The 1085781-nt window shown below is 36.6% G+C and overlaps 5 protein-coding genes and 2 long non-coding RNA genes across 7 annotated transcripts; 4 read left to right on the forward strand and 3 right to left on the reverse strand.

The window, feature by feature from the left end:
* Positions 1 to 27094: 27094 nt before the first annotated feature.
* LOC123549115 (tyrosinase-like protein 2) lies at positions 27095 to 56465 on the reverse strand. Its single transcript, XM_045336941.2, has 6 exons — positions 56247 to 56465; positions 52595 to 52813; positions 46864 to 46964; positions 46407 to 46668; positions 28905 to 30218; positions 27095 to 27651 (listed from the first exon to the last, which is right to left on the reverse strand). Exons 1-6 carry the CDS (start codon positions 56427 to 56429, stop codon positions 27574 to 27576), a joined length of 2157 nt encoding a protein of 718 aa, XP_045192876.2. The 5' UTR covers positions 56430 to 56465; the 3' UTR covers positions 27095 to 27573.
* A 76641-nt stretch (positions 56466 to 133106) lies between these two features.
* LOC128558023 (uncharacterized) lies at positions 133107 to 133451 on the forward strand. The gene has a single exon (XM_053546771.1). It carries the CDS (start codon positions 133107 to 133109, stop codon positions 133449 to 133451), a length of 345 nt encoding a protein of 114 aa, XP_053402746.1.
* Positions 133452 to 134005: 554 nt separating this feature from the next.
* Positions 134006 to 597594, reverse strand: LOC123549116 (kinesin-like protein KIF28). Its single transcript, XM_053545663.1, is given in 27 exon segments — positions 134006 to 134250; positions 254022 to 254072; positions 270033 to 270068; positions 277146 to 277250; positions 277852 to 277980; positions 286803 to 286970; positions 290913 to 291182; positions 305655 to 305948; positions 328234 to 328321; positions 364446 to 364602; positions 380921 to 381067; positions 383813 to 383958; positions 399073 to 399278; positions 417873 to 417979; positions 427523 to 427601; positions 441240 to 441389; position 442357; positions 443062 to 443159; positions 456792 to 456889; positions 459066 to 459215; positions 466041 to 466294; positions 475830 to 475908; positions 481461 to 481585; positions 524053 to 524092; positions 539442 to 539518; positions 539717 to 539755; positions 597220 to 597594. Coding segments are annotated over 27 exon segments (3231 nt in total). The 5' UTR covers positions 597267 to 597594; the 3' UTR covers positions 134006 to 134160.
* Positions 318194 to 323630, forward strand: LOC123549117 (uncharacterized). Its single transcript, XR_008371323.1, has 5 exons — positions 318194 to 318571; positions 320233 to 320352; positions 320930 to 321098; positions 321441 to 321538; positions 321980 to 323630. It is a non-coding gene; the product is annotated as an uncharacterized LOC123549117 (long non-coding RNA).
* A 40465-nt stretch (positions 597595 to 638059) lies between the features above and the next one.
* Positions 638060 to 759352, reverse strand: LOC123549119 (TBC1 domain family member 20-like). The gene is made up of 8 exons (XM_053545662.1): positions 759229 to 759352; positions 710717 to 710896; positions 700646 to 700726; positions 666084 to 666290; positions 663237 to 663331; positions 655365 to 655456; positions 650587 to 650688; positions 638060 to 638111 (listed from the first exon to the last, which is right to left on the reverse strand). Exons 1-8 carry the CDS (start codon positions 759308 to 759310, stop codon positions 638075 to 638077), a joined length of 876 nt encoding a protein of 291 aa, XP_053401637.1. The 5' UTR covers positions 759311 to 759352; the 3' UTR covers positions 638060 to 638074.
* Positions 695332 to 697610, forward strand: LOC128557693 (uncharacterized). Its single transcript, XR_008371324.1, has 2 exons — positions 695332 to 696593; positions 697036 to 697610. It is a non-coding gene; the product is annotated as an uncharacterized LOC128557693 (long non-coding RNA).
* A 22167-nt stretch (positions 759353 to 781519) lies between the features above and the next one.
* Positions 781520 to 1064421, forward strand: LOC123549120 (diacylglycerol O-acyltransferase 1-like). The gene is made up of 13 exons (XM_053546772.1): positions 781520 to 781675; positions 819061 to 819148; positions 863777 to 863817; positions 872172 to 872257; positions 887619 to 887671; positions 924937 to 925039; positions 948874 to 949039; positions 985266 to 985458; positions 1002827 to 1003065; positions 1005015 to 1005080; positions 1022386 to 1022473; positions 1037997 to 1038059; positions 1050901 to 1064421. Exons 1-13 carry the CDS (start codon positions 781575 to 781577, stop codon positions 1051078 to 1051080), a joined length of 1467 nt encoding a protein of 488 aa, XP_053402747.1. The 5' UTR covers positions 781520 to 781574; the 3' UTR covers positions 1051081 to 1064421.
* The last annotated feature ends 21360 nt before the right edge of the window (positions 1064422 to 1085781 follow it).

The following is a 1085781-nucleotide window of genomic DNA, read 5'->3' on the forward strand; positions in this document are numbered from 1 at the left end:
AGCTCTATTGGTACACTTCTAAACGACAACGATCCGGTGGTTATGGAAAAAGATAAGGCAAATTTTCTGGTGCAACACTATAAGAAAATCAGCAGTAATGACAATTACAGTGCTGAATTTTTGGCAAATAAACAATATAAAGAGCAAGAATACGATCTCTACAATGAAAATAACACAGCCCCACACGACGATATTGAGTATAATAAACCATTCTCCCGTCTTGAATTAAACATGGCCCTTGATCAATGTAATAGTTCTGCCCCAGGCGAAGATGCGATCCATTACGATATGATCAAAAATTTACCAATACATGCCAAAGAAAAACTCTTAAAGCTATACAATCAGTCTTGGAGCGAGGCCATTATAGTACCAATACTTAAGCCCAATAAGAAAAAAACAAACCCTGCTTCATACCGCCCCATCTCCCTAACGTCAACCCTCACCAAAGTCATGCAAAGAATAATAAAACCAAGACTTGAAACTTATATTGAAAATAATAATCTGTTCTCCCCATATCAGTCAGGATGTAGGAAAGCCAATTCGTGCGAAGATCACCTCCTTCGCTTCGAATCAGACTGTAAAGAGGCCCATCGGAAAAGTTATTACCTACTAGGCATATTTTTAGATCTAAGTAATGCATTTGATAGGCATTGGAATAAAGGGTCTCTTTTGAATTTAATATCTCTAGGCATTAAGAGGAGAATGCTTACATGGATCGCAAATTTCCTGGAGGGCAGAAAAATTAAGGTAAAGGTCAATGGCCAATTGTCAGATACAGTGGAACCAGACAATGGCACACCCCAGGGAAGTGTGATTAGCCCACTGATCTTTAATCTCATCATGAACATTCTAAACACGGCTATAGATACACACAGCAAGCAGTCCCCTCCCGGTGACCGGACCGAACTTGCCCAATTTGTAGATGATGGAGCCACATGGGTAACATCACCAAACCCCCATAGCACATTACTAAACGGTCAAAAAGTCCTTGAGGTAATAGAAAAACGGAGTAATGAATGGGGATTCACCATCAACCCTAATAAAACACAAGTGCTAATGGTGTGTCGGCAACCATATCTTAAAGTCCTAGCAAAATCGAATAAAGTAACGCCGGAACTCAAATTATGTGGTAAAACCCTTGAAATAGCACCGACCGCCAAATTCTTAGGAATGTATTTTGATCAATATTTAACGTGGCACCATCATATAAATAATCTAGTTAATAGGTGTGAAAAAGATATTAACCTCTTGAGACTAATATCAGAAACAAACTGGGGAGCTAATAAGAAAACTAAACTCCTGTTATATAACTCCTTAATTATGAGCAAAATTAATCATGGTAGCACAGCATATGCGTCAGCCTGCAAATCACAATTAAAAAGGCTAGATGTAATACAAAGTAAGGACCTAAGAGTAGTCATTGGAGCATATAAAACAACTAATAAAATGGCAGTACTAGTAGAAACGGCCCAGCTACCAGTAGATCTAACAAGAGAGGTCAATATGCTCAAATATTGGGCCAGATCAAGCCGCCTAGGTGAAAATCTGCCCATAAATAATACAATCAAAGCACTGAAAGACTGCCCTAGTACCATCGAAAGGGTTAGAAACGGTCACACTCCTAAGAAAGAGCTTAGAACACAACCGTACACTCGAGAGGTTAATAGGTTACTAGATAAATATCAATTAGATGAAATAAATGTACAAGAGCCGGTGTTTTCATATAATGCTGGGATCAAGGTCACAATCCCCGACTTAAGCCTTAAATGCTTCATTAATAAAACAGAAGATACCACACAAGCCAAAAATATAACAGAAATGCATATAATGAAGCATTATAGGTCACATCACCATATTTATACAGACGGAAGCAAAAATCCCAGCGAAAATAAAGCGGGCGCGGCCTTTGTTGTCTTTGACCCCTATGGCAAAGAAATTTGCTCGTCGGCCCTTAAACTAGACCCTAGGGTCTCCATATTCACGTGTGAGGCAATAGCCATCCAAAATGCACTGAAATGGATACCCGAAAACATGTCCAGTACCATAGCTATATTTACAGATAGTTTGTCTGTGCTATAATCAATAAGTACAGGAAGGTCACAATCAAGATCTGATATAATAGTTGACATTATTCATAAAATCAGCCATCTCAATAAAATAGGTATACATGTTTCCCTAATATGGGTCCCGAGTCATGTAGGCATTATGGGAAACGAAAGGGTCGATCAATTAGCAAAGCAAGGGTCCGAAAATGGAACCCCAAAAGAGGTTAAATTAGCAGTATCTGAGGTTAATAGCATAATAAAGGCCAAATCAAGGGAGTTTTTTAGACAGAGATGGCTACAACAAGACACAATGCGCTGCGCCCTCTCAGAACACATCCCCAGTAAAATGCAAACTTATAGCACAAACACCGGCCATGATAAGATCATTACCAGATTAAGGCTGGGGCGGAACGGTCTGGGCTTGGAGAACTACTCAGATAAACATCTATGCCCACACTGTCCAGAATACGAAACATTCAACCACGTATTCTTTGACATACACAACGAGTGTACACGAAATGCAGAACACAGATTGGAACTTGAATGTGGACTCCTGAAACTCGGGTTGGTCTGTATAGACAGAAAAACACTCCTCTTCCCTCTAAAGGAAGTCGAGCAGCAGGTCAGCCTCCTAATATATTTCATCACCAAAATAGGTTACTTGAACAGAATATAAACAAAACATAAACATTACATAGGAGGGGCCCGACCAGACAACGAATTTTATAACTTTGGCCTTAATTTAATATCACAAAGTACCAGGGGGTTTGAATCTCTATATGCACCCCGTCTGGGGGTACCATGTAAGCCTTAACGGCACTGGTGCGGTCAATAGAGATAATATAATCTCGGGGGAAACGTGTATAAACATGTTAAAATCCTAAACTTCGTTCAAAAGAGATGGCGTCAATAACCAGGGGGCTGAGTTTGTATATGCACCCCGTCTGGGGGTACCATGTAAGGCTTAACGGCACTGGTGCGGTCAATACAAGCGATATATCCTCAGGGTGAAAGGCGCTATCTATTAAAGTTGCTAGGGTCCGGCCACAACTATGAACAGTAAGAAATAAATCTAAAAATAACATAGTAACAGGAGCCGACTGTATATGAAGCATATCAAAAATAAGCCCGAAAGAGGTTTTAACATTATAATTTATATTATAGTACTTTATATTTTAGTTTGTTAAAATGTATATATACATATGTTATTTTTATTGTTCTATATAATAATCAAAAGGCCAAATACTCTCTTAGCAACCAGTATCTTTTAACTGTTCTGATTTTAAACATATACGTAATTTTAAGCCATAACTAGGCTAATTTTAGAGAATGATTTTAAAACTAGGAGACACATCCTTGCAAACACTTTACATTTCGGCAAGGATGGTCACCTGTTTTTACTAAATTAGTTTAAAACATAATTTTATAACTAAATTTTATAGACACTTTAGGCAAAATAAAAATCAGAAATAAGGGTCTTTGTGTTTTCGTTTTTCGGCAAAGGCCGACTCTGATTTTATCAAATTTTATCAAATTTTAACTAGTTTTAACAGTTTTAACCAAATTTTATTCAATTTTAACATGTCTTAAAAAGAATAGAAACAAAGGCAATTAAACTTTAATAAGTAATAACCAGAAGTAATCAAATAATAAACACTGACAACAAAATTATCTAAAAGAAAAGTTAGGCCAGCACTTGTAAATAGATGTTAGGGACCTATGGTGGCAAAACAACATAAAAAAACAGGGTAATAGGTATAAGTAAGAAGCCACCATAGGAAAATCCAGTAGTGAGGGCGTACAGTAAACAAGCAGACGACGACAGGCAACAGGTAAACAGGCAACAGGTAAACAGGTAAATTTTATTTAAGAATTATTCCGCGAAAGTTAGGTCTTCCCATACACAGAAAACGCGTGTAGAGCTTCTAATACCAAGTAGATTTGCTTCAAACTTTCAACATCTATAAAAGATAGATGCAGCTAGAATATCATGGCATTTCCATCAAGATAATAATATTAAACAAAAGAAAATTACATAAAAACAGCCGATTTTCAATAAAATTACCGGTAAAATTTTACACAGCGCGACCGTAAATAACAATTATGTCTTATAAGTAAAGAAATTAAAACCAATGCGCACAATAAATTTGGTCTTTCTGCTAGAAAAGGCAAAAAGCAGAATAGAAAAATCTTTATTAATAAAAAAATGCGATCAATTTAAAAACATACAGTAAATAGAAATTGTTAACCATAAAGCGAACAGTAAAGTACATGGAGTAACATAATTATCGATATGACACATAGGCGTGGCGTGTTATCTAAAAATAAACCTGTGTATGGAAGTGTATCGGACGTAAATAGAATGATTTTATACAGGTGTTTTTAACGTTTTAATATATTTTAAAGGTTTTTAAAGTTAATAAATTACGGTGCCCCTAAAGTGACATGTTACGCACTTTTTTTCCACTTAGATAATGTGAGACTTTTTTTATTTCGTTTAAACGAAATAACTAATTCGTTTAAACGAAATAACTAATTCATTTAAACGAAATCATTTCGTTTAAACGAAATAACATTTCGTTTTAACGAAATAACTTATTCGTTTAAACGAAATCATTTTGTTTAAACGAAATAACATTTCGTAAAAACGAAATCATTTCGTTTAAACGAATTAGTTATTTCGTTTAAACGAATTAGTTATTTCATTTAAACAAATTAGTTATTTCGTTTAAACGAAATCATTTCGTTTAAACAAAATCATTTCGTTTAAACGAAATCATTTCGTTTAAACGAATTATTGATTTCGTTTAAATGAAATTATTTTGTTTAAACGAAATAACTAATTCTTTTAAACGAAATCATTTTGTTTAAACGAAATAACATTTTGTAAAAATGAAATCATTTCGTTTAAACGAATTAGTTATTACTAATTCGTTTAAACGAAATGATTTCATTTAAACGAATTTCGTTTTAAACGAAATGATTTCATTTAAACGAAATGATTTCGTTTAAACGAAATAACTAATTCATTAAAACGAAATGATTTCGTTTAAATGAAATAAAAAAGTCTCACATTACCTAAGTGGAAAAAAGTGCGTAACATGTCACTTTAGGGGCACCGTAATAAATAAAGTAGTAGCGCATAGACTTAGTTCATGGTCAGTGGCAGTTTTTCTCAGCGTTTCAGGAGTGTAAGTAAGGTAATCACGGCTCTTACCCCGGATGACAAAATTTAATAAATTTAAATATATATATCATAATTATTTATTATTTTGGAAATTTAGACACAATTTAAGGGGGTATAACATCTAAAAACATTACAATAACATTAAATACTCCAGCCAAGACCCAGACATGTTCCAAAACTAACATCCGGGCCTTGAATTAAGGCCCCTTTTTAATTATATCATATGAATCTAATTCTTTGGAATCGATCCAGGCCCCGACCTGTATCTGGCAACGGGTCTCAAAATTCTAATATCGCTGGGCCTACGATTGATTAGTTAGACTGAAAACAGTCATAACTACGCAGCGCAGCGTAAACAAATAAAAATGAATAAAACAAAACAAAAACAAAGATAGAATGCTTTATTCTTGAAAAGTTTACCAACCTTATAAGTCTACAAATAATATTACAATGGAATATGCACTATCTGCACTATCCGACACACCACCTCTCAATGTGGCACCAACACTAATGACACCAATAAGAAATCGGGCTGCTTCAGTATCAACGCCCAGGAGACGTCTAGATTCATTCGACTGTACGCCAAAACGAATGAGGGCTTCTTCTATCTCTACTCCTAGGAGACATCTCGATACATCAGAATCAACACCAAAACGAAAATTCACCATCACAATTGCGCATGGCATATTGAATATGTGTTTTCACAAAACCCCCTTCACTAATTTTTGCACAGACGGACAAAAACCCCTTCATCTTTTTCACAAGGAGGACAAAACCCCTTTCGCTGAATTTTACAAGGCGGACAAAACCCCCTTCACGTTTTTTGCAAGGAGGACAAAACCCCCTTCAACTTTTATAAGTCCACCCTGTGAAAAACAGCGAAGGGGGTTTTGTCCTCCTTGTAAATAACATGAAGGGGTTTTTGTCCTCCTTGTAAAATTCAGCGAAGGGTGTTTTGTCCGCCTATGCAAAAATGAGCGAAGGGGGTTTTGTCCGCAGGGGATTTTGTCCTACACTCGAGAACAAGGATCATCTTCCCTCCTAACAACAATATGATCTATAACTTTGTGGGTTTTATAATCAATGCACACAACATCAGTGTATTTTGAATTTCTGCGTGTAGAATGACGAGCATCTGTAATAATATCCGCAAAGAATTGTCTCCTGATATTTCAGCAGAAAGTGCTGTTTCACATGATGACATTCTTTCAGCTTGAACGTACTCACTGTATTCGTTTATTAAATTAGTAATACTCTGTTTTCGTTTGCTCAAATTGTCCAGACCACGTCCGGAACAGAAACGCTCTAGGTGAGAGGGTAACATTCCACTACTGAGAAAAGCATGAGTTATCTTTAAATTTATCAAGTCCTTATTATTAGGCAAGTCGAAAGAAATTTTCCACATATAACAGTATTCACAAGTGTCACATGAAATTTTGTACACCAGACTACAACCGTCTTTCTTGTCTGAGACAAAATTCACAGTTCTGTCACACTTTCTGTTATGTTGAGAAATAATCTCTACCAGGTTTTGAACTGCAGATGGTGACGTAAGAATGAGATTTTCATCACAGCTCGCCATCGAACAGGACTGATTGATATGTATTTCCTTTTTATCTGCACATTTAGAGTTCAAAGATTCCAAGTACAACGACAACGCCGAATCAATAATTTGTAACGCTGTTTTTCGATCATCAACCGCCTTTATGTGTTGGAGAGTTTCCTGTAATTTCTCATAGTCAGATTCCAACCCATACAAGCTGAGTTTGAATTTTCGTTTTGGTGTTGATTCTGATGTATCGAGATGTCTCCTAGGAGTAGAGATAGAAGAAGCCCTCATTCGTTTTGGCGTACAGTCGAATGAATCTAGACGTCTCCTGGGCGTTGATACTGAAGCAGCCCGATTTCCTATTGGTGTCATGAGTGTTGGTGCCACATCGAGAGGTGGTGTGTCGGATAGTGCAGATTCCATTGTAATATTATTTGTAGACTTATAAGGTTGGTAAATTTTTCAAGAATAAAGCATTATATCTCACTTTTACGTATTTTATATACTTTAAATTATTATAACTTGTGTAATGTCAGCACGAAATGGTGTGAAAAAATAGGGGCTAATATCTGCATAAAGATACATGCCAATTTGGCAAAAACAACATGACCCTGTAAAGTGAGATAATTTGTAATGGTGTCAAAAAAAATATAGGGGCCAACATCTGCAAAAAGATAATACCAATTTGGCAAAAACAACATGACCCTGAAAAGTGCGAAAATTTTGTGTAATGTCAATTTTGACAGTAGATTTCTCATTTTGCATTAGCCTATCTCCATTCTGTAGCATTCACTTGAATTAGAAACATTAATTATTATGGCTACTGAAAAGATACCCTTGAGGTAAATGATGAGCAAAATTCAGCAATCATGATATTTCTACAAATGAACAACTGGCAATTAAATATTTCCAGTGGAGATATTTCAATGTCATCAAATGGTAATTATTTTGATTGTAGGACTTTTTTCTGAAGTGATATATACTTATTATTTAATTTATTATTGAGAGAACAAAAACAAGCTAAATGTATTCCTTTTATTTCAGACACTGTGACTGCCACTTTGCCCCGTCATGAAGAAAATGCATTGTTTCGGAGGATAGACGTCAGCTGTGGTGGCCAGGGCACAACGTTGCTCCAGCTTTTCAAAATGCATCAGAAAGAAAACGGCTTTATCAGATGTTTTGGGCTATGATGACTAACGGTGCATGGCTTGACCCACGTTATATTACCAAAAAGACAAAAAGCCAGAAAATCGAACACAACATGGATTGATGCCGGAATGTGTGTTGAAGCAGTGTAGACGATGACTCCCAAACCCTGCAAATATTACTTACATGTGACAAAAATGGAAGTGAAATTGTGTACAGTGTGACTGTGAAAAATTACATTATACAAATAATCATGTCATTGTGATTGACTAGGTTTAAATACCTGTAATGCTGTTTTGATATTTATATTTTCTAAGTTAATAAAGTAAGATTATAGAAATTGGAAGGTAAAATGCACGATAAAATTTGAGTAAGTGTCTAAAAAAAAATTCTTAAATCTTCAGTTATGCATGATTTTTTTTCTTTTTGGTATAAATGTGTCAATTTGACAAAGGTATAAAAAGTGTGTAACATTTGTTAATATATATCTCATATTTATTGATTAAATGTTTGATAATGAAGTACACTTTGATTTTTCTTGTCACTTTTATAACACTTACTGACACAGTTACTTGGTTGAATGACTTTCCAATACATAATGACCCCAGCCTGTATAATGTTTGACCCCTGTTTATTGGTATCATACTGTGAGAGTAATTAGCCTCCCACTGTTTCACTGAAGACAGAAATCCCTTGGCCCACTGCCAAAATCTAGGCCTTTAAGCCGGAGCTAGAGAGCATGAGAGGTGTTGCACATTTCATTACCACTCATGAACAGACTCAACCAAACCGAGTCTGCTATTATTCTTCTTGGTTGCATTCTTTGCTTGCAAAGGATCTTTTTACAGATTTTATACTGTGAACAAATTGCTGATTAGAAACTGTGTGTTAGTTAGAAAACACAAGAATATGTGTAAACACAAAACGTTAATTTGCGGTCATACATTTCTTTAGTTCAGTATAATGTCAGGAAACAGTCAAGCTATTTAACTACCCTTTTCTGGAATAATTATATCAGTTCAAAGTTTTTCCATGAAATTATATACATATAATGTAAATTATAATGTAAATTATACTTCTACGCGATTGGTGTGTGTGTGTGTGTGTGTGTGTGTGTGTGAGTTTGTAAACGCTGCCAACTGGGTAATTTCGTATGAATACACACCAACGTACTGGGGATACGCCTCGAACCGGGGAATTCCCCGGTTCATTTTAACAATACCACGTTATTCCTGACCTTCAAATTAGTCATATCTCGAAATTTGAGCTGATTCTGAGCGATAGAAATTTATTCCCCGGTACGCCGGTTCTGGTCATACACATATCTCACACACAATCAGAATTTTACAACGGTTTGTGTATCTTTCGCCATTTACTGCAGTTCCCCAGTTTACCTGTATACAACTCGTAGTACATACACACAAAGGTTTAAAAAAATTCACTATTTAACATAATGCTTTCGTCATTATAAGCTTATTAGTGATAAGAATTATGTTGACTAATTCATCAATTACCAATTAAATATCTTTTACAAGACAGTATTATAGATTTATGTTACCGCATATCTTTTCCCGGCGCTTTTATTTCTAAGTTAATGACTTGATTTGACAATACTTATGTTAAACCAGAGAATATTATAATATTATATATATATTTGAAAAAAAATAAATGTAGTATTACCTCCAAAGATGTTCATATATTCAGCTCATAATGCAATTACCTATGTAAATTCAACAGTTATTAATACAGCAAAGCAAGAGAATTTTAATACAGTTTCGTTATTTGTAAAAAAAAAAAAAAAAGAACAACATTTGTACATTAACTTATTGATATTATTTACTACACATCAAAGAAATGCATATGAGGATCTGACTCCAGTAACGTTAAAATACTGATTAAGAACACGTGAAAATAATAAAACCTATATCATACAGTAGCTAAACTCTTGCAATTATCTTAACACAGGATTTTCATGCTATTTTCGCGCTGATTTTGTTCAGAAATCGCAATGTGTTGAAACCTATGATGTAAAAAATGTCCCAAAAGTAAAAAAAAAAGATACTAATACCTCTCAAAAACCTGTGTTGCATTTGAACAGCATTTGTTATGTCATTACCTCCTACGATGTTTATACATGTATAAGCAGCTGTCAACTTGTTACGCAATTATCTACGTATGCTGAAGAGTAGTGAATACTAAAAAGCCGAAATAGTTTAATACAGTTTTATTTCATTAAGTATTTGTCAAATTTAGAGACCAACATTAATCACAACATTTGTACATTATCTGATCGATTTTATCTACTACACATCAAAGAAATTGACACAAGGATCTGACTCCAATACATTCGTAAAACTGTTTAAAACACTTGGAAAATTCTAAAGCCTAGATCAAAGCTAACTCGTGCATTTACCTTAACACGGGAATTTCATGCTATTTTTGCGCGATGTTTGTTTAGCGATCGCCAAGTCTAGAAAAATTTATTACAGAAAAATGTTTCAACAAGCATAGGCTATAAAGTGTGTTGTTGTCCAATTTATTTGACCTGTCAAAAAATGGACCGGCTTTCATTATATTCTGTTCGAGCCTATATGAGATTAACGTGAAAGCCGGATACATGTTTTGACAGGTCAATTAAATAGTACAATACATGTCCGAAATAATTGTACGACAGTTCAAATAAAATGATAATGCTGCGGCTGCACGGGTTTAGGATCATTTTGGCAAAAAATATGGAAACCGTGAGACATCAATTAAAACGCATGGGAATCACAGCAAAACAATTCTCATGCAAAAAATAATAAATAAAAAATAAATAAATAAAATAAAAATTTTATGTTCACATAACGAACAGATATATCCTACAGAAAAATTGTCCCAGATTCTGCAACCTGAAGCACACTATTTTAAAACTGATATCATGAGTTTGCTATATTTAATAAGCGTTTTATCTTTATAAACTGTCGCTTTTACCATTATAAAAGTTATTAAATTGTTACACAAAAAAAAAAACATTGACGTGTAAAGTTTGAAAGCTCAAAGTCTCAGTGCGTTACTGACATACCAAGGGTAATTTTACAATGCATATGCTCATTAACCAAAAGGAGTTTTTTTCTGTCACTGACATTCCTATCATTCTACAGTAAGTTTGAGTATGGGCATACAATTATATATGCGCATGATATTTTCTTCAACTTCCTTCGACTTCAGGTCCGTAGAAGTTCAGTTTGATCAAAACAAGTTTTAAGAAATTTTATTTGTTGGACGGGGTGGGAACGACCTCACTCACCTGCTTATCAGTTTTGTTCATTCAGTGATATATCACACCGTGCGTTTATTGCGGTAGCATATTACGTGGTATTTTGTGGAAATAAAGAACGAACATTTTTGATGATTGAACTGACAGTGCTGATGAAATAGAAACAATCACAGTATTCTACAGATGAGTTCCCGAGGTATTAGAAAATACAATATTTAACGCATCGTATAAATTCACAGCTTATTATACATGTACTAATCGTTTGATTGAAACTTGAAAACAGAGAAATTTTATTGCGATTGAAGGATTTTATTGAATATAAAGCTTTTAAATACATAACGATATTATTCGTTGTTACATATATGGTTATTTCATACTTCACTCATGTAACTGACCGACACAAAATAAGACATTTCCCTATTCGGTGACACATTAACGCAGTATTTATTATAAATGCAAGTATATTTATCTTTAGTTTTGACAGTGGCATACGTATGATTTACTGGTATTAATAGCATTGAGGAAAACACAAATATATAATAATCATAAAAATACTTACGATATAAATGTTTTGATTAAAACATTAATATCATGAATTTAAAATAGTGTCCTATTTTATTGAACTGTCAAATGCTTATTGATTAAATGGGCGGTGCATAGAATATTTCAACCTTCGGTTGATTTTCGGTACATTCCATTTTGTATACGGAAAGTAACCAGCAATTAAATAGTTTATTTTAAATAGTGTATACGTAAGCTGAATAGATTGTGGACCGATTTAGATAGACGCGTCGCACGGAACACGGAATCAATAACGTCCATCGAAGAAAGAGTTAGCATTAACGATTTCGATGTTGAAAAGGCCAGAGAGGAGGTGAAGAAACTGCAAGAACAGAACAGTCAACTGAAAGAGTCTTTAGCGGACTTAGAATCAAGATCTATGATACGCAATTTAATCACTGGAGGTATATCTGAAGAAAATGACGAACAACCTGATAAAACGGAAGAATTAGTGCGCAGTTTCATGAAAGACACACTGAATATTTCAGAAACGGATGTGAATGCAATTCAAATGAAGCGTGTCCATAGAATAGGTCGTAAAAAACCCAGAAGCCATAGAAATATTGTGGTTGTATTCAAAGAGTTGAAAGACAAACTATCAGTAAAAGGTAAGCGAGAGAATATTAGTTCAGATTCGGGTTATTATATGCATGACCACTACCCCACAGATGTCGCAGCACAGAGACGAAAGTTAGTACCCATAATGAAAAAAGCAAGGGAAGATAATCAAACTGCTTACATTAAGTACAATAAGTTGATTGTCAACGGCAAGATATACACCGACGGTCCTTACGGAAAGGTCGAATAGGTTTTTCAGGAGGGTGACCTACAAATCTGTGTGTGGAATTGTAATGGTATAACAGAAGACAAACTTCAAGATGAGGATTTCCGTAATTATTTATCTAAGTTTGACATTGTTTTTCTTTTAGAATCATGGACAGGCAAGAATAGCATTATAAATGTAAACGGCTATGTGTCACATAATTTCTATAGGAATGTTCAGAATAAAAAAGCGCGGCGTAATAATGGCGGAATAGTTCTGTTATATAAAGCGTCTTTGAAAAATGGGATATCAATCGTTAGGAACCATTTTGATACTATTGTGTGGATAAAGCTGAATAAGATCTTCTTTTCGTTTAAGGAAGATGTCTTTATATGTGGTGCATACATATGGGGTGAACGTTCACCGGCTTATAATATTGTTAACTGTAATTTATTTGAGATTTTAGAATCTGATATTAATCATTTTCAAGAGTTAGGCACAGTATTCGTCTCTGGAGATTTTAATGGAAGGGTAGGATTGAAACAAGACTTTATCGATAATGATATGTTTATTACGTCCTTGGATGCAGAGGAATATGTTCCAGAAAAGGCCTTACGGCGGGTATCAATGGACCGAGTGCACAATACACAAGGGTTACAACTCATTGACCTTTGTAAATCTACCAGCTTAAGGATTTGTAACGGCCGTCTTGAGAGTAATGGTGCTTATACATTCATAGGTCCCACGGGCAATAGCATAATTGATTATGTTTTATGTAAAGAAAGTGATTTTCAATATATTACCTCGTTCAAAGTGAGCGAGTTCAATACCTTTTCGGATCATGCCCCGTTACACTATACATTTACGTGCGATAGATTAAATGTGCAGACAGATTTGTCGGACGAAAGTGACGATTGCCTATTTATTCGATGGGACCATGAGAAAAAGTTAGACTTTAGACGATCGCTGATTACAAAGCTGCCTGAATTTAACGCAATTCTTGAAGGAGTATCGCCGCTTGATAAACAGTCTATAAATGATGGAGTTAATAAATTTGTGGATGCTATTAACAGATCTGCATTGCCACTTTTTTCTCATTATAAAAGCGTACCAAAAAATAATGTTATGAATGATAGTCAGTTGAATCCGGTACGTAGGTCTGATTGGTTTGATGGGGATTGTTATAATTTGAAAATAGAGTATTTGGACGCTTTGCGTGATTTTAATGCTGCTAAAACGGTCGAAAATAGACAATATCTATTTGAAAAGAAACGCGAGTATAAACGGCTTATCAAAAAGAAAAAACGTTTGTTCAAGCAGCGGAAAATGACTGAGATTACAAATTTGAGAAGTAAACGGCCTAGAGAGTTCTGGAAATATTTTTCAAAGAGAAAGCTCAAACGAGGTCAAAATATAAGCGCACAACAATTTTATGACTATTTTAAATCTTTGTCGGAAGATATTAATATTACGATAAATGAGGAATCTAGTCAGTTCTGCGAGCGACAGTTAGATCCAGATGATCCCATCTTCAGTGAACTGGATTGTAGAGTGAGTGCCGATGAAGTGCGGTCAGCCATTAAAGCACTTAATAGGGGCAAGGCTGGTTCGATTGACAATATCATAAACGAATACTTCCTCGAAGCCGGTGATATTATTATTGGTCATCTGACTGAGTTGTTTAATTTGATATTCGAAAGTGGCCATTTTCCCGATAAATGGATGGAAGGAATAATCATACCGATTTATAAGAAAGGAGATGAAAATGACACAAATAATTACAGGGGCATTACTCTGATAAGCTGCATAGCAAAACTATTCGCATCCGTAATAAATAAAAGGCTTATGGTTTGGAGTGAAAGGCATGGGATAAATTCAGACACTCAATTCGGTTTTCGTGCCGGCTATTCAACTATTGATGCAATATTTTGTTTACATAGCTTAGTCGAACACATGTTAAATAATGGTAAACGCCTCTATGCTGCAATGGTAGACATGAAAAAGATATTTGATTCAATTTCCAGAAACGCTTTATGGTATAAATTGTATAAACTTGGAATATCAGGAAAAATGCTACGGATAGTTAGGGCTATGTACGATAAAGTTAGAAGCAAAATAAAACATTGTGAACAATATTCAGATTTCATAAACATTGCAATAGGCTTGAAACAAGGGGACATAACTTCTCCTCTGTTTTTTGCTCTTTTTATGGACGATTTAGAGTTGTATCTCCAGGCAAATCTTAATTGCATCACCATTTGTGATATATCACTTATACTATTTATGTACGCTGATGACATGGCAATTTTAGCAGAAACACCAGAATGTTTGCAAGAATATTTAGATTTGTTAAAACAATATTGTGATCGGTGGGGTATCGAGGTAAATACCGAAAAGACTAAAATAATTGTCTTTAAGAAAAGAGGTCGTTTAAAACCAAACGAAAAATGGTACTACGACGGTACTCAGTTAGAAACGGTGAATAGTTTCAATTACCTGGGTGTTGTGTTCAGTGCAACAGGCTCTTTTCAGCTAAACCAAAGTACTCTTGCCGGAAAAGGCATTAAAGCAATGAATACATTATTGTACAATCTGAAAAAGTTCGATTTCAGTCCAAAAATTTATTGTCAGCTGTTTGACTCATTTGTTACTTCCGTGCTTAATTATTCCAGTGAAATATGGGGTTTTGTTAAGTCAAAAGAACTAGAACGTATACATCTTAAATTCTGTAAAAGAGTTTTAAATGTTAAATTGAATACTAGCAATGCATGTATATACGGAGAGCTAGGGCGGTATCCTTTGTATGTCAGTAGATTTGTGAGAATAATTAAGTATTGGCTTAAAGTATTAGGAAGTAATAATTGTGTTATAAATGTATTGTATAAATGTTCTCTGGCAGATTGTCAAATAGGTAAAAGAAATTGGGCTAGCTGTGTTAAAACTTTGCTGTATCAGCATGGTTTTGGATACATATGGGAAGCTCAGCAGTGCACATCACCGAAGTTATTCGTCTCAGAATTTAAACAGAGACTGATTGACTCTTTTACACAAGAATGGAACGAAAATAAAAATGCAAATAGGGTACTGACGTTGTATAAACACTTAAAACCAGAGTTTGGATATGAAGAATACCTTGATAAAATGAAATCAAAATCAAATAGATATGCTATAACAAAATTGCGAGTATCGGCGCATTGTCTACATGTTGAAACCGGGAGATATGGACGTAATCGCCTTGAAAGAAGCGATAGACTGTGTCTTGTGTGTGGTGAAAATAGACTGGTAGAGGATGAATATCATTTTACTTTGATTTGTCCTAAATATGCTAATTTAAGAAAAACTCTAATACCGCAATACTACTGGAAGAGACCAAGTATGTGGAAACTAATTGAACTGTTTACTGCCAAAAATAACAAAACTTTAAATAAACTTTCGACTTATATCCAAGAAGCATTAAAAATTAGCGACTCTTTAATAAATGTTCAGCTGGATGCTTGAAAGAAATTTGATCACTCTCCTTTTCATTTATATAATGTATATTGTACTCTTATATGCTTATATGTTTGTATATGTTTGTATGTTATGTAGACCTTGATTTACTCTTTTTCATACATGTGACGGATGAGGAACTTGTATGTTCAAATCCTAGAAATAAAATTCTGTTCTGTTCTGTTCTGTTCGTATATACGCAAGACACGATAGCTCAGTGATCATCGTCAATAGCTTGAAACCTTGAGTTTGTAAGATCATTACGGTTCAGTATCTGTGTTTGTTTTTTGTTTTTCCGCAAATTTCAACAAACAGTCTGTACATGTACATTTTTATCCAGTATTTCCTTCATTTTATTTTCACAAGTATTTTTTTTTTAATTTTTACCTCTTTTATCAATTTCTCATTTATATATATTTTATGTATTTTTTTCACAGCTATACAAATTTCATCAATATGAATTACAACTAGCTTAATTCATCATTCAGTTTCATTCGCGGTGTCGGTACTGCTGTCAGCGAAGTCATATAAATCATATTAATAACTGAAAATGAAAAATAAAAAATGTGCTCGCTAATGGGCACGAACCAGCGATTTCCCGCAATCGAGCCAAATGCTGTAACCACTGAGCCACAGATACGATCGATGAGAATGTGTTTCACTTACAATACTAATAATGATATTTAGACACTTTACCAAAATTTCTTTCCGTAAAACATACGGACAGCACCGAAGTTGGGCCGAATATTAAAATATCGAATGCACAGAGCGTGTAATGTATTCATATTTGACAGGTTAAAACAATAGCACAATGCCTATGACTGATTTCATTTTAATCTTCCTTGATCAGAACGATTTTTACACGAGCATTCCGTTTCTGCATGTACTTAGTTTTGAAAGAGTACTAATAAACTTTGTGGTGAATTCAGCTGTTGGTTCAGTTTTCATTCTCCTACCTTTGTAATGTTTTACTTTTATACATTTTCGTGATAGAAACTCCAGATAGTTTTGTTTGCAATTAAATAAAGAAGGAACTAAAACATACAATATTACTTATTCTTGCAAACCAGACGGGGATTTCCGGTATCTTTACCGGTGTTGGAAAAGTCCATCTTACACCCAGGGGTGGTGTAAGATGACTCTCGTGCTGTAAATGACGTATAAGAACTTCTTATATGTAAAAGATTCTATTTAAACAACGAAATGAAAATTCAATACCTTGACAGTTCCTATTGGTTCCTGATAGTATATTTCTCGATTCAAATCTCTTTATTTTATCAACATTCATAACGTTACGCTGCAACTGGTAAAACAAAACCGGAACTAACATTGTTGTTTGTTTTGAAACGTCATGACGTCAGGACGTTTTTCCTGTTTACATACGTTGGTTTCCCGCGCTTTGTTTAAATACACTGCCATAAGAAATAGATCTAGTTCTAAAAAAGAAAGCTGTTTAATTGATTTTATTTTTATTTTTATTATTATTTCTTGAAACTGGTATGCAAGAAAAAAATTCTACCACTAGTTATAGGTGCAGATGGAAATATCCCGCTCTCGGGTGTCTATTAAGGCGGTAACTCGGCAGAGAGCCTCGTTACCGCCTAATTGAATTCTTCATGTGAGGAAGCCATCCAGCTGGCTTACGGAAGTTCGGTGATTCTACCCAGGTGCCCACTCGTGATGAAATAATGCACGGAGGGGCACCTGGGGTCTTCCTCCACCATTAAAAGCTGGAAAGTCGCCATATGACCTATCATGTGTCGGTGCGACGTTAAATCCAACCAAAAAAAAAGAGTTACCGCCTAAACAGTTACCATCGAGGCCGGATATTCCTATTTGCACCTACAACCAGTGAAAGAATCTTATAATATCGAAGTTCAAAAGTTGCTGTAGGCAATGGAAAGTGATACTGCTTTATTATGTCTCTACATCATGAGTCTGGTTTGTTCTATGTCTTGTCATAAACAGTTATTTTAATGTTAACATTTGACATAGACAATTTTTGATTGAATGTCGAATGATTGCTACATGTATCTACATACAGAATATAGAACTTTCTCTATTGTCTGACCGCCTCTGTTTTCGGGTGGTTAGAGTCGCTGACTTAAAATCACTCGTAAGAACTCATTGATTAAGGGGCATGGGTTCAATCCTTGCTACCGACCAGGTCTCTTTATGTAAGAAAGATGACAGTTTGAGAGTACTAGTACTTGATCTTTCTAGGAACGATTGCTGGGTAAACTGCCCACCTGACATAACTGAAATTGTGTTTAAAATGGCGTAAAACCCATCAAATCAAATTAAGTCCCTCGGTTGTCTTTTCTCATATATATGATATGTAACAGGAGCTTCCGCATTCACCATTTCAATAGCTAGTTCCTCGTTTCAACTTTACACACGTACCCGGTTAGTTATACACTTGTACCTCATTTAGTCTACACACTAACTCCCCGTTTTGTTGAAACACACAATTCCACATTTCGTCTATACACAAACACCCGGTTTGTTACACATTCACCTCAGTTGGTTTAAACACAAAATTCCCCGCTCTGAATGTGGAAAATATCATTGCTGAATTATTGAGGATAGCTTTAATCTAAAGCCTCGGATAATTTTAAGATCATAAGAATAAGAGTTGATAGAAATATGATAACTGTAGCTACAGTAATAAAGAAGTTCCCAGTTGGTAGGTTTATAGCTTACATCCCCGATTGGTTGCGTTTACATGTGTGTGTGTGTGTGTGTGTGTGTGAACGGGCTTTTCAACAACTTTTCAGTCATATAAACGACGGTGTCTACTTGTAGCAGTGAGCACAATGCCCAACTTTATAGTGCTGCCTCACTGGAATATCACGCTGTAGACACGTGGCATGATACCCCACCCAGTCACATTACACTGACACCGGGCTGACCAGTCCTAGCACTATCCCCTTAATGCTGAGCGCTAAGCGAGGAAGCTGCTAGTACCTATTTTTTTACGTCTTTGGTATGACGCGGCCGGGGATCGAACCCACGACCTCCCGCACTCGAAGCGGACGCTCTACCACTAGGCTACCGAGGCGGTTTCTACGCGATTGGTAAAACTGTAACTGGTATCAGAATAAAAGAAAATTAAATACCTTTAGCCTTTCTGCTGTTTCTCACACTAATAATATATTCAACCAGTTACCATTATGAACCCCTTCAATGATGTGTTTGTAATGCACTGAACCTTACCCATTAATTTTGGGTACTGTACCTTACCTTGAAAATTAAAACTGAGTTTTGAGGAAATTCAGAAAATAATTTAGCACCAGACAAATACTTTTGGGCGTATATTTAAAACAGAAACCTTTACTTTATGATAAAAGTGAACACAGTCGTAAATATTGCGAGAAAAATACTATTCGAGCAAAATGCACTGAACCTTACCCTGCGATTTTATTTACATTTTCCCTCGATTCAAATCCGGTGACCAACATTCAGACAAAACTACTAAAGCTTTTGGGCAGCCACAAAGACTGGTGTGTTCCAACAAAAAGTGTGTAGCAGGTTTATAGCTAGATGTTTTCTCCAGCATTTTGTAAAAAAATCACAATATTTAGGAAATAACTCACCTTTTCGTGTAGTGCCCGCAATCTTTTTTAGGTAAGGTTCAGTGCGATCACCCCCTCACTCCCCCACCCCCCCCCCCCCCACCCCCTTTACCCTTGATAATGTCTTTCTGTCAATCGAATCAAAGACTTTTTTTCATATCCACCATAGCTACATATAAACGTTTACAAGAATTAAGCATGATTTGTATTAAGTTATTTAAATAAAAAATTGCATCGCTTGTCGAATATCCTTTCCTGAAGCCGAACTGCGCATCTGATATGATATTGTGTTTATTACACCAGTCACTAAACCTGTTATTGATTACCGATGAAAAAAAATCGCTAAAGAGCTTATCAGTGTTATTCCCCAATAATTATTTTTATTATATACCTATATAAATTTTGTAAAAAAAATCGGCTTGTATTTCATTAAAAAAATTGTATTATACCTTTTAAATTCCGTATTGTATCTTCCGTATTGTATGCTGCCGGACTACTTTCATTAATATGCATGGCCTGACAGAGTTCTATAAATAGCGCACATAAAAACTTCTACTATCGATAAACACTGAAGATTTCGTTAATAACAAAAGAACAAACAAAAAGGTAGAGGTATATAATAAAAGGGTCATTATAACAGTAGCTAGATCTGGGATTTTGTATTCGGCTCTAGAGGATTTTTGCTAACGCGCCTCGTGAGATCCGATCTGACAAAAATCCACTCGAGCCGAAAACAGCATCCCAGAACGTTTGTTTGTTTGTTTGTTTTGGGTTTAACGCCTTTTTTCAACAGTATTTCAGTCATGTAACGGCGGGCAGTTAACCTAACCGGTGTTCCTGGATTCTGTACCAATACAAACCTGTTCTCCGCAAGTAACTGCCAACTTCCCCACATGAATCAGAGGTGGAGGACTAATGATTTCAGACACAATGCCGTTTATCAAATAGTCACGGAAAACATACGCCCCGCCCGAGGATCGAACTCGCGACCCCGCGATCCGTAGACCAACGCTCTTACCATCCCAGAACGAGCTACTGTTATAATAACCCTATTGTATCGTTTCTGTCGCCTTTGTAATACAGGGGTGGGAGGTAATTAAGCCTTCCATCAATTTTTCTTGACAGTAACATCTGTCAAAAAACTAATTAAACAAGTCTGTTAAATGACCCATCAAACTGTCGCTAGTTTCTATGAAAAAAATCATTGATCGCTGCTACTTATCCTACAGTCTAGCTCATCAAAATAGGATCTGTTGGATCTAAATCTGTTTCGCAAAATTTCTCTGCTTCATTGCAAGTTGATACGTTTAGTCCGTCTACTAACGTTTTGAAATATTCATAAAAATTGTTTATGTTTATATTTTGACATTTTTAGCTCGACTTTTCGAAGAATAGTCTAGCTATTCTACTCACCCTGGCGTCGGCGTCGACGTCGGTGTCGGCGTCTGCGTCACACCTTGGTTAAGTTTTTGCATGCAAGTACATACAGCTATCATTTAAAGGCACATAGCTTGGAAACTTATTTTTTCTTTTTCTAGGTCAATTACCAACCTCACTGGGTCAAGTCCCATAACTCTGACATGTATTTTGGGTAAATTATGCCCCCTTTAGGACTAAGAAAATTCTGGTTAAGGTTTTACATGCAAGTTACTATCTCCAAAACTAATGCAGATATTGAATTGAAACTTCACATGTGTCTTTGGGGCTATAAAACTAGTTGATAGCAGCAAGTCCCATAACTCTGACCTTCATTTTGGCCAAATTATGTCCCCTTTTGGACTTATAAAATTCTGGTTAAAGTTTTGCGTGCAAGTACATACAGCTGTTACTTAAAGGCATATAGATTTGAAACTTATTTTTTCTTTTTCTAGGTCAATTACCAACCTTACTGGGTCAAGTCTCATAACTCTGACATGTATTTTGGGTAAATTATGCCCCCTTTTGGACTTAGAAAATTCTGGTTAAGGTTTTACATGCAAGTTACTATCTCCAAAACTAACGCAGATATTGAATTGAAACTTCACATGTGCCTTCGAGGTTATAAAACTACATGATAGCAGCAAGTCCCATAACTCTGATATGCATTTTGGTCAAATTATGTCCCCTTTTGAACTTAAAACTCGTTTGATATTTAACATTTTGGGTAATATTTTCCTGCTTCTGTGGAAATATTTCGAATAGTCGAGCTTGGCTGTCTTACGGGCAGCTCTTGTTTAGCTTTGTCTTCGAGAAATATTTCCAAATTTTTTGGGGGATTTTTTTACATTTTAGATTTTCAATCACGTGTATACACACGTTTCTTACGTTTTGATAACTGTTTGTTCTCCCTTTGTCATTTGTCATGTATAAATCCGAAAAAAAAATATCTTTATATTCTATCCACACTTGTATCATACTAACTTTTTAAAATCCTGTAAGCATTATTTGTATACAACAATGCTTTGCATTTCTATTTTGAAACTTTCTGTACAAATTCTTACAAATTAAGCTGAGCAATGTCTATCTTACTAGCTTTATGTGTCCATGTTTCTAGCAATATAACTATTTTATTTATTTATTTCAGTCTCTTCAATTTACAAAATATATACAAAGTATACATCAAAGCATTAAAAACATATGTAAATGGCCATTCAATTTTAGAATTATAAGAGACATATAGAACGGTAAAAATAACAATACATACAGCAAAAAGCAACCAGATTACTTAAAAAAAGTACAGATGTATGCGTGCGTGCGTGCGTGCGTGCGTGCGTACGTGTCTGTGTGTGTGTGTAACCAGATTACTTAAAAAAATACAGACATGTGTATACGTGTGTGTGTGCGTGTGTGTTGTCTGTGTGTGTGTCTGCATTTGACTACGTGTGTGCGTGTCTGTGTCTGTGTTATTTGAATCTAATGAGGAAAGTTGCCTCAGAGTACACTGATATATTTCAATGAACAAGTCACTAAGGTATATAGTTCAGTAAGTCACATTCCATTAACAATAACAATAATTAAGCATACTAAGTACAATGAAGAATATGTATGCACTTGATGTGCGTGAAAAGTAGAAGTCAGAACTCTAGTTACTCTGGCTAGCCAGAGTTGCCAGAGTTCAGCCAGAGTAGCCAGAACTCTGGATAAGCAGGCTGGCCAGAGTAGCTAGAGTTCAGCCAGAGTAGCCAGAGTTCAACCAGAGTAGGCAGAGTTTCTAGATTTTTAACATGTTCTGGCTACTCTGGTCAGCCAGAGTACCAGAGTAACTAGGTCCCGTGTTCGCAAAACATTTTCAGTCTTAGCTGAGTTTGATTTTGAAACTTGATATGTCATTTCTATCTAAATAGCATGTTAAAACTGAATTTCAAGTTAATTACTATTTTTAAGTGGCTATTTAGAGTAGCCAGAACTCTGGTTACTCTGGCTGGCCAGAGTAGCCAGAGTTCAGCCAGAGTAGCCAGAGGTCAGCCATAGTAGCAAGAGTTTCTACGATTTTAACATGTTCTGGCTACTCTGGTCAGTCAGAGTATCCGGAGTAGCCCGAGTCACCAGGATTTCATTTGTTTTGGTTACTCTGGCTGGCCAGAGTAGTCAGAGTTTCTAGGATTTTAACATGTTTTTGCTACTCTGGTCAGTCAGAGTATCCGGAGTAGCCCGAGTCACCAGGATTTCATTTGTTTTGGTTACTCTGGCTGGCCAGAGTAGTCAGAGTTTCTAGGATTTTAACATGTTTTTGCTACTCTGGTCAGCCAGGGTAGCCAAAGTAACCAGGTCCTGTGTTCATAAAACATATTCCGTCTTAACAGAGTCTGATTATGAAACTTAATATGTCATTTTTATCTAAATAGCATGTTTAAAACTGATTTTCAAGTTAATAACTATTTTCAAGTGGCTATTTAGAGTAGCTCTGGTTACTGTGGCTGGCCAGAGTAGCCAGAGTTTCTATGATTTTAATATGTTCTGGCTACTCCGGTCAGCCAGAGTAGGCAGAGTAACCAAGTCTCATGTTCACAAAAGTTCTTCAGTCTTAGCTGAATTTGATAATGAAATTTAATAATTGAGCCGTGCCATGAGAAAACCAACATAGTGGGTTTGCGACCAGCATGTATCCAGACCAGCCTGCGCATTCGCGCAGTCAGGTCAGGAACCATGTTGTTCGCTTTTAAAGCGTATTGGAACTGGAGAAACTGTTATCGAACAGCATGGATCCTAACCAGCCTGTGCGGATGACCTTCCTTACTCTGTTAAAGGTAGAGAACGCTGATTTGCTGATGACACCATCATATACCTCAACATTGACTCGTTAATAGACTCTAAAGTTCAAGATGATTTGACAAAATTAGAAGAATGAGAACGTAATTGGTCTATGGAATTCAATCCTGATAAATGCGAAGTAATAGGAATCTCAAAATAAAAAAGAAAAAATATCATCTTTCCATATAAATTACTTAATCAAGAACTAAAAACTACAGAAAATGCTAAATATCATGGGATTACTATTAGTGATGACTTAACTTGGAAACATATTGAAATTACATCTTCAAAAGCTAGTAACACTCACAGATTTATAAAAAGTATGTACAATGTAATACAATAATATCAAAGAACATACGTCCGCCCACAATTAGAATACTGTAACACCATATTGCATCCATTGCAGAAAAAAACTTAGCATATGAGATTATTATCATTATTATTATCATCATCATCATTAGTAGTAGTAGTAGTAGTAGTAGTAGTAGTATTAATAATATTATTATTATTATACCAGATTTGTTGAGCGCCCATTTAATATAAAATATACGTTCAAGGGCGCTTAACAAATAAAAATGTGACATATCGCAGATATGTAGGAAAATCACAAAAAAACATGGCATATGCAATATTAAAACTGAAACTGAATTACTTAATTAATGGAAATTTGTATAACATTATTCGGGATGCATGGATTCTTCTATGTTCTAATGTCTGCCATTTAAGTGTTTCAAGCATTGATGTTATGCTGCTTTGATATAAATAGCCAGAACATGTTTAAATTCCTAATAAAGTCTTGCTACTCTGGTTGACCTCTGCCTAACCTGGCCAGACAGAGTAGCCAGAGTTCTGGCTACTCTAGCCAGCCAGAGTAACCAGAGTTCTCTGGCTACTATAAATAGCCAATTGAAAATAGTTATTAACTTGAAATTCAGTTTTAAACATGCTATTTAGAAGGAAATAACAAAAGTTTCAAAATCAAATTCAGCTAAGACTGAAAATGTTTTGCGAACACGGGACCTGGTTACTCTGGCTAACCAGAGTAGCCAGAACATGTTAAAACCCTAGAAACTCTAGCTACTCTGGTCAGCTAGAGTAACAAGAGCTACTAATTAATAAACCACTTGAAAATAGGTATTAATTTGAAATTCAGTTTTAAATATGCTATTTAGATAAAAATGGCACATTACGTTTCATAATCAAACTCAGCTAAGACTGAAAATGTTTTGCGAACACGAGACCTGGTTACTCTGGCTACTCGGGCGTGGAATTCTTCATGTGAGGAAGCCATCCAGCTGGCTTACGGAAGGTCAGTGGTTCTACCCAGGTGCCCGCTCGTGATGAAATAATGCACGGAGGGGCACCTGGGGTCTTCCTCCACCATCAAAGCTGGAAAGTCGCCATATGACCTAAAATGTGTCGGTGCGACGGTTAAACCCAACCAAAAAAAATACTCTGCCTATTCTGGTTAACATGTTAAAACCCAAGAAACTCTGGCTACTCTGGCTGAAATCTGGCTACTCTGTTAGAAACAGCCAGAGTAACCAGAGCAAGTGATATCCTGGTGACTCGGGCTGCTGTGGCTACTTTGGCTGACCAGAGTAGCCAGAACATGTTAAAAATCTAGAAACTCTGCCTACTCTGGTTGAATTCTGGCTACTCTGGCTGAACTCTGACTACTCTGGCCAGCCAGAGTAACCAGAGTTCTGGATACTGGCTGAACTCTGGCTACTCTTGCTGAACTCTGACTACTCTGGTCAGCCAGAGAAACCAGAGTTCTGACTTCTCTAGCTCAACTCTGGCTACTCTGGCTAGCCAGAGTAACCAAAGTTCTGACTTCTCTGGCTACTCTGGCTAAACTCTGGCTACTCTGGCTGCTCTGGCTAATTTCACGCACATAATTATGCACTTGTATGAAGTATTTGTAGACTTATAACTTAAATTTACAATGACTGCAAAATATACCAGTATAATGGTGAATTTAATAAGAATACCAACTTTTGTTATCTTATCAAGTAATAAATCCCCTTGTTATTTTATTCATATTCAAATAAGGCAAACATTCTTATTCTGAAAATGACTCCCTACTTATTAAGTCTATGTTCTAATAATATCACATCATCAGAACACTTTATGTTAATAACAATAATAATAATAATAATAATAATTACTTTCACAGTAATAAACTTTGCATATATCACACTACTATGTACATACCCATGGATGAAATTGAGCAACAACTGCTAATCAGTCTAACCAGATACAACTCTAAAATGTGACTAGAATACTCAGCTTTAAAATGTTGTCGAGGCTGATTCCATTAGCAGTTGTTTCTCAGCAGTAGTAAAAGGAAATCACTTATAAAAGATAGATATTATTTACACAGATAAAACTGTCTTCTTTGTAATATTAAAAAGCAGGTTTTGGCAAATATCCTAGTTAAAACATCAGAAGTAAAAAGAATTTTCATTTTATCAGCATTACTCTTGTCCATAAAATTCGGTGCAGAATCTATGGCCTTACTAAAAAGGGTATCTCTGATATCATTGTACGTACTACAGTCAGTCAAAACATGGCTCTCATTTTCAATTACATTGACGTTATTGAATTACAAAACGGACAGGCTTGGTCGTTTTATCTCCCGCCGGCGTTTTGGATGCGAACATTTTGCATTGAAATTAAACTATTCAGTGCCTATGGAAATATCATTACATAATCTGGTCGCCTGTAATTAAGTAAAATATCCAGCCGATCATGACAGAGGACCATGTTGTTTTTTTTCCATAAGATTCTGGAGTTTTCATTGGTTAAAAGTTGGTCACATAGGACCCCCTATGATTTAGGCTATAAATAAATGACCGATAAAACAAATCGCTAACAGGGTTTGGCATTGACCCTCCACTGAAATGTGTAAATAAGGATACTGAGCTAACGCTTACCCACTACCCTACCAAACTCATTTACCTTACTGACCCCACACGTTTCCGTTGAGGTCAGATACTGGGTCTGCTAGTGACCCTCTACGGAAATACGGGGTCAGTATTATGAACAGCGACGGGGCGTATCATACTGACACCAGATATTTCCGTGGAGGGTAAAAACACCATAATCGACTGAGCACTTATTTATGCCTAGAAAGACATGAACATCTACTGACTCTGCGCAGAAATATAGGGGTTCACCACGTGATCGCCATTTATCCAGTGAAAATTCTAGAATTTTATTGGATGTGAAACAAAATGTCAAATGCGCCATGTCACACACACAAAAACAACAACTCTTCAATATTTACCTTGAAAATTGACATTTTAATGAAATGACTTATCAACAAGAGTTTAACCATAGTTCTTATGTACAGATACAATGTAGTTACCACACTGTTTGTCTTTTAGTTGTTTGGGACCGCTATGTTGGACAGAAACAATGTAGTTACCCGCAGTTCGTCGAGTTGTTATGTAGGCCAGACACAATGTAATTACCACACATTGTTATATCATAGTACATTTTTACATTTGAGATACAAAACAAAGATTCTTTCATGGCAATGGTTCAAGTGTAAGTAAAGCATAGGATAAAATTTCATCATTTTAGCATATTCATATATGTAATCATCCATTCTCTCTAATCTACATGTATCTAGCGATAAGACAACGTGTATGTTACTTGTGAGATCTACAACTATCATATGCTTCTCAGTTCCATAACTGTCATACGCACTTCGAAAGCCATCACGTGACTTCCATACTTTGATTACAGTGGATGGGTTTTACAGTGGAACGTCGAACACTGGACCTCTATTTCTAGGACTAGGCACGGCTACCTTAATAGATCTCATGTCTAATATCTGAAAGCAACACAACTGCTATAAATTTTAAAAGACTAAATATTTCATGTATATTGAACATATTAGATGACTTTGTGTAATATGGGACTATAAAATACCGGTTAGAGATACGTATATGTAATTTTTTACGTTATTATAACCCCAGGTACTAGTATCTGGACGCTAAGTGGATTCCGCACCGCTCCGTCCGTCCGTCTGTAGACGGAATTTGTCCGCGCTATTTCTCAGCAGTTATTTACAAGATTTAAATCAAACCTTGTAATTATTATCAGTGCCTAGTTGTGCATGTGCGAAGCGGGTTCCATTTTGACGATTTTTCACTTAGTCATGGCACTTTGTTATTTCTTTTCTTTATATGTATATGGAAAAAAATTGTCGGCGCTATTTCTCGGTCCATATATGCCAGACTTTTATCAAACCTTGTATTATCATTGGTACCAAGTTAAGTTGTGCATGTGCAAAACACGTTTCATTTTAATGATTTTTCACATAGTTATGGGCCTCTATTGATTTTTTTCTTAATATGTGTATGGAAACAATTTGTCCGCACTATTTCTCAGTCATTGTATGCCAGACTTCTATCAAACCTTGTTATTATTATCATAGGTACCAAGTGTAGTTGTGCATGTGCGAAGCACGTTCCATATGAATGTTTTTTTCCCAAAGTTATGGCCCTTTGTTTGTTTCAAATATGATAGAGTTACATTGGAAAAAACTTCAATAATTTTCTTACATATTTCATATGCTGTTAAGTATAACTACAGTAGTTGATGACCCTTAGTGATTACATGGTCCCTTGACCTTGACCTTGACCTACTGATCTACTTTCTTTTTAAAGATATCGCCATAAAATTTGGACCACTTGTTCAGTTTGAACACACCTTGATTTTGACCTACTGACCTATTTTTTTTTCTTTTTAAGGTACAGTAATAAAATTTAGGGTTCTTATACAGTTTTGCAATATTTTTTGTGTATTTCTGTACATTTTCTCTCCCATGTACAATATACAAATGAATTGCATTATATTTTCAATACCCCTGTTCCTGCGATAATAAGCTGCTGTCTGGTGGTATTCATCACCGTTAGTGATAGGTCTTGTTGAAATTAACAGAAGTCCCTAAAGTCACATAAAGTATTTTCGCTAAAATTTGGTGTTAATAATAAATCGACATTTTTATAAGTTTTACAAATGAATTATATCGTCTTGAACGATTTATTGCACTTTGAACTTCTTAAATGTTTACATATTTACCGGTGTTTGGCCTCCCGTAGAAAATGCTCTCGATTCTGGAGATATCAGATTCACTGGGGGCGAAAGTCTTCGTCCGGTAGGCAATATCCGACTAGCTAATCTCCGAGTTGATGCTTGACTTCTATCGGTGTTCGACGATACACCACTTGATTGTCTCAGATCCCGTGTATCAGCGAAAGAAGCTAACCTTCCTAACATTTGTCCGCGACCGCGTATTAGTGTGTCACTCTCACTGACTCGAGAAATTTGGCTGTCTGGTGATAACCTTCTATCTTGTGAACGTCGCCGTCCACCAGAAAATGTTCTCCTCTGTGTCTGAGACCCTACAGATTCAACAGAAGTCCGTCTAGCTGGTGTTGATCCCCGAGGATCAGGTAAAATTCTTCTATCTGGAGATAGACTGCGACCAGGGGATCCTGTTCTTCTATCTATATGAGAAACTGCGCCATTTGATGTTCCTCGGTCGGATGGAGGAAATCGACTGTTTGAAAATACTCGCCCTTCTTCTAAAGTACTTCGACCGTCAGAAAGAGTTGTCATATCTGCGGTTCTTCTCACAGGCGGAGGGCCCCAACCCTCAGGTATTGTTCTTCTACTTGTACGACCGCTTCTATTACGACGAGATCCACGTCGGTCAGCAATAGCCCGGTCACTTGGCTGACCTGGGGCTTGCTGCGCGGCAATTCTTTCTCTATCGGCCGCCGTGAAAGCATCTGAAATAGCAGTATGAATTGTACGGCCATCATTTGGTGGATGTTGATATGATATACCTCTATTTAGCGGTGGTGATGGTACTGAGAGAGCTTCAATTTCCGCCGGCTCAAGGCTTGCTTGTGCAAATGCCTTTGCTGGACTTATATTCGATGTTCTAGGACCAAAAGCAAATGTGCGACGAGAACGTGCGATACAGATCCGCCTTCGTCTGTGACAGTAGATTGGCGCCGGAAATTGACATCCTCTACAACAATTAGGACAAGCTGGCGTAGATTCGTAATAATACCAGTTATCTAGCCAATAATCTTTCAAACCATCTGCCACTGTCAGCCACTCAAACCCCGTCATTGGCGACTCTGGTGCGTGACTGTTGCCAGCTGGTACATTTGGGTAATCTTGTGTTGGGTCAATACTGCAACGACGGTACTGCCGCCGACGAAAAAGCTCCCAAATATAATCGGCGAAAGCATGATGCATGTAGAAAACCGGATCATACCCTGAAGTTGCCGGGGAAGCCATATCACCACCGACCCAAATATGTGCTCCGTTACTATACAGCTCAAAATCGTAACCTATCTCAGCAGTTGGATGAGAAATTTGCTGTAAAATAAAATGTCTAGAGGATAGCAATACTCTGTTTCAATAGTTGGGTACGAGTTAAGAAGTATACAGATTACTGTCATAGCCAGCAATTAGAAATAGCTAAAACATACATTATACCGCTTGAAATCATAACATAGCCAATGAATTCCATTGTATACAAACAGATTTGAAAATGGAACAGTGAGGTAAGTTTGGTTTTACTAGGAAAACAAAATCATTCATTGTATTTCTAAAGACCATATTAAAAATAAACCTAATGACAAACTATTTAAAGCAGGATGAGTATTGGTAAAGACTTTGCTCAAGAAAATGAAAGTTACACGTTAAAAAAATATTCGATTGATTACATTTCAGACACGTGAAATTAAAGGCATATACTATTACGAGACCCTCGTGTATTTTGGAACTCGTGGTGAATAAACTGCATTTACTTTAAAGTATGGTGTCTCGGCAATATGATTAAAGTACATCTCCAATTAACGCTACGCTTTGGATCTGAAGACGTGTTATTGTTAGACTCGTTCTGACGACCCTTCCGCTAGCCAGTCGGAGTCTTGCTTTCAACATTTTGAAAGTGAAAGTAGAAGTTTTAAAAACATTTATTTAGTCTGGGCTTTTCATATTTATAATAATAATTTGAGAGGTATCATATGTCACGGTACGGACTTGGTCTCTTAAGGAGAGAATATGTGTCAGGCAGCCGGTTAGCTCGGTCGGTAGAGCTCGCCCTGTAAGCGAGGGGTTCCGGGTTCGAGCCCTGGACTGACTGCAAATTTTTCTCACACTGTGACATTCGACGCTATTTTGATGGTTCAGCCAAATTCTTGTTGAAACGAGTCGTGTGATTGATTCAAATAAAAATAGATTTGCGAAAATAAAAATAGCAATATTGGAAATCCAAATGTACAGAAAGATGAATGTAAATAGGTCATCCTCAGATCTTTGTTTAAAAGAGCAAGTACTTTAGTCAGATTGGGTGTCTCGGGCGAGCCAGTTATCTTTGAATTTGAGAGAACACACATTAAAGAAGTGGTTATGAGATTGTGCTTGTGTATAACATTACTGAAATGAATATTTCAAAGTCTTTTTTATATAAATGACGACAGAAAACAAGTGCGGACTAGGAAAATAGCAAGACTATTATTTTCAAATAAATTAGCACAAGAGCCTGAAAGTTTATCCATAAACCAACACGAGTCTAAATAAAAAAAGCCACTCTCTATATAAAAAGACACCAGGGATGCAACGCATTCACACCCCATGCACCACATCATGAAAACAAGAAAATTTCAAAAAGCAGACGCGCGAGTGTGATCGGTTGGTTTCAGGTTATAATGCAGTAATTCGGTCCAAAATATGCGAAAGAAGTCCCTAATAAATAGATCCTAATTTTTCCATTTTTCGCGCATTTGCGCGTAAATCGGGGGCCAAATGGGCATTATTTCACTCGTGGAATGAATTTTACATAAAATAGGACACGTTTCATGCTAATACTCGCATGTTTTCGAGTTGTTTACTTGAAAACGAAAGTAGGGTGTTTATTCTGCGGACCGCTTTCTGAAATGCGGCAATATGAGGGTACCTGACTTCAGTTGACTTGCATTTCACTGCATACTATTCAACACCCCTTTTTCTTTTCGTTTTCTTGAAGCAAATGTATGGATATCTTGTGGAAAATAGGTCTACGGCGTAGTGAAAATCTAGAAATTGTAACAAAATTGGTCTGAAGTAGCTGAATTTTATATGAAACAAAGAACAATTTCTTTTACTGGTATATAACCTTCATTATGTAAAGGCAACAAAAATATACCTGGAACTGTGCTTACGTAATCAACAGTTTTAACAACATTTCGTTTGTCGTCAAAGCCATTGCGTGACGTCACAGGTTAATGTATATTTCGGCCGTGGAGTGAATAAAGTTGTTTAACAAAATCAGTTACTAACTACTTGCATAAATGGTCAAGTTACTTCCCTGCTTTTGAGAATGCTCGAGTTTTTTCCCATTTTTGGGTTTTCACCAACATGACTTGTCTAAATATTTTTTATATAAAATTGGTAAATAAATTTAAAGCTGTGATATTATTTTTTAAAAAAATATATATTAATAATAAAAAATACAGTGATAACGTATACAGATTTTTATCTGACTCTTAAAACTATTTTTATTATCTCCAAAGCAGACAAATGAAATGTTGTTAAAACTGTTGATTTTGTGTTAGTCGATACGTTGACAGCGACAAGTAAGCACAGTTCCGCACGGTGTTCCGTTTGGACAATCGTGACTTTTTTTTAATACTAAACCGCGATGCACGATGGTACAATGACGAAAACGCGATGGCGCGATGGCACGATGATGAAACAACGATGGTACGATGGTGAAAACGCGATGACACGATGATGAAATCGTCATGGTACGATGGTGAAATGTCGATGTGATATCGCGTTTTCATCATCGTAACATCGTGTTTTCACCATCGCACCATCGCGCCATCGCGTTTTCATCATATTACCATCGTGCCATCGCGTTATCATCATCGTACCATCGCGTTTTCACCATCGTACCATCGCGTTTTCATCATCGTACCATCACGTTTTCACCATCGTGCCATCGCGTTATCGTCATCGTACCATCGCGGTTTCACCATCGTACCATCGCGTTTTAACCATCGTACCATCGCCTTCCGGTTAGAAATGCGTAGTCCCGTGCACTTGTATTTTTGTCAACAATATAGATTGATGTATCTCAATATATTTTGTGATAAGAAATTTACCATTTAGTCTCTGCTGTTTTGTACAATGTTTTATAAAATGTTCGGTGCTCAGTTCATTAAAACTATAAAATCTTCAAGGCCACGGCATTTATATTTTATGTATGCAAGAAAGTAAATAGAAAGCTGGGTGTAATAGTCACATGGTATTATTCAAACTCAGCTTATTCTTGTTAGGATGTAGAAGGTAAATAGTGCAATGTGAAAATGAGGTTGTATCAATCCTGTATTTTACTGATACATATACTGTACCACTGCGCATGACCAACGATGGCGAAAACGCGATGGTACGATGGTGATAACGCGATGGTACGATGGTGAAAATGCGATGGTACGATGATGAAAACGCGTTAACACGATGGTGAAAACGCGAGAGTACGATGATACGATGGTGAAAACGCGATGGTACGATGATGAAAATGCGATATTACATCGACATTTCACCATCGTATCATCGCGATTTCATCATCGTGCCATCGCGTTTTCACCATCGTACCATCGTTGTTTCATCATCGTGCCATCGCACTATCGCGTTTTCGTCATCGTACCATCGTGCATCGCGGTTTAGTATGAAATAAAAAGTCACGATTGTCCAAACGGAACACCGTAGTTTCGGGTATATTTTTGTTGCTTTTAGATAATGAAACCACCCGATCACACTCGCACTAGTGTTTTTTTTTTATCACACTCGCACTACTGTTTCTTTTCTTTTTTTTCTTGTTTTCATGTGGTTGGTGTGGTGTGAATGCATATAGAGTGGGGGTGTCGTTTTATATAGACTCGTGTTGGCTTATGGATAGAATTTCAGGCTCCTGTGTAAATTAGCTTAGCATAATCAGATAATGCCATTTACGTAATTATACATGTATATAAATTGTTCACGTTTAGAGTGTCGGAGTGGCTGAAATGTGACATCACATAATGTTTTTGTATTCAGACTTATTCATTTTCATCACCAATATCCTATACAGGCAACTCCTCTAAAAAAAATGTGTTAGTTATTTTAGTGCAACTTGTGCAAGATACAGAAGACTCTCCGATTCTAGAAGCTGTCCTGGTTTTTTAGCGTGCCAGGTGTGAATTGGACTCTTATCCCAATGCTAATAACTTTAAGCTGAAGGAGCGGGGCCTCGAACTCAGGATACTTGTTTTCGTAGTCCGAGACAGTATTAGAATTGTTTGTTTGTTTGTTTGTCTGTTTGTTTTGGGTTTAACGCCGTTTTTCAACAGTATTTCAGTCATGTAACGTCGGGCAGTTAACCTAACCAGTGTTCCTGGATTCTGTACCAGTACAAATCTGTTCTCCGCAAGTAACTGCCAACTTCCCCACATGAATCAGAGGTGGAGGACTATCAAATAGTCACGGAGAACATACGCCCCGCCCAAGGATCGAACTCACGACCCCGGGATCCGTAGACCAACGCTCTTACCTACTGAGCTAAGCGGGCGGGCTTTGTTAGAATTGTACCACTGCGTCCACTGTTGACATCGCAGTAATGTGCAGCTAGTGTATTTATATCCATTTCTTTGCCAGAATTGCAATACATATTTTAAAACTATGAAGTTGTGAAAAAATATCATTCTTCAATGAAATACTAGAGCTCAATACAAAAAAAAAAAGTTACTTTTCAGATATTTCTGATTTTAAACATGATCAATCAACGATCAGGCTTTTCGTGCGAAAGGTTCAACTGATAGCAAATATTTTTCATCAAAAAATGTTTCATAGTTATCAAAGTTTGCTTGCAAACTGTATTTCCTCCAAACACGATTAATTTTGATATTTTTCTGCGAAGTTATCTCACTGTGCATAAACATTTTGCGTGTATAAAACATAAATAAATCAAAATGGGTTACTTTACGATGCCAGGAAATCCTATACCCACCCTGCTTGTTCGTGGGCCAGTAAAAAGATACCAGTTGGAAAGTGTTTTAAATCAAAATAAAAAAAGCAATGGGTATGTCAAGTATGTGTTATATTTAGCTTCACGAGTGCGGATGATGCGGAAATACAGTGGCAGGGTGTTTCACGAGTATAGTTGCATATATCGGGATAAAACAAAGATTTTAAAGACGATTTGAAGTGTGTATAGTTTATAAATATACATTAAAGTTACATTTAGCAATATCGTCAGTTAACGCAGAAAGTACCGAAAATGCCGTTTCCACAATTAACAATAAATTAAACCTTTATTAAACTCGGACAATTATCAAAAGGAATTTTGGATCATTGCTAAATCTTGTGTACTCTGCGTCTCAGATTTGTATAACAACTATAGGCAGTTTGATACACCATTCATAGAAATAATCTTGCCCAAACCTTGCACTAATTTTATGTATGATAAAGATGGCAACATATATTTTCTTTTTGTCAGATTTGAAAACAGATTTTGATATAAGTTTAGTTCTACTCAGTAAGATAATTCACATATTTATTAATTGAAATTTTAAACTTACTTTTGCCATTCATGATTTTTTTAAAGGATCTATAAATGCTACCGAAAATTCGGAAAATTACAGGTAAAATATCTACCTTTTAATTTCTGAATTTCAGTTATACTTCTTTATACAGCTATTTTTGTTGGAATCTTGCAAACAACCAACCAAACAACGCTGTGTTGATGCTTTGAGGCAGCTGCATTTGAAAGTTTTGGTTCACTTCTTTACACCCTAAATGAAGGTCAGTCTAAATTCAAGATGGCGGAAGTACCTTAAGAAGTTATGCAGATTCTGCTTAAGATGCGCAAACAAGGTTACCGAAAAGAACGCATTCCATGCTCAGCGATAAGCAGCACATATAAAATGCCCGACATTGTAGAAATTGATGTTTGAAAATCCATGTATAAAATCAGAATAAACGAAAAATTCAAATTTATTTATAAGGACCCATGAACTTCCTCAAACCTATTTTAAGAATGACGAATAACGTTACTGTCATTAAAAGACGCAGATGCTCACTTTTTTGTTTTTATCGAGTATGCATTGACTATTGCCGGTCAATAGTCAACATTACTGCCTGAGGTCCGGAGGAACAAAGGTAAATAGGTATGATCCTTGACCGGCAAGTTATTCAGTAAGTATTTTGTTGTTTGGCATCAGAAATAATTTTACATATTTTTTTGTGACTTTAGCCCAGCAAAATTTAGTGCTGAACTTTGGACCGGTGCTTTATACCAGGAGTCATGTAACTTTATATAACATATATCAGATGTCTTCAGCCTTCACCTTGTACAAAAGAGACGATTGCAGCTTACCTAGTATTTCCCATCTATATTGAAATGCTTTGTGGGCAAGTTGTCAGTACTATAAGGGAACCGTAAAGGATACACTTTGCACGTTAAGTCCACCTAGTTTGATCAAACTTTGATTAAAGCGAAAACTTCGATCTATCTTACATAAATTAAGATCTATATGGAGACACACTAGTTTCTTTAAAGTATCTTGAAACAGGTACAGCAGTATTTAATCACTTTTTAGCTCACCTGAGCAAATGCTCAGGTGAGTTTTTCTGATCGCTCGATGTCCGGCGTCTGTCGTCTGTCTGTCTGTCTGTCTGTCGTCTGTCGTCTGTCAACATTTGGCTTGTGTATGCGATAGAGGCTGTATTTTTCGACTGATCTTCATGATATTTGGTCAGAATGATTACCTTGATGAAATGTAGGCCGAGTTCGAAAATGGATCATCTGGGGTTAAAAACTAGGTCACTAGGTCAAATCAAAGAAAAACCTTGTGTATGCGATAGAGGCTGTATTTTTCAATTAATCTTCATGAATTTTGGTCAGAATGATAAACTTGATGAAATCTAGGCCGAGTTTGAAAATGGGTCATCTGGGGTCAAAAACTAGGTCAATAGGTCAAATGAAAGAAAAACCTTGTGTATGCGATAGAGGCTGTATTTTTCAATTAATCTTCATGAATTTTTGTCAGAATGATTATCTTGCTAAAATCTAGGTAGAGTTCGAAAATGGGTCATCTGGTTTCAAAAACTAGGTCACTAGGTCAAATCAAAGAAAAAGCTTGTATATGCGATAGAGGCTGTATTTTTCGATTGATCTTCCCGAAATTAAGTCAGAATAATAATCTTAATGAAATCTAGGCTGAAATTGAAAATGGGTCATTTTGGGTCAAAAAGTAGGCCACTAGGTTAAATCAAAGAAAAACCTTGTGTATGCGATAGATGCTGTATTTTTCAATTGATCTTCATGAAATTTGGTCAGAATAATTGCATTGATAAATTATTAGTCAAGTTTGAATATGGGTCATCCGGGCTCAAAAGTTAGGTCACTAGGTTAAATCAAAGAAAAACATTGTGTATGCAATAGAAGCTGTATTTTTCAATAAATCTTCATGAAATTATGTCTGAATAATAGCCTTGATAAAATCTAGGTCAGGTTTGAATATGGGTCATCTTGGATCAAAAAGTAGGTCACTAGGTCAAATCAAAGACAAACCTTGTGTATGCGATAGAGGCTGTATTTTTCAATTAATCTTCATGAATTTTGGTCAGAATGATAAACTTGATGAAATCTAGGTCGAGTTTGAAAATGAGTCATTTGAGGTCAAAAACTAGGTCACTAGGTCAAATGAAAGAAAAACCTTGTGTATGCGATAGAGGCTGTATTTTTCAATTAATCTTCATGAATTTTTGTCAGAATGATTATCTTTCTAAAATCTAGGTAGAGTTCGAAAATGGGTCATCTGGTTTCAAAAACTAGGTCACTAGGTCAAATCAAAGAAAATGCTTGTATATGCGATAGAGGCTGTATTTTTCGATTGATCTTCCCGAAATTAAGTCAGCATAATAATCTTAATGAAATCTAGGACGAAATTGAAAATGGGTCATTTTGGGTCAAAAAGTAGGCCACTAGGTCAAATCAAAGAAAAACCTTGTGTATGCGATAGATGCTGTATTTTTCAATTGATCTTCATGAAATTTGGTCAGAATAATTGCATTGATAAATTATTAGTCAAGTTTGAATATGGGTCATCCGGGGTCAAAAGTTAGGTCACTAGGTTAAATCAAAGAAAAACATTGTGTATGCAATAGAAGCTGTATTTTTCAATAAATCTTCATGAAATTATGTCTGAATAATAGCCTTGATAAAATCTAGGTCAAGTTTGAATATGGGTCATCTTGGATCAAAAAGTAGGTCACTAGGTCAAATCAAAGAAAAAACTTGTGTACGCTATAGAGGCTGTATTTTTCAACTGATCTTCATGAAATTTGGTCAAAATGATTGCCTTGATAAAATCTACGTTGAGTTTGATTATGGGTCATCTAGGATCAGAAAGTAGGTCACTAGGTCAAATCAAAGAAACACCTTGTGTATGTGATACAGGCTGTATTTTTCAACTGATCTTCATGAAATTTTGTCAGAATGATAGCCTTGATGAAATTTGAGTCAAGTTTGAATGTGGATATGCTGGGTTTAAAAACTAGGTCACTAGGTTAAATAATGGAAAAACCTTGTGTATGCAATAGGGGCTGCATTTTATACTGGATTTCATAATATTTGTTCAGAATGGTTGCCTTGATGAAATCTAGGTCAAGTTCGAATATGGGCAGTCTGGGGTCAAAAACTAGGTCACTAGGTCAAAACAAACAAAAACCTTCTGTATGTGATAGAGGCTGTATTTTTCAATTGATCTTCTTGAAATTTGGTCAAAACGATAGCCTTGATGAACTCTAGGTTAAGTTTGAATATGGGTCATCTGGGGTCAAAAACTAGGTCACTAGGTCAGATCAAAGAAAATACTTGTTTATACTCAAGATTTTTTGCTCCAATTTTAATGATAATTGGTCAGAATATTTTTTCCATGAAATCATTAGGTCAAACATGTTTACACTGTGATGGTGTGTTATGGTGTGTTTCTCAGGTGAGCGACCTAGGGCCATCTTGGCCCTCTTGTTTATTAAATGTTGGCAAACAACGCACATTTCTACATGACTAACGAAGTAGAAGTTAAACATTTAAGTAGTATTTCGTTATATATTGGTGAATTTTAGAGCTCATGTTTTCACTGCACAAAAAGGCAAAAAGCTGAATACTTTGATAGTGACCTCTGAAGCTGGTGAAAAAGTCTCCAAAAGCAGCTTGATAACGAGTTGAAATATTGGCTGACTGAAACTCGAGATAGATATACATGAAAAAAAAATAGATAACAGCTTGATAACGAGTTGAAAAATAGGCTGATTGAAACTCGAGATAGATATACATGAAAGAATAGATAATATCTTGATAACGAGTTGAAATATTGGCTGATTGAAACTCGAGATAGATATACATGAAAAAATAGATAATAGCTTGATAACGAGTTGAAAAATTGGCTGTTTGTAACTCGAGTGAGATATACATGAAAGAAATAAAAATAGCTTGATAACGAGTTGAACAATCGGCTGTTTGTAACTCGAGGGAGATATACATGAAAGAAATAAATAATAGCTTGATAACGAGTTGAAATATTGACTGATTGAAACTCGAGATAGATATACATGAAAAAATAGATAATAGCTTGAAAAATTGGCTGTTTGTAACTCCAGAGAGATATACATGAAAGAAATAAAAAATAGCTTGATAACGAGTTGAAATATTGGCTGTTTGAAACTCGAGAGAGATATACATGAAAGAGAAACAATAGCTTGATAACGAGTTGAAATATTGGCTGATTGAAACTCGAGATAGATATACATAAAAAAAATTGATAATAGCTTGATAACGAGTTGAAACATTAGCTGTTTGTAACTCCAGAGAGATATACATGAAAGAAATAAAAAATAGCTTGATAACGAGTTGAAATATTGGCTGTTTGAAACTCGAAAGAGATATACATGAAAGAAATAAAAAATAGCTTGATAACGAGTTGAAATATTGGCTGTTTGTAACTCCAGAGAGATATACATGAAAGAAATAAAAAATAGCTTGATAACGAGTTGAAATATTGGCTGTTTGAAACTCGAGAGAGATATACATGAAAGAAAAACAATAGCTTGATAACGAGTTGAAATATTGGCTGATTGAAACTCGAGATAGATATACATAAAAAAAATTGATAATAGCTTGATAACGAGTTGAAACATAGGCTGTTTGTAACCCGAGAGAGATATACATGAAAGAAAAAAAAATAGCTTGATAACGAGTTGAAATATTGGCTGTTTGTAACTCCAGAGAGATATACATGAAAGAAATAAAGAATAGCTTGATAAAGAGTTGAAATATTGGCTGTTTGTAACTCCAGAAAGATATACATGAAAGAAATAAAAGATGGCTTGATAAAGAGTTGAAATATTGGCTGTTTGTAACTCCAGAAAGATATACATGAAAGAAATAAAAGATAGCTTGATAAAGAGTTGAAATATTGGCTGTTTGTAACTCCAGAGAGATATACATGAAAGAAATAAAAAGTAGCTTGATAAAGAGTTGAAATATTGGCTGTTTGTAACTCCAGAGAGATATACATGAAAGAAATAAATAATAGCTTGATAACGAGTTGAAATATTGGCTGATTGAAACTCGAGATAGATATACATGAAAAAAATAGATAATAGCTTGATAACGAGTTGAAAAATTGGCTGTTTGAAACTCGAGAGAGATATACATGAAAGAAATAAAAAAAATAATTTGATAACGAGTTGAAATATTGACTGTTTGAAACTCGAAAGAGATACACATAAAATTTTCGATTTATTGCATAAAGCATGTAAATACAATGCCTATAGCAAATACAAACATAATATCATCATACATGAAAAAAAAAAAAAAGATAATAGCTTGATAACGAGTTGAAAAATTGGCTGTTTGTAACTCCAGAGAGATATACATGAAAGAAATAAAAGATAGCTTGATGACGAGTTAAAATATTGGCGGTTTGAAACTCGAGAGATATATACATCAAAGAAATAGATAATGGCTTGATAACGAGTTGAAATATTGGCTGTTTGTAACTCCAGAGAGATATACATGAAAGAAATAAATAATAGCTTGATAACGAGTTGAAATATTGGCTGATTGAAACTCGAGATAGATATACATGAAAAAAATAGCTAATAGCTTGATAACGAGTTGAAAAATTGGCTGTTTGTAACTCGAGAGAGATATACATGAAAGAAATAAAAACAAGAAGGCCAAGATGGCCCTAGGTCGCTCACCTGAGAAACACACCATAACACACCATCACAGTGTAAACATGTTTGACCTAATGATTTCATGGAAAAAATATTCTGACCAATTATCAGTAAAATTGGAGCAAAAAATCTTGAGTATAAACAAGTATTTTCTTTGATCTGACATAGTGACCTAGTTTTTGATCCCAGATGACCCATATTCAAACTTAACCTAGAGTTCATCAAGGCTATCATTCTGACCAAATTTCAAGAAGATCAATTGAAAAATACAGCCTCTATCACATACAGAAGGTTTTTCTTTGATTTGACCTAGTGACCTAGCTTTTGATCCCAGATGACCCATATTCGAACTTGACCTAGATTTCATCAAGGCAACCATTCTGAACAAATATTATGAAATCCAGTGTAAAATGCAGCCCCTATTGCATACACAAGGTTTTTCCATTATTAAACCTAGTGACCTAGTTTTTAAACCCAGCTTATCCATATTCAAACTTGACCCAAATTTCATCAAGGCTATCATTCTAACAAAATTTCATGAAGATCAGTTGAAAAATACAGCCTCTATCACATACACAAGGTGTTTCTTTGATTTGACCTAATGACCTACTTTCTGATCCTAGATGACCCATAATCAAACTCAACGTAGGTTTTATCAAGGCAATCATTTTGACCAAATTTCATGAAGATCAGTTGAAAAATACAGCCTCTATAGCGTACACAAGTTTTTTCTTTGATTTGACCTAGTGACCTACTTTTGATCCAAGATGACCCATATTCAAACTTGACCTAGATTTCATCAAGGCTATTATTCAGACATAATTTCATGAAGATTTATTGAAAAATACAGCTTCTATTGCATACACAAAGTTTTTCTTTGATTTGATCTAGTGACCTAATTTTTGACCCCAGATGACCCATATTCAAACTTGAGTAATATTTTATCAATGCAATCATTCTGACCAAATATCATGAAGATCAATTGAAAAATACAGCATCTATCGCATACACAAGGTTTTTCTTTGATTTGACCTAGTGACCTACTTTTTGATCCAAAATGACCCATTTTCAATCTCAACCTAGATTTCATTAAGATTATTATGCTGACTTAATTTCGGGAAGATCAATCGAAAAATACAGCCTCTATCGCATATACAAGCATTTTCTTTGATTTGACCTAGTGACCTAGTTTTTGACCTCAGATGACCCATTTTCGAACTCTACTTAGATTTTATCAAGGTTATCATTCTAATTAAAATTCATGAAGATTAATTGAAAAATACAGCCTCTATCGCATACCCAAGGTTTTTCTTTGATTTGACCTAGTGACCTAGTTTTTGACCCCAGATGACCCATTTTCTAACTCGGCCTAGATTTCATCAAGTTTATCATTCTAACCAAAATTCATGAAGATTAATTGAAAAATACAGCCTCTATCGCATACACAAGGTTTTTCTTTGATTTGACCTAGTGACCTAGATTTTGACCCCAGATGATCCATTTTCGAACTCGACCTAGATTTCATCAAGGTAATCATTCTGACTAAATATCATGAAGATCAGTTGAAAAATACAGCCTCTATCGCATACACAAGCCAAATGTTGACAGACGACAGACAGACAGACAGACGACAGACGCCGGACATCGAGCGATCAGAAAAACTCTCCTGAGCATTGCTCAGGTGAGCTAAAAATAGCTTGATAACGAGTTGAAATATTGGCTGACTGAAACTCGAAAGAGATATGCATGAAAGAAATAAAAAAAATAGCTTTATTAACGAGTTGAAATATTGGCTGATTGAAACTCGAGAGAGATACACATAAAAACGATAATAGCTTGATAACGAGTTGAAATATTGGCTGTTTGTAACTCGAGAGAGATATACATGAAAGAAATAAATAATAGCTTGATAACGAGTTGAAATATTGGCTGATTGAAACTCGAAAAAGATATACATGAAAAAAAAAATAGATAATAGCTTGAAAACGAGTTGAAAAATTGGCTGTTTGTAACTCGAGTAAGATATACATGAAAGAAATAAAAAAAATAGCTTGATAACGAGTTGAAATATTGGCTGATTGAAACTCGAGAGAGATACATATAAAAAAAGATAATAGCTTGATAACGAGTTGAAATATTGGCTGTTTGTAACTCCAGAGAGATATACATGAAAGAAATAAATAATAGCTTGATAACGAGTTGAAATACTGGCTGATTGAAACTCGAGATAGATATACATGAAAAAAAAATAGATAATGGCTTGATAACAGTTGAAAAATTGGCTATTTGTAACTCCAGAGAGATATACATGAAAGAAATAAAAGACAGCTTGATGACGAGTTAAAATATTGGCTGTTTGAAACTCGAGAGATATACATAAAAGAAATAGATAATGGCTTGATAACGAGTTGAAATATTGGCTGTTTGTAACTCGAGGGAGATAAAAGAAAGAGATAACAGCTTGATATCGAGTTGAAATATTGGCTGTTTGAAACTCAAGAGAGATATACATGAAAGAAATAGATAATGGCTTGATAACGAGTTGAAAATGTGGCTGTTTGAAACTCGAGAGAGAGAGATATATATAAAAGAAATACATGTAGAGAAATAGCTTGATAACGAGTTGAAAAATTGGCTATTTGAAACTCGAGATAGATAGACAGATAGATAGATAGATAGATAGATATGACAGAAATAGATAAAAGCTTGATAAGGATTTGAAAAAATAGCATTAGGAAATAAGAAATAAATAATATTACCCAGGAGAGATTTATATGTAAGAAATAAATAAAAACTTCATAAATCATGGAAAAAAAATGGCAACATGAAACCCGATAGAAATGTAACAAATAGATAAAATGGGAAAACGAGTTGAAAAATAAGCCACAGGAAACCCGAAAGATTTGGCCAATTGTAATGATTTTGTTTTCAATACTCCACTTTTTCGCTTTCAAAACCCTAAGTATAGCATTGTCTCACAAAATGTCTACAGAGTACAAAAATGTATTTTTAGAATATAAATGAAAACTTATAATACAATACATATCACCAGTAATTAAACATATGGAATATATTAAAGGAGTTGAATGAAATAATGAAATGCGAGGCTGCGTATTTTTGTGTGGCATGTATACTAAACAGTATGTATATTAATGACTAAATTATTTAAATTACAGCTGTTAGATGTTTTAACCGACGCAATTAAAAAAGTAAGATGGAATGCGAGTCATTCTTTTCATCTCAACCCTAATTTAATTTATTTTACAATGCTACTTTGAAACTATTCACAAATACATCTGCCAACAAAAATATCAACTCTTACTGTATATAATTATCTACTCCATATAACAAAATCTTACAGCCTCCTTCTCATTAGGTATGAATGATAATCACAGACTTATTTCATAGTTTTATTTTCATGTTAACTTGATTAATTGATGAAATAGATTTTAGTTTTGCGTGCTTTGTCGGCAAATAAAGCACGGTTTTGAGTTCAGATGCCTTCGTTATTAGACTAATACGCATCTGAACTCAAAACCGTGTTTTATTTGCCAACAAAGCACGCAAAACTAAAATCTTTTTTCCATTCTAACACGTTCGAATTACACCAGGAAGGGATACTAATCTGGAATCCTTAAACCGGAATAGCCAAAAGTAGGTCATTTTGCGAAACGTGTTTAAATCGACAAAACAACACAATGAAAATCCTTCTTTGTTTATATAAAAGAAAGTCTTAAAAGTGTTAGAAATGATTTCATTTAATCTATGAAATTGCAATGCGAACAAGACTTATTGTCCATGAAAAATATACAAAACAGTGCAATGTAAGTACATGAGCTAGAGCAAATTTTATGTCATTGTAAATAACAAAAATATATAGCAAAGAAAAGAAGGTCATAGTTTAAATTGCCACTTGACAATTATATTGTCCGTACTGGAAAAAAAACCAAGAGGTTCGTGATAACCTCAGTTCTTTCATTTGAGTTTCACATCTCAGACACGTAGAAAACTTTGATAAAAATCACCAAGATATATTTCTGCCAAATAATTTTAAAAGCTGGCACGCAGATTCAGATGATGAGCTTTTCTAAATGTTAATTTAGCCATGTTGAAAACAAACACCAGCCCCACATTTTTATTTAATTATTTATTTATTTTTGACAAATCAAGATGTCGCGAACACTTTAGGTGGAAATGATTTAGAAACTGGGTTAACATTTCCTAACGATACAATTTATTAAATTTTTAATATTTACTTTCAGGGAACCGCGGATAACCATGTGGTAGCTATATGTTTTTAATAGTTGGAATTGTTAGTACACAACTGAAGCAAATAAGCTGTAGAAGATTTTCATCACAAGGTAAAGTGATCACGCCCAAAACAACTACAGGAAAAGTGATCACGCCCAAAACAACTACAGGGAAAAGTCATCACGCCCCAAAACAACGATAGGTAAAGTGATCACGCCCAAAACAACTACAGGAAAAGTGATCACGCCCCAAACAACTACAGAGAAAAGTCATCACGCCCAAAACAACTATAGGAAAATTGATCACGCCCAAAACAACTACAGGAAAAGTGATCACACCCAAAACAACTACAGGGAAAAGTAACCACAGCCCTAAACAGCTACAGGGAAAAGGGATCATGCCCCTAAACATCTACAGGGTAAAGTGACCAAGCCTCCAAAACATCTACATGGAAATTGATCACGCCTCCAGGCTGCTGTGAATCTTGGTAGATGGTCTTCAAAGAATAATCTCTGTAAAGTTATTTTGAAATACGACTAGATACCGACCAAGTAGAATATTTTGCTGATAAAGTTGATATAAGCTTTTGAAATCACACGGAATAGAAACAATTATTTGATCAAAATATTTTTCACTCTTATACAATTTTCACTCGTAGCTACGACACTCGTCGAAAAGGTACAACTAGTATTATTTCGGTAAATATATTCAAACCTTTCACCGAAATTTTTGACAAAAGAATTGTGAAATAAACTTAGTGCTCATAGGTGAATAACTGGGTAACTTTCAGCAATATTGTATTTTTCAAAGTCGAATAAATCTAAATACCTCCGCATAATAATCATTATTATAATGTCTGTCTCCTAATGAGGCATTTTGTACAGTTACGGGAATCCGAAAATATATCATTTTCAGAGCAACATGTGTTTGATATGTTGTAAGAAGTGTTATTGAGTAGATGCAGTTTAACATACCATCGAGCTAACTAACGAATATTAACAAGTTTAACCTGAAAATTCAACTCTGAGTTAAGCTTTACAGTACCTGGAGTTCACATTTTGACAAGATAGAACGAATCTGATCTTTTGAAAACAGTCGACTGGCTTGTCCATAATTCCTTTCCAAATTACCCCGGTCTGTCACCCAACCAGCCGCAGGACCAGATGTGACATCACCAATTCCGTTTCCAAAGTATTCAGGAGTCCAGAGACCAGAGTTGACAGGGTTATCCATGTCATTGTCCATTGTGCTGTCCCAAAAAGGAAGAGCCACTTTGGGGTCTATACGACGGAGAGCTTCTTCAAACCTAAAACATTTAACACAGTTACAAAACTGCTAACAGAAACGTACTTTTAAGACATGGTGCCTTGGCTGCAAAAATGATTTACGCAGTATGTATAAAATTTGTTAAAACTCTGTCTAATCAAAAAAGTTTGTGTGTAATAAAAAGGAGATATACGAAACACGCAGTCGAGCCAAAACATGAGATTTAGCCACTTACATGACTAAAAACACTCTAAGCCAGGGTAAGAAGGAAGCGCCGTTATGGTGTGAACCGAATGCCTGCGCATACAGTCGAGCGAATGCCCTAATTGTTCCATCCTGAAAATAAATACAGAGTTTATATGAAATATTTTCTACTTTAGAGTCTGATAAGACACATAACATGGAACTGGAATTACGTATTGTAAGTCTGATAAGACACATGACATGGAACTGTAATTACGTATTGTAAGTCTGATAAGACACATAACATGGAACTGTAATTATGTATTGTAAGTCTGATAAGACACACAACATGGAACTGGAATTACGTATTGTAAGTCTGATAAGACACATGACATGGAACTGTAATTATGTATTGTAAGTCTGATAAGACACACAACATGGAACTGGAATTACGTATTGTAAGTCTGATAAGACACATAACATGGAACTGTAATTATGTATTGTAAGTCTGATAAGACACACGACATGGAACTGGAATTACGTATTGTAAGTCTGATAAGACACATGACATGGAACTGGAATTACGTATTGTAAGTCTGATAAGACACACAACATGGAACTGGAATTACGTATTGTAAGTCTGATAAGACACACAACATGGAACTGGAATTACGTATTGTAAGTCTGATAATACACATGACATGGAACTGTAATTATGTATTGTAAGTCTGATAAGACACACAACATGGAACTGGAACTGGAATTACGTATTGTAAGTCTGATAAGACACAGAAAACATGGGATTGTAATTTCGTATTGTAAGTCAAATAAGACACACAACATGGAATTGTAATTACGTATTATAAGTCTGATAAGACACTTGACACGGAACTGTATTTACGTATTGTAAGTCTGATAAGACACACACGACACGGAATTGTAATTTCGTATTGTAAGTCTGATAAAACAGACAACATGGGACTGGAATTACGTATTGTAAGTCTGATAAGACACACATGACATGGGCTTTTAATTTCGTATTGTAAGTCTGATAAGACACACAACATGGAACTGGAATTACGTATTGTAAGTCTGATAAGACACATGGCATGGAACTGGAATTACGTATTGTAAGTCTGATAAGACACATGACATGGAACTGGAATTACGTATTGTAAGTCTGATAAGACACACAACATGGAACTGGAATTACGTATTGTAAGTCTGATAAGACACATGGCATGGAACTGCAATTACGTATTGTAAGTCTGATAAGACACACAACATGGACCTTAAATTACGTATTGTAAGTCTGATAAGACACACGACATGAGGTTGTAATTACGTATTGTAAGTCTGATAAGACACACAACATGGAACTGTAATTACATATTGTAAGTCTGATAAGACACATGGCACGGAACTGTAATTACGTATTGTAAGTCTAATAAGACATACACGACATGGGATTGTAATTTCGTATTGTAAGTCTGATAAGACACACGACATTGAATTGTAATTACGTATTGTAAGTCTGATCAGACACATACGACATGGGATTGTAATTTCGTATTGTAAGTCTGATAAGACACACACGACATGAGATTGTAATTACGTATTGTAAGTCTGATAAGACACACACGAAATGGGACTGTATTACTAGTACGTTTTGTAAGACTGATAAGACACACACCATGGAACTGTAATTATGTATTGTAAATAATGACAAAACCTGCAGCATCTAAAAGATCATCAAAATATCGTAAAACAGAGAAATGAGTATAAGACCTTTCTAACTTTAATAACAATTGTGCTGAAAATAGACAGCAACTGCTTTTGAAGAAGAAAGCATATAAATTAACTGTAAAACGCAAAAAGTCTCGATACAAGTTTACGAAACGTAGTGAGATTGAACAGCTGCGTAGAAAACAGCCTCGTGATTTTTGGAACTATTTTTCCAAGAAAAGGCGACGCGTAGGCACAAATTTGTCCGTTACAGATTTCTATGACTATTTTAAGAAACTTTGTGACGAAATTAATATATGCGTTGATGAAGAAAGTGAGAGTTTTTGTAACGGAACTGTGGAAACAAATGACCCCATTTTCGAAGAACTAGACCGTGAAATTACTGCGACAGAGGTTTATGGAGCTTTGAAAAATCTTAAGCGCGGAAAGGCAGGCGGAAGCGATGGCTTACTAAACGAACTTTTGATTGAAACTGGTGATATTCTTATTGGTCACTTAGTAGACTTGTTTAACTTAATTTTTGAAACTGTTTGTTTCCCGGACTCGTGGATGGAAGGTATAATTATTCCTTTGTATAAGAAAGGTACAGAAAATGATGTAAATAACTATCGTGGGATTACTCTTATAAGTGTGTTGGCAAAGTTGTTTACTGCGGTCATTAATAAACGTTTAACAGACTGGTGTGATAACAATGATACTATTTCAGACGCCCAGTTTGGGTTTCGGAAAGGGCTTTCTACTACTGATGCAATTTTTTGTTTAAATGCTGTTGTTCAAAATTTTCTCTGTAATGGTAAACGCCTTTATGCTGCTTTTGTAGACTTTAGTAAGTGCTTTGACAGTGTTTACAGAAATGCACTATGGTACAAGATGAACAAGTTAGGGATTTCTGGAAAAATGTTAAGGATTGTTAGATCTATGTATGAACATGTCAAGAGTCGTGTCAGACATTGCAATACCTACTCAGATTTTATTGAAATATTTCTGGGCTTAAAACAAGGTGAAATATGTTCGCCTTTGTTATGGTCAATTTTTATTGAAGATTTGGAACTCTATCTTAGTTCAAGTTCCGGTAGTGGTCTCGATGTCAACCAGTTAACGATCATTTTGTTGTTATATGCAGACGGCATGGTGATACTTGCTGAAACCGTGAGCGATCTACAGATAAACTTAGATAATCTTAAGACATACTGTGATCGTTGGGGCCTTAAAGTAAATGAAACAAAAACAAAGGTAATGTTTTTTAGACAGAGAGGTCCAGTTCGTAGGAATGAGTCATGGACGTATAATGGCTCCGTGTTGGAAATTGTCGACCAGTTTAATTACCTAGGCGTTGTTTTTGGTAAAAATGGTATTTTCAGCCATAACCAGCAGCTATTGACTGGAAAAGCTCTAAAAGCAATTAATGTTTTATTATTTAATACGAAAGAATTAGATCTGAAGCCTAAACTTATGTGCCAATTGTTTGATTCCTTCGTAACGTCAATATTGAATTATGGTGCTGAAGTATGCGGGTACACGAAATCAAAAGAGCTTGAACGAATACAGTTACAATTTTGCAAAAGACTTTTATGTGTAAAAATGTCTACCAGTAATGTGTCTGTATACGGCGAATTGGGTCGTTACCCGTTATATATTAATCGTTTTACAAATATCATTAAATACTGGTTTAAGGTATTAAACACCAATAATTGTATAATCAAACAGTTGTATTACGTTTTATGTACAGACGTTATTAATGGTAAGAAGAATTGGGCTTATCAAGTTAAAAGTTTACTGTATTCTTTTGGTTTTGGTTACATATGGGAAAATCAGCAGAGCTTTACTGATGATAAGTGGTTTATATTATATTTTAAACAACGACTTATTGATTGTTATATGCAGGATTGGGGTCAAAATGTTAATGACAATGGTGTGTTATTTGTTTATAAACATCTGAAAATGTCTTTTGATTATGAACTTTATCTCGATTTGTTGCCCAAGTATCAAAGAATTCTTTTAACTAGAATGAGAGTGTCTGCTCACAGGCTTAGAATTGAAACAGGTAGACACGGACAAAATAGAATTGAAAGGAATGAAAGACTGTGCCAGGTGTGTTCTAGTGGAGATTTGGAAGATGAATTCCATTTTATTTTGACCAGCTCAAGATATAATTTTATGAGAAAACGATACATAGATACATATTATATATGCCGTCCAAGTATGTTTAAAATGTTACAGTTGTTAAATTCTAAAGATGAAAATGTGTTGTCAAAACTTGCTAGTTATATAAACTGTGCTCAAAAGATTCGGGAAAATTATCTTAGACAGTGATATTACTTCTCAACATTCCATAGTGAACGTATGAAGAAAATAGTATTATGTTAAATACCCTCTGATAGACTATGTTAACCAAATTACATACTCTTTGTATATACAAATGTTATTTACTGTTATATATGATCTTGACATTTTGTGTATATGTTTATATGGATGATAAACTATGTTTAAGTCCAAAATTTAATAAAATATTGTCTATTGTCTATTGTCTTAAACTGAAACAAAAACGTAAACAGAAACTTAATTCGTAATTGCTTTGAAAATCGGGGACTTTCCCAGCTGTAAACAAAGTGACAATTACCACAAGGACTTGCAACTTTTATGCACAGGCTGTTGCATTTTTGGTGTCTCGCCAAACAATACCAATATTTGAGAACCATTCGAATTTAATGCCTAGAATGGCTAGTCGAGTTATATTTCTTAACCTTTCCTAAAGCATTTTCAACAGAGATCCTGTATCATTGAGTTATTATATTTATCTTGCAACATCGACTCTCTCTGAAGTCACGTTTTTCTGACATAAGAAAATTAAAAGGTAAGGGTAGATTTCCCGGAAGCACTGAACACAGCAAACACAGCCACATATCATACATCGCAAAGTAGGCCCGCCGAACAGAAACTGCAGTAGAAAGATACAGCAGAATATGTGTGCATTATTTTGCGCTGGCTGGCAGGGTCATTTCAATTCGATGTGACAAACCAAACGATCTGTCTATTAATTAGAATTTGAAATAAATGATAACTGAAAATTATATGTACTCTTCTATATCATTTATTTTTTAATTTTCTACACTGAATTAATTTTCAAACATAGTAACTGTTATTATTTTATTTTGTTTAAATATGTCAAAGAATATTGCTGAAATCACATTTTTATAGAAAATAGGCTTTTCTGTCATATTCATGAACATGTGAGTCGCGTTCTACTTAAGCAGCTAGCGCAGTCAAGGACCTTTTTTCACAGAACGTATGGTCTTTTTTGGGTAGGGGGTCAGAGATGGGAGTCATTTCAATTTGCATTGTCCGCATTTTAATATGTGCGTCCATTTTTTTTGTTTTAGGGTCTTATGTGAGATTTACCGCAGTTCCTTTTATTTTATCTTGTGTTTCTTGATGATATTTTGTAGTATTCATACCCACTTCCTCCGACTCATACCGCCTCAGTAAGGGGCAAGGTAAATCATGCTGATTTCCCTAATTATAACTCTCAAACATCAAAAACAAACTTTAGTCATGTATTGTCAACAAGTGACTTTGCAATCCATGTCTTACCAGGTTCACTTACCATCACTTCTACAAAAAGTCAAACCCCCAATTATTTCTATAGTATGCATTCCGTTTACGATGTCCGTTTAAACTAGAAAGACGTACATTGTATGTGGGACCTCTTTCAATTCTTGAAATTCCTGTTAGGGTAAACTACTACAATACATGTCTGTACTATTGCTGAGTATCCCTATGTATTTCATCTTTTTCAATAAAAAATATCAAAGTGAAAAATAAGAGGAAATATACTAAACATTTCTCACTGATAAGAAACTATAAAATGGATAAAAGTTTGTTAAACCATGAAACAAAAAGGAACGGTTTACTTTGAATGTAACATCAGCCATGTTTCACAAAGTGTCGGTTGAAGCGGTTTTCACCTGACAGATATTTTGATCTTATTCACGAACAAACAAATATCCATTATATAACTTATATATCTTCTACAATACCTCATAAAGCTTGTTAAGTGCATCGTGAAATCTGATTCTTTCTTCCTGTGTCAGTGTGCGGTACTCTTGTCTAGCCCTCCTCCCGCTCGGGGGTCTCGGAGGTCCGTCCCGCAGTATACTGGAAGCGGTATAAGCACCTATATTGCCGGCTAGACTTCGAAAATAGTCAAGCTCTGCTTGTGTATTGTTCGTGTCTGGTGTGAAATTCCACAATAATTTCTGCGGAGAAGTGTAAAAGTCTATTTTTGTCATGTTTCACTTTTCACCATTACTATACAAAAACGCTTTTATTTCACTAGAAAAAACAATTGTCTCAACATTCTCTTGTACATGAAGTACGTATTAAAAGGTTTCAAAATTGAGGACACATTAAGAAAATGTCGATCATATACATATTACTTGTACATTCCTGAACAGCCAATGCCAGTTAATGATCCACTGATTTATTACTAAATGCCAGTCAATGATCCACTGATTTACTAACCAAATGCCAGTCAATGATACATTGATTTACTAAATAAATGCCAGTCAATGATACATTGATTTACTAAATAAATGCCAGTCAATGATCAAAAATTGAATATAGAATGCGACAGAATGAAACATTTTATTTCGTATTAACAGATATTTCGTTTTGCCGTGTTCGCGTGCGCACCAGTATGAAATAAGATATGTTTGTAATGTCGCATTGGCGTGCGCGCGGCTATGTAGTACATTTCGTTGTGTCGTGTTTGGGCACACGGAAACGCGAGACAATGAATCAGTTTATTTCATTTTGGAACGCGCGCCAACACGACAAAACGAAATCTTTGATAATGGCGCGCACCCTATTTCAAAACAACGGAACATATCATTTTATCTCAGTCGCGTGCGCGCCAAGGTGCCAACAAGAATATTTTATTGTTGGCGCACAAGCCCGCACCGGCACGAACTAAAATGTTTCGTTCTGTTGCGTTCTGCGTTAAGGGATCAATTAAGGCAGCAAAAGAGTAACAAAAATAATGGGCCGTACCGGAAAATAACATATTTAATTATCATTTCAGTCCCTTCTGAACTTAATCATGATGACTGAAAGGCGCTTCAAGACAGAAGAACAGACATGCAGACGAATGGAGTGAGTGCTACTGGGCTTTTTGTCAAAAGCCATTAACAATGTTACATGTGCTGACTTACCTTTAAACAATGTTACATGTGTTGACATACCTGTAAACAATGTTTCATACTTTGACTTACCTGTAAACAATGTAACATGTGCTGCCTTACCTGTAAACAATGTTACATATGTTGGTTTACCTCTAAACAATGCTACATTTGTTGACTTACCTTTAAACAATGTCACACGTGTTGACGTACCTCTAAACAATGTTACATATGTTGACTTACCCGTAAACAATGTTACATGTGTTGGTTTACCTCTAAACAATGCTACAAGTGTGGACTTACCTGTGAACAACGTCACACGTGTTGACGTACCTATAAACAATGTTACATGTGATGACTTACCTGTAAACAATGTTACATGTGTTGACTTACCTGTAAAAATGTTACATGTGATTACTTACTTGTAAACAATGCTACATGTGTTAACTTATCTGTAAACAAAGTAGCATGTGCTGGCTTACCTCTAAACAATATTACATGTGTTGACGTACCTCTAAACAATGTTACATGTTTTGGAAATCTCTGAACAATGTTACATGTGTTGACGTACCTTTAAACAATGTTACATGTGTTGGCATATCTCTGAACAATGTTACATGGTTGACGTACCTCTAAACAATGTTACATGTGTTGGCATACCTCTGAACAATGTTACATGTGTTGACATACCTCTAAACAATGTAACATGTGTTGGCATATCTCTGAACAATGTTACATGTGTTGACCTACCTCTTAACAACGTTACAGGTGTTGGCATATCTCTGAACAATGTTACATGATTTGACCTACCTCTTAACAACGTTACAGGTGTTGGCATATCTCTGAACAATGTTACATGTGTTGACCTACCTCTTAACAACGTTACAGGTGTTGGCATATCTCTGAACAATGTTACATGTGTTGACTTACCTCCTAACAATGTTACATGTGTTGGCATACCTCCTAACAATGTTACATGTGTTGACCTACCTCTTAACAACGTTACAGGTGTTGGCATATCTCTGAACAATGTTACATGTGTTGACCTACCCCCTAACAACGTTACAGATGTTGGCATACCTCTGAACAATGTTACATGTGTTGACCTACCTCCCAACAATGTTACATGTGTTGGCATATCTCTGAACAATGCTACATGTGTTAACTTACCTGAAAACAAAGTCACATGTGCTGGCTTACCTCTGAACAATATTACATGTGTTAACGTACCTCTAAACAATGTTACATGTGTTGACCTACCTCTCAACAATGTTACATGTGTTTACCTACCTCTTAAGGTTTAGCAGTATATCACAAAACAACAGTTTTTTTTTAGTAAATGAACAGCAAACTTATCTGTCCAATACATGTTTTACTGTTCTGTCCCAAGAGCTGGATACTTAAACTATTCTTAATGAGTTGCCCCCCTTTAAATAAGAATGACATTTGTAAAGAAAAAATGTAAACAATTGTCAAAAACCATGTTTTACCTAGTTGTGTAAAGTTTAAACACTCGCACGATGTTGCAAATGCATCAAAACGAAGACCTGTAACAGCTTTTAAGAAATGGTGAGTTTTTAAAGTCGCTGAACTGTCCAGAAGTGTGGCTCCTTCATGCAGTCCCTTTCCGGAATTTAATACATATATCAGCAAATTGACAATGGTTTTGTAGAATAATATAAATGTTTTATACGCTGTTAAATTTTCATGTAAAACAATGCTTTCTTTCTATGATTTGATGATGTTCGAGCTTTTTTCTCCAAAACATGGACCTATACCTTAACAATGTTACATGTGTTGACTTACTTGTAAGACAATGTTATATATGTTGACTTGTCTGTAAATAATGTTTTTTGTGTTGACTGATCTGCCAACAATGTTACCTGCGCTGAATGACCTGTAAACAATGCTTCCTCGTTGTCTGGCCTGAAGGCAATAGTTTCTGTGTTGATGGAAATGTCAACAATGTTTCTCGTGTTGATTTATTTGTAAACAATGTTTCCTGCGTTGAATGACCTGTCAACAATGTTTTACTTTATTTGCTGACCTGTATACAATGTCACCTGTGTTGAATGACCTGTCAACAATGTTTCCCGTTATTGGGTGACCTATATATAATGTCACCTGTGTTGAATGACCTATCAACAATATTTCCCGTGTTGACTGACCTGTCAGCAATGTTACCTGTGTCAACTGACCTGTAAAGAATTTACCTGTAAGCAATGTAAACTATGTTGACTTACCTGTAAACAATTTACTTGTTAGCAATGTAAACTATGTTGACTTACCTGTAAACAATTTACTTGTTAGCAATGTAAACTATGTTGACTTACCTGTAACAATTTACTTGTAAGCAATGTAAACTATGTTGACTTACCTGTAAACAATTTACCTGTAAGCAATGTAAACTATGTTGACTTACCTGTAAACAATTTACTTGTTAGCAATGTAAACTATGTTGACTTACCTGTAAACTATTTACTTGTTAGCAATGTAAACTATGTTGACTTACCTGTAAACAATTTACTTGCGCAGCTTTATCATCTATCGGTTTTCCTTGGAAGTTACGATAACACTGCTCTACGTCTGGAGGGACAATCAAACACACTTGGTTACTAGCCGGAAGTGGTGGCCCTTGGCAGAAAACTAGTGACAGGTACAATATATGCAAGAGAATGGTATCTGGCAGGTTCATTCTAAATGCTTAAGTTCTCCAAAGATAGACTGCATTTATTCTGAAAAGGTTTAAACGTCTTAAAAATAGCATTGCAAATACATAATGTTTTTTGAATCAGTATAAATCAATTTTGATTGAATTAAATTCATGCTAGAGCTTAGAAACTAGGAACATATTCGAATGAAAGGAAAGGTATTCAAATGATATATCTCTAATACATAATGTATGAAAATCACAAATGTATGGTGGCTGATTTCTGCCATTTCGTGTGTTCGTGTCGGCGAGGCGAAATGTCGAAGTAACGAAAACACGAAAGGTCGAAATAATGCTTATTTGTCGTGTGTTCGCCTTTCGACTTTCCAGGCGAATACACGAAGTAACCAAACATTGAAGGCGAAATAACGAAATTTCAGAGGCGAACAAACGAACTTTTGTATTAATCACTTTTTATGTCGGCTTTGTTATTTTGCCTTCAATGTTTCGTAACTTCAACTTCGTGTATTCGCCTCGGAAGGCGGAAGGCGAACACACGAAAATCGAGCTGTTTTCGACCTTTCGTTACTTCGACCAGCCGAAACGAACACACGACAAATGTTACGTGTAGGGTCTGCCTTAATACACTATAATAATGGTGCAAAATGGGGCGTAATGTACATATGAATTTTATACCAGAACTGAAATACTTGAAGAATGACATGTTTAATTGCATATGCGGAAACATTTTCTATCATAAATTTTGAAGAAAAAAAATGTATAAATCATAATGGTAAAACACATTATCTAGATAGCATTCAAGGTTCAGGTCGGCGTAACGATATGCCCCGTAAGACTGACAGAAGCTTAATGTATGCACAAAACACTAGTGATAAAATATCTACACAATGACATCTTCTATGAAATATAAATCATTATCTTTCGTTTTAAGACAACTATTATTTTATAAATGGTAAAACACATTATTTAGATAGCATATTCATTTCAGTAGCATATGTGTAATTGTTATGCGCATGCCTACCCGTAGGCGAATACACAAAAGGACGACATTGCACATTTGTCGTGTGTTCGTGTCGGCGGGTCGAAGTAACGAAATGTCGAAAGGTCAAAAACTGCTTATTTCTCGTGTCTTCGCCTTTCGACTTTCGAGGCGAAGACACGAAGACACGAAGACACGACAAAAGAAGGGCGACAACACGAAGTTTTGATACCCGCCGACACGAAAAGTGATTAAAGGCACTCGCTACAGTTTTTCCGGACGGGTCGATATTTACCCCAACACCGTGCCAGTTTGGTTTCGATGGCCTACCTAAACTAAAGGAACCAGCGTGGGAGCCATCTGGTCTATCGCGTAATGGCTGCCAGGTATTTGAACACTAATTTTTCACTTGGCATGGCAACAGAGGTCTAAATTGAGGCTAGTTTTTGTTTAAATTTCATTGTGGATGTATTTTTGACATTTTGATAGGAAAAATGGGAGAGCAGGTTGTATTTGGCGAAGTCAAGCTCAATTTTAGTATGAGTAGTACTTCCAGGTCAAAGCAGTGTGATTTTGATGTCAGTTTACAGTTAGTAAATGTGACCAGAGAAATCTCTCTTAGAAGATACATGACCCCTACTTTTCTCTTCATTTTATATCAGTTTTATCATAACTCTTTAAAATGAGGTAAGGATTTGTTCTCTGAAATGGGTCTAGCTATGTTTGGTAGCTCTTTGAAAAAGGTTAGTTTTATATAGAATATATAGGGAAAACTATTTGGGCTATTGTGACCTCGATGTAGCTCACTGCAGTGTTGGTGCGGTCTTCTGCGCATGCCCGGAAGTGATTCTCTAATGTCGCGTACGTCAAAAATTCGCAAATTATTGTATGTTCGCATGCATTTAATGTAGAAAATGTATAATATACTGACTAAAGGTTAGGGTAAGTATCACCATGGTTACAAAATATATACATTTAAAGTACTTTTAGTTCAAATTGCTTCAATCCGACATATACTGGAGTCTGTTATTTATACCAACGTTCCAACTCTGCATTGAGTTAAAGCTGTTTCTAATCCCGTACCATACATTCGTAAACTATAGGTTTCGTTAAAAAAAAAGGCGGAAACTTTCATCGTTCTATGCCATTAAATGCTTCAGAAACACATTAAAATCCGATTATTAAGAAATCTGCCGTTTGATAATTTTATATATACATTTCTAAGTCATTTGCTCAAACACTGAAAGGGTATTTCGTGCCAACCTGCGTTGTATAAATGCCCGCCACACCCCACCTCGTTGTAATTATTTTTAGAATAGGTAGACATAACCAAAGGTATGTGCAGAGTTTGATTAAATTCTATTATGTGAAACTAGATAAAATAGCAGAGGTACCAACTTAAAACTGACAAAAACATGCAAAAATAGCCCTTGGGTCTGCTGAACAAGTATTCATTTCTTTACAAAATCATTTTCTTTTGATTTCTCTGAGCATGTTTCAAATAGATATATTGTTTTCCGTTATACAAATGCTTAGATAATCAAATTTATGCTGATTATTGTACTTTACTGAAAGATATTTTAGGATTACAGAAATTTTGAAAAATGTTTAAAATAGCACTATATCTAGGGGTAAATTAAATTGAAACAAAGCTGGTGACCTATTATTTTTATTTCATTTTTCAATACATCATAACATGATCTTTTAATAAACTGTAGCGAGCGTCCTTAATACAAAAGTTCATGTGTTCGCCTCTGAAATTTCGTTATTTCGCCTTCAATGTTTCGTTACTTCGTGTATTCGCCTCGAATGTCGAAAGGCGAACACACGACAAGTAAGCAGTTTATGACCTTTCGTGTTTTCGTGTCTTCGACATTTCGACCCGCCGACATGAACAAACATGCATTATTTCGACTTATGACCTTTCGTGTTTTCGTGTCTTCGACATTTCGACCCGCCGACATGAACAAACATGCATTATTTCGACTTTTCGTCTTTTCGTTACTTCGACATTTCGTTTCGCCGACACGAACACACGAAATGGCAGAAATCAGCCACCATACAAATGGCTGTAATTGTGATCATTAAATCTACACTTCTGCTAACAACAGTCTATCATTATGTAAACTATCTTTTACATATATTCTATTGTTTTAAAATTATTGCAATCGTATCAATACGATAGGCAGCTTTAAATTCAGTTTAATATTTGAAAAGTTTTCATCCGGACATGTAAAAAGTATGTACAAAAGGGAAGATAGTTAAAGGAGAAAGTGAAAAAGATAGCCTCAACAAATCGCAAACCTATTATCCAGACAAACTGAAATAAAATACCATGTACAGAAAGGGAGATAACTAAAACCTATTCATATTTAAGGTCCTTGTACTCTGCACATTCCCTTTATGGCAATCCCTGAAACCATTCTAAAAATATCGTACAGATAAAAATTGCGTGAAAGGCAGACAGTAAATTTCCGATCACAGTTTTGTACGGAATTCCGTTAGGGCCATCGCCTTTGAATGTGTTGATCTGAAACGCTATAGCCGATAGTACGATGATGAAAATAACGAAACTCCGATAATGAAAACGCGATACTACAATGATGATAACGCGATACTACGATAACGAAAACGCGATAATACGATAGTACGAAGATGATAATGCGATATACTATCTTGTTTTCACCATCGTACTGTCGCGTTTTCACCATCGTAATATCGTGATATCACTTTTCGTTAACGTAGTATCGTGATTTCGCAATTTTATTATCGTACTGTCGCGTTATCATCATCGTAATGTCGCGTTATCTTCAGCGTACTGTCGCGTTATCATCATCGTACTGTCTCGTTATCATCATCGTACTGTCGCGTTATCATCAGCGTACTGTTGCGTTATCATCATACTGTCGCGTTATCACCATCGTACTGTCGCGTTATCATTATCGTACTATTTGGTAGCGGATATTGATGAAGATCGATAGATGATTTATTGATAACGCACCGGGTAAAAATACGACTAAATATTCGAACCTGAAAAATGTTTTATAAGTAGATATATCGAAATTGAAATCGGGTCGAGAGGCTTCCTAGCACAGTCCTTGTGGAGAATGTTCAGCGCCTTGGTATCACATGGGGAAGAGGAAGAAGGCCATTGGAAGGCTTAGTCTTGCTGCTGAAAGGGCATCCAGCTGGTTGTGGCTCAAGAGAGAGGAGAAGAGCTGGAAGCCAACCACTGACTCGTAGTGCCTGATCAACACTACTAGAGAGTGTCCTGGGATTAAATGGTCGAAACACTTGACGACGAGCGGTTCCTGGCTGAGGATGTCAGTGGCTAAAGCGGTACAGAACCGTATTAAACACACATACATATAAAATGCACAGATGTGTCCAAAATATTGTACCTTTAAAGGTCCAAACTGGCAGATTGAACCAAAAATAGTGATCTGTTATTTGTAAAAATAATAGGCTGAGATTAAAGCTAGTTAACTTTTGAAGCATAAATACTAACAATATAAAAGTGTTGTGGTGTTTTTAATGTAAAAAATGGTTAAGATTTGATAATTTTGTAGTTATTATTATAGTAACATGGTTAGTAACTGAATAGATTTTGGGATGGAAAAAGTATGAAAGCTGCATACTGTCGTTTTATTGGAAGCATCTAAATTTTACTGGCTCAAGGTCACCAGTCAAGGTCAAAGGTTCGAACCGAACGTGATTGACATGTTCCCCTTCCCAAGACAAAGTGCAGAATTTGTGCGCCGACTACGGGCGCTCAGGGTCAAGGTAGGTCATCAGTGAAGGTCTTTGAATCTTTGAATTTCATGTCTGCTCTATTTCTCATAAACTCTTTGAAGGATTACCATCAAACTTGGGTGATATGCTCCCGTCCTGAAGGCTATATGCAGAACCCACAAGCAAACCATGCTGACTGAAGGTCAAGGTCACTAATGTCAAAGGTGTGAACCTTGTATATGACCCTTTTATGACACAGCTGCTTGAATGCTGGCGACACGAGTGTTCCAAGTGTTCCGAGGAACACATCTATAGTTTCTTTGATGTATGATGTTCAAGTATATAGATAACGGGCATTTATACGGAATTTGAATGTATTGATATGAAACGCGATACACGATAGTACGATGATGATAACGCGACAGTACGAGGGTGATAACGCGACAGTACGATGATGATAACACGACATTACGATGGTGATAACGCGACAGTACGATGATGATAACGCGACAGTACGATAATGAATTTGCGAAATCCCGATACTACGTATTATCGCGTTTTCGTTATCGTAGTTTCGTGGTTGCGCTTTCATAATCATACTATTGAGTAACGCGTTTCAGATCAACACATTCAAATGCGGTGGCCCTAATGGAACTCCGTAGAAAACACGATAGTATATCGCATTATCATCATCGTACTATCGTATTATCGAGTTTCTGTTATCGTAGTATCGCGTTATCATCATCGTAGTATCGCGTTTTCGTTATCGTAGTTTCATGATTTCGCGTTTTCATCATCGTACTATCGAGTATCGCGTTTCAGATCAACACATTCAAAGGCGATGACCCTAACGGAATTCCGTAGTTTTGGGGATCGGATCAGACTGGCATTTTGACGATTCCTTCATCCCTGACATTGTATGGCATATATTTCTTGCATACCAGACGGGGGTTTCCGGTATTTTTACCGGTGCTGGAAAAATCATGACTCTCGTGCTTTAAATGACGTATTACGAACTACATATATGTAGAAGATTTATGTAGTTATTTATATTTTATTTCGAAAAACGGAATAAAAATCCAATACATTGACAGTTCCTCTTTTTTCCTGATAGTATATTTCTCGCTTCAAAACACGTTATTTTATCAAAAATTCATAACGTTACGCTGGAACTGATAAAACAAAACCGGAATTAAACATTGTTATTTGTCTTTGAAACGTCTTGACGTCTTTCCTGTTTACGGACGTTGATTTCCCGCGCTTTGTTTAAATACGCTGCTATAAGAAATAGTCCTAAAAAGAAAGCCGTTCAACTGATTTTATTTTTATTATTATATCTTGATATCGGTATGCAAGAAAAAAAAATCTGTCACTGGTTATATGTGCAGATGGGAATATCCGGCTCTCGGGTAACTGTTTAGGCGGTAACTCGGTAGGAACCTCGTTACCGCCTAAACAGTTACCCTCGAGGCCGGAAATTCCCATCTGCACCTATAACCAGTGAAAGAATCTTATAACATTAATAAAATCTATAAGGAGATCCTTTGGAAGCATAGAACGCAACCAAGCAAAAACAAAGCAGACACACCTCACCCCCAAAGCGGAACTCTGTTAAAACGAATTACGGTCAGGAACTAACAACGATAAAAATCATCAAACAATAACATCTTATCGTGAACTGTTTATGTCATTTTTTCACGCAAATTTGACATTTGACCTTTGATATTAGCTTTACCGTTCACAGATTAAACCTGCATTGCTGACTTTACATGGCATACATATTAAAATGAATCAACATCAGTGACAAATAATGGTAAGATGTTTTTTTAACAAAGTAGAAATTAAAACATGCTATTATTCGAATTTTTGCACGAAAATGAACTTTCACCTTCAATTATCAGGGTTGACCTTACTTTTTGCGATAAGATCTGCATTACTGACTTTGTCTGATATATAAGCATTATATCAATAAATATCAGTGACTTATGATAAAAAAAAACACTATGTACTGTTAGTAAAAACATTTTTCAAATACGTCAATCTTTGGTATTTTTACACAGCTTTGATCTTTGACCTTCACTACTTTTTGATGAACTCCTTATTGCTGACATATATTTACTTGCAATCAGATAGTTACTAATCAATACTTACTGTAATCAAACAGTGAAACAAGAGCACTACCTGCATATGGGAAAATTAGACCCATCGTGAAAGGATACTCCGTATTTTAGGCCGATGTCTAACAAGTAATCCCTTCTTCGCTAATGTACCGTTAAATTAATACTTTTGATCATATGATTTTAAGGAATATTGTCAAGTCTAATTTACAGTGACTGCAAAGATATATTAGAAAATAAATTGAAACTAATCGGAACCTAAATGGTATACAGAGGATTAATCAGAATACCTTTATAACGGTAGTTTCAACAATCACATTATTATAAAACCGAGCAATCACTTTGCAAAAATAGTTTCTATTATCTTACAATCAGATTGAAGCTCGCTTTTATAATACTTTGTTTGATGATAATGATTATGAAATAAAGGTGTTAAATAGTTTTGTTTGTGTAGTCAAATAACTGCACAATTATTATTATGTCGTGAGAAGTGTCCAATAAACTTAGAATTTTATGCCAGCTCGAAGATCGAAATTGAACTTCATAACTTGTCGAATTTTGGTCCCAAGCTACCCATGAAGGTCGAAAATCATCAAATTTCAAAATAGCTTTTAGTCTGGGACCAGCTCAACGATCGATACTCATAGTATTTCAAATGCCAGATTTCGATCTTATATTGAATAAACAGCCTGTTCGAAGATTGATATTGAATTTTTAAAGTCAAATATCGAGCAAGCAATTAGTGTCGAACCAGCTCGAAAATCGTACTTCAAATCTTGAAAAGTTGAATTTCAATATAATACTGAAACTGCGATCTGCTCAAGATCATATTTCAAAGATTAAAAATCGTGCAAGATCGGATATATCGAAATTCAAGTTTTTAAAAATCTAAATGGATTAGTCCCGGTATTATATTTCAAGCCTGCTCGAAATTTCAAAGCAATCGAATTTAAAACCGGGATTGAATGTGAAACTAACTTTTGATACAGCTGAATTTCGTAATTGCATTAATTTTATTTGCGAGCGAGCTCGACGTTTCGAGAATCTAGCGCTGCATGTCGAACAAGTTCGAAAATCAAACTCAAGTTTTCAATCTGAATATCGAGCCGGTATTGAATTAAGAGCCAGTTTAAAGGTCGCAATTTATTTATTTTATTTTTTTTGAAATGCCGATTGACTAGAAGTTCATGCTAGCTCAAAATATTTGAATTTCGATATTCCTGCTGGCTCTAATTTCAATTCTGCCTCGAAATTCGATGATTTCTTTTGATTTTAATTTCGATTTTCAAGTGTGTGCCAAATTCAATATAAAGCGAAATTCAACGATATCCTTTCGAAGATTTGAATTTCGATCTTCTGCTTCTAACTTGCCCAAAATATGCCACCTCAAATTTCAAAGTTTTGAAACTTTAAGTCTTTTTCTTCTTACACGCTCGAAATTTAATTCAAGCTGGAAATCAGTTCCTTAAGATTTCCATTTTCGACAGACTCGATATTCAATGCTGGCTCGAATAAAACATTTCAGTTTCGAGCTTCGAGCAAGATCCATATTCGATGCAAACTCGAAATTCTTTCTTTATTTTTGAAATTTTGGATTTCGATCCTCAAGCTGTTTAAAATTGACTATTAGCTGTAAACAAAATCATATTATGGAGCGTCCCGTAATTTATAAATTCGTACATGTGTGCACTTTAGCGGATGAGAAGAATAGTTAGGAGCTTAAATTCCGTAACAATTGACCGAAATATACGATAATGTTCGAGTCTTTCCGATAACGAATAAAAACCTATACTCATCTTCAAAAAAAAGACCATTTTCTTCTTCACCTAGAAAACTCAAGTTAATATGAAACAATAGCTAAATGAATATAGATTACTAAGTCGTTTGCAATGGCCTTCAAGCACAAATAAGAATCTATTTATTCCTTGTTAAACAGAAGAAATTTCAGCAAATTATCCATATTTTACTATGTATCCAATTGTAGATAGACAGACATAAAGTATACGCAAAAAAAAAACATTTTCTTTTAAATTCAGTTTAAAAATAAAATAATCATAAGAAAGACAATGCATTGAATATTATCGCATCGTTTGCAAAGCTAAAATACCTATAATACTTTTCCCATTAATTTAAATAAAGTAAAGGGCTCCTTCTTTGCGCTATATAAGATATTTTCACTCGTGCGAAAAATCGATGGGTCTAATTTTCCCATATGCGGGTGCCAGTGCTGGACAGTATGTAAGAAAATAGTTATAGTTCAGATTTTCTCAGTACAAAAAGAGCCATAGAGCAAAGTTTAAATCTGTAGCTCTTATAGTTTTTGAGAAATGGAGAACCTAAACAAAGAAAATAATAACCAAGAAACTCAAATTTTCAAAGTATAAAAAGGGCCATAATTCTGAAAAAAATGCATATCAGAGTTATAGTTTTTAGCCTACATAGTCCCCTAATGATGATAAACAGGTGTGCGAAGTTTCAAAGCTGTAGCTCTTATGGTCTTTGAGAAAAAGCGGATATTAACAAAATATTTAACCAACGCCGACACCGACGCCGACGGTCAAGTGACGACAATACGTCGTAGATTTTTTTTAAAAATCAGACGAGATGTAAACTTAACCCTACCACCTTATATTTTTAGAAGCGAGAATATCCACCCTTATGACAAACACCTTAGAAATTTATAAAATAGAAAATGAATAAAGTCAACGTTCTTTGCCGAATCTATAGAGTTGACATCAATCCAGATTAAGTTACATGCACAATTACTGTTTCATTGAAGTATATATATCACGTTTTAAAAGCGAAGCGTCAATACAATTTGTATTCAGATTGTTAGCATCTGTAAATCAGAATTTAATGTTATCTACATTTTTCTATCAACCAGAATTCAATGTTAACATCTATAAATTAGAATTCAATGTTAGTATCTATGAATTAGAATTCAATGTTAGTATCTATGAATTAGAATTCAATGTTCGTATCTATGAATTAGAATTAGTAAATCAAAATCAGAGTGAGCAGTACTTAAAAAGCGCTCCCGTGGTCAATAGATAAATATAAAAATGTTTCTGTACAGAAGAAATTTAGCTGTGATATGTTTTGTATTCATACATATCATATCATATTGATAGGTTTATTCATGCTTGAAACTTCAAAACAGGTACGCTGTTATTAACGTTTAGTACTGAAAACATTTAACACACTATTGATTTTGTAAACGTTTACCATAAAATATGTTTGGCCTTGTATCACTTCGTACTTATATTTTCATATTGCATAGAACAATGTTAAACATGATAGGGTTTAGACTATGAGCCAGAAGGGGTTTTGCTTTCCCCCCACCTCCAGTGTATGGTGAACATTTTGGCATAAAGTTTGCAACTGGCGAGTGGGGCTTTTCTCCGTAACAACACCTTAAAATACGTTACCCTCAAAACCAATAATTTTTTCATCAATTTTTACAGACAAATAGTACCATTATGTTAGTAAATCATTTCAAGTTTGCATATTTTATTACAAGGTGTATACTAGATGCTGCAATTTGATAAAATTTTAATATCTAAAATGTGATGTTAAAGAAGAAAAATATTGGAAAAAGATACGTTACCCTAAAAAAAGCAACATTTTTGGCATGAAGTTTTATTGCAAATTTAGATGACCAGGTAATTAGAAATTGAAGTTACTATTAAAAAGTTCAAAGTTCAGCAAAAACAATGATATATAGATTGCTAGTATAAGTTAAGGGAAAGCATACTTTTAGCGATTCTTAAAATGTAACGTCATTCTTCCAAAATATGCTAAGTTTCAATCATACCTACTTCAAACATGTTTTTCATAAAAATGTTCTATCAATTTCATATTGACATTCTTTAGTTACATGTAATACAACTGTATACTTATTTATCAACAAACCTCTAACTTGTAAGATGTCTTACATTGAATTCTACATTACATTTTACGTTACCAAACATACAAATTATATTGTATGTCTTCATTTTCTTTTAAACACACTTTATCAGTTGAAAAAAAAAACAACACTATAATTATGTTCTCAACAGTATAGTTTTGCATTTCAAACTGAAGGTTTAACTTAAAACACGTATAAATATATCAAATTAAGTTACAATTTACTTTACCGAACAAACTACCTATATCTCTTGTGTTCTGTTACCTTAAATATACTGTAGCACTTAGAAAAAGCATATCTACAATTCAATCAAAATATGTTTTAACATAGCTTTGCATTTAAACTTTAAACCCATGTTTTTAAAAAACAGTCTACGTTACAATTTACGTCGTACGTTACCTAACATATAAGCTATACATTTTCATGTATTCTGTATTGTGAGCATATACTTTATCTTTGAAAAATAGCAAACTTACAATGATTTTTTTTTTTGTTTTAAATATTTTGCTTTCAATACTAAACACATTCTAGAACCTAATTTACATGGTCCGTGATTACACCTTCACGAGAACACTACGCAGCAAAACATTTTTTAAACAATTGATATATATATTCAGCTATTTAAGCACATTGTAGTGACATACTTATAATATATACAGACATTGCCCAACACAGTGCTCTATAAAAATGCTAAATTTGAAACAGGCATATCACGATATTTGGAAATCATGTTCATGTTTATGCACACAAATTTTACATTTTGTTAACTAACTGCTGTATGTTGTAACTGTGATTGTTTTGAATGTACAGTAGATTCATTCATCAACATAGACTTCGTCCAACATGTTGTCAATCTCAACTGTATCCTTAAGTAGATATACCATGTACATGTATCTTCTATGGAGCCGGTATCCAGTAATGGTCATGACTGGAATACTGTGACTTTCTTTAATACGTTATGTATATATTGATGGTAGTTCAATAAGACAATTAAAGGAATTGCCTCAAAATAGGATATTCTGCAAGTGAGATTAATGTAACTCTAGTAGGTAAAGTAAAGTGCATTTGATTGCCCAGTCTGAAGGCAAGTTCTTACAAAACTAACTCTTTTGATGGCAAATATGGGACAAATAACACACTATTGGGGAATATTGTTACTAAAAGTCAAGCCACTTGTGTGAAGTTCGGAGGCCACTTTCTTCCAAAGGTTTGTGGACCTCATACTAGCAACCCTATTCAACATCAGCATCAAAAGCCCGCTTGAGCACTGCCCTTCAATCATACTGGGCAGTTGCCTTTTAATAATGTTGGGTACCATCAGTCAATCTATCATTGTTTTGTCTAGGTCATGAGGGCATTTGTCTAGGTCATGAGGGCATACAGGCCTGATGGTTGCCACCACTAGAAACCTTATTGTATTTGGTACCAGGGTTCCATCCTCCTGCATTTAACCTAAGTGCATGTACATCAAGTCCATCTCCATGACAGCAACTATGGAACAAATATATGTTGAGCAATACTTGTCCTGCGTGTCGTTGTTTGGGGATCAATGTCCTTCATGTCTATTTTACTAATTCCTTCATTCCGAGGTTGGTAGTTTACACTACCCTTACTGTGCACATTTCGGGGGAAAGGGTTGGGTTATGACAACAGTTACAGTATGGACCTTGCTCCTGAAACTATGGCTTTACACAATTATGGAAACATCGACTTAGAGGGGCTGGGTCTATGGGATGTGTTCAGGTCTCCTGTTCTGATAGATAGACCAGTAGGGGCACGTTGTGCCAGCGTCTCACTTATTGGTCTGGTTTTGGCTTGCTTACCCTTACTCAGTAAGTGGACGTGTGGATTTGGTGGCGGCAAGATCAACTTATCTCCAGTGTGAGACTGCAGTCTCTAAAACTGATGGTAGATATGGCTGTGCAGCCTTTATTTAACCACAACATCCTTTGTACTTGGGACCTGTCTGGTTTAAGCAATAGAGATTCTTGGGCTGGAGGCCTAGGAAAGGGACTTCGGGTCTTGGATCATTTACTTGAGACCCTCGTTTAGATATGTGTCAGCAGAGGCAAAGCCCAGTCCAGCAATAGACGCAGACACTGTGTCCATCTGTTTGAAGTCTTCCCAGCTTCCTGGGTATCCCAGGTTTATCCTTGTGAAAGATGCAGAAGCTATGTCCATCCGTCCGCCAAACTTTCAAGAAAACCCAAGTTTCTCAGATGTGTATGTTTTGCTAGGTATCTTGACTGTGTTTTAGAAATATAGGTCAGAATGAGTATCCCATAGTACACATTAGTATGGTATTTTTTTCCAGGCATCCCGGAAGTTTATGAACTTGGGTCAGGGTATCCCATGACCTTAAGTTTTGTTATTATAAGACATGTGTGGAATAACTGCTTCAGTATAGTAATTAACCATCCATTGGGGAATCTCGTCTGTTTTAAGAAGGAAGTACTTGTTGTCTGCTTCGCATTAGATGTATAATTGTTATTGGCAAAACCTCCATGTTAATTATCCTGAAGGGAATCCCTGTTATGTCTGATTCTGCAAGGAATCCATTTGTAGCCTCCAAAGCCCTTATGACCCACTTTATAGAACACGGCTGGGGGAGTGTAGTGAGAATGCTGTTAATGGTAACCAAGGTCACTGTCAGAGGTCACAGGAGAAACAGTAAATCAGCGAGGAGGATCGACATCACATGGCTAGGAGGATCATTCGTTTACGAGGAGTATCTCCTCTCGACCAGACTCTATTGAATGCAGTTGTATTTATCAACAACCGAAATCTAAGGTCATCTGCCTTTTAGCGTTAGAAACCTCTTCCACCCCTAATAAGAGTGTCGACCCTGGTATAGTGAATACCATTTTCATTTCAAGCTCAATGTCACACTTAGTCGTCAGAGGTCATACCTTAGGACTAATATTGCTTCGCATTGCGGAGTCTATGTTATTTAATTATACTAATGATAATTATGATATGCAGTCATACTGGTACATTCAAAGAGCTATATATTCTTAATATACATTTAAATAATATTTCTAATGTATTATAAAATCTATATACATTTATTTGATAATGTTTTTCATGTCTGGTGATGTTTATTTATAGTCCAATGTATAATTTTTTTAAAATCCTAACCATATAGGTAATACCAAAATTTTAAATATTTTTTCTTTAACACATATTTCGGAAAGGTAACGTATCATATGTGACGTATTGAATAAGTTAATTCTAGGGACAGTTTTATTATATATAAATTTAATTACTGAACTGTGTATTGGCCATTATCAGTATTTTACGACTTAAAAAATCATCATTGTTGTTATATTTCTATGTTCTAGTAATTTCAAAAAAAAGTAACGTCAGTTACGGATAATACATAACATCTGTTCACCTAAAATGATATGAACATATGATAATTTCAATTTTAAATACATAAACATATCTAAGCGTCTTGTTTATTACGATTAATTGTACAACAGGCATGTTTATAATATTAAATTAACATAAATGGTGAATTAAATGAAAATTTGCATGGTAACGTATTTTAAATCTCCGTAACTCGTTAAAGCCCCAACGGAAACTTGCAAACTTTTGTCTGTGAATGCCAACTACCATAAGGTTTCAGAAACTGATAGTGTTGAAAATTTCCCCGGGTGGGGGAGCAGGGTCAATTGTCAGCTCAAGGTCTAGTTATTATATCTGGGAAGCTGTATTCGGCTCTCGTGGATTTTGCAAGGGCGCGCAGGCACCGAATGTGATCCAACCTTGCAAATTCCACGAGAACGGAATCTAGCTGCTGTTATCATGACCTTTTTATTATATTCCACCACCTTTGTAATCGAAAGAAATCCTCAATGTTTATGGATGTTAAAAGTTTTGTGTGCGCTATTTATAGAAATGTGTAAGGTACGATGCCTGTTCGTATTTATTTGCGAAATTTAACATATATATGTTATGGCGGCATATTTCTGCCAACCACATATCCACTTATTTATGTAGACAGTTTTCTCTAAAAATGTCTCATATCCAGTTATTATCTGGCAAGTGGCAAAATTGCGTGTTATCCAGATAATTATGTTAACAGGACAAAACTGCCTGTTAGGACGAATTTCAAAATGGTGGGGAAATATATCACGGTATAGGCTTGAATATTAACGGGGAGAAAATGTGTAGGCGGTCGGGTAGCTCAGTCGGTAGATTACCGGAAAGGTATTCCGAGGCCCCGGATTCGAGTCTGGCTTCACATTTTTCTCACCCTGTAACAGAATGAATGAGTGTATATCCACCTCATCCCCTACCACCACCCCTAATGGTTTGTGCCTATAGATAAGATTTGGAATGATAAATTTGCATAATTGCCCCTTTATGTATTTTCATTTATACCGTAATGATAGGGAACGATTACGGTATATTGCCAATCGTAACTGACTGACAAAAATCAAGACACCTAGTTAACGTAAGTGAATATGTGGATGGCAGTAGTGGGCACTAACAAGCAGTTTGGTCCTGTTAAGATACTTAAGTGGATAACAAGCAGTTTTGTCACTTGCCAGATAATAACTGAACAAGTGACATTTTTACGAAAAATTTCAAGATAAATAAATGGATATGTGGTTGGCAGAAATATGCTACCATAATATGTATATAATGAAACCTACTAAAATCCTTTTGGCCCCTCCAGATAACAAAGGAGTTGGTATTATATGACTACGTGAATGCTCAAAAATGATAGAAGTAAGTTATGCTAATTCTGTGCAGCTCCGCTATACTGAACACTGAATGGATGAAAATATCAACACGTAGTAAATAAAATGGTAAAAGGAAGTACATAAAAGTAATTTACGTACATAATAACATGATGGATTAATTTTATGAACTACAAAGGTGTTTTAAATTAGGTGACGAGTTGGTAAGGCCAACAATATTTGTTGTGTATCCCATATTGGCAAATTGTATGATGTCTACACCTAATTCTTTCCTAATTATCATTATTCTTAAACACTTTCTCCAGTACTTCTGCATTGTCTATAACAACAGTTGAAGAACTTCTTAGTAACTTATTTAAGCGGGTTTACAAACACATTTTACTCATCCTTACGTCAAACGTTGCTAAATTATATATGTATGTTATTATTATTGTATGTTTGTTATTGTTATTCAGTGTCTTGTCATTCATATTCTAAAAGTCATTATTGCTATTCTATATTTCGTTATTCTTATTGTATCTTTGATATTGTTATTCAATGTCGTGTCATTCATATTCTAAGTATTACCATTGTTATTCTATATGTCGTTATTCTTATTGTATGTTCGGTATTCTTATGGTAAAAGTCATCATTGTTGTTCAATATCTGACGATTCTATTTATAAAACGTGTCATTCTTATTCTATGTTATGTGACTGTATTTGTATAGCGTCGCTGTGCTATTAATATCGCGGGAAATCGCACATACAATAAGAATATCAAGCTTACAAAAACAATAATGAATATACAACAACAATAACGTCTTTTACAATAAGAATATCGAACATACAATAAGAATAACGACATATAGAATAACAATGGTAACACTTAGAATATGAATGACACGACAATGAATAACAATATCAAAGATACAATAAGAATAACGAAATATAGAATAATAATAATGACTTTTAGCATAAGAATATCGAACATACAATAAGAATAACGACATATACAATAACAAAGATATGAATGACACGACATTGAATAACAATATCAAAGATACAATAACAATAACGAAATATAGAATAACAATAATGACTTTTACCATAAGAATATCGAACATACATAAGAATAACGACATATACAATAACAACAGCAAAATTTAGAACATGAATGACACGACATTGAATAACTATAACAAACATACAATAATAACAACATACATATATAATTTAGCAACGTTTGACATGCCATATACCAGCTATTGTTGGATAAGGGAAAGTTATTTATTAACAGAATATCTAATGTCCCCCTCGAATCTTCCTCTGCATATCATGAGTAATAAACTGCTGTGAATGTTGTCACTGTAACTTATGAAAACATAGAAGGGTTGTAACAGTAGCAAAAATGGAAACATATATATATATATATTGTATTTAGTCTTACTGATATTTTACACCTGTAAACAATAAATAATCTTCCCGAAAATGGATATTGGTATCCATATATTAGTACTTATTTATTAATATATTTGATACGCGACTAAAGTTCTGCTTCAAAGTTGTTCGTTAAAGAAAACAATAAAACCTAAAACCTTTAATGCATAAATATGTATTCATTTTCCTGCGGCCGATTGTATCATATATGTTAAAACATGCTATGGGTTCAATCATGTTTTTAAATGTCATCACGAAATCCGTCAATTTTTCAACCGCGAGAATTTCGAGTTATAAGTTAGGCAGACATAAGTTTCTCAAAGTTTTTTTATGACAAAACAGGCTGACATTTTTCGGCTGTTCCGCATTATTCTATAAAACAATCAATGTGACAGATTTACTGTCGAAATCAGAAATTGGCTTTCATTTTAGTCACGCTGTCTTATACATTTGACGTGTTGTAACCCGCCCAAAGACATGACATATCTAAATAATTAACAATAAAATGTCACTTCAATAATTTTGGAGGAAAAATTCAACAGCCCACAAAAATTCACAAAAAAAAGATTGTATAACTGATTTGTATTTTAGTCATACACACTACATTTATTTCATTTTATCGAAATGTTAATTCGTTTAAACAAATCTTATGATACATTGTATGATATATTGTATTACGAAATATACGGTCTTCTATCATATTAGATATTTTTACTTGGAGTTTGAAATATAGGCATTATCTTGGCTAGTGACATCTCTGATCCCCGAGAATTATAAATGTATCACTATATTGTCATGACTATGAAAATTTTCTTACCTCGATTTCAAAAAATCGTTAGATGCGTGAAGAACAAGATCTTATATCTAAATTTGACACTTTAATGAACAAAATAAGAAAGATAAACGCATTGTTTTAGATAGCACATCTTGTCTGTTATTTTATATATATATGTTGAACTTGTCATTGATGAACTGATAAGGTGAATATTTGACAGAGTAACGTTTGGTCTGAACACCGGTAACCTGTTTGGTTACATATTTTCGCGACCCAGTAAAAAGTACTTATTCTCACTCTTTTTGGTTGGTCACGCTAGTGACTTCAATATACCTAGAAAGATGACAGACGAGGCTGCAAACTATGTAGACTCAGTATTTACTACAAATAGTGCTGAAAAGATTTCAACATCTTCGAGGAAAAGACAGATCTCTAGGCATAATGTATATGTTGAAGATTCATCAAATAAAATGAAGACTGATACTGATAATACCGACAACAAATATCTGTTGTTGAAACTATCAAGTGGTGTGCATGAAATGTCGGGCAAATTAAATTCAAGAATCGATTCTTTGGAGGAACAGTTCTCAGACTCAGAAAAAAAGGATTATTGATAAAATGACTAAAGTCTTTGATAAAAGAATCAGCCCAGAAGTTTCACGTATGAAAAATGACCTTTCAAAGGATATGGAGAATAAAATTTATGAATTACGAAGTGAATTTACAAGTGACATAGAGGAACTGAATCAGAAGATTAAAGAAATCTCAGATTGTCATGAAAGTCATGGTGGTAGGAATAAGTCTGATATTCAACGTAATATTGTAGTGAGAAATTTGCCTTACAACACATCTGAGAACATTGAAAAGAAAATGGAAGACTTAATGCAGAAAGTGTTACAATTGCCGGACATGACAAAAGTAAAATAATACTCAAAAAAGCATACTCAACAAGACATTGTTCTACAAATCAGTTTACATAAACAGTGATCAGACGAAAGAAGAACGTCGGATGGTCTCTAACATGAGAAATATTGTTAACGCTATCAACCGGGGACAGACGAATCTCAAAGTGCGATGTACAAAGATTGTGAACGGATCCATGGGCGATTCCGGCGGTAACCGGTTTTCTCGCGGTGGTCGCGGTGGCAACTCCTCTGAATCGAGGGGGACTCATATGATAATAGAAACAGAAACTTAAATTTAAACAAAAATGATAATAATTCTGCTTGATCAAATCGTAACTCTATGGGTGCCAGTGGTGGTCCTGGTGACTGGCTGAGTGGGTCAAACAACCATGGAAACTACAAAAAGGAATAGTCGTGGGAACAGGAACAACAGAGGACTGAGTCGTGGTAGAAATGGGCGTTACTGAGTGAAATCAGGATTTTGGAGCATTAATGGTTTTAAAAATGATCTTAATTCTTGCAATTTTAAAGTAAGGGAAGCATGTACATGTATTAAATATATGGACTTGGACATTTTGGATTTGGCGGTGACTCATCTGAGGCATGATGAAACTACTGAAATTAATGGTTATAGTTTCTTTAGAAACAACAGGAGGGATGTAAATGTTAATGCATGGACTGGTTCGGGTGGGGTAGGACTTTTAATTTAAGATGAACTTTTGTCAGATTATAATGCTTCAATTGTAGTTTTTTCATTTGAAGGTATACTTTGGATATGTTTGTGTCATAAAGTTACAAACAGTTGTTTATATTTTTGCGTTTGTTATTTACCACCAGTGTCATCAACACGAGTTATTGATGCAATTGCTTTTTTTTTGGATAAATTATTGACTGGTATGTACGAGTTTCAAAACAAAGGTGAAATCTGTATTTTTCGAGATTTTAATAGTCGGTTTGGTGATTTATCAGATTATATTGAAGGTGTAGATGAATTACCAGCTAGAGATATTGTAGATAACACCTGTAATACCTATGGAGAAATGCTTTTGAATTTTATGATCGATGCTAATTTTGTAATTTTAAATGGTAGAAATTTCTTTGAAAATGACTTTACCTGCATTAGGCCTCAGTGGTGTTCAGTAGTAGATTACTGTCTGGTACGCCATGACTCTTTGCACTTTTACAGTAATTTTAAAATTGTAAGGTCTAGAGTACTTGTACAAAAGGCTGGGGTGCATGAATTACTATGCATCCCAGATCATTCTATGCTTTCATGGGATTTTACTTTAGATAAAAGTTTGTATCAAGATACTTTAAATTCAAAAGAAACCTGTGCAAATGGGGTTAAGTTCCAAGTAGGCCATATACCAAATGATATGTTTTCTGGTGATACCTCCAATAGTATTTTTGAAACAGTTTTTACACTTGAACAGAGTGCTAGAACACAGGAAAATATTGATGGTACTTATAAATCTATGTGTTCACTAATTGCTGATGAACTATATCAAAAGTTACCATGTAAAAAACCTGTGTCAGTCAGTTCTTTGTGTAATAAGAAAAGGCGGCTTAACAAACCTTGGTGGAACGAAAATTTGACGGCAATATGGAGTGATGTTTTTTTTTTTTTTTGAAAAGCAATGGCTTAAAATCACTGATAAATAAAAAAAACTGTGTTTAAGTCTGTGTATTGTAATAAGCGCAAATTATTTGACAGACATGTACAAAAATTCAAAAGACAATGCGAGTTACTTAACTCTGTTGAAAAAATGGTGTTGCAAGTAAAAAGATACATAAAATACCCATGCAAATTGTAAACAGTGATGGTTCTGTAGATTGTGATACTGATAAATTTTAAATCACTGGAAAAATACTTTTAGCAATCTTTTTAACAAAGAATTTTATCAAAGTATGATGGAATGTTTGATGAAAATATTTCTATCTTGGAAGTAAAAAATGCTGTTGATAAAGCGAGATTAAACAAAGTGCCTGGTTTTGATAATATACCTTATGAAGTACTAGAGAATGATACGGCAATATCTTTTTTGCAAGTATTTTTCAACGTTTGTTTTCAAACTGGAAAAACATTTCTGATTGGGTCAAAGGCATTTTGAATCCTATTCCAAAGCCTGGCATAACTGACGCTCGTCAACCCTTAACTATCGGGATATAAATTTTGCACCTACTATGTATAAACTTAATTGCTCAGTTCTTAATGAGAGAATGGAAAAGTGGATGGATGTTAATGAAAAACTTGTAGACCGAGCAAAATGGGTTCCGGAAAAAACGGAGTATAATTGACTATATATATTGTCTTTATCTTCTGTAATAGAATTACGTATTAAGAAAAAGCAGGGTACATTTGCCGCCTTTATTGATTTTCGTAAGGCGTATGACTATGTTAATAGAAATATTTTATATAAAAAGTTAAAAAATATTGGGTGAATGGAAAAATGTTTAGTGCTATTCAGTCATTTTTATAGAAATGTTACATGCTGTGTTAAAATAAACGGTTTATTATCAGAGTGCTTTGATGTTAAATTAGGTTTGGGGCAAGGTTGTATCTTGTCAACTTTATTATTTAATTGCTTTATAAACGATTTAGCTGTTAAAGGACTGGCCTTCAGATCGTTCGACAACAACAAAAAAAATTCAGATATCTGGAAATAAATGCTAGATTTCTTAAGAAGGCTTTAAAACTTAATTACTGACAAACTATATATACGGAAACAAACACATGAGAATTTGCTGTTTTTACTACTTTTTACGATGAAAATCGAAAAGCGTTTGTAACGCTTTACTTCAGGTAAACTGTCTCGATTATAAATATCTGTATTTTGAAGTCATAATTCACTACTTTCGCTATAGCGCTATTGGTTACGATGGCGGGAAAATGTCTTTTATTGCCGCGGAAGCCCGTTGTTCGATTTCCGACGCGGTCATCTTGTTTTCTTGATTTGAATTTTTTTAAATATTTTAGAAACAAAAACTTATATTCTAATGTTCATAATATGACCAAAATTCAATCTGAAAGAAAGATTATTTTTAGCCAAATCTGGAGGTCAGTGCCTTTAAAATAAAGGCTCTAGGATTGGGAGTGGATATTGGTGAAGATCACGTGTTATCAATTCTGCTGTATGCTGATGACATTGTACTGATAGCTTCTAATGAGCAAGACCTACAGCAGATGCTAAATTGTTTATCAAATTGGTGTGAAACTGACTGCATGTCTATAAATGACAAGAAAAGTAATATTGTTCATTTTAGAAATGTTTCAACAAATAAAACAAACTTGAAGTTCTCTTGTGGTAATATTACTTTAGATATTGTTGATAGATATGTTTATCTTGGTATGGTGTTAAGTGAACATTTAGATTATAATATTATGGCCAAGTTTGTTTCTCAGGCTGCAAGCAGAACTTTAGGTGGTTTGATTGCTAAGTATAAATTGTTTGGCGGTATGCCTCATCATGTATAAAAGAAATTATATGATTCGATGGTATGGCCGGTTATTGCATATGGAGCTTCCATTTGGAGAACAACAAGATTTACTTGTATTGAAGCCGTGGAAAATCGTGCCATGCGCTTTTTTCTTGGAACAGGAAAATATACCCCTAACTCTGCTAATGTCTGTGTCCGGAGATATAGATTGGGACCAACTATTTGTAAAACAATTGAAATCTATTGCTATTTATTGGTCAAGATTGTCAGTTATGAGTCAGACAAGGCTTAATTTTAAAATCGCAAAATTCTGTTGTAGTACAGCAAATAGAAATTGTAGAAACAGGTATTTTAGAGTTAAAAGTTTATTTCAAAAATTTAATAGTGTTGACAATTGTGACTTTAGCTGTCCAGTTATTAAAAAAAAGACTTATTCAAAATCTTACAACTTCTGCCACGGACTGTTACATAGATGACTGGGTAATGTCTGTACACAGTATTTTAGGGAAAGATGGAAAAAGTTAAAATAAGTTGCGTTTATATCAAAATTTTTAATTTGATTTTGATAGTGAAAGATATGTGAACATGGTTTTACCGTATTGTCAGAGGGCAGCTTTAGCGAAACTTAGAATGGGAGTTGCGCCAATACGCATTGAAACCGGAAGATATGAGAGACTTGATATCAGTGATAGGGTTTGCCCATATATGTAAGATGGAAGTAAAAGATGAGAAACATGTTCTCTTACATTGTTATTTGTATAATGATGTACGCCATGTATTGTTTGACAAAGCTACTAGTATATGTCCAAGTTTCAACAGGTATTCTGATACTGAAAAAATATGCTTCCTTCTGTCAAATGAAAATATTGTTAAATACCGCTTAACATTTTTCTGGCAGACCATGGAGCTATATCCCCTTTTACATATCTTCCCACAAGGACATTCGTCTGGATAAGTCCAGTCGCAAAAATTACTTGCAAAGTGTGCGTCCTTGTACTTAAAACTAAAGCTGGTCTCAAAAAAATGAACTTTTTACCAAACAGTTAACTTTATTGCACTTTACTGAGTTATTGTGTTTTCAATTGCTGAGTTATTGTTTCTGTGCTGTACTGAGTTATTAAAGGTATATAAGATCCAAATTTCTTATTTAAAAACATGAACAATTACTTCATATAGTTTATGTAAACATAAAATTAACAAGTTTATGTGTATTAACAGCACTATGCATTAGGTTTAAATTAGTACACACTGTATACATGTATAACTGAACACAGTATGAATGTGTACTACCACTAAAAACTGGCTGATTTTTAACAATCAGCTGTTACTGCATGACATTTAATTAGGAATGCAGCTCTATATACAAACTTAATTGATATATTTTAGTATACTACTGGTGTTAAATACATTTAATGAGGATTTTATAAATCTGGAGTAAATATCTAAAGGTGATATATTTTAATGAAAGATGGCCATCGGATATCTTTTAAGTATTGTCCTTTTACTGCATTGACTTACTGTACGATGGGCTGAGTTATTGTTTTTATACCGTGTTAAATTGTTAATGTCTCTACAATGCACTGAGTCATTGTCACTGTACTGTACTGAGTTATTATTCTTGTACTCCATTGAGTTAATGTCTCCATAGTGTACTGAATTATTGTCACTTATTCTTGTACTACACTGCGTTAATGTCTCCATAGTGTACTGAACCATTGTCATTTATTCTTGTACTACATTGAGTTAATGTCTCCATAATGTACTGAGTCATTGTCATTGTACTGTACTGAGCTATCATTCTTGTACTAGCGTTAATGTCACTGTACTGTACTGAGTTATCATTCTTGTACTACATTGAGTTAATGTCTCCATAATGTCAAGTCAAGTCAAGTCAAAAGTTTATTAAATGTAACAAAGGCCTCCGGCCCAAAATACACTACATAATATATAGTAAGTGGTTCAATCAGATAGTTGTGATCCCACAAAATGTATACATATACACTGATTAAGTTGAGACACATATTCATAGATTCAGCACACAGTCGACTAGCAAACATATCTTAACATAATAGTTCTCTAGGCTGCTGAATATCATAATTAACAGGTCAAACATTATCTAAAAGCTTCTCAAGATACAATGCTGTTTGATATAACACCTTTTCATTAACAGAGCTAAGTATGTTATAAAAACTTTGTATACTTCTGTCAGATGAATACCAATTAAGAAGATACTGATTACGGATCTCACTAAATTTCCCACATTGAAAAAAAGCTGTACTGAGTCATTATCATTGTACTGTACTGAGTTATCATTCTTGTACTACACTGAGTTAATGTCTCCATAATGTACTGAGTCATTGTCATTGTACTGTACTGAGTTATCATTCTTGTACTACATTGAGTTAATGTCACTGTACTGTACTGAGTTATCATTCTTGTACTACATTGAGTTAATGTCACTGTACTGTACGGAGTTATTATTCTTGTACTACATTGAGTTAATGTCACTGTACTGTACTGAGTTATCATTCTAGTACTACATTGAGTTAATGTCACTGTACTGTACTGAGTTATTATTCTTGTACTACACTGAGTTAATGTCTCCATAATGTACTGAGTCATTGTCATTGTACTGTACTGAGTTATCATTCTTGTACTACATTGAGTTAATGTCACTGTACTGTACTGAGTTATCATTCTTGTACTACATTGAGTTAATGTCACTGTACTGTACTGAGTTGTTATTCTTGTACTACATTGAGTTAATGTCTCCACAATGTACTGAGTCATTGTATCTGTGCTGTATTGAGTTATTATTCTTGTACTACATTGAGTTAATGTCTCCACAATGTACTGAGTCATTGTCACTGTGCTGTATTGAGTTATTATTCTTGTACGACATTAAGTTAATATCTCCATAATGAACTGAGTCATTGTCACTGTACTGTACTGTACTGTGTTATTATCCTTGTACTACAATGAGTTAATATCTCCACAATGAACTGAGTCATTGTGTGTTAAAAATGTATATTATCCTTGTACTGAGTCAATATTCCTCACATTTACATAGTTCTGTTATACAATGTATACCTTTCCCATAAAGTGCACGTTTTGCGTTTCATCCGTTAGATACAAAAAGATTTATCGGGGATTTATTTACACGACTCAAATACAAAACAAGAAAAATGTATTATTTACTTACATATGTACTGTAAGAACTTGCTCTAGGTTGAGTATCAAGTTGGCGATTCGTTAACTGATTAAGTGTTTCGAATATTTTGTACGTCTTCTTGGTTGTTTGCAATATGAGCAGTTGTCGTGTCCTTTACCATATTGCTTTATCATAGACGTTCTCTGAGGTTTATTGTCTACTTTACTATGTACGTTGGTTATGTTTGTCAACCTCTTTACTATGTTCCTTTATTGTGCACAATGGTCTAGAGCCAAAAAAAGACAATGGAAGTTACAAATGATACAAAACACTCGAAATACTTTATTAAGCTTAAAATGACTTCAAGAGATAATACTTCAAACTAGTACTCAAAACCTTCTTTAGGGGCAATACTTCAAACCAGTACTCAAAATCTTCTTTAGGGACAATACTTCAAACCAGTACTCAAAACCTTTTTTAGGGGCAATACTTCAAAACAGGTACTCTAAACCTTCTTTAGGGGCAATACTTCAAACCAGTACTCAATACCTTCTTTAGAGGCAATACTTCAAACTAGTTCTCAAAACCAACTTTAGGGACAATACTTCAAACCAGTACTCAAACCCTACTTTAGAGACAATACTTCAAACCAGTATTCAAACCTACTTTAGGGGCAATACTTCAAACCAGTACTCAAAACCTACTTTAGGGACAATACTTCAAACCAGTATTCAAACCCTACTTTAGAGACAACACTTCAAACCAGTACTCAAACCCTACTTTAGAGACAACACTTCAAACCAGTATTCAAACCTACTTTTAAACCAGTACTCAAACCCTACTTTAGAGACAACACTTCAAACCAGTATTCAAACCTACTTTAGGGGCAATACTTCAAACCCGTACTCAAACCCTACTTTAGGGGCAATACTTCAAACCAGTACTCAAACCCTACTTTAGAGACAACATTTCAAACCAGTATTCAAACATACTTTGGGGGCAATACTTCAAACCAGTACTCAAATCCTACTTATGGGGCAATACTTCAAACCAGTATTCAAACCCTACTTTAGAGACAATACTTCAAACCAGTACTCAAAACCTACTTTAGTGACAACACTTCAAACCAGTATTCAAACCTACTTTAGGGGCAATACTTCAAAGAAGTACTCAAACCCTACTTTAGGGACAATACTTCAAACCAGTACTCAAACCCTACTTTAAAGACAACCCTTCAAACCAGTATTCAAACCTACTTTAGGGGCAATACTTCAAACCAGTACTCAAAACCTACTTTAGGGGCAATACTTCAAAACCAGTACTCAAAACCTTCTTTAGGGGCAATACTTCAAACAAGTACTCAAACCCTACTTTAGGGGCAATACTTCAAACCAGAAATAAAAACCTACTTTAGGGGCAATACTTCAAACCATTACTCAAAACCTACTTTAGGGACAAAACTTCAAACCAGTACTCAAACCCTACTTTAGGGGCAATATTTCAAACCAGTATTCAAAACCTACTTTAGGGGCAATATTTCAAACTAGTACTCAAAACCTACTTTAAGGGCAATACTTCAAACCAGTACTCAAAACCTACTTTAGGGACAATACTTCAAACCAGTACTCAAAACCTACTTTAGGGACAATACTTCAAACCAGTACTCAAAACCTACTTTAGGGACAATACTTCAAACCAGTACTCAAAACCTACTTTAGGGACAATACTTCAAACCAGTACTCAAAACCTACTTAGGGGCAATACTTCAAACAAGTATTCAAACCCTACTTTAAACCAGTACCCTAAACCTACTTTATGGGCGGTACTTCAAACCAGTACCCAAAACCTACTTTAGGGACAATACTTCAAACTAGTACTCAAACCCTACTTTAGGGACAACACTTCAAACCAGTACTCAAACATATTTAAGGAGCAATACTTCAAACCAGCACTCAAAACCTACTTTAGGGGCAGTACTTCAAACCAGTACTCAAAACCTAATTTAGGGGCAATCAAAACCTACTTTAGGGACAATACTTCAAAATAGTACTCAAAGCCTACTTTAGGGGCAATATTTCAAACTAGTACTCAAAGCCTACTTTAGGGACAATACTTCAAACCATTACTCAAACCCTACTTTAGGGACAACACTTCAAACCAGTACTCAAACCTACTTTAGGGGCAATACTTCAAACCAGTACTCAAAACCTACTTTAGGGGCAATACTTCAAACCAATACTAAAAACATACTTCAGGGACAATACTTCAAACCAGTACACAAAACCTACTTTGGGGGCAATACTTCAAACCAATACTAAAATCATACTTCAGGGACAATACTTCAAACCAGTACTCAAAACCTACTTTAGGGGCAATACTTCAAACCAGTACTAAAAACATACTTCAGGGGCAATACTTCAAACCAGTACTCAAAACCTATTTTAGGGGCAATACTTCAAACCAGTACCCAAAACCTACTTTAGGGGCAATACTTCAAACCAGTACTCAAAACCTACTTTAGGGATAATACTTCAAACAATTGCTCAAACCCTACTTTAGGGGCAATACTTCAAACCAGTACTCAAAACACACTTTAGGCGCAATACTTCAAACCAATACTAAAAACATTCTTCAGGGACAATACTTCAAACCAGTACTCAAAACCTACTTTAGGGGCAATACTTCAAACCAATACTAAAAACATACTTCAGGGACAATACTTCAAACCAGTACTCAAAACCTACTTTAGGGGCAATACTTCAAACCAGTACTAAAAACATACTTCAGGGGCAATACTTCAAACCAGTACTCAAACATACTTTAGGGGCAATACTTGAAACCAGTACTCAAACATACTTCAGGGACAATACTTCAAGCCAGTACTCAAAACCTACTTTAGGGGCAATACTTCAAACCAGTACTCAAAACCTACTTTAAGGACAATACTTCAAACCAGTATTCAAACCCTACTTTAGAGACAACACTTCAAACCAGTACTCAAACCCTACTTTAGAGACAACACTTCAAACCAGTATTCAAACCTACTTTTAAACCAGTACTCAAACCCTACTTTAGAGACAACACTTCAAACCAGTATTCAAACCTACTTTAGGGGCAATACTTCAAACCCGTACTCAAACCCTACTTTAGGGGCAATACTTCAAACCAGTACTCAAACCCTACTTTAGAGACAATACTTCAAACCAGTATTCAAACCTACTTTAGGGGCAATACTTCAAACAAGTACTCAAACCCTACTTTAGGGACAATACTTCAAACCAGTACTCAAACCCTACTTTAGAGACAACCCTTCAAACCTGTTTTCAAACCTACTTTAGGGGCAATACTTCAAACCAGTACTCAAAACCTACTTTAGGGGCAATACTTCAAAACCAGTACTCAAAACCTACTTTAGTGACAACACTTCAAACCAGTATTCAAACCTACTTTAGGGGCAATACTTCAAACAAGTACTCAAACCCTACTTTAGGGACAATACTTCAAACCAGTACTCAAACCCTACTTTAGAGACAACCCTTCAAACCTGTATTCAAACCTACTTTAGGGGCAATACTTCAAACCAGTACTCAAAACCTACTTTAGGGGCAATACTTCAAAACCAGTACTCAAAACCTACTTTAGGGGCAATACTTCAAACAAGTACTCAAACCCTACTTTAGGGGCAATACTTCAATCCAGAAATAAAAACCTACTTTAGGGGCAATACTTCAAACCATTACTCAAAACCTACTTTAGGGACAATACTTCAAACCAGTATTCAAAACCTACTTTAGGGGCAATATTTCAAACTAGTACTCAAAACCTACTTTAGGGATAATACTTCAAACCAGTACTCAAAACCTACTTTAGGGACAATACTTCAAACTAGTACTCTAACCTACTTTAGGGGCAATACTTCAAACCCGTACTCAAACCCTACTTTAGGGGCAATACTTCAAACCAGTACTCAAACCCTACTTTAGGGACAACATTTCAAACCATTTTTCAAACCTACTTTAGGGGCAATACTACAAACCAGTACTCAAATCCTACTTTAGGGGCAATACTTCAAACCAGTACTCAAACCCTACTTTAGAGACAATACTTCAAACCAGTACTCAAAACCTATTTTAGTGACAACACTTCAAACCAGTATTCAAACCTACTTTAGGGGCAATACTTCAAAGAAGTACTCAAACCCTACTTTAGGGACAATACTTCAAACCAGTACTCAAACCCTACTTTAGAGACAACCCTTAAACCAGTATTCAAACCTACTTTAGGGGCAATACTTCCAACCAGTACTCAAAACCTACTTTAGGGGCAATGCTTCAAACAAGTACTCAAACCCTACTTTAGGGGCAATACTTCAAACCAGAAATAAAAACCTACTTCAGGGGCAATACTTCAAACCATTACTCAAAACCTACTTTAGGGACAAAACTTCAAACCAGTACTCAAACCCTACTTTAGGGGCAATACTTCAAACCAGTATTCAAATCTATTTTAGGGGCAATATTTCAAACTAGTACTCAAAACCTACTTTAGGGGCAATACTTCAAACCAGTACTCAAAACCTACTTTAGGGACAATACTTCATACCAGTACTAAAAACCTACTTTAGGGACAATACTTCAAACCAGTACTCAAAACCTACTTTAGGGACAATACTTCAAACCAGTACTCAAAACCTACTTAGGGGCAATACTTCAAACAAGTATTCAAACCCTACTTTAAACCAGTACCCTAAACCTACTTTATGGGCGGTACTTCAAACCAGTACCCAAAACCTACTTTAGGGACAATACTTCAAACTAGTACTCAAACCCTACTTTAGGGACAACACTTCAAACCAGTACTCAAACATACTTTAGGAGCAATACTTCAAACCAGCACTCAAAACCTACTTTAGGGGCAGTACTTCAAACCAGTACTCAAAACTTACTTTAGGGGCAATCAAAACCTACTTTAGGGACAATACTTCAAACTAGTACTCAAAGTCTACTTTAGGGGCAATACTTCAAACTAGTACTCAAAGCCTACTTTAGGGACAATACTTCAAACCATTACTCAAACCCTACTTTAGGGACAACACTTCAAACCAGTACTCAAACCTACTTTAGGGGCAATACTTCAAACCAGTACTCAAAACCTACTTTAGGGGCAATACTTCAAACCAATACTAAAAACATACTTCAGGGACAATACTTCAAACCAGTACTCAAAACCTACTTTAGGGGCAATACTTCAAACCAATACTAAAATCATACTTCAGGGACAATACTTCAAACCAGTACTCAAAACCTACTTTAGGGGCAATACTTCAAACCAGTACTAAAAACATACTTCAGGGGCAATACTTCAAACCAGTACTCAAACATACTTTAGGGGCAATGCTTCAAACCAGTACTCAAACCCTATTTTAGGGGCAATACTTCAAACCAGTACCCAAAACCTAAGATTGTTTAAGGCCGATTACACTTTAAGCCAGTACTCACACCTGTTCAACTGATAACACTTCAAAGTAGTACTCACAACTGTACTAGCAATTATACCCTAGTTTTAAACTAGTGTTGCATTTGTGTTAGGGATTAGACTTTAAACTAGTAATTCCACATGTGTAAAATATTAGACTTTAAATCGGTAACTGCGCCCGTGTAATCTACTTCAGACGAGACGCATCTGTGTAAGGGACTATACATCAAACCAGAAATAAGGGTCTAGATCTCAAAAAGGTTATCGCACCTGTGTAAGAGATAAGAATTTGAGTTAATACTCACATCTTGATGAGGAATTAAGCTACAAACAAGTGCTTGTGCCTGTATAAGGAATTAGATTTCAAACAAGAACTCGCACCTTCATCAGGGATTATTCTTTAACCAGACTTGAATCTGTGTAAGGGATAACATATCAAACTAGAATTCGCACACTGTGAGAGATGATGGAGAATAATAGAAAAACTTTTGGTGGATGAAACGATACTTTTGACAGTTAAATAGAAACATTATTGCAATTCTTGACAAGAAGATAAAGAAACTGCATTTGTATACAATCAGATTAGTTTCCAGAAATGTCCAAAAGTCTTATCTTTCCATCATGCGGCATTCAATCTTAGTACCCCTACTAGAACAATCTATGTCTGAATAAAGTTGTAGACAAGTGTTTTTCACTGAAGAAATTTGGCCCTCAGTTATCCAGCAATCACACATTTTTTTATCATTTTCTTGACTTTCAATTCATATTGACACCACTTTTTTATTTCTTAAAACTTATTTATTTCTAGAACACAGTAACTTTGTTTTATCCCGATATAACAGTGATTACAAATTTATACCATTTTTTTTATAAGCATTGCATATAAATATCGAGGTAAGACCGCTTTCTTTATTATTATGTTTGCCGAAATAATTATAAAGTTTTCACTGTGCATGTAACAGCTTTCTTATAAAAATAATTAAAAACTATTTAATTTTGGCTAAAAGCTATGGAAATATATCTAGATCAAATATAAGTACCTTTGGTCATAAATCCCGAGTACAATTTCAAACACTGAATAAAGTAGTTTGTCAATTCAAGCTGAAATATATATATAATATATATGAACATTTATAAATATGATTGATCTGCAGTGTCAGATTTCATTATAGGCCAAAAATGTATTTCGCTTCCTCTAGGCTGTTGAATTGATAGCAAGTGAGAATTAGAGGAGATTCCTTGTTTTAATGACTTAAGTTACTCTATTATCTTCGTCAGCTCAAAGCGTTAACTCGAGCTATCACGTATCAGTAGCGTTATGAAATGATTGAAATATGTATTTACATGCGGCCTGTTGTAGGCCTACATTGCTCATACTTTAAACACTATCCATCATCAACTTTTATACATCACTGGCAGCAATATAGAAACTGTTTTACAATTTTTAACTACTTTATCACTCACTTACTTATGTCAGCAACGTCAGTAATTTATGATTGATACGGAATAATGTAGCTATTGTTTTATTACTTTCGCGGTCGAATTTTTTCGCGAAATTGAAGCAGTTTTTATTATGACGTGGGCTCATTACTAATTCCATATCGATCAGTTAATGGTAATTCAAATTTGTAAAGATTTTCTTACAATTCTGAACTTTGAAGATGTTTTGTATTAAAGGAAAGACATATTCGCCAACATTTTAAATGCAGTTATTCATGAATTATTCGGCACTATCGTACGCGATATTTTGAAGCTTGATTGCCAAAGATTTCGCATTTCCAGACAACATAGAGCGATTGGACTTTGGCGACCGGTCAATTAGACTGATTGTAAATTCACACTGCCACGACCTGAATTATCCCTTTTTGAGCAAGGTGACCTCATTAATATATATAGTTAATAATTGCATGCACCTTACCATGTGGCAGAAATAAATCAGCATGATTATAAAAATCATATGATATTGATATGTAGATTGTTTGTGATAAGACTAACATACCCCTTGCATTTCATTTTGCAGTGCACAATTATTTGTTTTATATAAATAAGTTAAAGCAAAGAGTTTTCTTACTTAAATTTAATTTCGCTTTTTAAAATATGATAATATCATTTAATTACAATGAGTATTAAAACTGAAACGAAGTTCCACTTAAACTTATAGTGTTTTATAAACAAATGTTTTAAATGCATTTGTAAAAATATTGGATACTGGTGTATAGAAAAAGAAGAAAAAAAACTTATCATGAACATAAAATGCATGAACTTTATAAATATTTCACATAGTTTAAAGAAAAAATGATAGATGATATTTCCTTAAAATAGTAAACTTTTCACTAGATATTTCATTGAAAAACAAGACAAACTATTTAAAATACACTGTGTAAATTATGATAATAAAAAGTTATAACACTGAATTCTACAGAAAGTCACACAATATTACAAGAAATTAAAACTAATACATGCTGTATTACACAATCAGGAATGTAAAAGATATGACACTTACATAGCGGTCTTTAACTGTACAGTCGTTTTAGAAAGTTTCATAAATATAAATATATCAAACAAGAAATATCTTTTAAAAAGATGGCCGGCGAATTGTAATAAGACAAGAAGTTTATGAGGTTTTCATATCATTTGTGTTCTTCTATCATCTATCTAACATTTTGCAAATAGTAAAACTAAACACGACACTTTAACAATTTAAATGGTTCTCTTTTAATTTTCCACAAATGTTTCGTAGGGCTGCAATTTTGTTTCGTTTTTTTTTTCTACGACGAATAATTACAGTAGTGGTCTAGAAGACACTTCTCTACCTAGAAGACTTTAATCGATCGGCTTATCACACCCTTATTCATTCAGCTCTCTCTGTAAATTGATATGTGTTGGTATTTGAACAGGTTTTTATAATATTTATTAAACTTACTTATCAGTTTTAGATATATCAATATTCTTGCTAAATATATTGAGCGAAACGTAGCTTTAAAACTGTAAACAGCGTGATTAAGGTAGTTCTGCATGTTTGATAAACCGGAAGTGATGGCGTAACGTCATTTATCCGGAAAACGTAGAATAAAGCCTGGAGTCGGCGTACGGAAATGAAATAATGGCAACCTGTGAGTAAATAAATTACAATGACACTGTTACTATCTAACATCTGACACGTTAAATAATTCAAAATAATGTCTTAAAATTAGCTTTAAGTGTGCGGTTCACTTTAATCATGATCAAATATCTCAAAAATAAGCATACGGACCTGTACATTTTATTTCACCACATTATAGGCCATACGTTTATTTACAACTATGAAAAGTTTCATTAAAATCTACATTGTAGAAAAAATTCTATTCGCGAAAATGTTATGAAAGTTGTGATTTTCCCATAGACTCCCATTATGAAAATTGCATGAGGTCCAAATTTTTCAAATCAGTCTAGCAAAAAAACCAAGCACACGACCCTATCTTTTTTATATGCTGAATTTTCTAAGTATATTATGAAGTTTTGAAAAATCAGGTTTAATCAAATTCTTCATTGTAGAAAAAATTTCGACCCGAACGTGCAAAAACGGCCTAAAGGATAAACGCTTTGTCTGACATTTCACTGAGCGTTGCACAATCAGCAGAGTGAATAAAATAGACACTCTCGTCCAATCAGGCAGAGTGTTGCATAAATCTTTCATTTTGATAAATTATCTATAATGCGTTATCAAGTTATCTGATTTGCAAACTTAAGTCACGTGGCATGGGTTAGTCCAGGTCACGAATTCGTTCTTAGACAGCGTTCGCCGAAAAACCATTAGCCTAACGCCAAACCGTAAGTACATGTGATGTGGAACTATTATAATGCTTCCCGAAGCCGCTTTGTCCGTCCGACTCCCGCAATTCTTGTCTGGAGTTCTCAGCAACCACTGATTGGAATTTAGCAAAACTTCATAAGCAGATTCACTATCAAGAGGAGATCTTATTATCTTCTTGTTCCGGTCGGTTGACTTTTCACAAAGTTATTGCCCTTTGAGTATTCAACAATAGTATACTATAGCACCATTTCTTGTCCGGCGTATTCCTAAGCAACCACTGACTGGAATTCATCGAAACTCCATAAGAAGCTTCACTCGCAAGAGGACTTTATGGTCCGGTCGGATGATTTTCACTGAGTTATTGTCCTTCGATTATTCAACATTAGTAAACTATAGCGCTATCCTTGTCATGAGTATTTCTCAGCAACTAGTTATGAGAATCAGACAGCTGAAGCAGAATCGATTAATCGGTCCGATTCTGATCTCTCTCCGATTCGATTAATTGAAAGAATCGGAACCGAAAGATCAATACAGACTTTTGTAATGTGGCAATATAGTAGTAACAGCAAACTTTTCTCAAGACTTTCAGATTATTATATGACTACTTTTATTACATTTTATGAAGAATTCTATGACACAGCTGCTGTACTGTACAGCCTTTAGCAACTGTTGGGCAATTATGGCCCAGTTGTTCGAATCTTTAACCGGCTGTTAACCTATCTGTTGGTTAGATCTTGATTCAAAATATTTGTCTTGATGGGATTTTTTTTATTTCACTATAAAGGCAGTCCTTAACTCAAAGATTTGTTTTTCAAATTCTTCTAAAATGTCGACATATAGCCTTAAAAGTTAACCAACCAATAGCTTAACCGGCTGTTCAAAGGTTAGAACAAACAAGTCCAAACTGCGATCTGGGAGGAACTTTTGGACCAAATGCAAAAGTAACTAGAATTCATCTTTTCTCTATGAATCAAGGCCTGCGATTCAAGTCATGCTAGATGCACTGCCAAATTTGACATGGAATATATGCTGGGGACATTGCTGGCAGGTCTGGAATTAGTTTATCGTATTTTTTAAAATAAATCCACTATTTTGTATTGAAGGAATAATAATAGCTTGCCAAATAAAATTAGGGTACCTTCGTCAATGTACGCTTTAAAGCATATTTTGCAAACAGCTCTAGTACTAGTAGTAGTATCAAGGATTTCCTTAAAAGGAGCCAACACCCGGCATTCAGGCTTCATGCAGAACCCAAAATATTTCCAGGCGTCTGATTTTTTACTGCCAGAGCAACAAAATTTCATTATTGTTACGATCATGACAGCTGGCCTGACAGCGTTCTTAAAGAGCTGAAATAAGACTTTCTCGAAACACATCGCAATTAGTCTTAATAGTCATAGATCGGTTGTATATGATATAAAAGGGTGTTTCCAATGCAAAATAATAGTGAAATTTGAAAAATTTTGAATTTTGACCATATTTTGAGTAGATGCGCCTACTCAGCAGCGATTTCTGGGATAAAAAGGCAATATTTTGTCTCCAGAATGTCAGAAAATGCACAAAATGCATCCTTCTGGGTCTTATTCATGACGGAATGAATGATATTTCAGAATCCAAGTGAAAAATAATGCAAACGAGTGAAACTTTTACCAAAATATACAATAAAACGACCATAGGGCCAAAATTTAGCCCAGTAAATTGGTAAGGGGTGGCTTCTATTAAATGTCTATATTTCTCTAAAATCTCGAAATTTCACAATGAAACTTGGCAATATGTTTGGTATTACATCTTTCTTGAAAATAGAAATGAAAATTGTGTGATATTTGATAAGAAACATTTCTTATATAAGAGCTGAAATAAGACTTTCTCGAAACACATCGCAATTAGTCTTAATAGTCATAGATCGGTTGTATATGATATAAAAGGGTGTTTCCAATGCAAAGTAATAGTGAAATTTGAAAAATTTTGAATTTTGACCATATTTTGAGTAGATGCGCCTACTCAGCAGCGATTTCTGGGATTAAAAAGCCAATATTTTGTCTCCAGAATGTCAGAAAATGCACAAAATGCATCCTTCTGGGTCTTATTCATGACGGAATGAATGATATTTCAGAATGTGATATTTGATAAGAAACATTTCTTATATAAGAGCTGAAATAAGACTTTCTCGAAACACATCGCAATTAGTCTTAAAATCTATTCCCGGTGGTTAGCACCCGAAAGAAACAAAACTGAAGGCAAATAGCTTAAATGGTAGTATTCACAATAACTGTTTTTATACGCTCGAAAGGACGTATTATGTTATACCCCTGGTGTCCGTCTGTACGTAAGCAATTTCGTGACCGCTCTAAATTTTGGAACCCTTAAAGGATTTTAAAGAAACTTTACACAAATGTTCACCACATGGAGATGACATGCAGAGCGCATGTTTTGGACAGCTAGATTCAAGTTCAAGGTCACATTTAGGGGTCATAAAAGATCATATGACTTTATTTTGTGTTAGCTCTGTTACTTGTGAACTGCTTGAAGGATTTAGAAAAATTTTACACCAATGTTCACCACATCAAGACAACGTTTAGAGCGCATGTTTTGGACGGCTAGCTTAAAGGTCACATTTGGGGGTCAAAGGTCATAATTATGTCTTTATTTCATGTATGCTTATTAACATTTGAACTGCTTGAAGAATTTCAAAGAAAATTGGCATTAGTAATTACCACATTGAGATGACATGCAGAGCACAAGTTTTTGATGGCTCCCTCTATTGTCAAGGTCACACTTAAGAGTCAAAGATCATATGACTTCTTTGAAACTCCTGAACAACCTGAAGGATTTTGAAGAACTTGATCCAAATGCTCACCACGACACGACTTGCAGTGTAATGTTTCGGATGGCTGGCTTTAAGGTCAAGGTCACAAAAGGTCATATACTCCCAAACACTTTGTGCGTATATTGCTCCGCATTGTGATTCTCATGTTGCATTTGCATTTACAAATTGTTGTACACATTATAAAGTTATATGTTCGAAAAATATTATTCCCTTGCCAGGTAAAGATAAAGAATTATAAATTTATTGGGTAGTGATGGGTTCTTTTGAAATTAAAGTGAGTGTGTATCTAAAGCTTTTGTTAATTGCGGATACTACTAAAATTTACAAAGGCCATGAAAAAAAATCCAATCATAAGAAGTCTATGTTGATTATATATAAATGATGCAGTATTAAAAAAGTTTCTAGGCAAGGAAAGTGTTAACTTGTAGTGCTCATTTTAACAGAGGAACTGGCATGTACTATTTCTTTGTTTTAACATGTAAAATTTGCATTAGGTAATATTTATTTTAAGTTCCTTTAAAGAAATCCTGTGCTCCGAACGTAAGGTCTCACTTATAGGTATAAGGTCGACTAGTCCATTTTTAGCTCATCTGATTTTTGAAAAAAAAATGATGAGTTATTGTCATCACTTGATCGGCGTTGGCGTTGCCTGGTTAGGTCAACTTTTCTCCTTAACTATCAAAGCTATTGCTTTAAAACTTGCAACACTTGTTCACCATCAATAGCTGACTCTGTACAGCAAGAAACGTAACTCCATCCTGCTTTTTGCAAGAATTATGGCCCCTTTTGGACTTAGAAAATATCAGATTGGTTAAGTTTTATGTTTAGGTAAACTTTTCTCCTAAAGTATCAAAGCTATTGCTTTGAAACTTGCAACACTGGTTCATCGTCAGAAACTGACTCTGTACAACAAGAAACATAACTCCATCCTGCTTTTTGCAAGAATTATGGCCCCTTTTTGACTTAGAAAATCAGATTTCTTGGTTAAGTTTTGTGTTTAAGTCAGCTTTTTTCCTAAACTATCAAAGCTATTGCTTTAAAACTTGCAACATTCGTTCACCATCAAAAGCTGACTCTGTACAGCATAAAAACGTAACTCCATCCTGCTTTTTGCAAGAATTATGCCCCCTTTTGGACTTAGAAAATATCAGATTTCTTGGTTAAATTTTATGTTTAGGTCAACTTTTCTCAACGGTCAAAGCTATTGCTTTAAAACTTGAGCAGCTATTCACCATCTTGTTTTATACTAAATAGTTTATTAAAGTTCTTTTAACAATACTTTTTTATGTGGAAGCAATAGAAGTAATGGTCAACAGAATTTGTTGGGAATTTATAAGTTCGACCTAATAAATTCACAGACATTGTTGATGTTGGATTTATTAGATACATGTCACAGCATTAATCCTGTTTCAATGTGTTGTAAAGTGCTGTTCAGCCTTCTGTATTTTTATGTTAAGTACTTTTTTATGTACAATTTATGTTTATACTGTTAAAGTAGTCTCATTTTCTAGTCCTTTGTTTTATAATTGTGTATGTGTGCTGAGTTATATAGCTATGGTAGCAGATGCCGGTTTTTTCTAGTACTTCGGACTTCCGAGCGATGTGGCCAAGTCGGACGGCTTCCGATATCTTACGAGATGCAGACCTGAAAATAAAAAGATACCGGTTTACATCTTACTTGAAGAAGAAATAAAATACATAGTAAACTATTCCCTAGGACAATAGTTGAATGGAACTCACTGCCGGTGCACTTAGTCAGTGCTGACTCAAACGCTGTGTTTAAGTCAGGACTGACTGTGCTACCACACATCCCCTAGACAGTACATATATGCTTTTATCTTTTAACAGTACTAACTCTCTTGTTTCTTCACCATGTACATAGAAGATTATGCAATGTATAGGCTTTAAGGGCTTGAGTAGGTTTTTGCACTATTTTTTATCACATTTTCAATGTCCTCCTGGGTGGATTGAGTAGCTTGGGAGGCTTGATAATCTTTCACTTTACTAACCCCCACGCATGGCCATTATAGTCCAACAGGACTGCTTGCCATTATCAAAGATGATGATGATGAAACTTCATACAAAGCATAGATTTTTAAATCCACAAGCCACCTGAAAGATAATTTCAGCCCGCGAAAATACATGACATTTCAGCCCAAATTAGCCATTTTTCCAAGTGGCCTGAAAATGTTAGGGGAAATGATAGAGCCAAATGGCCACATGCATTCAGCACTCAGTTTCAAGTATTACTTGCAGAGCTGGACAAAAATACCTGTCAACCGATTACTTTTTTCACTATTTTCAACTGTGTGAGGCCTATATGTTATTTGACAGTTCACGAGAAGCTGAATGTTGATAGTGGTATATACGTATTTCAAGCAGTTATATGAAAATGATGCCATCAAGCTTACATTCGCATCTGCCAGAATTTCTGCAACATACCATTCTTAAACTTGTTAATCAAAAACTCACATCAACAAATATTTCAAACATCAAAACAGCCTTCACTTCATGGTTTTATCTCTAATGGCAGATTTTGACCCTGGCCAATTCGAATCTGTGGCTGGAAGCTACCAACTGCTACCTTAAGGACCAAGCCATGCATCTCAAATGATCTATGGCAAATAAAATCTTACCAAAATTTAAACAATGCTTTGTTCTCCTTGCAAATTGCACATGTCCAAACAATGTCTATAATATTGTGGATTTGGCCACATTTTACACACATATTTCTTGCTGCATCTATCTTTCTGACATCAAAAAAAAAGACTTACCTACTATTACATGATGGCCATAAATGTACTGTATTAGCATTGTGCACAGCCCTGCATACTTGAGGAACAGAATTAAAAGCTGCACAGCTTACTTACCCAAGACTAACAGTACTTTAAGTCCCCAAAGCTCAGAGAAAGCCGCCCCTGTTTACAAGTACTTTTTCATATTACCTTACATACAGTAAGTATAAAATAGCTTTAAATAAATATCTGACACTGCACTTTTGTTGTTGTTGTTGTTTCTGTTGTTGTTGTTGTTGTTGCCACCACTTACCTATTTTTAAGAATTCGAGCAATCTCCCAGTACATCTCCGAGAAACCGTATCTTCTCTTAATTAAAAACAAATATCTGCAAAAGTTACCTGGACCTTAAATGCACCCAAGATGTATCCACTCTCTACACTTTTCTTCTGCCATCATGTCCTGACACTGATAAAGCCACAATAGAAATTTGTAAGAACTAAAATCATACCTACCACTCAAGAAATATCTTCGAATGAAATTTCACCATAAAATCCACTTCCGAGCCTTGTGAAACAGCCATATATTTACAAAATGCCAAAAAGTTGCATTTATATTCCATTTTAATAGTCCTTCTTCCTTTAAATTTGATATAAACTACAAAAGAAATGTGATTCCCGCTGAAAATTTTAAGAAAACCCTACACTACAAACAAAAATAAGATTTACTTACCCGGTAAAATCAGAGTTACCTCCCCTTAACTTCTACCATATCAAACAACATCTGTCTATGTTAAGAATCCATTCAGCTCGGATTTTTAAATAACACATGCTGGAGAGCTTGAACAACACAAAAGAAAGCATGAAATAGTACTTACAAAAATTGACAAATGTCTTAAGGACCAAGCCATGCATCTCAATGGACAGTCTGGCACCTGATTCTAAGAAAATGATCTATGGCAAATAAAATCTTACCAAAATCTAAACAATGCTTTGTTCTTGCAAATTGCACATGTTCAAACAATGTCTATAATATTGTGGATTTGGCCACATTTTACACACATATTTCTTGCTGCATCTATCTTTCTGACATCAAAAATAAGACTTACCTACTATTACATGATGGCCATAAATGTACTGTATTAGCATTGTGCACAGCCCTGCATACTTGAGGAACAGATTCAAAAGCTGCACAGCTTACTTACCCAAGAGTAACAGTACTTTAAGTCCCCAAAGCTCAGAGAAAGCCGCCCCTGTTTACAAGTACTTTTTCATATTACCTTACATACAGTAAGTATAAAACAGCTTTAAATAAATATCTGACACTGCACTTTTGTTGTTGTTTCTGTTGTTGTTGTTGTTGTTGCCACCACTTACCTATTTTAAAGAATTCGAGCAATCTCCCAGTACATCTCCGAGAAACCGTATCTTCTCTTAATTAAAAACAAATATCTGCAAAAGTTACCTGGACCTTAAATGCACCCTAGATGTATCCACTCTCTACACTTTTATTCTGCCATCATGTCCTGACACTGATAAAGCCACAATAGAAATTTGTAAGAACTAAAATCATACCTGCCACTCAAGAAATATCTTCGAAAGAAATTTCACCATAAAATCCACTTCCGAGCCTTGTGAAACAGCCATATATTTACAAAATGCCAAAACGTTGCATTTATATTCCATTTTAATAGTCCTTCTTCCTTTACATTTGATATAACCTACAAAAGAAATGTGATTTCCGCTGGAAATTTTAAGAAAACCCTACACTACAAACAAAAATAAGATTTACTTACCCGGTAAAATCAGAGTTACCTCCCCTTAACTTCTACCATATCAAACAACATCTGTCTATGTTAAGAATCCATTCAGCTCGGATTTTTAAATAACACATGCTGAAGAGCTTGAACAACACAAAAGAAAGCATGAAATAGTACTTACAAAAATTGACAAATGTCTTAAGGACCAAGCCATGCATCTCAATGGACAGTCTGGCACCTGATTCTAAGAAAATGATCTATGGCAAATAAAATCTTACCAAAATCTAAACAATGCTTTGTTCTCCTTGCAAATTGCACATGTTCAAACAATATCTATAATATTGTGGATTTGGCCACATTTTACACACATATTTCTTGCTACATCTATCTTTCTGACATCAAAAAAAAGACTTACCTACTATTACATGATGGCCATAAATGTACTGTATTAGCATTGTGCACAGCCCTGCATACTTGAGGAACAGAATCAAAAGCTGCACAGCTTACTTACCCAAGACTAACAGTACTTTTAGTCCCCAAAGCTCAGAGAAAGCCGCCCCTGTTTACAAGTACTTTTTCATATTACCTTACATACAGTAAGTATAAAATAGCTTTAAATAAATATCTGACACTGCACTTTTGTTGTTGTTGTTGTTTCTGTTGTTGTTGTTGTTGTTGCCACCACTTACCTATTTTAAAGAATTCGAGCAATCTCCCAGTACATCTCCGAGAAACCGTATCTACAACATCTGTCTATGTTATGAATCCATTCAGCTCGGATTTTTAAATAACACATACTGGAGAGCTTGAACAACACAAAAGAAAGCATGAAATAGTACTTACAAAAATTGACAAATGTCTTAAGGACCAAGCCATGCATCTCAGTGGACAGTCTGGCACCTGATTCTAAGAAAATGATCTATGGCAAATAAAATCTTACCAAAATCTAAACAATGCTTTGTTCTCCTTGCAAATTACACATGTTCAAACAATGTCTATAATATTGTGGATTTGGCCACATTTTACACACATATTTCTTGCTGCATCTATCTTATTGACATCAAAAAAAAGACTTACCTACTATTACATGATGGCCATAAATGTACTGTATTAGCATTGTGCACAGCCCTGCATACTTGATAATTGAGGAACAGAATCAAAAGCTGCACAGCTTACTTACCCAAGACTAACAGTACTTTAAGTCCCCAAAGCTCAGAGAAAGCCGCCCCTGTTTACAGGTACTTTTTCATATTACCTTACATACAGTAAGTATAAAATAGCTTTAAATAAATATCTGACACTGCACTTTTGTTGTTGTTGTTGTTTCTGTTGTTGTTGTTGTTGTTGTTGTTGTTGTTGCCACCACTTACCTATTTTAAAGAATTCGAGCAATCTCCCAGTACATCTCCGAGAAACCGTATCTTCTCTTAATTAAAAACAAATATCTGCAAAAGTTACCTGGACCTTAAATGCACCCAAGATGTATCCACTCTCTACACTTTTCTTCTGCCATCATGTCCTAACACTGATAAAGCCACAATAGAAATTTATAAGAACTAAAATCATACCTGCCACTCAAGAAATATCTTCGAAAGAAATTTCACCATAAAATCCACTTCCGAGCCTTGTGAAACAGCCATATATTTACAAAATGCCAAAAAGTTGCATTTATATTCCCTTTTAATAGTCCTTCTTCCTTTAAATTTGATATAAACTACAAAAGAAATGTGATTCCCACTGGAAATTTTAAGAAAACCCTACACTACAAACAAAAATAAGATTTACTTACCCGGTAAAATCAGAGTTACCTCCCCTTAACTTCTACCATATCAAACAACATCTGTCTATGTTAAGAATCCATTCAGCTCGGATTTTTAAATAACACATGCTGGAGAGCTTGAACAACACAAAAGAAAGCATGAAATAGTAGTTACAAAAATTGACAAATGTCTTAAAGACCAAGCCATGCATCTCAATGGACAGTCTGGCACCTGATTCTAAGAAAATGATCTATGGCAAATAAAATCTTACCAAAATCTAAACAATGCTTTGTTCTCCTTGCAAATTGCACATGTTCAAACAATGTCTATAATATTGTGGATTTGACCACATTTTACACACATATTTCTTGCTGCATCTATCTTTCTGACATCAAAAAAAGACTTACCTACTATTACATGATGGCCATAAATGTACTGTATTAGCATTGTGCACAGCCCTGCATACTTGAGGAACAGAATCAAAAGCTGCACAGCTTACTTACCCAAGACTAACAGTACTTTAAGTCCCCAAAGCTCAGAGAAAGCCGCCCCTGTTTACAAGTACTTTTTCATATTACCTTACATACAGTAAGTATAAAATAGCTTTAAATTAATATCTCACACTGCACTTTTGTTGTTGTTTCTGTTGTTGTTGTTGTTGTTGTTGTTGTTGCCACCACTTACCTATTTTAAAGAATTCGAGCAATCTCCCAGTACATCTCCGAGAAACCGTATCTTCTCTTAATTAAAAACAAATATCTGCAAAAGTTACCTGGACCTTAAATGCACCCAAGATGTATACACTCTCTACACTTTTCTTCTGCCATCATGTCCTGACACTGGTAAAGCCACAATAGAAATTTGTAAGAACTAAAATCATACCTGCCACTCAAGAAATATCTTCGAAAGAAATTTCAGCATAAAATCCACTTCCGAGCCTTGTGAAACAGCCATATATTTACAAAATGCCAAAAAGTTGCATTTATATTCCCTTTTAATAGTCCTTCTTCCTTTAAATTTGATATAAACTACAAAAGAAATGTGATTCCCGCTGAAAATTTTAAGAAAACCCTACACTACAAACAAAAATAAGATTTACTTACCCGGTAAAATCAGAGTTACCTCCCCTTAACTTCTACCATATCAAACAACATCTGTCTATGTTAAGAATCCATTCAGCTCGGATTTTTAAATAACACATGCTGGAGAGCTTGAACAACACAAAAGAAAGCATGAAATAGTACTTACAAAAATTGACAAATGTTTTAAGGACCAAGCCATGCATCTCAATGGACAGTCTGGCACCTGATTCTAAGAAAATGATCTATGGCAAATAAAATCTTACCAAAATCTAAACAATGCTTTGTTCTCCTTGCAAATTGCACATGTTCAAACAATGTCTATAATATTGTGGATTTGGCCACATTTTACACACATATTTCTTGCTGCATCTATCTTTCTGACATCAAAAAAAAAAAGACTTACCTACTATTACATGATGGCCATAAATGTACTGTATTAGCATTGTGCACAGCCCTGCATACTTGAGGAACAGAATCAAAAGCTGCACAGCTTACTTACCCAAGACTAACAGTACTTTAAGTCCCCAAAGCTCAGAGAAAGCAGCCCCTGTTTACAAGTACTTTTCATATTACCTTACATACAGTAAGTATAAAATAGCTTTAAATAAATATCTGACACTGCACTTTTGTTGTTGTTGTTGTTTCTGCTGCTGCTGTTGTTGTTGTTGTTGTTGCCACCACTTACCTATTTTAAAGAATTCGAGCAATCTCCCAGTACATCTCCGAGAAACCGTATCTTCTCTTAATTAAAAACAAATATCTGCAAAAGTTACCTGGACCTTAAATGCACCCAAGATGTATCCACTGTCTACACTTTTATTCTGCCATCATGTCCTGACACTGATAAAGCCACAATAGAAATTTGTAAGAACTAAAATCATACCTGCCACTCAAGAAATATCTTCGAAAGAAAGTTCACCATAAAATCCACGTCCGAGCCTTGTGAAACAGCCATATATTTACAAAATGCCAAAAAGTTGCATTTATATTCCCTTTTAATAGTCCTTTTTCCTTTAGATTTGATATAAACTACAAAAGAAATGTGATTCCCGCTGGAAATTTTAAGAAAACCCTACACTACAAACAAAAATAAGATTTACTTACCCGGTAAAATCAGAGTTACCTCCCCTTAACTTCTACCATATCAAACAACATCTGTCTATGTTATGAATCCATTCAGCTCGGATTTTTAAATAACACATGCTGGAGAGCTTGAACAACACAAAAGAAAGCATGAAATAGTACTTACAAAAATTGACAAATGTCTTAAGGTAGCAGATGCCGGTTTTTTCTAGTACTTCGGACTTCCGAGCGATGTGACCAAGTCGGACGGCTTCCGATATCTTACGAGATGCAGACCTGAAAATAAAAAGATACCGGTTTACATCTTACTTGAAGAAGAAATAAAATACATAGTAAACTTCATACAAAGCATAGATTTTTAAATCCACAAGCCACCTGAAAGATAATTTCAGCCCGCGAAAATACATGACATTTCAGCCCAAATTAGCCATTTTTCCAAGTGGCCTGAAAATGTTAGGGGAAATGATAGAGCCAAATGGCCACATGCATTCAGCACTCAGTTTCAAGTATTACTTGCAAAACTGGACAAAAATACCTGTCAACCGGTTACTTTTTTTCACTATTTTCAACTGTGTGAGGCCTATATGTTATTTGACAGTTCACGAGAAGCTGAATGTTGATAGTGGTATATACGTATTTCAAGCAGTTATATGAAAATGATGCCATCAAGCTTATATTCGCATCTGCCAGAATTTCTGCAACATACCATTCTTAAACTTATTAATCAAAAACTCACATCAACAAATATTTCAAACATCAAAACAGCATTCACTTCATGGTTTTGTCTCTAATGACAGATTTTGACCCTGGCCAATTCGAATCTGTGGCTGGAAACTACCAACTGCTACCTATACGCATGCTATTTAACTCAGCCAGGTTCCAGCTTCTTGTTACGCTCACGTGTTACTATGATGCATGTAACAAAGTATTCACATGGGAAGCATTATGATAGTGTTCAACCAATTTCATTTCAGTTGCTGGAGACTTAAGATTAAAGACTAATTTTGTTTTATACTATAAAGACAAGACGGCTTTCTTTCTTTTGTCTGTAGTATTATATGACTAGGTTTACTTGAGACATTTGCATATTCTCTGACCTTAGGTCACAAATCATTTGAGCATGGACAAGTATTCCATTGAAATACGTTATATCGTTTTTAGGCTGGCGATATTCGCCAGACTATTATAACCATATATCGGGTTTCCACAAAGTTAAACAGGTGCTGAGACTGACAACACAAAATATAATTTCATGCGCAATTCAAATAGTCCGCCACGTTTATCAGTTTTGCCATAGAGTTGTATAAAGATTGTTAAACTTACTTGTTTCAATAGATCTATTTGTTCAAACATGTTATAATAATGTTTTATTTTTCTAACGGTAAATACTTGAAAGATAACATCAGAAAATATTACATAATGATGGCAAATTAATTCGCCTCTATGAAAGAAATGCCCGTATGAATGGAACTTTTTCGTAACTCAACACTACTGACCGCTTCGTTATAGATTATGACCCCGGTCTATAAATGCTAATCAAGCAAACGTTGGTTTCGAGAAACAATTGTCGATGAGTTATACTGCGCATTATTCGACGACCTGACAAGAAATATGAAATATCAATTAAAATGAACTTATAGTGATATGAGTTATGTCAGGTCTTATACTGAGGGCTTTAATAATCTATTCTTCCAGATCATTTGCCACAGGCACTACGGGACGAAATCGCTGCGTGGAATTGCCACAGTAACGTGAGAAGAAAAAAATGACCACATTCTACGTGTTACATACCTTAACAGCGTACATGTTATATTTTGCTACGGAAATAATGTTTACATTTACAATTTAACAGCAGGTTTTTAAGACTATTTTTATACTTAATTCGTTTTAAACAATCTGAAGAATACTGAAAGATATGATGTAAAAAGTACTTTACCACCAATTTGCTTAAAGGGTGGGGGCATAGATGTAAGCGAGTTTTGTTTAAACACACGTTTTCAGCTATTTTCAGATTATATTAAGATAGTGGACCCGTATTGGTAATGTTTAACAATTGCATTAACTTTATACAGTCCTGAAGGTAACATATTTTGCATTGTGATTCATCTTTAAACGACCTTTACCGTTTCGTTGTTGCTTGTTTTTTTTTTTTGTTTTTTGTTTTTTTTTTTGTTTTTTTTATTATTATTATTATTATTATTATTATTATTATTGTTTGTTAATTTTGTATAAATTATGTTTTTTTTTCCTCGAGCTGAAACAGATACAAATTTGATGTAAGCGAGTTTTGTTTAAACACACGTTTTCAGCTGTTTTCAGGTTATATTAAGATAGTGGACTCGTATTGGTAATGTTTAACTATTGCATTAACTTGATACAGTCCTGAAGGTAACATATTTTCGCACTGTGATTCATCTTTGAACGACTTTTACCGTGTCGTTGTTTTTTTTGTTTGTTTTTTTTATTTGTTAATTTTGCATAAATTATGTTGTTGTTTTTTTCCTCCAGCTGAAACAGAGACAAATTTCAAAGTGATAGCCATTGCGCAAAACGATCGCAGAGAATTCATTTTACCAAATATTTTTCTAAATGAAACCTCAAAGTATTGCGTAACAATTATAAGACACAAAATAAAATTGTCGATAACAGTTTTTCTAGGGAGCCTCAAGTAAAAGGATTTAATCGGACAGAAATTAAGCTCCAACTCTTAAAAAATATGGCCTTGCTCTCTGCATTCATAAAGTACCATAGGGCAGAAGTAAAACCTACCTACCTACATTTCTTCCAAACTTTGTAAACTATAATATAAATGTAAAATTAAGAACTGTTACAAATGTAACTAAGTATTTTCAAAGATGTCTAAACATTCATCCTTCAGGTTAAATTCATTTTAAACAGCAAGAAATGGCTAGTTAAATAAAACATTTCCGCTTTCGTACGACAGATCAATGATAATAAGTCTTGAAAAAAAGTTTATCTTACTTGAAAAAAGAAATATAATGAACAAAGTTTGGTCCTAGTGGGGCCTGAACCTACGCCCTCCTGAAAAATTAGTTAAAGTAATCTCATGGTAGGAAATGAATACTCTTTAAAAAAAGGAGTACATTATTACAGGTACGTCAGTTTTCCTAACCATCGTATTAGGGAAGAAACATGACTAGATAATAATCATTAACAGTCCGGTATGTAGCGGTATTCGAGCCCAAAATTTCCCTCATATCGACAAGAAAATCGCCCCATCTGATCAGTGTCCATACATTCATACCTGATGTGTGTCGTGGAGGGGGGGGGGGGGGGGGGGGGGGGGGGGGGGGGGGGGGGAGGGCGGGTGCGGGATTGCATATCCAAATATAGATGTTGTGTTTGATACCTTTATATTTTATCTGATATTATGTCCCTCAGTATTTTAAGTAAATCCATTAATGTCCCTCAATGTTTATTATCGCTTCTTTAGAAACCTATATAAACGGTTATGGCACGCGAATTGTCCAATAATAACGTGAACCCAGGTTCATGGTCGAAAACCTAGGATTAACAATCGATAAAAACTAGGTTTTTCGAACGTAAAACCAGGTTTTTCTAATACTTACCCATATTTTCGAGCGAAAACGCGCCCAGGTTTCAACTAGGTTTTTCAATTGAACTTTGAATTTCGGCCGTTATTCAAAGTTCACGAGTGTGAACCTATGTTTACGGGAGTAAACCAGGGTTCACGAGTGTAAAGCATAGTTTACGAATTTGAACATATGTTAACGATCGAGAACTTAGGTTAACGACCGTCAAACATGGGTTTACGACCGTAAACATAAGTTCACGCTCGTGAACATAGGATAACATAGGGTAATGACCAAAAATCATAGTTTTGTTCGAGAAACCAAGTTTATCAAACGTAAACCTAGGTTCATGTTCGTAAACTATGGTTAACGCTCGTAAACCCAAGTTCATGGTCGTAAAGATAGGCTCACGTCCGTAAACAATGGTTCTCGGCAAAAACTAGGATAATCAAATACTAACATAAATTTTCGAGCGAACACACTATAGTTTACTCTCTTGAACCCATGTTTACGTCCGATAAACTAGGTTTCTCGATTGAACTTTAACTTGGGTGTACAACGTGAACCTACACTTACAAACATGAACTATGGTTTACGAAGTAATCCTATGTTTTTGCTCGAAAGAATAGGTTTACATGCTTTTACGTTCGAAAAACCTAGTTTATCCATCGTTAAACCTAGTTTTTCGACTGTGAAGCTGGGTTCATGTTATTATTGGGCAATTACCATACATGTCACGTCCGTAAACTATGGTTCACGATCATAAACCTAGGTCCACGGTCGTAAACAGGGGTTCATGTTCGTAAACTCGTACATATAGGTTCACGGCCGTAAACCATAGCTGATTTTTTAATTCTAATATATCGACCATACACCATTGTTAACATTTGAAAAACTAGGTTTCTCGAATGAACAATGAATTTCGCTCGTTATCCTATGTGGTTTGATTGGATTACGTTCTCGGAACCTGACTTTTTTGTAAGATTTTAATTTTTGCGGTTTCAGATTCCCAAGTGAGAATTATGTGCCGTTTGTATCACTAATGAAGCAAACACAATGTATTTTTTCACCATCTGTAGTCTGTAATATCCTTACACTACCCTATGCTCGCCTTAGTTTGATATGGAGAACCCATAATATCTAAGATTTTGCAAACATCTTTCCCGCACAGTTTTAATTCAGTGTTTTGTGGTAGCCAGCCTTTCTGTACTTTCAGTACTTTGATTTCTGATGCATGTAATGTGTCAAGTTGACTTGGCCGTATAATACATTTGCCAGACTTGTTTATAAAAATGCTGATATTGGTACATTTATCACTTCAATAATAGCTCTAAGTTATGACTTTAACCATTTTGTTGAAGTTGTATAATGTTCATTTCATATGATTTCAGCTTTTGATAAAAGAAATATTTTGTTAATAAAGTTCTTTTATACTTAATTTGCTAAGAAATGCACAATTTTTATTGCACAGAAAATACAGAATTTGAAGTCTAGAAATCTGTTTGTCTTTAAATTAAAAAAAACTCGCAAAATTAATGAAAATTTTAACAAATTACACAATAATGATTATGTTATAAAGTTTACTATTTGTGTAATAACTTTCTGCATTTCTTTTGCAATTTTGGTATAGTGTTTTGTAAAAAATATAATTGTTTGTTATATATTCTACTTTAGTCTATACAAACCTTAAATTTATCTGTTTGAGCAGATCGACATCAAATAAAAAGCAATAAACAAAAGGAAACAACACAAAGATGGTAACTAACACAAGTATTAACGTCTGCTCTAATTATTAGTGATGACTCTTTCTGCCTTAAAGATCAGAGCAGATCAAAATCAGCTTGCATATCCTTGCAGTCCAATCATGATTTTCTCTGTTCTCTATTCAGTCACAGTGAATACCCAACTAACAAATGAATGGTACTGTCTCAGTTGACATCTTCAGCAGTCCATTTTAGCAGGGTAAAAGATTAACACAGCACATTCTTCTGCTAAGTCCCTCTGTCGCAAAACAGATGACCAATTTCTTTAGCTCTCCTGATCCGAGGGCTCAGGATGAATTATTGTGATCATTTGGTGTCTGCCTTTCTGTCCGACCATGTGTAAAGTCCGAAAGACTACAGTTTTCAACATGATGGGGCATTTGAGTATTGTAAGCTCACCTAAGTCTGCCTGTCTGTACATCAACACCTTATTATAATACGTTAGCCACTGAGTATATGCTTTTGTCTGGAGCCTGTACTGTCACTGTCAACTTCCAAATACAATCGCCACTTCAGTACTTTCAGTGCTTTGATTCAATGAGATATTGCCCTTTGATCATTTAACTAACATTAGTAAACGTTATGTGCCCAGTCAGTGAATTCCACTTTTGTTCTTTTAATATGCAATAATATTATTTTCGGGGAGCATCCATCGGTTTTACCGATATTTTCTTGTTTTATTTTCGTTAGGCTACTTGCAACTAATAATAAAAGTATTTAAACCCTAAGGAAAGCCTATTTATTTACATGAATATCTTAACTTGTTGTATTTTGTTTATATTTTGCAGTTTATGTACACCAACAAACCCTTAAATTATCACATATGAGAAGTAAGGGGCATAAATATATGAAATTTGAATAAACTTAGCAGTTACCTTCTGCGAAACAAAACATATGGTAAGAATGCAGACAACCCGTACACATGCTTTTTTTTTATTTGGTCGATCTGTTTCTAGTGATAGGCAAACACAAGTGGTTGTATTGTTGCTGACTGTACAGTCAAGCTGTTGTTGACTTTACCGTCAAGCTTATGGCTGCACTGTTGCTGACTTTACAGTAACGTCAGTGGTTGCATTGTTGCTGACTTTGCAGTCAAGTTGTTGCTGACTTTACAGTCAAGCTTATGGCTGCACTATTGCTGACTTTGCAGTCAAGTTGTTGCTTACTCTACAGTCAAGCTTATGGCGACACTGTTATTTACTTTACAGTCAAGTTAATTGTTGCACTGTTGCTGACATTGCAGTCAAGCTGTTGCTGACTTTACAGTCAAGCTGTTGTTGACTGTACAGTCCAGCTTGTTTATGGCTGCACAATTGCTGACTTACTTTACAGTCCAATTAATGGTTGCACTGTTGCTGACTTTGCAGTCAAGCTGTTGCTGACTCTACAGTCAAGCTGTTGTTTACTGTACAGTCAAGTTTATGGCTGCACTGTTTCTGACTTACTTTACAGTCTAGTTAATGGTTGCACTCTTGCTGACTTTGTAGTCAAGTATTGCTGACTTTAGAGTCAGGCTTATCGCTGCATTGCTGCACTGTTGCTGACAATACAGTCAGTCTAATAGTTGCTCTGTTGCTGATTTTACAGTCAAGCTGTTGTTGAATGTACAGTCAAGTTAATTGTTGCACTGTTGATGACTTTGCACTCAAGCTGTTGTTGACTTTATATTCCAAGCTTTTGCTGACTTTACAGACAAGATTATGGCTGCACTGTTGCTGACGTTATTGTCAAATCTAATAGTTGCACTGTTGCTGACTTTACAGTCAAGTTAATGGTTGCTGACTTTACAGTCAAGCTGTTGCTGACTTTACAGTCAAGTTGATGGTTGCACTGTTGATGACTTTACAGTCAAGCTGTTGCTGCCTTTACAGTCAAGTTAATGGTTGCACTGTTGCTGACTTTACAGTCAAGTTAATGGTTGCACTATTGCTGACTTTACAGTCAAGTTAATGGTTGCACTGTTGATGACTTTGCACTCAAGCTGTTGTTGACTTTATAGTCAAGCTGTTGCTGACTTTAAAGACAAGATTATGGCTGCACTGTTGCTGAGGTTACTGTCAAATCTAATAGTTGCACTGTTGTTGACTTTACAGTCAAGTCAATGGTTGCACTGTTGCTGACTTTACAGTCAAGCTAATGGTTGCACTGTTGATGTCTTTGCACCAAGCTGTTGTTGACTTTATAGTCAAGCTGTTGCTGACTTTACAGACAAGATTATGGCTGCACTGTTGCTGACGTTACAGTCAAATCTAATAGTTGCACTGTTGCTGACTTTGCAGTCAAGTTAATGGTTGCACTGTTGATGACTTTGCACTCAAGCTGTTGCTGACTTTACAGACAAGATTATGGCTGCACTGTTGCTGACGTTATAGTCAAATCTAAATAGTTGCACTGTTGCTGACTTTACAGTCAAACTGTTGCTGGCTTTACAGTTAAGCTAATGGTTGCACTGTTGCTGACTTTACAGTCAAGCTGTTGCTGACTTACTTTACAGTAAAGCTGTTGCTGACTTTGCAGTGAAGCTAATTGTTGCACTGTTGCTGACTTTACCGTCAATCTAATATATGCACTGTTGCTGACTTTACAGTCAATCTAATGGTTGCACTGTTGCTTACTTTTCGTAGTAGTCAAGCTGTTGCAGACTTTTCTGTTACGCTGTTGCTGATTCTAAAGTCAGTATAATAGTTGCTCTGTTGCTGACTTTACATTCAAGCTTATGGCTGGACTGTTTCTGATTTTACAGTAGATCTAATAGTTGAAACGTTGCTGACTTTTCAGTCAAGCTGTTGATGACTTTACAGTCAAGTTAATTGTTGCACTGCTGCTGACTTTACAGTAACGCTAATGGTTGTACTCTTGCTGACTTTACAGTCAAGCTGTTGCTGACTTTATAGTCAAGATGTTGCTGACTTCACAGTTAAGGTTGCTGACTTTACAGCCAAGCTGTGCAAACTTCATAGTCAAGTTGTTGCTGACTTTACAGTCAAGCTTATGGTTACAGTGTTGCTGATTTACAGTCAAGCTGTTGCTGCTTTAAAGTTGTTGCAGTCAAGTAAATGTTTGCACTGTTGCTGGCTGTACAGTCAATTTAATGGTATCACTGTTGCCGACTTTGCATTTAAGTTGATGCTGACTTTACTGTCAAGCTTAATGGTTGCACTGTTGCTGACTTTACAGACTATCTTTTGCTGACTTTACAGTCAATCTGATGCTGATTTTACAGTCAAGCTAATTATTGCACTGTTGCTGATTTACAGTCAAGTTGTTGCTGACTTTACAGTCAAGTTAATGGTTGCACTGTTGCTGACTTAACATTCAAGTTCATGGTTTCATTGTTACATTCAAGCTGTTGCTGACTTTACAGTCAAGCTAATGGTTGCACTGTTGCTGACTTTACGGTCAAGCTGATGTTTGTACTGTTGCTGACTTTACATTCACGCTACTGTTAACTTAACAGTAAAGCTGTTACTGACGTTACATTAAAGCTGTGGCTGACGTTACAGTGAAGCTGTTGCTGACTTTACAATCGAGCTAATGGTTGCATTGTTGCTGACTGTACACTCAAGCTGTTGCTGACTTTGCAGTCTTATTGTTGCACTGCTGCTGACTTTACAGTAAAGCTAATGGTTGCACTCTTGCTGACTTCACAGTCAATGTTGCTGACTTTACAGTCATGCTAATGGTTGCAGTGTTGCTGACTTTACAGTCATGCTGTTGCTGATTTACTGTCATGCTAATGGTTGCACTGTTGCTGACTTTACGGTCAAGCTGATGCTAACATTACAGTCAAGCTAATGGTTGCACTGTTGCTGACTTCAGTCAATTTGTCGCTGACCTAACAGTCAAGCTGTTACTGACTTTTCATTCAAGCTAATGGTTGCACTGTTGCTGACTTTACAGTCAAGCTGCTGCTGATTTAGTCATGCTAATGGTTGCACTGTTGCTGACTTTACGGTCAAGCTGGTGCTAACTTTACAGTCAAGTTGTTGCTGATTTACAACCATGCTAATGGTTGGACTGTTGCTGACTTTACAGTCAAGCTGCTGCTGATTTAGTCATGCTAATGGTTGCACTGTTGCTGACTTTACGGTCAAGCTGATGCTAACTTTACAGTCAAGCTAATGGTTGCACTGTTGCTGACTTCACAGTCAATTTGTTGCTGACTTTACAGTCAAGCTATGCTGACTTAACAGTCAAGCTGTTACTGACTTTTCATTCAAGCTAATGGTTGCACTGTTGCTGAATTTACATTCAAGCTGTTGCTGACTTTACGGTCAATCTGTTGCTTACTTTACACTCAAGTCAACGGTTGCACTGTTGCTGACTTAACAGTCATGTTATTGCTGACTTTACAGTCAAGTTAATGGTTGCACTGTTGCTGACTTGAGAGTCGAGTTAATTGAGAGAAATCATCTCATGACGACGGACTTGCCTTGTAATAAGTTCACTGTAGAACTTGAACCTATGTTAATGAATGATGATACTGAAGTTAAAGTACCCGTTTCTCAGAAGACCAAGACTTCTTTTGAATACTACAGACTATCAACTTTATCAGTTGTAATATCTTAAAGTCCTTAAGCCGACTCTAGCGGGATGTCAGGTAAACCAGTAGCTAGTCGGACTTCCGTAACGTGCGAATGCGCGAACGAAGTGGCCTTGTTGAAGAACGCTGTCAACCCTTCTGTTGCTGAAGCAGTCACTTTACGTAAGTAACATACTTAGAACGGAGCAGAAGAACTATGTTAACGTAGTGTTAGGAGCAATCAAGGTGGATATCATACTTGAATGCGGCCAACAAACGCCCCGGTGTACGTTAGAATCCGAATTTACACTTTATGACCAGAAGAACGAATCTTAGAGAGTATAAGGACGTGTCGGTGGGCTTGCGACATTTGTTGTTGGCGCTGTCACGCGCTCCATATAACACGAAGTTCCAGGCTCAAAATAATAATAGCAGTCGGCAGAATAAAGACTTGTACAATGAACTTGTTGAATTAGACATATTCGGTAATGTTAACTTATCTAGCATTCGTAATATATACTTATGTGCAAAGATACCTACGCCACAAAGAGAACATTTATATAGAGGATATTACATGGGTGTCTTTTCATACTGAATTTATTAAACTCGTTGAATAAAATGTAAAATTGCGAGGCTCTGCCAAGCCTTTTTCAATTTTATTCAACGAGTTAAATAAATTCAATGTAAAAAGATACAAATGTAATATTCTTTTTAGCAAATGCTAGCTTTTCGTGCTGAAACATCAAAATTCTTCCTTCTTTACCTATTATAGACCAAGCAAACACTAGTGTTCTACCAAATTTATGTAATGGCTTAATTTCACTCCAACGACGTCAAACATGTGATAACACGTTTTATTTATTTTGTAAGTACAGTTTGATTGCACATTTTAAGGGAATAAATATGAACGAATTTGATTATATTGATTAAACCCGCTTGTTATTATTTTGGTCGGTTGCGTGATAGCATTGACGGCGGAGTTACATCTGTTCATTGTTATATCAAGTTAATGATACTGCAAATTTTCTTTCTCGGTACTTTCAAGATTGACTGAGAAAAGGCCAACTAGTTCCCTTTGCTCGTTTTGTCCCGGTGAGTTTTCTATGTCCAAGTGTGTGCGTAGTGCTAATCGTGTCCACGTACTGAGTGTTGTGATTTTGTGAGGCTTCTTTAACTGTTGGATATTCATCTAGCTTGTTGTGTTTTTATTGATAGTTTACGTAAAAATGGTTAGCGAAAATAAAAATGCAAATACAATATATTAAGATGGCGGGATCAGTGCAATGATATGCATCATTCTTAGCTTTTTTGTATGAGGACAGGATGACTTTCTACGAAGAATAAGACTTGGAACGGTATCCATTTGAGTGCGTTGCGTAGCTCATTCAATATGAAGTGTTTCAATAATTACTTAATGCCAGTTAGCGCTGTATCTGGTGCGATATTCTCAAAAGGGGAATACACTAAAACTGAATTCGCCCTCTATCTAGATCTTGACTTCATAGAAACAATTATAAACTTTAAAAAGCTTTCGGAGCAACTTAGTCACTTGCTGTGTAGACACATTGAAAAACGAATGTTTTTTCACAGGTTAACGAGCTTCATGAATTTTGTCAAACAGGTAAAGGGTTTCATACCATATATACACATACTTATTTAAAAATATATTTTAGAAAAGTTTTATTTAAGTTGTAGCATGCGAATATTTGCAATCGAAGAGCTCTTACTGAAGTCAACATCGTCTAAGGAGAGAAAGGACGTGTGTTAAAGGACTGTTCTCTATCAGGTCAGAGTTACACAGTATGACTGAGCTTGAAAACCCGCGCGTGCTGTAGTAGTTGGTATAATATTGTTAGTGGCTCTTGTACAGCGCTTTTAAAATGCAGTCAATTTCGTGATGAGTTAACGACTAAATTGATATCTTTTTGTTAATTCATTGTATTTATCTAAAGGGGTACTCGATACTTTTACATACATTTACAATAAATTAGACAACCGCAATGTTAGGGGTACAAGTATCCGCAATGTTGGGTGTACCTCTTGCGCTGTCTTTGATAATAATTTCTAAATATTGACTAAAAGAATTTCCTAAAAATCTCGTTTAATCCGTTCAATTGATCTGGAATCTTACGTTACCGATCCGATATCTCAAAGTAACGATTGGACACGGTGCTAATGAATTTCACAAGAAAATATACTGTGTATGAACCACATCCCTATATATATTTATACATACGCAAATATTGCGCGGGAGCAACTTATACGCGACATAACAGGCAAAGACTTATTACAATTTTCACTTAGTATGATCATTTTTAGCGAAATTTTAAACTAAAACTAACTCGTAGAATAATCGAATTCATGCGAATGCGACATGTAACTAGTCATTTCATAAATACTAATACAGTATAAAATTAGGTATTGTGCTCACTGCTACAGTACACACCGACTATAATGACTGAAAAATTGTTGAAAAAGACACTAACACGAACACACAATATTACTGGATCAAAATGAGTGGGCCCGAATCAGCTGTAACGGTATCAAGATGTGTGTACCATAAGCAGCCGTTACTGCATCAAAGTGAGATTTCCATAAGCAGCTGTTATGTGATCAACGAGTGTGTATTCTTGTTTGTATCCGCAACAGCTGTTAATGGACTAAGATGAGTTACCCTAAACAGCTGTTACTGGATCAAGATGTGTATATCCTAAGCAGTTGTTATTAGATCAAGATATACGTACCCTAAGCAGCTGTTACTGGACAAAGAAATCTGTACCACAAGCATCACTTAATTAAGATCAAGATGTGTATATCCTAAGCATCTGTTATTAGATCAAGATATATGTACCTTAAGCAGCTGTTTTTGGACACAAATGCCTGTACCACAAGCAGCAGTTGTAAGATCAAGATGTGTATATCCTAAGCAGCTGTTATTAGATCAAGATATATGTACCTTAAGCAGCTGTTTTTGGACACAAATGCCTGTACCACAAGCAGCAGTTGTAAGATCAAGATGTGTATAACCTTAGCAGCAGAATCTAAGTATTTATCAACCTATCGCTTTCCTTAAAATTTTGAAATGAATGAATATCATTATTAAAAGTAATTAAACCATTAAAAATATAGCTTGACAACATCCCAATTTTAATAACAATGAGAAACATTTTTGGAGGTGCAAAATATCATCTACAAGTTTTAGTCCATTTTCGTGTATTTTCGAAAGCTAGTACATGTAAATATATTGTATTTTGAAAATGCAATAAAAGTGCTATACGTGTCAGTTCTATTATGATTTTTTTATGGAAATTATCAAACTTTTGAACCAACATATATCTAATATCATATTTTTTTCCAAACAGTTTAGATGTTCATTATTTTTCGTGGAACATTAAAGCAGATTTCTTATACATGTATATATATTTGTAGATGCCATTTGATTTCCGTTTTGTTTTAATCTTAAAAGAATCAGCCAGACCATAGTTTATATGTCATCGGTCAGATATCAACAATTTTTCAACGTTGAAACAACGTTGAGATTTCGACCGTATACCAACGTTGAAAGGTCAACCTTATTTCAACGTTGAAACAACGTCGATTTTCGACAACATTTCATCGTTGAGTGTCCGACGTTGAATCAACGTTGTTTTATGTCCTGACCATATTTCAAACGTTGAAACGACGTCGTGTGCCCGCTGGGAGCTGTAATTCGACAAAGATGTGTGTACCTAAGCAGCTGTAATTAGATCAAGATGTGTGTATCCAAAGCAGCAGTTATTAGATCAAGACATGTTTAGCCTAAATAGCTGTAATTCGACAAAGATGTGTGTACCTAAGCAGCTGTAATTGGGTAAAGATGTGTTCCTTAAGCAGCTATTACTGGATCAAGATGTGTGTACCTTAAGCAGCTGTTATTGGATCAAGATGTGTGTATCCAAAGCAGCAGTTATTAGATCAAGATGTGTGTATCCTAAGCAGCTGTTATTAGATCAAGATGTGTGTATCCAAAGCAGCTGTTATTAGATCAAGATGTGTGTATCCAAAGCAGCTGTTATTAGATCAAGATGTGTGTATCCAAAGCAGCAGTTATTAGATCAAGATGTGTGTATCCAAAGCAGCAGTTATTAGATCAAGATGTGTGTATCCTAAGCAGCTGTTATTAGATCAAGATGTGTGTATCCAAAGCAGCTGTTATTAGATCAAGATGTGTGTATCCAAAGCAGCAGTTATTAGATCAAGATGTGTGTATCCAAAGCAGCTGTTATTAGATCAAGATGTGTGTATCCAAAGCAGCAGTTATTAGATCAATATGTGTGTATCCAAAGCAGCAGTTATTAGATCAAGATGTGTGTATCCTAAGCAGCTGTTATTAGATCAAGATGTGTGTATCCAAAGCAGCAGTTATCGGATCAAGATGTGTGTATCCAAAGCAGCAGTTATTAGATCAAGATGTGTGTATCCAAAGCAGCAGTTATCGGATCAAGATGTGTGTATCCAAAGCAGCAGTTATTAGATCAAGATGTGTGTATCCTAAGCAGCTGTTATTAGATCAAGATGTTTGTACCCTAAACAGCTGTTCTTGGATTAAGATGCATGTACCTCAAACAGCTCCTACTGTATCAAATTGTGTGTACCCTACACAGCTGTTATTGGATTAAGATGTGTACACTAAGCAGCAGTTACTAGATCAAGACATGTTTAGCCGAAGCAGCTGTATTTGGAACAAGATGTGTTCCTCAATCAGCTGTTACCGGATCAAATTGTGTGTACCAGAAGCGGCTGTTATTGGATCAAGATACAAGTATACTAAACAGCTGTTATTGGATCAAGATGTTGGTATACTAAGCACTTGTTACTGCAACCCTAGAAACATTCATGAATACTATATTTCGCGTTTTCATTACAACAGACCATTTAGTGGCTATAAAGATTCACGGAATACATCAGAAACGAAAAACATGAAAATTTAATAGCTTAGGTACGTAACAAACAAACACAGTTAAAACCGGACATTACTTGCGAAAATAACTGGTCACTTATCTGCACATTTGTCAATCTACCATGCTTTGTGATCTTTGTGAACGAAATTCCCATTCCACAATCCACTGCTGGCATTCACAAATCACTGTATATTTGTACATGAAATCAGTCCAATACATGTATGTCCGCCCGTTTAGCTCAGTAGGTAAGAGCGTTGGTCTACGGATCGCGGGGTCGTGAGTTCAATCCTCGGGCGGGGCGTATGTTCTCCGTGACTATTTGATAAACAACATTGTGTCTGAAATCATTAGTCCTCCACCTCTGATTCATGTGGGGAAGTTGGCAGTTACTTGCGGAGAACAGGTTTGTACTGGTACAGAATCCAGGAACACTGGTTAAGTTAACTGCCCGCCGTTACGTGACTGAAATACTGTTGAAAAACGGCGTTAAACCCAAAACAAACAAACTAAGTCCATAAGGAATTTTGTTATGCCAACAAAAAAGTGTGTAAAAATACAAATAGTGCAAAGGATGATCCTATTGAAAATATATAACCGTTGACGAGTGATGCCCACACTTCAATCCATTCTGCAAAATCAGGTGTAAAATGAAAAGGGAATCAAATGTACATTACCAAGACAAAAACAAAACTTAAAATTGCAAAACCTGACTGACTTTCCGATAGTTACTTTTATGCATGACGTCATTTTTGTTTTCACCTGTCAATCAACAGCTGCTGTAATCTTTATTTATCAAACCCTTTGGATAACAAAATAGTAATAATATCTAAATTAAATTATTATACATAATAAAACCTCTTTGTAATAATTATAAACACGTGTATGTTGTGGAAAAGCTTTGCAGCTGACTTGCAATGAAAACTGCAAATTTTCCATTTGGTAGCTAGATGATTCATGACTACAAAATTTCGCAGAGAAACACTGACCGCGATTATCGCGTGTTTTACAGTATTTGATCAAAATGTGTTTATCCTAAGTAGCTGTTACTAGAACAAGATGCATGTACCTATTTGGATCAAGATGTGTGTAACCTAAGCACTTTTTATTTGATCAAGATTTGTGTACTTTAAGCAACAGCTGTTGGATCAAGATGTGTGTTACCCTAAACAGCTGTTATTGGATCATGTCTATCTTAAGCAGCTTTGTAGGAGCAAGATGTGTGTAACCTGGTGTAGACAGTTCTCTAATCTGATTTTACTTTTTTCCATTATATACATAACATGAAAACAAAAGCACTATTATAATGAAAAAGTAACAGTTTTATTCAGCAGACAAGATTAAAATATCACAATTCAGATGCATTTAACTCTGTAAAATGTACAGTTACCTGCAAAATATGTTAGCAAGACAACATTTTCAATACTTATATATGTATATATGTATCTACTTGTATACTGACAGTATTTCAATGTGAACTCTGGTTATTTTGAAGGTATTAGAATGATGTAATTTTGATAAATATTACAATACTCTGAAAGAACTACTGTTTTATAAATGTTAGAAATGCATGTAAATTTATTGGAAATTGTTTTGTTAACTTTAATTTGGCACATAACTGTACAGAAAATCATAGTATAATGATATAATAAGCAGAAAGGACGGTATTGTCTATCACAGTATAAAACAGCTAACAAGTGATAATAGTACTGTATATGCATTTACATATTTTATAAAGATTACATTCTACGGTTAAATTTGTTTTTTGTTTTAAATCATGATACACTTATAGATCTTTTTTGTTTCACATAAGAGAATTTTTTCCCTCCAGTTAACAAAAGGTCAAAATAAGAGGCCCAGTAACATTCACCAGACTTTATAATATAATTAAAATTGTATGATACATTTGCAATTTGAAAGTTTCAGCCAATCAGCAATGTTTCGCGACAAATTTTTGAGAACCAATCAAAATCGGCCATGATAAGCGTGGCCTTAAAAAATGTCTTTTCCGGTATCAACACTGAATTACAAGAAATATTATTATTTCTCATGGTAAATTTCTAAACATCTGATTAGGGGAATAAATCAAATTTTATTTATCACAGTCCTGCAATATTGTCTTTATTCATGATTAGCAAATACTATAATCCCCAGATGTTCTTTGAAGTTTCAAATTAGGCATGCCATTAATAATGGCAAACATTGATTGGCTGAAACCACACTCTAGGTAGTAAATAGTGAGCAAGTGAGCAAGTGAGCATGCTCACCAAATAAACAAAAGAAAGAAATCTGAGGTTTGTCTCGTGATTTTGACAAACCCCTGATGGATGAGAATAGCTTACAAAAACAAATAGGTGAACAATATAATTTTGATTACAACAAGCCCTAGATTGCTCACCTGAGTTTCACAGCACAAACATATTTCACTTGGGCTATGGTTTTTAACAAAATAACATGATTCAGATGTTCTAGTTGTGTGTTACCCAGTGAGTGATTTTGAGAAATTCAGTTCCAGACAAAATCATTTTCATTTCTATAAGCCAAGTACAGTACGGCCAGTGTTTTTAGTAATCCGGACACCCTTCCTTAACAGAAGTTAACTCGTGGAACATTTCTGCAAACAAGTAAATTCTGACAAAGTCCTGTAAAGATCAATTAGAAAATGTAGCCTTTGGTTATCAAGGTCTTTCTATGGTTTGACCTGGTGACCTAAGTTTTGACCAAGATAATCCAGTTTAAAACTTACTTATAGCATAACCATTCTGACAAAATTTCATAAAGTAGAAAATGTGCCCTGAAGAGAGTCAACAAGGATTTTCTGTGATTTTACATAGTGACTTAGTACTTTGTCTCAGGTATCACACTTTTAAAATTGATCTAGACTACAAGATGCTTTTGTAGAAAAACACATGTCTCCCCCCCAAAGCATAGTAGGAACAGGCAAGAAGTCAATAGGGGACAGAAGCAAAAGTCAAAGAGACAATGATGGTTAGCTTAGTGACTAAAATGCAACAGGGATCATCTACTCAGCATGACAAATCATTCCATGAAGTTTCAACAATTTGGGTCAAGTGGTTCTCATCTAAAGTTATGGATCAGAAATGTTTTTCCATGTTCTGGCCCCTGTGTCCTTGACCTCTGAAATGATGGCTCCAAGATCAATAGGGGTCATCTACTCTGCATGTCCAATCATCCAAAGTAGTTTCAACATTTTGGGTCAAGTGGTTCTCAAGTTATGGTTTTCCATGTTCAGACTCCTGTGACCTTGACATTTAATCAAGTGACCCAAAAATCAATAGGGGTTATCTACTCTGCATGTCCAATTACCCTATTATGTTTCAACATTCTGCATCAAGTGGTTCTCAAGTTATTGATCGGAAACAGTTTTCTATGTTCAGACCCCAGTGACCTTAACCTTTGATGGAGTGACCCCAAAAATAATTGGGGTAGGCCCTATCACCATTATGAAGTTTGCAGGTTCTAGGTCAAATGGTTCTATAGTTACTGATCAGAAGGCTTCCATGTTCTGGCCCCTGTAACCTTGACCTTTGATTAAATGACCCAAGATCAGTAGGGCTCATCTAATCTGCATTAATTTTGCAATCATCAAGTGTCAACATTACAGGTCAAGTGGTTCCAAAGTTAATGATCAGAAACATTTTCCCTGTTCAGGCCCCTATGACGGCCTATGGACGTCATCTACTCACCCTATGATGTTTGAAGGTTCTAGGTCAAATGGTTATCAAGTTATTAATCGGAAATGGTTTTCCATGTTCTGGCCCCTGTTATCTTAACTTTAATCAAGTGAACCCAAAATCAAGAGGGGTCATCTACCCTGCATATCCAATCATCCTATGAAGATTCAACATTCTGGATCAGAAGGTTCTCAAGTTATTATCAGAAATGATTTTCCATGTTCTGGCCCCAGTGACCTTGACCTTTCATCATGTGACCCCAAAATCATTAGGGGTCATCTACTCTGCATGTCCAATCATCCTATGAAGTTTCAACATTCTGGGTCAAGTCAGGTTCTCAAGTAATTGATCGGGAACCGTTTTCCATGTTCAGGCCCTTGTGACCTTGACCTTCGATGGAGTGAACCCCAAAACAATAGAGGTCATCTACTCCATAAGCCCTTAGAATCACCCTATGATGTTTGAAGGTTCTATGTGAAATGGTTCTCCAGTTTTTGATCGGACACTGGGTGTGACGGATGGATGGGGCAAAACAATATGTCTCTCCCTGAGGCCGACAACCATTCTGACAAAGATTTATGACTGTGGCAAACGGAGTGTTAATAGGCTTTTTCTATAATTTGATCTAGTACAAAAGTACAAAACGTGGCATAGAGAGTTAACAATGCTTTTATCAGATTTAACCTAGTGATCTAGTTTTTGACCTCAGATAACCAATTTTGACCTTGACCTAGAGATTGTAAAGGCATGTGCAGACAGAAGTTTATAATGATTATTTACAAAATGTGACCTTTAGGGCGTTAACAAGGGTTTTCTACCTAGTGACTTAACCTAGTGACCTATTTTTTGACCTTTGGAAAAACAGTTTAAATCTTAACCAACATTCTGTAGACAAAAAATTATAAAAATCAAGTAGAAAATAAATTATGGCCTCTACAATGTTGACAATGGTTTTCTGTGATGTGACCAAGTCTTTTATCTCCAATAACCTGACAAACATTCTGAGCAGTTTTATACAGATGAGGTAGAAATTGTGGTCCTTAGAGTATTACCAAAGTTAGTTTTCCCTGTGACCTAGTTTTTGACCCAAGATGACCCAGTAACAATTTCTCTTAAATGGACTTTCCCACACATTTTCAGCAAAAAATAATTTATCTCAAAAATATATAAAAAGTGAGTACTTTTAAAGCGTCTAGTGGTACAAAGTTACTGACACAAGATTTTTGCAAGATATTCTTATAAATAGCCAAAAATATTGTGCAGAAGGTTGTGAACTGTTTCAGCGCTTTTGAAATAATGCAGAAAATTTGCATTCTTCTTGCATTTTAACCAATATCTAACATTTATTTTCACCCACTTTATCATTTCCAGTGTCTTGCATACATTCTATGCCAAACTTGGTGGAAATGAACATGTTCAAAAACTTCACCTGAACTGTGGGCGAGTAGCTTTAAATCTTTAATGAAGGTAATATTCTGACCATGTTTCATTCAGGTTTGGTGAAAATTTTAATACGTAACAGACAAGGACACAGGGCCATCACAATAGCTTACCTTGGGCACTTTGTGCACAGCTAAGCTAAAAATAATATCGGTAATTGCACATTACATATTCAAAATGCAACATCAATATACACTCATAAGACTTTTATAATCGGTCACTGTTGTCATTGGGATAACTTGGATAATATTTAAATTACGCAGCTGAAATTTTCCCGATCACCTTTGTTCCCATATGCTATTTATTCTTGAGTGTAATTTCCCAATAAAATGGCTTAAATCAACCATGCATGGTATACTTTATTGTGTTATTTTCAGCGCAGTCTTAACGAAATATATGACAAGAGGGTCACTGACCCTAAAGCACTCACCTGTGTACATGGCTTCAAGTGTGTTTGTATAAATACAGAGTTAGGTTTCTTCTATGTTAGCCTATATTATTACACGTCACACACATTTTTGAACCAAGGGCAATAATTTGAATAATTACCGTAGAAATTACAAATCTGATATCAGGGCTCTAGATATTATTGATTCAGAGAAGAAGATTTTCAAAGTTTCATATATAAAAGCCTATAGTAAGTACATGTCAGACACAGGGGCGTGGCCATTTTTTTACCTTAGTGTAATAATTTGGACAAGTATTGAAGAGAGTCAAACTCTTATATCACATGCCAAATATCAAAGCTCTACAGAAAAGGATTATTAAAGTCTGATAGCTAAAACCTATTTTTAACCAAAAAGACCTTTATGTTTAATGACCCAGAACCATTTGAACAACTTTGAAGACCCTGAGATCGTTTGTGTAAAGTTTCATCAAAATCCATTCAGTGGTTTTGGAGGAGATATTGTTTATAGAAATTGTTAATGAAAAGTGACCACGCCCTCTGGCGGCTGTGTTTTGTGACGAATCAGAAAAATTTGAACAATATTTGAAGAAGGTCACACATGAACCATTTGTGTGGAATTATTTTAAAATCGGGCTTGCAGTTTTTAAAGTTTCCACTATATACATATAGGGAAAAGTGAAAACGCCCTCTGGCGGCCATGTTTTTTGACAAATTGGTATAATTTGAACAATATTAGTAGAGGGTCACACAAGGACCATTTGTGTAAAATTATTCTAAAATCACGCCAGCAGTTTCACATAAGAAGACTTTTAAAGTTTCCACTTTATACAAATACAGAAAAGTGACCACGCCCTCTGGTGTCCATGTTTTTTGGCGAATTGGTATAATTTGAACAATCTTGCTAGCGGGTCACACAAGGACCATTTTAGTAAAATTACTTTAAAACTGGGTTAGCAGTTTCACACAAGATTTTTAAATTTCCACTAAATACATATAGGGAAAAGTGACAACGCACACTGGCAGCCATGTTTTTTTACGAATCAAAATAATTTAAACAATCTTAATAGAGGGTCACACAAGGACCATTTGTATAAAGTTGTTCTAAAATCAAGGAAGCTATTTCATACAAGAAGATTTTTAAAGTTTCTGCTATATACATATAGGAAAAGTGACCATGCCCCCTGGCGGACATGTTTTGGACAAATCGATATAACTTGAATACTCTTGGTAGAAGTTCACACAAGGACCATTTGTGTAAAATTATTTTAAAATTGGGCCAGTAGTTTCACACAAGAAGATTTTTTAAATTTACACTATATACACATGGGAAAAGTGACCACGCCCCCTAGTTACCATGCTTTTGACGAATCAGTATAATTTGAACAATCTTAGTAGAGGGTGACATAAGGACCTTTTGTGTGAAATTATTTCAAAATCGGACCATCGGTTTAGAAGGAGATGTCGTTTGAAGATTTTTTTTATTTTTAGCTATGGCAGCCCCTGTAAACATTCAAGTGGAACCACTTGAACAACTTTGGTACATCCAAGGAACATCCACACCATGTTTCATCAAAATCCATTCAGTGGTTTCGGAGAAGATGTCTTTTAAACACAATTTTTGACGACGGATGGACGGATGACAGACACAGCGTGATCACAATAGCTCATTATGAGCATTGCTCAGGTGAGCTAAAAATCATAGGTGACTGATTATAAATGTCTTTTATGAGTGTACTTCTAGAAAAACAAAAGCTGCTGGAAGGAAAGTGTGCCTGATTATTTGAAAATGTTTGCCAACAGAAGTGAAAATGATATAATACTAAGAAGCAATAGAAACACAGCGCTGTCATAGGAGACAGCAACCTCAAGTAATTCAAAAGTATAAAAAGGGCCGTAATTCTGACAAAATGCCAGTAAGAGTTATGGTTCTTGACCTACATAGTCACCTAATAATGATAAACAAGTATGCAAAGTTTCAAAGCTGTAGCTCTTATAGTTTTTGAGAAAAGGTATACCTAAATAAAAACTTTAACCAAGAAACTCAAATTTTCTAAGTACAAAAAGGGCTATAATTTTGACAAATTGCAATCGGAGTTATGGTTCTTGGCCTATACAGTCCTCTAATGATGATCGACAAGTGTGCAAAGTTTCAAAACTGTAGCTCTTATAGGTTTTAAGAAAATGTGGACCTAAACAAAAATTTTAACCAAGAAACTCAAATTTTCTAAGTACAAAAAGGACCATAATTCTCACAAAATGCATATCAGAGTAATGGTTCTTGGCCTACAAAGTCCCCTAATGATGATAAGCAAGTGTGCAAAGAGTCAAAGCTGTAGCTCTTACAGTTTTTTAGAAAAAGTGAACCTAAACAAAAAATTTAACCAACGCCGATGATTAAGTGACGACAATACCTCGTAGATTTTTTTCAAAAACCAGACGAACTAAAAATATTAGTGTAAGAGTTATTACCCTTTTGTCATATCATGTTGATAATGATACGGAAAAGTCTGATTCAGTCAACAGAGATATTATGAAAGAGCATCAAAGTTAAAATGAAATTCTAAGACAAAGGGGATTTAATTCATGAAATATCTGTGCCAGAATTATGGACCTTATGTTATTATCATAAGGACGAAAATGTAGACAACCTATTTTAAGTTCGAATCAAATCCATCTAGTAATAACTGAGACAAAATGAAAGTGTATCAAACTAAACAAGAGGGTCATTGACCCTAAAGTGCTCACCTGTGTACAAGGCTTCAGGTGTGTTTGTATAAGTACAGAGTTAGGTTTCTTTTATGTTAGCCTATATTATATACATGTCACACACACTTTTGAATCTAGGGCAATTATGGTAAACATTACAAATCTGATATCAAACGCCAAATATTAAGGCTCTAGCTATTACTGATTCAGAGAAGAAAAGTGACCATGCCCCCTGGCAGCCATGTTTTTTGACAAATTGGAATAATTAGTAGAGGGTCACACAAGAACCATTTTGTAAAATTATTTTAAAATCGGGCTTGCAGTTTCAAACAAGAAGACTTTTAAAGTTCCCACTATATTAATAGGGAAAAGTGACCATGCCCTCTGGTGGCCATGTTTGTTTGATGAATCAAAATAATTTGAACAATCTTGGCAGAGGGCAACACAAGGACCATTTGTGTAAAATTATTCTAACATTGGGCCAGCAGTTTCACACTAGAGATTTTTAAAGTTTCTGCTATATACACAAATTATAGGGAAAAGTGACCATGCCCTCTGGCAGCCATGTTTTTTGACAAATCAAAATAATTTGAACAATCTTTGTAGAGGGTCACACAAGGACCATCTGTAAAATAATTCTAAAATCAGGCAAGCAGTTTCATACAAGAAGATTTTTTAAGTTTCCACTATATACATATAGGGAAGTGACTACACCCTCCAGCAGCCATGTTTTTTGATGAATATGTATAATCTGAACAATCTTGGTAGAGGGTGACATAAGGACCATTTGTGTGAAATTATGTCAAAATCGGACCATCGGTTTAGGAGGAGATGTTGTCTGCAGTTTTTTTCTATTTTAGCTCTAGCAGCCCCTATGTGCAACTAAGTGGAACCATTTGAATATCTTTGGTAGAGAACCACCCAAGGAACATCATGGCCAAGTTTCATCAAAATCCATTTATTGGTTTTGGAGGAGCTGTCGTTTAAACTCAAATGTTGACAACGGATGGACGACTTGACAAATGCACTACGGACACAGCGTGATCACAATCACCAGGAGCACTTTGTGCTTAGGTGGGCTAAAAATGGTGTGACATGCATAGGACAGCTCTCCATATACTTTGTATAGACCAGCTAAAATGTTTAGAGTTGTTTATCTTTGTGTGTGCAATGACTGAAGTTGTCATAGGGGCAATGGAGGTGGTCCAAGAAGCAATGAGATGTCAAAATTTAGAAAGAGGAAGGAGCATATTTCTTTTTGTAAGGGTATTGGGACTTGTAGTAGTGGGGGAGGGGGTATGTAAGAAGCAATGTTAGATAACATGTGTACAAAATGGGCCATAATTCTGATAAATGTATGTTAGAGTTATGGTTCTTGGTCTACTTACTCATCTAATGATGATAAACAAGTATGCAATGCTCTTATAGTGTTTGGTAAAATGTGGACCTAGACCAACATTGCAATCAATAAAATCAAATTTTCTTACTTACTTCACTAACAAAAACTAGGTGAGTAGGTCATGGTAAAGATTATTCAAGATAAGTACTGAAATCTGTTTAGAAATTAACTGGTGGTGCAAAATTCTTTGCTGTAGCTTCAAAAACAAGAAAGTAGGGCAGTAATTCAGGGTTGAGAATATTAAAGATGAGTACTGAAATCTGTATCAAAAGTTATAAGCGCTTTTGAACGTTTATTTTATAGATGAAAAGAGCGCTATAAAAATCTGGTAAATAATAATAAATAATTATAAACGTGGTCCAAATTTCTATGCTGTATCTTCAAAAACAGGAAAGTAGGTCAGTAGGTCATGATTAAGACAATTCAAGATGAATATTGAAATCTGTATCAAACATTATGCTTGTGGTCTAAATTTCTCTGTCACTGCTTCAAAAACAAATATTAGTCTATGTAAAACAAGGGACCACCCGGGCGTGGACTATATTGACCCCAGGGTCATAGTAAATTGAACAATCTTGGTAGAGAACCACTAGAGCATAACACATATTAAATATCTAAGCTCTTAGGCTTTATGGTTTAAGACAAGAATCTTTTTAAAGGTTTTTCCCTGTACAAGTCTATTTAAACCATGCGCTCCCCAAGGGGATCATTTGAATAATCTTGGTAGAGGACTACTAGATGATGCTACAAACCAAATATTAAAGCCCTAGGCCCTGTGGTTTTGGACAAGAAGATTTTCAAAGTGTTTCCTTATATAAGTCTTTATAAACCATGTGAATCCCTGGGCTGAGACATATTTGACCTTAGGGGGATTATTTGAACACTTGGTAGATGAAAACTAGATAATGCTACGTACCAAATATCATGTGGTTTTGGACAAGAAGATTTTTAAAGTTTTTCCCTACATTATCTATATAAACCATGTGAGCCACAGGACAGAGCCATATTCGATCCTAGGGGGATAATTTGAAAAATCTTGGTAGAAGACAACTAGATGATGCTACATACCAAATATCAAAGCCCTAGGACCTGTAGTTTTAGACAAGAAGATTTTCAAAGTTTTCCCTATACAAATCTATGTAAACCATGTGAGCACCCACCTCCCACCCCCCATCCCTGGGCTGGGCCATATTTGACCCTTGGGGGATAATTTGAACAATCTCGGTAGAGGACCACTAGATGATGCTACATACAAAATATAAAAGCCCTATGACCTGTGGTTTTGGACAAGAAGATTTTTAAAGTTTTTCCTTTTGGTTGCCATGGCAACCAGAGTTCTGTATGAAATTCAATTCTTTAAACAATTTTAAAGAAGACCATCCAAGGAACATCCCTGTGAAGTTTCATCAAAATTGACCTTGTGGTTAAGGAGGAGATGTTGTTTAAAGACACTGATTCTGGTATGCCTGGTATGTGGCCTATGGAGATGATAAGGTCTGCGTATTGGCGATAAGGGCCAATACACAAGTCGGGACCATTGGTAGACTTGCTTCTGTTTATCATAATAAGCTACTGTATAGCTACTGTGCAGTAAATAAATTGCAGGTGATATTTCTCACCTTTATAGCAAATCAGTTCTCACCTTTATAACGAGTTTAGAAAGTTTGATTGAATTAGGGCTAAATAAACAAAGTGATAAGATACAACAGTGTTTTTATCATATTTTTAAGTTTTTTAACAATTTCATCTCATTATTGCTGTTTTTTATTATCAAAAATATAAAAAATGCATTCAGGCACATAACTTTTAGAAGTAATAAATTATTCTGTATTTTGAACAGTGATATATCTTTATTGCTGGATTTTATTATATATAAAAGAAAGTTAACATTATTTAGACAACACAAGAAGAATTAAGCAGTTTTAATATGTAACATCCTTCTGTTTATATACCTTCTTATTGTATTAAAAATGCAACTGAACGTTTCTTTAATTTCTAATAAAATCCAGCAATTATCTTTTTTTTTCGTTTTTATTTTGTTACTTTTGATAAAAAGATCATAATCATTGAATAAACAAACTTGTAATTTCTCTTATTAAGTTTTGAATAATTATTTTATAGTGAGAATTGCTTTGCTATAAGAGTTATATTTTAATTGGCCAGGACATTACTCAACATGACTGAGCAATCAAAATTAGTATCTTATCAATTAAAATAATTTTGTGTACATTCTGAAAAAAGACTTAAAAAAAACAACAGCATTTCAATTAATAAAATGCAAAACACAGGAAATAACCAATTTACCTGTAGGCAATAAAATTTATGATTCTCTGACAATAATTAGGCTACATGTCAAGTCTACAGGGGTTTTATGGACCCTTATCAGACTGGACCAGACAGGATCTTGTATATTGGGGATTAAAAAGTCTGGTATTTGAGGGGGGGTCACTTATATAGGAGATTTTCTTTGCCTTTAAAGGCAAGTGTGGCCGGGGGCCGGACTGACACTGCATGGTAAGCAATCACAATAGCTCACCCTGTGCTCAGGTGAGCTAAAAAAGGCCATAATTCTGACAAAATGCTTTTCTTGACCTACATAGTCACCAAATGTGCAAAGTTCCAAAGTTATAGTTGATATTGGTTTTAAGAAAAGGTGGACCTAAACAAAATTTTAATCAACACCTACGCCGAAGATCAAATGACGACAATACCTCATAATTTGTTTTTCAAAAATCAGAGAAGATATAAAGGTTGTGTAGACAGTAGGGAATGAGAGGAGGATGGGGATGTGGGGAGAGGAGACAGGGCATGAGAGGTATGAGTAAACATGGGAATAGGGAAGGGTACAACAAATACTAAGGAACAAAATTTGACATAATTTAATGAGACTTGTAAAAAAGAATTTATGGGTTTAGAGTCAAACTATTATGATTAAAGTCATATGGCAACTTTTCCAGGGGGAGGCTGTGAGGGCAGAGGTGAATGTGAGAGAGACACTGAAAACCAATATGACATGGAAAATACAAGTTAGTGTAATGGTGTGTAACTGGGGGAAGGGTTTAAAATTTGGGGAATACTATTATATGCAGCTGCATGTTGCCAACCTCTCATAACCATATGTGTGCCGGCATGTTGTAAAACTTCCATAACCATATTTTTGTGCCGGCATGTTGTAAAACTCCCATAACCATATTATGTGTGCTGGCATGTTGTAAAACTCCCATAACCATATTTTGTGTGCTGGCATGTTTTCAACCTCCCATAACCATGTTACGTGTGCCGGCATGTTGTAAATCTCCCATAACCATATTTTGTGCCGGCATGTTGTCAACCTCAAATAACCATATTATATGTGCTGGCATGCTGTAAAACTTCTATAACCATATTATGTGTGCTGGCATGGTGTAAAACTCCCATAACCATATTATTTGTGCTGGCATGTTGTCAACCTCCCATAGCCATATTATGTGTGCTGGCATTTGGTAAAACTCCCATAACCATATTACTTGTGCTGGCATGTTTTCAACCTCCCATAACCATATTATGTGTGCCAGCATGTTGTCAACCTTCCATAGCCATAATTTATGTGTGCCGGCATGTTGTAAAACTCCTATAACCGTATTTTGAATGTCGACATGTTGTCAACCTCCCATAACCATAATTTATGTGTGCCGGCATGTTGTAAAACTCCCATAACCATATTTTGAATGTCGACATGTTGTCAACCTCCCACAACCATAATTTATGTGTGCCAACATGTTGTCAACCTCCCACAACCATATTTTGAATGTCGACATGTTGTCAACCTCTCATAACCCACAATTTATGTGTACTGACATGCTGTCAACCTCCTATTTCAATATTACGTGTTCACATATTGTCAACTTCCTATTTCAATATTATCACTGTGCTCATGTTGTCAACATCTTATTACAATATGTTTGTATGTTGTCAACCAATAAAATTCATACATTGAATAGTACACTGTGTCTTATCCCCTATAAAACTTAATTCAAAAGTTTTTCAATGAGCACAACACATAGAAGAGTAACTAAAAGTACAGTTATTGTCTGAGGTATATTACTGACAAGAAGATGACAGTAGTACTGTCGTATTCAAATACAATAACTCAAACACAAAAATAGTTTCAAATAACCTATTAAGTATTAAAAAATCAACTTGTTATTAACCAAGACAACTGAAGCTTTCTTTGAACAGTCTTCAACAAAACCTTACTGAGAAACTCTTCAATATAGTATTGAAGATGTGAACAAAATTTATTTGTTCTGAACTTACTCTAGCAAGTAATTTAGAGTTGAAAAAAAAAGTATCTTTTCATATCGGGAGACGACCAAAATCCCCTTCACTGAAAAATGACAGGGTGTTACAAAATCCCCTTCATACTTTTGCAAGGGGTATCATAATCCCCTCTGTGATTTTTACTTATTTCATCAAGTTCAAATACAACTATACACAATTTAAAAGTCTATTGTATAAAGCACATAAATACAATGCCTTTAGCAAACATAATATAATTTAGAGCACTGATATCTATATATCTATAATGTTAATCACAGAGGGGATTATGATAACTCCTGCAAGTGTTTGAAGGGGATTTTGTAACACGCAGTCATTTTTCAGTGGAGGGGATTTTGATATACACTCTTTAATATCAATGACCTGTTCCACTCCACAATGGAATAATAGTCAGATGACTAGAAAATACTGAACAATCTCAATTCAACAAGAAACACTCAGTAATGTAAAGAAGTAATTTCTATTCTAGATAAAAAATACTATAAAAATATCTGTGTAAACAACATAAATACATGCAATATATGAAATTCTAGTATGGAACTACTTCATGTTTCTTATATAATTACTGTCCATACTTCAATCTTTATATTCATCTAGCAATTATGAGATTTGCACATCAACATTTTATACTGCTTTCTCTCTGATATTAGTGAATCTTGTTACTTCTTATGCATGGAAGTAGAGTTGGGTTAAACAATTAAAACTGCAGTGTGCCAGACAACTCTCCACAGCTGTATTAAAGTATAAAGGGAGATAAATCAGTAATTAATGGTAAACCACTCATTCCCATCTATTATTCAGATGAAAATGTAGAAAATAATTTTACTAAAAGAGACAAAAAAAAATCAGGAAACGTTATCTACTGGTACTGATGATAAACCCGAACAGAAAATAAGGTTTTTTACCTGTAACTTTTTTATTTCTGCAAATTGTAATCAACGGTCGGCATCAAAATAAAGCTTAACCTTTGCTGAAAACTTTATATAATTCAAATTTACATTTAGTAAACAAACTCACACGAAGTGAGGCCCTGAAAGGGGTATGTAAAAGGGGGACTGTATGAGCGTTGACTGATGATAAGTTCAAACACTTTGTCATTTACAAAATTTTCTTGGTATTATTATATTGAAACTTTCCCCAAAAAGCTGCAACAGTCATTCCTGATCAAGTAATGAAGAGTTACCAAATGTCAGGCCTTCATGTTTCGACAGTGAGCATGTGCAAAAAACACCCTCTTCCCCAGTAATTTTGGATAAATATTTTTTATACAAATTTATGTAAGTCATTTATTTATACAGAATATTCACCAATTTTGTTTTTGTTTACACCAGTTGGTGTTATAAGTGGAAACTATTAGATGGTGTGTTCAACTTTATAAATAACCGATTGCAATCGAATATTTCCAAGGGGGTCGACTTTATCATCTGTCCGGGTTTATCATCAGTACCAGTATCTGGCAAATTTTTCAAAAAATGTTTTTTTTTTGTATATCTGGATGAAGCGTGATGAGATATGAGACGGACAAACCAACAACTATATGCTTCCCCTTTGGGGAACATAAAAATTAAATGCAGTTTGTAGAGTAAAAAGACAAAAATGTTAAGTGCAAAACCTGCAGCAGCATGTAAACATTAAAAATGCAAGAAGATAAAAAATAATCCAACTATAGGATGTACAAATCAATCCATATCTCACCCGATTAATAATTTGTTTATTCAAATACCAAAACATTTATATTAATCACAATCAGGTAAATGTTTCATTTCTTTTCACAACCTATCAAAATTAAACATGAGGGTCTAGTTGTTAACTGCTCATCTGTACATAGCTGTGCTTTATCTATACAGCAGGCACAGTAACCTAATTGGGAACAGACAGATTGATGACAGACTGACTAGAATCCAAATTTGGTAAAGACAGTCTGATGACAGACAGTCTACAGAACTACTGGTAACCAAACTGGGTACAGACAGACAGATGATACTGACTTGTAACCAAATGCAGCGCAGACAGATGATACTGACTGGTAACCAAATGCAGCAGTCAGACAGATGATACTGACTGGTAACCAAATGCAGCAGTCAGACAGATGATACTGACTGGTAACCGAATGCAGCACAGACAGATGATACTGACTGGTAACCGAATGCAGCACAGACAGATGATACTGGCTGGTAACCGAATGCAGCACAGACAGATGATACTGGCTGGTAACCGAATGCAGCACAGACAGATGATACTGGCTGGTAACCGAATGCAGCACAGACAGATGATACTGAATGCAGCACAGACAGATGATACTGACTGGTAACCGAATGCAGCACAGACAGATGATACTGACTGGTAACCGTATGCAGCACAGACAGATGATACTGACTGGTAACCGAATGCAGCACAGACAGATGATACTGACTGGTAACCGAATGCAGCACAGACAGATGATACTGGCTGGTAACCGAATGCAGCACAGACAGATGATACTGACTGGTAACCGTATGCAGCACAGACAGATGATACTGGCTGGTAACCGAATGCAGCACAGACAGATGATACTGGCTGGTAACCGAATGCAGCACAGACAGATGATACGGACTGGTAACAAAATGCAGCACAGACAGGTGACTGGTAACCAAATGGGGTTCAGACAGACTGATTGGTAACCAAATGGGGTACATACACTGATGATAGACTGATTGGTAACCAAATGGGGTACATACACTGATGACAGACTGATTGGTAACCAAATGGGGTACATACACTGATGATAGACTGATTGGTAACCAAAATAGGTACAGACAAACTGATTGATAATCAAATTGGGTAGATAGCCTGATGACAGACCAGTAAGTGCAAAACAGTATTACAATGAAACATTCAAAATACAAACATTTGACAAACAAGAGCTGTCTAATGACACCATGCTTGACTATTTGAAGCCTTTCCACCTAATATTTGTTTAGATACAAAAGCTTAAGCATAATTTTCTAGGTTGAAAATGGGTTTTATTTTTGCCAGAATGTAAGCTAAAGTTGTTCTGTGAGGTCATCTTATGATGTGAAAGACATTTGTGAAATTTGAAAGCATCAGAACTAGTAGTTTTAGGGAAACCTGTTTGCATGCAAGTGTTTTGTGATGCAGGTCGACACTCAAAGGATGACAACAAAAGCTCTACTAGCTGAAAAATTTCAAATGGTCAAGCAAAAAACACTTCAAGTTCAGAACAGTCGCAATTAACTGTGTAACTCCTATTTTATTTTTCAAGAGATATAGAATTATAAAGAACAAGTTTTGAACATTTCTTTAGTTTCCTAGGTTCCTTTGTATTCCAGTTTTAGATTAAACTAATTTCTCTGCATGATGTTTAACAATCTACTGAAGGAGACAAGCTGAACTGCCTTCCTTTCGCCCACCTTCTGCAGAACGAACAGCGCGACCATTTTTCCCCTGTGACTTTTCTTGCTGTAATACAAAGACAAGTAAAATTTATAGTGATGATCATGTACAAGAGAAACTATGTTATATCTAAACTGATAAATCACTGCCTTCAATAACTGCCAATAAATGTGGGAATGCTCAAAATACCCCTGGTCATAATTCTGTCGGGTCAAAAATGACATAGTGATCAAAACCCTCTCAGCAGAAATAATAAGGGTTTGGCAAAAAAAATTAACAGGTTTTAATGTTAATGAATGCTACATTTTCTTTGTTTCATATCATCACCAATATAACAAACCAATTCGATGAATTGGTATCCCCCGCCGAAAGGGTTTGTGGTGAGGAATTGCCAAAAAATATATCCGTCAAAAAGTTAAGGATACTGTGAAATCATTATTATTCGTGGGGGATTAATTTTCGTGGATTTCGTGGTTGAGCTCAACCACGAATTTAAGTCCCAACGAACAAATTATGCCCACGATAATTTTTAATTGTACGCAAAGTCGCCAAAATTGACACCATAGCCGTTCGATCTGATCCGTAGTTGTATGCATGCGGCAGTATACTAACCTGCAGCTTTCGTGTAGTTTATGGAATCTCCATCAATGATAAACATAAGTATGCGTGGAAACAAAACCGACTATTTCATTTAGAAATGTACCCGTGGTTTGTTTATGACATGTTTGTCGAAGTGAAAGTAGATACTAAATAAAGAAGTTTGACGTAGCGTCACGTGCTAACTACACTATAATACGGCTGTTATATGATTTTTTACGGCCCCGCTATGCAAATTTTATACACTAACCTTTATTTTAATGACATGTAGTAAAATACTACGACTTTGGAACTATTAAATATTACATATTAATTGTAAGACTTGTATCCGATGCATTTATACCTAATTCAGATTACACATTTCTCGGCAGGAAATAACACATGCACAAGTTCAACAGCTTGTAATTTTAGATGCAGACGCGCATTCCTTTTGCCAAAAAAAAGTCGGACCAGTTTATAATACTTTATGTAAGAATTATTATGGTTATACTAGCACTACATTATTTAAATCTTTAATAGTATGTTTTAATTTGCGGTAAAATATGTAGTTCTTGTTTAAAACATGATCAAATGATCAACTTTATATTTGTTTCGATTATGAATGGTAATTGTGCAAGGTGCTACGGTTTTGACACTTTTTAATTGGCGCCGACTTTTCTCATTGAATATTTCACAGTTCTAAAAAGTTTTACAAATTAGGGTTCGTATAATTATAGATAACGCAGTCGTAAATTGGCACATGATCACTCGCTAATCTCCCGCGGCGTTGATTGCAAATTCGGTAACCATGGTAGCGCTGTTTGACACGTGTAGGTTTCTCATGTAAGGACAGAAGTACTAGTAGATCTATTCCTGTGGAAATTATGATTTCTTTTTGATTTTTTTTTTCAAAAATTGAAAATCCACGAATTTACGTCCCCACGAAACAGCCGTTTTGGTCAAAACCACGAAATTTCGTGCCGACGAAATTAAATGATTTCACAGTAGTACTAAGAAGCAAATAATTTCATTAGTCAAAATCAGTTTAACAGAAAATTAATGTTTTAAGTGTACATAATAAATGTATATTATGTTGATCCTGACTAATGAAATTATTTTGAATGGAATATGTTTACTGTAATAAGCTAAGCTTTTAGAATAAAATGGAGTTACTTGAAATGTGAGCTTGAAGTGTAACTGGAATGAAATATTGTCTTCGTGTAGTTTGGCACCAAGTTCACATGTTTATAATAAATGTTCATGGAAAAGAATGAAAGAAGTTTAATGAAATTCTACCAATATGGCTCCGGACGTAGAATTTTCATTAAATCAAGGGCAATAACTCTAAGGAAAATTGACCAATTAAAACTAGATGCCCATGGGCAACATGTCGGGCCCGCCAGCTGTCAAGAGGACTAGGAGTTGCACATGACACCCTGTCTCATTGAGGCAAACATTTATGCTAAATAAAAAATGACTGCAAAAAGTTACAATATAAGTTATTTATAGTAACAACAAAAGGAAGTAAATCTTTACAAAAAACTAAGTCCACAAAAAAATCCTTACCAGTAGAGATAGGTCAAAATACACCTCAAAATTGGATGTAACATTCATATTGTACTATTCATAGTAACAACAAAGGGAAGTAATTCTAGGTTCTTGCACATGACATTCCGTCTCATGATGGTGAACAACTATGCCAAGCTACATCAAAATCCCTCCATGCATGAAAAAGAAATGCTCCGGACAAAGTCATTCTTGTATCTGACCTTTGACCTCTAAGTGTGACCTTGACCTTACACCTAGGGTCCTGATTCTTACGCAAGATACTCTGTCACATAGTTGTGAACATTTGTGCCAAGTTACATCAAAATCCCTCAATGCATGAAGAAGAAATGCTCCGGACAAAGTCAATATTGAATTTAACCTTTGACCTCCAAGTGTGACCTTGACCTTTGAGATAGGAACCTGTGGTTTGCGCAGGACACTCCGTCTCACTGAGGTTAACATTCATGCTAAATATAAACAAGATTGCTCCATGCAAGTCAAAGTTATGGTCCGGACAAACAAATCCGGACGGACGCACATACACCGAACAGCTATTTGGACAACTATGTCTTTGCTTCCGCAAGTGGACTCGACAAAATTGACGGGCATCATCTTCATATTTATTTCAGGTTTCATGAAATTCTACCAGCCTGTTACTGAGAAATGGCTGCAGACGTGGATTCTTCATTAAATCAAGGGCAATAACTCTAAGGGAAATTGACCAATCCAAAAAAAAACTTAACGGGCATCATCGCAGTATGTTGGTTCATGTTTATTTCAAGTTTTATGAAATTCCACCTGCTAGTTACTGAGAAATGACTGCAGACAGACGGACGCACAATGCCATTTCAATTATTATACCCCACACCCGATTTCATCGGCGGGGAATAATAATTTTGCACATCTGTCATTTTTTTTTTTTTTTACAAAATCTATTAAAGGAATAAAATATAACAAGAGGGCCATGATGGCCCTATATCGCTCACCTGTTATCATTGCACTTGAGGGCAAGAAGGTCCTCAGAAAAAATATCTAAGTCCAAAGGACAGTAACAACAAAGGCAAGAAATTTAACCGAAGAGATAAAAAAAATTCTTACAAGGTACAGACATGTCAAAATACACCTAAATAATTGGAGGTACAATCCATATTGTACCACAGAAAAGTGGTCTCGGTTTTTCCCTACGGCCAATAATAAAAAAGTTACTAAAAATAAGCTATTTATAGTAACGTAAAAGGGAAGTAATTAAAAAAAAAATTATTGTAAGTGAACAAAAGAAGGATCTGCCAAATAAATCTGCTGACATAAATGAAATTTCAGATCAGTTTCTTCATTAATTACGGAGATATACCCATTTTAATTTGAAATAAAGGGAGGTAATTTGACATAAAATCAGTCCATAGTTATCTACCCTGATTGGCTCAGTCCAACTAATGACAATAATGAAATTTCAAATAAGTCCTATAAGTACTAACTGATATAAATCCATTTTGATTACAATCAGGGGAGGTAATCAGATATAAAATAACTCTGGAACCTACGATTGGATCTGATTTGTCATAGAATCCAAGATTTATTGTTGTTGAAGATATTCTGGAAGTTTGTATCAAATAAAACCATAAATGAAGTCTCTATATGGCTGCAAAAACCAAAATAGCCAATTCTGGACCTTTAAGGGGCCATAACTCTGGAACCTATGATGGAATCTGGCCAGTTCAAGAAAGGAACCAAGATCTTGTGGTGATACAAGTTGTGTGCAAGTTTGGTTAAAATCAAATCATAAATGAAGCTGCTATTGTGCAGACAAGGTCAAAATAGCAAATTTTGGCCCTTTCAGGGGCCATAACTCTGGAACCCATAATGAAATCTGGCCGGTTCGATAAAAGAACCAAGATCTTATGGTGACACAAGTTTTGTGCAAGTTTGATTAAAGTCAAATCATAAATGAAGCTGCTATTGTGCAGACAAGGTCAAAACAGCTAATTTTGGCCCTTTCAGGGGCCATCACTCTGGAACCCATAAGGAAATCTGGCCGGTTCAAGAAAGGAACCAAGATCTTATGATGATACAAGTTGTGTGCAAGTTTGGTTAAAATCAAATCATAAATGAAGCTGCTATTGTGCAGACAAGGTCAAAACAGCTAATTTTGGCCCTTTCAGGGGCCATCACTCTGGAACCCATAAGGAATCTGGCCAGTTCAAGAAAGAAACCGAGATCTTATGGTGATACAAGTTGTGTGCCAGTTTGGTAAAAATCAAATCATAAATAAAGCTGCTATTGTGCAGACAAGGTCAAAATAGCTAATTTTGGCCCTTTCAGGGGCCATAACTCTGGAACCCATAATGGGATCTGGCCAGTTCAAGAAAGGAACCGTGATCTTATGGTGATACATGTTGTGTGCAAGTTTGGTTAAAATAAAATCATAAATGAAACCGCTATCGTGCAGACAAGAAATTGTTGATGGACGGACGGACGGACGGACTAATGACGGACGACGGACGAAGGGTGATCACAAAAGCTCACCTTGTCACTATGTGACAGGTGAGCTAATAAAACATACAAGCAATTTTTAGCTAACCAGAATACGTAGTGTGAGCTATTATGATCACTTACCATCCATTGTATTTCATTCATCCCTGATTCCATTCAAATGTAAAAAATTGGAATGATAATTTGAAATTTTGCCTACCGAGGGCATTTTGACTACCCATTGAGGGGATTTTGACTACCCCATCAATTTTGCTAAGGGGATTATGACCACCCTGTTATTTCTTTTGAGAGGATTTTGAATACTGTGCTATTTTTCAGTCAAGGGGGTTTTGACTGATGGGATTTTGATAGACACTCAATAAATGTATGTATAGTTTTCTATTGCTCAGATTGTATTGCACCAATTTACAATTACAAATTTTCTCAGTGAATACAGAGTATAAATAACCTGCCAAAAATTTAACTCTTACATCCAAGTCATTTTACTCTGGTGCAACAATGTTTTTATGAAAAAGCTCATAAATGAAAGTAACTACCATACTTAATCAAACTTATTACCATTCCTTCTATTTAGGTAATATCTTGCATAACAAACAGTATACATTTATGAAATCTCTTACATGTTTAGTCAAATATTTTGATATATTACATTAAAATTTCAACAGAATCCAGTAATGCAACATTTTATTAATTTTACTACACCTACCCATTTTTTGAAAGTCACAAAAATACACAGAAATGTCTAGAATTTACAAACAAGCGAGTTTTGCTATAAGGCCAGAAAATCTTGACAAAAATTACCCTGCCATACCTAAAAAAAAAAATTTGCTTCACAGTTTACCATATATCAGTGAAAATTCAATATCTTCACCTTTCAGTTCTGTTTTTTTCTTGGATTTTGAGCCATAATGAAGAGCCACCAACCTTTCGAAAGCCTCAGATGGAGAATTTTAAATCCTAACTGAGGTTTTGACAGCCCCATTTGCAAACAAGAGCTCTGCCAAACAGAGCAATATACAACTGAAGGTTATATCAGAGCAGGACAGGAATAAAATTTAAAGACCTAGAAGCCCAATGGGCAACAATGTCGAGTCCATTATTTGCTGACACACAAAGTCACAAAAAATACTTATCAGGTACAAATATGTCAAAAAACACCTAAAATTTTGAGGTATCATCAATGTTGTACCACAGTAAAGTGGTTCTGTTTTTTCCTGTGCCAATAATAAAAAAAAACAGCACCATCTTGCGGGTGCTGACACTCATCTGATTTTTTTTTTGTATAACAGAAAAATTGTCCTACCCATGATTTTCTAAGTCCAAAAAGGGCCATAATTCTTGCCTCAGCCTTTGGCACAGATGAGCTAAAAAGAACACCAGGTGCACAGCTTCACATGCTATAAAACAATCCTGTCTTAAGTTTTACGATTTAGATCAAATGTTTTAAGATACATGCGACACAACCTTTTATACCCTTTTAGCACATTTTTTATTAAGTCAAGGGCCATAACTCTGGTCTGCTTGAGTGATATTTCTAACAAAACCCCAGATGCACAACTTCACATGCTGAATAATATTCCTGTAATGTTTCATAATCCTAGGTCAAATACTTTTTGAGATGCATGCGACAGAACTTTCAGCCCTTTTTATGCCTATTTTTTACCAAATCAATGGCTGTAACTGGTTCTGCTGTGTGAGATCCTAATTAAAGAGCAGGTGCTCTTAATAATTCTATGTTCTTCTAGAATGATAAGCACTTTCAAGGAAAACATTTGATCACTTACTGGTTGAAAGACATTAGTCCTTGACAAACAATACAATTTAACCAGTTACAAAAAGCTAAAATATATGTGCCACTAAACAGGATATATTACGCATTTTGTAAAGTCAAGATGTTTTGAATACTAATACTCAGTGCATTTTATGTTTACTTGTTGATTTTATGAATATAATAATGAAAATACATTGTGAAGACATTTTGCAACTTCTTGCTGGCTATGACCGACTTATGCAATAAAATTGTATGAATCAATGAATCATATAGATCTACTTCAATATATATAAATCAATATATCTACAACAAAGAGCAGGATGACTTATAGAGCATGGTAATTAGTATTTGTTAGTAAGAAAGTGCAGGTAATAAACAACAGTGAGTAAAGAAAAAGTGCATGCCTACATAATAACTAATAATTATGATGAGGAAAATTACATTTATTTGCCACGATAAATACATTTGCCTTTATTTTTCAACATTTTATGAGGACTATGAAAAGCCGTAACTTCAGACCCATGGAACAGAAACATTTCACTATTACAATATTTCCCAAGAACTTACCAGTTATATAATCAAGAGGCCACCTTTTTGAAAGCCTTTTATTACCAAGGATCAAAGAAACCAAGGTAAACATGTGTGTCAAGTTCAGCACTAAATGTCAAGAAGGCAGATTATTGATGTCAACAAACAATACAATAAAAGGTGAAATTTAACATTAAATTTAACCATAATTTAGCATATAAGCCATTCTTATATCACTGAGAAAAAGTAGCACTTTACCATTATGATAACATGATGTGAGAAACATATAATTACTACATAACCCATGAAGTTAAATATTTACACAACATACCCAACCTGTGCTGTTATTTCCTAGAGATAACCTGCAGTAACTGCAGTATCGACATACCCAACTGGTGCTGTTATTTCCCAGAGAGAACCTGCATTTACTGCAGTGTCAACATACCCAACTGGTGCTGTTATTTCCTAGAGATAACCTGCAGTTACTGCAGTATCAACATACCCAACTGGTGCTGTTATTTCCCAGAGAGAACCTGCAGTTACTGCAGTGTCAACATACCCAACTGGTGCTGTTATTTCCCAGAGAGAACCTGCATTTACTGCAGTGTCAACATACCCAACTGGTGCTGTTATTTCCCAGAGAGAACCCGCAGTTACTGCAGTATCAACATACCCAACTGGTGCTGTTATTTCCCAGAGAGAACCTGCAGTTACTGCAGTGTCAACATACCCAACTGGTGCTGTTATTTCCCAGAGAGAACCTGCATTTACTGCAGTGTCAACATACCCAACTGGTGCTGTTATTTCCTAGAGATAACCTGCATTAACTGCAGTATCAACATACCCAATTGGTGCTGTTATTTCCCAGAGAGAACCTGCAGTTACTGCAGTATCAACATATACCACAGGTGCAGTATCAGCATACCCAACTGGTGCTGTTATTTCCTAGAGATTACCTGCAGTTACTGCAATATCAGCATACCCAACTGGTGCTGTTATTTCCTAGTGAGAACCTGCAGTTACTGCAGTATCAACATACCCAACTGGTGCTGTTATTTCCTAGAGAGAACCTGCAATTACTGCAGTATCAACATACCCAACTGGTGCTGTTATTTCCCAGAGAGAACCTGCAGTTACTGCAGTATCAACATATACCACTGGTGCAGTATCAGCATACCCAACTGGTGCTGTAATTTCCTAGAGATTACCTGCAGTTACTGCAGTATCAGCATACCCAACTGGTGCTGTTATTTCCCAGAGATAACCTGCAGTTACTGCAGTATCAACATACCCAACTGGTGCTGTTATTTCCTAGAGATAACCTGCAGTTACTGCAGTATCAACATATACCACTGGTGCAGTATCAGCATACCCAACTGGTGCTGTTATTTCCTAGAGATTACCTGCAGTTACTGCAGTATCAGCATACCCAACTGGTGCTGTTATTTCCCAGAGAGAACCTGCAGTTACTGCAGTATCAACATACCCAACTGGTGCTGTTATTTCCTAGAGATAACCTGCAGTTACTGCAGTATCAACATACCCAACTGGTGCTGTTATTTCCCAGAGATAACCTGCAGTTACTGCAGTATCAACATACCCAACTGGTGCTGTTATTTCCTAGAGATAACCTGCAGTTACTGCAGTATCAACATATCCCACTGGTGCAGTATCAGCATACCCAACTGGTGCTGTTATTTCCTAGAGATAACCTGCAGTTACTGCAGTATCAACATATCCAACTGGTGCTGTTATTTCCTAGAAATAACCTGCAGTTACTAGTTACTGCAGTATCAACATACCCAACTGGTGCTGTTATTTCCCAGAGAGAACCTGCAGTTACTGCAGTATCAACATATACCACTGGTGCAGTATCAGCATACCCAACTGGTGCTGTTATTTCCTAGAGATTACCTGCAGTTACTGCAGTATCAGCATACCCAACTGGTGCTGTTATTTCCCAGAGAGAACCTGTAGTTACTGCAGTATCAACATACCCAACTGGTGCTGTTATTTTCTAGAGAGAACCTGCAGTTACTGCAGTATCAACATACCCAACTGGTGCTGTTATTTCCCAGAGAGAACCTACAGTTACTGCAGTATCAACATATACCACTGGTGCAGTATCAGCATACCCAGCTGGTGCTGTTATTTCCTAGAGATAACCTGCAGTTACTGCAGTATCAACATACCCAACTGGTGCTGTTATTTCCTAGAGATAACCTGCAGTTACTGCAGTATCAACATATCCCACTGGTGCAGTATCAGCATACCCAACTGGTGATGTTATTTCCTAGAGATAACCTGCAGTTACTGCAGTATCAACATACCCAATGGGTGCTGTTATTTCCCAGAGATAACCTGCAGTTACTGCAGTATCAGCATACCCAACTGGTGCTATTATTTCCTTGAGATAGCCTGCAGTTACTGCAGTATCAGCATATCCCATTGGTGCAGTATCAGCATACCCATCTGGTGCTGTTATTTCCCAGAGATAACCTGCAGTTACTGCAGTATCAGCATACCCAACTGGTGCTGTTATTTCCCAGAGATGATCTGCAGTTACTGCAGTATCAACATACCCAACTGGTGCTGTTATTTCCCAGAGATCACCTGCATTTACTGCAGTGTCAGCATACCCAACTGGTGCTGTTATTTCCCAGAGATGACCTGCAGTTACTGCAGTATCAACATACCCAACTGGTGCTGTTATTTCCCAGAGATAACCTGCAGTTACTGCAGTGTCAACATACCCAACTGGTGCTGTTATTTCCCAGAGATGATCTGCAGTTACTGCAGTGTCAGCATACCCAACTGGTGCTGTTATTTCCCAGAGATGATCTGCAGTTACTGCAGTATCAGCATACCCAACTGGTGCTGTTATTTCCCAGAGATGACCTGCAGTTACTGCAGTATCAACATACCCAACCGGTGCTGTTATTTCCCAGAGATGACCTGCATTTACTGCAGTGTCAGCATACCCAACTGGTGCTGTTATTTCCCAGAGATAACCTGCAGTTACTGCAGTGTCAACATACCCAACTGGTGCTGTTATTTCCAAGAGAGAACCTGCAGTTACCTGCAGTTACTGCAGTGTCAGCATACCTAACTGGTGCTGTTATTTCCCAGAGATAACCTGCAGTTACTGCAGTATCAACAGTTAACATTGTATCACAATTTATTGTTGAATTGAGTGATAACAAGAGCTGTCGGATGACAGTGCGCTCGACTATTCGAAGAATTGATTGAAGAATGGGGTCAAAATATTTCCATAGATTTTCAGACAAAAAAAAAAATGGATTAAACAAAAAATGTTCCTGTATTTGTGGATTTCGATTAGTCTTGCAGTAAATGGCAATGTGTGACCATGATGGCAAATATGTTAAGTTATACGTTAGGCAAAATATGGACTTGTATAAAAAATTTAACTAATTTCCAAGTCCAAAAAGGGTCATAATTCAGTCAAAATAGTTGACAGAGTTATGTGCACTTGCCTACAGATGTAAATCATGTTGATATACTAGTGTTAAAAGTTTCAAAGCCACATACTTCAAATAGTTTTGACAAAAATTTCAAAGTCCAAAAAGGGCCATAATTCAGCCAAAATAGTCATCAGAGTTATGTACTCTTGCCTACAGATGGAAATCATAATGATAAACAAGTGTTTAAAGTTTAAATGCCATATGTCAAATAGTCTTGACAAAACATGGACATATACGAAAACAGAACAAATTTCCAAGTTCAAAAAGGGCCATAATTCAGCCAAAAAAGATGACAGAGTTATGTACTCTTGCCTATTGATAGAGACTATAATACTGAACAAGATATAAAAGTTTCAAAGCCATATGTCAAACACTTCACACAAAATATAAACTGGTATGAAAAACTTAACCAAGATTTCTATGTCAGAAGGGGCCATAATTCAGCCAAAATGCTTGATGGAGTTATGTACTCTTGCCTACAACTGGACATGATGATGGTAAACAAGTGTTGAAAGTTTCAAAGCTTTATCTCAAAAGACTTTGTCAAAATGCAGACTGGTACGAAAAACTTAACCAAGATTTCTAAGTCAAAAAGGGGCAATAATTCAATCAAAATACTTGATGGAGTTATGTACTCTTGCCTACAACTGGACATGGTGATGGTAAACAAGTGTTGAAAGTTTCAAAGCTTTATCTCAAAAGACTTTGTCAAAATATGAACTGGTACGAAAAACTTAACCAAGATTTCTAAGTCAAAAGGGGCCATAATTCAGTCAAAATGCTTGACAGAGTTATGTACTCTTGCCTATAACTGGATATGGTGATGGTAAACAAGTGTTGAAAGTTTCAAAGCTTTATCTCAAAAGACTTTGTCAAAATGCGGACTGGTACAAAAAACTTAACCAGGGTGTGACGCCGACGCCGTGGTGAGTAGGATAGCTCTACTTATTCTTCGAATAGTCGAGCTAAAAAGTAACAAGTGCCAAAACAGTTACAATATAAGTCAGTCACAGTAATTTAGTTTAAAAATACTCTTCTTACTGTCAGTTTTCACAATTTAGACTGATTCAAAGGTCATAACTGTGAAGATATTTATTCAAACTGGCTGGTTTTCATACTAAAATCAGTTATACAGACATTGCGACACGACATAGTGTCAAGAAGATTAGATATTACTTTTTAAGAAGATACTGTACTACAATTCATATATGTTATCGGCACTAGATTATTGTTGTACTTTGTGGGGGACAGGAAATAAGTGCATTAACTCCATATATAAGCTTCAGACAATGAATAAGACAAACCGAACTCTACATTATTTAATGAACTGAAATGGTTATCATTTAGAAACAGGTGTCATTATCACGCGGCGGTTTTGGTGTCTAAAGCTCAGAAAAACCAAACACCAAATTATATAAAAGATATGCTAAACTTTTCCAGCAACAACGCATATAGCCTTAGATCGATTTCAAATAACAATTTAGTTACACGTAGACAACGAACTAATTACATGATAGCTTCTTTTTTTTATATATCTCTGCACATTATTAGAATAACACACCTACAAATATTCGTTCTCCAACATCTCTAAACTTATTTAAAAGTCACTGAAATCTTATAAATTTGTTACATGAATGTACCAATTAAGGTGTTAGATTAAATGAAGTCTTTGACTGTAAAACTTAACTCTGTTTCCCGTATAAAGTTTAAAGCGACTAACACACACATTGTGATTTGTAATTTTTAAAGTAATTTATCACCGAAAGGCAAAATGCCGCCACTGTTTCATATATTTACATGAAACATAATTGTTGACCAGTTTATAGTTTCCAGAAGTACGGGAACATTCGATTTTTTGCTGTTTTTCTCATGAACTTTTATAAACCATTACAACGCTTTATTTTGTACACATTGATAAATATAGAACGAGACGCTACAGTATTTTTAGACGGCAGCAAACCAAAATTTTAAGTTCGCATGTAGTTTGATGGTTCAATTTATGTACTTGTCTACCGATTAGGGAAGTCAGCATGATTTACTTTGACTTATTTAGGTAGGAACTATTATCGTACTGAATAACACAACCTTAAATAACGGACCATTCAATTATTAAAAGTATACAAACATCGATCACCTCAAAACCGAACTATAGGTAGCGCACAGTATTATGGCGCTTAGAAGTGAAAACAAAACAATAACATTAAATCAAGCCAATACACTATAAGTTTACGATTAAGTCAGTGATTACCCGTTAGCCGAGCTGTTAAGGTATTCGTATTATACCATTTCATCGGGAGTTCGATCCCCATTTTTTTCAGTTTGCATTACATACTTTGTGTATGTTTGTTTTTCTCTGGTTTCTAATTTATTGTTTTATTTCTTATTTTCGTATAAAATTGGTAGTATCTATAAATCAATCAATCCTAAAATTATGACCGGGCAATGCTTTTATTATAAAACTGATAAAACTAACTCGTACAGGTTTAAAAATATCACAGGAAAGCTTAAAAAACATTAGATCATATTAAAGGTCAAGTGTATTTAGATACAATTACGTGTCAATTGTGACATATAATTTTAGTGAACATGTTAGAACTAGATTTACTAACTCGTTTTGTCTTCATTGAATTGTATTGAAGAAAAAAAAAGAAAAAAATTAACGAGAAATTACTGACTGCATCGTAAACGTACTCACAAAATAAACAAACGTGTTTGTAAACATGGACGGTTTCAAACTGAAGGGGATCCATGATAAAAAATAATGACAAAATACAATACATATCGCATATCCGTAGCCCTGACCAACCTATAAAACGGGCCAGTCTATTTTATAAGTACAACAACACTGTTGACCCATTTAAACGAGGAGTACTAATAAACTTTGATAATGTGGCAGTTGAGTCTAATAAGTCCAGGGGTGTTCAAAGATAATCCGTCATAGATCTATTGCAAAGCAATTATTGGATTTACCTGTATTGAACAATAAACAATGTCGATTGTATTCAGGTCAACTGCCACATTATCAAAGTTTATTAGTACTAATAAACTTTGATAATGTGGTAGTTGACCTCAAATACAATCGACACTGTTTATTTTCTAATTCAGGTAAATTAACAGGTAGGTATAGAGTTATTAAACAAACATTTGCTATAATAAAGGAAAAGACTCGATAGCACAGAGTACTAGCACGCTTGCCTTCCAGTATTTTATTCTAGCGTTCGTAGGTTCGAGACACTTTAAAACATTTTTATAAATATTTTTCATGAATACATTTGTATTTGCATCTTTTTTCAGCAATAATGCCGTGCAATTATTTGGCGACCTTGCATTACGTTTTATATGCATTACAGATGATTTTAAAGGTAACGTTTTCTTCATTTGAAATTTTGAAATTATTTATAAACTGCATTTTTGATAAAACATATTTTTAAAAAAAAAAGATACAACATAAACAAAACAAAACTAAAAACAAAGAAAAAATAATATATAATATAAAATAACACATCTTGAAAACGTATAACTAATATATAAAATATCAGTAATGTATAACAATGAAATCTAATCCTAACTTAAAATCAGTCAGAAAAAGGTAAGGTTAATCAAGGTTTCGAACCTATGCCAGTCAGGATGATGAACGATATTTCCATCCATTTAACTCACTAGACTATTTCGCATACACAATTGACTATCCTTAATTATTTTATGAATATTACAAGATTTAATGTTGCATAGTGTCATTAGGCTAAATGTGGATATAATATGTTTCTGTTTGTGCAGATACTTTATCATGATTAAAGATTTGTCATTATGCAAATTCTAATTAAAATCAATCACATAATGTTCTTTTAGTATATTTTATTTATGACATATTTGAATGTCTTTCGTTGCAATTTTATGTGTTATGCCGTTCCTGTTGTATACAGGCAAAGGAAACTAGTAATTGCTTTGCAATACAACCCCAAAGATAATTATATGACGGATTATATTTGAACAACCCCGGACTTATTGGATTCAAATGCCACATTATCAAAGTTTATTAGTACTAAGCGTACTGACTTAATTTTATGTTATTGTTTTGCTTGTTTTTATTTCAAAACGTCACAATATTGCGCGATACCTATACGTCTGCGCTCTATTGATAACCACATGATGTTTGCTGACGGGAATGCCGTTTTTGGGAAGCGTAGCCTTCCCAAAGTCGCCAAACTACGTATACCGACATTGGTGAAAATGTAGTTACAAATGCCTTACTACCTTTCTCCATACATATACTATAAAAGTAGTTCAGTACTTCTATGAAATTCAAGGCTCTGAGAGTAAACAGATCGATACCATTTATTTAGCATATGCAATAAATGTGAATACTTATGATTTGTAAATGAAAAAATATGGCAGGGATTATAAGTTTTTGTAAAGAACTTTGTCTACGCGTTGTACTACTTTACGACGTAAATATTTATCACGTGACCAAGACCAAGAACACATGGTTCCGGTTCAATGCTACTTTACTCCGTGCATTCGCCTTAAAAGTAGTTCAATACTTACAAGGAATTGAAAGATATAAGAGTAAACAGATCGATGCAATTTATTATGGATATGCAATAAATGTGAACAATAATTAATTTTTAAATAAAAAATGTGGTTTTGATCGGATACACTTGTAAATTTTTTAAATGTATTGATTTTTGTCAACGCGTTGAACTAAGATAATTAAATATTTGTCATGTGACCAAGAGGAATGACACACGGAAAACTATATTAATCCGCTAAAAATATAAGTCGTCGGTAGCACCAATCTTTATAACGTGAAAATCACGGATATACATTTGTATATTTTTATGAAGTATTTGCAAAAAATAGTAGTCACTCATAATTAAAATGCCGTTAGGGCCCTTTTCTTATATATTACTGATATGATGCTAGTCATGCCAACACTCTTGTGGTATTTTGTTGATATGCTGCTAGTCTTGCCCAATTATTTTCAAGTGCGCACACAGTACTATTAAGTGAATCAGTTGAATTTCTTGACATGTAGAAATTATTGGGCCTTCAACATACTGTATTTTTTTAATCTCACGTGGTTTTTTATTTGTTTTTTGTTTTTGTTTTTGTTGTTTTTTTTTTTGAAAGATTTTTTAAAATTTGTTACACAGTTTTGTAAGATCTTTAAAAATGTGGTACACAAGTTTGTAACATTTTTAAAAATTTGTTACACAGTTAAGAAAATAAACATTTTAACATTTTCTCTATTTGTTCTCTTGGTTTTATGCATTGACATCTCACTTTGGAAGATCCTGCCATGATTGCCTGTCGAACCTGCTTTCAGTCTAGTTCGTTTCATTTTCTTAGAACCTTGCTAAAGACATAAACAACCCCAACTGATTTTGGTGTCGAGGTCAAAGCGACTTATAAACCCTTCGACTGCTTTTACTGACGATCAGACTTCATACATACAGACATTGGTTCCCTATTAGATCTAGAGTCAAGTCAAAGATTATGATTTAAGTAACCTTTACTGACTTTGGTCTGGATGTGGGTTACTTTTTGGGGTTCAATGAGTTAAAAAAACTGGAAGCATTTAGTGAAATATTGCAAAATGATGGAATCTCTTCTTGTCTGGCTTCTCGATTAAAACGCATACCGGTTCAGCTACGCTTCCCTACAGCCCTCTCAGGGTTTTGATTTTATAAACCGGGAACCCCTTATCAGAAAGTGTAGACGGATGTTTTCATCTTAAATCTATTAGGAAAACAACGATTTTCAACAGAATTTGATGAAAAATACATTGTTAGCATATAGTTGAATATAGAAAAAGTTTGATTTTTTAAAATCTGACACCACGATGTGTGGGTTAGTCATTTAAGTATGATTGTCGTGTAATTCAATGTTTGTACTTGTTTTATTTGCATGTCTGTACATGTTACCTTCTGAAAATAAAGAATTTATTATTATTATTATTATTATTATTATTGTTAATATTATTATTATTATTACTATAAATAACAGTTATTCTTTTGTTAGGTTATAGTTTGCCATTTGTAGTAAACTGAAAACAAAAAAAGATCGAGTTATGTATTAAAAAAGGTTTTTACTCTGACATTTTTTCTCAGTTTTAAAAAAGTCAGTCGTTGTCAGACTTTCACTTTATGCTGCTAGGCTGCTAATACCAAGCTGTTATGCTGCTAGGCTGCTAATATCAAGCTGTTATGCTCCTAGACTGCTAATACCAAGCTGTTATGCTGCTAGGCTGCTTATACCAAGCTGTTATGCTGCAAAGGTCACGGACATCTAAAAGTACCATCTTTCTTAGATTCTGTATATCATATCTTGAGTTGCAAAAGGAAATTAGTCTGCGACTGGAGTGGATGGCAAAATTCAAATGTAAACTTTCAGTATACTTGACATCTGGGCTAATTACTTAAGGTATAACCCACCTAATGGTGAATATTTCAAATGTTCAAAACAATGTTACAGCAATATACTGTATCCAAAGAGAGACTTGTATGCTAAATTGAAACAACTTTTATCGTGCAGTTTTTTATAAATTTTGTATTATTCATGATATTTCCTCAAGCTCAAGTAGAGACAAATTTCAAAATGATGGCCACTGTCCAAAACGTTTGCACGGAATTCATTATACCATTTATTGTGATAAAAGAAACGTCAAGCTATTGTTAAACAATTATAAAACACAAAATAAAACTGTCAATATAATTTTTTCTAGGGTGCCTCAAGTAAAAGGATTTAAAGAGACAGAATTCTAACTCCAACATTAAAACATTAAGGTCGAGTACTGTGGGACTGTTTTAAATTTTGCTCACTTCATTCAAAAATAACCTTGGGCCAGAAGTAAAACCTACCTAATTTCTTCCATAATATGTAATGTAAAGAGTAAAGGCAAAATACAGAACTTTTACCGTATGTAACTCAGTATTTGAAAGATGTCTAACTCTGTCCCCTTCTGTTTCAGTGGTAAATTCACTTTGAACAGCAAGAAATCGCTTATGAAATGAAAATTTATCACTTCTGTACAATAAAATCAATAACAAGTCTTGAAAAAGGAAAATCTTACTAGAAAAAAGGAATATAAGGGAAAAAATTTGGTCCCATAGGGGCTTGAACCTATGCCCTCTGAAAAATTTAAGTCAAAATAGTTTTATTGTAAGGAATTGAATACTCTTCAAAAGGAGGTACACTATTAAATGGGTCATACCTTAAAATAAACGTTAAGGATGTAGGAGCGAATTTTTTCTAACGTTAAGAATTTTTTCATACTCAGGTCATCGAGCTCGTTTTATTTTAATAGGGCATTTTCTTCATCCACTGTTTAAGCATTTCTGAAAATTTGTAAAATTGACAAAATGGTGGTACGTTGTAAAACATATAATATCCCATTTAATGTTATTGGGATTTCATGTCTTACAAGTTTATATGAATGCAAGGTGATGTCAGTTTTATATAGGCATAAATGTCACTAACAAATCTCTTTCATTTTTACATGTTGGCATAATTACCCCACCCACTTTATTTTCAATGGAACAAATGTATTTAGATCTAAAAACAAATGTGACGGTAAGATTTTCAAAATACTTTGCAGCTTTAATGACACACAAAAATGCTTCGAAACGGAAAGAAAAAAGGTTGGGGTCACCGTGCATCTAAGAGATTTATTAAGAAAAAAACTGTTAAAAACTCGTGAATTTTGATATTTTTTGTTCTTTCTGTTTTAATCTATATTTTCTAGATAAAATAAAGTGCTGTCTTAAAATTTTTTATTTCGGTTATAGCTTATCGTTATATATATCAGACAGGAAAATATCAAAACCAAACCTGATCTACTTTCATAGATATTTGAAATTACCTACACCTACCCCATTGTAAATCTTGCGTCAATTTTAGGCAAATGCCAGGCAAAAATAAGGGTGAAATATTTTTTTTTCGCAAAAAGTAAAATCTATTTGGTAAAATGGTACATTATTAGTCATATTTTAATTATTTAGCGCTAATTTTTGGCAAAACTTTTGTTAGAAAGCAATATCGAAGAAAAAATTTTTAAATGGCGGATATCCTGAAAAAAACGCTCGTACATCCTTAAGTTGGACCTTCAGTTCGACTTTGTAGTTCACTTTACAAATTATAAATGTAAAGTGTTAGTATTTTGCAATTCAAAATTGTAAACTGAATTTTTATTATAATTCAAGAAAGGATACATTAAATCACGATTCGGTTTCCATGGAGATGGTATTGTTAATAATGGCATTTCAGTTTCTTTTGCGCTTAGTAATTTGAATTAAAAGCTGCGAAATATTCCGATCTGCAAACATATTTTTCATTTTGCAATTCAAGATTTAAAATTGAACATTTCAGCCCCGTTGTGCTTTGTAATTTAAATAATTTTTGGGTTTAAAGATTCGAATAGCAAACTTATTTTGTATTTTGCGATAGATTTTGAATTTGCAAATCAAGATATGATAAATGTGCTTTGTAATTTGAGCTGTAAACTGCAAAATACTTTGCATTTTGCAATTCAGATTGAAAACTGCATTTTCCTTCTTTTAATTCAAGATATCTATGATGTCTATATTGTACAGCGATTCATTTTCTCTGAAAGATAGTTTTCAGGCTTTAAAATCGCCTTAGGTTTTGTACTTTGAATTGAAAAGAACAAAATAGTTTGCTTTTTGCAATTCGAATTTTGCAAACAGATTTTCCAAAGAACTAATTCATGATATATAAGTTGAGCCGCGAATCATTACGTTTCAATGATGTTATTTTTAGGGCACTTCAGGCTTTAAAAATGAACATTTCCGTCTCGTTTGTGTTTCGTAATTTGAATTGTAATCTGCAAAATAGTTATTGATAGGATGTGGATAAGGAAAAAAGGTAAACAAAAATATTTCTTGCATACCAGACGGGGATTTCCAGTATTTTTACCAGTGCTGGAAAAATCCATCTTACACCCCGGGGTGTAAGATGACTCTCGTGCTGTAAATGACGTATTACGAACTACACGTATGTAGAAGATTTGTAGTAATTTACATTTTATTTTAAAAAAACGGAATAAAAAATCAGTACCTTGACAGTTCCTATTTGTTCCTGATGGTAAATTTCTCGATTCAAAACACGTTATTTTATCATAAATTCATAACGTTACGCTGCAACTGATAAAACAAAACCGGAACTAAACATTGTTATTTGTTTTGAAACGTCATGACGTCTTTCCTGTTTACGGACGTTGGTTTCCCGCGCTTTGTTTAAATACACTGCCATAAGAAATAGTTCTAAAAAGAAAGCCGTCCGATTAATTTTATTTTCATTATTATTTCTTGAAATCGGTATGCAGGAAAAAGATTCTGTCACTGGTTATATGTGCAGATGAAAATATCCGGCTCTCGGATAACTGTTTAGGCGGTAACTCGGTAGGAACCTCGTTACCGCCTAAACAGTTACCCTCGAGGCCGGATATTACCATCTGCACCTACAACTAGTGAAAGAATCTTATATTATTACATACGCATTTATAAACTCCGTTAAATTACAGTGGAACCTGAAACGTCAATATTTTTCCATATTGACGTTCAAATTCAATATCGGGTGCGTGACGTCATTTGTGACGTCAGTTTCATGCATTAAAATTTCTTCGCGTTTAAAAGTTCTTTAACGGCAATATATTCAATTTTCTCAGGCTAAATAACAAATTATATCATTTATATAATAATTATAAGTGTAGTATGTGTATGTAATAAAACGATTATTAGATCTGCATCGAGAAATATGCACTCGTTCTTTTGCGGAATGATATTGTGCTTCTAAAGTCGCGCAATATTTCCGCTGAAAAACTCGTGCATATTTGCACCGGTCACTGTGGCCTAGTGGTTAAGGCGTTCGCCTCGGGATCGGGAGGTCGAAGGTTCGAGCCCCATGGGGAGCGTTCGTCCGGGGGATGTTTGTCATGGAACTCATTCCGAAAAGGCCGGTTCGTGACTAGTTAAATGAATGATTACCGATTTCTATCCGCCTGGCGCCTGGCATAGTGGTAGGAGTTGGGAAGTAATTGGTACGCACAATAAAGGTGTCATAAGCCAAATTGGCTGGCCCTTTCAATAGGGGTGACACTATAATAAACAAGACCTTTACCTTTACCTTTTGTTTCTCTATACAAATGAATTATTATTTTATTCAACACGTTTAATAAATTCAATAGGAAAAGATGAACAGATACTTATGTAATATCCTCTTTGTATTTGAATGAAAGAAATAAATAAAATGTAAACAGTAAAAGCGATGGAAAAAAAGTCTTAAAACATCTTAATGCGACTGATTTTTCATGTAAATGGAGGCGTCGGGAATCACGTTATCGTAAGTATTTATCTTTATCAAAGTGGCGTGTTATGGTTTAGATATTGAGGTTGAAAATCAGTGATATGACCTTCATTGTAACCTAGATAAAACCATTGATTAAAGTTTATAAAATACTGATACATTTATTTTAATATAAAGGTGTATAATTGTAATTTAAATAAGGTAAATATAAAAAAATGGAGCTTGTATTCTTAATTTTAGTATTAACTGCAGTTTTTAGTGTAAATTCAACTGATCCAATTGTACGTACATTATACGGGGATGTTCGAGGCGTACAGACGGACAAAAGCTTGCAGTTTCTTGGCATTCCATATGCATCACCTCCTACAGGAGTTTTAAGGTATATATGTCATGTAATCCATGTAATTTTACCTTCTTGTGATTTACTTTCAGACTGTCTAAGATCGAATTCACATGTACATTTCTATCTTTATGTTTCATTTATAACAAAAGAAGAGATGTGAACTTCCTCTCAAGAAAGTGTCCTTTGCTCGGACATGTTACATGTAATAATCTTGAAAATCTATAAATAGATTTATAGGCTTAAGCATGCTGAAGAACAATCTTAAAATATCCAGCAACACAATAAAGTAAGATCAACGATGTCTGCATTTCACAAATATATGTGTTCTATATTTATTCGTAAAAATAGATGGACAAAACCTGTTGTTCCTTCATCTTGGGGACCAGATGTTTACAATGCTACTTCACACAAACCAGGATGTCCTCAGAAATACTGCACAACGTATTTGCCAAATACAAGCTGTCCTTTGCAGGTAATACGCAGCAAGTAGTATACATACTACGGATAGGTCATTAGCAAGTAGTAAACAGAAAACGGATAGGTCATTAGCAAGTAGAATACATACTACGGATAGGTCATTAGCAAGTAGTATACATACTACGGATAGGTCATTAGCAAGTAGTATACATACTACGGATAGGTCATTAGCAAGTAGTATACATACTACGGATAGGTCATTAGCAGGTAGTATATAGAATACGGATAGGTCATTAGCAGTTAGTATACAGAATACGGATAGGTCATAAGCAAGTAGTATACAGAATACGGATAGGTCATTAGCAGGTAGAACACAGAATACGGATAGGTCATTAGCAGGTAGTATACATACTACGAATAGGTCATTAGCAAGTAGTATACATACTACGGAAAGGTCATTAGCAAGTAGAATAGAGAATACAGATATCTCATATGTAGATAGTACACAGAATAAGGCTAGGTCATTAGCAGGTGGTATACAGAATAAGAATAGATCATTAGCAGGTAGTATACAAAGTGAAAGGTCCTAGCAGATAGTATACAGAATAAGGATAGATCATAAGCAGGTAGATGAGGATAGGTAGTATGCAGAATACGGATAAGTAATTAGCAGGTAGTAAACAGAATAAGGAGAGATCATTAGCAGGCATTATACAGAATACGTATAGGTCATTAGCATGTAATATACAGAATAAGGATAGGTCATTAGCAGGAAGTATACAGAATAAGGATAGGTCATTAGCAGGTAGTATACATAATGAGGATAGGTTATTATCAGGTAGTATCCAGAATAAGGATAGGTCATTAACAGGTAGTATACAGAATACGTATAGGTCATTAGCAGGTAGTATACAGAAGGTCATTAGCAGGTAGTATACAGAATAAGGATAGATCATTAGCAGGTATTATACAGAATACGTATAGGTCATTAGCAGGTAGTATACAGAATACGGATAGGTCATTAGCAGGTAGTATATAGAATAAGGATAGATCATTAGCAGGTAGTATACAGAATACGTATAGGTCATTAGCATGTAGTATACAGAATAAGGATAGGTCATTAGTAGGTTGTATACAGAATAAGGATAGATCATTAGCAGGTAGTATACATAATGAGGATAGGTTATTATCAGTTAGTATCCAGAATAAGGATAGGTCATTAGCAGGTAGTATACAGAATAAGGATAGGTCATTAGCAGGTAGTATACAGAATAAGGATAGGTCATTAGCAGGTAGTATACAGAATAAGGATAGGTCATTAGCAGGTAGTATACAGAATAAGGATAGATCATTAGCAGGTAGTATACATAATGAGGATAGGTCATTATCAGGTAGTATACAGAATAAGGATAGGTCATTAGCAGGTAGTATACATAATGAGGATAGGTTATTATCAGGTAGTATCCAGAATAAGGATAGGTCATTAGCAGGTAGTATACATAATGAGGATAGGTCATTATCAGGTAGTATACAGAATAAGGATAGGTCATTAACAGGTAGTATACAGAATACGGATAGGTCATTAGCAGGTAGTATACATAATGAGGATATGTCATTATCAGGTAGTATCCAGAATAAGGATAGGTCATTAACAGGTAGTATACAGAATACGGATAGGTCATTAGCAGGTAGTATACAGAAGGTCATTAGCAGGTAGTGTACAGAATACGGATAGGTCATTAGCAGATAGTATACAGAATAAGGATAGATCATTAGCAGGTAGTGTACAGAATAAGGATAGGCCATTAGCAGGTGGTATACAGAATAGATACCAGTGGAGACAACGATTGTTATATACAATTGTTGATTTGGATGCGTGAACAAGTAACACAGGTTATGGTACGGGCACGGAAAATCGACCCTTTATTTTTATTTTTTGATCTTGACCTTGGAGCAAGGGACCAGCTGGGGGCAGTCTTATCAAACATCTTATCGTATCGTACGACCAAAATTTTGTCCGAACACTCTTGCTGATACCAGTAACAAAACACGTTTCCACTTTCATGTGTTCAAGATTTTATTTGTAGGCCTACGGGCATGTAGCATGTTTTCTGTATGATGTGTCCATACTGAAAGAAAACAGATATCACCGTTTTGACCTTCGATCAATTTTAATCGTACTATGTTTGGTATGACGGGCACTGTGTCTTTTGCGCGACACATCGTCTCATAATGGTGGACATTTGTGCTAAGTTATTTTAAAATCCCTTAATGCATGAAGAAGTTATTGCCGGGACGCGAAAAATTTAACCTTATTTTAACTTTGACCTTTTAAATGTGACATTAATTGTAAAGAGAAAAGTAAAAGAAGAGGACTTATTGTCTATGTGTGTGAAGTTTGACAGAGGTAGGTGTAATAGTATTCAAGTAATTGCAGGACCAAATTTATGAGGACACCATACAAACAGACGCATGGTGGCTCCTATATACCCCCACCCCCTCCTTTAAAGTTCGTTTGCGGGTTATAATTACGAAGAAATACTTCAGGAGCAAGGGAAAAACCAGTATCTAATAAATAAGTCAGTTGCTAACATACAGTCTTTTTTACGAAAGTCGCAAACATTTGTACAGCACTGCAATCAAACATGCATACAGTCAGGACATCACACCGAGTCCTCTTTCATTGAAGGTTATAACCAAATTGGAGGTTTTAGCAATGATTTTATTTAACTTTACCAAACTAGTATTGTTTCTTTATCCATGAAACAGTGGGATTTATATGTAGATCATTCTTCAAGCAAGAAAATATGTACTTTTGATACCGACAATGTGCAATGTCTGGACAAAATCAGTGATCAATCGAGTTTTTTTGCTATAATGTTTCCTGTAATCAGACTAACACATTATATAAAGAAACAAATCATGTTCAGCTTCCAATAAAATATAAATATACACACCAACAAAGCACATTAATCACTTTAAAATAGTTTTTTTCCAACTTATAGCGGTCAGCTTATTGTTTTGATCGGTCGCAATAGGAAGAGGGGGAGTACAGTCGTTTCTAGGAGGTGGTTATTGCACTTGTTAACTTATATACGATAAGATTGCACAATAATTTCTATATCTGTTCTAATAAAGAATATGTTAAATACATTCGTGCAACACCGAGTATTTGGATCTGTAGTCAATAAGTTCACACCGTTTATTTTCTTTTTACTATATCGCCTCTCATTTATTTGTTAGATTGCATGTTAATGTATTCATGTTTCCTGAACAGAGCGGATAGAATTAAAAGAGCAGCACGGAAAGAATATATGAGCCGTGTCATGGGAAAACCAACATAGTGGGTTTGCGACCAGCATGGATCCAGACCAGCCTGCGCATCCGCGCAGTCTGGTCAGGATCCATGCTGTTCGCTAACAGTTTCTCCAATTCCAGTAGGCTTTAAAAGCAAACAGCATGGATCCATGCTGGTCGCAAATCCACTATGTTGGTTTTCTCATGACACGGCTCATATTTTGAGTACATGTACATCCAGACTGAATCTCCTAATTACTAAAGATTTTAACGAACCATACTGATGAATTACTGCAAAATTTATGATTTCTTTTTAATGGTTTAACGGAAGAACTTGCATAAATGTGATTTTACTCTGATTAATCATCCAAGATCATTTCATTTAGGGTTTCAGTCAGCGTAACTTCAAAATTCATGTTCGGCTTCCTTGATGTACAATTGCTCACTTGAAGCGCTTTGTTAATTTTGTCATAAATTATTGCAGATATATCAAGAAAAGTTGCATTGATCATGTTTGAAACATCAAAACCGTTTTTGGTTTCTAAATACCAGTAAAGCATTGTTACTGTTCAGTGAAAATAAGTCAACATCTGCAATGCTCAATTTTTCTAGGGATTCAAAGCACACTTTGTTTTCATTTGTAACTCGTTTCTTGTTTAAGATGTCAGAGGATTGTCTGTATCTGAATGTGTGGACGCCACTTGATGCTACTAGGACATCCGGGTATCCTGTGATGGTGTTTATTCACGGAGGCTCCTTCAAGTGGGGATCCGGTTCCAATTTTATTTACGATGGCAACAATCTAGCTTCAGGGGGAAGGGTGGTAGTTGTTAACATGGATTATAGACTAGGTAAATTGAGGGGGAGAGGTTGTAGTTAAACATGGATTATAGACTAGATAAATTGAGGGGAAGAGGTGATAGTTGTTAACATGGATTATAGACTAGATAAATTGAGGGGGAGAGGTGGTAGTTAAACATGGATTATAGACTAGGTAAATTTAGGGGGAGAGGTGGTAGTTGTTAACATGGATTATAGACTAGGTAAATTGAGGGGGAGAGGTTGTAGTTAAACATGGATTATAGACTAGATAAATTGAGGGGGAGAGGTGGTAGTTGTTAACATGGATTATAGACTAGGTAAATTGAGGGGGAGAGGTTGTAGTTAAACATGGATTATAGACTAGATAAATTGAGGGGGAGAGGTGGTAGTTGTTAACATGGATTATAGACTAGGTAAATTGAGGGGGAGAGGTTGTAGTTAAACATGGATTATAGACTAGATAAATTGAGGGGGAGAGGTGATAGTTGTTAACATGGATTATAGACTAGGTAAATTGAGGGGGACAGGTTGTAGTTAAACATGGATTATAGACTAGATAAATTGAGGGGGAGAGGTGATAGTTGTTAACATGGATTATAGACTAGATAAATTGAGGGGGAGAGGTGGTAGTTAAACATGGATTATAGACTAGGTAAATTTAGGGGGAGAGGTGGTAGTTGTTAACATGGATTATAGACTAGGTAAATTGAGGGGGAGAGGTTGTAGTTAAACATGGATTATAGACTAGATAAATTGAGGGGGAGAGGTGGTAGTTGTTAACATGGATTATAGACTAGATAAATTGAGGGGGAGAGGTGATAATTGTTAACATGGATTATAGACTAGATAAATTGAGGGGGAGAGGTGGTAGTTGTTAACATGGATTATAGACTAGGTAAATTGAGGGGGAGAGGTTGTAGTTAAACATGGATTATAGACTAGATAAATTGAGGGGGAGAGGTGATAATTGTTAACATGGATTATAGACTAGATAAATTGAGGGGGAGAGGTGGTAGTTAAACATGGATTATAGACTAGATAAATTGAGGGGGAGAGGTTGTAGTTGTTAACATGGATTATAGACTAGATAAATTGAGGGGGAGAGGTGGTAGTTAAACATGGATTATAGACTAGGTAAATTGAGGGGGAGAGGTGGTAGTTGTTAACATGGATTATAGACTAGATAAATTGAGGGGGAGAGGTGGTAGTTAAACATGGATTATAGACTAGATAAATTTAGAATATGATAGATTAATAGATAGGTAAGTAGATAAATAAGATGAAAGAGAGAGAGGGAGGGTGTGAAAAGGGAGATATTTATGTGTTTTCATATCCAAACATACATAATTTCATATTTAGCACTTAAGTATAATAAAAGCATATCCAACTGGAGCAAGAGGTATCTAAGCTTTGTTGATGAAATTGTAATCATTATGTCTATATTACTTCCAATATAGACCATGAAATTGGAAACGCTAAACCCAGATACAAGTCAAATAAACGCTTTATTTTTTAATTCTGAAATTGCAAAACAAAGTCAAAAGGACATTCTAACGCGACCCGATTTATTTTCCTACTGAAATCTGTGTGTTATTATTCAACAATTTATTTTCTGACATCGCAATTATTACGTCATGGCGTTAGACGGCATAGCGGCGCGCTGGAAAAGAAATCATCAGAAATCAGGCAAATATTTTATGGATATCGGTAAGGACGTACACAATAATCCTTGATAGCGTGTTAGAATCGAAATAATATATCTCAAACAGTAATTTGCGCGTGAATAAAATCATTGTTTGTCGCTTAGATGCGTATTTTTATATCATATAATTCCTTCGCATCAAAACTCCAAACAGTGATTTTATTCAACGACAAATCACTGTTTGGGACATATTATTTCTTAAATAACTGAAGGCCAAACATTTGATGGTGGTCTAGATGTGGTATGTGCAGAAATCTAAATTCATATACTGAAAGTAAAATATTATTTCCATCCTGACTTAAAAGAAAGGATAATAATGTTGTCTTATCAATGACTCCGATAAAATAATTTACCCGTTTTATATCATCGTGGTTTGCAGATCGCTTCCATTAATTACAGTTTCGCCTTTTTCGTTTTATAATACTCTGGTAAATTGAATTTCAAAATGACAAATGTATTACCGGCAAATAAGCATCTGTTCGTAAAATAGGAAAGCAAAGACTTTGAATGAAATGTTTTCATAAAAAATAAGGGACATGTTTTATATTTAATGTCTTATAGATTCTGAAATCCTCTTTATTGATGACTTCTTATCTGAATCAGGCGAAATTGTTCGCAATCCAATTTATTGTCATACTTAGATTGCTCAAATTAAAAAAAAAATTAAAAAGTAATTTCCATTGCAAGGACAGCAGGTTCACGCATGATTAATGCAACAGAATTAGGTTTATTCGTTGAATGAAATAAATTAATGAAAGATATTAAAAATAAATATATAAGGAATAACATTTCTGATAATTAAAGTGCCCCCACCCCTAGGAATTTTCGGTCACCATAACTTTTTGATAACCAAATTTAAAGTCGTGACAGCAATAACTTTACGTTACCTAATATGTTCTTTAGAGTCAATATTTTCTCAAGTTCTTGCATTTATATTGGATGATGGCTGTCCATACTGCAGAAATGATAGCAAATGTAAGGGTAGATAGTATTCGATTTGCACAGACCGATATTGTACAAACGCATAACAGAAGAATATATTTACAACATTCAATGTACTTGATTTCAAAAATCTATCTAATGACGTCACCTTGTCAAGAAACACATTGAACCAATGTGATAGGGAAGACATTTTGCAACTGGTTGTTGCTATAAACTAACTTCTTAAACAAGAGTTGTTATTGATGTTTGTTCTTCCTATTTACACCCCGGCAACTCAGTAGGGAGAGCGATGATTTATAGATCGTGGGGTCGTGAGGGTGTGAGTAAAATCATGTGATCTGAAAATGGCGACAAGCTTGGCAACGCCTGGTAAAAGCAAATGCTTGTCGCAATCTTCAGGCAAATTGTCATTTATGCTACAATCTTTAAAGATATAATGGAAGCGATTCGTTTGATTCTTTGACTGTACTCAAAATACTGTCAAGTAATTTTTGCAGGTGCGCGTCACAACACGAGAAAAGGAAGTATTTAGTATTATTTAAGAAATAATATATCCCAAACAGTGATTTGTCATTGAATAAAATCATTTCTTGCATACCAGACGGGGATTTCCAGTATTTTTACCGGTGCTGGAAAAATCCATCTTACACCCCGGGGTGTAAGATGACTCTCGTGCTTTAAATGACGTATTACGAACTACTTATATGTAGAAGAGTTATGTAGTTATTTGTATTTTATTTCGAAAAACGGAATAAAAATCCAGTACCTCGACAGTTCCTCTTTGTTCTTGATAGTATATTTCTCGATTCAAAACACGTTATTTTATCAAAATTCATAACGTTACACTGCAACTGATAAAACAAAACCGGAACTAAACATTGTTATTTGTCTTTGAAACGTCATGACGTCTTTCCTGTTTACGGACGTTGGTTTCCCGCGCTTTGTTTAAATACGCTGCTATAAGAAATAGTTCTAAAACGAAAGCCGTTCGACTGATTTTATTTTTATTATTATATCTTGATACCGGTATGCAAGAAAAAGATTCTGTCACTGGTTATAGGTGCAGATAGGAATATCCGGCTCTCGGGTAACTGTTCAGGCGGTAACTCGGTAGGAACCTCGTTACCGCCTAAACAGTTACCCTCGAGGCCGGAAATTCCCATCTGCACCTATAACCAGTGAAAGAATCTTATATGTTTCGAGTTTAGATGAGAAGGAATTATATCACGAGGGCTCGTGATATAGGCTAATCATACGCATCTAAACGACAAACAATGATTTTATTCACGCACAAATCACTTTTTGAAATATATTATTTTGATTCTAACACGTTATCAAGGATTATTATGTACGTCCTTGACGATATCCATCAAATATTTATCTGTTGATTTCTTTTCCAGCGCGCCGCTATGCCGGGTAACGCCATGATGTAATAATTGTGACGTCAGAAAAATGAATTGTTTAAGGATGTAGGAGCGAATTTTTTCCCACGTTAAGAATTTTTTCGTACTCTGTGAGGTTAAAGAACATTAGTTTCTAAGACAAACAAGAGAAGAAAAAACACAGATCACCGAACTCATTTTATTTTTATAGAGCATTTTCTTCACCCACTGTTTAAGCATTTCTGAAATTTTGTAAAATTGAAAAAAAAAATGGTACTTGATAAAACATACAATATCCCATTTAATGTTATAGGGATTTCATGTCTTACAGGTTAATATGAATACAAGGTGATGTCAGTATTATATAAGCAAAATGTCAAAAACAAATCTCTTTCATTTTTACATGTTGACATAATTACCCACCCACTTTATTTTCAATGGAAAAAATGTATTTAGATCTACAAAAAAATTCTGACGGTAAGATTTTCAAAATATTTTGCAGCTTTAATGACACTCAAAAAGGCTTCAAAATGGAAAGAAAAAATGTTGGGGTCACCGTGCATCTAAGAGATTTATTAAGAAAAAACTGTAAAAAACTGGTGAATTTTGATATTTTTTGTTCTTTTTGTTTTTTAATCTAAATTTTCTAGAGAAAATAAAGTGCTATCTTGAAAACGTTTATTTCAATTATAGCTTATCGTTATATGTTTCAGTCAGGAAAATATCAAAACCAAAACTGATCTACTTTCATAGATATTTGAAATTATCTTCCCCTACCACATTGTAAATCTTACGTCAATTTTAGGCAAATGCCAGCCAAAAATAAGGGTGAAAAAATTTTTTTCGCAAAAGTAAAATCTGTTTGGTTAAATGGTACATTATAAGTCATATTTTGATTATTTAGCGTTAATTGTTGGCAAAACTTTTGTTAGAAAGCAATATTCGAAGAAACATTTTTTTCAAAATGGCGGATATCCTGAAAAAAACGCTCGTACATCCTTAAGAAAAAATATATCCCAAACAGTGACTTGTCGTTGAATAAAATCATTGTTTTTTGTTTAGATGCGACGGAATTATATCACGAGGGTGATATAATAATACGCATCTAAACGAAAAACAATGATTTTATTCACGCGCAAATCACTGATTGAGATACATGTATATTATTTCGCTTCCAACACGTTATCAAGGATTATTATGCACATCCTTGCCGATATCCATCAAATATTTGCCTGATTTATGCTGATTTCTTTTCCAGCGCGCCGCTATGCTGTCTAACGCCATGACATAATAATTGTGACGTCAGAAAAATAAATTGTTGAATAATAACACACAGTTTTCAGCCTTCTTTGTTTAATAGGAGAACAAATCAGATCGTGTTAGAATGAATATTCTAACACGACCCGTTCCATTTTCCTATTAAACAAAGAAGGTTGAAAACTGTGTGTTATTTTACAACAATTCACTGTTCTGACATCACAATTATTACGTTATGGCGTTAGACGGCATAGCGGCGCGCTGGAAAAGAAACCAACAGAAAACAGGCAAATAGATCTATTTAATATATGTAGTCAAGGATGTACTTTAAAATCCTTGGTAGATATAACGTGTTAGAATCGAAATAATAATCCCATTTAGTGATTTGCTCTTGGATAAAAGCGTTGCTTGTCGTTCAGATGCGTATTCCGGCCTCGTGATATAATTCCTTCGCGTCTGAACACCAAACAATGATTTTATTCAGCGACAAATCACTGAAGAGATATAATATTTCTTAAATAACACACAGTTTTCAGCCTTCTTTGTTTAAAATGCCATGCTTTAGTACAGTTATAAAATATTTAGAAAATCTTGATTGTGTAGTTTTAGTTCATACTAATTTACTTTAGCTGGATTGTGATGAAAGCTTCAAGCTTTTTTAAACTACTCTTGAGTCCGCTTCCTGGAAAAACCAGTACTGGTGTAATATGAAAAGGAGTGATCGTGACCCCAGTGGGGCTCGAACCCGCAACCCCCGAGTTGATTGTTTACTCTTTGACCTGCAGTTTTTTTCGGATTATGTACATGCAATAGAGAAAATTTGCAAATAGTTTCATGCACGTATAATAGACGTTTATCATAAATGAAATCATATGTACATAATTAAAACTTACAAAAGCTCTATAACTATGTCTTCTGCTTTGGAAATACAAGAGATCGGTAAACGATATCTATCTATTTTTAGATTCATCAGTAGTACTTTATTTTGCGTATTACAAAAAATATAGTCTTCAGTCATATCATTACCATCGCAATCTTGGATTTGACCAAAATATTTAACATAGTTTTTTTGATTTTTGCGTTCTATATTTTTACAGTCTTGGATACGCTTTAACTTCTTGCTTTGTCCAAATTAATATAATATATTCAGTTTACCAACGTGAAGTCGTAAATTGCTGTAAGCTTATAAATACTAGAAAACATCAAGTGAAAAAAACCTAGTACAGAAACAATAAGCTATGTATGTGCAGAAAATTTTCAGACTGAAACTTTTTTGATGAAAACAAATGTAAAACCTAATGAAAAAGGTGTTGGGGGGAGTTTTGGGTAGAACTTTTTCATTGTTCAAGTCCTTTTCCCTTTTTTAGGTTTGTTGGGTTTTTTAAATTACTGGGGACGCCCCTACTGACCCAAGGGAAATTATGGAATCAGGATCAAAGTTACACTACAAGGGGTACAGCAAAATAGGGGTAATTGGAGGCAACCAAAAAAGTTTGGTTAAATGTTTAAAAAACTGTTAGTTTACAGAAAAGTGAAAAGTCGTATGGGGTTGTATAAATTAAAAAAAACAACAAAGTTTATTTTAAAAATTTCAGATTTTTGCAAATCAAAAAATTAAGTTTAAACATTAAAGATTGCTAAAATAAAATGATTTTAAAAAAAAACTTACAAATCATGCAAATAATCTGAATGTATGACCCAACCCCAAATACCCCGGAGACAAGAGTCGACAACAAATACCAAATATTCCATTAGAAAAACTCAAAACCAAATTGGTAAAGAATCAAAAAAATTTAAAATGGCGATTGCAGAAAACGGTACCCTTTTTTTTCTTGTTTTTTATTTTTAGCTGTTTTTGGGGTGTATATGGGTATGTGTTTTTTTTCCCTTAATCGCAATAATTATGTAATGGTTAAAAAGTTTGGAAAAATTAAAGTTTAACTTTCTCTGAGAATCCCATAAATTTTTTTCTTTAAATGTCACAGCGATTTGGAGACATGATAAAAAGAGACCCGGAGAATGTATGTTCTGTCCGAACCTGTTATAAATTTCGGAGGTAATAAACAGGTTTTTTTTCTAGGACCTCATTTTTAAATGGGAAAAAAAGACAAGTGAATGAGATTACCCTGCAAAACAAGGTCCCTACCGGAAATTACTATAATATCCAACGGCAACACAACCTAATGATTGGTTCTGTCAATGAGTATACTTACAAAACGCGCATATATACACGTAAAAAAACACCGTTTGGATTAAAATTTTTTCATATATAAAAAGACGGTTGTTGACGCTTAGTTTTAAAATCATAAATTTTAAACGTTTTTTTAAAAACATGTCATTTTTAAATTGGTGGGAATTACATGTACCTTGACTGTGACCTTGCCCCTTTAATTGGGGCTGTGTGTTGAGCGCAAAACGTGTCTCTTTATGGAAATATTTGTGCCAAGTAATACGAAACCCCTGATGGTTTAAAATTTTGAACGGGAAAGGAAACGAAATACTGAGCTTTGATCTCAAAGTATAACTTTACCTTTCAGTAGGGTTTTTTTTTGGGATTGCGCATAGCAAGTGCTCATTATTGGATACATTGTGCCCGTAATATTTTAAACCTTTTATGATCGGGTTAAGGGGTCAGGAGGGGAATAGTTGATTTTTGATTTTGAAGAGGCCTTTCCTTTTTAAATAGGGGTCCCGGTGTTGCGAAAGACCGTTGTTGATTTCGGCGAACATTTACGCCAAGTAATTTTTTAAATCCGGTAATGGATGACAACGTTATGGACCGGGACAGAAATAGAAACCTGTTGACTTTGCCCTCCAAGTGTGCCCTTTGACTTAGAGCTAGGGACCTTGGTGTTGCGCATGACACATTGTCTGTTTATAAAGAAAATTGTGCCAAGTAATATTGTAATCCTTTGATGGATGCAGATTTCTAGACCGGACACGAAACAGACCCTGTTAATACCATGCTAACATTTAACCTGCAAGTGTGATCTTGATCTTTAAGCTAGAGATCTGAAAGTTATGCATGACACATCGTCTTATTATTTTAAATATTTGTACCAAGTAATATTAAATCCCGTAATGAATTGCTGAGTTACAGGCCAGACTGTTGACCATTGAGCTAGTGGTCCGGGTTTCACTCATGACACTTTGTCTAATTATGGGGAATATGTGCTCCAAATATGTTAATTAATGACAGACTTATGGAGGGGACACGCAATTACAGAGGGAGGACGGGTGGAATGTGGACGAAAAAAATCATTAGGGGACTAAAACAATCTGCCATCATTCACGGACTATAGGATATTTGATTGCTGAGAAAAAAGACATATGGGACAGACTTGTTGAAATGAGTGTTTTTTTACAGTTACTCCTCATTTCACCAGTAATTAGACTTCAGTGTATCAAAGTAAAAATGCTTTCAGAACCAAGTTTTATGTAACACATAGAAATGTCTTTATCACGATGTGTATCACGATGTGTATGCAATGAATAACTGTTTACCTATGTTGCTTGTTGTAACAGTTTGCTCTTCATAACAATTAAATCCCTGTAACTGTCTGCTCACTGTCCGTGTTTCCTACGATTTGCTTGCTGCACATGTTGGATTGCTGTAACTGTTTTACTTGCTGTAACTGGTAGCTGTTGCTATTGACTTGATCTTATTGTTTGCTTACTGCATCTGTTGATATGTTGGTACTGTTCTCTTGATTTTTTGATTACTGAAAAACTGTAGACTTGCTCTTCCAGTTGACTTGATAAAATTTGCTAATTTTGCCGGTAGATTTGATGTTACAGTTGACTTGTATAAATGGGCTTATTTTCGGTAGATTATGTTTTCTGTTGACTTGATTAAATGCGGTAACTTTGCTGGTAGACTTGAAAAAACAGTTGATTGATTTAAAAAACGGGTAACTTTTGCTGGAGACTTTATGTTTTTAGTTGACTGATAAAGTGGGCAACTTTCCCGGTAGACTTTCTGTTCAGTTGACTTGATATCAACGCTTTGCTATCATTTTATTGTTTACAGCGTCAGCAGATTGCTGTTTAAAGTGAGGTGATGTAAATTTTTGACCCTTTTGTATATGTACACGGTTTATTTTTGAATTTATCAAATTTATTTTTTCTGGGTCGGCAGCCTTGCTGTTAATGTTTACTGAGGGAATTGTGCTGACTTATCTGTAACTTGGGTTTTGTTGACTGTTTCAAATAATTGTTTAGGGCGCAGAATTGCTGTTTGTTTTTGACGGATATACTGTACCTTGGCTTTATTGCTGATTTATCAATGTTTTTTTACGGGTTTCGACTTGCTATTAATGTTGACGTGATGTAATCGTTGCTGATTTTAAATAACACCTGAACATTTGTTTACTTAAATTTTCTGGGTTTCAATTGTATTTGTGTTGACTAAAGTAATGGTTTACCACGAATGTAACTTGGGGGTTATTGTTTCCATCAAATTTATTGTGTACTAGGCTGACACTGCTTCAATTTTCGTGATGGGAATTGTTGCCTACTGTATAAGTACACTTGGCGTAATTGTTTATTTTGTCAATTTATTTTCTAAATGGCTGTAGACTTGTTGGTCAATTTGACGTGAGGTAATTTTTGCTGAATCTATGTGAACTTAATTATTGACTTTATCAATTAATTGGGTTTTCTGGGTCTGCAGATTGCTGTTAGTGTTTGCGTAATTTATTGTTGACATACTGAATATGTACACGGTGGTGAACCACTTGCTTTATAGTTCACTTTATCAATTGATTATTTCCTGGTCTGCAGATTCCTGTTAATGTTGACGTGATGTTTTTGTTGCTGACTCCTATGTACACTTCGCGGTATTGTTGACTTTTTAATTGATTGTTTACTGTGTCCCGCAAACTTGCTTTAATGTTGACGTGATGTAATTTTTTCCTGACTGTATCTTTGGGGTTAAAGTTGACTTGATTAATGTTTGTTTACCAGGTTTGCAGACTTTTCTGTTAATGTTTACGTAATTTATGTTGACTTTCTGAATATGTACACTTGGCGTTATTGTTGGGCTTGATCATGTGAAATTTTGTATGGTCTGCGACCATGATAATGATGACGTGATGTAATTGTTGCGTAATGTATATTACACTTGTCTTATTGTTGACCATCAATTGATTGATTACTGGGTCTGCTGACTTACTGTTAATGTTGACGTGATATAATTGTTGACCTACTGTATATGTACTCATGACCTTATTTTGATTTTATCAATTGATTGTGTACTGGGTCTGCAGACATTCTGGTAATTTTTACGTGATGTTATTGATGCTGACAGAATCTGTAGTCTTGTCGTTTTTGTTGACTTTATCAACTGATTGTTTACACGGTCTGCAGACCTTCTGTTAATGTTGACGTTGCTGACTATATATGTACACTTGGCGTTTTTGGTGATTTTATCAATTGATTGTTTACTGGCTCTGCAGACTTGCTGTTAATGTTCCAGTGATGTAATTGTTACTGACTGTATACTTACGCTTGGCTTTATTGTTGACTTGATTAATTATTTGTTTACTGGGTCTGCAGACTTACTGTTAATGTTGACTTGATGTAATTTTTCTAACTGTATATGTACACTTAGCGTTATTGTTGACTTTATCAATTGATATTGTACTGGGTCTGCAGACTTCCTGTTAATGTTGACGTGATGTAATTGCTGCTGACTGTTTATGTACCCTTGGCGTTATTGCTGACTGGATCAATTGATTGTTTACTAGGTTTGCAGACTGCTGTTAATGTTTACGTAATGTAATTGTTGACATACTGAATATGAACACTTGGCGTTATTGTTGACTTGATCAAATGATTGTGTACTAGATCTGCAGACTTACTGTTAATATTGACGTGTTGTAAATGCTGCTGACAGTATGGCATTATTGTTGATTTCATTAACTGATTGTGTACTGGGTCTGAAGACTTGCTGTTATTGTTGGAGTGATGTAATTGTTGGCCTACTGTAACGGTTCACTTGGCGTTATGGTTGAATTTATCAACTGATTGTTTACTGGGTCTGCAGACTTGCAGTTTATGTTGACAAGATTTAATTGTTGCTGACTGTATCTGTACACTTGGCATTATTGTTGACTTTATCAATTGAATGATTACTGGGTCAGCAGACTTCCTGTTAATGTTGACGTCAGGTAATTGTTGCTTACTGTAAACTGTACATTTGGTGTGTTATTGTTCACTTAATCGTTGATTCTTTACTGGGTTTTGCCCGACTTTCTGTTAATTTGACCCCTGATTAATTTTTGACCTACTTATATGTACATATGACGTTATTGTTGATTTATCAATTTATTGTGTACTGTGTCTGCAGACTTCCTGGTAATTTACGTGTTTTAAATTGTTGCTGATGGAATCTGTAGGCTCGGTGTTTTTGTTGACTTCATCAATTGATTGTTTTTCTGGGTTTTGCGGACCTGCTGTTAATGTTGACGAGATGTAATTGTTGCTGGTTGTATATGTACACTTAGTTTTATTGTTGGCTTTATTAACTGACTGTTTACTGTGTTTGCAGACATGTTGTTAATAATGACGTGATGTAATTCTTGCTGACTGAATCTGTACACTTGCCGTACCTTTTGACTTTATCAATTGATTGTTCGATTGTTCACTGGCTCTGCAGACTTGCTATTAATGTTCTAGTGGTGTAATTGATACTGACTGTATCTGTAGACTTGGTGTTATTGTTGACTTTATCAATTGATAGTTTACTGCGTCTGCAGACTAGCTGTTAATGTTGACGTGATGTAATTGTTGCTGACTGTATATGTACACTTGGCATTATTGTTGACTTGATCAATTGATTATTTAACTGTTCTGAAGGCTTAATGATAATGTTGTCGTGATATAATTGACATATGGTGTCTGTACACTTGGCGTTATTGTTGACTTGATCGCTTTATTGTTAGCTGGGTCTACAGATTTGCTATTAATGTTGACGTAATGTAATAGTTGCTGCCTGTATATGTACACTTGCGTTATTGTTGACTTTATCCCTTCTTGTTTACTGTTTCTTCAGACTTGCTGTTAATGTTGACGTGATGTATTTTTTCCTGACTGTATCTGTACACTTGGCGGTATTATTGACTTGCTCAAATGATTGTTTACTAGGTTTGCAGCCTTGCTGTTAACGTTGGGAAATAATGTAAAATTTTTGACTACTGTATATTTTACACTTGGCGTTATTTTTGACTTGATAAATTGATTGTTTACTGGGTCTGCAGACTTGCTGTTTAAAGTTGACGTGATGTAATTGTGATATTTGTATATGTACACTTGGCGCCATTGTTGACTTTATCAATTGATTCTTTACTGGGTCTGCAGACTTGCTGTTAGTGTTGACCTGATGTTATTTTTCAGCTGTATATGTATACTCGGCCCCTACTATTGACTTAATCAATGGAAATTTTGTATATGTTTGCAGATTTACTTTTAAAGTTGGCGTGATGTTTTTATTTCTGACAGTATCTGTACTCTTGGCGTTATTGTTGAATTTTTCAATTTATTGTGTACTGGGTCTACCAGACTTGCTGTTAATGTTTTATGTGATGTAAATTGAAGCAGACAGTATCTGCACACTTGGCGTTAATTGTTGACTTGATCAATTGATTGTTTACTGGGTCTGCAGTCTTGCTTAAATGTTTTGGGTTGACGAGATATAAGTGTTGCTAACTGTATCTGTACACTAGGCGTTATTGTTGACTTTATCCCTTCATTGTTTTCTGCGATTGCAGACTTGCTTTTAAGTTTAGTGATGTAATTGGTAACTGTAAACAGTACTTGGCTTATGTTGACTTATCAACGATTGTTTTTGGGTCTGCAGATTGTGTTAAGTTGACTTATGATTGGCTGACTGTATCATTACTCATGGTATATTGTTCTATCAATTGATTTTTGGGTCAGCAGACTCCTATTAATGTTGACGTCATTTAATTTTTGCTGGCTGTATCTGTACACTTGGCATAATTGTTGATTTTATCAATTGATTGTGTACTGGTTGTGCAGACTTCCTGTTAATTTTCACGTGACGTAATTGTTGCTGGCTGTATCTGTACACTTGGCGTTATTGTTGACTTTATCAAATGATTGTTTAACGGTTCTTCAGACTTACTTATCATGTTGACTTCATGTAATTGTTGACTTACTGTGTCTGTACACTTGCCGTTATTGTTGACTTTATCAATTGATTGTTTTCTGCGTCGGCAGACTTGCTGTTAATGTTGACGTGATGTAATTGTTGTCCTACTGTATCTGTACACTTGGGGTTATTGTTGACTTTATCAACTGATTATTTACTGCGTCGGCAGACTTGCTGTTAGTGTTGACGTGATGTAATTGTTGTCCTACTGTATCTGTACACTTGGGGTTATTGTTGACTTTATCAAGGGTTATTTACTGCGTCGACAGATTGCTGTTAGTGTTGACGTGATGTAATTGTTGCCTACTGTATTGTACACTTGGGGTTATTGTTGACTTTATCAACTGATTATTAACTGGTCGGCCCGACTTGCTGTCAGTGTTGACGTGATGTAATTGTTGTCCTACTGTATATGTACACTTGGTGTTATTGTTGACTTTATCAATTGATTATTTGCTGCGTCGGCAGACTTGCTGTTAGTGTTGACGTGGTGTAATTGTTATCCTACTGTATCTGTACACTTGGTGTTATTGTTGACTGTATCAATTGATTGTTTACTGCGTCTGCAGAATTGCTGTTAATGTTGACGTGATGTAATTGTTAACATACTGTATCTGTACACTTGGTGTTATTGTTGACTTTATCAATTGATTGTTTACTTGGTCTGCAGATATGATTTTAATATTGAGTAGATGTAATTGTTGACCTACTGTTTATGTACACTTTGCGTTATTAATAATTTGATCAATTGATTTTACTGGGTCTGCAGACTCGTGGTTAATGTTGAACTGATGTACTTGTTGACATACTGTATATGTACACATTGTGTTTTTGACTTTATCAATTGAACGTTTACTGTGTCTGCAGACTTGCTGTTAATATTGACGTGAGGTAATTTTTGCTGACTGTATCTGTACATTGATCGTTTTTGTTGATCCTTTATCAATTGATTGTTTACTGCGTCTGCCCGAAATTGGGGTTATGGTTGACGTGAGGAATTTGCTACTGATCTGTACATTGACGTTTTTGTTGGGCTTATCAATATTGTTACGTGTCTGCAGACTTGCTGTTAAAAGTTGACGGTGAGGTAATTTTTACTGACTGGATTGTACATGGATCGTTTTGTTGACTTATCAATTGATTGTTTACTGCGTCTGCAGACTTGTGTAAATGTTTAAAGTGATGTATTGGCTACCTAAAGTAACAACTTGGCATTTAGTTGACTTTATCAATTGATTTTCACTGCGATGCAACTTGCTGTTAACGTTGACGTATGAAATTGATGCTGACTGTAAATGTAACTTGGCTTATTGTTGACTGGGTCAATGATTTTTTCGGGGCTGCAAACCCGTGTTTTGTTGACGTGATGTAAAAGTTGCTAACGATCATACAAAAGCTTTCAGGTGACGTTGTTTGGGCAAGCGCAGGGGCCCAATCAACATTTTTTCCACTTGAGTCTTCAAAGACAAATGGCCTATTTCGTGCCGTAATTATGGAGAGCCCCCATTTGCCGTGCCTTACAGGGAAAAGGAAGAGGCACTTCTGCTAACGGAAAGAGTCAGAAAAATATTAAAATGTCCGGAGAGAGATATTGCGACATGTATGAGAACAAAAGCAGTAGATGAAATTAACGATGCTCAAGAGGAAATAACATTAAAAGTTACTGCTGGAAAATTCAATGAATACTATGAACCGATTGGACCTATAATTGATGGTGAAGAACTAACCACCCAGCCGATGCTGGCAGCTTCTCAAGGCAAATTCAGAAATATTCCGATTATACTTGGAACAACTACAGAGGAAGCAAGGCTGTTTGTCTACGGGGCTTGGAAGAAAAATTTAACACGTACAGAATATGAAGCTGCCTTAGCTGTCGTTCATCCATCCCATTTCGAAAAAATTGAAGAGTTTTATGCACCTAAACCAGATTTAGACGATTACAGGGACGATCTGTGTACAGTTGGCACCGATTTTTTATTTACCTGTGCTAACAGAAATGCGACTAGAAACGTTTTAAGAAGCAATAACAGCCAGTTATATTTATATGTTTTCGATCACGCAACAGTGGTGCACGGGGGATGGGGTAAGAGTGGTTCTGTGAGGGTCACGTCTGTCATGCTGCTGAACTTGGCTATATTTTTCAAAATCAGCTTGTAGGAAACCAACTTCTGAGGAGAAACAACTTGCAAGCAGTATGCTAATGTACTGGACAAACTTTGCCTATTCTCTTGACCCTAACAAAGGAAGACTCTCACCTGCATTAACGTGCCTAATATGCATGAACGTTACGTCTACTATGCACTTTCTTTACGCCTAAAAAATAACCTTCTTACTAATTACAGAAACGGTTTTTGCAATTTTTGGATTCAGTTGGTTACGAACAAACTTAACGTTTACTACCTTATACGTGTATATTAATAAATCGTGCTGAACTACTTATTTTCTCTTTATTGTCAGTTTATATGCTCGGTAAGGATTGGGCTGATCTTTATGCATTAATACTGTTTTGCTTTCCTTATATCATACCAAGTAACGATTAAAGTCAGAATTTAGCATTAAAATAATAGGGAGTGTCAATATTCTCTTATTTCCTAATTCGCTACGCTCAAACGTAAATAAATCATTTTTCCTATAATCAAAGTAAATCAAGGGAAGAAAGGAAAACAAATACACCAATTCACATTTAGGATTTGTTATCTGCATTGTCATGTTTCTACACTGTTAACACGTTATCTAGCTTAAACACCAACACATCGTGCATATACTTTTAATACATTTCAAAGTAAACGAAAACTGCACATATTTATACTGTTAAGCAAAAAACTGCAAACCATCTTAATAATTATACCCTGTTCAGCTCAACTTCAGTCATATAAACTATCAATTTTCTTTAATTCTAACAAGGAATACATACAGTGTGCTGCGAGGCGGCTACTCAGCCCTAACTCCATCGTGGGAGGGGTTGGGGTGATAGCAGAAAGATACAAAGTCTCAAGACCAGCTACAATCTTCTGGTGGCCCTTACATCCTCTTCCCCCACAATTTATTGCCGAAAAAATATTATCCTCAGTGATGATAATATAATCCATAGATGTTAATTTGCTAGCCAAAAGAGGTACATTCATCAAATATATGTCTTCCAAACATATCATTTTATTAAGCTTACGAATTCATATAAAGTCGTCTCTTTTGAACATATTATCCTTAATACAAGAATTGGCTGCGGCCGTAGCCCCGCCAGATCTCGATGAATGTAAACTATACTTAGCTACATCAACCAAGTGGGATTTCAAATTATCAAATTATTCAAAAACAGTTCACGTAAGTTTGTATAAGAAGTTGGTTTACAGGTATTTCTCACTTTATAACCACTCTTAGTTTTAGATAAGTTACAAAACAAAACATCGTCTTTCTCAAGTATATATATCTTAAATCATTTTCACAAGGGCAAAATACAGTTCATGTCTTGGCAATCATTAACAAGTATCCATTTCTATATTTGTCAGTTTTGCTTTTCTCGATATAAATTGCCATGTAAGACTGCTCGAACACTGTCACATATTTTTTAATTCAATAGCTCCGCACTGCGTAAAAAACCTGTATACGCTAAAATAATGGCATAAATAATCCTCTGACTTTTCATACTTTTCTCTTGATACAAACACTTGTAAATCGACAAAATAATGCCAACAGTAATCGGTTCTTTCTTATTAGTAGGCTTTTCTAAAATTCTTCAAGCAGCTTCTAATATATTGACGATCACTTTCGAATATGTAGGTGAAACTAACTCATTACGTTCGTGAAACCATTTTATGGCATAAAAACTTGCTACAACAGGAGCAGGCGTATTCGCAGACTGAATCAAAGATGACAGGTAAATGTACACCGGTAAAACTTTAGCGGGCAGGATGTCCCCATTCGCTAAAGAATTACGCATACCTTAAATTTCCTAACGTTTGAAAGCTAGTTCGTACTTTTTACAAGTGTTTTTGCCCTGGAGTTCTTCATTAACTGCGGGAGTAGGTCCACCTGGTCCACCAAAACCGAAGGCAGTTCATCAGTCTCTGACGGCCAGGGAACAGGTAAAGGCGTCTACGCCTAAAGACGCGGAATTCAAAACCTTTTATGTTTGACGCAAATCAGTCAATGCTTAATACACCGGAAGAAATGCCCCAGTCATCATAATCTACGATCTTAGAGAGAGATAAACAGCCTTTTCATTTTGCGAACGGGGGATCCATTCTATCTCCAAAGTGATAGCATGCTGATAGCATGCTGCATGCAAAGTTCGAATGTGCTAAACGCTAATTCTTGAAGATCTTCTTTATAGAGCCGTTAGAGACTATAGAAACTACACCCTGGTTGTCAAAAAACAACTTGACGCGTTGATTCATTAGCACGTGCACTAAAGATGTAAGGACAGTAAAAACTGCTGACAGTTCTCTCCAAGTGGAGGATTTAAGACTTTCATCTAAAGACCACATTCTATGTGAAATGCCATTAACTGTACTAACCTCATAGCCAGCAAAACCCGGAGTGCTGGCACCGCTGTACACCACCCAGAGAACACGTGTGTCTGACATATGTCTTTAACATTAATAGTTTCTAAATGCCTTTCCCAAAATCTAATTTGTTCGACACTTTCTACAGACGAGCAGGAGCAAGATAATAAACCTGAGGGAATTTAGTAGTCGCTGTAGCATTCGAAGCAGATTGGTTATTTTTCTTTCTTTTAAGAGCATGATTTTCGGCTTCGATGATTTTCGCCTCATCTTCTTCGTCACTAGCGATCGGATCGCTTTTGTATAATTGTACTGTGTCCCAGCCGGCAGAATTCGATTCCGCTACACGAAGGATTTCAACTTGTTTAATATTTCTGTCAAAACCAGAGGCGTAGTCAGATTTTCCGTGTCCACTACCCCACTGAACACGTATCACTGACACCTCAATTTCGCTGTTAAACAGGTCGGAGACTACCCCTGCATTGAGAGACATTCTCTCGATTTAAACATTGTCTCTCGTTCGAAAGACAAAATGTCTTTCAATCGAAAGACTCAAATTAACTTAAGAAATAAAAATCAACGAAAAAAAGATTAAGATTCTCATTTTACAATGCCCCAAATTTATCTCAAATATAAAACATTATCTTTCTTTTATTAAAATTTCAAAATCTGAATTATTTGGGAATTTTGTTTAAGCATTATAATGCGTAAGCAAACTTCCATGACAATGTGTTTCTTGTAAAGTTTACTTGAAATACTTAAGCTTAATAAAGTCTTCCGATCGAAAGACATTTCCAATAATGTTTTTCTCAGTTTTCAATTTATTCTCTTCACTGACAACAGTTTTAGAATTACCTTGTACTTCCTCTTTGAGATCTAAAAAATCCCGTCTTTGAGTTCTCAGTTCATTTAAAATAAGTTTCATTTGATCACTAACAGAAATTTCTTCGGAATTTAAAGATGGCGACGAACAATTGTCGCGTTGTAAATTTTCTTCCATTTCAATACACACCGGGATAAAATATTAATAAAGTCCCGCCGATCGCCCAAAACTGAATGACAATTAAAAGCCACCACGACCTAGTGACCTACTTTTTCCTCCAACATTAACTTCGTGCAAATCATTCTGATAATACTGGTATAATACAGCTATTCCACAAGATGGCAGGTGGACAATTTAGGCCCTCCCTGAATAAATGTGTTTTCACAACTTCATCTGCAAACTTAGTCATTCTCATTTCAGTATAGTTTCATTAACACAGAATAATAACTATCTTACACTGTAGAAACAAATTGTGGTATAAACTCATGGTCCGAGAGCTCACGTACTTTTATTGCAACAATAGAGGCCAAAAGAAATTTATACATTTTTGGAAACAATATTTCTTATCCTCCATGAAAACCCATTTCTTAAGTGTCAAAGCCGTGCCTATCTATGTTTTGTTCACTTATGTTTGTGATAGGGGAGGTAAAACTCACTTGTTAAAATTTAGGGGGTAGGGTAAAGTTTACGACTACCAGTTTTTTCACTGTTTAATTATAGTAACTATCTTATTGTCAGTAAATGTACATATGTCAACCAATGTCAGCAAAACGAAATTCTTTAAAAAAGGGAAATGAAGGGCAAACTTGATATTTAAGGTCAAAGGTCAAATTTATGTACAAATCACAAAAATTGGTATATTTGAAATTTATTTTTATTCTTAAAAATTAGTTTGTTATCATAAGTCACTCAGTTTTACTTATGTAATGTGTATATATCAGCCAAAGTAAGAAATGCAAATCTTATTGCAAAACGTCAAGGTCAACCCTGATAATTGAAGGTCAAAGTTCATTTTCATGCAGAAATGTGAAAAATGTTACCTTTACGTTTTTAATCTGTTTAATATGTTTTCACATTATTAGCGACTGAAGTTAGTTTGTTCAAATGTCTGTATGCCAGGCAAAGTCAGCAGTGCAGATGTAACCCAAAAATTGCCAAGGGTAAGGCTTATATGAAAGGTCAAAGGTCAAATTTGTGTGAAAAAATGCATGAATAGCTTCCTGTTCGACATATAAATGCTATTTCTAAATATCATTTTAGTAATTGATCGATCCGATTCATTTTCCTATTAAACAAAGAAGACAGAAAACAGTGAATTATTATATAACAAATCACTGTTTTGACGTCACAGTTATTACGTCATGGCGTCAAACGGCATAGCGGCGCACTGGAAAAGAAACCAATTGAAAACTGGCAAATATTTAATGAATGTCGGCAAGAATCCTTGGTAACGTGTTAGAATCGAAATAATACATCTCAATTAGTGATTTGCTCTTGAATAAATCATTGTTTGTCGTTCAGATGCGTATTATTATATCATTCGGGCTGCGCCCTCGTGATATAATTCCTTTGCATCTGAACTCCAAACAATGATTTATTCAACAACAAATCACTGGATGAGATATATTATTTCTTTATTATTTTTTATTATGTTGATTTATTTCAAATTTACAACGTTTCACCGAGCACTGGAATACACCTCGCGGCAAGTGCTGGTTTTACCACTCTTTGTTGAATTAATTTTGTATTTTAAATTTGTTTTTAAAGAAAACTCCTGTTAAAATTTTTTGCTGTTATATTCCTTTTTTAAACAAGAGGACCATAATGGTCCTGAATCGCTCACCTATCCCCACATGACCCAGTGTTGAACTGAGTATGACGTCATTATTTCTATTATTTGACATAGTGACCTAGTTTTTGAGCACATGTGACCTAGATATCATCAAGATAAAAAATTCTGACCAATTTTCATGAAGATCCATTGAAAAATATGGCCTCTAGAGAGGTCACAAGGTTTTTCTATTATTTGACCTAATGGCCTAGTTTTTGAAGGCACGTGACCCACTTTTAAACTTGACCTAGATATCATCAGGGTGAACATTCTCACCAATTTTCATGAAGATCTCGTGAAAAATATGGCCTCTAGAGAGGTCACAAGGTTTTTCTATTTTTCGACCTACTGACCTAGTTTTTGACCGCACATGACCCAGTTACAAACATGACCTAGATATCATCAAGCTGAACATTCTCACCAATTTTCATGAAGATCCATTGAGAAATATGGCCTCTAGAGAGGTCACAAGGTTTTTTCTATTTTTAGATCTACTGACCTAGTTTTTAACCCCACGTGACCCAGTTTCGAACTTGACTTAGATATCATCAAGGTGAACATTCTGACCAGTAATCATGAAGATCTCATGAAAAATATGGCCTCTAGAGAGGTCACAAGGTTTTTCTATTTTTAGATCTACTGACCTAGTTTTTAACCCCACGTGACCCAGTTTCAAAGTTGACCTAGATATCTTCAAGGTAAACACTCTGACCAATTTTCATGAAGATCCATTGAAAAATATCGCCTCTAGAGAGGTCACAAGGTTTTCCTATTTTTAGACCTACTGACCTAGTTTTTGATCGCACGTGACCCAGTTTCGAACTTGACCTAGATATGATCAAGATGAACATTCTCACCAATTTTCATGAAGATCCATTGAGAAATATGGCCTCTAGAGAGGTCACAAGGTTTTTCTATTTTTAGATCTACTGACCTAGTTTTTGACCCCACATGACCCAGTTTCGAACTTGACCTAGATATCATCAAGGTGAACATTCTGACCAATATTCATGAAGACCTCATGAAAAATATGGCCTCTAGAGAGGTCACAAGGTTTTTCTATTTTTAGATCTACTGACCTACTTTTTAACCCCACGTGACCCAGTTTCGAACTTGAACTAGATATCATCAAGGTGAACATTCTGACCAATTTTCATGAAGATCCATTGAGAAATATGGCCTCTAGAGAGGTCACAAGGTTTTTCTATTTTTAGACCTAATGACCTAGTTTTTGACCCTACGTGACCCAGTTTCGAACTTGACCTAGATATCATCAAGGTAAACATTCTGACCAATACTCATGAAGATCTCATGAAAAATATGGCCTCTAGAGAGGTCACAAGGTTTTTCTATTTTTAGACCTACTGACCTAGTTTTTGAACCCACGTGACCCAGTTTCGAACTTGACCTAGATATCATCAAGGTGAACATTCTGACCAATTTTCATGAAGATCTTATGAAATATATGGCCTCTAGAAAGGTCACAAGGTTTTTCTATTTTTAGACCTACTGACCTAGTTTTTGACGGCACGTGACCCAGTTTCGAACTTGACCTAGATATCATCAAGATGAACATTCTGACCAACTTTCATAAAGATCCCATGAAAAATGTGACCTCTAGAGTGGTCACAAGCAAAAGTTTACGGACGCACGGACGCACTGACGCACGGATGGACGACGGACGACGGACACCGCGCGATCACAAAAGCTCACCTTGTCACTTTGTGACAGGTGAGCTAAAAAAAATTGTTGTTGTCGATGTTTTTTAATCCAGTCTTGAAATTTGCTCACTGCAGTAGGCTACTGTATTGTTATTATTAGAAATAAATTTATGAAGTGATACCATTTAGTTATTTGAATTTGTAATGATAGTAAATCATTTTGTTTATTTAATTAGTTTATACAGACTAAGCAGACTTATCTGCAGTGACCTGTCGTTCAGTTCCTGTTGACAGTGTTGTACACAAGATTAAGTGCTTGTTTAAATCAACTGGTGAATATTGCCATTATTGGCAAGAAAAATATGACTCGTACTGCTTTGTCTCCTATGAATAACAACAAAATGACGAGCTTTCCAGAAAATAAACTTTATTAAATGTATAGAATAACTCCATGATTGATATGAAACCATCTCAAAGAAGGGTAATCATTGAATTAATTTTCGAATCGAGAGACGTCCGCCATTTTGTTTCTAATGTAAACTGAAAAATGGCCTTACGCAACGGCCAATCAAAATCGATATTCACTTTCCGTATATACCGTCAGTGTAGAGGGGCCCGCTGAAGGGGAAATTCGCTCACGGGGTATACGGTTTTAAATAACGTGCATGTTAACCAATGAAAATCCGAGAAATTCATTTGCAGTATTATAAGGTAAGTTAAACCTTAACTGCTTACATGGTACTCACCACTGAAGTCTATATGGCTTTATATCCTGTAGTCTGCTTACTCTTATATAAAATTATACTTAATAATGCTGTATTTACTTACATATACCAGAAAGTTATAACTCATGCCTGGGTTTGCATTCTGGAAGTCTACAACTGTTAACAGTTTTTTATATCTTTGTTAACAGCTTTTTATATCTATCAGTACCAATCATCTTACTTTAAAAAAGAAGCTTATTTTTTAAATTAGTTGGAAAACACATGTATTGTACTTTATCATATAAAAGGGAAGTAATTTCATGTAGTACAAACTAGATGTGCCATCCTCTATATAGCAAAAACTATCAACGGTCCAAAACTATGGTAAAAATAGTCACAGAAAAAAACAACCTTCCTTTAAGTTTTTTAAATATACACTCTAGCATGAAAAGTTACATACCAGGCAAAAAACAAGGGCTGACATTTGAGACAGATTGCCCGACTATTTCGACGCTGGATAGTGAAAACTGGCACATCTAAGGAAGCTGGAACTGTCACTGAAGTGTTTACTAACTCCAATGTGGATGAAGATATTGGACAATATTAGGTGATGATGTGGAAAAACCGTTCTAAGTTTGAATCAACTTCATTTAGTAACAACAGAGATATGGTGAAAAAGCATCAAAATTAACATAAAATTCTAAGTAAAAAGGGGGCATGATTCATGAAATATTGGTGCAAGAGTTATGGAACTTGTGTCATATGATGTGCGTTGCAACAACTATTTTAAGTTTAAACCAAAATTATTTGGTAATAAAAGAGATGGTGTGAAAGTGCATCAAAACTTTAACCTGAAATTTTAAGTAACAAGAGGGCCAAGATGGCCCTAGGTCGCTCACCTGAGAAACACACCATAAGAGTGGAAACAAGTTGGACCTAGTGATTTCAAGGAAAAAAATATTCTGACCAATTATCATTAAAATTGGAGCAAAAATCTTGAGTACAAACAAGTATTTTCTTTGATTTGACCTAGTGACCTAGTTTTTGACCCCAAATGACCCATATTCGAACTTGATCTAGATTTCATCCAGGCTATCATTCTGATCAAATTTCATGATGATCAACTGAAAAATAAAACCTCTATCGCATACACATTTTTCTTTGATATAACTTAGTGACCTACTTTCTGACCCTAGATGACCCATATTCAAATTCTACCTAGATTTCATCAAGGTAATCATTCTGACCAAATTTCAGGAAGATCAATTGAAAAATACAGCCTCTATCGCATACGCAAGGTTTTTTTTTTTTTATTTGATCTAGTGACCTAGTTTTTGACCCCAGATGACCCATATTCAAACTTGACCTAGATTTCATCAAGGCAATCATTCTGACCAAATTTCATGAAGATCAATTGAAAAATACAACCTCTATCGCATACGCAAGGTTTTTCTTTGATTTGACCTAGTTACCTACTTTTTGACCCCAAAACTTGATCTAGATTTCATCAAGGCTATCATTCTGACTTAATTTCGGGAAGATCAATTGAAAAATATAGCCTCTAATGCATACACAAAGTTTATCTTTGATTTGACCTAGTGACCAAGTTTTTGATCCCAGATGACCCATATTCAAATTGGCCTAGATTTCATTAACTCAAAGGTTATCATTCTGACTTAATTTCAGGAAGATCAATGGAAAAATACAGCCTCTATCGCATACACAAGGTTTTTCTTAGATTTGACCTAGTGACCTAGTTTTTGATCCCAGATGACCCATTGTCAAATTTTGTTTAGATTTAATCAAGGTTATCACTCTGACCAAATTTCATGAAGATCAATTGAAAAATACAGCCTCTATCCCATACACAAGGTGTTTCTTTGATTTGACCTAGTGACCTAGTTTTTGATCCCAGATGACCCATTTTCGAACTCTGCCTAGATTTCATCGAGGTAATCATTCTGACCAAAATTCATGAAGATAACTGAAAAATACAGTCTCTATCACATACAGAAGGTTTTTCTTTGATTTGACCTAGTGACCTAGTTTTTTAACCCAGATGACCCATTTTTGAACTCAGCCTAGATTTTATCAAAGTAATCATTCTGACTAAATTTCATGAAGATCAGTTGAAAAAAACAGCCTCTATTGCATACACAAGCTAAATGTTGACAGACAGACAGACGCAGGACATCGAGCGATCATGCTAAAAAGACGGATAATTAAAAAAATATTGGCAAGAACTGAGAGAGTGAAAGTGCACCAAAACTTTAACCTGAAACCTAAGCAAACAAGAGGACCAAATAGTCCTAGGTCGCTCATCTGAGAACAGCTTGATCAAATTTAATGAGTATCTTGCTTAAAATCCGACCCCTTTTGCATAGGCAAGGTATTTCTTTGATTTGACCAGATGACCTAGATTTTGACCCAACATGATCCATATCTAAACTAGACCTAGCTTTCATCAGGACAAACATTCTGATCAAATTTCATGAACATCCTGCCTAAAATGTAGCCCCTAATGCATTCACAAATGTTTTCTTTGATTTTACTGGGTGACCTAGTTTTTGACCCCAGATAACCCCTATTTGTATTCAACCTAGATTTCATCAAGACAAACATTCTGATAAAATCTCATGAATATCCAGTGTTGAATGCAGCCACTGTTGCATACAAAAGGTTTTTCTTTGATTTGACCAGGTGACCTAGTTTTTGATCCCAGATGACCCATATTCTAACCTGACCTAGATTTCATCAAGGCAACCATTCAGGCTAAATTGTATGAATATCCAGTGTAAAATGCAGCCCCTAATGCATACACAAGCTTTTTATTTGATTTGACCTAGCGACCTAGTTTTTGATCCCTGATTACCCATATTCAAACTTGACCTAGATTTCACCAAGGCAACCATTCTGACTAAATTTTATGAATATCCAGTGTAAAATGCAGCCCCTATTGCACACACAAGGTTTTTCTTTGATTTGACCGGGTGACCTAATTTTTAACCCTAGATAATAGATATTTAAACTTGACCTAGATTACATCCAGACAAAAATTTTAATCAAATTTCATGAAGATGAAATGCAGTCCCTATTGCATACACAAGGTTTTTCTTTGATTTGACCTAGTGACCTAGTTTTTGATCCAAGATACCCATTTTCAAACTTGACCTAGATTTTATCAACATAATCATTCTGACTAGATTTCATGAAGATCAACTGAAAAAATACAGCCTCTATCGCATACACAAGATAAATGTTGACAGACAGACAGACAGATGACAGACATCAAGCGATCACAATAACTCACCTCAGGTGAGCTAAAAATGGGGATATTTCATGAAATATTGGTGTAAGAGTTATAACTTATGACCCTTGAGCCATATGATGTGGCTGATGATGAAGAGTAACTATTATAAGTCGGGTCATTTATATAGTCAAGCTATATATAACCAAAAATGTTCTATTTCCAAAGGTGACCTTGACCATGAGTTAGAGGTCTGAGTCTTACATGAAACAAATCAGTATTGAGTACAAGTACACAGCAGTACAACTACCCATATTTGGACCAGGCAATTTTACTTGTGTCAACATACAAAATGCATTTTACAAGAGAAGTAATCCTGAATGACTATTTGCATTAAGGAATCGGAAGAGCTGTCTGGTCCAATGTATGAAATAAATTGATTTACCTGTATAAGGTATCGTCTGTTCATGAATTTACCCCGCTCCCATAGCCAGGTATTACCATTGAGCAGATTTTTCATCTTCACCATTACTCTGAAATTTAATGAAATAAATCACGACTCACAAAACAGATTACAATTTACATACACAAATAAATTATAATTACAAGAAATGTGAGATAAGAAACAATGAAGTGGAAGTAATGATTACTGAAGAAACATAATATAACAATTGATCAAAAACTGCAACTTAAACAAGAGGGTCATAATGACCCTGGATCGCTCATCTGAGTAACATGAGCTACATGTTTCAAATGTCAAACTGATTCTAAAATATTAAGAAGTAGGTCAGTAGGTCATATTCATGGTCAATGAAAGTCAGTTTTAAGATCGGTGTGCAAAACTGTACATGTCATCCAAATTTGAAGGCTGCATCTTAAACAAGAGGGCCATGATGGCCCTATTATATAATATCACTCACCAGAGCTGATCTGGCCTACCGACCTAGTTTTTGACCCTACATGACCAAGAGCTGAACTTGACCGTAAGATCATCAAAACAAACATTCTGACTAAATTTCATAAAGATATGGTTACAACTGTGGCCTCTAGAGTGTTCACAAGCTTTTCCTTTGATTTGATCAGTGACCATATTTTTGACCCCACATGACCCAGATTTGAACTTGACCTATAGATTATCAAAACAAACATTCTGACTAATTCTCATGAGTTTCAAACTTAGATTGTGGTCTCTAGAGTGTTAAATAGATTTTCCTTTGATCTGACCTAGTGACCTAATTTTGACCCCACATGACCCAGATTTAAACTTGACCTAGAAATGATTAAGACTAACATTCTGACCAAGTTTCATAAAGATTGGGTCAAAAATGTGGTTCTAGAGTGTTCACAAGCTTTTTCTTTGATCTGACCTACTGACCTAGTTTTTGACCCCACATGACCCAGTTTCAAACTTGACCTAGAGATCATCAAGACTAACATTCTGACCAAGTTTCATAAAGATTGGGTCACAAATGTGGCCTCTAGAGTGTTCACAAGGCAAATGTTGACGGACGACGCACGACTGACACTGCCGGACGCCGGACAATGACCGGTCACAATAGCTCACCTTGAGCACTCGTGCTCTGGTGAGCTAAAAACAAGAAAGTAGGTCAGTTGGTCATGGTCATAGCCAGGTGATCCCTAATCACTTGGGTTCATCAGGTAATTATTCTTAAACAGTCTAGGAAATATGATCTGATCATTTTTAAAGTATTTTTTCCTATATAACTCATATAACAAGTGACCCTCAGGGTGGGGCCTCTTTTCACCCCAGGGGCATAATTGAACAATCTTGTTAGAGATCCACTAGGCAATGCTACAAACCAAATACCAAAGGCCTAGGCCTTGAATTTTCAGACAAGAATTTTTTTTTTCCTTTATAAGTCTTATAAGTCTATGTTAAATTTTGGACCCCTAGGGCAGGGCCCCTTTTCACCCAAGGGGCACAACTTGAACAATTTTGGTAGTGGAACACTAGGCAATGCAACATACCAAATATCAAAAGCCTATGCCTTGCAGTTTCTGGCAAGAAATTTTTGAAGTTTTTTCCTATACAAGTCTTTGTAAAACTTGGGACACCCTGGTGGGGCCTCTTTTCACCCCAGGGGCACAATTTGAACAATCTTCATAGAGGACCATTAGATGATGTCACATGCCAAATATCAAGGCTCTATGCCTTGCGGTTTTGGACAGTGGGCCACCCAAGGATCATTCCTGTGAAGTTTGGTGTAATTCTGCCCAGTGGTTTTCAAGAAGAAGATTTTTTTTAGAAAATGTTGATGAACGCATGACTGGCGACACACGATGGATGACGGACATTGAGCTGTCACAAAAGCTCACCAGAAGCCTTTGGCTCAGGAGAGCTAAACACTGAAGAAAAAAACTTATTTGTACTGAAAAGAATCACTGTTTGAAAAAGTAATATTTTATTAAAATATCTAATAAATAGTTTTTGAACTAAAATTATATCAAAACATTTATCATGTACAGTTCTTCCAATATACTATCAAAATAATAGCAAAATTAGGTAGGACACCTTCACTTATTCCAAAGTCTATGGTGATGGTTAAATTTTCCTTGTGTACGTAGTTTTGTAATCCCACTGAACAAATTAAACTCAGTTTTACTATTATCTTAAAGACCCACCACAACCTAGTGACCTACTTTTCCTTCCACATTTACTTCATGAAAATCGTTGCTCTACTGTGACAGGTGGACTTTTCACAACCTCATATGCAAATTTATTCAATAAATCTTTTTTCAGTACAGTTTTAAAGACAGATAAATAACCATCTTACACTGTAGAAACAAAGTAAGGAATCATCAAGATAAACATTCTGACCAAGTTTCATGAAGACAGGGTCATAAATGTGGCCTGTAGAGTGTTAACAAGCTTTTCCTTTGATTTGACCTGATGACCTAGTTTGTGACCCAGCATGACCCAGTTTCGATCCAGGCCTAGAGATCATCAAGATAATCATTCTGTGCAAGTTTGTATCAAATCAATGAATAAATGAAACCTCTATATGGCTGAAAATGCCAAAATAGAAAATTCTGCCCCTTTCAGGGGCAGCAACTCTAAAACCTATAACGGAATCTAGCTTGTTTTCGAAGGGAACTGAGATCTTTCTGTGACTTAAGTTGTGTGTAAGTGTTGTTAAAATCAAATATAAAATGTCACTTCTATCATGTTTACAAGGTAAAAATTAACAAATTTTGGCTCTTTCAGGGGCCATAACTCTGGAACCTATGATTGGATCTGAATGATTCATCACGGAATCCAAGATTTATTGTTGCTGAAGATATTTTGCAAGTTTGTATCAAATCAAACCATAGATGAAGTCTCTATATGGCTGCAAACACCGAAATAGCAAATTTTGTCCCTTTAAGGAGGGGCCATAACTCTGGAACCCATGATGGGATCTGGCCAGTTTACAAAAGGAACTGAGATATTATGCCAATACAAGTTGTGTGCAAGTCTGATTAAAGCTGATTGCAAAATGTGGTCTGTATTGTGTTCACAAGCCAAAAATTTTTGGTCCTTTAAAGGTCCATAAATCCAGAATGGGACCTGGCCAATTTTCGAAAAGAGATGCCAATACAAGTTGTGTACAAGTTTTATTAAAATTGATAGCAAAATGTGGTCTCTATTATGTTCACAAGAAATTGTGGACTGACGATGGACGAAGAGCAATCACAAAAGCTCACCTTGTCACTATGTGACAGATGAGCTAAAAAGTCATTTAAAAGTATTCTATTTTAAGCTCTAACAGCTGCTAAAAGGGGCTGGGTACCCTTATTTGAACAAATTTAGCAAAGCTTATTATGATGCTACAGACCTAGTTCAATGAAGATCCATTAAGCAGTTCATGACAAGATATTGTTTAAAGGTATTTGTATTTTTACCTTTAATGGCCCCTAAATGGGGTTTGCTGCCCCCATTTGCACAAGTTTGGGAGGGGACCTTACAATAATGCAACAGACCAAGTTTAATGAAGCTCCAGCAGGCATTTCATTAGAAATTGTTTGAAAGGTATTTCTATTTTTAACTCTAGTGGACCATAGAAGGGGCCAAGTGCCTCCACTGGAACAAAACTGGAAGATGATGTTATAATGATGCTTTGGATCAAAGGAGAAGTCATTTAAAGACCTGCTCCAGTCCTACCTTTTAACCTTAAATTGTCACTGAAGAAGCATGAAAATCCTGACTATGAACAGTGAAGCATATCAAAATAGAGTCTATTTTATATAAAATTCTATATAAAATACCTGTGGTTTTGTGTGCTAAAGTGTGGCACATGGCCGTTAACTGTTACCTATTGTAATCATGGGTTGCATACACACAATAGATTTGAATAGCAGCGGAGCAGGGCTTTAAAGGCATCTAAAGGCCTCTTGCGCCAACTTGATCAAAATTAGGATGGGATCTTATAATGATGCTACCAACCAAATTTCATGAAGATCCACCAAGCCGCTCATGAGAAGTCGTCACTTAAATGTTTATCTATTTTTAGCTATAATGGCCCCTGACTGAGGCCAGGTGCCCCAACTTGGACAAACTTTTCAGCACACATTACAATGATGCTAATGCAGATTCATCATTCAGTTCATGAGAAGAAAAGCTATTTAAAGGAATTTTTACTCTTAGCACTTTGGACCCCTTAAAGTGGTAAAGTGTCCATATTTGAATAAATTTGGTAGTGGGCATTCTAATGATGCAAATAGGAATTTTTACTCTTAGCACTTAGGACCCCTTAAAGTGGTAAAGTGCTCATATTTGAATAAATTTGGTAGTGGGCATTCTAATGATGCTACAGATCAAGTTTGATGAAGATCCATCAAGCGGTTCATGAGAAGAAGTTGTTTAAATGTACTTCTTTTTATAGCTTTAGTGGCCATTGAATAACCTTAATAAAGGGCCATGCCTGGTTGCTAATAATGAAGAAGTTTCATGAAATTCTGACCAGTAGTTTCAGAAGATATATCATGTAAAGAAGTGTGGGGGATGGGCGGAAGACAGACAGTGGGTGATCAAAACAGCTCAACCTGAGTACTATGTGCTCAGCTGACCTAAAAACTATTTCACTGTCATGTTAATCTGAGAAAGTAATCCACCAGAATAACTACATAGAATATTATCTAATATGGAACTTATGTAAGTCCTGCTGGTAAGATAATAAGTCTTTCCTCAAATTACAGAGTGAGAGGAGACTGTGAATCAACTTATATGCTTCTTCACCCCTAACTAGAGGGCCATGATAACCAAGTCTCATGAAGATCAGATACAAATTGTGGCCTTTTGAATGAAGGTCATTATACAATTTGATCCAGTGACATAGTTTTGACCTAGGTAATCCAGATTCAAATCGATATAATTCAGTTTCAAACTTGATCTACATTCTAACACAGATTTGTGATGTGGCATCTACAATGTTAACAAAGGTTTTTCTATAATTTGACCTAGTGATGTAGTTTTTAACCTCTAGTAACACAGTTTAACATATCATCATAATATCAGGTTCAAAATGTGTCTTCAAGAGAGTTAACAAGGTTTTCCTACTAGTGACCTAGTTTTTAATCTCAGGTAATCCCGTTTCAATCTTACCCTACATTTTGACACGAGATTGAAAATATGGCCTCTAGAGTGTTAACAACGTTTTCCTATTAACTGACCTAGTGAAATAGCCTTTGAACCCAGATGACCCAGTAAAGAAGTTGTGCCACATTTTATTTAAGGTCATATTCTGACCAAGTTACAGTATGACTGGTCTAAAATTGTGACCTCTTAAGAGTTAACAGTCATACTGTTGACAACAGACGACGCAAGATGACATACAATGGACACAGGGAATCACAATAGTTTGCCTTTGTGCTCAGTGAGCTAAAAATTACCAGAAATTAAGTTAGGTTCCTATGATCTTGGCCAATGACCCACAAATCAAAAGGAATCTACCCATAGAGATACAGGGTTCTACCGAGGCTGCAATATGATGGAGGAATCTCGCATAAAATCATGAATGTCATGTTAAAATGGGTCTAGAAGCGTCAGTTGTAGCGTAATGAAAATGCTAGGGATGAATGTGTGTACAAGATGACCGAAACTGAGTACGTATTGTTCATTTTTCTTCTGCCTCTGATTAGAAAAGTTTCCAGCAAAAACATCTTTTTCGATCCACTTGCGAAGAAATGGTAAACAATTTTAAGTTACATTTCTGCATCCGCAGACAACAAAAATGTTCAAACTAATGATTTAATAACGGCCTATTTCTTCAAGTGGCTTCCTTAGAAGCCCCACAGACCATGCATAAATCCGATGTTGTTAACCACACTCCATCCACTGTCTCCGCAGGGGAAACTGAAAGCGAGTCCTTTTACTGATTACAATCTGTCCACCCTTCCACACTAATCGTCTCCAAAACTGAGAATGCATCACAAAATCGAACCACAGAGGGTGCAGAAACTTTGGATAAATTAAGCAAACAAGAGGGCCCTGTATCGCTCCCCTGAAGAAAGTAGGTCAGTAGGTCATATTCATGGTCAATGAAGTCAGTTTTAAGATCGGTGTACAAAACTGTACATGTCATCCAAATTTCAAGGCTGTATCTTGAAAAACAAACAAAAGGGCCAAGATGGCCGTAGGTCGCTCACCTGACAAACACACCATAACTGTGTAAACATGTTTGACCTAGTGATTTCATGGAAACAAATATTCTGACCAAATTTCATTAAAATTGGAGAAAAAATCTTGAGTGTAAACAAGTATTTTCTTTGATTTGACCTAGTGACCTAGTTTTTGATCCCAGATGCCCAATATTCAAACTTAACTTTGATTTCATCAAGGCTATCATTCTAACCAAATTTCATGAAAATCAATTGAAAAATACAGTCTATCACATACATATGGTTTTTCTTTGATTTGACCTAGTGACCTAGTTTTTAAACCCAAATGACCCATATTCAAACTTGACCTAGATTTTATCAAGGCAACCATTCTGACTAAATTTTATGAAAATCCAGTGTAAAATGCAGCCCCTATTGCATACACAAGATTTTTCCATGATTTCATAGTGACCTAGATTTTGGCCCCAGATGACCCATTTTCAAACATGACCTAGATTTCATCAAGGCTATCAATCTCACAAAATTTCATGAAGATCAGTTGAAAAATACAGCCTCTACCGCAACCAAAATGTTTTTCTTTGATTTCAACTAGTGACCTAGTTTTTGACCCCAGATGAGCCATATTTAAGCTTGACCTAGATTTCATCAAGGCTATCATTCCAGCCAAATTTTATGAATATCCAGTGTAAAATGCAGCCCCTATTGCGTACACAAGGTTTTTCTTTAATTTGACCGTGTGAACTAGTTATTGACACCAGATGACCCACATTCAAACTGACCTAGACTTCATCCAGACAAACAATGTGATCAAATTTTATGAAGATTCAGTGTAAAATGCAGTCCCTATTGCATACACAAGCTTTTTCTTTGATATGACCTAGTGCCCTAGTTTTTGACCCAAGATAACCCATATTCAAACTTGACCTAGATTGCATCAAGGCAATCATTCTGACCAAAATTCGTGAAGATCAATTGAAAAATACAGCTTCTATCGCATATAAAAGGTTTTTCCTTGATTTGACCTAGTTTTTGACCCCAGATGACCCATTTTCAAACTTGGCCTAGATTTCATCACGGTAATCATTCTGACAAAAATTCCTGAAGATCAGCTGAAAAATACAGCCTCTATTGCATACACAAGGTTTTTCTTTGATTTGACCTTGTGACCTAGTTTTTGTGCCCAGATGAACTATTTTCGAACCTGGCCTAGACTTCATCAAGGTTATCATTTTGACTAAATTCATGACACTTAATTGAAAAATACAGTCTCTATCACATACACAAGGATTTTCTTTGACTTGACCTAGTGACCTTGTTTTGATCCCAGATAACCCATTTTCAAACTTGTCCTAGATTTCATCAAGGTAATCATTCTGACAAAATTTCATGAAGATCAGTCGAAAAATACAGTCTCTATTGCATACACAAGCTAAATGTTGACAGGCAGACAGACGACAGATGCCAGACGACAGACTCCCGTCGCTAAAAAGTAGGTCAGTAGGTCACATTCCACATGACCCAGATTCAAACTTGACCTAAAGATCATCAAGGTTAACATTCTGACCAAGTTTCATGAAGATACAGTCATAAATGTGGCCTCCAGAGTGTTAACAAGCTTTTCCTTTAATTTGACCTGGTGACCTAGTTTTTGACTCCACCTGACCCTGATTAAAACTTGACCTACAGATCATCAACCCAGATTTGAACTTGACCTAAAGATTATCAAGGTTAACATTCTGACCAAGTTTCATCAAGATATAGTAATAAATGTGGCCTCTAGAGTATAACAGGCTTTTCCTTTGATTTGACCTGGTGACCTAGTTTCTGACTCCACTAGACCTAGATCTGAATTTGACCTTAAGAACATCAAGAGTTAACATTCTGACCAAGCTTCATAGAGATATTGTCATAAATGTGGCCTCCTGAGTGTTTATAAACTTTACATTTGATTTGACCTGGTTACTTAGTTTTTTTACCCCACTTGACTCAGATTTAAATGTGACCTAGAGATCATCAAGATTAACATTCTGACAAAGTTTCATTAAGATATGGTCATGAATGTGGCCTCTATGAGAGTTAACTAGCTTTTCCTTTGATCTGACCTGGTGACCTAGTTTTTGACCCCAACTGACCCAGATTTGAATTTGACCTGAGATCATCAAGATTAACATTCTGACCAAGTTTCATGAAGATACAGTCATAAATGTAGCCTCTACAGTGTTAATTAGCTTTTCCTTTGATTTGACCTGATGACTTAGTTTTGGATCTAACCAAGATTTAAACTTGACCTAAAGATCATCAAGGTAAACATTCTGACCAAGTTTCATTAAGATATATCATAAATGTGGCCTCTAGAGTGTTAACAAGACTTACCTTGATTTGACCTGGCGACCTAGTTTCAGACTATTACTGACCTAGATTTGAAGATCATCAAGATTAACGTTCTGACCAAGTTTCATAAGATATTATCATAAATTTGGTCTTTAGAGTGTCATAATTTCACTTTGTCTACCTTGCTCCTCACCAAGTTCTAGCCATTCATGTGAAATGAAGTCAGTTGAATAGTACACTTTGGATATTTTTTGATAAATATGGTGATGATCTTTAGTTTGACTTTGCAGAGAAATGGTCACAACTTCCTCTAGTATTTAAAATTGGCAGTTAATATTCTTAGGCTTTATTCCCAGCTCATCCTTCATTAGGACTTGTTTATTACATTTTATGTTGTCATGTTATAAATCTAATGATTTCTTAGTAAAGAAGACTTTTGTAGACTGTTATGAAGAAATAATTACCAGAATACAACACCAATAATCCTTTAGATGGCAACAATGATCAGAATACAACACCAATGATCCTTTAGATGACAACCAGCGTTTTTTTTCACCAAAATATTCGGCGAAATTCGGCCCCATTCCCCCCTCAAAATAGTATATTTTTTTCCCCTTTCCGATGCCTAAAATTCCCCTCCGAAAATAAAAAAAAATTCCAATCAATTAAATCATAATTCACTAGTTTATTTTATTTATTTTCATATAGAAAACAGTTCACCGCGGTATCTCGCGTTTTGTTTACATCGACACCGGTTGGAGTAACTTCCCTTGATAAATCAGAATCATCGAAGCGCTTTATTATTCTGCACAACAACGCTGTTCAATGTTAGTCTGTAAATGATTTGCATTCTATTTGTTTTGCCGGGTAGTGTTGAGTTTTCCATCTTCTAGTCATCAGGATTTGATTTTATGCTTTGGGAAGGGACTAGTCCAACGCATACATTGTTTTTTACAGTTTGTTTTTATTGTGACAGGTCAAATGTAACAGTGACTGCAAATGTCAGACTTTGACAGAAATAAAAAAAAACAGCCACTCACCGATTTGTTTTAGAAGGGACCTAATGTCTGTTGTAAATTTTGGTAGTCTAATGGATGTCTTATCCTCCACATTTGAAAAATTTATTTGGTTATGTGGTATTGATATGCTACATTGTGTTATATGTCATGTCAGATGCTCTTATGGGCCCTGAATTTATCAATAAACTTGAAACTATAGTTTACTTCAACACAAATGAAAATTCCCCTTTTCTTAGTTTTACGTCGAATTTTTCCCCCTCCAAAGGGCACCGACCCCCTTCCCCCAAAACTGAAAAAAATCACTGACAACAATGATTAGAATACAACACCAAAGATCCTTTAGATGACAACAATGATCAGAATACAACACCAATGATCCTTTAGATGACAACAATGATCAGAATACAACACCAAAGATCCTTTAGATGACAACAATGATCAGAATACAACACCAATAATCCTTTAGATGACAACAATGATCAGAATACAACACCAAAGATCCTTTAGATGACAACAATGATCAGAATACAACACCAAAGATCCTTTAGATGACAACAATGATCAGAATACAACACCAAAGATCCTTTAGATGACAACAATGATCAGAATACAACACCAATAATCCTTTAGATGGCAACAATGATCAGAATACAACACCAATGATCCTTTAGATGACAACAATGATCAGAATACAACACCAATGATCCTTTAGCTGACAACTAGAGTTGTCACAGGAGTGATGAATTATACCCCCACAATATGGCCTTGTCACAGACCTAAGCCAATGTCAAAGCTGAACTTGCTTGACCTTTGACATACTGACCTCAAAATCAATACAGGTCATCTGCTGGTCATGATCAACCTTCCTATTAAGTTTCATAATCCTCAGTCCAAGCGTTCTCAAGTTATTGTCCGGAAAAGGTTTAAATGTTCCGGGTCACTCTGACCTTCGGAACTGAAAATATATAGGGGTCATCTGCTGGTCATGACCAACCTCCCTATTAAGTTTCGTGATCCTAGTCCAAAGTGTCCTGAAGTTATTGTCTGAAAACCGTTTAAAGTGTTCCAGGTCACTGTGACCTTGACCTGTGACCCACTGACTTAAAATTATAAGGGGTCATCTGCTGGTCATAATCAACCTCCCTATCGATTTTCATGATCCTAGGCCCAAGCGTTCTCAAGTTATCATCCGGAAACTGTTTAACTATTTCATGTCATTGTGACCTTGACCTTTGACCTACTAACTTCAAAGTCAAAACTGACCTGTATTTTATCATGCACACCTGTGTACAAAAAAATTATGATCCTAGACCCAAGCGTTATCCTGAAACGATTGAACTGTTCAGAGTCACTGTGACCTTGACCTTTGACCTACTGACGTCAAAGTCGAACTTGACCTGTGTTTCATGATGTTACACCTGTTCACCAAAATTTATGATCCTCAGCCCAAGAGTTCTCAAGTTATCATCCGGAAACCGTTTTACTGTTCAGGGTAACTGTGACCTTGACCTTTGACCCCAAAGTCAAACTTGACCTGTATTTTATCATGTTACACCTGTGTACAAAAAATTATGATCTTAGACCCAAGCGTTCTCAAGTTATCATCCAGAAATCATTTAACTGTTTTCGTGTCACTGTGACCTTGACCTTTGACCCCAAAGTCAAACTTGACCTGTATCTTTTGCTGTTACACCTGTGTACCAAAATAACTTAAATTGGTCTAGCCTTTCATGAGTTATAATCCAGAAACCATGAAAACCAACGGACCGACAGGCCGACTGACAAAGTCAATTCCTATATACCCCACAAACCTTCGTTTTGTGGGGGTATAACAATGATCAGAATACAATACCAATTATCCTTTAGATGGCAACAATGATCAGAATACAACACCAATGATCCTTTAGAAGACAACAATGATCAGAATACAACACCAATTATCCTTAGATGGCAACAATGATCAAGAAGAGGAAAATTTAACATAATGTGTTAATTAAAACAATGCCTATAATATTTTGTTACCATTTGTTCAAAAATGTGTTTTAAATAAAATCAAGCATTTTTTGATTCAGACTATGATGCAGTTCATATTTCACTACAAACCAATCAGGCACTTTCAGAAACATACTATGATGCAGTTCATATTTCACTACAAACCAATCAGGCACTTCTAGATACAGACTATGATGTAGTTCATATTTCACTAGCAACCAATCAGGCACTTTCAGATACAGACTATGATGCAGTTCATATTTCACTAGCAACCAATCAGGCACTTTCAGATACAGACTATGATGCAGTTCATATTTCACTAGCAACCAATCAGGCACTCTCAGATACAGACTAAGATGCAGTTCAAATTTCACTATCAACCAATCAGGCACTTTCAGATACAGACTATGATGCAGTTCATATTTCACTATCAACCAATCAGGCACTTTCAGATACAGACTATGATGCAGTTCATATTTCACTAGAAACCAATCAGGCACTTTAGATACAGACTATGATGCAGTTCATATTTCACTATCAACCAATCAGGCACTTTCAGATACAGACTATGATGCAGTTCATAACTTTCACTATCAACCAATCAGGCACTTTCAGATACAGACTATGATGCAGTTCATAACTTTCACTGCAACCAATCAGGCACCTTCAAATACAGACTGCGATACAGTTCATAACTTTCACTGCAACCAATCAGGCACTTTCAGATACAGACTATGATGCAGTTCATAACTTTCACTGCAACCAATCAGGCACTTTCAGATACAGACTACGATGCAGTTCATAACATTCACTGCAACCAATCAGGCACTTTCAGATACAGTCTATGATGCAGTTCATATTTCACTACCAACCAATCAGGCACTTTCAGATACAGACAAATGTAAATTATGTTGTTCATAAGTGTAATATATTTCAATTTTACAGGTAAAAAAAAAAAATTCTTTTTATTTTATGACTTTAATGGGTTTTAACCAAATTGTACCCATTTAACCCACACAACATCACATGTATTGCGTCATGATGACACAATGCCATGACATCAATATATCAATGTTTAAAAAATGTGAAACAGCTCTATGAAATTTCCAGATTTCTTTAATATTTTATTATAATGAAGCATCTTTATGTTTGAATAGGTATTTATATACATCTATATCTTACTGTAGTACATTTTGCAAAGAGTTTCTGATAATTTATAATACATACTCTTTTTGCACTTGAGTGTAGTTCCATACCAGTGAAAAATAAGTGAATGAAGTGTTGCCATGCAATACAAAGTCCCCAACTGGAAAGCAACTGACTTTTTCTGCTGCAGTATAGCATAAGGATCTGATATCTATATAATATTGCACTATATATACAGTACAGTATGTTATAACAAAACATTTGGATTGAAATTTGTATATATAAAATTTCAAGTTGTTGATTGCTTATAACATCTATAAATATAAACAAGAGCTCATAGAACATTAAATGCCCCCCCCCCCACCCACCGATGCATTCAGTAACTGCACAAGAAACAGAAATTATTTGGTCACTGTGCACTGGACATTTGACGTACTGACCTCAAGTCAGTAATTATGGATAATTTTTCAGTCATAAGTGACATCAACTGTGATCTTAAACCAAAGCAGTTTTTAGTTATTTTTTCTGGCAAAAAAGTTCAACTGTTCTGCATCAATGTGACCCTGCCTTTGACCTTTGACCTACTGATCTCAAAATCAATAGGGGTCATCTGCTGGTCACGATCAACCTCTCTATTAAGTTTAATGATCCTAGGCCTAAGCATTCTCAAGTTATCATCCTGAAACAGTTTAACTGTTCTGGATCACTTTGATCTTGACATACTGACCTAAAAATCAGTAGGGGTCATCTGCTGGTCATAATCAACCTCCCTATCAGTTTTCATGACCCTAGGCCCAAGCATTTTCAAGTTATCATCCGGAAATGGTTTAACTGTTCCAGGTCACTGTGACCTTGACCCTTTGACCTACTGACCCTCAAGATCAATCATGGTCAACTGCTGGTCATGATCAACCTCCCTATCAATTTCAATGATCCTAGTCCCAAGCATTCTCGAGTTATCATCCCGAAAGTAGTTGGTCTACATTCCGACATACAGACCGACCGACTGACATCTGCAAAACAATATACCCCTCCTTCTTTGAAGGGGGGCATGAACAGTATTTAATTTCAAATTTGAGAATATTTCATTTTGAAGAAAAAACACCTACAATTTTTTTTAGTTGGGTCCATATTATACATGAGCTTATATTAAAATATTTTAAAGACTGGACAGGAAAAGATCAATATTGACTTTTGACCTTCAAATGTGACCTTGACCTTTAAACTAGTGGTCTGGGTATTGCGCATAACATATTGTCTCATTATGGGAAACTTTTGAGTAAAGCAATATTAGAATCCCTTAATAAAAGACAGAGTTATGGATGAGATGGGAGAAAAAATCCCATTGACCTTCCATCTCCATGTGTGACCTTGAACTTTGAGTTAAGGTCCTGGGTGTTGCACATGAGAAGTTGTCTCATAATGGGAAACATTTTGCATTCCCTTGATGGATATCAGAGTTCTGAATCGGACCCTGTGCATGCCATGTTAACAAGTGACTGCCAAGTGTGACCTTGACCTTTAAGCTGGGAATCTGAGAGTTCATTTGTCTTATTATGGGGTATATTTGCGCCAAGTTATATTAAAAGCCCTTCATGGGTTACTGAGTTACAGACTAGACAGGAAAAAAGCCCTGTTGACCTTTGACCTCTAAGTGTGACCATGACCTTATAGTTAGGGATCTGGGTTTTGTGCAAGACTTGTATACTTATCAAAGGGAACTTTGTGCCAAGTAATATTAAAATCCCATATGAATAACAGAGTTATTGACTGGACATGAAACTGCGGATGGATGGAGAGGAGGAAAAGTGCAATCCTACAGTCCCAGAAACTTGTTTTCAACCAGTAGGGGACTACTAAAATTGATATTTTCACTGATATGAAACAAGTTAAACCAAGCAAATTCGATGAATTGGAATCCCCCGCCGAAAGGGTCAGAGTTGAGGAACGGCAAAAAAATATATCCAGCAAAAAGTTAAGAATGTTACCAAGAAGCAAATAATTTCATTAGTCAAAATCAAATTAAAGAAAAGGAAGGGTTTGTTTGGGTGGGGCTGGGGGGGGGGGGTGAGGACACAACAGTTTACATGTTGATTATAAATATTGATAGAAAATGAAAAATGAAAAAAAAAAAAAAAAAAAAAAAAAAAAAAAGGGGGGGGGGGGGGGGGGGGGGGGACCAAGGTAAGGTGGTGACCAGGTGTAGGTACACAACATCACATGTTTATAATAAATGTTCATGGAAAAGAATGAAAGAAGTTTAATGAAATTCTTCCAATTGGTTGGTTTGTTATGTACAGATCTGTGGATTTTTAAACAATTAAAGGGCAATAACTATATGGAAAATTGACCAATCGAAAAAAACCTTGAAGGGCATCGTCGCAGTATCTTGGTTCATGTCTGTTTCAAGTTTGATGAAATTCTACCAGCTAGTTACTGAGAAATGGCTGCAGACGGACATTTTTCATTAAATCAAGGGCAATAACTCTGACGGAAATTGACCTATCAAAAAAAAAACTTGACGGGCATCAGCACAGTATCTTGGTTCATGTCTACTTCAAATTTGATGAAATTCTACCTGTTAGTTACTGAGAAATAGCTGCAGACGGACATTTTTTATTAAATCAAGGGCAATAACTCTGACGGAAATTGACCAATCAAAAAAAAAACTTGACGGGCATCATCGCAGTATGTTGGTTCATGTTTATTTCAAGTTTCATGAAATTCTACCAAGTAGTTACTGAGAAATGGCTGCGGACGGACGGACGGACGGACTGACGGACGGACAACGCCATTTCAATACCCCCCTCCCGATTTCATCGGCGGGGGATAATAAATGTGTGTCCATAGGACAGAGGTGCCCCCAACTCCTGCCACTGTAACATGGTTTAATGACTCAGGTTAAACAATTCTTAAGATAAACATTCCTGTAAAGTTTTGTGATTCTACGTCAAATACTTTTGGAGCTACGTGCAATAAAACATTAAAATGAACATTTTTTCCTAGGTCAGGGGCCAGAACTACTACAATACTGAACTAGAGCTATCACTAAAGGTGATGAATGTACCCCCTACATGCACTGACACAGTACATGGCAATTTGACGCACACAAGATTGCATAATTATGTGGACTGTATGTATATAGACTGTATGTATACAGTATAGTAACAAAAAACAAAGTCCCATAACTATGCAGAATATTTATCTAAAAGAATGTAACATGCACCATGCACAACTAGGGTTGGTACTGATCACTTGTGTGAAGTTTCATTAAATTGTGTGTAAGGGTTTGGTAGATTAGGCATGCACAAGATTGCATATGCAGACTGTATGTACATAGTATGTTAACAAGAAACAAAGTCCCATTACTCTGCAATTTTTGTCGCTGAAAGAACCTAACATGCCCCATGCACAACTACTGTTGTTACTGATCACTTGTGTGAAGTTTCATTAAATTGTGTCAAGGGGATGAGGAGAGATGGTGTGCACAAGATTGTTGTCTATGTATATAGTATAGTAACAAAAAAACAAAGTCCCATAACTCTGCAAATTTTTTTTCTGAAAGAACCTAACATCCCCATGCACAACTACTGTTGTTACTGATCACTTGTGTGAAGTTTCATTAAATTGTGTCAAGGGGATGAGGAGAGATGGTGCGCACAAGATTGTGTCTATGTATATAGTATAGTAGCAAAAAAACAAAGTCCCGTAACTCTGCAAATTTTTTTCTAAAAGAACCTAACATGCCTCATGCACAACTACTGTTAGTACTGATCACTTGTGTGAAGTTTCATTAAATTCTGTCAAGGGGATAAGGAGAGATGGTGCGCACAAGATTGTGTCTACGGACAGACGGACAGACAGACAACCTGAAACCAGTATACCCCCCCTTACAACTTTGTTGTCGGGGGGTACAATGAATCCGGACACGAAACACCAGGTGCACAACTGCACATGCTGACCAACATTCCTGTAAACTTTGGTGACTCTGGTCAAATACTTTTGGAGCTACGCGTGACACAACATTAACCCTTAGCCTGCTGCAGGCGAATTTAACAGCCTTTGCAAACAGCTTGGAACCAGATCAGACGCCGATTAAATCGGCGTCTGATCAGGTTCCAAGCTGTTTGCTACTCTGACAATATTTCTTCCAATTTTGGAGCAAATTGAATGAACTTTACAATTTTAGCAGACGACATCTCCAGCAGACGACAATTTATCTAGCATGCTAAAGGTTAAAATGACCAAGTTTTAACAAAGTCAGAGGCAATAACTCCTACATGACTGAATGAATCCGGACGCGAAACCCCAGGTGCACAACTTCACATGCTGACCAACATTCCTGTAAAGTTTTGTGACTCTAGGTCAAATACTTTTGGAGCTAGGCATGACACAACACTAAAATGACCAATGTTTACAAAGTCGAGGGCCATAACTCCTTCACAACTGAATGAATCCGGACGCGAAACCCCAGGTGCACAACTTCACATGCCGACCATCATTCCTGTGAAGTTTTGTGACCCTAGGTCAAATACTTTTGGAGCTAGGCGTGACACAACACTAAAATGACCAATTTTTACAAAGTCAGGGGCCATAACTCCTACACAACGCGAAACCCCAGGTGCATAGCTACACATGCTGACCACGTTCCTGTAAAGTTTTGTGAATCTATGTGAAATACTTTTGGAGCTAGGCGCGACACAACATTCTCGGAAGGACGGACGGATAAGAGCAAATCTATATGCCCCCACCACTTGTTGGGTGGGGGGGGGGGGGGGGGGGGGGGCCACAAAAAGATTATTTCTTACTTTGGTGACATGGGTGAGCAATTTCCATCATTTGCTACCCTAACAGATTAGAATAACACATGTAAAATTACAGTAAAATGTCATATTCCACTTGTCTTATTTTATGTTTTTCATTTGTAACTCTGACAAAGTAAGATCATTTGAATTTGATGATAAAATTCTTGGTATGATTTGTCCATGTTTTTTGCGACTTTGCATTTAATTATATAGTGATAGTTGTAGCAAGATAATAACAGTGAGAGTTGTAGCAAGATAATAACAGTGAGAGTTGTAGCATGATAATAACAGTGAGAGTTGTAGCAAGATAATAACAGTGAGAGTTGTAGCAAGATAAAAACAGTGAGAGTTGTAGCATGATAATAACAGTGAGAGTTGTTGCAAGATAATAACAGTGAGAGTTGTAGCATGATAATAACAGTGAGAGTTGTAGCATGATAATAACAGTGAGAGTTGTAGCAAAATAATAACAGTGAGAGTTGTAGCATGATAATAACAGTGAGAGTTGTAGCAAGGCAATAACAGTGAGAGTTGTAGCAAGATAATAACAGTCTCTATCTGTTTCCTTTAATTGTCTCAGTTAATAGATTAAATAAATTAGAGATCTACTTCTTGAAAAAATCCTCAATATCTATTTAATTACATCAACTTTAGATGTCATCTTTGAATGCATATGAGAATTTTTAAAGACAAGCATTACAAATATGTAGCAAAATGTTATACTTCTACCAATAACTTTACACATTCTTGCATGTTAGACAGATTTTCCAGGGAAAAACTTGCAGACTGCAAGATGGCCAACATGCTGTATATGTGATACCATGCATTTATACAAATAATCTCCTAAATACCACTATATCTTGCATGCTAATAACATGTCCATCTAATATATATTCAAAGAAAAAAACAAACCTGGCCCTGAGCAAGTTATTTATGCTGCAGTGTAAAAGTATAAGTGTCAAAATATGCAGTAGAAGAAACTGAAGCACAATTTCTACTGGAATATTGATGTGGCAGATATCTGTACAGAAGTGCCCTTCTAATGGGACCTGCAAGTGGAGAGGTTTGTCTTGGCCTGGGAAATACAGATATTTTTATTAAATCTACACATGTAATTTCAGTTGGTCTGTATGCAGTCGTATGATTAAAGGATAAAATGGGATACTGACTTGCGTGCGGGGCAAAGAACACACACTGACCTTCAGTAGTGACATCATTACGTTGTAGCTTTGTGCAGAATTCAAGACCAAAACCCTGGATAAAATTATAAACCGCTGCCTTTGTTTAGACTTAATAACTCTTTTTGCAAGCAACATTCCAGTTCTTGGATAATGAAATAATTGTTGAGTTTTATGTTCAATTGATATGTTTAACCACTATAAGGCAATACTGTATAAAATTCCAAAACAAAAACTCACTTGAGTAGAGATAAAACTCGGACTTGTTTGATCCTTTAATCAAGACTAAAAACCCCTCCACCCTAATCTGCCACATCGCCTTCCTGAAGTTTGAGATATATAAAGTGACAGTGAAAGAGACTGATAGACTGTGGTCAATACAACAACTGACACTACATTCAGTAATTGCAGATAATACCTCCTGTTTGGGGTCGGACAAAAAGTATTCAATAATGAAGAGTAAATAATTATGAACAATTATACTGTATTATACTGCAATGGCTGGAGTCTATAAAAAGTCCTTATTTCTGTTTTACAGAATTATTCATTAAAATATAAACATAATAATCAGTTTATGTAATATGACACTAAAGAAGACTTATACCCCAAATGCCGCTTTGATATGGATATGAAATATGTAGTGACCTTGACCTTAGACCTAGTAATTTCGCTTGTGCACTCTGTATGTCGTCTTGATGGGGTTAAAATCGGATGCTAGTTTCATGAAAATCCTTTAGTTAGTGTTTATAAAGATATAGATTAGACACAAATTTAAGCTAGCTGGTCTTTAACCTCAAAATGCGACCTTGATCTTTGACCTAGTGACCTGGATTGTGCTACCTGCATTTCAGCCACATGAGTTTAACAATTCCTGATAGATCTAATTTTATGAAAAACATTTAAAATATGATTTAAGCATTAATCTTTGACCTCTAAGTGTAACACTGAACTTGGAATTAGTGGAATGGTTCATGTGCCCTGCACACAGTCCTGATGAAGTAAACAAGGTATTAGTTTTATGAAAATCATAAAAGCAGTTTAAACAATATGAAGTGAAGTTTAGGCTACTTGAACTTTGACCATGATCTTGGACCTAGTGAACTGGGTTGTGTGTTCTGCATCTTGATGTGGCAAACAATTCATGCTAGTTTTAAGAAAATCTTCCAAGCTATTTAGACAATATGGAGCATCACTCATTTAAGGTATACTTGACCTTTGACTTCCAAGTCTGACTTTGATCCTGGACCTAGTTACCTTATTTGAGTACTCTGAGTGTTGTCTTGATGATGTAAATAAATGATGCAAATTTTATGAAAATCTAACTAGTGGTTTAGGAAATATGGAGCAGACATGAAGTTAACCCACTCTACCTATTCAACATTATCTTGTGTATCGATCATATCTGTGAAGGAAACTATCTATGTTGATACACAGTTATAGAAATGATATATCTTATTTTGTGATTTGTCCTCGAACAAAGCCACCACCTAAAAGTGGCTCACCCACAGGAGCTTTGACTCATGGAATTAGTGCAAAATGAGTTTCAAAACCATCTTCCAAAGTTTCAAAGCTATATCTGTAAAAACCATCTTCCAAAGTTTCAAAGCTATATCTGTAACAATTTTCTTGAAAAGTTGTCATCTCTGTGAATGTTCAAAGGTTTATTTTCTTTAAATTAAAGGTCACTTAAGGGGGCGAGGACTCAAAAAGGGGATGTAAAATGATTTTTTTAACTATCCTACAAGGTTTCAAAGCAATATATGTAACGTTATTTGAGAAATTGTCATTTTTGTGAATTTTCAAAGGCATCAAATAAATCTTAATAAATACTATTTTCTTCAAGGTCAAGGTCACTAGGGGAACAGGCCTCACCATAGGGATGTAAAATGATTTTTTAACCATCCTAGGCTTCAAAGCAATATATGTAACACTATTTGAGAAATTATCATTTTTATGAATTTCAAAGGTGCCAAAAAAAATATCAAAATTGAAAATTTCTTCAAGGTCAAGGTCACTAGGGGGCCAGGACGCACCATGGAGGTGTAAAATGATTTTTTAAACCATCCTACAAGGTTTCAAAACAATATATTCAACACTTTTTGAGAAATTGTCATCAAAGGTGTCAAAAAAAAATCTAAACAATACTAATTTGTTCAAGGTCAAGGTCACTAGGGGGCCAGGACTCACCATTTTTTTTTGGGCGGGGGGGGGGGGGGGGTGTAAATGACTATTTTAAACCATTCTACAAGGTTTTAAAGCAATATATGTAATGATTTTTGAGAAATTTTCATTTTTGTGAATTTTCAAAGGTGTAAAAAATATACTAATTTCTTCAAGGTCAAGGTCACAAGGGGGCCAGAACTCACCATGGGGGTGTACAAGAGCTGTCTCAGGAGACAGCGCGCTCGACTATTTCGATGCTGGATAGTGAAACTGGGCACATCTGAGGAAACCAGAGCTGTCACTGGAGTGTTTAATGACACTAATTGTGGATGAAGATATTGCACAATAGCCTGAGTCTATGTCAAAAATATCAACTTAAAGTAATCTTAAAGTAATAAGAGAGGTAAAGATAAAATGTATCAAAACACTATATAAGTATATCCTAAGCAAAAAGGGGCATAATTCATTAAATATTGGTGCCAGAGTTATGCACCTTGTGCCATATGGTGTGGGTGATGATGTTGAACAATTATTTTAAGTTTGAATCAAATCAATTCAGTAATAACAGAGACAGACTGAAAGTGCATCAAAACTTTAACCTAAAATTCTAACTAAAAAGGGGGAATAATTAATGAACAAGAGTGACCATGATGGTCCTGAATCGCTCACCTATCCCCACATGACCCAGTGTTGAACAGAGTATGACGTCGTTATTTCTATTATTTGACAAAGTGACCTAGTTTTTGAGCACAGGTGACCTAGATATCATCAAGATAAAAAATTCTAACCAATTTTCATGAAGATCCATTGAAAATATGACCTCTAGAGAGGTCACAAGGTTTTTCTATTATCTGACCTAATGACCTAGTTTTTGAAGGCACGTGACCCACTTTTAAACTTGACTTAGATATCATCAAGGTGAACATTCTCACCAAATTTCATGAAGATCTCGTGAAAAATATGGCCTCTAGAGAGGTCACAAGGTTTTTCTATTTTTCGACCTACTGACCTAGTTTTTGACCGCACTTGACCCAGTTACGAACTTGACCTAGATATCATCAAGCTGAACATTCTCACCAATTTTCATGAAGATCCATTGAGAAATATGGCCTCTAGAGACATCACAAGGTTTTTCTATTTTTAGACCTACTGACCTAGTTTTTGACCGCACGTGACCCAGTTTTGAACTTGACCTAGACATCATCAAGATGAACATTCCGACCAATTTTCATGAAGATCTCTTGAAAAATATGGCCTCTAGAGAGGTCACAAGCTTTTTCTATTTTTAGATCTACTGACCTAGTTATTGACTGCACGTGACCCAGTTTCGAACTTGACCTAGATATCATCAAGATGAACATTCTGACCAATTTTTATGAAGATCCATTGAGAAATATGGCCTCTAGAGAGGTCACAAAGTTTTTCTATTTTCAGACCTACTGACCTAGTTTTTGGCCGCACGTGACCCAGTTTCAAACTTGACCTAGATATCATCAAGGTGAACATTCTGACCAATTTTCATGAAGATCCATTGAAAAATATGGCCTCTAGAGAGGTCACAAGGTTTTTCTATTTTTAGACCTACTGACCTAGTTTTTGACCCCACGTGACCCAGTTTCGAACTCGACTTAGATATCATCAAGATGAACATTCTGACCAATTTTCATGAAGATCTCATGAAAAATATGGCCTCTAGAGAGGTCACAATGTTTCTCTATTTTTAGATCTACTGACCTAGTTTTTGATCCCACGTGACCCAGTTTCGAACTTGACCTAGATATCATCAGGGTGAACATTCTGACTAATTTTCATGAAGATCTATTGAGAAATATGGCCTCTAGAGAGGTCACAAGGTTTTTCTATTTTTAGATCTACTGACCTACTTTTTGACCAGTTTCGAACTTGACCTAGATATCATCAAGATGAACATTCTGACCAATTTTCATAAAGATCCCATGAAAAATGTGACCTCTAGAGTGGTCACAAGCAAAAGTTTACGCACGCACGGACGACGGAGGCCACGCGATCACAAAAGCTCACCTTGTCACTTTGTGACAGGTGAGCTAAAAATTGGTGCCAGAGTTATGCACCTTTCGTCATATGGTGTGGGTGATGATGTTGAACAACTACTTTAAGTTTGAATCAAAACCATTCAGTAACTAGAGCTATCACTAAAGGTGATGAATGTACCCCCCGCATGCACTGACACAGTACATTGCAATTTAACGCACACAAGATTGCATAATTATGTGGACTGTGTGTATATAGACTGTATGTATACAGTATAGTAACAAAAAACAAAGTCCCATAACTCTGCAGAATATTTATCTAAAAGAATGTAAACATGCACCATGCACAGCTAGGGTTGGTACTGATCACTTGTGTGAAGTTTCATTAAACTGTGTGTAAGGGTTTGGTAGATTAGGCATGCACAAGATTGCATATGCAGACTGTATGTACATAGTATGTTAACAAGAAACAAAGTCCCATAACTCTGCAATTTTTGTCGCTGAAAGAACCTAACATGCCCCATGCACAACTACTGCTGTTACTGATCACTTGTGTGAAGTTTCATTAAATTGTGTCAAGGGGATGAGGAGAGATGGTGCGCACAAGATTGTGTCTATGTATATAGTCTAGTAACAAAAAAACAAAGTCCCATAACTCTGCAATTTGTTTTTCTGAAAGAACCCAACATGCCCCATGCACAACTACTATTGTTACTGATCACTTGTGTGAAGTTTCATTAAATTGTGTCAAGGGGATAAGGAGAGATGGTGCGCACAAGATTGTGTCTATGTATATAGTATAGTAACAAAAAAACAAAGTCCCATAACTCTGCAAATTTTTTTTCTAAAAGAACCTAACATGCCCAATGCACAACTACTGTTGGTGCTGATCACTTGTGTGAAGTTTCATTAAATTGTGTCAAGGGGATGAGGAGAGATGGTGCGCACAAGATTGTGTCTATGTATATAGTATAGTAACAAAAAAACAAAGTCCCATAACTCTGCAAATTTATTTTCTAAAAGAACCTAACATGCCCCATGCACAACTACTGTTGGTACTGATCACTTGTGTGAAGTTTCATTAAATTCTGTCAAGGGGATAAGGAGAGATGGTGCGCACAAGATTGCGTCTACGGACAGACAGACAGACAGACAGACAGACAGGACAGACAGACAGGACAGACAGACAGACAGACAGACAGACAGACAACCTGAAACCAGTATACCCCCCTTACAACTTTGTTGTCGGGGGGTACAATAACAGAGACAGAGTGAAAGTGCATCAAAACTTTAACCTAAAATTCTAAGTAAAAAGGGAAAATAATTCATGAAAAATTGGTCCAAGAGTTATGCATCTTGTGTCATATGATAAGGGTAATGATGTTGAACAATTGTTTAAGTTTGAATCAGATCCATTCAGTAATAACAGAGATAGAGTGAAAGTGCATAAAACTTTAACCTGAAATTCTAAGTAAAAAGGAGAATAATTCATGAAAAATTGCACCAGAGTTATGCATCTTGTTTCATATGATGTGCGTGACGATGCTGAACAACTATTTTATGTTTGAATCAAATCCATTCAGTAATAACAGAGGTAGAGTGAAAGTGCACCAAAACTTTAACCTGAAATTCTAAGTAAAAAGGGGAAATAATTCATGAAAAAATGGTGCCAGAGTTATGCACCTTGTGTCATATGATGTGGGTGATGATGTTGAACAACTATCTTAAGTATGAATCAAATCCATTCAGTAATAACAGAGACAGAGTGAAAGTGCATCAAAACTTTAACCTGGAAATCTAAGTGAAAAGGGGGGATAATTAAAGTGTTAAGTGTTTCTGCTTTAGGTAGAATATTGAAATTTCGCAGTTGTGTGCAGAAAATAGCTAGGATTGTGTTTTTGTGTTTATTTCTTTGATTCATTTTGTGCTTTTTGAGAAATTTAGATTTTAAAAGCAAAAGTTGTATATATTGTGACATTTTATACATGTGCATTTTACCTACAGCAATGATGAGTGAACACGTATTAATGCGGATTAAATATGAAAGATCAACTTTATACAATATTGGAAAATCAATGATTGCCCAGGGTAGTCGACCTAATCCTATTGTCATAGAACAAACAAAGCAATTACGGATTCAGAAATACGAAAGAGGAAAGAGAGGTGGTCAAAATCGTGTGAGAAGGTCATGGGATAATAATCAAGGAGTGAATGAAAATAATTTGCAAACTTTACCACAAGAAATTCCCGCTGTGATTCAAACAAGATGCTTTTCAAATAAGAAATAATAATAAAATTAATATGAATAATATTCCAAAGATAAAATGTGAATCTCTAAACATAACAAAAGGTCAGAAAACACTAAAAGTATGTTCTATAAACCCAAGATCTGTAAAAAAACAGAACAATACCACTTTGTGATTTTATCCTTTCAAACGATTTTGATGTTGTTGCCATCACAGAGACATGGCTTGACAATACCGTGGAAAAAACATGCAGTAGTGAGCTTGTCCCTGACGGGTATCGCATGAAGCAAGTCCCTCGGTCCCGGAAAAATGCGCGGAGACGGAGTCACCATTATCTTAAGTCCAATGTAGAATTTAAAATGCTGCCATCTTCCAGTGACGGACACTTCTCAACATTTGAGCACACTGATTGTAACATTGCTACAAATAAGAACTCCTTACGACTTCCAGTCATATACAGACCACCACCATCACAAAAGAACGGTTTCAGTACTAATGAATTCCTTCAGCACGAATGGCCTCTGTTTCTTTCAAAATACGCTAGAATTGACAAGCCAATAGTTATTGTTGGCGACTTAAACTTTCATCTGGACATACCTACGGATCGTGACGCTTCCAAGTTCAACAGCTGTCTAGAAACATTCGGTATGGAGCAACATGTTCAAGGACCAACATATGTTGCAGGACATACTTTGGATGTTCTTATCACAAGAGACACTGAAAATATTGTATCAAATATAGAAGTTACTGACCCAGGACTCTCTGATTCTGATGGGAAGGTATCACGTGACCATTTCGCTGTGGTATTTCATATTCAAGCAGAAAAACCTGCTCCAATAAAGAAAACTGTGACCTTCCGAAAGTTGAGATCCACTGACATTGGATCATTTAAAAATGAAATAAAATCTTTAGAGATTCTTGACATGAACACATTAATTTCAGATGTTGACAAGCACGTGGAATCATTAAACAACAGTTTGATATCACTCAATGACCAGCACGCCCCTTGGCTTACTAAAACAACAGTTCTTAGACCGACTTGTCCACGGTAAAATGAAGAACTACACGAAGCCAAACATTTGAAACGAAAACTTGAACGCAAATGGAGAAAAACAAATCTAACAGTGGACCATGGGATATACAGAAATCACTGTGCTTCTGTGAATAAACTGCTGAAACAAACACGTGTAAATTTCTATTCTGAAAAGATAGAGTCCTGCGGACGAGATCAGAAAACTTTATTCAAAGTGACAAAGAATCTTCTAGGTAGAGTCGAGGAGGCTGTGCTGCCAACATCTTCCTCTTCCAAAGAATTAGCACAAACTTTCAGCGATTTCTTCATCGATAAAATAGATGGAATAAGAAATAAAATTAGGTCAGAAACAAAATTACAAACCGGTGTTACCACCGAGGAAATTTCCAACACGCAAATAGATAAACTTGTTGAATTCACTCCAGTCTCACAGGATGAAGTGAAAAAGGTTATTTCAAAATCTGCAAGTAAATCGTGTGAGCTAGATCCACTGCTACCATTTCTCACTAAAATAATCAATTATTCTTTGGAGAAAGCATATGTACCGAAATATTTCAAAAGTTCGTAGATCAGACCACTCATCAAAAAGTCAGATCTAGATGCAAATGTTGTGAAGAACTACAGACCTGTATCTAATTTACCGTACGTGTCTAAAATACTTGAAAAGGTAGTCGATGCTCGTTTGGAAAGCCACTTGTCTTTGAACAGTCTCCACGAAGAACACCAGTCTGCAGACAGAAAATTTCACTCCACTGAGACTGCATTACTGAAGGTTCAAAATGACATTCTCAACTCCCATGACCAAAATGATGTAACAATGTTAGTGATGCATGACCTTTCGGCTGCTTTCGATACCATCGACCACAAGACACTATTGCACCGCCTCCACGACCACTTTGGTATCGCAGGGAAACCACTTGAATGGATATCTTCATATCTGAGTGACCAAACCAAACAGTGACCATAGATAGTGAATTGTCAAAACCAGTGCAAATGACATACAGTGTCCCACAGGGGTCCGTTCTCGGACCAAAATTTTTCACAATGTACACTAAACTAGTTGGTACAATATGCAAGAAACATGGACTAAATCATCATTTTTATGCCGACGATGGGCAGCTTTATTTATCTTTCAAACCAACAAATCCGGTCTCTCAAAAGGATGCTTTACGCTGTGTTAAAAACTGTCTCGTAGAAATCGTATCTTGGATCAACAGCAACATGTTGAAAATCAATGCAGATAAAACTGAAGTCATTGTATTTACCTCTCCGAGAAACAAAAAACGTACTGAATCGCATACATGTCAAGTTTCCCGGATCGTCCGGGAGTCTCACGGATTTTTTGTCCATTTCCCGGACATACGGAAATCAATTATTTCTCCCGGAAATCCAAAATTCCAAGATAATGGTTTCCTATATCAAACTTAATCCCTAATTACACACTGTGCCTGACGTAATTTATCACTCTACTGGTATATTGATAAGAGTTTAACAAGGTCACGCACTGATGACATTCTGCAGACAGGTGTGTACTGTGCTATTTTTAGATTGTGTTAATTGGCGAGTGGTGATACTGACATAATATGATGATAAGACAGGAACTTGTTTATTGAAGATTTTAAGTGTGAAAAGATATATTTAAGGATACTTAAAGAGCCGACCTTTATTGGAGTGATGGCAGTCATTACCACTGAGTGATGGAGAAAACAACTAGAGATAGGTTATATCATTCTTTCAACAGCTATTTTCAATTAATTTTCATTTTGATGAGTAAAAAGCATTTTTCAGTAAAGATTCAAAATGGTGAAATAGATTTATTCCAGTCAATGTTAGGTTCTGTTCATTTGCAAAAAATCTAAGACTGTAAAAAAAAAAACCCCTGCAGATTATTCACATTAAAGAAACTCGCCAGTATAAAATTTCATCCAAATTCCAATTCCTCTGCTCAATCCATACTGTAATAACTGAATAAAGTTACTATATATGTATATATTTTTTTTTTGTTTACATTGCAGAATTTCTAAAATAAACTTTTCCAATCTTTCATTTTGGACAGTACCAGTAACTGTTAAAAGCTAAGGGTGCTTACAAAAAGATACTGATATATGGCAAACAGTGCAGATCATGATTAGACTGCATGGACAATTTACACTCGTCGCAAAGGTAGAATCAATCGTATTCAACAGGATTAACTTGTTAACACGTTTTAAAATGCAACTTAAGTACCTAAAAACATTGCCCAAATCAGATTTTATCTGTTACACAGTTTTATATTCGACCAAAATTTCCTAAAAAATGCTCCTCGAAAAGATCTCCTGGATTTTCATCAAATATCCTGGATTTTCAACTGAAATCTCCTGGAAAATTGTCCACGGAACTTGACATGTATGGAATCGGTTACTGTGAAAATTGGAGAAGAGAACATTAAACCATCTAAATGTGTAAGGAATCTTGGTGCTTTTCTAGACTCCAAAATGAGCATGGAAAAACATATTAACTCAGTTTGTAGATCAGGGTACGGACAGCTACGTCAAATAGGCTGCATCAGGAAATATCTAAATACAGATGCTACAAAATCTCTAGTAAATTCACTCGTCACTTCACGCCTTGATTATTGCAATGTGCTCTTGTATGGTGTTCTGAAGGTCTTGCTGAATAGACTTCAAAGTCTTCAGAACACTGCAGCTCGAATTATAACGAGAATATCGTGTTATAACCACATTACGCCGGTATTAAAAGATCTGCATTGGATACCAGTTACTAATAGGGTAGACTTTAAGATTCTAGTTCACACATACAAAGCATTGCATGACCAGTCACCGATCTATGTTAAAGACTTGCTGGAACTCTATCAGCCAGCAAGAAATCTGAGATCCAAGAACAACTCAAAACAACTAGTTGTTCCAAAAAACAAAACTGTGAGGTACGGTGATCGTAGTTTTTCATCAGCTGCACCGAAGTTATGGAATGCTCTTCCGGCTACCATTAGAGACGCTAAAAGCTTAGATGCTTTCAAACGATCATTGAAAACACACTTTTTCTTCAAGGTCTATTGAAACTCACTTTGCACCGGAAAACAAGCTTTGCAATGGAAATTATTTCCTATTGTTAATTGTTCTTTAACCCTTAACCTGCTATATTTCTATAATGGACTGGTCCATCTTTCAATTTTGACAGTACCACTTATTACTCAAAGGGGTTTTCACTGAAAATTTACTGACTGAATAGCGAACAGTGCAGACCATGATCAGACTGCACGGATGTGCAGGCTGATCTTGGTCTGCACTGGTCGCAAAGGCAGAATCATCTGCCGCCAGCAGGCTAAGGGTTAAAATATCTAGTACAATTAAAACCTGATTCAGGCTAAATACCTTTTATTGTTGATATATTTTTTGTGTTGTATTGTATGTCCATATCATTCTGTGATATGTAGTTTGTACAGCGCTTTTGAATGTTTATTTTATAGATGAAACTAGAGCTATCACTAAAGGTGATGAATGTACCCCCTGCATGCACTGACACAGTACAATGCAATCTGACGCACACAAGATTGCATAATTATGTGGACTGTATGTATATAGACTGTATGTATACAGTATAGTAACAAACAACAAAGTCCCATAACTATGCAGAATATTTATCTAAAAGAATGTAACATGCACCATGCACAACTAGGGTTGGTACTGATCACTTGTGTGAAGTTTCATTAAATTGTGTGCAAGGGTTTGGTAGATTAGGCACGCACAAGATTGCATATACAGACTGTATGTACATAGTATGTTAACAAGAAACAAAGTCCCATAACTCTGCAATTTTTGTCGCTGAAAGAACCTAACATGCCCCATGCACAACTACTGTTGGTACTGATCACTTGTGTGAAGTTTCATTAAATTGTGTCAAGGGAATGAGGAGAGATGGTGTGCACAAGATTGTGTCTATGTATATAGTATAGTAACAAAAACTCTGCAAAATTCTTTTCTAAAAGAACCTAACATGCCCCATGCACAACTACTGTTGGTACTGATCACTTGTGTAAAGTTTCATTAAATTGTGTCAAGGGGATGAGAAGAGATGGTGTGCACAAGATTGTGTGTATGTATATAGTATAGTAACAAAAAAACAAAGTCCCATAACTCTGCAAATTTTTTTTCTAAAAGAACCTAACATGCACAACTACTGTTGTTACTGATCACTTGTGTGAAGTTTCATTAAATTGTGTCAAGGGGATAAGGAGAGATGGTGCGCACAAGATTGTGTCTATGTATATTAAGTATAGTAACAAAAAAACAAAGTCCCATAACTCTGCAAATTTTTTTCCTAAAAGAACCTAACATGCCCCATGCACAACTACAGTTGGTACTGATCACTTGTGTGACGTTTCATTAAATTGTGTCAAGGGGATGAGCAGAGATGGTGTGCACAAGATTGTGTCTATGTATATAGTATAGTAACAAAAAACAAAGTCCCATAACTCTGCCAATTTTTTTTCTAAAAGAACCTTACATGCCCCATGCACAACTACTGTTGGTACTGATCACTTGTGTGAAGTTTCATTAAATTGTGTCAAGGGGATGAGAAGAGATGGTGTGCACAAGATTGTGTCTATGTATATAGTATAGTAACAAAAAAACAAAGTCCCATAACTCTGCAAATTTATTTTCTAAAAGAACCTAACATGCCCCATGCACAACTACTGTTGGTACTGATCATTTGTGTGAAGTTTCATTAAATTCTGTCAAGGGGATAAATAAGGAGAGATGGTGCGCACAAGATTGCATCTATGGACAGACGACCAGACGGACAGACAGACAGACAACCTGAAACCAGTATACCCCCCCTTACAACTTTGTTGTCGGGGGGTACAAAGAGCGCTATAAAAATCTGGTAAATAATAATAATAATAATTCATGAAATATTGGTGCCAGAGTTATGGCTCTTATGTCAGATGATGTGGATGATGATGAGGAATAAGTATTTCAAGTTTGAATCAAATCCATCAAGTAATTACAGAGGTAAGGTGAAAAAAGAGAGTGTAAAAAAAACTTTAACCAAGGTGGGGACGCGGAAAGACGCCGACGCCGATGCCGGGTTGAGTAGGATAGCTCTCCTTATACTTCGTATAGTCGAACTAAAAATTAGTTTCTTAATCATCTTACATGGTTTAAAAGAAATATATAGTAAAGCTATTCCCAACTGTTGATGCCGCCATCGCCGCAGCCATGGAATTTGGATTTCTCAGTATTGCTTAAAGTGGATGAGACAATGAAATCATTGTTTGGAGTTCAGATGCGAAGGAATTATATCATGAACGCACATCTGAATGACAAACAATGATTTCATTTAAGAGCAAATCACTAAATTTATAAATAAGCTGATTGCTATCTGTGTGACTGTGAAAGAACGAAAGAAAGAGAAAACTTACGATGTATTGTTCTGAGTACCATAGGTTGTCTCCTGAGCTGCTGCAGATATAAGTACAACTTCAAATGACTTCTGTTTATTCAGTTCTTCAGAAACAGCATTAACTTCAGACACCATTGGTAAAATTTCTAGGACTTGTTCTTGTGCTATCTGCTGGTCTGAACAATAAACAAAAGAAGATTTGAAAACCTGCTTGTAAGACAAGAAACTATATCATTACTGATAGTAAAGTATAACCTCTTAAGTGACACTGACTGGTGTAGGAGAGATCGGTAAGCACGTCATCAATATCAGCTGTGTGTACCACGTGATACACATTTCTAGAAAGGTCGTACAATCACTGATAATACATCTGTACTAATGGCAGCATCAGAAAAAAAATCTCAGTAAAATTTACAGAAAATGATATGTCCCAGTTGCAAAGTTTTATTGCAGTTATATTTCAGAACATTCTGTTTGTGAACTTAAACTTCAAGGCTGGTTAGAGTGTAGAGGTTTAAATATATCGTGGTGGGGGTGGTGGTGGTGGGGTGGGGGGGGGGGGGTGAAGACAGATTTGATTGAAAGGTATACTGGGTATACCAATTACCCTGAGTCTTATATTCAGTGGACTCTATTTATAACAAAATGATTGTATGAAAGGATAGATTTTATTCTGTAGACATTTGGCAAATAATTCGTCAAGTTACACTTTTGTTGTTCAAAGAACAGAGGTGGGAAATTTTAGCATTTTCTGGCATATCCCTATTACCGTGAATTTCAATCTAAAGAAGTTGTTAAACTGATCTTAGACAAAGAACTTAGCATTTCTATTTTACAATGTTTCAAACTAAATATGAAACAGATATGGCAGAAATAAGCAACTTCATTGAAAATTAACAGAGAAAATTTGCAAAGATGAACCATAACGACCAGTCACTAAGCTAAATACTTTAATTTCTGGAATCGGTGTGATTTAATAAAAAGAAAGACACACCAATTTTCAAAAATAGTTTTCTTAAAATCTAAGCACATTGCGCATAATGAAAGAAAAAAATGTATTTAAAGTACTTTTCATGTTACAGTTAAGTGTTAAAACAGGACATTCGCGGTAATAAAGTGCTTTAAATAGGGTATAACAGATTTAAGAGTATAGACGATAGGTTGATAAATTTTGTATTTAGACCTGAATTATTGTATAAACTTTCATATCATACGTTTACTTGCATGCAGACAGACATTCTGACATACATTTTAAATGATGGTGTGTTGTGTTATTTTTCCACTGTCATCAAATGAAATCGAAGCTATCCTTTACTGACTGAATCAGAGAGTATAATGTAAAAACATCAGTGAATGAAAACTGTTTGGAATTTAAAAAGCTGAATGTTTTATGGTAAAAAAATCTTGGGAAGTTTGTTTAGATGTTGATTTTAAACTTGTAATGGAAAAAATGACCAAAGCTATTCTGTACAACCTAAATCAGCGCATATGTAAACCATGGCATGGAGAGAAAAAACACATGAAGTTCTATTAAAAGTTGAACGTTTTGAAAAGGATAGCAGATTTCTGTCTGATCTACAGAAGAACAAGAGCTGTCCGTAAGACAGCCAAGCTCGACTATTCGAAACATTGTCCCAGAAGCAGGAAAATATTACCCAAAAAGGTTAAATATCAAAAGAGTTTTAAGTTCAAAAGGGGGAATAATTTGACCAAAATGCATATCAGTTATGGGACTTGCTGCTATCAACTAGTTTTATAACCCCGAAGGCACATGTGAAGTTTCAATTCAATATCTGCATTAGTTTTGGAGATAGAAACTTGCATGTAAAACTTTAACCAGAATTTTCTAAGTCCAAAAAGGGGCATAATTTGCTCAAAATACATGCCAGAGTTATGGGACTTGATCCAAAGAGTATAGTAATTGATCTAGAAAAAGAAAAAATAAGTTTCAAATCTATATGCCATTTAGTAATAGCTGTATGTACTTGCACGCAAACTTTAACCAGAATCTGCTAAGTTCAAAAGGGGGCATAATTTGGCCAAAATGAAGGTCAGAGTTATGGGACTTGCTGCTATCAACTAGTTTTATAACCCCGAAGACACATGTGAAGTTTCAAATCAATATCTGCATTAGTTTTGGAGATAATAACTTGCATGTAAAACATTAACCAGAATTTTCTAAGTCTAAAAGGGGGCATAATTTGCTCAAAATACATGTCAGAGTTATGGGACTTGACCCAGTGAGGTTGGTAATTGATCTAGAAAAAGAAAAATTAAGTTTCAAATCTGTATGCCTTTTAGAAATAGCTGTATGTACTTGCACGCAAAACTTTAACCAGAATTTTCTAAGTCCAAAAGGGGGCATAATTTGGCCAAAATGAAGGTCAGAGTTATGGGACTTGCTGCTATCAACTAGTTTTATAACCCCGAAGACACATGTGAAGTTTCAAATCAATATCTGCATTAGTTTTGGAGATAGTAACTTGCATGTAACACTTTAACCAAAATTTTCTAAGTCCAAAAGGGGGCATAACTTGCTCAAAATACATGTCAGAGTTATGGGACTTGACCCAGAGAGGTTGGTAATTGACCCAGAAAAAGAAAAAATAAGTTTCAAAGCTATATGCCTTTAATTGATGGCTGTATGTACTTGCATGCAAAAACTTAACCAAGGTGTGACGCCGACGCCGACGCCAGGGTGAGTAGAATAGCTAGACTATTCTTCGAATAGTCGAGCTAAAAACTACCAAATTTCATTTCTTTAAATTTAAATGCAGGAAAAATTAGATAACTATACCCTAAAGCACTGTATGTATATCCCGGTAATTGGTATAAGTCTACCTAAGTAATTTTTTTTGCTGCCTAAAATGTAATTAGTTGCTCAAAAGATTTCCTTTGTTGTTGTTTTTTTGTTTTTTGTTTGTTTTTATTTGTTTTGTTTTGTTTTTTGTTAGTTACAAGTTATTGTTTTAGAAGACACTTTTTAAAGGGTGAAAATGTAATAAAAAATGATATTAAGTTCAATATTAAAAAAATGTTGTGATATACCAGGAAACGAGGTAAAAATCCATTTTAAAGATTATGAATTAAAGCAGATAAATAAATAAATAAATAAATAAATAAATAGAAATAGATAAATATTTGAATTTATAAATAGATAATGGTCATTTTAGGGATATTTCTATGAAATGGTTGAGGGCAGTTGAACAACCAACTGCAGATGTTATCTGTCATATTTACATGCAAACAGATGTTCCTTTTATTTAAAACTAATTTATGTCTTTTTCTGAATACTATTACATTATTATAAATGGCAAAAAGTGTTGTACGTTTTATATTATATAAAGTAGGTTCATAAATGCGTAGAATATGACTAACTTAATATAAATAGAAAAATGACTTAATAATCATATTATAAAATAAACTATATAACCTAACGAAAGACATAATATCTATTATAAATCAATTATAAACTGTAATTTTATAATGCAAACCAAACTGTCATTTATGTTACACTTTTTTTCAGCTGACTGTATATGTTGCAATGTATCTGTTGCAAAGAGATTAATGCATTATGTAACAAGGCCTTCCAGCAGCCAGAGATCAATGCTTATTATTTTTTTGATCAGTAAAGATGTGTGTTTTATGTAATTTCACACATATTTACCAAATATTCATCCAACATATGTATGAATTCATTTACATTTTCTAAGCATGAATGAATTAAGCACACTATTTAGTGTACCTTGATCAATGGAAACATCAGACAAACTGACCCACACTATCAATGTTTGTACGACCTTTCAATACTGACAGGAATGTGGCTTATCAGTGGTTCTATTTTTAGAACATTTATACCTGTTCGATCTCTCCTATAGTCCTGTTCAATAAGGTTGTTACTTCCCTTGCGTGAGTTGTCGTTATTGATAAAAACTACTTCCGGTGAGCAAAAAAAAAATCAGAAAATGGCGACGATCAATGGAATCGATGAACCGTGTGACTTTGACAAACAATCAGTGCGTGAACTCAGGGTTTATTTAAGAGAACGAGGTGCACATGTGTCAGGAAATAGGCTGGAATTAATAAAACGTGCTAAAGGACTTGTTAAATTAGGCTCGAGGCCACTTTGTGAAATGCAAACCGAGGACGATCAGCGCTACAATCAACGGCAATCAAAAACTTTTTGTACTCCTCTTGGTGAGAAAATACCGAAGCCCAAGACTTTAAAAGGTGTGTGTGGCAACAATTTGTCCCGTTTACCATTTTTTCAGAACGCGGGATTTGTATAATTACCTGAAAACATGAATGCTAAAAGGCAGTTGAAAGCGAAAGTATTATACGAAGATGGTCATCTACACACAGTCAGATATCACAAAATCACAGATAATTCTTGCCACTACTATGTGAAAGCAAATGTTATGCCATCGCTGCCAATAATTCAAAGAAGAAAACGTATTTTAGCAGCTTCCTCATCCTAAAATGGAACTTCCCTACATACTGATCAAGAAGAGCTATTCCGCCTCTTAAATAGCTGAAATATTTCGCCGAACAAAATAGGACACATTATTTTCCATATATTTTTTACAACTAGCTGACTTTTTTCGTGAATTTGAGAGAATTCTTGAAATAATGTTTAACTTTTTAAAAACAAAACCCAACAACTCTCAGATGGCAGTAATTTCAATATCATTGAGATGGCATAATGACTGAAGGGAATTAGCTCATGATCAGTATAAGCTTTCCCGCTCCGACTGTCAAATAATGGCCTGAAAAGGAGTATAAATTCAGCGATTTTTTTGTCACTTTGGGAAAAGGTCCGGTACCGACTGAAACTGATCGCGGCATATAAAGAATGAAAAAAAATCGCAGAAATTAACGTTTCACTATGAAATAAAACTGTGCATAAGTAACTTAAGGACAGTACGTCTTTAGGTCAAAGTGATAAATGTGGCTGTTTAAATGAGGTTCAAACTATCATGAAATTGAACACTGGTAAATGACTGCTATAATGAGGTTCACTAATTAATATTAATATTTATATTAATAATTCTTTAATCATTTTCGACAATTTCTTTGCTGAAGGGAGTAAACAGTTGTTATTTAATGCTTTTCAATGAAGTACATCAATGAAATAAAATCAATATTTTCACTGTTACAAAGTACTGAAAATATTTTAATTTTTCAATGGTACACTAAAGAATACCAGGAAGGTCTAATACACATATCAATTGTTCCAGAGAATACGAATTATAAGCGATAGGAAATTCTATGTAAAAATACTTCAATATACAAATACAAACATGAACATAAAGATATATACACTCCCTCATAATCAAATGTAACAGAAACATGGAAACTTCATAACATCGTTTGACAAAGTAATCGTGATGTCACAACATTGTGATGTCGTGACACAATGCACATCGCATTGCACGGGTAAACTGATATATAATTTAATTAAGACCACTGACCTTATATACAATAAAATGAAAACTTGTTTGTTTCAGTATAAGATATGAAAATATTTCACTTGTGGACACCATAATTTACATGCTCTCTTGTGGCTGTCCACTCGTAGAAATATTACATATGGTGTTCCAATCTGTGAAATATATTTCAATCTTAAACTAAAACAATCAAGTATCCTCTCTATAAGTCTGCAATAGTTTTAAAATATTTAAGAGGAATCAACACTCGCTTCACTTTTTAACAATGTTTGGCATTTGTTTCAACTTCTTTAAAAATGGTCTTTCTCAATATTTAATGAAATTTTGTTGTCATTCTGTGATCTGTAACTTTACTATTTGTATTAAATTATTCTTTTAGATCAAGCAACAGTGTCTGTATATTTTTAAAAAAAAAGTTCAAAAAGAATAAGATCAACAAGGATTAGAGTTTCGTTTCAGATCCTGCATAAACTAGGATATCAGGACACTCATGATTTCAATTATTTAATAATGTAATCAAAGTAACAGAATTTCTCACATAATTGATAATGCAAGATCAGATCAGATGTCATGCTGTTTACATTTTTATCAATTATTATATAAACATGATAAATATTCAATTTCTATGAACAGATTGTAATCAGCAATTTGTAACATATGCAAATTCAGTTAATCATGTTTGCTCCCCAATATTTTGGATGTATGCTGATCTTATCTTTTGGCACTGAAGAGTTCACAAGGGGAGTAATAAATCAGGGGAGATAACAACCCTTATTGAACAGGACTATAAACATGTTTGTTAATAGAGGTTGCTGGCTGAGGCGAGCAAGTAATACCTTACTGGTAAATGTTTCATAAAATCAATTTTTATAAGTCTATGATTTATTATATTAAGTAAAACAAAGCAAAAAAATATCAAACAATATTCACTAAATTTAATTGAAAAAAAATATACAAGTCTGAATTCTAAACAAGCAAATTCGATGAATCGCTATCCCCCGCCGAAAGGGCTTGTGGTGAGAAATGGCCAAAAAATATATCCGGCGAGAAGTTAAGGATGTTACTAAGAAGCAAATAATTTCATTAGTCAAAATCATTTTAACAGAATATGAATGTGTTTTTTTGTTTTTTTTTAAGGTGGGGAGGGGGGGTGTGGGGGAGGGCAGTAGGGGTGACCAGGTGAGGGTACAAAATTTCACATGTTGATTATAAATATTGATGGAAAATTAAAATTGATAAAACAAGAGCTGTCTCCATAGGATGACACATGCCCACAATGGCACTTTGAATTAATAGTTATGGCCGATGTTAGAGTTTAGGACCTTTGACCTACGGACCTGGGTCTTGCGCACGACATGTCGTCTTACTGTGCCACACATTCATGCGTAGTTATTTTAAAATCCATGCATGAATGACAAAGATATGGACCGGACATGCCCATCATTGCACTATCATGAAATATGACCTTTAACGTCTAAGTGTGACCTTGACTTTTGAGCTACGACCTGGGTCTTGCGCGCGACACGTCGTCTTACTGTGGTGCACATTCATGCCCAATAATTTTAAAATCCATGCATGAATGACAAAGATATGGACCGGACACGCCCATCAATGCACAATCATGAAATATGACCTTTAACGTCTAAGTGTGACCTTGACCTTTGAGCTACAGACCTGGGTCTTGCGCGTGACACGTCGTCTTACTGTGCCACACATTTATGAGTAGTTACTTGAAAATCCATCCATGGATGACAAAGATATGGACCGGACACGCCCATCAATGCACTATCATGAAAAATGACCTTTAACGTCCAAGTGTGACCTTGACCTTTGAGCTAAGGACCTGGGTCTTGCGCGTAACACGTCGTCTTACTGTGGTACAGATTCATGCCAAGTTATTTGAAAATCCATTCATGGATGACAAAGATATGGACCGGACACGAAAATTGCGGACAGACCGACAGACGGTTCAAAAACTATATGCCTCCCTTCGGGGCATAAAAAAAAAAAATTGGTGGGGGATGGGGATGCATGATCGGGGTGGTGGGCAAGACTGAGTGGAGAGTGAGGTGGGGGAATGGTCCAACTTTGCATGCTGATAAATATTCATGGAAGGTTTGTTGAAAAGAAATAATAATAAAAAAGAATTTTTTTTTTTCTTTTTTTTGGGGGGGTGGGGGGGGGGGTTGGGGGGGATGAGTGTGTGTGACCAAGACAAGATGGCAAGATGGTGACCAGGTGTGGGTACAGAACTTCACATGTTTATAATAAATTTTCATGGAAAAGAATGAAAGAAGTTTAATGAAATTCTACCAATTGGTTGGTTTGTTATGTACAAATCTGTAGATTTTTAAACAATTAAAGGGCAATAACTCTAAGGAAAATTGACCAATTGAAAAAATAAAAGGCAGGCATCATCGAAGTATGTTGGGTTCATATTTATTTCAAGTTTCATGAAAATTCTACCAGCTTATTACTGGATTAGACGTGGATTTTTCATTAAATCAAGGGCAATAACTCTAAGGGAAATTAACCAATCAAAAAAAATCTTAACGGGCATCATTGCAGTATGTTGGTGCATGTTCATCTCAAGTTTCATGAAATTCTACCTGATAGTTACTGAGAAATGGCTGTGGACGGAAGGACGGACAACGCCATTTCAATACCCCCCTCCCAATTTCATCGGCAGGGGAAAAAGTTGTAAAATGGCGCATTAAATACTGTTTGTGAAATGTATAACTAAACCTATAAAATACTGCAAAATAACATCATCATATGATAAACTATAAACTCCTAATATTAAATGCGGCCTCTACTGTGTTAACAAGCTTTTCCTTTGATTTTACCTGGTGACCTAGTTTTTGACCCCAGATGACCCAATATCGAACTCGTCCAGGATTTTATTGAGGGTAACATTCTGACCAAGTTTCATTAAGATTGGGCCAAAATTGTGACTTCTAGAGTGTTAACAGTCAAATTGTTGACGACGCTGAAGCCGCCAACGCCGACAGACGACGGACATAGGGCAATCACGAAAGCTCACCTTGAGCACTTTGTGCTCAGGTGAGCTAAAAACTCATCCTGAGCACTTTGTGCTCAGGTGAGCTAAACTAGAATGTGTCTGTAGGACATAGGGTGTGCCCCCACTTGTACATTTGTCACAAATAAGGGGCATTTAAATGTTTGCAGTCTTTAGGGGGTATAGCCTCAACAAACATTTTATATACAAGAGTCATTATTCTAGATCATATAATTTTTGTGCTATGAGCAAAACAAAAAATCAACTACTTTGGCTATTTCAAGGGCCATAACTCTGTAATTAGTATTAAAATCCCAAGAAGAATTCTAAGTGTGCAAGGTCACATCATGATAAAGACTCATGCAAGGTTTCATGAATTTACATCAAATATTTTTTGAACTAGGCATGTCATTAGGTGAAAGTGTAAATTTTTTACTATTTCAGGAGCCATAACTTTGGGAATAGGTGGTGGTGCCAGTCAAAAAATAGAAGGTGTAAAAGTTTATATCATGATAAAGACTCAGGCAAGTTTTCATCAATTTATATCAAGTGCTTTTTGAGCTAGCATGTCACAAGGTGAAAATGTGCATTTTTGACTATTTCAGGGGCTGTAACTCTGGAAATAGGGGTGGTGCCAGACAGAAAAATAAAAGGTGCGTAAGTTCATATCATGATAAACTCATGCAAGGTTTCATCGATTTATATCGAATACTTTTTTAGCTAGGCATGTCACAGACAAGACTCTATATATATGCCTCCACCACTCACTGGAGGGGGCACAAAAACGCAGACTTTCAAATAATGCTAACATCCTGTTTATCAGCAGTAGTTGTGAAACCTTCTGGAAAACCACAGAATATAAATAACTGGTTATCATACATGATGTCTCGAAACTAGAACAAACTTTACATTAAAGAAAGAACAAGTGAATGAAGTATTGCCATGCAATACAAAGTCCCCTACTGGCAGGCACCTAATTTTCTCTACTGCAGTATAATTTTATGAACTGATATCTGTCAATGATGTATAAACAATATTGTACTATATATACAATAAGTTATAACAACACACTTGGATTAAAATGTGCATATGTAAAAACCCACAGTTGTTTTCATATTAAATTGTTTTGGATGATTATAAAAAAGTTATCATATAAGTTATTTATAGTAACAACAAAGGGAAATTAATCCTAAAAAAGAAAAAAAAAAGAAAAAAAAAATCTATATAAGTCCACAAGAAATTCTTTACTAGGTAGAGATAGGTCAAAATACACATAAAAATTGGATGTAACATGCATTATGTACCACAGAAAAGTGGTCTTGATTTTTCTCTACCACCAGTAATAAAAAAGTTACAATAAAATCTATTTATAGTAAAACAAAGGGACGTAATTCTAAAAACAAGGATGCCTCATGGTGGTGAACATTTGGTCCAAGTTACATCAAAATCCCTCCATGCATGAAGAAGAAATGCTCCGTACAAAGTCATTCTTGAATTTGACCTTTGACCTCTAAATATGACCTTGACCTTAGACCTAGGGACCTGGTTCTTGCGCATGACAATCCGTCTTATGTTGGTGAACATTTGTGCCAAGTTACATCACAATTCCTCCATGCATAAAAAAGAAATACTCCAGACAAAGTCATTCTTGTGTCTGACCTTTGGTCTCTAAGTGTGACCTTGACCTTTAAGCTAGGGTACTGGGTGTTGCACATGACATGTCGTCACATCATGGGGAACATTTATGCCAAGTAATATTGTAATCCCTTGATGGATGATGGAGTTCTGGATCGGACAGGAAAAAAACGTTATTGAGCTTTGACCTCCAATTGTGACCTTGACCTTTGAGCTTAGGGTCTGGGCTTGCACATGACATGTTGTCTTATTATGGGGAACATTTGTGTCAAGTAATATTAAAATCCCTTCATGGATGGCAGAGTTATGGACAGGACAGGAAAAAAACTCTGTTGATTTTGACCTCCAACTGTGACCTTGACCTTTGAGCTAGGGGTCCGGAATTTGTGCATGACACGTCGCCTCATCATGGGGAACACTTGTGCCAAGTGATATTAAAATCCCTTAATGAATGTCAGAGTTATGGACCGGACACGAAACAGACCCTGTTCATGCTATGTTAACATTTGGCTGCTAAGTGTGACCTTGACCTTTGAGTTAGGGGTCTGAAAGTTGTGCACGACACATCGTCTTACTATGAGGTATATTTGTGCCAAGTAATATTAAAATCCCTTCATGGATGGGAGAGTTATGGACCGGACAGGAAAAAAGCCCTGTTGACCTTTGACCTCCAATTGTGACCTTGACCTTTAAGCTAGGGGTCTGGGTTTTGTGCACGACATGTCCTCTCATCATGGGGAACACATGTGCCAAGTAATATTAAAATCCCTTCACAGATGGAAGAGTTATGGACCGGACAGGAAAAAAGCCCTGTTGACCTTTGACCTCCAATTGTGACCTTGACCTTTGAGCTAGGGGTCCAGGATTTGCGCATGACATGTCATCTCATCATGGGAAACATTTGTGCCAAGTAATACTAAAATCCCTTCAAGGATGGGAGAGTTATGGACCGGACAGGAAAAAAGCCCTGTTGACTTTTGACCTCCAATTGTGACCTTGACCTTTGAGCTAGGGGTCCGGGTTTTGCGCATGACACGTCGTCTCATCATTGGGAACATTTGTGCCAAGTAATATTAAAATCCCTTCATGGATGACAGAGTTATGGACCGGACACGAAATTGGGGCCGGACGGACGGACAGACGTACGTTCCTACATATGGATACTTATGTGGCTACTCTTTTGTTCTCTCTATTGTTCTTTTAGCCACGTAAGAGAAAAATAGCCACATAAAAGCCTTACGGAATGAATGACATCAAAGAACAAGAGTGGCAGAATGTCACAATATATGCCCGTCACAGCAAATTTCTTTACTCTAGCTGCTGTATTACAAATGAATTTTAATTTTGTGGTTGTTTAGTAATCATTGTAAGTCTTTTTGTTTTTCTAAGTCCACAAAAAAATTTACAATGTAAGTTATTTATAGTAACAACTAAGGGAAGTTAATCTTTAGAAAAAAAAAAAAGAAAAAAAAAAATTGTAAGTCCACACAAAAATCTTTACCAGGTAGAGACTGGTCAAAATACACCTCAAAATTGGATGTAGCATGCATGTTGTACTACAGAAGAGTGGTCTCGATTTTTCCCTACGACTAGTAATGAAGAAGTTACAATATAAGCTATTTATAGTAACAACAAAGGGAAGTAGTTCTAAAGAAAGGAACTGCGCATGACACTTCCTCTCATGATGGTGTATAATTGTGCCAAGTTACATCAAAATTCCTCCATGCATGAAGAAAAAATGCTTCGGATAAAGTCCTTCTTGTATCTGACTTTTGGCCTCTAAGTGTGACCTTGACCTTTGACTTAGGGACCTGGTTCTTGCGCACGACACTTCGTCTCGTGGTGGTAAACATTTGTGCCAAGTTATAACAAAATCCCTCTATGCATGAAGAAGAAATGCTCCGGACAAGGTTTTCATTCTTGTATCCTTTGACCTCTAAATGTGACCTTGACCTTAGACTTAGGGACCTGGTTCTTGCGCACAACACTCCGCCTCATGGTGGTGAACATTTGTGACAAGTTATATCAAAATCCCTCTATGCAAGAAGAAGAAATGCTCCGGACAGTTTCCATTCTTGTATCCTTTGACCTCTAAGTGTGACCTTGACCTTAGACCTAGGGACCTGGTTCTTGCGCATGACACTCCGCCTCATGGCGGTGAACATTTGTGCCAAGTTATATCAAAATCCCTCTATGCATGAAGAAGAAATACTCCGTACAAAGTTTTCATTCTTGTATCCTTAGACGGAATGACGGAAAAGCCCATTCCTCTAGTCCCCGAAACTGGTTTTCAACCAGTAGGGGCCTAATAATCAATATTCAAAACAAGAGGGCCATGAAGGCCTGTATCGCTCACCTGACCTATTGACCTAAAGATCATCAAGATTAACACTCTGACCAAGTTTCATTAAGATTTTGTTATAAATGTGGCCTCTAAAGCGTTAACTAGCTTTTCCTTTGATTTGACCCCGTGACCTAGTTTTTGACCCAACATGACCCAGATTCAAACTTGACTTAAAGATCATCAAGTTTAACATTCTGACTAAGTTTCATGAAGATACAGTCATAAATGTGGCCTTTAGATTGTTTATAAGTTTTTCCTTTGATTTGACCTAGTGACCTAGTTTTTGACCCCACCTGACCCAGATTCAAATTTGACCTAAAGATCATCAAGATTAACATTCTGACCAAGTTTCATTAAGATATGGTCATAAATGTGGCCTCTACAGTGTTAACTAGCTTTTCCTTTGATTTGACCGGGTGACCTAGTTTTTGATCCTACATGACCAAGATTCAAACTGGACCTTAAGATCATCAATATTAACATTCTGACCAAGTTTCATGAAGATATATCATAAATGGGACCTCTACAGTGTTAACAAGCTTTTCCTTTGATTTGACCTGGTGACCTAGTTTTTGACCCCACTGGACCCAATATCAAATTTGTCCAAGACTTTAATGAGGATAACACTCTGACCAAGTTTCATTAAGATTGGGCCAAAATTGTGACCTCTAGAGTGTTAACAAGTGTTTCCTTTGATTTGACCTGATGACCTAGTTTTTGACCCCAGATGACCCAATATCAAATTAGCCCAAGATTTTATTGAGGTTAACATTCTGACCAAGTTTAATTAAGATTGGGCCAAAATTGTGACCTCTAGAGTGTTAACAAGCTTTTCCTTTGATTTAACCTGGTGACATAGTTTTTGACCCCAGGTAACCCAATATCAAACTCATCCAAGATTTCATCGAGGGTAACATTCTGACCAAGTTTCACTGAGATTGGGCCAAAAATGTGACCTCTAGAGTGTTAACAGTCAAACTGTTGACAACGGCAAAATGAGGTACGGACGCCGCCAGACACAGGGTGATCATAAAAGCTAACCTTTGAGCACTTTGTGCTCAGGTGAGCTAATAAATAAAAGAAACCTAGATGTGTGTCCATTTGTCACAGGTACCCGCTTTCCCTGTCACTTTACATGGCTTCATGACTCTAGGTGAAATATCTTTAAGATACATGCAACACAAACTTTTGAGCACTTTATGTGTAATTTTTCATTAAGTGAAGGACTGTAACTCTTAACTAGCTTTGTGAAAATCACAAAGAGAACACCAGGTGCATAATGACTCTAGGTTGAGTACATTTTGAGATACATGGGACACAAACTTGTATTTTTTGACTAAGTCAAGGGCCATAGCTCTGGATTTGCTAAGTGAATTTAAAAAAAAGCAAACTCACATGCTGGATAATATTTCTACATGGTTTCATGTCTCTATTCTAAGAAGTAAGCAACACAAACTGTTAAGCACTTTAAAGCAGTTAAATCTCAAATAGAACACCAGGTGTGCAACTTCACATGCTATATAACAATTCCCTAATGTTTTATGACTTCAGTTCAAATATTTTTCAACACATTCAACACAAACTTGTATGCCCTTTATGCAAATTTTTGACAATCAAGGGCCAAAACTATGATCTTACCGACAGAAATCTAGAACAAATTCCCAGGTGCACATGCTGAATATTATTCCTAAGATGTTTCATGACCTCGACCCTAGGTCATATACTTTTTGAGATATGTGCAACAATTTTTTTTAACAAGAGCTGTCACTAATGGTGACAAATGCCCCCCCCCCCCCAGCACCTTGACCTTTGACCTGGTGACCTTGAACTATGACCTGGTGACCCCAAAGTCTGTAGGGGTCGTGTACTCAATAAGTACTATCAGCATGTGAAGTTTGAAGGTCCTGGGTGCAGTGGTTCGCGAGTAAAGTGCCTTCATGCAAAAAGTTAATGTTGTGATGAACGAACTAACTAACAAACTAATGAACAAACGGACAGTTGAAAACTAATATGCCTCCCTTCAGTTGCATAAAAAATCAGTTACCTACTTAGAGGATTTTCACAATGTTTCTCACTTCCACCATTTACCTACTTACAGGACTTTCAGTGTTCCTCACTTCCATCAGTTCACATTGTTCCTCACTTCCATCAGTTATCTACCTAGAGGGCTTTCACAGTGTTCCTCACTTCCATCAGTTATCTACCTAGAGGATTTTCACAATGCTCCTCACTTCCATCAGTTATCTACTTAGAGGTCTTTCCCAGTGTTCTTCACTTCCATTAGTTATCTACTTAGAGGATTTTCACAATGCTTCTCACTTCCATCAGTTATCTACTTAGAGGACTTTCACAATGCTCCTCACTTCCATCAGTTATCTACTTAGAGGACTTTCATAATTCTCCTCAATTCCATTATTTATCTACTTAGAGGACTTTCAGTGTTCCTCTCTTCCATCAGTTATCTACTTAGAGGACTTTCACAATGCTCCTCACTTCCATCAGTTATCTACTTAGAGGACTTTCACACTGCTCCTCACCTCCATCAGTTATCTACTTAGAGGTCTTTCCCAGTGTTCTTCACTTCCATCAGTTATCTACTTAGAATGATTTTTACAATGCTTCTCACTTCCATCAGTTATCTACTTAGAGGACTTTCACAATGCTCCTCACTTCCATCAGTTATCTACTAAGAGGACTTTCACAATGCTCCTCACTTCCATCAGTTTTCTACTTAGAGGACTTTCACAATAATCCTCACTTCCATCAGTTATCTACTTAGAGGACTTTCACAATTCCCCTCACTTCCATCAGTTATCTACTTAGGGGATTTTCACAATGCTCCTCACTTCCATTATTTATCTACTTAGAGGACTTTCAGTGTTCCTCTCTTCCATCAGTTATCTACCTAGAGGATTTTCACAATGCTCCTCACTTCCATTATTTATCTACTTAGAGGACTTTCACAATGCTCTTCACTTCCACCAGTTATCTACTTAGAGGATTTTCACAATGCTCCTCACTTCCATCAGTTATCTACTTAGAGGACTTTCACAGTGTTCCTCACTTCCATCAGTATCTACGTAGAGGATTTTCACAGTGCTCCTCACTTACATCAGTTATGTACATAGAGGATTTTCACAATGCTCCTCACTTCCATCAGTTATCTACTTAGAAAATTTTCACAATGCTCCTCACTTCCATTAATTATCTACTTAGTGGATTTTCACAGTGCTCCTCATTTCTATCAGTTATTTACTAAGAGGATTTTCACAATGCTCCCTACTTTGGTCAGTAGCTAGGTTTCCACTGCTGATCTGATGTCCCAATCAGCCAAATTCCATGACCAAGTTTAACCAAGTTCTTAATGCGGCTTGCACACGACTTTTACCCCACCACTACTTGATCGTACATGACCCACTAACGATGATTCGGGACCCTTCCACAACTTCAACCTGACAACCACTCCAATCTCTACTCAATCATCCTGACCCTTTCATGATCCCTACTTGACTAACTCGATCTCTACCTGATCCATACCACATCTTGACCAGACTTGTTGGATTGGGATCAAAGGGGTTCATAAATGGATTGTGTATGGACAATTTCAGTACAAAAACTTTGAACATTTCTGGTCAGCATTCGGTTAATCTCATAAGCTGTAAAAGATAGGTATTAGCATTAGTATTACATATCATAAAGGCAGAGCAGATGCAGTTGTGAGCCAGGTTGTTAGAAGTCCAGAGGGAAAGAGTCAAGGGTGTGATGCAGCTTGAATAGGAAGAAGAGATTGAGGAGAAGACATGATGCACAGTGTAGACAGCAATGGCACAGGCAAACCTGGGTGAGGCAGTTGCTGACACAGCGACCACTGTATGGGCAGTAAGAGTAACTGCTGTAGGAGTTCAACAGAAAGAATTCCAGTAACTACAAAAACTTTCTCCAAGTGGACAATAAAAGATTGGGGAGCTTGCTGAGCACATATTGCCCAGAACTGAGAAGCAGAACACTAACTTTAGGTAATTACATCTTTTGCACAATCCTTTGATTTGAGTTGTGACCTAGTTTTTGACCCCACATGACCCAGTTTCAAACTTGGCATAGGAATCATCAAGATAAACATTCTGACCAAGTTTCATGAAGACAGGGTCATAAATGTGGCCTCCACAGTATTAACTAGCTTTTCCTTTTATTTGAGTGTTGACCTAGTTTTTGACCCGCATGACCCAGTTTCAAACTTGGCCTAGGATCATCGCAGTGAGATTTTTTTTAGATGGTGGCGGGGGGGGGGGGGGGGGGGGGGGGGGGGGGGGTGAGGAAGGGTTAACATCACATCAACACAATTATATGTCATATTGTGTCTTTCTGTCTTTTAATAATGGAAGAAGTCCCCAGGTGCCCTTCCATACATGATTTCATTACAGGCGGGCAGCTGGGTAGAAAAACTGAATTTCCATAAGCCTGAGCCGGATGGCTTCCTAACATTAGAAATTTAATTCCCCAAGTGAGGCTCGACCCCCACATCAGTGAAAGGCAATTGATTGGAAGTCAGTGGCCTTAACCACTCAGCCACAGTGCTCCCCCACCCCCCACATCCCAATCAGCAGTGAGAGAATAATAATAACCTTACATATTTACAGGTCAAAAAGGTTATTTTGAATTTAGACTTACATGTTTGAAAATATAAAATGCATTTGTGCCAAGCAATGGTTCTTATTCGTATTGACAAAACAAACAGATACAAAAGGCAGAGCAAAAACTTTCTACCGATAATTTTACAAACATAAACTCTTTGAACAAGATTTAAAGCAATTCCTACAAAATAAAATTTAGAGCTTACTTTTAATGCTCAATTCAACATAATTTAGAACTAAAATTTAGAGTTTTAGGACCAAATACAGAATAGTAATTACATTTTCAAAGTGGATCAACAGGTCAAAATTGGAATAACTTGCTCACCACAAAATTAATAACGGTATTTATATTGCATAAGACTGTTGTCAGTCAATGTAAGTCCCAGGCTAAGATTTTGTTGCTTTATCACGAAATGATGTTGCAAACATGAAATGCAGAAACCTCACAAAAGCAGCTTCACAAAGGTTTGATCTCTTAACTTTCATATGAATAAAAATGCATATGCACAATTTTAATGTATAATATAATTTCTGAGGATTATCTGAAGTTCACAGCGCTATCCAATCTTTGTCTCAATAAAATCTACACACCAAGATTGGTGATGATAAGTCCACCTAAAAGTAATGTTTAGTTTAAATATTGAGCAGAAACAATTTTCTATTTTTAGTAGCAATGGCATTTATCTTGACCCAAGTTACCCAAAATATAATCCCAACATGTCTCAATAAAAGCTATATATCACCCCATACTGGTTACAACAGGTACATAAAACTAACAAGAGCTCGTTGAACACGAAATGCCCCCCTTGATGCATTCAGTAATTGCACAAGGAACAGAAATTATATGCTCACTGTAAACAAAAGTTCTACCATTCTGGTTTAATCTGACCTTGACCTTTAACCTATTAACCTAACAAGAGATTACAGAGTGATCTTGGCGCCATCCACTGAGCCATTTATGAATGTTCCAAATTTCAAGACTAGCTCGAGGTCAAAATCAAGGTCAAATTTCATTTCGGTACAAAATGATGTGTATGTGGTCCAAATTTGAAAGCTGTGGCTTGAGAAATGTGAAAGCAGGACACTAGATCAATTTCAAGGTCAAAGTTCATTTCGGTAGATAGAACTATGCATGTACTTCAAATTTGGAGGCTGTAGCTTGAGAAAGGTGAAAGTAGGTAACAGGTAAAAATCAATGTCAAATTTTATTTTAGAACAAAAAACTATGCAGGTGGTCCAAATTTGAAGCCTGTACCTTCAAAAATGTGAAAGTAGGTCAATAACAAGGTCAAAGTTTTTTTTTGGTACACAAAAATATGCACGCAGTCCAAATTTGAAGGCTGTAGCTTCAGAAATGTGAAAGTAGGTCACTTGGTCAATCTCAAGATCAAAGTTCAATTCGGTACACATAAGTATGCATGTGGTTCAAATTTGAAGGCTGTAGCTTGAGAAATGTGGAAGTAGGCCACTAGGTCAAAATCAATGTCAAATTTCAATTCAGAACAAAAAACTATGCAAGTGGTCCAAATTTGAAGCCTGTACCTTCAGAAATGTGAAAGTAGGTCACTAGGTCAATCTCAAGATCAAAGTTCATTTCAGTACACAAAACTATGCCTATGCTTCAAATTTGAAGGCTGTAGCTTGGAAATGTGAAAGTAGGTCACTAGGTCAAAATCAAGGTCAAATTTTATTTTAGAACAAAAAACTATGCAGGTGGTCCAAATTTGAAGCCTGTACCTTCAAAAATGTGAAAGTAGGTCAATAACAAGGTCAAAGTTTTTTTTTGGTACACAAACCTATGCATGTGGTCCAAATTTGAAGGCTGTAGCTACAGAAATGTGAAAGAAGGTCACTAGGTCAAGATCAAGGTCAACTCATGTCAAGGTTCATCTTGCCACTCAAAACTATACATGTGGTCCAAATTTGAATGATGTAAGTTATAGACATGAAGATTCTAAGTTTTTCCCTATATAAGTCTATATGAATCATATGACCCCTGGGGCGGGGCCATATTTGACCCTAGATCGATAATTTGAGCAAACTTGGTAGAGAACCACTAGATGATGCTACATTACAAAATATCAAAGCCATAGTCTTTGTAGTTTGGACAAGAAGATTTTCAAAGTTTTTCCCTATATAAGTCTATGTAAACCATGTGACCCCCGGGGTGGGGCCATATTTGACCCCAGGGAAATAATTTGAACAATCTTGGTAGAGGACCACTAGATTTTGCTACATACAAAATATCATAGCCCTAGGCCCTATGGTTTTGGACAAGAAGATCAGAAACCGTTTAACTGTTCCTGCCCAATGTGACCTTGACCTTTGGCCTAATGACCTCAAAATCAATACGGGTCATCTGCTGGTCATGGCCAACCTAACTATCAATTTTCCTGACACTAGGCCCAAGTGTTCTTGAGTTATTGCCCGGAAACCATTTTACTGTTCCTGGTCACTGTAACCTTGACCTTTGACATACTGATGTCAAAATCAATAGGGGTCATCTGCTGGTCATGACCAACCTCCCTATCAACTTTCGTGACCCTAGGCCTAAGCATTCTTGAGTTATCATCCGGAAACCGTTTTACTGTTCAGGGTCACTGTGACCTTGACCTCTAACATACTGACCTCAAAATCAATAGGGGTCATCTGCTGGTCATGACCAACCTCCCTATCAACTTTCATGATCCTAGGCCCAAGTGTTCTTGAGTTATCATCCAGAAACCGTTTTACTATTCAGGGTCACTGTGACCTTGACCTTTGACATACAGACCGCAAAATCAATAGGGGTCATCTGCTGGTGATGATCAACCTCTCTATCAACTTTCATGATCCTAGGCCTAAGCGTTCTTGAGTTATCATCCGGAAACGGATTGGTCTACATTCTGACCGACCTACCGACATCTGCAAAACAATATACCCCTCCTTCTTCGAAGGGGGGCATAAAAATATTGACTGATAACCATTTTTCTATTTTTAGCAACAGCAACCTTGATCCCAGCAGATCAACATGCAATCCCATTCTCTCATCAAAACCTAAGCTACCTATACACCAAGTTACAACATTATATCTCATTCCTAACTGAAGTTAATGTGTTGAAACCATTTTTCTGTTTTTAGTAACACTTCCTTAAACTTTATAAAAGAGCATCCAAATACAAATACAATCATCTGACAATACAATTTATCCACACATCAGCTCAATCTGACCAAAGTATTTGATCTTCTAAACGAAGATCTGAGAATGACCCATTCGCATTAGTCTTCTATATATTTTGGATTTCCAATACTGCTATTTTTATTTTCGCAAATCTATTTTTATATGAACCAATTAGACGACTTGTTTCAACAAGCATTTGGCTGAACCATCAAAATAGCTTAGAATGTCACAGGGTGAGACAGAAGTGCATTTAGTCCGGGGCTCGAACCCGAGACCCCTCGCTTATAGGGTGAGTGCTCTACTGACTGAGTTAACTGGCTGCCTGACACATATTCTCCCCTTACGTGACCAAGTCCGTACCGTGACATATGATGCCTCTCAAAAGTCATGATGTGGCCGTCATAATAAACATGAAAAACCCAGGCTAAATATAGATTTTATAAACTTCTACTTTCACATACAAAATGTTGTAAGTAAGGCTCTGATTGGCTACCTACATGGCATATTTTCAGATGGTCAATAAGGCAGATTTGCCTCAACAGGGCTTTTTTAAGGGAGATTTGGGTGAAAATAAGGGAGACTTTAATTTGCTCATTTTTTATGCACTAAATAGCAGTTTTCATGATAAAATTATTGAGTTTCCAATTGAATTGAGTGGAGCCAACAGTTGTGTACAGAATGCATGATTATTACTTAGCACTTTCCTTAATCCAAGGAAAATCAGAATTCCATGAAAGATTGAATCAGATACTTTGTTTTAGCTTTTTTTGGTGCTGATGCTTAAATGCATTTGGAGAGAGTGGTCTTTTTGACATGTTTTAGCATACAATATTTGAAAGATTCTGGAGAGATTATGTCAAAACAGTGTTTTAAGGGCAGTCATTTCTTTTCAGAAATGAAGTTGTTTAAGCAACAATGAAGGTTGTTCTCTTGCTGGATTGTCAATATTTAGATTAAAACTACATGTATTTAAACTGGGAATTCTTCTCCCGTTAATTATTGCAACATGACAGTATCACAAAAAGAATGTCAATCATTTTTTATAAACTTACAATTTCCTTAGGGCTGTATGAATTGCAATTTATCCCATAACATTCACTTATCTGAATTTATGTTTGTCCAAAATTCTGTATACTTTCTGACATCAACTCGCCAATTTTTGCTAAATCATGGTTGATTTTTGCATCAAGTATTTAAATTGAAAAGCATAAACTCAGTGTAAGCACTAATCTGTCTCATCCTCTGATCGCTCAATAAATATTGAGGTCAGCCAAAACGAAAGTACACTTTGGCAGGTGGCGGTAAAATGACGTAATTTTAAGACTGGTTTGCATATTGTTTTGAACACTACGGATCAGCGACTATGGTGTAATTGGATCATCTAAAATCTCACATGCACATGTTTACAAAATTATTGCCTCTGGGTATGATTAAACCGTTAATTGTTTGCCGATTGTGACAGAAGGTGGTAAGATAATTAATGCCTCGGGCGTGTATCTCTTGATAAACAAGGGGATTATAAAAAACTATCAAAATTTTGATTGATGTATGTCTTTTTATCAAACTTTGTTAATTTAAATATAGTACTCATGTTTGTATATACAATTTGTGGAAATAAATACAGTTTAATCTAACTATCAAAAAAGAGTATTGATTTCCAGGCAACTCCATATGGAGTTTCAATTATTTTATGTATTGTATCCTCCGAAATACGATTTTTCAACAGCTGACTTTTTTCTTAATTTATTTTTTTACCAGACATTTTCATGTCCTGGTGGGAGACTGGGAGATATACTGAAATTACGGGAGAAAAAGCCTCCCGGCGGGAGATATGGCATGTATGTGTCTAGCGGAAGGCTCATCAGAATGAGGCTATCAATAGCACATCTTCAGATCGAATGTGTGTAGTAGCATTAATTGGAGATGTACTTTAGTCAGATTGCACATCAACATTGGTGGCAAAGGGTGAATGCAAACTAAAGAAACTGAGTGGAAACCATTTTTCTACTAATTTAGTAACAGTGCTCTTGACCTTGACCACAGTGGTTCTAAATGCAATCTCTATTTTCATCTCAACTTAAGCTTGGTTTCTCTATTTTAAAAGACAGTGACCTTGGTCTGAGTGACCATGGCCCTAGTGACCCAAAAACAATCCCTACCTTTATCTCAATGAAAAGCTATCCACATACCAAGTCTGTTGACAAAAAGTATATCCAAACTGAAACCATTTTTCTGTTTTAGTAACAGTGACTTTGAAATGCCAACTTAACTGTCATATCCACCTAAGCTACATACAAACCAATTTTAAGTGTCACCACTATATCTCAGTCCTATCTAAAGTTACTGAACATAAACATAAACCATTTTTCTATTTTTAGTGACCTTGACCTGAGTGGCCAAAAATACTATCCAATCTTTGTCTTGACAAAACTTATCTACATACCAAGTTTGTTGACAATACGTGTACCCAAGCTAGATATCGAGTGAAAACTACTTTTATGTTTAAGTATTGTTCGATCTCATGAGTTTTGACGTCCATTTTTATTTTGCTATCAAATAGTTATGTGACCTTTTATGATGCCAAATTACAATAGTTTGTAAAGCAGGCAATATTTTACTTTGCTCAAAATTTAAACAAGAGGGCCATGATGGCCCTGTACCGCTCACCTGAGTACCATTGCTCAAAATGATATGATCAAGTTTTGACATAGAGCACATAGGCATACACATTAAATATCATCAGGATAAACATTTTCTTGTAACAGTCCCTTTTGACCTAGTCAAGGCCAATTTCCATACCAAGTCTCAGGGTCCTAGGCTCAAATGCTGCATTTTTGTACTAACATGACTATTCCTTACCCTGGAAGACCTAAATAACATTTAAAACCAATCTCATTAGATGCTGCTGATATATATTGGTTTACATAAAATAAAGGGAGGTAATTTATCATAAATTCAGTCAAAAGTTATCTACCCTGATTGTCCGAGTCCATCTGATGGCACAAATGACAATTCAAGTCAGTATCTTCATTGATTACTGAGATAAACCCATTTTAATTTGAAACAAAGGGAGGTAATTTAACATAAAATCAGTCCATAGCTATCTACCCTAGATGCCTCAGTCCAACTAAAGACAATAATGAAATTTTAAATGAGTTCTATAAATATTTACCGAGATAAATCCATTTTTATTAAAATCAGGGGAGGTAATCATGCATTGGTATTGCATGTAGAAGATACAGAGTACAAGCCTATACAAAAATATATTAGTAAAGTATTCATATCGATAAATGTTCAATCAAGAGTTATCTCATATGAAAGAAGACATAAATAACGTTTCAAACCAATCTCATTAGAAGCTGCTAAGGTGTATTCATTTAGATAAAAAATAAAGGGAGGCAATTTGTCATAAATCAGTCAATATGTACATACATGTGATCTCCCATGCGGGAGGGTCAAAATCCCGATTTTTGCACCTTGCCTCCAGTCTCCCAACCAAAACCATATTTCTACCGCTTTTCAAAAAAAAAAAAGAAGAAAAAATCTGTATTATGACTGGGTTGATAATTACCAGGAGTACCAAACATGTTTACACAGTAAATCAAAGTGTCACGGACTGTTGTGTATTATACATGTTTGACACACATGTAGCTGGAGGAAAGAGTTGTTTTTCACAGGGGAATTATTGTTTGTTTTGATAAGGGATTAGACAAGCAGGGCCTTTTCCACCTGTCTCACGGGGCCGAATATCTGCCCATTCTCAATGCCAATTATTTATTGAGCTCCATTTTTTACCAGTTTGAAGCAAAAAACTCCCAGTCATAAGAAATAATTCCCAACTGAAATGAATTTTGATTATTCAAAGAAAAATTTTGCTCGGTAATAAAATCACATAAATAATTGTTGGAAAAACCAACCCATTACTATTTTTAGAACAGGAGTGTTATTTCCCCTTATTGAGTTACGCCATTTTCTTCCAATGTTTACCAAATTAATTTGCTACTAAATCGGACATATTTCATTGAAAATTGAATGAAAACACACACTCATTTATTTTGTAACATCAATCTACATTATTTTGGTAAGGGTAAATACATGTTTATGTATTTCTGTTTTCTATTTTTCATGTCAAAATCATCAGTATTTTTATACGAAAGTGGGTGGGGTAAGGAATTTACATAATTTATGAGTTGTGTTCAGACTAATTTAGAACTTCAGTTTTTTTTTGAAGTCCTCGAGTAGAATAATGTTAATGCATGTTCACCTTCATTTCAGACCTAAATCGAGACTTTGTTTCTACAAATTTAATCTGTTAAGAAAGTTTAAAGTTAGAACAAGATGGAGCTTCTGTAAGATAGCATGCTCAACTTTTCTCAGTGCTTGGCTCTGAATTAAAGCTTTGCCAGTAAAAGGGGCAAATAAAGCTTTGCCAGTAAAAGGGGCAAAATTGTCAATAGCTTTGAATGTAACAGAGCTATTAGACATTATATAAAACTTTAACAAAAACAAGAGGACCATGATGGTCCTGAATCGCTCACCTGTCCCCACATGAACTGAGTATGACGTCGTTTATTCTGACCAATTTTCATGAAGATCCGTTGAAAAATATGGCCTCTAGAGAGGTCACAAGGTTTTTCTATTATTTGACATAATGACCTAGTTTTTGAAGGCATGTGACCCAGTTTTGAACTTGACCTAGATATCATCAAGGTGAACATTCTCACCAATTTTCATGAAGATCTCATGAAAAATATGGCCTCCAGAGAGGTCACAAGGTTTTTCTATTTTTAGACCTACTGACTAAGTTTTTGACCGCACGTGACCCAGTTTCGAACATGACCTAGACATCTATAAGGTGAACATTCCCACCAATTTTCATGAAGATCCATTGAAAAATATGGCCTCTAGAGAGGTCACAAGGTTTTTCTATGTTTAGACCTAGTGACCTAGTTTTTGACCGCAGTTGACCCGGTTTCAAACTCGACCTAGATATCATCAAGATGAACATTCAGACCAACTTTCATACAGATCCCGTGAAAAATATGGCCTCTAGAGTGGTCAAAAGGTTTTTCTATTATTTGACCTACTGACCTAGTTTTTGACTGCATGTGATCCAGTGTCAAATTTGACCTAGATATTATCAAGATGAACATTCTGGCCAATTTTCATGCAGATCCCATGAAAAATATGGCCTCTACAGAGGTCACAAGGTTTTTCTATTATTTGACCTACTGACCAAGTTTTTGACCGCATGTGACCCTGTTTTGAACTTGACCTAGATATCATCAAGATGAACATTCTGACCAATTTTCATGCAGATCCCATGAAAAATATGGCCTCTAGAGAGGTCACAAGGTTTTTCTATTATTTGACCTACTGACCTAGTTTTGGACCGGATGTGACCCAGTTTTGAACTTGACCTAGATATCATCAACATGAACATTCTGACCAATTTTCATGCAGATCCCATGAAAAATATTACCTCTAGAGAGGTCACAAGGATTTTCTATTATATGACCTACTGACCTAGTTTTTGACCGCAGTTGACCCAGTTTCAAACTTGACCTAGATATCATCAAGATGAACATTCAGACCAATTTTCATGCAGATCCCATGAAAAATACAGCCTCTACAGAGGTCACAAGGTTTTTCTATCATTTGACCTACTGACCTAGTTTTTGAAGGCATGTGACCCAGTTTCAAACTTGACCTAGATATCATCAAGACGAACATTCAGACCAACTTTCATACAGATCCCATGAAAAATATGGCCTTTAGAGAGGTCACAACGTTTTTCTATTATTTGACCTACTGACCTAGTTTTTGATGGCATGTGACCCAGTTTTGAACTTGACCTAGATATCATCAAGGTGAACATTCTCACCAATTTTCATGAAGATCTTGTGAAATATATGGCCTCTAGAGAGGTCACAAGGTTTTTCTATTTTTAGACCTACTGACCTAGTTTTTGACCGCACGTGACCCAGTTTCGAACTTGACCTAGATATCATCAAAGTGAACATTCTGATCAATTTTCATCAAGACCCCATGAACAAGAGGACCATGATGGTCCTGAATCGCTCACCTCTTCCCACATGATCCAGTTTTGAGTATGACGTCGGTTTTTCTATTATTTGACATAGTGACCTAGTTTTTGAGCTCATGTGACCCAGTTTTGAACTTGACCTAGATATTATAAAGATAAAATTCTGACCAATTTTCATGAAGATCCATTGAAAAATATGGTCTCTAGAGAGGTCACAAGGTTTTTCTATTATTTGACCTATTGACCTAGTTTTTTAAGGCACATGACCCAGTTTCAAACTTGACCTAGATATCATGATATCATCAAGGTGAACATTCTGACCAATTTTCATGAAGATCCATTCAAGGATATGGCCTCTAGAGAGGTCACAAGGTTTTTCTATTTCAAGACCGCAGTTGACCCAGTTTCAAACTTGACCCAGATATCATCAAGATAAACATTCAGACCAACTTTCATACAGATCCCATGAAAAATATGGCCTCTAGAGAGGTCACAACGTTTTTTCATTATTTGACCTACTGACCTACTTTTTGATGGCACGTGACCCACTTTCAAACTTGACTTAGATATAATCAAGGTGAACATTCTGACCAATTTTTATGGAGATCCATTCACAAGTATGGCCTCTAGAGAGGTCACAAGGTTTTTCTATTTTTAGACCTACTGACCTAGTTTTTGACCGCACATGACCCTGTTTCGAATTTGACTTAGATATCATCAAGATGAACATTCAGACCAACTTTCATGAAGATCCATTGAAAAATATGGCCTTTAGAGAGGTCACAAGGTTTTTTCTATTATTTGACCTACTGACCTAGTTTTTGATGGCACATGACCCACTTTCAAACTTGACCTAGATATAATCAAGATGAACATTCAGACCAACTTTCATACAGATCCCATGGAAAATATGGCCTCTAGTTAGGTCACAAGGTTTTTCTATTTTTAGACCTACTGACCTCGTTTTTGACCGCACATGACCCTGTTTCGAATTTGATCTAGATATCATCAAGATGAACATTCAGACAAACTTTCATGAAGATCCATTGAAAAATAAGGCCTTTAGAGAGGTCTCAAGGTTTTTCTATTATTTGACCTACTGACCTAGTTTTTGACGGCACGTGACCCACTTTCAAACTTGACCTAGATATAATCAAGATGAACATTCAGACCAACTTTCATACAGATCCCATGGAAAATATGGCCTCTAGAGAGGTCACAAGGTTTTTCTATTATTTGACCTACTGACCTAGTTTTTGATGGCACGTGACCCATTTTTAAACTTGGCTTAGATATCATCAAGGTGAACATTCTGACAAATTTTTATGAAGATTTCATGAAAAATATGGCCCCTAGAGAGGTCACAAGGTTTTTCTATTTTTAGACCTACTGACCTAGTTTTTGATTGCACGTGACCCAGTTTCAAACTTGACCTACATATCATCAAGATGAACATTCAGCCAACTTTCACACAGATCCAATGAAAAATATGGCCTCTAGAGAGGTCACAAGGTTTTTCTATTATTTGACCTACTGACCTAGTTTTTGAAGGCACGTGACCCAGTTTCGAACTTGACCTAGATATCATCAAGGTGAACGTTCTGACCAATTTTCATGAAGATCTTGTGTAATATATGGCCTCTAGAAAGGTCACAAGGTTTTTCTATTTTTAGACCTACTAACCTAATTTTTTAAGGCACGTGACCCAGTTTGGAACTTGACCTAGATATCATCAAGATGAACATTCAGACCAACTTTCATACAGATCCCATCAAAAATATGGCCTTTAGAGAGGTCACAAGGTTTTTCTATTACTTGACCTACTGACCTAGTTTTTGAAGGCACGTGACCCAGTTTCGAACTTGACCTAGATATCATCAAGATGAACATTCAGACCAACTTTCATACAGATCCCATCAAAAATATGGCCTTTAGAGAGGTCACAAGGTTTTTCTATTACTTGACCTACTGACCTAGTTTTTGAAGGCATGTGACCCAGTTTCAAACTTGACCTAGATATCATCAAGGTGAACGTTCTGACCAACTTTCATGAAGATCTTGTGAAATATATGGCCTCTAGAGAGGTCACAAGGTTTTTCTATTTTTAGACCTACTGACCTAGTTTTTGACCGCACGTGACCCAGTTTCGAACTTGACCTAGATATCATCAAGATGAACATTCTGACCAATTTTCATGAAGATCCATTTAAAATTATGGCCTCTAGAGAGGTCACAAGGTTTTTCTATTTTTAGACCTACTGACCTAGTTTTTAACGGCACGTGACCCAGTTTCGAACTTGACCTAGATATCATCAAGGTGAACATTCTGACCAACTTTCATAAAGATCCCATGAAAAATGTGACCTCTAGAGTGGTCACAAGCAAAAGTTTACGGACGGACGGACGCACGCACGCACAGACGGACGACGGACATCGCGCAATCACAAAAGCTCACCTTGTCACTTTGTGACAGGTGAGCTAAAAATGTGACCTCTAGAGTGGTCACAAGCAAAAGTTTACGCACGCACGCACGACGGATGACGGACGCTGCGCAATCACAAAAGCTCACCTTGTCACTTTGTGACAGGTGAGCTAAAAATGAAGTTAAAAAGTGGCATAACTCTGTCAAAATTCAAATCAAGAGTTATGAGGATTGTTTCTTCTGGTGTAGACTTATATACATTATTGTGTGGCCAAAAATGTTGGATTTTGCTTCTAAGTTACGTGTCCGCGTGCTTAATTTATGTCGATAAAAAACCTCCAGTTTTGAGACCCCAACTCCAGCTGAAAAATGGCAAACTTCCAGTTTTGGGATTCTGAACTTATCACATGTATGATATGTATCTTCACTGACTGTTCAAGTCCATCTGTTGACGTAAATGAAATTTCAGATAAGTATCTTCATTAGTTACGGAGATATACCCATTTTAATTTGAAATTAAGGGAGGTAATTTGACATAAAATCAGTCCATAGTTATCTACCCTGATTGTCTCAGTCCAACTAATGACAATAATGAAACTTCAAATAAGTCCTATAATTACTTACTGATATAAATCCATTTTGGTTACAATCAGGGGAGGTAATCAGATATAAATAACTCTGGAACCTACGACTGGATCTGACAGATTCGCCACGGAATCCAAGATTTATTGTTGCTGAAGATATTTTGGAAGTTTGTATCAAATCAAACCATAAATGAAGTATCTATATGGCTGCAAAAGCCAAAATAGCAAATTTTGGACGTTTAAGGGGCCATAACTCTAGAACCCATGATGGAATTTAGCCAGTTCAAGAAAGGAACTAAGATCTTGTGGTGATACAAGTTGCGTGCAAGTTTGGTTAAAATCAAATCATAAATGAAGCTGCTATTGTGCAAACAAGGTCAAAATAGCTAATTCTGGCCCTTTCAGGGGCCATAACTCTGAAACCCATAACGGAATCTGACCAGTTCAAGAAAGGAACTGAGATCTTATGGTGATACAAGTTGTGTGCAAGTTTGGTAAAAATCAAATCATAAATAAAGCTGCTATTGTGCAGACAAGGTCAAAATAGCTAATTTTGGCCCTTTCAGGGGCCATAACTCTGGAACCCATGATGGAATTTGGCCAGTTCAAGAAAGGAACTAAGATCTTGTGGTGATACAAGTTGCGTGCAAGTTTAGTTAAAATCAAATCATAAATGAAGCTGCTATTGTGCAAACAAGGTCAAAATAGCTAATTCTGGCCCTTTCAGGGGCCATAACTCTGAAACCCATAATGGAATCTGACCAGTTCAAGAAAGGAACTGAGATCTTATGGTGATACAAGTTGTGTGCAAGTTTGGTAAAAATCAAATCATAAATAAAGCTGCTATTGTGCAGACAAGGTCAAAATAGCTAATTTTGGCCCTTTCAGGGGCCATAACTCTGGAACTCATAATGGGATCTGGCCAGTTCAAGAAAGGAAACGAGATCTTGTGGTGATACATGCTGTGTGCAAGTTTGGTTAAAGTAAAATCATAAATGAAACCTCTATTGTGCAGACAAGAAATTGTTGACGGACGCACGGACTGATGACGGGTGATCACAAAAGCTCACCTTGTCACTGTGTGACAGGTAAGCTAATAAAACATAAATGCATTCATCAGATTTACAGTAAGACTCTTCCTTTGGTGTATTTATGTCTTTATAAAAATGCAAAAATCTCCTATCCTCTAAAAACCTAATTCTTACAGAAGCAACTGTTCAAGAATTCAGATCTTGGTTGTCTCTTTCCCTCAGCTATTTTTAAAGCCACAAAACAGTCCTGTGACTTATATTTTGAATAAACTTTAGATTTTTCACTCTGCTGTAAGCTATACACCTTGTATCTTTGAAAACATTAATTTATTTTAACTGAATATGGTTTTGCTGCTCTTTGTCAAACCTTGTTGTAAATAAAGAAGGTCATGTTTCTAATAGGTTTTCACTAAAAGTATCAAAGTTAGAACTGTAAGAAAGGGTTAGATATTTTTGTGTCCTCACTGTTTGATAATGAATGACTGCTATTAAAATATATGTAAAGACCACATTTAACAAAGAAAACAAGAGTGCAAGAATGTCACAATATATGCCCGTCACAGCAAATTTCTTTACTCTAGCACCTGTATTTGCAAATGGAATTTTAATTTTGTGGTAATTTTTGTAATAACTAAGTGTTTTGTTTTTCTTAGTCCACAAAAAAACTCCTTACCAGGTAGAGATACCTTAAAATACACCTAAAATTGGAAAGTAACATCTATGTTGTACCACAGAAAAGTGGTCTTGGTTTTTCCCTACGCTCAATTATAAAAAAGTTACAATATAAGTTATTTATAGTAACAACTAAGGGAAGTTAATCTTAAAAAAAAAAAAAAAAAAAAAAAAAAAAAAAATCAAAAAAAAAAAAATGTAAGTCCTCACAAAAATCTTTACCAGGTAGAGACTGGTCAAAATACACCTCAAAATTGGATGTAGCATGCATGTTGTACTACAGAAAAGTGGTCTCGATTTTTCCCTACGACTAGTAATGAAAAACTTACAATATAAGCTATTTATAGTAACAACAAAGGGAAGTAATTCTAAAGAAGGGAACTGCGCATGACACTTCGTCTCATGATGATGTATAATTGTGTCAAGTTACATCAAAATCCCTCCATGCATGAAGAAGAAATGCTTCGGACAAAGTCATTCTTGTATCTGACCTTTGGCCTCTAAGTGTGACCTTGACCTTAGACCAAGGGACCTGGTTCTTGCGCATGACACTACGTCTTGTGGCGGTGAACATTTGTGCCAAGTTATATCAAAATCCCTCTATGCATGAAGAAGAAATGCTCCGGACAAGGTTTTCATTCTTGTATCCTTTGACCTCTAAGTGTGACCTTGACCTTAGACCTAGAGACCTGGTTCTTGCGCATGACACTCCGCCTCATGGTGGTGAACATTTGTGCCAAGTTATATCAAAATCCCTCTATGCATGAAGAAGAAATGCTCCGGACAAAGTTTTCATTCTTGTATCCTTTGACCTCTAAGTGTGACCTTCACCTTAGACCTAGGGACCTGGTTCTTGCGCATGACACTCCTTCTCATGATGATGAACAATTGTGCCAACTTTCATCAAAATCCCTCTATGCATGAAGAAGATATGCTCCGGACAAAGTCATTCTTGAATTTGACCTTTGACCTCTAAGTGTGACCTTGACCTTTGACCTAGGGACCTGGTTCTTGCGCATGACACTCCGTCTCATGATGGTGAACAACTGTGCCAAGTTTCATCAAAATCCCTTCATGCATGTAGAAGATATGCTCCGGACAAGGTCTGTGGACGCCGCCCGCCCGCCCGCCCGCCAGGGGCGTTCCCATAATACGTCCCGTTTTTCAAACGGGCGTATAAAAAAGGTCACTGAAAGGCTCCAAAAAAGTGAATTTTTGTTTATTAATAAGAAAGCCAGCCAATCAAAAGACGTCATTTCTCATGAGCCTCAACAAGCATGGATGCCTTGACGGTCAGTCAGCAATAATACAAATATTAACATATTTAGCCCACAAAATCCACAAAACGGGAATAAAGTAAAGGGAGACATGCTATAGTTTATAACAATAGATCTACTATTTATTTGTATAATTTATCTATAGTACTAATGAAATACATGTTAGACTGCTTAAGGGGATCAAAACTAATGACTCTGGGATAATAGTGACCTTGACCTTGACAGCAGCAAAAGCCCCAAATGCAATCCCAACAGTCAACTCCACATAAGCTACCAACATACCAAGTTTCACGAATATATCTCATTCCTAATAAAAATATTGAGTGAAAACCATTTTTTTCTATTTTAGTAACAGTGACTGATTCTAATTACAACCCAACCTTTGTATAGATAAATGCTACCTACACCAACAGATATATAAAGTTAAAGTATTTAGCAAAAAACTTTTTTTTTCATTTTTAATCACACTGACCATGATCTCAAACTTAGTTGCCAAAAATGTGATCTCAATTGTCACCTTCAATCTAAGCTACCTACAAATGAAGTTGCACAAATATATCTGATTCCTTACTAAAGTTTTTGAGCAGAACCCACTTTTGTATTTCAAGTGACATAGACCTTGATCCATGTGACCCTAAATACAATCCAAACACATGCCTCCATAAAAGCTAACTACAAACCAACATCAATAATAACAGATCTATCCAAACTAAAGACTGAGCAGAAATGATCTGTCTGACACCACCAGCTCAAACAGCATATCCTATTGTAACAACTAAGGATTTTATTTTAAAAACCTGGCCAAAAAAAATAAAACAGTCTACATATTCTCTATACTGCCTATTTTCAAAACAAATGAAAGTCCATGACTGCTACCAAGTACTTAACTTGTAATACTACAACAAGGAAAAAAAAACATAAAAAAAAACATATCAAATTATAAATTTTATGTATAGTAGTATTATTTTCTAAAATGCACCATATTCTGATAAAACTTAGGTCTAAAACAGTCATTTCTGTATCCAAATAGGTATATAAGAAATAAACTGAGAATAATACATGTATTTGTATTTGACATTTCTTGGTAAAACTGACAATAATGCTTGCATTTAACACAAGTTAAACATAAATTTTGTCAGTTTTACAGTGGTCTTCCGCAATTACACGAGGTAAATGTTTTGCAAACAAGAGCTGCCTGATGACAGCGCGCTCGACTTTTCTCAGTCATTGACTCTGAATTAGAGCTTTGTCAGTAAAAACCTTATAAAACTTTAACCAAAAAAATCTGTTAAACTGGGGCATAACTCTGTCAAAATCCAAACAGAGTTATGGGGATTATTTCTCCTAGTGTAGACTTTGACAGGAAATAATTATTTAAAGTTTCAAGTCAAAAGCTTTGATAGTAAAAGAGATATTTAACTTTATTAAAAACTTTAACAAAAAAAATTTTAAGTTAAAAAGGGGCATTGAAACCAGAGTTATGGGGATTGTTTCTCCCGGTGTAGACTTCGATAGTAAATAACTTTAGTTTGTTTGTTTGTTTGTTTTGGGTTTAACACCATTTTTCAACAGTATTTCAGTCATGTTACAGTGGGCAGTTAACCTAACCGGTGTTCCTGAGGATTCTGTACCAGTAAAAACCTGTTCTCCGCAAGTAACTGCCAACTTCCCCACATGAATCAGAGGTGGAGGACTAATGATGTCAGACACAATGTTGTTTATCAAACAGCCACGGAGAACGTACGCCCAGCCCGAGGATCGAACTCATGACCCCGCAGTCCGTAGACCAAAGCTCTACCTACTGAGCTAAGCGGGCAGGCTAGTTTAAGTTTCAAGTCAAAAGCTTTGATAGTAACAGAGATATTTGACTTTATCAAAAACTTCAACCAACAGCTACGGGGATGCCGACACTGGGGCGAGTGCAATAGCTCTACTTTTTCTTTGAAAAGTTGAGCTAAAATGCTTTTCTTCTGTTGTTGAAATCTAGAGACAGAAACTAGAGGTGTTTTAGAAACTAAATGAGAGACAAACTGACACAGTACAAACCAGTGTTCTCCGAAGCTGATATAAGCTGTGTCTATTCTACAAAACTGGGACAGGTGCGCTTAGCAAAAACATAGCATTGTTGCAAATCAAGGAGAGAACTACTTGACAAAGTGACAAACAACAGGCAAACACAAAAAGCATAGAGGGTTCAAGGACAACCAACCACATGACTGCTTACATCAGTAAACGAATGTGAGCGTAACAATGGTATATCTTTATGATGGTGATGTCGCACTTTATCATACTGAATCACTCCGCCATTTTGTTCTGCTTCAATATGAAGATCACCCTCGTCCTCACCAAATACAAATAGACTTATCAGATCTTCTTCTACCTCTCCATTCTTTGTGGCCATTTTTCCATTTTCCTTCTGTAAACAATAAGTTGTCCAAACCAAAAATATTTGCACCAATGATATTCTTAAGACTAAATGTGTTAAAGGTTGTGCTGTACACCAGCTGTGTTAGTTCTGCTTGTGCTGTACACCAGCTGTGTTAGTTCTGCTACTTATTGAGACGAACAGCCATCTTGACAGTTTACCTGTCAGTCATTCCTATGAAAATCCATCAAAGTCATACTTGATTATTAATTAGTATACTGGTCATTGGGAAATAATTCCTTTCAACTTTTGGTACCTACAGATTTAATAATTGTAAACATGAAAGTAGTAAAATAAAGAAGGCAAGTTTTCATCAATTCTATAGCCAGTCTATATACTCCATGCATGTATATGAAGTGCTAGGTATGAGAGCTAACACTTCTACCCCTAACAACATATCAAAGGCTTCTGAACATAAATATTTCACATCCATTATATTGAATCTGCCTCTCACCTAAATGGACTTTAATTTGCATCAAACTATCATAAAATAGGCATGCACTTTATGTTACATAGTTGAAGAAAGCAAAAGAAAGTTACAAGAAGTTCTACCCTAATATTTGACACTTTACTTTAGCCAACTATGAGAAACATTTCTACATATTTCTTTGTATCATAGTTTCTAGAAAAAAAAAACACCATTCTAAATGTTGCAGCCATTTTCAAATATGCAAGGTAAAGGATTCTGGGTAAAACATTTTATATTGCATGTTGTATCCAGGAAGAAGGTTATATGTTAATGATAGAATTATGTAATACAGTAACACCTGCTTTAGCAGTCACCTCTATTAAGCTGCCAACCTGCATTAAGCAGCCACCTGTTGTAAGCAGCCACTTTTTCCCACAACCTTGGCTGGCTGCTTAAGACAGGATTTAATGTATATAGTGATTAACAATGGAAGATAAAATATTTAAGACAAAAGTACAAGAGAGCCTGAAAACAGAAGTCTTTGTAGTATACTGAGGTTTCCTGGCTTACAGATTATCAGCATCATGCGGTGTTTTTCATATGATGTGGCTGCCACCATTTTGCATGCTTAATACAGCAACCACCTATTTGTTATGGCCTTTATCCCTTTCATCCTAATAACTTACAGTATAAAACAGTCCAAGACACCCAGCAAGTGAATACACTATAGGGACGGAAGGGATAGTGATAGCTGATAGTTCAGAAATAAATCTTTGTTACTGTACAACAAGTAAATTATTTATTTAACACAGATTGTGATGTATAATTTATGTTAAAAATGTAATAATACTGTTTTCATGAAAATTGAAACCTTTTGAAGTTTGATTTATTTGTTAAAACAATGACTTCTAAACTATCATTTCACAGCCATATAACAAAACATAAGATGTACATAATGTGAGATGTCTTACTCCATTTTCTTGGTTCTTGCGTTCTTGTAGATATTTCTCTGCTTTCAAAATCTATTGATGATAATAAAAGAGGAGGAGCAGTTAGATAAAGAACATTGTCTGGTTAATTGTTAAATATGGTACAGAAAACATACAAACATTAACTTATGTAATGTATAATTAATTATGTAATATTTAAACTGCAGAAAAATGAAAATAATTATTTTGATTCCCCAAAATGTTATGAGATAAAGATAAGTTCGAAACTAGCTTTTCATTTTATCCTTCAGACTGTGTTGGAATAATTGTTTTCACAAAACTGCAGAATCACAAACTTTGATAGGTATTCCAGGTATGATGTAGTAGCCAAGTATTTTAAGTCAGCAAGTTCAAAGTGTTGTTTATAATACAGAATGACAGTGTCCCTTTGGAGGACTGTTCATACTTTGTTCCAACATAATATGTACTTAAAAGTATGAAGTCTTATTTAAGCTGTTGATCAAAATACTTGGCTGAAATCCTATATCAACTAAAAGCAGTATTATTAAACCTCTGTGATGTACAAACACATTTTCTCAGACTGTATACTATTTAATTATATGTTTTAATAAAATTGTGCTGCTTGTCATCAGAAGAGGTTGCCAGGACTTATATATCTAAGGGAATAAAACAATAGAAAACTGGGGTATTAACTAACACCATATATATATTTGTCCCTAGATATTACATACCAGTTTACGGCCCTGAAAATCATACACAATAGTTATATATCTGAGTAAAAAGTGACAGAGTATCCAAGAACAGTCAAATCAATTATGTGCTTTAAAAAGTCGTCATGTCTTTTATTGCTTTTCAACAATTTGGAGAGATGGGCAGATGAAAGACAGGCCTTTTCTTCCGTATCAGTTCTAAATTAAATGTTAATTTTAATTTTCACATCACTTAACAAAAGTACTTGTAAGAATTCATCTGAAAAAGTTTCATCCTGTAAATATTCCTACTCCATGAGTTTTAACTTTGTATATCTTTATGTTGAATACATTCCTTTTATTAAAAATAACTATGAGAGAATTAAGTATGTGTTATGATGTAAAATACATCAGTCTAACATTTAGCATAAAAACAAACACCTCCTGCCAATTATTTAAAGAACATGCTATATTTTTAATTAATAAATTGGTCCAGTGTATATATCACCATTAATCTTTTATCAACTGTGCAGGACCAGGAGTATGGCTTCTGTCAAGAACATGATATAGCTCCCCTCCCCACCCAATCTGCCATAAAGGTAAGCTAAAATCTAAATATTAAAATGTTTGATATAGAAGGAGTCTGTTGCCTGTTTCTATGCAAAGAAATAGCTGCAATATTTTCAAGCATAGCGTAGCTGCAAGAGAAAATGTAAAATCTACTTTTTATTTGGTTTAACATTATTTTGTCCTAGCAACAGCCTGTTTATGTTTAAAAAGACCATTATTTGTATTAACTTATAGGGAAAGTGTGGTGTAACAGGGCTTTTTCACCCTATCTCACGGGGCCGATATTCGCCCCCATTCCCAATGCCAAATATGCTCTATTTTTCCCAATCTGGAGCAAAGAATTCCCAATCCAATGAAAGATTTCCTAACTGAAATCAGTTACTTTCTGTTTTTCAATAATAATTCTTGCACAATTAGTTTTGTTTGCCAAGTAAATCAAACAAAATGTTGGAAAAACCAACTCGTTTCTATTTTTAGTAACATGACTGTCTGCAAACTCGGCAAAAAATAATTACACGATTTTGTTGAAGAAATGTATGATTTGTATGCAAAAACCTCTCAAAATGCATAAAAACACAAATATTAATTGAATAAAGTACCCAAAACATGTTGACAGGTAGTTCTTATACCATTAAAATCAATTGTCACATATTTTCGCGATCCAGTTTTTACACTCGAAAATACACGCACTTTGCCATTCTACTTTTTGGATAATTTCAGTTATAACTTTGGTGAAAACAAACTGTAAACAAAAATTTTAGCATGACAAATAGAGTTACTGTATTTTTAGGCAATATTGGAACACAATCCCGAAAAAAAAAATCTCAAAATTTCACAAGGGGATACTGTCTACCAGTAAAATTTGAAACTGAAAATTTAAACTAATATATATTAATTAAAAACTCACTTAATTTGTCAGTATATTTTCCCAAATTTGACAATTTACCCCGTTAAAAATTCCCAATATGACCAGGGGCCTTTTTCCCAAAACCCCCTGAAAAAGCCCTGTGTAATCAAATTATGATAAATATGTATTGAACTCATGTTCTTAATTAATCTTGGCCTTCATTCAAGTCTTTTTCTACACTTTTCTTCAGAATTTGACAGAAATAAAAATTTCAAGTGACTTTTGTTTTTGTCTTCATTTACAACAGTTAGGGATTCATCTGAGGTAATTCTCTACAGCTCAATGTTAAACAGAAGTCTGATGACTACTGACTGTATATCCCAGCTATTAAAGCACTTTATTGTGGCATCCCTAGGGCAACTTTAATGGCTGAATATCAGAGATACTCAACACTTGATTGCTGCTTGCCAAGGGCAAATTTACTGGCTGAATATATTCAGCTCTTTATTGCTGCATGCCTAGGGCAAATTTACTGGCTGAATATCAGAGATATTGATATTCAGCACTTGATTGCTGCATGCCTAGGACAAATATACTGACTGAATATCAGAGATATTCAGCTCTTTATTGCTGCATACCTTGGGCAAATTTAGTGGCTGAATATTAGAGATTAATTCAGCTCTTTATTGCTGCATGCCTAGAGATATTCAGCACTTTATTGCTGCATGCCTAGGGCAAATTTACTGGCTGAATTCAGCTCTTTATTTCTGAAAGCGTTGGGTAAATTTTCTGGCTGAATGTCTGAGATATTCAACACTTTATTGCTGCATGCCTAGGGCAGATTTACTTATGCCAGCTGTGTCAAATAAGGTACATGCAGTTCTATGAAAGTCTAGATTTCTTTAAAAGGGACAAATGTCATACTTGTACTCTTATGTTGTACCTCATTTTCAGCAAAAGTATTACCTTCATTTTCTATTGTCATAACTTTAGCAAAATATACTGCCAACACGTCTAGAGTAGCTCTGTAAGAATGTACATGTTTTTAATATAAAAAGGACAGAACTAATTAATTAATTTATGAAATTTACAGTCATAATCAGTGTGACTTGGACATTTACTTGCACGCCCAAATCATTAGAGTTCAGCTGCCATTCTATGAAACAAGAGGGCCCTGAACCCCTTTATCGCTCATCTGACCTAGTTCTTAACCCAGATATCCTAGTATCTGATTTGGCATAGATTTCACAGAGACAAACATCCGGACCAGGTTTTATGTAAATCAGGTAGATCATTAACCAAGTTGTTCAATGATTTGACCTACTGGCATAGTTATTGACCTCAGGTACCCAAATTTTAAACATGACCTAGATTTCATACAGACAAATGTTCTGACGATTTATTATGATGAACTGGAAAAGTGTCTCTAAAGTTCCATAATTAGAGGTATTGACCTATTTTTTCCCAAGTGACCCAGTTACGAGTTTATCCTAGATTTTAAATGGACAAACATTTCTATCAAGTCTCATAAAGATCAGGATCAAGTCCCATAAAGATCAGGTAGATCTTTTGGGTGTTAACAATATCTTTCTATGATCTCACCACATGACCTAGTTTTTGACCTAGTCTAGCTGGACCTACATTGCATAAAGACAAACATTCTGACAAAAGTTTTACGAAAATTAAGTAGAAATCAAGTAGAAAATATGGCCCCTTGAGTGTTAACTAGGTTGTTTTATGATTCAACCTAGTGACCTAGTTTCTGACCTCATGTAATTCAGTTTTGAACTTGACTTAGATTTCAAAAAGACAAACATTCTTGAGTTTTATGAAGATCAAGTAGGAAATGTTGCCTCTAGAGTGTGAACAATGTTTTCCTATGGTTTGACCTAATGACCTAGTTAAAGACCTTGGGTAACCAAGTTTTAAATCTGACCTAGATTTCATAGAAAATTTATTCTGACAATGATTTATGAAGATCTAGTTTAAAAGTGGCCTCTAGAGTGTAAACAAGGTCTTTCCATGTTTTGACCAAGTGACATAGTTTCTATTGTCCGTAAGTATTGACCTGGCACTCGTGAATATTCCGTGTATTTCCGTAAATTAATTTTCAGTGTCCGAATATAAACAGCGGTATAACTAAATATTACATACATCGTTCTAAAGTGATATACTGTCGCATCTGCAGGTAGCTGTGCGGACAAAGCGTTTACCTGCCAATATCAGGATTGCGGGTTCGAGTCCTACGACCGACTATATATTTTTTTTCGCAAATTTTATATGAAGACTTACTACTCATTTGATCAAACGTATCGTGATATCTATGGTTCATTTATAAAGAGTAATCATATTTCCCGTTGTAAAATAATGGAATATAATTATTTTAATAGTATCTTAGATAAAAAGGCAAATTACCTGTCACCAACGTTCCAAAAAAAAAAAACATATATTACAAGAGAAAACAATCAAAATTCATGAAATATGACATATAAAGTAATGTAAACGATAAACTTACAATGCATTAAATTGCAAAAAAGACCTATTCAGTAACTGATTTCGAACCCATGGTAACGTGCGTGCTAGTCAGATACCTTACCTCTACGCCACCGTGTCATGGATTAACTTTACATGTTACTTTAGTAATGTAGATACTTTCAGGATACTAATATTGCGTAAATTAACGAAAACGCCCGAAAATATTGGCGAAGATTAATGAGTGCCAGGTCAATACTTACGGACAATAACCTCATGTAAGCTAGATATGAAACTCAATCTAGATATCATATAGGCAAATATTATGACAAAGGTTTGAAAAAGAGATCTGGAGTGTAAACAAGATTTTTTCCTTTGATTTGACCTTGTGACCTAGTTTTTTACCTCAGGTAATCCAGTTTTGAACATTACTTATATCTTAGAGAAAAACATTCTGACAAAGTTTCCAGAAGACTAAACAGAAAATGTGGCCTCTGAAATGTTCACAAGTTATTTCTATGATTTAACCTAGTGTTCTAGTTTTTGGCCTCTGGTAATCAAGTTTTAAACTTTTCCTAGATTTCCTGGAAACATTTTGACAAAGTTTCATAAAGGTTAGGTAAAAAATGTAGCCTCTAGAGTGTTAACAAGGTTTTCTATTAACTGACTTAGTGGCCTAGTTTTTGGCCCCTGATGACCCAGTCACAACCTCTTCCAAGATTTAACTGAGGGAAATATTCTGATCAAGTTTCATAAAGCTTGGGCTAAAATTGTTACCTTTAGAGTGTTAACTGATTTTTTTCCTTTTGTGCACTGACACAATTATAGGTCATAATGTCAACTTTACAGTTATGATGGTGGAGGAAGACCCCAGGTGACCCTCTGTGCACTATTTCATCATGAGCGGGCACTAGGGTAGAACCATCAACCTTCCATAAGCCAGTTGGATGGCTTCCTCACATGAAAAATTCAATGCCCCAGAGTGAGGCTCAAACCCACATCAGTGAGGGGCAAGCGATTTGAAGTCAGCGACCTTAACCACTCGGCCACAGGGTAATCACAATGGCTCACTTTATGCACTTTGTGCTTAGGTGAGGTAGAAAGAAAACTTTAGTCAAGAGGTATTCAGATACTGAATAAACTAAATGAATTTTAAACTGTCATGTACAAGCAATATTTAGTCAGGTGCATTACCTTAATAACTCCTTATAGCTAGACAAGCTTATCAAGTCTCCCAGCAGTTGTAAGAGTTAGGAAGTTACAAAAGAAGTGAAGTGGGTGAAAATGATCCAAGCACCTTGGGGATCTAGAACTGTGATGCTCACAGACAGAGTGCCAAGCACCCAGGGGATCTAGAACTGTGATGCTCACAGACACAGTGAAAGGTTTTAAGATGATTCTGTTCAGCTAAGTAATATACTCTGATGAGCACTGACACCTCATACATTTTGTATATACAACTGTAGCGGACAAGAATATACAGAGCTCTCAAAGGAAATGAAGACCTATTTATTCAATTATACCTAGCAACAAAGACTTTAAAACCAACAAGCCAAGCATAAGAGAGACTTGCAGAAGCACGATGGTTTGCTGGGACAGACTTATACCTGTTTGACTTTTCCACATAAGCATGATCAACTGAAATATTTTATTTTATCCCTTTAGCATGGAAGAATTTAAAACAAAAGGGTTATGATGGCATCTATCCCTCAACTGATCTAGTTTTTGACCCCAGATGATCCAATTTCAAATCTGACCTAGATTCATTTAGACAATTCATGTAAATGAGGGTAGAAAAATGGGTCCTTTTGAGTGTTAAACCCCTGCTCCGTGGCTATTCAAATTCTATTGTGTGTGCAACCCATGATTACAATAGGTAACAGTTAACAGCCACGTGCCACACTTCAGCACGCAAAACCGTGAGTATTTTATATAGAATTTTATACAAAATAGACTCTATTTTGACAGGTGTCACTGTTCATAGTCGGGATTTTCATGCTTTTTCTATGCATTGACTTAGAAATCTAGCTTCCAATTTCAGACATTCTGATCAGGCTCTTGTAGATCAAGTAGAACATTTTGCTTTTGGAATATTAACAAGATTTACTGGACCTTGTGACCTACTTTAATAAAATATTACCAAGTTCTGAACTTGACCTAGATGTAATTAAGAAAAACATTCTGACCATAACCAATTTTCTTTTGCTATGATTTGACACTGTGACTTACGTCCTAACACCAAGTAAGTCAGTTTCAATCTTTACCTAGATTTCATACAGACAATTATTCTGACCAGGTTTCATGAATACAAATAGAACTATAATGTGTCTTGTAGGACACAGGGTGTGGCCCCCATTGGTTTATTTATTTATTTGGGTTTTATGGTGCACCAACACAGTACAGGTTATATGGTGCCAAACAGGACTACAAATTTTGGTTCCACATCTCATTTACAATAATACATCGAAATAAAAACATGAGGTATGGAATCAAAATTTGCATTCCTGCTGGAATCACAGAGTTACTGCAAAACCAAGTGTTAAGACCCTATTAGTCACCTCTTATAATCATGCAAGGGTAAGGCAGTGGTTCCAATTCTTTTCATACACAGATCGTACCAGAACCACATAGGGTGCCCCCCACTGGTACATTTTTCACAAATAACGGGGCAATAATTCAAATGTTTGCAGTCTTAAGTGGGTATCGCCTCAACAAACATTATAGGATTAATTTTGGAAAAGGATTAATTATTCTAGGCCATATGCTTTTTGAGCTATGAGCATTACAAACAAAAAATCCACTATTTTGGCTATTTTAAGGGCCATAACTCTGTAATAAGCAATAAGATTCTCAAAAAAATGCCAAATGTGCAAGGTCACATTAAGAAAAAGACTCAAGCAAGATTTCATGAATTTACATCAAATACTTTTTGAGCTAGGCACATAATTAGGTGAAAATGTGCATTTTTGACTATTTCAGGGGCCATAACTCTGGAAATAGGGGACAAACCTAGATGAAAAATAAGAAGTGCGCTAGTTTATATCATGATAAAGACTCATGTAAGTTTTCATCCATTTATATCATATACTTTTTGAGCTAAGTGCGTCACAAGGTGAAAATATGCATTATTGACTATTTCATGGGCCATAACTTACAACAAGAGGACCATGATGGTCCTGAATCGCTCACCTCTTCCCACATGACCCAGTTTTGAGTATGACGTCATTTTTTCTATTATTTGACATAGTGACCTAGCTTTTGAGCTCATGTGACCCAGTTTTGAACTTGACCTAGATATTATCAAGATAAAAATTCTGACCAATTTTCATGAAGATCCATTGAAAAATATGGTCTCTAGAGAGGTCACAAGGTTTTTCTATTATTTGACCTATTGACCTAGTTTTCGAAGGTACGTGACCCTGTTTGAACTTTACCTAGATATCATCAAGGTGAACATTCTCACTATTTTCATGAAGATCTCATGAAAAATATGGCCTCTATAGAGGTCACAAGGTTTTTCTATTTTTATACCTACTGGCCTAGTTTTTGACCGCACGTGACCCAGTTTCAAAACTGACCTAGATATCATCAAGGTGAAAATTCAGACCAACTTTCATACAGATCCCAATGAAAAGTATGGCCTCTAGAGAGGTCACAAGGTTTTTTTATTATTTTGACCTACTGACCTAGTTTTTTAAGGCACGTTTACCCCAGTTTAAAAATTTGACCTAGATATCATCATGGTGAACATTCTGACCAATTTTTATGGAGATCCATTCACAGTATGGCCTCTAGAGAGGTCACAAGGTTTTTCTATTTTAGACCTACTGACCTAGTTTTTGACCGCACATGACCCTGTTTCGAACTGACCTAGATATCATCAAGATGAACATTCAGACCAATTTTCATACAGATCCCATGAAAAATATGGCCTTTAGAGAGGTCACAAGGTTTTTCTATTATTTGACCTACTGACCTAGTTTTTGAAGGCACGTGACCCACTTTCGAACTTGACCTAGATATCATCAAGATGAATATTCAGACCAACTTTCATACAGATCCCATAAAAAATATGGCCTCTAGAGAGGTCACAAGGTTTTTCTATTATTTGACCTACTGACCTAGTTTTTGATGGCACGTGACCCACTTTCGAACTTGACCTAGATATCATCAAGGTGAACATTGACCAATTTTCATGAAGGTCTTATGAAATATATGGGCCTCTAGAGAGGTCACAAGGTTTTTCTATTTTTTTGACCTACTGACCTAGTTTTTGACCGCACGTGACCCAGTTTCGAACTTGATCTAGATATCATCAAGACGAACATTCAGACCAACTTTCATACAGATCCCATGAAAAATATGGCCTTTAGAGAGGTCACAAGGTTTTTCTATTATTTGACCTACTGACCTAGTTTTTGAAGGCACGTGACCCAGTTTCGAACTTGACCTAGATATCATCAAGGTGAACAATCTGACCAATTTTCATGAAGATCTTGTGAAATATATGGCCTCTAGAGAGGTCACAAGGTTTTTCTATTTTTAGACCTACTGACCTAGTTTTTGATGGCACGTGACCCAGTTTCGAACTTGACCTAGATACCATCAAGATGAACATTCTGACCAACTTTCATAAAGATCCCATGAAAAATGTGACCTCTAGAGTGGTCACAAGCAAAAGTTTAGGAGGTGAGCTAGTTCATATCATGATAAAGACTCATGCAAGGTTTAATCAATTTATATGTAATACTTTTTGAGTTAGTCCGTCACAAGGTGATAATGTGCATTTTTGACTATTTCAGGGGCCATAACTCTGAAATAGGGGGCAGACCCAGATGAAAAATAGAAGGTACACAAGTTCACATCATGATAAAGACTCATGCAAGGTTTAATAAATCTATATTAAACGCTTTTTGAGCTAGGTGCCTCACAAGGTGAAAATGTGCATTTTTGACTATTTCAGGGGCCATAACTCTAGAAATAGGGGGCAAACTCAGATGAAAAATAGGAGGTGCCCAATTTCATATCATGATTAAGACCCATGCAAGGTTTCAAGAATCTATATCAAATACTTTTTTAGCTAGGCGTGTCACAAGGCTAAAATGTACATTTTTTACTATTTCAGGGGCCATAACTCTGGAAATAGTGGGCGGAGCCAGACGAAAAATAGGAGGTGCGCAAGTTCATATCACTATAAAGACTTACGCAAGGTTTCATTAATTTATATCAAATACTTTTTGAGCTAAGCAAGTCTTTAACTTCGGATGGATGCACGGACGGATGCATGCACGCATGCACGGACAAGACAAAATCTATTTGCCCCCACCACTCATGGGGGGGTGGGGGGTGCAAAAAAATGTGGACTCATGGGTGTAAGAGGTGCTTTTTCTTATAACTGACTTAGTTTACCCCCAGATGACCAAGTATCAACATTGCCCAAGATTTTATTTTGGAAAACATAATCAACAAGTTTTATTAATATAGGTATCACACAGTATTATGGCCTTTTGAAATGTAAAAAAAAAAAAAGGATAACATAAGATTAAGTCAATATACAATGTTTCAGGTATAGAACAGTAATTCCTTGTTGTGGAGCTGTGATTTGCTCCAAGTCATACCTTTTCTGTCGTGGGTTCGATTCCCGGACCTGTATGATTTATATTTAAAAACTGTATCTAATTTCTAATTTTTCAATAGCGTTCAACGATAAGGACTCGAGCTAGATGATTTATGCCTCGGTCACAAAACGGTATGATGCCTGTATGGTTTTAAAAAATCAAACAAGTCCACCAATTTTAGAATCCTTACGGTCTCTGTACAACCCTAGCATCTAGTCACAGTACCTACAGGCCTCGAACGATCTTGAGAGGATGCAATTGTAGGATATCCATACAGACATCGCAGACAAGTCCTGCGGAGATCACAAGAAGCCAGGCCGTATCTCATACAGTGCTTCTGGGTTTGTACAGTTCTTGCACGGCACTCGTATGGTGTCCAAAGGTAATGTGTTTTGAAACCACACTGAATCACCAAGGAAGATGTACGGAGACCGTACGGCAATTGTAACACCCTGCGAGCCCCGTGTGTGTCTCCACAGTATCCATAATATCGTACGGATATCATACATTGACCATGTGAGTTCCCTGAAATAGTCGTGCGAGCATCGGCAAGCCTTGCAGTTTTCCAAATCCGCACGGACATAGTGCGATGCTCGTACAAACTCTTCTGGGACCTGAGTTGTTCCCATACAGGGCTCTAGCGAGCTGCTCCCGACTTCGAAAATCTCTACGAGCTCAAAGAGAACTTGAAAGCTCGATGAAACATTTTCATTTTCACCGAGTTCCCAGTCCTCTATGGGTTCAAAAAATCCGTACGATGCCTGTACGAGTCAATGATGTCCCTACCAGTTTGCAAAATTTGACTGAAAACCTACTTGTAAGGAGCTTGTAGGGATTTTGTGACCAGCGTATTAGTTCCCACTTTTTCAGTAACTGAAATATGTTAATATTATTTACATGTATTTATTATATGTTTAAATACACATCACCTTAAGTAAGATGTAATGTTTTTGAAGCTCTCCTGTGATATTTTAAAGAACAATGGTTTAGTTTTACAAATTTGATGACAATCTTATACTTCACTTTCATTTCAGTATTGATTTATTTAAATTAACTGCCGATTTTATATGAAAATAAGAGACATGAATTAGAAACCAAGAAAAAAATTAAACTTACAAAAAGTATGTAATACAAAATACAATAAATAGATTTTGGATGGATGAAATATTTGAACCATCGAAAGTATCACTACAAAATGATCACCTCCCCTGCACCAACAAGCAAACTATTGATCTAACTTTGCATAAATTTTGTTTTAAATGAGAAGCTACTGATTATTTATTTACATTGTGCTACCAATAATAAGAGCACTGCCTTGTGGCTGCAGACACTCATCTGATTTATTTGTCTCTGTATAATAGAAATATTGTCCTACCTGTGTGTTTTTACGATATTTTTGAAGCCCAAAAGGGGCCATAATTCCTGCAAAAAGCAGGATGGAGTTATGTTTCTTGCTGTACAGAGTCAGCTTTTTAATGGTGAACAAGTGTTGCAAGTTTTAAAGCAATTTTAAGCTTTGATAGTTTATGAGAAAAGCTGACCTAAACGCAAAACTTGACCAAGAAACCTGATATTTTCTAAGTCCAAAAGGGGTCATATTTCTTGCAAAAAGCAGGATGGAGTTATGTTTCTTGCTGTACAGAGTCAGCTATTGATGGTGAACAAGTGTTGCATGTTTTAAAGCAATAGCTTTGATAGTTTAGGAGAAAAGCTGACCTAAACATAAAACTTAACCAAGAAATCTGACATTTTCTAAGTCCAAAAGGGGCCATAATTCTTGCAAAAAGCAGGATGGAGTTATGTTTCTTGCTGTACAGAGTCAGCTATTGATGGTAAACAAGCTGATAGTTTAGGAGAAAAGCTGACCTAAACATAAGACTTAACCAGGAAACGCCGATGCTGACACAGACACAGACGCCAATCAAGTGAGGACAATAACTCATCATATTTTTTCAAAAAATCTGATGAGCTAAAAATGCCATAATACTGTGCGGTACTTATATTTGGTTAAAACTGTGACCTGTGGAAAGTAAACAGTAAATCTGTTAGTAAGGAACATTATATGCAACAGACAATGATAGACATAGCGTAATCACAGAACTTCACACCGAGCACAGAGCTTGTTATATTATACAATAAAGATCACAATACTTTCTTAGTATTAAACTGGCAGTAGAAATATATTAGTAAATAAGAGCTGGTGATAAAACACATATGTTCCAGAGCTCCAGATAAGCTGCGTATTTGCGTATTTACGCAATTAAAATTGCAGAAAACCCAACTGAATTCATACAGTGTGCGTATTGAAACGCAAGTAAAATTCCTAATACCCAATTCGTAAAAAATAGCTTGCGTATCGCATTTTCCTTATAACTAGAATGGGTACGAGACTTTAATGCTAGATTTGACTGACTGGTTATACGTTACCGCAGAACAGGTTGCAATTTATCGGAAAAATCACAGGACCATTCAGTCGGCTGATCGGTGTTATTTGGACGCTTTGTAAACAATTTTACGCCGATAAAATGTAAAGAGGTTGCAAGAAACAAGAGGGCCAAGATGGCCCTAGGTCGCTCACCTAAGAAACACTCCATAACAGTGTAAAACATGTTTGACCTAGTGATTTCATGGAAACAAATATTCTGACCAATTTTCATTAAGATTGGACCAAAAAATTGGTCTCTTGCGATAAAACAAGCATTTTCTTAGATATGACCTAGTTTTTGACCCTAGATGACCCATGTTCAAACTCGACCTAGATTTTATCAAGGCAATCATTCTGACCAAAATTCATGAAGATCAACTGAAAAATACAGCCTCTATCACATACAGAAGTTTTTTCTTTGATTTGACCAAGTGACCTAGTTTTTGACCTCAGATGACCCATATTCAATTTTGACCTAGATTTCATTAAGGCAATCAACCTGACCAAATTTCATAAATATCAACTGAAAAAAACAGTCTCTATCGCATACACAAGATTTTCTTTAATTTGACCTAGTGACCTAGTTTTTGACCTCAGATAACCCATATTCAAAACCGACCTAGTTTTCATCAAGGCAATCACTCTGACCAAATTTCATGAAGATCAATTGAAAAATACATCCTCTATTGCATACACAATGTTTTTCTTCGATTTGACCTAGTGACCTAGTTTTTGACCCCAGATGACCCATTTTCGAAATCAGCCTAGATTTTATCAAGGTAATCATTCTGGCTAAATTTCATGAAGATCAGTTGAAAAATACAGCCTCTATTGCATACACAAGGTTTTTCTTTGATTTGACCTAGTGACCTAGTTTTTGACCCCAGATGACCCATTTTCGAACTTGGTCTAAATTTCATCAAGGCAATCATTCTGACCAAAATTCATGAAGATCAATTGAAAAATACAGCCTCTATCGCATACACAAGGTTTTTACGTGATATGACCTAGTGACCTAGTTTTTGACCCAAGATGACCCATTTTCGAACTCGGCCTAGATTTCTTCAAGGTCATCATTCTGACTAAAATTCATGAAGATCAATTGAAAAATACCGCCTCTATCGCATACACAAGGTTTTTCTTTGATTTGACCTAGTGACCTAGTTTTTGACCCGAGATGACCCATTTTCGAACTTGGCCTAGATTTCATCAAGGCAATCATTCTGACCAAAATTCATGAAGATCAATTGAAAAATACAGCCTCTATCGCATACACAAGGTTTTTCTTTGATTTGACCTAGTGACCTAGTTTTTGACCCGAGATGACCCATTTTCAAACTCGGCCTAGATTTCATCAAGGTTATCATTCATGAAGAAGAATTGAAAAATACAGCCTCTATCGCATACACAAGGTTTTTCTTTGATTTGACCTAGTTACCTAGTTTTTGACCCGAGATGACCCATTTTCGAACTCGGCTTAGATTTCATCAAGGTTATCATTCTGACCAATATTCATGAAGATTAATTGAAAAATACTACCTCTATCGCATACACAAGGTTTTTCTTTGATTTGACCTAGTGACCTAGTTTTTGACCCGAGATGACCCATTTTCGAACTCGGCCTAGATTTCATCAAAATTATCATTCTGACCAATATTCATGAAGATTAAATGAAAAATACAGTCTCTATCGAATACACAAGGTTTTTCTTTGATTTGACCTAGTGACCTAGTTTTTGACCCGAGATGACCCATTTTCAAACTCGGCCTAGATTTCATCAAGGTTATCATTCTGACCAATATTCATGAAGATTAATTGAAAAATACAGCCTCTATCGCATACACAAGCTAAATGTTGACAGACGACGGACGACAGACGACGGACGACGGACGCCGGACGCCGGACATCGAGCGATCAGAAAAACTCACCTGAGCATTGCTCAGGTGAGCTAAAAACATTGTTGCAGCACAAACAAACAAATTAGTGGAATATTTTGCTGTTCAACAATGACAGTTATCTGTTTGTGACGATGTAGTGTCACCAATACTGGATGACATCTTTTGGGAGAATGCATATTGCGGTGACCACATCGTTCGGGATATTGTGGATGAACTGATCTCAGACTGCATTAAAATTGAAAAAGAAAACAACAGTATAAAACATTCATTACAATTTTAAATACATTTTTGTATTAAACATTGAAGGGCGCCATTAAAATACTTAGTCAGTCCTGTTTAATGATATACACCATGTATATTGTAAGCAAAAAAATACTCAATCGTTAGTGCGAGACTGGTAAAATACCCAACTGGTTTTAGGAAATACCCAATTACTTCTGAAAAGGCTGGGTAATGATATTATTTTTACCCAATTCAAATTTCCAATACCCAATTCAGACAATAAGTGATGGGTAAATACCCAATTGCACCAAAAGCTTATCTGGAGCTCTGTATGCTCCCATGCTGGCCTGTATGAGGCAATTGAGTAACTAATTTTGTATTCAGTCACCTTGATTACCGACCTACTGACCCCTTAAACAATACAGGCCATCTACTGACCACAGACAATAACCCTATGACAGCTGCTGTATATACCAAGTATCAAGACAACTACAGTCAAACTTTATTTACTTGAACTCGTCCGATCTGACAGAATTTGAGTTATCGGTAATTCGAGCCGCCGAAAAATGTACATTACACATGGATTTTGCCGTGACCTGACCATGAGTTCGAGTTAAGTGTGGTGTTTGAATTATCTGAGTATGAGCCAACGAAGTTTGACTGTATATATCAAAGCTTTTTAAAGTTATTGATCAGAAACTGTTTTAGGTCTAAAGGGCATGACCTATGTCTTGTCATGCCCTATATCTTCTGGCCCTAACTACATTAGGAATCATCTGAAGTTTGACAATTGAATATCAAAGCTATTTAAAGTTCTTGATCCTTATAACCATTTTGGTCTCAAAAGTTGTGACCATGGCCTTTGGCCTTCCAAACAGTAGAGGTCATCTACTGACCAATAGCAATCATCCTATGAAGTTTCAAAGCCCTAGACCAAAGCATTCTGCAGTTATTGATTAGGACTAAAGGTCACTGTGACCTTTGACTTTCTAACCCCCAAAGCAATGTGGTCATCTACATACAACAGACAATCATCCTATTGTTTGGCCCAAGCACTCTCTACCAACCAACAATGAGCAATAAAATTTACCCTTTTCAAAGCGGGGGTCATAATAAAGATCCTCATGTATATACCCAAAGATTTAAGTATCTCTTGCAATAGACTATTACCTTCACCTTTCAAAACTTTGAAAAAATGGTACCACTATTAAAATAAAATTACAGTTCCTAACAATGGATTAGATATTTTGTGAGAGAGTAATCCTATAGACGGTTCCTAACACAACCTTACATTTTTGTCCTGAATTTGCTTCTGTGTTTGTAGAACCTGAAACCAGTTGATAATCAGTTATATATCTAGGTTAAACAATGTAAGGCAAGTAGAGATGAGAAAATTTAGCAATTTATTTTCTGCCATTGGTAAAACTTGTCACTGATGCCCCCACTTCTTGTCACTGCAGGGTCATTATGTCTTATTGACAATGCAAGACTAAGTAATTGTTCATATTACCTTGAGTTGGGTGTGAGTCATTAGCTTGGGGGTATGGATACTACAAAGCAACAACAAGAAAAACAAGAGACACATGATGGCCCTAGATTGCTCACCAATTTTGGTAGATGGTTATGCAAAAAGAAAATGTCTGTGAAATTATACTGAATAGTGTCTTCTGTGTCTTCTGAAATGAATATTTTAAAAGTTTCTACTAAATAAATATGGGCAAGTTATTTGTGTATGTTGAGGTAGTGAGGGGGAGGTGGGGTAAGAAGCTGGGGGAATGATGTGATATGACAATAGCAAAAAAGATTTTCTACTACATAATTATCAAACAAATCCCATTTTTGAATAAACAAAATCTTCGTAAAAGGTCACACAAGGACCCTTAAAATCAGACAAGTAGTTTCACACAAGAAAAATAAGAGCAGATGAAAGTGTTTCTAGAAGTGTTAAAGATATAGATAGAGGCATGTTAGAAAAACAGAACAGTCGGACAAGACAAAATGTTAAAGTAACAAGAGCTTTCACTAATGGTGACAAATGCCCCCGCAGCACCTTGACCTTTGACCTGGTGACCCCAAAGTCAATAGGGATCATGTACTCAATTAGTACTATCAGCACGTGAAGTTTGAAGGTCCTGGGTGCAGTGGTTTGCAAGTAAAGTGCCTTCATGCAAAAAGTTAACGTCAAACAAACTAACTAACAAACGGATGGACAGTTGAAAACTAATATGCCTCCCTTTGGGGGCACAAAAACAGAACCTGATAGATTAGAGGAGTTACAGAGACAAAAAGACGAAATAGATAGACAGTTAAGGGAAGAAACATTAGAAAGAGAGAGAAAGTTATTGAAGGAAAAGACGGAAAGGGAAGAGAAAATACGACAAGTATTAAAGAACTATAAAGAAAAGACAGAACAGGAGAAGAAGAGAGAGAGACAGAGACAAGAAGAAAGAGAAATTATGGCTCCTATTGAAAGACTCAAAATAAGAGAGAAAGATATAGATAGAAAGAAAAAGGAAAGAGAAGAATTACAGAACAAGAGAGTCATGATGACCCTGGATCGCTCACCAGAGTTATATGAGCTACATGTTTCAAATGTCAAACTGATGATTTTTAGAGATTTTTTGGAAGATTTTCTGATGTACAATCAAGTAACCCCTGGGGCGGGGCCAATTTTACCCCGGGGGTCATGATTTGAACAAATCTCTAGAAGTCTACTAGGCAATGTAACATATCAAATATCTAAGATCAAGGCCTTCTGGTTTATTTTAAGCAAATTTATGAAGATTTCCCTATGTACAAACAAGTAACCCCTGGGGCTGGGTCAATTTGACCCTGGTGGGGGGGGGGGGGGGTCAAGATTTGAACAACTTTTGTAGAGGTCCACTAGACAATGCTACATGTCAAATATCTAAGCTCTAGGCCTTCTGGTTTACTTTTAGAAAAATTTGAAGATTTTTCTATGTAAAATCAAGTAACCCAATGGGGAGGGGCCAATTTTAACCCGGGGGTCATGATTTGAACAAATTTTGTAGAAGTCCACTAGGCAATGCTACACGTCAAATATCTAAGATCTAGGCCTTCTGGTTTATTTTTAGAAATTTTTTGAAGATTTTCCTATGTAAAATCAAGTAACCCCTGGGGTGGGGTCAATTTTGACCCCGGGGGTCATGATTTGAATAAATTTTGTCGAGGTCCACTAGGCAATGCTACATGTGAAATATCTAAGCTGTAGGCCTTCTGGTTTATTTTTAGAAAAATTTTGAAGATTTTTCTATGTACAATCAAGTAACCCCATGGGGCGGGGTCAATTTGACCCCTGGGGTCATGATTTGAATAACTTTTGTAGAAGTCTACTAGGTAATGCTACAGTCAAATATCTAAGCTCTAGGCCTTCTGGTTTATTTTTAGAAATTTTTTGAAGATTTTTCTATGTACAATCAAGTAACCCAATGGGGCAGGCCAATTTTAACCAGGGGGTCATGATTTGAACAAATTTTGTAGAGGTCCACTAGGCAATGCTACATGTCAAATATCTAAGATCTAGGCCTTCTGGTTTATTTTTAGAAATTTTTTGAAGATTTTCCTATGTAAAATCAAGTAACCCCTGAGGTGGGGTAAGTTTTGACCCCGGGGGTCATGATTTGAATAAATTTGGTAGAGGTCCACTAGGCAATGCTACATGTGAAATATCTAAGCTGTAGGCCTTCTGGTTTATTTTTAGAAAATTTTTGAAGATTTTTCTATGTACAATCAAGTAACCCCATGGGGCGGGGTCAGTTTGATCCCGGGGGTCATGATTTGAACAATTTTTGTAGAAGTCTACTAGGCAATGCTTCATGTCAAATATCTAAAATCTAGGCCTTCTGGTTTATTTTTAGAAAATTTTTGAAGATTTTCCTATATAAAATCAAGTGACCCCTGGGGCGGGGTCATGATTTGAACAAATTTTGTAGAGGTCCACTAGGCAATGCTACATGTTAAATATCTAAGCTCTAGGCCTTCTGGTTTATTTTTAGAAAATTTTGAAGATTTTTCTATGTACAATCAAGTAACCCAATGGGGCGAGGTCAATTTGACCCCGGGGGATCATGATTTGAACAAATTTTGTAGAGGTCCACTAGGCAATGCAACACTTGAAATGTCTAAGCTCATAGGCCTTCTGGTTTATTTTTAGAAATTTTTTGAAGATTTTCCTATGTACAATCAAGTAACCCAATGGGGCGGGGTCAAATTGACCCCGGGGGGTCTTGATCTGAACAAATTTTGTAGAGGTCCATTAGGCAATGCAACACTTGAAATATCTAAGCTCTAGGCCTTCTGGTTTATTTTTTAGAAATTTTTTGAAGATTTTCCTATGTACAATCAAGTAACCCAATGGGGCGGGGTCAAATTGACCCCGGGGGGTTTTGTTTGAACAAATTTTGTAGAGGTCCATTAGGAAATGCAACACTTGAAATATCTAAGCTCTAGGCCTATTTGTTTATTTTAAGAAAATTTTTGAAGATTTTCCTATGTAAAATCAAGTGACCCCTGGGGCTGGGTCAATTTTGACCCCTGGGGTAATGATTTGAACAAATTTTGTAGAGGTCCACTAGGCAATGCTACATGTGAAATATCTAAGCTCCAGGCCTTCTGGTTTATTTTTAGAAAAATTTTGAAGATTTTCCTATGTAAAATCAAGTGGCCCCTGGGGCGGGGTCAGCTTTGACCCCGGGTCATGATTTGAACAACTTCAGTAGAGGTCCACTAGGCAATGCTACATGTCAAATATCTAAGCTCTACGGCTTCTGGTTTTTGAGAAGAAGATTTTTTTAAGATTTTCCTATGTAAAATCAAGTGACCCCTGGGGCAGGGTCAATTTTGAACCCGGGGTCATGATTTGAATAAATTTGGTAGAGGTCCACTAGGCAATGCTTCACACCAAATATCTAAGCTCTAGGGCTTCTGCTTTTTGAGAAGAAGATTTTTAAAGTTTCTCCTTTCTGTTGCCATGGCAACCAGAGTTCTGCATGAAATTCAATTTTTTTAATAATTTTTGTAGAGCTTCACCCAAGGAATATTCCTGTGAAGTTTGGATGAAATTGGCCTAGCGGTTTATGAGGAGATGTCGTTTAAAGTAAAAGTTTACGGACGCTGGACGGTGACTGATCCTAATAGCTCACCCCGAGCCTTTGGCTCTGGTGAGCTAAAGAGTTGTGAAGAATTAGAAGATCAGTGGATGAAAGAAAGATTGAGAGCACTGAATAAAGAAGAAGAGGAGATACAAAAGAGAATAAATGAAAAAGAAGAGAATGAGAAAACCTCCAGTGTTGAGAAAGAAAACAAGATTCCAACACAAAAGCTTAACTTGAGCCCTTTTTTTGCATATTTTTTAATAAAGGGCCATAACGCTGGTCTGGCTGCTTGAGATCTAAATCAATATTCCTGGAGAACAACTTCCCATGCTGAATACCAATCCTGTGAGGTTTGATGACTCTGGGTTTAATGCTTTTTGAGATATGAATGACACAAATTCGGACAGATGGATGGATGGACGAACATTTTAGGTTTATGGGATTTCTTTTGTTATTTTCTTTTGTTAACTTATGGGCTACTAGCCCCTAAACCTTTTGTTCACGGAATGAACCTATTGTTTTCTTTTGTTCTCTGTAGATAGCTCCTAATACCCAAATGTTGGCTCGGATGGACGGATGGATGGATGGATGGACGGATGTACAGACAGACAGACAAGAGCAACTCTTAAGTGCTCCCTCAAACATTTTGGGGATCATTATAGGTGAAAAAAAAAAAGATTAAAATATGCAAAATCAGAATCTGCTGTGAAAGGAAGTAAATTCTGCTTGTTAGTTAGTTTGTTTAACATCCATCGCACATTTCGAGAAAAGCTCTAGTTCTAGGGTCATTTAAACCTGTTTAAATAAATTTAAGAAAGGTCCATCCAATTATGCTACAGACCAAGTTTGGTGAACATCCATCAAACAGTTCATGATAAGAAGTCTTTTCAAGTTTTTTTCCCTATTCTCGAAGCTCTGGCAGCAAGCAAAACCATCTGAACAAACCTGAGAGACGTACATGCCAGGTGGGTTCAGTGAAATTCCGACCAGTAGTTTCAGGAGCAGGAGAAAGGACCATCCACCAATACAGGCTCAGGTGAGCTAAAAACACATTTGTAAGCACCTGAGCAAAGAGACCGACATATATATATATATTTCTGTGTGTGTACATGAGTGCATTTTCAGTATACTTTACACTGCAACCATATTGGTGGTCAGACAACAACAGCAGAGCTAGGTCAGTTTGAAAATACAAATATAGACAAAGAAAGTATGAATACAGACACACATTATATATAGAGTCAGTTTATGTGATGGAAGTGCAAAAAGTATCAATTGTAAATTACTTCAAAACATTAATTATAATTATGTAAAACCGACTGGCTCTAGACCAGAAAGAAAATGCCACCAGTGCCCCTAGGTATACAATAAGAACCATGGTCATGAACAGGAAAATGCACTAACCCATTTCAATTGTAAATTGCTCATCTAAAACGCACAGCTGGATGAAAGGGTACCAAGCATATTGAACAAGCCGTAGTTTTTCTTCCATTGTGCTCCAGTCTCAATATTTCATATTGAAGAGTTCCTCAACTTTACAGAAAATAACTTGGATGAACTTCTCTAATAAACATCCTGTCTAGATGTCAAAGCAGTGTGCACATGTTAGGTGAAATGTAAACAAACAAAAACAGAATGTAAAATATTCCCAATTATACAATAAAACTTGAAATAATGACTGAAATTCATCTTAGAAATGATGCTGAATTGAAGTCATACATTGTTACACATTTGTATTGTTTATTTAATTCATATTGCATGTTTACCGTATTTTGGTGTGTATAGGTCGCGGTAATGTATAGTCCGCATCTAATTTTTGCTCTGGAAATGGTCGGAAAATTTAACTTCTAGCGTATTAGTCGCAGTTAAATTTCGGATTTTTTCCCCAGCAATATTTAATATTTACCGGCAAAAAAGTTATGGCGGCGGCCATATTGATGCCGCGGACTGAATTATTATCAGAACCTGATTGGTGGAAATCGGACAGTGTTATTTTCGTTCCCAACCGTTTCGTACCAACAGTAGTATCGGTAACAGACTACATCAAAGAAAAGCGGCTTTTTGACACTAATTGGCAGCAGACGGTTTGCGTTTACATTCTGTTATCATGCAAGTTTAAGTGTGAATTGTTTGCACAGCAATTATAACACCTTTCCGTGTCATGTAATTAACCGCGTTCTTTTGATTCTGAGTAAAAAAGATTAACAAAATATCTCTGTTTGGATTTATTTCTTTTATTTAAAAATCAAAAGTAAAAAATTATCTTTCAAGTTTTTTAATACGCTAAGAATTAGTATAAACAATGTTTGGAATGGAGGACGGATCTGTCCGGATTTTATCCAACCCGGAGTACATGTCAATGGCGTCCAGTAAAACGAAAGTAGAAACAAACGTAATTCAGACTGCAAAAACATCTTTGAATTAAAGTCATTTGTAATTTTAATAGTCTGTATGGGTTATTTACGATATATTTTATTGAAAGTAACCGCTATTGGTTGAAAAGCCGCCGATATTGGTATTTTTTATCCATTTTGTTCGTTCGTAACAGATGCACGTAATTTTGCGAGAGCTACGGTCAGAAAATTGGCCCGAAAAAAAAACTGCTGGCAATGTTCTGTCGTATAGGTCGCAGGAACTTTTTCAGGCAGCAGAATGGGTAGAAAAAGTGCAACCTATACACACCAAAATACGGTATGCTGCATATACACATTTTAGCGTACACGTGTAGTTAAACGATGACTGACATATATTTTCACATCCACCAATCAGAATAATTTTGTAATCTAGACAGGAACTTCATCCAAGTATTTTTCTGTAACACTGATGAAACTATAAACTATGCATTGTTTCTCCGATATAAGAAACATTAAAGGAATGTGACCAGTACACAATGGAAGATAAATTACCATTTGTTCAATATCCATAGTACACATAGTACTGAAATGTGCGTTTTAGGGTAAGAAATGTGAGATTGAAATGGGTTAGTATATTTTCCCTTTCATGACCATGATTCTTATAGTTGGCCTATACCTAGGGGTACATGTACAGTGGTATTTTCTTTCTGGTCTGGTGCCAGTGGTAAAACCTTTCACCAACATAAACATTTAAATTTCTCTAGTGAGCTCTACAAGGGCATTTCTTGTAACTAAACCTATGCATATTACATACAACACCAATTCATATCACACATGTTATATCAAAGTACGCCATTCCCTGTTGTTAAAAGTGATTTTGTTAAACATCAAGCACAGCTGTTTGCAGACAACAATCTCTGCACTATATTTGCTTACAGTGTTTTGTTGTGTTTTGGAATGAGCACTATCAATGGGTGGTATTTTAGGCTTAGCTAATGATGGCAACGACTGCTCTGATGCCCTACGCTGCACCTTCAATATCTAAAATACATAATACATGTGAATCTCAATTGTAAAAATACATATACAAAACTAGTAACACTTCAGATTATCTCTCCATCACTTACTGCAACTCAACTTGTTAAATATCAACAGAAAAGGGAAACTGCAAGAGACTATAAGAATTATTCTTAATATTATATGCAACATATTTATAAAATACATGGTGGCCCCTCATTCCCTCATCTGCATTATACAGATGCAAACTATTTCCCAAGTCACAGCATAATTCTACCAGCATGCATTATTCACAAACAAGATTATCATGATGGCCCTAGATCACTCACCTGAGTGGACAATTTTGGCAGAGGGTCACTCATGGAAAATATATGTGAAATTATTTTGAAATGCTAACCAAGTTATTTTCAAGACTACACACATACTTTGAAAATCAGTATTTCTAAAGCAACAAGTTCTATATTGTGACTTTTTTTTCATTTTAATCCAGCAGGTTCAAACGGTGAAAAAATGCCAAATCCTAGTTTTGACCTATGTAAATAAACATTTAAACAACTTGACAAGGCTAATGACAATGCCTTGGACTAAAACCATGAGAAGCTGCAGAAAACTGAAAGATGTATACCTGGTTTAGGAGATGTACACGTGTCTTTAAGCGTGTTCCAGTACTATGTGCCACAGCTGATACAGCTCGATAAAATGGTTCAAACTGTTTCTCTGACTCTGGTTTCTTGTCCCATTCTTTACAGATGTCCTAAAATCATGTACAAAGCAAACCGTAGAAGTGGATTTAAGTCAAAGCTATATCCAGGTAATTTAATCTGTGAATCATGATAATGAAATCTAGGCAATTTGTGAAATTCCAGGTCCATTATTCTAACAATTCACTGTACTGCCTCTATCAAGTATAATCTTCACAGACAGTTTGAAATCAACCTATGAGTCTGATTTACAAAATTTCATAGTTGATAAACTTGTTATGCTAAGCTAAGCATTCAATGTTGTGAAAAACACTGTGGTATACTTAGCTATGCATTCAATGCTTTGTCAGACACTGCAGTATACTTAGCTATGCATTCAATTTTTTGTCAGACGCTGCAGTATACTTAGCTATGCATCCCATGCTGTGTCAGAAACTGCAGTATAATTAGCTATGCATCCCATGCTGTGTCAGACACTGCAGTATACTTAGCTATGCATTCCATGCTGTGTCAGACACTGCAGTATACTTAGCTATACATACCATGCTGTGTCAGACACTGCAGTATAGTTAGCTATGCATTCCATGCTGTGTCAGACACTGCAGTATACTTAGCTATGCATTCAATGCTGTGTCAGATGCTGCAGTATAGTTAGCTATGCATTCCATGCTGTGTCAGACACTGCAGTATACTTAGCTATGCATTCAATGCTGTGTCAGATGCTGCAGTATAGTTAGCTATGCATTCCATGCTGTGTCAGACACTGCAGTATACTTAGCTATGCATTCAATGCTGTGTCAGACACTGCAGTATACTTAGCTATGCATTCAATGCTGTGTCAGATGCTGCAGTATACTTAGATATGCAATCAATGCTGTTTCAGACAATGTAGTATACTATTCAATGCATTCAATGCCCTGCATATACTGGAGTGTACTTAAATATGCATTCAATTTTGTGTCAGACATAGCAGTATACTTAGCTTTTCATTTAATGTTATGTCAAAAACTGGAGTATACTAAGCCTATGCATTAAATGTTGTGAGAAACACTCAAGTATACGTAGCTATGCATTCAATGCTGTGTCAGACACTGCAGTATACTTAGCTATGCATTCAATTTTTTCTCAGACATAGCAGTATACTTAGCTATGCATTCAATGCTGTGTCAGACACTGCAGTATACTTAGCTATGCATTCAATGCTTGTCAGACACTGCAGTATACTTAGCTATGCATTCAATTTTTTCTCAGACATAGCAGTATACTTAGCTATGCATTCAATGTTGTGTCAAACACTGCAGTATACTTAGCTATGCATTCAATTTTGTGTCAGACATAGCAGTATACTTAGCTAAGCATTCAGTGCTCTGACAGATACTGGAGTGTACTTAAATATGCATTCCATATTGCTATGCATTCACTACTGTATCAGACACTGCAGTACATTTAGCTATGCATTAACATAAACTGTAGTATACTAAGCTATACAGACACTGCAGCATTCTTAGTCATGCATTCAATGTTGTGACAGACTCTACATTATACTTAGCTAGGCATTCACTATTGTGACAGACACTGCAGTATACGAAGCTATGCATTCCATGTTGTGTCAGACACTGCAGTATAGTTAGATATGCATTCCACATTGTGTCAGACACTGCAGTATACATTGCATACAGTAATGTGTCAGACACTCGAGTATACTAAGCTGTGTATTCAATGTTGTGACAGACTCTACATTAACTTAGCTAGGCATTCACTATTGTGACAGACACTGCAGTATACGAAGCTATGCATTCCATGTTGTGTCAGACACTGCAGTATAGTTAGATATGCATTCCACATTGTGTCAGACACTGCAGTATACATTGCATACAGTAATGTGTCAGACACTCGAGTATACTAAGCTGTGTATTCAATGTTGTGACAGACTCTACATTATACTTAGCTAGGCATTCACTATTGTGACAGACACTGCAGTATACGAAGCTATGCATTCCATGTTGTGTCAGACACTGCAGTATTGTTAGATATGCATTCCACATTGTGACATACACTGCAGTACACTTAGCTATGCATTCAATGTTGTGACAGACACTGCAGTATTCTTAAATATGCATTCATTCAATGCTATGACAGACACTGCAGTATACAGCATTCCCTGTTGTGTCAGAACACCAGTATACTTAGCTATGCATTCTATATTTTGTCAGAGACTGCAGTATTCTTAAATATGCATACAGTAATGTGTCATCTCCAAAACGAAATCTCTGAAATACAGTGTTTCAAGATTTTTTTTCCTTGTGTCAAGCGATTTACTTTTGCGTAGTTCTAACGGCAGTTCATTCCAAAAACTTGCAATTGAATGTTTTGCACTTGTTGTATGGAACAATATAACAGTCAATGGAGCAGCTATGCATTCAATGCTGTGACAGACACTAGAATAGCTATGTATTCAACACTGTGACAGGCACTGGAATAGTTATGCATTCAATGTTATGACAAACAGTGGATAGTAGTATTCAACACTGTGACACACTGGAACAGATACGTATTCAATGTGGTGACAGTCAATGGAGTAGCTATGCATTCAACACTGTGACCGACACTGGCATAGCTATGCATTCAAAAGTGTGACAGACAGTGGAATAGCTATGTATTCAACACGTGACAGGCACTGGAATAGTTATGCATTCAATATTATGACAGACAGTGGAGCAGGGTTGTTAATAATTACTTGCAAAAGTAATGCATTAAATAAGCATTACTTAGAAAAGATCGGCATTAAATTAGCATTAGCATTACTCATTTTTGTCAAAATAATGCATTAAATTAGCATTACATAGGGTGCATTAGCATTAGCATTACTTTTTGTGAATCATTGCATGTTATAATCGAATCACTATTTGTTTGTTGTTTGTTTTTCATTTAATCATTTTAGTTGTTTATTTCATAGCAGCAACACATGACAATCATTTGTAATGAATCAAATCTACCAACTAGGGATTATATATAATTTGTATGAAATACTTGAAATGATCCAACAGCACCATAAGAAACACAGCATTTAAATTCTTCAGTATATTTGTATCTGTCTATGTCTCCAGTGCTTGATATTGTTAATGTATTATAGTTTATCACTGTTGCATTTTATGAACATGAGCTGCTCAAAGATTTGAGCGTTTAGTCTGCTTTACAGTATTTACCTAGGTAATCTATAGTTAAATACATGCATGACTTTCTTATATTATATCTGAATTTTTCTTTTACCATTACCATTACTTTATAAAAAACGCTTATGTTGAAAATCAAGTACCTGTTTAATGACTTCCTAACAGCCTATTTGACAAGTAAAAGCTAGCTGCCTTAAGGTCTTTAACATGATTGTAGGACATTTGCCCCCCAGGACATATGCCCCCAATGAAAAAATGAACTGCTGGACATTTGCCCCCCAGTTGAAATGGCAGATAGGACATTTGCCCCCCATTGCTTATTTTTGGAATGGACATTTGCCCCCCAATATTTTTGTCATATAGGCCAGTATATATAACTGTATTTTTGGTTGTTTTATTATCAAAATTACTCTAAAAGGCAATTTTCAGTAACAAAAAAGTGTTTTATTAAAAATAATTTGATAAATATGTTAATTACTTTCAGGTGTTAAGGTAAATAATAGCCTATTATTGAGTAATAAAAGTGCTCATAACAGTGTTATAATTTCTTAATTAATGCAATGTTTTTAACACTCAAACTTGTTAATTTGGCAATTATCTACTACAAAATTGTATAAAACAAAGCCATTGTTCCCTAAAATATGACGAATGTCTTGTATCAAGTTCCCAAAAAATCACTGGGGGACAAAACTATTGGGGGCAAATGTCCGTTTCAAAAATAAGCACTGGGGGGTAAATGTCCTATCATTTCAACTGGGGGGCAAATGTCCAGCAGTCCACTTTTTCATTGGGGGGCAAATGTCCTGGGGGGCAAATGTCCGGATCCCCTGTAACATCACTATCAGTGGCATACTGTTAATTGATAAAAAGGTGTCAAAAGATAACAATAGATTCTGTTTGATATTTTGGTTGACAAAACTAATTATGTCACACTTTAATTGTTATTATGAATTTGCGCTTTGGAGCTGTCCCAGATTTTAAATGTATAGTTCAATGCATTAATTTGCATTAGAAACACTGTGAATGTTATTGAAAATTTAATTGGTTACAAACTAATAGTGCTAGTGTTTTAAGTAAAATTGTATGTTCAAAAATGTTTCATAACTAGATAGCCCATATATGATTTAAATTTTATCAGTATTTAGGCAGAATATTGTGCATACCTGAACATTTGGATTGTGTTTTATGTCCTTCAGATTGAGGTTTGTGGTATATCTCTGGATCTGATCTGGTTCAAAGTTAACTTGAACCTGGGATTTCCAGTGATACAGAAAATAATGCCTAAGTAATGCTAAGCATTAGCATTAGCATTACTAACTTTGGCATTAAATTAGCATTATTTCTAATGCTACAATTGTGGCATTAATCATTACTTGGCATTATTTGAAAAATATAATGCATTATTAATGCATTAGCATTAGCATTAGCATTACTACAACCCTGCAGTGGAGTAGCTATGCATTCAACACTGTGACAGACACTGGAATAGTTATGTATTCAATGTTATGACAGTGGAGTAGCTATGCATTCAACACTGTGACAGGCACTGGAATAGTTATGTATTCAATGTTATGACAGTGGAGTAGCTATGCATTCAACACTGTGACAGACACTGGAATAGTTATGTATTCAATGTTATGACAGTGGAGTAGCTATGCATTCAACACTGTGACAGGCACTGGAATAGTTATGTATTCAATGTTATGACAGTGGAGTAGCTATGCATTCAACACTGTGACAGGCACTGGAATAGTTATGTATTCAATGTTATGACAGTGGAGTAGCTATGCATTCCACACTGTGACAGGCACTGGAATAGTTATGTATTCAATGTTATGACAGTGGAGTAGCTATGCATTCCACACTGTGACAGACACTGGAATAGTTATGTATTCAATGTTATGACAGTGGAGTAGCTATGCATTCCACACTGTGACAGACACTGGAATAGTTATGTATTCAATGTTATGACAGTGGAGTAGCTATGCATTCAACACTGTGACAGACACTGGAATAGTTATGTATTAAATGTTATGTCAGTGGAGTAGCTATGCATTCAACACTGTGACAGACACTGGAATAGTTATGCATTCAATATAATGACAGACAGTGGAGTAGCTATACATTCAACACTGTAACAGGCACTGGAATAGTTATGTATTCAATGTTGTGACAGTTAATGGAGTAGCTATGCATTCAGTGCTGTAACTGACAATCACGTGGCTATGCAATGTTGTGACACACTCATGGACAAACTGACAGTGTGGCAGAGTGAGGCCTACAGTATCTGTTTTAGTCATTATGAATCAACATTATATAAGGGACCACCTTTCAGAGCTCCAGATAAGATTTTAGGTTAAAGGGTATTTTACCCCCTAGTTTTTTTTTCAAATGGTATTTTACTCCTAGATGTTTTTTCAAAAGGGTATTTCAGAATTCTAAATGGTTTTTCAGAATTCGAAATCATTTAAAAGGGTAATAATAATAACTGTTTGTATTTATAATTTTCTGATATTCATGTGCTCCGCTGAAGTGCCTTTGTTGACCAATGCTGTTTTCCTGAATATTTTTGAGCCTTCATTCAAATAGTTTTAAGATTTAGTTTACTGCATACATTACATCTTAATTTCAGTTACTGACCACTGCGATATATCAACAGCCAGTGATACTTTGACTGTCAATGTTTTTTTCAGAAACACCAGCATGTATGTGCTTCGGCTTTTTCAACAGTTACCCATTATATATCATAGATCACATGCTTAGCGATAGGCATTGTCCGAGTCATCTCCTGTCACACACTAATATACTTGAAGAAGAAAATGGCATTATTTTACGATATCGTTTGCGTTTGCTTTTTTATGAGACACCATTTTGTTTGTTGTACTCGATTACAAAAAGGATGTGCTTGATTTATGATAAAATTGGATTACGCACTTAAATCGAGTAAAATACGTATCCCGTTTTTTCAATGCGTATCAGTACGCGTAGGTTTGATTTTAAATGCGTTTTTTGTAAATTTCAAAACGTATTTACGCAAATACGCATCTTATCTGGAGCTCTGACCTTTATTAGATGACGCTTTTATAAAACAACTGCTTTAAATCCTGCTCAAACAATTTTACTACATAATGCATTCTATTAAACAACTTAAATTTTCTAGTGTTAATTCTAGAGCTCAAAAAGGGCAGGGTGCTGCCAAAAAGGGGCAGGGTGCTGTCTGAAAGGGGCAGGGTGCTCTTTTAGACGTGAAAGTTATCATATATATATAGCAGTAGTTGCATTTCTAGATGTCTATAGTTAATATGTATTCCATTTATCTTTATAAGTTTATTGCACACTTAAAAGAATGTCACAGAATAAAGTGGTAAATCTTCCCAAAACCAGTAACAAAGTTTACAAAGGCTTTTTACTTACTTTATAGTTTAGGTTAAACCATTCAAGCCTTTCTCTTAAAAAATGTCACCAAGAATGTCAACTTATTCATATGAATATGAAATAGTGAAGGGCCTTAATATAAGCTTAATCTTGACCAAGATCATGTTGTAAACAACATAGTTAAAGGCCTGTTTCATGTCACATTGTAAACTAATAATTATCAAAATTAAGTCATGTTGTATTGATCAGGTCTTTCATCAATATTTCATTAACAGAAAAGTGCTATCACAGTCAGGTTAAAGTTTACTAAAACGCATATCCAAAATATACTATCCGGATACTGGTACACTTTCGGAATGTTGTCTGAAAGTAGTTTTTACTCACTTTACATGACCCACCAGAATAAACCAGAGATAGTTCCTCAAATTTTGATGTTTCTCATCATAAAAAATACCCCGACTGTCAGCTTTTTTGAAGGAAATATGGAAAAATTGCATACGACATCGGGAGTAATAAGACTCGTGAACGGACATTCTTAACTTACTTTTACTTTCTATATTCATTTAAATTTGTGCATTTTCCAGTTTAAATTACAGTAGAATCAAACTGCATTGATATTATACTTGTTATTATACTAAACAACGGTCTAATTTAAATTTTGCACAAAGAAATCTAGGGCACTTTTCACGTGCTCGGTAATCAGCTGGCCGCTTACGCACGCCTTTTTGACATTTCACAGGATCCATACTCTTTATCAATTAGTTTTAATACTTCATTGATTCTCATTACCCGTGTGCACTCGCCGTGACGTAATTTGCTGATCAAAAAATCGTCGAGGCATGTCAACAGGGAAATTGGCGGGATTTAGCAGAAGATCAAAGGCAAGAGGGCACATTTTAAGGGCAGCGTGGCGGCAGTAAAAAAGGGCAGGGCGGGGCGCCCCGCTGTGTCGCTCTAGAAATAACACTAATTTTCTAATATGCGACCAGTGACCAGCACATAAAACAAGCAAAATCTGGTACAATTGTCTGCAAAATACACATACCCCTGATCGTGTGCGAAACTTTAATTTTATCATTTTCACACTGGTTTAGTTCGCGAATATGTTTGTACATGTATATAGAATGATCTGATTGTTTTTAAATGCCACAAAAGGGAGAACTGGGAAAACCATTTGGAACTGGACATATTACTTGCTGCACAGCTATGAAAATGGTTGTCAAATGTCCATTTTTCTTATCTTTTATTAGCCTGGAGCTTTATTAGCTTCATGCTTTGTCAGAAGAAATCCCACTTAATTTGTGCTAATTAGTGTTAATTGGCATTCATCGAGTTTCTGATATTATCAACGCCTTGGGAAATCTGAAGGAGTTTCCATGTCACTACTGATTATCGATTTTCTATAAATAGCCTAATTAACATGTGATCATATTTGCGTTTGTTTGAAACGAAAACGAGGCAATACTGCTGAAAATTCGGAAATTTTTGTAGAACAGCTGCTGCAGGTCTGCATTAATATCACATCTTACAACTGGATAGCTGTGACACACATTTAAGTTTATTCTGACATATTCAAAAGTTGTTACAACTTGCTGGAAAAGCTATGGGAGGTTCAAACTGCTATTTGTCTGTGGCCCGGAAATGTTTGGAAACCTTCATAAGTACACGATTCCAATTTGTCCTTTCCGTGAGAATTCCGTTTCTATTTTTAGTCATGGATTATTGCTTTCAGAAGTTATCATTCTTTACCATACACCCGCATATTTCGGGTGTAACATAGGTGGTGCTGTAGTCGGAAAACAGGTTTCCCAGGCTGTCAGTTTGCAGGTAGAAAAAAAAGTTAGAAATTGTCAGACTGAATTCCTAGGCTAATCTTTTATAGATACTGATATATTTCCATTGTAGAACTGATCATTATGAGAGTGTAATTGCTTGTTCTGCGATGATAAATGTTTGTCTTTAGTAGAAGTAGGAGAAAATCAGAGATCTTAAAGTCATTTATCACAGATGTCTTTATGTAATTCAGTTAACTGAATGGACATCAAAAGCGACACAGTACCTGGTCTTAATAATCACGTTTGCATTAATTTTAGAGACATTTGATAGATTTCAATGAAATGAATATGTTTAAAATAATTATTTTTGCAACTACGCACAAAGGGATATTCTTAATCTGGTATTTTACCGAACTGAATTAAGAGACCATCCTTTTTAGCGACCACATTTTTTGTAGCCTTTGGGTGGTTGTTTAATACAATATCTACTACATTTGAAAATAATTTTAGTACTTCAACCTAACAAAACACAAAAATAACATTTCATGATACCTGCATCCTTCTTTCTTTAGCTGCCAGTCTTTCATATTTCCTTTGTAGTAACAAAACTTCTGTCTTCAGGTGTGACTGATCTGAGGCATGATCTAAGGCAAAATGTGTGTTACGTCGTGCCATGCCAACACTTGATGGTGCTTCTCCAAGATCCATTTGTCTTAGTTCCTGAAGATTAATTCAAATCTTTAACATCAAAATAACAAGAGGGCCATGATGGCCCTATATCACTCACCTGAGTCTAGTTGCTTGCTTAAACAGTTAAAAGTTTCTACTGAATATATACAGGCAGGTGGTGGGTGTTGGGGAGGAGGGGGGTAGATGTGGGATAAGACATCGAGGGAATGATGTGATATGACAATCTGTCTTATGACTATATGACTAGATCCACTGGTTCTTTTCTTATAACAAACAAGAAACTATTTTTGAAAAAAAGTGCATGCCCCTCATACAGCTTCATTTGAATGGAAGTGTTAACTAATATGTAATATTTGGGTAAATGTTCGGTCGAAGTTTTCAAAACTGCATGTGATGGTCACCCTCTGAGTTTGTACTTAATATAATACAAGCAAAACCAACTTTCATTTCAATATCACAAACTTAAGTAACTGTGAAGACAAATGGTTATTAGATGCCATCTGTCTGTCCACCCACCCAAAAACCTGCTCAATGACATAGCAAATCTAACTAGAGCAATCACTGATGGTGATGAATACCCCCTGCACGCACTGACACAGTATATTGCAATTTGACACACACATGATTGCATAATTATGTGGACTCTATGTATATAGTATAGTAACAAAAAAACAAAGTCCCATAACTTTGCAGAATATTTTTCTAAAAAAACCTAACACGCACAAGTAAAGTTGGTACTGATCACTTGTGTGAAGTTGCATTAAATTGTGTGCAATGCTTCTGGAGATTAGGTGAGCACAAGATTGCATATGCAGACTCTATGTATTTAGCATATTAACAAACAAGAGAGGTCACAAGAGACAGCGCGCTCGACTATTTCGATGCTGGATAGTGAAATTGGGTACATCTGAGAAAGCTGAAGCTGTCGCTGGAGAAATAAGATCATTATAACAGGAACATAATTCATGGAAAACTTCTGCAAAAGTAATGCACCATGTGTCATATTAGGTGGCTAATGATTCAGAATAAGTATTTTAAGTTTTAATCAAATCTATTTAGTAATACTGGAGATAAAGCAAAAGTGCATCGCAACTTGAACTGGAAATTCTATTAGTAAAAAGAGGGCATAACTCAGAACGTACTGGTGCCAGCATTATCGAACTTGTGTTGTATGATGTGAGTGATGAAGTGGTACAACCACTTTAAGTTTGAATAAATCCATTTAGTAACAGCAGAGATATAAAAAGCATCAAAATTAAACTAATTCTAAGTAAAAAGGGGATGTAACTCATAAAACATTTGTGCCTGACCTTGTGCCATATGATGAGGATGATGATCTGGAAAAACTAATTTAAGTTTTAATCAAATTCATTAAGTAATGACAAAGATATAGTGGAAGTGCACCACAATTAACCTGATTTATTTATTTATTTGGGTTTTATGGCGCACCAACACAGTATAGGTTATATGGCGCCAAACAGGACTGCAAATTTTGGTTCCACATCTCATTTACATCGAAATAAAAACATGAGGTATGGAATCAAAATTTGCATACCTGCTGGAATCACAGAGTTACTGCAAAACCAAGTGTTAAGACCCTATTAGTCGCCTCTTACGATCATGCAACGGTAAGGCAGTGGTTCCAATTCTTTTCATACACAGATCGTCCAAGAACTACATGGGGCACAATTAACCTGAAATTCTAAGTAAAAAGGGGGCATAATTCATGAAATATTTTTGGAAGAGTTATGGCCCTTGTATCATATGATGTGGATGATGATGTAGTACAACTAATCTAAGTTTGAATCAAATCCACAGCGATAAAGTGAAAGTGCATCAAAATTTTAACCTGAAATTTTAAGTACAAAAGGGGATAACTCATAAAATACAGGTGTCACAGTTACGACCCTTGTGTCAAATGATGAAGGTGGTGATGATGAACAATTATTTTAAGTTTGAATCAAATCCCTTGTGAAATAACAGAGATATAGTGAAAATACATCAAAATTAACACAAAATTCTAAGTAAAAAAGGAGGCATAATTCATGAAAAATTGGTGCCAGAGTTATGGACCTTGTGTCATATGATGTGGGTGATGATGTGAAACAATATTTTAAGTTTGAATCAAATCAATTTAGTAATAACTGAGATACAGTGAAAGTGCACTTAAACTTTAACCTGAAATTCTAAGTAAAAAGGGGGGATAATTCATGAAATATTGGTGCCTGAGTTATGACCCCTGTGCCATATGATGTGGGTGATGATGAGGAACAACTATTTAAAGTTTGAAGCAAATCCATCTAGTAATAACAAAGATAAAGAGAAAGTGCATCAAAACTTTAACCAAAGTGTGGACGCGGAAGGACGCTAACCTGATCGAGTAGGACAAAAACGAAGTCCAATAACTCTGCAGAATATTCATCTAAAAGAACATAACATGCACCATGCACAAGTAGGGTTGGTACTGATTACTTGTGCGAGTATTTTAAGTAGGAGTCTATCGGGCTGTGAAAATTCCAAAGGTTTCCATGGAATGTCTGTGATTTTCCATGGAAGTCCGGACTCAAGAGTATTCGGACAAACTTTCCAGAGCTGGATATGGAATACTGCTGAAAACTGTGGAAAAATGTCAAGGGATTTCCAGAGTACTTTCCACGAACAATTTTCCGGAGTGATTCCACGGATGTCCGTGAACAATTTTCCAGAGTTATTCCACAGTCGTCCAAGAAGTTCTGCTGACAGTATTATTCAATAGCAATAAACGTTATTTATTAGACATTTTTGCAGTACCTATATAGTGAGCAATAACACTTCAGTACAAGCAATATGATTATATTGCATGTGATCACTTTTGCAATTTCAAACACTATATGATATATATGAACATGGAAAATGAAAGTGACCAATTAGAATATTTTTTAAGCATACATGTGAACAAAGATTAGTTACACTTAAATAATGATGAAATCATTCAAAGAAAGTACCTAATTTAGTCATCTGTTTTCAATATGCATGTTATTTATAAAATCTTTGTGAAACCTTTGGTTACTTTAGCATTCATTGTTTTATGCTATATAATGACTGATAAAACAAGATACATGCATGTGTTAATTAGCATAATTACCAATGTATGTATTGTTTCATTGGTCAATTATGTAAACAAACTTACTTGAACAATTTATAGAATCCTCAATATTAGCATTGAACTGAATTACCCCACATAATAAAGTTTCACTAATTTCTACACAACTTGTTAACATCAGACTTCCAGTTACACATTTTGAAAATTCCTCTGTAAGATCAATTGATCTAATTGGCTTAACTTGATCACATGGTATTCCCAGTCTGATGCTTATTATATTTCTGATGTGTTTAAAATCCCTTAGAAAATGACAGAGTTATTTTCCAGAGTTTAATGACCATGGCAGAATTCTTTCTAAGTGCTACATTTCCGCAGTGTCCGTGAACATTCCATGAACATTTTTAAAGATGTCCAGAGTAATTTCCAGAGATGTCTGTGAAAAATATTTGCAATCACTCTGGACATGTTATGTAACAGGTGACTTTTCCATACTATTCCATGGAAAGTACATGTAGGTAAGTTTTGCATTTGTCTGCAGTTTTTCCACAGTCACTTTGGAATATGTACAGCCGGGTAATCAGGAGATTTAGGCACATACAAGATTGCATATGCAGATTCTATGTATATAGTATAGTGACAAAATCAAAGTCCCGTAACTCTGCAATTTTTTTTCTGAATGAACCTAACACGCACCATGCACAACTATGTACTGTTGTTACTGATCATTTGTGTGAAGTTTCATAAAATTGTGTCAAGGGAATGAGAAGAGTTGGTGCGCACAAGATTGTGTCTACAGACAAACCAGTATACACCTCTTATAACTTTGTTGTTTGGGGGTACAATAAGCAGGTTTTCAATATAGAAAAAAATATGGTAAATTCAGTACTTACTCGTGTTGAATATTTCAGCAGTTTGGGATCTGGTGTTGCATCTTCTTGAGTACCATACACTAGGAATGTTATACATCCAGATTCAAAAAACTCCAAATGTTCCTTTGTTACTTTACTGAATGTAAATACTTTTGTATGCTTTATATTTGGTTTGAGTGTATTTTTTATTAGTGTTGTCTCCGTTAATTTCTCATCCTTATATACACGATATTTCACTTGTATTCCTTTTGAAAAACGTGTCTTGTAAATTTCAGCACTCTGAACTGTCACCTAAAATGTACAAAAAACATTTATGTCACTTATCTGCTTAACTAACAATGCATCAGATACATTTTCATAGTTTTAGACAAACATTGCTGCCGACATTGAGCATTAGGTGAGCATAACTAGGACAGTCAACAAGAGTTTTCAGGAAACAGCATGTCAGACTATTTCATTGCTAGATACTGAAATAGTGCACATCTAAGGAAACTTGAGCTATTGCTGGAGTGATTAATGTTGGCAAGTCCATTAAGTAACTTGACCCGTCACAGGAATGACTTATACCCCCACCATACAGTCTTGTCACAGAATGGCAACCATAAGAAATTTTAAAAATACTTAGAATAGTATAAAAACTTATTTTAAAAAAAAATTTACTTGTCTTTCGAGTATTTCATCTTGGGCTTCCGTGGCACATATAAGTCATATTAGTATATGTGCCCAGGATGAGGGATGTGGTAAATATAAAAATCTCTAATATTAGAGATACACTAAAAATGATTTCAACAAGAGCTGTCCCTAATGGTGACAAATGCCACCGCAGCGCCTTGACCTTCAAACCTGGTGACCTTTACCTTTGACCTAAAGACCCCAAAGTCAGTAGGGGTTGTGTACTCAATAAGAACTATCATCAGTGATGTTTGAAGGTCCTAGGTGCAGTAGTTCGTGAGTAAAGTGCCTTCATGCAAAAAGTTAACCTTGTTATGAACGAACGAACAAACTAATGGATGGACAGTTCAAAAATAATATACCTCCCTTTGGGGGCATAAAAAAGTGTCTTACTGACACCTGTTAACGCAGAAAAATGTCTTTACTTTTTACAAAGGACTACTAATAAAAAAGTTAGGAAAATACCTAAAATATTGAAAATCTAAAAATAGAATTTCTAAAAACAGACTAATTCTTGGAATTTAAGGGGAAGTAACTCAGTACAAAAGTTTCCTAAAGATCATCAAGATTAACATTCTGACCATGTTTCATTAAGATATGGTCATAAATGTGGCCTCTAGTGTTAACAAGCTTTTCCTTTGATTTGACTTTGTGACCTAATTTTTGACCTGACATTATCCAGATTCGAACTTGACCTAAAGATCATAAAGTTTAACATTCTGACTAAGTTTCATGAAGATACAGCCATAAATATGGCCCCTAGTGTTAACGAGCTTTTCCTTTGATTTGACCTAGTGACCTAGTTTTTGACCCCACTTGACCCAGATTTGAAAACGACCTACAAATCATCAAGATAAACATTCTGACCAAGTTTCATTAAGATATGGTCATAAATGTTGCCTCTAAAGTGTCAACTAGCTTTTCCTTGGATTTGACCCCGTGACCTAGTTTTTGACCCGACAAGATCCAGATTCAAACTTGACCTAAAGATCATCAAGTTAAACATTTTGACTTAGTTTCATGAAGATATAGTCATAAATGTGGCCTCTAGAGTGTTAACAAGCTTTTCCTTTGATCTGACCTAGTGACCTAGTTTTTAACTCCATCTGACCCAGATTTGAACTTGACCTATATTTCATCAAGATTAACATTTTGACCAAGTTTCATTAAGATAGTGTAAACTAGCTTTTCCTTTGATTTGACCGGGTGACCTAGTTTTTGATCTTACATGACCCAGATTCAAACTGGACCTTGAGATAATCAAGATTAACATTCTGACAAAGTTTCATGAAGATAGAGTCATAAATGTGGCCTCTACAGTTGTAACAAGCTTTTCATTTGATTTGAACTGGTGACCTAGTTTTTGACCCCAGATGACCCAATATCAAACTCGTCCAAGATTTTATTAAGGGTAACATTCTGACCAAGTTTCATTAAGATTGGGCCAAAAATGTGACCTAAAGAGTGTTAACAAGCTTTTCCTTTGATTTGACCTGGTGACCTAGTTTTTGACCCCAGATGACCCAATATCAAACTCGTCCAAGATTTTATTAAGGGTAACATTCTGACCAAGTTTCATTAAGATTGGGCCAAAAATGTGACCTCTAGAGTGTTAACAAGCTTTTCCTTTGATTTAACCTGGTGACCTAGTTTTTGAACCCAGATGACCCAATATCAAATTCATCCAAGATTTTATTAAGGGTAACATTCTGACCAAGTTTCTTTAAGATTGGGCCAAAATTGTGGCCTCTAGAGTGTTAACAGTCAAATTGTTGACGACAGATGGACGAACGACGGACATAGGGCGATCACAAAAGCTCACCTTTGAGCACTTTGTGCTCAAGTGAGCTAAAAAGGTTACTTAACTTTGGCTCTAAGCTAATCAGAATGATATATAGTGAAAATGCATCAAAATTAACCTTAAATTCTAAGTAAAAGGGGGCATACTTCATGAAAAATTGGTGTAAGAGTAATGCACCTTGTGTCACATGATGTGGGTGATGTCAGGTGGAACATCTATTTTAAGTCTGAATCAATTCCATTTAGTAATAACTGAGATAGAGTGAAAATGCAACAAAATTAACCTTAAATTCTAAGTAAAAGGGGGCATAATTAATGAAAAATTGGTGTCAGAGTTACGCATCTTGTGTCAAATGATGTGGGTGATAAGGTGGAACATCTATTTCAAGTCTGAATCAAATCCATTTAGTAAAAACTGAGATATAGTGAAAATGCTTCAAAAATAACCTTAAATTCTAAGAAAAGGGGGCATAATTAATGAAAAATTGGTATCTGAGTTATGCACCTTGTGTTACATGATGTATGTGTGATAAGGTGGAAAATTTATTTTAAGTTTGAATCAAATCCATTTAGTAATTACTGAGATAATAAAATGAGAAAATGCATCAAAATTAACCTTAGATTCTAAGTAAAAGTGGGCATAATTCATGAAACAAGAGGGCCATGCAGGCCCTGTATTGCTCACCTGACCTATTGAACTAAAGATCATCAAGATTAACATTCTGACCAAGTTTCATGAAGATATGGTCATACATGTGGCCTCTACAGTGTAAACTAGCTTCTCTTTAAATCTGACCTAGTTTTTGACCCGACATGACCCAGATTCAAACTTGACCTTGAGATCATCAAGATTACCATTCTGACCAAGTTTCATGAAGATACAGTCATAAATGTGGCCTCTACAGTGTAAACAAGCTTTTCCTTTGATTTGACCTAGTGACCTAGTTTTTGATCCCACCTGACCCAGATTTAAATTTGCCTAAAGATCATCAAGATTAACGTTCTGACCAAGTTTCATTAAGATATGGTCATAAATGTGGTCTCTACAGTGTAAACTAGCTTTTCCTTTGATTTGACCTGGTGACCTAGTTTTTTGACCTGACATAACCCAGGTTCAAACTTAAAGATCATCAAGATTAACATTCTGACCAAGTTTCATGAAGATACAGTCATAAATGTGGCCTCTACAGTGTTAACAAGCTTTTCCTTTAATTTGACCAAGTGACCTAGTTTTTGACCCCACCTAACCCAGATTCGAACTGAACCTATAGAGCCTCAAGATTAACATTCTGACCAAGTTTCATTAAGATAGGATCATAAATGTGATCTCTACAGTGTAAACTAGCTTTTCCTATGATTTTACCTGGTGACCTAGTTTTTGATCCTATATGACCCAGTTTAAAACTTGAGCTAGATATCATCAAGGTGAACATTCTGACCAAGTTTCATGAAGATACAGTCTTAAATATGGCCTCTACAGTGTTTACAAGCTTTTCATTTGACCTGGTGACCTAGTTTTTGACCCCAGATAACCCAGTATCAAACTCGTCCAAGATTTTATTGAGGGTTACATTTTGACCAAGTTTCATTAAGATCGGGCCAAAAATGCGACCTCTAGAGTGTTAACAAGCTTTTCCTTTGATTTGACCTGGTGACCTAGTTTTTGACCCCAGATGACCCAATATTAAACTCGTCCAAGATTTTATTGAGGGTAACATTCTGACCAAGTTTCAGTAAGATTGGGCCAAAATTGTGACCTCTAGAGTGTTAACAAGCTTTTCCTTTGATTTGACCTGGTGACCTAGTTTTTGACCCCAGATGACCCAATATCAAACTCCTCCAAGATTTTATTGAGGGTAACATTCTGACCAAGTTTCATTAAGATTGGCTCAAATTTGTGACCTCTAGAGTGTTAAAAGTCAAATTGTTGACGACGACGACGGACGACAGACACAGGGTGATCACAAAAGCTCACCTTTGAGCACTTTGTGCTCAGGTGAGCTAAAAATGGTGTCAGAGTTATGCACCTTGTGTCACAGGTGTGGGTGATAAGGTGGAACATCTATTTTATGTTCGAATCAAATCCATTCAGTAATAACTGAGATAATAGATTTCGCGATGGGACGGGATAAAACGAAAAAACTGCCTCCTATGTAGCACCCCCCAACATGTTTGGTGGCGGTATGATAACAAATAGGACAATGGTGCACCCACTTCCTGTCACTGTACATGGTTTCATGACTCTAGATGAAATATTTTTAAACTATGTGCAACACAAACGTTCAAGCACTTCATGTGTACTTTTCACTAAGTCAAGGACCATGACTCTAGCCTAGCTGTAATAAAATTGTAAACAGGACACAAGATGACATATAACAGTTTTATGACTCTAAGTCTATGTGAAATCCCAATTAAAAACCAGGTGCACAAATTCCAATGCTGAGTGACAATTCTGTGAGGTTTGGTAACTCTGGGTCAAATACTTTTCAAGATATGCATGACTAAAATGCTTGACAGTCAGAAAATGCCAACTCTTAGTGCTTCTAAAAAACAAGAGGGCCAAGTTGGCCCTAGGTCGCTCACCTGAGAAACACTATAACAATGTAAACATGTTTGACATAGTGATTTCATGTAAAGTAATATTCTGGCCAATTTTCATTAGCATTGGACCAAAAATGTGGTCTCTTGAGTTTAAACATGTATTTTCTTTGATATGACATAGTGATCTAGTTTTTGACCCCAGACGTCCCATTATCAAACTTGACCTAGATTTCATCAAGGTAATCATTTTGACCAAATTTCATGAAGATCAATTGAAAAATACAGCCTCTATCTAATACCCAAGGTTTTTCTTTGATTCGACCTAGTGACCTTTTTAAACCCAGATGATCCATATCTGAACTCAACCTAGATTTCTTCAAAACAATCATTCTGATCAAATTTTATGAAGATCAATTGAAAAATACAGCTTCTATCACATACACAAGGTTTTTCTTTGATTTGACCTAGTGACCTAGTTTTTAACCCCAAATGACCCATATTTAAAACTGACCTAGATTTCTTCAAGGCAATCATTCTGACCAAATTTCATGAAGATCAATTGAAAAATACAGCCTATATTGCATACACAAGGTTTTTCTTAGATTTGACCTAGTGACCTAGTTTTTAATCCTAGATGGCCCATATTCAATCTTGGCCTAGATTCCATCAAGACAATTATTCTGACATAATTTCATTAAGATCAATTGAAAAATATAGCCTCTTTCGCATACACAAAGTTTTTATTTGATTTGACCTAATGACCTACTTTTTGACCCCAGATGACCCATATTCAAATCTGACCTAGATTTCATCAATACAATCATTCTGACTAAATTTCATGAAGATCAATTAAAAAATACAGCCTCTATCACATACACAAGGTTTTTCTTTGATTTGACCTAGTGACCTAATTTTTGACCCCAGATGACCCATTTCGAACTTGACCTAGATTTAAATCTAGGCAATCATTCTAACCAAAATTCATGAAGATTAATTGAAAAATACATTGCATACACAAGGTTTTTCTTTGATTTGACCTAGTGACCTAGTTTTTAACCCCAGATGACCTATATTCAAACTTAGCCTAGATTTTATCAAGGTAATCATTCTGATCAAATTTCATGAAGATCAATTGAAAAATACAGCTTCTATCACATACACAAGGTTTTTCTTTGATTTGACCTAGTGACCTAGTTTTTAACCCCAGATGACCTATATTCAAACTTAGCCTAGATTTTATCAAGGTAATCATTCTGATCAAATTTCATGAAGATCAATTGAAAAATACAGCCTTTACTGCATACACAAGATTTTTCTTTGATTTGACCTAGTGACCTAGTTTTTTAACCCAGATGACCCATTTTCAAACCTGGCCTAGATTTCATCAAGGTTATCATTCTGACAAAAGTTCATGAAGTTCAGTTGAAAAATACAGCCTCTATCGCATACACAAGCTAAATGTAGACAGATGACAGACAGACAGACGGACATCAAGCGATCACAATAACTCACCTGAGCATTGCTCAGGTGAGCTAAAAAATGGGGGCATAAAAAATGTATCAAAACATAAGTATAAAGGGGGCATAATTCCTAAATATTTCTGCCTGAGTAATGCACATTCTACTTCATGATACTAATGATAATATTTCTATTTTAAACTCTAGCAACAGTACCCTCCTGTAACAAATTTTTGGGAGGACCTTATACTGTTTCTAACTTCACATGCTGAATAACAATGCTATGATACTGGATGACTTTACGTAGTTCAAATACTTTTTGAGATATACAAGACACAAATTCAAATGGCCAGATAGTTCAAACTCTATATGCCTTCCCAGTCTTTAACACTTGTGGCATAAAAACGATATGAACAAGTGAATGAAGTATTGCCATGCAATACAAAGTCCCCTACTGGAAGGCACCTAATTTTCTCTACTGCAGTATAACATAATGAACTGATATCTGTCAATGATGTAAAAACAATACTGTACTATATATACAATATGTTATAACAAAACACTTGGATTAAAATTTGCATATACATAAACCTACAGTTGTTGATTATTTCATAACATCTATAAATACAAGAGGACCATGATGGTCCTGAATCGCTCACCTGTCCCCACATGACCCAGTTTTGAACTGAGTATGACGTCGTTTTTTCTATTATTTGACATAGTCACCAGGTTTTTGAGCTCATGTGACCCAATTTTGAATCTGACCTAGATATCATCAAGATGAACATTCAGACCAACTTTCATACAGATCCCATGAAAAATATGGCCTCTAGAGAGGTCACAAGGTTTTTTTATTATTTCAGCTACAAACCTAGTTATTGAAGGCATGTGACCCAGTTTCGAACCTGACCTAGATATCATCAAAGTGAACATTCCCACCAATTTTCATGAAGATCCATTCAAAAGTATGGCCTCTAAACAGGTCACAAGGTTTTTCTATTTTTGAACCTACTGACCTAGTTTTTGATCACAGTTAACCCAGTTTCAAACTTGACCTAGATATCATCAAGATGAACAGTCAGACCAACTTTCATACAGATCCCATGAAAAATATGGCCTCTAGAGAGGTCACAAGGTTTTTTATTATTTGACCTACTGACCTAGTTTTTGACGGCACTTGACCCACTTTTGAACTTGACTTAGATATCATCAAGGTGAACATTCAGACCAATTTTCATGAAGATCCATTCAAAAGTATGGCCTCTAGACAGGTCACAAGGTTTTTCTATTTTTAGACCTACTGACCTAGTTTTTAACCGCACGTGACCCAGTTTCGAACTTGACCTAGATATTATCAAGATGAACATTCACACCAACTTTCATACAGATCCCATGAAAAATATAGCCTCTAGAGAGGTCACAAGGTTTTTCTATTATTTGACCTACTGACCTTGTTATTGACGACACGTGACCCAGTTTCAAACTTGATCTAGATATCATCAAGGTGAACATTCTGACCAATTTTCATGAAGATCTTATGAAAAATATGGCCTCTAGAGAGGCCACAAATTTTTTATTTTTAGACCTACTGACCTAGTTTTTGAGGCACGTGACCCAGTTTCGATCTTGACATAGATATCATCAAGGTGAACATTCTGATCAATTTTCATAAAGACCCCATGAAAAATGTGACCTCTAGAGTGGTCACAAGCAAAAGTTCATGCACGGATGGAAGACGGACGCTGCGCGATCACAAAAGCTCACCTTGTCACTTTGTGACAGGTAATAAACAAGAGTGCCAGAATGTCACAATATATGCCCGTCAGAGCAAATTTCTGTACACTAGCACATGCATTTTCATATGTAATTTTTTTGGCCAATTATAAAAAAGTTATTAACAGTAACAACAAAGGGCCCAGGGAAGTTAATCCTTTAAACAAGAGGACCATGATGGTCCTGAATCGCTCACCTGTCCCCACATGAACTGAGTATGACTTCGTTTTTTCTATTATTTGACATAGTGACCTAGTTTTTGAGCTCATGTGACCTAGTTCTGAACCTGACCTAGATATCATAAAGATAAAAATTCTGACCAATTTTCATGAAGATCCATTGAAAAATATGGCCTCTAGAGAGGTCACAAGGTTTTTCTATTATTTGACATAATGACCTAGTTTTTGAAGGCATGTGACCCAGTTTTGTACTTGACCAAGATATCATCAAGGTGAACATTCTCACCAATTTTCATGAAGATCTCATGAAAAATATGGCCTCCAGAGAGGTCACAATGTTTTTCTATTTTTACACCTACTGACCTAGTTTTTGACCGCACTTGACCTAGTTTCGAACTTGACCTAGATATCATCAAGGTCAAAAGGTTTTTCTATGTTTAGACCTAGTGACCTAGTTTTTAACCGCAGTTGACCCAGTTTCAAACTTGACCTAGATATCATCAAGATGAACATTCTGGCCAACTTTCATGCAGATCCCATGAAAAATATGACCTCTAGAGAGGTCACAAGGTTTTTCTTTTATTTGACCTACTGACCTAGTTTTGGACCGGACGTGACCCAGTTTCGAATTTGATCTAGATATCATCAAGATGAACATTCTGACCAATTTTCATGCAGATCCCATGAAAAATATGACCTCTAGAGAGGTCACAAGGATTTTCTATTATTTGACCTACTGACCTAGTTATTGACCGCATTTGACCCAGTTTCAAACTTGACCTAGATATCATCAACATGAACATTCTGACCAATTTTCATACAGATCCCATGAAAAATATGCCTCTACAGAGGTCAAAAAGTTTTTCTATTATTTGACCTACTGACCTAGTTTTGGATCGGACGTGACCCAGTTTCAAACTGGACCTAGATATCATCAAGATGAACATTCTGACCAATTTTCATGCAGATCCCATGAAAAATATGACCTCTAGAGAGGTCACAAGGATTTTCTATTATTTGACCTACTGACCTAGTTTTTGAACGCAGTTGACCCAGTTTCGAACTTGACCTAGATATTATATAGGTGAACATTCTCACCTATTTTCATGAAGATCCATTGAAAAATATGGCCTCTAGAGAGGTCACAAGGATTTTCTATTATTTGACCTACTGACCTAGTTTTTGACCGCATGTGACCCAGTTTCGAACTTGACCTAGATATCATCAAGATGAACATTCTCACCAACTTTCATAAAGATCCCATGAAAAATGTGACCTCTATAGTGGTCACAAGCAAAGGTTTACGCATGGATGACGGACGCTGCGCGATCACAAAAGCTCACCTTGTCACTATGTGACAGGTGAGCTAAAAAAACAAGGAGCTGCATTCAATAAACGCTTGCTGCCCCTGGTTGCATCCTTGTCGATACAAAGCAACCTAATCCAAAACGCGGTCAAGGTCAAGGTCACACTGAGGTCAGGTGATGTTTGAAGATCAGGAATGGTCACAGGTTACATCTGTATTAGTACAATTAATTCTTGTAAGAGGTATTGATGCTAGACGAAACGGTCCCATTTGGTTAACCAAGAGATGGCCCATATAAAGCAACCCAAGTCCAAAATGAGGTCAAGGTCAAGGTCAAACAGAGGTCAGGTGATATCTGAAGATGAGGAATGGTCACAGGCTGCATCTGCATTAGTATCAAGTAATTTTAGTAAGAGGTATTGATGCTAGACAAAATGGTCCTATTTGATTAACCTCGTACGGACGGACAAATGAACGGACGGACAGACAAGACAATCACTATATGCCTCCTGCATCAGTAGATGCCGGGGGTATAAAAATCTATACAATATAAGTCCACATAAAACTCTTTACCAGATACAGATAAATACACCTAAACATTGGATGTAACATGCATGTGGTACCACAGAAAAGTGGTCTTGATTTTTCTCTACAGCCAGTAATAAAAAAGTTACAATATAAGTTATTTATAGTAAAAATAACGGGAAATAATTCTAAAAACAAGAGATCACAGAGTGATCTTGGCGCCCACCAATGTGCCATTTTTGAGTGTTCCAAATTTCAAGACTTATTGACTAGCTCAAGGTCAAATTTCATTTCCGTACACAACACAAATCTATGCAAGTGGTCCAAATTTGAAGCCTGTACCTTCAAAAATGTGAAAGTAGGTCACTAGGTCAATGTCAAGGTCAAAGCTTATTTCGGTACACAAAACTATGCATGTGGTCCTAAATTTAAAGCCTGTAGCTACAGAAATGTGAAAGTAGGTCACTAGGTCAATCTTAAGGTCAAAGTTCATTTCGGTACACAAAGCTATGCAAGTGGTCCAAATTTGAAGGCTGTAGCTTGAGAAATGTAAAAGTAGGTCACTAGGTCAAAATCCATGTCAAATTTTACTTCGGAATACAAAACTATGCATGTGGTTCAAATTTGAAGCCTGTACCTTCAAAAATTTGAAAGTAGGTCACTAGGTCAATGTAAAGGTCAAAGTTTGTTTCGGTACATAAAACTATGCATGTGGTCCAAATTTGAAGGCTGTAGCTTGAGAAATGTAAAAGTAGGTCACTAGGTCAAAATCAAGGTCAAATTTTATTTCGGAATACAAAACTATGCATGTGGTCCAAATTTGAAGCCTGTACCTTAAAAATGTGAAAGTAGGTCACTAGGTCAATGTAAAGGTCAAAGGTCATTTCAGTACACAAAACTATGCAAGTGGTCCAAAATTTGAAGGCTGTAGCTTGAGAAATGTAAAAGTAGGTCACTAGGTCAAAATCAAGGTCAAATTTTATTTCAGAATACAAAACTATGCATGTGGTCCAAATTTGAACCCTGTACCTTCAAAAATGTGAAAGTAGGTCACTAGGTCAATGTCAAGGTCAAAGTTTTTTTCGGTACACAAAACTATGCATGTAGTCCAAATTTGAAGGCTGTAGCTTGAGAAATGTGAAAGTAGGTCACTAGGTCAAAATCAATGTCAAATTTCATTTTGAAACACGAAACTACGCATATGGTCCAAATTTGATGCCTGTAACTTAAAAAATGTGAAAGTAGGTCAAAATAAAGGTCAAAGTTTTTTCCAGTGCACAAAATTATGCATGTGGTCCAAATTTGAAGGCTGTAGCTATAGAAATGTGAAAGTAGGTCACTAGGTCAAAATCAAGGTCAACTCATGTCAAGGTTCATCCTGCCACTCAAAAATATACATGTGGTCCAAGTTTGAATGTTGTAGTTACTGACAAGAACATTTTAAAAGCTTTTCCCTATATAAGTCTATATGAACCATGTGACCCCCGAGGCGGGGCCATATTTAACCCTAGGAGGATAATTTGAACAAAATTGGTAGAGAACCACTAGATGATGCTACATTACAAGTATCAAAGCCCTAGGCTTTGTGGTTTGGACAAGAAGATTTTCAAAGTTTTTCCCTATATAAGTCTATGTTAACCATATGACCCCCAGGGCGGGGCCATATTTGACCCTAGGGGTATAATTTGAACAAACTTAGTTGAAGACAACTAGATGATGTCACATACAAAATATGAAAGCCCTAGGCCCTGTGGTTTTGGACAAGAGGTTATTCAAAGTTTTTCCCTATATAAGTCTATATAAACCATGTGACCCCCAGGGCGGGGCCATATTTGACCCCAGAGAAATAATTTGAATCATCTTGGTAGAGGACCACTAGATGATGCTTCATACCAAATATCAAAGCCCTAGGCTCTGTGGTTTTGGACAAGAAGGTTTTCAAAGTTTTTCCCTAAATAAATCTATATAAATTATAGAAATAAACAAAGGGCCATAACTCACTCATAAATTGTTGAACCAGTCTGATTTTCAGGGGGACACAACTAGGGTATCAATACATCATTCTGACAAAGTTTGGTCAAAATCCCCCCAGTAGTTTCTGAGGAGATGCGATAACGAGAAATTGTTAACGGACGGACGGACGGACGGACGGAATGACGGACAGACGGACCACGGACGCAGAGTGATTTTAATAGCCCACCATCTGATGATGGTGGGCTAACAAGGGTGCCTTATGGTGGTGAACATTTGTGCCAAGTTACATCAAAATCCCTCCATGCATGAAGAAGAAATGCTCCGGACAAGGTCAAGTCTTGAATTTGACCTCTAAGTGTGACCTTGACATTAGAACTAGGAACCTGGTTGTTGCGCATTACAATCCGTCTCATAGTGGTGAACATGTGTGCAAAGTTACAACAAAATCCCTCCATGCATTAAAAGAAATGCTCCAGACAAAGTCATTCTTGTATCTAACCTTTGGCCTCCAAGTGTGACCTTGACCTTATACCTAGAAACCTGGTTCTTGTGCACGACACTCTAGTGCCCAGTAATATTAAAAACCCTTTAAGGATTGCTGAGTTGCAGACAGGACAGGAAAAAAGCCCTTTTGGCCTTTGACTTTCAAGTGCGACCTTGACATTTCAGCTATAGGCCCGTGTTTTGCGCAAGACACATTGTCTCATCCAGGGGACTATTTGTGCCAACTGACATTGATATCATGTTTTGCATGACAAAGTCCAGACAGGAAAAAATCCTATTTCTGGGTGTTGTCCATGACACATCATCTCCTCGTGGGGAACATTTGTGCCAAGTAATATTGTAATCTCTTGATGGATAACAGAGTTCTGGACCAGACAGGAAAAAACCCTGTTGACCTTTGACTCCCAATTGTGACCATGACCTTTAAGCTAGGGGTCCGGGTTTTGCGCATGACACATTGTCTCATCATGGGAAACATTTGTGTCAAGTAACACTGTAATCCCTTGATGGATAACAGAGTTCTGGACGGGACAGGAAAAAAAAAACCTGTTGACCTTTGACCCCCAATTGTGACCTTGACCTTTGAACTAAGAGTCCAGGTTTTGTGCATGACACATTGCCTCATCATGGGGAACATTTGTGCCAAGTAAAATTAAAATCCCTTCATGAATGACAGAGTTATGGACCGGACACGAAACAGACCCTATTCATGCCATGTTAACATTTGACTGCCAAGTGTGACCTTAACCTTTGAGCGAGGGGTCTGAAAATTTTACATGACACATTGTCTTATTATGAAGTACATTTGTGCAAAGTAATATTAAAATCCCTTCATGGAGGGCAGTTATGGACCAGACGGAAAAAGCCCTGTTGACCTTTGATCTCTAACTGTGACCTTGACTTTTAACCCAGGGGTCCGGGTTTTTACGCATGACACGTCGTCTCATCATGGGGGACATTTGTGCCAAGTAATATTAAAATCCCTTAATGAATGACAGAGTTATGGACCATACATGAAATTGCTGACGGACGGAAAAGCGCATTCCTATAGTCCCTGAAACTGGTTTTCAACCAGTAAAGGACTAATAAAACTAGTTATTACATGATAACAATAAATATGCCAGTCAGAATCATTTCTGCCTGTACATGGTTATAACAGCATGCACATTATTTGACTTGTTTGGAATCATTGGGTAATACAGCTTATCTTCTAATTCTTGGTCAAATACTTAACAGGTTATTATACAGGGCTGACCTTGACTATTGGCAAAGGAAGCGAGGTATTGACCCGACAGTTTCATCTCAAAGGCCAGTACCAGTCTATGCAAATATTGCGTTAAGGCAACCCAGCCCTTTTTTATAACCTTTTAATTGCGTATGCTCCACTATACTGAATTAATTGAAAACAAAACTGAATTATTTTTATGCTGTACAGCATTACTAGATGTTCCTGAGGTGCTTGGGAAAGTCAATGTTGTCTGATGATGCTAACATTTATTATAAATTCATGCATTCTAGGGCAGTAGTTTCTTATGGCAGCCTCATCTAACTATGCTAGAATAGGAAGCTAGCAGAATTATGTTAACTGACCTTATTTTCTTTTGTAAAATAACAGTTTGTAGATACCTTTCATCCTGTAAATGTGAAATATTGACAACTGACACACCACGGCAGCTAACATGGAAAATAATACAATTAAGCCCCATGCTGCTCACAGTGAAACTTTGTTACTATTTTAGTAACACAAGAGTAACATAATTATGCAATAAGGTATCTTATTTCCCAAGAAGTGCAAATTTATGCTACCATAATAATTTTAATAATTTTTCTGGCAAGAGAGATTATATCTCAAACTATTATATCTCAAACTATCATATCAATAAACATGACTTCATTTTGTGTTATCATGTCCAATAATATAACATGTATGTCATCAGTTTGGATCTAATAAAGGTCCATTATGAAATCAGACTGATGTTTATTAACATTTAATTACTATATTTGTACACATTTTAATCAAGCTGGAAACTACCTTAAAGTGATATGGTTTATCCAACAGTTCATGTGGATCATCAACAAATGCATCTTCCTCCAACTGTTTGCCATCTTTTTGGCATGGGGTCACGTGCACCTTAATAAATCCCTCCTCCTGGCCTTTGTAATCTGTGATTGTTATTTTGTCATCAAAGTCGAGTGCGTAAGAGAGTGATTGCAAGAAAACATTGGCTGAACCAATCAAAACATCTTCTGTCGGCTCCCAGAATGGATCCTCTTCTTTTGGTATTTTTGAAATGTCTTCACCATCCAAAAACTTTTGGTATAAGTCCTTAATAGCAAAAGAATATTTTCATATTAATCAAGGAAAGATACTCTACTGTAATTAACTGTACTGTTTTACCTTTTTTGATTTATTTAAAGTATTTTACACAATGAGAAAGTGATATAATATAAGAAGCAAATAAAATAGATGTTTTTTTGCCATGTACAGTACTTTAACTACATGCAAGTGTAAGACGCTTTCTGTGAGACTAAAATTAGAAAATGACATCAAAATTATAGATATAATAGTATCAATCTTACTTCTTATTCTTTAAAACAAATTTAATGTCTGTTTTGAAGCTGTATATTCCATATCTCTACAATGTAAAGGAATGTTTTGAGAGTTTTTAAATGAAAACAGAAATTTGGAAAGAACTTTTTTTACAGGTGCAAAATCTGAAGACAAAATAAACTGGACCTAATTTATCAATGTAAGCATACAAACTAGTAAAAAATAATCAGACAACTTAGGAAATAACATTGCAATAAATGCAAATGTTTAGCACAGCTTACTTCTGGTACCTATATGGATCCATAAGGAATGGAGAAACATTCCCTGGCATTGTAGAGATATAAATATGAAGTAAATTTTATAAATATTTAAAATTGTTTAGAATGTTTTATTTCTTAGTTTTGCTGCATTCCCACTGTTTCAGCTTATGACAGCTAATAGAGTCAACCTTAATTATTTGTCTAACAGAAATGGATCCAGTGCATGTCATAACCCAATATGTACGATATGTCTTAACAACTACTTAAAGCATAAATTAGTAAGAATTGTCTGTGTGTGCAGACAAGCCATCTATGAATTGTTTATGTGTTATATGTCCTTAATTTACAACTTCCGGCAGCTCAGAAATAATCGCAATTTTACAAACTCTGTACATATCTACTAAAGCTGGTTTAGATATTTAGCCTCACTGATGAAATCAAAGCCTTGAAATGTCTGATGATTGCGGGTTTTTGGTAGATTTATTTTCTGTTTAAATGCCAGTCTATAAATATACATGAATGAGAAACAAATACAAATTTAATGTGCCTCATATCTAAGATGAACTCTGCCTGACCTAGCTTGTGATGTAACCATGGGCTGGAATACCTTATCATTGAGAGAACTTATATAATCTAAATGGTCAGTGTGAGTGGATACAGGTTGAATAAGAATTGCTTGTTCATTGATAATTCATCCGCATTGTTCATGAATGGGACTATTTTGTGTAGCACATGAACATCCTTTGGATGTGATTCCGAATAAAATAAAGATGCTATAGCACATTCTCTAATCAGCCCCTGTGTCTATTTTTAGAATGACCTGAATAAACCCAGGTTTATGGCTTTAGGATTCGGAAAAACATTCAGAGAGATGTGTGTTATTTATATAGACTCAATGAATGTTATGTGATGGTTGAATATTGTTATACACATTATTTTTTCTGTTTAAGAACTGTAAATGGATTCAGACATGTCCTAGAACTCTGTTGACTGAATTACAGAAAACTGTTTTCACACCAAATTAGATTATATCTTATTCGTGCTGAAATTTAATTAGACTGACTATACTGAGAGCTATGACATTAGTTATAAGAAATAATAATTCAGGAAAACTTGATGAATAAAAAATAACATTAAAAATTGGGTTTTAGCTAAGATTATCATAAAATCAAATCACATATTGTTCTGTATTATCACTGGTGAATGTAAACAACAGACGACACCGATAGGAAAATAAACCATCTGTTATTGAAGCCTTAGATTGAAATCTATATCAGTAAAAAAATACATATTAGATTCTAATATGAAAGTTACATAAAGTGATCTGTCAGCATAAAACAATTTTTCCTTTTTTGAGAACCAGAGTGGGGAGATCATGAACAACTGTCTTACTTTGTAAGATGTAAGAAAATTTACTTTTTTGTTTAAACTAAAACATGATCAGTATTTTAGCCAACTCAGTGTGACCAATCCAGATGTTGCGAGTTTGATCTCAGTGACAATTTGACTAGAGAGAGTAAATCAGAAATAATTTGTTCTCGATCCAAATTTTGTGGGGAAGTTGTATGACAGTTTACATTACTTCAGAGACTCATGATACATAGCCTAAATATGACTAAAATGATAATAATGCCGCAACAAACAATAAAAAAACAAGTAGAATCTGTCAGAACAAATGTTACAAATTTATATATGTAACAAAAATTAAAAACAATGTATTTTTCTGCAATTTTTTACAATCATTCAAGATCATATAAATAATTATTATGTGTAAAAGTTACTAAATTCAAATTTAATTTTCCGTCTTAAACAAAAGCAGTGATTGTTACAAAATATAATCCATTTATCATTAACAAATATCATCTAATAACATCGTGGAAAATAATAGTTTAAAAGTTTGTCCAGCACCTTCACTAGGAACATTAATTAAGTAGCTTAAAATGGGCTATAAAATTACAATAAATTAATTTTTTAAGTTATACTATCGTATATATAAATCATGCAGATGTTCTTATTTTAACTGCCCTTTTCGCCAATTGTTAATACATTTTATAAACATTTTTTTACTAAGAGTATTGGCAAAAAGTCTCAAATAAATATGTATACATGATCAATTATTACATGTATATTCCATTCATGATTATATTAAAAAGATATGAACAAAATGCACCAAATATTCAACCATCTCAGTTAATATGCATTTTAGTGCCTTAAATATAAACAAATTTTGCAACACTGGCCAGGTACATCATTTACTGTGAGATAAGAATGTGCAAATGCAATCCTTACAGTAATTAACTCTATGTGCTATAGAATTCTACTGTCCGAAAACCTCTGAGCCACGAGTGTTTGTTACTAATAATAGGGATGACCGCATTGAGTGTGACGTTGTGATACCTGTAATCTGAAAATGTGCTATATGATTGTCAGAAATACACTTGTAACTTTGGTAGCGGGATAAACCTGCAACCAAAAAACTGAAATGACTGAGTGCCAAGCAAAGGACCTATAGTCCTGTTCAATAAGGCTTGTTATCTCCCCTGATTTATTACTACCCTTGTGAAATCTTCAGTGCCAAAAGATAAGATCAGCATACATCCAAAATATTGGGTAGCAAACATGATTAAGGCTTAACACCACTAAATCCAGCTGTTCTTTATTTCATATAAAATCCAGTCACTTCATAACGGTGTTTCGACATTTTCTAGCATATCAGATTTTCAGAGACTTATATTCCCATAAAGAACTAGATCGCTACTTTAGAAAAACAAAAAGAAAAGGGGGTGTTAACTTTTATATAAGAAAACTACAGTTCGTTAAATACAACCCGCTGAATTTACTACTTTTCGCTTCTTTCAGTTTCTCTTTTCGTGACATTGAATTCTTGCGCCGCCATTTTTATCTAGCATGCGATAGGAACATGCCAATTTCATTAGAATGCAAAGTGATACGTACTGAAACACGGTAGGGTAAAAGTAAGCATGTTGCTGCCGAGAAAATGCACTAGGAAAGGAAAAAAGATTAGTACTATTTATATTTGGACTACTTGTGACTAGACCTGCGGAGGCTTACATTCTATTTGGTAGTGATCAGCCTATAAGAGAATTTTTTTGTTTGATTTTTCCACGAATTTGCATTCATTCTCAAGGTACACCTATTTCACAATGATTCTGCTTTGTTTTGGTGCAAAATATTGGGAAAATGTAGAGAAATGACAATTCATTACAGGTCACCCCCATCCCCAAAAATATGCAAAATTTAGCCCTTTGCAAGCAATATTTCAATTAATTTTACCTTATTCGTGGAATTTACATTTAACATCCATTTAATTGTTACGATGTTTGTCATTTTCATTCAGAAACATGCTAATTTCAATATTATTTAGACAACTGAAGTACTAAAATGCGAGAAAAGACATTTACTAGGTCCTAAAACGAACCAAAATAGTGCCACCTGGTCGAAAATTCGATCTAAATTCCAAAAACACAAGAAATTTAAGCGTTTTCAGCCATTTGTTACCGTTTTACATCATAAAGAATAGATTAATGGCATTTCCATTCATTTTCGAGGGGTTTCAGAAAAAAACATGTATTGCCCCTTATAGGCTTAACCATACATGCCATAATTTTTCAGGACATTTCCGGGATTCTGAGTTAAAATTTCCAGGATTTTTGCTCTTTGCCCGGGACATACACCGTGACATTAGTATTCGTCTGTTTCATGCATAAATATCATAAAATTACATGAGTTTCCGGAAATAAACATTGTTCCCTCGCTTAGGAATAATTTGCTGCAAATGTCGTCTAGCTTTCTAAGGGAGGTAAATAGGGTAATTCACGTCTATAGTTCGGCACGTGAATTGGTTGCGTTCCCAAGGTGAACTGAATTAGGAGAATTGCTACATACGAAGAATTAACCTGGTCATCGTGATTTAGAATCCAGTTTATTTGGTATCATTTTAAAGCTTAAACGTTTATCTAATCATTAATAAAATGGAATCCTCAAAGGAATAAAATAAATCTTGTAGATAAAATCGATATAAAATATTTCGGGTTGGGTCAATTGGCAAAGGCATTCAATAGTCAAAAGTTTAATTTAGAATATGTGTGACAATCAATCTACATTTTAAAAGATTACAACCTTTTAAAATAATTATCGTTTAATTGACCGTTTTCAGCCATTTCTTCCAATCATGGCTACATGTAGCTTCGCCGCCTACGTGCTAAAAACAACGAAATTTTCGGCTATTGTTCCTAATATTTAATTATCATAAAACTGTTACTGATTGCATAATTTTGTCAATTCATAATCAGGGTCTTCAAAATAGCTGACTGTAAATTAATCTGGGTCATCAAAAGATCGCAGGGCGCGTTCAATATGAGTGTTGATCGGAGCTGGCTTAATCAAGATGTGTCCCGCTCGAGGGCATAAAACTGATTATCGGATAATTAGGAATAAACAATGCGACACCGGGGACTGTTTATTGTGTTTTATTAATGTAAAATTTAACGATTTATTGACTAAAAAACCTAGTTTTTGGGTGGGTTATTTTTGTTTTTTTGTATTTTTAATTTTCCGGGACATTTCAACACTGTCCGGGACACCGGGACGAGTTTGTGATTTCCGGGACAATCCCGGACAATCCGGGACGTATGACATGTATGGCTTAACACCACTAAATCCAGCTGTTCTTTATTTCATATAAAATCCAGTCACTTCATAACGGTGTTTCGACATTTTCTAGCATATCAGATTTTCAGAGACTTATATTCCCATAAAGAACTAGATCGCTACTTTAGAAAAACAAAAAGAAAAGGGGGTGTTAACTTTTATACAAGAGGACCATGATGGTCCTGAATGGCTCACCTATCCCCACATGACCCAGTGTTGAACTGTGTATGACGTCGTTATTCTATTATTTGACAAAGTGACCTAGTTTTTAAGCACATGTGACCTAGATATCATCAAGATAAAAAATTCTAACCAATCTTCATATCCATTGAAAAATATGACCTCTAGAGAGGTCACAAGGTTTTTCTATTATTTGACCTAATGACCTAGTTTTTGAAGGCACATGACCCATTTTTAAATCTGACCTAGATATCATCAAGGTGAACATTCTGACCAATTTTCATGAAGATCTCGTGAAAAATATGGCCTCTACAGAGGTCACAAGGTTTTTCTATTTTTCGATCTACTGACCTAGTTTTTGACCGCACATGACCCAATTATGAATTTGACCTAGATATCATCAAGCTGAACATTCTCACCAATTTTCATGAAGATCCATTGAGAAATATGGCCTCTAGAGACATCACAAGGTTTTCCTATTTTTAGACCTACTGACCTAGTTTTTGACTGCAGGGGACCCAGTTTCAAAATTGATCTAGATATCATCATGATCAACATTCTGACCAATTTTCATGAAGATCTCTTGAAAAAATATGGCCTCTAGAGAGGTCACAAGGTTTTTCTATTTTTAGATCTACTGACCTAGTTATTAACCGCACATGACCAAGTTTCGAACCTGACTAGATATCATCAAGATGAACATTCTGACCAATTTTCATGAAGATCCATTGAGAAATATGGCCTCTAGAGAGGTCACAAGGTTTTTCTATTTTTAGACCTACTGACCTAGTTTTTGAACCCACGTGACCCAGTTTCGAACTCGACCTAGATATCATCAAGGCGAACATTCTGACCAATTTTCATGAAGATCTCATGAAAAATATGGCCTCTAGAGAGGTCACAAGGTTTTTCTATTTTTAAATCTACTGACGTAGTTTTTGACCCCACGTGACCCAGTTTCGAACCTTACCTAGATATTATCAAGGTGAACATTCTGACTCTTTTTCATGAAGATCTCATGAAAAATATGGCCTCTAAAGAGGTCACAAGGTTTTTCTATTTTTAGACCTACTGACCTAGTTTTTGATCCCACATGACCCAGTTTCGAACTTGATCTAGATATCATCAAGATGAACATTCTGACCAATTTTCATGAAGATCTCATGAAAAATATGGCCTCTAGAGAGGTCACAAGGTTTTTCTATTTTTAGACCTACTGACCTAGTTTTTGACCCCACATGACCCAGTTTCGAACTTGACCTAGATATCATCAAGGTGAACATTCTGACTCTTTTTCATGAAGATCTCATGAAAAATATGGCCTCTAGAGAGGTCACAAGGTTTTTCTATTTTTAGACCTACTGACCTAGTTTTTGACCCCACATGACCCAGTTTCGAACTTAACCTAGATATCATCAAGATGAACATTCTGACCAACTTTCATAAAGATCCCATGAAAAATGTGACCTCTAGAGTGGTCACAAGCAAAAGTTTACGCACGCACGCACGGACGACGGACGACGGACGCCACGCGATCACAAAAGCTCACCTTGTCACTTTGAGACAGGTGAGCTAATAAGAAAACTACAGTTTGTTAAATACAACCCGCTAAATTTACTACTTTTCGCTTCTTTCAGTTTCTCTTTTCGTGACATTAAATTCTTACGCCGCCATTATTATCTAGCATGTGATAGGAACATGCCAATTTCATTAGAATGCAAAGTGATACGTACTGAAACAGGGTAGGGTAAAAGTAAGCATGTTGCTGCCGAGAAAATGCACTAGGAAAGGAAAAAAGATTAGTACTATTTATATTTGGACTACTTGTGACTAGACCTGCGGAGGCTTACATTCTATTTGGTAGTGATCAGCCTTAACTGAATTTGCATATGTTACAAATTGCTGATTACAATATGTTGATAGAAATTGAATATTTATCATGTTTATATAATAATTGATAAAAATGTAAACTGCATGTCATCTGGTCTGATCTTGCATTATCAATTAATTGAGAAATTCTGTTACTTTGATTAAATTATTAAATAACTGAAATCATGAGTGTCCTGATATCCTAGTTTATGCAGGATCTGAAAGGAAATTCTAATCCTTATTGATTTTATTCTTTTTGAACTTTTTTTTAAAAATATACAAACACTGCTGCTTGATCTAAAAGAATAATTTAATACAAATAGTAAAGTTACAGATCACAGAATGACAACAAAATTTCATTAAATACATGTATAGCTGATTTTGAGAAAGACCATTTTTAAAGAAGTTGAAACAAATGCCAAACATTGTTAACAAGAGGGTCATGATGACCCTGGATCGCTCACCAGAGTAATATGAGCTACATGTTTCAAATGTCAAACTGATGATTTTTAGAATTTTTTTGGAAGATTTTCCGATGTACAATCAAGTAACCCCTGGGGCGGGGTCAATTTTGACCCCGGGGGTCATGATTTGAACAAAGTTTGTAGAGGTCCACTAGGCAATGCTATATGTGAAATATCTAAGCTCTAGGCCTTCTGGTTTATTTTTAGAAATTTTTTGAAGATTTTCCTATGTAAAATAAAGTGACCCCTGGGGCGGGGTCAATTTTGACCCCGGGGGTCATGATTTGAACAAAGTTTGTAGAGGTCCACTAGGCAATGCTATATGTGAAATATCTAAGCTCTAGGCCTTCTGGTTTATTTTTAGAAAATTTTTGAAGATTTTCCAATGTAAAATCAAGTGACCCCTGGGGAAAGGTCAATTTTGACCCCGGGGGTCATAATTCGAGCAAATTTTGTAGAGGTCCATTAGGCAATGTTACATGTGAAATATCTAAGCTCTATGCCTTCTCAGGTTTATTTTTGGAAAATTTGAAGATTTTTCTATGTACAATCAAGTAACCCCATGGGGCGGGGTCAATTTGACCCCAGGGGTCATGATTTGAACAAATTTTGTAGAAGTCTACTAGGCAATGCTACATGTAAAATATCTAAGATATACGCCTTCTGGTTTATTTTCAGAAATTTTTTGAAGATTTTCCTATGTAAAATCAAGTGACCCCTGGGGCGGGGTCAATTTTGACCCCAGGGGTCATGATTTGAATAAATTTTGTAGAGGTCTATTAGGCAATGCTACATGTGAAATATCTAAGCTGTAGGCCTTCTGGTTTATTTTAAGAAAATTTTTGAAGATTTTCCTATGTTAAATCAAGTGACCCCTGGGGCGGGGTCAATTTTGACCCCGGGGGTCATGATTTGAAGAAATTTTGTAGAGGTCCACTAGGCAATGCTACATGTGAAATATCGAAGCTCTAGGCCTTCTGGTTTATTTTTAGAAATTTTTTGAAGATTTTCCTATGTAAAATCAAGTGACCCCTGGGGCGGGGTCAATTTTGACCCCAGGGTCATGATTTGAACAACTTTAGTAGAGGTCCACTAAGCAATGCTACATGTGAAATATCTAAGCTCTAGGGCTTTTGGTTTTTGAGAAGAAGATTTTTTAAGATTTTCCTATGTAAAATCAAGTGACCCCTGGGGCGGGGTTAATTTTGACCCCGGGGTCATGATTTGAACAAAATTGGTAAAGGTCCACTAGGCAATGCTTCACACCAAATATCTAAGCTCTAGGGCTTCTGGTTTTTGAGAAGAAGATTTTTGAAGTTTTTCCTTTCGGTTGCCATGGCAACCAGAGTTCTTTTATGGAATTCAATTCTTTGAATAATTTTTGTAGAGCTTCACCCAAAGAAAATTCCTGTGAAGTTTGGATGAAATTGGCTTAGTGGTTTATGAGGAGATGTTGTTTAAAGGAAAGTGTGGACGGCCGGACGCCGGATGGTGAGTGATCACAATAGCTCAACCCGAGCACTTTGTGCTCAGGTGAGCTAAAAAGTGAAGTGAGTGTTGATTCCTCTTAAATATTTTAAAACTACTGCAGACTTACAGAGAGGATACTTGATTGTTTTAGTTTAAGATTGAAATATATTTCACATATTGGAACACCATATGTAATATTTCTACGAGTGGGCAGCCACAAGAGAGCATGTAAATTATGGTGTCCACAAGTGAAATATTTTCACATCTTCTACTGAAACAAACAAGTTTTCTTTTTATTGTATATAATGTCAGTGGTCTTAATTAAATTATATATCTGTTTACCCGTGCAATGTTATGTGCATTGTGTCACGACATCACAATGTTGTGACATCACGATTACTTTGTCAAACGATGTTATAAAGTTTCCATGTTTCTGTTATATTTGATTATGAGGGTGTGTATATATCTTTATGTTCATGTTTGTATTTGTATATTGAAGTATTTTTACATAGAATTTCCTATCGCTTATAATTCATATTCTCTGGAACAACTGATATGTGTATTAGACTTTCCTGGTATTCTTTAGTGTACATGCATTTACCATTGAAAAATTAAAATATTTTCAGTACTTTGTAACAGTGAAAATATTGATTTTATTTCATTGATGTACTTCACTGAAAAGCATTAAATAACAACTGTTTACTCCCTTCAGCAAAGAAATTGTCGAAAATGATTAAAGAATTATTAATATGCAGGAAGACTTTTGTTCCCGAACTTGAGTGAACCTGGATACAGCAGTCATTTACCAGTGTTCAATTCATGATAGTTTGAACCTTATTTAAACAGCTACATTTATCACTTTGACCTAAAGACGTACTGTCCTTAAGTTACTTATACACAGTTTTATTTCATAGTGAAACGTTAATTTCTGCGATTTTTTTCCTTCTTTATATGCCACGATCAGTTTCAGTCGGTACCGGACCTTTTCCCAAAGTGACAAAAAAATCACTGATTATACTCCTTTTCATGCCATTATTTGACAGTCGGAGCGGGAAAGCTTATATACTGATCATGAGCTAATTCCCTTCAGTCATTATGCCATCTCAATGATATTGAAATTACTCCCATCTGACAGTAAAACTGTTGTTGGGTTTTGTTTTTAAAAGTTAAACATTATTTCAAGAATTCTCTCAAATTCAGGACAAAATTCAGCTAGTTGTAAAAAATATATGGAAAATAATGTCATATTTTGTTCGGCGAAATATTTCAACTATTTAAGAGGCGGAATAGCTCTTCTTGATCAGTATGTAGGAAAGTTCCATTTTAGGATGAGGAAGCTGCTAAAATACGTTTTCTTCTTAGAATCATTTGACAGCGATGGCATAACATTTGCTTTGACATAGAAGTGGAAAGAATTGTCTGTGATTTTGTGACTGTGTGTAGATGACCATCTTCGTAGAATACTTTCTCTTTCAACTGCCTTTTAGCATTCATGTTTTCAGAGTAAAAATTTTCTGATAATTATACAAATCGCGCATTCTGAAAAATGGTAAACGAGACAAATTGTTGCCACACACACCTTTTAAAGTCTTGGGCTTCGGTATTTTCTCACCAAGAGGAGTACAAATTTTTTTTGATTGTCGTTGATTGTAGCACTGAATGTCCTCGGTTTGCATTTCACAAAGTGGCCTTGAGCCTAATTTAACAAGTCCTTTAGCACGTTTTATTAATTCCGGCCTATTTCCTGACACATGTGCACCTCTTTCTCTTAAATAAACCCTCAATTCACAACTGATTGTTTGTCAAAGTCACACGGTTCATCGATTCCATTGATCGTCGCCATTTTCTGATTTTTTTTGCTCACCGGAAGTAGTTTTATCAATAACGACAACTCATGCAAGGGAAGTAACAACCTTATTGAACAGGACTATTGATACTATCATGTAAAGTCTTTGGTATGACGTTGCCAGTAAGAGAACCCAATACTTCTGGCACAAAAACATGACGCTCTACCATTAATGTTTCAAAGCGTTACATAATGTCACATCACATTCGAACTTGTGAATCTCATAATTCATTGTAGAAAAGTTTAGTTGTTTAATGAAACGATTTTGTTGTTCCTGTGTTGGGTGAATAGCTGTAGCACCTATAAATAGCTGACCCCATGTGCTTTCTTTCATGGGCACTTTAACACTTCAATACAAAATATTGGTGCAAGAGTTAAGGTCTTTGTGCTTCAAAACTTAACATGAAATTTTAGTTAAAAAGGGAATTAACTCATAACCTATAGGAGTAAGAGGTGTCTTGTGTCAAATGATGTAAGTCATGATGCTGAACAATTATTTTAAGTCTGAATCAAATCTCTTTTGTCATAAAAGAGATACTGTGAAAATGTATCAAAATTAACATAAAATTCTAAGTAAAAAGGGGGCATTATTCATGAAAAATTGGTGCCAGAGTTAAGGAGCTTGTGTCATATGATGTGGGTAATGATGTCAAACAACTACTTTAAGTTTGAATCAAAGCCATTTAGTAATAACTGAGATAGAGTGAAAGTGCACCAAAACTTTAACCTGAAATGCAAGCAAAAAGGGGGGATAATTCATGAAATGTTGGTGCGAGAGTTAGGGCTTTGTGACATATGATGTGGGTGATGATGAGGAATAACAATTTAAAGCTTAAAGCAAATGCATCATGTCATAACAGAGATAAACAGAAAATGCACGAAAACTTCAACCAAGGTGTGGAAACGGAAGTAAGCTGACACCAGGATGAGTAGGATAGCTACTTCGTATAGGCGAGCTAAAAATGTAAAGAGATCTGAGTGAACTCGATGGTTTAGCAGTTGCTGTTCACAAGCTTTTCTGCTTTGGGTCCCAACCTTAATCCACTCATTTTATTAACAAGTAAAAATGATGCTACCTTACAGTGCTAACAATACAGTGAGAAAATTTCTTTTACACCAAAACTGTTATATAGATCTACATAAATATACATGGTAAGTTAAACCTTAACTGCTTACATGGTACTCACCACTGAAGTCTATATGGCTTTATATCCTCTAGTCTGCTTACTCTTATATAAAATTATACTTAATAATGCTGTATTTGTGTCTCGCCATGACATTTTTATCCCAAATGACACAAGCCTCGATATCGGTAAAATGACGTTGAAGTTGACGTCACTTAATTAGACAATTGTTTTCATTAATTTGTTTTTAAAGCAACAGCCATTAGTGTTAAAATCAATAATATCGGACGAAGATTTTTAAGTTTAAACGTTTCAACATTTAGTTATCGCACTAGATTCTAGTACTTAGTGAAATATCACAAATAATGAGTGAATTAGCGAATTGTTTCCCTTTGAAATATACACGCCATTAACGGTGTATACATGTGTGAAACTGGGTCAGAGAAAACATGCAGTTATTGCTCTGAATATACGCGGATATTTAAAGTGCGTGGCGGATTTATTGGTTGTTATGGTAAGTGTTTATTTTCATCATAAATTTATTCGTAACTTAAGTAAAACAAGAGCACCGCCTTGCGGGTGCTGACGCTCATCTGATTTTTTTTGTGTAATAGAAATATTGTCCTACCCATGATTTTCTAAGTCTAAAAAGGGCCATCATTCTTGCAAAAAGCAGGATAGAGTTATGTTTCTTGATGTACAGTGTCCACTTATGATGGTGAAAAACGGTTGCAAGTTTTAAAGCAATAGCTTTGATAGTTTATGAGAAAAGTTGACTTAAACATAATACTCAACCAAGAAAATGATTTTCTAAGTCCAAAAGGGGCAATAATTATTGCAAAAATCAGGATGGAGTTACGCTGCTTGCTGTACAGGGTCAGCTTATGATGGTGAACAAGTGTTGCAAGTTTCAAAGCAATAGCTTTGATAGTTTAAGAGAAAAAGTTGACCTAAACATAAAACTTAACCAAGAAATCTGATATTTTCTAAGTCCAAAAGGGGCCATAAATCTTGCAAAAAGCAGGATGGAGTTGTGTTTCTTGCTGTACAGGGTCAACTTATGATGGTGAACAAATGTTGCAAGTTTTAAAGCAATAGCTTTGATAGTTTAGGATAAAAGCTGACCTAAACATAAAACTTAACCAAGAAAACTGATTTTCTAAGTCCAAAAGGGGCAATAAATCTTGCAAAAAGCAAGATGGAGTTATGTTTCTTGCTGTACAGGGTCAGCTTATGATGGTGAACAAGTATTCCAAGTTTCAAAGCAATAGCTTTGACAGTTTGGGAGAAAAGTTGACCTAAACATAAAACTTAACCAAGAAATCTGATATTTTCTAAGTACAAAAGGGGCCATAAATCTTGCAAAAAGCAAGATGGAGTTATGTTTCTTGCTATACAGGGTCAGCTTATGATGGTGAACAAGTATTCCAAGTTTCAAAGCAATAGCTTTGATAGTTTAGGAGAAAAGCTGACCTAAACATAAAACTTAACCAGGCAACGCCGACGCAGACGCCGATGCCGACAACCGCTCAAGTGATGACAATAACTCATCATTTTTTTTCAAAAAATCAGATGAGCTAAAAAGAATGAACAGACCGCTTCTTTTGTTGATGTATCGAAGATACAACTTGGCAGCGAAAAATGGCCGTGTTGGCATTTCGATTTGACTGACTGCTGTCAAGTACTTTTAATAGTTTTTCTGTATATTTGTAAATTTTCCTGATGGCAGAATATACTTGTAGCCAAGACAGTCAGGCATCTACTATATTAAGTACATTCTGTATGAAATTTTCGGACATTCCTTTTGGCTATCCGCTACCGTATACATTTCTGGCTATCTAGAAATTGTAAATAAACAGGAATATTGTAGATTCTACATTTTTTTAACTGTCACAGATGTGAACTGGTGAATAATTACATGGTCATTATGCACATACAATAGAATCTATGACAATTGGAAATGAAAAGTACAATAACACAGGAAATGTGGTGTTTTAAATTGTCACTTTTTGTTGTAACAGCAACTAAAATAGACTTCCTGAAAATTTCTAAAAAATTCTACATGCAATTTACAATAAAAACTACTTCTTTCATTCTCACTACTGTCAGTACTGGCAGACAGCATATTGGTAGGCTACTAAATAAATGAAAAAAATCTTTGTTTATATTTTTCAGGACAACCTCCAGCAGTATGAGATATAAATGTTCACTGCAGTTCTGACTATGCTCAACAAGTACTATACTCATACTATGCTCAGCAAGTGGAGTTGCTGTCAGTTCTCAACTCTCATGCAGGTATAATATTTAAATTTAGAGTTTACATTTACATCAGTGTCAGTATCCTCAAATGCATTTTTTAAATATCAATTTTGACTATGAAATTCCATATACTGCAGTATCACTAAATTAAATTCCACAGTCTTCAAAACAACCATGACTCTATAAATAAAAGCTACAAGCCTACAGTGCATATTTTAGTTTAGTAAAATTTTTACATTTGAATTTACAGTTACACCTTAATAACAGAAATCTGGTTAAGTGAAATTATCCAAAGGAAGTTGTGTTTTGTTAAGACTTGATTTTACTATTAATTTCTCTGCTGTTTTTTTTTTTCACTGAACTTTTTGTAAATCCCTGAAATGGGATTGAAAATACTGCATTGCTTTATAATAAAGATGCTGTATAATAAGCACTTTAAATTGGTATTCAATTAAATTTTGATAAATGCAAGTTGTTGTCAAGCATTATCTATAAGAAATGATGGACTGTTTTGGTCAGTGTTGATTCACTCCATTTTGATAAGGACTTGAATGCATTTCTCATAAACTGTTCTTGTTTAATACATTTCTCATAAACTGTTCTTGTTTTTAAGGCTCTCAGATTTTCTACCTAGTGTATGAAAAGTACAGTACTGCTGTTGGAAGAGGAAAAGTGTGGTATCTATGGTCCACCATCACTTCAAGCATTATGGCTATTTATAAAAGAAGGTTTCATTACATATGGACAATTATATTGGACAAAATAAGAAGTGTTCTAATAAGGTAAGAATTCCCAATAAATAAAGAAATATTTAACTTGATGTTGAAATATTTAATTTCACAGTGTGATCATACACTTCAGTTTGGAGAGTCACTGGTTTCCAGTTTATATATACAATGTGCATACTTTTATGTAAATGAAACATCATATCTCCACTGATAAACATTGATTTACAATTTGAATATTGCATACTTACATAACAGACTGTATTAAAAAATTCAACTGTGTAGCTGGCATTTAATTGTTGTAATAAAGTGATGCTATGTTATATTCTAAGGACTACACTACTGCTACTTAAAAGTTATTGTCTAAGAATTCATTGTTTAAATATACCCTTATTTCAGTTCTGGAATGTGGCTTGTTATGATGGGTCTACCTGATTGACTTGGAGTACAACCTGATGGGGGCTGGGCTTGCAGAATTCAGTCCTGAACATGTTTAGGTATATTTGGCTTGTCACCTCTTTATTATAATAAGCAGTTTTTTTGTAATAATCAAGTATTGATAAAACTTGCTGCAGAGTTCATGTCTGTAAATAGGCCACTAATATTAAGATACCACATCTTCTGTTTCTTTTTATGTTGTTAAAGAGTGTCTAGCTCACTGCAAGCATAATTGTAATACAGTAACTGTTTTTTTTTTTCTTAACCAGGTTAAAGAACTATTTGTTAAAACAAGATCAAAATCATGGCCCTTACTTGATGTAAAATATGTGGTTGAAATTTTTGATGAAAAGAGGTTGTCATTACTATAATAAAATTCTAAAATGTAATTTAATGTAATTATGTGTGGGCTGTCTTATGGACAGCTGTTGTTCAGAATTGAAAAAAAAAGAGTTATAAGTGTTCTTTGTCTTGAATATTTGATACATTTATCATTACAGAATGTCTTCTGCATGACCTAGTATAGTATTCTTGAAGGATTATAACTTCAACACAGAGACAGAGATTAATATTTTAGGCAGAGGATTGGCATGACAGGCAAATTCTCCAACTGTATTACCATTCCTGAGCTGGATGCCAGTCGACAGTGGTACCTGTATAATGAAATAGCGCCCCTTTGCAGCAACAGCAATGTATGCTGAAAACTAGCAGTGCCAAAGCCATTAAAATTGAGAACTCAGTCATTCAAAATGAAGAATGAATGGAAAAAAAGTGTTTAACATTTAAAGTAATACAGAGAAAGAGCTCAGCTCATTTGGTATTTTCTGAAATTTTAATTAATTTGTTTTTTAAAGGTGTACTAGACCCAAATTCCATATATATGAATATGAAAAAATGCTACATATAGTTATGTAAACATTGAATTAACAAGTTTATGGAGTCAACAGTACTATGGATTGGAATATAGACACACTGTATGTATGTAAGGCTGACCACAGTATAAATGTTAAATTCCTGTAAGACCTACTGTTTAGTACTGCATGACTTAAAACTATGAATGTAGCTCTACATACACAGTTGGTTTATACATTAAGCAAAGTTAAATATATTTGTTGATGATTTTCTACAGTTGAAGTAATTACCTAAATATTAGAAATTTTAGTGAAGATATATTTTATGCAACTACATGTATGTAAGTTGAAAAAAGCTACCCTCCAGGAAGAATATTTTGAAATGATACTTTTACTTGAAAATTTATGTGAAAAATGAAGGAAATAGATGTTAAAATGAATTCTTTATTTTATAAAAAATGTTGTTGCCATGGAAACAGAACTTGAGTATTAAGTTTATCTGCTTTCATACCAGAGTAATATAACTTTTAATTATAATTATGTAAATAATTTAATGTTATATAATCATCACTGATACTTTTAATTTTCAATTTACACTGTCATTGAGCAATGCATCTTAAGTACATTTGAAGTTGAATGACACATTACAAATATTAGATATTTATGGAATTGCTTTTAGATATTTTTGAGATGAATATAAATCAGAAAAATCACAAATTCTAGTTCTTCTAGAGAACTAATATATATTTTATAAATATACATTTTTTTTTGTATCAAACGTAGGCTAAAATGTCTGTTAAATTGACATATAAAGCAATTCTTGTATTTTGTTGCTATGGAAACATAAATTGTGACAATTTTTTTTATAATATAAAATAGCATATTTATAGCAAGAAGGTATTATCAACTGTGCTAATCATGTTAGATACTTTTGATATTGATGGCAAAATATGAAATTAAAATATATGATAAAAGTAAATGGTTTTAGTATTTGTCATTATTATTAAACAAAAAGTGCAAGTTTGCAATGGGGAGTTATTGTACAAAAAATGCTATAATTTTGTTATTTTAAAACATGCAGGTCTAAAATTTTGAATTTATGTTAAGGATACATGTACAGTTCAGAATATGTGAAAAACTCAGTTTCCATAAAAATGTCATTTGGGACCATTTTGTCATGGCTTGTCACATTTACTTACATATACCAGAAAGTTATAACTTATGCCTGGGTTTGCATTCTGGAAGTCTACAATTGTTAACAGCTTTTTATATCTATCAGTACCAATCATCTTACTTTAAAAAGAAGCTTATTTTCAAATTAGTTGGAAAACACATGTATTGTACTTTATCGTATAAAAGGGAAGTAATTTCATGTAGTACAAACTAGATGTGCCATCCTCTATATAGCAAAAACTATCAACGGTCCAAAACTATGGTAAAAATAGTCACAGAAAAAAACAACCTTCCTTTAAGTTTTTTAAATATACACTCTAGCATGAAAAGTAACATACCAGGCAAAAAACAAGGGCTGACATTTGAGACAGATTGCCCGACTATTTCGACGCTGGATAGTGAAAACTGGCACATCTAAGGAAGCTGGAACTGTCACTGACGTGTTTACTGACTCCAATGTGGATGAAGATATTGGACAATATTAGGTGATGATGTGGAAAAACAGTTCTAAGTTTGAATCAAATTCATTTAGTAACAGAGATATGGTGAAAAAGCATCAAAATTAACCTAAAATTCTAAGTAAAAAGGGGGCATGATTCATGAAATATTGGCATGTGCGTTACAATGCAGAACAACTATTTTAAGTTTAAACCAAAATTATTTGGTAATAAAAGAGATGGTGTGAAAGTGAATCAAAACTTTAACCTGAAATTTTAAATAACAAGAGGGCCAAGATGGCTCTAGGTCGCTCACCTGAGAAACACACCATAACAGTGTAAACATGTTTGACCTAGTGATTTCAAGGAAAAACATATTCTGATCAATTATCATTAAAATTGGAGCAAAAATCTTGAGTACAAACAAGTATTTTCTTTGATTTGACCTAGTGACCTAGTTTTTGACCCCAAATGACCCATATTCGAACTTATCTAGATTTCATCCAGGCTATCATTCTGATCAAATTTCATGATGATCAATTGAAAAATAAAGCCTCTATTGCATACACATTTTTCTTTGATATAACTTAGTGACCTACTTTCTGACCCTAGATGACCCATATTCAAATTCTACCTAAATTTCATCAAGGAAATCATTCTGACCAAATTTCAGGAAGAACAACTGAAAAATACAGCCTCTATCGCATACGCAAGGTTTTTTTTTTATTTGATCTAGTGACCTATTTTTTGACCCCAGATGACCCATATTCAAACTTGACCTAGATTTCATCAAGGCAATCATTCTGACCAAATTTCATGAAGATCAATTGAACAAGAGCTGTCCGTAAGACAGCCAAGCTCGACTATTCGAAATATTGTCACAGAAGCAGGAAATTATTACCCAAAATGTTAAATATCAAAAGAGTTTTAAGTTCGAAAGGGGACATAATTTGACCAAAATACATATCAGAGTTATGGGACTTGATGCTATCAATTAGTTTTATAACCCCGAAGAAACATGTTAAGTTTCAATTCAATATCTGCATTAGTTTTGGGGATAGTAACTTGCATGTAAAACTTTAACCAGAATTTTCTAAGTCCAAAAGGGGGCATAATTTGCTCAAAATACATGTTAAGAGTTATTGAACTTGACCCAGTGAGGTTGGTAATTGACCTAGAAAAAGAATAAATAAGTTTCAAAGCTATATGCCTTTTGGTAATAGCTGTATGTACTTGCACGCAAAACTTTAAACAGGATTTTCTAAGTCCAAAAGGGGGCATAATTTGCCCAAAAATACATGTCAGAGTTATGGAACTTGGTGCTATCAACTAGTTTTATAACCCGGAAGACACATGTGAAGTTTCAATTTAATATCTGTAGTAGTTTTGGAGATAGTTACTTGCATGTAAAACTTTAACTAGGATTTTCTGAGTCTAAAAGGGGGCATAATTTGGCCAAAATACATGTCAGAGTTATTGGACTTGACCCAGTGAGGTAGGTAATTGATCTAGAAAAAGAAAAAATAAGTTTCAAATCTATATGCCTTTTAGTAATAGCTGTATGTACTTGCACGCAAAACTTTAACCAGAATTTTCTAAGTCCAAAAGGGGGCATAATTTGGCCAAAATGAAGGTCAGAGTTATGGGACTTGGTGCTATCAACTAGTTTTATAACCCCGAAGACACATGTGAAGTTTTAATTCAATATCTGCATTAGTTTTGGAGATAGTAACTTGCATGTAAAACTTTAACCAGAATTTTCTAAGTCCAAAAGGGGGCATAATTTGCTCAAAATACATGTTAGAGTTATGGAACTTGACCCAGTGAGGTTGGTAATTGACCTAGAAAAAGAATAAATAAGTTTCAAAGCTATATGCCTTTAAATGATAGCTGTATGTACTTGCATGCAAAAACTTAACCAAGGTGTGACGCCGACGCCGACGCCAGGGTGAGTAGAATAGCTAGACTATTCTTTGAATAGTCGAGCTAAAAATACAACCTCTATCGCATACGCAAGGTTTTTCTTTGATTTGACCTAGTGACCTACTTTTTGACCCCAAAACTTGATCTAGATTTCATCAAGGCTATCATTCTGACTTAATTTCGGGAAGATCAATTGAAAAAAATAGCCTCTAATGCATACACAAAGTTTATCTTTGATTTGACCTAGTGACCTAGTTTTTGATCCCAGATGACCCATATTCAAATTTGGCCTAGATTTCATTAACTCAAAGGTTATCATTCTGACTTAATTTCAGGAAGATCAATGGAAAAATACAGCCTCTATGCATACACAAGGTTTTTCTTAGATTTGACCTAGTGACCTAGTTTTTGACCCCAGATGACCCATTGTCAAATTTTGCTTAGATTTAATCAAGGTTATCACTCTGACAAAATTTCATGAAGATCAATTGAAAAATACAGCCTCTATCCCATACACAAGGTGTTTCTTAGATTTGACCTAGTGACCTAGTTTTTGACCCCAGATGACCCATTTTCGAACTTGGCCTAGATTTCATCAAGGTTATCATTCTGACCAAAATTCATGAAGATTAATTGAAAAATACAGTCTCTATCACATACACAAGGTTTTTCTTTGATTTGACCTAGTGACCTAGTTTTTTAACCCAGATGGCCCATTTTTGAACTCAGCCTAGATTTTATCAAGGTAATCATTCTGACTACATTTCATGAAGATCAGTTGAAAAAAACAGCCTCTATTGCATACACAAGCTAAATGTTGACAGACAGACAGATGACAGACAGACGCAGGACATCGAGCGATCACGCTAAAAAGACGGATAATTAAAAAAATATTGGCAAGAACTGAGAGAGTGAAAGTGCACCAAAACTTTAACTTGAAACCTAAGCAAACAAGAGGACCAAATAGTCCTAGGTCGCTCATCTGAGAACAGCTTGATCAAATTTAATGAATATCTTGCTTAAAATCCGACCCCTTTTGCATAGGCAAGGTATTTCTTTGATTTGACCAGATGACCTAGATTTTGACCCAACATGATCCATATCTAAACTAGACCTAGCTTTCATCAGGACAAACATTCTGATCAAATTTCATGAACATCCTGCCTAAAATGTAGCCCCTATTGCATTCACAAATGTTTTCTTTGATTTTACTAGGTGACCTAGTTTTTGACCCCAGATAACCCCTATTTGTATTCGACCTAGATTTTATCAAGACAAACATTCTGATAAAATCGCATGAATATCCAGTGTTAAATGCAGCCATATTGCATACAAAAGGTTTTTCTTTGATTTGACCAGGTGACCTAGTTTTTGATCCCAGATGACCCATATTCTAACTTGACCTAGATTTTATCAAGGCAACCATTCTGACTAAATTGCATGAATATCCAGTGTAAAATGCAGTCCCTAATGCATACACAAGCTTTTTATTTGATTTGACCTAGCGACCTAGTTTTTGATCCCTGATTACCCATATTCAAACTTGACCTAGCTTTTACCAAGGCAACCATTCTGACTAAATTTTATGAATATCCAGTGTAAAATGCAGCCCCTATTGCACACACAAGGTTTTTCTTTGATTTGACCGGGTGACCTAGTTTTTAACCCCAGATAATCCATATTTAAACTTGACCTAGATTACATCTAGACAAAAATTTTAATCAAATTTCATGAAGATCTGGTGTAAAATGCAGTCCCTATTGCATACACAAGGTTTTTCTTTGATTTGACCTAGTGACCTAGTTTTTGATCCAAGATACCCATTTTCAAACTTGACCTAGATTTTATCAACATAATCATTCCTGACAAAATTTCATGAAGATCAACTGAAAAAATACAGCCTCTATCACATACACAAGCTAGATGTTGACAGACAGACAGACAGATGAAAGACATCAAGCGATCACAATAACTCACCTCAGGTGAGCTAAAAATGGGGATATTTCATGAAATATTGGTGTAAGTTATGACCCTTGAGCCATATGATGTGGCTGATGATGAAGAGTAACTATTTTAAGACGGGTCAAGTAGGACAGCTCTCCATTCTTTATATAGTCAGGCTATATATAACCAAAAATGTTCTATTTCCAAAGGTGACCTTGACCATGAGTTAGAGGTCTGAGTCTTACATGAAACAAATCAGTATTGAGTACAAGTACACAGCAGTACAACTACCCATATTTGGACCAGGCAATTTTACTTGTGTCAACATACAAAATGCATTTTACAAGAGAAGTAATCCTGAATGACTATTTGCATTAAGGAATTGGAAGAGCTGTCTGGTCCAATGTATGAAATAAATTGATTTACCTGTATAAGGTATCGTCTGTTCATGAATTTACCCCGCTCCCATAGCCAGGTATTACCATTGAGCAGATTTTTCATCTTCACCATTACTCTGAAATTTAATGAAATAAATCACGACTCACAAAACAGATTACAATTTACATACACAAATAAATTATAACTAGAAAATGCTTTTGTAAAAAAGTGCATGTCTCCCCCAATGCAAAGTCCTATAGGCAAGAAGTTAATAGGGGTCAGGAGCGAAAGTCAAAGAGACACTGATGGTTGGCTGCAATAGGGATCATCTACTTGGCATGTCCAGTCATCCCGCTAAATTTCAACACTCTTGGCCTAGTGGTTCTCAAGTCACTGTTCAGGCTCCTGTGACCTTGACCTTTGATCAAGTGACCTCAAAATAAGTAGGGGTCATCTACTCTGCATGTCCAATCATCCTATTAAGTTTAAACATTGTAGGTCAAGTGGTTCTCAAGTTATTTCCAAAAAATGATTTTACATGAACAGGCCACTGTGACCTTGACCTTTAATAGAACAGAACAGAACAGAACAGAACAGAATATTTATTTTGACTTAAGCATATACAGCTTATCGTCCATACATGAAAATATGTTACAATGGCATGCACATGAAAATGGCAAAATATCTAAGTTTACATAGAAGGCACATATCATACACTTTAAACATCAACATTAATCAGGTCATTTCTTATTTTAAGTGCTTTTATAATAAAAGTTGATAGCCTATACAATAGTTTACGATTGCTACTTTTTAAAAGCTCAACAAACTTGAACATATTTGGTCGATTTCTGTAATAGGCAGGAATGTATGATTTTCGCAATTCTTTGTATGAGTCACATATACACACAAAGTGATATTCGTCCTCTATATCGTTCGTATCACATAAAACACATTTTCGTTCACTTCTTATCTGGTTCCTGTGTCTACCTCGCTCTATGGCCAAACAGTGGGATGAAAGTCTAAGTTTGGCCAAAGCATTTCTGGATTTACTATTGTCAATTGTATGTAGGTATTCGGACATCTCAAAAGTTTGTTTTATTTCCTTGTATAACAACAATGACGTTGAAGTGTTTACTGCTTCTCTCCATTGACCTATATAAATGTCTCTAAGCCTCATTTTAAACTGTGTGATAAAACATCCTATATTTGTAACCGATGTACGAAAAGTCCATACATCATTGAACCCTGTCTGTTGTAACATAAACTTGACATTTGATAGCCGATTATTTTCTATTTCATGTGATTCCAAAAGATCATTGTAAACAGAATATAAAATACAATTTGTATTATGACAGTTTAACAACTTGAACCAATATTTTATTATTTTTACTTTTCTATCCAAGATTAATGGAAAACGACCAGTCTCGCCATATAGTGCATAACTGTTTGTACTCATTTTAAGATTCAATGTCCACTTCAAATATTTTCTGTGAAGCCGTTCCAGTTTGTCTGCTTGAGAAAACCCCCAAAGTTCAGAGCAATATGACATTATAGACGTTACATATGCATCAAACAGATTAAAATTGATATGTAGAGGAATCTGCATGTCCCTGGTAATGCTTTTTAATGAAAACATCGATTTAAGAGCTTTATCTGCTAATGCCTCTATTCCTTTGCGAAATGAACCACCACTACTAAGTACAAAGCCCAGATAGTTAAAGCTGTCAACAATATCAATGTTTTGTCCGTTATATGTCCATGACAGGTTTCTTGATAACGGACCGCCCTTTCGAAATACCATAATTTTTGTCTTCTCGATGTTAACTGTTAAGCCCCACCTTTTACAATACACCTCTAATTGGTTTAAGTTAGCTTGTAGTCCTTCTGGGGTTTCGCTCAGCAATACACTGTCGTCCGCGAAAAGAATTAAATAAATTGATAATTGGTCTAATGTAATTCCACAATCGATATTTTCTTGTAAGCATATTTCAAGATCATTCACGAAGTGGCAAAATAATAGTGGCGAAGTTAGCTCCCCTTGAAATAATCCGAGATCAATTTTAAAGAAGTCCGATATATTATTTACATGCTTTACACACGATCTTACATCGCTATACATAGATCTTAACAATTTAAGTATTTTCCCATCAAATCCTTCTTTTATCAGTTTATACCAGAGGCCATTTCTATATATCGTGTCGAAACACTTTTGGTAGTCCACAAAGGCTGCGTATACATTTTCATTTTGTGAAGTATACTTTTTTATAAGGGTTGATAAAACGAAGACAGCGTCTGTTGTGCTATGGCCCGACTTAAAGCCGAACTGGGCGTCGGATAATTTGTCGTTGCTTTTACTCCATGATTTGATTCTCTCATTCAATATTCCAGTAAATATTTTACCGAGGCAGCTTAAAAGTGTTATTCCTCTATAATTATCTGTGTTATTAGACGGTTGTTTTTTAAGAATCGGTATAATTAGTCCCTCTGACCATTGGCGCGGAAATTCACCAACGTCTAGTATTTTGTTAAACAAAAATAACAATGGCTCAATAAGTATATCAATACATTCTATGAAATATTCATTTATCATATTGTCTAATCCCGCAGCTTTATTTCGATTTAGCTTTTTTACTATTTTACGTATTTCTGTCTCCGTAACAGGCACATCTAATTCCTCGAATGTACTTTTATGTACCCTACTATCAAAATCCTTTAGAAAGTCGTCTACTTCTTTGTTATTTTCAAACTGTGTGGTAGCCAGAGATTTAAAATGCTCAAAGAAGTCGTTTAATGTAACACTCTCATCCACTGACTTATTTCCATTTTTAAACATTTTCCAAAATTCCCTTGGCGTCTTACGGCGCATTTCATTCATACTTTTTACCTTTTCAATATTATATAATGTCTTGGTTTTTCGTACAAAAAATTTGTAGTCTTTTTTAAGTCGCTGAAAACACTCAAAATTTTCTATACTTCTTTCACAATTGTACCCTTCATGGGCCTCCCGATATCGTTTTCTTTTATTTTCGCATTCTACGTTAAACCATTTTTTACGCTCCGATCTTTCACTATCGAGAAAAGTAACCGTTTTCGTTTTAAATGTTTTTTTAAACAATATGCCTGCTTTTGAATCAATATAGTCTGCAAACAAAGTAACTGCCGTGCTAAGCGTTTCCCTATTTCGTACATCATTATTTTTCATAGAGTCTATTAGATTCCTCATTCCGTTAGCCAGTTCCGCCTTAAAATTATCCTTAACGCTATTGTCCCATTTATAAAATGTCCTTGTTTGATGTTTACTCATACTTTTATGCATTCCAGTTTTATTTCAAACGTTATTGGGGATGATTTGAGTATTCGTTATATTTATGTATTTTAAAATCCTTAATACATTCAAATTGTTGTAATCAGTTACTACATAGTCAATTACACTTTCCCCGTTATGCGTATAGCAGGTAAACTTTCCCATATCGTCATCACTCGCCGTTCTCCCATTTAAAATGCATATATTTAATGACTTACACATATCTAATAAATAATCACCGTATCTATTACTACGTGTATCCATCGAAATTCTCCTATTTGGAATATTATTTAATGACTCGGTAAATTCCATGTCCGTTAAAGTCTCATGCTCAATAAAATCAAGCTTCTGGCCGACCCGGCAGTTAAGGTCACCCATCCATAAAGATCGACCTAATTGTGAGTACTGACCTATCTCGTCTTCGAGTTTGTTAAACAAATCAACACTGTATACATCATATGCTGGCGACCCTTCCGGGGGTATATAAGTCGCTGCTATGTACCAGTCTATGTATATCAATTTCAAAAAACTGTTTATCTAGCTTAATCCATACTATGCAGTCAATATCATTTCGTATCAATTTGACGCCTTTTCTTACGCTGTCTTTAATATAAATAATAATATCGCCACTTGCACGTTTCGCGCGTCTGTGTTGAAATTTCCTAAATGAGTGTATAGGGTTGCTATATCCACTAAGTGTAATATTCGTATTTCTACTGGTGAATGTTTCATATAGACAAATTATATCGTATTTTGAAATGAAATCTGTAAATTCCTCACTAGATCGTTTTGCTTTAGTTAAGCCTTCCACATTCCATAATAGTACCTTAATGCCACTCTCGGTTAGATCCTAGGCTTGAGGCCCTGGCACGTACTCCACATCATTGATAAACAGCTTATCGTACTTAAAATACACTCTCTTTTTGTCTTCCTTGGCTTTCTTAAATGCCCCGCTTAAGGCCTTTCTCTTATCCGCAATGTCTTTTGGGAAATGTGGCGAGACGCCGATTGACGTATTTTTCAAATTTGGGCAGGATTTACGTACTTTTTCACGATCTTCAAACTTTCCGAATTTTACTACCACAGGCCTTGTCTTCCCTGATTTAAAACGCCCCATTCTTTCAACGTTGGTCAATACAATATCTTCTTTAGCGTTATTGACTTTCATTTTATCTTGTATAATGTCTAAGATAGAAGTTTTGCAGTTGTCTGACGTTTCATCCTCGGAATCGGGAACTTTAAAAAACAAAAGATTGTTTTTTAAAGGATCGCATTTTAATTTATTCACCATGTCGTCGCAAGATGTCCGCTCTGCTTCCAGCCTACCAAGACGTTTTTTCAAGCCGTCAACCTCTTTCTGTTTTTCCATCATTGTGTCTACACTCGTTGAGTCAAATGATCGGCTTGTCTCAAGTTCCGTTAATCTCTTTTCAAATGAGATGATCTTTTCATCAACACTGTTCAATCGACCCATTACAACGTTGATTGACGACTGAATTGAATCTAACTGTATTAACTTATTGTCAACTCTGTCTAGTCGCTGAAGGATTAGTGCAAATGGGTCAACATGTACTGCCAATTGCTGTGATATAGGTGTATTTGGCATTGCTAAGGGCCCCTGAGGCCCCTGAGGTAGATATTGACCACACACAGGTGAAACTGAATTCTGCATCGAACTGCCATTATATGTGAAAGTTCCAGGAGCAATAAAGTTCTGACCTGTATATGAGCTGTTCAAATGTCCATTTAATATCCCACCTGGTGCAGGCGAATGTTGGTTAGAAGTCATATTTTGTCTTTTGTTTAATAGACTGACCCCAAAATCAATAGGGGTCATCTACTCTGCATGTTCAATCATCCTATGAAGTTTCAACATTCTGGGTCAAGTGGTTCTCAAGTTATTGATATGAACTGGTTATCAATGTTCAGGCCTCTGTGAACTTGACCTTTAACAGAGTGACCCCAAAAACATTAGGGGTCATTTACTCTGCATGAACAATCATCCTATGAAGTTTCAACATTCTGGGTCGAGAGGTTCTCAAGTTATTGATTGGAAATGGTTTTCCATGTTCAGGCCCCTGTGGCCTTGACCTTTAACAGAGTCACCCTAAAATCGTTAGGGTCATCTACTCTGCATGACCAATCATCCTATTAAGTTTCATCATTCTGGGTCAAGTGGTTCTCAAGTTACTGACCGGAAATGGTTTTCAATGTTCAGGCCCCTGTGACCTTGACCTTTCACAGAGTGACCCCAAAATTGTTATGGGTCATCTACTATGCATGAGCAATCATCCTATTAAGTTTCAACATTCTGTGTCAAGTGGTTCTCAAGTTACTGACCGGAAATGGTTTTCAATGTTCAGGCCCCTGTGACCTTGACCTTTAATGGAGTGACCCCAAAGTCGATAGGGGTCATCTACTTTGCATGTACAATCATCCTATGAAGTTTCAACATTCTGGGTCAAGTGTTTCTTTAGTTATTAATCGGAAATGATTTTCAATGTTCAGGCCCCTGTATCCTTGACCTTTGATGGAGTGACCTCAAAATCAATAGGGGTCATCTACTCTTCATGATCAATCATCCTATGAAGTTTCAACATTCTGGGTCAAGTGGTTCTCTAGCTATTGATCGGAAATGGTTTTCAATGTTCAGGCCCCTGTGACCTTGACCTTTAACGGAGTGACCCCAAAAACATTAGGGGTCATTTACTCTGCATGAACAATCATCCTATGAAGTTTCAACATTCTGGGTCGAGAGGTTCTCAAGTTATTGATTGGAAATGGTTTTCCATGTTCAGGCCCCTGTGGCCTTGACCTTAAACAGAGTCACCCGAAAATCGTTAGGGGTCATCTACTCTGCATGACCAATCATCCTATTAAGTTTCATCATTCTGGGTCAAGTGGTTCTCAAGTTACTGACCGGAAATGGTTTTCAATGTTCAGGCCCCTGTGACCTTGACCTTTCACAGAGTGACCCCAAAATTGTTAGGGGTTATCTACTCTGCATGAGCATCATCCTATTAAGTTTCAACATTCTGGGTCAAGTGGTTCTCAAGTTACTGACCGGAAATGGTTTTCAATGTTTAGGCCCCTGTGACCTTGACCTTTAATGGAGTGACCCCAAAATTGATAGGGGTCATCTACTTTGCATGTACAATCATCCTATGAAGTTTCAACATTCTGGGTCAAGTGGTTCTCTAGTTATTGATCGGAAATGATTTTCAATGTTCAGGCCCCTGTGACCTTGCCCTTTGATGGAGTGACCCCAAAATCAATAGGGGTCATCTACTCTTCATGATCAATCATCCTATGACGTTTCAACATTCTGGGTCAAGTGGTTCTCTAGTTATTGATCGGAATGGTTTTCAATGTTCAGGCCCGTGTGACCTTGACCTTTGACGGAGTGACCCCAAAATTGTTATGGGTCATCTACTCTGCATGACCAATCATCCTATGAAGTTTCAACATTCTGGGTCAAGTGGTTCTCTAGTTATTGATCGGAAATGGTTTTCAATGTTCAGGCCCCTGTGACCTTGACCTTTGACAGAGTGACCCCAAAATCAATAGGGGTCATCTACTCTTCATGGCCAATCATCCTATGAAGTTTCAACATTCTGGGTCAAGTGGTTCTCTAGTTATTGATCGGAAATGGTTTTCAATGTTCAGGACCCTGTGACCTTGACCTTTGATGGAGTGACCCCAAAAACAATAGGGGTCGTCTACAACAGCAGCCCTAAAATCCTATGAAGTTTGAAGGTTCTAGGTCAAATGGTTCTCCAGTTATTGCTCGGAAATAAAATGTGACGTACAGACGGACGGACGGACGGAAGGACGGACGGATGGACGGACAGGGCAAAAACAATATGTCTCCTGCGGGAGACATAATTACAAGAAATGTGAGATAAGAAACAATGAAGTGGAAGTAATGATTACTGAAGAAACATAATATAACAATTGATCAAAAACTGCAACTTAAACAAGAGGGTCATAATGACCCTGGATCGCTCATCTGAGTAATATGAGCTACATGTTTCAAATGTCAAACTGATTCTAAAATATTAAGAAGTAGGTAAGTAGGTCATATTCATGGTCAATGAAAGTCAGTTTTAAGATCGGTGTGCAAAACTGTACATGTCATCAAAATTTCAAGGCTGCATCTTAAACAAGAGATCACAGAGTGATCTTGGCGCCCACCAATGTGCCATTTTTGAGTGTTCCAAATTTCAAGACTTACTGACTAGCTCAAGGTCAAATTTCATTTCCGTACACAACACTGTGCATGTGGTCCAAATTAGAAAGATGTAGCTTGAGAAATGTGAAAGTAGGTCACTAGATCAATTTCAAGGACAAAGTTCTTTGTACACAAAACTATGCATGTGCATCAAGTTTGAAGGCTGTAGTTTGAGAAATTTGAAAGTAGGTCACTAGGTCAATCTTAAGGTCAAAGTTTATTTCGGTACACAAAACTATGCAAGTGGTCCAAATTTGAAGGCTGTAGCTTGAGAAATGTGAAAGTAGGTCACTAGGTCAAAATCAAGGTCAAATTTCACTTCACAACACAAATCTATGCATGTGGTCCAAATTTGAAGCATGTATCTTCAAAAATGTGAAAGTAGGTCACTAGGTCAATGTCAAGGTCAAAGTTTGTTTTGGTACACAATCCTATGCATGTGGACTAAATTTGAAGCCTGTAGCTACAGAAATGTGACAGTAGGTCACTAGGTCAATCTTAAGGTCAAAGTTCATTTCGGTACACAAAACTATGCAAGTGGTCCAAATTTGAAGGCTGTAGCTTGAGAAATGTGAAGTAGGTCACTAGTCAAAATCAAGGTCAAATTTTATTTCGAAATACGAACTATGCATGTGGTCCAAATTTGAAGCCTGTACCTCAAAATGTGAAAGTAGGTCACTAGGTCAATGTAAAGGTCAAAGTTTGTTTCGGTACACAAAACCATGCATGTGGTCCAAATTTGAAGGTTGTAGCTTGAGAAATGTGAAAGTAGGTTACTAGGTCAAAATCAAGGCCAAATTGTATTTCGGAATACAGAACTATGCATGTGGTCCAAATTTGAAGCCTGTACCTTCAAAAATGTGAAAGTAGGTCACTAGGTCAATGTAAAGGTCAAAGTTTGTTTCGGTACAAAAAACCCCATGCATGTGGTCCAAATCTGAAGGCTGTAGCTTGAGAAATGTGAAAGTAGGTCACTGGGTCAAAATCAAGGTCAAATTTCATTTCGGAACAGGAAACTAATGCATGTAGTCCAATTGGAAGCCTGTACCTTCAAAAATGTGAAAGTAGGTCACTAGGTCAATGTCAAGGTCAAAGTTTTTTTCAGTGCACAAAACTATGCATGTGGTCCAAATTTGAAGGTTGTAGCTACAGAAATGTGAAAGTAGGTCACTAGGTCAAAATCAAGGTCAACTCATGTCAAGGTTCATCTTGCCACTCAAAACCATACATGTGGTCCAAATTTGAATGTTGTAGGTTATTGACAAGAAGTTTTTAAAAACTTTTCCCTATATATGTCTATATGACCATGTGACCCCCCAGGGGGGGGCCATATTTGACCCTGGGGGGATATTTTAACAAACTTGGTAGAGAACCACTAGATGGTGCTACATTACAAATATCAAAGCCCTAGGCTTTGTGGTTTGGACAAAAAGATTTTCAAAGTTTTTCCCTATATAAGTCTATGTAAACCATGTGACCCCCGGGCGGGGCCATTTTTGACCCTAGGGGGATAATTTGAACAAACTTAGTAGAAGACCACTAATGATGTCACATACAAAATACAAAGCCCTAGGCCCTGTGGTTTGGACAGAGGTTTTTCAAAGTTTTTCCCTATATAAGTCTATATAAACCATGTGACCCCCGGGGCGGGGCCATATTAGACCCCAGGGAAAAAATTTGAATCTTCTTGGTAGAGGACCACTAGATGATGCTTCATACCAAATATCAAAGCCCTAGGCTCTGTGGTTTTGGACAAGAAGATTTTAAAGTTTTTCCCTATAAAATCTATGTAAATTATAGAAATAAACAAAGGGCCGTAACTTACTAAAAAATTGTTGAACCAGTCTGATTTTCAGGGGGACACAACTAGGGTACCAATACATCATTCTGACAAAGTTTGGTCAAAATCCCCCTGGTAGTTTCTGAGGAGATGCGATAACGAGAAATTGTTAACGGAAGGACGGACGGACGGACGGACGGACGGAAGGACGCCGGACCACGGACGCAGAGTGATTTGAATAGCCCACCATCTGATGATGGTGGGCTAACAAGAGGGCCATGATGGCCCTATTATATAATATCGCTCACCAGAGTTGATCTGGTCTACTGACCTAGTTTTTGACCCTACATGACCAAGAGTTGAACTTGACCGTAAGATCATCAAAACAAACATTCTGACTAAATTTCATAAAGATTTGGCTACAACTGTGGCCTCTAGAGTGTTCACAAGCTTTTCCTTTGATTTGATCAGTGACCATATTTTTGACCCCACATGACCCAGATTTGAACTTGACCTATAGATTATCAAAACAAACATTCTGACTAATTCTCATGAGTTTCAAACTTAGATTGTGGTCTCTAGAGGGTTAAATAGATTTTCCTTTGATCTGGCCTAGTGACCTAGTTTTTGACCCCACATGACCCAGATTTAAACTTGACCTAGAAATGATTAAGACTAACATTCTGACCAAGTTTCACCCACGGGGCACAACTTTAACAATTTTGGTAGTGGAACACTAGGCAATGCAACATACCAAATATCAAAAGCCTATGCCTTGCAGTTTCTGGCAAGAAATTTTTGAAGTTTTTTCCTATACAAGTCTTTGTAAAACTTGGGACACCCTGGTGGGGCCTCTTTTCACCCCAGGGGCACAATTTGAACAATCTTCATAGAGGACCATTAGATGATGTCACATGCCAAATATCAAGGCTCTATGCCTTGCGGTTTTGGACAGTGGGCCACCCAAGGATCATTCCTGTGAAGTTCGGTGTAATTCTGCCCAGTGGTTTTCAAGAAGAAGATTTTTTTTAGAAAATGTTGATGGACGCATGACTGGCGACACACGATGGACGACGGACATTGAGCTGTCACAAAAGCTCACCATGAGCCTTTGGCTCAGGAGAGCTAAACACTGAAGAAAAAAACTTATTTGTACTGAAAAGAATCACTGTTTGAAAAAGTAATATTTTATTAAAATATCTAATAAACAGTTTTTGAACTAAAATTATATCAAAACATTTATCATGTACAGTTCTTCCAATATACTATCAAAATAATAGCAAAATTAGGTAGGACACCTTCACTTATTCCAAAGTCTATGGTGATGGTTAAATTTTCCTTGTGTACATAGTTTTGTAATCCCACTGAACAAATTAAACTCAGTTTTACTATTATCTTAAAGACCCACCACAACCTAGTGACCTACTTTTCCTTCTACATTTACTTCATGAAAATCGTTGCTCTACTGTGACAGGTGGACTTTTCACAACTTCATATGCAAATTTATTCAATAAATCTTTTTTCAGTACAGTTTTAAAGACAGATAAATAACCATCTTACACTGTAGAAACAAAGTAAGGAATCATCAAGATAAACATTCTGACCAAGTTTCATGAAGATAGGGTCATAAATGTGGCATGTAGAATGTTAACAAGCTTTTCCTTTGATTTGACCTGATGACCTAGTTTGTGACCCAGCATGACCCAGTTTCGATCCAGGCCTAGCGATCATCAAGATAATCATTCTGTGCAAGTTTGTATCAAATCAATAAATAAATGAAAACTCTATCTGGCTGAAAATGCCAAAATAGAAATTTTTGCCCCTTTCAGGGGCAGCAACTCTAAAACCTATGATGGAATCTAGCTTGTTTTCGAAAGGAACTGAGATCTTATTGTGACTTAAGTTGTGTGTAAGTATTGTTAAAATCAAATATAAAATGTTACTTCTATCGTGTTTACAAGGTAAAATTTAACAAATTTTGGCTCTTTCAGAGGCCATAACTCTGGAACCTATGATTGGATCTGAATGATTCATCACGGAATCCAAGATTTATTGTTGCTGAAGATATTTTGCAAGTTTGTATCAAATCAAACCATAGATGAAGTCTCTATATGGCTGCAAACGCCAAAATAGCAAATTTTGGCCCTTTAAGGGGCCATAACTCTGGAACCCATGACGGGATCTGGCCAGTTTACAAAAGGAACTGAGATATTATGCCAATACAAGTTGTGTGCAAGTCTGATTAAAGCTGATTGCAAAATGTGGTCTGTATCGTGTTCACAAGCCAAAAACAGCAAATTCTGGTCCTTTAAGGGTCCATAAATCCAGAATGGGACCTGGCCAATTTTCGAAAAGAGATGAGATACTATGCCAATACAAGTTGTGTACAAGTTTTATTAAAATTGATAGCAAAATGTGGTCTCTATCATGTTCACAAGAAATTGTGGACTGACGATGGACGATGAGCACTCACAAAAGCTCACCTTGTCACTACGTGACAGATGAGCTAAAGTCATTTAAAAGTATTCATTTTACTGGCTCTACCAGCTGCAAGGGGCTGGGTACCCTTTGTGAACAAATTTGCAAAGCTTATTATGATGCTACAAGAACTAGTTCAAATGAAGAATCCATTAAGCAGTTCATGACAAATATTGTTTAAAGGTATTTTGTATTTTTACCTTTAATGGCCCCTAAACAGGGTTTGCTGTCCCCCAATTTTTTGCACAAGTTTGGGAGGGGACCTTACAATAATTGCAAACAGAAAACCAATTTTTACAAATTAGCTCCGATCAGGCAGTTCGTTAGAAGTTGTTGGAAGGTATTTCTTTTTTAACTCTAGTGGACCATAGAAGGGGCAAGGTGCCTCCACTGGAACCAAACTGGAAGATGATGTTATAATGATGCCTTTTGATCAAAGGAGAAGTCATTTAAAGACCTGCTCCATTCCTACCTTTACCTTAATTGTTCACGAAGAAGATGAAATCCTGACTATATAGTGAAGCATATTCAAAAATAGAGTCTATTTTATATAAATCTATATAAAATACCTGTGTTTTTGGGTGCTAAAGTGTGGCACATGCCTTTACTGTTTACCTATTGTAATCTCGGGTTGTCATACACACAATAAGATTTTGAATAGCACGGAGCAGGGCTTTAAAAGGCATCTAAGGCCTCTTGGCGCCAACTGATCAAAATAGGAATGGGATCTATAATGAATGCTACCAACCAATTTCTTGAAGATCCCCAAGCCGCTCATGAGAAGTCGTCACTTAAATGTTTATTCTATTTTTAGCTCATAAGACCCCTGACTGAGCCAGGGCCGCCAACTTGACAAACTTTTCAGCACAACATTACAATGATGCTAATGCATATTCATCATTCATTTCATGAGACAAAAGCTGTTTAAAAGGAAATTTTACTCTTAGCACTTAGGACCCCTTAAAGTGTAAAGCAACCCCATATATTTTGAATAAATTTTGGTAGTGGCATTCAATGATGCTACAGATCAGTTTTGAATGAAAATCCATCAAGCGTTTCATGAGAAAATTTGTTTAAATTTTTCTTTTTATAGCTTTAGTGGCCACTAAATTGTGGCCATGATAACCTTAATAAGGGCCATGCCTGGTTGCTCATAAATGAAGAAGTTTCATGAAATTCTGACCAGTAGTTTCAGAAGAGAATCATGTAAAGAAGTGTGGGGGATCGGGCGGAAGACAACAGTGGGTGTCAAAACAGTCAACTGAGTACTAGTGGCTCAGCTGACCCTAAACCTATTTCACTGTCATGTTCTCTGAGGAAATTCATCCACCAGAATAACTACATGAATTTATCTAATATGGAACTTATGTAAGTCCTGGCTTGTAAGATAATTAAGTCTCCCTCAAATTAAAGAGTGAGAGTAGACTGTGGAATCAACTTATATGCTTCTTCAACCCCTAACTAGAGGCCTGATAATCAAGTCTCTGAAGATCAATACAAATTGTGGCCTTTGTTGAATGACGGTCATTATCACCGTTTGATCCAGTGATATAGTTTTTGACCCTATGTACTCCAGATTCACATCGATATAATTCCAGTTCAAACATGATCTACATTCTAACCACAGAAATTTGGATGTGGCATCTACAATGTTAACAAAGGTTTTTTTTTTTCTATAATTTACCTAGTGTGTAGTTTTCTAACCTCTAGTAACACAGTTTTTAAATACCATATCATCATAATACAAGGTTCAAAAATGTGCTCAGAGATTTAACAAGTTTTTCCTACTAGTGACTATTTTTAATCCAGGTAATCCCCGTTTCACATCTTACCCTACATTTTGACACGATATTGACAAATATGCCTCTAGATGTTAACAGCGTTTTCCTATTAAACTGACCTAGTAAAATGCCTTGAACCCGCGATGACCCCAGTTAAGAAGTTGTGTTCCCACATTTTATTTAAGGTTCATCTCTGACCAAGTTACAGTATGACTGGGTCTAAATTGTGACCTCTTAAGAGTTAACAGTCATAATGTTGACAACAGAACCCGCCCGGACGCAAGATGACATACATGGACACATGGAATCACAATAGTTTGCCTTTGTGCTCAGGGAGCTAAAATTACCAGTAATTAAGTTAGGTTCCTATGACCTTGGCCACTGACCACAAATCAAAGGAATTCTACCCATAGATATACAGGTTCTCGAGGCCGCAATATTATGGGCAATCTCGCATACAATCATGAATGTCATGTTAAATGGGTCTAGAGCATCAGTTGTAGCGTTATGAAATGCTAGGGAATGACTGTGTGTACAAGATGACCGAAACTGAGTACGTATTGGTTTCATTTTTCTTCTGCCTCTGAGTGAAATGTTTCCAGCAAAACACTCTTTTCGATCCACTTGCGAGAAATGGTAAACAATTTTTAAGTTCCATTTCTGCATCCACATACAACACAAATGTTCAAACTAATGATTTATAACGGCCTATTTCTTCAAGTGGCTTCGCTTAGAAGCCCATAGACCACGCATAAATCGATGTTTGTTAACCCGCTCCATCCACTGTCTCCGCAGGGGAAACGAAAGCGAGTCCTTTTACTGATTACAATCTGTCACCCTCCACACGAATCATCTCCAAAATGATAATGCATCACAAAATCAACCACAGAGGGTGCAGAAACTTTGGATAAATTAGCAAAGGAAGAGGGCCCTGTATCGCTCCCCTGAAGAAAGTAGGTCAGAAGGTCATATTCACATTCATGGTCATGACGGTCAGTTTTTATCGGTGTGCAAAACTGTCATGTCATCTCCATTGCAAAGCTGTATCTTGAAAAACAAACAAAAGTGCCAAGATGGCCGTAGGTCGCTCACCTGACAAACACACCATAACTGTGTAACATGTTTGACCTATGATTTCATGGAAACAAATATTTCTGACCAAATTTCATTAAAATTGAGAAAAATCTTGAGTGTAAACAGTATTTTCCTTTTGATTTGCCCTAGTGACCTATTTTGTCCCAGATGCCCAATACAAACTTAACTTGATTTCATCAGGCATCATTCCTAACCAAATTTTCGAAATCAATTGAAATACGGCCTCTAATCGCATAAACATGGTTGTTCTTTGATTGACCAGTGACCTAGTTTTTACACCCCAAATGACCCAATTCAACTTGACCTAGAATTTTATCAGGCAACCATTCTGACTAATTTGGATGAAAATCCAGTGTAAAATGCAGCCCCAGCCTATTGCATACACAGGTTTTTCTTATGATTTGGACCAGTGAACCTAGATTTTGGGCCCCATTTTTTCAAACATGACCTGGATTTCATCAAGGCTAATCAATCTCACAAAATTCATGAAGATCAGTTGAAAAATACAGCCTCTTCCCGCCAACCACCAATGTTTTTTCTTTGATTTCAACTGTGACCTAGTTTTGTGACCCCATATGATCCATATTTTAAGCTTGACCAGATTTCATCAAGTGCTATCGTTTCTGAACCAAATTTATGAATATCCCAGTGTAAAAAATGCAGCCCCTTATTGGCGACACACAAGGTTTTTCCTTTAATTTGAACCGTGTGAACTGAGTTTATTGACACCAGATGACCCCACATCAAACGGACCTAGACTGCATCCAGACAAACCCTACTGGATCAAATTTTCTGACGATTCCTGTGTAAAATGGGCAGTCCCTATTGCAATACACAAGCTGTTTTTGTGATATGAACCTAGTGAACCTTGTTTTTGCCCCAAGATAACCCTTCAACTTGATCGGATGGCAATCAAGGCATCATTCTTGACCAAAAGTTCATGAAGATAATTGACAAATCAGCTTCTTAAATCGCATATAAAAGGCTTTTCCTGATTTGAACCTAGTGACCTAGTTTTTGAACCCCAGATTACCCATTTTTTCAAACTTGGCTAGATTTCACCAAGGTAATCATCTGAACAAAAATTCCTGGAATGATCCCAAAAAAATCTGAAAAATACAGCCTCTTATCGCATACACAGTTTTCCTTTGATTTACCCTTGTTTACCCTAGTTTTGGTGCCCAGATGAACTATTTTCTAACTTGGCCGAGACTTCATCAATGTTAATCATTTTGACTAAATTCCTGACACTTACTGAAAATAGCTCTCTATCACATACACAAGGATTTTCCGTTGACTTGACCTAGTGACCTTGTTTTGATCCCCATATAACCCATTTTCAACTTGTCTAGATTTCAATCAAGGTAATCATTCTGACAAAATTTCATGAAATCAGTCGAAAAATACATTCTCTATTGCATACACAGAGCTAAATGTGACAGGCGAGCAGACACAAGAATGGCCAGACGAAGACTCCTGTCGCTAAAAGTAGGTCATTAGGTCCCTTCCACATGACCCCCAGATTCACACTTGACCTAAAGATCATCAGGTTAACATTCGGGAACCAAGTTTCATCCATGAGATAAGTCATAATGTTGGCCTCCAGAGTGTTAACAAGCTTTTCCTTTTAATTTTGCCTGGTACCTAGTTTTTTGACTCCACCTGACCCAGATTAAACTTGACCTACAGATCATCACCGCAGATTTGAACTTTACCTAAAGATTATCAAGGTTTACACATTCTGACCAAGTTTCATCAAGATATAGTAATAAAATGTGGCCTCTTGAGTGTGTTAAAACTTTACACCATTTAATTTGACCTGGTTACTTAGTTTTTTTTACCACCACTTGACTCAATTTAAATGTGCCCTAGAGAATCACAAGATTACAGTTCTGACAGTTTCATTAAGATATGGTCAGGAATGTGCCTCTGAGATTAACTAGCTTTCCTTTGATCTGAACCCTGTGACCGAGTTTTTGACCCCAACTTCCCCGATTTGAATTTGACCCTGAGAATCATCAAGATGAACATTCTACCAAGTTTCATGAAGATAACAGTCATAATTTATCCTCTACAGTGTTAATTAGCTTTTTCCTTTGAATTTTACCTGATGACTTAGTTGTTGGATCCACCTACCAAGATTAAAAAACTTGACCTAAGATCCAATCAAGGTAAACATTCTTACAATTTTCATCATTAGATATTCATAAATGGTGGCCTCGTATAGTGTTTAACAAGACTTACCTTGATTTGACCTGGCGACCTAGTTTCAGACTATTATTGGACCTAGAATTTGAAGATTCATCAAGATTAACGTCCGACCAAGTTTCCATAATTTCACGTTGTCTACCTTGCTCCTCACCAATTCTAGCCATTCCTGTGAAATAAGTCAGTTGAATAGTACACTTTGGATATATTTTTGATAATATGGTGATGATCTTTAGTTTTTTTACTTTGCAGAGAAATTCCACAACTTCTTTCTCTAGGTAAATTTAAAATTGCAGTGTAATTATTACTTAGGCCCTATTTCCAGCTCATCCTTCCTTAGGACCTTGTTTATTACATTTTATTGTTGTCATGTATAATCTAACAATTTTCTTAGTACAGAAGACTTTTGTAGACTGTTATTAGAATAATTATCAGAATACAACACCATAATCTTTAGCATGGCAACAATGATCAAATACACCACCAATGATCCTTTAGATGACAACAATGATCAGAATACAACACCAAGATCCTTTAGATGGCAACAATGATCAGAATAACAAGACACGCAAAGATCCTTTAAGATGGCAACAATGATCAGAATACAAAACCAAAGATCCTTTAGATGGCAACAATGATCAGAATACAACACCAAAGATCCTTTAGATGACAACAATGATGCAGAATATCACACCAAAAGATCCTTTAGATGACCACAATGATCAGAAACAACACCCAAGATCCTTTATATACCAACCAAAGATCCTTTAATGACAAATGATCAGAATACAACACCAAAGAGCCTTTAGCTGGATTGGCAACATGATCAGAATACAACACCCAAAGATCCTTTAGATGGCAACAATGACAGAATACAAACACCAAAATCCTTTAGATGACAACAGATGATCATAATACAACACCCAAAGATCTCTTTAGAGACAACATGGATCAGAATACAACACCACAGATCCGTTAGATGGCAACCAATGATCATAATACACCACCCTCAACGATTCCTTTAGATGACAACAATGATCAAATACAACACTCAAGATCCTTTTGAATTGCAACACTGATCAGAATACCACCAAAGATCCTTTAGATGAGACACCAATAATCAAATACAACCCAAAGATCCTTTAGATGAACAATGTCAGATACAACACCAATGATCCTTTAGATTAACAACTGATCAGACTACATACACAACCCAAGATCCTTAGATGACAACAATGATAAGAATACAACACCACAGATCCTTTAGATGACAACAATTATCAATACAACACCAATAATATCCTTTATATGACACTAGAGTTTGTCACAGGATGATTGAATTATAACCCCCACAATATGGCCTTGTCACATACTAAGCCAATGTCTAAAGCTGACTCTTGACCTTTGAACCTACTGACCTCACATCAATACAGGTCATCTGCCTTGTCATGACACCTTTCCTATTAAGTTTCAAAATCCTCATCCAAGCTTCTCAAGTTATTGTCCGGAAGGTTTAAATGTTCGGGTCACTTCTGACCTTCTGAACTGTAAAATATATAGGGGTCAATCTGCTGGGCTGACCAACCTCCCTATTAATTTCGTGATCCTAGTCCAAAGTGTTCTAGTTTATTGTTAGAAACCATTAAAGTGTTCCAGGTCACTGTGACCTTGACCTGTGACCTACTGACTTAAAATTATAAGTGGTCACTGCTGGTCATAATCAACATCCTATCTATTTTCCATGATCCTAGGGCCGCCAGCGTCTCAAGTTATCATCCCGGAAACTGTTTCCTATTTCATGGTCATGGTGGACCTTGACCTTTGACCTACTAACTTCACAAGTCAAAACTGACCTGTATTTTTCATGCAGCACCTGTGTACAAAAAAATTATGATCCTAGACCCACCGGTTATCCCCCTGAAACGATTGAAACTGTTCAGAGTCAAACTGGGGGTTTGAAACCTTGACCTTTGACCTACTGCGTCAAGTCTGAACTTGACCTTGTTTCACATGATGTTACAACACCTGTTCACCAAATTTACGGATGATCCTCAGGCCCCAAGAGTTCTCAATTATCATCCGTAACCGTTTTATACTGTTCAGGGTAACTGTGATTTGACCTTTGACCCCAAGGTAACTTGCCCTGTATTTTATCATGTTACAGACAAACACCCCTGTGTACAAAATATTATGAACCTTAGACCCCAAGCGTTCTCACGTTATCATCCGGAGAGCGTTTTAACTGTTTCGAGTCAGTGTGACCTTGACCTTTTGAACCCCCAAAGTCAAACTGACCTGTAGTTTTGCTGTTACAGACAACCTGTGTACCAAAATAACTTAAATTGGGTCTAGTCTTTCCATGAGTTATAATATCCATAAACCATGAAAAACCAACGGACCGATCAGCCGACTGACAAAGTCATTTTTTCCTTATACCAACCCCCCTCCCCACAAACCTTCTTTTTGGGGGGATAACAATGTCAGAATACCATACCAATTATCCTTTGAATGGCAACAATGATCAGAATACACACCAATGATCCTTTGCAGACAACAATGATCAAATCAACACCAATTATCCTTAGATGGCAACAATGATCAGAAGAGGACAATTTAACATAAGGTTTTACTTAAACAATGCCTATAAATATTTTGTTACATTTGTTCAAAAATGTGTTTTAAATAAAAATCAAGCATTTTTTGATTCAGACTAATGCAGTTCTATTTCACCTACAAACCACTCAGGCACTTCGAGATCCAGACTATGAGGTATTTTCATATTTTTCACTATCAACCAATCGGCACTTTCAGATCAAGACTATATGCCATTTCATATTTCACTAGTCACCAATCAGGCACTTTTCAGATACAGACATGATCAGTTCATATTTCACTCCAAACCAATCAGGCCCTTTAGATCAGACTATGATGCAGTTCATCTTTCACTCAACCAATCAGGGCACGTTCAGATACAGACATGATGCAGTTCTATTTCACTAGCAACCAATAGAGGCACTTTTCAGATACAGACTATAATGCATTTTCATTTTCCACTCGCAAACCAATCAGGCACTTTTTCAGATACAGACTATGCTGCAGTTCAATATTTCCTACAACCAATACGCTCCGGCACTTCTTCTATATACAACTATTATCAGTTTCATCTTTCACTACAAACCACTCAGGCACTTTCATTCAGATACAGACTAGATAGCATTCATATTTCACATAGCAACCAAATCAGGCATTTCAGATACAGACTATGATTCAGTTCTATTTCACTAGAAACCAATCATGAGGCACTTTCAGATACGACTAATGATGCAGTTTCCTATTCACTAGAAACCAATCAGGCATTTCATATACCGACTGTGCAGTTCATATTTCACTAGAACCAATCACTCAGGGCACTCTAATACAGACTATGATCAGTTTCATATTTTCACTCGAAACACCAACAGGCACTTTCAAATACAGACGATGATGCAGTCATATTTCCACTAACAACCCAATCATCAAGCACTTTCAGAGACAGACTCAGATACAGACTATGATGCAGTTCTATTTCACTAGAAACCAATCCGGCACTTTTTAGATACGACTATGATGCATTTCATATTTTCCACTATGCAACACAATCAGGCACTTCAGATACAGACTATGATCAGTTCATATTTCACTAGCAACCAATCAGGCACTTTCAGATACAGCACTATGATGGCGTTCATATTTCACTAGAAACCAATCAGGCACTTTCAGATACAGACTATGATGTCAGTTCATAATTCACCTATAAACCAACAGGCACTGTTCTAGAATACAGCCTATGATGCAGTTCAGATTCATAACACCCATCAGGCCTTTTTCAGATACTGAATCTGCGGCAGTTCATATTTCAGAGCAACCATCAGGCACTTCATATACAACTATGCTGCAGTTTCATTTTCACTAGCAACCAATCAGGCACTTTCAATACGTTTCATATTTCACTATAACCATATCAGGCACTTATACAGATACAGACTATATCATTTCATATTTCACAGATCCCAATCGGGCACTTTCGATAACGACTATGTTGCAGTTCATTATTTCACTATCAATCAATCAGGCACGTTCAGATACAAGTTATGATGCAGTTCATATTCACTATCAACCAATGAGGCACTTTTAGATACAGACTAAGATTCAGTTTCTATTTCACTCTCAACCAATGCGGCACTTTCCAGATACAGACTAAGATGCAGTTCATATTTCACTGCAACCAATCAGGCACTTTTTCAGAGACAGTACTATGAGCAGTTTTCATATTTTCACTAATCAACCAATGAGGCATTTTCAGATCAGATCTATGAGCAGTTCATATTCATAGAAACCATCAGGCACTTTCAGATCCCACGATGAATGCAGTCATATTTCACTATCAACAACAGGCAACGTCAGATACAGACTATGATCAGTCCATATTTCACTATCAACCAATGAAGGCACTCCATGTTACAGACTATGATGCCGTTTCCTATTCACTACAAACCAATCAGGCACTTTCAATACGGCTATGATGCAGTTCATACCTTTCACAATCAACCAATCAGGGCCTTTCAGATAAGGCTATGATGGCGTTCATATTTCACTAACTACAACCCAATTCATCACTTTCAGATAACAGGCTATGATGCATTTCATATTCACTAAGACACATTTTCCAACCTCAGGCCTAACTTTCAGATAACAGACTAGATGGCCGTTCATATTTCACTAGAAAACCAACGGCATCTTACATTACAGACTAGATGCAGTTCATATTTCAACTACCACCCTCCGTCACTTTCAGATACAGGCTATGATGCAGTTTCATAACTTTCACTATCTATCACCAATCAGGCCTTTCAGATACAGGCTATGATGCAGTTCATATTTCACTCGCAACCAATCAGGCACTTTCAGATCCAGACTATGATGCAGTTCATATTTCACTAGCAACCAATCGGCACTTTCAGAGGACAGACTAAGATCGTTTTCATATTTCACTAGAAACCAATCAGGCCACTTTCAGATACAGACTAAATTATGCAGTTCATATTATGTCACAGCAACCAATAGGCACTTTCAGATACGACTATGATGCAGTCATATTTCAACTAGCAACCAATCCTGCACTTTCAGATACTGACTATGGATGGCATTTTCATATTTCACTAGCAACCATCAGCACTGTCAGATACTGACTAGGATGCAGTTCATATTTCACGTAGCCAACCAATCAGGCACTTTCAGATACAGTCTAAGATTCATTCAATATTCACTCTAGCAACCAATCCAGGCACTTTTCAGATACAACTATTATGCATTTCATATTTCACTAGAAACCAATCAGCACTTTGAGATACGACTAGGATGGCAGTTTGCATATTTTCACTACCAACCAATCAGGGCACATTTCAATACAGACTACAATGCAGTTCAATTTTCAACTACAACCAATCAGGCACTTCAGATACAGACTATGATTCAGTTCATATTTCATCACTACAACCAACAGGCACTTTCAGATACATACTACGATGCAGTTCATATTTTCACTAGCACCAATCAGGCCCTTCAATACAGACTTTGATGCAGTTCATATTTACTAGCAACCAATCAGCACTTTCAGATACTGACTATGTGCATTCATAACTTTCACTGCATACCAATCAGGCACTTTCAGATCAGACTACGATGCAGTTCATAACTTCACTGCAAAACCAATCAGCAACGCTGCTATGATGCAGTTTCACTATCACTTTTACTATCAACCAATCCGGCACTTCAGACCTGACTCTGGGATGCAGTCATGAACTTTTACTACAACCAATCAGCACTTTCAGATACAGACTATGATGCAGTTCATAACTTTCACGTCAACCATCAGGCACCTTCAGATACAGACTGCGATGCCAGTTCATAACTTCACTGCAACCAATCACAGGCACTTTCAGATACGACTATGATGCAGTTTCATAACTTTCACCAACCAACAGGCCACTTTCAATACAGACTACGATGGCAGTTCATAACATTCCACTGCACAATCAGGCACTTTCAGATACCGTCTATGATGCCGTTCATAATTATGTTTTTCATCAGTTAACTTTTTTCAATTTTACAGGTAAAAAAAAATAAAAAATTTCCTTTTTTTTTTTAATTTTTATTGATTTTAATGGGTTTAACCAATTGTACCCATTTAAAACTAAAACCCACACAACATCACATTATTGCGTCATGATGAAGAACAAGCCCATGACATCAATATATAAATGTTTAAAAACTGTGAACAGCTCTATGAAATTTCATATTTCTTTCATATCTTATTATATGAAGCATCTTTATGTTTTGAATAGTATTTATATACATCTATATCTTACTGAAGTAGCAGTTTGCAAAGAATTTCTGATAATTTATAATTCATATTCTTTTTGCATTTGAGTGTAGTTCCGTACCAGTGAAAAACAAGTGAATGAAGTATTACCATGCAATACAAAGTCCCCTACTTGAAGGCACCTAATTTTCTCTACTGCAGTATAACCTAATGAACTGATATCTGTCATGAGGTATAAACCAATATGGTAACTACATATACAATATGTTATAACACACACTGGAGTTAAAATGTGCATATATAAAAAACCCCGTTGTTTTCAATTGAATTTTTTTGGCTGATTATAAAAATGTTATCATGTAATTTATTTAAAAAAAAAAAAAAAATCTATATAATATAAGTCCACAAGAAACTCTTTACCAGGTAGAGATAGGTCAAAATACACCTAAAAATTGGATGTAACATGCATGCTGTACCACAGAAAAGTGGTCTCGATTTTTCTCTACCGCCAGTAATAAAAAAGTTACAATAAAATCTATTTATAGTAACAACAAAGGGACGTAATTCTAAAAACAAGGGTGCCTCATGGTGGTGAACATTTGGTCCAAGTTACATCAAAATCCCTCCATGGATTAAGAAGAAATGTTCCGTACAAAGTCATTCTTGAATTTGACCTTTGACCTCTAAATATGACCTTGACCTTAGACCTAGGGACCTGGTTCTTGCGCATGACATGTTGTCTCATCCAGGGGAATATTTGTGCCAACTGATATCTAAATCCTGCTTTGCATGACAAAGTTATAGACCGGACAGGAAAAAAATCCTCTTGACCTTTGATCTCAAAGTGTGACCTTGACCTTTAAGCTAGGGTACTGGGTGTTACGCATGACACGTCGTCTCATCATGGGAAACATTTATGCGGAGTAATATTGTAATCCCTTGATGGATGACAGAGTTCTGGATCGGACAGGGAAAAAACCTTATTGACCTTTGACCTCCAATTGTGACCTTGACCTTTGAGCTAAGGGTCTGGGCTTTGCACATGACATGTTGTCTCATCATGGGGAACATTTGTGCCAAGTAATATTAAAATCCCTTCATGGATGGCAGAGTTATGGACGAGACAGGAAAAAAAACTCTGTTGACCTTTGACCCCCAATTGTGACCTTGACCTTTGAGCTAGGGGTCCGGGATTTGCGCATGACATGTTGTCTTATCATGGGAACCACTTGTGCTAAGTGATATTAAAATCCCTTAATGAATGTCAGAGTTATGAACCGGACACGAAACAGACCCTGTTCATGCTATGTTAACATTTGACTGCTAAGGGTGACCTTGACCTTTGAGCTAGGGGTCTGAAAGTTGTGCATGACACATCGTCCTATTATGAGGTACATTTGTGGCAAGTAATATTAAAATCCCTTCATAGATGGGAGAGTTATGGACCGGACAGGAAAAAGCCTTGTTGATCTTTGACCTCCAATTGTGACCTTGACCTTTAAGCTAGGGGTCCAGGTTTTGCACATGACATGTCGTCTCCTCATGGGGAACATTTATGCCAAGTACTATTAAAATCTCTTCATGGATGGGAGAGTTATGGACCGGACAGGAAAAAAGCCCTGTTGACCTTTGACCTCCAATTGTGACCTTGACCTTTGAGCTAGGGGTCCGGGATGTGCGCATGACACATCATCATATCATGGGGAACATTTGTGCCAAGTAATACTAAAATCCCTTCAAGGATGGGAGAGTTGTGGACTGGACAGGAAAAAAGCCCTGTTGACCTTTGACCTCCAATTGTGACCTAGACGTATGAGCTAGGGGTCCCGGTTTTGCGCATGACACGTCGTCTCATCATGGGGAACATTCGTGCCAAGTAATATTAAAATCCCTTCATGGATGACAGAGTTATGGACCGGACACGAAATTGCGGACGGACGGACGGAATGACGGAAAAGTGCATTCCTATAGTTCCCGAAACTGGTTTTCAACCAGTAGGGGACTAATAAGTGAATGTAGTGTTGCCATGCAATACAAAGTCCCCAACTGGAAAGCAACTGACTTTTTCTGCTGCAGTATAGCATAAGGATCTGATATCTATATAATATTGCACTATATATACAGTACAGTATGTTATAACAAAACATTTGGATTGAAATTTGTAGATATAAAATTTCTAGTTGTTGATTGCTTATAACATCTATAAATATAAACAAGAGCTCGTAGAACATTAAATGCTCCCCCCCCCCCCCCTCCCCCCCGCACTTGATGCATTCAGTAACTGCACAAGGAACAGAAATTATTTGGTCACTGTGCACTGGACATTTGACGTACTGACCTCAAGTCAGTAATTATGGATAATTTTTCAGTCATAAGTGACATCAACTGTGATCTTAAACCAAAGCGGTTTTTAGTTGTTTTTTTTGGCAAAAAAGTTCAACTGTTCTGCATCAATGTGACCCTGACCTTGACCTTTGACCTACTGATCTCAAAATCAATAGGGGTCATCTGCTGGTCATGATCAACCTCTCTATTAAGTTTAATGATCCTAGGCCCAAGCATTCTCAAGTTATCATCCTGAAATGGTTTAACTGTTCTGGATCACTTTGATCTTGACCTACTGACCTAAAAATCAGTAGGGGTCATCTGCTGGTCATAATCAACCTCCCTATCAGTTTTCATGACCCTAGGCCCAAGCATTCTCGAGTTATCATCCTGAAAGTAGTTGGTCTACATTCCGACATACAGACCGACCGACTGACATCTGCAAAACAATATACCCCTCCTTCTTTGAAGGGGGACATAAACAGTATTTTAATTTCAAATTTGAGAATATTTCATTTTGAAGAAAAAACACCTACAATTTTTTTTAATTGGGTCCATATTATACATGAGCTTAAATTAAAATATTTTAAAGACTGGACAGGAAAAGATCAATATTGACTTTTGACCTTCAAATGTGACCTTGACCTTTAAACTAGTGGTCTGGGTATTGCTCATAACATATTGTCTCATTATGGGAAACTTTTGAGTACAGCAATATTACAATTCCTAAATCAAAGACAGAGTTATGGACGAGATGGGAGAAAAAAATCCTATTGACCTTCCATCTCCATGTGTGACCTTGACCTCTGAGTTAAGGTCCTGGGTGTTGCGCATGAGAAGTCGTCTGATAATTGGAAACATTTTGCATTCCCTTGATGGATATCAGAGTTCTGAATCGGACCCTGTGCATGCCATGTTAACAAGTGACTGCCAAGTGTGACCTTGACCTTTAAGCTGGGAATCTGAGAGTTCATTTGTCTTATTATGGGGTACATTTGCGCCAAGTTATATTAAAAGCCCTTCATGGGTTATTGAGTTACAGACTAGACAGGAAAAAAGACTTGTATATTTATCAAAGGGAACTTTGTGCCAAGTAATATTAAAATCCCATATGAATAACAGAGTTATTGACTGGACACGAAACTGCGGATGGATGGACAGGAGGAAAAGTGCAATCCTACAGTCCCAGAAACTTGTTTTCAACCAATAGGGGACTACTAAAATTGATATTTTCACTGATATGAAACAAGTTAAACCAGATGTGTGTCCATAGGACAGAGGTGCCCCCCACTCCTGCCACTGTAACATGGTTTAATGACTCAGGTTAAACAATTCTTAAGATAAACATTCCTGTAAAGTTTTGTGATTCTTCATCAAATACTTTTTGGAGCTATGTGCAACAAAACATTAAAATGAACATTTTTCCTAAGTCAGGGGCCAGAACTACTACAATACTGAATGAATCCGGACACGAAACACCAGGAGCACAACTGCACATGCTGACCAACATTCCTGTAAACTTTGGTGACTCTGGTCAAATACTTTTGGAGCTACGCGCGACACAATATTAAAATGACCAATTTTTTACTAAGTCAGGGGCCATAACTCCTACATGACTGAAAGAATCCGGATGCAAAACCCCAGGTGAACAACTGCACATGCTGACCAACAGTCCTGTAAACTTTGGTGACTCTAGGTCACATACTTTTGGAGCTACGCGGGACACAACATTAAAATGACCAAGTTTTAACAAAGTCAGGGGCAATAAGTCCTACAATACTGAATGAATCCGGACGCGAAACCCCAGGTGCACAACTTCACATGCTGACCAACATTCCTGTAAAGTTTTGTGACTCTAGGTCAAATACTTTTGGAGCTAGGCGTGTCACAACACTAAAATGACCAATTTTTACAAAGTCAGGGGCCATAACTCCTACACAACTGAATGAATCCGGACGCGAAACCCCAGGTGCATAACTACACATGCTGACCAATATTCCTGTAAAGTTTTGTGAATCTATGTTAAATACTTTTGGAGCTAGGCGCGACACAACATTCGTGGAAGAACAGACGGATAAGAGCACATCTATATGCCCCCACCACTTGTGGGGGGTGGGGGTGGGGCACAAAAAGATTATTTCTTACTTTGGTGACATGGGTGAGCATTTGCTACCCTAACAGATTAGAATAACAGTAAAATGTCATATTCCACTTTTCTTATTTTATGTTTTTCATTTGTAACTCTGACAAAGTAAGATCATTTGAATTTGATGATAAAATTCTTGGTAGATTTGTCCATGTTTTTTGCGACTTTGCATTTAATTATATTGATAGTTGTAGCAAGATAATAACAGTGAGAGTTGTAGCAAGATAATAACATGAGAGTTGTAGCATGATAAAACGTGAGAGTTGTAGCATGATAATAACAGTGAGAGTTGTAGCAGATAATAACATGAGAGTTGTAGCAAGATAATAACAGTGAGAGTTGTAGCAAGATAATAACAGTGAGAGTTGTAGCAAGATAATAACAGTGAGAGTTGTAGCAGATAATAACAGTGAGAGTTGTAGCAAGATAATAACAGTGAGAGTTGTAGCAAGATAATAACAGTGAGAGTTGTAGCATGATAATAACAGTGAGAGTTGTAGCAGATAATAACAGTGAGAGTTGTAACAAGATAATAACAGTGAGAGTTGTAGCAAGATAATAACAGTGAGAGTTGTAGCATGATAATAACAGTGAGAGTTGTAGCAGATAATAACAGTGAGAGTTGTAACAAGATAATAACAGTGAGAGTTGTAGCATGATAATAACAGTGAGAGTTGTAACATGATAATAACATTGAGAGTTGTAGCATGATAATAACAGTGAGAGTTGTAGCATGATAATAACAGAGAGAGTTGTAACATGATAATAACAGTGAGAGTTGTAGCATGATAATAACAGAGAGAGTTGTAACATGATAATAACAGTGAGAGTTGTAGCAGATAATAACAGTGAGAGTTGTAACAAGATAATAACAGTGAGAGTTGTAACAAGATAATAACAGTGAGAGTTGTAACAAGATAATAACAGTGAGAGTTGTAGCAAGATAATAACAGTGAGAGTTGTAGCATGATAATAACAGTGAGAGTTGTAGCAGATAATAACAGTGAGAGTTGTAACAAGATAATAACAGTGAGAGTTGTAGCATGATAATAACAGTCACTATCTGTTTCCTTTAATTGTCTCAGTTAATAGATTAAATAAATCAGAGATCTATTTCTTGAAAAAATCCTCAATATCTATTTAATTACATCAACTTTAGATGTCATCTTTGAATGCATATGAGAATTTTTAAAGATAAGCATTACAAATATGTAGCAAAATGTTATACTTCTACCAATAAATTTACACATTCTTGCATGTTAGACAGATTTCCCAGGGAAAAACTTGCAGACTGCAAGATGACCAACATGCTGTATATGTGATACCATGCATTTATACAAATAATCTTCTAAATACCACTGTATCTTGCATGCTAATAATGTCCATCTAATATATATTTAAAGAAAAAAAACAAGCCTGGCCCTGAGCAAGTTATTTATGCTGCAGTGTAAAAGTATAAGTGTCAAAATATGCAGTAGAAGAAACTGAAGCACAATTTCTACTGGAATATTGATGTGGCAGATATCTGTACAGAAGTGCCCTTCTAATGGGACCTGCAAGTGGAGAGGTTTGTCTTGGCCTGGGAAATATAGATATTTTAATTAAATCTACACATGTAATTTCAGTTGGTCTGTATGCAGTCGTATGATTAAAGGATAAAATGGGATACTGGCTTGCTTGCGGGGCAAAGAACACACACTGACCTTCAGTAGTGACATCATTACATTGTAGCTTTGTGCAGAATTCAAGACCAAAACCCTGGATAAAATTATAAACTGCTGCCTTTGTTTAGACTTAATAACTCTTTTTGCAAGCAACATTCCAGTTCTTGGATAATGAAATAATTGTTGAGTTTTATGTTCAATTGATATGTTTAACCACTATAAGGCAATAACTGTATAAAATTCCAAAACAAAAACTCACTTGAGTAGAGATAAAACTCAAGACTTGTTTGATCCTTTAATCAAGACTAAAAACCCCTCCACCCTAATCTGCCACATCGCCTTCCTGAAGTTTGAGATATATAAAGTGACAGTGAAAGAGACTGATAGACTGTGGTCAATACAACAACTGACACTACATTCAGTAATTGCAGATAATACCTCCTGTTTGGGGTCAGACAAAAAGTATTCAATAATGAAGAGTAAATAATTATGAACAATTATACTGTATTATACTGCAATGGCTGGAGTCTATAAAAAGTCCTTATTTTTGTTTTACAGAATTATTCATTAAAATATAAACATAATAATCAGTTTATGTAATATGACACTAAAGAAGACTTATACCCCAAATGCCGCTTTGATACGGATATGAAATATGTAGTGACCTTGACCTTAGACCTAGTAATTTCGCTTGTGCACTCTGTATGTCGTCTTGATGGGGTTAAAATCGGATGCTAGTTTTATGAAAATCCTTTAGTGTTTATAAAGATATAGATTAGACACAAATTTAAGCTAGCTGGTCTTTAACCTCAAAATGTGACCTTGATCTTTGACCTAGTGACCTGGATTGTGCTACCTGCATTTCAGCCACATGAGTTTAACAATTGCTGATAGATCTAATTTTATGAAAAACATTTAAAATATGATTTAAGCATTAATCTTTGACCTCTAAGTGTAACACTGAACTTGGAATTAGTGGAATGGTTCATGTGCCCTGTACACAGTCCTGATGAAGTAAACAAGGTATTAGTTTTATGAAAATCATAAAAGCAGTTTAAACAATATGAAGTGAAGTTTAAGCTACTTGAACTTTGACCATGATCTTGGACCTAGTGAACTGGGTTGTGTGTTCTGCATCTTGATGTGGCAAACAATTCATGCTAGTTTTAAGAAAATCTTCCAAGCTATTTAGACAATATGGAGCATCACTCATTTAAGGTATACTTGATCTTTGACTTCCAAGTCAGACTTTGATTCTGGACCTAGTTACCTTATTTGAGTACTCTGAGTGTTGTCTCGATGATGTAAATAAATGATGCAAGTTTTATGAAAATCTAACTAGTGGTTTAGAAAATATGGAGCAGACATGAAGTTAACCCACTCTACCTATTCAACATTATCTTGTGTATCGATCATACTTGTGAAGGAAACTATCTATGTTGATACGCAGTTATAGAAATGATATATCTCATTTTGTGATTTGTCCTCGAACAAAGCCACCACCTAAAAGTGTCTCGCCCACAGGAGCTTTGACTCACGGAATTAGTGCAAAATGAGTTTCAAAACCATCTTCCAAAGTTTCAAAGCTATATCTGTAAAAACCATCTTCCAAAGTTTCAAAGCTATATCTGTAACAATTTTCTTGAAAAGTTTTCATCTCTGTGAATGTTCAAAGGTTTATTTTCTTTAAATTAAAGGTCACTAGGGGGCGAGGACTCAAAAAGGGGATGTAAAATGATTTTTTTAACTATCCTACAAGGTTTCAAAGCAATATATGTAACGTTATTTGAGAAATTGTCATTTTTGTGAATTTTCAAAGGCATCAAATAAATCTTAATAAATGCTATTTTCTTCAAGGTCAAGGTCACTAGGGGAACAGGCCTCACCACAGGGATGTAAAATGATTTTTTAACCATCCTAGGCTTCAAAGCAATATATGTAATACTATTTGAGAAATTATCATTTTTATGAATTTCAAAGGTGCCAAAAAAAATATCAAAATTGAAAATTTCTTCAAGGTCAAGGTCACTCGGGGGCCAGGACTCACCATGGAGGTGTAAAATGACTTTTTAAACCATCCTACAAGGTTTCAAAACAATATATTCAACACTTTTTGAGAAATTGTCATCAAAGGTGTCAAAAAAAAAAATCTAAACAATACTAATTTCTTCAAGGTCAAGGTCACTAGGGGGCCAGGACTCACAAGGTTTTAAAGCAATATATGTAATGATTTTTGAGAAATTTTCATTTTTGTGAATTTTCAAAGGTGTAAAAAATAAGAGAGGTAAAGATAAAATGTATCAAAACACTATATAAGTATATCCTAAGCAGAAAGGGGCATAATTCATTAAATATTGGTGCCAGAGTTATGCACCTTTCATCATATGGTGTGGGTGATGATGCTGAACAACTATTTTAAGTTTGAATCAAATCCATTCAGTAATAACAGAGGTAGAGTGGAAGTGCACCAAAACTTTAACCTGAAATTCTAAGTAAAAAGGGGGAATAATTCATGAAAAAATGGTGCCAGAGTTATGCACCTTGTGTCATATGATGTGGGTGATGATGTTAAACAACAATTTTAAGTATGAATCAAATCCATTCAGTAATAACAGAGATAGAGTGAAAGTGCATCAAAACTTTAACCTGAAAATCTAAGTGAAAAGGGGGGATAATTCAAGTGTTTTCAAGTGTTTCTGCTTTATGTAGAATATTGAAATTTCGCAGTTGTGTGCAGAAAATAGCTAGGATTGTGTTTTTGTGTTTATTTCTTTGATTCATTTTGTGCTTTTTGAGAAACTTAGATTTTAAAAGCAAAAGCTGTATATATTGTGACATTTTATACATGTGCATTTTACCTACAGCAATGATGAGTGAACACGTATCAATGCGGATTAAATATGAAAGATCAACTTTATACAATATTGGAAAATCAGTGACTGCCCAGGGTAGTCGACCTAATCCTATTGTCATAGAACAAACAAAGCAATTACGGATTCAGAAATACAAAAGAGGAAAGAGAGGTGGTCAAAATCGTGTGAGAAGGACATGGGATAATAATCAAGGAGTGAATGAAAATAATTTGCAAACTTTACCACAAGAAATTCCCGCTGTGATTCAAACAAGATGCTTTTCAAATAGGAATAATAATAAAATTAATATGAATAATATTACAAAGATAAAATGTGAATCTCTAAACATAACAAAAGGTCAGAAAACACTAAAAGTATGTTCTATAAACCCAAGATCTGTAAAAAACAATACCACTTTGTGATTTTATCCTTTCAAACGATTTTGATGTTGTTGCCATCACAGAGACATGGCTTGACAATACCGTGGAAAAAACATGCAGTAGTGAGCTTGTCCCTGACGGGTATTGCATGAAGCAAGTCCCTCGTCCCGGAAAAATGCGCGGAGACGGAGTCGCCATTATCTTTAAGTCCAATATAGAATTTAAAATGCTGACATCTTCCGGTGATGGACACTTCTCAACATTTGAGCACATTGTTTGTAACATTACTACAAATAAGAATTCCTTACGACTTTCAGTCATATACAGACCACCACCATCACAAAAGAACGGTTTCAGTACTAATGAATTCCTTCAGCACGAATGGCCTCTGTTTCTTTCAAAAAACACTACAATTGACAAGCCAATAGTTATTGTTGGCGACTTAAACTTTCATCTAGACATACCTACGGATCGTGACGCTTCCAAGTTCAACAGCTGTCTAGAAACATTCGGTATGGAGCAACATGTTCAAGGACCAACACATGTTGCAGGACATACTTTGGATGTTCTTATCACAAGAGACACTGAAAATATTGTATCAAATATAGAAGTTACTGACCCAGGACTCTCTGATTCTGATGGGAAGATATCACGTGACTGTTTCGCTGTGGTATTTCATATTCAAGCAGAAAAACCTGCTCCAATAAAGAAAACTGTGACCTTCCGAAAGTTGAGATCCACTGACATTGGATCATTTAAAAACGAAATAAAATCTTTGGAGATTCTTGACACGAACACGTTAATTTCAGATGTTGACAAGCACGTGGAATCATTAAACAACAGTTTGATATCACTCGTTGACCAGCACGCCCCTTGGCTTACTAAAACAATAGTGCTTAGACCGACTTGTCCATGGTAAAATGAAGAACTACACGAAGCCAAACATTTGAAACAAAAACTTGAATGCAAATGGAGAAAAACAAATCTAACAGTGGACCATGGGATATACAGAAATCACTGTGCTTCTGTGAATAAATTGCTGAAACAAACACGTGTAAATTTCTATTCTGAAAAGATAAGAGTCCTGGGGATGAGATCAGAAAACTTTATTCAAAGTGACAAAGAATCTTCTTGGTAGTCGAGGAGGCTGTGCTGCCAACATCTTCCTCTTCCAAAGAACTAGCGCAAACTTTCAGTGATTTCTTCATCGATAAGATTGATGGAATAAGAAATAAAATTAGGTCAGAAACAAAATTACAAACCGGTGTTACCACCGAGGAAATTTCGAACACGCAAATAGATAAACTTGTTGAATTCACTCCAGTCTCACAGGATGAAGTGAAAAAAGTTACTTCAAAATCTGCAAGTAAATCGTGTGAGCTAGATCCACTTCCAACATGGCTTTTGAAAGAATGCTTAGAAGAACTGCTACCATTTCTCACTAAAATAATCAATTATTCTTTGGAGAAAGCATATGTACTGAAATATTTCAAAAGTTCGTTGATCAGACCACTCATCAAAAAGTCAGATGTAGATGCAAATGTTGTGAAGAACTACAGACCTGTATCTAATTTACCGTACGTGTCTAAAATACTTGAAAAGGTAGTCGATGCTCGTTTGGAAAGCCACTTGTCTTTGAACAGTCTCCACGAAGAACACCAGTCTGCAGACAGAAAATTTCACTCCACTGAGACTGCATTACTGAAGGTTCAAAATGACATTCTCAACTCCCTTGACCAAAATGATGTAACAATGTTAGTGATGCTTGACCTTTCGGCTGCTTTCGATACCATCGACCACAAGACACTATTGCACTGCCTCCACGACCATTTTGGTATCGCAGGGAAACCACTTGAATGGATATCTTCATATCTGAGCGACCGCTACCAAACAGTGACCATAGATAGTGAATTGTCAAAACCAGAGCAAATGACATACAGTGTCCCACAGGGGTCCGTTCTCGGACCAATATTTTTCACAATGTACACTAAACCAGTTGGTACAATATGCAAGAAACATGGACTAAATCATCATTTTTACACCGATGATGGGCAGCTTTATTTATCTTTCAAACCAACAAATCCGGTCTCTCAAAAGGATGTTTACGCTGTGTTAAAAACTGTCTCGTAGAAATCGTATCTTGGATCAACAGCAACATGTTGAAAATCAATGCCGATAAAACTGAAGTCATTGTATTTACCTCTCAAAGAAACAAAAAACATACTGAATCGGTTACTGTGAAAATTGGAGAAGAGAACATTAAACCATCTAAATGTGTAAGGAATCTTGGTGCTTTTCTAGACTCCAAAATGAGCATGGAAAAACATATTAACTCAGTTTGTAGATCAGGGTACGGACAGCTACGTCAAATAGGCCACATCAGGAAATATCTAAATACAGATGCTACAAAATCTCTAGCAAATTCACTCGTCACTTCACGCCTTGATTACTGCAATGCGCTCTTGTATGGTGTTCCGAAGGTCTTGCTGAATAGACTTCAAAGTCTTCAGAACACTGCAGCTCGAATTATAACGAGAACATCGTGTTATAACCACATTACGCCGGTATTAAAAGAACTGCATTGGATACCAGTTACTCACAGGGTAGACTTTAAGATTCTAGTTCACACATACAAAGCATTGCATGACCAATCACCGATCTATGTTAAAGACTTGCTGGAACTCTATCAGCCAGCAAGAAATTTGAGATCCAAGAACAACTCAAAACAACTCATTGTTCCAAAAAACAAAACTGTGAGGTACGGTGATCGTAGTTTTTCATCAGCTGCACCGAAGTTATGGAATGCTCTTCCGGCTACCATTAGAGACGCTAAAAGCTTAGATGCTTTCAAACGATCATTGAAAACACACTTTTTCTTCAAGGTCTATTGAAACTCACTTTGCACCGGAAAACAAGCTTTGCAATGGAAATTATTTCCTATTGTCAATTCTTCTTTAAAATATCTAGTACAATTAAAACCTGATTCAGGCTAAATACTTTTTATTGTTGATATATTTTTTTGTGTTGTATTGTATGTCCATATCATTCTGTGATATGTAGTTTGTACAGCGCTTTTGAACGTTTATTTTATAGATGAAAAGAGCGCTATAAAAATTCTGGTAAATAATAATAATAATAATTCATGAAATATTGGTGCCAGAGTTATGGCCCTTATGTCAGATGATGTGGATGATGATGAGGAATAAGTATTTCAAGTTTGAATCAAATCCATCGAGTAATTACAGAGATAAGGTGAAAAAAGAGAAAGTGTAAAAAAACTTTAACCAAGGTGGGGACGCGGAAAGACGCCGACGCCGATGCCGGGTCGAGTAGGATAGTTCTCCTTATACTTCGTATAGTCGAGCTAAAAATTAGTTTCCTAATCATCTTACAAGGTTTAAAAGAAATATATAGTAAAGCTATTCCAAACTGTTGATGCCGCCACCGCAGCCATGGAATTTGGATTTCTCAGTATTGCTAAAAGTGGATCAGACAATGAAATCATTGTTTGGAGTTCAGATGCGAAGGAATTATATCATGAATGCACATCTGAACGACAAACAATGATTTCTTTTAAGAGCAAATCACTAAATTTATAAATAAGCGGATTGCTATTTGTGTGACTGTGAAAGAACGAAAGAAAGAGAAAACTTACGATGTATTGTTCTGAGTACCATAGGTTGTCTCCTGAGCTGCTGCAGATATAAGTACAACTTCAAATGACTTCTGTTTATTCAGTTCTTCAGAAACAGCATTAACTTCAGACACCATTGGTAAAATTTCTAGGACTTGTTCTTGTGCTATCTGCTGGTCTGAACAATAAACAAAAGAAGATTTGAAAACCTGCTTGTAAGACAAGAAACTATATCATTACTGATAGTGAAGTATAACCTCTTAAGTGACACTGACTGGTATAAACATGTTTGTTAATAGAGGTTGTTGGCTGAGGCGAGCAAGTAATCTCTTACTGGTAAATGTTTCATAAAATCAATTTTTATAAGTCTATGATTTATTATATTAAGTAAAACAAAGCAAAAAAATATCAAACAATATTCACTAAATTTAATTGAAAAAAATATACAAGTTTGAATTCTAAACAAGCAAATTCGATGAATTGCTATCCCCAGCCGAAAGGGCTTGTGGTGAGGAATGGCCAAAAAATATATCCGGCAAGAAGTTAAGGATGTTACTAAGAAGCAAATAATTTCATTAGTCAAAATCATTTTAACAGAATATGAATTTTGTTTTTGTTTTTTTTTCGGGGGGCGGGGGAGGGGAGGGCAGTAGGGGTGACCAAGTGAGGGTACAAAATTTCACATGTTGATTACAAATATTGTTGGAAAATTAAAATTGATAAAACAAGAGCTGTCTCCATAGGATGACACATGCCCCCGATGGCACTTTGAATGAATAGTTATGGCCGATGTTAGAGTATAGGACCTTTGACCTACGGATTTGGGTCTTGTGCGCGACACGTCGTCTTACTGTGCCACACATTCATGCGTAGTTATTTTAAAATCCATGCATGAATGACAAAGATATGGACCGGACATGCCCATCATTGCACTATCATGAAATATGACCTTTAACGTCTAAGTGTGACCTTGACTTTTGAGCTACGGACCTGGGTCTTGCGCACGACACGTCGTCTTACTGTGGTACACATTCATGCCCAATAATTTTAAAATCCATGCATGAATGACAAAGATATGGACCGGACACGCCTATCAATGCACTATCATGAAATATGACCTTTAACGTCTAAGTGTGACCTTGACCTTTGAGCTACAGACCTGGGTCTTGTGCGTGACATGTGGTCTTACTGTGCCACACATTTATGCATAGTTACTTGAAAATCCATCCATGGATGACAAAGATATGGACCGGACACGCCCATCAATGCACTATCATGAAAAACGACCTTTAACGTCTAAGTGTGACCTTGACCTTTGAGCTACGGACCTGGGTCTTGCGCGCGACACGTCGTCTTACTGTGGTACACATTCATGCCAAATTATTTGAAAATCCATCAATAGATGACAAAGATATGGACCGGACATGAAAATTGCGGACAGACCGACAAGACGGTTCAAAAACTATATGCCTCCCTTCGGGGGCATAAAAAAAAAATTGGTGGGGGATGGGGATGCATGATCGGGGTGGTGGGCAAGACTGAGTGGAGAGTGAGGTGGGGGAATGGTCCAACTTTGCATGCTGATAAATATTCATGGAAGGTTTGTTGAAAAGAAATAATAAAAAGAATTATTTTTTTGGGGGGTGGGGGGGGTGTGGGGATGGGTGTGTGTGACCAAGACAAGGTGGTAACCAGGTGTGGGTACAGAACTTCACATGTTTATAATAAATTTTCATGGAAAAGAATGAAAGAAGTTTAATGAAATTCTACCAATTGGTTGGTTTGTTATGTACAAATCTGTAGATTTTTAAACAATTAAAGGGCAATAACTCTAAGGAAAATTGACCAATTAAAAAAAAAAAATGACAGGCATCATCGAAGTATGTTGGTCCATATTTATTTCAAGTTTCATGAAAATTCTACCAGCTTATTACTGAGAAATGGCTTCAGACATGGATTTTTCATTAAATCAAGGGCAATAACTCTAAGGGAAATTAACCAATCAAAAAAAAAAAAAACTTAACGGGCATCATTGCAGTATGTTAGTGCATGTTCATTTCAAGTTTTATGAAATTCTACCTGAAAGTTACTGAGAAATGGCTGCAAGCAGACATTTTTGGGCATTTTTTCATTAAATCAAGGGCAATAACTCTAAGAGAAATTGACCAATCAAAAAAAAAACTTGACAGGCATCATCGCAGTATGTTGGTTCATGTTTATTTTAAGTTTCATGAAATTCGACCCACTAGTTACTGAGAAATGGCTGTGGACGGATGGACAGACAACGCCATTTCAATTATTATGACCCCTCTCCCGATTTCATCAGCGGGGGAAAAAGTTGTAAAATGGTGCATTAAATATTGTTTGTGAAATGTATAACTAAACCCATAAAATACTGCAAAATAACATCATCATATGATAAACTATAAACTCCTAATATTAAATGCGGCCTCTACAGTGTTAACAAGCTTTTCCTTTGATTTTACCTGGTTACCTAGTTTTTGACCCCAGATGACCCAATATCGAACTCGTCCAAGATTTTATTGAGGGTAACATTCTGACCAAGTTTCATTAAGATTGGGCCAAAATTGTGACCTCTAGAGTGTTAACAGTCAAATTATTGACGACGATGAAGCCGCCGACGCCGACAGATGATGGACATAGGGCGATCACAAAAGCTCACCTTGAGCACTTCGTGCTCAGGTGAGCTAAACTAGAATGTGTCTGTAGGACACAGGGTGTGCCCCCACTTGTACATTTGTCACAAATAAGGGGCATTAATTTAAATGTTTGCAGTCTTTATGGGGTATAGCCTCAACAAACATTTTATATACAAGATTCATTATTCTAGGTCATATAATTTTTGAGCTATGAGCAAAACAAAAAATCAACTACTTTGGCTATTTCAAGGGCCATAACTCTGTAATTAGTATTAAAATCCCAAGAAGAATTCTAAGTGTGCAAGGTCACATCATGATAAAGACTCATGCAAGGTTTCATGAATTTACATCAAATATTTTTTGAACTAGGCATGTCATTAGGTGAAAGTGTAAATTTTTTACTATTTCAGGGGCCATAACTTTGGAAATAGGGGGTGGAGCCAGACAAAAAATAGAAGGTGTACCAGTTTGTATCATGATAAAGACTCAGGCAAGTTTTCATCAATTTTATCAAGCGCTTTTTGAGCTAGCATGTCACAAGGTGAAAATGTGCATTTTTGACTATTTCAGGGGCCGTAACTCTGGAAATAGGGGCGCGCCAGACAGAAAAATAAAAGGTGCGTAAGTTCATATCATGATAAACTCATGCAAGGTTTCATCAATTTATATCCAATACTTTTTTATCTAGGCATGTCACAGACAAGACTCTATATATATGCCTCCACCACTCATTGGAGGGGGCACAAAAACGCAGACTTTCAAATAATGCTAAAATCCCGTTTATCAGCAGTAGTTGTGAAACCTTCTGGAAAACCACAGAATATAAATAACTGGTTATCATACATGATGTCTCTAAACTAGAACAAACTTTACAGTAAAGAAAGAACAAGTGAATGAAGTATTGCCATGCAATACAAAGTCCCCTACTTGAAGGCACCTAATTTTCTCTACTGCAGTATAACATAATGAACTGATATCTGTCAATGATGTATAAACAATATTGTACTATATATACAATACGTTATAACAACACACTTGGATTAAAATGTGCATATGTAAAAACCCACAGCTGTTTTCATATTTAATTGTTTTGGCTGATTATAAAAAAGTTATCATATAAGTTATTTATAGTAACAACAAAGGGAAATTAATCCTAAACAAGAGTGCCAGAATGTCACAATATACGCCCGTCACAGCAAATTTCTTTACTCTAGCACCTGTATTTGCAAATGGAATTTTAATTTTGTGGTTGTTTAGTAATCATTGTAAGTCATTTGTTTTTCTAAGTCCACAAAAAAACTTCTTACCAGGTAGAGATACATTAAAATACACCTAAAATTTGAAAGTAACATCTATGTTGTACCACAGAAAAGTGGTCTTGTTTTTTCCCTACGGTCAATTATAAAAAAGTTACAATATAAGTTATTTATAGTAACAACTAAGGGAAGATAATCTTAAAAAAAAAAAAAAAAAAAAAAAAAAATTGTAAGTCCACACAAAAATCTTTACCAGGTAGAGATTGGTCAAAAAACACCTCATAACTGGATGTAGCATGCATGTTGTACTACAGAAAAGTGGTCTCTATTTTTCCCTACGACTAGTAATGAAAAAGTTACAATATAAGCTATTTATAGTAACAACAAAGGGAAGTAATTCTAAAGAAGGGAACTGCGCATCACACTTTGTCTCATGATGGTGTATAATTGTGCCAAGTTACATCAAAATCCCTCCATGCATGAAGAAGAAATGCTTCCGACAAAGTCATTCTTGTATCTGACCTTTGGCCCTTAAGTGTGACCTTGACCTTTGACCTAGGGACCTGGTTCTTGCGCATGACACTCCGCCTCATGGTGGTGAACATTTGCGCAAAGTTATATCAAAATCCCTCTATGCATGAAGAAGAAATGCTCCGGACAAGGTTTTCATTCTTGTATCCGTTGACCTCTAAGTGTGACCTTGACCTTAGACCTAGGGACCTGGTTCTTGCGCACGACACTCCGCCTCGTGGTGGTGAACATTTGTGCCAAGTTATATCAAAATCCCTCTATGCATGAAGAAGATATGCTCCGGACAAAGTTTTCTTTCCTGTATCCTTTGACCTCTAAGTGTGACCTTGACCTTAGACCTAGGGACCTGGTTCTTGCGCATGACACTCCGTCTCATGATGATGAACAATTGTGCCAACTTTCATCAAAATCCCTCCATGCATGAAGAAGATATGCTCCGGACAAAGTCATTCTTGAATTTGACCTTTGACCTCTAAGTGTGACCTTGACTTTAGACCCAGGGACCTGGTTTTTGCGCATGACACTCCGTCTCATGATGGTGAACAACTGTGCCAAGTTTCATCAAAATCCCTTCATGCATGTAGAAGATATGCTCCGGACAAAGTCTGTGGATGCCGCCCGCCCGCCCGCCAGGGGCGTTCCCATAATCCGTCCCGTTTTTCAAACGGGCGTATAAAAAGAAAAAAAAATCTATATAAGTCCACAAGAAATTCTTTACCAGGTAGAGATAGATCAAAATACACATAAAAAATGGATGTAACATGCATGTTGTACCACAGAAAAGTGGTCTCGATTTTTCTCTACCGCCATTAATAAAAAAGTTACAATAAAATCTATTTATAGTAAAACAAAGGGACGTAATTCTAAAAACAAGGGTGCCTCATGGTGGTGAACATTTGGTCCAAGTTACATCAAAATCCCTCCATGCATGAAGAAGAAATGCTCCGTACAAAGTCATTCTTGAATTTGACCTTTGACCTCTAAATATGACCTTGACCTTAGACCTAGGGACCTTGTTCTTGCGCATGACAATCCGTCTTATGTTGGTGAACATTTGTGCCAAGTTACATCACAATCCCTCCATGCATAAAAAAGAAATGCTCCAGACAAAGTCATTCTTGTGTCTGACCTTCAGTCTCTAAGTGTGACCTTGACCTTTAAGCTAGGGTACTGGGTGTTGCACATGACATGTCGTCACATCATGGGGAACATTTATGCCAAGTAATATTGTAATCCCTTGATGGATGATAAGAGTTCTGGATCAGACAGGAAAAAAACGATTGAGCTTTGACCTCCAATTGTGACTTTGACCTTTGAGCTTAGGGTCTGGGCTTTGCGCACGACATGTTGTCTTATTATGTGGAACATTTGTGCTAAGTAATATAAAAATCCCTTCATGGATGGCAGAGTTATGGACAGGACAGGAAAAAAACTCTGTTGACTTTGACCTCCAATTGTGACCTTGATCTTTGAGCTAGGGGTCCGGGATTTGCGCATGACACGTCGTCTCATCATGGGGAACATTTGTGCCAAGTGATATTAAAATCCCTTAATGAATGTCAGAGTTATGGACCGGACACGAAACAGACCCTGTTCATGCTATGTTAACATCTGACTGCTAAGTGTGACCTTGATCTTTGAGTTAGGGGTCTGAAAGTTGTGCATGACACATCGTCTTACTATAAGGTACATTTGTGCCAAGTAATATTAAAATCCCTTCATGGATGGGAGAGTTATGGACCGGACAGGAAAAAAGCCCTGTTGACCTTTGACCTCCAATGGTGACCTTGACCTTTAAGCTAGGGGTCTGGGTTTTGTGCATGACATGTCGTCTCATCATGGGGAACATATGTGCCAAGTAATATTAAAATCCCTTCACAGATGGGAGAGTTATGGACCGGACAGGAAAAAAGCCCTGTTGACATTTGACCTGCAATTGTGACCTTGACCTTTGAGCTAGGGGTCCAGGATTTGCGCATGACATGTCAACTCATCATGGGAAACATTTGTGCCAAGTAATACTAAAATCCCTTCAAGGATGGGAGAGTTATGGACCGGACAGGAAAAAAGCCCTGTTGACCTTTGACCTCCAATTGTGACCTTTACCTCTGAGCTAGGGGTCCGGGTTTTGCGCATGATACATCATCTCATCATGGGGAACATTTGTGCCAAGTAATATTAAAATCCCTTCATGGATGACAGAGTTATGGACCTGACACGAAATTGCGGATGGATGGATGGACGGACGTACATTCCTACATATGGATACTTATGTGGCTACTCTTTTGTTCTCTCTATTGTTCTTTTAGCCAAGTAAGAGAAAAACAGCCACATAAAAGCCTTACAGAATGAATTACATCAAAGAACAAGAGTGCCAGAATGTCACAATATACGCCCGTCACAGCAAATTTCTTTACTCTAGCTGCTGTATTACAAATGAATTTTAATTTTGTGGTTGTTTAGTAATCATTGTAAGTCTTTTTGTTTTTCTAAGTCCACAAAAAAACTCCTTACCAGGTAGAGAGACCTTAAAATACACCTAAAATTTGAAAGTAACATCTATGTTGTACCACAGAAAAGTGGTCTTGGTTTTTCCCTACTTGGTTTTTCCGTCAATTATAAAAAAGTTACAATATAAGTTATTTATAGTAACAACTAAGGGAAGTTAATCTTTATGCATGTTGTACTACAGAAAAGTGGTCTCGATTTTTCCCTACGACTAGTAATGAAGAAGTTACAATATAAGCTATTTATAGTAACAACAAAGGGAAGTAATTTTAAAGAAAGGAACTGCGCATGACACTTCCTCTCATGATGGTGTATAATTGTGCCAAGTTACATCAAAATTCCTCCATGCATGAAGAAGAAATGCTTCCGACAAAGTCATTCTTGTATCTGACCTTTGGCCTCTAAGTGTGACCTTGACCTTAGACCTAGGGACCTGGTTCTTGCGCACGACACTTCGTCTCGTGGTGGTGAACATTTGTGCCAAGTTATATCAAAATCCCTCTATGCATGAAGAAGAAATGCTCCGGACAAGGCTTTCATTCTTGTATCCTTTGACCTCTAAATGTGACCTTGACCTTAGACCTAGGGACCTGGTTCTTGTGCATGACACTCCGCCTCATGGTGGTGAACATTTGTGACAAGTTATATCAAAATCCCTCTACGCATGAAGAAGAAATGCTCCGGACAAAGTTTTCATTCTTGTATCCTTTGACCTCTAAGTGTGACCTTGACCTTAGACCTAGGGACCTGGTTCTTGTGCATGACACTCCGTCTTATGATGATGAACAATTCTGCCAACTTTCATCAAAATCCCTCCATGCAGGAAGAAGATATGCTCCGGACAGTCATTCTTGAATTTGACCTTTGACCTCTAAGTGTGACCTTGACCTTAGACCTAGGGACCTGGTTCTTGCACATGACACTCCGTCTCATGATGGTGAACAACTGTGTCAAGTTTCATCAAAATCCCTCCATGCATGTAGAAGATATGCTCCGGACAAAGTCTTTGGACTCAGCCCGCCCACCCACCCATCCGCCCGCCAGGGGCGTTCCCATAATACGTCCCGTTTTTCAAACGGGCGTATAAAAAGTACAGTTACCTATTGTTCCTATAGCCACCTAAGTATGCAAATGTGAGCTTGGACAGACAGATGGACAGATGGAATGACGGAAAAGCGCATTCCTCTAGTCCTCGAAACTGGTTTTCAACCAGTAGGGGACTAATAATCAATATTCAAAACAAGAGGGCCATGAAGGCCCTGTATCGCTCACCTGACCTATTGACCTAAAGATCATCAAGATTAACATTCTGACCAAGTTTCATTAAGATATGGTCATAAATGTGGCCTCTAAAGTGTTAACTAGCTTTTCCTTTGATTTGACCCTGTGACCTAGTTTTTGACAAATCATGACCCAGATTCAAACTTGACTTAAAGATCATCAAGTTTAACATTCTAAGTTTCATGAAGATACTGTCATAAATGTGGCCTTTAGAGTGTTTACAAGCTTTTCCTTTGATCTGACCTAGTGACCTAGTTTTTGACCCCACCTGACCCAGATTCAAACTTGACCTAAAGATCATCAAGATAAACATTCTGACCAAGTTTCATTAAAATATGGTCATAAATGTGGCCTCTACAGTGTTAACTAGCTTTTCCTTTGATTTGACCAGGTGACCTAGTTTTTGATCCTACATGACCAAGATTCAAACTGGACCTTAAGATCATCAATATTAACATTCTGACCAAGTTTCATGAAGATATAGTCATAAATGCGACCTCTACAGTGTTAACAAGCTTTTCCTTTGATTTGACCTGGTGACCTAGTTTTTGACCCCACTGGACCCAATATCTAATTCCTCCAAGACTTTAATGAGGATAACACTCTGACCAAGTTTCATTAAGATTGGGCCAAAATTGTGACCTCTAGAATGTTAACATGTGTTTCCTTTGATTTGACCTGGTGACCTAGTTTTTGACCCCAGATGACCCAATATCAAATTCGTCCAAGATTTTATTGAGGTTAACATTCTGACCAAGTTTCATTAAGATTTGGCCAAAATTGTGACCTCTAGAGTGTTAACAAGCTTTTCCTTTGATTTGACCTGGTGACCTAGTTTTTTGATCCCAGGTAACCCAATATCAAATTCATCCAAGATTTCATCGAGGGTAACATTCTGACCAAGTTTCATTGAGACTGGGCCAAAAATGTGACCTCTAGAGTGTCAAATTGTTGACGACGGCAAAATGATGTACGGATGCAGCCGGACACAGGGTGATCATAAAAGCTCACCTTTGAGCACTTTGTGCTCAGGTGAGCTAATAAATAAAAGAAACCTAGATGTGTGTCCATTTGTCACAGGTACCCGCTTTCCCTGTCACTTTACATGGCTTCATGACTCTAGCTGAAATATCTTTAAGATACATGCAACACAAACTTTTGAGCACTTTATGTGTAATTTTTCATTAAGTGAAGGACTGTAACTCTTGCCTAGCTTTGTGAAAATCACAAAGAGAACACCAGGTGCATAATGACTCTAGGTTGAGTACATTTTGAGATACATGGGACACAAACTTGTATTTTTTGACTAAGTCAAGGGCCATAGCTCTGGTTTTGCTAAGTGAATTTAAAAAAAGCAAACTCACATGCTGGATAATATTTCTACATAGTTTCATGTCTCTATTCTAAGAAGTAAGCAACACAAACTGTTAAGCACTTTATGTGATGTTTTTAGAAGTCAAGGACCATAGCTCTGGTCTGGCAGAGTTAAATCTCAAATAGAACACCAGGTGTGCAACTTCACATGCTATATAACAATTCCCTAATGTTTTATGACTTCAGTTCAAATACTTTTTGAAACACATTCAACACAAACTTGTATGCCCTTTATGCAAATTTTTGACAATCAAGGGCCATAACTATGATCTTACTGACAGAAATCTAGAACAAATTCCCAGGTGCACATGCTGAATATTATTCCTAAGATGTTTCATGACCTAGACCCTAGGTCAAATACTTTTTGAGACCTGTGCAACAAATTTTTTTAACAAGAGCTGTCACTAATGGTGACAAATGCCCCCCCCCACAGCACCTTGACCTTTGACCTGGTGACCCCAAAGTCTGTAGGGGTCGTGTACCCAATAAGTACTATCAGCATGTGAAGTTTGAAGGTCCTGGGTGCAGTGGTTCGCGAGTAAAGTGCCTTCATGCAAAAAGTTAATGTTGTGATGAACGAACTAACTAACAAACTAATGAACGGATGGACAGTTGAAAAATAATATGCCTCCCTTCAGGGGCATAAAAAATCAGTTATCTACTTAGAGGATATTCACAATGTTTCTCACTTCCACCATTTATCTACTTACAGGACTTTCAGTGTTCCTCACTTCCATCAGTTCACAATGTTCCTCACTTCCATCAATTATCTACCTAGAGGACTTTCACAGTGTTCCTCACTTCCATCAGTTATCTACCTAGAGGATTTTCACAATGCTCCTCACTTCCATCAGTTATCTACCTAGAGGACTTTCACAATGCTCCTCACTTCCATTATTTATCTACTTAGAGGACTTTCAGTGTTCCTCTCTTCCATCAGTTATCTACTTAGAGGACTCTCACAATGCTCCTCACTTCCATCAGTTATCTACTTAAAGGACTTTCACAATGCTCCTCACTTCCATTATTTATCTACTTAGAGGACTTTCAGTGTTCCTCTCTTCCATCAGTTATCTACCTAGAGGATTTTCACAATGCTCCTCACTTCCATCAGTTATCTACTTAGAGGACTTTCACAATGCTCCTCACTTCCATTATTTATCTACTTAGAGGACTTTCAGTGTTCCTCTCTTCCATCAGTTATCTACTTAGAGGACTTTCACAATGCTCCTCACTTCCATCAGTTATCTACTTAGAGGACTTTCACAATGCTCCTCACCTCCATCAGCTATCTACTTAGAGGTCTTTCCCAGTGTTCTTCACTTCCATAAGTTATCTACTTAGAATGATTTTCACAATGCTTCTCACTTCCATCAGTTATCTACTTAGAGGACTTTCACAATTCTCCTCACTTCCATCAGTTATCTACTAAGAGGACTTTCACAACGCTCCTCACTTCCATAAGTTATCTACTTAGAGGACTTTCACAATGCTCCTTACTTCCATCTGTTATCTACTTAGAGGACTTTCACAATGTCCCTCACTTCCATCAGTTATCTACTTAGAGGATTTTCACAATGCTCCTCACTTCCATTATTTATCTACTTAGAGGACTTTCAGTGTTCCTCTCTTCCATCAGTTATCTACCTAGAGGATTTTCACAATGCTCCTCACTTCCATTATTTATCTACTTAGAGGACTGTCCGTGTTCCTCTCTTCCATCAGTTATCTACTTAGAGGACTTTCACAATGCTCCTCACTTCCATCACTTATCTCCTTAGAGGACTTTCACAATGCTCCTCACTTCCATCAGTTATCTACTTAGAGGACTTTCACAATGCTCTTCACTTCCATCAGTTATCTACTTAGAGGATTTTCACAATGCTCCTCACTTCCATCAGTTATCTACTTAGAAAATTTTCACAATGCTTCTCACTTCCATCAGTTATCTACTTAGAGGATTTTTACAATGCTCCTCACTTCCATCAATTATCTACTTAGTGGATTTTCACAGTGCTCCTCATTTCTATCAGTTATCTACTAAGAGGATTTTCACAATGCTCCCTACTTTGGTCAGTTGCTAGGTTTCCACTGCTGATCTGATGTCCCAATCAGCCAAATTCCATGACAAAGTTTAACCAAGTTCTTAATGCGGCTTGCACATGACTTATACCACACCACTACTTGATCGTACATGACCCACTAACGATTATTCGGGACCCTTCCACAACTTCAACCTGACAACCACTCCAATCTCTACTCAATCATCCTGACCCTTTCATGATCCCTACTTGACTAACTCGATCTCTACCTGATCCATACCACATCTTGACCAGACTTGTTGGATTGGGATCAAAGGGGTTCATAAATGGATTGTGTATGGACAATTTCAGTACAAAAATTTTGAACATTTCTGGTCAGCATTTGGCTAATCTCATAAGCTGTAAAAGATAGGTATTAGCATTAGCATTACATATCATAAAGGCAGAGCAGATGCAGTTGTGAGCCAGGTTGTTAGAAGTCCAGACGGAAAGAGTCAAGGGTGTGATGCAGCTTGAATAGGAAGAAGAGATTGAGGAGAAGACATGATGCACAGTGTAGACAGTAATGGCACAGGCAAACCTGGGTGAGGCAGTTGCTGACACAGCGACCACTGTATGGGCAGTAAGAGTAACTGCTGTAGGAGTTCAACAGACAGAATTCCAGTAACTACAAAAACTTTCTCCAAGTGGACAATGAAAGATTGGGGAGCTTGCTGAGCACATATTGCCCAGAACTGAGAAGCAGAACACTAACTTTAGGTAATTACATCTTTTGCACAATCCTTTGATTTAAGTGGTGACCTAGTTTTTGACCCCACATGACCCAGTTTCAAACTTGGCATAGGAATCATCAAGATAAACATTCTGACCAAGTTTCATGAAGACAGGGTCATAAATGTGGCCTCCACAGTATTAACTAGCTTTTCCTTTTAATTGAGTGTTGACCTAGTTTTTGACCCGCATGACCCAGTTTCGAACTTGGCCTAGGAATCATCAAGATAAACATTCTTACTAAGTTTCATGAAGATAGGGTCATAAATATGGCCTCTAGTGTGATATCAAGCTTTTCCTTTGATTTTAGCCAGTGACCTAGTGTTTGACCCCACATGACCCAGTTTCAAGCTTGGGAGAGGAATCATCAAGACAAACATTCCGACCAAGTTTCATAAATACAGGGTCATTAATGTGGCCTCTAGGGTATTAACAAGCTTTTCCTTTGATTTGACCTGGTGACCTAATTTTTGACCTGACATGACCCAGTTTCAAAACTGGCCTAGAGTTTATCAAGGTAAACATTCTGTGCAAGTTTGTATCATATCAAAGCATAAATGAAACCTCTATATGACTGAAAGGGCCAAAATGGGAAAATATTGCCCTGAACCGAAATCTTATTGTGACTCGAGTTGCGTGTAAGTACAATTAAAATCGAATGTAAAATGTCACTTCTCTCATGTTCAAAAGGTAAAAATCAACAAATTTTGGCTCTTTCAGGGGCCAACCAGGGGCTGTAACTCTGCAACTCATGACTAGATCTGACAGATTCATCATGGAATCCAAGATCTAGTGTTGTTAAAGATATTGTGCAAGTCTGTATCAAATCAAACCATAAATGAAGTCTCCATATGGCTGCAAAAGCCAAAATAGCAAATCTTGGCCCTTTGAGGGGCCATAACTCTGGAACCAATGATGGAATCTGGCTAGTTTTCAAACGGAACTGAGATGTTATGCCAATACAAGTTGTGTACAAGTTTGATTAAAATCACATGCAAAATGCGGTCTCTTTCGTGTTCGCAAGAAATTGTGGATGGACAACGGGCGATCACAAAAGCTCACCTTGTCACTAAGTGATAGGTGAGCTAAGAAATAATAAATAGAAAAGAAGCTTTTTATTCCAGTGTATTATAATTCAACTTTACAATATTACACACTGTATTAGATCAACTGCGCACATCATATGACACAAGTAGAGCTAATACAATGCATAACTGAGCCAATATGAAAAAAGCAGGGCCAATATGAGAAAACAGGGCCAATACAAAATTCAAGCATTCCGATTGGTTCAAAAGAGAAAGCCAATATGGAGAAGTTACTTCCGTTAGATTTTTGATTAATGCCATTTTGTTTTAAATCAAAATTATACATTCCATTAGTTTTCACATTTTTGATAAAAATATTATCTAACATGTTCATGTAATAAACAAGTACGACTGAGCGAACATATGATGTCAAGGTCATTTTTTGTAGATTATAACGATACTTTTGTCTTATTTGTTATTGTGTAGAAACAAGTTCCTGTCCGAAGTTCTGACAATTTTCAAGGAAATATATATTGAGAAAATATGAGAAACTCAGATTAATTGGAAGGATAAGACTTATCTTAAATAGACATTTGGATAGTGTGGATTATTTGTGCAATAGTAATAGTGATTCACATGCTGGGAAGTGGATGAATAATATTGGTTGCGAACTCAACTGTCAGTTATAAACTGATAACAATTTCGGATAAGAACTAGAAGATGCTTTTGTAGAAAAGCGCATGTCTCCGTCAATGCATAGTCGTATAGGCAAGAAGTCAATAGGGGACAGTAGCGAAAGTAAAAGAGACATTCTGATGGTTGGCTGCAATCGTGATCATCTACTTGGCATGTCCAATCATCTCACTAACATTCTGGGCCCATTGGTTCTCAAGTTATGAACTGTAAGTGGTTTTCCATGTTCAGGTCCCTTGACTTTGACCTTTGATCGAGTGACCCAAAAATCAGTAGGGGTCATCTACTCTGCATGTCCAATAATCCTATTAAGTTTCAACATTCTGGGTCAAGTGGTTCTCAAGTTATTGATTGGAAATGGTTTTCTATGTTTCAGGCCCCTGTGACCTTGACCTTTGCTCAAGCAACCCCAAAAACAATAAGGGTCATCTACTCTTGAAGTCCTATCATCCTATGAAGTTTTAAGGTTCTGGGTCAAATGGTTCTCAAGTTATTGATCTGAAACCGTTTTCCATGTTCTGGTCCCTGTGACCTTGACCTTTGCTCAAGTAACCCCAAAAACAATAAGGGTCATCTACTCTTTAAGTCCTATCATCCTATGAAGTTTTAAGGTTCTGGGTCAAATGGTTCTCAAGTTATTGATCAGAAATCGTTTTAATGTTCTGGTCCCTGTGACCTTAACTTTTGATCAAGTGACCCAAAATGCAATAGGGGTCATCTAATCTACTTGTTTAATCATCCTATAAAGTTTCAACATTCTTGGTCATGTGGTTCTGAAGATATTGATCAGAAACGGTTTTCCATGTTCAGACCCCTGTGACCTTCACCTTTGATTTAGTAACCAAAAAAGTAATAGGGGTCATCTTCTCTATAAGCCCTATCATCCTACGAAGTTTGAAGTCTGTAGGTCAAATGGTTCTCCAGTTACTGATTGAAAATGAAGTGTGACAGATGGCCCCTGTGACCTTGGTCTTCGATGGGGTCACCCCAAAAACAATAGAGGTCATCTTCTCTGTAAGTCCTATCACCCTATGAAGTTTGGTGGTTCTAGGTCAAATGGTTCTCAAGTTACTGACCCGAAATGGATTTCCATGTTCTGTCCACTGTGACCTTGATATAGTGACCCCAAAATCAATAGGGGTCATCTACTCTGCATGTCCAATCATCCTATGAAGTTTAAACATTCTGGGTCAAGTGGTTCTCAAGTTATTGATCGGAAAACATTGTTTTCCATGTTCAGGCCCCTGTGACCTTGACCTTGAACAGAATGATCCCAAAATCAATAGTGGTCATCTACTCAACAAGCTCTGCCATCCTATGAAGTTTAAAGGTTGTAGGTCAAATGGTTCTCAAGTTACTGACCAGAAATGGATTTCCATGGTCTGTCTTCTGTGACCTTGACCTTTAACAGAGTGACCCCAAAAACAATAGGGGTCGTCTACTCCATAAGCCCTGCCATCCTATGAAGTTTGATGGTTCGAGGTCTAATGGTTCTCCAGTTATTGATCGGAAATGAAGTGTGACGGACGGACAGACAGGGCAAAAACAATATGTATTCCCCCAAGAGGGGGTGGATAATAAAACAAGGCACTGGGTGTATAATATGTGACTGGTTGGTTGTTTTATCTTGATCAACACATGTGTACAATTTTGTGTCTTGTTGCCTGCAGCCTACAAGGAAATGACATTTAAAGCAGTTTCTATCATGGTAAGATCCTTGACTGGGTTTGATCAAGTTAATCTGATCTACAGTGAGAACCTTGCTTTATCTACTTACCAGATTTTCACATGTTACTGAAAGGACTTCCCCTATGTTCTGCACTATGATCAGTTATCAACATTTAACCCCAGCATTACAGTGTGACTGTTTTAGTATAATGCACATAATACACTATGTGAATTACAATGGTTTGGTGAAGCAATACTGTTAAAGCAAATTGTAGGAATTGAGTAAATAAGTCATGGCAACACATTAGCACAATATACCAACCTTTTGATAATCCTAATTAAAGAGGTAAATTTTATATATATATATATATATATATATATATATATTGTAGCAAAAACATCTATCATAACTATTTCAATTACATCTTTAATCATCCTACCACTAGGAAGAAATAAATAAAGAGGTATACATAAAACTATACAGTATAATGGCTCTCATTCCTCAAGGCTTAACAACTTAGATCTTTTCAAACAGCTCCAGGAGCAGGACTTAAATATTGCTCCAAATGTGACCATTAGAGCAAGCCATAAGAATTGAACATGAAAACAACTAGGGTTACTTCTTCAAACCTCGCCAACATATAATCTTACTCCTTTAATAAATATCACATTTGAAAAGTATGTTACCTTTGGACAAGCCAGCCCCTGTGGCTGTAGCAAATCCTTTAACTTGTGCTATCTCTTTCTGGGCAAACTCCCAAGTTATTTCTGCAGGTAACTCTTCTGTTGTCTCAGTGTTCTTTGGGTTCATAAAAACATAAAGATGGTTTGAACCTGTAAAATAGACGATCAGTTTGTAATGGTTTTCACTTCTTTATTAATGGAAACGGCTTGGGGTCAGGGAACTGGACCTCTAGACCCAGAATCTAGAGGTCAGGTTACCAGAGTATGGGGTGGTCTAGACTACCAGTTATTAATATACTATTACTGAATTACTGATGTGTATGGTAACTGCAGAGGAAGAGCTATACTATAACAAGCTATCATAAAATTAAGTTTGTAAACACTTTTATAAATAGCTCTGATCTTGGTTGGAGCCATATTGAATATGAAATTATAACGACAATTTTTGTTAGTCACCACTGTTTACCCAAAAAAATAACAAGAGCTGTCCTAAGACAGCGCGCTCCACTATTCGGTGATTTGACAGTAATATGAATTTAGGTCTGAATAACAGACCTCTACTTTAAAAGGAAGACACACCAAGATATAAAAAGACCCTACTACCCAGAGGGGTTAAAGGTCAAGTATGGAACGGGTACTGACATTCTTTATTTTGATAGAATTAAATTATATCAGAAAAAACAGTCCAAGAAACTACATGCACATAAAGTATAAAGACTTTGCTAAACTCAAATTATATTTCTATTCATTTTTATTTTTAATTTTGTTTATTTTATTTATTATTATAGCAGATGATGATGATAAAGATACATTTTAAAGGTCCAATACTAAGGAAAGTGAACATTTTAATTTCTTTTAAAAAGCACAGAAACTATTTCATTTTATTGGAAAATGAAAGTTGGTATGTAGAAATTCGAAATAAATCACAGTATATGTACAATTATTTTTCTATGAAGTATGAAGAAAGTTAAAAAGACCTGGGGGGTCATTCTGTCGATTCATTGAAATTTCAACATAATACACATACATTTCTTTGAGTTCCAAAGACCTTCTGTAAATTTTGACCTGCCAATCTTCATTATTTAGTGTCTTGCAGAAGTCTATGCACTGGCTATGAAAAAATTGCCAACTCACTTTCCCTTAGTAATGGACCTTTAAGTTTCAATCATTATCTTATATTGTACTAAAGTTATATCCAGAAAGGGAAGATTGCCAAAAAAATTAAAGTATAATTCTGTCAAAAATACAATGACCAACTGTCATATTCGGCTAAATATCCAGTTCGACTAAATATCGTATTCGGCAAATTGTCGTATTAGACGAAGTGTCTTTCGACGAATTGTCGTGGAAGCACTCTTAAAATAGGGGGCAGACCCAAATGAAAAATAGGAGGTGTGCAAGTTCATATCATGATTAAGACTCATGCAAGGTTTCATGAATCTATATCAAATACTTTTTAGCTAGGCATGTCACAAGGTGAAAATATGTATTTTTGACTATTTCAGGGGCCATAACTCTGAAAATAGATGGTGGAGCCAGATGAAAAATAGAAGGTGCGCAAGTCCATATCCTGATTATGACCCATGCAAGGTTTCATGAATCTACAGTACAATCGCGAAAAGCCAAGGGACCGGCCGTTTTTTTCGTAATATCGCATAAATATTGTTCGAGCGTAGCATAGGAAATTTCGCTATACAGCACCTTAATATCTACAGGTCGTAACCCGTTATATTTAAACATGTGATTTTCATATCGGAGTACATGTGTATCATCTTATTTGAATCTGAACTCAGATGGTATGTAGAATGTAGAACGAGATGTTTTTTTTTCTTCACTTTTTATTCACTGTCCATAAAACATATACAGGGTACATTGTTGCACTAGAAAAAAAATCGCAATTGCATATTCCGATAAGCTCATCTACCCTTGACTGAATTGTTTGGTATAATAAAACGACAATATACAGACGATCAGGACTTAAACATTGTTTTATTTTCTTTATGCAGTGATTGAGACGTATAGATATCGAAGCAAGTGTGACTTGTATGCCATCCGATCAGATAGTTATAGGAGAAAAAAATAACCACTAACTTGTGTCATAGTGTACAGCGTATGCGTTTCGGATTTAATTATTAAGTTTCCACACTTTAATCACTATTTACGCCCAGCTAAATGATAGTGACACTTTCCACTCTTAAGCATTTTCACGCCGTTATGGTAGGTGTGAAAACTTAGACGATACATTCGTAAAATCGCAACTAAAACAAGTTGAAAACAGGCTTTAAGGGCATAACAATACATTCATAGGAGCGCATTTTTCGTAAAATTGCATTTTCGTAAAACCGCAACTTTGTTACATAGAAGTAAGGAGGAAAGCAGCCGGGACCACAACACCTTTTCGTAGTATACCGGTATTTCATTAAATTGCGATTCGTAGCATCGCGAATGCACTGTATATCAAATACTTTTGGAGCTAGGCATGTCACAAGGTGAAAATGTGCATTTTTGACTATTTCAGGGGCCATAACTCTGAAAATAGGGGGTGGAGCCAGATGAAAAATAGGAGGTGCGCAAGTTCATATCATGATTAAGACCCATGAAAGGTTTCATGATTCTATATCAAATACTTTTTGCGCTAGGCGTGTCACAAAGTAAAAATGTGCATTTTTGACTATTTCAGGGGCCATAACTCTGAAAATAGGGGGCGGAGCCAGACGAAAAATAGTAGGTGCGCAAGTTCATATCAGTTTTTATGTAAACAGCTTACACTCTCCTGACCTCCTGATAACCAAGGCTACATTACACATACCCAGATTTTGCACTCAACCTGTTTTTTCAGAATTCTCAAGGCACTGACACATTCCTAGGCTTTACCTAAAAGACCCAAATACATACCAAAGAGAAGCCTGTCTTTATGTGAGAGCTTTGTCATTCCAGTTACCACTACACCATTGACTTTTGTTTTTGTGCCGGACCCAGCCACTGGTTCCAGCTGCACCATTCCATTGTTACATGTTAAAACAGCATGCTGCTTTAGTATACTGAAATATACAAACTTTACATTTTACACACTTGCAAAAGTGTTTCACCACACTGGTATAAGGAAAGCCATAGTTGTCTTCTGATGTTAGGGGCAATTCTGTCAGTAGAAGGAAAACAAACTGGTTGTGAACATGTTTTAGTTGGTAAAAAAGGAAATGGTCAGTTTCTATGTAGCAGAAAGACAAACAGATACTGTTACAACTAGAACTGTCACAGGGGTGACTCATACCCCCACCATACGGTCTTGTCACAGAAGAATGGCAATCATAAGTAATCTTAAAAATACTTAGAATAATATAAAAATGTCAAAAAAGCTTAATACTTAAAAAGAAGTTTACTCGTCTTTGGAGTACTTCATCCTGGGCTTCCACATATAAGTAATACTAGTATAATTATGTGCCCTGGATGAGAGATGAGGTAAATATGAAAAATTTCTATTATTAGAGATAACCTAAAAGTGAATACAAAAAAGTGTCTTACCGACCCATGTTACCACAGAAAAATGTATTTACTTTTTACGTAGGACTGATAATAAAAAAAGTTAGAAAAATACCAAAAATATTGAAATTTCTAAAAATAGACTAATTCCTGGAATTTAAGGGGAAGAAACTCAGTACAAAAGTTAAAAAAAGGTTACTTCCCTTTGGCTCTAAGCCAATCAGAATGAGATATAGTGAAAATACATCAAAATTAACCTTAAATTCTAAGTAAAAGGGGACATAATTCAAGAAAAATTGGTGTCAGAGTTATGCACCTTGTGTCACATGATGTGGGTGATGAGGTGAAACATCTATTTTAAGTTTAAATCAAATCCATTCAGTAGTAACTGAGATACAGTGAATATACATCAAAATTAACCTTAAATTCTAAGTAAAAAGGGGCATAATTCATGAAAAATTGGTGTCAGAGTTATGCATCTTGTGTCACATGATGTGGGTGATGAGGTGTAACATCTATTTTAAGTTTGAATCAAATCCATTTTGTAATAACTGAGATATAGTGAAAATACATCAAAAGCAACCTTAAATTTAAAGAAAAAAGGGGACATAATTCATGAAAAATTTATATCAGAGTTAAGCACCTTATGTCACATGATGTGGGTGATGAGGTGGAACAAATATTTTAAGTTTGAATCAAATCCATTTAGTAATAACTGAGATATAGTGAAAATACAACAAAATTAACCTTAAATTCTAAGTAAAAGGGGACATAATTCATGAAAACTTGGTGTCAGAGTTATGCACCTTGTGTCACATGATGTGGGTGATAATGTGGAACCTCTATTTTAAGTTTGAATCAAATCCATTTAGTAATAACTGAGATAATAGATTTCGGGACGGTACGGGACGGGACACGATGCGACAAAACTGACTCCTATATACCCCCCTCCAAACATGTTTGGTGGGGGTACAATTAAAGTTAAATTCTTTTTCATGTTTAAGTATGTTTAAGTGTTCCATAAGAAATGTGTGTAAAGAACAATTTTTGTGAATCAAACACCCAAGGAATGAAACAAAGCAGGTGGATAGTTGACTTAAGTGAACCTAAACTTGAGCAATATCTAAATATCACAGAAAATAGTGCAGACCCCAATGATTTTTATGGTTTCTTTCTTATGAATCTGACATAAGCTACTTATACAGTAAAAAGGAAAAAAGTTGTCCACTGAAAACAAAAATATGATAAACAAGAAGTGACCCTAAGTAGCTCAAGTGACCTTGACTATTTGACCTTGAATATACGTATGACTTGGTAACCTGTGTTTAGCACATAACAAGAGGGTCATGATGACCCTATCTCGCTCACCTGTTAAACTTGGCCTTGGAATCATCAAGATAAACATTCTTACTAAGTTTCATGAAGATAGGGTCATAAATGTGGCTTCTACAGTGTAAACAAGCTTTTCCTTTGATCTGAGTGGGTGACCTAGTTTTTGACCCAATATGACACAGTTTTGAACTTTGCATAGGAATCATCAAAATAAACATTCTGACCAAGTTTCATGAAGACAGGGTCATAAAATGTGGCCTGTAGAGTGTTAACAAGCTTTTCCTTTGATTTGACCTGATGACCTAGTTTTTGACCCAAAATGACCCAGTTTCGAACTTGGCCTAGAGATCATCAAGATAAATATCCTGTGGAAGTTTGTATCAAATTAAAGCATAAATAAAACCTCTATATGGCTGAAAGGACAAAAATAGAAAATTTCCAAGTTAAAAAAGGGATACAAATCTGTCAAAAACTAGAGCTATCACTAAAGGTGATGAATGTACCCCTCTCATGCACTGACACAGTACATTGCAATTTGACACACACAAGACTGCATAATTATGGGGACTGTATGTATACAGACTGTATGTATACAGTATAGTAACAAAAAAACAAAGTCCCATAACTATGCAGAATATTTATCTAAAAGAACGTAACATTCACCATGCACAACTAGGGTTGGTACTGATCACTTGTGTGAAGTTTCATTAAATTATGTGCAAGGGTTCGGAAGATTAGGTACGCACAAGATTGCATATGCAGACTGTATGTACATAGTATGTTAACAAGAAACAGTCCCATAACTCTGCAAATTTTGTTGTTGAAAGAACCTAACATGCCCCATGCACAACTACTGTTGTTACTGATCACTTGTGTGAAGTTTCATTAAATTGTGTCAAGGGGATAAGAAGAGATGGTGCGCACAAGATTGTGTCTATGTATATAGTATAGTAACAAAAAACAAAGTCCCGTAACTCTGCAAATTTTTTTTCTGAAAGAACCTAACATGCCCCATGCACAACTACTGTTGTTACTGATCACTTGTGTGAAGTTTTATTAAATTGTGTCAAGGGGATAAGGAGAGATGGAGCGCACAAGATTGTGTCTATGTATATAGTATAGTAACAAAAAACAAAGTCCCGTAACTCTGCAATTTTTTTTTCTGAAAGAACCTAACATGTCCCATGCACAACTACTGTTGTTACTGATCACTTGTGTGAAGTTTCATTAAATTGTGTCAAGGGGATGAGGAGAGATGGAGCGCACAAGATTGTGTCTACGGACAGACAGACAGACAACCTGAAACCAGTATACCCCCCCTTACAACTTTGTTGTCGGGGGTACAATGAAAAAATAGTTATGAGGATTGACGTCCTTGGTGTAGGTGTTGATAGTAATGAAGTATTCCAAGTTTCAAATCAGTACCTTTGATAGTATCTGAAACAATGGACTTCAAAAAAAATTTCAAAAATTTTTAAGTTAAAACAAGAAACTGCGTTCAATAACACTTGATTCCCCCAGGCGGCATCCTTGTCAATACAAAGCAACCTAAGTCCAAAACGAGGTCAAGGTCAAACTGAGGTCAGGTGATGTTTGAAGATGAGGAATGGTCACAGGTTACATCTGCATTAGTATCAAGTGATTCTAGTAAGGGGTATTGATGCTAGACGAAACGGTCCCATTTGGTTAACCAAGAGATGACCCTTACAAAGCAACCTAAGTCCAAAACAAGGTCAAGGTCAAGGTCAAACTGAGGTCAGGTGTTGTCTGAAGATGAGGAATGGTCACAGGTTTCATCTGCATTAGTATCAAGTCATTCTAGTAAGGGATATTGATGCTAGACGAAATGGTCCTATTTGGTTAACCTCGTACAGACAGACAGGACAATCACTATATGCCTCCCGCATCAGTAGATGCTGGGGGCATAAAAATGTGACCCATGTATCAAGGTTTTACAATAATCATCGTGAGCTAAAAACAAAGGGAGGTAATCTGACACAAATCAGTCCAGAGGTTTCTAACTTGATCACCTGAGTACCCTGATGACATTGATGAAATTTCAAATCAGTCTTGTCAGAAGGTACTGAGAACTATCCATTCAAATTAAAATAAAGGGAGATTATTTGTCAAAAATTCACCCCAGAGTTATCTACCCTCATTGTTTGGGTCCACGTGATCACATAAATGAAATTTGGAACTAATCATGCAAGTAATTACCAAAATATGTTCATTTTAATTAAAGACAAAGGGAGGTAATTTGAAATAAAATCAGTCCAGAGTTTATCTACCCTGATAATGTAAGACCACCTGAAGACATATACTTGAACTTTCAAATCAATCACATACACATGATTAGGACTGGTGAAGAAAGAAAAATGCAAAACAATGTGAAATATACAATTTTTGTAAATCAAGGGCACATAACTCTGGTCCTATCAAACTGATTAAGCTCTTAGAACTCATCCAAGATCTTTTAATCATACACCTTCTGTGTAAATATTATTTGGATTGGTGAAGAAACGAAGTTGCTTGAGTGTAAACAAGGGAAAATATAGCAATTTCTGTAAAATCAAGGGCAAGTAACTCTACTCCTAATGGTCAGATTTCACAGATAATCAGATTTATCTGAGATCTTATGCTCATACACATTCTGCATAAATATGGTTTTGATTGCTAAGAAATAAAGATGTTACAGTGTAAACAAGGTAAAATATACTCTTGTCCTATTTGTCTGATTTTGTTCAAAACTGAACTCATCCAAGATTTTACGACAATACATAAACTATGTAAATACATTTTGGATTGGTGAAGAAATGAAGGTGTTATAGTGTAAACAACGTAAAATATAGTAAATTTTGTAAATCAAGGGCATATAACTCTGGTCCTACCAGCCCAAGATGTTGAGGTCATACACATTCTATGTAAATACAATTAGGATTGGTGAAGAAATGAAGATGTTAGAGTGTAAACAAGGTGAAATATAGCAAATTTTGTCAATCAAGGGCACGTAACTCTTGTCCACCTTGCTAGCCTAGTAGTAGAGCGTCCGCTTCGAGTGCGGGAGGTCGTGGGTTCGATCCCCGGCCGCGTCACACCAAAGACGTGAAAAATGGTACCAGTAGCTCCCTTGCCTGGTGCTCAGCATTAAAAGGGAAACTGGCCTCTTCTCTCATACCCTACCGGCGATGGATTCCATTAGGAATGAGGTGTCGATAGTGATTAATATAAGTTGTAGAACTTCCTTCACAATCGACCTAAAATAAATTATGTAAAAACTAACTCTTGTCCTAGCATCCTGATTGCGCTAATAATCTTACTCATCCAAGATCTACATATCCTAAATAAATATGATTAGGATTGGTGAAGAAAAGAAGATGCTAGTGTGTAAACAAAGTGAAATATAGCAAATTTTGTCAATAAAGGGCACATAACTCTGGACATACTGATATGATCTAGTTCATAATCTAACTCATCCAAGGTCTTGTGACCAAAAACGTTGTTATCAAGTTTGATTAAGATTACTTCAAAATTGTGGATGCTAGAGTGTAAACAAACTAAATGTGAACAGACGGACGGACGACAACAGACATTCATCGATCCTAATAGCTCACCAGGTGAGCTAAAAATTCTTTTATGAATGACAAAATTATAGACTGGACATGCAACTGTGGACTTACGGAAGGACGGACAGTTCCAAGCACAATCCTATAGTCCCTGAAACTGGTTTTCAACCAGTTGGAGGCTAATAAAAATATATCGAAACATTTTATCATATTAAAGGGAGACAATTGATAAACAAATCAAATGCATGACATTTTTAAGGTACTAATAAACTTTGATAATGTGGCAGTCAAGTCCAGTAAGTCCAGTGGTGTTCAAAGATAATCCTTCATAAAATTATCTTGGGGCTTTATTGCAAAGTAATAAATAGTTTCCGATGCCTTTGTCTCTATACAGCAGAAACGGAGTAACATATAAAATTGCAATGAAAGTCTTTCAAATGTGTCATCAATTGAATGTACTAGAAGAACATTATGTGGCTTGATTTTAATTAGAATTTTCATGATGACAAATGTTTAATTATGATGAAGTATCTGCACAGACAGAAACATATTATATCTACATTTAGCCTAATGACACTATGCAACATTAAGGTATTGGACCTGTAATAGAGTATCTCCTTTTTGAAGAGTATTCAATTCCTACCATAAACCTACTTTGACTGCAATTTTCAGGGGGACATAGGTTCAAACCCCACTGGGACCAAATTTTTTTTCCATGTTTTCTTTTTTTTCTAGTAAGTTTTTCCTTCTTTCAAGACTAATTATAGATGAATTGTACAAAAGTGAAAACTTTTCATTTATAAGCGATCTTTTGCTGTTCAATGTGAATTTACCTCTGAATCAGGAGGGGTAGAGTTAGACATCTTTAAAAATAATGAGTTATGTGCGGTAAAAGTTCTCTATTTTGCCTTCATTCTTTAGATTACATATCGTGGAAGAAATGCAGGTAGGTTTTACTATTGCCATAAGGTTATTTTTGAATGAAGTGAGCAAAATTCAAAACAGACCCACAGAATTCGACCTTAATTCTTCAATGTTGGAGTTAGAATTCTGTCTCATTAAATCTGTTTACTTGAGGCACCCTAGACAAAAATGATTTTTACAGTTTTATTTTGTGTTTTATAATTGTTTAACAATAGTTTGATCTTTCTTTTATCAAAATTAATGCTGTAATGAATTCTCTGCAAAAGTTTTAGATAGTGGCCATCACCCTGAATTTTGTCTCTTCTAAAGCGTGAGGAAATACCATAAATTATATAAAATTTACAACAAACGGCATGGTAAAAGTTGTTTAAAATTTGCAACACAGTGTGAAACATGGTCAACTTTAAGAATATACCAAGCAAATGCCATTTTTTAAACATTACTATTACGGGTCCAATACCTTAAGGTGGTTTGCGGGTTTCCTACGAAAATTTCAAAGTATGAGATATAAGACTGATATTAGGTCTGCATGTACTAACATCTCCTCTCTTTCATTTGGAGGAAAAATAAAATTGTTCTGAGTCCACATTTCCTTTGAGGAGCGCCACCTGGCGGCACATGTATTTTTCCAGGGAAATCGCCAATTTTCTGTCATAATCGCATTAAAATTAATGTTATAACATTTTTTTTCAGACACAGGAATATAGCTAAATTCAATGTTATTTTGCATGTTGCATTTTGTAAATTATTTTATTTGGAAAATGCTTAAATAAAGAGATATGCACAGTAGGGGTGGGGAAAAATAGCGAAAAAATTCAATGTATTTCATGGCCATTTAGCCGAAATAAAATAAAACGGAACAGTCAAAGTTCTTGATTTTAAAATATATTCTTCTTTAATCATTTCTGAACAAGAAAATCAAATAAACAAGAGGGCAAAGATGGCCCTAGGTCGCTCACCTGAGAAACACACCATAACAGTGTAAGCATGTTTGACCTAGTGATTTAATGGAAACAAATATTCTGACCAATTTTCATTAAGATTGGACCAAAAATGTGTCTCCTAAGTGTAAACAAGTATTTTCTTCAATTTGACCTTGTGACCTGGTTTTTGAGCCAAGATGACATACGTTCAAAATTAACCTAGATTTGATCAAGGCAAACCTTCTGACCAACTTTCATCAACCTCAATTGAAAAGTACAGCCTCTATCGCATACAAAACGTTTTTCTTTGATTTGTCCTAGCGACCTAGTTTTTGACCCAGATGACCCATATTCAAACTTAACCTTAATTTCATCATGGCAATCATTCTGACCAAATTTCATGAAGATTAATTGAAATATACAGTCTCTATTGCATACACAATGTTTTTCTTTGATTTGACCGGGTGACATAGTTTTTGACCCCAGATGACCCATATTCTAACCTGACCTAGATTTCATCCAGACAAACATTCTGATCAAATTTCATGAAGATGCTGTGTAAAATACAGCCCCTATTGCATACACACGGTTTTTCTTTGATTTGACCTAGTGACCTAGTTTTTAGTTTATACATAATTTACTTTAGGTCGATTGTGAAGGAAGTTCTACAACTTATATTAATCACTCTCGACACCTCATTCCTGATGGAATCCATCGCCACGAGGGTATGACCTAGTTTTTGACCAAAGATGACCCATATTCGAACTTAGCCTAGACTTCATCAAGCAATCATTCTGACCATAATTAATGAAGATTAATTGAAAAATACAGCTATCACAAACACAAGGTTTTTCTTTGATTTGACCTAGTGACCTAGTTTTTGACCCAACATGACCCATTTTCAAACTTGGCCTAGATTACATCAAGGCAATCATTCTGACAAAACTTCATGAAGATCAGTTGAAAAACTACAGCCTCTATCCCATACACAAGGTTTTACTTTGAATTGACCTAGTGACCTTGTTTTTGACCCCAGATGACCTATTTTCAAATCTGGCCTAGATTTCATCAAGGTAATCATTCTGATCAAAATTCATGAAGATCAATTGAAAAATACAGCCTCTATCAAATACACAAGGTTTTTCTTTGATTTGACCTAGTGACCTAGTTTTTGATCCCACATGACCCATTTTCGAACTTGGCGTAAATTTCATCAAGGCAATTATTCTGACAAAATTTTATGAAGATCAGTTGAAAAATACAGCCTATATCGCATACACAAAGTTTTTCTTTGATTTGACCTAGTGACCTAGTTTTTGACCCCAGATAACCCATTTTCAAACTTGGCCTAGATTTCATCAAGGTTATCACTCTGATCAAAATTTATGAAGATCAATTGAAAAATACAGCCTCTATCGCATACACAAGGCTTTTCTTTGATCTGACCTAAGACCTAGTTTTTGATCCTAGATAACCCATTTTCAAACTTAGCTTAGATTTCATCAAGGTAATCAGTCTGACAAAATTTCATGAAAATCAATAGAAAAATACAGCCTGTATGCATACACAAGCTAAATGTTGACAGACAGACACCAGACGCCAATCACAAAAACTAAGAACTGAGCTACAAAGGGGGGGGGGGGGGGGGGGGGGGGGGGGGTGAAGGGGGGTCTTCATAGCAGATGTTTTGTAAATTTACTTTTTATTTGTTTTGGTAATCTAAATATTTTCATCGATATATATTCAGGACCTTCAAAGTTCAGAAAAATCTAATCGTTTTTATTTGAATATATTAACATGATGTGCATTGTTGTGTATTTTACAATCTAAGTATATTATCTAGTAATATATATCAGTCAGTTAAAGCTACTTGCCCACAGTTTGGATGAAATTTTTCTACATGTTCATGTCCACCAAGTTTGGCACAAAATGTGAATATGTCGCACTAAAACATGTACTAGAACTGTTGAATATGGTATCAATGGTTAAATCTTGCATAACTGGCAAAGCTGGCTCCGTATTCAAGGGTAAGTATAGCGATGTGGTAGAAAAAAAATCTATCGGTTTAGCTGCTATGAATTAAAACGGAGCAGCCAAAATTCTTTATTTTCAAATATCTATAGTTTCTTTTATTATTTACCAACAAGAAAATAGAATAAAAGGAGGGATCTTCACGACACATGCTTTACAAATTTACATTTTACCTTTTGTATGAAATGTTTAAGTGCGAAACTGAATGTCAATTTTGTAACATCATTCCTTATTGCTTTTCAATCTCAAGTGACTAAAAGCTAACAATGAATCCACTGTTTACAAGATACGAAATGTGGTGAAACTGCTTTCCAGACAAAAATGAAATACATATTTAACGAAATGGAACTTTTTGAATGATGGCAAAAACATGTTTCTTTTTTGTTATGATATATAACTTTATTTGGAGATTTTGATTTTCTTTATAACCTAATTGTGTATTATGTTTATCGTTTTTTAAACCTAGATCTACCAAATCCGGACAACCACCAAACCAGACAGTCCTGTAAATGCTTTTTTTTGGTCTTTAACATTGTTAATCTGTTTACGATCAAATGGATGCTTGATATTCAACAACAGGGCAAAGTAACGACAGTTAAATTTAAGTATTTTACAAGAAATGCTACATTTCATTTCGTCTGCACTCACGAAGCATGTTTACATGTCAGGGGAAGTCGGAATCAGCGCGATGAGCATGCACAGTATTTCCGTGAGGTCCAGCCATTAAATCTAAAGGTCCCATGCAAATTTGAGGGAAGCAGATGAGACATTTAGTAAACACTTATATCTGGGAAATACAGTTTTTATAATTTAGTACATGACTTTTACACACCCTAAAACACATTTTCATATCAAAATATTCACTTCGAAAAGTAAAATTCTAAAAGATTTGGTTGGGAGAGATACGATCAAATTTATAGATTCAAGAGAGGTAATTCGTACAATTCTTGGACTCAGACACTGTACGAATACTTTCCATTGGTTGAAAATAAAGTTTAATTCAATGTTGAATGTAAATTGAAAATCAATAAAGTGACAACTCGCTGTCCAGAAACATGGTACTGTTAGACCTTAAAATAATGTGATTCGGTGGCCCTCTGTGCGGGCCTCGAAAAAGTACTTGACCTAATTTTAGAAGTAAACAAATTAGCTCTTTAGTTAGGAGGAGAACCACTAGATATATCTATTTCCAGAGTTATCGTGAAAAATATTTCAAAAGTGTCCAGTTGTAGGACGCTAGCCAGTATATTGAATATTTTCAATAAATAAAATATGTTTTATTTTTTAATTTTAACAGTATCTGCAGCAATTTCTATATAAATATAGCAAAATCACCTATACATGATTCTACGATAAAATATAGCTGTTCCATTCCACCCTATGATTGTAACATGACTGTGGTATTCTACATGCAGACTAAATACTCTACTTTTTCAGTGCTAAGTAGTAGTAATAAAAAGCACATCAAATTTTTTGAAACAAACAATTTCTTTACATTTTTACTGTAAGAAAATGTTTCAGCCCAGTAAGTTTCAACATCGGTGCATCTAGATCTATATCTGGTCTTGTGCGTACTTTACAATTTTTGCATTGTAGGCACCACAAATGTCAACTATATTCTATTTTGACAGTAAATAAATTATAATTCATGTTTCAATCTTCCAGATTCAAGTGTTTACGTGTTTATATGCTGCAATGTTCTGGCGTGTATGTTTCAGTGCCATCATGTAACAGACGTGTACTATTTTTAGAAACTACATATATAAATTTTGAATGAAGTTTTTTCTTCTGATTTCTTTATCTGTCCTTAAATGTTATTGAAGATAACATTTTCACAGCAGTAACTAATTAATGCTTTAATTAAAATTTTCTGAATATCGGAAAATTCCATTTTATGCAACACTTTCCGTTTAGTGGAATGTTTTTATAATAGCATATGACCAGCCGAATGACATATCGAGCTAAAATGCAGTCCTGTAAAATGCGAAGAATTTGCGTGGTTAGAATCAAAATAATAAATATGTGTTAATCAGTTAATAAAATATGGGCAATCATTCGGATGCAAATATTAAATCACTTGTGCTACCCACTCGTGATTTAATTATTACACATCCGAACTCCTGCCCATATTTTAATATATTGACTGATAAAATATAGGGACATATTTATTATTTCTTAAATATGCTATATATGGAATCTTAAGCAGATAATGAATAAATGAGATAATGCCTCTTACGGTAAAAAAGTACTTCAGTCTGTGTGCTTGAAACGGTTTCTTGAATAAAGCTCAATTTGGTGCCGCTAAAATAGTGCATGAAACCTTTTGAAATGTCAACTTGAATGCACAAGGTAAGACCATATTGCGGGAAAACTTGCTTCAAAATGACAAATCAAAAATAAAACTCTGACACAATTCCCTTCAAAACATTCAGGAAATACAATAAAAAGATACAGTTGACGCAGACAACATTTTAGGATGGAAAGACGGAAGAAGAGTGGTTGAACTGGGGCTGCTTGCGAAAAGTTTAGATGCATGCATTCATTGTTCAGACCCGCTGTTTCTGTCAGATGTTTACAAGGAAACACACTTTCGACATGGTTCACTGTTGTACATACACTACGTCACCATTATAGAATTTCAGTGGCATACTGGGGTAATTCTTATTTGATGAAGGTTCTATTCCAGACCGAAGTATGATATTCCAGTGCTGAATGTAATATAAAAAAAAAGTTACCACTATGATTTCATCTCATGCATTTCTGTTGGTGTTTCAAAAATTTTAAAAGACGGATAAAACTAAGAAATACACTAGAAATTGCTTTTTTTTAAAAAGCGCATGTCTCCCCCAATGCAAAGTCCTATAGGCAAGAAGTCAATAGGGGTCAGGAGCGAAAGTCAAATAGACACTGATGGTTGGCTGCAATAGGGATCATCTACTTGGCATGTCCAGTCATCCTGCTAAGTTTCAACACTCTTGGCCTAGTGGTTCTCAAGTCACTGTTCAGGTTCCTTTGACCTTGACCTTTGATCAAGTAACCCCAAAATAAATAGGGGTCATCTACTCTGCATGTCCAATCATCCTATTAAGTTTCAACATTCTAGGTCAAGTGGTTCTCAAGTTATTTTCCGGAAATGATTTTACATGACCAGGCCCCTGTGACCTTGACCTTTAACAAACTGACCCAAAAATCAATAGGGGTCATCTACTCTGCATGTTCAATCATCCTATGAAGTTTCAACATTCTGGGTCGAGTGGTTCTCAAGTTATTGATTAGAAATAATTTTCCATGTTCAGGCCCCTGTGACCTTGACCTTTAACAGAGTGACCCCAAAATCGATAGGGGTCATCTACTCTGCATGACCAATCATCCTATTAAATTTCAACATTCTGGGTCAAGTGGTTCTCAAGTTACTGACCGGAAATGGTTTTTGATGTTCAGGCCCCTGTGACCTTGACCTTCAATAGAGTGACCCCAAAATCAATAGGGGTCATCTACTCTGCATGACCAATCACCCTATGAAGTTTCAACATTCTGGGTCAAGTTGTTCTCAAGTTATTGATCGGTAATGGTTTTCCATGTTCAGGCCCCTGTGACCTTGACCTTCAACGGAGTGACCCCAAAATCAATAGGGGTCATCTACTCTGCATGACCAATCACCCTATGAAGTTTCAACATTCTGGGTCAAGTCGTTCTCGAGTTATTGATTGGAAATGGTTTTCAATGTTCAGGCCCCTGTAACCTTGACCTTCAATGGAGTAACCCCAAAATCAATAGGGGTCATCTACTCTGCATGACCTATCATCCTATGAAGTTTCAACATTCTGGGTCAAGTCGTTCTCGAGTTATTGATCGGAAATGGTTTCCCATGTTCAGGCCCGTGACCTTGACCTTTGACAGAGTGACCCCAAAAACAATAGGGGTGGTCTCCTCCATAAGCCCTACCAACCTATGAAGTTTGAAGGTTGTAGGTCAAATGGTTCTCCAGTTATTGCTTGGAAATGAAGTGTGAAGAACGGACGGACGAACAGGGCAAAAACAATATGTCTCCCCCAGAGCCATTTACTTTGATATGTTTTGTTATTTACAAGATTGCCAGAATGCTAAAAACATAGTATTTTACTGGTATTTAGTGTAAAGTGCATTTTGACGCAGATGCAAATGAATTCGGTTATTTCCGGACTGTAACACTCCTTAACGAAGACTGAAACTCACTGCAGACCTTGAGCGCCTGTATAGATTACAGACTCCGGTATATACCGGATTCAAGCAATTTGAATAAAAAGTATCTTTAATGCATGTATTTTATGACCATTGTAATACTAACCCTAACCTTTTGTCAGTATATTATACATGTTATACTCTAAATGCATGCTGTTGTACAATAATTTGCGTATTTTTGCTGTGCACTCTGATTGATAATTACTTCAGGACATGTGCAGCTATGACAGACTACAGTGAGCAACATCGCTTAAAGAATGTCCGTGACATTGAGCAAAAAGTGAACGGATGTTGCATAAAATGGGGATTTTACATTTATGTGTTTTGTTGTGCCTTGTCAGACTTTTCTGTTGAATTTTATGCCCCCCTTCGAAGAAGGAGGGGTATATTGTTTTGCAGATGTCGGTCGGTAGGTCGGTCGGTCGGTCGGTCTGTCTGTCGGTCGGAATGTAGACCAATCTGTTTCCAGATGATAACTTAAGAATGCTTGAACCTAAGATCATGAAAGTTGAAAGGGAGGTTGGTCATCACTAGCAGATGACCCCTATTGATTTTGAGATCAGTATGTCAAAGGTTGATTACAGTGAAGTCTACATCCATTAACTTAGCTCGAGAACTGTTTCAAAAATAAATAAAACAATTTAGCAGATCTATGCATATTGGTTGCACACAATGCTAATTACAACGCCAGTATTTAGAACAATTGTGCCAAGTTTCATCAAAATCCCTCCATGCATGAAGAAGATAATTATGCTCCGGACAAAGTCATTCTTGAATTTGACTTTGACCTCTAAGTGTGACCTTGACCTTAGACCTAGGGACCTGGTACTTATGCATGACACTCCATCTCATGATGGTGAACAATTGTGCCAAGTTTCATCAAAATCCCTCTATGCATGAAGAAGATATGTTCCGGACAAAGTCTGTGGACGCTGCCTGCCCAGCCGCCCATCAGGGGCATTCCCATAATACGTCCCGTATGAAAAGGAGGGATAATTCATGAATTTTTTGTGCAAGAGTTATGGTCCTTGTGTCATATGATGTGAGTGATGATGTTGAACAACTATTTTAAGTTTGAATCATAATCCATTTAGTAAAAAATGAGATAGAGTGAAGTGCACCAAAACTTAAATCTGAAATTCTACCTAAAAAGTGTGGGGGGGGGGGGGGGGTAATTCATAAAATATTGGTGCAAGAGTTTTGAACCTTACTCAGGGCATTGCATCCTACATGTGAGGAAGCCATCTAGCTGACTTACGGAAGGTCTGTGGTTCTACCCAGGTATCCGCTCCTGATGAAATAATGTGTGGAGGGGCACCTGTGGTCTTCCTCCACGGGCATCAAAAGCTGGAGAGTCGCCATATGACCTATAATTGTGTCAGTGTGTTGTTACCCCCCCCCCCCACCATCCCACCCCCACCTCAAAAAAAAAGAAGAAATTGACCTTGGAGCTAGGGGTCTCTGTCTAGCCCAAGACACATTGTCTCATTATGGGGAACATTTGTGCAAAGTTATTTCATAATCTCTTCATTGATGGCAGACTTATGGACTGGACATGAAGTGAGACCGACAGATGGGTGGAAGGACGCAGCCTATTTTTATGTCCCCCATTTTGTCTTCAAAAAATGTGATGATCAATCACAAAACTCTTCCACATTCACCTTACTGAATATAAAATCACCTTAAACCACTGAGACATATGTCAGGCAATTGTTGGGCATCTTTCCTGCCTATCCTTGTCTGTCCTTCCTTTAAAAAGTGAACAATAACACCGGACAACATAGGATCCTCATTCAAGTTGACCAGATGTATCTCTCTCTGTTTACGTGCAGCATTTCCTTTGCCTCCAGCATCCAATTCTTGTGCTTCCCTTCGAGCTTCTGCTAACTGTCAAAATGGATAATGCATAAAATAATAATACTAACATATACCAGAGGGCCATAATGGCCCCAGATCACTCACCTGAGTTACAATACTTGCTTTATCGGTTTTGGTAGATGGTTATGCAAAGGAAAATGCCTGTAAAATTATTTTGAAATAGTGCCTTCAGACAAGAATATTTTAAAAGATTTTTCTGGGGGGGGGTTGGTGAGGTGGGCTAACAGAATGAGGGTATGATAATATAGGAAACTAAAAGACGATATCAAACAAGAAGATATCAGTTTTTCCCTATATAAGTCTATAACCATGTGACCACCTGGGCAGGTCATATTCAAACCTAGGTGGATAATTTGAACTGTCTTGGTAGAGGACCACCAGATGATGCTACAAAGCCCTAGGTCCAGTGGTTTTGGACCTATATAAGTCTATACAACCATGTGACTCCCAGGCCAGGGCCATATTTGAACCTAGGGGGATAATTGGAATAGTCTTGGTAGAGGTCCACTAGATGATGCTACATACCAAATATCAAAGCCCTATGCCCTGCGGTTTTGGACAAGAAGATTTTCAATTTTTTTCCCCTATATAAGTCTTTACAACCATGTGACACCCAAGGCTGGGCCATATTGATCCTAGGGAAATAATTTGAACAGTCTTGGTAGAGGACCACTAGATGATGCTAATTATACCAGATATCAAAGCCCTAGGACCTGTTTTAGAAAAGAATTTTCAAGTTTTTCCATTCAGTTGCCATGGCAACCAGAGTTCTGACCGGAATTTAATTCTTTCAACAATTTTTAAGGAAGACCATCCAAGGAATATCCATCTGAAGTGTCATCTAAATTGGCCTGAGGTTAAGGAGGAGATTTTGTTCAAAGGAAAATATTGACGGACGAGACTGATAATCACTGACCACAACAGCTCACCCTTGAGCACTTTGTGCTCAGGTGAACTAATAATACTTGCTTAAGGCAATAGAAAATTAGTTTTTAGATTCTTATCCCCGCCCGCCCGTATCTGAAACCCCCCGCCTCGAAATTTTTTATCAGTCAAAATCCGGATATCCAAAATTTTATGTCTGGATACTGGTACACTTGCATAAACAATTGCATAATTCTCGAGTTTAAAGAAAATGTTTGACATATTGTGGTGATGCAAAGACAACTTAACAGCATTTGACAGTATCTGATATTAAAATTTACCATGACATTACCTCTTATTATAATAAATTAAGAGAAATGATCATAAAATATCGGCAATTCACACGACTAGCAGACGTTCTGGCAACCTACTTTCGATTTCAAAAACTTTTAGAAAAAGGTAAAGCCAATGTATTTTCTTATCCTGATTTGATTGTTATTGATTTTTATTGATTTGAAATAAGTATCTGTTGTCTGGATTTCAATATTTCAATTGTGTTTAACAGAAACATTTGCCTTCGCGAGGAAGTCTGACAAGCCATTTTCACGTGCAAAGTATATATTGAATTAACCGGTTATTTGTTTCATAGATCTGGAAATAGGATAAAAATATGTTAAGTATGCAAGTGCATCAAATTAAGAAACATCTGATTTTTTTCAGGTGTAAAACTACTAGATCTAGATTCCTCGTATTTTATACTTTAAGTTCGTATTAGTCAATATATTAAGCATTATCGTTTCCAAGGGTATATAGCTTTTAGCACGTGCACAGCAGGAATGACAGATTGATTGTTTTCTTTACAGGTCGTGGTTGTACTTTGACAAAACTAAATATTTTTAATTTGCAAATACACAGAGCAGACACATATTGACTGCCATTGTAGTTGTAAATTTACTTGTTTGTACAGGATACAATCAACCATCAGACAAAATGTTTTACTTTCAATTTATAAATAAAATCAATGTTTATGACATGAAATTATTTTTTTCATATATATGAGCTGTGCCGTGAGAAAACCAACATATTGGGTTTGTGACCAGTAAGGATTCAGACCAGCCTACGCATCCGCGCAGTCTGGTCAGGATCCATGCTGTTCGCTATCAAAGCCTATTGGAATCAGAGAAACTGTTAGCGGATTCGCAGGCTGGTCTGGATCCATGCTGGTCGCAAACCCACAATGTTGGTTTTCTCATAGCGCGGCTCAGTTATATGTATTTCAAAATGGGTTTTACATATAAAAGCTTTCAAAAACACAGCAACACACACTAGAATATCAATACACTGTGATATTTTAAATATTATTTGTCAAATTGACCTCCAGACTACCATACTTCAAAATTAAAAAATTAAAAATAAAAAGTGCCCACCCGCCCCATTTTTTCTCAAAATTTGGATGAGAATCTAAACATTTATTTTCTCTGGCCTAAAGTCCATCTGCAATAATTGGACAAAAGGTGCAAGTTCAGATATGTTTTTTTTACAGTGTATTTCTCCACAATTTGCAGGCATTTATATCCATAGGAAATTACCTAACTGCCATTCACAAGAATTCATGCAGATCAACTGAAATCTTTTAAATTTCATGGAGAGTAGCTGACAAACAGATTGTATGATATCTGTTCAAGGTGACTGGCCGACAAACAGACTGCATGGTATCTGTTCAAGGACACTGCTAAAAAAAAAAAGACTGCAAGGTATCTAGTCAAGGACACTGGCTGACAAACAGACTTTATGGAATCTGTTAAGGACACGGGCCAACAAACAGACGGCATGGTATCTGTTCAAGGACACACTGGGCAACAAACGGACTGCATGGTATCTGTTCAAGGACACTGGCCAACAAACAGACTGCATGGTATCTGTTCAAGGACACTGGCCGACAAGCAGACTGCATGGTATCTGTTCAAGGACACTGGCCAACAAACAGACTGCATGGTATCTGTTCAAGGACACTGGCCAACAAACAGACTGCATGGTATCTGTTCAAGGACACTGGCAGACAAGCAGACTGCATGGTATCTGTTCAAGGACACTGGCCAACAAACAGACTGCATTGTATCTGTTCAAGGACACTGGCCAACAAACAGACTGCATGGTATCTGTTCAAGGACACTGGCTGACAAACAGACTGCACGGTATCTGTTCAAGGTCACTGGCCGACAAATAGACTGCATGGTATCTGTTTAAGGACACTGGCCGATGAGCAGACTGCATGGTATCTGTTCAAGGACAATGGCCGACAAGCAGACTGCATGGTATCTGTTCAAGTCACTGGCCGACAAACAGACTGCATGGTATCTGTTCAAGGACACTGGCCAACAAACAGACTGCATAGTATCTGTTCAAGGACACTGGCTGACAAACAGACTGCATGGTATCTGTTCAAGGACACTGCCAAATAAAATACGAGGGCCATGATGGCTCTATATTGCTGACCTGAGTACCATTGCCCAAAATGATATGATCAAGTTTTGCCATAGAGCACATAGGCATACACATTAAATATCATCAGGATAAACATTTCTTGTAACATTCCCTTTTGACCTAGTCAGGGCCAATTTCCATACCATGTTTGCGGGTCCTAGGCTCAAATGCTGCATTTTTGTACTAACATGACTATTCCTTACCCTGGAAGACTTAAATATTTAAAACCAGTCTCAATAGATGCTGCTGATATATATTCCTTTACATAAAATAAAGGGAGGTTATTTGTCATAAATTCAGTCAAAGTTATCTACCCTGATTGTCCGAGTCCATCTGATGGCACAAATGACATTTTAAATCAGTATCTTCATTGGTTACTGAGATACACCCATTTTAATTTGAAACAAACGGAGGTAATTTGACATGAAATCAGTCCATAGCTACCTAGCCTGATTGCTTCAGTCCAACTAAAGACAATAATGAAATTTCAAATGAGTTCTATAAATATTTATCGAGATAAATCCATTTTTAATAAAATCAGGGGAGGTAATCATGCATTGGTATATGCATGTAGAAGATGCAGAGTATAAGCCTTTACAACAATATATTAGTAAAGTATTCATATGGATAAATGTTCAATCAAGAGTTATCTAATATGACTATTTCTTACCGTGGAAGACATAAATAACATTTCAAACCAGTCTCATTAGAAGCTGCTAAAGTGTATTTATTTAGATAATAAAAATAAAGCGAGGTAATTTGTCATAAATTCAGTCAACATGTATCTTCACTGATTGTCCAAGTCCATCTGTTGACATACAAAATTTCAGATCAGTATCTTCATTTGTTACGGAGATATACCCATTATAATTTGAAATAAAGGGAGGTAATTTGACATAAAATCAGTCCATAGTTATCTACCCTGATTGTCTCAGTCCAACTAATGACAATAATGAAATTTCAAATAAGTCTTATAAGCAGCGCTTGGGAAATTTGCCATTTTGTCGGTTTTGGACCGATTTTTGACTTTTCAGACCGATTCGTGAAGTGAAAAAATGAAAAAAATCGGTCCCGTAAAAATGGAGAAAAGTAGAAATTTCGGTCTGATATCTCAATACACGATCACCTGCCAAGCAGGAAATTGTTAGTCGCACTCTCAGATAATCAATAAACGTGTCAAATGGTCTGATTGTCACTTTGATAATCGATCCGTAAATAGCACGTGACGCAATCAGTGCTTGCGCGGCACATCCTTTAATGTTAACAGACAGCCGACTGCAATGTATTAAACATTTTTGACTGGTTTCCAAATGTTTCTGACTGGATCCAAATCATTTCGACGCGGATCAACATTTTTTATTTAGAATCCGACGGATGGTTTATTTCAAAAGGCTATGTTTGATCACGGGTAAAAAACAAATGGTCACTGCATTTAATCAAAGAGCTATAATTGTACATTATAGGTCTTTGATTTAATGAGACATCACACGGAAAACCGATAAAAATAATTTTTATAACTAGAAATGCTTTTGAGAAAAGCGCATGTCTCCCACAACTGCCCCTATGAAAGATGTCTAGTTTCTCTAGATGGTTTAGATGAGTGGACCCAATTAGATGGTCTGGACAAGTGGATCCAATCAATAATTCAAGGGCCATAAATCAAAAGTGCCTGGGCAGATTTGGCTAGTTATCGAACCTGGCTAAGGTCTTATGGGCAAACACATTTTGTTCAAGTTTGGTGAAGATCAGATGAGAAATGATCGACTTAGAAAGTGGACAAGAGTAAAAAGGTGGATTTTTCGGTAATTCAAGGGCCGTAACTCCAAAATGCCTGGACCAATTTGGCTAGTTATCGAACTTGGCTGAGGCCTCATGGTCAAACACATTTTGTTCAACTTTTGTGAAGATTGGATGAGAAATGTTCCACTCAGAGTGCCAACAAGAGTAAAAAGACTGATTTTTCGGTAATTCAAGGGCCGTAACTCCAAAATGCCTGGACCGATTTGGCTAGTTATCGAACTTGGCCGAGGTCTCACGGTCAAACACATAATGTTCAAGTTTGGTGAAGATCGGAGCAGAAATGTTCGACTTAGAGTGCGGACAAGCTTTGTGACAGACAGACACACACACACACAGACAGACAGACAGACTGGAGTAAATCAATATGTCTCCCACACCACTATGTGGTGGGAGACATAATTACTTGATTTGAAAAAATTACATGATTCATTTGTTGGGGCTCCAGTTGAAACAAGTGCAGAAAATCATCTTTGAAACCCGACTGTACAAAAAAGAAAAAGAAAAACATGGACTGGCAAACACAAATGATAAAGAAAAAATTACATGATTCATTTGTTGGGGCTCCAGTTGAAACAAGTGCAGAAGATCATCTTTGCAACCCGACTGTACAAAAAAGAAAAAGAAAAAAATGGACTGGCAAACACGAATGATAAAGAAAATCGGAGTGGCGTTGTTTATCAAATAGGTTTTTTAAAAAACATTTCAAAATGAAATTTTGTTTACATCAGAAGAGAACATATAACTTTATAAAGTGTAGTTGCTTATTGAAGTACAACGTAAGTGAAATGAAATATCCCTGGCCAACCCGTGTGACCTTTTGGTACTAAACATGCGGATATTCGATCTCAGCGTTCTGAAAACATACACATTCTTAAAATACTGAGGCTGTTTTAGTGTTTAGCAGAGAATATGTGTCGTGTAATTCACTTTGACGCATTGTATTTTATAGAATTCCGTCAAAGAATGAGGAAACATCACAAAGTATCTGCTGCATATACGGTATCGAAGTCACGTACGTTGGCTTTTAGACTAATTACTTACACAGTGTCAATGCCTCGGCAATTTTATCCTTACAAGTATTTTCTCGGAAAAACATCGAAATTTAAACAAAGTAATGATCACACATAACACTGAATAACTGTCTTCAGTGTATGGTAACTCGTGGTGATCGATAACTCAGTTTTAATGCATGATATGCTTATTTCTTTACTCTACCACGTTTTACAAAATATGTAATATTGGGAATGCGGTGGGTGGGGTGGCGCCGATGTCAGGATTTTCATTTCAGACCGACTGAGTTATCAAAATTTCCGGAGCCCTGCCTATAAGTACTTACTGATATAAACCCATTTTGATTACAATCAGGGGAGGTAATCAGATATAAAATAACTCTAGAACCTATGATTGGATCTGACAGATTAGTCATGGATTTCAAGATTTATTGTTGTTGAAGATATTTTGGATGTTTGTATCAAATCAAACCATAAATGAAGTCTCTATATGGCTGCAAAAGCCAAATTAGCAGATTTTGGACCTTTAAGGGGCATAACTCTGGAACCCATGAGGAAATCTGGTCAGTTCAAGAAAGGAACCAATCTCTTGTGAGGATACAAGTTGTGTGCAAGTTTGGTTAAAATAAAATCATAAATGAAGCTGCTATTGTGCAGACAAGGTCAAAATAGCTCATTTTCATCCTTTCAGGAGCCATAACTCTGGAACCCATAATGGAATCTGGCCAGTACAAGAAAGGAACCGAGATCTTATGGTGACACAAGTTTTATGCAAGTTTGGTAAAAATCAAATCATAAATAAAGCTGCTATTGTGCAGACAAGGTCAAAATAGCTAATTTTGGCTGTTTCAGGGGCCATAACGCTGAAGCCCACAAAGAGATCTGGCCGGTTCAAGAAAGGAACCGAGATCTTATGGTGATACAAGTTGTGTGTAAGTTTGGTTAAAATAAAATCATAAATGAAACCTCTATCGTGCAGACAAGAAATTGTTGACTGACGCATGCACGGACTGACAATGGACGAAGGGTGATCAAAAAAGCTAACCTTGTCACCATGTGACAGGTGAGTTAAAAACAAGAGGGCTAAGACGGCTCTAGGTCGCTCACCTGAGTAACACACCATCCGAGTGGAAACATGTTTTACCTAGTGAATTCATGGAGACATATATTCTGACAAATTTTCATAAAGACTGAACCAAATATATAGCCTCTTGAGTGTAAACAAGCATTTTCTTTAATTTGACACAGTCACCTAGTTTTTTATCCCACGTGACCCAGACTTGAATTTATCCAAGATTTCATGAAACCAATCATTCTGAAAAAGTTTCGGGAAGACTGGAGCAAAAAAGTGGCCTCTAGAGTGTATACAAGCTTTTCATTTGATTTGACCTATTGACCTAATTTTTGACCCAATGCAATCCAGATATAAAATCATCCAAGACATGATAACAAACATTTTGACCAAGTTTTATGAAATTAGAACTAGAAAATGCTTTTGTAAAAAAGCGCATGTCTCCCCCAATGCAAAGTCCTATAGGCAAGAAGTCAATAGGGGTCAGGAGCGAAAGTCAAAGAGACACTGATGGTTGGCTGCAATAAGGATCATCTACTTGGCATGTCCAGTCATCCCGCTAAATTTCAACACTCCTGGCCTAGTGGTTCTCAAGTCACTGTTCAGGCTCCTGTGACCTTGACCTTTGATCAAGTGACCCCAAAATCAATAGGGGTCATCTACTCTGCATGTTCAATCATCCTATGAAGTTTCAACATTCTGGGTCAAGTGGTTCTCAAGTTATTCATCGGAACTGGTTATCAATGTTCAGGCCCCTGTGACCTTGACCTTTAACGGAGTGACCCCAAAAACAATAGGGGTCATTTACTCTGCATGAACAATCATCCTATGAAGTTTCAACATTCTGGGTCGAGAGGTTCTCAAGTTATTGATTGGAAATGGTTTTCCATGTTCAGGCCCCAGTGGCCTTGACCTTTAACAGAGTGACCCTAAAATCGTTAGGGGTCACTCTGCATGACCAATCATCCTATGAAATTTCAACATTCTGGGTCAAGTGGTTCTCAAGTTACTGACCAGAAATGGTTTTCAATGTTCGGGCCCCTGTGACCTTGACCTTTCACAGAGTGAACCCAAAACGTTAGGGGTCATCTACTCTGCATGACCAATCATCGTTTCAACATTCTGGGTCAAGTAGTTCTCAAGTTACTGACCGGAAATGGTTTTCAATGTTCAGGCCCCTGTGACCTTGACCTTTGATGGAGTGACCCCAAAATCAATAAGGGTCATCTACTCTTCATGACCAATCATCCTATGAAGTTTCAACATTCTGGGTCAAGTGGTTCTCTAGTTATTGATCGGAAATGGTTTTCAATGTTCAGGCCCCTGTGACCTTGACCTTTGACGGAGTGACCCCAAAATCAATAGGGGTCATCTACTCTTGATGACCAATCATCCTATGAAGTTTCAACATTCTGGGTCAAGTGGTTCTCTAGTTATTGATCGGAAATGGTTTTCAATGTTCAGGCCCCTGTGACCTTGACCTTTGACGGAGTGACCCCAAAATCAATAGGGGTCATCTACTCTTCATGACCAATCATCCTATGAAGTTTGAACATTCTGGGTCAAGTGGTTCTCTAGTTATTGATCGGAAATGGTTTTCAATGTTCAGGCCCCTGTGACCTTGACCTTTCACAGAGTGAACCCAAAATCGTTAGGGGCCATCTACTCTGCATGACCAATCATCCTATTAAGTTTGAACATTCTGGGTCAAGTGGTTCTCAAGTTACTGACAGGAAATGGTTTTCAATGTTCAGGCCCCTGTGACCTTGACCTTTGACGGAGTGACCCCAAAATCAATAGGGGTCATCTACTCTTCATGACCAATCACCCTATGAAGTTTGAACATTCTGGGTCAAGTGGTTCTCTAGTTATTGATCGGAAATGGTTTTCAATGTTCAGGCCCCTGTGACCTTGACCTTTCACAGAGTGAACCCAAAATCGTTAGGGATCATCTACTCTGCATGACCAATCATCCTATTAAGTTTGAACATTCTGGGTCAAGTGGTTCTCAAGTTACTGACCGGAAATGGTTTTTAATGTTCAGGCCCCTGTGACCTTGACCTTTGACGGAGTGACCCCAAAATCAATAGGGGTCATCTTCTCTTCATGGCCAATGACCCTATGAAGTTTGAACATTCTGGGTCAAGTGGTTCTCTAGTTATTGATCGGAAATGGTTTTCAATGTTCAGGCCCCTGTGACCTTGACCTTTGACGGAGTGACCCCAAAATCAATAGGGGTCATCTACTCTTCATGACCAATCATCCTGTGAAGTTTCAACATTCTGGGTCAAGTGGTTCTCTAGTTATTGATCGGAAATGGTTTTCAATGTTCAGGCCCCTGTGACCTTGACCTTTGACGGAGTGACCCCAAAAACAATAGGGGTCGTCTACTCCAGCAGCCCTACAACCCTATGAAGTTTGAAGGTTGTAGGTCAAATGGTTCTCCAGTTATTGCTCGGAAATGAAGTGTGACGTACGGACGGACGGACGGACGGACAGGGAAAAAACAATATGTCTCCTGGGGGAGACATAATAAACTAGAACCCCACTACATAACAAAGGACACAAATTTTTACCTAGGTCAGGGGCCATAACTCCTACAATACTGAATGAATCCGGATGCGAAACCCCAGGAGCACAACTGTACATGCTGACCAATATTCCTGTAAACTTTGGTTACTGTAGGTCAAATACTTTTGGCGCTATGCTCGACACAACATTAAAATGACCAATTTTTAACTAAGTCAGGGGCCATAACTCCTACAATACTGAATGAATCCGTATGCTATACCCCAGGTGCACAACTGCACATGCTGACCAACATTCCTGTAAACTTTGGTGACTCTAGGTCAAATACTTTTGGAGCTACGTGCTATACAACATTAAAATGACCAATTTTTTACTAAGTCTGAGGCCATAACTCCTACACAACTGAATGAATCTGGACACAAAACCCCAGGTGCACAACTACACATGCTTACCAACATTCCTGTAAAGTTTTGTGACTCTACATCAAATACTTTTGGAGCTAGGCACGACACAACACTAAAATGACTAACTTTTACAAGTCAGGGGCCCCTATTTAATGCACAAGGTTTTTCTTTGATTTTAACAGGTGACCTAGTTTTCAACCCAGATAATTCAGATTAAAACTTGGGCTAAAGATCATCAAGAACCATCATTTTGACCAAGTTTCATGAAGTTAGGGTCATAAAAGTGGCTTCTGGAGTGTTTCAAGCTTTTCCTTTGATTTGTCCAGATGACCTAGTTTTTGACCCCACATGAACCAGATTCGAACCTGACGTAAAAGTCATCAAGACAAATATCCTGACCAAGTCTCATGAGTTTCAAACTTAAACTGTGGAATCAAAAACACTCACTAAAGTTAAGCAAGAGCCACTTCTTCAATGTCATCCTAAAACACTCACTAAAGTTAATCAAGGGCCACATCTCCAATGTCATTATCAAACACTCACAAAAGTTAAGCAAGGGCCACAACTCCAATGTCATCCTAAAACACTCACTAAAGTTAAGCAAAGGCCACATCTCCAATGTCATCCTAAAACAATCACTAAAGTTAAGCAAGGGCCACATCTCCAATGTCAGTATCAAACACTTACAAAAGTTAAGCAAGGACCACAACTCCAATGTCATTATCAAATACTCAATAAAGTTAAGCAAAGGCCACACCTCCAATGCCATCCTAAAATACTCACTGAAGTTTAGCAAGGGCCACACCTCTAATGTCATCCTAAAACACTCACAAAAAGTTAAGCAAGGGCCACAACTCCAATGTCATCCTAAAACACTCACTTAAAGTTAAGCAAGGGCTACACCTTCACTGTCATCCTAAAACAAATACTTAAAGATGTGTCACAAAATAAAATTAATGTATTCTTTTGTATTTCCATCATGGTAATTACACATGGTTGCATGAAAAAAATGAGAAATAGCAAGTATCTCGTTACAAATTGACAGTGACATATATTAGACCAAGACAATGTGTTTAATAAATAATAAGAAGTGGCATTCAATAAAAGCTTGATGCCCCCCCGGTGGCATCCTTGTCGATACAAAGCAACCTAAGTCCAAAACAAGGTCAAGGTTAAACTGAGGTCGGGTGATGTTTGAAGATGAGAAATGGTCATAGGTTACTGTAAGTGTATTAATATTAGCGGAGTACTAATTTTCGCGCTATTAGCGGGATCGGGCATGCACTAATTCATGTCTAGCGCTAATATTAGACTGAAATGAAAGGCTTTCCTAATAAAAAGTAACATTTATCGTATTGAAAATATCGTAATTACAATGCAATAGAACACAGAGAAGTACACATTTATTGTGTAAATATGACAATAACTGCATTCCTAACAAATATGCTGCTGACAGTTTTGAATAGAATTATTAAACTTGTTTGAACGTTAGTGCAAAAGTCATGTATTTTTAAATTAAGTTGCATATTTTTTTATCTTCGCCATTGTTCGTAAACATCGTGTATAACACCTTCGGAGTAGATCGCCAGTTTTTCTGGTCGCGCTAATTACGAGTGTCACCATAACATTTTACTGCTTTGAAAACCATGTGTGAATTTGAAAACAAACAATTATCACCATTCTGCACTGTATACAAGTACAAAGTTACAGTATACAGATTAACACTGATCTAAACAAATGTAGATTTTATGTCATACTTTAGACCTATGCATGCTTATTTGCAGGCCAGGGGCCGTATTCATAAAGCATCAATAAGTAAGTTTTTACTTAAGTTGAAGATTTAACTTGTTTGTGGTGATTTCAGCTTAAGTCTAAGTAAAAGACTGAAGTTCTATTCATAAAACAGCTTAAACTTAAGATACGTAAGTAATGACTTAAGTCAGAAAAAAAATGGCGTCGTGAGTACGATTAAAGTGTTGTTTTTCAGATAAAAGCACTTTAAACATAATTGTGCATGTTGTATCTGTCTGAAATTAATGTTTTTTGGGGGGTTTTTTTTAAGTTTTCATCCACAATAAAAGTCAAGAATTACTTATTAAGTTATTTTATGAATAACAAATATACTTAAGTAAAATAAATTTCATACCTAAGTAATACTTAAGTAAATAATCAATTTCTTATATTTAAAGGCCCGGTCACACCGCCCGAACTTTGTTGGAGCGTTCCTTCAACAGTAGGGAGAGGGGGCGGAATTTAGACAACGCTCGTCACCGCGCACAAAATGGGAAAAAAATAGAAAACACGGGCGTTGCCTTAGAGGTGCACCGCTGAAGCCGGCGTTGCTTTAGCGTTGGTTTAGCGGTGACGCCAGCGTTGATAGAGCGGCGTTCCGCGCATGCGTGCGTTGGCTCGGCGGGGTTTTAAAGTTGGTTTAAAGTTGGGGCCAGCCTCTGTACAACTTCATCAAACATGGCTGGTGGCATCCTCATGAAGTGCTGGAAGGCTCGTGGATCCTCATTCCTCAGCTCCACCATCAGCTTGTCATACAGTCCATGTTCAGGCCTTCTCAGTATCCACTGTCTGACCCACACAACTCTGTCTCTCCTTCTTCTCTCTCTTCTCCTTCTGTCAACAGCTTGTTGCAATCTGAGGAGGTTCTGATTCTGCTGCTGGACTAGTGCACCAATCAAAGCAAGTCTCTCAGCATCCATGGTAGTACAGTTTTAATGTAACTTTGAGCAAATTCGATATAAATGAGGTCTGCACTCAACGGCAGCTCAATTCCAAATGGGCTCCTGGTCCATTTCTCCCCGTATTTATAGCCAAATTCTGGTCCCGCTCCGACACCTCCATACCAACGCCAAACCAAAGTTCATCACCGCAATGGACCGCTGCTTCAACGCCCGACACCGTTCCAGCAATCCCGTGTCCACTCGTAAAATGCTTACAACCGCTCCACCAAAGTTTGTGCAACGTTTAATCACCGCCCGGGCAAAGCTGGCGAAGCAGCGGTGGTCCAGCGTTCAAGATTTCTGCGTTGGCCTAGCGGACCCAAGCGTCCACGAACTTGCGTCTAGCGGTGCCAAACTTGACTGGGCATTGTTAGAGCGGTAGTGAACTTTGCCGGAGCGGAAAATTGCCCGCTCCTCACGGCTCGCAATATTTTGTGCAGCTCAAAACTTTCGGAGCAGTAGGAGGGACCATCAGCGGTGGCCGAGCGTATACGGCGTTGCCTTAACGGGGACCAACTTCTGTTAAACGGTGGTGAACGGTAACGAGCGGTGATGAAATTTTCTCACCCCTCCAGGAACGCTCCAACAAAGTTCGGTCGGTGTGACCGGGCCTTAAGATGCTTTATGAATATGGCCCCAGGTCGATTTCATTACAAACACCAGTCAGCCGCCAGTCATTTAGTATTGTACAGTTTTTCACACTCTGATGGGCAGTTATAATCCAGATTGCTTGAATAGGTTTCATTCGCCATTCCTTATTACATCGGAAATTGGTGTTTCAGATACCGTCAATTTGTTATTTTAGCGCTGCTGGTACTTCGCTAAAACAAGTACGTGCTAATAAGTTGCAACTACTCAATTTAAGGCGTTTGTGCTAAAATTTAGCTGCGCTAATATAAGTACACTTACAGTACATCTGCATTAGTATCAAGTCATTCTAGTATATTGCTAGACGAAACGGTCCCATTTGGTTAACCTACGGACGTACGAATGCATGGACGGACGGACGAACAGACAGGGCAATCAATATACGCCTCCCGCATCAGTAGATGCTGGGGGCATAAAAATATTATTAAACTGTTTATAAAAGAGAGTTAAGAGGAACAACACATCAAACACCGGGTATAGTTTACTGATTTAATAATATCTACTGGTTTTGGTCATATAAATACCTTCATCAGGATGTATTATAAAATATATTATTATATTAAATTAAACAAGCAAATTCGATGAATTGGTATCCCCCGCCGAAAGGGTTTGTGGTGAGGAATGGCAAAAAAATATATCCGGCAAAAAGTTAAGGATGTTAATAAGAAGCAAATAATTTCATTAGTCAAAATCAATTTAACAGAAAACAAATGTTTAATTAAAGAGTACATAATAAATGTATGATACTTTGATCCTGACTAAAGAATTTATTTTGAATGGGATATGCTTACTGTAATAAGCTTAGCTTTTAAAATTAAATGCAGTTAATTAAAATATGAGCTTGAAGTTTAACTGGAACGAAATATTGTCTTTGAGTGGTTTGGCACCATGTGTTGTTGTTTAACATGTACATTTGAACTTAAAAAAAACAGATGTCCTTATGAGAACACTGGTAAGATATCTTGAACATGACTGAGGGCAAGGCTTGTGCAGTCACAACTTAACATGTTGAAGGTTTGAACATTTAAAAAAAAAAAAAAAAAAAAGGAAAGGAAATATATATATGTATATATATTTATTTTTTAAGGGTGTGGGGGTGCGGGGGAACGGGAGAGGAAACAAAATTTCACATGTTGATTATAAGTATTGATGGAAAATTAAAAATGAAAAACAAGAGGGTCATGATGACCCTGGATTGCTCACCAGAGTAATATGAGCTACATGTTTCTAATGTCAAACTGATGATTTTTAGAGATTTTTTGGAAGATTTTCTGATGTACAATCAAGTAACCCCTGGGGCAGGGCCAATTTTACCCTGGGGGTCATGATTTGAACACAGTTTGTAGAAGTCTACTAGGAAATGTTACATCTAGGCCTTCTGGTTTATTTTAAGCAAATTTATGAAGATTTCCCTATGTACAATCAAGTAACCCCCTGGGGCTGGGTCAATTTGACCCTGTGGGGGGGGGGGGGGTCAAGATTTGAACCAATTTTGTAGAGGTCCACTAGGCAATGCTACATGTCAAATATCTAAGCTGCAGGCCTTCTGGTTTATTTTTAGAAAATTTTGAAGATTTTCCGATGTACAATCAAGTAACCCCTGGGGCTGGGTCAATTTGACCCTGGGGGGACAAGATTTGAACCAGTTTTGTATAGGTCCATTAGGCAATGCTACATGTCAAATATCTAAGCTCTAGGCCTTCTGGTTTATTTTTAGAAAATTTTGAAGATTTTTCTATGTACAATCAAGTAACCCCATGGGGCAGGGTCAATTTGACCCCGGGGGTCATGATTTGAACAAATTTTGTAGAAGTCTACTAGGCAATGCTACATGTCAAATATCTAAGATCTAGGCCTTCTGGTTTATTTTTAGAAATTTTTTGAAGATTTTCCTATTTAAAATCAAGTGACCCCTGGAGCGGGGTCAATTTTGACCCAGGGGTCATGATTTGAACAAATTTTGTAGAGGTCCACTAGGCAATGCTACATGTCAAATATCTAAGCTCTAGGCCTTCTGGTTTATTTTTAGAAAATTTTGAAGATTTTTCTATGTACAATGAAGTAACCACATGGGGCGGGGTCATTTTGACCCTGGGGGTCATGATTTGAAAATTTTTTGTAGAAGTCTATTAGGCAATGCTACATGTCAAATACCTAAGATCTAGGCCTTTAGTTTATTTTTAGAAATTTTTTGAAGATTTTCCTATGTAAAATCAAGTGACCCCTGAAGTGGGGTCAATTTTGACCCCGGGGGTCATGATTTGAATAAAATTTGTACAGGTCCACTAGGCAATGCTACATGTGAAATATCTAAGCTCTAGGCCTTCTGGTTTATTTTTAGAAAATTTTTGAAGATTTTCCTATGTAAAATCAAGTGACCCCTGGGGCAGGGTCAATTTTGAAACTGGGGTCATGATTTGAACAAATTTTGTAGAGGTCTACTAGGTAATGCTACATGAGAAATATCTAAGCTCTAGGCCTTCTGGTTTATTTTTAGAAAATTTTTGAAGATTTTCCTATGTAAAATCAAGTGATCCATGGGGCGGGGTCAATTTTGACCCCGGGGTCATGATTTGAACAACTTCAGTAGAGGTCCACTAGTCAATGCTACAAGTCAAATATTCAAGCTCTAGGGCTTCTGGCTTTTGAGAAGAAGACTTTTAAAGATTTTCCTATGTAAAATCAAGTGACCCCTGGGGCGGGGTCAATTTTGACCCCGGGGTTACCCCGGGTGACCAAGGCAAGTGGGCGACCAGGTGTGGGTGCGCAACTATACATGTTTATAATAAATGTTCATAGAAAAGAATGAAAGAAATTTAATGAAATTCTGCCAAATGGCAAGTTTGTTATGTACAAATATGTGGATTTTTAGACAATTAAAGGGCAATAACTCTGCAGTTATAAAAGTAATCCAAACGAAATTGTGTGCGCACAACCACATTATAGTGCTCTAAATTCTGTTAAAGTTTCATAGTTCAAGGTCAAATATATCAAAAGTTATGATGCAGAAATTGCCGTATTTATAGTACCCTATATAGTTAACACTAGAAACTTCTAAGGGCCATAACTCGTGTTACTTGGGCAATCTGACTGAAACTTGACGGGCCGCAAGAACTCATAGTGGTGAACATGTATATGAAGTTTTAAATAAATATTCCCAACCATTTCCTAGATATGGCTCCGGACGGACGGAAGGATGGACGGACGGACGGACGGAAAGACGGACGGACGGACGGACAACGCCAAAACTATATCCCTCCGACTTTCGTCGGGGGATAATTAATGTAGCAGTATGCATAGTAATTGATGTATTAAGGTGATTTTAGACCATACTTTCTTTCTACAGTGCAAGATATTCATTTTTCTATGTTTTTAAAACTATACTCAAAAGAGAATGACTGAATAGTTTGCAGATGAAACTAGAGCTATCACTAAAGGTGATGAATGTACCCCCCGCATGCACTGACACAGTACATTGCAATTTGACGCACACAAGATTGCATAATTATGTGGACTGTATGTATATAGACTGTATGTATACAGTATAGTAACAAAAAACAAAGTCCCGTAACTATGCAGAATATTTATCTAAAAGAATGTAAAATGCACCATGCACAACTAGGGTTGGTACTGATCACTTGTGTGAAGTTTCATTATATTGTGTGCAAGGGTTTGGTAGATTAGGCACGCACAAGATTGCATATGCAGACTGTATGTAAACAAGAAACAAAGTCCCATAACTCCGCAATTTTTGTTGCTGAAAGAACCTAACATGCCCCATGCACAACTACTGTTGTTACTGATCACTTATGTGAAGTTTCATTAAACTGTGTCAAGGGGATGAGGAGAGATGGTGCGCACAAGATTGTGTCTATGTATATAGTATAGTAACAAAAAAACAAAGTCCCATAACTCTGCAAATTTTTTTTCTGAAAGAACCTAACATGCCCCATGCACAACTACTGTTGGTACTGATCACTTGTGTGATGTTTCATTAAATTGTGTCAAGGGGATGAGGAGAGATGGTGCGCACAAGATTGTGTCTATGTATATAGTATAGTAACAAAAAAACAAAGTCCTATAACTCTGCAATTTTTTTTTCTAAAAGAACCTAACATGCCCCATGCACAACTACTGCTGGTACTGATCACTTGTGTGAAGTTTTATTAAATTGTGTCAAGGGGATGAAGAGAGATGGTGCGCACAAGATTGTGTCTATGTATATAGTATAGTAACAAAAAAACAAAGTCCCATAACTCTGCAATTTTTTTTTCTAAAAGAACCTAACATGCCCCATGCACAACTACTGTTGGTACTGATCACTTGTGTGAAGTTTCATTAAATTCTGTCAAGGGGATAAGGAGAGATGGTGCGCACAAGATTGCGTCTACGGACAGACGGACAGACAGACAGACAGACAGACAGACAGACAACCTGAAACCAGTATACCCCCCCCTTACAACTTTGTTGTCGGGGGGTACAATAAATGAAAACACATTAATTCAGGAAGCACCTAGTTTTTCCACCAGTCATCTTGTAGAATAGCTGTATTATACCAGTACTATCCGGATTATTTGCAAAAAGTTCATGTTGGAGGAAAAAGTAGGTCACTAGGTTGTGGTGGGTCTTTAAGCAAGGGCCACACCTCCACTCATCCTAAAACACTCACTGAACTTATTGTTTTTGTTTTTTTGTTGGGTTTAATGTCACACCAACACAATTATAGGTCACATGGCGACTGTATCTCACTGAAATTAAGCAAGAGCCACACCTCTTCTGTCATTCTCAACCAATCACTCAAGTTAAGGAAGGGCCATACCTCAACAGTCATCCTAAAACCAAACACTTAAGTTAAGCAAGGGCCACACCTCAACTGTCATCCTTTAAACAATCACTAAAGTTAAGCAAGGGTCACACCTCAACTGTCATCCTTTAAACAATCACTAAAGTTATGCAAGGGTCACACCTCAAAGTTAAGCAAGGGTCACACCTCAACTGTCATTCTCAAACACTTAAGAAAGGTCCACATCTCAACTCTGGAAATAAGGATGAATACAGACCTTTGTGTCCCAGTTTTCTGCTGTCTCCTCATCTGCAATCATTTGTTGGTTTGCCACTAACTGAGCTCGAATCTCTTCTTCCATCTGTTTACGCATTTTTTCAATCTCTGAAAAATTCACTATTCTGATGACATCTAGTTAACATTTATGTACATTTGACTTAGAAAATTATTTATTTCTTATGATTTTAAATAAAAAGGGTTACAGTAAGAGACCACATAAACTGCATGAGCACAAAAAACAGTCCAAAGAGGTGTCCATGAACAGCTGGAATAAAACCAATCCTGCAACATTTTCACTAATGCTGTTCTGGGCCACCTGTGGTTTTCCTTTTTTTTTCTATTTTGTTACAACCACGAACATCATATTAGCCATCTTGTATCCTTAATATCACATAACACAACTTATAAACCATGTTATACAGCATTCTCACAAACTAAATTACAAGTATTGTTTACATCTGAATTTCAATGAAATGTATATGAAGTAAGAATGATAACAAGAACTGTCACAGGAGACAGCGCGCTCAACTATTTTGATGCTGGATAGTGAAACTGGATACATCTGAGGACACTGGAGCTGTCACTGGAGCGTTTACTGACTCCAATGGTGGATGAAGATATTGGACAATAGCTTGAGTCTGTGTCAAAAGTATTAAGTAATAAGAGAGATACAGATAAAGTGTATCAAAACATTAAATAAGTATAATTCTAACAAGGGGGCATAATTTATAAAATATTTGTGCAAGAGTGATGCACCTTGTGTCATCCGATGTGGGGATGATGTGGAACAGCTACTTTAAATTTGAATCAAATCCATATAGTAATAACTGAGATAGAGTGAAAGTGCACCAAAGTTTTAACCTAAAATTCTAAGTAAAGAGGGATAATTCAAGAAATGCTGGTGCTAGAGTTATGGTCCTTGTGTCATATGGTGATGACCTTAAATTCTAAGACAAGAGGTCCATGATGACTCTGAATCGCTCACCTGAGTAATATGAGCTACATGTTTAAAATGGCAAACTGATGCTAAAATATTAGCTAGGTCAGTAGGTCACATTCATGGTCAATGAAGGTCAGTTTTAAGGTGAATGTACAAAACTAAACATGTCATCTAAATTTCAACGCTGTATCTTAAACAAGAGGGCCATGATGGCCCTATATCGCTCACCTTTATCATTGCACTTAAGGACAAGTCTTCAAGGTCAAAAGATCATAACAGAAATCAATCAAAAGAATTATGAGAAAATATAGTTGAAATTTTCTTTAAGTAACTTTAAAAACAAGATTTGAAAACTTTTTGTAGAGGTCCACTAGGCAATGCTACATGTCAAATATCTAAGCTCTTCTGGTTTATTTTTAGATAATTTTGAAGATTTTTCTATGTACAATCAAGTAACCCCATGGGGCAGGGTCAATTTGACCCCAGGGGTCATGATTTGAATAAATTTTGTAAAAGTCTACTAGGCAATGCTACATGTCAAATATCTAAGATCTAGGCCTTCTGGTTTATTTTTAGAATTTTTTTTAAAGATTTTCCTATGTAAAATCAAGTGACCCCTAGGGCGGAGTCAATTTTGACCCCGGGGGACAAGGTTTGAACAAATTTTGTAGAGGTCCACTAGGCAATGCTACATGTCAAATATCTAGTCTCTAGGCCTTCTAGTTTATTTTTAGAAAAATTTTGAAGATTTTCCTATGTAAAATCAAGTGACCCCTGGGGGGGGGGGGTCAATTTTGACCCAGGGGGTCATGATATGAACAAATTTTGTAGAGGTCCACTAGGTAATGCTAAATGTGAAATATCTAAGCTCTAGGCCTTCTGGTTTATTTTTAGAAAACTTTTGAAGATTTTCCTATGTAAAGTCAAGTGACCCCTAGGGCGGGGTCAATTTTGACCCGGAGTCATGATTTGAACAATTTTAGTGGTGGTCCACTAGGCAATGCTACATGTCAAATATCTAAGCTCTAAGGCTTCTGGTTTTTGAGAAGAAGATTTTTTAAGATTTTCTTATGTAAAATCAAGTGACCCCTGGGGCGGGGTCAATTTTGACCCCGGGGTCATGATTTGAACAAACTTGGTAGAGGTCCACTAGGCAATGCTTCACACCAAATATCTAAGCTTTAGGGCTTCTGGTTTTTGAGAAGAAGATTTTTGAAGTTTTTCCTTTCGGTTGCCATAGCAACCAGTGTTCTGCATGGAATTCAATTCTTTGAACAATTTTGAAAGGGGGCCATCCAAGGAACATCCCTGTGAAGTTTCATCAAAATTGGCCTGTTGGTTTAGGAGGAGATGTTGTTTAAAGGAAAGTGTGGACGGACGGACGCCGGACGGTGAGCGATCACAATACCTCACCCTGAGCACTTTGTGCTCAGGTGAGCAAAAAAACAAGAAAGTAGGTCAGTAAGTAAAGGTCACAGTAAAGTGACCTCTAACTACTTGGGGTCATCAGGTAATTATAATTAAACAATCTAGGAAATATGATCTGATAACTTTTTAAGTATTTGTTCCTATATAACTCATATAACAAGAGGGCCAAGATGGCCCTAGGTTGCTCACCTGAGAAACACACCATAACAGTGTAAACATGTTTGACCTAGCGATTTCATAAAAACAAATATTCTAGCAGAATAACTCCAGCAGAATAGCTTTCCTTTGATTTGACATAGTGACCTAGTTTTTGACCCCACATAATCCAGATTCAAACCTGACATAAAGATCATCAAGATTAACATTCTGACTAAGTTTCATGAAAATAAAGTCAAAAATGTGGCCTCTAGAGTGTTAACAAGCTTTTCCTTTAATTTGACCCAGTGACCTAGTTTTTGACCCCGCCTGACCCAGATCTGAACATGACCTAACAAGCATCAAGATTAACATTCTGACCAATTTTCATTAAGATATGGTCATAAATGTGACCTCTGGAGTGTTAACTTGCTTTTCCTTTGATCTGACCTGGTGACCTACTTTTTTATCCAACATGACCCAGATTCAAACCTGACATAAAGATCATCAAGATTAACATTCTGACCAAGTTTCATGAAGAAATAGTCATAAATGCGGCCTTTACAGTGTTAACAAGCTTTTCCTTTAATTTGACCTTGTGACCTATTTTTTGACCCCAGATGACCCAATATCAGATACGTCAATACGACCTCTAAAATGTTAACAGTCAAATTGTCGGGCCAAAATTGTGACCTTTAGAGAGTTAACAAGCTTTTCCTTTGACCTGACCTGGTGACTTAGTTTTTGACCCCAGATACCCAAATATCGAACTCGTCCAAGATTTTCTTGAGGGTAACATTCTGACCAAGTTTCATTAAGATTGGGACAAACTGTGACCTCTAAAATGTTAACAGTCAAATTGTTGACGATGGACGATGGATGGACGATGGACACAGGGCCATCACAAAAGCTCACCTTGAGCACTTCGTGCTCAGGTGAGCTAAAAATATTGGTGCAAGAGTTATTGTACTTGTGTTATATGATGTGGATGATGATGTGGTACAACCGTTTAAAGTTTGAATCAAATATGTTTGGTAATAACATACATAAAGCGAAAGTGCATAAAAACTTTAAACTGAAATTTAAAATAACAAGAGGGCCATGAAGGCCTTGTATCACTTACCTGACCTATTGACCTAAAGATCATCAAGATTAACATTCTAACCAAGTTTCATTAAGATATGGCCATAAATGCAGTCCTTAAAGTGTTAACTAGCATTTCCTTTGATTTGACCCAGTGACCTGGTTTTTGACCCCACATGACCCAGATTCAAACTTGACCTAAAGATCATCAAGATTAACATTCTCACTACCGTAGATACCCATGTATAATGTGCAGTTTTTTGACCCCCTGGGACCACCCCCGAATTGTGGGTGCGCATAATACACAGGTATAGACAATTTTCCAACTTCAAAACAAGTTTGTTACCGATGTTCACCATTTTGGTAAAGGGAAACTACTCCCCACGCTTACTGTCTCCGCTAAAATCTAAGATTGCCGTTACGTTCCGTAAAAGATCGAACTGTTTATTTTTCTTTCAAACAAAATTAATTTCATATAAATTTAAAAGTATTTTGATGAAAGAAATGTTTATAAATCACAAAAATTATGATACGAATTAAAGATCGAGAATTATCTTTAACCGAGTTCAAACTGTGAACAACATAATTGACACGAGGTGACACGTTAATTGCTGGTAATTACTGGCTATTTGATCGTGACAAAAAGACTATCACACCTTTTGTTATCAGTTTGAATTGAGAAGCTCATGTCATTTTGAAAGATACCATTCCGAAATATTGAATCAGTTGCTATTTATTTATTCAAAATAGTGAATTAAAAAAGGTAAAACAACAAATATAACAATATTTATTGGTTTTATTTTCGAGAAAACAAAAATCGATAGTACCGCAAGACTGATGCTGCTCTCCGCCGCGGAGACAAAATTTATTACCGGTGTCGATGTAAACTCTACTTTCGTTTTCCATCCACCTCAAAATTGACCAAAAATGTTTTTTTCCCCAGGATTTTGGGCTAAGATCGGGGGTGCTCATTATACATGGGTATCTACGGTAAGTTTCATGAAGATATAGTCATAAATGTAGCCTCTAGTGCGTTAACAAGATTTTCCTTTGATTTAACCTAGTGACTTAGTTTTTGACCCCACCTGACCCAGATTTAATCTTGACCTATAGATCATCAAGATTAACATTTTGACCAAGTTTCATTGAGACACGGTCATAAACGTGGCCTCTACAGTGTTAACAAGCTTTTCCTTTGATTTGACCTGGTGACCTAGTCTTTAATCCTACATGACCCAGATTCAAACTGAACCTTTAGACCATAAAGACTAACATTCTGACCAAAATTCATGATGATACAGTTATAAATGTGGCCTCTACAGTGTTAACAAGCTTTTCCTCTGATTTGACCTAGTGACCTAGTTTTTGACCCCAGATGACCCAATATCAAACTTGCCAAAGAATTTATTGAGTGTATTATTCTCACCAAGTTTCATTAAGATTGGGCCAAAATTGTGACCTCTAGTGTTAAGAGGCTTTTCCTTTGATTTAACCTCGTGACCTGATTTTTGACCACAGATGACCCAATATCGAACTCGTCAAAGATTTTATTGAGGGTAACATTCTGACCAAGTTTTATTAAGATTGGGCCAAAATTGTGACCTCAAGAGTGTTAACAAGCTTTTCCTTTGATTTGACCTTGTGACCTAGTTTTTTTACCCCAGATAACCCAATATTAAACTTGTCCAAGATTTTATTGAGACTAACATTCTGACCAAGTTTCATTAAGATTGGGCCAAAATTGTGACCTCTACAGTGTTAACAAACTTTTCCTTTGATTTGACCGCGTGACCTAGCTTTTGACCCCAGATGACCCAATTTCAAACTGGTCTAAGATTTTATTGAGAGTAACATTCTGACCAAGTTTCATTAAGATTGGGCCAAAATTGTGACCTCTAGAATGTTCAAAGTCAAATTGTTGATGACGGATGGACGACGGACACAGGACGATCACAAAAGCTCACCTTGGAGCACATCGTGCTCAGGTGAGCTAAAAGGGGAATAACTCATAAAATACAGGTGTCAGTTATGGCCCTTGTGTCAAATGATCCAGGTGATGATGATGAACAAGTATTTTAAGTTTGAATCAAATCCCTTCTGAAATAACGGAGATATAGTGAAAATGCATCAAAATTATTATAAAATTCAAAGTAAAAAGGAGGCATAATTCATGAAAAATTGGTGCCAGAATTATGGACCTTAAGTCATATGATGTGGGTGATGATGTGAAACAACTATACAAATCCATTTAGTAACAAGAGCCCGAGAACATGAAATGCCCCCCTTTATGCATTCAGTAATTGCACAAGGAACAGAAATTAATTGCTCACTGTAAAACAAAAGTTCTACTGTTCTGGTTCAATGCGACCTTGACCTTTGACCTCACAATCAACAGAGGTCATTATGTTGGTCATGATCAGGCTCCCTATTAAGGTTCGTGATCTGGAAAGGATTTAACTGTTCCAGATCAATGTGACCTTGACCTTTGGCCTACCAACCTCAAAATCTACAGGGTCATCTACTGGTCCTGACCAATCTCCCTATCAAGTTTCCTGATCCTAGGCCCAAGCATTCGCAAGTAATTGTCTGGAAACGGTTTAACTGTTCCAGGTCACTGTCACCTTGACCTTTGACCTCAAAATCAATAGGGGTCATCTGCTGGTCATGATTAAACTCTCTATTAACTTTCATGATCCTTGGCCCAAGCGTTCTTGAGTTATCATCCGGAAACCATTTAACTGTTCCTGGCCAATGTGACCTTGAATGACCTCAAAATATATAGGGGTCATCTGCTGGTCATGACCAACCTCACTATCAATTTTCCTGATCCTAGGCCAAAGCGTTCTTGAGTTATTGTACGGAAAACGTTCTACTGTTCCTGGTCACTGTGACCTTGACCTTTAACCTACTGATTTCAAAATCAATAGAGGTCATCTGCTGGTGATGACCAACCTCCCTATCAACTTTCACGATCCTATGCCCAAGCATTCTTGAGTTATCATCCAGAAATCATTTAACTGTTCCAGGTCACTGTGACCTTGATCTCTGACCTACTGGCCTCAAAATCAATAAGGGTCATCTGCTGGTCATGGCCAACCTCCCTATCAGCTTTAATGATCCTAGGCCCAAGCGTTCTTGAGTTATCATACGGAAACAGTTTAACTATTCAGAGTCACTGTGACCTTGACCTTTGGCATACTGATCTCAAAATCAATAGGGGTCATCTGCTAATGATGACCAACCTCCCTTTCAACTTTCATGATCTTAGGTTCAAGCGTTCTTAAGTTATCATCCAGAAACAGATTGGTCTACATACCAACAGACCGACCGAAAACAGTATACCCCTCCTTCTTCAAAATGGGGCATAATAACTGAGTTAAAGTGTAAATGCACCAAACTTCAACTTGAAATTCTAAGTAAAAAGTGGAGAAAATTTATGAAATAATGGTGCAAGAGTTATGTCCCTTATGCCATTTGATGTGGGTGATGATGAGGAATAACTATTTTAAGTTTGAAGCAAATCCATCAAGTAATAACAAAGACAAGAGGACCATGATGGTCCTAAATCGCTCACCTGTTCCCACATGACCCAGTTTTGAGTATGACGTCATTTTTTCTATTATTTGACATAGTCACCTAGTTTTTGAGCTCATGTGACCCAGTTTTGAATTTGATCTAGATATCATCAAGATAAAAATTCTGACCAATTTTCATGAAGATCCATTGAAAAATATGGCCTCTAGAGAGGTCACAAGGTTTTTCTATTATTCGACCTATTGACCTAGTTTTCAAAGGTACGTGACCCTGTTTTAGACATGACCTAGATATCATCAAGATGAACATTCTCACTAATTTTCATGAAGATCTCATGAAAAATATGGCCTCTAGAGAGGTCACAAGGTTTTTCTATTTTTAAACCTACTGGCCTAGTTTTTGACCATACCTGACCCAGTTTCGAACTTGACCTAGATACCATCAAGATGAATATTCAGACCAATTTTCATGAAGATCTAGTGAAAAATATGGCCTCTAGAGAGGTCAAAAGATTTTTCTAATTTTAGACCTACTGACCTAGTTTTTGATCGCAGCTGACCCAGTTTCAAACTTGACCTATATATCATCAAGATGAACAGTCAGACCAACTTTCATACACATCCCATGAAAAATATGGCCTCTAGAGAGGTCACAAGGTTTTTTCATTATTTGACCTACTGACCTACTTTTTGACGGCACGTGACCCAGTTTCGAAACTGACCTAGATATCATCATGATGAACATTCTGACCAATTTTTATGAAGATCAATTCAAAAGTATGGCCTCTAAAGAGGTCACAAGGTTTTTCTATTTTTAGACCTACTGACCTAGCTTTTGACCGCACGTCACCCAGTTTCGAACTTGACCTAGATATCATCAAGATGAACATTCAGACCAACTTTCATACAGATCCCATGAAAAATATGGCCTTTAGAGAGGTCACAATGTTTTTCTATTATTTGACCTACTGACCTAGTTTTTGACCGCACGTGACCCAGTTTCGAACTTGACCTAGATATCATCAAGGTGAACATTCTGACCAATTTTCATAAAGACCCCATGAAAAATGTGACCTCTAAAGTGGTCACAAGGTTTTTCTATTATTTGACCTACTGACCTAGCTTTTGATGGCACGTAACCTAGTTTCGAACTTGACCTAGATATCATCAAGGTGAACATTCTGACCACTTTTCATGAAGATCTTGTGAAATATATAGCCTCTAGAGAGGTCACAAGGTTTTTCTATTTTTAGACCTACTGACCTAGTTTTTGACCGCACGTGATGCAGTTTCGAACCTGACCTAGATATCATCAAGGTGAACATTCTGACCAATTTTCATAAAGACCCCATGAAAAATGTGACTTCTAGAGTGGTCACAAGGTTTTTCTATTATTTGACCTATTGACCTAGTTTTTGAAGGCACGTAACCGAGTTTCGAATTTGACCTAGATATCATCAAGGTGAACATTCTGACAAATTTGCATGAAGATCTTGTGAAATATATGGCCTCTAGAGAGGTCACAAGGTTTTTCTATTTTTAGACCTACTGACCTAGTTTTTGACCGCATGTAACCCAGTTTCGAACTTGACCTAGATATCATCAAGATGAACAGTCTGACCAATTTTCATAAAGACCCCATGAAAAATGTGACCTCTAGAGTGGTCACAAGGTTTTTCTATTATTTGACCTACTGACCTAGTTTTTGAAGGCACGTAACCGAGTTTCGAACTTGACCTAGATATCATCAAGGTGAACATTCCGACCAATTTTCATGAAGATCTTGTGAAATATATGGCCTCTAGAGAGGTCACAAGGTTTTTCTATTTTTAGACCTACTGACCTAGTTTTTCACCGAACATGACCCAGTTTCGAACCTAGATATCATCAAGGTGAACATTCTGACCAATTTTCATAAAGACTCCATGAAAAATGTGACCTCTAGAGTGGTCACAAGCAAAAGTTTACGCACGGACGGACGGACGACGGAGCTGCGCGATCACAAAAGCTCACCTTGTCACTTTGTGACAGGTGAGCTAATAAAACGCATCAAATCTTTAACCAAAGTGCAGACGCTGAAGGACGCCAATGCCAGGTTGAGAAGGATAGCTTTCCATACTTAGTATAGTCGTGCACCAAAATTAACCTTAAATTCTAAGTAAAAGGGGGCATAATTCATGAAAAATTGCTGCTAGAGTTATGGACCTTGTTTCATAAGTTTGAATCAAATCCATTTAGGTGTAACTTAGATAAGATAGAGTGAAAGTGCATCAAAACATTAACCTGAATGGAAAAGGAAAAGGGGGATAATTCATGAAATATTGGTGTGAGAGTTATGCCCCTTGTTCCATATGATGTGGGTGATGATGAGAAATAACTATCTAAAGTTTAAAACAAATTCATCCGGATATTACAAAGATAAAGAGAAAGTGCATCAAAACTTTAACCAAGGTGCAGACGTGGAAAGACGCCGATGCTGATGCCATACTTCATACAGTTGAGCTAAAAAGTGTTGTTTAAACAACCAACCTTCTGGTGACATGCCAGCTGCATTCTGCACAATAACACCTCCACTCTCCATTGCTTTCTTTAATCTTTCATTCTCTTCCTGTACAAAATATCATCAAGATAATATATAAATATAGGGAAAAGTGACCACGCCCTCTGGCGGCCTTGTTTTTTTTGACAAATCAAAATAATTTGAACAATCTTGGTAGAGGGTCACACAAGGACCATTTGTGTAAAATTATTCTAAAATCGGGCAAGCAGTTTAACACAAGAAGATTTTTAGTTTCCACTATATACATATAGGGAAAAGTGACCACGCCTTCTGGCGGCCATGTTTTTTTACGAATCGGTATAATTTGAACAATCTTAGTAGAGGGTGACATAAAGACTATTTGTGTGAAATGATTTCAAAATTGGAACATCGGTTTAGAAGGAGAAGTCATTTGAAGATTTTTCTATTTTTAGCTCTGGCGGCCCCTATGTGCAACCAAGCGGAACCGTTTGAACAACTTTAGTAGAGGACCATCCAAGGAACATCCATACTAAGTTTCAATAAAATCCATTCCGTGGTTATGGAGAAGATGTCTTTTAAACACAATTGTTGACGGCGGATGACTTGACGCACGGATGCACGCACGACGGACACAGCGTGATCACAATACCTCACCATGAGCAATTTGTGCTCAGGTGAGCTAAAAATGGAATGAAATACATAATTATGAAAGGGAATTATCCATAAAGAAAATTCCCAAACATGTTTTAATTGGGTCGATACAACATATGCTCGTAATGTTTGATATATATATATACAATGTTATTTCATATCCAGGTATGGATCAGGACAATAAATGTGACCTAAAAGATTTTACGGACTGGACTGAAAAGATCAAAGTTGACTTTTCACTAGTCCAACTCGTGACAAAATTATCACTTTCATTTCATTTCAGTCTGTTATTACTTCCAACTGAGCCACATCTGGAAATAGGCGTAATCATTGGTGATTCACATCTGAACATAAATTGTAAGTTCCAGAGTGTAAAAAAACCAGAAATATTTTAATTTGCTGTATGTAATATATACATTTATCTTGTGAACAGAAACGTTCTTTAGTATGTTTTGCATAAACCTGTAGAAAAACAGCTATTAAATACATGCATGAACATTTAAAATCGTGCTTGATTTTTCTACCTAGTTTTATCCTGGGTGTTCATTAAAGAACAAGCACACAAGAATAGATGTAACTAGAAGATGCAATTGTAGACAAGCACATGTCTCCCCCAGTGCCTAGTCATAATAGGCAATAAGTCAATAGGGGGCAGGAGTGAAAGTCAAAGAGACACTGATAGTTTTCTGCAACAGAAATCATCTATTTGGCATGTTCAATCATCCTATGAAATTTCAACATTCTGGGTCAAGTGGTTCTCAAGTTATTGTTAGGAAAGATTTTTCCATGCTCAGGCCCTGTGACCCCGACCTTTGAACAAGAGACCCCAAAATATCTACTCTGCATGTCCAATCATCCTATGAAGCTTCAACATTCTGGGTCAGGCAGTTCTCGAGTTATTGATCGGAAAGATTTTTCCATGTTCATGCCTCTATGACCTTGACCTTAGCTCAAGTGACCCCAAAAACGATAAGGGTCATCTACTCTGTAAGTCCTACCATCCTATGAAGGTTTGTAAGTTCTGGTTCAAACAATTCTCAAGTTAATGATCGGAAACTGTTTTCAATGCTCTTGTCCCTTAGACCTTGACTTTTGATCAAATGACCCAAATATTAATTGGTGTCATCTACTCTACATATGTCCATCATCCTATGAAGTTTCAACATTCTGGGTCAAGTGGTTCTCAAGTTATTGATCGGATATTGCTTTCCATGTTCAGGCCCCTGTGCCCTTGACCTTTGATCTAGTAACCACAAAATAATAGGATCATCTACTCTGTAACTTTGAAGTTTGAAGTTTCTAGGCTAAATGGTTCTCAAGTTACTGATCAAAAATGAAGTGTGAAGGACAGATTGCCCCTGTGACCTTGACCCTTGCTGGAGTGATCCCAAAAACAATAGGGGTCATCTACATAAGTCTTATCACCCTATAAAGTTTGATGGTTCTAGTTCAAATGGTTCTCAAATTACTGACCGGAAATGGATTTTCATGTTCTGGCTGCTGTGACCTTGACCTTTAATAGAATGACCCCAAAATCAATAAGGGTCATCTACTCTGCACGTCCAATCATCCTATAAAGTTCCAACATTCTGGGTCAAGTGGTTCTGAAGTTATTGACTGGAAATGGTTTTCCATGTTCAGGCCCCTGTGTCCTTGACCTTTGATGGATTGACCCAAAAAACAATAGGAGTTGTCTACTCTATAAGCTCTGCCACCCTATGAAGTTTGAAGGGTCTAGGTTAAATGGTTCTCCAGTCATTGATCGTAAATGAAGTGTGACAGACAGAGGGCAAGATGGACAGGGCAAAAACAATATGTCTCCCCAAATGGGGATGGGGTGGGGGTAAGACATAACAAGAGGGCAATGATGGCCCTGTATCACTCACCTGAGACCCATTGCTCAAAATGATATGATCAAGTTTTGACCACTATGTGACAGGTGAGCTAAAAAGATCTCTCCCCAAAAATATTTTGCTTTCAAATGTTGTAATTTATTGTTAGACTCTTGTAAAAATACAAATAATACTGAGCTAATACACTTAGCCAGAGACGGATGCTACCCATTAACTGTTATCTGATTCTTGTACATGACAGCAAATGGAATGCGCCAACAGTGACATAGTAAAGCTGTGACGTCACCAATGTAGGTAAGCAAAAATTTCATGAATTCCCATCACATGCCTCAGAGATGTTATAATGGAGTCCCATCAGGTGACTCAGGGATGTTGCAGAGAAAGTTTGGATGTTACAGAGAGTCCCATCAGATGACTCATGGATGTTACAGAGACAATTTTGTGAATTCCAATCACATGCCTCAGGGATGCTATGGTGGAGTCCCATCAGGTGACTAAGGGATGTTACAGAGTAAGTTTTGTGGGGATCAATAACGTGACTCAGGGATATTACAAAGTAAGTTTGGTGGAGTCCCATCATGTGCCTCAGGGATGTTTCACAATAAGTTTGGTGGGGATGGATAGTGACTCAGTGATGTTACAGTGTAAGGATGGTGGGTATCAATAAAGTGACTCAAGGATGTGACAGAGGAAGTTTTGTGAATTCCAATCAGGTGACTCAGGGATGTTACAGAGTAAGGATGGTGGAGATAGATAAAGTGACTCAGTGATGTTACAGAGTGAAGTTGGTGGGGATCGATAAAGTGACTCAAGAATGTTACTAAGTAAGGATGATGGGGATTGGTAAAGTGACTCAGTGTTGTTCACAAGTAAAGTTGGTGGGGACAGATAAAGTGACTCAGTGATGTTACAGTGTAAGGATGGTGGGTATCAATAAAGTGACTCAAGGATGTTACAGAGAAAGTTTTGTGAATTCCAATCAGGTGACTCAGGGATGTTACAGAGTAAGGATGGTGGAGATAGATAAAGTGACTCAGTGATGTTACAGAGTAAAGTTGGTGGGATCGATAAAGTGACTCAAGAATGTTACTAAGTAAGGATGATGGGGATTGGTAAAATGACTCAGTGTTGTTCCCAAGTAAAGTTGGTGGGGACAGATAAAGTGACTCAGTGATGTTACAACATATGGTTGGTGGAGTCCAATCAGGAGACTCAGAGATGTTACACAGTAACTTTGGTTGGGATCGATAAGTGACTCAGTGATGTTACTGAGTAAGGAAGATGGAAATTGGTAAAGCAACTCAGGGATGCTACCAAGTAAAGTTGGTGTGGACTGATAAAGTGACTCAGTAATGTTACAGTGTAAGGATAGTGGGTATCAATAAAGTGACACAAGGATGTTACAGAGGAAGTTTTGTGAATTCCGATCAGGAACTCAGGAATGTTACAGAGTAAGGATGGTGGAGATAGATAAAGTGACTCAGTGATGTTACAGAGTAAAGTTGGTGGGGATTGATAAAGTGACTCAAGAATGTTACAAAGTAAAGATAATGGAGATTGGTAAAATGACTCAGTGTTGTTCCCAAGTAAAGTTGTTGGGAACTGATAAAGTGACTCAGTGATGTTACAGCGTAAGGTTGGTGGAGTCCCATCAGTGACTCAGTGATGTTAAAGAGTAAGGTTGGTGGAGATCGATAAAGTGATTCAGGGATGGTACAGAGTAGCGATAGTGGAGATCAATAAAGTGACTTAGGGATGTTACAGCATAAGGATGGTGGAGTCTGATAAATGACTCAAGGATGTTACAGAGTAAGGATGATAGGAATTGATATTTTTAGGTAGTTTATTTATTTATTTGTTTATTCATTTGGGTTTTACGGCACACCAACACAGTATAGGTTATATATTATATGGCGCCAAACAGGACTACAAATTTTGGTTTCACATCTCATTTACATCAAAATAAAAAACATGAGGAATGGAATCAAAATTTGCATACCTGCTGGAATCACAGAGTTACAGCAAAACCAAGTGTTAAGACCCTATTAGTCGCCTCTTATGATCATGCAAGGGTATGGCAGCAGTTCCAATTCTTTTCATACACAGCTCGTCTCAGAACCACATAGGGCTCAATAAGGTAGGGATCGACAAAGTGACTCAGGGATGTTACAGAGTACAGTTTGTGGGGATCAATAAAGTGACTCATTGATGTTACAGCGTAAGGTTGGTGGAGTCCCATCAGGTGACTCAGGGATGTTACAGAGTGAAGTTGGAAGAGATCGATAAAGTGACTCAGGGATGTTACAGTGCAAGGATGGTGGAGATTGAAAGTGACTCAGGGATGTTACAGTGTAAGGATGGTGGGATAGATAAAGTGACTCAGTGATGTTACAGAGTAAGGATGGTGGGGATCAATATGAAGTGACTCAGTGATGTTACAGAGTAAAGTTGGTGGGGATCAATAACATGACTCAGAGATGTTACAGAGTAAGGATGTTGGGGATCAATAAAGTGACTCAGTGATGTTACAGAGTAAGGATGGTGGGGATCAATAAAGTGACTCAGTGATGTTACAACATATGGTTGGTGGAGTCCAATCAGGAGACTCAGAGATGTTACACAGTAACTTTGGTTGGGATCGATAAGTGACTCAGTGATGTTACTGAGTAAGGAAGATGGAAATTGGTAAAGCAACTCAGGGATGCTACCAAGTAAAGTTGGTGTGGACTGATAAAGTGACTCAGTAATGTTACAGTGTAAGGATAGTGGGTATCAATAAAGTGACACAAGGATGTTACAGAGGAAGTTTTGTGAATTCCGATCAGGAACTCAGGAATGTTACAGAGTAAGGATGGTGGAGATAGATAAAGTGACTCAGTGATGTTACAGAGTAAAGTTGGTGGGGATTGATAAAGTGACTCAAGAATGTTACAAAGTAAAGATAATGGAGATTGGTAAAATGACTCAGTGTTGTTCCCAAGTAAAGTTGTTGGGAACTGATAAAGTGACTCAGTGATGTTACAGCGTAAGGTTGGTGGAGTCCCATCAGGTGACTCAGTGATGTTAAAGAGTAAGGTTGGTGGAGATCGATAAAGTGATTCAGGGATGGTACAGAGTAGCGATAGTGGAGATCAATAAAGTGACTTAGGGATGTTACAGCATAAGGATGGTGGAGTCTGATAAATGACTCAAGGATGTTACAGAGTAAGGATGATAGGAATTGATATTTTTAGGTAGTTTATTTATTTATTTGTTTATTCATTTGGGTTTTACGGCACACCAACACAGTATAGGTTATATATTATATGGCGCCAAACAGGACTACAAATTTTGGTTTCACATCTCATTTACATCAAAATAAAAAACATGAGGAATGGAATCAAAATTTGCATACCTGCTGGAATCACAGAGTTACAGCAAAACCAAGTGTTAAGACCCTATTAGTCGCCTCTTATGATCATGCAAGGGTATGGCAGCAGTTCCAATTCTTTTCATACACAGCTCGTCTCAGAACCACATAGGGCTCAATAAGGTAGGGATCGACAAAGTGACTCAGGGATGTTACAGAGTACAGTTTGTGGGGATCAATAAAGTGACTCATTGATGTTACAGCGTAAGGTTGGTGGAGTCCCATCAGGTGACTCAGGGATGTTACAGAGTGAAGTTGGAAGAGATCGATAAAGTGACTCAGGGATGTTACAGTGCAAGGATGGTGGAGATTGAAAGTGACTCAGGGATGTTACAGTGTAAGGATGGTGGATAGATAAAGTGACTCAGTGATGTTACAGAGTAAGGATGGTGGGGATCATAATGAAGTGACTCAGTGATGTTACAGAGTAAAGTTGGTGGGGATCAATAACATGACTCAGAGATGTTACAGAGTAAGGATGTTGGGGATCAATAAAGTGACTCAGTGATGTTACAGAGTAAGGATGGTGGGGATCAATAAAGTGACTCAGTGATGTTACAGAGTAAAATTGGTGGGGATTAATAAAGTGACTCAGGGATGTTACAGAGTAAGGATGGTGGGGATCAATTAAGTGACTTAGGGATGTTACAGAGTAATGATGGTGGGGATCGATTACATGACTCTGGGATGTTACAGAATATAAGGATGGTGGGGATCAATAAAGTGACTCAGGGATGTTATGTAGTAAAGTTGGTGGGGATCGATAAAGTGACTCAGTGATGTTACAGCGTAAGGTCGGTAGAGTCCCATCAGGTGACTCAGGGATGTTACAGAATAAAGTTGGTGAAGATTGATAAAGTGACTCAGGGATGTTACAGAGTAAAGTTGGTGGGGATCAATAAAGTGACTCAATGATGTTAAAGCATAAGGTTGGTGGAGTCCCATCAAGTGACTCAGGGATGTTACAGAGTAAAGTTGGTGGAAATCAATAAAGTGACTCAGGGATGTTACAGAGTAAGGATGTGGAGATCGATGAAGTGACTCAGGGATGTTACAGAGTAAAGTTGGTGGGGATCAACAAAGTGACTCAGGAATGTTACATAGTTAGGATGGTGGAGAAAGATAATGTGAATCAGGGATGTTACAGAGTAAAGTTGGTGGGGATTGCTTAAATGACATAAGGATGTTACGGAGTAAAGTTGGTGGGTACCGATAAAGTGACTCATCGATGTTACAGAGTAAAGTTGGTGGGTACTGATAAAGTGACACAGGGATGTTACAGAGTAAGATTGGTTGAGTCACATCAGGTCACTTATGCTAATCAGAAACAGGCTGAGCTAAAGGCATATCCACCTATACCACTAGAGGCTGGCTGAGCTTCAGGTATAACAATCGTATTATACCAATCAATGACTCAGTGAATTGAAGGTATACCCACCTATACCAATCACAGACTGGCTGAGCTGAATGTGAACCTTTACTAATCAGAGTCTGGCTAAACTGAAAGTATCCCCACTTTTATCAATCAGACATTGACTGAGCTGAAAGTATGCCAAACTATACTAAAAGTCTGGCTGAGCTGAAGGTATACAAACATATACTTTTCAGAGGTTCACCGAGTTGAAGGTATAAATACCTATAATAATAATAGACTTGTTCAGGTGAATATATACATACCTATACCAATTACAGATAGCTGAACTGAAGGTATACACACCTATACCAATCACAGACTGGCTGAGATAAAGGTATAACCACCTATAATGATCAAAGACATGTTCATACACCAAAACCAACCAAATACTGGTAGGATGAAGGTTTACACACAAAAACCAACCACATACTGGTGAGCAGAAGGTATACACACCAATACCAACCACATACCAAGGGCGTAGGAGCTGGGGCAGCAGGGGCGGCACTCGCTGCCCCAATAATTCGAGGAGCGGCGAAATGCCGAACTCGTAAATTTTCAAAAAAGACAGAAAATATACAGCCAATTGTAAATTTATCATGAAGTGCATCGGCGACTGATATGTGCATAGAACCTTATCATATCGTTGACACCTTGCTAAATCGCTTTTAAATCGCTGAACTGAAAGTATTCCCACTTTTATCAATCAGACATTGACTGAGCTGAAAGTATGCCGAACTATACTAAAAGTCTGGCTGAGCTGAAGGCATACAAACATATACTTTTCAGGCTAAATCGCTTTGGTGACAGGGTATTGTACAAAATCGATAATCCGCAACAACCAAGGTCACTGTATTTTCATGCCCCGCAGACTCGGATTAAAGGCGATAAATTAATGAAAGTTAATCGGTAGTTAATTGCTTACTGCCGAACAGATTATAGACACTTGCAATTAATGTTGTGTCTCAAATACTACCGAGAAAGGTAAATACCTTGAGTAAAACACAAACGCAAATTGGCATCTTTAGATGTCTTTTCATAGAATATATTAAATTAAACATTTTTGACACTTAAACATATTATTTGAAATATCAAAGAAACCAATCATAATGATTAAACTCAATGCATCAGATATAGAAAAATCATCATAGATTGTACAGATCTACTTACATTAACAAGTATTACTGCTTTAACATAAGAATGGAAAAGGCCAATCAGCCTCAAAATTTTGCGTTTCCAAAGCGATCATTCCGTAAAAAATTAAGAACCCTGAACTCCGTTCATTCAACCCTCAATGGTTCAGCGTATTTCCATGGATTCACTATGATGAGGTAAATATTTACTGTAAAATATACGATTATATTAGGTCTACTGTACATTTGGGATCTGTTGTACTATTTGTTTGTACTATTTTGATTGATGTATGTTTTTTTTTATAAAACTTTGTCAATTAAATGTACTACTCATCATTGTAAATATAATTGTGGAAATAAATACAGTTTAAACCAAAGCCTCAGGATGCTTTTAAATAAATGCTGCCATGCATATTACAGATTACAATACGTGACAAAAATATTTCACCAGATATTCAAAATGTTTTAAGTTACTGAATCCACTCATATTAGGAGTTCATACATATCTATGCATTTATTTTCAGTGCAAAGATCTGGCGTTCTGCTTCATCTGTACATCAGCTATGAAAAAAGGCAAAATCGCTAACTCAAAGGCCAAGTCTGCGTTCGTATCGGCAGGCTTTTCAAACTGGAAGGATGCCACAACAAAGTACAGAAAACATCAGCAATCAGAATGTCACAAGGAAGCAGATGAAAGACATGTTACTCTACCAAAACAGACAAAGGACATTGGCAAAACGCTATCAGCTGCTCACTCAGAAGAAAAGAAACACAACCGAGCCCAACTACTCTCTATCTTGAGAAACATCCGGTTTTTGGCACATCAGGGAGTAGCGTTACGGGGGCACGATGAAGATGAGAGCAACTTCTTACAGCTACTCAGACTTCACAGCAAAACAGATGAGTCGATCATAACACGGATGGAGAAGAAAAGAGAGAAGTATACATCACCGAACATTCAGAATGAAGTCCTACAAATAATGGCACTGGGTATTCTGTGGAAAGTAGCCTCCGACATCAAGTCATCATGGCTGACGAGACTACAGACCAATTTTAATCCAATCGTGAACAGGTTGTTTTAGTGTTGAGGCATGTGGATAATGAACTGAATGTGCACAAGGACTTTATTGGTTGTACATGGTGGCATCAATAGATGCAAAGACACCAACCAGCGTAATTGAGGACACACTCATATGTATGAATCTTGGAATAAACTGCCGTGGTCAATGCTACGATGATGCGAGCAACATGTTTGGCTCGAAAAATGGAGTTGCTACAAATCTCATTCAAAAGGAACTGCGTGCCATATATACACACTGCTACGGACATGCTTTAAATCTTGCCGTTGGTGACACTGTTAATCGATCAAAAGTTGTGGGATGCCTTAGACACCGTTCATGAAATGTCAAAGCTGATCAAATATTCACCTAAGAGAGACAGTGTTTGAGAAGTTAACAAGAGGACCATGATGGTCCTGAATCGCTCACCTCTTCCCACATGACCCAGTTTTGAGTATGACTCCCTTTTTTCTATTATTTGACATAGTGACCTAGTTTTTGAGCTCATGTGACCCAGTTTTGAACTTGACCTAGATATTATCAAGATAAAAATTCTGACCAATTTTCATGAAGATCCATTGAAAAATATGGTCTCTAGAGAGGTCACAAGGTTTTTCTATTATTTGACCTATTGACCTAGTTTTTTAAGGCTCGTGACCCAGTTTCAAACCTGACCTAGATATCATCAAGGTGAACATTCTGACCAATTTTCATGCAGATCCATTCAAGGGTATGGCCTCTAGAGAGGTCACAAGGTTTTTCTATTTCAAGACCTACTGACCTAGTTTTTGATCGCAGTTGACCCAGTTTCAAACTTGACCTAGATATCATCAAGATAAACATTCAGACCAATTTTCATACAGATCCCATGAAAAATATGGCCTCTAGAGAGGTCACAACATTTTTTCATTATTTGACCTACTGACCTACTTTTTGATGGCACGTGACCCACTTTCGAACTTGACCTAGATATCATCAAGATTAACATTTAGACCAATTTTCATACAGTTCCCATGAAAAATATGGCCTCTAGAGAGGTCACAAGGTTTTTCTATTATTTGACCTACTGACCTAGTTTTTGATGGCACGTGACCCACTTTCGAACTTGACCTAGATATCATCAAGATGAACATTCTGACCAATTTTCATGAAGGTCTCATGAAATATATGGCCTCTAGAGAGGTCACAAGGTTTTTCTATTTTTAGACCTACTGACCTAGTTTTTGATCGCACGTGACCCAGTTTCGAATCTGAACTAGATATCATCAAGATGAACATTCAAACCAACTTTCATACAGATCCCATGAAAAATACAGCCTTTAGAGAGGTCACAAGGTTTTTCTATTATTTGACCTACTGACCTAGTTTTTGAAGGCACATGACCCAGTTTCGAACTTGACCTAGATATCATCAAGGTGAACGTTCTGACCAATTTTCATGAAGATCTTGTGAAATATATGGCCTCTAGAGAGGTCACAAGATTTTTCTATTTTTAGACCTACTGACCTAGTTTTTGACCGCATGTGACCCAGTTTCAAACTTGACCTAGATATCATCAAGGTGAACATTCTGACCAATTTTCATGAAGATCTTGTGAAATATATGGCCTCTAGAGAGGTCACAAGGTTTTTCTATTTTTAGACCTACTGACATAGTTTTTGATGGCACATGACCCAGTTTCGAACTTGACCTAGATATCATCAAGATGAACATTCTGACCAACTTTCATAAAGATCCCATGAAAAATGTGACCTCTAGAGTGGTCACAAGCAAAAGTTTACGGACGGACGGACGCACGAACGGACGCACGGACGGACGCACGGACGGACGCACGGACGGACGGACGACGGACGACGGACACCCCACGATCACAAAAGCTCACCTTGTCACTTTGTGACAGGTGAGCTAAAAAGTGATATGAATCCAGAAATACCAGAATTTAGAGTACTATGCCCAACATGGTGGACTGTACGGGCCACTAGCCTAAACAGTGTTCTTGAGAACTATAATGTGTTGCAGACATGTGGGACAGCAGTTACGATGATGTGAAGGATTCAGAAACACGTGCGCGCATCTTGGTGTGCAGACACAAATGAGTAACTTAGATTTTTTTTTTGGTGTCAGCTTGGGATACGAGGTACTGTGACACACAGACAATCTTAGTAAAACACTACAACACAAGGGTATGTCCGCAGCAGAGAGAAGAGGATAGCTATGATAAATTCTGGGACCAAGTGAATGATCAGCTCAACACTCTTGATGTCAATGAACCATCTAAGCAGCGCAGACGAAAAATGCCAAAACGATTTGAGACTGGAAGCATACCCAATGAATATCCTGCCATAGTGAAGGACTTGTACCATCAAAAGTATTATGAGGCGCTCGACCTAACTATAAACTGTGTTCAGAGCAGGTTTTATCAACCCGGGTACAAGACCTACAGACATCTTGAAGACATGCTGATTAAATGCGTGACTGGTGATCTGTCTTTTGTCAATGACTTGAACTATGTCGTAGAATTCTACAAGGATGACATCGATCAGACATCTCTACTCACTCAACTGAAAACCCTTCAAGTGTATGCAGAGAGTGCAATCAGCAACAGAAAGTGTGTTTCCTGACAACATGTTGTTGAGCTTATTCAAACCATGAACCCGGTCTCAAGGAATATGTTCTCTGAAATTGTGACTGTGTTAAAACTTGTGCTAGTGATGCCAGCTACGAATGTGACTAGTGAACATACCTTCCCGGATCTACATAGAGTTAAGACTTATTTGTGTACCAGTATGACACAGAAAAGGTTAAACTATCTCAAGACACTCTATGTGCATAGGGAGATGACAGACAAAGTTGACATGATGGAAGTAGCAAATGAATTTGTTTGTGGAAATGAAACACACAAAAATACATTTGGAAAGTTTGTTTAACTTGGTATCAGCTAGCTATAGGTGCAAATGATGTTCTACATATAATGTTGTACATTGTGTGCAATAAATTATGTAATGAAATTAAAATATGTAAACATACAAATATATAATTAGTTCTTATTTCAGAAAGAAAACAGTGAATTGCGTATTACCTATTATATTATAATGCCATTTAACGACTAAAATGCCATAAGGATTGGATTACCCCTCTAAGTCAGGGCCTTGTGCTCGATCCCCTACATAGACATTACTGGTTCTACCCTGGCAAGACATTGTTCCTGTCCAACATCGAAACGTCATTACAGTGTTTGAACATGGTAAACTGTAATTAGGGCTGAAAACTCAAAATAAATTAGTATGTTTAACAGCTACTGCATGAGCAGTTCAAGAAGTCGCCAGATTGCACCATTTACTTTAGCTATATGCAAAATTTTCCCAGGCATACCCCAGACACCCACCCCCCTTCACCGCCCCAATACGAAAACTGTCCCTACGCCCCTGCATACTGGTGAGCTGAAGGTATACACACCAATATCAGTTACAGTCTGGTGAGCTGAAGGTATACACAACAATACCAACCACATACTGGTGAGCTGAAGGTATACACACCAATACCAACCACATACTGGTGAGCTGAAGGTATACACACCAATACCAACCACAGATTGGTGAGCTGAAGGTATACACACCAATACCAACCACGAACTGGTGAGCTGAAGGTATACACAACAATACCAACCAAATACTGGTGAGCTGAAGGTATACACACCAATGCCAGTCACAGACTGGTGAGCTGAAAATATACACACCAATACCAACCACATACTGGTGAGCTGAAGGTATACACACCAATACCAGTCACAGTCTGGTGAGCTGAAGGTATACACAACAATACCAACCACATACTGGTGAGCTGAAGGTATACACACCAATACCAACCACATACTGGTGAGCTGAAGGTATACACACCAATACCAACCACATACTGGTGAGCTGAAGGTATACACACCAATACCAACCACATACTGGTGAGCTGAAGGTATACACACCAATACCAGTCACAGACTGGTGAGCTGAAGGTATACACACCAATACCAGTCACAGACTGGTGAGCTGAATGCCAGTCATACAATGGTCTGGTGGTCTAAAGGTATACACACCAATACCAACCACATCCTCAATTTGGGATAAACAGCTATTGTTTACATGGAAAGTAGCATTAGTTTTAGTTGGGCTTACATTTTTAGATATATTTACAATTTGGTATAACACTAATTGCTTACTTTAAGTTGTCGTATAAGTTTGTCCATTGGGTTTTCATTAATAACAGCTTTATTCTGTATCTTCTTAGCTCTGTCAGCGTATCTTAATGTACCTAGAGTTTCATCATAGTTAATGTCAGCCGGTGATAATGCAGCTATCATTATTGTTTACTGAAAATAAAAAAAAAACAAGACATAGTGCTATCATTATTGTTTTACTGAAAATAAAAAAAGAGGGTCATGATGACCCTGGATCGCTAACCTGAGTAATATGAGCTACACAGACATGTGTAAGAGATTAGGTAAGAAAATCAAATATAATTAAGCATTGAAATCTTTTCCCAGTTGTGTGAACTTGTGTCAAATGTGAAACTGATATGAAAATATTAAGAAAGTAGGTCAGTAGGTCAAATTCATGGTCATTGAAAGTCAGTTTTAAGATCGGTGTGCAAAACTGTATATGTCAATCCAAATTTCAAGGCTATATATCTTAAACAGCTGTCTGTAATCAGCCAATGCTCGACTATTTGAGCTGTTGTCCATATTAAAATACCTATAGATTTCAATCCGGTATCTGCATTAGGTTTGCAGATAGTAACCTAATTTAATAACCCCAAAGACACATGAAGTTTTTTCTAAGTCCAAAAGGGGGCTTAATTTGGTCAAAATACATGTCAGAGTTATAGGACTTTACCTAGTAACGGACTTAGAAAAAGAAAAAATAAGTTTCAAAGCTATATGCCTTTAAATGATAGCCATATGTTCTTGCATGCAAAACTTCAACCAGGATTTTCTAAGTCCAAAAGGGGGCATAATTTGGCCAATGTGCAAGTCAGAGTTACGGGACTTGATGCTATCACCTAGTTTTATAACCCTGAAGACACAGGTGAAGTTTCAATTCAATATCTGCATTACTTTTGGAGTAACTTGCACACAATACTTTAAGTCCAAAAAGGGGCATATTTTGGCCAAAATACATGTTAGAGATATGGGACTTGACCTAGTGAGGTTGGTTGTTTTTTTTTACCTAGAAAAAGAAAAAAATAATTTAAAAGCTATAAGCCTTTAAATGATGGTCATATGTATTTGCATATAAAACTTTAACCACGTAAAACTTTAACAAAGGTGTGACGCCGACACTGACGCCAGGGTGAGTAGAATAGCTAGACTATTCTTTGAATAGTCCAAGCTAAAACCAAGAAATTAGATCAGCAGGTCAAGGTCACTAATTACTAGTAGCCACCAGGTAATTATAATTAAACAGTCAAGGAAATATGATAAGATAATTTTTGAAGTATTTTTTCATATCTAACTCATATAACAAGGGAGCCACTGGGTGTGGCCTATATTGACACCAGAGTCATGATTTGAACAAAATTGATAGTTGACCACTAGCCAATACTAAATACTAAATATCTAAGCTCTGGGCCTTATGTTTTTAGATTTTTTAAGGGTTTTTCCTTTACAAGTCTCTCTAAACCATATGCCGTCCTAAGCAGGGCCATTTTTAACCTAAGGGGGATAATTTGAACAATCTTGGTAAAGGACTACTATACAATGTTACATACCAAATATCAAAGCCCTTGGACAAGAAGATTTTCAAAGTTTTTCCCTATACAAGTCTATAGAGACAATGTGACTCCCAGGGTGGGGGTCATATTTGACCCTAGGTGGATAATTTATACAATCTTAGTAGAGGACCACTGGGTGATGCTACATACCACATATCAAAGCCCTAGGCCCTATGGGTTTGGAGCAGATGTTGTTTAATGGAAAGAGCGGACTGACAGACACCAGACAAGACAAAATCAATATAACTTAACGAGATGATATACAAAGCTACCTGTTTCCACCGAGGGCATTCTGTAGCAATTTTGTGAGGACCGAGTCCCTGTAAGGCACCATAACTTTCTTCTTTCCCATTGACAGGTCCGCTAATGCCTGAAGTCAAATATCCAGTATAATGCATCAAATGTGGGTCACTTTGCTAAGTACACTTTAAAACATACTTTAATAGCAAATCATTACTTTTTAATTTTGAGTAATGAAAAGTGTAAGAACATTAAGAACATACCCAGTAAACACCTGACGTCGTACCGACGTTGGTTAGACGTTGGATTTTGGTCGCGACGTCGGCGACCTGATTCCAACGTCTAACCAACGTCATAACCACGATGTCTAATAGACGTCAGACTTAGACGTCTAGGAGACGTTGGAATTAGGTTGGATAGAAAGTCTGTTTAAATGTTTTCATTTATGAAATTAACTGGTGTAATTTTGCTATAATAGTTTAAAGATAGTTATGCCTGAACATGCGCTTATAAATAATAGTTCATTAGCACATCAAACATTATCATTAATTTTGTTACAAAATCGCATGAGATTGTCTATTTTCGGAAACGGATTTCTTTTTTAACAATTTAAAACTGTTCAGGAAAAAATTGCATTCTATACACATGTATAAATTATTCTAAATTCACCTAAGGATCTTCTTCTACACATGTTGTTTATTAGTCATGCCTTCGCCGCGAGATAAGCCTGCATCGGTTTACACAAGTCTTCCGGTAACTTGATATTTGTGGGATAAGATAGCAAGTTTATAAATACTTTACACAAAGGGATCCGCAACGCGAGTAGCAGATTTTTAAAAGTTGTATTTGGTTTAATAGTTATTCTTTTTAATGTTACGTATTCTTTCAAAGATTGATGCATTATGTTTATTACTTTAAAAATCAATTGCGTTTAACATAAAACTTCATTACATTTTATGAGGTTATAGAGAATTCTTTTAGAATTTGAAATATAACATGTTTGTTTTGCACGTAGCAATTACGTTCTTTAGTAATTGCTCTAGCATACTTGTATAAGTTTTCAAATTTTATGAAATGATGAAACTGTCAAATTTTATACATTTCAGATGGGAATTTTAGCAGAGTTGAAGAATCATGCAGACATGACTAAACTGGAAAATTCAATTACTGGATTACCTTTTTTGGATTTATGATATTAGACTTATGTCGCTAACATGTGAAATAAAGATGATAAAATACATGTGTTGATTACTTGTTTGATTGCAAATTCTGTTGAAAATTTGGTCAGATTTTGGTTGGAAAGTGGTTAGATTTTGGATGGAAAATGGTCGGATTGCGACGTCTAGCCAACGTCAGGATCCGACGTCTAAACGGTTTGCAAATCCAACCAAAATCCAACGTTAATCCGACGTCGGGGTCTGACGTCTATACGATGTCTAACCGACGTCAAATGCCTACTGGGTATATTTAACAAGCAAATTCGATGAATTGGTATCCCCCGCCGAAAGGGTTTGTGGTGAGGAATGGCAAAAAAATATATCCAGCAAAAAGTTAAGGATGTTAATAAGAAGCAAATAATTTCATTAGTCAAAATCAATTTAACAGAAAACAAATGTTTAATTATAGAATACATAATAAATGTATGATACTTTGATCCTGACTAAAGAATTTATTTTGAATGGGATATGCTTACTGTATTAAGCTTAGCTTTTAAAATTAAATGCAGTTAATTGAAATGCAAGTAGGGGGAATGGTACAACTTGCATGTTGATAAATATTCATGGAAGGTTTGAAAAAAATCTAAAATATGGCATGAAATTTTTTTATTTTTTTTTTAGGGGGGGGGGGGGGGGGGGGGGGGAGGGGGGTTGGGGGGGGAGGGTGTGTGACCAAGGCAAGTGGGTGACCAGGTGTGGGTGAACAACTTCACATGTTAATAATAAATGTTCAGGGAAAAGAAATGAAAGAAAGGCATGGGGACTGTTATGGCTGTTTCTGGCCCCAAAATTTGAAAAATTAAAAATCAGTTGAAAACTACAACAAAGCATCTAGTTTTAGTGGTCACCACCTAAACTAATATTTTTCAGACAGAAATGTTTAGAAATAAATTTTCCGTTTCTATGCCAACGGTCTAAAAGTAGCAAGAAATGGTATTTTAAGCTATTTTTAGGCGTAATTTTGGCGTATTTGGTGAAATTTACATACCTCCGCAAATCAGAACCAATGAAATTTTCAAAGTACATATTTTATGATCTTTAATACATATTTTGAGTAATTTTGGTGTTGGTTCTTGCATGCGGAGGGAGTTTAATTTTTAATCCACGATATATACAGGTGTATATGCACCTGAGGCTCCAGGTGACAGTGTCAATGAATCTGCTTCTTTAAATCAAAACGCTTGTCATTTTCAACAACTAACAAAAGAGAAATTTAACCAGTTTGTTCAGAAGATTTGTATGGTTCCAACTAATATCTAGTTCATAGCTGCGGGTCACCCAGTTCGTATACCGTACAGGGACAGAAGAGCAGACAGTACGAGTATATCAGATGTAGGCTTACAACTCAGTAAATAAGTCAGGAAAGCAGCTATATCTTTTCATATGATTCTACGTATCAGCGATCGTTAATCAGTATAAACGGCTTATTTTTACTATGTCGCCACAGCCGTATCTTTAGCCGATGAGCCATTATAATTATATCGGGGATAATGGAACTTAATATAAAACTTGTAATCTAATTTCAAACACAATTATTTATAAACTGTGCAAACAATCCGGCGAACGTATAATTGCCAGTACAGTATCAAAATATATAAAATGCTGCACAATAGATCTAGTCTAGATTTGGTGTCATTTTCAATATCAGAGAGATAGATTTTGTTTGTTTTTATGCTAGAAATAAATGTCATATATTTATACATCGATTTCATTTTCTATTTCAGTTAATTTATAGATCCCGAACATGTTAATGATACGTAAATTCATAACAAGAAGTTATTGTGACGTGCTGCAAGTACGCTGGGTTTTCGCTCTCTGGCTTACAATACGGCGCTGGTTATAAGTCGATGCATTGGTGTTTAAAATGCAATAGCGGTTTTATTTGTCGACTGATTACCTTCAGTTTCTCTTTATTACATTGAATAAGAAATATTCTTTATGTTTGCGAACGTTTTGTGGAACTAAGCACATATGCAGTTACCAGGGCATTAAACTAAATTAAATACTGTACACGTGCAGTATTGTTACTAAATGTTATATTAAATGTGTTTTGCCTTATTTTTCTATGCAGCTGGATATTACGGCTTTCCCGTCTGAGTAGTTTACTTTTAAAAGCAAATGCTTTTGTTCCCCCTCCCCCGCCCCCACTCACCCCCTTTAGGGGATTCACTCCTAAAGAACTGTTTTTTTCTGTCTATCAGCCCACCTGTACGTCCGTCCGATTTTGTGTTGTGCATATCTCAAAAAGTCATTGACCTAAAGTCATTAAACCTCAAATGATTGTTATTCAGCATGTTAAGTTGTGTACCTGGTATTTCAATTGGGATTTCACACAGTCAGACACGAATTATGGCCCTTGATAAAAAAATGCATAAAAGGCCTAAAATCTTGTGTCGCCTAGCTGTATCTCAAAAGTATTTGACCTAGGATTATGAAACATTACAGGAATATTATTTAGCATGTGAACTTTTGCACCTTTGGTTTTGTTTGGGATTTTTATCGGTAAGACCAGAGTTATATGATTCTTGGTCATCAAAAATAATGCATAAATGGCATACAACGTTGTGTCGCATGTATTTCAAAAAGTATTTGACTTAGAGTCATTACACTTTAGAGGATTATTGTATAGCATGTGAAGTTGCATATCTGTTGTTCTGCTTGGTGTGTCAATCAGCCAGACCGAAGTTATGGTCATTGGCCTAAAGAAAAATACATATAAAGTACTTAAAAGTTTGCGTTGCATTTATCTGTAAAATATTTTACCTACAATCGAAGGGGTCCGTGCAAAAAGGTACCTATCTTCATTTTTGATCAAAATGGAGTTAGGATCGTTGTGGTATAAAAAAGAACATTCCCCACCTGATTAACTCCCCCCATCAGTGTATTCTTCTGTTTAAGAGTAAACAAGAGCTGTCTCCATAGGATGACATATGCCCCCGATGGCACTTTGAATGAGTAGTTATGGCCGATATTAGAGTTTAGGACCTTTGACCTACGGAGCTGGGTCTTGTGTGCGACACGTCGTCTTACTGTGTCACACATTCATGCGTAGTTATTTTAAAATCCATGCATGAATGACAAAGATATGGACCGGACACGCCCATCAATGCACTATCATGAACAAGGGTGCCAGAATGTCACAATATACACCCGTCACAGCAAATTTGTTTACACTAGCACCTGTATTTGCAAATGAAATTTTAATTTTCTAGTTGTTTACAATGTTGTTTTTTTTTAGAAATTATTGTAATTCTTTTATTTTTCTAAGTCCACAAAAAAAATCCTTACCAGGTAGAGATACCTCAAAATACACCCAAAATTTGAAAGTAACATCAATGTTGTACCACAGAAAAGTGGTCCTGGTTTTGCCCTACGGTCAATTATAAAAAAGTTACAATGTAAGTTATGTATAGTAACAACTAAGGGAAGTTAATCTTTAAAGAGAAAAAAAAAAAAAAAAAAAAAAAAAAAATCGAAAAAAAAAAAATTAAAAGTCCACACAAAAATCCTTACCAGGTAGAGATAGCTCAAAATACACCTCAGAATTGGATGTAACATGCATGTTGTACTACAGAAAAGTGGTCTCGATTTTTCCCTACGACTTGTAATGAAAAAGTTACAATATAAGCTATTTATAGTAACAGCAAAGGGAAGTAATTCAAAAGAAGGGACCAGTGCATGACACTCCGTCTCATGATGGTGTACAATTGTGCCAAGTTACATCAAAATCCCTCCATGCATGAAGAACAAATGCTCCGGAGAAAGTCATTCTTGTATCTGACCTTTGACCTTTAAGTGTGACCTTGACCTTAGACCGAGGGACCTGGTTCTTGCGCACGACACTCCGTCTCATGCTTGTGAACATTTGTGCCAAGTTGTATCAAAATCCCTCAATGCATGAAGAAGAAATGCTCCGGACAAAGTTTTCATTCTTGTATCCTTGACCTCTAAGTGTGACCTTGACCTTACCCCTAGGGACCTGGTTCTTGCGCATGACACTCCGTCTCATGATGTTGAACAATTTTGCCAAGCTACATCAAAGTCCTTTCATGCATGAAGAAGATATGCTCCGGACAAAGTTTTCATTCTTGTATCCTTTGACCTCTAAGTGTGACCTTGACCTTAGACCTAGGAACCTGGTTCTTGCGCATGACACTCCCTCTCATTATGGTGAACAACTGTGCCAAGCTACATCAAAATCATTCCATGCATGAAGAAGATATGCTCCGGACAAAGTCATTCTTGAATTTTTCATTCTTGTATCCTTTGACCTCTCAGTGTGACCTTGACCTTAGACCTAGGGACCTGGTTTTTGCGCATGACACTCCGTCTCATGATGATGAACAATTGTGCCAACTTTAATCAAAATCCCTCCATGCATGAAGAAGATATGCTCCGGACAAAGTCATTCTTGAATTTGACCTTTGACCTCTAAGTGTGACCTTGACCTTAGACCTAGGGGCCTGGTTCTTGCGCATGACACTCCATCTCATGATGGTGAACAACTGTGCCAAGTTTCATCAAAATCCCTCCATGCATGTAGAAGATATGCTCCGGACAAGGTCTGTGGACGCCGCCCGCCCGCCCGCTCAACCGCCCATCCGCCCGCCAGGGGCGTTCCCATAATACGTCCTGTTTTTCAAACGGGCGTATAAAAATGACCTTTAACGTCTAAGTGTACCTTGACCTTTGAGCTAAGGACCTGGGTCTTGCGCGCGACACGTCGTCTTACTGTGGTACACATTCATGCCAAGTTATTTGAAAATCCATCCATGGTTGACAAAGATATGGACCGGACACGCCCATCAATGCACTATCCTTTAAAGTCTAAGTGTGACCTTGACCTTTGAGCTACGGACCTGGGTCTTGCGCGCGACACGTCGTCTTACTGTGGTACACATTCATGCCAAGTTATTTGAAAATCCATCCATCGATGACAAAGATATGGACCGGACACGCCCATCAATGCACTATCCTTTAATGTCTAAGTGTGACCTTGACCTTTGAGCTACGGACCTGGGTCTTGCGCGCGACACGTCGTCTTACTGTGGTACACATTCATGCCAAGATATTTGAAAATCCATCCATCGATGACAAAGATATGGACCGGACACGAAAATTGCGGACAGACTGACAGACTGACAGACTGACAGACCGACAGACGGTTCAAAAACTATATGCCTTTCTTCGGGGGCATAAAAATGGTATTTAAGGTATGCAACATTGGGTCTAACTCCACAGTGAGTTGACATCAAAGAGTTCAGGGCTTCGATGGCTGTTCGGATGACAAAAATAACGCAAGTCTATAATAAATGGGCTATATATCAATAATTTTAAAGGCATCAGGTATGTGAAATTAATATATTTCATTGATATATTTAGGCAAAATGATGCCCAAATCATGGCTTAAATGCAACAATGGTCCTAACTCCATGGACTTAGAACCCTTGTTGCATAACTCCATGGACTTAGAACCCTTGTTGCATAAACATAATTGACAAAAACAACTTTTTTTTGTTATAAAAATGATATGAGCCGTGCCATGGGAAAACCAACATAGTGGGTGTGCGACCAGCATGGATCCAGACCAGCCTGCGCATCCGCGCAGTCTGGTCAGGCTCCATGCTGTTCGCTTTTAAAGCCTATCAGAATTGGAGAAACTGTTAGCGAACAGCATGGATCCTGACCAGACTGCGCGGATGCGCAGGCTGGTCTGGATCCATGCTGGTCGCACACCCACTATGTTGGTTTTCCCATGGCACGGCTCATATAAATAGTGCAAAATACACGAAACTTGGTAATATGACTGTTTAAATAGTATACAATCCATTGCTGCAATTATTTTGGGAAATATCACACTTCACCAAAATTTTACAAAAATGTGTTTTTCCAACATTTTTACTAAATCGAGATATGTACCTTTTTGCACGGACCCTTTCACTAATTTATTATAATTTATTATCATGAAACTATGTAGGTGTGAATTTATGCGCCTGACTTTTGTTTTAAGTTTTCACGCTGCACAAGAAGAGTTATGGCGATTGATTTGGTCAAAAGTACGCATTAAGAGCATAATTTTGTTTTCCATGTATCTCAAAATGTACTTGATCTAGAGTCACAGGACTTAAAGAATTATTATATAGCATGTGAAGTTGTACACCATGTGTTCTGTTTGGACATGTACTAAGCCAGACCAGATCAGTCCCTGGCTTATTGAAAAAAAAAACCATAAAGTGCTTAAAAATTGTGTTGCTTATATCATAAAAAATCACCTAGAATCTTGAAACAATGTACAGTGACAGGAAGTAGGGGCACCAGTGTCCTGTTGACACATGTTTAGTTATATCTCCCGCCCCCTCCCCCCACTCCCCTCACTGGGGTAGACATATTGTTTTTTTGCCCTGTCTGTCCATCCACCCGTCACACTTCATTTCCGATCAATAACTGGACAACCATTTGTCATAGAACCTTCAAACTTCATAGAGTTGTATGGCTTTTGCAGAAGATGACTCCTATTGATTTTGGGATCACTCCGTTGAAGGCCAAAGTCACAGGGGCCTGAACAAGAAACCTCGTTTCTGATCAATAACAGGAGAATCACTTGATCCAGAATGTTGAAACTTCATAGGATAATTGGACATGCAGAGTAGATGGCCCCTATCCCCCTACTGATTTCGGGTTCACTTGATCAAAGTGGCCAGAACATGGAAAACCGTTTCCGATCCATAACTTGAGAACCACTTGGCCAAGAGTGTTGAAACTTCATGGGGTGATTGGACATGAATGTAGATGACCCCTATTGATCTTAGGGCCATTCTCTCAGAGGTCAAGGTCACAGGGGCCAGAACATGAAAAACCGTTTCGGATCCATAACTTGAGAACCACTTGACCCAAACATTGAAACTTCATGGGGTGACTGGACATGCGGAGAAGATGATTCTTATTGCATTTAGTCACTATGAAATAAGGAGTTTAACGGTTGGTGTGTACCAACACAACATGGCTAAAATATATGTACTGGAACACTTTAATATGCACTGTGGATTTGATCTTTTTGTGAATAATGACGACGAACACTTTTTGAGAGCAAAATTACAAAGCAGGCATACATCATCAAACTTTTACAAAGTTTATATCAAATACAATGAAGCAAGCGTTTGCACATGGTACTGTACTTGCAGACCTAGAACTAGGGTTGTTGGAATGTGCTCACATTGTACTAGTCTGGTACCTGGGGTATGCTCGATATTAGGAAAAACAGTGGCAAGCAAATAAAAATTGGCTTGACTTTGTGCAAACTTAATGACTTTGGTTCAAGTGATGATGACACTGTATCAAATCCAGATATAACTGAAAAAGAATAGATTAAAATGCATTATATGGAAGAATGGGAGTATTCAATTGATAAATAACGTAATAAATGATTAAATGTCAAAATTGTTAGATTAAAGTAATATTACAATGAACAACAGTTAACTTGGGAATGTATTAATATCGTTATAATGCTGTTGTTGACAGTTTTAACCTTCGGTAACCATAGTTACGGAAAGAAATCAACATTAAATGAATCATTTAGACATTAAAATAATGATATGTATTAAACTCTTTCCCGATTAATTAACGTATACTATGCTACAAAAACAAATGAATCTGTGCAAAACTGCAATTTTCAGGTGTTAATGTAGACTGGTTGCTATGGTAACCATCTTTCAGGTATATATTAAATGTTTCGTTTTATGGAAAAAATGTCTTGATCTATTATTCGGGTCAATTTCTTGAAGTTCCGAGATGGGGCCAAAAACAGCCATTATAGTCCCCACGCCTTTAATGAAATTCTGCCAAATGGTAAGTTTGTTATGTACAAATATGTGGATTTTTAGACAATTAAAGGGCAATAACTCTAAAGTTACAAAAGAAATCTGTACGAAATTGTGTGTGCACAACCACATTATAGTGCTCTAAATTCTATTTAGGTTTCATAGTTCTAGTTCAAAAATATCAAAAGTTATGATGCAGAAATTGCCATATTTATAGTACCCTATAAAGTTAACACTAGAAATTCTAAGGGCGATAACTCTGGTGTTACTTGGGCAATCTGACTGAAACTTGATAGGCCCCATAACCTCATAGCGGTGAACATGTACATGACGTTTGTTTGAAAAAAATCTAAAATAAGGAATAATTTTATTTATTTTTTTTTTTGGGGGGGGGGGGGGGGGGGGGGGGATGGGGGGGGGGGGGGGGTGTGATGAAGGTAAGGGGGTGACCAGGTGTGGGTACACAAGTTCACATGTTTACAATAAATGTTCATGGAAAAGAATGAAAGAAATTTAATGAAATTCTACCAAATGGTAAGTTTGTTATGTACAAATATGTGGATTTTTATACAGTTAAAGGGCAATAACTCTTAATTTACAAAATAAATCTGAACGAAATTGTGTGTACACAACCACATTATGGTGATCTAAAGTCTGTTTAAGTTTCATAGTTCTAGGTCAAATATATCAAAAGTTATGATGCAGAAATTGCCATATTTATAGTACCCTATATAGTTTACACTAGAAACTTCTAAGGGCCATAACTCTGGTGTTACTAGGGCAATCTGACTGAAACTTGGCAGGCCGCAAAAACTCATTGTGGTAAACATGTATATGAAGTTTTATATAAATATTCCCAACCATTTCCTTGATATCGCTCCGGACGGACGGAAGGACGGACGGACAACGCCAAAACTATATCCCTCCGACTTTCGTCGGGGGATAATAAGTGATTGAGTATTGCAGTGGCAATGCAGAAATCCCCTACTGGTGGAAGACTTTGCAGGATCCGGATTTGCTGACAGACAGGTGGACCAATGAAAAGACAGATGGATGGAAGGAATTCCTATGGTCCCCTCTTGTGATGAACATTTCAACAGTTGCTTTGACCTACAAGCATAGATCATGTACACAACCCATTGTCTCATCATGTGCAACATTTGTGTGCAGTATTGTCCAATTTATTTGACCTGTCAAAACATGGACCCGGCTTTCATTATATTCTGTTCGAGCCTTGTATAAGATTAACATGAAAGCCGGGAACATGTTTTGACAGGTCAATTAAATAGTACAATACTATGATAATCCTTCAATGCACATAAAAGTAATGGAGCAGAAACAATTTCACTTGACCTTCAAAAGTGACCTTGATCTTTGACCGACAACCACCAGTCATGGGCGGGTCAAATAGTCTAACCATGGGGCTCATTTCTGTGTAGTAATTAAAAAATCTTATAATGCAATTAAAAGTTATGGAGCTGAAAGCTTTATAATTGACCTTCAATGGTAACTTTGACCTCTGATTGACAGGCATGGGTCATGCAAGCAACATCATCCGGTTATGGGAAATAAATGTGTGTGTGCATACTGAAATGCTTCAATGCATTTAGAAGCTAAGGAACAAAAACTATTTTTACTTTAATTTCAATAGTGACCTTGACCTTTGACCACCAAGCATGGGTCATGTATGCGACATATTGTCTGGTCACAAGGAACATTTGCTTGTAGTGGTAAGAAAATCCTCCAATGCATATAAAAGTTATGGATTGGAAACAAAGTTTTTCTTGACTTTAAACAGTGGCCATGACCTTTAACTTACAATCATAGATCATGTGTTGACACATTGTCTCATCGTAGGGAACGTTTGTATGTAGCACTATGATAATCCATGAATGCATATAAAAGGTATGGAGCAGGAACAATTTTTACTTGACCTTCAATAGTGACCTTGATCTATGACCTACAAGCATAAGTCATGTAGATGCATAATCAACATATTGCCCTCTATGCACATACCAAGTTTTATAAACCTGGCTTGAAAACTTTTTGAGAAATTGCAGGATTCAGATTTGTGGACATACTGACAGATGGACAGAAGGCATTCCTATAGTCCCCTCCGGTGTTCCACTAATTAATTCTAATACCTAACAAGAAGGCCATGGTGGTCCTGGATTGCTCATCAATTTTGGTAGAGGAAAAAATATGTGAAAATATTATTTGGATAGCATTTTCTGACAAGAAGATTTTCTAAAGCATGCACAATATGCAGAAGAAATAGTGTTTACATAAATTATATGAAAAAGTAACTTACATCTCTGGTAACAGACCATTTCTGTACTACTATTTAAAGCATATTTCATAATGCTGAACATTCTCACCATGTTTTATGTATATCAGGTAAATCATTACCTAAGTTTTTTGATGACTTTCACTTTTACCCAACTGACCAAATTACCAGTTTTCAAAGATGTTATTCATTTATTTATCTATGCTGGGTTTTGACGCCCTTTTTCAACATTCCCATTTCAAACTTGACCTAGATTTCATACAAACATTAAAACAAGAGGGCTTCAGTCGCTCACCTGAGAAACAAAACATAACAGTGTAAACATGTCTGACCTAGTGAGTTCATGGAAACTAATATTCTGACCAATTTTCATTAAGATTGGACCAAAAATGTGGTCTCTAAGTGTAAACAAGTGTTTTTCTTCAATTTGACCTAGCGACCTAGTTTTTAAGCCAAGATGACCTACCGGTACATTTGAACTTGACCTAGATTTGATCAAGACAATCATTCTGACCAAATTTCATGAACCTCAATTGAAAAATACAGCCTCTATCGCATACCAAACGTTTTTCTTTGATTTGTCTAGCAACCTAGTTTTTGACCCCAGATGACCAATATTAAAACTTGACCTTAATTTCATCAAGGCTATCATTCTGAACAAATTTCAAAAAGATCAATTGTAAAATACAGTCTCTATCGCATACACAAGGTTTTTCCTTCATTTGATCTAGTGACCTAGTTTTTAATCATAGATGACCCATATTCTAACTTAACGTAGATTTCATCAAGGCAATCATTCTGACTAAATTTTATGTATATCCAGTGTAAAATGCAGCCCCTATTGCGTACACAAGGTGTTCTTTGATTTTGACCGAGTGACCTAGTTTTTGACCCTAAATGACCCATATTCAAATTCAACCAAGATTTCAACCAGAAATACATTCTGATCAAATTTCATGAAGATCCAGTGTAAAATGCAGCCCCTATTGCATACATAAGGTTTTCTTTAATTTGACTTAGTGACCTAGATAAACAATCTGACCAATTTTCATGAAGACAGGGTCATAAATGTGGCCTCAAGCTTTTCCTTTGATTTAGTTTATACAGAATTCATTTTAGGTCGATTGTGAAGAAGTTCTACAACTCATATTAATCACTCTCGACACCTCATTCCTGATGGAATCCATTGCTATGAGGGTATGAGAGAAGAGGTCAGTTTCCCTTTTAATGCTGAGATGCTGAGAGCCAAGCAAGGGAGCTACAGGTACCATTTTTCACGTCTTTGGTATGACGCAGCCGGGGATCGAACCCACGATCTCCCGCACTCGAAGCGGACGCTCTACCACTAGGCTATCGAGGCGGTTAATCCTTTGATTTGACTGGATGACCTAGTTTTTGACCCAAATGACCCGGTTTTGAACTTGGCCTAGAAATCATCAAGATAAACATCAAGACTAACATTCTGACCACATTTCATGACGATAGGGTCATAAATGTGGCCTCAAAGATGTTAACAAGCTTTTCCTTTCATTTGACCTGGTGACCTAGTTTTTGACCCAATATGACCCAGTTTCGATCCAGGCCTGAAGATCATCAAGATAATCATTCTGTGCAAGTTTGTATCAAGCACAAATGAAACCTTTATATGGCTGAATGAGCCAAAATAGAAAATTTTGTAAGTAACTCTAGAACCCGAGATGAAATCTAGCCGCTTTTTCAAAAGGAACCGAGACCTTATTGTGACTTGAGTTGTGTGTAAGTGTGGTTAAAATCAATCAAATGTCACTTCTATCATGTTCACAAGGTAAAAATTAACAAATTTTGGCTCTTTCAGGGGTCAATCAGAGGCCGTAACTCTGGAACCTATGATTGGTTCTGACAGATTCATCATGGAATCCAAGATTTATTGTTGTTAAAGATATTTTGCAAGTTTGTATCAAGTCAAACCATGAATGAAGTCTCTATATGGCTGCAAAAGCCAAAATAGCAAATTTATGCCCTTTAAGGGGCCACAACTCTGGAACCCATGATTGGATCTGGCCAGTTTTCGAAAGGAATCGAGGTATTATGCCAATACAAGTTGTGTGCAAGTTTGACTAAAATTGACTGCAAAATGTGGTCTCTATCGTGTTCACAAGAAATTGTGGACAGACAACAGAAGACAGATGAAGGGCGATCACAAAAGCTCACTTGTCACTACGTGACAGGTGAGCTAAAAATCAAAATATCCAAATCGAGATATCCATAGTTGATTTGTATGAAATAAGAAGGAAAGAAATCGGGACCAGGAAAATCCACCAGAGGTACCAAAATAACCTAAGTCGAGATAACGGTTTTGGACTGTAGTGTATTTTTACATTACAAAGCAATGTTTTAACACTTCAATAAATTATTGTACATACTTATTTTTACACTACAATGAGATATTCGCAAAGACTTACTGATATGACGTTTCCTAGAGCCGAGAGAGACTTATTAATGTTAGCACCTTCCTTTAACCTGTCACCTGTAGCTCCTGTACTGTCTGCTCTCTCAGAACCTACAATATAAAATATACTTCTGCTTGACAGTTTATCATGAGACAGACCTATATGACAGTAGTAGGAAAATCATTGTATTACAATTAAAAATGAATATTTTAGGTCTGCCTGACCATAAAGCCATTTTATTTTGAATAACACAGATATATCCCCAGTCCATATCCTGAAATAAATTTGAGTAATAATAATCTGCTCCGTTTTCTCTGCAGAATGTGTAGTATAGCCTCCAAACATACAGAAAATCAACAACAGTCAATGAGAGACAAATATTACAAGGTATTACATGTATTTTTGAAGTCTGCTGTGATAAAAATGTGGCCATATCTGGCTACAACTTTTGCATTTTGTTACTGATGTTTGGCTACACAGTTTTTTCTTGCTCTTCGTTTTTGTTAGCATAGTATTTTTCTTTTTCTTAAGATTCTACTTTTTGAGTACTTTTGCCATTTCTCAGTAGATAAGGCAATTTTAGCTGGGTGGTGTTCCTCTTGTCTGTACCTTGCCTTACTGGGGGTGCTACAGGTCTTTGATTTGAGACCAAGCTTTACAGTACCCTTCAAAGGCACTGGTTCCGACTGTTGTCTTTTGGTGCAGGTCACAGCTGTCGTTTAACTTCTGACAACATTAACAAGAGGACCATGATGGTCCTGAATCGCTCACCTATCCCCACATGACCCAGTGTTGAACTGAGTATGACATCGTTATTTCTATTATTTGACCTAGTGACCTAGTTTTTGAGCACATGTGACCTAGATATCATCAAGATGAAAAATTCTGACCAATTTTCATGAAGATCCATTGAAAAATATGACAAGGTTTTTCTATTATCTGACCTAATGACCTAGTTTTTGAAGGCAAGTGACCTACTTTTGAACTTGACCTAGATATCATCAAGATGAACATTCTCACCAATTTTCATGAAATATCTCATGAAAAATATGGCCTCTAGAGAGGTCACAAGGTTTTTCTATTTTTCGACCTACTGACCTAGTTTTTGACCGCACATGACCCAGTTATGAACTTGACCTAGATATCATCAAGCTGAACACTCACCAATTTTCATGAAGATCCATTGAGAAATATGGCCTCTAGAGACGTCACAAGGTTTTTCTATTTTTAGACCTACTGACCTAGTTTTTGAAGGCACCTGACCCAGTTTCGAACCTGACCTAGATATCATCAAGATGAACATTCTGATCAATTTTCATGAAGATCTCTTGAAAAATATGGCCTCTAGAGAGGTCACAGGGTTTTTCTATTTTTAGATCTACTGACCTAGTTATTGACCGCACGTGACCCAGTTTCGATCTAGACCTAAATATCATCAAGGTGAACATTCTCAGCAATTTTCATAAAGATCCCATGAAAAATATTGCCTCTAGAGAGGTCACAAAGTTTTTCTATTTTCAGACCTACTGACCTAGTTTTTGAATGCACGTGACCCAGTTTCAAACTTAACCTAGATATCATCAAGGTGAACATTCTGACCAATTTTCATGAAGATCCATTGAGAAATATGGCCTCTAGAGAGGTCACAAGGTTTTTCTATTTTTAGACCTACTGACCTAGTTTTTGATCCCATGTGACCCATTTTCGAACTTGACCTAGATATCATCAAGGTGAACATTCTCACCAATTTTCATGAAGATCCATTGAGAAATATGGCCTCTAGAGAGGTCACAAGGTTTTTCTATTTTTAGATCTACTGACCTAGTTTTTGACCCCACGTGACCCAGTTTCGAACTTGACCTAGATATCATCAAGGTAAACACTCTGACCAATTTTCATTAAGATCTCATGAAAAATATGGCCTCTAGAGAGGTCACAAGGTTTTTCTATTTTTAGACCTACTGACCTAGTTTTTGACCGCATATGACCCAGTTTCGAACTTGACCTAGATATCATCAAGATGAACATTCTGACCAACTTTCATAAAGATCCCATGAAAAATGTGACCTCTAGAGTGGTCACAAGCAAAAGTTTACGCACGCACGGACGGACTAACGCACGGACGGACGACGGACGACGGACGCCACGCGATCACAAAAGCTCACCTTGTCACTTTGTGACAGGTGAGCTAAAAACACACCCTTCTATCTACTGCCTTCAAACACACCCTTCTATCTACTGCCTTAAGTTTTACTGATGTTTATAAAAGAAAAAAGGTAAACTAACCTGCCAAATCCACTAAATTCATCACAGAGCTTTTCTTTGTTTCCCCACTGTCTGACTTAATGATCTGGTCAAATATAATTGTGACCACAGTATGAGCACGACTGCTCGTGGCATTCATATTTGTTGATGCTACTGTTCTTGACTGTGTACCTAGATACAGAGATCAACAGATTATTGTACAAGAAAAACTATCCTTCAATGTTTGAATTTTTCCTACTTTCTGGGCTTCCATAATATAATGTTAGTTAAGGAAAAGACTAAAACAATGTTGGTAGTAATATATATGCTTATAGCACTAGAATTATATTCAAGGATCTATGAACATTGTAATGACTGGAAAAGCCATCAGTTGTGGCAAAAAAACAAACAAGAGCACCGCCTTGCAGGTGCAAACGCTCATCTGATTTTTTTGTCTCTGTTAAAAAGAAATATTGACCTACCAAAGATTTTCTAAGTCAAAAAGGGGCAATAGTTCTTGCAAAAAGTAATGAAGAGTTACTGTACATGCTGTGCAGTGTCAAATTTTTAATGGCAAATAACTGCTCCAAGTTTTAAAGCAATAGCCTTGACCGTAAAGGAGAAAAGTTAACCTAAATGCACAACTTAACCAAGAAATCTGTTCAAAAGGGGCCATAATTCTTGCAAATAGTAGGATAGAGATATGTTTCTTGCTATACAGAGTCAGCTTTTGATAGTGAAAAGTGTTGCAAGTTTCAAAGCAATAGCTTTAATAGTTTAGGAGAAAAGCTGACCTAAACATAAAACTTAACTAAGAAATCTGATATTTTCTAAGTCTGAAAGGGGCCATAATTCTTGTAAAAAGCAGGATGGAGTTATGTTTCTTGCTGAACAGAGTCAGCTTATGATGGTGAACAAGTGTTGTAAGTTATAAAGCAATAGCTTTGATAGTTTAGGAGAAAAATTGACCTAAACATAAAACTTAACCAAGTAATCTGATTTTCTAAGTCCAAAAGGGGCCATAATTCTTGCAAAAAGCAGGATGAAGTTACCTTTCTTGCTGTACAGAGTCAGCTTTTGATGGTGAACGAGTGTTGCAAGTTTCAAAGAAACAGCTTTAATAGTTTAGGAGAAAAATTGACCTAAACATGAAACTTTACCAAGAAATCTGATATTTTCTAAGTCCAAAACGGGCCATAATTCGTGCAAAAAAGCAGGATGGAGGTAAGTTTCTTGCTGTACAGATTCAGCTTATGATGGTGAACAAGTGTCGCAAGTTTTAAAGCAATAGCTTTGATAGTTTAGGAGAAAAGCTGACCTAAACATAAAATTTAACTAGGCATGCTGACGCAGACACTGACGCCGATCAAGTGATGACAATAACTCATCATTTTTTTTTTTTTTCAAAAAATCAGATGAGCTAAAAAAGAAATGTAAATCATTCGTTATTCACAGTTAATTATTTATGCAATTTTTAAGTATAAAACGTTTTCAACTAGAGATGCTTTTGAGAAAAGCGCGTCTCCCACAACTGCCCCTATGAAAAATGTTAGTTTCCCTAGATGTTTTAGACGAGTGGATCCAATTAGATGGTCTGGATGAGTGGATCCAATCAGTAATTCAAGGGCCATAAATCAAAAGTGCCTGGGGGGATTTGGCTAGTTATCGAACTTGGGTAAGGTCTTATGGCCAAACACATTTTGTTCAAGTTTGGTGAAGATCGGATGAGAATTGTTCGACTTAGAGAGCGGACAAGAGTAAACAGACGGATTTTTTCGGTAATTCAAGGGCCATAACTCTAAAATGCCTGGACCGATTTGGCTAGTTATCAAACTTGGCCGAGGTCTCATGGTCAAACACATTTTGTTCAAGTTTGGTGAAGATCGGATGAGAAATGTTCGACTTAAGAGTGCGGTCAAGAGTAAAAAGGCCGATTTTTCGATAATTCAAGGGCCGTATCTCCAAAATGCCTGGACCGATTTGGCTATTTATCGAACTTGGCCGAGGTCTCATGGTCAAACACATTTTGTTCAAGTTTGGTGAAGATCGGATGAGAAATGTTTGATTAAGAGTGCGGACATGAGTAAAAAGGCCAATTTTTTGATAATTCAAGGGCCGTAACTCCAAAATGCCTAGACCGATTTGGCTAGTTATCGAACTTGGCTGAGGTCTCATGGTCAAACACACTTTGTTTAAGTTTGGTGGAGACTGGATGAGAAATATTTGAATTAGAGTGCGGACAAGAGTAAAAAGACCGATTTTTGGTAATTCAAGGGCCATAACTCCAAGACGCCTGGACCGATTTGGCTAGTTATCAAACTTGGCCGAGGTCTTATGGTCAAACACATTTTGTTTAAGTTTGGTGAAAATCGGATGACAAATGTTCAACTTAGAGTGCGGACAAGCTTTGTGACAGACAGACACACACACACACACACACACAGACTGGAGTAAATCAATATGTCTCCCACACCACTGTGTGGTGGGAGACATAAATATTCTAAGTCAATGAAGTTCATTACCTCACTTTCACAGTTTCACACATTCCAAGGAATTAAAGGTAGTTATTACATTAACAAAACATGTAAGAAGATCTTTTGCAACCAAGCAGACTTGGTTTGACTGGAACTGTTCATGAGAGGTAATGGGAAGTGCAACAGCCCTCACACTCCCTAGCAACAGCTTTATGTCATAAACTACTATAGTCAGTATACAGCAAGCCTCAAGAATTTTTAAATAAAACTAGATGATGCTTTTGTAGAAAAGTCCATGCCCCCTCCCCACAATGCATAGAAGTAAGAGGCAAGAAGTAAATATGGGACAGGAGTGTAGTCAAGACACTGATGGTTGACTGCAATAGGGATCATCTATGCGGCATGTCCAATCATCCTATGAAGTTTCAACATTCTGGGTCAAGTGGTTCTAAAGTTATTGATCAGAGATGGTTTTCCAAGGTCAGGCCCATGTGACCCTGACCTTTGATCTAGTAAGCCCAAAAATAGTAGCGGTCAACTACTCTGTAAGCCCTATTACCCTATGAAGACTGAAGGTTCTAGGTCAAATAGTTCTCAAGTTATTGATTGAAAATGAAGTTAGACGGACATATGACCCCTGCGACCTTGACCTTTGATGGAATGACCAAAAAACAGGTTCCAGGTCAAATGGCTCTCAAATTACCGATCGGAAATTGATTTCCATGTTCTTCCATGTTCTGGAAACTGTAACCTTGACCTTTAATAAAGTGACCCCAAAATCTATAGGGGTCATCTACTTTGCATGTACAATCATCCTATGAAGTTTTAATAGTTTGGCTCAGGTGGTTCTCAAGTTATTGATCGGAAATGGTTTTCCATATTCAGAACCCTGTGACATTGACCTTTAATAGAGTGATCCCAAAATCAATAGTGTTCCTCTACTCTGCATTAGAGGTAATAGGCAAAAAGTAATTATGGGACATGAGCGAAAGTCAGACACTGATGGTTGACTGCAATAAGGATCATCTATGTGGCATGTCCAATCAACCTATGAAGTTTTGACATTCTGGGTCAAGTCCTGGGGGTCACTTGTTATATGAGTTACATAGGAATAAATACTTAAACAAGAGCTGTCTCCGTAGGATGACACATGCCCCCGATGGCACTTTGAATGAATAGTTATGGCCGATGTTAAGAGTTTAGGACCTTTGACCTATGGAGCTGGGTCTTGCGCGCGACTGTGTCACACATTCATGCATAGTTACTTTAAAATCCATGCATGAATGACAAAGATATGGACTGGACATGCCCATCAATGCACTATCATGAAAAATGATCTTTAACATCTAAGTGTGACCTTGACCTTTGAGCTATGGACCTGGGTCTTGCGTGTGACACGTCATCTTACTGTGGTACACATTCATGCCAAGTTATTTGAAAATCCATCCATCGATGACAAAGATATGGACCGGACACGCCCATCAATGCACTATCCTTTAACATCTAAGTGTGACCTTGACCTTTGAGCTACAAACCTGGGTCTTGCGCATGACACGTCGTCTTACTGTGGTACACATTTATGCCAAGTTATTTGAAAATCCATCCATCGATGACAAAGATATGGACCGGACACGCCCATCAATGCACTATCCTTTAACGTCTAAGTGTGACCTTGACCTCTGAGCTACGGACCTGGGTCTTGTGCACTGCACATCGTCTTACTGTGGTACACATTCAGGCCAAGTTATTTGAAAATCCATACATCGATGACAAAGATATGGACCGGACACGCCCATCAATGCACTATCCTTTAACGTCTAAGTGTGACCTTGACCTTTGAGCTACGGACCTGGGTCTTGCGCACTGCACGTCGTCTTACTGTGGTACACATTCATGCCAAGTTATTTGAAAATCCATCCATCGATGACAAAGATATGGACCGGACACGAAAATTTCTTGTCTTTTAGCTCATCTGTCACATAGTGACAGGGTGAGCTTTTGTGGTCACTGTTCGTCCGTCCGTCCACAATTTCCTTGTGAACAGGATAGAGACCACATTTTGTGATTGATTTTAATCAAACTTGCGCTCAACTTTTATGGGCATAATCTCTCGGTTCCTTCTGTAAACTTGCTAGATCCCATCATGGGTGCCAGAGTTATGGCCCCTTAAAGGGCCAAAATTTGCTGTTTTTGACTTGTGAACATAATAGAGACAACATTTTGCAATCAACTTTAATCAAACTTGCACACAACTTGTGTTGGCATAATATCTCGGTTCCTTTCAAAATCTGGCCAAATCCTGTCATAGATTCCAGAGTTATGGCCCCTTAAAGGGCAAAATTTGCCATTTTTGGCTTGTGATCATGATAGAGGCCACATTTTGCAATCAGCTTTAATAAAACTTGCACACAAGTTGTATTGGCATAATATCTCGGTTTCCTTCGAAAACTGGCCAAATCCCATTATGGATTTCAGAGTTATGGCCCCTAAAAGGAATCAATAGCGACTGAAATTTTGCACGCTTGTTCAAATTTATTCGAAAAACTATCAGGCAGTTTCTAAAATATAGGCACCTTTACGCAAAATTTTGGGTGAAGCTCGGTTTTGCGTGTTTTACGTTCATAAATCGTTTGCCTCCAATGTAACGTCAATATTTACTTGACAAATTATATATCATTGGAGAGATAATTTTAATACAAACTTGAAAATAAAGATTTTTTGTCGTATTTTTGTTGTATATAAAAACGTTACTAAAAATCCTGTCAAGTACGTCATTTTGCGCTCTGCTGAAAAAATGACGTTAGTGGTCATGTTTGATGACTTATAGCTGCAAAATGAAGAATAACAGAGAATTGGAAAAAATACCAGTCAATCGGAAATATCATGAACTTTAATTTGGCAAAATTTCATAACAGTCCTTTGAAAATCGTTAAGTGGCGCATATTACCTTAATATCAAACCAGAATCTCAGTGATATGTGAAATAGAGAGAATAGATAATTATACCCCCACAAAACGAAGTTTGTGAGGGGTGGGATGGGGGATATATAGGAGTGAGCTTGGCGGTCGGTCGATCGGTCCGTTGATTTTCATGGTCTCTTGATGATAACTCATAAAAGGCTTGACAGAAAGGCAAAAGGCTGAAAATACAGGTCAAATTCGAATTTGGGGTCAGTAGGTCCAAGGTCAAGGTCACAGCTGCTGGATGATAACTTGAGAAGGGTTGGCCCAGGATCATAAATTTTGGTACACAGGTGTAACATCATGAAATACAGGTCAAGTTCTTCTTTGAGGTCAGTAGATCAAATGTCAAGGTCACAGTGACTCGGAACAGTTAAACAGTTTCCGGATGGTAACTTGCGAACGCTTGGGTCTAGGATTATAAATTTTTGTACACAGGTGTAACATGATAAAATACAGGTCCAGTTGAACTTTGAGGCTAGAAGGTCAAAGATCAAGTCAAAATAACATGAAAAACGGTTTCCAGATGATAACTTGAGAACGCTTGGGCCTAGGATCATGAAAATTAATAGGGAGGTTGGTTATGACCACCAGATGACCTCTAATGATTTTGAGATCAGTAGGTCATGGGTCAAGGTCACAGTGACCGGGAACATTTAAACAGTTTTCGGACAATAACTTCAGAACGCTTTGGTCAAGGATCACGAAACTTAATACGGAGTTTGGTCATGACCAGCAGATGACCTGTATTGATTTTGAGTTCCAAAGGTCAAAGGACAGAGTGAACCAGAACATTTAACCTTTTTCGGACAATAACTTGAGAATGCTTGGACCGAGGATCATGAAACTTCACAGGGAGGTTGATGGTGACCAGAAGTTGACCTCTATTGATTTTGAGGTCAGTAGGTCATAGGTCAAGCAAGTTCAGCTTTAACATTGGCTTAGTTCTGTGGCAAGGCCATATTGTTGGGGTATAATTTGTCACTCATGTGAAAACTCTAGTTTCCATAACCGTCACCCGTCCGTCACACTTCATTCCCGATCAATACCTGGAGAACCATTTGTCCTAGAACCTTCAAACTTCATAAGATGGCAGGGCTGATGAAGTAGATGACCCCTATTGTTTTTGGGGTCACACCATCTAAGGTTAGGGTCAAAGGGGCCTGAACATGGAAAACCATTTCCGATCAATAACTTTTTTTCACCTCAGGGAGCATAATAAATATCAAAAGCCTATGCCTTGCAGCTCAGGCAAGAAGATTTTTGTAGTTTTTTTCCTATACAAGCCTATGTAAAACATAAGACCCCCCAAGGCAGGGCCTCTATTCACCCCTGGAGCATAATTTGAACAATCGTGGTAGAGGACCACAAGGCGATGCTTCATACCAAATACCTAGGTCTTGCGGTTTCAGACAAGAAGATTTTCAAAGTAATTTCTGATACAAGTCTCTGTAAACTAGAGACCCCTCAGGGCAGGGCCTCTTTTCACCCCTTTTGACGGATGCACGACACATGTCACAAGACACACGAGGAGCGGTCACAAAAGCTCACCATGAGCTAATAAGTTATCATATAGGCTTAACCTTGTTCCATTCTTTTCTCTATTTCCGCATAGCTCCCAACAGGTACTTTCTTCAGTCCTTCCACATAGAACATTCCTAACTTAGGGTTCTGTCTCACACTAAGACCACCTTTGGGATTATCTTTGGACAGAAGGTCTCTCACTTGTTCGTTGTATATTTCCAGCATGGAGAACATAACCTCATATCGTTTGTTTGCATCATCATTGGCTTCCATGGTCTTGAACAGCTCATCACAGGTAATAGGCACAATACCTCTGAAATACAATATATATTTAAATCATATCAAACACTGTAATAATGATAAAAATGTCTCCCCATTGTGGTACTTCATCCTCGTTATACTAAAGAGAAAATATTCTGAAGACAAGACATTTTTTTTCTTTTTTCAGCTCGGTGGCCCCTGACGAAATCCAAGCAGAACCATTTACAAGTCTGATGAAGATCTATCAAGTGGTTTTTCAGTAGGTCGCTTATCTATTTTTAACCCTAGAGACTCATGAATAGGACCACATGTCCCTATCTGAAAAATTTCCAGTGAGAACCTTACAATGATACTACAGACCAAGTTTGATGAAGATGTAGTCAGGGGTTCGTGAGAAGTCATTTAAAGGTTTCTTTATTTTCAACTCTAGTGGCCTCTCTATGTGAAATATGTTAAGCACTTTGTGTATTTTTCACTAAATCAAGGGCCATACCTGTGGTCTGATTGAGTGAAATGCCAAACCACCAGGTGCTTAACTTCACAATGTCATGCTATATAACAATAACCTAACGTTTTACGACTCTGATCAATTACTTTTTGAGATACATGCTACACAAACTTGTATGCCCTTTATGCATATTTTTGACAATCAAGGCCCATAACTCCTTGTTTTTTTACGGCTTGATGTTACAAGATTCATGAATACAGGGTGAGGGTTCCTGTCTATAAGGGCCATGCCAACCTAAACAAATACATACAATGTTTAAAAAAGCGCCGCGTAATCTCTTGGTGATAAGAAAATAAATGTTTTTCGCTGAGGGAACCGGCCTGTATTAACAACTAACATAATGTATAAATCTTTCCACCTGAGATTTGATATTTATTTAATCACTGGTATAGTATTTTTTGATTATTTCGTGAATGCTCAATTTTGGCCTCTTTATTAAATGTTCTACTTGTTATTTTTTTACATTAACCATTCCCCATGCCTGTGTAATTTCTAGTTTTTGTTCAGGTAGAAAGTGTCATATGATAGGCATGTTTCTGTAACTATACAGTCTCTAGTGGCAATAATGTAGGTACAATCACTATATCCGAATATGGATATTTTACAGTTTATTAATTAAATAGTTGCGTATTCTTGTGACTATGGTGTAATTTTATAATCACTATTTTCCTAAATTCTTTATAGGTTTTCACCAGAATGCATTGATTATCGTCACAATTCGAAAGTCTGTGATAGGTGAAAATGGGTGGTTATAGTACCTGATCCAGTATCCAGTTTTGTCTTAACTACTACTTGTATAGCTAAATTTTCTAATACAGACAACATTACTTTTTACATCAGTCAGTTTTCTTATCATAATTGTCATTTCCTATTGTTTCATGAATTTACATCAAATACTTTTTGTGCTGGGCACATAAAAGGTAAAAATGTGCATTTTTTACAATTTCAGGGGCCATAACTTTCAAAATAGGGGTGGAGCCAGCCAAAAAAATAAGAGATGTGCAAGTTTGTTTCATGATGATAAAGACTTATGCAAGTTTTCAACCGTTTATATTAAATGCTTTTTGAGCTAGGTGTGTCACAAGGTGAAAATGTGCATTTTTGACTATTTCAGGGGCCATAACTCTGAAAATAGGGGGCGGACGACGGACGGCGGACACAGGGCAATCACAAAAGGACAAACAGTTTTGTTTCAACAGTGCTAGACCTTTAAAAACGTAAGTTCACTTTTAAAACTCTTGAATAATATAGTGAATACAGAATTGATAGAACTGTTAATTCTGAATTAATTTTGTATTATAATATTATCAGACTGTGGTGGTGCTTAATGCATTATTTTGGTAGTGCTCAACTAAAGTATATTATACTTACTTCATTTGAACATTCAGATGCGGTGACTTTGTGTTTACATTTAAATTTGGAATATTTGAATGGCACTTTTCTGCATGCCAGTTCATTCATTTCATTATTACGGCTTGATGTTACAAGATTCATGAATACAGGATGAGGGTCCCTGTCTATAAGGGCCATGCCAACCTAAACAAATACAAACTTTTATGCCCTTTATGCATATTTTTGACAATCTTTGTTTTTTTATTTGTTTTGGGTTTAACACCATTTTTCAATAGTATTTCAGTTATGAAACAGTGGGCAGTTAACCTAACCAGCATTCCTGCATTCTGTATCAATACCAACATGTTCTACGCAAGTAACTGCAAACTTCCAAACATGAATCAGAGGTTAAGAAAAAATTGTTTCAGACATAATGTCTGAATTAAATCTCCACAGAGGACATTCCCCTGCCCAGGGATCTAACTCAAGACCCTGCAATTCTTGGACAGACAAGGGCAAATGCGTCCGCGCATCCTACCAAAATTTGGGGGAGCACAAAAATGCATAGAAAATGTAATGACTACTTGGTTTTTATTCATTTTGCTGAATTGCAGGTATTGTTTGTTTGTTAATTGTTTGTCTGAATATGTTTTCTCCTCTATTTTTAATATGAATATGTTTCCTATGTTGGCACTACATTGCAGTAAACTAATCAAGGAGTAATTTAATAACAGCAGACAAAAGACAGAAAGACTAGTCAAATGTTCAACAATATTTACGCTTCAGTTGTATTTGAAATAAACCCTTCACAAACATGACCCTTTTTGAAGCCTTAACAGAAAAGCAATACAAACAGAATTTTAAAAGTTTTAAAGTGTGCCATAAATAATAAATGATTAGCTATTCAAGCTAATCTATTGATCTAAACAGACTAATATCAGTAGCTCCATTTATGCTTCAAAGAGACTCACTGTCCTACACTGAAAGGTCTGTGTTTGTATGTATAACTAGAAGATGCTTTTGTAGAAAAGAACATGTCTCCCCTGAACATATCATAAGTCAATAGGGGGATGTAGCCAAAGTCAAAGTGACACTAATGGTTTCCTAAATGTTTTTTGAAATGCAATAGAAATAATCTAGGTCATCTATATGGACATGGTTTTCAATGTTCAGGTCCCAATGTTTTTCAGGGGTGGTTTGGGTGGGGGTGGGGGTTGGGAGGGCAGACACAGACCACAGACATACTACTCAATAAGTCCAATCCTGCTAGGAAGTGTCAAGATTCTGTTATTCTGCATGTCCAAACATTCTATGAAGTTTCCCAGTTCTAGGTCAAGTGGTTCTCAAGTTATTGATTGTAAACTGTTTTCATGTTTCAGGGCCCTGTCAGCTGGACCCTTCACCTACTAACCCAAAAATTATTAGGGACAATCTGCTTGGCATGTCCTATAATCCTTTTAAGTTTCAAGGTTCTATGTCAAGAGGTTCTCAAGTTACTGATTGGAAACACTTTTCCAATTTCTGGCCCCTGTGACCTTGACCTTTCACTGAGTGACCTCAAAAGCATGAGGGGTCATTTACTCTGCATGTTCAATCATTAAGTGAAGTTTCATGGTTCTGGGTCAAATGGTCCTTAAGTATCAGTATCAGAAATGGTTTTCCATGTTCTGGATCCTGTGACCTTGACCTTTAAAAGAGTGACCCCAAGGTCAAAAAGAGCCACCTACTCTACATGTCCAATCATCCTATTAAGTTTCAGCTTTCTGGAGCAAGTTGTTCTCAAGCTATTGATCTGAAACAGTTTTCCATGTTCTTGCCCCTGCAACCTTGACGTTCACCTGAGTGACCTCAAAATCTATAGGGATCACCTACTTGGCATGTTCAATCATCCTATGAAGTTTTAACATTCTGGGTAAAGTGGTTGTGAAATTATTGATCAAAAATGCTTTTCTATATTCTGGCCCTGCACATTTACCTTTCACTGAGTGACTCAAAATCAAATGGGGTCTTCTATTTTTGCATGTTCAATCATACTGTAAAGTTTCAAGGTCTTGGGTCAAGTGGTTCTAAAGATATTGATCAAAAACAGTTTTGCATGTTCTTGCCCCTGTAACTTGACCTATAACCTGACCCAAATATCAATAGGGGTCATCTACTCTGATTGTCCAATCATCCCATTTAGTATCAATGTTTTGGGTCAACTGGTTCTCAAGTTACTGATCAATGACAATTTTCCATGTTTAGGCCCCTGTGACTTTGACCTTTGATAGAGTGACCCTTAAAATAGTACGGGTCATCTACTCCATAAGCTCTATCACTCTATGAAGTTTTAAGGTTCTGGGTTGAAAAGTTCTCAAGTTAATGATAAAACAAGGAGCTGCATTCAATAAATGCTCAATGCCCCCAGTGGCATCCTTGTTGATACAAAGCAACCTAAATCCAAAACGAGGTCAAGTTCAAGGTCAAACTGAGTTCAGGTGATGTCTGAAGACGAGGAATGGTTACAGGTTACATCTGCATTAGTATCAAGTCATTATAGTTAGGGGTATTGATGCTAGACGAAATGGTCCCATTTGGTTAACCTCGAATGGATCGATGGATGAACAAATGAACTGACGGACGGACAGACAATAACTATACGCCTCCCGCATCAGTAGATGCTGGGGGCATAAAAAGGGTTTTCCATGTTCTGGCCCTGTAACTTTTGATCTACTAATTTCAAAATCAATAGAGATCATCTATTCTGCAAGTACAATCATCCTAGTAACAATAATATGAAGTTTTAACATTCTGGTTTTCCATATTCTGGCCCTGTGACCTTGACCTTTGATCTACTGATCCAAAAATCAATAGGGGTCATCTACTAGGCATCTGCAATCATCCTATGAAGTTTCAAGGTTCTGGGTTAAGGTTAGAGACCACCAATTGTTTCCCCATAGACTTACATTATAACATTATGGCATGTACAGCCTTCCATACATCGAAACATTTATATCTAATTACAAGTTTTTCAAGAACTATCATAGTTCTACCAAAACATCCAATGAAAAACATACGAATAGTGACACTACTGTGATGTTTACATTGTTGGCATAGTGGGAGAAATTCGTTTGATAAAGCTTGTTTTTCAATATACATAAAATGTAGCAAATTTTGTCAAAATATATAATAGAATACTGTAAATGCAGTGAAAAAATATCAATTTTAAAAAAAAACAAGAGGACCATGATGGTCCTGAATCGCTCACCTCTTCCCACATGACCCAGTTTTGAGTATGACGTTGTTTTTTTTCTATTATTTGACATAGTGACCTAGTTTTTGAGCTCATGTGACCCAGTTTTGAACTTGACCTAGATATTATCAAGATAAAAATTCTGACCAATTTTCATGAAGATCCATTAAAAAATATGGTCTCTAGAGAGGTCACAAGGTTTTTCTATTATCTGACCTATTGACCTAGTTTTCGAAGGTACGTGACCCTGTTTTGAACTTACCTAGATATCATCAAGGTGAACATTCTCACTAATTTTCATGAAGATCTCATGAAAAATATGGCATCTAGAGAGGTCACAAGGTTTTTCTATTTTTATACCTACTGGCCTAGTTTTTGACCGCACGTGACCCAGTTTCGAAACTGACCTAGATATCATCAAGATGAACATTCAGATCCATTTTCATGAAGATCCATTGAAAAATATGGCCTCTAGAGAGGTCAAAAGATTTTAATAATTTTTGACCTACTGATCTAGTTTTTGACCGCAGTTGACCCAGTTTCAAACCTGACCTAGATATCATCAAGGTGAACATTCAGACCAACTTTCATACAGATCCCATGAAAAGTATGGCCTCTAGAGAGGTCACAAGGTTTTTTTATTATCTGACCTACTGACCTAGTTTTTTAAGGCACATGACCCAGTTTCAAACTTGACCTGAATATCATCAAGGTGAACATTCTGACCAATTTTTATGGAGATCCATTCACCAGTATGGCCTCTAGAGAGGTCACAAGGTTTTTCTATTTTTAGACCTACTGACCTAGTTTTCGACCACACATGACCCTGTTTCTAACTTGACCTAGATATCATCAAGATGAACATTCAGACCAACTTTCATACAGATCCCATGAAAAATATGGCCTATAGAGAGGTCACAAGGTTTTTCTATTATTTGACCTACTGACCTAGTTTTTGACGGCATGTGACCCACTTTCGAACTTGACCTAGACATCATCAAGATGAACATTCAGACCAACTTTCATACAGATCCCATGAAAAATATGGCCTTTAGAGAGGTCACAAGGTTTTTCTATTATTTGATCTACTGACCTAGTTTTTGATGGCACATGATCCAGTTTCGAACTTGACCTAGATATCATCAAGGTGAACATTCTGACCAATTTTTATGGAGATCCATTCACAAGTATGGCCTCTAGAGAGGTCACAAGGTTTTTCTATTTTTAGACCTACTGACCTAGTTTTTGACACACATGACCCTGTTTCGAACTTGACCTAGATATCATCAAGATGAACATTCAGACCAACTTTCATACAGATCCCATGAAAAATATGGCCTTTAGAGAGGTCACAAGGTTTTTCTATTATTTGACCTACTGACCTAGGTTTTGATGGCATGTGACCCACTTTCGAACTTGACCTAGACATCATCAAGATGAACATTCAGACCAACTTTCATACAGATCCCATGAAAAATATGGCCTTTAGAGAGGTCACAAGGTTTTTCTATTTTTTGACCTACTGACCTAGTTTTTGATGGCACGTGACCCAGTTTCGAACTTGACCTAGATGTCATCAAGATGATCGTTCTGACCAATTTTCATGAAGACCTTGTGAAATATATGGCCTCTAGAGAGGTCACAAGGTTTTTCTATTTTTAGATCTACTGACCTAGTTTTTGAAGGCACGTGACCCAGTTTCGAACTTGACCTAGATATCATCAAGATGAACATTCTGACCAACTTTCATAAAGATCCCATGAAAAATGTGACCTCTAGAGTGGTCATAAGCAAAAGTTTACGGACGCACGCATGGATGCACAGACGACGGACGACAGAGACCGCGCGATCACAAAAGCTCACCTTGTCACTTTGTGACAGGTGAGCTAATAAATCACTTTCTAGGTTTGTTTACATGACTGACCAATCAGAATGCACAGATGTTACCTTATTCCCAGGTATACACTTACCTCATTCCCAGTAAGTTCCCTGTACTTTATTGATCGGAAATGGCTTTCCATCATCAGGCCACTGTGATCTTGACCTTTAATAGCGATCCCAAAAACAATAGGGGTCATCTACTCTATAAGCCCTATCAACTTATGGAGATTGAAGGTTCTAGGTGAAATGGTTCTAAAGTTATTGATCGGAAATTAAGTGTGACAGACAGGCGGACGGACAGACAGGGCAAAAACAATAAGTCTCCCCCAGTGTGTGTGTGTGTGTGTGTGTGTGGGTCGGGGGCACACTAGTGACAGATGAAGGTGGCAGATCACTGATCTACACATTGAAGTGGCACATTATGACTTGTTGTTTAAGGTAGCAGATTAAAGTAGCAGATAAAGGGTTATCTACAGATCAAAGTGGCAGATTATGATCTGTAGATTAAGGCAGCAGATTAAGGTGACAAATCAAGGTGGCAGATCAAGGATTATTTAAACCACTAATCTCCAGGGGTAGATGTGGCGGCACCTAGACCTGGACTAGACATTATATTATCTAAAAACAGCTAGTGTGCCATAGTACATTAGAATAGCAACAAAACACTCAATATTGAGCATGTCTTGTTTGTTGGTACTGCAAGTTTTTATCATAAACAAGAGGGGTGGGGTACTAAGGACCTAAACTGCTCACCTGACTTAGTTCTTACCCATGTTACCAAGGTAACCTAGTATCCAATTTGACCTAGACTTCACAACAACAAATATTCTGATCATATATTATGTGAATCAGGTAGAAAATAAACCAAGTTTTCAATGATTTGACCTAGTGACCTAGTGAATCCAGATGACTGAATTTCAAACCAAGTTTTTGACTTCATATAATCCAGTTTTAAAATGGACCTAGATTTCATCAAGTCAAACATTCTGACAAAATTTTATGAAGATCATATAGAAAATGTGGCCTCTAATGTGTTAAGCTCTATTCACAAATGGCAAACTGCAGCTAGATAGCAAGTATTTGAATCTTCCAGTGCCAATCCGACTGCAGGTGATCGAAATCAGACTGAGGCAAGTTAGTTTTTTGGTCATGGGATGACATCCAGGTAAGTTTTAAAGAAAAGTTAAAATTCAGTGGCAACCAGACACTTTTTGGCCTGTTGAGTGCCTGCTGACACATTGCCAGAGCATGATGCATGCACAGACAGATGGATGCATGCTCATACAATGAACAACCATTTGGACAATTATGTCTTTGCTTCCACAAGCGGGCTTGACAAAAAATGCAGCCTCTATTGCATATGAATACGAATAGTTTATTGCATTAAACAATTTACATTGTTTCTAGCAAATATACAAAGTACAAAGGTAGCGCATGGTAGAATATAAATTCACAGTAAACATGTAAACATCAAAGATGGTTAACAGAAGAGTACATAAATACAATACTAAAGTTGACATTTGGTTGATTTTCTTTAAATAATGTCTGGTAGATAATAATATCAGTATGGTTTTCTTGTATTACGAGAATTAACGAAATTCAGAATATATTGTGAAACAAGAGCTGTCACTAATGGTGACAAATGCCCCCACAGCGCCTTGACCTTTGACCTGGTGACCCCAAAGTCAGTAGGGGTCGTGTACTCAATAGGTACTATCAGCATGTCAGTGGTTCGCGAGTAAAGTTCCTTCATGCAAGAAGTTAACGTTGTGACGAACGAACCAACTAACAGACGGACAGTTGAAAACTAATATGCCTCCCTTTGGGGGCATAAAAAGAACGGACTAGTTCCCCCTTCACTTGAATGCAAAGTACAAAAATTTAGCAAGGCATTATAGGTTTTCTTGATTTCGAAGATAAAAGAGTTTCAAACTTGTTCAAGGATGGCCAGCGGCAGAAGTAATTAGATAAATATTTTACTCATAAGTCTCTGTATTTAGGGCATATCAAAAGAAAATGATATTCAGATTCTACTTGGTTCATGTCACAAAATCTACAGAGTCTATCGTTTTGGGGCATATTTTCGTATCTTCCCGATTGAATAAGTAAGTTATGTGATGATGTTCTGAATTTCGTAAGAGAAATTCTGTATTTACTTTCTGGTATACATGAAAAATATTGCCCTGTACTGAAATCATGTTTAAAAAGAACATAAGACTGTAAGCTGCTCAAATTGTTAATTTCACTATACCATGTTTGCTTGTAAATGTCAAGTATTCTATTTTTAATGGCGACAAAAGGTATGTCTATTTCAAATTGGTGATCCCAGACATATCCAAATCCATTGGTGTCTAAAATATTTTTAATTTGAAAGGCCCACGTTTTCTGTGAGTGAGTTCTATGAAAGTCTACATCCTCTTTCAACATTACAAATGTTTGCTTAACAAGTGAATTACTTCCTTGTTTGAGCATACACAAGCTGTGAACAGACAACAGATGGTGGACGGATATTGAGCTATCACAATAATGCCCTGACTGCCAGATGGGCAAGAATCAATCTCCACCTATAGTGGATGACTAAACTAAAAAGTACAAGCAAGAGACCCAAATGAAAAAGAATTATATAATACTTACTTATTTTTACCATATCCAACCATGGAGTAAGATTTCCCAGATCCAGTCTGTCCATAGGCAAACAATGAACAATTGTAACCTGGAAAATAATAACTAGAGCTATCTCTAAAGGCAATTAATACCACAAGATGCCACTTTGATACAGGGAAAGAAAAATGTTATGACCTCTGACCTTCAATCTTGGACCAAGTGACCTTAGGTGTACACTCTGCAGGTAGTCGTTAACAGTTGATAATTATTAGTTTTATGAAAATCCTTCAACTGTTTAAAAAGATATGGTGTAGACATAAATTTAAGCTATTTGATCTTTGACCACTGTGACAGTGAACTGAAAACTAATTACCTTGGTTCTGCACTTTGCATGTGCCAGGTCTGGATTAAGTTTACTACTGGTGTTGCTCTGTTTTCATTGAATTTATTATATTTTTGGTCAAAACTGAACTTTTCCTGCAGGTTGTGTACAACAACTTAATCCACAAACCCAGAGTAGACTTGTATTTACACAATGATGTACTGATTTGTCCTACCCTGGTTATTGAAATCCAATCATCATTTTTGACCACCGATATTCTACATTCAATGGTATGCAATTACTGAATGAATTGCCAGTCAATAGTCAAAACTATTGCCCAAGTTCCAAAAGACTGAGGGTCAATAGGTTGATACTTCAATTGACTAGCAAGCCATTCCACCAGTGTTTTATTAGTTATTTGATAAGTTGCAACTTGGTGTCTTGAGTACCAAGGGATTGAGCGTTTTACTTGGAGATAACCAAACTTTGACTTAAACTGATATTAAGTGCATATACCTTCAGGGCGGGACCAGAAAATGTGTTTGAGATAGGACGGAAGAACGAATGGAAGAACAAACGGATGAACAGATGGACAGGACAATCACTATATGCCTCCAGCATCAGTAGATGCCGGGGGCATAAAAAACAACGCTTAAATCTAATTTCTAATGACTTCTTGAATGGTTTTGCTAGTCTCATTCAATAAGTGAATACAATATGATCTAAGTATCTGTTTTTTTTTCATCAGCATTTCTTTCTAACTTCACTTCTTCAAACTTTTTTATCCATCATAAGGATCAAGCTATTCAGTTTCTGCTCACTTGGACAAAACCAGGATAGCTGTCATGTACATGATAGAAATCTTGTCCCTAAATGGTAATTATAAGACACTGTATTCATAAATGTTTACAGGCTTTCTGTTGAAGTTTTAATGACAGTTTGTTGAGCATTTTAGAGAAAGTAATTGTAAATTTCTAATAAACTTGCAATCAATAAGTAATTTCAGCCAACTATTTATGTCCTTACTCTATTGATCAAGGATTATCAGACATTCACTGAACCATAATAGGATAAGTTTCTTTCTCAAATTAAAACCTTCCTACCACAAAATGACATAAGTATAGATAATACAACTTGCAAGAAATAAACTTTTAATTAAGATTTTAATTTAAGATTTTAGAATGATTCTCCTTTTTTTATATGCAAGCAAGACAAATACAACTAGAGATACGTTTGAGTAAAGTGCATGCCTCCTAACAACAGAGAGTAAAGTACATGTCTCACAATACCACTAGTAAAGTGCATGTTTCCACATACAGCTAGTAAAGTGCATGTTTTCCAACACCACTAGTAAAATGCATGTCTCCCAATACCGCTAGTAAAGTGTATGTTTCCCAATACAGCTGGTAAAGTACATGTCTCCCAATACCACTAGTAAAATGCATGTTACCAACACCAATAGTAAAGTGCATGTCTCCTAATACCAGAGAGTAAAGTACATGTCTCACAATACCGCTAGTAAGGTGCATGTTTGAACTTTCCCAATACAGCTAGTAAAGTGCATGTCTCCCAATACCACTAGTAAAGAGCATGTCTCCCAATACCGCTAGTAAGGTGCATGTTTGAACTTTCCCAATACAACTAGTAAAGTGCATGCCTCCTCACACCAGAGAGTCAAGTGCATGTCTCCCAATACCACTAGTAAAGAGCATGTCTCCCAATACCGCTAGTAAGGTGCATGTTTGAACTTTCCCAATACAGCTAGTAAAGTGCATGTCTCCCAATACCACTAGTAAAGAGCATGTCTCCCAATACCGCTAGTAAAGTGCATGTTTGAACTTTCCCAATACAGCTAGTAAAGTGCATGTCTCCCAATAGCACTAGTAAAGTGCATGATTCCCAATACCACTAGTAAAGTGCATGTCTCCCAATAGCACTAGTAAAGTGCATGTCTCCCAATAGCACTAGTAAAGAGCATGTCTCCCAATACCACTAGTAAGGTGCATGTTTGAACTTTCCCAATACAGCTAGTAAAGTGCATGTCTCCCAATACCACTAGTAAAGAGCATGTCTCCCAATACGGCTAGTAAAGTGCATGTTTGAACTTTCCCAATACAATTAGTAAAGTGCATGTCTCCCAATAGCACTAGTAAAGTGCATGTCTCCCAATAGCACTAGTAAAGTGCATGTCTCCCAATAGCACTAGTAAAGTGCATGTCTCCCAATAGCACTAGTAAAGTGCATGCCTCCTAACACCAGAGAGTCAAGTGCATGTCTCCAAATAGCACTAGTAAAGTGCATGTCTCCCAATAGCACTAGTAAAGTGCATGTCTCCCAATACCACTAGTAAAGAGCATGTCTCCCAATACCGCTAGTAAAGTGCATGTTTGAACTTTCCCAATACAGTTAGTAAAGTGCATGTCTCCCAATAGCACTAGTAAAGTGCATGTCTCCCAATAGCACTAGTAAAGTGCATGTCTCCCAATAGCACTAGTAAAGTGCATGTCTCCCAATACAACTAGTAAAGTGCATGCCTCCTAACACCAGAGAGTCAAGTGCATGTCTCCAAATAGCACTAGTAAAGTGCATGTCTCCCAATAGCACTAGTAAAGTGCATGTCTCCCAATACCACTAGTTAAGTGCATGCCTCCTAACACCAGAGAGTAAAGTGCATGCCTCCTAACACCTGAGAGTAAAGTGCATGCCTCCTAACACCTGAGAGTAAAGTGCATGCCTCCTAACACCAGAGGGTAAAGTGTATGCCTCCTAACACCTGAGAGTAAAGTGCATGCCTCCTAACACCTGAGAGTAAAGTGCATGCCTCCTAACACCAGACAGTAAAGTGCATGCCTCCTAACACCTGAGAGTAAAGTGCATGTCTCCCAATACAACTAGTAAAGTGCATGCCTCCTAAGATATGTGGATCGCAGGGTCATGAGTCTGATCCCTGGGTGGGGCGTGTGTTCTCCATGGCGATTTGATAAAAGACACCACGATCTGATTCAAGAGGGGAGAACAGGTTTGTAATGGTACAGAACTCAGTTACATGACTGAAATACTGTTGAACAAGAGTGCAAGAATGTCACAATATACGCCCGTCACAGCAAATTTCTTTACTCTAGCACCTGTATTTGCAAATGGAATTTTAATTTTGTGGTTGTTTAGTAATAACTAAGTGTTTTGTTTTTCTAAGTCCACAAAAAAACTCCTTACCAGGTACAGATACCTTAAAATACACCTAAAATTGGAAAGTAACATCTATGTTGTACCACAGAAAAGTGGTCTTGGTTTTTCCCTACGGTCAATTATAAAAAAGTTACAATATAAGTTATTTATAGTAACAACTAAGGGAAGTTAATCTTAAAAAAAAAAAAAAAAAAAAAAAAAAAAAAAAATCAAAAAAAATTGTAAGTCCACACAAAAATCTTTACCAGGTAGAGACTGGTCAAAATACACCTCAAAATTGGATGTAGCATGCATGTTGTACTACAGAAAAGTGGTCTCGATTTTTCCCTACGACTAGTAATGAAAAAGTTACAATATAAGCTATTTATAGTAACAACAAAGGGAAGTAATTCTAAAGAAGGGAACTGCGCATGACACTTCGTCTCATGATGGTGTATAATTGTGTCAAGTTACATCAAAATCCCTCCATGCATGAAGAAGAAATGCTTCGGACAAAGTCATTCTTGTATCTGACCTTTGGCCTCTAAGTGTGACCTTGACCTTAGACCAAGGGACCTGGTTCTTGCGCATGACACTACGTCTTGTGGTGGTGAACATTTGTGCCAAGTTATATCAAAATCCCTCTATGCATGAAGAAGAAATGCTCCGGACAAGGTTTTCATTCTTGTATCCTTTGACCTCTAAGTGTGACCTTGACCTTAGACCTAGAGACCTGGTTCTTGCGCATGACACTCCGCCTCATGGTGGTGAACATTTGTGCCAAGTTATATCAAAATCCCTCTATGCATGAAGAAGAAATGCTCCGGACAAAGTTTTCATTCTTGTATCCTTTGACCTCTAAGTGTGACCTTGACCTTAGACCTAGGGACCTGGTTCTTGCGCATGACACTCCTTCTCATGATGATGAACAATTGTGCCAACTTTCATCAAAATCCCTCTATGCATGAAGAAGATATGCTCCGGACAAAGTCATTCTTGAATTTGCCCTTTGACCTCCAAGTGTGACCTTGACCTTAGACCTAGGGACCTGGTTCTTGCGCATGACACTCCGTCTCATGATGGTGAACAACTGTGCCAAGTTTCATCAAAATCCCTTCATACATGTAGAAGATATGCTCCGGACAAGGTCTGTGGACGCCGCCCGCCCGCCCGCCCGCCCGCCAACCCGCCCGCCCGCCCGCCCGCCAGGGGCGTTCCCATAATACGTCCCGTTTTTCAAACGGGCGTATAAAAATGGTGTTAAACCCAAAACAAACAAGAGGGCCATCATATTGCTCACCTGAGTATAGTTTCTTGCTTGAACAGTTTAAAGTTTCTACTAAATAAATACAGGCAAATACTGTGCATGTGTGTTGAGGTGGGGATGGGGGTGCGGGAAGAGGGGATAGAGGTAGGGAAAGACATTGTGGGAATGATGTGATATGACAATATCAAACATGAAGATTTTTTAAATTTTCCACTAGATAAATAAGTGGATAAGTGATCACACCTTCTAGTGGCAATGCTTTTTGATGAAACAGAATAATTTGTACAATCTTCGTAAAGGGCCACATAAGAAACATCTGTGTAAATTATTTTAAAGCTGGACCTGCTGTTTCTGACTAGATTATTTTGTAAGTTTCCAATATATACATATAGGGAAAAAATGGCAACACCCCAAGGTGGCACTGTTTTTGACAAATCAAAACAATTTGAACATTCTTGGTAAAGGGTCACATAAGGACCATTAATGTGAAATTATTTTCAAATTGGGCCAGAAGTTTTATGAAAGAATATATATAAAGTTTCCACCAAATTCAAAACAGCAGTTAAGAAGATGTCATTTGAAGATTTTTTATTTTTAGCTTTGGCAGCAACTTTGTGCAACAATTTTAGTAGACCACCGGGTCCCAAGGAACATCCAGGCAAAGTTTCAGCAGCTTCTGCCCAAGGTTTCAGAGGAGATGTTGTTTGAAGAAAAGTGTGGAAGGACAGGCAATAGACGGATGGACAGACACCTGATGGTGAGTGATCACAACAGCTTAACCCAAGCACTTTGTGCTTGGTTAGCTAAATACGGAGAAGATCCATGCACAAATGGACAATTGAATTTCTCAGTTTCCTTATGTTTGGCAAGAGCATGACATTTTCAAATTCAGATACACATACAGTACCTTCAAATGCATTGTTGAGGACTCCTTGCCCAAGGTTTTCAAACACAATCCTTTGACTAGCATACGTGCTTCCAGGTTTTGGTTCTGTAGTTCCATCTGGTGATGTATGGAACCCATCATGTGACCTGAAACCAGAAATCTTCAAGTAAGTTGACGTGACTTAAGCTCAGTTTTTATGAGTATACACATTGTTCCTGAATATGATAAGGATTAAGAGTGAAAGGACTATTTCAGTGCTTGATAGTAATTTAAGTGGGCTAAGAGGCTGGCAGCTTCATTCAAATGGATGGGTAAATTGACATGCAATACCTGGCAATAGCACAGAGGTTAAGAAGATAAAGGGGGAACATCAAGTAATTCCTATTTGACCTTAGATTCTGACATTCCACCTCAACATTGAACCAACAAGACCAAAAGTGGACTTCTGCACATTGCCTCATTTATAACGGTTAACATTTGTAGCAATTTATTTAGGCCGCAAAATACTCCTCAATCTGACTTTTGATCTCCATATGCAACCTTGATCTTGAACCTAGGTGACCTAAAAGATTCTGCATGTCGTCTCACTATGGTGAGAATTATATTGTTCTAGGGGGGTAAAAATACACAGAGCAAACACAAAGACTTCTGCCACTGACAGCATATACAGAATCATGACAATACTGTATGACGCATACCTTCTGCAAAATTTATATGCTTGATAGAGTAAAAAAAAATAGATAACACTGAAAAAGATAATTATACACATTAAAATTCTGGTAAAATATGGATGTCCCCTTTTGGAATGGCTGAACTGTATTAAATGTACTTGGTACAAATGTAGTTGTAAACTAAGTGTAGTCAAGAAAGCGCTAACTCGCATAAAAATAATCCAGTAAATGCACATGTCCACTTTTAACTGATGATGTACAAAGGGTGATCTAGAATTAACTAGACTTTTATTATAATTAAATATGACAAAACAAATATTTTCTTTTCTAAACTATACAATATTTCCCTCACTCATGTACAAAATTTCAAGTTTGTGCACCAAATACTGGCAGTGTTACCATCATCAGAAAATAGTAAGGGTAGCAAACTGTGGGCAACACCAAATACTGGCAGTGTTACCACCATCAGAAAATAGTAAGGGTAGCAAACTGAGGGCAACACCAAATACTGGCAGTGCTACCACCATCAGAAAATAGTAAGGGTAGCAAACTGAGGGCAACACCAAATACTGGCAGTGCTACTACCATCTGAAAATAGTAAGGGTAGCAAACTGAGGGCAACACCAAATACTGGCAGTGCTACCACCATCAGAAAATAGTAAGGGTAGCAAACTGAGGGAAACACCAAATACTGGCAGTGCTACCACCATCAGAAAATAGTAAGGCCAGCAAACTGAGGGCAACACCAAATACTGGCAGTGCTACCACCATCAGAAAATAGTAAGGCCAGCAAACTGAGGGCAACACCAAATACTGGCAGTGCTACCACCATCAGAAAATAGTAAGGGTAGCAAACTGAGGGCAACACCAAATACTGGCAGTGCTACCACCATCAGAAAACAGTAAGGGCAGCAAACTGAGGGCAACACCAAATACTGGCAGTGCTACCACAATCAGAAAACAGTAAGGGCAGCAAACTGAGGGCAACACCAAATACTGGCAGTGCTACCACAATCAGAAAACAGTAAGGGCAGCAAACTGAGGGCAACACCAAATACTGGCAGTGCTACCACAATCAGAAAATAGTACTTAAGGGCAGCAAACTGAGGGCAACACCAAAGTGTTACTGCCATAGCTTTTCTCGAGTTCAATAAGAGCTAAAGTCGATTATATAAATATATGGAATTCATATGAGATACTAGTGATGGAATATGCAGAACCTGTCAATCATTTCATACTAATTTGTTTTTATTAGTCTAAATCAAGAGCTGACAAGAAAAATGTCATTCAATCTTTGACCTCTAAATGTTACCTTGACCGATGAGCTAACTGGCTCACGATATTGCATCATCATCATACAGTGATATGTCTTCTTATTGTAGTGGTTATTTCTGCCAAGTTTTTCGAAGTATGACAATGCACAACAAAATTTTGGGCCAAAGTTGCTTTTGTGCACATACTTAATACTATTTCTTGTATTGATTTCTTCTCTACCGGTCCAAATTTGAAATTTGGTACTTCTGTCAGCCGTATTTTGTAGGTATGCTTTTTGAGCTTTTCCTTTCTAATAAATGTCTCCTTGCATTCCATATACAACTTAACTAGAGTCTTTTGTTCCATAAAATATAGAAATATGTTCTTCTCTCTACTTATAATACCAACAATTATGTGAGTAACATTCTGTACACTGGTCTAGGACACCATTTTAGTTATAAAACATGATTTGCTGTTTAAAGGTGAGCAGGAATTTCAAAAACAAGAAAAAACATCCTTAACCCTTAGCCTGCTGGCGGCGATTAGTTTTGCCTTTGCGACCAGTGCAGACCAAGATCAGCCTGCACATCCGTGCAGTCTGATCATGGTCTGCACTGTTCGCTATTCAGTCAGTAAATTTTCAGTAAACACCCCTTCGAATAATAAATGGTATTGCCCAAATTGAATGATGGACCAGTCCATTTTAGAAATTTAGCATGGTAAGGGTTAATAGCATGTTTAATTTTTTTTTTTTTTGATTTAACGTCGCACAGATACGTGATAGGTCATATGGCGACTTCCTCCATCATTAAAGAAGACCCCAGGTGCCCCTCTGTGCATTATTTCATCACGCCTGTAAAAAAAAAAAAAAAGAGTTAAAAAGGGACATAACTCTGTCAAAGTTCAAATCAGATGGTGTAGACTTTGATAGTAAATAACTATTTTGAGTTTCAAGTCAAAAGCTTTAATAGAAACAGAGATACTTGACTTTATCAAACATTTTAACCAAAAAAATCTAAGTTAAAAAGGAACATAATTCTGTCAAAATTCAAATCAGAGTTATGGGGATTGTTTCTCCTGGTGTAGACTTTGATGGTAAACAAGTATTTTAACGATAAAGTAAAAAAATTTGAAAGTAACAGAGATATTTCACTTTATCAAAAACTTTAACCAAAAAATCTAAGTTAAAAAGGGACATACTTCTGTCAAAATTCAAACCAGAGTTATGTGAATTGTGTCTCCTGGTGTAGACTTTGATAGTAAATAACTATTTTGAGTTTTAAGTCAAAAGCTTTAATAATAACAGAGATATTTGACTTTATCAAAAATTTTAACAAAAAATTCTAAGTTAACAAAAGATCACAGAGTGATCTTGGCGCCCACCACTGAGGCATTGAATTTCAATTCAGAACAAAAAAAATATGCAAGTGGTCCAAATTTGAAGGCTGTAGCTTGAGAAATATAAAAGTAGGTCACTAGGTCAATCTCAAGATCAAAGTTCATTTCTGTACACAAAACTACGCATGTGGTCCGAATTTGAAGGCTGTAGCTTGAGAAATGTGAAAGTAGGTCACTAGGTCAAAAACAAGGTCAAATTTCATTTCTGTACACAAAACTACGCATGTGGTCCAAATTTGAAGGCTGTAGCTTGAGAAATGTGAAAGCAGGTCACTAGGTCAAAAACAAGGTCAAATTTAATTCTGTACACAAAACTATGCATGTGGTCCAAATTTGAAGCCTGTACCTTCAAAAATGTGAAAGAAGGTCACTAGGTCAATGTCAAGGTCAAAGTTTTTTCCAGTGCACAAAACTATGCATGTGGTCCAAATTTGAAGGCTGTAGCTTGAGAAATGTGAAAGCAGGTCACTAGGTCAATGTCAAGGTCAAAGTTTTTTTTCGGTACATAAAACTATGCATGTGGTCCAAATTTGAAGGCTGTAGCTTGAGAAATGTGAAATAGGTCACTAGGTCAATGTCAAGGTCAAATTTCATTCCGGAACACAAAACTATGCATGTGGTCCAAATTTGAAGGCTGTAAGCTTGAGAAATGTGAAAGTAGGTCACTAGGTCACAATCAAGGTCAAATTTCATTTCGAGGTCACTAGGTCAATGTCAAGGTCAAAGTTTTTTTTCGGTACATAAAACTATGCATGTGGTCCAAATTTGAAGCCTGTACCTTCAAAAATGTGAAAGTAGGTCACTAGGTCAATGTCAAGGTCAAAGTTCTTTTCGGTACACAAAACTACGCATGTGGTCCAAATTTGAAGGCTGTAGCTTGAGAAATGTGAAAGTAGGTCACTAGGTCAATTTCAAGGTCAAAGTTTTTTTCAGTTAACAAAACTATATATGTGGTCCAAGTTTGAAGGCTGTAGCTTGAGAAATGTGAAAGTAGGTCACTAGGTCAAAATAAGGTCAAATTTCATTTCGGAACACAAAACTATGCATGTGGCCCAAATTTGAAGCCTGTACCTTTAAAAATGTGGAAGTAGGTCACTAAGTCAATGTCAAGGTCAAAGTTTTTTCCGTGCACAAAACTATGCATGTGGTCCAAATTTTAAGGCTGTAGCTACAGAAATGTGAAAGTAGGTCACTAGGTCAAAATCAAGGTCAACTCATGTCAATGTTCATCTTGCCACTCAAAACTATAAATGTGGTCCAAATTTGAATGTTGTAGGTTATGGACAAGAAGATTTTTTCCCTATACAAGTCTATATAAACCATGTGACCCCCGGGGTGAGGCCATATTTGACCCTAGGGGGATAATTTGAACAAACTTGGTAGAGAACCACTAGATGATGCTACATTACAAATATGGAAGCCCTAGGCTTTGTGGTTTGGACAAGAAGATTTTCAAAGTTTTTCACTACATAAGTCTATGTAAACCATGTGACCCCCAGGGTGGGGCCATATTTGACCCTAGGGGGATAATTTGAACAACCTTAGTAGAAGACCACTAGATGATGTCACATACAAAATATCAGAGCCCTAGGTCCTGTGGATTTGAACAAGAGGTTTATCAAAGTTTTTCCCTATATAAGTCTATATAAACCATGTGACCCCCAGGGCGGGGCCATATTTAACCCTAGGGGGATAATTTGAACAACCTTAGTAAAAGACCACTAGATGATGTCACATGCAAAATATCAAAGCCCTAAGCCCTGTGGTTTTGGACAAGATGTTTTTCAAAGTTTTTCCCTATATAAGTATATATAAACCATGTGACCCCGTGGCACAGCCACATTTGGCCCCAGGGATATAATTTGAATCATCTTGGTAGAGATAACAAATATCAAAGCCCTAGGCTCTGTGGTTTTGGACAAGAAGATTTTCAAAATTTTTCCCTATATAAATCTATGTAAATTATAAAAATAAACAAAGGGCTATAACTCACTCAAAAATTGTTGAACCAGTCAAAATCCCCCCAGTAGTTTCTGAGGAGATGCGATAACAAGAAATTGTTAACGGACGCACAGACGGACGGACGGACCACGGAAGCAGAGTGATTTGAATAGCCATCTGATGATGGTGGGCTAAAAAGGGGCATAATTCTGTCAAAATTCAAATCACAGTTATGTGGATTGTTTCTCCTGGTGTAAACTTTGATGGTAAACAAGTATTTTAAGTTTCAAGTCAATAACTTTGATAGTAACACAGATATTTGACTTTATCAAAAACTTTAACAAACAAGAGGGCCATGAAGGCCCTGTATCGCTCACCTGACCTACTGGCCTAAAGATCATCAAGATTAACATTCTGACCAAGTTTCATTAAGATATGGTCATAAATGTAGCCTCTAAAGTGTTAAATAGCTTTTCCTTTGATTTGACCTAGTGACCTAGTTTTTGATCTGAAATGACCCATTCGAACTTGACCTAAAGATCACCAAGGTTAACATTCTGACTAAGTTTCATGAAGATACAGTCATAAATGTGGCCTCTAGAGTGTTAACAAGCTTTTCCTTTGATTTGACCTAGTGACCTAGTTTTTGAACCCATCTGACCCAGATTTAAACTTGACATATATATCATCAAGATTAACATTCTAACCAAGTTTCATTAAGATATGGTCATAAATGTGGCCTCTACAGTGTAAATTAGCTTTTCCTTTGATTTGACCTGGTGACCTAGTTTTTGAACCTACATGACCCAGATTCAAACTGGACCTTGAGATCATTAAGATTAACATTCTGACCAAGTTTCATGAAGATACATCACAAAAGTGGGCCATAGAGTGTTAACAAGCTTTTCCTTTGATTTGACCTAGTGACCTTGTTTTTAATCCTACATCACCCAGATTCAAACTGGACCTTGAGATCATTAAGATTAACATTCTGACCAAGTTTCATGAAGATACAGTCATAAAAGTGGGCCATAGAGTGTTAACAAGCTTTTCCTTTGATCTGACCTAGTGACCTTGTTTTTAACCCCACCCTACCCAGATTTAAACTTGACCTATAGATCAGCAAGATCAACATTCTGACCAAGTTTCATGAAGATACAGTCATAAATCTTGCCTCTACAGTGTTAACAGGCTTTTCCTTTGATTTGACCTGGTGACCTAGTTTTTCACCCCAGATGACACAATATCAAACTCGTCCAAGATTTTATTGAGGGTAACATTCTGACCAAGTTTCATTAAGATTTGGCCCAAATTGTGACCTCTACAGTGTTAACAAGCTTTTCCTTTGATTTGACCTGGTGACCTAGTTTTTAAACCCAGATGACCCAATAATGAACTAGTCCAAGATTTTATTGAGGGTAACATTCTGACCAAGTGTCATTAGGATTGGGCCAAAATTGTGAGCTCTAGGGTGTTAACAAGCTTTTCCTTTGATTTGACCTGGTGACCTAGTTTTTGACCCCAGATGACCCAATATCAAACTCGTCCAAGATTTTATTGAGGGTAACATTCTGACCAAGTTTCATTAAGTTTGGGCCAAAACTGTGACCTCTAGAGTGTTAACAGTCAAATTGTTGATGATGGACGACTGACGACGGACGGACGACGGACACAGGGCGATCACAAAAGCTCACCTTTGAGCACTTCGTGCTCAGGTGAGCTAAAAATTCTAAGTTAAAAAGGGGCATAATTCTGTCAAAATTCAAATCAGAGTTATAGGGATTGTTTCTCCTGGTGTAGACTTTGATAGCAAATAACCAGAGCTAACAAGGCTGTCTGAAAGACAGCTAAATCCCCCGCCACTGCTATGGATAGTGAAAGGGTAAAACCTTTGATTTTAGCTGTGACCTTGACCTTGAACTTACACGGCTGACTCATGAATTCTGCACAACGTCTTGATGAGGTGATCATTTGACCAAAGTTTCATGAAAATCCTTCAAGGGGTTTAGGAGATACAGAGCTGAAACCTTTGACCTTCAGTTGTGACCTTGACCTTGAGTTGACATGGCTGACTCATGAGTTCTTGATGAGGTGATCATTTGACCAAAGTTTGATGAAAATCCTTCAAGGGGTTAAGGAGATACAGAGTGGACACCAAATGGAAGGCTCAAACCTTCGACCCTTAGTTGTGACCTTGACCTTGAGCTGGCATGGTTGACTCATAATTTCTGCACATCGTCTTGATGAGGTAATCATTTGACCCAGGTTTTATAAAATTCCTTCAAGGGGTTTAGGAGATACAGAGTGGACACGAAATGGAAGGCTCAAACCTTTGACCTTCACTTGTGACCTTGACCTTGAGCTGACATGGCTGACTCATAAGTTCTGCACATCGCCTTGATGAGGTGATCGTTTGACCCAAGTTTGATGAAAATCCTTCAAGGGGTTTAGGAGATATAGAGCGGACACAAAATGGAAGGTTCAAACCTTTGACCCTAAGTTGTGACCTTGACCTTGAGTCGGCATGACTGACTCATGGGTTCTGCACATCATCTTGATGAGGTGATCATTTGACCCAAGTTTTATAAAATTCCTTCAAGGGGTTTAAGAGATATAGAGCGGACACAAAATGGAAGGCTCAAACCTTTGACCTTGAGTTGTGACCTTGACCTTGAGCCGACATGGCTGACTCATGGATTCTGCACATCGTCTTGATGAGGTGATCATTTGACCCAGGTTTTATAAAATTCCTTCAAGGGGTTTAGAAGATATAGAGCGGACACAAAATGGCAGGCTCAAACCTTTGACCTTGAGTTGTGACCTTGACCTTGAACCGACAAGGCTGACTCATGGGTTCTGCACATTGTCTTGATGAGGTGATCATTTGACCCAAGTTTCATGAAAATCCTTGAAGGGGTTTAGGAGATATGGACCGGACACGAATTTGTTACGGACGGAAGGACGGACGGACGGACGGAAGGACGGACGCAGGCCATTCCTATAATCCCTCCGCCACGGCGGGGGATTAAAAACTGGGAGAAGTTCATGTTGTTGTAAAAGCAGTTTTCTTCATTCAGATAGTATTTAATTTGTAGGAAATCTGCACTAACAAGAGGCCCATTTAAGCATAAGTCCCTCACCTGAGGAGGATCTTGACCATTTGACCTTGCTTCTGACCAAATTTGGTAATTTTATTTTCCCTTTTCTTCTTGTGATGGCCAAAAGAATCACATGCATGTATGTAAAATAAGTCAACAAGAAATAAAACAAACAAATAAAGGCATACAGTGGCACATGGTCTTGGAACAATCATTAGCAACTACTAGGAACTTTAAAATGGTTAACAGTGCACATGTGCTCAATGTGCAAAGACAGAGTAACAAGGGAAACACCATGAAGCTTATTGCAAGTCTGACTATAACAACCCATTTACAGACCCTTTCTACAAGACAAAAGTTGCATCACTGATAACAAAACAGGTGCTACAAATTTTGATGTACATGCAATGTCTTATTGTGAAATGACATAATGCTTTAAGAAAAGAGCTAAGCAGTCATGACAGAAGCTGCAGCTCACTGATACCTTCAAATCCTGCCCAACAACTCGTCTTACAAGTCATGCACCTACCTAATCAACATGTGTATAATAATTCCACCTTGTCCTAATATAGAAGAAATAGTGAGGATTCACAGCATGTTTCTGTGTAATTGGTAATCATTATAAAAAATTAGAGTCATTTTACAAAAGAACTGAATCATTTGCAAATTGTATATGAACTCTGAAGATACATTTTCTTAGGGTGTTTTATCAAACAACTGGTTATAATTACTCCTTTTCATAAGTTATGTTTCACATTTCAGACAAAAGCAGTAAAACAATTCACTTGACTTCACTATGTGGTATTCATGTCATCAGAATGATTTTTAGCTAACTGGAAAATGCTTTTATTTGATTAATGTTTTATGGATTATTTAACATGAAGGACCAAGAATAGGAAGAAGTGATCAATAAGGAAAACACAAATCCATTGCATGATTTCAAACAACCATTGATCCTACAAGTTTTCAATTTATAATATTAAACAAGCAAATTCAGTGAAATGGAATCCCCAATTGAATGGGATAAAGGTTCCACCATTGAAAAAGCATTGTCTAGAGATGGTACCTAAAAATTTAAATTGCATAGATCTGATATTATTTTCTGCTGAATACTTAATATTGGAGTACTTCAATTATATAATGGTTTAACTTTCATACTTTATTTTTCATGCTGAAAGGCAATGTTTATCAGCGCTTTTGAACGTTTATTTTATAGATGAAAAGAGCACTATAAAATCTGGTAAATAATAATAATAATAACAAGCAAATTCAATGAATTGGAATCCCCCGCCGAAAGGGTCAGAGTTGAGGAACGGCAAAAAAATATATCCAGCAAAAAGTTAAGAATGTTACCAAGAAGCAAATAATTTCATTAGTCAAAATCAAATTAAAAGAAAATGAATGGTTTGTTTGGGTGGGGCTGGGGGGTGAGGATACAACAGTTTACATGTTGATTATAAATATTGATAGAAAATGAAAAATGAAAAAAAAAAAAAAAAAAATGGTGGGGGGGGGGGGGGGTAAGGTAGTGACCAGGTGTAGGTACACAACATCACATGTTTATAATAAATGTTCATGGAAAAGAATGAAAGAAGTTTAATGAAATTCTTCCAATTGGTTGGTTTGTTATGTACAGATCTTTTGATTTTTAAACAATTAAAGGGCAATAACTATATGGAAAATTGACCAATCGAAAAAAAACTTGAAGGGCATCGTCGCAGTATCTTGGTTCATGTCTGTTTCAAGTTTGATGAAATTCTACCTGCTAGTTACTGAGAAATGGCTGCAGACGGACATTTTTCATTAAATCAAGGGCAATAACTCTGACGGATATTGACCTATCAAAAAAAAAAAACTTGACCGGCATCAGCACAGTATCTTGGTTCATGTCTATTTCAAATTTGATGAAATTCTACCTGTTAGTTACTGAGAAATGGCTTTAGACGGACATTTTTTATTAAATCAAGGGCAATAACTCTGAGGGAAATTGACCAATCAAAAAAAAAACTTGACGGGCATCATCGCAGTATGTTGGTTCATGTTTATTTCAAGTTTCATGAAATTCTACCAAGTAGTTACTGAGAAATGGCTGCGGACGGACGGACGGATGGACGGACGGACTGATGGACTGACGGACGGACAACGCCATTTCAATACCCACCTCCCGATTTCATCGGCGGGGGATAATAAAATTTAATCCAAAAAAATTGGTCCTACTTGGAAAAGTGAAGACAGTGACAGATAACTCTTCTAGGACTATTTAGTTATGTGACTAAAGTACGCATAGATTCGGATGTGTTTCCTAAAAATATATAGTTTACTTCAAGATCTATGAATAATCATTCAAACAAAAAAAGTTGAGCAATATCTTTCATTTTCGAACGAAATAATTCAAAGGCAATTATTTTTATTCATTAATGTCGAAAATTTACAGGTATGGTATGATCATAGGAAAGAAAACATTATTCCTGAGAAAAAATATAAATAGACTATAAGAATTTTACGACATCGAAACCCTCAACATTTTACAAAATTCGTTTGCCAAGAATAATCAAGGCCTCAAAATGTACGAGTTAAAAACAGAGCAATACAAAAATGTATATTCTATCTAAAGGTCACACCAAAACCATACCAAAAACTGTGCCGAAAGAAGTTATTTCACTTTTTATGACACGCACCTCGTGTTTACAAATGTACCTAATTTGCATATTGACCGAGGCGTGCGGAGTCGCATTTACCTTGCTGAATTTGCCGTTACAGAAACTTCTGTTAATATAATGTAGACGGTCATTAGTATAAATAAAATGGTTGTGTTAGTTAAAAAGAAATGACCTTTCTTTAGCTAATCCATCAAAATAACGAAGCCGGTTTCGCTGTCAAAAGTTCCCGTATTTACTGAACGGTGCTATGTTAAAATATTGCTAGCGCGGGATAAGCGATATGCGCTTCAGTTTTGCACTTGATTTGTTGTTGTTGTCGTTGAATACGTGGCCTTAGGTACCATCTCTACATTGTCTGCCTACAAAAAGTACCTTTATTTTCAAAATAGATGTTTAGCTTATTTTTATCAAAAGTACCTCATTTCTAACTGAAGGTACGGAGTAAAAAACAATAAATTTTGGTCTCTGTGCAAGATACCTAAGCGCTAAGTTTACTGTAAAGTTTTTTTCTCATTTCTGACTAAAGTTACTTAACAAAATTATTTTGTTCTAATTTCAGTAACACTATCCTAGACCATAGCTACTCAGAATGCAGCGTGAAACATTGGTCTCTATGTTCTCTCTACCTATGTTCTAGGTTTGGTCTACTTTGTAAGATTCTTTCACTGGTTATTGGTGCAAATAGGAATATCCGGCCTCGGGGGTAACTTTTTAAGGTGGTAACAAGGCTCTGCCGAGTTTAAACAGTTCACCTATAGTCAGTAATAGAATATTTTTCTTGAATACCATATTCAAGAAATAATTGTAACACGAGGGCCAAGATGGCCCTAGGTCGCTAACCTGAGACACACACCGTAACAGTGTAAACATGTTTGATCTAGTGATTTCATGGAAACAAATATTCTGGCCAATTTTCATTAGGATTGGACCAAAAGTGTGGTCCCTTGAGTTTAAACAAGTATTTTCTTGGATATGAGGCCAACATTTTTTTATTTTCTGGTTTACGGGAGATTTTTAAAAAAATTAGGGTCGGGGGGACAAATAAAAATAAAAATAAATGTCCCAATTTTGAGCAGTCGACCAAATAAATAAAAATAAAACATCCAAAAGGATACAATTTTTTTATTTTTTGTAAACCACAGAAAACGAAAGCTTGCAAGCTTAAATTGCATACACACTCACAAATGACCTATTCTGAACTGGTTTATATCTCATCATCTCAGTATACTGTTGTTTTCTTTATGTGTAGCTTGTATGAATAATGCCATTTTCAAAGTCACCAAGGATATGCACTATTTGTGTTTTTGTATGACATTGTATCTATTTTGAAGTAAAAATAGACTTGTGGAAACATTTTTCATTATTAAATAAACATATACCACAGTTGACATTATCATATCATAAGACCACTGCATAATGTTTATTATTTAAACATGAAGAAAAACTGCTTTAAAATGGGGATATGCAATGACTACTTTAGGTCTGCATCCTGCATATATGCATATTGATTGGCTGGAGATGGAGTCTTAAAAGACAGGCATTGTCATAGAGCAAAGGAGTCTAATATCGACCCTCTTCTATTATCGACCCCCCACCCTTAATTGATACTTAATCACATTTATTACTAGAAATCATGTGATCATGTCATTCACTGTCATTTTTACGTCACAAATTTTCTTCATGCGCCATTTTGAATGTTTACATACAGTGTGACTGCATGAGATAAATTTCAGTGCCAACCACTACATCGTCCGTTAAGGTAGGTATCTTTCTGTTAAATCAAATTTACCGTTTTTATGGATCGAATCAGTTTAATTTTGTATTTAATCCTACTATACACATATAGAACCCATTTCTATCAGCCATTTTTGTAGTCTCTTGCAACTTCTGGAAAGATTATGTGGGGGTCGATAATAGCAGATTGAAAATATGACCTTCTGCTATTATCGACCCCCAATTAATTAAACTTATATTATTTCTTGTTGCTTTGAGAAAAGCACTTAATTCATAACTTTAACATGTCCAAAACATTGTGGAATGATACTTATTTCACTTGGGTATTGATTACATTTTACTCGGACTTTATCATAGACTCTCAGTGTAAAATCTCAAACTTTTAACTAAAATAAAGGTATTAAATCAATATAAAATTTCAATGAAACTTCAAAGTTTTGTTGTTTGTAGCATCATCTGAAGCATGTGCAGTGAAAAATCTTGATTTTATTTCTAAAATAGTGTGATATTTATTTCTAAAGTCACTATTATGTTCATTGTAAATATACTTTGTTATACCAAAGTGGAAACTGGCAGGTACTCTAAAATGCAGCTCTCTGATTGGTCAGTTAGAAACCCTAATGTTCTGTGATGACTCATGATAAAGTTATGAATGCACATTTTAGTTGATCACAAGGATTAGAAATCTCCTAAAATAAAAAGAGAAAAAGCGCAGAGTCTCTGAAAGTTCGTCATAGTCTGCTGTTTCTATCATTTATGATGATAGTGACAGTTATGACGATTTTGATGATTCCTCTGATGGACAAAATGATGATGGACAGTGCAGACAGCTTAGACCAATGTCAGGGGTGTGGTCAGTCTAATGGGAAGCCAAATGAGTGGAAAGGCTGTGATGAATGCCCAGGATGGTGGCACATTAAATGTACTAAGCAACCAGAACTTCACTTGTTTGCTCCAGAGGACTTAAAAAAAGTTAATTTTAAATGTATAAAAATTGAATGCTAAAATATGTTGTTAAGGCTGTAGATAATAATGGATAATCAACTTTGTTTGAATGTTTGAATTATTTATCTCTTGTGTGTGGCTAATGTTATATTACAAATAACTATTATCTAACATTTACAATTTGTCAGTCAAAAGACCAAATATGAAACTGTGATAGTATGAAAGACCAAATTTATAAATAAAAAAAAACACACATGAAATAATATTTTCCATGAAATCGTAGTAAAGTGATGCTTTGTTTATATGCTCAGTTGCATAATTTCAAATTGCAATTATGACAATAAAGGACAAATAAAAATTAACTTAATATTAAGTTAATAATAATATTATGCTTGATTTTCAGTGTTTTCAAAGTTTAAAAAAAAAACAAACTAGGGGGTCGATAATAGCAGAAGTGGGTCGATAATGGCAGACACATGTCACGAGACAGAATATTAGACCATACCTTATTCTGTAATGTAACAAGTGTTTTCATTGGTTGAAATCGACCAATGATAGTTTGTCTCAAATATATGCGTCACTTTGTCTCCGAAAGTGAAAGTAAGAATATGTACGGTAGATTATGGTCTTAAGGGGTCGATATTTGCCTCCTTTGCTCTACTAGAAATGAAAAATTATATAGAGGATAATTGTTGGTTTCGGTGTAATATCACGTTATAATTTCACGGAGTGGGCACCAAAAGTGATATTTTCACGAGTGGCACAGCCACGAGTGAAAATAACTTTTGGTGTTCACGAGTGAAATTACCGTGATATTACATCGATACCAACAATTTTTCTGTTTATTTTATGTCTAAAACTCTACTTTTGTTGTGTTTATTTCAATAAAATGTCAAAATTTGCGGGAAATTTTATCAGGAAGCATCGCAAAGATGACGTCATTTTAACGACGTCATCGTCATATTGTTTCCGGCTTTCAGTACGCTTGGTAAACTTTTTGACGTTAATCCGGGTATCAGATTTGATAATTTTCACTGAGTGGCCAGTGAGTTTATCAGGATATAATTCACCGTTATATTTCAATAAACCACCGAAAAACATAAAATAAGAATTGATAAATATTATGCACACTCAGTGACACTGGCTTTAAAATTAAATTTCTTTGGTTAAGTTTCAGTGGCTTGAATATTGTTTTATATTTTGCTGACTGTCAGTGCCACCTATATTGTACGACAAGCCAAAACAATCTGAATTTTGGTTCAGCTAAAATGTTTACAAAATAACAACCTTATCGGCCGATGTTCAGACAACATTATCGGAGATTTATAAGTACCTTCACTGAGATGGGATTTGGAAATAATAAGTTATGAGTCCGAAATAACATTTATTACTGGATATGTCATTATATGTTCCTCAGTGTCAAAGGCACATGTGGCATATAGTGTCTGAATGTTTGTCCCAAACATACTTTCAAAGGGTCTTCTTACAGATTTTGTTGGTATACTTTATTAAGTGAACATGACAATATATTGCTCGGAGTTTCATGTTTCATAATTATCTTTTGAGTTATAGTACCTGGCTAGAACCTGATCCTAGGAAATATTGAGATAATCTTTTATATATGGCCAATATCTCCACTGGATTAGATTGCCCGTCACAAATATTAAACAACCGTTAATCTGACGGTCCAATTATTTTGACTAGCTTGAATCTTTTATCACATGTATCATTGTCAAGCATTTGCAGGGACATGTCATTTTACATTGAAATTGCACTTTGTTTTGAACAGAACTACTGAAAATTGTGGTATTAGTTAATTTTTCTTCTCTAACCCTCAAGACTTCAAAGTAAAAAAAAATATGTTTAGCAAGTTGATACTCACTTTTGCTCTTCCATTTTGCCATTTCTTTGGTTTCTTTCCTTTTTATCAATTGTTGTATTTTTCTGACAGTCCCACATGAATTCGATCGTTGTCCAATTATAATATACAGACAACAAATCTTGTACATGTGATACGCCAGATTTTTCAACATCTGGACAGCTTTGATACTGATAGTGAAGGCCATTTTTCGTAGGTGATTACTCCTAATGTTGAGCTATAGGTGCCGTAATTTCTACTCAGATCCAATTTCTTTACAACACTAGTTATCTCTGCCAACTCATTCCAAAGATTATTGTCTGTAAACTTGTATATTTTTCCAATTTAATTTCACACAATTTACATTTATGCAGGCCGCCATTTTTCATGCGTCTACTGATCTAGATTAAAAACCTCTACCATACAGTTAAACTTTTATTTTTTGGCAGCAGCAATTACGGACGGTCGGTGGGTAAAATGAAAATAAAAGTACTGAAAATGACTTTTATTTTTATTTTGTTTTGTCAAAAAATAGGGTCGGCGCTCCCGTAAACCAGAAAATTAAAAAATGCTGGCCTGACCTTGTGACCTACTTTTGACCCCAGATGACCCATATTCAAACTTGACTTAGATTTGATCAAGGCAATCATTCTGATCAAAATTCATGAAGATCAATTGAAAAATACAGCCTCTGTTGCATACGTAAGGTTTTTCTTTGATTTGACCTAGTGACCTATTTTTAATACCAGATGACCCATATTCGAACTCAACCCAGATTTCATCAAGGCAATCATTCTGACCAAATTTTATGAACATCAATTGAAAATACAGCCTCATTCACATACACAAGGTTTTTCTTTGATTTGACCTAGTGACCTAGCTTTTAATCCCAGATGACCCATATTCAAACTCAACCTAGATTTCATCAAGGCAATCATTCAGACCAAATTTTATGGAGATCAATTGAAAAATACAGCCTCTATCGCATACAAAAGATTTTTCTTTGATTTGACCTAGTGACCTACTTTTTCACCCCAGATGACCCATATTCAAACTCAACCTAGATTTCACCAAGGCAATCATTCAGACCACATTTCGAAGATCGATTGAAAAATACAGCCTCTATCGCACACACAAGGTTTTTCTTTGCTTTGACCGAGTGACATACTTTTTAATCCTTTATGACCCATATTCGACCTTGACCTAGATTTCATCAAAGCAATCATTCTGACCAAATTTCATGAAGATCAATTGAAAAACACAGCTTCTATTGCATACACAATATTTTTCTTTGATTTGACCTAGTGACCTACTTTTTGACCCCAGATAGCCTATACTCGACCTAGAATTCATCAAGGTAATCATTCTGACCAAATTTCATGAAGATCATTTGAAAAATACTGCCTTATCACATACACAAGGTTTTTTCTTTGATTTGACCTAGTGACCTTGTTTTTGACCCAAGATGACTCATATTCAAACTTGACCTAGATTTCATCAAGGCAATTATTGTGATTTAATTTCATAAACAGCAATTGAAAAAGACAGCCTCTATCCCATACACAAGGTTTTTCTTTGATTTGACCTAGTGACCTAGTTTTTAACCCCACTTATCAAGTGGACAGCACTTTAATTAAGGTCATTTTCAAGCATCAAGAAGGACGAATTTTGTCAAAATTAAAGTCAGAGTTATGGGACCTTGGACAAGAACATGCTTTATTACAACCTGTTTTGAATGTTTACTTGCAATACCTTCATTAGTTTCATACAATTTTGTCAAAATAAAAGAATGTAAACAAAAAAAGACATATGATATGAAGACTAACAATATGAGTGAAGTTTCCATCAAAATGCATGGATAGGTTTTAGAAATATCAAATGTTAATTTTTGGCCATTTTCAAAGTGAAAAGGGGGAAATAATACTGTCAAAACAAAAGCCAAAGTTACGGGACTTGATATGCAAACTTCACTTAAGATCTTTTCAACTTGTTTGAAAGTTCCAATGCAATACTTCATTTGTTTCAAGGATGTTCATATATCATTTTGTCTAATTTTCTAAGTCAACAAGAGCTGTCCGTAAGACAGCGCTCTCCACTATTTGGGGATTTGATAGTAAAATGAACATATGTCTCAATAAGAGACCTCTACTATAAAGGAAGATACACCAAGGGGCATAATTCCATCAAATAAACAAATTAGAGTTATTAGGATTGTTACAACAAATGCAGATGATGATGGTAAAGATATATTTTGAGTTTCAAGTCATTATCTTATATAGTACCAAAGTTATGTCCAGAAAACAAAGTTTGGAAAAAAAATTAAGTATTTGTTTGTTTGTTTGTTTTGGGTTTAACGCCGTTTTTCAACAGTATTTCAGTCATGTAACGGCGGGCAGTTAACCTAACCAGTGTTCCTGGATTCTGTACCAGTACAAACCTGTTCTCCGCAAGTAACTGCCAACTTCCCCACATGAATCAGAGGTGGAGGACTAATGATATCAGACACAATGTCGTTTATCAAATAGTCACGGAGAACATACGCCCCGCCCGAGGATCGAACTCGCGACCCCGAGATCCGTAGACCAACGCTCTTACCTATTGAGCTAAGCGGGCGGGCTAAAATTAAGTATAAAAGGGGCATAATTTGGTCAAAAATACTAATCAGAGTTATGGGGATTGTTACCACACATGCATATGATGGAGATAAAGATACATTTTAGGTTTCAAGTCTTTATCTTATATTGCATTAAAGTAATATCCAGAAAGAAAAGATTGCAAAAAAAAATTCAAGCACAGAAGGGGCATAATTCTTTTAAAAAATACAATCAGAGTTATGGGGTATGTAACCACACATGCAGATGATGATTATAAACAAATATTTTTAATTTCAAGTCATTATCTTTTAAAGTACCAAAGATAAGTCTATTAATAAAGCTTTCAAAAAAATTTAACATGAAAATAATTCCAATTATAACTCCTTGGTGACCTTGACCTTGGGTATAATGGGCAAAACCCCTGCATATACTATGTTTGTATACTGGACAATGTTTATGAGAACTTACAGTAAGGTATAAGCAAAAGTAACAAAGTTATGACAGAAAAACAAAGATTACCGAAAAATTTTAACCTTAAAAATAACCTAAGTATAAGACCTTGGTTACCTTGACCTTGGATAAAATAGGCCCAGTCCCTGTATATACTTTGTTTGCATACTGGACAATGGTTATGTAAAGTTACAGTAAGATATAAGCAATAGTAACAAAGATATGACAGAAAAACAAAGGTTGCCAAAAAACTTTAACCTTAAAAATAACCTAAGTATAACAGCTTGGTGACCTTGACCTTGGGTATAATGGGCTCTGCCCCTACATGTACATTGCTTGTATACTGGACAATGTTTATGTGAAGCTACAGAAAGATATAAGCAATAGTAACAAGCAAATTCGATGAATTGGTATCCCCCGCCGAAAGGGCTTAATTGTGGTGAGGAATGGCAAAAAAATATATTCGGCAAAAAGTTAAGGATGTTACAAAGACTAGAAGCAAATAATTTCATTAGTCAAAATCATTTTAGAAGAAAATGAAGGCTTTTTTTTTGCAGGGGGTGGGGGGCGAGTGGCAGCGGGGCTGACCAGGTGACAGTACAAAATTTCACATTTTGATTATAAATATTGGTGGAAAATTAAAAATGATGAAAACAAAATGGGTGGGGGATGGGATGCATGATCGGCGTGGTGGGCAAGACTGAGTGGAGAGTGAGTTTGGGGAACAGTACAACTCTGCATGCTGATAAATATTCATGGAAGGTTTGAAAAGAAATAATAACAAGAGGGCCAAGATGGCCCTAGGTCGCTCACCTAAGAAACACACCATAACAGTGTAAAACATGTCTGACCTAGTGATTTCATGGAAACAAATATTCTGACCAATTTTCAATAAGATTGGACCAAAAAATTGGTCTCTTGCGATAAAACAAGCATTTTCTTAGATATGACCTAGTTTTTGACCCTAGATGACCCATGTTCAAACTCGACCTAGATTTTATCAAGGCAATCATTCTGACCAAAATTCATGAAGATCAATTGAAAAATACAGCCTCTATCACATACACAAGTTTTTTCTTTGATCTGACCAAGTGACCTAGTTTTTGACCTCAGATGACCCATATTCAAATTCGACCTACATTTCATCAAGGCAATCATCCTGACCAAAGTTCATAAAAATCAATTGAAAAAAACAGTCTCTATCGCATACACAAGATTTTTCTTTAATTTGACCTAGTGGCCTAGTTTTTGACCTCAGATAACCCATATTCAAACTCAACCTAGATTTCATCAAGGCAATCACTCTGACCAGATTTCATGAAGATCAATTGAAAAATACATCCTCTATTGCATACACAATGTTTTTCTTCGATTTGACCTAGTGACCTAGTTTTTGATCCCAGATGACCCATTTTCGAACTCGGCCTAGATTTTATCAAGGTAATCATTCTGGCTAAATTTCATGAAGATCAGTTGAAAAATACAGCCTCTATTGTATACACAAGGTTTTTCTTTGATTTGACCTAGTGACCTAGTTTTTGATCCCAGATGACCCATTTGCGAACTTGGTCTAAATTTCATCTAGGTAATCATTCTGACCAAAATTCATGAAGATTAATTGAAAAATACAGCCTCCATCGCATACACAAGGTTTTTCCTTGATCTGACCTAGTGACCTAGTTTTTGATCCAAGATGACCCATTTTCGAAATCGGCCTAGATTTCATCAAGGTTATCATTCTGACCAAAATTCATGAAGACCAATTGAAAAATACCGCCTCTATCACATACACAAGATTTTTCTTTGATTTGGTCTAGTGACCTAGTTTTTGACCCGAGATGACCCATTTTCGAACTCGGCCTAGATTTCATCAAGGCAATCATTCTGACCAATATTCATGAAGATCAATTGAAAAATACAGCCTCTAGCGCATACACAAGGTTTTTCTTTGATTTGACCTAGTGACCTAGTTTTTAACCCGAGATGACCTATTTTCGAAATCGACCTAGATTTCATCAAGGTTATCATTCTGACCAAAATTCATTAAGAATAACTAAAAAATACAGCCTCTATCGCATACACAAGGTTTTTCTTTGATTTGACCTAGTGACCTAGTTTTTGACCCGAGATGACCCATTTTCGAACTCGGCTTAGATTTCATCAAGGTTATCATTCTGACCAAAATTCATGAAGATTAACTGAAAAATACAGCCTCTATCGCATACACAAGGTTTTTCTTTGATTTGACCTAGTGACCTAGTTTTTGACCCGAGATGACCCATTTTCGAACTCGGCCTAGATTTCATCAAGGCAATCATTCTGACCAATATTCATGAAGATCAATTGAAAAATACAGCCTCTATCGCATACACAAGGTTTTTCTTTGATTTGACCTAGTGACCTAGTTTTTGACCCAAGATGACCCATTTTCGAACTCAGCCTAGATTTCATCAAGGTTATCATTCTGACCAATATTCATGAAGATTAATTGAAAAATACAGCCTCTATCGCATACACAAGGTTTTTCTTTGATTTGACCTAGTGACCTAGTTTTTGACCCGAGATGACCCATTTTCGAACTCGGCCTAGATTTCATCAAGGTTATCATTCTGACCAATATTCATAAAGATTAATTGAAAAATACAGCCTCTATCGCATACACAAGCTAAGTGTTGACAGACGACAGACGACAGACGACGGACGACAGACGCCGGACATCGAGCGATCAGAAAAACTCACCTGAGCATTGCTCAGGTGCGCTAATAAAAAGGGATTTTTTATTTTTTATTTATTTATTTTTGGCTCACCTGTCACATAGTGACAAGGTGAGCTTTTGTGATCACGCAGCGTCCGTCGTCCGTTCGTCCGTGTGTCCGTAAACTTTTGCTTGTGACCACTCTAGAGGTCACATTTTTCGTGGGATCTTTATGAAAGTTGGTCAGAATGTTCATCTTGATGATATCTAGGTCAAGTTTGAAACTGGGTCACGTGCCGTCAAAAACTAGGTCAGTAGGTCTAAAAATAGAAAAATCTTGTGACCTCTCTAGAGGCCATAGATTTCAAAAGATCTTCATGAAAATTGGTCAGAATGTTCACCTTGATGATATCTAGGTCAAGTTTGAAACTGGGTCACGTGCCATCAAAAACTAGGTCAGTAGGTCTAAAAATAGAAAAACCTTGTGACCTCTCTAGAGGCCATATATTTCATAAGATCTTCATGAAAACTGGTCAGAACGTTCACCTTGATGATATCTAGGTCAAGTTCGAAACTGGGTCACGTGCCTTCAAAAACTAGGTCAGTAGGTCAAATAATAGAAAAACCTTGTGACTTCTCTAAAGGCCATATTTTTCATAGGATCTGTATGAAAATTGGTCTGAATGTTCATCTTGATGATATCTAGGTCAGGTTCGAAACTGGGTCACGTGCGGTCAAAAACTAGGTCAGTAGGTCTAAAAATAGAAAACCCTTGTGACCTCTCTAGAAGCCAATATTTCATGAGATCTTCATGAAAATTGGTCAGAATGTTCACCTTGATGATATCTAGGTCAAGTTCGAAAGTGGGTCACTTTCATCAAAAACTAGGTCAGTAGGTCAGATAATAGAAAAACCTTGTGACGTCTCTAGAGGCCATATTTTTCATGGGATCTGTATGAAAAATGATCAGAATGTTCATCTTGATGATATCTAGGTCAAGTTCGAAAGTGGGTCACGTGCCCTCAAAAACTAGGTCAGTAGGTCAAATAATAGAAAAACCTTGTGACCTCTCTACAGGCCATATTTCATAGGATCTGTATGAAAGTTGGTCCGAATGTTCATCTTGATGATATCTAGGTCAAGTTTGAAACTGGGTCACGTGCAATTAAAAACTAGGTCAGTAGGTCTAAAAATAGAAAAACCTTGTGACCTCACTAGAGGTGATATTTTTCATGGGATCTGTATGAAAGTTGGTCTGAATCTTCATCTTGATGATATCTAGGTCAAGTTCGAAAGTGGGTAAACTGCAGTCCAAAACTAGGTCAGTCGGTCTAAAAATGGAAAAACCTTGTGACCTCCCTAGAGGCCGTATCTTTCAATGGATCTTCATGAAAATTAGTCAGAATGTTCGCCTTGATGATATCTAGGTCAAGTTTGAAACTGGGTCACGTGCGGTCAAAAACTAGGTCATTAGTTCTAAAAATGGAAAAACCTTGTGACCTCTTTAGAGGTCATACTTTTCAATGGATCTTTATGAAAATTGATCAGAATGTTGACCTTGATAATGTTTTTATCTTTTCAGGATTCTTCAATTGGAGTGGATCATACCCGATCTCTGTCCGAGGAAGAAAAAAAAAATATTTATTAGAATTTCTGCATTGAAAAATCATGTTTGAAATGCGCTAAAATTCTGCAAAAACAGAATTGTACCCATTTCTCAAATTATTGACTTGCAATTATTAATAATACAATCGCAGGCTTCAGCCGTACCGGGTAGTATAAGTGCCATTGGTAACAAGAGCTGTCCATAAGACAGCCAAGCTCGACTATTCGAAATATTGTCACAGAAGCTGGAAATTATTACCCAAAATGTTAAATATCAAAAGAGTTTTAAGTTCAAAAGGGGACATATCAGAGTTATGGGACTTGATGCTATCAACTAGTTTTATAACCCCGAAGAAACATGTTAAGTTTCAATTCAATATCTGCATTAGTTTTGGGGATAGTAACTTGCATGTAAAACTTTAACCAGAATTTTCTAAGTCCAAAAGGGGGCATAATTTGCTCAAAATACATGTTAAGAGTTATGGAACTTGACCCAGTGAGGTAGGTAATTGATCTAGAAAAAGAATAAATAAGTTCCAAATCTATATGCCTTTTAGTAATAGCTGTATGTACTTGCACGCAAAACTTTAACCAGAATTTTCTAAGTCCAAAAGGGGACATAATTTGGCCAAAATACATGCCAGAGTTATGGGACTTGACCTAGTGAGGTAGGTAATTGATCTAGAAAAAGAAAAAATAAGTTTCAAATCTATATGCCTTTTAGTAATAGCTGTATGTACTTGCACGCAAAACTTTAAGCAGAATTTTCTAAGTCCAAAAGGGGGCATAACTTGGCCAAAATACATGCCAGAGTTATGGGACTTGACCCAGTGAGGTAGGTAATTGATCTAGAAAAAGAAAAAATAAGTTTCAAATCTATATGCCTTTTAGTAATAGCTGTATGTACTTGCACGCAAAACTTTAACCAGAATTTTCTAAGTCCAAAAGGGGGCATAATTTGGCCAAAATGAAGGTCAGAGTTATGGGACTTGGTGCTATCAACTAGTTTTATAACCCCGAAGACACATGTGAAGTTTCAATTCAATATCTGCATTAGTTTTGGAGATAGTAACTTGCATGTAAAACTTTAACCAGAATTTTCTAAGTCCAAAAGGGGGCATAATTTGCTCAAAATACATGTTAGAGTTATGGAACTTGACCCAGTGAGGTTGGTAATTGACCTAGAAAAAGAATAAATAAGTTTCAAAGCTATATGCCTTTAAATGATAGCTGTATGTACTTGCATGCAAAAACTTAACCAAGGTGTGACGCCGACGCCGACGCCGACGCCGACGCCGACGCCAGGGTGAGTAGAATAGCTAGACTATTCTTCGAATAGTCGAGCTAAAAAAAGATTGCTAAATTCTGTGGATTAAATAATTTTGTTGCTATCTGTTCTTGTATTAACAATTTTCAAATAAAAAGAAAAAATTCAGATCATGATCCTTACACAATAAACACACATTTCTGTTAAAAATTACCAATGCTGAAAAGGGCCTCTTCCAGGGAGAACACTTCCTTGTTGAACATGGTTATCACTTTATGTTTTGCTTTATTTCTTACATATCCGTAAATTTCATTGAAAGTAGTCTACTGTTATACTTTGAGACATATTATAGATTAAAAAGTATTTTCCTGTCATTGTAAAAGTAAGTTCCAGTATAATCATAGCTTGTAAATGGACTTTGTGACCGCTCTAGAAGCCATATTCTTCAATGCATCTTGATGAAAGTTGCTAAAAAATATTTGTCTTGATCTGTGAGCTCAGTTCAAAACTTGATCATGTGTGGATAGCTGAGTGATTCAGGACCATTATGGTCATCTTTTTGTAACATGTAAAAGCTTGTATTTAGTCTTATGATAGTTGATATCTGCTTTAGACACACAGTGCAAGACCTCAACTGTTGGTAAGATCAAGGTCACTGTTACTGAACACCAAGTTTTTATAGACTAGATGACACTTTGTCTTTTCCTGTAAAGGTTCAGTACTCGGCTAATTTGTCATATAGGTTCCAACCTTTCTTGTGTGAGGCCTTTGGATTCCAAGCATATAAGTAATTATTGTATAAAGTTTAAAACATTTCTCTGCCAGCTTACATAAACCTTCATAAATACTTGTATAATTGAAAAAATGTCTTTACTATATTTACTGTTACATTTGTACTTAGGATGCCAAAATTAAGGAAGAAGTCCTGTAGCCAAGCCAGGAAGGCTAAAACTGCTCGAATGATAGATAAAAGAGAAGCAGATAGTGGGATTGACACGGGTGTTAGGTAAATGAACACCAACATGTTTTACAGTTGTATGTTAGCTGTATTTCACTTATGGCAGAATTACTTCAACAATTTAGTCTGAACTTTATTACTCACTTTGAGAGTTACAAGTGTTGTGTAATTTTGTTGGAATGTACAAGTGTGTAATTTTGTTGGAATGCCAAGATGTTAATGTTGTTAATTTATGATTGCGGCACCCTGTCACCATTTGTAAAGATAATTATACCTTTGCAAAAACATCTTGAACAAACAGCTATACGGAAAGGGGTGGGTTATTTCATTGAAGGCTGTAGTTTAAAATTAAGCTGTGTCCTCATCTTTATGTTTTTCACTGTAAAGCAATTTGAGTCAGACAGAGAAGTCTTTCTAAAAATGCATCTTTTTTATACATTTTCAGGTCTATGGTTGAGTTGAATGGTTCTGAGAAGAGTGGTGTCAATCCTGATGTAGCTACACCAGATGAGGGTCGGGATGACCCTACAGGTCCAGTGTGGCCTGTGCCTAATGTCGCGTCTGTGTCTGGGCAATCTGGTATGGGTACAGATAGGCTCTTTGGTCTATCTGTGTAGGGCACTGGAAAGCAGATGGGGGTCGATGCCTGCCTCTCTGAGCCCTCTGGGCCATCTGCGCTGGAACTTGCATTGATTGATATTGATTTTGAGCAGGGCACTGGAAAGCAGATGGGGGTCGATGCCACCTCTCTGAGCCCTCTGGGCCATCTGCGCTTAATCATAGATTGATTGATACTGATTATAAACTTGATGATTTGATTGATGATTTGCTTGATGACTTGCTAAATGATTTACTGAATGATTTGCCAACTGATATGCTTGATGATTTAACAAGCTGTATGCAAAATATTTCTAGTGGCATACCAAGTGACTTGCATTGTGAAACCAGAAAGGAAACTGATAAAACTCTCCAGTTTGATTGTACTATTGTTTATATTTGAAATAGAATCATCTGTTTTCTCTGTTTGTGAACCGTCATATGTTGCTGCACCAGTTTTCAATATACTCTCAAGACCAGCAGGTTCTGATGTATTTATCCTGGGCTCATTTCATCAAGGTGAAAATATTTTCAGTGTAGAGTCACGTGGCAGGCAGTGCACATTAAATGCCATGTGTTCCTTGATTCATGCTAATTATTCAAGGTTGAATTGCAGCAAAGACTTGGATAATATTCTTTTAGATGGGGATTCATTATATAAGAAAACTGTCCAAGAGCTCCAAAGAACAAACAGATTTAGGAATTTCCTGTTAAATTTTGATGAACTTCCAGTCAATATTATTATCATGAATAAACAGTTTTCTGTTACCAAGTTAGAGGTCATCTCTGGTGTTTGCACACAGCAGTTTGCTACAATGAGTTTGCCTTCTCTTTATCAGTCATTGGATACTGCATTTACCAAGTCCTCTTACTTGCTACTTATGATGGGATCAGTTTGTTCAGCTGTGTTTAAGAAGGAAGACCAATATTTCTTTTTTGATTCACATTCACATGGTTTAACTGGGTTGTCCTCAGAAAATGGAACATCAATACTTATTTCGTTTCATCAGTTACAAGATCTTGTTACATACATGTATGCCTTGTATGACAGTATGTTGATCGACATAACACAGCAATTTGACTTATTGCCTGTACGTTTTGCCAATGTTTATTGTGAACCAACAATGTGTTTAAGTGAACAGAATGTTGAATCAGTCAATGTTGTTGCTGGCACTCCTGGCTTAAATGAATGGAAAACTGTGACAAATAAGAAGAAAAAGAAGTCTCCTAGTCATCATAGTACTGCTTGTGAAAAAGAAACATCGCCACAAGATTCAAACTGTGATCCTGATGTAACACTCATAGGCAAGTACTTCAAAGATCAAATGCAAAGAAGTAAATTAAAGGAAACAAAAAAGCAAAAGATGCCTTCAAGAACAATTTACATGAGAACTTATATGCAGAAGAAAAGACAAAGTGATGAATTTAAAAATAAGGATAAAGAGTACACTCTTCAATCAAAGCGCAATGCCAGACAGTCTGAAGAATATCAGAAGAAAGATAGACAGCGCTCGCTTCAATCAAAGCGCAATGCCAGACAGTCAGAAGAATATCAGAAGAAAGATAGACAGCGTACGCTTCAATCAATGCGCAATTCCAGACAGTCTGAAGAATATCAGAATAAAGATAGACAGCGCTCGCTTCAATCAAAGCGCAATGCCAGACAGTCTGAAGAATATCAGAAGAAAGATAGACAGCGCTCGCTTCAATCAATGCGCAATGCCAGACAGTCTGAAGAATTCAGAGAGAAAGAGAAAGAAAATGAGAAGATGTTGAAAAGAAGGGCGAGATAAGTTAAAGAATTTAAGCTTTGGGAAGCAAAGCAAAGAAGAGAGAAACGAACAAGTGATGACATTAAACAAAGAGAACTTGAAATACAAAATAAGTCAAAGAGAAAATCAAGATCAAATCCATATAATTTGGAAAGAGAAAGAATTGCAAAACAGCAATGGAGATTAGATGCAAGGTGTAAAGATGCTGAAAAGGTTATGGATAATAAAAGGAAAGTTTGAAAGAGAAAAGATCCTTCATTCTCTGAAGGTGAATGCTTGCAAAAAAAGAGAAGACGGTGCGGACAAGATATTGACACTTGTATTGATCGTTTTCAAGAAAGAATATCACTTGGGCCTGTATATATATGCAGTTGCTGTCATCAAACATGGTTCAAACACAGTGTAACAGAAGTAAGTATTTAATGTGCAAGGAGAAAGAAAAATATGTAACAGGGGTGATATCAGTCGATAACAAGGAGGTTTGTAGAACATGTAAATCTAGCATAAACAGTGGTAAAGTACTGAAATTGTCTGTTTTAAATGGGATGAAGTGGCCAGTTAAGCCAAAGGAGTTGGAACTTTTCTCATTAGAAGAGCATTTAATTGCTTTACGTATACCATTTATGCAATTAAAAGAACTCCCAAGAGGTCGTCAGTTGTCAATTAAAGGAAATGTTGTAAACATACCAGTTGATATTCAACCTGTTGTAAATCCATTACCAAGACCTTTTGATGAAAATGTTACGGTACCAGTAAAACTGAAGAAAAAAATGTCTTTCAAGTCATGTGCTTTCTCTGAAAATGTAAGACCCCACAAAGTACTTGTTGCTTTACATTGGTTAATGAAAAACAGTGATCTTTATAAAAATGCTAATGTTGAAATTGATGAGCATTGGATCGAAAGCGTAACAGCAAACATTAATGAAATTTTGAATGAATTCTTGGAGTCGCAAGTGGAAAGTTTAAAGATTACCAGTTATGAAGACTTTGACTCTTGTATGGCTGACCTTCTGGAGGAGTATAAAAACAACCAAAATTACAACACTTTATTGCGATCCTGTTTTCAAACATTAATAAATCATGCATCAAATTTTGATGTCGAGGACTTTGAAAATGTTTCTGGTGAAATTCTTGACCATTATACATGTGAAGAAAAATCAAAATATCAAACTTCAGACGGTACAGGTAATAGTGAAGAGCTGTATGATTCAGATGCAGAAGAAGTCGCACAGGCAAATGTTGGAAATATTGACACTTTACTAGACGATGCCAACCTGGAAAATCGAAACATGACATTTACATTTGCACCAGGGGAAGGTCAACAACCATTTAGCATATTTCAAGACACAGATTCGGAATATCTTTGTTTCCCAAGCATATTTTGTGGTAAAAGGCGTCCTGAAAACGAAGCAAGAATTGTGCCAGTAAATTATAGTGATATTGCAAAATGGGAATTAAGAAGCCAAGACAGAAGGGCTGCTAATTGAGTGCCAAATATATTCTTTAAACTAAAAAAGATACAAATGAAGCAGCTGAATGATAAAGCCAATCTTGCTGTTAGAAGGTGTCGAACAGGTACAAGTAAAATGACAGCAGCTCACGTTATAAACTCTGGATACATTGATAATATTGTCAGAAATGATGAAGGTTACTATTTATTTAAACAACTTAGAAACTCACCTGCTTATTTGGAATCTCGAAAGAAAGATGTATATGCAATGCTAAGACAGTTAGGTATGCCAACATGGTTCATGTCATTGTCTTCTGCTGACTCTAGATGGATTGATCTTTTGAAAATGTTAGCTACTTTAAATGATAAGGTCAACTATTCTGATGAGCAAATTGAAGGAATTTCATGGGAAAAAAAGATTAAACTTATTCAGTCAGATCCAGTCACTTGTTCTAGATATTTTGACCACAGAGTACAAGAGTTTATTAATACAGTTCTTAAGAGTGAACACAAACCACTTGGAGAAATTGCTGATTATTTTTACAGAGTTGAATTTCAGCAGCGTGGGTCTCCAGACATCCACATGATTGTATGGGTAAAGAATGCACCAAAATACAATGTGGATTCCATTAATGATTTGATTGCGTATGTGGATCAGTTTTTGACATGTTCTATCAATAGTCCAGCTGTTGGTTCTCTTGTAGAAATTCAAACTCACAAACATTCTAGAACTTGTAGAAAAAGAGTAGATAGAATTTGTCGCTTTGGTTATCCACTACCACCTCTTCCCAGGACTATGATTTTGAACCCTCTTGAAACTGACAGAGACAAGTACCATAAATTATATCAACAATTACAGAAAACAAGAGCTGTCGGAGGACAGCAACGCTCGACTATTCAACAGCCTTGTCAATTGAATGAATACAAAAGTTGAAAAAGGGGCATAATTTTGTAAAATGCAAAGTAGAGGTATTGAACCTCGGTACTGCATTTCATATCATGACAGTGAACAAGTGTGTGAAGTTTCAATCCTTTCCAATTTGTGGATACTGAGATACCAGCTTACATACAAAAACTTAACCAAAAACTGCTAAGTCAAAGGGGCATAATTTTGTAAAAATGCCAAGTAGAGTTATGGGACCTTCACAGTGCATGTTAGATCATGACAGTGAACAAGTGTGTGAAGTTTCAATCCATTCCAATTAGTGGATACTGAGATATCAGATTACATACAAAAGTTTAACCAAAAACTGCTAAGTCAAAAAGGGGCATAATTTTGAAAAAAAAAAGCAAAATAGAGTTATGGGACTTGCTTAGTGCATGTCAGATCATGACAGTGAACAAGTATGTGAAGTTTCAATCCATTCCCATAAGTAAGTACTGAGATACCAGCTTACATACAAAACCTTAACCAAAAATTTCTAAGTTGAAAAAGGGGCATAATTTTGTAAAAAAGCAAAATAGAGTTATAGAACCTGTGCAATGTAGGTCAGTTTATCACAGTGAATAAGTGTGTGAAGTTTCAATCCATTCCCACAAGTGGTTACTGAGTTACCAGCTTACATACAAAACCTTAACCAAAAATTTCTAAGTCAAAAAGGGGCATAATTTTGTAAAAAAGCAAAATAGAGTTATGGAACCTGTGCAATGAAAGTCAGTTTGTCACAGTGAATAAGTGTGTGAAGTTTCAGTCCATTCCCACAAGTGGTTACTGAGATACCAGCTTACATACAAATCCTTAACCAAAATCGGGACGCGGACGCGGACGCAGACGCCGACGCCGACGCATGGGCGAGTCCAATAGCTCTACTATTCTATGAATAGTCGAGCTAAAAATGAATGATGAGAAAGATGGATACAGTATGTCATATGACAACTTTTTGACAAATGTTGTACAAATGAGTGAGGAAGATTACATCAAATGTATTAGAAGTTCATTGAATTCACCAAAGGTATTTTTGAAACGTAATCCAAGTGAAATACGTGTGAATTTATATAATGAACATGTGTTGAAAGGTTGGAGGGCAAATGTAGACATACAGTTTGTGCTAGATCCTTATGCTTGTGCAATGTATATAGTGTCATATATTAGTAAGTCTCAAAGAGGTATGAGTAATTTGTTACATGCAGCTGCCAAAGAAGCAAGGAATGGGAACTTGGATATCAAAAGACAAGTGAGACATATTGGAAATGTGTTTTCAAATAGCATTGAAGTTAGTGCTCAAGAGGCAGTTTATTTGGTCCTTCAAATGCCCTTAACCAAAAGCACAAGAGATGTCGTGTTTATTAATACATCTACTCCAAATGAAAGGGTGCAGTTATTAAAACCTGTGTCCATACTTGAAAATTTGCCAGCTGAATCAACAGATATAATGTCGGACAATGTTATTAAAAGATACTCAAAAAGGCCGAAAGTATTGCAGCATTATTGTTTAGCGGATTATGTGTCACAGTTTGAAGTGATTTATCCGGATGGAAATGGAGACTCTGATGAAAGAAATGATGATGAAGATAATATGGAAATAACAGATGATGCGGAATTAGAGGAAATTGAAACAGTTATAACTTTAAAAAGTGGAATCAAAATTAGACGTCGTCAAAACTCAAAAGTAATTAGATATGTAAGATTTAATCGCAAAACAGATGAAGAAAACCATTACGGAGAAAAACTTCTGTTATTTCATCCATGGAGAAATGAATTAACTGATTTGCTGCCAGCAAATTTCAATACATACAAAGAACACTGTGAGTCGTTGAAAGAAACAGTTGACCAGAAATGCTCTTATTATGAACACCATGCAGAAGAATTAGAAATTGCTAGAGATTTAGCAGAAGCAGAGTATGATGCATTTGATGAAATTGCTCCTGGAACTCAGCAAGTAGAAGCCAAAACTGCTGAAGAAGAAATGTGGAGTCAGAAACATTTATGTATTACAATCCTGATAGAGCAGTTGAGCACAGGGAATATGATATTGGCATTGAAATTGGATGTTCTGTCAGTGCTCCACAGATAGTTACAAATGAAAATGTTCTTTCTGACGAAGACTATAGATCTTTATTGCAATCACTAAACACAAAGCAGAAACAATTTTACAATCATGTGATCCATTGGGTAAAAACCAAAGATGCACCTTTGTATACATTCCTCTCAGGTGGTGCTGGTGTTGGCAAAAGTGTAGTTATTAAAGCATTATATCAGACCTTATACAGAATACTTAATCTTAAAGAAGGTGAGAATCCTGATGACATAAGAGTTCTTTTATGTGCATACACTGGAAAAGCTGCATTTAATATCAATGGTTCAACCATTTCATCAGCCTTCAAACAAAAATACAAACAAGCAAATCAAACATTAACATGTGATGCTTTGAATACTTTTAGATCAAAGTATAAGAACCTGTCAGTTGTGATCATTTATGAAATATCAATGGTAAGCAATGGAATGCTAAATTTCATTAATCAGAGACTGCAAGAATTGAAAGGAACAAGAACACCATTTGGTGGTGTAAGTATAATTGTTGTTGGAGACTTGTTCCAACTGAAACCTGTGAGTGGTGATTGGATATTTAATGATTTAACTCATGATGCATCAGCTCTCTCAATAAACCTGTGGAAAGAACACTTTTCAATGTATGAATTGACAGTAATTATGAGACAAAAGGATGATTTGAAATTTGCAGAACTTTTAAACAGACTAAGAGGCAATTGTTTGACAGATGATGACAAAGTTGTTCTAAAACAGTGTGAAATAAACACAGATGCACAAAATTACCAGAAGGACTCACCACATTTGTTTGCAGAACATTATTACATGCATATATTCAATGAAAAAATTATTGATAGTTTAAACACAGAGAAAGTTTTAATACCATGTCATGATTCTGTTGTTTTTCCAAAACTATCAAATGAAAAACAGAAAGAAGCCATACAGAGATTGCCAACAGAGCCAAACAAAACAGCAAATTTACATTGTCAATTACTTGTTGTTGTTGGAATGATTTATGATCTAACAGTTAATGTAGACACTGAAGATGGATTAGCTAATGGAGCTTCTTGTATTGTAAAATTAAACAGCTAGAATACAAGCAAGTAGAGACAAATCGACCAAGTGTAATATGGGTGCAGTTTGATGAGGCAAATGCTGGAAATGAAACGAGGATAAAATATAACAAGAGCTGTCGGAGGACAGCAACGCTCGACTATTTAACAGCCTTGTCGCTTGAATGAATAAGAAAGTCAAAAAAGGGGCATAATTTAGTAAAAAAGTAAAATAGGGTTATGGAACCTGTATAGTGCTTATCAGCTCATGACAGTGGACAAGTGTATGAAGTTTCAATCCATTCCCATTAGTGGGTACTGAGATACCAGCTTACATATAAGAATTTAACCCAAAAACTCCTAAGTTGAAAAAGGGGCATAATTTTGTAAAATGCAAAGTTGAGTTATTGACCCTTTGCACTGCATGTCATATCATGACAGTGAAATAGTGTGTGAAGTTTCAATCCTTTCCCATTAGTGGATACTGAGATACCAGCTTACATACAAAAACTTAACCAAAAATTTCTATGTTGAAAACGGGGCATAATTTTGTAAAAAAGCAAAATAAATTTATGGGACCTGCTTTGTGCATGTCAGATCATGACAGTGAACAAGTGTGTGAAGTTTCAATCCATTCCCATTAGTGAGTACTGAGATACCAGCTTACATACAAAACCTTAACCAAAAAATTCTAAGTCGAAAAAGGGGCATAATTTTGTAAAAAAGCAAAATAGAGTTATGGAACCTGTGCAATGTAAGTCAGTTTATCACAGTAAATTTAAGTGTGTGAAGTTTCAATCCATTCCCACAAGTGGTTACTGAGATACCAGCTTACATACAAAACCTTAACCAAAAATTTCTAAGTCAAAAAAGGGGCATAATTTTGTAAAAAAGCAAAACAGAGTTATGGAACCTGTGCAATGTAAGTCAGTTTATCACAGTGAATAAGTGTGTGAAGTTTCAATCCATTCCCACAAGTGGTTGCTGAGATACCAGCTTACATACAAAAACTTAACCAAATCGGGACGCGGACGCCGACGCAGACGCGGAAGCGGACGCCGACGCATGGGCGAGTCCAATACAAGTAGAAAAAAACCGAGGATTTTATCATACAGAAATAAATCATAATTGGACACCAATATTTGACATCGAAAGGTCTTTTACATACAACAAAAAGACATTTGAAAGGATTCAGTTTCCTTTGCAACCATCTGCTGGGCGTTCTGTTCATAGAGCACAAGGTACTACGTTAGAAAGTGCTGTAATTGACCTGTCTCAGCAGAAAACACGGAAGGTTCCACACCTACATTATGTTGCATTGAGTAGAGTTAAATCGTTAGATAAGCTACAAATTCTGAATTTCAATGAACAAGCTTTACAAGTTGATCAAAAAGTTAAGACAGAAATGGACAGGTTACAAAATAGTGCTAGACTGGAGTTGTGCTATGTTCCTTTAGAATCAGTGGATTCAGTATTAAAAGTAGCTTTCAATAATTGCAGGTCTCTACATAAACATTTCAAGGATGTCAAATATGATCACAGTCTAATGTCATCACATATATTTGGTCTTGCTGAAACACGGTTGTGCTTTTCTGATACTGATGCTGATTATGATATAGATGGCTTTCACCTGATACGAAATGATCAGTCATCACAGTCACCAACTCAAAGACCTTCACATGGAATAGCTGCATATGTCAGAAATGAAATGAATATATCTTCATATTGCTCGTTTAATTCAGAAAATTTTGAATTCACAATTGTGAAAATTGTGCAGGGTAATGAAGAAGTGCACATTGTTGTGTTATACAAATCTCCAAATATGTCTGACAGTATCTTTCGCACATTCTTGAGAGATCAACTGTTACAAAGAGTAAGTCTGTCAACCCCTATTGTTATTTTAGGTGATTTTAATATTGATGTAGCAGTTAAATCTAGACCTGTTCTACAGTACTTCCCTGCTGAGCTGTAGTTCATGAACTGATGAGCATTCATGAACTGTTCACGAACTGTTCATGAACATTCATGAACCATTCGTGAACAATGCGATGAATGTTCCTCGAAAAGTTTGTGAACTGTTCATGAACCAAAAGTTCATGAATTGTTCATGAAACTATTCCTGAAAAAGTTCACCAACTGTCTGTGAACCTAAAGTTCAAGAATTATTCATGAACTGGTTCTTCAAAAATTTCACCTTTGGTGCATGATTTTAAGTTCATGAATTATAAGTTCAGTAATCAAACAAGTGACTTCATTCAGAACTCCAGTTCAGTATTTGATTTTATTTCAATTATGCTGATGGTTCATGAACCTGAAGTTCATACACTGTTCATGAACTTCAAATTAATGAATTGATCAATCAAGTCTGAAATTCATAAAACAGGATCCGTTTACTTGTAAAAGCTTCTAGTATTTACAGCTGAAGGCTAATACCAGAGTTACTGATAACATACATATGACTAGGAATGTTACTACATGTATTCTGTATTTTATGTTGTCTGCAATTTGTGCAAAATTTTGATTAAACATTGGGGATAGCTAACAGAAGTTTCATCGTTATTTGGCAATTTAGAAAATGTCACTGGAAAAGAATAATGGTGTACACTGATACTTGGTTGGTGAATTTATTGATGTCTTTCATTTCATACCAGAAATCCTTGAAATATTCATGAACTTGTTTAAGAATGAATTAAGATTTTTTCATGAATGCCAATTTACCTATAGAATTCAAGAAAAATTCGTGACAAAAAATGATGAACATTTTATGAGCAGTTTAAGAATATTAAATTCTTAAAACATTCTTGATGTGTTCTTAAAAAAAAGACATCTAAGATTCAATAAAAGTACTAAAAATTCAAAACCTTTTTCTAATTCAGTACCAGTTCTTGAACCCAATAAAGAGTTTCTGAACTGTTCACTCATTAAACATAAAACTTAGGTTTTCCTTTTACAATGAATGAATAAGTTCATGAACTGTTCATGAATGTTCATGAACATTAAATTTATGTCACATGATAGTTTCCATTATTTTGTTACATGCTGGGAAATTTTTTGCACATGTGATTCAGCAATTTTTTAGAAGTTTGTGCAGCAAATGAGAAGGAAATATTTATCATACTACAGTAAGGAATGGTTTAAAAGGAACATGAGTATACTGAATATCAAATAAGTAATTATGGTGTTGTCATAAATTGTTCATTTTAAAAATATAAAATCCTTTTAAAATGTCACATGTTTTCACGACCCTGAAACAAAGCTAGTATCTAATCTGAATCAATTTTGAGATTAAAGTAAATTAGACCGTCTAGCAACTGAATTTTGGATAAAATTTCACTTGGGATTTTGTTGTTTTTTTCCGCTTTTTTATATTTTGGAATTTAAAGACCTTTTTCAGTATCGTATGAGGGCATAATAATTTTTAAATGCAAAATGGACACAATTGGATGTCCTTGGGATTTAATCACAGGTTTAAACAGTGCAAAGTGTTCTCAAGTCACTGACCTGAGAAAGCCTGCTTTTCTCAGACAGGCAGTTGCTATAGTAACGTCACTATTGTCAAAATCACTGTTTCTAATTCAGCTGGGTTCATCAACTTTCCATTTATCTTGTTACTTTCAGTTCATGAACCCCTGGTTCATGAACTATGGTTCATCAACTTGATGAATAGTTGATGCCGCAAAAAGTCCCATTTGTAGTTGATGAACTGTTCATGAATAGTTCACGAATAGTTCAAGAATTATTCATGAACTGTTCATCAAGTTCGCGAATTTCTGGTTCATCAAATTCATGAACCTATCAATTCATGAACTCTGATGAACACATCCAGTTCATGAACTTTGATGAACCAGTCCAGTTCATGAACTTGATGAACCATGCCAAGTTCATGAATTTTTGATGCCGTAAAAAGTCCCATTTGTAGTTCACGAACTTTCATGAACTATTCGTGAACTGTTCATGAACAAAGTTCTGGAATAGTTCAAGGATTATTAATGAACTGTTCATGAATTTCTCAACAGGGTTATCAGAAAGGCTGGTGTGTGAACAACTAGTAAATGAACCAACAACTGATTATCTGACAACTTTAGATCTGATTTTTTCAAACCTGGATGCTACAGTTGGAACAGTGGAAACCTATTGGTCTGACCATAAGATAATTTATTTGTATAAGAATTAGTTAACAGAGTAAATTAGTATTGATTTGAGTTGCTTCCTTAGTGTGTTTCTTGAAAATATCACCCGTTTGATTATCTTACAGTGCCAGCTTCATAAAAATATGAAGTTGGTACTGTATGGTGCTTTTGCTGAGTGTGGGTGGGCACCATAAAATATAACAAGGGACTGTAGCCAACATCTGAAGTGGCTTATTAGCTCACCAACTGTTCAAATAGTGGGTTTGTGTAAACTTTTGCTTCTGACCACTCTAGAGGTCACACTTTTCAACATAGAAGAATCCTTACTCTGTACTTATACAAACATACTTGAAGCTTTGTACACAGGTGAGCGCTTTAGGGTCAATGACCCTCTTGTTTTTGAAGGGGGGTGGGGGGTGGGCGGGAGACCAAGGCAAAGGTGGTGACCAGCTGTGGGTACAAAACTTCACATGTTTATAATAAATCTTTATGGAAAAGAATGAAAGAAGTTTAATGAAATTCTACCAATTGGTTGGTTTGTTATGTACAAATCTGTAGATTTAAAGGGCAATAACTGTAAGGAAAATTGACCAATTGAAAAAATGAAATGACAGGCATCATCTAAGTATGTTGGTTCATATTTATTTCAAGTTTCATGAAATTCTACCGGCTTATTACTGAGAAATGGTTACAGACATGCATTTTTCATTAAATCAAGGGCAATAACTTAAGAGAAATTGACCAATAAAAAAAAAACTTGACGGGCATCATCGCAGTATGTTGGTGCATGTTTATTTCAAGTTTTATGAAATTTTACCTGATAGTTACTGTGAAATGGCTGCGGACGGACATTTTTCATTAAATCAAGGGCAATAACTCTAAAGAAAACTGACCAATCCAAAAGAAAAAAAATTTGATGGGCATCATCGCAGTATGTTGGTGCATGTTTATTTCAAGTTTTATGAAATTCTACCCGATACTGTGAAATCATTTAAATTCGCTGACATGAAATTTCGCGCACATGTGAAAAAGAACTGTTTCGCGCGGGCTATAATTCGCGCATTTTCAATTTTAGAAATGAACAAGAGTGCCAGAATGTCACAATATAGGCCCGTCACAGCAAATTTCTTTACTCTAGCACCTGTATTTGCAAATGGAATTTTAATTTTGTGGTTGTTTAGTAATCATTGTAAGTCACTTGTTTTTCTAAGACCACAAAAAAACTCCTTACCAGGTAGATATACATTAAAATACACCTAAAATTTGAAAGTAACATCTATGTTGTACCACAGAAAAGTGGTCTTGTTTTTTCCCTACGGTCAATTATAAAAAAGTTACAATATAAGTTATTTATAGTAACAACTAAGGGAAGATAATCTTAAAAAAAAAAAAAAATCCAAAAAAAATTGTAAGTCTACACAAAAATCTTTACCAGGTAGAGATTGGTCAAAATACACCTCATAATTGAATGTAGCATGCATGTTGTACTACAGAAAAGTGGTCTCGATTTTTCCCTAGGACTAGTAATGAAAAAGTTACAATATAAGCTATTTATAGTAACAACAAAGGGAAGTAATTCTAAAGAAGGGAACTGAGCATGACACTTCATCTCATGATGGTGTATAATTGTGCCAAGTTACATCAAAATCCCTCCATGCATGAAGAAGAAATGCTTCCGACAAAGTCATTCTTGTATCTGACCTTTGGCCTCTAAGTGTGACCTTGATCTTTGACCTAGGGACCTGGTTCTTGCGCATGACACGCCACCTCGTGGTGGTGAACATTTGTGCAAAGTTATATCAAAATCCCTCTATGCATGAAGAAGAAATGCTCCGGACAAGGTTTTCATTCTTGTATCCGTTGACCTCTAAGTGTGACCTTGACCTTAGACCTAGGGACCTGGTTCTTGCGCATGACACTCCCCCTCGTGGTGGTGAACATTTGTGCCAAGTTATATCAAAATCCCTCCATGCATGAAGAAGATATGCTCCGGACAAAGTTTTCTTTCTTGTATCCTTTGACCTCTAAGTGTGACCTTGACCTTAGACCTAGGGACCTGGTTCTTGCGCATGACACTCCGTCTCATGATGATGAACAATTGTGCCAACTTTCATCAAAATCCCTCCATGCATGAAGAAGATATGCTCCGGACAAAGTTTTCTTTCTTGTATCCTTTGACCTCTAAGTGTGACCTTGACCTTAGACCTAGGGACCTGGTTCTTGCGCATGACACTCCGTCTCATGATGATGAACAATTGTGCCAACTTTCATCAAAATCCCTCCATGCATGAAGAAGATATGCTCCGGACAAAGTCATTCTTGAATTTGACCTTTGACCTCTAAGTGTGACCTTGACCTTAGACCTAGGGACCTGGTTTTTGCGCATGACACTCCCTCTCATGATGGTGAACAACTGTGCCAAGTTTCATCAAAATCCCTTTATGCATGTAGAAGATATGCTCCGGACAAAGTCTGTGGACGCCGCCCGCCCGCCATCCCTCCTGCCCGCCCGCCCGCCAGGGGCGTTCCCATAATACGTCCCGTTTTTCAAACGGGCGTATCAAAATAGAATTGAAAAATAATAATAGCGCGGTCTTAAATTCGCGCATTGGTCCTAGCGCGAAATACGTGAAAATTCGCGAATAAAAATGATTTCACAGTAGTTGTGAAATGGCTGCAGACGGACATTTTTTGGGCATTTTTCAATAAATCAAGGGCAATAACTCTAAAGGAAACTGACCAATCCAAAAAAAAAAATCGCAGTATGTTGGTTCATGTTTATTTCAAGTTTCATGAAACTCTACCTGCTAGTTACTGAGAAACGGCTGCGGACGGACGCACAGAAGGACAGACGGACGGACACACAACGCCATTTCAATACCCCCTCCCGATTTCTTCGGCGGGGGATAACAAAGATATGACAGAAAAACAAAGGTTGCCGAAAAACTTTAACCAAGAAGGGTCATGCCGACGCCTGGGCGAGTAGTAATTAGCCCACCTATTCTCCGAATAGTGGAGCTAAAAACTTAACCAAAAACTGCTAGATCAAAAAAGGGGCAAAATTTTGAAAAACAAAAACAAACAAAAAACAACAAAGTAGAGTTATAGAACCTATTTAGTGTATTTTAGATCAAGACAATGAACAAGTGTGTGAAGTTTCAATCCATTCCTATTAGTGAGTACTGAGATACCAGCTTACATACAAAACCTTAACCAAAAATTTTAAGTCGAAAAAGGGGCATCATTTTGTGAAAAAGCAATATAAAGTTATGGAACCTGTGCTATGTCAGTCAGTTTATTACAGTGAATAAGTGTGTGAAGTTTCAATTCATTCCCTTAAGTGAGTACTGAGATACCAGCTTACATACAAAACCTTAAGCAAAACCTGCTAAGTTGAATAAAGGGGCATAATTTTGTAAAAAAAGCAAAACAGAGTTATGGAACCTGTGCAATGTAGTCAGTACATCACAGTGAATAAGTGTGTGAAGTTTCAATCCATTCCCATTAGTGAGTACTGAGATACCAGCTTACATACAAAACCTTAATCAAATTGGAACGCGGACGCACGGGCGTGTCCAACAGCTCTACTATTCAATGAATAGTCGAGCTACAAATGAAGTTCACACAAAAATTTACCAGGTGGCAACATGTAAAAATACACCTAAAAATTGCATGTAACATTCATGTTGTACTACAGAAAAGTGATCTCGATTTTTCCCTATGGCCAGTAATGAAAAAGTTACCATATAAGCTATTATACTGGGTATACCAATTACCAAGAGTCTTATATTCAGTGGACTCTGTTTATAACAAAATGATTTTATGAAAGGATAAATTCTATTCTGTTCAATAAATTTATATTTTAGTTAGACATTTGGCAAAAAATTGTCAAAACACCAGGCAAAAGTTCCACTATTGTCATTCAAAGAACAGAAGTGGGGAACTTTAGCATTTTATGGCATATACCTATTACTGTGAATTTCAACTTTCAACCTAAAGAAGTTGTTAAATTGATCTAAGACAAAGAAAGCATTTCTATTTTACAATGGGCCAAACTAAATATGAAACAGATATGGCAGAAATAAGCAACTTCATTGAAAATTTGCAGAGAAAAATGGCAAAGATTAACCATAACAACCAGTCACTTAGCTAAATTCCTTAATTTCTGGGATCAGTGTGAAATAAAACGAAAGACACTCCAATCTTCAAAAATAGTTTGTTAAAAATGTAAGCACATTGAGCATGAAGAATGAGAGAAAATATGTAAAGCAATTTTCATGTTAAGTATCAAAACAGGACATTCACAGTAATATGTATATCCCGGTAATTGGTATACCCAGTATAATAGTAACAACAAAGGGAAGAAATTCTAAACTAGGGATCTGGTTCTTGCGCATGACACTCCATTTCATAGTGGTGAACATTTGTGCTAAGTTACAACAAAATCCATCCATGCATAAAGAAGAAATGCTCTGGACAAAGTCATTCTTGTATCTGACCTTAGGCCTCTAAGCATGACCTTGACCTTTAACCTAGGGACCTGGTTCTTGCGACTGATACCCATCTCATGATGGTGAAAATTTGTGCCAAGTTACATTAAAATCCCTCCATGCATGAAGAAGATAATGCTCTGACAAAGTTTGTTGACAAGCCTGCCCCATCTGCCCATAAGGAGTGTTCCCATATGTACCGTTTTTCAAACGGGCATATAAAAAGGTGTGTATAATTCACTGCAAGATATCTAAATATAAATATATCTATATGTTAACTAGCTTTTCCTTTGATTTTTTGACCTGGTGACCTAGTTTTTGACCCTACATGACCCAGATTCGAACTTGACCTAAAGATCATCAGGGATCATTCCTGTGAAGTTTGATGTAATTCTGTCCAGTGGTTTTCAAGATTTTTTTAGAAAATGCTGACGGATGGACGACGCATGACACACGACGGACAATGGACACTGAGCGGTCACAAAAGCTCACCATGAGCTAATAAAAATAGCTGTCCGTAAGACAGCGCACTCTTTTATTTGGCGATTTGACAGCAAAATGAATTTATGTCAAAAAAAAAACTTTAAGTATTAAAGGGGCATAATTCTGTCAAAAATACAATTAAAGGTATAGGGATTGTAACCACACATTCAGATGATGATTATAAAGAAATATTTTTAATTTTAAGTCATTATCTTTTAAATTACCAAAGACATGTCTATAAATGAAGCTTTCGAAAACAAGAGGGCCATGAAGGCCCTGTATCGCTCACCTGACCTACTGACCTTAAGATATAGCACTGGATGGCTTCCTCACACGAAGAATTCAACGCTCCGAGTGAGGCTCAAACCTACATCGATGAGGGGCAAGTGATTTGAAGTCAGCAACCTTAACCACTCGGCCACAGAGGCCCCTTGGAAACATAGTTACTTCTTACTTCTTCCTTACAATGTAATTGATAGCATACACTGTAAAGCAACATAAGATATATGAGAAAATGCCACTTACCAGTATGAATAGTCGAATGAAAACTTCTTTGGATCATCATCTAATGTAAAAATATAGAACAGACGATGAAATCATATCATGTTTGAAATATATTTTTGAAAATATATTCTAATATGACCTACAATGCTTAAATAATCACAACAATATTAAGCTAATGTCATGTCGACATGATATTTAGCGTCATGTATGCATCAAGAAGTAGCACTTTTAAATTTGATAAAATATTTAACTTACAAATATGTTTAATACGAAATGTCACATAACATAGCTGTCTTAAGCATTATTCGACGACCTGACATAACATGGAAAATAAGAAATATGAAATTTCAATTAAAATGAACTTATAGTGATATGAGTTATGTCACGTCTTATTTTCAGGGCTAAAGTTATAAGAATCTATTCTTTCAGATCATTTGCTACAGGTACTACGGGACGTAATGGCTGGGTGGAATCACCATAGTAACTTGAGAAAAAAACAAATGACCACTTTCTACGAGTTGTATACCTAAAGAGGAGCGTACAAGCTTTATATTTTATTTTTTTTGTTTGGCTATTTCTTTTCTAAATTCATTTAGAAACATTCTTGCGAATGCTGAAAGATATATTGTAAAAAATGTTTTGTCACCACTTTGTTTAAAAGGTGAGGGCGTAGATGTAAGCCATTTTTGTTTAAACACAGGTTTTCAACTGTATTTCAGGTTATATTAAGATAGTGGACCTGTAACGGTAATGTTTAACAAATGCATTAATTGATACAGTCCTGACGTTAACATTTTTTCGCACTGTGTTGCATTTTTAAATTTTTACCGTGTCATTGTTGTTTGTTTTTTATTTGTTAATCTTGTATAAATTATGTTTTTTCCTCCAAGTGAAACAGAGACAAATTTCAAAAAGATAGCCATTGCGCAAAACGATCGCAGAGAAGTCATTTTACCTCATATTTTTCTAAATGAAACCTCAAAGAGTATTGCGTAATAATTATAAAACACAAAACAAAATTGTCGATAACAATTTTTCTTGAGAGCCTTGAGTAAGAGAATTTAATCGGACAGAAATTAAGCTCCAACTCTTAAGACGCCTTCCAACTTCCAACGCCTTACTCTCTGCATTCAAGAAGAACCATAGGGCAGAAGTAAAACCTACCTACATTTCTTCCAAACTTTGTAAACTGAAGAATAAATGCAAAGTCAAGAACTTTTACAAAATGTAACAAAGTATTTTCAAAGATGTCTAAACATTCAGCCTTCACACTAAATTCATTTTAAACAGCAAGAAATGGCTAATCAAATAAAAAATTCTGCTTTTGTACGACAAATCAATGATAATATGTATTGGAAAAAAAAACAAGAGGGCCATGAAGGCCCTGTATCACTCACCTGACCTATTGACCTTAAGATCATCAAGATTAACATTCTAACCAAGTTTAATAAAGATATGCTCATATATGTGATCTGAAAGTGTTAACTAGCTTTTATTTGACCCGGTGCCCTAGTTTTTGACCCCACAAGATCCAGATTCAAACTTGACATAAAGATCATCAAGATTAACATTCTGACTAAGTTTCATGAAGATACAGTCAAAAATGTGGCCTCTATAGAGTGTTTACAAGCTTTTCTTTGATTTGACCTAGTGACCTAGTTTTTGACCCCACCTGACCCAGATTTGAACTTGACTTAAAGGTCATCAAGATCAACATTCTGACCAAGTTTCATTAAGATATGGTCATAAATGTGGCCTCTACAGTGTTGACTAGCTTTTCCTTTGATTTGACCTGGTGACCTTGTTTTTGATCCTACATGACCTAGATTCAAACTGGACCTTGAGACAATCAAGATTAACATTCTGACCAAGATTCATGAAGAAACAGTCATAAATGTGGCCTCTAGAGTGTTAAAAAGCTTTTCCTTTGAATTGACCTGGTGACCTAGTTTTTGATCCCAGATAACCCAATATCAAACTCGTACAAGATTTTATTGAGAGTAACATTCTGACCAAATTTCATTAAGATTGGGCCAAAATTGTGACCTCTAGAGTGTTAACAAGCTTTTCCTTTGACTTGACCTGATGACCCATATTCAAACTTGACCTAGATTTTATCAAGGCAATCATTCTGACCAAATTTCATGAAGATCAATTGAAAAATACAGCCTCTATTGCATACAGAAGGGTTTTCTTTGATTTGACCTAGCGACATACTTTTTGATCTAAGATGACCCATAATCAAACTCAACGTAGATTTTATCAAGGCAATCATTCTGACCAAATTTCATGAAGATCAATTGAAAAATACAGCCTCTATTGCATACACAAGGTTTTTCTTTGATTTGACCTAGTGACCTACTTTTTGACCCAAGATGAGTTATTCAAATTTAATACAGATTTCATCAAAACAATCATTCTGACTTAATTTCAGGAAGATCAGTTGAAAAATATAGCCTCTATCGCATACACAAAGTTTTTCTTTGATTTGACCTAGTGAACTACTTTCTGACCCCAGATGACCCATTTTAAACCCGGCCTAGATTTCATTAAGGTTATCATTTTGACTTAATTTCAGGAAGATCAATTGAAAAATACAGCCTCTATGGCATATACAAGCTTTTCGTTTGATTTAACCTAGTTTTTAACCCCAGATGACCCATTTTCAAACTTGACCTAGATTTCATCAAGCAATCATTCTGACCAAAATTCATGAAGATTAATTGAAAAATACAGCCTCTATCACATACACAAGGTTTTTCTTTGATTTGACCTTGTGACCTAGTTTTTGATCCCAGATGACCCATTTTCGAACTCGGCCTAGATTTCATCAAGGTAATCATTCTGACCAAAATTCATGAAGATTAATTGACAAATAACAGCCTCTATCACATACACAAGGTTTTTCTTTGATTTGACCTAGTGACCTAGTTTTTGACCCCAGATGACCCATTTTCGAATACAAGGATTTTATTTTGACCTAGTGACCTATTTTTTGACCCTTGATGGCCCATCAATGAACTTGACCTAGATTTTATCAAGGCAATCATTCTGACCAAATTTTATGAAGATCAATTGAAATATACAGCCTCTATCGTATACACAAGGTTTTTCTTTGATTACACCTTGTGACCTAGTTTTTAACCCCAAATGACCCATATTCAAATTTAACCTAGATTTCACCAAGGCAAACATTCTGACTTAATTTCAGGAACATCAATTGAAAAATATAGCCTCTATCGCATACACAAGTTTTTCTTTGATTTGACCTAGTGACCTAATTTTTGACCCCAGATGACCAATATTCGAACTTGACCTAGATTTTATCAATGCAATCATTCTAACCTAATTTCATGAAGATCAATTGAAATATACAGCCTCTATCGCATACACAAGGTTTTTCTTTGATTTGACCTAGTGACCTACTTTTTGACCCAAGATGACCTATTTTCAAATTCGGGCTAGATTTCATTAAGGTTATCATTTTGACTTAATATCAGAAAGATCAATTGAAAAATAAAGCCTCTATCGCATATACAAGCTTTTCCTTTGATCTGACCTAGTGACCTACTTTTTGACCCTAGATGACCCATATTTAAACTTGACCTAGATTTCATCAAGGCAGTAATCCTGACCAAAATTCATGAGGATGAATTGAAAAATACAGCCTCTATCGCATACACAAGGTTTTCTTTGATTTGACCTAGAGGAAATTTGGTCAGAATAATTGCCTTGATAGAATCTAGGTCAGATTTGAATATGGGTCATCTGGGGTCAAAAACTAGGTAACTAGGTCAAATCAAAGAAAAACCTTGTGTATGCGATTGAGGCTGTATTATTCAATTTTTTTTATGGAATTTCTTCTTTTTGTTGTTCCTGTCCTTTGGGCTTCAACAGTCAAGTTCTTTTAAATTTTGCTCCCATCCTTTGATGTAACCCTTCTGGCGTATATTGCCCTGCCTGGCAACGCTCTTGTTATATACCTTTGAAAAATAACCTGTGCATAAGGATATTTGACCTAGAGATGATCTGAATGAAACTAGCAACAATTGTTTTCCTCATGAAATCGATATGTAGAGCACATGATCCAGTTTACTTGGTGAAAGGTCAAGGTCACACTTAGAGGTCAAAGATCGAATACCTTAGATTCATGTCCATATGGAATGATTTTCATGAAATAAGCATCACCTGTTAACCTCATCCAGATGACATGCAGGGTGCAGAACCAGAGTCATTAGGTCCAAGGTCAAGGTCACACTTAGAGGCTAAAGGTCATATAGCTTAAGTTTGTGTATCTGCCTAACCACTTGAAGGATTTTCATAAAACTAACATCAAGATGACAGGCAGAGTGCGCAACACAGGTCATGTGGTCCAAGGTTAAGGTCACACTTGAAGTTCAATATGATCACAACAATTACTTTTCCCATATCATTTTGGGAAGATAGCTCTACTTTTTGTGAAACTTGGGTACATGAATACAGAGAATGCTAGTGTGGAGAATAAGCATCAGGGATCAAAAACTAGGTAAAATCATACAAAAACCTTGATAACTTTCTAAGAGAAAACTCAAAAAGTATTCAAGCTAGGTTCATTATGTCTCCCCACACTGGGGGAGACGTATTGTTTTTGCCATGTCTGTCTGTCTGTCTGAGCCTGTGAATGAACTTTTGTTGGGTACAGAGAACAATAGGTAACAGAAAATTCTATTCATTCCGTAGTGTTTACTTGGTACTTTTTGTAGCTTGTTAACAAAAGAAATACCCAATAAAGGTCCATCCGTAGGAACATCCATCCGTACATCAAACTTCATTTCCGATCTGTAACTGTAGAACCATTTGACCTAGAACCTTCAAACTTCATAGGATTGTAGGGATGCTGGAGTAGATGACCCCTATTGTTTTTAGCTCACCTGAGCAATGCTCAGTTGAGTTTTTCTGATCACTCGATGTCCGGCGTCCGGCTTCTGTCATCTGTTGTCTGTCAACATTTAGCTTGTGTATGTGATAGAGGCTGTATTTTTCAACTGATCTTCATGAAATTTGGTCAGAATGATTACCTTGATGAAATCTCGGCAAGGTGTCAGGGTAATACCCTAATTGCCTGATCAAACAATTTACCCCATTGATATTAGAGATGAATCACTATAAAGTACAGAAATAATTGAACTAATTGTGATAAGCCTCTTTTCAGATTTGAAATAAAACAAATACTTCAAGAACCTGAATAAAACATGTTTAGAAGACCAAGTAAAATTTGTCAAAAGAATGGAACCTCATTTATTTCTCGCATCTCTGTTTCCTTAGGGTTTTACATAAATATACTAAAGAAGCATCTAAATACAGCATATAAAGCAATATTTTAATGATAAACTTTTTACAGATTTTACATTGTTAAGATACATGTATACATATGCTCATCAATATTTATATCACCTGTAGCAACTATACTATAAACATGTATCTTTGTTCTTTAAAACATGAGAGGTATCAAATCACTGAGCTTATAACATCACTAGAATGGAATTTTTTTTTAAACTATTGAAGGTACATTAAAAAAGGAGCTGCATTCAATAAATGCTTGATGCCCCCAGTGGCATCCTTGTTGATAGATTTTGCATCTAAATCCAAAACTAGGTCAAGGTCAAGGTCAAACCGAGGTCAGGTGATGTCTGAAGATGAAGAATGGTCACAGTTTACATCTGTATTAGTATTAATTTATTCTTGTAAGGGGTATTGATGCTAGACGAAATGGTCCCATTTGGTTAACCAAGAGATGGCCCATATAAAGCAACCCAGGGTTCTCGCCAGGCTATTATCGCCAGTCGCGTGCGACATGCCCTCAGACTCTGAGTTGTATATTCGACATCCCTTATTTCCCCCGTCATCCCTTAATTGCCGAAGCGACATGTCATAAAATCATCCCAATAAACACCCCAATTAATGTTTTTCACATGTATGAAATGTGTTTTCTCGGGTGGAATATCGAAAAGACAATGCAAGAATTAATGTTTTCTGTCGTCACTTTCGAAATAGAACTTGTAGAGAAAAGTTTGAAATACCCTCCGGCCTCCGTGCAATATTTCATCACGAACGGACACTTTGGTAGAACCACCGACCTTCCGTAAGCCAGCTGGATGGCTTCCTCACATGAAGAATTCAACGCCCGGAGTGAGGCTCGACCCCACATCGACGAGGGGCAAGTGATTTGAAGTCAGCGACCTTAACCACTCGGCCACGGAGGCCCCGGTCACAATTTCAGAATCCCTCCCAGCCACGCCAAATGGCCAAAGAAAATCGGGCATTGATCCAAAATGGAAACCAGCATTTCCCTGGATGATAGTCTCAGATTGTGTTGTTTTACATGTATGTTCAACAAACAGTGGACATTTTCAAAAACTTAAAATGGATAAGTTTTCAGCTAATAAACTCCACAGGAATAGAAGACATAAACTTTAAACAAATAGATCTGTGTGCAGTGCTAAAATTGTGTTGTTTTATGTACAATAAATAGTAAATGAACATTTTTAGCAACTTAAAATTGATAAACTTTTGTCATTCAGCAAATAAACTCCACAGGATTTTTTATGACCCAATATCTTTATTTGTTCTTGTTGTGCATGTAAATGATGCTTATACCACTATGTTTTTCACTCTGAAATGCACCAGAATGCACCAAAATGAGTTGTAGTAACACAAAATTTTCTGGGGTGATCCCCATACCCCCAAAAAATATCCTTCTGCAACATGCCTTCAGAAAATCCTGGCTAGAACCCTGCAACCTAAGTCCAAAATGAGGTCAAGGTCAATGTCAAACTGAGGTCAGGTGATGTCTGAAGATGAGGAATGGTCACAGGTTACATCTGCATTAGTATCAAGTCATTCTAGTAAGAGGTATTGATGCTAGACGAAACTGTCCCATTTGATTAACCAAGAGATGGCCCATATAAAGTAACCCAAGTCCAAAATGAGGTCAAGGTCAAACTCAGGTCAGGTGATGTCTGAAGATGAGGAATGGTCACAGGTTACATCTGCATTAGTATCAAGTCATTCTAGGACGCACACAAGGACAGTGCAATTTTAATATGCCCACATGGGGGCATAAAAGGGGTATTGATGCTAGACGAAATGCTTCCATTTGGTAAACCTCGTATGGACGGACGAATGAACAGGTGGACAGACAGGACAATCGCTATATGCCTCCCGCATCAGTAGATGCTGGGGGCATAATAAAAAAATCTGTCACTATTGAAGGTGTGGATGGAAACATTTGCCTCTCTGATAACCATTTTGCATTAATTGGCAGAGCCTCCGCCAAAACAGTTGCCATCTGGCTAGTCCAACTTGTGACATAATGATCACTTTCATTTCATTTCAGTCTGATATAACATCCAACTCAGCCACATCCAAAAACAGGCGTTAATCATTGGTGATTAAAATTCGAACATAAATTCTAAGCTTCACAGTATAAACAAGAGCTGTCTCCGTAGGATGACACATGCCCCCGATGGCACTTTGAATGAATAGTTATGGCCGATGTTAGAGTTTAGGACCTTTGACCTACGGAGCTGGGTCTTGCGCGCAACACATCGTCTTACTGTGTCACACATTCATGCATAGTTATTTTAAAATCCATGCATGAATGACAAAGATATGGACTGGACATGCCCATCAATGCACTATCATGAAAAATGATCTTTAACGTCTAAGTGTGACCTTGACCTTTGAGCTACGGACCTGGGTCTTGCGTGTGACACGTCATCTTACTGTGGTACACATTCATGCCAAGTTATTTGAAAATCCATCCATCGATGACAAAGATATGGACCGGACACGCCCATCAATGCACTATCCTTTAACATCTAAGTGTGACCTTGACCTTTGAGCTACGAACCTGGGTCTTGCGCATGACACGTCATCTTACTGTGGTACACATTTATGCCAAATTATTTGAAAATCCATCCATCGATGACAAAGATATGGACCGGACATGCCCATCAATGCACTATCCTTTAACGTCTAAGTGTGACCTTGACCTTTGAGCTACAGACCTGGGTCTTGCGCACTGCATGTCGTCTTACTGTGGTAAACATTCATGCCAAGTTATTTGAAAATCCATCCATCGATGACAAAGATATGGACCGGACACGCCCATCAATGCACTATCCTTTAACGTCTAAGTGTGACCTTGACCTTTGAGCTACGGACCTGGGTCTTGCGCACTGCACGTCGTCTTACTGTGGTACACATTCATGCCAAGTTATTTGAAAATCCATCCATTGATGACAAAGATATGAAGATATATGCCAAAAACTTGTACAGATTTGGTCAAAAAAATTCTACCAGCTTACAAGGAAAACTTTTCACTACAATTTCTCAATTAAGAAAGGGTACAACAACAAATCCTGACAAAGAAAGAAACATTTATATTGAGTTGACAATAATTATATCCATAGTAAATCATGTTGCAAATATGGCCAGATAAGTAGCTTAAAAATCATAGTAGGTGGTCTATGAATGTGCACATCAACTTCTGCATATCAAAATGTTCGTCAGAATCTGTAGCATTCAGAACTGCCTGTTGCCAATTTCTAGTCACTGGGCAAAGTCCTCAAATTCAAGACGGCCACCAAGATGGCCGCTGATACATGAAAATGACATCCAATATATAGAATTGCAAAATAAAAGCATTCAATTTATACTTTGTTTGTGTGCTTCCATTTACTGTTGTTCCTTACACTATAATACAATCCCAAGTTGAACAAGTGATAATAGATTGTAATAGCATTATCATTTTGTAAAAGGGTAAATCTAAATTACTGATAACATACATGTATAAGTGGGTGGGGTAATTAAAATTTTTAGATGAAATCAGAAACAAACTAGAAATTGCTTTTGTAAAAAAGCCCATGTCTCCCCCAATGCAAAGTCCTATAGGCAAGAAGTCAATAGGGGTCAGGAGTGAAAGTCAAAGAGACACTGATGGTTGGCTGCAATAGGGACCATCTACTTGGCATGTCCAGTCATCCTGTGACCTTGACCTTTAATAGACTGACCCAAGAATCAATAGAGGTCATCTACTCTGCATGTTCAATCATCCTATGAAGTTTCAACATTCTGGATGAAGAGGTTCTCAAGTTATTGCTTTGAAATGGTTATCAATGTTCAGGCCCCTGTGACCTTGACCTTTAACGGAGTGACCCCAATAACAATAGGAGTCATTTACTCTGTATGAACAATCATCCTATGAAGTTTCAACATTCCGCTTCAAGTGGTTCTCGAGTTACTGACTGGAAACGGTTTCCATGTTCAGGCCCCTGTGACCTTGACCTTTAATAGAGTGACCCCAAAATTAATTGGGGTCATTTACTTTGCATGTCCAATTATCCTATCAAGTTTGAACATTCTGGGTCAAGAGGTTCTCAAGTTATTGATCAGAAACGGTTTTCCATGTTCAGGCCCCTGTGATCTTGACCTTTAACAGAGTGACCCCAACATCAATAGGTGTCATCTACTCTGCATGACCAATCATCCTATGAAGTTTCAACATTCTGGGTCAAGTGGTACTCGAGTTATTGATCGGAAATGGTTTTCAATGTTCAGGCCCCTGTGACCTTGACCTTTAACAGAGTGACCCCAAAATCGATAGGGGTCATCTACTCTGCATGAACAATCATCCCATTAAGTTTCAACATTCTAGGTCAAGTGATTCTCAAGTTACTGGCCGGAAACGTTTTTCAATGTTCAGGCCCCTGTGATCTTGACCTTTGATGGAGTAACCCCAAAATCAATAGGGGTCATCTACTCTGCATGATCAATCATCCTATGAAGTTTCAACATTCTGGGTCAAGTGGTACTCAAGTTATTGATCGGAAATGGTTTTCAATGTTCAGGCCCTTGTGACCTTGACCTTTGACGGAGTGACCCCAAAATTAATAGGGGTCATCTACTCTGCATGACTAATCATCCTATGAAGTTTCAACATTCTGGGTCAAGTGGTTCTCTAGTTATTGATCGGAAATGGTTTTCAATGTTCAGGCCCCTGTGAGCTTGACCTTTGACGGAGTGACCCCAAATACAATAAGGGGTTGCTACTCCAGCAGCCCTACAACCCTATGAAGTTTGAAGGTTCTAGATAAAATGGTTCTTCAGTTACAGATCGGAAATGAAGTGTGACGTATGGACAGACGGACGGGGCAAAAACAATATGGGGGAGACATAATTAATTATCATCTTTTGTAATGTATACATCCTACCACATATTATCATTATCAAAACAATGTAGAGTACGAAATATACATTTAGACGAAATGTAAAACTATCATGTTTATTTTATAAAATGGCTGCCACGATGTTTTTACATTGACTAATATTATATACTGGCAACAATTCCTTTGAAGAATATGCTTCAGCTTGTTGATTTCTTTGCGATATACCAGTTGATTATTCATTGACAATTGCATTGTGATTTACACAATGAATTGTAATATTTCTTTGACACTTATAAAATAAATGAAACAGAATAATTATAGGTGTATACATGCATACCAGATATACATTGTAAATGTAAATATTTATATAAATACCTAATTAATACTTAATGATTAACAGTAGCGCGTTATCTTTTTATCTCATCTGAGCACAAAGTGCTCTTGTTGAGCTATTGTGATCGCTCACTGGCCGGTGACCGTCCATCCGTCCGTCCACACTTTCATTTAAACAACATCTCCTCCTAAACCACTGGGCCAACTTTGATGAAACTTCACAGACATGTTCTTGGACAGTCTTCTTTAAAATTGTTTAAAGAATTGAATTCTATAAAGAACTAATGTTGCCATGGCAACCGAAAGGAAAAACTTTAAAAATCTTCTCAACGTCCAAACCCACAGGTCCTATGGCTTTGATATTTGGTATCTAGCATTATCTAGTGGTCCTTTACACAGATTGTGAAAATTATTCCCCTATGGTCAAGTTTGGTTCTGCCCTGGGGGTCAATTTATATTGACTTATATAGGGAAAAACTTTGAAAATCTTCTTGTCCAATACCACAGGGTCTAGGGCTTTGATATTTAGTATGTACCATTATCTAGTGGTCTTCTACTGAGAATCTTCAAATTATCTCCCTAGGGTTAAATATTGCCCTGCCCTGGAGCCAATTGGTTAATATAGATGTATACAGGGAAAATCTTCTTGTCCAAAACCAAAGAGCCCTTGGCTTTGATATTTAATATGTAGCATCATCTAGTGGTTCTCTACCAAGATTGTTCAAATTATATCCCTTGGATCAGATATGGCCCCGCCCTTGGGGTCACATGGTTTATATAGACTTATACAGAGGAAAGATTTTGAAAATCGTATTGTCCAAAACCACAGGGTATAAGGCTTTCTTATTTGGAATGTAGCATCATCTAGTTGGCCTCTTCCAAGATTGATCAAATTATATCACAGGGTCAAACATGCCCCTGGGGGTCTCATGGTTCACACAGACTTACCTAGAGAAAACTATGTAAATCTTCGTGTATAAACCCACTGGGCCTAGGGCTTTGATATTTGGTATGTAGCATTGTGTAGTAGTCCTTTACCAAGATTGTTCAAATTATACACTTGGGGTTAGAACTGGCTCCGCCCTGGGAGCACATAGTATAAATAGACTTCTATATAGAGGAAAACCTTTAAAAATATATTGTCTGAAACAATAAGGCCTAGAGCAAAGATATTTACTATAAAATCATTTAATTTAGTGGGCATGAAACTTCATGGTTTTGGTCAATACAGCAATTTCGTGGGGATTGTATAGTATGAGTTTTAATTTTCGGCGGCCATATTGGTGGCCATCTTGAATATGAGCACTTTGCCCACCACTTGGATTCTGGCATCAACTGGTTTTAGAAACTTAAGATTTTCACAAACATTTTGATATAAAGTTTGCGATGTGCACATTCGTAGACCACCTACATCCCATGAAAGTGAACTCGTTTGCGACAGTTAAATGGCATCCTTGGCAGATCTGCCATCATTTGAGAGAAACTTGATCCTTAGTAATTTGTACACAACAGTCACTTTGGAGGGGCAAAGCACAGACAGGCTTTAAATTTTCCAGGATATTTCAGTGATGATGTATGTGTTTGGTAAGAATGTTAACACTCAATTCATTCAAGCAGAATGTTTTCGACATGATTGATTCTAAAGTATATTCAGATATTCCCACATATTCATATCATTTAAGTTCTTTCAGTGAATTTGCTGGTGCCGCCATGGCTGAGTGGTTATGGTCTCTGACTTCAAATCACTTGCCCCTCACTGATGTGGGTTTTAACTTTACTCAGGGTGTTGAATTCTTCATATGAGGAAGCCATCCAGCTGGCTTAAGGAAGGTCGGTCGTTCTACCCACATTCCTGCCCATGATGAATTAATGCACTGAGGGGCACCTGGGATCTTCCTCCATCCTCAAAGCTGGAAAGTCGCCATATGGCCTATAATTGTGTCGGCATGACTGTAAACCCAAAAAAATCCAATGAATTTGAAATTAAAACCAACACCACCTTTTATCATTATCAATTTCTATCCATCCCTTGGCTTATAGTGCATCAAATACTGTGAAATCATTATTATTCGTGGGGGATTAATTTTCGTGGATTTTGTGGTTGAGCTCAACCACGAATTTAAGTCCCAACAAACAAATTGTGCCCGCGATAATTTAATAGTAGGCCTACGCAAACTCGCAAAACAAGACACCATAGCCGTTCGATCTGATTCGTAGTTGTATGCATGCGGCAGTACTAACCTGCAGCTTTCGTGTAGTTTATGGAGACTTTATCAACGATAAACATAGGTATGCGTGGAAACAAAACCGACTATTTAATTTAGAAATGTACCCATGGTTTGTTTATGACATGCTTGTCAAAGTAGAAGCAGATACTAAAAATAGAAGTTTGACGTAGCGTCACGCGCCAACCGCACTATAATACGGCTGTTATTTGATTTTTTCGGCCCCGCTATGCAATGTTTATACACTAGCCTTTATTTTTACTGACATGTAGTCAAATACTACGACTTTGGAACTATTAAATATTATAAATTAATTGCTAGATTTGCGTCCGATGCATTAATACTTAATTCACATTACACGTTTCTCGGCAGGAAATAACACATGCACCATTTCAACAACGTAATTTTAGATGCAGACGCGCCATTCATTTTGAAAAAAAAATCGGACCAGTTTATAATAGTTTATGAAGGATTACTATGGTCATACTAGTACTACGGATTAAAAAACAACATTATTTAAATCTATTATACAACATTATTTAAATCTATTATAGTTTGTTTTAATTTGCAGTATAATAACTAGTTTTTGTTTAAAACACGATCAAATGATGAATGATCAACTTTATATTTGTTTCGATTATGAATGCTAATTGTGCAAGCTGCTACGGTTTTGACACTTTTTAATTGGCACCGACTTTTCTTATTGAATATTTCACAGTTTTAAAATGTTTTGCAAATCAGGGGTCGTATAATTATAGATAACGCGGTCGTTAATTGGCACAAGATCACTCGCTAATCTCCTGCGGCGTAGATTGCAAATTCGGTAACCATGGTAGCGCTGTTTGACATGTGTAGGTTTCACATGTAAGGAACCCAAGTACCTGTAGATCTATTCCTGTGGAAATTATGATTTTTTTTTTTTTGATTTTTTTACAAAAAATGAAAATCCACGAATTTACGTCCCCACGAAACAGCCGTTTTGGCCAAAACCACAAAATTTCGTGCCGACGAAAATAAATGATTTCACAGTAGTAGGTTGTACCTCCTTTATTTCTAGCATCTCATTTATGTAAACAAAGCTAAGTACTGCAGAATAAAATACCAATTGAATACATCCTTCAAATTTTGCAACAGTGTTGTGACTAAGGTATGGGTATCTTCTTTGAATGGAATATCATACTACACTCAGGTCTTACAATAGCTGTCCAGAAACATGCCCAAGAATGATACAGTTGTCTGCACAAAATATGCCAGAATAGTTTAGGTATGAATCATTTTGTGGCCTTGACCTTGACCTGAGAAACCCGTGTCATAAGCACAACACACCTTCCCAATATGGTTAAGATTTTTGTCAAATTATTTTCAAATCCCTTGATAAATGACAGAGCTATGGGCCAGAAAAGAAACAAACCATGTTAACCTTTGACTTCTAAGTGTGACTTTGACCTTGGAGCTGGGGGTCTTGCACATGCCACATCATCTCATTATAGGTTACATTTATGCCAAGTAATTTTAAAATCCCTTCATCCATGGTTGAGTAGAAACAAACCATGATTACCTTTAACCTCTTAGTATGACCTTGACATTGGAGCTAGGGGTCTGGACCTTGTGTACAGCATGTTGTCTCATTATGGGGAACATTTAAACCAAGTAATTTCAAAATCCCTTGATGAATGGCAGAGTTATGAACCGGACACAGAACTGACCATATTACTCTTTTACTAAAAAGTGTGATCTTGACCTTGGAGCTAGGGGTCTGGATCTTATCTCAATATGGTAAACATTTAATCCAAGTTATTTCAAAATCCTTTCATTGATGGCAGGGTTGTGGACCAAACACAAACAGACCCTGTTAACTTTTGGCCTCTGTGACCTTGACCTTTGAGCTAGGGGTCTGAGTCTTGCGCATGTCATCTCATTATGGTAAACATTTATGACAAGATATTTCAAAATCCCTTTTAAGGATGGCAAAGTTACAGCCTGGACAAGAATTTACAAGGATGCACACAAATGATAAATCCTTCTTTTAAGAAAAAAAACTGATATCTCTGACACATTTCGACCAGCAAATGGCAGCTAGACATCAAAAGGAGTGTTGGCAAAATTTTCCTTTATTGATTTTCTTTGATGTGGGATGAAAGTTAACTGGTTGGATATAGCAAGGTGAATGAGGTAATTTGACATAATTCTACTCCAAGTAAAATGTACTTTAGAATTTTTTAAGTTGATTTTCCTTTTGTAGCTGAACAACGGTATTACAGTCTGGTGATTTTAATAAAATGCTGACTGTTGCTACATATAAAAAAAAATATATATTTTTCGTTTTAAAAATATGATGTTTTCTAATCAATCTAGAGGTCCTTTTCTCTAAATTCTATTCCTTTACACATTGTTCTGAACCAATTAGATATGATGATGATAGTAATGATTATGATGATGATGGTGATGATGATGCTGATGGTATTGAAGGTCATTGTACAAAGTGATACTATGTAGGACTCCAAGAAAATTTAAGAGGGACTCCAAAACCTGAATGTTAGGCAGTCCTGACTCCATGAAATTGAGTCCTAATGGAAGCCCTGAGGACAGTGCAATTTTAATATGCCCACCTATGGGGGCATAAAAAGATACAGATCATACTTACTGGGAGCTTCCGGGTTATATATCATAGTCATCTTCCCATCCATTTTGATGACAAGTTTTGCTTGACGGTCAATCTCCCTGTAACAAACATATTATAGCAAATCACTGAATCAAGAACTAGGATCTTTTTTTAAATGCTTGACTTCTGAATGAACTATAAATTTTGAATGTTATGAGTAGCTATTTAAATAACTCAATGGAACAGCAATTTCTCTGCCTATTATTTACACCAGTAAATCTAAAAGTACTGTAATATATATGAACAACAGGACTTACCTCTGATTGAAGGGACGAACCCTGACCGCCACCTTTACACTAAAATGAGAAAATTAAAAAATTGTCTAAATGTAAATGATAATGCAAGGAGATGAAGTTTCTCTAAATTTCTCTCAGATCAATAATTATGGGTTATAAGTGAGCTTTGTATCAAATGTGATCTTTGACCAAATTATTCCCTAGATATTTGTTAAAAAAAAATTCCACTGTTCTGGGTCAATGTTATTTTGACCTACTGACCTCAAAGTCAACAGAGGTCATCTGATGGTCATGATCATCCTCCCTATCAAGTTTCGTCATCATAGGCCCAAGCACTTTCAAGTTATTGTCCGGAAATGGTTTAACTGTTCTGGGTCATTATGACCTTGACCTTTGACCTACTGACCTCAAAATCTATAAGGGTAATCTACTGGTCATGATCAATCTACCTATTATGTTTCTTGACCCTAAGCCTAAGCCTTCTCTTGTTCGGTAACTGTTTAACTGTTCCGGGTCACTGTGACTGACCTCAAAATCAAAGGAGGTCATCTACTGATCATGATTGTGATCCTAGGTCCAAGCTTTCTCAAGGTATTGTCCGGAAACGGTTTAATTATTCAGAGTCACTATGACCTTGATCTTTGACCTACTGATCTCAAAATCAATAGGGGTCATTTGATGAACTAAACTCACCATCAAGTTTCATGATCCTAGGCCCAAGCGTTCTTGAGTTATCATCCGGAAACTGTTTAACTGTTCCAGGACACTGTGACCTTAACCTTGGACCTACTGACCTCAAAATCAATAGAGGTCATCTACTGGTCATGATCAATTTTTCTACTAAGTTTCATGATCCTAGGTCCAAGCTTTCTCAAGTGATCCTCTGGAAACAGTTTAATTATTCTGTGTCACTCTGACCTTGACCTTGACCTACTGACCTCAAAATCAATAGGGGTCATCTGCTGGACATGACTAAACTCACCATCCACATTCATGATCCTAGGCCAAAACAGTCTTGAGTTGTCATCTGGAAACCATTTAACTGTTCCATGTCACTGCATCCTTGGACCTACTAACCTTAAAATTAATTGGGGTCATCTTCTGGTCATGATCAACGTCCTTATAAACTTTCATGATACTAGGCCTAAGCATTCCTGAGTTATCATCCAGAAACTGTTTAATGGTTCTGGGTTGCTGTGAGCTTGACCTACTGACATTAAATTCAATAGGGGTCATCTGCTGGTCATGACCAACTGCCTTATCAGCTTTCATGTTACTAGACCCAAGTGTTCTTGAGTTATCATTCGGTAAGTGTTTAACTGTTCTCATCACTTTGACCTTGACCTTTAACCTACTGACCTCAAAATCAATAGGGGTCATCTGCTGGTCATAAACAACCTCCCTATCAACTTTCATGATCCTAGGCACAAGAGTTCTTGAGTTATCATCCAGAAACGGATTGGTCTAAGGAACAACCTACATACCGACTGCCCGACCAACATCTGCAAAACAATATACACCTCCTTCGAAGGGGGCATAATGAATACATTCAAAATTGGTTACATGTCACCAGAATAATTTACTTGAGCTACCCCCCTTGAAATTATTCCACAGACATATAACATCTTTCTCTTGTAACATTATATAAATAATGTTAAAATACAACATCGCTATACTTAAATAAAAAAATTCTTAAATCCTAAAATCTTGAAACCATGTAGAGAAGAAGAATCGAAGATGAATGTTACACATTTATTAGCATTAACAGCAGAATTTTTTTACATGTATGTAAATTAAATAATTTTTGTGACAAGGTGATCATAAGTAGTATTTTTGTTTCTACATTTGTCTAAAATTTTGCTAAGTAATATTTTGTATACTATGTTTTAACATTCAGACATGTGAAATGCTGGTGATTAACTAAACAATAAAAATAACAAGAGCTGTCACCTAGTTTTATAACCCTGAAAGACGCATGTGAAGTTTCAATTCAATATCTGCAACTCTTTTGATTCAAAAAGTCCAAAAGGGGGCATCATTTGGCCAAATCAGCTATATTTTTCTCTATATAAGTGGTACCAAATATAAACCCCGTTCACAATTGCAAACGGTCACAATTTTCAAATTGTGTCCACCGGCCCTTTCACAATTGGTGTGAAAATCTCAAACTAGAAATACATTCTGCATGCCCATGGGCAGAATGTCAAGCCCACCAGCACCTTTGGAATCTAAGTGTAACCTTGACCTTAGACCTTAGGACCTGGTTCTTGCACACGACACTCTGTCTCATAATGGTGAACATTCATGCCAAGATACATCAAAATCCCACATTGCATGAAGAAATGCTCTGGACAAACTTCAATTTGAACTTTGACCTCCAACTGCAACCTTGACGTTTGAGATAGGAACATGTGGTTTGCACATGACACTCCTTTTCACTGCAGTAAATATTCATGCCAAATATAACTAAGATTTGTCCATGCATGTCAAAGTTATGGTCCGGACAAACTTCAATTTGACCTTTGACCCCCAACTGTGACCTTGACCTTTGTTATAGGAACGTGGGGTTTGTGCAAGACACTCCTTCTGACATTGAGGTAAACATTCATGCCAAACATGAACAAGATTGGTCCAAGCATGTCACAGTTATGGTCCAGACAAAATCAGACGGACGGACCCACAAACATACACTGATCCGCCAAAAGTGATGACTATACTGAGATCACTGCAAGCGGGCTTGACAAAAATATTAGAAAAACGTAAAACAAGAGCTGTCTGATGACAGCGCGCTCGACTATTCGAAGAATTGATTGAAGAATGGGGTCAAAATATTTCCACAGATATCCAGACAAAAGAAATAAATAGATTAGACAAACAATGTTCCTGTATTTCTTTGATTTCGATAAGTCTTGCACTAAATGGCAATATATGAACCAATTTCAAAGTCCAAAAAGGGCCATAATTCAGTCAAAATAGTTATGTACTCTTGCCTACAGATGGAAATCATAATGATAAACAAGTGTTCAAAGTTTAAAAGCCATATGTCAAATAGTTTTGACAAAACGTGGACTTGTATGAAAACAGAACCAATTTCAAAGTCCAAAAAGGGCCATTATTCAGCCAAAATAGATGACAGAGTTATGTACTCTTTCCTACAGATAGAAACTATTATACTAAACAAGTGATAGAAGTTTCAAAGCCATATGTCAAACATTTTACAAAAAATATTAACTGGTACGGAAAACTTAACCAAGATTTCTAAGTCAAAAGAGGCCATAATTCAGCCAAAATCCTTGATAGAGTTATGTACTCTTGCCTATAACTGGCCATGGTGATGGTAAACAGGTGATGAAAGTTTCAAAGCTTTATCTCAAAAGACTTTGTCAAAATATGAACTGGTACGAAATATTAACCCAGATTTCTAAGTCAAAAAGGGCCATAATTCAGTCAAAATCCTTGATGGAGTTATGTGCTCTTGCCTATAACTGGACATGGTGATGGTAAACAAGTATTGAAAGTTTCAAAGCTTTATCTCAAAAGACTTTGTCAAAATATGAACTGGTACGAAAATCTTAACCAAGATTTCTTAGTCGAAAGGGGCAATAATTCAGCCAAAATCCTTGATGGAGTTATGTGCTCTTGCCTATAACTGGCCATGGTGATGGTAAACAAGTGTTGGAAGTTTAAAAGCTTTATCTTAAAAGACTTTGTCAAAATATTAACTGGTACGAAAAACTTAACCATGATTTCTAAGTCAAAAGGGGCCATAATTCATCCAAAATCCTTGATGGAGTTATGTACTCTTGCCTATAACTGGCCATGGTGATGGTAAACAAGTGTTGAAAGTTTCAAAGCTTTATCTTAAAAGACTTTGTCAAAATATGAACTGGTAAGAAAAACTTAACCATGATTTCTAAGTCAAAAGGGGCCATAATTCAGCCAAAATCCCTGATGGAGTTATGTGCTCTTGCCTATAACTGGCCATGGTGATGGTAAACAAGTGTTGAAAGTTTAAAAGCTTTATCTCAAAAGACTTTGTCAAAATGTGGACTGGTACGAAAAACTTAACCAAGGTGTGACGCCGACGCCGACGCCGTGGTGAGTAGGATAGCTCTACTTAATCTTCGAATAGTCGAGCTAAAAAGCATTGAAAAACTTTAACAAAGTTTGTTACCGACTTTTGCGAGGAAAAGCATCTGACTGATCAAGATTTGTTCATCAGCCTTTATTAAATTATTATCGACCATTGACTGTTAATTCATAGTGTGTTTTGGTACGAAACGTTAATTCATAGTGCGTTTAGGTACAAATCTGGTATGAATCTCTTTTGTTGTTTGTTATGATGTTCTCATTTGTTTTGGAATCAATATATGAATGCAATCTTTTTGCACCAATTATTATGTTCACATTCAATCATAAGACATTTTGATTCACAAAGTATTTAAAACTAGAGCTATCACTAAAGGTGATGAATGTACCCCCCGCATGCACTGACAATATAGTACATTGCAATCTGACGCACGCACACAAGATTGCATAATTATGTGGACTGTATGTATATAGACTGTATGTATACAGTATAGTAACAAAAAACAAAGTCCCATAACTATGCAGAATATTTATCTAAAAGAACGTAACATGCACCATGCACAACTAGGGTTGGTACTGATCACTTGTGTGAAGTTTCATTAAATTGTGTGCAAGGGTTCGGAAGATTAGGCGCGCACAAGATTGTATATGTAGACTGTATGTACATAGTATGTTAACGAAAAACAAAGTCCCATAACTTTGCAATTTTTTTTTTTTGAAAGAACCTATCATGCCCCATGCACAACTACTGTTGTTACTGATCACTTGTGTGAAGTTTCATTAAATTGTGTCAAGGGGATGAGGAGAGATGGTGCGCACAAGATTGTGTCTATGTATATAGTATAGTAACAAAAAACAAAGTCCCGTAACTCCGCAAAACATTTTTCTGAAAGAACCTAACATGCCCCATGCACAACTACTGTTGTTACTGATCACTTGTGTGAAGTTCCATTAAACTGTGTCAAGGGGATGAGGAGAGATGGTGCGCACAAGATTGTGTCTATGTATATAGTGTAGTAACAAAAAACAAAGTCCCATAACTCTGCAATTTTTTTTTCCGAAAGAACCTAACATGCACCATGCACAATTACTGTTGTTACTGATCACTTGTGTGAAGTTTCATTAAACTGTGTGCAAGGGTTCGGAAGATTAGGCGCGCACAAGATTGCATATGTAGACTGTATGTACATAGTATGTTAACGAAAAACAAAGTCCCTAACTCTGCAATTTTTTCTTTTGAAAGAACCTAACATGCCCCATGCACAACTACTGTTAGATCACTTGTGTGAAGTTTCATTAAATTGTGTCAAGGGGATGAGGAGAGATGGTGCGCACAAGATTGTGTCTATGTATATAGTATAGTAACAAAAAACAAAGTCCCGTAACTCCGCAAAACATTTTTCTGAAAGAACCTAACATGCCCCATGCACAACTACTGTTGTTACTGATCACTTGTGTGAAGTTTCATTAAACTGTGTCAAGGGGATGAGGAGAGATGGTGCGCGCAAGATTGTGTCTATGTATATAGTATAGTAACAAAAAACAAAGTCCCGTAACTCTGCAATTTTTTTTTTCTGAAAGAACCTAACATGCCCCATGCACAACTACTGTTGTTACTGATCACTTGTGTGAAGTTTCATTAAATTGTGTCAAGGGGATGAGGAGAGATGGTGCGCACAAGATTGTGTCTACAGACAGACAGACAGATGGACAGACAGACAGACGGACAGACAACCTGAAACCAGTATACACCCCCTTACAACTTTGTTGTTCGGGGGGTACAATATGGATGGCAACGAATATTTGAATATTCATTCATTATATGAATATTGGAATACTGTTTCACTATTCAAGTATTCTGAAAAATATTAGATCATGAAAAACAAATATAAAATGTTTATCTAATTTGCCAAAACCCGCTTTCATTATGAAATTTGCGGGAAAATGGCTTCTGTCATGTCATTTTGTATATTAGCGTGACAAGATTGTACATCACTATGGTGATATCACGACAGTGTACCCTGTAGTTAATACACCCTCCTGGCTGTACATATTCCAGAGTAACTGTGGAAAAATTGCAGACAAATGCAAAACTTCAGAAAAGTCACCTGTTATATAACATGTCCAGAGTGATTGCAAATGTTTTCCACAGACATCTCTGGAAATTACTCTGGACATCTATCAAAATGTTCATGGAATATTCACCGACACTGCAGAAATGTAGCACTTTGAAAAAATTCTGGTCATTTAACTCTGGAAAATAACTCTGTCATTTTCTAAGGGATATTTAAACAATTAGCATCAGACTGGGAATACCATGTGATCAAGCTCAGCCAATTAGATGAATTGATCTTACAGAGGAATTTTCAAAATGTGTAACTGGAAGTCTGATGTTAACAAGTTGTGTAAAAATTAGTGAAACTTTATTATGTGGGGTAATTCAGTTCAAAGTTAATATATTGAGGATTCTAGAAATTGCTCAAGTAAGTTTGTTTACATAATTGACCAATGAAACAATACATACATTTGTAAATATGCTAATTAACACATGCATGTATATTTTTAATCAAGGTGTGACACTAGCTGACACAAACAACTCTTTTTGTCCCCCCCCCCCCCATGAGGTGGGGGCATATAGATTTGCTCTTGTCCGTATGTGCATCTGTGTGTCCTAAGTTCGTGATGCGCCTAGCTCAAAAACTATTTGATATAAATTGATGAAACCTTGCAGAAGTCTGTCTTTATCATGATATGAACTTCCGCACCTCCTAATTTTTTTGTCTGGCTCCGCCGCCCCCCCCCCCCCCCCCCCCCCCCCACTATTTTTAGAGTTGTGGCCCCTGAAATAGTCAAAAATGCACATTTTCACTTTGTGACGAGCCTAGCTCAAGAAGTATTTCATATAGATCCATGAAACCTTGCGTGAGTCTTAATCATGATATGAACTTTTACAACTCCAATTTTTATTTCGGTCTGCCCCCTATTTTCAGAGTTATAGCCCCTGAAATAGTAAAAAAATGCACATTTTCACCTTGTGCTGCACCTAGCTCAAAGTGTTTAAAATAAATGGTTAAAAACTTGCATAAGTCTTAATCATGATATAAAGTTGCACATCTCTTATTTTTTGGCTGGCTGCATCCCCTATTTTTAAAGTTATGGCCCCTGAAATAGTGAAAAATGCACATTTTCACCTAATTTTGTGCCTAGCTCATACAGTATTTAATGTAAATTCATCAAACTTTGCTTTCAAGAGTCTTTATCATGATGTGACGTACCTTGCACACATGGCATTCTTCTTGAGAATCTTAGTGCCTATTACAGAGTTTTGGCCCTTGAAATAGCCAAAATAGTGGATTTTTTGTTTGTAATGCCCACAGCTCAAAAAGTATATGGCCTAGAATAAGGAGTCCTTTTCATAAAATGTTTGTTTAGGCAATAATACTACCCCTTTAAGACTGCAAACATTTGAATTATTGCCCCTTATTTGTAACAACTGTACCAGTGGGGGGGGGGGGGCACTCCCTGTGTCCTACAGACACATTCTAGTCTTTTAATGATTTGGTGATGTTCAAATTTTAAAATGTCAAATATCTATTGAATCCTTAACAAAATTACTACTACATCTGTACCTTGTACACTCAACTCAACCTACAATTTATATTAAACTGAAATGACACATATGTGCATAATGTTCAATTACTTATTCTCAAGTTATGCCTTTCCCATCATCAGGTCGAAGACTTCACCTGGATTGAGAGAATTTATTTGTTGGATTTAACCGCACCAACACATGATAGGTCATATGGCGACTTTCCAGCTTTAATGGTGGAGGAAGACCCCAGGTGCCCCTCCATGCATTATTACATCACAAGCGAGCACCTGGGTAGAACCACCTACCTTCCATAAGCCAGCTGGATGGCTTCCTCACATAAAGAATTCAACACCCCTCTTTATCTAAACATTGTCTCTCAATCGAAAGACAAAATGTCTTTGATCGAAAATTAAGACTCAAACTTGCTTAAGCAATGAAATTCAATGAAGGAATAAATAAAACTCTCATTTTAGAATGCGCAAATTTATTTCAAGGATAGAAAGTTATTATCTTTCTTCTATCTAATTTTCAAAATCCAAATTATTTGGGAATTTTAGCATCGTATGTAATGCTTCAGTAAACTTCTATGAAAATGTGTTTCTTGTAAAGTTTACTTGAAATAACAAGTTGTTTTAAATGAATAAATAATGCATAAATAAATGAAATGGTTGTTTTATTAATTATTTCATGTTTTTTCAGCACTTAAGCTAAATACAGTCTTTAGATTGAAAGACTTTTTGTCTTTAAAACGAGAGACAATTCAATTCAATTTATTCAGGCATAAGATCATAAAACATTATATATTAGTTATACAGTAAATATACATGTATACAATGACCAATATAAATTAAAATGCTTTGATTAGAATTTTATAAAAGTCTTAAAATAGATAAGCTTATAATACATGAAAGATTTGGTCAAGTATATTTCATAATTTATGACATAGAATAAAGATATGACCTACTTATGTGATCTTATCCCTCCTTCTACACAGAACAGATATCAATTAAGAAATAACACGAATATTCCCTTATTAAGCTGTCATACACAATTATACAAAGATTCATTTATTCCATCAGTGATTCGTGAATGGAACTGTTTATAACAGAGAGAAAATTATGAAATTATATTTCATAATAATTCATATTTCATATCATATAGAAATATTTCATAATCATATAAAGTCTGCAAATTAGTTATGTACAGGTCTCCTCACCATGTGTTAGTGAATAACTATTATTCAAGTACACTGATGTATAATTATATCAGTTTCAGTCTGATATATCAGAAGGGCTACAGACGGACCCCTAGCTTGTATAGTGATGCCAAATTAGTAGTCAAAGACTTTCAATGTGGGAACCTGGTAGGGGGTAAATGAGATCTATATGTATGTGATTGACAAGTGTGAGTTTGTGTGTTAGGTAAAGTGACCAATGAATGATAGTTGTTAATTAAGGTAATTAGGGATTTAGGGCAGGAAGTGAATGTTGGTTGTAAGAAAGGAATAATTAAGGGGTGTGTCTTGATTGGAGTGAAAGGGAGCTGAGAGTAACAAATCTTTAGTTAGTAAAAAGTTTGTACAAGTTCAGTAGCAGGTTAGGTCAGACATTAGAAATTATATATCTTTGGAATTAATAATATTAGCAATGTGGACTTAGTATTTGAAGATAATGAATAAAATATAGAGAAAACTGAATCAAGTTTGACTTTGAATAATTATAAGTAATAATAAATCCATTAATAAAGTTGCATCCTGGTTATATAATGGTGGAGAATTCGAGGTAGTGAAAATGGATTTAATACATGGATTCAAAGTGAAGATTCAGAACAATGGAAATAAATATATGGAAATTAAACTTTGCTAAAAATGAAGGATTTTATTCTAAAAATAGTTCAGATTTAAACGAAAGGTGGCATAAAAGTAGAGAAACTAAAATGGAAATAAAAGTAGAACATTTCAAAATCGGAGTTTATACACTTGCAGCCGCTACCTGCATGATCACACCTTCGAAACATTTAAAGCCTTCCATAAATGCTAAACTGACCCCATAATTTAAATTGCTTTGAAAAACACAGTACAAGTCTCTACGAGCGAAATATTTCAGTTATCCCTGGTGATTTCATTCCGGATAGCGGACGTGTTCCTGGTTTTTATCACTTCGTTTGGCAGCTGAAATCGCCGGGGATATTTGAAATATTTCGCTCCTAGAGACTTGTTCTGTGTATTTCAAAGCAGTTTATGGGGTCAGTTTAGTATTTAGGGAAGGCTTTAAATGTTTCGAAGGTGCAATCATGCAGGTAGCGACTGCAAGTGTATAAACTCCGATTTTGAAATGTTCTACAAGTTTGCCAAGTAGCTTCCCATAGCGTTACACTCGCATAGTTCACCTTTTCAATGTATATAACACTATGACCGGATTTTTTGTCATCGATTTTTTTTTCATTTGACTAACATATATAAAGTATATTTGTTTGAAAAAAAAGTTATATTAAACAAAAAAATATACACAGGACCCGTGCCTGTGATCTTAAGCATTCCCAAATTTGAAGAAGGGGAAAATGCGAAATTCTTCTTGAAAAAGTTTGAACTATATAATAGCCAAGACAAACCAATGGAACGATGAGCATTATATAAAGTGCGTGAAAATGTGTTTGGCTATGCCAAAAATTGCCGAAAATTGGTATTTGAACCTTAATGATGAACAGAAGAACAATTTTGAACTTTTAAAGGAATCTTTTTTTAAATCACTTTGGTGTGCCAAAGAACAGGGCCATTGCCTCACTGGCGCCAGATCAGAAAGAAATGCCCCTGTACATGTTATACCCTACCCCCTAGGTATTCTATAAGAACCATGGTCGTGAACGGGAAAATATACTAACCCATTTCAATCGCGTATTTCATATCTAAAACACGCAGTTCAGTAAATGTGTACTATTGATATTAAACAAGTGGTAATTTATCTTCCGTTGTGTACCGGTCACATTTCTTCAATAGTTCTTATCTTAGAAAAACAACGTGTAGTTTACAGTTTTTTCACAGGTACACAAAAAACTTGCTTGAACTTCCCCTGGTGAAGTTCCGTTCTAGATTATAGACACACTCTGATTGGCTGATATGAAAATGTATGTCAGTCGTCATTTTACTACACGTGTACGCTAAAATGTTTATCTGCAGCATAAATGTGCAAAATGAATTAAATAAACAGAATAAATGTATAACTATGTATGATTTCAAATTCAAAACCATATACAAGATGAATTTCATTCATCATTTCGAGTCTTATCGTAAAACTGTGAATATATTGCATTCTGTTTTTGTTTGTTTACATTTCGCTTAACATGTGCACACAGTCGTGACCTCTAGACCGGATGTTCATTAGGGAAGTTCACGCAAGTTTTTTCTGTAACGTTGACATAAGCATAAAATATACGGAGCATCTCTGCAATATGGAATATTGAGACAAGGTGACTGGTGCACGATTGAAGATAAATTATCGCTTGTTTAATATCAGTAGTACACATTTACTGACCTGTGTGTTTTAGGTATGAAATACGCGATTGAAATGGGTTAGTATATTTTCCCGTTCATGACCATGGTTCTTATAGAATACCTAGGGGTAGGGTGTAACACGTACGGAGGCATTTTCTTTCTGATCTGGTGCCAGTGCATTGCCTATGAGAAATACATAAACTTGCGTCAAAATGAAAGTAGTGTTGACGATTATGTTGAAGAGGTAGATTTTGAGCAAGATGAGGTGAAACAGAAAGTAGATGAAGCTTACAATCTGAAGATTTAAATACAACAGAGGAGATTTGGGACTTTGACAAAGTCATACAAGCTTCAAACTACAAAGGACGCCTAGTGTTTAAGGTCAGATACAGAAATGAGAAAGGAAAAAGTAAAACATTATGGAAGTACGAGGATGACTTGCCAGAGGATGTCAGGAAAGAATATCACATAAAATACACTTTTTCTGGTAAAGCTCGTAAACGCCCACAGATGTAAATAGATATGGTAAATTCGGTACACAAAGTCATGTGACTTTGGATACACAGTAGTGACGTAGTGATTAGTAAAATACAGTAGAATAATTATAGCTCTTACTATTAGCAACACATATTAAGTAGTGTCATGTTGAGATAAGAGTAAGTAAAAGATTAAAGTAGAAATGCCCAAATTCACAGCACTAATCTGAAGTATAGTGTTAAATGATTTAAGTTTGGTTCTATGGATTGAAATGTCTTGTATACAAAATTCAAAAATTAAGTCGAATTCGCACTTTTGGGAACTAAATCGGGAGTTGGGAGGTACAAACATTGTTAATCTTAACAATTGCCTTACTTGTCATTTTCAACGATGCTTACATGGCTATGTGCATTAAGTGATACACAAGGGATAATTAATGTCTACAAATAAAGAAACTTAGAAATAAATTTCAAAATGGGAAATACTTGACAGTATTTTAAAGGTTTTGATCTAATGGGCAATGAGTATGTCCAGAAGAGAAAAGAGCATAAGATTTTAACCCTTGCATTCTAAATGGGTATATTATATTATCTATGTTCAGAAGAGATATTGTAGACTTATTCTTGAGCAAATGGAAAGCTGCTGAATTTTGATGGAAAAGAAACAAAAAGTTTATTTATCTCCATGAAATGTGTTCTTGCTACACCGTTAAAATGCTAAATATTGTAAATAAACACATGTATTGCAATGTTATTATAGTATTTTGTACAAACATATTGATGGCATTCTTAAGTTTACATGTAAAAGCTATGAGAGTGACCTACACTTGAACAATGATTAGCAATGAAACTTAACAAGAAAAAGGGGTATTGACAGTAAAATATTCTTAACAAAATGTATTGACAGTGAAATATTTGGAACAAGTGTATTGACAGTGAAATATTTGGAACAAGACAGTGTAAAGACCGTGAAATATTCTTGACAAGGCTATCAACAGTGAAATATTCAAAATGTGAATTAGTGACAGCGAAACAGTCGAAATAAGAATTAGTGTCAGTGACACAGTGGAAAGAGAATAAGTAACAGTGAACAATACAATTTGAGTATCAGTGTAAAAGTAAAACAGTGATTTTGATTTAACATGGATTAGCAAATGACATTTCTGAAGTACTGTTTTGCTAAATGGAACACTAGCTGATATTGCAATACATAGGCACACTGTCAAAAGAAATTTCACTTATAAAAAAAAAAATATTCATGTTCATTTATTATTTGTTTGAATGTATTGATTATTATATATGTTTTATTTTGGTCCACATTGCCATACTTAATTATGTTGTGTAAGTTAAGTAACTATACAATAAATATGCAAAAGGTTTCAATAATATGTCAGTAAAATACAATATTAATTTGCAGAGCAAATTTAGTGAGAGAGGGAGAGTATATGTTACGCGCATATAGCCAATCTGCGCATTTGGTAAATCGCGCAGCGCAAATAACCAATTTGTTATCTGCGCAACGATTTGTAAATCGGGCAACCTTATATATTTCTTATATATTTCTTATATGCGCAGGGCAACTGTCTTGCGCGTTTTGTAAATGAGTCTGCGCTTTTAACATATGGATGATATCTCCCGATAAAATTGAATATCATTAGTGTTAGACTTGTAGGCCTACATAAAATTATAAAACTGACGGTGATCAGGCACGCGTAAAGGTGTGAATTTGTAAAGAAAAAGAAAAACATTTTTTAAATTAAATGAGCGTATTTATGCGATAATTTCAATGAGATTCTCACGTCCCTGGTAGTTTAAGACCTATAAATTTCTGTTGACGACGGTATTAAGAGTCATTTGTCACAGGTGTTAAAAAACGTTAAAATGATACAAAATATCCCAAGTGTATTTAATAACACAAGTATTTTTTTATTTATTTTTATACTTTTTTTAACTTTTAAACGCCGTAGCCTGTGCTGGATGTTGATCCTGCGCTAATAGAAGATCTGGAAATTACTCTGATAATATGCATATCTGCCATAAACCATGCTAACTTTTACATTGTTTAACAATTACAGACTGATATTGCAAATCTTGGTTTTAGAAATGTGTCATAAATTTATTTCAACATCATTAAATTCATGGGAGTCGGTCACCTGGTTTCAATACCTGCAATATGATACAATATGCAATAAAACTCAAGCATGCGTGAAGGTGTGATTTCCTTCGGATAGCCACATCGTCCTCTCTGTTCTTTTTTTAACTAAAGTATTTTACTTCATTCGGTCACACGCAGTCATTTTATACCGAATACAAAACATAAAGGAGACTTACATAACAGACTGAATTGCCACACACCATATTTCACCATATCGCTTTTCTTTTCATCATATTGAAAAATCGCAATTCTTTTTACCGACGTGAGCATATCTCTTGACATGGCCAAGATTAAAAATAAAACAAAAATAAGCAGAATTAAAAGATGAACTTACAGATCTTTTATACTTATATAATTGTTTAATGTTTTATAGTGAGATAAATAGAATGAATAACTAATAAAATTCATCAAAATGTGAACGAAATTTTACATTTTGTAGGTGTGCAAGATGTGTGTCCTGTGCTAACAGAAGTCTAAAAATTACTCCAATAACTTGAGTATCTTTTATAAACCATTTTAACTTTTACTTCGTTTTTCGATTACAATCTAAAAATGTAGCTTTTGAAAATCTGAATATAATGTTTCTTCCGTAGCCTGCGAGGGATGTTGTTCCTGCGCTAATAGCAGTTTCTGTACTGACGTTGATATTTCAAACATATTTCAATTCTAAAAGATACTATTTATGTAACTTCATAAAAATGTTTTCGGAGTAGAAAAAAAAACAAGAGCACCGCCTTGCGGGTGCTGACGCTCATCTGATTTTTTTTTGTGTAATAGAAATATTGTCCTACCCATGATTTTCTAAGTCTAAAAAGGGGCATCATTCTTGCAAAAAGCAGGATAGAGTTATGTTTCTTGATGTTCAGTGTCCACTTATGATGGTGAAAAACTGTTGCAAGTTTTAAAGCAATAGCTTTGATAGTTTATGAGAAAAGTTGACTTAAACATAATACTCAACCAAGAAAATGATTTTCTAAGTCCAAAAGGGGCAATAATTATTGCAAAAAGCAGGATGGAGTTATGTTGCTTGCTGTACAGGGTCAGCTTATGATGGTGAACAAGTGTTGCAAGTTTCAAAGCAATAGCTTTGATAGTTTAAGAGAAAAAGTTGACCTAAACATAAAACTTAACCAAGAAATCTGATATTTTCTAAGTCCAAAAGGGGCCATAAATCTTGCAAAAAGCAGGATGGAGTTATGTTTCTTGCTGTACAGGGTCAACTTATGATGGTGAACAAGTGTTGCAAGTTTTAAAGCAATAGCTTTGACAGTTTAGGAGAAAAGCTGACCTAAACATAAAACTTAACCAAGAAAACTGATTTTCGAAGTCCAAAAAGGGCAATAATTCTTGCAAAAAGCAAGATGGAGTTATGTTTCTTGATGTACAGGGTCTGCTTATGATGGTGAACAAGTATTCCAAGTTTCAAAGCAATAGCTTTGATAGTTTAGGAGAAAAGTTGACCTAAACATAAAACTTAACCAAGAAATCTGATATTTTCTAAGTACAAAAGGGGCCATAAATCTTGCAAAAATCAAGATGGAGTTATGTTTCTTGCTATACAGGGTCAGCTTATGATGGTGAACAAGTATTCCAAGTTTCAAAGCAATAGCTTTGATAGTTTAGGAGAAAAGCTGACCTAAACATAAAACTTAACCAGGCAACGCCGACGCCGACGCCGACGCCGACGCCGACAACCGCTCAAGTGATGACAATAACTCATCATTTTTTTTCAAAAAATCAGATGAGCTAAAAAGAAAGAAGCGTGATTTCCGTCATAACGAGAACGAAATATTACATTTGTTATCTGTGCAAGATGTGTTTGCCCTGCGCTAATAAAAAATCTGGAAATAATCCTGATAACTTGGATATCTTTCATAAACCATGCTAACTTTATCATTGTTTTATGATTACAGGCTAAAATTCTAGCTTTTGCGAAATGAATATTTTGTTACATCGGTATCGTGCGCGGGATGTTGGTCCTGCGCTAATAGCAAATCCTGAAATGACGTCGATATTTCAAACATAGTTCAATTCTAAAAGATACCATTTATGTAACTTCTTAAAAAAATGTTTTCAGAGTAGAAAATAATTAGAAAGAAAAGGGGTTTTCGTCATAACGAGAACGAAATATTACATTTGTTATCTGCGCAAGATGTGTTTGCCCTGCGCTAATAAAAAATCTGGAAATAATCCTGATAGCTTGGATATCTTTCATAAACCATGCTAACTTTATCCTTTTTTTTTGTGATTACAGACTGAAATTGAAGCTTTTGCCAAAGGAATATTTTGTTACATCTGTATCTTGCGCGGGATGTCGGTCCTGCGCTAATAAAAAAACTGGAAATGATCCTGATTATTTGAATATCTTTCTTAAACCATGCTAAATTTAACTTTGTTTTATGGTTACAGACTAAAGTGTTAGCTTTTGCAAAGACAAATGTAATTTTAATTCTGTAACCCGCGCGGGATGTCAGTTCTGCGCTAATAGCAAATCCTGAATTCAAATATATTTAATTTATAAAACATATCATTTATGTACCTTTTAAAAATGTAGTAGAAATAGATAGAAACAAAAGTGATTTCCGTCATAACAAGAACGAAAAAATATATGTTTTATCTGTGCAAGACGTATGTCCTGCACTAATGGAAAGTTTTAATATTACTCCGATAATTTCATACGCTATGTCAACTTTAATTTTGTTATTACAATTACAGACTAAAATTGTAGCTAAATCCGATAGCTTTAACTTTGCGTTTACGAGTCCAGACTAAAATTATAGTTTCTGCAAAGCAGAATATAGCGTTACATCTGTAACCTGCGCAGGAAATCAGTCCTGCACTTATAGCTAGTTTGCTCCTTATCATACTGGACACGTGTTGATTCCGCCTTTGCTACAGGTGTAGATCATGATCAGCCTGCACATCAGTGCAGTCTGATCATGATCTGCACTCTTCGCCATTCAGTCAGTATCTGTTTGGTAAGCACCCCTTTTAACAGTAAATGTACTGTCTAAATTGAAAGTCGGACAAGTTCATTATAGAAAGTTAGCAGGGTAAAGGTTAATACTATATATGTAGCATAAAAGGCACTACTAAATCAAAATATGGTTTTCAAGGAACGACCTATTGCGATAAATTTTATATGAGTATTAAGTGATGAGAAAGCTAATACACTGCGTGTAAGTGTCAATACTTCGCATCAACAGTACTGTACAAATCTTTTTGGTGAAGAAATAACACCTGTCCTTAGAATCATAGTTTGACAGACGGTTTCAATACATCGCACCTTTCGTGAAATGGGATAAATGGGTCGTATACTGGGTCTGAGATTGTGTGATTAACTTGCAACATTTTGTAAAACGGGTCAATTTTAGAGGAAATATGTGTCGTTTATTGTCAAAAATTGCAAGGAACAATATCATTGACACTTCTGCTTACATAAATTGAATGACAGACAACCGCAATACATAGCACCTTTCTGCAAACTTTATCTCGCGGTTGCATATTGGGCCCAGTTGACAGCTTTTCTGACACGTTAGGGCACCCTTTGGTCCATTCGCTTTGCTTATAAAACCCTATCGCCCAACGTTAAGTCACTCATACAATCCAGTAATGTGTTTTGAATAAACTGCTTAGTGAATAAAATTTAAAATAAATGTGACTTTATGTATGATATAACAACTTCTTTCATAAACTGATTCTGGCAAACTATCTTTCTTTTTTTGTGGGGGTTTATGTCAATGGTGTGTGAATATGGTTGTTGACAATAAGTGAAACAAAAATGACTCACAAGGAAGAACTTGAAAGTGTTTTGAAAAAACTGATATCTTCCAGTCGTACCACAGTCATAACTGCTGACAAGTACGCGAGAATCGTAAATTTTCTTCAAAATCCAAGTGGAGAAAGAGACGCTAATTTCAAATTCTGGTGTAGGCAGCGACAATTCTCGTTGAAGAATCTGGGTGGTATTGGTCTACACAATGTTGTTGTTTGTCCAGCTATGCAGAAACCCAAGGTATGTAATTTAATTATTACGAATGGCGTGTAACCGTCTGTTTATGAAAGACGGTTACTCCTTTGATATAAATTATTTTGATTCTAATATGCTATTAATCTAAGAGTAGATAAAGCATAGAAACGTCATCCAACGTTACCGTGACGTCATTCTAGCGTAAGAGTGTTTTTGTTGTGGATCACTGCAGAGCTGGCGCGGTCTTCTGCGCATGCACGGAAGTGATTGTCAATTGGAGCGCACGACAAAAAGTATGAAAATTATTGCATGTTCGAACGCATATAGTATTGACTAAAGGTCTAGGTAGCCAGAACCGGTTACCTAGCCACTGCCTATTGATTTCCATCATCTTAAAATTTGACATAGATTTCTAAAAAAACTAAACTTCAATTCAACCTCAACTTGGAAAATAGTTTGATAAAACTTTCGAAAAATCGTAGTAATGGATTTAGAATTTGTTTTGTTTTTGTTTTTGCAAGCAATTTCTACTATTTACAAATGCACATAATCCATTCATCTGCTAACAGTAAGGCATATATACTAGTTAAGCTATAAATGTATGCTCTTAGCACTTATTATTATTATTATTACTTGACAGGTACAATACACTTGTAATATCTGAAACTGTACATTATATGTTTTACTCGAGTAAAATAACATTCTCAATGCCATTTTCAACTTGTATTTCAATAGAACTTTTATCTTTAATTAAAATATCCGTTGCTCTGAAAACAGTCAAAAGTTAATGTTTAAAATTTTCTATAGTTCCAGAAAAATAACACATTGCTAGTCTTCATGAAAGCGTTTTCGTTTTACCTCAAAGCTTTTTTTCTGTAGAAGGTCTATGATAAAACATAATTTTGTAACATCAGAATAAATAAGAAATTACTGTTTTTATTAAAAACATGTATATGGGGATGGAGAACCCCCAATCGCCACTCCCCCCTTAAGAGAGCAAATGTTAGGAGACGGGAATCCGACGGCCCTATTTAAGCCCAGAGTATGTATCCTGCCGTGAAAATAGAAGAGAAAGATGCATTTTATGTACAATAAGTACATTAAAAAGAAATAAGACATTTGACAATATTTGGAAGTTCTTTCGTCATTTTAGTAGTCCTTAAAAGGACTGTTTGTGTTCTGAATAGAACTAGCTGTATATTCACTGTCTAACACTGGAAAGTAAGGCATTCGCAATACTGTTGGCGAAATCTCTTTCAAAACATCTTAGAAGATGTGTGCCGTCGCGAGGGTCTATACTGGATGTGCTAACAAGTTTGTCTCCATGGTGCCAAAACTTTTCCGGATGCATCTTTCGTAGAATTTTATTCAACCGTTTACATCTTTTGTTGTAGCGCCGACTGTGTCGTTGAAACATTGTGCCAAGTATTACACGCCGAACTCCTTGTCGTTTACATTCACCATATACGTCTAAAAGTTCATGCATAAGTTCGTGGTTGTTTAGCGTGGTCATATCGTTTTCGCCTATTTGTATGAAAACAATGTCGAATTTACACATGCGTCTCCCTTTCAGAATCTTGCACAGCTTCTGCACGCCGAGACCTCCCGTTCCGTAAGCTTCCCCAGAGAACGGTAGATTGTCTTGAAGTGTTCCATTATTCCATGCTCTGCAAAGCCGTCTTATGAAACTGTGCCCGAAAATGCCACAATATGGTCCTTGCGGGCGGTGCCAGTGATACGTTTCTCTAAAAGACATTTTTAAATCTTAGCTTAAGTGGAAAAAATGAATACATTTATATACGCGAACTTTCACACATTAATTCTTTACTCGTTTGCTGTAATTACTCGACTTCTTACTCAACTAATTACTCAAACACGTAAATTGTGTAATTGTAGGACTCTGAATGGATTTTACACCTGGAGAGTCGGACATATTCTTTTTATCTTAAATTGCACGTGTTAATGAAATAAATTGTATTGTTTGAAGAATACGCATTGAGTACGACGGTGCGAAAAATGACCACATGGCATAATGACTTAATGTTAGTAAGGCCCCGTTCTCAAATCACTGACCGCTACAATCTTTACTGGATTCTTGAAAGTTTATTAAAACAGATGTGACACTTCCGAAATACAAACTGTCCACTTAGCATAGTGTGATTAGAAACATTACAAAAGCTCAACATATAGAGCGGAATCAAAATAGATGACCAAGAAAAAAATATAAGCTTGGTATCTTCTACCCGAGCCAACGTCCGCATTTGTTCATATATTGAATACCGTTAATTTTGCCTCATGTGTGACAGCACCCATCATAAGATTCATAATTTTAATATGTACGAAACTTTACGGAATGATTATACTAATTTCACTTGCCATGGGTAATGTCATTTCACATTTTGCTCGAACTTTATCATAGACTCATCTCGGAAACTCTAAACTTTAAACTGAAATCATAGTTATAAAACCATATATTTCAATGAAACATAGTCGTAGTAGTTTTGTTGTTTGTAGCATGTGGTTTCGAAAAACTATATACATGCGTAAACTGCATAATAGAGATCAACCAATTCTTTACCGACAGAATTTCAGAAATATGGTGTCTCCAAAAACATCTTAATTAGACAGCCTGTTGAGAGTTAGCTAAAAATCTACCAATTAAAAGAAGCGAGTGTGTACTGTCTGATTGTTTTGCAACTTTGTTTAGAAGAAGTTCTATAGGTAGTAATATTTCTTAAATGTACAGGTATAGCGATAAACCCTTTAAAAATAATTCCTTTTATTCTTTGTAGGGTAACAGGCTGATCAGTTCAAGTAACTTCTTACACGTGGTATCCACTGATAACCTCTATGACATTGTTAAACAGATACATGAAAATGAAACGAAGCATGGCGGTTACAAGAAAGTCCTGGAGCACGTAATTGATATAGTACTGATTATGTAAAATGATTTTTTAGAACTTTTAATGCTCCCATCCCCTCCTTCCCCGAAGGCGGGCATATTAAAAATCGAACTGTCCGTCCGTCCTTCATGGGTCCGGTGAATTCTGGTCCGAGCAGTGTCTTTTCCATCCATATATGGGTTTCGAAATAGCTTGGCATGAATGTTCCTGATAATGAGACGACGTGTCATGCGCAAGATCCAAACCCCATTGCTCCAAGGTCAAGGTCACACTCAGAAGTCCATGGTGTTTCTTGTCTTGTTCATAACTCTGCCATTTATCAAGGGATATGAAAATAACTTTAAAACATATATTTAACATATTGAGAATGTGTGTCACGCTTATGACCAAGGCCTCTTAGGTCAAGGTAAGACCAATAGAGACACCTTCTTAGTAATACTGAAGATGCTAAGTCACATATGAGCAATAGTTAGGACATTTTGCAAGTTTTACATATCCAGTATGCAAATGAGAACTATTCATTCCTAGCTCAACATTATTTCTAGCTTTAAACCAGGGACTTCAAGTATACGGAAGTATACCGCTTCCATATATATGGCAATTGTTTCATTCTTTCACACATTTTATTGTTGCTTTTTTTTTCATACAGGCCGAACAGCATTACTACGGTATAACACGAGCCTATGTACAAGCATTCTGCAAGACGTGCCCAACATGCCAGTTGAAAGCAGGTCAGAAAACACGCCCGCCACTCCGCCCTATTATAGAGACCGAGTTTCTTGCACGGGTGCAAGTTGATCTGATTGATATGCGGAACTGTCCAGATGAAGATTACAATTACATCTGCCATTTCATGGACCACTTCTCAAAGTACCACGTGATATTCCCCTTGAAGGACAAACACGCACAGGAGGTAGGAAGTTTTCCAGTAACGTTAAGTTACGGGACGTAAAAGAGCTTAATACACAGTGATATTTATTATATACCTATATTAATTCTGTAAAGAATCGGCTTGTATTTCACAATTAAATATGAACAGGTAGAAAAAAATCCGTATTGTATCTTTTAAATTCCGTATTGTACCTTCCGTATTGTATGCTGTCGGACTACTTTCATTAATATGCATGACCGGACACAGTTCTATAAATAGCGCACATAAAAACTTCACTTAGTTCCATTTTAATATCGATAAACACTGAAGATTGCGCTCAGTAACGAAACAACAAACAAAAATATAAAGGTATATAATAAAAGACTCATAATAACAGTAGCTCGATCTGGGATTTTGTATTCGGCTCTCGTTGCTTTTGCAAGGTCGGATCAACTGTTTGTGTGTTCTTCATGTAATATTAGCTGACATTCAAATGTATTCTTTTTAATATATGAGTAATATTATAACTAATTAAGGCGTAAACATATGTTGCGTGTTTGGTAAGTAAGATTGGTGTCCTTAGTATATATTATTTAAGTCTGGCACGGCCCAAAAACCGGAAACAGCCGATTCCAATTGTACGGAAACCACCGGAAACTTACAGACGGAAGGCTAATCTAATTACGAATGGTTATACCGTCATCTTAGTCAATGCAAATGTGTATTTTACTTCATTATACAGAACAATTTAAAATTGATGATAATAATGTTCAATGAAGTATTGCCATAATCAAATACCTATATTTAATAACGAAATATTTTACGTGCTTGCATTAAACTCAATGTAGCTCGACAATTCACGTGTCATTTTCTGTAACGGACAGACTGTAGGACAGGCCAGTTTAATGTTACGTCATTATGAACCCCTTTTAGCACATGAGGATGATATTTTGTAGAAGAAATGTCGGTAGGTTTTACTCCTGTCCCAAGCTTATTTTTGAATGAAGTGACACAATTTTAGTCCCACAGGACTCATTGAATCCGTTTACTTGAGGCTCCTAGAAAAATTATGCTGAGAGTTTTCTTTTGTGTTTTGTAATTGTTTACTGACAGATTACCGTTTCTTTCATTAAATAATAATGGGATAATGATTTTTCTACAATTATTTTGGACAATGGACATCACTTTCTAAGACATGGAGTAAATATCATAAATTATAAACAGAAAAATGTTAAAAAGGGCACGATAAAAATTGTTAAAAATGCAATACAGATTCTGATACCTTAATTTTTCCTAAATATTTATTTAAAAATGAATTTTTGTTTGCAGACGCTAGCTCCCACCCCCATTTCAGAAACTTTCGAGGGGTGTGTGTGTGTGTGTGTGTGTGTGTGTGGTGGGGGGAGTGGAGGGATGAAAATATGAATAAAAGCGGTCCAGGGGAAATTGGTGATCTTGATCACTGCCTGTTAAATTAGAAATATATTGACTGTTGGACAAGACAACGTGACTTATATACTTCTAAATTACAGAATGTAAGTTGTTATCGACACGTTAAATTCGTAATCATATTAGCCTTCCGTCCTTAAGTTTCCTATTATTTCCGTGGAATGAAATCGGCAATTTCCGTGGTTTGGGTCGGACCGGTTATTTATAAAACCCGGGCCGATCCGCTGCTGAGAAAATGACTTATTATGTTAACAAACTGCTATTGTAAGGAACAATTTAAAATGAGGGTATGAGATACATATGATCGCTGAGTTAGTACCATTTACTTTAAAAAATAAGGTAAGTCAGGCGGACACTGAATGTGTCCGTTCTTTTCATATGTCAGTCCAAACATGGAGGGTGGAGCTCAGTGGTTTGCACACTGGCCTTCCAATCCTGATGTCGGGGGTTCGATCCCCGGCAGCTATATAATTTTCAGAAACGCTTTTCAATGTTTCCCACCCAACTAGAGGTGTACTGGTCAGGAACCCAGGCAATCCTTGCGTGTATCAGTGCTATACACTCGGCACGATAAAGAACCAGGCTGTCTATTCGCAACGAGCTAGGCTAAGTTAGCCGGACCAGCCTGTATATAATTTCTGATCTCTCTGTCGTGGGGGCTTTGTCTCACTCTGTCCCTCTGATCAGACCGCTCTGTGTCTGTACTAGTAGAGGATGAATTATGCGCCCTTTGTGGCTGCAGTTGAACTGTGTAAAGCGCATTTGTACGTGAAATTGTTCATGAAAAGGTCTCTATATAAATCTGGTATAATAATAATAATAATAATAATAATAATATAAAACATAAGTATATATTCGGCTGGTAATTGATTATCTCATCTTATCTTTATTACAGGTAGCTTCCGGTCTGCAGGAACGGGTTCTGTCTTACTTTGGTCCTCCTAAGATTTTTCACACAGATAACGGCCGGGAATTTGTTAATGCAACAATGTCTTCCCTTATGAATGAATGGTCGTCAGACGTCACTCTTGTTCAGGTAAAGTTATAAATAAGAATTCGTTCACTGTACAAACTGGGAAAAGCTTGCCAGTAAAAAGAAAAAAAAAGTTGCTCGAGGTCGGTTTGGCTGTTTTAGGTAGTCATTCAATAACTGTAGAATTACAATAGAAATATATGTAATGTTTGTTTTATCTATGAAACATGGACAGGTCAATGACGCAAACTAAAGGAAGGCTTCGTGTAAAGTAATTTTATCGTGAGATAATTATTTGCATTTTTCATCTGATGAAAGATATGTAACAGATTGTTGTGTTTTATTTATTTTCTTTTCTTAATAGACCAATTGAGAAATGATTTTCATCTGATGAAAGATATGTAACAGAGTGTTGTGTTTTATTTATTTTATTTTCTTAATAGACCAATTGAGAAATCAGAAACAATGCATGCCAATAGCATTTAGCAGTTGCTTAGTTAGTTAGTTAGGTGCATGTAAAAGAAGTGAAGCTTTGTTAAGAACTACAATTAAGCTGTATAGATGACATAATTTGCGCGATGGTTAAACGTAACAGGCCTTTAAATCCGTCTGATAGAACAAATTATTATTTTCAAGGACAGAAAATTACAAATGTCGTTAAGCATTTGACATATGAAGCACCTAGTATATTTTTGCCATTTTTGTTATAAATAGGGTCGCCCTAGGCATTCCCAGTCTCAAGGACTCGTTGAACGTGGGAACAGGACTATAGAAGCCAAACTAGCTGCAATCAAACATGACCTCGGACTGCAGGAAGGTGACATGTTTAAATGGTCGTCCTATCTTCCAGGAATCATGTTTTCCATGAACACGCAGACGTCAGAGACGACGAAACAGTCTCCATATAACGTCGTATTTGGCCAGTCCCCACAAGTGCCCGTGGTTCCAGGGATAGGGTCAATGATAATTGACGAAGATCAACTGGAAAATCTACAAAACGGCGGCAGAACAGATTCTACCGATAATCCCAACTCCGTGTCATGTACAAGAAATACCGTAGAGATTGATACAGTCAAAGAAGGAAATAAAGAAAATCAAAGACCTGTCCCAGCACCTCGTCGCAGTCTAGAGCAAAAACCGGTTCCAGCCAGATCAGATTATCGTCCAGTGCCTGCACCAAGGAGAAACATTCCTGTCACGAAGAGAACGGTCAATTCAGTCAACCATCCCGTGCCTGCACCCCGTCCGCGACTCTCAAATCCAGAGAATGAACAAGTACCAGATTTAGATAATTCAGCGAGTGACCAAAGTACCCCTCATTTACAGCCAACATCTGACTCCACAACCACGCAAGAGAATGAAGCACAGGTGAATGTAGTGATTGACCTTAGCAGGATTGAACCCCAAGAGGACAACTGCTACACAGACAACTACTCTGATGACCTTCCCGATATCATTAGTGACGAGATTTCATCTTCGCGATCAGAGTCTGCAAGTGATAGTACCAGTGTCATGGAAGAAGAAAATGAAGCTTCATCTACAATAACAACAGCCAGAGAAGAGTGCCGAAAACGCGCCAGAGAAAACACAGAGCGCAGCGCTGCCCACATGTCAACGCAGTACAACAAGGCGAAACGTGTTAGATTCAATGTAAGTATATTGTTTTGATACCACATGACGTAATCAATTACTTGTACTTAAGCTATGCTACACTTAGTGTTTAGTAGGCATGAAAACTTATATGAGCGACTAGTCTGGATTAATGCTGGTATTTTTAGGTGCGAGTATTGTGCAACATACTGAATACGTCCATAATCAGTCTACAGGAAAACACAGGTTTTTTAGCAAGACAGTGTTTTTCCGTTTTGTTAGTGTGACCCGTACTTGCACGAGCGTTGAAGTGACACTTCATCACTATGTCACTTGTACACGAAACCGCTGCACGAAGTTGCCAATGAAGGCAAAAGCAACTGAAATCATTTACATCTGGTTCTGGTATGTTTCTGTCCTTTCATATACATTTGTAATGTCATGCCACTTGGATTTTAACTTTATACTATAGTGCAATATCCTCTGTTTTGCTACCTTTTAGGGCTACCATAATGGCGACACAGTGTCTGTAGCTGTACCTAAAAATGAACGCTCCTCAACAGACCTAAAACGTCTACCAGCCTTGATTACGTCAACTTCAGGGGATAGGGTCCAAATGTACCAACTCGCGACAGAGTACGGTGTGATTGAGAACAAATTCCGTGCCGGTGACCTAGAACCCTTCAACGGGACCGTGAATGCTATCACAACTAAGTATGTAATCGATATCTTGTTTGTTCGATTAAAAATGCCGCACTTATAATTAAATGATGTTAAGCTTTCCGCGTACCATAAGTTCATAAATTGCTTTAAGCATGTTAAAGCCGTGCATTAGTAGCTGAAATTTTACCAATGTATTTGCAGCTGAAATATATTACAACGAAATGATGTGCGTTTTCCAATTAAAATTGCAGCTAGATGTCTGTATAAAAGGGGTAAAGGAAATTATAAATTTTAACCCATACTTCCTGTTACCAGTACAAAATAATAACTTTCCAAATATGACCGTCTTATTTTGACTGGGCAATATTTTAAAGAAAAGTCGAACTGCACACAGGAGTTGCTCCCCCTTATATTCAAAAATTTCTAACTGTTGGTGGGGGAGAATGAAGAAAAGAACTATTATAAGTCTGGGTTTTTTAGTTATTTTTTTAATCTCTAAAGTATCAACTTCTAATACTTTGTGGCATTATCGTTAATGTAGCACAGTTAAATGCACAACAACCGAATTTTTTTTTCATAAAACATTCGCCAAAACACAGTCATATAGGTATAATGTCACCTTAACAAAGTGAGGTTATTTTCTATTAGAGTAAGCGGTATATATGCTCAATGTAAAAAAAAATAAGTCAAAATTAGTCTTGTATTACTTTAAAGGCACTTGCCTCCAGAACGTTACACATAAAAAGATTTGTGTTAGATATCTTGGAATTAATGCTATCTTTGTTAAGGAGGCTTTGAAACTTAATTACTGGCAGACTTGATGTTCTGGAATGAGTGTAAATTAATTGTTTTTACTAATACTTAAAGGAAAATAACTGTTTTAGCCACTCTGGAGGTTAGTGCCAGTAGTTTTCGCTTTCCGAAATGTATCACGGCTACAGATTGACTTCCAAATTCTTTTTAAAGTATTAAAACACTTTCCTTTATTTTGTAGATTCATCACATTACGCCAAGCAGCAAAACAATTTAATCACATCAATAATTACACAAAGAAGAGCTGCAGCTGCACCGGAGACTGCACAACAAAGAAATGCTCCTGTGTCCAGAATAAAATAGATTGTTCAACTAAATGCCATTCTTCCAGAACATGTACAAACACAAACACAGCTAAACAAACGTCTACAAACAGAACAGAAACAGCCAAACAATTCCTTTCAGACGATAACCTCAATATACTCACACAAAAGCACAACACACAGCTTAATGATACACACATCAATGCCGCTCAACGGCTTCTCAGATCTGATTACCTGTGGATCGGGGGTTTCCAGGATACCATTCTACAACAGGATCATTCATATGACGTAGTGTCCGCTGAATATGTACAGATCTTTCACATAAATGGTAACCACTGGATAGCAGCTTCCTCCATTGGCTGTCAAGAGAACGAGATGAACATCTATGATTCAGCGCCAGGCAAACAAAGCACAGATACCATGTCCCTTCTGGCCTTGTATCACCGTTGTGTACACAGCAGCAACCTTGTCTTTAACATAATGGACGTCGCACGGCAACCAAATGGGTATGATTGTGGAGTATATGCTGTCGCATTTATAGCGTCTCTAGTACAGGGCCAGGACCCAACTAGTCTAAAGTACATCAAACCGCGGCAACACTTGATAAACTGCTTGACAGTTGGAAAAATCACACCATTTCCAAGTATACGCCGACATCGACCGACGGAAATAAAACGCCAAGTGAACGTAGAAATCCACTGTATATGCAGGGGTATTGACGACGGACAACATATGATCTGTTGTGACTCATGTGACGAATGGTATCACGTGAATTGCGTTTTGAATAGGCTAAAAATCCCCTCTGGTTCATACATATGTGGTGCTTGTAAGTGACACTTTAAAAAGAACTATGTGCAGGTCTTGTGGCGCTCATAGAGTTGTTCGGCCTGTACATAGTTAAATCAAAATGTTACTTCCACACATTTACATATCACGTGCAGGTCTTGTGGCACTCGTTGAGTTGGTCGGCCTACACGTGGTTAAACAGTTAAAAATATGGAAAGAAAAAAATATGGCATTTCCTTTGCGTATATAGTTGTTTAATCGTGAACTTGTGATTCAATCAGTGTTATATTTCACATTAAGGGATAAATTAATTTTCAGTGTTTTTTATTTTGTTTTATTTTTTTTAATTGGTGACCTAATACTACAATAAACATTTGTTGGCTATAAACTCTTGATAAACAGAAGAGAACAGAACATATCTGTTATTAGCTTTGTACATAATACATCAAAAATACAGAATTGACATTTGCATAACATATAATATTACATCAGGTCTAACAATATGATAAAATTATAATAAATTTACAGATTATGAAAAGGATGAGCATACAAAGTACAAAATATATGGACAGGCGATCTATGAAAATGTATATATTATCTTGCTTTGATGATAAATCGACTGTAGCGAATTCCTGTGAATGTTCAGTATTAGAAAATAGTGTTTATTTCCTTAACTTTTTAAAGCATTAAGCAATAGATTTGATAGTAGTGAAAGATAGTAAATAGAATAAAGTTTAGAAAAGATCAGTTTTACGGTTTTTTGTATTGTAGCCCCGTAGGTCCAAATGACCAGATAGCAAAGAAATATTCCTGTTTTGTTGAATTTATTCAGTAACCTGTACAACTGATAATGCATCTCATTACAATCCAGACGAAAGTTGCTTCTAAATGCAATACCGGTATGCTTAAGTCTGATGTAATTAAGTGCAGTGATAGTAAACAAGTAAACATGGATATCAACTGTACTATATCACGGTGTGTTATTTGTGCAAATTTTTGTCACTTTATATGTTTCATTCTAAGATGCATGCCTATGTTAAAGCACTCTCACGATAGAATGAGTTCACGTTAACGTGCGTTGACGTCAAAGCTATTGTTGCGACAAAGAAAAAGCGCTTGTAAATTTGTCTACAGATTAAGGGTATACTAGTATTGGAATCGAAATAATTTATAGCAAAACCATGTTAAACACTCATTATGCACTCGGGCGTTCATACGTCGTACAAAAAAAATCACCCGGGATGCGCCCTCATGATATTATTACGCCCGATGTATAACCACCCGTCGTGCATAAACAGTGATAAAAAATTCTTTTGCTAAAAATTATTTTTAACTAAATATCATGAACATGAAATCACAAATTCAGGAATTCTTTGACTTACATTAAAACTAATTAGGTACCACTACATTCAACATGAAGTAATTTATATTTCAAATATTGAACTAGATCTAGTAACCTTTTTTTGATTTAACTATGATCGTTGAAGAGAACTGAGGCGCGCCATGAGAAAACCAACATAGTGCATTTAGTTTAAACATATTTATTCCTAAAACAGAGTACATATATTCATACATATGACATACTGTATTGAAGACAAAATAGGAAATGATAAGAATTGAAAGACAAGTGTTATAGAATACTTCTCCTTTTGAAAAATTGGATATTTCTCAGACTGGTTTCTTTCTTAATTGAGTGATTAAATTAAATTGAGCCACGTCAGGAGAAAACCAACATAGTGCGTTTGCGACCAGCATGGATCCAGAACAGCCTGCACATCCGCACAGTCTGGTCCGGATCCATTCTATTTGATCAGGCTTTGAAAGCGAACAACATGGAACCTGACCAGACTGCGTGGAAGCACAGGCTGGTCCGGATCCATCCTGGTTGCAAACGCGCTATGTTGGTTTTCTCATGACGTGGCTCAATTTAATTTAACCACTCAATTAAGAAAGAAACCAGTCTGAGAAATATCCAATTTTATCATTTCCTTTGTTGCTTTGATCGAAGTAATAGCGCAGGATAAGCATCATGCGCAGATAACAAATGTAATATTCCGTTCTCGCTATGCCAGAAATCAATTTTTTGTATTTATTTATTTCCCACTCTTAAAACTTTTTTTTACATAAACAAAGAAACGTTGCATAGATGGTATGTATTAAAAATGAAATATGTTTGAAATATCGGTGTCATTTCAGGATTTGCTGTGACATCCCGCGCATGGTGCAAATTTAACATTACATTCGTCTTTGCAAAAGCTACAATTTTAGTCTGTAACCATACAACAGAGTTTAAGTTTAGCATTATTTATCAGAGATTTCAAGTAATCGGAGTAATTTGCAGATGTACTATTAGCGCAGGACAGACATCTGCGCAGATAACAAATGTAAAATTTTCGTTCTCGTTACGACGGAAATGACTTTCTTCCCTTTTATTTTCTTTTAAACATATCTTTAATTTTTAGAGATACATAAAGAGTATGTTTAAGAAATAAAGTTTTTTTTTGGAAATATCGGTGTCAATTCAGGATTTGCTATTAATTAGTGCAGGACCGACATCCGGCATTATATTCAGATTTGCAAAAGCTACAATTTTAGTCTGTAATCTTAAGAGTTTAAGTTAACATAGTTTATGAGAAACAGTCAAGTTATCAGAGTAATTTCCAGATTTATTATAAGCGCAGACACACATCTTGCGCGGATAAAAAATGTAATATTTCGTTCTCGTTATGGCAGAAATCACCCTTTTTCTATTCATTTTTCTACAGTAATCATTTGAAAGTTACATAAATAGTATGTTTTATGAATGAAATATGTTTGAAATACAGTGTAATTCCAAACTTTGCTATTAGCGCAGGACCGACCTGCCACGCAAGTTATAGGTGTAACATTATAGATCCATTTTGATTTGTAAAAAAACCCTTTAGTTTTAGTCTGTAATCGTAAATCAAAGTAAAAGTTAATATGATTTATAAAAGATATTCAAGTTATCAGAGTAATTTCCAGATTTATTATTAGCGCAGACACACATCTTGCGCGGATAAAAAATGTAATATTTCGTTCTCGTTATGGCAGAAATTACCCTTTTTCTATTCATTTTTCTACAGTAATCATTTGAAAGTTACATAAATAGTATGTTTTATGAATGAAATATGTTTGAAATACAGTGTAATTTCAAACTTTGCTATTAGCGCAGGACCGACCTGCCACGCAAGTTATAGGTGTAACATTATAGATCCCTTTTGATTTGTAAAAAAACCCTTTAGTTTTAGTCTGTAATCGTAAATCAAAGTAAAAGTTAATATGATTAATAAAAGATATTCAAGTTATCAGAGTAATTTCCAGATTTATTATTAGCGCAGACACACATCTTGCGCGGATAAAAAATGTAATATTTCGTTCTCGTTATGGCAGAAATCACCCTTTTTCTATTCATTTTTCTACAGTAATCATTTGAAAGTTACATAAATAGTATGTTTTATGAATGAAATATGTTTGAAATACAGTGTAATTTCAAACTTTGCTATTAGCGCAGGACCGACCTGCCACGCAAGTTATAGGTGTAACATTATAGATCCATTTTGATTTGTAAAAAAACCCTTTAGTTTTAGTCTGTAATCGTAAATCAAAGTAAAAGTTAATATGATTTATAAAAGGTATTCAAGTTATCAAAGTAATTTCCAGATTTATTATTAGCGCAGACACACATCTTGCGCGGATAAAAAATGTCATATTTCGTTCTCGTTATGGCAGAAATCACCCTTTTTCTATTCATTTTTCTACAGTAATCATTTGAAAGTTACATAAATAGTATGTTTTATGAATGAAATATGTTTGAAATACAGTGTAATTTCAAACTTTGCTATTAGCGCAGGACCGACCTGCCACGCAAGTTATAGGTGTAACATTATAGATCCATTTTGATTTGTAAAAAAACCCTTTAGTTTTAGTCTGTAATCGTAAATCAAAGTAAAAGTTAATATGATTTATAAAAGGTATTCAAGTTATCAAAGTAATTTCCAGATTTATTATTAGCGCAGACACACATCTTGCGCGGATAAAAAATGTCATATTTCGTTCTCGTTATGGCAGAAATCACCCTTTTTCTATTCATTTTTCTACAGTAATCATTTGAAAGTTACATAAATAGTATGTTTTATGAATGAAATATGTTTGAAATACAGTGTAATTTCAAACTTTGCTATTAGCGCAGGACCGACCTGCCACGCAAGTTATAGGTGTAACATTATAGATCCATTTTGATTTGTAAAAAAACCCTTTAGTTTTAGTCTGTAATCGTAAATCAAAGTAAAAGTTAATATGATTTATAAAAGGTATTCAAGTTATCAAAGTAATTTCCAGATTTATTATTAGCGCAGACACACATCTTGCGCGGATATAAAATGTCATATTTCGTTCTCGTTATGGCAGAAATCACCCTTTTTCTATTCATTTTTCTACAGTAATCATTTGAAAGTTACATAAATAGTATGTTTTATGAATGAAATATGTTTGAAATACAGTGTAATTTCAAACTTTGCTATTAGCGCAGGACCGACCTGCCATGCAAGTTATAGGTGTAACATTATAGATCCATTTTGATTTGTAAAAAAACCCTTTAGTTTTAGTCTGTAATCGTAAATCAAAGTAAAAGTTAATATGATTTATAAAAGATATTCAAGTTATCAGAGTTATTTCCAGATTTATTATTAGCGCAGACACACATCTTGCGCAGATAAAAAATGTAATATTTCGTTCTCGTTATGACAGAAATTATTATTAATAATAATAATAATAATAATAATAATAACATAGATAAGATCTGTAAGAATTTTCTTTTAATTCTGTGACTCTTTTATTTTATCTTTTATCTTTGACATGTTGAGAATTATGTTACCGTTGGTAGAAAGAATATTATTGGGAAATTTCAAGATATTTCATTATAATAAAAACGATATTTTGCTAAGTGTGTGCTCGGGTGAAGTAGAAAATTATAAAAATAGCCTAAAACATACCAGGGCAGGACGTGTGCAAGCTGGAGGAAATCACACCTTCACGCATGTTTGGGTTTTATTGCATCTTGTATAAGATTGGAGGTATTGAAACCTGGTGACCGACTGCCGTGAATTTACTGATGTAGAAACAAATTTATGACACCTAATTTAAGTACCGAGATATTCAGCATTTGACATCTATTTATCTATTTATTAATAAATTGACCAACTGAATGATTTATCAAACACGAAATGCAAATTTCTGATATATAAAGTTACATTTGTTATATGCGCTGCGCGTTTGGTAAATCGCGCAGGTTAAATTTATCCTGCGCAACGATTGGTAAATCGTTGCGCATATAACCAACGTACAAAAATTTGTTATATGCGCTGCGCGTTTGGTAAATAGCGCAGATTGGTTATTTGCGCTCAACATATATAACAGAGAGAAAATTATGAAATTATATTTCATAATAATTCATATTTCATATCATATAGAAATATTTCATAATCATATAAAGTCTGCAAATTAGTTATGTACAGGTCTCCTCACCATGTGTTAGTGAATAACTATTATTCAAGTACACTGATGTATAATTATATCAGTTTCAGTCTGATATATCAGAAGGGCTACAGACGGACCCCTAGCTTGTATAGTGATGCCAAATTAGTAGTCAAAGACTTTCAATGTGGGAACCTGGTAGGGGGTAAATGAGATCTATATGTATGTGATTGACAAGTGTGAGTTTGTGTGTTAGGTAAAGTGACCAATGAATGATAGTTGTTAAGACTGAGAGAGAATGTCTCTCGATCAAGGGGAAATCTCTGACCTGATCGAACAATGTCGAATGTGTATTCAAATGAAACTCTGCATACATGTTTAACATGAAAAAATGGCATTGAGGCTGCTTCGATGGCTGTTGCCAAATTGGCAAAAATATTTAAATTTTTCCCTGTTCTTTTTAACCCCTTTCCTAGACAATGCGAAATAAAAACGTCCCCTACACTTCCACTAATAGGCATTAAAAAAACGGCAGGCTGTCCTGTAAAAACAAATAGCTTTAGGTACGGTTGGAATGGGGGAAGGGCCAAAGCATTATATGTTGCCCCCCACTCCTATCAACGCTCCTACGTGCAGTCTGGGAACAAGTGCATTATGAGCACAACGTCATAGCATAACAATAATACTCACGATTCGCCGGACATTGTTTCTTCTCAAAAATACAGCATGACAATTATTAAATATTCCAAATGCAGTTATGATTATACTATCCTGGCACACAATCAATACACACAGCGGCCAGCGCTGTCAACTTATTGACAGAAGTGCGCGAACTGTCACACACCGTTGCGCACAGGTAACTATAGTTTGTTTCTGAAATATTAATTTTTAATTGTTATGCGCACTGTACCATATACGATACAGGCGAATTTGCACAGACTCTTCAAACGTCGGAGTAGATTTATAATTAAAAGTTAAATTAAATGTAAACATGGTGCTTTCAACATGGTAAATCACATTTAAGCAACATTTTATAACAATTATTAGCTGTCGTATAGATGTATTTATATTTATTTCTAAACATTGTCTACAGTGACCTTATAACCTACTTTTCGTTTTTGAAGTTACAGAAGTATAATGCAACGTGGACGACACCTATATTTTTGTAGCCTTACTCATTGGCTTATCGAGATGACTTATTTTATGATCTGATATTTTATAGTTGTCAACCATACGGAGACAGCGTCAGTCAATATTTATCACGCTGTCTCGAAACGTCCTATTATTTGGACTATTTTTTTTTTAAACAGATTTCAATACTCATCTTGAACATGGGTGGCAGTGACCTAGGATACTGTATGGGTCCATGAGCCATTCATTATATTACCATTCAGAAAAAAAATGCCAAAAAGTCATTTTAAAAATATATCATTTTATTGGTCCAGGTCGTTGTATAAGCTGATGGTTTAAGGTTATAGTGCTGAACCTTGATAGGTCTGAGACAAGGTTTAAACCATAGTTTTAGACAAGGTTTAAAACATTGGCTTAGGACAAAATTGATACGTGTTTTAGACATTTGGTTTGAAATAGTTTTAAGGTTTGGACCTATAGGTGGGTTGTGGAAAGGTCAGTCCCTCATTCTTGCAGCGTATGTTCATACTTGAAGGGGTCTCCAATTCATATACTCGCTATAGGTCGAATGGTTCATGACGAATTGTTGAAACCTGAAACATAGCTGGTAAAAGGTCAAATATTTGGTTGTTTGATACCAGCTAGTATACATTAAGGACTGATTATCTGCTTGAGTTTAGTTGATTTATATTTCTTACAATCATTTAGAAATCATTGGTCAAACTTATCAGAAGCAAGGCAGCTTAAGAAAAATTCATTATACCCGTTTTATACTAATAAAAGCAGATAGTTTTAGAAATATTACATTAAATTCATTTTATAAAGTTACGCTCGGTACACGTGACACAATGAGCCACTTGAAAGGTGTTTATGAGCATTTTGACATGTGTATTGCTTCCTGGTCAGTTATTTGATTTAAAAAAAAAAAATAATATTTCTTTATCAATGATTGGCCGTCTTTTGGGCAAGTGAATAACCTTTCAGAAAAATCTTACTTCAAAGCCCAGTTCCAAACCGTTTACGAACAACGAGCGAGCAACGGCGTACGAAACGATATAGTTTTATTCTCTACCCGTATAGATCTCACACATTTTTCGTACCAAAGACATTCCCCTAAAACACATCAAGTACACTGTACCAATAAAAAAATAGCGTAACAAGTGATTAGAAGAAGCTCAGTGCAAACTAATAACACTAAAATCTATGTTCAGTCATACTTACTTTCTTACAGGTGTGGAATTTAACTTTTTTGCCATGCTTAATGGCTAATTGTCACAGAGGCAAAAAAAAAATCAAAATGACTTTTTGGCATTTTTTACTGAGGAAACTTTATAATTGTAATATATTTGTGTATATGGCTCATGGACCCATAATGTATCCTAGGTACGTTACTGCCACCTGTGGTCTTGAATAATCTTAAACATGACCTACTGAGCTACTTTCTTGTTTTTGAAGCTACAGCAAAGAGATTTGGACCACTTGTAAAATGTTTGATACAGATTTCAACGCTCATCTTGAATAGTCTTAATCGTGACCTATTGGCGTACTTTCTTGATTTTGAAGTAACAGCATAAATTATAAAATAAATGTATTTTTCTTCTTTGGCCTTAATCATATGTATAATGCTTTTGAAGCTCTCTTATGATATTTTAAAGCTCAGCGGGTTAGTTCTATAAATTTTACGACACTTTTATACTTAATATACTGCATTGCCGGGCAAGAACTTCAGTATTTAAATTTATTTAAAGACACTACTGTGCGGTAAACCCTGTGATTTGGAACGAAATATTTTGTTTTTTGTGAATACCTTTGTGATTTACTGTTTTGCATTGTTTCGAAGCCCGTAACTTAGAGAGCACTTGTGGAAGTTTCAAGTTTATTGGATGATTTTGATTAATTTATAAGAAAAACATATTGCATATTTTTCCGACTCGGACAGAGCTGCTGTATAAACTGCTCCTTAATACATATTTTATTTTGTCAAGATAATACATCAAATATGTAAATATAATCTAAATGTTTATGCTAAGTTTGGGGCGTGGCATTGTGTAGTTCAAGAGAAATTTGGGGAAAATGCCCCTTTTTTTACATTTTGGTAGTCAACCTTCTTGGACGGCTAGAGCCGACCGGATTGAAATTTTACTGTTTTGTCAAGGCGTTACGTTTGTTATATAAAATTTTGTAGATTATTTCACATTCTAGTTCTCTTGTGTCCCTAAGTTTGGCGCCATTTAGTTTTTTGCGAAGCAAAATTTTTGCGAAGCAAATGTGTCGTTTCTTGTCAGTTCTGTGTTAATGATTTCAATTTATTTTTTTATTTATTTATTTTGTAGGTTTAAAGTCGCACCGACACAGTTATAGGTCATATGGCGACTTTCCAGCTTTTGATGGTGGAGGAAGATCCCAGGTGCCCCTCTGTGCATTATTTCACAACGAGGGGCACTGGGTAGAACCACCGACCTTCCGTAAGCCAGATGGATAGCCTCACATGAAGAATCCAACGCCCCGTGCGAGGCTCGAACCCACATTGATGCGGGGCAAGTGATTTGAAGCCAGCGATCTTAACTACTTGGCCACGGAGGCAAGAATTATAAATATTTATTTTTATAGTCCTTTGATTATTTGACGCAAGATTTAAACACTTTTAATCTGCTATTTGAATGGATCATAGATAAGTTTGACTGATAGGTGCCAACTGGTCAGTTACCCGTTTTTCGATGTAATTGGGTCTCTTTTTTTAATGACATTCATTCTAATTCCATTCTTGCATACCAGAGCTTTACAGTACGTAGTTGCCTGGTTGAACTCGAGATTCTGACAACCTCTGATGGATGAGAATGTCTGTTTCTTGCATTTGATGAGAACAGTTTTGCGTATTTGGGAAATTTTTGGTACTTCTCGTTTATCATTATTCTTTGTTCTGCGGTCTATACTCTACCAAAAAGCTGTAAAAATAAAATTTATGATTTTATACTTCTTTGTCTCTACGTGGCAGTTATATCTTTCACTGTGTAAAAAAGGGGTTGCTCTTGGGTTTAACGCACTTCTTGGTTTGGGAAGTTATAGGGAAATTTTAGACCCCAAATTTTTAAAAATCATTTTGGACTTTTTTTTTATTGGAAATAAATTAGAACTTCGGGTTTTTTTTTTAATTTGCAGAAATTTTTAAATGATCTTTGTATTCTAAAAATTGAATGAAGAAAAAAAAATAAGCAAGTTTTAAAGCCCTCGCAATCTAAAACATTCACTCGATTTATATCATATGTTTTATGTGGACATTTTTTTTATAAACAAAGTCGTGTTTTAAAAAAATAAATTTAAATTTTGTTTAGTACGCGAAATGCCAATTTTTACCTAACTGAAATTACAGTACCAAAATTTGTTTTCATAAAAGGTTCTACAACATGTACCTTCATAGAAACTGATGTTTCAATTTTGGCTCATTTAGCATTTTGAAAAATTAAGATGGCCGCCAAAATTGCAAAATTGACTTATCTCCTAAATTATAGAAGATTTGGATAGGATTATAAATGTATATATTATTTTTGTTGTAAGAGGTAATTAAAGAAACATTAAAATGTATATTTCAAAGAGAAAAATTATTTTAAAAATTCAAAATGGCGGTCAAAATGGCCGCCAAAACGGAAAATCCCTTTATTTTACATTAGACACTCTAAATGTGCAGGTTTTCCTACTGTGTATAATTACTTCTAATAACTGAAAATGTTTATACATGTTACACTTTAACTTCAGTAATTTTAAAACAAAGAGGTGGATAAAACGGATGTTCTTATTCAAAAGCATTAAAATTTGAACACAAAACATAAATACGAATGTGGTATGATTTGTGATCAGGTTGCTACAAACAACAGTAAGGATACACCCAAGGACTTTAAAACGCCCAATCTATGCATTCAAGATGATTTTCGTAATGCATAATTACAATGGTGGAAAGAATGAAAAAATTGCCATATATGGATGAGAGTTTATAAAGTCCTTGAGGGTTTGTCAAGTGTAATCATTATGCTACTGTATTTATCACTGTTCTGTCTTAATCTTAGAACACTATTATTCAAATACGTTATATCCAGTTTGACATTCCAAAAAGCTATTGGACGGACAATTGACATGTAAAGAACTTCAGCTTTCGATGTCTCTGCTAAAATCACTAGAATCAACATCTGCATCACTGAATGTTTGACTATTAGCATTAGACTAGCCATTAGACGGATAATAAAGATATTTTTACATTTTCCCTCTTTTTTCTCGAATTCAATTCCATAGAGATAAAAGCCAGTCTATTAAAGAGATTTTCACGGAGAAACGATATTGGATACAGGATATAGACTGGCTCAGTTCACTAAATTCAGTCATAAAAGCTAGTCTATAATAGTATCCCTGCATTTATATTGAAAGATTCAGGTTTTATGACAGTTCCAGAATATTGTGTAGCAAGGTGAGCTCCGGGATATTGCAAATGGTTATTCTGATGCAAAATTACAACAGATTTGGGGGAGGAATTTTGCCTTCCGGAATTGTCGTCAGTACAAGCCTCTAAGAATTTGGACCATTGCTCTATCAAAAAGGGATGGCATCAAAAGTTGAAGGGCCTGGGTCCAAAGCATTCCTCCATATGCGCGTCTGTATGTGTTTCATTTGACCGTCTCATACACAGAGACCGGTGTGGGTGAGAATTATTGTAGTTTGAGCATCATATAGTAATTACCCAAAAGTCATATCTGTCAGCTCCTGTCTTACCCTAACAGGCTACATTTAAACAGCTTCTTCAAAAACTTTGTTCAATCTGCATCGACATGTCCACTTTTGTTCAGACTGAACTCTGTTGTCAGCTGTTTGGTAATGGCTGTCTTTCCAATGCCACTTAGCTTGGATACATTATCGCATCCATCCAAACAGACAGGGCATGAGCAGCAAATAACTAGGGCATAAAAGCTGAAATTTCTATGTACCTTACATGTTGCGGCAGATTCCTCTATCATCCACTAAGCACCGGTTCCTTCCATCGGTATTAATATTCTGCTCCCTGAATCCTGTGTTTGTCAGGACCGTATGTTATGCCTGTAATTATGTCATGGTATTCTGTTTATGGTTAATAAGGTTCAACTGAAAGAGCACCACAAAGACAAGCCCATGGGGTTACCTGCAAGCTTAAGTCACTAGCTGACAAACACAGGCTTCTTAAAGATACAAATAGGAGTTTTCATTGATAGAGTAGATTTAAGGACTAGCAAGGAGGAAGCTGATGTCATAATTCCACAACAGTTGGTGTGTGAGCAGAATTTGTGACAGTGACATATGATGAACAATCAAATTTGTTTTGACGATGCACTTTCATATTTTGTGGATGCACGTTTATGCACTGAAGGATTTGTCATGCTCTCTGCTGATGTAGGGAACTGTGCTCAGAAGAAAATATTATAGCAACATGTAAGGCTATAAGGATGTTATATGACTGCCTGTGTAAGACAGGGTTCTCCGAAAACTGAGGAGCAGCGTGGTATGGAAAACCGAGCACCAGAGTGGGTTTTTAACCACGCTGTTTGGAATCACCTGCTTTACTCAGGCAGTCATGTGAGATTATTTTTCTTGCCTACTGTTGATATTACGGAAGCCTTTTCAAAGGTTTTATACATTAAAAATTGCTCAGACACAAGGTCAACATAATACAACGTCAAATTATGACGTCAGTATGCGCACTCGTTGTCCAGCCTGTCTTTCCCCGCGTGGTGGCAAGAAACGTTTCAAGTTATTACATTCCAGCTCTTAACATACGATACCTTGTCAGTTAGATGCTCTATGTTGCACTTGAAATGCAACCGTTGTTAAAACGGCGAAACAAGAGTGCATTCTAGACAAACTTGGAGCTGTAGATGGAATATGAACATGGTCTTTTGAGAAAGTATCAGTTTTTGCCGCCTGTTACGAAATTATTGGAAATGAAAAGTTGTCCGATATCTTGAATGATATTTGGACAAGTAAAATGAGAAACAAAACTGCTAAAACAACAATAGTTGCCACTTGTATTGGAATCGTTCAGAGCACACATAGATACATGCATATGATGGAGTGGTTTTGGACCGTGACACCCATTAAATTCTGAAGCTATCAGTTTTAAATGGAGCAAGGATACAACTCTTAAGAGGCTTGTACCACCGACAATCTTTGAAGTCAACCCCCACCCCGGCACCATCATTGTCCTAAAGTTCTTCCTTTCTGGATCACAACAACCATGTGCAACATCCCTTTTTCGTACTGCAGCTCACCTCGCCCGTACAATATCATGTAACTGCTGTTAAAACTGTAGCTGTCAAAAAAGATTAGCGAAGGGTGTAGATGAAATACTCAGTGATGCAGATGGTGAATCTTAAGTTATTCTGACGTAGAATACGAGGTGTTTACACATGCCAATGGTTCAATAGCTCTTTGGAATGTTTTACACAATATATACTATATAGCTAACAGTGTACGTTTTAACATACATGATACGAAGATAGAACAAGGATCAGTAAATTTTATACAGTAACATTGCAATGACACTTGATATATCATTGCTTGCAAATCATACCTACTTCTTATATACATTTTATGTTCAATTTGTTATGCTTTTGAATCCGTTTTATCCACCCCTTTGTCATAAAATTGCCGAAAAAAACATTTAAAGTTTTGTAAACATTTGTGATTAAAAGAAGTAACCATATACGGTCGAAAAATATGCAATATATAGGAATTTTCCGTTTTGGTGGCCATTTTGACCGCCATTTTGGATTTTTCAGATGAATTTCTTCTTTGAATTATATATTTGATGTTTATCATTTTACCTCTAGCAATAAAAATAAAACATACATTGCAATCCCGTCCTAATCTCCTGCAATTTAGGATATATGACGTTTTTGCATTTTTGGTGGTCATCTTGGCGGCCATCTTGAACATTTCAAAATGCTCAATGATGACAAAGTTGCACCATCCAGTTTCTATGAAGGTACATGTTGTAGAACCGTTTCATGTAAAAACATTTTGTGCATTCATAACTTTATCATGGCATCACAGTACATTTAGGGTTCTAATTGACCAATCCGAGAGCTGCTGCCAGTTTCCACTTGGGTATAACGAAATATATTTACAATTAAGTGACTTTAGAAATAAATATCACACTATTTTAGAAATCAAAATAAGATTTCTTACTGCACATGCCCCAGATGATGCTACAAACAATAAAACTTTGAAGTTTCATGGAAATATTATATTGACTTAATACCTTTATTTTAGTTGAAAGTTTGAGATTTTACACAGGGAGTCTACGATAAAGTCCGAGTAAAATGTAACCATTACCCAAGTGAAATAAGTATCATTCCGCAATGTTTCGGATATATCAAAATCATGAATACACCAATTTTGTTTGTTTTTTTTTTTTGGTTTGCATACTGACTAATTGGGGTCATAGAAGTATAAAATACTTTTTTTATAGCTCTTAGTTGGGGTTTAGGAGGACGTCTCGTTTGAATATTTTCTTAAACATTTTAATAGTGAATATATATATACGTCTATATATACGTCATACAAACTATATACAAACTATCAAATCATATAATTATGTCGGTCAAAAGCTATACATAGCTTATGTTTATAATGTTATTTTATCTACCGACAATAAATAAATATTGACTTGACTTGACTTGACAGACAAAGGCAGCGACGCGGCGCTTAGGATTGCTACCACATGCTACTAGGGAATGGCGTTTATAATTACAAACCCGCGTACTGTATTCTATGCAGTGTATTTACGGCGTGTGCATGAAACAGACTATAGCATATATGTCGTTACCATTGTAAACAAAAACAATGCCGAGTGGCAACCTAAACCCCAATAAAGATAAATTGAATGGAAACGTTTTTCAAATATATTGCAGGTCTTATTTTATATTCAATTGTCATAAGTACTAAAGGCTTAATAGAAAAAAAACAAACAATTCTGTTCGTTCTTTCTACGTATATCGATATGTATACAGTAGTTGAAGTAATAGGCCGTTTCAGGACAGCATGATAACTTGTCGCTGTTTAGAGGGATGACAACTAGAAAATCAGCCTCCGCGCAGGAATATGGTTAAGGATAACATGGTGTAATACATGTACTGGTTGAGGACCACCAAATCCGGCCGACCACCAAACCGGACAGTTTCGTAGCTGCTAATGTTTGTTGTATTTTTAGCAATCTTTTATAGGTCAAACACATATAATTTGATTTTTTAACAATGATGTGGAATTATATCTGACAAAAATAACTTATTGAGGAGGAAATTTCATTTTTTGATTTGGTCATTCATACTGAAGCATGAAACTATCATGGGGGATTTGGAAATCCGCACTGCATTTCTTACTGTCATATAGCAGTTTTCCAAACAAAAAAATCTGAATAAAATTTATATCTTGCTGGCCAATAATGAATACTTTGACTCGTTTTTACATAACATAGCAAAATGTCATCAGTACAGAGGTTCCCATAAGTTGTAAAAAAAACTGTCCAGATATATGGTACTGCCAAGCAGTGAAAGTAAGTAGTTTAGTTGACCCTACATTCGGCCCTGGAAAGGGCATTAATCATTTGTTACGGGTAAACAAATTAAGTCTGCTTCTTGAGGGTGCACCTAACTATGTTCATGTGAAATTTCACAGTTGTAATGAAGGAAATGAAAGAGAAAATGGCGAAAAACCTCTAAAAGTGTCCGGTTGGTGGCCCCCGACCAGTACCCATATTTCATATCTTGTAACTGGATGGTAATCTTAAAATGAAATTTGGTCACTTGAAAGACATTCAAAATTAAAAACTTTTCACCGAGAGATTTTTCAAATTTTGTCATTTTCTGGGGAGAGATAGATCTAATCGTTAATGAAGTTAGGGAATTATATAATTTCTTTGATTATGAGATCTGAACTTGAATTTCGAGAAAATTTTGCGGTAGAAAGCTGCATTATATGATTCTGATACAAATATCAACAAGAGGGCCATGAAGGCCCTGTATCGCTCACCTGACCTATTTGACCTAAAGATCATGAAGATTAACATTCTGACCAAGTTTCATTAAGATATGGTCATAAATGTGGCCTCTAAAGTGTTAAATAGCTATTCCTTTGATTTGACCCTGTGACATAGTTTTTGACCCCACATGACCCAGAATCGAATTTGACCTAAAGATCTTTAGGTCAAGTTCGAATCTGGGTCATATGAGGTCAAAAATTAGGTCACCAGGTCAAATCAAAGGAAAAGTTAGTTAACACTTTAGAAGCCACATTTATGACCATATCTTAATGAAACTATCTTGAAGATCTTTAGGTCAATAGGTCAGGTGAGCGATACAGGGCCTTCATGGCCCTCTTGTTTCTAGTTTTCAGGGTAGATAACTCATGAAAACCAAAATTATCAGGGGAGGTAATCCAAAGGAAATTTCTGAGAACTTCTGTCAGTATATAACTTGTCAATATGCACCTTATTTCTATCGTTTTGCTTACATTATCAAGTTAGTAGATCCTATATACGCTTTTGGTGAAATTGAGGCCTATTACACCATGTTATCCTTAAACAATCTACTCTACCCTATAAGGGGAAGTAACACTGTCGGAGATCATAAAGAAGGTAAGTCATCCCCATACCATAACGCCAAATGAGTAAGGCTAAGATTTCTATAAACAATAAACACACCCCAAGATAATAATTTCTCCTGTTTTTTTATGTAACAGGAGAAAATCTGTCATTTTTCAAACGGGAGATTTGTTGACTTTTCACCTTTAATTAAAAGGTAAGTTGAATTAAAGTGCATGACATGGTACGATATATGCCGGCACGCGCGCTCTGCGGTGCAGGTGCATAGGCCAAAGTCGGGTGCCTGTGAAAAAAAAAAACTACCCTAGCCTTAGCTGAAAAAATCTTTAAAATCAGATAACTATTGAAAAAGATATGGCAGTTTAAAAAATATATATATATAAGAGACCTGGCTTGATGAATCAGTGTCCAATGCAGAAGTTTACATTTCTGGTTATAATATTATAAGGAAAGATCGTGATTGAGATGGAGGTGGAGTGTGCCTTTCCCAGCCACAAAAATAGTAGGAGCTTCAAATAAGCCCTCTGCTTCAAATACACTTCTGATGTACTTTAAAGGTACTTCCAATCACATAGACCTGCTTCGCATTCAGTCCCGGAGACTTCAATTGTACTTCTGTCTCATACTTCCCCTGAAGTCTCTGGGGCCTTAATTGTGCTCCACTTTTGTGCATGGGACTTCAAGGAAGTACTAGGGGACTTCAATGATACTTTAGAATCTTTAACAAACAATTGAGGATTCAAGTGGAACTTCAAATATACTTTCTTAACTTTGAAAAATACCTGCATCTAAGGAACTTGAAATGTACTTCTGTGACTTTCTATTTTTAAAGTGACTCCTTCATTTTATGTGCAGTGGTTTTTTATACTATGAAAGTGCTAAACTTTGTATATTTGTTATAAACAATTAAAGTTGTACAGATATTTTGTCTTGCTAATCTTAAAGCCCCAGTGCCACATTGTGTAAATTTTACAGTTGATTTCAACTGGATTCTTTTCGCACTAAAAATAGTATCTGCATATTCTAGCTCATGCTTTTTGACACTATCCCATACCCTCCTTAATTTTTGTTATATCATTGAAAAAAATACCATTTTCATAATACTCAAAACACATTATGTAAATTACACAAGAATAGAATAATTCCATGTAAATGAAAGTCAGCTTTGTCCATTAGGGTTGACATCTGACAATTTCAGCCGCACTTTGTGTAAAGTGTAATAGTCCCTTTCTCAGTTTTTGCTAGAAAACAAGTTGTTTATTTCCAATACCAAGTTTGACAATTCTGATGTCACACACATATCCATAAGATATCAGTAGTGGCAGGGTACAGCTTACCATACTTGTACCATTTTAACCCTTGCACCGGTAGCATGGAGTTGGCCTACTGAAGCGGTTTTCATCTAGGGGTGAACTTGTCCGTTTCTTTCAAGAGTTGTTCAAAATTTATAATGATATTTTTGTGAGTCAGTTAGAGACTAGATGCCATAGAAGAAGTTGACCATGTATTTTCTGCAGATTAGTATAAGAATATTTAAACTGGAAATGAGTTAGTTAAGTACATAGGTACCATGGGGGACAAGTCTACTGGCAAGGACTGTACATAACCGTTTATAGGAGGTACCAGGCACTGGCAACGGAAAGCATACATAAAATAGATCAAAAAAATTTCTGTAAGGACCAGAGCAAAGGTGGACACAGACCTTAAGGTTTGACTCTTGGTGCGTCTAGTTCATGGAGTCCAAACTACAATAACTGTCAAGTCAGTCACGGTTTTCATATTTTATTTTCTGCTCTGATCTTTTATTTACACAAGTCTTTAAGCATGTTCTATTAATTTCAAATTTCAAGCGCCAAAGGCGTGATACAACCTCACGACCTCCAAGCTATTTGCAGCAGTTACCTTCCCTGGCGTTCATTAGTTACTGTATCGCAAGGAGAAGTAATCGCCGCAGAGGTTGGCACGACCTCTTGATTGACAGTCAAGCGCCAAACCACTTCACACTTTGACCAAGGTCTGTTTGAAAAACTTAATCTGGAGATATGTTGATTTTAAAAAACTTAACCGAAAAACTTAACTAACACGCGTTAAAGCAGACAATGAGTGACAAGTTCATTAGCTTGATTTTTCTTCGGAAAGTCTAGCTAAAAACCAAAGTACACAATTTACCTAATTTTCTAAGCTTACGAATAAATCTTAAAAAGTTTGCATGACATAGATATTAATATTTTTTAACAGTTTTACTTCATGACACATTTCTGTACTCTGCATATACTATTAAATTGAAGGTTTTAATCTTAAAAAAACAACTAAAGGGAAATAAAAAAATGTTAGGTCAAGAAACCGTGCTTCTTAAGGCTGCGCTGAGAAATGAAGGGAATTTTTTCAGAAAAAAGAAATTGTGCACTTTTATTTTCGCTGTAATTTTTAAACTACGCTGAAAACGAATGAAATTTTCAAGGATAAGTAACCATGTACATCTGTATGTACTGCACTCATTTGCCTCACATTTTAGCGTTCTAATGTCGCAAGACAGTTTCAATGACATATACTTTGTAGTCCTGTTAGGCGCCATATAACCTATACTGTGTTGGTACGTAGTGTGCCGTAAAACCCAAATAAATAGTACTGTTTGTTACTTTCCTACATACATAGAGCTTAATAAATATGCAATTTTGTGCTTGTTAAATACCCTAGACTGACTTTTGTGCTTTACCTAGCCTGCTTTTAGCTCACCTGAATTGCTCAGGTGAGTTATTGTGATCGCTCGATGTCTGTCTGTCTGTTGTCTGTCAACATTTAGCTTGTTAGTCAGGTTTGTCTGGTAACAGCTTCAAGGGGCTTAAAATTACTTTGATAGTGCTTTAAAGGTACTTCAGAAGGGACTTTATCCACGCTTCTTGATATACTTAGAAGATACTTCTTTACATGAAGCACATTTGAGGCACATAATGCTACTTATTTAAGATGGAACTTTAAATTTACTTTAGTGGGTGAGACTTCAGTTGTGCTTCCCTGAACGAAGCGTATTTGAGGCATATATTTCCATATTTTTTACAGCTGGGACTTCAGTTGTGCTTCATTAGAAGCTTCAAAGATACTTCCCTGACGAAGCACATTTGATGCATAATTAGCATATTTTAGACGGGCCTTCAAGTGTACTTCTTCCTATTGATCGCTAATACATAGTTATTGCCGTCAAGCTGAAGTACATTTAAAGCGCCAACTTCAATGACGCTAACTTTGTACTCCAGAGGGGAGCTTTATTTATACTTCTTATATACATCAAATGTACTGATTTTGCGGGTGGGAAATTTACGTTAGAGAAGACATTGCTTATACAGAACGTCCAGATTTGAACAATAACTAGATAATTAGAGTGCATTTGGGTAGAAATTCTATTACCTAAAACAAGAGATCACAGAGTGATCATGGCACCCACCAATGTGCCATTTTTGAGTGTTCCAATTTTCAAGACTCAATGACTAGCTCAAGGTCAAATTTCATTTCCATACACAACACTGTGCATGTGGTCCAAATTCGCAAAGCTGTAGCTTGAGAAATGTGAAAGTAGGTCTCTAGATTAATTTCAAGGACAAAGTTCTTTGTACACAAAACTATGCGTGTGCATCAAGTTTGAAGGCTGTAGTTTGAGAAATTTGAAAGTAGGTCACTAGGTCAATCTTAAGGGCAACGTTTATTTTGGTACACAAAACTATGCAAGTGGTCTAAATTTGAAGGCTGTAGCTTGAGAAATGTGAAAGTAGGTCACTTGGCCAAAATCAAGGTCAAATTACACTTCAGAACACAAATCTATGCATGTGGTCCAAATTCAAAGCCTGTACCTTCAAAAATGTGAAAGTAGGTCACTAGGTCAATGTCAAGGTCAAGGTTTGTTTCGGTACACGATCCTATGCTTGTGGTCTAAATTTGAAGCCTGTAGCTACAGAAATGTCAAAGTAGGTCACTAGGTCAATCTTAAGGTCAAAGTTCATTTCGGTACACAAAACTATGCAAGTTGTCCAAATTTGAAGGCTGTAGCTCGAGAAATGTGAAAGTAGGTCACTAGGTCAAAATCAAGGTCAAATTTTATTTCGGAACACAGAACTATGCATGTGATCCAAATTTGAAGCCTGTACCTTCAAAAATGTGAAAGTAGGTCACTAGGTCAATGTAAAGGTCAAGGTTTGTTTCGGTACACAAAACTATGCATGTGGTCCAAATTTGAAGGCTGTAGCTTGAGAAATGTGAAAGTAGGTCACTAGGTCAAAATCAAGGTCAAATTTCATTTCAGAACACGAAACTATGCATGTGGTCCAAATTTGAAGCCTGTACCTTCAAAAATGTGAAAGTAGGTCACTAGGTCAATGTTAAGGTCAAGGTTTGTTTTGGTACACAAAACTACGCATGTGGTCCAAATTTGAAGGCTGTAGCTTGAGAAATGTGAAAGTAGGTCACTAGGTCAAAGTCAAGGTCAAATTTCATTTCAGAACACGAAACTATGCATGTGGTCCAAATTTGAAGCCTGTACCTTCAAAAATGTGAAAGTAGGTCACTAGGTAAATGTCAAGGTCAAAGTTTTTTTCAGTGCACAAAACTATGCATGTGCTCCAAATTTGAAGGCTGTAGCTACAGAATTGTGAAAGTAGGTCACTAGGTCAAAATCAAGGTCAACTTGTGTCAAGGTTCATCTTGCCACTCAAAACCATACATGTTGTCCAAATCTGAATGTTGTAAGTTATTGACAAGAAGATTTTAAAAGCTTTTCATATACAAGTCTATATGAACCATGTGACCCCCAGGGCGGGGCCATATCTGACCTTTGGGGGATAATTTGAACAAGCTTTGTAGAGAACCACTAGATGATGCTACATTACAAATGCCAAAGCCCTAGGCTTTGTGGTTTGGACCAGAAGATTTTCAAAGTTTTCCCCTATATAAGTCTATGTAAACCATATGACCCCCAGGGCGGGGCCATATTTTACCCTAGAGGGATAATTTGAACAATCTTAGTAGAAGACCACTAGATGATGTCACATACAAAATATCAAAGCCCTAGGCCCTGTGGTTTTGAACAAGAGGTTTTTCAAAGTTTTTCCCTATATAAGTCTATATAAACCATGTGACCCCCAGGGGCGGGGCCATATTAGACCCCAGGGAAATAATTTGAATCATCTTGGTAGAGGACCACTAGATGATGCTTCATACGAAATATCAAAGCCCTAGGCTCTGTGGTTTTGGACAAGAAGATTTTCAAAGTTTTTCCTTATATAAATCTATGTAAATTATAGAAATAAACAAAGGGCCATAACTCATTCAAAAATTGTTGAACCAGTCTGATTTTCAGAGGGACACAACTAGGGTACCAATACATCATTCTGACAAAGTTTGGTCAAAATCCACCTTGTAGTTTCTGAGGAGATGCGATAACGAGAAATTGTTAACGGAAGGACGGACGGACGACGGACCACGGACGCAGAGTGATTTGAATAGATGGTGGGCTAACAAAACCTATAATTGTAGGTTCTTGCTATAGACTGCCAAATCAGAATGACTTTTTAGAACATTTTGAAAGTGTTTTATCTTCTATAAAATTTGACAATGAATGGTATATTTTAGGAGACTTTAATATTTGTTTTAAAGATACAAAGTCTACTCTTTTTAAATGTAACCAACAGGTTTTAAATATTTTCAACCTGAAACAACTGGTAAATAGTCCAACTAGAATTGCTAAAGAATCAGCAACTTTGATTGACCATATTTTCTGTAGCAATGAAGAAAATTTTTTACAAAGTGGTACTTTACCAATCTCTTTCAGTGACCACCTGCCTGTGTTTTGTACCAGAAAGACTATTAGGGGTAAATTCCATAAATATAATGTTACTATTAGATCATTACGTAACTATAATGTTGAAGATTTTATAGCAAAATTAAAGGTTTGTGATTGGTCTAGTATGTTTACAGCAGACACAGTTCAAGAATGTTGGTTGAATTTTAAGGATATTTTTTATCAGTATTAAATACTGTTGCACCAGTTAAGGAGGTACGTTTAAAGCAAAGAAGTGAACCTTGGATGGATTCTGACATCTTAGAACTTATAAAACTTAGAGATTATTATTTTTACTTGTTTAGAAAACATAATAAATCAGAATTTTACAAGTTATATAGTCAACATAGAAACAATGTCCAGAGAGGTATAAAAAGGGCAAAAGCAGAATATTTAAAAAAAACAAATTGGAAGAGAACAAAAATAATCCTAAGGAGCTTTGGTCGCAGATCAGAAGTTTAGGGTGCAATAATAAGAGTAAATCTAACACAAATGTGGTTTTGAAAATAAATAGTGATAACTGCTTTGAGCCAAAGAAAATCGCAGATCATTTTAATAACTTTTTTACAACTGTAGCTTTTGTTTTGGTGCAAAAATTGCCCAACCCTTTAAATTTATTCACTGTTGATTCAGAACTGTTAAAATAATTTTATGAACAGAGAAATCCTAAGGGTTTTAGATTTAAACTTCATACAGTAAATGAAGAGTTTGTGTATAGGGAATTATGTAAGTTAAACTGCTCTAAAAGCACAGGGTTAGATAATATTCCTGCTAGATTTTTGAAAGATGCAGCTTCTTACTTAAAAATTCATGTTGCTTTTTTAGTGAATAGTTCAATCGTTAGCAGTACTGTTCCCGAAGATTTGAAAAGTGCTAAGGTTAAAACTTTATTTAAGAAAAATGATAGGTCTGATGTGTCCAACTATAGACCTGTAATCATTTTGTCAATTGTATCTAAAATTCTTGAAAGAGCGGTTTATAACCAGTTAGAATCTTTTCTAGTCAAAAATGGTTTATTACATGAATTACAAAGCGGTTTTAGAGGAAACTACTCTACTGACTCATGCCTGATACATTTGACTGATCACATAAGAAATCAAACATCAAAAGGACTATATACAGGGATGTTTATGTTAGATCTTCAAAAGGCTTTTGATACGGTCGACCACCAGATATAATGTCTTAAATTGAAGGCGATGGGTATCGAGTTGGTGGAGTGGTTTCGCTCGTATTTAACCGGAAGGACCCAAGCTAGTCATGTGAATAATACTGTTAGAAACATAAATGTTTGGTTTGTTTTGGGTTTAACGCCGCTTTTCAACAGTATTTCAGTCATGTAACGGCGGGCAGTTAACCTAACCAGTGTTCCTGGATTCTGTACCAGTACAAACCTGTTCTCCGCAGGTAACTGCCAACTTCCCCACATGAATCAGAGGTGGAGGACTAATGATATCAGACACAATGTCGTTCATCAAATGGTCACGGAGAACATACGCCCCGCCCGAGGATCGAACTCGCGAACCCCGAGATCCGTAGACCAACGCTCTTACCTATTGAGCTAAGCGGGCGGGCTCATAAATGTAGTTTCTAATATTTGTTGTATCTGACGCTATTTATTTGACGTCTGTTTGGCGTCTTCAGCCACGTGATAATTTGCGACGTTCATTGGCATCAACGTCATAGTTGTTTATACTTTCGCCCAGACTTTGAAACGTTAACTGAACTGAACGTTAACTGTGGACATAAATTATTCTGATGAGACTTGATGAGTAAGAGACCAAATTCGGTAACTAAATACTGTTAATTTATTTAAGTGTAATTATTGAACTCGAAGTTATGATATTGAATTTGTTAAATAACATAAAATGAATATATAGACTAAGTTTAATTTTCTGCATGATTGGATAGTGCAAGCTTTGTTGATGTGAAGTATGTTTAAAAGTACATCTGTTGTTTATATGAGTATATGTATAATTGGTGAGCATTGTACGAATGTTGTTTGCATGTTTGTATTTGCAGAGAATCGCTATAACTAGAGAAATAAAAAAGTAAAGGCGCAGCTCTCGTTTAGTCACTGAGTTGATCCAAGTCCCAGAACAAATACTATGTCAGATTTTGATAATATAGTTTGTGGTGTGCCTCAGGGTAGTATACTGGGTCTTTTGTTATTTTTGTGCTATGTGAATGATATGGGTATTAGCATTAGTAAAAATTGCAAGTTAATTTTATATGCTGATGATAGCGCTATTCTATTCTCTCATAAGAACCCAGATGTGATCAGTTCTGTTTTAGGTAATGAACTTGCTAGTTGTAGTAAATGGCTGATAGATAACAAACTATCATTACATTTAGGAAAAAAAGAGTGTATTCTATTCGGCTCTAGACATAAGCTCAATAAAATTCAAGATTTTTCAGTTCATTGTAATGGACATACAATTAAGGCACAGGACTCTGTTAAATACTTGGGAGCTATGTTGGATAAAGACCTATCTGCCACTTCTATTGTTAATAATATTGTTAATAAAGTCAATTCAAGATTAAAGTTTTTATATAGGCAAAAGAGTTATTTAAATGAATCATTAAGAAAAGCTCTATGTAATGCACTCTTACAGTGCCATTTTGATTATGCTAGTTCGTAATGGTATTGTGGACTCACAAAACAATTGAAGTGTAAACTACAAATTGCTCAAAATAAGATTGTGAGATATATATTGAATTATGATTGTAGAACTTCTCAGCCTGTTTCAGATTTTAGTTATCTAGGTTTTTTTTTTAAATATTGAAAACAGGTGCAAAAAACTTAGACTTAATCATGTTTATAAAATATTTAATGATAAATGTCCGGCATATTGTAAAGAAAATTTTAAAAGGTGTAATGAACAACACCAGTATAATAGTAGAGGTAATAGTAGCCATTTTTATGTGCCAGTTGTAAATGGTTTTACAACTTCAACTTTTTATTATAATAGTATTTTAGACTGGAACCAATTACCTCAATTTATACATAATACTAAGAGTAAATATGCTTTTAAAAAGGAAGTTAAAAAGCACTTGATTTTAGATATGAAGTTGGCTGAAGATTCCAGTTATATCTATTTTTAATTGTAAGTATAGTCAAATGTGGATTTTATGTGATATGATTTTTATTGTGATAATATTGTTCGTGTAATATATGTATGTCTATGTACTGACAACATAATTGTGCACTTATTCTTCATAAACTGTATCTATTACTATTATTTAAATTATTCAAATACTCTTGTCCATTATGACAATATTTTCAAGAACCCTGTTGGAAATAAGCCGCAAGGCTTTTACAGGTTATCCTGTGTTTTTATATATGTCATAATTGTGCACTAGTCACCAATAATCTCTGTGATATCCAAGCTGTGTTAATATATTATGTGCTGTATAAATTCAATGTATGTGATAATTGTGTCAATGTGATGTATATATTTACACGAATCTACCTACCTACCTACCCTACCCCACCCCACCCACTCACCCACCCAGGTAATAAAACTTCATCTACATGTTCACCACTATAGGGAAATGCGGCATGTCAAGTTTCAGTCATATAACCAAAGTAACACCAGAGTTATGGCCCTTAGTAGTTTCTAGTGTTAACTATATAGGGTTCATTTTTTTATTTGTCATCAATATTTAATAATTATGTCTCCCCCCCTCTGGGGGAGACATATTGTTTTTGCCCTGTCCGTCCGTCCTTCCGTCCGTCCGTACGTCACACTTCATTTCCGAGCAATAACTAGAGAACCACTTGACCCAGAATGTTGAAACTTCATAGGATGATTGGTCATGAAGAGTAGATGACCCCTATTGATTTTGGGGTCACTCCATCAAAGGTCAAGGTCACAGGGGCCTGAATATTGAAAACCATTACCGGTCAATAACTTTAGTACCACTTGACCCACAATGTTGAAACTTCATAGGATGATTGGTCATGAATAGTAGATGACCCCTATTGTTTTTGGGGTCACTCTGTCAAAGGTCAAGGTCACAGGGGCCTGAACATTGAAAACCATTTCCGATCAATAACTAGAGAACCACTTGACCCAGAATTTTGAAACTTCATAGGATGATTGTACATGCAAAGTAGATGACCCCTATTGATTTTGGAGTCACTCTGTTAAAGGTCAAGGTCACAGGGGCCTGAACATTGAAAACCATTTCCGATCAATAACTTGAGAACCACTCGACCCAGAATGTTGAAACTTCATAGGATGATTGGTCATGAAGAGTAGATGACCCCTATTGTTTTTGAGGTCACTCTGTCAAAGGTCAAGGTCACAGGGGCCTGAACATTTTTTTATTTGTCATCAATATTTAATAATTATGTCTCCCCCCCTCTGGGGGAGACATATTGTTTTTGCCCTGTCCATCCGTCCGTCCGTACATCACACTTCATTTCCGAGCAATAACTGGAGAACCATTTGACCTAGAACCTTTAAACTTCATAGGGTTGTAGGGCTGCTGGAGTAGACGACCCCTATTGTTTTTGGGGTCACTCCGTCAAAGGTCAAGGTCACAGGGGGCTGAACACTGAAAACCATTTCCGATCAGTAACTGGAGAACCACTTGACCCAGAACGTTGAAACTTAATAGGATGATTGATCATGAAGAGTAGATGATCCCTATTGATTTTGGAGTCACTCCGTTAAAGGTCAAGGTCACAGGGGCCTGAACATTGAAAACCATTTCCGGTCAGTAACTTGAGAACCACTCGACCCAGAATGTTGAAACTTCATAGGATGATTGTTCATGCAGAATAAATGACCCCTATTGTTTTTGGGGTCACTCCGTTAAAGGTCAAGGTCACAGGGGCTTGAACATTGATAACCATTTCCAATCAATAACTTCAGAACCTCTTGATCCAGAATGTTGAAACTTCATAGGATGATTGGTCATGAAGATTAGATGACCCCTATTGATTTTGGGGTCACTCTGTTAAAGGTCAAGGTCACAGGAGCCTGAACATGGAAAACAATTTCCGATCAATAACTTGAGAACCACTTGACCCAGAATGTTGAAACTTCATAGGATGATTAACATGCAGAGTAGATGATCCCTATTGATTTTGGGGTCAGTCTATTAAAGGTCAAGGTCACAGGGACCTGGTCATGTAAAATCATTTCTCGAGAATAACTTGAGAACCACTTGACCTAGAATGTTGAAACTTAATAGGATGATTGGACATGCAGAGTAGATGACCCCTATTTATTTTGAGGTCACTTGATCAAAGGTCAAGGTCACAGGAGCCTGAACAGTGACTTGAGAACCACTAGGCCAATAGTGTTGAAATTTAGCGGGATGACTGGACATGCCAAGTAGATGATCCCTATTGCAGCCAACCATCAGTGTCTCTTTGACTTTCGCTCCTGACTCCTATTGACTTCTTGCCTATAGGACTTTGCATTGGGGGAGACATGTGCTTTTTTACAAAAGCAATTTCTAGTTTATTTCAACATGTGAAGTTTTGTACCCTCACCAGGTCACACACCCTCCTTCCCCCTTCCCCCAACAATTGTTTTTTGTTTCACAATAAAATTTCACTTCCTTTCGAAAACCGGCTAGATTCCATCATGAGTTCTAGAGTTTCTGCCCTTTGGCCCTTTCAGCCATATAGAGGTTTCATTTATGCTTTGATTTGATACAAATTTGCACAGAATGATTATCTTGATGATCACTAGGCCTGGATTGAAACTGGCTTATGTCAGGTCAAAAACTAGGTCATCAGGTCAAATCAAAGGAAAAGCTTGTTAACAACCTAGAGGTCACATTTATGACCCTATCTTCATGAAACTTGGTCAGAATGTTTATCTTGATGATTTCTAGGCCAGTTTCAAAACTGGGTCATATTGGTTCAAAAACTAGGTCACCCAGTCAAATCAAAGGAAAAGCTTTGTAAACATTCTTGAGGGCACATTTATGATCCTATCTTCATGAAACTTGGTCAGAATGTTTATCTTGATGATTTCTAGGCCAAGTTTAAAACTGGGTCATATGGGGTCATAAACTAGGTCACCCGGTCAAATCAGAGGAAAAGCTTGTTAACACTATTATTCATTTGACGTGCCTGAAACTTGGTCAGAATGTTTGTCTGCATGAAATATGAAAAGAATTTTTATCTGGGTCATGTGGGGTCAAAAACTAGCTCTCCAGGTCAAATAAAAGAATAAGCTTGTTTACACCCTGGAGGCACTTTTTTTTATTCTATCTTCATAAAACTTAATCAGAATATTTGTTATCATGAAGTCTTGGATGATTTCAAATCTGGGTCATGTGTGGTTAAAAACTAGGTCACTAGGTCAAATCAAAGGAAAAGTTTGTATTACACTCTAGAGACCACCTTTTTGCTCCAATCTTCCCGAAACTTTGTCAGAATGTTTGTTTTCATGAAGTTTTGGACAAGTTTAAATCTGGGTCATGTGGGGTAAAAAACTAGGTCACTAGGTCAAAAAAAAGTAACTGCTTGTTTACACTCGAGAGGCCACGTTTTTTGGTCCAATCTTAATAAAAATTGGTCAGAATATTTGTCTCCATGAAATCACTAGGTAAAACATGTCAGATGTAAGAAATGATCTAAAGTTCTAGTCAAAATCAGTAGATTTACTGTAATTCTCCAAAATTTCCTACAGGTCTCTTCATTATATAACCTCATATACAAGTGTCATGTAATCACCCATATATAGCATGTTTAATAAAACCTGCTGGCTTAATATACAATGACTGTCTGGTGACGGTTTTCTGTTTGTAGCTGAATGTTTCCTGTGTAAACTGTTTTATGCCAATTTAGATTATTTCAGCATTACTTACAGGAAAACACTGCGTATTTCCAGCCCTGTTATCCAAGTTTCCCTAAGCAGATTTAAGTGTAAAAGCAACATTAAATGGAAAGAAAGTATGGGCAGGGAATACTATCAAGGCATTTAATTTTGGTTGACAACAATATACTAATTTACAATTTCAAACAAGTAGGAGACCATCCTGCAATTCAGTATTTTAGTTAAGTGGGTGTTGCTGAATTTTTAGGGAGGTCTTGGGGCATATCCCCTTGCAAATTGATTTTGCAAGTATGGTATACATCAGATTCAGAGGTACATTAAAAGATATTAGTTAAAGCATGAATATTTGACACCATTTATATCATCTTTTAAGTTTCCAAAGAAAGCAGTTTGACCAAGTAAATAAGGTTTTATTTTCTTGTCTGGCCTCTCCACTTGACTTGTGCAATTTTAATACCTCTGATATGAAGTAGATATCAAAATGTATGTCAAGATTATTTTGATTTAAACAAGTGAAGTCAACTGTCATATCTAGTGGTGACTTCCAAATATGAAACAAGATTGTTCTTACCTTTCAATACTTTCACCAACCATGACACAGTTTTCTGTTTGTCTCATTAGTAATTCCTTTACAACATTTGTGTACAAGTACTGAAAAAATTATGTTCTTGAATATTCACTCCGTTATTTTACCAAATTTGTCTGCACTTGCATATATAGCTCTTTAGTTAAACAGCAAAATTACTTCTTGTACTATCTATTTCAAATCAAAGTCTAATTAAGACCTGAATCAATATATACTGAATAAATATTCTTCAAATATTGTTCAAACTTTTTACAGTAAACCCAATAAAAAGTAATTTTATAATACTATAAAGAAACTGTTCACTTAATTATCACTGTGAAGGTTACTTTACAATATTTACTGAAGGCGGTCATTAAGCTAGATACAAAAAGCAATATTTCTTTCTAAAGGTAGCTTGCCATTTATAATTTATTTATCTACTTGTGACATGAAAGTTATTTGAGAACTATTGCTCAAGCAAAAGTATCATTCCATGATGGAAATTTTCAAAACTCTTCTCTTGCCATGAATCCAAACAATAGCACCATAATGGCCATTTTTAACATATCTGACTCATTTGTTGACCCAGAATGATCCAGTTTCAAACATGATCTAGCTTTAATTAAGGTAAGCATTCTGACCAGGTATTACTTGGGCATATATTGCCCTGCTTGGCAGAGTTCTTGTTGCATTATATGTTTAAACGTTATCTCCCTTTTAAAAAAAATATTCAGGAATTTTCTATTTACTGTTTAAAGAACATTTATTTTGCCAATTTCTATGTCCTAAAGATTGATTCTTTTGATGAGTTCAGATTGTTTCATGCTTTTTCAATCCACTTTGCATGGCATTGTATTGGCTTTACAGCCGATAGTTTAATATCATCCGATAGTTTAATATCATCAGAATGTCATTAAGAGCCAAAGATTTTTTAATTTTTTTGCTTACTCCCTTTAAATAACTTTTTCATTTTCAAAATTTGAATCACAGCAATTTAAAGAAATCAATGGAAATTTCCTTCCTTTCTTACAGTTGTCTGCTTGTGAATACATAACTTTGTGAAATTGTCAGTGTTGGGTGTAAAATCGCAAAATTTTAGTGACGTGAAAATTTTCGAATTTACAGTATATTTGATGGTTCAAAACAAATTATAGTGGTGGCACAGAAAATCCATTCAACAAGCTTTAGGAAGTTTGAAAGTATTTATTTTTCTATGGATAAGTCACTCCTAAAGTACCTTTAATAAACAAGAGGACCATGATGGTCCTAAATCGCTCACCTGTCCCCACATGACCCAGTTTTAAACCGAGTATGATGTCGTTTTTTTCTATTATTTGACATTGTGACCTAGTTTTTGAGCTCATGTGACCCAGTGTTGAATCTGACCTAGATATCATCAAGATAAAAATTCTAACCAGTTTTCATGAAGATCCATTGAAAAATATGGCCTCTAGAGAGGTCACAAGATTTTTTATTATTTGACCTACTGACCTAGTTACTGAAGGCACGTGACCCAGTTTCAAACTTGGCCTAGATATCATCAAGGTGAACATTCTGACCAATTTTCATGAAGATCCATTCAAAAGTATGGCCTCTAGAGAGGTCATAAGGTTTTTCTATTTTTAGACCTATTGACCTAGTTTTTGATTGCAGTTGACCCAGTTTCAAACTTGACCTAGATATCATCAAGATGAACATTCAAACCAACTTTCATACAGATCCCATGAAAAATATGGCCTCTAGAGAGGTCACAAGGTTTTTTTATTATTTGACCTACTGACCTAGTTATTGACAACACGTGACCAAGTTTGGAACTTGACCTAGATATCATCAAGATGAACATTCTGACTTATTTTCATGAAGATCTATTGAAAAGTATGGCCTCTAAAGAGGTCACAAGGTTTTTCTATTTTTAGACCTACTGACCTAGTTTTTGACCGCAGTTGATCCAGTTTCGAACTTGACCTAGATATCATCAAGATAAAAATTCTAACCAATTTTCATACAGATCCCATGAAAAATATGGCCTCTAGAGAGGTCACAAGGTTTTTTTGTTATTTGACCTACTGACCTAGTTACTGATGGAATGTGACCCAGTTTGGACCTTGACCTAGATATCATCAAGGTGAACATTCTGACCAGTTTTCATGAAGATCCATTCACAAGTATGGCCTCTAGAGAGGTCACAAGGTTTTTCTATTTTTAGACCTACTGACCTAGTTTTTGACCGCAGTTGACCCAGTTCCGAACCTGACCTAGATATCATCAAGATGAACTTTCTGACCAACTTTCATACAGATCCCATGAAAAATATGGCCTCTAGAGAGGTCACAAGGTTTTTTTATTATTTGACCTACTGACCTAGTTTTTGATGGCACGTGACCCGGTTTCGAACTTGACCTAGATATCATCAAAATGAACATTCTGAATAACTTTCATGAAGATCCATTGAAAAGTATGGCCTCTAGAGAGGTCACAAGGTTTTTCTATTTTTAGACCTACTGACCTAGTTTTTGATTGCAGTGGAATCAGTTTCGAACTTGACCTAGATATCATCAAGATAAACATTCTGACCAATTTTCATAAAGATCCCATGAAAAATGTGACCTCTAGAGTGGTCACAAGCAAAAGTTTACGCACGCACGGACGGACAACGGACGCTGCGCGATCGCAAAAGCTCACATTGTCATTTTGTGACATGTGAGCTAAAAATGTAATAAAATATATTATCAATATTTCACAAAGTTTAACAATGTAAACCTGGTTTATAATAATTTCTAGATCTTTAATCTTTCTTATTTTTATCTCCAAAACTTTCACTGGTTCAGACTAGTGTTTGTCACAGTTTAAAGAAATACTGACTGATCATTATGTAATGTAATAAGAATTTTACAATATTCTTCACAGTGGTGTTCGTCGGACATCTAAAACTTACCAAATAACTTACCAAAAAAATCTGTCAAGAAACAAAATATTTGTTGAATAGACTATTTAGTAAAAACATGTGCGGTCCTTTACACACCAAGAAAAATATATGAAGGTTTCCGAATGATATTTCCGGTTATTTCCGCATGTGCATTGGAAGATTCCATTTTTATACGCCCGTTTGAAATACGGGACGTATTATGGGAACGCCCCTGGCGGTCAGGCGGGATGGCGGGCGGGTTGGCGGCGTCCACAGACTTTGTCCGGAGCATATCTTCTACATGCATTAAGGGATTTTGATGAAACTTTGCACAGTTGTTGACCATTATGAGACGGAGTGTCATGCGCAAAAACCAGGTCCCTAGGTCTAAGGTCAAGGTCACACTTAGAGGTCAAAGGTCAAATTCAAGAATGACTTTGTCCGGAGCATATCTTCTTCATGCATGGAGGGATTTTGATGAAAGTTGGCACAATTGTTCATCATCATGAGACAGAGTGTTATGCGCAAGAACCAGGTCCCTAGGTCTAAGGTCAAGGTCACACTTAGAGGTCAAAGGATACAAGAAAGAAAACTTTGTCCGGAGCATATCTTCTTCATGCATGGAGGGATTTTGATATAACTTGGCACAAATGTTCACCACCACGAGGATGGAGTGTCATGCGCAAGAACCAGGTCCCTAGGTCTAAGGTCAAGGTCACACTTAGAGGTCAAAGGATACAAGAATGAAAACCTTGTCCGGAGCATTTCTTCTTCATGCATAGAGGAATTTTGATATAACTTTGCACAAATGTTCACCACCACGAGGCGGAGTGTCATGCGCAAGAACCAGGTCCCTAGGTCAAAGGTCAAGGTCACACTTAGAGGCCAAAGGTCAGATAGAAGAATGACTTTGTCCGGAGCATTTCTTCTTCATGCATGGAGGGATTTTGATGTAACTTGGCACAATTATACACCATCATGAGACGAAGTGTCATGCACAGTTCCCTTCTTTAGAATTACTTCCCTTTGTTGTTACTATAAATAGCTTATATTTTAACTTTTTCATTACTAGTCGTAGGGAAAAATCGAGACCACTTTTCTGTAGTACAACATGCATGCTACATCCAATTATGAGGTGTATTTTGACCTACCTGGTAAAGATTTTTGTGTGGACTTACAATTTTTTTTTGGATTTTTTCCCTTAGTTGTTACTTTAAATAACTTATATTGTAACTTTTTTATAATTGACCGTACGGAAAAAACAAGACCACTTTTCTGTGGTACAACACAGATGTTACTTTCAAATTTTAGGTGTATTTTAAGGTATCTCTACCTGGTAAGGAGTTTTTTTTGGACTTAGAAAAACAAATGACTTACAATGATTACTAAACAACCACCAAATTAAAATTCCATTTGCAACTACAGGTGCTAGAGTAAAGAAATTTGCTGTGACGGGTGTATATTGTGACATTCTGGCACTCTTGTTTTCGGGTAATTTGTACCGTTCAAAGTGCATATCGGCATAAATATACGTCCAGGAAGGAATGCTGTGTATACATGCGAAAGTCAAAGGCTTTATGAAAATAATGACGTGACGTCCATTCTAAGATGGCGCGGTCCATACAAACATCATTTGGGGGTTTGCTGGCAGTTCGCGACGTCTGATCTATTTATTCTTGAATAACAGACATGGAAAATTAGAACAGACTTTGTCCAAAACTTGTAGGATTTAATTGTACGGAAGGCCCTGAATTAACATTTCACTTCAAATTATTAAGCAGTTATTTCTGTTTCAGGTTTGCAGCTTTTTTTTTCTGAAAATGTGTTTGTACTTACTTGTTAGCACTGACGTAAAACAAATACAAGTATCAAGAGAAGTGCATATCATTGTTTCAGCCATAGATATAATAGAGGTGGGGACATTTAACTCATTTTTGGGGCGATTAGCCCCAGAGTGAATAATATGGTTCAGATTCTCTTAATATCATATGCCTACAAGCAACAGTAAACAGTCCCCCCGAAATAGTCCTAACATTTCCGCAGAACAGCAATAACATGTATGGCATAAAAATATATATAGCTGGTCAAAATACATAGAATACTATAATTTCTACGTAACTCTGTAAATGAGTATTGTCATACAGCTCTCTGTTATCCTGTATGTAAGACATATTTAAACAAGAGGGCCATGAAGGCCCTGTATCGCTCACCTGACTTACTGACCTAAAGATCATCAAGATTAACATTCTGACCAAGTTTCAATAAGATATGGTCATAATGTGGCCTCTAAAGTGTTAGATAGCTTTTACTTCGATATGACCCAGTGACCTAGTTTTTGACCAGACATGACCCAGATTCGAACTTGACCTAAAGATCACCAAGATTAACATTCTGAGTAAGTTTCTTGAAGATACAGACATAAATGTGGCCTCAGAGTGTTAACAAGCTTTTCCTTTGATTTGACCTAGTGACCTAGTTTTTGACCCTACTTGACCCAGATTTGAATATGACTTAAAGATCATCAAGATTAACATTCATTCTGACCTAATTTCATTAAGATATGGTCACAAATGCGGCCTCTACAGTGTAAACTAGCTTTTTCTGTGATCTGACCTGGTGACCTAGTTTTTGATCCTACATGACCCAGATTCAAACCGGACCTTGAGATCATCAAGATTAAAAATCTGACCAAGTTTCATGAAGATATAGTCATAAATATGGCCTCTACAGTGTTAACAAGCTTTTCCTTTGATTTTACCTGGTGACCTAGTTTTTGACCCTGGATGACCCAATATCAAACTTGTCCAAGACTTTGTTGAGGGTAACATTCTGATCAAGTTTCATTAAGATTGGACCAAAATTGTGACCTCCAGAGTGTTAACAAGCTTTTCCTTTGATTTGACCTAGTGACCTGATTTTTGATCCCAGATGACCTAATATCGAACTCGTCCAAGATTTTGTTAAGGGTAACATTCTGACCAAGTTTCATTAAGATTGGGCCAAAAATGTGACCTCTAGAGTGTTAACAAGCTTTTCCTTTGATTTGACCTGGTGACCTAGTTTTTGACCCCAGATGACCCAATATCGAACTTGCCCAAGATTTTATTAAGGGTAACATTCTGACCAAGTTTCATTAAGATCGGGCCAAAATTGTGACCTCTAGAGTGTTAAAAACCTTTTCCTTTGATTTGACCTTGTGACCTAGTTTTTGACCCCAGATAACCCGATATCGAACTTGTCCAAGATTTTATTGAGGGTAATATTCTGACCAAGTTTCATTAAGTTTGGGCCAAAATTGTGACGGACGGACGATGACGGACACAGGACGATCACTAAAACTCACCTTTGAGCACTTTGTGCTCAGGTGAGCTAAAAAATATAAAACAAATCGAATTAAAATTTTAACGGGATTCCAGTGACCACTTGATTATAGCTTATGACCTCTGTCTATAGATAGCTCATCAAAACACAGTTTCATTAATAACAAATCTCGATATGAATCATACTGCGCATTATTGATTATATGTTTAATAAAAGTATTACTTTTACTAGGTATGATTTTGCAAATACAGTCAAACTTGTGCTAGCGGCCACCTGTCGACAACGACCGGTCTCTGGTCCCCCCGTGGTAAAATGCTCATAAAGAGGCCGTGAATAGCGACCACCTGGCGACCGCGACCAGCGACCGGCCTAATTCATTCCCAAGGGTCATATTTTCCTCCCAATAACGACCAAGCTGGACCGTTCCGGCATGAAAATATTTGAAATCCGCCAAATTTTCACGACTTTCGCCTTATAGCAAACATAATAATTACTGCTCGACTGAAAATTTTTAAGTTTGCACCGGCTGAATTTATATATAGAACATAAAAAAAGCAAGAACCTGTAAAAAGACTTTTTATCAGCATGATAATGGCTAACTGAGAAGTGACCCTTTCCCTCGAATAAAGACCACCTGTGAACAAAGACCACTTTTGCTTGTTCTGAAGAGTGATCTTTGTTCACAGGTTTGACTGTAATACAATAAATAATTAGCGCAAAATATGAATAATGTAAAAGGGAATCATAAGTTTAAAAAAAAAAATTCTTCCAGGTTCTAGGGGAGGTATGAGCTGTGTAGAATTGCCACAGTAACGTGAGAAGAAACTTAATGACCACATTCTACGATTTGTATACTGAAACAGCGTGCATGTTACATTTTGCTACAGAAATAATGTTTACATTTACAATAGAAACTATAATATTATTTGATTTAACGGCAGTTTGTTTGTGGTTGTTTATTGCAATTTTTATACTAAACTAGTTTGTTTTAGAAACATTTAAAGTGTTTTCCTATAAAAGTCTATGTAAAACTTGGGGCCTCCTTTCACCCCAGGGTAATAATTTGAACAAGGCAGTCTTAAGGACAGCTAAATCCCCCGCCACTGTTTTAGATAGTGAAAGGGTAAACCTTTGACCTTTAGCTGTGACCTTGACCTTGAACTGATATGGCTGTGATCATTTGACCCAAGTTTCATGAAATTCCTTCAAGGGGTTTAGGAGACACAAAGCTAAAACCTTTGACCTTGAGTTGACATGGCTGACTCATGAGCTCTTGATGAGGTGATCATTTGACCAAAGTTTGATGAAAATCCTTGAAGGGGTTTAGGAGATACAGAGTGGACACAAAATGGAAGGCTCAAACGTTTGACCCTCAGTTGTGACCTTGACCTTGACCTTGAGCCAGCATGGCTGACTCATGGGTTCTGCACATCCTCTTGATGAGGTGATCATTTGACCCAAGTTTGATAAAAATCCTTCAAGGGGTTTAGGAGATATAGAGCGGACACGAAATAGAAGGCTCAAACCTTTGACCTTAAGTTGTGACACAAATGGTAGGCTCAAACATTTGACCTTTAGTTGTGACCTTGACCTTGAGCTGACATGGCTGACTCATGGATTCTGCACATCATCTTGATGAGGTGATCATTTGATTCAAGTTTCATGACTATCCTTCAAGGGGTTTAGGAGATACAAAGCAGACACGAAATGGAAGGCTCAAACCTTTGACCTTGAGTTGTGACCTTAACCTTGAACTGACATGACTGACTTATGGGTTCTGCACATCGTCTTGATGAGGTGATCATTTGATCCAAGTTTCATGAAAATCCTTCAAGGGGTTTAGGAGATACAGAGCGGACACAAAATGTTAAGGAAGGATGAAAGGACAGATGGAGACCATTCCTATAACCCCCCACCACTTGTGGCCGGGGATTAACAATCTTCAGGACCACCAGGCAGTGCTACAAACTAAATATCAAAGGCCTAGGTCTTATGGTTTAAGACAAGAAGATTTTTAAAGTTTTTTCCTATACAAGTCTATGTAAAACTTGGACCCCCGTGGTGAGGCCTCTTTTTACCCCAGGGGCATAATTTGAAAAATCTTGGAAGAGGACCACTAGATGATGTCACATACCAAATATCAAAGACCTAGGCCCTGTGGATTTTCAAAGTTTTCCCAATATAAGTCAATGTAAACCATGTGACCTCCAGGGCGGGGCCATATTTGACCCTAGGAGGATAATTTGAACAATCTTGGTAGAGGACCACTAGATGATGCTACATGCCAAATAAAGCCCTATGACCTGTGGTTTTGGACAAGAAGATTTTTAAAGTTTTTCCTTTCGGTTGCCATGGCAACCAGAGTTCTGTATGGAATTCAATTCTTTAAACAATTTATAAAGAGGACCATCCAAGGAACATCTCTGTGAAGTTTCATCAAAATTGACCTTGTGGTTTAGGAGGAGATGTTGTTTAAAGGAAAGTGTCGACAGAATGGCCAGACGGACGCCTAACGGTGAGCGATCACAATAGCTCACCCTGAGCCTTTGGCTCAGGTGAGCTAAAAATGAAAAATTGAGGGTTTAATCTTAAGGTACTTCTTTCAACGGAGGCAATTACGCTGAATTACTACATTATAACCTACAGGGGATCCATTTCCTGAAATCTTTGTGCAGCGTATTTTATGCAGCTCACACTAATTTATGTTTTTACCATTATTTATACTTCATGTGTATTTTAAGGGAGAATGTGATACAATCTGACTAAAGTGCACAATCTTCTTGCTACACGTGATTTAGGATATGATTTTTAAGCAGATTGCATGGTATTTGTATCATAATTTTGTGATTTTATAGTGAGAGTTCTTGTTTTTTTCGGTTTCAGATTAATATTAAGACAGAAGAATATCAATGCATATACTGTGAATATGCATCACAGCTCTTCAGTTATACAATAAATCATGTGACTGTGCATCATCCAAATGATAACCTTAAAATAACAAGGAGCTCAATAAACGCTTGATGCCCCTGGTGGCATCCTTGTCGATACAAAGCAACCTAAGTCCAAAACGAGGTCAAGGTCAAACTGAGGTCAGGTGATGTTTGAAGATGAGGAATGGTCACAGGTTACATCTGTATTAGTATCAATTCATTCTTTTAAGCGGTATTGATGCTAGACGAAACGGTCCCATTTGGTTAACCAAGAGATGGCCCATATAAAGCAACCTAAGTCCAAAATGAGGTCAAGGTCAAGATCAAACTGAGGTCAGGTGATGTTTGAAGATGAGGAATGGTCACAGGTAACATCTGTATTAGTATCAATTCATTCTTGTAAGCGGTATTGATGCCAGACGAAACGGTCCCATTTGGTTAACCAAGAGATGGCCCATATAAAGCAACCCAAGTCAAAAATGAGGTCAAGGTCAAGGTCAAACTGAGGTCAGGTGATGTCTGAAGATGAGGAATGGTCACAGGTTACATCTGCATTAGTATCAAGCCATTCTAGTAAGGGGTATTGATGCTAGACGAAACAGTCCCATTTGGTTAAACTCGTACAGACAGACGAACGGAGGGACCAACGAACAGACAGACAGGACAATCACTATATGCCTCCCGCATCAGTAGATGCCGTGGGCATAAAAATACGAACCATTTCTGAAGCCGTAGTTATTTCGTACAGTAAAAATTTTAACATTACTGCTAACCAACTGAAAAGAGGGAAGCAATTCATTACACCAATTGCGGAACAGAAAACTATAAACTTTCATGAATTCCAGAGGCTTCGCCTGTAAAGTGTGCAAAGGTTTCTACACCTGTAAAAGACGTTCATGATCATGGCTTTAATGATGGTGCTGCTACATCTGATGATAATTTGACTTCATATTTTGAAGAAATGCAGTTAGAGTCTACAAGCATACAAATTGACCCCTGCATAGTAATAGATGCAAATGATGATACTGATCTTGAAATAATTGACTTTACCGTGCAAAAAAGCACTGCTGAACTTTGACTTCCATTTGTGACCTTGACCTTTGAGGTATAGGTCCAGGTTTTGCGCATGATATGTCGTCTCATCATGGGAAACATTTGTGCCGATTAATATCAAAATCCCTTCATGGATGACAGAGTTATGGAATGGACACGAAATTTCGGAAGGACAGAATGATGGGCAGACGGAAAAGTGCATTCCTACAGTCCCTCAAACTGGTTTTCAACCAGTAGGGGAGTAACAAGCAGCCCCACAGTGGGGAGGGGACAAATGTCCCCTACCAGTTGAATATTTAACAAGAGTACCACATAAGTGGATATATGGGCCCGAAGTGTATGCTTGTTTGTGGAAAAGTGCTTTACAATCGGACATCTTGAATCTGATTCAGATAAGAATTACACGAACATTAACAACATACTGCCCTCTGTGTGTGTGAAGTTTAAGAGTAGGTGCAACAGTTTTCAAGAAATCACTGGAACACATTTTTATACAAAATGGCTGCCAGTAGGCCATCTTGAATCCCATCCAAAAAATAGTATACGTACATTTACTACATATTGTCCTCTATATGTATGTGAAGTATCAAGGTAGGTGCAATCACAGGTACCCTAGCTGCGCCTGTACATACAGCCGTTGTGATGACTACCCGCCATGATTTGACCGTTATTTCTCATACATTTATACTTACCAAATAACACACAGCTTTCGATTTAAATGTTTCTTTAAAATATTCTGAATTTGCTATTAGAACAAAGACGACGTAGAACTCAAGCAATTTTTAAACTAAAGGAAGTGGACTGAGCCAGGCTTAGCAATGAAAACGACTAAATCATGACCTCGTGATTTCATGGAAACAAATATCTGACCAATTTTCATTAAGATTGGACCAAAAATGTGGTCTCTTAAGTGTAAGCAAGTATTTTCTTCAATTTGACCTAGTTTTTGAGCCAAGACGACCTACATTCGAACTTGACCTAGATTTGATCAAGGCTATCATTCTGACCAAATTTCATGAACCTCAATTGAAAAATACACCCTCTATCACATACAAAACATTTTTCTTTGATTTGGCCTAGTTTTTGACCACAGATGACCCATATTCTAACTTGACCTAGATTTCATCAAGGCAATCATTCTGACTAAATTTTATGAATATCCAGTGTAAAATGCAGCCCCTATTGCGTACAAAAGGTTTTTCTTTAATTTGACTGGGTGACCTAGTTTTTCATCCTAGATTACCCATATTCAAATTCGACCTAGATTTCATCCAGACAAACATTCTGATCAAATTTCATGAAGACCCGGTGTAAAATGCAGCCCCTATAGCATACATAAGTTTTTTCTTTGATTTGACCTAGTGACCTAGTTTCTGACCCCAGATGACCCATATTTGGAACTGACCTAGATTTCATCAAGTAGGGTTTCCACAGGCCCTAATTTTTTTTTTCGCCACAAAATATCGATGTCAGTGACACATTTAAGGGGGAGGGGAGGGAGGTGTATTTCTCCAACATACTGCGCATGTTGCAACAATTTGTCATTTTCATTACTTAATTGTTAAAACTTTTATTGGAGGTGGTGGGGGGGGGTTCAGGGGGCCCTCCCTCTTGAAATTTTTGAAATACAGGCATGAAATCATGGCCTCTGGTGCATTTTGAGGTCCAAAATTTTGAGGTAATGGAGGGGTTAGTACTCTCTTGATGAGAGGGAGAGGGGGTCAGGGGGAAAATCATGAAATACAGGTATGGAATGGTGGCCTCTGGTGCATTTCTGGGTCAAAATTTTGAAAAAAAAAAAAAAAAAAAATCCTTTGCCAAAATAGTAGGGTGCATCTTTGATGAGTATAGGCCGCTTCTCAGCTACCTGGGGGGGAGAGTGGGGGTGGGGGCTGTGGGGGGGGGGGGGGGGTGCGCTCGAACCCCTGAAGCCGGACCTGGAATTTCAAATAAAAGGACTTTATATATCAAACAAGATATACATATCATTGTATTTAGCATCTGGCAATTTGATTTAAAATCTATAATATATTTTCATTAATCGGAAATTGTGGTCGCGAAAATGTGTGACAAACGAAAAACAAGAGGGCCAAGAATGCCCTGTATCGCTCAACTGACCTATTGACCTAAAGATCATAAAGATAGTTTCATTAAGATATGGTCATAAATGTGGCCTCTAAAGTGTTAACTAACTTTTCCTTTGATTTGACTTGGTGACCTAGTTTTTGACCTCATATGACCAAGGTTCAAACTTGACCTAAAGATCATCAAGATTAACATTCTAAGTTTCATGAAGATACAGTCATAAATGTGGCCTCTAGTGTTAACAAGCTTTTCCTTTGATTTGACCCAGTGACCTAGTTTTTGACCCCAACTGACCCAGATTAGAACTTGAACTAAAGATCATCAAAATTAACATTCTGACTAAATTTCATAAAGATACAGTTATAAATGTGGCCTCTATTTAACAAGCTTTTCCTTTGATTTGACCTGGTGACCTAGTTTTTGACCCCACCCAGATTTGAACATGACCTATAGATCATCAAGATTAACATTCTGACCAAGTTTCATTAAGATATGGTCATAAATGTGGCCTCTAGAGTGTTAACAAGCTGTTCCTTTGATTTGACCCAGTGACCTAGTTTTTGATCCCACCTGACCCAGATTCGAACTTGACCTAAAGATCATCAAGATTAACATTCTGACTAAGTTTCATAAAGATAAGGTCATAAATGTGGCCTCTAGAGTGTTAACAAGCTTTTCCTTTGATCTGACCCGATGACCTAGTTTTTGACCCCACCTGACCCAGATTTAAACATTACCTATAGATCATCAAGATTAACATTCTGACCAAGTTTCATTAAGATATGGTCATAAATGTGGCCTCTAGAGTGTTAACTAGCTTTTCCTTTGATTTTGACCTGGTGACCTAGTTTTTGACCCTACATGACCCAGATTCAAACTGGACTTTTAAGATCATCATGAGTAACATTCTGACCATGTTTCATGAAGATATAGTCATAGATGTGGCCTCTACAGTGTTAACAAGCTGTTCCTTTGATTTGACCTAGTGACCTAGTTTTTGAGCCCACCTGACCCTGATTCGAACTTGACCGAAAGATCAATAAGATTAACATTCTGACTAAGTTTCATAAAGATATGGTCATAAATGTGGCCTCTAGAGTGTGAACAAGCTTTTCCTTTGATCTGACCTGGTGACCTAGTTTTTGACCCCAGATGACCCAATATCGAACTCATCTAAGATTTTATTAAGGGTAATATTCTGACCAAGTTTCATTAAGATTGGACCAAAATTGTGACCTCTAGAATGTTAACAAGTTTTTCCTTTGATTTGACCTTGTGACATAGTTTTTAACCCCAGATGACCCAATATCGAATTCATCCAAGATTTTATTGAGGGTAACATTCTGAACAAGTTTCATTAAGATTGGGTCAAAATTGTGACCTCTAGAGTGTTAACAAGCTTTTCTTTTGATTTGATCTGGTGACCTAGTTTTTGACCCCAGATGACCCAATATCGAACTCGTCCAAGATTTTTATGAGGGTAACATTCTGACCAAGTTTCATTAAGATTAGGCCAAAATTGTGACCTCTAGTGTTAACAGTCAAATTGTTGACGACTGACGACGGACACAGGGCGATCATAAAAGCTCACCTTGAGCATTTTGTGCTCAGGTGAGCTAAAAAGGTAATCAAGACTAGCATTATTTATAAAATGAACAAGAGCTGTCACTAATGGTGACAAATGCCCCCTCAGCACCTTGACCTTTGACCTGGTGACCCCAAAGTCAGTAGGGTTGGTGTACTCAATAAGTACTATCAGCATGTGAAGTTTGAAAGGTCCTGGGTGCAGTGGTTCGCGAGTAAAGTGCCTTCATGCAAAAAGTTAACGTTGTGACGAACGGACGAACTAATGGACGGACAGTTGAAAACTAATGTGCCTCCCTTCGGGGGCATAAAAATTATAACTTATTTTCTTTGGCCAGTGTTAATTTTAACAATTGATTTCTGCTTGTTTATCGCAGTTTTTCATTGGAATTTGCCAAAATCAATCTACGATCATGATTTAAAAATTATTGGAATTTATCGTGGATGTCCCGTCAGTCGTTCATTCCGAAGTTTTGCTACAAAATATAACTTAGAAATGGATTCTTTGACACTACTTTCGTGATTCCGCTTGTTGTTTAAAACATGTATAAATCAGCTGTCAGTGTCTTTTAATTCAGTCCGTGAAACGTGATTTTTTATTTGTTTTACTGTAACAGTAATTAAACTACCTCGCCAAATTACTTCAATCAACGATGACATATGTAAAGGCAGAGCTTAATAATTTTACTGATAAAATACGTCACGCGTTCTACATCGAAAGCTGTTATTGGTTTATCGCATGTTTAAATTAAAGTCAAAGATTGAGAAGCACGTGGCAGCATTGTGTAATTGATGCCGAATCGCTAATCCCTCGGTTGGTGACATGCTATGTATTGTGTATCATGAATGGAAACGCCCGCGGGTAAATTTTTTTAGGCAAGACAGAGAGTACTTAAGACAGAGAAATACACATTATAAAAATACATTTACGACAAAAACTTCTTTCGCCAAATTCTGAAGATCAATTGAAAAATACAGCCTCTATCACATACACAAGGTTTTTCTTTGATTTTACCTAGTGACCTAGTTTTTGACCCCAGATGACCCATTTACGAACTTGCCCTAGATTTCATCAAGATAATCATTCTGACAAAATTTCATGAATATCAGTTAAAAAATACAGCCTCTATCGCATACACAAGCTAAATGTTGACAGACAGATGAAGGACATTGAGAGATAATAACTCACCTGAGCATTGCTCAGGTCAGCTAAAATCAGCATTTCTTTAAAGCTTTTGCAGGAGCTCTTAATTTCACATTTTATACAAAATTCATTTAAGACACCGGATCTCAATATCGGCTTTTACCTATGCCCAAGTCATAGGTAGTTACTCCCCTTGAATTCTCTTCAATGTAAAATTACATGGTGTAAACAAAGATCGACTTTCTGACTTGTTTTTATCCTGGCAAAAACTGTGGTCTTGTCCTATTCCCATGTCGCATCAGTCCTTCCTGACCAGAATCTCAGTAAAAGAGGTGTAAGTTACAGACAAAATCGGGTATAAAATATTGTTCAAACTTCGAAGATTTTGTAAGTTTATTTTAATTTACATCCAAGTTATTAATGTTTCCCTGCAAGATTTCAATTGATTGCATGCAGATAATGTTCTTTGATGTCAGGTGGCAATTCTTATCTCTCTGCAACAGGTATGTTACGATGTCAGCCTGAGGGAGTTAACAAAGGTAGGGACGCAAACGCAGACTCAAAGTTGAGCAGGACAGCTCTCCATATATCTGGTAAAGTTGAGCTAAAAACCGAACCTTAATCAGTTAAATGTGTACAAAAGATCTGTACCATCTCAGTTAAAAGTATAATGTAAACAAGAGGCCCAAATGGGCTTAGATAGCTCACCTAAGGAGGACTGTGACCTTTAGATCTTGCTGATCAAGTTAAATGAACATCCATTAAGTTGTTCATTGAAAGTGGTTCCTCTACAAGCAGCCAAGCAGAACCATTTGAACAAAGTCGAGGCAGGTCTGTACAAAGATGCTACAGACCCAAGTTTGGTGATGATTCATCAAAAATCATTAATTTTGATAAAACTGAGAGAGGACCTTTCAGTTTAGCTAAGGCCCAAGTTGGTAAGATCCATAAAGAGGTTCATGAGACTGAGTCTTTTGAAGGTTTTCTATTTTGAGCTCTGACAGCCTCAAAAATCAGTCAAGCAGAACCATTTGTAAATAGATGAAGAGGATCTTATAAGGTTGTTACAGACCTGGTTCGGTGATAATCTTTCGAACTATTCAGGAGAAAATTCATTAAAGGTTTTTCTATTTTTAACAAGATGGCCGCTAAATTCAGTAAAGCAGAACCATTCGAACAAACATTAGAGAGGACTTTACAAAGATGCTATAGAGCAAGTTTGGTGAAGATCCATAAAGTGATTTATGAGAAGAAGTTGTTTAAAGGCAAAACGCTGACATATAACAGACACGGCACCTCCACTATAGCTCACTTTGAACCTTTCTTTCAGGTTAGCTTAAAACACATGCTGAGCTCCAAGTGTTCACATTTAATAGCTAATAGTCATATATCATCTTATTCTTGAGACAACTTATTCAGCACTGACATTTTCTTATCATATTAAATAATGCCAATATGACATCAGCCAGACAGACTCCAGATATCTATGGTTCAAGCTTACTCATCATCGATAATAAAACAACAGTATAACTAGAGCTACTTTTGAGAAAAGCGCATGTCTCCCACAACTGCCTAACCATCTAAATTGTAAAAAAAGTACACTTCAGGAGTAAATTCTGTTTCAGTAATTTAAAGGGTCACTCAGTTCAGTAAGTTTTAGTTTAGTGATTCAAAGTGTTTCGGATAAGTGGTTCGGTTCAGTTTTGGTTTAGTGATTCAAAGTGATTCAGATGAGTGGTACAGATCAGTAATTCAAGGGCCACAATTCCAAACTGCCAGAGCCGATTTGGCTAGTTATCGAACTTGGGCAAGGACTTCTTAGCAAACACATTTTGTTCAATTTGGTGAAGATCGGATGAGAACTGTTCGACTTACAGTGTGGACAAGATTTGTGACAGACACACAGATGACAGACAAACACACAGACAGGTGTAAATCAGTATGTCTCCCACACCACTGTGTGGTGGGTGACATAACTAGGTCCACCATCCTTTTTCCCAATTGGAAGATTTAAAATACGCAATCAAAGCTGCACTAAACACTGCTGTCAATGTCCAGAAAGTTAATTTTAGATAAATACTCGAGCCATCTAGATAGAATAATGATATCCAACGTTTCCGTTTCACTACTTTTTTCTGAACTGGTCTTTGACGATTCTGAATTCTTGCTTTTGCCAATCTGAAATAAGTTTAAAAAGACATTTTATTATTATCTTGCTTATAATGATATTAAACTAGTAGTTCTGAAAACAGATTAAATTTGAAACAAATCCATTTAGTAGGGATGGGAACGAATACTGAAATAAATATTCAAATATTTGGTTTGCCATATTCGAATATATTCGAATATTCGGCATGTTTAAATGGAATTTTTATTTTTTTATTAAGTGATTGGCATATACACAATATATTCCACTGTATAAAACGCGAATTATCGGTACGTAATCATGGTAATAAGGCCTAAAATTGTTTGTTTAGGGTAACCCGACCCTACCTACTTACACCCGCCGACCCTAGTGCTTTATTTATTTATTTATAACTACAATCATGAACATATGTAACTAATTCAGATTTTAAGAAGATACATTCAAATCGATTAAAATTTAGACCGTCGCAACTGTATCTAAAAATAGCACTATAATAATGTACTCTTTCCCACAGATAGAGACTATTATACTGGATTAGTGATAAAAGTTTCAAAGCCATATGTCAAACACTTTACACAAAATATGAACTGGTACGAAAAACTTAACCAAGATTTCTAAGTAGAAAGGGGCCATAATTCAGTCAAAATCCTTGATGGAGTTATGTACATTTGCCTATAACTGGTCATGGTGATGGTAAACAAGTGTTGAAAGTTTCAAAGCTTTATCTCAAAAGACTTTGCCAAAATATGAACTGGTACTAAAAACTTAACCAAGATTTCTAAGTCAAAAAGGGCCATAATTCAGCCAAAATTCTTGATTCTTGATGGAGTTATGTGCTCTTGCCTATAACTAGACATGGTGATGATAAACAAGTGTTGAAAGTTTCAAAGCTTTATCTCGAAAGACTTTGTCAAAATATGAACTGGTACGAAAAACTTAACCAATATTTCAAAGTTAAAAGGGGCCATAATTCAGCCAAAATCCTTGACAGGGTTATGTACTCTTGTCTATAACTAGACAAGGCGATGCTTAACAAGTGTTGAAAGTTTCAAAGCTTTATCTCAAAAGACTTTGCCAAAATATGAACTGGTACAAAAAACTTAACCATGATTTCAAAGTCAAAAGCGGCCATAATTCAGCCAAAATCCTTGATAGAGTTAAGTGCTCTTGCCTACAACTGGCCATGGTGATGGTAAACAAGCGTTGAAAGTTTCGAAGCTTTATCTCAAAAGACTTTGTCAAAAAGTGGACTTGTACGAAAAACTTAACCAAGGTGTGACGCAGACGCCGTGGTGAGTAGGATATCTCTACTTATTCTTCGAATAGTCGAGCTAAAAATATATTTATTTTTTAGAATTTGCCAGCATGTCGCATGTGTCACTATCATGTACCACCTATCAATTAGAGCAGCCTGTTTTATGACCTTGTTAAACAACAGCACCGCCTTGTGGGTGCAGACGCTCATCTGATTTTTTTGTCCTTATAATAGAAATATTGTCATACCCATGAAAAGGGGCCATATTCTTCCAAAAAGCAGAATGGAGTTACCCGCTTTTGATGGTGAACAAGTGTTGCAAGTTTTAAAGCAACTTTGATACTTTAGAAGAAAAGTTGACCTAAACATAAAACATAACCAAGAAATCTGATATTCTAAGTTCAAAAGGGGCCATAATTCTTCCAAAAAGCAGGATGGAGTGAGGTTTCTTGCTGTACAGAGTCAACTTTTGATGGTGAACAAGTGTTGCAAGATTTAAAGCAACAGCTTTGATAGTTTAGGAAATAAGCTGACCTAGACATAAAACTTAACCAGGCAATGCCGACGCCGACTGAAACCGATGACGATCAAGTGATAACAATAACTCATCTATTTTTAAAAAAAAAATCTGATGAGCTAGTAAACAATTTGACAGTCCAACTGATAATTGTTGTTAATTGACACTATGGTTAGGTACGGTGTGAATGACTATAAAAGGGAGTTGAAGTTTTATTATGAAAGGCGTTGAAAAGTGTCTTATGTAAAATACATTCCACGAGTGAAATAATGCCCATCTGGCCCCTATGCACTAACAAGAGGGTCATGATGACCCTGAATCGCTCACCTGATTATATTGTTCTACATGTTTCAAACGGCAAACTGATGCTAAAATATTAGAAAGTAGATCAGTAGGTCACATTTACGGTCACTGAAAGACAGTTTAAAGATTGGTGTGCAAAACTGTACATGTCATCCAAATTTCAAGGCTGGATCTTAAACTAGAGTGGTCACAAGCAAAAGTTTATGCACAGACAAACATACAGATCCCATGAAAAATATCGCCTCTAGAGAGGTCACAAGATTTTTCTATTATTTGACCTACTGTTTTTTATGGCACGTGACCTGGTTTCGAACTTGAACTAGATATCATCAAAGTGAACATTCTGACCAATTTTCATGAAGATCCATTGAAAAGTATGGACTCTAGAGAGGTCACATGGTTTTTCTATTTTTAGACCTAATGACCTAGTTTTTGACCGCAGTTGACCCAGTTTTGAACTTGACCTAGATATCATCAAGATAAATATTCAGACCAGCTTTCATACAGATCCCATGAAAAATATGGCCTCTAGAGAGGTCACAAGGTTTTTCTATTTTTAGACCTACTGACCTAGTTTTGGACCGCACCTGATCCAGTTTCCAATTTGACTTAGATATCATCAAGTTGAACATTCTGACCAATTTTCATGAAGATCCATTGAAAAATATGGCCTCTAGGGAGGTCACAAGGATTTTCTATTTTTAGACCTACTGACCTAGTTTTGGACCGCACATGACCCTGTTTCGTACTTGACCTAGATATCATCAAGATAAACGTTCTGACCAATTTTCATAAAGATCCCACTAGAGTGGTCAAAAGCATAAGTTTACGATTTTCTATTTTTAGACCTACTGACCTAGTTTTGGACCGCACATCTCCTGTTTCAAACTTGACCTAGATATCATCAAGATAAACATTCTGACCCATTTTCATAAAGATCCATTGAAAAATATGGCCTCTAGGGAGGTCACAAGGATTTTCTATTTTTAGACCTACTGACCTAGTTTTGGACTGCACTTGACCCAGTTTTGAACTTGACCTAGATATCATCAAGATGAACATTCTGACCAACTTTAATAAAGATCCCGTGAAAAAAGTGACCTCTAGAGTGGTCACAAGCAAAAGTTTATGCATGTACGGACGGATGACGGACGTCGCGCGATCACAAAAGCTCACCTTGTCACTTTGTGACAGGTGAGCTAAAAATAGAAAAATTAGGATCTATTTATTAAGGACTTTTTCAACTATAACACGGAAGCAGATTTTTGACAGAATTACTACTATATACATGTAACCATAAAATATTAGTGCAAGAGTTATGGCCCTTGTGTCATATGATGTAGGTGATTATGAGGAACAATGTTTTAAGTCTGAAGCAAATCTATCATGTAATAATTCAGATAAATTGAAGTGCATCAAAACTTTAACCAAGCTGTGGATGAGCAGGAGCAGGATTCTCTCCAAATTTTTTGTTTAGTTAGGCTAGAAATGTTTCTAATACAACACTTACTCCTGGGATCGCTTAAAGTTAAGAATAGCTTCAGGGGTCCAATTCATCTGGTAAATATTTCTGGTAGAGCTCCCAGCACGTACAATCAATGTTCATAGGCAAATCATCAGGAATTTTTGATAAAAGTCCATGTAATATACACATATCACTTTCAATTTCCAAAGATCTCTTTCTGCCTGTACAGTACAATCTGCAGAAAAAAAATACTTGAAGGGGAAAAAAAGGGAAGCATAAACTAAGGAGGAAGAGATAAGAGGGGAAGAAAGAATTAATATGGAAAAACAAAGAAAGAACAATATGGAGGATGAAGCTAGAATCATGAAGGAATTCAATGAGAGGCTGGTATCTGGTTACTTTACAATTCAAAAGCGGCTGTAAAAAAATTGAAAATATTACACAAATTAACCATTTTTGTATATTCACTTCCGTTTTCTGCAAAACTGATTTTATTCTCTCTAGCTATTTTCATGCGGATTAATATTATGTGCCATACTAATACGGTGGCTAAAGCTGTCATCTAGACAACCTCACGATCAATTAAAGCCTTAAAATCAAAAATCAATTTTTAAAGTAACTAACATCAGTTACATCTAACTTCTTTACTGTAAAATTAATATGTGACAATAGAATTATCTGTCAAAAATGATATTCAATCACTGTAAATGAATCTTTCATTTCGATTCAGAAGCCACTAAAGAAACAAGAGGGTCATGATGCCCCTGGATCGTTCACCCAGTAGTATGAGCTCATGTTTCAAATGTCAAACTGATGCTAAAATATTAAGAAAGTAAAATCAGTAGGTCAAACTCAGGGTCACTGAAAGTCATGTTAAGACTGGAGTGCAAAACTGTATAAGTCATCCAAATTTCAAGGCTGTATCTTAAAACTAGGGCTTAATTTGAACAATTATGGTAGATAGTAAAACCCTATATAACCAGTAAATATCCAACAAACACTTGTGTAAAATTGTTTTAAAATTTGGCCTGCTGTTTCTAACAAGAACATTTTTAATGTTTCCAAATATAATATAGGAACAAGAGTATCAGAATGTCACAAATTCTAAGCACCTGTATTTACATATGAATTTTTCTGGCCAATTATAAAAGAGTTGATATAAGTTTTTATAGAAACCCATCAAAGGAAGTTAACCCTTTAAAGAATTTTTTTTTTTAATTCTATATAAGTCCACACAAAACTCCTTACCAAGTAGAGATAGGTCAAAGTACACCTAAAATATTGGATGTAACATGCATGTTGAATCACCAAAAAGTTTTAATTTTTTCCCTACGGTAAAGTAAAAAAATGTTAAATATAAACTATTATAGTAAAAACAAAGGGAAGTTATTCTAAAATAAAGGTGCTTCATGCAGTGAACATTTGTGCCAAGTTACATCAAAATCCCCCCCATGCATAAGAAGAAATACCCGGACCAAATCTTCGAATTTGACCTTTGACCTCCTAAGTGTGACCTTGACCTTAGACTTAGGGACCTGGTTCTTGCGCATGGCACTCCATCTCATGATGGTGAACACTTGCGCCAAGTTACATTAAAATTCCTCCATGCATGAAGAACACGACACACAACGGACATTGTGCGGTCACGAAAGCTCACCATGAGCCTTTAGCTTAGGTGAGCTAAAAAGTAGGTCATATTCATGGTCACTGAAAGTCAGTTTTAAGACTGGTGTGCAAAACTGTACATGTCATCCAAATTTCGAGGCTGTATCTTAAAAAACAAGAAAGTAGGTCAGTAGGTCAAGGTCAGTCAGGTGACCCCTAATCACTTGGGGGTCATCAGGTAATTATAATTATAATTAAACAGTCTAGGAAATATGATCTGATAATTTTTTAAGTTTTAATTCCTATATAACTCATATAACAAGGGGACCCCCCACGGGGCGGGGCTTCTTTTCACCCGGGCATAATTTGAACAATCTTGTTGAAATCCCCCTTAGGCAATGGTACTTTCAAATATCAAAGGCCAAGGCCTTGAACTTTCAGACAAGAATATTTTTTTCTCCCTATATAAGTCTATGTTAAATTTGGGACACCCAGGGCAGGGCCTCTTTTCACTTTGAACAATTTTGGTAGAGGACCACAAGGCAATGCTACATACCAAATATCAAAACGCCTAGGCCTGGCAGTTTAAGGTAAGACGTTTTTTCCTATATAAGTCTATGTAAAACTTGTGAGCCCCGGGGAGGGGCCTCTTTTCACCCCAGGAGCACAATTTGAAAATCTTCATAGGGGACCAAAGATGATGTCGCATGCCAAATATCAAGGCTCAAATCCCTGTGGTTTTTGACAAAAAGTTTTTTAAAAAGTTTTTTCCTACATACGGCAAATGTAAAACTTGATACCCCCTAGGGCTTGGTCCCTTTTCACCCCAGGATTATAATTTGACCAATTTTGGTAGAGGACCAAAAGGGCAATGCTACATACCAAATATAAAAGGGCATAGGTCTTGTGGTTTTAGACAAGAAGATGATGCTACTTTACAAAACAATACCCTAGTCTATATGGTTTGGACAAGAGATTTCAGTTTTCCCCATATAAGTCTATGTAAACCAGTGCCCCTCAGAAAGCCATATTTGACCCTAGGGAAAAATTTGAACAATCTTAGTAGAGGACCACTAGATGATGTCATATACAAAATATCAAAGCCCAGGCCCTGGTTTTGGACAAGAGGTTTTTCAGTTTTTTCCTATATAAGTCTATGTAAAACTGGTGACCCCCGGGTGGGGTCTCTTTCACCCCAGGGCAAAATTTGAACAATTTTTCATAGAGGACCATTAGATGATGTCACATGACAAATATCAAGGCTCTTCATCTTGAGGATTTAGACAAGAAGATTTTTAAAGTTTTCCTTTTGGTTGCCATGGCAACCAGAGTTCTGCATGAATTCAATTCTTTGAACAGTTTTGAAAGGGGGCCGCCCAAGGATCATTTCTGTGAAGGTTGGTGTAATTCTGCCCAGTAGTTTTCAGGAAGATGTTTTTAGAAAAATTTGACAGACGCACGACGCAGGACGGACATTGAGCGGTCACAAAAGCTCACCATGAGCCTTTGGCTCAGGTGAACTAAAAATGCATAGTCAAACAGTTCTAAAACCTGCAAATATATTCACTTACAATGTAAATGTTTATATACATACTGCAGCTGCCAAATATATGGCATTAGGGTGACAGGCAATGAAGAAATCATAACATCGTACAATATCTCGTAAATGTGGAAGTACATTTTCCGTACCATGAATCAGCCAACTCAGGCTGAAATTGTACCAACCCTTTTGACCCGAAATTTCAAATAATGCCTTTCATTTTATATTAGGGTAATAGCTACAATATAATACTTAAGAACACTACCAATTTAACTGGATTCCATGTGTGTTCAAAGGACACTGGGCCCCCCACTTCCTGTCACTATACAGTCATAATCTGACAACTATTTTCATATTACTTGGGTTGGAGGAGTGAGTCATCCGGGTTGGGGTCAAAACAACATTCCTATAGTGTCATAACTGTAGGTCATAAATGTAACATAAACTTTTTAGACGTTTAAACGCAGGCCTTGCAGACTAAAATCCCAAAATAACCCCAGGGGCACAACTCATGATGAATAATATTCCTATATGGTTTCATGACTCTAGGTCAAACATTTTGTTAGATTTTATGTGACACAAACTTATAGACTTTTAATGCGTAATCTTTTACTAAGTCAAGGACCATAATTCTGATCTGGCTTAGTGAAATTCCAAACAAAACCTAGGTGCACAACTTTATATGCTATATATCAATCCTGAAAGTTTTATGACCCCAGGTCAAACACTTTTGGGATACGTACTAAGCAGACTTTATGCCCCTTAAAGCACATTTTTTGACTGTCATGGGGTGTAACTCTGTCCCAGCTGAGTGAGATCTCAAACGAAACCCATTCTGCACAACTTCACATGCTAAATAACATACTAAAATGTTTCATGACTCCAGGTTTTATACTGTCTCTTGCTAAGTGAAAATTCCAAACAAATCCTCAGATGCACAACACATGTGCTAATTAACAAATTTTATCATGTTTGATGACTCTAGGTGAAATACTTCTTGACATATATATGGCACAAATTCAGATTCTAGATGAGGTCTCTACAAAAAATACTTATAAGGCTACCTTTTGTTCTCTCTATTGTTTAGCCACGTAAGAAATACTTTAGTCAACTTCGAGCAAAAGATTTACTTTTACTTTTTTTTTCTTCCTAATCAAAGAAGTGAATGAAGTATTGCCATGCAATACAAAGTCCCCTACTGGAAAGCACCTAATTTTCTCTACTGCAGTATAACATAATGAACTGATATCTGTCAATAATGTATAAACAATATTGTATTATATATACAATATGTTATAACACAAGATTTGAATTAAGGTTTGCATATATAAAAATCTACAGTTGTTTTCATATGACATTTTTCAGCCAATTATAAAAAAGTTATCATACAAGTTGTTTATAGTAACAACAATGGAAATTAATCCTAACATTAGTCCACTTTTACTCAGAATTTCAGGCTCAAAGTTTTATGCACTTTCACTCTATCTCTGTTATTACTGAATGGATCTGATTCAAAAATTAAACAACTGTCAACATCATTACCCTTATCATATGACACAAGATGCATAACTCTGGCACCAATCTTCATGAATTATTTCCCCTTTTTTACTTAGAATTTTAGGTTAAAATTTTGATGCACTTTCACTCTGTCTCTGTTATACTGAATGGATTTGATTCAAAATTTAAAAAAGTTGTTCAACATCATCACCCACACCCCTATGAAAACAAGGTGCATAATCTGGCACCAATATTTAATGAATTAAAGCCCCTTTTTGCTTGGATATACTTGGGAAAGTGTTTTGATACATTTTAATTTTACCTCTTTTATTACTTTTAAATTGATATTTTTGACATAGACTCGGGCTATTGGGGTAACATCTTCATCCACAATTGGAGTCATTAAACACTCCATGACAGCTCAGTTTCCTCAGATGGGGCCCAGTTTCCCAAGGACTGACCCTTTTTGAAATTTACCTAGATTCATCAAGGGGAACATTCTCACTAATTTTCATGAAGATCTCATGAAAAATACGCCTCTAGAGAGGTCACAAAGGTTTTTCTATTTTTATACCTACTGGGCCCAGTTTTTGACCGCATTGACCCAGTTCGAACTTGGACCTAGATAATCATCAAGGTGAACATTCAGATCAATTTTCATGAAGATCCATAAAAATACGGCTCTAGAGAGGTCACAACAACGTTTTTCATTATTTGACCTACTGACCTACTTTTTGATGGCACTTGACCCACTTTTGAACCGACCTAGATATCATTTAAGAGAACATTTTTGACCAATTTTTATGGAGATCCATTCATAAGTATGGCCTCTAGAGAGGTCACAAAGGTTTTCTATTTTTTGCCTACTGACCTAGTTTTTGACCGCACATGACCCTGTTTCAAACTTGATCTAGATATCATCAAGATGAACATTCAGACCAACTTTTTATACAGTTCCCATGAAAAATAATGGCCTTTAGAGAGGTCACAAGGTTTTTCTATTATTTGACCTACTGGCCTAGTTTTTGATGGCTTTTGGGCCCACTTTCGAACTTGACCTAGATATCATCAAGATGAACATTCAAGACCAGCTTTCATACAGATCCCATGAAAAATATGGCCTCTAGAGGAGGTCACAAGATTTTCTATTAATTTTACCTACTGACCTATTTTTGCGGCCGTGACCCACTTTCGAACTTGACTTAGATATCATCAAGTGAACATTCTGACCAATTTTCATGAAGATCTCATGAAATATATGGCCTTTAAGGGTCACCAAGGTTTTTCATTTTAGACCTACTGCCTGTTTCTGAGGCACGTGACCCACTTTCGACTTGACCTAGGTATTATCAAGATGAACATTCAGACCACCTTTCATGAAGATCCATTGAAAAATATGGCCTTTAGAGAGGTCACAAGGTTTTTCTATTATTTGACCTATTGACCTAGTTTTTGATGGCACATGACCCAATTTCGAACTTGACCTAGATATTATCAAGGTGAACGTTCTGACCAACTTTCATGTAGATCTTGTGAAATATATGGCCTCTAGAGAGGTCACAAGGTTTTTCTATTTTTAGACCTACTAACCTAGTTTTAGAAGGCACGTGACCCACTTTCGAACCTGACCTAGATATCATCAAGGTGAACATTCTGACCAATTTTCATGAAGATCTTGTGAAATATGTGGCCTCTAGAGAGGTCACAAGGTTTTTCTATTTTTAGACCTACTGACCTAGTTTTTGAAGGCATGTGACCCAGTTTCGAACTTGACCTAGATATCATCAAGGTGAACGTTCTGACCAATTTTCATGAAGATCTTGTGAAATATATGGCCTCTAGAGAAGTCACAAGGTTTTTCTATTTTTAGACCTACTGACCTAGTTTTTGAAGGCACATGACCCAGTTTCGAACCTGACCTAGATATCATCAAGGTGAACATTCTGACCAATTTTAATCTTGCCACTCAAAACTATACTATGTGGCCCAAATTTGAATGATACAGGTTACAGACATGAAGGCTTTAAGTTTTTCCCTATTTAAGTTATGAACCATGTGATCCCTGGGGCTGGGACATATTTGACCGTAGACGGGTAATTTGAACAAATTTGGTAGAGAACCACTAGAAGATGTAACATTACAAATACCAAAACCCTAGTCTATGTGAATTGGAAAAAAAGATTTTCAAAGTTTTTCCCTATATAAGTCTATGTAAACCATGTGACCCTCAGAGGAGCCATATTTGACCCTAGGGGAAAAATTTGAACAATCTTAGTAGAGGACCACTAGATGATGTCATATACAAAATAAGGTTTTTCTATTTTTAAACCTACTGACCTAGTTTTAGAACGCACATCACCCAGGTTCAAACTTGACCTAGATATCATTAAGATGAACATTTAGACTAAGTTTCATACAGATCCCATGAAAAGTATGGCCTCTAGAGAGGTCACAAGGCTTTTTATTATTAGACCTACTGACCTAGTTTTTGGTGGCATGTGACCCTGTTTCGAACTTGACCTAGATATTATCATGGTGAACATTCTGACTAACTTTCATGAAGATCCATTGAAAAATATGGTCTCTAGACAGGTCACAAGGTTTTTCTATTATTTGACCTATTGACCTAGTTTTCGAAGGTACGTGACCCTGTTTTGAACTTTACCTAGATATCATCAAGGAGAACATTCTCACTAATTTTCATGAAGATCTCATGAAAAATATGGCCTCTAGAGAGGTCACAAGGTTTTTCTATTTTTAGACCTACTGACCTAGTTTTGGACCGCACGTGACCCAGTTTCGAACTTGAACTAGATATCATCAAGATGAACATTCTGACCAACTTTCATAAAGATCCCATGAAAAATGTGACTTCTAGAGTGGTCACAAGCAAAAGTTTACGCACGGACGGAAGGACGGATGACGGACGCTGCGCGATCACAAAAGCTCACCTTGTCACTTTGTGACATGTGAGCTAAAAAAAACAAAGTCCCATAACTCTGCAGAATATGTATCTAAAAGAAAGTAACATGTACCATGCACAACTAGGGTTGGTACTGATCACTTGTATTAAGTTTCATTAAATTGTGTGCACAGGTTCAGGAGATTAGGCGCACACAAGACTGCATATGCAGACCGTATGTATATAGTATATTAACAACAAGAGGGTCATGATGGCCCTGTATCACTCACCTGAGTACCATTGCTCAAAATGATATGATCAAGTTTTGACATAGAGCACATAGGCATACACATTAAATATCATCAGGATAAACATTTTCTTGTAACAGTCCCTTTTGACCTAGGGCCAATTTTCATACCAAGTTTGAGGGTCCTAGGCTCAAATGCTGCATTTTTGTACTAACATGACTATTCCTTACCCTGGAAGACTTAAATAACATTTAAAACCAATCTCATTAGATGCTGCTGAGATATATTCTTTTACATAAAATAAAGGGAGGTAATATGTTATAAATTCAATCAAAAGTTATCTATCCTGATTGTCCGAGTCCATCTGATGGCACAAATGACACTTCAAATCAGTATCTTCATTGGTTACTGAGATACACCCATTTTAATTTGAAACAAAGGGAGGGAATTTGACATAAAATCAGTCCATAGCCATCTGCCCTGATTGCCTCAGTCCAACTAAAGACAATAATGAAATTTCAAATGAGTTCTATAAATATGTACCGAGATCCATTTTTATTAAAATCAGGGGAGGTAATCATGCATTGGTATATGTATGTAGAAGATACAAAGTACAAACCTATACAACAATATATTAGTAAAGTATTCATACTGATAAATGTTCAATCAAGAGTTATCTACTATGACTATTTCTTACCATGGAAGACATAAATAACGTTTCAAACCAATCTCATTAGAAGCTGCTAAGGTGTATTCATTTAGATACAAAATAAAGGGAGGTATAATTTGTCATAAATTCAGTCAATGTGTCTCTTCACTGATTATCACAGTCCATCTGTTGACATAAATGAAATTTCAGATCAGTATCTTCATTAATAATGGAGAAATACCAATTTTAATTTGAAATAAAGGGAGGTAATTTGACATAAAATCAGTCCATAGCTATCTACCCTGATTGTCTCAGTCCAACTAATGACAATAATGAAATTTCAAATAAGTCCTATAAGTATTTACTGATATAAATCCATTTTGATTACAATCAGAGGAGGTAATCAGATACAAAATAACTCTGGAACCTACGATTGGATCTGACAGATTTGTCAGGGAATTTAAGATTTATTGTTGTTGAAAATATTTTGGAAGTTTGTATCAAATCAAACCATAAATGAAGCCTCTATATGACTGCAAAAGCCAAAATAGCCAATTTTGGACCTTTAAGGGGTCATAACTCTGGAACCCATGAAGGAATCTGGCCAGTTCAACAAAGGAATCAAGATCTTGTGGTAATACAAGCTGTGTGCAAGTCTGGTTGCAATCAAATCATAAATGAAGCTGCTAAAGATCATCAAGTTTAACATTCTGACTTAGTTTCATGAAGATACAGTCTTAAATGTGGCCTCTACAGTGTAAACAAGCTTTTCCTTTGATTTGACCTAGTGACCTAGTTTTTGACCACACCTGACCCAGATTTGAACTTGACCTATAGATCATCAAGATTAACATTCTGACCAAGTTTCATTAAGATACGGTCATAAATGTGGCCTTTACAGTGTAAACTAGCTTTTCCTTTGATTTGACCTGGTGACCTAGTTTCTGACCCTACATGACCCAGATTCAAACTGGACCTTGAGATCATCAAGATTAACATTCTGATCAAGTTGCATAAGATATAGTCATAAATGTGGCCTCTACAGTGTTAACAAGCTTTTCCTTTGATTTGACCTGGTGACCTAGTTTTTGATCCCAGATGACCCAATATCAAGCTTGTCCAAGACTTTATTGAGGTTAACACTCTGATTAAGTTTCATTAAGATTGGGCCAAAATTATGACCTCTAGACTGTTAACAAGCTTTTCTTTTGATTTGACCTGGTGACCTAGTTTTTCACCCCAGATGACCCAATATTGAACTCGTCCAAGATTTTATTTAGGGTAACATTCTAACCAAGTTTCATTAAGATTGGGCCAAAATTGTGACCACTAGAGTGTTAACAAGCTTTTTCTTTGATTTGACCTAGTGACCTAGTTTTTGACCCCAGATGACCCAATATTGAAGTCATCCAAGATTTTATTGCGGGTAACATTCTGACCAAAATGAAACATAAATGAAACCACTATAGTGCAGACAAGGTATTGTTGATGCATGGACAGATGGACTGATGATGGAAGAATGGTGATCACATAAGCCCACCTTGTCACTATGTGACAGGTGAGCTAACAAGAGCTGTCACAGGAGACAGCGCGCTCGACTATTTCGATGCTGGATAGTGAAACTGGGCACATCTGAGGAAACTAGAGCTGTCACTGGAGTGTTTAATGACTCAAATTGTGGATGAAGATATTGCACAATAGCCTGAGTCTATGTCAAAAATATTAACTTAAAGAAATAAGAGAGGTAAAGATAAAATGTATCAAAACACTTTACAAGTATATCCTAAGCAAAAAGGGGCATAATTCATTAAATATTGGTGCCATTGTGTCATCTGGTGCGGGTGATGATGTTGAACAACTATTTTAAGTTTGAATCAAATCCATTCAGTAATAACAGAGACAGAGTGAAAGTGTATCAAAACTTTAACCTAAAATTCTAAGTAACAAGAGGACCATGATGGTCCTGAATCGCTCACCTCTTCCCACATGACTCAGTTTTGAGTATGAAGTCGTTTTTTCTATTATTTGACATAGTGACCTAGTTTTTGAGCTCATGTGACCCAGTTTTGACCTTGACCTAGATATTATCAAGATAAAAATTCTGACCAATTTTCAAGAAGATCCATTGAAAAATATGGTCTCTAGAGAGGTCACAAGGTTTTTCTATTATTTGACCTATTGACCTAGTTTTCGAAGGTACGTGACCCTGTTTTGAATTTTATCTAGATATCATCAAGGTGAACATTCTCACTAATTTTCATGAAGATCTCATGAAAAATATGGCCTCTAGAGAGGTCACAAGGTTTTTCTATTTTTATACCTACTGGCCTAGTTTTTGACCGCACGTGACCCAGTTTCGAAACTGACCTAAATATCATCAAGATGAACATTCAGATCAATTTTCATGAAGATCCATTGAAAAATATGGCCTCTAGAGAGGTCAAAATTTTTTTCTAATTTTAGACCTACTGACCTAGTTTTTGACCGCAGTTGACCCAGTTTCAAACTTGACCTAGATATCATCAAGATGAACATTCAGACCAACTTTCATACAGATCCCATGAAAAGTATGGCCTCTAGAGAGGTCACAAGGTTTTTTTATTATTTGACCTACTGACCTAGTTTTTTAAGACACGTGACCCATTTTCAAACTTGACCTAGATATCATCAAGGTGAACATTCTGGCCAATTTTTATGGAGATCCATTCACAAGTATGGCCTCTAGAGAGGTCACAAGGTTTTTCTATTTTTAGACCTACTGACCTAGTTTTTGACCGCACATGACCCTGTTTCGAACTTGACCTAGATATCATCAAGATGAACATTCAGACCAACTTTCATATAGATCCCATGAAAAAAATATGGCCTTTAGAGAGGTCACAAGGTTTTTCTATTATTTGACCTACTGACCTAGTTTTTGATGGCACGTGACCAACTTTCGAAATTGACCTAGATATCATCAAGATGAACATTCAGACCAACTTTCATACAGATCCCATGAAAAATATGGCCTCTAGAGAGGTCACAAGGTTTTTCTATTATTTGACCTACTGACCTAGTTTTTGAGGGCACGTGACCCACTTTCGAACTTGACCTAAATATCATAAAGGTGAACACTCTGACCAATTTTCATGAAGATCTCATGAAATATATGGCATCTAGAGAGGTCATATGGTTTTTCTATTTTTAGACCTACTGACCTAGTTTTTGACCACACGTGACCCAGTTTCGAACTAGACCTAGATATCATCAAGATGAACAATCAGACCAACTTTCATACAGATCCCGTAAAAAAAATGTGGCCTTGAGAGAGGTCACAAGGTTTTTCTATTATTTGACCTACTGACCTAGTTTTTGACAGCACGTGACCCAGTTTCGAACTTGACCTAGATATCATCAAGGTGAACATTCTGACCAATTTTCATGAAGACCTTGTGAAAAATGTGACCTCTAGAGTGGTCACAAGCAAAAGTTTACGAACGGACGCCACACGGACGAACGCACGGACGGACGACGGACACCGCGCGATCGCAAAAGCTCAGCTTGTCACTTTGTGACAGGTGAGCTAAAAAGGGGAATAATTAATGAACAAGAGGGCCATGAAGGCCCTGTATCGCTCACCTGACCTATTGACCTAAAGATCATCAAGATTAACATTCTCACCAAGTTTCATAAAGATATGGTCATAAATGTGATCTCTAAAGTGTTAACTAGCTTTTCCTTTGATTTGACCCGGTGCCCTAGTTTTTGACCCCATATGACCCAGATTCCAACCGGACCTGAAGATCATCAAGATTAACATTCTGACCATGTTTCATGAAGATACAGCCATAAATGAGAGTGTTAACAAGCTTTTTCTTTGATTTGACCTAGTGACCTGATTTTTGACCCCACCTGACCCAGATTTGAACTTGACCTATAGATCATCAAGATCAACATTCTGACCAAGTTTCATTAAGATATGGTCACAAATGTGACCTCTACAGTGTTAACTAGCTTTTCCTTTGATTTTACCTGGTGACCTAGTTTTTCAACCTACATGACCCAGAGTCAAACTGGACCTTGAGACTATCAAGATTAACATTCTGACCAAGATTCATGAAGATACAGTCAAAAATGTGACCTCTAGAGTGTTAACAAGCTTTTCCTTTGATTTGACCTGATGACCTAGTTTTTGACCCCAGATGACCCAATATCAAATTTATCCAAGATTTTACTGAGGATAACATTCTGACCAAGTTTCATTAAGATTGGGTCAAAATTGTGATCCTAGAGTGTGAGCAAGCTTTTCCTTTGATTTGACCTGGTGACCTAGTTTTTGACCCCAGATGACCCAATATCGAATTCGTCCAAGATTTTATTGAGTGTAATAATCTGACCAAGTTTCATTAAGATTGGGCCAAAATTGTGACCTCTAGAGTGTTAACAGTCAAATTGTTGACGACGGAGGGACGACGACACAAGGGCGATCACAAAAGCTCACCTTTGAGCACTTCATGCTCAGGTGCGCCCAGATAACCCAATATTGAACCCATCCAAGATTTTTCTGAGGATAACATTCTGACCAAGTTTCATTAAGATTGGGCCAAAATTGTGACTTCTAGAGTGTTAACAAGCTTTTCCTTTGATTTGACCTGGTGACCTAGTTTTTGACCCCAGATGACCCAATATGGAACTCGTCCAAGATGTTATTTAGGGTAACATTCTGACAAAGTTTCATTAAGATTGGGCCAAAATTGTGACCTCTAGAGTGTTAACAAGCTTTTCTTTTGATTTGACCTGGTGGCCTAGTTTATAACCCCAGATGACCCAATGCCGAATTCGTCCAAGATTTTATTGAGGGTAACAATCTGACCAAGTTTCATTAAGACTGGACCAAAATTGTGACCTCTACAGTGTTAACAAGCTTTTCCTTTGATTTGACCTGGTGACCTAGTTTTTGATCCCAGATGACCCAATGTCGAACTTGTCCAAGATTTTATTGAGGGTAACATTCTGACTGAGTTTCATTAAGATTGGGCCAAAATTGTGACCTCTAGAGAGTTTACAGTCAAATTGTTGACCACGGACGGACGATGGACACAGGGCGATCACAAAAGTTCACCTTTGAGCACTTTGTGCTCAGGTGAGCTAAAAATTGGTGCCAGAGTTATGCACTATGCGACATATGGTGTGGGTGATGATGTTGAACAACTATTTTAAGTTTGAATCAAATCCATTCAGTAATAACAGAGACAGAGTTAAGTGCATCAAAACTTTAACCTAAAATTCTAAGTAAAAAGGGGAAATAATTCATGAAAAATTGGTCCCAGATTGAACAATTGTTTAAAGTTTGAATCAGATCCATTCAGTAATAACAGAGATAGAGTGAAAGTGCATAAAACTTTAACCTGAAATTCTAAGTAAAAAGGGGAATAATTCATGAAAAATTGTGCCAGAGTTAGGCAACTTGTGTCATATGATTTGGGTGATGATGCTGAACAACTATTTTAAGTTTGAATCAAATCCATTCAGTAATAACAGAGGTAGAGTGAAAGTGCACCAAAACTTTAACCTGAAATTCTAAGTAAAAAGGGGGAATAATTCATGAAAAAATGGTGCCAGAGTTATGCACCTTGTGTCATATGATGTGGGTGATGATGTTGAACAACTATTTTAAGTTTGAATCATCCATTCAGTAATAACAGAGATAGAGTGAAAGTGCATCAAAACTTTAACCTGAAAATCTAAGTGAAAGGGGGGATAATTCATGAAATATTGGTGTCAGAGTTATGGCCCTTATGTCAGATGATGTGGATGATGATGAGGAATAAGTATTGAATCAAATCCATCAAGTAATTACATACCGTATTTACCCTAAGTCTTGGGACACCCTAAATCTTGGGACACCCTTAAAATCTGGAAAAATAATTATTTTTCTTGTCCCTAATTTTTCTGACATGTATTTTCTCAGCATATTTTTCGTCTCTAAGTGTTGGGACTATGGTTGTTACTGATTCAAGATGTAAGTCAAATACCGTTATTATACATTGTATGGTTTTGTATCGATCAAAATTCAAATAATTATAAGAACCAAAGATTATTTTTTTAACATTTTCGTGTCGTGTTTTTACTTTATATTCTTTTGACAGTAAAGTGTTTTTTTACCATACCAGTTAAGTGTTGTATATTTTTTTTACTGCAGCCAGGAAGTCCGTTTTCCGTTAGTTAGTTATTTTTATTTACCAGTGACTGGAATTTACCCGCGAATCGTACAGCTATCAAAACGCCATGCCGGTAATTTTCCATTCCACGAGCACGTGCGACCTATCGTAATGTCTAACTTACAACGCCCTTACTTTTGTTTATTGACAGGTATACAAAAAAGCGCATCACACATTCATTTTTTATCGCTTCAGATTTTCAACGTAGATTGAGAAGTAATATAATTTGAATTCTATAATGATTTTAAAAAGGTATCGACAGAAATGTAAGCAAAATTCTATAAAAACGGTTATAAAATTGCAAAATTTCAAACAGCGCGATCCTAAATACTTATTTCTTTCTAAAAGTAAATAAATGATGCAAACTATAGGCATAAAATTCAGACTTTTGACCAGAAAGTGCAAAAACATAATAGAACAAGGCAGTCTGAAGGACAGCTAAATCCCCCGCCACTGCTATGGATAGTGAAAGGATAAACCTTTGATTTTAGCTGTGACCTTGACCTTGAACTGACATGGCTGACTCATGAATTCTGCACAACGTCTTGATGAGGTGATCATTTGACCCAAGTTTCATGAAAATCCTTCAAGGGGTTTAGGAGATACAGAGCTGAAACCTTTGACCTTCAGTTGTGACCTTGACCTTGAGTTGACATGGCTGACTCATGAGTTCTTGATGAGGTGATCCTTTGACCCAAGTTTGATGAAAATCCTTCAAGGGGTTTAGGAGATACAGAGTGGACACAAAATGGAAGGCTCAAACCTTCAACCCTTAGTTGTGACCTTGACCTTGAGCTGGCATGGTTGACTCATAATTTGTGCACATCGTTTTGATGAGGTAATCATTTTACCCAAGTTTTATAAAATTCCTTTAAGGGGTTTAGCGGACACGAAATGGAAGGCTCAAACCTTTGACCTTCAGTTGTGACCTTGACCTTGAGCCGACATGGCTGACTCATAAGTTCTGCACATCGCCTTGATGAGGTGATCGTTTGACCCAAGTTTGATGAAAATCCTTCAAGGAGTTTAGGAGATATAGAGCGGACACAAAATGGAAGGCTCAAACATTTGACCCAAAGTTGTGACCTTGACCTTGAGGCGGCATGACTGACTCATGGGTTCTGCACATCATCTTGATGAGGTGATCATTTGACCCAAGTTTGATAAATTTCCTTCAGGGGTTTAGGAGATATAGAGCGGACACAAAATGGAAGGCTCAAACCTTTGACCTTGAGTTGTGACCTTGACCTTGAGCCGACAAGGCTGACCCATGGGTTCTGCACATCGTCTTGATAAGGTGATCATTTGACCCAAGTTTTATAAAATTCCTTCAAGGGGTTTATGAGATATAGAGCGGACACAAAATGGCAGGCTCAAACCTTTGACCTCGAGTTGTGACCTTGACCTTGAACAGACAAGGCTGACTCATGGGTTCTGCACATCGTCTTGATGAGGTGAGCATTTGACCCAAGTTTCATGAAAATCCTTCAAGGGGTTTAGGAGATATGGACCGGACACGATTTTGTTACGGACGGAAGGACAGACGGAAGGACGGACGGAAGGACGGACGGAAAGACGGACGGAAGGACGGACGCAGACCATTCCTATAATCCCTCCGCCACGGCGGGGGATTAAAAATCTTAAATAATGAAAAAGCGGCAGCAATTTAAAAATATGAAGTAAAACGATTTTAGGCAAACAGATTTCTGTTACGTGACCTCGTGAACGTAAATAGAAAATCGGGACGCGGTTTAAAAAAAAAAAAACAATGATGTTGTTGCGTTTTTTTTAAAATAAGTTTTGAATGAATCTTTGTTCATGTACATGTATTTTTTGACACAACACTTTATAATAAGATATTCTTCTCAAACCGTTTTGAAATTTCCTTGAGGGCAAATAGGTCACAGAGGTAAGAAATCCGCTATTATAGTTTGACACGTTTACCTGTCAGTTTATACGGGATATTGCACATTCACTTTAACAAATTAAAAAGAAGTTTTTTTCATTGATTTTCACCACACTAGAACTACTTCTCAGCTCTTTAAAGAACCGAGGCGGTACGATCAAACAGTGATGTTCAACTTGGCGCGAAAACATGACGTAATGCCATGAAAATCTCGGGGAAACCATACCGCTTTGATCTCCACTTCTAATGTCATGATACCGACACACTTTTAGCTCTTTGAGGGGATGTTAATTGATGATGAAAACAAGGCCAATTACTTTGTTTATCAACAGAATAATTACCGATAATCGTTAAACGTTTATTTTTTCGCTTTCAACACGGGTGGGTGGGGGATGTTACCCGATGACCGAGAATTGTATCCATATTTTTGGGACACTTTTCAAAATAATTATTTTTCGGGAAATAAGTCTCTTGGGACAGTGAAAAAAATAATTATTTTATGCTGTCTCTAGACTTGGGGTAAATACGGTAGATAAGTTGAAAAAAGAGAAAGTGTAAAAAAACTTTAACCAAGGTGGGGACGTGGAAAGACGCCAACGCCGGGTCGAGTAGGATAGCTCTCCTTATACTTCATATAGTCAAGTTAAAAACAAAGTCATATGACCTTTGACCCCTCAGTGTGACCTTGACCTTGAAGTGAGCCATCCAGAAACATGCACTCTGCTTGTCGTTTCGATGAGGTGAACATTTGTGTCAGGTTTCTTTGAAATCCTTCAAGGGGTTCAAGAGTTACAGAGCATAATTGAAACTGCTAACCAACAGACACACAGACGGACATCGAGGCGATAACATAATACATCCCTTCGGGCATATAAAAAGGAACAAGATCTTATAGTGATACAAGTTTTGTGCAAGTTTTGTTAAAATCAAATCACAAAATGAAATTATTATCGTTTCGGATATGGCAATGTTAGTGGGTGTTAACCATCTTAAGTGTTTTATAACCTTCGCGGGTAAACACGTGAAATTCGTGCATATCTCAGGCATTTATATAGACGTTTCGCGGGTTTTCTTCACTCGAGATTAATATTTGGCAGTAAACGCATCATTGTTTTGTTGTCATATACACAATGAATGAAGATGATACTTCTTCTCAACGGTGGGACGAACAAACTCAACGATCAGAGATTGTCGAAGAACTGAAGGATTTTTTCAACAGTAAATTCAACGATTTGAAGAAAACTGTTCAGACTGATTCAGAGTGGATTGCGGAGGCTACTAGAAACAAGAGGGCCAAGATGGCCCTAGGTCGCTCACCTAAGAAACACACCATAACAGTGTAAAACATGTTTGACCTAGTGATTTCATGGAAACAAATATTCTGACCAATTTTCATTAAGATTGGACCAAAAAATTGGTCTCTTGCGATAAAACAAGCATTTTCTTAGATATGACCTAGTTTTTGACCCTAGATGACCCATGTTCAAACTCGACCTAGATTTAATCAAGGCAATCATTCTGACCAAAATTCATGAAGATCAATTGAAAAATACAGTCTCTATCACATACACAATGTTTTTCTTCGATTTGACCTAGTGACCTAGTTTTTGACCCCAGATGACCCATTTTCGAACTCGGCCTAGATTTTATCAAGGTAATCATTCTGGTCAAATTTCATAAAAATCATTTGAAAAAAACAGTCTCTATCGCATACACCAGATTTTTCTTTAATTTGACCTAGTGACCTAGTTTTTGACCTCAGATAACCCATATTCAAACTCGACCTAGATTTCATCAAGGCAATCACTCTGACCAAATTTCATGAAGATCAATTGAATAATACATCCTCTATTGCATACACAATGTTTTTCTTCGATTTGACCTAGTGACCTAGTTTTTGACCCAAGATGACCCATTTTCGAACTTGGCCTAGATTTTATCAAGGTAATCATTCTGGCTAAATTTCATGAAGATCAGTTGAAAAATACAGCCTCTATTGCATACACAAGGTTTTTCTTTGATTTGACCTAGTGACCTAGTTTTTGACCCCAGATGACCCATTTGCAAACTTGGTCTAAATTTCATCAAGGTAATCACTCTGACCAAAATTCATGAAGATCAATGAAAAATACAGCCTCTATCGCATACACAAGGTTTTTCCTTGATCTGACCTAGTGACCTAGTTTTTGACCCGAGATGACCCATTTTCAAAATCGACCTAGATTTCATCAAGGTAATCATTCTGACCAAAATTCAAGAAGATCAATTGAAAAATACCGCCTCTATCACATACACAAGGTTTTTCTTTGATTTGGCCTAGTGACCTAGTTTTTGACCCGAGATGACCCATTTTCGAACTCGGCCTAGATTTCATCAAGGCAATCATTCTGACCAATATTCATGAAGATCAACTGAAAAATACAGCCTCTAGCGCATACACAATGTTTTTCTTCGATTTGACCTAGTGACCTAGTTTTTGACCCCAGATGACCCATTTTTGAAATCGGCCTAGATTTCATCAAGGTTATCATTCTGACCAATATTCATTAAGAATAATTGAAAAATACAGCCTCTATCACATACACAAGGTTTTTCTTTGATTTGACCTAGTGACCTAGTTTTTGACCCGAGATGACCCATTTTCGAACTCAGCTTAGATTTCATCAAGGTTATCATTCTGACCAATCTTCATGAAGATTAATTGAAAAATACAGCCTCTATTGCATACACAAGGTTTTTCTTCGATTTGACCTAGTGACCTAGTTTTTGACCCGAGATGACCCATTTTCTAACGCGGCCTAGATTTTATCAAGGCAATCATTCTGACCAATATTTATGAAGATCAATTGAAAAATACAGCCTCTATCGCATACACAAGGTTTTTCTTTGATTTGACCTAGTGACCTAGTTTCTGACCCGAGATGACCCATTTTCGAACTCGGCCTAGATTTCATCAAGGTTATCATTCTGACCAATATTCATGAAGATTAATTGAAAAATACAGCCTCTATCGCATACACAAGGTTTTTCTTTGATTTGACCTAGTGACCTAGGAGTAAGAAAGTAAGAAATAATATCAATTCAATTGTGATATTGACGACCTGCTTGACAGCATAGATAAAGCTATTACACTGAGAAATGCCACTAGAGCTCATGATTATATTAAAGACGCTAAAGATTTGATAAAACAGAGAAACAAACTTATCAGAATTGCAGACAATTCTCCTTCCGGTTGGTCCACTATTCATGAGTATGAGAAATTGGACGCTGCTAGCGATTCGGAAGATGACAAACGTATTCGTAAAGCAGAAAACAGAGCCAAAGCTCGTACTGATAAAGCTAAGAGTTCTCCTTCCACTAGTTTTAATACAAACACTGGTTTTCAGTCTAATTTTCGTAGCTTCCGTAGAGGAACAGGTTCAAGATTTGCCGTGGCAGGAGGAGCGTCCTATCAACAGCAGTTGCCTGCTTCTGTCGTCTGCTTCCGGTGCGGGCAGTTGGGACATATTGCCTCAGGATGTGGTCAGGTCAACACCGATTTCCGTTCAGGAGCCATGGGATCAGCAACTGCTGCCAGAGTGCCCGAATGTGAAAAACCTGATGCTACCAAGGGTTCCAGCCAGTGATATTGAAGGCTATACTGAATATGATAAGTATTGGATTTTTGATAATACAGTTTCTATGTACGGTCATTTACAGCATCAAGAACTATTTTGTGAATATAAAGAAAGTTCCATATTAGTTTCAGACTTTTCCGGAAAGGCAGATTAAAACAGGCGTTACCTTTTCGGGAGACTGTTCTTGAACAAATGACGACATCTTATCTTGTATAAGAAATGGTTATGTTATTCCTTTTTCGTCTCAGCCCCCTTTGTTTAATTTGAAAAATAACAAGAGATCACAGAGTGATCTTGGCGCCCACCAATGTGTCATTCTGAGTGTTCCAAATTTCAAGACTTATTGACTAGCTCAAGGTCAAATTTCATTTCCGTACACAACACTGTGCATGTGGTCCAAATTCGAAAGCTGTAGCTTGAGAAATGTGAAAGTAGGTCACTAGATAAATTTCAAGGACAAAGTTCTTTGTACACAAAACTATGCATGTGCATCAAGGCTGTAGTTTGAGAAATTTGAAAGTAGGTCACTAGGTCAATCTTAAAGTCAAAGTTTATTTCTGTATACAAAACTATGCAAGTGGTCTAAATTTGAAGGCTGTAGCTTGAGAAATGTGAAAGTAGGTCACTAGGTCAAAATCAAGGTCAAATTTCACTTCAGAACACAAATCTATGCATGTGGTCCAAATTTGAAGCCTGTACCTTCAAAAATGTGAAAGTAGGTCACTAGGTCAATGTCAAGGTCAAAGTTTGTTTCGGTACACAATCCTATGCATGTGGTCTAAAATTGAAGCCTGTAGCTACAGAAATGTGAAAGTAGGTCACTAAGTCAATCTTAAGGTCAAAGTTCATTTCGGTACACAAAACTATGCAAGTGGTTCAAATTTGAAGGCTGTAGCTTGAGAAATGTGAAAGTAGGTCACTAGGTCAAAATCAAGGTCAAATTTTGTTTTGGAATACAGAACTATGCATGTGGTCCAAATTTGAAGCCTGTACCTTCAAAAATGTGAAAATAGGTCACTAGGTCAATGTAAAGGTCAAAGTTTGTTTCGGTACACAAAACCATGCATGTGGTTCAAATTTGAAGGCTGTAGCTTGAGAAATGTGAAAGAAGGTCACTAGGTCAAAATCAAGGTCAAATTTTATTTCGGAATACAGAACTATGCATGTGGTCCAAATTTGAAGCCTGTACCTTCAAAAATGTGAAAATTGGTCACTAGGTCAATGTAAAGGTCAAAGTTTGTTTCGGTACACAAAACCATGCATGTGGTCCAAATTTGAAGGCTGTAGCTTGAGAAATGTGAAAGTAGGTCACTGGGTCAAAATCAAGGTCAAATTTCATTTCGGAACACGAAACTATGCATGTGGTCCAAATTTGAAGCCTGTACCTTCAAAAATGTGAAAGTAGGTCAATGTCAAGGTCAAAGTTTTTTTCAGTGCACAAAACTATGCAGGTGGTCCAAATTTGAAGGTTGTAGCTACAGAAATGTGAAAGTAGGTCACTACGTCGAAATCAAGGTCAACTCATGTCAAGGTTTATCTTGCCACTCAAAACCATACATGTGGCCCAAATTTGAATGTTGTAGGTTATTGACAAGAAATTTTTAAAAGCTTTTCCCTATATAAGTCTATATGAACCATGTGACCCCCAGGGCGGGGGCCATATTTGACCCTAGGGGGATAATTTTAACAAACCTGGTAGAGAACCACTAGATGATGCTACATTACAAATATTAAAGCCCTAGGCTTTGTGGTTTGGACAAGAAGATTCTCAAAGTTTTTCCCTATATAAGTCTATGTAAACAATGTGACCCCCGGGGCGGGGCCATATTTGACCCTAGGGGGATAATTTGAATAATCTTAGTAGAAGACCACTAGATGATGCACATACAAAATATCAAAGCCCTAGGCCCTGTGGTTTTGGACAAAAGGTTTTTCAAAGTTTTTCCCTATATAAGTCTATATAAACCATGTGACCCCCGGGGCGGGGCCATATTAGACCCCAGGGAAATAATTTGAATCATCTTGGTAGAGGACCACTAGATGATGCTTCATACCAAATATCAAAGCCCTAGGCTCTGTGGTTTTAGACAAGAAGATTTTTAAAGTTTTTCCCTATATAAATCTATGTAAATTATAGAAATAAACAAAGGGCCATAACTTACTAAAAAATTGTTGAACCAGTCTGAATTTCAGGGGGACAAAACTAGGGTACCAATACATCATTCAGACAAAGTTTGGCCAAAATCCCCCTGGTAGTTTCTGAGGAGATGCGATAACAAGAAATTGTTAACGGACGGAAGGACGGACGGACGGACGGAAGGACGACGGACCACGGACGCAGAGTGATTTGAATAGCCCACCATCTGATGATGGTGGGCTAACAAACCTGCGTTAGATAATAAAGATTTTGTAGAGTGCTATCAAAGATCTGTTACAAAAACAATGTGTTTAGGAGGTGCCTTTTTTATCTGATAATGTAAATCCGTTGTCTGTAGCTACAAATAATGCATCGGGAAAGAAACGACTGATCCTCGATTTAAGCGTTTTGAATACGTATGTCAAAAAAGATCATGTTAAATTCGAAGACTTCAAGGTCGCAAAAGAATTATTAATTCCTCAAGGTTACATGTACAAATTTGACATGTCAAGTGGTTACCATCATATCTTAGTTAAGCCTCTACATCATTTTTATTTAGGATTTTCTTGGATATTTGACGGTAGATGGCGCTATTACGTTTTTTCTGTCCTCCCATTTGGTTTGTCGTCTGCACCTTTTATTTTTACAAAATTACTAAGACCTTCGATTAAATACTGAAGAAAAGAAGGTTTTGAACACTGTACTGTTTTTAGATGATGGTTAGGGGGTTAACAGATCCTTTGAACTTGCGTTATCAGATGCTAATTTAGTCCGGACTACATCAATCAGTGCTGGGTTTTTAATTAACTTGGAAAAATCAGTGTTTGTCCCAGTGCAAGTTATAGAATGGCTGGGTTACATTTGGGATCTTGAACATGGAGTCCTTAAAATTCCCGAACAACGAAAACAGAATACTTTGTCCTGTATTTACATCATCAAAAGATCTTTTCCATGGGTAAGCGCTAGGGATTTGGCAAAACTTTCTGGGAAAATCATTTCTATGATGCCGGTCTTGGGAAATGTTTGTTTGTTACAAACAAAATGTTTTTACAGATTCATTGAAAGTAGGATTTCCTGGGATGCTTACTTGAATATCTCAGAATGTGTTCAAACTATTTATTTTTGGGAAAAACAGATGTCTTTGCCATTTTGTAAAAAGTTGTTTCAGGACTTTTTACCTTCAGTGTTAGTATATTCGGATGCCTCCAACATTGCGGGGGCTGCCTGTATGATAAATACGTAGCACATAGGGCGTGGAATGAATTTGAAGAAAAGCAAAGTTCTACATATAGGGAGTTATTGGCAATACATTATTCCGTAAGTAGTTTCCTTTGTAAACTGAAGGGAAAACAGGTCATTTGGTATACAGACAGCAAAAATTGTGTAAATATTATCGAAAAAGGCAGTCAAATACCTGAACTGCAACGGTTCGCACTAGACATTTTTACAATTTGTGCACAAAATAGTATTTCTTTACACATCGAGTGGATAAGGAGAAATCAAAATACAGAGGCAGACATGTATAGTAGAATGATAGATTATGATGATTATGGTGTATCTCAGGATTTTTTCCACTTCATAGATCGCATGTTTGGTCCACATACAGTGGACAGGTTCGCAAACGATTACAACACTAAACTGCCTCGTTTCAATTCGTTGTATTTCACTCCTTCTTCGGAGACAGTAAACGCTTTTTCAGTAAACTGGAATTTTGAAAACAATTTGATCGTACCGCCTGTTTATTTGATACCTATTTGAGCTCTTAATCATTTATTTTCCTCTAAAGGTAGTGGTACATTGGTTGCTCCGTATTGGTACTCAAGTCCCTATTTTCCAATGATTTTTGGGGAGTGCTCGAGGCTCAAACCTTTTATTAGACATACTTCTATTCAATGATCATACTGGTATCTATGTTCAGGGCAGAAATAAAGAATCCATTTTTGGATCTGAAAAATTTACAAGTAAGGTTATTGTTGTAAGAATAGAATGTAAATAAGCAAAGCAACTGTTAAAACTGAATTGTTGTACTTTTTACGTCGCTTTAAGCCTCATAATGCATTTTAATATTTTATGTTGAAATGTCAAAAACACTTCCTTCAAGGGGAGTAATGAGTTAAAATAGTTGACAGAGATACTTAGTTTTATCAAAAGGGAGATAATCTTATTTAACGATTCGTTTCATTGTACAATATTTGAACAGTTAAGCAAATATATTCAAGATGAGAGATACTTATTTTAAACTGATTTTGACATTATGAGCTATTATTTGCAATTCTTTTTCAAATGAATTTGTTTATATTATTGATACCATGAATAATTCATGTTTGCTTAAGAATAATTTTATGTTAAAATTTTACAGGCATGTTTAAGAGTCATCGTTGGCTAGAAGTTGAAGAAATGTGTGATATATTGCCTAGTAACCAGGACCTTTTCTCAGAAGTGAAAGACGCTGTGATGTCTAGTAAAGAACAGTCAACCTTACGTAATTATAAATATTCGTTCGAAAAATTTTCAAAGTGGTGTTCTCAGTTTGGGTTTTCCTACCTGCCTGCATCACCAGTAACTTTAGCATTATATCTAGTATCTTTAATATAACTCGAAGATAAGCCGTGTGGGAAATCGAAGCTAAATTTAGCCTTTTATTCTGTTAATAACATGCATGAACTAGCTTGTTTGGAAAGTCCTTGTAAAGATAAATGGTTAAAACTCTGTTTAGAAGGCTGTTAAAGGAAAGTATCGCGGCCAATTGAGAAAAAAGAGCCAATTTCACCTGAAATATTGAAACAGTTAGTACTCAAATTCGCTTCTGAGAATTGTTCTTTGGGAAATTTAAGGATTGTTACTTTATGTGTTCTGAGTTATGCTGGATTTTTAAGGATAAGTGAGGCCTTAAATCTTAAACGATCTGACATAGAATTGTTTGATTCTTATTGTTCATTATATTTTGAAAAATCAAAAACTGACGTTTACAGAGATGGACAGCATGTAGTTATAGCTATAACAGGGAACTTTTCTTGCCTGGTAGAGAGATACCTGCATTCTGCTAGGATTCCTGAACATTCCACTGAACATATCTTTAGGCCTATACAAGCTGGTAAACATTGCCGCGATTGTGGACTAAGAACACCTTTGAACAAACCACTTTCTTATACTAGAACCACAGAAATTTTTAAAGATATGTTAACCGCAATCGGAATTGATGCTAGTAAATATGGTTTACATTCATTTCGTTCCGGAGCAGCTACTGTGAGTGCAAATTTGAATACTACTGATAGACTGTGGAAGAGACATGGATGCTGGAAGAGTGTTTCAGCAAAAGACGGTTATGTTAAAGACTCAATTAAGAAACGTTTATCAGTGTCATTGAATTTAGAATTGTGAAACGATTATCAGTGTCATTGAATTTAGAATTGTGAAACGTTTATCAGTGTCATTGAATTTAGAATTATGAAACACTATGTTCTTTTATACACGGACATTATAGTAGTTTTTCTAAACATATGATACTTTACACATGTGTGAGATTTTCTTGATTAAATAAATGCCCTTGTTTAATCTTATGTCTTTCAGTGTATATTCCGTAAATTTCTTTCAGATATAGCATAGTTTGGCTGGAGATGACTGCCCTCATTTGTGAAGACAAATGTCCTGGTTGTATGAAGGTGATTGCCCTAGTTGGGCAGAGATGACTGCCCCATTTGGGCGGGTATGATTGCCCTAGTTGGGCGGACAAGATTGCCCTAGTTGGGCGGGTATGATTGCCCTAGTTGGGCGGATATGATTGCCCTAGTTGGGCGGATATGATTGCCCTAGTTGGGCGGGTATAATTGCCCTAGTTGGGCTGATATGATTGCCCTAGTTGGGCGGATATGATTGCCCTAGTTGGGCAGAAATAATTGTCCATGTTGGGTGGAAATAACTGCCCAGGTCCGGTGGAAATAATTGTTCTAAATGGATGTGTTTATATTGTTCTAGTTGGACAGAGATGATTACCCTAGTTGGGTGTTTTATGCATAACTTTGTGTTATGTTTCATACAGTTTCAGGCTCGAACTTAATTCGTATATTATTTTGAAATTTTGAATTGTAATATAATCTGTAATTGATTTTGTACAACTTGGAGATAATAGTTTCTGCCGAAAACTGTACTTAGATTTTCAGGAAAACATGAGGGGCCAGATGTAGAGTCAGTTTTGCACAGACGAATAATTAGATGTGTGATAGAGACCTTGGAGTTGTTTGGTTGTCTATATACATGGAAAAGGTTTTGGTATTATGTATCACGGTAGTATTTTATTTCGATACAATAACTGTTTGCTTTCACAAAGATTTAATTACTCTGCAGTTAATCTCATTTATTTATTTAAGGTAAAGTATTTAATTTCGGATAAATGTAATGTTTTAATTCCATTTATTCACCCTCTTTGTTTGCTCGATACGTACTTCCAAATAATAAGTCTTATTCCTATTTCTGTCTTTTGTTGATTTTGTTATAGCAGATAAGATAATAATTAATTTACTCTCGATAACAGAGAGAGAGTAAATGAAATTATTATCGTTTCGGATATAGCAATGTTAGTGGGTGTTAACCACCTTAAGTGTTTTATAACCTTCGCGGGTAAACATGGAAATTTGTGCATATCTCAGGCATTTATATAGACGTTTCGCGGGTTTTCTTCACTCAAGACTAATATCTGGCAGTAAATGCATCATTGTTTTGTTGTCATATACACCCTCCCACCCACCCATCCTGATAAATATATTTTATTACAGAATGTCGTATTCAGAATGCTGTAGCAGTTCAAGAAATTGAATGTTTGTTTTATAGATAATTGTCATTTCTATAGAGTCAATGGAGATGTGGCGAATTCAAGCAATATATCACAAGAACCTTGCAATAACATTGTGTTCACGGATTTTAATCAGTTAATATATCGTTTCAGTGCCAAAGGACCACTTGACCATGCCAATATCACGATACTGATTCAAATCCTTCAAGATGACTTTGGTATACATAGCACTCCCTTGAAATGGATAGAATCTTATCTCACGAACAGAACAATGAAAGTTTTAGTGGAACAGTCAGCATCTGACACGGAGCCACTAAGGTTTGGTGTCCTGCAGGGTTCTTGTGCCAGACCTGTGATCTTTACCCTGTATATATCGGCTCTTAACAGAGTGGTGCAGAAATATCCAGCTGATCTCTATGGATACGCGGACGACCACAAGATTGCGTTAAAAATTCAAGCGGGAAATTCTCAAAATGAGACAACTGTTCTTCAACAACTCGACAGTTGTCTAAATGAAATCATAAAATGGATGACAACCTTCAAACTGAAAATGAATCAGTCTAAAACTGAAATTATTATGTATGGAACAAGACAACAGTTAGCGAAATTGGACATCACAAGTGTAAACGTTGGTGGGTGTGACGTAAAATGCGTCGATCACGTCAGAGACCTAGGTGTAACTATGACCAATACACTCAACTTTGACCATCACATTCAGAAAAAGTGTCAGATAGCTCATGTACAGTTACGAAACCTTAGGGCTATACGGAAACATCTCACACAGAAGTCAACTGAATCATTAGTGCATGGATTGGTTCATTCTCACATTGACTTCTGCAACAGTTTATTTACAGAAACTCCAGCCTACCAAATCAATAAACTACAGCGAGTCCAAAATCATGCCACTAGAGTAGTCAAGAATGTTTCCTATGAAAAACCAAGTACCGAACTTCTGAAAGAATTACACTGGCTTCCAGTTAAGGCTAGAGTCATGTTCAAAGTTTTAGTAATAGTCTTCCGTGTCATCAATGATACAGCTCCAGTATATCTGAGGGAAATGTTTGTACCTACTCGACAACGATACAGACTTCGCTCACAAAGTGACACTAACTGTAACATCCCTAGACGGCGAACAAAACTAGCAGACAGATCTATGGCGGTCGTTGGTCCCAAATGGTGGAACGATCTGCCTAGCTATCTGAAAAACATTCAGTCTGAAGCCAGCTTTAGATCAAAACTGAAAACACATTTATTTAGGCAGTTTTATGAACAATGAGTGTAGTCTTGTTAAAATACAAATATTCAGAAGTGGTGTAAAATAGTATTTATATATGTCCAAATCTTTAAATCTAAGTTCTAGAATCCTGTCCATATTTTGTATGTATATATGTTAAATGTGTGTTATGTAAATGTAAAGCGCAATAGAATATTTTATAATTTTTGCGCTATATAAATGCCATGTATTTGTATTTGTATTTGTACCATGGACCATGAAGATTAATAATCAAACGGATTGGCTGAAATTGCACTGTATAAATACGTACTGCCAAATAATAAGTCTTATTCCTATTTCTGTCTTTTGTTGTTTTTGTTATAGCAGATAAGATAATAATTAATTTACTCTCGATAACAGAGAGAGAGTAATGAAGCTGCTACTGTGGAGACAAGGTCAAAATATCTAATTCTGGCCCTTTCAGGGGCCATAAGTCTGGAACCCGTGAAGGAATCTGGCCAGTTCAACAAAGGAATCAAGATCTTGTGGTGATACAAGTTGTGTGCAAGTTTGGTTAAAATCAAATCGTAAATGAAGCTGCTATTGTGCAGACAAGGTCAACATAGCTAATTTTGGCCCTTTCAGGGGCCATAACTCTGGAACCCATAATGGAATCTGGCCACTTCAAGAAAGGAACCAAGATCTTATGCTGATACAAGTTGTGTGCAAGTTCGGTAAATTTTTTTTTTGGATTTTTTTTTTTGGATTTAACGTCGCTATTGTGCAGACAAGGTCAAAATAGCTAATTCTGGCCCTTTCATGGGCCATAACTCTGGAACCCATAATGGGATCTGGCCAGTTCAAGAAAGGAACCATGATCTTATGGTGATACAAGTTTTGTGCAAGTTTGGTAAAAATAAAATCATAAATGAAACCACTGTCGTGCAGACAAGCTATTGTTGACACACAAAAATAGCAAATTCTGGCCCTTTAAGGGGCAATAACTCTAGAACCCATGATGGGATCTGGCCAGTTTTCGAAAGGAACTGAGATATCATGCCAATACAAGTTTTGTACAACTTTGATCAAAATTGCTTGCAAAATGTGGTGTTTATCGTGTTCACAAGAAATAGTGGACGGACGGACGACAGACGAAGGGCGATCACAAAAGCTCAACCTGTCACTATGTGACAGGTGAGCTAACAAGAGCTATCCATAAGACAGCGTGCTCGACTTCTCTCAGTGCTTGACTCTGAATTAGAGTTTTGCCAGTAAAAAAAAAATCCAAGTTAAAAAGGGACACAACTCTGTCAAAATTCAAATCAGAGTTATGGGAATTTTTCTCCTGGTGTAGACTTTGGTGGTTAACAAGTATTTTAAGTTTCAAGTCAAAAGCTTTGATAATAACAGAGATATTTGACTTTATCAAAAACTTTAACAAAAAATTCTTAGTGAAAAAGGGGCATAATTCTGTCAAAATTCAAATCGGAGCCATGGGGATTGTTTCCCCTGGTGTTGACTTTAATGGTAATCAAGTATTTTCAAGTCAAAAGCTTTGATAGTAACAGAGATATTTGACTTTATCAAAAACTTTAACAAACAAGAGGACCATGATGGTCCTGAATCGCTCACCTCTTCCCACATGACCCAGTTTTGAGTATGATGTCGTTTTTTCTATTATTTGACAGTGACCTAGTTTTGAACATGACCTAGGTATTATCAAGATAAAAATTCTGACCAATTTTCATGAAGATCCATTGAAAAATATTGAAAAATATGGTCTCTAGAGAGGTCACAAGGTTTTTCTATTATCTGACCTATTGACCTAGTTTTCGAAGGTACGTGACCCTGTTTTGAACTTTACCTAGATATCATCAAGGTGAACATTCTCACTAATTTTCATGAAGATCTCATGAAAAATATGGCCTCTAGAGACGTCACAAGGTTTTTCTATTTTTATACCTACTGGCCTAGTTTTTGACCGCACGTGACCCAGTTTCGAAACTGACCTAGATATCATCAAGGTGAACATCAGATCATTTTTTATGAAGATCCATTGAAAAATATGGCCTCTAGAGAGGTCAAAAGATTTTAATAATTTTAGACCTACTGACCTAGTTTTTGACCGCAGTTGATCCAGTTTCAAATTTGACCTAGATATCATCAAGATGAACATTCAGACCAACTTTCATACAGATCCCATGAAAAGTATGGCCTCTAGAGAGGTCACAAGGTTTTTTTATTATTTGACCTACTGACCTAGTTTTTTAAGGCACGTGACCCAGTTTCAAAACTGACCTAGATATCATCAAGGTGAACATTCTGACCAATTTTCATGAAGATACATTCACAAGTATGGCCTCTAGAGAGGTCACAAGGTTTTTCTATTTTTAGACCTACTGACCTAGTTTTTGACCGCAGTTGACCCAGTTTCAAACTTGACCAAGATATCATCAAGATGAACATTCAGACCAATTTTCATACAGATCCCATGAAAAATATGGCCTTTAGAGAGGTCACAAGGTTTTTCTATTATCTGACCTACTGACCTAGTTTTTGAAGGTACGTGACCCACTTTCGAACTCGACCTAGATATCATCAAGATGAACATTCAGACTAACTTTCATACAGATCCCATGAAAAATATGGCCTCTAGAGAGGTCACAAGGTTTTTCTATTATTTGACCTACTGACCTAGTTTTTGATGGCACGTGACCCACTTTCGAACTTGACCTAGATATCATCAAGATGAACATTCTGACCAATTTTCATGAAGATCTCATGAAATACATGGCCTCTAGAGAGGTCACAAGGTTTTTCTATTTTTAGACCTACTGACCTAGTTTTTGACTGCACGTGACCCACTACCGAATCTGACCTAGATATCATCAAGATGAACACTCAGACCAACTTTCATACAGATCCCATGAAAAATATGGCCTTTAGAGAGGTCACAAGGTTTTTCTATTATTTGACCTACTGACCTTGTTTTTGAAGGCACGTGACCCAGTTTCGAACTTGACCTAGATATCATCAAGGTGAATGTTCTGACCAATTTTCATGAAGATCTTGTGAAATTTATGGCCTCTAGAGAGGTCACAAGGTTTTTCTATTTTTAGACCTACTGACCTAGTTTTTGACCCCACGTGACCCAGTTTCCAACTTGACCTAGATATCATCAAGATAAACATTCTGACCAATTTTCATGAAGATCTTGTGAAATATATGGCCTCTAGAGAGGTCACAAGGTTTTTCTATTTTTAGACCTACTGACCTAGTTTTTGAAGGCACGTGACCCAGTTTCGAACTTGACCTAGATATCATCAAGATGAACATTCTGACCAACTTTCATAAAGATCCCATGAAAAATGTGACTTCTAGAGTGGTCACAAGCAAAAGTTTACGGACGCACGGACTGACGACGGACACCGCGCGATCACAAAAGCTCACCTTGTCACTTTGTGACAGGTGAGCTAAAAATTCTTAGTGAAAAAGGGGCATAATTTTGTCAAAATTCAAATCAGAGTTATGGGAAGTGTGTCTCCTGGTGTAGATTTTGATAGTAAATAATGATTTTGAGTTTCAAGTCAAAAGCTTTAATAGTAACGGAGATATTTGACTTTATTAAATATTTTACCAAAAAAATCTAAGTTAATAAGGGGCATAATTCTGTCAAAATTCAATCAGAGTTATGGGGATTGTTTCTCCTGGTGTAGACTTTGATAGTAAATAACTACTTTATGTTTCAAGTCAATAGCTTCGATAGTATGAGAGATATTTGACTTTATCAAAAACTTGAGCTAACGGTGACGGCGACGCCGGGGCAAGTACAATAGCTCTTTTTCTTGGAAAAGTCGAGCTAAAACGGATATCATGAGACTCATTATCCCATCCATCTGCCTGCCCATCCATCCATCTGCCCGGACAGCCCTAATCTACAAGCCGGATTTTTCTTCGAAAACACGGCCAAAAATTGGGAGAGGACCTTCTAATGATGCTAAAGGCTAAGTTTGCCATCAAGTGGTTCCTGAGAAGAAGCCTTTTAAACGTATTTCTATTTTTAGCTCTAGTGGCCCAATCAAACAAAATTTGAGGAAGGACCTTATAATGATCCTCTAGACCTTATAATGATCTTCTAGGTGTGATGAAGATCCATCAAGTAGTTCATGAGAAGAAGTGATTTAAAGCTATTTATAATTTTAGCTCTGGTAGCCCCTAAAAGGCCAATCGTCCCCATTTGAACAAAACTGGGAGAGGACCTAATACCGAAACCTGATCGGCATGTCAACATCATCTCAGATTCCACGCTGCTTAAAATTTCATCAGACAAACAATCACAGGTAAAATCATAATTCTTACCTCTCCATAAAGTCTCTAAGATTAGGATTAACTCGACCAATTAATGGATACATGTAGTTAAGAATGTGTTTGGTCCTGTCCATATCTGCATCCATAAAATCTCTGTAATACATTAAATATATTATATCAGATTTTTATCATACCAGATATATTACTGGTAACTCAACTATTTGAAACCGTTTGCCAGTACATAAGTGAAAATTACAGAAAACTGCGGATGCAATAGAAAAACTAGAGATGCTTTTGAGAAAAGCGCATGTCTCCCACAACTGCCCCTATCAACAAGAGCTGTCACAGGAGACAGAGCGCTCGACTATTTCAATGCTGGATAGTGAAACTGGGCACATCTGAGGAAACTAGAGCTGTCACTGGAGTGTTTAATGACTCCAATTGTGGATGAAGATATTGCACAATAGCCTGAGTCTATGTCAAAAATATCAACTTAAAGTAATAAGAGAGGTAAAGATAAAATGTATCAAAACACTATATAAGTATATCCTAAGCAAAAACGGGCATAATTCATTAAATATTGGTGCCAGAGTTATGCAGCTTGTGTCATATAGTGTGGGTGATGATGTTGAACAACTATTTTAAGTTTGAATCAAATCCATTCAGTAATAACAGAGACAGAGTGAAAGTGCATCAAAACTTTAACCTAAAATTCTAAGTAAAAAGGGGGAATAATTAATGAAAAATTGGTGCCAGAGTAATGCACCTTGCGTCATATGGTGTGGGTGATGACGTTGAACAACTATTTAAAGTTTGAATCAAATCCATTCAGTAACAAGAGGAACATGATGGTCCTGAATCGCTCACCTATCCCCACATGACCCAGTGTTGAACTGAGTATGACGTCATTATTTCTATTATTTGACACAGTGACCTAGTTTTTGAGCACATGTGACCTAGATATCATCAAGATAAAAAAATCTGACCAATTTTCATGAAGATCCATTGAAAAATATGGCCTCTAGACAGGTCACAAGGTTTTTCTATTATTTGACCTAATGACCTAGTTTTTGAACACACGTGACCCACTTTTAAACTTGACCTAGATATCATCAAGGTGAACATTCTCACCAATTTTCATGAAGATCTCGTGAAAAATATGGCCTCTAGAGAGGTCACAAGGTTTTTCTATTTTTCGACCTACTGACCTAGTTTTTGACCGCACATGACCCAGTTATAAATCTGACCTAGATATCATCAAGCTGAACATTCTCACCAATTTTCATGAAGATCCATTGAGAAATATGGCCTCTAGAGAGGTCACAAGGTTTTTCTATTTTTAGACCTACTGACCTAGTTTTTGACCCCACGTGACTCAGTTTCGAACTTGACCTAGATATCATCAAGGTGAACATTCTGACCAATATTCATGAAGATCTCATGAAAAATATGGCCTCTAGAGAGGTCACAAGGTTTTTCTATTTTCAGATCTACTGACCTAGTTTTTAACCCCACGTGACCCAGTTTCGTATTTGACCTAGATATCATCAAGATGAACATTCTGACCAATTTTCATGAAGATACATTCACAAGTATGGCCTCTAGAGAGGTCACAAGGTTTTTCTATTTTTAGACCTACTGACCTAGTTTTTGACCGCAGTTGACCCAGTTTCAAACTTAACCTAAATATCATCAAGGTGAGCATTCTGACCAATTTTCATGAAGATCCATTGAGAAATATGGCCTTTAGAGAGGTCACAAGGTTTTTCTATTTTTAGACCTACTGACCTAGTTTTTGATCCCACATGACCCAGTTTCAAACTTGACCTAGATATCATCAAGATGAACATTCTGACCAATATTCATGAAGATCTCATGAAAAATATGGCCTCTAGAGAGGTCACAAGGGTTTTCTATTTTTAGATCGACTGACCTAGTTTTTAACCACACGTGACCCAGTTTCGAACTTGAACTAGATATCATCAAGATGAACATTCTTGACCCCACGTGACCCAGTTTCAAACTTGACCTAGATATCATGAAGGTGAATATTCTGACCAATTTTCATGAAGATCTTGTGAAAAATATGGCTTCTAGAGAGGTCACAAGGTTTTTCTATTTTTAGACCTACTGACCTAGTTTTTGACCCCACGTGACCCAGTTTCAAACTTGACCTAGATATCATCAAGGTGAATATTCTGACCAATTTTCATGAAGATCTTGTGAAATATATGGCCTCTAGAGAGGTCACAAGGTTTTTCTATTTTTAGACCTAATGACCTAGTTTTTGACCGCATGTGACCCAGTTTCGACCTTGACCTAGATATCATCAAGGTGAACATTCTGATCAATTTTCATAAAGATCCCATGAAAAATGTGACCTCTAGAGTGGTCACAAGCAAAAGTTTACGCACTAACGGACGCATGGACGGACGACGGACGCTGCGCGATCACAAAAGCTCACCTTGTAACTTTGTGACAGGTGAGCTAAAAACAGAGACAGAGTGAAAGTGCATCAAAATTCTAAGTAAAAAGGGGAAATAATTCATGAAAAATGGTCCCAGAGTTATGCATCTTGTGTCATATGATAAGGGTAATGATGTTGAACAATTGTTTAAGTTTGAATCAGATCCATTCTGTAATAACAGAGATAGAGTGAAAGTGCATAAAACTTTAACCTGAAATTCTAAGTAAAAAGGGAAATAATTCAAGAAAAAGTGTGTCAGAGTTATGCATCTTGTGTCATATGATGTGGGTAATGATGCAGAACAACTATTTTAAGTTTGAATCAAATCCATTCAGTAATAACAGAGGTAGAGTGAAAGTGCACCAAAACTTTAACCTGAAATTCTAAATAAAAAGGGGGAATAATTCATGAAAAAATGGTGCCACAGTTATGCCCCTTGTGTCATATGATGTGGGTGATGATGTTGAACAACTATTTTAGGTTTGAATCAAATCCATTCAGTAATAACAGAGATAGAGTGAAAGTGCATCAAAACTTTAACCTGAAAATCTAAGTGAAAAGGGGGGATAATTCATGAAATATTGGTGCCAGAGTTATGGCCGTTATGTCAGATGATGTGGATGATGATGAGGAATAAGTATTTCAAGTTTGAATCAAATCCATCAAGTAATTACAGAGATAAGTTGAAAGAAGAGAAAGTGCACCAAAACTTCAACCAAGGTGGGGACGCGGAAAGACGTCGACGCCGACGTGAGTAGGATTGCTCTCCATATACTTCGTAAAGTGGAGCTAAAAATGTCTAGTTTCTCTTGATGGTTTAGATGAGTAGATCCAATTAGATGGTCTGGACGAGTGGATCCAATCAGTAATTCAAGGGCCATAAATCAAAAGTGCCTGGGCGGATTTGGCTAGTTATTGAACCTGGCTAAGGTCTTATGGCCAATTAACATTTTGTTCAAGTTTGGTGAAGACTGGATGAGAAATGTTCGACTGAGAGAGCAGACAAGAGTAAAAAGGCCGATTTTTTGATAATTCATTGACTTAGAGTGCGGACAAGAGTAAAAAGGCCGATTTTTCGGTAATTCAAGGGCCATAACTCCAATACGCCTGGACCGATTTGAATAGTTATCGAACTTGGCCGAGGTCTTATGGTCAAACACCTTTTGTTTAAGTTTGGTGAAAATCAAATGAGAAATGTTCAACTTAGAGTGCGGACAAGCTTTATGCTAGACAGACAGACAGACACACAGACAGACAGACACACAGACTGGAGTAAATCAATATGTCTCCCACACCACTATGTGGTGGGAGGCATAATTATATGCATAAACTTATACAAGAGGGCCACTGAGGGCCATACCTGAAACTGACTATTTGACATTGATATGTATGGCACACTAAATCATGCATGGTAACAACTATGTTTAGTAGTTTTTTCTGCTTTAAGCTCTTGCAGCCCCTAATATCAGTCAAGCTGAACCATTTAAATAAATTTGAAAGAGGATCTTACAAAAGCATTACAGACCATGTTTGGTGATGTTCAATTAAGCGATTCATGACAGGGAGTCATTTAAAGTTTTTTCTATTTTTAACTCTGGCGGCATCAAAACTCAGTCAAGCAGAATCATATGAATAAATTTGAAAGAGGACCTTATAAGGATGCTACAGACCAAGTTTGGTGACAATCCATCAAGCCGTTCACGAGAATAAGCTGTTTAAATTTTTTTCAACTTTAAGCTGTGGCTGCGCCTGTAAATAGTCAAGCAGAGGAATTTGAAGAAATGTCGGAGAGGGCCTTATAAGGCTGTTAAAGACCAAGATTGGTGAAAATCCATTTAGTGTTTTATGAGAAGAAATTGTTAAACAGCTTTCCTATTTATAGCTCTTAGGTACATGAGAAGAAGTCATTTAAAGGTGAAAAGATAACGCCAGCCGACAGACACAGCCCTATCCCAATGGCTCATGCTGAATCTTTGGTTTAGATGAGCTAAAAACATGAGTTAAGAGCAAATATTTTTGTTTTAAGAGCACTGCAATGCAGAGCAATATAGGCCTAGATTTCATTAAGGCAATCATTCTGACAAAATTTCATGAAGATCAGTTGAAAAATACAGCCTCTATCGCATACATAAGCTAAATGTTGACAGACAGACGCCAGACATTGAGTGATCACAAAAATTCTGCTCAGGTGAGCTAGAGGGGGGATAAGTCATGAAATATTGGTTTGAAAGTTCTGGTCATTTTCTTTGAACAGTCCAGATAAAAACTTATGTACTAAACAATAAAGATTTTTCATTCAGATTTTTTTTTCAACCTCAAAAAAGTATTTTCAAATATTATTGGGTTGTGTTCTCCACATTACCTTAGATGATTCATTGATAATTTATCTACCAGAGCAAATGCAACATCCTCCCCAACCACCAGCAGGAATGTAACACAAATATCATGGTAACCCTGGAAACATAATTATATATAAGTTACAAGTATAGAAACATGTTCTCTAATCTGAGAAAATGTAACAAATAACTAGAATGTGTCTGTAGGACACAGGGTGTGCCCCCCCCCCCCCCCCACTGGTACATTTGTCACAAATAAGGAGAAATAATTCAAATGTTAATGGGGTATAGCCTTAACAAACATTTTATGAAAAGGATTCATTATTCTAGGCCATATACTTTTTGAGCTATGAGCATCACAAACAAAAAATCCACTATTCTGGCTATTTCAAGGGCCATAACTTTGTAATAAATGCTAAGATTCTCAGGAAGTGCCAAGTGTGCAAGGATACATCATGATAAAGATCCAAGCAAGGTGTCATAAATTTACATCAAATACTTTTTGAGCTAGACACATAATTAGGTGAAAATGTGCATTTTTTTACTATTTCAGGGGCCATAATTCTAACAAGAGATCACAGAGTGATCTTGGCGCCCACCAATGTGCCATTTTTGAGTGTTCCAAATTTCAAGACTTACTGACTAGCTCAAGGTCAAATTTCATTTCCGTACACAACACTGTGCATGTGGTCCAAATTCGAAAGCTGTAGCTTGAGAAATGTGAAAGTAGGTCACTAGATCAATTTCAAGGACAAAATGTGAAAGTAGGTCACTAGGTCAAAATCAAGGTCAAATTACACTTCAGAACACAAATTTATGCATGTGTTTCAAATTTAAAGCCTGTACCTTCAAAAATGTGAAAGTAGGTCACTAGGTCAATGTCAAGGTCAAAGTTTGTTTCGGTACACAATCCTATGCATGTGGTCTAAATTTGAAGCCTGTAGCTACAGAAATGTGAAAGTAGGCCACTAGGTCAATCTTAAGGTCAAAGTTCATTTCGGTACACAAAACTATGCAAGTGGTCCAAATTTGAAGGCTGTAGCTTGAGAAATGTGAAAGTAGGTCACTAGGTCAAAATCAAGGTCAAATTTTATTTCGGAACACAGAACTATGCATGTGTTCCAAATTTGAAGCCTGTACCTTCAAAAATGTGAAAGTAGGTCACTGGGTCAAAGTAAAGGTCAAAGTTTGTTTCGGTACACAAAACTATGCATGTGGTCCAAATTTGAAGGCTGTAGCTTGAGAAATGTGAAAGTAGGTCAGTAGGTCAAAATCAAGGTCAAATTCCATTTCAGAACACGAAACTATGCATGTGGTCCAAATTTGAAGCCTGTACCTTCAAAAATGTGAAAGTAGGTCACTAGGTCAATGTCAAGGTCAAAGTTTGTTTCAGTGCACAAAACTATGCATGTGGTCCAAATTTGAAGGCAGTAGCTACAGAAATGTGAAAGTAGGTCACTAGGTCAAAATCAAGGTCAACTCATGTCAAGGTTCATCTTGCCACTCAAAACCATACATGTGGTCCAAATTTGAATGTTGTAGGTTATTGACAAGATTTTAAAATCTTTTCCCTATATAAGTCTATATGAACCATGTGACCCCCCAGGGCGGGGCCATATTTGACCCTAGGGGGATAATTTGAACAAACTTGGTAGAGAACCACTAGATGATGCTACATTACAAATGCCAAAGCCCTAGGCTTTGTGGTTTGGACTAGAAGATTTTCAAAGTTTTTCCCTATATAAGTCTATGTAAACCATGTGACCCCTGGGGCGGGGCCATATTTGACCCTAGGGGGATAATTTGAACAATCTTAGTAGAAGACCACTAGATGATGTCATATACAAAATATCAAAGCCCTAGGCCCTGTGGTTTTGAACAAGAGGTTTTTCAAAGTTTTTCCCTATATAAGTCTATATAAACCATGTGACCCCCGGGGCGGGGCCATATTAGACCCCAAGGAAATAATTTGAATCATCTTGGTAGAGGACCACTAGATGATGCTTCATACGAAATATCAAAGCCCTAGGCTCTGTGGTTTTGGACAAGAAGATTTTCAAAGTTTTTCCCTATATAAATCTATGTAAATTATAGAAATAAGTAAAGGGCCATAACTCATTAAAAAATTGTTGAACCAGTCTGATTTTCAGGGGGACACAACTAGGGTACCAATACATCATTCTGACAAAGTTTGGTTAAAATCCCCCCGGTAGTTTCTGAGGAGATGCGATAACGAGAAATTGTTAATGGACGGAAGGACGGACGGACTGACGGATGGACGGAAGGACAACGGACCACGGACGCAGAGTGATTTGAATAGCCCACCATCTGATGATGGTGGGCTAAAAATAGGGGGTGGAGCCAGTCAACAAATAAGAGGTGTGCAAGTTTATATCATGATAAAGACTTATGCAAGTTTTCAATAATTTATATTACATACTTTTTGAACTAGATGCATCACAAGGTGAAAATGTGCATTTTTGACTATTTCAGGGGCCATAACACTTAAATAGGGTGCGGACCAAAGTGAAAAATAGGAGGTGCACAAGTTCATATCATGATTAAGACTCATGCAAGGTTTCATGAATCTATATCAAACACTTTTTGAGCTAGGCGTGTCACAAGGTGAACAAGGCAGTCTGAAAGACAGCTAAATCCCCCGCCAATGCTATGGATAGTGAAAGTGTAAACCTTTGACCTTTAGCTGTGACCTTCACCTTGAACTGACATGGCTGACTCATGAATTCTGCACAATGTCTTGATGAGGTGATCATTTGACCCAAGTTTCATGAAAATCCTTCGAGGGAATTAGGAGATACAGAGCTCAAACCTTTGACCTTGAGTTGTGACCTTGACCTTGAGTTGACATGGCTGACTCATGAGTTCTTGATAAGGTGATCATTTGACCCAAGTTTGATGAAAATCCTTCAAGGGGTTTAGAAGATACAGAGTGGACACAAAATGGAAGGCTCAAACCTTTCACCCTAAGTTGTGACCTTGACCTTGAGCTGGCATGGCTCACTCATAAGTTCTGCACATCGTTTTGATGAGGTGATCATTTGACCAAAGTTTTATAAAATTCCTTCAAGGGGTTTAGGAGATATAGAGCGGACACAAAATGAAAGGCTAAAACATTTGACCTTGAGTTTTGAACTTGACCTTGAGCCGGCATGGCTGATTCATGAGTTCTGCACATCGCCTTGATGAGGTGATCATTTGACCCAAGTTTCATATGAATCCTTCAAGGGAATTAGGAGATACAGAGCAGACACAAAATGGAAGGCTCAAACCTTTGACCTTCAGTTGTGACCTTGACCTTGAGCCAGCATGGCTGACTCATAAGTTCTGCACATTGCCTTGATGAGGCGATCATTTGACCCAAGTTTGATGAAAATTCTTCAAGGGGTTTAGGAGATACAATGTATAGAGCGGACACAAAATGGAAGGCTCAAAACCTTTCACTCTAAGTTGTGACCTTGACCTTGAGCCGGCATGGCTGACTCATGGGTTCTGCACATCGTCTTGATGAAGTGATCATTTGACCCAAGTTTTATAAAATTCCTTCGAGGGGTTTAGGAGATATAGAGCGGACACAAAATGGAAGGCTCAAACCTTTCACCCTAAGTTGTGACCTTGACCTTGAGCTGACATGGCTGACTCATGGGTTCTGCACATCGTCTTGATGAGGTGATCATTTGACCCAAGTTTTAAAAAATTCCTTCAAGGGGTTTAGGAGATATAGAGCGGACACAAAATGGAAGGCTCAAACCTTTGACCTTGAGTTGTGACCTTGACCTTGAGCTGACAAGGCTGACTCATGGGTTCTGCACATCGTCTTGATGAGGTGATCATTTGACCCAAGTTTCATAAAAATCCTTCAAGGGGTTTAGGAGATATGGAGCGGACACAAGTGTTACAGACAGACGGACGGAAGGATGGAATGAGGGAAGGACAGAAGGACGGACGGAAGGATGGACGGAGACCATTCCTATAATTCCACTTGTGGCGGGGGATTAAAATGTGCATTTCTGACTATTTCAGGGGCCATAACTCTGAAAATAGGGGGCGGAGCCAGACGAAAAATAAGAGGTGCTCAAGTTCATATCATGATTAAGATTCATGCAAGGTTTCATCAATTTATATCAAATACTTTTTGAGCTAGGCGCGTCACAAGGTGAAAATGTGCATTTTTGACTATTTCAGGGGCCATAACTCAGAAAATAGGGGGTGGAGCCAGACAAAAAATAGGAGGTGCGCAAGTTCATATCATGATTAAGACTTATGCAAGGTTTCATCAATTTATATCAAATACTTTTTGAGCTAGGCATGTCACAAGGTGAAAATGTGACATTCCTATAATTCCACTTGTGGCGGGGGATTAAAATGTGCATTTTTGACTATTTCAGGGGCCATAACTCTGAAAATAGGGGGCGGAGCCAGATGAAAAATATGAGGTGCGCAAGTTCATATCATGATTAAGACTCGTGTATTATAGGGTATAGCTTCGGACGGACGGATGAACGGACGACGCCGGACGCCGGACACAGGGTGATCACTAAAGCTCACCTTTGAGCACTTTGTGCTCAGGTGAGCTAAAAAATTGTTTCGTTTCGTCAAAGCAGTCTAACATAGACGATCTACTTTCGATTTCAAAAACTACAAGAAAATACAATTTAGTGTTTTGCTGATTTGTTAATTTCTCAAAAAACTAGAGCTATCACTAAAGGTGATGAATGTACCCCCCCGCATGCACTGACACAGTACACTGCAATCTGACACACACAAGACTGCATAATTATGTGGACTGTATGTATATAGACTGTATGTATACAGTATAGTAACAAAAAACAAAGTCCCATAACTATGCAGAATATTTATCTAAAAGAATGTAACATACCCCATGCACAACTAGGGTTGGTACTGATCACTTTTGTGAAGTTTCATTAAATTGTGTGCAAGGGTTTGGTAGATTAGGCATGCACAAGATTGCATATGAAGACTGTATGTACATAGTATGTTAACAAGAAACAAAGTCCCATAACTCTGCAATTTTTGTCGCTGAAAGAACCTAACATGCCCCATGCACAACTACTGTTGTTACTGATCAGTTGTGTGAAGTTTCATTAAATTGTGTCAAGGGGATGAGGAGAGATGGTGCGCACAAGATTGTGTCTATGTCTATAGTATAGTAACAAAAAAACCAAGTCCCATAACTCTGGAATTTTTTTTTTTGAAAGAACCTAACATGCCCCATGCACAACTACTGTTGTTACTGATCACTTGTGTGAAGTTTCATTAAATTGTGTCAAGGGGATGAGGAGAGATGGTGCGCACAAGATTGTGTCTATGTATATATTATAGTAAAAAAAAAACAAAAGTCCCATAACTCTGCAAATTTTTTTTCTAAAAGAACCTTACATGCCCCATGCACAACTACTGTTGGTACTGATCACTTGTGTGAAGTTTCATTAAATTGTGTCCAGGGAATGAGGAGAGATGGTGCGCACAAGATTGTGTCTATGTATATAGTATAGTAACAAAAAAACAAAGTCCCATAACTCTGCAAATTCTTTTTCTAAAAGAACCTAACATGCCCCATGCACAACTACTGTTGGTACTGATCACTTGTGTGAAGTTTCATTAAATTCTGTCAAGGGGATAAGGAGAGATGGTGCGCACAAGACTGCGTCTACCAACAGGACAACAACGACGACAGACAACCGAAACAGTAAACGCCCAGCCTAACAACTTGTTGTTACGGCCCCGTACAACTTTAGTTGGAGGGATACAATAAAATAAAAATTTAATCAGCAGTAATTAAACAACCCTGTAAGAACTTCTTTTCTCGATAATTCATCCGCTTACTGACTGCAAAATTCAACCCATGTGTAATCATGAAACGCAGAATGGGTGACGGTTTCATTTTTTTGCGACCTGAATCTTAAGCAAATTATCCGAAACTGTCAAAATTCCAGAAAGGTTGCGGTTAAGAACCAAGCTGTATGTAGATGTTTGCATTTTCGCCACTCGCGATTTTGCATCATTTTGATCTGGCCGATCTTCATAGTATTTTTTCGGTGAACAGAAGTCTGTATTTTCAAAAAAGTCGTAGAAGCGTTGTTATAAACAGGTCAAGTGCCCAGAATGTAATTAGGATTCATTCGCGAAGTCTTGCGGAAGAATTAACGTACTGCACAATCTTATTCGGGCCACTTAAAATGAAGCTGTCATAATTTAATTTCATCGATGTGGTAAACGCTTTGATAAGAGACATTCCAATGCTTTCAGAGGTACCCGACGCAATAAAATACTAGCAGTATGTTCTGGAACTATATTTTGTCTTTCGCTGGATGTAACGCAAGCTTGGTAAGCCTGCGCAATTCATGAAATGCACAGCGCAATAAATTTGTTATTTGCGCAATGATTTTAAAGATTATTTTTTGAAACGGACAGGGTAACAAATGGATAATTTGGATAATAAGTTAATATGCAGTTTTTATTTGAATTTGTGAATATCATAATTGCTATTTTGCGACAAAAGGGCATAAAAGTAGTCACCATTATCATATGCGCAAAAGTATTACCAAATCCCGCAGAATCGTTATGCGTGTTTATGCTTAATGAGTTACTGCGGAAGAAAATACGTGGCTTTATTCGAGTATTGCACAATTACACTTCATAAATTTGTCAGATTATGTCGTACATTGGTCATAGCAAATGGGATTGACAAAACTGAACTTCATCTGATCAATGAACTCTTTGAAATTACAGACAATCTAATGGAACTACATCTATTCGCTGTGTTGTGAGGCCATTTCATGAGAATGAGAAATCGGGCGATAGCAAGGACTCGTCAAACGCTTTCAGCATTTAGCCTACTCAATTAACAAATTTTTGCTCTTTCAGGGGTCAATCAAAATGGTTTAAATGTTCCAGGTCACTATGACCTTTGACCTTTTGAACTTGGAATCAATAGGGGTCATCTGCTGGTCATTACCTACCTCCCTATTAAGTTACATGATCCTAAGACCAAGCATTCTTAAATTCTTGTCCGAAAACCTTTCAATTTTTCCATGTCACTGTGACCTTGACCTGTGACCTACTGACCTCAAAATCATTAGGGTCATCTGCTGGTCATGACCAACCTCCCTATCAATTTTAAGGATCCTAGGCCCAAGCGTTCTCAAGTTATCATCCGGAAACCATTTAACTGTTTTGTGTCATTGTGACCTTGACCTTTGACTACCCACCTCAAAGTTGAACTTGACTTGTACGTCATCATGTTACATATGTGTACTAAAATTTATGATCCTAGGCCCAAGCGTTCTCAAGTTATCATCCGGAAACCGTTTAACTGTTCTGGGTCACTGTGACCTTGACCTCTGACCTACTGACCTCAAAGTCGAACCTGACCTTTCTTTTTGTGATGTTACACCTGTGTACCAAAATTTATGATCTTAGGCCCAAGCGTTCTCAAGTTATCATCTGGAAACTTTTTAACCGTTCAGAGTCATTGTGACCTTGACCTACTGACCTCAAAGTCGAACTTGATCTGTATTTTATGATGTTACACCTGTGTACCAAAACTTATGATCCTAGGCCCAAGCGTTCTCAAGTTATCATCCAGCAACCGTTTAACTGTTCAGGGTCACTGTGACCTTGACCTTTCACCTACTGACTTAAATTCAATCTTTACCTGTATTTTCTGATGTTACACCTGTGTACCAAAAATTATTTAAATCTGTCAAGCCTTTCAGGAGTTACTGTCCGGAAACCATGAAAACCAACGGACGGACAGACTGACAAGCTCATTCTTCTATACCCCACCCACCTCCAACTTTGTTTTGTGGGGGTATAATTATTTTACAATATATGATCAGGACTAGAAATAAAATCACCTGGTAGTAGTGAAGTTCTTCATGTCGCACTAGTACCCGCATAATGAGATCAACCAGCTGGTCCTGTAGACCGAGTCGTATATTTTCATCCATATCTACAATTGCAAGAAATATAAAATATTTTTCCAAACACCTGTTTACTGTCTTCATATACATTTAGGTATTCCTCCCATTTTTCTTTAATCAATTCAAATCTCCCTCTTTAACACTCGAATGCTGTATCTCAAATATACAACAAAAGCTCTAAAGCTGTATATTAAACATTCAGCAAAAGGTCTAAAACCATATCTCAAACATAACAAAAAAGCTCTAAATCTGTATCTCAAACATACAACAAAAGCTTTAAAGCTGTACATCAAACATTCAACAAATTTAAAGCTCTAAACCCATATCTCAAACATAACAAAACCTCTAAATCTGTATCTCAAACATACAACAAAAGCTCTAAAGCTGTACATCAAACATTCAACAAAAGCTCTACCACTGTATCTCAAACATTCAACAAAAGCTCTAACACTGTATCTCAAACATTCAACAAAAGCTCTAAAACCATATCTCAAACATACAACAAAAGGTCCAACACTGTATCTCAAACATACAACAAAAGCTCTAAAACCATATCTCAAACATTCAACAAAAGCTCTAACACTGTATCTCAAACATTCAACAAAAGCTCTAACACTGTATCTCAAACATTCAACAAAAGCTCTAAAACCATATCTCAAACATACAACAAAAGCTCCAACACTGTATCTCAAACATAAACTGTCATACTATATCTCAAATATAAAACAAGAGCTGGTAGAACATTAAATGCCCACTTGATGCATTCAGTAATTGCACAAGGAACAGAAATTATTTGGTCACTGTGTACTGGACGTTTGACATACTGACCTCAAATTAGTAATTATGGGTCATTCACCAGTCATAAGTCATGCTGGTCAATATCAACATCCCTATAAAATTTCATGATCCTAGGCCCAAGTGTTCTCAAGTAAACCGAAAACAGTTTAATTGTTGTAGGTCACAGTGACACTAACCCTTGACCTACTGATCTCAAAATCAATAGGGGTCATCTGCTGGTCAAGACAAGCCTCCCTATCAACTTTCATGATCCTTAGGCATAAGTGTTCTCAAGTTATCATCCAGAAACAGTTTAAATGTGACCTTGACCTTTGACATACTGACCTCAAAATTAATAGGGGTCATCTGCTGGTCATGACGAAACTCTTTATCAACATTCATGATCCTAAGCCCAAGTGTTATTGTCTGGAAATGTTTTAACTGTTCCGGGTCACTGTGACCTTAACCTTTGACCCACGGACCTCAAAATCAATAGGGGTCATCTGCTGATCATGACAAACTTCTCTATCAACTTTCATGATCCTCAGCCCAAGTGTTATTTCTGGAAACGTTTTAACTGTTCCGGGTCACTGTGACCTTACCCTTTGACCCATGGACATTAAAATCAATAGGGATCATCTTCTGGTCATGAATAACGTCCCTATCAACTTTCATGATCCTAGGCCCAAGCGTTCTTGAGTTAGGCCAGCATTTTTTTATTTTCTGGTTTACGGGAGATTTTTAAAAAAATTTGGGTCGTGGCGGGGGGGTGTGGACAAATTAAAATAAAAATCCCAATTTTGAGCAGTCGACCAAATAAATAAAAATAAAACGTCCAAAAGGATATAATTTTTTTATTTTTTGCTTAAACTGCATACACACTCACAAATGAACTATTCTGAACTAGTTTATATCTCATCATCTCAGTATACTGTTGTTTTCTTTATGTGTAGCTTGTATGAATAATGACATTCAAAGTCACAAAGGATATGTATTACTTGTGTTTTTGTATGTATCTATTTTGTAGTAAAAATAGACCTGTGGAAACATTTTTCATAATAAAATATACAGATCATAAGAACATTGCATAAGGTTTATTATATAAACATGAATAAAAACTGCTGTTAAAGTGGGGATATGCAATGACTACTTTAGGTCTGCATCCTGCATACATGCATATTAATTGGCCGGAGATGCAAAGTCTTAAAAGACAGGCATTGACAGAAAGCAAAAATTACGAATTGATAAACATTATACACACTGGCTTTAAAATTAAATGGATTTGGTTAAGTTTCAGTAGCTTATATATGGTTTTATATTTTGCCGACTGTCAGTGCCACCTACATTGTATGACAAGCCGAAACAATCTGAATTTTGGTTCAGCTAAAATGTATACAAAATAACAGCCTTATCGGCTGATGTTCAAACAACAGTATTGGAGATTTATAAGACTCTTCACCAAGATGGGACTTGGACTTACTCACTTAGTAAGTTATGAGTCTGAAATAACATTTATTACTGGATGTCATTATGTGTTCCTCAGTGTCAAAGGCACATGTGGCATATAGTGTCTAAATGTTTGTCCCAAACATACTTTCAAAGGGTCTTCTTACAGATTTTATCGGTATACTTCAAGTGAACATGAGAATATTGCTGGGAGTTTCATTTTTGATAATTATCTTTAGAGTTATAGTACCTGGCTAGAACTTTAGTCAAACTAATTTGATGCGATCTGAGGAAATATTGAGCTAATCTTTTCGTATGGGCAATATCTCCACTCGGATTAGATTGCCCATCACAAATATTAAACAACCATTTATCTGACTGTCCAATTATTTTGACTAGTTTCAGTTTTTTATCACATGTATCATTGTCAAGCATATGTGAGACATGTGTCATTTTACATTGAAATTGCACTTTGTTTTTGAACAGAACTACTGAAAATTGTGGTATTTGTTATTTTATCTTCTCTAACCCTCAAGACTTAAGCAAGTTGATACTCACTTTTGCTCTTCCATTTTGCCATTTCTTTGGTTTCTTTCCTTTTTATCAATTGTGGTATTTTTCTGACAGTCCCACATGAGTTCGATCGTTGTCCAATTTTAATATACAAACAACAAATCTCGTACATGTGATACGCCAGATTTTTCAACATCTGACTTTTATTCTTATTTTGTTTTGTCAAAAAATAGGGTCGGCGCTCCCGTAAACCTGAAAATTAAACAAGAGGGCCATGATGGCCCTATATCGCTCACCTGTTATCATTGCACTTGAGGACAAGAAGGTCCTCAGAAAAAATATCTAAATCCAAAGGACAGGAACAACAAAGGGAAGAAATTTAACCAAAAAGAAAAACAAATTCTTACAAGGTACAGATATGTCAAAATAAACCTAAAAATTGGAGGTACCATCCATGTTGTACCATAGAAAAGTGGTCTCAGTTTTTCCCTATGGCCAATAACAAAAAAGTTACTAAAAATAAGATATTTATAGTAACGTAAAAGGGAAGTAATAAAAACAAAAAAAATGTAAGTGAACAAAAGAAGGATCTGCCAAATAAATCTGTTGACATAAATGAAATTCTTCATTAGTTACGGAGATATACCCATTTTAATTTGAAATAAAGGCAGGTAATTTGACATAAAATCAGTCCATAGTTATCTACCCTGATTGGCTCAGTCCAGCTAATGACAATAATGAAATTTCAAATAAGTCCTATAAGTACTTACTGATATAAATCCATTTTGATTACAATCAGGGGAGGTAATCAGATATAAAATAACTCTGGAATCTACGAATGGATCTGATTTGTCATGGAATCCAAGATTTATTGTTGTTGAAGATATTTTGGAAGTTTATATCAAATAAAACCATAAATGAAGTCTCTATATGGGTGCAAAAGCCAAAATAGCCTATTTTGGACCTTTAAGGGGCCATAACTCTGGAACCGATGATGGAATCTGGCCAGTTCAAGAAAGGAACTAAGATCTTGTGGTGATACAAGTTTTGTGCAAGTTTGGTTAAAATCAAATCATAAATGAAGCTGCTTTTGTGCAGACAAGGTCAAAATAGCTAATTTTTGCCCTTTCAGGGGCCATCACTCTGGAATCCATTATGGGGTCTGGCCAGTTCAAGAATGGAACTCAGATCTTATGGTGACACAAGTTTTGTGCAAGTTTGATTAAATTCAAATCATAAATGAAGCTGCTATTGTGCAGACAAGGTCAAAATAGCTAATTCTGGCCCTTTCAGGGACCATAACTCTGGAACCCATAAAGGTATCCGGCCAGTTCAAGAAAGGAACCAAGATGTTATTGTGATACAAGTTTTGTGCAAGTTTGGTTAAAACAAGCAAATTCGATGAATTGGTATCCCCCGCCGAAAGGGTTTGTGGTGAGGAATGGCAAAAAGATATATCCGGCAAAAAGTTAAGGATGTTAATAAGAAGCAAATAATTTCATTAGTCAAAATCAATTTAACCCTTTCCCACATGGATACGTTTATCACCGTATCTATCGATTACCGAACAGAAACGTATTGACCCGAGTCTATCGGTTCCCCGATAGAAACGTATTATACCGATTAACGGCCATTTGAACAGAATCGTTTTATCCCGTGTCTCATAATCAATCGCTTTATTTTCGTTCTTTTCCTAAAGAAACAAATTCCGGATGTTTACTACGTTAATCATATATGCAGTATCGAATATGACTATAGGTAGTACACTGAGCGTACAATACACTGACTAGAGGTTAGGGTTAGTTTAACATAGGTATATGATACTGTACTACCACCAATAACATCAGCAGTACATCTAGAGCTAACCTGTTTACTAACTCAAAATATGGGATTTCGTCATCATTATTTACGTACAAGATCATGTGGTTACTATTTAAATTTATCGAGTACTTTGCAAAGAAAGACACTGGGGTTTTTTCCTACATGTGCACAACGCTACGTCATGGAAAATTACTGAGAAAACTGCTTGCAACTGGCCGGTTCGCGGGCTTTCCTCGTTCTAAAAATAACAACCATTTAACATCAAAGTATTTTTAAATGTGTTAGGTCATGAAGGTCACGCGTGATACATGCGGCTTTCCCCTAAACAACAATTTGTGTATATGATGGCTTGGAATTTATGGCCTTACATAACGGGAAGTGTTAATCAAAACAGAAGGACCGCGGCTTTCAAATATTTTATGACACCCCAAGAGTTAATTGCTGCGGAAGTCACCCGTGATGTATCGACGTTTGATCATCAAAATATAACGTAATATTATCTTAAAATTTTTAATTTTTAGCACAAGAATACTGTAGTCGGTTACGAGTCTCGATCTCAGCGATCTTTTTGCACTTTCAGAAATTTTATGATCCGTTACTTTTGTAGTGTTATTCAGTTTGATGGTTGTTTTTTTATATAAATACTTACCGATTCCGATTCGGAAGATAAGTCTATTAACTATAAATCAAACTTTCAAACATCAAAATGAAATTGTATATGAATTTCAATGTGGAAGTAATCCAAAACAGAATTTTATGCCTAAAAATATATATTCCCGTACTTTAACACTTTATATCTTCGAAACTCAAAGAGAAACTACAATAAATTTTGTATCATCGGAAAGAGAATTTAAATTGCTACAAACTTTATATTGACAAAAATAATGTCAAACTTACAGAAAATATTAAAATAATGACATTTTTAACATAAGTGTGTGTAATCACAAAATAATGCCAACACCTCTGTTCAGATAAGACAGTCACCTTTATCAGCCATATACCGATTATTGATTATTGATTATCACTTATCAGTGTTATGTAAAAGAGGTTACTTTGGCTTCTGTTCTGTGTGGTAAAGGGTTAACAGAAAACAAATGTTTAATTAAAGAGTACATAATAAATGTATGATACTTTGATCCTGACTTAAGAATTTATTTTGAATGGGATATGCTTACTGTAATAAGCTTAGCTTTTAAAATTAAATGCAGTTAATTGAAATGTGAGCCTAAACAGTTTAACTGGAATGAAATATTGTCTTTGAGTGGTTTGGCACCAGGTGTTGCTGTTTAACATGTACATTTGAACTTAAAAGAACAGATGTCCTTAAGAGAACACAGGTAAGATATCTTGAACATGGCTGAGGGCAAGGTTTGTGCAGTCACAACTTAACATGTTGAAGGTTTGAACATTAAAAAAAAACAAGAGCTGTCCGTAAGACAGCCAAGCTCGACTATTCGGAATATTGTCACAGAAGCAGGAAATTATTACCCAAAATGTTAAATATCAAAAGAGTTTTAAGTTCGAAACGGGACATAATTTGACCAAAATGCATATCAGAGTTATGGGACTTGATGCTATCAACTAGTTTAATAACCCCAAAGAAACATGTTAAGTTTCAATTCCATATCTGCATTAGTTTTGGAGATAGTAACTTGCATGTAAAACTTTAACCAGAATTTTCTAAGTCCAAAAGGGGGCATAATTTGCTCAAAATACATGTTAAGAGTTATGGAACTTGACCCAGTGAGGTTGGTAACTGACCTAGAAAAAGAATAAATAAGTTTCAAAGCTATATGCCTTTTGGTAATAGCTGTATGTACTTGCATGCAAAACTTTAACTAGGATTTTCTAAGTCCAAAAAGGGGCATAATTTGCCCAAAATACATGTCAGAGTTATGGGACTTGATTCTATCAACTAGTTTTATAACCCCGAAGACACATGTGAAGTTTCAATTTAATATCTGCATTAGTTTTGGAGATAGTAACTTGCATGTAAAACTTTAACCAGGATTTTCTAAGTCCAAAAGGGGGCATAATTTGCTCAAAATACATGTCAGAGTTATGGGACTTGACCCAGTGAGGTAGGTAATTGATCTAGAAAAAGAAAAAATAAGTTTCAAAATCAATATGCCTTTTAGTAATAGCTGTATGTACTTGCATGCAAAACTTTAACCAGGATTTTCTAAGTCCAAAAGGGGGCATAATTTGCTCAAAATACATGTCAGAGTTATGGGACTTGACCCAGTGAGGTAGGTAATTGATCTAGAAAAAGAAAAAATAAGTTTCAAATCAATATGCCTTTTAGTAATAGCTGTATGTACTTGCATGCAAAACTTTAACCAGAATTTTCTAAGTCCAAAAGGGGGCATAATTTGGCCAAAATACATGTCAGAGTTATGGGACTTGACCCAGTGAGGTAGGTAATTGATCAAGAAAAAGAAAAAATAAGTTTCAAATCTATATGCCTTTTAGTAATAGCTGTATGTACTTGCATGCAAAACTTGAACCAAAATTTTCTAAGTACAAAAGGGGGCATAATTTTGCCAAAATGAAGGTCAGAGTTATGGGACTTGGTGCTATCAACTAGTTTTATAACCCCGAAGACACATGTGAAGTTTCAATTCAATATCTGCATTAGTTTTGGAGATAGTAACTTGCATGTAAAACTTTAACCAGAATTTTCTAAGTCCAAAAGGGGGCATAATTTGCTCAAAATACATGTTAGAGTTATGGAACTTGACCCAGTGAGGTTGGTAATTGACCTAGAAAAAGAATAAATAAGTTTCAAAGCTATATGCCTTTAAATGATAGCTGTATGTGCTTGCATGCAAAAACTTAACCAAGGTGTGACGCCAACGCCGACGCCGACGCCAGGGTGAGTAGAATAGCTAGACTATTCTTCGAATAGTTGAGCTTAAAAAAAAGAATGGAAATATCTATATATATATATATAGATATATGTATATATTTATTTTTTTAGGGGGTGCAGGGGAACGGGAGAGGAAACAAAATTTCACATGCTGATTATAAATATTGACTGAAAATTAAAAATGAAAAAAAAAGGGGGGGGGGGGGGCAGAGGATGCATGATCAGTGGTGGGCATGACTGGGTGGAGAAGTCAGGTGGGGGAATGGTACAACTTGGAAGGTTTGAAAAAAAAATCTAATCTAAAATAAGAAATGAAAAAAAAATAATTTTTTTTTTGTGGGGGGGGGGGGCAGGGGGGTTGGGAGGGGGTGTGACCAAGGCAAGTGGGTGACCAGGTGTGGGTGCGCAACTTCACATGTTTATAATAAATGTTCACAGGAAAGAATGAAAGAAATTTAATGAAATTCTGCCAAATGGTAAGTTTGTTATGTACAAATATGTGGATTTTTAGACAATTAAAGGGCAATAACTCTGAAGTTACAAAAGAAATCCGTACAAAATTGTCTGTGCACAACCACATTATAGTGTTCTAAATTCTGTTAAAGTTTCATAGTTCTAGGTCAAATATATCAAAAGTTATGATGCAGAAATTGCCATATCTATAGATCTATAGTACCCAATATAGTTAACACTAGAAACTTCTAAGGGCCATAACTCTGGTGTTACTTGGGCAATCTGTCTGAAACTTGATGGGCCCCATAACCTCATAGTGGTGAACATGTGTATGAAGTTTGTTTGAAAAAAATCTAAAATAAGGAATGATTTTTTTGTGTGTGTGTGTGGGGGGGGGATAGGGGGGAGGTGTGTGATCAAGGTAAGGGGGTGACCAGGTGTAGGTACACAACTTCACATGTTTACAATAAATGTTCATGGAAAAGAATGATAGAAATTTAATGAAATTCTACCAAATGGTATGTTTGTTATGTACAAATATGTGGATTTTTATACAATTAAAGGGCAATAACTCTTAATTTACAAATAAATCCAAATGAAATTGTGTGTACACAACCACATTATGGTGATCTAAATTCTGTTTAAGTTTCATAGTTCTAGGTCAAATATATCAAAAGTTATGATGCAGAAATTGCCATATTTATAGTACCCTATATAGTTAACACTAGAAACTTCTAAGGGCCATAACTCTGGTGTTACTTGGGCAATCTGACTGAAACCTGACGGGCCGCAAGAACTCATTTTGGTGAACACATATATGAAGTTTCAAATAAGTATTCCCAACCATTTCCTAGATATGGCTCCGGACGGACGGACGGAAGGAAAGACGGACGGACGGACGGACAACGCCAAAAATCCCTCTGACTTTCGTCGGGGGATAATAAAATCATAAATGAAGCTGCTATTGTGCAGACAAGGTCAAAATAGTTAATTCTGGCCCTTTCAGGGGCCATAACTCTGGAACCCATAATGGAATCTGACCAGTTCAAGAAAGGAACCAAGATCTTATGGTGATACAAGTTGTGTGCCAGTTTGGTAAAAATCAAATCATAAATAAAGCTGCTATTGTGCAGACAAGGTCAAAATAGCTAATTTTGGCCCTTTCAGGGGCCATAACTCTGGACCCTATAATGGGATCTGGCCAGTTCAAGAAAGGAACCGAGATCTTATTGTGATACAAGTTGTGTGCAAGTTTGGTTAAAATAAAATCATAAATGAAACCACTATCGTGCAGACAAGAAATTGTTGACGGACGGACGGACGCACGAGACGCACGGATAGACTGACAACGGACGAAGAGTGATCACAAAAGCTCACCTTGTCACTATGTGATAGGTGAGCTAAAAATGCTGGCCTTATCACCCAGAAACCTTTTAACTGTTCTGGGTCACTGTCACCTTTACCTTTGACCTACTAACCTCAAAATCATTATTGGTCATCTGCTGGTCATGACCAACCTCCCTATCAACTTTCATGATCCTAGGCCCACGTGTTTCTAGAGTTATCATCCGGAAACAGATTGGTCTACAGACAGTCCAACTGACAGACTGACACAGGGCTTTTTTTTTAGGAGTTGGGGAAGACGCTGGGCGCTGGTCAAATGGGGAAAAATCACACGAAAGAGGCCAATTTGGGGAAAATTCACAATATTATATCCATCATGTGATACTGCTTTTACAGTGTATGTACATTAGTCATTAGATTTTTTACAGCAATTCAGATTTTAAGTTATCCTATTTCAGGGATCAAATTTAATTTCCCCCCACTAACAATGCAGTGCCATTTTTCCACTAGCAACATGGTTGGTTCCACTTGGTTATTTGGTTTCATAATAAATGTTCAGCTCTGTTTCCAACATTTTCACGGTTCGATTTTCAAACCAAAGTACTCAATGATTCTTTGGACTTTTGGCTGGATGCGGAAGTTTTAAGTTCTTTCAGGTCACTGCCCATGGTGTCGCTAGAATTTTAAGTATCCCTTGTCCTTTTTCGCCTAAAGAAACTTTTTATTTTCCTCTCCATTTTCGCATTTTCGAATCACCAACCAAAACAAAAGTAGATTTCGTCTAGACGCTTATACTTAGATATCCGATAATTTCATTTATAATAGCGACAAGCATCTACAAGTGGTCACGTGTTTATCAGTAAAATAATTACCCCAAAGGAGCTTTCAAAGAGAAAAAGACAGTTTGAGCGAATACGTCGATTATCAAACTTGATCGCGAAAATATTCCATTGCCATGATTTCCTACTTGGATTTTTTTATTCTCACTCGAATTTCATGAGTTAGTGACCACTAAATTTGATCCCTGAAACATAAGAATTGGAAATAGATTGGGGAAAATTGATCTTTTGGGGAAAAATTTTCCAAGGGGAAGACGCCGACTATCAGTGTCACTTTCTTAGTAAAAAAAAACCCCTGCAGTAACATAATGACCGACCAACATCTGCAAAAAAAAAAAATATACCCCACCCTCGTCAAAGGGAGCATAATAAATCTTAAAGCTCTAATACTAACCTCCAAGTGAGACCAAGACCTTTTAGCTAGGGGTCTGGCTATAGTGCATGACAATATAGGGAACATTTGTGCCAAGTAATTTTAAAATCCTTTCATTGATGAGTTACGGACCAGAGAGGAAACAAGAGCTGTCACAGGAGACAGCGCGTTTGACTATTTCGATGCTGGATAGTGAAACTGGGCTTATCTGAGGAAACTGGAGCTGTCACTGGAGTGTTTAATGACTCTAATGGTGGATGAAGATATTGCACAATAGCCTGAGTCTATGTCAAAAATATTAAATAATAAGAGTGGTAAAGATAAAGTGTATCAAAACACTATATAAGTATATTCTAAGCAAAAAGGGGGCATAATTCATTAAATATTGGTGAGTTATGCATCTTATGTCATATGGTGTGGGTGATGATGTGGATCAACTACTTCAAGTTTGAATCAAATGCATTTCATAATAACTGTGATATGGTGAAAATGCATCAAAATTAACTTAAAACTAGAGATGCTTTTGAGAAAAGCGCATGTCTCCCACAACTGCACCTATGAAAAATGTTAGTTTCTCTAGATGTTTTAGACGAGTGGATCCAATTAGATGGTCTGGATGAGTGGATCCAATCAGTAATTCAAGGGCCATAAATCGAAAGTGCCTGGGCAGATTTGGCTAGTTATCGAACTTGGGTAAGGTCTTATGGCCAAACACATTTTGTTCAAGTTTGGTCAAGATCGGATGAGAAATGTTCGACTTAGAGAGCGGACAAGAGTTAACAGACGGATTTTTTCGGTAATTCAAGGGCCGTAACTCTAAAATGCCTGGACCGATTTGGCTAGTTATCAAACTTGGCCGAGGTCTCATGGTCAAACACATTTTGTTCAAGTTTGGTGAAGATCGGATGAGAAATGTTCGACTTAGAGTGCGGACAAGAGTAAAAAGGCCGATTTTTCGAAAATTCAAGGGCCGTAACTCCAAAATGCCTCGACCGATTTGGCTAGTTATCGAACCTGGCCGAGGTCTCATGGTCAAACACATTTTGTTCAAGTTTGGTGAAGATTGGATGAGAAATATTTGAATTAGAGTGCGGACAAGAGTAAAAAGACCGATTTTTGGTAATTCAAGGGCCATAACTCCAAGACGCCTGGACCGATTTGGCTAGTTATCGAACGTGGCCGAGGTCTTATGGTCAAACACATTTTGTTCAAGTTTGGTGAAAATCGGATGAGAAATGTTCGACTTAGAGTGCGGACAAGCTTTGTGACAGACACACACACACACACACACACACAGACTGGAGTAAATCAATATGTTTCCCACACCACTGTGTGGTGGGAGACATAATTCTGAGTAAAAGGGGGGAAAAATTCATGAAAAATTTGTGCCAGAGTTATGCACCTTGTGTCATATGATGTGGCTGATGATGCTGAACAACTACTTTAAGTTTGAATCAAATCCATTCAGTAATAACAGAGATAGAGTGAAAGTGCATCAAAACTTTAACCTGAAATTCTAAGTAAAAAGGGAATAATTCATGAAAAATTTGTGCCAGAGTTATCTACCTTGTGTCATATGATGTGAGTGATGATGTTGAACAACTACTTCAAGTTTAAATCAAATCCATTCAGTAATAACAGAGGTAGAGTGAAAGTGTATCAAAACTTTAACCTGAAAATCTAAGTGAAATCCATCAAGTAATTACAGAAATAAGTAGAAAAAAGAGAAAGTGTAAAAAAAACTTTAACCAAGGTGTGGACGCGGAAAGACGCCAGGTCGAGTAGGATAGCTCTCCTTATACTTCGTATAGTTGAGCTAAAAATATCCAACTGACATTTGACTTCCAAGTGTGACCTTGACCTTTGAACAATAGCTCAAAACAAAGTCATCACATTAAAGGTAACAGTTGTGCAAAGAAATATTAAAATCCCTTAATGGATGACAGGATTATGAACTGGACATAAACAACAACAGAACTTTGACCTCCAAGTGTGACCTTGACCTTAAAGCTAGGGTCTGGATTTTGCGCATGATATGTTGTCTCAATACGGGAACATTTCTGTCAAGATACTAAAATCCCTTGATGGATGACAGAGTAATTGACCGTGCAGGAAAATATGGTATAGACCTTTGATGTCTGCCTGTAATCCTGACCTTTGAGCTACAGGTCTTGGTGTTGTGCATGGCAGGTCATAATATGAAAGAAATATTTGTACCAAGGAATATTTAAATCCCTTGATTTATGACAGAGTTACAGACCATACAGGAAAGGCTTCAAAACGATGCTACAGACCAAGTTTATTGAAAATCTATCAAGTGTGTCATAAAAAAAAAAGTTGTTTAAAGCTATTTTTATTTTTAGCTCTAGCAGTCTCTAAATGGGGCCAATTTCCTCTAATCTGAATATAACAAGAAGACCATATAATGATGCTACAGGTCAAGACTGTGGAAGATCTAGTTTATGAGTAAACAGTTCTAATGAGAAGAATTCCTTTAAAGGTATCTCCATTTTTAGCTCTTGTGGCCCCTAAAAGAGGCTGAGTGCCCCCGTTTTAAAACAGTTTATTTGGGAGAGGACCTTATGATGATGCTACAGGCCAAGTCTGATGAAGATCCATCAAATGGTTCATGAGAAGAAGTTGTTCCAAGGTTTCCTACTTTTAACTCTGGTGATCCCTAAAAGGGGCAAAGGTGAACCAACCAAGCAGCAGCAAGGCTATATGCCTCCCACATAAATGTGTGGAGGCATAATTAAGAGTAAGAGGGTGAGAGGCTACACACTGGGGGTGGGGTTGCAGGACAAGGGGAGGTATCAGGGAATCTAAGAAACAATATTAGATGTAAATTAATGTGAACAAGAGCTCCCCCAAGCAGGGCAATATATGCCCTAAGGGTTATGTTAGAGGATGGGAGCAAAATTTAAAGAACTTGAATGTTGAAGCCCATGTGGTACACATTCATGCTCAATAATTTTAAAATCCATGCATGAATGACAAAGATATGGACCGGACACGCCCATCAATGCACTATCATGAAATATGACTTTTAACGTCAAAGTGTGACCTTGACCTTTGAGCTACGGACCTGGGTCTTGCGTGCGACACGTTGTCTTACTGTGGTACACATTCATGCCAAGTTATTTAAAAATCCATCCATGGATGACAAAGATATGGACCGGACACGAATGCACTATCATGAAAAATGACCTTTAACGTCTAAGTGTGACCTTGACCTTTGAGCTACGGACCTGGGTCTTGCACGCGACACGTCGTCTTACTGTGGTTCACATTCATGCCAAGTTATTTGAAAATCCATCCATCAATGACAAAGATATGGACCGGACACGAATGCACATCATGAAAAATGACCTTTAACGTCTAAGTGTGACCTTGACCTTTGAGCTACGGATCTGGGTCTTGCGCGCGACACGTCGTCTTACTGTGGTACACATTCATGCCAAGTTATTTGAAAATCCATCCATCGATGACAAAGATATGGACTGGACACGAAAATTGCGAACAGACGGACAGACAGTTCAAAAACTATATGCCTCCCTTCGGGGGCATAAAAATCCTTACAAGGTACAGGTATGTCAAAATACACCTAAAAATTGGAGGTACCACCCTTCTTGTACTACAGAAAAGTGATCTCAGTTTGTCCCTACAGCCAGTAACAAAAAAGTTTCAAAATAAGCTATTTGTAGTAACATAAAAGGGAAGTAATTCAAAAACATTTTATCGTTAGTGAACAAAAAAGGGATCTGCCAAATAAAAACAAGAGCACTGCAATGCAGAGCAATATACACAAAGCAGTCATATATGACCTTTGACCCCTAAGTGTGACCTTGACCTTGAAGCAAGTCCATGCACTCTGCATGTCTTCTTGGTGTGGTGAACATTTGTGCCAAGTTTCTTTGAAATCCTTCAACCAGTTCAAGAGTTATAGAGCGGACACGAAACAAACCGATATGACCTTTGACCCCTAAGTGCGACCTTCACCTTAAAGAGAGACATCCAAAACATGCGCTCTGCACGTTGTCTCAGTATGGTGAACATTTGTGTCAAGTTTCTGTGAAATCCTTCAAGTGGTTCAAGAGTTACAGAGGAGACACATAATTGCTAATGCACCTGAGTAATATGAGCTACATGTTTCAATTGTCAAACTGATGATAAAATATTAAGAAAGTCAGTAGGTCACATTCATGGTCAATGAAATTCAGTTTTATGATTGGTGTGCAAAACTGTGTATGTCATCAAAATTTCAGGTCTGTATCTTAAACAAGAGAGCCATCAAGGACCTGTATCGCTCACCTGACCTACTGACCTAAAGATCATCAAGATAGTTTCATTAAGATATGGTCATAAATGTGGCCTCTAAAGTGTTAACTAACTTTTCCTTTGATTTGACCTGGTGACCTAGTTTCTGAACCCACATGACCCAGATTCGAACTTGGCCTAAAGATCAGCAAGATTAACATTCTGACTAAGTTTCATGAGGATACAGTCATAAATGTGGCCTCTAGAGTGCTAACAAGCTTTTCCTGTGATTTGACCTGGTGACCTAGTTTTTCAAGCCATCTGACCAAGATTTGAGCATGACCTATAGATCATCAAGATTAACATTTTGACCAAGTTTGATTAAGGTATGGTCATAAATGTGGCCTCTAGAGTGTTAATTAGCTTTTCCTTTGATTTGACCTGGTGACCTAGTTTTTGACATTACATGACCCAGATTCAAATCGGACCTTGAGATCATCATGAGTAACATTCTGACCAAGTTTTATGAAGATACAGTCATAAATGTGGCCTCTACAGTGTTAACAAGCTGTTCCTGTGATTTGACCTGGTGACCTAGTTTTTGACTCCAGATGAACAAATATCGAACTTGTCAAGATTTTATTGAGGGTAACATTCTGACCAAGTTCCATTAAGATTGGGTCAAAAATGTGACCTCTAGAGTGTTAACAAGCTTTTCCTTTGATTTGACCTGGTGACCTAGTTTTTGACCCCAGATGACCCAATATCGAACTCATCCAAGATTTTATTAAGTGAAACATTCTGACCAAGTTTCATTAGGATTGGGCCAAAATTGTGACCTCTAGAGTGTTAAAAAGCTTTTCCTTTGATCTGACCTGGTGACACAGTCAAATTGTTGACTTCGGACGACAGATGGACGGACGACGGACACAGGGCGATCACAAAAGCTCACCTTTAGTGCTCAGGTGAGCTAAAAACAATAAAGTGAGTCAGCAGGTAAAGGTCACAGTCAGGTGACACCTTATCACTTGGGGTCATCTGGTAAATATAATTAAACAGTCTAGGAAATATGGTCTGATAATTTCTGAAAGTATTTTTCCTATATAACTCATATATCAAGTGACCCCTGGGGAATAATTTGAACAACCTTGTTAGAGATAAACTAGCCAATGATACATACAAAATATCAAAAGCACAGACCTTGAACATTATATAAGTCTATGTAAAACTTGGGACCCCCAGGGCAGGGTCTCTTTTCAACTTGGGGGCATAATTTGAATAACCTTGGTAGAGGACCACTAGGCAATGCAACAAACCAAATATCAAAAGCCTATGCCTTGCAATTTCAGACAAGAAGATTTTTAAAGTTTTTTCCTAGATACATGTCTATGTAAAACTAGGGACCCCCGTGGCTGGGCCTCTTTTCACCCCAGGGTAATAATTTGAACAATCTTGGTAGAGAACCACAAGGCAATGCTACATACCAAATATCAAAAGCCTAGGCCTTGTGGTTTCAGAAAAGAAGATTTTTAAAGTTTTTTCCTATACAAGTCTATATAAACCATGTGACACCCCTGGGCAAGGCCGTATTTCACCCTAGGGGGATTATTTAAACAATCTTGGTAGAGGCCCACTACCTGGTATATGATGCTACATACCAAATATCTTTTTGACAAGAAGATTTTTTAAGATTTTCCCTATATAAGTCTATATAAACCATGTGACCCCCGGTGTGGGGCCATATTTGACCCTAGAGGGATAATTTGTATAATCTTTGTAGAGGCCGACTAGATGATGCTACATACCAAATAACAACTTGTGGTTCTGTATGGAATTCAATTCTTTGAACAAGTTTTTCCCTATATTAGTCTATAGAAACAATGTGACCCCAAGGGCGCGGCCGTATTATATCCTAGGGGGATAATTTGAACAATCTTATTAGAGGCCCCCTAGATGATGCTACATACTAAATATCAAAGCCCTAGGCCTTGTGGTTTTGGACAAGAAGATTTTCAAAGTTTTTCCCTATATAAGTCTATATAAACCATGTGACCCCCGGGGTGGGGCCATATTTGAACCTAGGGAGAAAATTATCCCCCTAGTACAAACTTTGTAGAGGCCGACTTGATGAAGCTACATACCAAATATCAAAGTCCTAGGCCTTGTGGTTTTGGACAAGAAGATTTTTTTAAGTTTTTCCTATCAGTTGCCATGGCAACCAGAGTTCTGTATGGAATTCAATTCTTTGAACAACTTTTAAAGAAGACCATCCAAGGTTCATCCATGTGAAGTTTCATCAAAATTGGCTTGGTGGTTTAGGAGATGTTGTTTAAAGGAAAGTGCGGACGGACGACGAACGGACGGACGATGGACGGTGAGCGATCACAATAGCTCATCTTGAGCCTTTGGCTCTGGTGGGCTAAAAATGTTCTGAAAAGGTAACCTTGACCTATATAAGCCGATGTAAAAACTGTTGACCCCGGGACACAGTCAATTTTGACCCAAGGGTCATTATTTGAACAAAACCTGATAGTTGACCACTAGAAAATACTAAATACCAAATATCTAAGGTCTGATCCTTATGGTTCTGGACAAGAAGATTTTTCCTATATAAGTCAACAAGGGACACCCTGGGTGTGGCATATATTGACCCCAGGGTCATGATATGAACAATCTTGGTAAAGAACCACCAGAGCATGTCACATACTAAATATCTAAGCTCTGTGCCTTACGTTTTAAGACAAGAATTTTTAAAAGGTTTTTTCCCTATACGAGTCTATTTGAACCATGTGGCCCCGGGGCAGGGCCAGATTTTACTCCATGGGGATAATTTGATCTCGGTAAAGGACTACTAAGCGATTCTACATATCAAATATCAAAGCCCTAGGCCATGTGGTTTTCTACAAGAAGATTTCCCAAGTGTTCCCTATATAAGTCTATATAAATCATGTGACACCCCCATGGCAGGGCTATATTTGACCCTAGGGGTATAATTTGAATAATCTTGGTAGAGGACCCCTAGATGATGCTACATAACAAATATCAAAGTTTTTCTCTATATAAGTCTATATAAACCATGTGACCCCCAGGGCAGGGCCACATCTGACCCTAGGGGAATAATTTGAACAATCTTGGTAGAGGACCAATAGATGATGCTACATACCAAATATCAAAGCCCTAGACCTGTGGTTTTGGACAAGAAGATTTTCAAAGTTTTTCCCTATATACGTCTATGTAAACCATGTGACCCCCAGGGTGGGGCCATATTTGACCCTAGGGGGATAATTTGAACAACCTTGGTAGAGAACTACTAGATGATGCTACATACCTTATACAAAAGCCCTAGGACCTGTGGTTATGGACAAGAAGATTTTTAAAGTTTTTCCTTTTGGTTGCCATGGCAACCAGAGTTCTGTATGGAATTCAATTCTTTGAACAATTTTGAAAGAAGACCATCAAAGGAACATCCCAGTTTCATCAAAACTGGCATGCTGGTTTAGGAGGAGATGTTGTTTAAAGGAAAGTGTGGACGGATGCTGAACAGTGAGCGATAAAAATTATTGAGTGCTAGGACCATAGCTCTGTTAAAAATTATGCAACATAATAATAGAGAACAAAGTAAAACTTGATTTTTAGATCCTCAGTTTGCACCAACACACCAAAATAAGCTCAATATGCCCATGCATAGCAAGAACATCTGACCAGAACCATTTAGTAAAACTTAATCTGCAGATCCTAATAACAGTCACCTTTTTACCAACAAGAGGGTCACTGATCCTAAAGCGCTTACCTGTGTGCAAGGCTTTAATTGTGTTAGTATATTGTTATGGTACAAGTACAGAGTTAGGTTTCTTCTATGTTAGCCTATATTATATACATGTCACACACATTTCTGAACCTAGGAAAATAATTTTAACAATTACAGTAGATGGTACAACTCTGATATCACACAGCAAATATCAAGGCTCTAGCTATTATTGATTCAGAGAAGAAGATTGTCAAAGTTTCTTATATAAAAGCCTATAGTAAGTACATGTCACACACAAGGGCGTGGCCATTTTTTTACCTTAGGGCAATAATTGGACAAGTATGGTAGAGAGTCAAACCCTTATATCACATGCCAAAGCTCTAGAGAAAAAGATTTTTAAAGTCTGATAGCTGAAAACCTATTTTTAACCAAAAGAACCCAAATATTCAATGAACCGGAACCATCTGAACAACTCTAAAAGAAGGCTACCCAGAGATCATTTGTGTAGTTTCATCAAAATCCATTCAGTGGTTTTGGAGATGTTGTTTGAAGAAACTGTTGATGAAAAGTGACTACACCCTCTGGCAGCCATGTTTTTTTGACAAATCAGAACATTTTGAAAAGCATTTGTAGAAGGACACACAAGTACCATTTCTGTAAAATTATTTTAAAATCGGGCCAGCAGTTTTCACACAAGAAGATGTTTTAAATTTCCTCTATATACATGCAGGGACAAGAGGGCCATGAAGGCCCTGTATCGCTCACCTGACCTATTGACCTTAAGATCATCAATATTAACATTCTGGCCAAGTTTTATTAAGATATGGCCATAAATGTGGCCTCTACAGTGTTAACTAGCTTTTCCTTTGATTTGACCCCGTGACCTAGTTTTTGACCCAACATGACCCAGATTCGAACTTGACCTAAAGATCATCAAGTTTAACATTCTGACTAAGTTTTACGAAGATATACCATAAATGTGGCCTCTAGAGTGTTAACAAGCTTTTCCTTTGATTTGACCACATGACCTATTTTTTGATCCAACATGACCCAGATTTAAACTTGACCTAAAGGTCATCAAGATTAACATTCTGATCAAGTTTCATTAAGATATGGTCATAAATGTGGCCTCTACAGTGTTAACTAGCTCTTCCTTTGATTTGACCTGGTGACCTAGTTTTTTTATCCTACAGGACCCAGATTTGAACTGGACCTTAAGATCATCAATATTAACATTCTGACCGAGTTTCATGAAGATATAGTCATAAATGCGGCCTCTACAGTGTTAACAAGCTTTTCCTTTGATTTGACCTGGTGACCTAGTTTTTGACCCCAGATGACCCAATAACAAACTCATCCAAGATTTTATTAAGGATAATATTCTGACCAAGTTTCATTAAGATTGGGCCAAAATTGTGACCTCTAGAGTGTTAACAAGCTTTTCCTTTGATTTGAACTGGTGACCTAGCTTTTGACCCCTGATGACCCAATATCGAACTCATCCAAGATTTTATCGAGGGTAACATTCTAACTAAGTTTCATTAAGATTGGGCCATAGGTGAGCTAAAAATTGACCACTCGCCCTGGCTGCAATGTTTTTTGACGAATTGGTATAATTTGAACAAGGCAGTCTGAAGGACAGCTAAATCCTCCGCCACTGTAATGGATAGTGAAAGGGTAAACCTTTGACCTTTAGCTGTGACCTTCACCTTGAACCGATATGGCTGACTCATGAATTCTTCACAACGTCTTGATGAGGTGATCATTTGACCCAAGTTTCATGAAAATCCTTCAAGAGATTTAGGAGATACAGAGCTAAAACCTTTGACCTTGAGTTGTGACCTTGACCTTGAGTTGACATGGCTGATTCATGAGCTCTTGATGAGGTGATCATTTGACCAAAGTTTGATGACAATCCTTCAAGGGGTTTAGGAGATACAGAGTGGACACAAAATAGAAGGCTCAAACATTTGACCCTCAGTTGTGACCCTGACCTTGAGCCGGCATGGCTAACTCATGGGTTCTGCACATCCTCTTGATGAGGTGATCATTTGACTTAAGTTTGATGAAAATCCTTCAAGGGGTTTAGGAGATATAGAGCGGACACGAAATGGAAGGCTCAAACCTTTGACCTTAAGTTGTGATCTTGACCTTGAGCCGGCATGGCTGATTCATGAGTTCTGCACATGGTCTTGATGAGGTGATCATTTAATCCAAGTTTCATAATAATCCTGCAAGAGGTTTGAGGGATACAGAGCGGACACGAAATGGTAGGCTCAAACATTTGACCTTTAGTTGTGACCTTGACCTTGAGCCGACATGGCTGACTCATGGGTACTGCAAATCGTCTTGATGAGGTGATCATTTGATTCAAGTTTCATGATTATCCTTCAAGGGGTTTAGGAGATACAAAGTGGACACGAAATGGACCGAAGGCTCAAACCTTTGACCTTGAGTTGTGACCTTGACCTTGAACAGACATGACTGACTCATGAGTTCTGCACATCGTCTTGATGAGGTGATCATTTGACCCAAGTTTCATGAAAATCCTTCAAGGGGTTTAGGAGATACAGAGCGGACACAAAATGTTACAGAAGGACGGAAGGACAGAAGGATGGACAGACAGACGGAGACCATTCCTATAACCCCTCACCACTTGTGGCGGGGGATTAACAATCTTGGTAGATGATGACATAAGAACCATTTTTGTGAAATTATTTCAAAATCATATCGGTTTAAGACGAGATGTTGTCTGAAGATTTTTCTATTTTTAGCTCTGGCAGACCCTTTGTACAACCAAGCGGAACTGTTTGAACAACTTTGGTAGAGGACCATCCAAGGAACATCCATACCAAGTTTCACCAAAATCCATTCAGTGGTTTTGGAGATGTCTTTTAAACACAATTTTTGACGACGCACGGACACAAGCACGACAGACACAGCGTGGTCACAATAGCTCACCATGAGACTGGAAATTTCTGTGCTGATATCATTTGTGTAGTGATAAAGCTGAAACATTAGATTTAAGTAAAGACTTGTCACATTGAGTTCCTCTTGTAAAACATAATTATTTTAATCATAATCATAATTTTTGCTTATAATTATAATGAAGATGAACTATTGTTTGAGTCACTCTTAAGCATTTAAGTTTATTGTTTAATTTTGCTGTTTCTACTGTGTAACAAGCCTCAATTGAAATAAACATCAAACTTATAGATAGGTAATATTGTTTCATCATTGTATCTTACTCAACCGAAGTTACTATGAATCTATTTGTTGACTGGCACTATTTATTATAGGGGCTGTTCTCTCACAGCATGGCCTTGATACCTGTACATTGTATAACAAGAGGACCATGATGGTCCTGAATCGCTCACCTCTTCCCACATGACCCAGTTTTGAGTATGACGTCGTTTTTTCTATTATTTGACATAGTGACCTAGTTTTTGAGCTCATGTGACCCAGTTTTGAACTTGACCTAGATATTATCAAGATAAGAATTCTGACCAATTTTCAAGAAGATCCATTGAAAAATATGGTCTCAAGAGAGGTCACAAGGTTTTTCTATTATTTTACCTATTGACCTAGTTTTTTAAGGCACGTGACCCAGTTTCAAACGTGACCCTGTTTTGAATAATACCTAGATATCATCAAGGTGAACATTCTCACTACTTTTCATGAAGATCTCATGAAAAATATGGCCTCTAGAGAGGTCACAAGGTTTTTCTATTTTTATACCTACTGGCCTAGTTTTGACCGCACGTGACCCAGTTTCAAAACTGACCTAGATATCATCAAGGTGAACATTCAGATCAATTTTCATGAAGATCCATTGAAAAATATGGCCTCTAGAGAGGTCAAAAGATTTTAATAATTTTAGACCTACTGACCTAGTTTTTGATCGCAGTTGACCCAGTTTCAAACTTGACCTAGATATCATCAAGATGAACATTCAGACCAACTTTCATCCAGATCCCATGAAAAGTATGGCCTCTAGAGAGGTCACAAGGTTTTTTTTATTATTTGACCTACTGACCTAGTTTTTTAAGGCACATGACCAAGTTTCAAACTTGACCTAGATATCATCAAGGTGAACATTCTGACCAATTTTTATGGAGATCCATTCATAAGTATGGCCTCTAGAGAGGTCAAAAGGTTTTTCTATTTTTAGACCTACTGACCTAGTTTTTGACCGCACATGACTCTGTTTCAAACTTGATCTAGATATCATCAAGATGAACATTCAGACCAACTTTCATACAGATCCCATGAAAAATATGGCCTATAGAGAGGTCACAAGGTTTTTCTATTATTTGACCTACTGACCTAGTTTTAGATGGCACTTGACCCACTTTCGAAATTGACCTAGATATCATCAAGATGAACATTCAGACCAACTTTCATGAAGATCCCATGAAAAATATGGCCTCTAGAGAGGTCACAAGGTTTTTCTATTTTTTGACCTACTGACCTAGTTTTTGATGGCATGTGACCCACTTTCAAACTTGACCTAGATATCATCAAGGTGAACAATCTGACCAATTTTCATGAAGATCTCATGAAATATATGGCCTCTAGAGAGGTCACAAAGTTTTTCTATTTTTAGAACTACTGACCTAGTTTTTGACCGCACGTGACCCACTTTCGAACCTGACCTAGATATCATCAAGATGAACATTCAGACCAACTTTCATACAGATCCCATGAAAAATGTGGCCTTTAGAGAGGTCACAAGGTTTTTCTATTATTTGACCTACTGACCTAGTTTTTGATGGCACGTGACTTACTTTCAAACTTGACCTAGATATCATCAAGGTGAACATTCTGACCAATTTTCATAAAGATCTCATGAAATATATGGCCTCTAGAGAGGTCACAAGGTTTTTCTATTTTTAGACCTACTGACCTAGTTTTTGACCGCACGTGACCCACTTTCGAACCTGACCTAGATATCATCAAGATGAACATTCAGACCAACTTTCATACAGATCCCATGAAAAATGTGGCCTTTAGAGAGGTCACAAGGTTTTTCTATTATTTGACCTACTGACCTAGTTTTTGATGGCACGTGACCCACTTTCAAACTTGACCTAGATATCATCAAGGTGAACATTCTGACCAATTTTCATGAAGATCTCATGAAATATATGGCCTCTAGAGAGGTCACAAGGTTTTTCTATTTTTAGACCTACTGACCTAGTTTTTGACCGCACGTAACCCAGTTTCGAACTTGACCTAGATATCATCAAGATGAACGTTCTGACCAATTTTCATGAAGATCTTGTGAAATATATGGCCTCTAGAGAGGTCACAAGGTTTTTCTATTTTTAGACCTACTGACCTAGTTTTTGAAGGCACGAGACCCAGTTTCGAACTTGACCTAGATATCATCAAGGTGAACATTCTGACCAATTTTCATGAAGATCTTGTGAAATATATGGCCTCTAGAGAGGTCACAAGGTTTTTCTATTTTTAGACCTACTGACCTAGTTTTTGATGGCATGTGACCCACTTTCAAACTTGACCTAGATATCATCAAGATGAACATTCAGACCAACTTTCATGAAGATCCCATGAAAAATATGGCCTCTAGAGAGGTCACAAGGTTTTTCTATTATTTGACCTACTGACCTAGTTTTTGATGGCATGTGACCCACTTTCAAACTTGACCTAGATATCATCAAGGTGAACAATCTGACCAATTTTCATGAAGATCTCATGAAATATATGGCCTCTAGAGAGGTCACAAAGTTTTTCTATTTTTAGACCTACTGACCTAGTTTTTGACCGCACGTGACCCACTTTCGAACCTGACCTAGATATCATCAAGATGAACATTCAGACCAACTTTCATACAGATCCCATAAAAATGTGGCCTTTAGAGAGGTCACAAGGTTTTTCTATTATTTGACCTACTGACCTAGTTTTTGATGGCACGTGACCCACTTTCAAACTTGACCTAGATATCATCAAGGTGAACATTCTGACCAATTTTCATGAAGATCTCATGAAATATATGGCCTCTAGAGAGGTCACAAGGTTTTTCTATTTTTAGACCTACTGACCTAGTTTTTGACCGCACGTGACCCACTTTCGAACCTGACCTAGATATCATCAAGATGAACATTCAGACCAACTTTCATACAGATCCCATGAAAAATGTGGCCTTTAGAGAGGTCACAAGGTTTTTCTATTATTTGACCTACTGACCTAGTTTTTGATGGCACGTGACCCACTTTCAAACTTGACCTAGATATCATCAAGGTGAACATTCTGACCAATTTTCATGAAGATCTCATGAAATATATGGCCTCTAGAGAGGTCACAAGGTTTTTCTATTTTTAGACCTACTGACCTTGTTTTTGAAGGCACGAGACCCAGTTTCGAACTTGACCTAGATATCATCAAGGTGAACATTCTGACCAATTTTCATGAAGATCTTGTGAAATATATGGCCTCTAGAGAGGTCACAAGGTTTTTCTATTTTTAGACCTACTGACCTAGTTTTTGAAGGCACGTGACCCAGTTTCGAACTTGACCTAGATATCATCAAGATGAACATTCTGACCATTTTTCATAAAGATCCCATGAAAAATGTGACCTCTAAAGTGGTCACAAGCAAAAGTTTACGGACGGACGCACGGACGGACGCACGGACGACGGACGACGGACACCGCGCGATCACAAAAGCTCACCTTGTCACTTTGTGACAGGTGAGCTAAAAATACAGTCTAAACACACTGCAAAGATAAAGGGTTAACTCTGGAATGCTGCTGTGTTATAAATAGAACTCTCAACTAATGAAAATAAAGATACAATGTATGTCATGGAGCCAAACACACACAAAGTAATCCCAACAGTCCTGTTTTATTTCAAAGGCATTTTAAATATTTAAAAATAGACAAATGACACATATTCTCTCTTTAGTAGATATAAGTATTTGTTAAAACATTCTAGTGGAGATTCCTTCAACAATAGATAGCAAAACAGAAAGCTGCTCAAGAATATCAAAAGTTTAAAAGTAAACAGGAACTTCTTTGTTGGAGATATTCCTTTACACATGCAGCTGGAATTTAAACATTTTATGTTGCTAAAATAACTTTTAAATGGACACTGTAGGTAAGTACATCTATTTACTTATTTTCTATTTAAACATGTTTTATAACATTCAGGAAGCTTCAGATTAAACTTGAGTAAATTAAATGCTGACTCAATCTTTTCAAATGACCATTTATTCTTCAGTGATTCATCTCTTGTCAGTTTATACACAAACTAAATCAATGATAAACATAAAAAGGTTTTAATTCTTTTATCATAATTACTTTTCAGATAAAGTATCAGGTGTGTATATGCAGTACCTGACATATGCCAAAACACACATGGATAAAATTATGAGGCCTGAGACATTTTCAGGCTTCAGTGATTTACACACTGCAGAATGAATGGTGCTCACAGAGAAAACCTATTGATGTGTAAACATCTGTATGTCTGCAGGTACTTTAATCCAGCACAAAACTCACTGAACAGTGTTTATTGTAAGGAATGTTCTTTTAACATCTTTTTACTTAACAGTTCTAGTAAACTTCTACCTTTAATACAAAACAATTTTCTTTCATCGAAGCATATTCACTTCAGGATTTTTTAAGTCTAATGAGCAAAGTTGAATTAAGTGCTTTAATAATATCATGAAAATGATATGAATTAATTGACAGTTCAAAAAGGAAAAATGACATAAGCTGCTCTAATGATTATATCCTTTCTTTCATTATTTATTTCATATCATGTTTCAAACACATGCAGTGATGGTATACACCTCATGGACTTGATGGCAAATGGTGGAAAACAGTGGCATTCTTCATGCTGGTTAGTGGAGAATGGTGGAGAAATATCCATGGCAAACAGTGCCATTTAGAGAAAAACAGTGGCATATTTTACACTGATTGCCACAACAGTTATGGTGGCAAACAGTGGAAAATTTTAGTGGCAAATGGTGAAATACGTTCCAATACTCCACTGATAGTGGCATTCAATGGAAAACGATGGCAGTTTTTACATCAATATGTGACAGTGGCAAACAGTGAAAAACTTTAATGGCAAATAGTGAAAAATGTTCCAATACTCCACTGATATTGGCATTTGATGGAAAATGGCGGAAAATTTTGACTGGCCTTTCCATCCTCTATTTTTTTAATGTTTTCCATCAGTTTCCACTCAAAGAGGCTTGTTCCAATACTCCATTGTTTTCCAATGGTTTTTCAGTGGAAAAAGGTGGCAAATTTACAGAAGGGAAAGGGAGGTAATTTGACATAAAATCAGTCCATAGCTATCTACCCTGATTGCCTCAGTCTAACTAAAGACTATAATGAAATTTCGAATGAGTTCTATAAATATTTACCGAGATAAATCCATTTTTATTAAAATCAGGGGAGGTAATCATGCATTGGTATATGCATGTAGAAGATACAGAGTACAAGCCTGATTGTCTCAGTCCAAATAATGACAATAATGAAATTTCAAATAAGTCCTATAAGTACTTACTGATATAAATCCATTTTAATTACAATCAGGGGAGGTAATCAGATATAAAACTAGAAATTGCTTTTGTAAACAAGAGGGCCATGATGGCCCTATATCGCTCACCTGAGTTCCACTGCTTTCGCCAAAAACAAAAAGAAAAAATTCTTACAAGGTACAGATATGTCAAAATACACCTAAAAATTGGCCGTACCATCCATGATGTACCACAGAAAAGTGGTCTCAGTTTTTCCCTACGGCCAATAATAACAAGAAGGCCATGATGGCCCTATATCGCTCACCTGTTATCATTACACTTGAGGACAAGAAGGTCCTCAGAAAAAATATCTAAGTCCAAAGGACAGGAACAACAAAGGGAAGAAATTTAACCAAAAAGATAAAAAAAATTCTTACAAGGTATAAATATGTCAAAATATACCTAAAAATTGGAGGTACCACAGAAAAGTGGTCTCGGTTTTTCCCTACCGCCAATAATAAAAAAAGTTACTAAAAATAAGCTATTTATAGCAAAGTAAATGTGAAGTAAAAAAAATATTATAAGTGAACAAAAGAAGGATCTGCCAAATAAATCTGTTGACATAAATGAAATTTCAGATCAGTATCTTCATTAGTTACGGAGATATACCCATTTTAATTTGAAATAAAGGGAGGTAATTTGACATAAAATCAGTACATAGTTATCTACCCTGATTGTCTCAGTCCAACTAATAACAATAATGAAATTTCAAATAAGTCCTGTAAGTATTTACTGATATAAATCCATATTTATTACAATCAGAGAAGGTAATCAGATATAAAATAACTCTGGAACCTACGATTGGATCTGATTTGTCATGGAATCCAAGATTCATTGTTGTTGAAGATATTTTGGAAGTTTGTATCAAATAAAACAATAAATGAAATCTCTATATAGCCGCAAAAGCCAAAATAGCCAATTTTGGATCTTTACTGGGCCATAACTCTGGAACACATGAGGAATCTGGCCAGTTCAAGAAAGGAACCAAGATCTTGTGGTGATACAAGTTGTATGCAAGTTTGGTTAAAATCAAATCATAAATGAAGCTGCTATTGTGCAGCCAATTTTTGCCCTTTCAGGGGCCATAACTCTGGAACCCATTATGGGATCTGGCCGGTTCAAGAAAGGAATTGAGATCTTATGGTGAAACAAATTTTGTGCAAGTTTGATTAAATTCAAATCATAAATGAAGCTGCTATTGTGCAGACAAGGTCAAAATAGCTAATTCCGGTCCTATCAGGGGCCATAACTCTGGAACCCATTATGGGATCTGGCCGGTTCAAGAATGGAACCAAGATCTTATGGTGACACAAGTTCTGTGCAAGTTTGGTTAAAATCAAATCATAAATGAAGCTGCTATTGTGCAGACAAGGTCAAAATAGCTAATTCCGGCCCTATCAAGGGCCATAACTCTGGAACCCATTATGGGATCTGGCCATTTCAAGAAAGGAACCAAGATCTTATGGTGACACAAGTTTTGTGCAAGTTTGGTTAAAATCAAATCATAAATGAAGCTGCTATTGTGCAGACAAGGTCAAAATAGCTAATTTTGACCCCTTCAGGGGCCATAGCTCTGGAACCCATAATTGAATCTGGCCAGTTCCAGAAAGGAACCAAGATCTTATGGTGATACAAGTTGTGTGCAAGTTTGGTAAAAATCAAATCATAAATAAAGCTGCTATTGTGCAGACAAGCTCAAAATAGCTAATTTTGGCCCTTTCAGGGGCCATAACTCTGGAACCCATAACGAGATCTGGCCAGTTCAAGAAAGGAACCGAGATCTTATGGTGATACAAGTTGTGTGCAAGTTTGGTTAAAATAAAATCATAAATGAAACCACTATCGTGCAGACAAGAAATTGTTGACGGACGCACGCACGCACAGACGCACGGACTGACGACGGACAAAGGGTGATCACAAAAGCTCACCTGGTCACTATGTGACAGGTGAGCTAAAAAAGGTACTAAATAAGCTATTTATAGTCACATAAAAGGGAAGTAATAAAAAATATATTGTAAGCAAACAAAAGAAGGATCTGCCAAATAAAAACAAGAGCACCGCAAGGCAACGCAAATGCAGAGCAATATTCACATAAAACAAAGTCATATGACCTTTGATCCTTAAGTGTGACCATGACATTGAATTTAGCCATCTGAAACATGAGCTCTGCACATCCTTTTTGTGTGAACATTTGTGTCAGGTTTCTCTGAAATCCATCAAGGGGTTTAAAAGGTAAAAGAGCGGAAGGGAAATTGCTAACCAACACACAGATAGACAGACGGACACCGACGCGATAACAAAATACGTCTCTGCGGGGGTATAAAAAAGAATCGAGATCTTATGGTGATACAAGTTGTGTGCAAGTTTGGTTAAAATCAAATCATAAATGAAGCTGCTATTGTCCAGACAGGTCAAAATAGCCAATTTTGGCCCTTTCAGGGGCCATAACTCTGGAACCCATTAAGGGATCTGGCCAGTTCAAAAATGTAACCAAGATCTTTTGGTGACACAAGTTTTGTGCAAGTTTGTTTTGGGTTTAATGCAATTTTCCAACAGTATTTCAGTCATGTAACGGCGGGCAGTTAACCTAACCAGTGTTCCTGGATTCTGTACCAGTACAAACCTGTTCTCCGCAAGTAACTGCCAACTTCCCCACATGAATCAGAGGTGGAGGACGAATGATTTCAGACACAATGTCGTTTATCAAATCGTCACGGAGAACATACGCCCCGCCCGAGGATCGAACTCACGACCCCGCGATTCGTAGACCAACGCTCTACCTACTGAGCTAAGCGGGCGGATCTTGTGCAAGTTTGATTAAATTCAAATCATAAATAAAGGTGCTATTGTGCAGACAATCTCAAAAGAGCTAATTCCGGCCCTATCAGGGGCCATAACTCTGGAACCCATTAAGGGATCTGGCGGGTTCAAGAAAGGAACCATGATCTTATGGTGACACAAGTTTTGTGCAAGTTTGATTAAAATCAAATCATAAATGAAGCTGCTATTTTGCAGACAAGGTCAAAATAGCTAATTTTGACCCCTTCAGGGGCCTAACTCTGGAACCCATAATGGAATCTTGCCAGCTCCAGAAAGAAACAAAGATCTTATGGTGATTCAAGTTGTCTGCAAGTTTGGTAAAAATCAAATCATAACTAAAGCTGCTATTGTGCAGACAAGCTCAAAATAGCTAATTTTGGGCCTTTCTGGGGCCATAACTCTGGAACCCATAATGGAATCTTGCCAGCTCCAGAAAGGAACCAAGATCTTATGGTGATACAAGTTGTGTGCAAGTTTGGTAAAAATCAAATCATAAATAAAGCTGCTATTGTGCAGACAAGGTCAAAATAGCTATTTTTGGGCCTTTCAGGGGCCATAACTCTGGAACCCATAATGGAATCTGGCCAGTTCCAGAAAGGAGTCAAGATCTTATGGTTATACAAGTTGTGTGCAAGTTTGGTTAAAATAAAATCATAAATAAGGCTGCTATTGTGCAGACAAACTTAAAATAGCTAATTTTGGGCCTTTCAGGGGCCATTTCTCTGGAACCCATAATGGAATCTGGCCAGTTCCAGAAAGGAACCAAAATCTAACGGTGATACAAATTGTGTGCAAGTTTGGTAAAAATCAAATCATAAATAAAGCTGCTATTGTGCAGACAAGCTCAAAATGGCTTATTTTGGCCCTTTCAGGGGCCATAACTCTGGAACCCATAATGGGATCTGGCCAGTTCAAGAAAGGAACCGAGATCTTATGGTGATACAAGTTGTGTGCAAGTTTGGTTAAAATAAAGTCATAAATGAAACCGCTATCGTGCAGACAAGAAATTGCTGAAGGATGCACGACTGACGACGGACGAAGGGCGATCACAAAAACTCACCATGTCACTATGTGACAGGTGCGCTAAAAAGCGCATGTCTCCCCCAATGCAAAGTCCTATAGGCAAGAAGTCAACAGGGGTCAAGAGCGAAAGTCAAAGAGACATTGATGGTTGGCCGCAATAGGGATCATCTACTTGGCATGTCCAGTCAACCCGTTTCAACACTCTTGGCCTAGTGGTTCTCAAGTCACTGTTCAGGCTCCTGTGACCTTGACCTTTGATCAAGTGACCCCAAAAGAAACAGGGGTCATCTACTCTGCATGTCCAATCATTCTATTAAGTTTCAACATTCTAGGTCAAGTGGTTCTCAAGTTATTGATCGGAAATTGTTTTCCATATTCAGGCTCCTGTGACGTTGACCTTTAACAAGGGCGTAGCGCCAATTACGCAGTTTACGCAACTGCGTAATACTTTTTTGGCTGACTTGACTTTTTGAAATATGAAATATTGAAGAGCATGTTTTTTAAAAAAAAAAATCAAGTTCATATCCAATGTATTTCATTTACTACATGTATAATTTATAAACATGATATGGTGTAAACGGGTTTGAACTTAGTGCAAGAGTACTGGGTACCGAAAGCAACCTTAATCAATAATCTAGGTCAGTTTTGACACCTGCCAAAATGTCACATTTAACTCCGTCTATACCGATGACGTCACTCCTACGTAGCACTAACTTATCGTTTACATGTATGTGTAGCGATTCGGTTCTGGTCACTATTTAGAGTACAGCATTATATTAATATAATACACGTACGAGTACGCAAATATCTAACTGAATTTTGTTTCATACTTTGTAATTTCTGTAAAAATTACAGATTATATATGTGATAAATATATATCTATATATATTACAAAGGTATTTTTGAGCTCTATATAGATCTCTCTATATATTTAATAGAGATGAGCTCCAGAAAACCTCCTCGACCTCTTCCTGGACAAAAGTCCATTTTTCAGTGTTTTAAAACCCCAAATTCTACTCCAGATGACAGTGAAAGTTCATCAACTGTTCCTGCTGATAATTCTCAGTCATTTTCGGATGACAACACAAAATCTTCTCCCAAAGAGTCCATATCTTCCCCAAAACAATTTCAGGCAGATCACTGCCAGAATGATGGGTACTCAGCGGGTTGCTCCCTGGGTGCGCGGTTTCTAGACATTGGAACCATTGATGTCACAAGAAGACTCCGAATGTCTGATTCCATGAAAATGTCGACTTTAATATCAAGGTTTGAGCCTTCGCGGAGTTGGGTAAAGCCTAAAAGCACTCACGGCAAAAGCGGGGCAGCTAGGCGTGTACCTGACCTAGTGTTTGATACTGAAAACTACCCGTATTTAAGGTATAGTCCTTCAGTCAATGGTGTTTTTGTGCAACTTGTTTTGTCTTTAATTCATCTGAAAACACTCTCGTTGCTAAGCCCCTTGTAGACTGGAGCAATGTGTCTAGTATTATAGGGATGCATAAAAAATCACCTGATCACAGTAATGCAATGACTAAAGCTGACAAATTCATGAAAATATGTCAAAATCAAGAAAAAAGTGTTGTTGAGTTTGGCTCGAACGCTTACAGAAACAAAGTCGAGAAAAATAAGAAAGCCTTGACATCTATTGTTAAAACAATAGTTTTGCTGGGAAAATAAAACATAGCCTTTCGTGGCAAAACAGCAGAAAAAGTAACTTCAGAGCTTTGATAAATTATCGCGCTGAAGTAGACAGTGATTTGCACGACCATCTAGCAAATTCTCCCAAACATGCACAGTATTTAAGCCCCTCTATTCAAAACGAATTCATACATATATGCGGCAATCAGATTTCGGACTCTATCGTGTACCGTTGCCAAGATGCGAGGTACTTTTCTATTCTTGCAGATGAATCTGCTGATGTCAGCAATACAGAACAGTTTGCTTTTTGTCTGCGTTATATTGAACGTCAGAGTTCCGGGAAGCATGTGCTCCACGAGGATTTTCTTTCATTTGTTCAGACAACAGAAACAACAGGTGAAACACTACACCAGTTGCTACAAGATGAAATACACAAACACAACCTGAACCCAAACTTTATCGTCTGACAAGGTTACGACGGTGCTGGGAACATGTCCGGTTGTCACCGTGGAGTGCAGGCAAGATTTTCTGCAGAATTTCCAAACGCAAAGTATATTCACTGTCGCAACCACCGTCTAAACTTAGCAATATGTCATGCTTGCAGGGTAGCGTTTGTGCAGTCGATGTTTACCGTTGTTGGGGATGTATTGTTTTTTAATCACAATTTCTCCGAAACGTCTCGGAGTTTATAGCTCTCATAACGATGACGGAGAAGCCTTAAAGAAGTTCTGCCCAACACGGTGGTCTCAGCACTCGGAAAGCATCACTGCTTTCTATACCCACTTCAAGTCAATTCTAGAAACACTTACTGACCTTCAAGTTGGCATGGACACCAAAACTATGTCCACAGCGTCAAGCCTTCAAAAGGCTGTCCTGTCTTTTGACTTTGTTGTCGCTTTGTGTTGCGTCAGCGGTCCCTTAGATACATTGAATCCTTTGACGGATTCAATGCAAGACCCTCAATGTGACTTGGTCAAAGCAGCACAGCATGCTAAAGTTCTTCATGGGTTGCTGGCCGAGAGACGCAATGACATTGGGTATTTTGGAGGACTTTGGGAAAAGGCTGTCGCCTTGGCAACTGAGCATGACATCAATGTCTGTCAGCCTCGAGTTGCTGCAAGGCAACAACACAGGAATAACATAGCCGCAGAAAACCCAAAAGGCATATTGGAGGTTGAATATGTTTGTACCATTCATGGATCACCTTTTGTCCCAACTGCACGACAGACTGTGCCTCTCGACTACAAGACTGAACGCTCAGTATTTATTGCCAACAAAACTTCGGCAACTTTCGCCCGAAATGTTGGCCGATATCAAGTAGGAGTATTCTCCGTTCATAGATTGCCAGGCAATAGATACTGAACTTGATGTCTGGAAGAGAGTTGCAGCAGATTCGCCCATACAAGGCTTGGCAGAGGCAGTTGATGAAACATATCAACTATACCCAAACATACATGTTGTGCTGAAGATCCTCCTGACAATGCCAGTGTCAACGGCCTCTGCTGAAAGATCATTTAGTAGCCTTCGCCGCCTTAAAACTTATCTAAGAAATACGATGACCGAGGAACGGCTGACTGGACTCGCTCTGATGCATATCCATCGCAATCACCAGATCGATATCGATAAGGTTATACGTGATTTCGATGTGTCTGGGCATCGACGAATCGCACTGGTTTTTGATAATTGAGGCAATAACAAAATCAGAAGCATGTAGAGAAAGCAAAGAAAAATACTTCTGTCTACATAAAACCGTATAAAATTGAATAAAAATACAAAACTAATAAAAATACACACACAAAAAAAATAAAAACAACACTAAAAAAAAACAAAAAAAAAGACGTCGCGGGGACATCTATGAGATCAAATTATGTACTCATCACCGCCTGATGAGACCTATTGGAGAGGTCGAAACGTATTTTTTCCTACAATAGGAGAGATCGTGTTTGTATACGAATCCGTTGTATATTCTATTTTTAGAACTGATAAGACAAAGATCGGTGGGCAGACGCCGAGCGTCCATGTTTTTTTTGGTTAAAAGTGATGTTTTTCTAACAACTTAAACTTTCTTAAAACACAAACGATATCAATATTTTTTTGATCAGTGGAAAGAATATAAAACAAGCAATTTATTGATAACTTTTATATATTAAATTGAAAATTTCGATCCCATACACAAACGATGTAAAAACATTTTGTTTTGCCCACCGCTAGATAAACATGTGTTGATGCGTGACGTCAGGGCGATCTCTCCTATTGTACTTTAATCATTTCCTTTTTTGACAACATTATATCTCGCTATATGCGTTTCTTAAAATGCACCAGAATGCGTCTTTTCGTGTTCTTTTTTTCAAAATTTTCCCGGGGGAGGACCCCCGGACCCCCACCTCTGGGAGGGGGACATCCCCTCCCACACTCTCCCCTCTCGGCACTTCGTGCCTCGTACTGCGTACATTTTTCAAAATCCTGGCTACGCCCCTGTTTAACAGAGTGACCCTAAAATCGATAGGGGTCATCTACTCTGTATGTTCAATCATCCTATGATGCTTCAACATTCTGGGTCAAGAGGTTCTCAAGTTATTGATCTGAAATGGTTATCAATGTTCAGGCCCCTGTGACCTTGACCTTTAAGGGAGTGACCCCAAAAACAAATAGGGGTCATTTACTCTGCTATGAAGTTTCAACATTCTGGGTCGAGAGGTTCTCAAGTTATTGATTGGAAACAGTTTTCGATGTTCAGGCCTCTGTGACCTTGACCTTTAACAGAGTGATCCCAAAATTGATAGGGGTCATCTACTCTGCATTACCAATCATCCTATTAAGTTTCAACATTCTGGGTCAAGTGGTTCTCAAGTTACTGACCAGAAATGGTTTTCAATGTTCAGGCCCCTGTGACCCTGACCTTCAACAGAGTGACCCCAAAATCAATAGGAGTCATCTACTCTGCATGACCAATCATCCTATGAAGTTTCAACATTCTGGGTCGAGAGGTTCTCAAGTTATTGATTGGAAACAGTTTTCGATGTTCAGGCCTCTGTGACCTTGACCATTAACAGAGTGATCCCAAAATTGATAGGGGTCATCTACTCTGCATTACCAATCATCCTATTAAGTTTCAACATTCTGGGTCAAGTGGTTCTCAAGTTACTGACCAGAAATGGTTTTCAATGTTCAGGCCCCTGTGACCCTGACCTTCAACAGAGTGACCCCAAAATCAATAGGGGTCATCTACTCTGCATGACCAATCATTCTATGAAGTTTCAACATTCTGGGTCAAGTCGTTCTCAAGTTATTGATCGGAAATGGTTTTCCATGTTCAGGCCCCTGTGACCTTGACTTTCAACGCAGTGACCCCAAAATCATTAGGGGTCATCTACTGTGCATGACCAATCATCCTATGAAGTTTCAACATTCTGGGTCAAGTCCTTCTCGAGTTATTGATCGGCAATTGTTTTCCATGTTCAGGCCCCTGTGACCTTGACCTTTGACGGAGTGACCCCAAAATCAATAAGGGTCATCTACTTTGCATGACCAGTCATCCTATGAAGTTCCAACATTCTGGGTCAAGTCGTTCTCGAGTTATTGATCGGAAATGGTTTTCCATGTTCAGGCCCCTGTGACCTTGACCTTTGACGGAGTGACCCCAAAAACAATACGGGTCGTCTCCTGCATAAGCCCTACCAATCTATGAAGTTTGAAGGTTCTAGGTCAAATGGTTCTCCAGTTATAGCTCCGAAATGAAGTGTGACGTACGGACAGAGGGATGAACGGACAGGGCAAAAACAATATGTCTCCCCCAGAGGGTGGGAGACATAATAACTCTGGAACCTACGATTGGATCTAACAGGTTTGACATGGAATCCAAGATTTATTGTTGTTGAAGATATTTTGGAAATTTGTATCAAATCAAACCATAAATGAAGTCTCTATATGGCTGTAAAAGCCAAAATAGCAAATTTTGGACCTTTAAGGGGCCATCACTCTGGAACCCATGATGGAATCTGGCCAGTTCAAGAAAGGAACCAAGATATTATGGTGATACAAGTTGTGTGCAAGTTTGATTAAATTCAAATCATAAATGAAGCTGCTATTGTGCAGACAAGGTCAAAATAGCTAATTTTGGCCCTTTCAGGGGCCATCACTCTGGAACCCATTATGGGATCTGGCCGGTTCAAGAAAGGAACCGAGATCTTATGGTGACACAAGTGTTGTGCAAGTGTGATTAAATTCAAATCATAAATGAAGCTGCTATTGTGCAGACAAGCTCAAAATAGCTAATTCTGAGGAACCCATAATATAATCTGGCCAGTTCAAGAAAGTTTGGTTAAAATAAAATCATAAATGAAGCTGCTATTCTGCAGACAAGCTCAAAATAGCTAATTCTGAGGAACCCATAATATAATCTGGCCAGTTCAAGAAAGTTTGGTTAAAATAAAATCATAAATGAAGCTGCTATTGTGCAGACAAGGTCAAAATAGCTAATTCTGGCCCTTTCAGGGGCCATAACTCAAGTTATGGTGATCCAAGTTGTGTGCAAGTTTGGTTAAAATAAAATCATAAATGAAACCATTATCGTGCAGACAAGAAATTGTTGATGGACGGACGGACTGACGCACAGACGACGGACGACGGACGAAGGGTGATCACAAAAGCTCACCTTGTCACTATGTGACAGGTGAGCTAAAAATGGTTCCCCAGTCAAATATCACTTCTGAAGGTATGATGTCAATATTATTTGGATAATAAATACTAAATACTTTCGAAATTCATGTGAACTGATTTAAATACAACATAAGGACCTTGAGCACTTGCAATGATTGTTATGGCTGTGAGTGCAAGGTCAATTCCTGTAATGTTTGTAATAGTATATTTACCTGGAGGAAATCTTTTTAAGGACCTGTTAACATCGAGCACCACCTGGTTATAGTCTCTGTGACCATGTAAAGTTTCCTCATCTGAAATACAAACATCACATGACACTTTATTATTATTATTATACCAGATTTATATAGCGCCCTTTATAAACATGTTCAAAGGAGCTTTACATATAGCAAGCGCAGCCACACAGGCTGCGAAATTCATCCTCTGCTAGTACAGACACAGCGCGATCTGACAAGAGGGACAGAGTGAGATAAAGCCCCCAGAACAGACAGAGAGAACTTTTTAGATACAGATGTGTCCTGCTAACTTAGCTTAGCTTTTTGCGAAGACAGTCTGGTTCTTTAACGTGCCCGTATATAGCACTGATACACGCAAAGCCGTCTTTTCTGGGAAGAACCAGTACAGGCCTCTAGTTAGGTGGGAGACACTCAAGAGCATCTCAGAAATTTCCAGTGCCTGGACCAGGATTCGAACCCTGGACCTTTGGACTGACAGTCAAGCATGTTACCACGAGACTACTGGCCCACCTATACTTCATTTCAAAAGAGGCAACAAAAAGTGAAATAACGGAGTGTACCTTGGTGATAGCAAAACTTGCTTATATTCTTACTAGTATCATATGCAACATAAACTTTAAAGCACTTTATGTGTATTTTTCACTAAGTCAAAGACCATAACTCCCAAATAGAACACCAGGTGCACAACTTAATATGCTATAGAACAATCTTCTAATGTTTTATGACTCTAGGTCAAATACTTTGTAAGATAACTGTGATCAAAACTTGTATGCCCATAATGCATATTTTTGACTAAATCAAGTGGCATAGCTCTGGTCTGACCAAAGAAATTCCAAACAAGACCCCAGGTGCACAACTTGACACGCTGAATAATATTCCTATTATGTTTCATGACCCTAGGTCAAATACGCTTTAAGATATATGTATGTGCGACACAAACTCGTATGTCCTTATATGCATATTTTTTACTAAGTCAAGGGCCATAACTCTGGTATAGCTCAGTGAAATTTCAGACCAACCACCATTTACAAAACTTCACAAGGTGAATAATTTTTCATAATCCTAGATCATATGCAATTTGAGATACATGCAACACAAACTTTTAGGCAGTTTTTATGCATAATTATTTTTGGGTCATGGGCAGTAACTGTGGCTACATGAAATCCCAATAAAAATGCCATGTGCACAACTTCACATGATAAATGCCCAGGGTTCATACAGATCTTGGATACAAGAATTCCTTGACTTTTCCATGACTTTTCCATGACATTGCCTGGTTTTCCATGACGCAATCCAAACATACGAAACTCGAAATAAATGCAATGATACACTCATTTTATTGGCATACAAAGAGCAATCTTGCAATCAGGGAACATTTTTTGGAAAAGTTTATCACTGTCAGCAGAAGATTTGTATGATTGATGTGATGTTATTAGTTTCAGTGTCCATAATATTTCAGCCCTTGTTACATCCTCCTTAGACACAAAGGAGTCTATCCCACTGGCACTTTGTCTTAGACATTGTTCTTGAGTGGGTGGGGGAATACACATATCAGACACTACAGTTTCCTCGGGTTTTGTTTCCACAGGTTTGAAAAAAGATTTTAATGTGCCACATGTTTTTGTCGTTTTATCACGGAGTTCAATGCTTGCAACGTGTTTTCCACCTTTCATGTGCGATTTTATTGCAGTTTGGCCTGTATTTGACAGATCGATAAGTTTGTCACAGACGGTGCATAAGGCTTTCCTGTTATCCGACTTGAAAGGCTTTAACCATGCTTTGTACTGTTCATTCCTTTCCCAGTTAGTGTTATATCGGCAACTTCTTTTCTGACTCATATTTTACTATTTTTAGCTATTTCACGCTTAGTTTCGTTTTTAAAAGTACAACGAAAATAAACCGGAAACGGTGCAATAGTAAACTTAACGGTCATTTGTACCCAACCAGATTCGACCCCAATATTGACGTAAATTACTGATTGTTCGATTACGCGTTTAAATCTGGACTTTTCTGATATTAAATTAAAACAGATGTAATCGTTTTATGCACATACAGACTTATTCCAGATCACTTTCCTACTTTCCATGACGATATTTTAATTTTCCATGACATTTCCATGACAAAATGCAAAAATTCAATTTTCCCTGACTTTTCCAGACAAATCTCGTTTTCCATGACTTTTCCAGACCTGTGCGAACCCTGAATGCCAATCCTGTGAGATTTGATGACTCTGGAGTTACACAAACTTGGACAGACAATGGCAACTCTTAGTGCCACCCTCCCCCTTCCAAAAATATTCTAAGAGGCATAAAAAGATTGATTTCCACTACCATATAAATAAAATTAAATATCAAAGCTAAACAACTATACAAGAAGTGCAGGTACTTGTATATTTAGGCGACAATTTTCACTTTTTCTTTCATTGTCCATTTTTCTTTTTGTCACTCATTTCACTTGCCTTGGAAAGACTTCTTTATCATTTCAGAAAATATGTTTTTAAAACATTAATCAAATCTTTTGAAATTTTATTCAATTATGTTGTAATTATATACTGAATAACAAAGAGACAATTTCATTAATTAAAGTAAATATATTAGAAATATGACCATACTTTTGATAATTTTCTGACTGCGAGTTCAAACACCCTTTCCAATTTGATTCCTTTTCGATTTTGCAACACTAGTTGTATTTTACTTTCACAGAATTGCACTTATCGTTTTTCATGCACTCACTCAAGATATATTTAAATAATACTTAGTCTGGGGTTGTTCAACAAACTTCTAGTGTAGCACATTGGAGCCATCTATCTGGCCAAGGACAATCAGGTCTACACTTATCATGGTCTGGACTTATTATAGTGAAGGCCATCACTCTAGTCAAGGACTATCAAGGACTATCAATTATCAGTCAAGGTCAATATAATCCCTATCTGACCACAAACCAAGATTGTATTAGATTAATATATGCAAAAAATCTATTAATATTTCAAGTTGATAAAGTTCATGGTTTCCTAAAGAAAAGCATTATGTCCTTGGATTAAATAAATGTCTTGTATATGTGTCAAACTATTGTCTTATAAATAAACAGGTTCTGTGGTGGTAAGCTCGACCTTATGTTCGTAGTTCCAAGACTTTCTGTGAAAATTTCTTGATATTGTTTCACAAGAGATTTTATTTGAGTTATTTGGTCTTTGGATAACTGAGGATTGATTTTTACAATTGATTTTCTTTATATGCTTCCGACCCTCCTATTCTGACAAGATTGAGCAAATTTTCTTCATCAACTACCCCTGTCTCTGTACTAAGGCCAGAGTTCTTTGATTTTTCGTTACTCAGACCCGCCGACCCTATTTTCCGTCATTTTCGAAAAAAAAAAAAAAAATTGAAATTTCAAAAATTTCAAAATTATTTTCGGGCGACGATCGATGTTTTGCTGCATTCTGACGATGACAACGTTGATATTCGTCAGCGCATTATCCTTCAGTGTCATATAGGCGCAATTTCCGCTCAAATGGAAGCGTCTCCCGTACGTAAACAAAAACTTGTGTGAAATTTAAGATTGTCTTTGAACAATTTATGCGCGATGGAAAAGCAGAATATTTGGTTTGTGATCTAGTATATAGACAATAAAACAATGAAAAAAGTTCTGTAAAGGCCAAGAAGATGAAAGATAGAAAAACTTAGCGAAATGATTACGGTCAGTAACGGTGTCTCAAACTGTTAGAAAAACATAGATTTACCCGACATAAATAACAACGGCAACATTGAATGTGAATTTGACATGCCTTTGACAGTTATATATTACATGGGGATGAGGTATATTTTACATGGGGATGAGGTACAGGAGCAACAAAGTGCTGCCAAACAAAGGAGTCATCCGTTTCAGATTTTGGGTTGTTTTTTTTTTACCAGGAGGGAAAGGGGCCAAGGCCTGTGATTTGGAGCAAAAATAGCTCGGTGTTTGGGCAAAGGGGAATAAAAAACCTGATGTAAAGTCAGTTTTTGGGGAAAACTGCATAATTTAAAAGATATTTTCCGAGGTAATGACCCTATTATGAAGGGGATAAAACCCTGTGATATGCTTATGAAAACACATATTACAAGTTGCCTGACTGGATGCATCTATCTATATACTCCACTGCATACAAATCCCCTTCAGGGACCTATCTAGCTACTTATAATGCTTTCAGTCATTTTCTGGCCATCGAATATAAAAATAAAGAGTGGCCCGACTTTGAATCACTTGCCCCTAACCACTGTAGGATCGAGCCCCACTCAGGTCATCATGTGAAAAAGATATCCAGCTGGCTGACGGAAGGTAGGCTGTTCTACCCAGATGGCAATTCTTGCCCAGTGTGGTACCTGGGGTCTTCCTGCACCATTTAAGTCTGGAAAGTCACCATAATTATGACCTATAAAATTATGTCAGTGTGACTTATAACAAGACAAATAAATATTAAAACGTATTAAATAAAGATCTTGGTCAGAAAAGTTTGTGAATTAAAAATAAAAGTATGCACATGCTAAAAATGAAATCAGCCAATCAGACCACTGAAAATGGTTTGTTATTCAATCATCAATTTAATACTCGCCAGAGATGTTATGACCAAGGGCAAATAGTACCCATGCCCAAAGAGTGATTTTGTTAAAGTTTTTGAAATCATCAATTTTATGTTCAAGATAATAAAAAAGTTAAACAAAGAATGGTAATTTTCTTTGTATTACAGGTTAAATGCGTATTAAAGTAGTGTTAAAATCCTTTCAGGCAACACATTTGAAGTGATCACTTATCATTGTTTTAGTAAATTTTACTGCCCTTCCCCCCCCCCCCCCCCCCCCCCCCCCCCCCCCCCCCCCCCACACACCTCCTCTCAACAATTTTCTGCCCAAAATCCGAGTAACAAAATATAAAACAAGAGCTGTCACAGGAGACAGCGTGCTCGACTATTTCGATGCTGGATAGTGAAACTGGGCACATCTCAGGAAAATAGAGTGTTTAATGACTCCAATTGTGGATGAAGATATTGCACAACAGTCTATGTCAAAAATATCAGTAATAACAGAGGTAAAGATAAAATGTATCAAAAAACTATGAAAGTATATCCTAAGCAAAAAGGGGCATAATTCATTAAATATTGGTGCCAGAGTTATGCACCTTGTGTCATATGGTGTGGGTGATGATGTTGAACAACAACTTTAAGTTTGAATCCATTCAGTAATAACAGAGACAGAGTGAAAGTGCATCAAAACTTTAACCTAAAATTCTAAGTAAAAAGGGGGAATAATTAATGAAAAATTGGTGCCAGAGTTATGCACCTTGTGTCATATGATAAGGGTAATGATGCTGAACAACTGTTTAAGTTTGAATCAGATCCATTCAATAATAACAGAGATAAAGTGAAAGTGCATAAAACTTTAACCTGAAATTCTAAGTACAAAGGGGAATAATTCATGAAAAAGTGTACCAGAGTTATGCATCTTGTGTCATATGATGTGGGTGATGATGTTGAACAACTATTTTAAGTTTGAATCAAATCCATTCAGTAATAACAGAGGTAGAGTGAAAGTGCAAAAACTTTAACCAGAAATTCTAAGTAAAAAGGGGGAATAATTCATGAAAAAATGGTGCCAGAGTTATGCACCTTGTGTCATATGATGTGGGTGATGATGTTGAACAACTATTTTAAGTTTGAATCAAATCCATTCAGTAATAACAGAGATAGAGTGAAAGTGCATCAAAACTTTAACCTGAAAATCTAAGTGAAAAGGGGGGATAATTTATGAAATATTGGTGCCAGAGTTATGGCCCTTATGCCAGATGATGTGGATGACGATGAGGAATAAGTATTTCAAGTTTGAATCAAATCCATCAAGTAATTACAGAGATAAGTTGAAAAAAAAGAAAGTGTAAAAAAACTTTAACCAAGGTTGGGACGCGGAAAGACGCCGACGCCGGGGCGAGTAGGATAGCTCTCCTTATACTTCGTATAGTCGAGCTAAAAACTCTGGCCTAACATTGGCCTCGATCACGGCGACACTTCCTGCAAAAGTATCTCGTCTTTCCTCATACTTTTTGTGTAAACTGATATGGTAAAGCCCTATTTTGTCACTGACTTTTACTTCAAAATCCATTTTATTGACCACATCAACTACTTCGTAAGTTCCTTTTCATGTCCGTCTTCTATGCAGTCTTTTAACTGTTCGTCATCTAATGATATAGATATGCATGAGGCTGAAACTTTCCAGTCATCAGACTGTCTTTCTGCACCTGGCTTGCCTTTCTCCAGTCATTGGGTGTAGAATCTTGTATTCCATGCCTATCTCTTTGTCTCTCTTCATAAGATCCCCTACTGGCCAAAGCAGACCCACTTATCTTCCTCCTATTTTGGTCTCTGCAATCCCGTGCTATATGACCCTCCTTATTACATAAGTAACATACAGGCTTTTTAAAAGCTAGCCTTTCTCTTTGCAGTGGCTGAAATGAAGGTGCCCTACTTGGACGTTGTAGTGGCCTATTGGATGAGGAATTATTTTTCATAACCCTGTTTGAGGTTATAGTACCACCATGTGCTTCAACGTATTGTTCTGCCAACTGTGTGATCTCAGCTCTTGATTTTGCGACTCTTTCCTTTAAGAACAAAGCAAGGTCTGTGGAACAAGTTTGGATGAACTGTTCTCTGATCATAAGGTCTTTCAGCATTTCAAACGTATTGTTCCGCCCGGTTAGGTCAGTAGGTAGAGCTTGGTCTACGGATCTCAGGGTCGTGAGTTCGATCCTTGGGCGAGGCGTATGTTCTCCGTGACTATTTGATAAACAATATTGTGTCTGAAATCATTAGTCCTCCACCTCTGATTCATGTGGGGAAGTTGGCAGTTACTTGCTGAGAACAGGTTTGTACTGGTACAGAATCCAGATCACCGGTTCGGTTAACTGCCCGCCATTACATTACTGAAATACTGTTGAAAAATGGCGTTAAACCCAAAACAAACAAACAAATCAAATGTATTGTCAACTTCTGCCATCTCTGTCCATCGACTGAAATACCTGTCCAGCCTTGCCATAAACTGAAAAACAGTTTCACCACGCTCTGGCTTGATTCCTGAATTTCAATCTAAAACCATCCTCTGTTAACTGATAACGCTTCAGCACGGCTTTCTTTAATGAAGGATAGTCATTGGCTTGGTCTGGAGGCATGCTTGTATATACGTCCAGGCCTTTTCCTGTGAGTAATGAGCTGAGGCTTACAGCCCATGTCCCTTCTTTCCATCCCTGGCTTTTTGCAAACCGCTCAAATCGCTCGAGGTATGCATCCATATCATCCTTACTTTCCTCAAACTTCGGTAGCCTTGGCCGCAATGTTTTACTGCTCAAGTGCTCAGCACTTTTATCAGCTCCTAAAGCTCCGGCCTCAATTTTGATTTTAAGCAATTCCAGCTCATGCTCATTCAAAGCTAAGTCTTGCTCCTTTAAAGTTCTTATCTTTTCCAAACGTTCCAACTCATACAATCTTTTCTTTTCTGCCTGTTGTTCCTCATAATCCTTTTTTTGTTCCTCATAATGCCGTAACTTCTCAGCCTGTTCAAGCTCAAACAATCGTTTCTTCTCAGCTTCTTGAGCCTCAAACCTATGCTGTTCATCATCATAACACTGTCTTTCCTCATCTCGTCTCAGCATAGTATTACGCTCCTCACGTTCAGTGCACTCCTTTTCTTTTCTATCCACATAATCACTCACTCAGTTCTGTACACGAAAAGCCCATTCGTTCACCCATCGCTACCAATTTATTGTAGTCCATCTTGAAATCTTCAGTTGGAACTATCTCTAAAGCTCAACTAAATGTGACTCAGACTATCTTCAGTCACAGTGCTTTCTGGTACACCAACAGAACGTTAAAACCACTAGTCTCTGTACCTCCTTGGATATAGATCCTGGACGAGCCCCCAAATTGTCAGGATACGAGTTATATGACCCAGGGAAGTGCCTATGCCTTTAGTATCTTGAACAATGTTTCTGGGCCCAATCGTTAAGGTGACTATGTTTTAGACTAGCTGACAAACGATGTAGAATGTCCTTTGTTAAAACATATAGCTGGTGAGACCAAATATCCCATATGTAGAATTTTCCTCTGGCTACCTTGCCTAAATGATTCATATACCAATGATTCGTAAATGATTTTAATATGAGCTAGACAAGTTCAGGGATCAGGCAAACTAATAAATGTTTCAAACTAACAATTTCCAATTAGCTCAAACTCCTATAGGCTGGAGACCATATACTTGACTGGTCTTTTTGTTGCAGTTCCCGTCAGACAATGTCTTTGAATCAACAACATACGAGTTGACCCGTCTATAAGCTGGAACTCTCCTACTCTCAGTAGATTAAATTTGGGTCTCTGTCTCAGATTTCCGATGCTCAGCCTATATTTGCTACTACCATAAACGTAAAACTCCTATGCACTGGCCCTATAGCTCGAAACCTGAGCTCTCTGTCATCAATCTACCTATTTATACCTTAGCAGACGTGCTATTTTTAGAACTTGTTTCTGATTGGTCCAAATTTAAACATAAAGTTTTACAAAGAGTACTTGCTCTATCAAATACCTGGTTCCCTTTAACTTTTGTATATGACTTAATGTGTAAGCTGGGATCCAGCTATCCACATAATGAACCCAAATCAGCCACAAATGAACCAAATCCTATTATTAACAGTAATTCAACAATAATTATAGCAATGATAGCATGAAAGGAGATTCATGCACTATCTGTGCTTATGTGTAACATTATGAATATATCAAACATACAAATTATTCTGACAGCAACAGCGACCTTGACCTTGACCCAAATGACTCCAAATGCAATTCCAACCTTCGTCTTCTTACCATCTATCTAGAGGCCATGTTTGGTGTCTATAGCTTGTTCCAAACTTAAGTTATTGTGCAGAAACCAAGTTTGGCACACGCCCATCCGTCCGCCTGACATACCCCAATCTAATAACTGGTTTTCTATGAAGTTAAAAAGGGGCACAAACCTGTCAAGATTCAAATCAGAGTTATGGGAATTGTTTCTCCTGGTGCAGACTTTGATACTGAATAACTAGTTTAAGTTTCATGACAAAAACTTTGATAGTAACAGAGACATTTGACTTTATCAAGAACTTCACCCAAAAAATTCTAAGTTAAAAAGTCTGTCAAAATTCAAATCAGAGTTATGGGGATTGTTTCTCCTAGGGTTTAGACTTTGATAGTAAATAAGTATTTCAAGTTTCAAGTGAATAGCTTTGATAGTAACAGAGATATTTGACTTCATCAAAAACTGTAACCAACTTACTTCGAAAAGTCAAGCTAAAAATGCTAATTTCTACAAGGTCAAGGTCACTAGGGGACCAGGACTCACCATGGGTGTGTTTCTAAATCATCCTACAAGGTTGAAAAGAAATATATAACGTTTTTTTTTTTTATTTATTCCCAACTGTTGACGTTGTCGCCGTCCCCGTCGCCGGAATTTGGATCACGCAAGTCTCGCTTTGCTTCCACAAAAAGTGGGCTACACAAAAAGGGTTTTTATCTTTGTGTCTGGAAATATGCACTGAAGTCTTGTTCTATAGTTGAAGAATATTGTGCTCCTAAAGTTGCACAATATTTCTGCTGCAGAACTTGTCTCCATCTAGCAAACTCGCTGAAACTTGAAGGGCTGAATTGTAACAGTTGAACTTTCTATTAGGCTTTACTGAAATCCTTCAAATCATGTCTGAAATATGTCTATAGCAGTTACCACTTCTGCCATGTTTCATTTAAATACTCCAAACCATGTTCTAAATTTGACTTTGTACAGACAGACTAAAAGGCAGATGGACCAACAATGCCAAAACTAGATCTTTCTGAATGTGGCTGGGAATGATAAAGACTTTCCAGGTAGTAGTTCAACTTTTCTTACCTATGACAGAATGTCTTTCTCCATTGTTTTCACATAAAGAAACACAACCACTAAATCCAGGAAATTATTAATAATAATATGGTTTAATAAGGCAGATTTTTTGTGTGTAAAATACCTGGCTTTGGTGGAATGCTTTCCAAATCTATCCCAACCATTTTTGGCCATGCCTCTTGTCTTATTTCATTTGTAACAAATCCCCCAGGACTGATGGCAAACTCTTGCAGTTTGTTGATGTTAACAGAATCCTCTGCAAGAATCTTCTTGATCTGCTGTACCTTCTCTTTGGTCTTCTCACCTAGAAAGTGGATAAACTACTTTAAAAGTTTTACAGTAACAGACTGACCCTTTACTATACATGTAATACAGCTACCTTGCTGAAATACTACTACAAGTAATACAGCCACAGTGCCGAGATACTACTACAAGTAATACAGCCACAGTGCTGAGATACTGCTACAAATAATACAGCCACAGTGCCGAGATACTGCTACAAGTAATACAGCCACATTGCCGAGATACTGCTACAAGTAATACAGCCAGAGCGCCGAGATACTACTACAAGTAATACAGTCACCTTGCTGAGATACTACTACAAGTAATACAGCCACCTTACTGAGATACTACTACAAGTAATACAGCCACCTTGCTGAGATACTACTACAAGTAATACAGCCACCTTGCTGAGATACTACTACAAGTAATACAGCCACCTTGCTGAGATACTACTACAAGTAATACAGCCACCTTGCTGAGATACTATTACAAGAAATACAGCCACAGTGCTGAGATACTACTACATGTAATACAGCCACAGTGCTGAGATACTACTACAAGTAATACAGCTACCTTGCTGAAATACTACTACAAGTAATACAGCTACCTTGCTGAGATACTATTACAAGAAATATAGCCACCTTGCTGAGATACTACTACAAGTAATACAGCTACCTTGCTGAGATACTATTACAAGTAATACAGCCACCTTGCTGAGATACTATTACAAGTAATACAGTCACCTTGCTGAAATACTACTACAAGTAATACAGCTACCTTGCTGAGATACTATTACAAGTAATACAGCTACCTTGCTGAGATACTATTACAAGTAATACAGCTACCTTGCAGAGATACTATTACAAGAAATACAGTAACCTTGCTGAAATACTACTACATGTAATACAGTAACCTTGCTGAAATACTACTACATGTAATACAGTAACCTTGCTGAAATACTACTACAAGTAATACAGCCACAGTGCTGAGATACTACTACAAGTAATACAGTAACCTTGCTGAAATACTACTACATGTAATACAGTAACCTTGCTGAAATACTACTACAAGTAATACAGCCACAGTGCTGAGATACTACTACAAGTAATACAGTAACCTTGCTGATATACTACTACAAGTAATACAGTAACCTTGCTGAAATACTACTACAAGTAATACAGCCACAGTGCTGAGATACTACTACAAGTAATACAGCCACAGTGCTGAGATTCTACAACAAGTAATACAGCCACAGTGCTGAGATACTACTACAAGTAATACAGCCACAGTGCTGAGATACTACTACAAGTAATACAGCCACAGTGCTGAGATACTACTACAAGTAATACAGCCACAGTGCCGAGATACTACTACAAGTAATACAGCCATCTTACTGATATACTACTACAAGTAATACAGCCACAGTGCTGAGATACTACTACAAGTAATACAGCCACCTTGCTGAAATACTACTACAAGTAATACAGTCACCTTGCTGAGATACTGCTACAAGTAATACAGTCACCTTGCTGAGATACTGCTACAAGTAATACAGCCACAGTGCTGAGATACTATAGGTAATACAGCCACAGTGCTGAGATACTACTACAAGTAATCCAGCCACAGTGCTGAGATTCTACAACAAGTAATACAGCCATCTTACTGAAATACTACTACAAATAATACAGCAACCTTGCTAAGATACTACTACAAGTAAACCAGTCACCTTGCTGAAATACTACTACAAGTAATACAGCCACAGTGCTGAGATACTACTACAAGTAATACAGCCACAGTCCTGAAATACTACTACAAGTAATACAGCCACAGTGCTGAGATACTACTACAAGTAATACAGCCACAGTGCTGAAATACTACTATAAGTAATACAGCCACAGTGCCGAGATACTACTACAAGTAATACAGCCATCTTACTGATATACTACTACAAGTAATACAGCCACCTTGCTGAAATACTGCTACAAGTAATACAGCCACCTTGCTGAAATACTACTACAAGTAATACAGTCACCTTGCTGAGATACTGCTACAAGTAATACAGTCACCTTGCTGAGATACTGCTACAAGTAATACAGCCACAGTGCTGAGATACTATAGGTAATACAGCCACAGTGCTGAGATACTACTACAAGTAATCCAGCCACAGTGCTGAGATTCTACAACAAGTAATACAGCCATCTTACTGAAATACTACTACAAATAATACAGCAACCTTGCTAAGATACTACTACAAGTAAACCAGTCACCTTGCTGAAATACTACTACAAGTAATACAGCCACAGTGCTGAGATACTACTACAAGTAATACAGCCACAGTCCTGAAATACTACTACAAGTAATACAGCCACAGTGCTGAGATACTACTACAAGTAATACAGCCACAGTGCTGAGATACTACTACAAGTAATACAGCCACCTTGCTGAGATACTACTACAAGTAATACAGTCACCTTGCTGAGATACTACAACAAGTAATACAGCCACTTTGCTGAGATACTACTACAAGTAATACAGCCACCTTCCTGAAATACTACTACAAGTTATACAGCCACCTTGCTGAAATACTACTACAAGTAATACAGCCGCAGTGCTGAGATACTACTACAAGTAATGCAGCCACCTTGCGGAGATTCTACTACAAGTAATACAGCCACCTTGCTGATATACTACTACAAGTAATACAGCCACCTTGCTGAAATACTACTACAAGTAATACAGCCACAGTGCTGAGATACTACTACAAGTAATACAGCCACCTTGCTGAAATACTACTACAAGTAATACAGCAACAGTGCTGAAATACTACTACAAGTAATACAGCCACAGTGCTGAAATACCACTACAAGTAATACAGCCACAGTGCTGAGATACTATTACAAGTAATACAGCCATCTTACTGAGATACTACTACAAGTAATACAGCCACCTTTCTGAAATACTACTACAAGTAATACAGTCACAGTGCTGAGATACTACTACAAGTAATACAGACACAGTGCCGAGATACTACTACAAGTAATACAGCCATCTTACGGAGATACTACTACAAGTAATACAGTCACCTTGCTGAAATACTACTACAAGTAATACAGCCACAGTGCTGAGATACTACTACAAGTAATACAGCCACAGTGCTGAGATACTACTACAAGTTTTTGTTTTTTTGTTTGTTTGTTTTGGGTTTAACGCCGTTTTTCAACAGTATTTCAGTCATGTAACGGCGGGCAGTTAACCTAACCAGTGTTCCTGGATTCTGTACCAGTACAAACCTGTTCTCCGCAAGTAACTGCCAACTTCCCCACATGAATTATCAGAGGTGGAGGACTAATGATTTCAGACACAATGTCGTTTATCAAATAGTCACGGAGAACATACGCCCCGCCCGAGGATCGAACTCGCGACCCAGAGGTCCGTAGACCAACGCTCTTACCTACTGAGCTAAGCGGGCGGGCCACTACTACAAGTAATACAGCCACTGTGCTGAGATACTACTACAAGTAATACAGCCACAATGCCGAGATTCTACTACAAGTAATACAGTCACCTTGCTGAGATACTGCTACAAGTAATACAGTCACCTTGCTGAGATACTGCTACAAGTAATACAGTCACCTTGCTGAGATACTGCTACAAGTAATACAGCCACCTTGCTGAGACACTACTACAAGTAATACAGCCACAGTGCTGAGATACTAATATAAGTAATACAGTCACCTTGCTGAGATACTACTACAAGTAATACAGCCACCTTACTGAGATACTACTACAAGTAATACAGACACCTTGCTGAAATACTACCACAAGTAATACAGCCACAGTGCTGAGATACTACTACAAGTAATACAGCCACCTTACTGACATACTACTAAAAGTAATATAGCCACAGTGCTGAGATACTACTACAAGTAATACAGCCACCTTGCTGAAATACTACTACAAGTAATACAGCCACAGTGCTGAAATACTACTAGAAGTAATACAGCCACAGTGCTGAGATACTACTACAAGTAATATAGCCACAGTGCTGAGATACTACTACAAGTAATACAGCCATCTCACTGATATACTACTACAAGTAATACAGCCACCTTACTGAAATACTACTATAAGTAATACAGCCACAGTGTTGAGATACTACTACAAGTAAAACAGCCACAGTGCTGAGATACTACTACAAGTAATACAGCCATAGTGCTGAGATACTACTACAAGTAATACAGCCACTGTGCTGAGATACTACTACAAGTAAAACAGCCACAGTGCTGAGATACTACTACAAGTAATACAGCCACAGTGCCGAGATTCTTCTACAAGTAATACAGCCACAGTGCCGAGATACTACTACAAGTAATACAGTCACCTTGCTGAGATACTACTACAAGTAATACAGCCACCTTGCTGAAATACTACTTTAAGTAATACAGCCACAGTGTTGAGATACTACTACAAGTAAAACAGCCAGTGCTGAGATACTACTACAAGTAATACAGCCATAGTGCTGAGATACTACTACAAGTAATACAGCCACTGTGCTGAGATACTACTACAAGTAATACAGCCACAGTGCCGAGATTCTTCTACAAGTAATACAGCCACAGTGCCGACATACTACTACAAGTAATACAGCCACAGTGCTGAGATACTGAGATACTACTACAAGTAATACAGCCACAGTGCTGAGATACTACCACAAGTAATACAGTCACCTTGCTGAGATACTACTACAAGTAATACAGCCACCTTGCTGAGATACTACCACAAGTAATACAGTCACCTTGCTGAGATACTACCACAAGTAATACAGTCACCTTGCTGAGATACTGCTTCAAGAAATACAGCCGAGCCGCAGTGCTGAGATACTGCTATAAGTAATACAGCCACCTTGCTGAGATACTACTACAAGTGATACAGCCACCTTGCTGAGATACTACTACAAGTAATACAGCCACAGTGCCGAGATACTACTGCAAGTAATACAGTCACCTTGCTGAGATACCACTACAAGTAATACAGCCACGGTGCCGAGATTCTACTACAAGTAATATAGCCACCTTGCTGAGATACTACTACAAGTAATACAGCCACAGTGCTGAGATAGTGCTACAAGTAATACAGTCACCTTGCTGAGACACTACTACATGTAATACAGCCACCTTGCTGAGATACTGCTACAAGTAATACAGTCACCTTGCTGAGATACTACTACAAGTAATACAGCCACAGTGCTGAGATACTGCTACAAGTAATACAGTCACCTTGCTGAGATACTACTACAAGTAATACAGCCACAGTGCTGAGATACTGCTAAAAGTAATACAGCCACCTTGCTGAGATACTATTACAAGTAATACAGCTACCTTGCTGAGATACTACTACAAGTAATACAACCACCTTGCTGAGATACTACTACAAGTAATACAGCCACAGTGCTGAGATACTACTACAAGTAATACAGCCACAGTGCTGATACTACTACAAGTAATACAGCCACAGTGCTGAGATACTATTACAAGTATTACAACCACAGTGCTGAGATACTGCTACAAGTAATACAGCCACCTTGCTGAGACACTACTACAAGTAATACAGTCACCTTGCTGAGATACTACTACAAGTAATACAGCCACAGTGCTGAGATACTACTACAAGTAATACAGCCACAGTGCTGATACTACTACAAGTAATACAGCCACAGTGCTGATATTACTACAAGTAATACAGCCACCTTGCTGAGACACTACTACAAATAATACAGTCACCTTGCTTAGATACTTCTACAAGTAATACAGCCACAGTGCTGATACTACTACAAGTAATACAGCCACAGTGCTGAGATACTACTACAAGTAATACAGCCGCAGTGCTGAGATATTGCTACAAGTAATACAGCCACAGTGCTGAGATACTACTACAAGTAATACAGCCACCTTGCTGAAACACTACTACAAGTAATACAGTCACCTTGTTCAAATACTGCTACAAGTAATACACCCTTCTTACTGAGATACTACTACAAGTAATACAGCCACCTTGCTGAAATACTGCTAAAAGTAATACAGCCACCTTGATGAGACACTACTACAACTAATACAGCCACCTTGCTGAAATACTGCTACAAGTAATACAGCCACCGTGCCGAGATACTACGACAAGTAATACAGCCACAGTGCTGAGATACTTCTACAAGTAATACAGCCACAGTGCTGAGATACTACTACAAGTAATACAGCCACAGTGCTGAGATACTGCTACAAGTAATACAGTCACCTTGCTGAGATACTACTACAAGTAATACAGTCACCTTGCTGAGACACTATTACAAGTAATACAGCCACCTTCCTGGGATACTACAACAAGTAATACAGCCACAGTGCCGAGATACTACTACAAGTAATACAGCTACAGTGCTGAGATACTACTACAAGTAATACAGTCACCTTGCTGAGATACTACTACAAGTAATACAGCCACAGTGCTGAGATACTACTACAAGTAATACAGCCACCTTGCTGAGATACTATTACAAGTAATACAGCCACAGTGCTGAGATACTACTACAAGTAATACAGCCACCTTGCTGAGATACTACTACAAGTAATACAGCCACAGTGCTGAGATACTGCTACAAGTAATACAGCCACAGTGCTGAGATACTACTACAAGTTATACAGCCACAGAGCCGAGATTCTACTACAAGTAATACAGTCACCTTGCTGAGATACTGCTACAAGTAATACAGCCACCTTGCTGAAATACTATTACAAGTAATACTGTCACCTTGCTGAGATACTACTACAAGTAATACAGCCACCTTGCTGAGATACTACTACAAGTAATACAGCCACCTTGCTGAGACACTACTACAAGTAATACAGTCACAGTGCTGAGATACTGCTACAAGTAATACAGCCACCTTGCTGAAATACTATTACAAGTAATACAGCCACTGTGCTGAGATACTGCTACAAGTAATACAGCCACTGTGCTGAGATACTACTACAAGTAATACAGCCACCTTGCTGAGACACTACTACAAGTAATACAGTCACCTTGCTGAGATACTACTACAAGTAATACAGCCACAGTGCTGAGATACTACCACAAGTAATAAAGCCACAGTGCCGAGATACTGCTACAAGTAATACAGCCACAGTGCCGAGATTTGTTTGTTTGTTTTGTTTGTTTTGGGTTTAACGCCGTTTTTCAACAGTATTTCAGTCATGTAACGGCGGGCAGTTAACCTAACCAGTGTTCCTGGATTCTGTACCAGTACAAACCTGTTCTCCGCAAGTAACTGCCAACTTCCCCACATGAATCAGAGGTGGAGGACTAATGATTTCAGACACAATGTCGTTTATCAAATAGCCACATAGAACATACGCCCCGCCCGAGGATCGAACTCGACCCCGCGATCCGTAGACCGACGCTCTACCTACTGATCTAAGCGGGCGGGCTCACAGTGCCGAGATACTGCTACAAGTAATACAGCAACTGTGCCATGATACTACTACAAGTAATACAGCCACCTTGCTGAGACACTACTACAAGTAATACAGTCACCTTGCTGAGATACTACTACAAGTAATACAGCCACCTTGCTGAGATACTACCACAAGTAATACAGCCACAGTGCTGAGATACTACTACAAGTAATACAGTCACCTTGCTGAGATACTACTACAAGTAATACAGCCACCATGCTGAGATACTACTACAAGTAATACAGTCACCTTGCTGAAATACTGCTACAAGTAATACAGTCACCTTGCTGAGATACTACTACAAGTAATACAGCCACAGTGCTGAGATACTACTACAAGTAATACAGCCACAGTGCTGAGACACTATTACAAGTAATACAACCACCTTGCTGAGACACTACAACAAATAATACAGCCACAGTGCCGAGATACTACTACAAGTAATACAGCCACAGTGCCGAGATACTACTACAAGTAATACAGCCACCTTGCTGAGATACTACTACAAGTAATACAGCCACAGTGCCGAGATACTACCACAAGTAATACAGCCACTGTGCTGAGATACTGCTACAAGTAATACAGCCACAGTGCCGAGATACTACCACAAGTAATACAGCCACTGTGCTGAGATACTACTACAAGTAATACAGCCACAGTGCTGAGATACTACAACAAGTAATACAGCCACCTTACTGAGATAATACTACAAGTAATACAGCCGTCTGAGATAATACTATTACAAGTAATAAAGCCGTCGTGCCGAGATTCTACTCAAGTAATACAGTCACCTTGCTGAGATACTACTACAAGTAATACAGCCACCTTGCTGAGATACTACCACAAGTAATACAGCCACAGTGCCGAGATACTGCCACAAGTAATACAGCCACAGTGCCGAGATACTGCCACAAGTAATACAGCCACAGTGCCGAGATACTACCACAAGTAATACAGCCACAGTGCCGAGATACTACCACAAGTAATACAGCCACAGTGCCGAAATACTACCACAAGTAATACAGCCACAGTGCCGAGATACTACCACAAGTAATACAGCCACAGTGCTGAGATACTACTACAAGTAATACAGCCACCTTGCTGAGATACTACCACAAGTAATACAGCCACAGTGCCGAGATACTACTACAAGTAATACAGTCACCTTGCTGAGATACTGCCACAAGTAATACAGCCACAGTGCCGAGATACTGCCACAAGTAATACAGCCACAGTGCCGAGATACTGCCACAAGTAATACAGCCACAGTGCCGAGATACTACCACAAGTAATACAGCCACAGTGCCGAAATACTACCACAAGTAATACAGCCACAGTTCCGAGTTACTACATACAAGTAATACAGCCACAGTGCTGAGATTCTACTACAAGTAATACAGCCACCTTGCTGAGATACTACCACAAGTAATACAGCCACAGTGCCGAGATACTACTACAAGTAATACAGTCACAGTGCTGAGATACTTCTACAAGTAATACAGCCACAGTGCTGAGATACTACTACAAGTAATACAGCCACCTTACTGAAATACTTCTACAAGTAATACAGTCACCTTGCTGAGATACTACTACAAGTAATACAGCCACAGTGCCGAGATACTAATACAAGTAATACAGCCACAGTGCTGAGATACTACTACAAGTAATACAGCCGTCGTGCCGAGATTCTACTACAAGTAATACAGCCACCTTGCTGAGATACTACTACAAGTAATACAGCCACAGTGCTGAGATACTACTACAAGTAATACAGCCACCTTACTGAAATAATACTACAAGTAATACAGCCGTCGTGCCGAGATTCTACTACATGTAATACAGCCACCTTGCTGAGATACTGCTACAATTAATACAGACACAGTGCTGAGATACTACCACAAGTAATACAGCCACAGTGCTGAGATACTACTACAAGTAATACAGCCACCTTACTGAGATAATACTACAAGTAATACAGCCGTCGTGCCGAGATTCTACTACAAGTAATACAGCCATCTTACTGAGATACTACTAAAAGTAATACAGCCACCTTACTGAGATACTACTACAAGTAATACAGCCACCTTACTGAGATACTACTAAAAGTAATACAGCCATCTTACTGAGATACTACTAAAAGTAATACAGCCACCTTACTGAGATACTACTACAAGTAATACAGCCATCTTACTGAGATACTACTAAAAGTAATACAGCCACCTTACTGAGATACTACTAAAAGTAATACAGCCACCTTACTGAGATAATACTACAAATAATACAGCCATCTTACTGAGATACTACTAAAAGTAATACAGCCACCTTACTGAGATAATACTACAAGTAATACAGCCATCTTACTGAGATACTACTAAAAGTAATACAGCCATCTTACTGAGATACTACTAAAAGTAATACAGCCACCTTACTGAGATACTACTAAAAGTAATACAGCCACCTTACTGAGATACTACTACAAGTAATACAGCCACCATGCTGAGATACTACTACAAGTAATACAGCCACCTTGCTGAAATACTGCTACAAGTAATAGAGCCACAGTGCTGAGATACTGCTACAAGTAATACAGCCACAGTGCTGAGATACTACTACAAGTAATACAGCCACCTTACTGAGATACTACTACAAGTAATACAGCCACCGTGCCAAGATTCTACCACAAGTAATACAGCCACCTTGCTGAAATACTACTACAAGTAATACAGCCACCGTGCTGAGATACTACTACAAGTAATACAGCCACCTTACTGAGATACTACTGCAAGTAATACAGCCACCGTGCTGAGATACTACTACAAGTAATATAGCCACCTTACTGAAATACTACTACAAGTAATACAGCCACCGTGCTGAGATACTACTATAAGTAATACAGCCACAGTGCTGAGATACTACTACAAGTAATACAGCCACCTTTCTGAGATACTACTACAAGTAATACAACCACGTTGCCGAGATACTACCACAAGTAATACAGCCACTGTGCCGAGATACTACTACAGGTAATACAGCCACCTTGCTGAAATACTACTACAAGTAATACAGCCACCTTGCTGAGATACTACCACAAGTAATACAGCCACTGTGCCGAGATACTACTACAGGTAATACAGCCACCTTGCTGAAATACTACTACAAGTAATACAGCCACCTTGCTGAGATACTACCACAAGTAATACAGCCACAGTGCCGAGATACTACTACAAGTAATACAGTCACAGTGCTGAGATACTGCTACAAGTAATACAGCCACAGTGCTGAGATACTACTACAAGTAATACAGCCACCTTACTGAAATACTTCTACAAGTAATACAGTCACCTTGCTGAGATACTACTACAAGTAATACAGCCACAGTGCCGAGATACTACTACAAGTAATACAGCCACAGTGCTGAGATACTACTACAAGTAATACAGCCGTCATGCCCAGATTCTACTACAAGTAATACAGCCACCTTGCTGAGATACTACTAAAAGTAATACAGCCACCTTACTGAGATACTACTAAAAGTAATACAGCCACCTTACTGAGATAATACTACAAATAATACAGCCATCTTACTGAGATACTACTAAAAGTAATACAGCCACCTTACTGAGATACTACTAAAAGTAATACAGCCACCTTACTGAGATACTACTAAAAGTAATACAGCCACCTTACTGAGATAATACTACAAGTAATACAGCCACCTTACTGAGATACTACTAAAAGTAATACAGCCACCTTACTGAGATACTACTACAAGTAATACAGCCACCATGCTGAGATACTACTACAAGTAATACAGCCACCTTGCTGAAATACTGCTACAAGTAATAGAGCCACAGTGCTGAGATACTGCTACAAGTAATACAGCAACAGTGCTGAGATACTACTACAAGTAATACAGCCACCTTACTGAGATACTACTACAAGTAATACAGGCACAGTGCCGAGATTCTACCACAAGTAATACAGCCACCTTGCTGAAATACTACTACAAGTAATACAGCCACCGTGCCGAGATACTACTACAAGTAATACAGCCACCTTACTGAGATACTACTGCAAGTAATACAGCCACCGTGCTGAGATACTACTACAAGTAATATAGCCACCTTACTGAAATACTACTACAAGTAATACAGCCACCGTGCTGAGATACTACTATAAGTAATAAAGCCACAGTGCTGAGATACTACTTCAAGTAATACAGCCACCTTTCTGAGATACTACTACAAGTAATACAACCACGTTGCCGAGATACTACCACAAGTAATACAGCCACTGTGCCGAGATACTACTACAGGTAATACAGCCACCTTGCTGAAATACTACTACAAGTAATACAGCCACCTTGCTGAGATACTACCACAAGTAATAGAGCCACCTTGCTGAAATACTACTACAAGTAATACAGCCACCGTGCTGAGATACTACTACAAGTTTGTTTGTTTGTTTGTTTTGGGTTTAACGCCGTTTTTCAACAGTATTTCAGTCATGTAACGGTGGGCAGTTAACCTAACCAGTATTCCTGGATTCTGTACCAGTACAAACCTGTTCTCCGCAAGTAACTGCCAACTTCCCCACATGAATCAGAGGTGGAGGACTAATGATTTCAGACACAATGTCGTTTATCAAATAGTCACGGAGAACATACGCCCCGCCCGAGGATCGAAACTCGCGACCCCGAGATCCGTAGACCAACGCTCTTACCTACTGAGCTAAGCGGGCGGGCACTACTACAAGTAATACAGCCACAGTGCTGAGATACTACTACAAGTAATACAGCCACCTTACTGAGATACTACCACAAGTAATACAGCCACCTTGCTGAGATACTACTACAAGTAATACAGCCACAGTGCTGAGATACTACTACAAGTAATACAGCCACCTTACTGAGATACTACTACAAGTAATACAGCCACCGTGCTGAGATACTACTACAAATAATACAGCCACCTTGCTGAAATACTGCTACAAGTAATAGAGCCACAGTGCTGAGATACCATAAATTTGAAGCAGCAGTAGCAGGTCATTGTTTACAAAATTAACATCTTGTCATTTACTCGATTTTATCATGCAACTACTACGCAAAGTGCCTGATATCACTTACCTGATATTTTATTTTGTTATCAGGTCATTGACCTGATATCAAAATTAAGCCCCTCCCATATTGACGGACTAGTTTTTACATCATTCCAGATTGAATTTTATTATAGAGTCCAGTTTCGATGTTGCACAACTTTTTTTATAAATAGATTCTGTAATCTCAACAAATTTCCTCGAATATGGTTGTCTCTAATTTTATCACACAGACAATAGCACTGAATGACGTCATTGTGAAACGTTCATCATGACATCACAATGTTTACATGGATCGATTCTTGGAAAGGTTTACGATACACTTGACAATGTATCACACCCTATTACCTGATGTCCACCACGCCGAGGGATGCGACTGCCACAGAGGTAGGAAATCAATAAAGGTGAATAGTGGTGTTAGTTTTTTGCGCTGTATTTTTTCATTTCGACTTTCCATGAAGATATTCTGGTGCAGGCATACGTGTAAATGCATAAACATATTATATGATTAATCCAGATCGCCAACTTTGCGAAATAAAGAAGTATTCAGCTGTTTGAATTGGACGTTTATTAAAATTGATGCGAAAATCATATTCAACGGCCAAATTCGAAGTGTTTACAAAATATTTTGATCGGGTTTACCTCACACGTCAAACGACCAATCATCTGGGGATAATCTTGGCAAGTTTCAAGTCTGTCCGTACGTCTACACCGACGTTATGACCCTCAAAAGGGACCCGGGTACAGTCACGTATGATAAACTTTACCGCAGAGGGCATTTTTAAATGATGCCCATCCCGCCGAGGAGTCAAAATATAGGATATCGTTTACGACAGAGGGAAATTTTGTGTAAAAACGTCTATTTTGGCTGTTTGTTTTGCTTTTGAGACCTTGGAGGTCATGGAATTATTTGCAGTATGCATTGTTTATACTTATGTTTAATAATGGGCGGTTTTCAATGGCGGACACCGCTGCAACACGGTGTTAATCAGTCTAGATTGAACTTCTATCTATCTCTGACGTTGTTTTGCTACTATAAGTCTTCGTTTTGTAAACTCAATTTTGTTTCAATTTCTTTTATAATGAAATATACAGAAATAATGATATCGTAAGTCCTGATGGTATCTTGCTGAATTCAGTGTTAAATTTACGGTTTATATTAAATGATAAATCGTTTTGCAATCAGTCTAGATTGTATATATACATTGCATACAATCTGATACTGTACATGTATAGAGTTGTTTTACCACCGAAAGTCTTCGTTTTGTAAAATCACTTTTGTTTCTTTTTTATCATAATATACAGACATTTGCTGCCAGCAATGAAATCCTAAGTCCTGGTACTTGCGTTCTTGCTGGTTTCAGTGTTGAATATAGGTTAATATTAAATTGTTTTGCATTATCAAGCTTTCATACTAAGAGGCTACTGACAGTAACATAGTTCTACATAAAAGATCCGTTAGGCTAGAAAATTTAAATATATTTGTTGTCAATGGCATAAGTCAAGAGATCGGTTTTCAATAAAGCTGTTATTCATTAATCGTTTACAGAAATGTTCTAAACAATTTATTCTGCATTCATTTTGAATGAAGGCGTACACGTGTTATTACTGTAACAATGATTTTGAAGTTAACACTTGAGTGATTGACCATTTAGTTAATTGTCACGTCAAGAGAGATCTATCAAAATGCAATGGAAATAACTGAACCATCTGTTATTACCGAGTTACTATCTGAAATGACGATTTCATTCTGATCGATCTCTCTTGAAAACTTTAAAGATGTATTTAATTTTGATATTTTGCCCTATAAATTCGATACATGCCCACACGCTGGTCACTAGAAATAAATATTTCACCTTCATTTGAAATCACGGCGGTACTAATCCCCAACGATAACAAGATTCCCGCTGAAACGCGAAGACGATTCTATTCCATGATAACCGATGAAATACCAATCCATATAATGCTTACACATTACCTTCTAAGTAAATATTAGTATTTCCTTCATCTTAAATATACTATCATTATATGGAAACATAGCTTAGTCGGGTAAAACGCAGATAACAATTGAATATAAGCAAATCATTTTGTGGGTTCGAATCTTCGTGAGTTTTTTTTCTCAATTTTTGTCTTTTTGTGTTTTTTTTTCTTTTCGTTTTCAATTTTGTTCCAGTATTTTTGTTTCTTTCTTTGATGGTTTGTATCTGTATGTATGCCTTTATATAACACAACAGTATGTTCATTATTTGCATGGCTTAAATGTATGCATTTAGTCAATATCATCTTTAATATAATGTTAAACTTTTCTGATCTGCCATATCGGCTTAAGATACTTCTCTGTTGTGTTGACACATAGTTCATGAAGGAATCTACATGTTTATGAGAAATAAAAAATTAATATCGATGCTGAGTTTCGAACCCACACGGCAAAAGACCTGTTTAATATGGACTGTATGCTTTACCGCTGAGCTAATTTGCAATTGGTAGAAAGTCTAGAAATATTTAGATTGTAACATGTTAGAAAAATGTTGAATTCCCTATATTCAATTTTAATCTATTTATAGTCCTGTTTGTAAATATCAAGTTATCGTTGGGGCATAGTATATATTTTCTGTCTATATCCAGATTTCCAATTGTTTTCATCTTATTCCAGTTCCATGTACTTAAATGGTCAATCACTCTACCGTAAGCTGCAAATCAGTGTCTTAGCTTTTTTTAAACAATTCTCATGCATTTCAATATATATGCTTAAATATACTACTCGATAAACTGTGTTTAACTATATGATCTGATGTGTATTTAAATGAAAGCTGTATATAATAAATGCAAAACGATTTAATATCTAATATTAACTGTAACTTCAACACTGAATCCTGCAAGAACGCAAGTATCATGACTTAAGATATCATTATTTCTGTATATTTCATCATAAAAGAAATTGAAATAAAAATGAATTTACAAAATGAACATTACAGCAGCAGAACCAATCTATACATGTAGCAGACAGAATACAATGTCGGAGATAGATAGAAATACAATCTAGACTGATTAACACTGTGTTACAGCGGTGTCGCCAATTATTAAACATAAGTATATAAACAATGCATACTGCAAATGATTCCATGACCTCCCAAGACTTAAAAGCGAAACAAACAGCCAAAATAGACGTTTTTACACCAAATTCCCCTCTGTCGTAAACGGTATCCTATATTTTGACTCCTCGGTGGGATGGGCATCATTTAAAAATGCCCTCTGCGGTAAACTTTATCATATGTGACTGTACCCGGGTCCCTTTGGAGGGTCATAACGTCGGTGTAGACGTACGGACAGACTTGAAACTTGCCAGGATTATCCCAGATGATTGGTCGTTTGACGTGTGAGGGAAATTCGATCAAAATATTTTGTAAACTCTTCGAATTTGGCCTTTGAATATGATTTTCGCAGCAATTTTAATAAACGTCCAATTTAAACAGATGAATACTTCTTTATTTCACAAAGTTGGCGACTAGGATTAATTATATAATATGTTAAGGCACTTACACGTATGCTTGCACCAGAATATTTTCATGGAAAGTCGAAATGACAAAATACAGCTCAAAAGACTAACACCACTACTCATCGTTATTGATTTCCTACCTCTGTGGCAGCCGCATCCCTCGGCGTGGTGGACATCAGGTAATAGGGTGTGATGTATGATATACTTACTCTTGACTGATGCCTTAATTAAGGCATGCACATTTTATTAAGTATTAGCAAAAGTATTTGTGTTAATTATTATTCTTGGATCAGTTAATTATAATTCTTGGATCAGTGTAAATTTAGTGATTTTAAAAACTTAAAAGTATCTCAGAGACTCTGACCTGAGTCTGGTCCTACTCTGGAAATGGAAGTGAAATTTTCAGCGCTTTGGACATGTACTTGTCTGAGTCAAATGTTTCATAATATGGAAATAGAGCATGTTCTGGTTTATTCAAGAGGATGATTTCTGATTTTTTATGCAGGTAAGAGTTTATTTGTTTTTTTTTTAAAAAAGAATATCAGAAAATCAATAAACTTGGTCGAGTTGAATTCAATATGGCTGCCGTATTGTTTCGTTCAGATGTTTCAGGGGTGGATGAATTTTCAAATCCGTAAAATATAAAATTTTTTGCTTCAGTAGACATTTTTTACTAATTAAGAAATGAAGACATATGTTGTTCTAAGCAGTTTGTGTGAGTTTCATGATAAATAGAATAACAGGCTACTGTCTTTTGATATCAATGTTATATCAGGTCTTGGCCTTCCGCCCATATCAGCCGAGACCTGATAACATTTATGGGCGGAAGGGGTTCGGTCCACCCCTTCCGCCCATATCAGCCGAGACCTGATAACATTGATATCAAAAGACAGTAGCCTGTTATTCACTACCGAACCCCTTCCGCCCATATCAGACGAGACCTGATAACATTGATATCAAAAGACAGTAGCCTGTTATTCTCTATATAGCTTGCAATAAACAACAACTGACCATGTGTAATGATTATCCGGTCGTAACCGGTTCAAACTAGTTTAACCCCGCCCATTATCGATAATTTCACGCAAATTGAAATATGTAAAGCCAGGACTTTTTCCACCTGTCTCACGAGGCCGAATTTTGGCCCCATTCCCAATGCCAAATATGCTCCATTTTCCCCATTTTAAAGCAAAAAAAATCCAAATCCAAAGAAAAAATCCCAACTTATATCAATTTTTGATCATTCAAAGAAATTTCTTGCCAAGAAAGTTTTGTTCGTTAATGAAATCCCACAACATACTGGAAAAACCAACTTGTTTCTATTTATAGCAACATGACCGTCTGCACATCGGCAAAAATTAAATACATGATTCTGCCAAAAAATTGTATGTTTTGTAAGTAGAAACCTCTCAAAACACATAAATACATTAACATTTATTGAATAAAGCACCAAAAGCGTGTTGGTGGACAGTTCATGATTCATGTGGGGAAGTTCGCAGTTACTTGCAGTTGGCAGTTACTTGCGGAGAACAGATCTGTACTGGTACAGAATCCAGGAACACTGGTTAGGTTAACTGCCCGCCATTACATAACTGAAATACTGTTGAAAAATGGCGTTAAACCCAAAACAAACAAACAGACGAATGTCACATATTTTCGCGACCTGATTTTTCCCCCTCGAACGCAGACACACTCTACTGTTTGAAAAATGCAGTTGTTATTGGGGTGAAAACTTACTGCGTGTAAACAAGTTTGAGCATGACAAAGAAGTAGTTATTTTATGCAAGGTCTGTCTAGAATTAGCAATTAAGAAAAAATCCTTAAAAATAAATTCACTAAATTTCACTACGGGATACTCAAGATTTGTAATTCATTTGAATGCTTACCATAAAACTTGAAAATAAAGTTTTAAATTAATATGATTAATTTTGACAATTTACCGCATAAAAAATTCCCAATTTGACCATGGGCCCTTCTCCCAAAAACCTAGACTAATATGATAGCAATGTGTCTGCAGAACTGGAAACAAACACACAGTCAGGTTTATTGTGATATGTTTTAATTTTTTAACTAAACATTGTTACCCCTTTGATTCTCACATCTCAGTAAGTCGGGTTCGGAGAGAGCAAGTTTATACTTTCAGGGTTTAAATTTCTGGGCAACTACAAACAAGAGGGCCAAGATGGCACTAGGTCGCTCACCTGAGAAACACACCATAACACAACATATTAAACAGAGTAAACATGTTTGACCTAGTGATTTCATGGAAAACAAGAGCTCGTCGAACACGAAATGCCCCCCTTGATGCATTCAGTAATTGCACAAGGAACAGAAATTATATGCTCACTGTAAACAAAAGTTCTACCATTCTGGTTTAATCTGACATTGACCTTTAACCTATTAACCTAACAAGAGATTACAGAGTGATCTTGGTGCCATCCACTGAGTCATTTTTGAGTGTTTCAAATTTCAAGACTAGCTCAAGGTCAAAATCAATGTCAAATTTCACAAAACAATGTGTATGTGGTCCAAATTTGAAAGCTGTGGCTTGAGAAATGTGAAAGCAGGCCACTAGATCAATTTCAAGGTCAAAGTTCATTTCAGTAGACAGAACTATGCATGTGCTTCAAATTTGAAGGCTGTATCTTGAGAAATGTGAAAGTAGGTAATATGTAAAAATCAATGTCAAATTTCAATTCAGAACACAAAAAAATGCAAGCAGTCCAAATTTGAAGCCTGTAGCTTCAGAAATGTGAAAGTAGGTCAATATGTCAATCTCAAGATCAAAGTTCATTTCGGTACACAAAACTACGTATGTGGTTCAAATTTGAAGGCTGTAGCTTGAGAAATGTGAAAGTAGGTCGCTAGGTCAAAATCAAGGTCAAATTTTATTTCGGAACACAAAACTATGCAAGTGGCCCAAATTTGAAGCCTGTACCTTCAGAAATGTGAAAGTAGGTCACTAGGTCAATCTCAAGATCAAAGTTCATTTCAGTACACAAAACTATGCTTGTGGTTCAGATTTGAAGGCTGTAGCTTGAGAAATGTGAAAGTAGGTCACTAGGTCAAAATCAAGGTCAAATTTTATTTTGGAACAAAAAACTATGCATGTGGTCCAAATTTGAAGCCTGTACCTTCAAAAATGTGAAAGTAGGTCACTAGGTCAATAACAAGGTCGAAGTTTTTTTCGGTACACAAACCTATGCATGTGGTCCAAATTTGAAAGCTGTAGCTACAGAAATGTGAAAGTAGGTCACTAGGTCAAAATCAAGGTCAAATTTTATTTTGGAACAAAAAACTATACATGTGGTCCAAATTTGAAGCCTGTACACTAGATGATGTCATATACGAAATATCAAAGTCCTAGGCCCTGTGGTTTTGGACAAGAGGTTTTTCAAATTTTTTCCTATACAAGTTTATATAAACCATGTGACCCCCGGGGTGGGGCCGTATTTGACCCCAGGGAAATAATCTGAACAATCTTTGTAGAGGACCACTAGATTTTGCTACATACCAAATATCAAAGCCCTAGGCCCTATGGTTTTGGACAAGAAGATCAGAAACCGTTTTAACTGTTCCTGGCCAATGTGACCTTGACCTTTGACCTAATGACCTCAAAATCAATAGGGGTCATCTGCTGGTCATGGCCAACCTAACTAATAGTTTTCCTGACACTAGGCCCAAGCGTTCTAGAGTTATTGCCTGTAAACCATTTTACTGTTCCTGGTCACTGTGACCTTGACCTTTGACATACTGACCTCAAAATCTATAGGGGTCATCTGCTGGTCATGACCAACCTCCCTATCAACTTTCGTGACCCTAGGCCTAAGCGTTCTTGAGTTGTCATCCGGAAACCGTTTTACTGTTCAGGGTCACTGTGACCTTGACCTTTAACATACTGACCTCAAAATCAATACGGGTCATCTGCTGGTCATTACCAACCTCCCTATCAACTTTCATGATCCTAGGCCCAAGTGTTCTTGAGTATTCATCCGGAAACCGTTTTACTATTCAGGGTCACTGTGACCTTGACCTTTGACATACTGACTTCAAAATCAATAGGGGTCATCTGCTGGTGATGACCAACCTCCCTATCAACTTTCATGATCCTAGGCCCAAGCGTTCTTGAGTTATCATCCTAAAACGGATTGGTCTACATTCCGACAGACCGACCGACCAACCGACCTACCGACCGACCAACAGATATCTGCAAAACAATATACCCCTCCTTCTTCGAAGGGGGGACATAAAAATATTCTGACCAATTATTAAAATTGGAGCAAATATATTGAGTATAAGTAAATATTTTCTTTGATTTGACCTAATGACCTAGTTTTTGACCCCAGATGACCCATTTTCAAACTCGGCCTAGATTTCATCAAGATAATCATTCTGACCAAATTTCATGAAGATCAGCTGAAAAATACAGCCTCTATCGCATACACAAGCTAAATGTTGACAGACGACAGACAGACGACAGACAGACGCCGGACATCGAGCCATCACAAAAACTCACCTGAGCAATGCTCAAGTGAGCTAAAAAATGCTGGGCTACCAGAGAAAAATTCTGGGCTAGATTTTAAATTTGTCACTGGCAGGAGAGGCAAAGGGCAGCATGGTGGCATTTCAAAAGGGGCATGGCACTGCGCCATGTTTAAAACGCCTGCAAGATAATAAGCTCCGAATCTGACTGATTTTTAACCAACTGATTTTAATTTTTATTTTTTAGTCTGTTAGTAGCAACAACCACCCACTTTTATAAACAGGAATATATCATGCACTCAACTATACATTTTCTGGTAGTTCTTATGCAAAATAAGAAAATATATAGTTCGCCTAAGTAAACAAGAGGGCCAAGATGGCCCTAGGTCGCTCACCTGTTTAACACACCATAACAGTGTAAACATGTTTTACCTAGTGATTTCACGGAGACAAATATTCTGACCAATTTTCATTAAGATTGGACCAAAAAACGTGGCCTCTTGACTCTTGAGTGTAAACAAGCATTTTCTTTGATTTGACTTAGTTACCTAGTTTTTTACCACACATGACCCAGATTCGAACTTGTCCAAAATTTCATGAAAACAAACATTCTGAGCAAAAAAGTGGCCTCTAGAGTGTATACAAGCTTTTCCTATGATTTGACCTAGTGACCTAGTTTTTGACCCTACGTGACCCAGATTTGAAATCGTCCAAGACTTCATGATAAACATTCTGACCAAATTTTATGAAGATAGAATCAACAAGAGCTGTCGGATGACAGCGCGCTCGACTATTCGAAGAATTGATTGAAGAATGGGGTCAAAATATTTCCGTAGATTTTCAGACAAAAGAAAAAAAGGGATTAAACAAAAAATGTTCCTGTATTTGTGGATTTCGATTAGTCTTGCACTAAATGGCAATGTGTGACCATGATGGCAAATATGTTCAGTTATATGTTAGGCAAAATATGGACTTGTATGAAAAATTTAACTAATTTTCAAGTCCAAAAAGGGTCATAATTCAGTCAAAATAGTTGACAGAGTTATGTACACTTGCCTATAGATGGAAATCATGTTGATATACTAGTGTTAAAAGTTTGATAGAGACTATAATACTGAACAAGATATAAAAGTTTCCAAGCCATATGTCAAACACTTTACACAAAATATAAACTGGTATGAAAAAATTAACCAAGATTTCTAAGTCAGAAGGGGCCATAATACAGCCAAAATGCTTGATGAAGTTATGTACTCTTGCCTACAACTGGACATTGTGATGGTAAACAAGTGTGGAAAGTTTCAAAGCTTTATCTCAAAAGACTTTGTCAAAATGTAGACTGGTACGAAAAACTTAACCAAGATTTCTAAGTCAAAAAGGGGCAATAATTCAACCAAAATGCTTGATGGAGTTATGTACTCTTGCCTACAACTGGACATGGTGATGGTAAACAAGTGTTGAAAGTTTCAAAGCTTTATCTCAAAAGACTTTGTCAAAATATGAACTGGTACGAAAAACTTAACCAAGATTTCTAAGTCAAAAGGGGCCATAATTCAGTCAAAATGCTTGACAGAGTTATGTACTCTTGCCTATAACTGGACATGGTGATGGTAAACAAGTGTTGAAAGTTTCAAAGCTTTATCTCAAAAGACTTTGTCAAAATGTGGACTGGTACGAAAAACTTAACCAGGGTGTGACGCCGACGCCGACGCCAACGCCGTGGTGAGTAGGATAGCTCTACTTATTCTTTGAATAGTCGAGCTAAAAATGTGCCCCCTAGGGTGTAAACAAGCTTATTCTTTTATTTGACTTGGTGACCTAGTTTTTGACCCCACATGACCCAGATTAAAATTCATACGATATTTCATGCAGACAAACATTCTGACCAAGTTTCATGCACATCAAATGAACAAGAGTGTTAACAAGCTTTTCCTTTGATTTGACTGGGTGACATAGTTTTGACCCCATATGACCCAGTTTCAAACTTGGCCTAGGAATCATCAAAATAAACATTCTGACCAAGTTTCATGAAGATAGGGTCATAAATGTGGCCTGAAGAATGTTAACAAGCTTTTCCTTTGATTTGACTGGGTGACCTAGTTTCTGACTCCATATGACCCAGTTTCAAACTTGGCCTAAAAATCATCAAGATAAACATTCTGACCAAGTTTCATGAAGATAGGATCATAAATGGGGCCTCTAGGCTGTTAACAAGCTTTTCCTTTGATTTGACCTGATGATCTAGTTTTTGACCCTACATGACCCTGTTTCAAATCCAGGCCTAGAGATCATCAAGATAATCATTCTGTGCAAGTATGTATCAAATGAAAGCATAACTGAAACCTCTATATGGCTGAAAGGGCCAAAATAGAAAATTTTGCCACTTTCAGGGGCAGTAACTCTAGTACCCACGAAGGAATCTAGCCAGTTTTCAAAAGGAGCCAAGATCTTATTGTGACTTATGTTGTGTGTAAGTGTGGTTAAAATCAAATATAACATACAAGTTGTGTGCGAGTTTGATAAAAATCAAATACAAAATGTGGTCTCTATCATTTTCACAAGGAAATTGTACCTGTTTTAATATTTTGCATCGAAAACTGCTTATTTCAAAAGGAAATTACACAGTGGGTAAAATTGTGAGCCCAAATTTCAAATTAAATGCATCCTGAGCATATTTTGACTGTTGTAACGAGTGAACAAGAATTCAATCTTGATAGAAATTTGCTTTATGGAAATACACAGTGCAAACATTAACACTTATTGACCTACCAAACAAAGAGCTGGAATCAATGAGAAAGTTTTAAAATGATGTGGAGTCTGACCTCCTTCAGTCTCGTGCAAAAACGTACATTATAAAAGATGATAACATTGTAATTCTTAATGCCCATTGTTAAAAGCAAATATTTTTGGAACAACAAACAAAAATTATTTAATTTAACAGGTTTACAAAAATATGCACACCCCTAAAAGATTTAAGAGGCTCGAATCAAGGAGAAAGCAGCATAATGATTCTGATAATACTGACTGACCTGTACAAAAATTATCACAGTATCGCGACTGACGTACAATTAGTTGTAAGGAAGTGTCTAGCTGTCCGGTAACCGGATGCCTAGCCTGCGTTCTAGCTGTCTAGTTACCGGATGGTTAGCAAATCCTTAGGGGGTTTTCATGCCATCCAGTAATAGATTTCCTGATCACTAAGTAATGATACCTGTTATTTACTAAAGATATTGATACTTATCTGCAAACAAAATTTTGTGTGAATACATACTAAAGATTTACTTTTAATTGTCTCAAATAAATCACTGCATTATTCAGCTGATGAAACGAAAGTTTGCCTAAATCAATAATGGCGAGATCGCCGTGACGTCACTCATTAAAATCAGTTTTATTGGATCGGAATTAGTTTTATCGACTGAAAAATCAGTAATCTATTTGAGAAGATGAAAAATATTCTTTGGTATGTATTCACACAATATTTTGTTTACAGATAAGTATTGATATCTTAAGGAGGTAGGTTACCTTGTTACCAGGGTAAATTCAAATTAGTTGAACCGCAGCAATTTTTTGTATTTCGTGTAGTTTAATGTTTTAACTGCTACAATCACAGTTTAGTTTGTCTCTGTCCCTTCAAGTATAATTTTTATCCAGGTTTGAAGTACATGACCCTCCAAAGGTATTTTATATTGAAAGAAGAAGGAAAATATGGATATTTAACACTTTGCAGTGCATTCTGGTTTCATTGTTATCCGTAGAAGTCTGCATAATTGATAATTGTACTAGTATGTGTGTTAGCTTCCTAATATAAGCTTAAAATGTTTATGTCGCGGGGTTCGTGTTTCCATGGCAACACATTTTCTATCATTTTTAAAGAACTATGTATGAAAACGGGTATTTCGGCAGCTTCAGTGCCATTCGTTTAATGACCAACATGGAATATTTGGGTAATATTATTAGCAAAATACCAAGCCAGGGTTCCCCCTGTCGGTTGCCAATGGCGCCAAATGCGACAAAATGTAAATTCTGGCGCTAAAAATCTTCAATTGGCGAATTTCATTGGCGCCTACAAGATAATCGTCGATCTGATCTTTCTCAATGACGCAATAACGGATTATCCGATATTTAACACTACACGAAGACAATACACAACGTGTCAATATCGATTTACACCTCGGGGCATAATTTAAAACTTCGCAGAGTCACTAAAGCATTCCTCCACGCAAGAACGATTATCAGTCAATCTGATTCGCCAAATTTAGCCCCGCCTACTTACACGAAAGCAAATGAAACGAAATATTAGCTGCGTGCTTCGTCTAATGCACCACCTTTTTTATGATGCAAAAAACGCGAGATGAATTTACAGGTTATTTTAATGACAATCCGATTCGCCGAAGAAACTGAGGCCGAGAAAATGCCGGAAATAATGACACGTCAAAGCGCGATGAAAAGATACACATATTCTCCGATCGTTAATAGATAAATTTTGCACAAGCGTTGTTAAATAAATCTACGCGTGCGTTCGTAAATTTCAGTCGTATAATTTCAATCGAAGAATTTTTGAGATACTAATGAACTAAAGCAGTTCTTTTGGTTCTTTTACGTGCCCAACGTAAAGCATTGGTACACCGGATAATTTTAAAAAAGCTCAACCCCAAAGCTTCAAAACAAAGTGCTAATAATACCTGTAGGTGGTATTTTCGCTATACAATAGTATGTATGACAGGAAATAGGAATTTAGTTATATATATAATGAAACTTAAGCATTTTAAAAAGCTTTTCAAAAGTTATAAAATAATATAAAACAACACTGTTTTTGATAAAAGACCTAAATAAATTTTGAAATAAAAAGTTAAAAGAATAAAGATATAAATATTCATGTTTTAAAAACATCTATTTAGTGAAAATGACCATTAAAGGGAGATAATTGAAAATAGCAAACTATATAAAGAGATAATTTTATAGATTGAGCAATTACTTTTGTTTAGAAAATGTTCTTGAAAATGGTTGAGAAGATTAAAAAAACTATTTTTGATTCAATGTGATATTAGGATAAATATTCATGTTTTGAAAACATCTATTTAGTGAAAATATCCCTTAAAGGGAGATAATTAACATGGCAAACTATATAAAGGGATAATTTTATAGATTGAGCAATTACTTTTGTTTAGAAAATGTTCTTGAAAATGTTGAGAAGATTAAAAACTATTTTTGATTCAATGTGATATAAGGATAGACTGGGTCAAGAGCAAATTGCATGGTTACTGTAAAGAATCAAATGAAAAAGAGATTGAAAAAGGAAATGGTATGTCGCCCATGACAGACTATTGGCTCCAACTTGAGAGCCACTGGCGCAAACTTTTCCTGATTGGCGAATTTGTTGGCGCAAAGTGAAATTGACCCAGAGGAAACCCTGCAAGCGCTTTACATGGTACTCTATTTTTCTTAAAGTTTAAAGTAACCATGGCAACAGAGATGGTTAAAACAGTTTATATCTGGGTTTTTATTGTAATTTCTTATAAACAAGAGGACCATGATGGTCCTGAATCGCTCACCTCTTCCCACATGACCCAGTTTTGAGTATGACATCGTTTTTTCTATTATTTGACATAGTGACCTAGTTTTTGACCTCATGTGACCCAGTTTTGAACTTGACCTAGATATTATCAAGATAAAAATTCTGACCAATTTTCAAGAAGATCCATTGAAAAATATGGTCTCTAGAGAGGTCACAAGGTTTTTCTATTATTTGACCTATTGACCTAGTTTTCGAAGGTACGTGACCCTGTTTTGAATTTTACCTAGATATTATCAAGGTGAACATTCTCACTAATTTTCATGAAGATCTCATGAAAAATATGGCCTCTAGAGAGGTCACAAGGTTTTTCTATTTTTATACCTACTGGCCTAGTTTTTGACTGCACGTGACCCAGTTTCGAAACTGACCTAGATATCATCAAGGTGAACATTCAGATCAATTTTCATGAAGATCCATTGAAAAATATGGCCTCTAGAGAGGTCAAAAGATTTTAATAATTTTAGACCTACTGACCTAGTTTTTGACCGCAATTGACCCAGTTTCAAACTTGACCTAGATATCATCAAGATGAACATTCAGACCAACTTTCATACAGATCCCATGAAAAGTATAGCCTCTAGAGAGGTCACAACGTTTTTTTTATTATTTGACCTACTGACCTAGTTTTTTAAGGCACGTGACCCAGTTTCAAACTTGACCTAGATATCATCAAGGTGAACATTCTGACCAATTTTTATGGAGATCCATTCACAAGTATGGCCTCTAGAGAGGTCACAAGGTTTTTCTATTTTTAGACCTACTGACCTAGTTTTTGACCGCACATGACCCTGTTTCGAACTTGACCTAGATATCATCAAGATGAACATTCAGAACAACTTTCATACAGATCCCATGAAAAATATGGCCTTTAGAGAGGTCACAAGGTTTTTCTATTATTTGACCTACTGACCTAGTTTTTGAAGGCACGTGACCCACTTTCGAAATTGACCTAAATATCATCAAGAAGAACATTCAGACCAACTTTCATACAGATCCCGTGAAAAATATGGCCTCTAGAGAGGTCACAAGGTTTTTCTATTATTTGACCTACTGACCTAGTTTTTGACAGCACGTGACCCACTTTCGAGCTTGACCTAGATATCATCAAGGTGAACATTCTGACCAATTTTCATGAAGATCTCATGAAATATATGGCCTCTAGAGAGGTCACAAGGTTTTTCTATTTTTAGACCTACTGACCTAGTTTTTGACCGAACGTGACCCAGTTTCGAACTTGACCTAGATATCATCAAGATGAACATTCAGACCAACTTTCATACAGATCCCATGAAAAATGTGGCCTTTAGAGAGGTCACAAGGTTTTTCTATTATTTGACCTACTGACCTAGTTTTTGATGGCACGTGACCCAGTTTCGAACTTGACCTAGATATCATGAAGATGAAGGCTCTGACCAATTTTCATGAAGATCTTGTGAAATATATGGCCTCTAGAGAGGTCACAAGGTTTTTCTATTTTTAGACCTACTGACCTAGTTTTTGAAGGCACGTAACCCAGTTTCGAACTTGACCTAGATATCATCAAGGTGAACATTCTGACCAATTTTCATGAAGATCTTGTGAAATATATGGCCTCTAGAGAGGTCACAAGGTTTTTCTATTTTTAGACCTACTGACCTAGTTTTTGAAGGCACGTGACCCAGTTTCGAACTTCACCTAGATATCATCAAGATGAACATTCTGACCAACTTTCATAAAGATCCCATGAAAAATGTGACCTCTAGAGCGGTCACAAGCAAAAGTTTACGGACGGACGCACGCACGGACGCACGCACGGACGGACGACGGACGACGGACACCGCGCGATCACAAAAGCTCACCTTGTCACTTTGTGACAGGTGAGCTAAAAATATTTTAAACAAGAGCTCGTCGAACACAAAATGCCCCCCTTGATGCATTCAGTAATTGCACAAGGAGCAGAAATTATATGCTCATTGTAAACAAAAGTTCTACCATTCTGGTTTAATCTGACCTTGACCTTTAACCTATTAACCTAACAAGAGATTATAGAGTGATCTTGGCGCCATCCACTGAGCCATTTTTGAATGTTCCAAATTTCAAGACTAGCTCAAGGTCAAAATCAAGGTCAAATTTCATTTCGGTACAAAACAATGTGTATGTGGTCCAAATTTGAAATCTGTGGCTTGAGAAATGTGAAAGCAGGTCACTAGATCAATTTCAAGGTCAAAGTTCATTTCGGTAGACAGAACTATGCACAAATTTGGAGGCTGTAGCTTGAGAAATGTGAAAGTAGGTAATAGGTAAAAAATCAATGTCAAATTTCAATTCAGAACACAAAAATATTCATGTGGTCCAAATTTGAAGCCTGTAGCTTCAGAAATGTGAAAGTAGGTCACTAGGTCAAAATCAAGGTCAAATTTTATTTCGGAACACAAAACTATGCAAGTGGTCCAAATTTGAAGCCTGTACCTTCAGAAATATGAAAGTAGGTCACTAGGTCAATCTCAAGATCAAAATTCATTTCAGTACACAAAACTATGCTTGTGGTTCAAATTTGAAGGCTGTACCTTCAAAAACGTGAAAGTAGGTCACTAGGTCAATAACAAGGTCAAAGTTTATTTTGGAACAAAAAACTATGCATGTGGTCCAAACTTGAAGCCTGTACCTTCAAAAACGTGAAAGTAGGTCACTAGGTCAATAACAAGGTCAAAGTTTTTTTCGGGACACAAACCTATGCACGTGGTCCAAATCTGAAGGCTGTAGCTACAGAAATGTGAAAGTAGGTCACTAGGTCAAAATCAAGGTCAACTCATGTCAAGGTTCATCTTGCCACTCAAAATTATACATGTGGTCCAAATTTGAATGATGTAAGTTATGGACATGAAGATTCTAAGTTTTTCCCTATATAAGTCTATATGAACCATATGACCCCTGTGGCAGGGCCAAACTTGACCCTAGAGGGATAATTTGAACAAACTTGGTAGAGAACCACTAAATGATGATACATTACAAAATATCAAAGCCATAGTCTTGATGGTTTGGACAAGAAGATTTTCAAAGTTTTTCCCTATATAAGTCTATGTAAACCATGTGACCCCCAGGGCAGAGCCATATTTGACCTTAGGGGAATAATTTGAAAAATCTTTGTAGAGGACCACTAGATGATGTCATATACAAAATATCAAAGCCCTAGGCCCTGTGGTTTTGGACAAGAGGTTTTTCAAAGTTTTTTCCTACATAGGTCATTATAAACCATGTGACCCCTGGGGTGGGGCCATATTTGACCCCAGGGAAATAATCTGAACAATCTTGGTAGAGGACCACTAGATTTTGCTACATAACAAATATCAAAGCCCTAGGCCCTATGGTTTTGGACAAGAAGATCAGAAACCATTTAACTGTTCCTGGTCAATGCAGGGCCTCCTCTGGGATTTTCATACTTGTCGCCAACCTTTTCGCCAATTTGAAAAAGTTGGAGCCATTTTAGAGCCATTTTTGAGCCAAAGTTCTGAGCCACTTTTATTTCTCTTAGTTGGCTGTCATAGTGTGCATAGAGAAATAAAACATTGTAAATAATTTTATTAGGAATAATAACAACTTTTGAAGGTGTATTAGTTTATTGTAAAAGTAAATTCAATTTTAGCTGGATACAAATGACACAAATCATTCTCTAATTTAAGAATCATATCTATCCATGTCAGAATTACCAATATTTCAGGACTCATTTATTTTGGGAAAAGAAAATTCAGATTTTTTTCTATTCTAAAAGGTCGAGTTGAACACTCCTCTCATGATTTTTAAGAAACCATGGTAGGAAGTGATATCTTCCAGTTTCTGAACATTTCAAAGAAATTAACCATGTCCAGGATACAAATTGAGGCCGATGTGATTTTGTTTTCGGATCCATCGTTAAAATCTTTTATGAAAACTGAGGAATTACAAAATTATCTTGCAAAAAGTAACAAATTAAATGTATCTTTCGTACTTATTTAAAATTCGTCAGTCACACAACTGCATGCCACAACATTGTCGATCTTTTTTTGTAAAAATCGCAACACATAAAGTACACCGTAATCGGCGTTAATTTTGGTGAATTCTCAGCAGAGGTCAAACATACAAGCTGGCAGATATTTTGATCACTGATTAATCATCAAATCACGCATTATTACGCAATTATCTTCTCAAAGTGTCAACCAACTTCTATAGTCGAATTGTCAAATACACCCCCTACACTGGTTATTGATTTTATTCACTACCAGCGTCTAGGTAAACACGTGTATCGTGGAACCAATTCTTGGGCCGCTTATATCATTACGGAAAAACAAATGCCGAGGAAAAAACTATGCGCCACTTATTTTCGCCAGTTCGCAAAATTTAGCGCCAAATTCTTAAAATTATCGCAAATGGCGACATTGGCGATCAACAGCGGAGGTCATGCAATGTGACCTTGACCTTTGACCTAATGACCTCAAAATCAATAGGGATCATCTGCTGGTCATGGCCAACCTAACTAATAATTTTCCTGACACTAGGCCTAAGCGTTCTTGATTTATTGCCTGGAAACCATTTTACTGATCCTGGTCACTGTGACCTTGACCTTTGACATACTGACCTCAAAATCAATAGGGGTCATCTGCTGATCATGACCAGCCTCCCTATCAACTTTCCTGACCCTAGGCCTAAGCATTCTTGAGTTATCTTCCGGAAACCGTTTTACTGTTCAGGGTCACTGTGACCTTGACCTTTAACATACTGACTTCAAAATCAATAGGGGTCATCTGCTGGTCATTACCAACCTCCCTATCAACTTTCATGATCCTAGGCCTAAGTGTTCTCGAGTTATCATCCGGAAACCGTTTTACTATTCAGGGTCACTGTGACCTTGACCTTTGACATACAGACCTCAAAATCAATACGGGTCATCTGCTGGTGATGATCAACCTCCCTATCAACTTTCATGATCCTAGACCCAAGCGTTCTTGAGTTATCATCCGGAAACGGATTGGTCTACATTCCGACCGACCGACCGATAGGTCTGCATAGGTTTGTGTACCAAAAAAAACTTTGACCTTGTTATTGACCTAGTGACACATTTTTGAAGGTACAGGCTTCAAATTTGGACCACATGCATAGTTTTTTGTTCCAAAATAAAATTTGACCTTGTGACCTACTTTCACATTTCCCAAGCTACAGCCTTAAAATCTGAACCACAAGCATAGTTTTGTGTACTGAAATGAACTTTGATATTGAGATTGACCTAGTGACATACTTTCACATTTCTGAAGGCACAGGCTTCAAATCTGGACCACTTGCATAGTTTTGTGTTCCGAAATAAAATTTGACCTTGATTTTGACCTAGTGACCTACTTTCATATTTCTCAAGCTACAGCCTTCAAATTTGAACCACATGCATAGTTTTGTGTACCGAAATGAACTTTGACCTTGAGATTGACGTAGTGACCTACTTTCACATTTCTGAAGCTTCAGGCTTCAAATTTGGACCGCATGCATATTTTTGTGTTCTGAATTGAAATTTGACATTGATTTTTACCTATTATCTACTTTCATATTTCTCAAGCTAACAGCCTCCAAATTTGAAGCACATGCATAGTTCTGTATACCATAATGAACTTTGACCTTGAAATTGATCTAGTGACCTGCTTTCACATTTCTCAAGCCACAGCTTTCAAATTTGGACCACATACACATTGTTTTGTACTGAAATGAAATTTGACCTTGATTTTGACCTTGAGCTAGTCTTGCAGGACTTTTTCAACCTGTCTCACGGAGACGATATTTGGCCCCATTCCCAATGCCAAATATGCTCCATTTTTCCCAATCTGGAGCAAAAAATTCCCAATCAAAAGAAAGATTTCCCAACTGAAATCCATTATTTTTTGTTATCCAAAGATAATTCTTGCTTAGTAAGTTTTGTTTCCCAAGAAAATAAAACAAAATGTTGGAAAAACCAACTCGTTTCTATTTCTAGTAACATGACGTCTGCAACCTCGGCAAAAATTAAATACAAGATTTTGCTAAATAAATGTATGATTTGCATGCAAAAAACTCTTAAAATGCAAGAAAAGATCAATATTAATTGAACAAGGCAGTCTGAAGGACAGCTAAATCCCCCGCCACTGCTATGGATAGTGAAAGGGTAAACCTTTGATGATTTTAGCTGTGACCTTGACCTTGAACTGACATGGCTGACTCATGAATTCTGCACAACGTCTTGATGAGGTGATCATTTGACCCAAGTTTCATGAAAATCCTTCAAGGGGTTTAGGAGATACAGAGCTGAAACCTTTGACCTTCAGTTGTGACCTTGACCTTGAGTTGACATGGCTGACTCATGAATTCTGCACAACGTCTTGATGAGGTGATCATTTGACCCAAGTTTCATGAAAATCTTTCAAGGGGTTTAGGAGATACAGAGCTGAAACCTTTGACCTTCAGTTGTGACCTTGACCTTGAGTTGACATGGCTGACTCATGAGTTCTTGATGAGATGATTTGACCCAAGTTTGATGAAAATCCTTCAAGGGGTTTAGGAGATACAGAGTGGACTCAAAATGGAAGGCTCAAACCTTCGACCCTTAGTTGTGACCTTGACCTTGAGCTGGCATGGTTGACTCATAATTTCTGCACATCGTTTTGATGAGGTAATCATTTTACCCAAGTTTTATAAAATTCCTTCAAGGGGTTTAGCGGACACGAAATGGAAGGCTCAAACCTTTGACCTTCAGTTGTGACCTTGACCTTGTGCCGATATGGCTGACTCATAAGTTCTGCACATCGCCTTGATGAGGTGATCGTTTGACCCAAGTTTGATGAAAACCCTTCAAGGAGTTAAGGAGATATAGAGCGGACACAAAATGGAAGGCTCAAACCTTTGACCCTAAGTTGTGACCTTGACCTTGAGCCGGCATGACTGACTCATGGCTTCTGCACATCGTCTTGATGAGGTGATCATTTGACCCAAGTTTGATAAAATTCTTCAAGGGGTTTAGGAGATATAGAGCGGACACAAAATGGAAGGCTCAAACATTTGACCTTGAGTTGTGACCTTGACCTTGAGCCGACAAGGCTGACTCATGGGTTCTGCACATCGTCTTGATGAGGTGATCATTTGACCCAAGTTTCAGGAAAATCCTTCAAGGGGTTTAGGAGATATGGACCGGACACGCTTTTATTACAGACTGAAGGACAGACGGAAGGACGGATGGAAGGACAGACGCAGACCATTCCTATAAACCCTCCGCCACGGCGGGGGATTAATAAAGTACCCAAAACATGCTGACAGATAGTTCTTATACCATTAAAATCAATTGTCACACATTTTCGCGACCCAGTTTTCCACTCGAACAAACACCCACTTTGCCACTCTACTTTTTGGAAAATTCAGTTACGACTGTGGTGAAAACAAACTGTAAACAAGAGCTCATCGAACATGAAATGCCCCCCTTGATGCATTCAGTAATTGCACAAGGAAGAGAAATTATATGCTCACTGTAAACAAAAGTTTTACCATTCTGGTTTAATCTGACCTTGACCATTAACCTATTAACCTAACAAGAGATTACAGAGTGATCTTGGCACCATCCACTGAGCCATTTTTGAATGTTCCAAATTCAAAACTAGCTCAAGGTCAAAATCAAGGTCAAATTTCATTTTGGTACAAAACAATGTGTATGTGGTCCAAATTTGAAAGCTGTGGCTTGAGAAATGTGAAAGCAAGTCACTAGATCAATTTCAAGGTCAAAGTTCATTTCGGTAGACAGAACTATGCATGTGCTTCAAATCTGGAGGCTGTAGCTTGAGAAATGTGAAAGTAGGTAATAGGTAAAAATCAATGTCAAATTTCAATTCAGAACACAAAAATGTGCATGCGGTCCAAATTTGAAGCCTGTAGCTTCAGAAATGTGAAAGTAGGTCACTAGGTCAATCTCAAGATCAAAGTTCATTTCGGTACACAAAACTATGCATGTGATTCAAATTTGAAGGCTGTAGCTTGAGAAATGTGAAAGTAGGTCACTAGGTCAAAATCAAGGTCTAATTTTATATGGTAACACAAAACTATGCAAGTGGTCCAAATTTGAAGCCTGTACCTTCAGAAATGTGAAAGTAGGTCACTAGGTCAATCTCAAGATCAAAGTTCATGTCAGTACACAAAACTATGCTTGTGGTTCAAATTTGAAGGCTGTAGCTTGAGAAATGTGAAAGTAGGTCACTAGGTCAAATTTTATTTTTGAACAAAAAACTATGCATGTGGTCCAAATTTGAAGCCTCTACCTTCAAAAATGTGAAAGAAGGTCACTAGGTCAATAACAAGGTCAAAGTTTTTTTCGGTACATAAACCTATGCATGTGGTCTAAATTTGAAGGCTGTAGCTACAGAAATGTGAAAGTAGGTCACTAGGTCAAGATCAAGGTCAACTCATGTCAAGGTTCATCTTGCCATTCAAAACTATACATGTGGTCCAAATTTGAATGATGTAAGTTATGGACATGAAGATTCTAAGTTTTTCCCTATATAAGTCTATATGAACCATATAACCCCTGGGGTGGGGCCATATTTGACCCTAGAGGGATAATTTGAACAAACTTGGTAGAGAACCACTAAATGATGCTACATTACAAAATATCAAAGCCATAGTCTTTGTGGTTTGGACAAGAAGATTTTCAAAGTTTTTCCCTATATAAGTCTATGTAAACAATGTGACCCCCAGGGTGGAGCCATATTTGACTCTTTGGGAATGTTTTGAACAATCTTAGTAGAGGACCACTAGAAGATGTCATATACAAAATATCAAAGCCCTAGGCCCTGTGGTTTTGGACAAGAGGTTTTTCAAAGTTTTTTCCTATATAAGTCTATATAAACCATGTGACCCCTGGGGTGGGGCCATATTTGACCCCAGGGAAATAATCTGAACAATCTTAGTAGAGGACCAAAGATTTTGCTACATACCGAATATTAAAGCCCTAGGCCCTATGGTTTTGGACAAGAAGATCAGAAACCGTTTAACTGTTCCTGGCCAATGTGACCTTGACCTTTGACCTAATGACCTCAAAATCAATAGGGGTCATCTGCTGTCATGGCCAACCTAACTATCAATTTTCCTGACACTAGACCCAAGTTTTCTTGAGTTATTGCCTGGAAACCATTTTACTGTTCCTGGTCACTGTGGCCTTGACCTTTGACATACTGACCTCAAAATCAATAAGGGTCATCTGCTGGTCATGACCAACCTCCCTATAAACTTTCGTGACCCTAGGCCTAAGAGTTCTTGAGTTATCATCTGGAAATCGTTTTACTGTTCAGGGTCACTGTGACCTTGATCTTTAACATACTGACCTCAAAATCAATAGGGGTCATCTGCTGTCATGGCCAACCTAACTAATAATTTTCCTGACACTAGGCCCAAGCGTTCTAGAGTTATTGCCTGTAAACCATTTTACTGTTCCTGGTCACTGTGACCTTGACCTTTGACATACTGACCTCAAAATCTATAGGGGTCATCTGCTGGACATGACTAACCTCCCTATCAACTTTCGTGACCCTAGGCCTAAGCGTTCTTGAGTTGTCATCCGGAAACCGTTTTACTGTTCAGGGTCACTGTGACCTTGACCTTTAACATACTGACCTCAAAATCAATAGGGGTCATCTGCTGGTTATTACCAACCTCCCTATCAACTTTCATGATCCTAGGCCCAAGTGTTCTTGAGTATTCATCCGGAAACTGTTTTACGATTCAGGGTCACTGTGACCTTGACCTTTGACATACAGACCTCAAAATCAATAGGGGTCATCTGCTGGTGATGACCAACCTCCCTATCAACTTTCATGATCCTAGGCCCAAGCGTTCTTGAGTTATCATCCGGAAACGGATTGGTCTACATTCCGACAGACCGACCGACATCTGCAAAACAATATACCTCTCCTTCTTCGAAGGGGGGCATAATAAAAGCTTTAAAGATAACAAATGAAGAGTTACTGTATTTTGTTTTTTTTTGTTTTTGGCAATATTGGAAAACAGTCCTAAAAAGAATAAATTCTCAAAATTTCTCAAGGGGACACTTTATATTTGTAATTCATTTGAATGTCTTCCAGTAAAATTTGATAATTGTATGTTAAGAAATCATTTGATTTTTGTCGATACATTTTCCCAATTTTGACAATTTACCGCGTTAGAAATTCCCAATTTGACCAGGGGCCTTTTTCCCAAAAACCCCTGAAAAAGCCCTGTCTTGAAAGTTGGAACATTCAAAAATGGCTCAGTGGATGGCGCCAAGATCACTCTGTAATCTCTTGTTAGGTTAACAAGTTAAAGGTCAAGGTCAGATTAAACCAGAATGGTAGAACTTTTGTTTACAGTGAGCTTATAATTTCTGTTCATTTTGCTATTACTGAATGCATCAAGGGGGGCATTTCGTGTTCGACGAGCTCTTGTTCTCATGGATATTGTTGGAATGCAAATAAAAAGCCGAAGCTGTGTTCCTTAAAAAGGCCAGTGTCAACGCTTTTGAAATTTACATTTAGATATATAGGTCACAGGCTTCGTTTCCATGGTAACATCAATTTAATTAAAGAAACCACAATTTTCTACTGGGATCTGAACAATTTTGAGCTTAGTTTTAGTATATAAGTATTAAATTATCAACGGAAACTGAAAAATAGGTATTACAAATCAAACTGCCCAATTCTAATTTGAAAACGGCCATAATAAGTAACCTTTCACACAACTTTATTCCCAATAACATCAGTTAGCATCATCCATTTTCTTACACTCCACATAATATTTCAATATAATTACATAAAAGAAGCAAAATATTGATAATTATTCAGAGCGAAAGACTCATAAAAAATTTTTCAGCAAGTAATGTCTGTTTAAAAATAGTACAAAGAAAATTCACAGAATTATGTACTTTAAAAATAAAAGTTATTAATTTTGCGCAGTCACTGACACGTAACGTTATGATGTCAAGAGCGTCATTTAAGGCAACAATGTTTTGAAGCATTTCTGCGGCAATTTATTCATCATTTATGCATTATTAAACCATTAAGCATCAGATTGGAGACAGGTTCATGATTTTTTTTCAGAAGAATGGATATACAAACACATTTAGTTTGTCGTAAACGTCATCGTAGAACGTCAAATTAGCTTCCAGTTGGGCATGTGCACATACAAATATTAAGGTAACCTACCTCCTTAAGTAAATAACAGTTAAAACTATATAAAATCAATACTTATTCATTAAGAAATCAATTACTGGATGGCTAGAACGCAGGCTAGGCATATAGACACTTCTGTATCTATCTGTCTGTCTGTATCTGTATGGTTACGTCGTAGAGACCAATAACTGGCTTTAACACAACGGGGGAGTGCGCAGATTATTTAGTCACACAAATGTATAGACAGCCCAGACCAGTACGCGGACACTACCAGTATGCGGACACTTACATGTTCTGCGAGGTCTACGTGTTTTACATTATCTTGTATGACAATAATAACGTCAATAACATTCGCTATGTATATAATACATTCTTCCGGTAATGTACATGTTTAATAATACATCCTGATTAACCGGATAAAACTGTATTAAGCAGACGAAAAAAATTATATCTCCACCGAAAACAAACTTTTATGCTTTTATGGTATACTACTTAAACAAACTAAACTTGATAAATGTTACAATTTTTTGAACTTGTTTCCTGTTTAATTCTGGAAATAAATCGCCAAAGACTTATTTAGAAAAAAATTGTTTAATTTGACTCACCTTTTTGGGGTTTTATCGGCTGTCCGCGTACTGGTAAAAATGTGCGAATGATTTTTGCCCATGACAGTAGCGCATGCGAAGCAAAGCGACGCATGCGCAGTACGTTGTTTACATGTGCAACTTCCCGTAAAATTTTTAATAGGGCCCACCTGAACTGTCAACAAGACCAGATAATCTAAACTGTGGCAGGTTTTTCACAGATTAGTAAAATAGGGTGAAATGTGTCCGCGTACTGGTCCAATTTCCATAGACCCACATTGTAATGTTTCCGGTCATGGGCCTTTCCTTACATTTAAAGTTTTGAGGCCACCTACTCAGGATGAAAGCGCTATCGAAAAACTACAGGAAATGTACAGGTCAGATTTGTGTGTATTTTCCAAAAGGAAGTGGCTATTCTTACGGTCCCGTAGGAATAGCCTCGCAGGCTATTCTTACAGCTCTCCTGTAGAAAAACCCACAGGTTGTTATTCCTACAGCAGTTCTGTATTACAATACATTGTATGAAGTCATTCAACTGATATATTTTCAACCTATTTCGGAAATGATATGTAATCACATTTGGTCATTGTGTTACAAATAAAATATCAGGTCTGAATTGATGCAAACATGTCAAGCTGGTGTGTGACAAACGTCAAGTATAAAAGTTAAAACTAAATTAAAGGGCAATAAACATGTTTAGAGTGGTAAGAGATTTGTACTGTTGTGAAAAATGTGCATGTATTTATACTTAATAACGTATTTATTTACATCTACATCTGTACAACCAACAATCGTTTTCAGGTTTATTTAGACGACAAATTTCAGTTAAATTAGTATTTTACACTTACGATACTGTACCGGAAAAGTAAAGAACTTGGGTAAAATTATATCAGTCAGTTGAACTCAGTACGATGTGTTACACAAAACTTCCATAGGAATAACCACCTGCGGTCTTTTCATAATAGCGTTCTCTCGTATTCTATAAATAGAACACACCGCAGATATACCATAATGCAACGCACGAATTGCGGACAAGGCAGCATTGTTTATATATAACGCATGTATACAAAAGAGAAATAAAAAAGTAAAATACGGAAAATTTCACTTTGCCTGCACAAATTCTTTGAAAAACCTGCTAAATAAAGGAATCAATAAGCATATATATATTGAATTAAACGTAGGAAATATATAGACATACTATTTGAGCGTTTTGTTAGATCGGGGCCATTCAAAAGATGTGTTCAAATAAAAAAAATCTTTTAAAAAGTACAGTACATTGCATACAAATTACTCAATATTCTGCAAATTACATCAATAAAGTATAGCACCAGAAAGACTGACTTAATGTCTTTATCACAAATATACAATATTTTCAGATTCGAAACACCGGCAGTCGAAAAATGCAAGATTATAATTTTGATCCATGATTTTCAAAGCATATATCAGCACAATCATTAATACATGTACTTCTTTTCATACATTTGGTTCACACAACACCGCGCTGAGCCTAAATACAAGGTACTTGAAAGCGTGGTCCATTAAATACTTCCTAATTGAAAAAATATATGACAGAAGGTAAGTAGAACTATACATGGTGTTGCATTAAATTAGCACCATCTTTTAGCAGATCACATCTAAATATCATTGCTAGAAGTCAAATATCTACATGTCACACTAAGGTGTCATTTGTAACATATCATTACAGGTGCATTTCACAGAGATGTTAATTGTTTTAATGTTAGTGTGTTTTAAGTTATGGAATATTGCTGCCTTCAGTTATACATACTGTCCATGACATTTCGAAATTTCAATAGGATTACTAGGATGTGATCATGTGATATCATATATATATAGATCTATTTACATTTTGCAAAATACGCAGAATAGTGATAAATGTTCAAATACTTGCGAATGAGGTAAATACTAGCAAATAGATTAATTATATTGATAAATAACCATAACTGGAATGTGTAAAAAATAATAGAACAACATCATCCTTTCATATACTGATGACAATTCGATGCGTTATTACTGACATGGATTTAAACAAGAGCACCACCTTGCGGGTGCTGACGCTCATCTGATTTTTTTTGTATAATAGAAATATTGTCCTACCCATGATTTTCTAAGTCTAACAAGAGTGCAAGAATGTCACAATATACGCCCGTCACAGCAAATTTCTTTACTCTAGCACCTGTATTTGCAAATGGAATTTTAATTTTGTGGTTGTTTAGTAATAACTAAGTGTTTTGTTTTTCTAAGTCCACAAAAAAACTACTTACCAGGTAGAGATACCTTAAAATACACCTAAAATTGGAAAGTAACATCTATGTTGTACCACAGAAAAGTGGTCTTGGTTTTTCCCTATGGTCATTTATAAAAAAGTTACAATATAAGTTATTTATAGTAACAACTAAGGGAAGTTAATCTTAAAAAAAAAAAAAAAAAAAAAAAAAAAATTGTAAGTCCACACAAAAATCTTTACCAGGTAGAGACTGGTCAAAATACACCTCAAAATTGGATGTGGCATGCATGTTGTACTACAGAAAAGTGGTCTCGATTTTTCCCTACGACTAGTAATGAAAAAGTTACAATATAAGCTATTTATAGTAACAACAAAGGGAAGTAATTCTAAAGAAGGGAACTGCGCATGACACTTCGTCTCATGATGGTGTATAATTGTGTCAAGTTACATCAAAATCCCTCCATGCATGAAGAAGAAATGCTTCGGACAAAGTCATTCTTGTATCTGACCTTTGGCCTCTAAGTGTGACCTTGACCTTAGACCTAGGGACCTGGTTCTTGCGCATGACACTACGTCTCGTGGTGGTGAACATTTGTGCCAAGTTATATCAAAATCCCTCTATGCATGAAGAAGAAATGCTCCGGACAAAGTTTTCATTCTTGTATCCTTTGACCTCTAAGTGTGACCTTGACCTTAGACCTAGGGACCTGGTTCTTGCGCATGACACTCCTTCTCATGATGATGAACAACTGTGCCAACTTTCATCAAAATCCCTCTATGCATGAAGAAGACATGCTCCGGACAAAGTCATTCTTGAATTTGACCTTTGACCTCCAAGTGTGACCTTGACCTTAGACCTAGGGACCTGGTTCTTGCGCATGACACTCCGTCTCATGATGGTGAACAACTGTGCCAAGTTTCATCAAAATCCCTTCATGCATGTAGAAGATATGCTCCGGACAAGGTCTGTGGACGCCGCCTGCCCGCCCGCCCGCCCGCCAGGGGCGTTCCCATAATACGTCCCGTTTTTCAAATGGGCGTATAAAAAGGGCCATCATTTTTGCAAAAAGCAGGATAGAGTTATGTTTCTTGATGTACAGTGTCCACTTATGATGGTGAAAAACTGTTGCAAGTTTTAAAGCAATAGCTTTGATAGTTTATGAGAAAAGTTGACTTAAACATAATACTTAACCAAGAAAATGATTTTCTAAGTCCAAAAGGGGCAATAATTATTGCAAAAAGCAGGATGGAGTTATGTTGCTTGCTGTACAGGGTCAGCTTATGATGGTGAACAAGTGTTGCAAGTTTTAAAGCAATAGCTTTGATAGTTTAGGATAAAAGCTGACCTAAACATAAAACTTAACCAAGAAAACTGATTTTCTAAGTCCAAAAGGGGCAATAATTCTTGCAAAAAGCAAGATGGAGTTATGTTTCTTGCTATACAGGGTCAGCTTATGATGGTGAACAAGTGTTCCAAGTTTCAAAGCAATAGCTTTGATGGTTTAGGAGAAAAGCTGACCTAAACATAAAACTTAACCAGGCAACGCCGACGCCGACAACCGCTCAAGTGATGACAATAACTCATCATTTTTTTTCAAAAAATCAGATGAGCTAAAAATTAAAAACTGTGCTGTCAACATTTTTAAAAAAAAATTCTTTGCATTGAAAGAACTGTTCAGTATTTTAGGTCTAGTATATTATAGAAATTGAAAGCTATGAGAAACACATTCGTTTGATATGCATCAATTTGAAAATACATACAGTACAGCCAGCGCGGCACCTTCATTTAAACACCCGTTGCTGCGATTCCAATTCGCGTGTTCGTTTTTACTGTCCGCCGCGACGGGTGTCATATCGGATATTTCGGGTGTTCAGGAATGGTCATTGCCGGAGGCAGCGAACGCCACGCGTTGCGATGGACAGCCGCGATGGTCCGTGGTGGTAGGCCACGGTGAAACCTGGTGTTCATTCAATACTTTTTGAAAGAATTATTCATCTCATAATTTGTAAATATAAATGCTTAAATTGTCTATACATATACTAACTAATTATTTAGAATGTATACCTCGTCCGTATACTCGTAATCAGTCGCGATGTGATGATATGTAATAGTAATTATCACATTGTTTTATATTTTCTGTAAAATCTAAATAGAGTTGCATATTCTTTGTTTTATTCCAACAGTTTTATTTCTATTTTTAGGTCACTGCAAGCGTATAAATCTTTGATCTTATTGTTCATTTCTAAATCGATTGTTGAGTTAATTTTATGTTATTCGCACCTCTTCTAACAAATACCTTACATATTATGTTTTACTAACACCTGTTTCTTACTCTGTTTTATTTATTTATTACGGTACCTAATATGCACATTTGTTTCGCTTAATTGTTTGTCAGTTTTCAGATGTTTAGAAATTATCAATGATTATTGGTAAGTTTCTTTACACTGTTCTATGATTGCTACAATCAAATAATTATTGTTATTTGTTCGCAATATGTTTAATAATATAATTACTATCTTATTTGTTGACAATTTATTTGTTAACAATCTTTGATAAGATGAACATATTTAATAGTATTTCAAAACTTTTTACTCGAGTCTTTATTATTTTCATTACTTATTAGATGAATATTTAATACACACTTTTATGATATATGAGACTTAGGTACATACCTTTCGTTTTCGGAATTCCACATATTGTTGTAATATTTACATGTACTTTTTCTGTAAACAATAGAAACAGTTGCATTTTTTCTAATTACAGATAAACGTAAGCGGCGAATTTGGTGTTTGAGAAGAAGACGAATATGAAATTTTTGTTCAAATACAAATAGACAGAGTCTAGATAGCTGTTATTTTACACCCTCTTGCTCATTTATTAACTATTTAAACAGTCATAAATGCCATATGGTGACCGAAAAAAATCTCCCTTTATGTGGTCTCAGTGTTGTTTGTTTTTCTCTGGGCCTTCGGGTTTCTGGAGTCATCTCTGTTGTGTTTATTTTTTCTCTGGTCTTTCGGGATGCTCGAGTCGATCCACTGTCTATACATACTGTACTGTGAAGTGAAGTTCCATCATGTGGTAGGTTTTGATGGGGTGGTGATGGTTGGTGAAGGATACTGCACATTTCATTACCCCTCGAGCTTTTATTAGTTTACATGTTAGTGTTCAGTGTACTTCAAAGGTTTTATTTTTGCTATGGTTATACTTTGCAAATGTGGGCTCTGAGGCTGTTTTTTTGTGTTCTGTGCTTCCAAGAAATCTACTCTTACCTAGTATCTTTATTAACTATTACAATAGCTTTCATTTAATAAAATTTAACATGGGTGGTTACACTATAAGAATTCATCTGTAAAATATCCATTATATAAAAACAAAACAAAACAAACAAAAAAACTAACGATACTAATATATTGATGATAATTCATATCTTCACATTTGTATCATTATAAATGACCTTTGCTACTGGATGAAACAGAAATATCAATCTGAATGAGGTCTTTTGGATGTCAGGTAAGCACCAAAAATTCCCAAGGATATTTAGTCACAGACAGGTACAAGCTAGTAGTATACATGTATGTAAGCTGCATTAGGCAATATTTCTAAATCATAGTTGTGTATCTTTGACGTTACTTATCTCTGATGTTATATGTACCCAAAGTTATTTGTCTCTGACGCTATATATCTCCGACGTAATGTATCTTCGACATTATATAAATGCTTTTTCGATGCAATTATGTCCTGTCAGCGCTGTTACTAGTCGTGGTGCATCCAGTTGTTGTCCTGTCGTTTTTCGTGTTCCTGTCATTGTTTGTTCTGGCCTTGCCATATATAGCTCATAATTTCAATGGTTATAAAATTAATTCTGTGTCCAGATGTCTCCGTTTTTTTCTCAGTTCGTCATTTGTGTCTCATCTTCCAGTTCGTCAGAGGCCCACATACTTGTAGTACTTATACTGCGTAATAAAAATGTGCCAAATATGGTAAGGACAGAACAATGACGGGAACAAGCACGTTAGCTAAATGTGTATTAAAAGAAAAATGTTAAAAACTCCTTGTGCAGAAATATTGCAGGAAAACTAATAAGACACTTATTCTTGCATAGTCTTCACCTGAAATAGACAAAAAAATAACATTCAGAATGTGTGCTCAATACTTCCGAAGACCACTAAACTTTTCACCCAACATAGCATTTTATATTAATTCCTTAATAAAATAAATTACGGAAATATTAGCAGTTTGTATTCACACAAATATATTAAATGATTATTGAACCTTAAGCACTGGACCTTTACATTTGTAGTTGTAAAAACATTCAAAGAGAACCTATGTACACTGTTCCTGTTTATTCACTTGGAAAACTTGTGCACTTTTAAAAACTATCATGCAGACGTTTTGGAACCAAACAGAACGTTGTTACTGGCAATAAAAATTTGTTACAAAACAGAACGTTTTTTAATTGTAAAATAGCTTTTTAGTCGTTAATGCAAAAAAATTCATTAGAAAAAGAAACCTAGCAACTTACCTCTATTATAATCTTTTAATTTTATGCCGAATTCATAACAAAGATAAACCGTTAAGTGCTAAACAATATAACTGTTGGGTATACTATTGTTAGTATATAAGAACACTAGATTGGAACGAAAATAAATATAACAAAGTACAAAAGTATATATGTTTCTTGACAACGGTTGTACATGCAAAATAAATAAAAATCAGTATGTAATAATACTGAAACAATTGCTTAAATCCTCAAGCTAACATAAGTGAAAAAATAAAAACATGTTCATAACATTAGAAGTTCTAAAGTGGTATACTCTGAGATTCGCTTTTGAGATAGCATATCTTATTTGATACCGTCGGATCGGCGGATTAATTATTTCTTACATGCATATGGTGGTCTGACTGTCTCTAGATTTTGTAACAGTTGAGAAAACAGAAAACAAAATTATATTCACTCAGAGATAAAAAAACAAACTTCCATCGGCTATTTTATTTTGTTTATTTTGTTATTAACACTTACGATTATGTGCGAGCTCTTTCTATTTAAAATACACCGACAACGTGTCAAAATTTGACATGTGTTCAGGCAATTATATGAAAAAATCTTGTGAATGTAATCAACGTATCACAATTTGATACAATGTGTGTGTAAAACATCCCTTCACACATTACTTACAATTTGGATATAATTTATTCAAAAAGATATAATCCTAAATATTATCTAAGTTGATGTAATTGTTATTCATGCTAGATATACTATACATCTTCAGAAAAAAGTTAATGTTAATATTTATATATAATATTGAATTTTCAAACCACTCAGTTTGTATATATTATACAATGTATTTGTTATCATGTTGTTATACCATGTAATTTTCATGTGTGTAACCTGATAGAAAATAAATGTATCTGTCTGTCTGGCAATAAACCAAAATCAAAACATTAAAAATATCAGACGTAGATAACAACAGTTCCTTTACAAAAGAAAGGCCCGATAAAGGTAGACGAGTATATTGAATAAATGATGTACATAGTATATTTATAATAAATACATTACTGTATAGATGATAACTTGAAAAATTAAGTGCTACAATATACTGTTAAAAATTTAATGTTAAAATAAAACGCTGACCGCGATGGTCCCTCGCGCGTGAACACTGCTAATCCTCGCGGCCGTCCACCGCAAACCGCTGTGTTCATGACCGCGAGGGCTGACGGGTGTCCGGACATCGCGACTGAACACCCGAAATTTTTTTACCCGCGAGGGTCGAAGGGTTTTTGAAGGTGCTGCGCTGGCTGTACTGTATGGAAATAAATGCAAAATTTGTGATTTACTGATGCTAATATACAGGAAAAGCACCGACTGTTTGTCCGCACATTGAGACCTGTGCTATTTTTAGATAGCAGACATTGTCGGTGACGTCACAGATCCTTACATATGAGACAGCGATATTCGTACGGGAGAGCAGTAGGAATAGACACATTCAGGCTTTTCACTATTCTTACGGGAGAGCCGTAAGAATAGCCTGCGAGGCTATTCCTACTGGACCGTAAGAATAGCCACTTCCTTTCCAAAATTATTTCATTTATATACTGGTACTGATGATAAACTCGGACAGATGATAAAGTCGACCACCTTCGAATTAGTCGATTGTAATGGCTTATTTATATAAATGAACATGCCGTCTAATAGCAACCACATACAACACCAACTGGTGTAAACAAAAACAAAATTGGTAAATACTCTGTATATAAATAAATTACTTACTTTTATCAGTTGAAGAAATATTTATCCAAAATTACTGGGGAAGCGTATGATTTTTGCGCATGCTCACTGTCAACACATGGAGGTCTGACATTGGGTTCCTTTTCATTACTTGATCCGGAATGACTGTTGCAGCATTTTTGGGAAAGTTTCAATAAAATACTAGGAAGAAAATGTTTTAAATGACAAAGTGGTCGGATTTATCATCAGTAAACATTCGTTCAGTCCCCATTTTACATACCCCTTTTAGCAGGTCTAGGAAAGTGGAGTATTTACAGATTATCTGTAAATTTACAGATAATCTATAAATTTACAGATTTTTCAATCTGTAAATTTACAGATCAAGTGTTTGAAAACTGCTAAAATTATATTTAGACACAAAATCGCAGCTTGAAATTAATTGATTTACTTATGGTATGTATAAATAAAGGTCAATTGTAACTTTCAGTCATTTCTGTTGACTCTGATTTTTCTTAAAATGCCAAAAACTCAAAGTCAACAAAAATGGCTGAAACCCACAAATGACCTTAATTTATGCATGCTGTAAATAAACCAATTAATTCCAAGCTGGGGTTTTGAGGATAAATGTAATTTCATCAGTTTTCATACACACAATCTGTAAATTTATAGATTATCTGTAAATTTACAGATAATCTGTAAATACTCCACTTTCCTAAACCTGTTTACTGGTATCGGAACAGTACCCGAACAGTAACAGTATCCGAATTCTCGTAATTTCTCCTTTCATGTTACCCTTCATAAAGGGAGTACTATGTGTTTTGGAAGGCTGTTTCACAAGCAAACATCAGGTGAAATTTCGTTCATCAATGGCAAGTGTTTACAGAGAAATTCTACCTTCTTTATTAAGCAGTCAATTTTCTGTTTTGTTTACATCTGAGGGATTCCACATGTCACGCATGCGCGGAAGACAAAACCCATGTTTGTCCTATTCCAGGGAGGTAAATCCTGAGCTTATGATTTGCACTCCGTTGTAGAATTACTCTCCCTTTATAATTTAGATAAAATATTAAGGAAATTATACTGTTAGTGCATCACATGGGTATTTAGTAACAAAGTAGAGCGCTCGCTTCAGGTGTAAGAGGACGTGGGTTCGAATCCCTGCCTCGACTTAAACTTTTATCTTTTTTTATCACTTTTTTAAAATCTATATAACACAGCTTAAGGACTTAAAATCAATATAAAACTCCCATATACCGGGGGGTACAATGTATACAGTAATCAAATAAACTACTGTTTACAAAGCTAGACAAATACACGATGTGAAAGGTGCTTGTCTGAAGTGTTGCATAATATGATTGTACAGGTGCTGTACGGTACCGTACGTAACGGAACGGAAGGTAGCCATACCCTGTACGATTTATGGGAAAAAGTAGTAAAGGTTAATTACATAATTTAAAATCAAAATTATAAAAGATTTTCAGTCAAAACAATTCTAAAGCTGCTTAAAAAACCATTTATCGGAAACTGGTACTGTAGATAAACCAATTAACGTTAATTAGACTGCCCTTTCGGAGCCCCTGTTTTTGGACGCATGCGCAGATAAGGCCGGTATTGTTTACATCCTTGCAAAGAGTAAAGACTAGGGTTTAAAGATTTGTAGATTACTTTTGTAAACAATTTGTATTTAAAAATAAATATAATGAAAACCCTCATTTTTTATCGGAAACTGTTCTGAAACCAGTAGGGCCCCAACTCCATGCGAATTTGCTTACTAAATAAAAAATTAAATTATGTCAATTTTTCAACAGATGTTAACCTTTGTTTTGATACTAACAATCGACAACAGTTTGCAGAAATGAAAAAGTTACAAGTAAAAAACCTCATTTTCTGTCTGAGTTTATAATCAGTATCAGTACATTTAGTTTTGAGGAGTTATTTCCCTCGGGACAGCGACGGTAAAAAGTTATCACGCTGTCCTGAAACGTTTTATTTTTTGGACTACCTTCATCCGATTTTGTTTCACTATATTCAATCTCATGTGACTTTGGTATCGGTTCCCTAGCTGCATCATTTTCAACTTTCATGACGGAAATTTTGGAGGACTTTTCTATGTTAACACCGTTAGATCGGGTAGGCCTAAAGTGCGAAAATAAGGTTATTTTCGCGAAAATAAGATTTTTTAACGAAAATAAGCCATATATTTTTTATTATATATCTAATTAAAATTTGTTTATATCATTATATAGAGACGATCATTTGACACTTATAAAAAAAAAAACTAAACAATTTTAGTCCAACAATTAGGAAATTATTAGCGATTTTAATTAACATGCGTCAAAATCGCTTGCGAAAATAACTTTTTATGTGCGAAAATAAGCTATATTTTATTTATTTATTATCTAAATGAACTTTAGTTTATCAGTAGGGGAAACTTCCCGTTCGGGAAATCGTTTATGGGTTTTTCCCTACTTCCTGAACGGGAAACTTGTTACTTTTTATAGTAACGTCATGCTTCCCGTTCGGGAAGCAATATTGAAAGTTTTAGACCCACTTCATTCAAAATAGCCAGTGCATAAGAATATACACAAGATCTGCAAATTGAATATGCCACATTAAACTTGAAAGATATATCTAAATTTCTACCGTTCACAATTGTTTTAAATGTCTTATTGATTTTTTTATTTGACACTGAAATTTGCCATTTTCTTCAGAAATTGCTTAAAAGCAGAGTTTCCCGAATTGGAAACCTAACTTCCTGATCGGGAAACCGAGCCTTTAAGTTACTTCACAACCAGGGAACTAAAAGTAGACATTAAGAAAATTTATTCTTTTATTTTGTTATAAAGAGCAATTATGTCAAATTTCATGTTTTCAAGGAGTTGTGATCCTGTAATTTGATGTGTCTGGTGCCTCAGGATTTTAACAGACTCGTATGAGCTTGGATTCAAAGGCAGTAGGTCAATTATTTGAATATTTACTTAAGACACATTCCAAGATTTTGTCTTGTGTGTCTCCAGCATAGTTTCTGACGTAAACGTAATTTCTTTCTTCTTCTAGTTCGTCTGATTTTTAAATCTATGAGGTATTGTCGTCACTTGATCGTTAACGTCGGTGTCTGTGTTGGTTAAAAATTTTGTTTAGGTCCACTTTTTCTCAGACGCTGTAAGTATTACAGCTTTAAAACTTTGCACATTATTTATGCCTAGAACCACAACTCTGATATGCATTTTGATAAAATGATGACCCTTTATTGTAGTTAGAAAATTTTAGTTTCTTGGTTAAATTTTTTGTTTAGGTCACCTTTTCTCAAAAACTATAAGAGCTATTTTTGAAACTTTGCACATCTGTTTATCATCGATCATAAGGGACTATATAGTTCAAGAACCATAACTCTAATCTGCATTTTGTCATAATTACGGCCATTTTTGTACTTAGAAAATCCAAACTATATCTCTTTAAGATCTCTTGTATGTGTTACTACATAATACACATGTTATTTCTTTACTTTTCTATTGTTCAGTTTCTATCATTGTCAATACTATCAGAGATATTGCATTCAACAAATGCGGATCTCTGCTCTTCAAAAATAATCTTCTTTGCTGAAACAAATGTACAAATATTCATAATGTGGGTCATAAACTGAATCATGATACTGGCCTGTTTTGTTCTTTACACCTTTTAGTTTTTGTAAGTTTTCACAATATCGGAACCAGGTATTTGGGTGTATATCCTTGTCAAACTGATGTTCTGAATTCAAATCTACTGCACAAAATGATGTTACAACTGATGCATTTACTTTGTTATCAGCTTTAATTGACCATGTTTTTCCAACTATTTGATCATTGTCAAAGGTTTCTATACAGTAAGACAGAAGAAATTTCAGTTGTGATGTCAGCCACTTCATTAACGTAAAATAGCAACCAGATGAATAACTAGAGCTGTCCATAAGACAGCACGCTCAACTTTTGTCAGTGCTTGACTCTGAATTAGAGCTTTGCCAGTACAAATTTTAACAGTCAAAATTCAAATCAGAGTTATGAGGATTGTTTCCCCTAGTAAAGACTGGATAGTTAATAACTAGACTCTATTATAATTTTCGAGTCAAAATCTTTGATAGTAACAGAGATATTTGACTTCATAAAAAACTTTAACCAAAAATGTCCAAGTTAAAAAGGGGCATGACTCTGTCAAAATTCAAATCAGTGTTATAGGGATTGTTTCTCCTGGTGTAGACTTTGATAGTAACTAGATGCCCAAGGGCAACATGTCGAGCCCGCCAGCTGTCAAAAGGACTGGGAGTTGCACACGAAACTCTGTCTCACTGAGACAAACATTTGTGCCAAATAAAACAATTGTGCCAGGTTATTTTATAATCCCACATTCAATGACGAAGTTATTGTCCGGACAAGGTCAGTTATAGCCATATTTGACCTTTAAACTCCAAGTGTGACCTTGACCTTTAAGATATTGACATGGATGCTGCGTGCGACACGCCGTCTCATGGTGGTGAACAATTGTGCCAAGTTATTTTAAAATCCCACAATCAATGACAAACTTATGGTCCGGACAAAGAAATCCGTACGGACGCACGCACGCGCGCACGCACGGACGCACATACACCGAACAGCCATTTGGACAACTATGTCTTCACTCCCTTACGGGCTCGACAAAAAACTGTTTTAATCTTTGATTGTAACAGAAATATTTGACTTATCAAAAACTGTTTAGACAACAAAATCAAATTTAAAAAGGGAATAACTCAGTAAATACCTATTTTAAGTTCCAAGTCAAAAACTTTGATAGTAACAGAGATTTTTGACTTTATCAAAAACTTTAACAAAAGAAATCCAAGTTAAAAAGGAGAATAACTGTCATAAGTCAAATCAGAGTTATGTGGATTGGTGTAGACTTTGATAGTAAATAACATTTTTAAGATTGAAGTCATATTTTTGTTTACTTCTCTAGTTAGGTTTAAAGCAGTCTGAAAGAGCATTTGTCACCTTTGCATTTGGGTGTGCAGAAATGGAAGACATATTAAGAGATTGTAATTCTGTATCAGCTATTAACAGATACATAGAATCCTTGATTAACTTGGATTTTAATAAATAGAAAAATAGAAAAAAGTGAAAGAAACAAAGTAGTTATATCTTTACTTGACACAGTGAAAACCCAAAATACTGTAAGAGCATGTGCTGCATTTGAACAGATTTACAGTTTCAGGTACATGCATCTTATGGCCCCAGTTTTCTTTATGATTAATGTTAAACAATATCAAGCAGCACAAGGTAAATTGTCTGTCAGTATCGGTTCTAATCTTTAGCTCGATTTTTAAAAGAAAAAGTAGAGCTGGCGATGGCGTCACCCATGATTGAGATTTTTTTTAAAAGTCAAATATCTATGTTACTATCGAAGCATATACTAGTATTCCAAAACAATATAATCCATGAGCTTATAGGGACTTGTCACTGCTATCTTTCTTTGTCATTATAAGTAAACCCGTTTCATATTTTATCGTTATGTTTTGTAATACTGTTATATTATCATGCATAATAAGTAACTTAAAGAACTGACTTTAGAGAGAATTCCTACAGTTTTTTTCCTTTCATAGAAATTTTTTATATTCACATATATGATAGGAAAATTTGTGCTGAAAACAATGAACAAATAAAAACAATAGGTCACCAGGCTTGTTTTTGTGAAAAATTGTTTTGAACACACCCACTGCTGCTGAAACTGCTAGCGATTTTTCAACATTTTCATAATTTTCTGCTTTTTTATAAATACCTACCAAAATATACATCAAAAAAGCACAATAAGGTTTTTTTTCTTTTTACAGATTTTATTATATACTTATTTGATATCATGTTCATATCTGTAATACTCTATCCTTACAACAATGGGTACAAATGAAAAAAAATATTGTTTCATATTTACTTTTGTGAACTTTTTTCAGTGAAAAATACCCAAAGTGAAGAATATTTTTTTAAATTTTGAAAAAATTCTTTCATAGAATTTTTTCCTGTTTTTCTTGTGTGTAGATAATTGTATTGTGAGCATAAAAATGGCTGAAAATGTATGGGTCACCAGGCTAAATTTTATGTTAAGACCGCTAGAATACAAACACCTGTTCGGACGGAAAATGGTGCGAACCTGGTCAAATTGATTACATGTATGTCTGCTAGAAGTTAAAAAGTTTTAAAAATTCTTAATTCTTTCTATTATTGAATACTAAATAATCTGAAAGGTGATATTGTCTTATCAGTACTAAGTCAATTATCTTACATTATATGAACAACATTGTCTTTGTACCAAAATGTGATGTGAAAACACAACCACAAAAATAGCAAGATACCTGTCAGGCATGATACTTGTCAAAACAACATAAACCAGTATCAACATTTGATTACTGATAAAACTTATCAAAAATGTTATTTCATTCAAGATTCCTCATATTTAAGACTGTCTATAACATGTTTCAACAAATGTTGACTTCAGTTCAGTTTTCCATAGAAAGTGTCGGCTGCGCAGAAAGATGCGCAAAAAAAACTATCGGAATTCCCTTTAATTTCATATGTAAAAATTGTACCTCTACACATGTGTTCAGTAGTACCGGTCTATGTTGTTTGATCTATTTTCTTTGCATTCTGAATAAAAGTTTTATTATAATAAAGATTTCAATGTAGGAGACACAACCTTTGCAATATGACTCTAGTTTTGTGATTTTCATATTTATGTAGTTTATCAAGTATTTTTTACATCTCCCTTTGAAATGTTTCTTCTGGTTCTTATGACTTCGACTGGATTGATATCCCATTTAGTATGATAAAAAGATGTACCACGCTTTTTCACAAATAAGAAGAATTTCCTGATCGGGAAGTTAGATTTCCAAATCGGGAAACTCTGCTTTTTTGCAGTTCATTCAGAAAAAGGGCAGATTCAATATCAAATTAAAAAAATACTAAGACATTTAAAAAAATCTGAACGGTAGAAATCTAGATATGTGTTTTAAGTTCAATATGGCATATTCAATTTCGAAATCTCATGTATAGTCTTATGCACCGGGTATATTTAATGAACCTACATAAAATATAGTGGTTTTACTTCCCGAACAGGAAGCATGTTGCTATAATTAGTAACAAGTTTCCTGTTCGGGAAGTAGGGAAAAACCCGTAAATGATTTCCCGATCGGGAAGTTTCCCCTACTGTTTATATCATCATGAAGATACGATCATTAGACACTTATGAAGCGAAAATTAATGATTTTAGTCCAATAATTAGGAAATAATTAGCGAAATTTATTAACATACCTCAAATCGTAACGAAAATAACTTTTTATATGCGAAAATAAGTTACTGAAATTTGGTAGACTAATGATAAGATAGAGATCGATTATCGTTTCATTCATTTACGATAATGACTTGTTTAAATTGCGAAAATAAGGCAACAGTAGCTGTTTTTAGCTCACCTGTCACAAAGTGACAAGGTGAGCTTTTGTGATCGCGAGGTGTCCGTCGTCCGTCGTCCGTCTGTGCGTCCGTGCGTGCGTCCGTAAACTTTTGCTTGTGACCACTCTAGAGGTCACATTTTTCATGGGATCTTTATGAAAGTTGGTCAAAATGTTCATCTTGATAATATCTAGGTCAAGTTTGAAACTGGGTCACGTGCCTTCAAAAAAAGGTCAGTAGGTCTAAAAATAGAAAAACCTTGTGACCTCTCTAGAGGCCATACTTTTCAATGGATCTTCATGAAAATTGGTCAGAATGTTTACCTTGATAATATCTAGGTCAAATTTGAAACTGGGTTACGTGCCTTCAAAAACTAGGTCAGTAGGTCAAATAATAGAAAAACCATGTGACCTCTCTAAAGGCCATATTTTTCACGAAATCTGTATGAAAGTTGGTCTGAATATTCATCTTAATGATATCTAGGTCAAGTTCGAAACTGGGTCACGTGCCGTCAAAAACTAGGTCAGTAGGTCTAAAAATAGAAAAACCTTGTGACCTCTCTAGAGGCAAAATATTTCATGAAATCTTCATGAAAATTGGTCAAAATGTTCACCTTGATGATATCTAAATAAAGTTCGAAAGTGGGTCACGTGTCATCAAAAACTATGTCAGTAGGTCAAATAATAGAAAAACCTTGTGACCTCTCTAGAGGCCATGTTTTCCATGGGATCTGTATGAATATTGGTCTGAATGTTCATCTTGATGATATCTAGGTCAAGTTCGGAAGTGGGTCACGTGCCGTCAAAAACTAGGTCAGTAGGTCAAATAATAGAAAAACCTTGTGACCTCTCTAAAGGCCATATTTTTCAATGGATCTTCATGAAAGTTGGTCTGAATGTTCATCTTGATGATATCTAGGTCAAATATAAAACAGGGTCATGTGCGGTCAAAAACTAGGTCAGTAGATCTAAAAATAGAAAAACCTTGAGACCTCTCTAGAGGCCATACTTGTGAACGGATCTCCATAAAAATCGGTCAGAATGTTTATCTTGATGATATCTAGGTCAAATTCAAAAGTGGGTCACGTGCCATCAAAAAGTAGGTCAGTAGGTCAAATAATGAAAAAACGTTGTGACCTATCTAGAGGCCATATTTTTCATGGGATCTGTATGAAAGTTGGTCTGAATGTTTATCTTGATAATATCTAGGTCAAGTTTGAAACTGGGTCAACTGCGATCAAAAACTAGGTCAGTAGGTCTTGAAATAGAAAAACCTTGTGACCTCTCTAGAGGCCATACCCTTAAATGGATCTTCATGAAAATTGGTCAGAATGTTCACCTTGATGATATCTAGGTCAAATTTGAAACTGGGTCACGTGCCTTAAAAAACTAGGTCAATAGGTTGTATAATAGAAAACCTTATGACCTTTCTACAGACCATATTTTTCAATGGATCTTCTTGATAATATCTAGGTCAAGTTCAAAACTGGGTCACATGAGCTCAAAAACTAGGTCACTATGTCAAATAATAGAAAAAACGACGTCATACTCAAAACTGGATCATGTGGGAAGAGGTGAGCGATTCAGGACCATCATGGTCCTCTTGTTTTTAGCTCACCTGAGCACAAAGTGCTCAGGGTGAGGTATTGTGATCGCTCACCGTCCGGCGTCCGTCCGTCCGTCCGTCCGTCCGTCCGTCTGTCCGTCCGTCCGTCGTCCGTCCACACTTTCCTTTAAACAACATCTCCTCCTAAACCAACAGGCCAATTTTGATGAAACTTCACAGGGATGTTCCTTGGATGGCCCCCTTTCAAAATTGTTCAAAGAATTGAATTCTATGCAGAACACTGGTTGCCATGGCAACCGAAAGGAAAAACTTTAAAAATCTTCTTCTCAAAAACCAGAAGACCTAGAGCTTAGATATTTGGTGTGAAGCATTGCCTAGTGGACCTCTACCAAGTTTGTTCAAATCATGACCCCGGGGTCAAAATTGACCCTGCCCCAGGGGTCACTTGATTTTACATAAGAAAATCTTAAAAAATCTTCTTCTCAAAAACCAGAAGCCTTAGAGCTTAGATATTTGACATGTAGCATTGCCTAGTGGACCTCTACTAAAATTGTTCAAATCATGACCCCGGGGTCAAAATTGACTCTGCCCCAGGGGGCACTTGATTTTACATAGGAAAATCTTCAAAAAATTTCTAAAAATAAACCAGAAGGCCTAAAGCTTAGATATTTCACATGTAGCATTGCCTAGTGGACCTCTACAAAATTTGTTCAAATCATGGCCCCCGGGGTCAAAATTGACCCCGCCCCAGGGGTCACTTGATTTTACATAAGAAAATATTTAAAAAATTTTCTTCTCAAAAACCAGAAGCCCTAGAGCTTAGATATTTGACATGTAGCATTGCCTAGTTGACCTCTACTAAAGTTGTTCAAATTATGACCCGGGGGTCAAAATTGACCCCGCCCTAGGGGTCACTTGACTTTACAACGGAAAATCTTCAAAAGTTTTCTAAAACCAAACCAGAAGGCCTAGAGCTTAGATATTTCACATGTAGCATTACCTAGTGGACCTCTACAAAATTTGTTCATATCATGACCCCCTGGGTCAAAATTGACCCCGCCCCAGAGGTCACTTGATTTTACATAGGAAAATCTTCAAAAATTTTCTAAAAATAAACTAGAAGGCGTAGAGACTAGATATTTGACATGTAGCATTGCCTAGTGGACCTCTACAAAATTTGTTCAAACCTTGTCCCCCGGGGTCAAAATTGACTCCGCCCTAGGGGTCACTTGATTTTACATAGGAAAATCTTAAAAAAAAATTCTAAAAATAAACCAGAAGGCCTAGATCTTAGATATTTGACATGTAGCATTGCCTATTAGACTTTTACAAAGTTTATTCAAATCATGACCCCTGGGGTCAAATTGACCCTGCCCCATGGGGTAAATTGATTGTACATAGAAAAATCTTCAAAATTTTCTAAAAATAAACCAGAAGAGCTTAGATATTTGACATGTAGCATTGCCTAGTGGACCTCTACAAAAAGTTTTCAAATCTTGTTTTTAAAGTTACTTAAAGAAAATTTCAACTATATTTTCTCATAATTCTTTTAATTGATTTCTATTATGATCTTTTGACCTTGAAGACTTGTCCTTAAGTGCAATGATAACAGGTGAGCGATATAGGGCCATCATGGCCCTCTTGTTTATTTGTAGCATCATTTTGTTCAGTTTTGAGACAGGATATCCGAGTAATAGTGGTAGGTCACTGATGGGTTTCAAAACAACACATAATGAATTTCTAATTATTATTATTTTCACATGAGCATAAATATATACGAGTATAAATACCAGTAAAATTACAAATTTTTCTTTGTATTCAGTTACAAGCTCAAAATGTAAGTTAACAAATGTTCAAAGAATGTAAAGACATGTCAAGGAAGTTGTTGCTATTTGAGATACTATTCAATGACAAATCAGTTTAGAGGACACACGTTACAAGCGTATTTTTTAGCTCGGGGTGAGCTGTTGTGATCGATCACCGTCCGACGTCCGTCCGTCCGTCCGTCCGTCGTCTGTCCGTCCACACTTTCCTTTAAACAAAATCTCCTCCTAAACCACCAGACCAATTTCGATGAAATTTCACAGGGATGTTCCATGGATGGTCCTCTTTAAAAACTGTTCAAAGAATTAAATTCCATGCAGAACTCTGGTTGCCATGGCAACCTTAAGGAAAAACTTTAACAATCTTCTTCTCAAAAACCAGAAAGCCCTAGAGCTTAGATATTTGGTATGAAGCATTGCGTAATGGACCTCTAACAAGTTTGTTCAAATCATGACCCCGGGGTCAAAATTGACCCCGCCCCAGGGGCCACTTGATTTTACATAGAAAAATCTTAAAAAACCTTCTTCTCAAAAACCAGAAGCCCTAGACCTTAGATATTTGACATGTAGCATTGCCTAGTGGACCTCTACTAAAGTTGTTCAAAGTTTGACCCCAGTATCAAAATTGATTTTACATATGAAAATCTTCCAAAAATTTCTAAAAATAAACCAGAAGGCCTAGAGCTTAGATATTTCACATGTAGTATTGCCTAGTGGACCTCTACAAAATATTTTCAAATCATGACCCCCGGGGTCAAAATTGACCCCGCCCTAGGGGTCACTTGATTTTACATAGGAAAATCCTAAAAAAAATCTTCTTCTCAAAAAGCAGAAGTCCTAGAGCTTAGATATTTGACATGTAGCGTTGCCTAGTGGACCTCTACTAAAGTTGTTCAAATCATGACCCCGGGGTCAAAATTGATCCCGCCCTAGGGGTCACTTGATTTTACATAAGAAAATCTTCAAAAAATTTCTTAAAATAAACCAGAAGGCCTAGAGCTTAGATATTTCACATGTACATAGCATTGCCTAGTGGACCACTACAATATTTGTTCAATCATGACCCCAGGGTCAGAATTGACCCCGCCCCAGGGGTCATTTGATTTTACATAGGAAAATCTTCAAAAAATTTCTAAAAATAAACCAGAAGGCCTAGGTCTTAGTTATTTGACATGTAGCATTGCCTAGTAGTCTTCTACAAAATTTCTTCAAATCATGACCCCCGGGGTCAAATTGGCCCCGCCCCATGGGGTTACTTAATTGTACATAGAAAAATCTTCAGAATTTTCTAAAAATAAACCAGAAGGCCTAGAGCTTAGATATTTCACATGTAGGATTGCCTAGTGGACCTCTACAAAATTTGTTCAAATCCTGACCCCCAGGGTCAAATTGACCCCGCCCAAGGGGTTACTTGATTGTACATAGGGAAATCTTCATAAATTTGCTTAAAATAAACCAGAAGGCCTAGATCTTAGATATTCGATATGTAACATTGCCTAGTAGACTTCTACAAACTTTGTTCAAATCATGACCCCCGGGGTAAAATTGGCCCCGCCCCAGGGGTTACTTGATTGTACATCGGAAAATTTTCCAAAATATTTCTAAAAATCATCAGTTTGACATTTGAAACATGTAGCTCATATTACTCTGGTGAGCGATTCAGGGTCATCACGACCCTCTTGTTCAATTTGTACTTTTCTTATTCTTATCACATGCTTGTAATAAGCATTGATATGGAATAAAATTGAAACTTGTGTCAGAATAATTTGTTTGTTTGATATATTGCCAACGTAACCAGACCTTGGTTCAATTATTTTCAAAAGTAATTAATTAATTACAATTAAAATAGAAATGCTTCAATTAAATTACAATTATAATTACATGCTTTTTACAGAAGTAATTAATTAATTACAATTATTTTAAGGAAAATAATTAATTATTTTTTTTAATTATTTGGCCATATATTCACAAATAGAATCATGATGTTACTATCAAAGACATATTAATGATGCAGCTTTATAAGTCCTTATTGAATTTCGAAAACATGAAGTTTACTACTCTGTCAGTGAACACCATTCACAGATTTATAATGCAGTAGCTTGTTTATAAGTCCTTACTGCATTTCAAAAGCATTAATGCTTCAAAGTTACTGTCTGTAGTTATTGTAATTCAGTGGCTTAATATTCATCAATTGTCTAGCAAGTTTCAGGTTCATGTCCAGATTACATTAATACCTATTTTAGATGACCAGCATTAGTGTGAAATTTATACCCCCAGGTGACAACAATCTGTATTTTTGCCAATATTTATTTGCCATATGTTTGTGACAGTTTGCTACATGTAATTGAAGAGTAATTGAATTTAATTGACAATTATTTTGCATTCGTTTGGATTTTAATTTATTAATTACAATTAAAATAATATTGATTTTTGTCTCAATTATTAATTACTTTCAATTAATTGAAAAACTGTAATTAATTATAATTAATTAAATTATAATTGTAATTGGACCCAGGTCTGAACGTAACACATAAGCACAGATAGTGCTCTACTCCCTTTTCATGCTATCTTTGTTATCATTATTGTTGAATTGCTGTTAATAATAGACTTCGGGTCATTTCTGGCTAATTTTGGGTTCATTATATGGATAGCTGGAGCCCAGCATCACACATTATGTCATTTACAAAAGTTAAAGGGAACCAGATATTTGATAGAGCAAGTACTCGTTGTAAAACGTTATGTTTAAATTTGGACCAATCAGAAACAAGTTCTAAAAATAGAACGTCTGCTAAGGTATAAATAGGTTGATGGATGACAGAGAGCTCGTTCGGTATCCAGCGGTAGAAGAAGACACATCGAGGATTCAACTAATAATTTATCCCAGTACCTTGATAAGGAGACTATTGCAGGTACCCTGTCAGGGCGGATAAATTATTAAAAGTTCATAGACTAAAGAAGAGTTGCAGAATTTCAACAAGGTTTCGAGCTATAGGGCCAGCGCATAGGAGTTTTACATTAAGGGTAGTTTAATGCTATAGACGATAGCAGATATAGGCTGAGCATCGGGAAGCTGAGAGAGTTCCAGTTTATAGACGGTTCAGCATTATTGGCGAAGTACAGCCAAGGCATCGGAGATATACCTATATGGTAGTTGAATGCTACATGTGATAGCATATAGGCGCTGAGCATCCAGCAGTCAGGGTAATCATATAGAGTTTGAGAGGACAAAGGCCGAGCATCTATGCGATAGGACTCGTATGTTGTTGATTCAAAGACATTGTCTGACGGGAACTTCAACAAAAAGATCACTCAAGTATAGAGTCTCCAGCCTATAGGAGTTTGCGCTAATCATTTTTAATTGAAGATTGTTAGTTTGAAACATTTAGTGATTTGCCTGATCCCTGAAATTGTCTAGCTCATAATAGAAATCATTTACGAATCATTGGTACACGAATCATTTAGGCAAGGTAGCCAGAGGAAAATTCTATATATGAGATATTTGGTCTCGCCAGCTCTACGTTTTAACAAAGGACATTCTACATCGTTTATCAGCTAGTCTAAGACATAGTCACCTTAGCGACTGGACCCAAAAACATTGTTCAAGAAACTAAATGCGTAGGCACTTCCCTGGGTCATATAACCAGTATCCTGACAACTTGAAACTTGATGGAAGTGGCTAGCGCATGTCCGTTTTTTTTAAACAAATAGCGTTATTTTAGATTATGAGAAATTGTAGTCAATATCAGTCGTTTGTTTAAGAAATAATATATCTCATTTAGTGATTTGTCGCTGAATAAATCATTGTTTGGAGTTCAGATGCGAAGGAATTATATCACGAGGGCGCAGCCCCTCGAGTGATATAATAATACGCATCTGAACGACAATGATTTTATTCAAGAGCAAATCACTAAATGAGATATATTATTTCGATTCTAACACATTACCATGCAGGACTTTAAAGTACATCCTTGGCGGCATTCATTAAATATTTGCCCGTTTTCAATTAGTTTCTTTTCCAGCGCGCCGCTATGCCGTTTGGCGCTATGACGTTATAATTGTGACGTCAGAACAGTGAATTGTTGTATAATAATTCACTGTTTTCAGCCTTCTTTGTTTAATAGGAAAATAAATTGGATCGTGTTAGAATATGCATTTAATACGTAGAGCGTGACTATAAACGATTTACAGCCAACTCGTGCCCTAGACAACTCGTCCCCCAGTCAAGTGGTCATTTAGGTTATTTCGTCCCTCTTGACGATTTCTGATTGGTCATTGACCCCAATATTTCGGCACCTCCTTTTATACTTATTTTTGTCGAAGTTAGCTAGAAAATAATTAATATAATTATGATGTAACATATGTGTTCTGTAAAATATGTTCTGCATGACCAAATTTGGGGGACGAAATGACTGAGGAATAAGTCTACTAGGGAACAAGTTAACTCGATACCCTTCGGGCCTTATAAAATCTTCGAGCAGTTGCGTTATGAATTAGACACTTCAACATAATTCTAACTTTGCCCAATCACTGAAAACAATAGGATATGAATTTACTATATACGTGCGAGAGTGTCAGTTATGAATTACACGCGTTGTGATTCCGTTTCCACCACATCCAATTGTAACTTTGAAAAATCGAATCAGTAACTATCATCTTGGATCAAATGGAGTGGTTTTGGTGATTTTGAGTAAGAAAATTGTCGTTTTCAGTTATTTAGAAATTAACCAAAACAAAATGTTTTTCCTAATAAACACTATCAAAACACCATATAAACACTGTCAAACCCGCTTTTTCGGTGTTTGTTAGTGTGTTCAGTAAGTTATCCATTGAAACAATCAAGAAATTGTTTCAATGGATCGCGTGTTCCATTAAATGGATCGCGATTTTGAAGCGTGTTATTAACTTTACAGAGCCATTCAGAAGGCTTTAACCTCTTTTATCAGGAAACATATGATTTTAATCCCTTCAGTTTATCTTTCACAGCATATCTTCCAGTTGCCAGGGTTAAGTTATGTAATCTGATCTTAGGAATAATATAGAAGGACATAAATTAGTGCATTTTGTAGGTAATAAGAATAGAGGATGGACAGGATGAATTTATTGAAGAGGAAATGGTGGTTGTTCTATGATTTACAACTAAAGGTATATTCTTAATACATACAATTCAGTATAAATAAATGCATGTTTATACAGCGCAAGATGTGCTCCAAACATCGCGTAATATTTGATCGTTGCCAATCGTTTTCCAGCAAATATAACACGCCTGGTAAACTAACAGAGCTTTCAGAGGTATACGGTAAATCGCTCTGTTGCAACTTCCGAGCTAGTACATGTCGCGATAAAAGAACGTCAACAAAGGCGAATGTCATCATATTTTCTGTATTTTTACAAGCATTGCATCGAATATCAAAAATCGGGGAATGGTAGGCGATGTAGATATGATTTAACTTTACCAAAAACTTAAAGTTCGCTATTTTGTTCTTGATTTGTGGTCGCAGCAAACTGATTTAGTTCGTCATGAAAGCACTTTCATTGTCACATATTTGCATTTTAACTGATATCAAGAAGCAAACCGAGTAGGCGTGAGATAGCTGTAAAGTATACAATATATTTGGAAATAAAATTGGTACCGAAAATGGTTTGGGAGTAGGACTATTCACTTATTATTGTGAGAGACAGCTCTGTCGTGAAGGAGATAGTCATGTCGCAACGGAGATAGCTCTGTGTTACATTAACAGTTTTGAACAGTGTTGAACGTAACAGGATAGTAGTTGTGTCCAGTTACGAGATACAATTTAATTATTACATTTTTATATTTATACAATATGTGTGTAATACATCTTGCTTTATATTCTCTTATATTTGTTTTGCTTGTTTTGGGTTTTGTGCCGTTTTATGTAGGACAATGTAGGACAAAATCCCCTGCGGACAAAACCCCCTTTGCTCATTTTTGCATAGGCGGACAAAACCCCCTTCATATTTTTTACAAGGAGGACAAAACCCCCTTCGCACTTTTTTCCAAGGAGGACAAAACCCCCTTCGATTATTTATAGGGAGGACAAAACCCCCTTCATCCTAGAATGAAAAGAGCAAATTATATATTATATAATAATATATAACTAATCAAAGTATCTGAGAGTTATTTAAGAATTTACTTTAATGAACAGTTCAGTGAGAAAAACATACAATTAACAGGTCAATTAATTATGAGATATTTTACACTTATTTATTTCAACAAACTAGTATAATTGTATATGTATAATCTGATTAATTTCAAAGTCATTATGGAACAAACTGTAACAATTGTATATAATAGGATAAATACATCAATTATCCATATTATAAACATTAATTATAATTATCTTCAAGACATCTCTTTCTATAAATAAAATGAAAAATCTTAATAATCTATATTACTGTTTTCCCTTTTGTTTCCTTATAATAAAAAAAGCAAAGGGGGTTTTGTCCTCCTTGTAAAATATGTGAAGGGGGTTTTGTCCTCCTTGTAAAATTCAGCAAAGGGGATTTTGTCCCCCTTGTAAAAAACATAAAGGGGGTTTTGTCCGCCTATGCAAAAATGAGCAAAGGGGGTTTTGTCCGCAGGGGATTTTGTCCGGATCCCGTACTTCTGGTTTCAGCACCAGTAATATATACCTTGTTGTCCGCAAGTAATTTCAACCATTGTACAATAGATAGAAGACAAATGATTTCAGACACACTGTCAAATAGCCAGGGGGAACATATGCCTCATCCGGGGATCAGATTCAAAGCCAACGATCTATAGATCTGCACTCTCACTATTAAGCTATTAAGCGGGTGGGCTATATTTTCTTAGAATCTACATGTGCAACCTTTTCGCTAAAATAGATTAATTCAATGTCTTTAAACATTTGATACCCTCGTTGCGACCCATTAATATGTTCTCAATATGTATTTCTTTCATATATTATGTCCTTTTTTCTGCCTTTAACGCACATTTGTGTGAGTTTCGAATACATACTTGTCATATTTTACTGGTTCCGTTACTTATATAGATATTTTTTTTTTGTAATTTCTTCCCTTTACACGTAAAATTTGCCTATTTTTTATAGTTTCTATTTTGTTTGATGATAAACTATTCGTTTTTAAATTTATTTTTGTTCATTTGAGTAATGATCTAATGGTTAAGTGCAAAATTTTATGAGTATATTTGTTTGTTTTAGCTTTTTGTTTGTCATATATCTATGGTATATAAACTTTTATTGCCCTACCAACGCATTGATTAAGATATAATTTTATCTTCCATGATAGCATTGGGACTTCACTAGCTTGATGTGTTTCTGCACATTAAGTCTTTTATTTTTTAATCTTAACTTCATTAGGCCAGAAGACAGTCCTTGTGCATCATAAATGTGTATCGATTTTAAGCGGGATTTGACGTTGACTTTAGATCTACGGATCTCGGGGTCGCGAGTTCGATCCCCAGGCAGGGCGTATGTTCTCCGTGACAATTCGATAAAAGACATTGTGTCTGACATCATTTGCCCTCCACCTCTGTTTCATGTGGAGAAGTTGGCAGTTACTTGCGGAGAACAGGTTTGTACTGGTACAGAATCCAGGCACACTGGTTAGGTTAACTGCCCACCGTTACATAACTGAAATACTGTTGAAAAATGGCGTTAAACCCAAAACAAACAAACAAACAAAACCATTTAGACTACTTATTAAGCTAAAATTTACAAAAGATACAAAACTGCTGTTCCTCACCACATCAATAATGTTGAACTATGCAATGCCGCCACACTTTGCGGACTTCCGTTAAAATGGCGGCCGCAATGTTTATGTTCCGCTCAACATTTGTAATGATTTCTTAGTTTTCAAAGGATCTAGAGGGATTGAAAATGAATTGTATCTAGAGAAAACTGTTGTGACTTTCTTAGCAGAGTGATAATTTTGCTGACTCGTAATGTATTAGGCTGCATTTTGTCGTCAAAAAGTGTCGCTACTTGTATCAATATTGATGTTTTTGTGCGTGAAAGTAGTGTAAATCATGCAAACTGTATTGTAAAACGACTAAGTCGGAAAAATCGTGGAAAACGTTCGTCTCGCAGTTACGCACAAAATTTCTAAAACTATACTTCCCTCCAAAAACTGTGAACCCCATATATAATATGAACAGTAATACGGCTACTCCAGAGGTCTCAAACAGCAAGAAAAGAGATTTATCTTCCCCTGAAGAACAAATTGCTCCAAAGAGAAACAAATCATTCATCATCACCAATACTTCTGATCTTGAAACTACTGAAATCATGTCAGACAATCCAACTTCTCTCTGCCTCGATGAAGGTGCAATTCAATCTATTGCAGCAGCCCTTAAAGATTCTGTTAAGGCAGAGGTGTGTGCGATGCTTAACTCATCAATAGAATCCATTGTAAAGGGCGTGGTCGATGGTTTGCAATCACAAATTAATTTATTACAGGCGCAAAATCAAGCCCTTCAGTCTGAAAATTCTGATTTACTCCTTCGCCTTGAAATCCTAGAAGAGAAAGCTGATGCTGCGGAGCAGTACAGTAGGCGTGACAATGTTCGCATTTCTGGAGTTAAAGAAACTGCGGAGGAAAATACGGACCAGCACGTCTTAGATATGGCAACCGCTGTTGGCTCTGATCTCAGCTTACAAGAAATAGCTGTTTTTCATCGCGTTGGGAAGCCAAGATCATCTGATAAACCACGCGACATTCTGGTCAAATTTATACCACGTCGCTCAAGAGATAAACTTCTTAAAATACGTTCCCTATTAAAATCAAACGGCTATGAGGGTATCTTTGTAAACGAGGACCTCACCAAATACAGGTCGGAGCTGCTTTTCGAAGCCAGGCAACTTGTTAAACGCAAGCACATTATTGGTGCTTGGTCCACTGATGGAACAATTCTTGTAAAAGTCACTAAAAACAAAAAAGTTAGTGTCCACAGAATCCACACCAAACGTGACATCAATCGGTCCCTGTCATACACTGTAGCAGAAAACAGCAATTCCTCCTCTAATGTCGACTAGTTTATGTTCCGCAGTATATTGGCATAATTTTGCCTAGTTTAAATAGATCAATCATGAACTTTTCGTGGATTACCTGTATTGCAAGCCGTTTAGTATAATTTATACTACCTGTGACGTCTCTTAGCTACTTGTTATGCACTGAATATAATAATACGAATTTGGTCAAATGTTTTGGCTGTGATGTACTTATCTGTTCTTTTTGCATTGTAAACTAAATGAATTATATATTGACTGTTATGTTCCTTAATTGATTTTCATTTTTGATAACCATGCCTTAGTTAATACTGAAACTCTTGATTCAGAAATTAAAATGCTAAGATGTAGCTAAACATTGTTCTATTCCTGCATCTGCCGCTTGTAATGTTATTTTCATACATGACTGCGACCCAGTACAATTAATTCAGCCAGTTATGACTGAACGTTTTCAACAGATACACGTGATGTAATTCCATTTGTAAATTTTTTGTTAACCTTCTGGATCTGTCGTTTGTAATATTCTTTTTTTCTTACATGACAGCTATGCAGTACAATGAATTCGGACAGTTATAAATGAGTTATACGCGGTGTAGTTTCATTCCCCTCCCCCGCTTTTTTTTGCATCTTCATGTTCATATATAACTGCTATACAGTATAATAAATTCAATCAATATGACTAAACAACTTTAACATAGTGTAATTCAATTTTTTTTCATACTCTGCCGTTTGTAATGATCTTTCTCATACAAGAAGTTAATTCAGCCAATATGACTGATAATCTTTTAAAAAAAAGAAATACATGTGGTGTAATTTCATTTTCATTGTTTTTTACTGCTATGTCGCTTGCAATGTTGTTTTTTTCACATATGACTGCTATCCAGTACAGTTTATTCAGCCAAAATGACTGAACTTTTTCAACTTAGATATAGGTGGTGTACTTTAGTTTTTATTGTTTATTGTTTTGTTTTTTTGTCGCTTGTAATTTTGTTAACTCATACACGACTATTATCAGGTACAGTTTATTCAGCCATAATGACTGATCTTTTTCAACAGAGATATAAGTGGTGTATTTTTTTACTTTTTCTTGTTAATTGCTTTTTCCTGCATCTGTCGTTTTCTTTTAAGTTTCTTTTTCGTACATTAGTGCTATCCAGTAGAGTTAATCCAGACAATATGACTGAACATTTTTGAAATGAGATTTATGGGGAGAAATTCCATTTTACCGTTTTTCTCCTTGCATCTATTTGTAATGTTCTTTTCATACACGTTTTTCAGTTCAACCCAGTGTGATGTTTATTTATTTTGTGATGTTGAACAGTCAACAGAATTCTTCTTATCCAAGTTATTTTCTGTCTAATCTATTTTAATAGCTATAAAACCTAACTATGTAGTATTTAAGCGTTTAGCAAATTAGATTATCAGCATGTACATTAATGTATTCATCTATGTTCTTTTCTTTTCAAAAAGTCACTCTAATTGTTTTCATCTCATCCCTCACATATCATCTAATTTTTCATTTAACAGATCTAACAAATGTCGTATCTTTGCATCCATTTTCTTATTTGTCTCCAGTACTTTGTTTCTCTTAAAGTCTCCACTTATCTCTTAGCCTTATTTTGTCCGATTTGGCCTGTACGTTTCAAGGATATTGGATATGTTATTCGATTACCAATGACGGCGATTTTCCAATTCTTGCTGTCTATTTTTTCAATCACATAAATAAACGATTAACTTGTAACCAAGCCGTCAAGTACACATACAGATATCATGGGTTCCTACCTTTTTTCTCACATATATTATTACTCATTACTACTCATAGTTGTCCAGTATTTGTCTTGTCGTTGTGTAACTCCTTGTTAGCAGTGCCAACCACCCTCGTAGAAAAATGCTTTGCTCAACATGGACAGACTCTACGATAACTTAATGTTCATGGAATATGTAATCAACTGTTTATTTGTCGTTACTTTTGCAGCATGGATTACATGCCTCCTGCTGGTTGCTGGGGACATACATAAAAATCCAGGTCCATCTTCATCCGCGTCATCTTCTGACACTACTCCCACAAACACACTAATACATCCGAAATCTATATCTAATCATCTTTCTTTCGTTCATTTAAATGTTCAGAGCATACAGCACAAACTCGATATTCTATATGCCGAACTGTGTGACTTTGATATTCTTGCTTTCTCTGAAACCTGGTTGAGTAACTCTCTCGCATCCGAAGATATAGTGTTGCATTCATTTCATAAACCTGAACGTAAAGACCGTACTGGTGATTCACATGGAGGTGTTATCTTGTATCTAAAAGAAAACATCCATTACTTCCGCAGACATGATCTAGAGATCAACCGCCTTGAATGTATATGGGTCGAAATAGTTCTTTCCAACGATAAACATATACTTTTTGGAGCTTTTTATCGTCCCCCAAGTTCAGATGCATTATACAACAATCTTATAGAGGACTCCATCGGTCTAGCAATTGATACAAATATCCCTGATGTTATAGTCACTAGTGATTTTAACTACAATGCCCTTCGTCCAAATCCACATCGGAACATATTATCCATTACACAGCAATTTAGTCTTGAACAACTAACTGACGAACCCACACATTTTACAGAAAATTCTTCGTCCTTACTAGATCTTATTTTCGTTTCAAATAGCAGTAACGTTCTTCTCACTGGCGTAGGTGAACATTTCCTGGAACAGGAACAGCGCTATCACACTCCTATCTATGGTCTTCTCAAATTTCACAAAAAACAAAACAAAACAAAAGTGTTTCGATCGACTAGTCTGGGAATATGATCGAGGTGATTACGACAGCATGCGAGAAGAACTACACAACTTTGACTGGAATAGCTGTTCTGATCAGGATATAAACAAATATGCTTCTAATATAACTAGCCAAATCACTTCCATTGCAAAAAATAATATTCCAAACAAGAATATCAAAGTTAGACCCGGTGACGTTCCTTGGATGAATAATGAGATAAGGAAATACATACGCAAGCGTTAGAGAACTTATAGAAAAGTAAGAAAAACAAATTCACCGTACCAATGGCTGAAATGTAGACGACTCCGTAATGAAACTGTCTTGCTGATTCGTGATGCTAAATCAAACTACTCCACAAAACTTTCAGACAAACTTAAAAATGGCTCTTTTTCTTCCAAAGATTGATGGAATATTTTAAAATCTTTTATTTCTAAATCCACCGACAACACTATTCCCCCACTGTACAATTCCAATACGCATCAAACCACTTTTTCTGACTTTGATAAAGCTAACCTCCCCAACGAGTACTTTCAGAAGCAGACATATATTGATGATGGAAACCGAGACGTCCCAGACCTATATCCTTCAAACCAAGTCTTAATTTAAGGAACATCCATCTTTATCCAGCAGAAACAGAAGATGTTCTAAAGTCCTTAAAAGTTAACAAGGCCGCAGGTCCTGACGGAACAAGCAACAGAATTCTTTTTTAAGCTTCTCACGAACTATCTTCCCCTCTTTGTGATCTTTTCAATGCCTCATTACAACTCTCTATTGTGCCGAATATGTGGAAAGAAGCTCACGTTAGCGCAATCTACAAGAAAGGTGATGTCACTCTTCCTAGTAATTACCGCCCAATCTCCCTCTTAAATACCATTGTCTTCCATTCTTATCCTTTCCTAAGTTACGATATTCACTGTATGACTATGTATCAATGTATATGTTTACTATTTGGGAATAAATATGTTTAAACTAATTCTGCCACACTTTTTTTCGACCATGTTATATTTGAATGACTAAAACTCATTGAAAATTGCGTTTTTGTTGGTTAAAAGATGGACAATATTCAGAGTGAAAATTATTTTTAAGGTTGTAAATATACCACGATAAATGTTCGTTGTCGCATTTTTTTTTCAGCAAAATCACACATTTAAGTCGCCATTACTTGCTAGATATATCATATTTTTAAATGGGAAACAAATGGCATGTTCTTCGTTCATGCTACTTTTATAGAAACAAAGAATTTTAACATATTTGGTATCAATTGATTGTTGGATCGAAAGTACTACCCCCAATACAGATCCCAGCAAATATATCAGAGAATTGTTTTGTCCGCCAAGAACTGTTTTGCTCGCAACCGGTTAAAGGGTGTGATATAGAGGGTAACAAATGGATACACTTGTTCAGGGGTGCACATTTTGGGCCATTTATGATGGATTGACCTTGTGAGAAAGAACACACATATCCCTACCATTCCGTTGGTATTTAGTTCATTTCGCGAAATAAGGTAATTTATTTCGCCGCTGCCATCATCAAAATATTGTTGAACAACACAATGTTGTGCTCTTGATGTCCGATTTCAAGTAAAGCATTTATTCAAATAAAAAGCGTTTTGAATATAACTTTGATATTATCACTATGGAAGGGTATTTGTCGTCAGTATATTCAACGTCATATTTTAGTGATGTAAGAGGCTAAAATTTAGCAATGTGTTACTTCCGGGTTTAAAAATGTCTACAAAACCGCACTTAAGGCGAGCGCAAAGCTATAACAAAATACAGGACATTAACAGCGAAAGTAAAAAAGAAGTCTCAAAGCCCTGTGGTAAAGTGTGAGTTAATTTTGTTTTCATGACATTGAACTCAAATCCAGATAAGTTATGTCTCACAAGCCGGTCTGGGGCACGATTCTAATTTTAGATGTACTCATGTAGAGAGTGGGTCAAGTTCATCGCTAATCCATGCATGAAACATGTTTATAATCATACGTTCATGATGTTCAAGCATACTGTTGGAAGCATGATAAACACCCTAGGTCGACTTTATCAGTCGCTGTTCTATAGACAGAAGTGCACTAAACTGAAATGAACTTTTACATAAGTAAACAGTTGGCTTCTCAGTGAACTGCTAACTAATATAAACATTATTATTTCACTTCAGTCATATTTCTGTTTCTTATCCAGTGCATTAGCTCATTTGTGTGTTGTCTAGAGTACCATATGGTGGATACTTTCTAAGTTATTAAAAATTAAATTCACAAGGCTGTTGTTTGTTAGCTATGGCCCCGTCTCCAACAGAGAGAATAGAGGTGAATGATGGCTGTGTGTTAAAAGAAAATGATAGATTCTTGGAAAATGATATGGATAAAGATTTACTCAGAAATAGTTGTTCATGCAGGAGGCGCAGTATATTTAAAGCATTGGCAAATAGAAATGACAGTAGCTCAAATGAAGAAAATTTGATAGACAATCAATGTGACATTCAAAATGATAATCTTGAACTGGACAATAATTTGAATAAAGCAAACATATTAACAAGTTCAGAAAATGAACTATGTAGTTCCAACAAGACTCTGATACTTTCAGGAACTAATGAGCACTCATGCTCAAAATGCCAGATATTAAAACAAGACAGTCGTCCAGTTATGGAAGTCTATCAGAAAAAGAAAAAAGATTCCATTGTAAAAAATTCAGGTGTAAGATCAGTCCTCTTTGAATGGTCTCCACTGTGGTTTAAATGTTTTCTTAAAGATCCAGAATATGAACTGTCAAGTGTGAAATTAAAGTATTCTTCAGAGTAAGTGAAGAAAGGTTAAATATTATCATAATTTTTTTTTTTCAGTTTTAGCTCATCTGATTTTTGAAAAAATCTACTAGGTATTGTCCTTACTTGATCGTTGGTTTTCTCAAAAATTGTAAGAGCTACAGCTTTGAAAAGTATTCTTCAGAGTAAGTAAAGAAAGGTTAATTATTTTCATAATTTTTTTTTTTTTTTTTGCAGATTTAGTTCATCTGATTTTTGAAAAAATCTACTAGGTATTGTCCCTACTTGATCGTTGGTTTTCTCAAAAATTGTAAGAGCTACAGCTTTGAAACTTTGCACACTTGTTTGTCAACATAAGTTGACTGTGTAGACCAAAAACCATAAACCATAACTCTGATATGCATTTTGTCAGAATTATGGGTCTTTTTTTTACCTAGAAAATTTGAGTTTCTTGGTTTAAATTTTTGTTTAGGTCCACCTTTTCTCAAAAACTATAAGAGCTACAGCTTTAAAACTTTGCACACTAAGTCTTGTTTTAATATCATCATTAGGTGACTATGTAGGCCAAGAGCCATAGCTCTAACCTGCATTTTGTCAGAATTATAGCCCTTTTTGTACTTAGAAATTCTGAACTGTAACTCATTTCTTACATACTGTCCAGCACTTGCAGACGAGCGATGGCACCTGCAGGCAGTGCGATTGTTACAATATTGTTGTAATTACTGAAAAAGTGAAATAAACATTTCTTATCATTTGACGACAGAGAAAAATTTTCAACACATCTTTTCTATTAAGAGGTAATCCAGAGCAACAGATAAGCTGCGTATTTGCATAAATACCCAATTAAAATTTGCAAAATACTCAATAGATTTATTTTTAATGCGTATCAAAACTCAAACAAAAAACCAAAATACCCAATTCTCATCCCAATGTGTGCGTATCTTTGAAATACTAAATGATTCGTCCACGTATATCTACCGTTCGAATAATGTTACATTTGTCAGCTGTATCAGTCTCGGGCACTCGATAATGATGCAGTCTGAAGTAATCCTACTTTTTCATCTGTATCGATAATGCGCTCACAATAAGCATCTGTGAGCAAAATGGCTTTAAAACGGGGTAGGAAAAAAATCCAGAGGAGTTAAAGCAGTCTAGTGTAATAACCAATCTTTTCCAGTCGGTCTCAGATGGGGAGAAGGATGTTATACGTATATTAAATGATAATATTTCTAGTTGCGTAAGTTATTCACCTGTAAACGAAATAGTGAGTGATCTACTGGACCAACTACTGGACAATGTGTTTGCGAAGTAAACAAAAATTCTTATAAAAAATTAACACATTTTGGTGATCGTGTCAATAAAAAGCTTTGAGTGAATGGGAAATCAAGTATCCATGGCTGCTGATTAAAGTATTTAAAGACGAGTCAAATGAAATGAGAATGCATGGAAACCCAGTAAAAGTGAACATCATGGGGTAATATGTGTTAGAAAACCCTATTGATTTTATGCAATACCCAATTAAAACCAAAATGATGGGGTAATACCCAATTCATTTTGAAAGCTTATCTGTTGCTCTGCGGTAATCCATATATGTGATATTCTGGGCAGGTCAGGATCAAAATCATGATATTTTACATAGATACATGTCCCTCCTCTCTCCCATTTGTACCATTATTTTTTAGCTCGACTTTTCGAAGTAAAAGTAGAGCTATTGTACTCGCCCCGGCGTCGCCGTTGGTTAAAGTTTTTATGCCCCCACCACCTTGGGGGGGGCATATAGATTTGCTCTTGTGCGTCCGTCCTTCTGTCCGTCCGTCTGTCCGTCCGTCCTTTCGAAAATGTTGTGTCGCGCGTAGCTCTGAAAGTATTTGACGTAGAGTCACAAAACTTTACAGGAATGTTGGTCAGCATGTGTAGTTGTGCACCTGGGGTTTCGCGTCCGGATTTATTCAGTCATGTAGAAGTTATGGCCCCTGACTTTGTAAAAATTGGTCATTTTAATGTTGTGTTGCGCCTAGCTCCAAAAGTGTATGACCTAGAGTCACAAAACTTTACAGGCGTGTTGGTCAGCATGTGTAGTTGTGCACCTGGGGTTTCGCGTCCGGATTCATCCAGTCATGTAGGAGTTATGGCCCCTGACCTAGTAAAAAATTGGTCATTTTAATGTTGTGTTGCGCATAGCTCCAAAAATATTTGACCTAGAGTCACCAAAGTTTACAGGAATGTTGGTCAGCATGTGCAGTTGTGCACCTGGGGTTTCATGTCCAGATTCATCCAGTCGTGTAGGAGTTATGGCCCCTGACTTAGTAAAAAATGGGTCATTTTAATGTTGTGTCGCACATAGCTCCAAAAGTATTTGACCTAGAATCACCAAAGTTTACAGGAATGTTGGTCAGCATATGCAGTTGTGCACCTGGGGTTTCGCGTCCGGATTAATTCAGTTGTGTAGGAGTTATAGCCACTGACTTAGTTAAAAATGGGTCATTTTAATGTTGTGTCGTGCGTAGCTCCAAAAGTATTTGACCTAGAGTCACCAAAGTTTACAGGAATGTTGGTCAGCATGTGCAGTTGTGCACCTGGGGTTTCGCATCTGGATTCATTCAGTATTGTAGGAGTTCTGGCCCCTGACCTGGGAAAAAATTGTCATTTTAATGTCATGTAGTGGGGGCATCTGTGTCCCATGGATACATTTCTAGTTTTCAAATATCTCTGTTAGTATCAAAGCTATTGACTTGAAACTTAAAACAGTTATTTACTATCAAAGTCTACACTAGGAGAAACAATCCCCATAACTCTGATTTGAATTTTGACAGAGTTATGCCCCTTTTTAACTTAGAATTTTTGGTTAAAGTTTTTGATAAAGTCAAATATCTCTGTTACTATCAAAGCTATTGACTTGAAACTTAAAATACTTATTTACCATCAAAGTCTACACCAGGAGAAACAATCCAAATAACTCTGATTTGAATTTTGACAGAATTATGGCACTTTTTAACTTAGAATTTTTTTGCTAAAATTTTTGATAAAGTCAAATATCTCTGTTACTATTAAAGCTTTTGACTTGAAACTCAAAATAATTATTTACTATCAAAATCTACACCAGGAGACACAATTCCCATAACTCTCAGGGCATCCGCTGGGATTTTAAAAGTTGGAGCCACCAGTTTAGCCACTTTCAAAATTTTAGAGCCAATTTGAGCCAATTTGGAGCCAATCCAGATTTTTGAAGCCGTGGTCTCTTTTGTATGCATAAAGAAGGGATATGTGTATAAAATAAACAACATAATACTTGTTACACTTACTATCTATGTTAATGTCATATCTTTTGTGTTTTATATTTTCTTATAACAAATAAATAAATAACAATTGTCTTTTTATCAATGATGATACAAAATTAAATTAGCATGCTTATTATTAATAACACAATCTCATATTCATCATAAAATTATATCAACAGACTCTTTTAAACAGAAAGTTGTGCATTTATAGGGATTTTCTGAGAACTCTTAGAAGGGCAGGGTATTTTAAAAATGGGACAGGGTGCATTTTGTGCGTTGCACACCTTTGTCTACAACAAACAAAAGGTATATTTCCATGGTTTTTGGTTATAAATGCCTCTTTTGTAAGTTACTGCATTGTTTACTACATGGTGTACAATACAATCTTTATGCAGAACCTAACATTTTATGATATTTCTAATAAAGAAACTTGCAAGACAAAAATAATGACTGCAATCATAAATCAGACAGTATGTATTTATTAATCATAAGCATGTTATATAAACAAATAGGAATAATGTTCTGTTTCTTTGTTTTTCATTTGAATTCATAGCAAGTTTCTTCTAGTGCAAATCTGAATACATTTTCAATAAATGTCATTATACTTTCATCATATTACTGAACATACCATTGATACTCATGTAAAATGTGCAGATTTATGACCTCCGGGACCACCCCCGAATCGTGAGTGTGTAGTAGTCCCAGGTATACACAATTTTTCAACTTCAAAGTAAGTTTATTTACGATTTTCGCCATTTTGGTAAAGGGACACTACTCTCCGCGCTAATTGTCTACGCTAAAATTTAAGATTGCCGTTACATTCCGTTAAAGATCGAGAGTTTGTTTGTTGTTGATTTCTAGCTCGACTATTCGAAGAATAGGGGAGCTATCCTACTCGCATCGGCGTGAGCGTGAGCGTCACACAAATGTTAAAGTTTGCATACCACCCCAAATATTTTCAAAGTCCATTGAGATATGGCTTTCATATTTTGCATACTTGTTTACCATCATGACCCCAGTCTGTAAAAAGGAGGAAGCAACTCTATCAAGCATTTTGACTGAATTATGGCCCCTTTTCGACTTAGAATAAATGTTAAAGTTTGCATACCACCCCAAATATTTTCAAAGTCCATTGAGATATTGCTTTAATATTTTGCATACTTGTTTACCATCATCACCCCAGTCTGTAAAAAGGAGGAGGCAATTTTATCAAGCATTTTGACTGAATTATGGCCCCTTTTCGACTTAGAATAAATGTTAAAGTTTGCGTACAACCCCAAATATTTTCAAAGTCAATTGAGATATTGCTTTCATATTTTGCATACTTGTTTACCATCATGACCAAAGTCTGTAAAAAGGAGGAGGCAACTCTATCAAGCATTTTGACTGAATTATGGCCCCTTTTCGACTTAGAATATGCTTATTGTAATGTTAAAGTTTTACTCATTGCTTATATTATACTATCAAGCACTGAGAATAGTCGAGCACGCTGTCCACTGACAGCTCTTATTTCCTTATACAATGTTAATTTCATTTAAATTTAACATTATTTTGCTGAAAGAAATACAGTAAAACACCGCTCGCTCGAGGTCGCAAGGGGATGAGCAATATGCTCGAGTTATCCATGGTTTCGAGCGACCCAAACATTGACCAACATACGAAGAAAACTAAAGTTTGTTTTACCAATTGTCATCGGGACCGTTTGCAGAGTAAACGGTGATGCGTAATGATAACATAGTTGTGACATTTTCAAAAACAAACGTATTACAAACATTATCTATTGATAGACGTTTCAATATGTAATTTGTAATGGCACATGTGAAGAAACAACTGAGAATTTTTTTTTATTTTTATTCATCAACAAGTGCATATCATAATTATCGTGTCAATTTTATGAAACGGCTATATTATTTCCTTCATTTGCATGCAAACAACTGCTGATTAAAATACTAAGATCTCATAACTACATTCGATCCCGCAGAAAATATGCTTTAAGTAATTAGTAATTGATCGATATTTGATCAATAAAACTTTTCTTTAAGCTTTTATCAATAATTAATTTCATTATAAGATCAAATATACCGACAAACAAACATTTAAGATAGTCTGGGAATAGACTACGCAATTCTAACTGTGTGTGAAAATGTTTACTTAACCGATACATTCTGACCGCCGAAGGTGTGAAACTTTTTGACACCTCTGCTCGAGTTAGCCAGAAGCAACAAAGAGTAAATTAATACACAGGGACCAGGTGTCATGCTCGAGCGATCGAGTTATCGATGCTCAACCCAGCCATGGTAATATCACATAGAAAATAGAAGGAAATCGGCCGGGACCACATGAATTGCTCGAGCTAGCCGGGGTGCTCGAGTCACCGAAGCTCGAGCGAGCGGTGTTTCACTGTATAAAAATCATAGATATAACGATACTAAGTAATTAAATATCGAGTATCAACTCCAACCGAGATCAAACTGTGAACAACAAAACTGACACGAGGTGTCATGCTAAAATTACAAAACATGACGGAAATTGAAAGAAAAGTTTGAAATTATTTAAAAATGTCGGATAATTATCGCAATTACCGTAAACATTATGTGATTACAAAGAGCCGAAAAAATTGTCGGGGAAAAACAGCGTGGAAAACAGCCATTTAAAACAAATAGGTCACCGCTCATTGATCGATAAAATTGGTATAGTCATCGATAATTGGTCCAATTAAAATAAACATCAGCGGATACTTCAAACATTTCTATTGAAAATGTGTTTTCTTAAATAATTGATCGCAACCATCTCCCCCGCTCCAGTTAACTCGCACACACATGTCATAACATTATGTAATATACACACCTGTCAAAACATGCGTCATCGCATCAGCTGATTATTTGCTATGGGTTATCTACCAGGGAGAATATCCGAGAGGCGCGAAACGGGAACCACGCTTCTGGATCAAATACACAATAACAATGTGGGGGAAAAAAATGAAAATATTAGGAGCCATAATGTTTCGCCACTCGAGATTTTTTGGAGCCATTTGGTGAAAGTTTGAGCCAGTGGCTCCAAATGCGATAGGCAGCTGACGCCCTGACTCTGATTTGAATTTTGACAGAGTTATGCCCCTTTTTAACTTAGAATTTTTGGTTAAAGTTTTTGATAAAGTCAAATATCTCTGTTACTATCAAAGCTTTTGACTTGAAACTTAAACTGCTTGTTTACCATCAAAGTCTACACCAGGAGAAACAATCCCCATACCTCTGATTTGAATTTTGACAGAATTATGGCCCGTTTTAACTTAGAATTTTTTGTTAAAATTTTTGATAAAGTCAAATATCTCTGTTACTATTAAGGCTTTTGACTTGAAACTCAAAATAATTATTTACTATCAAAGTCTACACCAGGAGACACAATTCCCATAACTCAAATTTGAATTTTGACAGAGTTATGTCCCTTTTTAACTTGGATTTTTTTTTACCGGCAAAGCTCTAAATCAGAGTCAAGCACTGAGAAAAGTCGAGCGCGCTGTCTTACGGACAGCTCTTGTTTTGTTCTGCAAAAACTTTGTAGAAAAAAGTGTGCAAGACAGCATTTTAAATTATTAATACAAATGTTCACAGTGTATAGACTCTCTGTACGCCCAAACGGAAGTCGCCAATAACTAGGCGTTCACTTTCGTTTTTCAAATTGTTGGAAGCTGTCGGTAGTAATTATTTTTATGTTTTTCTGTGTCTATTTGAAATAAATATTCTTCTTGTATATATTTTTTAATGTATGATAAATGTCTCTGCAACAAACTGCCGTTAAATAGACACTAACACATGAAATTAAACGTATTTTCACCAAAAACACAACTGGTCATAGCAAAAGACGATGCATTCAGGCTAAAATGCCCGTTATTTAGGAAGTGCGAAGGAAACACGTGTCTGAATGTTACATTATCAATCCATGCACATGAGTTTATACCTACAAATATGAATTTACAATCCTAAATAGTTGAAATATTGTTTAATTCAACATGCATCTGAATTATGCACTGGCCGCCTAGTCGCAAAACTTTATATAAAAACTGTTCCACTATTTGCCAAAACACTGTACGCCTATTCAATAAAGAAATGACGAAGTGTTTGGACTTGCAGGCTCTATACTCTGTACTCCTTGAATTAAGAAATATAAATTTTGTATTGTATTTCACTTGCGACTGTGAAACAGTATTTATTAGTCTGTTTCACCAACGATGTCCTTGTCTTGGACAAGAAATAAAATCTTTATATGTGTTTCCGCTAACATTCGAGAAAAATATATATTTATTTCGCTCAGTTTGACGGACACTTTGTTTGGTTTTCTTTTTTTCTTTTTTTTTTTAGCTCGACTGTTCGGGAATAGGGGTGCTATTCTACTCGCCTCGGCTTCCGCGCTGGCTTTCTTGGTTAAATTTTTTCGGCAACCTTTTTTGTCACATCTTTTTTACTTTTGCTTAAACCTTACTGTATCTTCGCATAAACATTGTGCAGCATACAAACGAAGCCTTTTTATGCAGGGTCCCTGTGTCCATTATACCCAAGGTCAATGTCACTCAAGGTATTGCACTTAGTGTTTGACATTTTTTTTTAATTTAAGCTACGCCTACAGACACACGCGCTATGAATGTTTATACGTGTTTCCGCTCACATACGAGAAAAAATATGTATTTATTTCGCTCAGTGTGACAGGACACTTTATTTTTTTCTTTGTATTTTTAGCTCGACTATTCGGGAATAGGGGTGCAATTCTACTCGCCCCGGCTTCGGCGTTGGCTTTCTTGGTTAAAAGTCTTAAGGCAACCTTTTTTTCGTCACATCTTTTTTACTTTTGCTTATTCCTTACTGTAACTTCGCATAAACATTGTACAGCATAGAAACAAAGCCTTTTTCTGCAGGGCCCCTGTGTCCATTATACCCAAGGTCAATGTCACTCAAGGTATTGTACTTAGTGTTTGAAATTACTTTTTGAATTTAAGCTCCGCCTTCAGACACACGCACTGTCTGCCTGGTTGCTCTGTACAGTCAAAGTGTGCAATGAAAATGAGTCCCGCTCATCTATCTTTCAAGACGGTGGTAGCTTTATTCATATTATTTATACATGTAGATCAACTGATGTAATCACTAGGATCCAGGTCATTTTCAGTTTGTTCTGTAGCGAATACTCAATAATTATGAATGAAAACGAAACGAAAAAGAACCGGGTGTTAGCTTCGATCTGCTTGATTTTAAATGATATCAGCGATGCTTTAGAGCCGAATATTAAAATAAGCAGAAATTACCAGTTACCGCGCCGACGGCAACTGTTTTTTTTCTTTCTGTGAGAGATGATAAAGTTCCCGTCGTAAAGTCCGAACAAGTCTCTGAGATGCCGAAAATTGATCAAACACTGAGTTGTGCCACGTAACGATTAAATGAATTATGCGCTAGTGATTTATGTGTAACGAATCTAGTCATTATTGCAAAAATCAGTTTCAAACACTATGCAGGTTAGAATTTATTAGTACGCACTTACCAAATTGAGTTAGGCGCACAGCTGCGCCGTGCTAGACCAATTTATTTTGATAAATGCTTACTAATAAACACAAACGAAAAGTGGAATCGAAACTGCAGTAATGGCATTTAAACTGGTCCATGACTGTTATGAAAACGAAAGAAGTTATAACTATTATATTTTAACTTTTGGTTATCATAAAACAAAGTCAAAACATTGAAATATAAGAATGAAAAGAAGTTTTGAATAGGCGTACAGTTTTTCGACTAAGCGTTCAGTCCGGATTTTAAAAATTGCGATTAGTGGGCCAGTAATATATCGAATAGTGGGACAGTGTAATCGGCACATATGTCTCTGAAAAACACATTTTCCTAAAAGCGTATTCGTTATCCCTAGAGTCATGCTGGTATTTATCGACGCGTAAGATATTTACCTATGAATTAGCAAAGGTTTCAATTCTTTGCAAAAGCTTGAGATAATGTATTTCAAAGAATTGACAGCTTCATTACAAATCGAACAAATACCCACACGTGATTTGACTTGAAATTAAGTATATTAAGAGTTTTAATAGCGTGTTTGGTATCCACGTAAACAGTAATTCCATATCGATACGTAAAATAAAAAATACACTTACTTCGTGCTATATTAACGAAATAAACAATGAAAATCCAAGCCATCCGCGACAGCAAAAAATTGTGTTTTGATTTCTGAACGCCTAGTTTTTGGCGACTTCCGGTTGGGCGTACAGAGAGTCTATACACTGTGATGTTGGAAGGCATGTAGTCTCCTTATCTAATACACAGAGTGTCATGGTCAGTGAGCATACTGATAGGAGAATGTGTCCTGGACATTCTAATTAATTGCTGCTTCATTTTTTGCAACTTTAACAAGGCCTTTTATTTTTTATTCTGTGGTTTACGTGACAGTCGCTAAGAAAAATGCATTTACAGAAAAAAATTGGAAAAGCATATTTTTAGCTCACCTGAGCAATGCTCAGGTGAGTTTTTCTGATCGCTCAATGTCCGGCGTCCGTCGTCCGTCGTCTGTAGTCTGTTGTCTGTCGTCCGTCGTCTGTCAACATTTAGCTTGTGTATGCGATAGAGGCTGTATTTTTCAATTAATCTTCATGAATATTGGTCAGAATGATAACCTTGATAAAATCTAGGCCGAGTTCGAAAATGAATCATCTCGGGTCAAAAACTAGGTCACTAGGTCAAATCAAAGAAAAACCTTGTGTATGCGATAGAGACTGTATTTTTCATTTAATCTTTATGAATTTTGGTCAGAATGATAACTTTGATGAAATCTAGGCCGAGTTCGAAAATGGGTCATCTGGGGTCAAAAACTAGGTCACTGGGTCAAATCAAAGAAAAACCTTGTGTATGCGATAGAGGCTGTATTTTTCAATTGATCTTCATGAATTTTGGTCAGAATGATTGCCTTGATGAAATCTAGGCCGAGTTCGAAAATGGGTCATCTCGGGTCAAAAACTAGGTCACTAGGTCAAATCAAAGAAAAACCTTGTGTATGCGATAGAGGCGGTATTTTTCAATTGATCTTCATGAATTTTGGTCAGAATGATTACCTTTATGAAACCTAGGCCGAGTTCGAAAATGGGTCATCTCGGGTCAAAAACTAGGTCACTAGGTCAAATCAAAGAAAAACCTTGTGTATGCGATAGAGACTGTATTTTTCATTTAATCTTTATGAATATTGGTCAGAATGATAACTTTGATGAAATCTAGGCAGAGTTCGAAAATGGGTCATCTCGGGTCAAAAACTAGGTCACTAGGTCAAATCAAAGAAAAACCTTGTGTATGCGATAGAGGTGGTATTTTTCAGTTAATCTTCATGAATATTGGTCAGAATGATAACCTTGATGAAATCTAAGCCCAGTTCGAAAATGGGTCATCTCGGGTCAAAAACTAGGTCACTAGGTCAAATCAAAGAAAAACCTTGTGTATGCGATAGAGGCTGTATTTTTCAATTCTTCTTCATGAATTTTTTGTCAGAATGATAACCTTGATGAAATCTAGGCCGAGTTCGAAAATGGGTCATCTCGGGTCAAAAACTAGGTCACTAGGTCAAATCAAAGAAAACCTTGTGTATGTGATAGAGGCTGTATTTTTCAATTGATCTTCATGAATTTTGGGTCAGAATGATTGCCTTGATGAAATCTAGGCCGAGTTCGAAAATGGGTCATCTCGGGTCAAAAACTAGGTCACTAGGACAAATCAAAGAAAAACCTTGTGTATGCGATAGAGGCAGAATTTTTCAATTGATCTTCATGAATTTTGGTCAGAATGATTACCTTGATGAAATCTAGGCCGAGTTCGAAAATGGGTCATCTGGGGTCAAAAACTAGGTCACTAGGTCATATCACGTAAAAACCTTGTGTATGCGATAGAGGCTGTATTTTTCAATTGATCTTCATGAAATTTGATCAGAGTGATTGCCTTGATGAAAACTAGGTCGGTTTTGAATATGGGTTATCTGAGGTAAAAAACTAGGCCCACTAGGTCAAATTAAAGAAAAATCTTGTGTATGCGATAGAGACTTTTTTTTTCAGTTGATATTTATGAAATTTGGTCAGGTTGATTGCCCTTAATGAAATCTAGGTCGAATTTGAATATGGGTCATCTGAGGTCAAAAACTAGGTCACTTGGTTAAATCAAAGAAAAAACTTCTGTATGTGATAGAGGCTGTATTTTTCAGTTGATCTTCATGAATTTTGGTCAGAATGATTGCCTTGATAAAATCTAGGTCGAGTTTGAACATGGGTCATCTAGGGTCAAAAACTAGGTCATATCAAAGAAAAATGCTTGTTTTATCCGCAAGAGACCAAATTTTTGGTCCAATCTTAATGAAAATTGGTCAGAATATTTGTTTCCATGAAATCACTAGGTCAAACATGTTTTACACTGTTATGGAGTGTTTCTTAGGTGAGCGACCTAGGGCCATCTTGGCCCTCTTGTTTTCTTTCCTCCACTATCAGCTAGCTTAATTGCTTTCACTAGTATTTCAAAAACAGGAGTCCTGGACTCCATTCCTGTGAAAAATAGGAGTCCCATGGCAAAAAGTTGGAGTCCAACTGGAAAATACAGGATTCATAAAACAATTTACTGATTCTCGCCCTAGTTGTGCATTAGGAATACAATTTAGACCTTTGTAATTAGGTCTCTTAATAATGTACATGTAGCTGCAAATTAAAAAAGAACAGTTTGGTTCGAATTAACTAAATACTTTATATATATTATACAATATAAAATATATCAGTATTTCATAATATATTAAATTTGGTTGTTTTTTTTATAATAAATACTAAGATGAAACACTCTGAACATGCTGAAAACACAGGATCTACATGTCTGCTTGAGTGCTTTTTGCAAATATAAGACATTTATATTTATCATACAACAAATTAACATCTTATGACGGTCAAGTTTTTTCTGTGCAGTCACAATTTGGATTGTATAAATGTACCAGCCTATTTGCGCCTTTTAGCTCACCATCACTCTGCGTCCGTGGTCCGTGGTCCTTCCGTCCTTTAACAATTTCTCGTTATCCCATGTCCTCAGAAACTACTGGGGGGATTTTGACCAAACTTTGTCAGACTGATGTATTGGTACCCTAGTTGTGTCCCCCTGAAAATCAGACTGATTCAACAATGTTTGAGTGAGTTATGGCCCTTTGTTTATTTTTATAATTTACATAGATTTATATAGGGAAAAAGTTTGAAAATCTTCTTGTTCAAAACCACAGGGCCTAGGGCTTTGATATTTGGTATGTAACATCATCTAGTGGTCCTCTACCAAGATTATCCCTTTTATTTCCCTAGGGTCAAATATGGCCCCGCCCCAGGGGTCACATGGTTTATATAGACTTATATAGGGAAAAACTTTGAAAGTCTTCTTGTCAAAAACCACAAGACCTAGGGCTTTGATATTTTGTATTTAACATCATCTAGTGGTCTTCTACTAACATTGTTCAAATTATTTCCCTAGGGTCAAATATGGCCCCGCCCTGGGCCTCACATGGTTTACATAGACTTATATAGGGAAAAACTTTGAAAATCTTCTTGTTAAAAACTGCAAAGCCTAGGGCTTTGATATTTGTAATCAAGCATCATCTAGTTGTTCTTAACCAAGTTTGTTCAAATTATCCCCCTAGGGTCAAATATGGCCCTGCCCCAGGAGTCATATGGTTTATATAGACTTACTTAAGGAAAAACTTTAAAAATCTTCTTGTCCATAACCTGCAACTTTCAAATTTTGATCACATGTTTAGTTTTGAGTGGCTAGATGAACCTTGACATGAGTTGACCTTGATCTTGACCTAGTGACCTACTTTCACATTTCTGTAGCTACAGCCTTCAAATTTGGACCATATGTATAGTTTTGTGTATCGAAATAAACTTTGACCTTGACATTGACCTTGTGACCTACTTTCACATTTTTTAATGTGTAGGCTTCAAATTTGGACCACATGCATAGTTTTGTGTTCCAAAATGAAATTTGACCTTGATTTTGACCTAGTAACCTACTTTCACATTGCTCAAGCTACAGACTTCAAATTTGGACCACATGCATAGTTTTGTGTACCAAAATGAACTTTGACCTTAATCATGATCTAGTGACCTACTTTCACATTTCTCTAGCTACAGCCTTCAACTTTTGACCATATGCATAGTTTTGTGTATCGAAATAAACTTTGACCTTGACATTGACCTTGTGACCTACTTTCACATTTTTGAATGTATATGCTTCAAATTTGGACCACATGCATAGTTTTGTGCTCCGAAATGAAATTTGACCTTGATTTTGACCTAGTGACCTACTTTCACATTGCTCAAGCTACAGCCTTCAAATTTGGACCACATGCATAGTTTTGTGTACCAAAATGAACTTTGACCTTAATCATGATCTAGTGACCTACTTTCACATTTCTCTAGCTACAGCCTTCAAATTTTGACCACGTGCATAGGTTTGTGTACCAAAATAAACTTTGACCTTGACCTACTTTCACATTTTTGAAGGCACAGGCTTCAGATTTGGACCACATGCATAGTTTTTTGTTCCGAAAAGAATTTTGATCTTGATTTTGATCTAGTGACTTAGGCCAGAGTTTTTTTATTTTTTGTTATTCGGATTTTGGGCAGAAAAATGTTGACAGGAGGAGGGAAAAAAATAAAAATAAAAAGGCAGTAAAATAACTAAAACAACAGACGATAAGTGATCACTTCAAATGTGTTGCCTGAAAGGATTTTAACACTTCTTTAATACACATTAACATGTAATACAAAGAAAATTACCATTCTGTGTTTAACTTTTTTATTAGCTCACCTGTCACAAAGTGACAAGGTGAGCTTTTGTGATCGCGCGGTGTCCGTCGTCCGTGCGTGCGTCCGTAAACTTTTGCTTGTGACCACTCTAGAGGTCACATTTTTCATGGGATCTTTATGAAAGTTGGTCAGAATGTTCAACTTGATGATATCTAGGTCAAGTTCGAAACTGGGTCACGTACCGTCAAAAACTAGGTCAGTAGGTCTAAAAATAGAAAAACCTTGTGACCTCTCTAGAGGCCATAATTTTCAATGGATCTTCATGAAAATTGGTCAGAATGTTCACCTTGATGATATCTAGGTCAAGTTCGAAACTGGGTCACGTGTGGTCAAAAACTAGGTCAGTAGGTCTAAAAATAGAAAAACCTTGTGACCTCTCTAGAGGCCATATATTTCACAAGATCTTCATGAAAGTTGGTCAGAACGTTTACCTTGATGATATCTAGGTCAAGTTCGAAACTGGGTTACGTGCCCTCAAAAACTAGGTCAGTAGGTCAAATAATAGAAAAACCTTGTGACCTCTCTAAAGGCCATATTTTTCATGGGATCTGTATGAAAGTTGGTCTGAATGTTCATCTTGATGATATCTAGGTCAGGTTTGAAACTGGGTCACGTGCCATCAAAAACTAGGTCAGTAGGTCTAAAAATAGAAAAACCTTGTGACCTTTCTAGAGGCCATATATTTCAATGGATCTTCATGAAAATTGGTCAGAACGTTCACCTTGATGATATCTAGGCCAAGTTCGAAACTGGGTCACGTGCCGTCAAAAAGTAGGTCAGTAGGTCAAATAATAGAAAAACCTTGTAACCTCTCTAAAGGCCATATTTTTCATGGGATCTGTATGAAAGTTGGTCTGAATGTTCATCTTGATGATATCAAGGTCAAATTCGAAACTTGGTCACGTGCGGTCAAAAACTAGGTCAGTAGGTCTAAAAATAGAAAAACCTTGTGACCTCTCTAGAGGCCATGTATTTCATGAAATCTTCATGAAAATTTGTCAGAATGTTCACCTTGATGATATCTAAGTCAAGTTCGAAAGTGGGTCACGTGCCATCAAAAACTAGGTCAGTAGGTCAAATAATAGAAAAACCTTGTGACCTAACTAGAGGCCATATTTTCCATGAGATCTGTATGAAAGTTGGTCTGAATGTTCATCTTGATGATATCTAGATCAAGTTCGAAACAGGGTCATGTGCGGTCAAAAACTAGGTCAGTAGGTCTAAAAATAGAAAAACCTTGTGACCTCTCTAGAGGCCATACTTGTGAATGGATCTCCATAAATATTGGTCAGAATGTTCACCTTGATGATATCTCGGTCAGGTTCGAAAGTGGGTCACGTGCCATCAAAAAGTAGGTCAGTAGGTCAAATAATGAAAAAACGTGACCTCTCTAGAGGCCATATTTTTCATGGGATCTGTATGAAAGTTGGTCTGAATGTTTATCTTGATGATATCTAGGTCAAGTTTGAAACTGGGTCAACTGCGATCAAAAACTAGGTCAGTAGGTCTTGAAATAGAAAAACCTTGTGACCTCTCTAGAGGCCATACCCTTGAATGGATCTTCATGAAAATTGGTCAGAATGTTCATCTTGATGATATCTAGGTCAAGTTTGAAACTGGGTCACGTGCCTTAAAAAACTAGGTCAATAGGTCAAATAATAGAAAAACCTTGTGACCTCTCTAGAGACCATATTTTTCAATGGATCTTCATGAAAATTGGTCAGAATTTTTATCTTGATAGTATCTAGGTCAAGTTCAAATCTGGGTCACATAAGCTCAAAAACTAGGTCACTAGGTCAAATAATAGAAAAAACGACATCATACTCAAAACTGGATCATGTGGGAAGAGGTGAGCGATTCAGGACCATCATGGTCCTCTTGTTATCTTGAACATAAAATTGATGATTTCAAAAACTTTAAAAAAATCATTCTTTGGGCATGGGTACTATTTGCCCTTGGTCATAACATCTCCCGCGAGTATTAAATTGATGATTGAATAGCAATTTTCAATGGTCTGATCGGCTGGTTTCATTTTTAGCATGTGCATACTTTTATTTTTAATTCATAAACTTTTCTGACCAAGATCTTTATTTAATACATTTTAATATTTATTTGTTGTGTTATAAGTCACACTGACACAATTTTATAGGTCATATGGTGACTTTCCAGACTTAAATGGTGCTGGAAGACCCCAGGTACTCCTCTGGGCATCATCTCAGGCAAGAATTGGCATCTGGGTAGAATGACCTACCTTCCGTCAGCCAGCTGGATATATTTTTCACATGATGACCTGAGTGGGGCTCGATCCCACAGTGGTCAGGGGCAAGTGATTCAAAGTCGGGCCACTCTTTATTTTATATTCGGTGGCCAAAAAAATGACTGAAAGCATAAGTAGCTAGATAGGTCCCTGAAAAGGATTTGTATGCATTTGAATATATAGATAAATACCTCCAATCAGGCAACTTGTACTATGTATATATGTCTTCATAAGCATATCACAGGGTTTTATCCCCTTCATAACAGGGTCTTTCCCTCAGAAAATATCTTTTAAATTATGCAGTTTTCCCCCAAAACTGATGTTACATAAGGTTTTTTATTCCCCTTTGCCCAAACACCGAGCTGTTTTTGCTCCAAATCACAGGCCTGGGCCCCTTTCCCTCATGATTAAAAAAAAAAAAATCTGAAATGGATGACTCCTTTGGCAGCACTTTGTTGCTCCTATACGTCATCCTCATGTAAATATATAACTGCCAAAGGCATATCAAATTCACATTCAATATTGCCTTTGTTATTTACGTCGAGTAAATCTATGTTTTTCTAACATTTTGAGACACCGTTACTGACCGTAACCTTTACAGAACTTGTTTTTCATTGTTTTATTGTCTATATACTAGATCACAAACCAAATATTCCGCTTTTTCATCGCGCATAAATCGTTCAAAGACAATCTTAAATTTCACTTGTTTTTGTTTACGTACGGGAGACGCTTCCATTTGAGCGGAAATTGCGCCTATATGACACTGACGGATAATGCGCTGATGAATATCGACGTTGTCGTCGTCGTCAGAATGCAGCAAAACATCGATCGTCGCCTGAAAATAATTTTGAAATTTTTGAAATTTCAATTTTTATTTTTTTCAAAAATGACGGAAAATAGGGTCGGCGGGTCTGAGTAACGAAAAATCAAAGAACTCTGGCCTTACTTTCACATTTCTCAAGCTAAAGCCTTCAAATTTGGATCACATGCATAGTTTTGTGTACCAAAAAGAATTTTGATCTTGAGGTTGATCTAGTGATCTCTTGTTTTTCATTTTACAGAAGTTTCTTACACAATGGTTTGGTAGCCTTACTCATTTGGCTTATCAGGATGACTTATTTTTTTATCTGATATTTTATAGACGTCCTATTATTTGGACTAATGGTTTGGGATCAGACTTTTCATGTTTCAGTCCAAGAAAAGAATCTAAAGTTCCAGACATGTTCTCAGATAGAGAGTAGTTGTAAAACTGACAGTACCGAAACAGTGCATTTAAAAAATCAGTTTTCATAATTATCACAGAACTGCAAACTGCAAACAACAATTATTTGCATTGTTAAAATCATGTTTGCGTACACATCTGTAAAAATTACAAAACAACCATTTTTGCACTATGCCCGCTTCAAACACAGCCCGACTTGTTAACCTGCACGTTAATCCTAATTATCGCAATTAAATTCAGTCTTCTCATTAAAACTGTATTCCTTCAGTTAACATGTATACAGTCTTTATCGGTCAATAAGTTACTCAACGACCTGCAATTTACATATTTTCATCAAGCCGCCTGTCACCTCACCCATCAAACTCATTATTGGAAAATCGTGCGTGCTGATTGGCATACAGCAAAATTAAGCGCCGCCTTGTTGCTATGACAGTACCCAAATGTGTTAATGTGACATATTGACACGAGTCTTGTGTATTTCTCGTTTACTGTCTGCGTCTGACTCGAAAAAGTATGCGTACAAAGGAAATCCATGGACAGACTCGGCATGTGTCCCAGATAAAAAGTACGCATCCAGGTAGGGGAAATTGAGCGTCCCCGAAAGCCCTGGCTGACTATGACATAGAACCCTGCAGAAGCAAAAAAAAAAGTCTCATTCTCAAAATACCATAGGAAGTAACACCTGCCCAAATGAATGAATCAGTCTTCCAAAACACTCCACTTCTGAGACCGCTACTCCAGTTGAAAAATAGCAAACCTTCAGTTTTTGGGATTCTTAACTTATCCTTCAGTCACAAATAAAATGGGCACCGTCCCAATTTTTCCATTTTGAAAAATATTTCTTCCAATATTTCTTTTTAACAAAATTTATGCCAAAAATTAATGCTAAAGAATTAAGATATGGCTAATAATGTACCATTTAACTAAACAGATTCTGCTTGTTGCGATTTTTTTGTTCACTCTTATTTTTGGCTGGCGTTTGCCTTAAATTGATGTAAGATGTACAGTGGGGTAGGGGTCGGTAATTTCGAATATCTATTAAAGTAGATTAGGTTTGGTTGTGATATTTTCCTGAGTGATATATTTAATGATAAGATAAAACTGAAAAAAAAGTTTTCAACAGTCTACAAAGTGTAAATTTAAACAAAAAGAACTAAAAATATCAAAATTCACCAGTTTTTAAAGTTTTTCTAAATATGTCTCTTAGATGCACGGTGACCCCAATATTTTTTCTTTCCATGTTGAAGCATTTTTGTGTGTCATTTATACAGAGCAGCAAAAATTTGTTTGAAATCTTAACAGCAGAATTTTTTTCTTATATTTAAATACGGTTTTTCCGTTGTAAATAAAGTGGGTGGGGTAATTATGCCAACATGTAAAATTGAAAGAGATTTGTTAGTGACATTTATGCTTATCAGCTCATCTGATTTTTTGAAAAAAAATGATGAGTTATTGTCATATTGACTTTTTGCCAGAATTATGGCCCCTTTTGGACTTAGAAAATATCAGATTTCTTGGTTAAGTTTTATGTTTAGGTCAACTTTTCTCCTAAACTATCAAAGCTATTGCTTTGAAACTTGCAACACTTGTTCAACATCATAACTCCATTCTGCTTTTAGCAAGAATTATGGCCCTTTTTGGACTTAGAAAATCATAGGTAGGACAATATTTCCAATATACAGAGACAAAAAAAATCAGATGAGCGTCTGCACCCGCAAGGTGGTGCTCTTGTATAATACTGATATCACCATGTATTCATAGTAACCTGTAAGACCTGAAATCCCTATGATATGTTTTATGAATTACCCCCATTTTTAGCTCACCTGCGCCAAAGGCTCATGGTGAGTTTTTGTGACCGCTCAGTGTCCGTCGTCAGTCGTCCGTCGTGCGTCATCCGTCCGTCAACAATTTCTAAAAAAATCTTCTTCTTGAAAACCACTGGGCAGAATAACACCAAACTTCACAGAAATGATCCTTGGGTGGCCCCCTTCCAGAATTGTTCAAAGAAATGAATTCCATGAAGAACTGTGGTTGCCATGGCAACCGAAAGGAAAAACTTAAAAAATCTTCTTGTCCAAAACCGCAAGGCATAGAGCCTTGATATTTGGCATGTGACATCATCTACTGGTCCTCTATGAAGGTTGTTCAAACTGTTCCACTGGGGTGAAAAGATGCACAGCCCTGGGGGTCACAAGTTTTACATAGACTTATATAGAAAAAAACTTTAAAAATCTTCTTGTCTTAAACCACAAGACCTAGGGCTTTGATATTTGGTTTGTAGCATTGCCTTGTAGTCCTTTACCAAAATTGTTCAAATTATAACCCTGTGATGAGAAGAGTCCCTGCCACGGGGGGACTCCAGTTTTACATAGACTTACCGTATATAGGAAAAAACTTTAAAAAATCTTCTTGCCTGAAACTGGAAAGCCTAGGTTTTTGATATTTAGTATGTTGCTTTGCCTTGTGGTCCTCTACCAAAATTGTTCAAGTTATGCCCCTGGGATGAATAGAGGCCCTGCCCTGGAGGTCCCAAGTTTAACATAGATTCTTGCATAAAAACTACTTTTTTCACTGGATCCGCCCATGTATAAACGGGAGAAAAATCGTGTGCAAACAAGGCAATTCACGTGCTGTTAATACATGATTTTTATTTTTGAAATGCTTTGCCAGGGACGTATGTATGTATTTCTGTGCAGACTGATATTTGGCATCTGCATCTTGTTTCTTCCATAATAACCTCTTCTTGTAGCATTATAGATACAATGTAATCCATAGTATGTTTAGCTGTATCAGTTTCCAACCCCAAACGTACTGCCCCCATCTATGTACGCACTAGCTTCTCTTAGAGTTTACTCCCTTTACAAAGCGTCTGTTCAGTTATTGTAAATAACTGTGAATAAATAAGTATCGCGTGTAACTTGTGCTATTGCCCGTTTTTAGGTGTTATATTAATGATTTTTAGCTCACATGTCACAAAGTGACAGTGTGAGCTTTTGTTATCGCGCAGCGTCCGTCGTCCGTCGTCCGTGCGTGCGTCCGTGCGTAAACTTTTGCTTGTGACCTCTCTAGAGGTCACATTTTTCATGGGATCTTTATGAAAGTTGGTCAGAATGTTCATCTTGATGATATCTAGGTCAAGTTCGAAACTGGGTCACGTGCGGTCAAAAACTAGGTCAGTAGATCTAAAAATAGAAAAACCTTGTGACCGCTCTAGAGGCCATATTTTTCAAAAGATCTTCATGAAAATTGGTCAGAATGTTCATCTTGATGATATCTAGGTCAAGTTCGAAACTGGGTCACGTGCGGTCAAAAACTAGGTCAGTAGGTCTAAAAATAGAAAAACCTTGTGACCGCTCTAGAGGCCATACTTTTCAAAAGATCTTCATGAAAATTGGTCAGAATGTTCATCTTGATGATATCTAGGTCAAGTTCGAAACTGGGTCACGTGCCTTCAAAAACTAGGTCAGTAGGTGAAATAATAGAAAAACCTTGTAACCTCTCTAGAGGCCATATTTTTCATGGATCTGTATGAAAGTTGGTCTGAATGTTCATCTTGATGATATCTAGGTCAAGTTCGAACTGGGTCAGCTGCGGTCAAAAACTAGGTCATTAGGTCTAAAAATAGAAAAACCTTGTGACCTCTCTAGAGGTCAACATGGATCTTCATGAAAATTGGTCAGAATGTTCACCTTGATGATATCTAGGTCAATTTTTGAAACTGGTCACGTGCCATCAATAACTAGGTCAGTAGGTCAAATAATAAAAAACCTTGTGACCTCTCTAGAAGCCATATTTTTCATGGAACTATATGAAGGTTGGTCTGAATGTTCATCTTGATGATATCTAGGCCAAGTTCGAAACTGGGTCAACTGTGGTAAAAACTAGGTCAGTAGGTCTAAAAATAGAAAAACCTTGTGACCTCTCTAGAGGCCATATTTTTCACAAGATCTTCATGAAAACTGGTCAGAAATGTTCACGTTGATGATATCTAGTTCAAGTTTGAAACTGGGTCATGTGCCTTCAAAAACTAGGTCAGTAGGTCAAATAATAGAAAAACCTTGTTACCTCTCTAGAGGCCATATTTTTCATGGGATCTGTATGAAAGTTGGTCTGAATGTTCATCTTGATGATATCTAGAATAATTTTGAAACTGGGTCAGCTGCGATCAAAAACTAGGTCATTAGGTCTAAAAATAGAAAAAGCTTGTGACCTCTCTAGAGGCCATACTTTTGAATGGATCTTCATGAAAATTGGTCAGAATGTTCATCTTGATGATATCTAGGTCAGATTTGAAACTGGGTCACGTGCCGTCAATAACTAGGTCAGTAGGTCAAATAATGTAAAAGCCTTGTGACCTCTCTAGAGGCCATATTTTTCATGGGATCTGTATGAAAGTTGGTCTGAATGTTCATCTTGATGATATCTAGGTCAGGTTCAAAACTGGGTCACATGAGCTCAAAAACTAGGTCACTATGTCAAATAATAGAAAAAAAATGACGTCATACTCAGTTCAAAACTGGGTCATGTTGGGACAGGTGAGCGATTCAGGACCATCATGGTCCTCTTGTTGTTAGTATCAGTCTGATTGTTTTTACCTGATTGTTCGCAGAATTCATATAATAAACCTCGAAAACTAGTCACTAGCTTCGTGCTCATCCGTACTCTGTTTGTTCGTACTCAAAATAATTTGAATGTAAAGTTGTTACTCTTAAAATAATTGTGTTCCTGTTTATCAGATTTTTAAGTTATATGCAAAATTATGTGTAATGTAACGTTTGTAATAACTAAAAATAAAAATAAAATGCTCAAAAACCTTCAAATCACGCTTTTAGTAGTGTTGTTGTTATGTGTGCCCCGGTTATGGATATTTAAAACATGTTACCGTTTCCAAGAACAACAAGAATGGTAAATAAAAAATGTACCGGAATCGTCAAGTCATCACATATGAAAACAATGCATTTAGTCGTCGTGTAATGTTTTTAGCTCACCTGTCACAAAGTGACAAGGTGAGCTTTTGTGATCGTGCGGTGTCCGTCGTCCGTCGTCCGTCCGTGCGTCCGTCCGTAAACTTTTGCTTGTGACCACTCTAGAGGTCACATTTTTCATGGGATCTTTATGAAAGTTGGTCAGAATGTTCATCTTGATGATATCTAGGTCAAGTTTGAAACTAGGTCACGTGCCATCAAAAACTAGGTCAGTAGGTCTAAAAATAGAAAAACCTTGTGACCTCTCTAGAGGCCATATATTTCACAAGATCTTCGGGAAAAATTTGGGTCAGAATGTTCACCTTGATGATATCTAGTCAAGTTTGAAACTGGGTCACGTTCCATCAAAAACTAGGTCAGTAGGTCTAAAAATAGAAAAACCTTGTGACCTCTCTAAAGGCCATATATTTCACAAGATCTTCATGAAAATTGGTCAGAATGTTCACCTTGATAATATCTAGGTCAAGTTCGAAACTGGGTCACGTGCCATCAAAAACTAGGTCAGTAGGTCAAATAATAGAAAAACCTTGTGACCTCTCTAAAGGCCATATTTTTCATGGGATCTGTATGAAAGTTGGTCTGAATGTTCATCTTGATGATATCTAGGTCAGTTCGAAATTGGGTCACGTTCCATCAAAAACTAGGTCAGTAGGGCTAAAAAATAGAAAAACCTGTGACCTCTCTAGAGGCCATATATTTCATGAGATCTTCATGAAAATTGGTCAGAATGTTCATCTTGATGATATCTAGGTCAAGTTCGAAAGTGGGTCACGTGCCATCAAAAACAAGGTCAGTAGGTCAAATAATAGAAAAACCTTGTGACCTCTCTAGAGGCCATATTTTTCATGGGATCTGTATGAAAGTTGGTCAGAATGTTCATCTTGATGAATCTAGGTCAAGTTTGAAAAGTGGGTCACGTGCCGTCAAAAACTAGGTCAGTAGGTCAAATAATAGAAAAACCTTGTGACCTCTCTAAAGGCCATATTTTTCATGGGATCTGTATGAAAATGGTCTGAATGTTCATCTTGATGATATCTAGGTCAAGTTCGAAACAGGGTCATGTGCGGTCAAAAACTAGGTCAGTAGGTCTAAAAATAGAAAAACCTTGTGACCTCTCTAGAGGCCATACTTGTGAATGGATCTCCATAAAAATTGGTCAGAATGTTCACTTGATGATATCTAGGTCAAGTTTGAAACTGGGTCATGTGCCTTATCAAATAATAAAAAAACCTTGTGACCTCTCTAGAGGCCATACTTTTCATGGGATCTGTATGAAAGTTGGTCTGAATGTTCATCTTGATGATATCTAGGTCAAGTTTGAAACTGGGTCAACTGCTATCAAAAACTAGGTCAGTAGGTCTAAAATTATTAAAATCTTTTGACCTCTCTAGAGGCCACATTTTTCAATGGATCTTCATGAAAATTGATCTGAATATTCACCTTGATGATATCTAGGTCAGTTTCGAAACTGGGTCACGTGCGGTCAAAAACTAGGCCAGTAGGTGTAAAAATAGAAAAACCTTGTGACCTCTCTAGAGGCCATATTTTTCATGAGATCTTCATGAAAATTAGTGAGAATGTTCACCTTGATGATATCTATGTAAAGTTCAAAACAGGGTCATGTACCTTCAAAAACTAGGTCAGTAGGTCAAATAATAGAAAAATTTTGTGACCTCTCTAGAGACCATATTTTCAATGGATCTTCATGAAAATTGGTCAGAAATTTTTATCTTGTAAAATTTATCTAGGTCAAGTTCAAAACTGGGTCACATGACTCAAAAACTAGGTCACTATGTCAAATAATAGAAAAAACGACGTCATACTCAAAACTGGGTCATGTGGGAAGAGGTGAGCGATTCAGGACCATCATGGTCCTCTTGTTTTATGCAAGAATAGCGACAATACACGTTTGTTTTGTGTATTAACGCCTGCATAAGCCCTTGGGATATGTTTGTGTCCTCGACCTTCGGTCTCGGTCACAAACAATCCCGCGGGCTTCTGCAGACGTTAATACACAAAAAAACGTGTATTATCCCTACAATTATATAGGGGAAAAATACAAATCTTCTTGTCTTTAAGTTCAAGACCTAGACCTTTGATATTTGGTATGTAGCATTGCCTAGTGGATCTCTAACAAGATTGTTCAAATTTTGCCCCTTGGGTGGAAAGAGGCCCTGCCCCGGGGGGTCACTTGTTATATGAGTTATATAGGAATATATACTTCAAAAATTATCATATCATATTTCCTAGACTGTTTAATTATAATTACCTGATGACCCCAATGGATTAGGGGTAACTTGACTGTGACCTTGACCTACTGACCTACTTTTTTTTTTTTTTTTAAGATACAGCCTTGAAATTTGGATGACATGTACAGTTTTTGCACACCGATCTTAAAACTGACTTCCAGTGACCATGAATTTGACCTACTGACCTACTTTCTTATATGTTAGCTTCAGGGTGCCATTTTTAAACATGTGGCACGTATTACTCAGGTGAGCGATTCAGGGTCATCATGACCCTCTTGTTCAATTTTACTTAATTTCAGAAATGCTTAAACAGAGGGTGAAGACAATGCCCTATAAAACGAAAATGACGGCAGTCAGACCTGTGCTTTTTTATTTGTCTTAGAAACTAAGTAATGTTCTTCAAGCTCACAGAGTATGAACAAATTCTTAACAGTAGAACAAATTTGAATTATATCCTCAAATAAAATACTGTTGAAAAGTACTAAAACCTGTTTTTCTGTAGTCATATTATCTACATGAATAATAATTGATAGCTTTATTAAACCTACTTTAAGGTACCAGTTTATGTAAGGATATGCTGCTAATTGCATGGACATGGAGACAGAATAAGACTGCAGCAGTAATCATTTTACCCCTTTGGGATCAGCACTGGTATAAACATTTTGGACCAGGCTTACTACCAAAAGTGAAATTTTAGATTAGACAGACATTTATGATTTACTGAATGAGAAAATAAACCAGGTCCAAATGCAAGACTCTTGTAGTTTCTTTAAAACATTTGAATATTGAAAACTATGGCCTCTCCTGGCTCGGTCAAAAACTGTTCAGGCCAGGCCAGAGATTAGCACATGCCATTAGTTATCAAAACACAAGAATAAGTTGTTCTTACTTATTTTTCATTCAAAATTGAAAAGCTTTTGTCACGGGGTACCAAAGATAAACTGCCTTAATTACTAAGCTTTACATAAACAGTCAAATACAAATTCCCCCATGGTGTATTGATCAAGATGGTAGTAACACGGGGGAGGAACTGTTACACGAGACTTGGTTGTGGAGGATATCATGTTACAGATTTAGGATGCTACTGTTACAGTATTCCTGGATAACGTTACAGCATTCGCATAATAATAATAGCTGTCGGTGTTTTGTTTGCCAAAGATGTGGTAAAGATTTACCTCTTGTTCCAAAAATAAAAATTGTTTTTCTAGATCATTGATATGCACGTCTGTTGAGGCATGGCTTAACCTGCGAAACACAGTATATTGATGTCAATCAAGCGTTTATGAAAAAATTCGAAATTTTGATAGAAAAATATCTAAAGAAATTGATTTTAAAAGATATTCCAACTGTATTTTACGCAAATTTGCATTGATTAAAACCTCTTCAGGCATGGACTTTATTATTAGAGGTAGAAAAATTACTGTTGGTCTATATTTCTTTGGTTTTATAGAATGTTGCAGTTTAGCAGGATATGTTACAGTTGGGGGGGTGTGCTTTGAAGTGTTCAGATTAAGGATGTACTTTTTCCTTCTTAGGATTCTGTTGTTAGATGAAAAATACTGCTGAACAACATTTATTTTGTCATTGAGCAGTGACATGTATAAAGTGGGCGTTGTTGTAACAACGTTTAAAAACACAGGAAAGAAAAACTACAACATTCCACCTAAGGGGGAGGAAAGATGTTTGGTTGTGATATGTCAAGAATCACATATGATGAACGGTTGATGATACAGTTATGCAGAGCAAGTCTCCCATCCCTTTTCCATGCATATTGACCGATCGTTTGAACAATCTCTAAATACATTGGTTGTTAGATTTTTTTCATATCATCAAAATAAATCACCAAAGATAACGGGGAGCAAAATCGAAAAATGTTCTAAGTGTTTCACTATTTATATTCACATAGATTAATTACTTTCGTTCAAATCTAAAAAGAAAGTGAGTTACTGTGTTTATAAGGTAACTCCTAATTTTTTAACAACACGAATTTAATGTGCTCGTGCTCGCATTTACGCAAAGCCTACAGTCCTGAGACATGCCTTCTAATGGGCACAGACCTGAAAAGCCCTTGACACGTCATAACACAAAGACAAAGACGCATATATTTTTGGGATGAAATCCTGAAACATTATACTTTTTAACTATGAATTGCTTATAAAATCCTCTGTTAAATGATATAGGCTCCAAAATGTGACCAAACAGATTAAATGTTTGAGATTAGCCTATTGATTGTGCATGCTTGCCAGAACTCATTGCGCAGAGGCATATGATTCGATGGTCGTTCCAGCAGTAAACACGTATACATGTTTAACAAAAAAGAATCTTTTGTTATTTGAAATAAGTTTTTTTTTGCCCATGTGCGAGTTGTCGTAAGAAAAGCCAATTAATTCCTTAAGTTCTCCATTACCGATTCCGAGTGGGTTTTTCTTTTAAGCAATTAGTAATTAAAATCGTTGATAAAGACAAAACATTGCAAGCTCTTCTGAAGCTAGGACACATCGTTTGCTAGCTTGAACATGTAGCATAAAAGGTACTATTTATGAAAGAACAGCCTTTTTAAAATTTGCAAACGCGATTCAATGCGAATTGGTGATTATGGTATATATATATATATATATAAAACACTAGCTTTCCATTGAAAATGTTTATATATCATTTTATTATATTAGATGTTGATTTAGAATTTCGAAATTAGAAAAAAAAATGCATTGGTAAAATTTATATTTGTTACATCTTACAAAAAAATCCGGCATAATTCATGATATCTAAATTTTATTTGTATCCTGGTTTTGTATATTGTCAAAATGTATTCCAAAAAGTATCATCCTAAATCTGTAACACATCCAGAAGTAGCACCCGACAACGTAACATTCTATAAAACCAGGAAAAAATTAGACCCACATTGATTTTTTACCTCGTATTATAACTGAATGCCTAAAGAGGGTTTTATCATTGCAAATAAGCATAAATATGGTTGAAAACATATTTTAATCAACTTCTTTTAGATAATTTTCTATCAAAATTTCAGATTTTGTCATTAAACGCTTGATAGACATCAATATACTGTGTTTCACGTGTTAAACCATGTCTCAACAGACGTACATACTATTGATCTAGAAAAACAATTTTTACTTTTGCAAAAAAGAGATAAATCTTTACTATTTCTTTGGCAAACAAAACATCGACAGCGATTATTTTTCTCCGAATGCTGTAACGTTATCCAGGAATACTGTAACAGTAGCATCCTAAATCTGTAACATGATATCCTCCACAACCGAGTCTCGTGTAACAGTTCCTCCCCCGTGAGTAAAATTTTTATTGCTGAGGCAACAGGGGTTTGATTCTGGACTCAAACATGTGTTTTATTCTTGATTTAGCATGTTTTAAAATACTTTAGAAAAAAAACACATGTTCTTATTGTTCATAATATGACCATACCTTAATTTTAAAGAAAGATCTTTTTTGCCAACATTTTTAGCTCACCTGAGCCAAAGGCTCAGGGTGAGCTATTGTGATCGCTCACCGTCCAGCGTCTGTCCGTCCCTCCATCTACACTTTCCTTTAAACAACATCTCCTCCTAAACCATCTTTAAAAATTGTTCAAAGCATTGAATTCCATATAGAACTCTGGTTGTCATGGCAACCGAAAGGAAAAACTTTAAAAATCTTCTTGTCCAAAACCACAGGTTATAGGGCTTTTATATTTGGTATGTAGCATCATCTAGTGGTCCTCTACCAAGATTATTCAAATTATTCCCCTAAGGTCAAAATATGGCCCCACCCTGGGGGTCACATGGTTTACAATAGACTTATATAAGGAAAACTTTGAAAATGTTCTTGTCCAAAACCATAGGCATAGAGGCTCAATATTTGGCATATGACATCATCTAATGGTCCTCTATAAAGAATTTTCAAATTATGCCCCTCGGGTGGTCCCCTTTCAAAATTGTTCAAAGAATTGAATTCCATGCAGAACTCTGGCTGCCATGGCAACCAAAAGGAAAAACTTTAAAAATCTTCTTGTCAAAAACTACAAGGCATAGAGTCTTGATATTTGGCTTGTGACATCATCTAATGGTCTTCTATGAAGATTGTTCAAATTGTGCCCCTGGGGTGAAAAGAGGCCCCGCCCCGGGGGTCCCAATGTTTACATAGACTTATATAGGAAAAAACTTCAAAAATCTTCTTGTGTAAAACCAAAAGACCTAGGCCTTTGATATTTGGTATGTAACATTGCCTTGAGGTCCTCTACCAAAATTGTTCAGATTATAACCCTGGGGTGAAAAGAGGCCCTGCCCTGGGGGTCTCAAGTTTTACATAGACTTATATAGGAAAAAACTTTAAAAATCTTCTTGCCTGAAACTGCAAGATCTAGGCTTTTCGTATTTGGTATGTTGCATTGCTTTATGGTCCTCTACCAAAATTGTTCAAATTATGCCCCTTTGGTGAAAAGAGGCCCTGCCCTGGGGGTCCCAAATTTAATATAGACTTATATAGGGAAAAAAAATCTTCTTATCTGAAAGTTCCAGGCCTAGGCCTTTGATATTTGGTATGTAGCATTGCCTAGTGGATGTCTAACAAGATTGTTCAAATTATTCTCCTGGGGTGCAAAGAGGCCCCGCCCTGGGGGTCACTTGCTATATGAGTTATATACAGTACAGCCAGCACGGCACCTTCAAAAACCCTTCGACCCTCGCGGGTAAAAAAAAATCCGGGTGTTCAGTTGCGATGGCCGGACAACCGTCGGCCCTCGCGGTCATTATCACAGCGGTTCGCATGGACGGCCGCGAGGATTCGCAGTGTTCACGCGAGGGACCATCGCGGTCAACGTTTTATTTCAACATTAAATATTTAACAGTGTATTGTAGCACTTAATTGTTAAACTTATTTTCTATAATGTATTTATTATAAATATACAATGTATATCATTTATTCCTTTTACTCGTCTACCTGTATCACGCCTTTCTTTTGTATAGAAACTGTTGTTATCTACGTCCGATATTTTCAGGTTTTGATTTTAGCTTATTGTCATTGACGATAAAACCTTTTCAATAAATTATATCCAAATTGCAAGTAATTGTGTGAAGGGATGTTTTACACACACATTGTATCGAAATGTGATACGTTGATAACATTCACAAGATATTTTCATATAATTGCCTATTATTTATACTCGTCAAATTCTGACACGTTAATTGTCGGCGTACTTTAAATAGAAAGGGCTCGTGCATAATCGTAAGTGTTAATAACAAAATAAACAAACTAAAATAGCTGATAGAAGTTTTTTTTCATCTCTGAGTGAATATTATATTTTTTTTCTGTTTTCTCAACTGTTACAAAATCTAGATACAGTCAAACCACCATATGCATGTAAAAAGTAATTATTCCATGGATCGGTATCAAATAAGATATACTATTTCAAAATCGAATATCAAAGTATATCCTTTAGAACTTTTAATCTGATGAACATAATTTTTTTTCTCTTACATCAGCTCGAGGATTTGAGCAATTGTTTCATTACAATAACATATTGATTTTTATATATTTTGCAGGTACAGCCGTTGTCAAGAAACGTATATATTTTTCGTCCTTTATTAAATTTATTTTCATTCCAATCTTGTGTTCTTAACAATACCTAACAGTTATATTGTTTAGCACCTAATGGTTTATCTTTGTTCTGAATTTGGCATAATATTAAAAGATTATAATAGAGGTAAGTTGCTTGGTTTCTTTTTCTAATAAATTTATTTGCATTAACGACTAAAAAGTTACTTTAAAATTAACTATTTTAATTTAAAAAAAAAACGTTCTGTTTTATAATGAATTTTTATTGCCAGTAACAACGTTCTGTTAAATTTGGTACGAAAATGTCTGCATAATAGATTTTTAAAAAGTGACAAGTTTTCCAAGTGAAAATACAGAAACAGTGTACATACAGTAGGTTCTCTTTTAATGTTTTTAAAACTAAAGGTCTAGTGCTTAAGGTTCAATGATCAATGAACATTTCTATACCCTTTGTGTGAATTACAAATGCAATATTCGAAAACTTTATCTTATTAAGGAATTATGTAAAATGATATGTTGGATGAAAAGGTTTAGTGGTTTTTTGGAAGTATTTAGCACACATTCTGAATTGTTTTTTTTGTCTATTTCAGGAAAGACTATGCAAGAATTAGTGTCTGATTAGTTTTCCTGCAATATTCCTGCTCAAGGAGTTTTTAACATTTTTCTGTGAATACATATTTGTCTAAAGTGTTCCCATCATTGTTCTGTCCTTACCATATATGGTACATTTTTAGCTCACCTGTCACAAAGTGACAAGGTGAGCTTTTGTGATCGCGCGGCGTCGTCGTCCGTCCCTCCGTGCGTGCGTTTCGTGCGCTGTAAACTTTGCTTGTGACCACTCTAGAGGTCACATTTTTCATGGGATCTTTATGAAGTGGTCAGAATGTTCCGTTGATGATATCTAGGTCAAGTTCGAAACTGGGTCACGTGCATCAAAAACTAGGTTCAGTAGGTCTAAAATAGAAAAACCTTGTGACCTCTCTAGAGGCCATATATTTCACAAGATCTTCATGAAAATTGGTCAGAATGTTCACCTTTATGATATCTAGGTCAAGTTCGAAACTGGGTCACGTGGGGTCTAAAACTAGGTCAGTAGGTCTAAAAAAAAGAAAAAACCTTGTGACTCTCTAGAGGCCATATTTTTCATGAGTCTTCATGAATATTGGTCAGAATGTTCACTTGATGATATCTAGGTCAAGTTCGAAACTGGGTCACGTGCCGTCAAAAACAAGGTCATTAGGTCTAAAAAAAAGAAAAAACCCTTTTGACCTCTCTAGAGGCCCTATTCTCAAAGGATCTTCATGAAAATTGGTCAGAATGTTCAGCTTGATGATATCTAGGTCAGGTTCGAAATTGGGTCACGTGCGGTCAAAAACTAGGTCAGTAGGTCTAAAAATAGAAATCCTTGTGGGCCTCTTAGAGGCCATATTTCTCAATGGATCTTCATGAAAATTGGTCAGAATGTCAGCTTTATGATATCTAGGTCAAGTTTGAAACTGGGTCATGTGCGGCAAAAAACTAGGTCAGTAGGTCTAAAAATAGAAAAAACCCTTTTGACCTCTCTAGAGGCCTATTTTTCAATGGATTTCAGGAAAATTTGGGCAGAATGTTTCCCTTTATGATATCTAGATCAAGTTTGAAACTGGGTTACATTGGGTTAAGAAATAGGTCAGTAGATCTAAAAATAGAAAAACCTTGTGACCTCTCTAGAGGCCATATTTTTCATGAGATCTTCATGATATTGGTCAGAATGTTCACCTTGTTGAATCTAGGTCAGGTTCGAAACTGGGGCACGTGGGGGTTAAAAATATGGTCAGTAGGTCTGAAAATAGAAAAACCCTTTTGACCTCTCTAGAGGCCATATTTTTCAAGGATCTTCATGGGAAAATGGTGAGAATGTTCAGCTTGATGATATCTAGGTCAGGTTCATAACTGGGTCATGTGCGGTCAAAAAAATAGGTCAGTAGGTCGAAAAATGAAAAAACTTGTGACCTTCTAGAGGCCATATTTTTCACGAGATCTTCATGAAAATTTGTGGAGAATGTTCACCTGAAAGTATCTAGGTCAAATTTAAAAGTGGGTAAAGTGCCTCCAAAAACTAGGTCATTAGGTCAAATAATAGAAAAACCTTGTAACCTCTCTAGAGGCCATATTTTTCAATGGATCTTCATGAAAATTGGTCAGAATTTTTTATTTGATGATATTAGGTCACTTGTGCTCAAAAACTAGGTCCCCATGTCAAATGATAGAAATAACGACGTCATACTCAGTTCAACACTGGGTCATGTGGGGATAGGTGAGCGATTCAGGACCATCATGGTCCTCTTGTTATTAAGCAGTATTAGTACTACAAGTATGTGGGCCTCTGACGAACTGGAAGATAAGACACAACTGACGAACTGAAAAAAGGGAGACATCAAGAACTCTGTGGACACAAAATCAGTTTTATTACCATTAAAATTATGAGCTATATATGGCAAGGCCAGAACAAGCAATGAAAGGAACACGAAAAACGACGGGACAACTGGACACTCCACGTCTAGTAGCAGTGCTGACATGACACAATTATGTCGAAAAAGCATAACGTCGAAGATACATTACGTCGGAGATATATACCGTCAGAGACGAATAACATCGGATACATATAACGTCAGAGATATATAACGTCAAAGATACACAACTATGATTTAGAAATATTGCCTAATGCAGCTTACATATACTACTTGGACTTGTCTGTGACTAAAATATCCTTGGGGGAATTTATGGTGCTTACCTGACATCCAAAAGACTTCTCATTCAGATTGATATTTCTGTTTCATCATGTTTAGTTAACTCCAGTAGAAAAGGTCATTTATAAGGATACAAATGTGTAGATATTAATTATTATCAGTATATTAGTATCGTCAAATATAAATTTTTCGTAAAAACAAACAATTTTGATATGATGGATATTTTAGAGATGTTTGAATCTTCTACTATTGTAACCACCCATGTTAAACCTTTTGTTGTTTTTTTGATATTGTATTGTTTTAATATGCATTTTTTTTACATAATTTGTACCTTGTTGAAGGCATCATTGTAAATATGTGATTTCATTTGTATCTGCTTATATGATTGCATAATGAGTTTACCTTCGTAAAATAAAAAAATTATTATTATTATTATAAATGTTATTTAATGACATCTATTGCAATAGTTAATAAAGATAATGGGTACGAGTAGATTTCTTGGAAGCACAGAGCACCAAAAACACAGCTTTAGAGCTCACATTTGCAAAGTAGAACCATAGCAAAAATAAAACCTTTTAAGTACACAGAACACTAACATGTAAACTAATAAAAGCTTGAGGGGTAATGAAATGTGCAGCATCCTTCACCAACTATCACCATCTCCAACAAAACCTACCATAAGATGGAACTTCGCTTCACAGTACAGTATGTATAGACAGTGGATCGACTCAAGCATCCCGAAAGAGCAGAGAAAAAATAAACACAGCAGAGATTCCAGGAACCAGAAGACCTATAGAAAAAATAAACAACACTACAGACAAAATAAAGGGAGACTTTTTTCGGTTACCATAAGGCACATGACTGCTTTAATAGTTAATAAATAAGCAAGAGGGTGTAAAAGAACAGACTCTGTCTAATTGTATTTGAACAAAAATTTCATATTCGTCTTCTTCCCAAACATCAAATTCGCCGCTTACGTTTACCTGTAATTAGAAACAAATGCAACTGTTTCTATTGTTTACAGAAAAAGTAAAATATTTCACCATGCGGAATTCCGAAAATGAAAGGTATACGTAGCTAAGTCTCATATATCATAAAAGTTTATATCAAATATTCATTTAATATGTAATGAAGATATTAAATCAAAGACTCGAGTAAAAAGTCTGAAATTCTATTGAATATATTCATCTTGATCAAAGGTTGTTAACAAATAAGTTGTCAGCAAATAAGAGAATTATTATATTAATAAAAATATTACGAACAAATAACAATAATTTGATCAGTAGTAATCATTGAACAGTGTAAAGAAACTTACCAATAATTTCTAAACATCTGAAAACTGACAAACAAGCGAAACAAAAGAGCATATTAGGTACCGTAATAAATAAAACAGAGTAAGAAACAGGTGTTAGTAAAACATAATTTGTAACGTAATTGTTAGAAGAGGTGCAAATAATATAGAATTTAGGTAACAATCAATTTGGAAATGAACAATAAGATCAAAGATTTATACGCTTGCAATGACCTGAAAATAGAAATAAAACTGTTGAAACAAAACAAAGAACATGCTTATGCAACTCTTATTAGATTTTACAGAAAATACAAAACAATATGATATCTACTATTATATATCATCACATCGCGACTGATTACTAGTATACGGACGAGATATACATTTTGAATAATTAGTAAGTATATGTTTATACATTTTATGCATTAATATTTACAAATTACGAAATAGTTCTTTCAAAAATTATTAAATGAAAACCAGGGTTCCTCGCGGCCGACCATCACGGACCATCGCAGCCGTCCATCGCAACGCGCGGCATTCACTGCCTCCGGCAATGACCATTCCTGAACACCTGAAATGTCCGATATGACACCCGTTGCGGCGGACAGTAAAAACGAACACGCAAATTTGAACCGCGGCGACGGGTGTTCAAATGAAGGTGCTGCGCTGGCTGTACTGTAGGAATAAATACTTCAGAAACATTATAGATCATATTTCCTAGACTATTTAATTATAATTACCTGATGACCCCAAGTGATTAGGAGTCACCTGACTGTGACCTTGACCTACTGACCTACTTTCTTATTTTTTAAGACACAACCTTGAAATTTGGATGACATGTACAGCTTTGCACACCTGTCTTTAAACTGACTTTCAGTGACCATAAATATGACCTTCTGACCTACTTTGTAATATTTTAGCATGAGTTTGTCATTTTAAACACGTGGCTCATATTATTCAGGTGAGCGATTCAGGGTCATCATGACCCTCTTGTTTAAGGTACAGCCTTGAAATTTGGATGACATGTACAGTTTTGCACACTGATCTTAAAACTGACTTTCAGTGACCATGAATGTGGCCTACTGACCTACTTTCTTGTGTTTGAAGATACAGCCTTGGGATTTGGATAACATGTACAGTTTTGCCCTCCGATCTTAAAACTGATTTTCAGTGACCTTGAATGTGACCTACTGACCTACTTTCTTGTTTTTTTAAGATACAGCTTTAAAATTTTGATGACATGTATAGTTTTGCATGCCGATTTTGAAACAGACTTTCAGTGAATATCAATGTTACCTACTTTCTTGTTTTCTAAGCTACAGCAAAATGATTTGGACCACCTGTAATATTTTTTTTTACAGATTTCTAAAGTAATCTTGCATATTAATCTTTACCTTGACCCACTCTCCTAATTTTCTTGCTTTTCTGCTTTAGCTAAGAAATTTGTTCAAGCAAGCAACTCTACTGAGGTGAGCGATATAGGGCCATCATGGCCCTCTTGTTTAATACAATTGAAAAAAAAACATGAAATAAAGAAAATTTGTTTGTTTTACCTTTAAGGTCAAAATATCTCTAGTTTGTGAACACTAGATCTTACATTTGCCACTCATGAAAATATTGTGTCTTGTGTTCCTTCAACCAAAGATATTTGAAAACAAACCAGTCCATCTCTTTTCCCAAAACAACATTTTAATAGGAGCACATTTTTATAACTGTTTAATTATAATTGTAATTGTAATTTATAATAATTGCTCTGTAAGAACAAGGTACTGAAATATTACATGTAAAGATATAATGTAGGAATCCACAATGTATATGTACGTTTCAGAATCCACATATATTGTAGGAATACACAATGTATATGTATGTTTCAGAGTCCACATATATTGTAGGAATACACAATGTATATGTATGTTTCAGAGTCCACAGACATGCAGATGTATTGTAGGAATACACAATGTATATGTATGTTTCAGAGTGCACAGACATGCAGATAAATTGTAGGAATACACAATGTATATGTATGTTTCAGAGTGCACAGACATGCAGATTCACTGTTCAGTACATCAAGTGGTTTCAACAACTATAGAGGGCTACTTAACCTTTGCATCATATTGTTGGTAAGCATCAGAAATGTCTTATTACTGTAGTTGCCGTTCCTCAGTTTATCAGTCTTATATTCACATTGGCTACATACACGTTAAAGCATTTAGTTACCTAGGCTACATACACGTTAAAGCATTTAGTTACCTAGGCTACATACACGTTAAAGCATTTAGTTACCTAGGCTACATACACATTAAAGCATTTAGTTACCTAGGCTTTCCAATATTCATCCAGGTTGTTTCATGATCTTGGTGTTGAAGAACTGGGAGGCATGTAGTGTTTTGAACTGTCTGTCAGTCTGTCCATCACACTTTCTTGTGTGCTTGACTCCTCCTACAGTTTCTATCTCATTGAAATGAAACTTATATCCTCAGCGTACCATGGTTCGCGGAGTTAATTTTAGTTCAGCGCAGACTCAATAAATAACAGTTGTCACATGAAAATGTTTACATACCTGATTAAATACATTTATCCTCCACCACATACATTATTCCAATCAACTTTATTCGATCTAGTTATCTACTGGGATTCATCTGAAACGTCATGTCAAATAAATTATGTCAGTCGTCCGCAAACCTTGATTTCGCGGATATGACATCACAGCATCCTGGGACTTGAATCACATGACTTAAAGGTCAAATATAGTCATTCATGTGGTTTTCATGATTTTCAATGTTTTAGCTTTTAAAATGTTTCACTACAGTAACAAAAAAATTAAAACATTAACATTTCAAATCTCCAACAAAATAGTTTCTATTTTTCAAGACTTACACAGTGAGGACATGGGAAAGATTCCCCTCTTTTAGTTACTCTTACGTCAGTGCAGTCCTGATCGATTCCAGTGTTTACATGGGTTTTTCTTTTCCCATCTCATTACATTGAGCTCACTTTGGGATCGTGATAGAGATTGTAATAGCTTATATTTACTTCTGACAGGCTGAGGTTTACTGAGATAGTTTGAAAAAGCTGAGGAAAAATTGCTAAGGGTTATAGGTACATGAAAAATGCTTTTTTTACGTAACCGTTATTCATCACAACTTGGGCCACGTGACCTCCATTGATAAAATGTAAACAAAGCAGACGAAGGTAATTTGGACTTTTAAAAAAACATTTTAGGGTATAAACATGTATCTTTTTAGTGGCTATATTTAGGGATTAGCGTAAAAGGTAAAATTTTCATGACAGATTAATATTTAATGCACTTGCCTTCTTAAAACGCATTATTATAATTAGAAAGATTATCATGGTCGAGTAACATACGTAGTAAATGCTGACGTAATTTCCGGTGCGTGAATGCAAATCTCGCGTGACTAGTATAAGCAAACAAAAATGGCCGCGAACCAAGGTACTCCGCGATTTTAAGGACTCCGACGATATATATTGTCAGGATTTTCTTATTCTGAAGAAATGGTCCATTTTTAGCTCAACTATTGAAAGAATTGGTAGAACTATTGGACTCACCTGTGCATCGACTCTACGTCTTCGTCCGCGTCTGCCACTAATCAGAATGGTTGAAACTTCACACAACACTTGTTCACTGTAATAAACTGGCACGCATTGTACAGGTTCCATTACTCTGTTTTGCATTTTTAGCTCACCTTTGTGACTGCTCTATGTCCGTCGTCCGTCCATCAACATTTTCTAAAAAAATCTTCTTCAAAACCGCTGAGCAGATTTACACCAAACTTCACAGGAATGATCCTTGGGTGGCCCCCTTTCAGAATTGTTCAAAGAATTGAATTTTACACAGAACTCTGGTTGCCATGGAAAAACTTCAAAAATCTTCTTGTCCACAAGGCATAGAGCCTTGATATTTAGCATGTGACATCATCTAATGGCCCTCTATGAAATTTGCTCAAATTATGACCCTGTGGTGAAAAGAGACCCCACCCCGGGGGTCCCAAGTTTTACATAGACTTATATAGGAAAAAACTTTTAAAACTCAGTTCCTTTTGGAAACTGGCCAGATCCCATCATGGGTTCTAGAGTTATTGCCCCTTAAAGGGCCAGAATTTGCTATTTTTGTGCGTCAACAATTTCTTGTCTGCATGATAGTGGTTTCATTTATGATTTTATTTTAACCAAACTTGTCACACAACTTGTATCACCATAAGATCTTGGTTCCTTTCTTGAACTGGCCAGATCCCATTATGGGTTCCAGAGTTTGGCCCTGCCAAAATAAGCTATTTTGACCTTGTCTGCACAATAGCAGCTGTATTTATGATTTGATTTTTACCAAACTTGCACACAACTTGTATCACCATAAGATCTTGGTTCTTTACTTGAACTGGCCAGATTCCATTATGGATTCCAGAGTTATGGCCCCTGAAAGGGCCAGAATTAGCTATTTTGACCTTATCTGCACAATAGCATCTTCATTTATGATTTGAATTTAACCAAACTTGCACACAACTTGTATCACCATAAGATCTTGATTCCTTTGTTGAACTGGCCAGATTCCATTATGGGTTCCAGAGTTATGGCCCCTGAAAGGGCCAGAATTAGCTATTTTGACCTTGTTTGCACAATAGCATCTTCATTTATGATTTGAATTTAATCAAACTTGCACAAAACTTGTGTCACCATAAGATCTTGGTTCCTTTCTTGAACCGACCAGATCCCATAATGGGTTCCAGAGTTATGGCCCCTGAAAGGGCCAAAATTAGCTTTTTTGACCTTGTCTGCACAATAGACGCTTCATTTATGATTTGATTTTAACCAAACTTGCACAAAACTTGTGTCACTATAAGATCTCGGTTCCTTTCTTGAACCGACCAGATCCCATAATGGGTTCCAGAGTTATGGCCCCTGAAAAGGCCAAAATTAGCTTTTTTGACATTGTCTGCACAATAGCAGCTTCATTTATGTTTTGATTTTAACCAAACTTGCACACAACTTGTATCACCTTAAGATCTTAGTTCCTTTTTTGAACTGGCCAGATTCCGTTATGGGTTCCAGAGTTATGGCCCCTGATAGGGCCAGAATTAGCTATTTTGACCTTGTCTGCACAATAGCATCTTCATTTATGATTTGATTTTAACCAAACTTGCACACAACTTGTGTCACCATAAGGTCTCGGTTCCTTTCTTGAACCGGCCAGATCCCTTCATGGGTTCCAGAGTTATGGCCCCTGATAGGGCCAGAATTAGCTATTTTGACCTTGTCTGCACAATAACAGCTTCATTTATGATTTGATTTTAACAAAACTTGCACACAACTTGTACCACCATAAGATCTCGATTCCTTTTTATACACAGGGACATATTATGTTATCGCCTTGGTGTCCGTCTGTCTGTATGTCCATTGGTTAGCAATTTCCCTTCAGCTCTGTAACTCTTGAACCCCTTGAAGGATTTCAAAGAAACCTGACACAAATGTTCACCTCATCGAAATGACGTGCAGAGCACACTTTCAGATGGCTCACTCAAGGTCAAGGTCACACTTAGGGGTCAATGGTCATATGACTTTGTTTTGTCACAAAACTTTTGTGTGTATATTGCTCTGCATTTGCGTTAATTGCAGTGCTCTTGTTTTTATTTGGCAGATCCTTCTTTTGTTCACTTACAATATTTTTATGCCCCCGAAGGGAGGCATATTAGTTTTCAACTGTCCGTCCGTTAGTTCGTTCGTTCGTTAGTCACAACGTTAACTTTTTGCATGAAGGCACTTTACCCGTGAACCACTGCACCCAGGACCTTCAAACTTCACATGCTGATAGTACTTATTGAGTACACCACCCCTACTGACTTTGGGGTCACCAGGTCAAAGGTCAAGGTCACAGGGGCCAACGTTAACTTTTTGCATGAAGGCACTTTACTCGCGAACCACTGCACCCAGGACCTTCAAACTTCACGTGCTGATAGTACTTATTGAGTACACCACCCCTACTAACTTTGGGGTCACCAGGTCAAAGGTCAAGGTCACAGGGGCAACGTTAACTTTTTGCATGAAGGCACTTTACTCGCGAACCACTGCACCCAGGACCTTCAAACTTCACATGTTTATAGTACTTATTGAGTACACCACCCCTACTGCCTTTGGGGTCACCAGGTCAAAGGTCAAGGTCACAGGGGCCAATGTTAACTTTTTGCATGAAGGCACTTTACTCGCGAACCACTGCACCCAGGACCTTCAAACTTCACCTGCTGATAGTACTTATTAAGTATACCACTCCTACTGACTTTGGGGTCACCAGGTCAAAAGTCAAGATCACAGGGGCCAACATTAACTTTTTTTATGAAGGCACTTTACTTGCGAACCTCTGCACCCAGGACCTTCAAACTTCACATGCTGATAGTTCTTATTGAGTACACCACTCCTACTAACTTTGGGGTCACCAGGTCAAAGGTCAAGGTCACAGGGGCCAACGTTAATTTTTTGCATGAAGGCACTTTTCTTGCGAACCACTTCACCCAGGACCTTCAAACTTTACATGCTGATAGTACTTTATGAGTACACCAACCCTACTGACTTTGGGGTCACCAGGTCAAATTTCAAGGTCACAGGGGCCAACGTTAACTTTTTGCTGAAGGCACCTTACATGCAAACCACTTCATTCAGGACCTTCAGACTTCACCTGCTGATAGTACTTATTGAGTACACCACCCCTACTGACTTTGGGGTCACCAGGTCAAAGGTCAAGGTGCTGCGGGGGCATTTGTCACCATTAGTGACATCTCTTGTTTTTTAATTACTTCCCTTTTATGTTACTATAAATAGCTTATTTAGTAACTTTTTTATTATTGGCCGTAGGGAAAAACCGAGACCACTTTTCTGTGGTACAACATGGATGGTACCTCCAATATTTAGGTGTATTTTGACATATCTGTACCTTTAAGAAAATTTCAACTATATTTTCTCATGATTCTTTTGATTGATCTTGATTATGATTTTTTGACCTTCTTGTCCTTAAATGCAATGATAACAGGTGAGCGATATAGGGCCATTATGGCCCTCTTGTTCTCTTATGTGACTGAAAGAACAATAGAGAGAACAAAAAGGTAGACTTATAAGTATCTGTTTATAAAGATGTCCGTCAGTCTGTCCGAGGGAACATTCAAGGTTTAGGTGTTATCTAAAGGTACAGAGAAGAAAAGAATACAGTTGGTTCACCCTGTGAACAAAGAGTTTAGGGGCTAGAAGTCCATAAGCTAACAAAAGAAAATAACAAGCGAAATACCCCAGACCTGAAATGATGGAACGTCTGTCCGTTGGCAGTTTAATGTCCGGTCAGTAACTCTTGTCATTCATCAAATGATATTAATATTACTTGACACAAATGTTCCCCATGATGAGATGACGTGTCATGCACAAAATCTGGACCCCTAGCTCTAAGGTCAAGGTCACACTGAGGTCAAAGGTCAACAAAGCTTTTTTCCTGTCCTGTCTGTAACAATCCATAAGGGATTTTAATATTACTCGGCACAAATATATCTCACAATAATATGATCTGTCATGCACAACTTTCAGACTCTAGCTTAAAAGTCAAGGTCACACTTGGCAGTTAAATGTTAACATGGCATGAACAGGGTCTGTTCCTCAAGGGATTACAATATTACTTGGCATAAATGTTCCCCATAATCAGACGATGTATGATGTGCAAACCCAGAATCCTAGCTCAAAGATCAAGGTCACACCTGGAGATCAAAAGTTAATAGGGCCTTTTTCCTGTCGGGTCCATAACTTTGTCATGCAAAACTGGATTTAAATATTAGATGGCACAGATATTGCCTTGAATAAGACAATGTGTCATGCACAAAACCTGGACCCTTACCTCATAGGTCAAAGTCAGGTGTTTAAGTCGACAGTCCTTTCTTAGAACATAAACAATCAGAATTTGCTGACGACACAACAATGATTTTGAATGGGTCGGCCTCTTCCTGAGATGAAATGCTAGAAACCTTATCCACATTCACTAATCTTTCGGGCCTTAAAGTGGCATGCCTCCAGATCGTTCGACAAGAAAAAAAATATTTTTTTTTAGATATCTTGAAATAAATGCTATATTTCTTAAGAAGGCTTTAAAACTTAATTACTGACAAACTTTATGTTACGGAAACACATGAGAATTTGCTGTTTTTACTACTTTTTACGATTAAAATCGAAAAGCGTTTGTCATGCTTTTACTCCTGGTAAACTGTCTCGATTATAAATATTTATATTTTGAAGTCATTATTCACTACTTCAGCAATAGCGCTTGTTATGTTCATGATGAGGATTGAGGACGATATTTCAAGAATAACTGAATATGCAATGTTGTTGATGTATTTATTTCGGATGTTATCTTCTTACTATGACACCGGTACATGTTTATTATGCGGATCATATAAAAGGTTAAGGTACACTAAAAGATAGGTCACTACATCTCTCCCTAAATTGGATAGATTTTATCAAAGGATTTAAAACAAACTTTTAACAGAGTACCTTGAATGTTTCAACAATAAAAATAACAGATCAATCTTAAAATGACTCAACAATACAATGAAACTTATGAAACACTATATAAACACAAAATAAACACAAAGACTAGATTTTAGAATGACTAGAGTTTTAAACAACCTTCTTTGAAAATAATACTGATTACTATTTGCAATTGGCACTGTGCGGATAACATTCGTTCAACATAACTTTCTATTAATTCCTAATGTTTTACTATATAACTGAGATGGAGGTACAATAAATGTTTATCAAAAGTTAACATTAGCACAATGTTTCATAATCAAATGTTTTCATCAAAAGTTAACATTATGTAGTTAACACAATGTTTCATCTTCATTTTTAATATAATACAGCAACAGTTCTGTCAAATATTTCTTCGTCTTAGATTTACAAGTTTTAATGCTGTAATTAACATTCCTTCAAATATGTTTGAATTTCTCTTCCGGTTTCTCACACTTATATTTTCTTATATTTTGGGGATTATTATGCCCCACCACTGAAATTAAAACACTGAAGTATTATCTTTTATGTATATATGTATACTGCAATTTGTGGCAAGTTGCTTATATGGGATTATTATGCCCAACACATTTTATTAATTAATGTTTTACGAAATCTTTCAGATATTTTGGTTCGCGTCTCATTCTCACAGGTCTTTCGCGTTCCGCGGAATTTCTCTGTGGTGATTTTTGAATTTCAACAAGTGTTTCTGATTTTTCAGTTGGGTTTTCAGTGATCCGTTTTTCAGTAGGATTTTCATTGATCAGTTCATCTTCAATGTTTTCATTGTCATTTTTCAGACTGTAATTTAGTCCAGATCTGACCTTCTTAAACCGTGAACTATTTCGTGTGACTTCATGGTTTTCATTTTCTGCTGTTATCATGTTTCCTTTTTTTTCTTTAACCACATATGGAGATGGTATATACTTTGGTGATATTTTTGTTTTGTTCTCATTTTCTAGAAGTACCTTATCTCCAACATTAAGATTGTATTTTACAGCGTTGTGTCTTCTGTCGCTGTAAGATTTGCTCTCTGACTTGGATTGTTCATCGCGTTGTCTTACAACTTCGTCAACTTTAGGTTCTGTATCCTTTTCGAATATTTTAGGCAACTTTGTGTTCGGTTCTCGTTGGAACATTAGTCGATATGGTGTGAAACCAGAAACGGTGTGCGGAGTTGCCCTATATTGTCTAAGAAATTTGAACAGTTCTTGTTTCCAATTCTTGCCTTCCACATGTGCTGCCCTAATGATTTTCATGAGTGGCTTATTGAATGCTTCAGCTTGAGAATTAGCTTTTGGCCACCGCGGAGTTATGCGTCGATGTGTGAATCCGCTGTATGCAGCAAACTGTCTGAATGAATCGGAATTGAACGGACTTCCATTGTCAGTTTTGATGGTCTTGACCATACCAAATTCGGATAATGTTTTGTCCAATATAGGTATGACACGGCTGGATGATACCGACTTCACTACTTCCACAATGGGGTACCTTGAGTATTCATCTGTTATCACAAATAGATATTCCCCGCTTGGTAATGGTCCGCAAAAGTCTGCGCTCAGATTCTGCCATGGACCAGAAGGTAATTCAGACATCTTTAGAGGTTCTGTACGGTTTCTTTCTTTTGTTGTAGCCAAACACGCTATACAGCCTTTTATAATGTCTTCTACCAATTCATTCATGTTTGGAAACCAGACTTTTGATCTTAGAAATGCTTTTGTTCTGGTTGTTCCTTGATGACCTTCATGTGCGATGTGTATGGCTCTTTCACGGAGGGACTTTGGTAAAACAATTCTACTGTCACGTAAGAGGACTGTTTCACCGTGCACAGTCAGCTCGTCTTTGATGCTTCTGAGCGAAGTAAGTTCTTCCACACTTATTTCTGGGTCTTCTATTGCTTTTATATTGTGCCACTTGCCATACTTTGCATAGTCAATGGCTTGCATGAGTGTTTTGTCTTGGACTGTAGCTAACTTCACTTCATCAAGAGTCATAGCATTTAGCACTGAGCTTTCAGCTATAAAGTTAACATATTTCTCAGCAATGTTCAGTTTTTGTTTTTCGTTTTCAGAGTTTACCGGGTGTCGCGACATGTAGTCCGAAGGATTATCTTTTCCTGGTTTGTATTTTACTGACATTTTATACGGTTGTAAGCGCAAACCCCACCTTTCTATACGTAATGGAGGTTTTGGTTTCTGCCATATTTTCTCTAGCGGTTTGTGGTCACTGAAAACTGTAAAATGTGGAGCACCACGTAGATATATTTCGAAGTGTTCACATGCCCATACCACGGCTAACGCTTCTCGTTCTGTCTGGCTATAGCGACTTTCCGTATCGGTTAAAGCGCGGCTTGCGTATGCGACTATTTTGTCGTTTTGTGTCATTATAGCGGACAATCCAACAGGACTTGCATCCGTCATTATTTGAGTTTCTTCACTTGGATTGTAGAAACACATGACAGTTTCACTAGATAGTTCATTCTGGAGCATTTCAAAAGCACTTTGCTCACTTTTGTCCCATTGCCACTCTACATCTTTCTTTGTTAGTTTTCTAAGCGGTTCTGTAATACTGGCATAATCGCGTATGAATCGCGAACAGTAACTGGTCATACCAAGGAAGCTTTTCAGTTCAGTGACATTTTGCGGCGGTGTCATTTCCTGTATCGCTTTTACTTTCTTGGGATCGGCAGATATACCTTCGCCACTAAAAACAACACCGAAAAATGTGATTGATTTTCTGTTGTATTCACATTTCTTCTCGTTCAGTGTTAGGCCGTTTTCATGTATTCGCTGAAATACCTTTTCGAGCGCTTGGTCATGTTCAGTTTGAGTTTTGCCATATACTATGATGTCGTCAGATATATTCTTCGCTCCATGTATGCCTTGTATGACGTTGCGGATTGTATCTTGGAAAATTTCAGACGCAGAACATATGCCAAAATTTAGACGTTTGTATCTAAAAACTCCGACATGAGTGTTGAAGGCGGTTATGTATCTTGAATCAGGGTCAAGGACAAGCTGATGGTATCCGGCACGTAAATCAAGTTTACTGTAGACTGTCGAACCATTCAAATCGTTGATCAGCTCATCGATTGTTGGAAGGAGATGGCGCTCACGTTCTATGGCTTTGTTCGCTTCACGCATATCAATGCATAGTCTTATCTCATCTGTGTTTTTCTTTGGTGGTGTTACAATTGGAGAAATCCAAGGTGTTGGTTCTCCTTCAACTTTTTCGATAATGTCTTCTTTCAACAATTTATCTAACTCTTGCTCTACTTTAGCACGCAGATGAAATGGTGTTCTCCTTTGTCGTTGTGCGACAGGTTTCACAGATTTATCAATGTGTAGTTTTACCGTGCGATTCTTGAGTTTGCCTATTCCTGTAAATAGACCAGGATATTTGTTTTCTCTGTCTTTGACTGTGTTTACAACATGTATCACACCAAGTTTCTTTGCTGTGTCGAAACCTAATAAGGCACCATGATTCCCTTTTACAATGTAAAATGTGTCTAAAACAAATTTGTCGCTCTTTTCAATTAACAGTTCGCATTTACCTTTCACTGGCAAGGGTTTACTACCACCGTACGGCATGAGATTTGGTAGATTTTTCTTTGATAATTTGACTTGACCCACTAACTTATGTGTATTTTCATCCAAAATATTTACAGAGGCACCTGTATCTACCATCATGGTTATTTTCTTCTTGTTTATTGTGACACTAGTTCTGGGACTTTTATTTCCAACCTGGCCAATTATGCCATAACAATATTCTTCTTCATCAGAATCTGACTGTCCCCCAACTGCCCCTTCATGAATTTCATTTACATTTTGATTACGACGCTTTTTCATGCACACTTTCATGAAATGATTTGGTTTCTTGCAATAGTTACATAGTTTTCCTTTTGCTGGACAGCTGTTTCTATGAGGATATTCACCTCCACAGTTGCGACACTTCTGACTTGATCTGTTAGTGTGCCATGAATGATTACTTTCACTGAAGCTTTTCTGGGGTCTTTGTTTACCTTTTCCTCGACTGGGCTTGCTTCGTCCTCGATTAATAGCATTGACAGACTCCCTCTCCTTCTCCATCACCTGGGCTTGTTCCTCGGACAATTCAAGTGAACGACCAAGAGCGAGTATTTCTGCTAGAGTTTTATCTGGGTTCACGCAGTGCCCTTCTTCTTAGTCTATTAGATTTACAGTGCTGTATTAACTGCTGTAAAATTTCAGCATCACAATCTGTAAACTCACAGTTCTTTGCCAAAGTTCTGAGTTCTGTTACGTACTCATCTAATGTCTGACTGTTCGTTTGTTTATATGAACGAAATTTATAGATTTCCATCTGTACATTTTTCTTTGGTGCAAAGTAGTTCGTAAGCACCGTTTTTGTTGCTTCGAACGTTCCCTCTGATGTACCTTTTTCGGCATCGTAGATGTCGTAGACCCTCTCCCCAGCATAGTGAAGGAGTAAAGCACGTTTCCTTCCATCGTTGGTGATTGCCATGCCAACTAGGAGGTTCTCCAGACGACCGACCCATTTTTCCCAGCGGGGCCCGGCATTTGATTTGTCTGCATCGTAGTCAAACGACGGAAATAACGGCAGACTCATGGTTAGAATTGACGATAATTCAGTGGAGAATGCTTATTTGTCTACCTCGTCGCCAAATGTTATGTTCATGATGAGGATTGAGGACGATATTTCAAGAATAACTGAATATGCAATGTTGTTGATGTATTTATTTCGGATGTTATCTTCTTACTATGACACCGGTACATGTTTATTATGCGGATCATATAAAAGGTTAAGGTACACTAAAAGATAGGTCACTACAGCGCTATTGGTTACGACGACGGGAAAATGTCTTTATTGCCGTGGCTGTCCGGGGTTCGATTCCCGACGCGGTCATCTTTTTTTCTTGATTTGAAATTTTTAAAATATTTTAGAAACAAAAATTCATATTCTAATGTTCATAATATGACCAAACTTCAATTTGAAAGAAAGATTATTTTTTAGCCAAATCTGGAGGTCAGTGCTTTTAAGGTAAATTTTGATAAGACAAAAGTTGTCAGAATAGGAAAGAAAAATACAGTTCAAAGAGTATAAAAACCAAATGGAAATTAAATTGGAAGCAGAATAGTTTCTAGATGCTTTGTATCAAATTTCACGTTGATCTGAACAAAATGGCTGATCTTAATTACAAAGAAAAACTTATAAAAGCGGAGTCTGTTTTAAAAAACTGGAAAAGACAGATCATTACACCTATAGGTAGAATTGTTGTTATTAAAACTTCCATCCTTTCGCTTTTTAATCACCTTTACATTGCATTGCCAGATTCATCATATACCTATGTTAAAAGTATAAATGACTTAATCTATGACTCTGTTTGGCAAGGTCAAAGCAAAATTAAAAAAGACATTACAGAAGGTGGACATGGCATGGTTGATTTAAATTCTTTTGTTCCAGCTTTAAAAATCACTTGGATAAGACGTATATTAAAACATAATGGAAAATGGCTAGATATTATTAACAAATTCTTCAACATAATATTAAAGTTGCTAAACTGTGGTATTCATTATGCACAAAATATAGAAAAAACTATTTCAAATATATTTTGGAGAGACACTCGTATCTAAACGCATATATGAAACTTATGTTGACAGTAAAAACATATTAAATTATCCTCTGTTTTATAATGCACCAGATATCTTAATTGGCAGTAAGAGTTTTCTTTTTAAATCATGGTTTGATTCTGGGGTCCACTGTATAGATTTATTCAATTTGGATGGAATTTTTACAACTTTGACGAGTTCAATCATAAATATATTTTAAATGCAAATTTTCTGCATTTTAAAGGAATTACACTTGCTGTATCACAATACTTAAAAAAGAAGAATTGTATATTTGAGAAGCAAGTAATTCGACCATTTGTTCCACCAAATTTCAGTAATATCTTAAAATATTCGAAAGGGTCTCAGCCAATGTATAACATATTAAGTAAAATATACATGAACCTTCATGTAAATTGAAGTGGGAGCAAAATCTTGAGATTAAAATCAAAGAAGAAGACATGTTTTTTTCATCCCTTTTAAAATTATCAAAGAATGGCTTCAATACAGAATAGTTCATAGAATCTTAGGAACCAATGACCTTCTATTCAAAATAAGTTATAAAGATAATCAAAATTGTACTTTTTTGCAAAATTGCAGAGAAACATCTTTTTTTTTGGAACTGTCCGGTGATTTCTAATTTCTTGGCAAATCTTTTTACAAATCAGTAAAATTGTCACGCAAAAAATTTATTCTTGGGATAACAGAATCAAATGAAAAAGAGCTTAACTTTCTTCTTATTGTAAAAAAATATATATACTACTGTAAAATGAATGGTAAAAAATTGTCAGTCGTATCTGCCAAGCAATTTATTAACTATCAGCTCAACTTTAACAGACAAACAGCCTTTACCTTTGATAATCATTACAATTTCGAAAAGAATTGGGATAAACTGAAAAAAAAAAACATTTATAAAAGTAGTCTGAATAATTTGTATTATAGTGAATGTGGTAGGAGAATATAGAATTCTAGATGACTCGCATGAAACAATCTTTTTTATCATTTTTCTATAAATTAAACACAGAGCACTGAAATGAAAGGACTTTCATTATATAAGAATTATAGATGTATCTGCAGGAGTGTAAAAAAAAAATTCACACCACTCGCCCTGCAGGACTAGTACTCGCCCTTAGTGAACAGTCACTCGCCCTAATAAAATTACAACTATCTTAATGACATTTTAATACCGTCACTTTTGTGAAAGAAGTATTATGTACAACAAACAATTTTCAAATATAACACACAGTAGACAAATAATATTCTCTTGTACACTACATTTCCATTTTAATTAATCATATTCGTTCTGCTTAAATTTTCTTTTCACAGCAGACATTTTTCTTTTTCTTTCACTGTATTTTTGTCATCTCCACCACCCGGTTGCTCTCCAAATAAACTACGGATGTTGATTTGCCATGCTTTTGACAAAGTATGGGAAAATAAATGGTGACGATAATAACATTAACTCGGACAAATAAGTTTATCTTGACTGGCTTACGGTACATGGTTTTCTTGCAATAAATGCATCGATAATAATGATAATCACAATCTGGTGCGCAATCATTATTGGTAAGCAATTGAATTTTTTAAAGCGTCTGCTGAAGCAAAGTTTGTTATCGTTTTTATACGCCTGTCTGTGAAAGAGCAGGGCATATTATGTGAACACCGTGGCAGTGGGCAGGCGAGCAGTCTGCATCCAAAGCATGTCTGCTCTCTTATTCGAAAAGTTTTCATCCAATCTTCACCAAACTTGCTGACAGTGTTTGTGGGCATAATATCTCGGCAGAGTTTGATAACTAGCCAAATCGCCCCAGGCACTCTTGGATTATGGCCCTTGAATTACTCGAAAAACAGCGAATTTAGCCTTGTCCGCACTCTAAGTCGAACAATTTTCATCCGATCTGCACCAAACTTGCTGACAATGTTTGTGGGCATAATATCTCGACTAAGTTCGATAACCAGCCAAATTGCCCAAGGCACTCTTGGATTATGGCCCTTGAATTACTCGAAAAACTGTGAATTTAGCCTTGTCCGCACTAAGTCGAACCGTTTTCATCCGATCTTCACCAAACTTGCTGACAACGTTTGTGGGCATAATGGCCCTTGAATTAGGCCAAGTTCAATGACGGGCGTATTTTGTGACAGTCTGGCACTCTTGTTTGTGATGTAATTATGTCTACCCCCCTCTGGGGGAGACATATGGTTTTTGCCCTGTCCGTCCGTCTGTATGTACGTCACACTTCATTTCCGAGCAATAACTGGAGAACCATTTGACCTAGAACCTTCAAACTTCATAGGTTGGTAGGGCTTATGGAGGAGACGACCCTAATGTTTTTGGGGTCACTCCATCAAAGGTCAAGGTCACAGGGGCCTGAACATGGACAAACCATTTCCGATCAATAACTCGAGAATGACTTGACCCAGAATGTTGAAACTTCATAGGATGATTGGTCATGCAAAGTAGATGACCCCTATTGATTTTGGGGTCACTCCGTCGAAGGTCAAGGTCACAGGAGCCTGAACATGGAAAACCATTTCCGATCAATAACTTGAGAACGACTTGACCCAGAATGTTGAAACTTCATAGGATGATTGGTCATGCAGAGTAGATGACCCTTATTGATTTTGGGGTCACTCTGTTGAAGGTCAAGGTCACAAGTGCCTGAACATTGAAAACCATTTCCGGTCAGTAACTTGAGAACCACTTGACCCAGAATGTTGAAACTTAATAGGATGATTGGTCATGCAGAGTAGATGACCCCTATCGATTTTGGGGTCACTCTGTTAGGGGTGGGTATTGCCACGAAAATTGGTATTGCGATATATTGCAATATTGTATGTGGATATTGCAATATACTGCGATATATTGTACCAGTTATTTAACAAAACATGGCGAATCATACTGTTTTTAGCTCACCTGTCACAAAGTGACAAGGTGAGCTTTTGTGATCGCGCGGTGTCCGTCGTCCGTCGTCCGTCCGTGCGTCCGTGCGTCCGTAAACTTTTGCTTGTGACCACTCTAGAGGTCACATTTTTCATGGGATCTTTATGAAAGTTGGTCAGAATGTTCATCTTGATGATATCTAGGTCAAGTTCGAAACTGGGTCACGTGCCATCAAAAACTAGGTCAGTAGGTCTAAAAATAGAAAAACCTTGTGACCTCTCTAGAGGCCATATATTTCATAAGATCTTCATGAAAATTGGTCAGAATGTTCACCTTGATGATATCTAGGTCAAGTTCGAAACTGGGTCACGTGGGTTCAAAAACTAGGTCAGTAGGTCTAAAAATAGAAAAACCTTGTGACCTCTCTAGAGGCCATATTTTTCATGAGATCTTCATGAATATTGGTCAGAATGTTTACCTTGATGATATCTAGGTCAAGTTCGAAACTGGGTCACGTAGGGTCAAAAACTAGGTCATTAGGTCTAAAAATAGAAAAACCTTGTGACCTCTCTAGAGGCCATATTTCTCAATGGATCTTCATGAAAATTGGTCAGAATGTTCACCTTGATGATATCTAGGTCAAGTTCGAAACTGGGTCACATGGGGTTAAAAACTAGGTCAGTAGATCTAAAAATAGAAAAACCTTGTGACCTCTCTAGAGGCCATATTTTCATGAGATCTTCATGAATATTGGTCAGAATGTTCACCTTGATGATATCTAGGTCAAGTTCGAAACTGGGTCATGTGGGGTCAAAAACTAGGTCAGTAGGTCTAAAAATAGAAAAACCTTGTGACCTCTCTAGAGGCCATATTTATCAATGGATCTTCATGAAAATTGGTGAGAATGTTCACTTGATGATATCTAGGTCAAGTTTGAAACTGGGTCACGTGCGGTCAAAAACTAGGTCAGTAGATCTAAAAATAGGAAAACCTTGTGACCTCTCTAGAGGCGATATTTTTCAATGGATCTTCATGAAAATTGGTCAGAGTGTTTACCTTGAAGATATCTAGGTCAAGTTCGAAACTGGGTCACGTGGGGTTAAAAACTAGGTCAGTAGATCTAAAAATAGAAAAACCTTGTGACCTCTCTAGAGGCCATATATTTCATAAGATCTTCATGAAAATTGGTCAGAATGTTCACCTTGATGATATCTAGGTCAAGTTCGAAACTGGGTCACGTGGGTTCAAAAACTAGGTCAGTAGGTCTAAAAATAGAAAAACCTTGTGACCTCTCTAGAGGCCATATTTTTCATGAGATCTTCATGAATATTGGTCAGAATGTTTACCTTGATGATATCTAGGTCAAGTTCGAAACTGGGTCACGTAGGGTCAAAAACTAGGTCATTAGGTCTAAAAATAGAAAAACCTTGTGACCTCTCTAGAGGCCATATTTCTCAATGGATCTTCATGAAAATTGGTCAGAATGTTCACCTTGATGATATCTAGGTCAAGTTCGAAACTGGGTCACGTGGGGTTAAAAACTAGGTCAGTAGATCTAAAAATAGAAAAACCTTGTGACCTCTCTAGAGGCCATATTTTTCATGAGATCTTCATGAATATTGGTCAGAATGTTCACCTTGATGATATCTAGATCAAGTTCGAAACTGGGTCATGTGGGGTTAAAAACTAGGTCAGTAGGTCTAAAAATAGAAAAACCTTGTGACCTCTCTAGAGGCCATATTTATCAATGGATCTTCATGAAAATTGGTCAGAATGTTCATCTTGATGATATCTAGGTCAAGTTTGAAACTGGGTCACGTGCGGTCAAAAACTAGGTCAGTAGATCTAAAAATAGGAAAACCTTGTGACCTCTCTAGAGGCGATATTTTTCAATGGATCTTCATGAAAATTGGTCAGTGTTTACCTTGAAGATATCTAGGTCAAGTTCGAAACTGGGTCACGTGGGGTTAAAAACTAGGTCAGTAGGTCTAAAAATAGAAAAAACCTTGTGACCTCTCTAGAGGCCATATTTCTCAACGGATCTTCATGAAAATTGGTGAGAATGTTCAGCTTGATGATATCTAGATCAGGTTTGTAACTGGGTCATGTGCGGTCAAAAACTAGGTCAGTAGGTCGAAAAATAGAAAAACCTTGTGACCTCTCTAGAGGCCATATTTTTCACGAGATCTTCATGAAAATTGGTGAGAATGTTCACCTTGATGATATCTAGATCAAGTTTAAAAGTGGGTCACGTGCCTTCAAAAACTAGGCCATTAGGTCAAATAATAGAAAAACCTTGTGACCTCTCTAGAGGCCATATTTTTCAATGGATCTTCATGAAAATTGGTCAGAATTTTTGATCTTGATGATATCTAGGTCACATGTGCTCAAAAACTAGGTCACTATGTCAAATAATAGAAATAATGACGTCATACTCAGTTCAACACTGGGTCATGTGGGAATAGGTGAGCGATTCAGGACCATCATGGTCCTCTTGTTTTTTTTCAAATTTATTCAATTAAAAATGAGTAAAATGACTAGTATCAACAACACAAGTGTTTGCTCGACCTTCTGAATAAATAAAAATACCAGTAAACAAAAAAATAAAAGTTTTGACTAGATTATGGGGAGTATTGTCAATTTGTCATACACAAATACTATTAACTGTTGAGGTTACTTGAGTCCGACATGTTGCTGACGCCGATTACCGGATATTCAAAAGCGAAAGTAGACTGCGTCAAAATATTATTTAGTTTATTGTGTGGCACTACATTCGGTTTACGGATACAATCATATAACACAGTTGCTCAATTCACTGATTATAAACGAGGAAAGTGGTATAGCTGTTGTATGAATAATAAATTCTAGTTGATAGAAAAATTACTAATGAGTCGCTGACAAATATGAAATTATATTTATCTAAATTTTCTTATTGATTTTATTATGTGGAATTGGGTCCGTAAAATAGCTGTAAACCAGTCTGCTACCTGCACCGGAAATGAAAGGAGAAAAATGAAAACAAAGTTGAATCGTGCTGGCAAGAAAAGGATTTTTTTTTGTGAATCTTCTTGGTTTACGTTAGTGTTACTTAATGTTATAAAATAACCGGTATTCGAAAATCATATCGCAATATCGTATCGTCGGAAAAAATATCGCAATAACCGGTCTACCGCGGTATATTGCCCACCCCTACACTCTGTTAAAGGTCAAGGTCACAGGGGCCTGAACATCGAAAACCGTTTCCGATCAATAACTTGAGAACCTCTCGACCCAGAATGTTGAAACTTCATAGGATGATTGTTCCTGCAGAGCAAATGACCCCTATTTGTTTTTGGGGTCACTCCTTTAAAGGTCAAGGTCACAGGGGCCTGAACATTGATAACCATTTCCGATCAATAACTTGAGAATATCTTGATCCTACCCTAAAAAGGACTGCAAAAATGTGTCTTACCGACACATGTTACTATGGAAATCCGTTGGAATTTTCAAAATCAGACCAACAATAAAAAAGTTAGGTTTTGAGCTTGAACATAGGGAAAGGGGTCTACCGGAAATGAGACGGGCCAGGAGAAAACCCTTCGGTGGATCCTCCGGTATGACACCCTAGTGCCTAGAACCACAGCTGGTTTGGTCTTCTGGTCCCCATAAGGGGTCGAAGAATTTGGACCCTGCACCTATAAAAAACAAGTGGGTGGGGTACGGATTACATAGGATAATCCATACTGGGTAATGTTTACATCGACCCCGACCTACCTAGACGATCACCTGATTTTCAAGATGGCGGACAAGGGGGACAACTCCTTGCAAAGGGAAGATAATTTACAAAATGGTGATTCGCGCCAAAAAGGATACGCAAACAATAGGATATACTCGGACTTTATCATAGGACGTTACTTAAAAGTGGTTCCAAAGTTGGCTCCAAAGTGTGTATAAGGTGATTTCGAGTCGTGTCGCGAAATCTATTATCTCAGTTATTACTAAATGGATTTAATTCAAACTTAAAATAGTTGTTCCACCTTATCACCCACATCATGTGACATAAGGTGCACAACTCTGACACCAAGTTTTCATGAATTATGTCCCCTTTTACTTAGAATTTAAGGTTAATTTTGTTGTATTTTCACTATATCTCAGTTATTATGTTCCCCCCCCCCCCCCCCCCCCCCCCCCCCCCTCTGGGGGAGACATATTGTTTTTGCCCTGTCCGTCTGTCCGTCCGTCCGTTTCTTGTCTGCACGATAGTGGTTTCATTTATGATTTTATTTTAACCAAACTTACACACAACTTGTATCACCATAAGATCTTGGTTCCTTTCTTGAACTGGCCAGATCCCATAATGGGTTCCAGAGTTATGGCCCCTGAAAGGGCCAAAATTAGCTATTTTGACCTTGTCTGCACAATAGCAGCTTCATTTATGATTTGATTTTAACCAAACTTGCACACAACTTGTATCACCACAAGATCTTGGTTCCTTTCTTGAACTGGCCAGATTCCTTTATGGGTTCCAGAGTTATGGCCCCTGATAGGGCCAGAATTAGCTATTTTGACCTTGTCCATGTGAAGAAATTTCTACTTTTACTTACTTTTCTAATATATTGTTGTAAAGGTTGTACTCCGTATCTTCTACAGGCATATACCAATGCATGATTACCTCCCCTGATTTTAATGAAAATAGATTAATCTCAGTAAGTATTTATAGGACTCATTTGAAATTTCATTATTGTCATTAGTTGGACTGAGAAAATCTGGGTAGATAACTATGGGCTGATTTTATGTCAAATTACCTCCCTTTGTTTAAAATTAAAATGGGTGTATCCGGTAACCAATGAAGATACTGATTTGAAATGTCATTTATGCCATCAGATGGAGTCGGATAATCAGGGTAGATAACTTTTGACTTAATTTATGACAAATTACGTCCCTTTATTTTATGTAATTGAATATACCTCACCAGCATCTAATGAGATTGGTTTTAAATGTTATTTAAGTCTTCCAGGGTAAGGAATAGTCATACTTGTACAAAATGCAGCATTTGAGCCTAGGACCCTCAAACTTGGTATGGAGATTGGCCCTGACTAGTACGTGACCCATAGGTCAAAAGTTACTGTTACAAGAAATACTTATCCTGTTGATATTCAATGTGTATGCCTATGTGATCTATGTCAAAACTTGATCTTATCATTTAGAGCAATGGTACTCAGGTGAGCGATATAGGGCCATCATGGCCCTCTTGCTTAGGATTAACTTATCTTTGTTGTTACTATAAATAACAATTAGAGAAAACAAGTGAATGAAGTATTGCCATGCAATACAAAGTCCCCTACTGGAAGGCAACTAATTTTCTCTACTGCAGTATAACATAATGAACTGATATCTGTCAATAATGTATAAACAATATTGCACTATATATACAATATGTTATAACAAAACACTTGGATTAAAATTTGTATGTATAAAAACCTATAGTTGTTTTCATATAGCATTTTATGGCCAGTTATCACACCACAGAAAGTCTTGGTTTTTCCCTATGGTCAGTTATAAAAAAGTTACAATATAAGTTATTTATAGTAACAACTAAGGGAAGTTAATCTTAAAAAAAAATCCCATTTGTTTTTTCTAAATCCACACAAAAATCCTTACCTGAGATAGAGATAGGTCAAAATACACCTCAAAATTGGATGTAACATGCATTTTGTACCACAGAAAAGTGGTCTCGATCTTTCCCAATGACTAGTAATGAAAAAGTTACAATATAAGCTATTTATAGTAACAACAAAGGGAAGTAATTCTAAAGAAGGGACCAGCGCATGACACTTTGTCTCATGATGGTGTACAATTGTGCCAAGTTACATCAAAATCCCTCTATGCATGAAGAAGAAATGCTCCGGACAAAGTCATTCTTGAATTTGGCATTTGACCTCTAAGTGTGACCTTGACCTTAGACCTAGGGACCTGGTTCTAGCACACAACAATCTGTTTCATGGTAGTGAACATTTATGCCAAGTTACATCAAAATCCCTCTATGAATTAAGAAGAAATGTTCCAGACAAAGTCATTCTTGTATCTGACCTTTGGCCTCAATGTGTGACCTTGACCTTGGACCTAGGGACCATGTTCTTGCGCATGACACTCCATCTCATAGTGGTGAACATTTGTGCCAAGTAATATTCAAATCCTGTTTTGCTTGACAAAGTTAATAATTACACCGGCCAGGAAAAATGTCCCATTGACCTTTGATCTCCAGTTGTGACCTTGACCTTTAAGCTAGTGTTCTGGGTGTTGTGCATGACATGTCCTCTCATCATGGGGAACATTTATGCCAAGTAATTTTTTTTTTTTTTTTTTTTTTTTTGAACCACATTTAAGGCCCGTTTATTCATCACAAAATTTACATTTCAATTTCAATATATAACATATACAACATTAAAATATTCACATATTACATATAACATTAAAAGATTTCTCCTACTTTTAACATAATAACAGTCAAAGATTAACATGTACATGTCTTTTTCTAGAAAAACATAGTTCAACCTTACTTTAAAAGGAAAAAGAAACCTCTTTAATAAGTAATATCAGGTTATTGAAACATACAAAAAAAGTACATAGAAAGAAGAAATGATTAAGCTGTATTGATTATTCTAAATAATTGAAAAACAATTTACTAATCTAATGGCAACAGATTATAATATTAAATGTTTGTAAGAATAAAACATAAAATTTTTCAATTCTTTTTTCACAATTTCCTATAATAACGTCTCCTGCTCTTATTTGAACAGTCATTCCATTATTCAATAAAACATTTTTCACTTCTTGCAATAAATTTTGAATACAAGTACAAGACCAGAACAGATGTATAATTGTTTCTTCCTCTCATTTACAAAAAGTACATAGATTATCAGTTACAATATTCATATGATATAATAAAGACTTATTACCAATAATTCTGTGGAGTATTCGTAATTGTAACCATGCATGCATAATGCATAATTAATAGATCTTACAACAAAATGACCAAGTTTCATCCAAAAAACCTTTAAAAATTCTACAGTAAATCCATCTGAACCTGGAGACTTATCATTTTTCATTTTTTTCAGGGTGTTGAGCATTTCACTATAAGTTAATAGACCTTCTAAACTATCTGCTTCTTCTCTAGACAACTTCTTAACAGTAATATCTTTTAAGTCATTTTCTATATCATACAACTTTTCTAAAACATTTTTAGAATACATATTTTTATAAAAAGAACAAGCTTCATTTAAAATATCTGACTGATTTGACAGCACAGTACCATCTTCTTTTTCTATAAATGGAATACCTTTGCTTGTACAATACTGTTTTTCTAGATTGCAGAAATAACTTGAAGGCTTTTCACCGTCATCTATAAACTTTGCTCTAGATCTTATTACATATCCTTTCATATTTTCTGCTCTTATTATTTGCAAATCATTTTGTAAATTCAGTAATTCTTCTTTGTTATTCTCATCTAAGTTTTTTTCTATATTTTCTATTTTGTTTACTAAAATTTTTTCATGTGAAACTCTCTGTTTCTTCTTATAACTCGAGTATGCAATGGTTTTTCCCCTAATTTCCATTAACAAAGTTTCCAGAAATAACTGATCATTTATAACAAACTGAATATCATTGTTGTCTATATTAGTACATTCTCTAAACAATATACAGGTAAACGGTACTGCTTTTTAATCTCGTCAATTTTATCATTTATACACTCTAAATAATTTCTATCATACAGCAATGAATTATTAAATTTCCATAGAGGTTTACCATGTTCAATCTCATTGAATACCAATTCTAAACATACAACAGAATGATCAGACCGGTAAGAGATTCCAATAGAAGACTCCTTAATTTTTGACAGCAAGTTTTCTGATGTTAGAAAAAGTCAAGTCTACCTTGCTGTGTAGAATTCATCCGCCTCCAAGTAAAACGTTTTTCATCACCATTAATAATTCTAAATGTATCAACTAAATTTCGTTCCCTTATAATTGTACAGATTTTTTCCCTAGCTTTTCTATTATTATCAACAGATCTGTTATTCATATTATCTTTGTCAACATCTAATACAAGGTTATAGTCTCCACAAACAATGTACGAATCATTACCGACTGTACCTATACAATTAAATACATCAGAATAGAAACTAGGTTTGTCAGCATTTGGACCATAAATATTACATAAAGTAAATCTTTTCCCATCATAACTAACATCTAAGAATAGACAGTTACCAGTAGTATCTCGCTCAACTGAGTGTACAACAGTTGGAATATTCTTTTTCAATAAAATGCAAACACCTCTAGAATTTGAAGTACCATGAGAAAAATAGCAGTCTCCATCCCATTGTGAGTAAATAACTTTTTCTAAACCATCAGTAAAATGACAATCTTGTAAACAATAAAACTCAGCATTCTGTTTTTTCAGGAAATAAAAAATATCAATTCTTTTACTATTATTGTTTAGACCCCGGCAGTTGTATGAGACATTTAATATTACTCATACTGACTAGAAATGTTCAGTAGCTTACTAATACTGTTATAAAAGGCAATCCACATCTTTCTACCTTTCAATACATCTATACTATCACAAATTAAATGCCATATAATCGAACAGCTTAACATATAACACATGAACGAAAAACAAACTAAATAAACAGTTAGTAACAGCATAACTGCCTGTGCATTCATTTTGCACAATTACATATGGTATCACAACTAAAAAGTATTGTGTGAGTATATCATCAATTATATAAAGTTTTTTAAAGACAAAAAGCATTTTAGAATATTTGCTGACTATGACTACTTGTTTATACATGTCCATTTACTAAAATAAATTTTACATTGTTTCTATTAAATTTTAAGGTTCTACTGTATAGCTTAAACCAAAAAATAAAATAAATCTGAACCACACTGTACAATAAAATGCTCATTTAAACATGACTTTTGCTGCGTAAGTTGCTTTGCAAATTCTTCTGTATAGATTCACTTAAATGCATAGTGACATTTATTCTGTTTGTAATTTACAAGAATTATCAAACATGTATATTTTTCTATTCAAAACCTATCAGGCTTTACAATTCTGACCAATGTAAAAAGTACTTTTCTGTGATTAAAAACATAATAGTATACCAACAAACCTAAAGATAAATTACAGTACTATTCAGACATTTATCTAACCTTCGTAAACAAAATGTATTTACATCTTATGCTGTTAAAACAGAATGATAGACAAATACCAGCAACCTTTATTCCAGCTACCTTTGCAATGGATATCTGTACACAAAGAAACAAGTTGCTTACGTATGGCATATATCTTCCAATATCTGATCATTTCTGAACCAGAAAGGGTGTGGGATGAGGTGGTGTGGAGCATAAGTAAGTCTAATGATGGGTGGGGGGGGGGGGGGGGGGCAGAGAGGGGGGGGGGGGGGGGGGGGGGAATGGGAGAGTTCATTGTTGAAATACCAGACATCAGCACATATCAAGACATGAAAAATTCATATCTCTGCATATTCTTTAAAGCATACATTTACAAATAAGTTTAAATCATATTAAATTTGCAGCTTTTAACATATTTTCTACCAAAGTAACTTTAAAATCCCTTGATGAATGACAGAGTTCTGGACCAGACAGGAAGAAAATCCTATTGACATTTGACCTCCAGTTGTGACCTTGACCTTTGAGCTAGGTGTCCGGGTTTTGTGCATGACACGTCGTCTCATCATGGGGAACATTTGTGCCAAGTAATATTAAAATCCCTTCATGGATGGTAGAGTTATGGTCCGGACAGGAAAAAAGCCCTGTTGACCTTTGACCTCCAATTGTGACCTTGACCTTTGAGCCAGGGGTCCAGGATTTCCGCGTGACAAGTCATCATGGGGAACATTTGTGCCAAGTGATATTAAAATCCCTTAATGAATGACAGAGTTATGGACCGGACACGAAACAGACCCTGTTCATGCCATGTTAACATCTGACAGCCAAGTGTGACCTTGACCTTTGAGCTAGGGGTCTGAAAGTCATGCATGACACATCGTCTTATTATGAGGTACATTTGTGCTAAATAATATTAAAATCCCTTCATGGATGGCAGAGTTATGGACCGGACAGGAAAAAAGCCTTTGACCTCCAATTGTGACCTTGACTTTTAAGCTAAGGGTGCGGGGTTTGCGCGTGACACGTCGTCTCATTATGGGGAACATTTGTGCCTAGTAATATTAAAATCCCTTCATGGATGACAGAGTTATGGACCGGACACGAAATTGTGGACGGACAGAAGGACGGACGGAAAAGCGCATTCCTATAGTCCCTGAAACTGGTTTTCAGCCAGTTGGGGACTAATTAGGTGCCTTCCAGTAGGGGACTTTGTATTGCATGGCAATACTTCGTTCACTTGTTAACACTGTAGAGGCCACATTTATGACTGTATCTTTATGAAACTTGGTCAGAATGTTAATCTTGATGATCTTTAGGGTAAGTTCGAATCTGGGTCATCTGGGGTCAAAAACTAGGTCACCAGGTCAAATCAAAGGAAAAGTTGGATAACACTCTAGAGGCCACATTTATGATCATATATTAATGAAACTTTTTCAGAATATTAATCTTGATGATCTTTAGGTCAAGTTCAAATCTGGGTCAGGTGGGATCAAAAACTAGGTCACCAGGTCAGATCAAATGAAAAGCTAGTTAACACACTAGAAGCCACATTTATGACCATATCTTAATGAAAGTTGGTCAGAATGTTAATCTTGATGATCTATAGGTGAAGTTTAAATCTCGCTTTTCAGTGTTTCCCACCCAACTAGAGGTGTACTGGTTAGGAACCCAGGCAATCCTTGCGTGTATCAGTGCTTTACACTGGGCACGTTAAAGAACCAGGCTGTCTATTCGCAACAAGCTAGGCTAAGTTAGCCGGACAAGCCTGTATCTGATCTCTCTGTCGTGGGGGCTTTGTCTGGTCAGATCGCTCTGTGTCTGTACTAGTAGAGGATGAATTATGCGCCCTGTGTGGCTGCATTTGAACTATGTAAAGCGCCTTTGAACGTGAAATTGATCATGAAAAGGGCGCTATATAAATCTGGTATAATAATAATAATAATGTTAATCTTGATGATCTATAGGTGAAATTTAAATCTGGTTCAGGTGGGGTCAAAAACTAGGTCACCAGGTCAAATCAGAGGAAAAGCTTGTTAACACTCTAGAGGCCACATTTGTGGAAATATCTCTATAAAACTTGGTCAGAATGTTTATCTTGATTATCTTTAGGTTACGATCAAATCTGGGTCAAGTTGTTTCAAAAAGTAGGTCACCAGGTCAAAAAAACAAAGGAAAAACTTGTTAACACTCTAGAGGCTACATTTATGATGTATCTTCATGAATCTAAGTCAGAAAATTAATCTTGATGATCTTTAGGTCAAGTTTGAATCTGGGTCATGTGGGGTCAAAAACTAGGTCACCAGGTCAAATCAAATGAAAAGATAGTTAACACTCTAGAGGCCACATTTATAACCATATCTTAATGAAACTTGGTCAGAATGTTAATCTTGATGATCTATAGGTGAAGTTTAAATCTCGGTCAGGTGGGGTCAAAAACTAGGTCACCAGGTCAAATCGGAGGAAAAGCTTGTTAACACTCTAGAGGCGACATTTATGGCAATATCTCTATGAAACTTGGTTAGAATGTTAATCTTGATTATCTGTAGGTTACGATCAAATCTGGGTCAAGTTGTTTCAAAAACTAGGTCACCAGGTCAAACAAATCAAAGGAAAAACTTGTTAACACTCTAGAGGCTACAGTTATGACTATATCTTCATGAATCTTGGTCGGATTGTTAATCTTTATGATCTTTAGGTCAAGTTCGAATCTGGGTCATGTGGGGTCAAAAACTAGGTCACCAGGTCAAATCAAAGGAAAAGCTATAGTTAACACTCTAGAGGCCACATTTATGACAGTATCTTAATGAACTTGGTCAGAATGTTTATCTTTAGGATCTTCAGGTCAAGTTCCAATCTGGGTCAGGTGGGTCAAAAACTAGGTCACCAGGTCAAATCAAAGGAAAATCTTGTTAACACTCTAGAGGCCACATTCATGGCTATATCTCTATGAAACTTAATCAGAATGTTTGTCTTGATTACCTCTAGGTAAGTTGGAATCTGGATCATGTGGGATCATAAACTAGGTCACCAGGTCAAAAAACTAGGTCACCAGGTCAAACAAATCAAAGGAAAAACTTGTTAACACTCTAGAGGCTACAGTTATGACTATATCTTCATGAATCTTGGTCGGATTGTTAATCTTTATGATCTTTAGGTCAAGTTCGAATCTGGGTCATGTGGGGTCAAAAACTAGGTCACTAGGTCAAATTAAAGGAAAAGCTATAGTTAACTCTCTAGAGGCCACATTTATGACCGTATCTTAATGAAACTTTGTCAGAATGTTATTCTTAATGATCTAAAGGTCAAGTTCCAATCTGGATCAGGTGGGGTCAAAAACTAGGTCACCAGGACAAATCAAATGTAAAGCTTGTTAACAATCTAGAGGCCACATTTATGATTATATCTTCATGAAACTTGGTCAGATTGTTAATCTTTATGATCTTTAGGTCAAGTTCGAATCTGGGTTATGTGGAATAAAAAACTAGGTCACCAGGTCAAATCAAAGGAAAATCTAGTTAGCACTTTAGAGTCCACATTTATGACCATATCTAAATGAAACTTGGTCAGAATGTTAATCTTGATGATCTTTAGGTCCATAGGTCAGGTGAGCGATACAGGGCCTTCAGGGCCCTCTTGTTAGTTAAAATTTCAGGTTAAAGTTTTGGTGCACTTTCACTCTATCTCAGTTATTATTATATGGATTTGAGTCAAATTTAAAATATTTGCTCCATATCATTACCCACATCATATGACACAAGGTCCATAACTCTGGCACCAATTTTTCATGAATTATGCCCCTATTTACTTGAAATTTCAGGTTAAAGTTTTGGTGCACTTTCACTCTATCTGAGTTATTACTATTTGGATTTGATTCAAATTTAAAACAGTTGTTCCACCTTATCACCCACATCATATGACACAAGTTGCATAACTCTTGCACCAATTTTTATCGAGCCCGCTTGCGGAAGCGAAGACATAATTGTCGAAATGGCTGTTCGGTGTATGTGTGTGCGTGCGTCAGTGCGTGCGTGCGTCCGTCCGGATTTGTTTGTCCGGACCATAACTTTGACATGCATGGAGCAATCTTGTTTATATTTGGCATGAATGTTAACATCAGTGAGACAGAGTGTCATGCGCAAGCCCAAGGTTCCTTTCTCAAAGGTCAAGGTCACACTTAGAGGTCAAAGGTCAAAATCAATAATGACTTTGTCCGGAGCATTTCTTCTTCATGCATGGAGGGATTTTGATGTAACTTGGCACAATTGTTCATCATCATGAGACGGAGTGTCATGCGCAAAAAGCAGGCCCTTAGGTCTAAGGTCAAGGTCACTCTTAGAGGTCAAAGGTCAGATACAAGAATGACTTTGTCCGGAGCATTTCTTCTTCATGCATAGAGGGATTTTGATGTAACTTGGCACAATTATTCACCATCATGAGATGGAGTGTCATGCGCAAGAACCTAGAATTACTTCCCTTTGTTGTTACTATAAATAGCTTATATTGTAACTTTTTTTATTACTGGTCGTAGGGAAAAATCAAGACCACTTTTCTGTAGTACAACATGCATGTTACATCCAATTTTGAGGTGTATTTTGACCTGTCTCTACTGGTAAGGATTTTGGTGCATTGACTTCAAACTTTTTTTTTAACATTTACTTCCCTTTTTTGTTACTACAAATAACTTATATTGTAACTTTTTTGCAATCTTTTTTTTATTTGGCATAAATGTTTGCCTCAATGAGACAGAGTGTCGTGTGCAACTCCCAGTCCTTTTGACAGCTGACAGGCTCGACAAGTTGCCCGTGGGCATCTAGTTCATGAATTATGCCCCCTTATACTTAGAATTTAAGGTTAATTTTGATGCATTTTCAGTACATCTCAGTTATTACTAAATGGATGTGCCCAGTTTCACTATCCAGCATCGAAAAAGTTGAGCGCTGTCTCCTGTGACAGCTCTTGTTAGCTCACCTGAGCACGAAGTGCTCATGGTGAGGTATTGTGATCCTTCGTCCATGCGTCAAGTCGTCCGTCGTCAACATTTGTGTTTAAACGACATCTCCTCCAAAACCGCTGAATGGATTTTGATGGAACTTGGCCATGATGTTCCTTGTGTGGTCCTCTACCAAAATTGTTGAAACAGTTCCGCCTGGTTGCACATAGGGTCTGCCAGAGCTAAAAATAGAAAAAACTTCAAACGACATCTCCTCCTGAACCGATGGTCTGATTTTGAAATATTTTCACACAAATGGTTCTTATGCTACCAGAGCTCCAGATAAGCTTTGGTGCAATTGGGTATTTACCCATCACTTTTTGTATGAATTGGGTATTGGAAATCTGAATTGGGTGAAATAATATCATTACCCGGCCTTTTCAGAAGTAATTGGGTATTTGCTAAAACCAGTTGGGTATTTCACCAATCTCACACAAACAGTTGAGTATTTTTTGCTTACAGTATACATGGTATATATTATTAACCAGGATTGACTAACTGCATCAAAGTTCTTTAATAGCATCCTTCAATGTTTAATACAAAAATGTATTTAAAACTGTAATGAAATGTGATTAATTAAAACAGTACTGTCTTTTTAAAATTGTTTTTACATGCCTGTAATCAATGTAAACATGTGTATTTTAATTCATAGTACTACCAAAGATATTTTTTTCTCCGATCATTTAATGTATTCTGAGATACTTTTGTCCCATACTGTTGTTTTCTTTTTCCCTTTTAATGCAGTCGGAGATCAATTCATCAATAACCTGAACGATGTGTTCACCGCAAAATGCGCTCTCCCATAAGATGTCGTCCAGTATCGGTGACACTACATCGTCACAAAGAGATAACTGTCATTGTTGAACAGCAAAATATCTCACTAATTTGTTTGTGTTGCAACAGTGTTTTTTTCTGCCCTCTTTTACATTTTATTGGTGTAAAGAAAATTGTTTACAAAGCGTCCAAATAACACCGATCAGCCGCTTGAATGGTCCTATGATTTTTCCGATAAATTGCAACCTGTTTTGCATTAACGTATAACCAGTCAGTTGTCTAGCGTTAAAGTCTCATACACGTTCTAGTAATAAGGAATATGCGATACACAAGTGATTTTTTATGAATTGGGTGTTAGGAATTTTAATTGCGTTTTAGTACGCACACTGTATGAATTCAATTGGGTTTTCTGCAATTTTGATTGCGTAAATACGCAAATACGCAGCTTATCTGGAGCTCTGTGCTACCCTCTACCAATATTGTTCAAATTATACCAATTCGTCAAAAAACATGGCCACCAGAGGTCGTGGTCACTTTTCCCTATATGTATATAGAGGAAACTTTAAAAATCTTCTTGCATGAAACTGCTTGTCCAATTTTAGAATAATTTTACACAAATGGTCTTTGTGTGACCCTCTACTAAGATTGTTCAAACTATTTTGATTCATCAGAAAACATGGCTGCCAGAGCCTGCATGGTCACTTTTCCCGATATGTATATAGTGGAAACTTTAAAATTCTTTTTGTGTGAAACTGCTGGCCCGATTTTAGAATGATTTTACGCAAATGGTCTTTGAGTGACCTTCTACCAAGATTGTTCAAATTATACCAAATCGTCAAAAAACATGGCTGCCAGGGGGCTTGGTCACTTTTTCCTATATGTATATAGTAGAAATTTTAAAAATCTTCTTGTGTGAAACTGCTGGCCTGATTTTAAAATAATTTTACACAAATGGTCCTTGTGTGACCCTCTACCAAGATTGTTCAAATTATTTTGATTTGTCAAATAACATAGGTGTCAGAGGGCGTGGTTACTTTTCCCTATATATGTATATAGCGGAAATATTAAAGATCTTCTTGTGTGAAACTGCTGGCCCGATTTTTAGGGCTATTCAAACCACTCTGCATCCGTGGTCCGTCCGTCAGTTAACAATTTCTCGTTATCGCATCTCCTCAGAAACTACTGGGTGGATTTTGACCAAACTTTGTCAGAATGATATATTGGTACCCTAGTTGTGTCCCCCTGAAAATCAGACTGGTTCAACAATTTTTGAGTGAGTTATGGCCCTTTGTTTATTTTTATAATTTACATTGATTTATAAAGGGAAACACTTTGAAACACTTCTTGTCCAAAACCACAGGGCCTAGGCCTTTGATATTTTGTATGTGACATCATCTAGTGGTCCTCTATTAAGATTGTTCAAATTATTTCCCTAGGATCAAATATAACCCTGCCCTGGGGGTCACATCTTTTACATAGACTTATATAGGGAAAAACTTTGAAAAACCTCTTGTCCAAACCACAAAGCCTAGAACTTTGATATTTGTAATGTAGCATCACCTTGTGGTTCTCTACCAAGTTCGTTCAAATTATCCCCCTAGGGTCAAATATGGCCCGGCCCCGGGGGTCACATGGTTCATATAGACTTATATAGGGAAAAACTTTTAAAATCTTCTTGTCCATAACCTACAACATTCAAATTTGGACCACATGTATAGTTTTGAGTGGCAAGATGAACCTTGACATGAGTTGACCTTGATCTTGACCTAGTGACCCACTTTCACATTTCTGTAGCTACAGCTTTCAAATTTGGACCATATGCATAGGTTTGTGTACCGAAACAAACTTTGACCTTGACATTGACCTAGTGACCTACTTTCGCATTTTTGAAGGTACAGGCTTCAAATTTGGACCACATGCATAGTTTTGTGTTCAGAAATGAAATTTGACCTTGATTTTGACCTAGTAACCTACTTTTACATTTCTGAAGCTACAGCCTTCAAATTTTGACCAGATGCATAGTTTTGTGTACTGAAATGAACTTTGACCTTGAGATTGACCTAATGACCTACTTTCACATTTCTGAAGCTACATGCTTCAAATTTGGACCACTTGGATAGTTTTATGTTCTGAATTGAAATTTGACCTTGATTTTTACCTAGTACCTACTTTCACATTTCTCAAGCTACAGCCTTCAAATTTGAAGCACATGCATAGTATTGTGTACCAAAATGAACTTTGACCTTGAAATTGATCTAGTGACATACTTTCACATTTCTCAAGCTACAGCTTTCAAATTTAGACCACATGCTTGGACCACATGCACAGTTTTGTGTACTGAAATGAACTTTGACCTTGATTTTGACCTTGAGCTAGTCTTGAAATTTGGAACATTCAAAAATGGCTCAATGGTGGGCGCCAAGATCACTCTGTGATCTCTTGTAAAATACTTTTACACAAATGGTCCTTGTTTGACCCTTTCCCAAGATTGTTCAGATTATTCCATATATTACATGGCCACCAGGGGGCGTGGTCACTTTTTCCTATATGTATATAGTAGAAACTTCTTGTATAAAACTGTTAGCCCAATCTTAAAATAATTTTACACAAATGGTCCTTGTGTGACCTTCTACAAATACTGTTCAAAATTTTTTGATTCGTTAAAAAACATGGCCACCAGAGGGCGTGGTCACTTTTCATCAACACATCTCCTCCAAAACCACTGAGTTGATTTCGATGAAACTTTACACAAATGATCTCTGGGTAGCCCTCTTTTAAAGTTGTTCAAATGGTTCTGGTTCATTGAACATATGGGTCTTTTTGCTTAGAAATAGGTTTTCAGCTATTAGACTTTAAAATTCTTTCTCGCTAGAGCTTTGATATTTCACTCCGGGAGAACTACGTTCCAACGTAAGTCAAGTCTCATCAATATCATGTTACATACCTCAACGATGAAGCTACGGTATCGCTTCGAATGACCTTGTTGATTCACTTATTATGTGTAATTAAGCATATATTTTACGTTTTCATAACTGAAAAGATAAGTTTGATGTGTAGAAGATATATTAGCTATTTGTAGCATTTTGCAAGATACAACGAACTAGTTACAAATACACTTATGTAAGCTACATAAATGTTGCAAGGCCGCAACGATAACATACATTATGTGACAACGTCTCACATACAGTGTTGCAAAGTCTCAGCATCATAATTACCATTTGAACTTGTAGAAAATTACACTTATTAGATAGTACGTACATGCGTACGCCGATAATCAATACTGTAGGATAGTAAAGCATTACTCCAAGAACTTTCCACATAAATTAGCTATTTCGTAACAAATGTTTTCGACACCATGTGCAGGCGTATTGCTCATTTTATCCGCATATAATAATTATTATTACGTCGTGCAAATGTATTAGGAACCTGATACGTCATAACTCGTAACCATATAATAAAATCTGTAAAAAGATCCTTTGGAAGCAAAGAATGCAACCAAGAAGAATAATAGCAGACTCGGTTTGATTGAGTCTGTTCATGAGAGGTAATGAAATGTGCAACACCTCTCACGCCCCCTAGCACCGGCTTAAGCGGAACTCTATTATATATGTGTTGAATGGACTCCATGATCCCAAAGGACCAGAAAATATAACAACATTGAATCTAAGTACGGGGAGACTTTTTACAGCCGCCGCCACACGGCACTTAAAGATTGCTGTTGTGATAGTTAATAAAATCTGTAAAAAGATACTTTGGAAGCAAAGAATGCAACCAAGAAGAATAATAGCAGACTCGGTTTGATTGAGTCTGTTTATAAGAGATAATAAAATGTGCAACACCGCTTACGCCCCCTAACACCGGCTTAAGCGGAACTCTATTATATATGTGTTGAATGGACTCCATGATCCCAAAGGACCAGGCGCAAGTGCCCTCAGGACGGATATTTCTGTCGAGTTCGTAAACACATAACTGGATTTTTTCTTGCATATCGCATACAAATTACCGTTTCATTCTGACAGATCATTTTTGTTGCATGCCGTATTTTACAAATAACAACAGAAATTTAAAAGCAATTAGAAACACTTCATTTGCAGTACTCATTCTTATGGCAGAGCATGCACCCACAGCGCGGGAAATGAACGTCCGTAAGCCGAAGTGACGTCATTACATTCAAGTGAAGCACAATAACAAAGTTCCACTTTAGTTTTATCGTATTATGAACGTATTTCAGACCAACAAAAATACTACATGTAAATAGGACGAAGAGAAGGTCTCAAGGTACATGATAATGTCTAAGTTCACATATACAATACCATATAATATCAAAGCAGCACAAGTTGTCATACCCAGCACGAGAGCCATCGCATGGGGTGCCAGATGGGTTTTGCAGGCATTGGTAATGTCGACGGAAAGGCCAGTCAGGTGTATTTTTCCTTATTACGTATCTAAAATTATTTCAATTGAGTTTCAATGGACTGCGATCGTGCAATATTTTTCCTTATTATATATGTTACTATAAATAGTAACAAAAAGCCGTTTAAAACGGTCATTACGGCTTCTGTTTATGTATCCATAATGGCGCAGTGCGCCTCTGGCGCCATAACCATAACGGCCCCGGGTAACCAGAAAGTCAGCGCGTTTTGATGTTGACGTCATGAAGCAACATTATTTATGGCGATCGAAAGGTCGCTGAATCAGATCGATTGTCAAATATTGATGGCATTGTTGATAAAAAAGCAAAACAAATAATTCTTTTAGGTGTTTGGAAAATATATAAAATGAAAATACCAAAATAAATATGAAGTGAATGTATATGATCAAAAGTCAATAAACGGCTGGTTGTGCCTTCTAGCCGCAATGGCACACCTAGTTTAATAATAGTCCTCGAAATAAAGCCCTTGTGTGATTATAACACTAGACGTGCCATTATGGCAAGAAAGCACAACCCAGTCGTATATTAACTTCATAGCAATTCTTTATGATATGATTTTCTTTTCAACCCTAAATTATGCTTTATGTAAGAAAGTACAACTATCAAGGCATTTGATTTTATACAACATGTAGCCCCTTATCCAAATGGTATAGAAACTGAAAAACCCCAGTAAATGCTTGAACAAATGAAAAATGCACGTTAAACTCTTCTTAAACGATTATATACACGTGTAATAAACAGGTAAATAGATGGGAGAACGGTGTCTTTGAGTGATAATGGCCCTAAAAACAAATAATAGCCCTCGAGCTATTATCACCTTGGCAGGGCCATTATTACTCAAAGGCACCACTCTCCCATATATTAAACTGTACATATGTTATTGCGGACAACGCTTTCATATCGGAGAGTAATGTTTTCTAAACGTTTAAATGACAAGAATCGCGTGATGTCCATGACGTCCATGCGCACGTTGCGACATCTATTTGATTTTTCAACTTGTGGAAATATGAATACGCGTCAGCTTGATTTGTTTATTAGATTTTCGGAGAAATTCTTCTCGTGTTTTTCCTGTTTTCGTACCAGAAAGAAAATTTAGACATAAAGTCATTACTTGATAGTAGGTATGTAATAAAAACGTTATCAACTTTGTATGTGGATATATGCACTCGTTCTTTCGCTCCTAAGGTTGCGCAATATTACTGCTGCAGAACAAGTGCATTATATCCACATGCAAAGTCAATAACCTATAAATATCGACGTTTTAGTTTTATTTTGGGTGCGTGTCGTCAATTGTGACGTCAGTTTCATGGATGTCGTCATGTTTTTAAGTTTTTTAACTAGGACATTTTCAGTTCCACTTGGGTTAAAGAACAACTTTTTTATCGTTGATATAATGAATAAGGACAACACGAACAAACAATGGAACACAGTGGGGCACCGCCTTGGAACGGTCAGTGGCAAAAACACCACTGGGGAGCTTAAACCGGTTTATGGTGCGCACCCAACCTCACTCTTACCCTTACCGTGTTCCAAAGACACGGGACAGTGTAAATAAAAGTAATCCCCTCCAGGTGAATCTCTTACACACGTAATGGAAACAGAAAGGCATGACATGTAAAACACAAAAATGCTCGTGTATAAAAATATAAAAAGCAAACCTTAAGAACCAAAAACGTATGTACTCAATGCCTTTTCGCGCAGTATTTCTCTATTTCCGCTGCAGAACGCGTGCATATACCTAGATACAAATCTAATAACCTACGATTGCATGCTTACTTCAGGTTTCTCAGTTGCGTCCTGTGCTTCAAAAGAATCGTTTTACAGACTTAATAATAATTAAGGTGTGCGCATGCAATAGTATAAGCCAACTCCGCGGCTACCCCGTACATATTGCTAGTAAGATATCTTGGGGAAACCGTCAAATGATAATAAAAGAAACGGATAAAAAAATACTAGTACATATGTACATACTTTGAACAAAATCTGATATTCAGTCACAGACTTGCTGGTACATTTCACTCGAATATAAGTAATGTTTAGCCGCAAGACTTCGATGAGTGTCAGCAACGCTTACCTATGTCGCGTTTAGAGTTAGTAACATCATCGGTTAGAATGAGGAACATGATATTATTAATAAATAAATATTGTCTGTTTATGATAAAGCAGTTGCAGTAATATATTTCTAAGATTATAACTGGTATTGCCTTTAATCGATCGTTGACTGTCAGTAAGAATTGCTGTTGAAAAATGTAGTATATTTGTTTTATTCTGGAAAATAGCAAAATGATTCTATTTTCTAAATAACAGACAACTGTTTTTGAAATTCGAATGTTTTGATAAATTTATGCGATTACTTCTAGAATCTGAATACATGTTCAAGTCAAGACATAAGTAAATATCATAAAAGTAATTGCTATATATGAAAATAATATAAGCCGTGTCACATTGAGCGATACCGTAACCAGAAATCGTTGAGATATGTCACATTATATCGTTGAGACATGACTTACGTTGGAACGTAGTTCTCCCGGAGTGTATTTGGCATGCGATATAAGGGTGTGACTCTCTACCGTAATTGTCCAAATTATTGCCCTAAGGTAAAAAATGTCCATGCCCCAGTGCGTGACATGTACTTACTGTAGGCTTATATATAAGAAACTTTGAAAATCTTCTTCTCTGAATTATTAATAGGTAGAGTCTTGATATTTGATGTGTGATATCAGCATTGTCTACCATAATTGTTCAAATTATTGCCGTAAGTTCAAAAATGTGTGTGACATGTATATAATATACTTTTATTAGGCTAACATAGAAGAAATCTAACTTTGTACTTGAACCAGTATGTTACATAAACACACTTGAAGCCTTGTACACAGGTGAGCGCTTTAGGGTCAATGACCCTCTTGTTTATTAAATATATCAAGTGCAACTGAAACTGATAAAAGCTTACGTTCTTCATGTTTTGTGCCAATAAAATCAACATCCATACAAGTCATTTGTTAATTTGGGGGTTTCAAACATCAAGGAAAGAAGACTAGATGGAAAACAAATCTATATAAATACAACACTTAATATGAAAATATGGACCATTCCTGACTTGTCCTGCGCATTTTAAGAATCCCAGTAATAGTTGGCATGTTGCAATTCCTAAAATTCACTGATCAGTTCTACAATAGCCCGATTACATTAATCAATCAAAGTACTGAGAGGACTGATGGGGGCAGTGCTTTGCAGTTTCAAGACTTGATGTAACCTATTCATGTCAGGGAAGTACATACAGGCATTGTGTAATGCACTGGTGTGTGGCAAGAAATGGAGTGGTCACAACTTTTACAGTGAATAACAATAAACAGAAACAAGTTATTGTTTCAATAAATGTATTAACTTTGTGTTCTATACACTTTTATGTTTTGTTCAAAGGGTAAGATAAAAAAATCTAGTCTTGTTTAATATCAATTGTTCATCAACAAACAAAAACCTTTCATTGCCAGGTTTGATAAAATGAAAAAGATAAAGCTAAACAATATATTTCAATTTCTTCAATACTTCTGTCTGCACTCTATGTCTTGACATCATGTGTTCTTGACAGTCTAACAAAAAACAGGCATATTAAAAGTTCCATTTTTCAAAGTAATATGCAAGCCCAAAATATAAAAAAGCTGTGAAAATGATACAAATGGTGTTGTTGCACATGACACATCATCTTATTGAGGCAAACATGTGTGCAAAAGTATTTAAGAATCTCTCAATACATGGCTGATTATGGCCAAGACAAGCAAAACAGCACAGAGAATTGACACTTGACTTCAATGAATTATCTTGACCTTTAAGCTACCAACTTGGTTCTTGCATCTGACACATAATATCATTAAGGCAAGTTATTTAAGAATCTCATGATCAATGGATAAGTTACAGCCCTAATAAACTCAGACAGATGCATGCACAGATGTACACACACCAGACCGCTATTGTGACAACTACGTCAAGCTCACCGCCAGCAGGCTCATCAACAAGAGCTGTCACAGGAGACACTATTGAGTGTTTAATGACTCCAATGGTGGATGAAGATATTGCACAATAGCTTTCAAAGAGTCTGTGTCAAAAATATTAATAAGAGAGCTAAAGATAAAGTGTGTCAGAACTCTATGTAATTATAACACTAAGCAAAATGGGGGCATAATTAATAAAATATTGGTGCAATAAAGGTGGCATAATTCATGAAAAAATTGGTGCCAGAGTTAAGCACCTTGTGTCATATGATGTGGGTGATGATGCTGAACAGTTGTTTTATGTTTGAATCAAATCCATTCATTAATGACAGAGATAGAGTGAAAGTGCATCAAAACTTTAACACCTAAAATTCTAAGTAAAACGGGGGAATAATTCATAAAATAATTGTATCAGAGTTATGCACTTTGTGTCATATGATGTGGGTGATGATGTTGAACAACGATTTTATGTAGGAACCAAATCCATTCAGTAATAATAGAGCGAAAGTGCATCAAAACTTTAACCTGAAATTCTAAGTAAAGAGAGTGAATAACTCGTGAAATATTTGTTATATACCTTGATTTTTGACATGGATCAATCATCTGGCTGACACAAAATGAATCCTTAATGCATTTTTCAAAATACCTTATAAGCATTTTAACAATCATAGTTTTCAAAAAGAAATAACATTCATACGAAGAACAAAATATCTATAAAAAGCTTCACATTAATTAAAGACATTTCTACAGTTTTCTTACCCTTGAAATTCTAACAAACTGAGTTTCTTGAAATTTTGCTCATTTATAGAGATCCCAAAAACTAAATACAATCACAAATTAGGACGGTCCGACCAAGTACATAAATATGCCTTTAAGCTTTAAAATGTTCTTAATAGTTGGTGTAAAACAGAAGTAGACCTAATCTGTTCATAGTTGATTTTATGAATTAAACAATTAGAGAAAAAAATCTACTGCCAATTATTAGATTAGACATGCGAAAAGTATTTCATTTCAGTAATGTATTTTCTGAATTATTATTTTAGAAATAACACCTGCATGGAAAAATATTTTAACAGATTGCAAATCGGGATCTATAGGATGTTGCCGCATATTTATAGATTCGCCTACTGATAAATGGTACTGATCGCCGCAAACTGATAAAGTTTCCCGATAATACACTTCCACTACGGTGTTGAGGCACGGCAATGAAAAATCAATAATCTATCGGCTTACCAGTGGCGTTGCAATTCCCTAGTAGTCACTGTTTTCACACAGAATCAAGAACACATTTTTGGAGCGTATTGAAACTAGTTATTAGGTTTTAGGACAGGTCACATGATCAAAACAAATGTCGGTTTCAGAATCTATCACATGATCAAATCAAGCGTCTTTATATTCTTACGCTTAAGTAGATCTATTATCATTTATATTTACAATGCATTTTAGTTTTCTTCAGATACTGTTGTTAATATAAAATGTGTAGAGCTATTTAATCATATCTGGATCAAAAATATAATTGCAAAACGTCAAAATATCCATGCCAATTATACTGTATTCAAAACAAAACTACAATAAAATATATATATGGCAATCTGTTTTCATGTATCAACACCTCCTTTTCGATTGAACATGCTATTTTTCACCAAATTATCTCACACAAATTTCCTTTCCTCAGAGTGACATGCTATGTGTTCCCTCAAGTCAGTCGTCCCTGAACTCTTGCCGCTACATATATCACTCAACATTCCCTTGCTTTATGCTACATGTCTCTTGTACTGAACTCCTTTCCAAGAGTTAAGCAAACTTGGTATCTAGTGTCACCATGTACGGTGCACCTATGAATTAAATACATCAACATTAAAATATGTGTTTGGGAGGGAGGGGTTGCGAGCATGCCTGTATGCAAAAAATCAAATTTCAGCAGAGAGATTTTGCTTATAAGATGTTATCTAAATATTGACGTGCTAAGAACACATTGGAGCTGCCTTCTATTTTATCATTTGGAACCCGATAATCACTTTTTAGTGGCTTAAAACATAAAATTATATGCAACTGTATTGTGTTAAAAGATTGTGAAAAAATTAAAACTTGTATTGGGTATATATTCTTTATATAGATTTTTGAATGGGCAAATTACTAAAGAACGCTGTACCTATACTTATGTAGGAGCCGCCTGGTTGAATAGCATTTGTATCAATGCATAAACAGTAGTGTCCTGCTGTGTGCTATAGTTCCTCCCATGTTGATATGCGTTCCTACATTCAGAACATATATGCATTGGTTCTTCCGCTCGCTGAAGCCATCGCACTGAAACATATTAAACATACGTACAGTGTATTACATTTTCAGTAAGTGGTTCTACAATTTGGGATGTGTTTGGAAAGGTGCACATTTACCCTAGTTGTTCCAGCTTAACAGAATCTGTAGTTTTCATTGTTTGCAGTGCTTTTCAAGGATTTTCTTATTTCATAAAAATATATTCTTCTTAACAGCAGGTATGGATATAGTTTGACAGCTGGAAGAAGTCGACCTATACTTCATCTTGTCTTCAATGTAGATTTTTTTTCTATCAACTATGGTTTTCGAAAAAATCAAAATATACTAAGAAAATACGACAGATAAAAGATATTGTCATGTACTTGATTTTTTCCGGACCGATTTGAAAATTTTGGACATTGCATAAAATTTCACAATGAGAGTCTACGGGAAAATATTATTTTGAATATACTTTCGAAAATATTTTTTATATAGTTGTAGATTTTACTGAAACTTTCCAAAATCGTAAATAAACATATGTTCTATTATATGATGATTTAAAATGTACAAGTTTGTGTGCTTGTGTTTGAGCTATTTGCCAATAAATAAAGAGATCCGAATATTTCAAGCCGATTTTAAAACATTATTTGGAATTACCTGACATGTCAAATGTTTTTAATCAAATAATATCTTTATAAAGACATGACTGTGCCGTTTTAAAAAATTTATTCCCAGGTTGCTGTTGATTCATAAAATTATTTTTGTTTCCATATACCGAATCCAGACTTTATTGTACGATATCTGGAAAAAATATGTTACCTCATTACCCTCAGTTTTATGAAATGTGCAGAACTACCTTAAGTCTTGTGCTTTCTGGTCCTACAGAAGCATCGATTTCAACACCAAGTTTTTACAATTAAATACTGTTGAAGCAGGTGCTGTAGGGCCTGAGCAGCATTGCATTTTTACTTATGAAAAGACATGATCAAACCGAGTCTGCATTTTCATTGTTTGCTTTCATTTGAATTCAAATGAGATCCCCTTCTTTTAGAAATTGATGCATTTCGACTGTGATAGTGACCTGGTTAGATTTATTTTTGATGTGCTCGTCTGTAAATTTTATATTTTCAAATGGGCAAAGTCAGAAGTTAACTTGCAAAAAAAACTGTGGGACATGAATTTCTAAATGTATAATAAATTATAATCTATAGTCTTTGAAAATTGATGCAGTTATGGTAAGTAGTAGAGTGATCTGCTTTTAGTTTGCTGAGAATTGCGACTCATCGGACGATAAAGTAAAAAAACGGCTTGCAGTATTAGCGGGCTTGCCTTCTTAGCGTAATCTGCATTTTTCACAGTTTTACATTAGTTCAGCTATATTATTTCCAACTACGATCTCCAACAGAACCGTAAATAAGTCCCTGTGAATCGGTAAGACGCAGAACACCCTAAGTGTCCACAGTGGTCCATTTTTCTATAAAAAGGGACATTTGCTTGCCGTCTTACAATGCTAAATTTTCATAAAACCTTTTACTTGTGTGTATAGTCTTCACTTTTTGCCTTAGCCTGCGCATTTGGCCAAATTTGATCAACAATTAAAGAACTTACATTGCTTTGAAGTTTCTATCGACGAAGTTGTTGTCAATTTAGCTTGCCATGTAACCCAAAATATGATGTCAAAGTCACGTGGTAAGGGCACACAGGTCAACTACCCATGTTGAATAAGAAACATTTACTCTTCCATTTGAAAGTGCAAAAGAAATGTAAAAGAATATGTTCATGTTGTATGTTTGACAAATGCCATAATGTGTTGTACATTACTTTTTTAAGCATCTCTATTTTCAGCTGACCTGTCACGAAGTGACAAGGTGAGCTATTGTGACCACTTGATGTCCGTCGTGCGTCGTGCGTCAACAATTTCTAAAAAAATCTTCTTCTTGAAAACCTGTAAGCAGAATTACACCAAACTTCACAGGAATGATCCTTGCATGGCCCCCTTTCAAAATTGTTCAAAGAATTTAATTCCATGCAAAACTCTGGTTGCCATGGCAACCGAAAGGAAAAACTTTAAAAATCTTCTTGTCCAAAACCGCAGGGCCTAGGGCTTTGATATCTGGTGTGTAGCATCATCTAGTGGTCCTCTACCAAAATTATTCAAATTATCCCTCTAGGGTCAAATATGGCCCCACCCCAGGGGTCACATGGTTTATATAGACTTATATAGGGAAAACTTTGAAAATATTCTTGTACAAAACCACATGGCCTAGGGCTTTGATATTTGGTATGTAGCATCATCTAGTGGTCCTCTACCAAGATTGTTCAAATCATCCCCCTAGGGTCAAATATGGCCCCGCCCTGGGGGTCACATGATTTATATAGACTTATATAGGGAAAACTTTGAAAATCTTCTTGTACAAAACCACATGGCCTAGGGCTTTGATATTTGGTATGTAGCATCATCTAGTGGTCCTCTACCAAGATTGTTCAAATTATCCCCCTAGGGTCAAATGTGGCCCTGCCCCAGGGGTCCCAAGTTTTACATAGACTTACATAGGAAAAAAAGTTTAAAAATCTTGTCTGAAATCACAACACTTTGACCTTTGATATTTGGTTTGTAGCATTGTCTTATGTCAACAAAAATTGTTCAAATTGTACCCCTTGGGTGAAAAGAGGCCCTGCCGTGGGGGTCCCAAGTATTATATAGACTTATATAGGAAAAAGCTTTAAAAATCTTCTTGTCTGAAACCATACGACCTAGGCTTTTGATATTTGGTATGATGCATTGTCTAGTAGTCCTCTACAAAAATTGTTCAAATTATGCCCCTGGGGTTAAAAGAGGCCCCGCCCTGGGGTCACTTAGTTATTATGTGAGTTATATAGGAAAAATACTTAAAAAATCATCTGATCCCATTTCCAAGACTTTAATTATAATTACCTGATGACCCCAAGTAATATGATGTCACTTGACCTTGTGGTGAGCTATTGTGATCACTCACCGTCCGGCGTCTGGCGTCCGTAAACTGTTACTTTAAACAACATCTCCTCATAAACTGCTAGGCCAATTTCATCCAAACTTCACAGGAATGTTCCTTGGGTGAAGCTCTACAAAAAATGTTCAAAGAATTGAATTCCATGCAGAACTCTGGTTGCCATGGCAACTGAAAGGAAAAACTTTAAAAATCTTCTTCTCAAAAACCAGAAGTCCTAGAGCTTAGCTATTTGGTGTGAAGCATTGCCTAGTGGACCTCTACCAAGTTTGTTCAAATCATGACCCCGGGGTCAAAATTGACTCCGCCCAAGGGCTCATATGATTTTACATAGGAAAATCATAAAAAATCTTCTCAAAAACCAGAAGCCCAAGAGCTTAGATATTTGACATGTAGCATTGCCTAGTGGACCTCTACTAAAGTTATTCAAAGCATGACCACGGGATCAAAATTGACCCCGCCCCAGGGGTCACTTGATTTTACATAGATTTCTATTGGAAAATCTTCAAAATTTTTTAAAAAATAAACCAGAAGGCCTAGAGCTTAGATATTTGACATGTAGCATTGCCTAGTGGACCTCTACAAAATTTGTTCAAATCATGAGCCCCAGGGGTCACTTGATTTTACATAGGGAAATCTTCATAAATTTGCTAAAAATAAACCAGAAGGCCTAGATCTTAGATATTTGATATGTACATTGCCTTGTAGACTTCTACAAACTTTGTTCAAATCATGACTCCCGGGGTAAAATTGGCCCTGCCCCAGGGGTTACTTAATTGTACATCGGAAAATCTTCCAAAAAATTTCTAAAAATCATCAGTTTGACATTTGAAACATGTAGCTCATATTACTCAGGTGAGCCATCCAGGGTCATCATGACCCTCTTGTTTAAGATACAGCCTTGAAATTTTGATGTCATACACAGTTTTGCACATAAATCGTAAAACTGAATTTCATTGACCATGAATGTGACCAACTGACTTTCTTAATATTTTATCATCAGTTTGACATTTGAAACATGTAGCTCATATTACTCAGGTGAGCGATCCAGGGTCATCATGACCCTCTTGTTTGTTGTAGATCCTGTCAGATAAACACACTGTTTTATGTCCATTTCAGGCCTTGGCCAATGCTAGATTGTTTCTTGAAAACATCATCAAGTAAGTATTTCCTGTTGTATATTGATTCCAACATCCTGTTATAAACTGAAAGTATAGATATTGTTCAGTAGTGAGTATCTTATAGCAAGTAAAGTGCTGCAACTATTGTATGCACATAAATCATTCATGAGAACTGGAGGTCAATCGCTGATGTATATTTAAACAATATTGTAGCTGGACAAAATTTCTCTGTTGCTAGCTATAATATTGCTATTGTATTGATAACAAAGAAAATTATCTCTTTTAAAAGGAACTTCACAACATGTAGCAAAATGATGAAAATAAGGATGATCCTTATATTATTCTAGTTGCAAACAAAGAAAAATAAACAGATTTTCTAAATATTTATTAAACTCATATTGTATCATTAAGAAACAAAGAACACCAAATCAGTTCAGTATACTTTTTTTTATTAGCTCACCAGAGCACAAAGTGCTCAGGGTGAGCTAGTGTGATCGCTCACCGTCCGGCGTCCGTCCGTCCGTCCACACTTTCCTTTAAACAACATCTCCTCCTAAACCAACAGGCCAATTTTGATGAAACTTCATAGGGATGTTCCTTGGATGTTCTTCTTTAAAAATTATTCAAAGAATTGAATTCCATGCAGAACTCTGGTTGCCATGGCAACAGAAAGGAAAACCTTTAAAAACCTTCTTCTCAAAAACTAGAAGCCCTAGAGCTTAGATATTTGGTGTGAAGCATTGCCTAGTGGACCTCTACCAAATTTGTTCAAATCATGACCCCGGGGTCAAAATTGACCCCGCCCTAGGGGTCACTTGATTTTACGTAGGAAAATCTTAAAAAATCTTCTTCTCAAAAACCAGAAGCTCTAGAGCTTAGATATTTGACATGTAGCATTGCCTAGAGGACCTCTACTACAGTTGTTCAAATCATGACCCCGGAGTCAAAATTGACCCCGCCCAGGGGTCACTTGATTTTACATAGGAAAATCTTCAAAAAATTTCTAAAAATAAACAGAAGGCCTAGAGCTTAGATATTTCACGTGTAGCATTGCCTAGTGGACCTCTACAAAATTTGTTCAAATCATGACCCCCAGGGGCAAAATTGACCCCGCCCCAGAGGTCACTTGATTTTACAAAGGAAAATCTTCAAAAATTTTCTAAAAATAAACCAGAAGGCCTAGATCTTAGATATTTAACGTGTAGCATTGCCTAGTAGACTTCTACAAAATTTGTTCAAATCATGACCTCCGGGATCAAATTGACCCCGCCCAATGGGGTTACTTGATTGTACATAGAAAAATCTTCAAATTTTTCTAAAAATAAACCAGAAGGCCTACAGCTTAGATATTTGACATGTAGCATTGCCTAATGGACCTCTACAAAATCTGTTCAGATCATGACCCCGGCCCAGGGGTCACTTGATTTTACATAGGAAAATCTTCAAAAATTTTCTAAAAATAAACCAGAAGGCCTACAGCTTAGATATTTCACGTGTAGCATTGCCTAGTGGACCTCTACAAAATCTGTTCAAATCATGACCCCCGGGGTCAAAATTGACCCCGTCCCAGGGGTCACTTGATTTTACATAGGAAAATCTTCAAAAATTTTCTAAAAATAAACCAAAAGGCCTAGATCTTAGATATTTGACGTGTAGCATTGCCTAGTAGACTTCTACAAAAAATTTTCAAATCATTACCCCCGGGATCAAATTGACCCCGCCCCATGGGGTCACTTGATTTTACATAGGAAAATCTTCAAAAAATTTCTAAAAATAAACCAAAAGGCCTAGATCTTAGATATTTGATGTGTAGCATTGCCTAATAGACTTCTACAAAAAAATTCAAATCTGGACCCCCCAGGGTCAAATTTACCCAGCCCCAGGGGTTACTTGATTGTATATAGGGAAATCTTCATAAATTTGCTAAAAATAAACCAGAAGGCCTAGATCTTAGATATTTGATATGTTACATTGCCTAGTAGACTTCTACAAACTTTGTTCCATTCATGACCCTCGGGGTAAACTTGGCCCCGCCCCAGGGGTTACTTGATTGTACATCAGAAAATCTTCCAAAAAAATTCTAAAAATCATCAGTTTGACATTTGAAACATGTAGCTCATATTACTCTGGTGAGCGATCCAGGGTCATCATGACCCTCTTGTTTGATATAAGAAGCACTTGGGTACATTAATGCTTAGCCTAACATGTAGAGAAAAATAGTATCACACAACACCAAATCATAGAAAGAAAAGGTTGTTTCACTTGAGAATTGAGCAGCTTATAAACTCTGCTAAACTATTGTCATTTACTGATATATAGTAACATTGAATTCCAGAAAAGCTTGGACTACATAAATTTATGATAAGTGGGCAACACTTGCCTTTTTCAAAGAACTTATACATGTCTTCATTTTGTTGCATATGCTATAAAGTCTCAGTGCTGAAATGTCACATAGCTAGGTGGAACATGGTTTTCAGCAATTGTTTTTTATTTCTTTACAAAATACTTTTTTTAAAGGGTGACAACTTTTTGAGAATATTTTAAGTATCCATCATACAGGAGAGTATGGCAGAATATGAAATGGTCAGGTAGATTGTTGGTAAAGCTGTTATTTGTTTATAAAATATTTCTGTATTTTGACTATACACTCCTAAACCTTAACTGTACATAAGTACAATCCAACATATTGTCAAAGACATCATGATAAGCATTAAAAACATTAATATCTCTTGCCATCAGTGTGTGCGTCTGTCTGTTTGAGATTGAGAATGCTTATAGTTAAAAAAGTATTTAAGCTAGAATCACCAAACCTCACATAATTTCTTACTTGCACCTGGCATTTGCTCACACATAGAATTATTCCCCTTGACCCAGTAAAGCAGAGTTACTGCCCTTGATTTGTTTGTAAAAAAAAAAAAAAAAAGAAAAAAAAAAAAAAGAAAATGCTTATAATTCAAAAAGTATATCAACTAGAATAAATAAACCTCAAATTAATAATTATTATACGCCCGAAGGGAGTATTATGTTATACCCCCGGTGTCTGTCTGTCTGTCCGTAAGTTAGCAATTTCGTGTCTGCTCTGTATCTCTTGAACCCCTTGAAGGATTTCAAAGAAACTTGAAAGAAATGTTCACCACACGGAGACGACGTGCAGAGCGCTTGTTTCGGATGACTAGCTTCAAGGTCAAGGTCACACTTAGGGGTCAAAGGTCATATGAGTGTGTTTCGTGTCCGCTCTGTAACTCTTGAACTGCTTGAAGGATTTCAAAGAAATTTGGCACAAATGTTCACCACACTGAGACGACATGCAGAGCACTTGTTTCAGATGACTAGCTTCAAGGTCAATGTCACACTTAGGAGTGAAAGGTCATATATGACTTTGCTGTATCCGCTGTGTAACTCTTGAACTGCTTGAGGGATTTCAAGGAAACTTGGCACAAATGTTCACCACACTGAGGCGAAGTGTAGAGCGCATGACTTGCTTCAAGGTCAAGGTCACACTTAGGGGTCAAAGGTCATATATGACTTTGTTTTGTGTATATTGCTCTGCATTGCAGTGCTCTTGTTTTTATTTGGCAGATCTCTTTTTAGCTCACCTGAGCACAAAGTGCTCAAAGGTGAGCTTTTGTGATCGCTCTTTTAGCTCACCTGAGCACAAAGTGCTCAAAGGTGAGCTTTTGTGATCGCTCTGTGTCCGTCGTCCGTCCGTCCCTTGTCCATCGTCAACAATTTGACTGTTAACACTCTAGAGGTCACAATTTTGGACCAATCTTAATGAAACTTGGTCAGAATGTTACCCTTAATAAAATCTTGGACGAGTTTGATATTGGGTCATCTGGGATCAAAAACTAGGTCACCAGGTCAAATCAAACGAAAAGCTTGTTAACACTCTAGAGGTCACAATTTTGGCCCAATCTTAATGAAACTTAGTCAGAATGTTACCCTCAATAAAATCTTGGACGAGTTTGATATTGGGTCATCTGGGGTAAAAAACTAGGTCACCAGGTCAAATCGAAGGAAAAGCTTGTTAACACCCCAGAGGTCACAATTTTGGTCCAATCTTAATGAAATTTGGTCAGAACCTCAATGAAATCTTCGACGAGTTAGATATTGGGTCATCTGGGGTCAAAAACCAGGTCACCCAGTAAAATCAAAGGAAAAGCTTGTTAAAACTGTAGAAGCCACATTTATGACTGTATCTTCATGAATCTTGGTCAGAATGTTAATCTTGATAGTGTCAAGGTCCAGTTTGAATCTGGGTCATTTAGGATCAAAAACTAGGTCACCAGGTCAAATCAAAGGAAAAGCTAGTTAACACTGTAGAGGCTACATTTATGACCATATCTAAATGAAACTTGGTCAGAATGTTGATCTTGATGATCTTTAGGTCAATAGGTCAGGTGAGCGATACAGGGCCTTCATGGCCCTCTTGTTTGTTCGCTTACAATAAATTTTTTATGCCCCCAGAGGGAGGCATATTAGTTTTCAACTGTCTGTCCGTTCGTTCATTCGTTAGTCAAAACGTTCACTTTTTGCATGAAGGCACTTTACTCGCGAACCACTGCACCCAGGACCTTCAAACTTCACATGCTGATAGTACTCATTGAGTACACGACCTCTACTGACTTTGGGGTCACCAGGTCAAAGGTCAAGGTCACGGGGGCCAACGTTAACTTTTTGCATGAAGGCACTTGGCTCGCGAACCACTGCACCCAGGACCTTCAAACTTCACATGCTGATAGTACTCATTGAGTACACGACCCCTACTGACTTTGGGGTCACCAGGTCAAAGGTCAAGGTCACAGGGGCCATCGTTAACTTTTTGCATGAAGGCACTTTACTCGCGAACCACTGCACCCAGGACCTTCAAACTTCATTTGCTGATAGTACTCATTGAGTACACGACCCCTACTGACTTTGGGGTCAAAGGTCAAGGTCACAGGGGCCAACGTTAACTTTCTGCATGAAGGCACTTTACTCGCGAACCACTGCACCCAGGACCTTCAAACTTCACATGCTGATAGTACTTATTGAGTACATGAGCCCTACTAACTTTGGGGTCAAAGGTCAAGGTCACAGGGGCCAATGTTTACTTTTTGCATGAAGGCACTTTACTCGCGAACCACTGCACCAAGGACCTTCAAACTTCACATGCTAATAGTACTTATTGAGTACACGACTCCTATTGATTTTGGGGTCACCACGTCAAAGGTCAAGGTCACCAGGTCAAAGGTCAAGGTGCTGCGGGGGCGTTTGTCACCATTAGTGACAGCTCTTGTTCAGTTAATCTTCATGAATTTGGTCAGAATGATTGCCTAGATGAAATTTAAGTCAGGTTTGAATATGGGTCATCTGGGGTCAAGAACTAGGTCACTAGGTCAAATCAAAGAAAAACCTTGTGTATGCGATAGAGGCTGTATTTTTCAATTGATCTTCATGAAATTTGGTCATAATGATTGCATTGATGAAATCTAGGTCAAGTTTAAATATGGGTCATCTGGGGTCAAAAAGTAGTTCATTATGTCAAATCAAAGAAAAACCTTGTGTATGTGATAGAGGCTATATTTTTAGCTCGACTATTCGAAGAATAGTCTAGCTATTCTACTCACCCTGGCGTCGGCGTCGGCGTCGGCGTCGGCGTCGGCGTCACACCTTGGTTAAGTTTTTGCATGCAAGTACATACAGCTATCATTTAAAGGCATATAGCTTTGAAACTTATTTATTCTTTTTCTAGGTCAATTACCAACCTCACTGGGTCAAGTTCCATAACTCTAACATGTATTTTGAGCAAATTATGCCCCCTTTTGGACTTAGAAAATTCTGGTTAAAGTTTTACATGCAAGTTACTATCTCCAAAACTAATGTAGATATTGAATTGAAACTTCACATGTGTCTTCGGGGTTATAAAACTAGTTCATAGCAGCAAGTCCCATAACTCTGACCTTGTTTTTTGGCCAAATTATGCCCCTTTTGACTTAGAAAATTTGGTTAAAGTTTTGCGTGCAAGTACATACAGCTATTACCAAAAGGCATATAGATTTGGAACTTATTTTTTTTTTTTTCTAGATCAGTTACCTACATCACTAGGTCAAGTCCAATAACTCTGACATGTATTTTGGCCAAATTATGCCCCCTTTTGGACTTAGAAAATTCTGGTTAAAGTTTTGCATGCAAGTACATACAGCTATTACTAAAAGGCATATGGATTTAAAACTTATTTTTTCTTTTTCTAGATCAATTACCTACCTCACTGGGTCAAGTCCCATAACTCTGACATGTATTTTGGGCAAATTATGCCCCTTTTGGACTTAGAAAATTCTGGTTAAAGTTTTTACATGCAAGTTACTATCTCCAAAACTAGTGTAGATATTGAATTGAAACTTCACATGTGTCTTCGGGGTTATAAAACTAGTTCATAGCAGCAAGTCCCATAACTCTGACCTTCATTTTGGCCAAATTATGCCCCCTTTTGGACTTAGAAAATTTTGGTTAAAGTTTTGCGTGCAAGTACATACAGCTATTACCAAAAGGCATATAGATTTGAAACTTATTTTTTCTTTTTCTAGATCAATTACCTACATCACTAGGTCAAGTCCAATAACTCTGACATGTATTTTGGGCAAATTATGCCCCCTTTTGGACTTAGAAAATTCTGGTTAAAGTTTACATGCAAGTTACTGTCTCCAAAACTAATGCAGATATTAAATTGAAATTTCACATGTGTCTTCGGGGTTATAAAACTAGTTGACAGAATCAGGTCCCATAACTCTGACATGTATTTGGGCAAATTATGCCCCCTTTTGGACTTAGAAAATTCTGGTTAAAGTTTTACATTCAAGTTACTATCTCCAAAACTAATGCAGATATGAAACTTAACATGTTTCTTCGGGGTTATAAAACTAGTTGATAGCATCAAGTCCCATAACTCTGATATGCATTTTGGTCAAATTATGTCCCCTTTCAAACTTAAAACTCTTTTGATATTTAACATTTTGGGTAATAATTTCCTGCTTCTGTGACAATATTTCGAATAGTCGAGCTTGGCTGTCTTACGGACAGCTCTTGTTCAATTGATCTTCATGAAATTAAGTCGGAATGATTGCCTTGATCAAATCTAGGTCAGATTTGAATATGGATCATCTTGGGTCAAAAAGTAGGTTACTAGGTCAAATCAAAGAAAAACCTTATATATGAGGTAGAGGCTGTATTTTTCAATTGATATTCCTGAAAGTAAGTCAGAATGATTGCCTTGATGAAATCTAGGTAGAATTTGAATATGGGTCATCTAGGGTAAAAATGTAGGTCACTTGGTTAAATCAAAGAAAAACCTTGTGTATGCGATAGAGTCTGTATTTTTCAACTGATCTTCATGAAATTTTGTCAGAATGACAGCCTTGATGAAATATAGGTCGAGTTTGAATATGGGTAATCTGGGTTCAAAAACTTGGTCGCTAGGTCAAATCAAGGCAAAACCTTGTGTATGCAATAGGGACTGCATTTTACACTGGATTTTCATAAAATTTAGTCAGAATGGTTGCCTTGATGAAATCTAGGTCAAGTTCGAATATGGGTTGACTGGGATCAAAAACTAGGTCACTAGGTCAAATCAAAGAAAAACCTTGTGTATGCGATAGAGTCTGTATTTTTCAATTGATCTTCATGAAGTTTGGTCAGAATGATAGCCTTGATGAAATCTAGGTCAAGTTGGAATATGGGTCATCTGGGGTCAAAAACTAGGTCACTAGGTCAAATCAAAGAAAATACTTGTTTATACTCAAGGTTTTTGCTCCAATTTTAATGATAATTGGTCAGAATATTTTTTTCCATGAAATCACTAGGTCAAACTATGTTTACACTGTTATGGTGTGTTATTCATGTGAGCGACCTAGGGCCATCTTGGCCCTTTTGTTTCACTTTGCTTTACCAGAGTTATTGCCCTTGACTTAGTCAAAAAATAAAAGTTTGTGCTGTATGTTGCATGTATGTCTGCATGTATAAAACCATGTATAGTGACAGGAGTGTGCGGGGGGAGCGGGGGGGGGTGGAGGAGAGCACGCCATCGCGTGATGACATATTTTACCAATAATGCATTTCTCGCGCATACAGTACCACAAGCATTTAAACTTTGTGCAAGAACACCACCTATCAGGTACAGTATCCGACCAATAGAAAATTTTCTAATTTACAATAGTATTCTTCAGCTGAAGAAACCAAATGGCAAGAATTTAAAACAGTTGAAAAGAAATGATAACTAGGTGACCCCCAACCAATAGAAATAAAGGTTATCCTTTCCATTAAGAATAGCATGGACTAGTCCACAAGAGTCAGTATTTCGCATAGAGTTACATAATTTAATGAGAATTACTTAATTGCTAATTATGCTTCTGTTGTAGGTATGGTATCCTGATAGATCCAATACTTTGGATCAAGATACTCCTAAACCAGCCGTACAGTGTGGCAAACCTTGCACTTTTAGCTGGTAGGTTCATGTTAATTTGGAAACATAACACTTGTAATTAGTAAGCTACTTTGGGATTGTATTAATTAGCTTACCTGAATTGAAGGTTCAGGGTGAGCTATTAGTATAGATGGATTTTCCATTGTGTGATGATAATCATCCATTGTCCTTCGTCCACAATTTATATAAACATCTTCTCTCAAACTACTGGTAGGAATTACACCAAACTTGGTCTGTAGCATTTGACAAGGTCCTCTTTCAAACTTCTTCAAATGAGGACACTTGGCTCCTCTTATGGGCTGCTAGACCTAAAAATAGAGAAAAATCTTTAAATTACACGAAAAACTGCGAATTTAGCCTTGTCCGCTCTCTAAGTCGAACAGTTTTCATCCGATCTTCACCGAACTTGCTGATAATGTTTGTGGGCATAATATCTCGGCCAAGTTCAATAACTAGTCAAATCGCCCCAGACACTCTTGGATTATGGCACTTGAATTACTCGAAAAACTGCGAATTTAGCCTTGTCCGCTCTCTAAGTCGAACAGTTTGCATCCGATCTTCACCAAACTTGCTGACAATGTTTATGGGCATAATATCTCGGCATAGTTTGATAACCACCCAAATCGCCCCAGGCACTCTTGGATTATGGCCCTTGAATCATTTAGACAGGCATATTTTGTGACAGTCTGGCGTTCTTGTTTGACTTAGCAATTTTTGGTCAAGTTTTTGTATGTAAGCTGGTATCTCAGTACCCACTTATGGGAATGGATTGAAACTCCACACATTTGTTTTGTGTGTTGATCTGACATGCAGTGCACAGTTTCCATAACTCTTCTTTGCATTTTTAGATCGACTTTTCGAAGAAAATGTAGAGCTATTGCACTCGCCCCAGCATCGGCGTTGCTGTTGGTTAAAGTTTTTGATAAAGTCAGATATCTCTGTTACTATCAGAGCTATTGACTTGAAACTTAAAATAGTTATTAACTATCACAGTCTTCACCAGGAGAAACAATCCCCATAACTCTGATTTGAATTTTGACAGATTTATGCCCCTTTTTAACTTGGAATTTTTTGGTTAAAGTTTAATATAACGTCCAATATCTCTGTTACTATCAAAGGCTACACCATAAGAAACAATTCCCGTAACTCTGATTAGAATTTCGACAGATTTATGCCCCTTTTACTGGCAAAGCTCTAATTCAGAGTCATGCACTGAGAGAAGTCGAGTGTGCTGTCTTTCGGACAGCTCTTGTTACAAAAGTTATGCCCCTTTTTTGACTTAGCAGTTTTTGGTTAAGTTTGTACATAAGCAGGTGTCTCCACTAATGGGAATGGGTTGCCGTGTCTGTCAGTCTGTCTGTCTGTCTGTCACAAAGTTTGTTCATGCAACTCCTTCAACACCACTTGACTGATTTACACCAAACTTCACAAAAAGTGATCAGTTCCAAGCCTCATTTTGCATATCATCAGCATTTTCCGGTTTAAATAATTTTGAGCAGAGTAATTATGGCCCTTCATTCATCAAATTTTATGTTTTTTTGGCCACTTCTCTTATATTATTGGACAGATTTCCACCAAACCTCACAGGAGTGATCAGTGCCGAGCCTCACTGTGCATTTTATTGGCATGTTCTGGTTCAGTGATTTTCAGTGGAGTTATGTCTCTTGATTTGTTGAATTTTACCTTTTCCTGGCAACTGCTTACATCAAACTTCACAAAAGTGACATTGTCAAGTCTAGTTGTGCATGTCATGGGCTTGTTCCAGTTTAGTGTTTTTAGCTATTCTACTCTACTCGGCGTCGACGTTGGCTTCACACCTAGGTTAAAGTTTTGCATGCAAGTACATATGGCTATCATTTAAAGGCATATAGCTTTGAAACATTTTTTAGCTCACCTGAGCCAAAGGCTCATGGTGAGGTATTGTGACCGCTCAATGTTGTGCGTCGTCCATCCTTCAACATTTCCTAAAAAAATCTTCTTCTTGAAAACCACTGGGCAGAATTACACCAAACTTCACAGGAATGATCCTTGGGTGGCCCCCTTTCAAAATGTTCAAAGAATTGAATTCCATGCAGAAGTCTGGTTGCCATGGCAACCGAAAGGAAAAACTTTAAAAATCTTCTTGTCCAAAACCACAGGGCCTAGGGCTTTGATATTTGGTGTGTAGCATCATCTAGTGGTCCTCTACCAAAATTGTTCAAATTATCCCCCTAGGGTCAAATATGGCCCCGCCCTGGGGGTCACGTGGTTTATATAGACTTATATAGGGAAAACTTTGAAAATCTTCTTGTACAAAACCACATGGCCTAGGGCTTTGATATTTGGTATGTAGCATCATCTAGTGGTCCTCTACCAAGATTGTTCAAATTATCCCCCTAGGGTCAAATATGGCCCGCCCCGGGGGTCACATGGTTTATATAGAGTTATATAGGGAAAACTTTGAAAATCTTCTTGTACAAAACCACATGGCCTAGGGCTTTGATATTTGGTAAGTAGCATCATCTAGTGGTCCTCTACCAAGATTGTTCAAATTATCCCCCTAGGGTCAAATATGGCCCCGCCCCGTGGGTCACATGGTTTAAATAGAGTTTTATAGGGAAAACTTTGAAAATCTTCTTGTACAAAACCACATGGCCTAGGGCTTTGATAATTGGTATGTAGCATCATCTAATGGTCCTCTACCAAGATTTTTCAAATTATCCCCCTAGGGTCAAATATGGTCCCGCCCCGAGGGTCACATGGTTTATATAGAGTTATATAGGGAAAACTTTGAAAATCTTTTTGTACAAAACCACATGGCCTAGGGCTTTGATATTTGGTATGTAGCATCATCTAGTGGTCCTCTACCAAGATTATTCAAATTATCCCCCTAGGGTCAAATATGGCCCCGCCCCGGGGGTCGCAAGTTTTACATAGACTTATATAGTAAAAAAAGTTTAAAAATCTTCTTGTCTGAAACCACAACTCTTAGACCTTTGATATTTGGTTTGTAGCATTGTCTTATGGTCCTCAACTAAAATTATTCAAAATGTACCCCTGGAGTGAAAAGAGGCCCTGCCCTGGGGGTCCCAAGTTTTATATAGACTTAAATAGGAAAAAGCTTCAAAAATATTCTTGTCAGAAGCCATGCGACCTAGGCTTTTGATATTTGGTATGATGCATTGTCTAGTAGTCCTCTACCAAAATTGTTCAAATTATGCCCCTGGGGTTAAAAGAGGCCCCCTGGGGTCACTTAGTTATTATGTGAGTTATATAGGAAAAATACTTAAAAAATCATCTGATCCTATTTCCAAGACTATTTAATTATAATTACCTGATGACCCCACGTAAAATGATGTCACTTGATTGTGACCTTGACCTACTGACCTACTTTCTTGTTTTTATGCCCCGAAGGGAGGCATATTAATTTTCAACTGTCCGTCCATTAGTTCATTTTTTGCATGAAGGCACTTTACTCGGGAACCACTGCACCCAGGACCTTCAAACTTCACATGCTGATAGAACTTATTGAGTACACCACCCCTACTGACTTTGGGGTCACCAGGTCAAAGGTCAAGGTCACAGGGGCCAATGTTAACTTTTTGCATGAAGGCACTTTACTCGCGAATCACTGCACCCAGGACCTTCAAACTTCACATGCTGATAGTACTTATTGAGTACACCACCCCTACTGACTTTGGGATCACCAGGTCAAAGGTCAAGGTCACAGAGGCCAACGTTAACTTTTTGCATGAAGGCACTTTACTCGCGAACCACTGCACCCAGGACCTTCAAACTTCACATGCTGATAGTACTTATTGAGTGCACCACCCCTACTGACTTTGGGGTCACCAGGTCAAAGGTCAAGGTCACAGGGGCCAATGTTAACTTTTTGCATGAAGGCACTTTACTCGCGAACCACTGCACCCAGGACCTTCAAACTTCACATGCTGATAGTACTTATTGAGTACACCACCCCTACTGACGTTGGGGTCACCAGGTCAAAAGTCAAGGTGACAGGGGCCAACGTTAACTTTTTACATGAAGGCACTTTTCTTGCGAACCACTGCACCCAGGACCTTCAAACTTCACATGCTGATAGTACTTATTGAGTACACCACTCTACTAACTTTGGGGTCACCAGGTCAAAGGTCAAGGTCACAGGGGCCAACGTTAACTTTTTGCATGAAGGCACTTTTCTTGCGAACCACTTCACCCAGGACCTTCAAACTTTACGTGCTGATAGTACTTTATGAATACACAAACCCTACTGACTTTGGGGTCACCAGGTCAAAGGTCAAGGTCACAGGGGCCAACGTTAACTTTTTGCATGAAGGCACTTTACATGCAAACCACTTCATTCAGGACCTTCAAACTTCACATGCTAATAGTACTTATTGAGTACACCACCCCTACTGACTTTGGGGTCACCAGGTCAAAGGTCAAGGTGCTGCGGGGGTATTTGTCACCATTAGTGACAGCTCTTGTTTAAGATACAGCCTTGAAATATTGATGACTTACACAGTTTTGCACACAAATCGTAAAACTGAATTTCATTGACCATGAATGTGACCTGACTTTCTTAATATTTTATCATCAGTTTGACATTTGAAACATGTAGCTCATATTACTCAGGTGAGCGATCCAGGGTCATCATGACCCTCTTGTTTCTTTTTCTAGGTCAGTTACCAACCTCATTAGGTCCCATAACTCTGACATGTATTTTGGCCAAATAATGTCCCCTTTTTAGCTCACCTGAGCACGAACCTTTTGTGATCGCCCTGTGAACGTCGTCCAACCGTCGTCAACAATTTGATTGTTAACACTCTAGAAGTCACAATTTTGGCCCAATCTTAATAAAACTTGGTCAGAATGTTACCCTCAATAAAATCTTGGACGAGTTTGATATTGGGTCATCTGGGTTCAAAAACTAGGTCACTAGGTCAAATCAAAGGAAAAGCTTGTTAACACTCTAGAGGTCACAATTTTGGTCCAATCTTAATAAAACTTGGTCAGAATGTTACTCTCAATAAAATCTTGGATGAATTTGATATTGGGTCATCTGGGGTCAAAAAGTAGGTCACCAGGTTAAATCTAAGGAAAAGCTTGTTAACACTCGAGAGGCCACATTTATGACTGTATCTTCAGGAAACTTGGTCAGAATGTTAATCTTGATGATCTTTAGGTCAAGTTCAAATCTGGGTCAGGTGGGGTCAAAAACTAGGGCACCAGGTCAGATCAAAGGAAGTGCTTGTTAACACTCTAGAGGCCACATTTATGACTGCATCTTCATGAAACTTGGTCAGATTGTTAATGTTGAAGATCTTTAGGTCAGGTTTTTATCTGGGTCAGGTGGGGTCAAAAACTAGGTCACCAGGTCAAATCAAAGGTAAAGCTTGTTAACACTCTAGAGACCTAATTTTAAGTTTGAAACTCATGTTGACTTTGATGATCTTTAGGTCAGGTTTTTATCTGCACTGTAGAGGACACATTTATGAATATATCATAATGAAACTTGGTCAGAATGTTAACCTTGATGATCTTTAGGTCAAGTTCAAATCTGGGTCATGTGGGGTTAAAAACTAGGTCATCAGGTCAAATCAAAGGGAAAGCTAGTTAACATTCTAGTGGCCACATTTATGACATATCTTAATGAAACTTGGTCAGATTGTTAATGTTGAAGATCTTTAGGTCAGGTTTTTATCTGGGTCAGGTGGGGTCAAAAACTAGGTCACCAGGTCAAATCAAAGGTAAAGCTTGTTAACACTCTAGAGACCTAATTTTAAGTTTGAAACTCATTTTAATTCATCAGAATGTTTGTCTTGATGACCTCTAGGTCAGGTTCAATCTGGGTCATGTCGGATGAAAAACTAGGTCACCAGGTGAAATCAAAGGTAAAGCTTGTTAACAATCTAGAGGTCAAATTTATGACTGTATCTTCATGGAACTTGGTCAGAATGTTAATCTTTATGATCTTTAGGCCAAGTTGGAATCTGGGTTATGTGGGGTCAAAAACTAGGTCACTAGGTCAAATCAAAGGAAAAGCTAGTGAACACTCTAGAGACCACATTTATGACCATATCTTTATGAAACTTGGTCAGAATGTTAATCTTGATGATCTTAAAGTTAAGTTCCAATCTGGGTCAGGTGGGGTCAAAAACTAGGTCACCAAGTCAAATCAAGTGTAAAGCTTGTTAACAATGTAGAAGCCACATTTATGACTATATCTTCATGAAACTTGGTCAGAATGTTAATCTTGATGATCTTTAGGTAAGCCTCGAATCTGGGTCATGTGGGGTCAGAAACTAGGTCACTAGATCAAATGAAAGAAAAAACTAGTTGACACTCTAGAGGCCACGTTTATGACCATATCTTGATGAAACTTGATCAGAATGTTAATCTTGATGATCTTTAGGTCAATAGGTCAGGTGAGCGATACAGGGCCTTCATGGCCCTCTTGTTTACATAGCAAATCCTGGTTCAAGTTTTGCGTGCAGGTAACTATCTCCAAAACTAATGCAGATATGGAATTGAAACTTTACATGTGTACGAGTTGATAAAACTAGGTGATAGCATCAAGTCCCATAACTCTGACATCCATTTTGGCCAAATTTAGCCCCCTTTTGGACTTAGAAAATCCTGGTTAAAGTACATATAGCTATCATTTAAAGGCATATAGCTTTGAAACTTATTTTTAGCTCACCTGTCATGTGGTGACAAGGTGAGCTTTTGTGATTGCCCTTCGTCCGTCGTCCATCCATAATTTCTTGTGAACATGATAGAGACCACATTTTACTATCAATTTTAATCAAACTTGCACACAACTTGTATTGGCATAATATCTCCATTCCTTTTGAAAACTGGCCAGATCCCTTCATGGGTTCCAGAGTTATGGCCCCTTTAAGGACCACAATGGAAATAAGAGTTTATTTTAACTCTTTCTTGTGTTATCCTTGACATATAATGTTGATTGACAGGGCTATATTATTTCATACATTGTTTATATCATACTTGCCATGTTATTGGACATTTTATGTTGAAATAAATCTATCTGTATAATCTAAAGGGCCAAAATTTGCTATTTTGGCTTTTGCAGCGATATAGTGACTTCATTTATGGTTTGATTTGATACAAACTTGCAAGATATCTTAAACCACAATAGATCTTGGATTCCGTGATAAATCCGTCAGATCCAGTCATAGGTTCCGGAGTTATGGCCCCTAATTGACCCTTTAGAGAGCCAAAATTTGTTAATTTTTACCTTATGAACACAATAGAAGTGACATTTTGCATTTGATTTTAACCACACTTACATACAACTTAAGTCACTATAAGATCTCGGTTCGTTTCGAAAACTGGCTTGATTCCATCATGTGTTCTAGAGTTACTGCCCCTGAAAGGGACAAAATTTTCATTTGTGCTTTGATTTGATACAAACTTACACAGAATGTTTATCTTGATGATCCTCGAAACTGGGTCATATGGGGGTCAAAAACTAGGTCAGCAGGTCAAAATAAAGGAGAAGCTTGTTAACACCCTAGAGGCCACATTTATGACCCTATCTCCATGAAACTTAGTCAGACTGTTTATCTTGATGATTTCTATGCCAAGTTCCAAACTGGGTCATGTGGGGTCAAAAACTAGGTCACCTGGCCAAATCAGAGGAAAAGCTTGTTACACTCTTGAAGCCACATTTATGACTATCTTCATGAAACTTGGTCAGAATGTTTATCTTGATGATTCCAAGGTCAAGTTTAACAGGTGAGCGATATAGGGTCATCATGACCCTCTTGTTCTTTTTCTAGGTCAATTTACAACCTCACTGGGTCAAGTCCCATAACTCTGACTTGTATTTTGATCAAATTATGCCCCCTTTTGAACGTAGAAAATCCTGGTTAGTGTTGCATGCAAGTTACTGTCTCCAAAACTAATGCAGACATTGAACTGAAACTTCTCATGTGTCTGGGGTTATAAAACTAGGTGATAGCATCAAGTCCCATAACTCACACATGCATTTTGGCCAAATTATGCCCCTTTTTGGACTTAGAAAATCCTGGTTTAAGTTTTGCATGCAAGTTACTATCTTAAAAAATAATGCATATACTAGATTGAAACTCTATAGATATTTTAATATTTAGGGTAATATTCTTGCTTCTGGGACAACAATTCGAATAGTCGAGCATTGGCTGTCTTACGGAGAGCTCTTGTCCAACAGAGTTATGGCCCTTTATTTGTCAAATTTTATGATGTTTTAGCCACTTCTCTTATATAATAGGGTGGATTTCCACCAAACCTTACAGGAGTGATTAGTGCCAAGTCCTATTTTACTTGCTGCATACAATAAGGCTGGATTTGACCAAACCTCATAAGTGATTTGTGTGAAACGTATTTGTGTTATCGTCATGTTCTGATTAAATGATTTCCAGCGTAGTTATGAGCCTTTATTTGTCAAGTTCTTTCATTTGTGCTATTTCTACCATACCACTGGTTGGAATTTCACCAAACTTCACAGAAATTACTACTGCCAAGCCTGATTGTGTATGTTGTTGTTAATGGTATGGTTCAGTGATTATACCCCCACCAAACATGTTTGGAGGGGGGTATATAGGAGTCAGTTTTGTCGCGTCCCGAAATCTATTATCTCAGTTATTACAAAATGGATTTGATTCAAACTTAAAATAGATGTTCCACCTCATCACCCACATCATGTGACACAAGGGGCATAACTCTGACACCAAGTTTTCATGAATTATGTCCCCTTTTACTTAGAATTTAAGGTTAATTTTGTTGTATTTTCACTCTATCTCAGTTATTACTAAAAGGATTTGATTCAAACTTAAAATAGTTGTTCAACCTCATCACCCACATCATGTGACATAAGGTGCTTAACTCTGACATCAATTTTTTATGAATTATGTCCCCTTTTTACTTTAAATTTAAGGTTGATTTTGATGTATTTTCACTATACAGTAAACCTCGCTTATAAGGAACAGCTCGGGACCTTTAAAAATTGTTTCTTATAACCGAGGTTCCTTATATCCGTATAGCGAACTAGTTCCTTGTAACCGAGGTTGGTATAACGAACACAATTTGTATAGCCAACGCTATTTGAATAAGGTTTGAAAAAGGCAATGTGTTCTCACTCTCTCATGAATCTTTATGTGAGAAAATTGCGAGTCTCTGTCCATTTCAAGAAAATATTCTATGCTTAAAATGACCAAATAATCCAGCCAAGGGAATATATTTCGTATCGTACCCATTTTGAAAACAATGTGAGCCAACTATTGTTTACTTGATTCGGGAACGGTTACGAAAAACAACACAATCAAGTTCTGTGACTGTCCTGCAAACATTCTAATTTTAATCATCATTTAATCCAATTATCGCGATTAACGGTAAATTCAAAACTCGCCACGTGTTAAAAACCAAATTATTTATTACATAATTAGAGTGGTTTGTCGCGTGTTGATTAGATTACGTAAACACCCAATACTACATGTTCGTCTAGTATTTGGTAAATTTTAAAGATGATATTATATTTTTTCACTTTATCGTATCCGTGAATTAACAAACAATAGATCATAGTAATGAAATAATTTGTGTTTATGTGCGTAAAAGTGCCGACGTTACTCTGACGTCAGCAGCGATTCTCCTGTTTTATTTCCGGTTTTTAATAATTTTTATTCGTTTTTAGCTCGACTATTCATAGAATAGTAGAGCTATTGCACTCGCCCATGCGTCGGCGTCCGCGTCCGCGTCCCGATTTGGTTAAGTTTTGTATGTAAGCTGGTATCTCAGCAACCACGTGTGGGAATGGATTGAAACTTCACACACTTATTCACTGTGATAAACTGACTTACATTGCACAGGTCCCATAACTCTATTTTGCTTTTTTACAAAATTATGCCCCTTTTTTGACTTAGAAATTTTTGGTTAAGGTTTTGTATGTAAGCTGGTATCTCAGTAACCACTTGTGGGAATGGATTGAAACTTCACACACTTATTCACTGTGATAAACTGACTTACATTGCACAGGTCCATAAATCTATTTTGCTTTTTTACAAAATTATGCCCCTTTTTAGCTCACCTGAGCAATGCTCAGGTGAGTTTTTCTGATCGCTCGATGTCCGGCGTCTGTCGTCCGTCGTCTGTCGTCTGTCGTCTGTCGTCCGTCGTCTGTCAACATTTAGCTTGTGTATGCGATAGAGGCTGTATTTTTCAATTAATCTTCATGAATATTGGTCAGAATGATAACCTTGATGAAATCTAGGCCGAGTTCGAAAATGGGTCATCTCGGGTCAAAAACTAGGTCACTAGGTCAAATCAAAGAAAAACCTTGTGTATGCGATAGAGGCTGTATTTTTCATTTAATCTTCATGAATATTGGTCAGAATGATAACTTTGATGAAATCTAGGCCGAGTTCGAAAATGGGTCATCTCGGGTCAAAAACTAGGTCACTAGGTCAAATCAAAGAAAAACCTTGTGTATGCGATAGAGGCGGTATTTTTCAATTAATCTTCATGAATATTGGTCAGAATGATAACCTTGATGAAATCTAAGCGGAGTTCGAAAATGGGTCATCTCGGGTCAAAAACTAGGTCACTAGGTCAAATCAAAGAAAAACCTTGTGTATGCGATAGAGGCTGTATTTTTCAATTCTTCTTCATTAATATTGGTCAGAATGATAACCTTTATGAAATCTAGGCCGAATTCGAAAATGGGTCATCTTGGGTCAAAAACTAGGTCACTAGGTCAAATCAAAGAAAAACTTTGTGTATGCGATAGAGGCTGTATTTTTCAATTGATCTTCATGAATTTTGGTCAGAATGATTGCCTTGATAAAATTTAGGCCGAGTTCGAAAATGGATCATCTCGGGTCAAAAACTAGGTCACTAGGTCAAATCAAAGAAAAACCTTGTGTATGCGATAGAGGCGGTATTTTTCAATTGATCTTCATGAATTTTGGTCAGAATGATTACCTTGATGAAATTTAGACCAAGTTCGAAAATGGGTCATCTGGGGTCAAAAACTAGGTCACTAGGTCAAATCAAAGAAAAACCTTGTGTATGCAATAGAGGCTGTATTTTTCAACTGATCTTCATGAAATTTAGCCAGAATGATTACCTTGATGAAATCTAGGCCGAGTTCGAAAATGGGTCATCTGGGGTAAAAAACTAGGTCACTAGGTCAAATCGAAGAAAAACATTGTGTATGCAATAGAGGATGTATTTTTCAATTGATCTTCATGAAATTTGGTCAGAATGATTGCCTTGATGAAATCTAGGTCAATTTTGAATATGGGTTATCTAAGGTCAAAAACTAGGTCACTAGGTCAAATTAAAGAAAAATCTTGTGTATGCGATAGAGACTGTTTTTTTTTAATTGATTTTTATGAAATTTGGTCAGGTTGATTGCCTTAATGAAATCTAGGTCGAATTTGAATATGGGTCATCTGAGGTCAAAAACTAGGTCACTTGGTCAAATCAAAGAAAAAACTTCTGTATGTGATAGAGGCTGTATTTTTCAGTTGATCTTCATGAATTTTGGTCAGAATGATTGCCTTGATAAAATCTAGGTCGAGTTTGAACATGGGTCATCTAGGGTCAAAACCTAGGTCATGTCTAAGAAAATGCTTGTTTTATCACAAGAGACCAATTTTTTGGTCCAATCTTAATGAAAATTGGTCAGAATATTTGTTTCCATGAAATCACTAGGTCAAACATGTTTTACACTGTTATGGAGTGTTTCTTAGGTGAGCGACCTAGGGCCATCTTGGCCCTCTTGTTCGACTTAGAATTTTTTGGTTAAGGTTTTGTATGTAAGCTGGTATCTCAGTACTCACTAATTGGAATGGATTGAAACTTCACACTTATGATCTGACATGCACAAAGCAGGTTCCATAACTCTATTTTGCTTTTTTACAAAATTATGCCCCTTTTTCGACTTAAAATTTTTTGGTTAAGGTTTTGTATGTAAGCTAGTATCTCAGTATCCACTAATGGGAAAGGATTGAAACTTCACACACTTGTTCACTGTCATGATATGACATGCAGTGCAAAGGGTCAATAACTCAACTTTGCATTTTACAAAATTATGCACCTTTTTAAACTTAAGAGTTTTGGGTTAAATTCTTATATGTAAGCTGGTATCTCAGTACCCTCTAATGGGAATGGATTGAAACTTCACACACTTGTCCACTGTCATGAGCTGATAAGCACTATGCAGGTTCCATAACCCTATTTTGCTTTTTATTAAATTATGCCCCTTTTTCGACTTTCGTATTCATTCAATCGACAAGGCTGTTGAATAGTCGAGCGTTGCTGTCCTCCGACAGCTCTTGTTTCTGTTCGCTATAACCGAGGTGTTTTCCATTGAATTTCGTACTTTGGGACAGGAAAAAGTGTTCCTTATAACCGAGTGTTCCTTATAACCGAGTTCCCTATAACCGAGGATTTTTACATTGAATAAAGAAGGAATAAAGTCGGGGAATTGAAAACTGTTCCTTATAACCGAGTGTTCCTTATATCCGTGTTCCTTATAAGTGAGGTTTACTGTATCTCAGTTATTACAAAATGGATTTGATTCAAACTTAAAATAGATGTTCCACCTCATCACCCACATCATGTGACACAAGGTGCATAACTCTGACACAATATTTTCATGAATTATGCCCCTTTTTACTTAGAATTTAAGGTTAATTTTGATGTATATTCACTGTATCTCAGTTACTACTAAATGGATTTGATTTAAACTTAAAATAGATGTTCCACTTCATCACCCACATCATGTGACACAAGATGCATAACTCTGACACCAATTTTTCTTGAATTATGTCCCCTTTTACTTAGAATTTAAGGTTAATTTTGATGTATTTTCACTATATCTCATTCTGATTGGCTTAGAGCCAAAGGGAAGTAACCTTTTTTTTAACTTTTGTACTGCATTTCTTCCCCTTAAATTCCAGGAATTAGTCTATTTTTAGAAATCCTATTTTTAGATTTTCAATATTTTTGGTATTTTTCTAACTTTTTTATTATCAGTCCTATGTAAAAAGTAAATACATTTTCCTGTGGTAACATGGGTCGGTTAGACACGTTTTTGTATTCACTTTTAATGTATCTCTAATATTAGAGATTTTTTATATTTACCTCATCCCTCATCCAGGGCACATAATTATACTAGTATTACTTATATGTGGAAGCCCAGGATGAAGTACTCCAAAGACGAGTAAACTTCTTTTTAAGTATTAAGCTTTTTTGACATTTTTATATTATTCTAAGTATTTTTAAGATTACTTATGGTTGCCATTCTTCTGTGACAAGACCGTATGGTGGGGGTATGAGTCACTCCTGTGAAGTTCTAGTTTTCCCTGGAGTTATGGCCCTTAATTTATGGCACTTTACAATTTCTGCAAGTGGTGGGAGACATACAACCTCTAGTTCACCTGGGGTTTTGTTAGTCAAAAATATGCGTAAAAGGGCCTTTAAGTTTGTGCCGCACGAATTTTATTTGACCTTGGGTCAAGAAGCATAACGGAATATTATTCAGCATGTGAATTTGTACACCTGGGGTTTTGTAAGTGATTTCTATCATTCAGGCCAAAGTTATAGCCCGTGATTAAGTAATAGATATGCATGAAGGGCATACAAGTTAGTGTCGCATGTATCGCAAAATGTATTTGTCGTATAGTCATAAATTACTAAAAGGTAAAAGGTTCTTGTTTAACGTGGGACTAGTCGACGAAAGTCCTCACTTGGAACGTATTTCCAGCTGAGCCCATGGCAGGCATCATATTTACCTTCCCAGTGTTTAGTCCTTACCATGATGCTTCAGACCAATTTTGATGAATGTCCATCCACAGTGATTTACTTAAACTGACTAGGGGATTGTTATATAGCATGTGAAGTGATGCACCTGTTGTTATGTTTGGGATTACACTCAGCTGGACTAGTAGAGTAAATATGAACCTTCACTTGGTAAACAACAGGGTCATGATGACCATGGATTGCTCACCTGAGTAATATGAGCTACATGTTTCAAATGTCAAACTGACGCTAAAATATTGAGAAAGTAGGTCAGTAGGTCACAGTCATAGTCACTGAAAGTCAGTTTTAAGATCGGTGTGCAAAATTGTATATGTCATTCTAAGTTCAAGGCTGTATCTTAAAAAACAAGAAAGTAGGTCAGTAGGTCAAGGTCACAGTCAAGTGACCCCTTATTACTTGGGGTCATCAGGTAATTATAATTAAACAGTCTAGGAAATATGATCAGATAATTTTTGAAGTATTTTTTTCCTATATAACTCATATAAAAACTAAGTGACCCTTGGGGGCCTCTTTTCACCCCAGGGGCATAATTTGAACAATTTTGTTAGAGAGCCTCTAGGAAATGCTACATACCAAATATCAAAAGCCTAGGCCTTGAACTTTCAGTCAAGAAGATTATTTAAAGTTTTTTCCTATGTAAGTCTATGTAAAACTTGGGACCCCCAGGGCAGGGCCTCTTTTTACCCAGAGGCATAATTTGAACAATCTTGGTAGAAGACCACTAGGCAATGCAACATACCAAATATCAAAAGCCTAGGCCTTGCAGTTTCAGACAAGAAGATTTAAAAAAAATTCCTACATAAGTCTATGTAAAATTTGGGACCCCCGGGGCGGGGTCTCTTTTCATCCCAGGGGCATAATTTGAACAGTTTTGGTAGAGGACCACAAGGCAATGCTACATACCAAACATCAAAGGCCTACGTCCTGTGGTTTCAGACAAGAAGATTTTTAAAGTTTTTTTCCTATATAAGTCTATGTAAAACTTGGAACCCCCAGGGCGTGGCCTCTTTTCACTCCAGGGGCATAATTTGAACAATTTTGGTAGAGAACCACAAGGCAATGCTACATACCAAATATCAAAGGCCTAGGTCTTACGGTTTCAGACTGTTAATGCTACATACCAAATATAAAAGCCCTATGACCTGTGGTTTTGGACAAGAAAATTTTCTAAGTTTTTCCTTTCGGTTGCCATGGCAACCAGAGTTCTGCTTGGAATTAAATTCTTTGAACAATTTTGAAAGGGGGCGACCCAAGAATCATTCCAGTGAAGTTTGGTGTAATTCTGCCCTATGGTTTTGAAGAAGAAGATTTTTTTAGAAATTGTTGATGGACACGACACACAACGGACGACGGACATTGAGCGGTCACAAAAGCTCACCATGAGCCTTTGGCTCAGGTGAGCTAAAAATACACGTAAATGCTTAAAAGTTTGTGTTGCATATATATTAAAATGTATTTTACATAGAGTCATGAAACCATGTACATTGGTAGGAAGTAGGGGCACATGTATCCTATAGATACACTTCTAGTTTGTAATTGTTTTTGAACTATATAAGGAGTATTTTGTATTTTTCAGCTGCAAATGTTTTCATACTGATAATGTATTATACAGAGAAAGCCATGTGTGTGGTAAGTATACAGTAGTCACGTTTAAGGCATATGTTGTAACAGAATGATATTGATAGTGTTAAAATTATATACTTCTTGAATGGTTTGCCAGTCAGTAGTCAAAAGCTATGTTTTGATTATTGACCGGCAAGCCATTCAGTAAGTGTTTAATATGACATAAGAAATATTACATATTTTTAGCTCGACTATTCTACTCACCCTGGCGTCGGCGTCACACCTTGGTTAAAAGTTTTGCATGCAAGTACTTGTGGCTATCATTTAAAGACATATAGCTTTGAAACTTTTTTCTTTTTCTAGGTCAATTACCAACCTCACTGGACCAAGTCCCACAACTCTGACATGTATTTTGGGCAAATTATGCCCTCTTTTGGACTTAGAAAATTCTGGTTAAAGTTTTGCATGCAAGTCACTATCTGCACCAAAACTAATGCAGATATCGAAATGAAACTTCACATGTGTCCTCGGGGTTATAAAACTAGTTGAAAGTCCCATAACTCTGACATGCAATTTGGCCCAATTATGCCCTCTTTTGGACTTAGAAAATTCTGGTTAAAGTTTTGCATGCAAGTCACTATCTGCAGCAAAGCTAATGCAGATATTGGAATGAAACTTCACATGTGTCTTCGGGGTCTTCGGGGTTATAAAACTAGTTGATAGCATCAAGTCCAATAACTCTGACTTGAATTTTGGCCAAATTATAACCCCTTTTTGACTTAGAATAAAGTTTTGGATGCAAGTACATATAGCTATTACTTAAAGGCATATAGATCTGAAATTTCTTTTTTCTTTTTCTAGATCAATTACCAACCTCACTTGGTCAAGTCCCTAACTCTGACATGTGTTTTGGGCAAATTGTGCTCCCTTTTGGACTTAGAAAATTCTGGTTAAAGTTTTGCATCTGCAAAACAAATGCAGATATTAAATTGAAACTTCACGTGTGTCTTCGGAGTTATAAAACTAGTTGATTGCATCAAATCTTGTAACTCTGACTTGTATTTTGGGCAAATTATGCCCCCTTTTGGACTTAGAAAACTTCTGGTTAAAGTTTTGGTTGAAACTCTATTGATATTTCAACACTAGATTAATATTCCTGCTTCTGTGACAACGATTTGAATAGCCGAGCACTGGCTGTCTTACGGACAGCTCTTGTTTAGCTAAGTATAGGCAGATGGCCCGGCATCTGTCGTCTGTCGTCTTGTTGTCAACAATTGACTTAAACATCTTCTCCGAAACTACTGGTTGAAATTACACCAAACTTAGTCTATCCTGGCAAACCTTTTAAACAACTTCTCATGAAACGCTTGATGGATCTTCATCAAAATTGGTCTGTAGCATCATTGTAAGGTTCTGTCTCAAATTTGTTCAAATGGGAGTATTTGAGCCCTTTTAGCAGCAAGAGCTAAAAATTGAAAAAATTGAAAAATTCTTCTCAAGAACCACTGGATGGATCTTCATGAAAATTGGTCTGTAGCATCATGGTAAGGTCATCTCTCGGATTTATTCAAACGGGACACTTGGCCTATTTTAGGGGCTGCTATAGCTAAAAGTAGAAATACCTAACAACTTTTCTCATGAACCACTTGATGGATCTTCATCAGATTTGGTCTGTAGCATCATTGTAAGGTCCTGTCTCAAATTTGTTCAAATGAGTGCATTTGAATCCTTTTAGGAGCAGCAAGAGCTAAAAATAAAAGTACCTTTAAAGAACTTCTTCTCAAGAACTGTTGGATGGACCTTCATCAAAATTGGTCTGTAGCATCATGGTAAGGTCGTCTCTCAGATTTTTTTCAAATGGGGCACTTGGCCCCTTTTATGGGCCATTAGAGCTATAAATGGAAATACCTTAAAACAACTTCTTCTCATAAACGGCATAATGGATCTTCTGCAGACTTGGTTTGCAGCATCATTTTAAGTTCTTCTCTCAAATTTATTCAAATTGGGGCAAATGGCCCATTTTAGGGGCTGCTAGAACCATAAATAGAAATACCTTTAAATGACCTCTTCCTGTGAACAGCAGGATAGATCTTCATCAAATTTTGTATAATGATTATAAGGTCCTCTCTCAATCTGGTTTAAATGGGGGCACTTGACCCCTTTTAGGGGCTACTAGAGCTAAAAACAGAAAAAAAAACTAATCAACTTCTCCTCATGAAACCACTAGATGGATCTTCATCAAACTTGGTTCAAGCTTCATTGTAAGGTACTCTGTCAATTTTGGGGGATGCTACAGCTAAAAACAAAAATACCTTTAGACAACATTTCTTTATGAATCCCTTGATGGATCTTCATCAAACTTGGTTCATAGCATCATTGTAAGAGCCTCTCTCAAATTTTTATGTCCCCCTTCATGTCCAGCAGGTGACTCCTGTTGATTTTGAGGTCAGTAGGTCAAAGTTCAAGGTCACATTGACCCAGAACAGTAGAACTTTTTTCGCATAATAGCTAGAGAATGCTTTGGTCTAAGATCACATTTGATATGGAGTTTACTTATGACTGGTAAATGACCCATAATTATTGATTTGAGTTCAGTATGTCAAACGGCCAGTGCACGGTGGCCAAATAATTTCTGTTCCTTGTGCAGTTACTGAATGCATCAAGGGGGGCATTTCTTGTTCTACGAGCTCTTGTTTCAGTTGGGGGCAATAGGCCCCTTTTAGGGGCCGCTATAGATAAAAGTAGATAAACCTTTAAACTACTTCTTCTCATGAACTGCTTGATGAATCAAACTTGGTTTGTAGCATCATTGTAAGGTCCTCTCAAATTCCTTCAACTGGTGGCAAATGGTCTCTTCTAGGGGTCGCTAGAGATAAAAGTAGGAAAGCCTTTAAACATCTTCTTTTTATAAACTGCCTGATGAATCTTCATCAGACTTGGTCTATAGCATCACTGTAAGGTCCTCTCTCAAATATTTTTAGCTCACCTGTCACAAAGTGACAAGGTGAGCTTTTGTGATCGCGCGGTGTCCGTCGTCCGTCCGTCCGTGCGTGCGTCCGTCCGTGCGTCCGTAAACTTTTGCTTGTGACCACTCTAGAGGTCACATTTTTCATGGGATCTTTATGAAAGTTGGTCAGAATGTTCATCTTGATGATATCTAGGTCAAGTTCGAAACTGGGTCACGTGCCATCAAAAACTAGGTCAGTAGGTCTAAAAATAGAAAAACCTTGTGACCTCTCTAGAGGCCATATATTTCACAAGATCTGCATGAAAATTGGTCAGAATGTTCATCTTGATGATATCTAGGTCAAGTTCGAAACTGGGTCACGTGCTGTCAAAAACTAGGTCAGTAGGTCTAAAAATAGAAAAACCTTGTGACCTCTCTAGAGGCCATATATTTCATAAGATCTTCATGGAAATTGGTCAGAATGTTCACCTTGATGATTTCTAGGTCAAGTTCGAAACTGAGTCACGTGCCTTCAAAAACTAGGTCAGTAGGTCTAAAAATAGAAAAACCTTGTGACCTCTCTAGAGGCCATATATTTCACAAGATCTTCATGAAAATTGGTCAGAACGTTCACCTTGATCATATCTAGGTCAAGTTCGAAACTTGGTCACGTGCCATCAAAAACTAGGTCAGTAGGTCAGATAATAGAAAAACCTTGTGACCTCTCTAAAGGCCATATTTTTCATGGGATCTGTATAAAAGTTGGTCTGAATGTTCATCTTGATGATATCTAGGTCAGGTTCGAAACTGGGTCACGTGCGGTCAAAAACTAGGTCAGTAGGTCTAAAAATAGAAAAACCTTGTGACCTTTCTAGAGACTATATATTTCACAAGATCTGCATGAAAATTGGTCAGAATGTTCATCTTGATGATATCTAGGTCAAGTTCGAAACTGGGTCACGTGCCGTCAAAAACTAGGTCAGTAGTTCTAAAAATAGAAAAACCTTGTGACCTCTCTAGAGGCCATACTTGTGAATGGATCTCCATAAAAATTGGTCAGAATGTTCACCTTGATGATATCTAGATCAGGTTTGAAACTGGGTCACGTGCCTTAAAAAACTAGGTCAGTAGGTCAAAGAATAAAAAAAACCTTTTGACCTCTCTAGAGGCCATACTTTTCCCACATGAGCTCAAAAACTAGGTCACTATGTCAAATAATAGAAAAAACGATGTCATACTCAAAACTGGGTCATGTGGGAAGAGGTGAGCGATTCAGGACCATCATGGTCCTCTTGTTAAATGCAGGCACTTGGCCCCTTGTTGTGGCCATTAGAGCTAAAGGTAGAATAACCTTTAAACAAGTTCTTCTCATGAACTGATTGATGGCTTTCCATCAAACTTGGTACATAGAATCAATCTGAAATATAGACAGGTCAATAGCACGAACTATGGACTGGTGATTTATATAGGAATAATAATACCTTTTGTAATATACTTTCTAATGAAATACTAAGATATATCAATTAAAGAAAGTAATCATTTTCACGCTTGGGCCTAGGATCGCGAAATTTATTAGGGAGTTGATCATGACCAGCAGATGACCTTTATTGATTTTGAAATCAGTAGGTCAAATGTCAAGGTCACATTGACCCAGAACAATTAAACAGTTTTCCGACAATAACTTGAGAATGCTTGGGCCTAGGATCACGAAACTTAATAAGGAGGTTGATCATGGCCAGCAGATGACCCCTATTGATTTTGAGTTAAGTAGGTCAAAAGTCAAGGTAACAGTGACCCCGAACAGTTAAACCGTTTCCAGACGATAGCTTGAGAACACTTGGGCCTAGGATCACGAAATTTATTAGGGAGTTGATCATGACCAGCAGATCACCCCTTTTTATATTGGTGTCAGTAGGTCAAAGGTCAAGGTCACATTGACCCGGAACAGTTAAACCGTTTCTCCACGATAACTTGAGAACACTTGGGCTTAGGATCATGAAACTTTATAGGGAGTTTGATCATGACCAGCAGATGATCTCTATTGATTTTGAGGTCAGTAGGTCAAAGGTCAAGGTCACATTGATCCAAAACAGTAGAACTTTTTTTGCCAGATAACTGGAGAATGCTTTGGTCTAAGATCACATTTGATAGGGAGGTCACTTATGACTGGTAAACGACCCATAATTATTAATTTGAGGTCAGTACGTCAAATGTCCAGTGCACCATGACCAAATAATTTCTGTTCCTTGTGCATTTACTGTATGCATCAAGGGGGGCATTTCTTGTTCTACGAGCTCTTGTCTCCTCTGAAACTACTGGTCAGAATTACACTAAACTTGGTCAGCAGCATCCTTGCATGGACCTCTATCAAGTTTATTCAAATGGTTCACCTTGGCCCCTTTAATGTGCAGCCAGAGCTAAAAATAGAAAAATATTCAGCAACTTCCTCTCAGGAACCACTTGATTGGTCATCAAACTTAGTCTGTAACATCATTTTAAGGCACTCTCCCAATTTTGTACAAATAGGGGCCCTTAGCTCCTTTAAGGGGCTGCTAGAGCTAAAATTAGAAATACCTTTAAACAACTTCTTCTCATGAACCCGCTGGATGGATCTTAAAACTTTTTCTGTAACATCATTATAAGGTCCACTCGCAAGTTTGTTCAAAAGGGGGGAAGTCGACCCCTTTTAGGGGCTGCTAGGGCTAGAAATAAAAATACCTTTTAACAACTTTTTCTCATTAATCGCTCAGTTGATCTTCATCAAACTTTTAGGCATTGGAACTAAAAATACAAACTTCAGGTAGGCACTACCTATTTAAGATATTTGTGTAGCTAACTGCATCAAAGTACACAGTCTAAAAGATGTCTAAAATATCATTTTCTGTAAAAGAGATATTATACCCACATATACTAGCATCTGGGGGCTTTTGTCTGTAGATGGAATTTGTCCAGGCTATTTCTCAGCAAATATTTGCCAGATTTCAAATAAACCTTGTGATTATTAGTACCAAGCCTAGTTATGCATGTGCGAAGCGGGTTACATTTGGATGATTTTTCACGATGTTATGGCCCCTTATTAATTTTCTCTTTATATGTATATATGGAAAAAATTTGTCCGCGTTATTTCTCAGCACTTATTTGTCAGATTTCCATCAAACCTTGTAATCATTATCAGTACCAGGCCTAGTTGTGCGTGTGCAAAGTAGGTTCCATTTGGATGATTTTTAGCTCAGCTGAGCCAAAGGCTCATGGTGAGCTTTTGTGACCGCTCAATGTCCGTTGTGCATCGTGCGTCATCCGTCCATCAACATTTTCTAAAAAAGTCTTCTTCTTGAAAACCACTGGGCAGATTTACACCAAACATCACAGGAATGATCCTTGGATGGCCCCCTTTAAAATTGTTCAAAGAATTGAATTCCACACAGAACTCTGGTTGCCATGGCAACCGAAAGGAAATTTAAAAAAAAATCTTGATATTTGACAATTGTGACATCATCTAATGGTCCTCTATAAAAATTATTGAAATTATGCTCCTGGGGTGAAAAGAGGCCCCGTTCATGGGGTCCCAAGTTTTACATAGACTTATATAGGAAAAAACTTTAAAAATCTTCTTGACTGAAACTGCAAGGCCTAGGCTTTTGATATTTGGTATGTATCATTGCCTTGTCATCCTCTATCAAGATTATTCAAATTATGCCCCTGAGTTGAAAAGAGGTCCCACCCAGGGGGTCCCAAGTTTTACATAGACTTATATAGGAAAAAACTTTAAAAATCTTTTTGCCTGAAACTGCAAGGCCTAGGTATATTTGATATTTGGTATGTAACATTGCCTAGTGGTCCTCTACCGAAATAGTTGAAATTATGCCCCCGGGGTGGAGAGGCCCTGTCCTGGGGGTTCCAAGTTTTACATAGATTTATATAGGAAAAATCTGAAAATCTTCTTGTCTGAAAGTTCAAGGCCTAGGCCTTTGATATTTGGTATGTAGCAACAATATTTTTCAAATTATACCCCTTAGATGAAAAGAGGCCCCACCCCTTGGGTCACTTGTTATATGAGTTATATAAGAAAAAATACTTAAAAAATTATCAGATCATATTTCCTAGACTGTTTAATTATAATTACCTGATGACCCCAAGTGATTAGAGGTCACCTAACTTTGACCATGACCTACTGACCTACTTTCTTGTTTTTAGCTCACCTGTCCTGTAGTGACAGGGTGAGCTTTTGTGATCGCCCTCCGTCTGTTGTCCGTCGTCAGTCTGTCACAATTTCTTTTGAACACGATGGAGACCACATTTTGCAACCGATTTTAATTATGTCTCCCCCAGGAGACATATTGTTTTTGCCCTGTCCGTCCGTCCGTCCGTCCATCCGTCCGTACGTCACACTTCATTTCCGAGCAATAACTGGAGAACCATTTGACCTAGAACCTTCAAACTTCATAGGGTTGTAGGGCTGCTGGAGTAGACGACCCCTATTGATTTTGTGGTCACTCCGTCAAAGGTCAAGGTCACAGGGGCCTGAACATTGAAAACCATTTCCGATCAATAACTAGAGAACCACTTGACCCAGAATGTTGAAACTTCATAGGATGATTGGTCATGAAGAGTAGATGACCCCTATTGATTTTGGGATCACTCTGTCAAAGGTCAAGGTCACAGGGGCCTGAACATTGAAAACCATTTCCGATCAATAACTAGAGAACCACTTGACCCAGAATGTTGAAACTTCATAGGATGATTGGTCATTAAGAGTAGATGACCCCTATCGATTTTGGGGTCACTCCGTCAAAGGTCAAGGTCACAGGGGCCAGAACATTGAAAACCATTTCCGATCAATAACTAGAGAACCACTTGACCCAGAATGTTGAAACTTCATAGGATGATTGGTCATGAAGAGTAGATGACCCCTATTGATTTTGGGATCACTCCGTCAAAGGTCAAGGTCACAGGGGCCTGATCATTGAAAACCATTTCCGATCAATAACTTAGAGAACCACTTGACCCAGAATGCTGAAACTTCATAGGATGATTGGTCATGAAGAGTAGATGACCCCTATTGATTTTGGGGTCACTCCGTCAAAGGTCAAAGTCACAGGGGCCTGAACATTGAAAACCATTTCCAATCAATAACTTGAGAACCACCTGACCCAGAATGTTGAAACTTGATAGGATGATTGGTCATAAAGAGTAGATGACCCTTATTGATTATGGGATCACTCTGTCAAAGGTCAAGGTCACAGGGGCCTGAACATTGAAAACCATTTTTGATCAATAACTAGAGAACCACTTGACCCAGAATGTTGAAACTTGATAGGATGATTGTACATGCAAAGTAGATGACCCCTATCAATTTTGGGGTCACTCCATTAAAGGTCAAGGTCACAGGGACCTGAACATTGAAAACCATTTCCGGTCAGTAACTTGAGAACCACTTGACCCAGAATGTTGAAACTTAATAGGATGATTGATCATAAAGAGTAGATGACCCCTAACCATTTGACCTAGAACCTTCAAACTTCATAGGGTTGTAGGGCTGCTGGAGTAGACGACCCCTATTGATTTTGGGGTCACTCCGTCAAAGGTCAAGGTCAAAGGGGCCTGAACATGGAAAACCATTTCCAATCAATAACTTGAGAACCTCTCGACCCAGAATGTTGAAACTTCATAGGATGATTGTTCATGCAGAGTAAATGACCCTTATTGTTTTTGGGGTCACTCCGTTAAAGGTCAAGGTCTCAGGGGCCTGAACATTGATAACCAGTTCCGATCAATAACTTGAGAACCACTTGACCCAGAATGTTGAAACTTCATAGGATGATTGAACTTGCATAGTAGATGACCCCTATTGATTTTGGGGTCAGTCTATTAAAGGTCAAGGTCACAGTGGCCTGTTCATGTAAAATCATTTTTTGGAAATAACTTGAGAACCACTTGACCTACAATGTTGAAACTTAATAGGATGATTGGACATGCAGAGTAAATGACCCCTATTTTTTTTTTAGGTCACTTGATCAAAGGTCAAGGTCACAGGAGCCTGAACAGTGACTTGAGAACCACTAGGGCACGAGTGTTGAAATTTAGCGGGATGACTGGACATGCCAAGTAGATGATCCCTATTGCAGCCAACCATCAGTGTCTCTTTGACTTTCGCTCCTGACCCCTATTGACTTCTTGCCTATAGGACTTTGCATTGGGGGAGACATGCGCTTTTTTACAAAAGCCTTTTCTAGTTTAACTTGCACACAACTTGTACAAAACATGTATTGGCATAATATCTCGGTTCCTTTCGAAAACTGGCCAGATCCCATCATGGGTTCCAGAGTTATGGCCCCTTAAAGGGCCAAAATTTGCTATTTTTGGCTTGTGAACACGATGGAGACCACATTTTTCAAATTGATTTTAATAAAACTTACACACAACTTGTGATGGCATAATATATTGGTTCCTTTTAAAAACTGGTTAGATCCCAGAGTTATGGCCCCTTAAAGGGCCAGAATTTGCTATTTTGGCTTTTGCAGCCATATAGAGACTTCATTTATGGTTGTATTTGATACAAACTTGCAACATATTTTTACCAACAATAGGATGAGTCCGTCAGATCCAACTCATAGGAGTTGCGGCCCCTAATTGACCCCTGAAAGAGCTAAAATTTGTTAATTTTTACCTTGTGAACATGATAGAAGTGATATTTTACATTCGATTTTAACCGGACTTACACACAACTTAAGTCACAATAAGATCTCGGTTCCTTTTTAAAACAGGCTAGATTTCATCATGGGTTCTGGAGTTGCTGTTTCAGAGGCATAATTTTCTATTTTGGCCCTTTCAGCCATATAGAGGTTTCATTTATGCTTTGTTTTGATACAAACTTGCACAGAATATTTATCTTGATGATCTCTAGGCCAAGTTCGCAACTGGGTCATATGGGGTCAAAAACTAGGTCACCAGATAAATCAAAGGAAAAGCTTGTTAACACCCTATAGGCCGCATTTATGACTCTATCTTCATGAAACTTAGTCAGAATGTTTATCTAGATGATTCCTATGCCAGGTTCAAAACCTTGGTCATGTGGGGTCAAAAACTAGGTCACCCGCTCAAATCAAAGTAAAAGCTTGTTTACACTCTAGAGGCCATAATTATGACCCTATCTTCATGAAACTTAGTCAGAATGTTATTTTGCTGATTCCTGTGCCAAGTTCAAAACTGGGTCATAAGGGGTCAAAAACTAGGTAACCTGGTCAAATATAAGGAAAAGCTTGTTAACACTCTTTAGTCCACATTTATGACTCTATCTTCATGAAACTTTGTCAGAATTTTTATCTTGATGATTCCTAGACAAAGTATAAAACTGGGTCATGTGGGGTCAAAAACTAGGTCACCACTCAAATGAAAAGAAAAGCTTGTAAACACTGTTAATGCCATATTTATGATCCTATCTTCATGAAACTTGGTCAAAATGTTTATCTTGATGATTCCTAGGCCAAGTTTGAAACTAGGTCATGTGGGGTCAAAAACTAGGTCACCTGCTCAAATCAAAGTAAAAGCTTGTTATCACTCTAGAGACCATGTTTATGACCCTATCTTTAAGACATTTGATCAAAATGTTTATCTTGATGATTCCAAGGCCAGGTTTAACAGGTGAGCGATATAGGATCATCATGACCCTCTTGTTTAAGATACCGCCTTGAAATTTGGATGACATGTACAGTTTTTCACACCGATCTTAAAACTGACTTTAAATGGCCATAAATATGACCTACTTTCTAAATATTTCAGCATCAGTTTGACATTTGAACTGGGAAAAGATATCAATGCTTACTTACATTTGACTTTCTTACCTGATCTCTTACACTTGTCAATGTAGCTCACATTACTCAGGTAAGAGATCCAGAGTCATCATGACCCTCTGTTAGCTTGTCTGATTTTTGAAAAAAATCTACGCAGTATTGTCGTCACTTGGTCATCGGTGTCGGCGTTGGTTTAAATTTTTGTTTTGGTCCACCTTTTCTCAAACACTGTAAGAGCTACAGCTTTGAAATTTTGCACACTTGTTTACCATCATTAGGGGAGTATGTAGGCCAACAACCATAACTCTGATATGCATTTGTTAGAATTATGGCCCTTTTTGTACTTTGAAAATTTGAGTTTCTTGGTTAAAATTTTTGTTTAGGTCCACCTTTTCTCAAAAAATATAGGAGCTACAGCTTTGAAACTTTGCACTTTCGTTTATCATCATTAGGGGCCTAAGTAGACCAAGATCCATAACTCTGATTTGCATTTTGTCAGAATTATGGCCCTTATTTGAGTTTCTTTGTTAAAATTTTTGTTTAGGTGCACCTTTTTTCAAAAACTATACGAGCTACAGCTTTGAAACTTTGCACACTTGTTTATCATCATTAGGAGACTATGTAGGCCAAGACCCATAACTCTGATATGCATTTTGGCAGAATTATGGCCCTTTTTGTGCTTAGAAAATTGGAGTTTATTGGTAACATTTTTAGCTCACCTGAGCACAAAGTGCTTAAGGTGAGGTATTGTGATCACGCTGTGTCCGTGCGTGCTTGCGTCAAGTCTTCCGTTGTCAACATTTGTGTTTAAACGACATCTCCTCCAAAATCACTGAATGGATTTTGATGAAACTTGGCCCTGATGTTCCTTGGGTGGTCCTCTATCAAAGTTGTTCAAGCGGTTCCGCTTGGTTGCAGATAGGGGCTGCCAGAGCTAAAAATAGAATAAATTTCAAACGACATCTCCTAAACCGATGGTCTGATTTAGAAATAATATCACACAAATGGTCCTTACCTCACCCTCTACGAAGATTGTTCAAATTATACCGATTGATCGAAAAACATGGCCGCTACAGGGCATGGTCACTTTTCCCTATATGTATATAGTGGAAACTTTAAAAATCTTTTTGTATGAAACTGCTGGCCCGATTTTAGAATAATTTTACACAAATGGTCCTTGTGTGACCCTCTACCAAGATTGTTCAAATTATTTTGATTTGAAAAACATGGCCGCCAGAAGGCATGGTCACTTTTCCCTATATGTATATAGTGGAAACTTTAAAAATCTTCTTGTGTGAAACTGCTGGCCCGATTTTAGAATAATTCTACACAAATGGTCCTTGTGTGACCCTCTACCGAGATTGTTCAAATTATTTTGATTTGTTAAAAAACATGGCCGCCAGAGGGCGTGGTCACTTTTCCCTATATGTATATAGTGGAAACTTTAAAAATCTTCTTGTGTGAAACTGCTGGCCCGATTTTAGAATAATTTTACACAAATGGTCCTTGTGTGACCCTCTACCAAGATTGTTCAAATTATTTTGATTTGTCGAAAAACATGGCCGCCAGAAGGCGTGGTCACTTTTCCCTATATGTATATAGTGGAAACTTTAAAAATCTCTTGTGTGAAACTGCTGGCCCGATTTTAGAATAATTCTACACAAATGGTCCTTGTGTGACCCTCTACCGAGATTGTTCAAATTATTTTGATTTGTTAAAAAACATGGCCGCCAGAGGGCGTGGTCACTTTTCCCTATATGTATATAGTGGAAACTTTAAAAATCTTCTTGTGTGAAACTGCTGGCCCGATTTTAGAATAATTTTACACAAATGGTCCTTGTGTGACCCTCTACCAAGATTGTTCAAATTATTTTGATTCGTCAAAAAACAGGCCTGCCAGGGGGCATGGTCACTTTTCTTCTCTGAATCAATAATAGCTAGAGCCTTGATATTTGGCATGTGATATCAGATTTATAATGTCTACCATAATTGTTCATATTATTGCCCTAAGTTCAAAAGTGTGTGTGACATGTATATAATATAGGCTAACATAGAAGAAACCTAACTCTGTACTTATACAAACACACTTGAAGCCTTTTACACAGGTGAGCGCTTTAGGGTCAATGACCCTCTTGTTTGTTTAGGTCACCTTTTGTAAAAAACTGGAAGAGCTACTGCTTTGGAACTTTGCACACTTGTTTATCATCATTAGAGGACAATGTAGGTCAAGAATCATGACTCTAATCTGTATTTTGTCAGAATTATGGCCCTTTTTATGCCCCCGGCATCTACTGATGCGGGAGGCATATAGTGATTGTCCTGTCTGTTTGTTCTTTCGTTCATCCGTCCATCAGTACGAGGTTAACCAAATGGGACCGTTTCATCTAGCATCAATAACCCTTACTAGAATGACTTGATACTAATGCAGATGTAACCTGTGACCATTCCTCATCTTCAGACATCACCTGACCTCAGTTTGACCTTGACCTTGAACTTGACCTCGTTTTGGACTTAGGTTGCTTTGTATCGTCAAGGATGCCACCGGGGGCATCAAGCGTTTATTAAACGCAGCTCCTTGTTTTACTTAGAAAATCTGAACTATAACTCTTTTTAGCTCACCTGTCACGAAGTGACGTGGTGAGCTATTGTGACCGCTTGATGTCCGTCATGCGTTGTCAGTCGTGCGTCGTCTGTCAACAGTTTCTAAAAAAATCTTCTTCTTGAAAACCACTGGGCAGAATTACACCAAACTTCACAGGAATGATCCTTGGTTGGCCCCCTTTCAAAATTGTTCAAAGAATTGAATTCCATGCAGAACTCTGGTTGCCATGGCAACCGAAAGGAAAAACTTTAAAAATCTTCTTGTCCAAAACCACAGGGTCTAGGGCTTTGATATCTGGTGTGTAGCATCATTTAGTGGTCCTCTACCAAAATTATTCAAATTATCCCCCTAGGGTCAAATGTGGCCCCACCCCGGGGTCACATGGTTTATATAGACTTATATAGGGAAAACTTTGAAAATCTTCTTTTACAAAACCACCTGGCCTAGGGCTTTGATATTTGATTTGTAGCATCATCTAGTGGTCCTCTACCAAGATTGTTCAAATTATCCCCCTAGGATCAAATATGGCTCCGCCCTGGGGGTCCCAAGTTTTACATAGACTTATATAGGAAAAAAAGTTTAAAATCTTCTTGTCTGAAACCACAACACTTAGACCTTTGATATTTGGTTTGTAGCATTGTCTTATGGTCCTCAACCAAATTTGTTCAAATTGTACCGGCCCTTGGGTGAAAAGAGGCCCTGCCCTGGGGGTCCCAAGTTTTATATAGACTTATATAGGAAAAAGCTTTAAAAATCTTCTTGTCTGAAACCATACGTCCTAGGCTTTTGATATTTGGTATGATGCATTGTCTAGTAGTCCTCAACCAAAATTATTCAAATTATGCCCCTAGGGTTAAAAGAGGCCCCGCCCTTGGGTCACTTAGTTATTATGTGAGTTATATAGGAAAAATACTTAAAAAATCATCTGATCCTATTTCCAAGACTGTTTGATTATAATTACCTGATGACCCCAAGTAATATGATGTCACTTGACTGTGACCTTGACCTACTGACCTACTTTCTTGTTTTTTAAGATACAGCCTTGAAATTTTGATGACATACACAGTTTTGCACACAAATCATAAAACTGAATTTCATTGACCATGAATGTGACCTACTGACTTTCAATTCATTTTATCAATATTTTGACATTTGAAACATGTAGCTCATATTACTCAGGTGAGCGATCCAGGGTCATCATGACCCTCTTGTCTTACATATTGTCCAGCCTTTGCAGACAAGCGATGGCACCCATAGACGATGCTCTTGTTCACTTAGTTATGGCCCTTTATTATTTTTAGCTCACCTAAGCCAAAGGCTCATGGTGAGCTTTTGTGACCGCTCAATGTCTGTTGTTCATCGTGTGTCGTGTGTTGTGCGTCTGTCAACATTTTCAAAAAAATCTTCTTCTTGAAAACCACTGGGCAGAATTACACCAAATTTTACAGGAATGATCCTTGGGTGGTCCCCTTTCAAAATTGTTCAAAGAATTTAATTCCATGCAGAACTCTGGTTGCAATGGCAACCGAAAGGAAAAACTTTAAAAATCTTCTTGTCCAAAACCTCAAGGCATAGAGCCTTGATATTTGGCATGTGATCTTAAGGTCCTCTATCAAATTTGTTCAAATTGCATCCCTAGGGTGAAAAGAGGTCCCGCCCCAGGGGTCACAAGTTTCACATAGACATAATTATAGTAAAAAACTTCAAAAAATCTTCTTGTTTAAAACCACAAGACCTAGGCCTTTGATGTTTGGTATGTAGCATTGCCTTGTGGTCCTCTACCAAAATTATTCAGATGATGCCCCTGGGATGAAAAGAGGCCCTGCCCCGGGGGTTCTCAAGTTTTACATAGACTTATATAGGAAAAAAACTTTAAAAATCTTCTTGCCTGAAACTGCAAGGCCTAGGCTTTTGATATTAAGTATGTTGCCTTTCCTAGTGTTTCTCTACCAAAATTGTTCAAATTATATCCCTGGGGTGAAAGGAGGCCCTGCCCTTGGGGCACCAAGTTTAACATATACTTATATAGGAAAAAAAAATAAAGATTTTCTTGTCTGAAAGTTCAAGGCCTAGGCCTTTGATATTTGGTATGTAGCATTACCTGGTGGATCTCTAACAAGTTTATTATGCCCCCCTTTGAAAAAGGAGGGGTATATTGTTTTGCAGATGTCGGTCGGTAGGTCGGTCAGTCGGTCTGTCTGTCTGTTGGTCGGTCGGAATGTAGACCTATCCGTTTCCGGATGATAACTCAAGAACGCTTGGGCCTAGGGTCATGAAAGTTGATAGGGAGGTTGGTCATCACCAGTAGAATACCCCTATTGATTTTGAGGTCTGTATGTCAAAGGTCAAGGTCACAGTGACCCTGAATAGTAAAACGGTTTCCGGATGATAACTCAAGAACACTTGGGCCTAGGATCATGAAAGTTGATAGGGAGGTTGATAATGACCAGCAGATGAACCCTATTGATTTTGAGGTCAGTATGTTAAAGGTCAAGGTCACAGTGACCCTGAACAATAAAACGGTTTCCAGATGATAACTCAAGAACACTTGGGCCTAGGATCATGAAAGTTGATAGGGAGGTTGATAATGACCAGCAGATGAACCCTATTGATTTTGAGGTCAGTATGTTAAAGGTCAAGGTCACAGTGACCCTGAACAGTAAAACAGTTTCCGGATGATAACTCAAGAACGCTTGGGCCTAGGGTCACGAAAATTGATAGGGAGGTTGATCATGACCAGCAGGTGACCCCTAATGATTTTGAGGTCAGTATGTCAAAGGTCAAGGTCACAGTGACCAGGAACAGTAAAATGGTTTCCAGGCAATAACTCAAGAACGCTTGGGTCTAGTGTCAGGAAAATTGATAGTTAGGTTGGCCATGACCAGCAGATGATCCCTATTGATTTTGAGGTCATTAGATCAAAATTCAAGGTCACATTGGCCAGGAACAGTTAAATGGTTTCTGATCTTCTTGTCCAAAACCATAGGGCCTAGGGCTTTGATATTTGGTATGTAGCAAAATCTAGTGGTCCTCTACTAAGATTGTTCAGATTATTTCCCTGGGGTCAAATATGGCCCCACCCCTAGGTTCACATGTTTTATATAGACTTATATAGGAAAAAACTTTAAAAAACCTCTTGCCCAAAACCACAGGGCCTAGGGCTTTGATATTTTGTATATGACATCATCTAGTGATCCTCTACTAAGATTATTCAAATTATTCCCCTAGGGTCACATGGTTTACATATAGGGAAAAAACTTTGAAATTGATCTAGTGACCTGCTTTCACATTTCTCAAGCCACCGCTTTCAAATTTGGACCACATACACATTGTTTTGTACCTAAATGAAATTTGACATTGATTTTGACCTTGAGCTAGTCTTGAAATTTGGAACATTCAAAAATGACTCAATGGCTGGCGCCAAGATCAATCTGTAATCTCTTGCTAGGTTAATAGGTTAAAGGTCAAGGTCAGATTAAACCAGAATGGTAGTACTTTTGTTTACAGTGAGCATACAATTTCTGTTCCTTGTGCAATTACTAAATGCATCAAGGGGGGCATTTCGTGTTCGACGAGCTCTTGTTCAAATTATGCCCCTGGGGTGAAAAGAGGCCCCGCCCTGGGGGTCACTTGTTATAATTATGAGTTATGTAGGAAACAATACTTCAAAAATTATCAGATGATATTTCCTAGACTGTTTAATTATAATTACCTGATGACCCCAAGTGATTAGGGATCACTTGACTGTGACCTTGACCTACTGACCTACTTTCTTGTTTTTTAAGATACAGCCTTGAAATTTGGATGACATGTACAGTTTTGCACACCGATCTTAAAACTTACTTTCAGTTACCATGAATGTGACCTACTGATCTACCTTCTTAATATTTTAGCATCAGTTTGCCATTTGAAACATGTGGCTCATATTACTCAGGTGAGCGATCCAGGGTCATCATGACCCTCTTGTTTTCTTTAAATATATATGGAAAAAAATTGTTCGCGCTCAAGTATTGCATGTGCATGTGAACGATTTTTCACATAGTTATGGCCCTTTATTAATTTTTTCTTTATATGTATATGGAAAAAATTTGTCTGCACTATTTCTCTGTCATTGTACTTTTATCAAACCTTGTTATTATTATCATCGGTACCAAGTGTAGTTGCAGCAGAGCACGTTCCATTTGAATGTTTTTTCACCAAAATATGGCCCTTTATTTGTTTCAAATATGAGTAGAATTACATTGGAAAATACTTAGTAATTTTTAGCTCACCTGAGCAATGCTCAGGGTGAGCTATTTTGATCACGCTGTGTCCGTCGTGTGTCTGTGCGTCGTCAACAATTGTGTTTGAAAGACATCTCCTCCATAACCAGTGAATGGATTTTGATGAAACTTCGCATGGATGTTCCTTGGATGGTCCTCTACCAAAGTTGTTCAAACGGTTCTGCTTGGTTGCACACAGGGGCCGCTAGAGCTAAGAGCGCTTTAGAGTCAGTGACCCTCTTGTTTAACATATTTCATATGCTGTTAAGTGACTAGTTGATGACCCTTAGTGATTACATGGTCCCTTGACCTACTGACCTACTTCCTTCTTTTTAGCTCACCTGTCACGTAGTGACAGGGTGAGCTTTTGTGCTTACAACATTTCTGATTTTGCAAAATTTTGCGGAAATCTCACGTAAAATTCTACGTTTTTGTCTTTAAAATGTTTTAACTTTATTATGTCGAATTTTTTATCGTGTTATCATAATGAATGATTAATAATTGACGATATGTGATCGTTTGGGTGTGATTCTGCGAATATTTAACTTATAAATTAAATTTGAAATTTTTCAATTTACGTAAAAGTCGCACGTAATTTATCTTGTATCTTCCATCTTGTGGTTAAAGATACTATCAAATACCTGTTTGATAATGGTAATTTATAGATATCTCAATAATATTTTACATATTAAATTTCAAAAAAAGGTTTAAAAGAAGAATTAACAGAAACAGAATTATGCCGCAGATTTTTACGAAATTATTTCGTCTTTTTTTGCGAGTTTCCGTCACATCTAACAGAATTGTTTTTCATCGAAATATTTATTGTGGTCTTAATAAATAGTACATGTTTGGAATGATTAATTCGATTGGGTTAATCTTTCAATAATTTCAATGTAAAATGAAATACAATTTTAAAATTTTAAAATGTACGTTTAAGTCGTGTCTCTTCCATTTGCGGTAAAAGATACTAGTGAAGTCGTGCTTGTTATTGGTAGTGTTACGATTTTTATTTACATATTATTACATTTACGTATTCAAAGAAAATGTTTAAAAGAAATAAATATCAGAAACAGAAATTTGTCGCTGATTTTTATGAAACCATCCCGCATTTTTTTGTGGATTTTCCGTTGAATCTAACATACAGAATGTTATTTATAAAGTCTTCTTTTTTTCTTGCAATATTAATCGCGTAATAAGAAATAATACATGATTGAAACAATGAAGTCATTTGGAATGCTTTTTATTGTTAATTAAAATGGAAATTAAAATCAAATTTGAAATGTCTACAACTAACGTTGAATCAAACGAAATAATTCGAAAAATTTATCAATATATCTCTTCGATCTGCAATTAAATGTACGAGCAAATCAGTGCTTGAGTATGGCGGATTATAGATATCTAATGAAATCTTATGTGTAAATATTCAGAAAATATTTAAAAAGAAGTCTTAGAAAATATCAGACACATGTATGCCGTTATAATTCTCACGAAATCATTTCGTATATATTTGCGAAATTGTCCACATAGTCTTTGAACTATTTCCTAACCAAACAAAGAGAACGCTATTTGCTTTCTAAAATGCATCTAATAGCATAACATTTAAAATTTCTTCCTTGGTAAGTGTTTATTAAGATATTTTTAGTTTGCTTTGAACAGGGAAAAAATTGAAAAGTCAACTGAAAAAAATCAAACATGAATATGTAGACTATGTAGAATAAAATTTTAATTGTCGAAATTCGTATTTTTACAAAGAATGCACGTACCTTCATTATTAGATTCATGTCTAAAAACAGATATAATATTGTAAGTTTTGAAAATATTTCGCGAATAAACACTTTATCCGATATTGTTTTTAGTTTCGAACTAGCAGTTAAAGGCGGAATCTTATGTCTTTTCTCTTGATAATGTTTTATATGTTTTATATTTGGTAAGTGCTTTTATTACTTTTAAATAGCTTTAAGGTTTTCTTTCCGAATATTTAGTGTGTGATTTCATTACTTTTACTTATAAATTGTAAAAATATGAGAACAATATGATTCGGTAAATGAAATGCAGATTAAGAAAAAAAAACACTTGTGTGATGTGCAAACTACGTAAAAAAGGTTATAGTTCAATAGGAGGCAATTTGGGTGTCCTTATTAACATACTTAAATAAAACTGGTTTGTTTAAACACTAAATGTGTCATCAGCCTACTTCGTTAAAGTGCCTTATCTGATCTTACAGTGGTAATTAGAGAATTGTTTACGATCAAGAGATAATTGATATTATGCTTGCCGTAATTAAATGATTAGCATTCCGCTGTTAAATAATCACATCTACTTGTTATTGCTTATATGACATTATCTGCTTTATAGACGACGATTATTTGGTTAGTTATTCCAATCTTACGTCTTGTTGCGTAAAATCAAAGAGATAAATGCAACGATTCGCTATTTAATTTAAGTATCAGAAAATATACTCAATGCTATAATGCCCCTTATTCTACATCGATAGGGTCAGTTATAAAACATTTCGCGTTGCTTAATATATAATACATTTTATTTTTGTAAATACACGAAAATTGCATTCCCTTTTTAGCATAAAATTGTATCGGGCGATTTTGAACGTATTATTATTCGGAATCATATACTTTTCATTTTTATCTAAACGGTGTAGAATAAAAAAAATAAAATTATCAGAAAATAAAAAATGAGTGTGTACATATTGTCGTACTCATTTTTTACATTTTACTCTGTAACCATTGTTTGAATGAGTGAAGGGTAAATATAATGATTCTTCAGTGCCACAATTTATGTGTTACATTATACTACATTTCACTTTCCAAGTCAAGTCAATACTTTAATTCAGAGTCAAAGTTTACATGGTGTGAATACATGCGAACAAATACATATACAATTTTGAATGATAAAGTTCATACGGGAGTGGTAATATTCATGTTTACTGTTCTATAGGAAAAGTAATCAAAAGAAGAATGTACTTTAAATACAGAAATTGAAAGTATACGATGAAGAAAATCAGTAATATAATGTCAGATTTCAATAGCGAAACGAATAAAAAGCAAAAACAAAAATAGAAGTTGAAAAAATACGATATCTTTTTCTAGAATATTGTCGGAAATCCTCGAAATTTTACGAGAGTCCGCTGTTATTTTCATCACTACAAGGTGTTTCTACTATTGGTAAAATCGCTTATCAATTACAGGTAATTATCCAATTATTCCGATGCTGAAATGCACACCTTATCATAGAATACCTAATTGCTTATTAATTAGTTTTTATTAATATCCAATTAATGTATCACTACTGATGTTATCCTAACAGTGTGCTGAATATTTTAATTTGCCAGAGAGCAACAAACTCGTGTTTCTTTTTACTAATGCCCACTGCTTAAATTCAATATTCTTATCAGACAAAAATCTATCTTATCTTTGTAAATAATGCTGTATTTGATTTTTAATCATAGTTTCTGTTTTATAGTCAATTCGCCTACGATCTGATCGCTTTATAAGTTTCTAGTCCCATTTTTTCTGTGTATTAATGTCCACTTTTTTCTTACCATTTTCTATATTATATTTGTTTTACATTATAATTCAACAACACGATTAGCAAACTGCCCCTTGGCGTTATCATGTAAATTGTTCGTGAATGATGTAAATATATTATTTTAATATGTATGAACATGTTCTCTTGTAATTTTGGTAATATACATTCAAATTATGGTGTGAATTACGTTGACGTTGTATTATATTGATCATATATGTGGACAAGAGTCAAATAAATATAAATGTTATATACCGTTCTCAAGTGCGCTCATTTGATTGGTCGAAATGGGTGACTCTTGTAAAATCACTTTTTCTCGTATGTATGAAATACTGGTCAGTCAAATGAGTGCATTTGAGAAGGGCATATAATATAACAATTATAGACTTACGTTTCACTCAATAAATGTTTCTATACATATTTACTCTGCGTCTTCGGTCAACATCATTTTTAAAGATCCGTAAAAACATACTGACTGAAACATAAGTCAATAAATGTATAATAAATGCCATGTATAGTTATGTTAGCAGAAATGTCGTGTTAAGAATTCAACTAGAAGCTAAGAAGAAACCTGGTTCCATCCAACCGAATTTTATGAAATCCCTCCGTACCGCTGGTAAAAACTTTTGGGTTTCTTTTTTATTAAGGGTGAATAGCTATGTTACTAATATTCCACAAATCCACAAGTGAAATATGTGATACTGGTACGTTGAATATCCAAATTTTTCATTTTTGATATATCATGATGTTTAGAAATTTAAAAGAATTCGAATTTATTGTACATAAATTATTTTAAGGTGATTTTTAATTTTTAGGTTATTCACTATTTACAACGTATGTTTGTAAACCAATAGCCCTTTTTCTAAAACTGCAATATAGCTTTTATGCTGGTGAGGAAATAAAACTAAACTGTTCAGCGCAAAAAAAAAAATCAAAAAAAATAAAGATACTCGATGTCACTATCAAGTCGGAAAATCACCAAATTTTACGAGAATCCGTTGTTACATTTATAACTACAAAATATTTCTAATAGTATTATTGCTTATCAATTAGTGGTTATCTTCCGAAGCTGACAGAAAATGCACAACAGCTCACTTGATAATTAATGGTGATTATTTGGCAAAAAAGTTTAGAAATAAATTTTAGCTAACTTTAAAGATGCCTTGTAGCGATTGTGTTAAAAATCTATATTGTTTCATTTTTTTGATTGGCAACATTAATTCAAATGGCTAAGAAACTTCATTCCCAGATGTTATAGTCCAACAACTTAAAGACCAATATCGACGTCGGAAAATCTCGAAAATTTTCGAAGTTCCGTGATTATTTTGGTGACTACAGCATCTTTTTACTATAAATTATTAGAACATTTACAACTATACACCTTTACAGTTATTTACATTTTGAAAGTTATCATAATGGATTGCATGTTCAACGACACCAAAGCTCAGTAATTTGTATAATATAATCTAAAAATCAAAAAGGAATTGAAAATTGCGATTTTCTTATAGAAATTCATTTTGTCTTTAAATATTCAATATTCAGCATATAAATCTACACATTTGTGCATGCCGTCGATTTGTTTTTGTGAAATTTTGAAATCTAAGAGACAGAACACTGATCTTTTATACAGGGGTAAACATGAATCCTTTCTATATATGAAATTTAATCTTAGTGGAAGAATGCTGTAGCAGGTTTATTTTCCAGTCAAAATCGCGATATTGTTGTTGGAGAGTAAAAAGACCATTGTTTCATCTTCTGATATATAAAATTCGACTTTAAATATGATGTTTTGGTTAACATGTGATACAATAATTATTCATAAGAATGATCTTTTCTCTTTCTCCAGTATATATACATACAACATAATTTTCTGTTTTTAGCAAGGTAATTTTCCTACATGAAACTGTGGTTTTAGTAAATTTAAATTGTTTAATTAATTCGTAGCAAGCGAACTATACTATATGACATATGGAAACATTCAATTTCCTTTATATATCACGTTATATTGGAAAACAGTCGTTTTCTAAAACTGCAATATAGCTGATGAGGAAATAAAACTTAACTGTTTTGCGCAAAAAAAAAAATAAATAAAAAATTTAAAAAAAAAAAAAAAAAAAAAAATACTCGATGTCAATATCAAGTCGGAAAATCACCAAGTTTTACGAGAGTCCATGGTCATTTTTATAAGACGGATTCGAGGCCAGACATTGCAGTTACATGGTAAGAGGGCATACGTATGTCTCAGTGCGTCGCAGCACACATGACATATATGTGACAGTCAGGACGGCACTCTTATCACAGAGCGGACATACATAGTGATGCCTGCATGCGATATCTTTAAACAGCATGTGGCTGCCTGGAAAAGAGACCACATGCTTATTGCATCTATTTCTACACTGTATATAAACAAATTTTCCAATTCCCTAATGCATTACAAATTTGTATTACTTCTTTTTATGTATTACTGCTTTGCTAAAAGGATTTACTATTAGTATATCGAAGTGTTTTTCTCTCTGTTCTACATGCTTTGTTGGCGTGTATAAGACTCAGACAGTATTTATGTGATATTATTTATAATGGACATTCAAGAAAAGAAGAAAAAGATGGCAGCTCAAAAGTAAATAATATGTAGCCACGTGCTTATTACGAATGCAGATCCCTGTGTATGAAAAATCAAATCGAATGAATGGATTGCGAGCGAAGAACCCCGTTGTGAATCATTTAACACTTGATGATATCCAAAAAATGCGCAGAACACCTAGAAGAAAATCAACCGAAACAAAGTGCCAGGATGTTAATTTACAAAATGTTGAATCGGAAAACGTCGTTGATTCATTGTCTCCAGCTAAAGATAAAGTGTCGATTAGTCCCGAACTCCAAACGTTATCAACTGAAGGTATGGGGCTTTCTGCTGACAAATCAATAGAGTAGTAGCAGAAGCAGTGAGTAGTAACAGCAGGGCCCGTACAGAAGGAGCAGTTATAGGTAGCAGTAGCAGCAGGAGCAGTTTCAGTAAGCAGTCCCAGTACTAGCATTAGCAGAAGCAGTAAGAGCACTATAAGTAGGAAGTATCAATGAAGAGTTGTAAAGAGCCGAATGAGTACTAGCAGTAGCATTACAAGAAGTAGCACTAGCAGTGAGCGCTAGCAGTAGCAGCTTAGCAGCAGAAGTAAAACCAGCAGTAGCAGTAGCAGCGTACCAGAAGAATCAGAAGCTGCGATAGCTATATAAATCTGGTATAATAATACTACTAATAATAATATTAATAATAGCAGTAGTAGCATAGGACATACCAGCAGTAGCAGTAGCAACAGGGCCAGTAGAAGCAAAAGCAGAACTAAAATAATCAGCAGCTGCAGATGAAGCGCTAATAGTAGTAGTGAGCAGTAGAAGTACCAGCGGAAGCAGTGTGCAGTAACACTACAAGAAGCAGAAGCTGTATTAGCATTAGCAGTAGATGCAATAGCAGCAGCAGCAGCAGCAATGGAAGCAGTTGTAGCAAAGAAAATATCTAAGTACAGTAGCAGCATTAGCAGTAGCAACTATAGCAGGACAAGAGGCAGCAGTAACAACAGTAGAAGTAATGACAAGTGCAATAGAAATACCAGCTGAAGAAATAAGAAGCAGAAATTTTAGCAGCAGTGAGCAGAAGCAGCAGATGCAGTTCCAGCAATTTAAATGAGCAGTGGCAGTGAGGAGTAGCAATGAAGTAAAGCTGCAGTAAAGCCAAAAGCAGCAGCGGCAGTAAAACAATACCGGAAGTAGCAGTAATGACCACGGCAGTAACAGCAGACGCAGCAGAAGCAATGCCAGAAGTTAAAGTAGTAGGTGTACCACCAGTAGCAGGAGCAGCAGAGGCGGTGCAAGCAGTACCAGTAAGCAGTTGCTGTAGAAGAAGTATCAATAGTAGCAGGGAGCAGTGGTAGTAGAAAAAAGCAGTTACAGTTCCAGCAGTAGCAATACCAGCTGTAGCAGTACCAGCAACAGCAGTAGAAACAATAGAAGTATCAGCAGAAAAGATAGAAGTAGTAGCAGTGAGCGGTGGCAGTAGCAGCAACAGAAGTAGTGACAGAAGTAGTACCAGTAGTATCAGTAGTTACAGCAGAAACAACAGTAGCAGTACCAGTAATTGCAGCAGTGGCAGCAGAAAAATAGCAGCAGTTGCAGAAAAAGAAATACATACAGTAGCCTTAAAGGCAGAAGTAGTAATACCAGAAGTAAGTAAGTAAGAGCAGAAACAGTTCCAGCGGTAGCAGTAACAGCAGAGGTGGTACCAACAGTAAAATTTAGGAGTAGCAGTTAGCAAATTTAATACCAAAAACGAAGTAACAATAGTAGCAGTGAGAAGTAGCAGTAGCAATAAGCAGTATCAGTACCAGCGGTTACAGTGCCAGCAATAGAAACAGTAGAAGTACCAGCAAAAGCAACAACAGCAACAGTGAGCTGTAGCAATAGCTGCTGTAAAGGCAGAAGCAGCAGCGGCACTAAAAAACAATACCGGCAGTGGCAGTAGCAGTAGCGACAACCGCAGTACTAGCAGTAGCAGCAGAAGCAATACCAGTAGTTAAAGTAGTAGAACCTGTACTACCAATAGCAGTTGCAGGAGAGGCGGTACCAGCAGTGCCAGTGATCATTTTCTGTACCTGCAGAAGTATAAATAGTAGCAGTGAGCAGTAGTAATAGCAGTAAGCAGTAACAGTACCCGCAGTAGCAATACCAGCTGTAGCAGTACCAGCAATAGCAGTAGAATCAGTAGAGGTACCAGCAGAAAAGATAGCAGTAGTAGCAGTGAGCGATGGCAATGGCAGCAGTAGCAGTAGTGAAAAAAGCGGTACCATTAATAGCAGTTGCTACAGCAGAAGCAGCAGTAGCAGTACCAGCTAGCAGTAACAAAACAACCAGTAGCAGCAAAAGAAATGCCAGTGGAAGTAGTACTAGTAGTAGACTTGAGTAGAAACAGCAGAAAACAGTAGTAGATTAGTAGATTTAGTAGCAGCAGAAGCAGTAATAGCAGTGTCATTATCAGAAGCAATGTAGCAGTAGCAGTATAAGAATGTATAGTACAAGCTGTAGCAGAAGAAAAAGAAGAGGTACCAGCAAAATCAGTTGCAGCAGTAGCAGTGAGCGGTGGCAGCAGTTGCATCAGCAACAGAAGCAATGAAAGTAGTAGCAAATGAAGCAGTGCCAGCAGTAACAATAGCAGCAGATTCAATGCCAATATTAGCATCAGAGAAGTACAGCAGTAGTACCAACAGTAGCATCGCAGCAGAATCAGAAGAAACAACATAAGCAATAGTAGTAACGGCAGAAGCCGTAACAGTAGTAGCAGTAGCAACAGAAGCAATGCCAGAAGTAGCAGCAGCAGTATCAACAGTAGAAAAAGCAGCAGACTCAATGGCAGTAGAAGCAGTAGAATCAGTATCAATAGTAGCAGTAACATCAAAGGCGGTACCAGTGGGCAGTTTAAATAAGAGGATGTAGTAGCAGCCGAAGAAGTACAGCAGTAGCAGTAGCAGCAATTCATTGCCAGCAGTAGCATTAACATCAGAGGCGGTATAAGCAGTTGTACTAAGCACTAAGCAGTAAGAAGTAACTGTACCAGCAGTAGAATTACCAGCAAAAACATTACCAGTAGTAGCAGTACCAACTGTAGCAGTGCCAGCAATAATAGAAGTATCAGCAGAAGCAAAAGCAGCAGTAGCAGCGAAAGGAGAACAAGCAGAAAAAGAGGCAGCAGTTGCAGCAAAGGCAATACCAGTAGTAGCATTAGCGGCGGGATCAGTGCCAGCAAAAACAGTAGTAACAGTAGGAGCAGCAGCATATGCAATATCAGCAATAGCAGTACCAGCAATAGGGGTACAATCAGTAGTAGTAGCAGCAGACGAAGTACTAGCAGTAGCAGTGAGTAACAGCAGTATAAGAATTAGAAGTACAAATAGAAGCAAAAGCAGCAGAAGCAGTAAGCATAAGTAGCAGAATCATTACCAGCAGTATAGGTGGACAGTAATAATCAGCGGAAGCAATAGACAGTAGAAGTACTAGCAGTATTAAAACCAGCAACAACAGTAGCAGTAAGTGGTAGCAAGAAAGGCAGCAGAAACAGTACCAGAAGTAGCGGTAGCAGTAAGCAGTAGCAGTAACAAAAGTAACAGCAGAAGCAGAACCTATAAAAGCAGTAGAAACAGTACTAGTATTAGCACAAGCAAACCACTACCAGTGGTAGCATTGAGGTCAGAAGCAGTACCAACAGTAGCAGTGAGCCTTAGCAGCAGAAGCTGTACCAGAGGTTGTAATAGAAGCTTACGAATTGCAACACAAACATTAGCAGTAGAAGCAGTGCCAGTTGTATCATCGAGAAGTAGCAGTGAGCATTAGCAGTACCATCAGAACCAACCAGCAGCATAAACAGTACAAGCAGTAGCAGTGAGCAGTAGCAGTAACAGCAGAAGCAGTACCAGTAAGCAGTAGCAGTAGAAACACTACTAGCAGTAGCAGCAGGAGCATTACCAATAGCAGCAGCAGCGTGGTATAATTGAGTAATAATCAGGAGTAGCAATTAGCTTAAGAAGTATTAGCAGTAGTAGCAGTACCAACAGTAGCAGTACCAGCAATAATACAAGTATCAGCAGAAGCAAAAGCAGCAGTAGCAGCAAAAGGGGAACAAGCAGAAGGAGAAGCAGCAGTTGCAGCAAAGGCAATACCAGCAGTAGCATTAGCGGCAGGATCAGTACCAGCAATAGCAGTAATAACAGCAGAAGCAGCAGCAAATGCAATATCAGCAAAAGCAGTACCAGCAATAGGGGTACAGTCAGTACTAGTAGTAGCAGACGAAGTACTAGCAGTAGCAGAAGCAGTGAGTAGTAGCAGTATAAAAAGTAGAAGTACAAATAGAAGCAAAAGCAGCAGAAGCAGTAAGCAGAAGTAGCAGAAGCATTAACAGCAGTATGAGTGGACAGTAATAATCAGCGGAAGTAATAGACAGTAGAAGTACTAGCAGTAGCAAAACCAGCAACAACAGTAGCAGTAAGAGGTACCAGCAAAGGCAGCAGAAACAGTACCAGCAGTAGCGGTAGCAGTAAGCAGTAGCAGTACCAACAGTACCAGCAGAAGCAGAACCTATAAAAGCAGTAGAAACAATAGCAGCAGAAGCAGTACTAGTAGCAGCACAAGCATTACCACTACCAGCGGCAGCATTGAGCTTAGAAGCAGTACCAACAGTAGCAGTGAGCTTTAGCAGCAGAAGCTGTACCAGAGGTTGTAATAGAAGCTTATGAATTGCAACACAAACATAAGCAGCAGAAGCAGTACCAGTTGTATCATCGAGAAGTAGCAGTGAGCAGTAGCAGTACCATCAGAAGCAGCGGCATAAACAGTACAAGCGGTAGCAGTGAGCAGTAGCAGTAACAGCAGAATCAGTACCAGTAAGCAGTAGCAGTAGAAGCTCTACTAGCAGCAGCAAGAAGCAGAAGCATTACCAGTAGCAGCAGCAGCATGGTATAATTGAGTAATAATCAGCAGTAGCAGTACCAACAGTAGCAGTACCAGCAATAATAGAAGAAGTATCAGCAGAAGCAAAAGCAGCAGTAGCAGCAAAAGGAGAACAAGCAGAAGGAGAAGCAGCAGTTGCAGCAAAGGCAATACCAGTAGTAGCATTAGCGATAGTAGCAGTACCAACAGTAGCAGTACCAGCAATAATAGAAGAAGTATAAGCAGAAGCAAAAGCAGCAGTAGCAGCAAAAGGAGAACAAGCAGAAGGAAAAGCAGCAGTTGCAGCAAAGGCAATACCAGTAGTAGCATTAGCGGCGGGATCAGTACCAGCAATAGCAGTAGTAACAGCAGAAGCAGCAGCAAATGCAATATCAGCAATAGCAGTACCAGCAATAGGGGTACAATCAGTACTAGTAGTAGCAGACGAAGTACTTGAAGTAGCAGTAGCAGTGAGCTGCAGTATAAGAAGTAGAAGTACAAATAGAAGCAAAAGCAGCAGAAGCAGAAGTAGCAGAAGCATTACCAGCAGTATGAGTGGACAGTAATAATCAGCGAAAGCAATAGACAGTAGAAATACTAGCAGTAGCAAAACAAGCAACAACAGTAGCAGTAAGCGGTAGCAGCAAAGACAGCAGAAACAGTACCAGCAGTAGCAGCAGCAGTAAGCAGTAGCAGTACCAACAGTACCAGCAGAAGCACAACCTATAAAAGCAGTAGAAACAGTAGCAGCAGAAGCAGTACAAGTAGCAGCACAAGCATTACCACTACCAGCGGCAGCATTGAGCTTAGAAGCGGTACCAACAGTAGCAGTGAGCCTTAGCAGCAGAAGCTGTACCAGAGGTTGTAATAGAAGATTACAAATTGCAACACAAACATTAGCAGTAGAAGCAGTACCAGTTGTATCATCGAGAAGTAGCAGTGAGCAGTAGCAGTACCATCAGAACCAGCAGCATAAACAGTACAAGCAGTAGCAGTAACAACAGAAGCAGTACCAGTAAGCAGTAGCAGTAGAAGCACTACTAGCAGTAGCAGCAGAAGCATTACCAGTAGCAGCAGCAGCATGGTATAAATATGTAATAATCAGCAGTAGCAATTAGCTTAAGAAGTATTAGCAGTAGTAGCAGTACCAACAGTAACAGTACCAGCAATAATAGAAGTATCAGCAGAAGCAAAAGCAGCAGTAGCAGCAAAAGGAGAACAAGCAGAAGGAGAAGCAGTAGTTGCAGCAAAGGCAATACCAGCAGTAGCATTAGCGGCGGGATCAGTACCAGCAATAGCAGTAGTAACAGCAGAAGCAGCAGCAAATGCAATATCAGCAATAGCAGTACCATCAATAGGGGTACAATCAGTACTAGTAGTAGCAGACGAAGTACTAGCAGTAGCAGTGAGTAGCAGCAGTATAAGAAGTAGAAGTACAAAAAGAAGCAAAAGCAGCAGAAGCAGTAAGCAGAAGTAGCAGAAGCATTACCAGCAGTATGAGTGGACAGTAATAATCAGCGGAAGCAATAGACAGTAGAAGTACTAGCAGTAGCAAAACCAGCAACAACAGTAGCAGTAAGAGGTACCAGCAAAGGCAGCAGAAACAGTACCAGCAGTAGCGGTAGCAGTAAGCAGTAGCAGTACCAACAGTACCAGCAGAAGCAGAACCTATAAAAGCAGTAGAAATAGTAGCAGCAGAAGCAGTACTAGTAGCAGCACAAGCATTACCACTACCAGCGGCAGCAATGAGCTTAGAAGCGGTACCAACAGTAGCAGTGAGCTTTAGCAGCAGAAGCTGTACCAGAGGTTGTAATAGAAGATTACGAATTGCAACACAAACATTAGCAGTAGAAGCAGTACCAGCTGTATCATCGAGAAGTAGCAGTACCATCAGAAGCAGCAGCATAAACAGTACAAGCAGTAGCAGTGAGCAATAGCAGTAACAACAGAAGCAGTACCAGTAAGCAGTAGCGGTAGAAGCTCTACTAGCAGCAGCAGCAGAAGCAGAAGCATTACCAGTAGCAGCAGCAGCATGGTATAATTGAGTAATAATCAACAGTAGCAATTAGCTTAAGAAGTATTAGCAGTAGTAGCAGTACCAATAGAAGCAGTACCAGCAATAATAGAAGTATCTGCAAAAGCAAAAGCAGCAGTAGCAGCAAAAGGAGAACAAGCAGAAGGAGAAGCAGTAGTTGCAGCAAAGGCAATACCAGTAGTAGCATTAGCGGGGGGATCAGTACCAGCAATAGCAGTAGTAACAGCAGAAGCAGCAGCAAATGCAATATCAGCAATAGCAGTACCAGCAATACGGGTAAATCAGTACTAGTAGTAGCAGACGAAGTACTAGCAGTAACAGTAGCAGTGAGTAGCAGCAGTATAAGATGTAGGAGTACAAATAGAAGCAAAAGCAGCAGAAGCAATAAGCAGAAGTAGCATAAACAGTACAGGCAGTAGCAGTGAGCAGTAGCAGTAACAGCAGAAGCAGTACCAGTAAGCAGTATCAGCTGACGCACTACTAGCAGTAGCAGCAGAAGCATTACCAGTAGCAGCAGCAGCATGGTATAATTGAGTAATAATCAGCAGTAGCAATTAGCTTAAGAAGTATTAGCAGTAGCAGTGAGTGGTAGCAGCAGAATATTTATAGCAGCGGTAACAGTGAGCATTAGCAGTACCAACAGTAGCAGTTGCAGCAGAAGTAGAACTAAAAATCGAAGAAAAAAACAGTAGCAGCAGAAACAGTACTAACAGTAGCAGTACCAGCAGTAGCACTACCAGCAGTACCAACAGTAACACCAGAAACACTACCAGCAGTAGCAGTACCAGTGAACAGTAGAAGTATAAGCAGAATAAACAGTAGCAGCAGAAGCAGTGCCAGCAGTAGCAGTGAGAGTGTTGCTGCTACTGCTACTGCTCACTGCTAAAACTACTAGCTGCTTATACTATCGCTAGTTTTACTGCATCTGTCAAGTAAAGTTTTTGCTACAGCCCCTGCTGATACTACTACAACCATTCCTAACGCTTATATGTGTCATATTAAACAATTTCGTAATAAAACTCAAAATATAATCTCTGTTCTCTTATTATTTGAATTAAATCGTTTTCTAAAAGCACAACGTTTTGTGTATTTCTGTGACTTTTGAACATGGGCAGTAGTAACCAAATGCATTGAATTATATTTTTGAATGATTTTATATACTTGTTTTTTATTATGACATTAATAACACATTTATTTAATTTTATGCATGATGTCAAGGAAATACTTTCAGTAATTTATTAGATATTGGCAAAATACCAGAAGGCGAGTTATATATATCGTGGTTTTGCTGGCAACCCGGGATCCGCGCTTTCAACCTGCGTTGCCAGGTCCGGTCCCAAAATATTTGATACTATGGTAAAGCAGATATCCAACGCTATCATCTTGCCTCGGTCCTTTTTATTTCATTCACTTATTTTTGATAAGGAGCTATCCTTATTACAATTTTTCTTCACATTTTGATTTCTGTTGTGGATTGGTGAATTTTCTTCAAATTTAATGGTAATTATAATTAAAATCTGAAACATCTAAGGTGATAATAACATCATACTTCAAGTATAAGTAAACGACACCCACTAAAGCGACTTTCCTCTCTTTATTCATCTTCTTTCGACTTGGAAATGCCTCTTCTTTCATTTTTTCATTTTCGTAAAATTTTACGAAAAGTTCCGACCAGTGTTTTAAACTTCTTAAAATCACATTTTAATTATAAAATATAAACAATAATTGACACATCCGATAGGTATTTTCAATATGAGCAGAAATCGAAAGAATTTATTTAATTTATTGGATATAAAAGTAAAAAAATATGACGGACGAAGTCGGACAGGTGTCGGAATCGGAAAAAAATCGTCCGACATATTTCTTTTTTTAAAAATATTTTAATAACTAATAAGGCAAATGCCACCAAATGTAAACATGTTGTTGTGTCAATAGGTACTCTCATTATGTACAATTTTTATTCATTTTTATCAACTAATTTTTAAGTAAATTTTTAAGTAAAAGTCGGAAATTTTGCAGATGAAATAAAAAAATTTAGAAAAAAAAATTCTAACGTCTTAAAAATGCCCAAAACAAAAAGAAAATATAAAATTTCCGGAAAAAAAATACGTTTATTTTTTGATGTGAGCCAAAATCTGATTTTGTTGTGGGCTATTGTGATCGCCCTTCGTCCGTCGTCCGTCCACTATTTCTTGTGAACACAGTAGAGACCACATTTTGCAAGCAATTTTGATCAAACTTGTACAAAACATGTATTGGCATGATATCTCTGTTCCTTTCGAAAACTGGCCAGATCCCATCATGGGTTCTAAAGTTATTGCCCGTTAAAGGGCCAGAATTTGCTATTGTGCGTGCATCAACAATTTCTTGTCTGCACGATAGTGGTTTCATTTATGATTTTATTTTAACCAAACTTGCACACAACTTGTATCACCATAAGATCTTGGTTCCTTTCTTGAACTGGCCAGATCCCTTTATAGGTTCTAGAGTTATGGCCCCTGAAAGGGCCAAAATAAGCTATTTTGACCTTGTCTGCACAATAGCAGCTTTATTTATGATTTGATTTTTACCAAACTTGCACACAACTTGTATCACCATAAGATCTTGGTTCCTTTCTTGAACTGGCCAGATTCCTTTATGGGTTCCAGAGTTATGGTCCCTGAAAGGGCCAGAATTTGGTATTTTGACCTTGTCTGCACAATAGCAGCTTCATTAATCACCCGCCACAAGTGGTGGGGGATTATAGGAATGGTCTCCATCCATCCGTCTGTCCGTCCGTCCATCCGTAACACTTTCGTGTCCACTCCATATCGCCTAAACCCCTTGAAGGATTTTCATGAAACTTGGGTCAAATGATCACCTCATCAAGACGATGTGCATAATCCATGAGTCAGCCATGCCGGCTCAAGGTCAAGGTCACAACTGAAGGTCAAATGTTTGAGCCTTCCATTTTGTGTCCCCTCTATATCTCCTAAACCCCTTGAAGGATTTTCATCAAACTTGGGTCAAGTGATCACCTCATCAAGACAATGTGCAGAACCCATGAGTCAGCCATGCTGGCTCAAGGTCAAGGTCACAGCTGAGGGTCAGTGGTTTGAGCCTTCCATTTTGTGTCCGCTCTATATCTCCTAAACCCCTTCAAGGAATTTTATAAAACTTGGGTCAATGATCACCTTATCAAAATGATGTGCAGAACTTACGAATCTTTTTGTCTGAAACTGCAAGGCCTAGGCTTTTGATATTTGGTATGTAACATTGCCTAGTGGTCCTTTACCAAGACTATTCAGAGTATGCCCCTGAGGTGAAAAGAGGCCCCACCAAGGGGGTCCCAAGTTTTACATAGACTTATATAGGAAAAAAATTTAAAAATCTTCTTGTCTGAAACTGCAAGGCCAAGGCTTTTGATATTTGGTATGTTGCATTGCCTAGTGGTCCTCTACCATAATTGTTCAAATTATGCCCCTGGAGTGAAAAGAGGCCCTGCCTAGGGGGCCCCAAGTTTTACATAGACTTATATAGAAATTTTTTTTAGAGTGTTTGAAAGTTCAAGGCTTAAGCCTTTGATATTTGGTATGTAGCATTGCTTAGTGGTTCTCTAACAAGATTCTCTAACAAGATTGTTCAAATTATGCCCCTGGGGTGAAAAGAGGCCCCACCTCGGGGGTCACTTGTATATGTGTTATATAGGAAAATATACTTTCCTAGACTGTTTAATTATTATAATTACCTGATGACACCAAGTAATTACAGGTCACTTGACTTTGACCTTGACCTAACTGACCTACTTTTTGATTTTTAAGATACAGCCTTGAAATTTGGATGACATACAGTTTTGCACACCGATCTTTACAGCATAGAAATTTGGACCACATCAATAACTTTCGATAAAGATTTCAGTACTCATCTTTAATGTTCTTAGTCCTGACCTACTGACCTACTTTCTTGCTTTTGAAGCTACAGCAAAAGGATTTGGACCACATGTATAATGTTTGATACAGATTTCAAAACTCGTCTTTAATAGTCTTAATCATGACCTACTGACCTACTTTTTAGCTCACCTGAGCACGAAGTGCTCAAAGGTGAGCTTTTGTGATCGCCCTGTTACCCTGAATAAAATCTTGGACGAGTTTGATATTGGGTCATCTGGGGTCAAAAACTAGGTCACCAGGTCAAATCAAAGGAAAACCTTGTGAACACTCTAGAGGTCACATTTTTTGCCCAATCTTAATGAAACTTGGTCAGAATGTTACCCTTAATAAAATCTTGGATGAGTTTGATATTGGGTCATCTGGGGTCAAAAACTAGGTCACCAGGTCAAATCAAAGGAAAAGCTTGTTAACACTCTAGAGGTCACATTTTTGGCCCAATCTTAATGAAACTTGGTCAGAATGTTACCCTTAATAAAATCTTGGACGAGTTCGATATTGGGTGATCTGGGGTCAAAAACTAGGTCACCAGGTCAAATCAAAGGAAAAGCTTGTTAACACTCTAGAGGTCACATTTTTGGCCCAATCTTAATAAAACTTGGTCAGAATGTTACCCTTAATAAAAGCTTGTTAACACTGTAGAGGCCACATTTATGACTGTATCTTCATGAAACTTGGTCAGAATGTTAATATTGATGATCTTAATGTCAGTTTGAATCTGGGTCATGTGGGATCAAAAACTAGGTCACCAGGTCAAGTCAAAGGAAAAGCTAGTTTACACTGCAGAGGCCACATTTATGACCATATCTTAATGAAACTTGGTCAAAATGTTAATCTTGATGATCTATAGCTCAAGTTTAAATCTGGGTTAGGTGAGGTCAAAAACTAGGTCACCAGGTCAAATCAAAGGAAAAGCTTGTTAACACTCTAGAGGCCATATTTATGATGTATCTTCATGAAACTTAGTCAGAATGTTAAACTTGATGATCTTTAGGACAAGTTTGAATCTGGGTCATGTGGGGTAAAAAACTAGGTCACCGGGTCAAATCAAAGGAAAAGCTAGTTAACATTTTAGAGGCCACATTTATGACCATATCTTAATGAAACTTGGTCAGAATGTTAATCTTGATGACCTTTAGGTCAAGTTTAAATCTGGGTCAGATGTGGTCAAAAACTAGGTCACTAGGTCAAATCAAAGGAAAAGCTTGTTAACACTCTAGAGGCCACATTTATGACTGTATCTTCATGAACCATAGTCAGAATGTTAAACTTGATGATCTTTAGGTCAGGTTCGAATCTGGGTCATGTCTGATCAAAAACTAGGTCATGGGGTCAAATCAAAGGAATAGCTAGTTTACACTTTAGAGGCCACATTTATGACCATATCTTAATGAAACTTGGTCAGAATGTTAATCTTGATGATCTTTAGGTCAATAGGTCAGGTGAGCGATACAGAGCCTTCATGGCCCTCTTGTTTATTTTTGAAGTTACAGTATAGAAATTTGGACCACCTGTATAATTTTTTATACAGATTTCAATACTCATCTTGAATAGTCTTAATCGTGAACTTTTGACCTACTTTCTTGTTTTTGAAGATACAGCATGGAAATTTGGACCACATGTAGAACTTTTGATACAGATTTCAATACTCATCTTAAATATTATTAACCCTGTCCTACTGACCTACTTCCTTGTTTTTGAAGCTACAGCAAAGAGATTTTGACCGCCTGGATAATTTTTTAACAGATTTCAGTACTTATCTTGAAGAATCTTTACCATGACCTTCTCACCTAGTTTTTTATGCCCCCGAAGGGAGGCATATAGTTTTTGAACCGTCTGTCAGTCTGTCCGCAATTTTCGTGTTCGGTCCATATCTTTGTCATCCATGGATGGATTTTCAAATAACTTGGCATGAATGTGTACCATAGTAAGAAGACGTGTCGCGTGCAAGACCCAGGTCCGTAGCTCAAAAGTCAAGGTCACACTTAGACGTTAAAGGTCATTTTTCATGATAGTGCATTCATGTCCGGTTCATATCTTTGTCAACCATTGATGGATTTTCAAATAACTTGGCATGAATGTGTACCACAGTAAGACGACATGTCGCGCGCAAGACCCAGGTCCGTAGATCAAAGGTCAAGGTCACACTTAGACGTTAAAGGTCATTTTTCATGATAGTGCATTCGTGTCCGGTCCATATCTTTGTCATCCATGGATGGATTTTCAAATAACTTGGCATGAATGTGTACCACAGTAAGACGACGTGCCGCGCGCAAGACCCAGGTCCGTAGCTCAAAGGTCAAGGTCACACTTAGACGTTAAAGGTCATATTTCATGATAGTGCATTGATGGGCGTGTCCGGTCCATATCTTTGTCATTCATGCATGGATTTTAAAATTATTGGGCATGAATGTGTACCACAGTAAGACGACGTGTCGCGCGCAAGACCCAGGTCCGTAGGTCAAAGGTCCTAAACTCTAACATCAGCCATAACTATTCATTCAAAGTGCCATCGGGGGCATGTGTCATCCTATGGAGAGAGCTCTTGTTTTGTTTTTGAAGCTTTAGCAAAGAAATTTGTTCAAGCAAGCAATTAAACTCAGGTGAGCGATATAGGGCCATCATGGCTCTCTTGTATATCCATTTCCCAGGGTTAGTATCATCTAAAGGTACAGATACCCCTTGAATATACCTGAAAATATAATATCTATGCACTAAAGCTGAGTGTTTTAGTAGATACTCAAACATTTTTTTTGTTTCAGAACCTGTTTTCTGAGAGGATTGCCTTGTGTATCCAGGCAGTAAACCTTGTTTTACTCATTACAATACCAGCAACTGTGATTCTTATCTTGGAGCCAAATCCTTGTAAGTAACTATCTTATGTTTTCTTGTGTAAAATCATTCATTTATACAAAGAGCTCATAGCTGCTTTAGTTATCAGACCTGTACCATCAATTCTAGATGATTACAAAGCAGAACGTCCCCTAAAGCGTTGTTTACAATAGCGTGTTTTCCAAACTATACATTAACTGCATTTTTAAAAACCAAAATTAAAACAAACTGTAATCACGCAATCTAACCAAACTATCTGTCTCAGTTAGTTCTTACTGACAGGAAAGTATAGTACATGTATGCTCATTGGAGTCATCACTTACTCTAAGCATATACCACTCTGCCTCAGTTATTACCTTCTGACAGGAACTGCTCTGTGGGGCCACTGGTTTCTCTAAGCCAAAGCCACTCTACCTCAGTTAGTACTGACAGGAAGTGTTCTTTGGGGTCGCTTGTTACCCTAAGCCTAGGCCACTCTACCTCAGTTAGTACTAACAGGAAAGTAAAGTACATTTCTGCTCAGTGATGTCACCAATTACTCTAAGTCTACACCACTCTGCCTCAGTTAGTAATTACTGACTGAACTGCTCTGTTGAGGCATCAGTTACTCTAGCCCTAGACCACTTTACCTCAGTTAGTAATTACTGACTGAACTGCTCTGTTGAGGCATCAGTTACTCTAGCCCTAGACCACTTTACCTCAGTTAGTAATTACTGACTGAACTGCTCTGTTGAGGCATCAGTTACTCTAACCCTAGACCACTTTACCTCAGTTAGTACTTACTGACTGATCTGCTCTGTTGAGGCATCAGTTACTCTAGCCCTAGACCACTTTACCTCAGTTAGTACTTACTGACTGAACTGCTCTGTTGAGGCATCAGTTACTCTAGCCCTAGACCACTTTACCTCAGTTAGTAATTACTGACTGAACTGCTCTGTTGAGGCATCAGTTACTCTAGCCCTAGACCACTTTACCTCAGTTAGTACTTACTGACTGAACTACTCTGTTGAGGCATCAGTTACTCTAGCCCTAGACCACTTTACCTCAGTTAGTACTTACTGACTGAACTGCTCTGTTGAGGCATCAGTTACTCTAGCCCTAGACCACTTTACCTCAGTTAGTACTTACTGACTGAACTGCTCTGTTGAGGCATCAGTTACTCTAGCCCTAGACCACTTTACCTCAGTTAGTAATTACTGATAGGAATGTATAGTACATGTCTGCTGAGTTGAGTCACCAGTTACTCTAACCCTATAGCACTCTGGTTCAGTACTTACTGACAAGAAAGTATAGATTATATTTACTCAGTGGAGTCAACAGTAATCTAACGCTATACCACTCTACCCCAGTTAGTATTTACTGATATGGAAGTACAGTACATGTCTGCTCAGTGGAGTCACCAGTTACTCTAAACCCTGTACCAGTCTGCCTTAGTAAGTATTTACTGAGAGGAAAGTATAGTACATATCTGCTAGGGGGAGTCACCAGTTACTCTAACCCTGTACCAGTCTGCCTTAGTTAGTATTTACTGAGAGGAAAGTATAGTACATATTTGCTAGGGGGAGTCACCAGTTACTCTAACCCTGTACCAGTCTGCCTTAGTTAGTATTTACTGAGAGGAAAGTATAGTACATATCTGCTAGCGGGAGTCACCAGTTACTCTAACCCTGTACCAGTCTGCCTTAGTATTTACTGAAAGGAAAGTATTTTTCATGTCTGCTCAGTGGGGTCATCAGTTACTCTACCCTGTGCTAGTCTGCCTCAGTACTTACTGACAAGAAAGTATAGTACATGTCTACTCAGAGGAGCCACCAGTTACTCTAAACCTCAGTTAGTACTTACTGACAGGAAAATATAGTACATGTCTACTCATTGGAGCCATCAGTTTCTCTTACCGTATACTAGTCTGCCTTAGTTAGTATTTACTGAAAGGAAAGTATAGTACATGTCTGCTCAGTGGAGTCATCAGTTACTCTAACCCTATACCAGTCAGCCTCAGTTAGTACTTACTGCTAGTAAAGTGTAATACATGTCTACTCAGTGGAGCCATCAGTTACTCTAATCCTTTACTAGTCTGCCTTAGTTAGTACTTACTGTCAGGAAAGTAGAGTACATGTCTACTCAGTGGAGCCATCAGTTAGTCTAACCCTATACCAGTCTGCCTCGGTTAGTACTTACTGCCTGGAAAGCATAGTACACTCAGTGGAGCCATCAGTTACTCTAACCCTATACCAGTCTGCCTCAGTTAGTACTTACTGCCAGGAAAGTATAGTACACTCAGTGGAGCCATCATTTACTCTAACCCTGTACCAGTCTGCCTCAGTTAGTACTTACTGTCAGGAAAGTATAGTACATGTCTATTCAGTGGAGCCATCAGTTACTCTAACCCTATACCAGTCTGCCTCAGTCAGCACTTACTGTCAGGAAAGTGTAGTGCAGGTTTACTCAGAGGAGCCATCAGTTACTCTAACCCTTTACCAGTATGCCTCAGTTTGTACTTACTGAGAGGAAAGTATAGTACATGTCTACTCAGTGGAGCCATCAGTTACTCTAATCCTATACCAGTCTGCCTCAGTCAATACTTTCTGTCAGGAAAGTATAGTACACTCAGTGGAGCCACCAGTTACTCTAACCCTTTACCAGTATGCCTCAGTTTGTACTTACTGAGAGGAAAGTATAGTACATGTCTACTTAGTGGAGCCATCAGTTACTCTAACCCTTTACCAGTATGCCTCAGTTTGTACTTACTGGGAGGAAAGTATAGTACATGTCTACTCAGTGGAGCCATCAGTTACTCATATCCTATACCAGTCTGCCTCAATCAGTACTTACTGTCAGGAAAGTATAGTACATGTCTACTCAGTGGAGCCATCAGTTACTCTAATCCTGTACCAGTCTGCCTCAGTCAGTACTTACTGTCAGGAAAGTATAGTACACTCAGTGGAGCCATCAGTTACTCTAACCCTTTACCAGTATGCCTTAGTTTGTACTTACTGAGAGGAAAGTATAGTACATGTCTACTCATTGGAGCCATCAGTTACTCTAATCCTATACCAGTCTGCCTCAGTCAGTACTTACTGTCAGGAAAGTATAGTACATGTCTACTCAGTGGAGCCATCAGTTACTCTAACCCTGTACCAGTCTGCCTCAGTCAGTACTTACTGTCAGGAAAGTATAGTACATATCTACTCAGTGGAGCCATCAGTTACTCTAACCCTGTACCAGTTTGCCTCAGTCTGTACTTACTGACAGGAAAGTATAGTACACTCAGTGGAGCCATCAGTTACTCTAACCCTATACCAGTATGCCTCAGTTTGTACTTACTGAGAGGAAAGTATAGTATGTGTCTACTCAGTGGAGCCATCAGTTACTCTAACCCTGTACCAGTCTGCCTCAGTCAGTACTTACTGACAGGAAAGTATAGTACATGTCTACTCAGTGGAGTCACCAGTTACACTAACCCTGTACTAGTCTGCCTCATTTAGTCCTTACTGACAGGAAATGTAGTACATGTCTGCTCAGTGGAGTTACCAGTTACTCTAACCATATACCAGTCTGCCTTAGTTTGTATTTAATATGGTTAAAGAAAGAAGACAACTCAAGTTTCTCCAAATATTTTTTTGAGCTGTTTCATACATAATTATGTTACAAACATTTCAGTTTTTACTGGTACTTTTATTAGCTCACCTGAGCCAAAGGCTCATGGTGAGCTTTTGTGACCGCTCATTGTCCGTCGTCCGTCGTGCGTCTTCCATCCGTCATCATTTTCTTTAAAAAATCTTCTTCTTGAAAACCACTGGACAGAATTACATCAAACTTCACAGGAATGATCCTTGGGTGGTCCCCTTTCAAAATTATTCAAAGAATTGAATTCCATGTAGAACTCTGGTTGCCATGGCAACCGAAAGGAAAAACTTTAAAAATCTTCTTGTCCAAAGCGGAAAAGCATAGAGTCTTGATATTTGGCATGTGACATCATCTAATCGTCCTCTATGAAGATTGTTCAAATTATGCCCCTGGGGTGAAAAGAGGCCCTGTCCCGTGGGTCCCAAGTTTTACATAGACTTTTATAGGAAAAAACTTTAAAAATCTTCTTGTCCAAAACCACAAGACCTAGGCCTTTGATATTTGGTACGTAGCATTGCCTTGAGGTCCTCTACCAAAATTGTTCAAATTATAACCCTGGGGTGAAAAGAGGCCCTGCCCTGGGGGGTCTCAAATTTTACATAGACTGATATAGGAAAAAGGAAAAAACTTTAAAAATCTTCTCGCCTGAAACTGCAATGTCTATGCTTTTGATATTTGGTATGTTGCATTGCCTTGTGGTCCTCTACCAAAATTGTTCAAATTATGCCCCTGGGAAGAAAAGAGGTCCTGCCCTGGAGGTCCCAAATTTAACATAGACTTATATAGGGAAAAAAAATCTTTTTGTTTGAAAGTTCAAGGCCTAGGCCATTGATACTTGGTATGATGCATTGCCTAGTGAATGTCTAACAAGATTGTTCAAATTATTCCCCTGGGGTGAAAAGAGGCCCTGTCCTGGGGTCACTTGTTATATGAGTTATATAGGAATAAATACTTAAAAAATTATCAGGTCATATTTCCTAGACTGTTTGATTTTAATTACCTGATGACTCCAAGTGATTAGGGGTCACCTGACTGTGACCTTGACCTACTGACCTACTTTCTTGTTTTTAGCTTACCTGAGCCAAAGGCTCATGGTGAGCTTTTGTGACCGCTCAATGTCCGTCGTCTGTTTGTCAACATTTCCTAGAAAAATCTTCTTCTTGAAAACCACTGGGCAGAATATCACCAAACTTCACAGGAATGATCCTTGGGTGGCCCCCTTTCAAAATTGTTCAAAGAACTGAATTCCATGCAGAACTCTGGTTGCCATGGCAACCGAAAGGAAAAACTTTAAAAATCTTCTTATCCAAAACCACAGGGCCTAGGGATTTGATATCTGGTATGTAGCATCATCTAGTGGTCCTCTACAAAGATTATTGAAATTATTCCCCTAGGGTCAAATGTGGCCCGGCCCGGGGGTCACATGGTTTATATAGACTTATTTAGGGAAAACTTTGAAAATCTTCTTGTACAAAACCACATGGCCTAGGACTTTGATATTTGGTATGTAGCATCATCTAGTGGTCCTCTACCAAGATTGTAAAATACAGGTCAAGTTCGACTTTGAGGTCAAAGTGTTAATATCTGTTTATTTATCAAATTAGATCAATTACACATGTTTACTAATTATACTCTAAACCTCCACACTGAATAGTGCCTATTATCTCCCTTGACATTTAACTAAGCCTGCAGGATTAGTCTCCCTTATTCAGAGGAGGTACAACTATTAACATTAATTATACTTTCTTTCTTTTGTTTATTAAAGTATTACTAAACTTTAAAGACAAAAACGTAAAATTAAGCTGTGCCTAAATAGAACAAATAATAAAAATTCTAACTGTTACTTTACAGTAAACAAATACTGAAAAATATAATAAAATAATACAACATGTTGAAAACAAAAAAATTAAAGATTATAATGCAGCTGTGTGGCCACAAACTTTCAACAAAAAATATGTACCAACGGTAAATCATTTTACATTTGTAATTCACTCGTGTTCTAGCTCAGTCAATTGTTAAAACTTGAAGTAATACACATATTACAACAATTCCTTCAACATTTGTCCTGTCTGTAATACTTTAATTAACTGGAGGCCTGACGCCTCAAATTTCGTCATACAGTTTGCTAACTGAAGTTGACCTGGACACCATTTAACACACTTGATGTCATTGTTTGTTACTGATTCCTGAATAGCAGCAATGTCTATCCTGAGCCTTTTGTTATCTACAAGTCTGGTTGAGAAGATAGCTTCAGTGACACTTTTATTGTCTACATAAGCTGAAACTTGGATTGTTTTATCAGGAACTCCCAACAAATTTGTTAACATACTTCTATAGTAAATACTTGCTTCTAGACCTTCCTGAAGGCTGGGAGATTCTTCTGCTATTGTAGACCTAACAACACGTTTGATTTTATTTACTTTCCATGATACAGGGCAGTAATTGCCTTTACCATCAATTAACCAAAGTATAAGCACTTGTACTGCCATTTCCATTGTCCAGATTTCCAAGAGAAGTATCTGTAAATACTAGCAAAGACATATCTGAATCAAGACAAGGATATCTGATGAACGTTTCAAAGTCTTTCAGTCTACTAACTACTCTAATAGCCCTTGATAAATCTTTCACAGTTCCCTGTTTTAGTTTTGTAATAATTTCAATCATTTCAAAAGCCATATCTGGTCTGGAGCTCTGTACAGCCCAATTCAACTTTCCAGTCAGTTGTCTAAACTAAGTTTGTTCATCAGACCCGAGTTCAGATTCTTTTTCAGAGGCTCTGGCTACACTAAGATTTTTCAGCTGTATATTTTTGACGTAATTTGTATGATCTAAAATGATATCTTTCTCATTTTGCTGAAGATCAAACCCAATGTATTTGAATGACTTTTCTTCTATCTTCTATCTGCCAGAAACCTATCTCTAAGTTTTTCTATTAATAGGTCAAAGTATTCATCACCTGCATGAAGGAAATCATCTACATGACAACAGAACTGATGAGCACCATCTTTTAGCCCATAAAGTCCATGTTTCAATTTCCAAATGATTCCTTTGGGGGGTCATACTCTCCACTGGAGGTCTGACAAATATTTCCCTTTAAAGTTCCTTTCCCTGAAGAAACGCTGATTTAATATCTGTTGTGTTAACTGTCCATTTATTGTGTGATGCAAGTGACAAATATATATGCATGGCCCCTTTTCCTACAGTAGGACTATCCCACGGCATGTCTATGATCTTTTCCTTAAAACCCCTTACCACTAACCTTGCTTTCACTTTTCCATCTTTATCTGCAGTAACCCACCTTGTGGAAATTGTTTTCTGACCACAGTCTGGTACTTCTTCATAAGTTCCAAATTCTGCTAGCTTTTGTAATTCAGATTGTTGAGCAGTCCTTGTTTCACTGGTTTGACTGGTTATGTAGTTATTTAAAACTTCTTCGCTCTCATCGCATTGACCAAGAAATTTCCATTCTATCTTTTCTAAATCAACACTCTTTTCCACTTGATTTTCATCCTTTATATTGTACCAATATTTATATTTCCCTGTAGCCTTTCCATCCCTACTCACAACTTCGGCATCTAACCATTCATTGTTTTCTTTATACTTAATTTTATCCCCTTTATTCACTTTCATATCACTTATTTGACCTGCTTTCTCTTTGTTTTGATCAGATTCTATTTGTTCATATGTTTGCTAAACTGTGTATTCAGAAATAGGGTTGCTATTCTCATTGTTTTCTATACTAGATAGTCAATCTTGTTTTGGTCAGTTTGGACTTTAGTGGCATTATTATCTTCTTCATTCACACTCTGTCCTGCTCTTGTCAACCTATTTGGGGATACCCTTAAAAATAATCCTCCGTGTCTTATAAATATCACTTTTCCATCTTGGAAAACAACCTTCCCTGGTCCCAACCATCTCTCCTTTCCTTCCCGTTTATAGTAAACAAGGTCGCCATGTTCAATATTTTCTTCTGCAGCTCTAATTCTATTTCTGAGTGCTCTCCTGATTCGTTCATTAGCTTCAGATTCAATGAATGCCTTTCTTGCTTGTTCAGCAAACTTTTCACTTGATGTTGTGCCTTCCAGAGCAGGGAGCGTATCTTTCAGAATTCCAGCTAAGTTTGGATTTTTACCAAAAACCAGCTGATGACTGCTGAATCCATTCCACATTTGTAATGAGTTTCTTGCCATATTTGCCTATGATAAAAGTGTTTGACTATCACTTGAGGGATTTTCTGCCTGAAGTTTTAACAACATCATATCAGTAACATGAAGGAACACTCTTGCGACTTGGCGGAGTGTTAAATTATGCCCCGAGGAGTAATTTGATATTGACACGTTGGTGTATTGTCTTCGTGTATTGCTAAATATTATCATCAAAGAATGACTTTTATGATCAGAATAATCTGTCGCCAGTCATAGATAAACAAGTTACCGTGTTCCATTCCCGGGTTTTAGTACCAGCGTTACATCCGGGCATTTCGAATTTCAAGGAAAAACACATGGGGAAAACCAAATTCTATTTTCAAACTGCTGTACTGCAGTACCGTGAACAATTCAATGTTTATTTATTTATTTTAAAAATAAGATTTGAAAAGTTAGTGGTCCTCCCTGAAAACCACTGGTCTCAGACCAGCAGACCAGCGTTAGTGTCGAGCCCTGACTTATTTGTTTTTGAAGCATTGGGAAAGAAATTTGGACCACAAGCATAATGTTTGATACAAATTTCAATATTCATCTTGAATTGTCTTAATCATGACCTACTGACGTACTTTCTTGTTTTTGAAGGTACAGCATAGAAATTTGGACCATGTTTATAACTTCTGATACTGATTTCAATACTCATCTTTAATATTCTTAAGCCTGAACTACTGACCTACTTTCTTATTTTTGAAGCTACAGCAAAGAAATTTGGACCACCAGTTTAATTTTTAAACAGATTTCAGTAGTTATCTTGAATAATCTTAACCATGACCTACTCACCTAGTTTTTGTTAGTGAAGCAAAGAAATTTGTTTAAGCAAGCAGCTAAACTCAGGTGAGCGCTTTAGGGTCATAATGGCCCTCTTGTTAAAAATCTTCTTGTCTAAAACCACAACACCTAAGCCTTTGATATTTGGTATGTAGCTTTGCCTTGGGGTCCTCTACCAAGACTTTTCAAATTATGTCCATGGGGTGAAAAGAGGCCCTGCCCTGTGGTTCCAAGTTTTACATAGACTTATATTGGAAAAAACTTTAAAAATCTTCTAATCTGAAAGTTCAAGGCCTAGGCCTTTGATATTTGGTATGTAGCATTGCCTAGTGGTTCTCTAACAAGATTGTTCAAATTACGCCCCTGGGATGAAAAGAGGCCTCGTCCCGGGGGTCACTTGTTATATGAGTTATATAGATAAAAATACTTCAAAAATTATCTGATCATATTTCCTAGACTGTTTAATTATAATTACCTGATGACCCCAAGTAATTAGGGGTCACTTGACTGACCTTGACCTGCTGATCTACTTTCTTGTTTTTGAAGATACAGCCTTGAAATTTGGATGACACATACAGTTTTGCACAACGATCTTAAAACTGACTTTCAGTGTCATTGAATGTGACCTACTTTTTAGCTCACCTGTCACATAGTGACAAGGTGAGCTTTTGTGATCACCCTTCGTCCGTCGTCCGTCGTCTGTGCGTGCGTGCGTCAACAATTTCTTGTCTGCACGATAGTGGTTTCATTTATGATTTTATTTTAACCAAACATGCACACAACTTGTATCACCATAAGATCTCGGTTCCTTTCTTGAACTGGCCAGATCCCATTATGGGTTCCAGAGTTATGGCCCCTGAAAGGGCCAAAATTAGCTATTTTGACCTTGTCTGCGCAATAGCAGCTTTATTTATGATTTGATTTTTACCAAACTTGCACACAACTTGTATCACCGTAAGATCTTGGCTCCTTTCTTGAACTGGCCAGATCCCATCATGGGTTCCAGAGTTATGGCCCCTAAAAGGGCCAAAATTAGCTATTTTGACCTTGTCTGCACAATAGCAGCTTCATTTATGATTTGAATTTAATCAAACTTGCACAAAACTTGTGTCACCATAAGATCTTGGTTCCTTTCTTGAACTGGCCAGATCCCATCATGGGTTCCAGAGTTATGGTCCCTGAAAGGGCCGAAATTAGCTATTTTGACCTTGTCTGCACAATAGCAGCTTCATTTATAATTTTATTATGTCTACCGCAGGAGACATATTGTTTTTGCCCTGTCCGTCCGTCCGTCCGTACGTCACACTTCATTTCCGAGCAAAAACTGGAGAACCATTTGACCTAGAACCTTCAAACCTCATAGGGTTGTAGGGCTGCTGGAGTAGACGACCCCTATTGTTTTTGGGGTCACTCCGTCAAAGGTCAAGGTCACAGGGGCCTGAACATTGAAAACCATTTCCGATCAATAACTAGAGAACCACTTGACCCAGAATGTTGAAACTTCATAAGATGATTGGCCATGAAGAGTAGATGACCCCTATTGATTTTGGGGTCACTCCATCAAAGGTCAAGGTCACAGGGGCCTGAACATTGAAAACCATTTCCGATCAATAACTTGAGAACCACTTGACCCAGAATGTTGAAACTTCATAGGATGATTGGTCATGAAGAGTAGATGACCCCTATTGATTTTGGGGTCACTCCGTCAAAGGTCAAGGTCACAGGGTCTGAACATTGAAAACCATTTCCGATCAATAACTAGAGAACCGCTTGACCCAGAATGTTGAAACTTCATAGGATGATTGGTCATGAAGAGTAGATGACCCCTATTGATTTTGGGGTCACTCCGTCAAAGGTCAAGGTCACAGGGGCCTGAACATTGAAAACCATTTCAGATCAATAACTAGAGAACCACTTGACCCAGAATGTTGAAACTTCATAGGATGATTGGTCATGAAGAGTAGATGACCCCTATTGTTTTTGGGGTCACTCCGTCAAAGGTCAAGGTCACAGGGGCCTGAACATTGAAAACCATTTCCGATCAATAACTAGAGAACCGCTTGACCCAGAATGTTGAAACTTCATAGGATGATTGGTCATGAAGAGTAGATGACCCCTATTGATTTTGGGGTCACTCCATCAAAGGTCAAGGTCACAGTGGCCTGTTCATGTAAAATCATTTTTTGGAAATAACTTGAGAACCACTTGACCTACAATGTTGAAACTTAATAGGATGATTGGACATGCAGAGTAGATGACCCCTATTTATTTTGAGGTCACTTGATCAAAGGTCAAGGTCGTAGGAGCCTGAACAGTGACTTGAGAACCACTAGGCCAAGAGTGTTGAAATTTAGCAGGATGACTGGACATGCCAAGTACATGATCCCTACTGCAGCCAACCATCAGTGTCTCTTCGACTTTCGCTCCTGACCCCTATTGACTTCTTGCCTATAGGACTTTGCATTGGGGGAGACATGCGCTTTTTTACAAAGCATTTTCTAGTTTTAATCAAACTTGCACACAACTTGTATCACCATAAGATCTTGGTTCCTTTCTTGAACTGGCCAGATTCCATTATGGGTTCCAGAGTTATGGCCCCTGAAAGGGCCAGAATTAGCTATTTTGACCTTGTCTGCACAATAGCAGTTTCATTTATGATTTGAATTTAATCAAACTTGCACAAAACTTGTGTCACCATAAGATCTTTGTTCCTTTCTTGAACTGGCCAGATCCCATCATGGGTTCCAGAGTTATGGCCCCTGAAAGGGCCAAAATTAGCTGTTTTGACCTTGTCTGCATAATAGCAGCTTTATTTATGATTTGATTTTAACCAAACTTGCACACAACTTGTATCACCACAAGATCTTTGTTCCTTTCTTGAACTGGCCAGATTCCATCATGGGTTCCAGAGTTATAGCCCCTTAAATGTCCAAAATTGGCTATTTTGGCTTTTGCAGCCATATAGAGACTTCATTTATGGTTTGATTTGATACAAACTTTCAAAATATCTTCAACAACAATAAATCTTGGATTCCATGATGAACCTGTCAGATCCAATCGTAGGTTCCAGAGTTATTTTATATCTTATTACCTCCCCTGATTGTAATCAAAATGGATTTATATCGGTAAGTACTTATAGGACTTATTTGAAATTTCATTATTGTCATTAGTTGGACTGAGACAATCAGGGTAGATAACTATGGACTGATTTTATGTCAGATTACCTCCCTTTATTTCAAATTAAAATGGGTATATCTCCGTAACTAATGAAGATACTGATCTGAAATTTCATTTATGTCAGCAGATGGACTTGGACAATCAGTGAAGATACATATTGACTGAATTTTTGACAGATTACCTCCTTTATTATTTATCTAAATGAATACACCTTAGCAGCTTCTAATGAGATTGGTTTGAAACGATCATATCATTTTGAGCAATAGTACTCAGGTGAGCGACACAGGGCCATCATGGCCCTCTTGTTTAATATTTTAGCATAAGTTTGACATTTGAAACATGTAGCTCATATTACTCAGGTGAGCGATCCAGGTTCATCATGACCCTCTTGTTTTATAATTGCACTGGAGTACTTGATGCGATATCATGAACAAACAAAAGAGACAATATTCTGTGGAATTAAAGGCATTGGATCATTTTTTCCATACATCGTATCATTTTCATTAGTTTTAGAAAACTCCATACTACTATCTCTCTTAATACGTCGAAACTTAAGCATTTTTGACTTGATTGGCCTTAACAGATAGAAAAAGTAATGTTCAAATAAGATTTCTAGCAGGCGGATTTGCTAATTATTGAGAAAAAGATGTAAACTGGAATTTTCTGTAACTCCTATCCAACGTTAAAATGCATTTTTTTGGTCACTTGCTTTCGTTTGTCAGGGCATCATTAACAAACAAAGGCATGTATGAATACATATGCACATGCATGAAAAGAGGAAGTTGGACTGTCTTTGGTGGAACATTTACATTTGGTATAAAGTAAAGACGAAACCAATTTACCTTGTTGACAAATCCTCGGAAACGGTTTGAATCGAAGAAATCGACGCCATGTTTTCCAGTACTTTTGATAATATTTTGCACACAAGAATAGCTTCCCCACAGTATTATACATGTATTGGATTAGTTTTACAGTAGAAAATGTTTGCATCTTTTTGGTCCAGTTAATAGGAATATTAACCCTTTTCCAATCAGTACTCCACTGGAAACCTATACCTACTGGGAACATAGATCTGTTTGATCTGATAATTAAGCCTGTCTGAACAGAGATATTTGCCTATGATAATATTTTGCCAGTTATTCGTATAAAAATGATGGGGTCATCTGCTTATAATTTCCAGTCATTGACACTTGGATGATACTTGCTGACTTCCTCAGATCTGAATTCCTTTTTTATGCCCCTGAAGGGAGGCATATTAGTTTTCAACTGTCCATCCGTTCGTTCGTCACAACGTTAACTTTTTGCATGAAGGCACTTTACTCACAAACCACTGCACCCAGGACCTTCAGACTTCACATGCTGATAGTACTTATTGAGTACACGACCCCTACTGACTTTGGGGTCACCAGGTCAAAGGTCAAGGCGCTGCGGGGGTGGGGGGGGGGCATTTGTCACCATTAGTGACAGCTCTTGTTATTGCTTTATTTTCCATTTTATCACATCTTACACTGACATTATTTATGCACAATTAAATTCTGATTATGTACAACACTTGCAATATATTCATAATTATATATTATACACATAAAATATATACTACATACTGTAAATGAAATTGTATTATATACATTATAGTTGAAATGTTTGTCTATATACATGACTAAACAATATCTCCCACTAATATTTACATTTAACACTTCCTTGATTTGTTTACTGTTTTTTTTGTACTTTTTATTAAATTTTACAAAAATCAACAGCTACTATTTACAAAACACAAAATTAATACAAATTTTATTCATATGCAAGTAGTTCAGTTTGACACCTGACCAAATGTTTCTTTGTAAAGCTATAAGAGATTGCCTGAACGAAAACTATAATAAATAAATAAATAAATAAATATATAAAAAAAAAAAAATAAATATAGAGTCTGCTGACATTCACGATTTGAGTCCCCATTTTGTCGGCTTGTTAGGTATTTACTGTTTCAGCAAAAACCGGCCTTTGAAACCAATCATTGCTTCATCAACAGACAGATTATGACTTGGATGGTAAATATCACTCTTGAAATTTCTGTTACACATGTGTGTAAGTCGCCGGACTTTGAATAACCTGTCGCGATATTGTCAGTCGGATCAGGCTGATCACGGTTATTTGAGATGATTTTTCAACTTACGCCAACGTTGAATAGGAATGATTTTGGTAAAACCCTCTACTCGAAGTTGGTCATCGGAGCTCCAGAAATCTTCCAAACGAGGTTATGTATTTCGATGATAATCATTACCGAGGAAGAAAGGTGCATTTCATTTGCCGTTGTTTCTCCCTGAGCCTCCCAAACATCATCACCCCTTCCATCCAACTGTTGTTGTTTATGTTGAATTTCTTGCCTGGTATATCCATAAAAAATTTTGTTTCTTCAGCAGTCATTAAAAAAAAAATTGGATATAACATCTTGTCAAAAAATCTATAAAATCTATTTGAAATTTCAGTCAAATTTGGTTCGCCATCACGAATAAAGTCCCTAACATACCTCGATGAAATATTACAAGTCAAATTTCTATAATTCATCAACAGTCGAAGGTCTTCCAAAGGGGTGTCACATTCCGAGTCATTTTCTATTTGTCACAAGTAAAATTCCTCTATTTCCGATGAAGCGGAGTCACTTGATAATTCCTCCGACGAAATATCACTAATATCCACATCTGAATCTAGATCCCGACGTGGAATTTCGTAAATATCCTCTGGACAAAATTCTTCAAATTCACTATCGCTATCCGCCATTTTGGTACATGTACAATTTCATTTTCTGAAAATGAGTTGGGGATTTCCAAAATTTGCTGTATAAATAGTAACGTTTTGAAAGCGAGACTCGGGCATGATCGTAAAATGAACTTTTCCCAACCGAATTAAACTTTTAAACCAATAAATTTTCGTCGTTTTCAGTCAGAAAAAGACGAATATTAAACAGTGCATTATCCAGGTGGTTTCAGGCGAATCGTTTGTAGACAGCAAGGGCGGATTGAGGCGTTTTGTTGGATAAGCGATAAGGGCGGATTGGGGCGATATGATTGGAAAAGGGTTAAAAATCATTAGACAAAAATCATAGTACATGGATTATTGGTAAAATAAAAAGTAATCATTATTTCATTTTGTGCCAAAATATGTAACGTCATTTGGTGACATCGTTTTGGCAAAATAACATGACGTCATTTCCTTTATATTTATGTTGTTACTGATGAAGGCATTGACCCGCGACATGTTTTACAAATAGACATAGATAGAAATATTAGTGTTAGTTTTGTTTTGGATTATTTAAATACTGTGATACTATAAGATTCTTTCACTAGTTGAAGGTGCAGATGGGAATATCTGGCTTGAGGGTAACTGTTAACGCGGTAACGAGGCTCCTGCCGAGACACCGCGTTAACAGTTACTGGCACCTAGAGCCAGTGATTGAATCTTTTTCTTGCATGCCGTATTCAACAAATAATAGTAAAAATAAATTCAAACAAATGATTTTCTTATAGCACTTTTTTCATATAGTAGCGTACTAACAAAGCGTGGGAACTTTACGTTCTTAAACAGGAAGTGCCTCATGACGTAACAAAGTCGAAAACAACGTAATAATTCCGGTTTTGTTTTATACTTCACTGTATTTCAGTGATTCTACTTTGGTACTAGGAATTTATACTATTTATTTCAGTGATTTCTACTGTGAATAAATATTACTAGAAATTTATACTTCACTGTTTATTTCAGTGATTACTACTGTGATACTAGGAATTTATACTGTTTATTTCAGTGATTTCTACTGTGGTACTAGAAATTTAAACTTCACTGTTTATTTCAGTGATTACTACTGTGATACTAGGAATTTATACTGTTTATTTCAGTGATTTCTACTGTGGTACTAGAAATTTAAACTTCACTGTTTATCTCAGTGATTTCTACTGTGATACCAGAAATTTATACTGTTTATTTCAGTGATTTCTACTGTGATACTAGAAATTTAAACTTCACTGTTTATTTCAGTGATTTCTACTGTGATACCAGAAATTTATACTGTTTATTTCAGTGATTTCTACTGTGATACTAGAAATTTAAACTTCACTGTTTATTTCAGTGATTTCTACTGTGATACCAGAAATTTATACTGTTTATTTCAGTGATTTCTACTGTGATACTAGAAATTTATACTTCACTGTTTATTTCAGTGATTTTTACTGTGATACCAGAAATTTATACTGTTTATTTCAGTGATTTCTACTGTGGTACTAGAAATTTAAACTTCACTGTTTATTTCAGTGATTTCTACTGTGATACTAGGAATTATGTCTCCCCCAGGAGACATATTGTTTTTGCCCCGTCCATCCGTCCGTCCGTCTGTCCTTCCGTCCGTCCGTCCGTCCGTACGTCACACTTCATTTCCGAGCAATAACTGGAGAACCATTTGACCTAGAACCTTCAAACTTCATAGGATTGTAGGGCTGCTGGAGTAGACGACCCCTATTGTTTTTTGGGTCACTCCGTCAAAGGTCAAGGTCACAGGGGCCTGAACATTGAAAACCATTTCAGATCAATAACTAGAGAACCACTTGACCCAGAATGTTGAAACTTCATAGGATGATTGGTCATGAAGAGTAGATGACCCCTACTGATTTTGGGGTCACTCCATCAAAGGTCAAGGTCACAGGGGCCTGAACATTGAAAACCATTTCCGATCAATAACTAGAGAACCACTTGACCTAGAATGTTGAAACTTCATAGGATGATTGGTCATGAAGAGTAGATGACCCCTATTGATTTTGGGGTCACTCCGTCAAAGGTCAAGGTCACAGGGGCCTGAACATTGAAAACCATTTCAGATCAATAACTAGAGAACCACTTGACCCAGAATGTTGAAACTTCATAGGATGATTGGTCATGAAGAGTAGATGACCCCTACTGATTTTGGGGTCACTCCATCAAAGGTCAAGGTCACAGGGGCCTGAACATTGAAAACCATTTCCGATCAATAACTAGAGAACCACTTGACCCAGAATGTTGAAACTTCATAGGATGTTTGATCATGAAGAGTAGATGACTCCTATTGATTTTGGGGTCACTCCGTCAAAGGTCAAGGTCACAGGGGCCTGAACATTGAAAACCATTTCCAATCAATAACTAGAGAACCACCTGACCCAGAATGTTGAAACTTGATAGGATGATTGGTCATTAAGAGTAGATGACCCTTATTAGTCCCCTACTGGTTGAAAACCAGTTTCGGGGACTATAGGAATGCACTTTTCCGTCATTCCGTCTTTCCGTCATTCCGTCTTTCCGTCATTCTGTCATTCCGTCATTCCGTCCGTCCGCAATTTCGTGTCCGGTCCATAACTCTGTCATCCATGAAGGGATTTTAATATTACTTGGCACAAATGTTCCCCATGATGAGACGACGTGTCATGCGCAAAACCCGGACCCCTAGCTCAAAGGTCAAGGTCACAATTGGAGGTCAAAGGTCAACAGGGCTTTTTTCCTGTCCGGTCCACAACTCTCCCATCCTTGAAGGGATTTTAGTATTACTTGGCACAAATGTTCCCCATGATGAGATGATGTGTCATGCGCAAATCCCGGACACCTAGCTCAAAGGTCAAGGTCACAATTGGAGGTCAAAGGTCAACAGGGCTTTTTTCCTGTCCGGTCCATAACTCTCCCATCCATGAAGAGATTTTAATATTACTTGGCACAAATGTTCCCCATGAGGAGACGACGTGTCATGCGCAAAACCTGGACCCCTAGCTTAAAGGTCAAGGTCACAATTGGAGGTCAAAGGTCAACAAGGCTTTTTTCCTGTCCGGTCCATAACTCTCCCATCTATGAAGGGATTTTAATATTACTTGGCACAAATGTACCTCATAATAAGACGATGTGTCATGCACAACTTTCAGTCCCCTAGCTCAAAGGTCAAGGTCACACTTAGCAGTCAAATGTTAACATAGCATGAACAGGGTCTGTTTCGTGTCCGGTCCATAACTCTGACATTCATTAAGGGATTTTAATATCACTTAGCACAAGTGTTCCCCATGATGAGACGACGTGTTATGCGCAAATCCCGGACCCCTAGCTCAAAGGTCAAGGTCACAATTAGGGGTCAAAGGTCAACAGTTTTTTTCCTGTCCTGTCCATAACTCTGCCATCCATGAAGGGATTTTAATATTACTTGGCACAAATGTTTCCCATGATGAGACGACACCCAGTACCCTAGCTTAAAGGTCAAGGTCACACTTTGAGATCAAAGGTCAAGAGGATTTTTTTCCTGTCCGGTCTATAACTTTGTCATGCAAAGCAGGATTTAGATATCAGTTGGCACAAATATTCCCCTGGATGAGACAACATGTCATGCGCAAGAACCAGGTCCCTAGGTCTAAGGTCAAGGTCATATTTAGAGGTCAAAGGTCAAATTCAAGAATGACTTTGTATGGAACATTTCTTTTTCATGCATGGAGGGATTTTGATGTAACTTGGACCAAATGTTCACCACCATGAGGCACCCTTGTTTTTAGAATTATGTCCCTTTGTTGTTACTATAAATAGATTTTAATGTAACTTTTTTATTACTGGCGGTAGAGAAAAATCGAGACCACTTTTCTGTGGTACAGCATGCATGTTACATCCAATTTTTAGGTGTATTTTGACCTATCTCTACCTGGTAAAGAGTTTCTTGTGGACTTATATTTTTTTTTTTTTTTTTTTTTTTTTTAAAGATTAATTTCCCTTTGTTGTTACTATAAATAACTTACATGATAACATTTTTATAATCAGCCAAAAAAAATCAATATGAAAACAACTGTGGGTTTTTATATATGCACATTTTAATCCAAGTGTGTTGTTATAACATACTGTATATGTAGTACAATATTGTTTATACATCATTGACAGATATCAGTTCATTATGTTATACTGCAGTAGAGAAAATTAGGTGCCTTCCAGTAGGGGACTTTGTATTGCATGGCAATACTTCATTCACTTGTTGATTATGGGATCACTCCGTCAAAGGTCAAGGTCACAGGGGCCTGAAAATTGAAAACCATTTCTGATCAATAAGTAGAGAACCACTTGACCCAGAATGTTGAAACTTCTTGGATGATTGTACATGCAAAGTAGATGACCCCTATCGATTTTGGGGTCACTCCATTAAAGGTCAAGGTCACAGGGGCCTGAACATTGAAAACCATTTCCGGTCAATAACTTGAGAACCACTTGACCCAGAATGTTGAAACATAATAGGATGATTGGTCATAAAGAGTAGATGACCCCTAACGATTTTGGGGTCACTCTGTGAAAGGTCAAGGTCACAGGGGCCCGCACATTGAAAACCATTTCCGGTCAGTAACTTGAGAACCACTTGACCCAAAATGATGAAACTTCGTAGGATGATTGGTCATGCAGAGTAGATGAACCCTAACGATTTTAGGGTCACTCTGTTAAAGGTCAAGGCCACAGGGGCCTGAACATGGAAAACCATTTCCAGTCAATAACTTGAGAACCTCTCGACCCAGAATGTTGAAACTTCATAGGATGATTGTTCATGCAGAGTAAATGACCCTTATTGTTTTTGGGGTCACTTCGTTAAAGGTCAAGGTCACAGGGGCCTGAACATTGATAACCAGTTCCGATCAATAACTTGAGAACCACTTGACCCAGAATGTTGAAACTTCATAGGATGATTGAACATGCAGAGTAGATGATCCCTATTGATTTTGGGGTCAGTCTATTAAAGGTCAAGGTCACAGTGGCCTGTTCATGTAAAATCATTTTTTGGAAATAACTTGAGAACCACTTGACCTACAATGTTGAAACTTAATAGGATGATTGGACATGCAGAGTACATGACCCCTATTTATTTTGAGGTCACTTGATCAAAGGTCAGGGTCACAGGAGCCTGAACAGTGACTTGAGAACCACTAGGCCACGAGTGTTGAAATTTAGCGGGATGACTGGACATGCCAAGTAGATGATCCCTATTGCAGCCAACCATCAGTGTCTCTTTGACTTTCGCTCCTGACCGCTATTGACTTCTTGCCTATAGGACTTTGCATTGGGGGAGACATGCGCTTTTTTACAATAGCATTTTCTAGTTTATACTGTTTATTTCAGTGATTTCTACTGTGATACTAGAAATTTATACTTCACTGTTTATTTCAGTGATTTTTACTGTGATACCAGAAATTTATACTGTTTATTTCAGTGATTTCTACTGTGATACTAGAAATTTATACTTCACTGTTTATTTCAGTGATTTCTACTGTGATACTAGGAATTTATACTGTTTATTTCAGTGATTTCTACTGTGGTACTAGAAATTTAAACTTCACTGTTTATTTCAGTGATTTCTACTGTGATACCAGAAATTTATACTGTTTATTTCAGTGATTTCTACTGTGATACTAGAAATTTAAACTTCACTGTTTATTTCAGTGATATCTACTGTGATACCAGAAATTTATACTGTTTATTTCAGTGATTTCTACTGTGATACTAGAAATTTATACTTCACTGTTTATTTCAGTGATTTTTACTGTGATACCAGAAATTTATACTGTTTATTTCAGTGATTTCTACTGTGGTACTAGAAATTTAAACTTCACTGTTTATTTCAGTGATTTCTACTGTGATACTAGGAATTTATACTGTTTATTTCAGTGATTTCTACTGTGATACTAGAAATTTATACTTCACTGTTTATTTCAGTGATTTTTACTGTGATACCAGAAATTTATACTGTTTATTTCAGTGATTTCTACTGTGATACTAGAAATTTATACTTCACTGTTTATTAATCCCCCTCCACAAGTGGTGAGGGGTTATAGGAATGGTCTCCGTCCGTCCTTTCTTCTGTCCTTCTGTCCTTCCGTCCGTAACACTTTCGTGTCTGCTCCATATCTCCTAAACCCCTTGAAGGATTTTCATCAAACTTGGGTCAAATGATCACCTCATCAAGACGATGTGCAGTACCCATGAGTCAGCCTTTTCGGCTCAAGGTCAAGGTCACAACTCAAGGTCAAAGGTTTGAGCCTTCCATTTTGTGTCCGCTCTATATCTCCTAAACCCCTTGAAGGAATTTTATAAAACTTGGGTCAAATAATCACCTCATCAAGATGATGTGCAGAACCCATGAGTCAGCCATGCCAGCTCAAGGTCAAGGTCACAACGTAGGGTAAAAGGTTTGAGCCTTCAATTTTGTGTCCGCTCTATAAATCCTTAACCCTTTGAAGGAATTTTATAAAACTTGGGTCAAATGATCACCTCATCAAGACAATGTGCAGAACCCATGAGTCAGCCATGCCGGCTCAAGGTCAAGGTCATGACCTAGGGTGAAAGGTTTGAGCCTTCCATTTCGTGTCCTCTCTATATCTCCTAAACCCCTTGAAAGATTTTCATCAAACTTGGGTCAAATTATCACCTCATCAAGGCGATGTGCAGAACTTATGAGTCAGCCATGCCGGCTTAAGGTCAAGGTCACAACTCAAGGTCAAAGGTTTGAGCCTTCCATTTTGTGTCTGCTGTGTATCTCCTAATTCCCTTAAATGATTATTATGAAACTTGGGTCAAATGATCACCTCATCAAGGCGATGTGCAGAACTCATGAGTCAGCCATGCCAGCTCAAGGTCAAGGTCACAACTTAGGGTCAAAGGTTTGAGCCTTCCAGTTTGTGTCCACTCTGTATCTCCTTAACCCCTTTTCATCAAACTTGGGTCAAATGATCACTTCATCAAGAACTCATGAGTCAGCCATGTCAACTCAAGGTCAAGGTCACAACTCAACGTCAAAGGTTTGAGGTCTGTATCTTCTAAACCCCTTGAAGGATTTTCATGAAACTTTGGTCAAATAATCACCTCATAAAGACGTTGTGCAGAATTCATGAGTCAGCCATATCAGTTCAAGGTCAAGGTCACATCTAAAGGTCAAAGGTTTACCCTTTCACTATCCATAGCAGTGGCAGGGGATTTAGCTGTCTTTCAGACTGCCTTGTTTCAGTGATTTCTACTGTGATACTAGGAATTTTTGCTTCACATTTTAGTCCCCTACCGGTGGAACACCGGAGGTGACTTTAGGAAGCCATCCGTTTGTCTGTCTATCCGTCTGCAAATCTGGATCCTGTGATAACTCATAAAGTATTCAAGCTAGGTTCATAAAACTTTGTATGTGTATTTTCTTCATTATTAGACTATATGTCACACACATGACCCATTGTTGTTGGTCAAAGGTCAAGGTCACTTTTAAAGGTCAAGTAATCATTTGTTTCTGCTCCATTACCTTTAATTACATTGAAGGATTTTTTAGTACTACATAGAAATATTCCCCATGATTAGACTATGTGTCACGCACATGACCCTCTATTGAAAATCAAGTAAAATTGTTTTTTTCACCGGTAGGGGACTTTTGTATTGCCACTGCAATACTCGATCACATGTTATTTCAGTTATTTTTACTGTGATACTAGTTTATACTTTACTGTATTTCAGTGATTTCTACAGTGATACTATAGTAGAAAAATATGACCAAACACGAAAAACTGTTACAATTTTATGTAATGACAGGGTGAGCTTTTGTGATCGCCCTTCGTCCGTCCGTCCACAATTTCTTGTGAACAAGACAGAGGCCAGATTTTGCAACCGATTTTAATCAGACTTGCACACAACTTGTATTGGCATAATATCTTGGTTCCTTTCACAAACTGGCTAGATCCCATCATGGGTTCCAGAGTTATGGCTCCTTAAAGGGCCAAAATTTGCTATTTTTGGCTTGTGAACACAATAGAGACCACATTTTGAAATTTATTTTAATAAAACTTGCACACAATTTGTATTTGTATAATATCTCTGTTCCTTTCGAAAACTGGCAAGATCCCATCATGGGTTCAAGAGTTATGGCCCCTTAAAGGGCCAAAATCTGCTATTTTTGCTTTTACAGCCATATAGAGACTTCATTTATGGTTTGATTTGATACAAACTTGCAAAATATCTTTAACAACAATAGATCTTGGATTCCATGATGAATCTGGCAGAGTTTCGGAGTCACAGCCCCTGATTGACCCCTGAAAGAGCCAAAATTTGTTAATTTTACCTTGTGAACACGATAGAAGTGACATTTTACATTCGACTTTAACCACACTTAAACAGAACTTAAGTCACAATAATATCTCGATTTCTTTCCAAAACTGGCTAGATTCGGTCATGGGTTCTAGAGTTATTGCCCCTGAAAAGGGGCAAAATTTTCTCTATTGGCCCTTTCAGTCATATAGAGGTTTCATTTATGCTTTGATTTGATACAAACTTGCACAGAATGTTAATCTTGATGATCTGTAGGCCAAGTTCCAGACTTGGTCATGTGGGGTCAAAAATTAGGTCACCAGGTCAAACAAAGGAAAAGCTTGTTAACGCCATGGAGGTCACATTTATGACCTATCTTCATGAAACTTGGTCAGAATGTTTATCTTGATGATTCCTATGCCAAGTTTAAAACTGGGTCATGTGGGGTCAAAAACTAGGTCACCCGATCAAATGAAAGGAAAGCTTGTTAACACTCTTGCGACCACATTTATGACCCTATCTTCATGAAGCTTGGTCAGAATGTTCATCTTGATGATTTCTAGGCCAAGTTCGAAACTGGGTCATGTGGGGTCAAAATCAAGGTCACCGTCTCAAATCAAAGGAAGTGCTTGTTAAACACTCTGGAGACCATATTTATGACCCTATCTTCATGGAACTGTATAAGAATGTTTATGTTGATGATTCCTATGCCAAGTTCAAATATGGGGTCAAAAACTAGGTCACCTGCCAAATAAAAGGAAAAGTTTTTTTGAGGCCACATTTATGACCCTGTCTTCATGAAACTTGGTCAGAATGTTTGTCTTGGTGATTCCAAGGCCAAGTTTAACAGTTGAGCAATATAGGTTTATCATGACCCTCTTGTTTTTTTACTGTGATACTAGAAATTTATACTTCACTGTTTATTTCAGTGATTTCTACTGTGATACTAGGAATTTATACTGTTTATTTCAGTGATTTCTACTGTGATACTAGAAATTTATACTTCACTGTTTATTTCAGTGATTTCTACTGTTGTGCTAGGAATTTATACTTCACTTTTCCTGAAACTTGTTTCATACACTTCTGTCAACAAATGGTGCCGGCAGTCAAGGTCACCAACAAGAACACGTATGAGACGAGCCAAATCTGTCAGTATGTCCGAAGGCAACTGTAAGTTAAATTTTCAGTTTTTAGCCCGACTATTCATAGAATAGTAGAGCTATTGGACTCGCCCCTGCATCCGCATCCGCGTAGGCGTCCCAATTTGGTTAAGGTTTTGTATGTAAGCTGGTAACTACTTGTGGGAATGAATGGAAACTTCACACACTGTGATAAACTGACTTAAATTGCACATGTTCCATAACTCTATTTTGCTTTTTAGCTCAACTATTCAAAGAATAGTAGAGCTATTAGGCTCACCCATGCGTCGGCATCTGCGTCCGCGTCGGCGTCCTTATTCAATGTGATAAACTGACCTACGTCAGTAACCACTTGTGGGAATGGATTGAAACTTCACACATTTATTCACTGTGATAGACTGACCTACATTGCACAGGTTCCATAACTCTGTTTTGCTTATTTACAAAATTATGCCCCTTTTTCAACTTAGAAATTCTTGGTTAAGATTTTGTATGTAAGCTGGTATCTCAGTATCCACTAATGGGAATGGATTGAAACTTCACACACTTGTTCACTGTCATGATCTGACATGCACTGTGTAGGTCCCATAACTCTACTTTGCTTTTTTTTTAAATTATGCCCCTTTTTCGACTTCGCAGTTTTTGGTTAAGTTTTTGTATGTAAGCTTGTATTTCAGTATCCACTTATGGGAAAGGATTGAAACTACACGCACTTGTTCACTTTATGAGCTGATAAGCAGTGTGAAGGTTCCATAACCCTTTTTTCCATTTTTACAAAATTATGCTCCTTTTTTGACTTCTGTATTCATTCAATTGACAAGGCTGTGGAATAGTAGAGCGTTGCTGTCCTCCGACAGCTCTTGTTTACAAAATTATGCCCCTTTTTCGACTTAGAAATTTTTGGTTAAGTTTTTGTATGTAAGCTGATATCTCAGTATCCACTAATGGGAATGGATTGAAACTTCACACACTTGTTCACTGTCATGATCTCACATGCACTGTGAAGTTCCCATAGCTCTACTTTGCATTTTACAAAATTATGCCCCTTTTTGCAACTTTTTGAATTCTTGATGTGAGGAAGCCATCAAGCTGGCTTATGGAAGTTCGGTGGTTCTACTCAGGCGCCCGCTCGTGATGAAATAATGCACGGAGTGGCACCTGGGGCCTTCCTCCACCATTAAAGCTGGAAAGTCGCCATATGACCTATCATGTGTCGGTGAGACGTTAAATCCAAAAAAAACAACAACAAAACAACTTTTTGCAACTTTTGTATTCATTCAGTTGTCAAGGCTGTTGAATAGTCCAGCGTCGCTGTCCTCCGACAGCTCTTGTTATTCTTTAAAAAAATGAACATTGAGTTTTGATTGTCAGATTTCTCTGTTAAGGAATTCATATCTTTAATTCATATTTCAAGGTAAAATTTCAGAATAATTATTGTGTATTTGTCTTGAGATGTACAGTCAATGTAACTCCTTATGCCCCCTCCATATTTTTAGCTCACCTGATCCAAAGGCTCATGGTGAGCTTTTGTGACCACTCAATGTCCGTCGTCCATCTTGCATCGTCCGTCGTGTGCCGTGTGTCCGTCAACATTTCCTAAAAAAATCTTCTTCTTGAAAACTGCTGGGCAGAATTACACCAAAATTCACAGGAATGATCCTTTGGTGGCCTCCTTTCAAAATTATTCAAAGAATTTAATTCCATGCAGAACTCTGGTTGTCATGGCAACCGAAAGGAAAAACTTTAAAAATCTTCTTGTCCAAAACTGCAAGGCGTAGAGCTTTGATATTTGGCATGTGACATCATCTTATGTCCTCTATAAAGATTGTTCAAGTTGTGCCTCTGGGGTGAAAAGAGGCCCCGCCCCGGGGGGCACAAGTTTTACATAGACTTATATAGGAAAAAACTTCTTGTATAAACCCACAAGACCTAGGCCTTTGATATTTGGTATGTAGTATTGCCTTGTGGTCCTCTACCAAAATTCTTCAAATTATGCCCCTGGGGTGAAAAGAGGCCCTGCCCTGGGGGGGGGGTGTTTTACATAGACTAATATAGGAAAAAAGTTTAAAAATCTTGCCTGAAATTGCAAGGCCTAGGCTTTTGATATTTGTTATGTTGCATTGCCTCTACCAAAATTCTTCAAATTATGCCCCTGGGGTGAAAAGAGGCCCTGCCCTGGGGGGGAGGGGGGTGCGGGGGTGTTTTACATAGACTAATATAGGAAAAAAGTTTTAAAATCTTGCCTGAAATTGCAAGGCCTAGGCTTTTGATATTTGTTATGTTGCATTGCCTTGTGGTCCTCTACCTAAATTGTTCAAATTATGTCCCTTGGGTGAAAAGAGGCCCTGTTCTGGGGGTCCTAAGTTGTACATAGACTTAAATAGAAAAAATCTTCTTGTCTGAAAGTTCAAGGCCTAGGCCTTTGATATTTGGTATGTAGCATTGCCTAGTGGTCCGCTACCAGAATTGTTCAAATTATGCCCCTGGGTTGAAAAGAGGCCCCGTCCAGGGGGTCACTTTTTATATGAGTTATGTAGGAATAAATAGTTCAAAAATTATCAGATCATATTTCCTAGACTGTTTAATTATAATTACCTGATGACCCCAAGCGATTAGGGGTCACTTGACTGTGTTTAATAATTAAAGTGCATTGTTTAAATGTTTCAATAAATAAAACAACATATTTTAAATAACGTATGATATCATTTTACTAATTCTATGGCCACAACCAAATTTTTAAAAAAATCACAAAATACATATAAATGTCTACAATTTTGAGTGAGTTTCATTATAATTAAGGCAAGAAAATTGTGAGCAAAACAAAATTACTATCCTGTCATATCATGGGATTAAATCTAAATTTGGTTAGATATTAGACTATACATCAGTTATATCCTTATAAATGATATTTGCTTGTTTGTAAAAGCACAACTTTAATGTGTAGTTTTGTGACTTTTTAAAAATGGGTAGAGGTTGTAAAAATAATGAAATGTCTTTGCACAAATTGATTTTGTTTAAATTCTAATATGTTATCAACAACATATTTGCCAAAATGTGTTAGCACTGTTAGAATTATGAAAAACCAAGCCAAAAATATCAAGGGGACTTTAAAAATTTCGATTAGTGAATGTATATATAATGCTAGGCATTTTGTAAAATGACTGAAGTTCAAGGCATTTTGTAAAATGACAGAAGTTTTAGGCGTTTTGTAAAATGACTGATGTTTTTTGGCATTTTGTGAAATGACTGAAGTTTTTAGGCATTTTGTGAAATGACTGAAGAGTAAAATGACTGAAGTTTTTAGGAATTTTGTAAAATGACTAGCATTGTTAGTCATTGATATTTCCAAGCTTGATTGCTTTTAGATCTAAACATAAGACAGTGGAAAAACTGTAATTAATTATAATAGTGGAAAATATTAAAGTTGCAACATTAAAGTTTACTGATATGCAAGTCAGAGTCTGTTACTTATGATTCTAACACGGCCAGATTTGTTTTCCTATTAAAGAAAGAAGGCTGAAAACTGTGTGTTATTATTTAACAATTCATTTTTCTGACGTTACAATTATTATGCCCCCCTTCAAAGAAGGTGGGGTATTGTTTTGCAGATGTTGGTCGGTCGGTATGTCGGTCGGTCCGTAGACCAATTTGTTTCCGGATGATAACTCAAGAATGCTTGGGCATAGGATCATGAAAGTTGATAGGTAGGTTGGTCATGACCAGCAGATGACCCCTATTGACTTTGAGGTCAGTTGCTCAAAGGTCAAGGTCACAGTGACCTGGAACAGTTAAACAGTTTCCGGATGATAACTCAAGAACGCTAAGTGGGCCTAGGATCATGAAAGTTGATAGGGAGGTTGGCCATGACCAGCAGATGACCCCTATTGATTTTGAGGTCAGTTGCTCAAAGGTCAAGGTCACAGTGACCCGGAACAGTTAAATGGTTTCCGGATGATAACTCAAGAAGGCTTGGGCCTAGGATCATGAAAGTTGATAGGGAGGATGGTCATGGCCAGCTGATGACCCCAGTTGGTTTTGAGGTCAGTCTGTCAAAGGTCAAGGATAAGTGACCCAGAACAATTATACAGTTTCTGGACTATAACTTTAGAATGCTTGGGCCTAAGATCACGAAACTTAATAGGGATGTTGATCATGATCAGCAGATGACCCCTATCGATCTAGAGGTCAGTAGGTCAAAGGTCAAGATCACATTGACACAGAACAGCAGAACTTTTTTTTTTCAGATAACTGGAGAACGCTTTGGTCTAAGATCACATTTGATACAGAGTTTACTTATGATTGTTAAATGACCCATAATTATTGATTTGAGGTCAGTACGTCAAACATCCAGTGCAAAGTGACCAAATAATTTCTGTTCCTTGTGCAGTTACTGAATGCATCAAGGGGGGCATTTCGTTTTCTATGAGCTCTTGTTACGTCATAGCGTTAGATGGCTTCTAAGCGGCGCGCTGGAAAAAAAATCAACAGAAATCTGGCAAATATTTGATGGATATCGTCAAGGTCATACATAAAAATCATTCATAACAGTGAGAATGACAAATGACAAATCACTGTTTGGGATATATTATTTCTTAAGCAATATATTTACAAAATAAATTATTGATATAGTTTGTAGCAAAATACCTTTAAAACTAGAGGATTCTAATATGTTGACAAATGGATTATTTTAGCCAAAGGAAAACATAATGAAGGTATTAAATTTATGTCACTTTACATACAAGTATACAAGGCTTATCAAAGTATAGTACAAGAAAGCTACTGAGGGTTACTATAGCAGGTCACAAAGTAGAGGTGCTAGTTGTCATCAAGAAGGAGCTAACCTAGTTACTATATGATATAGATGTAATACTAACAGAAAGAAATGGGTAACTTTATACAGACTATATACAGACAGACTACTGAGGTGTGATCATCACGGAGCATTAATTGCAAAACTATTTCATTTTATGCATTTCCATGAAATATTCAGAATTATCAGTGAGATATAATCCAATAAGATATTTATTCCCCGATTCATCGAAGAAATTTTGTTTTGTCTTCGTCTGTTGTTCTGAAGCCATAGCTGTGTGTTCAAAAGTTATATTGTTATTGTTTGAATATACAGCTATAGAATGACAGAGAAATCGACATGGAAAATGTCGAAACCACATCCTTCCAATTCTAACGGGGAATAAATACCTCAAAAACATGACAATTTCAATTTGATAGTTATCTTTTAGAACAATTGTGATACTAATTATGTCTCCCACCACACGGTGGTGTGGGAGACATTGATTTACTCCAGTCTGGGTGTGTGTCTGTCACAAAGCTTGTCCGCACTCTTAGTCGAACATTTCTCATCCGATCTTCACCAAACTTGAACAAAATGTGTTTGACCATGAGACCTCGGCCAAGTTCGATAACTAGCCAAATCGGTCCAGGCGTCTTGGAGTTATGGCCCTTGAATTACCAAAAATTGGCCTGTTTACTCTTGTCCGCACTCTAATTCAAACATTTCTCATCCAATCCTCACCAAACTTGAACAAAATGTGTTTGGCCATGAGACCTCAGCCAAGTTTGATAACTAGCCAGATCCACCCAGGCAGGCATTTTGGATTTATGGCCGTTGAATTACTGATTGGATCCACTCGTCCAGACCATCTAATCGGATCCACTCGTCTAAACCGTCTAGAGAAACTAGACATTTTTCATAGTGGCAGTTGTGGGAGACATGCGCTTTTCTCAAAAGCATCTCTAGTTTTAGCTGTAACTTTTAGTAAGCTATTTTCATATTTCTTTATTTAGATTGTACTTGACTACTGTAATGAACATGTCCATCCATTAAATAAGACTTTCAGTAAAACCTGTACGTGACTTAACACACAACAAAGCAAATATTCAAAATGAAAATGGTATATTTCAACCATTGCGACATATCTTACACTATTCAGTTAAATTTCAAAAGTCATTTGCCATGAAAACTGTTGTCGAATGAGAAATTCCCTTTACATTGAAAACATCATATACAACTAATGACGCTATGTTCGGGAGCCATTACACATGTAACAATAGAGACAAGTGGAAGATATATATCTAAATGCAGTTTAAGGAAAGCAGATCGTTTGCTAATATCTTAAAAGCATTAACACCCCCCCCCCCCCCCCCTCCTCTGGGGGAGACATATTGTTTTTGCCCTGTCCGTCCGTCCGTCCGTACGTACGTCACACTTCATTTCCGATCAATAACTGGAGAACCATTTGACCTAGAACCTTCAAACTTCATAGGATGGCAGGACTTATGGAGTAGACGACCCCTATTGTTTTTGGGGTCACTCCATCAAAGGTCAAGGTCACAGGGGCCTGAACATGGAAAACCATTTCCGATCAATAACTTGAAAACCACTTGACCCAGAATGTTGAAACTTCATAGGATGATTGGTCATGCAGAGTAGATTACCCCTATTGACTTTGGGGTCAGTGCGTTAAAGGTCAAGGTCACAGGGGCCCGAACAAGGAAAATCATTTCCGGTCAGTAACTTGAGAACTACTTTTCGGACCCAGAATGTTGAAACTTCATAGGATGATTGGACATGCAGAGTAGATGACCCCTATTAATTTTGGGGTCACTGCATTAACAAGGAGAGAATGTTGAAACTTCATAGGATGATGATTGGTCATGCAGAGTAGATAACCCCTATTGATTTTGAGACCACTCTATTAAAGGTCAAGGTCACTGGGGCCTGAACATGAAAAACCATTTCCGATCAATAACTTGAGAACCACTTGACCCAGAATGTTGAAACTTCATAGGATGATTGGACATGCAGAGTAGATGACCCCTATTGATTTTGGGGTCACTTAGTTAAACTTCAAGGTCACAGGAGTCTGAACATGGAAAACCGTTTCCGGTCAGTAACTTGAGAACCACCTGACCCAGAATGTTGAAACTTCATAGGATGATTGGTCATGCAGAGGAGATGACCCCTATTTATTTTAGGGTAGCTCTATTAAAGGTCAAGGTCACAGGGGGCTGAACATGGAAAACCATTTCCGGTCAGTAACTTGAGAACCACTTGACCCAGAATGTTGAAACTTCATAGGATGATTGGACATGCAGACTAGATTACCCTTATTGATTTTGGGGTCACTTGATCAAAGGTCAAGGTCACATGGGCCTGAACATGGAAAACAAATTCCATTCTGTAACTTGAGAACCACTTGACCCAGAATGTTGAAACTTCATAGGATGATTGGTCATGCAGAGGAGATGACCCCTATTGATTTTGGGGTCACTCTGTTAAAGGTCAAGGTCACAGTGGACAGAAAATGGAAATCCATTTCCAGTTTATAACTTCAGAACCATTTGACCTAGAACCTTCAAACTTCATAGGGAGATAGGAATAACAGAGTAGGTGACCCCTATTGTTTTGGGGGGTCACTTCCTCAAAGGTAAAGGTCACAGGGGACTGAACATAGAAAACTCTTTCCAATCAATTACTTGAGAACCACTTGACCCAAAATGTTGAAACTTAATAGGATAATTGGACATGCAGAGTAAATGACCCCAAATGATTTTGGGGTCACTTGAACAAAGGTCAAGGTCACAGCAGCCCGAACATGGAAAACCATATCCAATTCATAACTTGAGAACCACTAGGCCCGGAATGTTGAAACTTAGTGGGATGATTGGACATGCCAAATAGGTGATCCCTATTGCAGCCAACCATCAGTGTCTCTTTGACTTTCGCTCTTCTCCCCTATTGACTTCTTGCATATACGACTATGCAGTGGGGGAGACATGCGCTTTTTTACAAAAGCATCTTCTAGTTAGACATTCTTTTCAATAACATCTTAACGATGACTTTGAAATCTCTGACTTGTGTTAATTAGGGCGAAATACATAGACATAATTATGTCCACTTTCGGTTTAATTTGGTCTTGTTTCACAACTTTCAAAAGTTCTCACGTCAAGAAATGCTTTTGCTCTGCAGATCGACCTGCATACATAAGAAGTTTAACCAATTCTGAGTGGAATAGCATTGGTCCTTTTTAGCTCATCTGATTTTTTGAAAAAAAATGATGAGTTATTGTCATCACTTGAGCGGTTGTCGGCGTCGGCGTCTGCGTCGGCGTTGCCTGGTTAAGTTTTATGTTTTGGTCAGCTTTTCTCCTAAACTATCAAAGCTATTGCTTTGAAACTTGGAATACTTGTTCACCATCATAAGCTGACCCTGTTTAGCAAGAAACATAACTCCATCTTGCTTTTTGCAAGATTTATGGCCCCTTTTGTACTTAGAAAATATCAGATTTCTTGGTTAAGTTTTATGTTTAGGTCAACTTTTCTCCTAAACTATCAAAGCTATTGCTTTGAAACTTGGAATACTTGTTCACCATCATAAGCAGACCCTGTACATCAAGAAACATAACTCCATCTTGCTTTTTGCAAGAATTATTGCCCCTTTTGGACCTAGAAAATCAGTTTTCTTGGTTAAGTTTTATGTTTAGGTCAGCTTTTATCCTAAACTATCAAAGCTATTGCTTTAAAACTTGCAACACTTGTTCACCATCAGAAGCTGACCCAGTACAGCGAGAAACGTAACTCCATCCTGCTTTTTGCAAGATTTATGGCCCCTTTTGGACTTAGAAAATATCAGATTTCTTGGTTAAGTTTTATGTTTAGGTCAACTTTTTCTCTTAAACTATCAAAGCTATTGCTTTGAAACTTGCAACACTTGTTCACCATCATAAGCTGACCCTGTACAGCAAGCAACATAACTCCATCCTGCTTTTTGCAATAATTATTGCCCCTTTTGGACTTAGAAAATCATTTTCTTGGTTGAGTATTATGTTTAAGTCAACTTTTCTCATAAACTATCAAAGCTATTGCTTTAAAACTTGCAACAGTTTTTCACCATCATAAGTGGACACTGTACATCAAGAAACATAAATCTATCCTGCTTTTTGCAAGAATGATGGCCCTTTTTAGACTTAGAAAATCATGGGTAGGACAATATTTCTATTATACAAAAAAAATCAGATGAGCGTCAGCACCCGCAAGGCGGTGCTCTTGTTTGAAATAAGCACTTAAATTTGTTGCAGAAGGTAAAATATAAACTCACCCTCTGTCTTTGTTTACATTTCTCGTGTAGTTCCGGTCATTAGCGCCGCCTCGGAAGTATCACTGGCTCATTTTTCAACTCACCTCCATAAAGAGTGGGAGCCAGTGTTTACAGCCCATGATATACTCAGTGGAATTCCTGGGATCTAATCCTGCAACATAAATACATAGGCATTAATATTATCTAAAAGGCACACTTGGTAATTAAGCAGTTTTAATTTACTCAATCATCCTAAGGCCAAAATTAAAATTAGGTTTGTTTGCTGTCTCCCGACCGACCCGCGAAAAACACTGCGCTTCGAATTTTTTTATTGGCCCACTGAGAAGAATATTTTTTTGTAATAAGTTCCGATCAGCTGCAGAACATTAACCCAAACTGCATTCATGTTACAGAGCAGCACTTTCAGTTAACCCCAGAACATCTATCACTTTCAATTAACCCGCGAAAACTACATCAGCCAGTGTGTTTGCATCACAAGGTGTGAAAAATTTAATATATTAGATCACTGATGATTGCTGCATTGACAAGCTTACAAAATTAGTTCCATGTTGCCTATGAGTGAAAAAAGCGAATTTTAAAAGGGCGAAATACCATACTTAAGTCAGACTGTTATAATCTTTTTCTAGATGTAAAATGTTATTTTTGCTCATACATTTCAATAATTGTGTTGCAAATAAGAAACAATCTTTTATAGAAAGAATCGTATAAAAGAAACAACTATTCATGTGCACATGGTCGCCTGCTGCAATATTGCTGTCCATTCTAAAGAGGGAAAAAAACGTATTAAACCACACACAAAAAATATATACAAAACTGTAAGAACCTCTTGTTTAACATCTTAGGATACTTTTGGTAAATTTGAAATGAGATCGATTGTTCACGCTTGCGAAAATAATTACGTTGTGGGTACGTAACATATAATTTTGGTGGGAAAGAAGCATGTGCGTTTCATGACTGATATTGTGTTTGCAGAAGGGCTACTCCAGTCTCTTTTTCAGGTCAATATAAATCAAAAGAGTATTTACAGCAGAACTATTATTTCCTGTTCATTTCTGGTCCTGAGAAGGGTAACCTGTCTTTTTCATTCAGTACACCTCTCCCGATTAAACTCGTAGGTGCTGCCACCAAAAACATTATGGATGCTGCCATTTTAGCTCACCTGAGCACAAAGTGCTCATAGTGAGGTATTGTGATCACGCTGTGTCCGGCGTCCATCATCCGTCGTGCGTCCGTCCGTCATCAACAATTGTGTTTAAATGACATCTCCTCCATAACCACTGAATGGATTTTGATGAAACTTGGCATGGATGTTCCTTGGATGGTCCTCTACCAAAGTTGTTCAAACGGTTCCGCTTGGTTGCACATAGGGGCCACCAGAGCTAAAAATAGAAAAATCTTCAAACAACATCTCATCCAAACCGATGGTCCGATTTTGGAATAATTTCACAAAAATGCTCCTTATGTCACCCTCTACCAAGTTTGTTCAAATTATTTTGATTTGTCATAAAACATGGCCGCCAGAGGGCGTGGTCATTTTTCCCTATATGTATATAGTGGAAACTTTAAAAATCTTCTTGTGTGAAACTGCTGGCCCGATTTTAGAATAATTTTACACAAATGGTCCTTTTGTGACCCTCTACCAAGAGTGTTCAAATTATTTTGATTCTGCAAAAAACATGGCCGCCCGAGGGCGTGGTCACTTTTCCCTATATGTATATAGTGGAAACTTTAAAAATCTTCCTGTGTGAAACTGCTGGCCCGAGTTTAGAATAATTTTAAAACAAATGGTCCTTGTGTGACCCTCTACCAAGATTGTTCAAATTATTTTGATTCGTCAAAAAACATGGCTGCCAGGGGGCGTGGTCACTTTTCCCTATATGTATATAGTGGAAACTTTAAAAATCTTCTTGTGTGAAACTGCTTGCCTGATTTTAAAATAATTTTACACAAATGGTTCTTGTGTGACCCTGTACTAGGATTATTCAAATTATTCTGATTTGTCAAAAAAACATGGCTGCCAGGGGGCGTGGTCACTTTTCCCTTTATGTATATAGTGGAAACTTTAAAAATCTTCTTGTGTGAAACTGCTGGCTCAATTTTACAATAATTTTACACAAATAGTCCTTATGTCACCCTGTACCAAGATTTAACAAACTATTTTGATTCGTCAAAAAACATGGCCGCCAGAGGGCATGGATGTATACCATACTTGTCCAAATTATTGCCCTAAGGTCAAAAGATGGCCACACCCCTGTGTCTGACATGTTCTTACTGTAGGCTTTTATATTAGAAACTTTGAAAATCTTATTCTCTGAATCAATAAAAGCTAGAGCCTTGATATTTGGCGTGTGATATCAGATTTATAATGTCTACCGTAATTGTTCAAATTATTGCCCTAAGTTCAAAAGTGTGTGTGACATGTATGTAATATAGGTTAACATAGAAGAAACCTAACTCTGTACTTATACAAGCACACTTGAAGCCTTGTACACAGGTGAGCACTTTAGGGTCAATGACCCTCTTGTTATTAGATGTCGCTGCGCAAAATTCATCAATTTATCGGATGTTAATAAGAAAATAGCTCAGAATCTCAAGTTTCGCGACTTGAAATACAGATGGTAAACAAAAGTCCTGAACTCTGAGCACTAAAAATGAATTAATTGCTGATGCACACTGTATATTTCGTCGGGAAAACAATACACGTGCGTTTCATGCCGTAAGTTTTCTGTTTATTAAATGTGTGCATATTTTCCTTGTAACATATGCAAATAGATTTCAGCGTTTAGAAGCTTATGTAAATTACTTTAAGTAAAGTTTTAGAAAATTTAATGTAGATTGTCTTAGCACATAGTATTTATGGATCGACGTCCGGAGACTGGGAGTGTGACTTTTTTCGGTGAATCCCTTTAAACTAGATAACAATGGATCCGTAGCCTCATCAGATATCACTCTCTCTCCCCTTACATTAAGTTTGTCTGTTAAAAACAAACAAATGAAACATGAACAAAATTAAATTATCAAAAAAAACCCTATGAAATTAAATACGTTTTACACCACCACACATCCTATCCAGACTGAGGTCCACCTCTCCCACATAAAATGATAACAACAATTTAGAAGTTAAGTCATTGTTGTAGAAGAGCAGAAAGAAGTTTAATTGTATCATTTAAAATTTAAATTTTTTTTTTTTCAAATATTCACAAAAGTATCAACAAATCAGATATCAAATGACAGAAGGTATCTTTTCATATTTTTAGCTCACCTGTCACATAGTGACAAGGCGAGCTTTTGTGATCACCCTTCGTCCGTCGTCAGTCCGTCCGTGCGTGCGTCAACAATTTCTTGTCTGCATGATAGTGGTTTCATTTATGATTTTATTTTAACCAAACTTGCACACAACTTGTATAACCATAAGATCTCGGTTCCTTTCTTGAACTGGCCAGATCCCAATATGGGTTCCAGAGTTATGGCCCCTGAAAGGGCCAAAATTAGCTATTTTGACCTTGTCTGCACAATAGCAGCTTTATTTATGATTTGATTTTTACCAAACTTGCACACAGCTTGTATCATCATAAGATCTTGGTTCCTTTCTTGAACTGGCCAGATTCCTTATGGGTTCCAGAGTTATGGCCCCTGAAAGGGCCAGAATTAGCTATTTTGACCTTGTCTGCACAATAGCAGCTTCATTTATGATTTGATTTTAACCAAACTTGCACACAGCTTGTATCACCATAAGATCTTGGTTCCTTTCTTGAACTGGCCAGATTCCTTTATGGGTTCCAGAGTGATGGCCCCTGAAAGGGCCAGAATTAGCTATTTTGACCTTGTCTGCACAATAGCAGCTTCAGTTATGATTTGAATTTAATCAGACTTGCACAAAACTTGTGTCACTATAAGATCTCAGTTCCTTTTTGAACCGGCCAGATGCCGTAATGGGTTCCAGAGTTATGGCCCCTAAAAGGGCCAAAATTTGCTATTTTGACCTTGTCTGCACAATAGCAGCTTTATTTATGATTTGATTTTAACCAAACTTGCACACAACTTCTATCACCACAAGATCTTGGTTCCTTTCTTGAACTGGCCAGATTCCATCATGGGTTCCAGAGTTATGGCCTCTTAAAGGTCCAAAATTAGCTATTTTGGCTTTTGCAGCCATATAGAGACTTCATTTATGGTTTGATTTGATACAAACTTCCAAAATATCTTCAACAACAATAAATCTTGGATTCCATGACGAATCTGTCAGATCCAATCGTAGGTTCCAGAGTTATTTTATATCTGATTACCTCCCCTGATTGTAATCAAAATGGATTTATATCAGTAAGTCCTTAGGACTTATTTGAAATTTCATTAGTTGGACTGAGGCAATCAGGGTGGATAACTATGGACTGATTTTATGTCAAATTACCTGCCTTTATTTCAAATTAAAATGGGTATATCTCTGTAACTAATGAAGATACTGATCTGAAATTTCATTTATATCAACAGATGGACTTGGACAATCAGTGAAGATACATATTGACTGAATTTATGACAAATTACCTCCCTTTATTTTTTATCTAAATGAATACATCTTAGCAGCTTTTAATAAGATTGGTTTGAAACGTTATTTATGTCTTCCATGGTAAGAAATAGTCATATTAGATAACTCTTGATGGAACATTTATCGATATGAATACTTTACTAATATATTGTTGTATAGGCTTGTACTCTGTATCTTCTACATGCATATACCAATGCATGATTACCTCCTCTGATTTTAATAAAAATCGATTTATCTCGGTAAATATTTATAGAATTCATTTGAAATTTCATTATTGTCTTTAGTTGGACTGAGGCAATCGGGGTAGGTAGCTATGGACTGATTTTATGTCAAATCACCTCCCTTTGTTTCAAATTAAAATGGGTGTATCTCAGTAACCAATGAAGATACTGATTCGAAATGTCATTTGTGCCATCAGATGGACTCGGACAATCAGGGTAGATAACTTTTGACTGAATTTATGACAGATTACCTCCCTTTATTTTATGTAAATGAATATATCTCAGCAGCATCTAATGAGATTGGTTTTTAATGTCCAGGGTAAGGAATAGTCATGTTAGTAAAAGAATGCAGCATTTTGAGCCTAGGACTCTCAAACTTGGTATGGAAATTGGCCCTGACTAGGTCAAAAGGGACTGTTACAAGAAAATGTTTATCCTGATGATATTTAATGTGTATGCCTATGTGCTCTATGTCAAAACTTGATCATATCATTTTGAGCAATGGTACTCAGGTGAACGATACAGGGCCATCATGGCCCTCTTGTATTCATTTATCTTCATGAGAAATATAAAATAATTAGTTATAAGTAGCACTGGAAATAAAAAAAAATAATTTGCCTTCCTACCTACCCAACTTCACAGAGTAGGCTTGGGAGACAGCAAACAAAGACTTTTTTAAATGTGGCCTATTAAAAATTTTCCAAACCTATATCACATTTAAAAGAAAGATCAACACAATCCCGTTTTCGTCATTCTATTGCATGTTATACATGTTATCTTTAATAATTATCTCTAAAAGTGATAAATAAATACACCACTTTTCAAATAAATTAACATCTTTTAACCTACTATGCATATCATAGAATGGGGTTGAAATGTCCAATGATTTGGGGTTGAAATGTCTTGGGGTCGAATTGTCTCTTGGGGTCGAAATGTCTTGCTAGCCATTTTAATCCTGTTAAAAATAACCAGCTGCTGGTATACACCATTTCTTCTATTTCTGATCTTACGATGCATTTTAATCCTGTTAAAAGTAACCAGCTGTCTGTATACACCATTTCTTCTATTTCCGATCTTACGATGCATTTTAATCCTGTTAAAAGTAACCAGCTGCCTGTATACACCATTTCTTCTATTTCCGATCTTACGATGCATTTTAATCATGTTAAATGTAACCAGCTGCTTGTATACACCATTTCTTCTATTTCCGATCTTACAATGCATTCTAACCCTGTTAAAAGTAACCAGCTGCCTGTATACACCATTTCTTCTATTTCCAACCTTACGATGCATTTTAATCCTGTTAAATGTAACCACCTACCTTTGTCAGACATCCCAACTTTTTCTGAATGCCAAGTTACATAGGTACTAAAAACACATTTAAAGTGTAAAACATCTCTTAGCGCTCCTAATAAAAAAGTGATAAATTACATGCAATGCAGCAGCTAACGATAATATCAACTTATTTGCACAGTCATTACTCCTCACATGTTCATTTTAAGTTATTATGCATTTTTCAAGTCCTGAAATGTTAATATCTAACTAGTCACCACTCTTCAACTCTTTGTTGTAACTTATGCAAGCCTTCTTTGCAAAATTTAATACTTATGGTACTTTTAGCACTATGTCTAAATTCAAAACTCCACTGAGAATTGACCAGTCCCCAAACATCCTACCGCTCCGCCTCTTAGATCACATGGTCTGGAAAGAATTCCCTTTAGATGTTGGGTAATAGTTCTTTCTTTGCAAAACACCATTATGACTAATAAGTTTGCTAATTAGTGGTATATTAATTCTGTGGAATGTTTTCAGGATGGATATAACACTATTAAGGTTAAAGAGGCTGCAGGTATTTGACTTTTAAAGTTGGTGATTCAAAAGTCAAATGTTTCGCTAAGGCTCCACGTTGAGTTTAGAGTTGTAGTTTTCTTCACACTTGTATGTTTCTCAAATTTTACAATATATATTATATTTTTGTATGTTTCTCAAAATCTAATCTCAAATTCTACACTGTATTTTCGTTTGTTCTCCAATTCTATACTTCATTTTAACTGTATTTCAAAGTATTTTCAAAGTAGTTGTTAAAAAGGACGTTTTCAAATGTAACCCGCTCAAAGAAAATACTGTGAAATCATTTTTGTTCGCGCTGGACGAATTTTCGCCTATTACGGGCTACGAACGATGTGCGAATTCAAGACCGCACTATTATTTAACCATTTAGTATATATTATTTTAACTTATTTCCTGTCCGAAATATATGTATGTTATAAGAACCGTGTATTTCAAATTTTCTCAAAACGTCGCAGTTAACCGGCAGTTAATTACAGCTTGTCTTGATAGGAACTTATTTGTTTTTACCAAAATGAATTATGAAATCTGATTAAATTATTTGTATTAATTAGTTAATTGGTTATTCTTTACGAACGCTTCAATTACTTACGCTAGCTTTATATCTTTGTCATCGTCTTGCAAAATGCTACGAAATATTTCTTTTATTTCTCATTTAATCCTTGGCAGAAAACTCTGTAATTATTTGAAATCATGTATGTATAAATTAATTCGTCATCCACAAAATTCAAGTTTGTCACACTGCGTTATTGAATGTAACAGGGCAGCTTTGTAATTATTCGCACCTGCCAATAGGTAATATTGTTGTTTTAGAGTAAATGGACAAGTGCCATTCATAATGAGACTTCAAACACCTTTTATTTTAATCGATCCTTTGATACTCTTTCACACTTTACCTAACCATAGTGTCAGTTAACAACAATTATCAGTAGGACTGTCATATTGTTATCCCCCGCCGATGAAATCGGGAGGGGGGTATTGAAATGGCGTTGTCTGTCCGTCTGTCAGTCCATCCGAGCTCACATTTGCATACTTAGGTGGCTATAGGAACAATAGGTAACTGTACTTTTTCTTTGATGTCATTCATTCTGTAAGGCTTTTATGTGGCTATTTTTCTCTTACGTGGCTAAAAGAACAATAGAGACAATAGAGAGAACAAAAGAGTAGCCACATAAGTATCCATATGTAGGAACGTCCGTTCAGCAGCCATTTCTCAGTAACTACCTGGTAGAATTTCATGAAACTTGAAATAAACATGAACCAACATACTGCGATGATGTCCGTCAAGTTTTTTTTTTTGGCTTGGTCAATTTCCCTTAGAGTTATTGCCCTTGATTTAATGAAAAATGTCCATCCGCAGCCATTTCTCAGTAAGTAGCAGATAGAATTTCATCAAACTTGAAATAGACATGAACCAAGATACTGCGATGATGCCCTTCATTTTTTTTTCGATTGGTCAATTTCCCTTGGAGTTATTGCCCTTGATTTAATGAAAAATGCACAAAAATGTCCGTCCGCAGCCATTTCTCAGTAACAAGCAGGTAGAATTTCATCAAACTTGAAATAAACATGAGCCAACATACTGCAATGATGCCTATCAAGTTTTTTTTTGGATTCGTCAGTTTCCCTTAGAGTTATTTCCCTTGATTTAATGAAAATACACGTCTGCAGCCATTTTTCAGTAACAAGTTTGTAGAATTTCATGAAACTTGAAATAATTATGAACCAACATACTTTGATGATGCCCGTCATTTTCTTTTTTTATTGGTCAATTTTCCATACAGTTATTGCCCTTTAATTGTTTAAAAATCCACAGATTTGTACATAACAAACCAACCAATTGGAAGAATTTCATTAAACTTCTTTCATTCTTTTCCATGAACATTTATTATAAACAAGTGAAGTTGTGTACCCACACCTGGTTGCCACCTTGCCTTGGTCACACCCCCTCCCCCTCCCAACCCCCCCTCCCCCCCCCCCCAATTCTTTTTTTTCCATTTTTAATTTTCCATCAATATTCATAATCAACATGTAAAGTTTTGTACCCCCCCCCCCCCCCCCCCCCCCACAAAAAAACAAAACATTCATTTTCTGTTAATTTGATTTTGACTAATGAAATTATTTGCTTCTTTGTAACATTCTTAACTTTTTGCTGGATATATTTTTTTGCCGTTCCTCACCACAGACCCTTTCGGCGGGGGATACCGATTCATCGAATTTGCTTGTTGTTTTTAGCTCACCATGAGGCTCATGGTGAGCTTTTGTGAACGCTCAATATCCGTCGTCCGTCGTGCATCCGTCAACATTTTCTAAAAAAATCTTCTTCTTGAAAATCACTGGGCAGAATTGCACCAAACTTCACAGGAATGATCCTTGGGTGGCCCCCTTTAAAAATGGTTCAAAGAATGGAATTCCATGCAGAACTCTGGTTGCCATGGCAAAAAAATTTTCTTTTTGCCCTGTCCGTCCATCCGTCCGTACATCACACTTCGATCATTCCCGATTACTAGAGAACCATTTGACCTAGAACCTTCAAACTTCATAGGGTGGCAGGGCTTATGGAATAGACGAAATTATTGTTTTTTGGGCCACTCCATCAAAGGTCATGGTCACAGGAGCCCGAACATGGAAAACCATTTCCGGTCAATAACTTGAGAACCACTGGACCCAGAATGTTGAAACTTGATAGGATGATTGGTCATGCAGAGTAGATGACCCCTATTGATTTTGGGGTCACTCTGTTAAAGGACAAGGTCACAGGGGCCTGAACATGGAAAACCATATCTGATCAATAACTTGAGTACTACTTGACCCACAATGTTGAAACTTCATAGGATAATTGGACATGCAGAGTAGGTGACCCCTATTGATTTTGGGGTCACTCGATCAAAGGTCAAGGTTGCAGGGGCCCGAACATGGAAAACCATTTCCGGTTAGTAACTTGAGAACCACCTGACCAAGAATGTTGAAACTTCTTAGGATGATTGGTCATGCAGAGTAAATGACCCCTATTGATTTTGGGGTTGCTCTGTTAAAGTTCAAGGTCACAGGCTTGAACATGGAAAAGCATTTCCGATCAATAACTTGATAAATGCTTGACCCAGAATGTTGAAACTTCATAGGATGATTTGACATGCAGAGCAGATTTGGGGGTCACTCTGTTAAAGGTGAAGGTCACAGGGGCACGAACATGGAAAACCATTTCCAGTCAGTAACTTGAGAACCACCTGATCCAAGATGTTGAAACTTCATAGGATGATTGGACATACAGTGTAGATGACCCCTATTGATTTTGGGATCACTCTATTAAAGGTCAAGGTCGCAGCGGACAGAACATGGAAATCCATTTCTGGTCAATAACTTGAGAACCATTTGACCTAGAACCTTCAAACTTCATAGGGTGATAGGACTTACAGAGTAGATGGCCCCTATTCTTTTTGGGGTCACTCCATGAAAGGTCAAGGTCACAGGGGGCTGAACATCGAAAACGCTTTCCAATCAGTAACTTGAGAACCACTTGACCCAGAATGTTGAAACTGAATAGGATGATTGGACATACGGAGTAGATGACCCATACTGTTTTTTGGTCACTCAATCAAAGGTCAAGGTCACAGGGGCTGAACAAGAAAATGGTTTCCAATTTATAACTTGAGAACCATTAGGCCCAGAATGTTGAAACTTAGTGGGATGATTGGACATGCTAAGTAGATGATCCCTATTGTAGCCAACCATCAGTGTCTCTTTGACTTCGGCTCCTGTCCCCTGTTGACTGCTTGCTTATACGACTATGCATTGGGGGAGACATGTGCTTTTCTACAAAAGCATATTCTAGTTACACCAAACTTCACAGGAATGATCCTTTGGTGGTCCCCTTTCAAAATTTTTCAAAGAATTTAATTCCATGCAAAACTCAGGTTGCCATGGCAACTGAAAGGAAAAACTTTAAAAATCTTCTTGTCTACAACCGCAAGGTGTACGGCCTTGATATTTTGGCATGTGACATCATCTTATGGTCATCTATCAAGATTGTTCAAATTGTGCCCCAGGGTTGAAAAGAGGCCCCGCCCCAGGGGTCACAAGTTTTACATAGACTTATATCGGAAAAAAAATTAAAAATCTTCTTGTCTAAAACCACAAGATCTAACCTTTGATTTTTTGTATGTAACATTGCCTTGTGGTCCTCTACCAAAATTATTCAAATTATGCCCCTTGGGTGAAGGGTCTTAAGTTTTACATAGACTTACATAGGAAAAAGCTTTAAAAATCTTCTTCTCTGAAACTGCATGGCCTTTGCTTTTGATATTTGGTATTTTGCATTGCCTTATGGTCCTCTACCAAAATTGTTCAAATTATGCCCCTGGGGTGAAAAGAGGCCCTTCCCCAGGGGGGGGGTCTCAAGTTTTACATAGACATATAGGAAATAAACTTTAAAAATCTTCTTGCCTGAAACTGCAAGGCCTAGACTTTTGATATTTGGTATGTTGCATTGCCTAGTGGTCTTCTACCAAAATTGTTCAAATTATGTCCCTCGGGTGAAAAGAGGCCCTGCATACACTTATATAGGAAAAAAATTTAAAGATCTTCTTGTCTGAAAGTTCAAGGCCTAGGCCTTTGATATTTGCCTAGTGGATCTCTAACAAGCTGGTTCAAATTTTGCCCCTGGGGTGAAAAGAGGCCCCGCCCTGGGGGTCACTTGTTATATGAGTTATATAGGAAAAAATACTTCAAAAATTATCAGATCATATTTCCTAGACTGTTTAATTATAATTACCTGATGACCCCAAGCGATTAGGGTTCACTTGACTGTGACCTTGACCTACTGAATTACTTTCTTGTTTTTTAAGATACAGCCTTGAAATTTGGATGACATGTACAGTTTTGCATGCCGATCTTTAAACTGACTTTCAGTGACCATCAATGTGACCTACTGACCTACTTTCTTGTTTTTAAGCTATAGCAAAAAGATTGGACCACCTGTAATATTTTTTTACAGATTTCAAAAGTAACCTAGCATAATCTTTACCTTGACCCTCTCTCCTAATTGTTTTGTTTTTATATGCCCGAAGGGACTTATTATGTTATGGGCCCGGTGTCCGTCCGTCCGTTAGCAATTTCGTGTCCGCTCTGTAATTCTTGAACCCCTTGAAGGATTTCAAAGAAACTTGACACAAATGTTCACCACACCGAGATGACATGCAGAGCGCATGTTTTGGATGTCTCATTTCAAGGTCAAGGTCACACTTAGGGGTCAAAGGTCATATGAGTGTGTTTCGTATCCGCTCTGTATATCTTGAACTGCTTGAAGGATTTCAAAGAAACTTAGCACAAATGTTCACCACACTGAGACGACGTGCAGCGCTTGTTTCGGATGACTAGCTTCAAGGTCAAGGTCACACTTAGGAGTGAAAGGTCATATATGACTTTGCTGTCTCCGCTCTGTAACTCTTGAACTGCTTGAAGGATTTCAAAGAAACTTGGCACAAATGTTCACCACACTGAGGCAACGTGCAGAGCGCATGTTTTGGATGACTCGCTTCAAGGTCAAGGTCACACTGAGGGGTCAAAGGTCATATATGACTGCTTTGTGTATATTGCTATGCTTTGCAGTGCTCTTGTTTTTATTTGGCAGATCCCGTTTGTGTTACTATAAATAGCTTATTTTGAAACTTTTTTATTATTGGCAGTAGGGAAAAACCGAGACCACTTTTCTATGGTACAACATGGATGGTACATCCAATTTTTAGATGTATTTTGACATAACTGTACCAGGTAAGAATTTTTTTGTGGACTTTGAAATTTTTTTTTTTGGAATTTCTTCTTTTTCTTGTTCTTGTCATTTGTGCTTCAACAGTCAAGTTCTTTAAATTTTGTTCCCATCCTCTGATGTAACCCTTCGGGCGTATATTGCCCCACTTGGCGGCGCTCTTGTTAAAGCTTAAGCTAAGAAATTTGTTCAAGCAAGCAACTCTACTCAAGTGAGCGATATAGGGCCATCATGGCCTTCTTGTATAAACATTTGCACTGATTTATTAGTTTCTTTGCCAAATAGCGTTTGCTTCGAGTACAAATATTCAATATATGGTATACATACATTGAATATGGTGCTAGATTTTTAATAAGTTTAAAATTTGAAGGTCTCGAGTTTAATCATCGTCATCCGCCATAGATGCTTATTATGGTAAAAAGGTCAAAGTTTGCATGTATTGAGGCTTCATTTTGGCTAAGGGAAAGAAATAACTTGCACAACATTAATTTCACTTCAACAGTTTAGCAATAAAATGCAGTTTTAACTAGATTTTAAAAACAAATGCATATAATATACTGTATGCTTTTATATAAAGAAGTTTGAAAATTTTCTCAGAAGCCATAACAGCTAGAGCTTTGATATTTGTTATGTGATATCAGGGTTTGACTCTGCATTAATTATTCAAATTATTGCTCTAGGGTCAAAAATGGCTAGCCCCAGGATGTTTGAAAATTTTGTCTTAATCCATAATGGCTAGAGCCTTGATATTTGGCGTCTGATATCAGGGTTTGACTGTCTACTGTAATTGTTCAAATTATTGCCCTAGGTTAAAAAATTGCCATGCCTGTGTGTGTGACGTGTATATAACATAGGCTAATATAAAAGAAACTTTGATAATCTTCTTCCCTGAATCCATAATAGCTAGAGCATTGACATTTATATAAATCTAACTCTGTATTTATACCATCACGTTTTACAAACACACTTGAAGCCTTTTTACACAGGTGAGTGCATTAGGGTCAATGACTCTCTTGTTCTTGTCTACTCCATAACTCTGCCATCCATCAAAGCATTTTAGTATTACTTGGCACAAGTGTTCCTCATAAACAGTCAATATGTCACATGAAAGACCCATACCATTAACTGAAAGGTCAAGGTCACACTTAGAGGTCAAAGATTTTAGGTCATTTTTTTGTCCATTTCATAACTTTTCATGGATTGTTTCCAAAGAACATACACCATAAAAGAACTTATACATATATATGTCTCACACAACACCCATACCCCATAGCTCAGAGATCAAGACATATTATATGTATATATGTCTCACACAATACCCATACCCCATAGCTCAGAGATCAAGACATCTTATATGTATATATGTCTCGCACAACACCCATACCCCATAGCTCAGAGATCAAGACATCTTACATGTATATATGTCTCACACAACACCCATACCCCATAGCTCAGAGATCAAGACATCTTACATGTATATATGTCTCACACAACACCCATACCCCATAGCTCAGAGATCAAGACATCTTACACGTATATATGTCTCACACAACACCCATGACATCTTACATGTATATATGTCTCACACAACACCCATACCCCATAGCTCAGAGAGCAAGACATCTTACATGTATATATGTCTTGCACAGCGTTCGACACTAACGGTGTCCCGGGATCCCGAGGACACCAAAAATACGCAAGGGATCCTAAAGTTCACAATTTCGGTGTTCCGTCGGGACTCTAGATTTTCAGATAAAATATGATTCTAAAAAAATGAAATTCCCCAGTCTTGTTCGCTCAAACATCGTTCTTTTGCTAAGCCAAGGCGTTCAGTTGACCCAAGGTCCTGGGTTTTGACCCGCGAAAATCGAGAAAAACTCGTATTTTAAACCCGCATAAATTACGGCACGTGCTTCGGCTTGACTCGCGAAATTTACTTAGATGCGTTCCAAGTTCGATAGTTCTGCCCCCTGTCAATCAAAATCCCAGTGAATTTCAATATGTTTCGCCGGCACAAGCGAAATATGGCAGTAGGCGGAGCGTCGTATGTTAATTACTACCGACAGATGTCAGTCAAGCCACGCGCCAAATGACACGTGCTTATCTCGCGGTTTGTATTTAGTACAATATGCCTTGTCATTATCAAAGGTGTTTATTAAACAATGTTTACAAGTTAATTGATAAACAATGCAGCTTAGATTATCGTGTTTGTACCATTATTTTGTGTGCTCGATACGATTACATGAGCCGGTCGGGCCGTTACGGTCTATAACAAATTTATTATCATTGCCGAGGCTTTGTTTGGGCAAAACAAATTAAATAACAGAAATTATACGTGGTATGATGAGAAAATAAAGTTAAAACAGTTATCTTTTCAAGAACTTTAACTGTTACTTTTGTTTTTCGTATTTGTCACTCGTTTTCTAGACCGACATTTTCGAACATTTTTATCATTCTTACAAGATTTTTCTAGTACAAACTAAAATAAAAAGCCAATAAAAAAGTCTGCATTTACGAAAAATATGATCACTGTTTCCAAAGCAGCTCTTATTTAGAAGAATTTGCTGATAAATAAAAGCATACAAACACTAAACCCCACCCACTTTTAGGCAATGTGCAAAATAAAAAACAACTAAAATATGAAATGTTAAGAAAATCTGTTATGACCAATGTACTAGTTTTTTGATAAAGTCTGTGGGAGTTGCATTAATAAGGCCTAAAAAATCTTTGTATCTGGTAACATGCTCAAAAAATTAGGGTAGGAAGGTCAAAACATTTTTTTTATTTGAATTTTTTTTTTTTCTTTAAGGGAGACTGTTCGTAATTTTTTATAATGGTCAAAAAAATGATTGGCAAATAAGGGGGTTTAAAAAAATATAAGGGGATGAAACTAGGCGGGCTTACATTTAGGACAATACACCAAAATGGCAGAGTGAGTGCGATGGTAGTGAAATGAGTGGGAAGAGGACTTGGACAGAAAAAGACATTATTCTTTTACGAGCACAAAGTCCCATACAGCTATTGTTGACATTATGTCAAATGGAAATAAAGTGGAAATAAAATAACATGTAGACTGTAAACTGTTGTTTGTTAGATTTTATATTTTTTCATGTTTTTTTAAACCACGATTTTGTTATCCAGGGACTCCTAATTTTCCAGCAGGGATTCCTAAATTTCACCAGCCAGGTATTCCTTCGGCGAGATACCTGGCAAAAAGTTAAATGACAAACGCTGACAAATCAACATACACCCAAACCTCCAATAGCACGAAGATCAAGACATCTTTGATAAACTGTATATGTCCCTTGCAAAACAACACCCATGACCCCCCATAGCTCAGAGATCAAGACATCTTATATGTATATATGACTCACAAGACCAACCCCATACCAACATAGAGCTCAAAGATCAAGATAACTTACATGATAATATTTCTCAACAACAACAACAACCAATACCTCCATAGCTCAGAGATCAAGACCTCTTATACGTATCTATGACTCACATACAACACCCCAATAAAACCTCATAGACTAAGAGATCAAGACATCTTGTATGAAAATATTAAAGTCCTAAACACCACAACACCCATCACCTCAAAAAGCTACAGAGATCAAGAAATCTTAATGTATAATAGTCTCACATAAACACCCAAAACCTCAATAGCTCAGAGATCAAGACATATGTATAATATTCATCCAAACAACACCTCCCACATACCTCAAAGCTCCCGAGATCAAGAATCAGACCATTAAAAATTGACTCACACAACCCCCATACCTCATATCTCCAGAGATCAAGAACAAGACATCCTTTTATGTATATTAGTCCACACAAATCAACACCCATAACCTCAATAGCTCATAGAACAAGACATCATACATGAATAATATGCATCCAACAACAACAACCCCATAACCTCGAAGCTCAGAGATTCAAGACACTTATATGATATATGTCTACACACAACACCACACCCCATAGCTCAGAGATTCAAGATACCAGCACATGTATATAAGACTCACAAACAACACCCATACCCCATAGCATCAGAGAACAAGACATCTACACTATAAATGTCTCACACAAATCTAACACAGAACACCCAAGACATCTTACATGTCTATATATGGGTCTCACACAACACCCATACCTCCAAGCTCAGAGATCAAGATATCTTACAAGTAAAAATGACCACACAACACCCATAACCTCATAGCTCAGAGATCACGACATCTTACATTATAAAATGTCACACACAAAAAACACCCATACCACATAGCGTCAGAGATCAAGACCTCTTAACATACCAGAAACTAAGGTCATCGCACAACACCCAAACCTCATAGCTCAGAGACATCACGACATCTTACATGTACATATGTCTCTGCACAACATCCATACCCCATAGCCCTAGATCAAGAAGACATCATCATTAATATATGTCGTCCGCACAACACCCATACCCCATAGCTCAGAGATCAAGACTCTTACATGTATAATATGTCTGTAGCTCCGCACAACACCCATACCTCAAAGCACAGAAACAAGAACATCTTACATGTATATATGTCTCACAGCAACACCCAACCCCATAGCTCAGGAGGATCAAGACTCTATATCAAGAATAAATTTACTAACAACAACACCCAAACCTCAAAGCTCAGAGATCAAGACAATCTACATTGTAAAAATGTCCTCACCCAACAACCCATACCCCATACTCAGAGATTCAAGACATCTTTACTAAAATAATTTCTCCGCACAACAACCCATACCACCATAGCTCAGAGATCAAACATCTAACAATGTATATATGTTCCGTCGCACAACACCACATATACCTCCATATCTCAGAGATCAAGACTTCTTACATAGTATATTATGTCTCGCACAACACCCCATACCCCATAGTCAGAGATCAAGACATCTTACATGTATATATGTCTTGTCGCACAACACCTCATACCCCATAGCACGAGATCAATAACATCTTACATGTATAAATGTCTCACAGAACAACACCCATACCCCATAGCTCAGAGATCAAGACATCTTACATGTAATATGTCAACACAACACCCATACCCCTAGCTCAGAGAGCAAAACATCTTACATGTATATATGTCTCCACACTGAAAACACCAAAACCCATAGCACAGAGATCAAGAACATCTTAAACAAACAAAAAAAACACCCATAACCTCCATAGCTCAGAGATTCAAGACATCTAAAACCAACCCCATACCCCATAGCACATGAGCACAAGAATATCTTAATATGTATATATTTTCACCGCAAACCAACCCCATACCCCATAGCTCAGAGATCAAGACATCTTACATGTATATATGTCTAACACAACACCCATACCCCATAGCTCAGAGAGCAAGACATCTTACATGTATATATGTCATCTCCCGCACAACACCCATACCCCATAGCTCAGAGGAGCAAGACATCTTAACATGTATTTAGACATCGCACAACATCCCAAAACCCCATAGCTTCAGAATCAAGACATCTTACATGTATATATGTCTCGCAGGCGCAGCAACCCATAACCCATAGCTCAGAGATCAAGATACTTACATTTATATATGTTCTAACACAACACCCCCATATACCCCATAGCACAGTAGAGCAAACATCTAAAACATGTATAAAGTCTCTGCACAACACACATACCCCATAGCCTTCAGAGAGCAAGGACATCTAAACATGTATAATATGTCCCCTCGCACAACACCCATACCCCATAGCTCAAGAGAGCAAGACATTTATATGTATAATGTCACGCAGCAACACCCATACCCATACTCAGAGGAGCAAGAACATCTTACATGTAATAAATGTCCGCACAACCACCCCCAAACCCCTAGCTCAGGAAGAGGCAAGACATCTTATAATATTAAAAAATGGGGATCACGCACAATTACACACCCAAACCTCATAGCTCAAGATCAAGACATCTTAATACGTAAACTACAAAGCTCTCCGCACAAACACCCTACCCCATAGCTCACGATCAAGATAACATACATGTATATTATGTCTAAACACAAACACCCATTACCCCATAGCTCGAGAAGAACAAGACACAACACCCATACCCCATACTCAGAGAATTCAAGACATCATATACGTATCTATGTCTCGTACAAAAAAAAAACCACCCAATACCCCATAGCTTCAGAGATCAAGACAAAATAAAAACGTCTATGTCCACTGCACAACACCCAAACCCCATATGCTCAGAGATCAAGAATATCACTACATGTATATAGTCTAAACAACAACAACCCATAAACCCCCATAGCTCAGAGATCAAGACATCTTATACGAATATATGATCCTCACACAAACACCCATACCCCATAGCTCAGAGATCAAGATATCTTAAAACGAATCAATGGTAATCTCTGCACCACACCCCTAAACCCCCTAGCTACAGAGATCAAGATATCTTTGCATGTATATATGTCTAACACAACACCCATACCCCATAGCTCAGAGATCAGACATCTTATATTGTAATAATGTTCTTTGCAACAACACCCAAACCCAAGAGATCAAGACATACTAATACATTTATCATTGTGTCTCCATTAGTAATGACATAATGCCATCTTAATTTTACAGCTTGACTTTGTAATAAATTTTACAGTGCAGCTAAAATATTAATTTAAAATATTACTCAGATGATCCTTTTTTAGCTCAACTGAGTCACCAAAGTGCTTGGGGAGGAGCTATTGTGCGCACCACTGTACGTCAACACTTACCTTATAAACAACAATTCCTGCAAAAAAACCACAAAGGCCATTTTTATGTTAACTTCACAGAATGATTCATGTTATGGTTCTTCTTTCCAAAATATTTCAAAGACAGAATTCTGGTTGCCCGGGGGGTTCATGGCAACCATAAAGGAAACACATCTTCCTGTTAATCCAAAACCACGGTCCTAGGGCTTTGATCATTTGTTAATGATACATCATCTAGTGGTCCTTCTACCAAGAAAGATAAAAATTAATCCCCCAAGGATCAAAAATAGCCCAGCCCTGTGTGGGGTCGAATGGATTTTATGTAGACATATATTGGGAAAAACCTCTGAAAAACTATCTGTCCTAAACCACAAGGTTCCTAGACATCTTTGATATAATGGTATGGTAGCATCATCTAGTAGAGTCCCGTCAAACCAAGATTGTTCTAATATAACCCCATAGGGTCAAATAATGAGGGGCCCCGCTGGGGGTCTCATGGGTTTACATAACTTATATATGGAAAAACTTTTGAAAATCTTTCTAGTACAAAAGCACAAAAATTGCCCTAGAGCATTTATTTTTGATACGTAGCATTGTGAAGTAGTCCCATTACCAAGATTGCTAAAAAATATATTTTTTTTTCCCCTGGGGATAAAAAAAAAACTAACCTTGCCCCACCCGGTCCTGAGGGTAACATGGAATAAAAAAGACTTGTATAGGGAAAAAACCTTTAGAAAAATATTTCAAACCATAAACCCAAGAGCTTAGTTATTTAGTAGGGTGGCATGCACTAGTGGATCTCATTCTCTACCAAGATTGTTCCAAATCATGAACCCTGGGGTCAATATAAATGCCACGCCCCAGGGGTCCCTTGTTTTTTTTGGGACTCCCCACCACCAAATTTTTTTCTTTATTTTTTAACCTTAAAACCTTCCCATTAAATATTATCAACATGCAAAGTTGAAAATCTGTACCCCTGCTTAGAGGAGCGAAGAGACACTCCCCGTCGGGTGCACGCGTCCACCTCGCTCCCTCCCACCCTATAGTCACCCGAACAAACTCCCCCTCCCCATGCACACACACAACTTTTGGTAATTATGAAAGCTTTAGACTCAAGAAATAATTTTGGCACGACAAGCAACAAAAACCCAGGTGAGTGGATATAGGGGACAACAAGGCCCTCTTTTTATGAGATGACATACAACACTTTAACATAATACCTGTAGTTACAGATGCTACTTTAAAAAGGCTTTATATTTTTCACTGAGATAAAATCACTCCAGCAAGTGGCAATGAGACATTCGGCAACTTCACGGTTTGGCTGTAACACCTTGTATTAATTGTATTTTATTGTAGTCATGCTGAATGTAAATAGAAACAAACATGTGCAGTAACCTAGAAAATCTAACTAAGGAAAGTAATGTTTCTGCTTATACCGATCTTCATAAATGTCTCCCCTTCCTACTGGGGGAGACATAAAGTTATTTGCATCTGGTCCGTGGTCGTCAGGCTGTCCATCCGTCACACTAATCAAATCCGAATCAATAACTGGAGAACCAAATTAACCTAGAACTGTCAAACTCATACGGGTGTTAGGTAAGGAGTAGACCAACCCAATGTATTTGTGTGTCACTCCATCAAAGATCAAGGTCACAGGTACCTGAACATGGAAAACCATTATCCGCTCCAATAACTCGAGAACCACTTGACCCAAAATGTTGAAACTACCAGTAAGACTTTGGACATGCAAGAAGATGACCCCATATCGGTGGGTCCACCGTGGCAGAATGGTTAAGTTTGCTGACTTCAAATACACTTTGCCCTACCCAAATCGATGATGTTTCTGAGCCTCCAACTTCCGGGCGTTGCATACTCAAGTGAGAAAGGCCATCCAGCAGGCATATGAAAAGGTCGTGGAGCTCTACCCAGGGGTTCCCGCTCGTGATGAAATAAATGCATGGAATGGCAAGGCGGGGGGGGGGGGGGGGGGTTTTCCCCTTGAGTCCCTTCCTCGCACACCATCAGAGGCTGGAGAAAGACACCATAATAAACTAATAATTTTGTGGTCGATTTGCGTGTACGTTAACCCCCCCCCCCCCCCCCCCCCCCCAAATAAATTTGATGACCCTCTATTGATTTTGGGGTCACTCTATTGAAGGTCAAGGTCACAGGGCCAGGAACCATGGAAAACCATTTCCATCAACAACTGAGAATCACTTGACGGCCAACTGTAAAAAACCTTCATAGGAGAATAGACTTGTCAGAGTAGATGACCCCAAATGGATTGGTTAAGGTCACAGCAGGTACCAGAACAAAGAAAAACCCATTCTGATCAATAACAGAGAACCAACCTGACTCAAAGAACATCAAACTTAATAAGGTTATAGATTTTAGAGTAGAAGATCCCCTATTGTTCTTTATTGGGTCACTCCATCAAAGGTCAAGGTCACGCGGGGGGCCAACCTTGCCTGTCACCATCAAATTTTAGATCAATTACTGGAAGAACCATTTGACACTAGAACCTTCAAACTTCAAATTGGGTGATAGGGCTTACAAAGTCAATGACCCATATCATTTTTGGGTTTAGTCGATTAAATATCAAGGTCACTGGGGCTGTAAATTTTTTCTGATCAGTAACTTGAGAACCACCCAGAATGTTGAAACTTCATAGGATGATTGGACATGTAGATTAGATGAACCCTTTGATTTTTAGGTCACATGATCAAAGTTCAAGGTCACAGGGACCAGAAAACTGGAAAAACTGTTTCAGCGCAATAACTTGAGAACAATTAAATCAAACCCAGAAACCTTCAAACTTCAAATAGGAAAGATAGGACCTTACAGAGAAGAAATGCTCGCTATGGATTTTGGGGTCCACTTGAGCAATAGGGGACAAGTTCACAGGGGCCCTAACATGGAAAACTAGTTGTCAAAATCCATTCACAATGAGAATCACTAGGCAACAGAATGTTGCAAACGTCTTTTGACGATTTGGAAACATGCAGAGTAGATGGAACCCCTATTCATAGCCAACCAAAGGTTCTCTTGGACTATGCACCTAGTTCCCCTATTGACTTACCTTGCCTAATAGGCTAACAGTGCAATGGGGGAAGACAAGCACTTTTCTACAAAAGCATCTTCTAGTTTCAAGTTTGCTTTTTAAAACATATTTCTGTTCTGTTTTACTAATAAGTATTTGATGTTCAACATTCTAGAATTTTAGAGAGAAAAAGTTAAAAGTCTTATAGCAGTATGGTATGTAAGAAAATGTAATTTGCTGATAGCTCGACTGTTTGAAAGTTTTCAAGTAGTAGTCTTAGACCTGACTGATAAAATCACAGAGTTTTCCACGGAATGTCTGTGAATTTCCATAGAATTCTGGACTCTGGAGTATTGGGACAGACTTTCTTGGGTTTGGTTTAAAATACTACAGAAAGCTGTGGAAAAATGCCAGAGGGATTCCACAGTTCTTTCCATGGATGAGTTTTCAGATTTATTCCATGCATGTCCATGAACATTTTTTCCAGAGTTATTCCATGGACATCCATGGAATTCAGTAAACAATTTTCCACAGTTGTACAAAAAATTCTGCTGACTTATAGAAGCAATACTTTATATGACTTTTTTTGCAGTATTTATGTAGTGAGCAATAACTCCTAACAAGCAGTATGATTTTGTTGGCTGTGATCACTTTTGCAGTTTCAAACAGTCTAATATATATATATTTGGTCTATGTATTGTATATAAAGACCCAATAAATGACAAAAAAAGACCCAATAAGTGGAAAGAGACCTGGCAATTACAGAATGAATTAGATTAGAGTGATTAGATTATTCTTGTAAAAATATACATTTAATAATGATGAAAATAAATAAACATATTTAAGTACCTAAATTCATTTGTTTAAAACATGCATATCATATTTATTTTTAGCTCACTTAAGAACAAGGTGCTCTAGGCTAGCTGATTTGATTGCCCTGTGTCTGTCATCATGGTCAGCAGTTTTACTGTTAACAATCTAGAGGTCACAATTTTGACCAAGTCTTATTGAAACTGGGTCAGATTGTTTGCCTTAATAAAATCTTAGACCTATTTGATACTAGGTCATCTTGGATCAGAAATTTAATCACTTGATAAAATCATAGAAAAATCTTGTTAACACTCTGATGGCCACATTTTTAGCTCGACTATACGAAGTATATGGAGAGCTATCTTACTCACCCTGGCGTCGGCATCTTTCAGTGTCCCCACCTTGGTTAAAGTTTTTTTACACTTTCTCTTTTTATGCCCCCGAAGGGAGGCATATAGTTTTTGAACCGTCTGTCCGTCTGTCAGTCTGTCGGTCTGTCAGTCTGTCGGTCTGTCAGTCTGTCCGCAATTTTCGTGTCCGGTCCATATCTTTGACATCGATGATGTATTTTCAAATAACTTGACATGAATTGTACCACAGTAAAAAACGACGTGTCGCGCGCAAGACCCAGGTCCGTAGCTCAAAGGTCAAGGTCACACTTAGACATTAAAGGAAAAGTGCATTGATGGGCGTGTCCGGTCCATATCTTTGTCATCGATGGATGGATTTTCAAATAACTTGGTATGAATGTGTACCACAGTAAGACGACGTGTCGCGCGCAAGACCCAGGTCCGTAGCTCAAAGGTCAAGGTCACACTTAGACATTAAAGGATAGTGCATTGATGGGCGTGTCCGGTCCATATCTTTGTCATCGATGGGTGGATTTTCAAATAACTTGGCATGAATGTGTACCACAGTAAGACGACCTGTCGCGCCCAAGACCCAGGTCCGTAGCTCAAAGGTCAAGGTCACACTTAGACATTAAAGGATAGTGCATTGATGGGCGTGTCCGGTCCATATCTTTGTCAACCATGGATGGATTTTCAAATAACTTGGTATGAATGTGTACCACAGTAAGACGACGTGTCGCGCGCAAGACCCAGGTCCGTAGCTCAAAGGTCAAGGTCACACTTAGACGTTAAAGGTCATTTTTCATGATAGTGCATTGATGGGCGTGTCCGGTCCATATCTTTGTCATTCATGCATGGATTTTAAAATAACTACGCATGAATGTGTGACACAGTAAGACGACGTGTCGCGGGCAAGACCCAGCTCCGTAGGTCAAAGGTCCTAAACTCTAACATCGGCCATAACTACTCATTCAAAGTGCCATCGGGGGCATATGTCATCCTATGGAGACAGCTCTTGTTTCTCCTTGTCTCTGTAATTACTTGATGGATTTGCTTCAGACTTAAAATACATATTCCTCATCATCTCCCACATCATATGGCATAAGGACCATAACTCTCACACTAATATTTTATGGATTATCCTCCCTTTTTACTTAGAATTTCAGGTTAAAGTTTTGATGCACTTTCACTCTATCTCAGTTATTCCTAAATGTATTTGATTCAAACTGAAAGTAGTTGTTTCACATCATCTCCCTCATCATATTACACAAAGCTTATAACACTGGTACCAATATTTAATGAATTATCCCCCCCCACTTTTACTTGGAATTTTAGGTTAAAGTTTTGATGCACTTTCACTATATTTCAGTTATTATTAAATTTTTCATGAATTATGCCCCTTTTACTAAGAACTTACGGTTAATTTTGATGCATTTTCACTATATCTCAGTTTATTAGGAAATGGATTTGATTCAAACTTGAAGTAGTTGTTCCAGATCATCACCCACATCATATGACACAAGGTGCATAACTCTTGCACCAATATTTTATGAGATATGCCCCCTTTTTGCTTAGAATTATACTTATATGGTGTTTGATACACTTTATCTTTACCTCTCTTATTATCCCCCAACAAAAGTCGGAGGGATATAGTTTTGGCGTTGTCCGTCCGTCCATCCATCCGGAGCCATATCTAGGAAGTGGTTGGGAATATTTTTATAAAACTTCATATACATGTTCACCACAATGAGTTTATGCGGCCCGTCAAGTTTCAGTCAGATTGCCCAAGTAACACCAGAGTTATGGCCCTTAGAAGTTTCTAGTATTAACTATATAAGGTACTATAAATATTGCAGTTTCTGCATCATAACTTTTGATATGTTTGACCTAGAACTATGAAACTTAAACAGAATTTAGATCACCATAATGTGGTTGAGCACACACAATTTCGTTCAGATTTCTTTTGTAACTTCAGAGTTATTGCCCTTTAATTGTATAAAAATCCACATATTTGTACATAACAAACTTAGCATTTGGTAGAATTTCTTTAAATTTCTTTCATTCTTTTCCATGAACATTTATTGTAAATATATGAAGTTGTGTACCCACACCTGGTCACCCCTTACCTTGGTCACTCCCCCCCCCCCCCCCCCCCCCCCCCCCCCCCCCAAAAAAAAAAATCATTCCTTATTTTAGATTATTTTAAAACAAACTTCATATACATGTCCACCACTATTATGAGGTTATGAGGCCCATCAAGTTTCCGTCAGATTGCCCAAGTAACACCAGAGTTATGGCCCTTGGAAGTTTCTAGTGTTGACTATATAGGGTACTATAAATATGGCAATTTCTGCATCATAACTTTTGATAGATTTTACCTTGAACTATGAAACTTATTAATAAAAGAATTTAGAGCACCATAAAGTGGTTGTGCACACACAACTTCGTTTGGATTTCTTTTGTAACTTCAGAGTTATTGCCCTTTAATTGTATAAAAATCCACATATTTGTACATAACAAACTTACCATTTGGTAGGATTTTATTAAATTTCTTCTTTTCCGTCAACATTTATTATAAATGTGTGAAGTTCTGCACCCACACCTGGTCACCCACTTGCCTTGGTCACACCCCCCCCCCCCGCCAAACCCTCTCCCCCCCCCCCCCCCCCCAGTAAAAAAAAAAATATATTTTTATTTTTTTCATTCCTTGTTTTCGATTTTTTTCCAAACCTTCTATGAATATTTATCAACATGCAAGTTGTACCATTCTCCCACCTCACTTCTCCTCCACCCAGTCATGCCCACCACCGACCATGCATCCTCTGCCCCCCCCCCCCCCCCTCCTTTTTTCACTTTTAATTTTCCATGAGTATTTATAATCAACATGTGAAGTTTTGTTTCCTCACCCGTTCACCCCCCCTCCCCCACCACCCTTAAAAAATATATATATAAACATTCCTTTTTTTTTTTTTAAATGTTCAAACCTTCAACATGTTAAGTTGTAACTGCACCAACCTTGCCCCCAGCCATGTTCAAGATATCTTACTTGATTGTGTTCTCTTAAGGACATCTGTTCTTTTAAGTTCAAATGTACATGTTAAACAGCAACGCTTGGTGCCAAACCACTCAAAGACAATATTTCGTTCCAGTTAAACTTCAAGCTCACATTTCAATTAACTGTATTTAATTTTAAAAGCTAAGCTTATTACAGTAAACATATTCCATTCAAAATAAATTCTTTAGTCAGGATCAAAGTATCATACATTTATTATGTACTCTTTAATAAAACATTTGTTTTCTGTTAAATTGATTTTGACTAATGAAATTATTTGCTTCTAAGTAACATCCTTAACTTTTTGCCGGATATATTTTTTTGCCATTCCTCACCACAAACCCTTTCGGCGGGGGATACCAATTCATCGAATTTGCTTGTTACTTAATATTTTTGACACAGATTCAAGCTATTGCGCAATATCTTCATCAACCATTGGAGTTATTAAACACTCCAGTGACAGCTTCAGTTTCCTCAGATGTGCCCAGTTTCACTATCCAGCATGGAAATAGTCGAGCGCGCTGTCTCCTGTGACACCTCTTGTTTACCGATCTACTTATATGTGGTAGGAAATTTCTAGATCAACTTTATATGCTTGATCATATGGGGTCTAAAATTGGGTGACTTTGTCAACATGGAAAAAGCTTGTTAACACTCTAGAAGTGAAGTTTTCTACCTGATTTACATGAAACATGGTTAGGGTGTCTCATTACGAAATCTAGGTCAGACTTTTGAAACTGGGTCATAAAGACTCATTGACTTGACCTAGTTTTCATATCTGCTCATCTCAAAATTTGTTCAGAATGACTGCCTCATGTGGAATTTCGACATATCTTGTCTTTCTTTTTTTTTCAGATTTATACTACTTTATGTTTGCACCAACATTATGCTATGAGCTCAACTTCCCAAGATCTTTAAGAATTAGAAAGAGGTTTTTACTGAAGCGAATCATTGAAATGGTGAGATTTTCTTTGTTATGCATCATACTGGCACCTGACCAGAAAGTAAATGGCAGAAAAACAACAGACAGGAATGTACAAGATGCATAAGCCATTTTAGTGGCTTTTTTCTTGCTTTAAACATGATTACTTGTAAGGGATCTGACCTAAACTAACAGAAATGTATTACTATTAAATTTATTTGTATATATTGTCATGACAAACATGTACTCTGCCAAGGTAATGAGTTAAAGCCCTTTCAGTTATTACCACCACCTAGCCTGGTTATGTTGATGATTCAAAGGGCTATAACTCATTACTTAAGAGTGGTGATATTTTACCTGAAGTGTTGGTTAGTGGTCTCCTTCCAAGTGCTTATTATGTAGAGTTGCATAAGGAAATCTTTAAAAAATCTTCGAAAGTGCAACAGCTAAAACACAATTATTTCATTTCATAAGACTGTGTGTCATGTTAAAAGGCCGAGATCATGTGGTAGCTTTAGGGGCGTAATGAATCCCTTCTTAGCTCACCTGAGCACATAGTGCTCATGGTGAGCTATTGTGATCGCTCACCGTCCGTAGTCCGTCCACAATTTCCTTTAAACAACATCTTCTCCTAAACCACCAGGCCAATGTTCCTTTGATGGTCTTCTTTAAGAATTATTCAAAGAACTGAATACCATACAGAACTCTGGTTGCCATGGCAACCGAAAGGAAAAACTTAAAAAATCTTCTTGTCCAAAACCACAGGTCCTAGGGCTTTGATATTTGGTATGTAGCATCCTCTAGTGGGCCTCTAACAAGATTGTTCAAATTATCCCCCTGGGGTCAAATATGGCCCCATCCTGGGGGTCACATGGTTTACATACTTATATGGGAAAAACTTTGAAAACCTTCTTGTCCAAAACCACAGGGCCTAGGGCTTTGATATTTAGTATGTAGCATCATCTAGTGGTCTTCTACCAAGATTGTTCAAATTATCCCCCTAGGGTCAAATATAGCCCTGCCCTAGGGGTCACAAGGTTTCTATAGACTTATATAGGGAAACATTTGAAAATCTTCTTTCTAAAACGACAGGGCCTAGGGCTTTGATATTTGGTATGTAGCATCATCTAGTGGTCCTCTACCAATTTTGTTCAAATTATTCCCCTAGAGTCAACTATGGCCCCGCCCTGGGGGTCACATGGTTTCTATAGACTTATATAGGGAAAAACTTAAAAAATCCTTTTGTACAAAACCATATGGTCTAGAGTTTTGATATTTGGTATGTAGCATTGTGTAGTAGTCTTTTACTAAGATTGCTAAAACTATCCCCTGGGGTTAAAACTGGCCCCACCCAGTGGGGTGGGGCACATAGTTTATATAGACTTGTATAGGGAAAAACCTTTTAAAAAGTTCTTGTTGAAGTTATAGAATAGAAATTTGGACCACCTGTATAATTTTTGATACAGATTTCAATAGTCATCTTGAATAGTCTTAATCATGACCTACTGACTTACTTTTTTTTTTGAAGGTACAGCATAGAAATTTGGACTACATGTATAGCTTTTGATACAGTCTTTAATATTGTTAACTCTGACCTACTGACCTACTTTCTTCTTTTTAAAGCTACAGCAAAGAGATTTGGACCACCTGTATAATTATGTCTCCCACCATACAGTGGTGTGGGAGACATACTGATTTACTCCAGTCTGTGTGTGTGTCTGTCTGTCTGTGTGTGTGTCTGTCACAAACCTTGTCCACACTCTTAAGTCGAACATTTCTCATCCGATCTTCACCAAACTTTTACAAAATGTGTTTGACCATAACACCTCAGCCAAGTGTGATAACTAGCCAAATCCGTCCAGGCACTTTGGAATTATGGCCCTTGAATTGCCGAAATATGCTCAGGTCTTGGGAGCTAAAACGTCCCATATACTACTAATCATTAGTAGTATAGGAGTCCCTTTGGGGCACTTTATGTGCGCTCTAAGTGCAAACTTCACCAAACTTGAACAAAGTGTGTTTGACTATAAGACCTCGGCCAAGCTCGATATCTACCCAAATTGGCCCAGGCACTTCGGAATTATGGCCCTTGAATTACCGAAACGGCATTTTTAGCTCACCTGTCACAAAGTGACAGGGTGAGCTATTGTGACTGCTTGATGTCCGTCGTGCGTCGTCCGTCAACAATTTTCTAAAAAAATCTTCTTCTTGAAAACCACTGGGCAGAATTACACCAAACTTCACAGGAATGATCCTTGGGTGGCCCCCTTTCAAAATTTTCAAAGAATTGAATTCCATGCAAAACTCTGATTGCCATGGCAACCGAAAGGAAAACTTTAAAAATCTTCTTGTCAAAAACCACAGGGCCTAGGGCTTTGATATCTGGTGTGTAGCATCATCTAGTGGTCCTCTACCAAAATTTTTCAAATTATCCCCCTAGGGTCAAATATGGCCCCGCCCCGGGGGTCACATGGTTTATATAGACTTATATAGGGAAAACTTTGAAAATCTTCTTGTACAAAACCACATGTCCTAGGGCTTTGATATTTGGTATGTAGCATCATCTAGTGGTCCTCTACCAAGATTGTTCAAATTATCCCCCCTAGGGTCAAATATGGCCCCGCCCTGGGGGTCACATGATTTATATTAGTAAAAATATATACATAAAAAGGCATAAAAGTTGTCGCAAATATCTCAAAAAGTATTTGACCTAGGGTCATGAAACATCTTAGGAATATTATTCAGCATGTGAAGTTGTGCACCTGGGATTCTGTTCCGAGTTTTTATCAGTCAGACCGAAGTTATGGCCCTTGATTGTCAAAATAGGCATAAATGGGATACAAGTTTTTGTCACATGTATCTATCTATTTGACTTTGAGTCATAAAACGTTAGGGGATTGTTGTATAGCATGTGAAGTTGCTCACCTGGTGTTCTGTTTGGGATTTCACTCAATCAGACTGGAGTTATGATCCTTAATTCAGTGAAAAATACATATAAGGTGTTTAAAAGATATCATGAAAATATGTGGGAATATTATCCAGCATGTGATCGCTCACCTTCCGGCGTCTGTCCGGCATCCGTCCACACTTTCCTTTAAACAACATCTCCTCCTAAACCACCAGGCCAATTTTGATGAAACTACACAGGGATGTTCCTTGGATGGTCTTCTTTAAAAATTGTTCAAAGAATTCAGTTCCATACAGAACTCTGGTTGTCATGGCAACCAAAATGAAAAACTTTAAAAATCTTCTTGTCCAAAACCATAGGTCATAGGGCTTTTATATTTGGTATGTAGCATCATCTAGTGGTCCTCTACCAAGATTGTTCAAATTATCCCCCTAGGGTCAAATATGGTCCTGCCCTGGGGTCACATGGTTTACATAGACTTATATAGGGAAAACTTTGAAAATCTTCTTGTCTGAAACCATAAGACCTAGGCCTTTGATATTTGGTATGTAGCATTACCTTGTGGTCCTCTACCAATTTTGTTCAAATTATGCCACTGGGGTGAAAAGAGGCCATGCCTCGGGAGGTCCCAAGTTTTACATAGACTTATATATGAAAAACTTAAAAAATATTCTTGTCTGGGGGTCCCAAGTTATACATAGTCTTATATAGGAAATTTATTTTTTTAAATCTTCTTGTCTGAAACTGCAAGGCCCAGGCTTTTGATATTTGGTATGTAGCATTGCCTAGTGGTCCTCTACCAAGATTGTTCAAATTATGCCTCTGGGGTAAAAAGAGGCCCTGCCCTTGGGGTCCCAAGTTTTACATAGACTTACATAAGAAAAAACTTTTAAAAATATTCAAGGCCTAGGCTTTTGATATTTGGTATGTAGCATTGCCTAGTAGCTCTATAACAAGATTGTTCAAATTATGCCCCTTGGGTGAAGAGGCCCTGCCCCGAGTGTCACTTAGTTTTATATCAGTTATATAGGAAAAAAATACTTCAAAAATTATCTGATCATATTTCCTAGACTGTTTAATTATAATTACCTCATGACCCCAAGTAATTAGGGGTCACTTGACTGTGACATTGACCTACTGACCTACTTTCTTGTTAGCTCACCTGAGCCAAAGGCTCATGGTGAGCTATTGTGACCGCTCAATGTCCGTCGTGCGGTGTTCATCATGTGTCTGTCAACATTTTCTAAAAAAATCTTCTTCTTGAAAACCACTGGGCAGAATTACACCAAACTTCACAGGAATGATCCTTGGGTGGCCCCCTTTCAAAATTATTCAAAGAATTGAATTCCATGCAGAATTCTGGTTGCCATGGCAACCGAAAGGAAAAACTTTAAAAATCTTCTTGTCCAAAACCACAGGGCCTAGGGCTTTGATATCTGGTGTGTAGCGTCATCTAGTGGTCCTCTACCAAAATTATTCAAATTATCCCCCTAGAGTCAAATATGGCCCCGCCCCGGGGGTCACATGGTTTATATAGACTTATATAGGGAAAACTTTGAAAATCTTCTTGTACAAAACCATATGGCCTAGGGCTTTGATATTTGGTATGTAGCATCATCTATTGGTCCTCTACCAAGATTTTTCAAATTATCCCCCTAGGGTCAAATATGGCCCCGCCCCGGGGTCCAAAGTTTTACATAGACTTATATAGGAAAAAAAGTTTAAAAATCTTCTTGTCTGAAACCACAACACTTAGACCTTTGATATTTGGTTTGTAGCATTGTCTTATGGTCCTCAACCAAAATTATTCAAATTGTACCCCTTGGGTGAAAAGAGGCCCTGCTCTGGGGGTCCCAAGTTTTATATAGACTTATATAGGAAAAAGCTTTAAAAATCTTCTTGTCCGAAACCATACGACCTAGGATTTTGATATTTGGTATGATGCATTGTCTAGAAGTACTCTACCAAGACTGTTCAAATTATGCCCCTGGGGTTAAAAGAGGCCCCACCCTGGGGTCACTTAGTTATTATGTGTGTTATATAGGAAAAATACTTAAAAAATCATCTGATCCTATTTCCAAGACTGTTTAATTATAATTACCTGATGACCCCTAGTAATATGATGTCACTTGACTGTGACCTTGACCTACTGACCTACTTCCTTGTTTTTAGCTCACCGGAGCACAAAGTGCTCGGGGTGAGCTATTGTGATCGCTCACCATCTGGCGTCCATCCGTTGTCAGTCCGTCCACACTTTCCTTTAAACAACATCTCCTCCTAAACCACCAGGCGAATTTTGATGAAACTTCAAAGGGATGTTCCATGGATGGTCCTCTTTAAAAATTGTTCAAAGAATTGAATTCCATGCAGAACTCTTCTTCTCAAAAACCAGAAGCCCTAGAGCTTAGATATTTGGTGTGAAGCATTGCCTAGTAGACTTCTACCAAGTTTGTTCAAATCATGATCCCAGGGTCAAAATTGACCCTGCCCCAGGGGTCACTTGATTTTACATAGAAAAATCTTAAAAAATCTTCTTCTCAAAAACCAGAAGCCCTAGACCTTAGATATTTGACATGTAGCATTGCCTAGTGGACCTCTACTAAATTTTTCCAAAGCATGACCACGGGGTCAAAATTGACCCCGCCCCAGGGGTCACTTGATTTTACATATGAAAATCTTCAAAAAAATTCTAAAAATAAACCAGAAGGGCAAGAGCTTAGATATTTCACATGTAGCATTGCCTAGTGGACCTCTACACAAAAAATTTTCAAATCATGTCCCCCGGGGTCAAAATTGACCAGCCCCAGGGGTCACTTGATTTTACATAGGAAAATCTTAAAAAATCTTCTTCTCAAAAAGCAGAAGCCCTAGAGCTTAGATATTTGACATGTAGCATTGCCTAGTGGACCTCTACTAAAATTGTTCAAATCATGACCCCGGGGTCAGAATTGACCCCGCCCTAGGGGTCACTTGATTTTACATATGAAAATCTTCAAAAAATTTCTTAAAATAAACCAGAAGGCCTAGAGCTTAGATATTTCACCTGTAGCATTGCCTAGTGGACCTCTACAACATTTGTTCAAATCATGACCCCCAGGGTCAAAATTGACCCCGCCCCAGGGGTCATTTGATTATACATAGGAAAATCTTCAAAAAATTTCTAAAAATAAACCAGAAGGCCTAGATCTTAGATATTTGACGTGTAGCATTACCTAGTAGACTTCTACAAAATTTCTTCAAATCATGACCTCCGGGATCAAATTGGCCCCGCCCCATGGGGTTACTTAATTGTACATAGAAAAATCTTCAAAATTTTCTAAAAATAAACCAGAAGGCCTAGAGCTTAGATATTTGACATGTTGCATTGCCTCGTGGACCTCTACAAAACTTGTTCAAATCTTGACCCCCCAGGGTCAAATTGACCCAGCCCCAGGGGTTACTTGATTGTATATAGGGAAATCTTCATAAATTTGCTTAAAATAAACCAGAAGGCCTAGATCTTAGATATTCGATATGTAACATTGCCTAGTAGAATTCTACAAACTTTGTTCAAATCATGACCACCGGGGTAAAATTGGTCCCGCCCCAGGGGCTACTTGATTGTACATCGGAAAATTTTCCAAAAAAATTCTAAAAATCATCAGTTTGACATTTGAAACATTTAGCTCATATTACTCTGGTGAGCGATCCAGGGTCATCATGACCCTCTTGTTTCCTCTGGGGGAAAAAGAGGCCCTGGCCCAGGGGTCTCAAGTTTTACATAGACTTAAATAGGAAAAAAAAATTACAAATCTTCTTGTCTGAAACCACAAGACCTAGGCCTTTGGTGTTTGGTATGTGGCATTGCCCTGTGGTTCTCTACCAAGATTGTTCAAATTATGCCCCTGGGGTAAAAAGAGGTCCCGCCCTGGGGGTCCCAACTTTTACATAGACATATAGGAAAAAAATTTAAAAATCTTCTTGTCTGAAACTGCAAGGCCTAGGCTTTTGATTTTTGGTATGTTGCATTGCCTAGTGGTTCTTTGCCAATATTTTTGAAATTATGACTCTGGGGTAAAAAGAGGCCCTGCCCTGGGGGTCCCAAGTTTTACATAGACATTTGAAACATGTAGCTCATATTACTCTGGTGAGCGATCCAGGGTCATCATGACCCTCTTGTTTCTCCTGGGGGAAAAAGAGGCCCTGGCCCAGGGGTCTCAAGTTTTACATAGACTTTAATAGGAAAAAAAAATTACAAATCTTCTTGTCTGAAACCACAAGACCTAGGCCTTTGGTGTTTGGTATGTGGCATTGCCCTGTGGTTCTCTACCAAGATTGTTTAAATTATGCCCCTGGGGTAAAAAGAGGCCCCGCCCTGGGGGTCCCAACTTTTACATAGACATATAGGAAAAAACTTTTAAAAATCTTCTTGACTGAATGTTCAAGGCCTACACTTTTGATATTCAGTATGTAACATTGCCTAGTGGCTCTCTAACAAGATTGTTCAAATTATGCCCCTGGGGTGAAAAAAGGCCCCGCCCCGAGGGTCACATAGTTTTTATATGAGTTATATAGGAAAAAATACTTAAGGTACTTTCGCCATCTTGAATTTAGAGTGACCTTCATTTGAGGTGTGAAAATATAGTGAACAAAAGCTTTCAAATGCAGCTATTTCAGAGTACAAAAACAGCTCAGTTTGCAAAATCTGACCTAAAAGTAGCTGTATAAGAAGTAAAACTAAAACTTGGAAATAAACAAAGAAGATATTTTACCTGTATTTTTCCAAATTTTTGGTTAGATTTATAAATCCTTTCAAAATACTTTATTAAAAATTCATGAATGGCAAAAGTTAGTTCAATGTTTCAATTAGTGCATAGGAGAATTGTCTTATTGAATAGAACTTTACTTAGTACAAAATCTGTTTTCAGATCTGACCACCTCATGTATTAAAATGAAAATAAATCTGTACATATTGCTATTTTCAACATACATAAAAGTAGTGCAATGTGCGGACAATGATTTTTCTATGTATGGTGTACCAAACTGCCTAAAATTGTAAGAAAAGTCTCAGACTTAATGTGAGCAAGATTTGGCAACGATCCAAAATTCTTTTCAAGGAGTGCGCAAGTATAAGAAAGGTTTAATTTATTATAGTGGAATTTATGTACTTACACGCTGCTTATCGCACGGAAGATTTGGAGCAAATGGAATTTTCGGCACTTCTGCTTTAACTACCGAAATTACTTAACGTAACTTTCTCACACATACGTGATTTTATATTTATAAATTATAAAAAACAATCGAAATATTTGCTTTATCACGATATATGCAAATATTTTTTAGACAATCTTGAAACATTTGGCCACAGTATTTCCGCATACCGGTCCGGGACAAGTTCGATGTGTATAGTGATTCCTTATTAGATGTTTCATGCGTCGTAAACTAACCAATTTTGATCTATCGACTTTTTATACAATATGAGAATTTATGCAGCATGTTTTTCAAAAACACAGTGAGAATAAATCGCAGAAAAAATGTACAGGCAGATATGTTAGAAGGTAATACAATTTGTATACAACTGTAGATAACTACGAAACATTTTACAAAATTCAATCAATTGAACTTCTCACGCGAAAATCTGATGATTAAAATCAGCAATATCTCAAAAGTAACTTTTCTGTATCTTGGTTCTTCGTTTAACAATGATATTTTTGCACACTTTCATAGATTTAAACCGATAATAAATGTGTATTGAAATTCACAATGACTTTACATTAGTGATTACTGCGGTGTTGACAGCGGAAGCAGCGGTCCAGTATTAAGACTGTCTAGGAAACCAAGGACAACGAGTTCTTTATCTGAAAATTACAAACATTGGGATCAGTGTTCAGTATAGACCTGAAAATAATAGACTTGCTATTTGCCGAGTGCACACTTGTCTTCTATCGTCGTTAATATAAAGTAGACTAGTAAATATTCGTACGTATGCATAATTTCATAAACACTTCTTTAATGTATGTTCTCTGAAATTAACAAATAACTGGCTCAACTGAGACATTGTACTTTAAGTAAATTCAGTTTATTCACCACGAGGTTCAAAATGCACGGGAGTCTCGTGATAGTACATGCCTTTAATTTCACATGGTTGAAGTGTAAACAAATAGTTAAATTTGCTTCGTTTTATTTCTCACGGAAAAGATCGGACGGTTTTTTATATTGGAATAATTATAGAACATATATGCATTTAAAGTTGAAAGTTGATTGTTTTCTACAGGGCGTTAAACTGAAACAAGTAAGCACTTTTACTTTTTCAGAAATGTTCCTCAGGTGAACTTTGACATTGTTTACGAAGAGAAATCAGTTTTGTGTCATTTTGAAATGCGTTGTTCGGCTGAAATGTATAGTTCCCGAAAAAGTTCTAAACTGGTTTATTTTGGGGATTTTTGTTTTATTTATAAATTCAACACAATGTGCAATATTTCCAGTTTTTGAAAATGATTGAAATTCAACTTTATTTTAGAAAAAGTTCCGATCTTTCATTAATGTTTTGCCAGCGGATGCTTACAAATTTTAAGTGAAACGGCTTTCTTGTCCAAGAGAGGTGTGTAAAGTGAAAAACTATCATTACACATTGCGTTTATTCTTTAAATGTGAAGGATTGGTAACAGATTAAGGAGATAGGACAGTGAAAAACTATACTAAATGGATATCTCTAACCATGAATAAGGAGACATACATATTTCAGTAAGGAAATCTGAGGTAAAAGAACAATCATATATTTTATTCCTTGAAATAAACATGGCGGCGAAATATTTTAGAAAAACTGTGCACGTGTTTTGCGCATTAGAATGTTTAACGACATTTTCTTGAAAAAGTAACGCTCGTACGCACTATTTTGGCATTTCTTTGATTTGAAAATAAATATTTTATAGCAATTTAGGTTGCATACGATACCAAAATTTTGCACCAAAAATGTTCACTCATTTTCTTCCAAAGCACTATGGAGATAGGGTTCAGCGTAGCTTTCATGCTCGCAAGTTTACCTACAGATATGTCTTTTCAATTCTTATCATATCTATTTTATGTCCTTGCATTCAGAAAGCTGTTTCGAGGATTCTGATTTTTCACATAAATTTCTAATTTCAATTTGCGGAACTACCTTAAAAAATTATCTGATCATATTTCCTAGACTGTTTAATTATAATTAATGTATGACCCCAAGTAATTAGGGGTCATTTGACTGTAACCTTGACCTACTGACCTACTTTCTTGTTTCTCAGGGTGAGCTATTGTGATCGCTCACCGTCCGTCCGTCCGTCCACACTTTCCTTTAAACAATATCTTCTCCTAAACCACCAAGCCAATTTTGATGAAACTTCACAGGGATGATCCTTGGATGGTCTTCTTTAAAAATTGTTCAAAGAATTGAATTCTATACAGAACTCTGGTTGCCATGGCAACCAAAAGGAAAAACTTAAAAAATCTTCTTGTCCGAAACCACAAGGCCTAGGGCTTTGATATTTGGTAGTTGCATCATCTAGTGGGCCTCTACCAAGATTGTTCAAATTATCACCCTAGGGTCAAATAAGGCCCCACCCCGAGGGTCACATGGTTTATATAGACTTGTATAGGGAAAAACTTTGAAAATCTTTTTGTCCAAAACCGTAAGGCCTAGGGCTTTGATATTTAGTATGTAGCATCATCTAGTGGGCCTCTACCACGATTATTCAAATTATCCCCCTAGGATATAATATGGCCCTGCCCTGGGAGGTCACATTATTTCTATAGACTTATATAGGGAAAAACTTTCAAAATCTTCTTGTCAAAACCAAAAGGGTCTAGGGCTTTGATATTTAGTATGTGGCTTCATATAGTGGGCTTCTACCAAGATTGTTCAAATGATCCCCCTATGGTGAAATATGGCCCTGCCCGGGGGGGGGGGTGTCACATGGTTTATATAGACTTGTATAGGCAAAAATTTTAAAAATCTTCTTGTCTGAAACCACAATACCTAGGCTTTTGATATTTGGTATGTAGCATTGCCTTGTGGTTCTCTACCAAGATTTTTCAAATTATTACCCTGGGGTGAAAAGAGGCCCTGCCACGGGGGTCCCTAGTTTTACATAGACATATATAGGAAAAAACTTTAAAAAAATCTTTTTGTCTGAAGTTGCAAGGCATAGGCTTTTGATATTTGGTATGTTGCATTGCCTAGTGGTCCTCTACCAAGATTATTCAAATTATGCTCCCGAGTTGAAAAGGGGTCCCAAGGTTTACATAGACTTACATAGGAAAAACTTTAAAAATCTTCTTGCCTGAAACTTCAAGGCCTATGCTTTTGACATTTGGTATGTTGCATTGCCTAGTTGTCTACTACGAAAATTGTTCAAATTATGCCCTTGGGGTGAGAGGCCCTGCCCTGATTTACATAGACTTGTATAGGAAAAACTTTAAAATCTTCTTGTCTGAAAGTTCAAGGCCTATGCCTTTGATATTTTGTATGTATCATTGCCTAGTTGATCTCCAACAAGATTTTCAATTTATGCCCCTGGGTCGAAAGGAGGTCACTTTATATATGAGTTATATAGGAAAAATACTTCAAAAATTATCAGATCATATTTCCTAGACTGTTAAATTATATTTACCGGATGACCCAAGTCATAAGGTGTCACCCAACTGTGACCTTGACCTACTGACCTATTTCCTTGTTTTTTTTAGATACAGCCTTGAAATCTGGATGACATGTACAGTTTTGCACACCAATCTTAAAACTGACTTTCAGTGACCATGAATATGACCTACTGACCTACTTTCTTTTTTAAGCTTTAGCAAAGAAATTTTTTCAAGCAAGGAACTTAACTCAGGTGAGCGATATAGGGCCATCATGACCCTCTTCTTTAAGATACAGCTTTGAAATTTTGATGACATGTATAGTTTTGCATGCCGATCTTTAAACAGACTTTCAGTGACCATTAATGTGACCTACTGACCTACTTTCTTGTTTTCTAAGCTACAGCAAAAGGATTTGGACCACCTGTAATATTTTCTTTACAGATTTCAAAAGTAATATTGCATAATCTTTACCTTGACCCACTTTCCTATCAATAACTTGAGTACTACTTGACCCAGAATGTTGAAACTTGATAGGATGATTGGACATGCAGAGTAGATGAACCCGATCTATTTTGGGGTCACTCAATCAAAGGTCAAGGTCACAGGGGCCCGAACATGGGAAACCATTTCCGGTCAGTAGCTTGAGAACCATTTGACCCAGAATGTTGAAACTTCATAGGATGATTGGTCATGCAGAGTAAATGACCCCTATTGAATTTGGGGTCGCTCTGTTAAAGGTCAAGGTCACAGGGGCCTGAACATGGAAAACCATTTCCAACCAATAACTTGATAGCCGCTTGATCCAGAATGATGAAACTCCATAGGATGATTGAACATGCAGAGCAGATGACTCCTATTGATTTTGGGGTCACTCTATGAAAGGTCAAGGTCACAGGGGCACAAACATGGAAAACCATTTCCAGTCAGTAACTTGAGAACCACCTGACCTAGAATGTTGAAACTTCATAGGATGATTGGACATACAGAGTAGATGATCCTTATTGATTTTGGTGTCACCCTATTAAAGGTCAAGGTCGCAGTGGACAAAACATAGAAATCCATTTCAGGTCAATAACTTGAGAACCATTTGACCTAGAACCTTCAACCTTCATAGGGTGAAAGGGCTTACAGAGTAGATGACCCATATTATTTTTGGGGTCACTCCATGAAAGGTCAAGGTCACAGGGGGCTGAACATCGAAAATGCTTTCCAGTCAATAACTTGAGAACCGCTTGACCCAGAATGTTGAAACTTAATAGGATGATTGGACATGCAGAGTAGATGACCCCTGCTGATTTTGGGGTCACTCGATCAAAGGTCAAGGTCACAGGGGCTGAACATAGGAAACGGTTTCCAATTCATATCTTCAGAACCATTAGGCCCAGAATGTTGAAACTTCGGTGGATGATTGTACATGTCAAGTAGATGATCCCTATTGTAACCAACCATCAGTGTCTCTTTGACTTCTGCTCCTGTCCCCTGTTGACTTCTTGCTTATTCAACTATGCATTGGGGGAGACATGCGCTTTTCTACAAAAGCATCTTCTAGTTTTACACTGTTCCTTTGGTGACCTTTTATGAAAATTGTTTAAATTATTCTGATTTCATCAAAAAACATGGCCTCCAGGGAGTGCGGTCACTTTTCCCCTGTATGCATATAGTGAAAATCTGATTGTATGAAACTACTGGCCCTTTATGAAGAAAGTTTCCCTCACCTCCAGCACACATACCACACACCTTGACCTGCAATAGACAGCACAGTTAGAAAACACTGGCACTATTTCAAAATAATTTCGCACACATTTTCCTTGCATAATCATCTACCAAAACTGTTCAAGCAATGGTGTAACCCAGGTGAGCGATCTTGGACCATCGTGGCCCTCTTGTTCTTATATATGTACAGTATCTCTTATATGCATAAACAGTACAACTTGTATTAAGAGACCACACAAGGGATGGGCAAAAATTGGTCTCTCCTCACAAATGGTCACTTAATACAACATAACTTGTTCTTTAAGAACACAAAAATAAACTGAAAAGTGGTCTCTTAATAGACAAGTTTGATTGTAGTGGATGCTTTAAAAAATCTTCTTGTCAGAAATCACTACCCTGATTTTAAAATGATTTCACAGATATTTTCCATGTGTGACCTTCTACATAAATTGTTCAAGCAATCTGGGAAACTCTGATGAGTGATCTAGGGACATTATGGCTTAGTTGTTATGTCCTTCCATCCTTCAGTCCGTCCGTCCATCCGTCTGTCACACTTCTTGTCCGGTCTCTAACATCCATGAAGGGATTTTGAAATAACATGGCATAAATGTTCACCATAATGAGACGACAAGTCATGCGCAAGACCCAGACCCCTAGCTCCAAGGTCAATGTCACACTTAGAGGTCAAAGCTTAACAGGGTCTGTTTCTTGTCTGGTCCATATGCCATTTATCAAGGGATTTTAAAATTACTTGGCACAAATGTTCCCCATAATAAGTTAATTTATCATGTGTAAGACCCAGATCCCTAGCTGGTCAAGGTCACCTTTGGAGATTTTTGGGGGGTTTTTTTTGTCTGTTCTGTAACGTTTTTATGCATTGTTGTATATTCAAATAACTTGGCATAAATATTCACTATTACAAGACATTGTATCATGTGCAAAGGTCAAGGTCATAGGCACCAAAGTTAAACTTTCTTCTTCTTTTTTGTTCATGAAATGAACTCCCTTTTTTTTGATAAAGTACAATACATGTTTTCCCACTAATTCAAAAATGAAATTATGTTTAAAGTAAGATGATTGGTATTGATAGATATAAAAAGCTATTAACAATTGTAGACTTGTAATATGCAAACCCAGGCACAAGTTATAACTTAATGGAATATATGGATGAATGCAGCAAGTAATTACTATGGTTGCAAAACATTAGGTTGATATGTAGTGCAGCTCTGCATTGACCAACAGTAGAATTGACTTTTTCTGGTGTGTAATTTAAAAAACAAGTTCTTTTTGTACTACATAAGTGTCATGCATTTCATTAATCCCCCGCCACAAGTGGTGGGTGGTTATAGGAACGGTTTCCATCCTTCCGTCCGTAACAATTGTGTCAGCTCCATATAACTTAAACCACTTGAAGGATTTTCATGAAACTTGGGTCAAATGATCACCTAATCAAGACAATGTGCAGAACTCATGAGTCAGCCCTGTTGGCTCAAGGTCAAGGTCACAACTCAAGGTCAAAGGTTTGAGCCTTCCATTTTGTATCCGTTCTATATCTTTTAAACCCCTTGAAGGATTTTCATGAAACTTGGGTCAAGTGATCACCTCATCAAGATGATGTGCATAAGACATGAGTCAGCCATGTCGGCTCAAGATCAAGGTCACAACTCAAGGTCAAAGGTTTGAGCCTTCCATTTTGTGTCCGCTCTGTATCTCCTAAATGACTGGAAGGATTGTCATGAAACTTGGGTCAAATGATCACCTCATCAAGACAATGTGCAGAACTCACGAGTCAGCCATGTCCACTCAAGGTCAAGGTCACAACTCAAGGTCAAAGGTTTGGGCCTTCCATTTTGTGTCCATTCTGTATTCCTAAATCCCTTGAAGGATATGTCTTGGCTGTATATCACTTGGAACAAATTCATTGATGTCGTCATACATGACTATAAAATATACATAACAACGTCAATGCTTCAACCCATTTCACTATCCATAACAGTGGCAGGGGATATAGCCTTTCAGACTGCATTGCTTAAATACATTGTTAGTATGTTGCCCTATTATTTAGAAGATGCTGTATTGGCATGCAGTGAAAAATGTCCTTAGGCGGGGGACGTTGGTAACTCTGTTGCAAATTCTTGTTAGTTTTTAGCTCACCTGAGCCAAAGGCTCAGGATGAGCTATTTTGATCGCTCATCGTCCGGCGTTCGTCTGTACATCCATCCGTTCGTCCACACTTTCCTTTAAACAACATCTCCTTCTAAACCATCAGGCCAATTTTGATGAAACTTCACAGGGATGTTCCTTGGATGGTCTTCTTTAAAAATTGTTCAAAGAATTCAATTCCATACAGAACTCTGGTTGTCATGGCAACCAAAATGAAAAACTTTAAAAATCTTCTTGTCCAAAACCACAGGTCATAGGGCTTTTATATTTGGTATGTAGCATCATCTAGTGGTCCTCTACCAAGATTGTTCAAATTATCCCCCTAGGGTCAAATATGGTCCTGCCCTGGGGTCACATGGTTTACATAGACTTATATAGGGAAAACTTTGAAAATCTTCTTGTCTGAAACCATAAGACCTAGGCCTTTGATATTTGGTATGTAGCATTACCTTGTGGTCCATGTAAAACTCTGGTTGCCATGGCAACCAAAAGGAAACACTTTAAAAATCTTCTTGTCCAAAACCACAGGTCATAGGGCTTTTATATTTGGTATGTAGCATCATTAGAAGTCCTCTACCAAGATTGTTCTAATTATTTCCCTAGGGTCAAATATGGCCCCGCCCTGGGGGTTACATGGTTTACTTAGACTTACATAGGGAAAACTTTGAAAATCTTCTTGTCCAAAACCACAACAAGGCATAGAGCCTCAATATTTGGCATGTGACATCATCTAATGGTCCTCTATAAAGATTGTTCAAATTATGACCCTGGGATGAAAAGAGGTCCCGTTCCGGGGGTCCCAAGTTTTACAAAGACTTATATAGGAAAAAACTTAAAAATTCTTTCTGTCTGAAACCAAAAGACCTAGGCCTTTGATATTTGGTATGTAGCATGGCCTTTTGGTTCCCTACCAAAACTGTTCAAATTATGCCCCTGGCCTGAAAAGAGGCCCCGCCCCGGGGGTCTCAAGTTTTACATAGACTTAAATAGGAAAAAAAAATTAAAATCTTCTTTTCTGATACTGCACGACCTAGGCCTTTGATGTTTGATACGTAGCATTGCCTTGTGGTTCTCTACCAAGGTTGTTCAAATTATGCCCCTGGAGTAAAAAGAGGCCTCGCCCCGGGGTCCCAAGTTTTACATAGACTTACATAGGAATTTTTTTTTTAAATCTTCTTGTCTGAAACTGCAAGGCCTAGGCTTTTGATTTTTGGAATTTTGCATTGCCTAGTGGTTCTTTACCAAGATTGTTGAAATTATGCCTCTTGGGGTAAAAAGAGGCCCTGCCCTGGGGATCCCAAGTTTTACATAGACTTACATAAGAAAAAAAAATTAAAAATCTTCTTGACTGAAAGTTTAAGGCCTATGCTTTTGATATTCGGTATATAACATTGCCAAGTGGCTCTCTAACAAGATTGTTTGAATTATGCCCCTGGAGTGAAAAAAGGCCCCGCCCCTAGGGTAACATAGTTTTTATATGTGTTATATAGGAAAAATACTTCAAAAATTATCTCATCATATTTCCTAGACTGTTTAATTATCATTACCATACGACCTCAAGTAATTAGGGGTCATTTTACTGTAACCTTGACCTACTGACCTACTTTCTTGTTTTTTAAGATACAGCTTTGAAATTTGGATGACATGTATAGTTTTGCATGCCAATCTTTAAACAGACTTTCAGGGACCATCAGTGTGACCTACTGACCTACTTTCTTGTTTTCTAAGCTACAGCAAAAGGATTTGGACCACCTGTAATATTTTTTACAGGTTTCAAAAGTAATCTTGCATAATCTTTACCTTGACCCACTCTCCTAATTTTATTGTTTTTAAAGCTTTAGCTAAGAAATTTGTTCAAGCAAGCAACTCTACTCAGGTGAGCGATATAGGGCCATCATGGCCCTCTTGTTACTTTAGTCCAGCACTAATTAGTGTTTAAATATAGACTAGTTAATAGCATAAATTATTTTTATCATATATAAGGAGTCATTTAATACAGACTTCAACTTTATTTCTTGTCTCGTTTCAGCTCTTTATTATTCAAGTAATAGGAGCATGCATACAACAGTGGGTGTTGCCGCTTGTCCATAATTCAATGAAACCTCTCACTGAAATGGACGGTGCCCGTGTTGTAGAGAGGCTTCTTAAACTAGCAATTCCAAACCATTTTATCTGGCTGATGTTCTTTTACTGGTTCTTCCATTCCACCCTCAACGTTATTGCAGAATTATTAAAATTTGGTGACAGGGAGTTTTATAAAGATTGGTGGTAAGTAGTTAATGTGTTTTGTTTACTTTTTAGCTCACCAGAGCACAAAGTGCTCAAGGTGAGCTATTGTGACCGGTCATTGTCCGTCGTCATGCGGTGTGGGTCATCTGTCGTGCGTCGTCCGTCAACATTTGCCTTGTTAACACTCTAGAGGCCACATTTGTGACCTAATCTTTATGAAACTTGGTCAGAATGTTTGTCTTGATGATCTCTAGGTCAAGTTTGAAACTGGTTCATGTGGGATCAAAAACTAGGTCAGTAGGCAAGATCAAAGGAAAATCTTGTTAACATTGTAGAGTTCACAATTTAAGTTTGAAACTCATGAGATTTGGTCAGAATGTTTGTCTTGATAACCTCTAGGTCAAGTTCGAATCTGGGTCATGTGGGGTCAAAAACTAGGTCACCTGATCAAATAAAAGGAAAAGCTTGTTAACATTGTAGAGGCCATATTTATGGCTGTTTCTTCATGAAACTTGGTCAGAATGTTTGTCTCGATGATCGCTAGGTCACATTTGAAACTGGGTCATGTGGGGTCAAAAACTAGGTCAGTAGGCCAGATCGACTCTGGTGAGCGATATAGGGCCATTATGGCCCTCTTGTATGTAGAAGAAGATATATGCAACAAATTCTTAAAATATGTGAACTAAGGAATATTAACTTTGAGGGCCTATAAATGGTTTTACTCATTTTTCTGTTGGTTTTTAGCTCACCTGTCACGTAGTGACAAGGTGAGCTTTTGTGATCGCCCTTCTTCCGGCGGCGTCCGGCCACAATTTGTTGTGAACATGATAGATACTACATTTTGCAATCAATATTAATCAAACTTGCGCACAACTTGTATTGGCATAACATCTCAGTTCATTTCAAAAACTGGCCAGATCCCATCATGGGTTCCAGAGTTATGGACCCTTAAATGGCCAAAATTTGCTATTTTGGCTTTTGCAGCCATATAGAGACTTCATTTATGGTTTGATTTGATACAAACTCACAAAGTATCCTTAACAACAATAGGTCTTGAATTCCATGGTGAATCCATCAGATCCTGTCTTAGATTCTGGAGTTACAGCCCCTGATTGACCCCTGAAAGAGCCAGAATTTGTTAATGTTTACTTTGTGAACACGATAGAAGTGACATTTAACATTTGATTTTAACCACACTTACACACAACTTAAGTCACAATAAGATCTTGGTTCCTTTCGAAAACTGGGTAGATGCCATCATGGGTTATAAAGTTATTTGCCCTGAAAGCTGTAAAATTTTCTATTTTGGCCATTTCAACCATATAGAGGTTTCATTTATGCTTTGATCTGATACAAAATTGCACAGAATGTTTATCTTGATGACCTCTAGGCCAAATTAGAAACTGGGTCAAGTGGGGTCAAAAACTAGGTCACCAAGTCAAATCAAAGGAAAAGCTTGTTAACACCCTAGAGGCCACATTTATGACCCTATCTTTGTGAAACTTGGTCAGAATGTTTATTTTGATGATTCCTATGAAAAATTAAAAACTTGGTCATATGGGGTTAATAACCAGGTCACCCGGTCAAATCAATGGAAAATCTTGTTAACACTCTTGAGGCCACATCTATGACCCTATCTTCATGAAACTTGGTCAAAATGTTTATCTTGATAACTCCTAGGCTTAAGTTAGAAACTGGGTCATGTGGGATCAAAAACTAGGCCACCACTCAAATCAAAGGAAAAGCTTGTTAACACTGTAGAGGCCACATTTATGACCCTATCTTCATGAAACTTGGTCAGAATGTTTATCTTGATGATTCCAAGGCCATGTTTAACAGGTGAGCGATATAGGGTCATCATGACCCTCTTGCTACGGAATCTGAACAATATTTTGCCTTAATATGTTGACAGTATTAACTGTTCCTCTGAAAGTAATGTGATATTTACGCTAATGACTTTTAAAAGTACAGACTGGTTTTGTTTACAGGAACAGTGACACAGTCAATCAGTTTTGGTCAACTTGGAACGTACCAGTTCATAGATGGGCCTCAAGGTGAACTTTGTTCAGCATAAATTATGCTATTAGTATAGGTTGATGGTCCAGTGTCCACTGTCATTAAACTTAGTCTGCAGCATCAATGTATGGTCCTCTCCCAATTTTTAGTTCACCTGTCACATAGTGACAAGGTGAGCTTTTGTGATCGCCTTTCATCTGTCGTCTGTCCGTCCGTTGTCCATCCATCCACAATTTGTTTAGTTAAACTTGCACACAACTTGTATTGGTATATTATCTTGGTTCCTTTCGAACACTGGCCAGATCCCATCATGGGTTCCAGAGTTTTGGACCCTTCAAGGGCTAAATTTGCTATTTTGGCTTGTGAACTAACTTGTATTGGCATAATATCTCGGTTCCTTTCGAAAACTGGCCAGATCCCATCATGGGTTCCAGAGTTATGGACCCTTAAAGGGCCAGAATTTGCTATTTTGGCTTTTTGCAGTCATATAGAGAATTTGCAAAATATCTTCAACAACAACAGATCCAATCATAGAGTCCAGAATTACGGCCCCTGATTGACCCCTGAAAGAGCCAAAATTTGTTAATTTTTACCTTGTGAACACGATAGAAGTGACATTTAACATTTGATTTTAACCACACTTACACACAGCTTAAGTCACAATAAGATCTCAGTTCCTTTCAAAAACTGGCTAAATTCCTTAATGGATTCTAGAGTTACTGCCCCTGAAAGGGGCAAAATTTTCTATTTTGGCCCTTTCAACCATATTGAGGTTTCATTTGTGCTTTGATTTGATACAAACTTGCACAGAATGTTTTTCTTGATGATCTCTAGGCCAAGTTAGAAACTGGGTCATGTGGGTCAAAAACTAAGTCACCAGGTCATATCAAACGAAAAGTTTGTTAACACCCTAGAGGCCACATTTATGACCCTATCTTCATGAAACTTAGTCAGAATGTTTATCTTGATGCTTGGCCAAGTTCAAAACTGGGTTATATGGGGTCAAAAACTAGGTCACCTGGTCAAATCAAAGGAAAAGCTTGTTAACTCTAAAGGCCATGTTTATGACCCTATCTTCATGAATCTTGGTAAGATTGTTTATCTTGATGATTCCTAGGCCAAGTTCGAAACTGGGTCATGTGGGGTCAAAAACTAGGTCACCACTCAAATGAAAGGAAAAATTGTTAACACTGCAGAGGCCACATTTATGACCCTATCTTCATGAAACTTGGTCAGAATGTTTATCTTGATGATTTCAAGTCCAAGTTTAACAGGTGAGCAATATAGGGTCATCATGACCCTCTTGTTTTTTTCAAATGGTTCTAATAGGTCTCTTTTAGGAGCTGCTAGAGCTAAAAACAGAAAAACCTTTAAACAACTCATAAAAAAGCCTTGAAACAATTTCTTCTTATGAACCTCTTGATGGAACCTCTAGATGGATCTTCATTAAACTTGGTCTGTAGCATCAATGTAAGGTTTTTTCCCCAATTTTTTTTTGAAATTTTTCTGATAGGTCTCTTTAAGGGGCTGCCAGAGGCTCTAAAAATAGAAAACCCTTTTAACATCTCATAGACTGCCTTGTTGATTTTCTATACACATTCAAAAATATCATTCAAGAAGTAATTTAAGTACTGAACAGTCTGGCATTTTTAGCTCGACTATTCGAAGAATAAGTAGAGCTATCCTACTCACCACGGCGTCGGCGTCACACCTTGGTTAAGTTTTTCGTACCAGTCCACATTTTGACAAAGTCTTTTGAGATAAAGCTTTGAAACTTTCAACACTTGTTTACCACCACAATGGCCAGTTATAGGCAAGAGCACATAACTCCATCAAGGATTTTGGCTGAATTATGGCCCCTTATGACTTAGAAATCATGGTTAAGTTTTTCGTACCAGTTCATATTTTGACAAAGTCTTTTAAGATAAAGCTTTGAAACTTTCAACACTTGTTTACCATCACCATGGCCAGTTATAGGCAAGAGTACATAACTCCATCAAGGATTTTGGCTGAATTATGGCCCCTTTCGACTTAGAAATCTTGGTTAAGTTTTTCGTACCAGTTCGTATTTTGACAAAGTCTTTTGAGATAAAGCTTTGAAACTTTCAACACTTGTTTACAATCACCATGTCCAGTTATAGGCAAGAGCACATAACTCCATCAAGGATTTTGGCTGAATTATGGCCTTTTTTTACTTAGAAATCTGGGTTAATATTTCGTACCAGTTCATATTTTGACAAAGTCTTTTGAGATAAAGCTTTGAAACTTTCAGCACCTGTTTACCATCACCATATCCAGTTATAGGCAAGAGTACATAACTCCATCAAGGATTTTGGCTGAATTATGGCCCTTTTTGACTTAGAAATCTTGGTTAAGTTTTCCTTACCAGTTCATATTTTTTGTAAAGTGTTTGACATATGGCTTTGAACCTTTTATCACTTGTTTAGTATAATAGTCTCTATCTGTGGGAAAGAGTACATAACTCTGTCATCTATTTTGGCTGAATTATGGTCCTTTTTGGACTTTGAAATTGGTTCTGTTTTCATACAAGTCCATGTTTTGTCAAAACTATTTGACATATGGCTTTTAAACTTTGAACACTTGTTTATCATTATGATTTCCATCTGTAGGCAAGAGTACATAACTATTTTGACTGAATTATGGCCCTTTTTGGACTTTGAAATTGGTTCATACATTGCCATTTTAGTGCAAGACTTATTGAAATCAAAGAAATACAGGAACATTGTTTGTCTAATCTATTTATTTCTTTTGTCTGAATATCTGTGGAAATATTTTGACCCCATTCTTCAATCAATTCTTCGAATAGTCGAGCGCGCTGTCATCAGACAGCTCTTGTTATTAGTCCTCTACTTGTTGAAAACAGTTTTGGAGACTATAGGATTGCACTTTTCTGTTCAAACAACATTTCTTCCTTCTGTCATTCACAATTTTGTGCCTTGTCAATAACACTGTTATTCATCAAAGGATTTTGATATTACTTGGCACAGACGTTCCCCATAATGAGACAACATGTACGAGGGATTTTTAAAAAAATACCCAGAAAAGTACTCTTAACACCTTTATTTCTCTTTTTATACGCCTGTCTCTGAAAGAGCGGGGCGTATTATGTGAACACCCTTGGCGGGCAGCGGGCTGGCATGCGGGCAGTCGGCATCCAAAAGCATGTCCGCTGTCTAAGTCAAACAGTTTTCATCAGATCTACACCAAACTTGCTGACAATGTTTATAGGCATAATATCTCGGCCAAATTCAATAACCAGCTAAATCGCCTGAGGCACTCTTGGATTATGGCCCTTGAATTACTCGAAATCTACAAATATAGCCATGTCCGCTCTCTAAGTTGAGCAGTTTTCATCCGATCTTCACCAAACTTGCTGAAAATGTTTGTGGATATAATATCTCTGACAAGTTTGATAACTAGCCAAATCGCCCCAGGCACTCTTGGATTGTGGCCCTTAAATTACTCGAAAAACTGCGAATTTAGCCTTGTCCACCCTCTACGTCGAACAGTTTTCATCCGATCTTCACCAAATTTGGTGACAATATTTGTGGGCATAATATCTCAGCTTTATTTGATAACCACCCAAATTGCCCCTGAGGCAGTCTTGGATTATGGCCCTTGAATTACTCGGAAAAAAAAATTATGATACGTAACTGAATATTTAGACAGGCATATTTTGTGACAGTCTGGCACTTTTGTTTATCTTGCTAAAATTTGACAATATGATGGATAAGAACATAATAAATATGAATATTTATATAAAAGATTTCAGAATATGCACATTATTATGCCCCCCTTGGAAGAAGGTGGGGTATATTGTTTTGCAGATGTCGGTCAGTCTGTATATTGGTCAGTCCATAGACCTATCCATTTCCGGATGATAACTCAAGAACGCTTGGGCCTAGGATCATGAAAGGATGACCCCTATTGATTTCCCCACCCGACAGATCAAGTATTGGCTAGGGGGGAAAGAACTGACCGGTCAATTTCTTCTCCCTTTCTTCTGACCTTGCACACTTTGCATTCTTCTTGAGAATCTTTGCTCTTATTACAGAGATATGGCCCTTGAAATAGCCAAAATAGTGGATTTTTGTTTGTGATGCTCATAGCTCGAAAAGTATATGGCCTAGAATAATGAATCCTTTTCATAAAATGTTTGTTGAGGCTATACCCCATTAAGACTGCAAACATTTGAATTATTGCCCCTTATTTGTGACAAATGTACCAGTGGGGGGCACACCCTGTGTCCTACAGACACATTCTAGTTAGTCTTTTTTTGTGTTATCCTTGGCATATAATGATTTGTGACTTGGCACGTTTCAATTTTTACTCATACAGATTTTTTTATTGTTAATTGTTTATTGTATGTATATGATTAATTTGCCATGTTATATTGATACATTATATGTTGAAATCAATCAATATTAGTTGGCACAACATTTCCCAGGATGAGATGACATATCATGCTTGAATTCCGGACCCAAGTTGAAAGGTTAAGGTCACACTTGGAAGTCAAAGTCCAACATGGCTTTTTTCTTGTCCAGTCTGTAACTCAACAATCCTTCAAGGGATTTTAATATTACTTGGCATAAATATACCCCATAATAAGACAACATGCCTTTCACAACACCCAGACTCCTAGCTCAAAGGTCAAGGTCACACTTGGAGGACAAAGGTCAATAGAGATTTTTTCCTGTATGGTCAATAACTTCGTCATCCGTGAAGGGATTTTAATATTACTTGGCACAAATGTTTTTGTGTCTTACACAGCACCCTCATCACTAACTCAGGTCAAGGTCACAGTTGGAAGTCAAAGGTCAGTAGGGCTTTTTATGCCCCCGAAGGGAGGCATAAAGTTTTTGAACCGTCTGTCGGTCTGTCAGTTTGTCCGCAATTTTCGTGTCCGGTCCATATCTTTGTCATCCATGGATGGATTTTCAAATAACTTGTCATGAATGTGTACCACAGTAAGACGACGTGTCGCGCGCAAGACCCAGGTCCATAGCTTAAAAGTCAAGGTCACACTTAGACGTTAAAGGTCATATTTCATGATAGTGCAATGATGGGCATGTCCGGTCCATATCTTTGTCATTCATGCATGGATTTTAGAATAACTACGCATGAATGTGTGGCACAGTAAGACGACGTGTCGCACGCAAGACCCAGGTCCGTAGGTCAAAGGTCCTAAACTCTAACATCGGCCATAACTATTCATTCAAAGTGCCATCGGGGGCATGTGTCATCCTATGGAGACAGCTCTTGTTTTTTCCCTTTCTGGTCCATAATGCTGTCATCCATTAAGGGATTATAATATTACTTGACACAAATGTTCCCCATAATGTGACAGTGTGTCAAATGTGATACCTGGACCCCTAGCTCAAAGGTCAAGGTCACATTTGAAGGTGAAAAGTCAACGTTGAACTTTTCCTGTCCAGTCTGTAAAATATTTTATTATAAGCACATGTGTCATATGGACCCAGTAAAAAAAAACACTGTTTGTGTATTTTCTTTGGAATTACTTCCCTTTTCTTTGAAAGATGTTTTCTTTCATTTTTAGCTCACCTGAGCAATGCTCGTGGTGAGCTATTGTGATCAAGCTATGTCCGTCATTGCATGCGTTCCTCCGTCTGTGCATCCATCCATCCGTTTGTTGTCAACAATTGTATTTAAAAGACATCTCCTCCAAAACCACTGATTGGATTTTAATGAAACTTGGCATGGATGTTCCCTAGATGGTCCTCTATCAAAGTTGTTCAAACGGTTCGGCTTGGTTGCACATAGGGGCCGCCAGAGCTAAAAATAAAAAAATCTTCAAACTACATCTTCTCCTAAACTGATGGTCTGATTTTGAAATAATTTCACACAAATGGTCCTTATGTCACCCTCTACCAAAAGTTTTCAAATTATACCGATTTGTCAAAAAAATGGCCGCCAGGGGGCGTGGTCACTTTTCCCTAAATGTATATAGTGGAAATTAAAAAAATCTTCTTGTGTGAAACTGCTGGCCCGATTTTAAAATAATTTTACACAAATGGTCCTTGTGTGACCTTCTACCAAGATTGTTCAAATTATTTTGTGGCATCAGAGGGCATGGTCACTTTTCACTACATGTATATAGTGGAAACTTGCTGGCCCGATTTTAGAATAATTTTACACAATTGGTCCTTGGGTGACCTTCTACCAAGATTGTTCAAATTATACCGATTCGTCAAAAAACATGCCACCAGCGGGCGTGGTCACTTTTCCCTATATGTATAGAGTGGAAACTTTCAAAATCTTCTTGTGTGAAACTGCTGGCCCGATTGTAGAATAATTTTACACTAATGGACCTTGTGTGACCCTCTACCAAGATTGTTCAGATTATACTGATTCGTCAAAAAACATGGCCACCAGAGGGCGTGGTCACTTTTCCCTATATCCTTTGCGCACCTGTAACGTAATGAAACGGGTAAAATTTTTGAGTCCTCAAAAATGGGCCAATCTTCACAGTGAATGCCTATAACGCTTTTAAACGAGGTAAATTTTTCTATCCTCAAAACCTGACCCCATTTTAGCGTAGGAACCCTGAAATTTACTTTTATGCCCCCGAAGGGAGGCATATTAGTTTTCAACTGTCCGTCCGTTAGTTGGTTCGTTAGTCACAACGTTAATTTTTTGCATGAAGGCACTTTACTCACGAACCACTGCACCCAGGACCTTCAAACTTCACTTGCTGATAGTACTTATTGAGTACACCACCCCTACTGACTTTGGGGTCACCAGGTCAAAGGTCAAGGTCACAGGGGCCAACGTTAACTTTTTGCATGAAGGCACTTTACTTGCGAACCACTGCACCCAGGACCTTCAAACTTCACTTGCTGATAGTACTTATTGAGTACACTACCCCTACTGACTTTGGGGTCACCAGGTCAAAGGTCAAGGTCACAGGATCCAACGTTAACTTTTTGCATGAAGGCACTTTACTCGCGAACCACTGCACCCAGGACCTTCAAACTTCACATGCTGATAGTACTTTATGAGTACACCAACACTACTGACTTTGGGGTCACCAGTCAAAGGTCAAGGTCACAGGGGCCAACGTTAACTTTTTGCCTGAAGGCACTTTACATGCAAACCACTTCATTCAGGACCTTCAAACTTCACATGCTGATAGTACTTATTGAGTACACCACCCCTACTGACTTTGGGGTCACCAGGTCAAAGGTCAAGGTGCTGCGGGGGCATTTGTCATCATTAGTGACAGCTCTTGTTTATTTTTAATTCCTGAAATTGAAAGTGTATTACTTATGCTTCTAAAAAGCGGACTTGAAATTTTCTTTCACTATCTTAATATTTTACCTGTTAAATTCATGATAAATAAATTTTGTTAGGAATGTTTTTATTTAAATTACCTATTTTTATCAATACAAATCATTAAACTGTCAAATTTGCATAATTTAAGCATTCTTGAGAAAACCCTGACCTATTTAAATTCCAGTCACGCATAATAAAGCCTTACAAGACAAACATAAGACTTATATAGATTTAGAGACAATATATGGGTTATCTCGATAAAATTATAAAATGATCAATAAAATCGATCTTAATGGTAATATCGATCATTATTGATTATTTTTAAAATACGTATTTGCACGTTGTGGGCTTGTTGGCAAAAGTTAGGACTCTTCATCCGGTAACATACACAGCCGTATTTATTACGTTTATCGATTTTCAAATTGTTACTAAAACACAGCAGAAATTACAATATTTGTTTGAACGTGAATGCACAATAGGAAAGTTCACATACATGTTTTATAATACTGCCTACTTTATTAATCCCCCACCACTTGTTATAGGAATGGTCTCCATCCATCCTTCCGTCCATCTGTCCGTAACACTTTTGTGTCCGCTCCATATCTCCTAAACCCCTTGAAGGATTTTTATGAAACTTCAAATGATCACCTCATCAAGACGATGTGCAGAATCCATGAGTCTGCCATGCCGGCTCAAGGTCAAGGTCACAACTCAAAGTCAAAGGTTTGAGCCTTTCATTTCGTGTCCGCTCTATATCTCCTAAACACCCTTCAAGGAATTTTATAAAACTTGGGTTAAATGATGACCTCATCAAGACGATGTGCAGAACCCATGAGTCAGCCATGCCGGCTCAAGGTCAAGGTCACAACTGAAGGTCAAAGGTTTGAGCCTTCAATTTTGTGTCCACTCTATATCTCTTAAACCCCTTGAAGGATTTTCATCAAACTTGGGTCAAATGATCACCTCATCAAGGCGATGTGCAGAACTCATGAGTTAGCCATGCTGGCTCAAGGTCAAGGTCACAACTCAAGGTCAAAGGTTTTAGCCTTTCATTTCGTGTCCGCTCTATATCTCCTAAACACCCTTCAAGGAATTTTATAAAACTTGGGTCAAATGATCACCTTATCAAAATGATGTGCAGAACTTATGAGTCAGCCATGCTTGCTCAAGGTCAAGGTCACAGCTTAGGGTCAAAGGTTTGAGCCTTCCATTTTGTGTCCGCTCTGTGTCTCCTAAACCCCTTGAAGGATTTTCATCAAACTTGGGTCAAATGATCACCTCATCAAGAGCTCATGAGTCAGCCATGTCAACTCAAGGTCAAGGTCACAACTCAAGGTCAAAGGTTTGAGCTCTGTATCTCCTAAACCCCTTGAAGGATTTTCATGAAACTTGGGTCAAATGATCACCTCATCAAGACGTGCAGAATTCATGAGTCAGCCATATCAGTTCATGGTCAAGGTCACAGCTAAAGGTCAAAGGTTTACCCTTTCACTATCCATAACAGTGGCGGGGGATTTAGCTGTCTTTCAGACTGCCTTGTTTATACTACATAATTATAATAAATAATACATGGATTGCCTGTAGCGTATATAAGTGGGTTCTATGTTAACAGTTTTTTGCAATACCCGAAGCACTGTATCGTTGAAGAATGTATCTTTGGTTCTAACCCATAACAGCACTGTATCGTTGAAGAAGGTATATTTATTTATTTCATACGCTTTTAAATGGTAAATGAACTCATTATAATGTAAATCTGCTCTTGAGCTGATAAACAGCGACAGCAAAAAAAAAACCTTTTTCTGAAAATACATCAGATTTCGCATCCGGTTAAAGGATGTACAAGCGTTTTTTTCAGGATATCCGCCATTTTGAAAAATATTTCTTCGAATATTGCTTTCTAACAAAAGTTTTGCCAAAATTTAATGCTAAATAATTAAAATTTGGCTAATAATGTACCATTTAACCAAATATATTATGCTTTTTGCGAAAAATTTTTTTTCACCTTTATTTTTGGCTGGCATTTGTCGAAAATTGATGTAAGATTTACAATGGGGTAGGGGTAGGTAATTTCAAATATCTATTAAAGTAGATCAGGTTTGGTTTTGATATTTTTCTAACTGATATATATAATGTTAAGCTATAAAGAAAATTAAAGTTTTCAAGATAGCACTTTATATTATCCAGAAAATATAAATTAAAACAAAAAGAACAAAAAATATCAAAATTCACCACTTTTTAACAGTTTTTAGCTCACCTGTCACAAAGTGACAAGGTGAGCTTTTGTGATAGCGCAGCGTCCGTCGTCCGTCGTCCGTCTGTCCGTGCGTCCGTGCGTGCGTAAACTTTTTGCTTGTGACCACTCTAGAGGTCACATTTTTCATGGGATTTTTATGAAAGTTGGTCAGAATGTTCACCTTGATGATATCTAGGTCAAGTTCGAAACTGGGTTATGTGCGGTCAAAAACTAGGTCAGTAGGTCTAAAAATAGAAAAACCTTGTGACCTCTCTAGAGGCCAGATTTTTCAATGGATCTTCATGACAATTGATCAGAATGTTCATCTTGATGATATTTAGGTCAAGTTCGAAACTGGGTCAACTGCGGTCAAAAACTAGGTCAGTAGGTCAAATAATAGAAAATCCTTGTGACCTCTCTAGAGGTCATATTTTTCATGGGATCTGCATGAAAATTAGTCAGAATGTTCATCTTGATGATATCTAGGTCAAGTTCGAAACTGGGTCACGTCCGGTCCAAAACTAGGTCAGTAGGTCAAATAATAGAAAAACCTTGTGACCTCTGTGGAGGCCGTATTTTTCATGGGATCTGCATGAAATTTGGTCAGAATGTTTATCTTCATGATATCTAGGTCAAGTTTGAAATTGGGTCGACTGCGGTCAAAAACTAGGTCAGTAGGTCAAATAATAGAAAATCCTTGTTACCTCTCTAGAGGTCATATTTTTCATGGGATCTGCATGAAAATTGGTCAGAATGTTCATCTGGATGATATCTAGGTCAAGTTCGAAACTGGGTCACGTGCCTTAAAAAACTAGGTCACTAGGTCAAATAATAGAAAAACCTTGCGACCTCTGTAGAGGCCATATATTTCATGGGATCTGCATGAAAATTGGTCAGAATGTTCACCTAAATGATATATAGGTCAAGTTCGAAACTCGGTCAACTGCGTTCTAAAACTAGGTCAGTAGGTATAAAAATAGAAAATCCTTGTGACCTCCCTAGAGGCCATATTTTTCAATGGATCTTCATGAAAATTGGTGAGAATGTTCACCTTGATGATATCTAGGTCTGTTTTGAAACTGGGTCACGTGCGGTCAAAAACTAGGTCAGTAGGTCAAATAATAGAAAAACCTTGTGACCTCTCTAGAGGTTATATTTTTCATGGGATCTGCATGAAAATTGGTCAGAATGTTCATCTTGATGATATCTAAGTCCAGTTCGAAACTGGGTTACGTGTAATCAAAAACTAGGTCAGTAGGTCAGATAATAGAAAAACCTTGTGACCTCTGTAGAGGCCAGATTTTTCATGGGATCTGCATGAAAATTGGTGAGAATGTTCATCTTGATAATATCTAGGTCAAGATTGAAACTGGGTCACATGTTGTCAAAAACTAGGACAGTAGGTCAAATAATAGAAAAAACTTGTGACCTCTCTAGAGGCCATATTTTTCATGGGATCTTTATGAAAGTTGGTCTGAATGTTCATCTTGATGATATCTAGGTCAGGTTTGAAACTGGGTCAACTGCGGTCAAAAACTAGGTCACTAGGTCTAAACATAGAAAAACCTTGTGACCTCTATAGAGGCCATATTTTTCAATGGATCTTCATGAACTTTGGTGAGAATGTTCACCTTGATGATATCTAGGTCAAATACAAAACTGGGTCATATGCCTTCAAAAACTAGTTCATTATTTCAAATAATAGAAAAACCTTGTGACCTCTCTAGAGGCCATATTTTTCAATGGATCTTCACGAAAATTGGTCAGAATTTTTATCTTGATGATATCTAGGTCAAGTTCAGAACTAGTTCACATGAGCTCTAAAACTAGGTCACTATGTCAAATAATAGAAAAAACGACGTCATACCCAGTTCATGTGGGGACAGGTGAGCGATTCAGGACCATCATGGTCCTCTTGTTTCTTAATAAATCTCTTAGATGCTCGGTGACCCCAACTTTTTTTCTTTCCATTTTGAAGCATTTTTGTGTGTCATAAATGCTGCAAAATATTTTGAAAATCTTAACATCAGAATTTTTTTTGTAGATCTAAATACGTTTTTTTCCATTGAAAATAAAGTGGGTGGGGTAATTATGTCAACATGTGAAAATTACAGAGATTTGTTAGTGTCATTTATGCTTATATAATACTGACATCACCATATATTCATATTAACCTGTAAGACCTGAAATCCCTATAAGATTAAATAGGATATTATATGTTTTATAAAGTACCAACATTTTTTCAATTTTACAAAATTTCAGAAATGCGTAAACAGTGGGTGAAGAAAATACCCTATAAAATTAAAACGAGTTCGGTGACCTATGTTTTTTCTGCTCTTGTTTGTCTTAGAAACTAATGTTCTTCAAGCTCACAGGGTATGAAAAATTTCTTAACGTTGGAAAAAATTCGCTCGTACATCCTTAAACCTGCAAAAAAGGCACCCGTCTCATAACGCTGCAGGCAATTGCTATAAAGATTGGCCCGGTTTTGAGGCAAGGAATTTTTTACCCGTTTCAATATGCTACAGGCAATCGCTGTAAAAATTGGCCAGGTGCGCAAAGGATATGTATATAGTGGAAACTTTAAAAATCTTCTTGTGTGAAACTGCTACCCAGATTATGAAATAATTTTACACAAATGGTTCTTGTGTGACCTTCTATAAATATTGTTCAAATTTTTCTGATCCGTAAAAAAACATGGCTGCCAGAGGGCATGGTCACTTTCATCAACAGTTTCTTTAAACAATATCTCCTCCGAAACCACTGAATGGATTTTGATGAAACTTTACACAAATGATCTTTGGGATTTGTTCGATGGTTCCGATTCATTGCACATACGGGTCTTTTTAGCTCAAAATAGGTTTTCAGACTTTAAAAATCCTTTTCTCTAGAACTTTGATATTTGGCATGTGATATAGGGGTTTGACTCTCTACCATATTTGTCCAAATTATTGCCCTAAGGTAAAAAAAATGGCCACACCCAGTGTCTGACATGTACTTACTATAGGCTTTTATATAAGAAACTTTGAAAATCAATAATAGCTAGAGCCTTGATATTTGGCATGTGATACCGGATTTGTAATTTCTACTGTAATTGTTCAAATTATTGCCCTAGGTTCAAAAATGTGTGTGACATGTATATAATATAGGCTAACATAGAAGAAACCTAACTCTGTACTTAAACAAACACACTTGAGGCCTTGTACACAGGTGAGCGCTTTAGGGTCAATGACCCTCTTGTTTCTCATATTTAAGTCTCCCCCCCATAGGTTGGGGAGACATACTGTTTTTGCCTTCGCTGTCTGTCTGTCCGTCAGCATTAAGCTTGTCCAGCTTTCACAGGTCAAACTGCTGGCCGGATTTCGACGAAACTTCACTGGAGTGATCAGTACCAAGCCTAGTTGTGCATATCGCCAGCACCTTCTGCTTTGCTGCCCAAAATGGCCGCAAGAGCTGAAAATAGAAAAATTTTGTCCTGCTTTCATAGGTCAAATTGCTGGCCGGATTTCGACGAAACTTCACAGTAGTGATTAGTTCCAAGCCTAGTTGTGCATATCACCGACACGTTCCACTTCGCTGTACAAAATGGCCACCAGAGGTAAAGATAGAAAAATCTTGTCTGGCTTTCACAGGTCAATCTGCAGGCTGGATTTTGACAAAACTTCACAGGAGTGATCAGTATGAACCCTAGTTGTGCATATCGCTGGCATGTTCCGCTCTGCTGCACAAAATGGCCACCAGAGCTAAAAATAGAAAAATCTTGTCCGGCTTTCACAGGTCAAACTGCTGGACAGATTTTGATGAAACTTCACAGGAGTGATCAGTACCAAGCCTAGTTGTGCATATCATCAGCACGTTCCGCTTTGCTGCTCAAAATGGCCGACAGAGCTAAAGGTATACATGGGGGGAGACATATGTTTTTATGACAAAAACACCTTCTAGTTTCCCTCCAATTTCAAAATAAAATGCTAATCAAAATTGAAATTAAATATTTTTTATATTTGTATATGTTATAAGTAATCAGTAACTGTTTAATAAGCAAATTTTAATCGAAATGTTGTGTTATAACATATTGTGTATATAGTACAATATTGTTTATACATCATTGACAGATATCAGATCATTTTATAATACATAATACATGTTCCCCATAATGAGACAACTTGTCATGTGTAAAACCCGGACCCGTGGCTCAAAGTTCAAGCTCTCACTTGGCAGTCAAAGGTCAGCAGGACTTTTTTATGTCAGGTCTGTAACTCAACAATCCATTAGGGGTTTTAATATTACTTGGCGTAACTTTCAGATCCCTAGCTCAAAGGTCAAGGTCACACATGGAGAGCAATGGTTAGCATGGCATTAACAGAATCTGTGTGGCATTGGTCTGTTGATGCGTCAAGTGTGGTGTGCTGTGTGTTGTGTGCTTGTAACCTTCCGCTTTCAGCCTCTGCCGCTGGCTAGCCTTCTGGTGAATAAGTGCCTGAAAAAGTCTTCCCTGCCAGTACATAGCCTCACTGCAGACAAGACTTTGCAGTGCCTCCCAGATGACGCCACATGGTAACTGAGCACCTTGCAGCCTGAGGCAGAACTGCAGGGAACTCGGAGGTCTGCCCCTAGACATGTGGCCTGCTAGGCCCACAGATGTATGGACACGCCCTGATGCCTATGAACAGATCTCCAGCTATGGGACAAATAGCCCCTGTGTTCCCAGGGTAGGGTATGAACTTGGAACTAAGGGTGAGGTAACCCCAACAGAAACCTAGAGAGTTGAAGACCGAGGTGCTGGGCCATTGGCACTCTCTTAACGAACCACAGCGCTATGCAATATCGCTATTGCGTACGAAGAAGAAGATTAACAGGATCTGTTTCATGTCCAGTCCAGAGCTATGCATTCCACTGAGGGATTACAATATGGCACAAATGTTCCCCATAAAAAGATGAAGTTAAGGTCACACTTAGGTCAAAGGTCAAGTTTTTTTCCTGTCTGGTCCATAACTTTGTCATCCATGAAAGGATTTTGATACCTAGTGGCATAAATGTTCCCCATAGTGAGACAACTTGTCATGCACAAAATCCAGACCCCTAGCTCAAAGGTCATGGTCACACTCTGAAGGCAAAGGTCACCATGTTTTTTTCCCTGTCTGGTCCTTAACTCTGTCAGTCGAGGGATTTTGATGTTACTGGACACAAATGTTCCAGGTAAGAGCTGGCTTGTCTTGCTTAATACCCAGACCACTAGCTCAAAGGTCAAGGTCACACTTTGATGTTCAAAGGTCAGTGATTTTTTTTCATGTCCGGTCCATAACTCCATCATCAATCAAGGGATTTTAATATTACTGGGCACAAATGTTCCCTTAATGCGACATCATAACATGTGCAACACCCAGACCCCTAGCTCAAAGGTTAAGGTCACAATGGGAGGTCAAAGGTATATACATTTTTTTTACCTGTTTGTTCCATAACTCTGTTATCCATCAAAAGGATTTTACTATGACTTGGCATGAATGTTCCCCATAATGAGATGATGTGTAAAGCACAATTTCAGATCCCTAGCGCAAAGGTCAAGGTCACATTTTGGAAGTCAGATGTCAGCATTGATCTTTTCCTGTCCAGTCTGTGAAATATTTTAGGTCTTTTAGCTCACCTGAACCAGAGGTTCAGGGTGAGCTATTATGATGGGCCTGTGTCCGTCGTCTAGCATTAGCTTTTAAACCTTTAAACAATTTCTTCTCAAGAACCGCTTGATGGATCATCACTAGACTTGGTCTGTAGTATCCTTGTAAGGTCCTCTCTCAGATTTGTTCAAATGGTTTTACTTGACTGCTTTTAGGGGTTACCAGAGCTATAAATAGAAAAATCCTTTAAATGAAATGAAATGCTTGATGTATCATCACCAAACTTTGTATGTAGCATCCTATTAGTTCAAATGGTTCTGCTTGACTGATTTTAGGGGCTGCCAGTGAATAGTCATTTCTATCTTTAGATTTTAAAGGGGAAACAACTTCACTGCGGATATATTATGTGATGGCATGTGTGTCCGTCCATCAATCAGTCCGTCAGCCATAATTCATGTCTGGAGCATAACTTTATAACCATGAAAGATATTGTCTTTACACTTGGCATATAGATAGATGGTGATGAGACAATGTGCAGAACGCTTGAACTGGCTCTGTAGGTCAAAGGTCAAGGTCACAAATTGAGCTCAAAGCTCAATCCGGTTTGTTATATTTCGTGTCCGGAGAATAACTTATTAACCATTCAAGTTATTAACTTCAAACTTAGTATGTAGGTAGGTAGAGATTAGACGAACCAGGTTGATAGGTCAAGGTCAAATCTGCCCATCATATGTATACAGAGAATAAAAAAAAATTTAGGAAAAAGAAAAATAATTTCATTTAGTTTCTTGCCCTTAAGTATCCTGTCACCACCACTGCACACACACACCCATTTTGCTTCTGTCCTCCTCTGATGTAACCCTTTGGGTGAATATTGTCCCACTTGGCGGAGCTATTGTTAGATTAGAGTTAAAGACATGTGGTAGCATAGATCACCACTTTCTCCTGCAGATATTGTATTGTTGAAATGTTCCCTTTCTTTCTGAAAACTGCCTTAATAGTTAAAGACATATGGAAGCATATACCATTGGTAATTCCTATTCACTTTATACCAAAAACAAACTATTTTCTGCAGATATTGTACTGTTGAAATGTTCCCCTTCTATCTTCCTACTTCCCACTCTAAATACTTATACATTTGCCAGTCCACTTTAACAAAGCAGTGCCCTTTACCCTAGCAGTATAGGAGGACATGAGACCTTTAAACAACTTCTTGATGGATTTTACCAAACTTGGTCTGTATGTATGGACCTCTCTCACATTGATTCAAATGATTTTGCTTGGCTGCTTTTAGGACTGCCACAGTAAAAAAAGTAAGGTTACCCTTTAAGTAACTTTTAATGAACTGCTTAATGCATATTCATCAAACTTGATCAGGAGCAAGGTCTAAAGGCCACAGTATATTTAAATAACTTTGTGTAACTATTCAACATAACAAGTTCATGAGCCATAATGGACCCAGTTAAAACATATGTTGGTGTATTTTCTTCAGGATTACTTCCCTTTAATATGATAAAGTATTTTATTACTTTCTTTCTCACTTGAACACACCAGTTTAAAAACGAAATGTTATTAGAAATACTTTTATATTTATAGAATTTGTAAGCAGTCAATGACTGTAGATTTTTATATATTATGCAAATTTTAATCCAAACATGTTTTAACATATTGTATATTGCACAATATTGGGGGGCCTCCATGGACGAGTGGTTAAGGACACTGACTTTAAATCACTTGCCCCTCATTGATATCGGTTCGAGCCTCACTCGGGGCATCGAGCTGGCTTACGGAAGGTCCTTTCTACCCAGGTGAAATGATGCACGGAGCGGCACCTGGGGTCTTCCCCCACCATCAAAGCTTGAAAGTCGCCATATGACCTACAATTGTCTGTGCGACGTTAAACCAAACCTAAAAAAGATATAGCACAATATTGTATATATCATTGACAGATATCAGAACATTACTTTATATTGCAATTAAGGTAATTATAGACACCTTCCAGAAGAGGAGTTTGTATTGCACAGCAAAACTTCATTCACTTGTTTCATATTGGATGACTTACTGAATATGATTATCATCTTATATGAAGTTGTTCATTTGTAATGTTATGTTATGAATGTGACAAATTTTCACTTGTATATCAAACTTGCATGAGATGTAATGTTATTCAATAACAAATTTCAGACATTTATATAAACCATTGGTAAGACGAGGATATTCTAGACTGAATGCTTCTATTGCTGTTTTCTTCATGTCAGCATTCTTTCATGAGGTAGGATTAATACTTATTCATTCACAGGTTAGAAACAACTATTCTGCTTTAACATTCTCTGCTCGTTATGCGACCTCCAAATAATTCTGTTTAGACAGGTATTGTTAGCATGCAATTCCATTGTTTCAGGGATTTAGTTATATGACCACTCATTTTTCAAGACCTTTTAATATACTTAAAAAAGAAAGCTTTGAACTTCTTGTTTTTCACAAAGAGTAAATCTTGTAATTTTGATACATTTCCGGGTCTATTTGTAATATTTAATGAAATATCAAATGCGGTTAATTTCAGCATAGAATATTTTATTATGTTCCCTCTCTCTTTTTATCAAAGAAAAAACAACAACCTCTTTTATAACAACATGTATTCTTGCTGTCTCTCATTAAAACCAGAATAGTGAAAGATCAAGTGATTTGACAGATGCTGGGAGGTGGGGGTAGTGGGTATGTGTAGGGGTGTAGAATGTGGATGAGGGATACCAGGATATTGAGAAACTTAACTGAAAGCATAAAAATACAGGGCTGGAGAGGGTGGGTATGTGGGGACAGGGTATGCAGGATGTGGATTAGGTATACTAAGATACAATGTCAGGAGCTGAATGTAAAAAAAAAAAAATATATATATATATATATATATATATATATATATTGGGACGGAGGGGTTATGTGGTGACATAGAGCCTAAAATGAAAACATACCAGAAATGAAATCCCTATAACAATGATCTTAAAGGTGACTGATACCAGAATTGGTAGGGTTCTTCCTCTAGTAGGGTTTTTCCTCTAGTGCTACTTAGTCATTGTATAAAGTTTGAAAGCCATAGCTATTATACTTTATAACTTGGAGTTTGGAAACCATTTTCAGTCTCCAGATCACTGTGACCTTCACATTTGGCCTATTGACCCCAAAATCAATAAGGATACTCTTAAGTGGTACTAATTCATCCTGTAAAGTTTGATATGTGCAACTGTTATACCTTCTTACTTAGAGTCTGGAAATGGAAAATATTCATAGATTTACAGATGAAAGGATGGACAATGTCATACCATAACATGTCCCATTTTCAAAACGAGCATATAGAAATGAAAACGATCTGAAACTAGTGTCCACTATTCGAAGAATTAGGGGTGCTATTCTACTCGCCCCTGCATCGGCGTGAGCTTTCTTGGTTAAAGTTTTTCGGCAACCTTTGTTTTTCTTCGTTACTGTTGCTTATTTCTTACTGTAACTTCACATTAACATTGTTCAGCATGCAAACAAAGTATGTGCAGGGGCTGGGCCCATTATACCCAAGGTCAAGGTCACCAAGGTGTTATACTTAGGTTATTTTTAAGGTTAGAGTTTTTCGGCAACCTTTGTTTTTTTGTCATATCTTTGTTACTATTGCTTATATCTTACTGTAACTTCACATAAACATTGTCCAACATACAAAACAAAGTATGGCTAGGGTCTGGGCCCATTATACATAAGGTCAAGGTCACCAAGGTGTTATACTTGGGTTATTATACACCAGAAGGGACGTATTCTGTTATGACGCTGGTGTCCGTCTGTCCGTTAGCAATTTCGTGTCCGCTCTGTAACTCTTGAACCCCTTGAAAATTTAAAGGAAACTTGACCGGTTGTGTTTGCTTTAAAACATGATTTGTAGCAAATTACCATGAACCCAGACAAAAAAGTAACATCTTTTAAACATATCAAATGTAAGGTTTAGCACCTTTGTGCCGTCAGAAGTAAAAATAATACACACAGTTTCCTCACTAGGGTAGATATAGGAAGTTGTAAAGGTAAGTTTCTAAAGTAATTTAGCACAATATTTACATCCCAAATGTTATTGTATTTAGGCAACTGAGGCCTAAGTTCATAAATTCCTTTCATGAATCTATTCACTATTTTGGAAACACTGAAGTCTTTGTTTGTACATATGTGTAATAATTGATTCACAGCCGATCTGGCGGTACCTATAGTTGAATAACACTTTGTTTCTTTGTACAAACTTGTTAGAAATGTAATAAAGTTTGCTGTAGATGGTTTTAATGAATCAATTGAATGATTTTCACAGAATCTGAACCATTTCGGCAAGTATGTGGAATAAGTTTTCGGTATTGATTGGCACTATGAGGCAATAATTACCTCAACCGAATCACTTGATAACCCTTGGGAGTAAAGTGCTTGCCGGATATGCAAAAAGCACCAAGCCGAAGTTTGTGTAGCGGATGGCGTGCCGATAGGTTGTGTTCCAATCGCAGGATGTTCTGCGTCATTGGGAGTCCCAGCCAGTCCTGTGTCAGCATTTGTAGGAGTTTCGGCTACCAGTTCTGCGTAGGCCAAATGGGTGCCACCAGAATTGCTTCTGCATGTTCCAAATGTATCTTTTATAGTATACGTGGAATGAGGCTGAAAGGAGGAAATATGTATAAAAAATCTGTTTTCCAAGAGATGGAAAATGCATCAACTGCTATTGCACCCGCTTCTGGTAAATAAGATACATATTTATGTTTCTTGGCATTCAGCCTTGAAGCAAATAAGTCAATGTCAGTCCTTCCAAAAATTTCCTCTATTTTTCGGAAAATATTTGCATCTAAATACCATTCAAGGTCATCATTGAACTGACAGGACAGCAAATAAGCTCGTGTATTATTGACCCCCGGAATGCACTACTGGATGCACATGCCATTAAACGGGTCATGAAATTGGCCTTAATTTTTTCAAAGGTTTTTAACAGAGTTTTAACAGGTCACCATTAAAATTCACCCATTACTTCTTACTATTTAATGGGATTTTCATGACCATAGTTTTAATGCCATACATTAAAAATGCCTTTGATGGCCATGAAAAGCTGCTTAAAATAAACCATTAAAATAAGTTAACATGCTCCTTAAAACTCCATGAAAAATTTTAATTGGCATGAAATTAATGTGCCATTAAAAAATTACCCCTTAATTCCCCATTAATTAGTAAGAACTAATGGGGCCATTAATTTTTTTAATACTCTGTTAATGGCCGTTAATTATCAAAAAATTGATTAATGGTCGCATTAAATATGTCCGATTCAATTTTAATAGGTTTATAATATTTTAATTGTATATCAAATTAAGGGCCATGAAAATTTGCCTTCAGAATTAGACATCTTAAGATAATCAACTTCATAATTAATATTTGCTGTATTGATTTAAACTACGTATTACTACACATGTAATAGTATCTATACATATGTACTGTTTTGTAAAATGCTAGAAGAATATTTGTTTCTTCTTTTTTCTCTTATTATTTTGTAATGTAAACACATGTAAGTTGATGTAACAGTCTCGTACAAACATTTGTTATATTGTATCCTTATTCTGTCATATGTTCATATGAAACGAGAAAATAAATGGATATTGTATTGTATTGAGTTGTACTGAGAAGGGTTTACAGGTACCGGTTTAATAGATTAAGTGACCATGTGGGTAGTTTTAACTATTCAACATTATAATATTGACAAACATTCTGACCAAGTTTTTATTGGTACAGACATTAGGCATCAGGTGTATTAAAAAAGCAACTGTTGATGACAATGTCAGCGCACAATGGGCAATCACAATTTAGCTCTACTTCAGTATTTTGTGCTCACATGCATGCACTTTACAGCTAAGAGCAAATGTTTGAGGGATTGCATCACAAGTAGCTTCTCCCATCTCCAATTAAGCGTACCACACTCTTTGATTCATCGAAACAAAGAAGCGATTGATCTGCCCATGCCCCAAATGAATTTAAATCAGACTGTAAATCTTCACAATTATGTGTACTGTTCACTTCTCTATAAACCTTAGTTTCTACTCAAGAATTTGAAAATCTAAACTAGTCTGAACACATTTTATAATGTAAATTCCTTACCCCACCCATTTTCTTATACAAATGCTGTTTATTTGGACAAGAAAAACAAAGAACAGAAAAAGTGACATGCATCAATATGTATTTACCCTTACCAAAATATTGTAGATTGATGTTATCAAATAAATTAATACGTTTCCATCCGACTTTCATTGAAATAAATCCGATTTTTGTAGGAACAAAATTTGCCAAACATTTGAGAAAAAAATGGCGTAACTGCATCAAGGGGAAATAACTTCAATGCAACTAAATATAACATCATGATATATTATAGACGATGTGTGCGTAGTATGTATTTATTGTGATTAAAGTCCATTTTAGAACAATATGAGACTGGAATTATAAGCATTCAATAGGAGAGCAAGCCAAAAACCAAAAAGAAAATATATACGAATCACATTTTACAGAATTTAGGATTTAATGGGCATTACATTGCTGTTAAGGGCCATTAAGTTTACTCTTAAATGAAAGCGTACACAACCTGAACATTTAATGAATATTAAATCAAATTTAAGGGCCATAAATAATCCTGTTAAATTAAAAAAATACAGAATTTCACTATTTTTTCAAAGCCATTAACTATTTTAGCTACCAAACTAAATTTTTAATGACATGATTCATGGTTAAAAATGGGTGTTTTAATGGTATTTTAACATGTAGCCCATTAATATTGTGAAACCTGTTAAATAAAGTGATGCAAGAATTAATTGGGTTAATTAACGGTTTTTCCTATTTTAATGGATATTTTACAGGGTTTTAAACCATGTTTAATGGTATGTGCATCCAGTAGTGATGTGAGCTGTTGATAAATGAATGTTCCTAGTTATGCACCATAACCAAATATCTTTTTTTCCAGTTCATCTAGTTCTCTCTTTCGTCCCCCAAACTTTGTTAAGTAAGCACAAGCTGTAGTATTGTCTGACAAAATCCTAATATGAATGTTGGATTTGTCTTTACATAAACTCATTAACCCCAATTTGCAAGCTTTTAGTTCCAAAATGTTAATGTGCAAGTCCTGTTCCTCCACTGACCAGACCCCACTAGTAAAAATTCCTTCATTTGTGCCCCCCATCCTCGTAAAGAACTATCTGTTGTCATAGTGATTTGTGGGTCAGGAATTTGTATGGGCTTGAAGCTTGTATCCAGATTATCTAGCCACCACTGAATGCTTAATCTGATGTCAGATGGAATTTTCGTGAAAGCATCGTATTTTCCCCGTTTCCAGTTTGTTTGCCATTTTGATTTTCTCTAAAGGTTTGTAAAACAACAGAACATACTGAACTCCTGGTTCACTTGCTACGAGCATACCAATTAGTTTCGCAAATCTTATTGTTACAAAACGGGCCTTGAGAATATCCCTGCATAAAGTTCTGATTTTGGTAATTTTATTTATGGTGTGAGTTTGACAGTCATAGATACTGAGCAAAGTATGAAACCCACAAATGTTATTTGTTGAGTTGGCACCAAGACCGATTTTAATGATGGTTAGGCCCTGGTCATCTAAAAATCTGACAGTGGAAATGATATTTTCTTCACATTTTTTATATGTTTGACCCAGAAGAAAAGAATCATCAATATAGATTGTGCTGAGAAATCCTTTTCCCCGTAAACTCGCAAAACTGGTTTAAGGATTTTTGTAAATACCCAAGGAGCTGATGCCAACCCCATGACTAGGCAAGTAAATTGAAATTTTGCTCCTTTGAAGAAAAACCGAAAATATTTCCTGACCTCCCAGGCAATGGGAACTGAATAATAAGCCTCTGATAAGTCGACAGATCCAAAAAAGCAGTCTTTGGTGATTAAACTGATTGCCTGTTGGAGTGTTTCCATTTTGAAATGAATATGTGCCATAATATTATGTTCATTAAATTGTTTTAGATTCAGGATAATCCGAAGTTTATTGTTTTTCTTTACCCGGAAGAAAATGTTGCTCATAAATTCATCCGACTCAGAATAATTGGAAACCTAGTGTTCTACTATTTTGCACTCTATGAAACGTTGAAGTTCTTTATTTACCTCTGCAGTTTCTGAGTCTGTAAAAGTGAACGGTTTGGGTTTTGTTTGTTGGACTGGTTTTTGAGCTAATTCAATTTTATAACCAGCTACAGTTTTCAAAATCCATCTGTCATTAGTTATATTTTTCCGTTTATCTAGATATAGTCTAGGGTTAGTATTTGTAAGAGTGTAAGTATAATTTCCGGTACTTACCATGTGACTTAGAACTGTTTCTTTTCCAGATTGTTTTTGAAGGATTTCTTTGCGAAATTGTTGAATTTCCCTTTCGATTTTGTCTGTCTGTAGTGATTGGTGTTCGACTGGTTGTTGTTGTGGAACTGGCTGTTGTATGATCTGTTGTGGGGGTGGTAACCACTGTTTGGATGCTTCTCCCCCGGGTGCTTGCCTAAAAAAGAAGTCGTTGCTTTAGATCTGTTTGTCAGTTTCAGTCCCTTTCCATGATCAAGTTGTTTTAGATGTTCGGCAAGTTTTCTCCAAATAGGTTATTCGCCGATATGGGGTGGTCTTCTGTGCACATGGTTTTGAATTGCGGAATTAATTCTTGTTTGATGGTGTCCGGTCTTTGACCATTGATGTGTGTGATTTGGGAAGCCAGAATTTTGAATGCGTCACCAATATGTTGAATCAGAGTTTCTCTGTTTGGTGTAGGGTTATTGCCCAGATGGCTCAAAGCTTTTACCACTGGGACAAGCGGCTGGTTTGCATTCCCAGTCATACGTTGTCGGCTAGCGTCAATGCTCTTAGTAGTGTTCTTGAGCTGTTCCCATAAGAAAGTGTCAATTTTAGGGATTTAGAGATTTTCAACATTTGCTGGTCGTTTGTTCTTGTCCAAAATTATTTTGAATTTATCTTTATTGTGTGACCCCCTCAGCACTGAATTAACGGCAGAAGCTGTTTTCTCGTCCAGAGCTTCGCCGCACTTTTGTTCTGTTTCAAAGAATGTTAACATCAGCTAGAATGTCACAATCTTCATCTGTATTGTTTTTAGAAGAGCTTGTATTATCATTGGTTAGAAGGTCGTCAATGTGATTAAAAGGATCAGCATTGGATTAGACTTCCTCTGAATCATTGTCACTGGAATCATGTGTTATCCTAGCTTGTTTATTAGTCCCCTACTGGTTGAAAACCAGTTTCGGGAACTATAGGAATGCACTTTTCTGTCATTCCGTCCGTCCGTCTGTCCTTCCGTCCGTCCGTCCGCAATTTCGTGTTCGGTCCATAACTCTGTCATCCATGAAGGGATTTTAATATTACTTGGCACAAATGTTCCCCATGATGAGACGACGTGTCATGCGCAAAACCCGGACCCCTAGCTCAAAGGTCAAGGTCACAATTGGAGGTCAAAGGTCAACAGGGCTTTTTTCCTGTCTGGTCCACAACTCTCCCATCCTTGAAGGGATTTTAGTATTACTTGGCACAAATGTTCCCCATGATGAGGTGACGTGTCATGCGTGAATCCCGGACCCCTAGCTCAAAGGTCAAGGTCACAATTGGAGGTCAAAGGTCAACAGGGCTTTTTTCCTGTTCGGTCCATAACTCTCCCATCCATGAAGAGATTTTAGTATTACTTGGCACAAATGTTCCCCATGATGAGGTGACGTGTCATGCATGAATCCCGGACCCCTAGCTCAAAGGTCAAGGTCACAATTGGAGGTCAAAGGTCAACAGGGCTTTTTTCCTATCCGGTCCATAACTCTCCCATCCATGAAAGGATTTTAATATTACTTGGCACAAATGTACCTCATAATAAGACGATGTGTCATGCACAACTTTCAGACCCCTAGCTCAAAGGTCAAGGTCACAGGTCACACTTAGCAGTCAAATGTGAACATAGCATGAACAGGGTCTGTTTTGTGTCCGGTCCATAACTCTGACATTCATTAAGGGATTTTAATATCACTTAGCACAAGTGTTCCCCATGATGAGACGACGTGTCATGCGCAGATCCCGGACCCCTAGCTCAAAGGTCAAGGTCACAATTGGGGGTCAAAGGTCAACAGAGTTTTTTTCCTGTCCCGTCCATAACTCTGCCATCCATGAAGGGATTTTAATATTACTTGGCACAAATGTTCCCCATGATGAGACAACATGTCATGCGCAAAGCCCAGACCCTTAGCTCAAAGGTCAAGGTCACAATTGGAGGTCAAAGGTCAATAAGGTTTTTTCCTGTCCGATCCAGAACTCTGTCATCCATAAAGGGGATTACAATATTACTTGGCATAAATGTTCCCCATGATGAGACGACGTGTCATGCACAAAACCCAGTACCCTAGCTTAAAGGTCAAGGTCACACTTTGAGATCAAAGGTCAAGAGGATTTTTTTCCTGTCCGGTCTATAACTTTGTCATGCAAAGCAGGATTTAGATATCAGTTGGCACAAATATTCCCCTGGATGAGACAACATGTCATGCGCAAGAACCAGGTCCCTAGGTCTAAGGTCAAGGTCATATTTAGAGGTCAAAGGTCAAATTCAAGAATGACTTTGTACGGAACATTTCTTCTTCATGCATGGAGGGATTTTGATGTAACTTGGACAAAATGTTCACCACCATGAGGCACCCTTGTTATGCCCCCGAAGGGAGGCATATAGTTTTTGAACCGTCTGTCAGTCTGTCGGTCTGTCAGTCTGTCAGTCTGTCCGCAATTTTCGTGTCCGGTCCATATCTTTGTCATCGATGGATGGATTTTCAAATAACTTGGCATGAATGTGTACCACAGTAAGACGACGTGTCGCGCGCAAGACCCAGGTCCGTAGCTCAAAGGTCAAGGTCAAACTTAGACATTAAAGGAGAGTGCATTGATGGCCTCGTCCGGTCCATATCTTTGTCATCGATGGATGGATTTTCAAATAACTTGGCATGAATGTGTACCACAGTAAGACGACGTGTCATGCGCAAGACCCAGGTCCGTAGCTCAAAGGTCAAGGTCACACTTAGACATTAAAGGATAGTGCATTGATGGGCGTGTCCGGTCCATATCTTTGTCATCGATGGATGGATTTTCAAATAACTTGGCATGAATATGTACCACAGTAAGACGACGTGTCGCGCGCAAGACCCAGGTCCGTAGCTCAAAGGTCAAGGTCACACTTAGACATTAAAGGAGAGTGCATTGATGGGCGTGTCCGGTCCATATCTTTGTCAACCATGGATGGATTTTCAAATAACTTGGCATGAATGTGTACCACAGTAAGACGACGTGTCGCGCGCAAGACCCAGGTCCGTAGCGCAAAGGTCAAGGTCACACTTAGACGTTAAAGGTCATTTTTCATGATAGTGCATTGATGGGCGTGTCCGGTCCATATCTTTGTCATTCATGCATGGATTTTAAAATAACTACGCATGAATGTGTGGCACAGTAAGACGACGTGTCGCGCGCAAGACCCAGCTCCATAGGTCAAAGGTCCTAAACTGTAACATCGGCCATAACTACTCATTCAAAGTGCCATCGGGGGCATATGTCATCCTATGGAGACAGCTCTTGTTTTTAGAATTACGTCCCTTTGTTTTTACTATAAATAGATTTTATTGTAACTTTTTTATTACTGGCGGTAGAGAAAAATCGAGACCACTTTTCTGTGGTACAGCATGCATGTTACATCCAACTTTTAGGTGTATTTTGACCTATCTCTACCTGGTAAAGAGTTTCTTTAGGACTTATATTATATAGATTTTTTTTTTTTTTTTTTTTTTTATAAAGATTAATTTCCCTTTGTTGTTACTATAAATAACTTACATGATAACATTTTTATAATCAGCCAAAAAAATTCAATATGAAAACAACTGTGGGTTTTTATATATGCACATTTTAATCCAAGTGTGTTGTTATAACATATTGTATATGTAGTACAATATTGTTTATACATCATTGACAGATATCAGTTCATTATGTTATACTGCAGTAGAGAAAATAAGGTGCCTTCCAGTAGGGGACTTTGTATTGCATGGCAATACTTCATTCACTTGTTTTTATTGTTCAAGCTTTCGTCATCGATAGATTTCCTTTTGGAAGTTTCTTTATGCAGTTGTTGAACAATTTTCTTCATTTGTTGAAATTGGGTGTTTTGTTGTTCATACCCTTTGATAGCCCATTCGAATGTTGAAAGAATTTTCTCTCCTTTTTAGCTCACCAGAGCACAAAGTGCTCAAGGTGAGCTATTGTGACCAGTCATTGTCTGGCGTCCGTCTGCGTGCATCGTCCGTCAACATTTGCCTTGTGAACACTCTAGAGGCCACATTTGTGACCCAATCTTTATGAAACCGCCTCGGTAGCCTAGTGGTAGAGCGTCCGCTTCGAGTGCGGGAGGTTGTGGGTTCGATCCCCGGCCGCGTCATACCAAAGACGTAAAAAATGGTACTAGTAGCTTCCTCGCTTGGCGCTCAGCATTAAGAGGGTAGTGCTAGGACTGGTCAGCCCGGTGTCAGTATAATGTGACTGGGTGGGGTATCATATCACGTGTCTACGGCGTGATATTCCAGTGAGGCAGCACTATAAAGTTGGGCCTTGTGCTCACTGCTACAAGTAGACACCGTCGTTTATATGACTGAAAAACTGTTGAAAAAGAAGTTAAACCCGAACACACACACACACACTTTATGAAACTTGGTTTAAACAGTATTTTATTGACATAATTATATCTGCTACAGTAAATTGTTAAATGTACAAACATATAGGATTGAGTAGTAAGCTATAAGCTTTTTTTAAAACTCTCTCCCTAAGGAAAAGCTTGTAAAACACCCTAGAGGCCACATTTATGACCCTATCTTCGTGAAACTTGGTCAGATTATTTATCTTGATGATTCCTATGAAAACTTCAAAACTGGGTCATATGGGGTTAAAAACTAGGTCACCTGGTCAAATCAATGGAAAATCTTGTTAACACTCTTGAGGCCACATTTATGACCCTATCTTTATGAAACTTGGTCAGAATGCTTACCTTGATGATTTCTAGGTCAAGTTCGAATCTTGGTTATGTGGGGTCAAAAACTAGATCAGTAAGCCAGATCAGAAAAAGCTTGTGAACACTCAAGAGGCCACAGTTATGACTCAGTCTTTATGAAACTTGGTCAGAATGTTTGTCTTAATGATCTCTAGGTCAAGTTCGAATCTGGGTCATGTAGGGTCAAAAACTAGGTCAGTACGCCAGATCAAAGGAAAAGCTTGTGAACACTCTAGAGGCCACAATTGTGATCCAATATTTATGAAATTTGTCAGAATGTTTGCCTTGATGATTTCTAGGTCAGTTTTGAAACTGGGTCATGTGGGGTCAAAAACTAGGTCAGTAGGCCAGATCAAAGGAAAAGCTTGTGAACACTATAGGCCACAGTTGTGACCCAATCTTTATGGAACTTGGTCAGAATGTTTGTCGTTATGATGTCTAGGTCAAGTTCGAAACTGGGTTATGTGGGGTCAGAAACTAGGTCAGGAGGCCAGATCAAAGGAAAAGCTTGTGAACACTCTAGAGGTCTCAGTTGTGACTCAATCTTTATGAAACTTGGTCAGAATATTTGTCTTGATGATCTCTATATCAAATTTGAATCTGGGTCATGTTGGGTCAAAAACTAGGTCACCTGGTCAAATCAAGGGAAAAGTTTGTGAACACTCTAAAGGCAACAGTTGTGATTCAATCTTGATGAAACTTTATCAGAATGTTTGTTTTGATGATTTCTAGGTCAAGTTCGAAACTGGGTCATGTAGGGTTAAAAACTAGGTCACCTGGTCAAATCAAAGGAAAAGCTTGTGAACACTCTAGAGGTCACAGTTGTGACCCAGTCTTTATGAAACTTGGTCAGAATGTTTGTCTTGATTATCTCTAGGTCAGATTTGAAACTGGGTCATGTGGGGTCAAAAACTAGGTCAGTAGGCCAGATCAACTCTGGTGAGCAATATAGGACCATCATGGCCCTCTTGTTTAAGGAAATTATCTGGTTTGTTATTATCGGTTGTGCTGCATTGCGCATGCGCTTTTCCATCTGCGCTTCCGCCCTGGATCACTGCCAAATTTGTTGACTCAGTTCCCGAGCCCTCGGCCATTGTCCCTAAGAGGGAAAAAATATAAAAATAAAGTTGTTGATCAATCGAAATACAATGACCAATATCACTGCAAAAACCGATAATTAGTATTTAACCCTCAATTCCATCCCGAGGAATCGATGATAGTTCGAGATAAAAATAACCACCTCACCACATGGGTGGAATTCCCTGAATTTATAATTCCTTCAAGTATTCGAAAATTAAGAAAGATTGTCATGTTAAAATCAATTCAGATGTTAACAGACCATTCAGGCTGACGATAAGTCATTCCGACCGAGACAAAATCTACATGACCATAAACAAAATAAAACAAAGTAATCAATAATTGCTAGAATCAATCGTCGATCCGTGATGTAAATAAAAAAGGGGATAACTGAAAAATTATAATGTCTTACCTGAGTTCCCGATCTTATCCAACACGGTTTTAATTCTAATTTAAATAAAACACTAATAGGAAACCAATTACGATGATAAAATGCGTTTAATTTAAGTTTAAAAACTCCCGAAATTAAGTGACTGTCATCCGCCCAATGTTGAGCCTCGTTCTGAATTCACATCAATAATAAGCTATGTCATCTTTATGTGAGCCTTCCAGGATGTATACAGGAGACAAAACTTTAAGATCGTCACCACGCATATGCTTTCACACATATTTAATGATGGTATCTTTAACAGTCAATAATCAATTAACCGTTCACAATTATAATCCAAGTTGTGCAAAGCGGGAGAGAGATCAATGGCTTAATCAACACATCTCCTGCTCGAGGGCATGAAATTGATATTGGATAATTTGGAATAAACAATGTGACACTGAAGACTGTTTATTGTGTTTTATTAACATAAAATTTAACAATTTATAGACCATAAAACTAGTTTTTTTGGGGGGGAGGGGGTATTTTTAGCCCATCATCAGATGGTGGGCTATTAAAATCACTCTGCGCCCCTTGGTCCTCCGCCTCATTTTCCGTCTTTCCGTCCGCCTTTTAACAATTCTCGTTATCGCATCTCCTCAGAAACTACTGGGGGATTTTGACCAAACTTTGTCCCGAATGATGTTTTTGGTACCCTAGTTGTGTCCCCCGAAAATCAGACGGTTCAACAATTTATGAGTGAGTTTTTGGCCCTTTGTTTATTTCTATAATTTAAAATAGATTTATATAGGGAAAAACTTTGAAACCTTCTTGTCCAAACCACAGAGCCTAGGGCTTTGATATTTGGTATGAAGCATTATCTAAATGTCCTCTACCAAGATGATTCAAATATTTCTCTGGGTCAAAAATGGCCCCGCCCTGGGGGCACATGGTTTATATAAAACTTATATAGGGGAAAAACTTTGAAAAACCTCTTGTCCAAAACCATAGGGCCTAGGCTTTGATATTTGTATGTGACATCAATCTAGTGGGCTTCTACTAAAGATCGTTCAAATTATACCCCTAGGGTCAAATATGGCCCCACCCGGGGGTCATATGGTTTACATAGACTTATATAGGGAAAAACTTTGAAAATCTTCTTGTCCAAACCACAAAGCCTAGGGCTTTGATACTTGTAATGTAGCATCATCTAGTGGTTCTCTACCAAGTTTGTTCAAATTATCCCCCTAGGGTCAAATATGGCCCCGCCCTGGGGGTCACATGGTTCATATAGACTTATATAGGGAAAAGCTTTTAAAAATCTTCTTGGCAATAACTACAACATTCAAATTTGGACCACATGTATATTTTTGAGTGGCAAGATGAACCTTGACATGAGTTGACCTTGATTTTGACCTAGTGACCTACTTTTAAATTTCTGTAGCTACAGCCTTCAAATTTGGACCACATGCATAGTTTTGTGCACTTGAAAAAGCTTTGACCTTGATTTTGACCTAGTGACCTACTTTCACATTTTTGAAGGTACAGGCTTCAGATTTGGACCACATGCATAGATTTGTGTTCTGAAGTGAAATTTGACCCTTGATTTTGACCTAGTGACCTACTTACACATTTCTCAAGCTAAGCCTTCAAATTCGGACCACTTGCATAGTTTTGTGTACCGAATTAAACTTTGACCTTAAGATTGATCTAGTGACCTACTTTCACATTTCTCGAGCTACAGCTTTCGAATTTGGACCACATGCACAGTGTTGTGTACGGAAATGAAATTTGACCTTGAGCTAGTCAGTAAGTCTTGAAATTTGGAACACTCAAAAATGGCACTTGGTGGGCGCCAAGATCACTCTGTGATCTCTTGTTATTTGTTTCCTATATTTTAATTTTTCCGGGACATTTCAACACTTCGGGACAGCGGGACAAGCGTGTAATTTCCGGGACAATCCCGGTCAATCCGGGACATATCACATGTATGAAGATAATGACTTGAAACTTAAAATGTGACTTTATCATCATCATCTGCATGTGTGGTAACAATACCCATAACACTGATTTGTAGTTTTGACCAAATTATGCCCCTTTTGTACTTATTTTTTTTTTACAAAGTTCGTTTTCTAAACATAACCTTGGTACTATATATATATACATTGAGACATAAATTCATTTTGCTGTCAAATCGCCGAATAGTGGAGCGCGCTGTCTTACGGACAGCTCTTGTTCTTAGGCTGAATATAAGTACCACACAGTATTATGGCATTTTTATTTTTAGCAGTATATAAATAAACAATCAGTAGCCTTCTTGTTTAAAACATAATATATACATAAGTAGAACGATAGTTGGCTTGATGAGGCAGGGGCAATGTGATCATTTTGTAATGATACTTTTGACGGTTGGAATCTTGCATATGTCCATTTTTTATTTTTTTTTATTTTGCATTACATAATTTGTTTGTTTTTCTCTGGTTCTCGTATAAAATCAGCAGTATCTTCACATTAATCAATACCAAAATTATTTCCAGGCAATGCTATTTAAATTTATGAAACTGACCCATTGTACTTTAAAATTTCATAGGAGGGCTTCAAAAACATTACACCGTATTTAAGGCGAAGTGTACATTGTATTAAAACATAATAATGTGTTCCAATCAGTGAAAAAGTTGGATCTATACCTAACTTGAGTTGTCTTTATTGAACCTTATTGAAAAATAAGAAATTAAACACAGTTTTAAAAATAAAAATTATACGCATTTGGGAATTGATCTCACATCAAAAAAGTACGAAATGGAGCCCATTTCCACTTGGCAAAAGAGGAATTAATATTTGCATCAGATACATTTTGTACGGACTTAATCTTATGTTGTTCTTTTGCTTGTTTACATTTCAAAACGCCGTAGTACTGTGGGGTAGTAATAAATGATATATCCAAAACTTGAGAGTGATTTTAACATTGAAAAATATTAGTTTGTTGTTAATATGCGTAATCATTATATCACTGTTAGTGATATATTATTTCATTGAACTTAAGTGTCATTTATATAACTGAATTTTTTAGCCTTACTGTAACTGGTCAAGTTTATTCAATTATATTATGTCAGACTAAACAAATGAAAAATTTTAGCACTTTAAAATCAATGTTACGCTCTTAACAGTTATGATCCAATTAGAATTTGAAGTTTGACTGCTAAATGTTTTGTAAGAGTTTTTCTTCCATATACATACATATATTTTTTTTTTCAGTATTTAGTGAGTGTTCCACTACACATGTTTAAACTGTGGGCATTCATGGGTATGTTAGGACAGGTAGGTATAATTCAATGATTTACAAATTTTGCTGTTCGCATATTTTTAGCTTGCCAGAGCACAGAGTGCTCAAGGTGAGCTTTTCTGATCACCTGTGTCCACCGAGTCTCAACGTAAGCGTTGACGGCGCTGGTATTATTACGTACGAGCAGGGCTCTTTTAGCGGTTGTTTTTATCGGTCAAGCTAATGTTTTCCTTCACAGTTTTTTCATTTTTAGCCCACCATCATCAGATGGTGGGCTATTCAAATCACTCTGCGTCCGTGGTCCGTCGTCCTTCCGTCCGTCCGTCCGTCCGTCATTCCGTCCGTCCTTCCGTTAACAATTTCTCGTTGTCGCATCTCCTCAGAAACTACCAGGGGGATTTTGACCAAACTTTGTCAGAATGATGTATTGGTACCCTAGTTGTGTCCCCCTGAAAATCAGACTGGTTCAACAAATTTTTAGTAAGTTATGGCCCTTTGTTTATTTCTATAATTTACATAGATTTATATAGGGAAAAACATTGAAAATCTTCTTGCCCCAAACCACAGAGCCTAGGGCTTTGATATTTGATATGAAGCATCATCTAGTGGTCTTCTACCAATATGATTCAAATTATTTCCCTGGGGTGTAATATGGCCCAGCCCCGGGGGTCACATGGTTTATATAGACTTATATATAGGGAAAAACTTCGAAAAACCTCTTGTCAAAAACCACAGGGCCTAGGGCTTTGATATTTTGTATGTGACATCATCTAGCGGGCTTCAACTAAGATTGTTCAAATTATCCCCCTAGGGTCAAATATGGCCCCGCCCCGGGGGTCACATGGTTTACATAGACTTATATAGGGAAAAACTTTGAAAATCTTCTTGTCCAAACCACAAAGCCTAGGGCTTTGATATTTGTAATGTAGCATCGTCTAGTGGTTCTCTACCAAGTTTGTTAAAATTATCCCCCTAGGGTCAAATATGGCCCCGCCCTGGGGGTCACATGGTTCATATAGACTTATATAGGGAAAAGCGTATAAAAACTTCTTGTCAATAACCTACAACATTCAGATTTGGACCACATGTATGGTTTTGAGTGGCAAGATGAACCTTGACATGAGTTGACCTTGATTTTGACCTAGTGACCTACTTTCACATTTCTGTAGCTACAGCCTTCAAATTTGGACCACATGCATAGTTTTGTGCACTGAAATAAACTTTGACCTTGACATTGACCTAGTGACCTACTTTCACATTTTTGAAGGTACATGCTTCAAATTTTGGACCACATGCATAATGTCGTGTTCCGAAATGAAATTTGACCTTGATTTTGACCCAGTGACCTACTTTCACATTTCTCAAGCTACAGCCTTCAAATTTGGACCACCTGCATGGTAATTGTACCAAAACTAACTTTGACCTTTACATCGACCTAGTGACCTACTTTCACATTTTTGAAGGTACAGGCTTCAAATTTGGACCACATGCATAGTTCTGTATTCCGAAATAAAATTTGACCTTGATTTTGACCTAGTGACCTACTTTCACATTTCTCAAGCTACAGCCTTCAAATTTGGACCACATGCATGGTTTTGTGTACCGAAACAAACTTTGACCTTTACATTGACCTAGTGACCTACTTTCACATTTTTGAAGGTACAGGCTTCAAATTTGGACCACATGCATAGTTTTGTATTCCGAAATAAAATTTGACCTTGATTTTGACCTAGTGACCTGCTTTCACATTTCTCAAGCTACAGCCTTCAAATTTGGACCATTTGCATAGTTTTGTGTACCGAAATGAACTTTGACCTTAAGATTGACCTAGTGACCTACTTTCAGATTTCTATAGCTATAGGCTTCAAATTTAGACCACATGAATAGGATTGTGTACCGAAACAAACTTTGACCTTGATATTGACCTAGTGACCTACGTTCACATTTTTGAAGGAACAGGCTTCAAATTTGGACCACATGCATAGATTTGTGTTGTGAAGTGAAATTTGACCTTGATTTTGACCTAGTGACCTACTTTCTCATTTCTCAAGCTACAGCCTTCAAATTTGGACCACTTGCATAGTTTTGTGTACCGAAATAAACTTTGACCTTAAGATTGACCTAGTGACCTACTTTCAAATTTCTCAAACTACAGTCTTCAAAATTGATGCACATGCATAGTTTTGTGTACAAAGAACTTTGTCCTTGAAATTGATCTAGTGACCTACTTTCACATTTCTCAAGTTACAGCTTTCGAATTTAGACCACATGCACAGTGTTGTGTACGGAAATGAAATTTGACCTTGAGCTAGTCAGTAAGTCTTGAAATTTGGAACACACAAAAATGACACATTGGTGGGCGCTAAGATCACTCTGTGATCTCTTGTTAAAGCTTTGTTATTGAGAACTGGCCGAGGATGACCTACAATGAACGCGCTTTGATGGGGATGTATAGAAATTTTCGTATCATTTGTATTTTTTTCTAACATTCAGGAAATATTCACTAAAAAACACATATTTGCCTACCGCCCCTTAGTTTTTTCGTTGTAAATGGATAAATTACTCTTAAAATGTCTCGTATTTTCGTCATACCTGTGCGATATACCCACTTTTACAGATTGGTCACCGTTGTATGCAGTTTCGAAATTCTTAGCCCGGCAAAACCCAGTCGTCGGCGAAGGTTTTGTCTTACGTCCGTGTCGGTGGTACACCAAAATAAAAATGCATATGTACGAGCGGGTGGAATTTATGAAAAACGTTATTTTCTTGACTTTTCAGGATCCGACCGTGGACAAAAGTCATTTTTATCAATATATGGACTACCATTTCATGTTTCTTCATTGTGTACAGTCATTTTAACATATTTAGGTTTCAAACTTGAGGCCTATAGCTATGAATTACAAGAGGGGCGCAGTAGCTGTACAATGAATTAATTGTTTGCTTTTGTGTATAAATTATGACATTAATACATTGTCACACTATGATACATCATTTTGATAATGACGCCAACATCTTAAAGTCAGACAGAGATATTTGAATTAAATTTATCTGTATTTGATTTTCAGTCATTTGCCATGGATCTAAGTAAAACCATCAAACTGAACGTGGCTGTGTCGTCCATACTGGACGACATGGAAGGCGTATTCGGTACAAGATGTAAAATATGTACATTTTGATTGCAATTAGATCTACCTAAGAGTGGGGAGATTGTAGGGGCCCCATCCGTTAGGATGTCCAAATTACAAGTTTTTTTTAAATGTATCATAGACAGTGAACGTTTGTACAAGCATAGACACTGCGTCCTTCTAGAAAATACAAACTGGCAATAAGTAATGTTCATACGTTTATGAGTGACCCTGTCAAATAGGAGTGACGTCATCATTTTAGTGGTGTTCTTTCTAATGAAATAACATTTAATACATGTATGTATATCAAAATTTTGTGAAATTATAAACATTTAAAATAGGTCCCCCTTTTTCAGACACCTTTTATCAGATGCAGGACTTCAGTGTATTTATTTAATTTTGGGTCGTATATATAGTACTTCATTTACTTTTCTCCCAAACGTTGTATTCTTTTCAACCCGGGACTTGGGACGTCAGGGTATTTTAGACACCAGAGATCAGGTATCAGATTCATTAAATCTGAGTCTTAGAACAAGCGGTTGGTGAGAGTTACTCGATACTTTGCTTAAATACAGACAGACATCATAATATGCTTAAAGTTAAAAAAAAACGGCAATGCCGTTTTAGAAACGTGCAAACATTTCCGAAATTGAGATATAGTAATATAGTACGTAATACAGTCAATCTAACACGAGCAGAATGCCTGTTTTGGTCAAAACTTGCACAAAAACAGGACAGAAATCCAGAAACAGTCACTTCAAACCAATTTGTCCCTTCAATAGTTTTTGTACTGTCAACTGCACGACCAAAAAACGAATGTGTCGATCCCACCTTACACATGTGGCTATCGAAACAGTATATCAGCAGTTTGATCAAATGGCAAATAAGCATGTACTTACATGTTATTTTTTTTTAAGAAAACCCTCCAGTTTCTTTGTTTACATCGCCATTTCTGCCAAGATGACATTGAATTCTCGCTTAAAAACCCGAGAGACATTATATACGTCCGACCCCCTCTCGACTGAAGATACATGTTGTAGTTAGTTTATTATCATTTACTTCAAAATATCTACATTACACTTCTTATACACATACATTTCATAAAATGCTATCCAAATGAAATAATTAGACGAGGTCTTATAAAGGTCAAACTATGGTCCTAACAGTATTTTCACATATTAAGCTGCGGTTTAACTGTACTGTAAGTGTACTAATAGTAGATGTAGAATTAATATACATGGGCAAACAATAGTCTGCCATTCGCGAAAGAACACATTACTATTTGGTCATATAAACCTGCTAAATATGTTAAAATGACTGTTCACAATAATGAAAAACATGAAATATTAGTCTATATATTGATAAAAATGACCTTTGTCCACTGTCGGATCCTGAAATGTCAAGAAAATAACGTTTTTCATAAATTCCACCTGCTCGTACGTATGCATTTTTATTTTGGCATACCACCGACTCGGACGTAAGACAAAACCTTCGCCGATGACCGGGTTTTGCCGGGCTAAGTATTTTTGAAACTGCATACAACGGTGACCAATCTGTTAAAGTGGGTATATCGCACAGGTATGACGAAAATACGAGACATTTTAAGAGTAATTTATCTATTTAAAACTAGAAAAACTAAGGGGCGGTAGGCAAATATGTGTTTTTTAGCGAATATTTCTTGAATGTTAGAAAAAAATACAAATGATATGAAAATTTCGATACATCCCCATCAAAGGGCGTTCATTGTAGGTCATCCTCGGCCAATTCCCAATAACAAAGCTTTAAAAACGAAAAAAACTGCGAAGGAAAACATTAGCTTGACTAGTAAAAACAACCGCAAAAAGCGCCCTGCTCGCACGTAATTATACCACCGGTCAACGCTTACGTTGAGACTCGGTGGTGTCTGCCGTCCATGGTTTGTCATCAACAATTTACTCTGTTAACACTCTAGAGGTCACAGTTTTGTTGTTAGAATGTTACCTTTAATAATATCTCAGACGATTTCGTTACTGGGTCATCTGGGATAAAAACCTAGGTTAGTTGATAGGAAAACATTGTTAACACTCCAGAGGCCACATTCAAATCACTCTGCGTCCGTGGTCCGTCAGTCCGTCCGTTAACAATTTCTCGTTATCGCATCTCCTCAGAAACTAGTGGGGGGATTTTGACCAAACTTTGTCAGAATGATGTATTGGTACCCTAGTTGTGTCCCACTGAAAATCAGACTGGTTCAACAATTTTTGAGTGAGTTATGGCCCTTTGTTTATTTCTATAATTTACATAGATTTATATAGGGAAAAACTTTGAAAATCTTCTTGTCCACAACCACAGAGCCTAGGGCTTTGATATTTGGTATGAAGCATCATCTAGTGGTCCTCTACCAAGATGATTCAGATTATTTCCCTGGGGTCAAATATGGCCCCGCCCCGGGGGTCACATGGTTTATATAGACTTATATTATATATAGGGAAAAACTTTGAAAAACCTTTTGTCCAAAACCACAGGGCCTAGGGCTTTGATATTTTGTATGTGATATCATCTAGTGGTCTTCTACTAAGATTGTTCAAATTATTCCCCTAGGGTCAAATATGGCCCCACCCTGGGGGTCAAATGGTTTACATAGACTTATATAGGGAAAAACTTTGAAAATCTTCTTGTCCAAACCACAAAGCCTAGGGCTTTGATATTTGTAATGTAGCATCATCTAGTGGTTCTCTACCAAGTTTGTTCAAACTATCCCCATAGGGTCAAATATGGCCCCGCCCCAGGGGCACATGGTTCATATAGACTTATATAGGGAAAAGCTTTTAAAATCTTCTTGTCAATAACTACAACATTCAAATTTGGACCACATGTACAGTTTTGAGTGGCAAGATGAACCTTGACATGAGTTGACCTTGATTTTGACCTAGTGACCTACTTTTACAATTCTGTAGCTACAGCCTTCAACTTTGGACCACATGCATAGTTTTGTGCACCGGAAAAAACTTTGACATTGACATTGACGTAGTGACCTACTTTCACATTTTTGAAGGTACAGGCTTCAAATTTGGACCACATGCATAGTTTCGTGTTCCGAAATGAAATTTGACCTTGATTTTGACCTAGTGACCTCTTTTCATATTTCTCAAGCTACAGCCTTCAAATTTAGACCACATGCATATTTTTGTATACCTAAAAAAACTTTGACCTTGACATTGACCTAGTGACCTACTTTCACATTTTTGAAGGTACAGGCTTCAAATTTGGATTACTTGCATAGTTTTGTGTTCCGAAATGAAATTTGACCTTGAGATTGACCTAATGACCTACTTTCACATTTCTGAAGCTACAGGCTTCAAATTTGGACCACATGCATATTTTTGTGTTCTGAATTGAAATTTGACATTGATTTGTACCTAGTACCTACCTTCACATTTCTCAAGCTGCAGCTTCCAAATTTGAAGCACATGCATAGATTTGTATACCGAAATGAACTTTGACCTTGAAATTGATCTTGTGACCTACTTTCACATTTCTCAAGCTACAGCTTTTAAATTTGGACCACATGCATGGACCACATGCACAGTGTTGTGTACGGAAATGAAATTTGACCTTGATTTTGACCTTGAGCTAGTCTTGAAATTTGGAACATTCAAAAATGGCTCAATGGTGGGCGCCAAGATCACTGTGTGATCTCTTGTCTGCCTAATCTTCATAAAACTTTGTCAGAATGTTTGTCTCTATGAAAGCAAGGTCAGTTTTGAAACTGGGTTACCTATGGTCTTAAACTAGGTCCAATCATAGAAAAACCTTGTTAACACTTTAGACGCCACATACTACTTGATTATGGTAAGTATTTGTTGGAATGTTTGTCTCAATAAAGTATAGGACAATTTCAAGATTGGATTACTCGAGGTCAAGGGTCAAATCATAGGAAAACCTTGTTAACACTTTAGAGGCCACATTTTCTTCTTGATGTACCTAAAATTTTGTCAGAATGTTTGTTTCAATGAAATCTCAATATTAGTTTCAAAAGTGGTTTATCTGAGGTCACACTAGGTCAAATCACAGAGAAACTTTGTTAACACTTTAAAGGCCATATTTTCTATTTCATCATCATAAAACTGTGTCAGAATATTGGTATCTGTGAAGTCTTGGTCAAGTTTAAAACTGGATTACCTTAGATCTTAAACTAGGTCACTAGGTCAAATCATAGAAAATCTTTTTAGCACTAAAAGGGCCACATTTTTTATTTCAATCTCATATTTTTTGCAGAATGTTTGTCTCTATGAAATGTAGGTCAAATTAAAAACTGGGTTACCAGAGATCTAATTGTAGAGAAGCCTTGTTAACACTCCAGAGACCACAATTTCTACGCTTTGCCAGAGTGTTTATCTCTGTGAAATTAAGTGTCAAATTTTGACCTGATTTAGTTGAGGATTTAAACTAGGGCACTACCGCCTCGGTAGCCTAGTGGTAGAGCGTCCGCTTCGAGAGCGGGAGGTCGTGGGTTCGATCCCTGGCCGCGTCATACCAAAGACGTAAAAAATGGTACTAGCAGCTTCCTCGCTTGGCGCTCAGCATTAAGAGGATGATAGTGCTAGGACTGGTCAGCCCGGTGTCAGTATAATGTGACTGGGTGGGGTATCATGCCACGTGTCTACGGCGTGATATTCCAGTGAGGCAGCACTATAAAGTTGGGCATTGTGCTCACTGCTACAAGTAGACACCGTCGTTTATATGACTGAAAAACTGTTGAAAAAGACGTTAAACCCGAACACACACACACATAAACTAGGGCACTGGATCAAATCATAGAAACGTCCTATTCTACAGATAGAGGAGCAATTCCAATTAAAACATGTTGGCACAGTTCAACTTTTTATACTTTTTGGTAGTATCACTATTTAGCTTTCAAAATGAAGGAGGCAGGTTTTATACTGTCTAAAATCGCACTGAAATGTCCACTAGAGATAACTAATTTTCGAAATCAGACGTTTAACATACGCACATGAGATCAGAAATCTATGTCGGTGATCTAGAGTTAAATTAAATTGCATGGTACTGAAATGTTAATATCGGGGCAATTACTAAACTGTTACGCTCAAATTATTAGTTAATGTTATACATCTCGAACAAAACATCGCCTTTTTCAATATGTGTCAATCATTTGTATATTGACCGGGTACCTTTGTGTCGGCAATTTGGACAACAAATATGTAACAACATCTTTTCACTTCAGATACTCAGGTGCATAATGCATGTTCCAGAAAGACTATTGACAGTTTGAATGTTTAATGATATGATTATCAATAAAATATTTATTTATTAACAAAATAAACATATTGTAGAAAATAAAATAAGATGATGTTCAACTGCCAACTTGTTTCAGTTTTTTTAACAGATACATTACAAATTGTTTCTTTCAGCATACATTTATATTGCATTTATCTAGAAATGTTACTGGACAGTGTAGTAGAACATGTTTAACTTTGTATCCGAGTTAAAGTATTTAACTTTTAGTCCAGATTTCATATTTTTTCACTTGATAAAACATATTAAAAACAGGTATGTTACAAACAACAGATACATTTTCGACTGTGCTATAAATGTGTAAAAACGTTTGAATTGTTTGAATTATCATCATCTTAACTTAAAGTTTTAGAAAAAAGTTGATGACAGTTTTATTATTGATATCTGAAGTTAATAAGACTTCATAAATATTGAATAAAACAGATACGTTACAATTTCTATTTTTAGCTCACCTGAGCACAAAGTGCTCAAGGTGAGCTTTTGTGATCGCCCTGTGTACGGCGTTGTCTGGTGTATGTCGTCCGTCATCAACAATTTGACTGTTGACACTCTAGAGGTCACAGTCTTAGCCAAATCTTAATGAAACTTGGTCAGAATGTTACCCTCAATAAAATCTTCGATATTGGGTCATCTGGGGTCAAAAACTTGGTCACCAGGTCAAATCAAAGGAAAAGCTTGTTAACACTCTAGAGGTCACAATTTTATTCCAATCTTAATGAAACTTGGTCAGAATGTTACCTTCAATAAAATCTTAGACGAGTTTGATATTGGGTCATCTGGGGTCAAAAACTAGGTCGCCAGGTCAAATTAAAGGAAATGCTTGTTAACACTGTAGAGGCCACATTTGTGACTATATTTTCATGCAACTTTAGGTCAAGTTCAAATCAGGGTCAGGTTGGGTCAAAAACTAGGTTACCAGGTCAAATCAAAGGAAAACCTAGTTACCATTCTATAAGCCACATTTATGATCATATCTTAATGAAAGTTGGTCAGAATGGCAATCTTGATGATCTTTAGGTCAGTTTTGATTCTGGGTCGGGTGGGGTCAAAAACTAGGTCACCAGATCAAATAAAAAAAAAAAAAGCTTGTTAACACTCTAGAGGCCACATTCATGACTGTATCTTCATAAAACTTGGTCAGAGTGATAACCTTGATGATCTTTTGGTCAAGTTTAAATCTGGGTCAGGTGGGGTCAAAAACTAGGTCACCAGGTCAAATCAATGGTAAAGCTTGTAAACACTCTAGAGACCTAATTTTAAGTTTGAAACTCATGGGAATTACTCAGATTGTTTGTCTTGATAACCTCTAGGTCAGGTTCGAATCTGGGTCATGTGGGATCAAAAACTAGGTCACCCGGTCAAATCAAAGGAAAAGCTTGTTAGCAATCTAGAAGTCAAATTTATGACTGGATCTTAATGAAACTTGGTCAGAATGTTAATCTTGATGATTTTTAGGCCGATTTTGAATCTGGGTCATGTGGGGTGAAAAACTAGGTCACCAGGTCAAATCAGATGTATAGCTAGTTAACACTCTGTAAGGCACATTTATGATGTATCTTAATGAAACTTGGTCAGAATGTTAATCTTGATCATCTTTAGGTCAAGTTTAAATATGCATCAGGTGGGGTCAAAAACTAGGTCACCAGGTCAGATCAAAGGAAAAGCTTGTTATCACTCTAGAGACCACATTTATGACTGTATCTTCATAAAACTTGGTTAGAATGTTAATCTTGATGATCTTTAGATCCACCTTAAATCTTGGTCAAGTGGGGTCAAAAAATAGGTCACCAGGTCAAATCAAAAGTAAAGCTTGTTAACACTCTGGAAGCCACATTTATGACTGTATCTTAATGAAACTTGGTCAGAATGTTAGTCTTGATGATCTTTAGGCCAAGTTCAAATCTGGGTTATGTGGGATCAAAAACTAGGACACTAGGTCAAATTAACGGAAAAATTAGTTAACATTCTAGAGGCCGTAATGTTAATCTTGATGATCTTTAGGTCAGTAGGTCAGGTGAGCAATACAGGGCCTTCATGGCCCTCTTGTTTATATTAGATGTTTAAATTAAAGTTTTTCTATACAAAACATAACACTTTGTGTTATATTTCTTTATTTTCATACAGAATCATATCAAAATGTATGAAATATAAAGCAAAATTTACATTTAATGTAACGTCAATTAATCAGTTTAAAAATGCGACAGATACGTTTATACGAAATGGGTAGACAATTTTCACCAAAAAGACTGTATTTTCGGATATATCTAAGAACCAACAGTTATATTGTTCATATAGTATGTTTCCCTTATCAATTTAAGTACGTTAATCTACATGATGATATAGATCTTATTTCATAATCCAATATGAAGTTTTATGATAACTGATATTATTGTAAATTACGTTATTTTTCCATACAGTTTAATTTATTTTATCAAAAGTAATATATAAATAACTTTCTTTAACATTTCTTATTAAACTATAAAGAGTATTTAGTCTGAACAGGTAAATAATGGACACAAATATTGTTATGTGTTATATTAATTTAAAAAAAGAAATTTTTAATGAAAATTCACAGTGTAACGTATCTGTCTTTGTGCAAAATCAATGAAATAACGAAAAATTGTCGATAGTTAACTATAATATTTAATTTGTGTACTCCAAAGGCATGAAACAACTAAATAAATGCAAATCTGATTATATTTGGGAACAGCAGATGTGGGCACATTTTTACTGTCCAAGTTGCTCCTCTATGTATAGAATGGACAAGAAAATACTTTTTTACATGCTAAAGGCTTTGTTAGATTGTCAACAAAGCCTTTAGCATGTAAATACATAAAACATGGTCAGAATGTCCATCTCTATCCAGTCTACTTTAAATGATAGGACAGAAACTTTGCTTATGTGACCCCATACAAAGTTTGTTCAAATTATTCCAGTTTCTCAAAAAGAGTTGTCACCTTTTCATGTATGTATACAGTATTTCCTATATGCATACAGTGGATCATGGTCCTCTTGCTTCATATATTAAGCACTTGACATTTAGTTGATAAATGTTTAAAGTAGCAGGTTGGAATATCTCAAAAGACAGGAGTGCTTTCAGTTTTCTTCAGAGAAACATGAGTTGGATAGATCCAGTTTGGTAAGAGAATCATGAAGGACTATATTATAAGCTGGCATAGATTTCATCTTGACCAAATTATGTTCAAAGTTAATCCCCCAGCTATGACAGTTCACGGACTTACTATTATTTTGCTTGGATGCATTCTGTGCTTTCAAAAGATCTTTTTACAGATTTTATTAACACAACAGCGATCTTTAAGTGCGGTGGCCGTAAAAGGTATCCCCATACTTGGATTCAGTGTTGTTATATTTTTTGATCCTTTGGAATCATGGAGTCCATTAAAAATGAACAGACTCAATCAAACCAAGTCTGCTGTTATTTTGCTTTGGGTGCATTCTATGCTTCCAAAGGATATTTTCACAGATTTTATTTACTATACTGGTTTGGAACTATTTTCCGGACTGGACCAGTTTCCGGACAAGTGTAATATCCGCTTTATTTCGTTGTTATTCATGCAATTGTTTCATCTAGATCATTTAGATGTTTGTTCTTCATGTCTACAACAAACCACTATTCTATAAGGCTGTATAATGTTTGGGTTTTTGATGATAACTCACATGCGTTAACAAAACAACTTTCTGTCTTAACGGGGCATGAAGATAGCGTTGCGCATGCGCAGTAGTTCACACATGCCGAGGTATCAAGTGGGGAAGGAATAACCAAACTACATAATGATTGTCTGCTGATAACATGTTCTTCTTTTAATTTCACGCTAAAAGTTACGTAAGATGCAGGGCTGTCGATTTTTGCACAAATTTTATTCTATAACTATTGGAATTATCAAGAATTAGTAGAAGACGAAATTCGAGTTTTTTATAGTCAACCTCGGTTTGCTTTCGTAGCTGCTATTGAACATCGGGTTATGTTTCATGTGCAATTTTGAAGAGATGAATGATAAAGAAAGGTGTAGAAATAGTTTAATTACTTATTTTGATATCAAATTAACAACAAAACACCGTCAAAATATTTGTTCGGATACTGGTTTACCTGACGGGAAAAATAACTTATTTTAGTGACCCCATTTGAGGCCCCATGGAACCCATATTTTACGTCACAACGCGATGCTTATTACAACACCGGATGTGGAAGGAGCTGAAGTTTGTGCAGTGTGGGCTTCATTTATGTCAAATATTATTTTTAGGGAATAATGGAGCCGAAATATGAAAATGTGTCCGGAAAATGGTTCCCAACCAGTATATGGATTAAATTGTTTTTAATACTTTTTCTATTGCATATTCTGAGAACTTTTTTGTTGGTCCAGGACATGATATTGTTAATGAAGATAGGGTAGAGTCTATTTTTATAAAGTAAAGGGATCTTTTTGTTCTGTTGTAGGTACCTTTAGCTTTGGTCCAATCAAAATATGTCCATGGAAAATATGGAAATATGGTTGTATGGTTATCGCTCATCTTAGGTCAGCCTGTTGCCATCCTAGCGTACTACCATGACTTCTATGTGAATCATGTGGCCTACCAGAACACATTACCTGGAAATACGACATTACCAGCAACTTGATCTATGACTATTTTAGCCAATCAGATCAGCCATTAAAACTGTAGTTAATTTGAACAGTTAATCCATCATTTTGAAAAAGGTACTCAGGGTGTTACATGTATAGGAAATATTGACTGCAGAATGTATGATAAAGTATTTTTGTCTGTTTATATATTAGCATTGCAGTGAATTATGTTTTGGAAACTAGTTAGGATTATTGTACCCCTCGAACAATGAAGTTGTAAGTGGGGTATACTGGTTTCAGGATGTCCGTCTGTCCATCTGTCTGTAGACACAGTCTTGTGCGCACCATCTCTCCTCATCACCTTGACACAATTTAATGATACTTAACACAAGTGATCAGCAACAACAGAAGTTGTGCATGGTCATGTTAGGTTCTTTCAGAAAAAAATTTACGTTAACGGTCAGTTTGAGACGCCCCCGACAAAATTCCCTCTATTTTATACTTCTATTCGGTGGGTCCTGCTGTCCGTGGCCAGCGGCCACTCAAATTGCCTCCCAAAGCCTAAAAACGGCATGCATTAGACGGTCAGCGGTCAGTTCCGCAGCCATGTTTAAAATTGGATTTAACAGGTTGCTAAATTGCAAGCCGTGTCGATAGCAACAGACAAGAAATCAACCACAAATGTTCCCCATGATGAGACGATGTGTCATGCGCAAACCCCAGACCCTTAGCTTAAAGGTCAAGGTCACAATTGGAGGTCAAAGGTCAGCAGGGCTTTTTTCCTGTCCGATCCATAATTCTGCCATCCATGAAGGGATTTTAATATTATATGGCAGAAGTGTACCTCATAATAAGACGATGTGTCATGCATGACTTTCAGACCCCTAGCTCAGAGGTCAAGGTCACACTTGGCTGTCAGATGTTAACATGGCTTGAACAGGGTCTGTTTCTTGTCCGGTCCATAACTCTGTCATTCAGTAAGGGATTTTAATATCACTTGGCACAAATGTTCCCCGTGATGAGACGACATGTCATGCGGAAATCCTCAAAGGTCAAGGTCACAATTGGAGGTCAAAGGTCAATTGTGCTTTTTTCCTGTCCGGACCGTAACTCCATGAAGGGATTTTAATATTACTTGGCACAAATGTTTCCCATGATGAGACGACGTGTCATGCACAAAACCCGGACCGGTAGCTCAAAGGTCAAGGTCACAATTGGAGGTCAAAGATCAATAGGTTTTTATGTCTCCGAAGAGAGGCATATTAGTTTTCAACTGTCCATCCGTTCATTAGTTAGTTCGTTCATCACAACGTTAACTTTTTGCATGAAGGCACTTTACTCGCGAACCACTGCACCCAGGACCTTCAAACTTCATATACTGATAGTACTTATTGAGTACACCACCCCTACTGACTTTAAGGTTACCAGGTCAGAGGTCAAGGTCACAGGGGCCAACGTTAACTTTTTGCATGAAGGCACATTACTCGTGAAGCACTGCACTCAGGACCTTCAAACTTCACATGCTGATAGTACTTATTGAGTACACCACCCTACTGACTTTGGGGTCACCAGGTCAAAGGTCAAGGTCACAGGGGCCAATGTTAACTTTTTGCATGAAGGCACTTTACTCACAAAGCAGTGCACACAGGACCTTCAAACTTCACGTGCTGATAGTACTTATTGAGTACACCACCCCTACTGACTTACCAGGTCAAAGGTCAAGGTCACAGGGGCCAACGTTAATTTTTTGCATGTAGGCACTTTACTCGCGAACCACTGCACCCAGGACCTTCAAACTTCATATGCTGATAGTATTTATTTAGTACACCACCCCTACTGACTTTGGGGTCACCAGGTCAAAGGTCACGGTCACGGTCTAACATTAACTTTTTGCATGAAGGCACTTTACTCGCGAACCACTTCACCCAGGACCTTCAAACTTCACATGCTGATAGTTCTTATTGAGTACACTACCCCTAATGACTTTGGGGCCACCAGGTGAAAAGTCAAGGTCACAAGGTTAAAGGTCAAGGTGTTGTGGGGGCATTTGTCACCATTAGTGACAGCTCTTGTTTTTTCCTGTCCGGTCCAGAACTCTGTCATTCATCAAGGGATTTTAATATTACTTAGCATAAAATATTTATGTTCCCCATGATGAGAGGACGTGTCATGCACAACACCCAGAACCCCAGCTTAAAGGTCAAGGTCACAATTGGAGATCAAAGGTCAATGTGACATTTTTCCTGTCCGGTGTATAACTTTGTCATGCAAAACAGGATTTGAATATTACTTGGCACAAATGTTCACCACTATGAGATGGAGTGTCATGTGCAAGAACCTGGTCCCTAAGTGGAAGGTCAAGGTCACACATAGAGGCCAAATGTCAAATACAAGATGACTTTGTCTGGAACATTTCTTCTTACTTCATAGAGGGATTTTGATGTAACTTGGCATAATGTTCACTTACTATGAAACGGATTGTTGATTGCAAGAACCAGGTCCCTAGGTCTAAGGTCAAGGTCACACTTAGAGGTCAAATGCCAGATTCAAGAATGACTTTGTCTGGAGCATTTCTTCTTCATGCATAGAGGGATTTTGATGTAACTTGGCACAATTGTACACCATCATGAGATGAAGCGTCATGCGCCGGTCCCTTCTTTAGAATTACTTCCCTTTGTTGTTACTATAAATAGCCTATATTGTAACTTTTTCATTACTAGTCATAGGGAAGAATCAAGACCACTTTTCTGTGGTACAATATGCATGTTACATCCAATTTTGAGGTGTATTTTGACCTGTCTCAGGTAAGGATTTTTGTGTGGACTTTGAATGTTTTTTTTTTTTTTTTCAATATTAACTTCCCTTAGTTGTTACTATAAATGACTTATATTGTAACTTTTTTATAATTGACCATAGGGAAAAACCAAGACCACTTTTTTGTAGTACAACATAGATGTTACTTTCAAATTTTAGGTGTATTTTAAGGTTTCTCTGCCTGGTGAGTTTTTTTGTGGATTTAGAAAAACAAAAGAATTACAATAATTACTACACAACCACAGAATTAAAATTCCATTTGCAAATACAGGTGCTAGTGAAATTTGCTATGATGGGTGTTTATTGTGATATTCTGGCACTCTTGTTTATTTTTTACTATAAATAACTTATATGATACCTTTTTGATAATTGGCCAAAAAATGCTATATAAAAACTATAGGTTTTTATACATACAGCCCTATGTGGTTCTGGGACAATCTGTGTATGGAAAGAATTGGAACCACTGCCTTACCCTTGCATGATCGTAAGAGGCAACTAATAGGGTCTTATACCGTCTTAACACTTGGTTTTGCAGTAACTCTGTGATTCCAGCAGGTATGTAAATTTTGATTCCATACCTCATGTTTTTATTTCGATGTAAATGAGATGTGGAACCAAAATTTGTAGTCCTGTTTGGCACCATATAACCTATACTGTGTTGGTGCGCCGTAAAACCCAAATAAATAAATAAATTTTATACATACAAATTTTTAATCTAAGTGTTTTGTTATAACATATTGTATATATAGTACAATATTGTTTATACATTATTGACAGATATCAGTTCATTATGTTATACTGCAGTAGAGAAAATTAGTTGCCTTCCAGTAGGGGACTTTGTATTGCATGGCAATACTTCATTCACTTGTTTAGATTTAGTTGATAGTCTTATCCCCCCTGTGTCAAAGATCCCGGGGGCATATAATGTTTGTACTGTCTGTCCGTAACACTTTCTTATGTACTGAACTCCTCCTACAGTTTCCATACAGTTAAAATGAAAATTATTACACATCATAAACATTCATATACATTATCAACTTGAAGTAGACATGTGCATATTGTCGGAACTTTCATGTCCAATTATTTGTTTTCAAGTTACAGCCCATTTTTATATCCCCACAAAACGAAGTTTGGGGGGCTATATAGGAATGAGCTGTCGGTCCGTTTGTTTTCATGGTTCCGGACAATAATTCATGAAAGGCTTGAAAGATTTAAATAATTTTTGGTACACAGATGTAGCATCATAAAATACAGGTGAAGTTTGACTTTGAGGTCCAAGGTCACAATGACCCGAAACAGTTAAACGGTCTCCAGATGATAACTTTAGAATGCTTGGGCCTAGGATCATAAATTTTGGTTCACAGGTGTAACATCATAAAATACAGGTTACTGGTACTGATGATAAACCCGGACAGACGATAAAGTCGACCGCCTTGGAAATATTTGATTGCAATCAGTTCTTTATAAAATTGAACACACCATCTAATAGTTTCCATTTACAACACCAACTGGTGTAAATAAAAACAAAATTGGTAAATATTCTGTATAAATAAATGACTTACATTTATCTGTATAAAAATATTTATCCAAAATTACTGGGGAAAGAGGGTGCTTTTTTGCGCATGCTCACTGTCGCCACATGAAGGCCTGACATTGGGTCATTTTCATTACTTGATCAGGAATGACTGTTCCAGCTTTTTGGGAAAGTTTCAATATAATACTACGAAGAAAATTTTGTAAATGACAGTGTTCGAATTTATCATCAGTCAACCTGCTTACAGTCCCCATTTTACAAACCCCTTCCAGGGCCTCACTTCGTGTGAGTTTGCTAACTAAATATAAATTTGAATTATGTAAAGTTTTCAGCAAATGCTAAGCTTTATTTTGATACCGACCATTGATTACAAATTGCAGAAATAAAAAAGTTACAGATAAAAAACCTCATTTTCTGTTCGGGTTTATCATCAGTACCAGTAAGGTCGTCGGAGGGATATAGTTTTGGCATTGTCCGTCCTTCCGTCCATAGCCATAGCTAGGAAGTGGTTGGGAATATTTAAATAAAACTTCATGCAGCCCATCAAGTTTCAGTCCGATTGCCAAAGTAACACCAGAGTTGTGGCCCTTACAAGTTTCTAGTGTTAACTATAATATGGCAATTTCTGCTTCATAACTTTTGATATATTTGACCTAGAACTATGAAACTTAAACTGAATTTAGATCACCATAATGTGGTTGTGCATACACAATTTCGTCTGGATTTCTTTTAGTAACTTCAGAGTTATTGCCCTTTAATTGTTTATTTGTGCATAACACACTTACCATTTGGTAGAATTTCATTAAACTTCTTTCATTTTTTTCCATGAACATTTATTATAAACATGTGAAGTTGAATACACACAAAAAAAATATTTTTTTTTTTCATTCCTTATTTTAGATTTTTTTCAAACCTTCCATGAATATTTATCAACATGCAAAGTTGTACTGTTTCCCCACCTCATTTCTCCACCCAGATCATGCATCCTCCCCCCAACCCACCCATGCGGGAGGTCGCAGGTTTGATCCCCAGCTGCGTCATACCAAAGATGTAAAAAATGGTACTAGTAGCTACCTTGCTTGACGCTCAGCATTAAGAGGGTAGTGCTAGGACTGGTCAGCCCGGTGTCTGTATAATATGACAGGGTGGGGTATCGTGTCACGTGTCTACGGCGTGATATTCCAGTGAGGCAGCACTATAAAGTTGGACACCGTTGTTTATATGACTGAAAAATTGTTGAAAAAGACGTTTTACCCGAACACACACACATTCACCCGTTCAAAGCCCCCCCCCAAAAAATATTATTTTTTTTTAGAAATGTTCAAACCTTCAACATGTGAAGTGGTAACCAACACCCACCCAGCCGCCAGCCATGTTCAAGATATCTTACTTGATTGTGCTCTCTTCTTTTAAAGACAATATTTCATTCTAGTTACACTTCGAGCTCACATAACTCCATGTAATTCTAAAAGCTATGCTTATTACAGTAAACATATTCCATTCAAAATAATTTCTTTAGTCAGGATCAACGTAACATACATTTATTATGTACACTTTAAACGTTCGTTTTCTGTTAAATTGATTTTGTCTAATGAAATTATTTGCTTCTTAGTAGCATCCTTAACTTTTTGCCAGATATAATTTTTTGCCATTCCTCACCACAAACCCTTTCGGAGGGGGATGCCAGTTCATCGAATTTGCTTGTTCAACATACTATAGTACAATTCTTGTCAGGAGTACTAGTATTTCTCAGCAACCACTGGTTGGAATTTAGGGAATCTTCATAGGAAGCTTTATTATCGAGAGGAGATGCACATATTATCTACATTTTCGGTTTGGATGATTTTTCACCCAGTTATTGCCCTTTGATTATTAAACAATAGTATACTATAGTACAATTCTTGTGCAGAGTATTTCTCAGCAACCATTGGTTGGAATTTAGCCATTCTTCATAGGAAGCTTTACTATCAAGAGGAGATGCACATTATTACTATCCCCCGCCAAAGGTGGAGGGATATAGTTTTGGTGTTGTCTGTCTGTCCTTTTATCAAAATATGGGGGCATCCTTCCATCTGTCCGTCCGTCTATCTTTCTGTCTGGAGCCATATCTTGGAAGTGGTTTGGAATATTTAAATAAAACTTTATATACATGTTCACCACTATAGGGAAATGCAAATGCAGCATGTCAAGTTTCTGTTAGATTGCCCAAGTAACACCAAAGTTATGGCCCTTAGTAGTTTCTGGTGTTAACTATGTAGGGTACTATAAATACGGCAATTTCTGCTTCATAACTTGTGACATATTTGACCTAGACCTAGAATAAAATGTGAATGTTCAGGTACTTCAAAGGCATTCTGAAAGTTTAAATTTTAAACATTATATTCAATGTTAACTCTTCTATCAAGTATGTTTATAAGTTTTTTAGCTCACCTGTCACAAAGTGACAAGGTGGGTGAGCTTTTGCGATCGCGCGGTGTCCGTGGTCCGTGCGTGCGTCCGTAAACTTTTGCTTGTGACCACTCTAGAGGTCACATTTTTCATGGGATCTTTATGAAAGTTGGCCAGAATGTTCATCTTGATGATATCTAGGTCAAGTTCGAAACTGGGTCACATGCCTTCAAAAACTAGGTCAGTAGGTCTAAAAATAGAAAAACCTTGTGACCTCTCTAGAGGCCGTATATTTCACAAGATCTTCATGAAAATTGGTCAGATTGTTCACCTTGATGATATCTAGGTCAAGTTCGAAACTGGGTCACGTGCCTTCAAAAACTAGGTCAGTAGGTCTAAAAATGGAAAAACCTTGTGACCTCTCTAGAGGCCATATATTTCACAAGATCTTCATGAAAATTGGTCAGAACGTTCACCTTGATGATATCTAGGTCAAGTTCGAAACTGGGTCACGTGCCTTCAAAAACTAGATCAGTAGGTCAAATAATAGAAAAACCTTGTGACCCCTCTAAAGGCCATATTTTTCATGGGATCTGTATGAAAGTTGGTCTGAATGTTCGTCTTGATGATATCTAGGTCAAGTTCGAAAATGGGTCACGTGCGGTCAAAAACTAGGTCAGTAGGTCTAAAAATAGAAAAACCTTGTGACCTCTCTAGAGGCCACATATTTCATGAGATCTTCATGAAAATTGGTCAGAATGATCACCTTGATGATATCTAGGTCAAATTTGAAAGTGGGTCACGTGCCATCAAAAACTAGGTCAGTAGGTCAAATAATAGAAAAACCTTATGACCTCTCTAGAGGCCATACATATTTTTTATGGGATCTGTATGAAAGTTGGTCTGAATGTTCATCTTGATGATATCTAGGTCAATTTCGAAAGTGGGTCATGTGCCTTCAAAAACTAGGTCAGTAGGTCAAATAATAGAAAAACCTTGTGACCTCTCTAAAGGCCATATTTTTCATGGGATCTGTATGAAAATTGGTCTGAATGTTCATCTTGATGATATCAAGGTCAAGTTCGAAACAGGGTCATGTGCGGTCAAAAACTAGGTCAGTAGGTCTAAAAATAGAAAAACCTTGTGACCTCTCTAGAGGCCATACTTGTGAATGGATCTCCATAAAAATTGGTCAGAATGTTCATCTTGATGATATCTAGGTCAAGTTTGAAACTGGGTCAACTGCGGTCATAAACTAGGTCAGTAGGTTCTAAAATTATTAAAATCTTTTGACTTCTCTAGAGGCCATATTTTTCAATGGATCTTCATGAAAATTGATCTGAATGTTCACCTTGATGATATCTAGGTCAGTTTCGAAACTGGGTCACGTGCGGTCAAAAACTAGGCCAGTAGATATAAAAAAAAGAAAAACCTTGTGACCTCTCTAGAGGCTATATTTTTCATGACATCTTCATGAAAATTAGTGAGAATGTTCACCTTGATGATATCTAGGTAAAGTTCAAAACAGGGTCACGTACCTTTGAAAACTAAGTCAATAGGTCAAATAATAGAAAAACCTTGTGACCTCTCTAGAGACCATCTTTTTCAATGGATCTTCATGAAAATTGGTCAGAATTTTTATCTTGATAATATCTAGGTCAAGTTCAAAACTGGGTCACATGAGCTCAAAAACTAGGTCACTATTTCAAATAATAGAAAAAACGACGTCATACTCAAAACTGGGTCATGTGGGAAGAGGTGAGCGATTCAGGACCATCATGGTCCTCTTGTTTTTATAGTTAAAAGTTTCTTGTTCGTACGAATTGTATGAATTTTCTAAGGCGGATAATAATTGATATGATAAGTCAGATAATTAAGAAATAAATATTGAAATACTTACTTTCTACAAATCATGTTGAATATTAATCCATACAGTTGCTCTAAATGTCTGCAAAACTCACACAAATGTATCAAATTACCATGAGAATGTGTAAACATCTCTGCGAGTTGCGTGTGTCTAACTGAGCTACATGTGTAAAGTTCAGTGCTGGGTCAGATTTCGTAACTAATGTTCCCATTTTGATCCAGGTATATCATCTGACATCATAGTTTAAAATTGAGCCAAAATGAAATTCTTGCCCCAGACCAATTCAGTTTGTTAAATGCATACTAATAACTACTCATTCCCTTGGTTACAGGTCGGATGTTTTGGTTATTTTTATTTATTCAGACATAGTTTTATAGAAGTGCCTGTTCAACCTATACTTAACAGCTACATCGTGTAAAATAGAATTGAAATTATGATTTTGTGTTAAACACAAATGTGTCCATTCAAGAAACGAGTTCATCATTGGAAAATATAATTGTGTTTTTGCTGCGAAATATTAAAAAAATCCGACATGTATCCAATGTCGCTTAAATGTCTACTACCAGTGTCTGTTAGACGTCGTGGTTTCAACATCTTTTCGACGTTGCATTTAGGTCGCCGAGGTCGTGACCTAAATCAAACCAATATCCAACGCTGATTTGACGTCTACTACTGACGTCTGTTAGACGTCGGGGTTTCAACGTCTTTTTGACGTTGCATTTAGGTGGACAACGTCGCGACCTAAATTCAACCAATATCCAACATCGATTCAACGTCGTATGCCTGCTGGGAGTGTAGGTATACTTTACAGGTGAACGACAGGTAATGTCTGATGACCATAAAGGAAGGAATTTTTTCTGTGACTACTTATAGCGCAGTTATGGCTCTTTGATAGTTTTGCTATATAAAATATAAAGAAAAATCTTGTGTGTCCAACATTTTACTCCTCCCTCACTATTAGCTGGATTTGCTTCAAACTATCACAGATGAATAAACTTGATGTGCCATTGACCATAAAGAAAGGAAATTTTCTGTGATTATTTTTACTGCAGTTATGGCCCTGATAGTTTTGCTATATAGATTATATAATATATATATAGAGAGAGAGATTATATAGAGAAAAATCTTATGTGTCCAGCTCTGGAAACACTATTGAAAGGATATGCTTGAAAGTTTCACAGTTGAAGGACCTTCATGTGAAGATGACCATAAATGACAGACCTTTCTCTGTGGGCATTTTTTCTAGGCTCTTTCTTAATAAAAACTTTGTCATTTAGAGGATAGCACAGTATGTTGGGGCATCCTTGTCCTGTGGACACAATTCTAGTTCTCTTTATCTCTGTAACTATGGGATGGATTTGCTTCAAACTTAAAATAGTTATTCTTCATCATCATCTGGCACAAGGGCCATTACTCTTGACCAATATTTCTTGATTATCCCCCTTAGATTTTCAGGTTAAAGTTTTGGTACACTTACACTCTATCTCAGTTATTACTAAATGGATTGATTCAAACTTAAAACAGTTGTTCCAAATAATCACCCACATCATATGACACAATGTCCATAAGTCTTGCACCAATTTTTCATGGATTATGGCCCCTTTTTACTTAGAATTTTAGGGTAGTTTTAGTGCTATATCTCTGTGATTACAGAAAGGATTTGATTCAAACATGAAACAATTGTTCCACATCATTTTGCACAAGGCTCATAACTGTGGCACCAGTATTATATGAATTATGCCCTCTTTTAGGTAAAATTTCAGGTTAAAAGTTTTGATGCACTTTCAGTCTATATCTGTTATTACCAAACAAATTGATGCACACTTAAAATAGTTGTACCACGTTATCACCCACATCATATGACGCAAGAGCCATAACTCTGGCATCAATATTCTGTGAATTATGCCTCCATTTTACTTAGATTTTCAGGTTAATGTAATAATAATAATTATTAAGTCTTTATTTAAGGAGGAAGCATACTTGCCACAGGAATCTTCTGTATGGGTCTCAACATAATAACATAATACATTTTACATATTTACAACATGAACAAAACAGATACATTTTACAACAGTACAGAACAAAAATGATTTATTTTAATTTTCAGTTTGTCCAACAAGGAAACTTCCATTGGATATATTTTCTTTTGAATTCTGCTGTAGATGCAGAAGATCTTACATGTAGAGGAATGTCATTCCACAGTTTTGGTCCTGAATAATTTAGTTGATTTTCTGAAAAATTCTAAATTTGGTTTTGGAATATAAAGTTGTTGCTGTGATGATCTGAGTTTGTTTTTATTAACATATTTGAATTTATTCTTTAAGTAGTTTGGACAGTTTTGAGGTTCTGTTTGCAATGCTTTATAGACTGTTACAGCTTTTTAACTCACCTGAGCACGAAGTGTTCAAGGTGAGGTATTGTGACCGGTCATTGTCTGGTGTCCGTCGGCGTGCGTCGCCTGCACAATTTGCCTTGTGAAGACTCTACAGGCCACAGTTGTGACCCAATCTTTATGAAACTTGGTCAGAATGTTTGTCTTGGTGATCTCTAGGTCAAATTCGAATCTGGGTCATGTAGGGTCAAAAGCTAGGTCACCCGGACAAATCAAAGGAAAAGCTTGTGAACACTCTAGAGGCCACAGTTAAGACTCAATCTTTATGAAACTTGGTCAGAATGTTTGTCTTGATGATCTCAAAGTCAGTTTCATATCTGGGTCATGTGGGATCAAAAACTAGGTCAGTAGGCCAGATCATAGGAAAAGATTGTGAACACTAGAGGCCACAGTTGTAACCCAATCTTTATAAAACTTAGCCAGAATGTTTGTCTTGATGATCTCTGGGTCAAGTTTGAATCTGGGTCCTGTGGGGTCAAAAACAAGGTCACGCGGTCAAATCAAAGGAAAAGCTTGTGAACAGTAGAGGCCACAGTTGTGACTCAATCTTTATGAAACTTGGTCAGAATGTTTGTCTTGATGATCTCTAGTTCAAGGTCTAATCTGGGTCATGTGGGGTCAAAAACTAGGTCACCAAGTCAGATCAAAGGAAAAGCTTGTGAATACTCTAGAGGCCACAGTTGTGACTCAATCTTTATGCAACTTGGTCTATAAATAGAAAAACCTTTAAACAACTTTTTCTAATGAACTGCTTAATGGATATTTATCAAACTTGGTCTGTAATAAGGTCCTCTCTATAGTAAATGGAGGGACTTGAGAGCTAAAAACAGAAATACCTTTAAAAAATTTCTTCTTATGAACGAGTGGATGGATCTTCATAAAACTTAGTCAATAGCATCATTATAAAGTCCTCACTTCAATTTTGTTCAAATGGGGGCACTTGGCCCCTTTTATCAACCACTAGAGCTAAAAATAGAAGTATCTGTAAACAACTTCTTCCCATGAACTGCTTGATGGATCTTCATCAAACTTTCTCGGTATCATCAATATAAGGCCGTATGCCAAATGTATTCAACTTGGGGCACTTTGTCCCTTTTAGGGGCCACCAGAGCCAGAAATAGAAAAATATTGAAACAACTTCTTATGATCAAGTTTGTTCTGCATTTTTGGGCTGTCACAGCAAAATATAGAAAACAAATTTGAAATAACTTTTGTTTTAATGAACTGTTCACCAAACTTGGTTAGAAACAAGGTCATATGGTCGAAGTCCTCTTCAGGTGAGCGCATTAGGCCCATTTGGGCCTATTGTTAACCTTAATATACTGCTTGGACAGAAATATGCAAATTTAGAAATGTGTCACACAGTTAATCTTACACGCAATGACTGTGTTCATATTTAATCCAAATGTATATTTTTCGTACTAACATTATAAATTGTCAAGTATTTTTGCTTCACACTATTCTGCAAAAATGAATATATATATCTAAAAAGGTAACGATTACTGATGCTTCGCGGGTAAGATTGACCCAATTAGCTGTTGAAACCTGACAACAAACAACTGAACACTCTCACAAATTTTGATGGGCCCATCCAGTTCAAAGGAATAAAGTTTGACTGCACATATATTGTTCTTAGTCTTAATGTTACATCTGAAATGACCATACAGTTGTCTATTTCAAAATTACAGTTTGTATCAATCACACACTTGTATACTGTTCATGCTTTATGATACCCAGTTGTCGTATACTTGTATGTTCATACAGTACTTTATGACACCCATTTTTCATATACTTGTGTATGTACATACTGTAGTTATACCCAGTTATGGTATACACTGACGAGATACGAAAACGCAACAAACATATGTTTGAATATATTTTGTACTACAAAAAGGATCACCATGAAATGTTCAACACATACACATCTCGATACTCTATACCCATTGTGTTAATTATACGGTCTGTTATGCTGATTATATTTGAACACAATTGGTATAGATGTTGATAAGAGTGATTGTAGAGATGCTGATAAGAGTGATTGAAGTGATGTTGATAAGAGTGATTGAAGTGATGTTGATATTAGTGATTGTAGTGATGTTGATAAGAGTGATTGTAGTGATGTTGATAAAGGTGATTGAAGTGATGTTGATAAGAGTGATTGTAGTGATGTTAATAAAGGACTATTAAAGCTTATTTTGCTGGAATTATTCCCTTTCTGTTTGTTTTAAGTGATATTTTATAGTTTGTTATTGGCTCTGAGTGAAACTTATTGCTAGTCTTAATTTTGTATATATAAAATGAACACGAGAAAAGAGAGTGATTAGCTCCTAAAATTTAATGTTACTACATAAATGCTTTATAAATTATACCGGCATATTTACAAATAAATAATACACAATGCATGAATAGTTCTAGTTACTTTGACATGGGACAATACAGTAGTATGTCCACAAATATTGTAGTGTGATATATTAAGCAGTCGAGTGATTTCAAAAGTTCCACTGTACCCATAAGATATCTTGATTTTGCCCAAATTTTGTTCTAGACTGACAAATGTTCAAGTGCCACCATGCAGACTTGGTCCGTGGGTCAAGGCAAAACCTTAGCATTGCATAGGGATAGTGCTGATTTGGATGGTGAAAAAGAAATTTATGTGACATTTCTTATAATAAAACTTATCTTTTAATGCCTGGAATAATCAATACTGTGAAATCATTAATATTCGTGAGGGACTAATTTTCGTGGTTGAGAAAATACACGAAATTTAATCCTTACATACAAGTAAAATTCCCATTCATTTTATGTTCAAAAGTTGAAATCCATGAATTCATATCCCCACGAAATTGCCATTTTGATCAAAACCACGAAATTTCATGCCCACGAAATTAAATGATTTTACAGTAATTTACTTTGGTTGTCAAATAATGCTATGCTTTGTATATTATACCAAATAAAATGTAAAAAGTAGGAGTTGATGTACCCCACCCACCACATTAGTACATATACTTACGCGGGAAATCTTAAGAACTTCTAAGGACGACATTGTTAATTTCGTAGTTGAGTCAATCCACTAAATTTAATCCTAATGAACAAGTAAAATTCCCATTCATTTTATGTTCAAAAGTTGAAATTCATGAATTCATATCCCACGAAATTGCCATTTTGACCAAAACCGCGAAATTTCATGTCCATGAAATTAAATGATTTTACAGTAATTTACTTTGGTTGTCAAATATTGCTATGCTATATATATTATACCAAATAAAATGTAAAAAGTAGGGGTTGATGTACCCCACCCACCATATTAGTACATATACTTACACGGGAAATCTTAAGAACTTCTAAAAACGACATTGTGAATGTCGTGGATTTTGTGGTTGAGTTAATCCACGAAATTTAATCCTAACGAACAAGTAAAATTCCCATTCATTTTATGTTCAAAAGTTGAAATCCATGAATTCATATCCCCACGAAATTGCCATTTTAACCAAAACCACGGAATTTCATGCCCATGAAATTAAGTGATTTTACAGTAATTTACTTTGGTTGTCAAATAATGCTATGCTATGTATAATAAAAAAAATTATTATACCAAATAAAATGTAAAAAGTAGGGGTTGATGTACCCAACCCACCACATTAGTATATATACTTACGCGGTAAATCTTAAGAACTTCTAAAGACGACATTGTTAATTTCATTGTTGAGTCAATCCACGAAATTTAATCCTAACGAACAAGTAAAATTCCCATTCATTTTATGTTCAAAAGTTGAAATCCATGAATTCATATCCCCACGAAAAAGCCATTTTGACCAAAACCACGAAATTTCATGCCCACAAAATTAAATGATGTAAAATCATTATAATGGGGTTGATGTACCCCACCCACCACATTAGTACATACTTACGCGGGAAATCTTAAGAACTTCTAAAGACGACATTGTGAATGTCGTGGATTTCGTGGTTGAGTCAATCCATGAAACTTAATCCTAACGAACAAGTAAAATTCCCATTCATTTTATGTTCAAAAGTTGAAATCCATGAACTCATATCCCCACGAAATTGCCATCTGTAAACAACATTGTGAAGGATATTAAATCAAACATTTGATTATTCGCCGATGACACAAGTTTATATCTGGTAGTAGACGATCCAGAAGACACCGCATCTCAATTTAACTCTGACCTCGGCAAAATACATCATTGGGTAAAACTTGGCTAGTTGATTTTAATCCTAATAAAACGGAAACTCTTCTCATTTCTAGAAAGTATAATAAACTGCACCATCCTAACTTATTCATGAACAATATTCTTATAAAAACAGTAGAAGAACATAAACACTTAAGAGTTATATTTTCAATTGATGGTAAATGGCGCCCGCACATATCATCCGCTATTTCTCGTGCGTGGCAGAGAATAGGAATACTAAGGTCAATGAAATTTATCATCAACAGACAATCGCTCGAACGCCTTTATATATCTATTATAAGACCACTTCTTGAGTACTGTGATGTCCTTTGGGATAACTGTACTGAAGAACTTAAGCGCGAACTAGAAGCAATACAAACTGAAGCAGCGAGAATTATTACCGGCACGACGAATCTCTGCAATATTAACAACCTGTATACCGACTTAAAATGGGAAACACTATCTAGCAGAAGGAAGAAATATAACTTATACTATTCTACAAAATGAAAAATGACATTTCCCCAAGTTATTTATGTAACCTTATCCCTTCTCGTATACAAAATAAATATCAATGAAGAAATAACACGAATATACCCTCATCATGTTGTCGCACGCAATTATACAAAGATTCATTTATTCCATCCGTGATTCGTGTATGGAACGCGTTGTCAGAAGAAATCAAAGCAAGTCCTTCCTTAGCAGTATTTAAGAAACGCTTAAATAGCAACGCATCCAAACCCCCGCCGCATTACCTATCAGGAAGTTGGATTGCATAGTCAAATACTACATACTCGTCTCCGTCTAGGCTGTAGTTCCCTAAATCCTTTTTCGTAAATCAATAGCAAATAGTCCTTACTGTACATGTGGTGAAGTAGAAACAACAAATCACTACCTTTTATCATGTCCGATTTATATACCAGAAAGACAATTGCTCCTAAATGAATTACCTTGTGCACCCACCATCAATAACTTACTGTTTGATAATGAACACCTAACTATGACTCAGAATATATCTGTCTTTGCTAAAGTGCAGCAATACATCGTTGCCTCGAAGCGATTCTCCACGTGACCGGCGCGCCAACGCGCGTGTGTGACCATTGGGGCGAACTGGCCACATGCAGCACATTCTTAGTACTAAGCAGCATTTCTCAACTTATTTCAAAATTTTCATACTTAACTAGCTAAAAAACTATAAAAAGAGTTTCAAATAACAAATAACTAGACAAAAACCATACTTTGTTACACCCTATCCTTAAACATGTTTTACTGTCAAGGAAATTAATTAATATAAGTTTTCAATGAAAGCTTGTTTTCAGATCCTTTACATTATTTTAATTGTAAATTTTATTGTATGTATGTTATTTATGCACATGATATATTTAATATATACTGTTTAAACTAAGAACTTCTAATCCTTTATAAAGGAACAGAACCCTCATGTTTACAATAAAGAAAACAAAATTAATAAATAATTAACTAAAAAATCAGATACCTTTAACACCTTAATGTCAGTCGGCCAAACCTAAGGTTCGTGTTTCATTTCTGGACAATTCGCATACTGACAGATCTATTCTTTGCTAGTGGAGTAGAAATGATGAAAGTATTGCAAAAGCTGATACGGACCGCAAAAGTTTCAAGGAAGTTCCCTATGGGGAACATCAAAAGGGAAGCAGATTCAGCAATATAGGTCTTTATTCAAGATGACAGCTATTTCAAATTAATCCGAAATCATTATACATATGAGTTAATGCCACTCATATTTTGATGACTTTAATTCTCTTCTATGCTAGCTTAGGTTTTCTTAGTAGTCATTATGTACGTAGTAATTAAATCACCCAAAATTTAAGTTTGTTAAACTACCAACGAAATAGGGTATTTAGTTACACAGACTTTTCAAATTAAGATGGTCACTATTTTCCAAATAACTGCCTTAAATTTGATCAAACATGTACAAATATATATCCTTTCCACAGCCTTAACGTACTAAAACGTATTAGCGTCTGATGGCCCTTTCACGCTTCCGTAGAAACAACATTTATTACACGAAACTTATTTTGAAAATATTTCTGAAATGTCTAGGTCTGCAGCTCTCAAACACGGTTATATCTTACATCTGAGGCATATATTGACACTCTCAGACAACATCAAAAATGACATTTTGAGCGATTTGATGAAGTTCCAAAATTATCAATGTAGGGTAAAATGGGGTAACTGGGACACTTAAAGAAACACTGTTGAGTAATATTTAAGAAAGACAAAATATAAACTTGATTTATTGATATTTCAATATGCGCAACCTATATAATATATGACGAATATAAACTTTTACAAATACCTGATAACCTGTGATTAACTATAAATTAATTAAACATTGGTCAAGTGTCCCAAGTTACCCCATCCAGTTGGGGTAACTTGGGACATTTTAGTTTTATTAGAATTTATGTATATTACAGTTGCATTTATGAAAAATGAAACCATTCATGTCCACAGATCAAAAAAGAATTCTAAACTGAAAATATAGCTCAGTATTAATTACAATTTATGACTGTTTTGTAAAACAAGGATGCATAAAGAAATCAATATGTCCAATTTTTGCCTAAATTATGTCATTATTTGTTTCAATATATGCTTATAAATTATGTCATTATTTGTTTCAATATATGCTTATTATATAAATCGTTTAAAATAAAAAAATGTTATAAGTGTAAATAACTATGTATGAATTAAACATAAACTTGACATAATCCATTATGTACTTATATATGTGATTTTTATACTTGAAACTGATCAAAATTTTAAACAGTCTTAGAACATAGATTTTATCAAATATTAATGGGACAATTAAAATGTGTGTCTTTTTTCACAAAGAAATAAGGACATTAACTAGCTTTTTGCATACAGGAAGACTCGGGGAGGAGGGGGTGAAATATGAGGGGAATGAAGGTAGAGTTAAGGAGATCTAGAGGGACACATGGGCATACGCTCTCGAAAACTATTGGCAACTGTACCTAAAATGTGTTGTCTGGCCAATATTTGGTGTTTGCTTTAGCCTGAATATTTGACACAACGTTATCTTTTAAAGGAGTAATTAACTAAAAGAACTACCATGTTGGCTTGACTGTCAGTTGGTTCCTGCGCTTCACCTAGTATAAATACTACTTATTAATATAAGATTTGCCGACAGTTTCTTTAAACATGAAAGAAATATCAGTATTAGCCTATTAGACTATCAAAAATTCTAAACTCACCAGATTTTACGCGGAATGAGTGGGAGGGGTTCACGGAACGATCTCCCTTTAAATAAACCTATGTGACTAAACAGTGACTTGGATCATGTAAACTTGGTATCGGGTAGAAAATTCAGTAGTTGCACCAGCGTTAAGCTAATATATATTATGACCACGCCTGTGAACTAGTGGTATACTTACAAAATATCAGAGTTTCGTCATTACTAGACTTTCTTTCCTTTTTTCATTTCATTCGTGGAAAAAGATTAAAAGTTGACAATTTATAGTGGTTATGTCCAGTTATGTACAACATTTTATGTACTGTCCATTGGAGCATATCCCCTTTTTCTTCCAACATCCAGTTTGTTCAAAAATAAAATCATGGAGAACTTTGTTCTTAACGACAGTGTCCCACTTGCCCCAATACATTAGGGTTAGTGGGACACTTTTGAAAAGGAACGTTCAAAATAAAGTATGTTGTAATTTCTCAAAAACAAATCTCATTGTATGAAATAGTAATGTGATACCTACAGTTTTGCAACTCTTCCCATAACTGAAGGTATCAACACATACCAATATAAATATTTTGGACATGCCATATTTCACAAACAAGCACCTGTTTTATAACGTCGTTGTCTGACGTCAACGCAACGGTTCATGACAGGCCACTTTATTATTCAAAATGAAAGTCAATAAAACAAAATTATTATACTTTTTTATAGAATTAAAAAAAAATAATGCCATGTCCTTGATTTGCAATGATACATAATACGCTTCAATATTTCAAACAAGTTAAATGCGATATTACATATATACGAGAACCAGCTTCTTGCGTCAAAATTGACGTCACATTTATGATCAAGCCGTTACGGTACTGAAATTAAATATCTTTAAGATATTATTGATATACCGACCACATATAAGCAAATATATCTAGAAAGTCAGACGACTATTTCTACGGTGCGTTTCACTAGACAGGAACATAACGAGAATATTTTAATGCAACATCTGAAAAAAAAAGGCATAATTATTTACAGCGTGTAATTATAGTTTTCTTATTTTTATTTATTAGTAATACTCTCAACATATGTCTAAGAAAATCGATTCTTAAAATATTTTCCAATCCATCGGCAGAAAAGTTTTGTCATAATAGGCTTTAACATTGAATGTTCTTTTTCAACATATGATCTTATTTAGGGAACGTAACCAATATTTACTCCAATTTACTGAAAAGTGTAAAGTGTCCCAGTTTTCCCATTGTCCCAGTTACCCCATTTTACCCTACGCTTGGTCCGTTGCGGACCCCTGTGGGATTTGTGTTTATCAAGAGCTCAAATATTTTTTCATAGATTAAAAGCTGACATGCTGTACTAAAGCCCAGGTAATTTCAATTCGTAATAAAGTGCTGAAAATTGGCTCCCCAATAGCAAAAAAAAAAAAAAAAAAAAAATGGAGTCCACGCCCATACATTTAGACGGGGTGACCCCTGCGCGTGACCCCTGACTATCTACGAATCAAAATGCAGCTTTCGTTTTCAAGTTTAACATTTCTACTTTCATTTTATTTACTTCCGGAAATAGCTGAAGGTCGAGTGACGTCATTTACTGTGTTGTCAAAAACATACATATGCCTGGCGAGATTGCATAAATATGTGCTGGCCGTCCTAAGGATATGTAGTATTTGTTTGCCAGAAGAATTGCAGAATGTGTAATCTAAGACTTATGCATTTGACTTGATAAAAGCCCTGGGCCGAAACGTTGTCGCAAAGAGTGATAATACAAACATGTACATATGAAAGAGGTATTATAGTAGCCCTTCAAAAGTCAAAGCTATAACAGAAATCACCTGAAATTGATTTAACAGAGGATTTTACTGCGCACAAAATAACCGCCTGAAATTGGTTACAAATATTGATGAGCTACTACTGTTTAAATATTCAGTATTATAAAACTGTCCTGTCATTTTCAAACTGGCTGCCTGAAATAAGTTTGCAAACACACATATGGATGTGATCTAAGTAATCATTGCTGTAATAGAAGTCATCTGATTTTGTTAAATTGGCTGATAGATGTTACATATACAGTGTATCCTAGTAAAATAACAAGAAATGGAGAATCGAACATATAATGAAATTGTCACTTTCTTTTAAAAGTCAAATGCAAAAGATCATTGTACAAACAATTATGTTTTTTAAATATTTGAAAGAAGATATTTATGAAGTTTATATATAAATGCAAATTGCATTTTTCCTGTCACTGTTCAGCTAATATTTACGACCTCTTTTTAAAAGACAAAGCCCTATCTAATTAAACAAACGGAAATGAGCATATAAGTTCTAAACCTAACAAAGCAATTTATGATACATATGTACTGATACACCTTTGGGTGGTGCTTGAACGTTTTATCTGTTTTGCTTGAAATAGAAATTTTCAGTTATATCACAATTCCAAATCCCTTCAATATCCTTCAACAAAAACATTTCAATGCATATGTCTCTGAAATAGTGCCAAACTATTATGAATAAATCTATAGTCATGCATTTGCTTGACATTATGAACAGGTAGTACAGAGCTATAAATTGAGCAAGTCCTAGAATCAACAAGAGGGTCATGAAGGGCCTGTATCGCTCACTTGACCTAAAGATCATCAAGATTAACATTCTGACCAAGTCTCATTAAGATATGGTCATAAATGTTGTCTTTAAAGTGTTAACTAGCTTTTCCTCTGATTTGACTCGGCTACCTAGTTTTTGACCCCACATGACCCAGATTCGAACTTGACCTTAACGATAATCAAGATTAACATTCTGACTTAGTTTCATGAAGATAAAGTTATAAATGTGACCTCTAACGTGTAAACAAGCTTTTCCTTTGATTTGACCTAGTAACCTAGTTTTTGACCTCACCTAACCCAGATTAAAACTTGACCTATAGATCATAAAGGTTAACTTTCTGACCAAGTTTCATTAAGAGATGGTCATAAATGTGGCCTCTACAGTTTTACTAGCTTTTCCTTTGATTTGACCTACATGACCCAGATTCGAACTGGACATTGAGACCATCAAGATAAACATTCTGTTCAAGATTCATGAAGATACAGTCATAAATATGGCCTCTACAGTGTTAAGAAGCTTTTCCTTTGATTTGACCTGGTGACCTAGTTTTTGACTAGATGATTCAATATCGAACTCATCCAAGATTTTAATGAGGGTAACATTCTGAGAAAGTTTCAATAAGATTGGGCCAAAATTGTGACCTCTAGAGTCTTAACAAGCTTTTCCTTTGATTTGACCTGGTGACCTAGTTTTGAACCCCAGATGACCCAAAACTGAACTCATCCAAGATTAAATTGTGAGTAACATTCTGACCATGTTTCATTAAGATTGGGCCAAAATTGTGACCTCTAGAGTGTTAACAAGCTTTTCCTTTGATTTGACCTGGTGACCTAGTTTTTGACCCCAGATGACCCAATATCAAACTCTTTCAATATTTAATTAAGAGTAACATTCTGACCAAGTTTCATTAAGATTGGGCCTAAATTGTGACCTCTAGAGTGTTAACAGTCAAATTGTTGACAACGGACGGACGGACGACGACGGACACAGGGTGATCACAAAAGCTCAACTTTGAGCACTTAGTGCTCAGGTGAGCTAAAAAGTCATGTATCGTATCTGTTTGGTTTGTTGTAATTAATATTTAAAGTAACGTATGTTTCAATCAGTCTAATGATATTACTACAGAATAAAGCACTATGGCACGCGGATTGCACAATAAATCCAAAAACCTATGTTCTCAGGTGGGAACCAAGGTTCTCGGTTGAGAACCTAGGTTCTCGGCCGAGAACCTAGGTTCTCACTTCAGATCACAAGTTTTTCAGAGAACCTAGGTTCTCAGAATATTTGTGCAAATGGCCAAAACCTGTGTTTTCAGTCGGGATCATAGGTTTTAATTTCAGCCTCAGATCATCAGTTTTTGATTAACCTCGGACGGGTGAAACACAATATAGGGAGCATTTAGAATATTGCATTGTTATACATGGTTTTCAACAATTTCCTAACCCTTGAGTGCAATTTAACATTTACACTTCATAACACTAAATATGAAGAAGTTCTGTGCCAAATTTTATTGATCTAGCTCAAATAGTTTTCAAGCAGTGGCAAAAAACGCATCTAGAAAAAGTCATTTTTGAAGCGTTATGTTGTTGCACTTAGAATTTTCCATATTTTTCAAATAAAATAATGGTATGATATTATATATTTCTATGTAAATTTGTGTTATCAGCATAAAGACAATTTTTTAAGGATTATTTTGGTGTTTGATTTATCATGATCGGATGAAAATTGTTGAAGCTGTTGAGAAAAATGTGAAAATGGGTAAGATGTTTATGCAGTTTTTCACTGAAATTCCTTCCTTTTGTTATAATGATTAATTGCAATGTTAACATTATTTTTTCTTTAATATTTTGGTCCAGAATCATTTGTCTGTTGTAATAGTACTTAAAGAAAAAAAATCAAAATCATGTATTTCTGAAATTTATTTGTATGAATTTTTAAAATTGAAAATCAGGTTTTTATGAAAATATGTAGAGTCCGTAACCAACTGTATTTTATAGATTTGTAAGATATAATGAGAGTCTTTATTGATTTTTTCTTATCAAAATTTTAACTGTTGACATTAAATTTTTATGCTATTTCCTTTATTGTTAACTACATTTTTGCTGTAGCACCACTAATATGGTTACGGACACTACAAAAACACTGTAGTGTCCGTTAACCTGTCTTTCAATGGTGTAAATAAACATTTTTTAAATTTTGTTTATAGCTATTCTTATGAAAGTAATAACTGATTCACAAGTTAATTAATCAACTTTATTTTTCATCAACTTGTTGATGTTGCAACCACATTGGAAAACCCTTATTGCGGCATCTTTATATACAGCATCATTTTCTGTTGCTGCAGCATGAAATTGAAAGATGTAATAGCAAACACTGAAGCGATGAGAGAGAAAGGATCACCACTTTTTTTCAATTTGGAAGGTTCACGGATGACAAATTTAATAAAGTCTATTAATAATTTCACTACAAAAGGTAAATTTTGTCTATTTAATAATGCTACTTGAAACTGTAGTGTCCGTAACCAGAGCTGAAAATTTTAAAACTTGCATCTTTTTACAGAAAAATGAAAAATTATCATTTCAAAGTTTATTAATATTGAGAAAAAAACAAATTTATGTATTTGTTGACAAATATTTTCAGATATAAAAATATAGATACAGTTCAAAAGTGCTAAAAATCATGTTTATCATATAAATTGCACAGATTATATTAAAAATGTAAAGATGTGATAATGATAATTAACAGTTATTCACTTAGACAAATTTCTTCAAGAGCATCATTGTTAAGATAATTCAAGTTCATGTAGCTTACAATAATGTTTCTTTTCAAAATGTTTCAGAGGGGCAGTGTTTATCTGGTTACGGACACTACAGAAATTAAAACAATGTAAAAAAACATTCAGTATTACTGAAATTTCTGTTTAAATTATTATACATCTTACAGTTCAGTGAATAAATCTTTACAAGTGATTTATGATTAAAAGTAATATCTAAAAACTTGCAAATGAAAGCAAAATCTCTTCAAGAAGTACTAAGTACAAAACCATGTGATGACAGGTACATGTATTATTCATTTAGATGAGATTTTATATTTATGTGATGGGCATATAGTGTTGCTGCTCTATGTATGTTACGTCCGTCAGTGCATTCAAAATCTTGTGTGTCCAACTCCTCCCGCCATTAGATTTCTCTGCTTCAAACTTTCATAGATGAACAACCTTGATGTGTAGATAACCATAAAATAAGGAATTTCTCAGTGACTATTTTAACCACAGTTATGATACTATGATATTTTTACATAGAAATATAGAATATATCTAGAAAAATCTTGTGTGTCCAACTCCTCCCACACTATTAGCCTGATTTGATTCAAATTTTCACAGATGAACGAGCTCAAGATGTGTATATTACAATAAAGCGACAATTTTTTTCTGTGACTATTTTACTACAGTAACTGTTATGGCCCTTTGATAATTTCTGTTTAATCATAAGGAATATAGAGAAACATTTTTATGTGTCCAACTCCTCCAACACTAGTAGCTGTCTGATTTGTTTCAGACTTTCACAGATGAACAAGCTTGATGTTCAGATGACCGTAAAGGGAGAAATTCTTTCAGTGACTGTTTTTACTTTAGTTATGGCCCTTTGATAAATTTTGCTATTATGGAATATGGTAATGATAGGGGAAAACCCTGCCAACAATTCAAAAACTTTTAGCCTGATTTGCTTCAAACTTTAACAGATGAACAAGCTTTTGTGCAGATGAAGGGAAGGAATCTTCTCTGAGTATATTTTTACTGGCGGCAGTTATGATCATTTTTGCTTTCTAGAGAATGGGCAATGGCATGTGTATGTGTGCACATCTGTGTCGTATGGTTATAATATCTAGTTTTATATTGCAATTTAATTGCTTTATAAGTATGTCTGATTTCATTGTGCATTTGTGATTCAGATATAGAGTTTTGATCTGATGAGGGCACCTGCAGTGCTGAAACTTAAAAAGGCACAAAAATGCTGAATAGGTTAGAAGAGGTTAAATGGCAAGAAAGTCAGAAAACTCAATCCAGGCCAATGTGAAAATTAAAAGAAAAATGAGAGAGAAAGAAAGAGAAGGATTGTAGAATGAGACAGCGAGTAGAAGTAGAGAAGAGTAACTCAAAACTAGATTAGTTAAGAAAGCAGAACTAATATCAAAATCACATGATGAAGGAAAAAGAGTGGAAAGAAATTTATGTGTCCGCACAAACAGGATCTGTCATAGGAGATAAGAGACAATGTTGTTGAATTTATGATGAATCTACTATGACTGATAATAGGGCTACATTTTCAACACCAAGACATCTGAAAATTTGAAAAAAAAAGTTACAAAAAGATTATAGATATGTGTACTTTTGTTAGATAATTCATATTGTAGTGTCCATAACCATAAACTTAATTTCTTTTTTTTCTGGTTAGTGACAATCTTGAGTAAAAAAGTGTTAAGTGTTAGTTGTGTGATATGAATACAAAGTATTGATAATAATGTATCACTTAGAGAACTTAATATTGCTTGTTAGTTACAAGATTTCATGACAACAGTTTTCAGATTTTGTTGTTCTGTTTTCTTTTTCACTGGTTTTAATTTGGCAAGTTGTATATTTTTGTTTGAAGAATATCAAATTTAAATACACTTTTCATTCAGATATCATTTTAACGTTATACCAAATAATTCATGAGTGGATTTAATGTTTTTAACATAATCTAATGCAAAACCATTCTTGAGGCTTTTTTGTAGTGTCCGTAACCAATTACTGGTGTCCGTCAATATTTAGGATTTTTTGAAAATTGTTCACTTTCTCTTTTAATCTAAGTCATTTTGTTTCAACAAAGTCAGAATTTGTGTTGGTTTTTTCATTAAGTTTTCATCATTAAAACTGAAATTGAAGATGTCAGATGATTTGAAATATACATGTTTTTTAGCAACAAAGTAATATCCAACAATATGTTTCTTTTTTCAGTATCTATACCTTCCCCAGTCCTATTTTTGCCTTGCATTATGTATTTCCATGTGTTTGTCCTACAAAACAGTAAAAATAGTCAAGTTTATCATTAATTTGAAGCTTTATTTTACAAAATGTACCACTTGTAGTGTCCGTAAACCAGCAAAAATATGCATTTTATCAGCCTTTAAAAATTACATTTCCGATACAAGTACCAGCAAACCACTTAAGTTGCTTGTACTTCAAGCACTCTACCATGTAGAAAAATACTTTTTTTGCCAAAATTAAGAACTTATTTTTTCACCTCCAAGTGCAACACTACTGTTCCCTATATTGTGTTTCACCCGCGACGTTCTGGCGCTGTTGTAATTAAACCGAGCGCATAGGTTTCTATTGGCTGATAGGGCGTGACGCATTCTCGGCGCCCTGGTTTCAATTGGCTAATTTTTATGAGAGACGGAGTTTCGATTAGCTGATCAAGTATCGATTTATTGAATGATGGGAGTTATATGATTTGTCCGGAAGTGTAATAAAGACACATCGGTGGCGACGGGGGTGGGGGTGGGGAGAGAGTTTTTGTTGGAAGTTTAATTGTTTACAATAAAATGTGGAATTGTGCTAAATTAAAGCTGACAATATTTCCGATTGACTGGTATTCTTTTCAGTTTTCTATAATTATCAGTTTTGCAGCTGTAAATCTTCAAACATGACCACTAACGTCATTTTTCAGCAAAGCGCAAAAATGATGTACCTGACAGGTTTTTAAGAAGATTTTTTATATACAACAAAAATACGGCAAAACTTCTTTATTTTCAAGTTTGTATTTAACTGATCTTTTTAATGATATATAATTTGTCAAGTTTATTTCGACGTCACATCGGAGGCAAACGATTTATGAACGCAAAACACGCAAAACTGACGACGAGCTTCGCCCAAACTTTGACCGCCTCGGTAGCCTAGTGGTAGAGCGTCCGCTTTGAGTGCGGGGATCGTGGGTTCAATCCCCGGCAGCGTCATACCAAAGACGTAAAAAATGGTACTAGTAGCTTCAGCATTAAGAGGATAGTGCTAGGACTGGTCAGCCCGGTGTCAGTATAATGTGACGGGGTGGGGTATCATGCCACGTGTCTACGGCGTGATATTCCAGTGAGGCAGCACTATAAAGTTGGGCATTGTGCTCACTGCTACAAGTAGACACCGTCGTTTATAGGACAGAAAAAAATGTTGAAAAAGACGTTAAACCCGAACACACACACACTCGCCCAAACTTTTGCGTAAAGACGCCCATATTTAAAAATCTGCCAGATAGTTTTTCTAATAAATTTCAACAAGCGTGCAAAATTTCAATCGCTATCGATTCCGTAAAAGAAAAATTGGGGTCGCCGTTTTAGATTTCGCTCTATTTACCGTGGCGCTTCCCCTACCCCCAGTTAAAATAACAATGTTTTTATATTTATTTCGTAAACAATTCTTGAAATAAATGAATAATTTCGAGAAAATGCTCTCCTATACATGACATAGAAAAACAAACTGTCCTTTTATTGAAACAGGAAACGCGTTCCGGGGTACAGTGCATTATAGCCAATAGTCGTATTCACCTGGCTTATGCTGATTTTTTATTTGTAGTTACAGCTTCAATTCTTAAACATCGGAAATATCGTCAGCTTTAATTTAGCAAAATTTCATAACAGTCCGTTGAAAATCGTTAGGTGGCGCATAGAACCTTAAATATGATGTAATATTTTTGAAGCTTCCGTGTGATATTTTAAAGCACAATATTGGTTTAGTTTAACAATTTTTGTGACAATCCTACATTTCACTTTAAAGACCCCTTAAAGTGACCAAGTGCCTCATTTAAACAAAGAGGACCTTATTTTGAAACTACAGTCTAAATGTGATGAAAATCCGGCATCAAGCGATTCATGAAGAGAAGTTATTTAAAAATATTTATATTTTAGCTCTTGCTGTCCGTAAAAGGGATCGATGCCACTATTTAAATAAAATTAGGAGAGAACCTTTTTATAATGTTACATGCCAAGTTTGATGAAGATCCATGAAGCGGATCATGAGAAGAAGTCGTTTAAAGCTGTTTCTATGTTAGGTCTAGCAGCCCTTAAAAGGGGGCCAAGCATTTTAAACAAATTTGGACATGGGCCAAACTATGACGCTACAGACCGAGACTGATCCATTTATCGGTTCATAAGAAGAAGTCGTTTAATGCTAAGCTCCCTCAGTTGTATAAATATTAGAGAGGACCTGATAATAATGCTACAGATCAAACCTGAGGAAGTTTCTTCTAGATTTATTTCCATCTGCAGCTATAGCGGCCCCGAAAATTGGCCAAGCACCCACTTTTGAAACAAGGATCGGAGAGGATCTTATTAAAATGCAACAGACAAAGTTTGATGAAAATTCATCAAGCGGCTTATGAGAACATGTTTAATGGTATTTCCATTTTAAGCTCTAATTGCACATAAAATGTTCCTAACATGATTTAAATCGAGAGAAGACCTTACAGTAATGCTACATCCAAAGTTTGATTAAGCTCCATGAAGATGTTAATGAAGAGAGTTTGTTTAAATATATAAAACTTTATATCTTTAGGTCTAGCGGCCTCATACAAGGGACCTGGTACCCGCCTCCCCCACCCGCACACACACATACACACATTTGAAAACAAATTGGAAATGATCTTATATTGTAGAGATAACGCATGTTTTTTCGTGTTATAACATCTTCAGAATCCCGAGGGATTGGTTGGCACCCGAGCCCGTTAGGGCGAGGGTTCCAACGATTTCGAGGGATTCTGAAGATGTTATAACACGAAAAGAACATGCGCTAACGCTATTCTAGCATAAAACGCGTTAAAAACAGGAAAATGAATATATTGTCCCTCAACGTCATTGAATTTCCATGAAATACGCGGTAAAGTCTACGTTGTTTTGTCACTTTGACGTCATTTCATTTTGAATTATCCGTTTTGGGGCCGTAATGCGTTTACGCTCTGCCATGGAACGTGCATATATAAAAAGGTGTTATAACAGCACGTGAGCGCGAGAATCTCTGTGTTAACACACGTTTTCTCTCCTGTTAAAACACCCCCGAAAAGTGACAAAAACAGCAGTTTTATGCTAGAATGATGCTACAGATCAAATTTAATGAAGATCCATCAAGGGGTTCTTGAGAAGAAGTAGTTTAAACGTATTTCTATGATCTTAAAAATCTAGCGGCTCCTAAAAGAAGTTAAGCATTTGAAAAACATTGGGAGAGGACCTTATGCTAATGCTAGCGATCAAATCTGAAGAATTCATTTCTATCTTAAGCTCTAGCGGCCCCTAAAAGGTGCAACGCATCCCCCATTTGAAACAAAAAATGGAGAGGGCCTGATAATAATGCTATAGAAAATAAAACTTGATTATCCATCAAGTGGTTCATGAGAAAAGTCTTTTTATCTAGTATTTGTTCAAAAGATAGGAATTCCCGGCAATGAATATATCCACTGTATTTCTCAGCCTTGTAAAGACAAATCATGGCTTCTTTGAGCAGTATTGTTGCTAAGATATACAAACGGTACAGCGGTTTGCATATTTGTTAAAGTTCTATTATGAATAAAAAGTACACAAAAACCTATTATTGGCCTTTCTGTATTATATAAACTTATCTTCATATATATCGTTCAGAAAACGATTCAGCACCCTTTTACCCCGGCGTTGTTTTTATGACGTTAACGTCAGAACGCGTTGACTTTCCGGTTACCTTGGACCATAATGATTATGGCGCGTGACTTTTATCGCGTCAACGGCGACCGTAATGATTGTTTTCAACGGTTTTTTTGTTACTTTTGATAGCAAGATGTATAATGATAAGAGAATGTTCACTGGTTGGAAGTGCGGATTGTAATATCTGGCTTGATGGTAACTGTTCAGGCTGTAACGAGGCTCTGACGAGTTACCGCAAAACAGTTACTCTCGAACCAGATATTTCCATCCGCACCTTCAGCTATTGACATATTATTTTTCTTATATACCGAATTCTTCAATTGCTGGAAGAAATAAGATAAAACAAATGTTTTTCTTGAAAGCACTATTTTACTATAGTAGCGTATGTATTTACGCATTTAATCATCATCACGCGATTCATCTTACATCCCTGGGTGAAAGATGAGTTTTTTCAGATAAAAGTTAACATTATGGGAATAACTGTATATGCCGATGTTGAAATAACTTGTAGCCAGACCCAATTGTTTTTTTTTCTGTGTTAAAAAGATATGGTTGTATTAGTTTAATTTGTGTATGAACAAAGAGCAATCAGACATGATTAAAATAAAAAATGAAGTTAGCAGTTAATTGTTAAAACGCAAATTCTTTGTTACCACTACCCTACCGTTTATTCATATTATTATTATTATTATTCATATTATTATTATTATTAAAGTGTTGTTTTAAAACAGACTCTGGGCGGTCATGTTTCGGGGGACCCCGAATCTAAAATAATACATATACTGTAAAAACGGTAGAAGTTTTATCTGAGTGTTAAATATGAATACGGTCAAATGCCGACAAAATCTTAGCCATATTTTACTAGGCTAAACATAAATAGATTTTGTTTGGCTTCAACGCGAACTCGAGTTAACCAAAATATGTAACTGCTGCAAACTTATTTAGTGAAAACTGGGGGCGGTTGTGTCAGTACTAGCGACATTGAAATAAAATGCCAGATATATACATTTTCCGGATAAGTACAATAATAATATTTTCTGCGTGGAATATTATAGATTTTTTTTTTAAGAAAACGAGTTAAGTAAGAATTAAAAACTTTTCTTAAATCCACAAGTCCTTTTCTACTGAATCTCTACACACCCATGTCTGAACTTTTTAAGAGTATCTGACGCGTTTCTGATTACGTTGTTTTGTTTTACGTGTATGATGTCAGTAGTTTACGGCAGACGATCATTTCACGGAAATTTCATGAACGTCAGACATGTTTTTGTTTTTCATCTGTCTTTTTTATCGTAGATGCATGAAATTTCCCATTACATCTCTACAGCAGAATTTCTTTGTGTTAGGTCCTTTTAGGCCCGCAGAAATCGCTAATAGCTTATTTGGATTAACTAAAAGCTATAAAATGAAATAGAGTTTGGTTTCTAGTTTCAGAAGATACATAACATAAGACGTATATATTATATCATAAATAGCGAAAGTGAAACTTCTTTAATAGATAATATAGCCAAAAATGACTTAGCTCCAACGTCGCGTCTCTTTCTTGGTCGCAACAAAAGCTTTGACGTCAACACACGTTAACGTGACGTCATTCTAGCGTAAGCGTGTTTTAAGGAGGTAGGTTACCTTGTTACAAGGGTAAATTCAAATTAGTTGAACCGCAGCATTCTTTTGTATTTCGTGTAATATGAAGTTTTAACTGCTACAATCTCAATTTCGTTTGTCTCTGTCCCTTCAAGTTCAATTTTTATCCAGGTTTGAAGAACATGACCCTCCAAATGCATTTCATATTGAAAGAAGAAGGAAAATACGGATGTTTAACACTTTTCAGTGTATTTTAGTTCCATTGATATCCGTAGAAGTCTGCATAATTGATAATTTTACTAATATGCACGTTAGCTTCCTAATATTAGCTTAAAATGTATATGTCGCGGGGCTCGTGTTTCCATGGTAACGCATTTTCTCTCATTTTTAAACAACTATGTATAAAAATAGGGGTTTTCGACGGCTTCAGTGCCATACTGTTAATGACCAACATGGAATATTTGGGTAATATTATTAGCAAAATACAAAGCACTTTACATGGTACCCTATTTTGCTTAAAGTTTAAAGTAACCATGGCAACAGAGATGTTTAGAATAGCTTATATCTTGCTTTTTGTCGTAATTTCTTATAAAAAGTATTGAATAAGATTATCTTTCTAGTTGATGTAGCTTTAAAACATATTATTTCTAACGTAAGTTATATGTTCCTGTTCTTTGCATTTATTCAAACAAATTTCACAGCTTAGAATACTTACAGCAGTACCCGTCGTCTGGAATTTTTCATGGAAAATTCGTTCAGCATGCTGCTATTATTCTCATGGATATTGTTGAAATGAAAATAAAAAGCCGAAGCTGTGTTTCTTAAAAAGACCGGTGTCAACGCTTTTAAATTTTACATTTAGATACATAGGTCACGGGCTTCGTTTCCATGGTAACATCAATTCAATTCAAGAAACCAGAATTTTCTACTGAAATTTGAACAATTTTAGATCTTAGTTTAAGTACATAAGTAACAAATTTTCAATGGAACCTGAAAAATAGGTATTACAAATCAAACTGCTAGATTTTTTATTTGAAAATGGCCGTAACAAGTAACCTTTCACCCAACTATATTCCAAATAACATTGCTTATCATCATCCATTTTCTTACATTCCGCATAACATTTCAATATAACTACATAAAAGAAGCAAAATATTGATTATCATTCAGAGCAAAAGACTCATAAAAAATATTTCAGCAAATAATGGTTATTTGAAAATAGTTAAAGTAAAGAAAATGCACAGAATTACGTACTTTCAATATAAAAGCTAGGTAACTGACACGTAACGTCATGACGTCAATGACGTCATTTTAAGGCAACATTGTTTTGAAGCGTTTCTGCGGCAATTTATTCATTATTTCTGCATTATTAAACCATAAAGCATCAGATCGAAGACAGGTTTATGATTTGTTTTCAGAAGAATGAATATACAAACACATTTAGTTTGTCGTAAACGTCGTCGTAAATCGTCACGTTAGCTTCCGGTTGGACATGCGCACATACAAATATGAAGGTAACCTACCTCCTTAACAGAGACAAGCATATTATTAGAATGTTTTTATGATACGTTTAAAGGGTGTAAAACGTTTACGTTTTGACACAGAATTAGGTTTTAACAGCGCGAAATTTCTTTGTTATCAAATTTACACCAACATTCAATAATAGAAATAATTTGGCTGAATGTTTACATCTGTGGACCACTGTATTGCTTATATATTAATATATCAAAAGGCAGTTTAAATGTAAACAAATGTATACAGAATCGGCACCTGGAGATGAGCAAACTCTGTCAGATATCTGCAGCCAACGCTGATTAATTCTCCTTGGGTTTAAATCGATCTTAAAGCTTACAGTCAACGTAAAAATTCTTATCCCTGTGGAACTTTTTGTCATGCATTTGGTGCCGAATTTTCAAGATTTTAACCGCGTTTTCGACTAAATATCGTAGATCGCTGGGACATAATATGCGCTAATGTTCAGGAAAAAACACAGTTATCATTGTATAGTCGATTGCAACGAAAAAAGGAAGAATGAACTTCATGAATAATGTCCGTTCATTCCCGGATTCCAAACTTCCAGTCGTGCACTTGGTATTCTCGACCCAACTCCCCCCACCCCAATCCCAGAAACGAAAATGCAACGGATTTACATCGATCTAAATGTTTAACCTTAACTGGAATCTTCAAATCCGGATTTCCAGTTTCATCCGAATTTCTTTCATCACTGAAGGATGAAAATGCTACCAAAATGTCCAGCAAAGCCTTGTAATATGATTTCAGTAAGTGGAATGCAAAATAGTATGAGAACTATTTGAATCTGCCATTATACGACGCGTCATTTTCATATTTAGTGTCTACATACCTTTATTGCAAAGGCCAACATATTAAGTTGCAGATTTTCTGCTAATAATTAACAAATACATATGTTCACTCATAAAGTTTCATGGAAAACATTTTGTATAAAACTAAGAGCCCCTCCTCCAACAACTCTGATAATCCATCGATTATAACGATTTTATACAATATTCTTTTGTAACTGTCTTACTGTTGTTTTTACAAACACGAGTTCTTGTACGACGTTCTCAAGCTATCAACGAGCTCTATTTCAGTTTACAATACTTAAAAATATAGCTGAAATTTAAAAAAGACATTGCAATACACTTAGGCAAAATGTTGCATTTTTATTGAAAATACTGTTCATTATTTCCGTCATCTTTTAAGTCATAAGTAGTAATTTCATTTTAAAAAATCGTCTCAAAAGGCACTTAATTAATTCCTTTTTCGTCGATTATCACCGAATAATTTCAATGGTATAGTAATGACTGCAGCTGATAGCGATTACATGTGGTGATTTACGCAACATCTTTAAGCGGCTCAATTAGCACATTATGATATATAGATGATTATCATAAGTTTTGTTACTGCAACAGCAAGGAATCTTGTTTTATATACTTTAATGTGACCACCCATAAAGCAACAATTCTATACAGAATGTCACACGGCCGGTCAGTCGAAGTAAATGCACATTCGAACACAGAAAGAATTCCTTATTATAAATACCCTTTCTGAAAAAAGTGCGCTAAGCACATTTAATCGATATTTATAAGTACTTTAATCTGAAAAATCTTTTAATAAAATTATTATAAGCCAATCGAATTGCAGAAACGGGAAGACCAGTCCTAAAAACCTGAATTACTAGTATTTGACCGGGAATTTACGCTCGGCTTATATACTGTTCTGCATAAATTATTTGAAGATCGGGCCTAACTATAAACGGAGAAATAATAAAATTAAAGAAAGACGATATCAAAATTTGTATCCATGAATGAGTTTATTACGTTGAAAAGCATTTCAAAGCATTATAAATATTACCTTTATTGTTTCGATTAAACAAAAGATTTGTAACTAATTTAATTCTAAAAATACATGAGATATCCAACGAACAGCTAAAAT

This window comes from Mercenaria mercenaria, chromosome 6 (genome assembly GCF_021730395.1).
Source record: "Mercenaria mercenaria strain notata chromosome 6, MADL_Memer_1, whole genome shotgun sequence".
Lineage (NCBI taxonomy): Eukaryota > Metazoa > Mollusca > Bivalvia > Venerida > Veneridae > Mercenaria > Mercenaria mercenaria.

Excerpts from the sequence above, each read along its gene's own strand:
- LOC123549119 (XM_053545662.1), bottom strand. The coding sequence starts at position 759,310 with ATGAAAGTTGAAAATGATGCAGCTAGGGAACCGATACCAAAGTCACAT. Across the intron at positions 710,897-759,228 it reads TGAAACAAAATCGGATGAAG|GTGAGAAGACCAAAGAGAAG; the intron begins GTAGTCCAAAAA and ends TCCACTTTCTAG. Across the intron at positions 700,727-710,716 it reads AAGCATTCCACCAAAGCCAG|ATGAGGAAACTTTACATGGT; the intron begins GTATTTTACACA and ends TTTGTATTTCAG.
- LOC123549115 (XM_045336941.2), bottom strand. The coding sequence starts at position 56,429 with ATGAACCTGCCAGATACCATTCTCTTGCATATATTGTACCTGTCACTA. Across the intron at positions 46,669-46,863 it reads CTTAGAGTGTTTTTAGTCAT|GTTTGAAGAAGCTCTCCGTC; the intron begins GTAAGTGGCTAA and ends TAAATGTTTTAG. Across the intron at positions 30,219-46,406 it reads TGTCAAAATGTGAACTCCAG|CAAATTTCTCATCCAACTGC; the intron begins GTACTGTAAAGC and ends TTTATTTTACAG.
- LOC128558023 (XM_053546771.1), top strand. The coding sequence starts at position 133,107 with ATGCAGCACAGACAGATGATACTGACTGGTAACCGTATGCAGCACAGA.
- LOC123549120 (XM_053546772.1), top strand. The coding sequence starts at position 781,575 with ATGTCTACAAAACCGCACTTAAGGCGAGCGCAAAGCTATAACAAAATA. Across the intron at positions 949,040-985,265 it reads AACTGTAAGTTAAATTTTCA|TAGTTTTCATATCTGCTCAT; the intron begins GTTTTTAGCCCG and ends ATTGACTTGACC. Across the intron at positions 985,459-1,002,826 it reads TGAAGCGAATCATTGAAATG|CTCTTTATTATTCAAGTAAT; the intron begins GTGAGATTTTCT and ends GTCTCGTTTCAG.